The sequence below is a fragment of the Triturus cristatus genome, chromosome 2_2 (assembly GCF_964204655.1).
Source record: "Triturus cristatus chromosome 2_2, aTriCri1.1, whole genome shotgun sequence".
NCBI lineage: Eukaryota > Metazoa > Chordata > Amphibia > Caudata > Salamandridae > Triturus > Triturus cristatus.
The window spans coordinates 359,742,148-360,895,580 of record NC_140582.1 but is presented as its reverse complement, the minus strand read 5'-3'; the positions used below and the strand labels follow the sequence as shown (position 1 = coordinate 360,895,580).

At 43.3% G+C, this 1,153,433-nt stretch overlaps 2 protein-coding genes and 2 pseudogenes across 28 annotated transcripts; all 4 read left to right on the top strand.

Moving 5' to 3' along the window:
* The first annotated feature begins 214,626 nt into the window (after positions 1-214,626).
* On the top strand, positions 214,627-215,562 carry LOC146862277 (translocating chain-associated membrane protein 1 pseudogene; annotated as a pseudogene).
* A 121,198-nt stretch (positions 215,563-336,760) lies between these two features.
* CAMK2D (calcium/calmodulin dependent protein kinase II delta) lies at positions 336,761-1,045,299 on the top strand. Of its 27 annotated transcripts, none has more exons than XM_085641457.1 (22): positions 336,788-337,397; positions 352,141-352,235; positions 543,124-543,183; positions 704,151-704,205; positions 755,149-755,214; positions 770,870-770,942; positions 779,272-779,374; positions 797,945-798,028; positions 804,842-804,936; positions 809,011-809,133; positions 810,281-810,364; positions 820,999-821,041; positions 825,063-825,097; positions 834,818-834,850; positions 861,087-861,140; positions 867,235-867,279; positions 911,913-911,961; positions 928,553-928,633; positions 989,594-989,669; positions 1,022,123-1,022,217; positions 1,040,666-1,040,894; positions 1,043,361-1,045,299. In XM_085641457.1, the coding sequence occupies exons 1-22, from the start codon at positions 337,333-337,335 to the stop codon at positions 1,043,362-1,043,364; spliced, it is 1,647 nt and encodes a 548-aa protein (XP_085497583.1). In that variant the 5' UTR covers positions 336,788-337,332; the 3' UTR covers positions 1,043,365-1,045,299. The 27 variants fall into 27 exon arrangements, with proteins under 27 accessions (XP_085497595.1, XP_085497583.1, XP_085497580.1 ...); XM_085641454.1 differs by having other exon boundaries at positions 825,060-825,097; XM_085641456.1 differs by lacking the exon at positions 770,870-770,942 and adding an exon at positions 771,946-772,018 and having other exon boundaries at positions 336,790-337,397; positions 825,060-825,097.
* LOC146862276 (uncharacterized) lies at positions 1,026,076-1,028,273 on the top strand. The gene is made up of 2 exons (XM_085643254.1): positions 1,026,076-1,026,419; positions 1,026,563-1,028,273. The coding sequence occupies exon 2, from the start codon at positions 1,026,595-1,026,597 to the stop codon at positions 1,027,567-1,027,569; it is 975 nt and encodes a 324-aa protein (XP_085499380.1). The 5' UTR covers positions 1,026,076-1,026,419; positions 1,026,563-1,026,594; the 3' UTR covers positions 1,027,570-1,028,273.
* Positions 1,045,300-1,137,834: 92,535 nt separating the features above from the next.
* LOC146862274 (protein wntless homolog pseudogene) lies at positions 1,137,835-1,139,965 on the top strand (annotated as a pseudogene).
* Positions 1,139,966-1,153,433: the final 13,468 nt, after the last annotated feature.

The window sequence follows — 1,153,433 nt, the reverse complement described above, 5'->3', positions numbered from 1 at the left end:
TCTGGGATGTCAGAACAACCTAATCCCAAATCGTATCTAATATCTTGTGTTTAAGGAACTGTATTATCTGGAAGGAAAGGTCTCTCAGGCAGAGGCTATCCTATACTAACTACTAGTGCGTGTATAAGCGTCTATGTGTCTACATGAGATGCGAGGGGGCATGGGCCTACCATGGCAACAGAAGCCATGAATTACTTGCACGGAGACAGTAAGGCCGGGCCCTTTGCTCTGTAGCTGGAAGGATGTTTACCTAAACTACTAGACAGGAATGCATTTCTCGAGGAGCGGAGCAGATAACTTGAAGGCTGAATACAGTCTTGGCAGGCAACAGGCCGGGCCAGGCACCGTTAGCCGCGCAGGAAGTAAGACAAAGGTCATGGATACAGATACAGGTCCAGGCTGGAGCATTCAGAGGCAGAAAGCAGGAAAAGCTCGATGGCAGAATTCAGGGCCTACCTTGCCAGAGCTGGAAAACGTGAAAAGTATACCATATAAAGACGGTGGCAAGGCATACTTAGGAACGGAATATCCGACCCATTCATGGCGGATCTGAAAGAGGACATGTTGACGTTGGACACATATGTATTTGCGTCTTCATAGCTTGAAGTGGAGGGAACATACATGTACTTGTAGCATGTACATGGAGCCGTTGGGGTCTAAGATAGGGGACACAATCGATCATAAAAATTCATATTTCCTCAGCCTCCCTAGATTTAGGTAGAGGTATTACCAGAGTGCTCTAGGTCGATTCAGGGAGGGCACCCTGGTGTAGGGATTCTGCATATAGGGTCACCAGTCTAGGCGCCAGTTGATCCACATATGCTGCATAAAACTTCGCCTGAAGTCCATCTGGACCTGGCGTCTTCCCCTTCGCCATGGCTGCAAAAGCAGCCCTAACCTCATGCAGGGTCACTGGGCCCCCAAGTCCTCCTGCACCTGCTCGTCTAGAGTCTGCAATGGCAGGTCCTCCAGTTATTCCCGAATGTCAGTGGCCACACACTACCTCCTTAAATGCCTCCCATTCCACTAACGCGAAAGACGCTGAGTCGGCATTGACCAAAAAATAAGTCTCAAAAGGGGTCTTCAAGGAATCCCTGAAAGGGGCATCTTCCAGCGCCAGCGGACTCAGCCTCCACAGCGGAATCGGGGGGCGTCTCCCCAGGAGCTGATGCATCAGCAACAGAGGACTATGATCTGAAAGGGTCCTACCCAGGTACTCCATGTGTGTGAGAGACGCGCTGAACCCTGGTGTGCACAAGAAGGTGTCCAGGCTGGAGTGCAATTGGTGCATATGCCAGAAATATGAGTATTCCCTCTCCGCAGCATGCTGTAGTCTCCAAATATCCTCCAGGCCCCAGTGACTAACCCAGGTCCGATACTCCGCTGCAACCAGGTTTGTCTGGGACCCCAGCAGAGGCGGGTGGGATCTGTCTGCCTCCGTATCTGCCACACAGTTAAAATCACCTCCAATGACAGCGTGTCCCCCCACACAATCAACCAACTGAGCCGAGAGGGAAGCAAGGAACCCTAACCGTTCCAAATTTGGTGCATACACACTCCCAAACATCACCTCCCTCCGAGCCATTCTCCCCGTCACCAGAATATACCTGCCTTCACTATCAACCTTAGTGCGAGTGTGTTCAAAGGGAACCCCTGGTCTCACCCATATCAATACCCCCCTAGCAAAAGATGAGTAAGTGGTGGCATAGATTCATTTATTTTATTTATTTATTTAAATGTATATATCAGCGCAACAGCTACCCAAAAGGGTTTCCTGGCGCTATCAAGAAACAGCAGAGCATCGAGAGAAGCCTACTGGTTAAAAAGCCAGGTTTTTAGTGACTTTTGGAACAGTATGAGGTTAGACTGAGTGCGGAGAGACAGAGGGAGAGCATTCCACAGTGCAGGGCCTAAATACGAGAAAGAACAGCTGCCCGTGCGGGATAATCTGACCTTGGGCACCTGGAATTTGGCCTGTGTGGAAGACCGAAGAGTACGAGAGGGCACGTAGGGACGGGCCAGGTTTTGCAAGTAAAGGGGGGCTCTATAGTGCTTAATTCGAAACATGTAAGTCAGAGCTTTAAACTTGACCCGGTTTTCGACCGTGAGTCTATGGAGGTTCCTCAGCAAACTGGAGATCGAGGCGGTTCTAGAGGCCTGAAAGAATAATCTGGCAGCAGAGTTATGCACCCGCTGCAACTTGCATATTACGTCCTTATTTGCTCCCAGGTAGAGGATGTTGCCGTAATCCAGCCTAGATGTTACAAGGGCCTGGACTACGGTTCTCTGGCTAGAGCTAGGCAGCATCCACACAATCTTCTTCAACCATTTCAAAATGGTGAAACATGTCGCAGTAACCTTAATGGCTTGTTGACGCATAGATAGTGATTCGTCAATGATAAAGCCAAGGTTACGAACATGATTGGAAGGTTGCAAGAACGCACCCATTTCTGTAGGCCAGTGTTGAGGACCCCAGAGACTTTTGTCTTTGCCCAGGACCAGGACCTAAGTTTTTTCACCATTAAGCTTTAGGAAGTTAGCGCGCATCCATGACGCTACTTTACTGAGCACCGTCCTAAGAGCTGAAAGCTCTGTGGTCTTTCCAGCTGAAAGAGAGAAAATAATCTGGGTGTCGTCCGCATAAGAGAAGAGCGACAACCCAGACTCTTCAACGATTGCTGCCAGGGGTCTAACATAAATGTTAAATAGCAGAGGGCTGAGAATAGACCCCTGTGGGACTCCGTAAGGTGAAGAATAGATCTTAGAATTGGCTGAGGAAGAAAAGACCTGAAAGGTACGATTCGTGAGGAAGGAGATTAGCCAGCTCAAAGCAGAGCCAGTGATCCCTATAGATTGTAGGGCCTTTATAAGTACGGCGTGGGATAACGTATCAAAGGCCGCGCTTAAATCTAATAGCACAAGAGCCATCGTGTCACCTGCATCCAGATTCTGTCGCAACATTTCTGTGACGCCTAAAAGTGTGGTCTCAGTAGAGTAGCCGGTCCTAAAACCAGACTGAGATGGATGAAGAAGCCCGTAAGTTTCAGTAAACTTGGACAATTGGCTATTGATATGCCTCTCTAAAATTTTTGAGAGAGCGGGACGCAGGGAAATTGGCCGATAGTTTGAAGGTAGCGCAGGGTCCGAATTGGCTTTTTGCAGCAGTGGAACGACCACTGCATGCTTCCATTCCGAAGGAACGAAGGACTCCGTTAAGGATGCATTTAAAAGTTGCATGATGTGTAAAAGTGCTGGTGGTTCAAGCTGCTGCAATACTGTAATAGGAAGGAGTTCACAGGGAGATCCAGATTTAATACTATTTAAATGTTGTTTAAGTGTAATCATGTCTAAAAGTGGCCAGGTTTCCAATTTATTCATGGGGGTCGGTGACATGTGCATCTCTGCAATCGGACAAAGAGCCAGATTGAACATGAGTAGAAGTAGGCATATTAAGAGAGGGAGATTTGTTACCAGCCAATGCGGAGTATATTGTTTACACTTTATTTATAAAAAATTAGGCAAGGTCCTCACATTGCATTTCATTCAGACTGGGGGAGCCTATGAAGTTGCGGAACCAGATAGTTCTTTGACCATCTTGAATAGTGTTTTAGGGCAGTTTTTAACATCTGTAATGGTCGAAGAGACATATTATCAAGCACGGCGTTAAAATTATCGCCGCTTTAGCGGCAGAAAACTGCCGCTAAAGCGGCGATAATGGGCTTGATAATATGCCGCAGAGAATTCCCATAGAGGCCCATGTTGACACCAGAACATGGGCTTCTATGGGAATTCTAAAGGGCATATTATCAAGCCCATTATCGCCGCTTTAGCTGCAGTTTTCTGCGGCAATATTTTTAACGCAGTTTCTTGATAATATGCCCCATAGATTGCACGCGCGGACCTACAGCGAGAATGATACGCCCTTTTGATAAGAAGATAGTCAGTTTTAGCTTCAGGCGCATAGGCCTTTCGCCACCGTCTTTCCATGTTCTTACATTTCGTTTTCTCACTTTTTAACTCTTCGGAGAACCACGGGGCAGGGGGACGATGATTATTCATCTTCCTAACAGAGATAGGAAGGCAAGTGTCTAAGGCTGACTGGATACAGTTTTGGAAGGCCACAAGGTCCAGAGCAAAAATGTTTTTAAAAATGGGGGCATTTATAGAAAGATAATTATTAAAATTGGCAATATCCAATTTTTGTCCAATTCCTAGTTGGTTTTGTGACACTGTCGTATGCCGCCTAAGAGAGTTGTGAAACCGCAAGCCTAAAACCCACTAAAAATGATTAGTCCAGCCCAAAGGAGTAGCTGCAGGACATTGAAGATTGCATAAGTTAGAAAAAATAGGGGCAAGCAGATGGCCAGCTTTGTGAGTGGGACCCGCATTGTGGAGCAAAATGTTCATGGCTGCCAGGTCTGAAATCAAGGCATTACTAATAGTGCAGGCAGGATCCTCCAGATGGAGATTAAAGTCTCCCAGAATAGAGAAATTCACCGAACTAAAAAGAAAGGGAGTAACTAAATCTGGGAGGGTTGTGACCCACTGGCCAGATGGCCCAGGGGGGCGATACACCAATATCCCTGAAAAGGTAAAATGAGGGGTTAAAGTCAATTTAAACACTGCTGCTTCACAGCCAGGGATTAATAGACCATCAAACTTACAACTATATGTATTTTTGAAAATTACAGCGATCCCTCCACCTATTTTATCCTCTCTATCTTTCCTGACTATGGAGTAATTAGATGGCAAGGCTCTGGCTACGTCTGGACCAGAGCTGGTGTTGAGCCATGTCTCAGTAAGGAAAATAGCATCTGGTTGTATGTCAACTAAAAGATCAAAAACGTCAGCCTGATGTTTTGGGAGGGAGCGACAATTGATACTGAGAAAGGAAAAATGATTGGTAAGAGGGGGCTTATATTTCATGTTAGACTGTGTTTGCAGATGAGTTAGAGTATTGGATGATAAAACATTACGTGATCTGCATAAATTAGTACGCACGGTAAAGTTGCAGCCTGGACATGGAACAATAGTTCCCTCAGTATTAAATTGAGTGCAATTTAGCTGTGGATTCGTACGGAGGTTCAACACCTGATTAGAGGAGCACTTTATAGTGTCGCAGTTAAAAGGAGCAGGGGTCTCAGCCAGGCGCGGAAGGTCGCAGACCGGCTTGCCTTTGGGCGCTTGTGCCATAGGCTCTTTTCGTAGTGCCCGCCTTGGGAAGGGACCGGAACAACTAGACCGTCCTTTTCCCCAAAATGGCGGAGGCGTGTGGCCCAACCCGGAAGGAAGTTGGAAATGAAAAAATTACCCCGAGACCTCCCTCCACTCAAACAATCCGCTCTTGAGTGCGGTGGACCTAGCGCCCTATCAGCAACAGCGTGCTAACACGCAAATTTGCATGTTAGCACCCTTTTACTCTACGCATCCCCTTGCATCTCTAATGAGATGCAAAGGGGGCGTTCCATAGTAAAATAATAGGAGAAATGTCGCTAAGCGACATTTCTCCTATTATCAAGGATATTGCTAACCCTGTTAGCGATAAAAAAAGCAGCGCTAACCGCGGTTAACGCTGCTTTTTTACATCTGGTAGTTTTATGACTTAGCCATGATATCCTATGTAAGGTGGATATTTGAAAGTATTTAACACATCCAATAATTATCGAAAGCGTTAAATACCTCAACCTTCGATACATTTTGGCAGGTCAAACTTGCCGAAATTTAACGAGTAATTACCATACCATGCAGATTTTGGTGCGTTAAACACCAAAATCTGCATGCTATTTCGCAATAACTCGTCCTAGGGGTAATTTATCGCACCTATAAATAAAAAAAAACCTTGGTATCGTTATGTAACAGGGGCGATGCATAGCGCCTACTCTCGTAATCAGGCCTCCTATTCTGGCAAACAATTCGTATTGTAATGAGAGCCAAGAGTGAGAGGAGTTTCATCATTAGGAAGTAGATTATTTCGAGCTGTCTCATGAAAGCCTGTTTTTTCCCTGGTCTGTTCTCTTCTTTTTAGGCAGAGTCTGCGCAAACAAAGGGCAATTAGTTTTCCCTTCCTTTCTCTCAGCGTCTTTGAAGAAAATCTCAAGAAATATGAGCTCCCCAGGCTGGATACGCTTCGCGTATGTTGTGTCAACTGTCAGTTTCTGTTGACAGGTGGTAATTTGTCAGCCTGCGAGCTGCGTGACTTGTTTTCCGCCTTCCTGAATTTTTATAGATTATTGCAATCTTGTATCATGTGGATTTATGTGAGGCTCTCTTTCAAAGAGACATAGCCTACCCTGTCACTCCATTGTACGTTATCTAGAGGAAAGTAGAACATGCACATTTAAATTTGTTAAACAGGTAGATACCTCACCCATATATTCTTAGGAGTAACATCATAAACTCTAAATAAAGGGATAGAGTGTTTTTCTTTCAGTGCATTGGTTTCATGCTTTCTACAGCACTAGTCAATATATATGGATTTTTAGATGGGTAAGCAGTGCTTAATTAGTAAAAGAATAAGTGACTATTGCCAAACTTTTGTTGCTCAGAAGCCTACGACCGGTGCTGTTGAATGTCAGCATACCAATTACCAAGGTCACATAGTCTTGAACTAACCTCATGAATTTTTAATACGACACCAGCTACTCCCTGCCCCTTTATCTCACTCTTGCATGTTCCTGCTTTCTTCGTTTGTCACAGGCTTTCCGTCTTTCTCTTCTCATTCTTTCCCTCTCCTGTGTGTTTATTCTCTCTTGCACTGGATCAAAGTATTATGAGGAAAAATAAATGCCAGTCCCCCAAAAACGAGTCCCGGAGGGCCCCACCTTACAACCATTGACTCATATTAAGCACTGGGTAACTGTGAATAATAGGGATGTTTTCCACCAAAGCTTTCCGAGTGACATCAAGTAGATAATGATTGCGGGTTTCAACATCACCTTTATTCACCATTACCATTGTTCATTTTATGTTATATACAGATCATACATTTCATCTTCCATTGGTATCTTCAGCTGTGCAGGAGTAGAGTGGGGACTCATACCAAAAATATCATTATCTGTGACCACCCAGATCCATTATTGAAATGAGTGCCCTGTCTACCAGCTCCACCACCCTCTGGCCATCCTTCAACTCCACCTACAAAATTTAGAAAATGCACCCTGCCGTCCTCCTTCTCCAACGCCATCCTCAGCATCACCCCCACCAACTCTCAAATATTAATAGAAAAATAAATGCACATGATGTCCTGCTACCCCTTCTCACAACCCTCATTTACCATTACCGTCACTCACCCAAACTAGTGTTCTGCCAACCCCACACCATCCTCTCTCAAATGTATCCCCTATGTATTTACCATCTACCTAAATTTAAAAAAAACATATGTCCTGTTACCCACCAACACCACCCTCACTCCTAAACCTTCCCCACCCAAGGATCACAAAATAAATCCTGGTCTCCTGCCACCCACCCCTACTGCTCTATGTGTCTTCCCTCCTTCTCTTTCACTTCATCCCATAAGTGAGAGAACAGATGTCTGAAGCAAATCCTAGCAAACTGAAATGGCAACACACGATATACTAGAGCCTTTAATAGGAAAGAGGGGTGAGGGAAAGGAAAGACAGCTATTTGTGGGTAGGACTTCAGATGGAAGCCAAGGAAATCTCCAGGTGCCCTTTTAAGACTAAACAATAAATCAAAATAGGTGTTGGTTCAATTATATTAATTACAAGCATGTAGAAACTACTTGAACTTGATTTTTACCTGAAAGTCACCAAAGAAGCTCAATAGAAAGTTATTGTGGTGCTAGAATCCACCAGCTGAATCCGGGGACCTCCAGGAAAGGCAGACAATAATCAAAACAAGAGTGAACAACACCAAAAACAGGTAAGAGGTACTAGCCTTAAAGCCAACTACTATATGCTAGAGGATCCAAGGGCGATGCAAAATAACATAACAGTGGCGCAAGGAATGGGGATAAACTGGTGCAAACCACGACTAGAGAAACCCTGCCTGACTCAGATCTTGCTTGCCCGAGACAATGAACCCAGTAATTCCCAGTCATGCAAATGCTGCATTCATTCTTTCTTTCCCACTAGCAGCAATCCCCTGCCTTACTGATTCTGCTCATTGTAAGTCCTGAACCCCTTCCCATAAAAAGGTTTGCTTTTTCTTCTCTTCATCAGAGCATAGAGCCAGCACAGCATTAAAAGGCTCTACGGGAGCCCCGTGAGGAGGGCCTGAAATACTGTATTAGACCAAGCAACAGAGAAACAGCTTTTGTTTCCCACTGTTGCTACCTCTGTACGAATGTATGACGATACAATGCAAATATTTACAACGCGTGCCTTTACAGCACAGTTTTTACATTGTAACATCCATTACAACGCATGATTTTACATCGCATGCCATCACAACACATTTTTAGAAACTACATTTACAACGCGTTCCATTTCAACGCATAGCATTCCAACGCATACCATTACAACGCATATTACTTTAAGGGCCACAGTAGGGTAAGTTTTGGATAGTGTAGGGGTAAAAATTACTATTCCCACTCCAGTAAGTGCAACAGTAGGGTAAGTGTTGGATGGTGTAGGGTTAAAAAGTACTATTCCCACTCCATTGAGTGCAACAGTAGGGTAAGTGTTGGATAGTGTAGGGGTAAAAATTACTATTCCCCATTACTCACCTTATATTGATTTGTAATGGCATGCGTTGTAGTGACATGCGTTGTAATGACATGCGTTGTAGTGACATGCGATGTAATGAATGCGTTGTAATGGCATGCGATGTAAATGATGTTGCGTTGTAATGACTGCGTTGTAAAGGTAGTGCGATGTAATGACTGCGTTGTAAAGGTTGTTTCCCCTTCTGTACCTCATAGCAGTAAATATCCAGATTTAGAATCTGGTATACATGCTAGTGGATCTCATAGATACATACAAGAATTATTGGATGAAGGTATTTGATGTTCACACTCTTTTGCAGTGAGCCTAAAAAAGTAGTTTCAGAGCAGGGCAGTGGCCTTAGACAGGATGTATTAGCTAAACACCTACCTCCTTCGTTATGTTGCATATACATAAGAACATACCAAGCAGTCATCATGGAAACCCCCAAGAACAAATCACAAAAGGGCAGAATCCTCCAGCACTGTCACTTCCACACAGAACTATGCACTCAGTGCTTGACACCATGGAGACTGCATTCTTCGGATGCTGCAGAACCTGAGGCGTACACCTGCAGCCTGTAGGGGGTTCGTAGAGGTGTCAGGAACAGCCCACTTAGCAACACTGCAGGATTCTGATAACTTGATTCCCAGAAAGTTCACCCAGGAAGTTTGCTTGCCTTTACAGGACATTCCCCCAGTATGTCTGAGAGGAGCAATACCTAAATCCGTGTGTGCCCTCACCCTCACATGCAGTCTGTGCTGTCTCAACCCAGAGACAAGCATCTTTTGTATTGATGTTCTGGTACAAAACAAGTGCAGGCTAACCTATTTTCTTTATTTTTTAATATTAGGATTCATGATATGCTTTACGTTGTTGTTTGGTTTAGTTATGCTGGTTACCTTTATGCTTGTAATCTCTGTAATGCACTCACACCACTCGTTTCGTCTTGCAGCTCTCTTTTCTTGTCCAGCTGGCTGCAGGCTGGAGCATGTATGGCTATAGTTTGCAAGCCTTACCCACAGTGGTGTAACAAAAAATGATGGGCCCCCTGCAAAATGTGATGAGGGCCCTCTGCATTTCCTACATCTTAGAGATATTCATTCCCCTTCAGATAAACAGGGGGCCCCCTTCAAGGGTCGGGTCCCCCTGGATGGGTGCAACCCCCTCAGGAGCTCCATTGGCCTGTGTTACGCCTCCTTCTTAGTCATTGCACTGTGAGCCAGAGCCTGCATGAACACAGTGATGTAATAAAAAATGATGGGGCCCCCCTGTAAAATGTGATGAGAGACCCCAGAGTTTCCAATATGTCACAGATCTTCATTCTCCTTGGCCTGAAAAGAAGGGTCCCACTGAAGAGTTGGGGTCACATATCGCTAGAGGAGCTGCAGGGTCATGTGTTACACACCAGACTGACCACCTGTAAGAGTGTTTGTTGAAGAGCACAGGATAATGTTGCAAAGGTACGTGTTTGTGGAGATGTTAACTTTCAGAATCCATGTGGAAAAAGTTGAAATGACACTAAGGAACAGGGACAAGTACTATGCCACATAGAGGTAAGGTTTTCCCCTCTTGACCCAAGTCTCTTGCTAGTTTATAACTTACTCTCAACTTTTAACCAGTGAACTCAGCCTGTAAATATGTATAAGTTGTACCGGGGTGGTGGCACATCTTTTGGCCAGGACCTTCCATGCTGGAAATCAGGCAGCTAGTTGTTTATTTTATGTATGTATGCCATTTTGCACAGCAGAGAATTTTACAAGGTGGATAATGTCAAAAACAGGCTATTTGTGGGGCTAATGTATAAAGGAATAAAAATGGAAGAAAGTCTGTGAGAAATAGCATGAAAATAACGTTTATCAACTAAGCAATTAAAGAACAAAGGCAGTGGACTAAGATCAATGAGATAGAGAATGACCTGCTGTCCAAGTAACAAGAACAGTAAAAATACTTTGTAGCGACCAAAGGAAAGATATCTAAATCGATCAACCCATGTTCTGATTTCAAAGTCTGTGACAAAACATTGAATGAATGAATGAATGAATGAAATAAAATTTATATTGCGCAACTAAAACCCGAAGGCATCAAGGCGCCTACAAAACAAATCAAAATCAGAAGGCAGAACACAGCTACAGGTATGACCTCGCAAAAAGACGGGTTTTCAAAGCATTTCTAAATAGCTGTAGAGTGGGAAGGGACCTAAGTTCCAGTGGGAGATCATTCCACCACTTAGGTGCCAGAATGGAGAAGGCTTTGCCCCCCCATTTAGTTTTCCGGATACGGGGGACTAATAAGAGAAATCTGTTGGAGGAGCGCAAATTCCTGGAGGGGCTATAGAGAGATAGAATAGATCCAACTCCGGAGGAGCTACCATTAGCTAAAGCCCTATAGCTCATGCACATGGTCTTAAACAGTATCCGGTCCTCTATAGGAAGCCAGTGTAACAGTTTTCTGGCAGAGGTAGCCGAGGCACGCCTGGGCAAATCAAGGACAAACCTAGCTGCTGCGTTCTGGGCCATTTGCAGGCGCTGCAGCAGACTTCTATTCAGTCCCGCATATAGCGCATTGCAATAGTCCAGCCGGGAGCCGATGAGAGCAACAGCAACTTGTTTCCTTGCCTGCTGCGAGAGATAGTGCCTAATTTTCCTCAGTATGTGTATAATGCCCCAACAGGTAGAGACAGTTCTATTAACTTGTTGACACATGTTGAGGGTAGGGTCGATCAAAACTCCTAGGTTCTTGGCCGACGAGGCGGGAACAGGACACGCTCCCAATGAGTCCGGCCACCAATCGGATGACCATACCTCTTCCCTTCCTCCAAACACCATCACCTCCATCTTCTCCCTATTCGGTTTCAATGAATTGTGAATCATCCATTGGCCTACTGCCTCCATACAAGATCTAAAATTGGAGGCAGTTGAACTAACTGACTGGGAGAGAGAGACGAGGATCTGTGTGTCATCTGCATAGGAGACTACCTCCATCCCAAAAGATCTAATTAGTCAGGCAAGGGGGATCACGTATATGTTAAAAAGGGTCGGACTTAATGCCGACCCCTGAGGGACCCCACATTGCACAGACATGGATGGAGATATGAACTCCCCCAACTTCACTCTTTGCTCTCTTTGGTCGAGGAAAGAGGTCAATAGACACAGGGCTGCTCCCTCAACCCCAATCTCCCTCAGACGAGATGATAAAACTGAGGGAGAGAGGGTATCAAAGTCTGCCGTGAGGTCCAGCAGGATCAGGAGGGCGGTCTGACCCCCGTCCACACGTGTGGGGATATTATCCAGCACTATGGTGAGGGCCGACTCGGTGCTATGTTCCCTCCTGAAACCATGCTGGGAATAATCAAGGCAGCCTGAACTTTCTACAAAAGCTGCGAGATGTTTATTCAGATGAGTTTCTAACATCTTTGCAGGGGCAGGGAGCAGTAAAATAGGGTGAAAGTTCTTTAGGACCCCAGGATCAAGAGATGGTTTCTTGAGTAAAGGCTTCACTACCGCCCTTTTCCATTGAGGGGGGAAAATAACATCCCTCATGGCCCTATTCATGATGTCAACGAGAGGGGGCAAGAGGGTTTCCCTGCATTGCTTAAGGATCTTAAGAGGACAGGTATCCAGTGGTGAGCCTGACTTGGTATTATTCAGGAGGATCTCTAAATCCTGCAAGGAAAGGGGAGGGAAGGACTCCAAACGTCCCAGAGAAGAATTCTCAGTAAAAGCAATGGGAACAGGAGCCACATCCCCAAATACAAGGGGCTCAGTTGTTAGAGTCCTCTGCAGCTCTAAAGCGGAATAAATGTCAGAGATCTTCGTCTGGAAAAAGACAGCTATGCTGTTACAGAGCTGCTGCGAAGCAGTAACAGGGTCCGGGGTTTGAAAGGACACAAGAGAGTCCACTATCCTGAAAAGCTCCTTAGGGGAGGAGAGTGAGGAGGTAAGGGCCGTGAAATATTCCTGTTTAGCCCTTATCACTTCCATCTTATATTTCCTCATCAGGATTTTGTGGGCCTCCTTGTCCACCCGATCCCAGCTAGTATTCCATAGCCGCTCCCGTCTCCTAACTTCCTGTCTGAGAGATCTTAAATGCTCCGAAAACCAAGGGGCAGAAGGCTTTTTTCTCGCTGAGTAACGCGCCCGGATAGGAGCCAACTCATCCAGCGCCTCAGTGACAGCCTTTTCAAATTGTGCGACCGCCACCTGGACATTCTCCTCATGAGGAATGGACAGGCTAGAAGCCCAAGGAGCAAAGGAACTATCAGTGATTTTCTTAAAATCCCTACGTAGTTCCATTTTGCTCAGAACTTTTTCGTACCTGTCGACGGTCGAGCAAGACACCTCAAACGGGACGGCCAGATGATCGGACCATGACAGGAAGAAGGGGTCCTTTACCACCAACCTCCCATCATTCAAAAAAATCCCATTTAGCGTATGACCCGCTCGATGGGTAGCACCTCTGACCAGTTGAGTCAGTCCACAGGCTGACATAACATCCAGCAGGGAAAGAGTATCAGTGGCCTCCAACAACTCTAGGTGATAGTTTAGGTCTCCCAGAACAGTTAGATTTTCACGGCCAAAATAGGGTTCTAAAATATGAAGCAGCTGTTGTCCAAAGTCCCCTCTAGGACCAGGGGGACGATAAATCAGAATCCCATTAAAAGTGGTCTCATGAACACCTTTTAAAGAGAAATACAAGGCTTGAAAGTTATCCTTGGGGTCTGATAGAGGTAGGGTATGGCAATAGAAGCTGTCTTTGTACAAAATCGCTAAGCCTCCTCCCACACGACCCATTCTATCCTGCCGAGACAGGCAGTAGCCCACAGGGACCGCTTCAACAAGATCTGGACCAGAGGAGTCCTTTGCCCACGTCTCCGTGACAAAGACCCACGAGGGTTTCCTGTCCAGTACAAGCTCCTTAAAAGCAGTGTTATTCTTTATCAGCGAGCGGGCATTAATAAGAATACAGTCTTCACTCACCAGACTGATTCCTATGTCAATATTGTGTCTTGACGAATGGGAGGATGGGGGAAGGATCGGATCCCCAGAACCTACCAATGAGCATCCACAGCCTAGAGGAAGTAGAAGATCATCCGGAGCGTTCTTGTGGGAACATGAGAGTCCGAATGGTTTCAGCCTGAGAAGGTCGTGCCTAGAATATCTAAAGGACATAGGATTCCCCCTGCGTTGACCAGATGTCCAGCCGGCCAGCCCGTCCTCAGCGCGGACGGGCGCAGACGGGCTGGACTCTGGCGTGACTCCGGCGTCACTGTGGCGCACACGTTGCGCGCAAACGCTGCGCGCCATGATGTCCAGTTTAAATAGGGCTCTATTCGGACCACCTGACTGCTAGAGCGCAGAGTGAGGAGAGAGCTTCCCTAGAACCCACCCAAGATGGCGCCCAGTACTTGCAGAACGCAAAGGTCAGAGCCGCCAAATAGCGGTGAGGGGCACGATTATAGTGCGGCAATGCGGAGGGTGAGTAAAAGCAAGGAGAAGCAGTAGACAAAACTAAGAACAAAGTAAAAGACAAAACGGGATAATTAAAATCGCTGAGGCGTCTTAATGCAAGCGCATCGCGCAGTAGTGTGGAGCCTAATAGGTCGTTCCTACCTCAAGCCGTGCTTATAAGGGTAATGCCCAAGAACTGCCTCTATCCAGTCCACCTGACTGCTAGAGCGCAGAGTGAGGAGAGAGCTTCCCTAGAACCCACCCAAGATGGCGCCCAGTACTTGCAGAACGCAAAGGTCAGAGCCGCCAAATAGCGGTGAGGGGCACGATTATAATGCGGCAATGCGGAGGGTGAGTAAAAGCAAGGAGAAGCAGTAGACAAAACTAAGAACAAAGTAAAAGACAAAACGGGATAATTAAAATCGCTGAGGCGTCTTAATGCAAGCGCATCGCGCAGTAGTGTGGAGCCTAATAGGTCGTTCCTACCTCAAGCCGTGCTTATAAGGGTAATGCCCAAGAACTGCCTCTATCCAGTCCACCTGACTGCTAGAGCGCAGAGTGAGGAGAGAGCTTCCCTAGAACCCACCCAAGATGGCGCCCAGTACTTGCAGAACGCAAAGGTCAGAGCCGCCAAATAGCGGTGAGGGGCACGATTATAGTGCAGCAATGCGGAGGGTGAGTAAAAGCAAGGAGAAGCAGTAGACAAAACTAAGAACAAAGTAAAAGACAAAACGGGATAATTAAAATCGCTGAGGCGTCTTAATGCAAGCGCATTGCGCAGTAGTGTGGAGCCTAACATTCAGTTCAAAATTTGCAGTTGATTATTACTTGTTCAGGAAATTGGAAAGGATCAACCTGAATCATAATTGACAATTTAATGATAGAGTTTTAGGTCTTTGATCTTAGCGACCTATAAATGGTTCATCCTTATATTTTGTTTGGGGGGTAGAGTTCTAAACTCTGGGTGCACAACCTGAGGCTTATATTGGTTTAGTGTTCTTGTTTATTTGAAGTCTGGATTTTGCAGATGGAGATGGTCAGTACTTCTTAGTGAGCAGAAGCTGCTTGAGATGATGAGTTATGCATACTCAGGTTATAGGAAGCATTCTTATACAGAGATATTGCAATGAAGTGCACATAGTGGGGACTACAGGTGAATGACGTTCCAGTCAATCTGGTGGGGTAGGGAGAAGGAATCTGATTAATTCAGGGTTGAGAAAGAGCACAGCATAAGGTCTTACAGTACAAAGAGTGCAACAAGAATCCTGCTGCTGAAAATAGAATCCAAAATTAAGGCCACAATGCTTCATAAAGTACAATAAATGCATTGAAATGTAAAGGAAAGATAGCACTGCAACACATATTTTTCTGACCAATGCCTTTGTTGGACCTGGCCAGTTTGGCAGGTCACCACAGATTGTTGCCTTCCTTGCTGAACCTCTTTATGATGGCTTTTAGGGCTATGCACGCTTTACTCCTGCTAACCAGTAGTAAAGTGTGTATACTCCCCCTTTCAAACATGATAAAGTTGGTAAACACCTAATTGGCACATTTAATCTATTAATTGGTCCCTAGTAAGTGGTACTATTTGTATCCAGGACCTGTAAATTAAATGCTACAAGTGGGCTGCAGCATTTATTGTGCCACAGCACTAAAGTAGCACTGGCACTATAAAACCTGTCTAACACCTGCCATTGCAGCAACTGCAGTGCAGTTTCAAACTGCCATTTTTACCTGGCAAAATAAACATGATACCAGACCGAAACCTTTCTTTTTAATACTTACTTATAAGTCACCCTAAGAAAGGCCCTAATGGCTCATTGGGCAGAGTGCATGGTATTTAAAACCTAGGACATATGTACTTATATTATACATGTCCTGGCAGTGAAAAAAATCCAAAGTTGCTATTCGTTGCAGCAAGACTAGCTCTACCATAGACTAACACTGGGTTACCTTATTATATAATTCTAAGTTATAACTTCAGTTTGGAAACAGCTAGAGGAATTCTTCTTCCACTTATTTGAACTGTGATTTAAAATTCTCTTTAATGGTAAAGGTGGAATTTAAATTTTTAGTTTAAAAATTACACTTTTAGAAAGTTGACATTTTTCTGCCTAAACCAAATCTGCCTTCCATCAGTGTTCAGGGTAACATGACTGTTATTATTGCCAGTGGAGTGATGTGTATTCCTTCCATACAAAGGATAAAAGGGCCTTGGATGTGTGGAAGGGAATTCCTCTCTTGAGCAGGATAGCCTTGGGGTTGTACTCAGTCCTTTCTGAGCTTCAAACGGTAGCCTGGGGGCTGTACCCAGACTTACTTCTGAAAATGCCTGCCTTGTCACTGGCAAATGCAGCTCACATCTGGGCCTGTCTGCCCTTTATATTATTAGCCTTGCTGGAGACAGACCCAGGAAAAGGGGGAGAAGTTACCAGAACCAGTTTAGGGTTAGAGAAAGAGGTTGTTCCCCTCACAGGTTGCACTGGGTATATAGGTGGCACCCTAAGAACCTCTGAGGAGAACACTCTTGGACCTGTGAAAACTCATAAGAAGGAATGCCCTTTTGTCTGAAGCTTGAAGGAAGGCTGGACCTGCTTGCCTTGAACCCAGAACCCCTGAGACCACAAGAGTCAGCTGTCTGAACTCCTGTTTAAAACAAGCATTTGCAATGCAATAGGTCTCGCATTAGTAATGGTTTGAGCTCTTGGCATTGCAAATAATAATGCAACATCAATAGGTCTAATTTTCAGTAATGCGGGACCTATTTTTTTTTGGTGTGGTTTCTCTCTTTTAAAAAAGAAAAAAACACCCACATGCCCTGCCCCACTGCTGATGCCCAGTAGCAGCCGCTACTGCACTTGTGTTATGGTTGTTCACACTGCTCCTCTGCTATAATTTTGTGATAAACAGAAGTGTAATTCAGTGACGTGGCATAATGGCTTACTTTTGGAAATGTCTCGTAACAAGCAAAATGTGAAATACGTGATGTACGCTGGGTTGACATACATTTTACCCAGGACTAGCTTTTTAGGTCCTCTCAAATTTCTCATTTTGCGACTTGACCTATTGGTACATTGGATGCGTCTCAAACTAACAGACAGGCCGTAACAAGTTGATGGGCAATTTACACCCATTTGCGACCTGGCAAATTTGCATCCATTTGCGACCTGGCAAATTTACATCCATTTGCAACCTGGCAAATTTGCATCAATTTGCAACCTGCCAGGACATACATCAGGCACTCCAGCTGCACTCACATCCCCCAATCTTTTCATTGCATCTTGCATTTCACTTGCAATAAACAAGTTTCCACCTTTTGCCAATCTAATCTCTTTTGTTTTTTCCACGATGACAGATGGTGACAGAGGGGTGGGAAACTAAGCACTGAATGGATAGAATTGGCCAACTTCTGACTGGCCCCATTAGAATAGATATATTTTGAGACAGCGACCCTGTCCTGCACTCTCACCCATCTCTCACCCATCCTGAGGGCTGGAGGAAGTCTTTTAGAAGATGCTGATCCACATTCGGGGTGAAACTGGTCTTGGGTTGCTTGTGTTCCGGTTCAGGTAGGACCAAGCCTGGCACTTTGGTTTGGAGTGTCCCTATTGGAGCAGGGTCAAGACTGGTTTGCATATGGTGGGTGCAAACTGAGATGGCATGGTGGGAAAAAAACTAAGGGTTGGAATGTTACCGCAAGGAATTGCCAGTGGTTAGGCTTGTTACACTCATTCCGCCCATCACCTTTGGTGTTCTTTGGTGGTACATTAGACTGCAAACCCTCCGATGTATATTACCGACTCAAAGACTGCCCTAAAACATTAACAAATGTTTCGGAACAGGTGGAACCGAATTCCTTCTATAAGGCATCACACAAAGGACTATTTGGCAAGTGCAACAGCCATGCAGAGGGCTGTTCTTATACTTGTTTCATTCATTGTTCATTGTAACTCAATGGCAGCCATGGCAGGTGAACACCATGATATATTATACTGAAACATCTACTGTTCTTTAACATGGAGGGAAAGTAAGCACCAAACTGAGTGACACGCCAGGTATGGGAACACATGGAGATAAATATTGCCTTTCAGTGGGAAATGGTATAGTCCAAAGCTCTGTTTTTAACATAAAATCAGGACCTTCGGGGTCATATCACTGAAAATACAAAATTTGAAAAATATATTATTGTCTATGGGTGCTCGTGGAAGACAATTTCTACGGACTGGAATCTAGAAAATGCTAAAGTGATTCTGGTATGTTACTGACCTTTGCTGATCGTTTTCTATCGAGAAAGTTAAATAGAAGTAGTTGCCAGAAAAAGAAAAAAAAGAAAATCTCTCAGCAGAAAGCAATTCTGGTACTTTACTGAACTCTGCTGGTCGTTTTCTATTAAGACAGTTAAATAGAGGCCGTTGAACAGAAAAAAAGTCCCTAAGCAGACTCAGACAAGTCCTACTCCAGAGCCCACAAAGTACATACACGTATAAATCTATAAATAAGTATATACTAAAGTATATACAAGAGGTCTTGAATGCTTGACCTAAAAAGACAGCTATGACCTGTATGTAGTCACAAGGTACTGCCACTGGGTGGTGTTCTCCTACTGCCCCATTCCCTTTCCTTATGAAGTTGCCAGCCTTGCCTCCTCCTTAAGGGGGACCACTTCCCTCCAGGTCATTATGGGCACAGTTTCTAGTCCTGTACGTCTGTGCGTCAGCCATTGCATTCTGGGTGTTGTAGTTTTGCTTAGCTTCCATTGAACTAATTTGACTAAAATACCTTAAAGCAATGAGTTATATCTGAAAAGTTAAGGCCTGGAGACAGTGTCCTTAAATAACCTGGAGCGAAGTGGTCGCCGTGCGCATCTCACACGAGAACCCACCAACAACAGGCACAAACTTCCAATTGAACCCAATTAACAAAGCACCTTTCGCGCAGCCCAGTCTGCGCGCTGCACTAATAACCATAACATAAGATTGACTAGCAAGGCGCTGTTAATCACTCAAGCTTTGCTCGGCGGTGGCAGGCGGCTGCGGTAAGTCACCGGGACGCCACAGGTGAAATCTGGAGCACTTCCGTGCGTGCCGCGCACATTAACGCCCTCTCTGCATTAAAGCACGCCGTTGACATCTGTTTCTCCTCCTAATTACAGATGTGGGGAGGACGTCACTCACAATTGCAACATTAAAGAGTGGGCGCGCGGCGGTGCATGGGTGCACGGGCTCCTGCGTGCCGCGTGCAACGGCCGGGCATGGCGCTGCGGCAATATGTCACCGGCACAGCTGGCCCATAAAGCGCGGCGGGGGTCTGTGTGCGGGGGAGGCTGGTCAGGGAGGCGGCGACTCCTCGCGCCGGATCTGCCGCAGTAGGTGCAACAGGACGGGCTGCAGGTGCGCTGACAGAGCACGCACGAGCGTGTCAGCGACAGGAAGTGCAGGGTGCGTTGCACGCCTCGACTCAGATGCATTGTATTACCGTGGAGCTTCCGGTGTAAGAAGTGAAGGGGGTGCTGCCTGGCAGAGTTGAGGCGCAGTGGTCGATCTGTGCTTGGGAGTCGGACCCGCAAACGGGAATAGCAGAGTGAATCATTGTCAGGAGTGAGGTGCAATGGCGGAGCTCTGTAGCCATGCACGGAATGACTCCATGTGGGGGGTTTTCAGCATTAAAAGATCGAAATGAAAATACTGCAAAACACCAAACACTCAAAAAGCAAGTATGGGAAATGCTAATGAGGTTATAGAAACACATTAACAGCTTGACTAGCAAGCACTACAAAAGGGGGTGGTGATGGACGGAACATCAGAACCAATCAAACACTCACACCCAGTCAACAGATCTGGGTTTGATCCATCACCGTTCTTTAGCCCACTCTGCCACCCCAGTTCAGACATGGCCATATGCAAATCAGTCTGACCCTGTGCCTCATGGGAACAGTCCAGCCCGAAATGCCAAGCCATGCCTTCCCTGGACCGGAAACAAGCTTCCTAGGACCGGTTTCTGGCATTTCAGCCGTCTTCAGCCAGGCTTGCTTGAATCCAGTGGCAAAGTGAGCAAGGGACTCACGTCTGAGCATACCCTGCCAACTTATGGCGAACAAAGCGGTACAAAAGGGGGTGGTGATGGACGGAACATCAGAACCAATCAAACACTCACACCCAGTCAACAGATCTGGGTTTGATCCATCACCGTTCTTTAGCCCACTCTGCCACCCCAGTTCAGATATGGCCATATGCAAATCAGTCTGACCCTGTGCCTCATGGGAACAGTCCAGCCCGAAATGCCAAGCCATGCCTTCCCTGGACCGGAAACAAGCTTCCTAGGACCGGTTTCTGGCATTTCAGCCGTCTTCAGCCAGGCTTGCTTGAATCCAGTGGCAAAGTGAGCAAGGGACTCACGTCTGAGCATACCCTGCCAACTTATGGCGAACAAAGCGGTACAAAAGGGGGTGGTGATGGACGGAACATCAGAACCAATCAAACACTCACACCCAGTCAACAGATCTGGGTTTGATCCATCACCGTTCTTTAGCCCACTCTGCCACCCCAGTTCAGACATGGCCATATGCAAATCAGTCTGACCCTGTGCCTCATGGGAACAGTCCAGCCCGAAATGCCAAGCCATGCCTTCCCTGGACCGGAAACAAGCTTCCTAGGACCGGTTTCTGGCATTTCAGCCGTCTTCAGCCTGGCTTGCTTGAATCCAGTGGCAAAGTGAGCAAGGGACTCACGTCTGAGCATACCCTGCCAACTTATGGCAAACAAAGCGGTACAAAAGGGGGTGGTGATGGACGGAACATCAGAACCAATCAAACACTCACACCCAGTCAACAGATCTGGGTTTGATCCATCACCGTTCTTTAGCCCACTCTGCCACCCCAGTTCAGACATGGCCATATGCAAATCAGTCTGACCCTGTGCCTCATGGGAACAGTCCAGCCCGAAATGCCAAGCCATGCCTTCCCTGGACCGGAAACAAGCTTCCTAGGACCGGTTTCTGGCATTTCAGCCGTCTTCAGCCTGGCTTGCTTGAATCCAGTGGCAAAGTGAGCAAGGGACTCACGTCTGAGCATACCCTGCCAACTTATGGCAAACAAAGCGGTACAAAAGGGGGTGGTGATGGACGGAACATCAGAACCAATCAAACACTCACACCCAGTCAACAGATCTGGGTTTGATCCATCACCGTTCTTTAGCCCACTCTGCCACCCCAGTTCAGACATGGCCATATGCAAATCAGTCTGACCCTGTGCCTCATGGGAACAGTCCAGCCCGAAATGCCAAGCCATGCCTTCCCTGGACCGGAAACAAGCTTCCTAGGACCGGTTTCTGGCATTTCAGCCGTCTTCAGCCAGGCTTGCTTGAATCCAGTGGCAAAGTGAGCAAGGGACTCACGTCTGAGCATACCCTGCCAACTTATGGCGAACAAAGCGGTACAAAAGGGGGTGGTGATGGACGGAACATCAGAACCAATCAAACACTCACACCCAGTCAACAGATCTGGGTTTGATCCATCACCGTTCTTTAGCCCACTCTGCCACCCCAGTTCAGACATGGCCATATGCAAATCAGTCTGACCCTGTGCCTCATGGGAACAGTCCAGCCCGAAATGCCAAGCCATGCCTTCCCTGGACCGGAAACAAGCTTCCTAGGACCATGTCTGAACTGGGGTGGCAGAGTGGGCTAAAAAATGGTGATGGGTCAAACCCAGATCTGTTGACTGGGTGTGAGTGTTTGATTGGTTCTGATGCTCCGTCCATCACCACCCCCTTTTGTACTGCTTTGTTCGCCATAAGTTGGCAGGGTATGCTCAGACGTGAGTCCCTTGCTCACTTTGCCACTGGATTCAAGCAAGCCTGGCTGAAAACGGCTGAAATGCCAGAAACCGGTCCTATGAAGCTTGTTTCTGGTCCAGGGAAGGCATGGTTTGGCAGTTCGGGCTGGACTGTTCCCATGAGGCACAGGGTCAGACTGATTTGCATATGGCCATGTCTGAACTGGGGTGGCAGAGTGGGCTAAAAAATGGTGATGGGTCAAACCCAGATCTGTTGACTGGGTGTGAGTGTTTGATTGGTTCTGATGCTCCGTCCATCACCACCCCCTTTTGTACTGCTTTGTTCGCCATAAGTTGGCAGGGTATGCTCAGACGTGAGTCCCTTGCTCACTTTGCCACTGGATTCAAGCAAGCCTGGCTGAAAACGGCTGAAATGCCAGAAACCGGTCCTAGGAAGCTTGTTTCTGGTCCAGGGAAGGCATGGTTTGGCAGTTCGGGCTGGACTGTTCCCATGAGGCACAGGGTCAGACTGATTTGCATATGGCCATGTCTGAACTGGGGTGGCAGAGTGGGCTAAAAAATGGTGATGGGTCAAACCCAGATCTGTTGACTGGGTGTGAGTGTTTGATTGGTTCTGATGCTCCGTCCATCACCACCCCCTTTTGTACTGCTTTGTTCGCCATAAGTTGGCAGGGAATGCTCAGACGTGAGTCCCTTGCTCACTTTGCCACTGGATTCAAGCAAGCCTGGCTGAAAACGGCTGAAATGCCAGAAACCGGTCCTAGGAAGCTTGTTTCTGGTCCAGGGAAGGCATGGTTTGGCAGTTCGGGCTGGACTGTCCCCATGAGGCACAGGGTCAGACTGATTTGCATATGGCCATGTCTGAACTGGGGTGGCAGAGTGGGCTAAAAAATGGTGATGGGTCAAACCCAGATCTGTTGACTGGGTGTGAGTGTTTGATTGGTTCTGATGCTCCGTCCATCACCACCCCCTTTTGTACTGCTTTGTTCGCCATAAGTTGGCAGGGTATGCTCAGACGTGAGTCCCTTGCTCACTTTGCCACTGGATTCAAGCAAGCCTGGCTGAAAACGGCTGAAATGCCAGAAACCTGTCCTAGGAAGCTTGTTTCTGGTCCAGGGAAGGCATGGTTTGGCAGTTCGGGCTGGACTGTCCCCATGAGGCACAGGGTCAGACTGATTTGCATATGGCCATGTCTGAACTGGGGTGGCAGAGTGGGCTAAAAAATGGTGATGGGTCAAACCCAGATCTGTTGACTGGGTGTGAGTGTTTGATTGGTTCTGATGCTCCGTCCATCACCACCCCCTTTTGTACTGCTTTGACTAGCAAGCACAGCATGAGTCCGGCAGCAGCAGCAGCATGCGAGGCTACCCTGGAGCGTATGTGGGAACAAAAATTGCAACAGTGCCCCTTTACTAACAAGACAAGCCGCTTGGCGGGGGCGGGGGAGCGCATTCCAGGCGGGGGAGCGGACCCTTTGAAGTGCGATGCCAAACGGATTGCATGGCGGCACGATGCGCGTGATTGTGCGCGTGCTCGCCATGCAATCCGCTTTTCGGAGCACTTTTGGGAGCCCCTTACAATAGTCTCGGTTTGCGATCGCTTGCGCGATAGGAAGGCGAGACCTAAAAAAGGGAAACACCAAGGTTACAGAGGCCTTCCCTGTAATTGCCCAGTACCAAATGGATCTGTCTGAACTCTGCTGCTGGCCTCCAATGGAGTGAGCCACAACCTCCAAGAGATGCCACCCAGGTCCTGAATCCTTGTCTGGTGTTAGAGTGTAATCCTCCAAACCCAAAACTGCAAGCACTGGATTCCAGGTGAAAAACCACAGGCTCTGTGCTCTTCACATTGAATTGAACCATTCCCGTTCCCTTGTGAACAAGAGCAGACTTCACCAAGGCTAAGGTGGAACCTGCATCCGACTGACAACGTGATCTCCCCAACACAGACCCCGGACTTCACCACCCTAAGGTGTTCGCATCGACAATGACCCCACAGCGTTTACCAACAATGTCAAGTTCTGATCGTCGACCATCGCTTCGTGCCAAAGATGACTGCAATGCCAACACAAAGTTTCGACCGAGGCTGGAGACCTGAGCAACCTACCATCACCAGGACCCTCCCTGGATCCATCGTGCAGTCCGTCCCCCCAAATACCTCATCAATGAGTGCTTCTCTTGTGAAAACTGGAGTAAGTTAGAAAATAATCTTGCCACTGAGGCAAACCTGTTCCCTGGATCTGACCTGTGCTCCATAGTGGTCGGTCTGAACTGATGACTTTGACCCAGTCCAGCATGACCAGATAATTGTGATTGGCTCATTTTGCATTTGGGTGCTATTTACATAAAGCTTTTCAAATTCCTAACTCCGGTTCTACTAATTGGCTTTTTGTCATTTTGGCGTCATTTAATTTTTTTAAATATGCCCTATGTTTACAATTTGGTTTGAGATTTTCCTTGTACTTAGTTTGCACCTTATTACTGTTTGAGTGCTCCATAAATGCATCAAAAATTGCCTCTAAGTTAAGACTGACTGCGTTTGTGCCAAGCTACCAGTAGATGAATCATGGGTTTATTTAATGACTTTTGTGGTTCTCCCTGACAAGGATTGTGTTTATTATTTGAGTGGGGCTCTCAACCCTCTCAACTAGTAACATGATTTCTTACAGCCACCGTATACAAAATTCAGACAGGAAATTACATCACAGTACAAAGAGTTGACACGATCCTAGACTGGTACCTTTTAGCAACAAACGGTGGAAAAGCAATCCAATTGGAAAGGGACAGATTTCGGTTTAGTCACACCCACTGCCACAGGAGAATGATGGTTTCCAGATTTGGATGGCGTGAGCAGAACAACACCATGACATCCTTCTACTCCTTTATGCTTCTGCACTTTGTGAGCCATTTTCTTAGTCCTGCACATCGCACAACAGGTGGACCAGCCTTACACCTTACTGTAGCTGTACAAACACTGACACTGGCTGGGCTAGATCCTGAGAAAGACTCCATTGTGCATCATCACTGGCCAAAGATAAATGCGCAACTTGATTTTCATACTAAATTTCATGATACTCCAAATATTTAATCCTTGCTCCCAAGCTCTGCTTGAAAAAACACTGTGTCCCCAAATGTACTTTTCCTACTGACTTTATTAACAGCAAAGTAAATTTCACTAAAGAGGCACATGCATATTCCCCTTTGCTTTTTGTACAGGGAAACATGCTTTGCTGATGGTCTGGGTTCACTTGTCATTTCTGTCACTAATGGAACACAATTTTGGCTCAGGGTCTGAATGACAAGCCTCTTCAGAGGACAAAACTCTTAAAACTCCCTTTTTTGGTCAAAATCACTTTGTGACCAGGTTTAAAGAGTCAAGCAGGCAAATGAAAATTGAAAGTTGATGTTCTGTTTCAATCAAAAGCCTCTGACATGCAATTGGAGAATTCTTCCCTTCCAATCACTCCCTTCTGTTGAAAACAGTTTTCACTGAGACCCACTTTGCAATATAGGGAAAGAAAATAAGAAAGGGACTTCCATTGTCCTTGCTAGGGTTGTTTTCCATTGTCAAACAGACAGAGGTATTGCTGACTCTTTTAACTCTCTTTCCTGGCTAGTGTACCTGGAGTGCTTCTTGTAGGTCTGTGGTCAATGTTTCAAACAAACAGATTTAGGAAAAAGCTACCCCATACAAATGGATCTTGGAATTGTTCATTCACTCATAAGCCATAGGGCTCATTTCTATTCCTCTAGACACAGGCAAAATAACAGCCCAGTGTTATCAAAATCCAAGGACGTTAAGAGCTGTAAAGAATTACATGTAAATGTTCCTGGCCAAGTGAGGCTTTGAGCTGATACCTAGGAGGAATATGACTTATGACTGTTCTCAGCAATAAACGTTGGAAAAATAGACCCATTACAGAGTATTAAGCATATTATCTTATCTTAACTTATAAAGCACATGGCAACCCTAAGGCTTCCCTGCACATTGAGTCAAAACGGGCAACAACCTTTACAACGCAACTTTTACAACGCACTACACTTACAACGCATTTTTTACAACGCACAATCCATTACAACGCATGACATTACAACGCATGACACTACAACGCATTTTTAAAAACTACCTTTACAACGCATTCCATTACAACGCATACTACCTTTACAACGCATACCATTACAACGCATAATATAGTAATTTTTACCCCTATACTATCCAACACTTACCCTACTGTTGCACCCTCTGGAGTTAGAATAGTAATTTTTACCCCTATACTATCCAACACTTACCCTACTGTTGCACCCCCTGGAGTTAGAATAGTAATTTTTACCCCTATACTATCCAACACTTTCCCTACTGTTGCACCCCCTGGAGTTAGAATAGTAATTTTTACCCCTATACTATCCAACACTCACCCTACTGTTGCACCCCCTGGAGTTAGAAAAGTAATTTTTACCCCTATACTATCCAACACTTACCCTACTGTTGCACCCCCTGGAGTTAGAATAGTAATTTTTACCCCTATACTATCCAACACTTACCCTACTGTTGCACCCCCTGGAGTTAGAATAGTAATTTTTACCCCTATACTATCCAACACTTTCCCTACTGTTGCACCCCCTGGAGTTAGAATAGTAATTTTTACCCCTATACTATCCAACACTTACCCTACTGTTGCACCCCCTGGAGTTAGAATAGTAATTTTTACCCCTATACTATCCAACACTTACCCTACTGTTGCACCCCCTGGAGTTAGAATAGTAATTTTTACCCCTATACTATCCAACACTTACCCTACTGTTGCACCCCCTGGAGTTAGAATAGTAATTTTTACCCCTATACTATCCAACACTTACCCTACTGTTGCACCCCTTGAAGTTAGAATAGTAATTTTTACCCCTATACTATCCAACATTTACCCTACTGTTGCACCCCCTGGAGTTAGAATAGTAATTTTTAACCCTATACTATCCAACACTTACCCTACTGTTGCACCCCCTGGAGTTAGAATAGTAATTTTTACCCCTATACTATCTAATACTTACCTTAAATGCAATTTAATATTATGCGTTGTAATGGTATGCGTTGTAAAGGTAGTATGCGTTGTAATGGAAATGCGTTGTAAAGGTAGTTTTTAAAAATGCGTTGTAGTGTCCTGCGTTGTAATGTCATGCGTTGTAATGGATTGTGCGTTGTAAAAAATGCGTTGTAAGTGCATGCGTTGTAAAAGTGTGCGTTGTAACGACATACATCCAGTCAAAACGTGCACCTACAGGTCTGCAATTTGGCCAGAGCATTACTTGAGGTATAGCCGAGTTTTGAGATGTTTTCTAAATTTGGCCTTATCTGACTCAGTTCTCAGACTGATTGGCATTGTATTTCAAAGTTGGGTGGAGAGGTATGAGAAAGATCTTCCTACCCATTTGCCTTCTGGATGAGTGGAACTTTTAGGAGACCCATGTTAGAGGATCTTAAAGTCCTGCTTGGAATATAGGGCTCTATTCATGTGAGTATAGTTTTCAGATCAGCATTGTAAGGAATGGAGATGATTTAAGGCACCTTCCCCATTATGTCCACAGAGTACTATCTCTCCTCCAGAGACTTCCAGAATGCTTATTTTCACATGCCTTGCCATGCAACACACCAGTGATTCCTCAGGTTTACCAACCCAGCTGCTAAGGTTCAGGTATGGTTGCTCTACTTGAGCTTAAGGTCTACTTCAAGCATCTTCGTCAAGTCCTACATTCTTTGTTCGGCTTACTCTATCATTTGGGCCTGAAAGGTTAGTGATTGCTTCAGTGTTCAGAGGTTCCACAAAGGTTTTTCAGTATCTTACAAGGCCTCAAGTTTCAAATGAACCACAAAAGATTTTCCATAGCTTCAAATCAGGAACTCATATTCACTGGAGCAAGTATCAATACATTATCTGAAAGAGTGACCCCTTCTTATTAGGGCAGGGGAACTCTAAGCCTGCTTACACTGTTTTCTCTTTGAATTCTTAGTTCATATGGATCCAAGTTCCAGGGAGAAATGTCAACATGTCAATTTGTGGTCCAAGTCCCTGTCCAGGCACATTCTTTCTCAATGACAACAAACCCTGTAGACATAGAACAAACTGTTTTCTGTGTTGCAGACTACTTTCACAGAATTGCCTTGCTGGTTGAGGCCATTACCTTAATCCACTTTCACAAGAGGTTTTGTGGTCCTATATAAGCCACACGAGTTGGGAGCCAACTCTAATCTTAGCATGGGGACTGCAAGGACTAAATCGATTACTCAACTGGCTCTTTTCAGTAAGACAGAGAGTCCTGCACAATGTCAGAAATGAGAGGGACAGATTGCTCTCGATGGTTTCAAAGATGAGTGAAGAAATCATGGTTCCCTCTCCTTCTCTAGATATTTGTGAGAAGATAATAAATCATTGCCCTCTCCTTGTGCTCACTTCCAGGGTTTTCCCAGACACTCCAAGCCTTCTACAGAATATACCTATTCATCCAACAGCTAGAAAGACTCCCCCCCTGGAATGGGGCTGCTCAGACAGTGAATTCACTGAATCCCTCCATGCTCCACTATTATTCATTTCACTACCAGACTTTTGATTTATTGTTTAAATTCCATTCCTGAATGCCCTCAATGAAGGCAATGGATGTTATCTAGCGAGAACCCCTCCTGTTTCTCATTGTGACTACTTTAAGAATACATTCTCCAGCAATTAAAGCCTACAGACAACCCAGTTACGGACTAAGTATGCTGGAAGCCTGATATGTCAACTGCTTTGAAATAATTTTGAACACACCATCACCAGTGTGCGGTCTCCTCTACTGCCTTTAGATTTACCTGTTGGCCTCATATTCTCAAACAAAGATCATTAAAAGTGCCAAGATTCTTACTCATTGAAATTCCTATATTCACCAGCATTCTTGTTTGTAGAAACCACTTCTGCCAGACACATTGGGTATTTGGGGAACTTTTCTGTGATCCTCTCTGTATAACCCCAACAGAAATTGAAGGCTTTATGTTTACACACTCTTCTACTTCTCTAACCACGGTGGTGTCTGACTTCACATGACATAGTCATTCCCAACTGTTCCCATCAATGGGCTCCAATGAGGTGTGCCTTGATCTCTCCCAAGGTAAGGGGAGAGTGGTTAAGATAGCTAGGTGGCAATAACCTTTCACTTTCTCACACCCAATTTAGAATGTTCAGTCCTATGAAAGAGGGTACAGGCTTTCATCCCCCAACCTTAGCAAACAGAAGGCCGAGTATTGACTTGGTACATGGCCAGTCCAGAGTACCACTTCAGATGTGGTCCAGGTGTACCATTTAAAGATGCCTGCATGAGTAGATTGTCTGGGTTCCCATATTTGGCTTCTGAACCGATACCATTAGGGCAACTGTTTATTAAACATTTAACATGAATTTAGAATCTCCTTCAGGGGACAAATGGTCTTAAGCTCCACTACTCATTTAATTGTTGCACTGCAAGCTGCGTGCTACTGGCAATTAATGGTTGATCACGCAGCAAGCCCATGGAAAGAAACTGATATGGTATCAAAATTTTAATAATTATTCAAACAGGCTTTATCAAAACAAGATTAAGGATAACAAGGACACTCTCTAAAAATGAGCTAAATGAATATAAATGGGGAAGTAAAGGTCAAAAGAAGAAGTGGCAAGAAATTAGACATTGCACCAATGCAGCTTCTATAGAAGCGAGATAGCACCCAACAAAACACATTGCTGTGCCAAGCTGATGCGTTAAACCATGATCATCTCGATTAAGTTACTATTTTAGTCAGGCAACTATCATAATTTCCCATTTAAAGCAACAATTCTGGTGCAACAACTGTTTTGATAACATTTTGTAAATCCTGCAAAGCAGTAACACATAGGGGCATATTTAGTATCCTTTTTGTAGCAAGCACAGCTTTGTGCTTATAAATATAAGAGACCAGTACATCCAAACCAGAAAATGAATGCAACTATGGGAGCAATGAAGGGCAAGCAATTCTTGTCTTGTGACATTTTTTTAAGATCATTAAGAGAACATTGACATCACCATAGACCCATAAAGAGCAGGATTTGGAAAAACATGGTCGTTTAGTACCTAAACCGAGGTCTACGTCACAACTTGTTCATAATGAGATAGATTTGGAAATAGAAATAATTACGACCTCACCGCAAAGTGATGATGGCGAAATTAACAGGTAGCGAGTCCTGCTAGCCCCAACAATTTTTATCATTAATAAGCAGGCATCCACTCACCTGTAACAATTGAAAGGACATCTTGAAACTGCTGCACAGTTTACAACTCCTTGGACTACCTGTTCCCCGGTACTGAACCCAGCACAGAAACACCCGTGCCACGGTCTGTCCGTCATCCTCTCTATAGTAAACAACGGAGCAGTGGCGGACGCCTTCAATACAGCCAAAACGTGATCAGTGTTATTCTATTGTCAAGTGCAGGATTCGGATCAGCATTTTCTATCAACATGACCTGCTCGGATATGCTCGACAATCTGCCTTATGGTGGACAGACATGAATAAAGCTTGGGGAGCAATTGTTAGTGCAGTCAAACTCTATGTTGATGCAATGGAACTTCAAGTGGATTTGTTTCAGACTTTAGCAACTAACACTTTGGGTGGGGACTGATACAAAATTGGGAAGATTGAAAATGTCAAAGAGGAAGACAGAAGGTCAATGATCAGGTGCCCCTCTAATAAACAAAGTGGCAATAATACTAGAGATGATGGGTTCACTGATAGTGATCCTTTAGAGAGCAGTACTAGGCAAAAGCGATTATGTTAGAAAGCCAACAAAGGACGGTCGGTCCCCATAATTTTAATCCAACAGTCGAAGGATCAATCAAGGAACCTGCTATTAACAACAGGAAGCCATCTTCCAACAGTGATGCTAAATATGGATCACATTCAACAGGACCCTTGCAAACTTACCTGTGGCAGATAACATAGATCAAAACTCCCAATCACCTGTGTTGACAAGAAAAAAGAAAAGATTGAAAAACTATTAATAAAAAACAAAATGAGAAAATAAAACTATCAACAATATGGCAAGAATGAATTCAACCATCTACTATAAAATTGTTCCATTTTTTTGATACACAAATACAAAAACTGCTGTTGTAAATTCATCAAATAAACCTTCAGAAAATGTTCCGCATATTTCAAGTTAGAGGGGGCTCAAAGTTCAGAATTGAAAAAAACTGAATTAATGAAACGTGCATAGCAGAAACCTTTACCTACTCCTTCCCTGCAAGCAAACAAAGCTGGTATATTCTGCATGTATTAAAAATATCAACTTAAAAATGGGCCCAGAACAGGACCTCTCCACAACAAAAGCTCATAGATACAAACCTAATGGATGAAGGAACTCGCACTATCACAGAGAAGAAACCCACTCAGAAATGAAACAGTCCCCTACAATAGACTCCACAAGCCCATCAAGTAAAATACCCTGGCTAAGGCCCCACATTGTCCCTAACATTACAAATCTCCTCCTCTGTGATCCAACACCACATTGCATTCCTGCCCTCTGCTGACGCAGAGAGCTGAATAGCTACACCAGGTGCAAATTTAAAATTACTCTATCAACCAATGAACAAGTCTTGCAGTGGAAATGACATTTTGAACTGAGACAGTTGCCCAGGTTATTAACAGGTTTGCCAGCACTGCAAAGTTTAGCATCTAATGACATCACAACAATAGATTTTAACCCACCTTAGCCTGGTGAGCAAAGCAAATTGGCTGGAATAACATTTGTAAGTAAAGAAACTTTTACTTGCACCTGGGAACGCAAACAGCCCCTCTTAAATTGGGGAATTAAGATGTTGTTCCTGGAACCAGATAGCTATCCCTACGCTGTTATGTTATGCTTCTGATATTTGTTGAGTGCACGTACACCAATCGGTTTCTTGGCCCTAGGGTAATAGGAATCAAACTACTGAGCGGCTTTAGTCATATACTTTTCTGAAGAAGCATGTTTTTAGCAGTTGTCTGAATTTCAGAAAGCTGGTAGGAGCTGTTCTAATCTCAAGGGGAAGGAGTTCCAGATGAGGGGGGCCATTACTGAAAATCTGGAACAACCTATCCTATTCTTTTTGAACTTGGGGATTGTCAGGTAGTTCGTTTGAGCGGATGTTAGATTTCGTTTGGGTTGGACTTTTGAATCCTGGCTGTGATAAAGGCTGGTCTACTTCCATTGAGGGTTTTGAAAACAATGCAGCCAATTTTAAAAATAATCCTTTGTTCTACCGGAAGCCAGTGGAGTTTTTTCATCAAAGGGGTGCTGTGACAGAGTCTGGGTTGTTGGAAGATTAACTGGGTTACCTGGTTCCGAACTATTTGGACCCTTTGTTTGAGACATTTTGGGAGACCCACGTAAAGGGAGTTGGAATAGTCTACTCTGGAGACTACAAGGGCAATTATAGCTTGAATAAGGGCCTCATGGGTGTGGAATTTTTCGATTTTCCTGATTCTACAGAGTAGTAGAAAACAGGAAGAAATGACCGCTCTAAGTTAGGGTTTCATGGAGAGTTCCTTGCCGATGAGGATAGATGGGTGCCCATCACCGGAGGATAGAATGATGTATTCCAAAAATCAAGCTTTCTTCTAGTGATGACAATCTAATTTTTATCTGAGTTGAATTTTAGGTGGTTGCTGTTCACCCAGTCACGGATGAACAGCATTGTGTTTTCAAAAACCTTCTTTGATTCAGGGGAGATGTCAATATTAAAGAGTAGCTGCATATCATCAGCATAATTATAGACTTTAACATTCATTTTCATTTTTTTGAGCGTGTGGACTCGGGGAAATATATATAGATTAAAAAGATGAGGAGAGAGGGAAGATCGATAGGGTACTCCACAATGTAGTATAACTTTAGGTGAGTTGAAAAAGGTCAGGGGGATAGATTGTGTTCGATCCTTTAAAAAGGAGCTGATCCAATTGACCGTTGCACCTTGCAACCCTGTGGCCTTGACACGGTCCATCAGACGTTTATGGTCAACCGTGTCGAAGGCCGCTGATAGGTTGGGCAGGACCAGTGTCTGGGTATGTCCCCTGTCATGTTCTTCACACGCCATCAATCACAGAGAGGATGACAGCTTCAGAGGAGTGAGCCGGGCGGAAGCAGGCCTGCAGGGATCGAGACATTTCGACTCCTCCAAGAAGCTGCATGGTTTTGAGCAAAGTGTGCCTCTGCTACTTTTGCTAAATGGGGTAGTAGGGAAATGGGATGATAATTTTTCAGTTCGAATGGGGCTTTGCCTGCTTTCTTTTAGAGGGGTACCACTATAGCCTCCTTGAATATGCTAGTTACTTTGCCTTGGCTAAAATACAGGTTAAGGAGGGAAATAGCACGATCAGGGAGATGAGAGAATACTGTGTTCAGGACTACTTCGTAAAGTTGGACTTGTTTCTTGTCGAATTTCTGATTTTCCTCTTTTTTTTCAGTTGGTTGTTTTCATTTTCCATTTCATGTCTGTTTTGGACATGTGAATCAAAATGTATTATTTTAAATGTTTGGTTAAGAGTCCATTTTCCTGTTTTTACATTATTTGGGTGACTATATTCCTTCAGGGTATTTTGTACTGTGTCTTGGAAAGCGGCCTTCAGGTGCATCAGTTTGGTTCATTTTCTGTCCTTTATTTCTGCGCTTTTTTAATAAGTGCTTTGTTTTATGTTTTAGCTTGTTTGCTTTTAAATGTGATTTGTTAATGTTCTTGGCAGGAGATTCGTTTTTTCGCTTTACAGGGAAGATGCAAATTAATTTTGTTTGTTTCTGTTTTTAAATTAAATTATATTATATTATATTTATGTTTGTGTTATTTTATGTTATAGCAGTGTAATATATAGTTTTCCTTTTTACTGATTCATCAATATTTCAGGGTTTGTTCATTTGTTAACATGATTTCAGTCATGATGAAGTAGTTTTACTGTGTTATTTCTTTATTTTTTTATTTGAAAATGTTTGATTAACAATAAGTCAAAAGACAGCTTTAGGAGGGTGCAAATAGGCAATGTTTGGGCAAAATATGGGTCTTCCACTTTGTGGTGCACCTAACACTGCTCAGAACTGGACATGATTAAGTAGCAAAACTGTATGTAATTAAAACCAATTTTCAAGAATTCGTTTCGAGTCCTCAAGCATCAGTTTGTCGTTTCTTATATTTAAAAAAAAATCAGATAACCATTTGATTTAAAGGGATAATGATACTCCACCTGTTAGGGGGTAATTCATGGAAAAGAGGCTGACTGGGGTTTCGATTTTATTGGCATATATGTAGCCAAATTTAGATATGAAATGTTCAATTCAGCTTGGAACCTGCGCATTCCACAATACATCAAATACATTGGTACACAGTTAAACAATTTGTGACAAATAAACTTTTTCGGCAGCAAGAACAGAGGTGTTATAGACGGGTCTCTCAGGAGGCGTGGCACCCGTAGCTGCATCCAACATTTTTAAAATGATGCTGTATAGGTTTATGGAAATGTCAACCATTTGCTATTTCCAATAGGTTGATAAATATCTTCCACATATGATGTATAAGGAATATGATTGATATATTAAAGGAAAATACCTATTCCGTCATTGACAGCTAGATTGGGTAAAGTGCTTGCATTTAGTCTGTCTTGTTCTCAGAAAGTATTAGGAATTGCTTAAAATAACGGAGATTACAAGAAAAGGAACCTCTGAGGACATTTGGATCTGCCATCTAAAGTTAATAGGTAGCACTATCCCAGAGATATTAATTTGATAAAATGACCAGTGCAAATCATTCATCCAATCTGCTTGTGTTTGTATTTTTGCTTCAACTGTTTTTTATTTACTGGAATTTTAAAACTTATCCCAGAATGCATCAAAAGAAACAAGTGTGTGGGTGCAATCCACATATATCTGTAAATGTCAATTGAGTGGCATTTACCATCCTCAGCTCATCCACATGTGTCACAAATTTCTTGACTAGCTCTGTGCACATTGAGCACCTTTAACACTATACGAGTAAGACAGCTCAGTGAGATAAGCACTTGCTGCCTATTTGATAGGCAAATCCTGGCATGACCAACGATTCCTCCAACCACAATAAAATTGACTACAATAAGCTAGGGTAATAGTAACAACGGTCATTTATTATTAGGCGTTAAAAGTTACATAAAATTAATTATTATTATGCAGAAAACAGAAGAGCATGCAATTTACAATGGGCTGCATAGTCTGCCCATGACTGGTGCACTACATTGAGGTGTGCTGATTAAGATTACCAGTATTGCAAGGGAAGGAGTGGCCAAGATGGCAGCCCCATGTTGGTGATGTTTCCAAACCTGAATAATGATTCCTTCATCATCGTGTTGGACCATATAACAATGAGGGGGAAAATATGACCCAGACATTGTGCTAAACAATTGAGGCTGTCTTAACAGGTGGATTGTACTCACTGGACCGCACTCAGGAGAGAGTCAAAGATGTACCAAGACTGCACCACAAGCAAGGAAGAGTCCAGGGCTTGGGAGATGGTGGCCACGATCGTGGTTGAGCTTCTGATTGGAGATGGGTTGTATCGCACAATGTGGAAGGTTCCTGCAGGAAAGAGAGGAGGATAGTGGAGACTCTGGCCTGAACTGAGCAAGGCAGAGAAGAAAGAGTCTGGGGATGCTGCACATCCTGCTGACACGAGGTTATGTGCCTGGGCCTAAAGCAGTGAGGTAGTAGACAGGTTTACTGATAAGGAGGAGACGATCTGGCTGTCCACGCCCCGTTCCCAGGAATATAACACATGATCTCTGGTAATGGGGCGGGGTAGGCCAGATCAGTGAACTTCACTCCCTGACATACATACTGGATACAGAGGAAGTAAAAGAACTGAGGACTAAAAGTGGGGAATGTTAGTGCTGAATGCCTGAAAGAAGAAATCCAAAGCGACTTTATTAGAAGATACAGCCTAAAATCTAAGGACTTCCCAGAGGAGAGATGCCCCTCACATGTACAGAATCCAAAACTTCCCCCACCGCCGCTCAATCTAGCAGATTATACCTACAGTTCAAAAAATAGATGTTACCCTAGGAATAGAGACAAAATTAAAAAAAAGTAGCAGTAAACATTTTAAAGGAAAGTGAAAGCCTTTTAGGGTCAGGTGGGGCTACCATCCTACTTCAGGCCTCTATGGGTGAACATCAGAATATGCAGAAATAATCAAAACGGGTACAGCTAGGCTACCCACTGACAGGAAATAGATCATTATAACAAAGCTGGTAAAGAATTAAAAGAAGAGATTCCCAATCAAGGCAAACAAGACAAACACACGAGTGGCACAAGCTCACAACCAACGCCCATGATAACCACTTCAATGGCAATACTGGTGCTAGAAAAGATATGAGACGCAGTCACATACACAGAACTCACCCTTTAGGTGATACAGTCCTCAAAGACTGCCCCAGAGAGGTAAAATGAAGAGCTAGGTCAAGATGCGAAATTACTATGCCAAGATTTACGACAGGTGGAGAGAGTGACATAGGCCGAAAGTCTCATCACAGTGCCGGAAGGCACTGTAATAGACGTTTGAGCCACACTCAAGCAACAGGAAATGTCCTCCAGAAGAAAGGGAGATAGGATTGAAGATGGTGAAGGGAAGGCCTAGAGAAATAATCCATGAATTATGGGCCTCTCGATAGCGGAATCCATCCCTAAAGGCTTCATTGAAACCTTACTTAAGGGAATAATCCTACAGATAAAATGTCCCAGTTTTTTCTAGAAAAGAGAGCACACTGCACCCAGAGCAGATCCCCCCCCCCCCCTCCCACAGAGCTCCACCAAGACCCATGATGATGCGTGTACTAGAGTATAAAGATCGAGAAAAAATACTCGGGTGTATCCTGGTCTCTGCGCAAAACATTATGAATATCACCACCTCCTGTTTAAATGACTAGACCAGGGCAGTCCAGCAACAGAGGAAATCTGTTGTGGGCATTAAACAGATGCTGCAATCACTAATCATACTCTACATGCTCCTGTACTCAGCCAGACTAAAGGTTGTTTTTTAAATAATACTTCCTTCTTTGAAACATGCATGGGAGCGGGCCGAGGAGAGACCAAGGAAAGGAAAGGAAAGGAAAGGAAAGGTAAGGTAAGGTAAGGTAGCAGGAGCAAGATCCCCCAGTCAGCAACTATCCAAACCAGAATTTAAACTATGGAAGACAAGAACGAGATCATGAAGGAGGTTGTGCTCCCATCATGCACCATGCAGGGTTGTAAAATCCGCACAGCAAATAAACAATCGACCATCTAGTTAACAGACTCAGACCCCTTCAGGGGTCCAGCGACAGGAACGAACCCTGCTCGTGGTGCTTCCCCAATAAAATCGGAGGTCCTACAGGATGAGTCAGACTGGACGATCTCCAGATGGAATGGAACAATGAATACAAAACCAATCCCTGTCATTTAATGGACAAATGAAAACCCCAAAGATACATTTGGGGGAGATTAGCACAAATTGAAGCTGTTAATAAAAGAAATACACAGCCCAGGGGACAACACTTGCATATAAGTCAAGTCTTCAGAGCCTCAAGAGAAAAGACAAATTGGAATTTAGGTAACTACAGAATAGTTGGTTAAAGATTAAATGCCGCGGTGAATAGAATATCATGCATTGGGGGGAGGGGGCAGATTTAAGTCATTTGCATGTTGATGTAGTGTGTCTGGGAGTTTGAATAATTTCTATTGTTGGTGCAAGACATGACCCAATGAGCTGTGCCAAGACAAGTAAAAGGACTGCATCTTACCAACTATCCACTGCAATGGGTTTGGCAACACAATGACGCATACATTAACCTGCCTGATGAGGAATGTCAATTAATTAGGCAAAAGAATTAAGAGGGGATTAGTATACAAAATACATGCAAAACTACTACTCCCTGAGAAACAATATTTAAAAGGTAACCAATACCAGATTATTGGCTGGGGGAAATACAAAGTCCAGGACCATTGAGCTTATACCACAGGGTCTAGAGAAGTAGCAATTTTAGCAGTGGCGGATGCCATCTATGGGGAGTGGTGGGGAGGGCAAATGGGAGGTGGGTGCTGTCGTATTCTCAAATGTACTTTTATTATGTTGTATCTTATCCTTTAAGCATTGCATTCTAAAAGCTTAAGTTCCAGCGTTGCTAGGCCATATGACATAGGTGCATTCCTCACGGGTCAGTTGTCTGCTGGCTGGAGAGGGCTCACCAACGTTATCTCTAGTGCTCTTAATAAAGAGTTTAATTACATCTTCAACTAGTTGGGACATCATTAATTACAACAGATGGCGACGATTAACCAGCGGAGTGCAGAGTGACCTCAGATGTCCCAGTGGTGAAAGGAGAACCCATGCATGATTAAAAAAAAATAAAAACGACGACAAATCAGACAGTAAGGAATATACCTTAACAAGGGCATGCCAGCAAAATTAGACATGTATGTGTTCCGTTCAGATAGAGAAGGTGATTTAATTTAAAAGACGGAATCTATTGTGCATGGTTGTAGGCGATTGACTGTTTAAAAGAACAAAAGGGAAAAAAAAGCCACACCATGAAATCTGCGCAGCGGAACAAATAGTTGGAAGACTGAGAAAACTGTTGTATATATTTTATTGCAAAAGTGCCTTAATTTGGAGACATTGTGTCACATTCAAAGTGATTGATTGTTTTTGAATTACCTGTGACAGTTATCACTGGAGCGAGCCTAGTCGTGCGTATTGCCCAGCTTTCTGTTCCACGAGAACCATCGCGTCTCCTGCTCTTGTGAGGTGAAGTTTATGTGTTGTGTGAGCCAGTCATGTTGCGGCACGTCTAACGTAAGAACGTTCACGAAGTGACAACGCTCTCGGCGACCATCGTTGAGGATTGGGAAGGGCAGTGTTGCACTTTCCCCAGGCACACATTCGTCCCTCGTTCTATTGTTGAAACTTTATTGGTACAAGTTTCAGCATACGCGCTTCTTGCTTCTGCACAGGAAGATAGATTGTTGGCACTCAAAATACACAAAGGTATTTTGGAACAAACTGTTTTTATATACCTCTATGTGTGATTGAAGATTGATATACCGACAGCAACGATAACTTTAACAGCTTTATAGGACACATCCAACCATCACTCATTACCTATTGCCTACACTCCTATTGGATTCAGCAGTGATAGGCACACTTTGGACACTTCCTTTATATATATTCAATGGTGATAAGCACTTTGAGTTCAATACAATTGTGCTTGTTTATTTACATTTCTAACCATTTTCTTCACAGGTTTAGTGTGGGGATTTGATTATGGATGCAGCCAGAATTCCACCACCTTTGTTTCTCCAACAACCAGGCGAGCCTTCCATTGAGTTGGATGAATGGGTGGAGGTGTTTGAGAACTATATTGAAGCCTTGGATGGTAGGGAGTTTAGTGCAGCCAGAAAAGAAGTGTTGCTCTTAAGCACACTAGGGAAAGAGGGGCAACCTGTGGCTACGGATTGTGAAGGTATGGCTACTGCTAATGTATTTTTAGAGGCAAAAGCTAGGTTGCAGAAACACTTTGCAAAGGAAGTGAATATTGTTATGTGCAGGCATACATTTTACACTCAGGCACAGAGAAGTGATGAAACCATTGACCAATTTGTTGCACGTCTACGTGAATTATCCATTAAGTGTGAATTTGTTAGGATGAGAGATGAAATGATAAGGGACCAGTTAATTGTTCAGTGCCACAATAAGAAGATGCAGGAAAGACTATGGGCCGCAAAAAGTCCCACCCTGAGTAAAGCAATAGAAATAGCCAAGCTTGTTGAACAGTCTGACGCATGTATGAAAGAAAGGAAAACACTGCAGGCGTCTCGTGTGTGCAACATGATGACATTGCAGCAGTTAGTAATAATAAGAGCAGTGATGCCATGGAAAAAAAGGAATACTCAGCAAAAAGTTCAACAATAATGTTGCGAAAGGTTCTGATAGTAGCAGATCTTCCGAGAAAATGTGTACTAGATGTGATAGTACTTACCACACTGCTGATTATAGGAATTGTATTTAAAGTAGCTGTTGTGCACAGTGATACTGAGAGTGTGATGGGTATGGGAAGTACCGAAAGTGAAGATAGGATACTATGATTAGATGACGAGGAAGCGTCAACCACACCAGGAAGATAGTCGAGACCTAAAGCAATTTTTAAGATTCAAGGTAGGGAAATTGAATTGATGGTGGAATTTGGCTCATTCAACGCCATCATTCCCCAGGAGAAGTTTGTACGGATGTGGCCAAACATAAAGTTGCTTCCCAAGGATATCAGTCCTGGGGGGGGGGGGGTACCAGGGTGAGAAGATAGAAATTATTGGTTATATGTCAACAGAAATTTCTTTCCACAATAGGTGTGGGAGAGGTAAAGTTTATGTAGCACAAAGTGGACCACCAATTTTAGGATGGGCATACCAATATGATCTGCACATCATTATAAATCCCAGGACTTCCCATCAAGTCATGGTGGTCGATAAGGTTATGACTGAGGTTATTGTAGAGAGTATGAACAACCTGTTCTCTGAAGAGATTGGAGAGCTAAAAGGCTATGTACATAAAATTGTACTTAAACCCGATGCAGTCCCCATGTAGCATAAGTTGCAGAAAGTCCCCATTATTGCCAGACAAGAAGTAAAACACATGTTAAGTGAAATGGTGGAGCAGGGCGTAACTAAACAGATTGAAACTTCCTGTTGGATTTCCCCTGTCGTCATCACGGGCATACCTGGTTGTAGTTACAGGTTCTGTGTGGACTTGTGCACTCTAAACCAGAATATTGTAGTAAACAATTACCCTCTGCCAAACATAAATTAACTTGTCTTGTCTCTAAAGGGTGGAAGGTTTTTCTCAAACTTAGACTTACGCAGTGCATACCAGCAGATCAAACTACATAAGGAGTCCAAACCCTTAACAGCATTCATTACTACAAAGGGTGTATTCCGATTCACCAGGATGCCGTTTGGGTTGGCGTCTGCCGCAGGGGTTTTTCGAAGACTGATGGGTTCGGTCTTGAAGGCTACAAAGAATGTTGTCCATTTTCAGGATGATGTGCTGATATTTGGAAACACGAAGGAGCAACATAACTTAGTCTTAAAAAAGGTCTTAAACAAAATAAATGATGCAGGTCTAACTCTCAAGAAAGAAAAATTTACGTTTTGTGTGGAGGCAGTTGAATATATGGGTTACACCTTATCTGCCGGTGGCATCAAACCAAAGAGAGATCTCTTAGAAGCCATAAGAAGGGCCCCTGCACCTACAGATAAGGACCAGCTCAGGTCCTTCCTCGGCCTCATAGAATATTAGGCTAAATTTGTAAAAATCTTTGCAGAAAAGACTGAACAAATAAAGAAATTGCTCAGGAAGGGATGCAAATTTGTTTGGTCTGATGAACAACAAACTGCATTTGAGGAAATCAAAAGTGAAATAGGTAATGCAAAAGTGTTGACCCAGTTTGATACTGGATTGATGTCTATACTCACTGTTGATCCAAGTGCCGTGGGTGTGGGAGCCGTCCTGACACAAGTTCATGATTCTGGGGTAAAGACAGTAGCTTTTGCTTCTAGATCTCTGACGAATTCCGAAAGGAATTACTCCGTTATAGAAAGAGAAGCTTTGGCTGCAGCAAGGGCTGCTGAATATTTGTGTATGTATCTTTGGGGCTTGAAATTTACCCTACTCACGGATCATAAGCCCTTAATCAAGATCTTATCTCCAGGTGGTGCTGGGAAGGGTTCTGCAAGACTTGCAAGGTTGGCAGCTCGTTTACAAGAATACATGTATACGGTTGAATACATTGCGGGGTGGAGGAACTGCCAGGCTGATGGGTTGTCCAGATTGCCCCTACCCTGGTATGAAGTGGACAGAATGCAAGTTGAATCTTTTGAAGGTGAGGGTGCTGTGACTGCAGTTGAAGAGATGGTTGAGGTATGCAATGGGGCAATTGATAAATGTCTGTGGAAGAATGCATGTCCAAGGATAGTGTATTACAGTTAGTCAAAGATTTGATCGTCAAAGGAGGTAGACGTGAATGTACTCTCCCCACTGCTGTAAGACCGTTTGGAAAGGTTTTAGATGATTTGTCTATTCCAGATGGTGATGTAATAATGAAAGACGACTAGTTTGTTCCCCGACAAGAGTTAAGGTTCATGTTGTTCAAATTGGCTCATGAGGGTCACTTGGGCCAATCCCTTACAAAACAAAGGGTACGTGAACATGCCATGGACCAACAGATATCTGAGTGGGTGGAGAGGTGTGCTGATTGTAGCGAGAGCGAGAAAAGGCTGAAGGTCGGCAGCCAGCTGGAAATGGGTATGATTGAAAATCCTGGCTTACCATGGCACACTGTTTGCCTATACTTTATTGGACCTTTGTCTTGCCTAAGTGCTGACTTGAGATTTGGTGTGGTCATGGTGAATTTTACATCTAAATGGTTGGTCGTGAAATTTTTACGGGAAATCACCACCAAAAACACCATTCGTGTGCTAGGTGAAAATTTCAGGGATGAAGGCTATCCGGTAAAATTATTCACTGACAATGGCACACAACTTACATCCGTGGATATGGTCAAGTACTTAAAGACTTGTGGCATCCTGCACACAAGGACGTCCCTGTACAACCCACAAGGAAATGGCATTGTGCAAAGGGCCAACCGCATGGTAATGGGAGCCATTCAAATGGCTATTGCAAATGGAGGTGATGTGAGAGAGATGGTTAATGACCTTGTTTGGGCCTACCGTACAACAGAAAATACTGTCGCTAAGAAAGTTCCCTTTTGTGTGATGAGAGGATGTGGGGCAAGTACCAAGTTGATTCCTGCTTGAATTAAATGTTTGCTGGGTATGACGAATCTTGATCAGGACAAGGGACCAGGGTGAAGTTTCTATGCAGAAAGGCACCATAAAACCCAATGACTTGGTAAAAGTCAAACCTGGTCATATGAGTGGTGGGCTCACGAAATTTCATGGTCCATTTAAGGTAAAGAGTGTTCATAATGGATATGTCACTTTGTATAATGGTGAAAAGCGGAATATGAGGAGAGTTGCTCTTTACAAAAAAAACAACAGTTGTGGGGAAAACTGTGAGTTTAGTGAGACCATTAGTACTTACAATCCTCACTTGCTGATAGGTGATGATGAGGTTTTGGGCAAACCTTCTCATGGTTCTTCAGGAGATTGTGGTGATGGCCTTGGAAGGGTTACTAACAGAATTCTTCTCCAAAGGTCCAGGTGTCCACCCAGGTATCTCCAGGATCATGTGTGTGGTGACTTTAAGTAAGTCCCGTTGGTTTACTGTTATAGGTTATTCCATTTGCAACGTGTAATTTCTTTGTCCATTCTCGCCAACTTGAATTTCTTTTTTTTTTAGTTAAAGGGGAGAAGATGTGTTGTATTCTCAAATGTACTTTTATTATGTTTTATCTTGTCCTTTAAGCATTGCATTCTAAAAGCTTGAGTTCCAGCGTTGCAAGGCCATATGACATAGGTGCTTCCTTAAGGGTCAGTTGTCTGCTGGCTGGAGAAGGATCACTAACGTTATCTCTAGCACTCCTAATAAAGAGTTTAATTACATCTTCAACTGGTCGAGGCCTCATTAATTACGACAGGTGCCAGTGCATGCAGTGCAACATTACATCAACAAAAATGCCGACATGTATTAATTTATCGTACCTTTAAAATGGAAATGTAATGTATGTCGGGGATTTGGAAAATAAAATGATAATACATTAACTGTATCACCATTTTATTTTTCATCTCTGCGGCATAGGGGGGCATTCCAATCAGTGGGGGGATGCCCCGCCGCCCCTGCATTTTAGCTACATTACACTGCGGATGATACACAGTGGAAATGTGAGCATGGGAGGGAGACCAGATCCTCTTAAAATATATATATCTGCCATCTGCACCCAAGTACAATATGATACAAATAATATGTAAACTTTAAAGAGGCTCTAACATTGTTGGGAGGGAAACTTAAGTTCATTATGGACCAGCAACAAGACTTAGTGTTAAACAGATGATATCTAGCACACAAAGGAAACTAGAAGAGTCCACACCCACCATGGGTCTATGTGACATTTGGATACAACTAGTCTGGTATGAAACTGAACTACCTGAATCTTTGTAATATTCTGACTTACTTGAATTCCCATACTTGCTTGCTAATTCAGGAAAGAGGCTCGTGAGAGTTGCACTTTGCTGAAAGTTGCTGCAAACATTGAGGTGAAAGGGTCAGAAGACCTACTGCATCTATTTAATTAACGCATTAGCCTGTTATCTATAGGGTTAATGTGTTTTACTCACTAAGAGAGATTCAACTCAAGTCTTCTTTAAACATGTGTGAGCTGCATCGTAAATGTTCCACGTAGGTTTCATATACATGCATTGGGGAGAGGATTTGGCTCATGGCTAGACTGTGGACCTTGGAGCTGGGCAACCAAGGATCGGTGTCAACTCCACATCCTGTGATTCTGGGCAAATCACTCAATCTCCCCGTGCCTACCAAAATACATAAATACATTTTAAAAAATGAATGTGTCCTTGTGTAATATAACTAGTGCTTATGTAAAGCGCTCCTATACCTTCAGGTCGAGTTTGTGCTATATAAATCTGCAAAAAATAAAAAATATACCCTTGATTTTCTTAAATCTGCTTTCTTCACTTTCCCAAAAGCCAGTCAGTAGAAGCATTAGTGCTATTAGTATACTTCACATTGATCAATGTTTATATTTATTTCTACAACTGCTGTAATGTTTAGTACAATATTAAATGCTCTAGTCCTCCTTGAGTTAATAACTGCTTATATTCTGCTCTGAAATGTCAACAAAAAGCTCTTTACAATTAGAAAAGAGAGGCTTTAGGGATACACTTCATTGGGAAAACCTTGAAACGAATCTCATCTTGGAATTTCAATTTTAATTTGCAAATGAGATCTATAATGGAGAGATTAAAGCAGAGGAAGATTTAAGCATTAAGGCTAGAAGAAGATATTTAAATAAAATAATAAGTATGAAATGTATTCTAATTTTTCAAAAAAGATTGTATCGATCACCTATTTTTCAAATGGATTCTATTTGCAACTTTTTTCTTTAGAAACCTCTGCCTTAAGATATGTATATTCGTATGCTTTTTATCGAATTGTCATTAAATTTGCATATCGATAGCTTTGAATAGTTCGACAATTTTTAGGTTGAGCCTAGCGCAGCGCGCATGCGCTGCACTAGGGAATCGGCCTCTTGGAATCACTTCAGCTTTTGTAGAAGCTCGTGCGTGCTCACACGCTATTGGCCTTTGCGTCTGGCTTCAGCACGCAATTGGCCATAGGCGTGTGGATGTCCCAGCTTTTCGTGAAATGTTTACTCCCAGAGCGTTTTGCTCTTGGGAGCCAGCAGCGGCGCGCAGGGGCCATCTGTTTTGGGTCAGGTTTCAAAGGCGCGTCCCCTCCACCCCACCTCCACAAGAGTGCGCGACGCTTTAACTTTCGTGGCTGCGCTTGTTTTAACTATTACCTACTGCTTCTGACGGGAACTTGGCAGCACTGTGAGATTGAGATCCCTAATAAAATGTCATTGCCAGGAAGCACTTTCAAGTCGAATAAATGGCATCAGCTCCGAGTACAGAATGCCAGACTCGTCCAAAATCCCTGAACACAAATTCTAGCGACAAAATCTTGTCTGTTCATCAAATCAATAATAGATGTGAGTCGGAGGCATCATATGCATTCACGGGGCAGAGCTTGTTTGTTACAAGGGGTCTTTTCCCAAGAGAGCATCTGTTTCCGGCGTTTCAGCGACATTGACGAAAACATCAACTGCGCAGATTTCGCTCACTGAGGAACATCCTAGTCTGGGTTCTGAGGAGAAATAAATGTTCCACCAGAATATTCCAAAATCAGCTCTACAATTCCTCCCTGCAGCCGGAAGTCTTCCAGCCATTAGTAATGCTTATCTGCACATGCCAGATGGGTCCAAGGCCACTCGGTCCATCTGCCTCAATCTATGCAAGCAAAGAGGGAACAATAAAAGAGACTGGCCATAATCACGCAAGGCCTTGTTTCTTCTCTGCAGGGTGCGCAAACAGCTCCATGAAAGAGTTAGGGAATTACATAACTATATACATTAATATAAAAAAAAGCAGAGGAATGTGTCAGAAGCAGGTACATGTTTAGACGTGATGCCCCTAATTTGCCACCTCGCGCGGATCTGCGGCCTGCTAATGAAGCCGGAATGCATAGAGCACGCAGAGCAATAACAAGCACTTAAGGCCGACTTCCTCAAGAGACAGCTTAATGCCGCACCACACCGTGTCTGCAGCTTTCCATTAAAGCTGTTTAATAGTCTTCCCTTGCAGTAAATGAACCTCATTTCAAGGACGCACAGTAGTGCACTATTTGAAGCACACAGACAATTCAGCGAATTTTTGCAGTCATATTCCTTTTTATTTATAGCAGAGGCCGCCTAATGTCTGTCGCTGTGGTGTGCTGTCCCACCCCTGTGTCGCAGACTTGTTTACGCTGCTGCTGAACTCATTCAAGCTAATTTATGCCGGTAGGATAGCGCCATGATTTGCATGATCGCCGCTGAGACATGCGGTGGTCTGCGTGTCACACGTTCCAGTACCGACATAGACGGCCCAGTCTTTTAACACTCAGAGGTGGCTAAATAGAGTACCTTTACATTGGGTAATAGTAGCGCCTGTCCTACATAAAAACCAAGGTATTAATGCACGAATCATATCTAAAAATCATTGCACTGACTTCCGTCTGCCTCGGTATGTATTATTATTCTCTGCTACATGAACAGGTCTCGCAGAGATGTGGTACTGGTTTGAAGCATGGAGTTCCCAGATGCTAAATGATGCTCGGTGTGATTCTGTGCCATGTTCTGTAGCACTGCACTCGATTTCCCGGGGAAGTTCGCGAAGAATCTGCCCCCGTTTCAGCTGTAGATTGGGGGAGCGTTAAATGAATGAAATGTACAGCGCCTTCGCACCCCTGCCCCGTGCACTGCAGCTCTGTGACCACCCCTCTGCGTCGTGAATAGTAGCAGGGCAACCCTCACTCTTTTGCTTGCACACGATACATACATAAATTCAGTATAGACAAGCTTCCCAGAAACAGCGTGAACAGAAACATCCTGAAGGGTAGATATTCCTTATAATACTTAATGACTACCTTTATATAGTAAAGCCATTTTTGACTGCCCCTAATAGGTTTAATTCTGTTGCTTAACCTGTATATTTGTTTAGCCATGTACAGCAGTGCTGTGCAGTATGGTTAAAAGTAAAGAAAGAAAAGTGGTACGATGTGGCCAGTGCTTACCGCATCATAGCGCTTTTTTCCCTTTAATTTCAGCCACGCTGCTATAGAACATGGCTAAAACATATAGACAAAGCCAACAGCTCTCGCCTAGTAATGTGCTGCACGGCTAAACACTTAGAAGGTCCCAAAGGCGAAACCTATTGGCTATGCCAATGTTTGTTTCTTTAACTGGTCTTTTGTGTTTAGTTTACTCTCATATTCTATTGATGCTAGTTGAATACAGGGTGAGAGGCCCCGTCCTCCTAGTAAATCTGATTTCATTTTAATAATCATCCCTCCTACATATGCTTCACTCTCCTTTTAATTTCCTTGTTCGTACTTTTTGATTTTTCGTGCCCCCAACACCGTCTCATAACACAAATCTTCAGCATATTTATATATTTTTTTTCTGCCACTCAGCTCTGCACTTCTACAGTCAAAGCAGAACAGATCAGCAAGCAGACTTTAATGTAACTCTCCTTTTGACTTCTGAGCAGGAGATGGAGTTTTTGAGGGGGCACAGAAGGCAGTGGTTAGGACGTGATTGTCCCAATAGGCTAGACCTCAGCCAGCCCTGAGTGGGAGTGTGGAAACACAATTCACTGCAGCCTGTCTTACCATCCATGTTAAGTGGGACATTGGGCAGAAGGGAACTGGTTGGGTGAAAGTGAAATTATACATAGGCGAATTCGAGAATCAATTGCAGCCTTTTCGGTTTGCCCACTTCTAAAATAAAGACATTCTACTGATGAAACAGGCATGGTAGATGTGCTCTTGTTGGTTGAAGCATACAGACTTTACAGTTGTAAAAACTTTAGTAATACTTCTCTAAATGCAAGAGAAATTATTAAAAACAAAACATAAAATAAGTGAGAAAAAAATACTTTTTTTTCAAAGATTCTTTAATAATACCTACAGAGAAGATGTTCTGGTTAGGAACTTGATAGGTGGCACTGCTTTGTTGGGAAATAAAAGAGTAAGTGGGATGTAGTAGCTTCGCATCAGGCCTTGTGCAAGTCATCAATTATTACTTTGTAATGATTAATACTTAACTAACATTTAATCATTCAAAACGAATATGTGTAATCAATAAATGAGAAATAACAACCATGTTGGTGCTCCACTCATACTCTAAAGGTCTTGTAGCTCTTGAAAACTGATGAAGTGCCTGCAACCACAAAGCACAGACTGGTCAAGATTAAGATCATCTCAGAGGTGGACAATGACATCAAATCACTGATGATTGCCATCAAAAATAGCACAAACTCCTTTCATCCCTTACTCAAATGAAAAATCTAAAAACACAAACCAACTCTGTCAATAAAATAAACACCATCAGGAAAGCATTGACCTTTCGAATCCCCATGTAATCCCCCCCCCCTCTACTTAACATGCTCCACATCCGATCCGCACACTGAGAAAACTCAGTTACAACATCAGTCATTGACAATCACCACCCAAGGGACTACCTGCACAGCATACAGACATACATTCCTGCTGTATATCACACTTTTATCGATAGAAAATCAAGTGTAAGTGTCAGCCAGCTCTAGCTCCACGTGATATATTGCTCAATAACATACAGCTACAAGGATCCCCCCTAAGCCTTCCCATGAGTAATAAATCCCTGGCCCTCTACATTGATCATTGCCTTGTGTTCAAGCAGCATATCAACCCCAGACAGCTAGGTAACATATAAAAATCCTTCAACCGATAAAGCTTTTCCTCCCAACTTGAACTTTTAGGCCCACTATAAAACTGTTCACCCTTTGACACATTGCTATGCCCTTCTCATTCGCTCATCAAGATCTGTCATCACGACCTTGAAGGCCTCATCCCACCCTATAATCTACCTATTTACTGATAGGGCAGTGTAAATATGACTGCCTAACCTCCAGTGTCCAGCCCCCTTACAGGCTCCTACTCCCAGGTCACATCAATGTCAAGTTACTCTGAATTATATACAGGTAGCCTGCCGCTCCAGCAAACCAGAATACTCAGGGGCTTTTTAACATGCCCCTTGCGCCACTTTTGCCTCATTTTTTCCATGTTAAAAATGACGCAAAAGTGGCGCAAGGGGCTTGTAAATCTGCCCCTAAATTGCTAAATTCTCTGGGGCAGATTTACAAGCCCCTTGCGCCACTTTGGCGTCACTTTTCCCATGTTACAAATGACACAAAAGTGGCACAAGGGGCTTGTAAATCTGCCCCTCTGTCTCCAATCCACACCAGGCGACACAGAGAAGCAGCAGAGAAGAAAACCAGACCTTCTTCAGTTTCTGCACCTGCAACGCTTCAGCACCCTCCTAACTTCCCACCTAGCCACTGGGTTGTTGTAAGAAATTTGCATTTCTCCTTAAGCGAGCTATAGTACCCCCGCCCCCCATGAGCTTTTGTAAAAGGTCGAGCACATAGCTCCTAGTGGCGGCAGGAATCAGAATGTGCTTTCTGCAGCTTCAGTTCTCTAACGGGGCTGGGGATACAAACTCCCGTAATAAAACAAAAAGATAACACGTACCAGTTTCACACTGATTGTTTTAGATTTTTGCGTGTTATGGGCTTCTTTAAACGCGCTGAGGATGTGGATCCTTTGGCACCAGCAGAGCTCGGGATTAATGGCGGAAGTAATTGGCGCCGACCGCATTCAATTAAACGAGATGCCGTTTGGGGGGGCTGGTCCATCCCCTGGGGCCCCACACATGCGAGTAATGAGGGAAAGTCCTTGCTTTCTAAAAGCGCTTGGCTCGTTTGCCACCTGATTTGTAATCAGAGACAACTAGCAAAGAGGCTTGCCTGGGAATTGGCGCGCTCTGAACGAATGCAGGAATATAAATAACAGGGAAGTAATCCCCTTTACTGAGAACAGCAAAAGCCCATGTGCAGATGTTTTATCTTCTCTCTGCTTTCCATATGTGACTTGTACACGAACCGGAAATACATCCCGGCGCTGTTAACAACAAAAACGTGAAGGTTTTTAACAATGTAATTTATTCACACGCAATTCGTTTCCGGCAGCGTCCAAACATGTATGCACATTTTACGTTGTATCGGCAATAAGTTTCCACTTACCTTTTCTATATTTCATCTACACAGCGAAAAAAAGGACGCAAATGAGAGAACTCAGGGGGTGAATGCGATGGCGGACAGACATCGGGACCGCCCGGCCATATGGCGGTGGTCGCACATGCAATTATAATGGGACCGCCACTGTGGAGGTCGCATTGTGCATGTCTACCATTGCTGCGGGTGCTGCTGGCTGCAGCACCCGCCGTAATGACAAAAATGCATGTTGGGCACTACATGGTAGGCACCATGTGGTGCCTGCTACCTGGTGCAGGGAAATGTAGGGGGCACCATAGGTCCACTGCACAAGGGGGGCCCGCAATGTGCCCCTAAAGTCAATCTCTCCCAACCTTTGTAAGGCTGCCCGGGGGGGGGGGTTGCGCAGCGGCCCGCCCCTTGGAGGGCGGCCGCCTTAGTGCCACAGGAAGGCACAGGGGTGGGAGGTCGAGTCCCTGGGCTAGTCCGGGGGAGACCCCAACAGATAGCTGTTTCCGGCGAGGGCGGGCAGGAGACAGGGGTACTTATACTGTCTCCGCCCCCTCCTCGTCCTCTTGTCCGCTCGTTCGCCTTGACGCCGTTCGCTCCTCGGGGTCTTGCGGCGGGTTGTTTCCGGGTTGTTCGTCATCTCTGTTATCCCGGTGAGTGTTGTTGGGATGAGAGCGAGAGCCTTGGTGGAGCGTAGAGCTCTTGGATTGTGTGTGGGAGGCCCCGGCTGGGCCGGATTTAGGGCGATGCGACCGGGGCCACCGCACCATGTGCTGGCTTCTTGGGGGCGCCGGGTTTGAAGCTTATTATGCTATTTGAAGCACCGGATGCTGCGTCTCTGTATAGTTGTGGTTTTGACTTCGGTGAAGTTCGTGTCTTGTTGTTGGGATCCTCAGGCCTGGTCGGGCTAGCGCGTCGTTGGCATCGGTGAGTGCAGCGTAGACCCCCCCCCCCCCACCCTGTCCCGGGAGCTCGTACAGGGGCCATGGCAGGGGCCCCCATGGGGGGGGGGTGGCCAGCTCATTGTTGCAGGACCCGCCGGTATGCGGGCGCTCCCCACCTGTGTAGGCGAGTACACCTCGGGGGGGCAGTGCCGTGCTGGGCCGGTTTAGGTGTCCCCGTGCTGTCCCGGGTGTTCGTGGCACTTTGACGGTTCGCCTGGGGTCCGGGGCGCAGCTGCGGTGCGGTGCGGACGGCAGTAGTGGCAAGGCGGGTATTGAGCGCTAGCTGCAGCAGGCAGGAGCGGTTCGCCGACTTGGGTTTGAATCCCGGTTAGTACGTTTGAATCGAGTTGGGCTGCTGCTTGGGTACAGGCCCATCTCCTCTCTGCAACTGCTGTGCATTGTCCGTTTTGTGGTGCCCCGGCAGCGGGAGCAGTTGCCCGGGAGCTGGATCCTCTAGCGTGGCGCAGGGCAGCGCCCGACTAGATAAATATTGCAAGTATTATTCCCTCTAAGCAGAGAAGACCGGATAAAAAGTGGGTTCAGTGAAGCATTAATCCGGTAGTACCTAGTGTAAATGCCGATATAACTGTGAATAGCGCTGATGACATAAAGCTTTTTTGGGGTTGAACCAAATTTATTGAGTCGAAATCAATATTCTTGTTTAGATTAAATACTAATTCGGCTCACTCTAGGCCGCCTTGTAGCCACTCATATACTAACCTTAGTGTAAGATAATTGTTGATCAGAGCAGTATCCCGGCTGGAGATATTTGTGCCGCTCAGTGGGTTGGTAGAAGAAGGGCAATTTCGAGATCAAAAAGTAGAAAAAGGGATGGCAATTTAGAAGAATCGGACTGAAAACGGCAATCGAGCTGAGCCAAGAGGGTCAAAGCCGCACTCATAGGGGGATAGTTTCTGTGTCCGGGTAATTTTGTGGAAGTCAGAATCCAACATTGATGAGGATAATTGATAGCGCTGTTGTAAAAACTAGCATGAGTGCGACTAAGTTCATTGTCTTTTCCTAGGCGCTAACTAAGGTCTAATAATTGGAAGTCATTTAGAATGGTTGTACTAAATAGACATGATCGCCATCAATAAATGGATACATACAAGAATAGTCGAACTACGTGCACAAAGAGTCAATATCATGCTGCTGCCTCGAAGCCGGAATGGTGGTTTGATGTAAAGTGAAACTTAATTTGTCGAAAAAGGCACACAGAGAGGAACAAAGATCCGATAATAACATGTACGCCGGGAAAGCCTGTTGCAACGAAAAAGGTTGAGCCGTAAACTCCGTCCGCAATTGTAAATGGGACTTCATAATATTCCATAGCCTGGAGGGCAGTAAAGTATAGCCCAAGATAATTGTCAGAAGAAAAGATTGAATGGCTTCTTTTCGGTCTCCTTGTCTCCGGTGTTTAATAGGGGAACTTCATATGGGTCTAGGGGCGTAATTCCGGTAGGGGGTCAGCATTCCCCCTTGCTCTAGAGTTGGGGCGAGGCTAGAGTTGTAAAATGCTCAAAAAACCCCTAAGAAAGAGAAGACCTCTGATGTAATAAACAATATTATTCCGTATCGAAGCCCTTTTTGTACAGGAGGGTGTGGTGCCCCTGAAATGTGCCCTCTCGTATGATGTCTCGTCATCACTGGAGTATGGTTAACAGTATAATTACTAATCCCAGTGTTATTAAGGTTATTGGTCCAAAGTGAAACCATATTGCTAAACCAGAGATTAGGAGAAGGGCTGCATTGGCTCCTGTGAGGGGTCAAGGGCTTGGGTCTACTATATGATAGGCGTGTGCTTGGTGTGCCATTAGACGTTTTCTTGTAAATAGAGGCTTAATAGAAGGACGAAGACGTAAGCCTGGATTATGGCTACTGCAATTTCTAGGAGTGTTAGCAAGAACAGGACAATTATTGTAATACAGAGATTGCTGGCATTAGGACCAAAACGGCTGTGGAGATTAGTTGAATAAGCAAATGGCCTGCTGTTAGGTAGGGCGGTGCACCGGGGCCCAGCGCACCGAGTGCGTGCTCCTTGGGGGGGCGCCGGGTTTGGAAGTTTATTACGCTTCTTGAAGCACCGGATGCTGCGTTCCCCCTGGAGAGCGAGCAGGATTTGTATAGTTGAGGTTTTGACTTCGGTGAAGTTCGTGCAGAGGGTTAATATGCCTGCTGCATAGAACGTGTGCCAAGTAGATTACAGAGTGCGTATGATGTAAATAGGTCAGCAGGTCACTGTTTTCAAAGAGGCATCCTTTGGTTATTTGCAATTTATAACTTAAAGTCCTAATATTCAACAGTGAGCTACAAACGTTCTTCCCAGAACTGCATACACATCGCAAAGTATACATTATTAGAACATTGATTATTGAGGCCAATGAGTTAATTTGGCCAGAAAGCGACTCTGAGCTTGTGATTCTCCGCACTAAGCAACCTTTAACTATATTGCCTTCCAGTAGGGATGACATGAGAATCATACACTTTGAGTCCTTTGGCTTAGGTAACATTTCCGATACACCGATTCACACACATATGAATGATTGGCTCTGCGTAATTTGTGTGCGAGGCAGAGTGTTCCGACACCCTACACTGGTAGGAGTGTCGCTATATACTAATGCAGCTGAGTGTGGTTAGGGAGACTTGGTCACTGTCAAAGGGGGCGAGTGAGAGAATGCGTGGGGGAGGTGGCATTGGGGGGTGCCAACAAACATTGTTGCACAAGGCGCCACCAACACCTAGGCCGGCCCCGGGTTTAACCCCCGGCATCTCCAGTTCTATCCGGTTGAGGGGTGGGACCTTCGCCTGGCTTGGGCGCCCCTCCTGTCCGCGTGCCTTGCAGTCCAGGTGCCAGTGCTCGCCATGAGCGCATTTCATCCATGTATCCTGCAGCAATGTGTGCATGGATGCGCGCACCAGTTATAGATAATTTTAATCAAGTCTAAGCAGCCTTGGTTGTGGAAACGTGCTAGCGCTGGACGTGGGTTTCTGAGCAGCGGCCTGTGCACAGGCACACATTCATTTCAAATTCAAAACGGGTGAATAGCGACAACAGTCCAGGAGCTTGGCCTTTGCCTGGTCTCAGCGCGGTTTCTCCTGCGGTCGGGACAATGCAGTGATAAAGTGTAGTTTGGTAGACAGTTGTAATGGGGGATGCAACTTCTAAGTGACTGATTAGGATTTACACAGCCTCTTCATTCCGGAACCATTACATGTTCAACGGAGCCACAGTTGTTGCTTAAGTTACGGAGGCAACTATCTCCCAAAAAATAAAAAAAACTGGGGCCGCACTTGCCACACATAGGCACTATGTGGTAAGAGTAGGAGGTTAGGTAAATGCCCAACAGGTTACGATGACTATGGAATTATATCGTTATTGGCGTTGAGTGAGGATCGGCGGTGCTGACGGTTTGCCTCTAACGGAAAGGGAAGAGCTGGGGGGGCCTTCCTTCGAAGGAGGTCACTGTATAGCCTGTGCATTTCCTTCTTCCTCACCTTTTATTAAGGGATCCTCTGGGTGTTGTGTAGAATTTGCTGTCTGCTGGTGTGGGGATGCCAGCCCAGCTTTCGTTTCGCTGCAAGTCTGACATGAGGTAGAATAGCCCTCGGTTGGCCATGCAACTGAGCTATAATGGGGAATTATTTCACTACTTGCAATTAGCAGCACTGATTAGCCAATAGAGGGGCTTGTTGTAGGTAGTGCACCGTGTGTAGTAAATACAGGGATGCGATGATGTGCTCAGGATGTCAGGTAACTGGAGTCATGTTTAACGTTTCAACACCTTTGCGTTCACATACTCTTAATGAAATGTATTTCTCAATGTGCATAGATTAACGCCATGAATGGTGATCAGTCAGGTTCACCGTGAATGTTGTAAATATACCTGGTGAAGCAATGATCTGCCTGACTTTGCCTGGGTCACCAGTAATGACTACGGCTCTCACTGTTGGTAATGTAGCATCCTTCTCGGGATGGGCTCGGGGCCCGTAGGTATCCCGTGTGCCTTCTGATTCAAATAATATTTACACTGCAAGGGCTTGGGAGTGTAAATCTTTAGTAAGTTTGGCTATTATTGTTGTCACTTTGCATCCAGCACATAGGCTAAGCGAAGAGTTACGCCTAGTGTTGAGTGAGTGTTAATGTTACCTGGTCGTTCATTGGGGCTCCTTAGGGTAGGACGACCTAGCGGCAAGGAACAGTTAGGGTGGTTTACGTGTGCTTCAGCGCTAATGAAGAAAGCATGCATCGCGGGCCCTGGTCACACGGTAGTTGGCCAAGATCACATCCTCCACAGGTGCCGAGGCCTGATCTGATGCCTGGCATTGGGGTCCCAGGTTACCTCTGAAATGGCTAGGCCTTCAGAGGCTGAAAGGATGTCCGTTGTTATTTACTCAATTGTTAAACGATTGGTTATTTCCTGGGGTCATCCGCGGGTGGAGGGCGTTAGGCTCTTGTTGTCTTTCCATCAGGTCGGTTTGACACGGGATGGTGGTTTTTGGGCAGCCACGTGGTGGGTCTTTCTGTGTCTGACTGGGGATAGCCTTCCTTTTTTTCTCCCTGTTTGTCCACACGGTTGTAAGACGGGGGGCACCTAGCCCTGTGCTGATTGAGTTGTCACTACTGTTAATAGTATTAAACACATCAGGTACTCGTGGTACTGTTATTTGCACCAAACAAGTACTCTAGGGCGCATGTCCTCCATTACACACATCTCCAGCCAGGACTGCCCCTCACCCCCCCCCCTCCAATTCTTGGAGCAATAGGGGTCCAAATACTTTGGGGCTGGTAGGCTGGGACAGAGGTGGGTGGCGAGCTCCCACACCATTCGTTATGAGAATTTCATAGAGCCTTGGGGCAGGTCACAGGCCGCTTCCTCTCGCTGTGTTTGTTCGTCAAGGTGTGGTCGGGTCAAGTGACTGAGGAGAGCAATAATCGCATGGTATATCTGGGCAGGAAGGAAGGCCAGGCAAGAGGGTAGCGTAGGCAGATAGTGGTACTTATCGGGGACTGGAGGTTGGTGTCAATGGCATGCCGCCATGCAAGGGGACCATGTACCTAGGTCACGTACATCAGGCAGTGACAGGTGAACTGGGACCAATTGTCCTAGAATATACAGGAGTGTTTCCCACCACGGTTGGTCAGTTGGGAAGCTGTCATCTTGATGCTCACTGGATACCCTTACTCCATCACGCATATTGTAAGCTGAAGATGCCTTTTGACGCTGTTAGACCTGCTATTAGTTAGTACACTCACTGTTGTGCCTTGGCTCGGTTTGGCTCGCATCAGGGCCAGTTTGAGGTTACTGGCGAATTGTTTGCTCTACGGCTGAAGCGGGCGCTTCTAGAACAGGGCAAGATTGATTAGGCCAGGTAGCATGACAAAGGTCTCTTCGGCACTGGCAGAATGGTGCAGGCTGCGAAGTAGAGCCATTGCAGAACATAGATTTGTCAACATTCGGCTAGGAAATGATTAACAGCAGGAAGGTATTGAACCATGGTGAGCAATTGGTTTTGGGTTCGTGCTCAACAGGAGCAAGGGAATTGCATTCTGTTCCATCAGGGTACGGGGACCGTCTAGAGCACCAGATACTGTAAAGCTGCCAATTTTCGCCCTGGGCTGGGGTGTCAACATCATCCAACTTTGCAGCCAGACTCTGAGCAGGCAAAGGCATACTTGCGATGGTGCAACGGGCACTCAGCAGTAGAGTTAGATGTGTCATTATACCCCCGTTATAACGTCAGTGATGAAACATAGGTTGTGGCTACACACGACCAGGCACTCTAGGGCAGCTGGGGTGGGGGTGTGCCAGTGCCAAGAGGGTGCGGGTTGCCTGGGTAGGGCGGCTGGCTTGGAGGGAGCACTACTCGGACCGCCACAAGGGCACGCTTTGTTTCATAGAAGGCTGAATTGATACTTTTATGGCATGGTGCCAGTTGCTTTAGTTATGCGCATGTTTCTTGGCAGTGTTAGAAACATTCAGAACGCAATGCTGGTGGTTAGCCTGTTGGCATGCTGTTCAGAGGTATTTTAGCTCCGGCATGGCCAAGCATGGGGTATAGGCTAGTGGTCTGCCCTGGGATTCGTGTTAACAGGCAGGTGAAGCAGCAGAACTTGGAGGGGCTTGGGTTTGACCTCTGGATACTAGGGCGGAGCCTGGTTGCTCACTTAGTAGCCCGCCCTTGAGTTCGACGAAACAGGTACTTTTGATGTGAGTATGGGTACCGGGTAACTTTCCCCGCCCTCCAGCACTGGCTGGAAGCTATGCAGGTTGTGGAAGTCGGCCATCCAATGGGGGCTTATGGTCCAGATGATTAAGGGAAACACCAGGGTAACACTTTTTGGGCTACAAATCAGCAGGAGAACAATCGGCTTTCCCAGTATTTAAATAGAGAAGAATTTTTACACGTTGTTCTCCTCTGTGGTGACTCTGTCCTGTCTCTCCCTGGTATACTAGCAGAATTTTGGGAGGGCAAGGCTTTACATTTGGTGGTGACTGATGGAATACGATGGGCGTACTCCAACGGAGTGAAAGAGGAAGTAAGGTGGGCTTGTCTACTCTTACCTCCCGCATTGGCACCGCCAGGCAGGAGTGTCTAGTCAAAGGGATTGTTCTTCAGCCATGCAAAGGCAACATTGGACCAACGCCTTGTTTTAGGTTTAAGGTCATCTCAGTCAAAAATCGATGGGGGAGTTTAGGAAGGATGGGGGCACATGTCCTGATGGTGCATGCTGGCCGCCGGTCCGGTTGAGCGTAGACTTGTTTTAGCTGGACCTGGGAGAAGCCCGGTATCAGTATGCTGTAGGTAAAAAGCCCTACCTGGAGCCATGCGCAGTTGCGCAGACCAAAGAGGTCTTGGCTTCATCAGGCATGGTCTTATCACGCCGAGTCCACAGGGTGCCTGGAGGGAGATGGGGTGCACCTCCCTAGTTTAGGCATGGACCTTTTCCTACTGGACCTAGGGGAAGCTTGGGCTGCAGCAGGTTGTAAGTAAACAGGTCTACCTTGGTGGGGGGGCCCTGGTAGTGACGGTGGCCACTCCCAAGGCTGTGCAGGAGTTACAGGGCGATCCAGGGTCTGCACATACCAAGGGGTACAGCATGCAGCAGCACCGCGGGGTGCTAAGCCAGGATACCCAGGGATGTTTAGCGGGTCCCCTGGAAGAACGACGGCGCCCCGTTAACCGAAAGGCGGTTGTGGGTCTGAGCAACCGGGGGCTGCCATGTATACTCCGCCCACCCATCACGGGGGGGCGTGTGAAGCATGTGGACTGGTGGTCCACGGATGGGAGGGGTGGACCCTCCCAATATTTGGTATACACCAGTTGGCGTTGCCATGGTGACTCTAGGCTTATCAGACGGGCAGGCGGCATAGGGCTGGCCTGCCCTGGGATCGCCCGTAAGATAACCCACCTTGTTTGCATATTGGTTATGCTAATAAACCTGCAGCAATATTTCTCCACTTACATTAGTGTTGTGTGTTTTATTTATGTACTTATGTGCTTTGTGATAACTGTTGCCGATATTGGCACTATGTAAGGCTGCCCGGGGGGGGGTTGCGCAGCGGCCCGCCCCTTGGAGGGCGGCCGCCTTAGTGCCACAGGAAGGCACAGGGGTGGGAGGTCGAGTCCCTGGGCTAGTCCGGGGGAGACCCCAACAGATAGCTGTTTCCGGCGAGGGCGGGCAGGAGACAGGGGTACTTATACTGTCTCCGCCCCCTCCTCGTCCTCTTGTCCGCTCGTTCGCCTTGCCCGCCCCTCCGCTTACGCGGCGTCCGGAGGGACAAAAGGGGGGGCAGGTTTTTTCTAACAATTTTACTTTGTGTTGCAGGAGGAGTTACAGGGCGATCCAGGGTCTGCACATACCAAGGGGTACAGCATGCAGCAGCACCGCGGGGTGCTAAGCCAGGATACCCAGGGATGTTTAGCGGGTCCCCTGGAAGAACGACGGCGCCCCGTTAACCGAAAGGCGGTTGTGGGTCTGAGCAACCAGGGGCTGCCATGTATGCTCCGCCCACCCATCACGGGGGGGCGTGTGAAGCATGTGGACTGGTGGTCCACGGATGGGAGGGGTGGACCCTCCCAATATTTGGTATACACCAGTTGGCGTTGCCATGGTGACTCTAGGCTTATCAGACGGGCAGGCGGCATAGGGCTGGCCTGCCCTGGGATCGCCCGTAAGATAACCCACCTTGTTTGCATATTGGTTATGCTAATAAACCTGCAGCAATATTTCTCCACTTACATTAGTGTCGTGTGTTTTATTTATGTACTTATGTGCTTTGTGATAACTGTTGCCGATATTGGCACTATGCATGGCGGTTCCTCCTCCATTGAACGGCTGGCGGAATGCAGCATCCTAATGTGGTGGACGTTGCCTGCTAGGCACCGCCACCATTCTAGGTATGCTGGCCGGGTCCGCCAGAACTCCACTCGCCATTCTTATCTGGCGGGCGAAGAATGGCTGCACGATGGCGGTGAACCTGCCACCGGCAGGCTGCCAGTGGCGGGTTCACCGCTATCATAATCAGGCTCTCAGTGAGGTAATGTGTCTCTAGAAAGCCATTTAGACCCAGGGTATTGCAGGGAAAAAGGGTCAATGCACGCCCAGCATGTGCTCGACAAAGCATAAGTTCACCAGGCCATCCCAAACCAAGATGGCTGCATCCTTCCCAGGTCTTGGAGAGCAGATCAGACACGATGGCACACTATCATCTTTACACATGACTTGTTCTTCCACTGCTGTAACCATCTATCAAATAAATGTGACAAACTGTCACCAAATATTGCAAAACTGAGCAGGCTGAATAAGCCACCAGTTGTCCTGATTTCTGTTTTAATGTTTCTTTAATTATAAATATTAATAATGTGAGTATGAATAGCAACAAAATGTGGCATTTCCTGCTACTGACATGGATTACCACACCCCCCATATTGCAATGTACAGTGTGTTCTAGTCCAAAATAAAACCTGTTTTCTAGGTGCCTCGATCCAAACGAAGTGACCCAAGACCAAAACGTCAGGAAAGTTTGTCTGTTCAGCAAAAATATAAGACTGGAATATGGAGTCCTGTCCATGGTGACGCTTAGTAAGTAGAAAGTGAAACAAGCATTTGCAATGCAATCAGTCTCGCATTTGTGAACGTTAGAGCTACTGGTGTTGTAAATTACAATGTTTTTCACCTATGTGTTTTTGTTTGCAATATATCCATCTTATAATAACAACAGCAGGGAAGAAATGGAAAAAGGGTGGAGTTTCTATAATACACTTTAAAATAAGTAGTTTTTTTGGGAGAGTCATGATTAACTATAGCACTATCTAACGCGGCTTGGAACAAGTGAGGGTTGGGGGTACATGTTGTGAAGCAGCTCTTTGGAAGTAGAGTTTGGCTATAGAGGTTGGAAGGCATCCTTGGATTACAGAGAGAAGGATTTTGCACCTGTGAGTAGTTTGTTATCAGGGACTAGTGGCTTCAGAGAAATATGTGGAAACATTTTGCAACACAAGCGAGCGAGATGGCACAAAGAGTGAGAATTTTAATCAAACACTGCACGTGCTGGGAGAGACAATTTCTATGGACTGGAATCTAGAGAATGCTAAAGGGATTCTGGTATTTTACTGACCTCTGCTGGTCGTTGTCTATCAAGAAAGTTAAATAGAGGCAGTTGCCCCAAAAAATATGAAAAATAAAGTCCCTTAGCAGAAAGAAAGTTTAATAAAGGCAGTGGAACAGAAAAAAAGTATGTACAAGAGGTCTCGAATGCCCAAAATAAATAAGTATTAACTAAGACTTCTTGGGATTTCACTCTGAGGGGAACGGGTGACTACTAGTGTATACTGCTCTACACTATGACACAACAGGTAATGTGTTGCTCAAAGGTGGATAATTAACCATTGGACACAGTCACAACCTTTGCACTCGATCTCAAAGGTTAGGGCCAGACATTAAAACGGGGGTACCCCATGTGCTGAGTGGGTGCAGGAAAAAAAAGAGAAATATTTAAAAGCATGAAAAGAATAAGCAAAACGATGCTTCGGATACAGAAATGTAATTAAAAAAACAAGACGTTTTTGCAATAGCCTGCAAAGATTATGAAACTATGAAAACAAGTCCAGTTACACTATCTCTTACCAAATCATTTTAGGATCAGGGATCAGATGTAACTCGGCCACATTTACACTCCCCAAGCCATGTTTTTTCCTGGAATTCTATCAGTTGTACAAAATGAACCTAAGTGCATCTAGAAAGCAAAACTGCATTGCGGCATCTCACAAGAACTTAGAAGTAACGCATCTTCAAGACCGCCCATAACTTGGACACAACCACAAACAGATGAGGGGAAGCCCAAAATCATTCTTTTTGGTATGGGCGCACTGCTGCCTACTTTTCTTGAGGGCCTTTGCCTCGGGTTCTGTCAAAAGAAGATGGTAACGTTTTGAAACACCAACTAATAATCAAATCAAAATGTAAGGCACACATATCGGGGCGAGTCAGGGCGCACCGGCCGCGAGGCAGAAGATGGCGGCAGCGCGTCCCCAACACTGACTGCTTTTCTGTTGCCTCCGCCATTGCTATAGACTTTGCTTGCCCCCAGGAGTGTATTGACCCGCGACAGAGCCCGAGGTACATGCTCATACCAATTGCGGGCCCCGGCGAGATGCCCCTGGCCGGCTTCTCTTCTACAGCGGTGGCTCAATAGCTCAGCGCGCCGCCCTGATTCGAATTCATTGTCCCATTGGCCGTGAGGGACTTGACCTGCGGGTTCAGCTTGGGTGCCATTGATCTGCTGGACAGCCTCCACTTCCACTGCTCCGGCCGCACGATCCAGAGCCGGCGGTGCAGGGAGAAACGAAAGGTTGGTGCGGCCCGGTGCAGCCCGGAGCGCCCGGTCCCTTAAGACCAGCAGGGGCTGAAGAGCTGACTGTGCCAACAAACTCGATCGGGAGCCCACTCATTCGGAGTGGAGACCAGCAGGGGGTGTAGGACTTGTGTTGTGTCCCCCTCATCCTGGAGGTGCATGAGGCTGCCCGGGGAGTACCAGATAGACAACTGAGCCTACCTCGTTCCTGCCCTGGCCTACGACATTACTCAAGTCCGGTGCTGTGACCGGGGCGTAGCTTTGCGACCCCTAACGCAGGAGGAGACAAGGAGCAGTCGACTGAAGCACCCGGGGGGTGTTCGTGGGGGAGTCCAGTGACGCTTTGCTGTTTTTTGTATTCTACCGGCTAGAGAAGTTTGGAGCAGGTCAAGACCGTGGACCCAAGACTATGCAATCAAACAAACTGGACCGATATACTGTCCCTAAAGATGCACAACAGGCCCGATCGCACAGAGACTCAGGATCCGCGGGACTGGGCGAGGAGGAGCAGGAAATTTAGCTTAAAGACGTTATGGCCGCCATCACTGGAGTTAAGACTTCTCTGGACACTGTGGCGATCGATGTCAACCTCATTAGGGCTGATATGGGAAAATTGAACGAAAAGGTCAAGCAAGTGGAACTCACAACAGTCAGTCTTGTGGGCGATGTTTCACAGCTCCAGGGTGCTATCAGGGAACTCCAGGACTTCCGCATATTTGCCGACCTCAAGTTGGACGACTACGAAGGCCGCTTGCGTCGAAATACCCTACGCATCCTTGGGGTTCCGGAGAAATCAGAGGGGCAAACACCAGATCTTTTTGTTGAGGACCTCATCCTTAAACACTTGCAACTCAAGGGCCTCAGTAAGTTCTTTGTCGTTGAGCGTGCCCATAGGATCCTGGACGGCCGTCCCAAACCGGGCGCTCCCCTGCGACCCATGTTGGCGCGGGTCCTGAATTTCCGCGACAGAGACGTTATCCTTCAAAACTCCAGAGCTGACGCCCCCCTGTGCTACGAGAACTCAGACATATCCTTCTTTCCGGATTGTACTGAACGGTACAGCGACAGAGACGATCGTTTATGTCGATCAAGCGTGTCCTCAGAGACCAGGGTATGAAGTATTCCATGCTGTTCCCGGCCCGTCTCCGGATTGAGGCGGATGGGCGAGTGTGGTTTTTTGAACATCCCGAGGCAGCAGCGGACTGGATCGAGAGCAGGGAAGTGAGAAGTCCGGACGACCGAGGTGGGGGTGACAACGAAAATAGTCAACCGGTCTGAGAGGATACCCGTCCAGTGGCTGGGCTCACACTATTTGCAGTGTGTAGTGGATGAAGGGAATGGGTGGGGGGCTTCTGGTTTCATTGCCGTTGGGTAAGTGGACTTAAAAGGACCTGTGTTACCTGTTTTGGGTGGGTATAAAGTAGACTTGTTGGTCTGGGATGGGGCGGACTCTGTCTCCCCCCCCCCCAGGTTTTCTCTCTTCTTTCTTGAACACTTTTCTAGGGTGACAGGCACTCTGCAAGTTTTCCATGGGCAGTTTAAAGCCCAGAGGGCAGGGCAGTGGGGTGGGGGGTTGTTGAGTGGGTTTGTTAAAATTTTTGTTTGAAGTTTTGATTGCATCAGCAACTGCTATTGATACATTGATTGGGGGAGTGGCATTGCATTCAGTGAATTTCAGTGTACTTAGTTATGGCACCAGTTGGAGACAGTGGGGTTAAACTGTTGAGTTGGAATGTCAATGGGCTGGGGGACAAAATCAAACGCAGTGTTGTTCTTTAGTGCATTAAGCGTCAGGCCCCTGACATCGTCCTGCTGCAGGAAACCCATCTAGTTGGAAATACATGTAGAGCATTGCATAGAGGGGGTTACGTCTTATTGGCTCATGCAGGTTTCACCACGGGCTCTCGGGGGGGTTGGTATACTGATGAAAAAATCCTTTCCCCTTGTAGTGCAGGACACTTGGTCAGATACTAGAGGACAGTATGTTGGAGTCTCGGGCACATGGGAGGGCCACCCTGTCACCTTCCTTTCGATTTATGTACCCCCGGGCCTTCAGGCAGCCATGTTCAGGGACCTGGGGACGCTGCTGTTAGAGATCCCGGAGGGTCTCTTGGTGTTGGGAGGGGACTTAAATTCGGTGGTCTCTGGTGACCTGGATCATCACCCTCCGTGTGATCTCCCTCGTTCGCAGAGCTGGCTGCCAGACTTCCTGGAATCCATGGTGCTGGTGGATGGGTGGAGGGCTTTTCACCCTGACGCATCCCAATACACCTTTCACTCTGGGGCTCACAGGAGTCTATCTAGAATCGACTATTTTCTTGTACCCGCATCTCAAATTACCCATGTCCGGGAGATAGAAAACCTAGCTAGGGGCATCTCAGATCACTCGCCGGTGTGGCTCCAGATGACGCTCGATTAGCAACAGGTGAGACGGGCGGCCCCCATCAATCTGTGGTATCTACGTGATCCCCATATCCGACGAGAGCTCCTTACGGCCATTGATAATTACTTTAATGAGAATGAAGGCTCGGTGGAATCCCCGCAGGTGCTTTGGGAGGCATTTAAGACAGTGATACGGGGCCAGGCCCTACCCTTGATTTCGGAGAAAAAGAAGGAACAGCGCAAAGGGTTGGTGGCGCTGGAGGCAGAGGTGGAGAGACTGGAAGCAGATCTAGAAATGGATGTCACACCCGATAAGCTCCACCTTCTCAAACTTAAACAACAGGACTACAGGGCGCTAGCAACAGACCAGGCAAGAGTCATAGGGAGAGTGGTTCAGGGACGGTTGTACGAGGTAGGCGACAAGGCCGGGTTGGATAAGAGAGAGTGGGCAAGTAGACTAGTACCTGAACTCCGAGGGCAAGAGGGTAATTCGCTGTCGGATCCGCAAGCTATTGTGGGCCGGTTCGCGGCCCACTTTAAGGCTGTCTACACCTCGGCAGCCCCCTACCCTATAGAGGATTCCCACCAGATGCTTACAGATATTGCTCTACCCAAACTGAAGGTGGTCGATCATGACTTCTTGGACAGCGACATGTCCAACGACAAAATAGCAGCAGCAGTGCGGTCGCTCAAGCCGGGCAAAGCCACTGGCCCTAACGGGCTACCAATCGAGTTGTACAAACTGAAACCAGACAAATTGGCCCCATACCTGAAGGCCATGTATGAGGACTCGAGGCAAGCGGGAATCTTGCCATTGGACCAACGTACTGCCACTATAGTCACTATTCACAAGGAAGGGAAGCCCAAGACCGAATGTGGTTCTTATCGACCGATATCCCTGTTGAATGCGGAGCCCAAGATCCTGGCTAAGCTCCTTGCTACTCGCCTCTTGACGGTGATTGAGACCCTGGTTCAACCAGATCAATTAGGTTTCATACCGCACCGTAACACAGCGCTGAACCTACTCAGAGTTCACGGGGTACTGGGCAGAGCGGCTTCTATACTGGAACCGGCGGTTATAGTTTCATTGGAGGCAGCCATGGCTTTTGACACCATCGAAGGGCCATACCTGTGGGCAGTATTGGAGAAACTGGGGTTTGGTCCTAAATACGTACAATGGGTGCAGTTACTGTATTCCCAACCTATGGCCCAAGTGGTGGTTAATAACAGGAAGTCAGCCGCCTTTGAGCTGGGCAGAGGGACCCATCAGGGCTACCCCCATCCCCACTGCTGTTTGCCCTAGCACTGTAGCCGCTGGCAGATTTGATACGTCAGGATCGGATGATCAGGGGTATGTGCTGGTCTTCAGATTGGGAAGACCGCATTTCCCTTTACGCGGACGACATCCTTCTGTATTTGTCCTCCCCTAGGAGATCCTTGACAGTGGTTTTGGATATCTTCACGATCTTTGGACGGTACTCCTGTTCGTGGTGGCGGGCGAGCCTCTGATCCCGCCGCGTGGGTGCCCACTACAAACTTGTACCGAAGGGTTTACATATTTGGGTATCTTCCTTTCTCTGGATCCCTCTCTTTGCTATTCCCGCAACCTCCAACCCCCGCTGATTCAGCTGCGCAAAGATATCGCCAGGTGGAAGTCGCTTCCCCTTTCCCTGTTAGGTAAGGCCGCCCTTTTTAAGATGATGTCCCTACCCCGATTCCTGTACACCCTTCAGAATTCCATGGATCCGATACCCGCGCCATATTTTCGGGAGGTCAAGGGCCTCCAGCAGGACCCACTGTGGAACGGTAAGCCTCGCAACGCTCTCAGCAAACATTCCCTGAACTGGTATGAGGGAGGCATCAGCCTCCCAGATATAAAATTGTATTATTGGGCATCACATCTGTCCTTCATTAACCACTGCACCTATGCCCAACCTTGCGACCCGGGATATAACATGGATAGGTGGCTCCTCTCTGGAGGGACCTTCAGTAGAGCCCTCTACTCTAGGCCCCGGCGCTATCCACTTACGGGCCCCACCAAACATGCAGTACATGTCTGGCATGCAGCCACCAATCGCCTAGGCTGGAGACGAAAACTAACGCTCGCAACACTGCTATGGGATTCTGAGCAACTGGGTGACCTGTGGAAGAGTAAGGGATTCGACAAATGGGATCTCATAGGTATTGCATGCATAAGGGATTTGTGGGACAAATCTGATATTAAGTCTTTTGCAGCGTTGCAGCAACAATATAACCTGGCCGAATCAGAGCGCTTCTGATACACACAGGTTTGACACGCACTTCGCACACACTTACAGCCCCGGACCACACTGCCGGAATCATCCCCACTGGAGGATAGAGTGCTGGATGATCATCTCCCTGACAGCACCATTTTCTTGATATATAAAAAACTGGTCAACAACATCTCGGACCCTCTCCAGGCCCTCAGAGAAAAGTGGACTAGGGATGGCATAGAAATAGATGACGAGGAATGGCAGGAGGCAGTCTCCTCTCCCAGAGTAGTAGCAATACCAACTCATCTCCGCCTTGTCCAACGAAAACTTCTCCACCGTATTTATGTAACGGGGCCCCAATTGGTACAAATGGGAAGGGTAGAGGAGGGCGCCTGCAGGCGGTGATGTGGCCAGCTGGGAACCTTTTTCCACATAGTTTGGGAATGTACACAGATCCAACCATACTGGCGTGACATTTACAATATCATCAATACTGTTCTGTCTGTGCAGCTTCATGTGGAAGCCCGTAGGTGTCTCTTAAACATCTGGGGCCAACTGATTTAAATGTTTGCTTGACGCAGTGGGTTACATTGGGGCTAATACTGGCCAAGAGGAATATCGCCCAGCGATGGGGGGCGCCGCTCCCACCCACAGCACATGATTGGAAAAAAGACTTGGACTGGGCAATGTTCAGAGAAAACACTGTATATGTATCACGTGGATGTCCCCAGAAATGGTCTTGTGTATGGGGCCTGTGTAACTCCTATAGTGGAGAAATATGTCAGCCTCCCTTGCCCCCTACAATGGATGACCCCCCATCACCCTAGACCTTCCATCATGCATGATAGTGTTTTGTAATTTACCTACTGTACTGCTGAAGCCTATAGTAATGCTCCCTCTGTATTGTCATTGTATTGCTGATATTTGTGCATTCTTAATAAAAAATGTTTTACAACAAAAAAAAAGTAAAATAACTTAAGAATTCAATGCAGATCCTTGGGACGGGTAAGCAGTGCCGTGCAGGGGGGTGGAGTTAAACAGCAAAGGAGTATTAAATGAGGGCACTGCATTGCAAATTATGCCTAAAGTAACAAATAAAACAGCAGTGGCCTCAAAGGGTTGGGTGGGGCATGGGAGAGGTGTTGGGGGAGGATATGGGGAGATTAAGGATGGCAAGCAAATGATGCGACCGAAGTTTCATTGCACAAGTAAACAGAACAGTTAATGAACAAAGAGGCAGGCAAACTAAAAAAAGAGTTCTCTCCAAGTATAAATAACCTGAACATTAAGAACACATGTAAGACGGACAGTCCTCATGAGAGGACACAAAACTTCAAAAGGAGGAACTACTAAAGGGTCTATTAGGATGGCGGACGGATGGCCGGCAGCGGACATCCGCCCGCGATCGCAATCCTGAAAACCGCCGGTCCCATTAGCATGGCGGTGACGACCGCGGTGGTGAGAATCTCTGCCCCCCACTTTTCCACCGGTATCAGTCCGCACGCATGCCTAGCGGGCAGAACTGGACCGCTACAATGGTGCGGGGCCAGGCTCCGCCGGCATGATTATGATGCCAGCGGTAGCCAGCCTTTCCGCGGCAGTGGAACCGCCATGGAAAGGCATGCGTAGAATGTCTCCGGGGCCCATTGCGGGCCCCCAATGTTTTGGGGGGTGTGGGTGCACTGGGCATGTCCCTGTACCAGGTGGCAGGCACTGTGCAGTGCCTGCCACGCAGTGCAGTGACATGCATGACATGTTCCTTTTCACACCTCGGTGGTGCTGCTGGCAGCAGCAACCGCCGCAATGTTAATCGCCAGAAACCGACTGCCGCGGTCGGATTTCGACTGCGGAGCATCCTAATTGGGCCAGCAGTTATGCCCCGGTCCTTGCGAGCGGTCTTTTCCCGCTACCTTGGCGGTCAGGGAGAATTTCCGACCGCCATCGTAATAGGCCCCTAAGTGTATTTACCAATGAAGAATTTCTAAAGGACAGTAAGAGGAATCAATGAAAAGGATGGACCTTTTTTGAAGCCCATATCCATAATATAAAAACTTTCTTCGAGACAGCGCATGCAGCACATGCAATGCCTAGACGAGACCTAAAAAGAGAGGAGGTTTTCGTAATGCATGCCAAGAGATGGATCCAGCAGCCGTGGACGCTCTTTGCACAAGGCTAACTCGATTGTCTGGAAATGACATCTTCGAAACAGTCTGATGTAGGAAATTAAGCCCACTCTACCACAGAGGTACGGACAAAGCAAAATACTTTTAGTTTATGGAGTAGGTTGGTGGCTCCTAAGGAGAAAGGGGTTCACTGACAAAATATCGACACCTAAAATATTCCCATAACACAATCTTGAGTTTTAAATATCGATGTCCCAAAAAATCGACATACTATTTTTATAAAGGTCAGTACAAAAATATTAGGGTGAAAAAACCGATGTCAAAAATATAGTTGTACAAAATATCGTTTTATATATATATAGACATATATATAAAATAATAGATATAAATATATTAAATAATAACATTAATTAAAAAAATTAATTTGATTTAATATACATTTTAACAAATATAATAATTAACTTAATTGAAAATATGTAAACACATATAAATAATAATTGATATATATATCTACTTAAAAAATTTGATAAACTATTGATTTTAATTAATTTTATTATTTTAAAATTATAGAAAAATGTAACAAACAAATAAATTTATATATGTATATATATATTCACTGAAAAAACCATAGGTTTCATACGTTATAGTTAACTGGACATTTTACTCGTAAAAAACCAATGAAATTCCCCCGTTATAGTTAGTTCAGCTAACTATAACTCGCGCGCCCGCAATCCACTGCTGATGACGTCACATATTACATCACTCATGACATGGTCAGTGACATCACTCATGACATCACTGATGACATCTCAAATGACATCCCTGATGACATCACTGATGACATCATCCATTGAGTATGTGTTTCTGAACAATTTTAATATGTTTAATATATATAGGGAAAGGCCTGTTGAAGAATGAGTGGCTGTACAAGTGTGTAAATGGATTATTTTCTGTGGTGCGTAACATGATTCTATAAGTGAGTCATTAAATGTATCTTACTGCAGACTAGTAACTATACTGTGTAAATGTCTGTATGTGTCTGTATGTTGGTGTATAAGTGGCTGCATGGTTTTGTGAACAGCTATATGAGTGTCTATATGAGTTATTGATTTCTTGTCTCAGTATCTGTATGGGTTTCTGAGTATTTGTGTGGGTAGGGTGTGTGTGACTCTATGCATAAATGTGTGAGTGGGTGATTCTATAGGTGCATGGTTTTAAGAGTGCATCTGTGATGGACTGTATGGTTGAGTGAGTGTATGTATGGGTGTGTTAGGGATTGAATGTATATCTCAGTGGTACATTTGTGACTAACTACATATGTGAAAGGCAGTATATATGCGTGTAAGAGTATATAAGTGGGTAGATGTGAGAGTGTGTGATTGTGAGAGTGACTGTATGGATGAGTGTGTGCTTGTATCAATGATTCTATAAGAGCGTAAGAATGTGGTACTGTTTTTATGACTAAGTGAACTTGAGTGTGTATAACCGCATAGGTGAGTAAATGGGAGTGTGATTATTTGCATGACTGACTAGGTGTGAGAGTACCTCTATGGATGATTGGTGGTGTGTGAGTGTCTATATAGGTGTATAAATGCATATGATAGTTTTGTATGGAGTGACTGTAAGTATGAGTGACTGTACAGGTGAATGAGTGGAGGTGTATGTAGACCTAAGAGTTAATAAGTGGGTATGTAGTTATTGGTATTGCAGTATGTATGGTTTTGAGAATGGAACTCTTAAATTTTGAGTCGGTGTATCAAAGGTTATATTAGGGTGTGAGAAGATGTGCTAATTTATCACATGGATGACATCATCCGTGATGTCATCAGTGATGTCATTTGATATGTCATCAGTGATGTCATGAGAGATGTCACTGACCATGTCATGAGTGATGTAATATCTGACGTCATGAGCAGAGGATTGCGGTCGCGTGAGTTATAGTTGCCTGCACTAACTATAACGGGGGAATTTTGTTTTTTTACGAGTAAAATGTCCAGCTAACTATAACATGTGTGAAACCTATGGTTTTTTCAGTGAATTTGCAAGGTTTTTTAAATGCTAATTCCTAACTATAACGTGTGTGAAACCTATGGTTTTTTCAGTGAATTTGAAAGGTTTGTAAATGCTAATTTTAGAATTTTTTAATATATTTTTTATATATTTCTTTTACAAAAATTTCCCTATGTATACATTTATAGATTATCTGTATCCTTTAATTTGGTGTGGCTCATTTTTTTTTACTTTGAATTTGGATAAAGTTGAACAGCATTGTTAATATGTTCTATTAACTCATGTACACTTTAATTTTTTTTTTTTTCTAGAAATTTTTAGGTTGCGCGCACTGAGCGCGCACCTAGTACGCATGCGTACGTTTTTCATGTACGCCTGCGTACGTTATCTATGTACGCATACATACGTTTTAGTGCGGGCTCGCAGCGCGCACCTAGTACGCATGCGTACGTTTTTGTGTACGCATGCGTACATTATATATGTACGCATACGTACGTTTTAGTATGCGCTCGCAGCGCGCACCCAGTACGCATGCGTACGTACGCTTGCGTGCGTCGTACGTGCTCCGCGCGCTACACTCGCACATACGCGCGGAGTACGCGCGCTGACGTTCGCGCATGCGCACGTGCTGCGTATGCGCGTTACGTACGCGCATAATACTTATGCGGATGCACGCATTCGCGCATGCGTAATTGCACTGGGCGCACTCTGAGCTTGCTCCGTGCGTGCACCTCGAGTTATGTGATTAATAAAACAACACTTTTAATTGGTTTTCATTACTTTCAGTTTCAGATTGTTTCAACACCACACCCAATCCCCTCATGGCAAGTCATGTGATCAAGAAACATCACTTTTCATTGGTTCAAAGTACTTTCAGTTCCAGATTCTTCCAAAATCACACCCACTCCCCTCATTGTTAGTTCTGATTCCCTTGGAGAAGGAGCTACTCTGTTTTTGTGAGACAATGGCAGAGCACCAGCCACCTTCTGAGAGTGAACAGGACACTCTTGAGAGACAGAGGCAGAGGAAGCAGGAAGACTCCTTTATATGGCAGTTTTTCACTTTTCCTGAGGGACAAAAGAAGGTGAATGCACCAAAAGTCACCTGCATACTTTGTCAGCACACCTTATCACGTGGGAATGCTAATAAGAAGTACTCTTTTAGTATTCACACAATGTTGAGGCACGTTGAGAAAATGCATCCTGTGACTTTTCGTCAAGCTTCTGGAGCAAACCCTCCACCTGCTCAGCCGACGACATCTTTGGCAGCTCAGCCGAGCACATCTTTGGCAGCTCAGCCGAGCACTTCTTCTGCAATGGTGCCTTCACCTTCTTACACACCTCTGGATATTCGTCCTTGTTTTGGGAGGATGACTACACGGTGCATGGATTGTGGTACTCTTATTACTATGGGTGAGAGCAGTGTTGATCTCATTCAGAGAAAATTTGAGGAGAATTCTTGCACTGGGCCATAGTTTTGTTGTTTTTTTTCTTCGTTTTTCTCTTCCTCTGTCCCTACATTAACTCAAGGGCTCTTTTTAGAGCCACCTAAAATCTAAACACAAAAACTTGTTTTTGAATCTATTTGTCAATTTTTTTTGGGGGGTGCGCGCACCCTGCGCGCACCCAATGATGTTTTTTAAAAGAAATAATCACTTTTTTCAACTTTAGTAAACCTTCAGGGACTCCCTGACAAAGAGAGGGGAGTGGCAAAGTAATTAAAAAAGAGATGGTGTACATTTCACAGATGAAGGGAAGAGACTCTTCCTATTAAACTTTAAACTCTGCATCAGTACTTACGTATAGGTACCCTAAACCTATCAAAAAAGATAATAGCTCATTTTAGTGCTGCGTTTGAATTGGCTGTATTTACAAGGAGAGGAAAAGACACACAGAGTGGCTTATCCTCTCCTTGTAAATATGGAGGAGCACCCTGCGCCACTAGTACGTCAAGAAAAGTGATGTAGTGGTGGTGCAGGTGGCTTGTAAATCTGCCCCAGAGATGTTAAGGAAGTTATGGGTAAAACAGACAAACAGAGAGTGACAGATACAGAGACAGAAAGCAAACAACTGAGAAGGAGTAAGGCAGTTAAAAAGACTAAGACATATGGATACAGAGAAAGAAACATGGATGAAAAATTAGTGATGGAGGTAGTAAAGGTAGGGGAGTAGTAGAGAAGGAGTGAGGTAGTTACAAAAGAGTAGTAAAGCAGGAAGAGAGAGTGAGAAGAGAAATGAGAAAAGCAGAGTAAGGAGAGGTGAAGAAAAGGAAGCATGAAACGAAAGCAGTGACACATACAGATATTTTAAACTTACCTGACCATCAAAGTAACTTATTTAGAAATAAATGTTTTTATTTAATTGCAAGGAAACTGAATTACATTTTCTAAATTTTCTTTCTAGTTCTGAAAAAAAGAAGAAAAGTATTAATATTCAACAATACATTTTATTAAACAGTACATGTTTTTTCATATTTAGCAAAGCAATTTTTTGCCCTTTTTTGGTGTTTTCAGAATGTTTTGATTTTCACTGAAAATAGTGAAATCAATTGTATTCATCATTTAACAGCGGGCAAAAAAAAAAACAATCTGAAAGATTGTTTAAAAAAGCCTCACTAAAACATACCTTAATAGAAATGTCAAAAATACCTTTTAAGTACAATAACAATTTTCAAGAAATAACGTCTGTAAACCTTGTTGCAAAAGAACATTTTCCAAAATAATTTCTGTCAAAGAAGTCCACAATTGTTTGTTTTACCTTTCCTTGAGGCTAAATGGTAAGTTTAAAATCCTTTTTGAGTGAAATATTCAATTTTAATCCTTTACAATTTAAATAATGCTTTCTTCAGACGCTGAATTTAGTATTTAAAATTTGGGTTTCAGAAAAATTAAGTAACAATTGGGTAAATCATAAGGCAAACGTTGCTTGAAAATCAATTGAGAATCATTACACAGTGTCCATCCTTTTTCACATTTAAGATAAACTGTGTAATGACCAGAAGTTATAGAAGGACCGTCATGAAAAATTATTGCAACTGCTACAAAAGTTTTTCCAGATATAGATAATTGATTACCAACAAACTTCTTTAGTAAAGTTTCCAATTTTGTTCCATCAGCTCTACAACGTTGTACCATTAAAATTACATACTGTCCATATTTCTTTAAAAATAACGTTGACAACATTTCAGATTTACATTCAGAACATTCCATGTTGTGATTAGTATCTTTAACTAATTTACTAAAAGTCACTGTTTTACTTTCTGGTAATGGTAAATATATGAACCTTTCAGAATCAACATTACTACTGCATGTGTTCATACAGTTATCACAACAATGTTCCCATTTATAAGAAACACCAAATACATTTTCTACTTCTACCCCTTCATCTTCCAGTACCAACAGGATATACATCAAGAATTCCTGTGCATCTTGCTGGACATTTTGTGTACACTGTGTACATCCAGAACATACATCTAAAAGATTTCTAACATCAGAAGCACTTTCTATTTTATTTTTATCATTACTCAGCTTCTCATAAAGGAGACTCAGCAAAGAATAGAATCTTTTTTCATGATTTAGTATTATCTGCTCTTGCAAACTTTCAAGATAAAATACGACATTCAGCACTACATTTGCGTAGCAGTTGACACCAGAGCTATTTTCAAAATGACAACCAACAACCTCTTCCACACTGTCCTTTTTCTTTTTGCTTGCAGTCACATCACTGTCTTTTTGTTTTCTCTTCTGTACATCCTCATTACAGATATTCTCAAATCTCCTTTTCCGACAAACAACACGTTTTTCAAACACAGGATACTGACCTAAATGAGGAGCATAGCTTCTTCTTAATCTATTATACTCCTTTACACAGTTTGCATCAGCACTTACTTTTGAGTCATCAAAGTCTATCATGAATAAACCAGATAATGTTTTCACGCGTGACAAAGCAACATATGCCATACCTTCTTTAAACACAGTAGATCCAATGTTTACAAAAGCACTATCAACAGTTAATCCTTGAGACTTGTGAATAGTTACAGCATATGCTAGAGAAATCGGAAACTGCTTCCTATGTACATATAAGTCTTTCACTAGCAAAAAACGAACTGAACAACGACTAATGACTTTAACCTCTTCAATCTGATCAAATTTTATTTTTAAGAATTCAATTCCATCTTTTTTCTGGTACTTTACAAAACCGACAACTTTACCCATAGCTCCATTCACTAAACCTTTTTCTACATCCAAATTACGTCTTAAAATTACTCTACAGTTCATACACACATAAAGATTCTTTTCCAAACCAGCTGTTTTTGAAATGTTTTTCTCCAGAGAATCCAATTTAGTAGCCAATTTGCCTGTCAATATAATAGTTATTCATTCATGTTGAATTTTCCAATTTCAAAAGTTCTTGATTGAATACAGAGCATTCATGTAGTGTTGGCATTAAGCAGATTACAGTATTTTTTTCAGCAATTTTCTTGTATATTTTCTCTGGAACTATTTCTTCTGTTGTAAACAAATTACTCAGCAATCGACTCTGTAATGCTTTTCTGCCATGTTCTGTGAGTAGTCCAATTCTTATATCTTTCAGAATACTTGCATAGTCCTCATCATTGGCTTGCCTCATATTGGTAATGAGTTCCTTATACTCAAAATATGTCCAAATATTTACATTGCCTATACTTCCTAACGACTTTTTCGTGTCTTCATGTGTAAGGGTTTGAAAAACTGGTTGTCCTTTAACTGGAGTAAGCTGCAGAAGATCTCCAAAAACTATAACATGTTTTCCTCCAAATAGCACGTCATAGTTTGTCTTCAGAATTTGCTGCATTCTTAAATGCACAAAGGCAAGCATTAAGTTTGATACCATGCTTACCTCATCAATAATGAGTACTTTCATTTTCTTCAATACTCTTGAAACTTCCAAGCATGCTTCTCCTGCTAGTTTGTGGTATTGTATTTTGTTCTCATGCTCTACTGGTAACATTAGCAAACGATGTAAGGTAACACCTTTTATGTTATATGCTGCTAACCCAGTTGGAGCAGTAACAACACAAGACAAAATGGAATCCATTTTCTTCTGTAGGTAGCTTCTAATTACATTAATTAACCCCTTCAGTGCCACGCCCTTTCCCCCTCCTGTGCCGGGCGTTACATTAGTGGGTGGGGTTCATGACGAGATAGTCTCGTCATGGGCACAGCGCGACCGTGCTCCATGACGAGACTATCTCGTCATGGGCACAGAAGAGGTTAAGAAACTTTTTCCAGTTCCTGCTTGTCCACTTACATACATTCTCATTGGTTCAAAAGATGTGCATGAGCACTCTTTATTTTCATGTAGTAATCCGTGATCAATTTTTTTCCTGACTTCTTCATCAATTTGTTTTTGTTCTTCATTCAGTTGCTGCTCCAAATATGTTAAGTCTACTAAATCTTCCTGAGCTTGATTCATAGCTGTTTCCACTTCATTCATGGCTATTGCTGCTTCATTTTCTACGATTGGTTGTCCTAGAGGATCTTGACTGAATGTCCCAGAACTTTGACTGTCTTGAGAACTGCCTCTAGCTACTTCAGCTGCAATTGTTGCTTCTTGTTCAATTTCTTCATTTAACATTTGAACATAAGTTGTGAAAGTACTGCATTCTATGCTGTCTTTGCTAGCATTGAAGGAATCTTCATAACTCTGGAATTCTCCAAGTAGTTCGTCCTCTGAACGCCATGGTTTAAACAGCTGCAAAAGTGCCAAGTAGTAAAATTCCTTTTTGTCAGGAGTGTCGCAACTCAGCTTCCGGTGATTTATCAAACTTCCTTTTGTTTGCTTCACCAAACATCCTTCCTCACCACTGACTTTATATTTTCCATTGTTGATATCTTCTGTGGCATTCCGTTTAAAAATGAAGTTCTGCAGCACTTCATAGAGACACATGTTCTCAAGGTGATGACTTCTTTGTGGGTAATATGTGTCCAACATGTTTGTTCTTAAAATGTCTGTACTTTCTGGTTCGAACTCTGCTAAACATTCAATTTCTCGAATAGATTTCAGTACCCGATTTCGCATTCCTGCAAGGCCTAAACTTACCCAAATTATTCTTCTGGATTTCGAGTACAGACTTGCAGATGATAACCTATCTGAGCATTCGTAGGATCCAATTTCTCAATGCGATAACATCTTTAAACTGAAACTGTATAGCTTCTTACTGACAGTCTTCTCGTGAGAAATCTCTTCCCACATTTCCTTCAATTGCGTTTTCTCAGATTTAGTGATGTAAGATGTGACATACCGAGCAACAGCAATAGAATTGTCAGCCACATACTGTATATCCATGTTAGCATTCCACATGGATAAAATGACTGGGTTGTAGTCATTTATATATTTTGACTCTTCTTTTCTTCTTAGGTTGTAGGTATTCTTAGACGATTTTCTTGTAATAGTATGTCGCACAGCTGACATAAAACTGTTTACTCTTCCTTTTGAAAGAACAGGTCGTGGAAATCCAAATCGACATTTTGTGTAGAATTTATCTTTACTCTTGTACTTTCGTCGACAGTATTTTCCACACCGATGACTTTGGAAACGTAAAACTTTCTCTTTTAAGTTTTTCTCTTCTGTGCTTTTAGGTATAGCACATGTTGCATATCCTTCAATGAAAGATAAAACTGCTTCATCAGCATCTGTTCCAAATTTTGGGGCATCCTTGATCCACAACAGCATATGAATATGAGGAGCACCTCTTGCTTGGTACTCTTTTCTCCAAAAGATATCCACAACTTCTCCAAGAGGTGGATTTTTTTTATCGCAGATGAAGGACATCATAGCCTCAAATCTATGATTAAAATATCTGCAAACATTAACCACATCCAATGAGCACAATTCTCCTGCTGTCTTGTATTGTATGTTTTTAATGTTTGAATTTGCCTCTCGAAGAAAATCTAGAAGATCATCCCAAGCGATCATCCACAGCTTAGGGTAAGGAACCATGTAGGAGTTCCTAAATTCCGTAACATACACTTCAATTCTCCATGGCGTCGGTACCAATAGTCATACCATAATCATTAGTCCATAATCATTAGTCCCACGCTGACAAGCCATCAAATTGATCAATTGAGATTCCAAATGATCATCTCGCTGTTGCACTTTGTTGATAAAGTCCTTTGCTGACACATTATGTAGATGTACTCCAGTTTTCAAAATGTGATTTACTGCATAAGATAGTGCAGACAAGTCACTTCAAATGAAAGATGGAACAAATCAGGAATACTTTGACGAAATCTGGGATCTTCTGCATATAATCTTGTAGTCCGATACTCCGAAGCAGGAATCTGTACTGGACGTTCATCATATCGTCCACCTTCTCCTGTAGGAAACAGTTGGGGAAAACAACGAGCTTCCAAGCTCTCCTCCCATACACTCACAGGAGTTCCTTTTGCTTTCTTCATCTGAAACAGATCAATAGCGTTTCCCATAACTTCTTTAGAATGAAGAGGATGTATGCTGAAATGTTCATAAATTTCTTCTTCTTTTGACTTATCCACTTTTTCAATTTGCCCAGTTGGTATTCCTATGTCTTTTTTTCAAATACAAATTTGCTCTTTGTACTTTTCGTACATCCACCAGCTCCTGCTAAATTTTCTTATTCTTTGTAGGTACACCATTAACCAGAATAACTAATGGTTCAGTTTCCAAAGTATCTGCATCAATTGTTTCCATATTTTTTTTCAAATCCAATGGCAAATAGACAACTCTTCCTTTTAAACCTCTTTGTAAATCCGAAGGAGGTAATTGACCTGTTTTTGGCTCCATACGCACTATGGTCTGAAACGGATGGACACATTGAATGAGTATAGACTCATACATATTTAAATCAGATAGTTCTGGAGGAATATTAACCAATTCTAATGTATTATGTACAGCTCTTGCTGGCATTCTATTTTCTTCTAACTTGTTATAACAGTATTTACAAATACGCTGATCTTCACCCAATTCAAAACAATTTTCCAGAAATATATATGTTACAAAATCTTTCCACTTATAATTATCTTCATTTTTACTTTTTTTATACAGATCAACATTCCTTGTTTGAATTTTATAATGGTTTCTCAGGCAACAAATACAAGTAATATTTGGTCTTTCATTAGAGATGATAGTAAATTTTGTCATTTCATCTTCAAAATTTGTACTAACAGTAAGTTCTACATTCTCTTCCAAGTTTTCATCAATAACTGTGTCATTTTCTGCACTTTCTTGTTCTGGACCAAAGTAACAAAACTGAATCTCATCAGTAACTTTCACTACATCTGATACAGATCCACGGAACAGAGCATTATTCAACTCATTTAACTTTAGTGCTGGACTTTTAGCAAAATACAATGTTCTCACAAACTTTCTCATTTCAGTATGATGTACTGCCAGCATCCTAAAATGGTGAAAAACACTTTGACACACTTTCCTAGATAGACAAGCCAGAGAATGTCCTTGTAAACCAGTATTCTCTCTCACTCTGCATGGATCTAGTCTTTGAAGCACCTTAATCTTCTGTTTAACACTCTTTTTACTATATTCTCTTAGAAAGTCACGTAATTTATCAATAGATTCCTGACGCACAGTACAAATACTACTACAATTCCAAGTGTACACTGGGGCTTTAGGACGTCTCCCCATAACCTCATCAGCCATCACTTCTTCCTCATTTCTTGGAACCATTTTCTCCTTTTCCATTACACAACCATCTTTAACTTCATATGCTCTACCATTGGTGTCAACTGCATGCAACAAACTATTACTTTGAAGATAACTCTCTTCATTAAAAAATGGTTCAGTACTTGAACTATTCTTCCATTCTCCTAAGAACACTTCACAAAAGCAATTTTTTTCACTTCTCTTTTCCTTTTGCTTTGTGACTTCATTGCATTGACTAATTTATCTAATCTACGCATCCTGTTCAAAATTGAAATGAATAGTTTTTTTTTTATTTCTAAAGCCTTCGTAACAATACTTTCAATAAATTTCTTTTTCTTATAAAATTTGGTTTTCTTCTTATATTTTTTCACATCCTTTAGCAAATTTAACATCACTCTTCTCTGCAACATTTTTCGACGAATGTTTTTAAAATCTTTTTTTCGTGTTAAGTCACTCTTTCTTACTTCTGAGTCTACATTAGCATTTTGTTTTTGCTGTCGACTCTGTTGTTGTTTTGTACTTGAAACACTGTTTGAATTTATCTTTCGATCATTTTTTTTTTGAAGATATTTTTTAAAAATTCTTTAGTCTGCTTACCAGAAGACTTTTTCTGTTTTCCAACACGAGCTTCTCCTCCTATTTTTTTTTTACCAGTTGTCTTCAAATATAGTTGTTGTTACTTTTCTTTTCTCTTTCTTGACTTTATAGGCATCTTTAAATTTGTTCACTGTTGCTCAGCAATACCTGCATGAAACTAAAAAAAAATATCTTTATGTAATTTTAATTCATGAAATTTTTTTTTGAGCTTTTCAAATCCTATCACATGAGCTGACCCTTTCCTACGAGTCCAAGTCTTCCAAAACAAGAGAAACATGAATTAAATCTCTGACAACAATTCCTGTGTGCACATAGACTCATGGTGTGATTCTAGGCAGAAAACGATATTTGATTGGCAATTTCAAAGCACATTTACTACTGTGGAGGAGCAAGTGATAATTACTGTGACAGCCTGACACATTTTTCTTATATTTTAGAGAAGCAGAAAAGAGCACATGTCCTTACAGCTATTTGAGACCATGACCATGTGTTACAGGATGAGTGATTAGACTAGAGCAAAGGAAATGAGCCTTGGTGACGTTGAATGTGTTTGCGTTACACACTGCTATCTGAAACCCCACACAGAGCTGAGTAGTACGCACGGGAGTGTAGGAGAAGCTGCTGCGTGTGTGCAAAAAGTGTGTTTCTGGAGACTGTGTATTGTCAGTTGCAAGAGAGATCTGCATGGAAACTTGCACAACTGCATGAAGAGTGCAGACATGTGTATAAGAGTAATCTACCTTGTTGATTTGAAATGTGTTAGCATTTGCCTGTCATTTTTGAGATAGGGATTTCTGCTGAGTGCTAACCAACACATTTGAAGAAAACAACCTGGCCCTATCCTGAAAGTGCAAGTTTTACAGAACAACAGCAACACAAATTAAATCTCTGACAACAATTCCTGTGTGCACACAGACTCATGGTGTGATTCTAGGCAGAAAGCGATATTTCCTTTAGCAATTTGAAAGCACATTTAGTACTGTGGAGGAGCAAGTGATAATTACTGTGACAGCCTGACACATTTTTCTTATATTTTAGACAAGCAAAAAAGAGCACAGGTCCTAACAGCTCCTTGAGACCATGACCATGTGTTACAGGGTGAGTGATTAGACTACAGCAAAGGAAATGAGCCTTGATGACGTTGAATGTGTTTGCGTTACACACTGCTATCTGAAACACAACACAGAACTGAGTATTACGCATGGGAGTGTAGGAGAAGCTGCTGCATGTGTGCAAAGAGTGTGTTTCTGGAGACTGTGTATTGTCAGTTGCAAGAGAGATCTGCATGGAGACTTGCACACCTGCATGAACACTGCAGATATGTGTGTAAGAGTACATGTGTGGTAAGGGTTAATTGGAGTTTTGAACATGTAGGAACTACCTCACCCATTACAAGATTGGAAGGAAAATCTACCTTGTTGATTTGAAATGTGTTAGCATTTGCCTCTCATTTTTGAGATAGTGATTTCTGCTGAGTGCTAACCAACACATTTGAAGAAAACAAGCTGGCCCTTTCCTGAAAGTGCAAGCTTTACAGATCAACAGCAACACAAATTAAATCTCTGACAACAATTCCTGTGTGCACACAGACTCATGGTGTGATTCTAGGCAGAAAGCGATATTTCCTTTAGCAATTTGAAAGCACATTTAGTACTGTGGAGGAGCAAGTGATAATTACTGTGACAGCCTGACACATTTTTCTTATATTTTAGACAAGCAAAAAAGAGCACATGTCCTAACAGCTCCTTGAGACCATGACCATGTGTTACAGGGTGAGTGATTAGACTTCAGCAAAGGAAATGAGCCTTGATGACGTTGAATGTGTTTGCATTACACACTGCTATCTGAAACACAACACAGAGCGGAGTATTATGCATGGGAGTGTAGGAGAAGCTGCTGCATGTGTGCAAAGAGTGTGTTTCTGGAGACTGTGTATTGTCAGTTGCAAGAGAGATCTGCATGGAGACGTTTACAACTGCATGAAGACTGCAGATATGTGTGTAAGAGTACATGTTTGGTAAGGGTTAATTTAAGTTTTGTACATGTAGGAACTACCTCACACATTACAAGATTGGAAGGAAAATCTACCCTGTTGATTTCAAATGTGTTAGCATTTGCCTCTCATTTGTGAGATCATGATTTCTGCTGAGTGCTAGCCATCACACTTTAAGAAAACAAGCTGCCCTTTTCCTGCGAGTGCAAGTTTTACCGAACAACAGCAACACAAATTAAATCTCTGACAACAATTCCTGTGTGCACACTGTCTCATGGTGTGATTCTAGGCACAAAACAGTATTCCTGGGTGATACCAGTACACCTTAACTTATGTTGAAGACATACTCCATAATATCTAACATGTTCAAGGCACTTAAATATCTTCCTTAACATAAAATGTAAAACACAACTTTTAAAGTGGTAGGAAAATGTACCATGCTATTTTCAAATGTGTTTGCATTTGCCTCTCATTTTTGAGATAGTGATTTCTGCTGAGTGCTAACCAACACAGTTGAAGAAAAGAAGCTGGCCCTTTCTTAAAAGTGCAAGTTTTACAAAACAACAGCAACACAAATTAAATCTCTGACAACAATTCCTGTGTGCACACTGTCTCATGGTGTGATTCTAGGCACAAAATAGTATTCCTGGGTGATACCAGGCCCTTTCCTGAAAGTGCAAGTTTTACAGAACAACAGCAACACAAATTAAATCTCTGACAACAATTCCTGTGTGCACACTGTCTCATGGTGTGATTCTAGGCACAAAACAGTATTCCTGGGTGATACCAGTACACCTTAACTTATGTTGAAGACATACTCCATAATATCTAACATGTTCAAGGCACTTAAATATCTTCCTTAACATAAAATGTAAAACACAACTTTTAAAGTGGTAGGAAAATGTACCATGCTATTTTCAAATGTGTTTGCATTTGCCTCTCATTTTTGAGATAGTGATTTCTGCTGAGTGCTAACCAACACAGTTGAAGAAAAGAAGCTGGCCCTTTCTTAAAAGTGCAAGTTTTACAAAACAACAGCAACACAAATTAAATCTCTGACAACAATTCCTGTGTGCACACAGACTCATGGTGTGATTCTAAGCACAAAGCGATATTTTCTTTGGCAATTTGAAAGCACATTTAGTACTGTGGTGGAGCAAGTGATAAATACTGTGACAGCTTGACACATTTTTCTTATATTTTAGACAAGCAGAAAAGAGCACATGTCCTAACAGCTCCTTGAGACCATGACCATGTGTTACAAAAAACAAGCTGCCCCTTTCCTGCGAGTGCAAGGGTAATAGAGCAAGACCAACACGAATTAAATCTCTGATAACAATTCCTGTGTGCACACTGTCTCATGGTGTGATTCTAGGCAGAAAACAGTATTCCTGGGTGATACCAGTACACCTTAACTTATAGTGAAGAAATACTCCATAATATCTAACATGTTCAAGGCACTTAAATATCTTCCTTAACATAAAATGTAAAACACAACTTTTAAAGTGGTAGGAAAATGTACCATGCTATTTTCAAATGTGTTTGCATTTGCCTCCCATTTGTGAGTAACTGATTTCTGCTGAATGCTAACCATCACACTTTAAGAAAACAAACTGCCCCTTTTCTGCGAGTGCAAGGCTAACAGAACAAGAGCAACACAAATGAAATCTCTGACAACAAATCCTGTGTGCAGACAGACTCATGATGTGATTCTAGGCACAAAACAGTATTCCTCAGTGATACCAGTACACCTTAACTTACAGTGAAGACATACTCCATAATATCTTACAAGTTCAAGACAGTTAAATATCTCCTAAAACACAACATGTAAAACACAACTTTAAAAGAAAAATGACAATTCTAATATTTATATCAAAAATCACCACATACATCCCCTCTCAAACTCATAACTCACCTTTAAAATTAGTTAGTTGAGAAAGAAATGGGGCACTCAAACAGCAGATTATCAGAGCCAGAATCTCAGAGCTGTACACCTCTCTCCTCTCACCACAACCAGTAAATGGCAATGTTTCCCTCTCTTTTTTCACACATTACATGTTATGTAAAATCACAGTCCTTCCCACATTTTTTCAAATGGAATCACACATTTCTATTGGTTGCAACTTTCAACCCCTTTCCAAATCATCCCTTCCCCCAACATGACTTCTGCCTGCTACCATAGCAACAGGTCATGGAACACTGGTGTGAGCAGAGAGGTCAGAAGTTCAGCACACAATGTTTCAAATCCAAAGAGCAAGAGTGCTTGACTTTTCAAACCTAACAGCAAATCCAAAGAAATGTTCAGTGGGAACACATTTTTCTGTACCAATCCAAAACATGCTTTTAAAAATGTAAACATACAGCCTAGTTTTAACTGTAAAATGGTTTGAATCAGCCAATGAGTTCTTTTTATTAAAAAAAAGTATGTATGCCTCCATTTTTCAACTGTCTTTCTTTTCATATTGCCATTCTACTGAAAGACACCTCCTGAGTGCATCCTGTTCTCCTTGAAAGATGTTCACAGTGTGGATTGTAGGTCAGAGCTATGTCTTCTGGAGTGAAAAATTTGCATAAAAAAGAGGTATTGTAAAAGACCTTGCTTTGCCAAATGTAGACATTAAATGGATTGGTCAGAGAGGGTTAAAGTGGCACCAATTAATGCCTTTGGTGAAAACCTTTCTACATCTCCCACAGCCTAACCTTATTATTGTGCACTGTGGTGGAAATGACCTAGGCACTTTAACTGGGGTAGGTCTGGAAATGCTTATTAAGGACACCTTTGTGCAATTGATGTCACCTTTTCCACAAACTGCCTTTGTATATTCTAATATATGCCAAAGGCAAAAGTGGAACTGGTCCAACCAATTTTGTCCGCAGATTGACAAAGCAAGAAAGCACGTCAATAAGTCTGTTTCTGCTTTCCTCAGAGACTATGGTATGGGTTCTATATACCACAACAACTTGCATTACAACATGCAAGACATTTATAGAGGAGACGGTGTACATTTCAATGATGAAGGGAACAGAGTCTTCCTCTTGAACTTTAGAATCTGCATCGATACTTACTTGTAGGTACCGAAAAACACTCAATAAACACAAGGGCTCTTTTTAGAGCCACCTAATATCTAAACACTTAAACTTGATTTTTATTTCTATTTTTTTTAATGTTTTTTTTCGGGTGCGCGCAGAGTGCGCGCACCTCGCGAGGTTTTTAAAAAAAAATTAAATCTTTTTTTGGGCCCTTCGTGGTTCTACTGTGACCCCCTGACAATGGCTAGGGGGTCAAGAACTCTCTACTCTGCCCCCTATTCACGTTCTCCACCTTTCCTTTTCAGTGCGACAGACAAAATGGCGGCCGACACTTCCTGATTTTGACCGATTAGAATGTTTACTGACATCTAACAACCAATCAGAATTACGCTCACGCACGGCAGGGTGCGCGCACAGGGCTTGCACAGTGCGCGCACTCTGCGCGCGTATAGATATTGATATGCTTTTAAATGCTATTTTCTCAGGAAATACTGAACAGATTTACACCAGACCTGCAAAAGGCAATTCCTTGACCTTATGGCTACCTCTCTGCCAAATTTCAAGTAATTCTGTTCAGCCGTTCGGGCTGTAGCTGCGACTAAAGGTCCTATGGAAAAATTCATGGGGAAAATGCGTTTTGGGACCCCCCTTTTTTCTCGGCCCCCGCTTGACGAATCACCCCGAGACTTTCAGGGTAGGAGCTGAGCGGAGCGCCCCATTAGTTTTGGAAATTTCGCGAGGATTCGTCAACCGGCGCCAAAGTTATTCAAAATAGAATTTTGAGATTTCCTATGGAAACACGATCCTAACTATAACTATCTACTGGCGACCGCCAGTAAATAATATATATATATATATGCTCGATATTCCTTCAACCACCTTCCCAGTTGCCGGAGCTTCGGCGAAGGATCACAGCACCACAGCCGGCAAGTAGTTCCAAAGTGCTCTATTTAAACCAAAGTGACATAAATGGTAGAGGACGGTGTACGCGTTTCGGCTCCCAGCCTTCTACTGGACCATTGAGTCCTGGAGCCTAGAGTGTCTTTTTAAAGTACTAGTGCAGTTACCCATATTAAAAGTGAAGACAGACTAGACAAAGAAGTATCAATCCATTTAAAAATGACATATATATATATTACCTACTGGCGGTCACCAGTATGTAGTTATAGTTAGGACCTAGTTTCCACAGGAAAAGCGTTTTTTTTTCCCAATAGCTTTGGCGCGGGATGACGAATCTTCGCGAAATTTTCAAAACTCTTGGCGTGCACCGGTCAGCTCCTATCCTGAAAGTTTCGGGGTGATTTGGTAAGCGGGGGTCGAAAAAAAAGGGGGGTCCCAAAACGTGTTTTCTCCATGTTATTCCATAGGAAACTTTAGACACGGCTACAGCCCAAACTGCTGAACGGAATTACACCAAATTTGGCAAAAAGGTAGCCCCTGTTTGAGAAAGAATTATTTCTGTTAAATGGTGTAAATCCATTCAGTAGTTGCTGAGAAAATCAAAAAATAAAAGTTTTGATATCTATGGCCGTGGTGAATCCGCGGACCCTCCCAACCACAAGCTTTATTCTAATTGGCTGTCAACACTCCAAACCAGAAAGTGTTGGCAGCCATCTTGTGACTCGGTATAGAACAGAGTCACAAGAAAACAGAAAAACAAATGTGTAAAACAAGAAAAGGGGGCAGGGTAGAAACACCCCGGCCCCCTAGGCCTGCTTAGGGGGCCCAAAAGGACCCCCAGGGCCAAAAACAGCATTTTCTTTTTTTAAATCAGCAAATTTCGCGGAGGATCTGCGGATCCTGCCACGAAAATAAAAAAAACAAAGCGCGTGCTCCCGCGCTTCGTTATTATTTAGCCCCCGGGTGGGCCAAGTCCCGGGGGCAATGTTTATTTTGTGATGAGGGGCCCAAGGGGGCCCCCCAGCCCCGGGGACCGCCACCCTTTAATATTTGCGGGGCACATGGCCCCCCCGCAGCCCCAGGGACCGCCACCCCCGGGGCTTGTTTTTTTTTTTTAAATAAAGAACCTGTGTGGGGGGCTCGAGCCCCCCACATGCCCCGGGGACTGCCACCTCCCCAGGGCACTAACTATGTAAATTCAGGGGTCCGTTACGTACCCCCGAGCCCCAGGAACCACCACCTCCCCGGGGCTTTGCCAATGTTGGGAGGGGGGCCTTGCGACCCCTCCAGGAGTCCTTGATGGATCCTTCAGTGTCCCGGGGAGCCCCACCCCGGGACACTGCTGTTTGCAAAGACAGGGCAGGAGCCGTGCGGCTCCCGCCCTGTCATTGCAAACTGCTTTGTTTCATTGAACCGAGAGCAGGGAAACCTGCTCTCTCTTCAATGAAGCAAAGCAGATTGCTTTTCCACATGGGGAGCTGCATGTCAGCAGGTCCCCATGTGGAAAAGCAATGCCGGCTCCTGCAGGACGATGGGAGCCGGTGGGACCGAGGGGGCATGGGGCTCGCCCCACTGTCCCTGATGGATAGGGCCTGCCCCGGGGGATGGGGTCTCCGGGGCTAGAAGTGGCCCAGGAGGGGTGCCACGTGGCCCCCCTCCCCAAAATAAAATAAATAAATAAATAAAGGCCGGCCCAGGGGGATGGGGAGCCCGGGGCCAATAGAGGCATCAGGAGGGGGGCCACGTAGCCCCCCTGCATAAAAAGAAAAGAAAAATGTAGCCATGCCCCGGGGATGGGGTCCCTGGGGCCGGAATTGGCCACGGGAGGGGGGCCCAAGTGGCCCCCTTACCATTCATTTTTTTTTTTTAAAGGCCTCAGACCCTGGGGGATGGGATTCCCAGGGCCCAAAAAAAGGGGAAAAAGGGGGGGCACACAGCCCCCCTTCTAAAAAAAATAATAATAAAAAGACTGCGATCGAGCTGGAGGCTCAGCCCCCTTCCAGCAACACTCTGCAAACGCGCCCTGTGGCGCGTTTTAAATTGGGGAATTAATTCCCCTTCAATACTGGGGGTCCCTGGGGGTCAACTAGCCCACCAGGTACCTCCAGTAAACGCCACAGGGCTGTGTTGCAGAGAGGTGGTCCAGGCCACGCCCTTTTTTACACCTCTCTGCAACGCAGCTCTGTGGCGCTTACTGGAGGTACCTGGTGGGCTAGTTGGACCCCAGGGACCCTCACGATTCAAGGGGATGTAATCCCCCAACTTAAAACGTGCCACGGGGCGCGTTTGCACAGTGGTGATGGGAGTGGGTGGGGCCTGAGGTGACATATGTGCAAACAGGCCCTGTGGCGCGTTTTAAGTTAGGGAATTAATTCCCCTTCAATCCTGAGGGCCCCTGGGGGCCAACTAGCCCACCAGCTACCTCCAGTAAGCACCACAGGGCTGCGTTGCAGAGAGGTGGTCCAAGCCACGCCCCTTTTTTACACCTCTCTGCAACACAGCTCTGTGGCGCTTATGGAGGTACCTGGTGGGCTAGTTGGACCCCAGAGACCCTCAGGATTGAAGGGGACTTAATCCCCCAACTTGAAACGCGTCAAGGGGCGCGTTTGCACAGAGGTGAAGGGAGGGGGCGGGGCCTGAGGTGACATATGTGCAAACACGCTCTGTGGCGCGTTTAAAGTTAGGGAATTAATTCCCCTTCAATCCTGAGGGCCCCCAGGGGCCAACTAGCCCACCAGGTACCTCCAGTAAGCACCACAGGGCTGCGTTGCAGAGAGGTGGTCTATGCCATGCCCCTTTTTACACCTCTCTGCAACGCAGCTCTGTGGTGCTTACTGGAGGTACCTGGTGGGCTAGTTGGACCCTAGGGACCCTCAGGATTCAAGCGGACTTTATCCCCCAACTTAAAACACGCCACGGGGTGCATTTGCACAGTGGTGAAGGGTGGGTGTGGGGCCTGAGGTCACATATGTGCAAACACGCCCTGTAGTACGTTTTAAGTTAGGGAATTAATTCCCCTTCAATCGTGAGGGCCCCTGGGGGCCAACTAGCCCACCAGGTGCATCCAGTAAGCACCACAGGCCTGCTTTGCAGAGAGGTGGTCCAGGCCACTCCCCTTTTTACACCTCTCTGCAATGCAGCTCTGTGGCACTTACTGGAGGTACCTAGTGGGCTATTTGGAACCCAGGGACCCTCAGAATTCAAGGGGACTTAATCCCCAACTTACAACGTGCCAGGGGGCGTTTTTGCAGAGTGGTGGAGAAAGGGGGCATGGCCTTTGTCTACCTCTCACCAATCCCACTGCATGGGGCTTACTGGAGGGAAAAGGTAGGCTAGTTGGCCCCTAAAGGCCCCCCAGCAGTGATGGGGATTTCATTCCCCATCCAAGAGCGTGCCAGGGAGCGCGTTTGTAGAGTGGTGGGCAAAGTGGGTATGGCCTGATATGAGTACTTACCTATGATGCTGTGTGGGACTGACTGGAGGTAATAGTTTGGGAAGTTGGGCCCAAGGATGTCCTTGGGGGCCAACTACCCCTCTTGTTACCTCCTGTAAGTCCCACACAGTGGGAATGCTAAGACGTCTTCAGAGGCCATGGCCCCCTTTCTCTACCACTCTGCAAACGTGCCTCGTGGCAGACTACGGGATGGGGGAAGAAGTTCAATTTAGTCCTGAGGAGTTTGGGGGCCTAGAATCCCTGCTGGTACCTCCTGTAAGTCCGACGCAGCAGAATTACTGAGCATTGGTTGGATGCCCAGCACCCTCTCTCCACCACTCTGCAAACGTGACTACTAGTTAAAGTAGCATATTTCTGCACCTCTGAATTAGAGGTAGTTTTAATCCCCCTGCCCTATTATGTACTAGGGCCTTACAGAGGAGGTCATGCTAATCACAGGGGTAACCCAATGCATAGTGTTCCCTAGTGTATATAGGTGTTTTCACTGTATTCTAAGTGTCTTTTAGCATAGCACTGGCTCTAGGCATGGTTAGTCAGAGTCAGTTACCGTCAGTACCCGTCTGAAAAAGTTGTGGGCACAGGATGATTTTGCAACAAGGCCTCTTTCTGCTCCTCTGTTGTTTCTTTCTGCACATGTCTTGCTTCTTCCTGTACTTTTCTTCATCTTTGTGGACTTCTGTTGCTTCTTTCTGCATTTCTTTTGCTTCTTTCTGTGCGTTTTTTCTTCTATCTTCACATGTCCTACCTCTGTAGGCATAGGTAGAAACTAGAATTTAAAAAACCTTAGAAATTCACTTGAAAAACCATAGGTTTCCGGCATGTTATAGTTAGAAATTAGCATTTAAAAAACCTTTGAAATTCACTGAAAAAAACTTAGGTTTCAGGCATGTTATAGTTAGAAATTAGCATTTAAAAAAACCTTTGAAATTCACTGAAAAAACCATAGGTTTCAGGCACGTTATAGTTAGAAATTAGCATTTAAAAAACCTTTGAAATTCACTGAAAAACATGTAGGTTTCAGGGGCGTTTTAGTTATTTGGACATTTCTCTCGTACAAAACCATAGAAATTCCCCCTTTATAGTTAGTTCAGCTAACTATAACTCACGCCCCCGCAATGCACTGCTGATGACATCACATATTACATCACTGATGACATGAACAGTGACATCACTGATGACATCACTGATGACTTCACTGATGACATCACTGATGACATCATCCAGTGACTGTGTGTTTCTGTGAAGTTTAAATCTGTCAGTTACTGGAACCTGATGTGACCCCTGCAGTTAATACTGCATCCTTTCTCCCGATGCGGTCAACGTAAGTACTAATGACTCGCAAAGGGGGGCAACGCGCTGTAGGAAATACAAAAAACCAAAGGGTGCTGCTTGGCGCGTCGCACCAGACCGAGAGGGCATGCCGATAGCCAGTGTCAGCAAACTGGCCTAACATACAGTCCAATGCTCACCCGCCTTCACAAATGAGCTCAACATATGCTGAGGTTCACAAAAGGATTTATTCCAATTAAATAGCACGAGTGATGCAGAAAGTCGGGAAACGCCAGGCAGACGCGTTTCAGCAGTTATGCTTTCTTCAGTGCCGGTTTCCTTAAGCTGGGTTTCTCACTGGGGGTTGATTTAAAGGTCCTGTGACGTTTGTGTAGCCACTCCCATTCTTGTGATCATGCCCCGCCTCTGCTTGCAGCTGGCATTGGTCTCGTGCTCCACTGAGACCAATTGCATGCTGGTTATTGAAGTTCGTTGTGGAGACCCATACAGTGAGGGGCCTTCCAAACACCAAGTGGTGTCCCAACAGTGTTGGCTCACCGAGCCCCGCATAACAGCAGCCTCCGGTCCCCGTGGGAATCGATGTCAGTTATTGGAACCTGATGTGACCCCTGCAGTTAATACTGCATCCTCTCTCTCGATGCATATACCTATAGCATAACATTTATTAAAAAAAGATTCTATTATGAATTAAAACATTAAACTATTTAAAAATCTTTAAACTTAAATTTCCCACTCCAGTCACTGCAACAGTAGTGAAAGTGTGGGGTAGCAGAGGGATAACATTTACTATTCCCACTCCAGTCAATGCAACAGGAGGGAAAGTGTTGGATAGCGGAGGGGTAAAAATTACTATTCCCACTCCAATGAGTTCAACAGTAGGGAAAGTGTTGGATAGCGGAGGGGTAAAAACTACTTTCCAACTCCAGTTAGTGCAACAATAAGGAAAGTGTTGAATAGCTGAGAGGTAATAATTACTATTCCCTCTCCAATGAGTGCAACAGTAGGAAAAGTGTTGTATAGCGGAGGGGTGAAAATGACTATTCTCACTCCAATGAGTGCAACAGTAGGGAAAGTGTTGGATAGCGAAGGGATAAAAATTACTATTCCCACTCCAGTCAATGCAACAGTAGGGAAAGTGTTGGATTGCAGAGGGGTAAAAATTAGAATTCCCAATCCAGTCAGTTCAAAATTAATAACAAACAAAATATCAACAACAGAAAATATATATATATATATATATATATATATATATATATATATATATATATATATATACATATATATATTTATATATATATATATATTATCTACTGGCGGTCGCCAGTAGATAGTTATAGTTAGGACCGTGTTTCCATAGGAAATCCGCAACATTCTATTTGGAATAACTTTGGCGCCGGTTGACGAATCCTCGCGAAATTTTCAAAATAGGTGGGGTGCTCCGCTCCTACCCTGAAAGTCTCGGGGGGATTCGTCAAGCAGGGGCTGAGAAAAAAGGGGGGTCCCAAAACGCGTTTTCCCCATGCAATTTTCCATAGGGACCTTTAGTCCAAGGTACAGCCCGAACGGCTGAACAGAATTACTTGAAATTTGGCAGAGAGGTAGTCCTCAGCTCAGGGAAGTGCCTTTTGCAGGTCTGGTGTCAATCTGTTCAGTAGTTCCTGAGAAAATCAAAAGTAAAATCATATATATATGTGGGCGGAGCCTAACCACACATCTCATCCTGAGATCTGATTGGCTGTCAGCACTTCATCCAAGAAGTGTTGGCAGCCATCTTGGGACCAATATACATGATAGCACCTCATTAAAAAGCATTGCAGTTAATAGAAGGTTTTAAGACTTTAGTTACATTATAAATCATTTGTTGATGGTACCATACTCATTTTAGGAATTGTGGTATGTTCTAAGGTGATTTCACCATGTGAAAAAGCCTTCTGCTGGGATATCATGATTGAGAGAAAAATATTTTCTCATGCTTTTCCCACAGAGGTTTGGAAGGTGATCTATAAGCTAAACTGAGAGCTTATTTTCTGTAAATTCACATTATCTTTCTCAGTCATGTGAGAATGAAGTCTGACATTCTCAGTAAAACATGTACATCCAACAAGGGCAGAGACTGTCAGTTGATTCCTTTGTGTTCTACTGCAGCTTCCCAGAGTGTTCTAAAGAACAACTAGAGCGCTAACAGTCCTACTTATGATAAACGTATGGCACACCTGAAGCCATCTTGCTTGGATTAAAGTGGTAACTCTTAAAACATTTAATTTAAAAAGGAACAAAATGAGGGGGTTCATTTTTCCATAACAAGTATGATTAGTGCTGCAGAAAGAAAAACTAGGGCACATTTTGACTTCTGAAATCCTCTTTTATTTCATTAAAAAATTCTGACATGCAGACTGAAACATGCACTTTCAATACCAGCAGCAGTTTTCCCTGGTGAGCAGTAGCTTTACTACAGTGATCTAATGTGCAACTAGAGTGCTAACTTTCAGAATTTATGGCAAATGTGTGACATATTTGAATACCTTCATGATGGAATCAAAGTAAAAAACTGAAAGCATTTCCTACTGAGGAGACTGCAGTACATGAGGAACTTAGGAAACTTCATAACAAATAAATCTCCCAAGATGGCCACCGGAGACAAAAGAGCCAAATGTAGCCCAAAATCACCCAGATGTAGCCCAAATATAGCCCAATGACAGAAGTGTGCAAAACACTTATTATTTTGTGTTTTTGCAGTGTTGTATAGTGCAGACTTGTCAGGTATTGGAGTGCTTTACATGAGCATTGGTTACATCACACAAGAACAAATTCATTTTGGTTGTAGACATGGGGAGACTAAGTGATTTGACCAGAATCACAGAATGTCGAGCTGAAGCAGAAACTCCAACCTGGTTCCCCAGTTGCAAAGTCTGCAGTTCTGGAAGTAACACCACATCCTCTCCCCTAAGCGCAACATTTAATCAAGTGGTCAACTGGATAAAAAAACATAAAGATAACAAATAATTTAAAAGTACTTTGTTGCTATTTGAAAACTCAGAAAATATGTCCTTATTTTAGTCTTTTAGAGCACTAACCATAATTTTGATGCCAATAAGACCCTCTCATGTATGTAATTTCTAAAGGAAATGCTCTAGGTATTACAGTTTTGATTACATCAAGATGACGTCAGGCGTTCCACACTTTTGTAATAAATATAGAATGTTAGCAATCTAGTTGTTCATTAGGATACTGTTGAGAGGCGGAGGTCAGGGGCACGGACTCTGAAAATTGAAGGCAGGTAGGAGGGTGCAAAGGAAACAATGTAACCACACTGAGCAGGCAGGAAGGGCCGTGGCAGCACAACAGACTATGGAGGACAGTGGAAAGGGGGGCAGGGGCAACAAACCACCAATACAGGACTTGCAAGAGAGGCTGTGGCAATGTAATAGACCATTGTGGGCAGAAGGAAGAGGCAATGGTAGTACAACCATACATGCCAACAGACCCGATTCAGCCAGGAAACGTCCAATGTTTTTAAGCTCAAATGGGCTTTATTTGATCTGTCTCTTGTCTACAATCTCCTCTTCTTCAATGTAACTCAAAGGGGAAAATCAATACCCCAGTTTTTTTTCAAAATCTCCCTCTTACCAAGTTCAAAATGTTCGCAAGTATGGTACATTGGATCATGGAAGGAAATGGGGTAGGGACATGGACTTGGATAACAGAGGACAGGAGGGACATGGAGAGGTGCACCAAACTGACCCTGCAGGGCAGGCATCAGGGTTTGCAGCAGCACAATACACCACACAGGGCATGCGGGACGGGAGTGCAGCACAACAATCCATAGAAAGCACGAGGGAGGGGACAGGACCATGCACATGGACAACAGAGAACAGAGGGACAAGAGGCAATGGTAGCTAGCTGACCATAATGGACAGACAGGAGAGAAAGCTGCAGCATAACAGACCATAAAGGGCAGGAGGGACGGATCAGGGGCATTACAATGGAACAGACAAGCCAGGAGGGACGGAGTAGGGGTCTGCACATGTAAACAGAGGGCTGGGGGCAAGGGGGCAGGGCAGGAGCAGCAAGATAGCCATGGAGGTCAGGCAGGATGGGCACTAGAAGCAAGACACACCTTGAAGAGCAACAGTGAGACTGTGATGGCATACACACAGACCATGGGGGTCAGGGGCAGCTAACTGACCACACAGGGAAGGTGGGAGGGGGCATGGCAGCACAGAAGACCATGCATGGCAAGTGGGAGGGTTAGTGGCAGCACAATGGCTATGATGGGCAAGAAGGAGGGTGCAGGGGCATGCACAAAGGACGATGGAGGATAGAAGGGAGGGTCAGCACCTGTGCACAGACAAGAAAGTTCAGGGGAAGGGGCCTCACAACAGACCGCATGGGGCAGGCAGGAGGAGCAGTTGCAGCACAACAGACCAGGGAGGGCAGAAGGGTGTGGCAGTACAATGGACCATGTAGGACAGGAGGAAGAGGATAGGGGCATGGCATGTGGACAGGCAGGGTGGACGTGGCAGGGACAGGTTACAGTCATCTGACAATGCTAGGCAGGTGGGAGGGGAGTGGCAGCTCAACAGAACACTCAGAGTAGATAGGAGTGGCAGGTCCGTGGAACATGGTGGGCATAAAGGATGGAGCAGGGGCAAACACAAAGACATTGGAGGGCAGGGGGAAGGAGAATAGGGGCAGCAAGCTAAGCACAGAGTTTAAGCAGGAGGTCAATGATGGGGCATAGAATTGGGCAATGGAGGGCAGGAGGAGGGGACTGGTACATCATACTAAATTGAGGGCAGTGGCAGCACATCAGACCATGCATGGCAGGAGGGAGGAGGCTAGTCCATGGATTCACACAACAGAGGATAGGGAGGAGGGGGATGGGGCAGCAAGCTAACTGTTCAGAGAAGGCGGGTATTAGGAACTTTATTGTTTTTAAAACGTGCGTCTGTGCGAACTACTTAAAATATGAACAAGTATGCAGCATAATCTCACTTTTATTCAGGAAGAAGAGGACGTTTGTGACTGTGACTCCGGGCTCACTTGGCAGAAACACCCCCTGACCCTCCACCCCCTATCGCAAAATGTAATGCCCGTGAAAAGGGTAGGTGAACACAGTGTTATATAGAACATAGTCCTGAGAGCACGATTGAAAATGAAAACTAGATATAGTGTATGGTATAAACTATGCACCAAAAAGTGTGATATAAGATGAACCGGGCGTGAAATATAATATGCAATACATTGTGCGCAATGACAGATTCATTGGAGAGCGCGAGATAGCACAGGCACTAGCGCGTGCTATGCGATGTGCGCTTTGGAGTGTAATATGCACAGGGCAGTGTTGTGTAACCTAACTAGTCTCTAAAGAAAGTGTAATATAAAATATGTGCTGGGGAGTGTAACGTTGCATATGCACTGTGACAAAGATATGGATCCCAGATTGTAATATGTATGGCATAGCACTGTGTGTTATAACATAGGCATCGAGGAAGGCACGTTAGTTGGGGCAATATAACCCGTGCGAAGACAAGTGTGGCATGACATATTCACGGGGTGGTGTTACAGTGCACATGGGCTAGAGAGTGTCATAGCATATGCACTAGCTGGTGGAATACAACACAGAGGTGTGTGGCACTCGGCAGGTAATGGTGGGTGTAACACAGCATTGGGCACTGCCAGGAGCGCGCTGTGACTCTCAAGTGATGTTCGTCCCCTTTCCAGAGAGTAAAATAAAAAGTATTACACATCCGGCAGTGGATGTGTGTTTTATTAACCGTGAGGGGGGTTTCTTAAATAGTTTTGGTCGAATTTTTGTCGAATCCCCTTTGAATGGCTTGGTGTGCATGTGTATAAAATGTGCCCGTCAATAGCTACCCATGTTTGTATAAATAAACGACAAGGGTGTCTACCGGGATTAGGCACGGTAGGGCATCAGACATGTCAGAGCTTCACTAGTGGTGTAAATACATTCCACGTCGATTCATTGTATGCATAGTCGCCTTTTAATGAATATCACTCAAATCGTCATGGTGATAGGTACGTACGGTTTGTCCAGCATGTCCTAGGTGTGTCTATAAATATATATTTTTTAAAAATAATAAAAAACTGTGGCCTGCCCTGGGGATTGGGGTCAAAAAATATAATTAGGAGACAGGCCCTGGGGGATGGGGTCACCAGGGCCAATAAATTAGAATAAGAAGGGGAACCACACAGCCCCCCTTCTTAAAAAATTAAAATAAATAAAAGACTGGCATCGTGCCGGAGGCCACGCCCCCTCCTTGCAGCACTCTGCAAACGCGCCCCCTGGCGAGTTGTAAGTTGGGGAATTAATTCCTCTTCAATACTGAGGGTCCCTGAGGGCCAACTAGCCCAACAGGCATCTCCAGTATGCGCCAGGGAGCTGCGCTGCAGACAGGTGTTCTGAGGCCAAGCCCCTTTTTACACCTCTCTGCAACGCAGCTCTGTGGCGCTTACTGGAGGTACCTAGTGGTCTAGTTTGACCCTAGGGACCCTTAGGATTCAAGGGGACTTAATCTCTCAACTTAGAACAGCCACAGGGCGCGTTTACACAGTGGTGAAGGGAGGGGACGGGGCCTAAGGTGACGTGTGCAAACACACACTATGGCACGTTTTAAATTGGGGATATAATTCCCCTTCAATACTGAGGTCCCCTGGGGGCTAACTAGCCCAAGAGCTTCCAGTAAGCGCCACTGAGCTGCATTGCAGAGAGGTGGTCCAGGCTGTGCCACTTTTTACACCTCTCTGCAACGCAGCTCTGTGGCACTTACTGGAGGTACCTAGTGTGCTAGTTGGACCCTAGGGACCCTCAGGATTCAAATGAACTTAATCTCCCAACTAAAAACGGACACAGGGCGTGTTTACACAGTGGTGAAGGGAGGGGACGGGGCCTGAGTTAACGTGTGCAAAAACGCCCTGTGGCCTGTTTTAAGAGGTAGTTTTAATCCCCCTGCTCTATTATATACTAGGGGCTTACAGAGGAGGTCATTCCAAAACACAGGGGGACCCCAACGCATAATGTTCCCTAGTGTATGTAGGTGTTTTCACTGTATTCTAAGTGTCTTTTAACATAACACTGGCTCTAGGACTGGTTAGTCAGACTCAGTGTCAGAACCAGCTCTTCTCTTGCTGGCCGTTGACACAGGAGCAGAATGACGCAAGCTCCGAATTCCTCCTCCAAACTCCCCGGCCTCCACACAATCTAAATGCGTAGCCAGAAGAGCCCCAAGGGGGAAAGGGGAATTGGACAGAGAAGAGAATGCACACACTGGTGGTCTTCCTTTCTTCTTCTTCTTATGTAGTCTATCTTTTCTCTGGCTCTTGCTGTTGCTCTTGAGCTGTAAATAAACAATTACATGTAAATCACTTTCTACTTCCCTTCTCTTCCTACCTTGATCTTTCCATATTCTCTATTGTACCCACCCTGGTGCTGTGTGCCTTTGCTTCTCTTCTAAGCTACTCGTTCTTCTGTTCTTAATGTTTTTTCACTGTAAGATAATAAACTTGTGTTATTATATTTCTTTCTCCCTTCCTGACCTCTCTTTTGTCTTTTCCTCTAGACTCACTTACAGGACAGAGAACGGAAGCCTTGGTTAATTTCTTATTCTTCTTCACCTTTTATAAGTATTTCTTATTCTCTAACTACTGTTGCTTCACTGTAGTTTTTGTCCCATACTATTCTGTGTCATTTGTATTCTGCCCTCAAGAGTTTCACTCCCTAAGGTATTTTATTGTCAGGAATCGGTATTCACTCGGAACTGCTATAGTGTACCTTATACCTTTTATATTCCAGACTTGAGCTGACTCTAACTCGTACTAATAGCTGGCGCTACTCTTGTACTTGTGCTGACTTCTTCTTTGAACGCTGCGCACTCGTTCACTAGAACCGGTGCTTCTGCCAAACTCACGCTTTTGCTGAGTTCGGAACGTTTTCTCTGGTAGAAATTGGAACAGTCTTACTTGGGTTTGCTGTCTGCCTTCGAACTCAAAAATTCTCGCGACGCGTAGCTTCTTTTCCCTGACTAACGCGACGCGTTGAAGTAACCTTCTACTCCTCTCATAGTTCAGGTGAAGTGCGCAGCTCTCCGCGCGCCTCACCTGTATCACGCAAATCTGCCAAATCAACTAGAGCGCTAACCCGTTTCTGATTAAGGAACGCTCTGCCGCCATATTGCATTCGACCTTGCACCAAATGCTGTTTACACAGTTTTGACAACACGGCCACCATCATTCCTTTCTTCTTATACTGGATACCTTTCTTGACATGTGACATCTTTGTTGGGGACCTGACAGTACCCTCCCTCAAAGATCTTCCTTCCTTCTGGATCTTGTTCGGAAATCTTCTGTGGAATTCTGCTACTAGTCGTGGAGCATTAACTTCAGACTCTGGCTCCCAAGATCTTTCCTCCGGACCATAACCCTTCCAATCTAGTAAGTAATACAACTTTCCATTTTGCAGTTTAGAGTCTAAAATCTGTTGAACTTCAAACTCATCTCCCTTCTCAGTTGAATTGGCTTTGGGGTCTTACTCAATCTAACTTCTGGTTCTGCCTTCTTTAATAAAGAAACATGAAAGACTGGGTGTATACGTAACCTCTTAGGTAATTTTAGCTGATAATTTAAGGTGCTGAGTTTTCGCAATTGGATAAGGTCCAATATATCGTGGTTGGAACTTCCTAACCCCTTTTAATCTGATATTTTTTGTATTTAACCAAACCTTGTCTCCCACTAACAATTCTGGTTCTTTTCTTCTCTTTTTGTCTGCGTAGTGTTTGTATTTTGCCTTCGCTACTGTTAGATTTTTGATAGCTCTACTATGGACTTGTGTCAGTTGTTCTACCCAATTGGATACTGCTGGAACACCCACTTCTTGGAAGTTTAAGGAATGTTGTGGATGTCTACCAGTATTCAGAAAGAATGGAGTGTAACCAGTCGAAGCATTTGTAGTGTTATTATGTGCAAATTCTGCTGCCCATAAATAATCGGGCCAGTCTCCCTCCTGTTCTAAAAGACACAATCTCAGATATTGCTCCAGTTCCTGATTTGTGCGTTCTGTTTGTCTATCTGACTCTGGGTGGAAACTAGTGGTGTATCGATTCTCTATGTTTAAACGCTTAGTGAATACCTTCCAGAAATGAGACAGAAACTGAGAGCACCTATCTGACACCAAAACCTTAGGTATGCCATGTGCACGAACTACATGCTGGCTGAAAGCATCCGCTAAAACCTTGGCAGATGGTACCCCCTTTAAGGGCACAAAATGCGCCATTTTTGTAAAGGCGTCCACACATACTAGAATGGAATCATAACCATGACTAGAGGGTAAATCTACTATGAGATCTAAGGTCACAGTGTGCCAGGGAAAAGGAGGGGTGGGCAAGGGCTGTAACAGGCCTTGTGGACGTTTCCTTTCTGATTTTCCTCTTGCACAAGTCTCACAAGTCGCTACATACTGATGTATATCCTTGATCATGTTTGGCCACCAGAATCGTCTGCGCACCAATTCTTTAGTCTTGTTAATTCGCTTGTGTCCTGATAAGATGCTATCATGACATTCTTTTAAAGCCTTTATCTTATGTTCATCCATGGTGATTCCTCCAGGAGCAAGTACAAATCCCAAGAACTCGACTGTGGTTACATCAAATGCACATTTGTCCAATTTGACAAATAACCCATTCTCACGAAGTCTTTGTAGTACCTTCTTGACATGTTCTTCATGTGTCTCTACTTCTGTCGAGTAAATCAGTATGTCGTCAATATATACGATTGCTATTTGATCTATGCAATCCTTCAAAACATCATTTATAAAATGTTGAAATGCAGCTGGCGCGTTGCATAGCCCATATGGCATCACCTGGTATTCGAATAAACCTTGCTTAGTTCTAAATGCCGTCTTCCACTCATCACCTTCTCTGATTCGGACCAGGTGATAAGCTCCTCGCAGATCAAGGTTGGTATAGATTTTAGCTTCTTTCACCTGGTCCAGAAGAGTGGAAATCAGAGGTAAAGGGTAACGGTTCTTGATTGTTATTCGATTTATTGCCCTGTAGTCTATGCACGCGCGTAATTCTCCATTTTTCTTTGGAATGAAAAACAAAGGGGAAGATACTGGAGACTGCGAAGGTCGAATGAATCCATTCTCTAGGTATTCCGCCAGATACTTCTTTAAATGTTTATCTACTTGTTCGGTCAAGGCATAAATTCTACTGCAGGGTAAGTTCACTCCAGGTTCCAAGTCTATTTTACAATCATACTCCCTGTGAGGAGGTAATTTCTTTGCTTCAACTTCATTAAAGACATCCTGATATTCTCTATATTTTTCGGGTAAGGTTACCGTGTCTATCAAACAAACTGAATTTTCGTTTTCACCTAAATGATAAGCAGGAGATTTTTTTATTCTACTTTTTGCAGTCTTTGAAACAATTTTCCTTGCAGTAATCCGAGTTCAAGGTTATCGTTCTTGCTGCCCAATCTATGGTGGGGTTATGCTCCGTGAGCCAAGGTAACCCTAAGATCAATTGGAACTGTGGGGCGTCTATTAGATTGAATTGTAATATTTCACGATGACCTTCTGTGGTTTCTAGATGCACTGGTTCTGTGTGACTCACAATGGGGCCTGATGACAGATTGGTACCGTCTACTGCTCTGACGGGCTCACTCTTCTCCTTTTGGATTGCTAGTAATCCAATTCTCCCTGCGAATTGTAAATCGCAGAAATTACCTGTCGCTCCCGAGTCTATCATCACAGCTATCTGATTCCTTTTTTGTTCTCGATAGCTCAGAGTGACAGATATCACCAAATGAGGAGCGGCTGCTTGCAAAGTATTTGCCAAAGCATGATTCTTTGGAGCTGAATTTGTTTCTGCAACCACCAGTCCAACTCCAGCTACTGGTGGCGCGTGGCATTTTCCGCCGACTGCGTCTTGGGCTTTTTGGGGCAATCTCGAACAAAATGCCCACTTCCTCCACAATAGAGACACAATTTTTTGTTCCGCCTTTTCGCCTTCTCCTCCTTTGTAAGAGGTCCACGGATAGTTCCTATTTGCATGGGCTCAATTCCGCGATTTGTATCATGCTCCTTGTGAGGCTCATATCTGGCTCTATCAAAACGCGGTACACTGGGTCGAAAATCTCGTTTCTTCTCGCCCCTTCTCTCGCTCTGGCGAAAATCAATCTCCAACACTAGATCCACCAAAGCGGAGATGTCTGTTGAACGATTGAGAACTTGCGCTAAGGCATCTTTTAATTCATCCTTTAGCCCCCGATAAAATACTGCTGCTCGTTTGTTCTCTGGCCATTCCGTCTCTAACACCAACTTGTTGAATTGTGCCAAGTATGCAACTAACTCTCTGTTTCCTTGTCGGATCTCTAAAAGTTCATTGTCGGTAGCTTGAGACACCTTCCGACGGTCAAAAATTCGCATGAACTCTTTCTTGAAGTCTTCTAAATTGAATAGCACAGGGTCGTTTCTGGTGACCAAAGGCATTGACCAAGCTGCGGCATCCCCACTTAGGTAGGATAGGATAAATGCCACTCGAGACTGCGCATCTGGAAACAATGCTGGTCTGCACATAAAGTGCAAGGAACATTGTGTTAAAAAGACTTGGGCCTTCTGAGGGTCTCCACTAAAGCGTTCTGGGGGTGCTAGGGGAATCACCGGGGATAAAGAATGTATTACTTGTGTGTTTACCCTTGACTGGGACGGAGCTGCTCCCTCAAATGAACCCAAAACTGGGGAAGATATCTTATACTCATCTCCCGCAACCAAACTCCCTATGCTTTGCGCCAATTCTGTGGTGTCCTTTTTGAGTTCCCTGTTTTCTTCTCTAACGGTAATTAATTCTCTTTGTATCTCATCCAAAATGTTCCCCAGCTTCTTTAAATCCAAACCTTCCGCCATTCTGCTCAGGTGCCTTATACCTCGTGGGCACTTCACTCTGTCAGAACCAGCTCTTCTCTTGCTGGCCGTTGACACAGGAGCAGAATGACGCAAGCTCCCAATTCTTCCTCCGAACGCCCCGGCCTCCTCACAATCTAAATGCGTAGCCAGAAGAGCCCCAAGGGGGAAAGGGGAATTGGACAGAGAAGAGAATGCACACACTGGTGGTCTTCCTTTCTTCTTCTTCTTATGTAGTCTATCTTTTCTCTGGCTCTTGCTGTTGCTCTTGAGCTGTAAATAAACAATTACATGTAAATCACTTTCTACTTCCCTTCTCTTCCTACCTTGATCTTTCCTTATTCTCTATTGTACCCACCCTGGTGCTGTGTGCCTTTGCTTCTCCTCTAAGCTACTCGTTCTTCTGTTCTTAATGTTTTTTCACTGTAAGATAATAAACTTGTGTTATTATATTTCTTTCAACCTTCCTGACCTCTCTTTTGTCTTTTCCTCTAGACTCACTTACAGGACAGAGAACGGAAGCCTTGGTTAATTTCTTATTCTTCTTCACCTTTTATAAGTATTTCTTATTCTCTAACTACTGTTGCTTCACTGTAGTTTTTGTCCCATACTATTCTGTGTCATTTGTATTCTGCCCTCAAGAGTTTCACTCCCTAAGGTATTTTATTGTCAGGAATCGGAATTCACTCGGAACTGCAATAGTGTACCTTATACCTTTTATATTCCAGACTTGAGCTGACTCTAACTCGTACTAATAGCTGGCGCTACTCTTGTACTTGTGCTGACTTCTTCTTTGAACACTGCGCACTCGTTCACTAGAACCGGTGCTTCTGCCAAACTCACGCTTTTGCTGAGTTCGGAACGTTTTCTCTGGTAGAAATTGGAACAGTCTTACTTGGGTTTGCTGGCTGCCTTCGAACTCAAAAATTCTCGCGACGCGTAGCTTCTTTTCCCTGACTAACGCGACGCGTTGAAGTAACCTCCTACTCCTCTCACAGTTCAGGTGAAGTGCGCAGCTCTCCGCGCGCCTCACCTGTATCACGCAAATCTGCCAAATCAACTAGAGCGCTAACCCGTTTCTGATTAAGGAACGCTCTGCCGCCATATTGCATTCGACCTTGCACCAAATGCTGTTTACACAGTTTTGACAACACGGCCACCATCATTCCTTTCTTCTGATACTGGATACCTTTCTTGACATGTGACCTCTTTGTTGGGGACCTGACACTCAGTTACCACCAGTATCCGTCTGAAAAAGTTGAGGGTACAGGATGATTTTGCAACAAGAATTCTTTCTGCTCTTCTTTTTGTTCTTTCTGCACGTTATCCTTCTTCCTGCACTTTTCTTCGTCTTTGAGGACTTCTGTTGCTTCTTTCTGCACTTCTTTTTTTTCTTTCTGTGCATTTTTTCTTCTTTCTTCACATGTCCTATCTCTGTAGGCATAGTTAGAAATTAGCATTTAAAAAACCTTTGAAATTCACAGAAAAAAACATAGGTTTCAGGCACGTTATCGTTAGGAATTAGCATTTAAAAAACCTCAGAAATTCACTGAAAAAAACATAGGTTTCAGGGGTGTTATAGTTAGCTGGACTTTTCACTTGTACAAAACCATTGAAATTCCCCCGTTATAGTTAGTTCAGCTAACTATAACTCGCGCGCCCGCAATGCACTGCTGATGACGTCACATATTACATCACTCATGACATGGTCAGTGACATCACTCATGACATCACTGATGACATCTCAAATGACATCACTGATGACATCACTGATGACATCATCCTTGTGATAGAGTGGCAGACCTCCTCTCACCCTAATATAACCTTTGATACACACATTCAAAAACAGAGACTAAAATTTTCAAAACAATGGACATACCAATACCAGTTACAACAACCTCTTCAGTAATTCTAAGATCCACATACACATCCACTCATTCACCAACAGTCCTATACAGTCACTCATACATGTACTCACTCATCATATGTACTCATACACCTATACATCCTGTTACACAATGCCACTCATCCATAGAGTTACTCACACACATAGTCACTCATGCTAATAAAGAATCAAACATACATTTACTTGCATATACAGTCATACACACACCACCACACTTACTTCTACGGAAACTTACACATACTTAGTCTTTTAAACAATCACTTATAGAAACACATACTTATTCATACAGGAACTCTTTCAATCTTTCACTCTCACATATACTCACTTATATACACCAATAGTCACATATACTAGTTTAAAACATATGTAGTTACTCATAAAGACACTATTGAGACAGTCATTCACTCACTAACACACCCATACACACACTCATCCACCCATACAGTCCTGCACACATGCTGTTTTCAACACATACAAACAGTGAGTCACTCATTCATCCAACTATGCACTACGTAATACCCCCCACCGAACCATGCAGACACTCAGACTGATACTCATAAAACCAACTAATAACCTATATAGACACCCATGTAGCTACTCACCAACCCATGCAGCCACTTATACACAAAGTGAGAGACTGATACAGATATTTACATATTTAAACATTACTCACTAAACCATGTATTCATTATGATACACTTAATCAGTCAGTTACACAATCAATTTTTCAAAAACAAATCATCCATTTAGACACTTATATACCCATTTATTCTTCCATCGACCTTGAGATATACATATATAAACCATATTTAATTTTCAGAAAAACAGACATTCACTGGATGATGTCATCAGTGATGTCATCAGTGATGTCATTTGAGATGTCATCAGTGATGTCATGAGTGATGTCACTGACCATGTCATGAGTGATGTAATATGTGACGTCATCAGCAGTGCATTGCGGGCGCGCGAGTTATAGTTAGCTGAACTAACTATAACGGGGGAATTTCAATGGTTTTGTGCAAGTGAAAAGTCCAGCTAACTATAACACCCCTGAAACCTATGTTTTTTTTTCAGTGAATTTCTGAGATTTTTTAGATGCTAATTCCGAACTATAACGTGCCTGAAACCTATGGTTTTTTCTGTGAATATATATATATATATATATATATATATTACCTACTGGCGGTCGCCAGTAGGTAGTTATAGTTAGGACCACGTTTCCATAGGAAATCCGCAACATTCTATTTTGAATAACTTTGGCGCCGGTCGACGAATACTCGCGAATTTTTCAAAATTGGTGGGGCGCTACGCTCCGCTGCTTCCCTGAAAGTCTCGGGGGGATTCGTCAAGCGGGGGCTGAGATAAAAGGGGGGTCCCAAAACGCGTTTTTCCCATGCATTTTTCCATAGGACCTTTAGACAGGGCTACAGCCCGAACGGCTGAACAGAATTACTAGAAATTTGGCAGAGAGGTAGTCCTCAGGTCAAGGAAGTGCCTTTTGTAGGTTTGGTGTAAATCTGTTCAGTAGATTCTGAGAAAATAGCCTTTAAATCAATATATATATCTGAGCCAGCTTACGGTGCGCTTACGGTACGCTTACCGTACGCGTACGGTGGCGTGCGCGAGCGCGATTCCGATTGGCTCTTAGATCTTAGTAAACATTCGAATCGGCCGAAACCAGGAAGCGGCGGCCGCCATTTTCTCTCTCGCACTGAGAGTGATGTTTAAAATATAAAGCACAAAAACATGTAAAGGGGCTGTTTAGACAGCTCCCACACACATAGCAATGTTGAGGGAGTCCCCAAAGATCCCCCAAGGCCAAAAACTGAATTTTTATTTTTTCGCTAATTTCGCCGATTACGCTTACCGTACGCGTACGGTAAAAAATTTTAAAAAACAAAAAATTATCCACACTCTCCCCACCCCGTGTGCAATTGGTGCCCGAAGGGCACCAATTGTGCATGGCTTATTAAAGATGAGTTAAACTAAAATATTTAAAAAAAAAATAATAAAAAAAGAATTATCCACACTCTCTCCACCCCGTGTGCAAATGGTGCCCGAAGGGCACCATTTGTGCATGGCTTATAACATATACGAAAAATTAAAATATTACCTTTCAAAACGAAGTGCATCATATGTCCGCCATGTGCGCACGGTGCGCGAAGCGCATCGTGCGTACATGGCCCATCTAGGGTAACGTGGGCACGCGGTGCGCGTAGCGCACCGCATGCCCACCGTGCGTGCACGGCACTAACTGCGTAAAGTGGGCGCGCGGTGCGCGAAGGAACGAACTGCGTTAAGTGGGCGCTCACGCCACGAATGGCGTAAAGTAACTTAGCATTTAAAAAAACGTACAAATTCACTGAAAAAACCATAGGTTTCACACACGTTATAGTTAGGAATTAGCATTTAAAAAACCTTGCAAATTCACTGAAAAAACCATAGGTTTCACACATGTTATAGTTAGCGGAAATTTTACTGATAAAAAACCAATGAAATTCCCCCGTTATAGTTAGTGCAGGCAACTATAACTCACGCGACCGCAATCTTCTGCTGATGACATATGTGTCTTTATGAAAAAAAAATATTTGTAATATATGTATAGCTAAAAATGTATGGAAGAAGACATGGGCAAATAAGTGTCTAAATACAGTATTAGCATCAGCAGAGGATTGCGGTCGCGTGAGTTATAGTTGCCTGCACTAACTATAACGGGGGAATTTCATTGGTTTTTTATCAGTAAAATTTCCGCTAACTATAACATGTGTGAAACCTATGGTTTTTTCAGTGAATATATATATATATATATATATATATATATATATATATATATATATATATATATATTTATTTATTTTTTTCGAAGGAACTTTCCGCTGAACACCGCACGCCTGCACAACAACGCCGGTGCCTGCGGTGGTAGCGGTAACCACAGTAAATATATATATATATATATAACAATGTGTTAAAAATTACAATACAAATATATTTAGGTGCCGATTCGGATCCTGGAGAAACCGGGTACGAACCGTCGGTCGGAGCATTTTCTCCGTCCGACTCGTACCCGGGAAATAAACATTACAAACATGCAAGTACGATTCCCACGGAAACACCATTTCCGTACGAATCGTAAAAAACACCGACCGACGAAAAAATACATACCAATGTGATCCGCGACAGCGCCGACGTGAAGTACGATCCGCACCAAAGTCACCCCTCACGGATAAAAATCTCCGTCTGCCAAAAACTGCCGGGAAATCAGGACGTCGCGCACAAGGAGCACCTGTACGCGACGGACAGCCATGGACCCGAACCTACGTGTCATCCCAGCCCTCATAGCAGTCCACCTGCTCTACAGGCACCGACGCAGACGCCGCAGAAGGTCAGAATAACACCCAGGGGCAAAGGGGGGCAGGGGCAGGACACATAACCCCGACCCAAGTCACAAATTACACATGCCCTGGACATACCTGACCTGCAGGACCTGGTCACCTCGAGGGGGTGGGGGTGTGTCCAGCAACGCATGCGTCCGCCACAACGGAAGTGGATGTTGACGCGAACCGGCAATGCAACAATACTGGTACGTACCGTACCCAGGCCTTAAGAGCGTGGGTACGGGTCGTACCACGCCCACCCCTACATCACCCCAACAATGGCGGTACGGCCCGTACCCATGTTCTAAAGGCCTGGGTATGGGCCCTACCAGCATTGTTGGGGTGATGTAGGGGTACGCGTGGTACGACCCGTACCCACGCTCTGAAGGCTTGGGTACGGTGCGTACCCCTACGGCACCCCATTGGGGGTCTGCACCGTACCCAGGCCTTCAGAGCGTCGGTACGGGTCATACCACGCGTACCCGTACATCACCCCAACAATGCTGGTACGGCCCGTACCCAGGCCTTAAGAACGTGGGTACGGGCCGTACCGCCATTGTTGGGGTGACGTAGGGGTGGGCGTGGTACGACCCGTACTCACTCTCTTAAGGCCTGGGTACGGTGCAGACCCCCAATGGGGTGCCGCAGGGGTACGCACCGTACCCAGCCCTTCAGAGCGTGGGTACGGGTCGTACCACGCCTACCCCTACATCACCCCAACAATGCTGGTACGGCCCGTATCCAGGCCATTAGAACGTGGGTACGGGCCGTACTGCCATTGTTGGGGTGACGTAGTGGTGGGCGTGGTACGACTCGTACCCACGCTCTTAAGGCCTGAGTACGGTACGTACCCAGGCCTGCAAATCGTGGGTACGGGAATGTACGGAGCGTACCCCCACCCGTGTATGAATGGAGCGTACCCCCACCCGTGTATGAATGTAGCATACCCACACCCCACCAGTGTATGTACGGAGCGTACCCACACCCGTGTATGAATGGAGCGCACCCACACCCGTGTATGAATGGAGTGTACCCACACCTGTGTATGAATGTAGCGTACCCACACCCCACCAGTGTATGTACGGAGCGTACCCATACCCGTGTATGAATGGAGCGCACCCACACCCGTGTATGTCCCGACCGTACATGCCCAGACATAGGAGGGGTGTGTGCAGAGTCCTCCCAGCAGTGCCCAGACACAGGAGGGGTGTGTGCAGAGTCCTCCCAGCAGTGCCCAGACACAGGAGGGGTGTGTGCAGAGTCCTCCCAGCAGTGCCCAGACACAGGAGGGGTGTGTGCAGAGTCCTCCCAGCAGTGCCCAGACATAGGAGGGGTGTGTGCCTATCACTCCCAGCAGTGCCCAGACACAGGAGGGGTGTGTGCAGAGTCCTCCCAGCAGTGCCCAGACACAGGAGGGGTGTGTGCCTATCACTCCCAGCAGTGCCCAGACACAGGAGGGGTGTGTGCCTATCACTTCCAGCAGTGCCCAGACACAGGAGGGGTGTGTGCAGAGTCCTCCCAGCAGTGCCCAGACACAGGAGGGGTGCGTGCCTATCACTCCCAGCAGTGCCCAGACACAGGAGGGGGTGTGCAGAGTCCTCCCAGCAGTGCCCAGACACAGGAGGGGTGTGTGCCTATCACTCCCAGCAGTGCCCAGACACAGGAGGGGTGTGTGCCTATCACTCCCAGCAGTGGCCAGACATAGGAGGGGAGTGTGCAGAGTCCTCCCAGCAGTGCCCAGACACAGGAGGGGTGTGTGCAGAGTCCTCCCAGCAGTGCCCAGACACAGGAGGGGGGTGTGCAGAGTCCTCCCAGCAGTGCCCAGACACAGGAGGGGTGTGTGCAGAGTCCTCCCAGCAGTGCCCAGACACAGGAGGGGTGTGTGCCTATCACTCCCAGCAGTGCCCAGACACAGGAGGGGTGTGTGCAGAGTCCTCCCAGCAGTGCCCAGACACAGGAGGGGTGAGTGCCTATCACTCCCAGCAGTGCCCAGACACAGGAGGGGTGTGTGCCTATCACTCCCAGCAGTGCCCAGACACAGGAGGGGTGTGTGCAGAGTCCTCCCAGCAGTGCCCAGACACAGGAGGGGTGTGTGCAGAGTCCTCCCAGCAGTGCCCAGACATAGGAGGGGTGTGTGCAGAGTCCTCCCAGCAGTGCCCAGACATAGGAGGGGTGTGTGCAGTGTCCTCCCAGCAGTGCCCAGACACAGGAGGGGTGTGTGCAGAGTCCTCCCAGCAGTGCCCAGACATAGGAGGGGTGTGTGCAGAGTCCTCCCAGCAGTGCCCAGACACAGGAGGGGTGTGTGCAGAGTCCTCCCAGCAGTACCCATGGAAAAAAAGGGTGCAGTACCCACAGATACAATGCCCACAATAGTCAGTCAGGTGCTCAAAGACCCTGCAGAACACGTAACATGTGTGCGAGGCTGGGAGTACATACATGCATAGTGTGTAAAAGGGAACATGTCCACATGAAGTAACTTCAATATACTCCACACACAAGTACAGTGACCACCAAGGATGCCACAAATGATGCAGGTGGAGACATTGCCCAGCATGCATGGCCAAAGTAGAACGGATCCGTCATACACCAAGGATATGTAGACACAGCTCAGCACAACATTTAGGAAACACCCTGCAGGGAAGATGTCAGGGTCCACAGAGGAAGGGACACACCTTGGGACAATGTCACCATGTAGTAAGAGCATACATGAACAAAGTTATTTTGCAAATACCTTGTGATGGCACACAGATACCAGGGTCCATCCCATGAGCAGCACACCACTACATTTGCCAGACACCTAATACATTATCCCCACCCCAAACATGGAGCAGCACCACCAACAGCAACACCAGAAAAGCAGTAGTGTGCAAAGGCAAAAAACATAGCTTTATTCAGCATAAAAAAACGATTTGTAATTAAAAGTTGAATATGTACAAGGCCCATAGGGCAGTCCATAGTCCAATTCCTGGTGGGGGACACATAGGGACGCGTGTCCCCTCGCTTGCCTGCACAGTTCATACCTCCTTTGCTTCCACAGGGGGGGGGGGCATCATGTGGGGGGAAGGACCAGGCACCGCAGGGACAGGAGGGGCAAGGGTAGGTGTTGTGGGTGCAGGGACGGAGGACTCCACCACAGGGGGTGGGGCAGCGCCAAAGGTGGAGGTCAGAATGGCGCTGCACACGGTTGCAAGGTCCCCCAGCGTCTCCCCTGCACCCGAAGGAACCAGAGGGATGGGTCGCAGCGCTACTGGGGGAGGGTGTGGACAGGGGGGGGGACACAACCACCCTGACCGGGGACTCCTTTGACCGCTTGCGGGGTGGTGTCACTTTGGGGCTCAGGGACAGCGCGGCCATGAAGGAGTCTTTGGTGGAATCCTGGCCAGGAGAGCTGAGGGGAGTGGATTTGGAGGTAGTGGGTTGTGATGAATGTGGACTCCCACTGTGGCTGCGTGTCTTCCATTTGCCCCCCGACCCAGTGGGTGTGCCTACTTCCCCCTGTGTGTGCGTGAGAGGAGGTGTGCGCTTGGCCTTCCCTGGTGGTGTGGTGCCTGTGTCTGGTGGGGTGCGTGCATGGCTACGTCTGGGTGTGCTTTGGACAGGCATGGGAGTGGGAAGTGTGGATGGTGCAGGGGTAGGGGGGGACGTAGCATTGCAGGAGATCCACTGCTTCAGTCAGTGTCGAGTCAATGGACCTCAGCAACTGGCGTTGGTTAGACTGCGCAGCTGAGATGCCCTCCATGTATGCCTCCATCTGGGTGAGCACTCGTGTGTGGCCATGGAGGACAATAAGCATCGCAGTCTGACCAACCTGCAACTACCGCAGGATGTCCACAGACTCGGCATTGGCGGCAGCAGTGGAGACAGGGGCAGGGGGTGCGGTGCCTGGCAAGAAGGAGACACGTGGTGACCTAGCACGGCAGGAAGGGACCAGAGCAAGTGCGAGGCCGGTGATGGGAATCGAGGGGGCGGGTAGAGATCGAGTGCTGCTGTCCGCTGTGGGAGCAGCCTCCGCCCCCTCTGGGAGATCAGCCTCGGACCCGTCAGTGTCATAGTCGGTGGTGTTACTGGACAGGTCCTCCGCCTCACTCCCCTCGGCCTCCGTGCCACTCGATGCGCCAGACAAGACAGCACTGCTGCCACTGGTGCCTGCTCCCTCCTCACGGTCCGTGCCAGTGTCTCCCTCGGAGTCCCCCGACGATGCTGTGGGCAAGGTGAAGAGACAGGAAATGATCAGACACCTGTATACATATGTCACATGAGTCAAATCGACATAGGTCACAGTGCATAGCCTGAAAAGCAACATGAGTAACATGTACAACACAAGGTACATATGTAGGCCCTGCAACACCCAGCTGGTTGACCCACCATACCACTGAGAAACAATGGAGAGCACGACCCAACAGCAAATTACTTGTTATCAAATAGGACAGAGGAGCCAGGCTCTGGTGACAATCGTGCACAGCATCTGTACCACACAGCGTTAACAAAAAAGGGATGAGCAGGAACCATGTCTATTAACTTTTTGCACATGCTGCAAAGCCAATACATTAAAACATGCACAACATGACTGGGTCACTGCACCTTGAGTGTATGTCCAGACAAACATCACACACAGGCCAGACCTAGCAGGGAGACTGCAGATTTGGATATGTAGGCCTTGCCTGCACAAAGCACCCCCTACCTGAGACAATGTGATTGTGACAGAGGAAGTACGTACACCTCTTACTCTGGGATAAAAACACATGGCCTGCACTAAATCCTGATTGTACACAAACTACCCCTGGTGCGCCTGTCCACATATATCATTGACAATCAACCATCATCAGATTGTCGTTCCAAGACACACAGGCACTGCCCACTGTGATTATGCACAAGCAAAATTGGGTCACACTGTACAGTGGACACGTAGCACAGTTTACGTCAATACAGATGAGGCCAGGGTACAATGCCACAGAGCCCAACCTATGCCGAAGACACAGAAAATGTCCACATAGTTGGATGACACACATGATACCTAGGAAAAGGTGCCCCAGGGCACGGTAGTGGCCACACACCTCCATGGTCCTGGATGGATATGACTGCAACTGAAGCAACCGTCCCTGCACTATGCATTAATCCCACTCATGGACATCATGTCAGAGGGCACAACATTGGACATGCATGCTGGAAGGCAGTACACTTTAAAGACACACTCCTATGTTGGGACTCAGCATGAGTGCCAACTGACATGGACCCCACAATGACTGAACTGGCCAGGGCACAGCCAAGGTACCAAAACCTGTTACACTCCACCCCCACACATGATGCTTCAAGCATTGGGCACTTGGATTTACTGCCAGCCTAGATTACCTTGTGCAAGAGTGACTACACACAGACCAGGGAACACATGGCAAGGAGGGGAAGGGAGGAAGAACAGCACCGGTTTACTTTGGGGAACTGGTTATGCACTGCACATGTAAACCCTGGCAGTGTATCCATGCAACTGCACACTTCCAAAAGCTGGTGACACACAACAAACACACATGTACCTACCCCCTTCCTGCTGCTGCTTCTCCAGTAAGCGCCTATCCAAGTCGGGGAAGACCACCGCCAGCACACGCTTATGGATGTGGGTCAGACGCCGGCGCCCACGGTTCTTCCGGCTCTCAGGTGAGTCCCCCAGCAGGACCCGTGCAATCCTCCTCGTCCAGCACCGGATGTCCTGCCAGAGTTTCCTCACCTGGGCTAGGCGCCGCTTCCGACCCTCCGTATTCCTCACGGCACTGACGGCTTGCTTCCATAACTCCCCCTTGGCATGGACGCCTACCTGTGAGGATGCAAAAGTGAGAATACTTTAATTCACCTGAGCAATGACGCAGAGACACACATATTAACAAATTGTCTTCTTTGAACAGGCCATGGTATGCAGGCAACTCATTGCACATTTGTCATAGGGACATAATCCACTGTGGAAGGCAAAATGCACTACGTGGCATTGAAGGTACACAGGTGGCATGAGGGGTGCCACACAATCAATGATCCTGGATCACACTGTGCATCACAAGCTACACAAGGATTATGTACAACACCTCAAAGCAGTCACATGTCCCAGCCCACTGACGCAATCTCAGCAGAGTACACAGACACACACAGGCACAGGACAATCACCTGCCATTGCCAACTGCGGGTACAAACCTTACTCTGCCCATGTGCCACTAGACTGGGGGGTGTCACAGGTGTGGGGCTGGCTCAGCACCGCAGTCACACAGCACTGCTCCCTGCTCACATCACATGGGCAGGGTATATCCATCCCTCATGCAGCTGGTGTGCAACACTCCCCATATGCACTCACCCACATGACAGGGGACTTACACACACACCAATGTCCAGGGGACGAACACATCATTTGGACACTCACAGCACAGGTACACTTAACAAACACACAACTATGGGTACTGTCACCTGTCACTCTGGGGGGACCACAGAATCACATCAGGACTGTAGCAACAACATTCCCAGGAGGAGTAGCCAGGCAGAATGTGGCATGCACCATGCATTGATTGTCACAGTAAGCACAATGCAGCTGAGGAGTGCACACAGGAACCACAGCATGCTCTGCATGGGAGACATGAGGCCTTCCCCACCCTGTGACCCACTCCAAACAACATTGCATGTCTGTCACACAGGGACACAATGCCAGAAGTCACAGTCACAAAACAGGGGCACAGTCTAAGCTAGTGGAGTCTGCACTCACCTGCTCCCCTGGTCGACCATACAGCATGGTGTACTGTGGGAGGATCACATCCACCAACGCAATATTCTTCTCCATGGTGAATGGCTGGGCCCTCTCCACAGACCTGGACATGGTGCCAGAGGAATCACGAGCAGCAGCAGTGTTGTGGAATGAAAGGATGTGCAGGCAAGTGCTCTCTCATGGGACCTGGCTGCCTTATATCTGCCTTGCTGTCCTGTTTCATTCACAGGAGTACAGAGTGATTGGTCAGTCACATTAGCATCCTACGTTTCCTCCAATCCCTGTAAACCTACCCCAGTGAGTGGCTTTGCATGGTTTAAAAATTGAGCATGATGTCAAGTCAACAACCACTTTGCAACAAAGTATATCGTTTCCAACCGACTTCTGCTGGCCACCTGATGCAATAATTCAAACTTTAAACTCGGTCTCCATGACAACCAGCATGCATTTAGGCCCTTATACTTGTCCCTCATGTGTCCCCTATGTTATTTCAAGATTTACACGCAGGTACGGTCCGTTCCATGGCCCTAGGGCACCCCAAATGCAGTGATACGGACCGTACACGCGTGTGTAGGGTCCCTATCACTATGGGAGTGCTGGAGAATGCATACGCCATAGTGATACGGACCGTACACGCGTGTGTAGGGTCCCTATCACTATGGGAGTGCTGGCGAATGCGTACGCCACAGTGATACGGACCGTACACGCGTGTGTAGGGTCCCTATCACTATGGGAGTGCTGGCGAATGCGTACGCCACAGTGATACGGACCGTACACGCGTGTGTAGGGTCCCTATCACTATGGGAGTGCTGGCGAATGCGTACGCCACAGCGATACGGACCGTACACGCGTGTGTAGGGTCCCTATCACTATGGGAGTGCTGGCGAATGCGTACGCCATACTGATACGGACCGACCCTACACACGCGTGTACGGTCCGTATCACTGTGGTGTACGCATTCGCCAGCACTCCCATAGTGATAGGGACCCTACACACGCGTGTACGGTCGGTATCACTGTGGCATACGCATACGCCAGCACTCCCATAGTGATAGGGACCCTACACACGCGTGTACGGTCTGTATCACTGTGGCGTACGCATACGCCAGCACTCCCATAGTGATAGGGACCCTACACACGCATGTACGGTCCGTATCACTGTGGCGTATGCATACGCCAGCACTCCCATAGTGATAGGGACCCTACACACGCCCTCAGAGCGTATGTACTGTGCGTTTCACACCTGACAGTGGTGACAGGCGGCACACAGGAAGGAATTGAGCTGTCATACTTGGCCAAGGCTGGACATCAAGGCATTGTCTTTGCAGTACTACATGTGTCGGGCACAGGTGGGTCAGGCTGTGATGTGGCACTATACTCCTGAGGTGTGAAGCTAATTAAAGTATGATGAGCTGTGTACACATTTCATGTGTGATGGTGCCCTATGTGCCACACATCCCCTTCACTCCTTTGACATGTGTGCATGTAGTACAGACTTGGTGAGCCATGCGTCACTGGCATGGCACAGTCACCGACATGCGCAAATGTCCCCTGATGCCAGGTACACGGAATATTACCCCTGACAAGTGAATGCCCGCGTTGCACGCTGTAACTATGTCATGTGTGTGTCATGTGTTCCCATAGGTTTGCTGTAGGTGTTTGGTCAAATGCATCTGCAGTTGCTGCAACCAACATGTGTCTGTGTGTAGATGGGCATGGCACACTGTTACGCACACCAGCACACATGTGTAATCCGACATAAGGTGTGTATGTATGCATCGACACGGAGTTTCAAAACAAGGACATATCTGCATACTCTCAATGTATGTGTGATCAGTCTTGACATGTAATCCTTCATGGCAAGGTGTGTGGTCTGTCCTTTTTCTATGACATGTGACCTGTGCCTCTAGTGTTCCGCAACCTGTCTGTACAATAAACATCCTTCTTCTGCACATATTTGGATGTCTGTAACTCCTGTAATGCGTCTGCCTGCTCACTTACACTGGCCCACAGCTAGTTTCATGGCATGGCATATTGAGATTGAGAATCAACGTTTGTAGCTGGCTCTTGGTAGGAGTGTCACATGCCTGGCATACGTGTCCAGGGCATATTGCACAGACCTGACTCTGTATGTAGCATATGTGTATTGCCTGTTGAGCATGTGCTCAGTACATTGACATTGGTGGTGTACTGTACTCACTCTTCGTTGCCCCTTCTAATTCACTGCAGGGCTCCGCCTCTCCCTCGACCAATTCCGGACTTGGCTGACCTGAGGGAACATGACTGTATACGCCGCTACCGCTTCCCCCAACGTTTGATTGAGGACTTGACGACACGGCTGGCACCACACCTCCAACCGCTACACAGGTATCCTACTGCACTGACACCCAAGATGAAGGTGATGGCAGCCCTACATTTCTTTGCCACGGGTACCTTTCAACATACCATTGCCCATGTTGGTGGCATGTCCCAAACCATGTTCAGCCGTGTTCTGCATGATTTTTTAGAGGCCATGTTGGATCACCTGGATGAGTTCATAAAATTCCCAACTCCTGAGCAGTTGACAGGTGTCAAGCGTGAGCTCTATGCCCTGGGAGGGATGCCCCATGTCATTGGGTCCATAGATGGAACACATGTGGCTTTGGTACCACCACAGGCACAGGGGGTACCGCAAGCATTACCACTCCATTAATACCCTTGTGGTGTGTCTTGCCAACATGGTGATTTCACATGTCTGTGCTCGTTTTCCAGGATCAGCACACGATGCCTACATCATGAGGCGTAGCAGGGTGCCTGAAATGATGCTGCAGCTGCGCAACGAACGAGCATGTATTGTTGGTGGGTATACTCTGGCAGTCCTGTATTTAACGTCATCTTCCTGTCTTACTGCTTCTCCTGACCCACTGTTGTCCATGATGTTTCCATGTAGGGGACGCTAGCTATCCCAACATGCCATGGCTGATCACGCCTCTCCACAACCCCAGCACGGCTGCCGATCACCGCTACAACAATGCCCATGGGCGGACCAGGCAAGTGATAGAGAGGACGTTTGGCCTCCTGAAGAGCCGATTCCGTTGCCTCCACAAGACCGGTGGCGCACTCCCATATGCACCGGTGAAGGTCTGCAAGATCTTCCTCGTGTGCTGCATGCTGCACAACATGGCAGTGGAGAAAGCTGTGCCACTCATCCTGGATCCATTTGAGCAGGACCATCCACCCGTGGAGGATGAAGGGCTTGGTCACGAGGCAAGTGATGTGGAGGAGGAGGAGGCGGTAGAGGACATCCGGAGTCGGCTCATACGCAACTTCTTTGCTTAGTGGTGAGTTCCAGTGTCTGAGTGTGCACGCATTGGGCCGTGTGTGGCATGTGTTGCAATATGTGTGTCCATCTGCATGTCTGCCAAGTGAGTCAGAGGTGTGTTTGGATGTGTCACTCGAGTGATGGTGCAATAGAAGAATGTTTTTCCAGAGTCATCATTGTCACCTAGCATGTTGACAACCTTATACGTGTCGAGTACATGCACATGCATGCGGATGTGCTTCTTTTGGCTGACTTCTGGTGTGTCTCTCATCCACAGGTACTTGCGCATGCTGTCTGCTGGTGGCATTGTTGTGCTCCTGCTATTCCTCATGAACACAGCAACATGTGCTGAATCAGCGTTACATGCACGGACAAGTTTGAAAATCTCCTTAGGGTAAGTGATGCAGCACGGCTTTTTGGGAGTGGTATTTGTTTTGAATGTGTGTGCACTGCTCCTGTTCATGTTTGGATACTTTACATACATGTAGAATCACCATGGGGCACATGACATGGAGCTGAATTCACCTGAATTGATGGTCAGACTTGGTGACAGTCATCTGTAATGGGATTGTGGATTGTGATGGAGCCATCAATGTGTGTAACACTGCCCTCGGAAACATACGGGTTGCACCGGGTTGACATGGTGTGTGAATTCCCCATTAGGGGCTCAATGGTGTATAGCAGCCTCTCCGTGAGCAGCAGGGGGTGTTTAGCTGTAACCCGTCACTTGTGTGCCAGTGCCATGGATTTCCAGCATCTGTGGTGCTAAGGGGGGTGCCAGTGTTGGTCCCACGTGTTCATCCACATGACCTGTGTATGTGTTGACAGAGTTGCATTAGCATTCCGACACACATGAGTAATAAAGGTGTCCCTCTGCCTCCAAGGTGCCTCATCTCTGTCAATGGTGGTCTGTTGCCACTGTGCATGCGGCATGTCTGGCATTGTTCTCAGAGATGGTGCATATGAGTCTATGTGTAGAGTAGCAAGATGCAAGCTGTTTGTCAGGGATTAGATTCTGTATTGCGCATGATGTCCATGGCTGTGTAGGTATTGTGGCATGTCAGTCTCCACGACGGCCACTGTGCTGCATGTGAATCCATTGTGTGTGTGTGTGCCATGTTGAACCAGACATTCCTTCCTTGACATACACCTTTTGCATAGTTCCTTCCTGAGATCCTTGTCTTTGTGTGCTACTTGTGGCATTGTTTTCTTGACATGGCACATGCTGCTGCAGGCCCTGCAGCAAGGGCACCCAGTGTCCACGCAAACGAGCTGGTGTTCATCATGGATTGCTTGCTGACATGTGCTATGCTGATCAGCAGCATCTGTGCGTCATGCGGCAGCACACTCTGCATTATGCACAAGATCCCCAGTTCCATCAACCTCAAGGCAAGAGGGAGACCATCCCCCAGGTCAACTACGACATCCGTGTCTAATCCTACCCTGCACTCTACCGACATGTGCGTTAGAAATCCCATGATACTTGTCCACATCCAGGGTGCATCTGCACAGCTCTGCTACTACATCCGGCGACCAGGCCACATCAACGTCCAACAGAGATGGGGGGAGTGGATCACTGCCAGCTGCAGGATGACCTTCTCAATCCACGCACACACTCAGGATGCAGCCCACAACCACAACACAACCTTGTGGCACTGTGATCCAACACCCAATTGTGCCATCTCCATGCATCCAACCTTGGCTGGCCCACCATTCTCCACATCCACCTAACTGAAGCATGCAGGACATGGTTCTGCCACGTGTCTACACATACCTGGGACTCCCACCCCAGGACACTCCACATGATCCCTGACCTTTGCGCATGACTGTTGCTCTTCTAAATAGGTCTGTAGGCACAGTTGTGCGGGCACCCCCTCAGCTGGTTGGGCCCATCACGGGTGAGTATGGTGCTCCATGTCTGTCTTGGATGGTACATTGTGACCCATGTGTGTCCTGTGCCAGACTCAGACCCCAGGGTAGGGATGTTTGGAGTTACTTCTGAAATCAGGCATGGTTTGACTTTACAACACACACATGTAGTGGAATAATGCAAAATTACGGCATCATCTTGTGATTGTGATGAATTTTATTAGTGCTGGGGTACGTGTTTGCGGGGGTGACAAGAGGTGCTTTGCAGGAGTGTAGAATCCAAAGTTCACAGGGGGAGTTGGTATCCTTGCCATTGAAAGTCATCAGAGTCTGTGCCACAGTCTTTGTCAACATTGGTCAGACAGTGACCAGCAAGGCCATGTGGCAGAGAATGTAATTTGCTGCTGTGCTGCTGTTGGGCCAGAGGGCCAGGTGCCAGGCCAGGTGACCTGGGAGATGGTGATGTTCCGCTGACTCTCACGGTCTTTTGCGTGGACGACCCACCTTCCTGCGGGAACCCTCAGAAGCAGGCCTTGACGATGCTAGGGACGCTCCGTCAGATGAATCCTCCTCCTCCTCCCTCCCTGTTTCTGGTGCTGGTCTACGCCTGGTGGCACAGGGAGGGTTTGCCAGGCTTTGGGCGATCTGACGGAGTGATTGGCTCACTTCCCTGTGCACCGCCAGGAGCTCAGCCAGTCTTGCCTCCATCCGTCCATGGTGTTGTAGATGACTGGCATGATGCTCGACCTGCATGTTCTTGATCTCATTGAGGGCCTCCACTACCTGGTCATTGCCTCTGGAGTCACGCCGGTATGTGTCCAGGATGTTGTGGACGTGTGACATTACCAGTTCCTGAGCCAACTGGTCAGGTTCGCGCCTCTGCCGTCCTCCACTCCCACCACCCCTGCCCACTTGCGCCTGGTCTGCCGTTGTGGGCACATCGGGTCTCCGGGACCCCTAAGGGATGGCATTTGCTGTGTCGCCTGCCTCCTCCTGGGTTCCCGGAGCACCTTGTCCCTCGTGGACAGACTGGCTGTGTTGTTATGTGTGGGCAGGGCTCCTGGGTGTCTCCTGGGATGTGGCAGGAATGGGGGTGGTGGTTGGCACAGTTGTACCTGACGCAGGTGCTGCAGGTGGTTGGACACCAGAGGGGCCAGGTTGGTCTGGGTCATCCACGGAGTGGTGAGAGTCGTCGCTGCCGGTGGGGTCCTCTTCACGCAGAGCCTGGTCCTGTGAGTCTTCTCCCCCAGTGTTGGGGGGAGATCGACGACGTTGACCTGTGTGTGAGAGAGACAGTGTTAATTGTGTTACATGCGACATCCATGTTCATTCATTTTTGATTAGGCACAGTTCCTCTGGGTGGTTGGATTTGGCTAGCATTCCTCTCACAGTGCACTTGTGCATGGGTATGTCCCTTGGCCACAGCTTTCGACACTTTACCTATGTGTGACACAATCTTAGTTGATGCATCTTTTGGGAACGCAGTCAGCAGTGTAGTGAGCGGGCGTAGCAAGCCATGCAGAGCCGCCTTATGTGTTGCACTGTTCGTGGCCAAATGGTGTTTTTTCCATGCTATTTGAGAATGCAGGTAGGTAAATTAACCATTTGTGACAGGGTTCTGACAAACACAGTGGGTGGGTATACTGGGTGTAAGGTTCTGTTTGTGCCTGCAGCACGGATGTACTCGTGCACAGATTGACACATGGCCCAGTGTTTATCAGAGGTTGAAGGGGGGGTTCACACACTGCCAAACCTTGTCTACATGTACACAGTCCACCTGCTGACGAGCGGATATGGCCACACCACCCAAGGGTGATTTGGTCTCCCTCTGTCTCCCTTTCTCCCTCCCTCTGTCAGCCTCCTCCTCTGTCCGTCTCCCTTTCTCCCTCCCTCTGTCAGCCTCCTCCCTCTGTCTGTCTCCCTTTCTCCCTCCCTCTGTCAGCCTCCTCCCACTGTCCGTCTCCCTCTGTCTCCCTTTCTCCCTCCCTCTGTCAGCCTCCTCCCTCTGTCCGTCTCCCTTTCTCCCTCCCTCTGTCAGCCTCCTCCCTCTGTCCGTCTCCCTTTCTCCCTCCCTCTGTCAGCCTCCTCCCACTGTCCGTCTCCCTCTGTCTCCCTTTCTCCCTCCCTCTGTCAGCCTCCTCCCTCTGTCCGTCTCCCTTTCTCCCTCCCTCTGTCAGCCTCCTCCCTCTGTCCGTCTCCCTTTCTCCCTCCCTCTGTCAGCCTCCTCCCTCTGTCCGTCTCCCTTTCTCCCTCCCTCTGTCAGCCTCCTCCCACTGTCCGTCTCCCTCTGTCTCCCTTTCTCCCTCCCTCTGTCAGCCTCCTCCCTCTGTCCGTCTCCCTTTCTCCCTCCCTCTGTCAGCCTCCTCCCACTGTCCGTCTCCCTCTGTCTCCCTTTCTCCCTCCCTCTGTCAGCCTCCTCCCTCTGTCCATCTCCCTTTCTCCCTCCCTCTGTCAGCCTCCTCCCTCTGTCCGTCTCCCTTTCTCCCTCCCTCTGTCAGCCTCCTCCCACTGTCCGTCTCCCTTTCTCCCTCCCTCTGTCAGCCTCCTCCCTCTGTCCGTCTCCCTTTCTCCCTCCCTCTGTCAGCCTCCTCCCACTGTCCGTCTCCCTCTGTCTCCCTTTCTCCCTCCCTCTGTCAGCCTCCTCCCTCTGTCCGTCTCCCTTTCTCCCTCCCTCTGTCAGCCTCCTTCTCTCTGTCTGTCTCCCTTTCTCCCTCCCTCTGTCAGCCTCCTCCCACTGTCTGTCTCCCTCTGTCTCCCTTTCTCCCTCCCTCTGTCAGCCTCCTCCCTCCCTCTGTCTGTCTCCCTGTGTCCACCTCTGTCTCTGTCCCTCTCTCTGCCCCACTCCCTCCCTCTGTGTGTCACCCTCTGTCACCTCAGCCCAGCTTCCTGGGCACACACAGTTTGCAGGTCTTTCAAAGGCCATTGGCTTGTTCATGTGGGTTTGTTTCTTCTCTGCGGGCACCCATTGGGCGGAGTGTCTGAGTCTGCGCTACTGCTGTGGCGGTGTGTGCTGACACTCTTTCAGAGTGATGCGTCTTCATTGGCTGCTGTTATGTGCAAATTGTGCCTTCATACCCATGTCGTCCTGCAACGCGGCCACCATTAGCAGGCAAAACAGTACTGTGTGGGGACACACTGTATGGCTGTGCCCTAAGCCATATGGGCTGAGGGCATTGTTGTGTGCTTCAGAGTTGCTCTATGTTAGTTTTGAGGCCCACCCTCCCGGCATCGGGGACATCCTGTCTTGTGTTGGTGTTTTGTGTGGCCTGTGACTTGGCATGGCCTTGCTTGGGGCATGGGGCATGGAGGCGCTAGTGGCATGTGTGTGTTTTTGGAGTGTGGTTGTGTACGGTGCAGGCTTTCGGGGGGTTGCGTGCATGATTGGTATTTGGGTTGTATATGGCGTTCCCCCCATGTGAGGTGAGTTGTTTGTGTACTCACCAGGCTCTCAGACTCCTTCTACTCCGTCTACTCCCACCGGCGGCAGCGTGGCCATCACCTTCTCCTCCCAGAGATGGTAGTGTACCGGTCTGCGGGCCGGACCTCCTCCAGTGATGTTTGCCTGGTTGTGGTCGTCCATCATTTTGCGGTGGAAAGTCCTCCGCAGATCGTACCACCTGGCTTGGGACTCATGCCTGGTCCTTCTGGTGGACCCAACAGCATTCACAGAATTGACAATCCTCTCCCACATGGCAGATTTTTCAGCTATGCTGGTCCGTCTGACCAATGTTCCAAAGAGCTGTGGCTCGACTCTGACGGTTTCGTCGACAAGGACCTCCAGCTCCTCCTTTGTGAACTTTGGATTCTTGTTAGTGGGCATGGTGTGGGGTGTGGGTGTGGATGGTTGTGGGGGTGTGGGTGTGGATGGTTGTGGGTGTGTGAGTGTGGTTGTACAGGTGTGTGTGTGTGAATGTGATGAGGGTGTGTTTGTGATGGTGGTTGTGTGAAGGAGTGCAAGTGTAAGGTGTATTGATGTACGTAGTATGGTGCAGTGCGTTGTCTCTGTGGTCTGGATGTAGGGGATCTGTTGCAAAGGATCATGGTTTGTGTGTGCTGGGCCTTTTTCTTGGTCCATTTGTGGGTGTGGCTGTGTTTGAACTTTGGGTGGGTGTGTTATAAGGAGTGGTAGTGGTTTGGGCCTCTGTTTAGCTGTTTGTCAGTTGCAGGTCAGTGTATAGGATGTATTTGGGCTTGTTGGATATGTTTTGTGGTGTTGTGTGCATCGAATTGACTCTCCTTGTGTTTTTTTGGTTTGTCCTGGTTCAGTACGAGTGTTTTTTGCGTCAGTACGGTGCGTACATGGGCCATGTTGTTGTACAGTGCTGTCCTTTGCTATGGCTTAGTACGACTCATACATGCGCGATGTTGTGTGAGGGTGCTGGTGTGTGGGCCTGGGGTAGGGTGCATACGAACACGGGCAGGGTGTTGGTCCGCACCGTCCATCGGTGGTGGTGTTTCGCACCGTACATACAGGGGGGCCTGGGTGTAGGGTCCGTACATACACTGGGGGGGTGCGGGTACGGTCCGTACATACACGGGTGGGGGTACGCTCCATACATACACGGGTGGGGAGTTGGTACGCTCCATGCATACACGGGTGGGGGTACGGTCCGTACATACACAGGTGGGGGTACGGTCCCTACATACACTGGTGGGGTGTGGGTATGGTCCGTACATACACGGGTGGGGGTACGCTCCATACATACACGGGTGGGGAGTTGGTACGCTCCATGCATACACGGGTGGGGGTACGGTCCGTACATACACGGGTGGGGGTACGCTCCATACATACACTGATGGGGTGTGGGTACGGTCCGTACATACACGGGTGGGGAGTTGGTACGCTCCATGCATACACGGGTGGGAGTACAGTCCGTACATACACGGGTGGGGGTACGGTCCATACATACACTGGTGGGGTGTCGGTACGGTCCGTACATACACGGGTGGGGGTATGCTCCATACATACACAGGTGGGGAGTTGGTACGCTCCATGCATACACGGGTGGGGGTACGGTCCGTACATACACGGGTGGGGGTACGGTCAGTACATACACTGGTGGGGTGTGGGTACGGTCCGTACATACATGGGTGGGGGTACGGTCCATACATACACGGGTGGGGGTACGGTCCGTAAATACACTGGTGGGGTGTGGAAACGGTCCGTACATACACAGGTGGGGGTACACTCCATACATACACAGGTGGGGAGTTGGTACGCTCCATGCATACACGGGTGGGGGTACGGTCCGTACATACACGGGTGGGGGTACGGTCCGTACATACACTGGTGGGGTGTGGGTACGGTCCGTACATACACAGGTGGGAGTACGCTCCATACATACACAAGTGGGGAGTTGGTACGCTCCATGCATACACGGGTGGGGGTACGGTCCGTACATACACGGGTGGGGGTACGCTCCATACATACACTGGTGGGGTGTGGGTACGGTCAGTACATACACGGGTGGGGAGTTGGTACGCTCCATGCATACACGGGTGGGGGTACGGTCCGTACATACACGGGTGGGGGTACGCTCCATACATACACTGGTGGGGTGTGGGTACGGTCCGTACATACACGGGTGGGGAGTTGGTACGCTCCATGCATACACAGGTGGGGGTACGCTCCATACATACACTGGTGGGGGTTCGGCACGTACATCCGCGGCCGGGGGGGCATTTTGCGCGTACATGCGGGGGATGGGGGGGTGTTCTGCGCGTACATACGGGGTCTGTGGTGGGGTGTTCGACGCGTATGCGGGCACATGTCTCCATGGTTGCTATAGGAGTTCGGTCCGTACGGTGTTTTCTCCATCCAGTTGTAAAATCCAAGGGACGGGAGTGATCGTACTTGCGCGGTCGGACTTCATGTTTCTGATTCGTACGGTAAATCGTCCGGGGATGTGTCGGACACATTTTCCGACCCGAGGACGTGTGGGGAAATTTTCCCAATGCGATTCGTATGGACTTTTTTCCATGCGAATCGTACTTGGCAGTTTGTACGCTACTTGTACGATTCGTACGGTAAAAAATCCGGATACGATTCGTACGGGGAACATTTTTCCAGGATCGGAATCGGCCCCTTAATATTAAAAAATGTAAAAATTAAAACATATTATAAAAATTAATACATATGCCAAATACCTACAAATATTATGTTAAATAAAATAAAATAAATATTTTGAAACAAATAAATATTTTGAATTAAAAATTATTTAGAAACATAATTAGTTATTACATAAATATATTTTTTTATTTCCTACCCTTTAACACCACACAATTCACAACCCACATCTAATCAAAAAAAAATACTCCCATGATTAACATAATTAATTATTAATTGAAGAAATATTATTCATTAAAAAACAAATTAAAACACATAAAAATAAATTAACTTCCCACCCTTTACCCCTATAATACCCACAACCCACAGCTAAAATGAAACTGTAAACAAATTTACTACACAATTTAAATTTATTTTCAATTAAACAAATGAATAGTATTTAACAACTAATTATAAAATAAGTAAAATTAATTTACTCCCCACCCTTTACCCCAATAAAACCAAAACCCACACAAAAACTAAACAGTTACCCTAATAATCGATAAATTAATTAATAGTAATGATAAACTAATTATTAATTCATAATTAAACAAATGAATAGTATTTAATAACTAATTATAAAATAAGTAAAATTAATTTATCTCCACCCTTTACCCCAATAAAACCAAAACCCACACAAAAACTAAACAATTACCCTAATTATCGATAAATTAATTAATATTAATGATAAACTAATTATTAATTCATTAAACACAAATTACTTCCCACACTTTACCTCTCAAACGCCCACAACCCATACCAAAATAAATTACACAATTTCCATATTTAATGTTCAATTAATTAATTCATATTAACAACAAATTAATAAATAATTAAAAATAAATTACTTCCCACCCTTTACCCCTATAAACCCCACAACACGCACCTAAAAGAATAACAAAACTACCATGATTAATTACCAAATAATTAATTATTATTAACAAACAATTAATTAATAAGAAATTCCTTCCTAAAATTAACACTATAAAATCTCAATTAAATTAATATTAATAAATAAAAAATAATAATTAATTCATTATAGCGGAATTACTTCCCACACCATTCCCCTATAAACTCACAACCCGCTGCGGAACTAAAAAACGCACAATTCAATTAAAATAAAATTGATAACTACTAAAAATGTTACACTTATATTAAAAAACATAAACAATACTTATACAAAAAATACATCACATACACTAAAATACATAACACTAATTCGATATTTTAAACAACTATATTTTTGTAAATGATAAAAATTACTTTTATATTTTTAAAAATGATATTTCTTACCTTAAAATCAATATTCTTGACCACGATATTCTTCCTGTCAATTTTTCTGTCACAATATTTACAACTTGATATTTGTGTAAGATGACCTTTCTAACTCGATATTTTAATACCGGAGAAAGGGTTCAAATTACAGTCAAAGGGAGTGCACCTTGAATATCCAAATCAGAATTTCAAAAGAGGTAAATATCGAGGACAAAATATTGAATCCAAAATATAGAAACATAAGTAATTATAGATTTGTTATACCTAACTCCACATATATGTATCATGACAATATATATGTATCTTCTATGTAGGGCTTTATGGGTCATGCAGGCGATCTTTAGATGTATTCTTGCCTCGTAGGGTAGCCAGTTCAGAATTTTCAAGGTTGTAGAAATGTGGTTATTTCTTTTAGTTCCTGAGACCAGTCTCGCCGCAGCATTAAGAGATAACCTCAGCGGGCCAGCTTGTATTCGGGAAGACCGCATAGAGTGGTGCTTCCATAGTCCAATCTTGGTAACACTAGGGCTTGTACCACCATTTTTAAGTCGGTCTGTGGGAGGAAGGGTTTAAGTTTCCTTAGGATACTCATTTGATGATTACCTCCCTTGGTGGCATTATTGATTTGTGCCTGCATATTTAAGTGTTTTTCTAGGGTGACTCCCAATCATTTTGCGGAGTCAATGATGTGGGAAGCGCAGTCAAAGGAAGTTAGATGTTTCAGCCATAAGTCTATCTTGGGTGTGTGATGGGGGGGAGATGAGAAGGAATTCCGTTTTTTTCGTGTTGAGGTGGTTGCCAGTGAGCCAAGTTATTAGTAAACAACTTCAATTTTGTTACATCACAACGGGTATATGACAAGGTCGAATACCTACTTAGGTTGCCCAACCCTGTCCTGAAAAAGACCCGCATGGCCAAGGTTTAAACCACTCTCATGGCCACAAGACGGGTTGAAACGTCGACGCCATATTAACTGGCCTGGACCCCGATTTCAAACCCAACGTGCCACATGAGAATATACTTCAATGCAAAATTGTAACAAAATTGAAGTTGTTTACTAATAACATGGCCAGGCCCCAAAAGGACGGTGATTTACAACCAGTCCGATTGTTAAATTGTATACAGTCTTTTCCTTATGTCACCACCTTGATTATTCCTCCTCACTATTTTACACTTGAGCACCCTTCCTTCATGCACGTTCCCCTGGGAGCAACCTCTATTGCATAAATATCAACGTACAGTAAAAAAAAATTTGATTGTTTCACCATTGACATGAAAATAAAATGTATGGTTTGTTGCACTTTTCTGTTTTTCTGTTTGAATAATGTATCAAGTACTGTGAGCTGACATATTGTTCTTTAGCAGGCTCAGGAAATTGTTTACTGAATATACCAAAGAGGCAAACTGATTTACTTCTTTTCAAAATACGGTTTAGGACCATTGTTTTTTGTATCATCCTGTACCCAGGTCCATGACCACTTGTGGGTGACCCCATTTTTGTAATGGCTGTTCTTGACTCAGCTGGAAAGTGAGAGTCCTGTAGTCACTAAGCTTCCATGCCTAGCCAAGGCACAGCAGTAATTGCGAGACAGTGAAACACACAAATACTTTGCATCCGCATGAGAACAGGAGCAGAGACTGGGCTTTGGTGTATACTTGGATATGGTGTGTGTATGTGGGACACTGCAGATAAATGAGAAACTGTGAAGATTATGGTACATTCGCTTGGTACAGATATGCATGCTGGCATGCTCCTGCTTGCTGCTGCTGCACTGCAGTGCTGTGTGACAACCCCTCGTGCACCCTTTTTCTGTACATCTGACCTTGTTCACAGCCACTACACACTCAGAGGTGATGCAGGAAAAGTGCTAGAGGGATTTCTCTTTTTTTCGTGCATTGCCGGGGAAATTTTCCCCCTTAACTACATGGCAATGGCACATTTTTCCCTGGCAAGAACGTGATTCAATTGCTACTATTCAATTCAGGGAAACAAGTAACAAAAGATTACCCTAATAGTTCTACTGCATGGTACCATTAAGGTCAAACCTAAAAAATAAGCGGTGTTGGTGTGTAATAGCAACCACTGTGATTAGTTACAAACAGCCCTCAACATATTCTGCAGGGGCCCACCATCTTTTTGTGTCACTCTGTTGCATTTGACTGTTCATATTTAAATGATATTATTTTTATTATTATATTCATATACAGTTCATGATAATTAGGAGCAAATTGTATCAAGTGGAAGGGAACATTTAGATAACCTATTTTAAATTGAAAAATAATGTGACAAATGTTATCAATTTTTAATAGTAAAGGTAATAATAGTTAAATACGTTTATTTATATTTGCAACTATTTTAAATAAGTTGATTTAACATTATTTCATATAGGGTTTTATTTAAAGTCCCAGCTTCTATTATTTTCACTGGGAGGAAGTTGCACTGCCAGTGGTTGGTCTTGGATAATGCTGCACTTACAACAAAAGTATAAGGGCCTCATTAGGATGGTGGTCGGTCTCACGTCCGACCGCCATCCATTTGGAAACGGGACCGCCCAACTACAAGTCGGCGGTCCCTCAAGCCAAATTAGAATGCGACCACCACCACAGCGGTCGCAATGTCGATATTTTGTGTTGCGGCGGAAGCTGTGGGCTGCAACACATGCCACAGTACAAAAAAGAGACATTACACATATCCCTGCACTATGTGACAGGCACCATGCGCTGCCTGCCACATGGTGCAGGGATATGTAGGGGGGCATCATAGGTGCCCCCCAGAGCCCATGTTGAAGACCCAGGTGGGACCTACGGGCCCCCAATACCCCTTTCTGCCTGCCTTTCCATGGCAGGGTCACCGCCATGAAAGGACCGGCTGAACGGAACATTGTAAAACCTAAGGCGGTGTCTGGCAAGCACCGCCACCATTGTAGGTATTACTTCAACTCCAACGGACTGATGGGCTCCCTGAGCCCGTCGGATCCGTTGGCAGTCGGTCTCTCCGACTGCCAAAGAACCACCCGCCATCCTAATGAGGCGGGCAGTAAAGCAGTCACTGCCACAGTTACTAAAAGGTACAAGTTACTACAAAAGTGCAGTTTATGAATACCAGAAACTAGTAAACTTACTTAAAAGTGTAAACGTATTTAAAAGTGTGTTACATTTTCTGGATCAGTCCCGTAGTGTGTGCAATTGAAACTTTTTCACAAGAAGGATTTAGTGTAGACGCTTAAGATGTTCATAAACATGTGCCCTGCAAGAAAGATCCAAGCATCATCTGGCTTTCATGTCCTGTATGATCTGCAACTTATAAAGGTGTTATTTAGTTAGTGACAAATATAGCGCATTGCACTAGTCTAGAGGTAAGCGGAGTACTGCACAGATTGCTCTGCAACCTATCATCAGCAGAGTAGAGGGAACATTTTGCCTAATAGCTTCAGATGAATAAAACAACCAGCTGATTATTTAGTATCTGGACATAGCACAAAAGTTGATTATGAAAGATAAATCCATGTTTGAAGAATGACCAAAACGTTGATTTTCTAACTATAAGGTGTACTTCAACAGACAAATTTATATTTTACCTGTACGGTTGACAATGTTGGCACTATTTGTGTCTAAAAAAAGGTTTAGCTTTTGTAGGATAACGGAAATTCCACTTTCTGATTTTGTGGTGGCCCCTAATTTCATTAATTATATTAATGTATTATGTTTTTCATGGTATATTATTGTTATGTGAATTTAACAAGCACTGTAGCTACATGTATATTCAATGAGGATTTTCTGTTGTTCATGTGACACTACCTAGGAAGATCTAAGGTTGCACTCATTGAAAACTTTTTACCTTTGTGTGGATTAGACCGTGAGTGTCTGCCCAGCAGCCCTGTTTCTCACACATGACAAAATGAGATTATCTTTACTGATCTACTGGAGAGTAGATAAACCAGTAAAAAAATTGATTCTTTATAATACATATTCAACCTGTAACTACTTTTCCAACATGCTAGATTTATTGGTTATCAACAAATGTTTTAATGATAAAAATAGGTGCAGTATCTGGAGGATATTTATCTTCCATATGTGAATGGTATAATGAATCTGGATTTCCATGTTTTGAGCCAGGTCATTGTGACGTATACATATACATCTTTAGTCTTGCATGAAAACGATTAAAATAAGTAACATTATATTTTTATTGCCAGTCACCAATCCTATGGGGTATTAGGTACCATATATACTATATAATGTTGCTGGGGAGTAAATTGTTCCTTAATTGCAAACACTTCTTTCTCATAAATTTGTGTAGTTCAACTCCAAACTAATCTTTTTCTGAAAAGATATGCCACTGAGTGTAATATTATGTGAGGATCCCATTTAAAAAGAACTGCGCCTACTGCTGTGCTTTCTACGGCTGTTGTATAATGAAAATAGTTTAGTGGTATCAAGTTGATTCAGTATGAGTGCTTTTGAAAAATGTCCTTTAAGATTTTATAAAGCAAAACCATCTTCGTTTAACCATACAAACATACAAATGGAATGTTACTCCTGCTTTCACAAGTTAACAGTTGTAAAGTGTGTGACTAATCATCAATTTATAAAAATGTGCAAAGCTGAACAGGCTTTGTTTATCTTTCTTTTTTCAGACCTTGCTCCTAATGTATTGTTTGAATTTTCTTTTGATTTAAAGTTATCCAACTTTGGAGTAGCACCTAGCCAACAAAGTGTTTTCCTGTAGTATGATAAGATAACTACACGAGTTAGGCAAATAGATGTTGTTAAAAGGGCTGTTGTGAGACTACTTGAATTTATGGGTTCTTCAAATGAATGAGAATATATGAGCATGTTTTCCTAATAGCCTGAAAATAGACTGAGGCAACAGCACTCTGGGTGTCCTGTAAAATGTAATGTACTAAATGTTGAAATGTAATTATACAGAAATAATCCAAATGACAATAGAACATTTTAAAATCTAAAAAGCATCTTTGCACCTATCTCTAGAGTGGTTTTATAAAAGATGTGGTGACGGAGAGCAATTTATGATAGTGATGTAATTCAAATGTTCATAATAAATGAAAGGATTAAAAAATATCAGTCTTTGTTTGTACAAAAACGAAGATTTTCCAGGGGAGACATAGATTCTCATATGACATATTTCAGTGATTAGCCTTTGATGTTTGCCTTGTTCTATTTTAGCCTATCAAGTAAATCTGTGTAAACCTTATGGTAGTACAAGGCATTAAATGGATGCCAAAATGATGTACATAATATGGGGGGTAGGGTATCAGTTTTACAGGAGTGAAGCATGTCATAAAATGACTGATATTCAGCATAATTAGAAACATAAGTTCTTGAAATTGAATTGGTGCATCGGTATCAATCACAGTGCTGCATTTCGGGAGAGCAATAACATTTCTCATAAGGTTTTAGAGATTCAAATGATACAGATCTTTATTGCATGTGAATAGTGCTAAAATAAACATTGGGTAAGAGTAACCCAAGGATTATATGAAATTGGAAGGAGTTAGTCATGTCTAATTACATTTTTCTATCACGTGTTTTCATCTATATCAGTATTTCCCTTTGAAGATTAACTATTACTCTGCAATAGCACCAGAAGTGAATAACAATCCATCAGCTTGTCATATGGAATCAAGGTTAGACTTTAGTAACAAAAAGGTATAGTGAACATACTCGTTTTTGCTTTTGCTTTTGCTCCGATGTTGAAAAATGAGGAAAGGCAAAGCTGAATTGTAATAAGCCATCAACCTTCTTGGAATAATTGTTACCATCTTGTTGAAAATTGCCCTCTCTGAAGGGTCACCCCCAAACCTTTTGCCTTCCACCACCCACTTTTTGCTGAATTTGTTTTGTTACATTTGGGTACAAAAGTCCCTCCCTTTCGATGGCGACTGTCGCCTTGGCGTCTTAGGAACCTGTCGTTAAGGTGCTCATCTACTGTTCCATAATAGAATACTTCTCCCTTAATATCAAGACAGTGTCCTCCAAGACAACACTGTGAGAGGCCTTCAAGCTCATGATCAGAGGGGTAGATATCAGTTTTTGGGCCGGTGAGCACAAGCGCAGATCCCAGGCGTTGACAGAACTTGAAGCGCAGATGTTGGCAGTTGTAGAACATAGCAGTGAGAGGAGCGGTGGTTTGATGTAGCGAGAACTATACCTGACCCAACAGAAATACCAACAATTGCTCCTAGACAATGCCAAACAGGCATGGCAGGCTTCACAGAGCCGCATATATCAATGGGGTGACAAATCAAGTAGGATGTTGCACAGGCTGTGCCGGATTTCCCACACAGCCTACCCAGTGCCGGTGATCCAAGATACACAGGGGTTGATGTTGGGCCACAAGGAAGTGGCTCAAAGCTTTGATGAGTACTATAGGGAAGTGCATGCTCAGAGAGAGGTAGTGACAGTAGAACAAATAATTGAATTAATTGAACTCCTACCCCCTAGATCCTTGTCAGATGCTGCTCGCATGCAGATGGACGAGCCGCTCACTGCGGAGGAGCTGTCTATAGTCCTTGGCAGCTTCCTTCTCGTATCATGATCACGCCATTATAGAAATGCTTGCAGTGCAAAGCAGAGCCCTGTAAAATGAACAAATCAGACTTCAGCCAGCACGACTTTGATTTGATTTGGAACTCCAAGAAAGAAAAGGAAAATGTAATGGCTGTCGCTCTTTAACATGTGTCAAATTACTGTCAAAGATGTTTGAATTCATTGCCAAAGTCACAGCTAATCATGAGAGCCTACAAAGAAATAATGTTCCTCAGTTCGATGTCCTGAAGAGAACCCTCTAATAGTTCAAGGGTTTGAAACGTGTTGAATTAAAATTAAATGCCAGGGAAGCTTTTTCTTTTAAAAATCAACTGGCTTTTATGGAATCCTGAGATGGACTTCGATGGACATTGTTAGAGGGTCCTTGTGTAGAAACCCTAATACTATAAAAGAGGCACATCAATAACCCTGGGGTTTATATTTGAAAAGTGAGCCTATATTATTGGTTGAGATACTTGAGACTTGTTGGGCTTAAAAAATTGCCTCAACTGGCACATATTTGATGCTTTTGTCTATGTTGCCGTTTGAATTTTTTGTCGTGAGTTGTATAATTTACTGAAATATTTTCATTTGGGATATATGTTTCAGTATTTGTAAAAAATTAATCAGCATGTTTAATTATTTTCTTTGTGATGCTTTAATGGTTTTGACAGTACCTAAACAGATTATCAGAAATATGTTTGAATTGCTAGTAATTAATAAGTAGTGGTCATGTTGATTTATAGTCGTGACCACGAAATCAAAAAGATTCTTGTTTAAGATTACTGTCAGTACTGGCGCTTTTCAGTTTTTGTTGACTGTTAGAAAGATGGAATTTTTCTGCTCTCAGCCCAGTGTGCCTGCAGCCTGTCTCCAATACAGGTCTAGGATGGGTGACAGCTGGGATTTGTGTATTCCCACTAGACAGCCATACACAAAGGGAGCTGAGTGTGACTTTACGGGTCATCTACATCCTGATGGGCTATCCTGGGCAGGATGGGAGGGAAGAGCTGGGCACAACCTCACACTTACACCCAAATAGGCTGCATACCCCCTGTAGTGAGTCCGGAGCAGGGCAGGGAGGAACTACCTCTTTGCACTTCAAAGGCATCTCCTTGAAGTCTCCCCCACTTCAAAGGCACAACTGGGTATAAGAACTGGACGTCTGACTCTCCCACTTCAGTACACTTCTGAACCTGTGGTTGCCAAGTAGGACTGCTGTGCTGCTGAAAGACTGCCACACTGCTGGACTGCTTCTCTGTAAGAACTGCTTTCTTGCTGTGGTGGCCTGCTCCCTGCTGCCCTCCTTGCCTAGGTGAGAAGAACTGAACCTACATCACTTGAAACCAGAACCAAAGTGACTCCAAGCCCTTGCTGGCTGGCATCCTGATTGAAGACCCAGGGACATAAAACATTCTAACTCACCTTCTACAGCACCTGGACTCTCCCATATACGAGTCAGCCTTGCAGAGTGGTGCCAACCCAGTCCTGGAGCCTTGGAAGTGGGTTTAAAGTGGTGCTCCAGCAGGATAGAATAATCGCTGTCGACGCAAAGGACTTGGAACAGGTGCATCCCCTCACCTGCGGAAGCATCGCCACAGTTGCGAGGATCAAATCCGATGCATCACTGACTGCGTGGTGCATCGACTCCATTCTCGATGGATCATTGCCATTGCACGGCTCATAGCTGACACCTTCCTCTGTGGACCGATGACAGTGCATTGCCTAATCTATAACCCGCATCTCGTCTTCAACGATGATGTAACCAAGGTACTTTGCAGTTGGCTACGACTGGTCCCTGTATACAATCCACACTCCATTGCGGTCGGCCTGAACTTTTGGATTAGACTGGACTGGGGGGATGCTGGGATTGCCTGTGTCTGGTGGCTGCTAAGCTACTAGGGGGTAAGCACAGGTTAATCTACTGTGTGTTTGTGTCTTACTGTGACTAGGATGGTGGTTCCTGCTTGGACAGGGTACAGACCTCTGCCAACCAGAAACCAAATTTCTAACACATCTACTTTCTCATCAGCAAAAGTATGAAAGATTCATGAGATCTTTTAACCCATTCTCTGTAGTTGGGGCAAGAAAATAGCATGTAAAATGAAAGGGACTCGTCTGCCAAATAACCAAGGTTCCCAGTTATTTGAGGTACATAGGAAAGCAAGTCAGAGTATCTCTTTTGGAGAGCTAGTATCTCACAATGGCATGTGTATTTTTTCAATTATTGCATTGCGTTTTACACTTGAATGAAGAAAATCATTATCAAAGCTATTGCTGCATTAGTAACATGCTACTAATTTTAACACCATTCATAAGCTAACTTTTAGCTTAATACACTAAGCCTACTAAAACGCATGTCCTAAATTCTAAATCACAAATGTCACCTTTACTGTCCAGATTACTTCTGCATAGTGCAAGGAAAAAAGAAGGCAACCGAACTGAGACAGGTAGATTTTTCAATGTATTCTGAATGGTGATGACTAAGGCTAAGGAAGGAAGAAGCAGGAGCCAGTCAATGGTGAGTAAAAACTACAAGAACCATGACATCTGGAAGAAATTGGGTTACTGGTTGACTGGGGTGAGAACCCTGGTCAAGCAGCAACTGCAATCCTTGTCAGGGTTAGGCACAAGCAAACCACACATTGGCCTGTGATTAAACCCCTGGCACATTGGCACATAGTAGTCAGACTTAACTTAGAGGCAATGTGTAAAGGGTATTGGCTGAGAGAGCTGCTCTGAACGAAATTAACTTCTGTGGGAGATTTTGATTTTGGAACTCTATGGCCTTTGTTTGTTTTTGGAAGATTAAAAATCATTAATGTGTAAGCCACTTCCAGTGTTGTGTAACGTGTAAAGTATTTGTGCAGCACTTTAGACAATAAAACAGTAAAAACAGCATACACAAATATCCCAGGTTAGATAAATAGAGCAAAATGTGATAAATAAAACAAGACCAAAATGACAAAGATCCAATCAGTAGAACCGAAGTTATGATTTTTTACTGCAGCTATCTGGTTGCACTGGACCAAGTCAAATTCAACAGTTTGGGCCAAACACGATGGAGCGCAGGTTGGATACAGTCCCAGATTAGTCCCGCTGAAGTTTTACCTTCTATAGTTTTGTGCCAAGAGTTCTGTTCGCATTGGAGAGGGCCAGGAAAATGAAGGAGAGCTGTTAGAAAATGGATTTCTGGTTGGCTAAGGCTTGCGCCAAAGCCAGGCAGAAATCAGGGCAAGGGAGTTACATGCTGAAGATAACTCCTGCTCACCCCCTTGGTAGCTTGGCACGAGCAGTCAGGCTCATCCCAGAGGCAATGTGTGAAGTGTTTGCGCAACACACACACACCGCAGCAACAACCTAGGCACACCACAAAAGGAACTCCGCACAAGGTTATATCTATAAAAGCCTTTGTATTACCATAAACACATTAGAATACTAATCACACAATATACACTGTGCCAACTGGCACTAGGCAATATTCACAGGGGATTATATACAGGACAGGGCCACCGTCAGAACCATCAGAACAGGTAAGTAAATATAAAACATAACCAGTAGCTGCTGGTATCATAAGGACCTAAGTATTATCACATTAGCATTAGACACCATCCTAACATATCCTAACATGACATTAGGCACAAACACATTAGGCCCAAACCTCATCACCATCAACACATTACGCATTAATCAGGGCCTCACGCACTGAAACTGACCCCAGGCCAACTGGCCTTCTCAGAGGGCGCAAATGCCCTATGTCCCAAATGTCAGGGCTGGCTGCCAATGCAGCAGAATCACAAGCGCGCAATTGCACTGGCACCACTGTGCCTCCTGGGTCCCATTGGGACTCTTAGCACTGAACTGGCCTAAACGTTGCAGCTTCTGCTAACTGCGGGGCAGTTGTGCAGAGACTGTCGCCACTGGCACTCACTGTGCCCTCTAGGCCCCCCACTGGGGCTTTCTCCAACAAATGTGCCAATCGTTGCAACTGCCCGCTCTGGTGCGGCGTGGCTGGGGAACAAAAGGGGGGGCACTGGCACTCTGGGGCCTGCTCTGGGACTCTCAACACAAGGATTGCCCCCAATGTTGCAGTTGCCCGCTACGTCAGCGCAACTGAGAACCATAAATCAGGCACGGGCACTACTGTGCCCTGTGGGCCCCACTGAGGCTCCACCACAAAGATTTCCCTACGTTACGGCGGTACAGCCGTGAGAAGTAAATGAAGGCACTGGCACTACTGGTGCCTGAGGAGCAACCACAGGGGGAGGGCACCGACAATGTGCCCCGACACACCCCATCGCTTTTGAGAAAAGAGAAAGTGCCCCCAATGTTGATGCGGCCCACTCTCCTGCAGGTCTGCTCTTAGGCACTGTCCATGTGCCACCAGGCAGCCCCACTCACCGGGCTCGCCTGGTGCCTCCATGGTACCCTCCCAATACTACTAGTTCTGCCCCACTCACCAGGGCATGGGATGCACCGTCTCTGACTCCTTCAACGTGGGGAAGCATTGCATGGGAACTCTCAGGGCTCTGGTTGCTCCATTGAGGCTGCTCGGTCACAGGCAGCACTCCGGATTTCCTTGTGGAGTGGAGGTCTCCGCGCCTCCTCTGCACGACCTGCAGGCCTCCCACTAGCACATGGGGGCCCCTCTCTCTATGGACACGGCCGTCAGCTTCCGGGTCTTGGCTGCAGGAGGCTCTGCCCCCAACCAGGCAGGTTGCCTGTCTTTCGGGGCCGCGGCGGTGGCTTCTCCGGCAGTGGCAAAGTGCGGGTTGGACACTGTTAGATCTGGCACCTTGGCGTGGGTCTCCCTTCCATTTTTGCTGTTGCCTCATGTGTTTTTGCTGGTGTTAGATGCTCAGGGCACTGTGCCACTGCTGTCCAGTGCCACAGTGCAAGTGCTCCCTATTGTAAATTGATGTATGAATTTGTGATTCCATGATTGGTTGGTATGGTTTACCTGTCAGACCCTAGTAAAGTGCACCAGGAGTGCCCAGGGCTTGTAAATCCAAATGCTGCTGGTGAGCTTGCAGCACTGGTTGTGCCACCCACAGAAGCAGCCTGTAAAAGTGTGTCTAAGGTCTGCCATTGCAGAGCCTGCGTGCAGTCTGGTGCTGTCATCCTGACTGGGCAGGTGCACCCACTTGCCCGTCCCTAAACCTTCCCTTTTCTTCATATCAGACACCCCTATGGTAGGCTCCAGGGCAGGGTGCATTGTAAGGATACGGTAGGACATGCCCTGGGGTGTGTGGCATGTTCTAATAGTGAATTACAGCCATTTTCGTTTTTCACTTTTGCAAGGCTACCTGTTCTCCATAGGCCAGAATGGGCAGTTTAGAATATTACATTTTATAATCTTAACTGACTCAGGGAACATGGTAGAAATTCGAATTTAGTATGCCTGGACTCAGAATGATAAAATACATCTTTTAGTGAAATTGGTTTTAACATTCTGTGTTTGAAAATACCACTTTTAAAAAGTAGGTATTTTCTTGCTTAAATGTCCAAGCCTGCCTCTGCTGGGTTGTGTATTGCTTGTCTGGAGTTTGAGTGACAGGGCTGGGGAATTCCAGGAGACAGGGTGAGGTAGCCCAGTGGTGAATAGAGAGATCTGCATCTAGATGGGAGGGAGGAGTTGCACCTGGGACCTGAATAGGACTGTGCCTTCCCTCCAAAATGCTGGCTCCACCTCCTGTGGTGCGTCTGATGTCTCTGCCCTGCACTCTGAAAGGAAAGGAGTCATGTCAACAAAGTGCTCCAGGACTGACCAGAACTGGTTTGGACTAGGCAAAGGCCCCTCTGCCCTCAGAGGACAAAGGATTTTGGGGTATAAGTAGTGGGACCTTGATCCCAAGAATTTAGATCACATTTGGAACAAGAAGAAACCTTTACTGAGGAGCGGAAACTGAGGAGAGACTATCCCGAAGCTGAAGTGCTGCTTGGGGGATTGGCCTGCAGTGGTTTGTCTGACTGCCAAAGGAAGGAGAAGAGACTTTGTGTGCTTATTTCAACTTGTAAGGATCTCCAAGGGCTTGAGAGAAGAGCTTGCCTCCTGCTGAAGTCTCAGGGACAACAGACTTCAACCACCAGCTCCCCAAGGGTTCTTTGGAAGTGCCTGCTGCTTTTTTGGGCCTTCTGAGGGACTGCGTGTCGCAAGGAGCTGGAACCGCGACTCAGGAAAAACAAGCGTGTCGCGGCCGCTGCTGCTGCCGTCGCATCTTGGATTTCGCTGCTGTAGCTGTCGTATTGCACCGCATCGAGAGAAGCATCTCGCAACGCCGAAGAGGCGTGTTGCCTTCGCAGCCGCTGGGGCTGTCACATCGCACCGCATCACGATTAGTGTCTCGCATCGAGGAAGAAGCGTGTCGCCGTCACTGCTGCTCCTGTCGCATCTTGGATGTCACCGCTGTAGCTGTCGTTTTGCACTGCATCAAGAAAAGCACCTTGCATCCATGCAGAAGCATGCCGCCGTTGGAGCCTCTGTCATCGCATCACAGAACAAAGGTGTTACCGCTGCAGTTGTCGCATCGAGCAGAAGCGTCTCGCAACGTTGGAGAAGAGTGTCGCCACCAAAGCCGTTGTCGTCGCATCACTGGACAAGGGTGTCACCGCTGCAGCTGACGCATCAAGCCGAGATCTCCCGCAACATCGGAGAAGCATGCCGCATCAGGAAGATCTTCACATCTTTATTTCTTTGCACCAAACTTTCATCGCATCAACATCGTTGCAACACTTTCGTTGCCCTGCGTGTCGCATCTAAAGGTACATTGACTTAAAGTGTTGCATTTAAGAACTAAAGAGAACTAAGCTAGTACTACCATTTTAAAGTAACAGTATTGTGGATTTTTGTTGTTTATGGTCTTGTGGTAAATATATATAAAGAATACTTATTTTTTATATTAAACTGGTGTGGTGTCCATCTGTAGTGTTGTCACTTGATTGCTGTATGTGTTCACAAATGCTTTACACACTGCCTCTGAGATAAGCCTGTGTGCTCGTGCCAAGCTACCAAGGGGGTGAGCAGGGGTTATTTTAGGAGTGTACCCCTTTACCCTGACTAGATGTGAGGGTTCCTATTTGTCACAAGTACCTACCTGTGCCAACAAGAGACCCCCAATTCTAACATTGGTGGGCAGCGATGAGGATTCTGGACTTGCATTTGTGACTCATTTACAGTGATTGGTGAACACTACTAGTGAGTGCAGACCAAAACACAACCACATACTTGTTGGTAGATTTCTTTTTGGGAATTTGTTTTTTTTTAGAAATGCCAGGTTCAACAACCATGGTGGAGAGAGCAGAATCCATAGCCTCTATTGATTGTGATTGGGAAGAAGAGAAACTAGAAAGCTACAAAGTTACACAGCTGAAGTACTTCTGCAAGAAATTCAATGTTTCCACTGCTGTGTGCAAAAATAAGGCAGAGTTCTACAAGGCGCTGAGGGCCTGGGTAGAATCAAGAAATGCCCTTGATAATGAGAATGCAGAGGAGCGGCTGGAAGGGCCAGTGGGCCCAGGAGGAAGGAGAACTCCTTCCCCCGCAGGTAGCAGTGTTTCTGCCAAGAATCTGTCTCCAGAGGAGCTGGAGGACAGAGAAAGATGTAGGAGGCATGAAATGGAGATGACCAAGTTCAAAGTGAATGGGCAACTGGAGTTAGAAAATAGGAAATTGACCCTAGAGGAAAAGAAATTGCAGTTTGACCATGAAAGGGTTTTGAGGGAGTTGGAATTGAAGGCCAAGAGCTTAGAGATTGCTCCCTCTGGTGGCAGCATACCGTCAGTACCTGTTGAGTCTTGAGTGTATATTCCCAAAGATGTGGTGAAGGAATTTTAAAAAAATGATGATATTGGGCAGTGGTTCAAGGCCTATGAGGTAGCCATGTCTTCCCACCGGGTCCCTGAGAAGGATTGGGGAGCAGGGTTGTGGGGGCGGTTCCTTAGTGAAGGGCAGGACACACTGTTAGACTTGCCTTCTGATGTCTATAATTCATATCCCCACATCAAAGATGCATTAATGTCCAGATATGGTTTAACGCCTGAATTGTACAGACAGAGGATCAGGGATTGCAAGAAGATAGAGAACAGTACCTGGGTTGAATATGTCACTCTTTTCTTCAGAGCATTGGATGGTTGGGTGAAGGCTAGCAAAGTTGATGATTTTCAGGGACTTCTTGATTTGATTGCATGGGAGCACTTGTTAAGTAACTGTTTTCCTGAGCTACGCCAGCACCTGATTGATAGTAGGCTGACTAATCCTAGGAAGCTTGCTGAGGAGGCAGACCGCTGGGCAGGTACCAGGGTCCACAAGGGTCACGTGGGAGACTCAGCCAAGAGTGGGCAGGGTCACCAGCAGAAGAGTGGGGGGGACAAGGGTAAACAGAGGGAGTTCCATAGAGGGCCACAAAGTAATCCCCAAGGGAACCAAGGGAAAGGTTCCCAGCCTCCCCCTGAGAGAAAGCAAGTGGTCCCGACAGGTAATCCTGTTCACCAGGGACCCTTTAAATGTTACAAATGTGGGGACCTGGGTCATAAAGCGAATGATCCCAATTGTTGCCTGTTTGGAAAACCAGCAACCCTGGTGCAGCCCCCCGGCAGATGGCTAGTGTAGCCCTGGGTGAGGAGATGGGTGCCCAAGGTGGGTGGGGTCCTGCAGAAATGTCCCTTTTCTCTTTAGGAGACTGTGAAAGGGTCCACAGGACCCATCTGCCTGATAACACTAAAAAATACAGGCAGTGGGTGACCATCAATGGCCATAGAGTGGAGGCTCTTAGAGATACAGGATCCAGTGTGACAGCTGTCAAGTGTCACCTGGTGTCTCAAGAGCAGGTTGTCCCTGATGCATTCTATCCAGTTGTTGCCGCTGACAACACAGAGAGTCACTGCAAGGTGGCTCAGGTTCCCTTTGAGTGGGGGGGTCTCTGGTAATCTTCAGGTAGCTGTGAGGCCCGCCATGCCTGTTGACTGTTTGTTAGGGAACGACTTGGAGAGCTCCACTTGGGCGAAGGTCGAGTGAAGTGCTCATTTGGAAATGTTGGGTTTGCCTGACTGGGCATGTGTGACCACCCTGTCCATGGCAGCAAGTAAAGGTGCTCAAGAGTACCTGGAGCCTGAGAGGGAGGTCCAGGGACCTGCAGTCAAGAGAGGAGGCAGGGGGCGCGAGAAACCGGCCCCCGAAGTTCCCACGGTCCAGGAGGGAGCAGACCTTGAGGGGGATGCCCTGAATCCTACAGGGGAACAGGTAGCTGAACTGGGGGACCTGCCTGAGCTGACCCATTGGCAGCAAGAAGGAGGACCCTCCAGGGAAGAAGTCTGCAAGGAGCAGAAAGAATGCCCTTCTCTTGTGGGTCTGCGGCAACAGGCTGCAGACCAGGCAGCAGGTGATCAGTCTGGGTCACATTGGGTCTACTGGGAGAATGGTCTCCTGTATTCTAAGCCTAAGGTTGCTGAGCCTGGGTCAGCCTGTGTGCTGGTGGTACCCCAGCGCTTCAGAGCCTTCCTACTGGGGCTGGCTCATGATGTGCCATTGGCAGGACATTTGGGGCAGGACAAGACCTTTGAGAGGCTTGTCACCCACTTTAATTGGCCCCAAATGAGCAGGAGTTCAGACACTCACTGCAGGACATGTTAGACTTGCCAGGCAAGTGGAAAGAGAGGGAGGAAGCGCAAGACTCCTCTCCAGCCATTCCCTGTGGTCAGCACCTCCTTTGAACGGGTGGGTATTGACATTGTGGGACCACTGGATCCCAAGACAGCCATGGGCAACAGGTTCATCCTGGTCTTAGTGGACCATGCCACCCGGAACCCGGAAGCCATACCTCTGAGGACAGTGACGGCGCCCGTGGTGGGACAAGCACTGATGGGAATTTTCTCCAGAGTAGGATTCCCTCACGAGGTAGTGTCAGACGGGAGACCAACTTCATTTCGAAATATATGAAGTCCCTGTGGCAGGAGTGTGAAGTAACCTACAAGTTTACCACTCCTTACCACCCCCAAGGAAATGGGTTGGTTGAAAGGTTCAATCGAACCCTGAAGGGCATGATTATGGGTCTTGAGGAACCCATGAGGCGTAAGTGGGATGTCCTCTTACCATGCCTACTCTCTGCTTACCGTGAGGTGTCACAGACATCTCTAGGGTTCAGCCCCTTTGAGCTTCTCCTTTAGGAACAAAACTTGGCGTTTCAGGCAACTCGCTGAGGCGAATCTGGAAGCCAGCCAGGAGGAGATGAAGCAGTGGTATGACCAGAATGCCACTCTGGTAGAGCTTCAGCCTGGCCAGAAGGTGTGGGTCATGGCCCTAGTGGAGCCCTGCGCGCTCCAATATAAGTGGACCAGACCCTTTGAGGTTGTGGAGCGCAAAAGTCCGGTTACCTACTTGGTGGACTTGCGGTCTCCCAGGAACCCCTTAAGGGTCCTGCATGTCAACCGCCTGAAGCCCCACTTGGAGAGGTCCCAAGTGGGCATGCTCTTGGCAAAAGATGCTGGGATGGAGGAGGAGACCGAGCCTCTTCCTGACCTCCTGTCAGCCACAGAGCAAGATGGGTCAGTGGATGGTGTCAACCTCTCTTCCACCCTGACCCCTGAGCAACAGAATGACTGCCGCCAGTTGCTGGGACAGTTTTCTGATCTGTTCTCCCTGGTTCCCGGTGTCACTGATTGGTGTGTCCATGATGTGGACACTGGGGATAGTACACCTGTGAGGCACAAAACCTACAGGGTGACTGACAGGGTGAGAGCTTGCATCAAGGAGGAGGTCTCCAAGATGTTTGCGTTAGGGGTGATTGAGTCCTCTAACAGTCCTTGGGCCAGCCCAGTGGTCTTGGTCCCAAAGGCTGCTGCACCGGGTGCCACACCAGAACTCCGGTTCTGTGTGGACTACCGAGGGCTCAATTCAGTCACCAGGACTGACGCACACCCCATCCCCAGAACTGATGAGTTCATAGATCAGCTAGGGGCTGCCCGGTACCTCAGCACATTTGACCTAACGTCTGGGTACTGGCAGATCACCTTGACTGATGGGGCAAAGGAGAGGTCAGCATTCTCCACACCAGATGTGCACTACCAGTTCCGGGTGATGCACTTTGGGATGAAGAATGCCCCTGCCACCTTTCAGAGGTTGGTCAACCAGGTGTTGCCTGGACTCGTTCAGTGCCACATACCTGGATGACATCGCAGTGTTCAGCACCAGTTGGGAAGAACACCTGCGCCACCTCTGGGAAGTGTTGATGGCGCTGCGGAGGGCAGGCCTCACGATCAAGGTGAGTAAGTGCCAGATCGGGCAGGGTTCCGTGGTGTACTTGGGACACCAGGTAGGGAGCGGCCAGGTGGCACCCCTGCAGCCCAAGATTGAAACCATCCTGGTTTGGGAGCCGACCAAAACCCAGACAGAGGTGAGAGCTTTTTTAGGACTCACGGGTTACTACAGGAGGTTTGTCAAGGGGTATGGCAACATTGTTGCACCCTTGACCGCATTGACTTCCAGGAAGCAGACCAAGAAAGTGATTTGGACTGACACCTGTCAGAAAGCCTTAGAGGCCCTGAAAACTGCTATGTGCACGGCATCCGTGCTCTTGGCACCCAACTTCTCCAAAGAGTTCGTAGTACAAACAGACGCTTCAGAGCATGGTGTGGGGGCTGTTCTGGCACAGATGAATGAGGAGGGCCTAGATCAACCCGCAACCTTCATTAGTAGGAGGTTACTTCCACGGGAACAGAGGTGGAGTGCTATTGAGCGTGAGGCCTTTGCTGTGGTCTGGGCACTGAAGAAGCTGAGGCCATACCTGTTTGGGACTCACTTCCGGGTTCAGACAGACCACAGGCCCCTCAGATGGTTAATGCAGATGAGGGGTGAGAATCCAAAGCTGTAGAGGTGGTCCATTTCCCTACAGGGGGTGGATTTAATGGTGGAACATCACCCTGGTACAGCACACGCCAATGCTGATGATTTGTCCAGATTTTTCCGCCTTAGTGATGAGAACTCCCAGGAGGTAGGGTAGTTCTCACCACATTTCAGCTGGAGGGGACACGTGTTAGACCTGGCACCTTGGCGTGGGTCTCCCTTAAATTTTGGCTGTTGCCTCATGTGTTTTTGGTGGTGTTAGATGCTCAGGGCACTGTGCCACTGCTGTCCAGTGCCACAGTGCAAGTGCTCCCTACTGTAAATTGATGTATGAATTTGTGATTCTATGATTGGTTAGTTTGGTTTACCTGTCAGACCCTAGTACAGTGCACCAGGAGTGCCCAGGGCTTGTAAATCCAAATGCTGCTGGTGGTCTTGCAGCACTGGTTGTGCCATCCACAGAAGCAGCCTGTAAAAGTGTGTCTATGGTCTGCCATTGCAGAGCCTGCGTGGAGTCTGGCACTGTCATGCTGACTGAGCAAGTGCACCCACTTGCCCGTCCCTAAACCTTCCCTTTTCTTCATATCAGACACCCCTATGGTAGGCCGCAGGGCAGGGTGCATTGTAAGGATACGGTAGGTGTTACGTTTGCTGGGCAGTTGTACCTTGTTGCTGTGCCGCAATCTTTGATATTAAATACTCTTATTCACCAAGTTCCTGCAATTTCTAACAGTAGGACATGCCCTGGTGTGTGTGGCATGTTCTAATAGTGAATTTCAGCCATTTTCGTTTTTCACTATTGCAAGGCTACCTATTCTCCATAGGCCAGAATCAGCAGTTTAGATTATTACATCTTATAATTTTAACTGACTCTGGGAACATGGTAGAAATTCGAATTTAGTATACCTGAACTCAGAATGATAAAATACATCTTTTAGTGAAATTGGTTGTAACATTCTGTGTTTGAAAATACCACTTTTAGAAAGTAGGTATTTTCTTGCTTAACTGTCCAAGCCTGCCTCTGCTAGGTTGTGTATTGCTTGTCTGGAGTTTGAGTGACAGGGCTGGGGAATTACAGGAGAAAGGGTGAGGTAGCCCAGTGGTGAATAGAGAGATCTGCATCTAGATGGGAGGGAGGAGTTGCACCTGGGACCTGAATAGGGCTGTGCCTTCCCTCCACAATGCTGGCTTCACCTCTTGTGGTGCGTCTAATGTCTCTGCCCTGCACTCTGAAAGGAAAGAAGGAGTCATGTCAACAAAGTACTCCAGGACTGACCAGAACTGGTTTGGACTAGGCAAAGGCCCCTCTGCCCTCAGAGGACAAATGATTTTAGGGTATAAGTAGTGGGGCCCTGATCCCAAGAATTTAGATCACTTTTGGAACAAGAAGAAACCTTTCCTGAGGAGCGGAACCTGAAGAAACTGAGGAGAGACTATCCCTAAGCTGAAGTGCTGCTTGTGGGATTGGCCTGCAGTGGTTTGCCTGACTGCCAAAGGAAGGAGAAGAGACTTTGTGTGCTTATTTCAACTTGTAAGGATCTCCAAGGGCTTGAGAGAAGAGCTTGCCTCCTGCTGAAGTCTCAGTGACAACAGACTTCAACCACCAGCTCCTCAAGTGTTCTTTGGAAGTGCCTGCTGCTGTTTTGGGCCTTCTGAGGGACTGCGTGTTGCAAGAAGATGGAAGCGCGACTCAAGAGGAAGAAGCGTGTCGCCTTCGCTGCTGCTGCCGTCGCATCTTGGATGTCACTGCTGTAGCTGGTGTATTGCACCGCATCGAGAGAAGCATCTCGCAACGCCGAAGAGGCGTGTTGCCTTCGCAGCCGCTGGGGCTGTCGCATCGCACCACATCACGACTAGTGTCTCGCATCAGGGAAGAAGCGTGTCGCCGTCGCTGCTGCTGCCGTCACATCTTGGATGTCGCCGCTGTAGCTGTCGTATTGCACCCCATCAAGAAAAGCGCCTCGCATCCACGGAGAAGCGTGCCACTGTCGGAGCTGCTGTCGGAGCATCACGGAACAAGGGTGTCGCCGCTGCAGTTGTCGCATCAAGCGGCAGCATCTCACAATGTCGGAGAAGAGTGTCGCCACCAAAGCCGTTGTCGTCACATCACTGGACAAGGGTGTTGCCGCTGCAGCTGACGCATCGAGCCGAGATCTCCCGCAACATCGGAGAAGCGTGCCGCATCAGGAATATCTTCACGTCTTTATTTCTTTGCACAAAACTTTAATTGCATCAACATCGTGGCAACACTTTTGTTGCCCTGCGTGTCGCATCTAAAGGTACATTGACTTAAAGTGTCGCATTTAAGAACTAAAGAGAGCTAAGCTAATACTACCATTTTAAAGTAACAGTATTGTGGATTTTTGTCATTTATGTTCTTGTGGTAAATCTATATTAAGAATACTTATCTTTGATATAAAACTGGTGTGGTGTCCATCTGTAGTGTTGTCACTTGATTACTGTATGTGTTCACAAATGCTTTACACACTGCCTCTGAGATAAGCCTGTCTGCTCGTGCCAAGCTACCAAGGGGGTGAGCAGGGGATATTTTGGCACCCGCCAACTAGCACCGCATGCGGGGTGGGCACCTGCTGTTTTGTATATACATAAAGCAGGGTAGGCTCCCGCTCCTCTCGGCATCCAGGTGGGGGAATCCCCACGTCGGGATTCCCTCGACGTAAGTTGCAGCTCCGTGCTGCAGAGCCCACGCTGGAGGCAAAAAGTCCTTAGGGGGGAAAAGGGCAAAGCTGGGCCCAGGCAGGCCAGCACACAGGGCCCTCCAGCAGGGAGGCAGTCCCTCTTGGCAGTTCCTCCTGAGACCCAGCATCAGCAAGCCCCCCAAGCACAGGAACAACCACCCCATGGGGCCACAGCCCCAGTACTTATACTCCCAAGTCCTTTAATCTCCCAGGCAGAGAGGGTCTGTGCCCAGCCAGAACCAGTTCTGCCTTATCTGGTGTGACTTCCTGGCAGGAGGTGGAGAGGGCAGGGTCAGAGACAGACCAGGCCCTTTGAGGTGCAAGGAAATCTCCTCCCCCTTCCCTGTTTGCAGCCCTGGCCTATTCAGCCATTTCCTGACCCCCTAGACTATCTGGAGCCACTCCGGCTCCCCAGCCTTCTATCATCCAAAGCCCAGACCGGCAATCCACATTCCAGAAGAGGCACACGGGATGATTGAGCAAGAATATCCCTCCTTTCTAAAAGTGGTATTTTCAAACACAGAATGTAAAAATCACATTCACGAAGAGATGCATCTTTAGATTCTGAGTTCAGGCATACTAAACTTTACCACGCTGCTCCTCTTATATCAGGAATTACCACTGAAACACCTATCAGGGAATCCCCAATGCATCCCTATGAGGGGGCAGCCTCACAACAGTGAGAAACCAAAATGGCTGTTTGTCACTACCAGGACATGTCACGCACTTAAGGTGCATGTCTTACCTTTTACCTACAATGCACCCTGCCCATAGGGCTAGCTAGGGCATACCTTAGGGGTGACTGACGTAGTAAAAGGGGAGTCACAGACATGGCACACATTTTAGGTGCCACGTCACAGCGGCAGTAGCACTGCGGGCACAGGCCCTGCAATGGCAGAGGCCTGAGATAGGTTTGAAAGGCTTCTTTGATGGGTGGCGCAATCAGCGCTGCAAGCCCACCAGTAGCATTTAATTTACCAGCCCTGGGTATATGAGATAATGCTTTACAAGGGACTGACAGGTAAATTAAATAGGCCAAACAGGTGTAGACCAATCTTACCATGTTTATCACAGAGAGCACACGCACTTTACACTGAACAGCAGTGCTAAAGTGCCCAGAGTCCTAAAACCACCAACGCCATGTCAGAAAAAAGGCTAGGAGAAAGGCAAAAAGCTTAGGGATGACCCTGCAAAAAGGGCCAAGTCCAACAAGAGCATTGCAGGAGGAGGTTGGCTATGTGCGAAGAACAGTCCAGGCATCGCGGACGGGTGGTCTGGTGCTTCGCGTTGGCTATCCTCCATGGGCAGTCGATGCTGCTGTGTGAAGACACAAGCTGGCGGCAGCTCACACCAATTTTTGGTGCGAGCGCCATGGTCTCTGGCTGAATAGGCCCGCTCACAGTTGTGAAGGGCCCAAAAGCTTGATTTTAGAGCCTGTGAGACACACCAAGGGTCCCGGACCTAAGAGGACTACTTTGGGGTCAGAAACTCACTGCAGCTGGGTTTAGGAGCTGGTTGGGTATCCTTTTATGTCCCTGAAGGTCAGATCAGGAGACCAGCAGACTAGCCCTCAGAGTCACTCTGTGGGCCTGGGTTCAAGATAATGTTGCAGGTCCAGTTTTTCTTCCCCAGTCAAGAGGGCAGCAGGTCAGCACAGCACGGCAGCAGTTCTTTTAGAGCAGCAGAGCAGCAGTGTGGCAATCCTTGTAGCAGCACAGCAGACCGCCTTCCTGGAAGAATATCCACAGGTCAAGAAGTGTACTGAAGAGTTGGCATCTGAGGTCCAGTATTTATAGAAAGTCATGTTATGTTATGTTAAAGCGATTTGTAAAGCATTCGTATACCCGGAGGAGTCATGGCACTGACTTTGCGCGAACACAACTAAGAATCAACCCATAATTCCTAAAGAGCCATGTTTTCAACTCCTTTTCTAAAGGAAAGCAGAGTAGGTAAAGCCCTAATATGTGGTGGAAGAAGATTCTAGCTCTTGACTGTGCCCACAAAGAAGCTTCCTCCTCCCCAATTCGGCCTCTTAAATCTAGGGACAACTGTTTTCTTAGCACCTGAGGATCTAAGGACTCTTGTAGATTTTGTACCAAACAAACGCCTGCCTTGAAAACTCAGGGCCGATGTCATGCAAAACCTTATAGGCTATACTGAGAGCCTTAAATTTGGCACCCTTCCTGCCTGTCAGTCAGTGTAGCTTATGTATTCCCTGTGAGACTGACTGAAACTTGGGGATCCCGAGAATTAACTTGGCTACCTTAATTTTGTAAAATCTGTAATTTATTCAAGTGCTGATCTTGCATATTTAAATAAAGAGCATTGTAATAATCGAGTTTTGACAGGACTATATCTGTGATAACAGTTTTTTTAGAATCTGATGGAGTGTAAGGAAGTAGCTTTTTGATCATTCTCAAGGTGTGAAATGAGGATGAGATAACTGTGTTGATCTAATTACCGAAATTCAGTTTGTCATCAATGATCACACCCAGGTTCTTTGCTTTTTTCACCGGAATTGGAAGTGGTCCCGTGTTGGGTCCAAGCAATAATTTGCTAGGAGATAGTGCAAAAGCTGTTGGTTCATAACTTTCATCACAATTTTAGCAGACAGTGGCAGACAGGAGATGGGACGATAATTGGTTGGGTCGGCCGTGTAAAGATTAGGTTTTTTCAAAAGGGGAAGAATTTATGCTTTTTTCCACAGCAAGCGAAACTGTCCTGTCAAAAACAGTGAGTTAAAGATGTTGGTATGGTTAGAAGCTACTAATTCTGAGATCAGCTTCAGCACTGGGGGGGCAAGGGTCTGACTGAGAACCTGACTTAGTGGAAAGAAGCAGCTCAACAACTTGATCTGAGGTGACTGGGGAAAATTCTGTGAATGTTGCCTGCTCTAGGTCATCCTGAGAACTAATGTTTCCAATGTATGTTGTCTTAGCTCTTCCCATCCATCCTCTCAGTTTTTGCCTATCCAGTCACACATAAGCTCCCCATCGTGTGTGGCTGTCTAGGAACAATACACAAAGCCAAACTGTCAGCTACACCCATTTATGTGACTCAGAGACAGGCTGCAGGCACCAAATGGCTAAGGCAAGAAAATGCCAACTTTCTGAAAGTGACATTTTCAGAACTGCAATTTAAAATCTGACTTCACCATGAGTTAGAATGTTTAATTGTGATTCCAGAGACACCAAACATGAACTGCTTAGGTCTTTCCATTTGGAAATTACACTTATAAAAGGTAATAAGGCAACTCCAGTCTTATCCTCTGGGAGAGATAGGCCTTGCAGTAATGAAAAATATATTTAAGAGTTCACTACCATGACATGTCAAACTTAAAAGTACATGTCCTGCATTTGAGACATAGTGCACCCTGCCCTCTGGGCTGTCCAGGGCCTACCCTAGAGGTGACGTATATGTATTCAAAAGGAAGGTTTAGGCTAGGAAAATGATTTATTTTGCCAGGTAAAGATGGCAGTTAAAAACTGTACACACAGGCTCTGAAATGGCAGGCCTGAGGCATGCTTAAGGGTCTATTTAAGTGGGTGGCACATCCAGTGCTGCAGGCCCACTAGTAGCATTTTATTTACAGGCCCTAGGCACATGTAGTGCCACTTGACTAGGGACTGACAAGTAAATTAAATAGGCCAATTGGGTATAAGACAAAACAACATGTTTTATGGAAAGAGCACAAGCATTTTCTCCTTGGTAAGCAGTAGTAAGGTGAGCAGAGTACTAAGGCCAGCAAAAATGAAGTCAGCAAAAACAGAATGTCTGAAGGCCCAAAGTTAGGGGAAAACTAAGCCAAGGATGTCAGGTCTAACAACATCTATCTGGCATGCAACACAATGAAGAGGAATTAAATTCTAGTTTGCTTCACTTCAGTTATTCGCTGCAGTTATCTTAATATCAGGCAGATGCCATTCAGAGTATTGAAATAAATGTTGCTAATCAGATACAAGAGAAACCAAAAGTCAGAAAAGAGAGTCTAATGGATATTGCAGATGGTACCAACCTGTCTATGGCAGTTTAATTTAGGAAGTGTCAACTTAATGAGTCAAAACTAGAACATGGGCCACTGTAAAAAAGAGAAACAAGAACAAGCCTACATTATTCTCTAGTGATTGGAGATACTAATATGAGGAAGTATTTTTTCAAAGGCAATAAAGTAAAAGGTAGAACTGCTGCATATGGAGAGTTTTAGAAGTATCTCATACTGTGACTGTTTCTGTCTTAGGATACTTGTCACTATTTATTGTGAGCATTCTCATTGACCTAATGTGCCACTATGGTTTCCAAACTACATGGCACGGGATTGATCTGCTCCACACGCAATAATGTGGAATAGCCAGCACTGCTGCTGTTGTTTAACCCCAACACAAGTCACTGAAACCCAGCAACATAAACACCAATGTCACCTGGACACAGAAGTGATGCTTGAAATAACATTAACCTCCTTCTACATGGTCCTACACGCCCATCAATTATTGACCACATCATGATTTCATCATGTACATGAAGCAGAAATGTATTACGCACATGGTGACAGAGATATCATTTCATATAAAATACTTTAAAAGTATGTCTAGGGAAATGTCGGCTTGAACATTAAGCTGCACCTCAACAGGGCAGCCAAAGCATCCTTCCATCATTACCTAAAGCCAGGCCCACTGGAATTAGGCGATTCTGCGCACATTTTTGGACTTGCTGCATTTGCCACATGATCATCATCTGCTGTATAATAGGCAGATTTTACCCCCCAAAAATTGTTTCTAGCTCAACGGAACAAAAGTTACTAAAATGTAGGTGACACTGTTGCTATGCATTGGAAAGCCCTTTACAGAAGAAGACTGGTCACCTTACAATTGCTTATTGCTGTATTTATATTTGAGTCTTAGGCCACATGTGTCAAGCTATTTTGCGTTCGCAAACAATGCAAATTGCAAAATTCAGCTGTTTGCGAATGCAAAATGGCCTTTCCTATGTATGAAAGGCTTTGGCATTCGCAATTTAGATAATTGCAATTTTTAGCGATTACCTAAATTGTGAATGCAAAAAGGGACTCCCAATTTGCAATTCCCTAATGCACATGTAAGAAGCCTTTCCTAAATGTGAGCTGTGCATTTAGGAAACGCTATTACCATCAACTTCAAGTTGATGGTAACCATGTGCAAACTGCATTTTTCTAGGTGGCTTGTTGTGCATATGTGTGTGCCTTACATGTGCACCTTTTTTTGTTAGGGGTACTTCAGGTGGGCCTTAGTCCCCCAGGCACCCTTGCCTTTTCATTACATAATTTGTGATTACCAATAAGGTAATCGCAATTTAGGTAAAACAAGACCATTCTCACCAATGGGCCTTGAGGCACGTAGGAATGAATGGAGTCGCAATTACAAATAGCAATTCCCTAACTGTGTTTGAGATTTTTAAGAAATCACAATTAGGAAATCGCTATTTCCTGTCTGTTTTGTTACTTTACATTTTGTGATTACCAAATAGCGATTTCGTAAAAATCGCTAATAGGTCATCTCAAATTGATACTTTCTTTCTTGTGGCCTTATTTCTGTTACTAATAAGGTGAAACCTTTGCCAAGACAGTGTTAACATGATTAAAAAAAACAAATTAATGAAGCAATATTGTCACAAAATGTGCCACATTAGGTTGAATAATTTGCCTTATTTTGCCAGATAATTTAGTCAACCCTGCCACTTAATTAGATCCTCTCCTTTCACATAACTCGAGTGGCCCTGCCTAAAGCTCATATTTGTAATGCAAACCTTCAAGTGGGAGTTGGAAACCACATTATTTGGAAATTACCTTTCAACTGCAAATCTCAGCAGCAAGAACATCACAAAGCATCAGGGATGTAATTGAAATAAAAGACTTTGATACCAAGCGTGCAGCGTGTGTCTGTTTATTTTCTTTTTGTGCCCGTTGTTCTCTTTTCCCCCTTTGCAGACCTTGTATTGCATCTGTATTGTAGTGTAAAAAAAGCAACCTATGCCGGAAGCTATTTTCTGTTACATTTCCGTAAACATGAAATCAAGCTTTTTCTATGACCATAGTTGAACATTTCTTTATTGAAAATTAATATAAATTATTTTGTTAAAGTTGTATTCAATATATGATTTTAGTGCATTAATACACTTTTATTTTGGTGCTATAGTACTATGAAATATTTTTTCTGACATTTTTGGGTGTAAGTATGTGGGACAATCACAAAACCGATCTTTCTCTATTAGTTGAAAATTTGATTTATTATTTTTATTGTTACAATACGATAGAAACGTAGGCATCATGTTACTAGCATTTAGTAGCTGGATGCCTGAGTTTTAAAAGGTTATAATTTTACATTCAGGGGATAAAGGGTCAGGAAAACCAATAACGTCAAAATGGGAAAAGAGGTCATTTTAGGTGTTGACGTTAGTAACTTGATTTGCTCAAGGGGATATTTATCAACTCTTATTTCGTGCTTTAACTATTTTAGGGCTGTTGGTGTCCTCTTGGCAAAACTCGCTTCTTGAGGTCCTGTCCCTTATGGAAATGCAGCCACCTACCTCAGTGTCTAAGGAGGTCTCAACTCCACACCCCTCAAGGCATTTGTAGCTTAGACGCCTGTCACAGAAATGTTTTGAGATGGATGAATCTTCATTTTCTGGAAAACTGGTGCGCAAACACTTGGCCCCCCGGTCCAAACCTAAGGAGCTCCTAAAAACTAAAGGTTCTACTTGCTCCTGGTACTAAAGCGCTTCAGGACTCAGACTTCTTGCAACTATTGAAGGCTTCAGACTATCAGATGTGTACTGGATGTCCTCTCTCCAGGTGAGAACCAAAGAGACCCAAGGTATATTAACCTCTGATGAGGACCAGCTGCTGGTCCTACTGAGAGCTGATGGACTACCCCTCGCCCATTCAAACTCTACCTTTCTGCACTTTAAGGAAATCTCTTTTAACTCAGCTTAACTACGGGATCCTGAATTTAGGGATGACCCCCTGTACAGCATGTGTCTTGATTTACTAAAATCCAGCTAGCCTGACTTCTTTGAATGGGCCATGTATCTACTATCCCGGCCCAGTATCCGAGGACCACCATTGAAAATAAACTGTGTTTTACACCAGAGTTTGCCCAATAACCTGGGTTCTGTCTTCCGAATTCTGGTTGAGACCCTAGGAAGGAAATAGACAGTGCCTTAAAGTTTTGCTCCATCACCTTGTACATTTTCTGTGCCCCATGTAGGGCTCCTGGATATTATGGAGCAAGTGTCTTTCTGCCCAGAAGCACGTGATATCTTTATACTGAGGTGCTAAGCACATAGGGGTGTGTGTTTCATTTGTGATGGTAAAGCAACCATTACTGCTGAAAACTGCTGAAAACCATAAATCCACACTTTTGCGAATGAATTATAAAATCCATGATATGACTCCATCAGCTAAGCTTGACTCCTTTCAAGGCCTTCTCCTTGAGGACCAATTTCTCAAGGAAATGTTAAGTTTGTTTCTGTCTCCACCTTTCTCAATAGGGTTCAATCATCTGTACACCACATAATCTACAAAAGATGTGTTTTGGCCTATCTAGCAACATGTGAGGGCACTTTGCCAGTAGAAATACCCTGTCCAGCCATGATCGCTTCTTTGGATTTGGCCGTGTAGGCATTGGAATTTCAGGCCTTAATTGTGGATTCCTGTAATTAGGGTTGGGCGGATCTTGCTGAGCTACATAAAAACTCAGCGAAATTCCGTGGGTTTCTGCCAATGGGCAGAATAGGTGCACATCGCACTACTCACACTGCAATTTAGCACGAGTAGCGCGAGCAATGCTGAAATATCAGCACAAATGGCACCATGCAATGCCCAAGAGTGCGCAGCCATTCGAGTTGATATTGCTGCTGCTTGAGTATAAAATCTACTCAAGAGGTCGCAAATCTACTCTAGAAGCAGCCTCTGACTGACCACTCGCAACTACCCGCGCTTGAAAATCGCATTAAGGGATGCCAAATTTCACTAGTACTCGCCAGGTCACATTTCTGGAGCCACAGGGGACAAAAATTCTGACATGTGGCAAATGGGTAAATTTGGTCAGAGCTACACATTACAAGAGTAATGCGGAGTCACCAAATTCTGCCAATTCCGCTGGCCGAATGAAACATTCCGCCCATGCCTGTCTGTAATATGAAAGCATAAGAGAGCAACAAGAGGGGGGTCCATCACACACCCAAGAAGGACTGGTAGCAACCAGGAAGGGCCATATGTGAATCACTGCAGCCATGTGACACACACAATGAAAAATATGGACCTTGACTGTGGCAATTGTCAAATAAGCATCCCTCCTATTTTAAGCTGAGTTTCCAACCTGTGAGAAAGTCACCTGTTTCCCAGGCCTCCCCATCCAGGTATCAGCTCACAAAAAAGGGAAGCTGATGATTGGCATGGGAGAGGAAGAGGTCCAGCAGGTCACCTGTGCCCTAGGTGGTGAGAAACCTCCATGTTAAAATAATCAGCTTGCTGTCATGGTGAAAATACAGAAGGTTAAACGTCTCAGCTTGAATTTAAGCAACAGCATGACAAAAGTCACTTTCTTATTGTGTTGTGGGTTTTGGCATTTGGGTACAACAACAGCAGTGTAAAAACAGCTGTATTGTTTACACTGATAATGGTGCATAATTGCAACCTAGCAGATTGCTATGTATCTCTTCCTGTTAAAAATATGTGTACCAGCTGAAATGCATTAATGGGGGATTCAGTGTCTTGTATATGCACACACCCACTTCTAGATACTTGACCTAAAAGAAAAATGAAGAGAGGAATGAAGTTGGACCCCATTGGCAATGGAAAAGTGAGTCCGGGGGAGCTGCTACAGATTCCCCAAATTATGCATGCTGGAGTTCTGGAGGTGAAGGAGCAATAAAGATTACTTTAAATTATTTTTTTTATCTTGTCACATTTGCTGTGTTAAAAGTTCGGGGTCAAATGCCAGGTTATGTCTGCAGATAAATTCCTGATTATTCTCTTATGTGAAGATTGGTGTTTACTTTTCTTGCAACCTGGAAACTGAAGGGATATTGTAAAGTGTGCTACGTGCCAGTCTTGCTGGGGACAGGGAGTGTGAGAGGAAAGGCTGTAGGATGTAATCTCTTTCTATTTATGAAACCACGGTTCACTATAGACTTATTTAAACATATATAGTTTCCAATCCCAAAATGCTTAATCTAGCCATAATAAATGAAATTGCAGAAACCAACCAAAGCCAAGAAAATACTAAATATGTTTGTTTTAATGAAGAGAAACCAAATCAAATAAGTCACTTGAAGGCGTTCACATGATGATCATACTATGCAGAAGGGGTGAACAAGTGATACTTGCATATACATAAAAAGAGACATTATTCTGGACTCCAAGAAGTATTTGTTATAGGGGATCAATTAAGTGTATGTACTGTCAGTTGTTGACAGTTTTTCAACCACAGAGTTACTATGAGGTCATGATCAGGACAAGAGGGTGTTCAGTGAGCACAGAGAAAGGGCTACGGCTTCAGAAAGTAATTAGTAGAATTCAAGTGGTGACCCACAGTGAAGTAAATATGGGCTGGACAAAATCACAGAAACTCACTCAAAAAGGGGTACCACTCATAATGCCCTGAATGTAGATTAACACCCAAGTAAATCAGGGTGTGGAGACATCTAATATTGAAGGGCCTAGGCACAAACTGCATTTTGTAGTACATTTAGTAGCATAGTTATTGACATACCTAGGTGTGTAGATGCATGCGTCACCCTCTCCTAATTTTTATATGCAGAGATCTCTGCCCTGACTGCGGAGATCTCCGCACATGCAAATGTTTATTTTAGTGGTATGTGTGGGATTAACAGGGGGGAAAGCTTGGAAAATTAGGAATACTTACTATTAAAGGGTAGGGGTTAAGGAAGGATTAAGAAGGGGCTAAGGCATGGCTAGGGAGTGGTTTAGGGAGGGACATGCACTCACTCACAAAACAGTAAGTTCATTCCTATTCACAAAGTACATAAAATATAAGTAAATGTACTACAGCCCAGAGCTAGAGTACGTTCAGCATCACACATAGACAACCATTGATACTGCAGCAAATTAAAATAAAGCATCAAAGGAAACATTGGTAACATAATTAATTTGTTCAACGTTTTTAAGAATATGAATACATCTAATTCAATGTTAAATAGAATGCAATTCAAATACAATTATTCGTTTATTATAAATTATTTTGATATTAATTTTGAAAGTAATAATTATTTTACTTTTTATTTAGAAAGATAATTACATTAATTTAAATTAATTCTGTACATAACTTTTAATACTTTTTATGACACAATAAATCATTCTGAATGTTATACTTTAGGCGAGAACTTTTTTTGTTACTTAAATTCAAATGGCGCAGTGTTATATAACAAGTCTTACAAACTTACAGCACACATGGTAGCGGAAGGTGTGCTCTTTCTCAACTCCACCACCCATTTCCAGCTGAGCACACATTTCAACACCAACTAATCTCCGCCAGGCTGAACACATAAGAAATTATCTCAGATACCAAAACTCTTTTCTGCCTTCACCATGTCAGTGAATATGTTTGTTGCTTTGTCCCGGATTTTGAAGAATAATTATAGGAGGAGGAGAGAGAGAGTTTAGAGGAAAAGTAGCAATATTTTTAGCATGACCATAGAAGCTATGATTGCCAGATACCGCTTCTCACCTGATGTGATCCTTGACATGGTTGCAAACTTGACATGGTTGCAAACTGTGAGCAGGAGCTTGATTCACCTACTGCCCACTCCCAGGCTATCCCTGCCCATGTCATAGTACTTGCTGAACCCAATTTCATGGCAGCCACCAATAATTTAGAGAGGTCCTGAGGATGGGTTTCCCTTGGCTAATTAAAGCTCGGGAAGGGGGGGCATGTGGTCACCTCCCCTTTTTTGGGGAATTCAGCCCCTGGTGTAGGGTTCTTGGGGCTAATTAAGGCTCGGGTGGGGAGATGCACACAACCCTCTCCTTAATATATATTTGACCCCAAGTGAGTGGGTTCCTGCTGAGGCCCGAAGGCCAAAGTTACCTGCACATGCAAAAAGGCTGTGCACAGAGTGGGGTTGGCTACCTTTGGGTGGGTTGGCCATTCCTTGTGGCCAAACCCTGCTGTGCACAGCCTCCGGGGTTGGCCCTGCGGCCAACCTCTCGCCATGCACGGTCAAACGCCTCTTATGCCCTCGCCATGTACTGCTAATTACCCGTATATTACATCACTCATGACATCTTCTATGACATCCTTGATAATATCACTGCCACATTTACAATGAAATTATTGAGAAAACTGATTGATGGAGGTGTGTTACTTTAACCTTTGGTTTTTTCAGAGAATGTATATATATATAAAATATGTGTATATATATATATATATTCACTGAAAAAAACATAGGTTTCACACATGTTATAGTTAGGAATTAGCATTTAAAAAACCTTGCAAATTCAGTGAAAAAACCATAGGTTTCACACACGTTATAGTTAGCTGGACATTTCACTCGTAAAAAACCAATGAAATTTCCCCGTTATAGTTAGTTAAGCTAACTATAACTCGCGCGCCCGCAATGCACTGCTGATGACGTCACATATTACATCACTCATGACATGGTCAGTGACATCACTCATGACATCACTGATGACATCTCAAATGACATCACTGATGACATCATCCAGTGAATGTGTGTTTTTCTGAAAATTAAATATGTTTTATATATCTCAAGGTCGATGGAAGAATAAATGAGTATATAAGTGTCTAAATGGATGATTTGTTTTTGAAAAATTGATTGTATTACTGACTGATTAAGTGTATCTTATTGAATACATGGCTAAGTGAGTAATGTTTAAATGTGTAAATACCTGTATCAGTCTCTCACTTTGTGTATAAGTGGCTGCATGGGTTGGTGAGCAGCAACATGAGTGTCTATATAGGTTATTAGTTGGTTTTTTGAGTATCAGTATGAGTGTCTGAGTGTCTGTATGGTTCAGTGGGGGGTATTGCGTAGTGCATAAGTGCATGAATGAGTGACTCACTGTTTGTATGTGTTGAAGACAGCATATGTGCAGGACTGTATGGGCGGAAGAGTGTGTGTATGGGTGTGTTAGTGAGTGAATGGCTGTCTCAATAGTGTCTCTATGAGTAACTACATATGTTTTAAACTAGTATATGTGACTATTGGTGTATATAAGTGAGTGTATGTGAGAGTGAGAGATTGAAAGAGTTCCTGTATGAATAAGTATGTGTTTCTATAAGTGATTGTTTAAAAGACTAAGTATGTGTAAGTTTCCGTAGAAGTAAGTGTGGTGGTGTGTGTATAACTGTATATGCAAGTAAATGGATGTTTGATTCTTTATTAGCATGAGTAACTATGTGTATGAGTAACTCTATGGATGAGTGGCATTGTGTTACAGGATGTATAGGTGTATGAGTACATATGATGTGTGAGTACACGAATGCGTGACTGTACAGGACTGTTGGTGAATAAGTGGATGTTTATGTGGATCTTAGAATTATTGAAGAGGTTGTTGTAATTGGTATTGGTATGTCCATTTTTTTGAAAATTTCAGTCTCTATTTTTGAATGTGTGTATCAAAGGTTATATTAGGGTGAGAGGAGGTCTGCCACTCTATCACATGGATGATGTCATCAGTGATGTCATCAGTGATGTCATTTGAGATGTCATCAGTGATGTCATGAGTGATGTCACTGACCATGTCATGAGTGATGTAATATGTGACGTCATCAGCAGTGCATTGCGGGCGCGCGAGTTATAGTTAGCTTAACTAACTATAACGGGGAAATTTCATTGGTTTTTTACGAGTGAAATGTCCAGCTAACTATAACGTGTGTGAAACCTATGGTTTTTTCACTGAATTTGCAAGGTTTTTTAAATGCTAATTCCTAACTATAACATGTGTGAAACCTATGGTTTTTTCAGTGAATTTGCAAGGTTTTTTAAATGCTAATTTCTAACTATAACGTGTGTGAAACCCATGGTTTTTTCAGTGAATTTGTATGGTTTTTTAAATGCTAATTCTTAGCTATAACATATGTGATTCCCATATTTTTTTTTATTGATTTTTTATGATTTGTTTTTTATAAATTCTTATATTAAATGTGTTTTTTTTTAACTTTTTATTCTCTTAAAACACTATGGTTTTTTTCTGAAAAATCTGCAATATTTCAAGTTTTCTCTTTTTTTTTTACCAAACAGGTAAGATATATTAGTATAACTTTGAAAATATTTTTTTTTTTTTAGTGCGCGTACGGTAAGCTTACGGTAAGCGTACGGTTTACGCAATGTCCGTAATTTACGCTGTTTGCGTATAGTTACGCAATTTGCGTAGCCGCGCGTACTGCGCGTGGGGCGCGTATGCATGTACGCTACACGCGCACGTTACGCGGAAGTGTTGCGGAGTGACTGTTATGCGCATGCGCGCGAGCGCGTGTCTTTTTTACGCGCATGCGTACTTTTGCCGTAAGCGTACCGTAAGCGCACCGTAAGCGTACGGTTGGTCATGTGATCATGAAACACAACTTTTGATTGGTTGAAACTACTTTCAGTTCTAGAACTCTCCTACACCACACCCATTCCCCTCATTTCTGCTTGTGATCCCTTAGGAGAAGGAGCTGGGTTGTCTTTGTGATACGATGGCAGACCAGCAGAGCTCTTCTGAGAATGAGGCTAGCAGCACTACCTTGATGCAGAGAAGGAGGAAAGAAAAGACCTCTTTCATATGGGAGTATTTTACTTTTCCAGAGGACAAGAAAAAGGTAAATGCACCCTTAGTGACTTGTAAGCTGTGTGGCCGTGTACTTTCAAGAGGGAATCCCAACAAGAAGTATTCCTTCGGGAATCACACCATGTTGAGACACCTTAAAGATGTACACAGAAAGACACATGCTCGACATACTGGAGGTAACCCTTCAGTAAGTCAACCAAGCACATCCACAGCAGCTCAGCCTGGTCCATCATCTGCAGGGCCGAGTCCTTCTTCTGCAGGTCAGGTGAGCCCTTCATCTGTGGTGGGAGCATCTCCTTTTTCTTCTCCTCTGGAAACCAACCATCGTTTTTTGAGGGTTGAAATACGGTGCGCCACTTGTCATGATCTAATTTGTCATAGGGAGACCAGTGTTTCCCTAGTGAACAATAAAATAGATCAGCACATTTGTCGTAGAGACTAATATTCCCAGTCTTTCTTTCCTCTGTCCCTGCATGAACACAACGGCTCTTTTAAGAGCCAACCTTACCTTTCATCTATTTTTTATATATGTTTTTGAAACTTTTTTTACGGTACGCGTAATTTTTTTTTTTTTTAAAAACACTAAAAATCAATTATCACATTACAAGGTCCTTGAGAGACTACAATGAAAAACTGAAAATGTGATTGTGGAGAAGTGGAAAAAAGGGACCTTGAAATTTTTGACTTACCATACCCACTCAAAAAATTATTTATTAATTTAAATTTAATTTTAATTGCTTTAAAAATGGTTCTAGTTGTCGAAAATTTTCTATCTCAATCTGAAAAAAAAGAAAAAAGTATTACTATTTAATAAAACATTTCATAATACAGTACACATATTTACATATTTTTTTTTTGCTGTTTTCAGAATATATTGCATTTCACTATAAATTGTGAAAGCAATTGCATTCATCATTTAACAGCGGGCAAAAAAAAAATTAACAATCTCAAAGATTGTTTTAAAAAAGCCCACAATCTCCTTTTGCATAAACATAACTTTATAGAAATGATTAATATTCTTAAAAAATATCATCTAATATCAATACTTATTTCTTTAAAATACCGTCTGACATTTTTGTTTCAGAAGTATAATCACAAAAATATATCTTCAATAACTCCACAATACATCTGATTCCATTTCCTTTAGGCCAAATAGTAATTTTAAAATTCTTTTTTGATTAAATTTCCAATGGTAATTCAATAAAAATCTAAAGTTTAAATTGTACAGATCTCACTGATTGTCTGTAACATTTTGGTTTCCAAAAGATTCATTAATAATTAAATAAGTCCACAATAGAATTGTTTACCTTTCCGCATGGCCAAATAGTAATTTTAAAAATCTTTTTGGAATAAATTTCCAATGGCAATCCAATAACATTCCAAAATTTAAATTGTGCAGATGTTACCGATTTTTTCTAAATTTTTGGTTTTCCAAAGTTTCATTAAAAATTGAAAAAGTCCACATTACAATTGGTTACCTTTCCATTAGGCCAAATGATAATTTGTAAAATCATTTTTTTTTTAAATTCCAATGGTAATCCAATAAAATGGTAAATTTGTTTTGTACAGTTCTTGCCAAGTCTCTCTAAAATTTAGGTTTCAGGAAGATTGGATAGGAATTTGCTAAATCAAAAGGCAAACGTTGCTTGAAAATCAATTGGGAATCATTACACAATGTCCAGCCTTTTTCACATTTAAGATAAACTGTGTAATGTCCAGAAGTAGCAGTAGGTCCTTCATGGAAAATTATTGCAACTGTTACAAAAGTTTTTCCTGAAATTGATAATTGCTGTCCTGTAAACTTCTTTATTAAAGTATCTAATTTTGAACCATCAGCTTTACAGCGTTGCATCATTAAAATTACATACTGTCCGTATTCTTTTAAAATTAACGTTGAAAACATGTCAGATTGACACTCACCGCATTCCATGCTATGATTAGCATCTTTAACTAATTTAGCAAAAGTGACTGTTTTACTTTCTGGCAATGTTAAATAAATAAACCTTTCAGAATTAACATTAGAGCCACATATATTATAACCGTTTTCACAACTATGTTCCCATTTATTAGAGAGACCAAATACATTTTCAATGGGAACCCCTTCTTCTTCCAGTACCTGAAGAAAAAACATCAAGAATTCCTGTGCGTCTTGCTGTACATTTTGAGAAAACTGTGTTCGTCCTGAACATACATCTAAAAGTTTTCTAATTTCAGTAGCACTTTCTATTTGAGTTTTATCATTACTCAGCTTTTGAAAAAGGAGACTCAACTCAGAACAGAATCTTTTTCCCTGATTTACTATTATCTGCTCTTGCACACTTTCCAGATAAAATGCAACATTCAGCACTACATTAGCGTAGCAGTTGACACCAGAGCTATTTTCAAAATGATATCCTACAACCTGTTCTTCATTTTCCTTTTTCTTTTTGCTTGCAATTACATCACTCCTCTTTTTTTTCCTCCTCTCTACATCTTCATTACAGATATTCTCATTTCTCCTTTTACGAGAAACTACACGTTTCTCCAACACAGGATACTGACTTAAATGAGGAGCATAGCTTCTTCTTAATCTATTATACTCCTTTACACAATTTGTATCAGCACTAACTTTTGAGTCATCAAAGTCTATCATGAATAAACCTGATAATGTTTTCACTCGTGACAAAGCAACATAAGCCATACCTTCTTTGAACACAGTTGAACCAATGTTCACAAAAGCACAATCTACAGTCAATCCTTGAGACTTGTGAATAGTTACAGCATATGCTAGAGAAAACGGAAACTGCTTCCTACGTACATATAAGTCTTTCACAAGCATGAAACGAACTGAACAACGACAAATGTCTTTAACTTCTTCTATCTGATCAAATTTTATTTTTAAACATTCAATTCCATCTTTTTTCTGATAATTAATAAAACCCACAACTCTTCCCATAGCTCCATTAACTAAACCTTTTTCAACATCCAAATTTCTCCTTAAAAATACTCTACAGTTCATGCAAACATATAGATTTTTTTCTAATCCAGCAGTTTTGGAAATGTTCTTCTCTAGTGAATCCAATTTATTTTTCAGTTTGCCTGTTAATGTGATAGTAATTCTTCCATCCTCAATTTTGTCCACTGCTTCCAATTTCCTGATATCTTCCTTTTCCAATTTTAAAAGCTCCTCATTGAATATTGAGCATTCACGTAGAGTTGGCATTAAGCAGATGACACTTTTCTTTTCTGCAATGTTCTTGTATATCTTCTCTGCAACTATTTCTTCCTTTGGAAATAAATTATGTAGCAGCCGACTCTGTAATGCTTTTTTGCCAACTTCTGTGAGTAGTCCAATCCTGATATCTTTCAGAATACTTCCATATTCTTCATCGTTTGCTTGTCTCATATTAGTAGTAAGTTCCTTGTACTCAAAGAAGGACCAAATATTTGCATTACCGATGCTTCCCAATGACTTCTTTGTGTCTTCATGTGTCACAGTATTAAACACTGGTTGTCCTTTAACTGGAGTAAGCTGTAGAAGATCCCCAAAAACTATGACATGTTTTCCACCAAATAACACGTCATAGTCTGTCCTTAGAATTTGCTGCATTCTTAAATGCACAAAGGCAAGCATTAAGTTTGATACCATGCTCACCTCATCAATAATGAGAACTTGCATCTTCTTCAATACTCTTGAAACTTCCAAGCATGCTTCTCCAGTTAGCTTGTTGTATTGTATTTTGTTCTCATGCTCCACTGGTAACATTAGCAAACGATGTAAGGTGATTCCTTTTATGTTATATGCTGCTAACCCAGTTGGAGCAGTAACCACACAAGACAAAGTAGAATCCGTTTTTTGCTGTAGGTAGCTTCTGATGACTTTTATTAAGAAACTTTTTCCAGTTCCAGCTTGTCCACTTACATACATCCTGATTGGATGAAATGATGTGCATGAGCACTCTTTTTTTTCATGTAGAAATCCGTGATCAATTTTGTTTCTGATCTCTTCATAAATTTGTTGCTGCTCTTCGTTCAGTTGTCTTTCCAAATTTTGTAAGTCTATAAATTCTTCTTGAGCTTGATTCATAGACGTTTCCACTTCATTCATGGCTATTGATGCTTCATTTTCAACGATTGGTTGTCCTAGGGGATCTTGACTGAGTGTTCCTGAACTTTGGCTGTCCTGAGAACTGTCTCTAGCTACTTCTGCTGCAATTGTAGTTTCCTGTTCAATTTCTTCATTTAACATTTGCAGATAAGTTGAGAATGTACTGCATTGTATGCTGTCTTTGCAAGCATTAAAAGAATCTTCATAGCTTTGAAATTCTCCCAGTAGTTCATCCTCTGTACGCCATGGTTTAAACAGCTGTAAAAGAGCCAAGTAGTAAAATTCCTTTTTGTCAGTACTGTCGCAACTCAGCTTCCTGTGATTTATCAAACTTCCTTTTGTTTGCTTCACCAAACATCCTTCCTCACCAATGACTTTATATTTTCCATTGTTGATGTCTTCTGCGGCTTTCCGTGAATAAATGTAGTTCTGCAGCACTTCATAAAGACACATGTTCTCCAGATGATGACTTCTCTTTGGGTAATATGTGTCCAACATGTTTGATTTCAAAATATCTGTAGTTTCTGGGTCATTCTCGGCCAAATATTCAATTTCTCCAACAGATTTCAATACCCGATTTCTCATTGCTGCAAGGCCTAAACTTGCCCAAATTATTCTTCTTGATTTCGAGTAGAGACTTGCAGAAGATAACCTATCTGAACATTCGTAGGATCCAATTTCTCGATGCGATAACATCTTTAAACTGAAACTGTACAGCTTCTTACTGACAGTCTTCTCGTGAGAAATCTCTTCCCACATTTCCTTCAATTCTGTTTTTTCTGATTTCGTAATGTAAGACGTTACATATCGAGCAACAGCAATGGAATTGTCAGCTACATACTGTATATCCATGTTAGCATTCCACATGGATAAAATGACTGGGTTGTAGTCATTTATATTTTTTGATTCTTCTTTTCTTTTAAGGTTGTAGGTATTCTTAGGTGATTTTCTTGTGATAGTATGTCTCACAGATGACATAAAACTGTTTACTCTTCCATTTGAAAGAACAGGTCTAGGAAATCCAAATCGACATTTAGTGTAGTATTTATCTTTGCTCTTGTATTTCCGTCGACAGTATTTTCCACCCCGATGACTTTGGAAACGTAAAACTTGCTCCTTTAACTTTTTCTCTTCTGTGCTTTTTGGTATAGTACATGTTGCATATTCTTCAATGTAAGATAACACTGCTTCATCAGCATCTGTTCCAAACTTTGGGGCATCCTTGATCCACAACAGCATATGAATATGAGGAGCACCTCTTGCCTGGTACTCTTTTCTCCAAAAGAAATCCACTACTTCTCCTAGAGGTGGATTTTTTATTGCAGATGAAGGACATCATAGCCTCAAATCTATGATTGAAATATCTGCAAACATTAACTGGATCCAATGAGCACAGTTCTACTGCTGTCTTGTATTCGATGTTTTTAATGTTTGAATTTGCCTCTCGTAGAAAATCCAGTAAATCATCCCAAGCGTACTCAGCACAGCTTAGGGTAACGAACCATGTTGGTGTTCCTAAATTCCGTAACATGCATTTTAATTCACCATGGCGTCGGTACCAATATTCATTAGTCCCACGCTGACAAGCCATCAGATTGATCAGTTGTGTTTCCAAATGATCATCTCGGTGCTGAACTTTCTCCATAAAATCCTTAGCAGACACATTTTGTAAATGTACTCCACTTTTTAAAATGTGATTTACTGCATATGATAATGCAGACAAGTCGCTTTCAAATAAAAGATGGAACAAATAAGGAATACTTTGTCGAAATCTTGGATCTTCTGCATATAGTCTTGTAGTCCGATACTCAGAAGCTGGAATCTGTTCTGGACGTTCATCGTATCGTCCTCCTTTTCCATTAGGAAACAGCTGGGGAAAACATCGAGCTTCCAAGCTCTCCTCCCATACACTCACGGGAGTTCCTTTTGCTTTCTTCATCTGAAACAGATCAATATTGTCTCCCATAACTTCTTTTGAATGAAGAGGATGTATGCTAAAATGTTCATAAATTTCTTCTTCCTTTGACTTGTCCACTTTTTCAATTTGTCCAGTTGGTGTTTCTGTGTCTTCTTGTAAATCTTCTTCTTCTTCTTCTTCTATATAAATTGATTCATACCATTTGTTATTCCTTTTCAAATACAAATTTGCTCTTTGTACTTTCCGTACATCTACCAGCTCCTGCCAAATCTTCTTATTCTTTGTAGGTACACCATTAACCAGAATAACTAATGGTTCAGTTTCCAAAGTATCTGCATCAATAGTTTCCATATTTTTTTTCAAATCCAAGGGCAAATATACCACTCTACCTTTTAAACCTCTCAGTAAATCTGAAGGAGGTAATTTACCAGTTTTGGGCTCCATACGTACTATGGTCTGGAACGGAAGAACACATTGAATAAGTATAGACTCATAAGTATTTAATTCAGAAAGTTCTGCAGGAATAACATCCAATTCTAAATTATTATGTACAGCTCTGGTCAGCATTCTATTTTCTTCTAATTTGTTGTAACAGTATTTACAAATACGCTGAACTTCACCCAATTCAAAACAATTTTCAAGAAATATATATGTGGCAAAATCCTTCCACTTATAATTATCTTCATTTTCACTTTTTCTATAGAGATCAACATACCTGGTTTGTTTTCTATAATGAGTTCTGCGGCAACAAATACAAGTAATATTTGGTCTTTCATTAGAGATTTTTTCAAATTTTGTTATGTGATCATTAAATGTCTTACTTAAAAATGGTTCTACATTCTCTTCCACTTCTTCCTCATTTACTGTGTCCTTTTCTGCACTGTTTTGTTCAGGACCAAAGTAACAAAACTGAATTTCATCAACAACCTTCTCTACATCTGATACTGACCCACGGAACAGAGCCCTATTCAATTCATCTAACTTTATTGCTGGACTTTTAGCAAAATACAACCGTCTCACAAACTTTCTCATTTCAGTATGATGAACAGCCAGCATTCTAAAATGATGGAAAACACTAATACACACTTTTCTAGATAGACAAGCCAGAGAATGACCCTGCAAACCAGTATTCTCTCTCACTCTGCATGGATCTAGACTTTGAAGCACCTTAATCTTCTGTTTTACACTTTTTTTACTATATTCTCTTAGAAACTCACGAAATTTATCAATAGATTCCTGACGCACAGTGCAAATACTACTACAATTCCAAGTGTACACTGGGGCTTTAGGACGTCTCCCCATAGCCTCATCCGCCATCACTTGTACCTCATCTCTTGGAACCATTATCTCCTTCTCCATTATGCAACCATTTTTCACTTCGTAAGCACGACCTCTGGTGTCAACTGCATGCAGCAAACTATTACTTTGAAAATAGCTCTCTTCATTAAAAAAAGGTTCACTACTTGAACTATGCATCCATTTTCCTAAAACACTTTACAAAAGTTTGTTCTGTTCACTACTCTTTTCCTTTTGCTTTGTGATTTCAGTACATTAACCATTTTATCTAATGTACGCATCCTATTCAAAATTAAAATGAATAGTTTCCTTTTTAATTCTAATGCCTTTGCTGCAATGGCTTCAATTTCTTTTTTTCTCTTGTAAAATTTAGCCTTTTGCTTATATTTCTTCACATTCTTTATCAAATTGGACATAACTCTTCTCTGAAACATTTTTCTACGTATCTCTTTAAACGCTGTTTTTCTGTTTAAGTTAATCTTTTTAGTTGCAGAAGGTATATTTGCATTAACTAAATTCTCAATTTTTTCCTCTCCTTTTCTATTGAAAACATTCTTTCCAGTACAGACATTTTGTACATTTTTCCTTTTTTTGAATATGTTCTTTAAAAAATCTTTTGTTTGCTTACCAGAAGATTTTTTCTTTTTCCCAACATGAGCATCTCCAACTAACTTAGGTCCTCCAGTTGTCTTCAAATATAGGTTTTTTTTTGTGGTCTTTCTTTACTCTGGATTTTGTAGGCATCTTAAATTTTGTTCACTGCTCTTCAGCAATACCTGAAAAAAACTAAAAAAAAATTCATAAATACATTTTTTATGTTCATTAGAAATCTTAAAATACTATAAACCCCTTTCCTATAAATGAAAATCACAATAACACCTTCACAAATTAAATTTCTAAAAATAATTCCTGTGTGCACACAAAGTCATGCTTTCATATTAGTCACAAAACGAAATTTCTTTGCCAATTTGAAAGCACACTTACTACTCTTTTTTTTGGCAAGTGATAAACACTTTTACAGACTGACACATTTTGAATCCACTTTTCAGATTCTTAAAAAAGCACATGTCCAAACTGCTTTTTCAGACCAGCACCATGTGTAACCTGGGTGACTGACTACACTCCAGCAAGGGCAACCAGCCTTAGTGATGCTGAATGTATTTGCATTACTGACTGAAACCTCAAACCCCACTCGCTTGTCAATACTGTGCATGATTCCACAGGGTAAGCAGCTAGGTGTGTGCTAAGAGTCTGCTTCTGCACCAAAAAATGGCTCCCCCTTTCCATCTAATGCAACTGTGAAATCACCAGAGCAATACGCAATAAATCTCTGCCTGTAATTCCTTTTTGCACACAGAGTCATGTTTTCATATTAGTCACAAAACGAAATTTCTTTGTCAATTTGAAAGCACACTTACTACTCTTTTTTTTGGCAAGTGATAAACACTTTTACAGACTGACACATTTTGAATCCACTTTTCAGATTCTTAAAAAAGCACATGTCCAAACTGCTTTTTCAGACCAGCACCATGTGTAACCTGGGTGACTGACTACACTCCAGCAAGGGCAACCAGCCTTAGTGATGCTGAATGTATTTGCATTACTGACTGAAACCTCAAACCCCACTCGCTTGTGAATACTGTGCATGATTCCACAGGGTAAGCAGCTGGGTGTGTGCTAAGAGTCTGCTTCTGCACCAAAAAATGGCTCCCCCTTTCCATCTAATGCAACTGTGAAATCACCAGAGCAATACGCAATAAATCTCTGCCTGTAATTCCTTTTTTCACACAGAGTCATGTTTTCATATTAGTCACAAAACGAAATTTCTTTGCCAATTTGAAAGCACACTTACTACTCTTTTTTTTGGCAAGTGATAAACACTTTTACAGACTGACACATTTTAAACCAACTTTTTAGATTCTTAAAAAAGCACATGTGCAAACTGCTTTTTCAGACCAGCACCATGTGTAACCTGGGTGACTGACTACACTCCAGCAAGGGCAACCAGCCTTAGTGATGCTGAATGTATTTGCATTACTGACTGAAACCTCAAACCCCACTCGCTTGTGAATACTGTGCATGATTCCACAGGGTAAGCTGCTGGGTGTGTGCTAAGAGTCTGCTTCTGCACCAAAAAATGGCTCCCCCTTTCCATCTAATGCAACTGTGAAATCACCAGAGCAATACGCAATAAATCTCTGCCTGTAATTCCTTTTTGCACACAGAGTCATGTTTTCATATTAGTCACAAAACGAAATTTCTTTGCCAATTTGAAAGCACACTTACTACTCTTTTTTTTGGCAAGTGATAAACACTTTTACAGACTGACACATTTTAAACCAACTTTTTAGATTCTTAAAAAAGCACATGTCCAAACTGCTTTTTCAGACCAGCACCATGTGTGACCTGGGTGACTGACTACACTCCAGCAAGGGCAACCAGCCTTAGTGATGCTGAATGTATTTGCATTACTGACTGAAACCTCAAACCCCACTCGCTTGTGAATACTGTGCATGATTCCACAGGGTAAGCAGCTGGGTGTGTGCTAAGAGTCTGCTTCTGCACCAAAAAATGGCTCCCCCTTTCCATCTAATGCAACTGTGAAATCACCAGAGCAATACGCAATAAATCTCTGCCTGTAATTCCTTTTTGCACACAGAGTCATGTTTTCATATTAGTCACAAAACGAAATTTCTTTGCCAATTTGAAAGCACACTTACTACTCTTTTTTTTGGCAAGTGATAAACACTTTTACAGACTGACACATTTTAAACCAACTTTTTAGATTCTTAAAAAAGCACATGTGCAAACTGCTTTTTCAGACTAGCACCATGTGTAACCTGGGTGACTGACTACACTCCAGCAAGGGCAACCAGCCTTAGTGATGCTGAATGTATTTGCATTACTGACTGAAACCTCAAACCCCACTCGCTTGTGAATACTGTGCATGATTCCACAGGGTAAGCAGCTGGCTGTGTGCTAAGAGTCTGCTTCTGCATAAAAAAATACCTCCCCCTTTCCATCTAATGCAAATGTGAAATCACCAGAGCAATACCAAACAGCTTTCTGAGACCAACAACATGTGTAACCTGCGTGACTGACTACACTCCAGCAAGGGCAACCAGCCTTAGTAATGCTGAATGTATTTGCATTACTGAGTGCAACCTCAAACCCTAAAAGTATTCCTTATTTATACCAGTACACCTTAATTTATCGTGAAAACATAGTCCATATTATTTTACATGTTCCTCACATTTAAATTTCTCCCAAAACAGAAAATGATAAACACAACTTCAACAAAAGGAATTCCATTTCTATTATTCATTTCTTAATTTACCATATACATCCCCTCTCAAACTCTAAACTCACCTTTAAAATTAGTTAGTTGTGAGAGAAATGTGGCACTCAAACAGCAGATTATCAGAGCCAGGATCTCTGTTCTTTACACCTCTCTCCTCTCAGCAGAACCAGATAATGGCAAACTTTCCCTCTCTTTTTCCACACATATACATGTTAATTTCAAATCTCAGTGCTTCCCCCTTTTTTTCAAATGTAATCACACATTTCTATTGGTTGAAAACCAACCCTTTTCCAAAAGTACCCTTCCCCCAACTTGACTTCTGCCTAGTACCCTTCCCCCAACTTGACTTCTGCCTGCTACCATAGCAACAGCTCATGGAACACTGCTGTGTGGAGTTAGGTCAGAAGTTCGCCATACAATGTTTCATTTCCAAAGAGCAGGAGTGCTTGACTTTTCAAACCTAACAGCAAATCCATAGTACTGTTCTTTGGTAACACATTTTTCTGTACCAATACAAAACTTGCTTCTATAAATTTACACATACAGCCTAGTTTTTATTCTAGAATGGTATGAAACAGCCAATCAGTTCTTTTTTTTATAAAAAAAATATGTATGCCTCCATTTCCAAACTGTCTTTCATTTCTTTTTACCATTCTACTGAATTACACCTCCTGAGTGCATCCAGTTCTCCTTTGAAGATGTTCACAGTGTGGATTGTAGGGTACAGCTATGTCTTCTGGAGTGAAAAGTATGCAGAGAAAACAGATATGGTGAGAGACCTTGCTTTGCCAAATGTAGACATTAAATGGATTGGTCAGAGAGGGTTAAAGTGGCACCAATTGATGCCATTGGTGAAATCCTTCATGCAAATCCAACACCCTGACCTCATAATAGTGCACTGTGGTGGCAATGACCTAGGCACTTTGACTGGGGTAGGTCTGGAAATGCTTATGAAGGACACCTTTGCACAACTGTTTTCACTTTTCCCTAAAACTGCCTTTGTGTTTTCTAACATATGCCAAAGGCAAAAATGGAACTGGTCCAATCATTTCTGTCCGCAGATTGACAAAGCAAGAAAGCACGTCAACAAATCTGTTTCTGCTTTCCTCCGTGACTATGGTATGGGTTCCATTTACCACAACAACTTGCGTTACGACATGCAAGACATTTATAGAGGAGATGGTGTGCACTTCACTGATGAAGGGAACAGAGTCTTCCTCTTGAACCTTAGACTCTGCATCGGTACTTACTTGTAGGTACCACTAAAAAATCACTTCATAAACACAACAGCTCTTTTTAGAGCCCCCTAATATCTAAACTCTTAAATCTGCATTTCATTTCTTTTATTTTATTTTTTTCTACCGTACGCGTACGTTGAGCTTACCGTACGCGTACCCCGTGATTTTTTTAAAAATCAATAAATGTTTTCTTTGTACTTTTCTGTCCTTCTTTGACCCCCTTACAAATGTTAGGGGGTCTGTAACTCTCTCCCTTGCCCCCTTTTCAAGATATCACTCTTTTTTTTTCTGAGTGAAACACACGAAATGGCGTCCGCCGCTTCCTGGTTTCGACCGATTCGAATGTTTACTAAGATCTAAGGGCCAATCAGAATCGCGCTCGCGCACGCCACCGTACGCGTACGGTAAGCGCACCGTAAGCGCACCGTAAGCTGGCTCAGATATATATATTGATTTAAAGGCTATTTTCTCAGAATCTACTGAACAGATTTACACCAAACCTACAAAAGGCACTTCCTTGACCTGAGGACTACCTCTCTGCAAAATTTCAAGTAATTCTGTTCAGCCGTTCGGGCTGTAGCTGTGTCTAAAGGTCCTATGGAAAAATGCATGGGAAAAACGCGTTTTGGGACCCCCCTTTTATCTCAGCCCCCGCTTGACGAATCCCCCCGAGACTTTCAGGGTAGGAGCGGAGCGTAGCGCCCCACCTATTTTGAAAATTTCGCGAGGATTCGTCAACCGGCGCCAAAGTTATTCAAAATAGAATGTTGCGGATTTCCTATGGAAACAGGGTCCTAACTATAACTACCTACTGGCGACCGCCAGTAGGTAATATATATATATATTACCTACTGGCGGTCGCGAAGCGCATCATGCGTACATGGCCCATCTAGCGTAACGTGGATGTTTACACATCAAAAAATCAAATTCATTTTTCTCTAACACCCCATCTTTTTTTCCATTTCTCTAAGCTTGCCTGGAACAATCTTATAGAATGTTCATACTCCATCCTATTACTTCTTTGGTATTTTTCAGTGTCTGCGAGTTGTTGCAAGCCTTCATCTATATATTTGTTCCGTGATTGAACAACAACATTTCCCCCTTTGTCTGATTTTTTAATAACTATGGTGTTATCGTTTTTTCAAACTGTTGATAGCATCTCTTTGTGTTGACGTAACATTATTCCACCCATACCATTTTTTCTTTGAAAGTTTCATTAACTCTTGTGTAACTCCTCTCTGAAATACCTCAATCGCATCGTTTTTAATTTGTGGCAAAAAAATGGACTTTGGTTAACATGCCGAGTAGGACGAAATTATGATGTAAAACATTGAGATTACTGGCATTTGATATCAATGCCCACATGGGCTTCAATGGTCAATGTCGTGAACTATGTTTAAGTGAAACCGCGTTTTAATTGGAACTGGTGTTTTAAGGTGTATGCTTAACCTTTATGATCCAAAAGGATGATAACTGCCATTTACTTTTCCTATAATGCACTATAGTATTAGTTTAAAACCATTTTTTATTGCCCAGTTCTTCGCAATGCATTAGTTGTGAATTTAAAATCATGTTAAAGTTGCATTGAAGAAAAAAGTGGCCTCGTGAAGTAACGAGAAGCCTCTAAGTCTGTTTTCTTTGTTCATCATAAGGAAATCACATGACTATTTATTACACTTCCTGGTTGACTTTCACTTTACTCGTGAACAAGGGATTGTTATCCCGAAACGCGTAGAGTAAGTTGTTTTGCCTTATGCTCTGATTAAAGACTGTTTTGAAGCTCATCGGTGTCCGTGGTTGCTGGTGATTCGAGGAAGGAGGGATTACAGCGTGGGCTGAATACTTAGAGGTTTGCCACCTCGCCGCGGACCACCATCACAAGTGAGTGGGGGGAAGGCTAAAAGTAGCGTTTTCGCTGCTGCTGCGGTGTTTTATATATATATATATATAAATAAATATATATATATATATATATATATATATATATATATATATATATATATATATATATATATATATTATCTACTGGCGGTCGCCAGTAGATAGTTATAGTTAGGACCGAGTTTCCATAGGAAATCTCAAAATTCCATTTTGAATAACTTTGGCGTCTAATTGACGAATCCTCGCGAAATTTTCAAAACTAATGGGGCGCTCCGCTCCGCTCCGCTCCGCTCCGCTCCTACCCTGAAAGTCTCGGGGTGATTCGTCAAGCGGGGGCCGAGAAAAAGGGGGGTCCCAAAACGCGTTTTCCCCATGGATTTTTCCATAGGGACTTTAGTCGCAGCTACAGCCCGAACGGCTGAACAGAATTATGTGTAATTTGGCAGAGAGGTAGCCATAAGGTCCATGAAGTGCCTTTTGCAGGTTTGGTGTAAATCTGTTCAGTATTTCCAGAGAAAATAGCATTTAAATCAATATATATATCTGTACGCGCGCAGCATGCGCGCTGGGTGCGCGCACCTTGCCGTGCGCGAGCGCAATTCTGATTGGTTGTTAGATCTTAGTAAACATTCGAATCGGTCGAAACCAGGAAGTGTCGGCCGCCATTTTGTCTCTCGCACTCTGAGGGGGTGAAAAACAAATGTGGAGAACGTGAAAAGGGGGCAGGGTGGACAGTTCCTGACCCCCTAGCCATGGTCAGGGGGTCCCAGAAGGACCCCCAAGGGCCAAAAATGTTTTTTTTTAAATCGCCGAGTGCGCGCACCCTGCGCGCACCACCCAAACGGAAAAAATTCTGCGAAGTTCGCGCAGTGTGCGCGCACTCCGCGATTTATCAAAAAAAAAAAAGGAATTTGGCCCCTGGGGGCGAAGCGCTCTGTGCACGCACGGCACGAACTGCGTAAAGTGGGCACGCGGTGCGCGAAGCGCACCGCGTGCCCACCGCGCACGCAGCGCTCCGTGCGCGTGCACGGCACGAACTGCATAAAGTGGGCGCACCGTGAAAAAGATTTGTTTAAAAAAATATATTAATAAATACATAACTTAGCATTTAAAAACCGTACAAATTCCCTGAAAAAACCATAGGTTTCACACACGTTATAGTTAGGAATTAGCATTTAAAAAACCTTGCAAATTCACTTAAAAAACCATAGGTTTCACACATGTTATAGTTAGCTGGGCATTTCCCTCGTAAAAAACCAATGAAATTCCCCCGTTATAGTTAGTGCAGGCAACTATAACTCACGCGACCGCAATCCTCTGCTGATGACGTCAGATATTACATCACTGATGACATATGTGTCTTTCTGAAAAAAAAAAAATGTAATATATGTATAGCTAAAGATGAATGGAAGAAGACATGGGTAAATAAGTGTCTAAATACAGTGATGTAATATCTGACGTCATCAGCAGAGGATTGCGGTCGCGTGAGTTATAGTTGCCTGCACTAACTATAACGGGGGAATTTCATTGGTTTTTTACGAGGGAAATGCCCAGCTAACTATAACATGTGTGAAACCTATGGTTTTTTAAGTGAAAATATATATATATATATATATATATATATATATATATTACCTACTGGCGGTCGCCAGTAGGTAGTTATAGTTAGGACCCCTTTTCCATAGGAAAACCTCAACATTCTATTTTGAATAACTTTGGCGCCGGTCGATGAATCCTCGCGAATTTCTCAAAATAGGTGGGGCGCTACGCTCCGCTCCTACCCTGAAAGTCTCGGGGGGATCCGTCAAGCGGGGGCTGAGATAAAAGGGGGGTCCCAAAACGCGTTTTTCCCATGCATTTTTCCATAGGACCTTTAGAACGAGCTACAGCCCGAACGGCTGAACAGAATTACTCAAAATTTGGCAGAGAGGTAGTCCCTAGGTCAAGGAAGTGCCTTTTGTAGGTTTGGTGTAAATCTGTTCAGTAGATTCTGAGAAAATAGCCTTTAAATCAATATATATATCTGAGCCCGCTTACGGTACGCTTACCGTACGCTTACGGTAAGCGTACGGTGGCGTGCGCGAGCGCGATTCTGATTGGCTCTTAGATCTTAGTAAACATTCGAATCGGCCGAAACCAGGAAGCGGCGGCCGCCATTTTGTGTATTTCACTCTGAAAAAAAAGAGTGAAAACAAGGAAAGGGGGCAATGAGGAGAGTTACAGACCCCCTAACATTTGTAAGGGGGTCAAAGAAGGACAGAAAAGTACAAAAAAAACATTTATTGATTTTAAAAAAAAATCACGGGGTACGCTTACGGTAAGCGTACGGTAAAAAAATAAAATAAAAAAATAAATGAAAATCAGATTTAAGTGTATAGATATTAGGGAGCTCTAAAAAGAGCTGTTGTGTTTATGGAGTCATTTTTTTAGTGGTACCTACAAGTAAGTACCGATGCAGAGTCTAAGGTTCAAGAGGAAGACTCTGTTCCCTTCATCATTGAAGTGCACACCATCTCCTCTATAAATGTCTTGCATGTCGTAACGCAAGTTGTTGTGGTAAATGGCACCCATACCATAGTCACGGAGGAAAGCAGAAACAGATTTGTTGACGTGCTTTCTTGCTTTGTCAATCTGTGGACAGAAATGATTGGACCAGTTCCATTTTTGCCTTTGGCATATGTTGGAAAACACAAAGGCAGTTTTAGGGAAAAGTGAAAACAGTTGTGCAAAGGTGTCCTTCATAAGCATTTCCAGACCTACCCCAGTCAAAGTGCCTAGGTCATTGCCACCACAGTGCACTATTATGAGGTCAGGGTGTTGGATTTGCATGAAGGATTTCACCAATGGCATCAATTGGTGCCACTTTAACCCTCTCTGACCAATCCATTTAATGTCTACATTTGGCAAAGCAAGGTCTCTCACCATATCTGTTTTCTCTGCAAACTTTTCACTCCAGAAGACATAGCTGTGCCCTACAATCCACACTGTGAACATCTTCAAAGGAGAACTGGATGCACTCAGGAGGTGTCTTTTAGTAGAATGGCAAAATGAAAAGAAAGACAGTTTGGAAATGGAGGCATACATATTTTTTACAAAACAAAAAGAACTGATTGGCTGTTTCATACCATTCTAGAAAAAAAACTAGGCTGTATGTGAAAATTAAAAGAAGCATGTTTTGTATTGGTACAAAAAAATGTGTAACCAAAGAACAGTACTATGGATTTGCTGTTAGGTTTGAAAAGTCAAGCACTCTTGCTCTGTGGAATTGAAACATTGTGTGTCGAACTTCTGACCTAACTGCACACAGCAGTGTTCCATGAGCTGTTGCTATGGTAGCAGGCAGAAGTCAAGTTGGGGGAAGGGTACTAGGCAGAAGTCAAGTTGGGGGAAGGGTACTTTTGGAAAAGGGTTGGTTTTCAACCAATAGAAATGTGTGATTACATTTGAAAAAAAGGGGGAAGCACTGAGATTTGAAACTTACATGTATATGTGTGGAAAAATAGAGGGAAAGTTTGCCATTATCTGGTTCTGCTGAGAGGAGAGAGGTGAACACAACAGAGATCCTGGCTCTGATAATCTGCTGTTTGAGTGTCACATTTCTTTCACAACTAACTAATTTTAAAGGTGAGTTTACAGTTTGAGAGGGTATGTATGTGGTAACTTAAGAAATGAATAATAGAAATGGGAATTGTTTTTGTTGTAGTTACACATGGTGGTTTCATAATGTGTCAGTCTGTAAAAGTGATTTACACTTGCCCCGAAAAAAAAAAGAGCAGTAAGTGTGCTTTCAAATTGGCAAAGAAATTTCGTTTTGGCACTAATGTGAAAACATGACTCTGTGTGCATAGAAGAATTATAGGCAGAAATGTATTGCGTCTTGCTCTGGTGATTTCACAGTTGCAGTAGATGGAAAAGAGGAGCGAATTTTTGGGGGATGAAGCAGAGGTTTAGCACACACCCATGTGCTTGCCATGTATAGTCATGCACAGTAATTAGAAGCGAGTGGGGTTTTCAGGTTTAAGTCTGTAATGCAAAAACATTCAGCATCACTAAGGCTGGTTGCCCCTGCTGGAGTGTAGGCAGTCACAGAGAATACACACGGTGGTGGTCTGAAAAAAAAACAGCTTGGACATGTGCATTTAAATAAATTTAAAAAAAAAGGTTTCAGAATGTGTCAGTCTGTAAAAGTGATTTCAAAGTGTAAAAAGAGATTTTCACTTGGCCCGAAAAAAAAAGAGCAGTAAGTGTGCTTTCAAATTGGCAAAGAAATTTCGTTTTGGCACTAATGTGAAAACATGACTCTGTGTGCATAGAAGAATTATAGGCAGAAATGTATTGCGTCTTGCTCTGGTGATTTCACAGTTGCAGTAGATGGAAAAGAGGAGCGAATTTTTGGGGGAAGAAGCAGAGGTTTAGCACACACCCATGTGCTTGCCACGTATAGTCATGCACAGTAATTAGAAGCGAGTGGGGTTTTCAGGTTTAAGTCTGTAATGCAAATACATTCAGCATCACTAAGGCTGGTTGCCCCTGCTGGAGTGTAGGCAGTCACAGAGAATACACACGGTGGTGGTCTGAAAAAAAAACAGCTTGGACATGTGCATTTAAATAAATTTAAAAAAAAGGTTTCAGAATGTGTCAGTCTGTAAAAGTGATTTCAAAGTGTAAAAAGAGATTTTCACTTGGCCCGAAAAAAAAAGAGCAGTAAGTGTGCTTTCAAATTGGCAAAGAAATTTCGTTTTGGCACTAATGTGAAAACATGACTCTGTGTGCATAGAAGAATTATAGGCAGAAATGTATTGCGTCTTGCTCTGGTGATTTCACAGTTGCAGTAGATGGAAAAGAGGAGCGAATTTTTGGGGGAAGAAGCAGAGGTTTAGCACACACCCATGTGCTTGCCATGTATAGTCATGCACAGTAATTAGAAGCGAGTGGGGTTTTCAGGTTTAAGTCTGTAATGCAAAAACATTCAGCATCACTAAGGCTGGTTGCCCCTGCTGGAGTGTAGGCAGTCACAGAGAATACACACGGTGGTGGTCTGAAAAAAAAACAGCTTGGACATGTGCATTTAAATAAATTTAAAAAAAAAGGTTTCAGAATGTGTCAGTCTGTAAAAGTGATTTCAAAGTGTAAAAAGAGATTTTCACTTGGCCCGAAAAAAAAAGAGCAGTAAGTGTGCTTTCAAATTGGCAAAGAAATTTCGTTTTGGCACTAATGTGAAAACATGACTCTGTGTGCATAGAAGAATTATAGGCAGAAATGTATTGCGTCTTGCTCTGGTGATTTCACAGTTGCAGTAGATGGAAAAGAGGAGCGAATTTTTGGGGGAAGAAGCAGAGGTTTAGCACACACCCATGTGCTTGCCATGTATAGTCATGCACAGTAATTAGAAGCGAGTGGGGTTTTCAGGTTTAAGTCTGTAATGCAAATACATTCAGCATCACTAAGGCTGGTTGCCCCTGCTGGAGTGTAGGCAGTCACAGAGAATACACACGGTGGTGGTCTGAAAAAAAAACAGCTTGGACATGTGCATTTAAATAAATTTAAAAAAAAGGTTTCAGAATGTGTCAGTCTGTAAAAGTGATTTCAAAGTGTAAAAAGAGATTTTCACTTGGCCCGAAAAAAAAAGAGCAGTAAGTGTGCTTTCAAATTGGCAAAGAAATTTCGTTTTGGCACTAATGTGAAAACATGACTCTGTGTGCATAGAAGAATTATAGGCAGAAATGTATTGCGTCTTGCTCTGGTGATTTCACAGTTGCAGTAGATGGAAAAGAGGAGCGAATTTTTGGGGGAAGAAGCAGAGGTTTAGCACACACCCATGTGCTTGCCATGTATAGTCATGCACAGTAATTAGAAGCGAGTGGGGTTTTCAGGTTTAAGTCTGTAATGCAAATACATTCAGCATCACTAAGGCTGGTTGCCCCTGCTGGAGTGTAGGCAGTCACAGAGAATACACACGGTGGTGGTCTGAAAAAAAAACAGCTTGGACATGTGCATTTAAATAAATTTAAAAAAAAAGGTTTCAGAATGTGTCAGTCTGTAAAAGTGATTTCAAAGTGTAAAAAGAGATTTTCACTTGGCCCGAAAAAAAAAAGAGCAGTAAGTGTGCTTTCAAATTGGCAAAGAAATTTCGTTTTGGCACTAATGTGAAAACATGACTCTGTGTGCATAGAAGAATTATAGGCAGAAATGTATTGCGTCTTGCTCTGGTGATTTCACAGTTGCAGTAGATGGAAAAGAGGAGCGAATTTTTGGGGGAAGAAGCAGAGGTTTAGCACACACCCATGTGCTTGCCATGTATAGTCATGCACAGTAATTAGAAGCGAGTGGGGTTTTCAGGTTTAAGTCTGTAATGCAAATACATTCAGCATCACTAAGGCTGTTTGCCCCTGCTGGAGTGTAGGCAGTCACAGAGAATACACACGGTGGTGGTCTGAAAAAAAAACTGCTTGGACATGTGCATTTAAATAAATTTAAAAAAAAGGTTTCAGAATGTGTCAGTCTGTAAAAGTGATTTCAAATTGAAAAAAGAGATATACACTTGCCCCCGAAAAAAAAAGAGCAGTAAGTGTGCTTTCAAATTGGCAAAGAAATTTCGTTTTGGCACTAATGTGAAAACATGACTCTGTGTGCATAGAAGAATTATAGGCAGAAATGTATTGCGTCTTGCTCTGGTGATTTCACAGTTGCAGTAGATGGAAAAGAGGAGCGAATTTTTGGGGGAAGAAGCAGAGGTTTAGCACACACCCATGTGCTTGCCATGTATAGTCATGCACAGTAATTAGACGCGAGTGGGGTTTTCAGGTTTAAGTCTGTAATGCAAATACATTCAGCATCACTAAGGCTGGTTGCCCCTGCTGGAGTGTAGGCAGTCACAGAGAATGCACACGGTGGTGGTCTGAAAAAAAAACTGCTTGGACATGTGCATTTAAATAAATTAAAAAAAAAGGTTTCAGAATGTGTCAGTCTGTAAAAGTGATTTCAAATTGAAAAAAGAGATATACACTTGCCCCCGAAAAAAAAAGAGCAGTAAGTGTGCTTTCAAATTGGCAAAGAAATTTCGTTTTGGCACTAATGTGAAAACATGACTCTGTGTGCATAGAAGAATTATAGGCAGAAATGTATTGCGTCTTGCTCTGGTGATTTCACAGTTGCAGTAGATGGAAAAGAGGAGCGAATTTTTGGGGGAAGAAGCAGAGGTTTAGCACACACCCATGTGCTTGCCATGTATAGTCATGCACAGTAATTAGAAGCGAGTGGGGTTTTCAGGTTTAAGTCTGTAATGCAAATACATTCAGCATCACTAAGGCTGGTTGCCCCTGCTGGAGTGTAGGCAGTCACAGAGAATACACACGGTGGTGGTCTGAAAAAAAAACAGCTTGGACATGTGCATTTAAATAAATTTAAAAAAAAAGGTTTCAGAATGTGTCAGTCTGTAAAAGTGATTTCAAAGTGTAAAAAGAGATTTTCACTTGGCCCGAAAAAAAAAGAGCAGTAAGTGTGCTTTCAAATTGGCAAAGAAATTTCGTTTTGGCACTAATGTGAAAACATGACTCTGTGTGCATAGAAGAATTATAGGCAGAAATGTATTGCGTCTTGCTCTGGTGATTTCACAGTTGCAGTAGATGGAAAAGAGGAGCGAATTTTTGGGGGAAGAAGCAGAGGTTTAGCACACACCCATGTGCTTGCCATGTATAGTCATGCACAGTAATTAGAAGCGAGTGGGGTTTTCAGGTTTAAGTCTGTAATGCAAATACATTCAGCATCACTAAGGCTGGTTGCCCCTGCTGGAGTGTAGGCAGTCACAGAGAATACACACGGTGGTGGTCTGAAAAAAAAACAGCTTGGTTTCATAATGTGACAGTTTGTTATACAGATTTTCACTTGCCCAAAAAAAAAGAGGAGTTTGTGTGCATTCAAATTGGCAAAGAAATTTCGTTTTGTGACTATTGTGAAAAGAAATGTAGTAATATATTTAAATACAATAAAGAATTTTTTTTTTAGTTTTTTTGCAGGTATTGCTGAAGAACAGTGAACAAAATTTAAGATGCCTACAAAATCTCGAGTTCAAAAAACGCTAAAAAAAAAACTATATTTGAGGACAACTGGAGGACCAAAGTTAGTAGAAGATGCTGATGTTGGGAAAAAGAAAAAATCTTCTGGTAAGCAAAAAAGACAATTCCTAAACAAAATATTGAAAACAAACAAAAATGTACAAAATGTCTGTTCTCGGAAAAATGTAACAAAACCTACAGAACAGCAAAAAATTGAGGATTTAGTTAATGCAAATATACCTTCTGCAATTGAAAAGTTTAACATAAACAGAAAAACAGCATTTAAAGAGATACGTAGAAAGATGTTTCAGAGAAGAGTTATGTCCAATTTGATAAAGGATATAAAGAAATATAAGCAAAAGGCTAAATATTATAAGAGAAAAAAAGAAATTGAAGCCATTGCAGCAAAGGCATTAGAATTAAAAAGGAAACTATTCATATTAATTTTGAATAGGATGCGTACATTAGATAAAATGGTTAATGTACTGAAATCACAAAGCAAAAGCAAAAGAGTAGTGAACAGAACAAATTTTTGTAAAGTGTTTTTAGGAAAGTGGATGCATAGCTCAAGTAGTGAACCTTTTTTTAATGAAGAGAGCTATTTTCAAAGTAATAGTTTGCTGCATGCAGTTGACACCAGAGGTCGTTCATACGAAGTAAAAAATGGTTGCATAATGGAGAAGGAGATAATGGTTCCAAGAGATGAGGTACAAGTGATGGCAGATGAGGCAATGGGGAGACGTCCTAAAGCCCCAGTGTACACTTGGAATTGTAGTAGTATTTGCACTGTGCGTCAGGAATCTATTGACAGATTTCGAGAGTTTCTAAGAGAATATAGTAAAAAAAGTGTAAAACAAAAGATTAAGGTGCTTCAAAGTCTGGATCCATGCAGAGTGAGAGAGAATACTGGTTTGCAGGGTCATTCTCTTGCTTGTCTATCTAGAAAAGTGTGCAATAGTGTTTTCCATCATTTTAGGATGCTGGCTGTTCATCATACTGAAATGAGAAAGTTTGTGAGACGGTTGTATTTTGCCAAAAGTCCAGCAATAAAGTTAAATGAATTGAATAGGGCTCTGTTCCGAGGAACGGTATCAGATGTAGAGAAGGTTGTTGATGAAATTCAGTTTTGTTACTTTGGTCCTGAACAAAACAGTGCAGAGAAGGACACAGTAAATGAGGCAGAAGTGGAAGAGAATGTAGAACCTTGTGTAAGTAAGACATTTAATGATCACATAACAAAATTTGCAATAGTCTCTAATGAAAGACCAAATGTTACTTGTATTTGTTGCCGCAGAACTCATTATAGAAAACAAACTAGGAATGTTGATCTCTACAGAAAGAGTGAAAATGAAGATAATTATAAGTGGATGGATTTTGCAACATATATATTTCTTGAAAATTGTTTTGAATTGGGTGAAGATCAGCGTATTTGTAAATACTGCTACAACAAGTTAGAGGAAAATAGAATGCCGACCAGAGCTGTACATAATAATTTAGAATTGGATGCTATTCCTGCTGAACTTTCTGAATTAAATACATATGAGTCTATACTCATTCAATGTGTTCATCCGTTCCAGACCATAGTACGTATGGAGCCCAAAACTGGTAAATTACCTCCTTCAGATTTACTGAGAGGTTTAAAAGGTAGAGTGGTGTATTTGCCCTTGGATTTGAAAAAAAATATGGAAACTATTGATGCGGATACTTTGGAAACTGAACCATTAATTATTCTGGTTAATGGTGTACCTACAAAGAATAAGAAGATTTGGCAGGAGCTGGTAGATGTGCGGAAAGTACAAAGAGCAAATTTGTATTTGAAAAAAAATAACAAATGGTATGAATCAATTTATATAGTAGAAGAAGAAGAAGAAGAAGATTTACAAGGAGATACAGAAACACCAAGTGGACAAATTGAAAAAGTGGACAAGTCAAAGGAAGAAGAAATTTATGAACATTTTAGCATACATCCTCTCCATTCGAAAGAAGTTATGGGAGACAATATTGATCTCTTTCAGATGAAGAAAGCAAAAGGAAATCCCGTGAGTGTATGGGAGGAGAGCTTGGAAGCTCGATGTTTTCCTCAGCTGTTTCCTAAAGGAAAAGGAGGACGATACGATGAACGTCCGGAACAGATTCCAGCTTCTGAGTATCGGACTACAAGACTATATGCTGAAGATCCCAGATTTCGACAAAGTATCCCTTATTTGTTCCATCTTTTATTTGAAAGCGACTTGTCTGCACTGTCTTATGCAGTAAATCACATTTTAAAAAGTGGAGTACATTTACAAAATGTGTCTGCTAAGGATTTTATGGAGAAAGTGCAGCACCGAGATGATCATTTGGAAACACAACTGATCAATCTGATGGCTTGTCAGCGTGGGACAAATGAATATTGGTACCGACGCCATGGTGAACTAAAATGCATGTTACGCAATTTAGGAACACCAACATGGTTCCTTACCCTAAGCTGCGCCGAGTACGCTTGGGATGATTTACTGGATTTTCTACGAGAGGCCAATTCAAACATTGAAAACATCGAATACAAGACAGCAGGAGAACTGTGCTCATTGGATCCGGTTAATGTTTGCAGATATTTCAATCATAGATTTGAGGCTATGATGTCCTTCATCTGCAATAAAAAAAATCCACCCCTTGGAGAAGTAGTGGATTTCTTTTGGAGAAAAGAGTACCAGGCAAGAGGTGCTCCTCATATTCATATGCTGCTGTGGATCAAGGATGCCCCAAAGTTTGGAACAGATACTGATGAAGCAGTGTTATCTTACATTGAAGAATATGCAACATGTGCTATACCTAAAAGCACAGAAGAGTACAAGTTAAAGGAGCAAGTTCTACGTTTCCAAAGTCATCGGTGTGGAAAATACTGTCGACGGAAATACAAGAGCAAAGAAAAATACTACACTAAATGTCGATTTGGATTTCCTAGACCTGTTCTTACAAATGGAAGAGTCAACAGTTTTATGTCAGCTGTGAGACATACTATCACAAGAAAATCACCTAAGAATACCTACAACCTTAAAAGAAAAGAAGAATCAAAAAATATAAATGACTACAACCCAGTCATTTTATCCATGTGGAACGCTAACATGGATATACAGTATGTTGCTGACAATTCCATTGCTGTTGCTCGATATGTAACGTCTTACATTACGAAATCAGAAAAAACAGAATTGAAGGAAATGTGGGAAGAGATTTCTCACGAGAAGACTGTCAGTAAGAAGCTGTACAGTTTCAGTTTGAAGATGTTATCGCATCGAGAAATTGGATCCTACGAATGTTCAGATAGATTATCTTCTGCAAGTCTCTACTCGAAGTCAAGAAGAATAATTTGGGCAAGTTTAGGCCTTGCAGCAATGAGAAATCGGGTACTGAAATCTGTTGGAGAAATTGAATATTTGGCACAGTTCGAACCTGAAAGTACAGATATATTGAAAACAAACATGTTGGACACATATTATCCCAAGAGAAGTCATCATCTGGAGAACATGTGTCTCTATGAAGTGCTGCAGAACTACATTTATTCACGGAAAGCTGCAGAAGACATCAATAATGGAAAATATAAAGTCGTTGGTGAAGAAGGATGTTTGGTGAAGCAAACCAAAGGAAGTTTGATAAATCACCGGAAGCTGAGTTGCGACACTACCGACAAGAAAGAATTTTACTACTTGGCTCTTTTACAGTTGTTTAAACCATGGCGTTCAGAGGATGAACTACTGGGAGAATTCCAGAGCTATGAAGATTCTTTTAATGCTTGCAAAGACAGCATACAATGCAGTACATTCTCAACTTATCTGCAAATGTTAAATGAAGAAATTGAACAGGAAACTACAATTGCAGCAGAAATTGCTAGAGACAGTTCTCAGGACAGCCAAAGTTCAGGAACATACAGTCAAGATCCCCTAGGACAACCAATCGTTGAAAATGAAGCATCAATAGCCATGAATGAAGTGGAAACGGCTATGAATCAAGCTCAAGAAGAATTTATAGACTTAGAAAATTTGGAAAGACAACTGAATCAAGAGCAGCAACAAATTTATGAAGAGATCAAAAACAAAATTGATCACGGATTTCTACATGAAAAAAAAGAGTGCTCATGCACATCATTTCATCCAATCAGGATGTATGTAAGCGGACAAGCTGGCACTGGAAAAAGTTTCCTAATTAAAGTCATCAGAAGCTACCTAGAGCAAAAAACAGATTCTACTTTGTCTTGTGTGGTTACTGCTCCAACTGGGTTAGCAGCATATAACATAAAAGGAATCACCTTACATCGTTTGCTAATGTTACCAGTGGAGCATGAGAACAAAATACAATTCAACAAGCTAACTGGAGAAGCATGCTTGGAAGTTTCAAGAGTATTGAAGAAGATGCAAGTTCTCATTATTGATGAGGTGAGCATGGTATCAAACTTAATGCTTGCCTTTGTGCATTTAAGAATGCAGCAAATTTTGAAGACAGACTATGACGTGTTATTTGGTGGAAAACACGTCATAGTTTTTGGGGATCTTTTGCAACTTACTCCGGTTAAAGGACAACCAGTGTTTAATACTGTGACACATGAAGACACGAAGAAGTCATTGGGAAGCATCGGTAATACAAATATTTGGTCCTTCTTTGAGTACAAGGAACTTACAACTAATATGAGGCAAGCAAACGATGAAGAATATGGAAGTATTCTGAAAGATATCAGGATTGGACTACTCACAGAAGCTGGCAAAAAAGCATTACAGACTCGGCTGCTACATAATTTATTTCCAAAGGAAGAAATAGTTGCAGAGAAGATATACAAGAACATTGCAGAAAACAAAAGTGTCATCTGCTTAATGCCAACTCTACGTGAATGCTCAATATTCAATGAGGAGCTTTTGAAATTGGAAAAGGAAGAGATCAGGAAATTGGAAGCAGTGGACAAAATTGAGGATGGAAGAATTACTGTCACAGTAACAGGCAAACTGAAAAATAAATTGGACTCACTAGAGAAGAACATCTCCAAAACAGCAGGATTAGAAAAAAATCTATATGTTTGCATGAACTGTAGAGTGTTTTTAAGGAGAAATTTGGATGTTGAAAAAGGCTTAGTAAATGGAGCGATGGGAAGAGTTGTGGGTTTTATTAATTATCAGAAAAAAGATGGAATTGAATGGTTAAAAATAAAATTTGATCAGATAGAGGAAGTTAAAGACATTTGTCGTTGTTCAGTTCGTTTCATGCTTGTGAAAGACTTATATGTACGTAGGAAGCAGTTTCCGTTTTCTCTAGCATATGCTGTAACTATTCACAAGTCTCAAGGATTGACTGTAGATTGTGCATTTGTGAACATTGGATCTAGTGTGTTCAAAGAAGGTATGGCATATGTTGCTTTGTCACGAGTCAAAACATTATCAGGTTTATTCATGATAGACTTCGATGACTCAAAAGTTAGTGCTGATACAAACTGTGTAAAGGAGTATAATAGATTAAGAAGAAGCTATGCTCCTCATTTAGGTCAGTATCCTGTGTTGGAGAAACGTGTAGTTTCTCGTAAAAGGAGAAATGAGAATATCTGTAATGAAGATGTAGAGAAGAGGAAAAAAAAGAGGAGTGATGTAATTGCAAGCAAAAAGAATAAGGAAAATGAAGAACAGGTTGTAGGATGTCATTTTGAAAATAGCTCTGGTGTCAACTGCTACGCAAATGTAGTGCTGAATGTTGCTTTTTATCTGGAAAGTTTGCAAGAGCAGATAATAATAAATCAGGGAAAAAGATTCTGTTCAGAGCTCAGTCTCCTTTTTCAAAAGCTGAGTAAAGATAAAACTCAAATAGAAAGTGCTACTGATATTAGAAAACTTTTAGATGTATGTTCAGGACGAACACAGTTTTCTCAAAATGAACAGCAAGATGCTCACGAATTTTTGATGTATTTTCTTCAGGTAGTGGAAGAAGAAGGAGTTCCCATTGACATTTTTTTTGGTCTCTCTTATAAATGGGAACATAGTTGTGATAATTGTTATAATATAAGTGGTTCTATTGTTGATAATGAAAGGTTTATTTATTTGACATTGCCAGAGAGTAAAACAGTCACTTTTGCAAACTTAGTTAAAGATGCTAATCATAGCATGAAATGTGGTGAGTGTAATTCTGACATGTTATCAACATTAATTTTAAGGGAATACGGACAGTATGTAATTTTAATGATGCAACGATGTAGAGCTGATGGATCAAAATTGGATACTTTAATAAAGAAGTTTACAGGACAGCAATTATCAATTTCAGGAAAAACTTTTGTAACTGTTGCAATAATTTTCCATGATGGACCTACTGTTACTTCTGGACATTACACAGTTTATCTAAAATGTGAAAAAGGATGGACACTGTGTAATGATTCCCAATTGATTTTCAAACAACGTTTGCCTTTTGATTTAGCAAATTCCTATCTAATCTTCCTGAAACCTAAATTTTAGAGAGACTTGGCAAGATCTGGACAAAATAATTTTACCATTTTACAGGATTACCATTGCAATTTTGTAGAAAAAAGATTTTTAAAATTATCATTTGGCCTAAAGGAAAGATAACCAATTGTAATGTGGACTTTTTAAATTTTTAATGCAATTTTGAAAAACCAATAATTTAGAGATTATCGGTAACTTCTGCACATTTTAAATTTTGGAATGTTATTGGACTGCCACTGGAAATTTTTTCAAAAATGATTTCAAAAATTACTATTTGGCCATGTGGAAAAGTAAGCAATTCTATTGTGGACTAAATAAATTATTCGAAAAATTTTCGTGAACCAAAATGTTACAGAGAATCGGTGAGATCTGGACAGATTAAACTTTAGAATTTTAATGGTTTTCCCTTGGAAATTTATTCCAGGGAAAGAATAAAAAATACTATTTGGCCTAAAGGAAATAAAATCAGATGTATTTTGGAGTTATTTGAGATATATTATTGTGAATGTACTTCTGAAACAAAAATATCAGACGGTATTTTAAAGAAAAAAGTATTGTTTTTAGATGACATTTTTTAAGAATAATATGCATTTCTGTAATGATAAGTTTAAGTGAGAAGAGATTCTGGGCTTTTTTAATACAATCTTTGAGATTGTTATTTTTTTTTGCCCGCTGTAAAATGATGAATGCAATTGCTTTCACAATTTATAGTGAAATGCAATATATTCTGAAAACAGCAAAAATAAGGCAAAAATATTTTTGGGAAAAAAATGTAAATATGTGTACTGTATTATAAAATGTTTTAAAAATATTAATACTTTTTTCTTTTTTTTCAGATCGATATAGAAAATTTTCGTAAACTACAACCATTTTAAAAACTATTTTTTAAAAAAACAAATGAATAAATATTTTTTTCAGTGAGTATGGTAAGTCAATAGTAATAATTGTAGTCTTTCAAGGACCTTGTAATGTGAAAAATGATTTTTAGTGTTTTTTTTAAAAAATAAAAAAAAAGGTACGCTTACCGTACGCGTACGGTAAAAAAAAAAAAGTTTTTTAAAAAAAATGTAAAAAAAAGATGAAAGATAAGGTTGGCTCTTAAAAGAACCGTTGTGTTCATGCAGGGACAGAGGAAAGGAACCATGGGAAAATCATTCAAAGCTACAAATGTGCTGATCTATTTTGTTATTCACTAGGGAAACACTGGTCTCCCTATAACAAATTAGAGCTTTACAAAATGTGCAATGAATATCAACCTTCCGAAATCGAGGGTTCATTTCCAGAGGGCCAGCAAAAGGAGATTCTCCCCCCACAGATGAAGGGCTCACCTGAGCTGCAGAAGAAGGAGTAAGCTCTGCAGGTGATGGTCCAGGCTGAGCTGCTGTGGATGTACTGGCTCGTCTTTCTGAAGAGTTACCTCCAAAAAGTTGAGCATGTGTCCTTTTGTGTACATCCTTGAGGTGCCTCATCATGGTGTGATTCCCAAAGGAATACTTCCTGTCAGGATTACCTCTAGAAAGTACACGCTTACACAGCTTGCAAGTAACTAAGGGTGCATTCACCTTTTGCTGGCCTTCTGGAAAAGTAAAATAATCCCAAACATAAGAAGGTTTTACTTTCCTCGCTCTCTGCCTCAAGACAGTGCTGCTGGTGCTAGCCTCACTCTCAGAAGAGCTCTGCTGTTCTGCCATCGTATCCCAAAGACAAACCAGCTCCTTCTCCCAAGGGATCACAAGCAGAAATGAGGGGAATGGGTGTGGTGTAGGAGAGTTCTAGAACTGAAAGTAGTTTCAACCAATCAAAAGTTGTGTTTCAAGATCACATGACCTACCGTACGCTTACGGTACGCTTACGGTGCGCTTACGGCAAAAAGTACGCGTGCGCGTAAAAAAGACACGCGCTTGCGCACATGCGCATAACAGTCATTTCCCGGCACTTCCGCGTAACGTGCGCGTGTTGCGTAAGCGCGCACGCGTCCCACGCGCAGTACGCGCGGCTACGCAAAGTGCGTAACTATACGCAAGCAGCGTAGATAGATTACGGACGTTGCGTAAACCGTACGCTTACCGTGAGCTTACGGTACGCGTACTATAAAAAAAAAAAAAAAAAAAAAAAATCTGGAAATAAATTTTACATGTTTATTTTAAAAAATATATATAAAAAAAATATTTAAGGATTTTAAAAATTAAAGCATAGTCTTTATAAAAGATAAGAAAATTAAAATAAAAATATGTTTGAAAAAAATGAAGAATATAAAAAAAAAATAGCATTTAAAAAACCTTGCAAATTCACTGAAAAAACCATGGGTTTCACACACGTTATAGTTAGGAATTAGCATTTAAAAAACCTTGCAAATTCACTGAAAAAACCATGGGTTTCACACACGTTATAGTTAGGAATTAGCATTTAAAAAACCTTAGAAATTCACTGAAAAAACCATAGGTTTCACACACGTTATAGTTAGGAATTAGCATTTAAAAAACCTTAGAAATTTAGTGAAAAAACCATAGGTTTCACACATGTTATAGTTAGCTGGACATTTTACTCGTAAAAAACCAATGAAATTGCCCCGTTATAGTTAGTTCAGCTAACTATAACTCGCGCGCCCGCAATGCACTGCTGATGACGTCACATATTACATCACTCATGACATGGTCAGTGACATCACTCATGACATCACTGATGACATCTCAAATGACATCACTGATGACATCACTGATGACATCATCCAGTGAATGTGTGTTATTCTGAAAATTAAATATGTTTTATATATGTATATCTCATGGTCGATGGAAGAATAAATGGGTATATAAGTGTCTAAATGGATGATTTGTTTTTGAAAAATTGATTGTGTAACTGACTGATTAAGTGTATCATAGTGAATACATGGCTTAGTGAGTAATGTTTAAATATGTAAATATCTGTATCAGTCTCTCACTTTGTGTATAAGTGGCTGCATGGGTTGGTGAGTAGCTACATGGGTGCCTATTTAGGTTATTAGTTGTTTTTTTGAGTATCAGTCTGAGTGTCTGCATGGTTCGGTGGGGGGTATTACGTAGTGCATCGGTGCATGAATGAGTGACTCACTGTTTGTATGTGTTGAACACAGCATGTGTGCAGGACTGTATGGGTGGATGAGTGTGTGTATGGGTGTGTTAGTGAGTGAATGACTGTCTCAATAGTGTCTGCAGGAGTAACTACATACGTTTTAAACTAGTATATGTGACTATTGGTGTATATATGTGAGTATATGTGAAAGTGAGAGATTGAAAGAGTTCCTGTATGAATAAGTATGTGTTTCTATAAGTGATTGTTTAAAAGACTAAGTATGTGTAAGTTTCCGTAGAAGTAAGTGTGGTGGTGTGTGTATAACTGTATATGCAAGTAAATGTATGTTTGATTCTTTATTAGCATGAGTGACTATGTGTGTGAGTAACTCTATGGATGAGTGGCATTGTGTAACAGGATGTATAGATGTATGAGTACATATGATGAGTGAGTACATGTATGAGTGACTGTATAGGACTGTTGGTGAATGAGTGGATGTGTATGTGGATCTTAGAATTACTGAAGAGGTTGTTGTAACTGGTATTGGTATGTCCATTGTTTTGAAATTTTTAGTCTCTATTTTTGAATGTGTGTATCAAAGCTTATATTAAGGTGAGAGGAGGTCTGCCACTCTATCACAAGGATGATGTCATCAGTGAGGTCATCAGTGATGTCATTTGAGATGTCATCAGTGATGTCATGAGTGATGTCACTGACCATGTCATGAGTGATGTAATATGTGACGTCATCAGCAGTGCATTGCGGGCGCGCGAGTTATAGTTAGCTGAACTAACTATAACGGGGCAATTTCATTGGTTTTTTACGAGTAAAATGTCCAGCTAACTATAACATGTGTGAAACCTATGGTTTTTTCACTAAATTTCTAAGGTTTTTTAAATGCTAATTCCTAACTATAACGTGTGTGAAACCTATGGTTTTTTCAGTGAATATATATATATATATGAAGCAAATCGCCTACAGGTAACCAAATCCTTGGAAAAGATGAAGCGAACCCAGAATAAATTCGTGCCAGCGTTTATTCAGTGCCCAACACCAATGCCGCCATTACGCGTTTCAGCCCTCGTGGGGCCTTGATCACATGACAACGTTTGAGGGCGTGAAGGAAGTATTTAAAGTGCTAATACAAACTCATTATCAGTTGCATCAGGTGTGCTGTTTAGCAATGGACATAAAGAACATACTCTGATCACACCACAACTTAAAATTATGTATGATAGATCAGAGAACAAAATCAATGTAAAATACATGATTAAAAATAGACGTGAAATACGAAAATGGAGTGAACGGAGATATCTACACAGAATATATATAAATATATATATACATAAAAACATGTATATATCACAGAATCCTCCACATATTAACTTGAAAACATATGTGAATTCTCAAATATATATAAAAAAATGAACCATGCCTATATAAATATAGATAAATAAATAAATATCATATATAAATAATCGGATATCTGTTTAAAAAGATTATTAGTTTCCTTGGGGATACTAAAAGTATTTATGTTCTGTGTATGACATCTTAGTTGTTAACATACATTTCATCAAAAATAGGGGACAAATGCCAGTCATTCCCTCCACTTCTATCCTATTGCTATGTGTGCAAAGATGCAAAGATAAAACATCATAAATATGTGCAAACCAAGTGTATAAAATAATACTCTAAAATTGTCTAATCATTAAAAGACCATGTAGGTCACAGGAGAAGGCAGCCTCATAAGTTTAAATTGAAATTTTAAAGACACGTAAAAAAGTCTTCGCTCGCATTCAGTCCATTAGGTGTCTTACAGTCCATGAGGATAATATGTCTTGTTTCTAATTTGCGCAGTAATGACTCTCGATTACCACCTCTTCTTAGGGGCGGGACTGTGTCTATGACAAAATATTTTAGGCCTACCGGGTTTCTATCATGAACCTCATTGAAATGTCTGGCGACTGGGTACGCGGCGTCCCCGTTGGTAATGGCTCGTAAGTGCTGGAGTATCCTCTTGTGCACCTGCAGCTTGGTACTGCCCACATAGCGCACACCGCATGGACACTCCAGCACATACACCGCGTACTCAGTCATACAAGTCAATTTGTGCTGTATGTGGACAGGTCTTGTGCTAAGGGGAGTCATATATTCTGTTTTATTGACCCCATTCTTACAAGCTTTACAGACTGAGCATTTAAAAAAAACCTGTGCTGCTATTAAGCCAGGAACTATTGGTTCTTATTTCTGAGCTGCTAGATACTAGGCAATTACTTAAGGATACTGCCCTCCTATATGTTATACTTGGAGATCGCGGCAATTGGCTCCCCAATACCGGATCATTCACAATCAGTGTCCAATTTTTCTTTATGATCTTACGGATAGTTTGGTGTTGGCTATTGTACGTCAGAATCAATCTTGACTCATTTAGCTCGTCAGGAACCAATTTCTTTCTGCCTGTAAGTGCAAGTGCCCTGCCTGGTTCATTAGCTTTGCATATGGCCTTATTAATGAGTTCCATGGGGTAACCTCTATTCAAAAACCTTGTCCTGCACTCTCTTTGTGCAATAATACAGTCAATGTCATTACTACTAATTCTTCTTATACGGAGCATTTCTCCATACAGAATGCTTCTATTACATGTGCCGGATGATGACTAGTGGCGTGTAATATGGCATTTCCAGCCGTAGGTTTTCAAAACAATCTAGTATGTAATGTATTAGAACAAACCCGGATTTCTACATCCAAAAAACAAATAGATGTGTCACTGATTTGCCCAGAGAAGCCAAGGTTCAATTCATTGTTATTCAGATTGTCTATAAATTGTTTAGCTTCACATTCTGGTCCATTCCAAATTATTAAAAGGTCATCTATATACCTATACCACTTTACAATATTCTCAGACATGATTTTGGTATATGTAGGCATGAGGACATGTTCCTCCCAATACCCCAAGTGTAGGCAGGCGTAGCTAGGGGAGAAACATGCCCCCATAGCCACGCCCCTTACCTGCTGGAATACTTGGTTAGAAAACAAGAAGAAGTTGTTCTCGAGGCACATGTTAATCATTGACAATAACATTCTGTTATGTTCATGAAAATAGATGGGTCTCAAATTAAGGTAGTACTCTATGGCTTTCATTCCATCCCTGTGAGGAATACTAGTATACAGGGAGGATACATCCAAAGAGATAAGCAGGTACCCCGGTTGCCACGGTATTCCCTCTAATTTCTTCAACAGGTCACCTGTATCTAGAATGTACGACGGAAGTCTTTTTACAAATTCCTGAAGGAAAAAATCAACATATTTACTAGTGTTTTCCATGATGTTGTTACAAGCGGAAATGATGGGACCACCAGGTGGTTTCACACTATTTTTGTGAATTTTAGGAATGAAATAAATAATCGGCATATATATATATATATATATATATATATATATATATATATATATATATATATATATATATATATATATATTCACTGAAAAAAACATAGGTTTCAGGGGCGTTATAGTTAGCTGGACTTTTCACTCGTACAAAACCATAGAAATTCCGCCGTTATAGTTAGTTCAGCTAACTATAACTTGCGCGCCCGCAATGCACTGCTGATGACGTCACATATTACATCACTCATGACATGGTCAGTGACATCACTCATGACATCACTGATGACATCTCAAATGACATCACTGATGACATCACTGATGTCATCATCCAGTGAATGTGTGTTTTTCTGAAAATTACATGTGTTTTATATATGTATATCTCAAGGTCGATGGAAGAATAAATGGGTATATAAGTGTCTAAATGGATGATTTGTTTTTGAAAAATTGATTGTATAACTGACTGATTAAGTGTATCTTAGTGAATACATGGCTTAGTGAGTAATGTTTAAATATGTAAATATCTGTATCAGTCTCTCACTTTGTGTATAAGTGGCTGCATGGGTTGGTGAGTAACTACATGAGTGTCTATAAAGGTTATTAGTTGGTTTTTGAGTATCAGTATAAGTGTCTGATGTCTGTATGGTTCGGTGGGGGGTATTACGTAGTGCATAGGTGCAAGAATGAGTGGCTCACTGTTTGTATGTGTTGAAGACAGCATGTGTGCAGGACTGTATGGGTGGATGAGTGTGTGCATGGGTGTGTTAGTGAGTGAATGACTGTCTCAATAGTGTCTCTATGAGTAACTACATATGTTTTAAACTAGTATATGTGACTATTGGTGTATATAAGTGAGTATATGTGAGAGTGAGAGATTGAAAGAGTTCCTGTATGAATAAGTATGTGTTTCTATAAGTGATTGTTTAAAAGACTAAGTATGTGTAAGTTTCTGTAGAAGTAATTGTGGTGGTGTGTGTATAACTGTATATGCAGGTAAACGGATGTTTGATTCTTTATTAGCATGAGTGACTATGTGTGTGAGTAACTTTATGGATGAGTGGCATTGTGTAACAGGATGTATAGGTGTATGAGTACATATGATGAGTGAGTACATGTATTAGTGACTGTATAGGACTGTTGGTGAATGTGTGGATGTGGATCTTACAATTACTGAGTAGGTTGTTGTAACTGGTAATGGTATGTCCATTGTTTTGAAAATTTTAATTTCTATTTTTGAATGTGTGTATCAAAGGTTATATTAGGGGGAGAGGAGGTCTGCCACTCTATCACAAGGATGATGTCATCAGTGATGTCATTTGAGATGTCATGAGTGATGTCATGAGTGATGTCACTGACCATGTCATGAGTGATGTAATATGTGATGTCATCAGCAGTGCATTGCGGGCGCGCGAGTTATAGTTAGCTGAACTAACTATAACGGGGGAATTTCTATGGTTTTGTACGAGTGAAAAGTCCAGCTAACTATAACGCGCCTGAAACCTATGGTTTTTTCAGTGAATTTCTAAGGTTTTTTAAATGCTAATTCCTAGCTATAACGTGCCTGAAACCTATGGTTTTTTCAGTGAATTTCAAAGGTTTTTTAAATGCTAATTTCTAGCTATGCCTACAGAGATAGGACATGTGAAGAAAGAAGGAAAAACGCACAGAAAGAAAAAAAAGAAATGCAGAAAGAAGCAACAGAAGTCCTCAAAGACGAAGAAAAGTGCAGGAAGAAGTATAACGTGCAGAAAGAACAAACAGAAGAGCAGAAACAAGCCTTGTTGCAAAATCATCCTGTACCCTCAACTTTTTCAGACGGATACTGGTGGTAACTGAGTCTGACTAACCAGTCCTAGAGCCAGTGCTATGTTAAAAGACACTCAGAATACAGTGAAAACACCTACATACACTAGGGCACACTATGCGTTGGGGTCCCCCTGTGATTAACATGACCTCCTCTGTAAGCCCCTAGTATATAATAGGGCAGGGGATTAAAACTACCTCTTAAAACGCACCACAGGGCGTGTTTGAACACGTCACCTCATGCCCCATCCCCTCCCTTCCCCACTGTGTAAACATGCCCTGTAGCCGTTTTAAGTTGGGAGATTAAGTCCCCTTGAATCCTGAGGGTCCCTAGGGTCCAACTATACCACTAGGTACCTCCAGTAAGTGCCACAGAGCTGCGTTGCAGAGAGGTGTAAAAAGTGGCACGGCCTACACCACCTCTCTGCAACGCAGAGCAGTGGTGCTTACTGGAAGCACCTGGTGGGCTAGTTGGACCCCAGGGTCCCTCAGGATTGAAAGGGAATTATTTCCCCAACTTAAAAACGCGCCACAGGGCGTGTTTGCACACGTCACCTCAGGCCCCGTCCCCTCCCTTCACCACTGTGTAAACATGCCCTGTGGCCATTCTGAGTTGAGAGATTAAGTCCCCTTGAATCCTAAGGGTCCCTAGGGTCAAACTAGCCCACTAGGTACCTCCAGTAAGCGCCACAGAGCTGCGTTAAATGGAGGTGTAAAAAGGGGCGTGGCCTCAGAACAACTGTCTGCAACGCAGCTCCCTGGCGCATACTGGAGATACCTGTTGGGCTAGTTGGCCCTCAGGGACCCTCAGTATTGAAGGGGAATTAATTCCTCAACTTACAACTGGCCAGGGGGCGCGTTTGCAGAGTGCGCGATGCCGGTCTTTTATTTTTATTTTTTTTAGAAGGGTGCTGGGTGCCCCCCTTTCTTTTTCTAATTTATTAGCCCTGGGGACCCCATCCCCCAGGGCCTGCACCCTAATTTTTTTTGTTGAAAAAAATTAATTTGGCCCTCCCAAGGCCTTAATCGGCCCCGGGGACCCCAACCCCCGGGTCATTGCCTATTTTTTTTTTTTATTCTTTAGGATGGGGGCTGTGTTGCCCCCATCCCCCGGGGCCAGCCTTTGATTTTTATTATTTTAAAAAGATATATATTTATAGAAACACCTAGGACATGCTGGACAAACCATATGTACCTATCACCATGACGATTTGCGTGATATTCATTAAAAGGCGACTATGCATACAATGAATCCACGTAGAATGTATTCACACCGCTAGTGAAGCTCTGACATGTCTGACACCCTACCGTGCCTAATCCCGGCGCCCCCGCTGGTGGGTACTCTCCAAGTAGACACCCTTGTCGTTTATTTATACAAACATGGGTAGCTATTGACGGGCACATTTAATACACATGCACACCAAGCCATTCAAAAGGGATTCGACAAAAATTCGACCAAACTATGCAAGAAACCCCCTCACGGTTAATAAAACACACATCCACCGCCGGATGTGTAATACTTTTTATTTAACTCTCTGGAAAGGAGACAAACCTCACTTGAGAGTCACAGCGTGCTCCTGGCTGAGCCCAATGCTGTGTTACACCCACCAGTGCCCGCCGAGTGCCACACACCTCTGTTTTGTATTCCACCAGCTAGTGCGTATGCTATGACACTCTCTAGCCCATGTGCACTGTAACACCACCCCGTGAATATGTCATGCCACACTTGCCTTCACACGGGTTATATTGCCCCATCTAACGTGCCTTCCTCGATGCCTATGTTAAAAGCACAGCGCTATGCCATACATATTATAATCTGAGATCCATATCTTTGTCACAGTGCATATGCAATGTTACACTACCCAGCACATATTTTATAATACAACTTTAGAGACTACTTAGGTTATACAACACTGCCCTGTGCATATTACACTCCAAGGCGCATATCACATAGCAAGCACTAGTGCCTGTGCTATCTCGCGCTCTCCAATGAATCTGTCATTGTTCACAATGTATTGCATATTATATTTCAAGGCCCGGTTCATCTTATATCACACTTTTTGGTGCATAGTTTATACCATGTACTATATCTAGTTTTCATTTTCAATCGTGCTCTCAGGACTATGTTCTATATAACACTGCGTCCACCTACCCTTTTCACGGGCATTACATTTTGCGATGGGGGGTGGAGGGTCAGGGGATGTTTCTGCCAAGTGAGCCCGGAGTCACAGTCCCAAACGTCCTCTTCTTCCTGAATAAAAGTGAGATTATGCTGCATACTTGTTCATATTTTAAGTAGTTCACACAGACACACATTTTAAAAACAATAAAGTTCCTAATAGCCACCTTCTCTGAACAGTTAGCTTGCTGCCCCATCCACCTCCTCCCTATCCTCTGTTGTGTGAATCCATGGACTAGCCTCCTCCCTCCTGCCATGCATGGTCTGATGTGCTGCCACTGCCCTCCATTTAGCATGATGTACCAGTCCACTCCTCCTGCCCTCCATTGCCCAATTCTATGGCCCATCATTGACCTCCTGCTTAGCCTCTGTGCTTAGCTTGCTGCCCCTATTCTCCTTCCCCCTGCCTTCTGATGTCTTTGTGCATGCCCCTGCTCCATCCTTTTTGACCACCATGTTCCATGGACCTGTCACTCCTATCTACTCTGAGTCTTCTGTTGAGCTCCCCTCCCACCTGCCTAGCATTGTCAGATGACTGTAACCTGTCCCTGCCACCTCCACCCTGCCTGTCCACATGCCATGCCCCTATCGCCTTCCTCCTGTCCTCCATTGTCCATTTTACTGCCACACCCTTCTGCCCTCCCTGGTCTGTTGTGCTGCAACTGCTCCTCCTGCCTGCCCCGCACGGTCTGTTGTGAGGCCCCTTCCCCTGAACTCTCTTGTCTGTGCCCAGGTCCTGACCCTCCTTTCTACCCTCCATGGTCCTTTGTGCATGCCCCTGCACCCTCCTTCTTGCCCATCATAGCCATTGTGCTGCCACTTACCCTCCCGCTTGCCATGCATGGTCTTCTGTGCTGCCATGGCCCCTCCCACCTTCCCTGTGTGGTCAGCTAGCTGCTCCTGACCCCCTCCCACCTTCCCTCCATGGTCTGTGTGTATGCCATCATAGTCTCACTGTTGCTCTCCATGGTGTGTCTTGTTTCTAGTGCCCATCCTGCCTGAAAAACCAAAAAAAAAAAAAAAAATTAATACGTAGTTTATTGTAAAATAAATATATTAAAAAAAATAATAATACATACATAACTTAGCATTTAAAAAAACCTACAAATTCACTAAAAAAAACCATAGGTTTCATACACATTATAGTTAGGAATTAGCATTTAAAAAACCTTGCAAATTCACTTAAAAAACCATAGGTTTCACACATGTTATTGTTAGGTGGATATTTCACTCGTAAAAAACCAATGAAATTCCCCCGTTATAGTTAGTTCAGATAACTATAACTCGCGCGACCGCCACTCTATCACAAGGATGATGTCATCAGTGATGTCATGAGTGATGTCACTGACCATGTCATGAGTGATGTAATATGTGACGTCATCAGCAGTGCATTGCGGGCGCGCGAGTTATAGTTATCTGAACTACCTATAACGGGGGAATTTCATTGTTTTTTTACGAGTGAAATATCCACCTAACTATAACATGTGTGAAACCTATGGTTTTTTAAGTGAATATATATATATATCTATATATATATATATCTATCTATATATATATATATATATATATATATATTCCAAAAGAGTTCCATTTACCGGGGGCTCCGACCCTGCAGGGCGGGCTCTCAAAGGCAGGAATGGAGATCCTGCCGCTTTAACACCACAAAACACACCAGAGCCCAACTTCGTCTCACGGCAAGAAGCCGACTTTATTCGTCTCGAGCACTGCAGCTTGTGACACCCTTAAATAGTCCTGACGCGTTTCGGCGTGAATCCGCCTTAATCATAGGTAGGTGTGTCATTAATTAATCCCAAGTGGGCTTGGTCCCGCAGTAGCTGAACTACGGGTACCAGCATGCATCAGGTAGGTTATCCCAGGTAGGTACTGTGTTTGTGTCATTCTGCTGAATAGCGTTCTTCCACCCAGTACTGCTGATCCTTTTGCCAGCCTGACGTTGCCATTGAATTTCTGCTGCTCAGTTGCCATAATGTTTTTGCCAAGTGCTTAAGCCAATGCTGCAATGTTCACCAAAATATGCGCTTCAGCAGCGAAGTTGTAGGAAAAGGACGACGCCCTTCTCCTCTCCCTTTCTTCAACAAAATGCCAGGTAGCCAAGGAAGTCCAGATACGGCAGGCATTGTTGTAAGCGGATCATCCCCCTCCATTTGCATTCCAAAAGAGTTCCATTTACCGGGGGCTCCGACCCTGCAGGGCGGGCTCTCAAAGGCAGGAATGGAGATCCTGCCGCTTTAACACCACAAAACACACCAGAGCCCAACTTCGTCTCACGGCAAGAAGCCGACTTTATTCGTCTCGAGCACTGCAGCTTGTGACACCCTTAAATAGTCCTGACGCGTTTCGGCGTGAATCCGCCTTAATCATAGGTAGGTGTGTCATTAATTAATCCCAAGTGGGCTTGGTCCCGCAGTAGCTGAACTACGGGTACCAGCATGCATCAGGTAGGTTATCCCAGGTAGGTACTGTGTTTGTGTCATTCTGCTGAATAGCGTTCTTCCACCCAGTACTGCTGATCCTTTTGCCAGCCTGACGTTGCCATTGAATTTCTGCTGCTCAGTTGCCATAATGTTTTTGCCAAGTGCTTAAGCCAATGCTGCAATGTTCACCAAAATATGCGCTTCAGCAGCGAAGTTGTAGGAAAAGGACGACGCCCTTCTCCTCTCCCTTTCTTCAACAAAATGCCAGGTAGCCAAGGAAGTCCAGATACGGCAGGCATTGTTGTAAGCGGATCATCCCCCTCCATTTGCATTCCAAAAGAGTTCCATTTACCGGGGGCTCCGACCCTGCAGGGCGGGCTCTCAAAGGCAGGAATGGAGATCCTGCCGCTTTAACACCACAAAACACACCAGAGCCCAACTTCGTCTCACGGCAAGAAGCCGACTTTATTCGTCTCGAGCACTGCAGCTTGTGACACCCTTAAATAGTCCTGACGCGTTTCGGCGTGAATCCGCCTTAATCATAGGTAGGTGTGTCATTAATTAATCCCAAGTGGGCTTGGTCCCGCAGTAGCTGAACTACGGGTACCAGCATGCATCAGGTAGGTTATCCCAGGTAGGTACTGTGTTTGTGTCATTCTGCTGAATAGCGTTCTTCCACCCAGTACTGCTGATCCTTTTGCCAGCCTGACGTTGCCATTGAATTTCTGCTGCTCAGTTGCCATAATGTTTTTGCCAAGTGCTTAAGCCAATGCTGCAATGTTCACCAAAATATGCGCTTCAGCAGCGAAGTTGTAGGAAAAGGACGACGCCCTTCTCCTCTCCCTTTCTTCAACAAAATGCCAGGTAGCCAAGGAAGTCCAGATACGGCAGACATTGTTGTAAGCGGATCATCCCCCTCCATTTGCATTCCAAAAGAGTTCCATTTACCGGGGGCTCCGACCCTGCAGGGCGGGCTCTCAAAGGCAGGAATGGAGATCCTGCCGCTTTAACACCACAAAACACACCAGAGCCCAACTTCGTCTCACGGCAAGAAGCCGACTTTATTCGTCTCGAGCACTGCAGCTTGTGACACCCTTAAATAGTCCTGACGCGTTTCGGCGTGAATCCGCCTTAATCATAGGTAGGTGTGTCATTAATTAATCCCAAGTGGGCTTGGTCCCGCAGTAGCTGAACTACGGGTACCAGCATGCATCAGGTAGGTTATCCCAGGTAGGTACTGTGTTTGTGTCATTCTGCTGAATAGCGTTCTTCCACCCAGTACTGCTGATCCTTTTGCCAGCCTGACGTTGCCATTGAATTTCTGCTGCTCAGTTGCCATAATGTTTTTGCCAAGTGCTTAAGCCAATGCTGCAATGTTCACCAAAATATGCGCTTCAGCAGCGAAGTTGTAGGAAAAGGACGACGCCCTTCTCCTCTCCCTTTCTTCAACAAAATGCCAGGTAGCCAAGGAAGTCCAGATACGGCAGGCATTGTTGTAAGCGGATCATCCCCCTCCATTTGCATTCCAAAAGAGTTCCATTTACCGGGGGCTCCGACCCTGCAGGGCGGGCTCTCAAAGGCAGGAATGGAGATCCTGCCGCTTTAACACCACAAAACACACCAGAGCCCAACTTCGTCTCACGGCAAGAAGCCGACTTTATTCGTCTCGAGCACTGCAGCTTGTGACACCCTTAAATAGTCCTGACGCGTTTCGGCGTGAATCCGCCTTAATCATAGGTAGGTGTGTCATTAATTAATCCCAAGTGGGCTTGGTCCCGCAGTAGCTGAACTACGGGTACCAGCATGCATCAGGTAGGTTATCCCAGGTAGGTACTGTGTTTGTGTCATTCTGCTGAATAGCGTTCTTCCACCCAGTACTGCTGATCCTTTTGCCAGCCTGACGTTGCCATTGAATTTCTGCTGCTCAGTTGCCATAATGTTTTTGCCAAGTGCTTAAGCCAATGCTGCAATGTTCACCAAAATATGCGCTTCAGCAGCGAAGTTGTAGGAAAAGGACGACGCCCTTCTCCTCTCCCTTTCTTCAACAAAATGCCAGGTAGCCAAGGAAGTCCAGATACGGCAGGCATTGTTGTAAGCGGATCATCCCCCTCCATTTGCATTCCAAAAGAGTTCCATTTACCGGGGGCTCCGACCCTGCAGGGCGGGCTCTCAAAGGCAGGAATGGAGATCCTGCCGCTTTAACACCACAAAACACACCAGAGCCCAACTTCGTCTCACGGCAAGAAGCCGACTTTATTCGTCTCGAGCACTGCAGCTTGTGACACCCTTAAATAGTCCTGACGCGTTTCGGCGTGAATCCGCCTTAATCATAGGTAGGTGTGTCATTAATTAATCCCAAGTGGGCTTGGTCCCGCAGTAGCTGAACTACGGGTACCAGCATGCATCAGGTAGGTTATCCCAGGTAGGTACTGTGTTTGTGTCATTCTGCTGAATAGCGTTCTTCCACCCAGTACTGCTGATCCTTTTGCCAGCCTGACGGTGCCATTGAATTTCTGCTGCTCAGTTGCCATAATGTTTTTGCCAAGTGCTTAAGCCAATGCTGCAATGTTCACCAAAATATGCGCTTCAGCAGCGAAGTTGTAGGAAAAGGACGACGCCCTTCTCCTCTCCCTTTCTTCAACAAAATGCCAGGTAGCCAAGGAAGTCCAGATACGGCAGGCATTGTTGTAAGCGGATCATCCCCCTCCATTTGCATTCCAAAAGAGTTCCATTTACCGGGGGCTCCGACCCTGCAGGGCGGGCTCTCAAAGGCAGGAATGGAGATCCTGCCGCTTTAACACCACAAAACACACCAGAGCCCAACTTCGTCTCACGGCAAGAAGCCGACTTTATTCGTCTCGAGCACTGCAGCTTGTGACACCCTTAAATAGTCCTGACGCGTTTCGGCGTGAATCCGCCTTAATCATAGGTAGGTGTGTCATTAATTAATCCCAAGTGGGCTTGGTCCCGCAGTAGCTGAACTACGGGTACCAGCATGCATCAGGTAGGTTATCCCAGGTAGGTACTGTGTTTGTGTCATTCTGCTGAATAGCGTTCTTCCACCCAGTACTGCTGATCCTTTTGCCAGCCTGACGTTGCCATTGAATTTCTGCTGCTCAGTTGCCATAATGTTTTTGCCAAGTGCTTAAGCCAATGCTGCAATGTTCACCAAAATATGCGCTTCAGCAGCGAAGTTGTAGGAAAAGGACGACGCCCTTCTCCTCTCCCTTTCTTCAACAAAATGCCAGGTAGCCAAGGAAGTCCAGATACGGCAGGCATTGTTGTAAGCGGATCATCCCCCTCCATTTGCATTCCAAAAGAGTTCCATTTACCGGGGGCTCCGACCCTGCAGGGCGGGCTCTCAAAGGCAGGAATGGAGATCCTGCCGCTTTAACACCACAAAACACACCAGAGCCCAACTTCGTCTCACGGCAAGAAGCCGACTTTATTCGTCTCGAGCACTGCAGCTTGTGACACCCTTAAATAGTCCTGACGCGTTTTGGCGTGAATCCGCCTTAATCATAGGTAGGTGTGTCATTAATTAATCCCAAGTGGGCTTGGTCCCGCAGTAGCTGAACTACGGGTACCAGCATGCATCAGGTAGGTTATCCCAGGTAGGTACTGTGTTTGTGTCATTCTGCTGAATAGCGTTCTTCCACCCAGTACTGCTGATCCTTTTGCCAGCCTGACGTTGCCATTGAATTTCTGCTGCTCAGTTGCCATAATGTTTTTGCCAAGTGCTTAAGCCAATGCTGCAATGTTCACCAAAATATGCGCTTCAGCAGCGAAGTTGTAGGAAAAGGACGACGCCCTTCTCCTCTCCCTTTCTTCAACAAAATGCCAGGTAGCCAAGGAAGTCCAGATACGGCAGGCATTGTTGTAAGCGGATCATCCCCCTCCATTTGCATTCCAAAAGAGTTCCATTTACCGGGGGCTCCGACCCTGCAGGGCGGGCTCTCAAAGGCAGGAATGGAGATCCTGCCGCTTTAACACCACAAAACACACCAGAGCCCAACTTCGTCTCACGGCAAGAAGCCGACTTTATTCGTCTCGAGCACTGCAGCTTGTGACACCCTTAAATAGTCCTGACGCGTTTCGGCGTGAATCCGCCTTAATCATAGGTAGGTGTGTCATTAATTAATCCCAAGTGGGCTTTGTCCCGCAGTAGCTGAACTACGGGTACCAGCATGCATCAGGTAGGTTATCCCAGGTAGGTACTGTGTTTGTGTCATTCTGCTGAATAGCGTTCTTCCACCCAGTACTGCTGATCCTTTTGCCAGCCTGACGTTGCCATTGAATTTCTGCTGCTCAGTTGCTGGACTTCCTTGGCTACCTGGCATTTTGTTGAAGAAAGGGAGAGGAGAAGGGCGTCGTCCTTTTCCTACAACTTCGCTGCTGAAGCGCATATTTTGGTGAACATTGCAGCATTGGCTTAAGCACTTGGCAAAAACATTATGGCAACTGAGCAGCAGAAATTCAATGGCAACGTCAGGCTGGCAAAAGGATCAGCAGTACTGGGTGGAAGAACGCTATTCAGCAGAATGACACAAACACAGTACCTACCTGGGATAACCTACCTGATGCATGCTGGTACCCGTAGTTCAGCTACTGCGGGACCAAGCCCACTTGGGATTAATTAATGACACACCTACCTATGATTAAGGCGGATTCACGCCGAAACGCATCAGGACTATTTAAGGGTGTCACAAGCTGCAGTGCTCGAGACGAATAAAGTCGGCTTCTTGCCGTGAGACGAAGTTGGGCTCTGGTGTGTTTTGTGGTGTTAAAGCGGCAGGATCTCCATTCCTGCCTTTGAGAGCCCGCCCTGCAGGGTCGGAGCCCCCGGTAAATGGAACTCTTTTGGAATGCAAATGGAGGGGGATGATCCGCTTACAACAATGCCTGCCGTATCTGGACTTCCTTGGCTACCTGGCATTTTGTTGAAGAAAGGGAGAGGAGAAGGGCGTCGTCCTTTTCCTACAACTTCGCTGCTGAAGCGCATATTTTGGTGAACATTGCAGCATTGGCTTAAGCACTTGGCAAAAACATTATGGCAACTGAGCAGCAGAAATTCAATGGCAACGTCAGGCTGGCAAAAGGATCAGCAGTACTGGGTGGAAGAACGCTATTCAGCAGAATGACACAAACACAGTACCTACCTGGGATAACCTACCTGATGCATGCTGGTACCCGTAGTTCAGCTACTGCGGGACCAAGCCCACTTGGGATTAATTAATGACACACCTACCTATGATTAAGGCGGATTCACGCCGAAACGCGTCAGGACTATTTAAGGGTGTCACAAGCTGCAGTGCTCGAGACGAATAAAGTCGGCTTCTTGCCGTGAGACGAAGTTGGGCTCTGGTGTGTTTTGTGGTGTTAAAGCGGCAGGATCTCCATTCCTGCCTTTGAGAGTCCGCCCTGCAGGGTCGGAGCCCCCGGTAAATGGAACTCTTTTGGAATGCAAATGGAGGGGGATGATCCGCTTACAACAATGCCTGCCGTATCTGGACTTCCTTGGCTACCTGGCATTTTGTTGAAGAAAGGGAGAGGAGAAGGGCGTCGTCCTTTTCCTACAACTTCGCTGCTGAAGCGCATATTTTGGTGAACATTGCAGCATTGGCTTAAGCACTTGGCAAAAACATTATGGCAACTGAGCAGCAGAAATTCAATGGCAACGTCAGGCTGGCAAAAGGATCAGCAGTACTGGGTGGAAGAACGCTATTCAGCAGAATGACACAAACACAGTACCTACCTGGGATAACCTACCTGATGCATGCTGGTACCCGTAGTTCAGCTACTGCGGGACCAAGCCCACTTGGGATTAATTAATGACACACCTACCTATGATTAAGGCGGATTCACGCCGAAACGCGTCAGGACTATTTAAGGGTGTCACAAGCTGCAGTGCTCGAGACGAATAAAGTCGGCTTCTTGCCGTGAGACGAAGTTGGGCTCTGGTGTGTTTTGTGGTGTTAAAGCGGCAGGATCTCCATTCCTGCCTTTGAGAGCCCGCCCTGCAGGGTCGGAGCCCCCGGTAAATGGAACTCTTTTGGAATGCAAATGGAGGGGGATGATCCGCTTACAACAATGCCTGCCGTATCTGGACTTCCTTGGCTACCTAGCATTTTGTTGAAGAAAGGGAGAGGAGAAGGGCGTCGTCCTTTTCCTACAACTTCGCTGCTGAAGCGCATATTTTGGTGAACATTGCAGCATTGGCTTAAGCACTTGGCAAAAACATTATGGCAACTGAGCAGCAGAAATTCAATGGCAACGTCAGGCTGGCAAAAGGATCAGCAGTACTGGGTGGAAGAACGCTATTCAGCAGAATGACACAAACACAGTACCTACCTGGGATAACCTACCTGATGCATGCTGGTACCCGTAGTTCAGCTACTGCGGGACCAAGCCCACTTGGGATTAATTAATGACACACCTACCTATGATTAAGGCGGATTCACGCCGAAACGCGTCAGGACTATTTAAGGGTGTCACAAGCTGCAGTGCTCGAGACGAATAAAGTTGGCTTCTTGCCGTGAGACGAAGTTGGGCTCTGGTGTGTTTTGTGGTGTTAAAGCGGCAGGATCTCCATTCCTGCCTTTGAGAGCCCGCCCTGCAGGGTCGGAGCCCCTGGTAAATGGAACTCTTTTGGAATGCAAATGGAGGGGGATGATCCGCTTACAACAATGCCTGCCGTATCTGGACTTCCTTGGCTACCTGGCATTTTGTTGAAGAAAGGGAGAGGAGAAGGGCGTCGTCCTTTTCCTACAACTTCGCTGCTGAAGCGCATATTTTGGTGAACATTGCAGCATTGGCTTAAGCACTTGGCAAAAACATTATGGCAACTGAGCAGCAGAAATTCAATGGCAACGTCAGGCTGGCAAAAGGATCAGCAGTACTGGGTGGAAGAACGGTATTGAGCAGAATGACACAAACACAGTACCTACCTGGGATAACCTACCTGATGCATGCTGGTACCCGTAGTTCAGCTACTGCGGGACCAAGCCCACTTGGGATTAATTAATGACACACCTACCTATGATTAAGGCGGATTCACGCCGAAACGCATCAGGACTATTTAAGGGTGTCACAAGCTGCAGTGCTCGAGACGAATAAAGTCGGCTTCTTGCCGTGAGACGAAGTTGGGCTCTGGTGTGTTTTGTGGTGTTAAAGCGGCAGGATCTCCATTCCTGCCTTTGAGAGCCCGCCCTGCAGGGTCGGAGCCCCCGGTAAATGGAACTCTTTTGGAATGCAAATGGAGGGGGATGATCCGCTTACAACAATGCCTGCCGTATCTGGACTTCCTTGGCTACCTGGCATTTTGTTGAAGAAAGGGAGAGGAGAAGGGCGTCGTCCTTTTCCTACAACTTCGCTGCTGAAGCGCATATTTTGGTGAACATTGCAGCATTGGCTTAAGCACTTGGCAAAAACATTATGGCAACTGAGCAGCAGAAATTCAATGGCAACGTCAGGCTGGCAAAAGGATCAGCAGTACTGGGTGGAAGAACGCTATTCAGCAGAATGACACAAACACAGTACCTACCTGGGATAACCTACCTGATGCATGCTGGTACCCGTAGTTCAGCTACTGCGGGACCAAGCCCACTTGGGATTAATTAATGACACACCTACCTATGATTAAGGCGGATTCACGCCGAAACGCGTCAGGACTATTTAAGGGTGTCGCAAGCTGCAGTGCTCGAGACGAATAAAGTCGGCTTCTTGCCGTGAGACGAAGTTGGGCTCTGGTGTGTTTTGTGGTGTTAAAGCGGCAGGATCTCCATTCCTGCCTTTGAGAGCCCGCCCTGCAGGGTCGGAGCCCCCGGTAAATGGAACTCTTTTGGAATGCAAATGGAGGGGGATGATCCGCTTACAACAATGCCTGCCGTATCTGGACTTCCTTGGCTACCTGGCATTTTGTTGAAGAAAGGGAGAGGAGAAGGGCGTCGTCCTTTTCCTACAACTTCGCTGCTGAAGCGCATATTTTGGTGAACATTGCAGCATTGGCTTAAGCACTTGGCAAAAACATTATGGCAACTGAGCAGCAGAAATTCAATGGCAACGTCAGGCTGGCAAAAGGATCAGCAGTACTGGGTGGAAGAACGCTATTCAGCAGAATGACACAAACACAGTACCTACCTGGGATAACCTACCTGATGCATGCTGGTACCCATAGTTCAGCTACTGCGGGACCAAGCCCACTTGGGATTAATTAATGACACACCTACCTATGATTAAGGCGGATTCACGCCGAAACGCGTCAGGACTATTTAAGGGTGTCACAAGCTGCAGTGCTCGAGACGAATAAAGTCGGCTTCTTGCCGTGAGACGAAGTTGGGCTCTGGTGTGTTTTGTGGTGTTAAAGCGGCAGGATCTCCATTCCTGCCTTTGAGAGCCCGCCCTGCAGGGTCGGAGCCCCCGGTAAATGGAACTCTTTTGGAATGCAAATGGAGGGGGATGATCCGCTTACAACAATGCCTGCCGTATCTGGACTTCCTTGGCTACCTGGCATTTTGTTGAAGAAAGGGAGAGGAGAAGGGCGTCGTCCTTTTCCTACAACTTCGCTGCTGAAGCGCATATTTTGGTGAACATTGCAGCATTGGCTTAAGCACTTGGCAAAAACATTATGGCAACTGAGCAGCAGAAATTCAATGGCAACGTCAGGCTGGCAAAAGGATCAGCAGTACTGGGTGGAAGAACGCTATTCAGCAGAATGACACAAACACAGTACCTACCTGGGATAACCTACCTGATGCATGCTGGTACCCGTAGTTCAGCTACTGCGGGACCAAGCCCACTTGGGATTAATTAATGACACACCTACCTATGATTAAGGCGGATTCACGCCGAAACGCGTCAGGACTATTTAAGGGTGTCACAAGCTGCAGTGCTCGAGACGAATAAAGTCGGCTTCTTGCCGTGAGACGAAGTTGGGCTCTGGTGTGTTTTGTGGTGTTAAAGCGGCAGGATCTCCATTCCTGCCTTTGAGAGCCCGCCCTGCAGGGTCGGAGCCCCCGGTAAATGGAACTCTTTTGGAATGCAAATGGAGGGGGATGATCCGCTTACAACAATGCCTGCCGTATCTGGACTTCCTTGGCTACCTGGCATTTTGTTGAAGAAAGGGAGAGGAGAAGGGCGTCGTCCTTTTCCTACAACTTCGCTGCTGAAGCGCAAATTTTGGTGAACATTGCAGCATTGGCTTAAGCACTTGGCAAAAACATTATGGCAACTGAGCAGCAGAAATTCAATGGCAACGTCAGGCTGGCAAAAGGATCAGCAGTACTGGGTGGAAGAACGCTATTCAGCAGAATGACACAAACACAGTACCTACCTGGGATAACCTACCTGATGCATGCTGGTACCCGTAGTTCAGCTACTGCGGGACCAAGCCCACTTGGGATTAATTAATGACACACCTACCTATGATTAAGGCGGATTCACGCCGAAACGCGTCAGGACTATTTAAGGGTGTCACAAGCTGCAGTGCTCGAGACGAATAAAGTCGGCTTCTTGCCGTGAGACGAAGTTGGGCTCTGGTGTGTTTTGTGGTGTTAAAGCGGCAGGATCTCCATTCCTGCCTTTGAGAGCCCGCCCTGCAGGGTCGGAGCCCCCGGTAAATGGAACTCTTTTGGAATGCAAATGGAGGGGGATGATCCGCTTACAACAATGCCTGCCGTATCTGGACTTCCTTGGCTACCTGGCATTTTGTTGAAGAAAGGGAGAGGAGAAGGGCGTCGTCCTTTTCCTACAACTTCGCTGCTGAAGCGCAAATTTTGGTGAACATTGCAGCATTGGCTTAAGCACTTGGCAAAAACATTATGGCAACTGAGCAGCAGAAATTCAATGGCAACGTCAGGCTGGCAAAAGGATCAGCAGTACTGGGTGGAAGAACGCTATTCAGCAGAATGACACAAACACAGTACCTACCTGGGATAACCTACCTGATGCATGCTGGTACCCGTAGTTCAGCTACTGCGGGACCAAGCCCACTTGGGATTAATTAATGACACACCTACCTATGATTAAGGCGGATTCACGCCGAAACGCGTCAGGACTATTTAAGGGTGTCACAAGCTGCAGTGCTCGAGACGAATAAAGTCGGCTTCTTGCCGTGAGACGAAGTTGGGCTCTGGTGTGTTTTGTGATATATATATATATATATATATATATATATATATATATATATATACACATATATTGACAAGTGACTTAGCTATTTCAAAATCCTCCCCCATGGTCCGAATTATACGGCATCACAGGCATCTTGATAGATTTATTTATTTTAAATGTTCACCAACAGTACATCACAACAGGGACAGTAGATGCGTTGCAGCGCTTGCCTTCTACATGATCGTAGAGTTCTGCCATCTAGAAAGTCAATGGTAATGTCTTTACCTCCCTTGCGTATTTTTTGAGAAAATATATAAAACGAAGATTTCTACTAAAAAACAGTGGGTGTTTTCTGTTTTCCCTTGGTGCGTACTTATGAATGTTGTCGCTATGTATTAATTACCATGTGCTGAATGTTCGAGCAGCAAAGTACATTATATTCCCAAAATCTTTTTCCTTTGTGTTTTTCCAAATAAGTCTGGGACCACTTGTTTTTAATGTCATAGTACATTTTACATTTTACAATTTCTCACAACATTTCTATGCAAAAGACTGTTTGAGCCCAGTCTTTTCTCTTTGACATGGCAGAATTCACATGATTCCTTTACAATTTTTTTATAATTGTTTTCTTTTCTCATACTTTCATTAACTAGTGAATCAATGATGCTAAAGTATTCAAATCTCAGTGACATAGGAATGAACCCAAAAGAGGGAAAAGCACTTTGAGAGAACTGGTGGAGATGACAAGCAGGAGCAAAGATTAAGAGGAAAGAGAATAAAAGGAGAAGTTCTCAGTTCTATTAATTCATAATACCATGGATGATTTGATCTCTCATCAAAATCAAGTATTCTGCAAAAGGACAACTCCTAATTTACATTAATTCATAATCCAGCCAATATTTTTGATTTTCATCAAGCATTCTGCATATGCAAACAAATATATGTTTTAAAGGTCCCTTTTCAATCTTATCATGTCTTTGTTATCGGTGATGCCAGTTGATGCCGGGCATGCTCTCCCTCCATCAGCTCCTCACACCCTACAGACCGTCAACCACACTACTTCAACAGAGGTACAATAGTGCACACATGAGCCATCATAAAATGCACTTTTGGGATCCTTAAGTCGTGATTCAGATGTTTTGACCGTACAGGGGAAAGCTAGTGTACTTCACAGAAGTTGTGTGCAACGCGCCTGTTACTGCTAGTGTAGACACGTGTTAGTAGCTGCCACAGAAGGGTGGGAGGAGGAAGAAAGGAGTTGAAGATCACAGCAGCAGAGGAGTTACTGCTGTAGCCAGACCCCTGCCAACAACACCATGGCTATCTGCAAGAAGATCATCAAGAACCTGCCTGTGCTCAGCCATGAGTTTATTATAGAGAACCACACAGACATTGTGTTGCGCCTGGATTTGGTTTTTCTGATAGGGCTCATGTTTGAGATTTCAGTTAAAGCAGCTGACCCTTTTGTTACTCCTCAGTACAATGTTACCCTTCCTGCCACAGAGTTGGGTGGATCTACTAACCTTTATCACTCAGAAATATGTGGCCACAGTTTTTGTTCTACATGCTTGTCACCACAATCATGCATGCAATTATTCAAGAGGATGTGATAGATACAAATTAACCGTGGTAAGCACATTTCCAAAATGAAACCCACCGAGTTCAATGAATCTGGTCAACTACTGAACCTTCTGTCTTTCCTCTTGTGCTTAGGGAGCCAGCATTAAAGTATGGGAAAACTATGCATCAGATCCAACTGCTTTGTGGAAAGACTATCCTCACGTTCATATTCCCTTTCAGATTACGTTTTTGCATATCCCAGATTGCATACTGTCCTTTACCTTTTTCACATTGCAAGGAACTTACCTGCTGAACATGAATCATCTCGATCTAGTACTACTGGTGCTTCATTATTTTGTGGAGGCTCTTTTCGACACCTGCCGGCTCTTTTACTTCAGCAAATATCAGAAAGGGTTTATGTTGCTGGCTATTCCTTTTTTTTGGGACGATTGCTCACTTTGATTCTCTCAGTGGTTACTGTGGGATTTGGCTTCGCCAAAGCAGATAATCAGGTTTTGCATCTCAGCCTTGTAAACTTCAATGCGTTGGCTGTCAGAATCAGTGTATTGGCATCAATATACAAACTAGCCTTCTGCATGTTGTACAACATCATCATGCACGTGGGTCGGATTCGGTGCAGTCGAGGTAAATATCTCCACCTAACGCAAAAAACAAGAAATTACAAACAGTAAGGCGAAGTCAGATATTTTGTGGTCATTCTGAGCCATCCTCTCTTCAACACAAACCACCCTTCTCCATCCTGCTGCTCCTCACACTAAACTTGCCCACACATGGCTGAGGGACTTATAGAGAAGCCCCCAATTCACTGACCCTAAATTGAACATCATCAGCAAGGAGGTCGTTGACAAGTACCCTCAACTTTATGGGGGTTTGAGTACCAGCTGACTAATGCAGCCAAAACTCCAAATCTGGCAGAACAACACCACATGTTGTGGTGACCACATCCTGTGGAAGAAGTTATCTACAAATGCTCCCAGTCAAATTCTCAGCACCCCCGCTAGACGGCACTGTAGAGTAGGATGCTGAGACCTGCCTGACCGACCCTCCATGCTCAGCTGGAAGAGTTTCAGCAGCAGAGAGACGGTAAGTATATTTTAGGACTATTCACTTAAAGGACACACAGGTTTTGAGAGTGGTATGCAGCCATGTATTTACTTTGAGCTATGGTTTAAGCTGCCATGATGTATTTAACATGCGTTATTTGTGTGTTATAAAACATTTTACGTTGCTAACAGTATATGTATACTAGTTTTTTAGTGTGGATTGACTAATCATCTGATTTTGACATAATGGAAATGCTTTTAAAATTCTCTATTTTGCTAAGATTATGCACCATTACCTTACTTTGTATGGTGCATATATTTGTTACCCATTACATTTGAATTCACACAAATAATAATAATGTTTGAAATACATGACCAGAGAAAGTGAACAATTCATAATCTTTTAAATTGTTTTGTTCCTTATAGAAATACACTCTCTTCTCAGATAACCAGTGTGATCCGTTAAGTGGGGGGGTGAGAAAAAGGGGGATGGCCTAAATCGACTTTTCCCATGCAATTTCACATAGGAACTTTAGCCACAGATAAACCTAAACGGCTGGATGGAATTAATCCAAACTTAACAGAAAGCTAGATCTTTACCCAGACAGTGTGGCATTTGTGATTTGATGTACAATTTGTTCATAATTTTTTTAGTACTTACTTAAGGTTTAAAATGTTTAGATAGCTATAGACAGGGGAGTACCACAGGACCAGCAGATGGAAGATAAGATCTAGTTGGCTGCCTTACATCAACAAAGATGTTTGGCAGGCATTTTAGAACTCAGCACTCATTACCCCATCCTGAAAACACCAAAAAAAAATATATGGGGCAAAATAAATTATTTTATTTTACTGTGGCACTACCATAGGACAGCAGTAATTTTGCTTTAAAAATTCATGCTGAGCCAACCCTTTTTTAATTAAAATCTCCCTGGGGTGGGCCTGGAGGCTCATCACATTAACTATAAAAGCAGAGTGGCGTGTAGCCCCCTTCCCAAACCATTTAATTTCCCCAGGGACACTATCCCCTGGGGCCTCATTAAATATATTTTTGGGGAGAGGAGGGGCATGTAGCCCCCCTTCCCAAGCCATTTAATGGCCCTGAGAGCCCCATCCCCTGAGACACAATATTTTTATAATTTGGGTAGGGGGCATGTGACTCCCTTTCTAAGCTGAATAATGGCCCCAGGGTTCCCATACGCTGGTCCTCTGGTCTTACTTTGAGGAGGTGACACAGAGTCCCCTTCCAAAGTTGTAGAATTGCCCAGAGGCCCAATACAAACAATATCCCAGTGATTCCATCCCCCAGGACACTGTGCTGTTCTTTGCCTGCTAGAACGCGAGCAGGGAACACAAAGTTAACTCCCTGCTCCTGCTCTCCTGGGCAGAGAACAGAAGTTTACTCCCACCAGGGAGGAGCAGAAACAAATGCTGCTTCTGTCGGGCAGGAGCAAACCAATGCAGGCGGCTCCTGCCTGCACCCAGTATGGGTCCTGGCAGGGGCACCACTGTAGCTGAGGGGGTCTTGGGACAAAGTCACCCATAATAAAAAATGTTTTAAAAAGAGCTGTTGTCTCGCTGCTTTACTATAAAAGTGGTGTGGCCGCCCATCGAATATTCACTTCGCCTTTGCTGGAGTGCCCCATTAAGCTATGCATGGGCTTTGTTTTTTAAATTGTCCTTGTTGTGGGTCCCCAAGGAGGGGCAAGAGCACCACCATCCATTTACAAAAGTGTTGTGGGGGGTTTCAAGGAAAACAGCAGACCCCCAAGGAAAGTAAAAAAAAAAACCTGTAAGTCTCCTGGGTTACTGAATGCATGACCCCAGGAGAGCTTGCTGGAACTGTATGGTCTTCAGGTGGAGTGGGAGACAACTTGTGGTTGGTTCTAAGGCTGACTTTTGAGCCTGAAGAGTGTTGAAGAAAGACTCTAACACACATTTTTGGTTGTTTGGAATAAAAATGCGTTATTTAAAATATTTGTGTGACAATAATTATTATGCATTGCCATGTGTGTATTTATATTAATTACTTGGCATATGGTTGGTGATAATTTATTGTGGTGACTGTTTTGACAAAGCCAATGGGTCTGCTTTGTATAGGTTGGTGTGATCACCCCTTGCTAAGGCCAATAGAACAATCCTTTTATATTTTGGTGTTATGAGCCTTTGACAACCCCATTAAATCTGCCTCACTTAAAAAGACATCTCTTTATATTGTTACTTTACATGAAAAAAACGTCAGAAATTCACTGGAAAAAAATCAGAAATTTACAAAAAACAAAGGTTAAAGTGATGTTTTAATTAGGTAAAAAGTTGAGGTAACTACAACTTGCACCCTCACCATGCACTGCTTGTGTCCTCACTAATGACATGTTCTATGGTATGATCAATAACATCACTGATATGCAATGTAAGCACTGATCACAACACTGTACAATGGTGAAAGTTATAGTTACCTTTTTTTTTTTTTTTTTTCCCCCACAATCCCGTGGATGGGCACTGACGCACAAGGTGGACATGATCAGCAGTTCCTGTCCACAAAGAAACTGCTGATCATGTCCACATTGTGTGTCGGTGCCCAATCACGGTTTGTGGAACCCATCATATGTATGTAAGTACAGCAGAGTTAAAAAAGAAATCCAGGGCACTCCTCACGGTGTGAAATCCTTTAATACCATGATGTTATGGACAACCCGTTTCGGATTTACAGCTTTTCTCAGGTAAGGTGCTTATTTTCTTTAGAAAATATATACCACCACCAGTCACCATTTTATTGAAAGACATAGTAAACATACTACAAGCTACACAATGACATCACAAAGAAGGAAATAAACATAAAAATGAGAATCACAGAAAGAATACAGTGCATTGATTGTGTTATACACACATCCTTTTAAGCATACTTGCAACTTAACATGTGTGGTCCAAGGTTGAAACATATAAAAGTGAGCTTGAATATAAGACAGCCTGCATATAGGTACCACAGTGCATCTCTGTGTTAACATGCTCCATTCCCAGTTAGACAAACTTAATGCGGAAGATAAGCAAATCTCTGACAAATGCTGGAGCAGCAAAGTATCTAATTAATGCAGAGTGTTGCAAACAAAAATCTCCCAAACATGGCTGAGGGACATAACATGTTTGGTTCAAGGTTGGAAACCTAGACACAAGCTTGACTACATCACATTCAGCCAGTGAGTACCACAATGCATCTCCATTGTGACTCACGCCACTGCCAGTTCGGGCAACTCAATGGGTGAAGCCCTGACAATTACAAGGGCCAAAGTATATCCACTGCACATGTATTTTCAAGCATGTGAGATACTGTGACTGCATGCAATTGTTCTTGCATTGATAGCATACTGCACCGGGTGCGGGCTAGCGCATTACTTACTATATGCAATTGAGCCGATTTTGTATATACAGGTAACAGTGTATCAGACTATCGCCATCCATGTCTTTTTATGGTGTGTTCCAGGATGTACATCTGAAGTGCCAATCTATTTTCACATTTGGCAGCGTAAAGAGATGTGCGTCATAGTACTCATCACCAGTCCAATGTAACTATAACTTGCACTGTCGTACAGTGTTGACTGTTTTCTTCAACAATCTTAACAAGTTGCGGGCATTGCTCTCATGCTCATGTGTCTCTCGTGTCTTAATAAATATTCTCTCTAAAATGGCAAGTGCAAGAAGATATTTTAAGAGTTAAATATCAAAATTCTATAAAAATGCCTCCTACTGGTTAAAAGAAATTACTGGCAGCCCATCTTCATGTTGCATGGTAATATACAATGAGGTTGTATCTGTGGTCATCAACATAATTTCATCTTCTTATGGTATGTCAAAGATTTTTTTTCAGGAAATCACCCGTTGCCTGAATATAGGATGGCACACTCCTAAAAAAATCACTTAAAAAGTGATCTATATACTTGGACGTATTTACAAAAGCACCCCCCAATGCTGTGATTATTGGACTGCCTGAAGGGTTTTCTCTTTCTTTATAAACCTTTGGGATCAAATAACATACAGGTGTCTTAGGGTGCTCGGTCCATAAAAACTAATATTCATCTTGGCTCAGAAGACCCTGATCATGACAATCCAACAATTCTTTGCTATATCCTCTTTGTACAAATCGCATTATATCACTAGAAACCCTTATATAACACAATTTATTATTCAATTGTTTATATGCCTCAGCCATATATTTATCCATTGATCACAACACCAAATTACCACCCTTGTTTGAATTCCTAATTACACATTGTGTCAGATTCTGTAATTTATGTATTAGTTTTCGATGCTCCTTTGACTGGACATTCTCTTTCTTGTGTTTCTTGTCCATATTCACATACAATTTTAACACTACTTTTAAGTATTAAGGGGCATATTAACAAGCAACGAGGAAAATTACAGCTAAGGGCGCTTAGCGTTAATTTTTTTAACGCCCGCTATCACTGGATAATGTCGCCTGGTTATCGCGTTATTAACAACGCTAACCGCCTAGGCGATAAAAAATCCAGCGATAGCGGCATTTTGGGAGGTTATCGCTGGTAATGCAGTGATAAAACTACAAGGATAGAGCTATACTTGTTGATAGCCCATGGTGGATTTAGCCATGTAATCCACCTCCCATTGGATTACATGGCTAAGTCTGAAAATTAGCAGACGTAAAAAAGCAGCGTTAACCGTGGTTAGTGCTGCTTTTTTTGTCTCTAACAGGGTTAGCGTGAAGCTTGATAATAGGATAAATGTCGCTTAGCGACATTTCTCCTATTATTTTGCTTTGGAACGCCCATTTTGCATCTCATTAGAGATTCAAAGGGAAGCGTAGTGAAAAAGGGTGCTAACATGCGATTTTGCATGTTAGCACCCTGTTGTTGATAGGGCGATATTTTTATCTCCGCTTCTTTGGCTTTTAAAGCCAAAAAAGCGGAGATAAAGCCCTTGTTAATATGCCCCTAAGGAAGTCACTCCTAAGCCAGCCTCATAGACAACAAGGGAGATAGAGTGATTAGCCCCCAAAAGCTATTTCCGATGATAGGGCTGTAGCTGGTTCTAGGAAGAAAAAGATAAAGTAAAGTTAATAGGCTAATTCTGTATATTGGGCTTGGAACAAGATATAGGTATGGTTCATTACTGTTTTTTATATTTATTTAAAAAATCTAATTCCATGGAGATGTTGAATTTTTTATAAATATACAGGAACAGTGACTTTTTAAAAGTTAGACTTTCCTTGCCTGAAGCCCCTGCAGAGTAACTATCATTGTCCTGTCTGCAGCTTGCCTGTCAGGTCTTGTCAGGACAGACTAGTTCCTCAGGAGCAGTACCCTCAAGAGGCCCACCTTCCAGCAGCTCCAATTCAAGCCTAGTTGCACAGAATCGAAGTAGCTAGACGAGGGGAAGGGTATTGAGGAGGGTACTTCAGAGAGAGAGATCTGGAATACAAGTAGTACAGGTCGTTATTATGAACCTCTATGATGCCTTAACTAATGTAGATATCATGCAACCATGTGTACACCTTACCTGTAAAAGAAAAGCACGTCAAATAATAAAATCTGAAATGTTCCACACTGTGATTGGTATTGCGTGATTTGTTGTTGAAACGTTCCTGAGGTTCACTACAGAGTTCTTAGTATCACTCCTGTGATAGCCTTAGTACTACTGATGGCAGCTAATATCATTGATTGGAACACCAATCTCACAGTGGTATAAAAATCAACCATTGACATAATAAGGTCTCTAGTCTTATGCTTACAGAACTGAGGCACGAAAATCACACTAATTCCAGTGAAACAGTTTTTTGGTTTATGAAATAGGCTCCTAATATTCCGTTCTACCATGCTGTCTGTGTTGTGGCAAGAACTAATAACAAGGAACTGAGTTCCAGCACTCGATTTGACTTTTTATCCTGTGTTCCTTTATATCAGGTAAATTAACACAGCCGAGTTTAAGCACTCAGTGTATTAGAAGGATTGTTTAGATCAGATTGTTTAGTTTAATGAAGTTTTAGCACTCAGTGTACAAACAAAATTGTATTTGCTCCTGTGTGCACGCTGCAGGTAAAACAGCACAGCAGAATGATCCTACCTGCTCCGCCGCTCGATAGTTGTGCCGGGAAACATTTCCAGACACAGGCACATCAGGCAAAGAAGCTGCATCTTCCCACAGCCTCCTCGAACACCAGCATGACAGTGAATGCAGAGACGCTTCAAAAAATCTCCTGGAGCCTTGGTACGACCTCAGGGAATGAAGCTGCGACTTTCGCAGCTTCCTATGGACACTGGCACATTTCGGAATAGCCCACACTAGGCGGCTTGGCGTGGTTGATTTTTATGCCCAGCAAATCCAAGATGGCGGTCGCCATTGGTTGCTACGGGAACCCTGGAGGGACAAACGAAGACGTGAACCAGACGCAACAACAAACAACAAGCATTGGTAAAGGCCAGTGCATTTGATTACAGGTCGGGGGCGAGGCTAGGAAGTAACAACCCCATGGCAGGCCACAGGCATCGGATAACATTAATGACAAAAGTCACTGTGTCCCTGCACAACCAGCTCATGAAGAGGCAAACAGAAGGTGATGGCAGTTTAGGCAAACAGGGTCATGACAGTGCTGCTTTGGTGAGATATGAAATACTGCTCACAGAGCAGAGATTGCTTAAGGTAGCTTGGGGCAGGATTGCGAGCTAGCTTAACCAAAGCAGGACTGTTTAGCAGTGTCCAGGAACCTCATTAACTTAAAAGGGACTGGAGAGAAAACTGTACTTTTATAGTAAGTGATATGGGAAGCCTGGAGAAAAGGTGTCTTTTGATCCCAAAACACACTTCAGCGTTTTGGACTTTAGATTCAGTTGAGGTAGGAGCTGGCCCAAGAACAAACCCCTTGATGTGCCACAAGCTCCCTCCAGGTGAGGAAAGATTTTGTCATGTTAGATTTTACTGAAAATGGTGCACTGTGGGATAGTGTGGAATGAGGAGAACAGGATATACTACAAATGTAGCAAGGTGTGTCCTTGGTAACTTTTTGCCCATTGATCAAGGAGTTTTAAGAAGTCACCCCCAGCTCATGGCTAGTAAATGGAACAAAAGTATCCCCTCACACCCAGCTCTACAGAACACTTTCTGGACCTGTGGCAGAGCAGAAGAGGACTGGACTAGTAGTATGCAACCTGTGAGGAGACCCAAAGATCCTTTAAAAGTGTATTGTCAAAACTCAATTTGTCCAAGTATAATTTTGCTGAGCAACTTATTTAACCCCTTCGCCGCGGCACGAATTCCGCCGCAGCGCTGGGGGGGTTTGGGGTCAGCGCGGCGCCGCCATGCTCATGACGGAACCACTCCATCATGAGTCACGGGCGAGCTGTGCTCATGACGGAGTGGTTACGTCATGAATCCGCCCACTTGCATTGTTCACCCGCACAGGCGGGGAATCAGTGCCGCGTGGGCGGAGCAGCCGCCAACGGCCGCAGCATGACGGAACCACTCCGTCATGAGCACACGGCGCCCGTGGCTCATGACGGAGTGGTTCCGTCATGAGCAGGGAAGGGGTTAAAAAAAATAAAATCTTTTTATTAAACAACAACACAACATTTCCGGTCACAGTTTTCAAGAGATGATTCACAATACACAATTAAATCACCCTTGCCACCATTCAATGGTCCGGCTTTGTCATAAAAAAGATAAAATTTCTAAGGTGTTACAGGATCTTCCACAGAGAGAACAACAGGGGTTTCACATATGTTTCCACGGTAGCTATTCCATTTGCTCCAAATATCTATCCATTTTTGGGAGCACCCTATAAAGACATACACAAATTCCTCTTGCAACATACACCAATCCAAGTCTGCTTTCCAGCCCTCATTCGTGGCCACAGCCGCGGTCCCCCACATCCGTGCCAGGTTCCTCTTTGCGACCATAAGCCCCAACGTTACCCAAATGCGATCTTTCCTACCCAAGTCAGTAGGCTCCCAGGGATTCAAAAGACACCTCTTGATCTCCAATCCAACTGCAAGCCCGAGGACATCCCCCATACAGGTGTGCAGCTCCCTCCAATACATTCTATATGCTCACACTCCCACAGGGTCATGACAGTGCTGCTTTGGTGAGATATGAAATACTGCTCACAGAGCAGAGATTGCTTAAGGTTGGCAGGTAGCTTGGGGCAGGATTGCGAGCTAGCTTAACCAAAGCAGGACTGTTTAGCAGTGTCCAGGAACCTCATTAACTTAAAAGGGACTGGAGAGAAAACTGTACTTTTATAGTAAGTGATATGGGAAGCCTGGAGAAAAGGTGTCTTTTGATCCCAAAACACACTTCAGCGTTTTGGACTTTAGATTCAGTTGAGGTAGGAGCTGGCCCAAGAACAAACCCCTTGATGTGCCACAAGCTCCCTCCAGGTGAGGAAAGATTTTGTCATGTTAGATTTTACTGAAAATGGTGCACTGTGGGATAGTGTGGAATGAGGAGAACAGGATATTCTACAAATGTAGCAAGGTGTGTCCTTGGTAACTTTTTGGCCATTGATCAAGGAGTTTTAAGAAGTCACCCCCAGCTCATGGCTAGTAAATGGAACAAAAGTATCCCCTCACACCCAGCTCTACAGAACACTTTCTGGACCTGTGGCAGAGCAGAAGAGTAGTATGCAACCTGTGAGGAGACCCAAAGATCCTTTAAAAGTGTATTGTCAAAACTCAATTTGTCCAAGTATAATTTTGCTGAGCAACTTATTTAACCCCTTCGCCGCGGCACGAATTCCGCCGCAGCGCTGGGGGGGTTTGGGGTCAGCGCGGCGCCGCCATGCTCATGACGGAACCACTCCGTCATGAGTCACGGGCGAGCTGTGCTCATGACGGAGTGGTTACGTCATGACTCCGCCCACTTGCATTGTTCACCCGCACAGGCGGGGAATCAGTGCCGCGTGGGCGGAGCAGCCGCCAACGGCCGCAGCATGACGGAACCACTCCGTCATGAGCACACGGCGCCCGTGGCTCATGACGGAGTGGTTCCGTCATGAGCAGGGAAGGGGTTAAAAAAAATAAAATCTTTTTATTAAACAACAACACAACATTTCCGGTCACAGTTTTCAAGAGATGATTCACAATACACAATTAAATCACCCGTGCCACCATTCAATGGTCCGGCTTTGTCATAAAAAAGATAAAATTTCTAAGGTGTTACAGGATCTTCCACAGAGAGAACAACAGGGGTTTCACATATGTTTCCACGGTAGCTATTCCATTTGCTCCAAATATCTATCCATTTTTGGGAGCACCCTATAAAGACATACACAAATTCCTCTTGCAACATACACCAATCCAAGTCTGCTTTCCAGCCCTCATTCGTGGCCACAGCCGCGGTCCCCCACATCCGTGCCAGGTTCCTCTTTGCGACCATAAGCCCCAACGTTACCCAAATGCGATCTTTCCTACCCAAGTCAGTAGGCTCCCAGGGATTCAAAAGACACCTCTTGATCTCCAATCCAACTGCAAGCCCGAGGACATCCCCCATACAGGTGTGCAGCTCCCTCCAATACATTCTATATGCTCACAATCCCACAGACACTGTCTCCTGCACATGCCTCATCTGCTCTACCCATACTGACTAGGTGAGTCCCTGTAATGTAAATTCTATGTAGGCTCTTCAGTTGAACCAGACGTAGCCTAGATGAAATTGCCATTTCTCTTGGGGATGCCACCGCCTCCTGCCACTCTTCATCGTCAAGTTCCAGCCCAACGTTTCCCCAGCGGTCATGAAGCGCCTGGAGGGGGTCTAAAGTGTTATTTACCAGTTTCTTATACGTCAGGGAGACCGCCTTGGTTGGCATGTACCTGTCGAGCAATCTGTCCTCTAGCAGGGAGGCATCTGGGAGGAATGTTCCCCGTTTCAAGTTGGTCATCAATGCATGCCTCACCTTTAAATATGGAAAATATTCCGAGTTAGCTAGTTTGTATTCTTGTTGTAGTGTAGTGAAGGAGAGCTCATCTTCTTTTTTCCATAAGCCTCCTATTTTAGTGATCCCAATTAGGTCCCATTTATCGAATCCTTTTGAACTTCTCAGAGTACCCAATTGCTCCCAGTCCCATAAGAAGGGCACCAACGTAAGCTTGTGATCCCACCCCAGAGTCCTATGTACCGTATGCCACACCTGCACTGAATGTCTGGTTGGTCCAATGAGGGGAACACGCTTGGGCCTGGAATAAACAGCCACTTTATAATTGCCCCCAGGTAATAACCACCTGTCAATGCTATAACCAGGGTCATCTCCCCTTCGGTAGGTGCCTTGATTTATGGCCGCCAAGTGGGCCGCCCAATAGTACTTCCTAATATCGGGTAGCCCGATCCCACCGGTCATACCAACTCAGTACTAGCTTAGGAAGAGCAATATGGGGGCAGCCATCCCAGAGCAATTCCCTCTGGAGATTTTCCACCTCCTTGAAGTACTTCGGAGGGACCAGATCAGGGAAATTATGGAGTGCATAAGGGAATCTCGGGAGGGACATCATTTTAAACAATGCTGCCCTCCCCAACAGGGAGAGCAGTAGGTTATTCCAATTGGCCACATCATTTTTCAATCGCTACAGCGGGGGGAGTAGGTTCTGGTCATATCTAACCTTGGGATCCGGTGTAATTAAGATTCCCAGGTACTAAAAGCTGTCTGTCGCTTACTTCATTGGACAGCCTCTGGGCAAAGGAGGAATCACCCCACTTAGAACAAACATCAAATACTTGCGCCAGAGTACCTACCGAAGTTCGTGAAAATATCCAGAACTCTGTGCAGCGACAACCTGGGGGATGCAAGATACAAAAGAATATTGTCCGCATACAAGGAAATACGGTCCTCCCAAGCATCAGCTCACCTTAACCCCTGGATTACTGGGTCTCTACGAATCCAGCCCGCCAAAGGTTCTAAAGTAAGGGCAAAAAGGAGGGGAGACAGCGGACAACCCTGCTGTGTCCTCCTGCTCAGTTCAAAGACCTCTGATTTCTTGTTATTCACTACCACTTGCGCCAGGGGCTTTGCATACAATAGGCGCACCCACCCAATAAAATTAGGTCCAAAACCCATTTTGGTCAGGACAGCGAAGAGATACGACCACTCTATTTCGTCGAAGGCCATCGCTGCATCCAATGAGACCACAACGTGTCTTCCTGAATCGTATCCCTACGCCCCAACACCCCATGTAGTCTTCTCAAGTTCAAGGCGGTATTCCAGTGGGGCATAAACCCCGATTGGTCTGGGTGCACCAATTTGTCTATAGCCTGGACCAGACGCCTGACCAGGAGTTTGGCAAGAATTTTGGGTTCAGCATTTAAAAACGAGATGGGCCTGTAAGACGAGCATGCAGTTCTAGGTTTATCGGGTTTGGGTATAGTGACCAATGTCGCAATTGGTTGATCCAGCGGGAGCAACCCCACTACGTGACTTTCCTCAAACATCCCACGCATGTGAGGGGCTTGTAGATCCGGCTGTAGCTTGTAACGCACAATTGGCAGGCCGTTGGGACCTGACGCCATACCGGGCTGGAGGCTTCTAATCGCCTGGGCTACCTCATCATTAGTCAAATCACTCTCTAACAAATCATTATCATTGCTCCCCAATATGGGCAGCCGTATGTCTCTGATCAGGGCCTGTGATTCCTCTTCCGCAAAGGGAGGGCTCGCACAATAAATGGAACGATAATAAACGGCAAATTCAGTGGCAATCTCTAGGGGGTCTGATATGACTTCTCCGGAGGACGTCACCAGCTCGGGAACCAGCTGTTTTTTATCTAGCAATGCCAGTAATTTACCAGCCTTGTCACCCAGGTTGTAGGACCTACCCTGCCTATCCCTGTCCAATGACATGGCCATATCGGTAGCCACAGACTTATATTCAGCTTGCTTGAGCTTCAAGGCATGAAGCTCATCTTGTGTCAACGGTTCCCCACTAACGGCTCCAAGCCTGAGAATATCTTCCTCCAGACGCGTCAAGTCTTTCGTCTTTTCCTTCCTCACCCCCGCTATTGATGAGCGCGCCTGACCCCGTATCACAGCTTTGAAAGCTTCCCAGAGGATTTGGGATGAACTCACTGACTCCCTATTCTCAGGGAAATAGTTTTCCATTGCAGCCACTACCTTATCCCTCACCACAGGGTTCTTGCGATACCATTGGTTGATGTGTGCCACCCGCCCCACTCTCCTCTTGCCAATGACCACCTCTGTCCACAACAGGGAGTTTTCAGATATACCCCGGGCAAGGTGTCTAATTTCTCGTATGTTTCCAACTTGGCGAGCAGGAGTGAGAATGTAGTCTATCCGGGATAGACTATTGTGAGCCCCAGACTGAAAGGTGTGCTGAATGTGCTCTGGGTGAAACACCCTCCATGCGTCTACAAAGCCCATAGCCTCAAGGAAGTCCGGAAGCCAACTTTGTGATGGGCCAAGGGTCCAGGGGGGACAGCGATCCAAGGAGGCCGACACTTCTGAGTTAAAGTCTCCTCCCATGACCAAATAACCGTCAGGAAATGACAACACTATTTTACCTAAGTCTCCAAAGGATTGGCCCTGCAGCCCTGGTGGAATATACACTGATACCAATGTAAGTGTCTTACCCTCCCACTGCCCTGAAACCGCGACATATCTGCCCATCACATCTGTCCACGTGTGTTGTATTGTGAGTGGGCAAGCGTTTTTGAGTAAAATACCAGCCCCTCATGACCCTGTAGTAAAACCAGAATGGGCCACCAACCGGTACCCCCATCTGTTCAGGGCCTTACATGAGTTGCCAACCAAGTGGGTCTCCTGGAGAAGTAGCACTTCTGGGGCATGACGTTTGACATACTGCATTACAATACTACGCTTAATTCTGTCCCCAAGCCCATTCACATTCCAACATAGGAGCTTAAATGTCTTTTTCCAGTATAACCCCATGAATAAAAACAAATGACATAGTGAGTCTCTCTATCATTGCAATGCAATGTCGCTCTTCCAAACAAACAAGAAACAACCCCTCTCCACTCCAACTCCCCACCACCGTGCTCCCCTGCACTCTGGGCCTAGAACTGCCTAATCTACAACTATGCAGAGTGCCTGTCGCCCGAACTAGAACTAAAAATAGAATTCAATAGGGGGGGTAGCAGCTCCACCACCCCGACCACCCTCTGAAACAATGTGACTATACCCCGCCTGAGTTACCATGACAACACTTAATGCAAAATAAATCCCCAGAGCACGTGATCTATCAATCAAGCCAGTGTCTATCGCAACAGTTCCAACATTACAGTGGAGCGATGCCACCTCAGATTGAGGTGTCACTACCTCTCAACGGCATCCACTTACAGCAAAACGAACCCCCAGGCAAGCTGGTCCGTCGCCTAGTGGGCCTTATGTTCCTTTGCCGTTCTCCAGTCATCGAGCCAGTCTGCAGCCGCCTCTGGGGCCTCAAAAAAACAGACTTTGCCCTCCGCCTCAACACAAAGCCTGGCCGGAAACAACATGGAGTACTTCAAGCCTTTGTCGCGGAGTCTCTTCTTCACCTCCAAAAAGGATCTTCGTTGGCGCTGTATGTGAGTAAAATCTGGGAAAAAAGAGATCACCGAGTTCTCATACTTCAGGGGAGAACCCGCATGTGAGGTCTGTAAAATGACATCTCTGTCCCTGAACTTTAAAAGTTTTGCTAGCATTGGACGTGGGGGTGCCCCGTGCTTCGGGTGACCTCCAGAAACCCTGTGTGCCCTTTCAACTACAAAAAATGTTGACAGTTGTTTCGGCTGCAGATGATTAAGGATGAGGTCTTCCACAAATAAATCCGCGGCCTGCCCCTCTGTCTGTTCCGGCACACCTATGATTCATACGTTGTTCTGCCGGGTACGCCCTTCGTAATCATTCAGTTTGTCCTCAGCAAATTTAAAAAAAGGCCTGCAGATCGTTGATGTCTTGCTGTAGTTTTGTCATGTCTCCCAAGAGGCTGGCAGTGACTATTTTCATCTGTTTCACCTTTTCCCCAGTTTTGGTCAAATCCGCGCAAATCAGCATCACTTTGGACGTTATGGTGTCCATCCTTTGTTCAAGGGATGCACGTACACCAGAGATGGCCTCCATTATATCATTCAATGTCGGGTCCGGCGGGTCCCCCTCCGACCCAGGTATATTTTTCCCCTTTTTGACATGCTCAGGGTCGTTCTGTCATGGCTGGGTGATTTTGTCTAGATTTGTTTGCTGCGACACCTTTGCACCCTTTGTGGTTGCCATTTTGCGCAAGCCTGGATGGGCTAGTCCTCGCTCGAGACTCTGGGCCTTCACTTCCCGGCAGCGGTGTCTTCTGCCCCACCACGGCTACGCACACCGTGCAACTCGCCACGGTTTCTCCAGAATATGGTTTCTTGTGGTGGGGAGGAAGGGGTGCACCACACAGATCCACACCCAATATCCTGCGCACCCCGGGTGTATTTGCTGCCACCGTCAGAGGGTAGGTAAACCTGCACACACCCAAACGGGGGGATCACCGTAGTCTGTCACCGGGTGTTATCGAGCCCTTCTCAGGTTCATACTGTCAGTCACAGGATGGGTGCTCCACCTCACCATCCACCATTTGTAGATCGCTGGCAGTTTGTATAAATGCAAGCCCGCATTTGCCTCAAAACTCCTACCTCCAGGGCTGAAGATGGCCTTTCCCCACACGATCAGGCGGCACCAGTTCACATGGTCTGGCCGGGACCCTCCCGATGATGCACTTCACAGCCGGCAGCAGGGGGCAATTCTGCTCCGACATACATAGGCCCCCGCTCAGGCAAATACAGGCAGGCTGAGGACAATTCACTCCCTCCGAGCCGGGGACTCACAAATGCCCAGGTTCAGCGTCACGTCCTCAACGGCCTCCCGTAGTCCAGAGGCCGGCCGCACCGATGCCACGCCCACCTCTCCAGATCACCAGCTCCCGGCTCCAGAGTCCCTGCAGGCCCCAGCCCAGGACCTCGACCGCACCGCCCGTCGGGGGTCAAATGGGTCCGCCGATCCACGCGCTGCATCAGCAATGAGTCTTACAACTTTTCCCCGGCGGGGGAGCTGATGAATTATGCGGATATGCGAAAGGTGATTGGGCGAGCTGCGGAGCTCACTTAGGTGGCGGCCATCACGCTCCGCAGCCAGGCCATGCCTCCTTCACCGCCAAGCAACTTTTGAGTATGTATTTTCCAAGACAAACTTAATGTTGGTATATTGACTTATGGGGCAATGCAGGAAGATATATGATGAAACTGATTACATGAAAAAGAGCACATGCATTAAGACCACTTGCATTAAGTTTAACCAGGGAGATACTCTCCAGGATTGGGAACTCCAATGTTTTCCAGGTTTTAACAACAAAATATAGATTTACTTTACAACTAAAAATTCCTGTTTTGTTTTTTCATGAAGAGCAATAAACTTTGAAGAGAAAGTTGACTTTCTAAAGAGTACATTAGTTGAATATCCAGGTATCAACAATGAATGATGATGGTTCTGTCTGCCTTCTCTTTTCTTTTAGCCAATGCACAGCAATCAAACTCTTAGAAATTGCACTTAAAAAGTCCTGGTCCTTCTCTGCACTGTGTTTACTGGTTCTATATAATTAGCATGAAGAACCAGCATAGGGGACACCCCACTTCTTTGCCCTGTTTTGAGTTCTCCAATGTGTACTCTATTTGTTGTTATCCTAACTCTAGGGAATTTTTAGTGAGCCATATAAACTTGCTTCCAACTCCCATTTGATACACTAATGCACATCCAAATGGCCAATCAACTCTACCAAAAGTATCGTCCTTTGCTTCAACTCTAAATTTTCTTGGGTAGTTTTAACTCATTGAAACTTTCCACAAAACCTGGGTTTCTTTTTGGGTGCCTCTTCTTGTAACAATATTTTTAGACCATTCAATATAGTTTGTGTTTTAAAGTGATAATGGTCTGCATGATGAATGCAATTAAAGGTCCTTATTAGATTTTGGGATAACGTGTGTATAGTGTTCTTCCATAATCTGGGAATCTTCTTACTAGTGTGAATATTTGAAACCTTAATAGGTGTTTCATTTTAAAGCTCTTGCAATATTTATAAAAGAGAATCTCCTGGTCAAACATTTGGGCATGAGCCTCATTAATTTCCTTAATTCTTTAAAATGTTCTAATCTCTACCATTGTTTTTGTTCTCAACATGAGCTACACTCTCTAGTAATTTCAGATTAGTTAAATATTATTTATTGATCTGGAATCAGAGCAGAGCTGCTGCAATGTTTCCTGTGGGAAAGTGTAATAATATTTGGGGTGGACAAGAGCTCAAAGAATAAGGCCAGCACTTGCAAGATTTCACACAAATTAAATTAAATAAACCTGTGCTGAATCCCAGGTAACGTGACACAAGGCAGTCAGGTTTAAATTAAAGGCAATGTGTAAAGTATTTACGCAGGGCAAAAAAAAGGAAAAAGTTACACAAAACAGAGAGAACTCGATGACTGATTTTAAAATAAAGAGAAAATTGAATGTGCAAAGAATGGCAAGGAAAGTGCTTCCCCTGCTCCCTCCCCAAGCCAAGAAAACCATGGTCCAGTCTATTCTATTCCCTAGATTGGATTATGGCAATACGCTCTATCTGGGAGCCCTCACCTCAGTAATCAATAAATTACAGCTCATCCAGAACTATGCAGCCAGACTGTTGATGGGAACACCCAAATTTCTTTCCGCAAAACCCGCCCTCCGTCTCCTACGTTGGCTGCCAGTGAAAGAGCGAATTAGCTTTAAATCGCTTTGCATTGTCCATAAATCACTACGGGGGATGGGCCTTCCCTTGATCTCGGCCATAATTCATCCATACAAAGCAAGGAGAAAGCTTCACTTGGATGACCTCCACCTCATCGAGACCCCCAGAATCAAACGAGCCAGAAGTGGCGGTAGACTCTCCTCTTTGAATGCAGGCAGACTTTGGAACACCCTGCCGCTCCACCTCCGAAAGTAGTCTAGTCATTGTGCCTTCAGGAAACAACTCAAAACCTTTCTATTCCCTTAAATTAATCATTCTATCTCGCCTACCCGTTTCAATAGTCATGCTTAGCGCTGGGAGTCCTTCTGGTAGCCATGCGCTTTACAAATGTCAGTTTCATTTTTATTTCATTTCATTTCATTCCATAGGACAAAAATGACAAAAAAGCAATAAGGAGAAGAAAGATATTGACATTGCTTTTAGTCCTAATGTCACTTTTTGAGAATAAAAATTCTCTCTGAGCAGGATGCCTCTGAAATTGCAGCCTGCACCGCGGAGTTGAAGGACAGATACTTTAAGCAGGTTGGTCCCAAGTCAGAATGGGACTTTGTCATTTTCAGAGGTGCCTTGTAGGCCGAAACTGAAATCCAATCTGACACTGTGGAACTGCAGGGCCCACATTACAGAAATGCCATGGGGTGCAACGGGTGATTGAGCCTGATTTGTGCCCCCCCCATAGCACTTTGGAATTACAGAAAGGGCCGCAGATGCGTGAGCGGCCCCTTCTATTATACAGATAGGGCTGGGGCACATGTTGCATTGGCGCTATCTCAAGAGGGTGTTCTCTCATTTGCATGGGGTTGTGGCACCATGCAAATGAGGGAATCTCTTTAACTCGGCGCCAGTGCCATATTATGAACACGGGCGTGGAGGGAAAGAAGCTGTCAGTCATTACACCCCGTGATGGCAGCCCTCTGGAGAGGATCAAGTGGGTCCTATGGCCATCCCAGAAAACCCCTTTCAGGCAGGTACAGTCTCTTGATGCACCCGCCGGCAAGGAGATCTCTCCGTCATTTTTAAAGTGCAGGTATGTGCCATTTGTATGGTGAAACACAGAGCGGCTTTGAAGCAGCAATCCTAATTTCACTTGAATGCGTTGCCCCCAGGGCAGCACCAGTTTGCGGGTTCCCTGAAGGTAGCGCATTCCTCCTAAATAGGGCACATGTAACCCGTTTGCACACTGTGTACCTGTTTGAAGGTGAGCCTTGGCGCAAACAGGGAAAGTGCACCCAAAACGTTGACAGTGCCCCAGGTTGGATTCTTTTTCCAACAGATCCTGCTGAAGCTCTGAATGAAACGTTTTCAAGTTTCCAAAGCTTCTTCTGGTGCCGAAACAACCACAGGAGTACTCTTATAAGTCTCCAGGACCTCAAGGGAAGACACTTAAAGACTTTCCGGGTGTCAGGCAAAGACCAACAGGAAACTCTAGTCACAATCTAGTTGGTCAACTGGGAGTCTTCAAAAGAATGTCCTCTTGTTTGTAGTTTGTTTCTTTCTTGTGCTAGGAGCCCTCCAGGGGATCAGGCTTTTGATCCTTGGAGCTCTTTCTATCCTTGGGCTTCCAGTGGAAAGGGTCCAACCTCTGCAGGTCCTTCTCACAGGTCACAGATGCCCAGTGCAACAGGTTCAATCTGCCTGGTATCCTTTCACAAGTCAAGCAAAGTTCTGAGGAAGGCTGTTTAAAGGTCCAGCTTTGTATGGTTCACCAGCCTATGGGGGGACAACCTAAAACACTCCTAGCCCTTCCCTAATCATAGGCGTAAGTGTTCCCAGGCACTGGTCAACAAACTTTTTCACAAGTTCCTCTTTGCCTTACTACAGAGTCCACAATGCAGTGTGTCAGGGCAAATCCAAGATGATCAAAGTGTTAAAGCACTCTAAATTTAGGCTCTGAGAACTGTGGGTGCGTAGGAGAGTGTACTATGGAAATTACTAGCTCCTCCCACATCTAACACTAAAATCCAGTCCAATTTGAAGTAGTTCCTGGACTCATAAAATGAGACAGAAGGCTGGTAAGACAAAGCAGGGACCTTCAGCAACCAGACACGGGATACACAAGAATTGTGATCTTGTCCTGTTTGATCCCTTTCAAGGGTGAAAATGTTTAACGTATACCTCAGACAGGCCTGTTATCCAGGATTTAGCACAGTTGCGCCAAAAGGAGGGGCAACAGCCCCCACTTCGCAAAAAATGCTAAGTTCATATGGGTCATCTCTGCCCATTCAGGTATACCATGCAAACAAAGTGGTCTATTGTGTGGCTCCTGGAAGGAATTTCACACACACCTTATTACAAGCAGGACAGCAGTTGCATACTAAAGCTAGGTGGCTAGCCTACAGTGTCCCAGGCAAGCAAATACAACGTTTATAAAGGTTATATTCACTAACTAGTTAGAAACAATCTTTTTTTTAAAAACAGTTGGTAAAAGTTCTTGAACTTTTTCTGTAACTGCTACTACTAATTTAGAGTTGGTGATTTCACAGTATTTTGCATGAGAACAGCTAAACCGAATACAGTATAAATAACTTTTGGTGACTTTTTCCCTGTAAGTACATGTTAACATTAATATAGGCATGTACCACATCTAGGCACTATGCAACCTACCTTATGTGCAATAAGGTAATTTTAGCAGTGACTGATTTAGCACTTAGAACGGGTTTTTAGAACTGTAAAATAGTTTATTTTTACGGGTCTGTCTGCAAATGAGACCTTGCAGGCTGCAGGGAACCAGGCCTCAGCGGATGCCTGTGTCATGCTTTCAGGATCACAAAGTGGATAGCACAGTAAAGTACTTCAGTCCACATTTAAGTGACATTTATGTTTACATACCATAGGTGTGTTTTTACATCAAATACAATGGCATTATAGTAACATTAAAAATGCCAAATTGGGTTTTGAGATAATTTCGACTTTGTTTTGGGGGTCATAGCCCATACACGGGGCACTTAATGGCACTGTGGTGTTAGAGTCCATATTTCTCAGCAGGTGAGTCCCAAAAAAATGAAAACCTGTGGTGATCACCCAGAAAGAGGTCACTTTGCAGTATTTCCCTTTTCATTGTGCACTATTGAAAATGAAGGTCTGCACTCCTAACTAGCTGTGGTTTAAGCTGGGCAAAGCATAGTTCAATTCCTCTAGATGACACTCATCTTTTTCTCTCTGCACATTAAACATTTGAAATTGTTTCAACAAATGGGGATACCACGGTTGTCTTGCATTAAGATGTTAGTTAATTACTCAGCTTGACATTTTTTTAGCCTATTGATCAAAAAACAGCTATACATGAGTGTTACCAATAGAGTGGCTCCCCTAATTTTTTGTAAGAAACTCCTGAAATGTGTGTTGATCTTTGACATTGTGTTAAAGAACTGCGACTAGCACCAGAGTGGGTTTTCCAACTACAATATGCTCTCCAGCAAGAAGGCTTAGAAGGGAGGTCAAAAGGGACAAGTTTGTGATTCTGTTCTATTCTCGTGAGGTTTTAAGGTCACAATCTTTAACCAGCTATGGAGAACTCTACCAGTAATGTATTTAGGGCCAGACGTATGACTCTTTTTTGCGCATGTAAACGGGAGACCAGCCTGTTTGCGACCACAAAAAAGGTTAATGTCAAGTACAAACGCTATTTTGCGAGTCACTGACTCGCAAAATAGCATTTGTGACTCCCTTCTAATAGCGAGACTCACTGCCATGTACTATTGTTTTGAGACAGCATTTGCGGCCGCAAAACACTCGTAGTTTACCACCTACTTTAAGTAGGTGGTAAACCACTCGCAAACAAGTAGTTTGAGTATGTGAGAAAATATTTTTTAAGAGCAGGCAGTGGTCTCAGGGACTACTGCCTGCCCTTAAAAAATGAAACTGAATAGTTTCATTTTTCTTTTTTAAATGCATGCCATTTTCCTTTAAGGAAAACAGGCTACATTAAAAAAAGTTAAAAAACTGCTTCATTTAAAAAGCAGTCCCAGACATGGGCGTCTGCTGACCCCAGCAGGCCACCATCCTTGGGAGTGCTAGCCATTCCCAATGGGGTTGCAAATTGTACTTGCCTCATAAATATTGATGAGGCATGCAATTTGTGACCCCATTGGGATTCGCTAACAGTGTCTGTGACACTGTTGTACATTGCATTTTGTGAGTCGCAAAGCGAAGTAATTTGCGGGTCGCAAAATGTAAGAGTCATTCATCTGGCCCTCAATGCTTTCATGATTTTGTCCATAATTGACAGAACAGGAGATCTGGGCCCATATGGTGCACCGAATGTAAACAGGGAAAGTGCACCCTATTATGAAGAATGAGCTGCCCCCAGGGCAGCTGCGAAATTGCACTGCCCTTGGGCAGCGCATTCAAGAAAAATGCAGAGCAGCTGTTTAAAAGCTGTGCGGTGTTTCTCTGTGCAGGAAATAACCCGACTGCACTTTGAAAAGGGATTAAAGAACCCCTTGCAGATGGGTGCAGTGAGTGACTCACACCCTCCTGGAGGGAGGTGTATGGGGGGTCCATGGGAACCCCTTTCATATCTCAAGAGGGCTGCCATCAGATGGCTCACTAACAGTGTGCCATCTTTTTGTGGCTCACTTTTAGTGCGCCTCTTAAAAGCATGATTGCCTCTGCTCCCACATCGGTAATACGACACATGTGCAGAGGCAAAGTGATTCCCTCATTTGCATGGGGCCACATCCTCATGCAAATGAGAGATTGCCCTCTCTTGATAGCATAGGTGCTGAATGTGCACCAGCACTATCTGTGCCCCGGGTGCAAACGCCCTTTGCGCCCCCAGGGCACTTTCTGTGATAAGGCTCCAGATGTTCATGTGAAATTAGAGTTTGAAGCTAGCAATACTGTCTGATTCTAACTTTCTGCAAAGTAGGAATAGTTTCCCCAGTGTTTATCAACCATAAGATATGAGCTACGATGTATGATCACAACAGCTACATTAAGAGTATGAGGAAAGGGATAGGGAGGGGATGGAGGAAAATAGACTACAGTGGAACAAGACAACATCTATTTTCAGAGTCTCAACTGGAGAATGAAAATGTTTTCTTTGTACTTCTATAATGAGAAGAATGGTCTTCTCTGATTACAAGGCTACAAGTCAATGACTACTCAGTAAGTTTTCACTACTTTCATACTTCAGGACTGCGGAGAAGGACATAGGTGCCGATTACGATCCGGTAAAAACCGGGTACGAACCGTCGGTCGGAGCGTATTCTCCGTCCGACTCGTACTCGGTTGTAAAACATTACAAACATGGAATTACGATTCGCACGGAAACACCATTTCCGTACGAATCGTAAAAAACACCGACCGACGAAAATATGCATACGAATGTGATCCGGGAATGCTGCGACGTGACGTCGGGACGCTTCCAGGCAGCGTTTCACGACCCAGGAAGTACGATTCGAACCGACAGCAGTCCGGACGGCAATATTTTTACGGCACCCAAAAAGTGCCGGGAAAGCGAAATACGCCGCGAAACGACCAGAGTAGGTGGCCCGATAAGCGCCGTACCCCCCCCAGCCCCCGCATGTACGCGCCGTACCCCCCCCAGCCCCCGCATGTACGCGCCGTACCCCCCCAGCCCCCGCATGTACGCGTCGAACCCCCCCGTGTATGTACACCCGAGTACGCGTCAAACCCCCCCGTGTATGTACACCCGAGTACGTGTCGAACCCCCCGTGTATGCACACCCGAGTACGTGTCAAACCCCCCGTGTATGTACACCCGAGTACGTGTCGAACTGTACGTGTCGAACCCCCCCGTGTATGTACACCCGAGTACGTTTGAGTCGTACCCCCACCCGTGTATGTACGGTGCGTACCCCCAGCACTACGCGGGGGTACGACTCGAACGTACTCGGGTGTACATACACGGGGGGGTTCGACACGTACTCGGGTGTACATACACGGGGGGTTCGACACGTACAGTTCGACACGTACTCGGGTGTACATACACGGGGGGGTTCGACAAGTACTCGGGTGTACATACACGGGGGGTTCGACACGTACATTTCGACACGTACTCGGGTGTACATACACGGGGGGTTCGACACGTACTCGGGTGTACATACACGGGGGGGTTCGACGCGTACATGCGGGGGCTGGGGGGGGTTCGACGCGTACATGCGGGGGCTGGGGGGGTACGGCGTGTACATGTGGGGGCTGGGGGGGGATACGGCGCGTACATGCGGGGGCTTGGGGGGGGTACGGCACGTACCGGGCACCTGTTTGGACGTCTCCATGGTTGTTATAGGAGTTCGGTGCGGACGGTCTTTTAACCATACGGTTGTACATTCGGACGCCCGGGATGGATCGTGATTCCCCGGTCGGACTTCGCTTTTCACGTTTGTACGGTAAATCGTCCGAGGACGTGTCGGACACTTTTTCCGACCCGAGGACATGTGGGGAATTATTCCCAATGCGACTCGTATGGGCTTTTTACCATGCGAATCGTGATTGCCAGTTTGTATGGCACTTGTACGATTCGTACGGTAAAAAGACCGGATACGAGTCGTACGGGAATTTTTTTTACCGGATCGTAATTGGCACCTCAGTGTTTATGCCAGAAGCTAGCTGCACAGAATCTTAAAACATATCTACACATCCCAGGTGAATCCCTTCCTCTGCTGCATTTACTCCATCAGCCAAACCCAAATCCAAAATCAGGCCCTAGGTGATTTGCCAAACGTTGTTCTGCACAGCTACTCAAAGAGTGTCGCGGCACGAGCCCAAGAGAGAAAAGAGCAATTGACAAAGCTCAGCTAGAGAGAGGAGAAAATTAGTTGAAAAGGAAAGTTTTGAACCTCTTTCTACATTGTTTGGGGTTCTGCAGGGTACGTAATTCAAATGGGAGTGTCTTCCAGGGTGCCGCAGCCATAAAGGCCAGGAAACAGCCACCTGCCTGTTAAGGTGGAATCTGGGGGTGCATGCCCTCAGCGTGTTGGAAGAGCATAGTTGCCTGGTGGGGGCATAGAACTGAAAGTGCTTCCTAAGTGTTTAAAAAGTACCATCTGACCCCATCGTGAGACATATCATTTATTGCGTTATTGTTGTTAAATATCCCTTGGTAAAGTGTACCAGCATCTTCAATTTATTTTATTTCTTTATTTTTTAAGTTGAACTACCAGATTTCCTTTTTTAATCTGTTATATTTGAAAAACTGAATCGGAAGATGTTATTAATGATTTTAACTCACTGTGTAAATATATATCCTGTATATTTATTGCAAGGGTTTTAAGTAACCAAGCAATTGTTTAAAATAAACTCAAACTCCTTTGGTAACTGAGGGTCTTGATGGCTTTTATTGGTTGACACAGAATGATGTCTTTCCGGGTTGTGGGTGAACAAATAAGTTTCATGTACATTGTTTTAGGTCTTCAAAGGAATACGTTATTAGACATACAAGTACATATGAGATCAGTATTTTCTTAAATAATCAGTTAACAATTTACAACAAGTACATTCACTTAAGTTTCCAGAAAACAAGAGTGAGGCAGTGGAAGGCTGACAGAGCATGAAAACGGAATAGGATGCCTGCCCTGAAGCACATTTTTGGAGATAATGCTTGTAATGGAGTCTAATACCTTCCTCTTACTAACAAGAGCTGGTGTCCTTGAAGGCCTCACACCGAGATTAAAAGCTTATTGATCAAATCCCAATTAGACAAGCTGGTGAGAAACAAGAAAATGTGACAGAATGGACCTCCGGGGCAGAGCAGGAGAGACTTTATAGGCTCAAGGAATCTAGATTGTAGAGTTAAAACAGAAGGGGAGGCCATTACTATAGAAGATGGAATAGAAAAAAGAGTGCCATGGCTGTCAATCTAGTTACAACTAAGACGCAGCTTAATTAATTAGACATTAGAAGAGAAGGGGTTATAGGTGTTTGCACACGAGGGACTATTCTATCAATCAATAGTTGAAGAGAACAGTGGTCCACATAGAGTCCCGGCTCTTAGGCCTGTAAGAGGTGGCCTGACATGTGACTGTCTTTTCCTAGTGTCCTACCGGCAAGTAACTAACATCTGACTGACTCCTCCTCTTCACTGTCTGCCTGTCAAATGTGCCCCTGATATGAGATTGACTCTTATTCTATTATGTTGTTCTTTTCTTAGTGTGTCTAGCACGTGATTGACTTTACCCCGGCTCAACTGAGCTGTCAAAGCTGCAACTGACATGTGAATGACTCACCCCCATCCATCGCAGTCTTTAAGAGAGGACCCTGCTGTGTGAGCCGATGCAGCCCCAGCCATTGTAAATGTGCACCTATAATGTGGCTCATTCTGCCAAATCTCAACTGCCCTGTCAGGGGTGTGCCTCCCCTGACCTACGGGCATGTGTCATTTCCGGTGTGTGACGTACGCTGATAGCAGCTTACTCTGACTGAGCCCCTCTCCCAGAGAGCAGTCTGCCTTCCATCCCTATTTGCCTCCAGCTTTCGCCTCTGACCCTTGAGCACTCTTGCAAATGGGATATTAAACAGTGCATTTTATCAACAAAGATTGTCGTGTTGTCTTGTAAAAGAAAGGAGAGTATATTCCTGAAAATGATTTTTAACCTTATGCAGCCATATATTTTTCAAACCAAAAAATACAGCGCCGTAAAACAAAGAAAGCGCTGCTCATCATAAATGACATTTTTTTTAAACAAGAGAGGTGATAATTGACACGTACAACTAATGCCAGAGGTTAGGTCCTCTTCTTAGTAAAGATTCCAGGAGCTTTGTGAGACAAGTCCAGGTGTCTCTGGCTTACAGATATGGTATTCCTTCCTCTCTTCCTTCTATCTCGCACTATTTGTGGACAGGAGATCCCAATGCCCTGAAGAGTCATATTAGTGAATACATCTTTTATAAACAGTGACTCAGAGGCCTTTGTGTGTTGCCACTTGACATGGAGGATGCATAATCTGTAACAAAGAAGATCAGTGTGTTTACTGATGCTCGCTACAATTTACATTTTTCCGATCCGTGGGTTACAGTAAGGAATGTAAAGAAAAAAGTCGATTGCCTTTTCAATTTCACAAACACTTTCTTAATATTTTGGCCTTTAATTGGAGGATTATAAATGAATTTTCTAAATGTTGGGCATATTTCTAAAACGTCTGGTCACAATGATTGCTGTGAAAGCTAGCTGAATGTCAGAAATGACCGTGACATTTTCAGTTTCATTCCAAAACATCAGATGTATTTTCAGAACATTTTCTGCAAACATTGAACGGAATTCCACATTATCAGAAATGAATCATTTTCAGAAAGAAATGCAAGTCCATACATATTCAAAGCACCTTGGGAGGAAGTGGCAGGCTCCTGAGGAGACTGCCAGGAAAGTGAGATAAATGCAGCCATTAGGAGAGCAGTCATGTGAGTTCTTTTCTTGCTAGAAGGCAGAGGTATTGTAGTGAAAGGAGCAAAGCCTTTTGAATTCCTGTCATAATCTCAAGAGCTGTCTTTGCTTCCAGGTTGCTCTCCACTCAACCCCCGCAACAGCATCTCATTCAGCTGGAATGCCTTCGAAGCATGAGGAGGACATGCAGGTCAATGGAACGTCTTTTTTCTTTGTCAATAGAACCGTTTCAGCGTTTCACTCATAGTTGTATTTCTCTCCTCATGTTTGCCAAGGCTCTCTAAGGAATTGGCACGTATTTCTCAATAAAAAAAGGATAAAACGTGTCAGGTGGCCTCGAGTGCTTGGCAGAACGTCTATGCTCAAATGTTTGCCTGGCATTCCTAAACGTCATAGATATTGTTATGAATCTGCTTGCGGAAGAGTATAATCCCGCTGTGAAGGCCGGCGTTTGCAGCAAAGCGACTATTTACCTGAAGTACCTTATCAAAGGTGAGTCGTGATGTCACAGCACGTCCTAACCTGCACGACCACCTGCGAGTTTTGGGAGCTCCCCACCTCTCACCCTGCCATTGCACCATCTGCAGGAAGAATGAGTGATGCCAGAGTCCGGCAGATGGAACTCTTCCATTGCTTCTGTTCCTCATATAGTGCCATACCTGCCAACTCACACAGTGCCATAGTGTGGCACACAATATAGGCTCCCATCACATGGTCTCCCGGTGAGGAGCCGATATCACACGGTGGCAGGGAAAACGAGCTGAGAACCACTGTAAATAGTGGTTTTCCAGCTCGTATTCGAGAGGCTTTGAACTGCCGACATCCATTAGGGGGTGTGAAAACACCCCAGGACATTGGCACCAGCCACCATAAGCTTTTTTTGTGGGAGGAGGGAGCTTGGGGGTGGGGTTCAAAAGTGCCTCCTAGGTACTTCTTGGCACGAAGCCCCACCCCTTCAAGGCCTCGCCCCCTCCTCACACTGTGAGATTGTTCTTCAAATTGGCAGGTATGTAGTGCTGCACGGCCAAAGACACACAGCCACTTGCATCTCCTTACGCATACCACCCATTGGCCCTTTCCATAATATGACAATTTATAGGCAGGCCAACAGGAGTGGAGGAGAAAGGGCAATGCCCTCTTCCAACACTGTTCTGCCTGGCAATGCAAACTTGAAAAAAAGCGTGCAGGCGATCATGCAGCACCCTCAAGCCAGTGGAAATTAGAAGAGAGGCTGGAACTGCTTCTGACTGCCTGCCTATCACATGCCAAACCTTGGACAGCCCCCAAAGCCAACGGTTCGACGTGCTCCGGAAGGAATGTGGGCTCTGCCAGGTCATGAAACATCAAAATGCTGGACTGGAGCAAGTGGGCACCTGCTATGGGCGTTTTGTCACACTGCCACAAATAGGCCAGACCAGTGACCTGGGGCCGTATTACAGAAGTGACCCGGGGCCTGAATGGGTGTTTGCGCCTGCTTTGCGCACCCCCGGGGCACTTTGGTATTACAGAAGGGGACGCAGGCGCTTGTGTGTCCCTTTCTGTAATACCAATAGCTCAGGCGATATTATCAGAAGGAATTCCCTCATTTGCATGGGGTGTGGCCCAATGCAAATAAGGGAATCCCTTTGCCTATTCACTCGCGCCGTATTACGGGCGTGAGCGCAGATGAAAAAAAGCTGTCAGGAGGATGAGCCAGACTGACAGTGCGCCCCATAACAGATGGTGCGCTGTCAGTGCGCCCCTGATGGCAGCCCTCTGGAGGGGGGAAAGGGGGTACCATGGACCCCCCCAGACATCCCCTTGTAGGCAGGTGCAGTAACTCACTGCACCTGCCTGAAAGGGGATCTCTAATCCCGCTTAAAATTGCAGGCAGGATACCGCCTGCACTGTGAAACACGGAGCGTCTTCAAAGCAGCTGCTCCGTTTTTCACATGAATGTGCTGTCCCCACGGCAGCGTGGGTGTGCGGCTGCCCTGGGGGCTGTGCGTTCATCCTAATACGGTGCATTTTCCTTTGTGGAAACAAGAAAAACGTGCAGTAGGTTTGATACAGCCCCAGAGAGCAATGACTATCCCTGGATCAAGGTGGATCAGAAGGTTAGGGCAAGCGCTCTGTTGTAATCAGAAAGTCCCCTGCAGGGTACACAGTCATGTATCCCTGCCCTGAAAGCCCGATTGCATGTATGTATGGTTTTCTCCCTGGTGTCACTTAATCTAGCATGTGTGCAGAGGCCTAGGTCTGTACCTTTCAATGCGAGGCCCAGGATCTGTCCTGTGACCCACATGGGCACACCAACTGTACAATCAGAGTGGAACGGTATTGTCCCTGTCTTAGGTTTAGCACATAAGACAGTGATAGCAGCCTACTGTGTTTTATGATCTCATATAGTTGAGCAGCCCTTTTTATCTGCATCAGTGAAAGTCCCCAAACTGTACCCCGTTATGTAAAGTTGCACTCCAGAGCCTTGTGCTTGCATCCCATGTGTATGTCGTGTGTATGTACATCTGTATCATGCATTTAGCACACGCATAGTAAAAGGATGATGTGTGTGTAGGAGACTGAGAACTGACACCAATGTGATACATTTTTGGATGCAAAATGTGGCACTGCAACATGACAAACCCGCATCAAAGGTTAACCAGTCACATTTGAGGTGATTTTTGCTTTATGAAGAAGTTACACTAGTAATGTGAGTTACAATGACAGAGAAATAATACTGCAACAGTGTGCACTATCATAACACATAATTTGTATTTTCTCTTTTTTTTGCCACATAATTTAGTCAACCCAGCCACATAATTTGGTCCTCCATTGCTGTATAATTTCCGAGGCCCTGCGTATAGGTCGCCCTGCCGTTCAAAGTGTCCGACAAGCACCAGAATGCAAAAATACAAAACGGAAGTGCGATATGGAGCAATAGGTTATCTTTAAATATGTTTAAGAACACCATCTTCTAAGCGCATGTGACAACAGAGATAAGGTTGTTTTGTAGCTCTGCCGATTTGTCTTGTTTTTCTGATACTTTAAGAACCAAAACCAATTAAATACTTTTCAAGCCTGTTACCGTTCTGACAAAGGCTATTTCTCTCACCCACCACTTCCTGCTTTTCCTCCCCGCCTGCCTCTGTGGTCTTCCTATTTTTACCCACAGGCTGCTACCAAGTGCGTGGACAAGTGCCAAGTGTGAATTACTCAGGCAGCCATTATGCCTACCGCATATGAGGTCACGCTCCTTCTACCGAGAATTCCTCAGCGGATGCAAGCTGGTAATTAGGCGCTAGTAAATTACAGTACTTCCCTGTCGTGCACAGAGATATTGTTGACAGTGTTGGTGTCCACAGAAGAGACGCACTCTTTCTGTTCAGCCACTGCTCTGTGTGTGTATTTATAGCTGACAAAGCACTTTTATCACAATATACTAAATTAAATTGTCCAGAACGGACCGAGGGGCATATCATCAAGGACCGGCGATAATTATCGCTAAGCGCACTTAGCGCTAGGATAATTATCGCCGGCTAACATGGATTTTTATCGCTGAGATAGAGTGCTATTAGCAATGCTTATCTCAAAAGTTATAAAAATCCTAGCGCTAACTGCCTAACGTGAGATTATCGCTGGAAACCCAGCGATAATCTCACGAAATGTGGCATTAGCTTGTTGATAGGGCCTCACAAACTTAGCCATGATATCCACCTTCCATAGGATATCATGGCTAAGTCAGTCCTGAAGCAGGCGTAAGGAAAGTAGCGATAACAGGGGTTATCGCTACTTTTCTTGCCGCTATTCTTCATAGCGTGGGGCTTGATGATAGGAGAAATGTCGCTTAGCGACATTTCTCCAGTCATGTCAGGGCAGGAATGCCCACTTTGCATCTCATTAGAGATGCAAAGCTGGGCGTTCAGAATTCAGTCGCTAATGCACGGTTTCATGTGATAGCATGACCTTGCTGATTAGGCGATAAAATTATCGCCGCTTTTCGCCCGAAAACAGATGCAAAAGCGGCGATAATTATTTATCGCCTCGTTGCTGATATGCTCCCAAGTGTCTCCTGCAGAAATGCGATATGGGAAGGGGGGTTATATTCAACAGAGCGACATTAAAGTATACCTTGGGATAAGCATGTCAGGCTGTTTAATGGCAATAGATAATGAATGTGTTAAATTGAAGTAAAAAAAAAATAGTGCAGGTGGATTATTTTTCTATTGCTGCCAGGAAACAATATAAGAGACGCTATGGAGGAGATTTACAAATTAGGCACGCAACACAGCGCAGCCCCCCGCGAGGCTGCGCTGTGTTGCGCAACAGGAAGGGAGCAGGACAGCGTCATATCTTCAGAGATATGGCTCTCTCCTCCCCTTTACCTTGCACCGGCTCTGATTTCAGCGGCTGTGCGCCATGCACATACCTTAGCGTCACAGCGCTAGGGTGTGTGCATGAGTCTAGCATAGGTTTTGAACAGTAAGGGTACCCTACTTGTACAAAATACTATGCTGAGTCACGATGGAAAGCTTTTCCCACTTTGTATGTGTGCTGCACAGTGCAAGCACGTATGCAAAGTCGGAAAAACACGGAGAAATTAAAGCACTTTTCCTGCTAGCGCCTACTTTGAAGGGGCATTAACTTTTGGCACAAAACCATGTCTACAAATCTTACTAAATATGGTTTTGCATCAAAAGGCATGGGTGGTTGCATAGGAACGTGCTTTGTTCTACCCATGTAACGACCTCTTGGCGCTAAGAAATTCAAAGCAGTGCCTCGCGCTACTTTCTGGGAAGTAAATAGCAAAATACACATTTTGCGCTGGTTAGCATCACTTTTGTGACGCTAGCCCAGCGCAAAATGTTTTTAAATCCCCCCCTAAGAATGGTGTACTATAGCAAGCACATTAAAAGACAAAAAATATTGTTGAGACCTGGCAATTGTCCAGCTACAGATTGATAGAGCCATGACATTACAATTGTACAGTTATGACGTAAGAGAATTATTATTATTATACAAAGCATGACTCCTTGGACGTCACAATACCCTGTTTCCTGCTCCTTCTTGTCTGGCCCGCCTCACACCATGTAACCGTTTTAAAAGGTGGTGTATGTTATTATTTATATTCGAAGAGAGGTGCAGAATCAGGGAGTCTCCTGAAGCTGACGAGAACTGCAATGATAGAGTTCAAGACATGCTTGAGGTGAATTTGGCTGTTTGTATGTTTTGGGAAGTTTGTGTTTTTAAATAAAGGCGTGAGAGCACCTCCAGTGAGGAAAAACAGCACTTCTCACATTTCACAGAAAAATAAATTCAAAGGAATATGATTTAGGTGAACAATGTTCCTACAGAAAGATTGTCAGACAAAACTATGCTATATGTTACCATAAAGGCTAAAATACTCATCTCACCACAATGTCAGGTCATTTTAATGTTCCACAGACTTCTGTGATATTTCAGAGGATTCTAGTCTCCCAGAGTCATACGACCGATGACTGAGCGCTGGGAATGCAAAACATGCCCTTCCTGTCTGCAGGACGTGTGGTCCCCATGAAAGCGACGGAGAGCATTATGGTCAAAGTTACCACAATAGGAAGAACTCAAAGATTCACGGGAATGATAGGAGAAGTGTGCAAGCAATGTCTGAGCTCATTTCGAAAAGATACATACGTTTTAAAAGATCTCTGCCTATTTTTTCAACTAATCGCAGTGTCTGGGTGCAACTGGCAGAGTCTAGAGGCTGGAGAAACGTTACCTGAGCTTCCGCAACACCCTAATCCACCTCTATTTATCTGGACATGAGCTAACAGCTCCTTGAAGCAAGGGGAAGGAAAAGCTGTAGATGGATGAAAGTCGCCGGATGTATGCAAGACGTCCGTGCAGGAAGAGGTTGAGAAACATGCAATGAGGGTACCCAGGAGGGAGCAGGGCCACAGCCAGTCTCCCCTATTGTGACTTTGTGCAGGTTGCAGAGGCCACACTGCCTGGGGACAGGGACGGGATGGGGACATTAAGGGGGCGGGGTTCTTGGGGTAGGGGTACATATGCAGGAGGGTAGGGAATTTCAGCCTCTTGCAGACTGCCTTTTGGTCGAGAGGGAACACGTTTTTTCAGGATGGTGTTCTTTTTGGATCATGGCTCATAATCCTTATGTGGTGGTGAGGGAAACTTTGCGCATTTTATGCAATGCGGGTAGGGACAATCTTATTAGGCCGGGTGTTCAGGAGCAAGCTTGGGTGGGTATGGTGGGGCCCTAAAAAGATTTTGTGGCAGCCATCGCCACTAGCTCACCAACAGGCAATCAGGCATTGTTAATGCCACAGGGAATGTGGATCAAGTACTCATTCAAAGGGGAAAGCCCTTACCTGCTTCTTGGGGCATACTCCTCCATGCAGGTGGTCAGCAGGCAGAGGGTGATCAATAGACGTGAGAGTGGAAGGGGACGTGAGGGTGGCCACTTAACAAAAGATGGGTGGAAAAATAGGAAAGTCTGCCATGGAGGCTCGTCAGTGGGATGAGTGGGGTCCCGGATTTGAAAAAGAACGTAACATAGGTGCGGTGATAGCGGGATGCCAACAGTGGGCACTGGTTATAAAGAGTTCACTGGTCTCAGGGTTTGATGGCGTCAAGACAGCAGGCAGGATGGAAAGTTTTGTCTTTTCGGGCAGCATCCACAGGATACCAATGTCTGCGATGAATCTGCAATGGAGGAGGGCATACCACAAGTCATGAAGGTGGCTCGGAGGGGAAGGAAAGATTGTCAAAGCAGAAGAATTGGATGAGATGTGGGCACAATCTTGTGCCTTGAGAGGAAAAGAAACAGCCATCCCTAGAGAGGAAGATTTCAAGGGTAGATGGGTATAGGAGCATAGGCGGGCATGGAGTACGAAGTAAAAATGGCAGTGGGTTTGGGTTCCCAGAAGATGACGTTGACCCAAAGGCATAGAAATGTCTTCAATGGCCTTTTCTTCATTGAGGGATTTTGCCAAGATACATCTACCTCACACATCTGGAGCATGGAGGGAATATGATGGTGGTGTGGGAGATGGTTTGAGACCGGTTGTGAGAGGATGGTGTGGAATGGCAGAGATAGACTTGTTGGAGCTGGATTATGGTGATGAGAGTGATGACTTGGGGATGAGCGAGTGCGTGAGTGTGGGGTCGTTTTGTAGCCCTAATGTAATCGGAGTGGAATTGGAAAGTGACTGATTGACCTTAATTCTTTGCATTCTGTTGTGAGGAAATCAAGTGAACCAGTTTAACTCTGATCCAGATAGTCCCATCCTATGTTCCAGTAGATTCAGGAGGTGTCATGTTTGACCGTATCAAAAGCTGACGATAGGTCAATGAGGATTAGAAGGTAGGATTCCTTCTGATGCCTCATTTTTAACACATCATCAACTATGTGGGTAAGGGCTATTTCAGTGATGTGACCTTGATGGAACCAAGATTGAAATTGGTCTAGTAGGTGGAATTGATCTATGTGGCTATATAGCTTGACATGGACATATTTCTCGAGGAGCTTTGCCAGAGTTGGGTTTTTAGCCATTGGACAGAATTTATTTAGGTCCTCGTGATCTGCAGTGTCTTTTTTAGAATGGAAGTAACCTGCCCTGACTTTAGGCAATCTGGCATCACACCTTGTAGTAAGGAAGCATTTGCTATTTTGGTCCAGAGCAGGTGTAAAGACATCTTCAAGACGTTGAAGAAATTTGAAGGTAGAAGACACTGAACTGGATTGAGGGTTTCAGTGCGGTAAGAATATTAAGTATGGAGGTTTCATCAAAGGTTTTGAAATAGCTCGAGGAGGCGCTGCTTTTAGAAGTGCTTCCTAGTAGAAGAAGAGGTTGAAGGGGAGAGGAGGGTATGAGAAGGGGTGAGACTGTAAGTTGGTTCATCGCTGTCAGGATATCTATGTCAATCCTATTCGTCTTTTCAAGTAAGAAAGAGGCAAAAGCTTCACAGTTTAGTTGCGAACTGGACACCATTGGTGAGAGAGTAGGATGATTACTGGATTGGAGTTTAATTAATTCAAACTGTTTTTTGGGTGATTTCTGTCTTTGTCTGATTGGGTTCTGAAGAAATTTGCTTTCTTATATGTTTATTATAAATACTCCTCCTCATACTCAAGACCTTAAGGTGTTCAAGTGATAGAGCGCCTCTCCAAGATCATTCAGCTAATCTCAGATTGCGTCTATCTGTATTAAAGCCACCATTAAACTATGGTTTGGAGTATTTGACTGACATTCTTTTTTGTTGTAAAGGGGTGATTGTATCAAGGATGCTCAACATAGAATTGTTGTAATGATTAGTGAGGTTGTGGACAAGAGGAGGTAGGGTCTTGTTGCTAAGGGATATAATTTCAATCTGGTTTGCATTTTGCATGGCTCTTTTCTAATGTCTGGTTTTCTTAAATTGAGATCTTTTTGTAGACCAAGATGCTATGATGAGGCAAGTGATGTAGTGGTGATCAGTCCAGTCACATGGGACTATGGGTAATGGAGTTGGGTTTAGAGGTGATTAGGAACAGGATCGAACCCAATATGTGTGTGGGTCTGTCGCAGATTTGAATCAAGTTGAGGTCAGTCAGGAAGGTCTTGAGGCTATTTACTGCAGGGTTATTCAGGTTGTTCCAGTGTAGATTTAAGTTTTCGAGGAAGATCTGAGAGCAATTTTGTCCAGCATTAGATGAGATGATATCCATAATTTGTTCAATAAGTTAGAGGTTGTTCTACTGGCAGATGGTAAATCGTGTGCAGTTTGCATAAAGGCCTATTGCTATTTGTGATGTCTATGCATAGGTATTCACAAGAGGATAGACCTGCAGTGTGAGCCTGTTTTACTATGAGACTTTTATGGTATAAGAGAAGTGATCCTTACAAGCTTAAAGGATGGACTCATATAAGCACTCCTTGATGCGAACAAACGCCTTCAATAATCACTGGATCATAAACTCAGTTCACTATGGTTTATTAGCTGCATAATCCATAGGTATAATATTATTCCATTGATATATTATTTCCAATAATTCATTTTCACGGAGACACAAGATGTCAAAATCCATTAGAATAAACACAGTAGAGATTTGAAATTCCCTGATGCATTTCGGGTCAAGCCCTTTCTCAGGGGGTTCTCCCTGTAATCAATTGAAAAATGTATGCTTTGGTCCAAGGTCCGAAATGCGATTCAGTATGTTGCTAAGTGCACTGTGTGTGTAAGTATTCCCATCAAAGGAATTCCCATTAGTAAACCTTAAATAGCACCCACAATGTACTAACACGAATATAATTGAATCAACCATTCACCACAACGGAGTGCGACCGTTTATCAACATTACTCATCGTACTATTATGGTATACACAGGTGATGCCCCCACCAGATGTGTTAGCTCTGTCTAGTCTAGTGATGTTGTGACTAGGAGGGACTAGTGTGTCCAGGACAGACCCAGGGGAATCATTTAGCCAAGTTTCTATAAGGATTAGATAGTCAAGATTATGGACTAGGATGAGGTCAGCGATGTCAGCTGCATGTTACACTGCTGATCTGCATTTGATAAAGATGCAATTCAAATGCGGATTGGTGTCAGTGGAAGTAGTGAGTGTGAGATGGGAACTTGCTTAAGGATGGATGAGTTTATAGCATTAGGGTTGTGTCTGGATTATCTATGAGTGTTTGAGGTAACTGTGTGTATATGGATCCGCTTATCTAGCTTGTCAGTGTGAGTGGAATTGTAAGCAAGCAGGGGGAGTGAATGTCAGTATCAATAAGGATTTTTTCAATCTCTTGGATCTCAAGGAGGCATTTGGTTAGGGAGGAGTTTTCCAACTCATGAGGGGAGAGTCAGGGTTGAGGGAGATCACCTTAGGTGGAGGGGGAGAGAATATCTTTGTGTGATAGTTAGTATAAAGTGCTTGATTGTGTCTGTTCATCCCTGATACCCTGTTAGACCACCAATTGTAAGCCCACTCCGAGGTGATTTTAATTATTCTTTGTAAGTCAGCCTTGAGTTGTAGGTCAAGAGTGATTCTCATCTAGTCTTGATTCGAGAGAGAAGTGGCGATAAGAAGACTTGGATTAAGTCATGTGGCTAGGAGGATATGTGGCCTTCCTGAGAGTGGCGTTTGGGTACTGCTGACCTGAGAGGTCCAATAGCATAGAGGTGATTGAACTTGCAAGGGGGTGAAGAAGAACTGATAAACTAGTTAAATAGAGACACTGGGGTTGTATGGGTAATGGTGTTGATTGGGATTGAGGGATCAGACTTCCAGGTAGTCAGCGTCTGATCATTGGGAAGTGTCATAGGCAAGTTGATGGGGTGCTTGCTGTTGCATTCGACGTATGCGGGTAGATATAGTGAGATGCATTGCTATGTATATCAGTGACCAAAGCATTAGAGCAGTGATAACGGTGTTGTCTGGATTGTCGGATCACAGTGGGAGATTTAGACCCATCTCATAGTGGTGATGAGTTGGAAATGTGTGTGCTGCTCGTGGTGGAAGAGTTGAGGAGGAATGAGGAGGAGAGTTGAGGTAGGTGGGGATATGTGAAGATAGTGCTTGTGGCTCCTGTGGATTGGATGAGGAGTTGGGCCACCTATGAGATATGTCGGAGTCATCGCTAGTCTCAGAATTCTTGATGATGGAGAAAACTTGATCTTTAAAAAAACTCTAGGTTACGGTCTGAGGCTTGAATGAGGATAATCCCATCGTTATAGATGGATAGGATAGCATCGACTCTGTAGGTGGATGAAGAGGCCATATGGGAATTTCTTGGTAGAAGTGATCAGGAATCGTGGGTGGAGTGCTTTCCTTCATTGCGCTCTGCTCTTCTTGTAGAAGATGAGATCACTTATTGTTGCTCCTTTTTTCGAGCCCAAATATGGACCAGAGATTAGGGTTTCTGGATAGGATTTAAGAAGTCTGTGTTTGAGACATTTGGATGATATTTTGGATAGGTTGGGCAGGCACTTAATTGAAAAAGCATTGTTGCCCACTGGCTTGAGCTTGGCATCAAGTACTCACTGCGAGGTAGGAGCCATGTTTGTGGGGTACGATAGACCCACGCAAACCAAAGTTGAAGGGAGGAGAGTGAGAAGGCTCATGTGGGTGGCAGGGGGTAGGATGCTACGGCTAGACCAAGGCTTATCTAAAGGGTATGGGTCACCTCAATGTTGAATTGGAAACCCCTAGAGATAATTAGTTCTTGTTGTAATCAAAGACTCAGTTTAATTAGGAGGGGATGAATTTTCTTCTCACACAGTTAAGATGGTAAAGTGTTGGACTCAGTCAAAATTAAAGTTAGAGGACAGTAAGTTAGGGCATTTTAATAAAGGGGCACTTCAAGAGCGATTGTGACTCCAGTGCCTTTGCTAATATGATAGCAAAATACTTTACAGTAGGGTAGAAAGAATAATGAAGATGGGGTTAAGGTAGGCTCATTATCCATTACAAGATGGCCACCACATTAGCAATATAGATGGAAGGATGTGCAGGGTAGTCCTTCTTTAGTTTTAGATGAAGTAAAATGGTGGCCATTTTGAAGAGGGGTCCACGTGCATCTGAGGAGAGATGGGGATCACAAGATGGAGGGCAAATCCAGCATACTAGCCCCCAACAAAAAGGGCCAAGGAGGCCAGAGCATGTAGGAGACAGAACCAAAGCAGGGTTGTAGGAGGCACGGTAAACCCCAGGAAATGTGGGCACACAGGGGGCCACATAAATTAGACCAACATGTGTCATCCGGTCCAGACCAGATCAATAAAGAGACTTTGCGGGGGAGAACTCTGGGTCCAGAAGACAGAGCGCATGCCCTGCAACCAGGAACTCAGACACAGAGGCGCGTTCTCTCACTTCTTCCGCTAGGCTGAGCTGCTGCCTTGCTATGGACAAGGGAGCTCCCAACTTGCGACCTCAGAAGAGAATGCACTGGCCAGTGGGAGGTGGTGGGATGATGAGTCAAACAGCGGGTACTGTGATGGTCAATACGAAAACAAGTGCCAAACTCCTCCAACACCAGGCTCAGCCATGCAGAGGCTGCACCCTGGGCAGCAGTCCTCCAGGAAAGGGCCAAAACCCATTGAATGTATGTGGTAGAGTGGGTGACCAGGACAGCGTCGGACACCCAATAGAGGAAGAATCTGGCTTAGGAGGATGTCCCTCACCACATGTCATCTGCCGAGGGAGCTGTAATGGTCCCAAGGGAGCCACAGAGGTGCCGGATCTCGGAGGAAGATGAGGGGGTCAGCGGGCAGTTCAGCTCCTTCAAGGCTGCAGTGCAGAGGCCAAGGGAGCCCCTTCAGTCATCCTGGTGGTCAGGATCTCGCCAGTCAGAAGCCACCCTGAGTGCTGGATCATTAGCTTAGAGACAGGGGACATAAAGCAGGCTCAGAGGAATGGCAACATGACATTGATGTTCGCCGCATGCCGGACAGCTTGTCAGAGAGCCCAGGAGTTGATGTAGGGCGAATACACTATGGGTCCCACGGTGTCAGAGGAACACCAACGAAGATCAGGACATGAGTAGAGCAGGTCTCAGGCATAAGTTTCCATATCAGCTCCAAAACTAAAGATGTTTAGTAAATGGGTGGATGGCAAAGCATAAACAGGGATATTAACAGATAGGGGATCCCAAGCCAAGGAGCTTGCTTAAGCTGCTCCATCTTCATCGGTCATCTTGATCTTTGTATGAGGAGTGATACCACATAATGGTCTATAAAATCAAAGGTTTTGTCTCTTCTTGCATTTATTCATTATTTCATACACTGAATCAAACTCTCAAGGTACCATTTCAACAGTAGACAAATAGTAAAACAGTTTTTACATACATTAAAATCGATGAGAATCATTCTTTCTTTTCATGATCTGAAAATGCCCTACAATACACCATTGTTGGATGAAGAGCCATGGAGAGATGGGAGTCATAATGGCAATCCCGGTGGAGGTGACCCCTCACATGGTTCTCCTAAGAATTAAAGTGTCATTTGGCAATGCCTAAATACAAACTGATGCTGTTCCCCAAGAGGTTGATGTTGGCAATCAGGGACATTGTATGGAAATGTAGTAGTGATAACACTCCAGGAATGGATGTTTGGAGGCAAGGTATTGACTGGTGCATGCCATATGCCCATAGAAATTTTCATTTAGGAAGAAAGTGTTGCCCAAAGAAGTGAGAAAAACGAGGAGCCAATGTAGCGATGACTGACTTATGTACCACCATGTACCAACCAATTGTGTCATAGGGTGACCAAATAAATTTGTCTTGTATGTTTGTTGGAGGTGCAGGCCATTAGTTTGGATACATTTTGGGATTTGTAAACATAGACCACCAGACATGAACAGGGTTGCTCTTATCATAAGGGATTGGAGGGGTTTGTGATTTCTTGGTACTACTTACTAGACTGTGTATTTAATTTTGGGGTATTGAAAATAAAAATAATATAAAGGACTTAACAATCAAATGTACGAACATCACTGCAAATTAATTTAAAATGGTTTTGAGGGAGACGGCACACCCAATGAAAAAGCTTCCTTAAATATTCCCTCCCCATCCAGGTTTATAATAAATTTCATATGAAAGAAAGCTCAACATTGTTTTCATGGGCAGAAAATGTTCCATGTAACACCAGCATTTCCTGAAAAGAAGCACATAAGAGACTAAGATTTACAAACTGGTTAACCAAAATTGATTTTTGTTCCCCCAACCAGCATTCCACAAGGGGTCTTGAAACTCTAGGTCAGATAATGAGGCAACCTCTTGTACATATCTTTTCTTATGTTCACATTTTTTATTTCTCAGTAAACATCATACCTATGACCATGTAAAAAAAGATTTTAAAACTCCATAAGTAAACTTGGCGATCCCACTGATAGATGCACCTTGATAGGTCTTTTTAGGACTCCTCCTAATAACCCACTCAAAGGGTCGGTCAAGGTGAACTACTATCTATTTGCCAAGAAGGCTTTCTGTGGGATTCCCGCATTGTTCATTAATTTTGCATATTGACCAATCTGGTTGCTTACTTTTTTATCAAGTTAAAAGAGAAGCACTTTGCTTGTCTTGCAGACATTGAAGCAAACCTGTATAGGATAGCTAAGGTTTAAATCATCTTAATAAGAAATCAATCGGCTATTTACAGTGAAGCAAAACATTTCCAGGCCAGGGTTCAACTCAGGAGAAGTGTGCTCTTAAATAAAGCTACTATTCACAATGGTTTATGGCAGGTGTTTCTTCTGCCTCAAGCCATTTACATCTTTTAAATGCAGCTTTGTAAAGGACACATGTTTCTCACTTATGGTGGCAACTTTCCTTAGCAAGATTAGCATTGTTGAATGACACTGGAAATACCAGCAGGGCCGAAATCAGGCCCCATATATGAACTCAAGATATGCTTCCAGGTTTTGTTAAAACAATACAATTTCAGTTATATGAACTTGACCAATTTCACTCAAGAGATAACATATTTGCTATTGTGATTATGCCTCTTGTAAAAACATTCTCGAACATGAAAAAAGATATGGACAGGAGATATAAAAGACTTGCATCAGCCGGCCATCAAGTGGAGACTGCGTTACTGAATTGTGGAGTGTTGTTTACTCTATCTTTCTGAAGGTCTGATTGATGTGAATCTTAATCAAAAGCACCTATGAAGGTACAATGAAAAAATATGGTTGATAAGAGTTGCTCTGGATTAATAAATACCTCCATCACATCAGTCTTAAGGTGCTAGAAACTTCTTTAACAAACTCTCAGGATGGTTAACAACGGCAGGTGAATAGCCTAGAATCATTTTGTGTTGTACTTGGATCTCTCTGCAGGGCCACCCCCAAGCTTTTTTCCATCATCCTCCTGTTTTCTGAACCTGTTTTTGTTCGCATTTACAACTCTGTGCACCACTGGTAACCATATGTTCTCTCCGCTAAACAAGGCAAAATTGACTTACACCCAATTGGTACAATATTTAATGTATTTATAAGTCCCTACTATAGTGGTACTACATGTACCCAGGGCAAGTAAATTAAATGTGTCTAGTGGGCCTGCAGCACTCATTGTGTCACCCACTTATGTAGCCCTGTAACATGTCTAAGGTTTGCAATTGCAGCCTGCATGAGGTTTTAAACTGCAAGTTGAACTTGGCAAAATGAACCATTTCCAATTCCCTTTTAAATACATACAAGTCAACCCTAGGGTAGGTCATAAACAGCCCATGGGGCAGGGAGCAGTGTATTTAAAATGTTGGACTTGGCCTGGCTGTGAAAATACCTTAAATTCCGTTCTCACCATTGTGGGCGCTGCCTCTCCCATAGGATAACATTGGGTTACCTTATTACATTTAATAAATGAAAGATTATGATTGGGAGTAGGTACGGATATTTAGTTTGGTCTCTTAAGTATTGTAATTTAAAGCCCTCTTTAATGGCAAAGCTGTATTTTAAGTAACAATTCTGAAAATGCCACTTTTAGAAAGTTGGCATTTTCTTATCCTAACCATTTAGTGCCTGCAGCCTGCTTCTGGGCAACATGACCAGGTGTGAATGGCTGCTGACCTTTATGTAGTCCTCCCAGACAAGCACACTGTAGAGAGATTGTGTGATGGCAGGATAGGCCATCTAGTCAGGATGGGGGCAGAGCTGTCACCTACCACACTTGCACTTCAAAGGAGCTGCACTCACAAAGGTCTTCACACTAGGTCATTCAGACCAACTCTTCAGTTTACTTCTGGACCTGTGGAAGGACTCTCAGAGAACTGCCTGCTGTCTGTGGCCTGCTGTGTCCTTCATAGGACAGCCCCGCTGCACCAAGAGCACTGCCCAGCTGTGTGAACCCTGCATGCTGTGTGAACCCTGCCTTGTGCTCTCAGAGGACTGCCATGCTGCTTGAGACCTGCTTTTCTGCTTGCAGATGGGTCTGCCTGAGTGACTGTAAGAGCTAGTTGGCTGGCCTCCTGATCAGAGCATCAGGGACAGAAAAAGCTCCAAATACAATGAACCTGCACATGGACCCAGCCTGAGTAATTCCTGACCCTTCCAGGTTGTCCCTCCAGTCTTGGACTCTTGGAAGTTAGCTTCAAGGTGCTGTAACAGTCTAACTGAGGGTTCCACCAAATCCAGCATTAATTAGCATGAAGCAGCGTAAAGCGACACAAAGCCCTGCAAAACGATGCCGCACAGACCAAGGACCAAGGACATAATGTATAATCCTCAGCGGGTTAAACTTAGTCCTCTGCCTGGCCTGCAATCCATCTTGGTCGGCCTGAACTTGTTACTTTGTCCTGGTGCAGTGCGATCAGATACCCTCAGTTGGCTCTCTGTGCCTTTTAGCGCTACTTTCATCGAAATCTTTAAAGTTGAGTATTACCATTTTTAATGATTTTTTTTGTCATTTTGTTGTCAAAAACGTTATTAAAATTTAGTCTTGCTTGCTAATTTGGTGTGGGATTTCTCTTGTGTTGTGTTTTCCCTTTATTGCTGTTTGTGCGCTGCATAGATACTTTATATATTGCCTCTAAGGTAAGCCTGAATGCTTTTGTGCCAAGGTACCAGAGGGTTATTTAGTGACTGTCTGTAGTTCATCCTGACAGGGATTGTGGTTGTTGCTTGAGAAGGATTTCACCCCCCTCAACCAATAACCCAATTTCTTACATTTTGGAATTTGAGGTGGTCTGGGACCTTACTCACTCAGACCCAAACATAAAAATTGCACGGCCATTGATAGTCTATTGTTACATAGGAATGTAACAATAGACTCTCTGTTACACAGGCATGGTATTTGCACTCCTTGGCTGATGTGTTTCGAGCCTGCATATGCAATTCAGAGATCATTCAGAGCAATTCATCTGCTCACAAGACAACTGTGAATGCTTGCAAGTTCAGTGTAAAGTCAAAAGTGCAAAAAGAATTTGCTCGTAGTTTCCTAGAATGATAGCAGAAGCCAGCGTCCTCAGTGTGTATAAAAATTGATTCAATCACCACATTTACCGGGGATGGTACTGGGAGAAACGCCCATGATGGGTCCGTTGTTACTGGCATTCCTGGCAACAATTGAAGGGTTTTTCAAGTTTATATTTCCAATTTCGATGCATTAAGATTGCTTTAAGTTTGAGGAGGTAAGAGTTCAACTAGCTCCTAACTGGTGATAGCCAAAATTGCAGCCAAAATAGGTTCCTTGTTTCCTTCACTTCCAGTGAGATCTGGATCATCCGTATAGTAGGAGGAGTGGATGATGGTCTTGAGAGGGGGCTGAAGTAGGTTTTGAAACATGGGTCACTATTATGGAGCATGGACAGACTCCTGCTTCCATGTCGATTAAAGAAGATAGGGTGAAAAGGAACATAGGGTAATGATTTTGGAACTTCTTCACAGGAAAGATGAAATCTTTTCCAGCACTGCCTAGAGTGTTTTAAACTCTTCTAGCCTGCTTTGAAAGATGGAATGACGACTCTATTAATCTTAGAGGTTAGGTTGAATGAGCTATAGAGACAGACAGAATAGACTGTGGATGCCGGTCATTTGGGTTTTAGAGACAATCTTCTGAAATTGTGAAAGCTGGATGAACATTGGAAACAGCATGTTTGTAATGTGAAAGAGCAGCAAATGGAATGGGACAAGAGGTTGTGGAGCTCAGAAGGTGAATGATTATGAAAGTGTTAGGCGAACAAAATGTAGGTACTAAAACCACGACATAGATTGTGAGTAACTGAAATATCCTACTGAGAAAGTGAAACAGTGGGCAGAGATCTCTGTGCCTTCAGAGGCCAGCACTTTAGCTCCATTGAAGGCACTAAAGCTTTGCTGTACAGGTGTTCAGTATGGGAGATGGTCTGCCTTCCATTCATTGACAGCCTAATGTCAGTAGATCAACTATTTCTGCTGGCGCAGTCAGTGGTAGCTCCACCGGTGTAGGCTCTGTCAGTGAAAACATGGTGGCTCGAACAAATCTAAATAGAGTGGGTGAAATGATTAGTTTGGCAGTCAGGATAATCCACCTCAAACATCGCCACTTTTCTGTATGTCAAACTGCAAATAAGACCCATAGCTCATAGAGCATTATTGGGAATCAATTAAGAAATTGAAGCTTAAGTTTACGGCAACCACTGGACATTTCTATTGGGTATCAGATGGGCAAATAAACATAACTCTGGCCATTAAACTGGGTGCTATATCAAATGTATGGGTTGGCACTTTTTTAACAGAGTAGTCAGATGAGCAGCAATGGTGGCCACCAGTGTCCCTGTTTAAAATGTTTTATTCCCATTGAAGTGCTGATGATTTCCTTTAGAGACTGAACAAAAAGTGCGAAACTGAGAAGAGAGCCAGGGTGCATAGTAGGCACTGTAAGTTCAGTTGGCAAACTTGAAAGCAGGCCTGTTCACACCTAGCTGCCAGGGCTGCCAAGCACAGTTCAGCTCCTTCCTACCATCTCCTAACTACTGTGTACAATCCCTAAGAAGCTTGAGCTTTGGCAGATGCTACATCTAGGCCATATGCAAATGTTAAATGGATTAACTAATTCAGCCTGGCAGGAACACAAACAATCCATTTTGATATTATAAAAACTCAAAGAGATACCATATGTTCACTTTCTAGGCAAATTATGTAAACTTTGTGAATATCAAATGAAAGCCATCAAATAATAAATTTCTGTTCAGGTGATGGTTCTGTTCCAGGTTTCTCCAATTTTAGCATGGTTCGATAGCTCATGAGGGACCTATGGTAGACTCTGGGATAAATATCTCACTCTCAAGCCCTGTATCTCACAGATACTGAACAAGGGAACATGTACATCTACCATATAATGTGTGCAGTAGTGGTATTTGACTGATTCCAAGGTCTAAAGACACCACAGTGGCCTGACACAAAGACAGCCAGCCTCACAGGGGGAGAGACTGAACTGAGAAGGAACGGTACCTTATTTTTCAGGCTTATTCTTAGTATACAAATGTCACTTGAACACATTATTATGACAAATGCGGGGTTTCAAAAATATTAAAGATGTTATAAAAATGTAAATAAAGAGTACTCTTAGTATTCATGAAAGGAACAATGAGATTTCAGTTATTAATGCAACAAACGCTTTTTTTTTTTTAGGGTTTGTATAGCGCAACAGCTTCTTAATGAGTGCTCCAGCACTCTTCAGTGAGATCTGATTCCAACTAATAATGGGTGCTAGAAAGCAGACTCAAAGAGGCATGCCTTAAGGAGTCTCTTGAAGATCTGAAGTCTCTTGAAGATCCGAATTTGGATGGTGCTGGCAGGAGGGCCGACACTCCTCCGCCTTAGTGGAGGAGCCGCCCCTGCAATCTAGCTATGATACGAATCGACATTCACAACTAACTCTATTAGGATATGGAGGATGCTGCAGCACCTCCATATATCCTTGGCGGGTTTCAAGTGGAGAATGAACACTAAAGACACCTTTATTTATAGGGAACTTTATGTTACAAAGTGTTGCTTATTCTTTTAACATGGGAAGCTGGTTTTTACTATTCCTTTCCCCGACACCATGTTTTGGATGTTTGTAATTTTTAGTAGTGAAAATCTTGCTGTGTAACAGGGGAAATCTAGAAGCCCAAATGTTTTCTAATAAATACATAAGGACACACTTGATGTAAAAAGAAAAGCACAAATATCTCAAAATATATATCACCAGCATGGAAAGTGCAATCAAGGCACTTAAACCTTGGAGAACTCAGACTCTCCAACACCATTACAAGCAGCTGAAACATTGCTGGAGACACACATATGACGAAAACAACTGAAGGACTTTCAAATCAGCCCTAATACTACAAACAACAAATCGGAGACTCTAAGAGCCCAGCCATGATGGATAAATTCACACCCAACAACGCCAAAGAAATTGTTGCAATAATGAAGGATTTCACCACCCCTGCAACCAGCTCCACCACCATCACCCCCTCACAGGACCTATACAAACAGCTCTCCCAATACTTCTGGGACAAAATCATCAATATCTACAATAAATTCACCAGCCAACCGAAACCAATCACGCTAGCCGCCCTCCAAAACAATGTGACAATACACCCAGGAATTTCCCTGACATGCTGGATCATGATCTCCACAATGGAAAAAGACTCCCAATCCATCCTCTTAGGACCACAATTGGAACAATGACCACACCACAAGACAAGTTGGATCCTAGATGGGGAAAGTGAGTCCAGACACATCCATTTGGCTGGACGTGGTGTCTATTCTGTGTGGGGTACTCTTAAGGGCGATGCAGGGGACAGCACCTTTCGAACCAGGACATAAATATAATAAGGATGGCTGCAATGTGACTATCTACCTTGTTATATTTTTTATGTAGTGGGTATTTACATAACATATGTTTTATATTATATATATATATATATATATTCACTGAAAAAACCATAGGTTTCACACACGTTATAGTTAGGAATTAGCATTTAAAAAACCTTAGAAATTCAGTGAAAAAACCATAGGTTTCACACATGTTATAGTTAGCTGGACATTTTACTCGTAAAAAACCAATGAAATTGCCCCGTTATAGTTAGTTCAGCTAACTATAACTCGCGCGCCCGCAATGCACTGCTGATGACGTCACATATTACATCACTCATGACATGGTCAGTGACATCACTCATGACATCACTGATGACATCTCAAATGACATCACTGATGACCTCACTGATGACATCATCCAGTGAATGTGTGTTTTTCTGAAAATTAAATATGTTTTATATATGTATATCTCAAGGTCGATGGAAGAATAAATGGGTATATAAGTGTCTAAATGGATGATTTGTTTTTGAAAAATTGATTGTGTAACTGACTGATTAAGTGTATCTCTCACTTTGTGTATAAGTGGCTGCATGGGTTGGTGAGTAGCTACATGGGTGTCTATATAGGTTATTAGTTGTTTTTTTGAGTATCAGTCTGAGTGTCTGTATGGTACGGTGGGGGGTATTACGTAGTGCATAGATGCATGAATGAGTGACTCACTGTTTGTATGTGTTGAAGACAGCATGTGTGCAGGACTGTATGGGTGGATGAGTGTGTGTATGGGTGTGTTAGTGAGTGAATGACTGTCTCAATAGTGTCTTCAGGAGTAACTACATATGTTTTAAACTAGTATATGTGACTATTGGTGTATATATGTGAGTATATGTGAGAGGGAGAGATTGAAAGAGTTCCTGTATGAATAAGTATGTGTTTCTATAAGTGATTTTTTAAAAGACTAAGTATGTGTAAGTTTCCGTAGAAGTAAGTATGGTGGTGTGTGTATTACTGTATATGCAAGTAAATGTATGTTTTATTCTTTATTAGCATGAGTGACTATGTGTGTGAGTAACTCTATGGATGAGTGGCATTGTGTAACAGGATGTATAGATGTATGAGTACATATGATGAGTGAGTACATGTATGAGTGACTGTATAGGACTGTTGGTGAATGAGTGGATGTGTATGTGGATCTTAGAATTACTGAAGAGGTTGTTGTAACTGGTATTGGTATGTCCATTGTTTTGAAATTTTTAGTCTCTATTTTTGAATGTGTGTATCAAAGCTTATATTAAGGTGAGAGGAGGTCTGCCACTCTATCACAAGGATGATGTCATCAGTGAGGTCATCAGTGATGTCATTTGAGATGTCATCAGTGATGTCATGAGTGATGTCACTGACCATGTCATGAGTGATGTAATATGTGACGTCATCAGCAGTGCATTGCGGGCGCGCGAGTTATAGTTAGCTGAACTAACTATAACGGGGCAATTTCATTGGTTTTTTACGAGTAAAATGTCCAGCTAACTATAACATGTGTGAAACCTATGGTTTTTTCACTGAATTTCTAAGGTTTTTTAAATGCTAATTCCTAACTATAACGTGTGTGAAACCTATGGTTTTTTCAGTGAATTTCTAAGGTTTTTTAAATGCTAATTCCTAACTATAACGTGTGTGAAACCCATGGTTTTTTCAGTGAATTTGCAAGGTTTTTTAAATGCTAATTCCTAAATATAACGTGTGTGAAACCCATGGTTTTTTCAGTGAATTTGCAAGGTTTTTTAAATGCTATTTTTTTTTTTATTCTTCATTTTTTTCAAACATATTTTTTATTTAATTTTCTTATCTTTTATAAAGACTATGCTTAAATTTTTAAAATCCTTAAATATTTTTTTTATATATATTTTTTAAAATAAACATGTAAAATGTATTTCCAGTTTTTTATTTTATTTTTTTTATTTTTTTTTATAGTACGCGTACCGTAAGCTCACGGTAAGCGTACGGTTTACGCAACGCCCGTAATCTATCTACGCTGCTTGCGTATAGTTCCGTACTTTGCGTAGCCGCGCGTACTGCGCGTGGGACGCGTGCGCGCTTACGCAACACGCGCACGTTACGCGGAAGTGCCGGGGAGTGACTGTTATGCGCATGCGCGCAAGCGCGTGTCTTTTTTACGCACACGCGTACTTTTTGCCGTAAGCGCACCGTAAGCGTACCGTAAGCGTACGGTAGGTCATGTGATCTTGAAACACAACTTTTGATTGGTTGAAACTACTTTCAGTTCTAGAACTCTCCTACACCACACCCATTCCCCTCATTTCTGCTTGTGATCCCTTGGGAGAAGGAGCTGGTTTGTCTTTGGGATACGATGGCAGAACAGCAGAGCTCTTCTGAGAGTGAGGCTAGCACCAGCAGCACTGTCTTGAGGCAGAGAGCGAGGAAAGTAAAGCCTTCTTACGTTTGGGAGTATTTTACTTTTCCAGAAGGCCAGCAAAAGGTGAATGCACCCTTAGTTACTTGCAAGCTGTGTAAGCGTGTACTTTCTAGAGGTAATCCTAACAGGAAGTATTCCTTTGGGAATCACACCATGAAGAGACACCTCCAGGAAGTACACAGAAGGACACATGGTCATCTTTTTGGAGGTAACTCTTCAGAAAGACGAGCCAGTACATCCACAGCAGCTCAGCCTGGACCATCATCTGCAGGGCAGACTCCTTCTTCTGCAGGTCAGGTGAGCCCTTCATCTGTGGGGGGAGAATCTCCTTTTGCTGGCCCTCTGGAAATTAACCCTCGGTTTGCGAGGGTTGAAGTACGGTGCGCCACTTGTCACGATCTAATTACTTATAGGGAGACCAGTGTTTCCCTGGTGAACAGTAAAATAGATCAGCACACTTGTCGTACCGTCTAATATTCCCAATCTTTCTTTCCTCTGTCCCTGCATGAACACAACGGTTCTTTTAAGAGCCAACCTTATCTTTCATCTTTTTTTTTCTTTTTTTTTAAAAACTTTTTTTTTTTTTTTTACCGTACGCGTACGGTAAGCGTACCTTTTTTTTATTTTTTTAAAAAAAACACTAAAAATCATTTATCTCATTACAAAGTCCTTCAGAGACTACAATTTTTATTTTTAACTTACCATACTCACTCAAAAAAATATTTATTCATTTGTTTTTTTAAAAAATAGTTTTTAAAATGGTTGTAGTTTCCGAAAATTTTCTATATCGATCTGAAAATAAAGAAAAAAGTATTAATATTTTTTATCCATTTTATAATACAATACACATATTTACATTTTTTACAACAAAATATTTTTGCCTTATTTTTGCTGTTTTCAGAATATATTGCATTTCACTATTAATTGTGAAAGCAATTGCATTCATCATTTTACAGCGGGCAAAAAAAATTAACAATCACATAGATTGTATTAAAAAAGCCCAGAATGTCTTCTCACTTAAACTTATCATTACAGAAATGCATATTATTCTAAAAAAATATCATCTAAAAACAATACTTTTTTCTTTAAAATACCGTCTGATATGTTTGTTTCAGAAGTATAATCACAATATTATATCTCAAATAACTCCAAAATACATCTGATTTTATTTCCTTTAGGCCAAATAGTATTTTTTTTTTTTTCCTGGAATAAATTTCCAAGGGAAAACCATTAAAATTCTAAAGTTTAATCTGTCCAGATCTCACCAATTCTCTGTAACATTTTGGTTCACGAAAATTTTTTGAATAATTTATTTAGTCCACAATAGAATTGCTTACTTTTCCACATGGCCAAATAGTAATTTTTTAAATCATTTTTGAAAAAATTTCCAATGGCAGTCCAATAGCATTCCATAATTTAAAATGTGCAGAAGTTACCGATTATCTCTAAATTATTGGTTTTTGAAAATTGCATTAAAATTTAAAAAAGTCCACATTACAATTGGTTATCTTTCCTTTAGGCCAAATGATAATTTTAAAAATCTTTTTTCTACAAAATTGCAATGGTAATCCAGTAAAATGGTAAAATTATTTTGTCCAGATCTTGCCAAATCTCTCTAAAATTTAGGTTTCAGGAAGATTAGATAGGAATTTGCTAAATCAAAAGGCAAACGTTGTTTGAAAATCAATTGGGAATCATTACACAGTGTCCAGCCTTTTTCACATTTTAGATAAACTGTGTAATGTCCAGAAGTAACAGTAGGTCCATCATGGAAAATTATTGCAACAGTTACAAAAGTTTTTCCTGAAATTGATAATTGCTGTCCTGTAAACTTCTTTATTAAAGTATCCAATTTTGATCCATCAACTCTACATCGTTGCATCATTAAAATTACATACTGTCCGTATTCCCTTAAAATTAATGTTGAAAACATGTCAGAATTACACTCACCACATTTCATGCTATGATTAGCATCTTTAACTAATTTTGCAAAAGTGACTGTTTTACTCTCTGGCAATGTCAAATAAATAAACCTTTCATTATCAACAATAGAGCCACATATATTATAACAATTATCACAACTATGTTCCCATTTATAAGAGAGACCAAAAAAAATGTCAATGGGAACTCCTTCTTCTTCCACTACCTGAAGAAAATACATCAAAAATTCGTGTGCATCTTGCTGTTCATTTTGAGAAAACTGTGTTCGTCCTGAACATACATCTAAAAGTTTTCTAATTTCAGTAGCACTTTCTATTTGAGTTTTATCTTTACTCAGCTTTTGAAAAAGGAGACTGAGCTCTGAACAGAATCTTTTTCCCTGATTTACTATTATCTGCTCTTGCAAACTTTCCAGATAAAATGCAACATTCAGCACTACATTAGCGTAGCAGTTGACACCAGAGCTATTTTCAAAATGACATCCTACAACCTGTTCTTCATTTTCCTTATTCTTTTTGCTTGCAATTACATCACTCCTCTTTTTTTTCCTCTTCTCTACATCTTCATTACAGATATTCTCATTTCTCCTTTTACGAGAAACTACACGTTTCTCCAACACAGGATACTGACCTAAATGAGGAGCATAGCTTCTTCTTAATCTATTATACTCCTTTACACAGTTTGTATCAGCACTAACTTTTGAGTCATCAAAGTCTATCATGAATAAACCTGATAATGTTTTGACTCGTGACAAAGCTACATATGCCATACCTTCTTTGAACACAGTTGAACCAATGTTCACAAATGCACAATCTACAGTCAATCCTTGAGACTTGTGGATAGTTACAGCATATGCTAGTGAAAACGGAAACTGCTTCCTACGTACATATAAGTCTTTCACAAGCATGAAACGAACTGAACAACGACAAATGTCTTTAACTTCCTCTATCTGATCAAATTTTATCTGTAAACATTCAATTCCTTCTTTTTTCTGATAATTAATAAAACCCACAACTCTTCCCATCGCTCCATTCACTAAGCCTTTCTCAACATCCAAATTTCTCCTTAAAAACACTCTACAGTTCATGCAAACATAAAGATTTTTTTCTAATCCTGCTGTTTTGGAGATGTTCTTCTCTAGTGAGTCCAATTTATTTTTCAGTTTGCCTGTTACTGTGACTGTAATTCTTCCATCCTCAATTTTGTCCACTGCTTCCAATTTCCTGATGTCTTCCTTTTCCAATTTCAAAAGCTCCTCATTAAATATTGAGCATTCACGTAGAGTTGGCATTAAGCAGATGACACTTTTGTTTTCTGCAATATTCTTGTATATTTTCTCTGCAACTATTTCTTCCTTTGGAAATAAATTATGTAGCAGCCGACTCTGTAATGCTTTTTTCCCAACATCTGTGAGTAGTCCAATCCTGATATCTTTCAGAATACTTCCATATTCTTCATCGTTTGCTTGCCTCATATTAGTTGTAAGTTCCTTGTACTCAAAGAAGGACCAAATATTTGTATTTCCAATGCTTCCCAATGACTTCTTTGTGTCTTCATGTGTCACAGTATTAAACACTGGTTGTCCTTTAACTGGAGTAAGTTGCAAAAGATCCCCAAAAACTATGACGTGTTTTCCACCAAATAACACGTCATAGTCTGTCTTCAAAATTTGCTGCATTCTTAAATGCACAAAGGCAAGCATTAAGTTTGATACCATGCTCACCTCATCAATAATGAGAACTTGCATCTTCTTCAATACTCGTGAAACTTCCAAGGATGCTTCTCCAGTTAGCTTGTTGAATTGTATTTTGTTCTCATGCTCCACTGGTAACATTAGCAAACGATGTAAGGTGATTCCTTTTATGTTATATGCTGCTAACCCAGTTGGAGCAGTAACCACACAAGACAAAGTAGAATCCGTTTTTTGCTTTAGGTAGCTTCTGATGACTTTAATTAGGAAACTTTTTCCAGTGCCAGCTTGTCCGCTTACATACATCCTGATTGGATGAAATGATGTGCATGAGCACTCTTTTTTGATATGTAGAAATCCGTGATCAATTTTGTTTTTGATCTCTTCATAAATTTGTTGCTGCTCTTGATTCAGTTGTCTTTCCAAATTTTCTAAGTCTATAAATTCTTCTTGAGCTTGATTCATAGCCGTTTCCACTTCATTCATGGCTATTGATGCTTCATTTTCAACGATTGGTTGTCCTAGGGGATCTTGACTGTGTGTTCCTGAACTTTGGCTGTCCTGAGAACTGTCTCTAGCTATTTCTGCTGCAATTGTAGTTTCCTGTTCAATTTCTTCATTTAACATTTGCAGATAAGTTGAGAATGTACTGCATTGTATGCTGTCTTTGCAAGCATTAAAAGAATCTTCATAGCTCTGGAATTCTCCCAGTAGTTCATCCTCTGTACGCCATGGTTTAAACAACTGTAAAAGAGCCAAGTAGTAAAATTCTTTCTTGTCGGTAGTGTCGCAACTCAGCTTCCGGTGATTTATCAAACTTCCTTTGGTTTGCTTCACCAAACATCCTTCTTCACCAACAACTTTATATTTTCCACTGTTGATGTCTTCTGCAGCTTTCCGTGAATAAATGTAGTTCTGTAACACTTCATAGAGACACATGTTCTCCAGATGATGACTTCTCTTGGGATAATATGTGTCCAACATGTTTGTTTTCAATATGTCTGTACTTTCTGGGTCATTCTCAGCCAAATATTCAATTTCTCCAACAGATTTCAGTACCCGATTTCTCATTGCTGCAAGGCCTAAACTTGCCCAAATTATTCTTCTTGACTTCGAGTAGAGACTTGCAGAAGATAACCTATCTGAACATTCGTAGGATCCAATTTCTCGATGCGATAACATCTTCAAACTGAAACTGTACAGCTTCTTACTGACAGTCTTCTCGTGAGAAATCTCTTCCCACATTTCCTTCAATTCTGTTTTTTCTGATTTCGTAATGTAAGACGTTACATATCGAGCAACAGCAATGGAATTGTCAGCAACATACTGTATATCCATGTTAGCGTTCCACATGGATAAAATGACTGGGTTGTAGTCATTTATATTTTTTGATTCTTCTTTTCTTTTAAGGTTGTAGGTATTCTTAGGTGATTTTCTTGTGATAGTATGTCTCACAGCTGACATAAAACTGTTGACTCTTCCATTTGTAAGAACAGGTCTAGGAAATCCAAATCGACATTTAGTGTAGTATTTTTCTTTGCTCTTGTATTTCCGTCGACAGTATTTTCCACACCGATGACTTTGGAAACGTAGAACTTGCTCCTTTAACTTGTTCTCTTCTGTGCTTTTAGGTATAGCACATGTTGCATATTCTTCAATGTAAGATAACACTGCTTCATCAGTATCTGTTCCAAACTTTGGGGCATCCTTGATCCACAGCAGCATATGAATATGAGGAGCACCTCTTGCCTGGTACTCTTTTCTCCAAAAGAAATCCACTACTTCTCCAAGGGGTGGATTTTTTTTATTGCAGATGAAGGACATCATAGCCTCAAATCTATGATTGAAATATCTGCAAACATTAACCGGATCCAATGAGCACAGTTCTCCTGCTGTCTTGTATTCGATGTTTTTAATGTTTGAATTGGCCTCTCGTAGAAAATCCAGTAAATCATCCCAAGCGTACTCGGCACAGCTTAGGGTAAGGAACCATGTTGGTGTTCCTAAATTGCGTAACATGCATTTTAGTTCACCATGGCGTCGGTACCAATATTCATTTGTCCCACGCTGACAAGCCATCAGATTGATCAGTTGTGTTTCCAAATGATCATCTCGGTGCTGCACTTTCTCCATAAAATCCTTAGCAGACACATTTTGTAAATGTACTCCACTTTTTAAAATGTGATTTACTGCATAAGACAGTGCAGACAAGTCGCTTTCAAATAAAAGATGGAACAAATAAGGAATACTTTGTCGAAATCTGGGATCTTCAGCATATAGTCTTGTAGTTCGATACTCTGAAGCTGGAATCTGTTCTGGACGTTCATCGTATCGTCCTCCTTTTCCTTTAGGAAACAGCTGGGGAAAACATCGAGCTTCCAAGCTCTCCTCCCATACACTCACGGGATTTCCTTTTGCTTTCTTCATCTGAAAGAGATCAATATTGTCTCCCATAACTTCTTTCGAATGGAGAGGATGTATGCTAAAATGTTCATAAATTTCTTCTTCCTTTGACTTGTCCACTTTTTCAATTTGTCCAGTTGGTGTTTCTGTGTCTCCTTGTAAATCTTCTTCTTCTTCTTCTTCTTCTTCTATATAAATTGATTCATACCATTTGTTATTTTTTTTCAAATACAAATTTGCTCTTTGTACTTTCCGCACATCTACCAGCTCCTGCCAAATCTTCTTATTCTTTGTAGGTACACCATTAACCAGAATAATTAATGGTTCAGTTTCCAAAGTATCCGCATCAATAGTTTCCATATTTTTTTTCAAATCCAAGGGCAAATACACCACTCTACCTTTTAAACCTCTCAGTAAATCTGAAGGAGGTAATTTACCAGTTTTGGGCTCCATACGTACTATGGTCTGGAACGGATGAACACATTGAATGAGTATAGACTCATATGTATTTAATTCAGAAAGTTCAGCAGGAATAGCATCCAATTCTAAATTATTATGTACAGCTCTGGTCGGCATTCTATTTTCCTCTAACTTGTTGTAGCAGTATTTACAAATACGCTGATCTTCACCCAATTCAAAACAATTTTCAAGAAATATATATGTGGCAAAATCCATCCACTTATAATTATCTTCATTTTCACTCTTTCTGTAGAGATCAACATTCCTAGTTTGTTTTCTATAATGAGTTCTGCGGCAACAAATACAAGTAACATTTGGTCTTTCATTAGAGATTATTGCAAATTTTGTTATGTGATCATTAAATGTCTTACTTACACAAGGTTCTACATTCTCTTCCACTTCTGCCTCATTTACTGTGTCCTTCTCTGCACTGTTTTGTTCAGGACCAAAGTAACAAAACTGAATTTCATCAACAACCTTCTCTACATCTGATACCGTTCCTCGGAACAGAGCCCTATTCAATTCATTTAACTTTATTGCTGGACTTTTGGCAAAATACAACCGTCTCACAAACTTTCTCATTTCAGTATGATGAACAGCCAGCATCCTAAAATGATGGAAAACACTATTGCACACTTTTCTAGATAGACAAGCAAGAGAATGACCCTGCAAACCAGTATTCTCTCTCACTCTGCATGGATCCAGACTTTGAAGCACCTTAATCTTTTGTTTTACACTTTTTTTACTATATTCTCTTAGAAACTCTCGAAATCTGTCAATAGATTCCTGACGCACAGTGCAAATACTACTACAATTCCAAGTGTACACTGGGGCTTTAGGACGTCTCCCCATTGCCTCATCTGCCATCACTTGTACCTCATCTCTTGGAACCATTATCTCCTTCTCCATTATGCAACCATTTTTTACTTCGTATGAACGACCTCTGGTGTCAACTGCATGCAGCAAACTATTACTTTGAAAATAGCTCTCTTCATTAAAAAAAGGTTCACTACTTGAACTATGCATCCACTTTCCTAAAAAAACTTTACAAAAGTTTGTTCTGTTCACTACTCTTTTGCTTTTGCTTTGTGATTTCAGTACATTAACCATTTTATCTAATGTACGCATCCTATTCAAAATTAAAATGAATAGTTTCCTTTTTAATTCTAATGCCTTTGCTGCAATGGCTTCAATTTCTTTTTTTCTCTTGTAATATTTTGCCTTTTGCTTATATTTCTTTATATCCTTTATCAAATTGGACATAACTCTTCTCTGAAACATTTTTCTACGTATCTCTTTAAATGCTGTTTTTCTGTTTATGTTAAACTTTTCAATTGCAGAAGGTATATTTGCATTAACTAAATTCTCAATTTTTTGCTGTTCTCTATTTTTTGTTACATTTTTCCGAGAACAGACATTTTGTACATTTTTCTTTGTTTTGAATATTTTGTTTAGAAATTGTTTTTTTTGCTTACCAGAAGATTTTTTCTTTTTCCCAACATCAGCATCTTCTACTAACTTTGGTCCTCCAGTTGTCTTCAAATATAGTTTTTTTTTTAGCGTTTTTTGAACTCGAGATTTTGTAGGCATCTTAAATTTTGTTCACTGTTCTTCAGCAATACCTGAAAAAAACTAAAAAAAAAATCCGTTATTGTATTTAAATATATTACTAAATTTCTTTTCACAATAGTCACAAAACGAAATTTCTTTGCCAATTTGAATTCACACAAACTGCTCTTTTTTTTGGACAAGTGAAAATCTCTTTTACAAACTGTCACATTATGAAACCACTTTTCAGATTTTTTAAAAAGCCCATGTCCACAGTGCTACACTCCACCAAGGGCAACCAGCCTTAGTGATGCTGAATGTATTTGCATTACAGACTTAAACCTGAAAACCCCACTGGCTTGTACATACTGTGCATGACTATACACGGCAAGGACATGGGTGTGTGCTAAGCCTCTGCTTCTTCCCCCAAAAATTCGCTCCCCCTTTCCATCTAATGCAACTGTGAAATCACCAGAGCAAGACGCAATAAATCTCTGTCTATAATTCTTCTATGCACACAGAGTCATGTTTCCACATTAGTGCCAAAACGAAATTTCTTTGCCATTTTGAAAGCACACTTACTGCTCTTTTTTTTTTTCAGGGGCAAGTGAAAATCTCTTTTTACAATTTGAAATCACTTTTACAGACTGACACATTATGAAACCACTATTTTTGCTTTATTTAATTGCACGTGTCCAAGCTGTTTTTTTTTCAGACCACCACCATGTGCATTCTCTGTGACTGCCTACACTCCACCAAGGGCAACCAGCCTTAGTGATGCTGAATGTATTTGCATTACAGACTTAAACCTGAAAACCCCACTGGCTTGTACATACTGTGCATGACTATACACGGCAAGGACATGGGTGTGTGCTAAGCCTCTGCTTCTTCCCCCAAAAATTCGCTCCCCCTTTCCATCTAATGCAACTGTGAAATCACCAGAGCAAGACGCAATAAATCTCTGTCTATAATTCTTCTATGCACACAGAGTCATGTTTTCACATTAGTGCCAAAACGAAATTTCTTTGCCAATTTCAAAGCACACTTACTGCTCTTTTATTTTTTCAGGGGCAAGTGAAAATCTCTTTTTACAATTTGAAATCACTTTTACAGACTGACACATTATGAAACCACTATTTTTGCTTTATTTAATTGCACGTGTCCAAGCTGTTTTTTTTTCAGACCACCACCATGTGCATTCTCTGTGACTGCCTACACTCCACCAAGGGCAACCAGCCTTAGTGATGCTGAATGTATTTGCATTACAGACTTAAACCTGAAAACCCCACTGGCTTGTACATACTGTGCATGACTATACACGGCAAGGACATGGGTGTGTGCTAAGCCTCTGCTTCTTCCCCCAAAAATTCGCTCCCCCTTTCCATCTAATGCAACTGTGAAATCACCAGAGCAAGACGCAATAAATCTCTGTCTATAATTCTTCTATGCACACAGAGTCATGTTTTCACATTAGTGCCAAAACGAAATTTCTTTGCCAATTTCAAAGCACACTTACTGCTCTTTTATTTTTTCAGGGGCAAGTGAAAATCTCTTTTTACAATTTGAAATCACTTTTACAGACTGACACATTATGAAACCACTATTTTTGCTTTATTTAATTGCACGTGTCCAAGCTGTTTTTTTTTCAGACCACCACCATGTGCATTCTCTGTGACTGCCTACACTCCACCAAGGGCAACCAGCCTTAGTGATGCTGAATGTATTTGCATTACAGACTTAAACCTGAAAACCCCACTGGCTTGTACATACTGTGCATGACTATACACGGCAAGGACATGGGTGTGTGCTAAGCCTCTGCTTCTTCCCCCAAAAATTCGCTCCCCCTTTCCATCTAATGCAACTGTGAAATCACCAGAGCAAGACGCAATAAATCTCTGTCTATAATTCTTCTATGCACACAGAGTCATGTTTTCACATTAGTGCCAAAACGAAATTTCTTTGCCAATTTCAAAGCACACTTACTGCTCTTTTATTTTTTCAGGGGCAAGTGAAAATCTCTTTTTACAATTTGAAATCACTTTTACAGACTGACACATTATGAAACCACTATTTTTGCTTTATTTAATTGCACGTGTCCAAGCTGTTTTTTTTTCAGACCACCACCATGTGCATTCTCTGTGACTGCCTACACTCCACCAAGGGCAACCAGCCTTAGTGATGCTGAATGTATTTGCATTACAGACTTAAACCTGAAAACCCCACTGGCTTGTACATACTGTGCATGACTATACACGGCAAGGACATGGGTGTGTGCTAAGCCTCTGCTTCTTCCCCCAAAAATTCGCTCCCCCTTTCCATCTAATGCAACTGTGAAATCACCAGAGCAAGACGCAATAAATCTCTGTCTATAATTCTTCTATGCACACAGAGTCATGTTTTCACATTAGTGCCAAAACGAAATTTCTTTGCCAATTTCAAAGCACACTTACTGCTCTTTTATTTTTTCAGGGGCAAATGTAAATCACTTTTACACACTGACACATTATGAAACCACCATGTGTAACTACAACAAAAACAATTCCCATTTCTATTATTCATTTCTTAAGTTACCACATACATACCCTCTCAAACTGTAAACTCACCTTTAAAATTAGTTAGTTCTGAAAGAAATGTGACACTCAAACAGCAGATTATCAGAGCCAGGATCTCTGTTGTGTTCACCTGTCTCCTCTCAGCAGAACCAGATAATGGCAAACTTTCCCTCTATTTTTCCACACATATACATGTAAGTTTCAAATCTCAGTGCTTCCCCCTTTTTTTTAAATGTAATCACACATTTCTATTGGTTGAAAACCAACCCTTTTCCAAAAGTACCCTGCCCCCAACTTGACTTCTGCCTAGTACCCTTCCCCCAACTTGACTTCTGCCTGCTACCATAGCAACAGCTCATGGAACACTGCTGTGTGCAGTTAGGTCAGAAGTTCGACACACAATGTTTCAATTCCACAGAGCAAGAGTGCTTGACTTTTCAAACCTAACAGCAAATCCATAGTACTGTTCTTTGGTTACACATTTTTTTGTACCAATACAAAACATGCTTCTATTAATTTTCACATACAGCCTAGTTTTTATTCTGGAATGGTTTGAAACAGCCAATCAGTTCTTTTTAATTTGTAAAAAATATGTATGCCTCCATTTCCAAACTGTCTTTCTTTTCTTATTGCCATTCTACTGAAAGACACCTCCTGAGTGCATCCAGTTCTCCTTTGAAGATGTTCACAGTGTGGATTGTAGGGCACAGCTATGTCTTCTGGAGTGAAAAGTATGCAGAGAAAACAGATATGGTGAGAGACCTTGCTTTGCCAAATGTAGACATTAAATGGATTGGTCAGAGAGGGTTAAAGTGGCACCAATTGATGCCATTGGTAAAATCCTTCATTCAAATCCAACACCCTGACCTCATAATAGTGCACTGTGGTGGCAATGACCTAGGCACTTTGACTGGGGTAGGTCTGGAAATGCTTATGAAGGACACCTTTGCACAACTGTTTACACTTTTCCCTAAAACTGCCTTTGTGTTTTCCAACATATGCCAAAGGCAAAAATGGAACTGGTCCAATCATTTCTGTCCGCAGATTGACAAAGCAAGAAAGCACGTCAACAAATCTGTTTCTGCTTTCCTCCGTGACTATGGTATGGGTGCCATTTACCACAACAACTTGCGTTATGACATGCAAGACATTTATAGAGGAGATGGTGTGCACTTCAATGATGAAGGGAACAGAGTCTTCCTCTTGAACCTTAGACTCTGCATCGGTACTTACTTGTAGGTACCACTAAAAAAATGACTTCATAAACACAACAGCTCTTTTTAGAGCTCCCTAATTTCTAAACTCTTAAATCTGCTTTTCATTTATTTATTTTTATTTTTTTTACCGTACGCTTACCGTAAGCTTACCGTACGCGTACCCCGTGATTTTTTTTAAAATCAATAAATGTTTTTATTGTACTTTTCTGTCCTTCTTTGACCCCCTTACAAATGTTAGGGGGTCTGTAACTCTCCTCATTGCCCCCTTTCCTTGTTTTCACTCTTTTTTTTCAGAGTGAAATACACAAAATGGCGGCCGCCGCTTCCTGGTTTCGGCCGATTCGAATGTTTACTAAGATCTAAGAGCCAATCAGAATCGCGCTCGCGCACGCCACCGTACGCTTACCGTAAGCGTACGGTAAGCGTACCGTAAGCGGGCTCAGATATATATATATTGATTTAAAGGCTATTTTCTCAGAATCTACTGAACAGATTTACACCAAACCTACAAAAGGCACTTCCTTGACCTAGGGACTACCTCTCTGCCAAATTTTGAGTAATTCTGTTCAGCCATTCGGGCTGTAGCTCGTTCTAAAGGTCCTATGGAAAAATGCATGGGAAAAACGCGTTTTGGGACCCCCCTTTTATCTCAGCCCCCGCTTGATGAATCCCCCCGAGACTTTCAGGGTAGGAGCGGAGCATAGCGCCCCACCTATTTTGAGAAATTCGCGAGGATTCGTCGACCGGCGCCAAAGTTATTCAAAATAGAATGTTGAGGTTTTCCTATGGAAACGTGGTCCTAACTATAACTACCTACTGGCGACCGCCAGTAGGTAATATATATATATATATATATATATATATATATATATATATATATATATATATATATATACATATATATATATATATATATATATATATATATATATATATTTATGGTCAATATGCTTAGCATAAACGATAACAATACTTTAAAGTATTGAATGTACCATAGTGGGTACAGGAGTCTCTTTTGTCGCACTGCTTGAAGTAAAGGGATCTCAGCAACCAGTGAGCTTTTTTTATTTTACTGTGGGGAGTATCTGCATTTGAAACTGTTTCTCTCAACAGGTTAACATCCACAAATGGCATACAAAACATCTCAACCTAAGATAAAGCATGAAAGGTTGACCTTACATCCCTCTGCTTTCTTCTACCTGCTACCTGTCTGCCTCTTCTGTAGACAAGTTACTCTAAATCTCATGCTGCTATCTGCCTTACAGCTCTTTTTAGACACCATAACAATATCTATTACTTCCAGCAAGCCATGGCATCTCACATAGCCCCCTCTAATGATCACATGGCTTTCAACAATGTACCACAAAGAAACTAGTGTGTATGCATGAAATGAGCATGCAAAACGAACCCCTATAATTAATGGACTGACCACTAACTTTGGGCTCACGAGTAGCGTGCTACTCGCTGTAAAGTGCTGTGACACCTCGTCAGTGGTAGTAAGCGCTATATAAATATAATTTAAACTCCATGTTTACAAGAGAACTTTACCCCATCTCTTCTATGCTCAGCCCAATCCTCAACCACTCCATCACAATGGCTACCTTACTAGAAACCTGGAAAAACACAACCATTCTCCCCCTCCCACCCCTCGAAGAAACCATTGGCATACTGCGGACCTATCTCTCTGCTTTCCTACCCAGTGAAAATCATAGAATATGCATCAACATATAACTATCGGACCACCTCAATGGAGAACCACATCCTCGATCCCTCCTAAATGGGCTTCAGGACCAACCATAGCACTAAAACTGCCTTCATCACCACCACAAACTACATTCAGATGATCGTGGACAGAGGAGGCCCAGCAGCTCTCATCCTGCTCAACCTTTCCACGACCTTTGACACTGTCTCCCACCACATCATCATCCAACGACTCCATGACTCGTGCCTAAAAGGAAATGTTTTCCAATGGATCTGCTCCTTCCTCGCAAGGTGCATCCAGTCAGTCAGCTGGGCACCATACACCTTTATGGTTACCAACCTGTTCTGCGGAATTCCCGAGGGTTTCTTGCTCAGCCGAACACTAGTCAATGTATACATGTCTCCGCTCACTAACATCATCCGAACCCATGGAAATCAGCATCATCTTCTACTCAGATGACACATAACTCACCCACTCCCTCTCAACAACACACACAAAACCGAGACCACCTTTGCCACCTGCATGGCCAAAGTTGCCAACTGGATGAAGATCAACTGTATGTTATGTTACTAGGAATTTATAGAGAGCCCGGCTACTCAATTGAGTTGTAGTAAACTCAATTGAATTGTAGTAAACTCAACCCCAATAAGATGAAGGTAGTACTCTTCAGAAAAGACAACCTTTTAGTGGTCTCTGGCCGAGTGGTCAGCCAAACTCCAGCAAGGACCAAACCCCAATATTCTATTCAGAAACTTCAGCACAGTGGTAGACAGCCAACTCTCGATACCAGCAAAGCCAAAGCAGTGGCATCATCCTGTTTCACACCCTCAAACTCCTCAAAAAGAACTTTAAGTGACTCTCTCTAAACATATGGGGAATAGTCATCAAGACCCTGATAACCAGTGAACTGGACAACAGTAATGCTCTGTATGTTGTCATCACCACAAACCTCAAGAAACATCTCCAGGTCATCCAAAATGAAGCAGCCAGACCCACACTCCAGCTCACACACAAACATACATCATCAACTGCCTCAAAATCCCACACTGGTTATTTTAGTTATACAGTTGCTTGCCACATATTAAAATAGCATTCTGGGTGGTTTCAAAGAATAGATTGCATAGACTGGCAAATTCACGCAGCACTCTAAAGGCGGGAACAAGCGCCAACAATCTCTAAAGCTGGTAAACCCCAAATGTACAAAGCACACATGGTATCCCAATCTCAGATGAAATTGAAGTGTCCAAGTAATTAAGCCAGCTTCCCGCCCTGTCAGTATCACAGTATGTCATGGAAAAAGTTTTTTTGGGGCAGATGTGCGTTGGTTTTTGTAGGTCTCAAACGGCCCGATTCGCAGAACTGGGCCATTTGCAACTGCAAAAAAATCCTTTTTAATGTACAAAACCCTATTTTGCAATTACCAAATTGCAAAATGTGTTTGTGATTCAGTATTAGGAACGGACATGTAAGGGGTGTCCCTTCCTAGTAGTGACTCACAGTGATATGTGTTAATGTTTTGCAACCAAAGTGCTGTCGCAAAACATTCACATTTTGCCGCCTACTTCAAATATGTGGTAACCCATTCGCAAGGGAACCTTTCACCTTTGTGAATGGCTGTAAAAACGTTTTTGGGAGCAGGCAGTGGTCCCACGAACCACTGCCTACTCTTGAAAAATGAAAAGAAAACGTACTTTTCATTTTTCTTTTTGAAACGCATTCCATTTTCCTTTAAGGAAAACAGACTGCATTTACAAAAAAAAAAACATAGCTTCTTTTAAAAGCAATCACAGACATGGTGGTCTGCTGACCCCAACAGGCCACCATCCCTGTCAGTTTAGTGATTCTTAATGGGTCGCAAATTGCTACCTATTAATGAGGTAGGTCTAGTTACGATCCACCAGGAATCGGAAACAGTGTAAAACACACTCTACTACATAGCTGTGTGTGATTACCTAATAGCGAATCGCAAAAATTCCTCTATTATGTAATAGCAAACACAAAGCTATCTACATCTGGCCTTTAGTGTTTATTAGCTGCAGTTGGCAATGCTAGCAGTATGCTTCTCTCGCAAGTAGACCACAGGCCTAAAGCTTGCATATGGGGTATCAGGGTCATATAATATTGCTTTTGTGTCTAATTTCATCATCAGAGTTTGCGCACATCTCATTCACATTTAGCCAGTATTTGATTATTTCTGTTTAACTCTATGAAAATAGACATGTTATTTGCTCAAGAGTAGGAGAGAAGAAAGATCCACTCCAAAACCTATTGCAAACGTGATGAGCAGTTATTGTTCAAATCGAGATTTAACTATACATATTCTTTTGCCGTTGAGACATTGAGACCTTTGCCCCAATATACAAAACATTTTCATGCATAAGTAAATTTTACATGTGCAAGCACCTTGATTTATGAGTACAAATGAACAGAAAGGGCATGCCCATATGTATATGTGTGGAGTTCTCTGCCCAGACTCCAGAGGCCCAGCACATATAGGTATAGATTTTAGAAACAAATGTGGGTGGGACACTGGGGAGTGGGTGGGTAGATGGACAGACTTACTACTGAAGGGGGTGGTATTAAGGAGGAGTAAGAAGGTTAATGTAGAGACAGGGGGGGTTTTAGGGAGGAATGTAACCCATCCACAAACGTTTTAGCCAATTGCATTACTCGGGGATGGAGACATGTAACTTGTACTTTTGTAGTAAATGTACATGTATAGCTGATTTAAGGCATCTGACCCGGTAGCTATGTTCTGTGCAGGTCAGACGGTGCACGTTTTGTATTTGCACAGACCAACAGTTTCAAAGTCATTTCTAAATATCCGAGCACCACTGCAAATTTGTCAAGAAACAGTGCAGAATTACCTTGTATTAACATGATCTTTTCAATATATTTGTGACTTTTGCTCTTTATTATAACAAAGAAAGGCAACGTTTTGTTTATGCCTGGGAAGTTTTATCCCACGCTCAAAATAACAAATACAGTTTTTTCCGTTACTCTCTGCTTCACCATGTTCATAATTGATCAATCATCCAAATATATATCCCAAATCAGGAGACCAGCAATTTTGTACATGTATTCCATATTCTGTTTCTTTCTCGCAATCAGTAAGGGCGCACATTAAATTAACTCCCCTGTTATGCATTAACTGGCTTATCTTTGTTGGCACCTTTTTTCTGCTGATATACTTCCTCGTACTGTAACTCTCTGAAGGTAAAGATAAACCCTGTATGGTAACAAAGTAAAAGCATTAGATCTTAATAACATTTAGCACATAGGCCCGTACTAAGAGACAGGTTTTAAAAAGTGGTTGCAACTCATGCACCGAATTTGTGTGACCCATCTCTGAATTTATGATGTGACCTGTGTACTAATAGGTCGCACTGCAAAATCTCCAGTAGCAAGGGGCTGTAGAACAATTTACCTTATGAATAGTAATCAAGCAGGTTGTCTATTTGCAATCCCTGTGATTGGCTACAAACACAGATATGGTAGCATCCAAGGGCCAGCAGACCACCATTACTGCATGACCACCATCCCTGTGTTTTCCTTCCGAAATGCAGACATTTTTAAAGTATCATTCTTTGAAGGAACCGGAGATGTCAGCTACCTCGCTCTCAGTCTCATGAGGTTGGCTACAGAGAACCAGTTCCCCGTAGAGAATCAGTTACCGCCTCCACTGTGGTGGGAGTAACTAAGCAATGGTTTGCAATCTAAATGGTGGTCAGAAACCATTGACACATACCACTGCAATTCGCAATTAGCAGTCAATGCTCTCTTCAGCTGCGGCCCCGTGCAGGTAAGAGCGATGGGGCCGGGTGAGGAGGTATTTTGACAGACGAGGGTGAGGGAAAATTAACTAGTTATTTATGTTTCCTTCGTGGTCGTCTGTCGAATCCACCCCCCCCCCTCCAACCCAGCCCCACTGCTCTTACCTGCACTGGCCGTGGCTGGCTCTTTTCATGTTCCATCCTACATGTGGTTCGTAAAATGCGTTTACCAAGTCAGAAAGGCTGGTCTAACTCACAAAGTGGGATTCGTAAATAGAAAAAAAGCATTTTGCAGTTGCAAACTCTCTAATTTTGTTCATTACCGGATTGAAAATCACAAATTGGCACTGTATATCAGGCCCTTCATATTAGAATGCCTGCAACATTGCTATGTCATCCAACATTGGAAATGTTGCGGTTCTGTCTATCGTCCAACAACAAATCTTTGAAAATGTTATCTTCTTAAGCATTACATTCACTGACACCAAACACTGATGTGTAACACTCAAAAGTCTTTATAACGCAAAGTCTGAAGACAGTACACCAAAGAGGCAAACACGTGAGCAAAAACTGCCAGTGTCAACAGTGAAAGATGAAACTTCAAAAAAGGCCCTTAATTGAGAATTGTAAATGAGCAGGATGATGACAGTGGTCTTCTGGCAATCACATCCATTTCAGCTCATTGAGGCAACTTCGCACCCACTTACATTCCGTCAGTATAGTTGAAGCATTAATTCACACTAACCCCACTTGTTGCTTCTGTGTCTGTTAACAATCTCGCCACCAGAATATACTTGCATCAAGGACACTTTTCTAAACCATAAACTGGGGCGCACTCTCCACAGCGCACACGCCGCAATTCGCATTTAACACTGTTATTTACTAACAATATCCTGCAGGTAGAGTTGCTCAAAGTATGAAAACAGCCTTCCAACTCAAAGTCATAATTTTAGAGAGTTAGCTCAAAATATGTTTCTTCACAGGAAGCATCAACAAAACTTTATGACAAATTCCATTGCAGGCCCAGAACTTTAGGGAGTCACAACTCTGGCTGGGCCTTATATTCACTAAACCTTAGTAACTTAGAACACAATCACTGGTGCCACCATCTTGCATGATTGTGTGTTTATGTGCCCTTTTAAACAGAAAATCGACTCCAGGTGGGGAATACACTACCAGAGCGTTGGCATAGCTCCCATCTTGCCCCAACATTTCACATAGTGTGAGAAATATGCATTGTCTGCATCACTTGCTGTTTGGTCCACAATGATTGCGTTTGATTCCCTATAATGCTGACATCTAGCTAATAAATCAATCAATCAATCAAAGACATTTATAGAGCGCACTGCCTACCCGTAGGGTCTCAGGGCGCTGGGGGGGGGGGGGGGTGCCGCTACTGCTCAAACAGCCAGGTCTTGAGCTTCTTCCTGAAGGAGAGGTGGTCTTGGGTCAGGCGCAGGTCGGCCGGGAGGGAGTTCCAGGTCTTGGCGGCCAGGTAGGAGAAGGACCTTCCTCCTGTAGTGGCTCTGCGGATGCGTGGGACAGCGGCGAGGGCGTGGCTGGCAGATCGGAGGTGGCGTTTGGGAGCGTAGAAGTTGATGCGGTTGTTGAGGTAGCTCGGGCCTTGATCGTGGAGAGCTTTGTGTGCGTGGGTAAGGAGGCGGAAGGTGATTCTCTTGTTGACCGGGAGCCAGTGCAGGTCCCTTAGGTGTCCGGAGATGTGGCTGTGTCGTGGGATGTCGAGGATGAGTCTGGCTGAGGCGTTCTGGATGCGCTGGAGTCTCTTCTGGATCTTGGCGGTGGTTCCGGCGTAGAGTGCGTTGCCGTAGTCCAGTCGGCTGGTGACGAGGGCCTGGGTGACGGTCTTCCTGGTCTCTGTGGGGATCCACCAGAAGATCTTCCGAAGCATGCGCAGGATGTTGAAGCACGACGAGGAGACGGCGTTGACTTGCCTGGTCATGGAGAGGGAGGAGTCCAGGATGAAACCCAGGTTGCGTGCGTGGTCCGTCGGTTTGGGTGCGGTGCCCAGGGCGGGGGGCCACCAGGAGTCGTCCCAGGCGGAGGGCGAGGAGCCCAGGATGAGGACCTCCATCTTATCTGAGTTCAGTTTCAGGCGGCTCGTCGTCATCCACTCGGCTACCTCTCTCATCCCATCGTGCAGGTTGGCTCTGGCGGCGGCGGGATCGTTGGTCAGGGAGAGGATCAGCTGGGTGTCGTCGGCGTAGGAGATTATGTTGAGGTTGTGTTGGCGTGCGATGGCCGCGAGGGGGCTCATGTATACGTTGAAGAGAGTAGGGCTCAGCGAGGATCCTTGAGGGACGCCGCAGATGACTTCGGTGGCCTCTGACTTGTACGGTGGTAGGCGGACTCTTTGTGTTCTTCCGTCGAGGAAGGAGACGATCCATTCCAGTGCCTTCTCCTGGATTCCGACGTTGCTGAGGCGCTGCACTAGGGTGCGGTGGCAGACCGTGTCGAAAGCCGCGGAGAGGTCTAGGAGGATGAGGGCCGCTGTTTCTCCGTTGTCCATCAGGGCTCAGATGTCGTCAGTGGCGGCGATGAGGGCGGTCTCGGTGCTGTGGTTGGCACGGAATCCGGACTGCGATGGGTCGAGGGATCCGTTCGTCTCGAGGAAGGCGGCCAGCTGTTTGTTGACGGTCTTTTCGATGACTTTGGCTGGAAACGGGAGTAGAGAGATGGGGCGGTAATTCTTGAGTTCGGTGGGGTCTGCTGTAGGTTTCTTGAGTAGAGCGCTGAGTTCGGCGTGCTTCCAGCTCTCGGGGAAGGTGGCGGTGTCGAATGAGGTGTTGATGATGTCCCGCAGGTGGGGTGCGATGACAGCGTCGGCTTTGTTGAAGACGTGGTGAGGGCAGGGGTCGGTCGGAGATCCGGAGTGGACGGAGTTCATCATGTGGACGGTGTCTTCGGTGTTGACCGGGGTCCAGGCGTGGAGGGTGGTGGTGGGTGGCGTTGCTGTGGTCGTGGCGTGCGTCGGTTGAGTGCTGAAGCTGTTGTGTATGTCCGCGATCTTGTTGTGGAAGTAGGAGGCGAGGGAGTTGCAGAGGTCTTGCGATGGGGTGATGTCGTTGTTTCCGGCGTTGGGGTTGGAGAGCTCTTTCACGATGTTGAAGAGTTCCTTGCAGTTGTGTGCGTTGTTGTCCAGTCGGTTCTTGAATGCAGTTTTCTTGGCGGTGCGGATCAATTGGTGGTGTTTCCGGGTGGCGAGCTTGAGGGTGGTCCTGTTGTCCGGCGTGGGTTCCTTTCTCCAGGCTTTCTCGAGGGCTCGGCAGTTCTTCTTGGAGCTCTTGAGTTCGTCGGTGAACCATGGGGCTCTCTTATTGCCGGGTCTGCTGGGCGGGGTCCTCAGAGGGGCGAGTTCGTCTGCGCATTTGCTGATCCACTTCGAGAGGTTGTCGGCGGCCAGGCTGGGGTTCGCTGAGCTGGCCGGAGGGTGCTGGCTCAGGGAAGCGGCGAGCTGGTCGGCTGTGATCTTGTTCCAGCTTCTTCGGGCAACCTGTTGCTGGTGGTGGTGGATCGTCGTTCTTCTGAAGGTGAAGTGGATGCATCTGTGGTCCGTCCAGTGGAGTTCTGTGGCGTGGCTGAAGGCGATGTCTTTGCTGGATGAGAAGATGGCGTCGAGTGTGTGTCCGGCGAGGTGGGTGGGGGTGGACACCAGCTGCTTGAGTCCAAGGTTGGCGAGGTTGTCGAGCAGGGTGCTGGTGTTGCAGTCGTTGTTGTTCTCCAGGTGGAAGTTGAAGTCCCCCAGGAGGATGTAGTCAGCGGAGGGGAGGGCGTGCGGGCTGACGAAGTCGGCGATGTCCTCGCTGAATTGAGTGCGTGGTCCCGGAGGTCGGTAGATCAGGGTGCCTCTGAGGGTGGTCTTCGGGTCGGTGTGAATCTGGAAATGCAGGTGTTCGGCGGAGGGTGGGGTGTTGTCGGTGCTGGTCGTGATGCGGATGGTGTTCTTGTGGATGATGGCGATGCCTCCTCCCACCTGGTTGGCGTTGCGGTCCCTCCGGGTGATCTTGTAGCCTTCTGGGATGGCGATGGCGATGTCGGGCGCTGAGGAGGCGTTCATCCAGGTCTCCGTGATGAAGGCAACGTCAGGGGCTGTGGCGTCTAGGAGGTTCCAGAGTTCGATGGCGTGTCTGTGGACGGAGCTGGTGTTGAGCAGGATGCACTTGAGGTGGTTGCTGCTGGTGTTCGGCTTCGGCTTGGCGAGGCAGGTCTGGATGCAGGTGAACTTGCAGGCGTGGCAGCTGAAGGGTCCGTGGGTGCGTCGTGGGGTGGCTTGGTAGCATCCTGGGAGTCGACCGGTGTTGAGTGCGCTGAGGGTGGCGGCGGTGTACGTCAGGCGGGTTGGCTGGGGTCCTCGTGGGCCAGGGGTCCTGGCGCTGGGCGCGGTCCAGGCGCGGACGGGCGTAGACGGGCTTGCCTTTGGCGCGCCTTCGGCGCACAATCGGCGCGCCCGCTGCGCGTCACCGCTGCGCGTTCGCACGGTCGCCATATATGGCGAAGTGCGCGGGTGGGCGGAGCAGCTGGGAGGCGGGAGCGGGGAGGGAACAGAAGGAAAAAAGGGGCGGGGTCAGCAGTGGTGGCGGGAAGCAGGGAGCGGGGAGGGAAGACGGAGGGCGGCAACAGGCGGGAAAAAGACAGTCAATACGGCGGAAAAAACAACAATGAACACAAATACAATTCTACAGGCAATACGGCGGAAAAACAACAATAAGCACAGATAAGCACAAATACAAGTCTGCACAGAGAACCAGGGGCACAGGGAGAGGAGCGCTGATCACGGACCACGCCGCTCGAAGGAGGGGGCGTGGTCACGAGCCGGCAGTCGGGCAGCGAGGCACAAAGGAAGGGGGGGCACACGCAGCAGCTGGTGGCCGTGCGGCGTGGGGGTGTCCTAAAACTAGACATGTCTAATCCTCAAGAGGCTGATTAGTTTACCCGGTTCGGCCATTACTCCAGTAGAAGGGGGGTGGTGTGTGCTCCTCCTTAAAGCAACACTTGGCTTTCTGTCTGTGTGTGGCACATGGGAAAAATAAAGTCCTTTTGAAGAAGTAGAAATGGGTTGCCTGCCAAAAATGAGTAGGCAGCCCCCCCGCCCTCCTCTCGCTGAACTAAGGAACAGACCCCAAGAGGTGGAGGTTTTAGCACAGCACTCAAGCCACGCTCCTTGTACTGATGTGTGAGAGGGTCCTTGTGTTACATGGAAATGCACTAATAGAGCCAAAGCTAATTGGGTTAAAATCACATTAACAAATCCATTACTGGTATATTTACCAAATATTCTAGATGTTTGGCGATTGTCGGGTCCGCGGATTAGTCTGTTTCACAAATGAAATTCGTGTCCAGGCAATCAATTAACACCTGATTTGAATGAACACATCCATACCTAAAAGCAACTTCTCAGGTGAAACAAAGACAGAAAAATCCATTGCAAAAACATCCGTTGATTTAACCCATTTATTAGGTCATTTATTGACAGCCGGATGGTAAGAACACCTAGGTAAAATACCACGACCAAAATTATGGTTACTGTTCTTCCCACACTTCAACAAATACAACATCTGCCATTAAAATCCTTTCAAATGGCTAACAAGGAGGGGCAACATAAAAATACAAAGCATACTTGCTATTTCAAAGAAGCAATGTTAAACAAAACTCTCCTGCAAAAAATAACTTATTTTACCCATTAACATCTGTAAAAATGTATCCACAATTTAAAACAGCAACGACAGGAGCGTTATCTTACAATCGCTGAATATCTCACGCTTTCCCCCACCTTTTTGTATCACACATTACTCCATTAAACCCTCTTTAACTCTTTCCTAGATACAGCTTTTCTTGTCATGCCAGCTTCATATTTGCCAAAAACGTCATAGTAAGAATGTAAAGTAAAATATATACATAAAGAGGCTTTTGTCAGCCCCCTTTATCCCCTCGTGACTTTTTTGGTCAATGTAGGGCAGCAGTTGGAGCTGGAACTTTGTCTGTTTGGGAGGAACTGCGAGGTGTATCTGTATTTCAGCTTCAACAGAATGTGCAAAGGACATATACTCGTTACTCTAACATCAGGGTGACCAACTAAGACCAGTTCAATTTATCATGGCTTACCATCAATACGCCTCTTCCTATCAGACGTTCTCTTTTACAACAGTGTAAAAACCAATGTGTAGTTGTGGCTCATTTCACTGGAATCCCTCTGGTTACCTCCACTGAGCTCACAACTTTTACAATAATGATTCTAGGCCTTGTTTTGCTGTGTTTCCAACATCTTAACTACTCTGCTCTCGGTTGCTTGTTTTCATTTCATTTTTTTCTGTGGAGAAAGAGACAAAAATGTCCTCACCATTTTCTCGCTAATTATTTTAAACATTTTAAAACCTAACCCCAACCCTTAATAACAAGTCCAAAGAAGATATATCCGAAGAGACGTTCAGGAGGCCATGACTGGTCCTAGATATTGAATTACGACAAGACTGGTCCAAGATATTGGATTATCATCCAGCCTTGTGCATTTTTCCTTCTGTTGCTTCTAAGCAACATTTCCCATGGAGCATTTTGGTATTTTACTGACCTCTGCTGGTCGTTTTCTATCAAGAAAATTAAATAGAGGCAGTTGCCAGAAAAAGAAGAAAAAGAAAGTCCCTCAGCAGAAAGCAATACTGGTATTTTACCGACCTCTACTGGTTGTTTTCTATCAAGACAGTTAAATAGAGGTAGTTGAACAAGCAGAAAGCAATTCTGGTATTTTACTGACCTCTATTGGTCGTTTTCTAATAAGACAGTTAAAAAGAGGCAGTTGAAGAGAAAAAACGTCCCTAAGCGGAAGCAGACAAGTCCTAGGGCTGATCTCCAGAGCCCACAAAGTACATACACATATAAGTATATACTAAAGTGTATAAACAAAAATTGGGGGAGATGGAGGTAGACGTTAGGTTCATCCTCCAGACTGTGTATAGTTATTAACGAATATGTAAATGACAGTTCAGAGAACCAAACCAAAGGGAAGGGCTTCCGCTAAATGTGCGAAACACCGCCCGAATCTAAGAAGAGAAAATTATTTCCTTAGGCCCCCTTACTCACCAAGGGTTGCCCCTAGGTGACATTCTTCATTATTGGGGCCATCCCAGACTGCTACTGTCTGGGGCATTCTGCAAACCTCTCCTTCAGGACCACATGGGGACCAGCCCCATGTGTACCACTCCGTGAGAAAAACTATCCTATACTAAAGAAATAATATAATAAAGAACAGATGGACACCTATTGTGTGAGCACCAAAATTAAATACATACGGTTGAAATCAGACTCGTAGTATCTGTTCAAGGACATAAAGTGACAAAGTGATTAGTACATTTTGCCTGCCCACCTCTCACGTGGGCAGGTCCAAACCATATGCAGTGCTTAAATCAATGTGTTCCTCTATAGTCTGTGTCAGTGCCCTTAGTAGTAAAAAATATTTAATTAGTGCTTGTATCCAAAGTGACACCTTGGAACACATCGGACTACTCTATTGTGAGAAAGCATGGTTACTCGTTAAAAACATTGGTGAAAAGAAAGAAACACTTGTGAGCAAACGTTAAAAGACAAAACAAACATACTGTTCACAGTTTGTAAGAACATACTTCTGTTTTGGCAATGCAGTGCATCATGGACTGCCAGGGTGGAGGGGCTTGTAGTGACCCTAGAAGAATGTATATAAAGTATTTGGGTCAAGAGAAGGGCCATGGGTAAATGCGAAATACTGGTTAGTTATTCCCCAACACATGGCCTGGAGGAAAAACGAGCGTTTATCAGGGATCCTGGGTTCCTGTTAGGGAAGAAAAGATTTACTTGGCTCAGCACTCCTTCGTCAATGATACCTACTCATACCCGGGCGGACCGCATATTAGCGTGTCTTCAGCCCGATGTTGTTTAAATACTGGCAGGAAAAATCCCATTCATGCTCATATGCGAGTAAAGACTGGACCACGGTTGTAAGAAAATGGCCGCCTAGTTTTTAAACTTTGTCAGCACCATTTTGGGAGGATCATTTTCAGAGTTGGAATTTTTGAGGTGATTACCGCAACTGAAAAAAGACTATGACAAAAAAGAGAACATGGAAAATAAGACTATGAACCAAGGTTAATGGCCATTTCATTATTGGCAAGGTGTGAGGGCCATATTGGAAGTAGAAACCTGAATTGGTCCACCTCCAATATTTATTTAAAAGATCAATTGAGGTGTGGTGTGGTGTCAACCTGAGAGGAGAAACAACTCTAAAGCCTATGTTTGATAGCGAGGTAGCAGGATTTAAACTGTTGCTTTTGTGTGGTTGTGGATACGGTCGTTCAGTAATTGCAAATTCCTTGCATCATGCCAGTGGAGTTATAAAAGCAATTTGGGGTCTCACATGGGAGTCTATTCGTGGGACCTTTTCTTGGAGGTGATTTGAGTACCATCCGGTCCTCTCATCTGTAATGTAAATAAAACAGTCCCGGAGTGGTATTGGGATTATTATATCTGTATCTCCAATGTACCCAAGGTGGTGTTCATCTTGTGAACTGTCTCCATGGGATATTATCATTCAGACCTGTCATATCTGTGTGCAATTTGAACACCCATCTTTGTTCTTTTTCCTGGAGCTTCTGTTCTAAATTGTCACAGTGTGTCATATGTTCTGACACTTCCCATCACATGTCATTTGGGGTGTGTTTCTTTTCATTAAAGTGCCACATCATCCTCGTGCTTGGCCTGTGGCACCTGATGTTGCTATGGTGCTCACATATTCTCGTGCTGACCTTTCTAGTAGTCATGCCTACATAGTGTAGGTTATAGCCACATGTGATCATGTATATCACCCCTGAGCTGTTGCATGTGGTGAACTTTCTTAATTCCCAAATTGTTCCTGTGTTGAAAGTCACCTTCTTCGGGCTAGCAGTTAGGTGGCACACACTGCAGTTGCCACATGGGTGATGGCCTGTGGGTAACGTACTGATTACCTGTAGGTTGTTCTTGAGTTGGGATTTTGGGCGAGTGTGTACTAGGATGTCCTCGAGGTTCTTGCCTCTTCTATGTGAGAACATGGGTAGTGGGATATTTAGTATCCCACTGTTGAGGATGCACTAGTGCTTTCAAACCATCTTAGAGGCGTTATCCGATGCTATGTTAAATGTTGTTATACAGATGGGTCATTTGTCTTTTTCTCTGTCCTCTTTTTCATATGTTTCCAGAAGAGCATCCCTGTGATTATTGGCTGCTCCTTTCTTTGCGTAATTGATGGTCTTAGCAGGGTATTTTCTTTTCTGGAGTTTTTCGGATAGGTCTTTTGCCTGTATTTCATAATCCCTTATTTCTGAGCAATTCCTCCTGAGCCGGAGAAATTGGCCAAAAGGGAGGTTTTCTTTCAGGTGGCGAGGGTGAAAACTGTCATAAAGTAGTAGGCAGTTTTTGGCAGTGGGTTTAAAGTGAGTGGTAGTCTTAAGAGTCCCTTCTGCCGCATAGATGTTGAGATCTAGGAGCACCAATTCTGATCTGCTCATGGTTTGTGTGAATTTTAGAAATGGGTCTTGAAGATTGAGCAATTGGAGGAACTCGTTTGCTTCAGATTCGTCGCCTTTCCATACCATAAGGACATCGTCAATGTACCTCTTCCATTCCAGTATTTTTTCTCGGTGTGGGTTGTTGGCTGACAAAATCTTGTGTTCTTCTAAGTGGTAAACGTACAATCCCACCACACTTGGAGCAAAGGTACTCCCCATGCTAGTCCCATGTCGTTGTCGGAACAGGATGTCCTCAAAACGGAACAAATTCTCAGTCAAAGCCCATTTGCTGCAATCAAGGACTATCTGTTGTGGTGTGTGGTAGAGCCATTCTGCTCCATATAGGGTTTCCTCTAGGATATCGAGGGTTTCTTTGTGTGGTGAGCTCATGTATAGGCTCTCTACATCTAAGCCAACGAGGATGTTATGTGCAGGGTCAAAGTTTAGATCCTTGAGTAGGCAAAGAACTGCTTTCGTATCCTTTCAATATGTATTGTTTTTTTGTATCAGGGAGCGTAGAAAGGCAACTGCAAATTTTTAAAGTGGTTCTAGGATGGATCCGATACCAGAGACAATGGGACGTCCTGGAAGATTTTCCAGTGACATGAATTTTTGGGAAAGTGTGGAAATAGGGCACGACTGGTTGGGTATTGGTCATGAATTCTCCTTCTTTCTTAGTAACCCAATCATGTGTCAATGCTTCTTCAATCATGCTGGTAATCCCAATTCGTAATCGCTCTGTGGGGTCTTTTTTGATGCGTTCATAATTTCTTTCATCTAACAAGAGCCTCAGGCATTCACTTCGATATGCATCTGTGCTTTCTGCAGGTTTTATTGTGATGTCCCTGTTGTTGGCCAATTCCTTGATGGCTTCTTGTTCCTTCTTGGGCGTATTATGAAATGGTTTTATGGATCTTGGATCGATCTCTCCTACTTCTTTTAGAACCACCTTTTCAAAGGCTAATAGTTCTACCGGTAGTGTGACTGATGGTGGTGTAAATGTGGATTTTGGATATAAGCCAGTGTCAACTCTTTGAATTTTCATAGTTGGTTTGTTTTAAAAAAACACTTGTAGCTTAATTTTCCTTATGAATTCATCTCAGCTCACAGCTGAGCAAGAACTTATCTAAAGTTGGTGTAGGTACAAAACCGAGTCCTTTTTCTAGGACCATCAGTTGTGTTGTTGACAGGGTAGTCCCTGATAGATTACTACTAGACTCGGTTGTTGCTGGTTGTCGGATAGTTCGGTGGGCCCATACTCCTCATGTTCATCCTCATTTGTTCCAGGGGTTGTGCCCATTGCACCTGTTGTCCTCTCTTGGTTTTTCCTCTTTGTATGCCTTTGCCTCTTCCTAAAAAAGGAACCGATGATCCGGCGTGATCTTGCTGTGGGCCTGTTTCCCAATAAGGGTATGATTGTGGTTGATATTGTGGGGGGCCATAGTAGAATGGTGGCGCAGGGAATGGTGGTGGTTGGTAAGGTGGCCATCCAAAGCCCTGACCTCCTTTGTTCCTCATTCTTCCACTGTGATTACGCCGGCCTCGTGTGTTATTCCTGCGGCCAAAGCTATTGTCTGAACTGTCGGAACCTGTGTCAGATCCATTGGTATCTCTGTTGTACCCTGGGTTTTTGCCGGTCAGGTGATAGTCTTCCCTGATATAAGGGTATACCTTGTCGTAGCTAAAAATGTTTGCATCTTTTTTAAATGTCTGATATTTAGTGTCTATTAGTGTTATTTCAAAATCTATCATTGTTTTGTTCAGTTCCTCCAATCTTTTTTTCAGCTCTGTTGTTTGGAAAGTTTTGAGTTTGACCTCCAAAGTGTGTATTTCCTCTTTCATCTCTTGTGACAGGTGTACTGCTGTTTTTATTATGAGCACTAACTAATCTCTTGTACAATGCCAAGAGATTAGCGACCAATCTTTTTTGAAGGCCTTCTGGTGGGCAGGTCCAAACCATATGCAGTGCTTAAATTAAAGCGTTCCTCTATAGTTTATGCCGGTGCCCTTAGTAGTAAAAAAATATTTAATTAGTGCTTGTATCCAATGTGACACCTTGGAACACATCAGACTTCATTTCTTCCTGGAAGCATAGTCTGGTGTCTTCAGGACTCTTCGTGAGTGAGAGGATGAGCTTTGTATCGTCGGCATAGGATACAATGCTGAGCCCATGCTGTCTGATGATGGCGGCAAGGGGGGCCATGTAGACGTTGAAGAGCGTGGGGCTGAGAGACGAGCCTTGGGGTACTCCACAGTTGATATTGGTGGGTTTGGAGAGGAAGGGAGGGAGGGAGTCTGATGCTCTGGGTTCTGCCGGAGAGAAAGGATCAGATCTAGTCGAGGGCGGTTCCTTGTATCCCTGCGTCGTGAAGTCTGGCTGTAAGGGTGCGATGAGAAACAGTGTCGAAGCCTGCAGAAAGGTCTAGGAGGATGAGGGCTGCGGTGTGTCCCTGGTCGAGTAGCAGGCGGATGTTATCTGTGGCGGCGAGGAGAGCGGTCTCTGTGCTGTGGTTGCTGCGGAATCCAGACTGGGAGGCGTCTAGGATGGAGTTCTCTTCAATGAAGGTGGTCAACTGGTCGTTCACTAGTCGCTCGGTGACTTTCGCCGCGAAAGGGAGGAGAGAGATGGGCCGGTAGTTTTTCATGTCCGTTGGGTCGGCCGTGGGTTTCTTAAGGAGTGGTTTTACCTCTGCCCGTTTCCAGTCGTCAGGGAAGATGCTGGACATGAGGGAGGCATTGATGGTCCATCCTAGTTTGGTTGCGATGGCGTGATAATACTGGCACGTGTACTGCATTTTAGAGCATGTTAGTTAAAATAAACATTTTAAACTATACCGTGTCTCTGATTACTCATGTTGTGGACAAGTATGAGTGAGTGAGACAAAGAGTGTTCTTGCTCCCGCAATTCCAGAGAGAGTTGGAGCTACATGTTCTGGGTTGTCTAATCATTGGTAGCTTCGCTGTAGTACGGAGAACAAATGAGACACTATAGCTGGTCGGATTGGGATTTTGGGCACTAAGGTGGATAGTTGGTACAGCACTATACACCGAGGTCCTGGTTTACTGCGCATAGTTCTGTATATGTGCAGAATCCCTGCAACAGTACCAGTGTCTTTAAACATTGGTAATAAATCTCCCAATGTTCCCACAACCAACCATCGCAATCCCTCTCCAAGAGGAATCCTCAGTAGCCCCTATATGCCTCCCACTGACCCAAGACTATTTCCATGGGCATCAGGGGTTTTGATATATCAACTTATCGGCTGCACAACACCAATCAAGATCGGTTTTCCAATCTGCTACCCACAGAGGATGCCCAGCACCCCAGGCCCTGGCTGTATTTTTCTTCACCACCTAACTGCCATCATCAGCCATATTTTGTGATACTTGAGCCATGTCTCTTCCCCCGTCATGCACAGTATATGCCACCTAGCCTCCAGCGGAATAGTCTTCCCTACTACTCCCATCATAATCTGTATTATCTTTCACCAATATATTTGGATTTTGGGGGCAGGCCCATAAAATGTGGAAGAAGGAGCCCACTTCTCAACAAACCCTGGTGCATTGGTCTGAGTATTCCAGAGAAGTAGGCTTTGTGAAGGATGCAAAGCTGTATAAATCGCAAGCGCGTCCAGATAGCCACCTCCCTGGGACCCTGAATCACCTCTACCCAATCATCATCTTCTATTATCCCCACATCAGCTTCCCATGCCTCCCGCAAGGCCCCCAATGCATCCAGTGTATTGTTTATAATCTTTCTATATATTTGGGAGGTTGCTTTATCTGACATTGAGTCTAATAGGAGTATTTCTTCCAGGGGAGTGTACTCTGGCAGTTGTTCCCCTTCAAGGATGTGAATACGCAACGCATGTCCCAACTGCAGGTAACAGAACTGTTCCAAGTCAGTCATCTGATATTCTGCTTTCACGTCATCAAAAGAGAATAATGCTTGACCCCTCCAGACATCCCAGAGGTGATCTATACTCAAGAGCCCCCATTTGTGGAATCTCTGCAGAGTCTCCACTTCCTTTAGGAGGTTCTTATCCCACAGTGGAAACCTCTCAGTTAGTTTGCCTTTCCGCCCAGGGAATTTAGTGGCCTCTCGCCACACACACTATTGTGTGTGTGGCTGCAATTGCTAATGCAGGTGTTTGTGGTACAACACCGCAGGGTATTCTTGGTGTTCCATCAAGTGGCGGTACAAACTATAGGCTAGTTCTTCCCTATTTGCAAACACCTAATCATTAATTGTAACCAGCTGGGCAGCCCAGTAATATTTCCTAATGTCGGGGATTGCCAGGCCCGCGTCGAACACTCCTCGCTGGAGTTTACATAATGCTACCCTGGTGCTACCTCCATCCCATAAGAACTTTCGCAGCTCACTGTCTACTTTGTGGAAGAAATCGAGTGGTATTTTGTGGGGGGATCTGTAGGACATACAGCATGCGTGGCAGTGTCATCATTTTGAATAAGACAGCCCTCCCCATCAAAGACACCGGCAGCTGTCTCCAGTGGGTTACATCCCTTCGCAATCTTTCCAGCTACGAGAGTACATTATCGGCCAGGAACTCATCACCATTCATCGATATTTGCATACCAAGGTATTTAAACTTATCTTTTATTATATGCGGCATTCTGCCAGCTGGTAGAGCTGGAGCAACCCGAGAGAAGAAACAGGAGGGACTTATCCCAGTGAATTTGGTATCCTGAAAGCTACCGAATAATTGAAATATATGAAGTAATCTATTAACAGTGAAGCGGGGGCGCGTAGCACACAACAATATGTCATTGGTGTATAGAGATATTCGTTCTTCCCAGCCACCTTCACCCATAATGCCCGACACTAGTGGGTCTTGCCGAACCCATGCTGCCAGAGGATCTAGTGCAAGCGCGAAAAGCATAGGGGACATCACAGTGATAAATTAATACAATACCAGGCAATAAACATAACTTGCTGCATCTTTAATTCCACATGCATTGTTATTGATTTGCGGAGGTGTAATGATGGCCTAATTACTCATATTACTGCCCACAATTCCATAATCAAGCCTTCCAGTATTCAGATCCTCTTGACAGTCTTAAAACATGTTGTCCTAAAATACTTTCCTTTTTGATCGCACATTTGCTGAGTTTTGAAGCAGAAACGTTACTCTGTGTGTCTGTTGCAAATGCAAATTGGCAGTACTACAACCACAATTGCTCCACCCTCTCCAAGCATCAGTAAGGAACATTTACCTTACATTGGTTTATATCATTTCAACCTTCCCTTCTCATTACTTGCCAGTATGTATGCACTCCTTACCCATTGTACTCATTTCCATGAAGTTCATGTTAAATCAAGATGCCAGCCAGAGAATAACAAAGGGGACAGGTGTAGTTATTTCTCACAATTGAACATGGGCAGCAGTGTCTACACATTGTTGCCAAGTGGCTATGCCATGTTTGAAACTTCAGTTAGTTGTGGCTTTGAGGCCCACAACACATGTATGCAGGGACTAGTAGGCCTATATTAGGAAGAATGAACCTACACGTGCCATTTTAAAAAGCTCAACTGTCTGAAGGTGTCACAAGTTATATGGGGCCCTTGACAGCATTGCCTACAACCATGAGGACGAGATCAGCAAACAAATCTTAATTTTAAGCACTGAGGACACAGTTCTTTAGTGTTAACATTACTAACCAAAACGTGAACCACAGTATGACAACAATTAAAGAAGGACTTGATATGTGAACATGCAGTACTGTATTTTTAAATTAAACTGGCTATGCAGCCTTACTGCACATCCTTGGAGGTGTAAAGGTAGACTGGTCTACTTCCATAATAAAATTAGGAGACACTTTATGTTATGTTATGTTATGTTACGTTATGTTATGTTAATCAGAACTTGTAGAGCGCTTGTTCCCCCAACAGGTTTCTTGTAGCTGGAATCTTTTTTTTTTTCCATTAGGGGTTACTAGTTAGAAAGGCCCAGGTCTAGTCATAAGCTTGGGTGAAAAGTCTTCAGCATCTTCCTAAACTGAAGGAGGTCTGGCTGTATTCTCAGGGGGGGTGGCAGAGCATTCCAGAGTTTGGGTCCTAGTATTGAGAAATGTGACCCTCCTGTTTGTTTGCATCTAAAGTCTGGTACCTCCAATAAATTCATGTGCATGGATCTTAAGGTGTGGGGGGGTGTACTTATGGATTTTTGAGGACATATACTTTGGGCCAGGCCCGGGATTTATACATGGAGCGCTGCTCCACTGGGAGCCAGTGCAGCTCTTCCAGCAGCGGCTTAATGTGACATTGTCTACCTTGTTGGTATATGATTCGAGCTGCCTGGTTTTGTATTAGCTGCAGACGATGTATCAGGTTACACTGAAGGCCTAGGTATATTGAGTTGGCATAATCAATTTTTGATAGGATCAAGGAGAGGATGATTTGGATCTACACCTCTCTGCTGAAAAATCTTCTGATTTTCCTCAGTTTCCGCAGTTCAAAAAAACATGCAGATGTGACCGCTCCAATCTGCATGTTCATGTTAAGATCTGAATCAATGTGTATGCCTAGACTTTTTATCAAGTTTTTGGGTGCAGTGGGGGGAGCATAACTCAGTAGGCCAGTGCTAAAGTTCATTGTTGGGAATTATGGTTTCAGTTTTTTCTGCAGTTTTAGTTGATTTTTGTTCATCCAGTTCATGATGAACAGCATGGAATTTTTGATGAATTCCTTGGAATCTGTAGATTTGTTGATGGGTATATCGTCAGCATAGTTGTAGATTTGAACTCCCATCTGACGAAGCGTGACAATGAGAGGGCGAATATATATATTGTAGAGGTGCGGGGATAAGGATGAGCCCTGTGGTACTCCACATTTCAAGTTTACAATGCCAGATTTGTATGGAGCGAGCCAAACTGACTGTTTCCTATCCGCAAGAAATGATTGAAACCAATTCAGGGCAGTACCACTGAGACCTGCTGCAGCAATACAGTCCACCTCGATGTCATTGTTGATGGTATCGAAAGCTGCAGACAGGTCCAGGAGAATCAAGGCTTGAGTGCTGGTTACATAAGCCTTTCCCTTTAGGTCATCCATGACAGATAGAAGAATGGACTCGGTAGAGTCAGCTGCGCTGAAGCCTGCTTCATGTGAGTCCAAGAAATTGGTGTTTTCAATAAAGATGCTGAGAGTTTTTGCTGCATGTGTCTCCAATACTTTGGCTGAGAAGGGGAGGAGGGATATTGGCCTATTGTTGTCCAGACTCTGAGGGTCGACCCCCAGTTTTTTCTGAAGTGGAATAATCACTGCTTCTTTAAATACTTGTGGGACAGAAGAGAGAGAATGGTCTCTGGAAATGCTTTAAAATTGATTTGTGTATTTCAGGTGGACAGACATCATTTGGGAGCCTGATTTTATTTTGTTTAAGTATTCCAAGAATTGATCTTGGCCTGTACATGGGAGGGTGATGATGGTAATATTGTTGGTATTTTCAGACCAATTTCCTACCTACTTATATTTGGTATCTATGGATTCCTGAGTTTTCTTAATTATTTCAAGAAAAAAATTACTCAGGTTGTTGCATTATTTCTGTGTGGAGGGGATAGGTGGGGTTACACGATTGGGATTTGATAGCTCACGTACTGTGTTGAAAATGTCTTTGGTTTGTTAGTTGAGTTTAACACCTGGTTGGAGAAAAATAATTTATTTGCCTCCATAATAGCGTGTTTGTAGTTCTTGAGATTCGTTTTATAGTGTTCTCTGGATTCAATTGAGTAAGAATTACGCCATTTCCGTTCTGCCTGACGTGTTTTAAGTTTGGCTGATTTTAGGTCTTCCGTGAACCATTTGGGTGCTTCATGTCCCCTAATGCGTGAAGTTTGAGTTTGTAAGGGGGCATGAGAGTCAATAGCCTTCCTTTGCCAGCCTGCAATTTCTCTCTCCAGGTTATCTACATTTTCCTTGTTTTCATGAGGCTTATAGTTTAAGGTGTCACATAATGATTTCAAATTAATATGATGTCAATTTCTAGATGGGACCTTTTGACAGGGTGTCGTTTTGGGTAGAGAGATGTTGCATATCGTGAACCTGATTATATAGTGATCAGACCATAAACAGGGTTGTATTTCTAGGTTTTGAAGGGTGAGATTGATAGACCATGCTTAGTCAAGAGTGTGACCTTTAATATGTGTGGGTGCTTGAATGTGATGTGAGAGATTCAAACTTTGTAAGGCGCCGGTCAATTCCCTGGCACTCTTTCCCACTGTTTCTTCATTTGCCCAATATTTTAAATTGCCAATGACCAGGATTTTGAAGAAATTGATGGTCAGAGATACAACACAATTTGCAAATGTTTTAGGGAAGTTTGGCATAGCTATGGTACTCTTTGGAAAGTCTAGCTTGAAAACTAAGCTGTCCACTAGTTCTAGCTCTTGTGGAGATACGGTAGTGGTAAATAGTCCTTTTTTTATGGCGACTGCCACTCACCCCCTTTTTTACCTGTCATTCTATTTGATGATAGGAGTTAGTAATTGTCTGGGAGTGCAGCTAGGATGTCAGGGGTAGATTCTTCTGTCATTCATGTTTCTGTCATAAACAGTATATCGGGTGAATCAGTGTCAAGTAGGTTGAACAGTTCTAACTTATGCTTGACTGCGGACCGGGTGTTTAAGTACATTATATTTAGTTCCTTTACTGATTGTGTTCTTTTTGGGCGGTTGGGTACAGTAATAATATGGCTTGGGATTTGGCAAGAGTCTCTATTCTTACCAAACTCGGGCGACTGACCAGATTGGGAGAGGCAAAGTTCGTCTAGTATTTGTAGACAAGGCAGGTTAAAAGGTTGCTTGTCCCGTCGGGCTAAAGCTTTGAGCTCTGCTATAGTGTAAGTGACTTTTTGGGCATAATGGCTGGCCCCTGGTCCCGGCCAGGCGCGGACGGGTGCAGACGGGCTTGCCTTAGGCGTGCCAGCGGCGCGTCCGCACTGCAGCCAGTCTTTCAATGTTACGGAGTTCAACACGCTACCTGATTGGCTGTTGGCTAAATCCAGTTGACCAATGGGAGTGCGGGCTGTTACTCTGTGGCTAAAACGGTGGGAGAACAGGTAACTAACTATAATTACATGCAGATTCAAGTACAGTTTAAAAGCAGATAGGATAAAAATGCAGCGCAAATTAAACTTCATCGCTAAAAGTAGAGAATTCAGGCAAGGTTTCTACCCGACCAGGCTTTCAATGAAGTGACTCCTAATCGCGCGTCCAAGCTGCGGCCATTCTTTCAATGTTACGGAGTTCAGCTGACTCCGCCCCCTCCCCACCTGATTGGCTTTTGGCTAAATCCAGTTGACCAATGGGAGTGCGGGCTGTTACTCTGCGGCTGAAGCGGCGGGAGAACAGGTAACTAACTATAATGTAGATTTTCCTAGTTGTTATGACGGAAAGTCTTGATTTTATTTAAGACACGGAGGCGAGTATTATGCTTTCTTATCTTGCATTTTATTAAACAGGAGCCAAGATAAGTGAAAAACTACAGTTCCCAGGGGTCCAGGCAGACCAACTGGCCAATGGGAACAGAGAAAAAACGAGAGTAAGGCACCAATCATTAACGATCTCATTTGTAAAACGTCACTTCTGACTGCGCAGCTTCCTCTTTTCGCTGACGAGCAGATCAGATAATGTCAGAAAACAGTGGAATAATTGCTAGAACAATGGCGAACGCCAAAGTCCAGGAACAAACTTCTTGAACTAGATCCATCCAGAGAAGACCAACAAGCCGATGCTCCGAGGATGACTCCAAACCGGAAGGAGAGAGACTCTGATGAGGAGACCACAGCCGGTGATGAACTGGACCATTACGAAGATGCCGGTGGCAAGGCTGGATTCGCTGGAAGGGAGGGAGAACACAGGTTAGTGCAGTATAGGCGGGAAAATACTTGCCTCCGTGTCTTTAATAAAATTAAGATTTTCCGTCATAACAACTAGGAAAATCTAGATTTTATGTCAAGACCGGAGGCTCCTATTATGCTTGTTTAAAGCATATCAACTACCAAAGAAGCCACAGTTTCAATAGGTTTGCAATAAAACATACGGAAAACACTATCATTAGTCCAGTCGGCTGATCTCAGGATGTCCTCAAGGCGAGAGCCTGCCCAAAAGGCCTTAGAGTCCATGGCTCCCCTGGTGGAGTGAGCTCCGAAAACGGAGACATCAATGCCTGCAAGGGACATAACCCAACGAACCCAACGGGCAAGGGTAGCGGAAGATACAGGAAGGTGGGGTTTGCGAAAAGAAATGAGAAGCTGGGAATGATGAGGCATTCTGAGATCAGCAGTCCTTTGTTCATACATTTTAAGACATTGACCTATGCATAGTTTGGGATGCGAAGGAAAGTAAGGGTAAAATACAGAATTCAAATTCGTTTTAGTTCGTCTATAAATCTGGAACACAACACCTGTAGGAGAAAATTGACGATTAGAAATATCTAGCGCTTTAACATCAGAGACACGCTTAATGGAAACAAGGCACAAAAGCATGGTAAGTTTAGTGGATAACATCTTTAGGGAAAGAGAAGGATTGTCTGGCCAGTCAGAAAAGAACTTGAGAACTACAGAAACATTCCATAAACTGGAATACTTAGCCAACGGTGGTTTGGAACAACGAACTCCTTTCAGAAGGTGACATACCAAAGGATGAGCGCCAACTGGTTTGCCGTCGATAGGAGAATGGTTGAGGGAAATGGCAGATCTGTATAGGTTAACCGTCCTGTAAGACTTACCTGTACTAGCTTCAGAAGCCAAGAAATTGACTACGAAATTTAGAGGGGCTGAAAGGGGATCGACATGCCTTTCCAGACACCAGCTTGCCCAAAGAGACCAAGCGGACTTGTAAGCTTTTGAGGTCCCGGGGGCCCAGGCTTTGCTGATAAAGAGGGAAGCTTCCTGCGAAAGGAGGACGTCAGCAGGGGCAGACTGGAAACCTTCCAGGCGGACAAAACTAGGGAGTTGTTCAGAATGAGGCTGTGAGGCTGACCCAAGGGATTGAGGAGTAAATTCTCACACGTCGGAAGAAGAACTGGAAAGTCCTCCGCCATCTCCAAGAGAGATGGAAACCAAATCTGAGATTTCCAGAACGGGACGACCAGGACCAGGGATGTTGATTGACGGCGCACTTGGGACAGGACCCTGTTGATCATGAGGAAAGGAGGAAAAGCGTAGTTGAGGTGAAGAGACCAGTCCTGAAGGAAAGCATCCGTTGCCAGGGCTGAAGGATCTGGACGCCAGCTGAAGAAACGGGGTAACTGAGAGTTGAGACGGGAGGCGAAGAGGTCTATATAAAAAGGACCCCATTTGAGAGAAAGAGAGCGGAAGACGGATGGCAGCAGCCTCCAGTGGAATCTCGAAGATAACGAGAATGCCAATCTGCCACCGAATTGAGATTTCCCGGAAGATATTCCGCTGTCAAGGAAAGTTGGTGCGACAGACAGAATTCCCAAAGGCTCTTTGCCAATTCCGCTAGGGGTTTGGATTTGGTACCGCCGAGATGGTTGATATAACGGACCGCAGAAACATTGTCCATGCGAAGAAGGATGGAGCATCGAACTCTGTTCTTTGAGAGGCTTTATATCGCAAAGGAAACTGCAAGCATCTCTAAACAGCTGATGTGCAATTTTGACTCCTCTCGAGACCATGTACCACCAGTCGAGATTGGACCACAGTGGGCGCCCCAACCCGCCAGGCTTGCATCTGATTCTAACACAAGATCTGGGGCGGAAGCGAAGATCGTGCGTCCGTTCCACGCATCTAAATGGTCGATCCACCATTGAAGTTCTTCGCGTGATTCTTGGTCTAAGGTGATAAGGTCGGCGTAAGCCAGGCCTTGGCGAAGGTGTCTGATTTTTAGCCGTTGGAGGGCTCGATAATGGAGGGGGCCTGGAAAGATGGCTTGAATGGATGCAGACAGGAGACCGACTATTCTCACCAGAGATCTTAACGAGATGAGAGAGGTCCGAAGGACAGAAGAAATTTCCGCCTTGATTGTCGAGACTTTTGACTGAGGTAGAAGAAGAGAGGCAGTCGCGGAATTCACTAGGAAGCCCAAGAACTCGATGTTCTGAGATGGAATAAGCATAGATTTTTCGAAATTGAGGAGAAAAACCAGATCCAAAAGCAAAGGTATAGTGGTGTTGAGTTGAGACAGCAGGAGTTGTTTGTCTGAATTCATGATCAAAATGTCGTCCAAATAAATGATCAGCCTGATCCCGAGTGATCGTAGAAACGCTAACACCGATTTAAGAAGTTTTGTGAAACACCAGGGTGCTGATGAAAGACCGAAAGGAAGATAGGTGAAACGGTAGGTTACGTCCAACCACCGGAATTGAAGGAATTTGGAATGAGAAGGATGGATGGGAACCGTGAGGTAAGCGTCTTGTAAATCCAATCGTACCATCCAATCGTTTGCACGCAGAGTGTCCCTCAAGTGAAGAATGGTCTCCATCTTGAAGTGGCGATAAACTACAAACTGGTTGAACCATTTCAGGTTGATCACTGGGCGAAGTTTTTTGTTCTTTTTTTGAACGAGAAAAATAGAACTTAGGAAACCCGAAGGGTCGAAAGGAGCGATTTGAATGGCTTGTTTTTGAAGAAGGGCGTGGATCTCCGACGAGATCAGTGAAGCCATGTTTTTTGAAAACACTAGAGGACGGGGGAACACAGTCTGGAAAGGTGGCGAATAAAGCTCTATAAGATAGCCTTGAACAGTATTTAGAATCCAAGGATCGGAGGTGATCGATTGCCACTTTGGAAGAAACCGTTTTAAGCGGCCTCCCACCGGGGGAAGGAGCAAAGGATCTACCTTGCTGGTTGAAGTTGTTGTTGCGATAACTCTTCTGGCCTCGACCTCGGAAACCCCTACCCAGCTGAGGGTAGAATTGAGGCTTGTAGTCTTGGGTGGAAGAGGAAGATCCCCTGGAGCCTTGGTTGTGATAGGGACGGCCGGAAGAGCGACCCCTGCCTCTGCCGGCCCGTCCAAAAACCCGGGGAGAAAAAAGCTTTTTTATAGATTGTTGCGCCTTGTCTAGAGACGCAAAAGTAGACACGAATCTGCTGAGATCCTTAATCAGAGAGTCTCCGAAGAGAAGGCCGTTAGCTTTGTTGCCCGGATCCAGAGGGGCTAAATTCACCAACTTAGGGTGTAACTTGATCAGCAGGCCTTTACGGCGCTCATGAGTGATGGCGGCATTGGCGTTCCCAAGGAGACAGAAGGCGTGTTGGACCCACAGAGAGACATCCTCACCTGATAAATCAGCACCTTCTAGGCGAGCAGACTCGGCCAAATCGAAGATGCGCGCCAAAGGACCCACCACGTCAAGGAGTTTGTCTTGACAAGTGGACCAGGCTTTGTCCACTCCTTTACGAGGGTCCTTACCAAATTTAGAGAAGAAGGTAAGTAAGGGTTGGTCGATAGCGGGAACCATGGTAATCTTATCAGGCAAGGAAGGCTTGGGACATTCCGACTTCAACATGGCTCGGACCGAGGAGTCTAAAGGGAGGCGAAGTCTGGCGGAAATGTAATCTCCCACATGGGAGGCAGACGACCATTCAGTGGAATTGGGATGACGTATTAACGAGGGGTCGAACATAGGGACACCCTCGGAATCAACTACTGGTTCAAAAGTAAAAGAATCCAACTTAGATTTTTTGGACGGAGGAGATGGAGGGTCAAACACATCATGAAGACTAAAGGGATCATCTGCGTCAGCCATGTCGTCATCAGTGTCCAAGATGGTGGAAATAATTAATTTTTGGGGTAAATCTACATGCTTGGATTTGTGTTTATGCTTGCCCTCGGTACCTAAAGTCCCCTCCTTGGAAGGAGGCCTGGGAGGAACAAGGTCCTCATTCAAGCGCGAGGAAACCTCGCCAGTCAACAAAGACGCAGTTCTGGAAGCATGAGAAACAGAGGAAACCACCTTTTTTGGTCTGCTATCCCCCACAGACTGGGCCAGTGCCTTGGACAAGAGACTTAACATGGAATTCTCCATGCCCTTTGACATGCGCCTCATGGATGCCTCCACAGCATTCTCCACTGAGGAATTAATAAATGTATTTAAATCATGTTTGAAGGCTTCGCCTTCCTCATTAAGCAGAACCTGCTTTGGAGAGGTGTCTAACTCCATTTTACTGAAGAAACAGGAGAATTTCCAGTCAGGAAAGGGTTAACAGACAGAGGGAGTAACCAGGGGCACCCAGAACACTCCCTGGGGGCGTGGCTAGCCTTCGAGCGTGACCGGAGCTCAGAACGGCAGCCGAGAAAGGAAGGGCTGAAGCGCTGATGCCAGAAGCGCTGAAACGAGTGAAAATGCCAGCGTGAGCAACCTGAGCATAAAAGAAGAAAGGCCGGGTGAGCCAGCAGTGCGTGTGTGGGGCCGTTGGGATTAAGCGCGAGCGCCCGGGAAAAGCGAGGTGGGAAGCGCGCGTCGGCCGGGACCATGAAAATAAACCCGATATCGCGGAACACAGAGAGGAAACGCGCTCAAGAGCGCGAGAGTGTTTAAACAATTAGCGCATAACCATAGCAATACCACAATAGAAATACCACAAAGAGGAATGAAACTCTATGCATAACAAGTAAAAAAGTCGGAGAAGTCACTGAACTGACTGCGAGCAGCAAGAAAAGAGGAAGCGGCGCAGTCAGAAGTGACGTTTTACAAATGAGATCGTTCATGATTGGTGCCTTACTCTCGTTTTTTCTTTGTTCCCATTGGCCAGTTGGACTGCCTGGACCCCTGGGAACTGTAGTTTTTCACTTATCTTGGCTGCTGTTTAATAAAATGCAAGATAAGAAAGCATAATAGGAGCCTCCGGTCTTGACATAAAATTACATGCAGATTCAAGTACAGTTTAAAAGCAGAGAGGTTAAAAAAGTGGCGCAAATAAAACTTCTTCACTAAAAGTAGAGAATTCAGGCAAATATATTAAGATGTGTGATAAACAGGGCATTCTGAGCAGCCGTCAACTGAACGATAATTTAACATGCTGGCTATCAGTTTGCTCTAGCGCTTATGTTTGTGTGACACAAAGTGATGCAATGTGATGTAAAGCAACCCAAACAGCAGCGATGATCAGCTTTTAAATGACTTTCATGTGAAAAGTTTTTGAACTGAAATTTAACCCTCGCAATGTGCCCAAACCTCTTTGCACCAACCAACCCCCTATTACTATGGGGGTTTGTCTCTGGAAATCTAGCGCAAAAGAAACATACGTTTTGATGCAAAGCTGCATCTACTAAAATAGTGTGATCTGGCTTTACCCCAAATCCTACTGAAACCAGGCACCATCAAGTGGTTAAGAGAAATAACGACTTATATACTTGGGTGTGAAATGTGTGCTTCACACAATCTTCATGTATAACCCTGTGCTGTTGTCTATACATAAACATTTGTACTGGCAGGTGTACCTTAAGATCAAATTCTATGCTACACTTCTGGCTCACCTTTGTAACATGTGAAATTGCTAGCAGAGTCCTGCTGGCCAGTCCAAAGATGTACAGACTCTAAAAAGGCCCGTAGGCCCAATAATGTTAATGTTGATTCCTGCTGTCTGGAATTTCTTTGACTAGTGGTGAGGTGTTCTGGGTCCCACTATGCTTCATACCTAAACAGATGGTGTATTGTTTTGCTTTTAGTTATCCCTTATGAAGGGTCTTCTACACCCGAAATGCATTGGCTAATTTGCGAGACTGGATTCTATTGAAGATAGCAGACATATTTTCAAAGATGTATAACAAAGTAATATTGATTTTCTTGTTGGATGCTATTACATGGCTTTGAATGAATTTAAGATTCAAGCATTAAAAAGGTTTTAAATTGCGTTGAACTTGGCCTTCTGGACAGCAGGATACAGCATTAACTTGATTGAGCCTACGGACCTTTTTGGACTCTGTGTGTCCTGGGACTGGCCAGCAGGCTTGCTGCCAGCACTTTCACTCGACTATTTGATGCCCTACAGAACACACCAAGACAACACGACATAAGTTGTATTCTTTTGATTAAATTCAGTTAATTTAATTGTGTGCATTATCTGGGAGTTAATTCGATCACCTTTGGTACAAAGCACAAGACTGTACAAGCAGAAGGAAGGGTGCTACAAATGATGTCATCAGCAGGTGACTATTGCTAAATCTGGTGCTATGCTGTAGTCGGTTCTTCATGCAACGTAATTCAATGCAGCACTTTTTCATACAGCACTCCATCATGTGCCAGGCAGTAAATCTGGGCGGTTGTGTTTAATGCCAGTAAGGCACTGATCACATCACTCTAATACAAAACACAATGTGTAACCTGTTGGGGAAAGGATTAGCCATTATTTGTTTATTTTTATTTATTGATTTGGTTATTTATTCATTTTTTTTAAACTTGTTTTTCCATTCCATCATGTGCAGCAGATATCAAAGTTGTGACTTCATTTAGATAGAAACAAATAGAGAACACTACACTGCAGTGTCAAAATGCTGGGAAAGTAAGTCCAGACTTCACACCAAGATACAATCATACATTCAACTGATCTCAAACATTTATACAGAATCTTTCATCATACCTTGCAAGATAGCCTCCCCAGGTCCAAACACAGCCAAAGTATGCAACTTAAAACAGTTTCTGCTGATGAGGATGCTGATTGGTCATTGGGGCGGTCCCCCAGCTCTCCTGACAGTCATAAGCACTGGGAAACTGATATATCTTTGGGCCTAGATTTTATAGGCTGCATATTAGCAAACATTTCAGTGTTGATGTTACAGACAGTGGCGCTTTTTAGAAATCCAGCTAATGTACACATCGGACCATTCATTCAGTGAATAGCTATCTCTCATTTAGTAAGCATCAATAGTATTGCCACAAGGCGTTTAACAGGTTTTGGCATCTTAGAAACATAACCCAACACAGCCATATCCAGAATGCATGGAATTTCATATTCATTCATATTTGATATTGAAAGGGCTGAGTTCCTCCTTCCCAAATTACAATGGAACTCATGGCCGATGGACCTTTATTGCCTGCTGAGAAGTGTAGAGGGGAGAAATAAATCATTTAAACAAGGCCACAAATCGTAAAACCATGACTCTGAAGAATCACAGACTCCGGCTCCCAAGTTAGTGGGTTTAATACAAAGCCAAAAACAACTGGATATACAATCACCTCATTACGAGGTTGTAGAAGTACATGGGAACTAATACAAATCCAAATCTACGAGCTAACTTTATGCGATGGATCATAAACAGAATGATAATCTTGAGAAGCAGAACGCAGGCAATTAGAGCCCGTACGTCAAGATCCTTCTTCATTGGTGGAGTATGAATAAAAAGCATTAGTCTGTCCTTAAACTCTCACTACCATGACATCCCTACATAACATTTCCCAGGCAAGATTAGAAAAAAAGGTGTCAGCCTGTGAATACTTCCTAAGAAGTACAATCACGTTGTATGGGTCAAGTAGCCAAAGCTACAGAGCTCGTTCTAAGATGCTCTTTCTGTCTTCTTCGATCTCCTCTCCCCTTCTCCTGACTTCACCCAGGGCATTATCCCTAACACAAAACACAAGAATGTAGAACACGCCCACAGATCGCCTCATCTCGTCGGACACTTCTCATAGTTGATTTTCCACACGGTATCGATGCTCACAGCTCCTGGCTCGATGACCTTGATTCCCAGGCCTCCCTCAATAAGAGAGAACACCGTCTCCCAATTATCAACGTTCCACAGAAAATGTATCTTCTCCTCCCGAGCCTAACTCTCCTAGAACAAAAGACGTTAGTCTAACTAACAAAGACATCTTTCTCCACCTGCAACAGAAACATGAGAACAGAACAAATTCAGCGTGTACATGAAATTCTCTAAAGAAACCCTAATTTGAGAGCTCCCAGGGAAAATACAATACAGCCCTACAGAAATCGGCAAACATAAGACTGAAACACATATAGACCTTTTCAAATACACACAAGTGAACATTTCATTTAGGCCTTTCTACATCATTACATTGCAAAAGCACATTAGATTCATTCTAATTACAAGCAACCTATAAAACTCTACACGTTAAATGAAATTAATCACTTCTTTATGCAACTTTAATATGGTGCATGTCTAAATCATATGCGTTACATCACATTATGAGGAATTCGTTAGGTAATTCACATCAAATACTATGAAATACAATGTTATTACGTGAATGCTACGTTGTCTCTTTTATGTGACACAATTCCTTTCCTACTATTTTACATTTTCACATATTATTACTGAACACCTTCTAATGATCAAATGTTAACACAACAAAGGAATATATGCGGGCGCGAACTATCCGCAATTATGATGCACCCCTACAAATAACAGAGCACCATTGCGCTCCCTCAGTCCCGCCCTCTGATGACAAGTGTCATCACAATAAATCACAACAGAAAGAGAAAGAACCGACCTAAAAAGAAGTTGTAGCCTGTCTTCCCTGTCGGAACTTCTCTAGACTCTTGAGATTCTCATAGTTACTGTCCTGCAGTCTCTCCATTCTCTTTTCTCGCTCTCTAAGAGATCTCTTAGCCTGTCCTGCCTTATGCCACTTATAGGATTTCACACTTCCCAACAAAATAATCACACAAACCACAACTATAATGATGGGCTTCAAGATATAACCAAGCATTCATTTTCCAAGGTCAGCAAACCAACTTCTAACCTTCTGAAACCCCTTTCCAACCCTCTATGGCCAAATCATGTACTTCATGATGTATCTCGGTGATATTACTTATATACTTCTTCAGATCCTTGCTGTTATCAGGTTTATAAGTACAGTTGGACCCTCAAGATTTTACAGACTCTGAACACTTTTGCCAGTAAAAAATCTAAAGCAAGGCGGTTTTGCATCACCATAGTTCTTATCGACACCATCTCTCCATCTACAAGCAACAAAGACTGAGCTGTATCCGCGGATAACTTGTCCACAATAGTCGACAACCTCCTAATCTTAATGTAATTGAGAACCACTCCTAGGCTTGGTATCATTGCTCCAAATACATCTCCAACTATCTCTCCTGCACTTGTACCTCTTTTCTCTCTATGATGCACTCCATCCTCCAAAGGTCCTAAATTCTCAACATGATAGATTTTGGGAAACACCACAGCTACATAACATGTACCATACCAATTCAATGGGAATCACACATATGCATTTTTCCAACATATAAAATACACATTTGGTACCATTTTCACCGCCTCCTGCAAGAACATCTTTGCAGTTGCTTCGATCATGAAGATTTGATCACACACACTCTGTCCCACATAGATATTATCATAATAAGTTTGTACCTATCTAATGCAAAGCTTTCCTCTTTGCTCAAAATCCATAGCTATTGGACCAGAACGCCCTCTTGCCTTATGAGCTAATTCCTCCTTGGTCCATGCAGTTTTCCCTTCTCTACTGTTAGTCTTCACTGACAACTGTCTATGTCTATCTTCTACTTGAGCTACAAATTTCTTCTCTATGTCAGTTAACATACATGTCAAATTGTTACGATGTGCATAAGCTGTATCTAAGGTGACGGTAGGTATGAAATACTTTCCCACTCTATCTTCCTGCTAGTAATAATCATACTTATTCAGGTGCTTGTAAGCTGGAACTTCTGAAAGCACCATATCGTAATTCGAGAAATAATATTCATAATGACCCTTACCGTAAAACATACAAAGCAACAAACTACATGTAATACCATATGTCAAAGGAAGATGATGATAAAGAATACCTTCCTCCAGAGACGCAGGCAATTGCATAAACACATAGCAATCTCTCACATCCATTGTGTTAACATATTTATATCATAACGTGGCATAAGCATTAGGTGTGTAATCACCTTTAGACAAATCTACGTGTAACATACCACTAGTCTGATCTAGCATAGCCTTTTCATCTCCTACGATACCCTCTTTTGGGTTAGAAGTAAAGGGTGTAGTTGTCCCCTTCACTTCTACCCCTTCAACTTCTGCATCATCGGAACTTTTTACAGAAAAAATAACAACTACTGCTATTACTATTATTACTCCTACTCTAGGTGTACCTATCACACATTTGGACCTACAATTCGAATTTGCGGACTCCATCTTTTCTTATCGGTTTGCACAGCAAGAGGATTCACACAAAGTCTCTTTCCTTTGCCTCAGATTGCTATTCAATCAGTTCAAACGCAGTTCGTTGAAGTCCTGGAAAGTCCTAGGCCCAGGTCTCTGTACTGGAGTGAATGTATGACATTGTGCTGCATTCTGTCCATCAACTGTTATTTTTGCATTTGTCACCCCGAGTGGGACGGGTATGCCCAGACGTGGGTCCCGTGCTCTCCATGCCACTGGAATCAAGCTATCCTGGCTGAAGAGGGGTGAAACCCCGAAACCGGTCCTAGGATGCTTGTTTTCAGCCCAGGGAGGACCAGGTTTGGCAGTTTGGGCTGGACTGTTCCCATAAGGCACAGGGTCAAGACTGATTTTCATATGGGTGGGTTCAAACTGGAATGGAATGGTGAGCAAAAAAACGATGGATTTAGGCCCAGATCTCTGTACTGGGGTGAATGTATGACATTGTTCTGCATTCTGTTCATCAACTGTTATTTTTGCATAGAGAACACTAAGCGGTCACCTGGCTCCCACTAATTTCAGGTTTTATGTGGTTTCACACAACGCTTGCCAAGCTTTTCTATTCTACCTTTGGGAAGATAACTGCCCTAAGAAGAACATCAAGCTTATGCTTCCACACTGAACGCTTGGCATACCATCGCATTCCCCCTTCGGAAGGGTTATTGCCCTCAGAAACCCTGACGAAGTTCTCTTTGAGAACGAAACGCGTTGGCTGAACTTTCTGTTTTGAACCTCCTTACAAATTTGATAAATAACCCCTTCGCTGCTAGGCCTTTTCCCCTCCTGTGCTAAGCCTTTTTTGGGCTATTTGGGGTAGTGCGTGCTTAGGCCCCTATAACTTTTTGACCACATTAGGTATCCACGCCAAATTTGCGTCCTTTTCTTCCAACATCACGGGGATTCTAAAGGTACCCAGGGTTTGTGGATTCTCCTAGAGGGTTTCCAGAAATTAGTCAAAATACAGCAAAATTTTGGTTTTTTTGTGAAAAATGAGGAAAAGTGGCTGCAAATGAAAGCGTCTGGGTTTTTCTCTGCAAATGATATCAAAAAAGGGTTTGTGGGGCTGAAATCACCATTCCTCCAGCTTTTAGTGAATGACATATTTTTGTCAGAAATCCAACATTTTTTACACAGTTTTGACATTTTTCTGGGACATACCCTATTTTTGCTATTTTTTGTGCTTTCAACCTCCTTCCAGATAATGGTAGAAATGGGTAAAAAAGCAATAATGGATCCTGGAAAGCTATACATTTTTTATAAGTAGACAAAATTCTGAATTCAGCAAGGGGTCATTTGTGTAGATCCATCAAGGTTTCTTTATAGAAACTAACAGTTAAATATAGGAAAAATTAAAAATTTGTTGAAAAAAAGCAGCCTTTTGAGTCAACGTTTTCACCTGTAACTTCTTCTAATTATGACATCTCTTTGAAAGCAATGTACCGTTACATCCGGTGGACCTTCCTGGTTGTGGGTATATATAGGACTTGTAGGTTCACCAAGAGCCCAACGAACCCAGAGTAAAAAACTGAGCAGCATTTTGTAATGTTTTTTTTTTTTGTTCCGGGTATATAGCAATTATTGTGGGAAAATGTATACATGGAAAAATCGGTATGAAAGACACCTATGTATTTCTGAAATGGGAACAAATTACAGAGTTTAGAAACAGTACATATTTGCACATTTTCGAAATTGGGAATACTCATACTTGCATGACAATTATTGGTCATTTTTCAAAATGACTTTTTTTTTACACAATGTCTTTCATTTGGAAGGGAGAAATGCATCAAAAATCAATAGGTAATAACAGTTGCTTTACAAATCTGAACTACCCTAAGTCTCCCGATACAAATGGTACCTCACTTGTGTGGGTAGGCATAGTGCCCACGACAGGAAGTGGCTCAAAACCTAAGGTGAACACACCACATTTTCACACTGAAAATTTACACTTTTTTTGCGAAGAGTCTAGCTGTAGTTTTTGAACCCTAGCCCTGCCGGCACCTAGGGAAACCTAGCAAACCTATACATTTTTGAAAACTAGACCCCCAGGGGAATCCAGGATGGGGTGACTTGACTGCCTCCCACCATGGTCTGTTACCCAGAATCCCTTGCAAACGTAAAACAATGACAAAAAAACACATTTTCCCCACATTTCTGGGATGGAAAGTTCTGGAATCTGCGTGGATCCACAAATTTCCACCCACCCCGCGTTCCCCAAAGTCCTACGAGAAAAATGGTACCTCACTTGTGCGGGTCGGCCTAGTGCCCGCGACAGGAAACGGTGCAAAACGCAACGTGGTCACACCTCAATTTTGCAGTGAAAAATGACCCCTTTTTGGCAAAGTGACTAGCTGTAGTTTTGAACCCTAGCCCTGCCGGCACCTAGGGAAACCTAGCAAACCTATACATTTTTGAAAACTAGGCACGCAGGGGAATCCAGGATGGGGTGACTTGACTGCCTCCCACCATGGTCTGTTACCCAGAATCCCTTGCAAACGTAAAGAAATGACAAAAAAAACACATTTTCCCCACATTTCTGTGATGGAAAGTTCTGGAATCTGCGTGGATCCACAAATTTCCACCCACCCCGCGTTCCCCAAAGTGCTACGAGAAAAATGGTACCTCACTTGTGCGGGTCGGCCTAGTGCCCGCGACAGGAAACGGCGCAAAACGCAACGTGGTCACACCTCAATTTTGCAGTGAAAAATGACCCTTTTTTGGCAAAGTGACTAGCTGTAGTTTTTTAACCCTAGCCCTGCCGGCACCTAGGGAAACCTAGCAAACCTATACATTTTTGAAAACTAGACACCCAGTGGAATCCAGGATGGGGTGACTTGACTGCCTCCCACCATGGTCTGTTACCCAGAATCCCTTGCAAACGTAAAAAAATGACAAAAAAAAACACATTTTCCCCACATTTCTGGGATGGAAAGTTCTGGAATCTGCGTGGATCCAAAAATTTGCACCCACCCCGCGTTCCCCAAAGTCCTACGAGAAAAATGGTACCTCACTTGTGCGGGTCAGCCTAGTGCCCGCGACAGGAAACGGCGCAAAACGCAACATGGTCACACCTCAATTTTGCAGTGAAAAATGACCCATTTTTGGCAAAGTGACTAGCTGTAGTTTTTGAACCCTAGCCCTGCCGGCACCTAGGGAAACCTAGCAAACCTATACATTTTTGAAAACTAGACACCCAGGGGAATCCAGGATGGGGTGACTTGACTGCCTCCCACCATGGTCTGTTACCCAGAATCCCTTGCAAACGTAAATAAATGACAAAAAAAACACATTTTCCCCACATTTCTGGGATGGAAAGTTCTGGAATCTGCGTGGATCCACAAATTTCCACCCACCCCACGTTCCCCAAAGTCCTACGAGAAAAATGGTACCTCACTTGTGCGGTTCGGCCTAGTGCCCGCGACAGGAAACGGCGCAAAACGCAACGTGGTCACACCTCAATTTTGCAGTGAAAAATGACCCTTTTTTGGCAAAGTGACTAGCTGTAGTTTTTTAACCCTAGCCCTGCCGGCATCTAGGGAAACCTAGCAAACCTATACATTTTTGAAAACTAGACACTCAGGGGAATCCAGGATGGGGTGACTTGACTGCCTCCCACCATGGTCTGTTACCCAGAATCCCTTGCAAACGTAAAGAAATGACAAAAAAAACACATTTTCCCCACATTTCTGGGATGGAAAGTTCTGGAATCTGCGTGGATCCACAAATTTCCACCCACCCCGCGTTCCCCAATGTCCTACGAGAAAAATGGTACCTCACTTGTGCGGGTCGGCCTAGTCCCCGCGACAGGAAACGGCGCAAAACGTAACGTGGTCACACCTCAATTTTGCTGTGAAAAATGACCCTTTTTTGGCAAAGTGACTAGCTGTAGTTTTTGAACCCTAGCCCTGACGGCACTTAGGGAAACCTAGCAAACCTATACATTTTTGAAAACTAGACACCCAGGGGAATCCAGGATGGGGTGACTTGACTGCCTCCCACCATGGTCTGTTACCCAGAATCCCTTGCAAACGTAAAAAAATGACAAACAAAACACATTTTCCCCACATTTCTGGGATGGGAAGTTCTGGAATCTGTGTGGATCCACAAATTTGCACCCACCCCGCGTTCCCCAAAGTCCTACGAGAAAAATGGTACCTCACTTGTGCGGGTCGGCCTAGTGCCCGCAACAGGAAATGGCGCAAAACGCAACGTGGTCACACCTCAATTTTGCAGTGAAAAATGACCCTTTTTTGGCAAAGTGACTAGCTGTAGTTTTTGAACCCTAGCCCTGCCGGCACCTAGGGAAACCTAGCAAACCTATACATTTTTAAAAACTAGACACCCAGGGGAATCCAGGATGGGGTGACTTGACTGCCTCCCACCATGGTCTGCTACCCAGAATCCCTTGCAAATGTAAAAAAATGACAAAAAAAACACATTTTCCACACATTTCTGGGATGGAAAGTTCTGGAATCTGCGTGGATCCACAAATTTCCACCCACCCCGCGTTCCCCAAAGTCCTACGAGAAAAATGGTACCTCACTTGTGCGGGTCGGCCTAGTGCCCGCGACAGGAAACGGCGCAAAACGCAACGTGGTCACACCTCAATTTTGCAGTGAAAAATGACCCTTTTTTGGCAAAGTGACTAGCTGTAGTTTTTGAACCCTAGCCCTGCCGGCACCTAGGGAAACCTACCAAACCCACGCATTTCTGAAAACTAGACACCCGGCGGCTTCCAGGAAGGTATGGTTTGCGTGGATCCCCCAACATTTCCTTACCCAGAATCCCCTGCAAACCTCAATTTTTGCTGAAAAAATCACTTTTTTCACACATTTTGGGGTGGGAAAGTTGTGGCATCACCGGGCTCACACAAATTTACCACCACCCAGTGTTCCCCCGGGTCTCCCGGTAAAAATGGTGCCTCACTTGTGTGGGAGGCCCAAGTACCCACGGCAGGCAAGGGCCCAAAACGTAGTGAGGCGACATCAAAATGGCTTATTTACCACCACCCAGCGTTCCCCCAGGACATCAACATTGCCTACCCCAAATGTCGCCTCACTACGTTTTGGGCCCTTGCCTGCCGCGGGTACTTGGGCCTCCCACACAAGTGAGGCACCATTTTTACCGGGAGACCTGGGGGAACGCTGGGTGGTGGTAAATTTGTGTGAGCCCGGTGATGCCACAACTTTCCCACCCCAAAATGTGTGAAAAAAGTGATTTTTTCAGCAAAAATTGAGGTTTGCAGGGGATTCTGGGTAAGGAAACGTTGGGGGATCCACGCAAGCCATACCTCCCTGGAAGGCGCCGGGTGTCTAGTTTTCAGAAATGCGTGGGTTTGGTAGGTTTCCCTAGATGGCCGCCGAGCACCGGGTCAATAACCAAAGTGACCCCCCTTGCAAAACCAGGTGGTTTTGTGATAGGCCATTTTGATGTCGCCTCACTATGTTTTGGGCCCTTGCCTGCCGCGGGAACTTGGGCCTCCCACACAAGTGAGGCACCATTTTTACCAGGAGACCTGGGGGAATGCTGGGTGGTGGTAAATTTGTGTGAGCCCGGTGATGCCACAACTTTCCCACCCCAAAATGTGTGAAAAAAGTGATTTTTTCAGCAAAAATTGAGGTTTGCAGGGGATTCTGGGTAAGGAAACGTTGGGGGATCCACGCAAGCCATACCTCCCTGGAAAGCGCCGGGTGTCTAGTTTTCAGAAATGCGTGGGTTTGGTAGGTTTCCCTAGATGGCCGCCGAGCACCGGGTCAAAAACCAAAGTGACCCCCCTTGCAAAACCAGGTGGTTTTGTGATAGGCCATTTTGATGTCGCCTCACTACGTTTTGGGCCCTTGCCTGCCGCGGGTACTTGGGCCTCCCACTCAAGTGAGGCACCATTTTTACCGGGAGACCTGGGGGAACACTGGGTGGTGGTAAATTTGTGTGAGCCCGGTGATGCCACAACTTTCCCACCCCAAAATGTGTGAAAAAAGTGATTTTTTCAGCAAAAATTGAGGTTTGCAGGGGATTCTGGGTAAGGAAATGTTGGGGGATCCACGCAAGCCATACTTCCCTGGAAGCCGCCGGGTGTCTAGTTTTCAGAAATGTGTGGGTTTGGTAGGTTTCCCCAGATGGCCGCTGAGCACCGGGCCAAAAACCAAAGTAACCCCCCTTGCAAAACCAGATTAACTAATGTTCCTACAGCGTGAGAATTTTGTAATAATATTACAAAGAAAATGTGGCAGACATTTTGAGGTTTGCAGGACATTGGGGATAAAAAAAACTTTTTGATTTCACAAGAGAGACATCACCATGAACTCCCATGGGTTTTCGACAATATCTACAGTTGGTGGGTTATTCTTGCATGGAAAGTGTACCTTGGCAGAGAAACAAAAGACAAAGATTCTTGCACAACCATCTATTCCTCAAACACACACACATACTGGTTGGATTTGGCACGAGGGCGAGTCATGGTTCAGTGTATTAAATTTTATTAACAAGAGATTTCACAAAAATGAAATGCACTGTCAATAATTAAATTCACAAAAAACCAAACCAATGACTCGCAGCTCGTGAGCTGTAAAGCCACGTCAAGGCACCAACCACTTTACAGGCCATTCACACACCTTTCCTACGTGATACAAACAAGACCATTCGCACCACCAGGCACAAAAGCAACACATTACAAAATTCACCAAAAAGGGACAAGGTACACCCTGCTTCAGAAAGACAAATATTACTGCACAGCCATCTAATCCGCAAGCACACACACATACTGGTTGGATTTGGAACGAGGGTGAGTGATGGTTCAGTAGAGACAATTGTATTAGCAAATGATTTCACAGAAATGAAATGCACTGGTAATAATTGAAAGGGCGAGAAACTGAACCATTGACTCACAGCTCGTGAGCTGTAAAGCCACGACAAGGCACCAACCTCTTTACAGGCATTCATACACCTTTCATACGTGTGAGACATACAAAACCATTCACACCACCAGCCGCGGGCCCATCACATAACAAAACTCACACCAGCACACAGCGCCATTCAAGGGCCCATCACTTTCACACGCCCACAATCCAGACACTGCAACTACACAGGCTGATGGATTGCGTGGAGTGGCACTCAGCTAGCAGTGTGTGCAGTGACCAGCAGAAAGTCACTACTCACACACAGCCAGCCAAGCACCAGTCCACACACACCGCTAGCAGAACGCCAGTCCACGCACACCGCTAGCCAAACACCAGTCCACGCACACCGCTAGCCAAGCGCCAGTCCAGGCACACCACCAGCCAATCGCCTGTCCAGGCACACCGGCAGCCAATCGCCAATCCACGCACACCGCCAGCCAAGCTCCAGTCCACGGACACCACCAGCCAAGCACCAGTCCGCACACACCACCAGTCCACGCACACCGCCAGCCAAGTACCAGTCCACGCACACCGCCAGCCAAGCACCATTCCACGCACACCACCAGCCAAGCACCATTCCACGCACACCACCAGCCAAGCTCCAGTCCACGGACACCACCAGCCAAGCACCAGTCCGCACACACCACCAGTCCACGCACACCGCCAGCCAAGTACCAGTCCACGCACACCGCCAGCCAAGCACCATTCCACGCACACCGCCAGCCAAGCTCCAGTCCACGCACACCACCAGCCACGCACCAGTCCACGCACACCGCCAGTCCATGCACACCGCCAGTCCACGCACACCGCCAGCCAAGCACCATTCCACGCACACCACCAACCAAGTGCCAGTCCACACACACCAACAGCCAAGCGCAAGCCTACACACACCGCCATCACATTTAGGATTTTTTTTAAAAAAAATAACAACACAAACAAATCGCAAATAGATACAAATCTTCTAACAAAAAATCAGCAACTAAATACATTGCACTAACACCAACCTTGAAACAGAATCAAATTATCCAAAGAATACAGACCAGGCAGTTCACTTTACCACTCATGAATACTCCCAAAAATTCTTTCGCGTGTGGTACGCTCTAAAACAAGCAGGGAGACACAGTGCAGGATGAGAAGGACAGTCGGGGCAGTACATAAGACTCTCCTTCCGCGAACCTCTTCGCCAACAGACTCTACATCTCCTACTGGGAAAATCTTTTGCGGGTGTGGGAGGAATGTGATCTGGAAAGTGGCGATCTTTCAATCTAGCAACATCCTCCACCACTCCAACTCTAGGAACACTTGCCTGTTCCACTACAACAAGGCTGCCTATTACAGACTCCTGAAACTTAGCAAAAGTCATCTTTGACTCAGGGCAAGAATCCTGGAACACAACAAAAGCATTAAACATTGCCAAGTGGAAAAGATGGATAGCCAACTTCTTGTACCAAATGTAAGCCTTACGAAGAGCAGTGTAAGGTTCCAACCTCTGATCTACTCTGTCAACACCACCCATGTGCCTATTATAGTCTAAAATGCACACAGGTTTGCGCGCTTCAGCGACCTGACCCCAAACAGTCACAGGTGCAGTGCTTTCATCATGGATGGTAGTCAGCATGTAGACATCTCTCCTGTCTGAAAACTTCACAGCAAGAAGCTCCTGGCAACGCAACGCACTGCACTGTCCCCGCACAAGCTTTTGACAAACAAGCTCTTTCGGGAAACCTTTACGGTTAGAGCGGATTGTGCCACAAGCAACAGTGTCCACTTTGGCCAATTCCCTGAACAACCGCACACCAGTGTAGAAGTTGTCTACATATAAATGGTGGCCTTTGTTAAAAAATCCTCTACCAAGTTCCCAAACAATTTTCTCAGTCACTCCAAAAGTGGACGGACAACCAGGGAGGTTAATCCTAGATTCCTTACCAGTGTACACCCTGAAATTAGAGATATATCCAGTCCTACTGTCACACAGCATATACAGCTTTATTCCATAGCGTGCCCTCTTACTAGGAATGTATTGCCTAAAAACCAAGCGGCCCTTGAACAACACCAAAGACTCATCCACTGCAATTTCTTTCCCAGGGGCATAAATCTCAGAAAAACGATCAACAAAGTGATCAAGGACAGGTCTAATCTTAAAAAGACGGTCACAGTCAGGGTGATCTCGTGGCAACGCTAAACCATTATCAACAAAATGCATCATCCGAAGCAGAAGCAAATACCTGTCACGACTCATGACTGCCGGAAAAATAGACGTTGCCATCAAGGGACTGCTAGTCCAATATGAAGACATTGATGGTTTCCTTAGCAAGCCCATCAAAAAAGTTAAACCCAAGAACTTCTTCATCTCTTCAACATTTGTGGGAGTCCACCGGGTAGCTCTAGAGTGTGGCTTAAGACTGGCACTGTTGTCCTTCAAAAACTGTTCGGCATACAAATTAGTCTGCTCAACAATCTCTGCAAAAAACACATCGTCCATAAACAACTGAAACAAATTTACCGGCAAAAAGTTTTCAGTATTCACTCTAGACCCTGGAACACCAGTAAACTCTGGCAATGCCGGCTGCACCATGCCAGGGGCAACCCAGAGGTCATCACTTTCAAAGGGAAGCCTTGCAGCCCCAGCCTGCAGCCCAGATGCCTCTTGCCGCAATACACCAACGGGAAGCCTTGCAGCCCCAGGCTGCAGCCCAGATGCCTCTTGCCGCACTATCGGCACATCAGTCTCCTCCTCTAACACAGGCACTTCATCCGCACTAAGAGTATCTTCATCATCCGATGACTCCATACGGAGAGACAACTCACTGCCAGAATCGTCCCCTGCCTCCTCTCCCTCAGATGCAGAGTCAGTCTCTGAACCATGGTCAGAGGAAGACTCAAACAGCAAACCAACAACCTGCTGAGCAGTAATCCTGCGGCTAGCCATTATACTTACTAAGATAGAAGACTGCACAAACAAGTCAACAACAACCAACAATGTGCAAACCAAGTAAGTAAAGAAATGTGTACCTTTATCACAAAGATCAATGTACTCAAAAACTATACAATTCAATTACAAGAGACAGCTGCACTCACCAGAAACCAACTCTGCAGTGACACAGCAAAAACCAACGATATCCAACTAGAAAGAAGAAAAAAAAACAAATTACTCACAAGACAACAAAATACACATCGAGCACCAATGCAAAAAGTTTTTGACACTCAAAAACCAAACATACTGCTATTATTACACCATTTGCAAAAAAAAAAACAGGCAGAGAAATCAAACACATTTACATTGTACAAAAAAAAGTCTCTTACCAAACTAATCAAACAGCAGAACAAAACGGCAAACTGAAAAGAGCAAAAGCCTTCACCTAGAACAAAAAAGTAAAAAAAAAACATTACAATTGCAATTCACAAAAAATATAACAATAAACATTATAACATGCTATGTCACTACCCAAATGGTCAATCGGGTTGTGTGCCAGGTGGGGCAGAAAACAGCAGGAAAAAAAAGGCTACTCAGTCCCGGGACGGGTGAGCCAAATACATATTATAAAAAATTGCACCCTGGAAGCGAGGGGTCACTTCTATTTTTATTTAAACTAATTCCCTGGTGTCTAGTGGGCTTTTCTGCCCCCCCTGGGAGCAGAAACGGCAAATAAATTAAACCGATCTGCCCCCAGAGGGGGCAGAAAACTCTTCAAAAATAATTGGGGGCCCAGGAAGCGACCCTTGTCCAAGGGGTCGCTTCCTACAATAACAAACAGATCCCTGGTGTCTAGTGGGCTTTTCTGCCCCCCCCCCCTGGGAGCAGAAACGGCGAAAAAATAAAACCGTTCTGCCCCCCGAGGGGGCAGAAAAGTCTTCAAATAAATTAGGGGGCCCAGGAAGCGACCCTTGCCCAAGGGGTCGCTTCCTACAATGATAATCAGATCCCTGGTGTCTAGTGGGCTTTTCTGCCCCCCCTGGGAGCAGAAACGGCGAAAAAATAAAACCGATCTGCCCCCAGAGGGGGCAGAAAAGTCTTCAAAAAAATTAGGGGGCCTAGGAAGCGACCCTTGCCCAAGGGGTCGCTTCCTACAATAATAATTATATCCCTGGTGTCTAGTGGGCTTTTCTGCCCCCCCCTGGAAGCAGAAACGGTGAAAAAATAAACCGATCTGCCCCCGGAGGGGGCAGAAAAGTCTTGCAAGCATTATGGAGCCCCAGGAAGCGACCCTTGCCCAAGGGGTCGCTTCCTTGTCAACTACAAAACATCCCTGGTGCCTAGTGGTGGCATTCCTGCAGCACGATCGCGACGCTGTGCGCGATCGTGCTGCAGGAATGCCCTGTATTGAGACATCAGGGGAGAGGAAATACTCTTTCCTCTCCCCCGATGCCTCAATACTTAGAAAATCCCCCCCCGCGGCCCCACCGGAGCACAAAACTTACCTGCTCCTTGCTGGGATGCCTGGAAACAAATGGCTTCCAGGCGTCCCAGCGCTTCCTGATGACGCCGGCGCGCGCTGTGCGCGCTGACGTCATGGGGAAGCGTGGGGGGGCTCGGGGGTGGCAGCGGAAACTCTTCCGCTGCCATCCCCCTCTGTGGGGGCACGATCGATGCCCCAGGGGGGGAGCGCCAGCGCTTCCCCCGGGGGCTGTGCTCATGACGGAGCGGTTCCGTCATGAGCACAGCCCAACCGATGCTCATGACGGAACCGCTCCGTCATGAGCATCGAAGGGGATAAAGAACTTTGAAAATTCTACTGTCAATTCTTGGACTTTTTTCATCCTATGCACGCCCTTCATTTATCTGTTAAGGATCTGGAGCACACCAGCATCATAGGACGGTTGGTGTCTGGGATAGTGCGTTGGACCGATACAGAACGGTGAAACTGGTATAGAGGTGCAGGAACAGTAGTCCACCGTCTTTTCTGCATTGTTGTTAATGTCAGGCCTTGGTTTGGTGCAAAGTTCAGTCACATCAAGACAGTCATGGTCCTCACAATCTTCACCATCAGCACTTGGCAAGGGCATCAAAGTAGCAGGATTCAATACAGAACATCTTTTCAGAGTTACATTCTCTGAGGCAAGTATGACTTGCTCATAGTGGTGAGTCTGTTATTGGTTAAATGTTGTGTCTTGGTTCTCGTCATCAGGAGCACAACGGAATGTGGAACATGACTGTAAGTGGGTGACCCATTACTATGCTTTCACATCTTTCAATGCTGACACCTGTTGCAGCAACGGATTTCAGACACCCGGGCAACGCTGAAGCTACCGGGTCTAAGGTAGCTGAGAAATAGGCAACTGAACTACGGACACCACCATGAGTCTGCGTTAATACTGACAATGCGCAACCTTCTCTCTCATAGCAAAACAGTGAAAAGTATTTATTATAATCAGGCATTCCCAGAGCCGGAGCACGGCAAAGGCTTTCTCTCAGCTCCAAGAAGGCAACCAGACAGTCGTTACCCCATGGTACCGGATCATTTATGTCCTTGTGTGTCAACCTCTGCAAGGGCTTCGCCTTTAATGAAAAGTTGGGTATCCACTGGTGGCAGTACCCAACCATGCCCAGAAACATCTTAACTTCTTTTTGTGTGGTAGACGCAATCATACTCATGATCGCCTCAATGAGGTCTGGTGACACCTTCCTCTTCCATTCGATGACCCAAAGACTGAACCTCATTCAAGCAATACTGCAATTTACTTGTTGACACCTTGTGTCCATTCTCTGTTAGGTGATTCAATGGAGAAACTGTATCAATCCTGCAAGCATCTTCTGTCTCAGATGCAAAATCAAGAGGTCATCAATATACTGCACGAGAACTGAATTCTGTGGCAGTACGAGACTCTCAAGATTTTTCTTCAAGATCTGATTGAAAATCGATGAACTCTTTGTATACCCTTGTGGGATACAACACCATGTTAACACACGATCTTCCAGACGGAAAGCAAATAAAAATTGTCTCTCCTCCTGCAAAGGTATTGAGAAAAAAGCTTGGCACAAATCAATCACTGTGAACCACTCAGCTTCACACGGTATCTGGAATAGGATCACTAATGGATTTGGTAACACAGATCAGCATGGAACTACAATCGTGTTGACCTTTCGGAGGTCCTGCACAATTCTAAACTTTTCCCTTGGTTTCTACAATCACATTATAGGGGAATTACATGGGCTCCCCATTATCTCCTTCAGGATTCCCTGCTCGATCATGGACTCAATTACAGGCTTAATCCTTGACACAGTTTCCGGCGTCAGATTGTATTGAGGTGTTCTTGGGAACTCATCGTTTGGCTTGACCTGAATCTTAACTGGCTCAACCCCTTTGATCAATCCTGTCTCTTCCCCTGTGAAATTCCATACTTCCAACGAGACGGAATCTCTCAAATCAAATGGTAAATCCTCAACTGTCAACACAGGGAACATCTCTATACAGAGATTCTGGTTCGCCAGTTTAAATGCAATGTCATCCTCATTAGTCTGCAACTCCACTCCTTTGGGCGTGCAATAAATGGTGTAGTTCAATTTACACAAAAGATCATGACCCAACAACCAGAATAGACTGGTGTTGATCATGAAAGGTTCCTATTCTCACTGGAATCTCTGTTAATGGATTGGTCATTCTCTTGTTTGCAACTCCTACAACTTGGATCGATTGTCCTGAGAGGAGTAGGTTTCCTGACTACTACTGATCTTACAGTAAATGTAAATGTGTATGTACTTGTATAGCGCACTGCCACCCCCAACGGGGGTATCCTGGTGCTTTTACTCATACCGCTGTGGAACCCTTCCTGGCCTTTGCCTGTGAAATGTCCACTCCTGGGCACCCCCATGGTGAAGCCAGGCATCCCAGCGCTGCTGGGGCCGGCGTGGAGATTAAGCAAGCTATTGCCCAGAGTTGCAGCGTGGGACCCATGATTAGAATAGGCACCGAGGCAACAATTATCAGGTCAGAGGAAATTGAATCCAAGACCCGCCGAGGCGGGGATTGAACTCAGGTCCCGGGCCAGAACTCTGCATCAGGGTCTGCCGCTCTAACCATTGAGCCACACTTCTGCAGTAGAACGGGTAGCACCAGTATCAACCAGAAAGGTGATGGAGGGACCATCAACCTCTGCTCCTACATATGGTCCCCTCTGGTCTACCTCCAAGACTGTTCCAAGAGTACAGTCTTCCTCCCCCTAAGGCACTGTCATTGTGACTGGTCTGGAGCGCACTCATCAAAGGTCTCAATGAACGGCATCTGTGATATGCCCTACTTGCATGTGGGATTCTCGGTGGTTGAGGAACTTGCACTTGCAGTCCTAAGCTCCCCCTTGTATAGACCTGGGTCTTACTGTGGTATTTTCCGTCTCAGGTACCTGCACTATCTCCTCATCTTGGACCTGATTAGTGGGATTTAACCTGCACTCACGCTTCCAATGCCCGATCTTGTGACAAATATGACATGCAGTGGTCTTCTTCAAGGTACCCACATCCACTCCTGTCTTTGGGTCTACAGGTTTACCTTTCCCCTGACCTGATGAATTTTGGGCCCCCCTCTGTCCGTTCCCCTGTCTTCGTTCCAATGTTCCTCCACTTGGCTGTGCCTCGTCCACCTTCTCCGCGTTCCTCATTTGGACCAGCATCAATTTATCCTTGAGCCTCTTATGCTTTGAGTCTATTTCATCACTATAGTATCTGGCATACCGTAGAATCTCATCCACTGACTTGTTTTGCCAACTGATCAAATGCTTTTGGATCATGAAGCTAATCTCTGGTCTTAATCCTAACACAAATTTGGAGACCAACTGTCCCATGTCTTTGGAATCTAGTGTGTCCAATCCACTATACTGCTTGAAGGCTTGCAAGAGCCTCTCATAATAAGCATGAACTGATTCTTTGGGTTCCTAGGTAGTTTGATCTATTTTAAACCCAATCGATATCTTGAGGTGAGATCTTTGACTGTAAAAATGTGATTACCTGCTCAAACTTTTTCATAACGGCAGGTGAAGGATCATGGGTAATAGGATCTCGTTCTGGTTCTGACGTTGGCCATTCAACTGCAATTTTGCAAGCTGACAATAAGTCACTGGGTACTACAATGTCAAACAATGTGCTCAAATCAATCCAAAATACCTTCGAGATTTTAACATAGAGATCAACCTGCTTGTACCACTCAACAGGTTTTTCCCTCATCTGAGGGAAATCATTCGTGAAAGCTGCCAAATCACCCCTGCTCCAAGGCACATGCATATACCCACCACTCGGTACCTCTCAAAGTGGGTAAGCGTCTACTCCTACTTTTCTCCCTCCTGGAGGCAACGTATCACCTATACCCTTCTTAATACTCTTCTTCTTAGACCACATCTCTTCCCAATTGTCAAGCATGCTCCATGCACGCATCCCTACAGCCAATTCTCGAATGTGTGTTTTCAGTCCTATAACTCTTTTCTCTTCCAATTCCTGATCACTGCAATTTGACCTATGACTTCCCTGCAACATCTTCGTTTTGGACAAATCTACTTCATACCTCCATGCTAACTCCGTCAATTACTCATGAGCTTTCCTTGCCTTACTGGTCACATCCTTCACCACAAACAACAGCTCATCTTGTTCATAAAGTTCCATCCTTTCCAAAGAGGACCAATTCCATTCACTGTACCATTTACTCCAGAACCAATACCTTCCCCTGCTACCGGTAACTGTGTTTGACTACCGCTTCCTACTTGACCTCGATCGTACACTGACACAATGGGACCAATAGTGACCGGCACCGTAAGGGCATCCGGTAACCGCATAGCAGCATTAGCTCCACTCATCTACGTATCTCTCAATTGCTGTGCTCCTATGCCCTCTGTTCCTGTTGAAATCTTCCCCACTATTCTCACACAAGGACTTGTCTGCAATTCTCCTTTCCCTTCTGCAAGCACTTGTCTTCCCTTCTCCGACATTGGGTTATACGGAGGCGGCCGCTCCGCTAGTAACCTATCCAACAAGCTGTCATCTGTATCACTATCATCTTCTTCTTCCTTCCTCTTTTGGCATCTCCTAATTTCACTAACATCGGGAATAGCCTCTCTCCTTCAGTGGTCTCTACTCTCCATCTTTTCGCCAATGCGTCCCATCGTGCATCTTGAAACGCCCTTATTGACTGTTTTACTCTTTCCTGGCTCCTGGCTTTTTTCCTCGCATGTGCTGCTCTTATCCATGCGTCTAAAGCCTCAAACTGTGTTTTTCTGGGTGGAGGTCGCAATGAAGCCATCACTGCCCTCAACTGGTACAATATATCCAATCTAAAGGAACCATAACGTGGGAAAGCCAAACCTCCCTCCTTCTCAGTAACCCTGCACCAATTCTGAAGCCAAACTATTGTATGGAGTCCTACATTCGCGGCCATATGATGTGTTGGTGTGTCCTCGGGTGGAGCCTCTTCCCCCACTGTAGTTAGTACTCCTCTATCTCCCCTACAACCGCCGCGTAGCACCTTAAAACATCGCATGATCAAATCAACTCCTTTCCCCTGCAAGATGTTTTCGTTTTTACTTCCTGATGACAATCCACCAATCCCAGCGTGGCTTTACACCGACCAACCTATCACAGCGCGGCACCCTCAGACGTCACTCTTCCTCCTCACTCAGCTCAGCGCAGTAGTTCATCCGCCTTTACAAACTCTTTGTTACACATTCACGCACCTCATTCACAGAAACATGTAACTGTCTGTCCACCATACGACGGGACAGTCACTTAACCAACTGTCTGTCCACGAAACGATCGGACAGTCTCACAAGTAACTGTCTGCCTCACCTCTGGCAACTGTCTGTCCGCGACATGACCGAACAATCACCTCAGACCATCTGCTCATGAACAGCTGGACAGTCATATAACTAATCGATAGAATCCACTGGCTCAAGATCACTCACACACAGTGACCCACGACCTGCGTTGGCCACGCGAATCGCTGTGGTCCGCCCTTGTGCACAAGCTTACCAGACGACTCTCTCAAGCTCTCTCACACACGTTCCCTATCTCCCAGTGGGTTTGTCGATGATGCCTCACGACTCCCACAATTACTGGTCAGACAATTACAGCTCTGGGTGTCTTCTACACGACAAATCTATCCCAGGATCTTAGGCTACTCGTCGAGCCTGACATCAAAACAAATCGTATCACATGGATCGCGTGAGTTCGGCCCGAAACCACAATCACTTGACTCTCAACCCAACTCTGCAAGACATCACACAATCAATTCATCACTGCAATCTAACACACACATCCCTATTCATACTCACTTCACCGTGAACTGCTGTTCCTGCTGCACCGTCACTCTCCGTCGGTCTCTGCCACCATCCGTCGTCTTCTGCTTTCACTTCTCCGACCTTTCATCCTTTGGATTTTCTGGGGCTCTATGACTAACCTTTCCCTAACACTCCTAGCTTCTCCGCTCACGGCAGAGGCAACCTTCACTTGGCTACCAATCGAAAGGGCCGAGTTCCTCCTTCAAAAATTACAATGGAACTCAGGGCCAATGGACCTTTATAGCCTGCTGAAAAGTGTAGAGGGGAGAAATAAATCATTTAAACAAGGCCACAAATCATGAAACCATGACTCTGAAGAATCACAGACTCCGACTTCCAAGTTAGTGGGTTTATTACAAAGCCAAAAACAACTTGATCTACAAGCACCTTATTACGAGGTTGTAGAAGTACAAGGGAACTAATACAAATCCAAACCTATAAGCTAACTGTACGCGATGGATCATAAACAGAATGACAATCTTCAGAAGCAGAACGCAGGCAATTATAGCCCCTACATCAAGATTCTTCTTCATTGGTTGAGTATGAATAAAAAGCATTAGTCAGTCCCTACACTGTCACAACCGTGACATCCCTACATAGCATTTCCCAGGCAAGATCAGAAAAAAAGGCATCAGCCCGTGAAGACTTCCTAAAAAGTACACTCACATTGTATGGGTCAAGTAGCCAAAGCGACAGAGCTCATTCTAAGAAGCTCCTTTTGTCTTCTTCGATCTCCTCACCCCTTCTCCTGACTTCACCCAGGGAATTATCCCTAATACAAAACACAAGAATGTAGAACGCGCCCACAGATCGCCTCATCTCCCCTGACACTTCTCATAGGTGATTTCTACACGGTGTCAAAGCTCACAGCTCCTGGCTCGATGACCTTGATTCCCAGGCCTCCCTCAATGAGAAAGAACACTGTCTCCCAATTATCAACGTTCCACAGAAAATGTTACTTCTCCTCCCGAGCCTAACTATCCTAGAACAAAAGACAGTCTAACTAACAAAGACGACTTTCTCCATCTGCAACAGAAACGTGAGAACAGAAAAAATTCAGCGTGTACATGAAATTCTCTAACAAAACCCTGACTTGATAGCTCCCAGGTAATATAGAATTCAGGCCTACAGAAATCGGCCAACATAAGACTGAAACACATATAGGCCTTTTCAAATACACGCATGAGTGAACATTTCATTTAGGCCCTTCTACATCATTACATTGCAAAAGCACATTAGAATCATTCTAATTACAAGCAACCTATAAAACTCTACTCGTTAAATGAAATTAATCACTTCTATATGCAACTTTAATATGGTGCACGTCTAAATCATATGCGTTACTTCACATTATGAGGAACTTGTTAGGTAAATCACATCAAATACTATGAATTACAATGTTATAACATGAATGCTACGTTTTCTCTTTTACATGACACGATACCTTTCCTACTATTTTATATTTTCACATGTTATTCCTGAACACCTTCTAATGATCAAATGTTAACACAACAAAAGAATATATGCGGGCGCGAACTATCCGTGATTATGATGCACGCCTACAAATAACAGAGCACCATTGCGCTCCATCAGTATCATCTAGTATGCCCTTCCAGTAGTCCACAACATATCCACACAAGATGAAAGAATTCAGCTTGGGGCTGGTGACACGGGGACACTCATGTGATATGGTGTTGTTGAATTTGAGTAATTTAGCCGGTGTAAAGTATAATCTTTACAAAAAAATAAGGTGTAAGAGTTTATGTTTGTGGTTCATGGATATTGGTTCCATCTGGACACAGCAGTAGAACAACTTGCGAATGTCTCATAGTTCACCCAAGTCCTCCTTCCACAGCACTACAGCTGGTACAAGGCCAATCTGGTGCTCAATAATTGTATGATTTGGGTGTATTATATGGTATGATTGTGAGACGTTACCTTGTAACACACAGGCAAAACCTGTCTTGGGTCCAGTCAGGATCATTTGCAAAACCTTTAGCTCAAACCTTGGCTCATTGTGGCTTTGACCAGCAAGCTTAAACAAAGGAACTAATGTAAAGCATTTAGAAGCACTAAACAACGAAATTAGGATATCACTCAACACAAAAGAAATCCAACACCACTTCATAAAATAGATTATATTTTTATGAATTTTTAGAGACCGCAATGAGCAAAATCCACCTGAGGGTTCTGGAGATATTGATTTTAAAGCTAAATATAATTCTCAGTTCTTTTATTTGCAACAGCAAACACGCATTGGTAACCGTAAAGTTTGGAAACTTAAAAAGATTTAAAGAGTTGTGTTTGGCTACTATGGCCCGACTATGGCAACCAAATCTGGCAGACGGAAGGTCAGGGGGGCCATTTAGGAGTATTTGGACTGTTATCTGTTCATCAAAGTGTTCTCCAGTCCAGTTTGAACTTTACATTGCAACCACCACATGTGGATGTCCTTGCAGTTACTCCTCGGTCCACTGGTCAAGTGGGGCGACTTTAGCCACTGAGGTCAGGGTCTGTTAAAGTCCTTTCTGAGCTAGCAGAGATCCAGCTGCAGCAGGGCTACTGGTCTCCTTCTATAGTGGCTCCAGTGGTATCCTTTGGTGGAGGCTAGTGTCTCTCTTAGTGGATCAATCTTGACTCAGATGACACTCCCAGGTCTGCCAGACTTGGATGCAACTTTTGGGTATCGAGGATCAGTTTCTTGGGGCGCCCAGCGGTGGTTCTACAGAAGTGGCTACGGACTTGCCAATTTAGGCTACTTCAGCTTTGATAGCCCTAATGCTGTTTCTTAGGGGTCAGCTGACTGACACTTGGAGTCACTTCTTTGGTCTTGGGCTTGGGAGTGACTTTTCTTCAGGCCAGAAGCCACACGAACAGTCCTCTCTTCGTTATCCCAAAGTGTAGCAGGTGCAGCCTGTCTTTGCCAAGTCCAGGGGTCAGCAGGGCAGTAATGTAATTATTTGGTCTTTTCTCCAGTTCTGTAGCGATCTGAGGTTCAGGGTGTCAGGGCTGCCATATTTATTTCCAGAAAGTGCACTGGTGGGATGATGCGGTCACTAACCAATGAGCTACCATGATCCCTCCTGCCCTTCGAGGACTTCCAGCTATGTGTGGGATTCCACAGTGCACTATTCTGCCAAGTCCTAAGATGTCTTAACCGTTCCTTGGATATTAGGGGCTTGGTAGTCCACCCTAGAGGTGTGGCTACCTGTGGGCTACACGCCCATGTGAAAACCAGTGAAGGAACTGGTCTCCCCTCTCTGTCCCCGCTGCCAGCCTGTCTACCTGAACAAAGGTGATTGCCATTTGCCTACCACAGGCGGCTTTACCTTCGAAGCTCTTCTTTTGGGTCAACACCCTGAGTGGCTTTCTGCAAGGGGGAGGTTAGACCTCCCTCTGTAGCAGGCTACCATTGTTTGTGAGCCTGGGAGTCATTCACACATGAGGGCAGAAAGCGGTCTGCTGGCTGGCAACAGTGTGAGGGCACTAGACAAGCTAGGCAACAGAGTGGTAACTTACAAAAACTCCCGTTCCTTAGAACTGACATTAAATTTGACGGGGCATTAAGTAGGATTTAATGCCACAATTAATCTGATACCTTGGCGTGCCCATTTTAGTAGTCCCATTCAGAAGTTAGCTGGGCTGAGAGGTCATCCGGTAACTCTGTATTAGGCAATGGGGCTACAAACTTTTCCAAAGCATAATAATAATTTGGAAGTGTTGCTGTTATTACAGATTAAAAGCATGTGTTCTGATTAATAATATATAGCACCCTGCCTCAGGTCTCCATTAGGGGTGGGCGGAATTTGCGAAATCCACTTTCGCAAATTATCGCGAAAATGTTAAAAATTATCGCAAACACGCGGAAATATCGCAAAGTTTTTTTCCCGCATGTTCGCGAGATTTTCTGCGTGTTCGCGGCTCGCCAACTTACCCATGTGGTTGCTCGCGGGCGCGGCCATCTTGTTTTCAGTTGTCTCTCGGTGCATGATCGCGAGAAGAAAGACGTGATCGCGCGACGCATGACGTCACTGCGGCCGTGAACTGTCACGAGACAGCGCAAATGGCTAAAAACAATACAACATCTCATGGAGAACGCGACCGGAACAAGAAAACTTGTCGGCGAACGCAGGGATTCAGGTAAGGCGATCGCGCGCGCGCGAGAATGTATTATTTTACAGCGCGAGCAAGAACCAAATTATCGCTAAGCTGCGGAATGCGGAAATTTTGACATTTTCGCGCTTTCCGCGGAACGCGAAAATGTCAAATGATCGCAATTTCCGCGAACGGAACGAAATTTTCGCCCAGGCCTAGTCTCCATAGACCTTCCTTGGGGGAGACTTACATATAAAGTTACGATAAATGGGGGTGTTGCCATCAGTTTAAACGGCAACGTCGAATTAGCTGTTTAAAACTGATCTTTCAGGCTGTAATGGCAGGCGGAGAGCCATTTTGTACTTTGTCCCACACCGGGTGGCACAACCAGTGCTGCAGCTCTGGAGGGACACTCTGTCTTACATGTCTTGGATACCCTTGGTACCATGTACTAGGAATTTATAAGGCAGCTAATGCCAATTGGGGGTAGCCAATGCAACATACACTTTGGAAGGGGTTAGAACACTGGCATTGGGCTCTGGTCAGCAGGCATCAGTGCACTCTCAGAGTCGAAAAATCAGCAGCATCAGTTCAAAAGTTTGGGGATGACCACGCAAAAAGAGGCATTTTCTAACATTAATCACCATCTTGGCACAGCCTCTTTTGTATTCAAAGGTAAGAAGCCTTGTCCATGTATGGAGGATAAACTCCTGTGGTTACCCCTTTATTAGGTCTGTACTGCGTGGCAGAGTCTAAAGTTTGTAAATGTGTCAAGCATGCTAGTCATAACTGTTTTAAATTGTTAAAGAGTTAGGAAAGCTCCATCTAAAAACATATGCCCCATTGTAGTCATGCTATGTTTAATGAGGAAGTGCTTTACAACTTTTTCAGTAGTAATGGTATGGCTGCATTGTCCAGAACGGGAATGTTAAGGGAGTGTAGCATCTGCAACCCTGACAAGGAGCATGATATATGCCAAGCATTATTAGCGGCCCCTACCTGATCAATGGTATCTCTGGGATAGGGCTTATTTCTTCAAAGACAAGGGCATTATTTGTGTGGAACTGTTGTCTCAGTTTTCACAATGGTATGCAGTATGAGTGACTGTGGGGAGGGGGGTACCAGTAAATGGTGTTGGAGCAGGGATTCTTGAATTTTAATCAGAGGGTAAAGTCGTCATACAGATGCCGCCACTGATTATATGGACCTTTGTTTGTCGACGTAAAGTGGTCACTAGGAGTTAGCATGTACATGTAATGCCATAAACAGTGAAATCATTAGGCTCTACAAGCAACGAGAGTAGAAGTAAATGTAGAAAGTGTTATTAACAAATCAGCCAAATAAAGTCATTTGACAATAAGAATTTTTAAATCTTAGTATAATCGTTGCAAATTTAAATTGTCTAAAAACCAATATTTTAATATATAGAAAAACATTACAGGCACCAAAATTATATACATAATACAGAATATCCAGAAAGTGTGTTCCATACAGGAAACCCCTAATTTAAAGGAGGATATATTGTGAAAATATTTGGTTAAGCAAATAAGTATGGCATCAGCTTCAGAACACCAATTAAATTGTTCTTGTTAAAGAATAAGAATGCTCAGGCACAAAGCTTTTTTACTCAAATTGTGGAGATTTGAAGAAATGAGAAAGATTTTCTCATTTCAAAGTCAGTGAGAATCACTTTAGTGTGCAAAGTGTCCAAGAGACCGCAAGCAAGGGAGTCCTGGAATCTGAGCGTCCCTAGGCTATGGAGCACACACTAATATAATTCAACAAAACACAAGTTGCGACATTTCAGCTTGTTCCCACTCTCAGGAACCAATCATTCTCCTACAAAAACTGGCAGCAGGTAAACTCCCCAGTTTCACACGTCTTTACAATGGTTCATACATGGTTACGTCCTGGAGTTGTTACATTGGGCAGAATATTTGGTAGAGATGGCTCTTCACAAGAGTTGTGCTTCCTGGCATCTGCTCCTCCTGAGAACCTCCTGAGACCCTCACTATCAGTCATTTAATAGATAACAAAAGCCTATTCACTAGCTAATAGAGAGCTTTTTGAAAAACACAGCAACTGAATTGGTAAGAAAAATAAAACTTCTTGTGCAAAACAAGAGACTTTGTGAACAGGCCTCCTAGCCTTGAATGTGTAAAGTCAACATTCAGAATAATTAAAAGTTAGGCTAACTTAATGAATTTCAACATGTTAACTCGACTGTTTAGTTATAAAAGCTAAGTGTGGCTGCCTACTTCAAATTAAATTGGCACATGTTAATTAGCATTATAATTTGCATTTTGTTAATGAATGCGTTTAACTTTTAAATGAAAATTACACTCCATCAATAGAAAAAATGACTTGGGCAAAAAGCTAATAATAGTCCGGATCTGGCAATGCCAATCACCCTTTAGCTAGCAGAAATGTCATAATCTCCCATCTCAGACGAACCTGTCCCCAGCCCAAGTCAATCTACTGCGTTCGGACCTCTATCATAATTTATAACACCTTCCTTTGTGTAAAGCACTTCATACTGCTATATATAAGTTCTATAAATTCTGTAAGTTCTGTAAATAAATGTTTTACTATTATACAAGTTAATGTCATTTAATTGACCCATCTTGGAAGAATGAGTAGGCTTTATTAGCATTCGAAGAGGTAAATTGCAGATTACCACATGTTTCAACAATCGTTGGACTTGTTAAATGATCTTGTTGCATGCAAATTACCTTCGTATTTATTGTTCTGCTACTTACTATTATGTATGTAGTTTCTGTAAATCTTTTGACCACCGAGCGTCTTGCATAGCGCGGGCCCGGGCAAATAGGGCCACTTTTAGCCAGGCCTTTTTCTTCAGCCAATTGAAGGAAGCAGGAAAAGACACATGGGTTAACACTGCTAAAGGGATGGGTGAAACTACAAGTCCCACCAGGCTTCATGATGAAACCTTAAGATAGTATCACTAACTGAAACTTACCCCCATGACACGGGGCTAGTGGACAGCTGCTCTGGAATCCACGGAACTGCATTAGCCATCAGCAAGGGCTTCGTGCCCCCCCCCCCCCCTCCTCCCTTGGCAGCTACAGCGGGTTGGGCTCTTTAGGGGCCCTCAGCAGAAAAAAATCTCTTAAATGACATTATGAAGGAATATAGCATCGATAGCAAGCGGTAGCAACGAAACAAGAGATGGGTAAATAGAAAAGGGAAAGAAGGAAGAAATATTGATTAGAGGGAAGGGAGAAGGGAAGCATGGAAGGACGAGTGGGTGGATGAATGAGTGGGTAGAGATAGGTGAATGAGTGAATGGATAGGTGGTTAGAGAGGATGGCAGAGAGGATGATAGATGGCAGGATGGTAGAGTGGTTGTAATGATGGATGTATGGATGGATGGATGGGTGGATGGATGGATGGGCTGAATGGGGAGAGATTGAATGATGCATGAAAAATGAATGGATGTAAGAATGTAAAGGTAAAATAGTGGATATCAGTGGGTGAATGGTAGGATGAAATGATGAATGGATAGATGCTTGGATGGAAGAGAGAGGGGAGCTCTTCTAGGGAGGGGTTGGTTCGCCTGCTTTGCTTTCTTTGTGCCATCAGAGCTTCATTTCAAAGTGTGGGGTACTTTAATTTTCTGGCTATTCCCTTGGCTATCATTACCTTAAATATGTTATACCTCAGGGATTGTTGAGATTTGCATTTGCTCCGCTGTTGGCAGGGGTTGGCGTTAGTTAGTCGGTCAGTGAAACACGGCTGTAATATGCCAGCAAAAAAATCTTTCTCAAGTTCAAGACTCTTTAGCTTACTCGTTCTCTATGTCGTCTGCACTGCACGTACGTGACCGCTAGAGGGGGGCGTGGGACAGATAAATGAGGTTCCTCCCTGCAGACTTTCGCAGTCATATGTTCTTGTGCTCTCACACGGGGAGGAGGAGGCCCATCCACTCCTGAAAAACACAACTCGCAGCAGCTCTCCCAGGGCTGCGGAAGGAGGTGCAAGTCTCAGAGGTGGCGAGGTTTCCAGCCGCTGCGTTTACAGAAGAAACCTATCCTACCTAAAACCGTATCCATCCAGCAAAGAGGGCGGAGAGATTCTAACGAATTAGGGGATATTTCATCTGTTTGCCTTTGGAGGATTGCGCCTTCTTGCGTCGCTTTCACTTGTTTTTGTCGCTGTCTCGGGCTGCCCGGGTCCCTGGAGACCGCCTTTACTTTATTTCATTTCTTGCGCGGTGGAAATTGAGATAACGCCAGAAGAAACATCGTGCCCGGAATCGCAAAGCAGGCTGAGGGGGGAGTGAAAGCAGCAACAGGAAGCAGCCGCGGTGCAGGGGTGCTGCTGAGAGAGGAGAGGGAGCCCGTTTCCTGCTTAGCTCCGCACCTGGTACTGCTCACACCCTGCCTCGCCCCAGGCGGCATCACCAACCCGGAGGAGTCGGCATGGCGTCCACAGCTACCTGTACACGCTTCACAGACGAGTACCAGCTCTTCGAGGAACTTGGAAAGTAAGGAAACCCCTGAGATCTGTTTCCCCATCTCCCCCCCCCCCCCCCCCCCCTCTCAAGCCTGGTTAAACTCTTTCACCTACCCGTAGAATAGCCCTCCAACAGCTACCCTACCCCATAGGCTTTACCACCCTTTCCCTTCTGAGATTTTCAGGTCCATGTGGTTTTTTGTGTTGCATTCTGGGACATGCAGTTTTGTGTAACCAATTATAAAACCAGGACCACATATCCCAGTATGCAAAGGAAAACCAGGACTGGAGTAGCTAGCCATGCATGGGCAAGCAAAAGGTGGCAGTTATGCAACCCTATCCGAATTAGCTCGATCACCCCTACCCGGGATACCTCTACCACCTAAAACTAGATATCTCGGCCAACGCCACATAGGTAGCTTTACTCCCCACCCGAGCTAACTTTACTCACTCAGCATCCCTCTATCATGGCGAGCCCACCAATTATACCTCCTTTGGATGTTAGCCGGACTATTCTTAAGTGGATTAGCTGTGTCACCCATACCTGGGTGGCTATTCCACATCTGCCTAGGTTATCTCTGCCCCCTCTACCCAGGATAGCAATACCACCGCTGCCTCGGTGTATGTGCAACCTCTAGATATGCTATCTATACCTCTTCAATCCAGTACTTCCGTCCCTGTGTAATCAATTCAACCTTTGCCTGTTTAGGCCTGCCATACCTACCCGGCTGGTACTACACCCCCTAACTGGGCTACCTCTATGTCCCACCCGGGTTACGCCTGAAAGCTTAACTGCTGTTCACGCCTGTCTGAATTAGCACTTCAGCCCCTTTCTGGTTTATTACTCAAGCCCCTTTCTGGTGTTGCAGTTCCGCCCCTTATCATTGCTAATCGCTGCTGAGGATACTACTATCACAGCTAACTGCACAGTCCCTATCTAAATTGGCTGTGTCTCTTTCCCCCCCCCCCCCCACATTGATCCATGCTAGCTCTACCAGGACCATCCTGGTTGTCCTACCACCCCTACACAGGTTAGGTGTTTCCATAATTCTATTAGCTGTTTGACCTATACCTGAGTAGCGCTGTAACCCTTGCCGGGTCTAGCTCTACCACTTCTCCCTAAAATATCTCAATCATCCTGCCATTGTTGCTCTTAAATTCCCCCCCCCCCCCCCCAATAATGTAGCTCAACTAGCCCCCTCAGGTTAGTATTACCTCTCTCATGTGGGTTATTTCTTCGAACTCTACCCATTTAGCACTACTATGCCTTCCCAGGTTGTGCTTCAACCTAGAACCTCTAGCTTCGTTATCTCTATGACCCCACCCAACCGGTTAACTTTACCATTGCTACCTAAATTAACTCGCACACCTCTGTCCAGAGGGTTCTCCTAACCCACACCCTTAAGCTTGACCATCTCACCCTTGGTAACTGTACCACCCTGCTTAGGTGAGCTCTGCTCCTCTAGCAACTGTAGTTCTACATTGGCTACACCTGTAGCTCTACCACCCTGTCCAGTAGCTCTACCACCCATACCCGGATACCACTACCATCCTTACATAGATTGTTCAACCCCCCCGCCCCCTCCTACAAGAGTAGCTTAGCAACCCTTGATTTGTGTGTCTGGAGCTCAGGTGCCAATTCTTTCCTGAGGTATTAGTGACACTCTTCCAGTGGGCGCTCTGCCACCTATCCCAGGCTGTAATGCAGTCACGACTACCCCACCCCCGTGGCATATGTGGGACGCCAGTGCAATCCCGGGATATTACCTGATGCCTCTTTTTCCCTCCACGGAAGCCTCAGTCCCTGCTCTCGTGGTTAGGGATAGCTCTGCAACCCATCTCCCCCTCTCAATGGAAGTTATGCCCACATTCCTGCTTAATCCACCCACCCCAGGACATACCTTTCACTCAGACACTCTTAATCTGCAAGGACCTGACGTATCATATCCTCCCCTCCCTCGTATAGCATGTGCCACCCCCTCACCATCCTCTTTCCTTCCCAGGTCTTTCGACCCTTAACCTGATTCAATCGTGACACCCATACCTGTAGAACATGTCTATCCCACATTTCCCCTATATTGAGATTATGGCACTCCATAGCCAGAACCTGATTATTATTGGATGAGCTAAACACCTCAACCTTACTAAAATGTTGGTAGGTCAAACTTGTCGAAATTTAACAGGGGAAATCCATATGGTAATTATTGTATCATGTAGATTATCGTGTGTTTAAGACCAAAATTCACATGTTATTCCCCAGAAACTCCCAATAGGTGCTATTTATCACACTTGATAAATAACCAACCTCGTGGTATTGTTATTAAGAGGACGCGATAAATACTATCTATACTTGTAATTTGGCCTTAAATTGGGTAAATAAGCATCTGTTGCTGAGTATCAACATATTCACGTGTAGCTATTTCACGTCATGTGCTGGGTGAGCGGTCCTACCACACACCAGGTTGAGGGGGTTCTTGTGGACTGCACTCCCTGATGCAGGGGGGATCTCGCCCACTCCAGCCACCTATGGTAGATTAGGCACCCCTGCTTGTGCAGTGTAAATCCTCGCCTCCATTTTCTGTTCCAAGAGGAGCTCTTGGTCTTGCCCACTACAGCGTGGTCAATGGGGACTCCGGTCTCTCTTGGAAGCTCTGCCCCATACTTCACTCGGTCATGTTAGGGGAAGGAGGAAATCACGCCTCCCCGCATTCCTGGGTATTTCTTGCTATGTGCGTTGCTGCCTCCCCGGGAGTACCCCCTTAGAAGGTCTCTTGGGCGAATTCTTGCTCCAGAGTGGTCTGCCAACCCTCCCCACTTTTTAACGTTACCCAGATTGGCTGGGCTGATTAAATGATGCAGTACTGGTTGACAAATTATGCAGCGCATCCTGGGACATTATTATTTTGACATTAATATAAAAGGCATCCCACGGCTAGAGAAAATTCAAAAATATCTCAAGGAAAAATATGTTCATATTCAACACATTATGTGCAAAATTTATTTCACCATTAAACAATACTTTACTCTTGTTTGGAAGCACGGGGACACCACCATTTTCTTCTGATTCAAAGAGTGAAACAGTTTGTGTAACGCATACAATGTTGCACTCGGCAGAGAATAAGCTGCCATCTGCATGCTTCGGTGATGAAAGGTTTGCTTATTTCAATGCGGGTATTCCAGAAGTGTTTGTAAAAGGGGTTTGCAATTACATGTGGCTGTGTCGTCAATGTGTGTTTTTATTTTTATTTTTATTATTACTCTCTAAGAAACGGCTCTGCAGAACAATATTGAGCATTGCATACATGATTTAAGTGTCTCACTATGAAACGTTGTAGGATTCAAGACTTTTAAAGAATAAAAGTAACACCTTTGCGTTTTTTTCTTGATTCAGCAGTGTTGAGAAGTCTGTAGTGTCATATGAATTTGCATGGATAATGAAATCAAATACGTCGAGGACAATTACTGTTTATTTCCACCCTGTATGAACGGCATTTTAAGTATGCAAGCTTTTTTTCATACTGCAGGCGAAATCCCAACCCCAGTCCATCAACTGGAGATCTTGATAATATATGGACACCAAGGTTAACTCTTTACTGCCTGCATACACCAAGCATCATGTTAGGTACCAGCTAACTTTTGCAGTGTAATGTGTCTGCCAATGTGTTGCAGGCGTGGCCTAATTCTTTCTGTTGGTGTCTGCCATCTCCCTCCCCAGTTTATAGACTCTTACCTCAACCAGTCCATGCACATCTCCTTAACTATTACACCTGCCCCCCCCCCTTGCTTCCCGGGAGTACGCCGAGGACTTATTTCCCTCATAGTAAATTTTACGGCTTTCTTCTCTACCCGAGATGCTGCAATCTGTCTGAATGATGATCAAGCGCTGCCTGTCTCTCCTCCACCATATTCCTGAGGTGGGGGTGGGCATTTCCTGTCCACCCTCCTCTGCCTGGTCATGGGCCACATGATTGAAACTTGAAGCTGATGCAGTAGGTTTCACTTGGGGGGCATCAAAGCATGCCTGTTGTTTTTATGAGTAGACGTCCACAATTGTCTCATAAACAAGGAACGTAATTGCGCCTCTTTAGATGTAAACGAGCCCACGGGTCCCCATCCAGTATGCTTTATATTGAAAAAACGTTCTCTTCCTTTGAAAATGTGCCTTTAGTTTATAGTAGAGTGAAGTCAGGGGGAGCACGGTGGGGAGGGGGCCTACTGTGTATCGAGTGATGCATGCACGTTCAGACAGGCTAATTAAAGATATTCTCAGCATGTCACATAACCCTCCTTTAATAGGTGGGTACAGAAGCGCGTCTTTCATAGATGCTTACAGAGACCTCCTTCCCAGGGGCTTGGACGGCTGCTGAGGAGAGGCCGCTGCCGCCTACCCGGGCCTGCGCGCTCTCAGACAAGATTGCTTGTGATGGGTCACACTTGCTGGCCGAGCTGCCTTTGTTGACAGCCTCTGCCGGCGACCTGGGCGGCTCCCGCTCGAGCCTCGGCGTACAGGGTCAGTGCCCTCAAGGGCTGGGGTCCTGGGCTGGGCCGCGAAGACCACCACCCTTCTAAATAACACGTTTTCCATGCTACTATTTTTAGCCCCCCTTTTTGGCCGTCACCATTCTGTTATCGCCGGGATTTAATGCAGGCTGAATGGCGGTGCTCGAAGAAAGGCCTCTCCAGCCATGACGTCCCCTTCTCGCGCATGAAGTTCAGGAGAGTCGTGGTGCGTGTTTGGGCACGCGCAGCGCTCCACGGAGGGCTAAGCGTGGAATTTAATTATGTCTCACAGATTCAAGTCTTGAGCGCATGGAACCCGTCAATATACCTGCTCGGGTGGCGCGGGGCCTGCGACAGGTTGACCTCCTCTTCCTCCGTTATCAGTTCCAGGAAATGGTTGGATGGAGAAAAGGAACGGGACAGTGCGTGACCTGGGGCGGTGTTTTCGCACCAGGGGACTTATTTTCATCACCCGACTGACAGGGAGCGAGTCAGGGAATGTTAGAAGTGGGAAAGGAGGAAGCAGAGAGTACAGCAGCCGTGATATAAGCGGGGCAGAAAAGACACTGCAAGGGATATTATGTGAAAAATGCAGAAAATGGAAGCTGGTGGAAGAAAGAGGCACGAGTTGGAATTAAAACTAGACGTAGCTGGTTGCAGCAACCTCTCTTGCTCGTAGTGGACAGGTACTCAGGTCTTGCACTTCCTTCATTTGAAAGGGAGAGTACCTGCGCTTCATAGCCGGGATGCAGTACAGGGAGAGTAGCCAACAGGTTGTCTGGGATACGGAGTAGTACCTACTCTTTTATACTTCCATTTCAAGCCCTGGCATTTGGCCACATCTGTACCATGCCAGTGAAAATAAACATGTCCCAGTGACACGGTTTTTAATGCAAATATACTTAGTTATTCACACAGTAGAGCGAATATTACATGAGAAAAACACTTTACTGCTGCACAGACTTCATCCATAGAGTAACTTAAAATGGGGACCTTGTTGTGCCACCCTGTCTCCTGATGATGACTGCCTGTATTTTTTTATTTTATTTATTTTAAAAGTTTTATATAGTGCTAGCTTGACCCGTGGGTATCGGAGCGCTTTACATATACACAGGAGATAAAGGTTGCATTACATAGCATGATCTAAGGAAGCAAGAAATATATAAGCAAAAACATAATAATTGGGCAAACGGTGAGGGGGAGGGAGACCAAATAAAGTAGGTGGTTGGCACAGTCCAGTAACCATCTATCCTTGAAGGTCAAGTGAGGGGGGGGTCAACTAGGTTATCAGTGTCTAGGTTAGTTGACCTTGGTCGGTAAAGAATTTGTTGAGGAGATGGAATTTCAAGTCCCTTTTCAAGCAGGAGTAGGGGGGGTTGCATCTGAGGTCTCTAGGAAATGGGTTCCACACCCTGGGTACATTACCAGAGAAGGATAGACACTGAGTGGTTTTCCTTTTCACTTTCGGAGGGATGAGAAGAAGTGAGTTGGAGCTTCTCAGAGGTCTGGATTTTCCTGCTATTACTAGTTTGCTGTTAAGGTAGTTAGGAGAAGGTGAGTGAAGGGTTTTGTGTGTGTGATGCAGGCCAGTTTGTAAATACATCTACCTTCCATGGGAAGCCAGTTGAGGGAGTTGAGAGCTGGTGTGATGTGATCAAGTCTTTTTACACCAGTGATGAGTCGGGCTGCCGTGTTTAGGACTGACCTTAGTGGGGCTAGGTGAGCTTTTGGTGTCCCTGTTAGCATGGCGTTCCCATAGTCCAGTTTGGAGAGGACTATGAGTTGTACTATTGTCTTGATCATTTTGGGGAATGAAAGGTTTAATTTTCTTGAGGTGTTTTAGTGAGTAAAGCGCACCTCTTGCAGAGTTTTTGATGTGGTCTTTCATTGATAAGTTCTTGTCCAGGGTAATGCCTAGTGACTTAACCGAGTCGGATAGGACAAGGGAGCAGTTTAGGGCATCAAGATTCTTGAGCCACTCTTGGATTGGTCGGTGGTTACTTTTTGGAGAGAACAGTATTAGTTCTGTTTTGTCTGGGTTCAGCTTTAAGTGGTTTGCGTTGAACCAAGATTGGATCTTGGTTAGTGTGACATTGAGGTGACGGATGTCGCTGGGAGATTTGATTTTGTAGTACATTTGAGTGTCATCTGCATATTGGTGGTAGTTAACTCCTGCTTGTTTCAGAATGATTGTCAGGGGTTCCATGAAGAGATTGAAGAGGGATGGTGAGTGGATCGATCCTTGTGTTACCCCAAGTGTGGCTTGTGTTGGCCTCGAGAGAAAGGAGTTGATTTTAATTTGTTGCGAACGGTGCTGAAGGAAGGAAGTGAACCATTTTAGTACTAAGCCATTAATGCCAGAGCGCCTCTTCAAAGTCTCAAGTAAAGCTGGATGATTTATTGTGTCGAATGCTGCAGATAGGTCAATCAGGATGAGGAGACAGGCTTCGCCTTCATCTGAGGCTCTGTGGATATCGTCAGAAATATTGAGCATCGCTGTTTCGGTGCTACAACCTTTCCTGAATCCTGATTTGAAAGGTGTCGTGGAGGTTGAAATCGTCAATGTGTTTGTTGAGTTGTTGGAGAACGCACTTCTCCAATGTTTTAGCTAGGAACGGGAGGTTGGAGATTGGTGGGGTCGGCTCCTGGTTTCTTGAATATGGGTGTGATTTGTCCTAGTTGAAGGGAGTCTGGGACGCAGCCTGACGTGAGAGAGGAGCTGATGATTTTTGTCCAGAAAGGGGTAATGATGTGATTGAGTTGTTTTACTATTGTGGATGGGAGGGGGGCCATAGTGTGGGAAGAGGGCTTTAAGCTTGCAATTATGTTGAAGACCTCGTTTTCTGACATGAGTTCGAAGTCTGACCAATGAGCATTATTTTTTGGTTGGAGGCAGACCTGGTTGTCCTTGGTATGATCTTTCTGTTTGGTCCAAGGTGCTTGAGGGGGTGCAGGTTAAGAGGGAGGGGGATTTGAGTTTTGGATGAAGGATTATCAATTTTTGTTACTTTATCTGTGAAGAAGCAGGCAATTTCTTCGCAACGATCTTTCGTGGCTTTGATTTAGTGTGAGGATGTGCCGTATGTTTGGCTTTTAACAATGTTGAAGAGTTCTCTAGGTCTGTTCTTCGCCTGGTCTAGTTGGTTGCGGAAGAAGGAGGCCTTTTTTCTGAAAATGTTTATTAAAATTATTATTTTTTTTAATGTTGGTCAGCCGCTTAGATCTAAGTAGCTTAAGGTGTAAAGTCGATGGGTTTAGTCTCCAAGTCCTTTCCGACTGTCTTGAGTTGTTGTCTTTCGTTATTAAGATCCATGTTGAGCCAAGATTTAGATTTGATTGGTCTCAGCTGTTTGAGTTTGAGTGGTGCTACTTGATCTAAAACCTCAATCATTGTTGAATTAAAGTGAGCTGTGAGGTCCTTAGCCGACAAAGTGGAAGGCTGGGGCTGTAGAAGGGAATGAATCCTGGATTCAAGTTCGGTTATAGGGACTTTTTTGGTGCTCCTGGTCCAGTGCTTCAGTACGTCAGATTGCATTGGTTGGTATCTGACTTGCGAGTCAATATTAAACAGTATAAGGTGGTGGTCAGACCAGTCAATGGGAGAAATCACTTTCAGAGAGATCAGCTCATTTTTAGTGATGATCGCATCAAGAGTTGCTCCATTGATGTGAGTTGCTCCATTGATGTGAGTTGCTCCATTGATGTGAGTTGCTCCATTGCAGAGTTGTTTGCGGTTGGTTATTTCAAGCAGGTTGGAGAGGGTCTGTACTATGGTGTCTTCTGGGTTATTCCAGTGGATATTGAGGTCACCCAGGAACACGTCTTTCATGTCTGTTAGGGAGAAACGTGTTATTAGGTCGGTTAGTTCTTCGGCAAAGAGGGCCCGCTCCCCTGGAGGATGGTAGATGATGTGAAATTTGATAGGCGTGGTGCCTTTGCCTGTGAGTTCAACACCCAAGTATTCAAGAGTCCGGTATTATATGGGTTTAAGTGTGGTAAGCTGTATTTCTACTTTGTGAATGATGGCTAGTCCGCCACCCGTTTTGATAGGTCTGTCATGTTTTATGATGTTGTAACCTGGGTGGCGAGTATGTCTAGAATGGGGGTAGAGTGGTCATTGAGCCAGGATTCTGTGAGGAATGCGATGTCTAGTTCATGAGCGAGTGAAACTTCAGCAATGTCTGTGGCGTGTTGTACTGTTGATCTACAGTTGAGGAGCATGCAAGATGGAGGACGGAGAGCCTCACTGTTGGTGTGTGCTGTGTGGATAGAAGTGTATTGAGACCTGTAAATAAGTAACCCTGGGCGTAGTGTGGCTACGCGGAGCATCACGGAGTGTGCCCAAATCTACCCGCACACTCCGCATAGCCCCCCTACGCGCCACCTGCCTCCCTCCCGCCCTCATTTTAAAATTACTTAGAAAGTTAAAAATAAAGAAAATTACTTACCTGAGCTGCCGCGTCCCAGGGCTCCATCTTCCTGATTCCTCGCTAGCTTCTTCCTCACACATGTGCGGATGCCCACGCATGCGGATTTCGAGAAATGCGCGGGCGTCCGCGCATGCACATTTGTGAGGAAGAAACTAGCGAGGAATCGGGAAGATGGAGCCCCGGGACGTGGCAGCTCAGGTAAGTAATTTTCTTTATTTTTAACTTTCTAAGTAATTTTAAAATGAAGGAGGCGGGTGGCGGGCAACTCTGCTCCGCCGTGGTGTGTGCGTAGTGTGCCTGCTACGCCTACTTTGCGAAGCGCGAAGTAGGCAGCACTACGCACACTCCGCGAGCGGAGCACTGCGCCCATCCTTATAAATAAGCAGGTCTGTTAAGTTCATGTACCTGATGCATAAGCAGTTTGTCGTCTCTTCAGCTTAGATTTAAGAGGTACTCTCCTGGCTGCTGAGATATAAGAACAGGTTTTTCTTAAAGATTCCCAACTACTGTTGAACTGAGGTGGCAAGTTTTTTTGTTTTTTTTTTGTTTGTTTTTTTGGGCGGCGGCATCTAGATGGAATTCTTTACCACTGCATCTGTGCCCGGAATAGGACTTGCTGACCTTTTAAAAACCAACAAAATGCTTGGATATTTCCTAGCTTTATCTCCTAGTTCTATTTGGCATTATGATGTTTTTATCAATAATGTCTGATTTGTTTTGTTCTTTCAGTACCAGTGCACTTTAGTCAGGGTGGATGTCCAGGTCTGGTGGCTCAGTGGACTAATCGTCTACTGCAGGGGCCTGTGTTCGACCTCTGGTTCAAATCCCAGCGGGTCCACTCAGCCTTTCATCCACCTAAGGTCGATAAAATGAGAATCATTGAATTGGGTAACAACAGACATCTGTTATTCAGCGCCAAGATACCCGTAGTGGTGAACGTGCACTTTACAAATAGATGTTATGTTTATGTCACGTTTTATAAATCCTCACCATAAATAGAACGGCCCTTTCAATAGTTACTAGACCTCTTTACAGAGATTTTAATGACCTGAAAGTGTGTTTTTTTTTTAAAAAAAAGCATATACATGATAAATCCCCTGGCATAAACAATTTTTACAGATGCCCGGTGTATTGATGGAAGGGGAGGGGCCTTAAGACCCACTGGCGGCATCACCTATGGTGAATTATGGCTCCTCCACACACTTAACAATGGTAATAAATGGCATCATGTACAGGGTTCATCTGCATATTTAATATATCTGTTTAACAAACTAACCACTTTGGGGCCACTGCAAATTGAGAAGAGGTAATAGATGTCCTACGGTGTGAAAGTAGGTAAGAAGTAAGTACTTTGAAGGCCATTCATCCATAATCTATTTTTCACAAGTTCTCCAAATTCCCCTAAGTCACGTGAACCCTTTTGTTTTTAGGCCGAAGCCTAAAAATAGGATAGCTGTCTTATTATAAAGACATAGTAGGGAAATGCTGAAAGCTTCCCTAGAAATAAATCCCATGCCCATTGCTTACCATTGGCATTCTGTTTTATAACTCAAATTTGCTTGCTTTCTATTCACTGTATTTGTTTTAGGCTGTCCAGCATGCCTTTGGCTCTCCTGTTTTTGCTCGCCTGTTTACCACCTCTCTGATTGGCTACTTGTATTCTTCCGCGAGTGCTCGCTTTCTGGGAACGTTTCTCTTGTGTGACCGTTTTTTGGAAGTCACTCTATTAAAGTCCATATGTCTCCCTTATATACGCTAATTCACGAAGCCGCTGCTCCAGTAAATGTGCTGTATTTCTGTGAAAAGGTTTCCTGTCTTGCTACGTGACTGATGAACTTTTTGTGTCAGAGATCAGTAGAATCAATCAGGAACAATGTTCTTGTAGGAGCTTTGTGTTATTTTTGCAACAATGCGCTCTACCACTAGCTGCATAGCACATCCTTGCCACTCGGCTGCTAGAAACACTTGCCACACTTCTCAGTACACACATGGATTTTTCACAATACTATGACTTCAGGCATGTAAAAATAATTCACCCCACTCTGAATATTGTCCCAGCACCACTGGTTCATGCCAATTGCCAAATGTAATTCATGTTCGGGCCCTGGTTGATACACTAATTTTCAACTATCGGGCACACGTTTCTCAACTTGTACTTCTGCACTGAGTGTTAACACAAGAGGTGCTGAAAGACTAGTCTTCATCAATGAAGCTAATATGCAGATTACTGTATTATTATCAGTAATTCACATTTCAAAAAACCGATGCTAACGAGATCCTCTGACACAGTGCAGGAGCACATTCAGAGAACTTTTCACAAGAATCTAAAAGTACACAGTGATGAAATCAAAAGCGATCAAGAAAGAATGCGCACAGACATTATAAACGACAATTGCATTCTTCACCACATTGTGCAGTCTCCTTATTCGATTAATATGGGCTAGTTTAAGACCCCCGCATCCGCTGGGAGGTCCTCATGCTCCCCATATGAACTTGGTGGCCTTGGTGTCCTTAACTTTCAACTTTATTTTTATGTTGCCCAAGCCCATTATGCTTTTTTACTGGTATCACCCCGACTCCTGGTTGCCAGTTCTAAAACCTGAAGGATCCCAATTATCGCAATTGCCGATGTCCACTATATTACCTCATTGTGTGTCATGATACCCCAACGCTATACACATGCTTGCCACTACTAGTTTGGCCTGGAGACAACTGCTCTGATATTTGGGTGGCAACATCCTTTATTCCCATGTCTCCCTCTGTCTGGCAATCCCTGGCTCCCACTCACTTTAGAGCAGTTGGTACAGCGTGTACTAGGTGCACATGGCTTTGGGACAATGGGTGACTTGTTTGAAGATGGTACACTTGAATCCACCTGAGCGCTAGCTCGAGGGGTGTGGGGACGATCCACAACCATTAAGACCTTTGTATTTCACCATTTGCATAGCACGCTTCATGATGAGTTGCCGTATACCCATCTGAGTGGGTTGATTTTCCTCCACTTTCTCTTGTGATTGCTGCCCCTGACAATGGTCACCTATTCTCTAAAATGTATCCTGCATCTTTGCAACTAAGGCCTTCCGGGATAGAGAAATCTAGAGCAGCATGGGTGCGAGATTAAGGCATTTCAATTTCTGATAACATGTGGTACTATTGCTGTACGCAGACCAAATTAATTTTGTGCAACCATTGTCACAAGATATTACATTATAAGTACCTACATAGTGCTTGAACAACATTGAAAGATCAGCAAAAACACCCTTGTCGTCTTCAGTGTGAAGATTCAAAGGTGTGTGGCAATTCCGATACAGATCCGTGAGTCGCCATATATCTGAATAGTCGTTTACTATGAAACAGGTGAGCTGAAAAAGTCGTTCTGATAAATGAGTAGAAGCCAATATGTAGAGCCTCTAAAAGGTAACGTTATTCAGTTAAAATCCAAAGTAGCGTAGTTTCCAGCTCCCATACCGAAGCAAACATTTCGGGTTGGGAGCTGGACACTACGCTACTTTGGATTTCAACTGAAGAAGACCAGGGTGTTTTTGCCGATCTTTCTATATACAGATACTAACTTAAGCCTTGAGAAAGTCGTCTAACGACGAAACACGTGTTGGCTGTTTATTTGCGATACCTACGTGTCAACATTTTGGAAAACGATTCACCTATGATCAAGATTACTCTATACTGATTGTTTCATCCATTGCTTAGTTTGGAATTAAACACGTTACTGACTAATGATAGTCAGTTGGAACTTTTCGTTGTGCTGTGCTCTGTTCAAATTTTAATAATTAATGTATATGGAGGAATCGTTCTCCATGTACTGAGTGGCACTGTGGATGGCACAGTGTTTACATTGAGCACGCCAGAGGACATATTGCGTTCTACATTTACAAACCGAACAGAGGTGCTGGCTTTTTTTCTTTGAAACCACTGCCATCATTTTCTACATTACGTACCTACATAGGGCCTACACCACTCTGGAGCCCTTGCTAAATTTGACCCTACCAGATCTCATTGCTGCCCTAAGTGCCTAGTGGATCATGCAGATGTTTTTTTTTTTCCTTTCGCCTGACATGGATGTGTGGGGTAATAGCAACTTTCTCAGGTGACATCTATTTCATATTATCCTAATGATTGGTCAGACCCTTGCACCCGATCTGCTAACGGCTTTATTGGGGTATGTTAAGCCGCTGCCATTGGACGTGCGCAGCTTCACTGCTATTGCTTTATTACTTGCCAAGAGGCAAATCTTACTACATTGGGAAGTTTCCACATCCCCTGCGAAGGCGGCATGGTTAAAAGATTTATCCTACTGTGGCACCCCTTCTGAACTATATGCCTCTTTGCAACCAGTTACTTCTAGACCCAGGATTATTTGGCAACCATTAAGGAACTATCAATTATCTATTGCAGGTGGCTTTGATGAAGATTTGGCGAGCTAATTGGACTATTATTTAATGGAGGGGCTCCTTTGTATGTGTGGTAGTGTGGAACTGTACCCCCTGAAGTGATGCTGTGTTGCATGTTGATTTGGGATTTTATGTTCAATATGTATTGAAATTCAATTTTGCTTTTCTCTTTCTCTTGTCTCTATTCTCTTCCACTAGAGACCTATTGTACCACCTAGGTGAATGATTAATCTGTATTGTTGGCTCTTGTAGATGCTGATATTAAAAATGTAAAAATAGTAAACATCAATTGTTCATTATAAATCAAATATGCTATTTTAGCTCCAACACTTGTATTGTCTCAACAAAGCAGGGTATCTTTGTCAAAGTGTCTTTCTAGCATTTGCTACCGCAACTTAACTTGTTTCTTAGCATTCTTAATATTTACATTTTAGAGATTAAGGGACTACGGAGATTGAGAGGTCTAAGATTCCCTTTCCATCCAGTTCAATAATGAAGTTACTTCCTTTTCACACTTGACTTGCTAAAGGTAGCGGTAGTACGCAGAGAAGGCTTACCGCAGGGTGTGGTAGAGGGACAGTGATTCAGATATAGCATAGCACAGTATAGCCTAGAGACCTATTTTAGATGGCAGTTTGGAACGAAAACCTCAAAATAACTACACAACTTGCAGTCCATTCCATGTACATGCTCCCCCCCCCCCCCCCCCCCCACCTACGCCAACCTTACATCCACCTGTTACCGATCACTACCCTGCTGGCATCAATGCAGCCCTTGGCCAAACCACAGACCATACATTTTAGCCACTGGCAAAATGTTTACGAGTACCCATGGTGTACAGCATCTCTAAAAACCATTGGCAAAGGGGAGCCCTAATGGCTTTGGCAATGCTCGTGAACCGTCCCGTCCTTTCCTACCCAGTAGCTGGTTGTATAGCCCCATCATATCCTCTCGCAGCACAGCATTTCACACTCCTCTCTACAGCGCTCTGACCAGGGTGCTTTATAAATGTGATGAATACCTAAACGAATCGCACTTCTTCTCTCCTCATTAAAGTGCAACCTTGTGTGCATTAGCGCTATAGATTTGAGGTGAAGGACCAATCGATGATTCATCTAGCCGCGGATATGCTTTCATGGCGCACCCGATGGGATCATTACCAAATTTCATTTGTTGCTGGAGCAGAGAGTGAGCGCTCTGATTTGGCTCCTGCTGGTTTGCCTTTTGGACTGTGTTCAATATGTGTCCTGTACAGATGCACAGGCTCTAACCGAGGCCTTGGTTTTCATTTTTGTTTTGAAAACATTTGTACTTGTTCAGGCCCCCTATATCCCGCCAATTTGAAACTAATTTGTATCAACAAAAACGGGAAAAAACAACTTTTGGCAGGCCTGTGTTACTGCTCTGACTCATTTCTTTTCTGGTGTGTTTGCAGGGGGGCGTTCTCTGTGGTGAGGCGATGTATGAAAATCACATCAGGACAAGAGTACGCTGCCAAAATAATCAACACTAAAAAGCTGTCCACGAGAGGTGAGCATAATTCACTGGTTGGCCTCTGCGTGCTGTGTTGTCAAAGCATGGGTTTTTGGCAGTGTGGGGGTGTTTGTTTTACATGGTTGCATTCTAGGCAATCTGTGTTGTGTACAATATACTAAGATTCCATAAACCTAGTGCCCCTACCTTTTTTTTAAGGTTTATTTTTTTTAAAAAAATCTGCCGCTGTCCTTTCTGTTGTATGCCATCACATTCAACATACAACTAGGGTGACCATATCCCTCAATGTCATCAAGACACCAGGTTTCCACTTTGCTTAATGGGCCATCAGATTTAACCCACACCTGAGAATTAACATCCTGATGACCCGGAACCATCTAGTCAGCCTGTGTCAACCTCAATCCCTGTCTCCCTTCCTTGGTCCCCTCTCGATTTTTGTTACTCTCTAGGCCAGTTGCCCAATGCCAGGCCTCTCTGGTATTTATTCTCCTTCATGCCTCTATCTTCCACCAGCCTAGCCTTCCAGTCTATTTTCCTCATTCATGCTGGTTCGTTTTCGTCCCTGCTTTCTTCATTTGTCAATCTTTCTCTTCCTCTTTTGAATGCCTTTATCTCTCTTCCTCTAGGTCAGAGTCTAATGATGAAATTATGAGGCCCAGTCCCCAAAACTGAGGGCTGTGCCTACCACGTGTAACCACTGGAACATATTAAGCCCAGCCTACAGCTAGTGCAAATCGGACTAGTTTCTTTGCTCCACAGAAGTGTAGAGCCCCCCCGACCTGCATGCAGAGGGCTATTCAGCATGCCACGAAGCGCCAGTCCTATGTGTTGTTACTTTTGGCAAACTGTTCCTCAGGTCTCAAACAGTGGAAGAATAGTCAGTGAAAAATACTATTTATGAGGCAACTGCTTTAAAATATCACTCCACATTGCGCAGTGTGCCAGTTGGTAGAAGCCTAGGGGTGCAAGGATCCAGAATGGGCCTTAAACAGGATTGCTAATGGAAAGGCAAACCTACATCTTGTGTAAGCGGTGTCTGGTGTTTGACCTCCCCTTGTTCATTTATGGCTTGTCTTTGTCTGGGACTGCATTGCATTCTTGTGGTTTGTGCTGTTGATTGTGCCAGGGGGATACATGCCTGCAAACTAGCTGGTCCATAATTCCAATGACCTTGTGTGCATTTGTAAGGTTAATAGCACGTGTTACGGTTTTTTTCACCTTTATGAATAGCTGCCAATATGTAGGCTTTGGGGCAGAACACAACATAACTGACCAACACAGTCTGCTACAATAGTTGTCTTGCTAAGCACTCTAGATAGTTCTACACCTGTGCTTGAGATTGTTGGTTAAGAGTGTAGCATCCCATTTAATCTGGTCTGTCACTGTTTTTTCCAAGTTTTTACTATTGAAACTGTATCCTTCAGTTTTTTTGATTTGGTTTGGAACGTGTTACAGTATTTTTTTATTTTTTTTTTACTTTGTTTACTAGGCATATTTTATTTATTGATATATTGAGGATTTTCATTTTTTACATCTGCCTTTAGGATTTAAGTTTGAAAAGTAATGGGATGCTCCAGTTCCAATTGAGAGCCTGGAGGACATTTTATGCAAACAACGAGCAGCCTCTTTACTGTCAATGAATAGGTTCTTTGGCATTGAGTGGGTTATGGTGGTGCTGGCCCATCACTTGTATACAAGGGATGTCCGAGACCTCAGTAACTCGGTGTAAGTTCAATAATATTCCCAAACGTTTTCTATTGTTCCTTGGCGAAAGGAGGGGCTTTTATATTCTCTAGATGAACACTGGATCTGCTATTTCCTAAAAGTTTTTGAGTAAAAGATGGGGTTGCCAAGCTTAGGCACTGTAAGTCCCAATTCAGTATCCTTTCCTACGAAGAGCTGTCCTCTCGTGTTTTTTTTTTTGTTTGTTTTTTTTTTTTGCTTATCACACTTGCAGTAAAGTAACTAACGACCCCAGAAGAATACTGCTTTGTGTGGGCCATTGCTGTATCACATGTGAACCTTTTGACATCCCCTGACTCCTCCCCCTCTTCGCTTATCCCTCTTGCCGGTCTTTCACTCCTTTATCCTTAGCAGCCAGAGACATTACCCTTTTGCATGTTTTGTCCTTGGTTGTTTGGATCTGACTTCTACTTGGTTGTATTGAGCTTCACGTTTGTGTGATCCTCTCTTTAACAATAACCATTCCCTGTCAAATATCTGTGCATCACTAATGCTGCAGCCTCTTAAGACTATACCTGCATTTCTACCCAAGCATTATGCTTTCCTGTTAACAGGCGTACCCAGAGAAGCAAGCACCACTGAGGTACATGCAAATGCTCGTTCTGCACTCGGACATTCTCATGGGAGTTCCTTTTAATGGCCAGGCTTGATAGCGCAGCTGTCAGCAGACCATTATGTGAGCATCACTAGAGAGGGGTTTTGGCTCCGCCCACATGTTGGGAGCCAGGAGTGCATATTTTGATTGGACAGTAGTTTTGTAGAGCGCGGCTAATTACCCGAGGGGGGTATCCAAGCCTTGAGCAGGGCAGTGTTGAGGGAGGAAGAGGAGATTTTTTTTTTTTTTTTTTTTTTTTTTTTTTTTGTGTGCATGGTAGCTTCACCAAATGCAAATTACTTAACACCTTTGTCACTGTGCCTGTGCAATATTGCCAACATGGCTGCCTGCTTAAACCGAGAGGTTTCCTGACTGCAGCCCACATAGGAACTGACGAACATCCAATATCCCAGGTCCCTTTGTCCCTGGTACTGCTTCATAGGTGGGTCCAGTCATGCACTGCACCCCACTGCTGGAAGATACCTTCCATCCTCTTCAAAGTAAAGTCTGCCATTCTGCAGTGAAAGATGGACTGCTAGTTTCGAACCGCTAGTCCATGCTTCAGTGTGGTGCTGTTCCCAGCACTGGTGCTAACTTTTGTCTGCCCTGATGAGGGTGCATTTGTAGTAATTTTAGAAACATAGCACACAGACCTCGTCTGCATCCATTACGTGAAACAACCACTGTTCTTTGTTGGGGGGGACTAAAGAGTGGGTAAACTTTATTCCTGGATAGAAGGTGAACTCCAGGCTTTAGTTGCGAATGCCTGTTAAAAAGAGAATGGTGGAACCAGTTCTCTCTGTGGGCTATCAATACATGCCCAGTATTGTACTGTAGTATAAGAAAGGCTAGCCAACCTGCATCTCTGAAGCCATCTAGCAGTGCTTGAGGAAGCACACTTGGCCAATCTAAATGCTGTCTGATCTTGGTTTCTGCTCAGATGGTGGCAGCTCACAGGTGGACTTTGCATCAAATAACCTTCCAGACTGGGACGCATCTAAACACGACATTCATAAAGTATGGAGGGAAGCTTAAAAATCTGTTCGCCTTCCCAGCTTGCGGCTGTAATTCCCTTTCAATTTGATGAAACCCTGATTCTCAACAGGCTGTACCTTTAAACCATTTTGTGTGAATAACAAACTGTGTGAAAACCAGCTCTTGGTTCCAAGTACCTTCTTGTTACCATAGTAATGACTGAAAAGGTAGAGTGCCTTGCCATCTTGTGGTACTCCTCAAAAGTTGATGAATATACATATCTATGGTTTTCTGCAGCAAATGCAAAAATGTATAATTAAATGAGTCGCGAGCAAGAACAGTTGAAGAAAAGGAGCAAATATGGAAAGCAAAATGCACAGTATAGTCAGAGTAAGTGTCTTCAGAGGGTCCAGAGTAAACTAACCTTGTGAATTTAGCATATAACATGGAAGCATCAGAGCAGTGGGTCTGATTCACAACTGCCTTCCGCGAGAGGTGTTTTACATCTGAAAATTCACGATTAAGTCAGAAGTTCGCAAATATCAATTCAAACCTTTTCACAGAAAAAGCTGTATGCTCTTTGTTTGCGGTGTGAGCTCTTCGTTAAAAATTCCTGACTAAATCTACGTGTGTGAACTCATTGAATAGACCTCCAAGCAGTGTCACTGGTCAGATCCTTTTCTTCTTTGGTTGTATCAAAAAACTTCGACACAGTGACGCTGAATGTAATAATTCCTTTTCCTGTGTCCTCCTGTCCACATACAGTTTGTCAACATGGGATTATTTAGCGTGCAGCAAGAGTTTTTCGAAGTCATGTATGCTCTGCCACCAAAACCAGCAACACCTGAGCGCTGCAATTAGCAACTAACTATCTCCGAGCATACTTTAATTGTGTTGTGTGATGATGTATTATAGATTTATATTCTGCCTACTACTGCTGAGGATGCTTTGGGCGCTTTGTGGGCAGGTAGCACCCTTCTCCATGGAGCCCAGAGTTAGTTGGTAGTGCTAGTTAGAACTGTTGCAGTTAGTCACGTTATGCAGCATTCTTATAATGTTATATCCGTTATTTGCATGCTGTTTCTACTTTAGACGAAAGTTAGTTGCTCGTTGTTGCAGATGCGTATGTACTGATTTGCATTCCTAATTGCGTCTCCTTGATTAAGGTTAATGCAGTACAGAATGTTTAAACATCAATATTAGTTGGCCTAGTACACCATTTCCCTGGATAGTAGTGGTAGGGGTGGAGAATACAATTGGCTATGTTTTGGGACAGGCTTTAACAGTAAATCTGATGGGAAGAGCTCAGTAGAATTTAGTTTGGGCAATGACTCGGAATAAGACCGGAGGAGAGGTGGCTTGATATAATGAAATAAGCCTGATATGAAAGTCCTGGTCAATGCGCGAGAATTGGCATGTCCTGATGTGTTAAGGTCCACAAGCAGTGCCGGATTAAACCCTGTGGCGGCCCCCAGGCAGACGAAATTTCGGGCTCTCCCTTGCAAATGCTACCAACCAACAATCACTACTGTACATTACACATGCGTAGTTTGCACTGGATATTTTTTACAAACTGACAGCTGCCAGAAGATGAGCGTTTGAGGCAAAGTGTTATGTCAACCTAATGTCTCTGGTTTATGTACTTTAAGTTGTTAATAAGTACATTATATTAATACAGTATTAAAGCTTAGAGTCTTTAATGTAAAGTTTTTATTTCTCTGAGTTGATTATTATTTTGATCCATTGTCATGGGGCCCCTGAAAGTTGTGGGGCCTATAGGTCTGGGTCTACTTTGCCTATTTGGTAATCTGGAACTGGCTACAAGTACAAATACACTTTTATTGATTTTTTTTTTTTTTTTTTTTTTTTTGTGCTTACAGAGTTGTATGCTTCAGATCGTGTGAGTTCTGTTTGGGCCTCTGTAGATGAGCACAAAAGCAGCAGAACTTCATCTTTGTTTCCAGGTGTAACCTGGTATTACGTCTCTGTTGATGTGTTGTATATGTTCCGTGACACTGTAATTATTCGGTCGTGGACGGGTGTATTTGCTCTCCTACTTTCTCTGTATTACACTCCGTTCTCTTTTCCTGTTGATAGTGAAATCCTTCCTGTAGTTTATACTCTGTCACTTGGGTATCATCAGTGTAGTTACAGCATGTGAATTTGAAAGAACAGATGCTTTCTAGAAGTGTTTTATTGTAGCAATTATAATTGATCCATGCAGAAATCCTTTTTTGACATTGAATGGGTTGGAATAAATTGGATGGTATTAAGATGATGCTTTGCGACAGGGGTAAATCCACTGATTGATATTTTATTTGATACCCATATAATTTAGTCTGCTCAGTAGAATGTCATGGTTTACAGTTTCAAATGATATGGATAGGTCCAAGAGAATGGTTGCAGACACTTTCTCCACTGTAGTTTCCAGGTCGTCCCAAATCGAGCTTAGGGTGGATTCAGAGCGTCTTCATTACCGGAAGCCTTTGATCTGGGAAAAGATGGACCTCTTACCAGTATTCCAAAGAATGCTCCATTGTAAATAGATCTTCAGTTGTTGTGGTCTTTCAAGTCTGAATTATTCTTTTTAAGTAGCAGTTGGATGGGTCATGTTGTGAGTTCTGAAGAAACGCACAGAGTTAGGGTTTAGTTAATGATACTAAGTGTTTGGATTGTTGCTGAGATTGATAGTAGAATGTTTGTTGAATATCACTGTGGCGAGGGTCTGAGGGTGCACCAGTTGGACCTCTTGATCTCACTAGCTCGTGGAATCCATAAGAGACAGTTGCTGGAATGAGGACGAATTGGTGTTTTGTTTTTTTCCAGTGGGCTTCCTTTATGGCATTTTTGAAACTGAGAACTTTTCCTTCTATTCAATATCTATACATCTAGTTATTTGGCTTTAGAGATGAAACGACCATCTATTTAGTTTCATAAGCTCTGAGGTTGAGAAGGTGATGTCACTATGCAATTGCAATACGGATTGTGAAAATCTGATAGAAACCTGTGTAGTTCCTTCGAGGGACATTTGACTGATAATCCCATTTGAATGTTGGGCTGTTATTTTCTGATGCATGATTTGTATTTCCTGTTTTGCCTTTATAGGCATGTTTTGTCCAGCAGGCTGTTTGGATTTGTCCCATGATTTTTGTAGGGTACATATTTGTGCTCATAACTTTATTTATAGCCTCATGCATCCATTTGGTTGAATGCAGTGTTTTCTACAGCCACAAACCTTTATTGAGTTTATCTGGCCCATCTTTATTCAGTCTTCCCTCTCACAGACAGCGACTTCAATTGAAGTGCCCCACAGATCCCGAACACTGCTGTCCTCTCACTGTCACTACAGTAACTCCCTCCAAACTTGCACGAGCTCTCTCTCTGCTACAACTCACACCTCTGGGCTGCAAAGCAGAAGCCATACACAGCCTGTTGGGGCCTTCAAGTATCTTATCGAATAGAGTTGTCCAGGCCCTCCAAGAAGAGACCTCATGGTCCTGGTAGGGCTGCTAGTACAGAGGCAGGAGGTGATCTGAGATGATCAAAGACACAGAGGTCAAAGGTCTCTGACACCGACCTACACGTCTCATGACACCGACGCTTTGAACAGATTGCGATTTACAGGAAGTTTCACTTTCCGATTGAACAAAGATTGTTTGCAAAAATATTACAGCCAAATTATAATTCCAGTTGAAATGACTGTCGGCCGTGTTACAAATAAAGCGGTGCGGGTAGAGTGTGCAGTCCTGAGATCCACGTGTTAATTGTATACACAGGTGCTGGAGCACAGTAGAGCTAAAACCTTTGGGAGAAGTGCTGAAAGAAGAGCATCTTCAGAGTTGCACACTTTTTTCTTTGCATAGTTTCAATATTTCAAAATCCATTTTCCACACATGCACATGTAAAACAAAGTGTAGATTAACCCATGCACCCGTAACAGTCCGCAGTTAATAGGAGACCTAATAAGGAAAGTTTCCATTACACGACTCCTAAATACGGCAATGCAGAATGGAATTTAAACATGAACCAGAACAGACGGATTAAGTTTGTTGATCTTGAGGCTGGACTGTAAACTTTCCTCATGGCAGGAGTTTGTGTGCGGGGATCTTTAGTACATTCTGGCCGGATTCACAATGAATTTAATGTGGCTAATTGCGACCTATTCTTGTCTTTGCAGGAGTAAGTTATGAGTACTCCTAGAGCATGGTCAATCGGGTCATATGCATCTATTAATATAAGACAATGACGGGGACAAGCGTTGGTATCTCCATCCATCCACCAGAAACAAACAGATATTTGAAACATCTAAAGGCATCGGCAAGCCCTGTACCTCGCATGGCAGACAGCGGGTGCTTCAACTCTCAACCCCGCTATTTGTGCCAAGGATGAACAAAGCCAAATAATCAAACCTCAAAGTGGATTCTGGATAGTATCGTCTAACCCATCCAGTATGTTCATTCACTGTTTAGTCCTAATACTAGAGCCTTACACGGTCTTCTGGTTTACTCTTTCTAATTCAATCCTTTATTTTTTTTATCGCTCAAGATATTTTGAAGTTACTTCCTCTTCCAGAATGCCTACGTCAGAGTGGTTGTTCTGTATTTTCAGTTCCCTTTTCACGAAAAAGTGTTGTTTCTGATAACAAACTCCCTTCTCGAATGATGGTTTTATGCTAGTCTTATCTTGCTTGCCTATTTCTGGACAACTTGTTATAAGTTTGCCTCTTCCTGGAAATGGCAATTACATAACTGAATCCATTCGGTCTGGGAGTACATTTATAACTATAATTTAATTTCCAATTTTATTTCGGTTCAAAGAACCACAAAAGTATACTATAACATCTCCATAAAATACATAACGGATAAAAAGGTACCCAATTCATTAAGGTACATCTCTGTAATACATTTATATAATAAATGATCTGTATACAAAAGTAGACCACAAAATCCATCTCCACAGCAAGGTGATTCCATGTCAGCTGATAAGCGATTCATTGCAGAAAATAGTTAAAAAAAAAAAAAGAAACCAATTACAAGCATATTGTATTTGTTTATGCTAAAACACACGAGTAACTCCTTGTAAAACAAAGTCCAGTATGGCAAAAACCTCAAACGGACTATAAATAAGCTCTAGGAGTGTCCACTATGCCGACAGTAATGTCTAGCAGTATGCACTAGTTCAGGGATATGTGGCGTTACCTACATAAAGTGTGTAGTGCATAAATAAAAGTGTTAAAACATCAATCGAGGCAGCTTTTGTTTTGGTTAGGATCATTGGCATGACACAGGATAAAATTAACCCCAATTGTTTGCAGTAATTTGCAGTTCATCATTGTGCGGTGTCAGAGGAACTGCGAGACAGTAAAACATAATGTACTCTACGAATGATAAAATTTCAATCTTCTCTTCCTTCGTATATGGCTCACCGCAAGCAAAAACAGCTGACACCAATAACAATCGTGAGCTGTCTGTTTTCAGAATTCTTAGGGCCTCTGAAAAATTTCTAACCCTTAAACCAAGGCACATTGGTTTTATCAATTTCCTGCATATGACAGCATATTCCGGACAGAAAATTAAAGAAAGTGTGCAGTGTTTTCTTCGGCATCTAATGAACATAAAATGCATTTGGTTTCTCTCCCTACTATTTGACCAGGTGACCATTTGGCTATAATTTAGTTGATCTGGAGAGCTTGGCAATAGTTTGCAGGTTAGGAATAGTGTAGCGAGTCTTCCCATTCTCCAATCATGTTGGGCCTTATCTGCGATGGTTTGCCAATAAATGTGCTTTAGTTCGTTCTTGGAGTCTCCAGTCAGTGATCTAGGATCAGTCCAGAAACTACTCAGACCCATCTCATGGAGCCAATTACACGTGACTGAACCAAAGAAAAGTAAGCTGGCCGTCAAGTTCCAGTAGCTCCCTCAGTCCTTGTCTGTGAAGTTCTTCTGTGACCCAGATTCTTATCCAGCATAATAGGGGTCTCAGTATAGTTAAATGTTCCAGTCTCTTAATACCAGTATCATGGAATAGTGGAATGAAAGGTGTAATTTGGGGGAGACACGTTCACATCGGAATCAATTTGTTTTCTCTCATAACAATCGAAGTCAAAATCTCCCCACCCCATAGTTCTTCCCATAAAGGGCTGCTCTCCGGGTCCTATAGCTATAAACTTCCAGAGCTGGGGCGATCACTTTGGACTCCATAGCTAACTGCTTTTTAACAATTGGCATAGCGTTTTGAAGCAGAACTACCTTTACCTTATTATTGTGAGGTTTCCATGACAGTTTCCAATCAATTGTTATACCAAGATTACTGAAATTGGGTGCGTGCTCCAGTGGTGTTCGGTCGATCAATATATCAGTCTTGAAACTTTTATGTGGTCTAATGGCCATGTATTTGGTCTTGCTGGAATTTATTTCAGGGCCCTTTTAGTCTACAGTAGTTGCTAAAATTATCAAGTAGTCTTTGTAGCTCCCTCGCGGTCTGAGAAAGCAAGATCGTCATCTGTAACTATTAGTGCACATATAGGGGCCCCTTCCAATTTTGGTGAATCATGAGTGCAATTTTGTAAGTGCCTGATTACATCTTTGATGTACAATAAAAAGAGAGTGGGTGATGAGATGGAGCCCTGTCTCGCTCCCTGCATGACAGGAATGGTCTCTGTGAGTTGCCCCCCCCCCCCAGTCCTCATTGCACTCTTGCATACTTGTCTTGGTGAAGCCTGATTATCTGTGTCAGGATTTCTTCCGGTACACCTTGATGCCGCATTGATTCCCATTGGAGATCCCTTGGTACTATGTCAAACACAGCTTTCAGATCAATGAAAGCAATGTACAAGTGCCCAGCCTTTAATTTGGAGTATTTCCAAGCTATACATGAAAGTCTGAACACCTGATCAATTATGCTCGTCTTGGTTCTAAAGCCTGCCTGGCATGTTGAGAGAATATCGTTCTCTGTTATCCGGTTGTTTAACTTATTCAGTATCTGCTTTGCATAAACATTTTGGAGGATGTAATTTAGGCTTCTAGGCCTGTAATTGGCCGGATCTTCCTTGCTGCCCTTCTTGTAACTAAATAAATATCTTTCTGCTGCGGTTTCTTGACCTCTCCCTTGCAGTAATGTTGCTCTGCATATTGAGTAGCCATTTTTAATTTGTTTATACAGAAAAACCTGAGAACCCTTTTCCTGTTTGCAGACTTGTATGACCACACCTGAACCCTTTACTACTATTCAGGGTGTCTGTTTTCTATGTGCAAATCTTAACATCTGACTTCATCAACCCTTTAGGGCAAACACGAGCTCTCCTTGTAGGCTCTTAGTGCACACTTAGTCCACATCTCACACTGCTAGTTGTTTTATGACTCTGCAGGTACGATGATGTCTCCCTATATTGCCCCATGACAGTAAATGTGGTTTGAGATGGATTACATTATTATCAAACTGAATTTGTGGGGCGCACGGCTTCCCCAAGGGGTATTGGTTGATGTTTGAGATAGATGGTATCGCCCATCAAGTCAGCCTATGCAATCAAGATGTAAATGGCTGGTCTGAGGTGGAGGGGAGCAGAATTAGTCCATAGAGTTTGTGAGGCCCATGTGAGGTTCTCCCTGGGAATGGAAGGATTTTCCAGCATCGCCCACATGCTTTTTGGGTCTCTTCAAGATCTCCCAGACTGCCTACATAACTACCCAGGATATATAACCTGCTAAATGGTGAAATGTTCAGTCATTTAGAGTCCGTAGACTGAGACTTGGCTAACATTTGCATGTAGCACAAGCCTATGACAAATTGGCCCCAATGGTGAGAGTCTATGAATCGTATTGACAAGGGATCCCTGCTGGTAGATGAAATGGCCCATCACTGTTGGTATTTATAATATATCCAAGTTCAAACTTCCCCATGTGCAACTGGTCTTTTGCCTTGATCAAAATATAAATTGCATAACCAATAGAGTGCTCCAAAGCAAATTACAGACTGCTGGTCCTGGTATAACCATATAATTAAAAAGTGAGTGAATAGGCTTGTTGCACAGTGCTCTGTGCATAACCCGTGCATGAAAAATGGTCTTTCAATGATTTTGATCTAATCAAATGGAGCACCTATGCTGCTGTTCTTATGAACCTAATATAGGACTGGATTATCAGTGTTGGCATAAATCCAAGTGACTTCCAGGCATGAAGACATGCTCTTGGGTGCCATGTAGGAGAGCATTTTCAGACATAAATACGCGAATTCCTAGAATAACTTACCATATTTGATATTATTTTTTTTTTTTTATAATTGTGTTCATTGTAATTTACTGGAAGCAAGTGGCATTGGTGTACATGCTTCCCTTGTCCGGGTCACAACCGTTTTCAATCTAGCCACATTGCCATCTTAAAGCAAAAGTACAATCATTATGTTGAGGAAATATGTAAGGTGCAACATTTCTGTCCATATTATGGAAATGAGTCCTGCTACAAATTTTTCTCAGCCATGTTTGCAACATGGAAAGCATTTTAATCCTCAGAGTAAAACCAGACTCGACAATTGATTAAAAATAAGTGTAGGGGCACACTCATCACACAAAGGAGGGTAATTGTTGATTTCAAAATGTATTATTTTTTTCTAATTATTATTAGGGAATTTGTAAAGCACAACAGCTACTCAGTGAGTGTCCCAGCACTAGCAGGAAATCGTATCCCTTACTAGCATGTGATTCTAGAAGCAGAACCAAAGAGCCAGGTTTTGAGGCAACGCTTAATGGCCTGGATGTCCTCTGTGGCACGGAGCTGTTGCACTTATTTGCAGCCAGGTAGGAGTAAGCTGTCACCACACTTTTTCCTTCTGTATTGAGGAATCGCCACAAGGAGGTATTTGGATGACCAAAGTGACCTGGAAGGTTGATAGGGAAAAAATCTGATGGACAGATACTGAGGGTCAGTGTGGTAGAACCCCTGCGTGTCAAGAACAGACCTTTGAACCTCACACAGTACTTGATAGGCAGCCAGTGTAGTTATTTCAGATAATGTGCATGTGGACTCTCCAGGAGAGTCATAACAGAAGCCTAGCAGCGGCGTTCTGGACCATCTGTTGTCTCTTCAAGAGATAGGCCGGCAGACCCCAATATGTCGAGTTTGTGTAATCCAGTCTTAAAGTGGTAAGGGCCTGGATCACTGTTTTTCTGCTGCACAAGGGTGAGAAGGCAGGGTAACTTTTTTTTAGCAGCTTTAAAAGTCCAAAACAGGAACCTACAAAGAAATTACAAAAATAAAATTATATAAATGATACCTTGTTGTCACTATTGTGAGTAAATTGGGAATTGAAATTGGTGAGAACAAAGTCATCTTGGGAGTAATTGATAGGCTACGAGGGAATTTTTCTCATTTTCCAAAACAGGAACCTACTACACCAGCCACCTGAGTTGCAAAAGATCAAATGTAACCCCCCTATTGCGAGCCAAGGAGGTAGTGATTGGCAGGAGGCGGTGGGACATCCTTTATCCAGAGGTTGTAGTACCAGCTGGGCGGATGGATCCCAAAGAGCAAGATTTCTGTTTTTCTGATATATCGAAGGCAGGTATCGCACATCCGTTAGAACACTGTGGACATGCATGCCTCTAAATTGTTTAGAACATTAGGGGCATTTTTATCCTGGGTGTGGAGCGGTTGTTTATCATTGGCTTAAGATACAGTTTGTACACCAAATGACTTCTATTGTTTTTAGAAACTGTTCCTTTGAGTAACACTACTTATTAGTATAGACAACCCCAACCAATCTGCTGAATTTTAAAACTTGAGTTTGTGTTTCTCATATACCAAGCACTGTAAGCATATAATGCCTGAAAGTAGTAGTATCAATGGCATGTAGCCTTCCTTGTCTTATGTAACATTTACTGTACATTGACTTTCACACTTGTATGATTCATTGTGTCTGTATAATATGTGGGTATAATGTGAAGCACTCTGACACCTTACATTGGGACGAGGAGTGCTATAAAAGAAATTAATTGTGAGAGATTGACCATGGAGAGTTGAGGGGGCATCAGTGGAGGGTGGTAGGTAGGGAATCCTTGGAGCAAGAAGTCACTGGGGGTGTCCCAAATATAATTGCCACACTGGGAGCCACCAGTGTAAAAATCAACCCTGATCATACTTTTAGGCGCTTTCAGCCAGCCTTCTGTACCAATTTGTCTGTCGTTCACATTTTCTTTTCGCTCAATAAAGCATATCACATGGGACAGTGGGTCAGCTCACTGAAGCCATTGGCTAACTGCAGAGTGAGTGACAGCATTCCGTTCTTTCACAAGGAGCGCTTCCGCACACAAAGAAATTCCCTTCTATGCCAGGGAATAATATGAAAAAGTGTGCCTATTGAGATTTAAAATGACCAGTATTTTTAATGTATATTGATGAGGGCTTAGAAGCTGCCCCGAAACAACAAGTTTTACAAAAACCATGACACAGCAAATATTGACAAATCCAAAAGTCTAGGACCAACGCCTTAACTATTGGCTTTGCCAAGGCTGGATTCTTATGCGTTGACCTGTCAAAGTTGTCTCCCTCCTATATTTGCTTCCAAATATCATATGCTCATAGTGCGCAGCTCCCTATAAATTTCTTAGAAATCTCATTTTTAGTGTAATGTTTTTTGGTGCATGGGTTATAGCCATATGAATAAGCAAGGATGTCGTGGTTTGCACATTCCCGTAACAAGGAAGTAAGCAGTGACGGACGGTATGGTTCATGGGTGGCGGTTTGGGCACGTGGGGTGGGGATCACAGCAGAGGGAGTGGGGGGGAATGATAAAATAATTGAAAAAAATAAACGCTTACCTTGCCGCGCGGTCCCACGTCTCTGCTCCTGCTCTCCCAGGCATAGGAAGCACAGTAAAGGCTCCCCTGACCAATCGCAATGCTGCAATGCAGCACTGTGATTGGAGTTTAGTGTCCTGGTTCGATGCTCCACCAGGGAATGGTGTCCTGGGCTTGTCCTCCACGCAGGATGTAAAGCATGGCGAACAGGGAAAGTGCGCATGACTGGTTTGGACGGCCCGAGAGGGCAGACCAAACGGTCAATGCGCACTTAGGAGTGGACAAACTACTCCTCCTCTGCCCTGCTCCGAAAGCAGAACAGCCCTGCACACCCACCCGCCCTCAAAGCAACAGGAAACCTGAAATGATAATAACTTAAAGCAGTGGGGCGACGCTCCTCCGCCATAGCGTAATAGCCGCCCCGTAAGTTATTCTCTGCAATGAGTATCCTTTGTTGTTGGTGATTTATTTATTTTATTTTTTCTGCACGGACGGCTGCTTAATGACACTACATATCACACTGGCTTTTGTATTTAATTTATAGGAAGTAACAAGATAAAGTGTTCTATAATCTGTATAGTACTTGGGAGGCATTCTAGTTCTGTTTATGTGCACATTACTTTTTCATCACGGGGCAGTGAAAATGGAAAAAGTCAAAGCATAGCTGCCCTGGTTATCTGAAAATGGCTTTTTTTTTTTTTTTTTTTTTAACTGTTCTGTATTTTATGGCTGTCATTTGTGTGGTGATTACCGTTCGGTGTTGCAGTCAGTGACGTGCGGTACTGTAACAGGATGCAGAGGGTCAAACCGTGCAATTAAGAAAAGGTAGACCTCTCTTATACTGAGGTGATGGTGATAATGCCCCTCTTAAGACAGGTCAGCTTGGTGATTAAAATGGGAAGTATTTACAGCCAAGCAAAAAGATCTTGGCTGTGATTACAGCAGGGCTGGGAATCCTGCGTTGAGCACATCCTCCTGTTTACATTCAAATGGAATTACAGGTCGGGCCTGCTCTTTCAAGTTGCAGCAGGTAAAACCTACCACTAATAATAGCTTAAAATGCCGAACATGGAATTTGCTCTTCTTTTGAGGTATGCAATTCGAAATGGGGTGCAAATTGTGCACGCCACACTATTTTCCACACGTTCAATCTAATTATCGGGTGCAAAATTTGGACCCATGATTGTGTTTCCCTTGCAGTCAGCGCTGTATAAGTTCTTGTTGATGCTTTGTGGTATTCACATTCTGGAGGCTGGATTTTAAAAACTGATAAGATTGCTGGAGTCCTTAGTCGGAGCGACCTAGTTTGTGCATAATCCGCTTCCGAGATATAACAAATAGGGATTCGGGCTTGAATCTTGAAACGTTAGAAAAGGGACAGGCTAAAACGACGGACACAATACATAGCACACCAGTGGAGGTGGACAATTTCAGGATGGATGTGGCCCTAAAGCCCGGGATCATGGAGGCTCGGGAGTAATACACAGACATTTCTCATCGAAAGATAGCAGTGCGTAATAAATACATGGAATAGCATTGTAGCAGGGGCTGTAGGATATAGCCAGCAACGGAAAGCAGTATGGGCTGATTCAGAAATAGGGCACAGTCTGATCAACAGATCAGTGATCAGACACAAGGTTATGTAGAGTATGTGGTGTTGTCGGCAAAGTCATTGGAATATATGGTGGACCTGGTGGCAAGTCCTTTCCCCATAATGACTTCTGAAGAAAATGGTGTTGACGACAGGAACCCAAGGAATTGGGCAAGTAACATTTTATGAATTTATTTATGTAGCAAGGTGTCAACATTGTATTTAGATTGACGTTATCAAGGATGACCAATAACATTTTAGGTGAGGGTAGGTAGCACCTAGTTCAGGTCACCTCTACATTTAAGGAAAATGTGCTCATAGTGGTGTGGGAGTGTTGAGGTAATGGTAGTGTTCATCCCATTACAGGAAATTTGGAAGCTCCTCCGAGTTTTTAAAGATTGTGAGACGTGGGTGGTAGAAGGAAAGAAGGCACTCCAAATGTGATAAATCGTGACTGCCGTATTCCAAGTACCCCATACTGGTGCCATCGATCAGGGGGCAGGTGAACACCTTTTGTTTATGTTACTGCTCCCCAAAACATTGGAATCCTCTTGCACATTCATACATTTCATTCACCTTCTCTCTCCATGTCTGCTCCCCATGTCCTCCAACCTTCCCGTAAAGACGAAACATTAATCAGTCTTGTCCATAGATACAAATTTAAAAAATGTAATTTTTAACAAACTGGTTAGTCGAACAATTCTATTATGGAGTAACTTACAATGGGTGGGCAATCGTAGTAGAGCTGATTGGGAAGTATCTTCCTTGTGGCAGAAACATGGCCTTCAAGGTAAGGCACCGGTTTTGAAGTTGGTGATCTATGTTCTGCAAGTTTAGCATGCTCACTTCTCATTGTGCCTTTGACATAATCATGTATTCTGCAGTTTAGAAGGTGCAACACGCAGGTTTTTTTTTTTACTTCTCTTGTACAATTTTGGATAGTCTGAGCCTTGGCTAGAAAACAGGAAATTGTGGCTACCACCAATCCTCCTGCATTTGAAGGATGTATATTTAGCTGTTGATCACTGAAAGCTGGTTACAACTCAAATTGATTACAAATAAAAAAAAAAGAGATTCTCCTTCTTGGGCCTGACAATTCAATGGCAGCAGAGAGAGAAAAATTATGTTGACAGAAATTTCTGGAGGATACATTTTACCACCCTGAAGAAAGTTGGAGGTTTGGACATCACTGCAGACAGCAAACTATGACCTTTCAGATAAACCAAATGGTGAGCCTTGTTACTGTCAGCCTAGGAAACTGAGAAGTGCCCTGCAACGTATACCAAGGGTGAAAATTACTCGCTGCCATAGAGGTACTTAACAATACTCGTTTAGATTCCTGCAAAGCTCTAACTAGAATGATAACCAAAATAGATTCACTTCCCAGAAGGTAGACCAGTCTTAGAAAATATACAATAGTCTTTAGCATCCAGTAGAATACCTCACTCTTTAGTGTTGAGAAGCAAACTGAAATGCGTGAGTTGTCATCATTGGGAGGCATCTTTTGGATGCATGCTACAGTGGACAGGGATATGCCGTATACGCTGCAGTGCACTTACGTTCAAACTCTTATCCTGTCAGTGTTATCACAATCTTTAAATGGCATGCTTTCAGGAAGCATGTTGACTGCATAACGATAGGGCCAACCAGGCTTTATTGGAAGAGCTGTGAGGGTTGCTGTGAAGGTGACCAGGGCAGTATTACCAGGCATTGCAGCATCACGCATAAGTTGAACACTTTGTACTTGAATAATGAGCCAGCAGCTCACGGCCATAGAAATAACCAACTCCTGCTCATATGTTTTTCATCCAGCCTAGTTCCTCTGCCAGCTCCTAGTGGCAGCATGAAAGTAGTGTGTTTATCATACTAAACGTATGCCATGTGCTACTAATCATGATGTCTGCCCCCTCTTAATGTTAATGTAAAAGAGTTGATTAAAATAACACAGGAGATATGGAAACGGTACTAGAAACCAAACAAAATGATTCGCCAAAATCCAGGGATACATGCATATAAAAAAATATTTTGGAAGAACTCTTCAGGATTAGTATGCAATTGAGAGGTGAATCGTACTGCAAAAGCTATATATTAGTTTCTCTATTTGAAATTATTGTGATTAGTTTATTGATTCTCTTAGGCCATGTAGCCAATTAGGACCAGAAGATGATCTATGCTGTATCTCTGCATATCTAGAGCAAAGCAGAAACCATTCTCTATTAAAAAGTTCTAGAAAATTGAAGCCTTTTTACTAAAATGGCCTTATGATGTCACTCGGTGTTATAAAGCCAATATAGTGAAAAGGTGTCCAAAGTTGGTCAGAGAAGACCGAAACCTTGCCAGATTTCAAGATAACTACTGACCTTCACATTTACATTAGTTATGTGTAGATTTTTCATATATGGGAATTCTGTACTCTGGGCTTTCTTGTGACTGTGATGGAAGCTCTTGGTACTTGCTCATGGGAGACTCCTGGATGCCCCGTCTATCCATCTACAGTCATTATAACTGAAATGACCCTTTGGGCATCTCTAGTCAGTTGTAAATAATGAAATTTTCAAAGTACCATGGTATTTGGAAGAGGGAAGTTGCGCTAATAGTATAAAAGCTATTCATATTTATTATTAATTTATTGAAATTCTATCACCCTGAATAACCTTGCTAATGACACCAAGGGCCCTTTTGGTGTGTGAGGGGTATTTTAACAAAGCTGTGTGCTTCCCACCACTGTAGGAAACGCACTTGATCTAGTCTATCACGATTGTATTTTTGTTCTGGGGTGGATCCCTTTTGTTTCTTATAACCTTGCTAATGAGACCGAATACTTCTGAAGGTGTATAATACCGTGATGATGGTCGGATACTACCTAAATCATACTGTGGGAAGTCTGAGAAATAAGTTAATTCATGTGCATATTAAGGAGCTGTTTCCAGACGAGTTCCAAAGGCAAAATTGTAGAATTTGGATCAATGTCCATTTTCCCTTCTAAATTTCCTGGTTGATCATTTTCACCGAAGGTTAGACTAATCTTCAAATTTCAATATAATTAAATGTGCAGACATAAGTTTTCCATTTCTATTTATGCTAACACTCTTTTAGCCCCGCCCCCCCATCAATGAGATTTCAGAACTAACCTGCAGAAGTGTATGTTCTACTTTGATGTTTGTCTCTGCAGAGTGTGCTTTCTAGAGTGTTCTCAAAATGAATACACCAACTTATGTATACCACACACTTAAATTAGGGCTTGTTCAATTGTAGTGTTTTGTGCTAAAATGAGGAAGACATTTACCTGTGATCAAATGTTTGGAGCACATTTGGGAAACATTGTTTGCTGAAATGTAAGGTATGCGTTAACTGGAGGAGGAAAATGCATTGGGCCTCCTATTATGGGTCTGTATCTCCAGGCTCTAAAGGTTTACAGTTTTTCATTTTTTGGGGTCTGAGCAATCACTAATTAAATATTTCTGTATAAAAGTACACACCTATATCTGATAATCTTAAGGCACATTTACAGCTGAAAGCTATCCATGGCTCATCTCTCTTGACACAACACTGTCTGAGTGGCTGCAGGCACAGGAGCTGTGGTTTCTTGGACATTAATATTGCAAGAAGTTTAACTATGTGGCAGGCTTTAAGGGCTACCACTGTGTTTGTGTGAGCATGAAGTTACGTTATCCTACTGGTTACAGTTCACTGATAAAAAGCTAGATTGTTGTGAAGTGACTGTTTGCCCAATGAGATGGTTGCTTGTGGGTAAGGCCATGTATAGCAAATTAGCATTTTCTCTATTGTCACCATAGATGTTTTGCCTCTTTCTGGGCACTATTTTGAATGGTTTTGGAACTCTGCTAATGTTTACCACTTGTAAAGTGCACAAAGTGCACATGCTTCCTCTCTAACACATGCTGTACATTTAAATTCACTATTTGGCCTATGTAACTTCCCTGGAAGTCCTTAGTAAATGGTGCCTTAAGTGTGTCTCTGTGCTCCGGCAACAAATGATGGATGGAATAACGAATAGATCGAACATTAACCCCCCAGTCAAGAGATCTGGTTTAAATCAATCATGCTGTTGCTGACTGCGCCATCTCAGTTTGGACCTAGCCATATCCAAAAAAGTCTTGACTCTAATCCCCATGGGAACAGTCCAGACCAAACTGCTAAACAGGGTCCGCCCTGGACCAGAAATAAGCATCCTGGAACCAGATTCAGGGTATCACCCCTCATCAACCAGTGTGCCTTTGGCATGGAAAGTTAATTGTCAAGTGTTGGCTGCAGTGTGTATTTGTCACCTGCATATGACAAAAATGTATTTCTGCCAAGAGCACGATGGTGCTGTGAAGTGAATAGGTCAACATTCCTGACCCACACACATTAATTTTCAATCCAAAGTATGTAACATTATTTTTTACAGTTCTAAAATGGCTTTCTTTTTCATGTGCATTTTTTTACCTGAAAAAGTGCACTTCAGTACTGGGGCTGGTGAGCCTGGGCTGCTGGGCCACATTATTCATCTAGTTTTGCTGTTTCATGCGTATATTGCAAACAAACAATGAAAACAATCCGTTGCAAGCTTGCCGAAGCCATACCTGCTGGCTTTGTCAATGCTTATTCTTACTGGTTCCATATTTTAGTGATGCTATTGCTTTGCTTCTGTTGCCTAAAGTAAATTTTGCTAAGTGGCAAAACAAGCACAATATTGTATCCTCTGTGAACCCCCCACACACAACCTTTGATCGCTCCTTCATCTACACTCACTCACTCCCAGGTCCTCTCAACCCACGAGCCAACCTCCATTAACACATTTATTGTAGCGTTTCTCCCGTCCCCTCACCATTATGGTAAAATATCCAAGTTGGTCCCTAGTCCTACTGAGAGGAAAATTAAAAACTGATCCCAAAACACCTTAGGTGGCTGTCACTCTTATCCATTTTAAGAAATGTCTCATCTCGCTGTACATCTAATTCAGCCTGTAAATCGCCAAAAGCAGATTTGTAAATCGGGCCATTCCACAGCACCAATGAACATTTCAACAATTTTTACTTTTTGAGGGGAAAAAAAGTATATCCCGTTTTAAAACCTAAATTACCTAGCACATGGGTGGCTTTTTGTTGATTAAAAAAAAAAAGTTTACCTTCTTTGGCAAGGGTGGATTTTTTTTTCTTTTCTGGCATAGTTGTATTTGCAAAACCAAAGGAAATGATGGACGGAGTGTTGAACATTGCAAGCACCCCCCCCCCCCCCCCCCCATTCAACTGATCTGGGTTTAATCCACCACCGTTCTTTAGCCCACTCTGCCACCCCAGTTCAGACATGGCCATATGCAAATCAGTCTGACCCTGTGCCTCATGGGAACAGTCCAGCCCGAACTGCCAAGCCATGTCTTCCCTGGACCGGAAACAAGCTTCCTAGGACCGGTTTCTGGCATTTCAGCCGTCTTCAGCCAGGCTTGCTTGAATCCATAGTTGTATTTGCCTCATGACACACTTGCAATGATGACCATATAATCAGGTGCCACTTTGCATATTCAGTGGCCTATTCCTTTTGACAGTGACAACTTAACATCCACATACCAAAATATGGTCTCCAACTCCCTTTCCAATGAAGACTAACTCACCTTCTGAGTAAGCAAAAACTGAAGCACTTGTTTGTCTAAATCTTTCCCCACCAATTAATGTCTTTGCAGACCACTCGGTTTTGCCAGTTGTTGTTTTCATTGTGGGTCCTCTTTCTATGAGACCATATGCTATTCTAAATGCTTTTGTTTAGTATTAGGTAACAATTTAAGGGGTTTTAATCCATATTTTCATCAGCCTTGTTTTGCCAGAATCAGCAAATCGAGGCAGGTTTCTGTTTCAGGATCCATTCCGCAGGACATTAGAAGGATTGCAGATCTCCTCCCATTCGCAACACTATTGATAAGTGAGCTAATTACCGTGGCTGTCAACAGTTGGAAGTTAGTATATCCCGCACATCAATCAGATGAATACAGGAAAATCAATCTAAGGGGGCCTGCTGAGGTGTGGTGAGCTTTGACGTCAGTAGAAGTACTGCAATCATGTGAAATCAATCCGTATTGAAGACGTCCTTTAGTTGCTGCACAGGAAAGATGCATGCCTTCGAAACTGAGCTATTGCATAGTGACAAGACTCTGAGGATCAGCTTTAGGCTACTCCACAGGGGATAAGAGAAGAGGTTCTTCAGAGATGTTACAAGAGGGACTAAATGGATGTCATGGAATGAGTCGTAAATGTTCAAAATCTTGATTCCAGTCTTCTCTAGTAAAGTTAACCTTTTCTTTGAAGGTACCTTGGTAAGATGGCTTACCTAGCAGCCAGCTGAAGGTGTTGCTGTGATGTAAAATGTATGTTGGTGGTAGCTCAGTGAATGAGCACTCGAAACTTGGAAGTATGCATTTTTCCCTGCCTTCACTACTACACATTACACTTTTGTTTATGCAGATTTGCCTTTTGTGTCAAGAACAGTAACAACATTTGGACTTCATAACCTCTCCACATAATATGGAGTGTTCGCCATTAAACAATTCCCTGAAATCTATCCCACGTCCATATGCTCTTGTGTTAAAAAGGTAGTAAATGGAGTGCATAAATTTGGACTGCATAAATAGTTCTTCTAAATCCCTCTTATTGGTAGCTGTTTAGCTTAAAATATAACTGAGAAATGAGACAGCTTGAGATACCAGGATAGGGTGACGGAGTGCAGGCGTGTGAGAAGAGGAGAATGTTACAAGGTAAGAGGTAATTTGTGTTTAATTACTTTTTTAATTGAAATTGCTGAGGCATGTTTGAAATGCGAAAGAAAATGACAAAAAGCAAGTATTGAAAACGTTTATTTAGGTCTGGGATCAACAACGAATATGCCAGCCAGAAGGGAGAGACCGTGACAGCTAGTAAAAAGTTAAAATTATAAGAATTCAGACTCCCTCTTTGAGCAGTTGGAAATCTTTTCAGGTGTCTCAAATCTTTTCCACCCTGCACTCTCTCGTAATTTCTGTAGTTCACTACCATTTTGTGATGTAAGGAGTGTGGTAGGTGCACAGATTCACTATTCTCCATTGTCAATAGATCTATTTGTTGTGTATAATATTAAAATTTGTGACAACTTCTAATGGCGGTATTGTACTTTGAGTCGGACAAGGGATGGAGCCTTCAGAGGTTCTGTCTAAACGTGTCCCTACCAGCACTTACCTTCTATCATTTTGTTAGACTTTGCCTCCTCTTGCCTGTGATGGGTATCGATGCTTGAACGTTTATGACTTGTACTTGAACTGGTGTACCATGGTTGGCTCCTGGTATATCCATGCTATATAGAATACTGTTGGGCGTGGTATTTATAACCTAACAATACGAAGAACAGCACACTATTTTATCTCTGGGAAGATCTCCATTGAGGAACTTATGGAGTTTTATGCAAAACTGAATCTTTGGTTGCGACCACACTTTTAATTCAAGAGTGCACGGCCAAGGGAGACTCTGATCACAATTGTTTGACTCTTTCAAGCCTTTTTCATTGTAGAGCGCACATTAGCCAACAACTCCTGATAAAGGCCTTTCTGTACATTTACGTTGACCTACCTTTCTTGTGGTAATAATGAGCCATACTCTCACACGGTTTTCTTTTGTGTGCACTTGTTCTACAGCGCTCTCCATCCCCTTTTCTCCTTTAAATTCTGCTTCTAGAGTACTACTTCAAGAATATGATGTAGCTACACTTCAGATTCACTAGTCTTATGGGAGCGCAATCTTTGCTTCAAAAACACTCCAGTTGCTATATCTAGCTTCAAGGTATGTGCCTCTGAGACCCTCTCAATTTGGAGTAGCTTTTCGACTCTTTAAAATAGAAAATAATTATAGGAATAGAGTGTGAAAAGCCATTCCCTTGTGTGAGTTCCTGCTAAATAGTATAGTAGTGTAGTCATTGCGTTGATATCCTTGTTGATATAATGAAATATGAGTAAAGGCAATGCTAGCAACAATTCAAATGAATATTTCTTTTAATTAACTAGTAATATTATACAACCCAGCAACGGGAGGTGGGGAGTAATGAGTTATTTGAGCTTAAGGATTTGACAATTAAAGAGCAGTTTAATAACACAAAGTAGCTGTGAGGAGGAAGAGGGGGCAGGTGTTTATTAGACTATGTAATGTAGGGTGTAAGTTTTGAGCAGAGCTATATTTAGAACCTCAGTCGTAAATGACGTTGAATAGGTGGTCAGTTGTCTTGAAATAATTTTACAATTTTGAGTTCTAGATGCTTCCTTAGTCCCCACCAGTGTTGCATTTCAAAGGTAGCTGCTGGATTGCACTAAAGTATGCTGAATTTACAAATAGATTTTCCCAAGGGAAAGGGAGGAATTCAGGTGCACATATAAGGACATATATATAACAGTAGGCAGAAGAAGTGTCTTTTTATGCGGAGTGACTGTGAATTGGATGTGTTGCTGCTTACCTTTCAGGACTAAATGTCTGATTGTGAGTTCTATGCTTGAATCGGGGTTATTTATAGGACCTCTTATACCAGTAAAGTTGCCTCTTGGTGATAGAATTTGTGACCTGTGATGGATTTATTTATGCTAATCTGTGTTCCTAATATTCTTGTGTGGCTTGACTATGTTTGAATACCAAAAAAAAGGAAATCTCTTCCATTAGTGTTAAGACTTGTGTAGAAAACCCGGATTCGTTTCTTCTTTGTGACTGAATACAGAGTGTAATAGTGGTTTGTTTTATATTGATTAGTCAGGAAGGAGTGACGCTCAGTGAGACAAATGATTTCAAGATTTTGGTGCAGGACTGATGTGCTCAAACTTCTGTGTATAGAATTCACTCATTTGCCCTATGATATTGAGTAATAGTCAGTAAGCAGTTCAAGGAGCTAAAGTTAAAGTATTGCTCTAACTCAAAACATTGACTGACACCAGGTAAAGGATGCTTCGAAATGGAAATACATTTTTAGCACTCTGTGGGTTTGAGATAGGGTATCCAGCCTATGAGCGGTTGACGGGTGTAAATCGATGGTTCAAGCCATATTCCTCAAAGTATATGATAGCAAAAACCCTATGGTCAACTGTATGAAATGCAGCTGAAATCTGTTCACTCACGCCAGCCACAATTGAGCGACATGTATAGTTTGTCAAATGGGCAAAAGGCCCTATTGTATCCCAAGAAAAGGACATTAAATAATTTGATAGAGGCCAAGGCGGCTTTTTTGAAAAAGAAAAAAATTAGCTGTTGCCTGCCTCCGTCGTTTTCTAACGTACACTTGGTCAGTGATTGCTCTCATGCGCATTGTGGTCAGTTGGGTTAAAATTTGGTTTAGAAGTTGTGTGTGTACAAAACAGCCACTGCAGCCAGTTAGAGGCTGTAAAGGACTTTACTCCAAGGACTCCCTGTTAGGGCACATTTTGCTCTTTCTACAACTAAAGCTGCAAGAGCAGGTGGCACATAAAGTTGAGTTATCCTTCAACGATAATGGATATTATGATTTCAAGCATGCCTCACAATGTAACGTAGAATTCAATTTAAAAAATGTGTTTGTGCTTCAATATGTAGCTCCATCACCTGGCACGTACACTAGAAATATTACTTTTTCGGTCTTTTCAATATGCACGATCATTGCTCACTGAGACTTTTCATTTCAGTGCATCAGCGTTTTTCAAATGTCTTGACCCTGAGGGTGTCTTGATAGTTTTTCCTACCTGCTGTGGTGTGCATTATTTATATGAAAACAATTTATTTTAGGACCTTTGCTGGCATTTCTCTGAATGTAGAGGCACAGATGCAGGATTTCTTGCCACATTGTGATTGGTAATGATGTGCATTAATCAGGTGTGGGGTGGGGGTGCAGAGTTTTTTTGATTGAACGTTAACAAAGTTTGCATTTAGCTCGTGGATAACTGTATTGGAGAGTGTGACCTTTTTAGTTAACCGAAGACTATGTCCCCCCTATCCACTTTTTCAATCTCGGCTTCCATCATTTCGCAGAATACATTTAGGTTTTGTAAATTACATTTTGAAAAATGTTATTCCCCTCACTGTGCAGTAAATGGGTATAAGTAAAATTACTTTAAATGGGTGGGAAGAATCTATACATCCCAAGATGCTGGTGAAAGTATCCTACACAAACATGTACTTGCAACAAAGGTGGGAATCGCAGCTAATAACACATTTTAGAGAACCTTGTACTTAAATACACATACTTTGAAAGTTCGAAGAGTGTGTGTCCTCAAGAAATTATAGGCTAAGAAGTATTTTCAACACGTTTACTTTACAAATCGGCTAGTTATATTTCCAACTTCAAAAATAAACGAGGCCTGAAACAGTGCTACTTACGCACCAAAGTTACACGTGGGTACTAAAATGTGTGTGAGAGCACCAAATGCTATTTTGTGAATCAAAAATGGCAGGATTTCACCCTCTGAGATCCAGTTGGCTCGCATACAAATATCACTGTACTGGCAAAATATCCAAGTGAGCAAATCTCCTACTAGTTAACCGTTTGTGGGCATACCCAAATCGATTTACTAGCAAAGGCTGGTGAATGCACACAAACTCAATAGTTTGTTTCCTTACTCCGATACACTGGCACATTTACTCTTGTCCATGGCGACAGGTAATTGGTTTGTAATCAGTCCCCCCTGCCTTATTTGAAACTGGCGTCACTGACCCTCCGTCATCTGAGCACAAACCAAGCCCAGGAGCATCATAGCAGCTGTACAAATGGAGGGCAGCAGGCAAGAGAATGTGGAGTAGTAGCAACATGCAGGCTGAGCGTCCGAGTCTGGTACAAGTTATTATGGTAACTCCTTGCCACTGGGTGGAAATAATACTAGGAATCCATGAAGTCCACATATAAGGAGACCTTGTACATATGTTGTCTGAAAAGGCAATCTCAAAGAAGGACCATGTCATGTGTCCATATGGTGAGATAGCGTCAGTTCAGGGTTGTGCTTCTTCACTGGTCTTTTAGATCTGACAAATATATGACCTTCGAACGGAATGTTTTAAGATGTTTTTAGGTTTTCCATTTGACAGGCATGGGGGACTCGGTCTCCTTTTAATTAGTTATAAGAACCTCCAGTAACCAGCGTTGATCCACATCACCCCACAACTCATTCCCAATATACAATACAGCTCCAGACGCATCAAGATCACGTCACACTTGTAGTATATAACACACAGCTACAAATGCAACCACACCTTTCAGCAGTCCATTGCCTGAACCACGCCAAAGTCCAAGAAATCTCACAAATGACCAAGGGACATTATTTAAATGGTGACGGCAATTGTTAAATCTATTGCTACAGGCAATGTAGTGAGCAATTCTAGTTTCGTGGTATTTTTAGCAAATCAATAGGCAGTGATCAAACAGACTAAATACATTTACTACTTTTTTTTTTTTCTCCGCTCTGCAGCATTTTTGGACATTTGGAAGATTGTTCGCCTCACAAACAATGTGACTATCTCCACAACTATTATCGATACAATTTTCACTTGCATTCAACATACATTTTCCATAGGCCCAGATTATCTGTGTGGATAGGTCCGAGATCTTGCACTTAATATAACTGCTGCGATTTCTTTTTTGCCTAGGGTTGTAGAGTTCATTATATTGTATGACTATATTAAATTAGATGCTAAACTGGTTATTAACCTAGGTGTTGGAAGTTGTCACTTCTGTTCCTTATTGTATATCCCATTTGTAGTGGACATGTCATTCTTGTTTGTCCTTTGTTTTTCCATGCAGAAAAGTAATAAACATGCAAGACTAGGATCTTTCACAGGTTCACTACTAGTAACTGATTCAGTATTATCAGTGATTTTTGACTTTCACTACTAGCAGCAGATGTATTACCATACTCCGATTTGAGCTTTTAGATGTTCCAGTTATTTACCTGTGACTGACTTCTGAAAAGGGGGTCTAAAGGTTTTCTTCACATTTCTTGTAATAAAGTCTATGAGATACCAGGTACCTGGTAACCTGGATTTCTATACCACATCTGGAGTACACAGTTTTGTGCTCCTTCGGAACACTGCCACCTTCCTCATCCTACATAATCATGGTTGTGAATTAACTGTGAATTTGTACTGGGCTACCCACTACAATGCTTAAGCTGCGCTAATGAGAATTTAAGATAAGTAAGCATCTCCGATCCGCTTTACTTGACTGATTGCATTTGCTTTCCAACTGGGCAATGCCTGGAGCTATGACAGAAGGAGAAAGAGCACTGCACCATGGCCTACTGATATCCTGGTGAACACACAAACATGATTTACCGGCGATGATCTGGAGAGATGCATGATGGCAAGCCTCACCAGTTCCGGCTTGTGCTATAAGGAGAAGTGGAGGCATGTTGGCTAATAGCCAGTATCTGCCTCCGTTTCCTCTCCATCCTACGTAAAGTCTTTTCTTTTAAGTGTTTTTATTTTTTGTTTATTTTTAGTTTATTGCTCTTTGGTTTTGATATTGTGTTTCACCCAGCCCTTTTTATTGGTCCATGTGTAGATGCCAAAAGAGAGCAAAAGAACCCTTAGGGAAACTTGTTTATTTCTGTGGAAGGGATTTAAGGACGAAGTCTTGCAGTTCAGGCAAGACCTATTCTGAGAAAGGAATTCAAAGCATTCATACTTCTAAAGCATCTGCTAATTCTTCAGTTATTTTTTAGGTCTCACCTGACCCAGCGCATGCGCTGGTCTCGCGAGACTTATTGAGAGGGCTCCAAAAAGTGCTACCAGGCCAGCTTAGAGCTACAGTGCATGTGGGCGGGCGCGCGCGCCGTGCTTTACCGCGATAACTTTCACTTTCGAGGCCGCTTGGATGTTTGATCGCGATAGCGATGACTTTCGCGGCCGCACGGCCGCTCTGCATAGCCGATAGGTCTCGCTTTTGGGACCTTTATAAGTATTTAGTTATGCAACTGTTGCATGGCTAAACACTTATAAGGTCCCAAAGGCGAGACCTATTGGCTATGCCAATGCTTGTTTAATTTTGCCTTGGGTCACTGGGATGCATACGTTGCATGTAGTTGTTTATACTAGTTAATGACTTTTGAGAGAGGCTCTCTTATTGAGTGTTTGAAAATGTTTTCATGATGAAACCAACAAAAGAGTGATAACCATTGCAGTGCTACTTGTAGAGCAGCATATATGACAACTGTGAGTCAGGCTATAACCTCTGAGACTAATCCTGTACACTACACTGTATTTATTGCCTTATAAAAACAGGAACATTGATGGTCTGGTGTTACTTTTTCCTTTAATCGTGTCTTTTAGTGGAGTTCAGCCGTCAACATCTTGATTCCAGCTCAATTCTTATTGAATTAGGGCACAGCGCTCAAACGTCCAGTTGCCTTTGACATCCGGTGTGTTAAGCAAGGAAGAGGATAGATTTTTATTGCTTTGCATGATTTTGTATAGTATAACACCTCCCAGCCCATTTGTCGGTCACAAAGCAGCTAAGCAGTTGGAATTCTATAGGAAGTCAGTTGTCTACTGCAAGCTACAAAGGAGAATATTTTTAAGTATTTTCGCATTACATCATTTGTTTGTGAAGTCTGAGCCAGCAAAGGGGAAGGGAACAAGGCATTGAAAGAATCTGTGCTATAATCTGAGAACTGATGTCTTCCCCTGGGGCGTCTCCTCCATTAGTGTTGCTCAATAGGCCTGTGTTGATTTATCGTCGGTGACTGCTTGTTGCAGTTTTAAAGCTGAAATCCTTCTCTATAGGTGTAAAAGTGTTGATGAATGTAACACGTGTAGGTTTTGAATCTGGGCTGTAAGCTTTGAAATCTGACGTGTACAAAATTGTCACAAAATCAATGAAAAGTGGTGGGGGGGTGGCTGTAAACTTGTATTTTTGCTTCTACAATACTTGTTCTAAATTAACAATGTTACACTGAAACTGGAAGAATGTTCCGCTGTCTGCTCATATTAACATAAAGATGGTAACCTGCACTCAACATGCACCATGTAAGAACACGTTATTTGGTAGTTTTCTTTTCAAAATACATGGTCTAAATTGGGACTTATATGGTACTAAAAGTCACCAGAGGAAATTAGTATTTGGCCTGGGTCTCAAACTAAAAGTGTGCCTTAAATCCAGACTAGTTTTTAGGTCTCGCGCCTAGCGATGCATTGCGCAGCACTGCCCGCGCAGGTGAGAGTGCTTTTGTGGAGGGTTCTAAAACGGACCCTGGAATACGGTATTGGCGTTTGCGGTCGTCTTTTTCAGAAAGACAGCACGCAATAAGCCAAAGGCGGTCGCGTTGCTCCGCCCATGGCCTATTGGTGTCTGTTACCTGCACCCCGACATATGTTTTCAATTATCGTGCCCAGACACGGGCGGGATACTTAAACGGATCGCTCGCTGTGGCGTGCGCGTGCACCACTCGTTCTGCTTGTTCCTCTTCTCAGAGTTGTTATGCTGGGCTCTTTAGTTTTACTGTTTGTTTTATGATACAACTTTTAACTGCTGGTTGTCAAGCGGTGTGTTTAATGGGGGCTATACCTTTTACTATTTCTCTTAAATCTTAAGCAAAGTGCAGAATTTAAAAAGGAAATACATGATTGCACTTTCTTTGGAATATTGCAAATGATTTTAAATAATCATGCAATTAAATTTTTCAGGTATTACAAATCGATAAAAGCCTTTTTCCCCAATTACTGGTGGCAACCCTGTCTGTGGCACTGAGATTATCACTGCTGGTGATCCTATATGGGCGAAGTAAATTGACCATTCTTTCACGGTGTACGTAATAAACTTACATTTATAAATGAAAGAGGGTTAAAAAAAAAAGGACCCCACGTTTTTGCAGATCTCCCTCGCTCTCTTATAACGAACCAAGACATAAGTGGTGCGTAATGGCATAAAAGGTGTCTGCTAGGACTCAGAAGTGTTCACTGCGCCAACCAGCAGCCCTGGCAAAGAACCTCTTCCACGTCACTTTCACCAGTCGCGTGCTCAGTAGTGAAAGGAGAACCTAATGCTTTCTTGGCCTGCGACTGATAAAGCTTAAAAATACCATCAGTATGGAACTGGAGGAAGTCTCTGCTCCGTATGGCAGGAGCTCTTCTTTGACTATTGAGAAAATAACCGCTCTTAATACAAAACCAATCACGATTAACGTTTGACCTCGGACTGGCACCTTTTATTTTCATTTGCGCTGCGCCGCTGAAGGAATTCTATAGGGAACAGGGTAATTTTATTATTACAACAGGTGGAAAACCTGCTACGGCTGGCTACTTTTGATTCAAGCGGTTTCCAAGATGAACGTATAACGAGGGAATTTGTTAAATCTAATTTCACACAAAAGCAACCTCTAATTGAGATTCTGCCACTAATCATTTTAGAAGTTTATTTATTGGCAACATAGCAATGTATCATGAACTCAAGAATGAGTCTTTGAATTGCTGAAGATAGCCACAACTAGCATAACCAGTCGCATTCTCAGTGCCAGAGACGTTTTAAGGTATGGGCAAAGTGGGTGCGGCCCAGGGCACCAGCCTTTCATAAAGCCAGCTCCGTTCTGCAGAGTCTTGTCCCGATGGCGTCAAATCATTCTTAAGCTTATTGTTTTAAATGCAGTTTTCCTTTAATTTTTTTTTATGTGGTTGATGTGCTCTCACGTCTTTTACAGTCATTTTGCAGAGAAATGTTGTGATTGTTTTATGCAACACCCATATGAAACGTTTCTTTTAGATCACAAAAGGACCTCACATATGAGAAATGGGAGGGTTTCACAGAGATTTGCAATATTAGTGAGCTGCTGCTGTTACAGTATTGAAAACACATGAAACTATCCCTGAATATTAGTTATAAACACATTTAGAATCTGGATGAGTGTGCCTGTGCATTGTCTGTGACTTGGGCAAAGAGGGCATGAAATAGCTGAAACTGAATCAAAATTCAAAACTATTCCAAATAGGAGCCCCCAAAATATGTTTGGTCCCGGTCCTCCAAAATTCGTTTGGCCCAGGGCCCTCAAAATCTTTGTCCCTGACCTGCACAGCTAACGACTTTCGGAGGGTAACAGGGAAAATGTGCTTTTGGGAGGAAACCAATACGTCACTCCATTTTGCTTGTGTGCAAAAGGCCTCTTTATTGGGAACAAGCTTACTACCACCTGCAAAGGCTGAGCCGCACGAACATCTTACTCAGTGTTCCTAACAATTTAGTACTGAATTATCCCCTATCCCAACATTTCCTTCCCCAAATTGCCTCAAACATAACAGTTCCAATGTTACCTCTTATTCCTGTCTTAACCTCACTTGTTCTCTTTCCTGACAATCCATTCGCCTGCTCGATGTTGGACCAGGTCCCACCACCATAAACTCTTCTTTCCTCCTTCCCCCTCCCACCATTTGTCTTTCCTCCTTCTCACCTCCTTTACTATCTCTCCGGCTTTGCCTCATCACAGTGCCACCCGAAACAAACCTTTGCAATGCAATAGGTCTCGCATTTACGCGAGTTTAAGCTATTGGCATTGTAAATGACAATGCCTTTTATTTATGTTTTATAAACCAAAATATGAATAAAAGGCAGTCATTTACAATAAAACACACAAGATGATGGACGGAATGTTGCACAGGGTCAAGACTGATTTGCATATGGCTGGGTCCAAACTGGAATGGCATGGTGAGCAAAAAAACGATGGATTTAGGGCCAGATCTCTGTACTGGGGTGAATGTATGACATTGTTCTGCTTTCTGTCCACCAATAGTTCTTTTTGCAATTGTCACCCCAAGTGGGAGGGGCATGCTCAGACGTGAGTCCCGTGCTCTCCATGCCACTGGAATCGAGCTATCCTGGCTGAAGAGGGGTGATACCCCGAAACCGGTCTTAGGATACTTGTTTCCAGTCCAAGGAGGATCTGGCCTGGCAGTTCAGGCTGGGCTGTTCCCATAGGGCGCAGGGTCAAGACTGATTTGCATATGGCTGGGTCCAAACTGGAATGGCGAGCAAAAAAACGATGGATTTAGGCCCATTACCGAAACGCGTCTGTTTTGTGCGGCCGATTAAAAAGCAGTGACGATACCACCACCCCCCCCCCCCCTGAGTGCTGGACTTTACTTTAAAAGGTGATTAAGTCTTTGGAGCATTGACTGGAACGTGGAGCACCGCCACGACGAGCACCCACCTCTGAGTGCCTTGATCTGAAGGTGCAAAACAGGAGCTTGAGATATATATATATATATATATATATATATATATATATATATATATATATATATTCCAGCACTCCATCACTCCTTAGCTTGTAGCATGGACGGAAACTGAGCACAAGATAGTACCAAAAGGTGAAGTTTATTGCCTGCTCGGTCCTGACGCTTTTCGGTTCAACAAGAACCTTGATCACATGACAGATATATAGATCTATTCTTTTGATATTGAGATGTGGGGTAAGGCCATTGGTAGTGGCACTAGCTCCAGTAGGTAGGCGGGAGGATCTCATACCCTCTCCCTGTTTTTGGTTTGTTTGTGTATAAATATATTTATTCACACGTTCGTATAGGGCTTTCAGCCTGCTATTTTCATCCAATGGCCTGCTGTTGTGCTTTTCATAATTTAATTCCACTCACTACCTCTTGGGGTAGTTGATCAGCCCACTGGTTAGCTTCACGGTGAGTGACTGCATTCTGCTCTTTCACAAAGCGCACATCATCCTACATAGAGACTTTATGTTGCAGGCTACAATGGCTGTGAATGCATTTTGATGCAAAAAATACTTTTGCTTTTAGGCAATGTTTATTTTTTATATATATATATTTGTGAGGGTCCAGCATTGCCCCCTACAATAATGTTTTAAGAAATCAATGATGAAACAAAAGGAGAATGGTAAAGCCACAAATGCCCTTATTCAACACCAGATCAATTGGTGTGGCCAAATTGCCCATGACATCTGCTGCATTCCTATCAGCATTTTTGTGAAAATGGCAAAAAATAACTATTTCAGTTAGACTAAAAATAAAAATTATTGATGATACTGGAAGTGGTGAACCTTCTCCGGCCTGGTGTGTGTTGGGCTCGTTAGTGTTGCGTTCAGTCAGCCAGTGTGGTGTATTATTGGGATTACAAGACTTTCATAGCTGCTTGTTTACTTTTAGTGCCATGGCAAATCCTGAACATTTAACGAGGGATTGGAGAGTGATTCTCATATCGGAAAAGAGTAGATGGGTAGTCCCTTGTGCAAAGCAAAACATGACGCTGAATGATGACATTTGAGCCTCCTGGAAAATAGCAATTACTGCACCATTAGGTGACATTGTGATCAATAATCCTTTTGTTATAGGATTTTCTGACATGTAATCTATCCGTGGTGCAGATCCGAATGCTATTCTATCAATACTGACAGAGGCACTAAATGATGCGATCAGTTTCGGATACCACGCATAGAGAGAGAAACGAGGGAACCTAGCCATGAAATGGAATTTTCCGTTATTTCAATGAAAAATAAAACCTGGCGAGTTCCTAAAGTCATTAGGGGGTGTGCACCTTCATATGTACCACCTTTAACTACATTTTAAATTACATTTATAAATTTGTGTAAAATCAAAAAGGTGAGGGTGGCGGTCGCTCCCAACTAAAAAAGCATCCAAGATTGACGGACTAATATTATGCCTTTGGGATGTCCAGACAAAACAATCCTGTCATGGACAGCTATTCACAGAATGTTAGGGTAACCAAAATCCGATCTGTCAGCCTTTGGGCAGGTATCGACCTTTTCCACCTCATTAACAGCCTCCTGTTTGCTGATGAGTTGCTAGGGGAAGTGCAAGGCGTCCAGACTACAGAAGCTAAAGAGCCCTGTTCACAATTTCAGATGCTTCTTTTCAAGGCACTGAGGCCTCGTTTCGGTGAAGCAGCACAGGGAAACTCCTGCATTGCAACCATTACCCCTGAATGCCCTAAAATGGCCCCATGATCTCCTAGTTTAGCAGATCCTCAAGTTCGTCACTGAGGCAAAACATTTATTTAAATTCCTATGACATGCCTCCTCTGAGGTGGCATGTCGTTAAGTATTCCCTCTTCTGTGATATCCTGTGGAGGGCAGGAGCCCACTAGGTTAAGAGAGCAATTGTGAAACGTGGCATGTCATGGTTCCCTGCCTTAATCACTTGCCATTCCTCACTTGCGAATAACAGAATTTTGTATTTTATCCTGCATGAGCTGCCTGCATTGTGCAATGTGTGCATTGCTGATCTTGGCACATAGCCCTGTGGATCGTGGCCAGCAGTATACCGATGAGTTTATTTTGGGCAAACCTATTGAATAATTGGCTTCTGATATCAATATTTTGACCCACTTTCTTCACAATAAAGTTTTGTGCATAAAGGTTGCAGGCTTTCACTGGTGTTCTGGATAGGGTGGGCCTGAAAACAGATGGTGGGTGTACACACCTTGCCTCCTAAATCTCCTCAGGCTCCCCATTAGATCCATTCCCCTCCAGTATTTGGAAGGATACTGCAGATGAACTCCATCCAGCGCCACAAAAAATAATCCAGCTTTAGTTACGTTATCAGCAGCTTGGCAGAAAGTGCTTTTCACACCTCTGCTGTAAAATACCTCAGGCTGACGTTAAAGGCCTCAGTAAATACTGTCTGATTTCTCTGCTCCAGTACCGGGTCAAGATTTTGGAAAACTAGATCAGTAAAATGTTGGTGGGCTTCCGGAACATAAGGAGCTGCTTGAACCAGAGCACATGGGCTTAACACCAGCCCATGGTACGGAAGCAGGATTGGTCACAGCAATTCACGATTTAAGGATGAGGGATGACAGTGGTCAGATAGTAATCTTGATCTTGTTAGACATATCGGCTGCTTTGGACACAGTCAACTGTAAAATCCTGTCTTTCTAACAGATTAAAGGAGGTAGAGGTATGAGGTGCCCTCCTGAACTGGATTGTCTCGCAGATATCTGGTAGGTGTCAAGCAATATTTCCCCCCCCCCCCCCCCCCCCTTCAAGTCAGAATTTAACGAACTTGCACACGGGGTTCTGCAAGGCTAAACCCCATTTTTTTATGTCTATCTTTGGCCATTGCTGTCATTGATTAAATCTTTTGGGTTGTACTTTATAAACTACGCAGATGACACTCCACTAATACTATCTTTAAGTAACAATGAGATCACACAGCTTGAAAAGCTCCATGCCTGCCTACCCGAAATGGCTAATTGGCTCAGCAGGAATACTCTTAAATTCAATGGAAGCAAGACAGAATTTCGGTGCTGCTCCCGTGGTAAAGACCATATCCGTTTCCAAGAAGAGCCTGGAGACTTGGCTCTTCCCCAAGTAGAAGAGTTGGGACCCTAATTTCTTTTACAAATTCGTTTAATAGTAGTTACCTGCGTTGACTGATGACCAAGATGCCCGATTGTTGTACGCTGCACATTATACATTTTTAAATCTATATAATCATGCAGAATGTTTGTTGTTCTGGCTGGTCCCAAAAGATGGATTCTCTTATGGTGGTTAATCAGACATGAGTGCCAAAAGCGGAACAGTAAAATAAACCACCTAACTAATATACACAGATTCCCTCTGGGATTTGTAGTGAACATTGATTTTTAGGAATTCACAAATCCTTCAGTTTGTATGTCTGGAAAGCTGAACCATGAAAAATGTATATATTTTAAAGTGGTGGATGGAATGCTTGAATTAATTAAGCCCTCACCCACCAACCTAGTTGGTGGCATGCTTCATCATCGGGCCCACCCAGTGACAGAGAGTGTCCCGGGTGTGTTTCGACACCTGGATACAGCGGAGCAGGTATGTATCTGAGTGTGCAGTCTAGTGACCTGAAGGTGACGATTTAAAAGCTATGCAGGGATCCCAGTACCCGAGGGTAAATTATATTTTAATAACTGGGTCACTGCTAGCATTAAAAAAGGCTGTTTGATGTTATAGGAATGTTAATTAGGGTTTCCTACATCCTGGTGTGGTCTACATGTTTCGGCCAGGCCTTTATGATTAAAACTGGCTTTCCTCAGGACCAAAGTGTATAGGTGCAAATTACTTAGATTTAGGTGATTGTGTAATTTTGAGAAATGTGTAGCACTCGCTAAGGTGCTTTACATGTGAGAGGGGGATTCCCTCTTAGAGCATTACTGGACATACAACAAGTATGACAGGACACACATACAGGGGAGAGTCTCAGTATGGTTACATATTCACAAGACAGATTGATTGCCGATATCTATTGTGCTGTGTAGACGATAAATAAGTGGCAAATGGTGTAGCCATATTGGTGGTATGGCTAAGGTGAGAGTTATCATATGTACACGAAGTTTTGTGGTGGGCTAAGCATCGTAAGCGCATCAACACACAAAAAACGGAGGAAAGTGCATGAAAGGAAGATTATCCTCACGTTGGCTTGTTGCCAAACATGCCCCATGGAGCAGTCCGGCAGAGGAATGGACCCTGGGAAGATAAAGGGTCCTTAGGGGGTTAGGGACCTGTGGAAAAAGAGCTTACCCGGCTTGTAGCTGAAGCGCTTGGTTTACTCACGATACTTTCGGTCAGTGTCTGCGTTGAGCCTCCAGTCGTCTCTGCGGCCTCCGTTGGGCTGTCCTCTGCCTTGTTTGTGCTTTAAATGCAGGCTGCATCACTCTGAACACCTGTGCGGGGAAGGACAGAGAAGACAGACTGTGCGAGGACACGCAGAGTCATGGCTGTACTGCACATGGGCGGGAGAGCAGTGTATCCTGTTGTGAGCATGCCCAGAAGAGTATCTTGCTGCGAGCATGCCCATGTGCGGGGGAGTAGTGTGCTCTGCTGTGGACATGTGCGCTGCCGAAAGTCGGCGCCTGCGCATTGGGATGGCTGGGTGAGCTGTACCCAGTGTACACAGATTAGTGTACAGTTGTAAAACAAAAGAGCGCTAAATGGGGAAAGAGAGAACTTTAAAGAGCGCTGTGGGGTGCCAGGTGTGTTATAACTGGCCAATACAACAGGGGGACATTTAACACGGAGGGGAATCGAGAGTAAGAAATTCATGTATTTAGTGAGCTCCAGGGTATGGAGTCATTCAGGCCCAGGCCCGGTTGCTGCGTGGAGAGGCGATAGATCCATCTGTTCTTTAGTATGAAGGATCCAGTCATTGTCTGTTTGGTGAATGTCAAATTGTTCAATGACAGTCCAGGACATGTCATTGGGGGTGTGGTGTGCACTGAGGTAGTGATCTGTCAGTCTGCTGATGTTTCTGTCACACCTGATCGTGCTTCTGTGTTCAACCACTCTGGTCCTGATTTTGCGGGTCGTCATGCCCACGTAACGAAGCCCACAGGGGCATGTTATGAGGTACACAAGGTTACTGGAGTTGCAGTTGGTGTGTTGGTGTTGTGTCCAGATTTTGCCAGGTTCAAGGTTGAGAGTTTTCGTTGGTTTGGTGAGATGGCACACACTGCAGTTGTTGCATGGATAATGTCCAGTGACTTTGGGAAGGCCCCAACAGTTAATGACTGTGTTGTCCATAGATTTGGGACTGGCACGTGGGCTTGTTGACTCTAGTTTGCCTTTAAGGTTGTTGGCACCTTTGAATGCAAAGCGCAGGATCTCCCATTTTCTGGTACCTGAATTGATTATCTTCCAGTGTTTGTGGATGATGCTGGAAACGTGATTTGACGCTGTATTCTAGGTGGTCACACAGGTCATGGGTGGTGGATATTGGTCTTTTGTTACTGTTTCCAATAGTGATTCTCTGTTTATATTGTGTACCCTTTTGCTGGTTTCGGCAATAATGGCATTGGGATATCCACGTTCCTGTAGTTTGTGTGATAAGGTGCGGGATTGTCTTTTGTAGTCCTCTAGGTGGCTGCAGTTTCTGCAGATCCGCAGGAATTGGCCTAATGGTAGATTTTCCCTTAATGGTCTGGGGTGGAAGCTGTCAAATCGCAACAGTGAGTTCCTAGCTGTTGGCTTGTAGTGGGTGGTGGTGTGCAGAGTCCCTTGTTCTGCTCGAATGTTAAGATCCAGGAAGGCCAGCTCGGTGGCACTGGAGGTGCACGTGAATCGTAGGTAAGGGTCACGCTCATTAAGCCAAGTGAGAAAGCAGTTTCGTACATCCTGTGTTCCTTCCCAAATCAGGAAGATGTCATCTATATACCTGGGCCAAGTCTTTACATTTTTTGAGTATGGGTCGGTCATTGACATGACGTGTTACCTGCTCGAAATGGTGAACATACAGTCCTGCCACACTAGGAGCAAAAACACTGCCCGTCAAGGTTCCGTTAGTTTGCAGGTAGTAAGTGCCATCATACTCTAAGTAGTTTTCCTTGAGGGCTAGGGTGACACCATACACCGCCTACAAAGTAACCCCACCATTCTCATCAAACCAGCTGACAAGGGGGAGGGATCGTCCTTATGGATAAAACCGACTACGATCAAGAATGTCGCAGACTCCTTAGCGACACACGTAATTACAAACGCCTGGACCAGCAAAAGGGTATGCAATATAAACAGAGAATCACTATTGGAAACAGTAACAAAAGACCAAGATCCACCACCCATGACCTGTGTGACCACCTTTAATACAGCGTCGAATCAAGTTTCCAGCATCATCTGCAAACACTGGAAGATAATCAATTCAGGCACCAGAAAATGGGAGATCCCGCGCTTTGCATTCAAACGTGCCAACACCCTTAAAGACAAACTAGTGTCAACAAGGCCACGTGCCAGTCTCAAATCTAGGGACAACACAGTCCTTAACTGTTGGGGCCTTCCCAAAGTCACTGGACATTATCCATGCAACAACTGCAGTGTGTGCCATCTCACCAAACCAACGAAAACTCTCAACCTTGAACCTGGCAAAATCTGGACACAACACCAACTGCAACTCCAGTAACCTTGTGTACCTCACAACATGCCCCTGTGGGCTCCGTTACGTGGGCATGATGACCTGCAAAATCAGGACCAGAGTGGTTGAACACAGAAGCACGATCAGGTGTAACAAAAACATCAGCAGACTGACCGATCACTACCTCAGTGCACTGCACACACCACCCCCCAATGACATGTCCTGGACTATCATTGAACAATTTGACATTCACCAAACCGACAATGACCGGATCCTTCATACCAAAGAACAGAGATGGATCTATCGCCTCTCCACACAGCAACCGGGCCTGGGCCTGAATGACTCCATACCCTGGAGCTCACTAAAAACATGAATTTCTTACTCTTGATTCCCCTCCGTGTTAAATGTCCCCCTGTTGTATTGGCCAGTTATAACACACCTGGCACCCCACAGCGCTCTTTAAGTTCTCTCTTTCCCCAGTTAGCGCTCTTTTGTTTTACAACTGTACACTAATCTGTGTACACTGGGTACAGCTCACCCAGCCATCCCAATGCGCAGGCGCCGACATTCGGCACCGCACATGCTCACAGCAGAGCACACTACTCCCCCGCACATGGGCATGCTCGCAGCAGGATACTCTTCTGGGCATGCTCACAACAGGATACACTGCTCTCCAGCCCATGTGCAGTACAGCCATGACTCAGCGTGTCCTCGCACAGTCTGTCTTCTCTGTCCTTCCCCGCACAGGTGTTCAGAATGATGCAGCCTGCATTTAAAGCGCAAACACGGGCGAGGACAGCCCAACGGAGGCCGCAGAGACAACTGGAGGCTCAACGCAGACTGCAAGTATCGTGAGTAAACCAAGCACTTCAGCTACAAGCCGGTTAAGCTCTTTTTCCTCAAGTCACTAACCCCCTAAGGACCCTTTATCTTCCCAGGGTCCATTCCTCTGCCGGACTACTCCATGGGGCATGTTTGACAACAAGCCAACGTGAGGATAATCTTCCTTTCATGCACTTTCCACCGTTTTTTCGTGTGTTGATGCGCTTACGATGCTTAGCTCACCACAAAACTTTGTGTACATATAACTCACTTTAGCCATACCACCAATATGGCTACACCATTTGCCGCTTATTTATCGTCTACACAGCACAATATATATCGGCAATCAATCTGTCTTGTGAATATGTAACCCTACTGAGACTCTCCCCTGTTTGTATGTCCAGTAATGCTCTAAGAGGGAATCCCCCTCACATGTAAAGCACCTTAGCAAGTGCTACACATTTCTCAAAATTACACAATCACTTAAATCTAAGTAATTTGCACCTACACACTTTGGTCCTGAGGAAAGCCAGTTTTAATCACAAAGGCCTGGCTGAAACATGTAGACCACACTAGGATGTAGGAAACCCGAATTAACATTCCTATAACATCCAACAACCTTTTTTAATGCTAGCAGTGACCCAGTTATTAAAATAGAATTTACCCTCTGGTACTGGGATCCCTGCATAGCTTTTAAATCGTTACCTTCACGTCACTACACTGCACACTCAGATACCTGCTCCGCTGTATCCAGGCGTCGAAGCACACCTGGGACACACTCTGTCACTGGGTGGGCCCGATGATGAAGCATGCCACCCAACTAGGTTGGTGGGTGAGGGCTTCATGAACACACAAAATGGTTTGTACCCTGCCTTACAGTCTTGAGTCTATGTAAATTCACAAATAGGCTAGTCCTTTTTGATCTCACATATAAACCCCGGGGATACGGACTAGCTACCTAGTCCTCTCTCTCTCCTTTGATAGTGATATGCTTGAATTAATCTCAGCCACTGGCACTTGGGTGCCGCATCCCAGTCCATTTTTCCTTTTTTGTCCTCCATGCTACCTCAGATTAGACCCGGGGCAAATAAAAATTGGCCCTGCTCTTATAGTAATGGTCCAGTCAGAACTGCCAAACCAGGTTCTTTCTGAACCGGAACACAAGCAATCTAAGTTTCAGCCTATTTGTATCTTTCTAGTGTTTACCATCTCTAATGTTTCGGTCTCCCTCGCATTGTTTGCTTCTCCATCTACCAAACTACCTTTCTCCTGGCACTTCGTGTTGCATTCTTGTCTGTCTATTCTCTCCCCACCACGCTTCTGTGTTGCTCATCCTCATATGCGGCCTTTTGCCTCTGCTTCCCGTTCCCCTTTTTGTTTCTCCCACATTCTTCTCCATTGCCTCCCTGCAGATTGATACATTTAAAAAAGGGTGCCCATGCCATTTTGTAGACCTGCATGTGCAATGTCTCATGCATGCATTCATTTAATCACGCATGTGCGTGCCTACAAAATTATACTTTTGCTGTTGCTGCATCACCATGTTTTGCGTTTTTGTTATTCTATTACTTTTGGCCATGCTGCACATAATCTTAGGAATGCTGTACAGCAATGCCACTGGGAACAAAAGGCAAGACCTATTGGCTTTGCCAATGCTTGTGGTATGTTAGTAAGAGCACTCTTGAATGATATGTGAGGGAACAGTTTACTTTAATTTAAATTTTTGTGACGCAACGACCCATACACCATATGTAGCCACTTCAGCGTTAATTACACTAGTTTTATTTTTAATTGGGCATTGAAAAGAACTGCAAACTGCTTTTAGCCAAGTGTTACATGTGCAGATTCTTTACGAATGCACAGCAGTCCAGTGGGAGAAACTTACCACATTCAAATGGAAACCTGTGAAGAAAACAAGGGTTCCCGGGAGTGGAGCCCAGGTTTTGTGTCAAGCAGTTGTACAGCACCTGACTGCCTCCGGAGAGTCTCTTGACCGTGAAAAGTCCCCAAAGCAGTTCATGAAGTCAACCTATGCAGGAGGAATTTGATGAAGCTGAGAGCTGCAGAAATGGTCCCAAAATGACTGTAATGAGATCCCCAGAGATGGGAGAGTTCTGTTTTCAGTACAGGAAGCCTCCCCTTGATGGACTAAATGAATGTTGTCTGAAAACATAACGACAAAGAGACCGTAGAAACTTGTTTCCAAGGATTGTTTACATATCTGAATTTCTCATCTATCCTCTTGATAAATGGCTAATTCGGACTTTGCAGTTGGTTGAATGCAATCCTTTAAATTTGTGACCTTCATCCTGTTCTTTATTGGCTAGAGTTTGCACCCTTTAAATTTGTGACCTTCATCCTGTTCTTTATTGGCTAGAGTTTGCACCCTGGTTAGTTGAAGTTATTCCCCATGTACTTGAACCATGTAACCTAGTACCTGTATCTCTTCTACTTGGGTGACATATGTCCTCCACCAATGTAGAAATGTGTCGCTACTGCTTTCACTTGAACCCTGTACTGCTGATATTGGAGGTATTGGTGCCTTGCACCCCCTGTAAAATATATGCCTCCTGCTCCTTGTATACAAGATGAGTGTCCTGCTTGTCTGTAAATTGATGTCTACATCCCACATACCTGAACTCTAGCATTGGAGTCATCACAGTCATGCACTGCTATAAAATCAATCTATGGCCCGTGCTTTTCACATATAAGAACCCTACACCTTTCACCCCAAGACTTGCGTGACTTTTCTATCACTTGTTTGTAGACCGAAATGTTTTAAACGTTCCCTTCAGTGCTTTTTTCTTTATCTTCCATCACTCTTCCCAAAGTGGCCTATGGGGGTTAGTCCTTCTGTCACACTCCTCTAACGCCCCACTCCCAAATTCATATTTCAGTATTTTTGTTGAACAACCACTTTGCACATCATACCTGGAGGAGCCATATAAAACCTCACCAGGACTAAACACACCATAAACCCTCAACCTATGTGTGCCTTTCAGGTCCGGAAGTGGAGCCTAAAGCAACCCTAGCAAATTTTGTCATGCCAACCTCTGCACATTACGTAGTGAGCGAATGCAGAGAGCGAACCCGACCACTACAAAGGTTTGGGGGAGGGTTCTCCTCCCAAGAAGATTTGTGAAAAAACTGAAACTTGTGCTTTCTACACCACATTTTTCATTATATATTCAATTGTATTACGTTTTGAAACGCAGTAAATGATGATCCTAAGTTGCACCACGATGCGACAACCTTTGTTAGGGCTCTTCAATGATTTTCTCACTATCGCCCTTCAACAGTTCCCCTTCACCACTCCATAGGCCCTCCCTCACATGTATTTCATTTGTTTTATTGTGCCTCTCAAACCGGTGTAGGGTATTGGAGCACTTTGCATCTCTCACACACACATGGAGACAATGAAGAATGCGTGTGTAAACCTAGGATAAAGGGGACTACGAGGTGTAGGATTCACATGTCATCCATACTGGTAGGTATTTTGTAAGAGAGTTTGGCCTGGAGAAGTCCAAACCTAGGATTCAAAATGTAACACAGTGGTTAGGGTTGGATTTACTAATAAGAATTTATTATCCAAAGAAACAATTTTTAGAAACATTGGGATAATGAAAAACTGGGTAAAAATTATAACTTTCTAACCTGTATCATACAGTTTGCATACAGCTCTGTGGTGACAGTTTATAGATCACTGTGTTATATTGGGATTGTAATTTATGAACTCCAAGTAACAAAAGGATCTCTTTGTCTAAAGCAGCAACGCACTGTGCTATGCACATAAAATACAGTTCTGTGATCTGTACGGTACATGCTCTTCTTTGCAACCGGCCCATTGACCCTCTGCACTACCTTAGATGAATCAAAACTGGCATTCAGCAAAACTCCAATCTCTCTTCAGAGTGGACCTTGGGGTCAGTCCTGCTTTTACACTCCTCTAATGGCCACTCCTCCAGCAGAAAGATTAATCACCAGAGATATCGTGGCACTTATTGTTGCCTGAAAACTGCTGAGTATTCAAGGAACTCTGCAGTGGGTGCTTTTAAAACCATACCATGTTTCAAAACACAGGGAGGATGGAATCAAAAATGGAGTGCCTAGTGGATTATGCTGGCCTGCTGATTTTGTTAGTAGCCCCCAGTAATCGAACCGGCCCCCCACTCTTCCAGCGTCCCAGAGAAACGCCTGATGCCGGGTGTGGCCAGTCCAGTCTTGGAACCTTTTGGCATACCAAGTGTGCTGCGTCTGCCTCTAACAAATGAGCCTTCTCAGAGGATTTTCCCTGCACTTGCAGTCTCCACTTGACCCCCATTGTAGAGACTTGCATGGATCATACCGACCATGCTACACGTATTGCCGCTCACATTATCCATGCCACCTTCACAAACTCACCTGGCACCTCTCGTAGCGAATGTATGGTTGGACTCCTTACCAAGTAAGTCTCCAGTTAATTCCTGCATAATTGTCTCACTCTTCACCTCCCTATCTTACATACCTCATCGTCTCTCACTGCTCCCTGTAGGCCCCATCCAGTGATTGTGAGTTGACCTCGATGTCATCCTATAACCACTCCACCCACCCTTCACCATTCTCCTTGTTTCTGTGATTACTCCGTCAACAAAATTCCTACCACCTTATTAACTCCCATGAAACCCTCATGACCTAGAACGTATTTGTAACGCATGTAAAGACCCTTGCTTATATTGGATTCCCACCCAGAAATGACCAACATTTAGTCTCCTATCTTGCAAATGCAGAAATTCTGCCATAGTGGTGGAATCTTTGGATTATCAAGGACATTTTCAAATTGTAACTTTAGAGAAATCCGAAACATCTGAATCTGGATTCGGATTTTGCATTTGTGAAGTTCCATTTTTATTATTTTTTTGGGCACCTTAATTCATCCTTGGTGTGCAAAAGTACTTGGGCTTCGAAACATCAGTTCGAGGAGGAAGGAGAATGGTTTTCAGATCCGCTCTTGGGAGCCTTCTCTGCGCATTAAGGGAAATAACACAAGTAGATTCTGCAGCCTAGGGCTGGTTCTCTGTGTATTCTTAAAAGCAAAGTCTGTCATTTGTTTTTCCAAGCCTCTGCTCTCCGTAGTATTTGTGCCTAATTGATGATGTGAATGTTTTCCTAGAGCTTTTTAGCAGGTACTTATGTTCCATAGCCATAACATACAATGGAATGTGATCTTGTGGGCAAGAGGCGTGCGTCATGGGAGTAAACATGCTTTGTTTCCATCAACTAATGAATACCATGACGTGAAGTAGACTGTATTCATCGAAGATCTCTTAAGGCTCAAATATTCTCAGGTAATCTTTATAGTCTCCCATTCTCAACCAAAGCACGATGGGGTGGGATTCTCATTTGCACTCCTAGTGGTAATGTAGAGCCAGCTGAATATCAATAGAGAGACTTGAAATACTTAATTGGTATGTGCAGAATCTTAGAAGTACGTGTGTGCTAGACGTTAAGCAGGCATATAAGGCATGTCAAAAAATAGCATCTTTAAGGTTCATTCTATGGTGAGGACCTGAATAGTCTTGAGGTGAAGAATTTCTATTCACTTATTTGCAAAACACCATTCTCGGTGAGTGCCTGCACAATTATTGTATGAAAATATAACGTTCTACAATTGTCATCGTTTTTATTTCTATCACTTTTTTCATAAAGTAGTGCAATACTAGTTGGTGACCTCATCAGTTGTGGTGTTTTAAGGTAGGTGTTTAGTCTATGGTCTGCAGTAAGATTGTGTGAATTGCTCACACGCCATGTGTTTGCTTTTTCCTGCTGTCCAAGCATGATTAGGAGAAAGCGTGAAAGATGGGTGTGACAGTGATGACTAAATGTCTTCGGTGCTACATTAGCAAACGGTGACTTTTTTTCCAGATGTAAACTAAGCCCTAAAAGCTGTGGTGTTACTTGTGCTTGTTTTGATTCTGTGTAGCATCTCTTGCATGGAAGGCAGGGCTGAGCAGGCTACCAGAAAAGCCTTTTGTCTTTGACCTAGTTGAAATGCAATTGTCTGTAATCTTTGTAAGTATTTGAAGTTAGTTTGGTGGTTTACTCTTGGCTTCACCCCTTTCCCACAAAAGCACAATGCTTGTTTGGCACACTGGTGGCAAGAAAGATACATGTGCCTTTAAAGAGATGTTTGGAAATACGGGGCAGGATTAGCCATACACGTTTTCTTCTTGGTAACAAAGAACCTTTAACCTCCTGATGTACAAGCTGCAGTAGGTATGGCCAGCAGGAGCCCATTTGTCATTTTCTGGTCCAAGCTGGATGTTCTGGAACTTACTTTAACATGCTCACTATAATGGAGTGTGCACGGTGGTAAACCCTTTCTTTGAGTATTTGTGGATGAAGGAGCGCATTATGACGATTTTCCATCAAATTTGCCAACGCTATGGAATCTCCCAAATATATTCCAGCACTTCAGAGTCTGCCACTGAATGCAGTGACATTGTCTCTCTGCAGAATCAAATCCTTGTTCCAGCATAGCAAAGCCTGTCACAGTATGCAGAAACAATGATTCTCTGCAGAAGCAAGTCTTTGTTCTGCAATCCAGAGTCTGTAACAGGATCTGTTAACATTGTTTCTCTCCCGAAATGATCCAAATGCCAGCACTTCAGAGTCTGTCACAGTATGCAATAACACTATTTCTCTGCAGTAGCAGATGCTGTGTACTTTTAAGGCGCTGTGTGCTGCTCCCCCTGTGCTTCTTTTCATGTTTGGAGGGGCTGAGGTTTTCTCGGCCCCTCCAGGCCTGTCAACAGCATCTGAGCTGCTGAGAGTTCCCTATGTCCCCATCTGACAAGTCCTGATTTAGCCATTTGTCTTGGACTAGAAACCTGAATTGATAGCAGTGATCGTGGAGATGGTTTGTTTCCTGTTGATCACGCCCACACAGCACTTCTCGAAAGTGCACAACATCTACAAATCGAGAAATCAGAAAATTGGTTCATGTTACTTTAACATAGAAGACCTGCACAGGTTTGTTGGTTTCTAGCTTTCACTTGAGCGGTGTTGTTTTACCAAACAATTTGTCCATTGTGTTGTCCCCAACATATTTTCAAGTATATTACGATTTGCTCACCGCAAAGAAACCGAATGCTGTGCCATGTCGCAAAGCACTTTGTGTCTGGTGTTTCAAAGGGTTCTTCCTATTCTTTGTCTATGGGGAAATTGCATCAGTCCATATGGGCATTTGAGTCCCCTCTCCTTTTTTCCAAATGTGTATCATTCATAATATAAAGTAGTGCGTTACCCTACTCATGCTTAACCTGTTAATAAAAGGGGGGGGGGGAAATCAAAAGATAAAATTAGGTGCCTGTTGGCCCTGCACTAGCCAAATGGAGCACTTTAGTTTGAATTATGTGCATTAAACAGATTATGTGCTCACCATATTTAATCCATTATTTCCACTTAAGGTAAAATGTGGCATTACATATTCACAAAGCCAGTACTCCTAAATTGCCCACATGCATTCAGTATCTCTGCTCATTCCACAGGCTTCTAACTCTGAATTGCTTTGAGTGTCTTTGACTCACTGTATGGCTATCGTGCCGGCAAGCCATTACATGACATTACATTACATTACCTTCTGCTACTGCTCTGCATACGTGAAATGTCCTGAGGTATACACTTCAGGCAGTTCTGCCCCCTGCCTCACTCAGAGCACATTATCATCACCTGGCGCTCAAATGCGCTCTACTTAAAGAGTAAAATTGTACACACCTTGTCCATGCAGTGGCACACTTAAACTGTGCGCACACAGTGCCACTCGCAAGGAATGGCCAAGAATGTGCTTTTTTTTTTTTTTAAGGCTGCGCCTGCCTCGAAGGTTGGGTGCCAATTGTATGATTCAGAGTGCCTTAAGATGAGGCCACGGGGACATATGAAAGCTGACAATTCTCTGCCTGCTCGGACACCATAGTATCCTCGTTTTCCAGTAAGATAGTAGTATTAATTGAATACACCCAAACCTACTCTTTCCTTTAGGCTCAAGTTGCTCAAAAAGTCGTGGTACGTATAGCTTGGCCATTTTGGATAGATATTAACTGTGGGCTACATCATGGATACTCAAGCTGCGGCACAGGGGGCGCATGCGGCCCCCTACCTTTTACATGTGGCCCCCTGATCAACAGGAGCACTGGGCTGCTGTTTACTCCACTGAGCACTAACCATTAAAGAGATTAAAAAGACGGGCAATTATTTATTTCAAGGTTAATTGGTGTTAGAGACAGAGTACTGCTCTTAACTTTCGAAACATCTTCACTTTTTAAAGACCTCTTGCAGCAAAAGTGTAAAATTATGAGTCGCTTCAAAATTCAAAAAGTGCATTTCATTACCATGCAGAACCTTTTCACCTTAGTATAATTAATTATATCAGTGTGATGAGCAGTATTAATTTAAAATGATAGTTTTCAAACATGAATTTAGAAACATTACTTCTTTCCCCTACCCTGACAGCAACGCCAACAGTGAACTTAAGAGGCAGGGTTATGTGCACCTTTTGGTTGGCCTGGGTTCCTATTCAACATGAACAACGTTATAGTTTATTAAATCCAACACAGGAGCAGGTTTTGTACAGCACACACTCTGAATTCATGTATTTGAAGGTCCTCTTATGTGTGGCAATGAAGAAAAAGGAGAAATGTGAAATTAAACAATTACCTAGGACCATACAGTTTGGAAAAGTGGGTAAACCAGGATTAAACCCAGGTTTCTGGTTTCACATTGTTCTATCCAGCCACTGCGTATATATCCTTCACTTCCCCTACACCTTACTGCCAATCACTCCAACCCTGTCGCCCGACCACCACCCTGCTGGAATCAATAGGCTCTCGGGCACATCACAGATCAAAATGTTTGATCCCTAGGAAACGGTTTGCGAGTACTCCTGGGCTACAGTAAGAGCCAACCTCTGTCAAAGAAGAGCTGTTTGTTAAAAATTGAACTGTAGAATTTGGTCCGCAACAGCTTTCTCTTATTTGACACTGAATGAGCAATTAACTAATATACAGTAATTTAAATAATACAACTTCCTGCTACTGTTCGCACTTTTGGACCAACATGTACACACTTTATTGCTGTTAGCATTCCAGGGGTGACATTGAATACGGATGAAGAAAACAATCCTGATAAATGGACTTGTCTACACTAAATTATGGCCTCATTTGTAAGATACTGAATGATGGAAGACCGTCATGTCCCTGACACAATTTCTACCTGTTGCTGACCGGTTCCGCATATGTGCCTGCAGCACCCTCTCGGGCCTCCATCTTGATCATGTAACTCAAGACCTGGTGGCCTCCGTTTCAGTGGATATTAACATGTTGAGCAGCCACGCGTTCTCAGGTGAACTGCAATGTAATGATGGTCAGACGCTCCAGCTCTTATCTCCGCAATAAGCTCAAAGCAGTGCGGAATTGTGCAGCTCTTCCCAGTTGAAAAACGCAGATGTCTTGTTCCCATAGAGGCCACCTCAAATTATAGATACTGATCAAAAAATATAGAGCTTCAGGCGATATAATTCAGCCTCGCAGTTATGCGCTTCAATTTATTTTTTTTAGCAGACCTTTGTTAAATGTAAGAGTTTTACTGCAGGATTCGACTGAGAAGCTTCTGGCCTCATTACAAGAAGTGGTGATATCTCCAATATGGACTACAATTTCACACAGATGCAGCAAAGCCATTTTTCCATACAAATTTTGCTAGGTAAAACTTGAGGGGGGTGGGGCGGGGGGGAGAAACGTGATTTATTTTATTTATTTTTTATTTTAACTGGATATGTGGAAGTGACTGTTATTACCACATTATCCACCATTCCGATGAGTAGAGCACTGAATGGGGAGGGAGTACTGCACCAGGCACACCCCACGTCCCCCACCCAGTCTCCTTCGCCACCACCCACTTTAGTAGTTCCTCGGAGGACTTAAAACCTTGCTGCTCTGTCTTCATGAAATGCATAGGTCCGTATGCATTAGAACTGGCTCCTAAAGATGTTTTTCTTACCACTATCTCAGTTACGTAAAATGAAGAGCGCGCACGGATATGCATATACGTTCTAGTGTGAGACCAAGTGCGCATTTCTTAGATAGATTACTGCGACCGGCTGTGCGGCCTGCATGCAGGTGCTGCCACGCAGGCCGTGTTGCATATTCATGTTGCTACTGGAGCAGATGGAGATCCTTCATAATATCCGTTTTTGAAAATCAGCTGGGATTTGCCCAGCTTAAGCTCTCATTTGCATTTTAACCTCTTCATGGTGTGTTTAAAATATATAATTATTATTTTTGTTAAATTTTTTTTTAATCAAGCGTGGCCGTCATGAGAAGGCTGCTTCTCTAGGCGTCAACATCACTTCGCACTTTTCAATTATATTTCTTTTCCGGTGAGGATATTATGGGTTTATGCTGTTGGTTTAGGCAAAAAAAAGTGTGTGTATTTCTCTTTAACACTGCCTCGTTTACCTAGTGTGGCTAAAAATATCTTGAGGAGAGAATGTCGATTACGGATTTTTCTGAAGAAACATCTTGGTAGACATCTGCTTATTTTTTTTGTTGTGCTGCAGTCCTCGGCGCTGTGGGCCGTTTCTTCTGACCGTCAGTCACAGCATCGTGGACGTCACTTGAGGCGCTTCCGTCGGCGCGGGAAGGTCGCTGCCCTTCACCCTCTCGCTGCGTTCGAAAATGGCACCGGGGTGATAATAACAACACGGCCTTATTCCCCGGCACCTCGCTCTGTGCTGTCATGCAGATTTGCCATCGAAATCGGTGACTGCTCTTGACAGCCTCAGAGTGCATCATTGTACTGCTCCGAAATGGCACGACTGTATTAATTTCTGCAGCTCGCATGAGGAATGTGGAACCATCTTAATATACGCTTGTCGGTTGCTAAACTGATGAATGCTTGCATGTTTTGGTCGAGGAGATCACTGCATTTGTAAGAAAAAAAAAAAATTTGAAAAACATGGTTCCGTGCCCAAATGTTCCCGCAGCAGTAGTGTGTTTTTTTTTTTTTTTTTTTTTTTTTGCGAAGGCTTCCGCGGATTTGTGTCGGAACCAAATCCCACACTGCAGATGTTTCAAAGGGCTCTTGTCTCAGATTTCACTCCCGTAAAGGGCAAGGCAATTTAAAGAAATGCGATACGAGCCTATTGTGTTAATGTTTTCTACACTGAACATAGTGCATAGGCCGTGCCACCGGAATTTTGCTTCAGGAGACGACCAAATTTTGCAGCAGTGTTAAAATAACTTAAGAAGCCAGAAAAGACAAATTGTGCGGCATAATACAGTGCTTTTGTGACAGAAATAGTTCCTTATACTGCCATTTTTACGCATGTTAACTCAATCTGGGCAGAGGTGTCACCTCATTAGTATCAGTCTAGCATATAAATACAGCAGCCATTAATTTAAAAGTGACCTGTTCCTTCTTGTAAAGGGCCTTCCACTGCATGACGACGCCCGTGGAAGTATTTTTAGTACATTTTAATCTGTTTGAGCGAGAAAAAAATATTTTTGTTAAAATCTGCAAATAATACAGTCAGTGATTGTTTATGTGGCAAGTGCTGCAACTCCATAATCATGCAGAAAACACATCCGAGTCAAATAATTCTAGTGACCCAGCCTGGTGTATAGGATATAAGAAAAAGGGAAAATGTGTGGAAATCTGCTCCGGTGGCACCTGTATCAAATGTTGTTCTCTGTTTTGACATCAAACTCTATAATTATAGTATCAAAGAAGAGAATGCTGTGATATATCATTGGTATTTTTACAGCTCTGATTGAACAGATAGCCCTTTTTACCAACATGTTTCTCGTCTTAATCAGTATCCTGCCTTTAGTCAGTGGCAGCTCCTCAGTTAAGGCGGAGGGGCTTCGCCCCACTCCTATTTGAGCAGTTCAAAAATAGAAATAAACTGATAATAACAAGACATTATCATTTTGTTTTTCTTTGCGGGACTGGAGCTTGGTCGGGGTGAGGTTGAGCTCGCCTGAGCAGAGTGAGGAGTGGTTTGCACTTTCTAAGTGTGCATGACTCTTTGGCCGGCCATCTTGGGCCGGCCAAACATTCATACGCAATTAGCATGTTCTCCACCTGGCTGTGTTGCACAGCCTGACGGAGAACCTGCCAAGGCTCCCAGGCACTGCCTGAGTGGCCAAACGGGGCATTCAGACAAATCATGCTGATGCTCATGCAGTGTCGTGATTAGCTGCTTCCAGTGTTGCCAGTCCAGATGAAGTCAACGGAGGAGAGGGTTGCAAAGGCAAGTTTATTTTATTTTTATTATCCATTCCCCCGCCTTCCCACCACCCCCATTCGAGGCAGCCCCCACTGCCTTCGGTATGATTTGTTCATGCTTTGTTATTGATGTAACCGAGCAGCCGCTGATTGGGGTCGATTGTCTCCTTCTTCCAAGACCTGACCTAGGAGGTGCCAAAAAGCTAAAATGTATTCACGCCAGGCAAATAGTGTGTGTTCAGGCCACACAGTAGAGGAGCAAAGTCTTGATGACATGTTGAACTCTGCTGTTGACAAATACAAACTCTAGCTCTTACTACAGTGAGTGCTGGGTTTTTATTACTACATGACATCGCTTAAATCCACTGCTTTCTCCGACGACTCCCTAAACCACGAATGCTTTAACAACGTCCACGTCTTTACCATGCATGCCTTTACAACCAATTTCATTGTAAAGGCGTGATTGGTAGGGATGAGATGTGGCGCATCGGCCAGGGCGACAGGCTGGAACACGATGGGGGCTCACGGTTCGATCGCCATCGATAGGTCACCCCAGCACCATGTGACTCTGGGCAATATCTTGCTTAATCTTTCCAACAGCCCCCAGCGCCTTGACGCCTTCGGGTAATTGTTCACGCTTTACACATACTAAATTTACATTTAAGGATATATGCATTGTAAAGTCACACCCCAGTCCCCCTGCCCCCAGTCCTTTAACCCGGCCCACAGCCCTGCAATCTTCCCACCCATGCCCTAAAAACTACCTCGACCCCCCCCCCCCCCCCCCGAGCCTTAAAACCTGACCCCAGCCCAAAAAACTACCCTACCACATTCCCCGCCCTGAGCGCTAAATCTTGTGCCAGCCCTAAAAACTGCCCTAAAACTCCTCCCACAGCCCTAAAAGCAACCCCAGCCTCCCACCCTGATCCCTCAAAACAGCCCCAGCCTTACAAATTACCCCAGCCATCCCCCCACTCTATGGCCCTACTTACCAAGCCACGTCCCGGTCCTTCCTATCCTGATCCTTCCTGTTCCCCTCCCTGCCCATCTGCTCTGCATCTAGAGTGCTGACTGCCTTAACCATGCATAGGCTCGGGTAAGGCATATGTGTGGTTAAGGCAAGTGCTTGTGTTGAAATGCATGGTTAAGCCCACGTTTTAAATGCAGTTTCTCATCCAGAGACCATGACCCATTTCAGTCCTTATTTTTGCCCGCTCTACAATGAGAGGGGTGGATCAACCCATATGCAGCAGTTTCTCATCCAGAGACCTTGACACATTTCAGTCCTTATTTTTGCCCGCTCTACAATGAGAGGGGTGGATCAACCCATATGCAAATCATTCCTGGTACCGCTTCCAAAAGAAGCAATGAAGTTAGAATTTCCAGTCCGAGTCCCCTCATGGGAATTCAAGCAACCATAGACCTGTCTTGATCTTGTTTGGTTTCATTCGCGAGGTGCTGCTTGAGTCCTATGGCAGTGTGAGCAATTCTTATGATATGTAGAATTTTTAATACATCCGGTAAATAATTCCCCACAGATTCCCTCTGCTTTTCCCCTGGTCCTTGCCCTAATACAATGAAGTGGGAAGGGTATGCCCATGCGTGGGGTCCCTTGTTCGCTGTGCTACTGGATTCAAGCTAGCCCGGCTGATGAGGGGTGCTACTGTTCCCATGAGGAGCAGCATCAAGAGTGATTTGCATATAGCTGGGTCCAAACTGGGGTGGCATGGTGCACAAAAGAACAATGGATTTAACCGTAATCTCTTGACTAGGAGTGAATGTTTGATTTGCTAAGCATTCTATCATTTGTTTGTGTAGCACTATTAAAACGAAAGGCACAATTTCTAGAAAAAACAATGCTACGTTAAATGTAACCATGAAATCCAGTGCCCTGATCTATGATGTACTACGTGACCTAAGAGCCTTTACGTAGCTCCCTGATTCGGTCTGCCCCTAGGATTAGGGGTGAATGAAGAACTAAATTAGAGAAGTACTTCCAGACCCCTTATAGCATTGTTGCTCGCTCTCCACCCACCCTACCCGCTCCAATGTTTCTTAACTTTTATTTTTTATCCATATTATATAACCAATAGCTCTACTGTTTGGCTTTGCCAAAGTTTTTTTTGCCATGTTGTACAGCAACAACATGGTTGAAAGTTTAATAACAATGACGCGGCCAGCATTGACCAGGTCATAATATTTATTTTTGTATTACATTAAACACTGCTGTACAACTAATTAAAAACGTTGACAAAGGCTATAGGTCTTGCATAGGCGAGACAGATTTGCTTTACCAGTGCTTGCTCAGAAAGGTGCTTAAAACGGGATGTCTTTGTCCAACTGATGTATCCTGTTTAAGAGCATCTGATTTTCTTCTGCCAGTATAAAGGTCTACAGATCATCTTAATATTGTTTATGTATGTGTATTTATTATATTGTGTATTGTATATTTTATATTATGAGATAATCCATTTATACTCAGTATTCAATGTCCGCATCTGTATTAAAGGGCCCCTAGTGTGATGAATCGTAACTCTGCTCTACTGATATATAGTAGTTTGTAGAGACCATGTGGCAACGTGGTTGCTTCTTAGTTTCTTTTTCTCCGTGCGTTGGGGACCGTAACACAGCGAGATACCATCATTGTGCCACTTTCACTTGGCATCCTTGTTCATCATCTCACTAAAGAGGCCATACATTGAAGACAATAACAATACCTTCTGCTAGAGTGGAATTATTGGACACTGGTATGTGGTGTCAGTTATGTGAGCTTTATTTGGCCAGCAGATGTGTTTTTTTCCATTGACACACAGGCTGCAGCCTCCAGCACTGTTTTTAAGTCTGATTTAATGCAGGCCACATCCAACGTTCATTTGTTCCAAATCTTTTGGCGACATAGGGAAAAGGGACTAATTCATGGTCTCTGGAATTGTAGGCTTCAAAATCGCTGCCCTGAAAAGATGCGGAAGTGTGATGCGTGCAATGTGGCGTTCAGTACATGCATCGCAAGAATGTGGTGTAAGGTTTTTCTCACAACACCATTAAAAATCATAACAGAAGTGTTTTTGGGCAAAGCAAGTGTGTAGAAAGAAAAGCGAGGGAGCAATACATGTGAAATGGAGAGCAAGAATGGAAGACTGGTGACTTGTACTAGAGTGCCATAATCACTAAACCACTCCTGTCCCAAGGATGCCACCTCAGGATGGAGGTTGAATCCGTTCTTGGAGTACACACAAGGAGCGTTGTGATTGGTCGGGACGCCACCCAGGAATGGATTAACGGGGAGGCCATGTTCTCCATGTAGGCTGCATTGCAGCCTGCGTGTAGAACTATAGAGTGTGCATGACTGGTTTGGGCGGCCTGAGAGGGCCGACCAAACAGTCACCACCCTCAGCAGTGAGCACACCACTCCTCCCCTGCCCTAGAGCAGACCCGCCCACCCCCAACCAAACCCTTCTTCTTTCTCGCAGTGTGAGAAGCAGAAACATAAAATGGTAGTTAATTACCATTTTATGTTTCTGCTTCTTGCACTGCAAGAAAGCAGTGGGGTGACACTTCTCCGCCCTAGTGGAGGAGCAGCCCCAGAGTTTAAGAACCACTAGAGCTTTTAAAATCTAGAAGAAATACTGATTTGATTGGCCAAAAAAGGTAACTGATTATTAACAAAGATAAAGGTGTGCATTGGTGGTCATTCGTGCTTATAAAAGGCTTGAGTTTACTTTATCGCATGTGTAGAAGTAAAATATTCCTTCTATAGAAATGGTATTGGTCCTTTAAGGTTTAAGACACATTTTTTTCTGTAATTGCTTATTTTACAGAGTGCAGCGGCTCCAACCCCAAGAGGCGCCAGTAAATGTGATTTACAGTATCCTTACTATTAAATTAAAAGTTAGATTAATCTTCCTCTGCTACCAGGAGATGATTAGCATTGTGCTTGATTGCACACCTCAGGGAACAAAATAGCATAAGGCGCGTTACAAATAACGGCAGAACCGTGACTCTGCCTTGTACTTCTCTGACTGACATATGATGTTCAGTATGTTCAAGTATGTGGTGCATGGGCATTGATGTCTTTAAAATGGTTTAACTGAATTGTTGACTTCTGGAAAGTTCAAACATGGGCCGCATTTCACTTTACTTAAGAGCTGCACGTAAACTGCAACTGTGCTGTAGAAACAAATCCTACTGGTAAATAAAATGCATAGAACTATGTGATGTACAAGGCAAGCTGTGCATTACCTGCTCAATCAACACACTGTTCACATGCACCAAACGAAATCTGTCCAAATCCCTGTGTTCTAGAACCTGGTCAAAATCCAAGTTTCGCGACTACTGATAATCTGTCCAGGAATGATTATACCTGGTACAGAAATAAAGGGAAAGTGGGTCCAGTTTTCTTCTTGAGTTGTAATCGATGGCACCTTTAGTACACCCATGGACACAAGACTGAACATTTCATCTTTGACATTGTTAATACCAGTTTATTCCAGATTCTTCAAGCTCACACAACATTAAATCTTCACAGCCTTCAGCGGGGCTTAACATTTGATCACCATTAGGGTTGGTCCTGTTGAACTAGACCATAGTTGCCCTTTAGAAGTCAATTCACATGATCACTACTGTGCCTGGGGCTACCTGCGAGCTAGCATACGTGGAAGTGAGGAGGCTCTTGCTTTATAAAGTGGTCAACTTGCCTCTAAAGGAAGAAAGGGGCACTTGCACGTGTGGAGACTTTAGTGCAAGTCTTCAGCACCCTCATAGTTTAAAAAAAAATAATAATAAATTACTGACCAACAGGGTGGGGTTTTTGAAGGAAAAACTGTAGATCCCCCTGTAGGGGAAGGCACTTGAAGCTATATAGTAAACATTTCTGCATTATTATTAATTGATAAAAATGAAGGAGACTTATTAAAAAAACTTACATATCCCATCTATTTTCTGATACCTTTGACTGGTACATCAAAACCGCTCTGTTTTTATGAACAGTCACTTTGACTTTTCTCCATTACTTGAACAAAAAAAAATAACAACTATTTTGTTGCGGCGTTAATTCCATTTGCATTCGTTCTCACTCGGGCGTTGTTTGGAAAGACATTCCTTTTCATAACTGTCACTCAGTGTTTCAAAGAGTCGTAGGCAGTCACTGTGTATTTTTTGTATTTCTATTATGCGTGCCCTTTTCACTGAGAAAATTATGCAAACATATGCCTGCTTTCATGCTGTTTGTCATCACTTTCTTTGCTTTAAAAAAGCTAAAATGAGTTTAATAAGTTTGGAAATGTCTATAGTCAACACAAAGTTAAATTGTATTTGGTGAAAAGATAGATTATGGAGTGAGGTTTAGTTGAATGCTTTTCCCCGCCTAGAGTGACAGTGCTTATCTACTCTCTGGTACCCCGCCCTGTAAGAAACAGCCTGGAGTCAATCACAGTAACAGAGCTGTTGGGCGAGTTTCAAAAATGTCCCATTGAAATGTATTGAAAACAGTTGGGGGTGACACACCCTCAAAGTGAGACTCTTGTGCAGAGATAAAGTATGTTTTGGCAAGTAGATTAACAGCTGTCAACGCAATTAACTGCTAATTTTGGCCCTGGATTTCCCTGAACGCTTCCAAAAATGGCTAGACCTTACATTGGAACAATGACGAAGCAGTGAATATTGAATGACAATAGATGCACTCCTATACTGTGCTGGGTTGGCAGGAGATTTGAATGGAAACGTGTTGATGCATGGCCTAGGTGGCCATTCTAGTACGTGTACTTTGACATTCTAGAAGCCCACAACATTTCTAGACCATCTATAATTACAATACTGTAGGGTTTTCACTCGAAATTAGAACCAGGTCTATAGATATTTTGATTTTATTGAGGAAACTGCTGTCCAAGAGTTCAATAACACAACAAACCCTAGTTTGTACATATCTTTTTGTTTTTTATGGGTCTGCATAGTGCAGAATCTACAAGTCAGAAGAAGCAAAGAAACGTGTAGTTTCTGATGCATTGTCATGAATATTGGTACACAAGTATGCATTTTAATTTTTTGTTCATTGTGTAAGCCACATGGGCATAAATATTGGGTGCCGTTACTTATCGAGTATAATATACAGTGCTGCCTAGCGACTGATCCATCTCTTGGAAATGCCTAGGTTGCGTGTATTTCTTCAAGATATTTCGCACCATTAACAATATTAGAATAAAGGATCTGGTGGATTTACAAAACTTTTTAGTTTTATTAGTCTTCATCTTCTGTCTGAGACTTTTATAAAATAATTCCTTTTGTTTCTTACCTGGAGAGTATTTTACCACATGGACAAATCGTCTTTTCCATACCGAACCAGAAAATATTGGAGGTGGTTGGCCCTTTTTTACAAACTTGATTTGGCCTTTTTGTAAGTTCGTGTGATAATTTGAATGAGAACAACTATGGGAAGGTCTGTGAATACCCATAAAACTGACTGTGTGGGTGCTCCATATCTTCCTAACCTCCCCTAGGTAAAATCCATGTTCCATCCCTTCCACTAAACCTCTGAATGCAGAACATCGGCCAAGTTTGCCGATTGTACACAGTCTGTTTATTATTCTAGGGCAAATTTCCTTGGATCTTGTTCACTGAATTAGTATGTGCCATTTGTACTGTCAGTGAGGAAAGTTTTGTGCACTCCTCATGAACTTAGGAGACCAAAACGTTTCGGGTTTCAGGGCCAAGCACCTTGTGTGCTACATTTTGTTGTGATCTGCATACTATTGGGCGAAATAGACGAACTAGAAATTCATTAATTAAATACCTTTTCAAGCAGTTCTGTTTTAACATATATGCTTATGCAGGCTACTTAGTGAAAATATCCTGCCATGGTGTGCATGAAAATGTATACAGACCTAACCATCCACATTGGGATCTTAAAGAAATAGTTGGAAAATGTCGTTTGATGTAATGTCTAAGGACCATATGTAATGATATCAACAAACTTCTTTTATATGACCTGAAGTCGGCTAACCCTGGCGTATAATTCTATCTTTTATAATTGTTAAGTTAATACAATGGTAAACACTCCAGCAGCATCCACCTTTCGATTTACATAGCATTAAAGTCTGCAAGTATGGTGAATATTAATAATGTTAATTGAGCATTAATAAAACATTTGACAGAAGACCATTTATAGACGGGGGAGTCCCTGTAGAAAGCTCAGATTCAGTTATGAATATTCATAAAAAGGAGGCAGAAAGTAGATGGGCATTCCATGCTAAAAATCCAAATTACTACATCTAATTATACTCCTCTGGGCCCTCGAGATATGTAAGCATTTATATGAACATATCGTGGCAGCAAAAGGATAATTAAGTTACGCACACTTGCCCTTTTAGGAGCAGTTATGTTTTCAGTAAGAAAATCCTATACATTAAAGATAGACCAAGTCAAGGCATGCCATTTGTGCTGTCGTGTTAGGAGAGTAAATTGGTCAATAAAACTAGTTGTAGCACCCCTCTGTGTGGTCAATGGGTATCCGATGCTTTCATCGGTCTGTATTTCAGGTGCCTAGACTTGAGCGTACGGTGGCCTCCTCATTACATGTCCTAGTGGACACCTTGTTTCCAAATCTCGACATTTGTGTGACAATCAAATGCATTCTGGGTTTTGTAGTCTTGGTTTGCTTGATTGAACTATTTAGATTATCACATTTGATAGCATTGACTTGTAAGTGAACAGCCCAGGGCTGGAGACATGGTGCCTGGGAGAAAATGGATTGAGATGGACACCCTAAATTCAGGCCTTATGGCTGGCAGGCTGAATTTCTTTCTATTGCATTGCTGCGGGTTGGATGAACAAAAGGTGTCAGACTTAAATCTGACAAGACTGAGGTTCTTATTTACGTATAGGAGAAACTCTTGAGATCCAATAATTTCAATATCCCTAGTATTCACAGGACCAGAAATGCAGGAAGATCCTGCACATTTTTGGCAACTAAGCTGTGGAGTGCACTTCCCCCTTCACTTGAGAAGCAGCCCATCTGAAGTTGTCTTTAGAAACTCGTCTTTTTGATCCCTGCTAAGACAGCTGTCACCCCTTTGTCTTCTCCCCTCGCTGGGTGTTCCTTTCCACCAGACCCGGGACACCTCCTTGGAGGTAGCTGTGCACTATAAATGGGTTGTATTGCATTGTAATTTGCATTTATATAGAGCATAGTACCCATGAGGGGGCACTGAAGCATTCTATGGTGACTAGCATACAACACTGGATCACAAGGCTAATCATTCATTTAGAGACTTTTATTTAGTGGTATTGTCTTGTGCTCTTGGCCGAACCCATACATGCTTTACTCCAGTTTGTGGTGAAATCAGAGGTCATTTGATGTGATCTCTAGCAGGAGTGAGGGGGGGGGGATTGCATGGATTATTTTAAGTTGTGCAAATTCTTGGTGGAGTGACTAGATAGGGTAAATGCGGATTAGGGTATCGATAATCACAAGCCAATGATTAGCATTTTGTATGAAGGAAGAAGAGTAATCTGCTATGGGGAGCATGTGGATACTTAACACAGGTGTGTTCTGAAAAGTAGGTAATAGGGCTTGCAGTTTTGTGTTGGAGGTTAACAAGTATACGAGACGGAATGTTGAAAAGAAGGTGAATAAAATGAGCAGGGCACTCAGCGGATGGTAGGTGTTTCGTTGCCATAATCAAAAGTGCATTTGCCGTATCAAACTTTTGAGAGTTTTTAACCTATTCGGTAAGCCTGTGGTAATTCCAAGAGTCTGCATTGGTAATTTAGTATTTCCATCAATAAGTCAGTGCCCGCAAGAGGTTAAAAAGACATTGGTAGGCCATTTCATTTTAATATTGAATTCTTCCACATCCCACCCCAAAATTTTTCTGGTGCTGTTTCTCACCAAAAAACTGCCCTTTTTCGCCTGACTTTTTAACCACTGCAAGAATGGAATCGCCACCAACCTAGCCTCCGCTTCAGACAAAATTCATTTTCTTCTCAAAATACATTTTCATTCTCCATCTGTTACAATACTGATGCAGCAGTCCAACAGCAGCTATGCTTCAATAGAAAGTATAATGCCATATCCTGAGTTGAGAGCAATGCTAGGAATGTTTACCTGAGTCTTCCTTGGGCTGCAGCAGATTATCCTTAGGCAGCTAATTGACAGGTTGCTATGATATACCAAGCCAGGCATATCATCAAAGGCCAGTGGTGCTTGCGATCATAGATCACATCAATAGAACAGCATCCATGAACCCTTATGTTGATGCCTATTTAAGCCTGTATTTGCCTCCTTTTTGTAAAATGAATTTATCTTGGTGGGCAAGCTTTTTTTTAATCTCGAAGCTTCATAGGCTTGATGTTAAACTTAAAAAATGCAAGCAGGTGACGCACATGGGTATGAATCACTTGCGGCAGTGTGTAGACCCTGGCATAACCTAAAATACCTCGGAAAACCATGGTCGTTGCAAATACTCTTTCCACATTGTTACAGTTCTTGCATTGATCAGAGAGACGTTATTCAAAAACTGGTAAGAATGGGGAGTCTGCTTGATTAAGGTGAGATAGAGAAATGTGCCTGAATTCTGCAGACGATATAAATGTCACACCCGGTGGCTAATTTAGCAGAAAGCAACATATCATTCACTCTTTTGAAGGCTGCACTTGGCTATAAGATTATTAAGCAAGACAATTACTCTATCAAATAAACGTTGTTCATATTCAAAAACATTTTCTCAATGAACCATAACTAAAAAGGTCCAGACTGTAGGGTGATTTGGGATGAGGGTGGGAGAATGTCTCTGGGTGTGTTCATTCTCTGGTGTTTCTTACTTTAACTTCCATACATAGCAAAATATAAGTTACCTGTTTAGGAATGTTGTTCCTTTGTACTGATAGTATTAAATGTACAGTGATGAATAAAGAAATGGAAACATTTCTACTGATTGGACTAAAATATTTTAATGCATTAAATGTAATGTTACTTCTGGTAGACTTTTCTTACCATCACTAGAAAAATATATTTCTTCAAAATTGTATTTTACATCCATGAATTATTGTTTCAAATTAGATCATTGCCAACTTAAGTTGTTTTAGAAATTTTAAAATATTCTCAACCTATATCTTAGAGCAATTATACTAAGTTTCATAAAATAGGTTAATGAAGAATGTAGAGAAATACTTGTTTTATAAAAAAAGAAAATATTGCCACTCTGATTTCCCACTGTTTGGCTGTCCTGGCTCTGGCTGAAGCAGCTGTATATTGAACCGCAGATTTATATTGATATATTAGCAGTGGGATTGGTATTAATAATGGACGCCATGTGTTACTAACCTGCTTTGTGTAGTCTTATTATTAATATACCTAGTCATTCCGGAGGCAAGTACATAATGGAGCAGTACCATGAAAGGCTTAACAGGAAGTCTATGGTGTTCTTGTTTTCCTTTTTCTTTTGATAACAATGAAAGCTGCTGCAAACTCCCTACACAAGAACCCATTTAAAGCGACCTTCTTGCAAAATTAAAGGTGCCAGAAAAATGGGTGCTTCAAAGACCCCTGTAAAGGGGAGGTAATGATTTCTAGTTTATTTGTTCAAATTTAAAGTGCTCAAGTATTGATTATTACTATTGACCCATAGTGTACTGTCCGACTGTGCCACCAAGTTGGTAGATTTATACAACATTGTTTGTGGTATGAGCAAAGAGTCCTTTTACATAGGGCCACCATCTACAGAGGGGTGCTTCTGTATGGAAGACGGACAAATGTGTTTTGTAAGAACAGAAAAATCTGGCTGACAACCAATGACTATGAGTTAAGATCACATCAGCCCATAAACTTGGCCTGGCGTCTGGTCATCTGTTTCTTACTTTACTGAAAACCATTACTTGTAACTAACATGGCGCCTTCTAAACAGACTTCAGCTGTTGGGCCTCACCTGATCTTTTTTAAAAAGTTATTTCCATTCCCAGCAGCCCTTGAGAAGGCCTATTCAAAATCAAGGGAAAACATGGTTTTCCATCCTGGTTGGATGAAATTGGATGAACCAGTTCTGGATCCAGACGTATTGCATGGAATATAAAACAGTTTTTTCATGATTATTTTTAAAAGAACAAAGAAGGCTGTAGCATTAGGGACGTAGTTGAAGTCATCTTATACACATGCACCATTTGAACACCTATCAATTCTAAACTGAGCCATCTGTCCTTAACTCTTGCAGAGTAGCTTTACTCTTTCTAAAGGTATGAGTTAAAGTGCCAAGAGTTATATGGACTTTGCTTCAAGCACCCAGGAGCAGGAGAACAGGTAGAGTTGCATGTGTTTTGGCTTGCTATCTTCTTAGAGCTACAGCTCATCTAGTTCATTTGACCATAAACTACCACTGTCCTTTATTATGACGTGACATATCTGTAGACATCTAGGTAGCATGGTCTACTCTCCAGAAATCTAATCCTCATATATTTGTCCTTTTTTGGAACAGACATTGTACTCGGAAAAAATAGTCCTGTCTCGTGCGCATCTTTTCAAGTCCTCTGTTGGTGCCCATTTTTGAGGGAAAATGGGTACTGTTGGTCCTGTGATGAGGGCAGCTCTGTGGGATTTTGCGAGTGGCAGCTCCTTGCGGTTGCAGAAAAGATACTGTGATGTGTGCTATTCTCTGGTGCTGGACAGCTTTTTGAGTCTTGCCTTTTCTGACATCCGTACAATTGGAGTGATCCGGGGCAGCTTCTGTTTTTGTAGGAAGCCCGCTTATGAGCCTTTGTGGACACTGACCCTCGCCAATTTAAGATGTTCATCTGAGGATTACCACTGAAGCCAATACCTGAATCCAAGGTGGTGGGTCGCACTTATGGTTTTGGCACATTTGCTAAAAGTGCTCCTTTTTCCTGTTGGGTATAAAAGTCAGTCAGTCTCTGAATACTCTGTCTCGTAATACATTATGTTGTTTGTCTCTATTTTCTTCTCTTCAAGTCCTGTTTGGGTGTATTCTGCTTTTAGTTCTTAGCTACATTATACAGCTGTCTTCTATGTTTTCTGCTTTCTAAACATCATTTATATTTGCACCTTTTTCAGTGGGTTTGACTCTTACACCTTTGTTTATTTGGTTTAAGATTCACCAACTAGGGTGAGAATTGGCGAGGGTAGCCATTTTCTTCTATGCATGAACAAAGTAACTTGTCATTCAGGTGAGATGTGAGACGCGATGAGCGGTTTTGTCTGGGCATGGGAAACTTAATTGGTGATTACCAAAAATTTTCTGAATCACTGGGTTTCCACCAAATTCTTTCACTACTTTCTGGAAATGTATCTTTGAACACTAAATTGTTGTGCGCAAGTTGGTTAGGTAATACTCTTTTACAAATGTTACATTCAATAACTGTTCACTTGTGCATGCATGCTTGTCTTTTTTTAGCGACTTCATGAATTTTATTTGCATTTGTTTTTTTCCACTCGTGAAGAAAATGGGTTTGAGATTTAATTGAAAAAAATCAAGCTTCACCTCGGAGTTATGATGCTTATGGATTCTGAGAAAACTGCCTCCTGCTATGTAGGAGGATTCCATCTACACGTCTTCCTTTCCCTGGAAAAGTGATTGATTATGATTTTCTGTGAAATAACAATCTTCTTATTGCTTCTCCTGCCTCTTCTTCAGATTTGTGAACATGTTAGGAGCGGAATAATTTATTGCATCTGACTCTTTCACAGTGCAGGCATTTGAAGCCAGCTCTTCAGCTGATACCTGTTTTATTAGAAACTGCTGCCTGCTTACACTGGATTCTCTGGGGACAGTCGGTCCAAAGGGAGGAAGGGCGGGCCTGTGCTGCTGCAGCAATGACCTCAGCAGTCGGGTCTGAGAGTGACCTTTGCTGCTACTCAAAAGACCAGAATTACACTTTTTACTCAGATGAAATTAAATATTTAGAAACTAAAGCCATGAAGTCCCCAAACCTTGCATTTTTGTGGTGGGATGCATATCTGCAATAGCTAGTGACTTATGAATAGGGCTCCCGGTTTTATAATATTTCTTAACATTTCCATCTGGATTTATCCATATTTCTTTTTTGGCCTTCTTATTGGTATTTATCCATGTTTATTTTGTGTTTCAAAAATAAATGAAGTTATATAATGGTTGATTTCCAGATATATTTAATGGAAAACGTGCTCTCCTACATTGATGCCTGTCGCATTTTAGCAAGTTGAGCAGCCCAATATTAGTATCATATTCAAATGAAGGTTAATAAATCCCTGTATTTGTGAATATCTAATCCTCCCCATGCTGTCGTGTCTGTGAAGCTTTTGGCCTGGAATTCATGGAGGACAGCATGAAGAGTCACTTGCAAGAAGCACAATTTCCTGCATTTCCAAAATGAATACAGGCAGGAAGCCCATTGTTTTTTGTCTGCATTTTTGTGGAAAAATCTGAAAGCTGAAAACTTCAAGCCTTACCTATGATGCAATTGGACGACAGAAAGACAGGTGCTTTTTGCATTGTGTTACACCACATGACGTTAATTTCTGTGGTTAGAGAGGTTGCCAGAACCTCATGACTGGTGCAGAAGATCAGTTTAAAAAATAAAAAAAAAATTAAAAGTATTATTGCTAAATAAAAATAGCCAGCAAGAACATTCTAAAATGAACGATGTAAGGGTACAAACTTAAAACTGTTAATTCAAACCTTACATTAACAAATTGTTGTTCACTTTCCTCTTACAGTAAAATAATGAGTGTTTGGCTGTATAATTTCCTTTGTTCTTTCAAAACGGACCTCGTAGGTGTCTTAAAGAGAGGCTAGCTGGCGGTGAAAGCTGAAAGGGAGCAGGGTCTTGCTGCTTACCTCCTAGAACCTCATTAGGCAAATCAGCCCTTTGTGATTGATTGCTAGTTGATGAGGAGTTCGATACTCCAGGGCTGTTTTAATTGTCAGTGCATTACTTCTTATTAGCAAAAAACCTGGAGGCGGAAAGCTCCGTAGCCAGGAGGAGCGCATCTAACACCGCTGTTTTCAAACCACTTTTAATAGGTGAGGAGATCTTCACCCATGGAAATCTGGCTGTTTTAATGGCAATACCTTATACTTGCCTAGAATTCTGTATACTACGGGACAGCCATGCAAATGTTGTAGTGCTAAGTGTAGCGTCTATGGATAGTGTTGCACTATGCATCCTGAGCTGTCCTCCATGCCCTTGCTACCACTTGTGCAGCCGTTTATGGTCTTTTCCTGATGCTTGTACAGCTCGCGCCCAATAACCACTGGTAACCACTCTGGGATGCATTGTAACCAGGCCAAGACCTGCCTGGGTGGTCTTGTGGTCTTATTCAAGAGGGTCCCATAGTAGTCCGTACTGGGGATCATTTTAAGAATTCCACCCATCACATTTTGCTTACTTTGCTTAAGAAACCTTTAAAATGAGTAGTTTTTTTAGTATTTTGTGATGGGCATAAGATATTTTCTGGTTTTGTTTGATTCACTTCAGGGACCAACCACATGCTAGAAACAAACCTCCATGCATGGTTCTCAGAATGCTTCCTCTAATTAGTAGGCTATGTCCTTTTCTTCTGAACCAGAATAACTGTCTGACTGAGGGATTGGAAAATGTCTCCCTGTGTGCCCACTGTGACTTTGTAACCAGTAATTATGGTCATTTAGGTAAATAAATAAGTCCATGTCCTCTTAAATTGAACAGATGCGAGAAGCTGCATTATACATCAGGAGTATAGTTTACCAGTTAGTATCGATATCATGATCCTTATACATGAATGGGTACAGACCTATTGCTACCTCTCATAATGCAATGAGAATTTTGAAGTACTTGTCGGAAGGTTGACATTTTATTAAACATAAACTTCCTACTACATAAAAAAAAGTGTTTGGCAACCAAAGATTGCATCTCATAAAAGGGGGGGGGGTGTCTGAATGTAATTATGAATGCTCACTTGACACCAGTACATTACACGAAGTATTAAAGTAAAATGACATTTTTAAAAACGCAAGATGTGAAATGCAAAGAAGAGAATGTTGAAATACTCCTACTTAAGTCTTTGATTGCAGCTGAAACGGACTAATTGTTGAGTCACCTGTGAATTCCTAGACCTTTCTTACACAAAGGAGCACGCAAGCTATGTGTTATCAACTGGTTTTGGTATCACACGTCGAATGTATCTATAGTTTCAAAACAGATGGGTTAATCTGCAATATGTCAAACATCTCGAAATTCCTGGGTGGCTGCACAAGGTACACCGAATTACACTCGACTCCCTGAGCAGAACACATGTGCCTAAATGTGTAAAATGGTGGCATTAATATGTATGCCTGGGCACGCAGCACATTATTTATGCACCCTGCATGTAAATATTCATTGCATGAGACTGTCGGAGGGTTGTCAGTTTTCCCCTAGTTGACTAACCATCCGGCTTGATGTCTGCCATCCAGAGACTTGCACAGGAGGAGTATGACAAAGCACGCTCATTAAGACGAAAGCCATTTTGTGACTGATATGTGTCGTGGTTAGAGGGCCACAGGAAATGCAATGCCAGTAACTGAAGTGGGATTCCCCTTCTGTGAAAGAAACTTTAGGTGCAAAACTCTACTGTAAGAGATTTATCTATCAGCTCCCATCAGCTATGCCACCTCTGTACTGCCTTCCAAGTGATCGCATCAAATGTGTCTATTACTTCTTAGAAAAATAAACCGTATGAAGGCACAGATCTCAAATCGGGATTCAGTGTACAAGGGTATCTTGAATGAGTCAGAAGAGAGAGTGACTTTGTTAGATGCCTTCTACATTTGTATTGCTCGAAGACCCTTACCAGCTACAAATAAATCACCTGGAAGAACCAATCACTTTGATCCATGGACAAGGTTATATGAGTACTCCTGGGGTTGTATCATGCAAAGTGCCCCAGAGAAACAGGCTCCTGTACCTACTTCCTGCACTCCTGGGGCACTTTGGCATCACAGAAAGGGCTGCAAATGCTTGTGCACCTCCTTCTGTAATAGAGACCGCACCGACACCCATTTAGCTCCATTGTGATTCCACAAGGGCACTACCTCATTGTGTTGGGGTATGCCCCATACATTAGGGAGCACTTTGTCTCTACTGCATTATAGATGTGAGTGCAGTAGAAAAGGAGTTCTTAGAAAGTGCACTGACTGTGCACCACAAAGTAGTGATAGACAGTCAGTGTGCCCAAAGAGGGTGCCCCTTGAATGGGGGAGTAACTGATGCCTCCCAAAACATTGCCTGCAGGTGGGTGCATTCACTCACTGCACTTGCGTGCAGCGGAATCTCTGCCCCTTCAAAAGAAGGCTGGGTTGCCGCCTGCAAAGTGAAAGGTGGACCAACTGCTTCAAACAAAACTGTCTATCTTTCACCAATGCATGTCCGTGGCTACGCTGGGGGCAGGAAATGAACTGTAATAGAGCACATCCAGTTAAAGGAGATGCAGGCAAAGGCATTGCTCCCTATAAATAATACAGGCCCTGGTCATCAAAGACCTGGGCTTCCTCTCCTTTTGTTAATGATCCAGTATTCTCCAGGAGTGTTGTAGCTCACTTGAGCCAATGGTAGTGCATTCACTTATGGTAGTAGTTTGTAGAAAGAAGGAATTCACTGCAGTGAGTCGTCCTTGATAACATGGAGCCCTCTGGCAACCTTATCCTTGGTTCTTGCCTTCTGCTTCATGGAGCCCTCTACGAACATGGATTGCACTGCCGCATGTACCTGTTCAAGAGAAATTTTACAGCAGGAATTCCAACACAGTCAACAGCCTGAGCAAACCTTTGTGAGTTGCTGTAGCATTGTGGACCCTGCGGCAACCTCCCTCACATCTTTTCCTGCCTGGAGCTTCTACTCGCTTTGAATCTGCAGCTATGAGAGTTCCAGCTAAACAAATCCATTTACTGCTGTCCTCTGCTGCTTGAGTGAGTCTAGCTCTACGGTTTATACCATGTTGGAAGGATCTGGGTGTCCAAGCATGCCAGCCTGCTAGGCTGATTCACTCTCTGCATTAGTCGGCTCTGTCTTGATCCAAGTCCCACTAAAAACACCAATACGGATACTTGGAAGCCTGCTTTTAAATGCCATAGATTTTAGGAAACCATTGTAGTTAAACTTAGTTGGACACAAAAATGTTGGGAATGAGTAACTTTAGCACTTACTTTCACTACGACTTGCTGTTGGTATGTAGCTGATGTTGTTTTTATTGTTTTTCAGTTTCCTATGTCTAAACCTTTATGTCCTTTATTGATCATCTGTCTTGCACTGGCATTTTTCTTCCTTTTTTCCATTTACTTGTACCTCTCGAGAGACTTAGCGACCCTGTAGATAAAAAAAGGGACGAGCGATTATCATCTTTTGCAAACCTGTATGAATCAGTGACATTGTGTGTGGTAATTGCATTAAAGTTCTGACTGTTTTCCTCTTTATAACACAAGTGATTTACTTACATTTTTGTTGGGAATATCTTATATTTATTATTGGAACTGATAAGTAGACTGACCTAGAGCAACAGTCTGTGCAACAGATGAATGATAATCTATGTACAATCTTCCCCCTAACTCTACAGTTAAAGGGTTAATTAGACAAATTAGGATTAAACCGGACCCCAGATTAACTACTCTCCACACCCTGAAATGGCAATTCTGCTTAAACCCTTATTGTCCTATGGCTCTGCTGGTATGGTTTTGTCATAATTTGCTTGATGGACGAAGGCTTGGGTTCAAGTCTCCATCCTAAAGAAGGTTACAGGAGCCTCCATCCTCTGGACAGCCAATGGTGGTTAGCATAAAATTAAAGTGTCCCAATTAATTGTTATTTAATTTGTTTTTATCACGATCGTGACATTTCCTGGAACATTCCATGATTTGAAGCACTTGTTTTATGGCTGACTCAACATGGCATTCCACATTAGTTCCAAGAGGTGGACAAATGCCTGTGAGCTTGCGGAGATGGGCGGTGTGTGGGAGGTGCAGTAAGAATAGAGCGTTGAGACAGGAGAACATGGAAGGTCTGACTGGACGGTCCAGTCTGGGGAATGGACTCCTTTGAGTTTGGAGGGCCTCGTTTCACATCAGATTCAGATTACCTTAGGCCTTTATCTTTGCAGAGCTTTTACCATCAGTGTTCCCATTATAAACCAGTTACCTGGGGGTCTTAGTCTTTAAAGATTGCTAAGTGCATATATTATTAACAGAGCTGTCTTCCACAATATTCCACGAAGATCCAGAATTGTGATAGGCTAACCAGCAAAGTGAAAAATTACTTGGGTTTTGTGCTTTTAAGATTGTGATATGGGTTAAGTTTAGTTCTGGTTTAAGACTTTCCTTGTGGATTCAGGTCCTACATTCACTGATGCTATTTGACTGGGATCACTTGTACAAACTACTGCTGGAGACATGCCAAGGAGAACAATATCGAGCATCTACACAGTTCCTCACGAGGCCATGCTGCTTCCAGGAAATGAATGTCGTTTTAAAGGAAGGTTCCCTGCACCCGTAGTGAAGGTGTGACCAATCCCTTTGGGGCAGAATCGGCTTAGCTAATGTGTAACGACTTCTGTTGATGTCTTTTGAATTCATCAGATGTTGTGGCTTTTCCTTACTAGGGTATACAGCTCAAAGGATGCAGAAGGTGACAATATAGGGTGTGCTTAATATCTGGCCACCTCTTCTACTGACATGGTTACGCTTGCTGACCATTCTCTTCTCCTATGAGAGACTCTACAATGGTTTACACAGGTGCCCTATTGGGGGGCATATTCTCTTTGTGCATCACCCTCACATTGCCAGCCCTTACAGCGAGGGCCTTCCCATCAACAAAACCTCTGCTTTGCTAAAACTTTCACAATTACATGGCATTTCCCTTAACCAGCTGCATCCTTGATATGACTTTAGAGCTCTGTTGTGTCTGCGCCCTTGGTTGGCACAGAGGGCACGAAGTAAAGTAGTGCAACACTGCATGTCTGTCTGCTGGGCCTGAAATGAACCACTCTGAAGCATAGAGGTGTGTTCACTTGGTTCAGACGCTGGTGGTTTCACTGGCCCCACCTGGCGATCCCCATATATAATTATCTGTGGTCAAAGGGCCATACCAACAGCTACACAACATGGGTGAAGATAAACAAAACAACCTTGAGTTTGGGAACAAAGTAAACCGGTCCGTTTGTCCAGTTACTTCTCTGGACCAACATTACAGAGCTCAACTTGCATACTTTGAAGTCCAGAGTAGTAAATTAAATGGTTTGTGGCAAAGGCCAGGGGAGGCAATAGTCATTGTAGATGTAAAGCTAGTGAACCGTTTGTGCACCCAGGGTAGAACTGAAGTTGTATTCCTGGTGCTTTCAAGCAGATACCTGGGCTGAAGGTCGAGGCTTCTCAAGGTGTACCTGTTGTTAAACAAGAGCGCCGAATCTGAGGACTAGCGAGAATTCCAAGTACAGGTTAAGTTTAAAGCTGTATCTTTTACCCTTGTTGTTCAAAAACGAGAATGCCATTGGAAATATTTTTTATCATGGCGATGAAATGTTTGTGTCTGCTGTTCATCTTCCTAAAAGGAAATGGCGGGCGCCTGGCAGCTGGTCGAGATGGTGCACAGTGCTAACTCTACGAATCCTCGATGGAATATAAACCCTAGTATCTTCCGCCTGACCACATACGCCCTACGGCCCTGCATCTGCAATGGCGGAATACGTGCCTCTCTGCAGCGCTATAATTTACTATTTGGAAGCACGACCTACTCTGAAAATAATGATATGCTGGATGGCAGCATATTTCTTCGCCCCTCCGTAGGATCATTCTACGCTGGGACTCTGACGTTCGCGCGCGTGCCGCCACGTTCTTGCCTCGGTCACTGCGCGCCCTGATGGTTTACGTCTGACTGATAAGCTCCTTAGTCAGGCTGCATATGCCCGTTCCTTTATGGCTGCTCTATGGAGCTATTTATAGATGATGCAGACTGCAGCGAGAGCGCGAGCTTGCCGCCGACAGAGCTGGCATTGTCATATTATTTTTTTTTACAGTTTTCTCCGGAGGCTGAGATACAAGCCGTAGTAGATTATTTACCTTTGGAACCGACTGTGGCTAAAATGCAAAGATCTTCTTTCAAGAAATTGCCATACCATGGAACCTATTACGATATTTTTAATGTGGCTTAAGTAGCAACAATAAGTGGCCCTGCAGGGTTCTTAACAAGGTGGTGACACCCCTTTTGTGTTACCGAATTAAATCCTTTTAATCTAATTTGTTCTGTCATACGTGAGAAGATTTTGTGTAGTTCATGGTGCGTGCTGCAGTAAAATATTCAGACATCACGGCCTGGAGGAGAGCATTGTGTTCACTGGTCAGGGACTGTAATCTAAACAGCAGGGAAGATGTAAGAACATTTTTAGTGTAGGAAAAGGATACATGAGTCTTTATTCAGGAATACAGCTATTGCCTACTGCTATTGCGGAGTTAGAGTATTTACCTCAGCATGACTTTACCATTACATTGGACAATTCACTACTATCCTGGATTCTTTTTATGGTTGTATTCATCGCTCTACGCTCATCTTCACACAGTTGTGGAACTGAATCCATCCAACAAAGCAGAAAAGGCCTGAAAGGCCACATTTCATCATTTAGTGTACATAGTTTTGTCGCCTTTTGAATTATATTCAATGTTGTTTTAATAGAGAAACCACATTATCAGGATTTTCCCATCTCCAAAGTCTTCTAAGCCAATATATCACGTTTGTTGCATTGCAGATAATTTAACTACAATTCCCTTGCCTTGCTTGTCGGTTAAATTTGAGCAAGATGCATCATTCTATGGCAGGAGTGACCAGCTTAAGTCCAAGAGGGCTTGTCCCAAGCCAGTGTCACATACCCACATTATATTTGAATGGAAATAATGTACTTAGTCCCTTGATATCCTGATGACCTTGCATGGGGTTGCCATGCCGGAGCCTACATTGCACTCTTTGTCCCATACTGTCTTCCACAATCCTCTTTTTTATTTTTATAAACACAAATTAACAGTGCTAACGAATTATGTACCGCTTTTGATATAAACTCTGTACATTGTTAAACTCTTGCGTACCCATTGTGAAAGTTTTTGTAACAAGCTGATAACGTGCAAAATTGAGGAAGAATTTATTACATCTACTGTGTACACCTGATTTGTAGTTCTTACTGTTTCATCCAAAATTTGGCCTCACTTGGAGGCCTTTCTGCAAAAAACAATAGAAAAACATAAAATAGTCCACATAAATCCATCAATTCGACATTTAAAGTATTCATGGTGTAGTGTGGACTGGAGGCTGACAATATTTCCCCAGAAGCAGGTCTTCTAATTCTACCAGTAGCTCACATACTCGCAGACATTATTAATTCATGATTGTGAAGATTGCGATATGTGATGGGGTAGGTGGGGTAGCATTCTCAAGGTTGTTCCCGCCATGGCCTTGCCTGATAGTCCTGCCCATTAATCCTGGCAAAAGCACAATAAGCCATCATTGCTGAATCCCCTTTCCATTTCACATAGATGATTTCACATGCTGGGAAGTGGAGGGTGCAAGTGGAGGGAGGGTGGGAAAGGGACATGTGCTCATAATGTTGAGGGCAAAGCTCTTTCAAAGGTGGCTATTAGTGTACTGCCTGCTTATGGTTTCGACTGTGGTACTCGACCCACTATATTTCATGCCATCTTCTCTTTGAATTTTGAGTTAGACGTGATTAACCAAAAGTTTGTATGATTGACTTATATTTGATGTTTTAATATGTTTTAAGGGCCCCTCGTCACTTTTTTTCTGGTCGCCATATTTCAAAGCTCTTTGCTGGAGTGTCGTGGAAAGGCTGAAGATAAAAGGCCACCCTGTAGTTTGAAGCTTTTCAGCTACCTGTCTGTTGTTGTTATTTCAGAATGTGTGTTACGGTTGTTGGCTCGTTACTTCTTGATTGGTGTGGACACACCACCCTTGTGATAGGCAGCACTTGCTGGTTGTTTTTTGACACAAGGTCCTTCTACACTGGTGCTAACACAGACACTCTTGTGATAAGCAGCACTCGCTGATCTGTGGCCGTACGTTTTATCCTCCGCAAGTCTTGTATTAAATTCATGCTTTCCCTATAGACCTGTGCTCAATCTGGTGTACAAACTGTAGTCTGCCTTTCGTTGTTCCGTCACTTCACAGTAATGGTGCAATAGGCAGTATATATAATTCATCCTATTGTAAAGAATATTGCAAATATTCCACAAATCTATTGCTGATAAAAAATAAAATAAAAATAAGCACAGTATTTAATTTAACTTTTTAAGGATCCGCTCCTAAGCCTAGGATTCTGTTTTCTTTGTTTTTTCTCGTTAATCTCGTTTTCGGTTAACTTTAATTTCCCTGAAATCTTGCAACATTTTGAATGATATCAGACCAGAGGGAGAGGGCCGAATGAAAGACTATGGAATATCTAGAGATTCGAATTTTATCTGCGACCGTTTTCTCAACTTTTAGCAGCTGCATTCAAATTTTACAGTAAACAGAATTTTTACCCATATTGTGTCCACAATGCAGCTAATGCCAGATAAAATGTATGCAGAGCTGAGCAAACTGTCAGCCTTGGAACAAGTTCCTAGTCGTCAGGCTTGAAAGACCGGTTTTGAAGCTCAGAAATGCAACATTTCTGGTATGGCCTGAAAGAAAGGGTATGCATTGAGTCTAGAAGAAAAAGTCAGATAACGAACAGTCTAAATAAATTCAAGTAAATAGAAACAACACGTGTTGAAATGCGCAACATTAATAGGTAAATTATAATTTCTACACAGCTGAAGAGCAGCACAATTTTTTGGTTTGGTTCCCATTAAATTTAAACAACTGATGAAGCAAGACCATATTCTGCGAAGAGTAGTACATTCTGCTAGTTGGGTAAGAACTGGCCAAACATCTCTATTGCTTACATTTGCTAAACAGTAATATTATAAGATGAATCCACTTCACCGTGCAGAAGTGTGCATCAATTTACGCAGGTTCAGTAAATGTCTAACTGTAACAGAGGTGTTTGTCTGCAGCAGAGACCTTTCTTTTCAAACTCTCAGCTCTGCTGGTTCTGTGTACCCATACCAACATCGGTCGGAAAGCTGGGCAGATCAGCTGGTGCCATTGAATTTAAAGAAAATGAAATTAATCCATCCTTGAAGAGAGAAGCTTGGAAGGCCGTTTTTACAATCATACCCAGGCAAATGAATTCACCGTGCCTGCGGGCTATGATTGCTTACAAGATGGCTCCAGAGTCTTACACAGCTATGATTATATCAGATTATCCATGTGTTGCATCGCTACTCTGCCTTTATGGCTTCAGTCTTCTTCGGATTCGGATCAATATGCTGTAGTTGTGCCTGAGACAGGGAGTTCGGGACTTCAGTGTCCTACCCATTGATAATAAGATTTCTGTCCTGCAAAAGGGCTGGTATATGAAACCCAATATTCTGCCCAGGTTCTGGTAGCATTTATGGAACCTTAGTGGCCCACTTTAGATCACTCTAATCATCTACCTATGTTTGTTTTAAATGCTGTAATCATCGTCTATCTTTATTAAGGTTGTTTAAATCTGTAAAATATTATAAACTGACTTCTTTCTGTACTCAGGCTAAATTCCCATGTAATCCTTCAATTAATTTCATTGGCTCAATTCTTTACACCCTTAATGCCATTGGCTTCAACACCGCTCCATTTTACTCTATTCTCTACCTTTTGGTTACCGACTCCCTCATTTTCTTAACCTCCTAATCCTTAGAAGGGACCATCTTTATTAGCTGGTGCAAATTAGTCCTCTATATGCCAGCTGATTTGTATTGATTGATTTGGATGCCCATTATGATTTCCAAATCTCTAACCAGTATTCTCTGACCACCAATTGAAAATAATCCCTCATATCCCTCTACTCTGAGAAAAAACACCGCAACAAAAATGTTGGAATCTTCCCCTCGTGAGTTGGAAGTAGATTATGCCAGGATGTATAGTGCACTCCGTCTTTTTCTATGCCCATGAAACATTCTCGTCCATCATAAATAAAGATTACTTGCACTTTGAAAATTTGAGAAAGCCAGGGCACCAAATTCCAAGGTACAAGTATTCTTCTCGTTCTTCTGTTTTCATTTCCTCTTCGATCTGCCCTATCATGGAGACCATGAGCTTTGTGCTGTCTCAGTGTGTTGGCACAATAGATTTATTCTATCCTCTGTAGGGTCTTTTGAATTGAGAGCGTGGCTTTCTTGAGGACCTGAAAAAGAATAAGATAACTGTGTAGGAAAGCAGGATAATAAAGGCGTGCAGCATGCGGCTGTTAGAGGGTATGAACCATTGGCGATGCATTTGTGAACCAGTCTTGACAGCAGACTAAATGGGAAAAGACTGACGTAAAGAGCAACTGCCACCAGTAATGGTCCTCATGGCAGCCATCACCCACAATTTCGAGACTGTGCATGTAGGGACAAAATTAGGCCTGGGCGGTAAATTCAGTTCTGCTCACGGAATTTGTGTAATTTCGCGTTCCGCGGAGAACGTAAAATTGGCATAAATTCTGCGAACCGCAGCTTCGCAGAATTTATTTGCTTGTTTGCGTTTTCAAAATGCGTGTTCGTGAGATATTTTTCCCCCAGCATGCAAACCGCGTTCGCGAACAAGAAAAAAGCATCGAATGGGCGGAACAAGCAATTCCACATGTTTGCGGCACATTTGCGTGCTCGCAGAGATTTTTTGCCGTTTCGCAGAGCTTTGCGTAGCACAACTACGCAAATTCCGCCGACCCCTAGACAAAATACCCCTGTATGCAGTGACCAGGTACAAGTTAATCAATCACTCCAGACACTTCTTCATACACAATATTATCTCTACTATTTATTTTTCACATCTGTCTGTGTAAACAAATAGGAATGCAAATTCCATGTACACCAGCTTTTTCAGGAGTCGCATGAAATTGATTTCATTGGCCAGTTTAAATGGTTGAAAAACGTTTGTTCAAACACTTCTCTTTCCCAGTAGCTGGTTGTTGCTACTTGTCCAAGGTAGAAATACCCATTTAGGTGATGGCGAATTACTCTCCGAGACGCTGGGTGATAAGAGGTTTTTTTCAAGGCTGGATGGGCTGAGGGATCCTTGGCCTATCCGGGCCTTAAGCAGCCATCAGCCACTAGATAGCATCACACTCTTTACTCAGTCATATACATGGTTTTTTTTTTTCCTGCAGAGAAATTTGTCTCATAAGTGCCGTCAGGCCCGCAGTATAGGAATATTCCATAATGGGTTCTTAATGATTGCCTACAAAACCTCAGATTGTTTTTCCCCAAATAATTGCAAATTGTGTTCAAAAGTAAATTGTCACCATTAAAAAAAAAAAAAAAAAAAAAAAAAAAAAAATCATCAAACTTGTCCACTCAGTTTTTGTTTAAAATAGAAAAAAAAATTACCACTGTAAGCATATGCCAGAAGAAAGAAGCATGCCACCTTCTAAACGTGGCTGCCATTTGGCCGCAATAGATAATGAAATGTATTCTTTAAAAAAAAAAAAAAATCATTGCATATTATGTTAAAAGAACAGTACAGTGCTTCCTAACAGGCAGATGCTGAAAAGTTAAATAAACCCTTTTAAGTTTCTTTGCATATTTCAGGAAAGTATATGGTTATTGTTACTGAAAAGAGAAGATACTGTTAGTTTTGAAGTATTTTAACTTGAACTTATACTTTTATAGGAAGACTAAAACCATGAAAAGTATACCGAATGGAAATAAGAAAGCGCACTAGGAAAATAAAGATTGGCCAATCACCCCTGGCCCTAAAGTGCAAATCATTTTGGGCATATTGGCACATTATCAGATAAAATGTCACTGATTGCAAGAAGCCATGCTTTATACAGTGGTGGGCAGAAGCAACATGTGAATGACAGTTGAACTGGCAAATAGGTGAAGGCCCTCCGGGTATATTGTTTTTGGCCATGATTGTTATTAGTACATGAAGCTGACGTGTCGGCTAAAGCTCTTTCTAGGCCAGAGCCACAAAGCTTTATCCTGAATAAAGAAACATCTCAATGCGCCTGACCTGCAGTTGATAATTAATAATTTTCCGGGACTGACAATGGCTGCCATTCCACTGCTCTGCGTTTAGTAACTTGCCACAGGTACCGAATACAGTACAGAGGAATACTTGTTTCCATTGTTTTGTTAAGAAGGTAGCTGTGACCCTGCATAGTGTATAGATAGGTGATGGTTAGTAAAAATGCTCCCTTTAAAAAAAAAATAAAAAAAAATTCTTTAATTTGTTTTGCTTGAAAATCTGACCTGACTCCAACCTTGTCTCCAAACAAATATATCTCCGTATACCTCTTCTACTTGGTGATTAAAGAGACAAAAACATTCCTATTTCTGTTCTGCTAAGCAGAAGTCTGCACCTCTGGGCATTGGTTCAGAGTTGAAGCATCCTCGGCGCGCGCAGCAGTGGTATTTCTTTGAATGCAGCTTCATGCTCAGTGACCCACAGGCCAGCCGAGCCCATTATCGCGATGCTCTGTATGGCCTTACTAGCAGCATCCGAGAACACCAATCAGCGAGGATTTGCTCGGAGGACAGAAGAGATGTCTTACATAGCTAATGGGAAGAGCTGGCATTATGGTCTGTTCTCATGCACAATCCCGCATTTCAAAATATATTCAGTTGTACAAATTTTGAAGAAGATGCTACTTGGGAAGCGCTACAGTAAAAATAAATTAATTTTTTTACTCCACTCTTTTTCAGAAAAACTTCACAGCCTTTCGTACACATGGCATATCCGCTTTAGGAAGGACTTACTAAAACCTTTTTACCTCAATGAAGAGCACAAAAATGTGATGGATAAAAAGTTTGAATTAATCTCAGTCACCTGTAAATACTCGGGGCACTTCACACTATATCGCCTCTTTACCCACCATGCAACCTCAGATTAGACCCAGCCATATACAAATCAGACTTGATCCTGGGCACTGAGCTCTGTCAGTGTGATGTCCTAATTGCAACATGTATGCCCAGATGTGGGCTCCGTGCTCACTGTGCCACTGGATCCATACTGCACCGGGCAGAGGATGACACTGCTGTTGGGCTGCTTACATTCCCGTTCAGAGAGGACCTGGCTTGGCAATTTGGGCTTTTCCTATTGAAACAGAACCAAGGTTGATTTGCATATGGCTGCTCTAATCCGAAGTGGCATGGTGGGCAAAAAAATGATAGACTGGAATTTGGCTCGAGTGGATACCAGTGGCTGAGATTAATTCAAGTATTCAGTCTATCACTTTTTTGTATTCCCCGGTGTGACATTCCAAAGGCAATCTCATGCATGGTGACACGTTTGCCTATATGACATCGTGCATACATGCGCCTACAAAATTACCTATTGCTTCTGCCAATGCTGGTTTAATTGTCTTATTTAAAATCTCTCCCCATTTCCCTGCCTCCTCACCATCCTCTTTGCCCTCTTGTCGAAGCACCTTTGTTTTCCATCTTGTCCTTGCTGTTTAAGTTATTGACCAATATCCAATTTCGTATTTCACCCTCCTTGATTTTCTTTCCTTGATGTTTTCCTTTCCGCTGTGTGTTTTTTCATGGTCTTAAAAATGGAAAAAACTGCATTTACAGAGGTTGTCACATTGTCTCTCTGGTGTACTGTCCACTTGAGAGCGTGCGTCACGCCTGCATGAGAGCAGTGCGATAGAAGGTACATTGAGGCAGAGGAAGGGGTATCTCCAGGGGCAAATATTGTGCTAAAATAAAATAGTGCAAATACATGCAAGGTTTACAGTTTCGCCTGAAGAAATCTAGGCCTGCTTTTTGTTATCAACAATTTACGCGTACCAGTGCTCCAGGGATCCAAAAGTCACAGCTTTCCAGGGGTATTCATTGGGAATTTCTGTCTACGCAAATAGCCATAACTATTGTAAAGTAGCATGTCTGTCCCTTTAGATATGCAAGGAGCATACAAAATTGATCAGTCAGCTACTGCTGCATTCACAGGTCACAACAGGCCATGCAGACTCTGCATGTTCATGGCAATGTCTATGGACCGAGAAGGCAACAGTGTCTTGTTCATGTTGGCCTAGAAGCCCTCCTCGGCATCAGCTGGTTCACTAAACCTGGAACTACATCTGTAATATGTGCTGCCTTTAATGAACCTTCTGAATAAATCCTGCTGCAAAAGCCATTCATTTATGGGAGAGACGCGTCGTTTTGCTCGTTTGTTTCGACTTGTTTTTACTGTATAAGAGCGGTCAGTGTGTGTACACTGACATTAAGGACTCCATACAGAATTAAATGAAAAAGTGGTCTATGCAAAAAATGAATTGGGTAAATTTAGATTGAAATGTAGCCTTTGACCCAAAGTTACTCACAGAATGTAAGTTGTCATCCAGCCTAAAAGAGGAACAGCACAGTTGTACATATTGCATTTCTTCTGAGGTGGTGTATAGTAGGCACAGGCATTTTCACCACTGCGGACTATTTTTGTTTTAAAGTACAATCAATAATCTGCTTCCTTTCTGGTTCCCTGAGACTGTGGCGTGCAATCACGGCCCTAGGCCATGCACATATGTGATTGCAATAGCCTTGGAAAACTGGCCCCACTTCACATGGCTCACGCAAAGCTGGCGGCCAGTGACAGTATGTGGTTTCCTGTTATGCACATCACACAATCTATTCTACACTCTAGAAAAGCAGATGGTCTCACGTGGTCACAGCCAGAATGCCAAAGCTCGCGGGCCCAGTCGTTTAAGCCCAACCTCAATGGACAAAGAGTGTCTGAACTCGCTGTAGGAGAAAGGACATTAAATGTAAAGCCTGCCATCAGAGTAGAATGTGTTTCTAAGGAAGGTGTGTGGAACCAAGACTGGTTCCTCTGTGAAGTGCTCCATTGCTTAGTTTCCTAGCTGATGCCCATTTAACAACGATGTGGACTGTAAAATCTATTCACAATATAGCGGACTCCTCAATCTGAATAGTTCTGTTTACCCGCATCTGGAAGTGTGCCATTTCAATATACTTGCTGTTGTCCATTAGATCCAGTGGTAACTGAGATCGCATAGGTACAGCTGGCCCTCACTGCCCATTCTTATATCTTACTAAAGGGAAGTCCTGTCCCATTTAATGTTTTGCCATTATGGGGTGAAACTGAAAATGAGGCTCCCCCGGTTAACGAAGGCTTTGTCAGCCTGAATTTCTTGCCTCCTGGAACAACTTGGGCCTGAATTAAGTCATCTATCGAGAATGAATAGCTTTATAATATCCAGCGCCTCCATGTTGGCCAAAATGGAAATAGTTTCCTATTTTGCTATATATTGCTAGATGGCCAAAAACGTCATTACAGAAGATCTATGTAGTGCACTGCTATTCATAAATGAAATGCTGTCCATCCCTCAGGTGGGTGTGAAGCATTATAGAGTTTTTCCAACGTTTAACAGGTGGCTTAAATAACCAACTCGAGGGGCTCTGCCTGTTTACCTTTCGTTTCTCTGGTGTAGTAAATATTCACTCCAAGTCTTTATTGTTTTATGAACTTACTTTCAATAACTATTCAGCTCAAGTTGTCTTTGAGGTCACTCAGAACTCGGAAGTGAAAAAAGGTCGGTTATTCACTTTTTTACCCTTTTAAGTTGTGTTAAGTATGTGGCCAACGTCCTTAGCGAAAGTCATAAGAGAAATAATAATGGAGCCATACACCACATGACGTCCACGCCATATCCCTTATATATGGTATAAAGGACCCCCTGCAGGGCCGGACTGGCCGTAGCTGGCACCGGGGGCCGGCAGTATCGGCCCCCTGTCACAAAATCGGCTGAAACCGGCCCTAGAAAAGAGATTGAACGCACCCCTTCCCCCCCCCAGGGGGGCCGGCCTAGCAATTTGCAAGGGCCGGTTTTGGGTCCCAGTCTGGCCCTGATCCCCTGTCACACATTAGGATTTCCTTGACCAGAATAGTGGAATGAGGCAGAAGAACGGCTATGGAACTCTGAAGTGACTTGCAATATACATAAAATGTACTGCACAGGGTATTTATTCCTTATAATACATGGTGACATCATCATCATTCCTGCTAACCTCTTAAATCCTTGTTTGTTTCTATTTCATATGAGAGGCAGTGTGGTTGAAGCTATGAGGAATAAAATTAAACTCTAATGTGAAATTAAGCACTTCAAAAAAGCAGTAAGTGATTTGTTGCAAAATGATATTAGAAACCGTTTAATGTAAGTCAGATTAAAAAAAGTCTGGAGGCTCAGAATGGCTACTCATTCTGAGCCTCTGAACCCTTTTAATTATTGAACTATAGCCATTGAGGTTCTATTTTTCCTGTAATTACCTTCATGTGTGCATAAAATAAACATGTTGCTAAAAACATCTCCTTCATAATCATCATTGTTTGTTTTAGAAAAACAGACTCTAAGAATGGAAAGTCGGCTTTTGCTTTCATTGGGTTGTGTAAGCTGCAGCCTCTGCCACCTTCTTTTCACCTTGGCTGCTGGCTCTGCTGGAGCAGCATTTCCTTATCACCGGTGGTCAGAGACCTCAGAAATCGATTGTAAGAATATTAGAAAGGTTTTATTATATATATATATATATATATATATATATATATATATATATCCCAAACACCTCTTCCAACAAAAGAGCCGAGTCCTCCCGGGAGACTGTTCAGGAACACCTTTAATGAACATATGCGGCATAATGCATTTCGGCTTGACACAGCCTTCTTCAGATGCCTAAATGTCAGGAGGCTTAGAGACACCTAGAATATGAAAGTCCCGCAGCTTCCCCATTGGTGGAGACCCGCTCCGCCCCCTTATCTGGTTCTTGCTCACCGGCCTGCAATGCGTGAAAACTACAGGTCCCGAGATACATCTGTGATCGAGGTAAGGTGCTGCTGGGGGGGGATGTACGGTCCGAATGGAGTCGCGGGGTGCAGGACAACCAGTGGTGAAACAAAATTGCCAATATCCTGTTTGAGTAATGTTCATGGTGTTTCTTCGGGTCCCCAGACACCGCTTCTGCCCCACACTTCAGGCAACAGTTACGGCGGAGGCAGGAGTGAAATGCAACCTGCCCTACGTATCGCCGCCGTCTGGTGTCCTGAATAGAGGGGTGGGCCACGGGCCTTCCGATACCTCGGATCCCAAACAAATCTGCAGACGCAGCCACCAGCAATGTCCTGTAATTACCTTCATGTGTGCATAAAATAAACATGTTGCTAAAAACATCTCCTTCCTAATCATCATTGTTTGTTTTAGAAAAACAGACTCGAAGAATGGAAAGTCGGCTTTTGCTTTCATTGGGTTGTGTAAACTGCAGCCTCTGCCACCTTCTTTTCACCTTGGCTGCTGGCTCTGCTGGAGCAGCATTTCCTTATCACCGGTGGTCAGAGACCTCAGAAATCGATTGTAAGAATATTAGAAAGAAGTTTTATAGAGGAATTGCAGGCTCGCATATTATATATATATATATATATATATATATATATTCACTGAAAAAACCATAGGTTTCAGGGGTGTTATAGTTAGCTGGACTTTTCACTTGTACAAAACCATTGAAATTCCCCCGTTATAGTTAGTTCAGCTAACTATAACTCGCGCGCCCGCAATGCACTGCTGATGACGTCACATATTACATCACTCATGACATGGTCAGTGACATCACTCATGACATCACTGATGACATCTCAAATGACATCACTGATGACATCACTGATGACATCATCCAGTGAATGTGTGTTATTCTGAAAATTAAATATGTTTTATATATGTATATCTCAAGGTCGATGGAAGAATAAATGGGTATATAAGTGTCTAAATGGATGATTTGTTTTTGAAAAATTGATTGTGTAACTGACTGATTAAGTGTATCATAGTGAATACATGGCTTAGTGAGTAATGTTTAAATATGTAAATATCTGTATCAGTTTCTCACTTTGTGTATAAGTGGCTGCATGGGTTGGTGAGTAGCTACATGGGTGTCTATATAGGTTATTAGTTGGTTTTTTGAGTATCAGTCTGAGTGTCTGCATGGTTCGGTGGGGGTATTACGTAGTGCATAGGTGCATGAATGAGTGACTCACTGTTTGTATGTGTTGAACACAGTATGTGTGCAGGACTGTATGGGTGGATGAGTGTGTGTATGGGTGTGTTAGTGAGTGAATGACTGTCTCAATAGTGTCTTTATGAGTAACTACATATGTTTTAAACTAGTATATGTGACTATTGGTGTATATATGTGAGTATATGTGAGAGTGAGAGATTGAAAGAGTTCCTGTATGAATAAGTATGTGTTTCTATAAGTGATTGTTTAAAAGACTAAGTATGTGTAAGTTTCCGTAGAAGTAAGTGTGGTGGTGTGTGTATAACTGTATATGCAAGTAAATGTATGTTTGATTCTTTATTAGCATGAGTGACTATGTGTGTGAGTAACTCTATGGATGAGTGGCATTGTGTAACAGGATGTATAGGTGTATGAGTACATATGATGAGTGAGTACATATATAAGTGACTGTATTGGACTGTTGGTGAATGAGTGGATGTGTATGTGGATCTTAGAATTACTGAAGAGGTTGTTGTAACTGGTATTGGTATGTCCATTGTTTTGAAAATTTTAGTCTCTATTTTTGAATGTGTGTATCAAAGGTTATATTAGGGTGAGAGGAGGTCTGCCACTCTATCACAAGGATGATGTCATCAGTGATGTCATCAGTGATGTCATTTGAGATGTCATCAGTGATGTCATGAGTGATGTCACTGACCATGTCATGAGTGATGTAATATGTGACGTCATCAGCAGTGCATTGCGGGCGCGCGAGTTATAGTTAGCTGAACTAACTATAACGGGGGAATTTCAATGGTTTTGTACAAGTGAAAAGTCCAGCTAACTATAACACCCCTGAAACCTATGGTTTTTTCAGTGAATTTCTGAGGTTTTTTAAATGCTAATTCCTAACTATAACGTGCCTGAAACCTATGGTTTTTTCTGTTAATTTCAAAGGTTTTTTAAATGCTAATTTCTAACTATGCCTACAGAGATAGGACATGTGAAGAAAGAAGAAAAAATGCACAGAAAGAAACAAAAGAAGTGCAGAAAGAAGCAACAGAAGTCCTCAAATACGAAGATAAGTGCAGGAAGAAGGATAACGTGCAGAAAGAACAAAAAGAAGAGCAGAAAGAAGCCTTGTTGCAAAATCATCCTGTACCCTCAACTTTTTCAGACGGATACTGGTGGTAACTGAGTCTGACTAACCAGTCCTAGAGCCAGTGCTATGTTAAAAGACACTTAGAATACAGTGAAAACACCTACATACACTAGGGAACATTATGCGTTGGGGTCCCCCTGTGATTAGCCTTACCTCCTCTATAAGCCCCTAGTATATAATAGGGCATGGGGATTAAAACTACCTCTTAAAACAGGCCACAGGGCGTTTTTGCACACGTTAACTCAGGCCCCGTCCCCTCCTTTCACCATTGTGTAAACACGCCCTGTGTCCGTTTTTAGTTGGGAGATTAAGTTCATTTGAGTCCTGAGGGTCCCTAGGGTCCAACTAGCCCACTAGGTACGTCCAGTAAGTGCCACAGAGCTGCGTTGCAGAGAGGTGTAAAAAGTGGCACGGCCTGGACCACCTCTCTGCAATGCAGCTCAGTGGCGCTTACTGGAAGCACTTGGTGGGCTAGTTAGCCCCCAGGGGCCCTCAGTATTGAAGGGAAATTATATCCCCAATTTAAAACGTGCCATGGTGCGTGTTTGCACACGTCACCTCAGGCCCCGTCCCCTCCCTTCACCACTGTGTAAACGCGCCCTGTGGCTGTTCTAAGTTGAGAGATTAAGTCCCCTTGAATCCTAAGGGTCCCTAGGGTCACACTAGACCACTAGGTACCTCCAGTAAGCGCCACAGAGCTGCGTTGCAGAGAGGTGTAAAAAGGGGCTTGGCCTCAGAACACCTGTCTGCAGCGCAGCTCCCTGGCGCATACTGGAGATGCCTGTTGGGGGCGCGTTTGCAGAGTGCTGCATGGAGGGGGCATGGCCTCCGGCACGATGCCAGTCTTTTATTTATTTTATTTTTTTAAGAAGGGGGGCTGTGTGGTTCCCCTTCTTATTCTAATTTATTGGCCCTGATGACCCCATCCCCCAGGGCCTGTCTCCTAATTATATTTTTTTGACCCCAATCCCCAGGGCCGGCCACTGTTTTTTATTATTTTTAAAAAATATATATTTATAGACACACCTAGGACATGCTGGACAAACCGTACGTACCTATCACCATGACGATTTGCGTGATATTCATTAAAAGGCGACTATGCATGCAATTAATCCACGTGGAATGTATTTACACCACTAGTGAAGCTCTGACATGTCTGATGCTCTACCGTGCCTAATCCCGGTAGACACCCTTGTCGTTTATTTATACAAACATGGGTAGCTATTGACGGGCACATTTAATACACATGCACACCAAGCCATTCAAAGGGGATTCGACAAAAATTCGACCAAAACTATGCAAGAAACCCCCCTCACAGTTAATAAAACACACATCCACTGCCGGATGTGTAATACTTTTTATTTTACTCTCTGGAAAGGGGACGAACATCACTTGCGAGTCACAGCGCGCTCCTGACAGAGCCCAATGCTGTGTTACACCCACCATTGCCTGCCGAGTGCCACACACCTCTGTATTGTATTCCACTAGCTAGTGCATATGCTATGACACTCTCTAGCCCATGTGCACTGTAACACCACCCCGTGAAAATGTCATGCCACACTTGTCTTCGCACAGGTTATATTGCCCCATCTAACGTGCCTTCCTCGATGCCTATGTTATAACGCACAGTGCTATGCCATACATATTACAATTTGGGATCCATATCTTTGTCACAGTGCATATGCAACGTTACACTCCCCAGCACATATTTTATATTACAACTTTAGAGACTAGTTAGGTTACACAACACTGCCCTGTGCATATTACACTCCAAGGCGCATATCGCATAGCACGCGCTAGTGCCTGTGCTATCTCGCGCTCTCCAATGAATCTGTCATTGCGCACAATGTATTGCATATTATATTTCACGCCTGGTTCATCTTATATCACACTTTTTGGTGCATAGTTTATACCATACACTATATCTAGTTTTCATTTTCAATCGTGCTCTCAGGACTATGTTCTATATAACACTGTGTTCACCTACCCTTTTCACGGGCATTACATTTTGCGATAGGGGGTGGAGGGTCAGGGGGTGTTTTTGCCAAGTGAGCCCGGAGTCACAGTCACTAACGTCTTCTTCTTCCTGAATAAAAGTGAGATTATGCTGCATACTTGTTCATATTTTAAGTAGTTTGCACAGACAAAATGTTTTAAAAACAATAAAGTTTCTAATACCCGCCTTCTCTGAACAGTTAGCTTGCTGCCCCATCCCCCTCCTCCCTATCCTCTGTTGTGTGAATCCATGGACTAGCCTCCTCCCTCCTGCCATGCATGGTCTGATGTGCTGCCACTGCCCTCAATTTAGTATGATGTACCAGTCCACTCCTCCTGCCCTCCATTGCCCAATTCTATGCCCCATCATTGACCTCCTGCTTAAACTCTGTGCTTAGCTTGCTGCCCCTATTCTCCTTCCCCCTGCCCTCCGATGTCTTTGTGCATGCCCCTGCTCAATCCTTTTTGCCCACCATGTCCCATGGACCTGCCACTCCTATCTACTCTGAGTGTTCTGTTGAGCTGCCACTCCCCTCCCACCTGCCTAGCATTGTCAGATGACTGTAACCTGTCCCTGCCACCTCCACCCTGCCTGTCCACATGCCATGCCTCTATCCTCTTCCTCCTGTCCTACATGGTCCATTGTACTGCCACACCCTTCTGCCCTCCCTGGTCTGTTGTGCTGCAACTGCTCCTCCTGCCTGCCCCGTGTGGTCTGTTGTGAGGCCCCTTCCCCTGAACTTTCTTGTCTGTGCACAGGTCCTGACCCTCCCTTCTATCCTCCATCGTCCTTTGTGCATGCCCCTGCACCCTCCTTCTTGCCCATCATAGCCATTGTGCTGCCACTAACCCTCCCACTTGCCATGCATGGTCTTCTGTGCTGCCATGGCCCCTCCCACCTTCCCTGTGTGGTCAGTTAGCTGCCCCTGACCCCCTCCCACCTTCCCTCCATGGTCTGTGTGTATGCCATCACAGTCTCACTGTTGCTCTTCATGTTGTGTCTTGCTTCTAGTGCCCATCCTGCCTGACCTCCATGGCCATCTTGCTGCTCCTGCCCTGCCCCCTTGCCCCCAGCCCTCTGTTTACATGTGCAGACCCCTACTCCCTCCCTCCTGGCTTGTCTGTTCCATTGTAATGCCCCTGATCCGTCCCTCCTGCCCTTTATGGTCTGTTATGCTGCAGCCTTCTCTCCTGTCTGTCCATTATGGTCAGCTAGCTACCATTGCCTCTTGCCCCTCTGTTCTCTGTTGTCCATGTGCATGGTCCTGTCCCCTCCCTCTTGCTTTCTATGGATTGTTGTGCTGCACTCCCGTCCTGCATGCCCTGTGTGGTGTATTGTGCTGCTGCAAACCCTGATGCCTGCCCTGCAGGGTCAGTTTGGTGCACCTCTCCATGTCTCTCCTGTCCTCTGTTATCCAAGTCCATGTCCCTATCCCATTTCCTTCCATGATCCAATGTACCATACTTGCGAACATTTTGAACTTGGTAAGAGGGAGATTTTGAAAAAAAACTGGGGTATTGATTTTCCCCTTTGAGTTACATTGAAAAAGAGGATATTGTAGACAGGAGACAGATCAAATAAAGCCCATTTGAGCTTAAAAACATTGGACGTTTCCTGGCTGAATCGGGTCTGTTGGCATGTATGGTTGTACTACCATTGCCTCTTCCTTCTGCCCACAATGGTCTATTACATTGCCACAGCCTTGAAGGAGGGTAGATTTTGTATCACAGGGGGCCCCTGGCCCGTTCTGTCCACACCTGAAGTATGAGACCCTTGTCCTTGCCCTGCCAGCCGCATTTGTAGGCCGTATTAAATTGACCAGCGGGTCCTGTGTTGCTATATAATTATCATGAGACATCCTTACCACTCAGCCAGCATAAAACCCCTGTGTAGGCCCTTCTGTTCAATATGTAGGCCTCTTTGTTAAATTGACCATAGCTCTGCAATTTTAGTGTATAGCAGTCTGAAGGCAGGTCTGCGAGGCCTTCTGCTCCAAACTAGTAGCCCCCACCCTACCCGAGTGCTCCGTGCTCGGTATCAAAGTTCAACATCCCCCTGAAGCTGTCGACATACAGTAGGCTGCATCCTGGACTGGTACTTGCTTCCTGGGCAGGTTTCCCGCTTTTAAGGAAGTGGCAACCGCAGAGCGTCAAGTTAGGAGAACTGAGGAGATTTTATACATGAATATATTGAATTCCTGTACAATACCCATTATTTTCTGCTTGCTCTATGGAACTTACGATAAGTGATTGGCCTGAGAGACTGACCTTTTCACCCAGTCCATTGTCAGCATTAAGTGGGTAAATGACAAAATGTCTGGTAAAATCTGCAGACGAAGCTTTTGGGTAGCATACGTAGGTAGATGTAGCGTGCAAAGGAGCCCACAAAATGATATAAAAAGGGAGCACCCACAGATATCGACGGACAACCTCGCCGTCTGTATGTAGGTTAACAGGCTGTGCAGGTTTTCCCCAAGAACTGGGAGCTCTTGTCTTCCTTTGCTTAAAATGTCTTGCTCGGCTTTGCTTGAAGTATCTTATTCTATTTTACCTATATGAAATGTCATGTTATGTTTAACAATTGTTCTCTTTACTTTTGCATTTAAAAGATGTTGTATTGTAATTGCAGGAATGCTTGCTCTAAGAGTAAATGTGAGTGTCCCTAGGTAACATTTTCCTTGGTGTAACTTGTTTCTCATGATGCATTTATAGATGTGTTTTCTCTCTCTCTCTGTCAGTCCATTAATTGAGATACAGAGAATATCATGACAGCTGTATGATTATCTGGATTCTGTATTTTGTACTTTATGTCTCTATTCTGCGGTTTCTTTGAAGTTGCATCTTCTCATTAAACTGCCATTGTATTCTGCCTCCAATTCCATGTCTCAGATGTCTGTTTTCTTCATTTTTGGAGCAAGCGTTCCTAGGCACCCCGGCTCAAATTAAGGTGCCCCTTTTGTCCCTGACTCACTCTCCTGCTCAGTTCTGTGGTGGCTCCCGGGGCTCTGGGGACCGCCCCTAGCTTCCTTGACCCGTAATAGATCTTCCCTCCAACAGCCTCTCTTGCAAGTCCTGTATTGTTGGTTTGTTGCCCCTGCCCCCCTTTCCACTGCCCTCCATAGTCTGTTGTGCTTCCACGGCCCTTCCTGCCTGCTCAGTGTGGTTAAATTGTTGCCTTTGCACCCTCCTACCTGCCTTCAATTTTCAGAGTCCGTGCCCCTGGCCTCTGCCTCTCAACAGTATCCTAATGAACAACTAGATTGCTAACATTCTATATTTATTACAAAAGTGTGGAACGCCTGACATCATCTTGATGTAATCAAAACTGTAATACCTAGAGCATTCCTTTAGAAATTACATATATGAGAGGGTCTTATTGGCATCAAAATTATGGTTAGTGCTCTAAAAGACTAAAATAAGGACATATTTTCTGAGTTTTCAAATAGCGACAAAGCACTTTTAAATTATTTGTTATCTTTATGTTTTTTTATCTAGTTGACAACTTGATTAAATGTTGCACTTAGGGGAGAGGATGTGGTGTTACTTCCAGAACTGCAGACTTTGCAACTGGGGAACCAGGTTGAAGTTTCTGCTTCAGCTCGACATTCTGTGATTCTGGTCAAATCACTTAGTCTCCCCATGTCTACAACCAAAATGAATTTGTTCTTGTGTGATGTAACCAATGCTCATGTAAAGCACTCCAATACCTGACAAGTCTGCACTATATAACACTGCAAAAACACAAAATAATAAGTGTTTTGCACACTTCTGTCATTGGGCTATATTTGGGCTATATCTGGGTGATTTTGGGCTACATTTGGGCTCTTTTGTCTCCGGTGGCCATCTTGGGAGATTTATTTGTTATGAAGTTTCCTAATTTCCTCATGTACTGCAGTCTCCTCAGTCGGAAATGCTTTCAGTTTTTTACTTTGATTCCATCATGAAGGTATTCAGATATGTCACACATTTGCCATGAATTCTGAATGTTAGCACTCTAGTTGCTCATTAGATCACTGTAGTAAAACTACTGTTCACCATGGAAGTCTGCTCCTGGTATTAAAAGTGCATGTTTCAGTCTGCATGTCAGAATTTTTTAATGAAATAGAAGAGGATTTGAGAAGTCACTCAAAATGTGCCCTCATTTTCTTTCTTCAGCATTAATCATAATTTCTATGGCAAAATGAACCCCCTCATTGTGTTCCTTTTTAAATTAAATGTTTTAAGTGTTACCAGTTTATTCCAATCAAGATGGCTTCAGGTGTGCCATACTTTTGTCATAATGAAGACAGTAAGTGCTCTAGTTGTTTTTAAGAACATTCTTGGACATTCTGTCATTGGGCTATACTTGGGCTACATCTGGGTGATATTTGGGCTACATTTGGGCTCTTTTGTCTCTGTGGCCATCTTGGGAGACTTATTTGTTATGAAGTTTCCTAATTTCCTCATTTACTGCAGTCTCCTCAGTAGGAAATACTTTCAGTTTTTTACTTTGATTCCATCAAGAAGGCATTCAAATGTGTCACACATTTGCCATAAAATCAGAATGTTAGCACTCTTTTTGCTCATTAGATCACTGTAGTAAAGCTACTGCTCACCAGGGAAAACTGCTGCTGGTATTGAAAGTGCATGTTTCAGTCTGCATGCCAGGATTTGAGAAGTCACTCAAAATGTGCCCTAATTTTTCTTTCTGCAGCACTAATCATACTTTTTATGGAAAAATGAACCACCTCATTTTGTTCCTTTTTAAATTAAATGTTTTAAGAGTTACCACTTTAATCCAAGCAAGATGGCTTCAGGTGTGCCATACATTTATCATAAGTAGGACGGTTAGCGCTCTAGTAGTTCTTTGGAACACTCTGGAAAGCTGCAGTAGAACACAAAGGAATCAACTGACAGTCTCTGCCCTTGTTGGATGTACATGTTTTACTGAGAATGTCAGACTTCATTCTCACATGACTGAGAAAGATAATGTGAATTTACAGAAAATAAGCTCTCAGTTTAGCTTATAGATCACCTTCCAAACCTCTGTGGTAAAAGCATGAGAAAATATTTTTCTCTCAATCATGATATCCCAGCAGAAGGCTTTTTCACATGGTGAAATCACCTTAGAACATACCACAATTCCTAAAATGAGTATGGTACCATCAACAAATGATTTATAATGTAACTAAAGTCTTAAAATCTTCTATTAACTGCAATGCTTTTTAATGAGGTGCTATCATGTATATTGGTCCCAAGATGGCTGCCAACACTTCTTGGATGAAGTGCTGACAGCCAATCAGATCTCAGGATGAGATGTGTGGTTAGGCTCCGCCCACATATATATATTGATTTAAATGCTATTTTCTCAGGAACTACTGAACAGATTTACACCAGACCTACAAAAGGCACTTCCTTGACCTGAGGACTACCTCGCTGCCAAATTTCAAGTAACTCTGTTCAGCCGTTCGGGCTGTAGCTGTGTCTAAAGGTCCTATGGAAAAATGCATGGGAAAAACGCGTTTTGGGACCCCCCTTTTTTCTCAGCCCCCGCTTGACGAATCCCCCCGAGACTTTCAGGGTAGGAGCGGAGCGTAGCGCCCCACCTATTTTGAAAATTTTGCGAGGATTCATCGACCGGCGCCAAAGTTATTCCAAATAGAATGTTGCGGATTTCCTATGGAAACAGGGTCCTAACTATAACTATCTACTGGCGACCGCCAGTAGATAATATATATATATATATATATATATATTATTATTATTTTTTTTTGGGTAGTTTTATATGTTTTATATTGCGGGAACTTGACCCGAATCCAATCTGGTATCAGAGCGATAGCACCAGTTACGTTACATTAGGACACATTCATTCTTTGCTAGTCACGGGGAGTTTAACCCCTTCCCTCCGTCATGAGCACAGCGCCACCGCGCTGCCCCCAAACCCCCCCCAGCGCTGCGGCGGAATTCCTCCCGCAGCCAAGGGGTTAAGTGATTTGCCCAGAATCACAGGATGTTCAGCATCATTCTGGAGACTCGAACCCCGTTCCCCAGGTCTGAGGTCGAGCGCCCTTGCCGTTAGGCCAACTCCTCTCCCATACCTGGTCTCCCGTCACCCACCCCACTACTTTCTGTGCTTTTGCGTGTTACCCACAGCTGTGCTCTCTGCTCTAGCACCATGTTTACCGCGGCTCTGAGGGTTGCTGGTTAGTGCAACATGTTTTTCCCAGCTCTCAGTGCAGGTCTGCACAGAGGTAGGAATTACAGTATCAAAACTTAAATTATGGTGCAAATCTCTGGTTTATTTTCACTTACAGGCATAGTGATTGAATGGGCTCTAAAAGGTATATATTTCAGCTCCATACTTGGGGCACAGGAAGTAAATGATTACAACAAACACGAAACCATGATGGAGCACTGTGGCACTGTTTTGTGCTTTATAAATATTTATTGAAGGTGATACAATAGAATAACAAGCTTCAGTTGAGCTCACTTTAGAAAGTTTATAAAAAGATGTACATCGAAGGATCCTAAATAGAAGTAACGAACTCAGTTGCCATCTCATAAAATCAAAATAACGTTACCGTCGTACAGTAAGACAAAAAGTTACTATAGTCTAACAATTTATCCCCAAGATATAGCATTTTAGGTATGCTAGAACGTGGTTGTGTTGGGGAAATGGCACAAAAAGAGTTCTTGATGCATACAATTGGAAAGCAAACACTGATTGAATGTAAAATAAAAGATACCCTTCTTATAAACTCATCAAAAAGAATTAACATAGAAAACATTGTGTTAGCCACTTTTTTTATTTAGTGGTGTACTTTATCCCCAAGAAGCAACTACTTAGTGGAAGTTGTATATGTTGCCCTAGATATCAAGGTGTTAAGTGTTACCACACCATGTCTTGTTTAATAAATAGGTACATTCGAAGCACTAGAAGTAGAAACATTCCCTTCTAGTGCCGAATTGTAAAATAAAGAGTGCTGGTGCATGAAGCTGTGCTCCGAAGCCCACGGCCAGTAAAACTGAAAATACCAAGGCAGGTACTCTCAAACCATGTTGTCTCTTTGATACACTACCAGACACTTCTTGCCCCTTTAACTCAATCTCGTATGGTCCTGCTTTCTCCTTTTGTGGTGATGATTCCATTTTTCTCATCCTCTTTCTACGATTTGCATGATTTTCCATCTCTTGCTCTCTAAATATCTGATGCTGAAAAATAAGTGCTGTCCCCAAAAATAAGTGTCTGTGGCCCCACTGGCTCAAAATAAGCACTGACTCTATCTAAATTATAGTTGACAAATTCCACTCCACCAGTCTCTACAAGGTAAACCGTTTTCTATCTTCTAATCAGTACTAATGTGAAGAAATCTGTTAACCACTGTCTTACCAGAACAGGAGTGAATTCTCTTTTCAACACTGCTGTAGGTTTTATTTATATACCAAGCATTGGCAAAGCCAACTGGTTTCACCTGTAAAACCTGTTGCCTTTGTGAATGTTTTTTTGTAAATAAAGGGAAAAGAAAAGTGTCCTCTTGTAGGCATGCTGATGCATGTAGAAGCCTTTTTTTAGCTATGCTAAATAGCATGGCTAAAAGGCTTCCACATGCATCAGCATGCCTACAAAAGGACACTTTTCTTTACCCTTTATTTACTAATCCATCATAGAGCTGTACAAGAAATTTAAAAAGTAGCTGAAAGGATTAAAAAAGATGCATACAACACAGCAGGTGGGGAGTGAATCAACACAAGGTGGTGAATAAACATGGTGGGCAGAGGGTGAGTCAACCTGGCAGGCGGGGGGGGGGTGAGTCAACACGGCGGGTGAAAGGGTGAATCGACACAGCAGGCAGGTGGGAGGAGAATCAACATGGCAGGCACGTGGTGAATCAATACAGCGGGCAGAGGGGGGGGGTGAATCAACACAGCAGGGGGAAATCAACACGGCGGGAGGAGGAAATCAACATGGCGGGCATGGTGAAATCAACATGGTGGGCGAGGGGAGAAGAAACACATGGGAGAGAACATCCAACCTCCTGCCCAATTACTCATTTTCATTAAAAATCTTCGAAATACTTTCACCCTCATGGTGTTAATGTACCACTATGCAAGAACATGTTATATTTGACAACAACAAAAAAGAGGACCCTGGGGCATTTTCTTTTTGTCTCTGAACTACGGTATGCTTAATAGGTGTAATTATTTGCACTTGCTGTATGACTGCCAGGGCTGCTCCAAGCCAGTCTCTAGCTTTGTCTTTAATTTTTTTGCCGCCCAACACTTCTACATAAAGTGCTCATTACTATTTTCTTGCACACAATACATGAATAGTACTTTTGCTCTCATCCTTTCTCATAGGGTAATCTTTAGTCCCAAGAGACCAATGTTTTTCCAATTAATAATTAGGTGAATTGCTCTGTCCCATCACCTATCTGCTTCTCCACTGTATCTCTCAGGATTAAAACATTAAATAGGGCTTCAACATAATATTGCATTCCCTGGCTTGAGACTTTTTCTTTTAAGAAAAAACCCCTGGTATTAAAGGTTTAATGTCATTTCTTCATGATGTAAAATATGCTATTGACAGAGTGAACTATCGTGTATATGATTAAAAGGCCAGGGAGGTACACCAAAGGCTTGCTGAGCTCCCTTATATAAAGATCTGCCTTACAGAAGTTGGTGATCAAAGAATCCTCTCTCACCTGAACAATGCAAGTCATTGGTCTATAAATGGAAGGAATTGGTGCAACATTACAAGAGGCTCGCACTTAAAGCATTCTCCATGTCGCTTAAGTTCACAATTCCACTAGCAGTGTTCACGTACACCGATGGACGTCCTCTGTTGAGGAAATGGCTGCCAAGGCAAAGGCCTCGTGCTGATGGAAATTGAGGCCCAGAATGCACCAACGTTAGTTAACTAGTGTCAAAACCTCTTCTAAGTCAAGAAAAGGCGTTTACCAGTGGCATTTCCCAAAATGATGGGGTCTCCCTTCCAAATGCAATGAGGGGCCCTGAGACTCCATATCGCACAGATATTCACTAGCCTCAGGCAGAATAAAAAGTCCCCTGAAAGATTGGGCCCCCTTGAAGGTTTGAGGGCCCCCAAACTCCTTAGGGGCTGCAAGGGCCTTATAACGCGCCTGGTATCGATTGATACATACAGTGTGTGCTCTGATTATAGAATTAGTGTGCCAATAAGTACTATTGTTAAAATTGAGTGCTGTTAATGCTTATTCTAAATGTGAAATTATGGGTCACAAATTATTTTTGAATACGAATGATTTCTATCACACATATAGTCCTAACCGAATGTTGCACTCAGCACATTGTTTCGCGGTTTAGAAGTGCTTATTAATGTAGTTTAGCTATGCCACACTGTTGCAGAGACCATTTTATTAAAATAGATGCTGTTTTTGTGTTCTGCTCATCTTGCTCCTGCTTATTACCCCTCCCAATCAACGTCCCTATGCAGATTTTCGCTCTGCCCTGTTTTTGCGAACAGAGGACACTGTCACAATTGGTTATTTTCATAAGAGAACGTGTTTTGTGAATGAAACTTTTTTGTGTGCCTAATGTAATATTCTGAAGGACACTTCAACTGGAATTCCGATGTAGGCATGTTGGGATACTGGTGTATGAGTCCTTGTATGAAGTTGTTTTATGTTATGTCGTACATCTCTGGACAGCGTTGTTGCTGTGGAAGCTGATGGAAGTTAGTGTTATAGTTATTATTGTGACAGTCTCCATTCCGTTTTGCCTAATATGTGTTATCACTAGTCATGCCATGCTGAATTTGCAGTTTTTACTTATTACATATTCATAAAATGTGTATAAAAGCCCTTGGTTTTCCGGGTGAGCCACATTATATTCCTTTGCTACTAAGGATTGTGTCTGTCCCCCTTATTTTTTGTTGCTTATTGGGTCTTAATAAATAATTCTGCTTTTGGGATATATGCTCTGTATCTAAGCCTTTATGGCATTTCCCTGTATTACTTTTTGAGATTTTGTGGTCCAAATTTCTATTTTATTACTTTGCAGAATTGTTGGCCTGACTTTGAGAAAGGTAGTTTCTCTTATTGCAAGATCAAGGGTGCAGGAGCCGAACTGCCGACTATTAATGTTGGGGTGATCAAAATATTAGGGGTGCAGTATACTATTATGTTTCGGTTCCCATACCAATATAAATTTAATTTAAATTGAAAAAGTAACCTAACTAAAGCACTGAGATATGTACACCTTTTCTCAAACATTTGACTACACCCTTACGACTTTTAAATATTTCACATTCACATAATTCTGCACATTCCGCTGTCGAAGTATCGGGCTGTGCTCCTGGGCACTGTCTTAACTATTGTGAGGTAGAAATGAGATGGTGCAAAGAAGAAAACCAGTAAAGAGATTGTGAAATGTTGGGTGTCTGTAAAGAGCAAACCAACCAATCTTGTATTCCTATGTACAATTCAAAGCATTTTAATTGTAAAATAAGAGTTTGAAAATGTTAAGTACCCAAACTAAAAAACATCTTAACGTTTTATGATTCTGCTTTGCTGATTTAACTAGTTTGCTGGCTTATTCTTTTAGCGTAAGATAATTTGCATTAATGCATGTTTCTAATTTTGACAGGCGTCAGTGCTTGTCACTCTAGTGTAGATGTGAAAGTAGTTTAAGATGTACAAATTATCAGCATGGCTTTAAGTGTTCTACTTTACAAGGTGTTTTACATCATATAATACGGAAGTGGTGATGACTTAATGATGCCCAGAGTGAGATTTATTGCCTAATTTCTGAAACCTTGTATAATGAATTAGCCAAAACGGATTTTTTTTTTTCGCTACCATTGCCGGTTATTGCAAGGGTTGATAATGGACACTTAGATGTATGCCATTTAACATCCATTCTTCTACTGATTTGTCTCCAGATTGAGTAAAATATATATTTTTAGCTTGATCTTTAATGTGTTACACAAAGCAGTGGATAAGCAAGTACTTGCTGCTTGCTCCAACAATGTACTATCTTGGTGTGGATCAAATAGCACATTTTCTATGAACAAAAACAATGTTGGCCCAAGACCGTGATCTGGCAAACCGATACACAACATAAGTTCCCTAAGACTATACATTCGTCTGACACTGAATATATCAATTTGACATTTCATCACTGGGCTCACAATTTGTGATGTTACAATAGTCCTGTTATGGATATAAAAAAAGTAAATCAAGAAAAGAGAGGGGGGACAGAGGAGCGAGTTATGGTCCAGTGTCCATGCTCTTCTAGCATTACCTTAAATAACAAAAAAAGGGACACTGTTCCAAAGGTAGGATAACGAGGAATGCCGTGTAATCCATACCAAGAGATAAAAGAAATGGAGGGACCTAGGTATAAATGGGGACTCCCCATGAAGGAGAAAGAACAGGTCTTATCCCCTGTTGCCCTCACACACCCCGAAGGATGTCATGCTTCATCGGGCATTTGCTCCTCGTCGGGCCCGGCGCTGCAATGCCCTACGGTTCCCCCAAAGGGTCACTTTAGCGGAGATCTTTTGGGGGAAATGCCGGATGGTGCCTGTGGGTGTGTGGGGTATGAGTCCCTTAGGGAGGGTAAAAAAGTGCATGCGAGATGGTGTAAAATTCAATCAAGGTTTACTAAACAGGCAATCTGGGGTGGGAATTATGCCCATATAAAATGGAATTAGAACCCCTAGGGTACGAAGTTACCCCAGCAGGCATAAATATGCCTGTGGTAGACCAACATGTTTCGCGCCCCTATTGCCACTTTGGTCATTGGTGCTTCTTCAGGATCAAAATATAGAATGTGGTGAAGTGCACGTGAAGTGAATTGTTAAACAAATACCCTCATGATCAGTCAGGGCCCACCAACATCCTGTTTCCCATACAGGGAGTCCCCATTCATACCTAGGTCCCTCTTTCTTTTATCTCTTGGTATGGATTACGCGGCATTCCTCGCTATCCTACCTTTGGAACCGTGTCCCTTTTTTGTTAGTTTTTATAAATGGAAAAAGTCATTAGTTTGTGTCCCCTTTCCCCCAGTGAAACCCACACTTGTGACCAGAAATGAAAAGTTTGATGGATACTTACAACTGCAGATTCTTGTCCTTGTGTATACCTCCAGGCACCAGAGTGAACCTTAGAGTTTTTTCCCAAGCACTTCTCTCATGCGGCAGCAGGTGGCATTGTGCCACTCTGTGTCTGCTTTGTCCCACCCCAGTAGTGATGTCCAGTGCTACATATAAGGGCCTCCCCTACACGCTGAGTTCCTTTTTTTTTTTTTTTTCTTTTGCGCCTTCGGATGTGGAGCCAGATGGGCCCCCCCCCCCCCCCCCCTCCTCTTTTGGAGAAAAAAAATTCTCTACATATTTTTCACAGCATATATGAGAAACATGTACCTGCTTAAAACTACGGGGTTTAATTAAGTCTTGTAGGAATTGTCATAAATTAATGTCTGTGATGGATCCCCATGAGGTCTGCCTCTGGTATTTGCACAACTAAGTCTACCAAAAGCTCCACACGGATGAACCCCAAGGTGATCTGGTATTGTGAATCCAAACTCTGTGGTACAACACTGAAGGACAGCGCATAAATTCCACTTCTGGGAGAAGTCGAGGGCACAGACCTGCTCTCTAGGCCAGTCCCACAAAAGATCTTCCTCACATTCAAACTCGTCAGGTAAGCCCAAAAAGAAACACAAGAAAATGAAGCAGGTTTCTTACCCATTCCACCACTTACTACCTGAGAAATTGTGGAGGTGTCAAGTTACCTCTCTATCTCAGTCCAAGTCTCCTACCGAGGAACCAATTCCCCAACTTGTGCAGATGCACCCGAACTCCCAAGGCTGTCAGAAATATTGCATTAGATAGAGGATTTCAAATAGACATGTTGTGAATTTTTGCCACACGTCTAGCTCCCTCTGCTAAGCTTCTGGGTTTCCTGTCATATTACTGTTGGCAAATCAGTCACTGATGGAGTCTGTACCTCTTGACCGCTCTGCGGGATCTGCCCCAACACCCACACAGTGAACCTATTGCCACAACCCACACTGGCCCAAAGCTAGGGGGAGAAACCATTATTTTATCTGACTATGAATTGAAACCGGAATGACCTCCATCGAAATTGCATCATGCACCAGTGACTTTGCAACCGGTCAAGCCTCATTCTGACTTAGGCAGGACACTACCCATGCTAAGGAGCACCCTCCAGTCCTGTTTGGATCAGACTTTGATCAAAGCCAGGATAAGCTAGGAGATGACAATAGAGATAATCCCCAATATTATGAGGTCTACAACTTGTATATGTATTTGCAGGAGGCCAGCGGATTGGGCACCTCCCCTGATGCTGGTTTGAGTTCCTCCCCTGGTCTCAATTAAAGAATCAGCCTCTTTTGCTATGGTCATCCAGCATGCAGCCAATGTTTTAGACCTACAGAGACTATCCGTTGTGATCAAGGCTAATGTGTGAAAGTAGTTCTGCAGTTCTGAATCGCATGTAGGGAACTGCTTCTCCCTTTTCAATGAATTTCTCCTAGACATGTTAATTGGCATCTGGGTCAAACTGCCTTCTGATAATACCATGATTCAGGGCAACTGTCCTACCTCCATGATGGCCCCCTCCTGGCACATTGAGGTTGCTGATTTCCTCCTCACGAGGGTGATGGCCCTCACTTCACAGTGGCGCACATATGGGGAGTCACGAACCTGCACTGCACAAGGGTGAAGGCCCTACCTGCCACATGAGGGTCACTGGCTTCATCTGGTGCAAGTGGTTACATGCCACAAATCTGCACCAGAAGTACTGACTTCCTTACTCAACATCCTAAACCTTAAAGCCTATTTGTCCAGAAATCTATGATCAGGCTGAAAACAAACTTTTTTTTTTTGCAACTCCCCCTGTCTGCCCCCAAAATCCCTCCAAGCAGGCATTCAGAAAATGATGTTTTTTTTTGTCAGTCTTGCCCTTCATTTGGCCAATGCCATCTGCCTCTTAGGAAGATACTGGCTTGCAGTGTGAGGTAATGGCAGTGAGATCTTGCCAACAGTTCCTGATGAATTCCGTACCTATTTAGCGCAGATCATCCAGGTTGGCCAAGATGCTGTAAATTATGTAATTCATTCTGGACTGGACACTACTCACTGCGTAGGCAGATCAGTCAGTACCAGCATGGAGTTTCGGCACTGCGCATGGATGAGATCCACAGATTTTTTGGGGTGATGTCAAAGTGTCCCTGTTGGGACAGAAAAGTTCCCTGCTTGGTAATGGATGTGTAGCCCTGTGCCTGTGTACCTAAGTTGCACTGATTTGGGGATCCTTGGTATTAATTTATGGTCATGGGTGAACACGGATCATGCGTGTGTCCATTACCTAGGGCCGCCTCATAGTAATGTGGTCTTGTAAGATGGGGAGGGGAGCACCAAGTGCTACCCTCAACTCTGGTAAGGGTAGTCAACCTCTACAGCTCTGTGACACAAGCAAGGCAGTGGCAGCATACACGTTTTGTGTTCAATAATAATCAGTAATGTAGACAGGTATTTTTACCAGTGTCACCGGATGAAGACTACTGGCCCACTCGGGTACAGATCCATGCTGTGTACTTAACCCACCTGTAGCATGCATAGTATGTATGTAGTACTGGTCTGCTTGTGATAGATAGATATAGATTATATATATATATATATATATATATATATATATATATATATATATATATATATATATATATATATATATATATATATATATGTGTGTGTGTGTGGGGATGCATGTGTGCGGGGATGCATGTGTTTGCCGGTGTATGGAGGAATTTGGGTTCCCTTTTGGAATTGCTGGGCCTGGGTAGATTAGGAGAGGCGAGGACTGCAACCCCCAGAGTGGGAGTACACACTCCATGCAGGAGAGCAGAGCATCCTCCATGGAAACAAAGAAACCTTTGATTATGCATAACGTGTTACTGGGCAGGGGGCCTTGGCTGCTTGTCATGCTGATAGAGAAGGCAGCTTGGCCGTAAAACCTTTGAGGCATGCATCAGTGGAGTCGGACAGCCAGCTGTGATCCCCACTTATGTCCTTTGCCTGTGCTGTGGGTCAGTCCGAATTGAAGGCACGCCTGCTGTGGCAGACTGTCCTTTTGAAAAGGGGCAGTGCAGAAATAGCACTTGAAAGGCGCGGACACTCGCAGCCGGAATTTAAAGGTGCACATGCTAAATCACATTTGTGTCTGGCTTTGCATTATAGAGGTTGGAGTAGGAGTACCACAATTTGCTCAACAGAACTGTTAAACAGGCGAAGATCATCAGGACTTCTAGCTGCTGGAACTAAGACTAGGGATCAAGGTCTACTAACCTCCCTGCTGGGTGGGAGAGAGGCCATCACCAAGGAAGTCAAGACCTCTTGCCGTGAACCTGGAGCACCAGCCTGCTTCTTGATTGCTAAGACCAGTGGACCCTGCTTTGTGTGATCACATTAAAATACACTTTTTTCATAAAAGCAATTATTTTGCTGAACAATCATCCTATTGCCTTACTATGTGTACTTTGAGTCTTGAGCCTGTGGATGCCTCACACCTACTTCCCCTCAAAGAGCATTGGATTACTTGACCCACTCTAACACAGACTCCAGTGCTGAAAAGGTAGTCCTTGGTCCAGTGACTCGAGACCAGTGCTTGAAATGGAAACAAAGTGCAGGTACTCCTTGTCCCAGAGTACCTGTTTGCTGCTAAGATGTGCTGTTCTCTCCCTTTAAAAGCATTGGTGCTGTCTGGAGCAGTGAAGGTACTATCCCTTCCACATTAAAGGAGTGCAGGTATTGAGTAGCTAATCTTACCTTCCCATTTAAAGCACTGCTTGGGATCCATAGTAAGTTGTGCCTTAAAGAAATAGGAGTAAATTACCTCAAACCCCACAGTTGGGCCCAGTAACTCTTGCTTGCCCTGTGGTCCTCTGAAAAGGATTCTGGCAGTTATTAATGGGTATGCCATTTGACATCACCCTTCTCTTCTGAGATGGAGACTTGGCACTTCAAAGAGAACAGGGCAAAGTGAGCACCCTAGGCATTTCTGTGCCATGCAACGGAATCCTTGGAAATGTCTCCCCTTTTGAGGATTAGATAGGGGTTTGGCTCAATGAAAACACCAAAACCCACCTCCCCAGCAACAGACTGTTTTGTCCATTAGAGGTTGGGGGTCCAACTGAAAATATCAAGTCCAACAGGGGCATCTTATTGCCCAGTCTCACCACCCCTCCTGCCTCTGCTTCCAAGCTGCTTTAGTTTGGCCTCCGCAAAACATGGCTATTCTGTTGGAGGCAGAATTTGAATTGAACTCCAAGGGTAGCAGAGTATTACATCCAACAAATGTGTTTCTCAAATTTTGCAACAAAGTTGCACCCTGCCACTCCTGTCCAACCCACTGCAAGTAGCACCTGCACCAGAGAGGCTTTCAGAAAACCATTTGTCCATTCTGTCACAGGAAGTTCAGGCTCTCTTGACCAAAGCAGCCATAGACATAGTCCCGGTTTTAAAAGTAGGGACTGGTTGTTACTCTGATTATTTTTTGGGGGGCTGAAGGAGGACTGAGGCCTTCATACCATTTTAGTCTTGTCTCGCTGAACTTTTTCCTAAAGGACAAATTAAAGATTCCTACGCTGATCCAGGTTCTATGTGCCCTAGATCCAGGAGACTCAATGGTAGGCCTTGATCTGCAGGATTCTTGTCTGTGAAACTGCTGGTGGGAATATGAAAACGTTACCTGTGGTCCAAGGTGGGCCACAAGCCTCTTCAGTTTCCTTGCTGTCCTTGATCCTCATCAGAGCCCCTCAGGTGTTCGCAAAATTGATGGTGGTGGTTGCAGTGCATTTTCTGAGGTTGGATATACTACTCTCTCCCTATCTTCAGGATGTAAAGCTGAAGGCTGGCTCACCGCAGTCAGAGGCAGACCACCTCCAGACAATAGTTAACCGCCTAACAACTTTTGGTTTCTTGAGCAACATGCTGATGTTGCACCTGACTCCTTTACAGAGGTTCCATTCTGGAAATGGTGTTTTTAGCCTTTCCTCCAGTTCAAGGAGTCCAGGACATTTAGGCAATGATGCCCATGTTTCAGCCTTGGTGCTGGATCTCAGTGAAAGTGACTGAGACTTAATGGCCTCCTGCGTGTGAGCTGCACCTGATGGCACATGTGGGCCCTGGAGTAGGATCTCAAGTCTCAGTGGACTCAATACACAGGGAACCGATCACATTCAATATAGTTGTCGGTGAGTGAGCTACAACCTGTATATTAATCTACCATATACCTCATTTTACCTGTATAAACTGGTGTTGCAGACCGGTGCTGCATTTCTGCCAAAATTGTGATGTCTTAGTGTAGACAATCCATCACTCTTCTGGTATTCCTTGCTCCATCTCACCCCTCAAGAGGAGGAGATACTCCATCGTTTGAACCTGAAAAAAGATCCTTTAGCTTTTACATCTATCATACTAAGGCATATTGTGTGGGTGATCAGCTCTTTGTGGGGTTCTGTGAGGCCTAGAAAGGTAAGGCAGTGCAGAAAAGACCGATCCTGAGGTGGAGAGTCCTCTGTATTAATATATGCTACTGATTGGTGGAGAGGGAGCTTCCAGAGGGACAGAGGGCTCATTTGACCAGATCTAAGGCTACTACCACTGCACGAGTGGAGTGTCTGTTCTGGACATCTGTCATTCTCAGCATGGGCCTTGATACCCAGATCTGGCAGGAGATGCATTTGATCCTGCAGGACTTTTTGGTCTGAGTCATTCCTCAGACCCACCAACTATGGATGTACTGCTTTGATATCTATTCACAAGGTGAGGAATCTACAGTTTGAAGTATCCATCAGCAGAACAAGTTACTTGGTCACTCTTTCTGGTGGATACTCTAGCTGAATATTTATCACTTTGTGAATACCCAGGCGCCAGGGTCAATGAAAAAGCCCAGAAAAACATCATGAAGCTCGATACCAGAAGGTCTTTCTGCCACCAGGAGCAAGGGGTAACAGCCCCATGTGATTTGCCTTTTTGGGACCAGAGTTATTCAAGAAAGATCCATTAATGTGCAACATTTTGAAACCTGTCTGTGGGCACTCTGTAGCCGGTGGCACCCGTAGCACCAACCAATCCAAATATGGATTGTGTTCAATCCTAGAAATCCTTACGGCTGTGTGACCCCACTGGGGGGACTTAACAGGAGGCTGCGCAGTCTTAAAGACTGCCCAAAATAATGATGGAGGAAACCCCTGCTTCTTTGACCCCTGCCGGGGAGTTTCTAAACCTGACTGAAGCAGTCTTGTGAAGCAGGGGTGGGGCGCCACTGGCAGCATGAGCATAAACGCAATATGTTCTCCACGCTCTAGTCAACTGAGAAGGAGAGTCCAAGCCATAAGCCTTCTCTGCTCGGTGTCCGCAGTGGAGTGCCAGGCCAGTGGAGAAGCTGAAGGCTTTGTGGTCCAACTTTACTTCTGGTGTGTGTGCGCCAAGGAAGGCACGGCTATCCACCCAAAGTTCCCATCAGGAGGTGGGCTCATCAAAATTTGTTTAAAAAATAAAATTAAAAAACACAAAGACTCACAACTGCAGCAGCTACATTAAAGGTAATTTGTCACAGGACAAGAGATCGCCGCATATCCACTAGAGTTCATTTAAAACGTGCTTTTCTGTCAGCTGGTGTCGCACTACAGACTAATTTCTGGGCTACCTTGGCCTCACTCTTGATTTCACACCACACCCACATGGCCACCTACATGTTTCCGAATTCTGAATCTGCCATGCAACTAATATTGCTAGAAATCTTGTAGGAGGGAGTCTGCCACTTTCTTGCTACGAACAAAGAGCATTTGCCAACAGGTGGGGCCACAAAGACTTGCCATTTCAGTCAGGCATGTTGGACATTTTTATCTTCACTAAAGTCGGTTTCGTTTTTCATTCAAAAATATTCTTATTTTCTTGAAAGCTTCTCTCTCAAACATTAGATGTTTCTAAAACATTTCATTTGCTAACCCTGTTATCATCTTGGTGTTTTAAAAACTGCACTTGCGTATTCTACATTCCCACTGGGTACATGGCTTTTACCAGCACTGGAATTGTGCCTTGCAACGGGAAAAAGTGTGACCCTGGCAGTTTCCTATGCATGTCCGTATGGTGTATCTTGTTATGCAGGCATATTTTCACCTTGGAACCTCAGGCCTCTTCAGAAAAGAAGAAACGCTGAACCGCATCATCTTCTTGTGCTTGGATTTAGAAAATGACTCTGCTGTCGTGGATTTTGAGCTATACTTTAATTCCGTACTGTAAGCTATACGTTAAATCCAAGCGTCACAATTTATAGATGCTCAACACAGCAAGAGCCAACCTGGTGTCAGAGGATAAAACTCAGCTGCTATTCTAAACTGCTACATCCCTCTTATGTTGTGAGACGCGAGTTGGCATGAAGTTAATGAGAACGAATTTTGCTTTCATCATGCGTCTGTTGATAGAAGCCAGATGCCCTACTCTGTTCTCGTAATGTGAAGATGCCGAGACGTTTTGCATGCTGGGAAAGTTTCACTGCAGTTCTGCCAAGTGGTTGCAGTGCAGTTCAAAGCCTGGTTGCTAGACAACCGAAGGCAGGGTACCTAGCTCCCCGGATGTTGCCGCTCCTCTCAAGATGATCGAGTACCCGTGTGAAGACTCTGGAGCTGAAGCGAATGTCTGCTTCCCTCAGACGGTTGATTTTAGCTAGAGCTCGAACTAGAGCTACGCAGGTGCACTTGCGTGCTGACGTGCTTGCGTGCAGGCGTACTTGCGTGCTGCATCTTAATGTGTTGTTCAGTAGAACGCCACGGGTTCTTGCAGTTCAATTGTGCATCAATTTTGCAACCAATACATATTTTGTTGAAAAGACAGGTTTCTCGAGCTCCCTGGGACGTGATCTGTGTCCTGGTTATCTTCAGACTGCACTATCTTCCTTTTGTGTCTGTTTCCAGCAGGTTGGAGTGAGTCCTTTCAGGATTTGTGCCCAAACACTTCTAGCAGTGAATAATGGTTCGCGTTGACTAATTCGGATTGTTTGTCACCTGAAATGCACAACCCACGTTTCAGAGAAGGTGGTCTGCAGTTATTTATGTAGGCCTCTCCTGCACCCTTTGATTAGGAATCAATACCGCAGTCAAGATGCCGCTGCTGCTTTCATCCGCTACCTGCTTCTCTATACTATTGTAACCCCTTTCAAAAGCACCAGCATTGGGGATGAGGCAGTTGCTTACCCAGCAGCAGCCTCCGCTCTGCCATTGGTCACTCCTTTCTATAAGTGACTTGGGTTATTGGCAGCCAGTTTATAAACCCTCTGAAAAAAAATTTAAAGACCAAAAATCATAACAGGAGTGCACAATATCGTTTTTGAAGACATTGGAGTGCTGTGTATTTCCTTCAGTAAGATGCCAAATCTGTTTGAGATCGATGACCAGGCCAACTAAAAAATTACTTCAAAAATGTCCAAATTCCCCAACCAAACCTTTTTCTGTTGAAGCTGGGGATTCCATGGAAAATAAATATTTGACATGATGCTGACAAATGGTACAAATAGGAGAGATTGGGTTGAGTGGCTGGGCTCCGCTTTTTAAGAAAAGATTCAGGCTGCAGCAAAAACTTGTTTTGAAACTTAATCCATTAAGGATTTTCTAAAGATACCCTGCTTACAAACCTGAACCAAAAAGATCTCAAAACCACTAGTTTAATTCCTCACCCTGCATCCACAGAAGCAAGAGCGGTGGTGCGTCTTCTCACACCTGGCAGCCAAGTCCTGGATCCGCCACGCCTCCCACCCCCCCACCCCCATTGCAGGAGTTCAGGTACAGCCTAAAGACCTGGCTCTTCAACTAACTCATCTCAGTAGTACCATTCCCCCCCCCCCCCCCCCCCCCAACGCACCCCCCCCCCCCTTCCAAGCACCTGGATATCCTCAGGGACGATAAGCATGCTCTACAAATGCGATTTGATTGGTTGGTTTGATAGTTGTGCCAGGCTGTATAAACCACATCCAGTATAGCTCTGAAAGCTACAGGTCTTTAATTTGAGAGGGATGGCAGGTTTGCCGATGTCCACAAGGCAAATGTGAATGCGCTTTTCATTCTGTGTTCTATGGAAGGCCACTGCTCATTAGGGCACTGTTGGCGGTTCTCAGTGGTCTATCCACCTCTTATTCTCCACACGAGGGATGGTTGGATGGAAGCAACCCAGCCTGATGCGGTCCTCCTTAGCTCCAGGGTGCTGTTGGGCTGTTTATAGGGAGCTCCCATCTTCTCATTGCTAATGACCAGTACAATGGTCAATTTATATCGCACATTTTGCAAAGTGTCCCAAAAAGACCTGCACGTTGCAGCATTTTCCTACATTACAATGGACAAAGTTACATTTATTCGTAAAAAAGGTGTTGACATTCAAAGCCTAGAGGTGTTTTCATTTGGATATGCATTAGTGTGGAGCAGTGAGCACAAGTAATGATAGGTAGTGCAGAGAGACTAGGGAAGAGTACTTCTCAAGCACAAGTGTATTACCTCACATGGAGGGTCTCTGCCATTGACTATGTTAATTCTAGGTTTGATGTTGTGTGCTTGGAGAGCTGAAATTTAGTTGGTGTACTGGTTGGGCTGAAAGGGCGCAATATGATGACGTGGTTAATTTGTTTAGTTCTCCCTGAAGGGTGGAATTGTATTCAAACCAAGTGGCCTGGATTCTTGCCCGGATATCACCACTTGAGGTGCTGTTGTTGTTTTAAAAATTCCAGAATAAACAATTTCCCTGTGCAATAAAGTAACATCTGCTTTTCTGACATTTGTATTACAGGTAAAAATCTGATTAATTTGAAATTAGAAAAGGAATTTTAAGAAGTCATCCTAGCTAAACAACCAATGGGATATTATCAATGTTGTCTGGTTTTAACTGCGAATGTAAAGATATTTTATGTTTTGGGGATATTTGTAGATTTTAATTACTCATACAATAAAAAATTTACTTTTGACTTCCTATAAAATTCACTGAATCATTTTTTTGGTAAGGTATCAAAATAGAGTATGAGGTGCCACAAACATCTGTGATTTTGTTTTTTGAAACTGATAAAACATGTGGCATTAAGTGCCCTATGAGTAATGGCAAAAACAGCATGAGCAATGTTCCTCGGCTTCTGTTTGTTTTTTGTTTTCTTATTTGCAGCTAATCCATAAACTGCCAGGTTTGTATGGGGATGTTTTTTTGTTTGGTGGATCAGAAAATACGTATTTCAAACACTCCTACGGGGGGGGGGGGGGGGCAGGGCAGTGTATGATTCTACAATGATGGTTATTGCTGCTTGAATTAAACTGGGGAAACAATGCACACTTGCAAACGTACATGGGTAGTTCCACAGTCCTAGCATGCAGGGGGACATTGCTATTATGGCTTGAGGTAATTATTAAAATATGCTTTCTTCCTTCTGTAATCCAGAACAGTTTTCTCCTCATTGACCAAATGTTGTGGTCTAGTACATTGTATGACTGGATGCCATTTAAGTCCCAGGTAATTGGTTGCTTTTCAGGTGAGAAGGCTGATGGGGATGTCCTCCATAGAGGTAATGAGCGAAGTCGTTGTGGCAACAAATATCTCTTCTAATGTTTGTGTGTGATTTATGTTGGGAAAGTTTGCAGTATTAAACATACTTCAAATATGCAGTGTCCAAGCCAAAAATGTTGACAACATGGCAGTATTTGTTTCTTGCTCTGTGTAAAATGTTCTAGAATTCAAACCAGTTTGTGAGGTTACCCTGGTTGTTTATTTCTTTTGTTTGAATAATATGGCTGAATTGTGTAATAGTTGATCTAATTTTATGAGCCGTTGCTGCTAGGTGCCTTCTGCCTGATCCAGCATCCATACTATTTAAATAGTATTTACTGTCATGGGTCTGAGGACTGTTTCCTATTTTCTTTTTTTCATTATATATATTTTTTTTTCCTTGAAGGACCACAAACCTACTTTGTGGATATGTCATGAAAGTGATTTCTCTCTGCTTGGTAGATGTCTGTCATGCTAGTGATTACGTAAATACAATTTTGGGCTCTTGCTTTAATACCTAGTGATTTAGGCAAGTAGGCAAAATGACATTGGCTGGCGGCAAACAACTTTTTTTTATAGTATTAGTCCAATGGAAGGATGTTGTGGTGTTTCAATGTTAATACTATTCTTGTGGTAGGGATAAGATCATAGTTACCACTGTAAGGGAGTCTAGTCTGACGAAGAAGGAAAAATACAGGCTTCGTCAGATGATACCCGATCTTCCGAAGGGGTATGGAAATACCTAGGAAGGAAACCTTCTGGGAATTATGCCCAACTCTACTCTTCAATTCTCATTTATAATGAGATTCAACGTTTTTCTGTCCCTCCTCACTTACTAATCCTGTACGGACGATTCCCACAAGAAATATATAGGTTGTAATGTTTGAATTAAATATAAAGCCGATACAAACACCTAATTGAGAGCGTGAAGCAATGTGTGAATAACATGCAATCTCTGTGTATGCTAACACTGTTTAAAAGGTGCTCTTCATGGGAAGGGAATCAATACTGTTGCATTATCTGTGCCGTGCAAAGAAATAATCTATGCAAGAAAAGGTCACACGTCCTCAAAAATACTAAATTAGCAGCACTGCAGCTCCCAAGGGTCACTGAGAAACAAACCAAAAATATTAGGCCACAAATGCACTTTTTTGAGTGACCGCTAGGGTGATGACCCTAAATCTATTACAGCATTGGGTAGTAAGTAGTTACACTTTTCAAAGTGTAGAAAAATGGATAATCTAAACATTTGCATTTAGATGTCAGATGGATTTAAAATGAGGGATTTATATGGCTAGATCGGTTGAAATGAGTGGATGGATGGGTTAAGATGGTAGTTGGATTTTGATAGGTGCTCGGCTTTGGCAAGCTGGAGAAACCATACATTGATGGACGTAAAAGGATGGATGAAGATCTATAGATTTGGACTCCGGTTTCAATGGTAATGTAATGGAATCAGGGATGTTTAATTTTTTTTGCATAATGCTTTTATTAGATTTTATCTAAAAAAAATGTTACACTGATCGCGTTGGACACAGGTTGACTTATACGCCCTCCGCCTCCCATTGGAAATCTATTCAATAGAACCTCTATCCCTGAATCGCCGAGCAATCCCCGCAGTCGGACTCTGAGCTCGCATGTAAAATATCTTTCAGTTCCCGCGGCCACTCTCATTTTTCCCGTGGTGCCGATGCTCTGTGACACGGCCATTGAGCTCCACCTACGTATACAACTCAGATTCTACGTCCTTTTGAAAACGCCGATTGATATTCATGCTCTGCCTCACCACTGCCCCAGCACCGCCTGATTATACCAACCCGGTCCTGATGATGATCCTAAATAACGGGATCGAAACGCCGTCGACTTCTCAAAACAATTGATGACGCAGCTCTCTTATGGTTCTATGAAAAACTGAATATTAATCATCATTGTATAAATTTGTTACCAGAACCTTTGTTTTCACTGTACAATTCTTCACTTCACTTTGCGCCATCCCCTGCTGATCTCACTTTGTCACTTGCGTCGCCACACCGTTGTGTCACGAACACACCTGAGCACCAAGTACAATTCGGGTTGTTCTCGCTAATTTATTTTGCTTGCAGTGCTGTTACAACTGTAATATTGTCCATTTCATTTGTTACTTGTACCTTGCCATTTCTTTTTGCTCAATACATGATGCCATGTGCATTTTTACGAAAATTACAGACTGAGTCTCTCTTTCTTGATTGCAATGCTCTATACATGCATCTCTAACTGTCCTTTTTAAATGATACCAGTTGAGATATTTTGTTGTCTTTTGCACACTTATCCTAGTCTCAACAAGGTTTATGGGTTATTGCTCCTGTTTATTACAAGCAGAGCAGGTGGAACACAGATTGCAAGTACATATTATCACCACCTCCTGAATGCATGAGTAAGTAGCACGACTACTCTAAACGATAATTAAAGGTAGAAGCATTGGCAAGGGCTGTAGGGCTTGCCTATGAGACCTATCAGCTTTGGAAATATTTTGTAGCCATGCTTGTACAGCCGTGCTAATGGTTTGCAGTGTGGATAACATGTGTTTTTAAAGTGCTATGACGCCAGGGCTAATACTTTTTTTTTTTTAATGCATTAGTGCTGAAAGCATCATAGTCTTATGTTGTTATTATTATTATTGTTCTTATCATCTAGGTATGCTGCACAGCAGCTAAATAGCTTGGCTACAAATCATTGCCATAGCGGGCAATGCTGATGCTGTGTGCATGAATAAAAGGCAATGGCAGAGCCAATAGTCTCAAAGGCAAGACCTATTGGATTGGCCAATGTTTGTTAGATTTCGGCATAACACCCCTGTGATTGTGAGCAAATAAGTTAATCTTGCAAAGGGTGAAAAAAAAGACATTTGGCAAAAAAAAAAATCTATTTCATAAAGAAAGGAATTGCGCCCATGTCTGTCTTAGTTAAAATGCATTTAAAAACTGATAATCTCTGTAGTCACAACAAACTTCCATTTCATAGGGGAACATGTATTCTTTGATGTGAATGTGGCATAGTTAAACATAGCTACAAATGGCAAGAGGTTCAACAAGGATGACAGGAAAAAATAAGTGGTACTCAATCATAGTGCAATCAGCCAAGAACAGCAATCAAGTTGAAGCAATCTGTACTTGGTCCATGCTCCAGTAGACAAAAGGCAGACAAAAGAGTAGGTGAAGCCAGCATGGGCTGGCCAGTTAGACGGCAGCAAATAAGAGCTACAATTATGCCAAAACATGTTAAGCAATAGACCGGATGCAAGCCCCTTGTTCTCTACAATATATTTGCAGGTGAGAGGGCACGCACTGTTGCAGGCAAGAGGGTGTACACTGTCACAGGCAACACCTAAAAAGCAAGTCTAATAAAACTAAGTACCCCTTCACCTGCAACAGTTAACCTGTATCCACCCCTTACATCTCTAAATGCAAGGAAAGAGGAGCAATAAGCCTACTCTGCAATTATCTGCATTGTTGGTATTGTACCCATCAGTGCTCTGCCAGCCCACCAACCTTAGGTGTTGAAATGGCAACTCCCCCAGTAAAAAGAAAACGTTGTCCATCTCAAAGAAAGAGTCCAAGGCCATCAGGCGAGGAGGAAGCAGAGGTCTCCGCACATGATTTTATGCACAGGTTCCCATTTAGTTTCAAAGTGCGTGTGGTGAGTCCCTTTTTTCATATTAAAAGCTATGGTGAGTTTGGCCATCCCCGGACATTGTGTTACCATATGCCATTCACGTTGAGGCATTCCTTTTAATTCGGTAGGCTACAGGCCTAGAAACATCACTTCCGAGATGGTGTGGCAGAGGAGCAATGGGCAGGTAGGGGATGTTTAATTTAAGCAATCATGCTACATTAGTAGGTACACAAAGTAACACGAGCCAAAATAAGGTTGTTTCTATACCTCAGCTAAACTGTAAATTATAGCTATCTAAAATTATCTGTGATGTTACTAGGCGAGATCATATACAAAAGGAATTTCCCACACAACCTTTTTCTTCTTTTTTGATGGGGACATGAAAAGTAATCTCTACAGTGCTGAAAATGTATTTACATGTATTGTACTTCAAATAATGAAAAGTATTTCTCTCATGTCTGTTATGTTTTAATAATATATGTAATTTTTACTTCACAAAAAAAAGTTTAAAATTGTATAAAAACGTTTATTATGGAATTTTGAATAAAATGCAAAAATGAAATAATGTAGTATGTTTTGAACTATTTAGAAAAGGAAGCCCTCTAGAGCGAATTCAAGCGTAGTGTAAGTATTGTAGCTCGTGTGGGAGATTCCTTTTGTATATTCTTGTTGTTTTCCCCCTCCTCCCAGACCTTTAAAGTATCCCTAGGGGGTACCTTACCATAGCAGTTACTAGGCGAGATCTACATATTTTCCCTGCTTTACAATCAGAATGTTTGTGTGAACATGTTGTTGAAGCATCTTTATCTTTTAAATCTTGAATCATCATGGAGATTACACCTCTTTCTAGTGCTAATAATGGGTATTTCGGCCAGGAGAAGGCACATCAGAACAGGCTGCTTTATTGCCATCTCATTCAGGCTTCAGTATAAAGTCTCAAGGTTTGCAGTTGAAACGAGCATGGGCAAAGCTGCCTGCAGATGTTTGGCTTGTCAGTGCTTGTTTTGTCTTTTGTTTGATCAGAACTTTATTGTTGGGGAAGCTGCGGGGCCCTCATCTGGCTAAAGAAATAACGTAATAACATTGTCAAAAGGCAAAGGTGTTTTTTTTTTGTCTCAAAATGCACACATTGATACAGTGGTCTCTTGCACCTAAGGACATTTTTTTGTGTTTGAATGTGCTTCTTGTGAAAGTGCTGCATGTGGGTACTTACAATTAAGTTAGCTGGTGGCAGAAGTTGGGGGGGGGGGCACTGCCCTTGCTATTTGCTGTAGCGGACAGACGTAAAATGTGAATGACACAATAACTGACAAATGGATAAACATTGCTGTCTGAAAGACCCTATAGGTTATTATACAGATCATTGTTGTAAAATGAGTCAAAAGGTCTCGACTAGCACCAGAACTCAAAAAGCTAATCACAGAGTATCTGAAGTTACATCTCAGCCCAAAATGGCTACTGCAAGTACTCTATCACTTTAAAGTAGCTGTGTTTTAATGATGTTCAGATGTTTATTTTCCATGTTTAATTACCTAGGAGATCCCCAGTGACATGTTCCTCCTGTCGTCAATGACGTACACCCCACACCCCATTGTAGATGTAGTTGCTAGAAACTTGAACATGGGAGTCCGCATACATTGGTGCTGAGCCTCAACAATTGTGGTGTAACTTCTCAAGAGCATAGCTAGCAATAGTGCAGCAGGTGCAGTGACACCTGTACCCACTTCACAAAGTTTATGGCTCTTTTATTACTGGCCTTGGATTCGGGGCCCTTATGCATTTGCTTGCTTTAGGCCCATTTGCACTCTTGCTATCTGTATGACTCCAACCAAGCCTCTGGAGCATGGAACCGTGGTCCCATCGCATCCGCCGAAATGTCTTGTGAGTGTGTCCGTGCTACTAGTGTATCTCGGATGCAAACGCTAGGAGATCACATTTATTTAGTAAAGCATTAACTGATTGTTATGGCGATTCCTAGAAAACCTTCCTTCAATGGAGACTTGTTAAACAAATGCTTTCGTTTCTCGCAGCAGGCATCTCGACTTGTGAAATGCTTTTTTTGTGATATATGCTGGTAGCTAATTAATGGCACCCAAAATATTCCATTTGCAGATGGGAAACTGTTGGCTCGTGTGTTTGTTTGACTTTCGTGAACTGTGAAATTAAAAATTGTGTTAGTATAGAAGCAGAGCTTGCTTTAGTCACGGAGGCCGAGTGGGTAGTGCAGGGTGAGCTGTGAACCGCCCGGAGGGGGCCTGACGAAGTGCAGACAAACTTCATTCTTAGAGCCACCCCCCTGAAACCGCTCACTGATGAATATTTGCTCCATCCCGATGGACACTCCAAAAATGTAAACCCCTCGCAAACCACGGCGTCTCGCGCCGGCTTCTGCCGCCCTCCCCCCTGAAGTCCAACTCGTTTAGGGCGCTCAGTGTATTCGGCGCGCGCCTGTTAATCTAAACATTTGCAGCAGTGCCTGGGTCTGTGTAACTGTCTTTGTAAGGCAAGTTTAATAAGCTTGTCACAATCCCTGCTGGCCAAACAATGGGAGCAATCTTGCCATCAATCTAAAAATACCCCGGGCGCACGCGGCCCATGTTCAAACTTGTGCTGTGTTCCGGGAATGCAAAGCCCTTCTTGTCCGCGAGCATCCCTGTGAAACGAGCAGGCCGCCCGGCGCGTGGCGTGCAGAGCGCGTTCCAACGCGCCCACCGCAATGCACTTTAGAATCCCGGCATTACATTCCAGCAACGTGCCACGGGGATCTTTGTAAACAAACCGAGGGCTCTGCCCGACAGCCGTCTTTCCCGGTTATAGCTCGCGGACATATCCAAACTACCATTTGCAGGATGTTCTTCACATTTTCTTTTCGAATTATTACTTTACGGCGAAATGGCAGGGGAGGGCGAGGGCAGAGGGCAATTTGGGATGGTTACAATATGCATTGCTTAAGGGGACTTTGGCATGCAAAAAAGTGATGGATGGAATGCATGAATTAGTCTCCGCCGCTGGTAATAAACTCAAGGCCACATCCAAGTCCATTGTTATTTCACACACAATGCCACCTCAGTTTGGACCCAGCCATATGCAAATCAGTCTTGCCCTGCTCCAATGGGAAAAGTCCAGACCGAACTGTCAGGCCAGGTTCTCCCTGCACTGAAATACAAGAAACACAGGGCCAGTTTCACCCTAGCTAGGGCTCATCAGCCAAGCCGGGTATTGCTTGATTCCAGTGTCCTCGGGACCTATGGCTGGGCACACCCATCCCACATAGGGTGACACACTTAAGTATACAAAAAAGTGATGGATGGAATGCTTGAATTATATCAGCCGCTGGTGATTACTCTGGGGGGGGGGGGGGGGGGTCTGGCTGGCTTCCCAGTCCATTGTTATTTTGCACATCATACCACCTTAGTTGTGGCACGAGTATGCTAGATTTGGCTGATGAGCCCTGACTGGGGCAAAACCGGTCCTGATTGCCTGTGTTCCGGTTTGAGGAGGACCTGACCTGGATGTTAGGGCTGGACTGTTACCAATGGAGCTGGGTCCCAACTGAGGTGGCATGGTGTGCAAAATAAGAATGGACTGGTGTGCAGTCCAAGTAATTACCAGTTGCTGATATTAATTTAAATATTCCATCCATCACTTTTGTATATAATTTAGCGAATGGATATGCCCAGAGGTGGGTCCCATGCACACTGTTCTAGAATCCAGCTAAACCTGACTGATGAGCCCTAACTTGGGTGAAACCCGTCCTGGGTTGCTTGTGTTCTTGTTCGGGGAGGGCCTGGCAGTTCAGGCTGGACTGTTCCAATTGGAGTGGGGTCAAGACTGATTTGCATATGTCTGAGTACAAACTGAGATCACATGGTGTGTGGAATAACGAGGAACTGGCATGCTGCCTCAAGTAATTACCAGTGGCTGAGATTAATTCAAGCATTCCATCCATCAATTTTTTTGTATATTTTAAAGGGACTTTGGAGCACAGTGTGAAAATTGAAGCAAAAATAGACTGTTTGAAATGTATTCTTGTGGCTAATTTGCACACCAGAGAAGTCCACGCCTAAATCTGGGCTTCCACTTGACCAACAATTGTTCTATACTGGACAATCAATCCATCTTCCTGTGTCTCTATTATCTCAAAACTGAAAGGCCTGTTTTCCACAGTGCCCGAGATTTGCTTGTTGCCCAAGAAGGACCAACCGTTTCCTAAGGTGGTGTGGGAAGCTGTGAGTATAGGTGAAGCAAGGTATTCCCTCTGAGACGGTGTGAGAGGAAGTTCTGTAGAGGAGCTGTTAAATATTAACTCTGTAAGGCATGGAAGGAGAGTTAATGCAATGCTATGCTAGTGAATCTTTTTGGGGTTTCAAAGCACGACGTAGGAGACAACAGTTAAGAGTCCCCATATTGATGGCTTGATAACTATAACCTAATTCAGAGACGGAATGAAACAAAAGATCCGTGCAGTGAAATTAGGTTTAATGCCAGTGAACTGAAATGGGGTAGCGGAGTCAGAAGGCAGGGCGAATTGTATCCCAAACAGAAGTATTTATATTGATAAGGGTTTCTATTGATAAGTCTATTCCACATTCAAGAGTTTTCTGTGTAAACGAATGCTAAGAAATGTGGACTTTAGCCCCCCAAGAAAAGTCTAACTTAAGTAAAAAGTAGTGTAGATAATTTATTTTTTGTGGAGTTGCTTGAGGCCACGGTTGTGGAAATGCTTAACAATCAGTTCTGGATACACTGAATATGAAGTTCTGTGCAATTAAGTGAAGTTTCATGTTCAGTAATTACATGCATTTGCAATTGCACCACCGGATGAAATAGTGAGGAATAAGTACTGTGCAACTATGCCACTATCGTCATATGGATATTGAAGCAGATCAAAGGACAAATGAGTGAACAAATTTTCACTACGTAGCAGAAGGTAAGAATACTAATGTACTGTAGCCCTATTGACTTGGCTGTTGGACCTCTGAATTGATTAAGGTGCCTTATACCACAAAATGATTGGCAAATCTTGGAGAATGTTGGTGTTCGGCCATGTGGTAAGTTAAGTGGTTAGGATTGAATAAAAAAAGGTTACTAATGCATTGGACAGTAGACCCAAACTGCATATTAAGCTCTACTTGTATCTAGATTAGGGGTTTAGAGGTTAGGTACAAGAGAGTGGGATACCGGTCATATTTTCACACAATTTCAATTTTACTTAATATGTAAATGTTTTGCGAATATTCAAACTGCCCTGGATCCAGCCCTCCTGGACCTGTGTTGGATACTGCTGATCGAGACAAAGAATCTAAAAACATGTTTTACTAGATGTTTTGCCACTAGTGTCATCCAGATTGCCTTTATTGCACAAACAGCTTCTCACTGTCGTTACTTGAATTCTAGCCCGCACTCAAGTTACACTGTGGGAGGTGGAATCCACTCCCCTGAGCCTGATGTGCCTAAGATGCACGTATGGGTGATCTTCATCTCTTAGTATAGCACCATGCTACTTGATGGTATGGTCACTGCTGTCTGACAGCTATATAACTACCTAAAGTTCAGGTCTGTGCTTCATTCATCATCGCTTGTCTTGTAGGAATTTAGGAACCTTGAAGGCGTGATATGCTCTGACAAGATTCCAAACGTTAGTTTTGTGCAGGGCTGCAACTCATCTGATTCTTTGGCATGGCCTTATAAAACCATTTTTATCAGAAGTTTGGATGACAGTAGGTTAGCATCTCAATAATAGCCTACCTTGCCCAATGTGCAAGGTATTGCTAACCCTACCCATTTTGTGGTGGGGTTAAAAGTACCAGCAAATCAAAGGTGCCATGGGCCACAGTGCAAGCAAGGAAAATGGTTCCGCTATCTTCCCCTTTATGGGGAGGTAAATGTAATCATAATTGGTGTGAAGTGGTGCCTTTATACCCCTGGGCTTTGGTGCCACTTCACCTGATGAACTATTGAGAGAAAGACATGCAATTCACATAAGTTGATTGGAGCAGGAAGAACCGAGATGTTGCCAAATCTCTCAGCTCACCCTCTTCAGCCTCCAAACCGGCAAAATGTATCCATGTACTTCAGTGGTAACACCTACCTTGAAAACCATCCTAACACACCCACATTTCTCAGTTTCTCCTGAACAGCACACATGCACTGTCAGCGAAATTATTATTTTATTTTATTATTTTTATGGCGCACGAATCATCCCCAAGGGGATCTCTCGGCGCATTGTAGGCAGACTTCTGGAGGCAGAGCGTATCAGTTGGATAACCAGGTTTTTAGGTGCTTCTTCAAGATAGTCAGAGTGGGGCAGGAACACAGATCTAGAGGCAGCGCATTCCAGTGTTTGGGAGCCAGAAGGGAAAAGGCACGACCCCCCATCTTAACTTTCTTAATTCTCGGCACTTGGAGAAGCTTTAGGCTACTAGATCTTAAGAGTCGTGGTGGAGTATACCATTCCAATTTCTTCGAGAGGTATTTAGGTCCCTGTCCAGAAAGTGCTTTAAAAGCTAGGCACAAAAGTTTGAAGAGTGCCCTCTTTCTTATGGGCAGCCAATGTAGCTCTCTTAGTAGTGGTAAAGATGGCGAAAGAGGGGGTTTATTTAAGGCTAGGCGGGCAGCCGTGTTTTGAACGACTTGTAACCTGGAAAGCAGGTCTTCCCTCAACCCCACTAGCAGAGCATTCCCGTAATCCAGTCTGCTAACTAGCAGTGCCTGGATCAGAGCCCTTCTTGCGGAGAGAGGAATCCACAGGAAGACCTTCTTTAACATGCGTATCAGTCCAAAACATTTACCTGATAGGGTTTTAACATGTTCTTCCATGGATATGTTATTATCCATTAGGATGCCCAAATTTTTTACCCATTTTGTGGGGGAAGGGGGTAATCCTAGTTCCTCAGGCCACCACTTGTCTGTCCACACATCCACCGCTTTACCAAACAATAAGATCTCCGTTTTGTTGGAATTAAGCTGCAAGTAGTTGTTGTTCATCCAATTGGATATTTTCATCATACAGCTCTTAAATCTGTCTCTGGTCACCGTGGGGTCCTTCTCTATGGCGATTATCACCTGAGTGTCATCTGCATTGGAGATGGTTTGGAACCCACAAGATTTTATCAAGGTAGCCAGCGACGACACATAGATGTTGAACAGGGTGGGGCATAAAATGGAGCTGTGAAGAACCCCCTTATCTACCACTGAGGTCTGCAAGACAAATGTGTCCAGTTGAACACATTGCGATCTGTCCGATAGAAAACTCTGCAGCCACTCTAATGCCTTTCCAGTGACACCAATCTCTCGCAGTCTATCCAACAGAATTCTGTGAGAGATGGTGTCAATGGCTGCTGACATATCAAGGAGGACCAGCCCTGCCGGGGTCCCTTCGTCCAGTAGCAGCCTGATCGTATCTGTTACCGCCACCTGAGCGGACTCCGTGCTGTAACCAGCCCGGAAGCCCAACTGCGAGGTATCTAAAAGGTCATGCTGCTCCAGATGATCTGGAAGTTGGCGATTGATCAGAGTTTCCATTATTTTAGAGCAGCCCGGGAGGAGCGAGATAGGTCTATAATTCTGTAGATCGGCAAAATCTGCAGATGGTTTCTTGGGCAGGGGTTTAATAAAAGCCTTTTTCCATCTAGCCGGAAAAGAGGAGGTTGCTAAGGATAGGTTACAAATTTCCGTTAAGGGATTAACTAGTTCCATTGCTAACTCAGATCACATGTAAGCGGGGGCTATATCAGACGGGGAGCCTGACTTAATACATTTCATAAGTGGTAGCACCTGCTTCCTGGTGATAGTTGCAAAAGTCTCCAGTTTCACTAGGGAGGGATTAACTGTGATTAAAATTATTTCCCTGTTAACTGATACCTGCTCGAAAGAGTCATAGATGTTATCCATTTTGTTTTTAAAATGCATGGCGAGCTTATCGCAAAATTCCTGTGTGGAGGGGCAGGTAGGAGCTGCTACTCTAGGAGTAGTAAATTCCTTAAGAATCCTAAAGAGTTCTTTCGATGAACCCTTTTCCTCCTCTATACGAGTGGCTAAGAATGTCCGTCTCGCTGTATTACAGTTCTTAAGGTACATCCTATGTGCTGTATTATAGGCCAGTCTGTCTTCTTCAGATTTTGTTTTCCTCCATTTTCGTTCCTTTACCCTGCAAGCAGCTTTCTCTGTCTTTAAACTAACGGAATACCAGGGTGCCGGACTCGTTCTCTCGTAGATTGTAGCTGTTTTACTCTGGGTGATCTTGTCAAAAGCCACTATGATCTCTGACTCCAGTTTACATAAAGCTACGTTGATGTCTTGACATTCATTACACATGGGAGGAGAGAATACTGTTCTAAACGTCTTAGGGGTTATTTTCCTCCATGGTCTGCGTGTGACTTTCCGCCCTAGTGGTTTTTCCGAACCTTTAGGCACGGAGAAAGAAAACCTAAGGGCCAAATGGTCCCACCAACTAACTGCTTGCGGTGGTTCTGTGCTCAGGCTGGGGATGTTGGTAAAAATATTATCAAGCGTATGGCCTGCTAAGTGGGTTGGACAAACTACTTTAGGCAACAGGTCTAACGATTCCATAGCTGCTAGCAGGTCAGCAGTGTCCGTATTGGCATCATGTCAAAATTAAAATAAATAAAAAAAAAAATTAATCTCCTAAAAGAAAAAAAATCTTTCGTTTGCAGAACGTATGGGGTGAGTATTTCTAATAGGGAGGCACAAAATGCCTTCCTATTTTCTCCCGGAGGGTGATGTACAACTGCTCCTATTACGTTATGGCCTTAGACCGGTTCAATAGCTATAATCATCAACTCCAAACCGGGAGATGATATTGTGTTCAGCACTTTGGGATTTTGGATTTAAGGTGGGACAGGTCGCTATGGCCAGCCCTCCACCTCTTTTCCCCGTTCTGTCCAGCCTTACTACCCTGTACTCTGGGGGAAAAGCGATAGCTAGAGAGGTAGAGGAATGTGTGTGTAGCCATGTCTCAGTAAAAAAACAGATGTCAGGTTTATGATCATCGAACAGGTCCCAGACTTCTGTGGCGTGCTTAGATATGGACCTCGCATTGATATATAGCCCTTGAAAAATGACGTTGGACATCCTATCTTTGATTGAGTCTTCCTTGGGGGTCATATTTGTCATAGATTGCAGCCCAGAGGGCAGATTTATATTCCAAGAGCCTCCTTCTCTTCGGGGCTGGCTAACTGCCAAATTACAACAGGGGCAACAGTTTGTAAAGGCTCCAGAGTCCAGGCAAAACCTACCATCGCATTCCAGGCTAAAACTGTTTGTCCCCATCTCCAGCAGCTCCTCTTGAATAGGTTAGGGGCGACATTGTGGGCACCAGGTCAGGCAGAGTTTTCTGTCAGCTGGCAGCGTTCTGGTGCAGACGGGCTTGACTTCGGTGCGCCAGCTGCGCGCGTCGGCTGCGCGCCCGCGAGTGCAGTGATTTTAAATGACTCAGCGGTGGATCACTAGAGCGCTAACCACCCAAGATGGCGCCCGCTTCGAGTCCCTCTAGTCAAGGGTTATCTCTCTCCACTCAATCGGTCATGAGCAGGACCGTGGTGGACTGGAGAGACCCTTGTGGCAGGTAACAAAGCAAAATGCCCCGCAAAATCACAGCTATTAAAATCAATTCCCCCTGTTACATAGTGAAAAGTCCTAAATTCTAAAAACGTAGTATTCACTTGTATGACATATATCAATTAGTTTTTTCAAAGGAGAAACAAAATGCTAACATGCGGACATTCTGACATGAGCATGCAGCTTCTAGCGTGCTTCGAGAATGAGAAGCCAGCAGCCATCTATGGTTAATTGAAAAATAAAGCTTATAAACTGGCCTGGACCCCACCCAATACTTACCATCGGTTGGCTTCCACTTTAATCATTACCTTGCTTCTCATTGGTCATGCCTTCTGCTTCCTCCTGGCTGCTCACCGCCTGCTCACCGCCTCCTGCTTCTTTCCTGTGGTATCTGTCCCTACTGTGGAGCATGTACCTATCACAGCTTCCTGTTTGTACTGCTCCCAGAACCTTTTTTTTTTTTTTTACTTTCTGCCATGCTCTCTACTAGAGGGCATGACCTTGTATAGTACTGCCTTCCCCAACCCTCCTCCCGCTATTCTTTGTTGATTGTCCCTCTTGCTACCCCACAGCTCCCCGGGGTAGCTCCCCTGCCTTCTGTTCCCTCCCTCTTCTGACCTCTCTGCCACCCTCAGTGCTTTTAGATACATTGCACAGCATTGCGGACTGCTGTGCTACATGGCTTAAAGTAACAAGTATAATAATGCAATAGGTTTCGCATTTGTTAAAGGTAGAGCTGTTGGCATTAAAAATAACAATGTTTTTTGCTTTTTTTTTATTTGCAGTGTAGTTACTATATTTGCATAGCACTATTGCCAATGGTATAAAAAAGCAAAAGTAAAAAAAAATTGTCATTTTCGATGCCAACCACTCCAACTTTAAGAAAAGCGAGACCGATTGCATTGGAAATGCAATCGGTCTTGCATTTGTTGGAGTTGGAGTTTTTGCCATTATAAATGCCAGTGTTTTTTACCTAGCCATGTTGCAGGGTGTGGTACCATATGTGGCCAAAAGATATCCCATGGGACCACTTGTGGCCACATATAGTTCTGCACCCTTTGGAGTTATTGGCATTATAAATAGCAATGTTTTTTACTTGACCATGCTGCAGGGTGCAGCACCATATGTGGCCAAAAAAGGTCCCAAGGGACCTCTTTCAGCCACATATGGTACTGCACCCTGCAGAAGATATGGTAAATCCACCCTACCCATAATGCATTGCATGCAAGACAGTGCCACAAGTGCATTCAAATAGCTATGTCCATATATCCAATTAGTACATTTGAAATGCAACAAAATAATTATTATATTTATTCTGGATTAGGTTGTACTCTGTGTGGAGCTGATGAAGGAATATTTACAGAAGGTCTAATATAAATGTGAGATGTGCTAGTGAGTAGAGTAACCACTGCCAGCTTTCCTTAGGATCAAGCATGTGTCTTGCCTGAATCCCTTTAAGAAAATAGTGCTCTGAAGCCGAAATTGAAACCTAGGGAGTAATAGCACATGTAAGACGGGGTGTCATCATGGATGGTTAGAAGAGTGACTACTAAGCCTATTGACCAATTAAAAGCCATCATTTACAATGGTCAGGGAAAGGAGCCAATTAAATTGATGGGTGGAGCTTTATCCCCATATCCTGAATACAGCATGTCTCGATGAGACGGCGCAAGCGGTGCCTAGGCGAGACCTAAAAAACAAACGATATGATGCAATCAGCGATGGTCACGTCGTAGAGCTTTTTAGGTCTCGCCTGAGCCAGCGCGCATGCGCTACAAGACTTTTTGTAAGGAAGTTTCAAAATCTGACCACACGTGTGCGCGTGGTTTGTTTATGGTCAGAGGCTATTGGCCTTTGCATGCGTCTTTCTCAGAAAGACAGCACGCACTTGGGCAAAGGCGGGTGCATGTCCCGCCTTTGCTCTGCCCACGGCCTAATGCTTGCGGTTACCCGCACAGGCACCATCTGTTTTGAATTATCATGCCCAGATGCGTGCGCGATAATTCTGAACAGATGTCTCGCTGTGGCGCGCGCGCCCACCACTCGCGTGCTTGTCCTTCTATGGCATGGTCCAGTCGCTAAGAGAGGCCCAAACCCAACATTGTTTATTTAATCATTTATTTTGAAGCTTTATACATTGGGAGCCACACGCCCGGGACTGCCAAAGACACAAGTAAGCAGCTTGGGAACCGATGAACAGGTCGAAGCAGCAAACTTCCGTTTCTCTCCCTTCCTCGTTGTGTTCTCTTTTTGTGCAGTTTCACTTTTTTGTGCCTCTTGTGACTTGTCCCATCACAAATTCCTGTCCTTGTGGGGCTCGTGCTGTTCACTGTGTGCCCATTTTCTTCGCAGTCATGCCAGTATTCCAGCACAGCTGTTTTCATGACCTATCGATACCAGTTATTTAAAATATGCACAGAGTGCGCTTCGGCCTCATCCAGAGGCGTGTTTATCTCTCACTTCGTCTTATTATTGGTAGTTTGCTGTTTCATTCTGCGGCTGCCTTCAATGGAGTGCCTGCATTGCCATGCTTGGTGGGCTATTTTACATCTCCAGAAGTATTGTGAACCATCATACGTTATTTATCTCATACATGCATTGGACACAGAAATATCGTTATTTGTTTTTATTCACTGCAGGAGACGGTTTTTAATATTTTAGTCTGGGTTCAAAATACAAGCCAGACGTATTGGGTCTGCCAGTGCTTGTTTAGCCCGCTGTTGTGCCAGTGTTCAGACTTGCTTGACCTGTACTCTGGCCAATATTGGTGTACTCTGTCACATTGTGCCAGTATTCATCCATGCTCAGTTAGTGTTCACCAACACTGATATGTCTGAACCCTGCTTGTGTGCCGCGGATACTGATCTGTCTGTATTCTCTGCTTGAATGCCTGCGTTCGGCTCTGCAGAGTCTGCAGTAAGCTGTCCTGATGTCACAGTACTGTTTTCTTCAGTGCCTGTGTTTAGCACAGCTGGGCCCGCGGTACTGATGCTTGATTGTCTGTGTTTAGCACATCAGAGCCTTAGCGGTACTGACGTGCCTGTACTATTTGCTTGAATGCCTGTGTTTCGGATGCAAGAGCCTGCTGTAAGCAGTACTGACCTGTCTCTACTCAGTGCATGAATGCCAGTGTTCGGCACTGTAGAGCTGCAGTCAGCAGTACTGATGTCAATGTACTGCCTGCTTCAATGTCTGTGTTTAACACGTCAAGGCCTCTGGTAAGCGGTAATGATGTCACTATTCTGTCTTCTTGAACGCCTGTGTTTAGCATGTGAGTGTCTGCGGTGAACGTTGCTAATGTCAATGTAGTGTCTGCTTAATGCCTACATTTAGCAGGTCAACGCCTGCGGTACAGATGTCAGCGTACTGTCTGTTTGAATACATGTTTCGGGCACAGAGTACAGGCACATCAGTGCCACTTACCACAGGCCCTGTTGTGCTAAACACAGGCATTTAAGCAGTCAGTACAGTGACATCAGTACCGCTTACCACAAGCGCTGCGGTGCTAATCACAGGCATTTGAGCAGACAGTACAGTAACTTCAGTACCTCAGTCCCTGTCATGCTAAACTAGGGCCACTGTAATTATGCCATTCTGCATCTGTGGCGTTTCTTGCATGATTATGAATTTGCCGCATTTGCTATATAAACCATCATCTGTTGCATAATTTGCAGATTTTAACAACAAAAAATTGTCTCTTGCTTATGGATCAAAAGATACTGAAGATGCTGTGACGCTTGTTTGTAGTGTCATCGTGTCATTAGAAAATCTGGCTGTGTACTTTTTAATTTGGCGCTTCGATGTCAGAGGCGCTGTTCTCGGAGGGCAGGCTGTTATATTTATGCATAGTCAAGAACATGTTTCAAGATGGCAACACTGCTCTTTCTCTGATCATGTGACCTGGTACAGCGGGCCTTTTAAATGTGCCTTCCACCCCAGTGCCAGCTGCAGCCCTGGTCCAAATAGTTCCCGGGCCAGCGCAGAAATTAGACAGCACATATTCTGCAGCCAAGTCTGGTCCAAGGAGAAGAGTTATTTCTCGCGCTTTCTGTTTAAGTGTAGAGAGCTTCCCTGCTGGTTTACCAGTAAGTGGTGAAGGGTTTCCTATTTAAAAGGGCCATGTAATCTAATTACTGAATGAATGAATGAGGAGTTTCTTGTATCGCGCGTACTTAGCCCAGTGGGCGTCAAGGCGCCTAGATTAAATACAGCAACTTAAGACCCTACTTAGTCCTATTTAATCATGAGTAGGCCTTCTTAAAGAAATACGTTTTTAGAGCCTTTTTGAAAGAGTCGATGGAAGGGAGAGTTTTTATCTCCATGGGGAGGGAGTTCCACAATTGCGGAGCGACGACGGAAAAGGCTCTGGCTCCCCATCTGACAAATTTGATGCGGGGGACAGCTAGTTGACAGAGTCCCGCAGAGCGCAGGTTTCTTGAGGGGACATAGCGCGAGAGAAGAGAGCCAATGGCACTGGCAGGACCATCCATCAATGCTCTGTGGGTGAGACAGAGGATTTTGAAGGCGATTCTGTGCTGTACCGGAAGCCAATGAAGCTCTTTCCTGGCTAAGGTGGCAGAGGAGGCTTTGGGGAGATTACAAACAAAGCGTGCTGCAGAGTTCTGAAGAGTCTGCAAACGGTGGATCAGCCCTTTGTTGACTTCCATATAGAGGGAGTTGCAGTAATCCAGTCTCGAACCCACCAGGGCGACTGCAACCTGTTTACGCGCCTGGGGGGAAAGGTACCCACGGATTTTGTTGAGTACCCGGATCACACCACAGCAGGTAGCAACGGTCCTGTTGACTTGCAGGGACATAGAGAGTGAGGTGTCAAATATCACTCCCAGATTTCTGGCAGATAGGGAGGGGGTGGGGCAGATGCCAAGAGAAGAGGGCCACCACTCGCTCGACCACAGATTCTGGTTCTTCCCAAATATCAACACCTCGGTTTTTTCACCATTCAGCTTCAGGGAATTTATAGTCATCCAGTCTGCCACATACTGCATGCAAACCCTGAAGCTGGCGGCAGATGTGCTAACCGAGGTGTGAGCAAGAGAGACCATAATCTGCGTGTCGTCTGCATAGGATACCACCTCCATCCCCTGAGATTTAATAAGTCTTGCAAGGGGGGCCACATAGATGTTAAAAAGGGTCGGACTTAAGGCCGACCCTTGTGGCACCCCACATTGCAGAGACTTGGCAGGGGAGAGGTGGTTCCCAAGCATCACTCTCTGTTCCCTTTCGGTCAGGAAGGAATTTAGGAGACTCAAGGCCGATCCAGTGACACCCGTCTCCCTTAGCCGAGATGACAAGATGGCGGGGGAGAGGGTGTCGAAAGCGGCCGTGAGGTCCAACAGAACTAGGACCGTGGTTTGGCCAGAGGCCACCTTGCGTCGGATGTTATCGACCACATAGGTAAGGGCGGACTCTGTGCTGTGGTGTTTTCTGAAACCGTGCTGAGTGTTATCCAGGTATTCAGAAGATTCGAGAAAGGCAGATAGATGGAAATTCAAATGCGACTCAAGCAACTTCGCGGGTGCAGGAAGAAGCGAAATGGGCCGAAAATTTTTCAGCATGGCCGGGTCCAAAGTCGGCTTCTTAAGTAGCGGTTTGACTATTGCCTTCTTCCAAATAGAAGGGAAAGAGCCTTGAGCGATGGCCTTATTTAAGACGTTAAGCAGAAGAGGAGAGAGGTGGATTCTACACTCTTTCAGTTTCTTAAGGGGTATCGGATCAAGGGGGGAGGCCGATTTAATTTTGTCAAGAAGTGAATTCAGAGATTCAAGGGATAGGGAGGGAAAGGTTGTGAGTAGGCGAGGAGGGTCCTTGCCTAGTGCATCAAGATTGGATATGAGAGGGGGAGTGTTATAGTCAAGAGCAAGACGGTGGGATTCGAGAGAGACGTGAATGTCATGTATTTTGTTGTGAAAGAAGTCTGAAATATCGTTACAGAGTTGTTGGGAGCTGACTACTGGATCGGGAAGTTGCAGGGAACATAAAGAGTCAGCAATTTTGAAGAGATCTCTTGAAGAAGAGAGAGAGCTGGTCAGATTTGAAAAATATTCCTGTTTCTTGATTATCACTTGGTATTTGTAGGCACGTAGTGCGGATTTATGAGCCTCTCTATCTTTTAAGTCCCAGGATTTCCTCCACTTCCTTTCACTACTCCTGCAGCCCTGTCTCATAAGTCTGAGCTGGTCAGAGAACCAGGGTGCAGTAGGTTTGAGGCGTGCTACATAGCACAGGGATGAGGGGGCGAGATTTTCAACTGCTTTGGAGATGGAGTCAGTCAGAGACTGGGCTGCCTCTGAAGCATCCGTGACATCTAGAAGTTCGGAAGTGGAGATCAGAGGGGCAATAGTGTCATCTGAGATATTCCTTAAGTTTCTCCTGAGAATAAAGGGAGTGGTATTGTGATTGGAGGAACAGGTGCCGGGGATGTCAAGATCAAATGGTACAGCAAAATGATCGGACCAGGCCACCTGTAGAGGAGCGCCAGTGGAAAGCCTGTCGTCGTTGGAGAATAAACCATCAAGAATATGTCCTGCCTTATGTGTAGGACTATTTACGTGCTGGATGAAGTCACACGCTTTGAGGGTTTCAACGAGAGAGATAGTGTCTTTAGAGTTGGTCTCATCTAAGTGAAAATTAAAATCACCCAAGATGGTAAAGGCTGTTTTTCCGATATACGGTTCAAGAATGGTCATAAGTTCAGAAGGAAAGCTGGCCCTGGTGCCAGGAGGTCTGTAAATAAGGATCCCAGAGAAAGAAATTGAGGGAGATGGGGTGATGCAAAAATAGAGTGCTTCCACACGAGATAGGGGTAGAGGTATAGGTTTGATCACACAGAGAGAGGGAGTTTTAACAAGAATGGCGATGCCACCCCCTCTGCATAGTTGTCTGTCCTGCCTGTGAAGGGCATAGCCGTCAGGTATAGCCATAAGTAAATCATGTCCGGAGGAGTCAGAGGCCCAGGTCTCCGTAATGAATACCCAGTCTGGTTGTCGACTGTCGACGAAGTCGTGAAATGCAACATTATGCTTGATCAGAGAGCGAGCATTTATTAGAAAGCCAGATTTCCGCAGTTGGACAGGCTGTATGCACGGGAGGGGTGCAGAGGGGGCGACATCCTTCGAGAATTTGAGGGAGGCCGAGCAAGCCCAGCACCTGTGGGAATGCAAGATCCCCTCAGGGGAGAAACGGTGGGAGCAAGGCAGGGACACGGGACGGAGGGCCAGGAGGTCGGAATGGGAATAACGTCCGGAAGAGCCACAACTCGCAAGAGTGAGAGATGGGTCCAGCCCGACCTGCAGCCCGTCCTCAGCGCGGACGGGCGCAGACGGGCTGGACTCTGGCGTGACTCCGGCGGGCATCCGGCGCGTCCGCAAACGCGTCCGCTACGCGGAGAGACCTGTCCGTATTTTAAGGGCAGCTAGAGCGCGTGAGTGCGTCCCCCACACCCAAGATGGCCGCTGTGATCCCTCGCCTCCCCGGGACCGGCTCTCAGCGTCAATACTCAGCTGAGAGCGGCCCAGGTGGTAGAGGGAGATCAGGAAAGGTAGGCAAGTTGCCAGCGAGCAGAAACGCTTAAAAATACAGCGTGGTTAAAATACAAAACAAATACTCGAGGAGCGAGTCTAAAAGAGCGCTAATCACACAGCAAGTAATCTGTTGGAAAAGCAATTCAGGGATAGCGTTGAGAGACCTCCGGCTTCCGCCTCAGAGGGTGAGAAGTGAAGTTGTCAGGAGACGCTGACCTAAGCCCTCTTTTAAGGGCAGCTAGAGCGCGTGAGTGCGTCCCCCACACCCAAGATGGCCGCTGTGATCCCTCGCCTCCCCGGGACCGGCTCTCAGCGTCAATACTCAGCTGAGAGCGGCCCAGGTGGTAGAGGGAGATCAGGAAAGGTAGGCAAGTTGCCAGCGAGCAGAAACGCTTAAAAATACAGCGTGGTTAAAATACAAAACAAATACTCGAGGAGCGAGTCTAAAAGAGCGCTAATCACACAGCAAGTAATCTGTTGGAAAAGCAATTCAGGGATAGCGTTGAGAGACCTCCGGCTTCCGCCTCAGAGGGTGAGAAGTGAAGTTGTGTGATGCCTCATCTCTTCTGCAGTGTGAGATTTGAGTTGACCAGAGGTTTTCCTTGGGACTGTTGATCCTACCAGGACGCATTTTCCCAAACTACTTTTCCATGGAAAATTACCCCTGGACTTGTTGAGCCTCAGCGGGTGCACTCCAGAGGTGTCCGTATCACTTGCATGTTAGGGTAACTCTACTCCACAGTAATAGTTGTTGCATTTTGTACGTCCAAAGGAGAAAGCCCTACTCATATGTCCGTACTAGCCAGGGGCGTAACACAGGCCCCCGCAGCCCCTGTGTTGCGGTGGGGGGGCCGTGCTCCAGGGGCCCCCTCACTCAGCGGGAGCCAGCAAGCGCGAAGCCTCTTCATCGTCCTGGTGCGCACGCCCGGCCTCTTAGTGCGCAGCCGCACCCGGGCCAGGCCTCAGTCAGAGGCTCTTCATTAAATGGTGCGCTGAGCATGCTCGGGCCTCAGCCAGGCCTCTGAGGCAGAGCTCTTCATTAATTGACCGCCACTGATGAACGGACCACAGTCTCACTGCAAGTGAACGGCCCCTTCTTGGTTCACACACCGTCCCGAGTGAGAATTTTGCAGAGCCTTTCTCTTGTTACACTCATACAAGTGGTGCATGAGCTTCACATGCATTATTTGACCCTACAGACGCCGTCATCGGGCTCACAGCGCGAGGATAAATATGGTGAAACTATCGATGCCACTGAAGTAAGGAAGTCCAAGAAGCGCGCGCTCATTTTGGTTTTTTTTGTGCATATTTACATAGCGAGAACTCTACCAGAAGGTATTGGAGCGCTTTACATGAGCACCGGTTACTTACACATTCAGGCACGGGGAGATTAAGTGATTTGCTCCGAATCGCAGGATGTGGACGTGACCCCGAGGCACGAACCCTGGTTTCCAGCACCAAAGTCGACTGCTCCAGCCGACGTACCACATCCTCTCCTCATCAGAGAACGAAGAGCGCCTTGGGGAGCAGACACACACGAGGAACTAAAATGAATCAGGGCTTAGACTTTGACAGAAGCAAACTTTGCTTTGAATCGCGGCTCTCCACTGACCCTTATGTGTGCTCTGAGGAAGATTTATTTTCCCTCTATACCAGTCCCCTTAAATGGCAAAATATGAAAATGTGCATAGAAGCACCTTAGTCTTCAGTAATGTATTCATAGTGTGGCGCAGTGTCATGCCTCACAATCTGGAGGAGGTTGTGCGAGAGTTTGCTGCTACAGCTGAGGTTACGTGTCAGTCTGGGCCGGATTTCTCCTTAAACTCTGTTTCTCCTAAAACGTTTTTTTTTTTTTTTGCATGTCAAATATACATATAAGGATTTTCCCTGCATTGTGGAAATGACGTGTAATTCTAACACGGTTTATGACAGTTGTTACTAGGCCAGGGGTAGTGTCTCCTCTCCTCCCACAGACATTGCGGAGTTCCACTGGAAGTAACGACTGCAGAACAATTCTCGGCTGACGAGGCAGCTAAAGCCTTATGTGGGCTAGTGACTGGAGCCCTGTACTCTGTCACCCCACCACCACCGCCACCGCCACCACCACCACCACCTGTACTCCTGCCAGGGAGATGCTACCTGGACCTTACTCCTGCCTGAGTCCGGACACATCATTTCAGCCACCCCTCCCTGTCCGTCCTCTACCACTTTAAAGGTGTTTCTCATTCTTTGACCTCCGTTTTGTTCTAAAAGATCACAGCCCGCCAGGCCCTGCATGGTGGGCGCCATGAAGGTACAGCCTGCCAGCAGCTGTTGACTGCCGCCCCGGCCGGTAATAAATCGCCGATAAGTTGTAAATAATGCGGCTGAGAGTGACTCAGTATGAGGCCGGCCATTGTTACTACAGTCAGTAAGTGAAGTAAGTGCAGCAAATATAGGTCACATCAGACAGTGTAACTGCACATTCGAGCAGGAGGAGCCAAATGTCATCTGACCGCATCCCACTGCCAGCGGCGTCGCCTTAGCAGCTGCTGTGAGGAGGAGTCTGCATGCTGCATTACAAGTGCCTGAGAGAGTGAGTGCAGGTAAAGTGTATTTTGTATTTATCCTAATTAAAGTAAGTAAACCTTGTTTGTGCCACAAATTATGTGATAATTGCTTATAGGACTAGTAAGGCTGTGCAACTTACTCTTTTATTTGTGTGTCTTTTTGTAAAATAAATTACAGCCTGCGGCCAAACTGTGACCCCTCGGCTGTGAGTGTGCCTCTCCTGCCCTTCCATTTCAAGTGCTTTGCAGAAATTCTAAGTTCTTCCTAGAGTTTCTTGTTACTCAATTGAGTATATTTTCTGATATTTGTGTTTCCCTGGTCTTCATTGCTAAATTTTGCTTGTGACAAAGTGTCACTCATAGTCGTAATGTCACTCATGACACTGAAATTATGAACATGTCAATCATAGCGATTTACAACCTTTGCAGCTACGATAGTGGGTGGGTGCGCAGTTGTCTGGGCAAGTCCAGGGTGGGGTTGGTGACCAATTCCATTGAATTTGTCATGCAATTAAAGTGTGCATGACTTGTGAGGTGGGGCATCCCAGGACCCAGCCACGACAGAGACTGAAAAGGACCGTCTGTCACTCACAGGCCATAACTTAAAATATTACTAGAGCTCCTGCCTGCCTGGCTAGCCTTGCCCTTCCTTGTCTCGCGCCTGCCACTGAAGGCCAGGCATCAGCCCTTCAGGTGAGTGCGGGTCTGTCCGAGTTCTAGGTGCTTCCATTATCTTGCACTATTCACTTTGGTCTGGTAGATTTAATAATGTTTCTTACCTCGCTGTGTTTTTCCCCTTGTCATGCTGCCTTATATTTGTTTCCCTCAGTGTTGGGTTTTTGGTACTGTTCCCCGAGCGTTCAAGTGCCTTTGCTGCAGATTACGATCTGCCAACTTAGATTGATTTCCAGAATTGCCCATAGAGAAATTTTGATCTGGGATTTAGGAAAAGTGGATTAACAAATTAGGCCTTGTTGAATTGCCTGCCTTATTTTTTTTCTCTAAAGTTCTTCTGTTGGGTTAGTTTTAAACTCGATAGTCAAGCATGTTTGTTTCTGTTCCAACCCCTCCTCCCCCCCACCCCCCAACGTTCTGTGTTATTTTGTTCACCTTACCACCAGAGATCTCCTGGTTATTTGCAGTGAAATAATGGAGGTCTGATAGGTAGGGCTCTTGACGGTGTGCCTGAAAAGCATCCGAATAGTCCATTATTTTCATCTCCACGGAATAACCTACCGATTGTGACAAGCAGACTATTGCTGCATTAGTAGTGACTACTTGTTTGGTCTACTAGCTTCACCCACTGTTAAAATAAATAAATCCAATGTTAAAAGTGAGAGACAGAGTTCAACATTTGCTTTGTGTGTTGTCTTAAATTATCCGTGAGCGTTGGTCAAAGCCTTCACCAATATTGTAATAGTTAACGCTGACCACTGCTATTGCTATGCTGTGGGTGAATTGAATATTCGGGGAGCTTATTGATATGAACTGTAAGCAGGATCCATGTCATTCCTGTCTGTAATACATTGCAGTTTGTTTTTTAGGGCATCAGTCTAAACTCCATTCGAATAGAACCTGAAAGTATACTTATAATAACACTAATATAAAAAAAAATTGGCCACCTGTTGAAATCGGTTAATCAAGCCGAAATATTAATAGTTCTTGAAGCAGCTAACTTGAACAAAGTGCCGACGGTAATGCAACCCTGTGTGGATTGGCTCACTGAGCATTACCATCTAGTTTATACTTGGTCCTGGTATTCCCCCTTTGCAAAGGTTCATGGTAGAATTCGACCTGATAAAAATAAGCATTTGGAAATAAAAGTGAGTTCAATTTTTCTCCTCACCCTCCACACGCTTTCAGAATTTACGAGATTTATTGGTACAAACTTATTTTTTTAGGATTATGGAATAAGATCACTGAAATGGTATGTGGCTTTGTACAGAACACGATAATATGCATTTTGGCATTTTAAATCTGCGGGAGATCTGGAGGTTAAGCAGTAAAGAATTTCTGGGGTTATAGAAGGTTGATATTTCATTACCGTAGTACCATATTTTGCAGCAAGTAACCTGTGCATGTAACTGCACTTTCATAATTACACTGTATACAGTTTTGCTCTTTATCTTGTGCTCCACAGCATTCACACTTTAACTTCCTGCAAGTGATTTTCTAAAATCCCTGTATCTTAGAGGAAACTGTGCTTAAGGGGCTCTTCAGTCCCGATGGCAGTGTGCAACTGAAATTACAGCTGCTTGACTTACCTGTTATAACGTGTGCACATACCTGTAAGGGTGTCTTTGTGGTTGTTTTTGAACAAGAGACTTTTTTTTTTTTTTTTGAAGGGTTGAATGTTTTAGCGCTGTTGTGAATCTTTTTTATGGGATTATACTGGTTGGATTGATTTTATTTCTGAAATGAACACAAGACTACAAGAATGACTAACGTTCTTCTATAGTGCCGCCCTTTATTATCCAGGTTTGTGGGATAAAGCTGCGAGTGTATTTCTCTGTCCCCCTACTAGAAGAAGTTGTGTTGTCACTGTAAACTGCATCTTTTGAGCCAGATGTTGTTGAATGGATTTTCTTTAATAGATGTTTGACTTGAGGATCCTATGAATTCCCTCTCACATCAGGTCCACCTGTTTGCATGCTTGAATTCTTGCAAAATGCCCTTTGCTGGTTGACTTGCCACTTGATTTTTGAATGAAGGTTTTTTGTTGATTGTAGCTGGACCTCTGAGCAGCTACTTAAATGAATTCTCGTCCCTTTAGTCCACTCTTATGTAGTGCAATTCACTTCACAAGAATGTAGAGTGGCATGATGTCCGTTTCCCGCCACATACAACAGTTGGGCTTCGACCTGATTTCAGTGCCTGCTGTTTGGCTGGTCATGGCACCACAAGTTGCCTGAGCTCTTGGAGAATTTTGGCATCCTCCAACACATCATTGTCCTCACCAAGAGACTTGTGATGCCTTTGTAAGGGAAGACCATTCTATCCACGATGGAGAAGCTGGTCCGGTGGACGAGAGAAATCAAAAATATACCGATAACACAGAATAGCAAGTGTCTGGTCTGTACTTCTCATCCCTCAATAGCGTTGAGGAAGAGTAGCCTGTGTATTATACTTGGAACACTATTCCCTAGGAACTATCCCTCCTTCCTCTTTTGTCCCGAGTAGGGAACTACTAGCTAACGTTTGCAGCTAGGATATATAGCTCTTTAAATTTAGCTTGTTTTCCATAATTCTGAACAAGGCTCACGGCTTCAGAAATCTTGAGCCCAAATGTCCAGTTCTGAGCTGTCCGCCTGTGTAAAGATATTTCCAAATGATTGGGATACCAGTACCTGGGATACAAAATAAAACCCTGGCACTTAAGTAGTCTGTTTAGAGCGATTGGCTACCCCATTTGCTCATGTAGTCCATACTGGTAAAACCTAAACATAGGGAGCCTATGTCTCAAGTGTACTGGCACTTTAACTGCAAGATACAGTAATCAACCTCCTTTTCAAAAACTCATTGTGTTTTTATTATGCTGAATGTGTGTCCTAATTTACCATGTCACAACAAAGCCTGCAACTTTTTCATACAAAGAATGGTTGTGCTAGACTTGTCTGGCATCTATCTGTCTTTGGACTCTTTGTATCTGTCCTAAAAGATTGGGTGCTTTGATGCTCTGCATGTAGCGGTGGCGTAACAAAGGCCTCCGTAGGCCCCGCAGTGCGTGGAGGCACCTGAGCTCCAGGGGGCCCTCTCAGCACAGTCCCCTGGCCTGTCCACCCCTGATAGGGTCCAGAGGGGGCCCCCTTAATATGCTTTGCAGGGGGACCCCCTCAACTTTCGTTACGCCACTGGTACCAGCACAGCATACAGAGATGGATGACCCATGTGGCATCATGGTGGCTAATGCTGTTAGCAAAGGCTGGGTCACCGAATCTTTTAAACGGTATTTTGCAATCTTCCTGCTAAAGCTCCCTGACAGTCCTGCAAGGTGAAGATTTACTGCTCTCCTCCCAAATGCTGTTTAAGAGCCCAAAGTTCACATTTCTGGGATTCCTCAGATTCCCACAGACAAAGGGGAGGAGAGGGGCATGGTGGGGTGATCATCCCAGCGTTGTAGTGGTATGAAATGCAATGGTTTTAATTTATTTGTTTTTGTTTGGGTTTTTTAAATGATCTGCAGTGTGTAGTTTGTCTTCTTCTAAGTTAACTATTGAGTAACCTGATCTGGTCGCCTTGAAGATCTCGATGGCTCACCAGTTCAATGTATGTATGTAAGTTCTAAACGGCCCCAATTTGTAAATATGGACTACTTTTTAGCAATCTAATGCACTAAATGGGCCACTTAAGCTCGTAAACTCACTACCAAGCATCAACACATCAGAGGTCTTAAATACGAAATTATGAAAACACTATATTGAAAAATTAGTTAAACACGTACAAAAACAAGGATTCAAAAATTGAGTTCGAAGTTTAAAAAATGCCTTATTGGTTATATATAAGGTAACAAAAATGCTTACAATACGTTTTTATTATAACTTTTCAAAATGTTGCACAACACCCACACTGCTCTACAACATAGCTTAAAGACACTGACAAAGCCAATAGCGTTGCCTAAACACTTACAAGACCCCAAAGGCGAGACCTATTGGCTATGCCAATGTTTGTTTGCTTTGCTTTAAGCCATGTTGCACAATATCCCACATGGCTGTGCAACATAAAAAAAAAGAAAAAATCCCGCAGAAGCGCTGCCAATTCTTCTTTTCAAGTGATTACAGTAGTCTAGCCCTCCAAAACCACTCCACCACACTCTATAGGGCGATTTAAAAGGATGAGGTGAATGCATAAGTGAGGCCGGTGACAGACGAGCACGGTGCTAGATGCTGTCGTTGTTCTGGAACTGTATTTAATAAGAAATTCCCGAGCAGGCTTCATAAAATGGTGACTCTGGAATCTTGTCCTTCCCCAGCCTGCTCACCCCCCCCTACCCTCCGCCCCCAACAACAAGCAAAACTTGCCGGGTCGCTGGGTCTAACGTTAACCTCCAAATTCTGTGTGAGCCTGAAGGCGGCACGTGTTTCTGCAACATGTTTTTACAAAGATCCCTTCTGTAGCGTAAATCCATGCAGTCTCAGAGCAGCATCACCCTTGGGCGGCCTGACGCTGCTATGACTAATAATGTTAGCATTCTTTCCTGCACTAGTAATGACCCGGCAATGCTGCTGTGCGCCAGGTCACCTGACTGCACGCGCACTTCTCTTTAGCATACACTCTAATGACCCGGCAATGCTGCTGTGCGCCAGGTCACCTGACTGCACGCGCACTTCTCTTTAGCATACACTCTAATGACCCGGCAATGCTGCTGTGCGCCAGGTCACCTGACTGCACGCGCACTTCTCTTTAGCATACACTCTATCTTCAGCCCTTGTCTTGTGCTTTCTATGCTGCATAGTCACTGGAGCCACACCACTGCAACTTTGCATCGTGCAAAAACTGCACCGTGCAAATTCATTCCCACGCCTTTTGCTTATTGAATTATAATGAATGTCTCAAATGTAATTTACTCTCAAGACAACGCAGGTAGCAAAATGATTTCACACTCGAATTGCATTTTATATGATAGGAAGTGAGCAATGTACATTTCTCCCACTTATAAATGGCAAATAGGGGTCTGTTTGAGGCAAAACTAGCCTGTTAAGACATTACACAAATTACAAAAATAGTGCAAAATCAGTTTCCTATAATTGTAAGGCATTTTCATGGAAAATATTTTCTTTGTTAATTTTTCTGACTAACTTAAAAGGTTTTGTAAGCAATAGAGATGTCGCCTATTGTCTATAGCACTCTGTTCACTCCATTCTTGCCCTGGTGTAAACACTTCTCAGTGATCTGAGATGGAGCAAAATAGGTTTGCTCGGTTTCTGTTCAACCTACTAACAAAGGATTAGATCTGTGTTTTGCACCGGAGACGCAGACCTGAGGCCATGCCAGTATGATCCAAATGTAAGGTACAGATTAATTTTATTAATCCGCTTATTGTTAATAAAGTTCATTTGTTGCTATGCATAAGTGTTGGCCAGAAAAGAGGTCTGAAACCAGTTTATTTGCGCACATGGGTACTTCACTCCACACATCCGGGATGAGACAAGACTTCTATCTGAATGGTTATATGGTGGCCCTAGCCTGTATTTACATAAGAGGAGGCATCCGTTTGGCACATTAAAAGATACAACGTAAACTCCTTAAGTAAATTATTACAGCAACATATGTACACCATGACATACTGATGCCATCCACTAAAGAAACTGTGCCCGACCACACCCGGCCTAAAAACAGAAAGCCACCGATGTGAGCAATCCTCTTTGAATACTTCACCCCCATCTCCCAGTTAACCCTTCCTGAAGCCTCTTTCTAGGTGTCTGGTTGTAGGGATGTTGACGCTCTGCTTAATGAGCTGACCACATGTAGGAAGACAAACGGGGCTACCTGGGCTTCGAAATGGCTTATTAGCTTGGTTACAGTAGCGGCCGCTACCGCCAGGGATGGGGAGTGGTGTTGAGAGGGGGGGGGGGAGGATGAATAAAAAAGAAAAAAAAAACTTACCTGGAACGACTAGCCGCCGCCTCTCTTCTGCCCTCCCCCCGAGCCAGTCACAATGCTGCGTTGTGATTGGTCTGAGCGCCGTGGTTCGGGGCTCAGACGGCAACAGGGAGCTTGTGCATGTTCCTCACCAGGCTGTGTAATGTAAAGTGTGCATAACTATTTGGCGAGCCCAAGAGGGCCGGCCAAATAGTCATGCGTACTTGGGGAGTGCAAACCACTCCTCCCCTTGCTCTGGCCAGCACTGCCCCACCACTGACTGCAGTAGGAAAAATAAAATGATACTACCTTATTTTATTTTTCCTTTTGAGCAGTGGGCGACACTACTCCCTTTCAGCAGAGGAGCCACCCCTGCTTACTCAAGCGCAACTTAAATCAGCCGAGCCCTTTAAAAAAGTGCTGCGGGCTGGGCCAGCCTCTTTCAAAATCACTGGTTTCTTCATCTCCACCGTTCAGCGTTTGTTGCATTTTGCATGTAATTTATATATATAAAGCAACAGTACACTAATATCAAACATTTTTAAGTGAGACATTTCAGGTCTGTAGTGCATGAATGTGTCTTGTGTAGTACCAAGTGGAGTCATTTCTGATATTTATCTTCACAAGAAGTTTACTGCACGCTTTTAATAGCAATTACGTTTCACACACAGTCACAAAATATAAAGCATGGAATGTCACACAAGTGCACTTAAAACATGGCAACGCCACACGAGCAATCTGAAACTTGGCAGCTATTAGCCGGGTGGTGCCATTCCATTTCTGCAGCAGTTTTAATATTTTCGTAGAGTTTCTTGCTGCTCAAATGGGTGTAGTTTCTGATATTTAGGTTTCCCTCATTTTCATTTCTTGATTTTTCTCGTGAGAAAATGTCACTCATAGTTGTTAAAATGCCACTCATAATTACTCTGAAATTATGAAAATGTCACCTATAGCAGTCTGAAACCTTGGCAGCTATGGTTATGTACATTGCAATTGACTTGATCACGGAGAGTTTTCTTATGCTGAATAACCCGTCACACTGGGGAACATCATTTAGGGACCCTGTATTGCAAGTTTTATTCCCACTCCACTTTCACTTCACCTGCTGAGCAGATACTCCCTTTGGCACTCCAAAAGCCTCGTGGCCATAATGGGAAGCAAGACCGCGTTGAACTCCGCTTTGTCATGACAAATAATTTGATGGTTAATCCAATCGTTGACTTTTGGACTCTGTCCCCACCTGAACAGCCCTCTCGTCATATATAGCACGTGTTCCAGTGGTTGCATTTTGTCCGGTGCTTGCCTGGAGGCCCATGTTCCTCAGACACTGTGAGGTATGGTAGCATGTGTGTAGACCATTATAGCGTAGCAATCTGTGGTTGATGTTCGGAGACCCCTCTTTAATTTGCAAGCTGCAAAATGACCAGTGGTCCTATTTACCCCTCGACCCTCTATTATTTCCCTGCATAGTGTGAAATGATCTAGTGTACATATAGATGCCCAGCCCACACTGCGTGTCAGTCGCATGTCTTCACCAGATGTCTAACCGTTTGCGATGTTGCTCAAGCCTCAAGAGATGCACTAGAATATATCGGAATGGTGACTAGTCACCATTCGTGATCTATCAAGTCCATGATCAAGGGTCAAGTCTAAGTTCGTGCCCCAAACAAGTAACCTGGAATCTAATGTTGCACATCCTGTCAAGATTTCCTGGGAAAACAAGGTTTGTTAAGTTTGAAATCTTTTACATTGACAACTGTGAAAAAGGTGTTTTCAGAAAGGCCTTGTACAGTAGTGTAGCATCCCTCTGCATCTATCTCCAGGCTGCCTAAACAGGAGTCAATTGTCGCCTGCTGAATGTGCTCCATTCCCTGGCCTCTACATGCACTCCCAGTCTATTTTAGCATTGTGCGACCTAGTTGTAGACTGAAGGTATAGCCCTTAATTATAGCCATGCCATACCTTTGAATGCGGTTAACTATTAGAGGTATGGGTTTTGACCGACTGCTCTGCATACCCTTCTATGTATTGTGGGTTACTGCTGCTTTACCATTCCCACAGATTCAGGGCCCCCAATTACTGACCAAAATCTCCAGTTTTTATTGCATGTCATCCACTTCCAGAGGATTTCAGTGTAGCTCTATTTAATGCTAGGCCTTCTCTTGCCTTGATGGACAGTTAATCTCACATTTTATTGTCTTATAAACTCTTCTCCCAGATGTAGTCCTATTGTAACCTCTCTGGTATCAAATTGTTATCACATAGCCAGTTGTTCCAGCGATCTCTATTGTGAGTGTTACTCATGGTGGTTGAGCCATGAATTGCCCTTACTTGTCTCATCCACGGTTTACGGCACCTTCTCCACCTTATTTTGTTGAAAAATATAGTTGTCTGTTTGGAGTCGCTAAAGACATAAACCCTTTCCCTCTTCCTGCTCGTTTCTGACCTTTTTTTTGCCATTTTTTTTTTCCTTGTTTCTGACCTTTTATTTTTCCTCTTTACGCTCGTTTCTATCCTTGCTCCTCGGCAGAGAAGTTGCATCAGAGCCCAGATACCCCTAGGGGTGACAGTGCGGTGCTATACAAATGCTCATTGATTGATTGACTGCAGGTGCTTGCACCCACCTACCACCCATTTGCTGCGCTGCCACTCATGGGGTTTGTCAGCTGCCATTGATCCTAGGAAATAGACACCTGCTTAAGTTTTTTTTTTTGTGTTTGTTTTTTTGTTTTTTTTTTAAACTAAGGTGAAAGACTGCATCACTTCTTGTAATGATTATGTAAAATTAGGGTAGATTTGATTGTGTTGTAAGTCTTATTTTAAATGCATCCCCAAAACTGTATCACTGCCCCTATAATCTATTTATTAATTAGTTTAAGAATTTTGCTGCGACAGGGCACAACAGGGTGTCTAGTCGTTTTCTGGTTCCTAAGGAGTGGTGGACTCGTTCCACCACAAACACATGTGATAATTGGGAATTCGCAAACAGGCCAATTAGTTTTGTTTATATATAATTTTCAGCTTCAGGGTTGTGGGTTGTCTCATGGACAGCTTTGATGCATCCCTTATTTCTTATAGTTATCACAAATTTCGTAAAGATTTAAAAACCTGGCTTTTTAATCATTAGAGCTCTGGCCCTTGTCTCCTTGTAGTGTGTCCCCGTAGGCGCCGGGAAACCTCCGGGTAGCTGTGCGCATATACATTTAAAAAAATAAAAGATCTGGCCTCTAAATATTTGTTCTTGGGTTTAATGAGGTCTAGTACTGTCCATCTTTAATTGCTTATTATTTCTGGTCACTGTCATCCTGTGTGCCATATATACAACCAGGTTCGGACTGGGACAAACAATTGGCCCAGGCACCACAATAAAAGTGGCCCAGACATCATAAAAAGTGGCACATATTTTCAAATGAGGCCAATTTGAAATCGTGAAGACACTCTGTGGGTATTTTGCAAGCTACGGGAATCTGCATGCATTTGTGTTTGCCAAAGGCAATGCTTATGGTAATATCCGGGAAATAGACAGTAAAACCTGGCCCACCTGGCTGTAAACCAGGCCCACACATAGACCTTTCAGGCCAGCCCATTGGACACTGCCTGACTTCCCTCTAGGCCAGTCCGACCCTGTATACAGTGCCCTGTCCTATCCACATGCTCCATGCTATCTAAATCTGTTTAGTGAGTTCAGCTTGGAGTATCAGTGTCTCTCTCTTGGCATGCTATAGTGGAGTGACTTGTCTTCATGTCAAGAAGTGGGGCTTAGCATCTAGGTCCTCCAACCCCTCCGACATAGAGCCATTCAGTGTTTTTCTCACACTCTATTGAGAGCGTAGTTTTTTGGCGTTAAATTGCAGTGTTTTTTATGTCTGCAATAGCCTCCATGCTCCTTTACCTTCCCTGTCTGCTACTAGCATGCCATTCACCCAGAACTGCCCCGCACTCAGGAGCTTCCACTTGTGGATCAATAAGTAGCAGAGTGGCTTCCGCCTCTTGGTTTTGGTCCCATTCGCCTGTACGCCTTGATTGTGTTCCAGTGAGTTCTCAACTGTTTGCACAGAGCTATTCATTGCATTGAGCCATGCCAGCATCTGTTGCCTTCACTGCCCCTGCGCTGTTCATTTACTACAAAGTCAATGTCACTCTCTTACTGTTGTGTAAGAAAGAAAGATCTACGGTGCCTCGAGCCCCGTGCTCCACAGCAGAAGCTGTTTTTGAGGTCCGTGCCAGAGCCTTTGATCGTACAGATTAATTACAGTTAGATCACCAGAGTCCACCTTCACCAGGGCAGTTTAACCACCGATGTGCCCCAATAGGCACTCTTTTTAATTTTTGAGGATTTGTTTTTCTGGGCGCTAATGTGGAATTTTGCACTCTACGGTGTGTCCTCCAATTTTCAACAATAGACTAGTATCCCTTTAAATGAGGTGGACTTTAGCTAACTTGATGTGAGTTAAACACTGGCTCCTTTAGGAACAGGCGCAATGTTTGGTCAGGTTGGATCCATGCTGATTTGACTTTCGGGATGCACTTGTACGCTACGTGGGATGTTGTCATTCCTGACGCCAGACAATGATAGGCAAACTGTAAGTAGGTATATTTGAGTTACCTTTGAGTTGCATATCAACCACCGCCTGAACTTCCACCAACCCTCCAGACACCAGCACTCCGCCTCCCTCGCCCTTGCGCACACTCCTCGTATCCGCCGAAGCTACAGTGGAGGACTCTCTTTCTCCTACCTCGTCACCAAGTCCTAGAACGACCTTCCCCTCCACCTCCGAGCAGTGTCCTCTCTACTGGAATTCAGAAAGGGACTCGAGGCCTGGCTTTTCGACTGAACCCAGCAAGAACCTAGCTCCTAGATACACACACGGGTGATTAGCCGCGCTGTACAAATCCCAACAGATTGATTGACATATCTACCTACGGGATTATCCAGTGTTGTTCTTTACAGCTACAAGAGTGCAGAATGAAGAAGCCCACTGTGTATGTCCACGTCTCGTGGGAGAGTAGTTTACCCCATGAGGTTTCTTTTTCCTTCCTAAACCGGATACAAATTCTGTTTCTGTGATCCCGAGTCAGGCTGTGCTGTGGACTTTGCCCAGGCGATAGCATGTACAGTTGCTGTTATCTGGGCAGATTGATAGTTGAAGATAATCGACGCTCACAGCGGTGTTATCTCGGTTCTGGTTTTACTGCAAAGCACCTCCCTTAAAGATTCGAGCTGTGTACATATGCGTGGTTTCTCTGTTGAAACGGTTGTGCTGTGCCCTTAGCAGCGCCGCCGCGCTCGAGAGTTGTGAACACACAACTGATAAGGGTATTACATCATCTCTGAATGATGAGAACTTCTGAAAGAAAATGATTAACTCAAGCCTGTGAAAGGTCAAAATTTGGGGCATTTGAAGGGGTATTTGAAAGCGTAATCGAGTACTTTAGACAATAATATGATAAAGGACAGAATATTTTAATCGGTTTGATGTTAAATAATACTCAATGGACTATTAATCTGCAATGGAAAATAGTAACCGAAAAAATGGGAACTGGAAAAAGTTTATGGACTCTTGAGTTACAAGACATGGGAGAAAAAAGGTTTTGTATTTTTTCAATGCATCTGAAGTCTATAAACAAAAAAAAGTTTTTAAATGGTAAATGCATGTACAAGTTTATTTTTTAGTATTATTCAACAGAAGTCAAGCTGCTGTATAAAAATAATGTAAAGGCAAAGTAGAAAATAATGAGGTATCGGGTGGCAGATTGTTTTTTTGAGAAGGTCACAATTAAGTATCAAATTAATTCCTGTGAGGACGGATTGCACATATTTGACACTATTAGATTGCAGCATGTTTTTTTTTCTTTTAGTAGCACACGTTTGCGATAAACCATATGTAAAAAAAAAAATAAACATCACTGCAGCTTGCCAAAGCCGGACCTACTGGCTTTGTCAATACTTGTTTAGCCTGGTACACTGCTGCGAATGTTTGGGAAATTTCAGACTTTTTAATTGGTTTATGGCCCTCATTTTTCTGTTCAGCTATTCTTTGTATAACTTTCTATAGTTTGTTGCTGTGTCCAGGCATACCTCTAGTGACATTAACTTGAACACTGCCATGCACTGGCCCTAAGCAGTGACTTACAAAGCAAAGAATCAGTTACTTGCTTTTCCTTTAAAAGGGACATGCATGTGGCCGGATGTCTCGTGTTTAACCCCAGAGCATGAAAAGTTCATTCTTCTGTTAGAAGGTTTTAACTTCTGTGCTATGTTTCTACTCGTTGATTCTATTCGTTGATCATCCCCGAGCAAGCAGTACATGTTTACGATTCTTGTGTCATGTTTCTCTTTTGCATTATAACTGTATTGTGAGACCCCCGAGCCCAGCACATATAAAAAATAAAAGCCTTATTCAGTGCATCCGCATTACGGGACCAAATGTAGATTTCTCAGAGAAGCCTTTCTGCACATGCACCAATCAGGCTCTAGGATCAGCTGCTCAATTTAAAGGAGTAATTCCTTAGTAATAATGAAACTGGAAATTTGTAGGAAATGCTATGGGTCAAGAAGGTGGCTCATCTTGTAAATTCGAAAGAGGAAGGGTCTCTGTGGTGTAAAAATGAGGAACAAAAAAAAAGGTGTCTGGCTCGCATGGAGGGCTGTGGACAGAAGGGTCGACCAAGGTGGCTGATTGGTCCTTCTCTGCTAGGGCAGCAACCTACCAAGTGCTTAAGCGCCTGCATTCCCATTTATAGGGTGCCTGTCTGCCTAGGGTTTAAGTAGTGACCTGACTAAGGCCTGCCCAATTAGTGCTCTTCTGCCTTTTGGCGCATGAGACAGGCTTGGGCAGCGAACCCCTACTCAGTTCAGTTTCATAAGGCTTTATTCGGAGCTTAAAACAAGTCCATAAAAGCAAAACAAAATACATATCAAATACATCAAACATTACATGGTTAAAATGTAGACAGGTTACATGAATTAAGAATATAAATAGTTAAAAAAGCATACCAGGCCTTACTTTAATAGCTAACAGGAGGTAGGTTGCGATAAAAAAGCATACATCAGGATAGGGTTTAAAAAGCAATTTCATAGCATCTTTCCTATTCCTCACTCCATATTTTAAAAAGATGGGTTGAAGGTAGGCTCGACGGTAATTATCATGAAGGTTACATGATAAAAGAAAGTGCATAGTGCTTTGATCTGATACGTTATCGCAAGGGCAAGGGCCTACCGGCTGTTTTTTTATATATGGGTAAGCCACCAAATGAGGAACTGTCCCAAACCTTAATCTGGTGATAACATATCTATGGGAGGGCCGGGTGACTAAACTCAGATATATCTGAAAACCCTCATCTTCACAAAAACTGTTATAAAAAACACATGTACTTAAATTTCTGCTAGTTCTTTCCCTTTGTTTTTGGACAAAATTCATAAAAATTGGTTTCATCACATTTTTAGACAGACTGGAGGAGGCGTTATAGTCATTTATAAGGCTAATACCATAAATCTCAGAGTAGCAATTAATGACATATTTAATCCAAGGAATTTTCATATGGCTGTCAATGGAGAGACAATCTCCGATAATTGCTCTACTTAGGGAGGTTTCTTCTTTTAACCATACAGAACGCCACAACATTAAGGGCCTTAGTGCTAACAAATCTGAGAGGTGGGAGATACCTAGTTCTCTATGAACCAGATCATTTGTGGCAGATTTAGGTAAACACAACAGCCTTTTTAAGAAGAGGTTTTCCTCTACTTGCAGGTTCCCTGCCTTGGTATGCCCCCACACTCCGGCTCCATAAAGGGCCACGGACAGACATCTCATTTGAAAGATCGTCAACATATCTTTGATCCGTTTATCTCCAATGTTTGTAGCGAATTTGAACACTCCATGTGAACTTTTCGCCATCCTAGCCTGGACATTATTGATCTCACTAGTCCAGCTGCCTGATTTAGAAAAGGTAATGCCAAGATAATTAAATGTTTCCACCGTAGACACCTTATGGCCTTCTAAAAAATAAGCATGTGGTTTCTTACACACCGCCCCACACTCCATTATAAAAGTTTTAGTTTTGTTAATCAACAGTTTCCTGTCATTGATAAACAGCAGGAACCTATCCATCAAACGCTGTAGGCCAATAGGGGTCCTAGACAAAATAACAGCGTCGTCCGCATAAAGAAGTACGGGGACGCTGAAATCTTTTATTTTTGGAGCGTCAGCCACAATTTCCTTTAAGACTGAGTCCACCTTATTAATAAAAAGAATAAATAGCAAAGGGGCAAGCACACATCCTTGCCTGATTCCCCGTCTAACCCTAAACTTGGGGGTACACTCTCCGGTCTGGCCGTAGCGAACACTAGAGTTTAGTTTGGCATAAAGTCTCGCTAAAAAGTAGACAATTGCCTCTGGGGCCCCCAATTCCAATAGCGTGGACCATAGGATACTATGATCCACCATGTCAAAGGCACTACTCAAGTCTGCAAAGCAGAGATAGAGCGATCATTTTTTTGCCTTTGTATATTTGCCTATGATTAAATCTAAGTTAAGGCATTGTTCCAATGTTCCTCTGCCTGGCCTGAAACCGTATTGAGAGTCCGCAAGGATATTATTGGACTCGGCCCATTCTTCCAACCTGACCATGAGAACCCGGCTCATGACTTTCACCGAGGAGTCCAGGAGGGATATTGGGCGGTAATTCTTTGCATCCCCCCTGTCACCTTTCTTGAAAATCGGTACGATAATGGATTCTTCCCAGGTGTGTGGGACCCCATAACGTACGGCAGTATTAAAAACTTTTGTCAGCAGTGGGCCCCATAATTCAGGTACAGTTTTGTATACGTCAATAGGGACCCCATCAGGTCCCTGGGCCTTCCCACCCTTGCTGGATTTAATACTATCCCACACTTCGGCGATAGTGATGTTCAAGGGTATAACAGGCCAACTGTCCTCATAGGAATTTCCGGTTCTAGTCGAATCAAAGATCTGTGAGAAATGGGTAACCCAGCTCTCCGAACTAACATTGGCTGTTAATTCTGGGAGCTTTTCATCCTTTAAAAAAGGGCTGTTTACTGTTGCCCAAAATAAAGAGGAATCCGCTGTAGAGGCTGCCAAATCTAGTTTTTCCCAGGCTTCTAGTCTGAGTTCATTTTTCCTGGACTTGGTAGCCATCTGATAAATCCCTCGTAATTCCCTAATGGTTCCCATATCTCTCTTCTTATCTGACAATGCTATTTTAAGTTTTTTTTAGTGCAATACTACAGGCGTGATCAAACCATCCCTTGGGCTGGTGTTTCGTACCCTTATGCGGTACAGTGAAGTTGCTGTTTATAATTCGGTTAAGATTAATAAAAGTATGCAGGATTTCGGCATTTCCCTCCTCCTGTTCTAAAATAGTGACTATTTCTGTGAGACACCTCGACACAATGGCGTTAGACTGAATGTCCGCTTTATTGCCTTTCCATCTAATACGAGTGCCATTGGGGCGGTGGGGCTCAATATTAGTAATAGTACATGGGGCAAACACAGGTCGTTCCTTCCATAGTGTTAACTCTGCCGTGATACAATTATGATCGCTAATCAGGTTGTCTACAACCACAGGGGTAGAACACCTTGGGGCAATTCCAGATGATAGACAGAAAAAATCAATCACTGTATTGGCGTTCCTTCCCGTATAAGTGGGGACAATTTCACCTAAGTTATTAGTCTGGTTAGCCAATATTTCCATATCATATGTCATTAAAATTTTGTTCAGAGAGTTACCATATGCGTTGTGAGGGAAATGGGAAACCCCATCCCCCCAACAATCAGTAAAACCACATACCTTTTGGGTGGCAAAAGGACACACCATTGTATTGAAGTCTCCCACCCAAATGATATCAAAAACAATATCAGACTTAGTCACTATATTTTCCATAGCGGATTCTAAAGCAAGTACAACCTGGTACCTTGAATTGTCAAAGACATTATTATAAAAATTAATTAAAAGCATATTCCTGTCATGCTCCTGTTGAAGCCATAAGATCTGAGAATGTGTTCCAACCAACACATGTTTTTTAACTTTGACAGGTATATCAACAGCAACCATAACCAATAGGCCACCCTTGGCTCTACCCGATGTTGAGGCCTCAGCTGGTAGGTTATAAGAGACAAAACCATTGTAATTGATTGGATCAACACACCAGGTTTCCTGGAAACATAAAATGTTAAAACTGTTAATAAATTCAACCCATCCTGGGCAAGTGGTCTTGGAGGAATGTCCAGCAATGTTCCAACTAGTGATCAGACAGGCACTCTGGCTCCAAGATCTAGGGCGGGAAGGATGGCTCGTGGGGTCAGAAGGGATGTGACTGCAGGGCTGGTCATTCAACAGAGGGACACAGTTCTCGTCTTCACGATGAGCAAAATTTCCAACGGCAATAACAGTCCCACTGACATTCACTGGGTCTGGGACCCTCGTTGCTTCAGTCTCTCCCTTGTCTCCAGTAATATTAGCCACAATAGTTGACTCAGACAAATCTATCCCCAGTCAATCGTTCCCATCCAATCCACTCAATGCTTCATATCTATTTACCGTGGTAAAGATAGGACCAGGGAGAACATACTTATCTCTTTCCCTCACCCCAGTATGTGCGGTATTTGGACGGATGTTATGATGCCTGTAAAAATATCCTAGAGGCCGAAGGGATATCCCTTTTTCCAATGAGAGAGAGGATTGCGCTCTTAACAGAGCTGTGGAAGCAAGGTGCGGGTTACGAAAATTAACTATAATACAATCACCCCCACAGGTCTTACGCGAGCTCCCAATCCAATCAACTCTTCTAGTGCTTATGATATCCTTGGCCAAGGCTACTGGAAAGCCGCATTCTCGACGCAGCCAATCCAGTTTTATTTTTCAAAGAAACGTGTGTTTCGCTAAAATTACGGCCAGTTTCTTTGACTTGTGGCACATTAGTAAGGACCACCACAAACGGGGCGCAGGCTGGGGGCAGATCAGGCCTTGAAGTACCTAAATTTTTTACACCAAGACCGGGGAGATATGACGATACTAGTTGATCCGGAATCGGCAGAGAATTAGTGGAATCTCTACTTTCATTAACTTGCATGCTTTGTGACGTCTTAGGGGGATTGGCCACTAGGTCAGCTGGCTCAGAGGTCTGTCGAGAAGCACGGCTGTTTACTGGGCTTTTGGTGATTGCTTCACCTCCAGTACTTGCTTTGAGATGAGATTCTAACAAACCTCCCAGCCTAGCCACCTCGATAATTGCCATGTCTAATTTATTCATTAAAGGTTTGATTAGTAAATCAAACTTGGCATCGATCATGCTAATTAAAAGATCCAACTGACTACTTTCAATAACGACCGGGTTACTATCCATCAGAGTGGGAGGGGTTTGGATAGGGTTTACGGCCAAGGGGTCAATTCTTTTAGTAGATGTTAATGTTCTCCCCCCCCCCCCTCCTAGAATGCACGGTCTTGTTGTATGCCTTGTTATGTGACCGACTAGAACGTAGTGTTCTTTGTGATGTGGTAGCCGCTGGGACAGCAGTTGAAGAGTCCCCAATACATGTTAAATCCTCAGGAGATGGGTCAACTATATTAGTGTCATCAGCAGAAGCAGGCACACTAAGATCTGCCGCATCATAAATCCGATCATGATCACTAAGCTCATGGTTGGCATTAACATTGCCTATATCAGTTAAGTGGGAAATAGGGTTGGTATCTACAAGAATAGGGTCGATTACCTCCCCCCGCCCCAATGATTTTCTCCGCTCTTTATTTATTTTATCAACCATCTTTACCAAATAATTGTCCATGGTTGATTTAGTTGAGGAGGGTTTGGTTTTTGACATGGGGTTCTCTAATTCCACACTGTTACAGATTAATAAGGGTAGACAGTTATTTCCCCTGCCACTTCGCTCACTTTCCCCTCAGTTCACAGTGGCCTAAACCAGTTGGTGCCACTCAATGACACAGGGAGGATGGAGCCCCTCCCGTCCTCCACATACAACAGGATGCCACAGACCTGCCGCTAGTATAGGTTACAATACCTTCACACTGAGTCCCGGTATCAGAGTCGCAGCACCTTAGGGGGGTGGCCCAGCCCAGCCTCCTCTGGCCTCTGACGGCCACAGACGGCCCGCCCTCTGCCCGGGCTCAGCCCGGCGCGTCCCGCGCTCGTCCTCGCGGGAGGAGGATCCGACACCGGCTTTAAGCGCCTCCTGGCGCGCTTCCGTGCGTGGTCAGGGGGCGTTACCAAGCCCGGCACCCGAAGAGAGATGCAGCTGGGAGAGGCAGCGGCAGCACCAGCCACACGCCGCCAACAGACACGAGTGACCCACCAGTGAAGGGTCCGACACCGGCTTTAAGCGCCTCCTGGCGCGCTTCCGTGCGTGGTCAGGGGGCGTTACCAAGCCCGGCACCCGAAGAGAGATGCAGCTGGGAGAGGCAGCGGCAGCACCAGCCACACGCCGCCAACAGACACGAGTGACCCACCAGTGAAGGGTCCGACACCGGCTTTAAGCGCCTCCTGGCGCGCTTCCGTGCGTGGTCAGGGGGCGTTACCAAGCCCGGCACCCGAAGAGAGATGCAGCTGGGAGAGGCAGCGGCAGCACCAGCCACACGCCGCCAACAGACACGAGTGACCCACCAGTGAAGGGTCCGACACCGGCTTTAAGCGCCTCCTGGCGCGCTTCCGTGCGTGGTCAGGGGGCGTTACCAAGCCCGGCACCCGAAGAGAGATGCAGCTGGGAGAGGCAGCGGCAGCACCAGCCACACGCCGCCAACAGACACGAGTGACCCACCAGTGAAGGGTCCGACACCGGCTTTAAGCGCCTCCTGGCGCGCTTCCGTGCGTGGTCAGGGGGCGTTACCAAGCCCGGCACCCGAAGAGAGATGCAGCTGGGAGAGGCAGCGGCAGCACCAGCCACACGCCGCCAACAGACACGAGTGACCCACCAGTGAAGGGTCCGACACCGGCTTTAAGCGCCTCCTGGCGCGCTTCCGTGCGTGGTCAGGGGGCGTTACCAAGCCCGGCACCCGAAGAGAGATGCAGCTGGGAGAGGCAGCGGCAGCACCAGCCACACGCCGCCAACAGACACGAGTGACCCACCAGTGAAGGGTCCGACACCGGCTTTAAGCGCCTCCTGGCGCGCTTCCGTGCGTGGTCAGGGGGCGTTACCAAGCCCGGCACCCGAAGAGAGATGCAGCTGGGAGAGGCAGCGGCAGCACCAGCCACACGCCGCCAACAGACACGAGTGACCCACCAGTGAAGGGTCCGACACCGGCTTTAAGCGCCTCCTGGCGCGCTTCCGTGCGTGGTCAGGGGGCGTTACCAAGCCCGGCACCCGAAGAGAGATGCAGCTGGGAGAGGCAGCGGCAGCACCAGCCACACGCCGCCAACAGACACGAGTGACCCCTACTCAAAATGATGCTCTCTTTGGACCAAGCAGGAGTTGACAAAATCTGAGCCTTTGAAGCTTGAGTGGCGCATGCTCAATTCACCAAACTTGACTGCTCTTCCACTTCTTTCCTTGCTCATGAGGGACATTTGTACAGCTGTGGGCAGCATCCCTGCCTTTAAAAATGTGCTTGGCTCCTACTCATGTCACCAACCTCTATTTTTGCTTCTTTGACGTAGTTTTAATCATGTGACAACATCTAAAACGCTTTGTGTCTGTTGTCCTATGGATTACTGGGCCTACTCCGATTGCCCCTTTATTTCTAGTGTGCACATCCACAGCACCTGCTGCCCCTCTACTTTTTTGGTGCGACGTAGCTTCCTATATTTTCAGTCCACCCATCCTTCCCTTATGGACTTATCTATACCTGTAACTCAGACCATCCAGGTAGATCTTTGCCTCTTTCAAGCTCCCTCCGCCACCTAATCGGCAGACCCACAAAACTTTACAGAGTGGTTGACCCAGCTTCTGCTCTCAGCATGGGATATGAGTTGCACTAAGAAAGGTGACATCGGCCTTGCGATGTAAATTATAACAGTTAATTACAATTGTAATTGGCGCATCTCAAACCTCCATCAAATAAGAGCACCTCTCTAGTTACACTCACACATCAACAGTCTGCTTCCCACATACTTTCACTGCAAACATAGCGCTCTGTTAGCCATTCATTTTCCTGAGGGGTACCGTGCTACCTTTTCGAGTGCGCTATGGGCCCTAAACTGGGTTCTGAAATGTTATGTAAATGCTACAGTCCAATACAGCTATTCACACTGGTTTTGTGCTGTGGGGTAGCAGAGTAGAAAGAGGGCAATGAACTGGCATAAGTTAAAGCTCTATCCATCCAGCGACTTTGCCCTGGTCTCTGATCAGTGGTATGTTCTAGGATCAGTGGAATGTTCTAGGATCAGTGGAATGTTCTAGATTGACATGAGTCTGGGTTCTTGAGGAAGACTCCACTTGCAGGCCACTTAATGCACTGCACAGTACAATGCACCTCCTGTGCAGAAATAACTCCTGATGTCATCAAGCAGTTAATATATTAAAATGAAAGTATGTGGTTCTGCCAAAGAGAGGGCCTCACCCAGCCCACATTTTGTTGGTCAACCGTTTCCTTTTTTGGTTTCCTGCCTTGGCTTAGTTACTAAATGTGAGCAGGGCGTCATCACTTTAAAGTAAAATAGTCTGTCTTTCTTTTCACTTACCGAACGTTTCGGGAACCGCATAATCCTTTCCCCCCCCTGGTATATTTTGAGCAATGTTTGTCAGACTCGTGCTTTATCTGTTGCCCACAAATATCACATTTTGCCTTCAGGTCAGTGATGTTTCTCTGCACTCAGACAATTACCAGTTGCAAGTAATATTGAAGCTAGTTCCAGGCAGCCCTAGCAATGAAGACACATGGGAGGCTTTTTGGTTTAGAGAGGGTGAGTGATGGGCAGACTTTTTTTTTTAATTCAGAGCATCCACTAAACTTTCCTCGGTCTACCAAACACCGTTGTCTATTTTTATATTGCTCGAGTAAAGGTCACATTTTTTTTTTCTTTTTTTAAATCAAGGCTATAACAATTGATCCAAACTAAAATTGTCATGTTTAATGCTAATGCAGTGAGACCGCTTCAGTGCACAAGGTAAAAATGCAGCGACCTGGGGTCCAGTCGCCGTTCCTTGAGGACGCACACACGGATGCAGGAACATTTTATATAATGGCCGGCACCTACCGAGGGAGGCAGGGTGGGAATCTTGGGTGCAGCAGTGGCTAAATATGCTCCTGCACCTTGTTTCCATAGAGACAGAAATTGTAAGTAAGGAATGTTCTCAGGGAGACTGTAACTAAATTCAGAACTGCCTAATGAGATGATTCCGGCACCTCCGCGATCTGAACACAGTGTGATGTGCAGGTGCCTGTTGTCGCCAGGGCCTGGGCTGTGACGCACGAGCCCGCATCATGGCGGCCCTGGAAATGTATTCATGCTGTAGGGGTGCGCCAGTTTTCTTTGTGGACTTTCCCCCTTTCACAAAGTTAGAAAACAACGAAGGGCATAGTGCGTTTATCAATCTTCTGTGCAACATTTGCATTATGCGTGTTTCTTGTGGTAACTATCTGTCAAGCTCTAAGCATCAAGAAACTCCGAATGCCTGCCTCGTGGTGTTCTATGCAGCCGTCACTCAGTGGACATCAATACTGTAGCGCCGCTAGACGGTCGTGACCCCCTTCCCCGACTCCCCAGTAACAGGTTACAGAAGCTCATGTTACCCCCAAGAAGGCACTTGCCTTGCAAGACCTACCTGCTATTCTGGGTGCATGTGAAGGTCGGGCCACTGGCGCAGTTGATATGCGCACACCGGATTCATTTACTTAGAGGTGAATATCAGGTACCTCTGTGAACTAACGTTCAATGAAACTCCAAGAAAAACTTTCAGAGGGAGATTAGACACTGCGGAGTCCAGTTTTCTTTATCTGGTAAGGACCTGTTTTTCATTGCAGAAAGTAGATATTTGTGTGAGCGTGCTGTTATGTGGCCCCCAAATTATTTGCTGCTTCTGCCCTTTGATTTGATCATGCCTTGTATTTTCGCTTCAGCCCATACGTGCTCATGTTAAACGGACCACTCTTTAACCCACGGGCAAACCACACTGGTAGTAGGTGGGATGTACTTACCCCCATGCACATGAGGCATGACGTGTTATCACTTTTATTCAGATTGTGCACTGAAATTGTTAGTGCGCATGAGTAAAATGCCATGCAGCACTTGTTGCCAATTTTAAAGATGGCTTGGAAGGAAGTGTCCAGTTTTCTCTGTCTTCTTTGTTCTGCCATTGTGAATGAGGTTCTGGCACAGCCATTTTAATTTTACCAGCCAGGCCGAACACACAGATCTTTGGTTCAAATGGATAGAATTGGACTATCCTAAGGAAGATGAGCTGGCGGTTTCCCAGATTTGTGTTTCTCACCATTGATGTAAAAGATATGACCTACTGACTGGAAAACGTAATAATTGAACCAACATTTCACACAATAATTCATTGGGAAATTGGTGTATTGTGTCCTCTGACTGTTGTGAATGGCTTTCTTTTATAGAGATGTTATTAGGTGTTTACATTCCATATATTATTGATTGATTTCTTCTGTGGTAGAAGGCCCTCCATATGTTTATGCTTGCTATTTCTGGAATAGAGGGCCTTACCTATGTATTAATAGAAATGAAGCGATAACACCAAACCGGATATAAGCATTGATCCATATTGGCTAGTAAGAGGGAGTACAAGGACTTGGGGGGCTTGTCTTTCTTTATGTTCACTCTTAAACCATCCAACAAGCAGCTTAGGAAGAATTGTCATCAAGTTGCTACATAACCGATAACCAGGAACTAGCAATCTTTCCAATGTCAGTCATTGTTAGGCACTTGCACACAACATAATAGTCTTTATTGCGTTCTTCGTTAAAACCATTGCAATGCCATCCACCATAAAACATTAGTAAAATTCATAAAACGTACACAAAGAATCATTGTCGTGAAAAGCATTGTCCTCTTCATCTAAGAAGCAGAGAACCCAAATAAGTCAAATGTTTTAAGGAGTTTGAAAAGGAGGCTCACTTCCTGCCCTATAGCTTAAAATAGTTTAAAATTGGCCACTAAGCATTAAAGCCGGGTGAATCGGTGGCAGGAAAGTGTCGATAATGTGCGCCCTGAAGTAGGGCGCGCTTCCCCAGGGCTGCAAAATTACTTCTAAAAAGTCCGTTGTTAGTCTATGTGACCAAAAAGTGCAAGAGTAGAGGATAAAGTGTACTGACGTCGTAGAAGCAGTGTGCAGCTACTTCAACAAAAGTGCCTTCGGACCTAATGCAACAGATGTTGGGTGCAGCCTCCAATGATGGGGGGAGAGTAGTGCAGTGGAAGTTATCAGTGTAAAGTGCGCGAGAAGCAGGTTCAATGAGTGCTTCCTCGGCCTAATGTGCCTTCCTACAGATGCTGACGAATTTGCGAGTGTTAAGGGCAGTAGCCCACGGGAGCAGGGCATTAAGTGCCCCAGGCTATTTCTGTCAATCAGACCGTGTGCCAATAGGAGGTATATTGTAAGCAAGCAGTGGCATTAAGGATTGTTATCAGCCTAATTGGTCGCCATGCCCCCTGGACTTGGGAGATGCAGGTTTGGGAGGATATTTGAAGATTGCATGCCTTATGATCTTCTTAACTAAATTTTAGCCCTTGTTACGATTAGTTACCTTCCTTTCCTGCAACACCTGGAGCCCTAACCTCAATCTTTTTCCTAACTCTCTGGAGGAATTGCACCATTGCACAGTTCAACCTGATGTCCAGTGGTTCAAACCAGGTCATCACTGCCTCCCTGCCGCTTCTTTTGCTGCGCTCGTTCCATGTTCTTCGTAGGAGCTTGCGCTGGTCCTCCATTAAGGTAGTACACAGGAAAAGGTTGTAAATGATATCTTCCTGGTGAGGGTTACATAGCCGACAGTTATCTTCTAACTAATCCATACAGGATAGTGTATTGAGATCGGCAGGACCCCCAGCGTATGGTTCAGGAACTGTATTTTGGTCCACTCGCTGTAGGGTTCGATTAGGTAGCTAAAGGGTTTCAGACTGGTGTACCTGTAGAGAGGCATCCAGCCATGTTTGCATCGATACAGACAATCCTTGTCATCAAGGAAGGACAGCAGCTGTGTACTTGATTTAACCAGCTTTTTAAACTCCAGGTGGCTTATGTGGAAGTCCCAATCACTGGATAAAGCAAAAGTACTCCAGGCCTGTAGCAGAGAAGTGCTTGCTGGGGGACTATGCCTTGCTTGTAAATCGGACCGAGGGTAATGGCCCAGGGAGCCCTCCATTAACAATTTGAGTTTGTGGCAGCACACCGTAAAGGCCTCCTTCTGTGCAAAGTGATTGTTTAACAATCCCAAACTCCAGCCTGACCTGGGCAGGCGATGAGTAAGAGGGTAGCTGGAAAGTCAGTCTATACACATTGAGTAACATTTTATCCAGTGTTGCATTGACCCACCCCTAAGTGCCTTGCTCCCATAAATCAGGGTTGGAAGAACCTTTGCTTAGTCCACCTGCAGAATTGACATGAGCAATGGCCCTTTCAGTTTTCTATAGTGACCTAAGGCCGAAAGCAAGTGCATTGCCCTTCCTCCTAATTTCTTCCAGTTGATCACTGTACTTCCCATTTTCTTTAAAGTAGTCTCCAAGGTACTTAAAGCTTTTTGCCAGCCCAAAGTGTTCTTGGGCCAGAAACCACGTGGGCTTTTGAGTTCTAAAGCCTTGAACTGCTATGATTTTTGTTTTCTTTCTGTCAGTCCATTCCTTGAAAGGTAGGCCAAGGTTGCATCAAGAAAGCTCTGCAAGCCGACCCTGGTTCTGCTATTCAAGAAAAGATCATCCGCATTTAGCAGATTAGAAAGCTGAAAACCCTTTAGTTTGGGCGGATGCATTAAAATTAAAAGTTGCCGTAAGATCTGATAGGAACAGGTTGAATAGTGTAGGGGAAAGAACGCAGCCCTGCTTAAGGCCTAGCATGGTTTTGATTGGCCTGGATAATCGAGAACATGCAGTGGTACGGGAAATCCATTTGGTATGTCTGTGGACGTAGTCCGTTGACAAATGTGTGATTACAGGGACTGTCTCACCACTAAACTTATGATGCCTAACAGATATGTAGGCAATATCAGTCCATAACCAGTAAAACGTCCATTAAATGATCTGTGTAGTTGTGTGCATGCTCTACTGAATGTATGTACGAACGCATGTAATATTGGTTGAAATTAGCACCCACACCACATGGGGATTATTACTTACTGGTCCTGAAGAAAGCCAACTGACCACTAGGTATTAACATGACTGAAACATGTCGACCGTAGAGGCCATTGTACCCCTGTGGCATCTCACTGTTTTTAAGCTTGCCAAAGGACCTTCTGATTAAACAAGGTATTAGGGTCCGGGTGGCAATTTTAACACACTCCCTAGGCAGTGGTTTAAGCGCGTTGCTTACAAACATGATGAGTCCTCCCACCCACAGTAGGCGAGTAGGGCGTGGGTCCATTGGGGAAGCAGGCCACAGGTGGTACCTATGGGTGAGGAGCCAACAAAAATTTCCCAGAGATGTGCTGATCACACGGATTCACCTGGGTGTTGATCTCACCTTCTGAAGAGCTATACTATGGGCTATGCAACGATCTTGCAGAACATAATGGGATGTAAAAGGATAGGCTAACCCTCTATAATGTAATTGCTTTGGGCTAAAATGATTTATTGTTGTTTTTTTGGAAATGCAGACCAGGGATCAGATACAAGTCATGAGTACTCTACTACCTTTTCGGCCAATTCTGGATTGTGTTACTGGAGAATGTGGGTCGTATACCGGTATTCATAGCTTTCAAAGACGAACTCTTCATTGTGGAAGTTCAGTGTTTCTGCCGGTCTTTTGCAACGTGTGAGGAAGTGTATCTATTTTTCTGTTCAGGTTACATTAACAGTCCAGTATGATGGTTTTAGCTTGTTTCAGAAGCTGTGGTCACATACTATCGGTTGCTTCTGTATTGGGTTCTTAATTGCAATAACAAATATTGCAAGAGTGTAGTTCCTATTAAGCATTCTGTGGAATTTTGTTTTGTATTTTCCTCTGTTTGTCTCTGTGTGATCTGTTTGGTATTTGTTCGGCATACTTTGGCAGGAGGTTTGTGATTTCTGTTATATGTACCAAGTGCTTCTTGTGTGAATGTTCCCTGTGTGTAGATCATCCCTGGCTATGAATTGCTGGTTTGTTTTTCTGAGTTACTAGGTAGTGGGACGGAAGAGATCTATTGTTGCATTTCTGACAGTGCACCCAAAATGTTGGTAGCCTTGTTCTGTGTCCAATAAGAGGGCGTCACTCTAGTTATGCTTGGCTGCCAACGTTTGACCTAGTGTCCCTCTTGGTGCAGCATTTTATGTAAGAAGCTCTGTTTGCTACTGTACATACATACTGTTTGTACATATTCGATATATCCACTAAATAACAATATTGCATTTGTCGGTGTTTTTCACTGACCCATTAGTCGCAGGGATAACCTAGCTGTATCAAAAGTGGTGAGATTGTAGATGTTCCCTACTAACCAGGATAATAGGTACCCATTTAGCAATGGAAAGTTTGTCTCTACTGCTTCTCCTGGGTGCTTGGCTAAGTAATTGCTAACACAAAAGCGGTGGTGTGAAGATTGAGACTAGATGTTGTATAACAGCATTGCCTTGGTCGCAGTAAATCGGGAATGCCCAACCAGAGTTACCATGCATAAGAACTACACTAGAATAGCGCTTAAACTATGTAATTATAGGTACAGTGAAAAGAGAAATAAAATAATTTAAATCATACATATCAGCAAAGCTTTAAATTCACCCCCCAAAATAGTAATTAATTCCTAAAACTCAGTTTGTTACTTGTAGTACAATTATAAGAAATGCACGCTAAGTGAAGTAACCTGTAGCGAAAGAAAACAAGGTTCTGATGCATTAAAATCATGTGTCTTTGCGTTATGGAACCAATAAACTTTGTTATGCTTCTTGGTTCGCAGTTTTTGGGTACCTTTTAAACTTCAATATTTCATGAAACCAAGGTGCTTGAGACAACATTTCAAAATAGCCACATCCAGACATATCTTGTGACTGAGGTGGAGGCAGTGGATGTTTGATTCTTGATGGAAATTGCGGTGTAGGCCTATATCCACAATAGATGTAAACAATAATCATCCAGGACCTCTTTGAGTTCTGGTTCAGGCTGGCATGCATGCCAGTATGTTTTGCAAAGTAAGATCAGGGAACCCCCCAGAGTTGCTTGGAAATGCAGCTTCTTCCACCTAAGCCACACAGGGTGGTGATGGGTCTGTGCTCAGTTCACGCAATACAGAGTCTAATGGGTATTGGAAAAGAGGAAATTGGGGCTGGGCACCCCACAAAGAATGCAAATGTTGTCCCAAGAAGGGAGTGTGTTCATCTGCAGAGTCATCCTTCAACTTCGCTCCATTTGTAGGTGCTTAGGCAGTGTTTCATTTGCCTTAGCTTCTTCGTGGGCTTGATGAGTAGATGGCCAGGACAGCAGAGTTTTAGCATCATATCAGGTTGAGTTGTAGACTGGAGAACACGGGCAGCACACAGTTCCACTTTCTGGAAGCACTGCAGCAGGATCTATGCAGCTTTCTGTTGTTGGAGATCTTCCATTTGTTGGAGGAGGTGTTCTGCTCAATAGGCACACAGTATTTGGATCTTGAGCCAGTATTCCGCTGTCAACCAACGCCACTACATATTAAGAGTTCAAAATCAGACCAGTCAGGTGAAAGCAGAGTTTCCCTTCTCAGAGAGCATGCTGACCAGGGCTTGCCTTGCACTGCTCACAAAATGTCCCCCGGGGAATGATACCTATGTGACACCAGGTCGGTAAATTCTCCAGTGTCTGCTCAGGTGGGAAACTTTGAGGAAGAATGAAGAGAGAATGAAGTGGGGGTAGGGTCGGTGTTGTTGCTTTTTTCTCCCCTGCCAGTAGTCCTCTTTGATCTCACATTAACCCTAGATTCAAGAAGATTTTCTCAATCTGCCGATAACTTCAATGACCGGTGGCCCGAAGCCTATGGTGATCAGTCTTTTTTTGCCCCTTATGATATTCGCAGTCAGTAATGAAATCACAAAGTTTAGTTAATAAGACAAAAAATCAAAAAGGGGCCCTATCTACAAGAGGTCACTGGCCATTACTCCTGGGTGCAGCCTCTGCACCAGCCAGGCCCTCCTTAAATGAAGGGTTAAACCGCAAGACTGCTGGTTGCAGACACTACCCTACGGTACCTCTTTTCTATTGTACGCCAAGTGTGTCCCTAAGGGACACAAGATTTTCACTGTTAGACAATTACATTTGGGGCCCCTCGCTAAACCCACCCCCCAAAATATGCAGGATATATGCAGAGACAAAAAAACGCCAGGCATCGGACATCTAGCTAGTCATTTAATGACTTCTGTATGTACAGTGTTGAATTCTTTGCTGATGTTGCCTGAGATCAAGTATTCTGTGCATGGCAGATCATCCCCTGAAGTACCTCTAGCTAAGATCGGTCATTGCATATTCACACAAATAATGGAGCTTGTAATAACTTGTTCTGTCTTGTGTGCCAGTGCTACAAGGACCTAAATAAGCAGACCTGCTTGCAAACCGCCAAGTCCTTTCTTAATGAAGTTTGGTTCATGCGTTGCTCTGCGTCTATATGCAAATTGCCAAGTGGAAATACAGTTTCTTTTTCATTCAATTAAATGACTTTTCCAAAGGTCTCTGTAACGTATGTCTCACATTTCCTTTTTTAGGATTTGTAGATGTTGTAAACTTCCAGGTTGTTCTGTACAATTTCTTCTGCTTCTGTTTTTTTATTACTCCCTGAGGCGAAACATTCAGTTGAAATGAAACCCGGCATGAGATTGTCGTTTTGATATCCAGCAAACAATTTTTTGATAGGAGAAAGATCAAAGGCCACGCTGTCTTCACATAACCAATTGTGTCGCCTTTGAGATGCCATTAGTTAACACAAAACTATCCGTTCTCATCAGAGTCCAGCGCGCGTGTTCCACAGTCACTGCAATGGGTCCAAGTAGGCTATTGCGAACACCAAGTGCTTTATATGTTTAGAGAGCTCTCATCAGTTTCTTTCTGAGTGGCCATTCCCTGATTTTCTTTGGATTTGTTCTTATTGCCTTTTACAGTGTCATTATCCATCATTTACATGAAAGTAGAGCGGAGCCTTTTTTTTTTTTTTGGTTTTCGTTCGCGGTCTTGTATGGCCTGGATTTTTAGTGAAAAGAAAAATGTATTGCGTAATGAACTTGTGTGGTTTACGCCTGCAAGCAGCATCATCACATTGCATTGTTATAGTCGGTATGCAGCCACAGAGGTGGCGGGATGTGTGAGAATGTTCTACCTTGTTCATCAATAGATGCCCAATTCACAGTAGATCGCTTGTGCTGTCAGATTGTCTCCCTTCCATCTTCCTGCTAAGCTAACGCCAACAAAGTCAACAGGATTCACACAACTCTTTTGGATTCCAATAGACTACATATAATAGTTGTGAGGGTTCATTATCGCTACACAAGTCAAGAAACTGTATGTAGCCTGAGAACCACAGTCCGGTCAACTCAGATCACTGCAGAAGGTACTATAATAGTATTTACAAGCCAAAATCACGACTACACATGAAACAGCTCAACAGATAAAATCCTTAAAGACATTTACAATTCTTCCTTCACCTAGTCCATCAGTAAAATCCACAACCACTTAAAAGATTCCATACCTTGAGGGCAATTCAGGAATCCTCTTGGGAATATCCTGAACATCACAAACATTATTCTAAGGCCATGGCTAACATGTCCAGCCACATGAAAGGAACATGACACACCATGGCAATGAGTTGGTAGCACACTCGTACCTAATGTCGGAGTGGAATCCCGTTGTATCCACTAAGACCAAAATCTAATGTGGAGCTTTGCATTAGCAGAACTTGTACAGAAATGCCTTTGTGACGTGGAACACCATAACCCCTAAATACCGTCCACCCACATGGAAGTAGCAAGTGCTTGCGTAAACGGGAAGACTACACCAATAAAATAACCATAAATGTCATAGTGCCTGCTGTACAGCTGGGTGTGTGCATGGCAAGGGGTCGATTGCCGCAACCCCCAGATGCTTCTGAAGTTAGTCAGTGAATGATAGTGTGTGTGATGCCTTTCCCAATATGGCTTTGTACCTCTTCATCACCACTTTCTCAAGTCCCAGTTTGGAAGCAGTGTCCCTGGCTGACAGCCTTTTTTTAATCAAAGGTAGGACTACTGAAAATTTGAAACCAGGTGCAAATGTGCCAAAATAAGGGCGTGATTGAAGAAAAGGGTGACTTTGCAGGTGAGTGTGAGAGGGTTAACTTAATAGTCTGTGTGCTAGGTTTGTGCTCTAAACCTTTATCCTCTGGGACGCGATTGTCTGCATATGCTGTGAAATTTCTATGGTTGCAATTTTTCGCTGCCCACATGATTTTCCAAGCACACTGTGTTAGTCTAACACTTTGAACACTCACTTTTTAATACATATTTATGCTGCAATTTACTACATAAAACAATTACAAGGATTCATCTTTAATGTAGTTTGTCATATCCGTTCTTATTGGCTTGGTGTGCAGGGCAACACATTTCCTATGTTTTTTTTAGTTATTTATGCATTTTCCGGAAATAATATCTATCTGGACATTGTGTGCTTACACTTAAAGCCCTTATCCTTTTGAGTCTACAAGTAGCTCCTATTGTGAATATTAGGGTTTGTGGTGTGCGGCACTACAGTAAGTGCCATGGGGCAACCCACGCACACTGTCCCTACTCTGATAGAGCAAGCCTTTGAGCTACAGCACAGGCAATTCTCTGTCCCCTGTGAGCGGAATCAACTAGACGGTGATACCCGCACCTGAACCACAGACAGCATGAAGATTCCCTCAAGTCTGCAGTGTGAATGAAGGCCGCATGAACACCGCTTCTGAAGGCCCAGGCTTACATGGGCAGCACACACTCCTCCCACCACACCCCAACATAATGCACATGGCCCATCTCGCGCCCTGTCTTTTCTTGCTCTGAAGGCAGCAAAGTGCGGAGGCCACACACTTCCTGTTCAATGATGTAGGAAGTGCGACTGTTCCACTCCAAGCCCTCATTGCTGATCAGGATTAGGTGTTCAGGGCAATGTCAATAAAGTGACACACATCGCACCCTGCTTCTGCCCTCAGTGTCTAGTGTCTCTTGACCCTGAGAGCCGCCAAAACTGGGCACCAGAAGGGGACAATTCTTCAAGTGAAGGTCTTGGGCTGTCCAGCGCAGCTGCTCTGAGTGTATCTGCGGTCAAAATGGTGGAAAAGCTCAGCCCCCCCCCCCCCACATTCATTGAGTTAAGAGTAACAGTTACTGCCAAGCCCAGTTCCAGAGGCTTGCTAAATGTTTTATTTTTTCACAGCGCACAATACCTCCTTGGATTTGTTTGTTTTCAACTTCTGAGTTAATTTACAGCGGCATGTATCCTTGTACAGCACAGATGTGACAAGCGAAACAAAGGCAGGACGTCTCTGAGACAATATATTCTTCAGAACTCGAGAAGGTTCAAATTCTCAGATTGTTCACGAGTCAGCCTCTGCACTTAATTTACTGCCTCTCTCTCTTATTCCTTTATGTGTTCAAAAGAAAACGTTTAAGGTCTCTTAATGTCTGTACTTTAGTATTGTTGTGATTGTTTTCATTAATCACTCTATTTCCTGCCCTGCAGTTTGATGTCTCAATTCTTTGGAATGGAGCGTTCTTGAGGTGATTGTGTTTACAAGAAGCACTTACTTTAACTTCACTAATGTTTCTTTCGGCAGAAGGATGATATTGCAATATGAAAAATAAAGCAGAAAGTTATCCATATGGTTGTGTCCATTGCAGATACAGCAGGTTCAGATCAATACCATATTTTCAGAATAGCCACAGAAGCTACATTCGAATAAAATGAATCAAATATATATCTCTTTTGCATAGTAAGTGGTTATGCTAAAATCTTGTAATGGAACTGGCCCACATAAACCGACACAGCTTGTTTGACACCCAGCCCTGGATTGTTGCCAAGGAAATAGATTACTGCCAAGGAAAAATAATCTATTTGATTGTACTAAAAGCATAAATACAGCCCCCGCCCCCAAAGAAACCTAGAATCTGACTTCAGAATTTTACTCTCAGAAATAAACCCAAAGATTGAAAAGCTAGTTTTTGAGATGTAGATTATAGTTGAAATTCCGATTATTACTTTTCTTTTCAATAGTGATTGAATAAAATATTGTGTAACTTATGGATTTGGTTGGCGTTTATTTGTCTATTTTTTGAAAGGTGTCCAAGCAAGAAAATACAGAGATGGATTTCCCTTAAATTATCTTACATCTTTGGCAAAAGAGATTGAAATAGGCAATTCAATGCATTTTCGTACTCCATACACGACACAGCACATTCTAAGTATCTGTGTGCTTAAATCCTGAACTATGAAATTATCAAGCTTCTTTTTATATCATGGTGGAACTAAACCAGCAGATAGTTATTCTGAAAGTTTCTCTTTTTCTTAAAAACTCCTGGCTTGCAGAGGCATGCTTATTTAATAACTTTGCCAGTCTTATTAGCATTTAGATCTAAACATGGTGGACCTAAAGATGGTCTTGTGACCATGATTCCTACCGCCAGTGGGCTACATGGAGGGATACATTTGTTTTCAGGCAACTTAATTAGTCCCTAGGATTAGCTTAACTCAAGGTAAGTGAAAAATACTTTCTTTACAATGTTCATCTCTTTTGTCTGTGATAATAAACCAGCCAAGGAGCTTGTAGATATTAATGTTTGCCTCATGAACCTACATTAATATGTATTAATTGTAATAGCAGGTGACTTAAATTGTTATCTACTAAAAGGAATAATTGATGATAATCATGTCTATGTATGCAATGACATTTTGAAGTTCTCAGAACTGTTAAATGTCCATGTAGATTGCTACTGCTCTCTCAAACCTGTCTGTGTCATGTAGAAGCAATGTAATGGATTTTACCTTGCTGAATAGCCGTCACTTTAACTTGCAGCAGAATTTTAAATTGTTGTTCTCCTGGAGGGTGGCTATTTACCTTAAGTATGTAACTTAAAATTTAAGGCAGAAATTCTGGTCTCAGTTCCCAAATAAGAACAGTCTCCGATATTTGGTCCAATAATGTTAAATGCTGGTACTCTATGGCTCTCTGATATTAGCTCTACGTGTGGATCTTGGCCCACAGAACATATTTTAAATGTTGCTTTTACAGGATCAACTTCTGGGCTAGATTTATTCGAACTCTGGTTGACTATCTGTACCTCTGTGTTTGCTGCTTAAGGATCAGTTTATCTTTTTTCCCCATAATCGATGTATTGCTCGTTTTAAACACAATATAAAATAATTATACAGTTGTATCAAGGTTGCACAAGTATGAGTGATAATTAGTATAAAAGAGAAACGCAGCAGCTGTCACTCATGCTCTCATGTATCTTTTACATCTCCACGTGTCTAACTGCTATTGGGAAAGCAGTTCTAATGTCGGACAAATAATCTCTATTCATTTTCCCTCCACCACCTATTCTAATACGTAACCCTCTTACTACAAAGGCAAAAACAGGAAGAGCACAGAGGGAAGGGACAAGTGAAGACCGGGTAGGGGGAAGGGTACAGAAAAAGGTTTCTTATAATAAAAATAATAATAATAATAATAAGCGTGTGAAAATGGCTGGGCGATGTCAGTTCTCTTGTCGAGACCCAATCTGTAGACCAGACATTTGTTCAGCTTTGTATAGGTCTCCGAATTGGAAAACACATTTAAACTTTATGGACTTGAATCCCAAAGGCTACGATTATTGGATTACTTTGCCATGGTCTTATGGTCAAAGGATATTATTACAAATTTTGTCGGGTGTAAATTTCTCAGATCAAGAGCAATCTTGTGTCTTGAAGCCAATTCCCATGTTTGGTCTTGTTTTCTATCCATTATGTAAATAGGTTCACGGTTAGTTACTCATGCCTTCATCCTGGAAAGGGTGTATACTTATTCCTAACTACCTACAATCTTATAGTCTGAGGTTAAAAACAACTATTAGCCATGCTGGATTTTGAGGGCACATTTTATGCCAAAAAATACTCCAGAAGCTTGAAACCCTTGTGACTACTGTAATCTGATCTGATCTGATCCCTTGGATTCCGACACGATTCACAGCACGTATTTCCACTCTGGATAATTGTCTGGCACTCGGTGGGCTAGTGAATTCTACTATGCGGATGAATGGCCACAAATTATTTGCCTGGTTTGGAAAATACAGAGACACGCTTTCATGGGGTTTACTCTAAGCTCAGCAGAATGGCTATTGATAGCAAAATATTGCACGTGATCCAGGCTCTTTATCCTGATACTCGAGTCCGAATACAGATGAAGCCAAAATAAAATAATCTAAGGTTTAGTCCAAAACGGAGCTAAAGAAAGGCAGCATCTTGGTCTGTCTTTTTCAATATACGTTACTGATAGCTCAACTTTTGCGGCAAGAAAGCTGCCCACCTAAGTTCCCGAAGCGTACGTGAACCGGTTGTCTTTTTCATTCGTAGCTTATGCTTACGACGTCTGTCGGTATTGAATAAATATAGTTGAAATAATTTCCACTGTGTGTCCTAGTTCCAGATGCAACACAATCTTCAGTCTCAAAACTTGTATCGCAAGACATGTTTTGTATTTTCCCTGCATTCTTGCAGGCAGTAGCGGCCCATACCCTGCGAAAGTGAGAGGGTGGGCCAGGCCGGTTGAGGGAGGTGGGAGGGGACAAGAAAATGAAATAAACTTACCTAAATGCCACCGCTGTCTCCTGGCTCATCGCACTCTTCCTGCTTCTGGCCCTGGGCACAGGCTCCCAGCCTGCCCTGCAGCAGGATTGGCCTGAGCAACTTGCACTCCTAGGCAGACTGGGAGCCCTTGCCTGCTCTCTCCAGCCCCAGCAACAGAGCTGGGACAGGAGAGCTTCACTGCGCATGAGGGGTTTGGACGGCCTAAGACGGCTGGCCAAACACCTCATGCACAGTGAAGGGAGTGCCCACCACTCTCCCACCAGCATTGTCCTCCCCTGGACCTGCCCTCTAGACTCATGAGGGTCCTGGGGGAGTGTCCAGGGGATTAAAATAAAACTATAATAAAACGGGTTTAAAACCAGTTTTATTTGCTCGTGGTGGCGGGGGGGCTGCACTCCTCTGTTCTAATGGAGCGGCTGCCGCTGCTTGAAGCAGAAAGAGATTTTTGTTGAGATTACTCTATTCGAAATTCGATCAACCTTCTGGCTGCTTGTCACCTTTCTCAAAGTTACTTGAACAAGTAGAAGGTTTGTCTTTTTGGAGACATACTCTGTCTAGACCCTTATCCAGAAAATCGCAGCCTCAAACTTCTAATTGGTCAGTGTTGAAAATTCAGCTTACTGAGCCATCTTCATGGCTAAAGGATGTTGAACTATTCAGTACTCGGTAATTCATTGTATGGTCTCAGGTCCCACTTGGTGCAATGTGCTTTACACTTCTGCACACATTTCCATCATTCTGGGATTGCACTGTGTTTTGCTGTTGTGCGGTCCAAATCACAAGACTGCTGGAGAACACCTCCATGGTTATTGGATTGGTCCCCGGGCAGAATAGTCTGCTCTACTGGATGGGACACAATCCCTATTTACCAGGCTATAAGATACTGTTTTTTTGTCTAATATAGTGAGGGGTACAGGTATTTTAGGCTGTACCCATGTAAGAGCTGTTTCCTGTCCCTCGCTGGTGAAATCTGTTCAATTACCCAAAGCAAGGGTACCTCACTAGACCAAATGATTCAAATACAAAAAAGTGGTCCTGTTATGAAGACCAGTCCTTGCAAATGTGATCTTTATAGAATAGCTTCCTGTGCAGTCTGTATCGTGGAGACCTTGAGTGGCCTAGCATTTCCCTTTAGCCCTCACCTCTGTCCAGAAACAGCCAGTGAGGATTTCAATAGGCTGCTCCCGTGTATTTAGTGTGCCTCAATCCATGGATCATCATCCCACTAGAAATGTGTTGTCTTTGCCTTCCTAACTCTGATTAGGGAAGGTCAGGAGTATGGCGCCAAAAGAGGTCACTGCTCCCGACTTGAGAGTATGAGCTAAACAAGGCATAACCCCCCCCCCCTCCCCCCCCACACACACACATTAAACACTGAATTTCAACAGTGCCTGGCTTTTGATAAGTTCTAGAGACCTGAGCTCCTAAGCAATAAAGCTGTGGATGTTAGACGGAGACTAATACAGTGGTCTTCAAAATGCTTAATGCCATTCCCCCCCCCCAGTGGAAAAAAAAAATCTGACCCCTTCAGAATTCACAATTATTCGTCCATGTTTAAATATGTCTAGAATTATTTAAACATTGCAGTGGAGTTCTCACACCATTTTAAAAATGCAATCAAATACGTGATTGCCAAACATGCTTTTCTGGTCTGGAAGGCGTTACAAGCGTATAAAAGTATCCACAGTGTGATTATTAGAAATGGAGGTGGGGTTTTGAAGAATATTTGGAGTCCCTTCCCTTTTGAAACATACTCCCAGCTAGAATATAAATGGCAAAATATGTTAATGATGGCCTGTTACAGAGCAGTTTACTGCTGCTCGCATAAAACAAAGCACTGGTATCCGCATAATGCTTCTTTTGGCCAGAGCCTGGCACCCCCTCTGGGATCACTTGAGACCCCTAGGGGGCTTGCCCACCAGTTGAAGACCCATGGACCAACAAGACAGCTGAAGCATAGTGCTTGCCTGAATTGAACCCTTTTGACTAGTGATGAAGTCAAGAATGGATCAGGGTGGGACATGAGCCACTGCTTGCGGCCGTAGTGTCATATCCGGTTAAGAGGAGCCACTTTACAGTGACCTGAGGACAATTGCCAAGGCCCAACTGAGACTGCACATTGCGCAGGAGACTGGCTCATGGAAGAGCCAACCAGGACCCATGCAGAGCTTCAGATCTGCAATGGAGAACAAAAAGCCCCAAGTTGAAATATGTGTCACATGCGTTGAGTGTGTGAATCCACAGTCCTTCTACTCCTTTGTATGTGCGGGATAGCTAAAATTAATTTTCTGGTATTAGAAGAGATCTATGTTCTTAATTTAAACCAGGACAGCTAGTGCTCCATCCCATGCATAAACACGATTAAGATGAACAGGGAACAATTTGAACCATCTTGCAGCAAAAATGCAATTTTTGAGTTTTTGCTGGTTAAGCTATGGTATCACCCTTACCCTACACTATGGTGCAGTGGACTCCTCCTATGTGATGGTTTCCCAGTGGATATATCTGGGCCCTTGGCTTTCCAGGATATCAATAAACCTGAACTAAAGGTGGTAAGAAATGGGACAAAGGAGCCAGCACTGGCAAAATACCCATCGCTGCCAACTGTCAGATGCACCCTATGACTTGGGTTCTCCAAGTGCCCTTATTGCTAACTCTTGAGCAACATAGTCTCATTCCAACCCGAAGCATCTCATTGGATTATAGAATGCGGTTGTGCTTTTGGCTATGTGATTGGGTCAGGTTCGGCAGTTTTGGTTGAATCCGTACTTGGCTGGAGTTCTCATGGGAGCTAGGATAAAGTCCAGAAAACCCAAGATACAGTTGAAGAAGTGCCACCTTGACTCATTGGCAGACCTGTTACTTTTAAACGTAGAGCCTAGTTCTGATGACCCAGCAGGATCCAGACACTGGCAAAGCTTCATGATGATCACCCCATAGGCTTGTATGGCGTCCAACACAAACTCCTAATTGGTTTCTTCCTCTTGCATCCTACGTCATAAATGGGCTCTTGGATCAAATTCAGAAGGGCCTGGGACCTATGGGCTTGTGTGTGTGTGTGTGTTCTATTAATTGCTCTTCATTAGGCTAGGTCAATAAAATGACACTGTACCGAATTCTTTGTGTGCAGTTAATGTGTCATACTTCTGTGTCTTCTAACCTGTAGCAACTTTTGGCCTTGACTGCTTGCGTATGCTAACTTTGGGTAGTCTATACAATAACTAAGTATGGTCTGTTCAGCTGGTGAGCAACACTTGTGTTCCCCTGGGATAGCAAAGAAACAGAAGAATCACAAATGTTGTGCATTTGTTGCAAATGATCATCTTTTGTGATTCTTGCAAACTTATCTCTTGAGGTGAGCAATATCGGGGTGCTGATCACCTTAGAACCCTGTTATTCACACTTTTAGCATTTCAGGAACAGCACTTAACATTCCCGCCATCATTCTTTCTTCCAGGGTTTACTTTCAGAATGCATTCGCATCCCATCAAGAGACGAGAGCTGCGTGCGAAGCACAGGGTCAGCAGACAATCCTAGTTAATTCGCTGTGGTGTTCTACTTAAACATTCCTGAATTATCAGACCTCTCCAGAGCCCACTAGCTCCCACCTAAAAATAAATGCCAAAGAAAGTAGGGGTGGACATAAAAATAGACAGATATATGGCGAACAGAGTGGTACACATTAAAAAAGCTGTAAAACAAGGTAGTGTATGATGATGGGTGGACACAGACATCCCCCCGCCCCCCGCTTTACATATAGGATGCACAGTGAATGAGTTTCTGCGGCTTTGTCTTTGTTGAAAGTATCTGTCACTGTACCCTTTCGCTCTCCTGTTGCACTCCTTTGCCATCCGCATGCTGCTTTTATTTAGCCCTTCGTTTTGACTTCGCCTACTTTCTGTATGTGACCTGATTTTGCTACGCGGCCCCCTTGTAACGTTATTAATTAAATGTGTAATGTTTGATACAATTCAATAAACAGATTTGAAGTAAAAAATATGAATTCTGCTTTTTTTTTTTTTTGGAAGATTGTGTGGTGAGCAAAAAGACGCATTGTTAAAAGATAGCATGTGTTAAGAGCCTGTTGGCTTTCACACCTAATTGGGAAAGGATTGAGTAGGACTGGAGAATAAACTATGCTATGTTTAAGAATTTACCAGCTCTTCTCAGAAGGGATTAGATCATTTTAATGGGCCAGTAAACATTTCTTGGCTGTCACAGCAGTGCAACAATTTAACAAATGGACATGGAAGCCGTTTGGGAGGCCTGGGTGGAATTTCAATCACACTGGGGTAATCAGAGTAATTTCGGTACTTTGCATTACTCTTTGATGCAGAATTACCAATGATAATGCAATTATTCCCGCTTGTGTAATTGAGTGAATTGGTGGGGAAAACATCCATCGTGAGAGCACTTACAGCACACACGAGCTGCTGTTCGCACTGCTCTTTGTTCTGTTGCATTTAGTTCTTTTCTTGGTGCAAAATTCATCTTCTTGTCCATTTTGGACACGAACCTGCATTGTCAGCTCAGAAACTAGCTCTAAATGTTGGGAGCAAGTTGGGGGGAAATCCCATCCCAAGTGCATATTTATGTCCCGTTGCATTTAGCAGCATTTCTTAGCCCAAAATGCATGCTCACATCTGTTTTGGACTTGAGGGTGCCTATTCATGCTTAGGGAATTGTGATAATACAAAATTACTCTTCTAGTTTTAGTTCTGCGCGAGTATGCTACATGGATTTATGCTAGTTCTGCCCAATCTCTGATATTGATTGAGTGATCTACTTGACATAATTATCAGTTTTCATCAAAGGAACTTCATGGGCAATCAAGAATTTGAATGCTGGACTTGTTTGGCAGTAGAAAATGATGCATACCTGCACTTACTGTTTTGTGCTTTGACCCACACATTTGATACCTGCCACAAGCTTGCTTTTTAGCCATTTCACTTCCCAGGTTGTGCAGTCTTGTGTCAAATAAATGACCCCTGGGGCCAAATGTCCATTGTAAGGGAGGGGGTTATGCTCCCCCCCCCCCCCTCCTTGAGCCTCTATTGAGCCCCAACTACCCATGCCCTTGAATGAATTCTAGGTTGAGGGGAAGGGGGCTTGCAGCCCCCTCCTCCCTGAAACTCTTTTGGGCACGGGGACCCCATCCCCCCTGGGTTCAAATAACTACAAAATGGGAAGGGGTGCGCTACCCCTCTCCTTAATGGTATCCGCCCCAGGGTCGCCATTCCCCGTGGCAAGATACCTTGGTGTCCCAAGGATCCTATCCCTGGGACACTGTGGTTCCCCACCCAGGAGAGTATGGGTATGCATTGCTCCTACTCTCCTAGGGAGAGAACTCCACTTTGCTCCTACATGGTGGTAGCTGTAAAGAAATTGCTACTCCCACCCGGGCAGGAGCAAAGAAATGGTACCGGCTCCCACCAGTATGGTGCCTGCTGGGGAGCCGGCAGGGGCCTTGGGGCTCTCCTTGTGATCCCAACATTATTGTTATGTTGGTGACCTGGGGCCATAAAGGCCACAGGGATGGGCTCCCTGTGAACCCATAGTGGCCCAGGGAAGGGGACCATGCATCCCCTCACCTTAATAGAAGATTAATGCCCCAGTGGATGGGGTCCCCGGGGACTATAGGTGCTTGGAGAGGGAGACCATGCTCCCCTTATTAAACACCCCTCCCCCTGCCCCCCCAATAAAAAAAAAAGCCAGCTATGGGTGTAGTGGTTGGACACTGGGACACCCAATATAAATTTATTTTTAAAAAGTGATTCATAATTGCAACAATGTTTAATGTTGTGGGGGGGCTGCAGGAAGTGAAGCAGCCCCCCAGCTACATTAGACAAAATAAGTCCGCAAGTCTTCTGGGTCAATAAAACCATAACCCCCAGGAAAACTTAACATATTTTAAAAGAACTCCTAGCCGGAGCTCTGGGCTCTTCAGCTGGACAGCAAGGCCCTTTTGTGGTTGAGGTTATGATTGCATTTTGTAGGCTGAAAAATGTTAAAAGAAAGACTTGAGCCATGTTGGTTTTTCTGTTTTTCAGTCCGCAAACTGCAAAAATAAAAACTATGATAAAAGACTCATATATTTGTTTGAAAAATTAATATATTTCTGTATTTATGTATGTTAGTAAAATATTCCTTTACGTTAAAAAACAAACACTAGAAATTCACTAGAGATTCCAAAGGTTAAAGTGACATTACAAAAGGTGAGGGACAAAGTAATGTTTTCAACAAAAAAAACACAGAATTCCACAAGTTATAGTTATGTATGGTAGCCATAACTCATGCCGTAAGGTAACTATGGCTCACGCACTCCCCATGCACAGCTTATTATCTCACATATTACATCACTCATGAGATGTTCTATGACATCATTGATGAGATCACTGCATTATTTGAAATTGCTTCATTGATGACGAAACTCTGCATGGTGGTGGTGTGAGTTATTTAGGGAAATGAGTTATAGTTACTAGTTAAAACTAACTTGTATATTTAATTGTTTTTTTTGTTAGGTCTCGCCTGACCCAGCGCATGCGCTGGGCTGGTGAGACTTTTTGTGAGGACGTAAAAAAAATGCTACCATGGCCGGCCTAGAGCTACAGTGCATGTGCCCGGCGCACGCCGCGCTTGATCGCGATCACTTTCACAGCCGCTTTGATGTTTGATCGGTTCAGTCCTCTTCGCCTCCCGGTGTACTTTCCTTCGTATTCCTGCGCACCCTCCTCTTGCCTTCCAGTTCCTCTCTCCTTACATTCTGACTGGCTTCCTCCCTTTCCTTCACATTGTACTATTTTCTTGCGCTTTTGCTGTCCTCAATTTCCCTACACATCTTCTAATCTCGGTTTTCATCCTGGCTCTCTTGCTCTCCTGCATTTAACTATTGCTTCCTCTATCTTTTCATTCTACTGTACTGTTTGTCCCCTTTCCTTTGTATTATTCCTCTACTCTGCATCCATTGTGGCTCGCCCTCTCTTTAAGTCCTCTTCATAGCCAATAGGTCTCGCCTTTGGGACCTTATAAGTGTTTAGCCATGCAACAGTTGCATAACTAAATACTTTTAAGGTCCCAAAAGCGAGACCTATTGGCTATGCCAATGCTTGTTTAAAATGTCACGTTGTCACTAACATTTTCACATGTCAATATCACTTTAATGTTTTTTTTTTTTTAGTGCATGTGTGTATGTATGAAAAGGGCGTACTGGTAACATTTTGACGTGTGAGTCTATGGGGCAGTGAAGGTTTTAAAGCTGTATCTTTTTTGGTATGTTGTTAATACATAAAGACGTAAATTATTTTGCCCATCCTTGAATCCTCAATTTCCATTCAAACCCAGCTACTCCAGAATGGGGTGGACCTCATGTGTTGAGAGCAATAAGCATGGTAGAGGACAAACTCAAAATATTTAACTCCAGCAAGGACTAAAACTCCAAGCCTGTTTGTGAAAATATCAAGGTAGGCCTGCAGAGGTTATGCTCGTCCCAGTAACTTTCCTCCAGCTCCCCACGAACTGGAGCTTGCTGCGCGGGTTCGGATTACTGGCTTTCTCCACTCCAATCAATACATGCTTTTATGCGGTTCATATAAAAATGCGTCCTGGAGATCAGACGGGAGCAGACTCCCGCCTCCCCTGCAATTAAAGAAATATTTTGTGAACTTAATTAGTTGTGGCAAAATATCCTTAGTTCGTTTGGCAGCATTTCCCATAGGTGCAATGTTTGTTTGACTTGTGCCCCATCATTATGCTTAATTCATTATTCATAGCATCAGAGTATTCATTTTTCATTTTGACAGAACGTGTGATGTGTGTGTCAAGCAGGCTTCAGCAGTTTGTTGCTCTCTGTGCTAGCGTGCTATCTCTGCATGCCTAAAATAATGTTGTTTATAGCTGTAAGAAAATGCCTTTCTGTGAGAGCAATGGACTTAATTCATTTAGAAGATGAGAGAAATTTGGAATAAATCAATGTAATTACTCCCTGTGCATGGATGCTTAGACCAGAGAGTTCCATGCCAATGGAACACTGTTTTTCAGTCCTGGACTTTTAATGTGTGTTCTTTTATGCATAAATGCCAACATTTTATAAGAGAAAAGTGGGAGATTTCAAAAAATAATCGGGAGAATGCATTTCCCCTATTGACTTCAATTGAGGGCTGAATCGGGCTAATGGCATGACTGGGACTTAGAAGTGTGCTGCTGCAGGATTTGAAATACATTTTTATTTTTCTTACCTGTTAGGAGCACAGACAAAGCGATATGGCAGTCATAGAGAGCATGATAACAATGTTGTGCCCTGGCCTGCAGGAGCAGGTTACTGGCAGTGCATGCTCTGAGTCACACAAGACCAGTTTCTGGCAATTGAAACCTATAGAGGAATCTGGTTTCTGCATGCAGGAATTGGGAGGCAGGATACTAGCCTTGAAATCGGTAGTCTCCCGCCTTAATCGGGAGGGTTGGCATGTATGTTTTTGGTAGAAAGATTTGTATAGCGTGTTTTCAACTGTTAGATTTGCAGTGCTATCTAGTTTGGTATCTTCGCCACATGGTCTTCGGGATTGTGTCACCAACTGGAGTCTGATTTTTTTGGTCTCTGAGCTGAATTCGCAGCAAAGTAGGTGTGGTTGATATGTTTGCTGATGCACACTGTCGTTTGTAGTGGGTAGGAGTCATTTTTAGTGGTGACATTTTGACAGATGGCAGGTGAACTTTTGAAAGTGTGGCCTAGCCCTAGCCCCAGAGTGCATTAAGGATGGCTCAAGACTCTATTGCCTCCTAACCATCTCGACCCTCGGATCCTAGGTCCCCTTATCTTGGCCTATGGATCTTTCAATGTACCCCGTTTTATCTTCCCCCAATCACTCTATTCTAATTTTCTCACCCACATCCACTTCCTGCGCTCACTGTCTCGCCCCTTTTCCTCACGTTTCTCTGCCCCATATCAGAGCTCCCTATTTTCCAGCTCATGCTGTGGCTCCTCATGAACTTTGGAACAGACTTTCAAAGCCTTGGTTCCTGCAGATTCACTCTTCCCTAATTCGCTCTCATAGGTCCCTCCTATTTCTATATACTTGTTTGGTTGAAGTTCATCTCAAAGGTGCCCCTTTATCAAACTCCTAGGTAAAAATTGGATTATCCATGCTGGTATTTGAACCTGTGATCTGCAACGTTCACGAATCACTGAGGTTGCCCCCCAGATCGAAGTTGTGGATACACATACAAGATCAACAATGGATGCCAAAGCAAGGATTGGTCTGACATAAAGAAGAATGCACCCCTCTAACGTTTCACAATAGAACCGAACTAGAGGTGATCGAACTCCTGCCGACAGAAGGTGTCTGATGCACATTCAAGAGTGCTCTGTGCAACTAATTTTGATTTGACCACAATTAAATTGGAAATCAACTTTCTATTCCAAAGGGTTTCCTGGTGGCTCAAACGGAGCTTCAAAAAGTTGCCTCTCTGCCAATAGTAAGCAGTTTGTTAACTGTCGATGTCTTCATTTAATGGGCAGCAGGGTGTTGAAGGTAAGACCCAGAAAAGCAATCAGACGGCTAGTCCTTCGTCTAACAAATGATGAAAATTGAACTTGTATCTCTACCACAATGTGGGTTATGTAATAAAGATGTTAGGTTTTATTTGGGTGGGGGAGAGAACTAATGTGTTTTTTTTTGTTTTTTTTAAATGGTAAAATGCTGTAATTCACTCCATGACGAGCAGAGGTGACTCTTGTAACACAAACCAGCCGAATATTTGTTTTGGAGATTTAAAGCAACATAATGGCAAAATTGAAAGCGGAGTTGCTTGAGACTCTTACCTTTTCTGGATTAGTGTCTTCTGTTCGGAGAGAGGTGGTGCTCAGGGGTGGCTGCTGACAAAATAAACTGGTGGGAGAGCGCGCGGGGGTGGAGGGGCAAATAATTCTAGTTAAAAAAAAAAAAAAATAACCTGCCTCTCCCAGCCACTGTGTTCAAGAAGTATGAGGAAGTCCATGGACCACTTCCACCCTATCCATACGCGGAGGTATGAGAGCAGTGTTTGGATTGGTCTGAGTGGCCTTGTTTGGCGCTCAGTAAGTAATTGGTAGCTTTTGACGTTTCTCCACCCGGCTGTACAACACAGCTGGGTTGGAGAAATCAAAGTGTGCATGACTGTTTGGCTGGCCTAAGACGGACGGCTGGCCAAACCTTCATGCGCACTTCCAGTGCCGAACAACTCCTCCTTCCCCTGCTAGCTGTCACTCAGGATGCACGGCCCTACCCACCCTTGACTCTGCAGCATCCGCTGTCGGAGAAAAAATAAAATGATTCATAATTTGTTGTAATTTCATTTTTCTTCTGCAGTGAGTGGGGCAATCCTCCTCCACCATTGCTGAGGAGCTGCCACTGGTTGTGCTGACAGTAACAATTGTTCAATATGGGAACCCACGGGTGAATGGTGTTTGAGGTTTCATCGCTACTATCCCAAATATTGATAAGACTGTATGAGAACTGCATATTGGATTAAAATACTGGATTTTATAATGGTTGCATGCACATACATGCTTCACTGACAAATTAAGAGTCTGGTTTATCACCAAATGAGGAAGAGCTGTGTTTTTTTTTTTTAGAGACCAATTGCATCCAGTATTCAAGTGGTATATCTTGTAAGTTATGAAAATGCCCTGTACCTTGCTTGCAGGGCCCTGGTAACCTTGGGCGCTGCAACACCAGGCCACTTATAGTGGCCCAGAGATGTAATCCATCCAGGGATACTGCCCTGATCAACTGTTAATGAGGGCAAAAGCACAGCACAGCCAAAACTGTCTGCCATTTACCTTCACATAAACATTAAGTTGTGCTGCTCTGTATCAATTTGTGGTTGTGAACATTTGTTTAATGATCTATACTTGCTAAGGTATAAAGGGCAATCATTATGCAATTGCATGGCATACCACAACATTGGTATGGGAGGCAGTATACACATTTTTGGTGACCTTAAAGGAAGAAGAGAGGGGATCTTAGACTGGGAAGCAATCCCTAATCTGCAAGAGAAGATGGTGCCTTTCTGCCACAAGGGGAAAGTCTGAATAGCATAGCTGGGAGTGCTCCATCCTCACACTTGTGTGCCGTGCCATGGCTGTTGGGGACTTTTGACAGGGTCGTAACAAGCCAGGAGAACACGTGGTGTTAATAAAAAGTCTCTAGCACGCATTTAGAATTGATGTATAGCTATAGGAAGCATTATTTTATATCTTTGTTGTACTTAAATCTATGGAAATGAACACTAGTTTTTTAGGCACCCGGGTGATTTCCCTTCTATCCTCCCTGAATAGTTCGAAATTCACCTTCCTAAGATCCTCTATCCCCCTCAAGACTAAAATACTTTGAAAGTTCTATATTCCAGGACAGAAGTCATAAGCTTCAGATTCTCTTGCACCCGTGCTGTTCTTTTGAGTCATGCTACCATGACTGGGATTGTTAATATACTGTATTTCTTTCTAAAATTCAGGTTTCCTGGCATGATCCAGATATTGACCAAACTGTGTCCAATACTTTCCAGAGACAACCAAAAACAAGCTGATTTTTAGACCATTATGCAATATTTACCAATAAGCTGTTCCTTAGCAACAATTTTCACTGCAATATATGAACGACAGTTCCTAGAAGAGATGTGAATCTATTTTGTCCTTTTCATAGGTTGTCCATTATTTTTCCTTTTTCAATAATACAAGTGAATTCACATTGGTAAACAAACTGAGGATTTCGCCCACTTTAGGCCACCTCTTTCTGGCAACGATGGTGTCCCAATGTGCGCTAAAGAATGGCTACAGTCCACTGGTATAGGACCACAAACTTTGAATTTGATGACTTGAGTAGATTCATGTTTGTAACCATCATATGGACCCTCAGATGCATCATTTGTCACAACATTTAGGAGACACCAATTTTCCATTGACACTATTCCACTGGAGAGTTGAACTCACTGTATACTGGTTATGGACATGTCAATTGCTCTTGGACATGACCACGTCGTATTATCCTTGTATGAGCACCTGCTTATTTGTCTATTCTGATGATTATATCATTACGTTTTGAATATAATAAGATATTTAAAAAAAAAAAAAAACACATTTAGGAGACGCCAAGACACAAAGATACTGTTGCTTCTTTTAATGCAAACTGGAAAGAAATGGTCTTCAGTACATTTTTCAAAATGCGTGGGCACTTTACACTTACATTGGTGGACTGTCAGTCCATTCCATAGGTCAACAACAAAGATACTGAGCAAACCTATGCTGTTCATTTAAACAGCAACATAACTTTTATAACTTAGTGAGATGGAAGCATTAATTCTCTAATGCCTTATGCCAGTGAAGACTGTGTATGATTGAGACTGACCACTCCTCTCCAACAAAGGTAATCATCTGAAGGAGCCAACCGGTGGGTAGAGGTAAAGGCCAAGTCTGTCTGCGGGTGAGCATTCTGCCCTCAACCACTCAATAATCCTTTTGTGCCACAGCATTTTTTTCCACTTATTTGGCCATCAGGCTTAGTTTTTAAACAGTCTGTCATACATTTTGCTCGGCTGTGGTTTATAAAAGGAGGAACAGGTGTGTGAAACTTCGCTTTACCACCTTGGGTGAAGGTAATGCATGAATACAGAAGACTTGATAGGTGTTGTTCATACACCAAACACCCTGAAATTGAAAGGGAGGGCTTTGGCAGAGATGGACAAACGAAAGTTCTTTCCTGCTATTGGAGGGAGAGGTGGGGCAGTACTGAGGGGGGGACTTGGAGAAATACACTGTATAGAATTTGGTGCCAGCTAAGTTTGCAGCTAGGGAGTGCGTAAAGCTAGACTGTGGTATGGACCATAATGTTCCTTACAGTATTTCCATTTATGATCTTTAGATGTTTTTAAACTTTTTTACAATAGCATTTTAGTTTCCTTACATTACTGATGTTGAATGTCACAATCAATTGAGGTAGTTTGCGTAGAAGTTCCCATAGAGTCTCTTCAAATCCTCGGCTTGTCCTTGGGAAATCTGGCAAAAGGACCACACCAAAGATGATGACATAAGGTCTTGAGCTATTTGAGGCAGAATCAACCCATCTTTTTTCTATTTTCTGGTTAGTCGGAGTGAGAAAGATAATCACATCTTGTGTGAAGCACTTTTTTGATGAAGGCCCAAAACTGTAAGACAAGGATGTCCCAACATTTAGTTAGCCTCTTCTCTTGGTGTGATCGCCTGGTACCATAGATCTACCATCAGTCTTGCCCTGGCATACCTACTGCAGTGAATGATGTGATCAAGCAAGGGGTCCAGCAGAGTCCTCTCTCACATCTCCTCAATTCTATGGCATGTCTTAAATACAGTTGGATATTGGTATTGTAATTATATGGTGAATGTTTGCCATCTTCTGTGTTGTTGAATGGTTAGAATGGCAGTTGATATGTAGTGTAGATGGTGTCATATGGATTTGTGATACTGAGCTCAGTCCATCATTAAAATGTTACAAATGGTCCTGGATAAGATTTTCAAGTAGATGAAGTACTATACATATAACCAATATATTTCTGTTTGAGCGTTAGACAAAGTTATATTTTCACAGAAGAGTTCACTAGAACTACATCGGTCATTTTGCATTATAATTGTTTTCCGTTACCTGTACTTTGAAGTGTTTTTCCCTCAGTGGCATGCTTACTGGAGCAGGTGAAATATGAAAGATTTAGGTCTTTGTGGGTCATACTGGATGCTAAATTGACAGTCTTCTTGGAATCACTTCTCTAATACTTTGCGGTGCATGTCATAAATGTGGGTTGTAATATTTATGGATTGCCCAGGGGTTTTTGAGTTGCTACATCATCTCCAGAGTGCCTATACTTTGCTAGTCTGGGCACAGCCTGCCACTGGGGCTGGGAATCATGCATACTTTATCAGGTTTTATCGAGCAGTTGTCTTGAGGTAGAAACTTGTATTCCCTATTGCTGGGATGCTAATCTAATGGGCTGGATTCATATTTTCTAAAAGTATAGAGAAACCAAGAAATAGATGTAAAGTAAACACTTTGCATGTGTGCCTGTAACTGAGCGTGCTGCTCTGGTACAAAATGAAATGGCACATCCGATCTTTTTCATGGCAGTTTAGTAGAAGTGGTAGTCATTGGTTATGTTTGTTGATCTGGCTGCAGTCTGTTGTTGGCCTGACCAATTGTATCCAGTACATACACAGTGGGCTTTAGATCAGTCCCTTGCTCATGATTGGATATCTTTGTTGGCTATCCTAGAGGTCTCCTCTTGAATTGATGTTTTTCCTTCTTATTCGTGTTTTATCCCGCCTGGAGCATTTGAGTCTCTCATTGTTCTGACGTGTCATTTCACTGCTGATGTTGCTTCATTCAGGAAACAACGTTTTCTTGTCTTTTCTTTTGAAACACCAATGGAGTGCATGTGTTTTCTTGCTCTCTCACTTGACCTGCTTCACCTTTAACCTCTTCAGTGCCCCGCCCTTTCCACGCCCTGTGCCGGGCGTTGAATTAGCGGGCGGGGTTCATGACGAGATAGTCTCGTCATGGGCACAGCGCAACCGCGCTCCATGACGAGACTATCTCGTCATGGGCACTGAAGGGGTTAATTCCCCAGTCCAGCCGTTGTTTTTCATGTTTCTTCCCCTTCCATCCAGTTTGTCCATTGTCCTCCCTATGCCGCTAGGCCTCAAATGTTTTTTAAAAATTCTTCCCTACCCCTCTCCTCTCTTTTGTCCTCTTCCGTTGTCTTCTTTCTTCTCTGTCAATTACTTTCTGTTTTATTCTGGCCACCGCTATTGGCTTTGCCAATGCCAGATGCCGCCCAAAAGATCTGGCACTAGCCAAAACTGTTATACATACTTTCACGATAGTCACCACATTGCGTGGCACAATGTTGCAACGCAACGTAGTGACCATCTGCATTGTTTCTTTTTTTTCTGATGGCCTTCATGTTCTGTAATGTAACATGATGACACAATGTGTTGGTGGTCTAAAAAGTAAGGAATGTGCTGTTTCCTATGCTTTATGCCGGTCCAACAAGCATTGACAAATCTAATAGCCTGGCCATTTGAAGCTAAGACCTCTTGCCTTTGCCAGGGGTTGTTATCTAGCTTGCTATGAATGTATGTATGAGAAGTGACAGTCGAAGACAATGTACTGAATTTGTTTTTTTTAATTGTATTTAAAGCTTGCAATTTTTTTTTATTTTTATTATATAGCTTCTTGTGCGGTTTTTATATTTTATTTTTAATATACTACTATATTTTTAGGACGTTATTTTTGATTTTGACTTTGAATACAAATGTAACATAATTGCGTATGCTTTATATTGTCTTTCAATATAGTGGAGTACCATAGAGTATTTGATTACATTTTGACCGTCACACATTCATGCTTTAATTTGCTAATATATATATTCTGAAAACTGTTGCTCACTTTCAGAGTTTGAAAATTAGTAACTTGAAGGCACTGGGAACAGGACTATTTATAGTCCTGTGGAGATGTAGGTGTTCCTAAACCTCATAGTGAGTCCTTCCAGCCTTCAAATCGCTCTGACCATAGAGCCTCTTGATACTGCTGTAATGTTACAGCCACAATCATGCTGTCCAACTGCTGACCATACAACGTTTCCAAAGCAACTTTCATCAGAAGGCCACAGTGGTTCTCTGATCTCTTTCTAAAATGACTGAAACATGCCAATATTTCAGAATTTATTGTGAAGCATTTGCATGATGCAAATAAGAACAGCTTTGTAAAGAGCCCCGGTCGTAACACTGTTTTTTAAAATACTTTGGAAGCAATGTATGAATGTTTCTCTGCTACGTTGAGCAGTCTGGGATGTGCTTTTGCTAAACCACTGACTGAAACATGGGTAAATGTAACCCTATTAGCCGTTCATATTGTTTTGGTGTCCTCTTGGTCTCTGTGCACACTGCAACAACTTAGCAAAGAAAGACTTGATTATTTCACCTGTGAGAGCAGGTATTTGATATACAATCTAAAAGGCCAGTGTTGACTATATTATGTTGGAAAAATAAAGACCAATGTTGGTTAAACGGGAGCTGGCGAGAGGATGGGGAGGGGCCACTCCACCCTCCACTACTGTATGGGCGCAAGATCTAGACAGGTGCATGATGGCGGAGACGGAGGTCTTTGTAGCATGGGGCTACCCCAGACAATGGGATAGGAAGTCGTTAAAATGGAATGCATATCGTGGAGACATTTGTGTGTCCCCTATGGTAGAACTGGAAATGTGTAGAAGTGCAGATCGAGATAGAATTGACTGATGTACATCTCAGGCTGACCTATATGACAATGTAATGATATGAGTAACTTGGAAACTTGTCGTTAAGTGCGATTTGTATGACTGTCCCTGAAATCAATAAACATATTCCAAAAAAAAAAAGACAAATACTGTTGTGTGAACATAAGTCTAATAATAACCAATTGAATTATCAGAAATCACTCCCAACAGAACTATATTCTGGATCCATTTTTTGGATGCATTTGTTACAAAATGACCAACTGAACAAGACTATTCACTTTGTTATATATAAAGACACCCCGTGGGAGAGGGATTAAGCCTTTATACCTCTATAGACCCAACAAAATAGTGGGATCATGGTACAATTTTTTTTAAATATATATTTTTTAATGTTTTAATACAAACAACCCATTGAAATACAATATGCTAATAATAATGCAATCAGGGTAATATGCAATACTGTATCGGATGAGCTAGGGCAAGGCCTAATAACAGGTAAATGTGCATATCATTGCAGGTCGCAGTCCCGGGTACTGCCATTTATATATCCTTTGCGCCCATCATTGCAATTCAATCATAGTAATCTCTCTTGTCTAAAGGTCAACAGGAAGATGCATGTGCCCTCTCGTCATGAACCTGGATTGCTGAGATGCAACCTCCCACCCTTCTTCTATATCCCACCCCCCTCCCTGTTGGCGTAATATCTATGTACATTTATTTATGAATACAAGAATCAGCTGCATTGGTAGTAACCAAAACTAAACTTCAAGCAATGACAGTTCTCTGCTGCCAGAGGTAGCCCCCAACCAAGGTATCATAGTGACATCTCTCCAGGATAGGGGACATCCTCAAGATGACCCATGTAGTGCTGGCGTGTCTAAATCCAATTCAGAGTCCGCGTCCGGTACTTTTAATGATACCACCAATGTTTCCCAGGCTCTCGCCACCTCCATCGCCCTTTCACTGTTGGCGCGGGTCGCCAGCTGCAGCCTCGTAGCCCCCTCACATTCTGCCCACTTACGAAATTCGGCTCACCATCTCCGATAGCTAGGCCCCTTCTTGGCCTTCCAGTGGGTTATGATTTCCCTCTTTGCCAGCAAGAGCCCTAGATCTATGAATTTACTAGTTACCTTGTTCTTAGAGGTGTGAGGGGACCAGTGTATCAAGCAGAGGCCTATGGTGGACTCAATGTCTCTAGCTGTAACTTCCTGCAGTTGTTACCACCTCCTCCCAACATGTTCCCAGCTGAGGGCATCCCCACATCATGTGTAAGAAATCTGCTCCCACTGTTCTGCAGCGCGGACACATTGCCGAATTCACTTTAAACTGCTGGTTAATCTTAGCTGATGTAAAATAAGCCCTGTGGAGTATATAAAAATGGACTTATTATTTTGAAGCGCGCATTCCTCGTACTTTTCCATGCTTGTTCCAGTATACCCGACCATGCTTTCTCAGGGATATCCACTCCCAAGTCCACAGGGATCATGGTACTATAGCGATGGACACACTAAAAAGGCACATCCAGGCGAGAGGTTCAGTTCCGGATCACAGTAGAAAGCTTAACATTAGTCTAATTAGTTAAGGATGCTCAGACTCCTAGTTGCTCATGGCGACAGTGGGAGCAACAGTGTTCGTGTTTACACTACTGTAGTTTGTTTTGGGATAAACACTAAGGGGCCTATTAGGATGGCGGTTGGAACTTCTCCGCGACTGCCATGGTAGCGGGAAAAGACCGCCCGCAAGCACCGCGGCATAACCGCCGGTCCACTTAGGATGCTCCAGTTAAAATCCGACTGCGGTGGTCGGATTCTGGCGATTAACATTGCTGCGGTTGCTGCTGCCAGCAGCACTGCTGCGGTGTGAAAAGGACCATGTCATGCATGTCACAGCACTGCGTGGCAGGCACAGCACAGTGCCTGTCACCTGGTACAGGGACATGTATGGGGGTGCCATGGGTACCCCCCAGTGCACCCACACCCCCCCAACACATTTGGGGCCCGCAATGGGCCCCTGGAGACGTTCTCTGCATACCTTTCCATGGCGGTTCCACTGCCGCGGAAAGGCTGGCTACCGCTGGCATCATAATCATGCCGGCGGAGCCTGGCCCTGCACCGGCATCATTGTAGTGGTCCAGTTCCGCTCGCTAGGCATGCGTGCAGACTGGTACCGTCGGAAAAGTGGCAGGCGGAGATTCCTACCGCCGCGGTAGTCACCGCCATGCTAATGAGACCGGCGGTTTTCAGGGTTGCGAGCGGATGTCCACCGCCGGTCCAGCGGTTGCCACCACCGGCCCGGCGGTTGCCATCCGCCCGCCATCCGAATAGACCCCTAAATGTCTGCCTGACATTTACAAAATGCATAAATAAACTTCTATCTTACTCCATGTGTGCTCTCTGAAAATTATAATACTCTTCATATCTTGTCTGGTCCCAAAATGCACATCAGCCTTTATGAATGAAATTAAATTAAATGAAAAAGATATTTATATAGTCCGGCTTCCACCCAAGGGTGTCTAGGCGCTGACTCAATGAGAGAAACTCCCAAAAGGTGACCCAATAGATCAGATATTGAAAAACCAAGTTTTTAATAGTTTCCTTAAAGCCAGCAATTGGGTTTCCTTTTTGAGAGAAGCAGTTCATTGCAAATGGGCTACCAGTTGTTTGTGCCACATATCCTATAATGTACGGAGTCCGCTTCATTATTATTCAAATTATTTAAATGTTAAATGCTCACTATGTAAAAATGTTATTCCTTATACTTCCAGTATAAGCAACTGAAATGTTTAATGCGCCAGTGCATCTGTAACCTGGCAGACATTTTGAAACCTCCCATGAACATTAATTATGGTACTGCTACTCTGTCCTAAAATGACAGCCTTCGAAAAGTCAGAGAATCCAGAGCCAGACCATTGCCTCCAACAATAGCAAAGATTGCTTCTCTCCTTCAGATGCTTGGAGTGGATAAAGAGCTGAACTGCATCCCACTTATCTGAAAAAGATATTCCTTGGCTAATTTGTGCAGGAAGATGGCACCAGCACTCAATCTTGGGTCTGGCGTAGAGACTGTTTGACCGTCTTCATGAAATAAATGTCTCATAAATGAAAATGCATACATAAATACATGGAGGGATTTTGTGTCCTGTTAATCCATTGGTTTTCCAACTGTTATTCACATTTTGCTTCCGCCTACTACATATAGCATACTTCATGAGGCAGTGGGTCAGCCCCCTTATGCCATTGACTTTCTTGCACAGTGAATGACCGTGTATTGCCTGATTGCATGTGCACATCTGCCTAAATAGAAGAGTACTTCAGTGTCCGCTCTGGAGAGAGTCAATATTACACCAATGCTTAGTTTTCTCTACATAGTTTACCCTTTTTTATTTTTTGTTGTCCTTTTGGTTTAAACTACTGTCTTTCTAGGTAATTGAAAGCCAGTAGTACTTGTTGTTCGCACCAATAAAAATATTTTTCTTGTGATGTGCATTAAAACTACAAAGGGTTCCTTTAGGAAGCACACATACTGTTATGATAAAAGGATGAAATCAATTTATTTTATATTTTTTAATTATTAATGGTAGCCTATGGTCACATGTTTAGATGGCGACATGTTTTCTTTTTTCTTTATTTTTAAGGCATATGCTAGCAATAAATATTGTCGGACTACCTTGCCTAGAAATATTGACTTTCTAATGCTTGTTGGAGAAGAGAATTGTTTTTAATCGTTTGCCATTGCATTAGAGCAAGTGTGAGAGAGGCAGAAAAGTGAGAAGGAAGGAGGACGGAAAGACTGACAGGCACACTGTGACAAAGCGAGAAATTAAGGGTGAAAAGAACCAGCACGTGTGAAATAAAGATAGTGGAAGAAAGAGATACGGGGGGGGGGGGGGGGGGGGGAGAGTCAAGATTAGGCAGACTTGGTATTTGGCAGTGCTGACATTCTGTAGCACTGGAGGCTAGCTTCTAAGAAAAACTTTAGTCCAATGCACTTTTTTTTGTGTTTTTTTTTAAAATTAAACTGAGGGTGATTGATTGCCAGGTTTACTTCTAAACGTCCTTGGTACAGGACATCACACTGCATACAACTTTCTTAAGCTCAAACCAAAAAAGCCCATTTATTCTGTTCTTGCTGATCTTCTCAGTTGCCAACTTCATATTTCTCTAATCTTTTTCTCCCTCTGTGGTCTCTCTAGGGTTTTCATCTGATGCTTCCTTTTCAATGGTACAACACATTAATAAATTTGCCAAAGCAGCAAAATGCCACCTTTATTCCCCTTAAAAAACATAAAGCCTTCGTTAACAACTTTGTTGGCCATGTCAATGCTAGTTGACATGCTTTAATTATATCAATGCTAGACTTGGATAATACTGTCCCAAAGGGCCTGCCGTTATCGTAGCTCAACCACCTGAGTTAAATTCCATGCTACGGCGAAACTCCTGTAATCCTCATGAATTTAGGATAACAGTTCACCGATCTTGACGCTTTATACTGACTCTCAATTGAGGCAAATAGTAATTTGAAGCTTGGCTTCAATCCTCCACCCTTATAGTGGGTCAAAATGTCTAGTGGTATAAAAAAAAAAATCTGTGTAGCAAGAATACACGGTTCTTGGAAAGTGCATGTGTCACACAATCACATGCACAATACCGATCAAGAAGTGTGGAGACCACTTTTAAGAAGTAGCTACCAAGCAATTAGACTGAACACCAGGCTTGTATCCAGTTTCAGAAAATGGAAAAGTAATCTCTTTTTAGAATATACTTCCCTAGTGAGTAGTTTCCCTCAATGGAAACCACGTCCATTATACGCATTTCTTTGCCTTCCTATTCAGGTGAAGACTGCTTTTCCTTGAGTAATAGTTTGGCCACTATGGTACTAATTTGTTATATGCACGGTAAAATGGTTTTTATTACTACTTTATTTATATTACACACTACTCTTGGAAACTTACAAACTCTATACTGACAGCCTGTCCATCAGAATCAAGAATACCTGAAGTTTACATTGGATCATAGTATTAGGCAATTTGTAATCATGTTAAGATTGAGCATTTTACCTTTAAATATTTTTTTAAAGCATTGGTTTGAGAAAAGGAGATAAGACTCGAACATGTAAACTCTGTAAGGGTGGGGATTCAAGATATTAAGCATGTTCCTGTTGCCTGTCCCTGCAAGACAGTGACAGAAGTTAGGACTCGTTTTCTAAAACCTTGGTGTTTAAAGTCCATGATTGGATTACCTTAGCGAAGACGCTTCCTAATGAATTTTTGTGCTACATTCTATGTTTTTTAAATCGTTTTTACCTATGTATTAAACAGTATGCTTGTATTGAGACCGACATGTCTTTTACTTGTCCTTTAATTGATTATTTATAATCGTATATATTGTTGATCTCTGAGATTATATCAATTAAATTTGAATACTACTACACATGCCAGAGTAACACAGCACTGTTGAAAACTCAAATAGAACTGAGTAGCACCAGCATGCCTACACTGCTTTTTTCTCTGTAAGATTTGGTATACACTTATCCAATCTTGTATTCACTAAAAATTGTTTTTTGTCTGCAGATCACCAGAAATTGGAAAGAGAAGCCAGAATTTGTCGCCTTTTGAAGCATCCTAATATCGGTAATTATAAAAATAAGTCTCTTCATTGTTACTGCAGTACATAGCAAGACCATGTGTGATTTTTGCTGACGGACTCCTATAAGTGTAAAAACATATTTTGATATTTGAACCATAATAATGACATGACACTAGGCGTTTGGAGCTAGCTACGTTTTCTGCCTCAAAAATGCTTTGATGTTGCTTTCGAGTTACATTTTCGTTAATCTGAGCAGAGAGGTTAGGAAGTATTGAACACAGAGACTTACTTTCTCAAATATATGTAGTTGAGAATGGCGATATTGTATTCACGCCACCCATTTTGTTATGGTGGTGAACAAAGTGCTTTTACCTTAGTTTACAGGGAGGAAATACAGTAGTGCTTACTTGTAAAAAATAATTTGTGATTTATTGTGACATGAGTGGTGTCAGATTCCTAATGTACAACATTTAGAAAGCAATGCAAATCTCCAAGAGAATTTAAGGTTATTTAAATTGAACGCATGAATGGTGGGTTGTTCCTTTGTCTTCCATTTGCAATGTTGAAGTTGTTATGGGGATCAGAGTGAGACCATAGAAATAGGGGTGAGAGATCTTATTGTATAAATAAACTATTTCAATATTTCCAGCTTTTCCTATTTACATTACGTGTTTTTAAAGCACTGCACTGAAGTCAAAATTCAAATACCTCCCTGACCTCCGAAAGACCTGGTGGCATATTGCCCGAGGGTCTAGGTGGGATAAAAGGAACTTGAAAGTCTCCAAGCAGCATATCCACCCATCAATTATCCTCAGTAGGCAAGCAGATGTCCTATTTGTTACTCCCAAAAGAACACAGCAGCAGGTGGGGATGACTGAAGGAGAAAACCCGTGATTTTTATCTCACTCTCTGTGATGTACCACAGTTTAGTGTACACCAGGCAACCTGGGAGGAGCTCCCACTAAAAAGAAAGCATGAGCAGTTGATGGCAGTGTAAGGCAAAGACTATACAGATCCTTTTCTATATCTCATGACCTCGAATATTGCATCAACGTGTCATGTCAAATTTGTGTGTGAGGTTGGATCTTTCCCATTCACAACTGTTACTAGGATATATTCTTGATGTTTTGGAGAAAAATTGGACTTTTCAGCATTGAAAGGGCTTATTGATGGATAGTATTATTTGTGAGTCTTTAAGGATCAGAGGCGTAAACATAATTACAATTGAACCTATAGGAATCCACATTGGAAATCCAGGCAAGAATATTAACACTGCATAATCCATACATAAAGGTGTTTAAATTTAAGAATCATTACAGAAGGCAAAAAAATATTAGTCAATCCGTTCAAAATACTCCTAAATGCAGATGTAAAAATATCATTAGTAGTGAAAACTAAGCCCTAATCAAAGTCAGAACTAGTTATGATCTACCACAAGGTAAATGCCAGTTAATGAGCATTTATCATAAAAACTGCTAAATTAGGCAGGAGAGAATCGCAAAATTATTTGAAGTACAAAGTGATAGAGAGCAGACTTCATGCTAGTCTAAGGGGATCAGAGCAATGCCGGACTGGTGGGTGGCCTGTGTTACTCGGGGGCTGGTTTTGCAGAGGTGTATAAATATCAGACCTCAGTAACAATCAGCAGGCCAGCACAATCCACTCATCACTTACTTTAGATTCCAGCCTCCCTGTGTTTTGAAATATGCTATTATTTTGAAAACACCCTTTGCAAAGTTCCTAGTATATCCAGCAGTTTTCGGCAACAATAAGTTTCAAGATATCTCTGGTGAATATTCTTCCTGCTGGACAGGGATCGGAGTTTTGTCTAGTGGCAGTTTTGACTCATCTAAGGTAGCGCAGAGGGTCAAAATGCCTGCAGCAAAGAACGTGTACCATGCAGATCACAGAACTGTATTTTATGTGGATAGCTGAGTTTGTTACTGCTTTTGTCTCAGATCTTTTTGTTAATGTGTAGTTCATAAGTAACAATCGTGATCTAGCACAGTGATCTATGAACTGCCATCTGTTAGAAATGGAGTTCTTGGTTAGCGAAGGTATACGTTTAGGCCCAGCAGAATACATCGTAGTAGTCAGGGTAAGTGAAGTACACACAAAGTTTACCTGTGTTCACCCTCTGGTAGCTTGGCACTGAGCAGTCAGGCTAAACTAAAGCGGCAATGTGTAAAGTATTTGTGAAACTCAACACACAGTAATACAGTGAAAACACCACAAAGACTCCTCACAGAGTTAGAACAATTGTATTTCCTTTACCTTTAAAACAAGACCAAAATGACACAAATCCCATTTAGGAATCTCAAGATATGCACTTTGTAAAAGTATAACGATTAACACAGTGTTTAAATCAAAAGTAATTAGTAGGTTTTACTGGCACAGATGGATAGATATGTCACCTAAAAGTTCCTGCATGCCACAAGATTCAACAGGCACCAGAACTGCAGATCTTTCAGGACCAGTGCAATTAAGGGATTTCAGCCACCCGCGATAGCACGCAGGTCAGCTATAGGAACCTCACGAGTCTTTGGTGCACACAATACCTTTCACTGGTGAGATCATCAGTCTCAGGTTCTGAGACCTTTGTACGTTTCCATTCTGCATCCTAGTTTCTGTGGCAATTTGTGGAGAAAGGAAGGTGGGGCTCAAGTGCGACGCGTTTCTCTTGATTCAGACTCCGCTGACGTAGATGTTGCCCCAACAGTGCTTAGGGAAAGGAATGGGGCAATTGTGAGCAACACTCTGCTTCTTCGTATGGGTTCTGTCGCCACTCTGAATGAAGCACGGCTTCTGGGATCCACAAGGCACAGAGCTAAACTGCAGATTGGGGCAAGTACTGGTCTTGGTGCACTGATGTCAGATACGGGTTTCTCGGGAACAGCACCCTCCAATGCACACTTTCTGGCAGCACCGACTCTGTGATTAAATAAACCAGAGGATCGGGGTGGCCGGACGGGAGGGAAGGGTTTTAGGGAGGGGACTGCAGGGAGGGACACCTGGAATAAGAAGAAGCAGTGATCAAGATTTCAATATAATTTGTGGTGTTACTCACACTATAACTAATTCAGGAACCAATCTTACCTGTGGAAGGAAATAGATGAGCGATGGACTTTCACTCACTCCACTTATTCGCTATCGTACTCTTATGGCAGTATTCAAGAACTCTTAGTTAAAATCACAAAGATGGGAATATTGCACAGCTGTCCATAGGTTTTTATGGTAGGCAATGTCTTTTTGGTTGAATTCACCTCTGTAGCCTTGATTCGGAATGATTCTATGGTATTCACACTGTTATAGCAGTCACAATATGAGATAATAACTCTCCTTTAGTAGTTTCTCAAACAACGTAATAGGAATCAAAAATAACACTTATAAGGATAATGGTATGCTATTAGTCTTTCTTTTCCTTGACCTGATTTGTTTTCTTCCACAAACATATGTGTTTTCTCTATTTTGCCAACATCGGTACTCAATTGTTCTAGGGTTCCTGGATTATCCTCAATGCGTAACATTATTATTAAAATGATCTCTTGCACTTTTTATTCTTCAATCGGTTACGTTTTTATCAATATGATCTTTGCACTCGTATCAAACTGCCCAACTAGAATCCAGTTTTACTTTAGGACTTTAATTCTCAGTGTTCTACAGACCAGTGTTGAGGGATCTAGTCCTACTAATCAAAATGACTACAACTGACCATGCGACTAGTCTTTTGGCCTGGAAAAAAGAAAGAAGAGTCAGCACCTGCAGTTCGTCTTTTTCTGCTGCATTGGTTGCTTGCTCCAACGGGACTCTTGTAACCTGCAATGCTATATGTCTGTCAAGAGGTGCTTAGAAGCACTGGAGGGTAAGTGTAACAGTGGTTCAGCCACACAGAAGAGGGGCATTGCTGCTCTGTAAGACTGATTGTGTTCAGTTTGACTGGGAAGATGGCTGACCATGCCAAATGTGACAACATGACAACTGATGGCCGTGCTCCACTGGCATTGTTTGTTGTCGTCACTGTCTTTGGAAGTGTCAAGCACCGATCTTTGGAGGGCTTAGCTGCTAGACTCACGGATAGCAGAGTCTGAGAGCAGTGTAGATGAAAATTAAGTCTTTGATAGCCCTGAGAATTTGTGAACAGGGGGCAAGCCAACAAGCCCTTGAAGTTATTTAAGCTTCTTCTAGAGGATGTAGAAATATGGTTCAGTCCTTCTCATTGCTCAGGCAAGAGGCAGCAAGCCCAAACAGCAAAGAAAATAGCAAAGTTGCATTCCCTCCTAGAGCACAATTCCTCTTCCTGGCAGATTCAACTCTGGTCCCAAAAGTGAACTGAGTACATGGTGTCAGTACTTATACCCATGTTAGCCTTTGAAGTATGGGGGAATTCAAAGAACGGCCTTTGTGGTTCATAAGAATCTTCCCTAGCCTGGCTCCAAACTTTAAATCCAGGGGACCCGCACTGAGTCCATACTGGAAGACAGGCACTTCAGCCTAAGTAATTTCAACGAGTTGAACTGTAAAACCATACAAAAAAAAACACAAGTATTCATCAAACAAATGCACAAATGATTAAAAGTTTATTTGACAAATGTAAAATATCGAAATTGTAATGAGTTTAATTAAACTGAGGACACCCATCATTTACAATGTATTCTCTTTGATGCACTTGTAATAGCTGCTCCCACAAATCAATCTGAGGATGCCAACTTAGGTTTTAGCCTCTAATTTCAAATTCCTTCACATTTACAGAATGGTTTAAATGTTTTAATTTTCCATTTTGTTGTTTATATACACTTTATTAATTTGTTAATACAATTTCATTTTCTAAGCAGTTGCCGATCCCCTGAGTGGGCCTCATGGACCGCAGTGGTCTCCAGACCATAGTTTACGAACCACTGGTCTAGGGTGCTGCAAACCCTATTAATTAGCTAGATTAGCCACCTTGAAACTTTCTCTGATGGTGGTGTGGGGTGGGGGCCATTGGGTGGTCATTTATAAAGGGAGAATGTGGCTCCTCCTAGAGGACAGCAGGGCAGTTAATGTATTCTCACTGTGAATGTTCTAAATTAGACCGGTTTTCAGAGCTTTTTAAGGATAATAGATTGGCTAGATTAAACACAAGTGGTCACGGTATCCCAAAGCGTATGAGGCCAAGCATTCAAATAATTCTGCCCCGTGATTTTCATGGTTCAGTCTGGGTTGCTCAGAAAGCCACCCTCCACATGTTCTCAGATTGTGATCCAGGGTGCAGAAAGATTGAATATGTACTTGTTTTCGGGGCAACCTCTACATAGGGTTCATAGATGTGCAGAGAATTGTAAAGTGAATCTTTCCTCCACTATGAGCACTTGGAGCACTTTCAGACCAAGAAATCTGTAGCCTGATCTCTTTTTAGCTAAGATTCATGCAGAGTCAGCTCACTTAGTTCTCATGCATTTGCAGCTTTAAGATTTATTGTTGTCATGGCTTTGACGTAGATAGATTTCCAGTACACCAACTGTGAGACGGTCAAGGTTATTGTGAGCTGTACCTGGTGGTTCAATTATGAGCAAACCTAGCCTTCTCAACAGCATGAGGTGGTGGTACTTTGAAAAACTGCAACAAGTTGTTGCAAGAAGGATGTCTCTCAGCAGACTTCCAGATCTTTCCATTTATTTGTGAGTCCTGTTCCCCAGTACCTGAAAGGCCTGTGAAATGTTGACTACCCTTAGTGGGGAACACATTTAGCATTAGTTTGGCGTTTGTGCCATTCAAGTGCAAGCTGCCCTACTTGATTTATTTGTAGATGGGGTTTAGTAAGAACCTTATCTGGAGTAACTGTGTTATCTTGAGGATTTATTTTAAATTGGCACATGTTGACATTTAAAAAGAATAGCACAAGAATTGAGCCCTCAACAATGCCATAGTTTGTATTCTACCTCATGAAGTGTATGGTCCCATTGTGAATTTCTGGTGACTGATTTATTGAAAGGCGTTCATCACACACTAAGCATGTATCTGTAAATGTAATAACATGGGATGGCGTTTTATGGTCCTCCATATTCTATCCAACTGACGGGTCAAAAACCTTTATGGTGACAAGGTAGATTGTGTGGCTGTGAAGTTTGAAGCCTGAATAATAGTTGTGTGGACTATTGTGTGTCTCTGCTAGTTCTTGGGGTTGCACAAGAAATACAATAAGGGAAATATCATTCCAGATTCTAAGTTCCTGTTCTGCTGTTTTTTTCATGACCAAGAAGATTGCAAAACCATTTTGTATTTGTTACCTGTGTCAACCATTAAACTCACAAATAACCATGATTCCCACCCATCAGAAATGCAATCCTATTTACTTTACTGACCACACATCTCCACCAAATGACTCTGACCATCGTCTGCGATGGAAATATTGCAAACATTGCGTGAATATCATCCCTGGATGTCTAGAAAGTGGCATGATGTCATATTAATATTTCCATTGTGTGCTATGAAAATTCAGAAAAAAGTAAGTGGTGTTATTACGGTGTGCCATAGGTTTTCATTACCCACACATTAATACATTTACATATTTGTTTATTTACTTATACATATTGTTATGACTTTTGTGTCTGTTACTTTAACATTAGAACCTTGGAAATGGCATTTCTTGGTGAGCGTTGCAGACTGTTGGTCAGTTACTGACAGAAGCCTGGGGTGAACAACAATCGACTCTGCCTACTGTCCTTTAATCTATGGATCAAACTCTTTATTCTACTCTTCCTGGAATCATTGCAACACAACCTGTATTTGTGTAGTGCTGATCACCAAAGTATAGGCGCGCTTCACATAATGACATAATAGTGACTTGAGAGTCCCAATATAAATCAGAACAGGGAAGGGGAGAAGCTAAGAGGAGGATAGCATAATAGAAATGGGAGTGGGGTTGGATGCAAGATTGGAGACGGTGGATAGGAGGAGGGAGTGAAGATGGCGAGTAAGTAAAAGAGTGAGAGGTAGAGGGAGCCTCAGAATTAGGATGAGGGTACAATTAAGAATATTTGGAAGAGGGATACGCAAGGGGAGGCAGGTGGAAGGAGAAGGAATAACCTGAGGAGTATCGGAGGAGATGGGAAGGGGAGGTAATAGCTCAGAGAGTGGAGTAGAGGGCAAAGAAGCGGTGGAAGTGGGTAATAGAGGGTGAGAGATGTGGTAGTTGAAACAGAAGTGGGTGCGGTGGAGGATGGTCTAATGAGGTAAGGAAGGGAGAGGAACAGAATAGAGAAAGTAGGTGTAGGGGGATGTAGAAGTGTGAAATATGAGGGAGTGAAGCAGGTAAGGAAGTTAAAGGTGGAATGGTAGGGGGGTAGAGTAGGGAGGTACTGAAGTAAGGCATAAGAACATGGAGCAGAGCAAGTGATGCATGGGAATGCTGAAAGAGGGACAAGGAGGAGGGAGGGAGGAAGGTAGCGGCAACAAATTGCTGGGACCAGAACCAGGGGAGAGGAGGAGAACTACAATGTCCCAGGGGTGGGCATCCCAGGACACTGTGGATTATTACACCTTGGGGTATGACATCGATAGGATAAAGGCACTGAAAGGGTGACGCATGTCACCCTTTCCTTCTATGACATGTGCCCTGGGGGATGGGATCCCCTTGAGATCACAGCTTTCATTTCTTTTTTTGTTTTACTTTTATTTTAGCCCCACAGTGGAGGCGGCCCCACAAGGTCTAGGCGGGCAGAGTATCCCTACTCTCCTGACTTATTTTTTTTTTTAAAACTCAGTACGGGGGACTAAGTCTCAAATTCCTGTAATGGCTTTCTGCAACATTTTTCTTCATGTTGCAGGATGCCAATCACAGCGTGATCTCCCAAGGGAGCATGTCTCCAATAAGAGTGAATTGGCCCATGGGGAAAAAAGCCCTCTGGGCCAATCAGAATGCTTGATTTTTCAAAACTGGATTCTAGGGACTGGCATGAGATTCCCTAGATCCCATTTGTGCAGGTATATATAAATATTTTTGAGACTTATCTCAAAAGCTGCGGAACAGATTTACAGCAAATCACAAAATGCACACTTTCTGGACCATGATGTACCTTCCTGCTAAATTTGGTGTAATTCTGTTCAGCAGTTTTTGCAGTAGTGTTGTTAAAAACAATTATTGCCATTGTCCATGTCTTTTAGCTATGTAAACAAACCTTCTCATATCAAATACACACTTTTTAAATTTGGTATACATGTTGTAATTCAACCAAACAAAAGCTTCTAATTTAGTAGGTGGACTGCAAACTATACTGCACCTAACTATAGGACCTAAACAGAAGGACCCACCTGTAACGTCACTTTAACATTTGTGGTTTATTTTTGGTAAACCTAATAATCTTATAAATATATACATATAATATCATTTTTTGTTGTTGTTGATGATAAATGGGACAGGGCAATGACCGTATATGAACGTTATTTATGTGGTGCACGTTCAAACGACTTTTTCATTACATATGCTTATAATTTAAGAAAGCCAGTGATTACATACTTTTCCCAGAATCACACGTTTGGTCATCCGCCTAAGCTGGGGCTAGAGCCTAGATTCCTAGACTTCCAAGTCAGCAGCTCAACTACGAGGCATAAGTGGTTATATCTGGAACCTTGGACAGGTAACCATTTTATGATATCTTGCAGCTAATTAAGAAACTTTCTTCAAACTTTTATATAATCTAGTTTTTATTTTCCACACTTGCTAGAATGACCCTGCCAAATATTATTTTAATACCCACTGCCTTAACTACCTTTTGAAAACTAGAAGTAGCAGAAACTGACAAAAAAGGCAACATATTAATTTTTATGACCAAGAACCAAAACGATCACTGTTCCATACAACGATAAAACAAGTTACACAAAAATATACGGACACAGATTATTTAGCATGACCTAGAAAATGTAAATATTAATCTTTGAAGTAGAAGCGTTAGTGACTTCGGAGCGAGTGAAAAAACGAGCGCACATGTAAAGCGCTCTTTAACAGAGAAAAAAGTAGACACAAAAAAATTTCCTAAAATGGCCGCAGTGTATGGATAGTAGTAATTGGTCCATGCTTTTGGAGAGGGCGAAAGACAGGAAGAGGCATGACAAATGCATGCCATGGACAAATGAGGAGGAAGACTAATGGAGCAATGATGGAGCCAGCAAATGGCAAGCCCATGGGCAGGCTGAAGTGCACAAAGTAGATTCAACATGTCTCTTTTCGAGACAGCGCATGCACAGTCTTCAGATGAGACCTAAAAAAGGCATTTCTTATGGAAACGCTGACCTAACTATAACTAACAACTGGCAACCGCCAATGGGAAACATATATTAGATGGATAGATAAATGGATAGATAGATAGTACACTGGCAGTATGCAGGAAAGGTGTTTTTATTTATTATTTTTCTTTTACCTTAAGTGAAAAAGGTCACTGGTCTTTTAAGCTGGAACATTATTTATTCGTTTGATGTTGGCCTACAGAGAGAAACATGAATGCTTGCAGATCACAAGCTCGTTAGCTTACATGTTAGCATAAGTGACAAAGTTATACATAGATAAGTGCTCTTTCTTGCGCTCCAACCTGAAACACCAATTAAATAAAACATTTCTTCCTAATATGTGCTTAATGAATGTGTGAAGCATTAGACCTAGAGAAGAACTTGGCAGGTTTTTCCATGCAGGTGTACAGGTCTAATTTGCATCGGATTACACCATGCTTCACGTTTGAAATGAAGGAAGGGCTTTCTGTAAACACATAGGGCCTCTGTGCTACAGTAGATCAGGGGGGAGCAGCCAGGCTCACAATTCAATTGAGTGCCACTTTAAAACCGTAAACAAACACATGAAGTCGCTGACAAGCTGGGTAGTTTGGAGAGGGAAGGTGTTTTTTAGGCGCATGAGCTACCTGAGGTGGACTTGCCTTTCATACAAGATTTAAATGTTGATTTGCAACGTCTAACCATGAACTCTACTCAGAAGACCCCATGATAGCAAACAAAAAGACTGTGCTAGAAAAAATGAAAAGTGAAGTTACTCATGTTCTGCCATCTAATTACTATGGGGGAGTTTATTGAGGAGCACTGGGAGCAGGCTCGACTTTGAAGTAGGATTACAATTGGGGATGAGGCGGGGGGGGGGGGCATCTGGTTGGGTATACATCCCCTGAAAATGTGGGTGATTGGTGCTGTCCAAAGGACTGACACCGCCAACGGACTATTTTGGTAGGGGTAGGGTTACATATGGAGCTATATGTGGGCTACCAGCCACCATTTTAGGGGCATCCACACAGTGGCTGGTAGCATTTGTCAGGAGGAAGAGTTTTTTTCCCCCCCAGCTCTCCCACCCTAAGGATGGTTTTGGAAGTACAGGTTCTGTTTTGGGGTTGGGGGGCTGCGGTTTCCTTGGAGTGATGTACGACATATTTTGGGAACTGGTGCATATGATGGTTCAGCGTTTGGTTATTGCTGGGAGCAGATGCTTGTAGACTTTTGAGGAGATGTTTCAGTTTTTTCAAGCAGTTTGAATTGTTGTAGTATCTTGCAAAAGCAGGAAGCTAAAGATTTTGAGTGGGAGAAAGCAAAGTTGTTTTTGTAAAATTTATCATGTGAAGTGTTGTGCAGAAAATGACAGTCAAATCAAGGGGAAGTGTGGGGAGTATATTTAGGGGTGGAGGAGAAGTGGCAGGATGTTTTTACACTATAACGAGGTTTTTAGTTTTGTAAGGCAGTTTTGCCTAAGGTTGGGTAATGTTTTGGTGATGCGCACCTACATTAATAAAGCAGCCTTTTTCAGCTGACCATTCCTCATCTGTTAGGTTATGTGTAGGTTACAGTTTGATTTTTCCTCTGTTCCCGGGCCCCCCTCCCTTCTCTGCAGCAGGTCATTGATTTTCTACCCCGGGGAGCGCGTCCTGATATTCACACTGCCTATTGCCTTGTTTGTGTGCAATGTTTATTGGTTTTAAATGAAAACAGAAACCGTTTTTAATATGGTCACTTAACTACTGCTTCTGCCTTCACTGGGAGTGCTGATGGACTGACGGGATCCTCGGATTGATCAATCTGTATAACGGTACAATGATACGTCTCATGCTATCAGTGGCCAGCCCAAGGGGTTGTAGGCACATGTCTGTAACTCTTTGAAGTCAAATAAAGGTTTCTTTAAAAAAAAAAGCAGCCTTTTTCAACACTGCAAGTGGTCAGTACTACTTTTTGCAGCACATCGGCCAAAATGGCAGAATTAAAATAGCACTACACAGCACAAACCAACTAACCCTCGGCCTCAGAGATGTTGCTTTTTCACTTTACCATTAAACTAAAAACAATAAATCCAACTCAAAAGTACAATAAAATGGCCCTTTCCTTGTTATCTTTTGGTAAAAAAAAAAAGGTTAAGGTTGTGATTTTGGACTATGGGAGATGCTGCACCTGTATCATCTGGCCTGTCCGGCCATTCTTAGATCGGACTAGACAGCGCAGCATTGCCAGACCATATGTGAACAGCAAAAAAGAGTTTTCAGAGTAGTAATGAGAGGGGCTTATGATTGTACTGTGTGGGTGTGTTTCTAATTAATCTATGTTAAATATTGACTGTGGATGAGGAGCATACGATTTCATTGCCATCGAGTCAAATCTATATTATAATATTGCTAAAAAAGTATATAGCAAATAAGCAGTAAAGCAAAAAAGACTTGTGTTGGATCTGAATGTCAATGTGACTTCTTGGGCAAGAAGACTCTTTACCTTTTTTTAGACCTGTGTGTTATTAGTATAATAGACGATTGGGTTTCATCTGTTTTCATGACTTTTTTTTTTTTATATTGTAACCTACTGGGGACAAAATGTCAGTGAGTTCTTAAGTTGTGAGCTCAGGAAAGTGTGTGCCGTGGTGAGTCACTAGTTTTGACTGCTGCGAGGCTGGTGGCTTTTTTCAGTCTCTACAAAACGTACCTTTCCTTATTAGTGATCTGCATTCAGTTCATTTTATGAGTGAACTGCATTTTCCATGACACAGTATGAGGGCTGGTTATTTTAAATGTTGCTGAATTCTGCATTATGTATTTACACCATCAGTGTGTTCACCAGGGCCGTAGATAACACGGGGTGTGTGTGTGTGTGTGTGTGTGTGTGTGTGTGCGTGTGTGTGTGTGTGTGTGTGTGCTCACTCCATGCCCTCAATATGATAAATCGAACTGCAAGTAATTCCCACTTAGGTTAGCACAGAATGACTCCATGTTAACACAGAAAAATGGATCTAACTGTAAATTATAAGTGATTTGTGCATATGCTGGATGGACACCTGGACAAAAGCGGTGTAGGAACTAGCCCCTCTGCACAGCCACAAGGTTCCCATATCAACAAATCACTATTATGCTTCGTGGCTTGGGCTACTGTGCCCAGGCAGAGGAAGTGGCTTATAAAATGTAAAGGGTACCCCAAAAACATAAAACGATTAAGGGGAGATGATTTAACAAAGATGCTTAACATAATTCCTGTAGAAAAGGGGAATGTTTATGCGTCAAATGCTTTCAGTTTATCTGGCTATGTTCAGTGTCTGCAACGGTTAGTTCTTTCCCTTTATATTTCCGTTTTCATGTTAAAATAAAGATTTGACAATTTATATTTGCATATTTTACACTAGCCACATTTCACTGTGCCACAGTGCTTTTGTTACCTTCTACAATGCTGCAGTTTTGCACATGTTTTCCAAGTTTCCACAATGCTACCTTAATGCAAGAGCTGCGTTTCAATATTAACCTGCAATCAGATGCGACAAGAGCCGCATGTCTAGTGACCTACAGACATGCATAACGAGCTGCTTCTAAGGGTCCCGCATCAGCTCTGCATTCTCAAAGCGACTAGAAGCCTGGTGTTGGATTTCTGTAATGACAAGCGCATTGTGACAGGGCCTGTCTCACTGCAGCAGTGACCTGCCCATCATACTGTGAACAGGGCCTATTTCTATAGTTATCTGCTGTTTAGTACACTGAACAGGGTGATTGGATGACAGTGGACCATTTTATACAACCTTGCAGTAATACAGGTTTATTACTACTATCAACACTAATTCAGCCATGGAAGTAATAGCCACGTTTCCACAATGTTGTAGTGTTGAAGGGAGTTTTTAATTTGTGAATATGTATTCTTACCATCGTAAAACACACTGGCTAACTCGCAAAACACAAATAAAAAACTATTTTTCAAAATCCATTACATTGGTAAAAGTTTTCAACTTGGAACTTATTCTGCTTTTTGGAGTTTTAAATCGACCTGAGGGTGCAAGCTGAAGCTGACGAGGGCCCATTGAAGTGTGGTCTGCCTTTACTGGACTTCTATTGAAGCGGATGTTTTTGGGGCAAAATCTTTCATTTGCATTAATCCAGAGATTGCTCCATCTCTGGGATAGATGTGCTCCCTCAACCCAGTCCTAGGTTTACCCTTTGGTCTTTCTCCAAATCTAAGGGGCAAGACAGGACTTTACCACTGTTTTGAGTTCAGCAAAAGGCTCCAAGTGGGGTAAACCTGTTTTTCATGCCTGATAACAATGTGTACTTTCTGGGGAAGTGTCAGCACCTTGTCACAGTCCTCTGGAGGTAGTAAATAAGTTCAACCTTTATCCAGCTGCTGGAAACGTCACTCGTCACTGCTGCAGCCCTGGAGCAGGGCTGAGAGACAGACCAGTTCTAAACAGCTTTGCATTCATTCAGGCAGAGCAATGTATGCTTTCTTTAAGCTACATTTCCACTAAAGGTATCAAAAAATGGCTCATTTCACCACTGTACTATATTTTTCTAAGTAAGTACAAATAACGTAATCATTGTTCTATTATTTCCCCTAGCAGATTTTTTAAAATAATGATTCTTTTCAGATCTTGGCCTGTTCTTGAAAAATGCTGCTCTACCTGCATAGTGGAAACCACTTTTAGACAATTGTTCACTGTGAGGCTGCATTATCCCCTGTGTGTAGCACTCCACATCTTTATATATTGAGCACCCAGCCCTGTGGGCTTGCAAAGCATGGCTTAGCTAATATATAAAAATATATTTCTAAATGGCACAAGCATGTTTTTGTGCCAAGTGTTACTCCATTTCGTGCTATTAAACTAAGGCCCAGTGAGCTTCTGATGGTGGTCCCTTAAGCCAAGCTAAATATTTTTGTCACATGTGGGTGATGTAAATACACACTGCAGCCCACATATGACATTTAATGTCCACACGTTTTGTGTATTTCTTGCACCATTTATTATGTACTTTGTACAAGAGTTAAATAACCCAGTTAGATGAAGCCAATGCACAGTGCCTCCCTAGGGGAAGAGCACACAGCCTTTGCCACTGTTTAGCGCTGGCATAGCACACAGAGTTAAACCGGAAAAGGGGGAGGGGAGTGGTTGGGGGGGACCACAGCAAACATGATATTCTTTATTGCATGTAGGAATACACATTTGTGTTCAGTCTTCAGAAAAAACAATACATGTATTTATCAATAGCTTGCGATTATGTTATACTGCAGAGCAGCACATATTTTTTTTTTAAAACACTTTTTATTGAAAACAAAGACAGCAAGCTTGACAAATACATTGACAATGCACAAATGTCCACCGTTACCAGTTCAGCCATTTCACAGCCCTCTGCCCACACAGCCCAAGCCGCGTCGCAGTCTTCCCCAGTACCGGGAACGTCCCCCACAGTGGCAGCGCTATTACACCATCTAGTTGACCTGGGAGCAGCACATATTTAAGCAATTTTCACAGTGCCACTTAAGGATTTCGGGCCAGAATCCAGGCTACCAAGAGGACAGCCTGCCTTGGGCCACTGAAAATGGGAGCATCTGAGTGCTGCCTGGAAGGAGACCACAGTCTCTAGCATTGGTTGTTTCAGACACTGTTAACCTCTCAATCTCTCCTGCCTACCCTCTGCGACCACATAGCACCAACTGGCCTAGTCTTATTTTCTCTAAATATGATCCCAAAACAACTTGCCTTTGCTGCGTTATTTCCCTCCTTTCCCTAAAATCTCCACAATTTCTTCTCGCAATATCATCCTTCCCAACTTCTCACTCACTCCTTCCACAATATCACCTCTTCAGGTATCGTCCTTTTCCCAAATGTCTACCTTTTATTTCTCCTGACTTTCTTTTCGGTTCATTCCTCCTTTCTTTTCAATAATGTTCTTGTTTTTTTAAGTAATGTTGCATTCCATTCCACAGTTATCCTAGGTAATCTCTCCTTCTATCTATTGATTACCTCTGTTGGCTGCTACTTACCATGAACACAAGTGAGCCCTCTTTGTCTCGGACGCAAATGTATAGTATCCAGGCATTTAAAGGCTCTTGTTTTAGGCACACTGACCACCTGTGCCCTAGATATATGGAGCCACCTTGTTGTGCATAAGATAAGTCATGTAGCATGGTCCGATAACAAATCATAAAGTCACACCCTCCTTCCACACATGCAGGATCTGCAGTAATATGTAAGTGATTCCGGCAACCCTGGTATAAGTAGCTGTCAGCTTGCCTTGCACTCTTAATATTAGGTTTCAGCCTACTGTCTGGTTTGCTCAAGACATTTTGGGGGCTTTCAGAAAGTAGACCTAGGAATACATTCCGCCTATTGATTACTATTGGCTTTGTGGTTTGTAACTCACATTTTCTGGCATTCCTGGCATTTTATTTGCTTTCGGCTTTCCAGGTTGTTTGTCCCTCTCAGTGCCTAAAGCGTGTTTACCATTTTCTTCCACAAACTCCCTTTCTCTAAACATACCTTTACATCCTGGTCTTATCTTGTCACATTTGCTGTGCATTCAAAGAACGAGATCAAATATCAGGGCTTGTTTACTTTTCTTTCAGTGACTTCAAAGTGAGAGGCTTTATGTGACAATCTTTATGGATACTGGGGGTCGAAAAGTTTTTTTCTAGCACACTAACATTTAAATGAACTGTGAAAGTATTTCAGAATATGTCAATTAGGAACACAAATGAAGCACTATTTTTGTTATTTATGAAGTTTGTTGGAAACAAATACTTTAATATAATTTAAAAAAATGGTTGCACTTGGTGATGCAATTTCCACACATTTTTGTTTGTGCATGGTCTAAATTTATTAGAAATTCTGTATGTCTGTGAAAGTGTAATGATCATTTTAATTGAAAAATGTGTTGTCTGTAATGGCAGTGTGCTACCATATCATGCATACTCCATTCAACGCCGCTCTGCACCACTTGAAACCACTGCACTCTACTTTGCACCATTTCACTTTACACCACTCTATGCCACTGCACTCTATGCCACTTCACGCTTCGTCTCTCTACTCTACCATGTACAACTCTACTCTACTCTAGGCCAGTGAACTCTTCGCTAATCCACTCTGCACCACTGCACTCTTCGCCACAGCTCTCTCCACTACTCCAGAGTAGGCCCCACCAATCTACTCCTCACAACTTCACTCTACACCACTGCCCTCTGCGCCATTAGACTCATTGCCAATCGACTCTACGCCAATGCACTTTACTCTGTAACACAACTCTATGCCCCTGCACCCTACGGCAGTCTACTGCACACCACTCTAATATACACTGCACAACTGCACTCTATGCCGCTGCACCCTACACCACTATACTCTACGCCATTACACTCTATTCTACCCATCGCAACTGTACTCTGCGGCACTTCACTCATTACCAATAGGCTCTACGCCAATGCATTATACTCTGTAACACAACTCTATGCCCCTGTACTCTACGCCAATCCACTGTACGCCACTCTAATCTACACTGCACCCTGCCGCTGCACCCTACACTACTTTACTCTACGCTATTACACTCTATGCCACTCTTCGCAATTACACTCTACCCTGCACCACTCCCCTCTATTCCACTTCACTCTACTGTGAAACTATAAACTTTTCACTACTGCACTCTATGCCACTCTACTCCATGCTACTCCACTCTGTCCCACTACACTCTATGCCTCTCTCCTCTTAACCACTGCACTCTATGCCAATGCACTCTACACAACCACTCTGCACAGCACTCTGTGCCACTGCACTCTACTCTGCATCACTCTACGGCACTGCATTGTTGGATGCTGCATTATAGGACAGTTAATTCAGTGCCACTACACTCAATGCCACTATACTCTGCAACACTCTATGCCAATGCACTCTACACCAGTCCTCTCTGCTCTATGCCACTCTACACGACTCTACACTGCCACTCCAATATACCCTACCTTTTACCATTCCTACTCTACAACACTCCATGTGACTCTCCTCTTCGCCACTAACATTTAGCCATGCCGAACAGCAGCCATGCTGGTGCCCAACATGGTTAAAACACATTGGCAAAGCCAATAGCTCTTGCATAGTTAAGAGACCTATTGGCTTTGCCAGTGTTGGTTATATAATATGGAGTTGTGCTACAGTGGAGCTTAAATGAACACGTAGAAGAACAATGAATATTTTCGCGTGTAACGGAGCTTCTGTGGTGAACCTATGCTGGAGAGTTTCTGTTCTGCGACAGATTTGTGCCATCGAGGATTAGTGTCTTTCCGACCGCAGTAACCGATCCCTCGCTTTTAATCAAAGCACGAGATGATTGCGCAGTTGTAAAACTAAATTGTACATATAGGATTTTTGATGGAAAGGCAGATTGCGTGCCCTTGTTCTCAGCTGACTACTTCGTAGCTCATAATCCAGTCCATGATCACAAGATGGATCTTCTTCTGTAAATTGGTTTTTCCTTTCGCATAGGGCTATCTGACCACGGCATCTCTCTTGGATAGGCCTTATGTCGCACATAGACGGGGTTAAGCCTGTTATTACAATCCATATATACTCTGCCTTCCTCCCAAACACGTTGAACTGAGTTTTATAAATTGTTGCTGCAGGTTTTCCTATGAGATGAACTGCAGATCGATGATTGGTTAAAAGCATGCTTTGGCCTGGCTTAACAACTACTTTTGGATTTGTCCTTCCTGACGCACTTCGTAATTTCAGGAACTTCTTAATGCACAAGCCTTCTTAATGTAATAGTTATTTTTTTTTTTAAATGTGAAATGTACATCTTTGGCAGGCACCCCTTTTAAAAGAAAGTAGAATAATATTGATGTGCATATAGAGCATGTAAATAAAAAATAAATTATAAAGGCATTTTCCTGCGTGGTGAGACTGTTAGACAAAACATCCGTGCCTTAATTTTTATTAATACGCCTCCCATTTCTGCAATTGTTACCCTTATTATTTTGCTCCATGCAGACGGTATCTTCCCGCTCATGTAAAATGTTTAGATCAAGCCTGGGCAGTGCACGCGCTGCTCTGCAAGGCATGCTGTACTCCCGTATGGACTTGAAGCTCTGCCCATCTTTTCAATTGGCTCCTGTTGCTGTCCTTTCTAAATGGTTGCTTCTGATTTGTTAATAGGCTTGTTAGTCCCTCCTTAACGCTTGTCTGCATTTGTAACCTCCCATGTGGACTGGACATTTTACTTGTGTGGTTACACAGTATGTTTATTTAGTCTGTGAGTACTATTTTCTTTCATTATTTTGTCCTACTGCAGACACTACATGCTTTCCTTCAATGTATTTATTTAACAAGCACGGCACATACCGGGTGGGACTAAATGCTTTTCTCCTGCCTGCTGTTGCAGGCAGGAATCTTTTAGCATTTGTTTAACCAGCCCCGCACATGCTGTTGCAGGCAGGGAAGATGTGCTAAACCGTGCGGCATGCCTCAGTTGGATTAAAGGCGGACGCACACATTCTCTTCTTCCCTGCGATTCCCAAACACGGGTGCAGGTTTTTTTTTTTTTGGGTTGTTTGATTTAAATTAGTGGAGTGGGGCAAAGATAAATTAGTTTGTCATTACCAAAAGTAATTTTTTCATTAATTAGAAAGCGCTTCACAATATGCTAATTTAAAACACGCCTCCCTGTGTCTCACAACCCTCCCTCAACCCTCCCACAACACTCGCGCCCAGCCCCTCCCTCCTCTCAAGTGAATGCGTCCAGCGGCTTTGTGGCAACAGCTTGTTTTTTTTTTAGATTCCTATATTATACGGTTCCTGCTGAGCAAACTGTGCTCCACGAAATGCTTTTCTCCTGCCTGGCTCTCCCCCAAGGCTTTCTAAAAAAAATAAAATTATTAAACCAGCAAATAGCGCATGGCACACCTCAGCTGGATTGAAGGTAGCTTAATAGGGCTCGCATTTGCGACAGGTGACGCTTTTGGCATTGTAAATAACAATGCCTTTATTTTATCTGTTTTAAAAAACCAACACATAAATGAAAGGCATAGTCATTTACAATGCGAATACCTGAAACCCTCGCAAATGCGAGACCTATTGCATTGCAAATGCTTGTTATTTTTACAGGCCGGCCCTCTGTTTTCCCCGCTGAGCTTGACATCTTTGAGCCCACTGGACTTGCTCCATAGAGTAAAGACCTTTTTTGGACAGTGCTTTCACCCACAGTGTTCCTCCACCAATTGTAGAGGTGGGCTAAGGTTCGCTCACCAGGCAAGGGGAGATCCATCATTGGGCAAGGACCCATATGGCAATGATGCAGGAGGTTTTCGAGGGTCTACCAAAGCTGAAGAGGATTATTGAAGGCAGTGATCCTTTGAATTGGGTCCTGTTGTCTTGCAGTGATACTAGTTTGTCATAGGTTTTGGTCCTCCAGAACCAGTACTATGTAGTTGCCTTAACTTAATTGAAGGCACAGCCATGCAAGAGGAAGAGAATGTACCAGGAATGAAGTCTTTGGGGCCAGTTTAGATTTAGTCTCTCCGAAGCCACAACACTCCCTTTGAAATGCACTGTTCATACTGTTACACATGTCATCAAAGACTTGAAGTTTGTTCAATCATCCTAATCGTGAAGGTACCAAATCAGCCCCTCTTCCAAACCTTCATCATCTTCAAAAAGACCTTGCGTATTACATAAAAGTAAATTGTAGTATTGTATAGTATAAAGTTCTTCTAAAGCGCTGTCTGTCGCCCTACGGGCATCCTGGCGCTGAGAGACTATAGAAGAAAACCTGAGACAGTAGGAACGTTTGCCGTAGTGCCAAGAATGTTACACTCTAATCTCTGCCAAAGAGCCATGTTTTAAGATTCTTCCTAAAGCTCAGCAATGATGTGGCTTGGCGTAGATCTTGGGGGATTTGATTCCAAAGGCGGGCTGCCGCCGTACTGAAGGCCCTGCCTCCTGTCTTAGTGCGTTTAACTTTGGTAACCACTGCCAGACTTTGGCTGGTGGACCGAAGAAGTCTCTTTGGTTCGTACCATGAGAATCTATCGCACAGAGGAGGAGGACCAATTTTATGGAGGGCTCTGTACACCATGACCAATGATTTAAACTCGATCCTTTTATTGATCGGGAGCCAGTGAAGGTCCCTCAATGCCAGTGTTGTTGAGGAGTCACGTTGTCTTCCCAAGGCCAGTTTGGCTGCGGCGGACTGTATTCTTTGCAGACCCTGTACAGTGTACCGAGAGGCACCCAGGAACAATGAATTACAGTAATCGAGCCTACTTAGGATCACGCTCTGGACCACCAGAGATCTAGTCTCAATAGGGAGGAGCGGAAGGATTTGGCGCAAAGCTCTAAGTAGGGCAATACAGGTGCCTATGGTCTTGTTCGCCTGGGATTGCAGCTGGAGATTTTCATCCATCATAACTCCCAGGTTACGGACTGTTTTTACTGGCAGTATCGGGGCGTCTTCCGGCAAAAGTCGGAACTCACCCAAGAGATGTTTAGACATTCTCGCTGCACAGCAGTGTAGTAACTCCGTTTTCCCGGCATTCAGCTGCAATGAATTGGCTCTCAGCCATTCTGAGACTTTTTGCATGCAGGCCTGGAAGGAATTCATGGGCACTGCATGTTCTCCCTCCAGGGAGAACATTAGCTGGATGTCGTCAGCATAATTAACCACCTCGATCCCGTAAGATTTTATTAGAGGGATCAGGGGTCTCAGATAGGCGTTAAAGAGTATAAGGCTGATAGCTGAGCCCTGAGGTACTCCATGGCGAACCGGGGTCCAGGAGGAAACAAAAGGTGTTAATGTCACTGCCTGTTGACGATCCGTCAAGTAAGACCGTAGCCATTCCAAGGCGAGACCTGTCACCCCCATATCTTCTAGCCTTGCCAGCAACACTGAGTGATTAACCGTGTCGAATGCTGCCGACATGTCCAACAGTACCAACACAGAGGAACATCCACTGTCGGCACGCATTCGAAGTTTGTCCAGAACGGTAATCAAGGCAGTTTCCGTCCCATGCCCAGGCCGAAAGCCAAACTGGTCCCTGTCCAAGATCAGATGTTCTTCAAAAAAGTTGGACAGGGATTTGCTGACTAATTTTTCCAAGATCTTAATTGGAAATGGCAACAGGGAAATTGGGCGGAAATTAGCCGGCACAGAGGGATCAAGAGAAGGTTTTTTCAATAATGGGGTGACCATTGCCTGTTTCCACCTGCTTGGCACAATGCCTTCACTCAGAGATTGGCAGCAAATTTGCCACAGATCTGGAAATAGGGCCGGTCCGAGCTCCTTCCAGATCTTATGCGGAAGGGGGTCCAAGGGTGATCCTGATGAAATCTCCCGCGCTAACTCATGAAAAGAGTCCTCCGTAGGGGGGATGAAATGGCTCAGAGTGATTTCTCTTCTGATGTCTACGCTAATCGTGGAAGGCTCTATAGCATTCTGATCGAAACCACCCACGATATTGTTGACCTTCTCAACAAAAAAAGTAGCAATTTTGTTGCACAAGTTTTGTGATGGCTGGATAGTACTGGCCATACAGCCCGGGTTACTGAGGTCTCTAACGATGTTGAAGAGTGCCCTGGTTCCATTGGGTGCCTGCAGAATGGAATTGGCATAGAATTTCGCCTTAGCTTCCCTAATGGCTGCCTTGTAGTGCAGTTGTATGATTTTTAAGGCTGTTCTGTCAGCTTCCCGGTACTGTTTGCGCCAGCTTCTTTCCGTCTGTCTACGTACAAGACGTAACGCTTTAAGCTCCTCACTGAACCAGGGGGCCGAGGGAGTACAACGCATTCTCAGTTTTTTTTTAGGTATGTGTCCTTCTAGTACTGAGTTAATGGAAGTACTATAGCTAGTATAGTTTTCTTCTGGTGTAGCCTTTGGGTCAAACAGGTTGGACTGTGGGAATAAGGAGGATGCTCCTCTCCTGGAGAGTTTAGCCCAATCCCTTCCCCACCTGAAACGCGCTTGTTTGTCCGCAACCCGTTTATCCTCTTGTATACTAATCCTGAACTGTATTAAATAGTGATCAGTCCAGTTTAGTGGAGTAATACTAATTACTTCGGTTTCAGAGGGTTTGGCGAAAACTAGATCGAGTATGTGGCCTCCCACATGTGTGGGTTGTTGAACCAACTGATGGAGGCCACAGTTCTCACCGGTGTAAATCAGGGCTTGTAGATGATTTCCAGAGCTCCCTGTTTCCCAGAGGTTGAAGTCTCCCAAGAGCAGCATTCTGGAGTGTGTGGAAGTCAAGGCGACAATGGTATCCAACAGTGCCTGATGATTAGCGTCCGCACCCGGAGGTCTGTAGCAAACCATACCCGATAGCACTCTCCCCTTTGCCTCCTGTATAAAAAAGCCCATAATTTCATAGCCTGCTATGGCTTCAATCGGTAGCATAGCACAGTCCCACTGTTCCTTAAAGATTAATCCTACCCCTCCTCCTCTCCCAGATATACGAGGTTTTTGGATGATCTTATATCCAGTGGGGCAAGTTAGCCCAAGTTCTACTGAGGAGTCAGCATGAATCCAAGTCTCAGTAACGAACAGCAAGTCAAGGTCTAAATCTTCCAGCAGGTTATAGATGTCTTGATGGTGTTTAATAAGTGACCTGCTGTTGATTAAGCCACAAGATAATGCCTGTCGCTGTCCCTCCCGTGACCTGTTCCCCAGTTCAAGAAGGGTATCTCTAGAGTAGCATAGTCTGTCGGTGCAATTTTGAGCAGCGTTTCTGGCGCAAGGCGCGACCGAGGCGCGGACGGGCGCAGACGGGCTTGCCTCTGGCGCGCCGCCGGCGTGCCCGCTGCGCGCGCTGCGCGCTTGCGTGTCCTGCATTTATATAGTGCAGGCGACTAGAACGCTAACAGCAATGGCGTCCACCGGTGTCTCTAGGGTGAGTGAATCTCGCAAAAGGCGAGTGTTTGAGCGTTATATTTTATAGTGCAGGTGAGTGGGCTATGCGGAGGTACAGGAAATCACAATTTTCAATTTCACGATTAAAATCACAAATTCAATTTCACACTTTCTAAAAAGATAGCCCAACCCAACCCAGCCACAGCCACCCTATATTAAAAATAATGCAGCGTACTTCCGACTCTTCAGCAGAAGCGTTCTACGATCGCAGTAGGTTTAAAATTATCTCGTCTCTATGGTGCTGCGCGCTTGCGTGTCCTGCATTTATATAGTGCAGGCGACTAGAACGCTAACAGCAATGGCGTCCACCGGTGTCTCTAGGGTGAGTGAATCTCGCAAAAGGCGAGTGTTTGAGCGTTATATTTTATAGTGCGGGCGAGTGGGCTATGCGGAGGTACAGGAAATCACAATTTTCAATTTCACGATTAAAATCACAAATTCAATTTCACACTTTCTAAAAAGATAGCCCAACCCAGCCACAGCCACCCTATATTAAAAATAATGCAGCGTACTTCCGACTCTTCAGCAGAAGCGTTCTACGATCGCAGTAGGTTTAAAATTATCTCGTCTCTAAAGGTTTGGGTCATACAGAGTTAGTTGAGATTTGAAAGAGAACTGAAGTTAATTCTTGATCGGGCCTTCATATAAGTGCAGTGACCCCTACATCTGTTTGACAATTATAATCCATACATTTAATTCCAGATAAATGCCAAAAAGCAAGTTTGGATTAAGCCCACCAGCACAGAGTTTTACAGTCAGATTTGCTATTCAAAAATGATTTTTACTAGTTCTCTCTTTGTCTGTCTCACTCTCACACACACTCTCCCTCTGTAACAATATCAGCACAATTTATAAATACACATAAAAGAAATATGATAGTATTGGCTGAGTAGCTAACTATTAGGTATAGTTTTGCAATGAAGTGAAGTACAGTGCGTTCAATAAAAGATTTTTGGAGTCAAAAATTCAACTTAAAAAATCATTTATGGTTCTTTATCAAGATCACTGTCGGCGACGTTGCATGTAGCAGCTTTAAACCTGTTGCTGGAATAGAAGACTGTGCATCCTGTAGGAAGTGTGAAATTCACACTAAGATGAGTGGCAAAACACATCTGTAATGGTAGTTAAGAAAATTGTTAAAATTTATCAGTTCACTGTCCCAGTAAAGCAAGAAGGTTGCTGCTTCGCCATTCCTGTCAACTAGCAGGGTTCTTGCTTGACAGGGACCTACTGTATTTGAAAATTAACATCACATTTTTGTCTTTAGGGTTCTTAGTATGCTGGTGGATGATTGGCTGTGCTTTTTGGGAATGACACCTCGTGAACCCCGAGAAGTAGCAGGCATATCAAATCATCCGCTGACTGGATTGTGAGATTTATCTAGTGGTAGTCAGTTGGGTTACAAGAGAGCATAGGCATGAGTTGTTTAAGCCCATACTGATTGCCATCAGTTTGTTGTACCACTTTTTCTAGCCTTAAAGTTCCAAATACAAGAATAATATTTGGGATTGTGAGTGGTTCATCTGGATTTCTGCATTATTTTAACTGCCCTTACATTCCTATATACAAAAAGACAGTCCTTTATAGGTGTCGTGTAAGCACTAATGTTCATGGGTACTAAAAAAGTTATGCCTTTTTTCAGTTGAAGTACAATGGTATCGAAGACCTTATGGCACTGGTAGTAAACTGAAGTATTCATCAGAAATACTTTCCGGTAACTTCCCACTAGTGCAGAGAAGAGACTTTCATTCTTTCGTTCTCTTCACAAAGACTTGGTGTGCACGGACAAGCTCCTTTTGACTGCGATCAAGGGCTTCCTCCCCAACCTGGAACTGCCATCATACCTGCAGCATAAGCCCAGAATAAAAAGAGCAGAAAACAAAACTCTGTTCTGTGCCCTTGGCAGTAGGGGTTTCTTCAACCTTTTCCTCGTATTCTCACCACATTTGCCTGAGCCTTTTGGAGCAGTTCTAGAAATATCCTAATCCTTCTTCCCTTTGAATCTACTACGTCTGCCCCTTTGCAGCTTGCCTTCAGATTTTTTCAGGCATTTCCTTTCTTCATAAAAATCTTTTGAGAACCAGGCTGGTGAAGGTGTCAGACTCTTCTTGATTTTCATGTCTGCAAATTCTTCTATGAAGTCCTTCATGCAATTGTTGTATTCTCGAGGTGAGGCATTAATGTCTTTTTGGTTGGCCTATGGTTCTCAGGTAGACAAAAGTTAGTGTAAATGTGATCTGAGGATGATCTGATGTAACTAGTATATTGGGGTCATCGGCATTCAAACTTGTATTCGTTGAGAATATTGGGTACAGAGTGGCACTTTTACTGTGTGTGAGGCTTTCTCCTTGGTGTAGAGGATCATTGTCCATGAGAAAGAAAACACATTCACAATTAATGTTGAAACCTTCCCCGTGTAGATTGATTCAGGAAGATACTGCCTCGGATATCCTTAGTTGGTTCTTGATCAATTCTGTCCAATCTTCATTTAATTTGTTTTCACAGGAGGTGGTAGATGTCAAGTCTGACACAGGTCTTGTGAGCAGAGATTTCCAAAGATAGGCATTGGAGGGAGCAATAATGTAGGATGTTTTTTTTTTATTCTAACATTGTCTTGTTCATAACAGCTACTCCACCACTGTGCTCTCTTTGCAGTCACACCTTAGAATGGAGAATTGTGGGGAGGGAAAAGAATGTTTAAGAAACTTAGAAGTCATTAAGCCATGTTTCTGTTGGTAATAGGATGTCTAGGTCAGAATTCAGAATCCTGTCCGATCTAAATGCGGTGCATGACTGCGAAAATCCGATTCTTTAGTATGAATTGGCAAACTGTGGTTGCAGTTGGATACAGCATGCTCAATAAGAATTTGAATGAGGTTGTCCAGTTAATTCTTCTTGCGTGGTATAGCAGTCGGGACGTCTGTGGTTAAAGATGACTGTGATGGTGGGGTTGGCTCAGTCATTCACTAGTTTGGAGATGTTACCTGCGATTTCATAGCTTTCAACGAATGTGCATAGTTATTTTTTTATTTATTTATTTATTTATTTTTTTTGGGAAACCTTTATTGACATTGCAAATAAAGACAAGTATGGGCCTACAACCCTCGGGGCCGGCCGCTAAGCAGTGAAAATAACAGCAAACAGATTTTAATCACATGTAGCACCTCGGGAAGCAGATTTTCCATGCTAGTATTCTCTTGTCCACCGAATAGCCCAAGAGGGGAACCAGGATATAAAAGGTTTTCATTTTACAATAAGGGATAGAAGGATCAGGTGCCAATCAAGTTCTCAGCAGCGAAAAAAGGCAAGCAGAATATTGAACGTCAACAATAAATGGCAAGCTATCAAGTCAATGGCGCAGAAACAGAAGGTTCAGGATGTGGAGGAATATCACGAGCCGTTTGCGCCTGCAGTCTCCTGCCCTAGGACCCAGAAAACCCCACTGAAATGAGGCACAACTGAAAAAACAATGATTGGCCACGAAGGACACCTACCGCACTGACCCCAGAAAAAGACAAAGAAGAATAAGAAAAGAAAAAGGAGGCCATAGAAACAAAGTAAAGGACTAAAGAAGCCCCTCCCCCACCCCCCCACCCTGCACCTCTGCAGATGACTACGGCCCCCCCCCCCCGCAGCGTGCCTGTCGCCCCAGAACCAGACCCGAAATATAGAAGAAACAGAGAAAAAGGGGAAAGAGAGGAAACCCCCCCTAACAGAAAAGGGGAGAGAGTAATAATAAACTGGAGGAGGGCCTTCAACCATGCCCCCGGCTTCTCCCTCCCGCACAATATATTCCTCCCCAGCGCAAACAGTAAGCAGCAAAAAGTCGGCCATATCTAAGAGAAATGGGGAGCATTATGCACTGGCTACACTATTAGTTACGTCGTGAAAGCACACAACCCACCAGCCCGCCCGCCTATTAATTGACCACCTCGGAAGGATCAGCCTTATCCTTGGCCACTCTTTGCGAATCCACCAGTGCATACCCATCGACCCACCATCATGTCCAAAGTTACAAGGAAGAGGAGCGTCCAGAGAAGACTAGGAAGGGACACACACATGTGGGGAGGACGTTTTGAAACATCAGCACAGTCATCGTCATGGAAGATCACCTTTCCCAGTACTGCCCCAGGGCCCGCGCCGCACACAAGGTCCAGGAAGGAGAAATCGGCCAGAGCAGGCGATCGTTGCTTGAAGATTGCCTGGGTCGCCGGAGGCCGCGCATGGGACAAAGTCACCACCGTCTGCTCAAGTCCAAAACCTCCGGAACAGACCGACCCCACAGCCAGCCGACCACATGCTGCCACAGTGTCCAAAGTTTCCATCCGTCCCTTATCCACAGAGGCGGTCACGGTACTTTCCTCCTGTGGAAGGTGAGACAGAGCCTTATGTACCTGGGGACAGGCAGACCGCAACTTTTCCGACGCTGACGCAATACCATCCAGCTTCCTCTCCAATACCAGGACGCCGTGGACCAGGGTGGAATGAACGGCTCCGAGAGCATCTAGAAGGTCACCGTACCCCAGCACGGTCCCCCGCGCTCGCTCCGCCACGCTCCTTTGCGCCACACACTCCCAATCTTGCTGTGACCCAGTGTACAGGATGACAGAGTCCATCCCATCAAGATGGCCGCAGGGCAGGGCCATCCCAGATGGGGACCGGGTCTCAGGCACGGGCGCAGCAAGTTCCATATCCCTGCAAACAAAGGTCCGGAGGCAGGCAAAATGTGTATACAGTGTGCGGCCACAGGTAACAGTCGTTCTCCCCCTGGGCCAGTGTCCGCGAAAACCGGGAGCAGCCCGCGCAAATCGGGACGAGCCACAGGCCGCGTCCGATCAGTTCACTGGCGAGGGTCCAGGCGATCGCCGATAAACCCCTGGAATCGTCACCCCGGGTATGCACCCGTCACGCTACTCTCGGTGATAGGAGCGACTACTGCGAGATTCAGGCCAATATTCGCGCCGCTTCGGCAGTCCGACTCCACCCGGTCACCAATGGCCGCTGTTGTTAAACTGCCGCCCGGCCATGTTGTCCACCCGAGGTCCCGGCTCCAGGGCTGCACAGGCCGCAAACTTCAAATGAGCATTTCTCGGGCGGTACCGCCGCTGGAAGCTTCAGGATCACACGATCGGTTGCCGCTCTCGATCACCAACACGGGCATGTAGCGCAGGCTGAGGATCACATGCAGGATATCTGTGCGGGATGTGGAGGTTCACGGAGCCGGGAGCCTACGCTGCCGTCCCGGTCGCCATCTTGGCTCCTCCCCCCAGTTACTCATTTTTTAATGACGCCTCTCTTCCCTAAGGTTATACTTCCAGGAAATATGGTTGATTTGGTGAGGGGGTTGTAAATTACCTTTTTGCCTGACTAGCTGGTGTTACAGGGCAGCGATCTATTGAAACATAGTTACCAATAATACATGGAGTGTACTTTGACTCCACCCACAGGAGTATAACTCTCTCACTTCATATAATTTACTATTTGTCAGGTCAGTCATTCCCCCTTCCTGGGAGTTTTTGCTATTGGAATGCATAAAGGTATATTTTACATCTGAAATGTACACACACTCCTCTCGATATTTGTCATTTAATTCTTTATTTCCTATGTGTATGCTAAACAAAAAACATACTTTTTTTGTGCAAACTTTACTTCATCATTGGCAAAGCCAATATGGCTAACTTTTAAACGATACTACGCATTTGTGTAACCAATGCATGTAATCTTAATTTATCAATTACTCTTTACACGTGGTGTTAAATTTATACCAGACTGTGGCTGTGCTAATACTTTTTTTTATTAAAGTTTCTTGGATTTTCTTTTTAACACAGCAATATGTAAATTATCACAGAAACTGGGCAACTTTGAATCACCCAAGTATATTTAAAGAACAATTTGTAGAAAACAGATAAGTCGAATTAATGAATATTATAGTTACAAAGTAAACAAAGATAAAACCAACACAAAGGGATAGAAGCAAATGAAAAAAAAGACAGGACACCGGCTGAACAGATCAAGTCCTTTTGCCAAGTTCATGCCCAACTTGGCTCTCTGAAATATTAGTTTCTCATAGGTCATCTAAAAACTATCAGCCCTTTTAGCCACATTGGTATATCATCACTCAGGAAAACTCACTGTTAATCTCTTTTGGTGGGTAATGTCCTCCTGTCAAACCTATAGGATATAGATGCTGATATTTCTACAATATGGCAAAGAAGGACACCTTGTGACACAGTCTCCATTATGGCTGTCACTGTTTACAATAGGACAGACAGGACTCACAATATGACTATAATGGCCAGTATTACACCAAGAGCTGGAATCTAGTTTTCAAGAAAGAGGCAAAGTAGGGCTTATAGATGTGCTCACACATCACAGCTGAAGATATGCTTGAGAAAACACACTGTGAAACATACAGGTTTCACTAATCTCATAACTCCACTCCTACCCCTATGCCACTCTACTCCTGCCCCCACCCCTACTCGACACCATTCTACTCAACTCTAGGCCCCACTACACTACTGTGCGACACTCTACTGTGCGACACTCTACTGTGCGACACTCTACTGTGCGACACTCTACTGTGCGACACTCTACTGTGCGACACTCTACTGTGCGACACTCTACTGTGCGACACTCTACTGTGCGACACTCTACTGTGCGACACTCTACTGTGCGACACTCTACTGTGCGACACTCTACTGTGCGACACTCTGTCAATCTATGCCACTCTACTCCAAGACACTACTGCACTGTATGCAACCCCACTCGGTGCCACTCCACAACTCTATTCCACTCCACTCTACAATTCTGCTCCACTCTGACACTTTATTCTACACTACTCCCTTCCATCTATGACAGTCCATGACCCTCCACAACACTCTACTCCACTTTGCCAATCTACACCACTCTTTGCCACTCAACTCCATTCATTGCCACCCCCCTCTACTACACTCCAATATCCTCTATGCCACTAACTTTTAGCCATGCTGAACAGCAGTAACGCAGCTGTACAACATGGATAAAAAACATTGGCAAGGCCAATAGTGTATTGGTTTTGCCAATGCTTGTTTTCTAAATTGGACAACAGCTCTCTAAGAATACAACCGGAGTATTAGTCAAAAAGGAAGTTACTGTATCTTGCATTTCCTCTTTAATTGGATTTTGGGGCATAAGCCAGCATAGAGAGTGCATAACTGATGAGATGCGCTTATTTCCTTTCCCTCCCAATCGGAAAAGGATCCACATTTTCAGTGCATGCCTTAAACTTGTTCTTGTTATCGGAGGAACACTACTTGTGATAAATCTGTTTAGGCTGCAAAGCGCTTGTATTTTTTCTCAAGTGCAAATCTTGACTGTATGTATAGTCCAAGTAAAGTGATAACTGGGACATTGTATTTTCTAGTTTATCATTGACTGAGCCACTAGCAGTTGTATAAGGTAGCTTTCCTATTAAGTGGCATGCTCCAATTTTCTGTAAAACAAGAAATTCTACCATTACTACAAATTGTCTGGCCCAGTGACTTCTGCAGAATGGGCAGTATCCAAGAAGGGCCTGTGGAAGTTTCATTATTCTCTGCATAGGCCATGCAGTTTATCAACGGAGGTCACTTTAAAAGAATTAGCTATCCCAGGACATGATACTTCTCCTGCTAGAGCTGTGCTTCTTTCAAAAGTACAGTGCTTATCCAGACACAGAACAGAGCACAGATTCAGGTATCACTAGTCGAAGTCTAGAGTAAACAAATAATGAAACTGAATTCCTCAAATTGAGGTCATGTTTGGGCAGGTTTTACTGCTTCTCCTGAAACATCATTGTTAATCTAAATGCTTGAAATTTACAGAAACAGTGGCAGCTACCATACTGAACTTGTGGTTTCTAGGCACTTCATCAGTGCTTGAACTTGAAAACATTTACTCCAGAAACTCATACGTTGGTGGAGGGGGAGGTGGCAAAAAAGTACTGTCTTGGCGTCATGAGGAGTAGAGCCCATTTCAGTCAGCTGGTGCAATATTTCTTGTAAACTAACTCCCCCCCCCCCCCCCTCCCCTCCCCTCAATATAGATCAAAATGCATTTGCAGCAAGAACATCGAGTTAAACTGTTCTGGCTTATTTTGTCGGTCAAAACTCACTGCTTTTTAATATAATCTAACAGGCTAAGACACCTGCTTCAAAGGTTTGGGTTTCCAAGAGATGTATTGGCCTATTTGTGGGAAAAATAAGTGTGCGGGTTAAAGCACTTGCTGGGCATATTTCTGTGCAATACCTTAGCAAGAGGTTTCAAACATAAAATTGCTCAGACGTTTATTGTACCTGCTTTAGGGCACAGCTTGTAAGGTACCTCACATAAAATAGTTCAGTGAGTTATTCGCCTCCTCCAAAATACCTCTATGTAACTTGCGAAAGATAAGTTTAAAATGTTAACGTTTTAACACGATCTTTAGCTATTTCAAAGTTTATAGGATATATTTCTGTTAGTAGCAATAAATACTTGTCAAAAAATCTGTGTTGCATGCTATCGAAATGATTATTTTTAGAGTAATAGGACAACTAGCAGTTAAAAGTGACATTCTTTCAGAGTAGTCCTACAGATCTGACATGCACAAAGAGCTACTTAAAGTAAAAAACACTTTAAAATGTATGTGTTCCATGACAACTTAAAAAGTGATATCTGTGTTTCCTGTGATGGGCGGCTGCCTTAGTCTGTTTCCTAGGTGTGAGGTTTCAACCACACTGCATATATTATGTTGTTAATTTTAACTGTATAGCACAACACATACACAGTTTCCTCGTGTTGTAAAATAACACAACCAGTGGAATAAACGCATTTGGAAGAAACAAAAGCAGAGTCAAAACCAACAAGTAAATAGGACCACAGTAGCAACAATAAAAGATGAGAGGTTATTGGGTGAAAAAAATCCATGCTCATATCCTCTTTGTTAGCAGTAAGCAACTGTTGGATACCTTTCCGACCTACGTTTCCAGGGAACAGAGCACACCATTACATTTAGAAGATTTCATAATTATTTAGAAGGATTGGGGAATGTCGTATAACTGGCTAGAGAGCATTTCTGGTAATTGGAATTTCCACCCTATTAGAGTTGCGTATGAGTACGGTGGATGACGCCCACCAGGGCGGTGCTATCCCATCTGTGGCTCCAGCTGTTTCGGGGAGACCGAAAATCAGTGTCAAGAGGGTGCATGTAAAACTGAACTCTGGCCTAAAGAATCGATTTGGTGTGGGGCAGCATATAAATGTCAAATAAAATGGTGACAATATTGATCCCTGAGGGGAACTATAGCTGATCAACAAGGGTTCTGAACTAAATGATGGTAAAGCCACTAACTGGGTCCTGTCACTCGGAAATGATTTAGCCGATCCAATGCCATGCCAGACAATCTGGCTTCATTTGACATCCAACTGCTCCGAGCCACGTCAGAGCCCAGAGGAAAGGGATTATTCAATTTGTGAAATGTAGGAGAATGAACAAAGGAAAAACAAATAAAAGCAGTGTTCAGTGTGTTTTGTCCACCTCAATGAAGGGGTCGAGCTGTTTCTGCTCAAAAAAGCAGAGTGACAACTAAGAATATAGGACACTACGGGAGACGACAGGAAAAAGTTGCAGACTGTACTACTGTGGTTGGATTACTGAACGTTGAATAGAAAACTCCAGTACAAGGCACTTTTTTTTGTATTATCTTTATTGGTTTTCAGCATTTTTTACATTTGTTGTCTGCTGACTGTACCATACATGTTATCATACAATTAGGTACAGAGGCAGTTTTTGTGGAATGTCAAACCATTACAAAACTAACTTATGTCAATATTAGCATTTTATACCGTAAATCCAGAGTTTACCAACCTCTTCCACAATGTTGATGACTGTTCAGAGTGATCTGCATTTGCCTGTTGTGCATCTAGAACTTTGTGTACAGCGGTGGCTAATTAAATATGAGGATAGATATCTGGGTGTATGCTTGCGGCGCAGGTGGAGGGGGTCTCTGCGTTTTGTTCAGTTACGCTTGCGTGTCGGCGACCATAATCGAGGATTTGTGTGTGTAGTCTATAGGGGTTCACGGTGTGCACTTTGCTATTTTGACATGTCATACTGAGTGTGCAGTATGGTGGTGTGCCTTATGTTCCAGGTGGGTATATTGTGCTCAGTTTTGTTTCAACAGTGGCTAGGTATTCTCTCCATTGTACAGGGTTAGCCATTCGGGATATCTTTGATGCGTTTGATAATTGAACCTCTTGTTCTGTGACAAGTGCCCTGTGAAGGTCGAGAAGCCATGTTTGTGTGTTTGGGCACACCGGTCGGTGAGTTCCAGGCCATGGCTGTATTTGCATTTTGCCGAGTTCCAGGCCATGTCTAGGAATTTGTTGAGGTTCTTGCTTTGGTTATTGCGCCTCGATTCCACTACAAGGCACCTAAACTGAGAAACCAAACTGCACTATTTTGCTGGTGCTGACACAATTACTAGGTGTGTGTTACTGAAGGATAAGAATTTTACCACCCGACAAAATTTAATAGGAGCATAGAGCAGTTCCTGAAGCAGCATTGGGTAGGGTGCTTTTTAAGAGTGTATGTATGTGTGTGTGTGTGCGTATATATAGGTATATGTGTATGTAATATATATATCTATCTGACAACCAAGTCATGTTTGTTGATTATCCCGCCTTTTGTGACGGCGATCCTGCAGTGGGGTAGTGAACCCCTCCAATACTCCCCTCCTTCAATATGATGAACACATTTATGAAGAGACGGGCCGCGACTAAATACCTTCTGCATGTTTATTTGATCAAAGCAGCAAACATGGGCTTTCAGATGCTCCCTTCAGATACTATAGCCTTATTAGATGCCAACGCTCCTACTACATGCCTCCTTCGCCTTGTACGGAGATTTGTTCGGCTCAGTCCTTTATGTGCAGGATTCTTGGCCACTTCTTTCAGAATGCCTCACAGTTGTTAGAACCTATATTGGAAGTTGTAATGCACAGAGGTTCATCGCCTACGTGGTTAGTAGCTCCACCTTCTTATTGATATCAGTCTAGCATCAAATATTTTATCTCCTGTCACCCAGTAGTCTACTTTAAATTTATGTGTGCCCTCTGAGAGCCATAATGTCCTTATAGAAAGTGCTTCTATTGTCCTGCAGATGTTCAATAAGTTAGGGGGAGGAAAGCATCCAAATTGAGATATTCTGTTACAGCTTCCTTCTGCAGATAAATGTAGGAGCATCATGCATTGTGTTCATTGCTTGAAATTGACTTGGCGGTCAATACAAGAGTGTTGCATAAAACAATTCATTTTCCCATGATCGGTCAGGCAGGAATGTAACAGTGTCCACTTCTTACCCCTGAAGTCTCACGTATTCAGGTGTCCGTAAAGTATAGTTTCCTTTCGCACTTCTGCATACAACACCAAGCACAGAAAGATGGTCTCCAAGGGAGTACTTTGCAAAGCCAGTCCCAGGATCCAGGGCCCCAGGTGCAAAAGCCTCCAAAAGAGGCTCGACCTTCTCAGCCTTGCAAGAGTGAGTTCTCATGGCTTTTTACTGCGGTCTCATTTGTCAAACTGGTAGTATGCTGTACTTTTGCAATTTCAATAAAGTAATACTCAATCTACCACCATCCGCCTTTCTTCTAAATTCAAGCCTTATCATTGTTTTTGCCATTGAGGGCCACAAGAACTGTAGAAATATCCAGAATTTCTTTGTTTCAAAGACAAATCTTGCTGCTGCATGTAGTATTGCCAGGCGAGAAGGAGTGTGCGTAATTGTCGTAGACCGCACTAGGGACTATTACAAGTGTGAGGTCTTCCTCTGGAATGAGGTAGTTAATTTACTGAATTAGTTTCAGTTGGTACGGAGCTCTCTAGGCTTAGAGCCTTTGTTAATTCTATATTATAATTATATATAATAGAGTAGTAATACATTATAATATAGAATTAATGTAATAGTGTACTTTAAAATTATGTATGCATTTATATTCTATAGATTACATTTAGACTGACGTACATGCATTTTAAAGTCTCCTCAGTGGCTATTCTTTTATTAGAAACTGGTATGAGAAAGATTTTCGGATGGAATTAAATTAAATAAAATCGTTCCAATTAATTCTTTTTTCAGTTAATGTCAAGTGAAGGTTTGGATGTATTTGTGAAGTATTATAAATAGCCCTATGTGTGAAGGAGAGCTTACTCGTGTCTTAAGTTGAACATATGCACCTCAATTAATCTTTGCCATCAAATGAATGCAAATCGAAGTACAAACTCTGACTGAGCCCTGGAGTATTTTGTTTATCTCGCCTTTGCTGAGGGCTGCCACCATTACAAGCATGCTGTTAAGGACATCAAATTGCTCAGGTACCAGGTTACTTGCTGAATTTAGTTATACTGTCCCTGGTTGTGGAATTTTAGATTGAACAACATACACAGGGTAATTGAAGAATGTAATTTGCATGGTAGCCCCTACATTTTGTGTTAAATAAATCTGGTTCACTTCTATTGAGTGGTTCGGGGCTGAGGAAATCTTTTCTGCAAGTAATAAATAGCTTTCAATAACCCTTTAGTATCACCTAATGAGGGTTTTGAGGAACTCTTTCGTTTTTCTACAGTAGTTCTCATCTTTCTAGAACCTTACTTACACATTTTAGCTTTAGTAGTGCTGAAATATGTTGTTCTCCTTGGAAGTTTTTCAATGAATTTGAATTTAGATGCATAATTAATTATTCAATTTTGTTTCCAGGTTTGTTTTTCAAGTTTAAGAAACTTAGTTAGCAAACTTTCTTTAAATGTTTGTTGGGTGGGAGAGTGTTTTAATTTGGTAGTAGAACATGAGTGGCCAAAGAGTGCCGCCATTGTATGTCTCGCTATGACACCCCTCTGAGGTATGGGAACTCTTTGCTTGGTGTCCTACTGATGGACTATCAGACTGTGGAGAAATGCTAGTCTTGATGGCTAGTTTTTTAGGAAAATTAGCTTGACACTATTTCCTCAGTCTAGTGTAAACAATGACATACCTGGTGCGCTTATATATCTACCATAAACTGAAGATAATTCAAAGGTATGAGCGAGGGTATGCCATTGATTTAAATTTGTGTATTTAACAGTCAAAACATTTGTTACGGTGAATTGTCCATTATTCAGCAATTGCACTCCATGCAGAGTTCAGACTGGGAATTTAGAAGATGAGCGTAAGCTCCTCCAAAGCAATAACGTATGTAGACTAGGGCGGAGGTAATTATTCTCACAGTGAGGTGTCTTAATTGAATGTACTGGATTTCACCTTACGTAAACAGTACGACCCGAGTGTCTTTATCTCGAAGTACAGTTTCTTTTATCTTGCAGTTTTTTTAAACTTTCTAATATGGGACCTGACTCGTTCTACTCTACCTGCTTGCCTTTGATTTATCTTACTTAAGCATATAGTGCCTACTCCTAAATTGGCCCTTTACTGAGCGGTGTTTGTTTGATGTCATTACCTTTAACTTGGAGTAGATCACCCTTTTCCATGCAATGTTAAAATATAAACGTGCATGTATGTGGGATTGTATGTTTGCATGCATGCATATATGCATTAGTATGCCTATGTGATTGTTTTTTTTTCATGCTGCTGCTTGAACATACTCGAAGCCCCCCACGTACTGCTGGGAACAGGTGAAAACTACAAGGACACCAGAGTAGCTTCCACCACTGCCACTAGCAGCACCCCAGTCTTGACAACAAACAAACCCCGCTCCATGTTTATGCAACAATAACTTTATTTAAGACAGGAGTTTCTGCTGCTTGAGTATGCAGTGCAAAATAATATTTTCTGTAATCGTTTGTTTACCACATAGTACCATCCTGCATTCCCAAGTCACGAGTAAACACGATTGACATGTCCATTTATAGAATGATTAGTCTACTTTTTAAAGGTAAGAAAAGGCAGGTGCTATGCTTAAAAAGGTGCACGTCTTTTTATTGTACTAAACAATATATATATATATATATATATATATATATATATATATATATATATATATATATATATATATATATATATATATATATATACTTAGTCTTTATTTCTTTATCAGAATTATTGCACATGTATGGTCCAATTAACCCTTTGAGATTCTGACTTATCAACTGCTGTTCAGAAACAAAGCGCAGCAGGTGGTGCATTGATCGCTCTCATAGGTTTTGAGCCCATTGATTACCAACCTGGAGGAAGAAATGGAATTAGTTTAAAAACAATCCGGCCACTGATTGGAACAACTGTTGGCCTCAGGGCCACTGGCCATCATTTATTTTAGGTTGATTTGTGTTTCAATCAAAGTACTACAGAAAGGCAGTTTCATAGCATCCAATTATTCAGAGGATTGCCCCTTAAACTGACCAGATGAGAGCAGTTTATCCAGTCATTGTATTATTTACATTGTTTCTGCTACAAATGTGGAGCTACAAGGAGCACAAAGCAAAGAAAAATAGGATGGGGTAATCTATTTGAACAAAGATGGGTACACTAGCCAAACAGCTCGACAGTATGGAGATGTAGCACAGAAATGATTCTTTGCAACATGTCTAAACTGAATGTGCCTGTGGAATGCATGTGTATATTTGTTAAGATTAAAAAGTATGCATCTAGTTATGCAGGGAAGTATGTGCACATGCATGCCTTTCTGTATAAATATATACATTGTGCATGTAATGTGTATTTTCTTATGCAAACATGTACATACCCATTATACATCCAAGTGTAAATGTTGTATACACACAATTGTATTCCTCCAGGTATCTATACATGTGCTTCTTGAAACAACAACAACATGCATAAATCTGAATTGACTCAGAGTACACACTAAACACTTCTGCTGTAGCTATTAGGGACCATGCAATGAATACTTAAGTATTGCTTGAGTATTTTGCCATGCCACATCTGCAGGACTGATTTATAAACTGTCTTGCATTCTCATCAAATGTTTTATTAAAGTTACCATTTACCACAATTTTTCCCCAAAACTTTTTCGGGGTGGGAGGGGTAAGGGTCTTCCCGAACCTCCTTTTTGCGCTGCACACTTGCTCGCTTCCCTTGCTTGGTAAGTCAAACTCGTAAACAACTTTTACCCTCTTCCACTGGTGGCAACCCGGAGTTAGTTTTTGTGCTTTTAGTCACTTGCCAAGCATTTTGCCTTAAACAAAAGAGTAAACGCTAAAATGCGGTTAATAAAGACACTCGGAAAGCAAAGCATATATTTTCTCGTCGTCTTCGGTTTCGGGCATGATTAATATTTTCTCATAAAACCAACAATTACTTTTCTCCGAAGATCTGCATATGAAACGCATTTCACTTTGTGGTCCTATCTGAAACATTGTCCTTACGCGAAAAAAAACTTTGCGTCAATGCGTCAAATCCCATCTTGTATCCTGAGGACACTTGGGAGTTTGGGCCGTCAATGTGTAATGCTCGCGAGGTTTTAGCCCCAGTGAAATCTGGATGCCTGCCAGCGTGTCTTTTTGTTTATACTGATTTAGAAGCTTGACAATGGAAAGAATCGCTCTTGTTCTTCATTTTTTATGTGCCAAATATAACTGTCTACGGGTGGAACACAAAAAGCCTTTGAAAGCATGCACCAAGCCTCAGGCACGTTATTTCTAAAGGCTTTTAGGTATGTGGGGGATTAATCCAGGCAAGAGGCCGTTAATAGTCGGAAGCCACGCTAAATATAGCAGACATTCTAAGGGCCTCATGGGGACTTCCCCCTCACCCAATGATATTTTAACTGCTGAATGTGTTAACCTACAATTGATGATACAATTGGCCAGAAAGGAAGGGAGCATTTTACCTCTTCGGCCAATCAAATGTGGTGTTCCTATTTTGTCTCCTAGCTCATCTGCTGAAGATTCACCCCCAGCACCTTGAGACCCTCACGGGTGAGGAGCGCACTTTATAAACCCCTGATTGATTGATTGATTGATTAATCTTTTGATATCTTTGCCTAAGCAGCCTAAGATGTCAATATTTTGCTGGCACTTTTGTACTTTACTACCTCTTTGTCTTATTTGCAAGTCTATAACTCACAACCTCTGCCCATAGTGGGCTTATATGCCTTTTTTGTCACCTGATCTGCTCCCATCTCTTCTATTATGCGTAGTGGGGTGGAGACCTTGGCTTGAGAAAGCCAAGATAGAACCACGGTAGAATGATGAAGGATTTGCTATATCAGTGATCGCATCTCTGTAGCTGTGGTTGAGTTTGATGTATTTCAAATGAAAAGTTATTTTTTGTTTTCCTGATCGCTTGTCAGTGTTTGAACTTTTTTAGGAACGTTCTGTGCAGATTCTTTCAATTTGGAGAAGGCATGGCAAGTTATGTGCTGCTTAGCCAACAGGGGGCAAAAACGAGTGTCAAAGTTACAATTCCCTTTTTAGCTCCCATTGTATTCTTTTCTCACCAATAAAGGCAAAAATGACTGAACAGAATTACTCCAAACTGAGCCTGAAAATAGAAGTTTACCCAAGCAAGTGCCTATGCTTGGTGTGTAAATGAGCGGAGTGGTTTTTCCAGAAATAAGCATTAGCTCAGATTTTTTTGTAGTCTTCAAATTCAGCCAAGCTATCAACCAAGATCATAATATCTGAACTGTTAGCTTGGATGTTCCAAAAGCATGGGCTTGCCGATCATCTGTGGACCCAAATTTTGATAACATTGAGCAAGAAAACTTTTTTCTGCTTCATGATTTTGGGCCGTTCACCCAAAACGGAGTTTGTGGACAATCTTGAAAATGATCTGGTCCCGTGAGCCAGGTATACATGTTCACCCTTGCTGTCCCTCATTTGGCTCTTTTCATCAACCAGAAGCAAGACTGTAACATTGGCAGGAAGTTCGGTTGCCACTGATTGGCTGGACACACATAGAAGAAAATGTTGTGGCCGCCATTACAAGACAAAGGGACTTGGTCCTAAATCCTGAAGAAAAAAAAGTCTTAAGAAGGTGAGGCATTGCCTGGCTCAGGTTGAGGGGCCCAAAAATGATTCACTCTGGTTTTAAAATGAAAAACAAATGCCAAATTCTGTGGTGGGTTTGGAAAACCTAAAGATTCAGCACAGCACCTTAAGTCTGTGGACCAAGGTCAAGGGTCCTTGAGTCGATGACAAGTGGTTTTATGGCTTTGTTCGCCTTGCTAAAGGGTTCGTGTATACAGCACCAGCCTGCCAAACGCATAGATGTCCAACAAGGGTACACAAGTTAATGATGGTCTGAGAACCCCAGACTGGTCTGCAAATCCTAAAAAAATAAAAAAGAAATCCTGCCTGACCATAAGCCAAGCCCTGTGGCCAATCCCTGCGGCACAAAGAGGAGAGGATGTAGCCTTATGGTTAGAGCAGTTGACCTCGAATCTGGGGAACCGTGTTCAAGTCTCTCAAGGATGCTGAACGTCCTGTGATTCTGGGCATATCACTTCATCTCCCCGTGCCTAACAAAAATGAATGTGTCCATCTGTAACAACACTGGTGCTCATATAAAGCGCTCTGACTCCCGTTGTCTCGGGTCTAGTTCACACTATATAAAACTCTAAAAAAAAACACCCAAAAAAAGACAAAGGCAGTGAGTAGTGTACAACAATACACTGTGGCCACCCTCTACTTCCCACGGGCAAAGTATGAACGCTATCGAATCCTAACACAGAAAAGAGTGAAAAAACGTTCTTCTAACAAACCTCACTCGTACAAAAAAGTCACAATCCACCTTGTATTTACCCATTGCACGAGCAGTTCGACCAGTGCTTAATTTGTAAAAAATTGAGTGCCAGGGCTCTCGTCTGGAGTCTACTGCAGCTTGCCCCACAGATTGCCCCTGCCAGTGATGGTAACAACTCAACTATTAACCATCATACTTCTAAAAGTGTGACAATTCTGACTATTTCAGGCCCCCAAAGCTATAAGAATTACTTGGGCAGCAGGTAATAGTCATTTTCTAAATATATTTTATACTTTATAATTAATACTGAACTGCTGTTGTGGCCTTGTCTGATATGGCCAGACAGCGCCACCTTGTGGCAGTCTGTCACAAGCACCGGTGCTGACAATTAAGTGCCGGCTCAAATTAAGCACACATCATAAGAATTGCAGTATGACTGAGCAGCCCCCCCGCCCCCGAGTGCTGTTTTATCACGTATTGAATGCTGAGCAATGTATACTCTCTTCTCTCTCTGGCTGTAGCTCGAGTGATGTCCCAGTAAAATTGGCATTACTGATATGCAGTTATCCGTAAAGAGCTGACCGGTTTGCCCTGAATTGTAAATGCCTCTAATTGTTATAGCACTGGTGTTTAAAACAAGATGCCAGGAAAGGACTGGTTCATGCCTTTTTTTCTGTTGTGCTTCAATGGAACGAGCAAGTACGAAACAAATGAATGAGAATGAGAATGAAAAAGAATAGATGACAAGTCTCCAAGAATAGATATAACGAGTCTTTGTGATGACGTAGCTTGGCTGATTAATATTTTTTAACCCAGCCTTTCAAAATACATACAAACATTCTGATCATCGGTCTCTGAAAACCCGAACAATTTAAATAAGGCCTCCGTTGGCTCCTGTGAAGTAAAAAACCAGATCTGTTGTGCACCATACCGAATGCTTGTTATATACAAGAGAAACAATTTGCCTCCAGAAGTGGGGCCCTACTATGAACTAATCTCCTCCGCTCACAGATTTGAAAAACACCCACTGGATCCTCCAACCAATAATCGAATGGTGATGTGAGTAGGCAGCTCGTCAGCTATCCAAGGCTAAAATATTGGAGTCCAGAACTCCCACAGAGACGTTTAAGCCATGGGCCGAATGGTCCTTGGCCTTGGGCCCCAGCCTTTCAAGGGCCCCCTGTTATAGCCAGTTGTTTTAAATACCTTTTTCCTTGAATTTTTTTTAATGTGGGTGATATGTGAGTCTATTACACACATTTTGCAAAGGAATGTTTTGTTTTAGTTATGCAAAATTCTTAAAGTTCTTTTAGATCAAAACAGGACCTCATGTATGAGAAATGGGAAGGTTTCATCAAGACTATTTACAGTACTTTTAGTGAGCTGCTGCTGTGTTACAATATTGAAAACACACACCACTACCTCTGAATATTAAATGTAAACCCGTTTAGAGTTTGAAACAGTGGGCCTGTGCACGGTCAGTGACATGGGCAAAGAGGGCATGAAAGAGCTGAAATTGGAGCAAAACAAATCTGTTCCCAAAAGGGCCCCCAAAATACATTTTGCCCAGGGCCTCCAGAATCCTCAAGATGCCCTTTTTCCAGATGAGCCTACCCACCTCTGGAACACAGAACTGCTGATGACCGAGTAATTCAATGAACGTTTTAACCATAAATCACCATAAATATTAAAGTTCATCAAGCAGCAAATTGAATACAAGCATCAGCGAGCTGGGGTAACTATAATCCAGCGGCATCCGCTTATCCTTACCTGGGACACACAAAATAAATGGATCTCACAGTAGCCTTGAGGTATTTTGTAAAGTATCCTTGGATTCCCCTACAACCAAGCATTATCAAACTACTCCCTCCACTGAGGTCGAGCTCGTCCTGGTATTTATTATACCAGGTTGAGACGAGATTATGAAGCATGCCAATAGAAGAGTGGGTGAGGGCCCTCTTACACTATAGGTGGGTACCTGCCAGGAAGGTGTATTCAAACCATTCTCTCTCCTCCCATCTCCCTTTTAGTGCAATATATGTAATGACATTTCAGCCTTCATGCAGCATGTAATGATAGTCAACGTTCAATCAGAGACCATACCTTCGAGTCACCTTGAATTACCATCTGTGGTTCATTTCAGTCTCCCTGTACATTACCTGACTACATATTATTCAGACTCCATGGCCTTCAGCACATCAATGCCCCAGCAGTGCAACCGATAACAAGGAATGGTCCCAGCTCAGGAGAAGATCAAATGTTTTTGTCTCCTAATTCATTTCATTTTGAGCCCACTGGAGAAAGAAACATCTGTGCTGTACACAGCTCTTCTATATGTAACCTTGCTGAAGTTTTTCCAGCTACTGTGAGGGCTTGGCTGTTTCAAGCTGTTCTTCTGACATTAGCAGTGATCTGGAATGAATGTGGCAAGGGGATTAGGCTGACAACCACATTACTCGCAACAATATCTGCCTCCTCTTAAATCTTTAATTCCCCGCAAAGCATTTCCTAAGCTTTCTTGATACTACATCAAGAAATCAGCCTGTTTTTTCTCTTTCTCACTCGGTCTGTCACTCTCAGTTCAAAAGAAGTGGCAAAGACTCAGACCAAGCCATGGTTTTGTTCTGTGTTTAAGGATTTCTTATCATCAGACTTGGAGACTGGAGTGATATTGCTGCTGGTCACTTGTTGCCCTTTTAAACCTGAAGAAAACTATTTAGTAAGAAGGCAATCTTCTTTAACCCCTCCCATGCGGCGCAAATTCCGCCGCGGTGCTGACCGTTTCTTGCGCGGGCGGGCTCATGACGGAACGGTTCCGTCATGAGCACAGCTCAACCGACGCTCATGACGGAACCGTTCCGTCATGAGCATGGAAGGGGTTAATATCTAAATGAATTATGTAAACAGATACTGAGCGGAGTTGAACATTTGATGCTGATTTGACTTTTTTTGACAAAAGTGTTTTTGTTTTCTCAGTTTGATGTTGTAGGAGAGTAGGGTCTGCTATCCTATGGTCACCCCACATTTTTGCTTCACTGGTTTTTGACATATTGAGGCTGTGGGCCTGCCAATCAGACCCCCAGCCTGCTGTTCTCTCTACTAAATTTACACTATGCACCCTAGGTGCATAACCAATTGGAAGTGGATCACCCTGTGAGCCCCTGTACCAGTGTACACTAGGTACCCAGGGCATTGGGGTATCTAAGGCCTGCCAGGGGCTGAAGCATGTATTATGCCACCCCAGGCTTGGCCTAACAAATTTGACACAACTGGCTGATCACTCAGCTGGGGTAAGTTGGTGTAACCACCTCTTACTTGGGTGTAGTATACCTATACCTAACCTTAAATGGGACACATGTTAACCTATAAGTCACTCCTATGGCAGGCCTTAACAATCCTGAAGGCAGAGTGCTTGGTTCCATGTGAGATGGTGCTCTGGCATGAGCTGAGCCTGTCTGCAGTGGTCGGAACCACTTCCTTCTACTGTTTCCAGATATCGTCATACCATATACTCTTAAGTGCATTACGAACCTCGCGGTTAAATGCTATCTTTGGTTTGGCTTTATCAAAACATGTCGAGTAAGGTGTCATACGAATTGGAATACTAACCCCTCGCCAATTCTGGCGACGGGGTTAGCATTCCACCCTTCTAGAGGGACACGACATGTACAGTACCTGAAACCCGGGTAAAATCCGACATAGCCTCAGCTCCACAAAATGGATGCTGCCACCACAGACACAAGTCTGCCCTCCTGCTGCTGGGAGTCCTTCCAGCTTGGGAGGTGTGGACAAAGGGTTTCCTGCCAGGGGAGGTGCGTGCACCACCCCAGACAGGATTTTGTGTATTGGTCAGGTAGGGCTTGAAAGAAACCAGACATGCCTGAGGCTCACAAGGAGCCTCGGTGCATATGCCAGTTCAATCCGGTCCTGGGGCACACCAGTCCCGGGCCTGGGGCGAGCTGGACAAAGGATTGGGGGTGTAACCACCCCCCTTCCTGGTCCCACCCTTAGGGAGGGACCTAGCAGGTAGTCCGGCCCCTAGAATCCGCTTAAAGGTAGGAGCTGTGTCCTAAGACTTCAGACATCCTGGAATCAACTTAACTACAAGAAGAAGACGGGAACTTCGACGCTCTGCCGCACAGAGGACTGAAGCCAATCTCCCCTGTGGTCAGGGAGTGACCACCTTGCTAACGCAAGCACCATCCAGCGAATCAATGTCTGCTTTGCCGCCGCCTCCCGCCGGAGCCCGAGCCCAGAGACTGACAAGACCTGGACCTCCAGACCTCTTACCGCCCGATCCACAGTCCCTGAAAAGAGGAGACCCGTGGAGGCACCGAGACACGTGGAGCCAGCCATCTTGAAAAAACCACGACAAGCTGCAAGCGCGACAACCGAGGCTCCCTCCAAGTTGTGCTTTGGGATCTGAGAAGCCCAATACCCGAGCAGCATCTGCACCAAAGGTGAGCCCTCCAGCATCTCCACGATCTGCGTGGGGCCCTTCTGCATTTTGCCACTCGACGCGCCTAACCGGTTGCTGGCCCGCTGGCTAGTGGCCATCTTGGCGACGAACTTCAAGAACTACACCGCTGGTCTGGTTGCCCCAGACTGGCCCTTGCTCCTCTCCAAAGGAGCAGCCCCTCTGACCTTGCTGGTCAGAACCATCAGCTTATTTCGTTTTCCACAACAATTGTTTTTGCCAAGGCTTGTTTGCTTCGATCAAGTCGCTGACACCGCCGACAGCGAGAGCCTGCGTGGGACAGCTCGTGAACCGACTCCTGGACGTCGTCGACCTTCAGGGACCACGTGGCTGCAGAGACAAGCTACACCTTCCTTCCTGTTTGCACCCGACATCGCCTGGTACCCACCTGGTGCCACGCTGGTCACTGGCTATTGACTGTGAACACTGTCCCCTCTGATTACAGGTCTTCTACAACTCCGATCCACTCTGGGATCCACCGCATCTCTTCCGGACCGATCGCCTGCAGCATCTTTGTCTTCAGGCTCCATTGAACAGATAGAAGAAACCCGACGCGCTTCGAGACCTATGCACCCGCTTCTTGTGGGTGAGGTAAAGCTGGCACTCTGGTGCCCAAGTGTAGAGTATCATCTCTAGTGTCCGTGTTTCGAATCCTGAGTTCATAGTCCATCCGGAAGATCCCTTTTGCAGTAACTTTGTAACTTTTACGCACCCATTGAAAACCTATGGGGGCTCGCGTGTGACTATTTGCTCTGCACACGCAACCCGTGGACCTCCTGGTCACTAACTGAAGTTAGCTCCTTGTAGGCCCAGCGATTCTAGAGGCCCTAGGCCTTTTCCCTTTTCTGTTCGTGGTACTTATACCACTATGTTAGTATATGGGTGGAGCGGCCACCAGGGCCTATCCATATAAAGTGCAACTTCTGTGTATTCTAACGTATTCTTGTTTAACGATTTGTGCTCCTGTGCTCCTAAAGAGTCTAGGGGATACTTTGAGAAATAAATACATATATATTTTCAATATATATCTGTGTGGTGTCCTTTCATTGGTATAAAAGGGGGTTACATTTGGTAAAACAGCCTGCTTAACACGCTTCACGAGTTTAGCCTCAAAGACTGCTTAGCCTACGCTACCACTAGGGCAGCTAGTCCGAAAAGGTTGACTTACAACCACACCATAAGGGTTGCTTGGCATGGTACAAGGTGGTCACTTTAACTAGTGAACATCATATACCAGGCCAACTTCTCACAGATGTGTTTAGGCAATCTGTCTTTATTATGCATCATTTATAACTTGCATGCAAGGGTTGTATGGTATCACAATATCTTCTTGATTTTTATGTCTGGACCAAAAAATAAACAGGAAAAGGAAGACTGGTAATCTAAAAAGGTGCATTTACTTAGTGGTATACACACTTACACGGATAGACTTTCAAATATAGTTCAAAAGAGCGGATATCTTCCCAGATATAAACAGCAACACAAAATAAATTTGGTGAATGGTGACCCATGTTCCTGTTGGGGCACTGGTACTGAAATGATAGATCCATTCCAAGGAGAACTTCAACCATCAAGAGCATTACCTTGAAGGAAATATTTTGCTAGATGTGCAACAAATGCTGGATTTTAGAGTGGTGGTAATGTGAGCCAAGTCTGATTTGCATGGTGGGATTATGTGCCACTGCTTTATGGGTTGTCCCATTTTAAATATTTCTATTATGTTATGTGTTCTTTTTATTTATCCTAGTGCATGTTGAGAAGTGCCTCTTGGTAATGAGGCAAGGTCGCCAATAGTATTGTTAAATGTACTTCCAGTAAATTGCCAGCCCTCAAATTACTTGAGCTATAGGAAGGATGTTCTCTGCTTCTTGACTGGTGGATTAGCATCAGTGCATGTAAATAATATTGAGTGCACATTCTTGCCTGGCTGGACTACAGCAGAAAAGGCTTTCATCAGTTCTCACTCTCCTGAATTTTAAAGCTACTTCCAGATGAATTTATGCTGGGTGGGGGGGGGGGGGGGGGCATAAAAGGGTATGATGATTTCTGTTTCCATCACAAACATTTGGACTACTTCTCCCGTAATTATCTTTGAACAGCGCATAACATTTTATTGGTTGTAATAGATGGAAGTTGATTTTTATCGCATTATTTTCAGTATCAAGTAAAGAACTATCTTCATCCTAAACCTGTCCTCACAACACAAGCTGCTGCTTCTTGACACTTCACCAGCCCATTTTGAGACATTTTTCTGTCAAACAATGACCCACAGACCCAGTTGGATTAACTTTTATATCTGGTACGAGACAAGCCCTTTAGTTTTTACTAAAAAAATAAAAACTATATAGAACTACTTACTGAGCCTTTCAGTTAGACCTCTATATCTAGTAGTCTGCTGTAGTATTGTTCACATTTTGCTTCTGCCCTCTGCAGCATAAAGCACTGGAACACCGGGACAGTCAACTTCAACTGTTGGCTTTACCTGGCTGTGACTACATTCTGCTCTTACACAATGTGTGCATCCTCAGAAGTAGTCTCCCCTCACTGCTGGGACTACTGGACCAGTGTGTGGGCAGACACAATCAAGATTTTCTGTGGTTTATTACATCTTTCGGTGGCTGAAGTATAGTAATCAATTGATGCACATCTGTGCACCAAGATTTGCATCAATTGATTAATACACTTCAACCATCAACAGAAAGAATTGACTGACTGTCCCATATAACAAATGTTATATATATATATATATATATATATATATATATATATATATATATATTTTATTTTACTGTGAATTGGTATTTCTATAGGAGCAATGAAGTTGTGCAGGGGTATGATGTATACTATTCTAAACAATAACTCTGAGAACTAGGCAAGGCTTCAGGCGTGTTGCCATGCTGGAGTAGTTTACTTGGGCAAATTGCTTTAAGTTCTGTAGAGCATTGACATTACAAGCTTGAGATGAATGGGTGGAAGCATATTGATGCATGTCATATTTGTGAGCTGCCTTCTGGAGCCTAAAGTAAAGTGTAACCTGTCTTCGTAACTAACAAGGGCATTAAGCTAAATGGCAAATAATGAATGGTGAATTCCTCTTGTGACATCCTTGTTAGGTCCTGTGTTAAACATATAGGGTTTTGGTCCAGAAAGCCTGACCTGCTCACAACCCCTTCCTGGAATAACATCCGATCTCTCCTCAATCACACCTCTTTTGCTTCCCTCACTAATATGCCACACCTACGTGCCCCGCATAGTCTTAAGGTAATACTGATTTCACAAAAATGCTGCAGTCTACTTTAGTTGTACATACACTGCTCCTAGGCAGAACTCCTAGTCTTCAAGTAGTTCTGTGGTTTAATTCGGAAGTGGTGTCTTACTTTGGGTTCACCAATGCGACTTCCAGGTAGATATTACAGCCTTAAGGGACATGTGTCATTGATCCAGGAAGATTTCTTATGTTGGTTGTGCCTGCACTATTCCTTGCTGGACTTCATAGCCTTCAAATATTTTCAGGTTAACTAGGAAGCTGTATCTTCCTCTGATCACATCTAGATCACCCTTGGCTGTACCTCAGGTATTCTGTACTTCTGTGGTTCAACTGGGAAGTTCCGTCTTCCTTTGGTTGCACCTAAACGTATTGTGAGTGGATCTACTAGTCTCCTTGTAAAAATCCTATTTAATTGGTTTGCTATTCCAGATGACACACTTGTTCTGCATGGCTTCAATTCCACTTAATTTTCTATAGGGAAGCTGGATCTACCATTTGTAGATATGCTTCCGGCATCACGCCTGTACTAACTTGTCTGCTCTGTCAGTTCTATAACTTGCTTTGTCTGTCAGATATTGTTAAATCCATAACTTTCTAGGTCCAGACCCCACTCCCTTGCATGCATGTTCACTTTCCAGATAGACTTTCCGCACCTAACAATTGTCCTCTTTGTTTTTCCCCTCTCAATTGCTTACCAGCAGGATTTCCCATCTCTCCCCTACACTTCCCTAGTATTAACTCACTTCATCGCCTCCCTACTCCATTTCTCAAAGGACATCCCTGACTGTAAATCCAATCAATAGCACAGCTACTTCAGCTTTGCCCTTATACAACCACTCCTTAAACATTTCCTAACTCCGACCTCGGACATAGCTTTTCTTCCCCATTTGAACCTGGTCTCCCTACCACAGACGAACCAGAAACTTGTTATAAGAAAAGGCTGCATGAGTGCTGGATATTTGCCAAAGAGCCTCCTTGACACAGAAGGTTCTGTGCCAGAAAATAATAGCCCAAAGGCCATCTAGTGAGCATATGTCTTAATAAAGTGCTACTTATCAGTTTCCCACTCCTCTCTGTCAATGACATGCCTACATGCAGTGACAAGTGCACAGCAACAAAACTGGATCACCCCAGAGACCCTAATACACTTTACCAACAAGGTCGAACTTGCCTATAGGTCAATCTGGCAGTGCCTGAAGAGCTGGTCTGACAGTCAGCATGTGGGCTGGTTTTTTGGCTGATTGTGGGCCTATTTTATTGTCTGTGGGTCCACTTTTTACTGTTGAATTCCCTGATATTAAACAAGCACCTCCTACAGCAAGCTCACATCCATTCAGTTTTCCATACCTTGCAAAACTCATAAAGCATTTACAAACTCAAAACTGCGCCAATTTGTAAACGTGGGCCACGTTTTTAGCTATCTCATTAGTTATTGGGAGACACTTTTATTTTCGTGCCCGCGCCTATTTTCTGTCTCAGTCCGACCCCGTATAGCACTCATGCTTACGAGACTGGCTTCTGCAACCTTGACATAGATTAACAGTGCTTCATGGCCAACCGCTGGTAGCAACATTCTACTTAAATGCTGAGCACAATAGCCTGGTGGTCTGGTGGCTCAGTGGACTAAAGTAGCCACTGCAGGGGCCTGTGTTCAACGTCATGGTCACAGGTTCAAATCCCGGCAGCTCCACTCAGCCTTTCATCCATCTGAGGTCGATAAAATGAGTACCATTGAGTTGGGTAACAATAAACAAATGTTACTCAGCGCCAGGACACCTACGGGTAATCGTGCGCTTTACAAATACGCCTGTTATGTTATAAACGTGCTCCAGAAAAAAGTACAGGCAGACCTATTCTGCTACTGAAACTTGTATGTAAGGCTTTTCGCTTGCTAGAAAGATAGACGGACGTTGCAGGTCCCTGAACCCTGGGTACTTTAATCCTCTATCATTTGGATGTTGTGAGCATTACGGGAGAAAAATTTACTGTACATCATCATTTAACAAAATAAGTGAAATCGACTGTACGTTAAATGATGAAGCACAAAGCAATCACAACTTCACCTTTTCACAAGTACAGAAAATCGCTGTTTATGGTGTTGGTTATTATTTAACACAGTGTTGTCCAGTACAGCACCATACCCCTTGGATAACAGTATGACCACGGTTATAATCTGTGTACAGGTTCCATTCATTTCAGAATGAAGTATTGAAGTGTGAATGTGCACATGTGAAAATGTCGAGACAAGTGGGTTATGGCTGGCGAGAAACCAGCAAACCTGCTCTCCCCGGCATCCTTCCGTTCCCGCCGGCTCCCCAGTAGCCACAGTTGTATAGCTTGTTTTTAGGAGCCGATGCAACAGCTGGAAGGAGATAAGCGTCGGAGGGCAGGGGGGAAGTAATCGTATGTTAACAATTACGGTTAGTTGCCTCGCGGCTGGGCGTTCAGACGTGTGGAATGTTATAATGAGCGCTAATGCAGTGATTTGTGTCTGTGGGAAAATGCTGTATGTGAACATGTATGGACGGGGGTGGGGCTTTGCATGCTACTGCACCATCGGTGCTTTAAGAAGTGACTTCGAATTTTCATTAGTTAGCGCTTTGATCGGTTGGTGCAGACATGACTGTATCAGTTGTTTTCCGACCAATAACAGGCAACATGTTTGCTATGCTCCTATGCCTGAATTTGACTAAATATTATTGGTTTGTGTGTGTATGTCAAATTGTGGACTACAATGGCTTACTAACTGGCAATAGAGCTGGGTCCTCACTGTTTCCACATACTAGTGATATATTTATACTGTGCACCAACTGCTAACGAGCAGGTAGTTTTCTCCTTAAAGCTGGTGTTGAAAGCACTTTGTTTTGGGGTCTTTACGGCTTTTTGCCATCAAGACATTGATTAGTAAGTGAATAAAGATTTTTTCAGAATGCGTGGACTGAAATATTTCAACACATTTCTTGTTGTTTCTGACAAACCTGACTCAGCAGATTATCAATCCTCTACCCCGCAAAGGGACTGAAGGCAGGGACTGGACTGGGTGACTTTCCCTGCCCACCTGTGATGGACCAAAGATGACGCGACTTGTGGTGTGGAAGACTAAAGTTTTCCTACCAATTGAGTTGTTGTGCCCACTGCAGCGTGGTGATGTATAGCTATCTCATGCCTGACTACCAGTCTAATGCTGCAGCATGGATACGGCTACCTTATAGATCGTAGACGATGCCCTCCTGACCACGGATAAAGGCGACCTCTGCCTTTGATTCAGTTGACCATCCCACCGTCATGCGCACTCTGGAGTTTTGATTGGGACTCACCGGTAATGGCATTTCACTAGTTATCCTCCTATCTTTCCAATTGACACCGCCTCGTTCATACGGGCACCTCCAGGTCACCCAAGAACCCTCGCCCCTGTGGACTCCCCGGGTTTCCATACTTATTGCTCTTCAATGCAGCCATAAGCTAAACAATTTGTTTATACATCTCTCGGATGGAAAAGCCCTAATACATAGTAAGCTGGAACAGTTGTCAGCGTATGGGTGCTGCGCTCTATGCTGCGACACTTAAGTAATAGGGGGTTTCGAAAAATCAAAGCATTTCGCAAAGAAGTGAGGCAAATGAGACCTACCCATTCAGCAGGAAAGTGGGGCGGGAGCAGTTTGTGTAGAGTGGTGCAAATTGTCCCATATAACCAAAGCATGACGTGGTAGTGTGCTGTCATTTACAGAGAGCACACTGTGAATTGAAATGGTCCCTGAATTTGCATCGGGCATGCTGTTTTACAGCTAAACCCTGCAATTCAACAATGACCAGACTGAAATCCTGCATTGTGAAGTAGGCAGAGTATCACCGGCACTTAACTTTTGGCCTATCCCCACGGATGCCCCTCTGGTACCAGTGAGGACAGTGCGAAATCTGGCGGTCAGCTTTAATGACAAGCTGAATCTAGAGTCACATCTCAACAAGCTGGTGGGGAGCTGCTATATTCTTATCAGAGAACTACAGAAGGTGCTGCCAGCCCAGGCAGAGCCTCAGTGGTCAAGAGTGTCATCTTGAGCCGCATGGACTACTGCAACGCTCTGCTACTGGAGTCTCCGAGATATTTGCTAGATAGGCTCCGGAGAATTCAGGCGGCAGCAGCAAACCTCGCACTAATGAGACCACGTTGGTCATCATCGTCCCTGGCTTTGGCTGAGCTGCACTGGCTACCGGTGGCCCAAAGGGTACAGTTTAAATCTATGTGCATCGTGTTTAAGGCTCTACATGGAACTGGGCCCAAACCATTACAAAATAGGTTTGGATGGTATGTTCATACATGCAGTCTCTGCTCCTCATCTGCCAATTTGGTAATCCTACCCAAAACAAAGAAAGTAACTATGGGGGGAAGAGCGTTTGGCGTAGCAGCCGCGTGCCTCTGGAATAGCCTTCCCTATGAACTGCGACAGGTCCAGGATCTGATGCTGTTCCGCAAAAAAAATCAAGACTTGGCTCTTTACCAGAGTATAATCTCTTTAGTATGACCTTTCAGCATTTTCCGTTGGTAATACCTGTGTATCGCAGCGCCAGGATGCCCGTAGGGTTACAGTGCACTTTATAAGTGTTCATTCAACACAATCCAGTAACCTGGCTGCACGTTCAACGCAGGTGTAATCCTGGACTAATACAGTTAAGTTCTTGGGTCTTTATTATGCATGTACATCCCTTCTAAACATAGTTTATCATTATAGTTTTTCAAGGCGGGAACCCGAGTTATAGTTTGTGTAACTGACCATAACTAGCCAAAATCATACATTTTTAGTTTTAAATTCTTAGTCATAAATGCAATACTTCCTCTCGAACCCACAGTCTTTCTCAAGCAGCTGCTCTTGTTACACCAATGGGAAAGAAGTAAGCGGCACAGCTTTTCATTGCGTATTTCTTTTTTTTTAAATTCTTTTTATTTGCATTTTTCAAAAACAAACTTAAAACAACATCACTCACTGTTGTGTACATATGACAAGCGATGACGATACGCCTCCATATCGAGCAGCTCATCACAATTTGGGTACCATCACACGAAATCAGCTCTACATTATCAAGTGCGTGGCATACATGAGCCGATCATCCCATCCCGCCCGCATGCGGCACCACAAAACCAGTTCAGCACCCAAAATAGTCCCCCTGGGAAGTACGGTTATCCCCATCTTGCGTCCGCCTTAGGGCATAGTATCGAGTCACAGCGCCTGCAGTGTGGCTTGCTCCAACCATTGTGTGAAAGGCCCCCAAATGTCCTTAGGTCGTGAACGCAGCGGCATAAGCTCCCAGTACAGGGCAAGTTGTGTCTGACAATAGACTGCGCTCGTGACCCACGCTCGAATGCTAGGTGACGTAGCAACTCCCCAGTGCATCGCAACTTGTCTTCTAGCTAGTAACAATAGCATCGCTGGCAGCTTGCGGTGTTTGGGCTTAATCATGTGCAAAATACCAAGCAGCGCAGCCTGCGGGGTGCACGGGATCTGTAGGCCAGTGAGTTCGCATATAATCTCTACTACCCTTTCCCAGAATGACGACAATGTAGGGCAGTTCCATGCCATATGCAGAAAGGTGGCGCCAGGAGTGTAGCAGCGCCAACATTCATCCGTGTCTCTTAAACCCATTCGGTGCAGTCGACTAGGGGTACGGTAGGTCATGTGTATATATTTGAAGTGGATCAGGCGCAGCCTGTAGTTGGGGGACAAAAGCTCAAGATTCTTACAGCACAAGTCCCAATGTTGTTCCGAAATATCCGTACCCAACTCCGCCCCCCACATGTCCCGCGCCGCAGGAAGAACCACGGGGTGGCAAGTCTGCATTTGCACCTACAAGCGGGATATAAGTTTGCGCCCGGACTCCACAGCTAGTACATTTTCCAAGGCAAGCAGGGCCGGCGGCGGCGCCGGGAACGCAGGAGACAACCTCCGGCACGAGTGACGGAGCTGATAGTAAAGAAGCGTGTCCAGCATCGTCGGAGCCTCTGCATTACACATCTGCTCCGGAGTTAGGAAGGTGTCTCCCGGAAACAAATCGCCCCCAGTGCGGAGACCCAGCTCTTCAGCGCGCTCCCCGGTCCGCATGCTGCGCAGCGGCGGCCACATCGGATTCCCGCGCAGGGGCACAGAAGGTGAATAAAGAAGGTCAAGTCCGGCCCTCCGCCGCAGCCCATCCCATGCCCACCTGAGTGCGTGCACCGGGTCTATGTCCGCGCATCTCCGGGTGTGTGGCACGTAAAGTGCCACATTCAGCGGCAGCGGTGCTACTCTATCTGTCTCTATCGCCACATGTGGTTGAAACGGTGTTGGATGCGCCCAGTAATGCAGGAATTGTGCCTGTGCACAGTAAGCATATAAGGAGAAGTCCGGCGCTGCCAGGCCTCCCTGTCGCTGTGGGAGAGTCAGGGTCTCCCATGCCACCCTCGGTTGCTTACCCCCCCAGGCAAGCTCCACCATCTGCGAGCGTATCCGCCGCAAAAAATGTGCAGTCAGGGGTAGAGGAATATTCCCAAACAGGTAGAGGAGTTTGGGCAGGATCACCATTTTGGCCACCGCAATTCTGCCAGCCAGCGAAAGGGGCAAGTGCTTCCAGCGGTCGACCCTCTCCTCCACCCAATTCATCACCCGTCCATAATTCTCCGTCCATATTTGCTGTTTATCCGTGCTAATCCAAATCCCCAAGTATCGCACCGGGCCAGTGGCCCATTTCAGCGGGCAATCCGGAGTAAAGCGGGGAGTCCCGGACGTCAGGGGCATAATTACCGATTTCTCCCAATTTATATTCACCCCCGATAATTGACCATAATGCATCAGCACTCCCGTCAGAGGGGAGAGGTTCGTCTGAGGATCAGTGACATATAACGTGATATCATCAGCATATAGTGATATCGTCAATGCCCTCGACGAGAACCCAATGCCTCTAGCCGCGTGATGCTGCCAGATGCGAGCAGCCAGAGGCTCCGTGGCGATAGCAAAGAGCAGAGGCGATAGGGGACATCCCTGCCTGGTACCCCTCTGAATTGCGAAGGGTGCCGAGACGAGCCCATTAACTCTCACCCTAGCAGTGATGCCAGTATAAAGCAGTCTAATGTAGCTAATGAAGGCTGCACTCACACCCATGCGCTGCAGCAGCGGAAACAGGAACCCCCATTCCAGGGAGTCGAACGCTTTGGTGGCGTCCAATAGCACCGCCGCAGCCTTAACATGTGGGGCCAAATAGTGTAGTACCCCAAAGAGGGTACGGAGGTTGTGAGAGGTCGATCTGCCCGGCACAAAGCCAGACTGGTCCGGACGGATCATGATGGGCAGCACCGGCTGTAGCCGAGTGGCCAGCATTTTCGCAAAAATCTTTGCGTCAGTGTTAATTAATGACAGTGGCCGGTAGGAGTCGCATTGTTGGCTATCCTTGTCCGGTTTCAGGAGGGTGATGATGACAGCCTCTCTAAGCGACCCAGGGAGCACACCCGTCTCGAACGCCTCCGCATACATCGCCAACAGCCGGGGAACCAGGAGATCTGCGTACTCCTTGTAGAACTGCGCCGGCAGTCCATCCGGGCCCGGCGCCTTTCCGGCCGCCAATGAGCCTATGGCCTCCCGCACATCATCAGCCTCAAAAGGCCGATCGAAATAGCCTTGTTGGTGCGCATTGAACCAGATAAGCTGTACAGTATCCAAATATTCAGCAAGCTCCACCGGCGTGCGGGCCACCCGCGACCTGTAGAGGTCTTTGTAGAAGGTACGAAATGTATCCAGGATTTCAGGGGGAGTGCATACGGTGTCCCCTCCCCTGTGTCCTCACTGAGGATATGAAGGGAGATGGTCTTTGAGCGCGCAGGAGCAGGGCGAGCGTTCTACCCGGGCGGTCCCCCTCACCATATCTACGGGCCACAGCATGCTTAGTCAGGAACTTAAGTTCCCTGTCAGCCTCCTCCTGATATTCAGTGAGCGTTGTGCGAGTTTCGGCCAAAGTGGCCGTCGAGGGGTCCGAGCAGTATTGCACCTCTAAGGAATGCAGGCGATCCTCTAATTTGCCTAGCGAGCACCTGATAGTCTTTAGGACTCTGGCCTGCCCCGCTATGCAGTGGCCTCTTATCACCACTTTAAAGGCGTCCCACAGCGTGCCTAGAGAAGCGACAGATCCCTCATTCAGCTCAAAATAGTCAAGTATTTGCTGATGAATCTCTTCCCGAAACACTTGATCCGTCAGGGCATGTGGTGGTAGCCGCCACGTGAAGGGCGTAATGTATGGTTTGGGGACATTCAGAGTTAGTTAGACAGGAGAATGATCAGAGAGGGTACGTGCCCCGTGAGTGACTGCGGAGACCCATGCATGCACCTGCGGGGTTAAGAGCCAGTAGTCCAAGCGGGACCAGGCCCCTCTGTGCGGGGTGAAGCAGGTGCCTTCCCGAACCGCGGGGTGCAGCACGCGCCATGTGTCTAATAGAGTGTAATCTGTCATTAGACCACGGATGAGGCCAGCCGCTAGCGGATGATGTGTGCGGGCCACCCCCTCTCTATCCAGCTCCAGTGAAAGTACAGCATTGAAATCTCCACCCCACAAGCAAGCACCCCCACCCAGGGATTGCGCCAGGTGCCAGACATTCCGGAAAAAAACAGGGTCATCAGAGTTGGGGCCATACACATTAATCAAAGTGATCGGCATATGAAAGAGCTGTCCGAGTAGTATGATGTATCGCCCATCCGAATCAGCTTGCACCTTGAACGTCTGCCAGGGAAGGCCTTTACGGATAAGAATGGCCACTCCACGGGAGTAGTTGGAGCAACCCGATGTGTGTACCTCTCCCCACCGTGCATGTCTGAGCTTGTCCCCGGCAGCGCGTGTCAAGTGGGTTTCCTGTAGGAAACATATATCGATTTGGTGTCGCGTCAAATGTGCATTGGTCAAGCGTATTTTGCGGTGATCGTTAAGACCACGGATATTCCAGGTAAGGCAGCGCAATGCGGTCAGGGCGGCCTGTGCGTGCATTTCTCATGGAAGCGTGTGGTCACCGAGGGACCCAGAAGAAGGGCCCACCCGCAGGTACCCCGCCCTCCCGTCTTATGAGTCTGCAACCACAGTAAGTCTGCCCGTGTCTGGACCGCATCGTCATGTAGTGGTGTAGCCAGAAAGTGTAGTGATGTAGAACCAACCAACAATAACCCCAACCCCCCCCCCCACCCACTCCAACCCCCCAATCAGGTTGAGATAGCATCCCCCCCCCCACCACCACCCCCAACTGGAATTGTCCTTCAATAGTATCTCGGGAATCATCCCACAGGGGCGTGGGGTCACCGGCTCACTCCCCAGTCTATCAACGACCGGGTGGCCGGACATTTCCGCCTAGCATTTAAATCAGTATCTCAAGGTACAGCCTGGAAGTCCCTGCATGCTTCTCATCACAGGTTTCCGCACGGTACTAGTAGCGTTAATAGTGCATGAACAGCCCAGTCTCAGGGGCGGACCCATCACCCTTTACAGGTCTCAGGTACACTCAGTGTTGGGCAGAGGGCGTGCGTGTCCTTGTGTCATGTTATTCAATGTCACTTAGCTGTCCCATCGGCGGATTCTCATGGTCATCTCTCTTCTCACGTTGCGAACGTTCCGCCTGTCTCGCAAACTTGATCGCGTCCGCCGCCGTAGTGAATACCATGGGCTTCCCTTTATGATGGATCCGCAGCTTGGCCGGGTATAGCATTGCATACTTAGTCCCCACCTTCTGGAAGATTTTCTTGGCCGGTATGAATTCGCGCCGGGCGGCCTGCACAGCCTGCGTAAAATCCGGAAACAAGGAGATAGCCATGTTCTGAAAAGTTAGCTCCCCCTTTTCGCGTGCCAACCGCAGGATGGTATCTCTGTCCCGGTAGTTAAGAACCCGGGCCAGGATTGGCCGCGGCGGAGCCCCCGGCACGGGTCGTGGCCCCAGCGTGCGATGTGCGCGTTCAACCAAGAACATGGCCGACAGTCCCTCTCCAAAAAGTTCACGGAACAGTCCTTCCACAAATAGTTCCATATTGCCAATGTTAGTGGATTCGGCAACCCCAATAATTCGTACATTATTTCGGCGGGAGCGAGCTTCCAAATCTTCGTTGCGCCCACGTATCACCTCCAGGACCCTGTCCATTCGGAGCAACTTCTCCTGGGTGTCTCCGTGGCCCTCCTCGCAGTCCGCGATTCTCGCTTCCATCGCCGTGATACGCTCCTCATGTTTGTCGACCCTGTGCGACATGCCATCCAGCCGCTGGGCCATGGAGTCGAGTTTTCCGTCAATTTCCTTTAGGCAGCCCTTAAGGTCACGGAACATACTTTTGACATCATCGTCCGGTGTTGGGTCCAACTGCGTTTCAGGGACCACCGTCTGCGACTCCGGCACCGCATCGATGCCGCGGGGGGTCTGTTTCTCGAAGGGGAGCTTCCTCTGCTTGGCGTCCGATTTCCCCATGGTTCCCCCCCCGAGTGTCCGCTACCTATCAACAATGGCGGTGAGGGGTATCAAGCAACAAGCAGGCCACCTAGCGTAAGGTGGAATGGTAACCACACAGGCACCCCCTCCGCACTAGGAACACCGCCAAGTAGGGAAGACCAGGCCAGCATTCGTCCCATTCAGGGCGCGGGTCTGCGTTAGTCGGGTAACAATGGCGGCCTAACCATCCTCTCGCCCAGTAGGCCTCTCCAGTGCAGTGTATCCCCGGCCTGCAGGCACACGATGGTTAGGGCAGGTCGTCGGCAGGTACCGGCAGCCGGAGATCACCTTCCGCGGGCGGGGATCGGGCCCACCCAGCGGGCGCCACGGCTTACTTCTCCCAACTCCTCACTTCAGCAGGCCCATCGGCCCAGTCACCGGATCAGGGCGCAGCCACGCCGAGTAGGCCTAGTCATACAGTCCGCCAGCTCGGCCTCTTCCAGGCACCAGTTCTCCAGCAGGGGCCAGGTCTCAGCACGTCCGGAAGTCACCGCAGCCGCTCGGGCGCCAGTCGCTGGGCTCACCACGTCTCAGTTGGGTCCACGATAGCCGCCTCGTATCTGCCCGATCTCGGCCTTCGACCAGGGCCTCGCGTAGGAGAAGACTCCGCCCAGCTCGGCGCCCAAAAGCCGCTCGGCCAGCCCGGCCGAGTAGCTCCGGATCTCCGAGGCCGATTTCAACCGCAGTGGCACCGCTAGGATCCCCTGCACCAGGGCACTTTCCGCCGTGTATTTTGACGGTCAAAGAGCAAGGCAAAGGTCGGATTGTCTGACGGATTAGGTGTCCGGCCGGCAGAGCCCCGTTACACGGCGGCCATCTTGCAGCTCGGCTCGGCCACGCCCCCCTTTCATTGCGTATTTCTTATTTTAATCCATAACGCACAACAGTGTGAACATGATCCATAATATTATTATCAAACACTTCGACTCCCTTTTCTAGCCCGTGCCATCTGGGGGTGGAGCGTCAACACTGGAGAAGCATCCATTGCCAATTTTATTGCCCACCAAACAAAATAAGATGCTCACTCTGTCAGTCAACTGTGCAGCTGGTTATTTAATACGGACTCCAGAAATGGATGAGATGAGTTTCGGCCTGATGGCCCTGTTCACATGACAAATCCAGACAACCTACAAGTGAAATAGCAAAAGTATATAGAAAATTGACTTGAAATTGAAACATCCAATGGGCACCATGTTGATGGATCCAGAAAACAAATGCATATGTAAAGAAATAGGTAAACTCCTCTTCATTTCTCGAGTGGCTATTAAATCACTAGCTGCACATTTGCCTGACTGGCCTATTTTGTTTGTGTGTACATGTATGTATGTGTGTATATATGTATATATATATATATATATATATATATATATATATATATATATATATATATATATATATATATATATATATATATATATATATATATACTGAAAAAACCATAGGTTTCAGGCACGTTATAGTTAGGAATTAGCATTTAAAAAACCTTAGACATTCACTGAAAAAACCATAGGTTTCAGGGGTGTTATAGTTAGCTGGACTTTTCACTCATACAAAACCATTGAAATTCCCCCGTTATAGTTAGTTCAGCTAACTATAACTCGCGCGCCCGCAATGCACTGCTGATGACGTCACATATTACATCACTCATGACATGGTCAGTGACATCACTCATGACATCTCAAATGACATATGATGTGAGTGGCACTTTGACTATATCAGTGTGGTAGTTGGTGTCTCACTGGCTGTGTGTGCGTGTGAGTGGCTGTACAGGTAGGTGAGTGACTGTGAGTGGCAGTATGGTTGGGTGTAGATTTATCAAGAAGGCGTCCTCTGGGATTTATTAATCATTAATCACACCTGAACTCATATAACCAACTCAACTACTTACACATCTACTTATACACCACAACCACTCTTAAAGGTCACCACCAACCTTGTGGCTACAGTATATTGGCAAAAAAACTCATTGGAGATGATGATATTTGCAATTGTCTGTAACAGTTTATTATAATTTTTAAAATACCGGGATGAACATTTTTCGCAGTTAAAAACAGATAAATCAAAGAATGATCATAAAGATTGTATTACAATATTAAAAACAATTGGTCACAATAGTAGCAATTAAAAACAATTTTTAAACAAAAACATGAGAGTTAAAACAGACAGTTATCTTTGTCATTAATCGCCACAACCCAGGGTTACACTCATATACACATGCCCTGATGTCTTGTGGACCATCAACATCTAGGACGATGTCCATACAGCTGGGTTTGAGGCAAAATAAAGACATTGATGTGTTTTGAAGGCTTTATCTTATTCCAACTTCTTTATCAAGACAAACATTATAACCTCCCGTTGAATGTGAATCGTGAATCTATGAATATAAACACACACACATATATATATATATATATATATATATATATATATATATATATATATCTAACATCATAAGGAACTAAATTATACCAAATCAATACATGTCCTAAAACTTCAACCTCAAATTTTTATCGAACATCGAGTTCCTCACAATCACTTTTCAATGAACCACAGTTTGTACAAAAGGAATTTTTAGTGCCATTAATACATATCCTAAAACTTCAATTTTAATCAAGAGAACACAATTTCATCACAGTCAATTAGCAATGTGCCACACTTTATACAGGAATAAAAGTTGTTTTTGATACCCAAATGTAGACCACCAAGTACCACTGGTACCTTTTTAACCTTGGGGAGAGATCAACCAAGTTCCCTTTTACATTCATACTTCTGTTGTCTGACATAAAGTTTATTCCAATCACCATGCATTCTTATACTTCCGCATGCTTACACAACCACTTGTTCTACTACAACTGATAAATTTATTATACTATGACTGATACCTTTTGGTATCTGTGTGCTCTGCTAGTAGTTATTATATTTGAGATAAGTGTAACCACTTACTTACCAGTGAGTAAATGTCACCTTGTTGCACAACCTTTCATAGTAGTTGGGTGCTCTCATCCATTTATACAGTTTGATGGTGTCTAGATATGGGAAAACACATACGAACATAAATATACTTTCTAAATTTATAATCTATATATATATTCTTTCTATTTCTATGATTTCTTTTTATATTTCTTTTGATATACCTGGTCAAGTATTTGTGACTTGCTCGTTAAAAACTCATAAGTAAGGATGGAACTCGTTGTTGTGAGATGACCCCAATTATAGCTTTAGGGTTCCATTGGTCATATCCTGATAATAAAATGAAAGTTAATAACAGGTCCAAGCCTTGTAGTCACGACTTTACCTCACTTTTTTTATTTAATTTTTTTTTAATAACGTGGCAAGACTACCTACCTTGTTCAAAATCAAATACACCTCCCAGTATTTGCTATTTGTAGAAACGTCGGGAAATACTATTCCTTTGTGAAATTCCTTCATGCAACTTCTAATCTTTTTCGTATTGGAGCATGTTCAATTTTAGCTCTAGGATACAAAGAAAAACCCCAATTTTCAAAAAGTCCTGAATAGTATAGTTAAATCAGTGCTATGATTTGTTGCCAAATGCCCCAATCTCTATTTCAAATACAGAAGCCCATTCCATTGTTCCGAACTATTAAATTCTACTCTTATTTGTTGCTCGACTGTATGGGTGGGTGAGTGTGTGTGTAAGTGGCTATATCTGTGGCTGAGTGGCTGTATGTGTGGCTCAATGGGTGGCTAAGTGTATGTGTGTGTGTGGGTGACTTGATTGGCTTTATTTGTAAGTGACTGGGTGTGTAAGTGGCTTTATGGGTAAGTGAGTGGCTGTTTTAGTGGGTGTATAGGTGTGTGAGTGGCTATTTTGCACACTAAGTATCTGTGTGAGTGGCTGTATAGGTAAGTGAGTGGGCGCATGAGTGCTTATATCGATATGTGAATGGGTATGTAAGTGTTTTGTAAGCACTTAAACCCATTAGCTGGACCCATGCTGTACAACATTAGGCAGACAAATAATATGGTACTTACATGCCACTATGTAAACTATATATTGGAAGATGTCATCAGTGACTTCATCAATTATGCCATTTGAGATGTCATCAATAATGTCATAAGTAATGTCCTAGAACATGCCACAGGTGATGTCATATGGGAGGTCGTAAGCCGTGCATGGCTAGGGTGCAGGTTATAGTTTGCAATGCTAATTATAACTGCTCAATTTCTGTGTCTATTTTAAATTAAGAACATTAATGTAGTCACTGACAAATTGACTTATAACGTTACTTTAACCTTTGTTTTTTCAGTGTAATATATATATTTATGTGTTGTATAGATAGATATGCATAACCTTTATGACTGAATGAAAAGATGGAGAAAAGGCTGACCCCCAGGATACAAGTATTCCGTTGTTAACCTTCCCGAAGAAAAGCATGCCGCTTGTCAGTTCAGCACCATCCAGTCTGCCAATTTTTGTTCTTATGTGAAAACAAACGCCTCTTCACCTTTGGATTCCTCACGTTCGCTGCTGTTCTTTTGTGTTTATTAATTTTCAGAGCTGCACTGAATAAGAAACCCTATTTGTATTTTCAAAATGACTAACCTTGCAGTTTCCACTGAAATTACTTTTATGCAAATGTGTCTAGTGTATGTTCTGTGAGAGTAACCGTTTTTCTTAACTGAATATTTTAAGTTGTTGATTCTATGCTCTTTGCAGTTTGTGTAACACATAGTCCATTTGTTTCGCCCATCTCCAGCTATCATGATTTGTTGTAAGATGTAGCCTCTCTATCTGGACACATTGGTCCCGAAAACGTAGTACTAGGGATGTGTGCTGAGAAGTGTTGTGATATGTAGTTTGGGAAAGCATTCCCCTTTTTGTTCAGTCTTTTCTTGTAATATCCCATTATTCGTTTTGCTTTCAGTTCTCCCTTGTTGCATTATTTTTCTAATTCCCTAAGCTTCTCACCGCCTAGGCATCCAATCCAGTTTTACCAAGTAATGTCTCATCAGTGTACCTTCTCTTGGTACTTGTATTTATGCAGGTGTTTGTCGCCTCTTCAAATAGGACTATTGTGAGTTGTTTAACTTTACCCATGTGCTTCCAGCTATGTTCCTTGTCACTTCTTACCTTTGTAGTCTTCCAGGATTATTTTATTTATCATCCTGGCTCGTTCCATTTCTGTTCAGACATGCTTTTTTTGAGGATAATTTTTTTATTTTTGTTAAAAGACAAACACCAAGTTTAGGAAACATAAGAATGGTAAATTGAATTAATGTTGAAAACTAGTACATACACATTTCTCTGTAAGGTGGCTTGCATATTTCTGGAGATTTTCATTCAGGATTTCATCAAGTTTTCAAAGAAATTGAGCATGTGCAGGAAGTGGACATGGTAAACCCTATTGCAGTTGTCATCAGAATTAGATTAGATTTTGTTTTTCTTGGCTATAAGGGTCTGATTGCTGAGATTGTCAGATGATAAAAAATGGCAGACCGAAGGAAAATGTAAAATTATCTATTTAATTTGAGGGATACACGCTGATGTGAGGGGTGATGATGACGAGATTTTTCAATAGGCCTTGGCGTTACCCTCAATCTGTTATTTGTGCAAAATACAAAATAACATTTGGGGCAATAAACCTCGTGATTTGAGTTGCAGATTTGAGAATACGTTGAAAGATTGAAAGCCTGCAGTGTTGATACAAAAGTGCACATTGGTGTGGCTAATAAATCTGGTTCTGTTAGGTGAAAAAATTCTCATGGTACTCTTGTGTAGTATTATCATAGAAGAATGAAGCTTTCCATTAAAGGATGGTGGCCATGTATAATATCAAACATTTTGCTTTGCCTGATGCCTATGGAGCTTTCTCATTGAAGGTTGCCTTTGGAACTGGAGTGAAATTAGAACCAGGAAGCCCTCATGGCAGATACCCCGTTCGACCGCATTAGTGGGCCCCACAGTGACAAAACCAAACTTCCCTTGGACAAACCCGAAGCTCCTTTTTCTATAGCCCCAGTCTATTAAAAGTGTTATACACTGAAGTACATTAGTGAACGTCCAGAGACTCGGTGAAGAACAAGCTATAATGTAGTTCTATCCATGCAATACCTCGGAGCAAGCTCTTGTGAAGGACGGACTGTGTCTCGACTTTGTGCAAAGCGTGGTGAAAGGGCCTTTTCTAAAGTCCCAGCTACCAGGAAACCGTGTCTCTTTGCTGGGAATAAACAAAGAGACCTCCTCAAATGTTGCTCAACCGTTCTTTGGGATTCAGCTGTGCAGTTCTTTAAGAATAGAAACAATAAATGCATGCTCCCAAAGTTTTAAGAGCCTGCCCCCAGGGGATGCTGAATGCCCAGGCTGCCTAGCCTGGATTCTAACTTATTTCACCACCTTACCCTGCCTGTCTCCTTAGCTCACTTGCTCAGGTCTGTTAGGTCTCACCTAGGCAGCACATGAGCTGTCTCTTCGAGACATGCTAGATCTACTCTGTGGGCTTTCATCATGTCCATCACTTTTCATTCGTTCCTTTGTGTGCCTTTCTAAATTCCTTTCTTTTCATTGGTGAAAGATGCCATTTGTCCCACATTTGGGTGTGTTTACTTTCATGGCAACTGCCCCGTAACATATCCCCCTACTCTTTTGTTTAATTACGGTTTGTTCGGTGCAATCTTTTTTTTTTTTTTTCCTTTGAATTGGTCCAACACCATTTATTGCTTGTAGTATTGTGTTTCTGCCTGTGTTTATGAACTGTACTTCACCCGATCCTGTTCCAGTTCACCCAAATAGAGTTTAACCTTTGCCATAGTGAGGATCAGTATATGTAATTTTGTTTCCTTTTTGTATTTAGTTTCGATTCACCATGAGATGGCCCCACCCACAGCAAAACACAAGGTTTACCGCTCTACCACTTATTTTAATTGGGGTAACTTGCTCAGAATCTCCTACTTACAAATAATTGTTTTGGTCCTGATAAAGCACCAAGGATCATTTTGACCACTATAATGCGTGAAACATGTCGACCTTTTAGTTACTAGGGGACATTATTACCTCACTAGTGACAACCTCCTATGTTTTTTTTTTACTCTGACAGGGGAAACAGACACCATAAATAATATTTATGGTATCCCTTCGCCAGTTTTAATACTCATTTACACTGTTTGCACGACCCCTTTCAAAACCCACACCCTCACTCATCATACGGCGAAATAAAAAGATCTCTGCTAAAGAGACCCTTTGGGGGAACTGGTAGGACATTGCAGCACCGGACCTACCAGGAGCAATGCCCAATGATGAAGCATGACATCCCCAGGGATGTGTGAGTGCAACGAGAGACAAAACCTTTGACTGTCATGTTGAGTAAAAAGAACCTAGGAACTTATCTCTTTACTTACCTTCTTTCGGGACACTGTTCTTGTCCCATTAGGAACAGTAACCCAATTGTTTGATCAATAGGTTTGCTTAGTGCCTGGTTACCTTTCTTTTCTTGTGCTAACTGATTTGCGGTGCGCCTCTCCTTGCGGTCTTATGTGGTGAACTTCCCTTGTGGTTGGTTGCCTATTTCAGCTTTCTCAAGTGTTTGGTTTCTTGCCCTCGATCCCCAGAATACTAGATAGATCATTGACTATCCATGGGACGAGTTGCCTTCTCAGTTTGCTGGTTGATCTTATATACTCTAGATCTTTGTGCCAAGTTACAGTTGCAGAGTTATCTATGCGGCCAGATGCCTTCCACAGGCACCACTTATTGCAAGTTGCCTTTCCTAGGCCTTCCATATTGATGACTGCTTCCCATCAGTGCTCTGTCTTATTTTTTTTGTTTTTAAAGCTTTCCTTCCCCGGACTCTATGGATGAAGATTGCCACCTCTGGGCGGGCTCAGGGCTTTAAGTGGGCTCGGTCTTGTCAGCGCTCTGCACTTGCAGTTCTCAAAATAAGAGTTGGAGATGGGTCCACATCAAGCTTTCCATTTTCGCTCTTGCCTTCAGCGTGAACATATACGACCTCAGTGAGGTACCACCCTTTCCCGGCCTTTGATAGATCTTCAAGGAGGCTGTTTTGTTATGCATGCAGCCACAATCATGAGCTGTAATCTTTGTGAGAGGCCTGGATCGTTGTATGAACCTCTTTTTGTCACTTTGAGGTTGTATGGGTGCTGTGTGAGAGTTTATGGCATTGGTAGTTTGTATTCTGTTTTGTTGTGTGGGCATTTGGGTGAGCACAGATGGTTTCTGGAGCCTGTAGGGTAAATAGACACATCATAAAGATTGCTTGACGGACATTGAGAGGGTCTCTGTAGGACTAGGTGGTGTGTTTGGACAACATAATTACACTCCACATAATACCACTCAACACAACATCATTCAACTTCACACAATTACACTCTAGTCAATTTTACATAAATACACCCCACATAAAACCACTCTATGCCACATACCAACAATCCACATAAATACACTCCACACCATGCCACATAATTCCAATCAGCATAATTTCACTCACCTCAACACAGTTCCACGCCACAGAATTCAACCCCACACATTTCCATTCCACACCACATAATTTGACAAGCCACATTCAAATCAACACAATTACAGAACACACAACATTCATCCAATCCACACCACAGAATTCCACATCATGTCTCAAAATTCAACAGCCCACCATATAATTAAACTCCACTACATATCACTCCACAACACAAAATATTTATCCACATAATTACACTCCATTACACACAATCCTACTCCACATAATTCCATCACACTCATACTTACCGCATAATTACACTGCTCACCCTGCCACATAATTCCTCTACACAAATCCACTCCACACCAAACTATTCCATGCCAGACAATTCCACGACTAACCATTCCAATCCAACCTGCATTATTCCACTCCACACCACATAAATCCACTCCACTCCATAACACATAGGTAAAAGACAGTCATTTACAACACCAGTAGCTCGAACTCTTGCAAAACTGAGACCTATTCTATTTGCCAATGATTATTTATCCCTACTTTCTCTCTCTAAGCCAGTGACCCTGCACTGCATACTACTAATCCTTCATCAGTAAATCTTTTGACATACTCTTAATCCTTGATCAGTAAATCTGGTCCTTTTGGGAATTTACCTTAGGGGCTTACAGGGAAGAAGACATTTGTGTTGTTAAGACATAAACAAAATAGATATTTGAACAGTCCTTTAGCAGTCTAATGTAATTCAGAAACAATTCTGTTGTACATGCCCAAGCTGTTAAGCGTTTAACATGTCTGAGCGGATGAGGACAGGGAGCTCTTCCCTGATGGTCGAGTTTATAAAATAAGCCGGAATACTTTTGAAAATTGGAATAGCTTTATAACAAAATAAAAACAGCACAAAACATTTGACTGGATTTAAGTTCTGGATAGAATTCTGTGATCTGTTTATAATTCACTGTCTTCCTATGCGAGACCTTTTCTTCACCTGCACAAATGCATCCACATGAAGCCTCCAAGATGCTGTAGCAGCGAACTGTACCAATACTTCAGCCAACACCGGCTCCAGACATGTTACAGCTCGAAGCTAGGTTTAAATTCCACATTCCAGAGCTCTCGGTTAAAAAATGCAGAAAATCTAAACCTCTGCATCTATTGTGCTTTTTTGAAAAAAGAAACCAAGGTTTTCCTGTATCCCGCATGTATCCATTTTTCCAGTTAGGAAGCACCATAACATTGGTAAATGTGCGCTCTAAGCATCCTTTCTCCTGTGGGGTGTGGCCAACTACCTTCCTAGATGACCTTTTTTCGCTCAGTGCTTAAGAATTTAAATTTGTCAGAATCCTGCCACAGATCGTGGCATTTATGCACACTTCTCTGTGAGGCTTTCTTCAATGCACTTTCCCCTGCCTTACTGGGTTTGCCGGCCCTGAATTCTGTGGAATGCCTTGGAGGTTGACTTCTGTGGCGTCCTGCTTCCTGGGCTGATACAACTAACACAAATAGTTGCAGCAGGAAAAGGGGGAATACCTAATGCTGTATTGTGACCCCAACCCAGGATAAATGAATTTCCAAGTTGGATACTCACAGAATTACTGTGCAAGAGGGAAAGTCATCCTTATGGAAGAGGAAGCCTCACACACAGAATTGTGTCATGCTTCATCATCTGCAACCTCTCCCCACCGTGGTAGGACAGTGCCACCAAGGCGGACGCGACCTCCTGTTGGACTCTGTGCAGGAGGGAGTTCATAGATAAGACTACTGGATAAAGGAGGGATCCAAATTCATGAATTAAAAATACCTTGCAGTTCCCCAGCAGGAAGCCTTTATAAAATGGAGATCGCAGGCAAGGTTAATAAATGGTTGGGGTGGTAACTGAGGAGAAATAACTCGCACCATCTCAAAAGCTAGGCCAACATGCTTCTGCCCTCATTAAACGGCCTGGGGCATGCCCCCGGGCCAAGGATCCCGAACTGTCTCCTAACTGCCCCTAAGCCTGAAAGAAGAAAAAAGGAAACAAAACTTTTTTAATACACTCGGGTGAGCCCTACCTGTAATGGAAGAATAGCCAATTTACCCCTAGACTGTAGGAGATACCAGCTTCCTGGTCAAAGAGTGGGACGATATCTTTTGTAGTCACACATTCGTCTAAAGGTACATCGTGTAATCACACCTATGGTCTGAACCCTCTAGAAGGAGGACCTTCCCTTCGCTCTTGCGCCGTAATTCTGTGAGTATCCAACTTGTAAATTAATCTATCCTGGTTTTGGTTGGGAATACAGCATCCGGTATACCCCTTGAGCTGCCGCACATATTTGTGTTAGTTGTATTTTCAGAGGAGGATGTGCAGTAGCTTACCTCCTTCACTCCATTGCCTGTTATGAGCCTCCTGGGCTGATGACGGAGACAGCTGGGAAGTGGAACACCTGCAGACTAGCACAGGAGATCCAACGATTTCCAGCTGATGGCATAAACGAGTTGGCAGTGCTACATGGGAGTGGGACGTCAGTGAGGCCTTCGGTGGTATTTTGCCTACTTCCAGGCCCTTCATTCATGCGGTAAATGGGCCTCCAGGCTGTCTCTGAATGGGGTGCGAGTGTGCCTAGCTTCCCTTGTTAGCTCTGCAGATCCTGAGCTAATTTGTTTCCTCCTGGTCGATCAGCCCCCCATGTACTTTGCTACCACCCGATATCCCCATAGGATCTTCCCAGGCCTCGAGATACATCGTGCTGTGTGCTGCTTCCTGCTGGATGTCATTTGTGCCAGCGTGGTTGGCTGATCCCTGGCTGGTCCATAGCTCAATGCATCATTGGACTCTGTTGACAGCTGTGGTTGATGCTGAACACTGCCTCTTTCTGTACCTACCTGATAAAGGAAACTTCAACAACACTACAGTTCAGTGCTGAGTCTCCCTCTGTTTTAATATAGAAGGCACTACGCAGAAAGGTGGCCCTAAGCAGGGTAAGCTCCCTTTCGAGCACAGCAAGGCAAGAATGTACTTTGTCTTCCACCGCTACTTCCGAGGGTGATGTGAGTGAGCAGAGTGCCAGCGCTGAGCAGGATATTCGAGAGAATCGAATGAACATGAAATCAAGTCTACATTCCATTGATCACTAGATTGACCATCTTGGTCGAACTGAAGGGCAGACTTGATAAGCTGGGAAATGGCATTCAGGGAGTGGAGCGTGTGATCTCTGGTATTAAGGATGACATCCATACTCTGAAAGATACTGTAAAGTGACTGGAGAGAGACAGGACTAAGGTTTTTCCCAAAAATGAAGATTTAGAATCATGCTTCATAATCGACAGGCATAGCATAGTTGGTCTGACCACGTTGGTTGATATGGGGAGAACACAAGATGTTCATAGAAATATTGTTACTGGATAAATTCAGCAGATCCTGCGTCTCTGAAACATGACTCTTGGTCCCAGATTGCCCTAGTAGACCCTCCCTGGTCGATGATTGCCTAGCTTTTGAACTATCTTGACCACGATACACCACTTGGACTGCCCAGGGAGAAAATCCCCCATACAATACCTTGGCTGTATGCTCTCACGCTTCTCAGGCTTTACAATATCTGTGCAGGAAGTTAACAATTCTGTTTGATTATTAATAATGAGGCTAGGCTAATTAGATAGATGTATGAGTTGTTTGGTGGAAGACTATTGTTGCTAGACTTAATGTGCACTCTTGTATGGAGTTTGGGGTGGATGGTGGTGGTTTGATTCTACAGCCCCTCCCCCCCAGGTATATACCAAATGTGCTTTACATGTTGGGATTGGAGTAATCTGTAGGTTTTGTATTTTGGCTGACATTTGGGATATTCAGTGTGGGATGAAGTTTTTTCATGGAGTTGTTCATCATGGTCCCAACAGTTTGAATCGCAATGTATCCCCCTGCATTTTTGACAAGACCTTATTGCTATTTGGGCCCAGTCCTCTGTTGCCCCTTCATATTTTGGAATCTGTGATGCACACAATTAGGTTTATGAATTGGAATATTAGGGGCTTTAACAATCCCAAAAATATGCAATTAATCCAAGCCTGTCTTGAGTGACATAAAGTGGAGGTTGAGCGTCTACGAGAGGGAGACTTGGACCCAAAGTAGGGGAGATGATTTCCACTCAAATGGGAGCAGCATTGCTTTTTCTTCCTACACAACTTTTGCTAGAGGCGTGGTTATCCATGATACACTCTCGCGCACTGGTTTCTGGCTTGTTAGAAGACTTTTTGCCATGGATCATTGAAGTATTCTATTCACCACACGCTCAATCTGACAATTCCCCAGTCACCTCAGTAGCCTCATGGCCCGATCCTATACAAAAGTAATGCTTGCTGTGCTTCCTCTCTAGCACACTCACCTCACTGACACTGTTTTAAGTCAAGCCTGGGCAGCGCATGCGCTGCTCTGCAAGGCAGCTGTATTTAGGTATGGACATGAAGCTCCGCCCATCTTTTCAATTGGCTGCTGTGACTTTCCTTTGTAAATGGTGGCTTTTGATTTGTTAATAGGCTTATTAGTCTCTCCTTAGTACCTCCCTGTCTTCTTTTGTAACCTCCCATCAGGACTGGACCTTTTACTCTGTCCTTACTGTGTAGCTTGCATTAGCCCTCAGGAGAAATTTTTGCTTAATTAATCTAAAGAGAACCGAAGGCACACCAGCTTTAGCAATGGTGGGCACTTTTTTTCACAATGGCTTTCACTTTCACAATGGCACATCTCACGGGACTGGCCACACAGCTCAGCCAAATCATTTTTTAAATGTTTTTACATTAAGTCATGGTAGCAGGCTTATTTCCCCCAACTTAATGATTTTTTCCTGGCTGGTATTTACCTCGGTGTTTCTTTCATTCGTATATTGCCATTGCATATTGCCATGTAAAATCTTGCACGTTTTTCAAACACAAATGCTACACACAAGGAAGGTACAGTGACATTCTTTGATTTGAAGCGTTTCTTCTGCAGTGCACACAAAACTGAAGTGATTGGCGTCATCAGTACTTCTTGTTTTTCTGTGATTGTTTTTGTGGGGTCGGTGTCCCCCATCGATGTGGCCAGGGTGGTACTTCACCCTTCCCGAGTTCTGTGACTGGCTGGAGGCTTGCCAACTTGGCAGAGCTGAAGATGGAGAACGGCAGTGGTTGGGTCGCTGTTTCATCCCTCTGGTTTGAAACATCTGTGGGGAAGCTCAGACTCCAGCGGCAGTTTGGGACTCCTGGACAACAGCTGGTGTCTAAAGTTGCAGCAGCAGCTGGGGGCAGAGACCAGCAGCCCAAAACGTCATTGGATACTCCAATGTGAGGAAAACCTGTCTGACTTACCGCTTATGTGGGGGTCGCTTCCCGCAGCGCACCGAGGCCACCAGCGTGTGGTGTGGACTTCCTGGAGCGCACAGAAGACATCTGCGAGAGAATCAAGGTGAGTTTGTGGATGAACATGGGTAGAGGTGGATGAAGCTGAAGTAGCAATGGCTACCAATCCACTCAACCCCTTTCACATAGAGGGATAATGAAAGTAGCGGCACCTGCTGCACATCGGCATCGACCCACATTGTTGCGTCTCCGTTCCCACAGGTTTCGTTTCGATTACATTTTTTCGAAATCAGGTAGTTGTGGATACCTGTGTCAACCATCACCAGTGCAATAACACAAGTGACCCTCATTTTGTGTACAGAAAAGCTTGCGATATGTAAACCAATTTCAATATCAATTTTGAGTTCAGGGCATTTATTTATGAAAGGTCGCACGTCACGTATTTATACTAAAAATATGTGAGGAGACGAAGAGAATGAGTTGCTCAGGGGAATAGACAGACAGCTGTCAATGTGAGTCATGTTAATACTGAATACAGTCTCCAGGCTGACAAATTCTTCAAGATTTCGCTCTGGTCGGCCAATGAGACACTTGGGTGTGCTTCTATTCAAGAACCCTGTAGATTAATGCTAAAGATTCATTTCCAACTCGAAATAGTGTTTTTATGACCTTCCACTCACCCGTGGAGCTTTGCAGCGCACATACAGTAATGTTTGGATTCTTGCTCGTTCGGCGAAATGCAGCCAAGATCATATTTGGGCTGTGGGAGTACGAACATGTTGATGGGCTACAGAATCTTTGATATGAACATCATTTTGATGGTGTTGATTTTACCCCATCATGACAAATGTAGTGGCAGTCATCTTTTTTTTTTCTGCTTGGTGAGGTTATTTGTAAATGGTATTCCAAGGTAGAGAATGTACACTTTGATAAATGTTGTTTGGTGCACACTTGAGTCAGTGGAAGTACTTCGATTTTTTTTATTCATTAAGCCTCTACACTTCTGTTTTGGCAAAGAAGCAGCTTTCTTCAAGTGGATGTGGTGTAGAGTTTTCAGGATTCTTCAGGAGTATGAATATACAGTTTGCCTATGCAGCGAGTTTGTATTCTGTTTGTCGAATATCTATCCCCTGCCATTGTCTGTTTTTCCCTAGTCTTTCAAGGAAAGGTCTAATGGGAGAATGAAGGGTGGGAGGAGTCCAGGGTCATCCAAGTCTTTTTCCGCTGTACAACTTTAACAAGCATTTTTAATGCAATAGGTCTCGCATTTGCGAGAGTTTAAGCTATTGGCGTTGTAAACGACAATGCCTTTTATTTATATTTTGAAAAACAACACCTAAATAAAAGGCATTGTCATTTACAATGCCAATAGCTCAAACTCTCGCAAATGTGAGACCTGTTGCATTGCAAGTGCTTGTTATGTTGGAAACTCCTGGGACTAAGTTTTTCCAGTCAAACATTTGTATTGTGCCACATTTTTCCGTGGTCTGGGAGACTTTTAAAAGTTACATTCAGGGTTTCGCAATAGTGAAACAAAGCACGATTCTTTGTAATATACACACACAGCTGACAACACTAGAAGGTTCCCTGAAGTCTATAGAAGAACAATATGTACTGGGTCATTGTGCTGGCACACTTAAGGAGCTTAATGAGTCACACTCTGTTTGAGGAAGCGGTTAATTGTGAATTTAAATATCTGGACAAAAGTGCCCAGGCTTGACAATATCGGGAGGGCAAGGGACCCAGTAGGACTCTTTCATGGAGGCTTGCTAAAGCTTGACAGACCATTTTACATTTGATGTAATTGTCTACCGATGAGGTCACTGCATATGCAGACATCATATTGGAGGAGTTTTCAATCTACTTCAAATACCACTATTCCATCAAGTTAACAGTGAGGCCTTCACAAATTGATGAGCACTTGGATGGAACTGCACTAGCATGGATCGAGGAGGGATACAGGGGAAAGGCCCCAGGCTCTGATGCACTCACAAGTAAGTTTTATAAGGAATTTTTACCTCCCCATCTTCTCATATTTAACAGGAATCCCTGATGTTTTGGTAGTTGCCACCTACTATTAGGGGGGGGCATAAATGCCACTCTATTGATTTCTGAGAAAGATAATATGGACTGAGGGTCTTATAGGCCAATATCTCTCATTAACCTAGTTAATAAAACCCTAGCTCATATAGTGGCTAATAGATTTCATCCCCTAATAGAGAAGCTAATCGTGCCTGATCAATTGCGTTTCATTCCCCAGTAGAGCAACCTCTAATAGTCTAAGGACACTTTTTTGCATTAAATCATCAAATCTGACCTGATGTTCGTGCCATATCTGTGTTCTGGAAGGCTGAGCGGGCATTGATTTTTTTTTAGTGGGCCTTTTTGTTTGTTGTCCTGCACAAAATTGGCTACAGGCCCTAACATTTAAAGGCTTATAAATCTACTATACTCCGACCCGTGTGCTCGAGTACATGTTAATGGCTGAACCTCCGAACCATTTTACAACAGTAAAGTTAAGAGCCGGAGATGCCCACTATCCCCCTCTTTTTTTCTCCCTGGTGGTGGAGTCCCTCATTTGCGTGCTCAGAGAAAAAATTATTTACAGAAGATTAGCGTTCGAGGCATGTGGGCTGCTGAATTCATATCTGTGCATAGATCGCCGCCTAGTGTTGGGTCCGGATGTTTGCACGTTGTTGTCCTGGAAGAGTCTTCGAAGTATCCTTGGATAGGTGACTCCTCCCCTGGACTACAGTGCGCATGGGCATCCTCTCCATCCTCAGATTGTTTTTTTCCGCCATTGGGTTCGGATGTGCTATCTTAGCTCAAGTTAGGAAAATATTTTTTCGAGGCCAAAAGGCCTTTAGTTCGCGTCGGTACTGTTTATCGATCGGGTTTCGATAGAATTTGTTAGTTTACTAACTTTCAGCACCGACTGCTTTCGCATTTACCTGTCCATCGACGACTTCGACGATGGAATCCAGGACGCCGTTCAAAAGGTGTCCGGTATGCAATGCGAAGTACCCACACATCGACGTCCATCCGGTGTGCAACAAATGCCTTTCGCCGGACCACGACGAATCAACATGCATGGCCTGTGCCCGGTTCCGCTCGAAGAAGACTCTGCGGAATCGACGAGCGGCGAGACTCGAGGCGCAGCACGCGGCACCGGCCCCGACAGACATCTTCGGCGAGGCCGAGGACGTCGAGGAATTGGAAGTCTTGCCCTCCAGTCCCGTTTCCGAACACGAACCCGGATCGGACGAGGAAAACGAGTCACTCTTCCACAGAGGTGAAGACGACACCGAGGTAGGAGACGACGAGGAGGCCTTCGGGGCCGAAGAAAGTAGCTCCAATGATGAACAAGGCCTACCTGTTCAAACCGTTCAAACACCAGTGCCACAGCCTATGGCTCCGGTCGAGGGATCGCCTTCGGGCCTTACCCGAGACCCATCCCGCAGTTCTTCGGCCCCGCCCTCGGGCCCGGCCTCGGACGTTCAGCGGCAGCCATTACTACATAAACAGGCTGGTTTCCCTATCACAAAACCGAAACCGAAAGCTGCTCAGGTTCCACCGAAACCGAAACTGAAAGTAGCGCTGGTCGGATCGAGGCCTTCGACGCCAGCGCACCGCGTCGGCACCGACCGCACCAAGAGGGACTTCGGTGCCGAACTTGAGGCGGGCGACGTTGGAGTCGACAAACGGAAAAAAGCCATCGGCACCGACAAACCTGCTCGGCTACCGGCACCGACGACACCAAGGGCCGTACTGCCTGCTGTGTCTCACATCGCTCCCTCGACGACACCTAAGCCTCAGGTATCGAAGACTTCGACGGTGATCTCTTCACCCCGACTCGATGACCCTCCGGCACCGAAAAAATCTACGGCCGCCTCTACGAGCCTGGCCGGTGCCAAAGCCTCGAAGGCGCCCCAAGTACGACCTGGTGTGACGCAAGGCAGCAAAACCACACCTGTCCTCCAGGACACGTCGGGCTCCGGTTCGGTCGGAGCTCCCGCAGCCTCTTCGGTGCCGACCAACATTACCTTCGGCTTGCCTCCGTCAACAATCCCAAAAATGTTCCAACTCAGGACACGGGTCACCCAACCTACGGTCACACCTGCTGAGACGTCTCCAGCACGTATCATCGACGCCGGCACTGGCAGAATGATTCTCCAGGACCGAAGGATAACTTCGGAGCCGCCATTGGACCCTTTCAGGATCCCACTAAAAAGGAAGTTGCCTGCAGAATCGGAACCTCTCCTTTATGAACCCTTCCATTCATCCTACCAGGATCCACACCGGTTCTCCCCCACACGCTCCGATACAGACGCATTGGAGGACTACATGGCTGACCAAGTCCCCTACCATGTAGACACGGACCCTGATGACCAGCAGGACCCTGATCAAACTTGGGGCGACCCTGCAGACCCCAGTGCACCTCTCGATGCACAGGATCCACAACTCTATGGGGCAAAGACATCTCCTACGGAGGATACTGCAGCGTTCAATGCTCTTATCGAACGTGCTGCCAATAACCATGGGGTGCAGCTTCACTCTGATACCATCGAAGATGACTTTCTAATGGACACCTTTGCATCCTCAGAAAGACATGTAAAGACTCTGCCAATGTTGAAGGGGGTCCTCAAACCAGCCAAGGACATTTTCAAAGAACCCACCAGGGCACGAGTGATAAACCCCAGGATTGATAAAAAATACAGATCAGCACCTGGGGATCCTACTTACATCAGAGGACAATTACCACTCGACTCCATCGTCGTAGCGAATGCACGCAAGAGGGCACACTCGCAAACAACAGGTGACGCTCCTCCCCCGGACAAAGAGTCCAAGGTGTTAGAAACCTCTGGCAAGCGAGTTGCCGCCCAAGCTGCCAACATATGGCGCATAGCCAACACTCAGGCGCTCCTTGCTCGCTATGATAGAGCGCACTATGACACACTTGAGCAAATATTCCAACATCTCCCTGACCAGTTCAAGGAAGGCGCAGAAATGCTCATCAGAGAAGGACAGCTACTAACGAACGCTTCCATCAAATGCGCACTAGATGTTGCAGACACGGCTGCCAGAGCCATAAACACAAGCGTCATGTTGCGACGACATGCCTGGCTACGGATCTCAGGATTCAAGCCTGAGGTACAAAACAATATACTGAACCAGCCCGTCAACCCCGACTATTTATTCGGGCCAGAGGTTGACACCACCCTCGAAAAGATAAAAAAGGATACGGACACTGCAAAGTCCATGGGCGCACTACAAACTCAGTCCTTTCGGAGCGGCTCCTTTCGTCGCCCCGGAAACAAGAGAGCAGGTAGAGGACAGGGGTCACAACAAACATATAACAAAGGCAATACACAGACCACCTATGATAAAAACACCCGAGGTGGATATCGTGGCTCCAGCACAAAGGGCAGAGGACGCGGCTACGGCAACACCAGGTCCTCCCCCAAGAACAAGCAGTGACGCCCTCTCCCTTCCTCCCGACCACATAACACCTGTCGGGGGAAGGCTACAAAGGTTCCTGTCCACGTGGAATTCCATCACCACGGACAGGTGGGTCAAAGATATTATAAAATACGGTTACTGTCTGGAGTTAACCTCCACTCCACCCACAATACCACCAAGAAGCCGTCCTATGTCCTCAGAGCACTTAACGCTCTTACAGCAAGAAGTGCAAAGTATGCTTCTAAAAGGCGCTATAGAGGTCGTACCCATCCACGAGCAGGGTGCGGGAGTGTACTCCCTCTACTTCTTAATTCCAAAAAAGGACGGGTCGCTCAGACCTATATTGGACCTGAGACCCCTGAACCAGTACATTCTTTCAGAGCACTTTCATATGCTCACTCTACAGCAAGTCCTTCCGCTTCTCAAGCAGGGAGACTTCCTAGCCACACTGGACCTCAAGGATGCGTACTTTCACATACCCATCCACCCCTCACACAAAAAATACCTCAGGTTCACTGTTCAGGGGCAGCACTATCAGTTCAAAGTCCTTCCCTTCGGCGTGACAACAGCGCCCAGGGTTTTCACGAAGTGCCTCGCTACGGTGGCAGCACACCTACGGAGGCAGCATATACACGTCTACCCCTACCTAGACGACTGGCTCGTTCAAGCGAAGTCAGCCCAGCAATGTGCAAGCCACATGTCCCGCACCATTCACCTTCTTCACAGTCTGGGATTCTCACTGAATTATCCAAAGTCCCATCTCCAGCCCGCACACGTACAACAGTACCTAGGTGCGACTATAGACACTCTGGCGGCCACAGCTCAGCCAAATTTAGTGAGGATCGACAGCATACAACTGCTGATCTCCAAATTCAAACCCAATCACTCACTTCCAGCGCGAGTGTTCATGCAGTTGATAGGCATGATGGCCTCCTGCATCTTCATAGTCCCGCACGCGAGATTACATATGCGCCCACTTCAGGAGTGCCTAGCACGTCAGTGGAATCAGGCTCAAGGACAGTTAAAGGACCTAGTGTTGGTGAGCGGTCGGGCATACAACTCTCTGCATTGGTGGAATCCACAAAACCTTTGCAAGGGCCGACCGTTCCAAGAGCCTGTCCCACAAATAGTACTGACAGCGGACGCGTCTCTCCAGGGATTGGGAGCTCATGTACTCCACTACACAGTGCAAGGACTATGGACAACACAACAAAAGAAGTTGCACATCAACCTTCTGGAATTGATGGCAATCTTCCTAGCCATGAAGGCGTTCAAAGTACATCTATGCAACAAGGTCGTGTTGATCCGGACGGACAACATGACCGCAATGTACTACATACAGAAACAGGGAGGCACACACTCTCCACAGTTGTCTCATCTGGCTCAGAGCATGTGGAAGTGGGCCATTCAAAGGAACATGTTCCTCATGGCGGAACACCTCCCTGGCAAGGACAACCAGATGGCGGATCTGCTCAGCAGACACAGCCACCAAATGCACGAGTGGGAGTTACACCCATCAGTACTCCAACCGTACTTTCAGCAGTGGGGTCATCCGGAGATAGACCTATTCGCGACAAGCGAAAACGCAAAATGCCCAAGCTTCGCCGCCAGATTCCCACATCCGCAGTCGCAGGGCAATGCGATATGGATGAACTGGTCCGGCAGATTTGCGTACGCTTTTCCCCCAGCGCCATTGATACCGCTAGTGGCCCGCAAACTCCGACAACACTCCCTGACACTCGTCCTAGTTGCTCCCACGTGGGCACGCCAGCCGTGGTACACCACCTTCCTCGAACTTTCCGTGGTGCCGCATCAAAGGCTGCGGATCAAACCCGCGCATTTGACGCAGAACCATGGAGAGGTTCAGCACCCAGATCCGCAACAGCTGAATCTGGCGATCTGGCTCCTGAAGTCCTAGAGTTTGGCTATCTCAACCTGCCACCTGACTGTATGGACATCATCAAGGAGGCCAGGAGACCCACTACCAGAGCTTGCTATGCAGCCAAATGGAAAAGGTTCGTCATTTATTGCGGAAATAATGACATCAACCCGCTGGACGCATCCATCCAAAACATCATCTGTTATCTCTTACACCTATATCGATGCAATCTGGCGTACACCTCTATACGTGTCCATTTGACCGCAATATCAGCCTATCTGCAAACCAGGCAGCACCTCTCTCTATTCAGAGTGCCTGCCATCAAAGCATTCTTGGAAGGGCTCAAACGAGTCATTCCACCTAGTCACCCACCGGCTCCAATGTGGAACCTCAACTTGGTCCTCACACGCCTGATGGGTCCACCCTTTGAACCTCTACACTCATGCGAGATTCAATTCCTTACCTGGAAAGTGGCCTTCCTAGTAGCGATCACTTCCCTCAGAAGAGTTAGTGAACTCCAGGCACTAACCGTTCAAGAGCCATTTATTCAGGTTCACGCTAACAGGGTCGTACTACGTACCAACCCCAAGTTCATGCCCAAGGTAATATCACAGTTCCACATGAACCAGACTATTGAACTGCCCGTTTTCTTCCAAAACCCACAAACTGTTGCAGAAAGGGCACTACATACACTAGATGTACGGAGGGCCCTCATGTACTACATCGACAGGACTAAACCATTCAGGAAGACAAAACAACTGTTCGTTGCCTTTGCCCCACACCACAAAGGTAACGCCATCTCCAAAGCAGGGATAGCCAGATGGATAGTTAAGTGTATTCAAATCTGTTATCAAAAGGCAAAACGCACATTAACTATTCCACCACGAGCCCACTCAACACGTAAGTTGGGGGCTTCCATGGCCTTCCTAGGAAATATTCCCCTGCATGATATATGCAGAGCAGCCACATGGTCCACTACACACACATTTACAAAACACTATTGCGTAGATGTGCAGTCAAAACAGCAGGCAGCTGTAGGACAGGCTGTTCTCAAAACACTTTTTCAGACCGCTGCAGCTGGCACGGGTAGCCGCCGCTAATAGAGGGCACTGCTATGTATTCTATGCACAGATATGAATTCAGCAGCCCACATGCCTCGAACTGAATATGCTACTTACCAGTATGCATCTGTTCTTGGCATGTAGGGCTGCTGACATTCATATCGCCCTCCCTCCTCCCCGGCGCCTGTCGCAGCTGCAGCTCTCAGAATTACTGCAAGCATGGTCATCACTTTCTGTATCTACTCCATCACTGCCACAATGGCGAAAAACAATCTGAGGATGGAGAGGATGCCCATGCGCACTGTAGTCCAGGGGAGGAGTCACCTATCCAAGGATACTTCGAAGACTCTTCCAGGACAACAACGTGCAAACATCCGGACCCAACACTAGGCGGCGATCTATGCACAGATATGAATGTCAGCAGCCCTACATGCCAAGAACAGATGCATACTGGTAAGTAGCATATTCAATTCACCGCTAAGAAACTGTTATTGCAGCAGGGTTACACAATGCTGGTACTACCTGAATATCTTTCTCATCTGTAATAGTCTAATCCTCCCGAGTAGAGTTTTCTTTCATAGGTTACTCACAAGCCTAAGTAGACTTGTTTGAGTTGGTAAACATCCTAGATAGAGGTTGAAGATACTTACTCAACTGTTTGAGAGGGGAGGGTTTTCAGTTCCAGACATTTTGCAATATACTGGCTGGACCCATCAAGTTGAGTGCCGCATCTCCCACTCGAAAAAGATCAAGTAGGTAGCGGTGTTTTCACAACCATGCTTGAGACAAAATTACCCAAGCCCTGTACATTTATATAAACAGTAAGGTGCACCCATTGGCAATTCGTACTATGTCAAATGTCTCTGGTCATCAAACACACAAATGGTGATGGGAGGACTGCTTGCAGTTTTTCTATCCACTGCCACTCGCTCAGGGTAGCATCCCAACCCATCGTTCTTTTTCTTACCATGCCACCTCTGTTTGTATCTATGAACAAGCAACATTAGCTCCATGGGACTCTTTTCATATCTATTCAAAATAGCTCTCTTGGTATACGAAATATATGGCATTTATTCTCAAACATGTAGTTGAATGTCAACAAAATCAAATAAAGTGCAAACAGTATGTACGATACAAATATACAATGGGATGTCTACGAAATATAATAACCCAGGAATTGTCCGAAATATATTCACAAGTTCTGTCAGCAATTAGATTGAACTACAGACCATTCCCTCTAAAATTGGCGACATTTCAAACCTGCAGGACAAAACATGCAGTACGGCATTTCACCACAAAGCAGTTAATATTTTTTGCATACTAGGGTAATAATTATTAATAATGGATGTCTGGATCAACACTGTTAGCAGTGCTGGTATATGTCAATTTTCACATGTCCCTCCGGATCATGTGTATACTGCTCGGGAACCTCCCTGCGTCTGTCTTCAATGGTTTTAGATTCAGCCATATGCAAATCTGCCTTGACCCTGCTCCTCATGGGAACAGCTCAGCCCAAACTGACAGGCCACGTCCTGTTGAACCAGAACACAAGCAACCTAGGACTGGCTTCATCCTCTGCATTTAGAACCAAGCTATGCCTAGCTAATGAACCCTAATAAGGGTAAAATTGGTCATGTGTTGCTTGTGTTTCTGGTTCAGGAGGACTTTGCCTTGCAGTTTTGGCTGGACTATTACAATGAGAAGGGTTGTGACTGATGTGCATATTATTGGGTCAAAAATGAGTGGTATGGTTGATGAAAAACGATGGATGGGATGGGACCCCAAGCAATTGCCAGTGGCTGAGAATAATTCAAGCATCCATCACCTTGTTGTTTTTGCATTTGATGCCCTAAGTGCACCGGGTATGCCCAGACTTTGACCCTGGGCTCCCTGTACCACTGGAAAAAAGCTATACCTGGCTAAAGAGCCCTGATAAGGGTGAAACTGGTCCTTGTGCTTGTATTCCAGTTTAGGGAGGACCTAACTGAGGTGGCACGGCAGTCGAAAAATATATCTGAAATGTAAATGTTCACATTTACCAGTTTATACCTTTTTTCTCTACATCGAAACATTATTATGTTGAGAAATGCTTTCCCATACAACTCCTGAAATTGTGGAGGTGATAGTGGAATTTTCACCCCCAACTTGTAGACGTACTGCAGCATTTTCTACCTGAACAATGTGTCCTCTTGGAAGCCATTGGAACAAACAGTTATGACTTTGCTCCCTTGGTTACCCCTTTGTTCCCTGTAACCCTTAAGTTGTGACTAGTTTAATTTCTATATAGTCTTCGATTCTCCACAGTTTTTAATTGGGTTTAGTGTCAGAAGTGTCCTCATACTGAGTTTATTCATCAGAATTTGGGAATTCTGACAAAAATCAAACTTTACATAAGTGTATATTACACTTATCACAGCAGAAAACCTTTTGTAGGTCTGTAATACGTTTATAACTACTAAAGCCTTTTTCAAGTTCGGACCGTTGTCTGAACCAAGAGAGGATGGTGGAGTTCTGATGCGGGAGCGAGGACTTTTAAAGTAATAGAAATAGTGCAGATTCGTGCTAGAAATGTATACTTTGCTTAACTTTGGGTGAGAAACAGGCTGCTATTATTTTATGAAACTAGCCTTCCTGATGGCAAGTATTCTGCCTTGAATTAAGTTTTGCCTTAGACCATTGCAGGGTTTTAAAGTTGAGAAATGTAATGTATTGCACTGTGTATGTTCAATGCAGCCACTGTCTTTGTGCAGACTGCCCATGGCAGCCTCCATTTTGGATATGGAATGATTGGAACGTTGAGGCAGGAGAAGCACGTGACAACCGCTGCACCATAGCTCAGATGACCCTGTGGGAGGGGCCTATTCAATTTTAATTAGCCGATTGGCAGTATGATTTATAATCCCTGAAGGCGCTGCTTGCCCAGCCCTCTCGGGTATGTCATGAAAAGATGGGAAGGGCTTACAATGCTTAGTTTTGAAGTCCAATAAGCAATTGAACAATCTCCCTACTGCTCACAAAATTCAATTTTCTAATTGAAGCGTTTTGACGGTGTACAATACCACTGTGGTTTTTCTTATTAATGCATTCTATGTAGGTCTGTAGTCCACAGTCACCATGCTACAAGAATAGTTATTTTGTATTGCCAACGTCCCAGTTTTATGTATAGACTGTAAATACAATTGAGTGCTGATTTTACCAAGTAACCCTGTAGATTATGGTCCGCAGTATTCTTGGTTTAGACCAAAAGTTTACTTAATCTTTAATTACCATTGAGGATGCGTATAGATGTGAAGCACAGACCTTGTGTAAATGGCTTCTTATGTGTGTTAAACTAAAAATTGCAAGTCATAGACTTCAGTTTTGCTTTTGTTAGTCGAGATGGTTTGCTTGTTGTATGTGCAGATCGGTTAGCTGAAGTAAGACAATATAATTTGTGTTGCTGCAGGTTTTGTGATTATGGGAGATTTTCATAAAGATCTAATCTTTGTTGGAAATAATCCTATCAATAAACCTGGCATATGGTTTTTGATTATGGCTAATCCTATGCGAAAGATAACACATTCACCATACATATTCCTCATTGACATTTGAGTCTGTTGAAGTGTACATTATTTCAGCCCTCCGTTGGTCCAACTCAACCTCTACACTTGGCTGACCGCTAGAAACAAGGTGATGGAAAATGTATTTTAAACCCGGCATATTACCCACAATTCTGAAAATATGATTTGAATGTTGCTCTTTAGGAGAAGCCTCCATTAATGCTGTAGAATTGCTATCCATAGAGGCTGGCTGTTCCTGAATGCGGTCGTCATGAATCAAGGGATATCGGAAAATTAGTACTTCACCTACCTTTTGTGACTAGTTATGAATAACTTTCAAGAATAACTTTTACTTCATGATTCTCCAGCTGTCCCCCACCCAATAAATTGTATTGTGTGATAAATTTACAACGTGAAGAGGCTTTTCCTAAGCGTGCGGAGACCTGGCTTTTTCTCTACTAGGAAGTCACCGTTTATTGATTACCCAGCATAGTTTGGATACCAATCTGCTTTTATAAACCCAGTTTCATTTTGTCCATTAATAGATATGCTTCATTTACTGTCAATCATCAGTACATTTTAATTGTACCTTTACCATGCATTTTCCTCCTCCTTACAGGCAAGGACCCGCTAAATACACCTCAGTCATGTCCTAAGCCAAAAAGAGCAGTCAAACCCGAAAGTTGTGCCACGTCTCCTCTGAATGGGTACATACCTAAACCCAGACCTGTCTTGGCTTTATCAGCTCTCAATAGCGAGTTGTTGCCCGAATCTCTACAGCACAGTGAAGCGAGAGATCGATACCTGGGTTTATCCATACTTTTTAAGGCAACCTATTACCAAATACCTGATTAATGGAAAACCCTGAATTAATTCTAGCTAATGGTACCTTCTCTGGGAAGCATTCCTTTACATTGTTTTTCTTTTTTGCTTACTGTGCCATTGTAGAGATTACTTTAAAATACTTTTTAAGCCATATCACTTAGGATGTGAAAGATCGGATGCTGGACATTTATGATCAAAGCCTTGAAAATGTGCAAGCATAGCTCCCGATGCACTTTTGAGAAACAGGATTGTCGATGCAAAAGTGGAAGAGTGCCTACAAAATATAAAATGTTACAGGTGACCTGCCGAGCACCCACTATAAAGTGGTGCTCAGACCGAGCTCACCCTGAAGGCCTCAAAGAAGTGCCCTTATTCCCACTAATAGTGCAGGCTGAGCTAACGGGCGTAATTTTGCTAATGGTGTAAGGGAGTGCAGTAATCACAAATAAGTCACTAGAAATACATTCTTGTCAATCTAGGTTCAATATAAAAATGAGTGTGTTAATTAAGACACAATGAAGGTGGCAAGCCACGTAACCATTTATTTGTTAGAGGGGCAAAGGAATTGGAGGGGGACCATGAGTGAATATGGCAAGCCTGCAACCTGATGCTCTACCCGGTTGGAAAAGTTATGTTCTGTAATCCGCCTCAGTAGTGAAGGCGGCTCACTCGTACTGTATCACAATGTGTCAGCCTAGGCGGAAGCCCCTTTTGAAACAAGTCTGGCAAATGTAGAAAGCTCCTCCCAGTCCTGGTAGTGCGGGGTAGGTCTACGGGCGACACAGACTCGGCGTGTCTAACGCAAGGAACTCCTTGCGTATCCTACCAGGTATTGCAGTATACTATCCTATGGAGTTTATAGGGTAGACGTAGTCGCAGGTAAAATACCAGCTGTATACGAGAATGCTTTCTGCTAACCAAACATTGCAGTTTGTACATATATGTAGATAGATTTCATTTTAGGTCCTGAAGAATCGCATGAGTACATCTCATTCAAGCGAGAAACATGTTGACCCCGATGAGGCAGTGTAGACAACCCAGATCATAGACCTGAGTTACCAACACTTTACCTCACAATTTTAATTAGGAGAGGAGGCATCATAATAAAATTGTTGAGATAGCACTCCCCCCCCCCCCCCCCCTCCCCTATTTTATTCAATAACTACTGTCCATTCATCTACATTATTTAGGAGCCCCATACTCCCACTTCACCTATCGGCTGTCTTGGATAATAAGATCTCCACAAGAGTGCTCTCTAAACAAGAGCCCGTCGGGTATTGCACCAGCCGACTCGACGTAGGAGCAGCCCGATGATGTTACATTACATCCTGAGGGGTACGTGATTCACGATATCCTGATGGCTGTGTGAGGGTTCCAATATTCAAATAATACTCCTCTTTACATGGTACGTCCCCTTTTTCCTTTAGGAACAGTTTTGTCACTTTCATGTTGTATACTTCGGGCATACTTAGCTGGACCTCTTTTCAAAAGCCCATTCAGCCCCCCCTCTTTGTTTAAATTTAGAAAGTCCCATGATGTGCATGGTGCTTTAGATGAATGATGCATGGCAATCTAGCAGTGAGTCTCGCGACAGTTGTATAAATTACTCATTAATTGAATTCCAGTGCTTTGGAGTAGTTTTTGTCTGAGTTGACGCTGAACATACCTTCATGAGGCAAAGATTGCTGAGTCTGCGTTTAAAGGCAATTGCAAGGTGGCAAATTCTCTGAGCAAACAGAATAATGAAGAGATCAAGGAGGTTGCACCTTTTATCGATCAAGCTAAAATGTACACAATTTTGTCACTGACAACCAATGTCTTCTGAGTATCAGACATGTATTTTGTGCAATAAAACACAGAACTGATCAGCAGATTGCTACATTTCACTGTATAGGAGTCGTATCTGAATCTCAAAGTCCTCTCCTTAGGCGTTGTGCCTTACCATCTAATCTGACAATAAGCAGAAAGGTAAGGCAAAACTCTTAAAGTAGCATGCATGCTCTAATAGCATGATGTTAGGGGGGAAGCTGGCTCTCTACACTCTGGTAAACAGATTTCTAGACTCTTCAAACAAGCATTGTAACTCAGTTCACGATTTCAGAACTCAAAGATGGTGCAGATTTTAGATCAGTATCGCTTGGAACTTTACTTAGATATTGGGTTATATCATTAGTGCAAATCTAGAGTCTTTAACTGACCAAAGGCTACACAGCAGTTCATAGAATTGCTTCAGGGCTCTGCATTCACGTATTGGGTGCGAGTACTGTTCACAGGCTTGTACACCTACGTTGAACTGTTTATCAACAAATGAATATGTGGATGTACTTTAAGATATTCTCATTCACAGAATCTGGATTTAAAAAGTTACGTTTGCCTATTGGGTACGTAAAGTTGAATTCGAATGTATAAATGTGCACTTTTGCCCCATGTGCATCAGTGTGTGATCAGGGGAGCATCACCTATTGGGTAGATTAACATGAGCATTACCATGAGATTTTTGTTTGTATTCCCAGAAGCTCGAGCTAATGCATAGCTTTCCAACTGGTTAAATGCAATAATTATGCAAGATTTAGGAATAGAGTGGACAAAGTTAGCCAGTTTACCAGTGCCAGGGGAATTAGTGACGTGATTTGCAATCACTTTGTGATTAATTTAAAAAAAGAAACCAGACCACTTGCAGCCTTAATATTGGGGCATAAAGTCAGCTCACTAATTGGGCCATCGCAGAAGTATGAATCGGGACTGGAACCACCATTTGGAGCTCCGTTGGCCATGACTGGTAAGAATGTGAGCTGATATCTGTTACTGCCAGCATATCCTGTAGGACACACCAGTTATTACATAGGGATCTCTAATGGAGATAGAGCCTGACCTGTGTTTGAGTGCAGCATCGAGCAAAATTGTTTGGCTAATAAGGAAGGAAACCATCCTTATACCAGTCATTCCTTTTCACTATGCCATGAATTTAATCTTGGCATTATTACGAGCATTTTAAACTGCCATCATGGGCCTTCTATGGGAAATACAGTTCTCCAAAATCCCGTAACCCCTTCCCACCCCCTCCACCAGCCTTACATCTGCCTTCTCAGTACCAGTGTCCAAGGCAATAACTAATGCCTTGTTGGTACTTCAATGTAGTCAATTTGACGTGCTCACCTTCAGCAGTTGGTACAGTCTAGCTAATATATTCCATTCAGTTTATGGAGAATAAATGATCATCATCTGGTAAATTAACCATCTTCTCATCGTGCAGAATGGCTGGACGGTGGTTATTCCCTACCTGGGATATAAAGTAGTGCCTACAAAAATATCCTTTAACAACTAAGCCCATCATCGCCTTTTCACCTTAGACTTTGTGGGAGTGTTGTCTTCAAATGAATATTCATAAAGGCACATTTGTTTCACCCATTTTAACATCTAAACAAGTAGCAACAGTAAAATAAAAAAAATAGATGGTTTGTGGATGTTAGTAAAGCCGCTGGTAAAAGTCTGCATACAAAGAAGCTAATCCCATTAGAAAGAAAGACAGATTGAGTGGCAAGAGGCGAAGAAAACTAGTGAATGGAGTTCACTGAGTGGTGGCAGATATTGCCATCTGTGCCCCACGATTATCTCTCGTGCTGTTCGTGTCAGTGCATTTATAAGTTCTGTTATAAATGGCTCTGTATCTCGGGTTTCCTGTTAACATAAATCTTGATGTTCTGCTTCAAAGAATATGTCCAAAAGGAAAGTGGATTAAAGATACCATGCAGGGAAATATTTATAACAGATAAGACCATGAAATGGGTGGGCCAGGGACACCTGGGGCAAAACGGAATGCCATATACCATTCCATTCTGCTTCCTCGATGTGTTGGAGTAAAGGATGGTCACATGGGCCAACACACATGTGCATATATTCCAAAAATACACGGGCAGGCAAGATGTTGACGAAAGCAAAATGTCGATTTGTTTCACCCTGAATAGACAGCCAGCTTGGTTGACCACAGAGTCCACACCTACTAACCAAGCCAGCTAACAATAAGCCATCTGTATTCATGTGAGCAGGCTCTTCAAACCCCATTGCATGTTTGAACCAAAGAGCCTAGGGAATTTTCTGTGCAAAGCAACCGGAGATCACTGCTCACTCTTATCCTGTGTGCTCCTACTTTCGATTACTTGCAATTGGTGATCTCCAACCACAGTGCCCTTAATCTTCTCTATGCTCATACGTGAGTCCCTTGCTCACTTTGCCACTGGATTCAAGCAAGCCTGGCTGAAGACGGCTGAAATGCCAGAAACCAGTCCTAGGAAGCTTGTGTCCAGGGAAGGCATGGCTTGGCAGTTCGGGCTGGACTGTTCCCATGAGGCACAGGGTCAGACTGATTTGCATATGGCCATGTCTGAACTGGGGTGGCAGAGTGGGCTAAAGAACGGTGATAAATCAAAACCAGATCTATTGACTGGGTGTTAGTGTTTGATTGGTTCTGATGCTCTGTCCATCACCAGCCCCTTTTGTACCGCTTAATATTCTCTAGGCACCTTTTTAACCAAATACTTTCTGCATCGTTCTGTACTTTTAGTTTGTTATACTTGTGTGTGGTTGCAGTATGCTGTATTCCTTCCATGTTGAGAATGTGGATCACTGTCCCTTACCGTGTTCCACATTCCGCTGCAGTAAGTTAAGCGCTTAGTCCTGCAAGGCAGTAGGAGTGAAGGCACAGTGTCCCCATGTGTTAGAGCTTACTTAAATTTTTTTGACAAATTGTATGTGGTGTGGTGGTGATCTAGTTATGAGAGGAGAACTATTTATTCTTACTCGAGGTAAGAGGAACAAACTTATCAGACTGGCACATGAGGGGCATTTAGGCCAAACCAGAACAAATAAAAGGTGGCGAGTGAATTAGTGGGGCATGGGATGGATGCAGAGGTGGACACATGGGTGGAGAAGTGTGATGTTTGTAAAGAAGGCGAGAAACGTTTGAGAGTGGGAGAACAAGCGGTAATGGGACAAATAGCAGATCCAAAGCAACCCTGATACACCATCTGCTTAGATTTTATTGTTCCTATGAATGAACTCAAGTGTTTTTAGATTTGCCAAGGTGGTGATGTGTTCACTAAATGGTTATCCATAACATTTATGAAAGAGATTACAACAAAGGCAACGGTGAATGTCTTGAGGTAATATTTGGTGTGAGGAGGGACTACCCTCAGTGGTCATCATTGACAATGGCACTCAACTAACTTCAGTCGAAATGCGAGCATTTTTTAGACACCTCTGGGGTTAAACACAACCAAACTAAGCTTTACAACCCCCAGGGTAATGGTATGGTTGAGAGGGCGATCCGGTACCATTCAGATGGTGCTGACTTGTGGAAGTGATGTGAGTTGCATGGTTTCTGAATTGTGGGCGTATCACTCAAGCATACATGAGATGACTCGGAAAACACCTTTTGAAATGATGCGTGGGAGGCTGCCAAATACCAAGCTTGTTCCTACTTTGATCAGGGAAGTCGTACGTAGAAGTAATTTTCCTTGGTCATTTGTGGACGACAAAACCCCCAGACACATCTGCTCTGGTGATTGGGTGTAACTGCGTAGCGGAATGTGCAGTGGAGGCTTGTCCAAATATAAAGGGCCTTTCAAAGTTGCACGCACTCTACCTCATGCAGTGGCACTGGAGAATGGAGACAAATGGAACTACAGGCGTGTTGCACGCTATCAGAAAGGGAGTGTTGGGGATGGTGTTGTTGCAAACCACTCAGTCTCTCAGCAATACTTTTATGTTAATGTCTGATTAGGATTTGACTTCTTCCTCACAAGTGGGCTTGGGTGCACGCACAAGCACACAAGGTAGTGGACATGCTCCCACTGACTGTGAATGTCCTAAAACTGATGGAAGGTAGACGAGACTTAGAAGGGGTCGTCATCCTCCAGGATATCTCAATGATTATATTTGTGCTTGATTGTCTTCTGTTTCGTATTTGTGTACAATAATTTGTGTTCAAAGGTTTGCTGGGTTTTATTTGTATCCTTAGTTTTTTTTTTCCCCCCATGTTAGCAAAATGATTGAGTTTACTTAGCTGAAGACTCTATTCTTGCCCCATTCCCCACCTCCTTCTCTCCTCTATTTCCTTCTGTTTTTTTACCTTTAATGTTTGAAAAAAACAATAAGGGAAGGGGATGTGTTATACTTGTATGTGGTTGCAGTATGCTGTATTCCTTCCATGTTGCGAATGTGGAGCACTGTCCCTGACCGTGTTCCACATTCCACTGACCTGTTCCAATGTTGTCAGTTCAAGGTTGACTGGCTGATGGGCAGACACATCTGTACTGCAGGGAATTCTTCTTTCAATAAAGACAATTCCTACCTACTTAAGTTGCAGAGAGTCATTCTTCTAGCTTCCAAGATAGTTCTTTTCCTTATCTTCTGTGTTTGGCCACATGCTTCCATGAGGCATCAACGGCAGTGGGTGTTTAAGAATATCTTGGGACATTTGCACTGTCAATTTTCACTCCCACATGAAGTTCAAGCATTTCTTATTCGCACAACGTTGTGTCTATCCAAATTCGTTTCAGGGAGAGTTTAAGCCGTCCTGCTCATGCCTTCCTCTAATGTTCTCAAGGACAGATTGCAGAATTTGGCACCATCCGTGCTCGCTTTCCTGCCTCACCGAGTATAAATACATTTAGCTATTAATTGCGGTCTGTTTCAGCTAAACACTAGCACATTCAAGATGTTGCATGTGGTGCTTGGCCTGCCTTACTAATACACATCCACTTCCGGAAATGTGTTGATTGTTACAAAAAGGAAGTACAAGTAGTCGAACACTCGCATTCTCAGCCCCACACTTTTCATGATAATCTTAGTCGCATTTCTCATTTACCATCTCTTCCGCCCAGAGGTTTATGGTTATGTAACGTATGTAAAACATGTACTTATGCATTCAGATAACCGCAGGGTGGATATGTTCTAATGCCATCTACAATGTTCTCGTTATCATAGTTTATATTTAGAATTTGTGTCATAAGGGTTTAAGAAACATTTTTCCTAAATACTGAGTGGAATGTTTTGTTGCTAGTCAACAGTACTTTGGCGGCTTTTTTATATAAGAAGAAAATTTGATTATTTAACCGAAGTGTCTTGTATTTATGCTATTCTAAATACCTGACAGTAGTTATTTGTATTTTTATCCCAGATCATGAATGTCTTGAAAATTAGTGTGCTGCTGTTGAGAGATTAGCCGCCTCTACCCCATTTACTTTTACAACCTTTTCTCAGTTTCCCGCATTAATTAAACTTCCAATGTGATCTCCACTGTTAATTTGTCGAATCCTTGCTCACTGTGCCATGGAACTCGAGCCTTACCTCACTGAGGAGACCAAGCAAGCTCAAAACTGGACTGGGCTGCTTGTGTTTCCATCTTGAGGGGATTTGGCCTGGCAGTTCCATTAGGGATTTTCCAACTGGAACAGGACCAAGTCTCGTTTTCACGAGGCTAGTAACCATCTGTGGGGGCATAGTGAGCACATGATAGACTAGAACAAGTCCCCAAGTAATTACCAGTGGCTGCGATTTAATTTAAGCAAGCCCCTCGCCATTTTTTCTCAGTATACAATGGCCCTTTATTTCAAACAGATTTCAAGGGTGGATCATCAGAATATTGTGTACAGATTTATTGTGCTACAATATTATAACAAAAATATTTGCAACCAAAAGATCATACACGGTAAGCATATATTGATATGAAAAGTTATGTAAACCTATACTTAACTACATATACGTATATTGATATTTTGTTTGCCAATAGTTTTGCTACGATATTCATGTAGCATGAAATTTAAAACTGTATAGTCCTGTATCGTAGTATTTTAAGGTAGAGGAGCCGATTGACCTGATAAAGGCACTTTTTCATGTGTCCAACCTTTGACAAAGGACTGTTACGCTGGTGCTCCCACTGCCATAGCCAAAGGTTACTTACCACAAATTGTCAAGACTGCATTAGCCTGGTGGGTCTAGTGAGATACCGTATCTTTATCAAAACGTTGTGTTACAATAGGTTTCAGTGTTAAGAGGTAGGGATCATACAGAGCTTTTCTTAATAGGCAATTGACGCTGTAGGAAATGTGAACCTATTAAATTGGCTCTGCAAAGTATTGGTTCACTGTCTTTTTAGTCCTAGGCCAAAAGAACAAACTTTGAGCTCAGATATTCCTCTGTATCACCGGATTCTGCTTCCTTGGTGCTAAGGCATTTTTGGTGCTGGACACCTGCTTTTGGGCACAGTGGAGGCCAGCCAGCCCCCTCAGAGGGCCACTTGACCTGCATGTGTGAGGCCCCCAAAGTCCTTTAGCATCACTCCTCATTTGCTCTTGTCTGTATCTTGCTGCTAAATTCTTTAGTGCCTTCATGGTAATCACATGTGATATTTCTCTCAGGTTTGATAACTTTCTGTGCCTCTACCCAACTTTTATGTCATACATGTCAGCAGGAAACCCACCATATCTAGTACTGGAAAACCGCCTGGATCTGGTACAGAATAAGTCACCAGAGGATGTATGAATTATAACATTTACTGATCGCAGTTAAGCAAACGCAGTTGCTTTACAGGGAATCTACATGAACGAGCTTGAGTGAAAAGATATAACCTACCAACCATAGCAAGGCTGGCCACAAACCCAAAATAAAATGGGTTACAACAGAAGGGTACAACAGAAACAAATGTATGCACATTCATCGAAAAAGGCTCCCAGCTGAGAAGCACATGGGTTTAGTACACTTAATGAACACCTTCACAGTCAGAGTCCCAGAAGGGGTAAGCTTTTACAGGCTATGTGATCTGAGAGCAGCAGCTGTGGCTTAATCACAGGTTTTGGAGTCCCAGCTGAAGTTTATTTATGGCTGAAGAATATGCTCATTTTAGAAAGCCTCATCTCTCTGCCAGACAGGTGAACACAAAGGGTCGTTAAACAGGCAAGCCTAGTCACCACTGTGCCAGGCAGGGCTTATGAATGGCCTTTTTAGGTCTTGCGCCTAGCGTTGCACTGCGCAGCGGTTCTCGCGCAGCGCGAGACATTTAGTAGATGAAAAACGGGGATTTGGAGCTGACCTAGGAATGGCACACGCATATTTCAATTTTGCATTTCTCAAGTTTGCAAATTGGCAGTATGACATAATTAAGGCAATGGGACAGGAGGTGAGCAGTGCACACACCCACATTTGTAAAGCGGATGATGTGAACATCTATTACAGTCTTTGGAAACACATTTCCCGATTCTAGTATACATTTTTGGAAGGTGAGTGATCCCACTTGGTCTTCTTTATCCTCTCAATAATTATTGATGTCTTGCATAGTGTTCAGCTTCGCACGATGGCACAAAAGGGAGCCAGTAGTGCCTAGCGTAGGATTCGTACTCGCTGTACATCCTCCAGCACAAATTCCTATGTGTAGACAACACCATAAACTTCAGACATGTAAAATGTATAATGTAGGGTAAAGCCCATGTTACAAAAAGTATTTCAGGCAATATACACACCGCATACCTCCAATCCAAACCACAGATTCCCTCACCATGCCACAAAATTTCACAGCACACCACATAATTCAACTCCACAACTTGCCAATACACAACACACAATGCCATCCCATATAATTATTTTTTTAACATTCTAACAATACATCATTCCATTACACTTAATACTATTTAAGTACTATCCACGAATTCTACAGCACACCATGCAACATATTTTCACTACAGAACTCCACACCACACAATTCCATAACACACAATTCCACTACAAACAATTCCAATACAACCCATGTCTCCCTCACACTTCCACCAACCCTATCATCTCTACACAACACACCCACTGCCCTATCTCCTTTCTATACTGCCTGCTCACATATGCTGCCTTCCTGTACCTCCTCAGGCTGTGCACTAGTCCACCTTTCACCTCCCCTCAACCCCCCTCGGGTGCCCCTCTGTCATCCATCCCTTGCTCTTTCTTTCTCATGCCATCTCTCACCCTCTCACGCACTCTTCCTGTCTCTCTCATGTGATTCACTTACGGTCTTCGAACACAATATCTTCCCTGTGCCTTTTCAATCCCACACTCTCCTCTTCTTACGGTGTTGTGTACGTATATTAGTCGCAGCCAGCATGACTCGCAAGTGGAGGGCGAGGGGTCGCGCGTAGGGGGGGAGAGGTTTAATTTAAAATTACAATAAAAACAATTAAGTTAACTTACCCGGCACAGTCCTGGGTCGTCTCTGCTCCTCTCCTGAACAAGAAGGCAGCCTCCTTCACCTCCACTAAGCTAATCACAACGCTGCAATGGCAGCGTTGTGATTGGTCAGGACACCGACCAGCCAGGCATCTCTGGGGAGGCCATTTTCATGCAGCCTACATGGAGATAAGGCAGATTGCGCTTAACTGGTTTGGTCGGGCCCAGAGGGCCGACCAAATAGTCAGCGCCCTCAGTAGTGGGCAAGCCACTACTGAGGCATTTATAATACCATTTTATGTTTCTGCTTCTCGCACTGCGAGAAAGCAGTGGGGTGCCTCTCCTCCGCCCACATGGAGGAGCCACCTCTGACAAATATAGGCTCACCCTCTTCTTCCTCTCTTTCACAAACACTCTTTCTGCTCCTTTATCTGGAGTTCATTCACCACTTTGTGTACAAACTACCTATCCGTTTGTGTCTTCCTGTCTATAAATTATCTGCACCTCTCACCCCTATATATTCACCATGCCACATAATTCCACTACACAAATACATTACACGCCACACAAAACCACCCCACACAAAACCACCCCACACAATTCCACACCTAACAATTTCAATCCAACCCACATAATTCCACTCCACATCCATTCACCACACTGCAAACAAAAGCACATGGGTAAAATACATTATCATTTACACCAGTAGCTCTAACTCCCACAAATGCGAGACCTATTGCATTGCAAATGCTTGTTTATCTTGCCTCTGAGGGACACTTGAAGTTTCCCCTTTGACTTCTCCCTTCTGACAGCCACTGCATGTCTTCTGTGGTGTAATCGACTCAAGGTCTCCTGCTCCAGGATACTATCCCTCTCCATAGGCCTTCATTCTTGGTGTTCTATTCTGGGCACCTCCCAACCCTTTGGGAATCCTGAGATGGATGACGTCACCTCTGCAAGGCCCTCGGTTTGCCTGCTAACTCTTTCCAAACTTGGCTATTTATAGATGAATTAATTATGCCTATGAAACATGAATATAAACGAGGAAAGTCTCACGATTCCAGCGGGTTAGTTTCTACGAACAAATCAAAGCAGATTCGTGCCCATGCTAAACTATTCATCTGGCATCCCAGAAGCCTCGAGGATTGCATCCTACATTAGGATTTAATCACACATCTGGTAACCCTCAACCCAGGGAGCTACATTCTCTGGGTGCACCATGCAGGGTTTAGAAAGCCCATAAAAGGCTTTCCGAATCTGACTCAAGAATATGTTGTCCTTTCAAGTTTCAGGGGACAAAGTGTCTTTCTCCTGACAAGCATGAGGACATAAATAAAACTACCTTGATACATTTATTGTGAACCTCCATTATAGATGACTCAAGGAAGGATGACTTTAAAATGCACCCCTGACTCACTTCCACTCCTGCCCAGCAGCTCCTGGTGTAACTGAACAGAAGCATGGCGGGCCAAAACAATGCATGTTTCTAACTGTAAATATAGTTTGAACACAACTCTCAGTAAGCGTGGTAGGAAATGACTGTACAAAGAACACCACACACCACTTATATTACTTTGTGGCTTGACCCAGCACAGGCGAGGAGAAAGTAGTGGGCAACTAGAAATATAATAATTCAAAAAAGAGCATGCATTGGAAAATGCGTGCTCACTAACGACGGAAGATAGCTTGGTAGGACAGTGCGGCTCAGCAAAACATAGGGATTTCCGACCTCATTGGTGTTTACTTTGCGTACGCATTGCACACCCCTATCATCAGCTCAAATGATTAAGTCCTCCAATACTGCATGCCATTGCGTACTCCTGAAGTATAGTAGGTTGTATACTTCAAACACAAGCACTCCCTTTATATAACACTAAAACAGTGGTGAGATTCCGGAAATGCTGCCACCTATAAACACGGTTGATAGAGTACGGTTTACATGATGCCCGGGTAGAAACCAGCTAGATCATTAGGGAGAGGACTAGTCTTACCTTAATGGCAGAAGAAAGGGACACCTGGTGCAAGTGATCCATCTATCGAAGATGCAAAATGTATCTAGCAGAAGTATTTTAATAGGATATGTTGGAAAAGGATTGTAACAGCACCGCTCTCAAGGTGCCGGGATGACCCGGGAACTACACCCTGTAACACCCTCTGGCCAGGTGTGGCCAGTGGTTATAAAATAAAGGGGCTTAGACCACTCGGGGTCTTCCACCTGCAACTATACTGCAGCATGCCAGTATTTTCTTGCCCGGAGCTGAGGCGCATGCTGCATTGATTCCACGTCCTTCGGCCAATTCGGTGAAATCTCTACAGATATCCGGAAATGTGAACATGTTGAACTTGAACAATAATAGGAGGTAAGGATGTAAGCAAATATCCGCAACTGAGAAAGAGGAATACAAGAGTTGCATGTGGTTTTTTTTTTTCAAATTTTAATTACACATTTTATTGATTTTAAGTGAATGTTTTACCGTCACAAATGAAAGAAACAATATAGCAATATCAAGAACAAGATGTGGTGTTCCCAGCCACCCCCACTCCCGACACACCGCATTCTCATTCTCCTTTACAGAACTACAGCTCATCTGCCAAAAGCATTGCTTAGTTATTTCTAAACACCGCAAACCGTGGTGTCTCTATGTGTTTTCCAATACTGATATTGAATTATTAAGTATCAATGCGGCTTGTGTACCCATAATTGTTTGTATATTGCCCAATTTCGATGCTCATAAAAAATTCTGGCGGGAGGTGGCACGGTAATGCTCAATATCTTAGAGGTTCCCAATGACTGTTTTTCACATCCTGGTTTAGTTAATTATGCCTTATTTTCTTATCCCTTATCTGCAAGATCTAAGGAAAATACTGTGTGTTGTATAACGATGCATAGCTCCTCTGTTCATTATTTGTATTTTCTAAACTTCCATTTGTCTCCAGGGGAAATCGGACATAGATCTAAACTAATGTAGGAAGACTAGGGTGCTGGTAAAGCTGGGATTCACGCTATCCTTGTAGTGACCCAATGTGATGCTGGTACGTGCCTCACAAATGGCTACAACCAAAAGCCATTTTCAAAAATAATTCTTGGTAGAGGATGGAGGTTTGTACCCCTTAATCCAGCAATGATTGAGAGAGGGAAAATCCTTATTAGGTTTCTTTTTTTTTTTCTTTGTTATTCCTCATAACGTTGAGAAAAGGAACAGATAAACAGCCAACCCGTGTAGATCTAAACTATTTTGTCCCTGCTCTTCTGGTTTTGTTTTCATTGAAATTCCTCGGCGTGACTGCCTCTCCAGCAGACAAATGCTGTTTAATGTTGCTTGGACACCTAGAAGCTAGTAGGATTTGCGGTGTCGTTTGCACAACCATACTCATTTCCCCGCTGTCCTCTGTGCATAGATCCCCAAGCTTTATTGAGGGATCTTGAAACAAACGCAGATATCCTCATCTTATTTCCTGTGCACGTGTAACCAAACAAACATCTCTTCATTTCAGCCATATTTGAAGCCAAGAGTCACATTAACTATGGATTCGTTTTATTTCAACAAAATCGGAGGGTTCGGGAGCAAGGGTTCTCGCGTGTTTTGATCCCTCACAGGAAGAGGCTTTTCTGTTGATATTGGGCAGTTAGAAGTTTCCTCCATAAAGAATCTGCAATGAAAGTTCAAGGCTAAGGTTTCCCAGTCCATGTTCCTGAAAGGAAGCCTTTGGTGCTGTGAATTGGACCAGCCCCCAGAGCAGGCTCCTTGGTGTTGCAAATGTTCGGGGCTGGGACTCTAAAGTGGCGGGTTGTGGTTTGTACATACATTTCAGTGACACTGTACTCAGGAGATTGTGGGAACGTATTGTGCCGGCCGGTTCTCACTGTAGGTAAGAAGCTCTAGTTTCGGGTTAGGGCCCACCAAACCTTCAACTAATGATTTCTCCAGGGCTGACCCGTTCATTGGTATTTCAAATGCTATTGGAAGCGGGCGATCATCATCCCCAAGGGCCTGAAGTAAAAAGGATATTTGTGTTGGTCCTGGCTGGAAAATAGGTGGTAACTGGCTCCCATAAAGTCAGACCGGTCAAGGATTAAGCAGAGGTCATAAACATTTACCCATTGCTCTGATGCTATTAACACTTATAAGTGTGCTTGTTATTTGACACCACTGTTTCCCTACTTTTGTACTTTGTTCAGCTATGCACTTTCCCCTGTTTATTGATTTATTTATTTATAGCATTGGGCTTTACTGGTTTACTGTCGTACGTTTTCGGTTGACTAGTCTCACCTCGTCTGGTCAGTAAATATTTCTTAAACCTATGTATTGTTTCATTGCCCAGGGTAAATGTTGCTTGCCCTCGTAACCAAGGACGTTGAAACACAAATATTTCCTGTTGGGGCCGTGGCTTTTTTGCTCCCTGTCTGCAAAATCCACAGAGAATTTCAACCCCTGAACTGGAAATGCGAGGCCACTGACCAGCAATATCACCGGGCCATGATGCCCCAAAAGACTTGAAGTGCGGAATTTGAGCGCCAAGTTGATTTTTTTTTAATTACAGTCTCTGTGATATAGGGGAGGGTAAGGGGGCGTTCCCACTATAGCATGAAATACAGTACATTTTAAGCACCGTCAATGCTTCTTTTCTGTTTAAACCAGGGTTATCAATTAAACCTGCACTTACCAGCCCGCTTACAAATTCTCTCGGCATTATTAAACTAATGTTTTAACAATTAAAGTCACCAACATCCTAAATATCAATTTTTTTGCCCAGTTTGAAAACCTAATAAAGCATTTAAAACCAATTGAAATTGTATTTGAAAAAGCATGCTTTGTGTCGAACTATTCTACGGTAACATTAGCCTTGGAAGGAGTTTGTCTTTTGATCTGCAGGCCTTCTGGATGCTGAGGCCTGGCACTCTATTCTTTCGATAAGTGGCTCTGGGGAGGCTATTGTTCTTTCTCTGATCTCTGCCAAGAGGCACCATGTTGTGGGATGAGAGAGGCCTTTGACTAGAGCAACTTCTGGAAACGAGCCACGTATTCCTTGTAGTCTAAGGCACAAGGGACTGGATTTTATGCTGATATTCACACTAAATAACAGCCCTTTTCACACTGATCCTAGCAGTCATGTATGCATAAAAGTACCTTGCATGCTGCCAAGACTTTGAGAACAAGACACAAGCCAGAGGGAGAGACATTTTCATGAGTAAAAGCTCTCTGCAGGCTTCAAAGAAATGAGATGCCCATTACAGGGTTTTTTCGGCCTGATGTTTGTGCATTGCCTATGAGAAACGGCAGTGCTCTTTTACTTGGGAAATTCTTAGCTATGCATCTCTCCAAAGTTATGAAGACTTATTGCACGGAATTGGGCTTAAAGGTCTTTCGTAGTTCATAGTAGCTGATCTACATAGGACTGGCTGGGATATTTTCCTAAGGTCTCTAAAATAACAGTTGGGTTCCTTTAAAGCTGCCTGGTAACCTTTCCAGTTGACAAGGTGTCAGCAACCTGTCTTGCCATACCTAAATTTTTAGTCTGTGGAAGCTACAAAGTACCTGAAATAAATTCTGTGGTTAGCCATTGACTACACATTAGGGGAGTGAGGATCACCACCAGTCTTGGGTTCTGCATCTGTTAAGCAATCAAGCATGAAAGTATGTCAGTCCAGAATATAGGACACGGTCTAGGGCACTGGAAGCATTTGGCCAGAATGAATCACTACAGGACCTGCACCAATGCTGTGTTCCTGTATCAGCCTGGGACGCGAGCCCCAAGTCATATAAAATTCTGGTGGCAAGCAGAGTTATAGATTCTGAGAAAACCTAACTACAGAAATGTTCCTCTGCAAAGGGCTAGTGCAAACACCTTGGGGAGCTTAGCCAAGTATATGGAGACAACCCCATGCATCAGCCACATCTGCTCGATGTGCAAAAACAAATATGAGTAAAGTTGACCTTTCTGTTATTGGCGAAACACCTGCTGCATACTTGCTAGATTTCCCTTGTGCCCACCACAGCCCAGACTTCCGACTTGCTAATAACTTCCATCCACCCACCCATTTTCTTTTTAAAAAAACTTTTTCTTGATAATTGCATAGATTCAAATTTTGTTCACATTTAAAAAATTGCAAGTATGTAGCTCCCCAGCGCACATTACTGAACCTGTAAACCGGGGGGCTTTTACAGCCTGGCTCATACATATATTGCAGTCCAGTAGATGCCCTCCCTCGCATCAGAGACAATTTGAACATTCCCCCCCACCCTCACCACAAAATCCTCAATATTCTTGCCATGTGCCCCACACACGCTCCCATTTATTTGGACATCCCCTTCTCTGGTAGGTCACTTTTCCAGCACCCCAACACCAGTTCAGATCCAACCTCTATTCACTCAGTCCAAGGGTCTCAGCCCTACCTCACGCCCTGGCTGTTTTGCGATTGTTCATTCCCACCGCCAGCATCAGCCAGGGCTTTTGATATCTCGACCAGTCTTCACCTCCCATTACCGCCAACAGGATCCACATGGCACACAATGAAACGGATACCTTATTAATTAATTAATTCACATTTATAAAGCGCGAACAATCGCCCGTAAGGGTCTCTAGGCGCTGGGGGCCGTCGGGAAGATTAAGCAAGCTATTGCCTAGAGTCACATGGTACTGGGCTAAACTGCCGCCGGCACCGGTGATCGAACTGTGATCCCCAGATTCCAGAGTCAGTCGCCCTGGCCGCGGGACATTACCTCTACAACCCCCTTTCAGAAGTATTGAACTATGGGGCACGCCCAGAGAGTGTGAAAATATGTCCCCTCGTGACCACACCCCCTCAAACAATCAGACCTATACCTACCCTTTTTCTTGAACACATTCTTATTTAGTTTTTTTAATGGACGGATAAACCTTTTTTTTTTTTTTTAACCCCATTTGTAACATCCCTAATGGGGGATTATAACCTTTACTTTTAACTTTTGGGTCAGCTATAGTTTTTCCTTTGCTTTCACTCCCAAACTTTTAGTGGTGTTTGGGAACCATTTCGTTTACTAGTTTCCCTTTTGTGAGAGGATGTTCTCAAGTTGTTTAAATCTTGATTAGCGCGCATTGTGCTTGTTTTACTGCCTTATTCATCATCGCTTCAAAAGTTAGTGTCTACCTTGGCCATCAAATCAAACCTTTGATTCGCTTCTGTAGGTGAATATCAGGATTTAGATGTTGTTTTTTTTAAGCTGGGGTAGAGTATTAATGCTCTAATTTCTCTTTAAACTTCTACCAATTACTTACTTGCATTTCTAAATCCAACAATATGAGCCAAGTTAGAAGTTTGTATGTGAAAGAAAATGAGTACTCACATTTTAAAAAATATAAACCGACAATAAAACACCAAAGATTTGTGAACAGGTCATCTACTCCTGTAAATGCAGACTTGACTCATAAAGAATAAGGTACCTTTACCGGTTGTGCATCAGCAAACCCTAGCTCCTAAAACCGCCAAAACACCCATATATATGCCTAGACCAAATCACATAGTAGGTAATAAAAGTCAGGCCTACTGGCTTTGTCACAGCTGTTCACAATGCATTCATCAAAGAAACACTGGACATATAAATCTGGCTTGATTTTTACTGTACCAAATATAAACTTCCCAGGGCGTCAATGTAACACCCGGGAAACTTTGGGTGCCACTTATTTCCTTTATGTGGAGGTACTTGTGTGTGATCTGTACTGTCCGTGGCTGCCCACCTGAGCCAGAAATGCCTTAAGTTATGCTTCTTGTCCCTTGGTGGATCCGACTGACTCCTATGATGGTGCACAGACCCGGGGCTTGGAATAAATTCCTTTGTCCCTGCAGGTGGAGGAGATAAGCCTGAATCCTTCCTCCTTCTCTGCCAGGGAGATATTTTTACAAATAGTGCCTTGGTGTTTCTGGTCTTTTAGTCCTCTGAAGGGACTTAAAAGCTTCCCGTGCGTTGGAAATCAAATTTGTCCTTTTCTATCTGCAAGGGTGCCTCAGTTCCTTAAGTCACACATGCAACTGATCTCCTTGTTGCACATGAATGGCAGCTCTTTATACAATATCCCAGGCCTCCTAGGGCTGATTGTTCTTTTCTGTGCTCATCTCCTGGTGGTCCGTTCCAGCCCCAGGAGTGATTTTGTGGGAGTCTCCTAATCGCCAATTTTCATTGGCAGTTTCTGTATGTCCTTTTCAGAGTCCTTGGTGCTTGCTAATGCTGGCTAAGTGACTTGGGCCTTCTATCCTCTCCAGCTCATGTTGGTGTCCTGTCTTGGGGCTTTTCTTGCACCAACACTCTACTGTCCTTGAAACATTCACTCTCCCTGCCTATACTCACACGTTCTCAAGCCTTCGGCCCTTCAAAGAGTGTCTATTGGTCCAGAAGAAGTCTGTAGTACCCATTACTACATCACCCACAATTGGGACCAGTCCACTGAATGCCAATGGGTACCTGCTTCATTCTGGGTCAGCAGCAATTTCATCGTCTAATACCCCCCGGAGGTAGTGTGAAGCTAGTGCCTCTAGCTCTGAAAATGGAGTCCATCAAAAGACCCAAGAGTACAAGTCCACAGTGGGTCCTCCACCCTCCAGACAGAAGCTCATTCTCCTTGTGGGTCCGTCCTCCTCCTCCTGTTCTGTTTTTCAGCTGCCTCTCCTGTGCATGGAGGTAGACAGTTCTAGGTGCAAAGGTCCAGACATTCCACACACCTCCACCTCTTACTGGCACCTGCAGGCAGGAGCTTACTGCTTGCTCATCCCTGCTTGCCCATCTCTGCCTGCAAAGAAAATGTTCAGATGAGGCAGAAACAATGGCCTTCCTCCTGAATGTTTTTGCTAAGAACACAATTTTGATGGGCATGTTGTGCTTCCAGTCAGTCTTTTTTTTTTTTTAATATCCTGCAGTCTCATATGAACATTTTTGACAACTTAAACTTTGAACAAGTGATGCAAAGTCCCCCTTTGTCCTTGTTCTCTGCAGGATCAGGTTTGCACTGCTGTACTGTGCTCCATTCCACTAGGCCTGGGGCATCCAGGTTCACCATTTATAGCGCAGTTTGATGTGACAATCAAGCTGAAGTTGTATTTTAATCCTACAATGCCCTAGTAATAATATATAGTGTTATTTTTCGTGGAGAACATCATGGCTTCAGTGTTATAAAGGTCAAATCCTTCTTAGAAAGTAGAAAGAGGGAAAAAAAAGGGAATTAACCTTCATTGCCGTTCTTAAAGGTTTAAAAAATAATCGCGAAAATAAATGTTCAGGTTTGTTGATTAAAACAGACGTTTGCGTGTACAGTCACTTACCTTTTGTGTGCTCTTAGTTATTTGTTATTCAGTTTCGGACGTTTTACCATCTTCTCTCGGTCTCTTGTATCTTTGTAACTTTTAATTACATTGCGAGCAGAGGGGGGACGATGCGGTAGACCTGATACTCCCTTCTCAGGCCTAGCACTTCTCGCATAATTTGCAGTCTCCAACTGAATGCAGAAAACAGTCGCACCATCCCCCTGAGGAAAGTTCCTCGCCACGGACCACAAACAAACTGCACGCAGGTAAGCGGGTGACTCCGCTGGTTGCAATGCCTGGCGGCGCGCTCAACACAGCCTTTTATCACTCTAAGCTTGATAAAATGAATAACAAGCATTTGCAATGCAATAGGTCTCGCATTTATAAGAGTTTGAGCTATTGGCATTGTAAAATTACAATGCTTTTTATTTATGTTTTAGTTTTAAAATAAATAAAAGGCATTGTCATTTACAATGTCAGTAGCATAAACTCGCATAAAAGCAGTGTGCGGCGGCGTGCGGTAGTGTGCGGTAGTGTGTGGCGTGCAGCAGTGTGTGGCGTGGTTTGTAAACCAGAAAAGCGAACATCAAAGGAAGGGTGGGAGGAACGCGCATATGGGGTGTGAGTTATAACGAAAGTTAATTGTTGTAAGAGGGGATGCAGGAAGTGAGGCCGAGCGCGAGCTGGCGAAAGCAGTCTGCTGCTATCAAGTCCGATGCCAGCTTCCTGCTTGAATTCCTCACATGCACTGGCCATAAACCGCATTCCTAAGGTCTTGTGCCCCTTACTAAATCTCTCTGAATGCGTGAGGCGGCGCACGCGCAGGAAGTAGCTGGTGGCAAATTGAATGTGCGTGGCTGTGCGCGTAACCGTCACCCTATCCGCATGGGAAGCCTTTGGGAGCATTTTCTGAAGCCCCTACATAAGTCTCGCTGAGCGATCGCTTACGCGCTAGCTTACGCGATAGCCAGGCGAGACCTAAAAACGTCTTGGATGGTATTAAAATGTAAAGCACCACTTAAGAAAACGTGTGCAGCAGAAAATACTACATTAAACCCATCTATTTGTTTTGGTACCTGAAGTGGATAAAGTTTCTTTATCCGTAGAAGGTGCATGCCTAGATACAACTTCATAATTTATTTTTGGGGAGAGGGGTGGGGGCAGGAATACCATTACTCAGAGTATCTGATTTATAAAAGTTGATAATTGACACTCATAAGCCTATGCTTTCACTTGCTTTCACTTGTATTAAATAGCCGACTTCCTTTGCAATTCTCAAATATGGAAATATTTATGGAAACGCACATTTGAAACTTCAATCTATATTTTCTTCACAAGGTAACTATTTTTCCACATGGAGAGGTTTGCTTTCCTGAAGAGGGATATATGGGTTGTATTTTGGTTTAGGGTGGGAGCGCTGGATAACCTTTGTATTTGTGCTGCACTGATTTGGACAAATCAAAATGCTTCCCTAAGACACCTTATAAAGCATATTGTCGAGTACAGTGAACTCTGCATAGGCGTTATCTAAATCAGGGAACCTGTGGGAAGGCAGAACGTGAATAAGGGAAAGGGAAGCTCTTGTTGGTTCCTGCACATTTTTGCATACACCCATGGGTGGGCGGACTGTTCGTTGTACATTATATGGAAAAACGTAGCCAACCCTGTTATGCCACAGGTGATCTAAATGCCCTTTGCATACATTTCTCTGATAATGGATAATTTATAAATTAACTATTTTGTACAACTGCATTTAGTCCAAAAAACCTGCGATCGGTTCAAATAATGCATAGACAAGCGCCATATGACGGTTGTTGAACTATGAGAAGGATCTAGAATTATTTTAGCTTGCCTGGTCTAATGGCACATACCCTCTCTGAGATACCGAAAATGGCATTGGCCTGGAGCTAGCAGGTATAAAAGTAAAGGTTACATTTCCTATAACTGAATTCTTGCCAAACCTGAACCAAAGTCTCCCTGGATTACCATTTGGCAGCATGGGTAGACACAAGGCTTAAACACTGCAGTAGGTAATTCAAGAGGCAGCATACTTTGAACCAAGCCTACAAATTATGAACACACTTTCCAAACAAAAATTATGAAACAATTAATGGATTCTACTTTTCACAAAATTAAGTATTAACACACCATCTTTGGTAATAATGCTACAAACCCCAATTAGAGTTTATGAATAGATCCAAATGCACTGCAAAAGGCTTTCAGTTCTTGGTTGGAGACCTCTCAATCAAACCCTGAATGTCACCTAAAATCCAGCATAGGGGAAAATTCTCTGCCATCTCCTTGTTGCTACAGACAAGGTGGCCTTCACTTCCTGGAACAGTTTCTATAACTTCTCATGCTCTGTCTTCATGTGTTATTGATCCACTAAAGAGACTCTGTCCTATTACAAAGAAGTTTATATCGTTTTTCTTCCTCCACCACATTCCCCGAGGCATTTGAAGTTCTAAAACACATTTTCTCAGCCCTGGCAACAATCTCATTCTTCTGCAAAGAGCACCAGAGGGCAAAGTTTTATCAATTTTTTCATCATAAATAGCGATTGGGCCATGTAATATATCAGCCCATTTAATGTACTATTTTGCACAAGCCCCTTTTATTTGCTACGCTTTTTAATCACTGAACATCACAACCCTGCTAAATTTCCCAGGTCCATGCGGGAGTTGCTGCTCCAGTCCTGTTTTTTTTCTTTGAATTCTGTGACTGGTAGACTCTTTTTTATTCCATTATAAAAAGGGATTTCAAGCCCCAGAATTCAAAGGGAAGGAGTGGGAGTGGAGATTGCAGACAATACATTTTCAATTGGAATGATCATTTCATTTGCCCCGAAATACGGTTTTACTGCACACGCGATACTGTGTGCAAATGGCATCACTTAGTATATTGATGTTTCGATTGTACTAAAGTATTTCTTTCCGTCATACTTGATAATTGCAAAAAAAGTGCTTCATTTGTACCAATTCAAATATATTCTGAAACATCAGCACCGATTTTTGGGCTAGAAAAAAAAAAACCCATCCTATTTGCTTTTCTCTTACATGGGTACTAAGCAGGATTGTCTCACATTCTCAGACTTTAAAGTCAGAGAAAGAAAAGCAAACACCAAGCACCATCGAAAGACATTGTGTGACATTTGACCTCTGTCTTTGAATGCATTCCAAAAGTGACCAGATAGGAATAAGACTTGAAGGCCTGTTAACAGAAAGCGTGTTTGTGGAAGAATACAGTAAACTAGGTTTGGGCAACTGGAGGGACAAACTTAAACTGGACAGCTTAAAGCAAATAAAGCCAGCAAATAAAATCCAAGAATTTTTGAGTTCCAAACCAAAAAACCAATGATAAGCAACGGGCGGAATGCATTCCCAGGTCAGCTTTGTGAATGTCCCAAAGATGTCTTTAGCAAACCAGACAGCTGTGCGGTCTGAAACTTTGACCTAAAAAGTCACCCCTTTCAATCAGTGTTCCATTACAAACTCACTCCCTGGGATAGGCGCTGTTACTTTAAGGTTGTTTCTTTTCCAGGATTATCTGAAAGACTCATTGAAACTAGGAAGTGTTGCAATGGTAATGCACTTATGAGATCTCTGGATTGTGGCATTTATGCAAAAATGGGCATGGAAAGCAGTTCCATATGCCTACAACCCAACATTACTTGAAACTGGTATCCCCACTTGTGAACAGGCCGAACTGCATTCTTTGAGTGAAGGAGAAGAGCCAAGGTTTGATCTTTTTTGTCCTTCTTTGCACTTAGATGTTCAATAAAACATTATATTGGCAGTTTTTAAACAAAAAGGAAGGATCAGATAATTATCAAAAACTTGGAAGCATAGTGTTTTTACTTTATTCGTATACTATTCTTTTTGTTTACTATGCAATATATCATCAATCCTGGTTATTCAATTTGGTGCAATTTTCCAGTTATAGTTTGTGGTGGAGACCCACATTTTCCTGTTTTTGCCTTGTGATTTTTTTATATACTGTATGTAATGTTAAAATGTTGACTTGGCTGGTAGTGGTTAAGTGATCAAATTCGCACTCGTCCACCCCTTTTGTGGCTATCCATTAGGAGTACGGAAGACACTTCACTTACAAGGAGTATAATCTTTGACTGTCTGGCCTGCGATAAAGGCCTCTCTGTCCTCTGGTTGGTGTATTTGAAAAAATCTTTGGAAGGGATTGGCCTCACGAATATCTTCTCTGGTACAGCTCCACACGTTGCTCTAGGCAGAACGCAAGCACAAGCTCTATTGATAGAACACTTACAAGCCAAGAGATTAAGAGCGGAAGCCCGGACACCAAATGTTGTGAGCTATCTGCAACCTAATCCTGGGGTCATTCCCACCAGTTACTTTTGGAATATTAGCGGGAGCTGGGAGCGCTCCCTATTTTTTCACTTTAGAGCTGGTACAAATAAATACACTTTGTTTTCCGCTTGGGTACCAGCATAAACTTTACTTGAGTATGTTCCTGTAATAATTTGTCTAAACAATCAATGGTTTATTTTCTCTTTTTCTGTGATTATTTTAAACTTTACACCAATTTTTTTTAGTTGTTATTATGAGACTTAGAAACTTTCGAAAATGCTTCCAGGTCTTTTGCAAGAATTATCAGATAATTAAATGTGCCTCTTTGTATGTTTCTTCGGGCAGCAATAACGGCTAGGAACACTATGTACTTTGATTAATCATGTGTATCTGACTTTTAAATTATCTAGTTTTATTAATCGAATTATTGTATGTATTTTGTCTGCGTTTTTGTGAATATGGTGGATCGTTCAATTGGTATTATTCCTGTATACAGCCGAATAAAGCGGATTCTGATTCTGCTAGTAAGGAAAGTGAGTCGAGAGGGGGCATAGAGGTTGGGCCAAAAAAATGTGCATTCCAATTCCAGCTTACATTAGGCTAAGTTTCTAATAATCTCTCTTTTTTTACTTATGAAGAAAATGTATGGCATAGCAGTGGCATCATGGAATACAAGCTCCCTATGCATATGGCAAAATAGAGCAAACAGCACAAGTGATTGTGGTGTTTCACTTGCAGGACTACCAGTACTAGACTATTGAGGACACCATTCTTTGAAGCACGCTTTCATCAAAACGTGTTTTTTTTCTAGGTTTGTTTTTTGAAAACCCAGGCTATTATTGCATTGCTCAGGGCTTTACATGTGAAGAACCAAAGTGTGCAATAATATTTGAGTGCCAAATAAGAGTCACACCGCATAGAGATATGCCTGAACTTACCATGTATAGGAGGGTTCTGGTCTATCAAATATGGGAGAGAGCTGGCTGGTAAATTAAGCTAGAAGGTAAAGTACTGTAAAGGCAGCCTCGGTGTGCAATGTAGGTACATGAGGGATGGGTCTGTGCCATATTTTCAACAGAACTATTCTTGGCTGTCTGCTGGCTTGCATTTAGATTCACTCTTTGAAACTGTATCTTCTGTTGCTATGCTGACATTCTGGCATGGACCTAGTCCTTCTGGACCTACACTGGACACATATGACAATAGAGACTGTCCTCCCTGAAACAAGGAATGTGCAGTAAATCCAGTGAGAGAAAAATGGCTTCCTACCAGACGTTGTACCTTTGTTCAAGGGACATCAGAAGGTTTGTGATATGCAGAAAAAGAGGCCAACTAATGGGCAAACTCTGCAGGTGGGAAATTCCATAATAGCGGGTCGTTTTTCTCCTACTTGTCACTGTCACCTCATTTTTCTGAATTAAAAACATATTGCAGTTTATATTTCATTTTTCTCTGACCCGGTCGCGCACTGGCTGACTTGTGCATACTAAAGACATTAGTTACTTTTTGATAAAATCGTGAATGAACTACTGTATAACAAATACGTTTCTTTATTTGAGAGGAACCCATTGCTGGAGTGGATTCGGCGAGTGAGTAGTGAATTTAGCTGAGATCGAGGTTGGGTCCCTCGTGAAATGAGGAACTGAGGCTTGGAGCCGTGACACGTCTATAGTTCACATAATATGTTTCGCCATTTATAAAAAGTGCAGCCTTCCAGTTCTCCATCCTTACTCTGCAGCTTGGTTTTAACGCCACTCACCGACAGTGCTGTGATACTGAGAGGCATTGTAAAGATCTCGGATGCGTGCCGACTCCATTACGAGATTTTCTGGAACCCAGAGCATTTCCCCGCTGCCTTCAATTCAGCTATTGTCTCGTTTCAGCGGGCAGTCCGTTCAGCAGTTAATTTATCTTCAGCGTCTTTTCTTCTGGCTGCTTCCTATCGGCCTCTCTCTTCAATCCCCTTCAAGTCTTTTTATCCCTTTGGTCTTTTGCCCCCCTCATGTGTTTCTGGTTTTCTGTGCCCTCTTCCCTTTCTTCTGTGCTCAAAATATCCCTGCCCGAATGGCTGATGGGTAAGAAAACCGCAGTCCTGGTGCAGGAGACAATGTTTCCATAATTGGTTCAAGTGGATGGCATCTTATTACAGTTGAGGTTTGATGGCGTGATGCAGCAGTAATAAGCACATAATTGACAAACCATTAGTGGGTATTATCTGGCGGCCTAGAAAATGGAGGCGCTTCAGAACTGCATTTTTGAGAAGTGTCAATTAATATTAAAAATAAATTATTGTGTTTTCATAGGTAAGTGGTTGTGAAATGCAACTTAGCCAAGCAGTAGGAGACGTAGGATTACAGGGGGGATGGTCTTCAGAGCCTGTAGTATGATTTTCAAGACTCGCAGAGGCGGCCACCGTAATCCAAGGTTGGTGGGGTCGTGCGGGAGGGGGGGTTAGAAGTACATTATTTTTAAAAAAACAAAGCAAAACTTACCTGGAGCTGCGGGCCGCCTCCAGTGTCACGTTGTGCCGCCTCTCCTCTTCCTGGGTCCCCGCAGCCCCTGGGACCCAGCAGCCCATCCAATCCATGTGCTGCAGGGCAGCGCAGGGATTGGTTTTAGCAGGCCGGAAAGGCGCCCTGCTCAGACCAGGGTGTCTCATGTGCCCGAGACGGCCGGCCTAAACACATATGTGCACTTAGGGAGAGGAGTGCATGTAGCACTCCTCCTCACCCCTCCCCCTCCCATGCCTAGGTCTCGTCCCTCCCAAGAGCCGGCAAATGCAAAATAGAACGATGCAAGAACATTGTTTTATTTTAATTTGCTGGCTCTGAACCAGGCAGTGCGGCGACGCTCCTCTGCCATTGCGGAGGAGCTGCCGCTGAAGACTCCTCCCCCTTTTTACTTAGCTTCAAAACCTACACTAGGGGCTAAAGAACAGATGTTGCCTATTCTCTTAAAGCCTATGTACTATGGTGCTAAAGGTCTGATTGCAAGGGGACAGTTCGATCCTTGACTAAACACCTTAAACACTGTAAGAATATATATATTTTTTTTTTAAAGGAACTTTTTGGCTGGAAATACTGGCCTTTCTTTTTATGTAAATGAAAGGAAAGCATAAGTTGTTGTGTTAACCTATTGATTTTATGCGCACTTTTCCAACTTTGTTTCTAAGCATTACCCTCCATGTCGGCCAGGTTGACTCGCCTACAACAGGCAAATGTAAGAGCATAACCCCAAATATCAGGGTCAGAATATCTTTAGTTCCAATAGTCCCCTCTCTTTCCTTTACATTAGCCCATTTAGTGATGGTCCCATTTAATGAAATGGATGTTCTCTGTGCACAGTTTCTATGGTGTGCATAGTTATTGTTTTATACATTTGTAAATCTGATGAATAGTCCTATGGAGTTCTGATACCAGAAAGTGGCAAAAGGTGTTGTAGCAACCGCTGAATAAAAGCACAAATTATCATTATTGCAGCTGACTCACAACTCTACACAAATTATCACTACTTCAGCAGAGTCACGACTCTTGGCATGAAAGTGGCACGATGCGATTCAATTTGACAGTCTGTGTCACATGACACACAGCACGTGTTCTGGAATATGAATTCTAATGACCAATTTATGGTGCATCAATTCTGGTTACCGTATTCTTTGGCAGGATAATGTTGATGGCCGTTATACATCCTGGCACAAAATCTATAATAAGTGGAGTTTGAAAAATAAACATTTTTATTATCATTTTAAGCACTTAAGAGAAAAAAAACAAGTCTGTCCGGCAGATGAGAGGCGCATAAATTCCAATGATCACACTTGCTTTATTACATGTCCTTATCAAATACTGTGAGCAGATGAAACCATCATTAGGTGAGGGATGGGAGAAGTGAAGGCTAAGGCAGAACCATTCAGGCACATGAACAGATGTGGGTGGAGGGGTGAGGGGTGGTCGGGCTGACAGGGTGTCAGCGTCTCTCCCTGTGACTCCTTTCCGGTATCTCAAGTCCTTTATCACTCATCACACACCACCACCTTTCGGTAGATGAATCTCCCCTGTAGCAAGTGGACTGCAGTTCTCCACCTTGCCAGTAGTAAAGGCAGTTCCTTAACACTTTTTATTCTTTTTCAGTTTAAGAGGCAGTTCCAGTATGAAATGTTTCAGTGCATCTTGCATCCGTCTTCCAGTTGTCTTGTAGTAGTCTGTTTCAAGATTTCTCATTCCACAAGAGGACATTTTGGAGACCCTCCATCCCCCGACGTTGGTAGAAGACAGACACATTTTGTCAAAATTACAGTCTGTTGCAAACCGGAGACATTAGTGACTGTGCTACCTCCCCTTTCAGAGTGCCTTCCCCACCTCCTCCACCTCCTCCACCGCCGCCCCCTCCACCTTCTCCACCCCTGCCTCATCGCTCTCTGACCCCCTCTCCAGACCATGATGATCAGGGGGACCCATACTACGACCCAGCAGATGTGCCACAAGACCCCACCCCTACAGGATCCCCAGACCCCTGGGATGATTACAATAATGACCTTTATCCATCCAGGCCATCTACACCAGAAGACTCACTAGGTTTTCACCACCTACTTCAGAGGGCGGCACATTATCACGGGGTAGAGCTACACACTGACCCAGTAGAGGAAGATTTCTTCCTCAACACCTTTGATAATGCACATAGGTCTACTGTTATACTACCTATGCTCAAAGGGGTAATAAAACATGCGCCAGATGTTTTTAAAGACCCAGTCAGGGCTAGGGTCCTAAACCCACGCATAGAGAAAGTATAAAGCCGCCCCCATAGATCCTGCATACATCAAAGGGCCAGCGCCACTGGATTCCCTAGTGGTATCCACTGCAAGGAAAATATCTAATTCCCAGGCATCAGGAGAAGCACCACCGCCTGACAAGGAGTCAAAGCTCCTGGACGCGTTAGGAAAACGCACTGCGTCCCAGGCAGCCAATATATAGCGTATCGCCAACACTCAAGCGCTATTGGCCAGATACGACAGAGTGCATTATGATGAACTAGAAACCATCATGCACCATCTCCCAGAAAAATATAAAAATGGGGCCAATGAATTAATTCAAGAGGGTAAGACCATAACTAATACCTCTATACGCTGTGCCTTGGACGCAGCAGACACAGCCTCCAGGGCCATTAACACTAGTGTCCTCCTCCGTCGACACGCTTGGCTGAGAGTTTCAGGCTTTAAACCTGAGGTACAAGCCTCCATATTAAACCATCCATTTGATCAGGAACATTTATTCGGTCCAAAGATAGATGAGGCCCTCGAGGATGAAGAAAGACACAGATACGGCGAAATCTATGGGAGCCCTACAGTCACACCCTCCTAGGCGCTCCTTTCGCCGCTCTTCCTTTCGGGGCACGGGCAGAGGCTACTCCTCAGCGCGTCCACGTCCTACAAATCCCCTCCTCAGTCCACCTTCACAAAAGGTTATCAAAGAGGTGGATATAGAGGCAATAACAATAAAGGCAGAGGCAAAACAAATACTGCCCGCTCTGCCACACCGCCTACCCAATGACTTTCCCCTGCTCCTTCCAGACCATCCCACTCCGGTCGGGGGCAGACTACAAAATTTCCTTCACGTCTGGGAGTCAATCACATCAGACAAATGGGTGACCCAAATTATTCGTTCAGGGTACTGCCTAGAACTCACATCTACCCCCCCCCCAACATTCCACCCAGGCAACGCCCAATGTCACAAGAACATTCCACGTTACTAAAACAGGAGGTAATCTCCCTCCTACAAAAACATGCAATTGAACAGGTCCCCCACGTTCAGCAAAATGTAGGGGTCTACTCCCTATATTTTCTGATACCAAAAAGAGACGAGACTCTACGACCTATCTTAGATCTACGGCCTCTAAACACATACATACATTCGGACCATTTTCACATGGTAACACTTCAGCAGGTACTTCCCCTCTTCTCCCAGAACGACTTTCTCACCACACTGGACTTGAAAGACGCATACTTTAACATTCCGGTACACCATGCCCACAGAAAGTACCTCAGATTCGCAGTGGACGGGCAACACTACCAGTTCAAGGTGCTCCCATTCGGGGTCACAACAGCACCATGGGTATTCACCAAGTGCCTAGCGGTAGTGGCGGCACATCTCAGAAGACAGCACATTCACGTCTTCCCGTATCTGGACGACTGGCTGATAAAAGCCGCATCCTACAACCAATGTGTACACCACACCGCCACTACAATCCAACTACTTCACCAACTAGGCTTCACGGTGAACCACCAAAAGTCCCAGCTAACACCATCCCACATAAAGCAATACCTCGGTGCCACCATAGACACCTCAAAAGCCATAGCCTACCCCAATCCGGCCAGGATTGCAAGCATTCATGCTTTGCGTCAAAAATTCATACTTCAACACTCCCTCCCAGCAAGAGTGTTTATGCAACTGATAGGGATGATGGCCTCTTGCATTTTCATAGTGCCTCATGCAAGACTCCAGATGCGTCCACTCCAAGAGTGCTTAGCACGCCAATGGAATCAGGCCCAGGGGACACTGACAGATCTGGTGTTTGTAGACGGTCGCACCCATCGCTCTCTGCAGTGGTGGAACACCACAAATCTTTCCAGAGGTCGACCGTTCCTGGACCCGGTTCCACAAATAATCCTGACAACAGACGCATCGCTCTCCGGCTGGGGAGCTCATCTACTACACCTCACAGTGCAGGGCACATGGACACCGCAACAAAAGTTACCCCACATCAATCATCTGGAGTTACTGGCAATCTTTATAGCCCTAAAATCCTTTCACACACAGATTTTAGACAAGGCAGTCCTTGTCTGTGCGGATAACATGACCGCCGTGTACTACATCCAAAAACACAAGGCGGCACACACACTCCACAGCTCTCTCAACTAACACAGAGCATATGGAGATGAGCAATTCCACACAAAATCTTTCTCCTAGCCCAGCATGTCCCAGGAGTCCAAAACACCATGGCAGATCTGCTCAGCAGACAGACGCAGCAGATCCATGAGTGGGAACTTCACCCGCAGGTTCTTCACCCGTTCTTTCAGATGTGGCGGCATCCACAGATAGACCTATTCGCCACCCACGAAAACAAAAAATGCCCAAGCTTCGCCGCCAGATACCCACACCCATTGTCCAAAGGCAATGCGATATGGATGAACTGGTCAGGCAAATTTGCATACACCTTTCCACCTCTCCCACTAATTCCATTAGTGGTGCGAAAGCTACAATAGCACTCCCTCACACTCATTCTAGTAGCTCCAACAAGGGCCAGACAACCGTGGTACACCACGCTGCTGGAACTCTCAGTAGTGCAACACCAAAAGTTACACCTCTCACCATGCCTCCTAACCCAGAACCATCGAGAGATCAGACACCCGGACCCAGCTCAGCTCAACCTTGCGATCTTGCTCCTGAGATCCTAGAATTCGGATACCTTAACCTTCCCCCCGACTGTATGAACGTTATCAGAGAGGCTAGACGCCCTACCACTAGAGCCTGCTACGTTGCCAAGTGGAAAAGATTTGTTGTTTATTGCCATAACAACACAATCAACCCTCTAGACTCATCCATACAGCACATCATATGCTACTTACTACATCTACAAAGATGTAACCTAGCATATACATCCATTCGGCTACACCTCGCAGCAATTGCCGCTTACCTACAAAACAGACAGCACCTATCACTTTTCAGAGTGCCTGCCATTAAAGCCTTCATGGAAGGCCTAAAACGAATAATTCCCCCCAGAGTGCCACCCTCACCTGTGTGGAACTTAAATATAGTGGTCACAAGGCTAATGGGACCGCCTTTCGAACCTTTGCATAAATGCGAACTGCAATTCCTCACCTGGAAAACAGCTTTCCTTGTAGCCATCACCTCCCTTAGAAGGGTCAGTGAAATACAAGCACTTACTATACAAGAACCTTTTCTCCAAATACACCCGAACAAGGTTGTCCTCCGTACCAACCCAAAATTCCTACCCAAAGTCATCTCACCCTTTCATCTAAACCAATCAGTAGAATTACTGTTTTTCTTCTCGCAACCTCAAACTGTTGCGGAAAGGGCTCTACGCACACTGGATGTTAAAAGGGCCTTGCTTTACTATATCCAGAGAACACAACCTTTCAGAAAGACAAAGCAACTGTTTGTCTATTTCTCTCCACCTCATAAAGGCAACCCCATCTCTAAATCAGGGATAGCTAGGTGGATTGTAAAATGCATACAAATTTGCTACCACAAAGCAAAACGCACGCTATCTGTTCCCCCTAAAGCCCACTCTACAAGAAAGATAGGGGCTTTTATGGCTTTTCTAGGGAACATCCCATTAGATAATATCTGCAAGGCAGCTACATGGTCAACACCGCACACTTTCACTAAACATTACTGTGTAGATGTGCAAACCAAGCAACAAGCTAGTGTGGGCCAGGCTGTACTAAAAACACTATTTCAAACCACTGCAACAGATACCGGTGGTCGCCGCTAAGGTTGGGAACTGCTATATAGTCTATGCAAAAGTGTGTAATCTGCAGCTCATATGCCTCGAACGGAATATGCTACTTACCAGTATGCATCTGTTCTTGGCATGTAGAGCTGCAGATCTACACACACCCGGCTACCTGTATCTGTTCCAGTCGATCTTATTTAGATACAACACACATGGGTTTCTTCACTGTTATTACTACGCTCCATCTTTCCCTGTTGGCGAAAAACAATCTGAGGATGGAGCCGAAGGCCATGCGCAATACGAACCAAGGGAGGAGTCACCGACCTCGTGACTTCCAAAGACTTTCCAAGAGGAAAAACAAACTGCAAACATCCGGGCCCAACACCAGATGGCGATCTATGCAAAAGTGTGTAGATCTGCAGCTCTACATGCCAAGAACAGATGCATACTGGTAAGTAGCATATTCCTTACAATGCATCATGTTAAAGATACTTAACATTTCAATTTCTCAATCCCATTTTATGATATCACCATTGCTAGTAATCAGATTCACCTACATGATAAAACAAAATCACTTCCTAATATAATAAATATAAGGCATATGCATAACAGCAACCAAAAAAAACTGCAAAAGATAATGGATGCAAACAGTTACGCATCATTTCAGTCAAAATGTATGTTCAGTCAACATGTTTGTAAATATATAAATATATATATAATTTCATTGAACTCGCTTACCACATCCACCTTTTCAGGAAAAACGAGCGTGGACCCGGTAATCTGTGCAATATTTATTTAATTGCCAGCTCTGCCATAACGCGTTTCGGGCGATCCCGCCCTTGATCACATGACAACTCCTTGTCTTTTGACATCGTCTTTTAAAGTGCAAGTGCAAATAGGCCATTCAATGGACATGGAAAAAATACTCTTTTTACTTGTATATGAATCAGTCAAAAAAATAAAAACATAAATGTTGTTAAATGGCTGATGAAAATACAAGAAGACGGATTCATGAATATACAAGTGAATGTTTAAAATACATATTAATATCTGCTTATAATGCTCGAATCACATCACCCCATATAACCATGTCCAACTAATAAAACCCTATAAAGTGCATATTTTCTTATTGTGCAAATAATTACATTTCTATGTGTATAATCAAATTGAATATAAATACTTGACCAGTTTCAGGTTCCAGAATAGCATTATCCTAAAATATCTTGTGCGGAGAGCCCATAGTGCCAACAAATGTTTCACCAATCAATTCCTTAAATCTGTCCTTATGTCAAATTTAGTACACCAAGGAACAAAGAAAATAAGGTGCATGACATTTAAAGTGCATTAGTGCAAAGGACAAATTACAATTGTATCATGAATAATACATAGTTGGTCCCTCAAATAAATAGAAGCATAAAATATACTTTCTAAATATATTTTCTAAAATCCAACCATAAATATCATAAATACATAAATATCCTAAAAAATGCCAATTAAAAATATCATGTTAAATCCGAGAAAATTCGAATCGTTGCTGGAGAGAATAATATTGTATAGATCAGATTATTCCATTTTGTTCCCTAGTTCTTTCTACATCAGTACTATCCATATTTATCATAAGAATGTATGTAAATCCTCACTGGTATTTAGGCCCCTGGGTTGTTTGGAATCAAATTGCAATATGTAAGTTGTTTCTAATCTTTTAAATTTTGATTCCCTATCCCCTCCTCTTTTCTGGGGGGCTATCGCTTCTACAATAAAATATTTTAGATGTTTAGGATCACTGTTATGACCAATCTTAACGTCTGGCCACTGGATAGCTTTCATCATTAACGATGGCAAGAATATGCTGAAGGATCCTCTTACGTGCTGCCAATATATTTGAAATTGCAACTGCATGTTAATACATATATTGCACGTAAGATGTTTTATACTGCATATTCTAGTGTTAAATGCCATTGTGTATGTAGTAGTATTAACACCATATTGGCAAGCCTTACAGACAGAACATTTATAGAATCCTTTACGTGCAGATAACCAGGAACCCTTACCCTGCGTTTCTAGATTACTCCTTGTGAGTGACATACCTATGCTGTTCGCCTTCCTAAAAGAGACAGCTGGATCATATGGCAATTTACCTATCACAGGGTCATCTCTCACGATTGGCCAATTTTGTCTTACAATTGCCCTAATCTATTTTTCTTGTCGTGAGAAAGACAATATTAGTCTAGTCGGTTCCTCAGTGACATTTAGGTTTTTCTCTCTATATTTCAACAACTCTCCTCGTGCCATGGTTTTCGTTTTGGCAATTGCTGCATCAATTACCTCAGCTCTATAACCTATGGCCAGGAACCTATCACGACTTTCCATCTGTTTATGTTTACAGTCGTCTTCCTCACTGCATATTCGCCTAATGCGTAGCATCTCACCATAAGGGATTCTCTTGATGAGATGCGGCGGATGTGCACTTGATGCATGTAGCAGTGTGTTTCCTGCTGTTGGTTTCATGAAAAGGGTTGTTGACAATTGGTGGTTAACTTTTTGAATCCTTACATCTAAAAATGAGACCATGTCTTTACTGATGCCAAATGTAAATTGACTGCATTATCCTTTAGTGAGTCAATAAAAGTAGTTGCGCGGTCTACATCACCATCCCATATTATAAATAGATCATCAATGTAACACAACCAAGTTACGACATTTGTGCTGTATATAGATTCATGTTGTTGCATGAGGACCAGCTCCTCCCACCACCCCATGAACAAACAGGCATAACTGGGAGAAAAGCTGGCCCCCATAGCAACACCCTGAATCTGCTGTTACATTTTACCATCAAACAAAAATAAATTGTTTTCCAAGCAGAACAGCAACATTTTCAGTAACATTCTAGAATGTTGAGAAAAAACAATCGATCTATTCATCAGATAATATTCAACTGCCCGCATCCCATCCTTATTTTTGATGCACGTATATAAGGAGGAAACATCAAGCGCGATCAGTAGATAAGTGGGTTTCCATACAATGTTTTGAATTTTTCTCAGGAAATCACAAGTGTACTGCACAAATGATTTAAGACCCTTCATGAAGTCTTGCAGGAAAAAGTCAATATACTTGGAAAGTTTCTCCAACAGACCATCACAGGCTGATATTACAGGTCGACCCAGTGGCTTCCTGATGTTTTTATGAACCTTTGGTATAAAGTATATTACTGGGATAGTCGGGTACTCCTTTTTGAGATATTTATACTCCTCCCAACTTAGTAGACCCAAACACTTCCATGCTAACAGTTGTGAAAATAGCAGTTGCTGTGTGTCTTTGAATTTTGAAGGAGAGATTTTCCTGTAACATTCAACATTGTTTAATTGTTTGTGCGCTTCCTCAAGGAATTCTTTGATGGGCCACAATACTATCTTCCCACCTTTGTCTGCATTACGTATTATGACCTGGTGGTTATCCTTGAGTTTACTTATGAGTTGATGATATTTCCTCTCATGGTTAGTGTATTTCATGTTGGCATTGTTGATGGTAATGTTGAGTTTCTTTATTTGCGCTTCTACTTGCTCATTAAGAACATCTATAGAATCTCTAGCCATAATAGGAATAAATTTAGATTTTGATTTGAATGGGGTGTGAGGTTTAACATTGGTTCCCTGAATTTGAGACTGCTGCGAATTTGGGATATTTGGCTCGTTATTGCTGACGTTGGATGTCAGTAGATCACCTCGTTCTAAAACTTGCATGTCCCGCAGTAAATCATAGTCCGAAGTTAGAAGTCCTAACATCTCAGGCTCTTGCCCCGGTGCATCCACCCTATGTGGATCATCATGTTTACTGCGTCGTTGATGGAAATTTTTAAGTTTTAGTTTTCTGATGAATCTGTAAATGTCCGCTCTTGTTTGAGTATAATTGAAATTAGACTCCGGACAATATGATAAGCCAAGTGATAAGAGCTGCTCTTCTGCACTAGTGAGATCAATATCAGCCAAATTAATAATAGAATTTTCTTCCCTGACATTAGACTTGTTGGAAGCTGCATCTGCAGTATTTACTTCTACTTGCGATTCCCCCTCCTGTGTCCTCGCCTCTTGGCATTTTCTCCTTGCCTGCCTGCGCCCCCTTCTTCTCCGGGTGGCCCTGTTTTGGTGCGTGCTTTGTTGCGTGGTCTCAATGTTTCTTTTCTGATGCGTTTTAAAAATTCCAGCTCTTTCCCCAATGACAATTTAATATTATTGGGTTCAGATCGAGAACCAAAATGATCTGAATCTGATCCGCTCTCCACGGCGGAACTCAGATCCAAAACAGAGGGGGAATCTATCAATATTTGACTTCTTTGAATCTCACCAGGTTTACCCATACGTTTGTTGGCCGTGGCAGTTCTCATAGAATCATATTTCCTTGCAAATGTGAATATTTGCCCATTCGCATAATCGGCACGGTTTCTTTTAAATTTATACATTTTTCTAACTTTAATTTTTTCCTCCTCCTTACGTAACCGATTCATCATTTCCTCTCATTTTTTGTTTACTCTGGGGGTCCCCCTCTTGCTCTATTTCTTTCTCCAATAGCTCAATCCTCTTGATAAGATCACTTCTATCAATGTCCCCGTATTTGACAAGTATTTGAACTAATTTGCGAGATGGTTAAGATTGCACTCGTCCCCCCCCCCTCCCCCCGCCCCCCCTATTCTGCCATCATGAGGGGATTGGGCGTCTCGTAACTAGGGGCGATCATTATCCGGAGACCCCTGGGAATCCTCCCCACATCTAAATATCTCGAGCGACCGTGCCTCCCACCATTTTGATTGTTCTTGTCGTTTGAGTTTCTCCAATACACGGCAATTATCTCCGAGTCCTTTGCCCTTGCTATTGGGTTCTTCACTGGCTGCTTTACTGGCCCCTTGTGTGTCTTCCGGGAATCTGAAAACATCCCCTCAGCCGCCAGTTCACGATCTTTAAGTATGTCTGCAGACATGTTAGCTAATATAATATAATATCTCAGTAACATTCCCGTCAGTCGGTAAATACCCTGCGGGGTTCTCACTGGGTAGCACACCACCCCACCTGTGTATTGCCGTATGCGCGTACCTTACGAAGACTTGCTGCACCGCTCGCGGGTCCCTCTGTAGATGAATGCTTTTCTCTAAGTTTCACCCACTTCAAGAGTCCGCCGGTGTATCCCGCTGTCTTGATGTTGGTACGCTGTTTACTGTTTGGCTCACAGGGGGCTCCGTCCTTTCTATTCTTGGAAAACTTTGCTTAGTGCCCCGGGGAGCCCCGCCGAATCACAACACGAGCCCGCGATGCCTACAGCCGGTATCCCGGGACAAGACTTGCCAGATACAGAGCCGCTTACAGGGAGAGGGTCCACGAGCCGGAGGAAGTCAATCTTGCACAATATCCTTGAACTTGCTCACCACATCCACCTTTTCAGGAAAAACGAGCGTGGACCCGGTAATTTGTGCAATATTTATTTATTTAATTGCCAGCTCTTCCATAACGCGTTTCGGGCGATCCCGCGCTTGATCACATGACAACTCCTTGTCTTTTGACATCTCCTTTTAAAGTGCAAATATAATATTTTCATCCATCATTTTTAAAATGATGTCCAAATTATATAGACTGAAAAATATACACTCTTTGTTGTAGAACACATTTTAAACAATCTAAGTTCATGTTTTTATTTATTTATTTGTAGGATTTTTGGCTTTGCCCCTATCGTTATTAGGCATCCTTAACTATCATTGTGTGTGTGGTGAGCCCTAATCGTTTAGGGGGGCAGGATGTTTTTCACAGCACAAAAAATGTGCGAACACATAGTTCATAACGAGCACTGGGTGATTCTTTTAGATTGTTTGTGTAATATATTCTGGTTACTCTGGGAACCATTACATATTGGATGTGTTTACCGTGCACTATGCAACCTGAGGGCTGCATTAAAGTGCGGAACACAGCCCTTTAAAAGATAATTTAACCTTGTTAAACTATTGGTATATTTCATAATCTCCCTTCCACATTTGCTTCCAAAGCCCATGGCTGTTTAGCTAATAATTCTGGAAACCTGATTTAAAATGAGCAATTTGACTGAATTGCTGAAGGGCCCTTTTAGGTGGATGGAGAACACCCCACGCTCGGTGACGAACAGAATGGTCTCGTCCTGGGTGATTGCAATGAATTGAAGCCCCGTGGGGGCGCTGGTAGTTCTACCTTGTCTGTTCAGCTCGAGCAAAGCCTGCATGGTAGTTATTCCAGTCATTTAACGGTTCCCTCGGTGTTCCTTCTGTTCTGTCAGCGTCGGTGCACCGGAACAAAAGGCCCATGAATTACGTGCGTTTGGTTTGCTGCATTTGCATTTCCCAGCTAATTATGACGGTTTGTGTTACGGACCGTCAATGGTACTTTCCGGATCTTTTCGAAAGGCGCCTTTTCTTCGGAGTGCCTGAAAGGCTTCGGAGATGCTCTACCTGCGCAGATGAAATGAGCTTCTCTGTGGATCAATGCCGGCTGCCCACGCTCGCTTGGCACATTAATGAGGGGCACGTTATATTGCGTATAAAAGACCGCGATTGAGTTTAATTAACAGGTAACCAATGGCAGCTATTACTACAAAGGCAGAGCATGTGGGTAGCTGCTGAGTGAGCTGAATGGCACATCTTAACCTGTCAGCCCAGTGCTTAAGATGTGAAGAAAAAAAAAAACGTGCCAGGGCCGCCCTCAGGCGATCACTCCAGGTTGCACCACCCATTGCCACTGGCAGGGCTGCCAATTACAGTGCCAACACAATTACTGTCTCTCTCTTACAAGTGTGACAATTTAGACCGTTCGAGACCCCCTGAGCTCTCAGAATGGCTTGGGAGCAGGTACCAATTGTTTTAAATGTATGTTGAATCAATAAACAACTGTTTTGCTTATCTTTAAATTACACAAACAGTGCCACCATGTGGTAGCTGCCATTAGCGCTGGTGTTCGTAATCAAATACCTGTACCCGAAACCACTGGCTTAAATTAAGCACTGCGTCTTACTCCAGTATGGCACTCATCGTTAAACATATGCAACCCCCATAGTGGCGTTTTTGTGGCACTGCTGAGGAACTATTGTTTTTCCAGCACTCCCAGTGGCTAATTTAAGGGAAGCGCAAAGCTGGACTGGCTGTTGTGCAGCTGGTGCCTTCTTGGTGGGCTGCAGACTAGGGTGCTGCTATCAGAGCATTATGGGCTATCATAACCCAGTCATTCTCTCACAGCCTAATTCTATCTGGGCCTTCGCCTGTATATGGCTGATGTAAATATTTTTGCTAGGGCTGAAGTTGGTTTTCAGTTTGTTACTTGGCAAATGGGCCTCTACGGCAATGTTGGCACAGAGCAGCCAGAGCTGCCTGACCAGTGGAGTATCTAGACATTATTTTTAAGGGGGCACACAAGGAGCCACAGATAAAACTGGTGGGATCACCTACAACAGGCAATCACCAAGACTGCGTGCACATGTGTAATATATAACCATTTTAACCAGACTGTGAATTAAATATTAATAAGGTCTATTGAAGCGGCAGTGCTCTTAAGTGTCTTAATCACTCCGTTCAACTGTTCACAACACTTTCTTCTGCAGTCTCTTGGTTAGACACCCACTTTTTTTCCTGGTACCTTTCTGAAACCCTCCACCTGTTCAATCTTGCACCTCATCGCTTTACTCTTGAGCACCCTCTTTTCACACTCTCCTGCACATAGTTCCTTGCATCTTTCCCTTCACCCCCCCCCACCACACACACTGCACCCATTCATCAGTAAGCACTGCATTTACTTCATCTTTTGGCCTCTCAGTATTTCGACAGCTTTGTACTTCCTTAACACACTTTCGCATAGAATCACAGCTACAATTGGCACACCAGACCATTGCCCTGTGCTCCCCGCAGGAGGCCAATGATGCTACGAGAAGGTATTCTGAACCCTTTATGATCCACTGATTAGCACTGGGAGGAGCTCCTACTGGCTTTGGCCTGAGCTCCACTGCTCTCGATCGTGGCCCTTTAGGAACACCCACCGACAACCTGAACTCACACAGATTCATAGAGGTAACTCTTTTCACAGTCGGCACAATACAAGATTGATATGTTGATTGAATAAAACTCCAGAAACACAACATCCTAGAAAAACAAATACTCATCGAGAATGCCAGAGTAAAAAAAAACGTGAAATGTAAACCGGAGCAACATCACTGTTTTCACGTTGAGAAATCTATCCCGGTTTTGCCTGCTGCAGCTATTGCCTGGTAGTAGGGCACAAAGGGTGGGAAGAGGCACCAGCCCCACGTGCCCTGACTACCGACACCACTAACATGGGCGAGTATTTGAACCTATAGCAATACAGAGATAGTTAACCATAGATGCGTAGATACTTGGATTTCCCAGTGCTGTAGGTCATAACCATAATAGAAAAGCGCTAAAGTGCTAGACCCTCTGAAGGTGAGCACACACCAGGTGAAAAAGTGGGAAGGGTTCTGTGAAACAGATTACAGTTCCTGATAAAACTATATATCCTCCGAAATACTCATCTTGCTATAGCGTGAAAACGTAATCTTGTCGAATTGAGTGGAGTTAATTCTCGTTTACTCTCTCAGCAGTCTATTTGCACTCACCAGTGCTTTTTCAAATTATTTCCTTTGTAAGTCCATAGAAAAAATGTTTGCATTAAGTGGTGTAATGAAGAGGTTTTTTATTGGTTGAGCCCAAAAACCTCCAATACTTTTTAAAGCACTTTTCATAGCCCAGTACACTGGGTGTTTTGGCGACCTGTGTTTAGCCACATTCCTTCCCTCAATGGCTCTGGAAAGCACATGAATAAACCAGCATTGGCATAGCCAATAGGTCTCGCCTTTGTGACGTCTTATTAGCAAATGATTTAAATATCCCGAGGAATGCGGCTTGAGCAGTTTTCTACTAACTGTGAAGTAACAGCGTTTGAGCCTTAATCGGAAAAAGTTTACTCCATGCAATTTATTCATACACAAGGACAAAAAACTTAAACAAAAAAAATGCTGCCGGGAAAGTGAAAGCAACCGCGTTGTCTTATATTAGTAACATGATCCAAGGGAAGAATGCAGATGCCACAATGCGCGCCGCTGCTCGCTCCTGATACCTAAGCGCTATGGGAGTGAACATTTACACAAAAGGTGGGACAAACACACGCCTTTGGTAAATTGCATGCTTTCATTTTTGAAACACACATGCAATGGCTAATGAAATCTGTGGGAGTTACCAAAATCACACGGACGAGTTTAGGGGAAGTTTGGAGTGCTCACAAGAAGCCTCACATAGGGCATCGCATGTGCACTACGCTAGGCTTGACCTAAAAAGTTGTGTCTCCTACTGCAAAGACTTTGACATTTTAACCTGTGGCATACAGTACCTTTTTGTGTTTCTGCATGCTTTTCAAATATGTTTTAAATTTTCTCTGCCTTTCTTTTTAATCTTTGGTTTCATTTTGTCCACAGTGTCTTCATTCACATTTTCCTGTTTTTGCTGATACCTGTTGTTGTTCTATAACTTTTAATATATTTTTGTATTAAAATTCTACAGCAGCCTTCATTTTATTGTGTATTCTATGCCCTTTCATCCCTCAATCTTTTTGCCACGTCTGCAGCTTTCTTTCATATACTTTAATTTTTCCTTTTCTCACATTTTCTAGATTGTTTTTAGGTCTCGCCTACAAGGAGGTTGCGCGGAGTGCATGTTTATATTTCTATATTGTAAACGTGGCAAAGAGATAGTGATGCACTATACATGGTGAAATACCAAAATAAAGTCGGAGTATTAGTAGAGGAAGCTGGGTTGTGAACGGTTAATGCATTGTGATGTTGTGCTCTTTAAAGAAGTGTGTTCTGTCTATTGTTGAAAGGCTTCTTGTGTACAATACTAAAGTGCAGTGGGAGCTGGGTCGGCCTATTGCTTACAACTGGTTAGCTTACTTGTCTATCTCATTACCATGCCTCCTTTTTTTAGTTCAGGAGTTATTATTGAATAAATCAAAAATACTAAACGCCTGTACAAAGATATATTAGTAATGTAATATATGAAATGTAGTAAAACATGATAAAATCAAACAGCACTAGAGAATTATAGTGAGTAATACATCTGATAACATGGGCACTGAGTTAGATACATTAATAGAGACAGGCATGAATTATTAGAAAGAAGATTACATTTTTAAAACTGTTTGTTTCTTATTCAATGTCTTTCTTTCCTCTTCTTGCATTGATCTGTTCCCTGAACTGTAGCTTATTTGCCACCCTTTAGATTTGACTTTTATCCTTGCATGGCTGAGGTCCAGATAGTACTTTTTTCTTTCTTCAAGCTCGTTTGTTTTCCTATTATTAGGGCTTTCTACACCCTTTCCTGCTTGGCATTCAGTCACTTGTCCCCCAAAATTCCACCCACACCAATGACACAATTCCTTAGTGGTGCATCACTTTCTTGTCACTGCCCATTTTCAGCACCCTGCTGCTGCAAGTGATTCCATTGGAATGGTAGTTGGGCTACTATAAGTCCACCAAACAGCTGCTGCCTGCAGCAGCGGATTCTTGTTGACATTCTATGTTGACACATCATCTTTCGCTCTGTCCAGTGCCAAACTCCACCTGGTGCTTACTCAGGGCGAGTCTACAGAGTCAATAGGCTTCAGTGCTGCGTCCCCGCCCCCTTTCTCTTACAGCATACTATGGCTTCTTCTCTGGGGCTCATCTATTTCATTTACGTTGCAATACACTGAACATCCCCAGCTCAGAAATGTTGAATGCCCATCTGCCCAGATGCAAGTTGGATCATATCAAATATGTCCTAAAAGTTCATATGATGGGTCAATAAAGGATAACATTATAATTTTGGCAACTGAAATATTTGATTTTTATTTTACATTGGTAGATATCTTCCTTACCCACAGTATCGGGAAGAGCTGACACTTTGATTCCGCATTAGAGCAGCATATGATCTACAGAATTATCCTGCTGCATCCCTGAAAGTTGTTTTGTTTGGCTCTTCACTGGCTATTATAAGGTATTGGATGAGTTTGTGCAGGGGGCCAGAAAGAGCTGCTACTTCAAAGGGAACACATTGAATCACACATACAAATGTGTGCTTTAATTCATGCATTTTAGTAAATTTCCTTTGAGGGAGACTCCGTCTCAATAGTGGCCGGGCCGAAGTACAGCCTATCTTGATGAGTGAGCTCTTCCTCTCCCCATTGAGCCCTGACCAACCGTTGCAGTGCCGAACACGAGGATGACAAAAACATGGAGCTCAGCTCTTGGCTAATTGCCAATGCCTTGCAGAGTCCATGCATGACGTTCAGTAATAATTATATAGTTGATGGTCCCGATGTATATTTTTTAAATTTTTGTTATGCATTGCCTTCCCATATGAAAGGCAAGTTTTGCTTGTTTTAGTAATACCATTTAAGGCATCAGACGAAATATACCCAGCGCTTAATTTGATCTGGTGGTTGCTGGTGTGGAGCATCTGCACTAATTTTTGGAGATCAGCACTTATTTTTCCTGATTGGACTTTTCCGGAGAGCAAGAGCAGGAAAAGCACACAAAATGGAAAGATGAAGGAAGAAAAAGACAGACAATCTGCCACCAATTGAGAAAGCAGGAACCTGCAAGGGTGTGGTTAAGGGACAGGTAGTGCCCGGTAGTAGTTTAAAGAGGCCTGAGGTGGATTCAGAACTATGCAACCTTGGTATTTGGTGCACTGACTTTTCATAGCCCCTGCCGCAAGCATCTCAGCAGTGCTTTGGGCACCGGCAATTATTTCACAAAAAAACCATACAAAATAACCTTCCACAGACACAGCATTGATTTAAAAGTAAATTTGAACGTGAGACCGATTTTCATAAAACACTTGGAGATTTACTTCTTTAAAAATAGTTTTTTGACATTAACAAGACCTTTTTTGAAACTAGATACAAGCATTAGCAGTCTTCTTTATTTAGAGACCTGACGAACGGAGGTAAGTAAATAAATAAAACAAATTTTGTTCCACGCACTGCATTGCATTTGGCAATGCAGCGTGCGCAATGAAATTAGTTTTATTTATTTCTTTACTTACCTCTGTTTGCCCGTATTCTGTAGTTAACTACCTCCCACCCTGCTCCTCCCCTTTTCCGCAACACTCCCTCCACAAGCCGCTACTGCTTCTGATAGAAGTTGCACTTGGCTCCTATACTCCGCCGGTGGGATTTTAAGTTGTCCATGACTCCTCTACCCTGTCACATCTTGCCTGTCACTGCCCACTGACCTACACAATCCAGTCATACATGTCTCACACATAACCCTATCCAATTGTCTTATTTCTTTTACTGTATGCACACTTTACTCGTCTCTCCCTCCTGGACACGTTCCGTCATGTCGCTTGTTTTTGCACACATTCTTGTCATGCCTGCCACTATTGGACACACATTTGTCTTGCCTGTCACATTTCCATTATCCCTGTCATTATGGGTCTAGTCCCTTCTATGCTTGTTATTACTGGTACAATTCAGCTATATCTCTCACTAATGTAGTTATTTAATTGTATATTATATGATGAGGCACCTTTTTAATTTTAGAATTATATATTTGATTCAACTTTTGTAATTAAATACAAATAGGTAGTCCAAGTTCATCAACTGTTATACCTATCATGTCTGGGTTTTCCGGCACAGTGTCTAAGCAGATCTATTGTACAGAAAATACATGGAGGGGGATTTAGTTAACTATATGAAATCATTCTAAAATTTTGGGCTGCCTTTTTTATACTGTTGAACATAGCTACTGAAATTATGCAGCAGGGGAGGACCCAATTATGTGGCGGGGTTGACTACATTATGCAGCCAGAAAGTCAAATTATACAGCATACTATGGCACATTTTTTAATAGTATTACTTCATTGTTTTGTCACATGTAGACATTACCACTGTGTGAACAAAGGTTTCTACTCATCAGCACCGGTGTAGTACCCAAATACAGCAACAGGCAGCTGAAAAGTGACCGGTCCACCTTTGATAAGGGCTTTCTACTGTGCAGTAACACGTCGCTGCATTCTTAGTAACCTTTAATCCATTTTAGAAGAAGAAAAATAGTTTTTTTTTTTTTATAACCTGCAGATTGTGCAGTAGATGATGGGTTATGTGACACATGCTGCAATTTCATAACCCTCCAAAAAACGCAGAAGCCGCCGAATTGCTTAATTCTTGTGGCCCTTCTGTTAAATTGCCCACCAGGGCAGGGGTTGGGCCAAAAGAAGTCAGCTGTGCAGATCGGTTGATAAAATAATTTCCCAGTTTTGTTAATGTACTTAATTCATATTTTATACTTGTGTACACATTGTGACCTGTTAGCTTTGGACACATTTCAACTATATCCATAATTATGCACACAATCCTGTAATGCCTCTCATTTGTGTTTGTTTCTTACCTAATTATAATCCGCTCTTTATTGTGTTTGTCACTACTGTACAAAATCCACTTATTCTTGCCACTAAAGCGCACTAAATTACACACTACTGTAACAGTTATTCCCATTATCCACATGCCCCTCGTGTTTGTCACCACTGAACCTGTTCCTTTCGTATGTTCCACATGCGTTTATCTCATGTCTGACACTAATGTAGCCCTTGAGCCGCTGTGGGTTTCTGTGGTGCACTTGTACCTGGAATCTGCTACCCCAGCGAAGGTCTGTTAATTAAGAATAACTGTTCCATCATGTTTGTTAACTCTTCGACCCAACGGAAGCAAGGTCAGTATGAGAAAAACGTCTTTAGCTGACGTTTCAGTCTCTTACTACCTTGTGGTTGACAGTAGCTTGAGATAATCTGAAGACAAGTTTGATTAACAAGCCCGATCAAGGACTTGATTGATGGATTCTAAGATTTCCTCACCACCTCTTCCATCTTACATGCTTAAATCCTCCCTCTTCGGTGACTTCAACTTCCCAGATAACTCAAGATATGCAAAGAAAGACTAAACTGCTCCTTCAAATATATACACTTAACTCAGTACAGTATTTTTCACAACCAACACTCTCCAAAGGCCACAACCTATACCATGTCTTCTCAACATAACCATAAATCAATGTACACCGCCCTTGGTCTGGATCAACCACTTTGCCTTCCCAATCTCCATACTCTGGATCCTACCACCAAACCAAGCTCAACACAAAAGAGAAGACCCAACCTTCAGATCTTTCAAAGGCTTCTCTGTAGACAACCTAATACTTGAACTCTGCTCTCACCCTATCAAATCCACATCAGACACTAGCACCCCTTTAAACACTTTTTGGGGAAAGCTATGTGAATATCCATGCCCCAATTGCAACACCCAAGTTCAGGCCAAAACCTTCAGCTCCTAAGTACTCTATAAACACCTTGCTTGAAAATAAATGATCCATCCACAGAGAGAAAATAAAATGGATGAAAAAATGAACTACAGAGGATATATTGATACTGAAGTCCCCTCTTTGCAACAGCTCAGCACCTCAGCAAAAGGAGAGTATTCTAACAGTACCATCAGTAAAGCTCCTAACAGCAGAATGCCATTGGAGAAACTTGAGCATTGCATCAACCCCTTGCCAGACCCAACTATTCCTCACTCTACAGAAACTTGAAATGCGATTAACCTCTATGGTAAGAAAATACAGGAGATGCAATAGTACATTGAGTTAACAAGCCTGTTTCATTTGTTATAACCATCTCTTCCTGTAGAATCCCGCAATAGTCAGCCTTCAAACCCCTATCCCTCCCAGATCTCACTGACCTACTCAACTCCCTCAAAGCCACAATATAGGAAAATTATGCCTTACCATTGTCCTTCTTCAAAGCTCTCTCTAAAGATGTTCTCTTACCCTTCTTAACATGGTCAGTGCCTCCCTCGCTCTGAGATCTTCACAGAAGCTCTCAAGACAGGCCTTTCACTCCCACAGAACCCTACAATAGACACTGATGACCACACCAGCATATCACTCCCCTGCCATTTATCAGCAAGAGCATTGGAAAGACGTTTATATTCAACCGGAAGTTCACACCAATGCTAACCATCTCTTGCATGCCCACAATTCTGGATTTAGATCATGCTGAGGCATGGAGGCCACTACCTTGAACATCCAAGACAAGACCCTCTTAACCACAGTTGAAGATGACCCCTGCCTTTGGAGGTTACTGGACCGGTCAGTTGTCTTCGATACAGTCCACGATCACATCCCATCATGCACACACTGGAGTCTTGAATGAGATCCTCTGGCACTGTCCTGCACTAATTTTCTTCCTACTTTTTCAACCAATTCCAGGTTGTTCACATTGGCACCTTCATGTCAGAAAAGATCACTGTCCCCTGTGGAGTGCCCCAGGGTTCGATACTGTCTCCTAGCATCTTCAGCCTTCACATGGAGCCGATTGGTGCTTTACTCGCAGATAACAGCATCAAGATTCACAAAAATACCGATGATGCACAATTCTCTCTTAAGACTCCTCTGCATCAGGCATCCAACACCTCAAACTCTGCTAGCATATCATCCAGCAAGACCTGGATATCCAACGCCTACCTGAAGCTCAACCCAACCAAGACTGAATTCCTGGTAGTTTCCAAAAACAACAAACCTGATACAGTACACCCCGTACACCAACCGCACCCTCACTGAATACATTGCCAGAAACCACAAAGTGCGTGGTACGAGCTCTTTCTAATAAATAAAGTACGTAATTTCTTCCAGAAAGGATCTTCAGAACTACTTTTGAAGCCCTCATACTCTTGCATCTTGATGGTGTCCATGGTCTCCTAGTTACTACAATAGCACCATTTAGGGGCATCCTACACTCCACAGCACATCTCACTCAGGACCCTAAGAAATATGATACTATCACCCCGATCATGACAGAACTCCATTGGCTCGTCTTGCCAGTCCACATCCTCTTCAAAGCCGTCACGACCAGCACCCTACCTTATCTTGCACTCCAGCCCCCCATCTCTCATATAAACATGCTAAACAGTTTTCATGTTCATGTTTTGTGTCCCCTGCTCTTTCTTTTGAGGACAGCAGTGCTGACCATGTCTACAGAAACTCCTAAGATTAGGAAAGTAACCAGAATCCATGAGCAATGGATCCTTCCACCCAGGTTCCTTCTGGAACACAGTCTTGCTTTAGTATTTGCTGTTTAATGTCCGTTACGACGCCCTTATGTTCACAGCCGTGGCATGGCCCTGTCATGTAGGGCAACCTCAAGCCAATCCTGCTTTAAAAAAAAAAAAAAATTGTGCCGAGATTTTTGAGCCCATGCTTTCAATGTCAGAAGCAAGACTGCAGCGTTCAAAAAGCAAGGTGCTCTTGACTAAAAATAAAAAAAAAAAAAAAAAAAGTGTCCAACATTATTTAGAACTGCTGGCTACTATGTTTCCTAGCAGGTTTCTGCCCAGTAAAGTGCTTTATTTGCTAAATTGGCCATACTTGTGGATTTGCAAGTATTGTGCTAACCTTGCATATAGTATACTTGTGACTGGGTGCCTTATTTATGTAAATGTTAAGATGCAACGTTCTTAACAACTTCATCAGAAACTGCAGACACAGCAGTTGGTGTCTTCGGCATTTGTGAGTAGAATATAGCTGTATGCAGTTGGATCAGACCGCCTAGAAGGCAGCCAAACTGCCCCCTGTCCTCGAATCTTGACATAACACTCGCAGTGGTGGGTTTTCATCCTTATTTTCACGTCTGGTCTAAAATCCATAAGTAAAAGTATACCACTATATTTACATAAATGTACTCAGGGTCAGCCCTCTTCATCCATTGGCCTGTTCATCTGTCATTCCCATTTTGCTTTCACCAACAGCATGGCGCAATGGGTCAGTCCACTTCAGCAATTGGCTACACAAAATAAAGTGCACCTGAGCACTAGGACTGGAAGGCCAATAGTTTCTGTGGCAAAATGTTTTTTTTTCTCTTTCCATCTGTTATTCTTTTTTTGTGCTTAAACTAAGTCCTCACTTTGCAATAATTCAAAGCCTTGGTACTTTTTCTTTATGGCAATAAGAATTCTATTCTCCTGTGATTAACATGTAAACAATGTTGACATTTGTCCGCTAGGAAGTAGTGCAGCATTCCATTTAAAGTATAATGCATTGGTACATTTATTTTTAAATGAACTTTCTTTAATTGGAAGCAATTGGCCGCCAAGCTTACATTGCGGCATATTTTGTGTGTTTTTTTGGTGGCTTATGTTTGCAAAAAATAACAATAAAAAACTTATACCAACGTGTCAAGCCAAAACCAGTTCGTTGTGACTATACTTTTATTAAAAATATTCTGACCAGTTGAATGTTCACATCCGAGTGCATATCCATGTTCATTTCCAAATAAGATTTTCATGTGTGTGACCTCTTCAAGGACTACTGCTCCTTGTACGGTAGGCAGTAAATATAGGGAAGCAAGGTACACATGGAATCATTTATTTTCGAGGTGCGAAGTTACTCTAATACTTTTGCTCCAACACCTTGATTGACAGGCTAAGCTTTTCTGAGAGTTCTGCCAATGACCAGGCCTTTTTAGGTCTCGGCTCGAAGGCTGCGCTTGCGCAGTCTCGCTCCGAGATTTAATGACTTGGAGAAGAGGGGCTTGAACCCGCCCCTCTTCTCCCCTCTTCTCCATTGGCTGGCCTCTTGAATGCTGGCCAGCCATTGGAGAAGAGCTTCGTCACTCCGAACAGGCCCCGTCCTTTTCGGATTCGGGGCGTGTGTTTTTCAACTTTTCTGATTATCTCCTCCAGCCAATGGCAAGAGGAGAGAAAAGCAAAACACGCCCCCGAATCCGGAAACGCCGCTGCCTTTCTCCGAGGCATTTCTTCTTCGCCTCGGAGAAAGGCGGCGGTGTTCATGGCGTCCTCTCCCCCTGCTCTCGGCTCCCATGAAAAATGGAGGCGACTCATCCACCCGAAGGTATCTAAACATACCTCCCTAGGTGGCTCTTTGCACCCCACTGATTAAAGGGCGCGCAGTGTGACAGAAACTTGCTTAAAGGCCTGACCCTCCATTCACACTCCCCCTTGAGGGCTCCAGGCGATGATGGAGGCAGCAACAAAGTGAGTTTGTGTTTCAGGTAATGGAGTAAACAATGCAGGTGAGCGCGCGCGGCCCTGTGAGAAGGAAGTGTTGAGCCCGCTACTAATCACACGAGGACAGGTGCAATCTAGCGCCAAATGCCTGATTTACTGTCATGTAAGAGATTTTACACACCTCTCGCCGGTCTCACACCAACTCCTAGCAGGTAATTTCATATCTTTGCCTCTGCGTGAACTCCTCGGCCCCTGGGCCTGCCGCAAACATAAACATCATGCACGTCTGAAGTACGTCCTCGTATGAACGTTTTACGTCACTTATTCACGCAGGCCGAGAGGTCCGCGAGCTTGCTATTCGTTGGGTCAACTGTCTATCTCGTGACAGGAAGCCCCTGCTTCCCTCGGAGACCAGCATTACTGTAATCCCCAGCCCAGGTACTTTCAACAACGATTAGAGAAACTGCTCGGATCGGCTTTACTGTTTATGATGCTCAAAGGCCTGTTATGTGCGAGTTTACTTCACACCCTGCGGCTAGCTGTAAGTAGTTGGTATTATCTAGAGAAATGGGACACGTTTAAAATATTTATTTTTTTAAACCATGTTCCAGATTTACTCGTCTGAGTGCGCTTCATTTTACATTGCACTGCATTCTTGAACTGAATTATTTTAAATGGTTTCGTATGATTGCTAAACCTTAACGCAACCCTATCAAAATATACAGTAAAGTCGTCCCATCCCAAATAAATTTAAAACAAAAAAACATCCTTTAACATGAAACTATTTTTTTGCCTATTTCTCGATTATCAAGTTATAAACACAAGCAAACGTGAGTCTTAATTGCTCGGACCCATTGAATATGTAAAATGCGACTGATGAAGGCGTATGAACAGCAAGTGACAACTTATTTCAATAGATGCTACTAAAGTATACACAGCATGTGCTTATCTGGATTCTAGAATATCACACACCAAATACCTTCGACTTCACCTACAGACAGAGCATTTTATCTGAAGCATTAAACTCCTGATTAAATCAAAATCCAAAGATTCCACCTAATACGGTAGCGGACCCTACAATGTTTAAATCAGCGTGTATCTTCCTTTTATAATTGTGTGTCATATCAAGCCTAAATCATGTATAATTTATATCCTCCGCTTGCCGTTGTCGTTGCAGTGCGATCTTCTCGCTGAACTTGCGGGGTTGGACGAGGCCGAACTCTGCCCGTTCGGTGCCGCAACCATCTTCGACCTGCCGCCGCTGCACCGCACCTACGGATTTAAAATTGTAGGGGAAAGGGTTGACATAAGCACCGGAGTTTCTCGCAGATTAGGTGGTAATTGAGGAAAGAACGTATACTTTAATAATGTAATTACTCTGGTTATATTTGTAATGTACTACAACCAGAGGCGCAACTAGAGCCAAATTTCGGGGGGGGCTGAGCAAAACCTTTGGGGGGGGCTGAACTTTAAGCAATAGGCAGAGTGGAGCTGCAGGGCTCTTAGAAGGGGTGAAACAACAGCAAGGCCTCATTAACATGCAAATGGTCTTTTAAAGACCTGTGAAGTGCTCGGGTGCGGCTGCTTTTTTGCCCGGGAAGGTGTCTCATCCCGGGCTGCCACACACGACGGGGGGGGGAGGGAAGGGGGGGGGGCTGAAGCCCTTTGAGTCCAATGGGTGTTGCGCGCCTGACTACAACAATACTTTATTGGCGCGACGCATCATATATGTATTGACAACATGTTTACACTACTTGTGTCCATTATTTCGATGGGTACTAAAGAAGATACCAGTTGTGTTTCGTGTCTATAGGTCGTGGGGCTTTTTTATTTGTGGTCGTGCAAGCCAGTGTGTATATGTGCACGTGAGTTGGATAGTGACATAAACTAGAGACGTTTTTTTAAAAATGTTTTAAAAACATAAACAAAAATGTCATGAGCAATGCCAATAGCTCCAACTTTAACAATGCCGAGACCATTGCATTGTAAATGCTTGTTGTTTTTACTTGTGGAAAGAATAAGAGACTGTATCTGCCAGACCTTCGTGCTTAACCCTGTGTTTGTGGAGCCAGCAAACAATCGTTTTTCTTTTTTATACATCATGATTTAGGAGTCTCGATAGCTGTGGTGGGGGGGGGGGGGGGTACATGGAGCGTGCTTCAGTGTACAAAAATGACTTTTCGAGTGTCCCCTTAATTGTGCTTAGGGTGCGAAACATTGTTATAAATTTACAAAATGCATAAAAATCATTGCTCAAAGTAGAAAATTCATCATACGGGTCCTTTCAGGCAGAGATACACTATAGTGTTCTACAAAGGTAAGAAGAACCATTTCTCTTTCAGACCAGCAGAATGGCCGAGTTGCCTGCTTGCCACTGAATCGTGGTTGATGGGTAGATCTCAAGTTATTTTCCAGCCTTCCATCCAATCACGCTTGGCAAATGCATTACGACGAAATTGTGTAATAGTTACACCTGTTATTTGCAGCAGCTATTACATGCAACATAAATAAGCAATGACAAAGCCAGTAAGTCTGGGTTTAATGTGCTAATGAATGGAAAGTCGAGCATACATACACAAGTGTGCATTTGTGCATGCATTTGCAACGAGGAGCTCACAGTAGGACAGGCAAGGAAAAGTTTCTCAGGTGTTGAAAGAATGCACTCCATTGGAGGTGACAGGATATGTTCAAGCAATAAAATTAGGTCACAGGAAAAACACCTCTGGGATAAGCCAACATGTTATTGGCAGTGTCTCAAAGCGCGTTTTTTTTTGGTGCAGTGTGTTTATACTTTGAACTCGACGCAAGGGCAGTGAAGGCCGTTACATAAACACCAGTTACATTACTCGAGGCCCTATTGTATTTTTTGAGGGGCTGAAAGATTAAGTGATTTGCCCAGAAACCCCGGATGTTAAGCCGACCCCGATATTCGAACCTGGTTCCCCAGTTCCAAAGTATGCAGCTCTAGTTGTAATGGCAGGTAGGAAAAGACCAGAATCCCACTGTATATAAATTGAAAACATCAATTTGCACTGTAAAACACAGACCTCAAAAAAAGGCTGTAATTATTAAATTTACTTTTACAAATCAAACGCACGTAAAGAATACAGGCTTTGTGTTTGTGGTTCACTCCCACCTTTAGAACTGCATCTCACAGGCGCTTCAGTCTACACAATTTGGAGCAACGTCCGGGTTTAAGTGAAATGTCCTGAAAGAGCATTTCATCACCTGCTCCTTTAGCTTGTTGTATTTCACCTATCTATACAAGCAGTTTCTCATCGCCTAAAAAGGCATTACGTTTGAACAGCTGTCACTGCAACTTAAACTAAAGTGAAGCCTGCGTAGGTGGTGTGGCAGATGTGAGAACGTGCATACATCACCCATTTGCTCACGATTGGTACACGGGGAAAGGAATCTATTGAGAAAATGTTTCCCATGTAAAGAAATGTGAAACAAATGGTGGGAGGGTGCAACCAGACACGTGTAGGGAGTAGCTGAATGACAGACAGGACCCCATTCTGGACAACACTTTCAGGGAGAAAGCAATGCACACTTTATTCTTTCTCCTACAATCCAAGGTGTGTTCAAAAGGAGATGGGCGTGCAGAAGGCGCACATACTAGCAGGTTAAGTTCACGCACGCTACGCAGGGGCAAAGGTTAAGTACTTTAAGATGTAGGAGGTGATTCGACACACAAACTGAGTCCATTCCAGTCAAGTCGGGGCAGGGTTGCAGAATGGCGCCGAGACCAGACGGGAGTTTATCAGTAGGCTGCAGCAGTATCATACACACTGGACAAAGAGCCTGCGGGTACAGTGTGATGAAAGACAAGATGTCAGTCGATGGTAAGAGAGATAAACCGGATGCATTCCGAGCACGCCAGGGCAGGGTTGCAAGCCAGAGGCATACACCACACACATGGGGGGGGGGGGGGGGGGGGGAAGAAGCCGCACACCAGATGTGCACATAACTCAAGGCTTTACAGTGTACCCAGCCAAGGTAATCCATTAAATAGATCTTAACTAAAGACAACAACAAAAATACACCTTTCCATTTGTCGATTTGTTCTTTCTACAAAAACGTATGTGTGAAGCTAAAGATTGTTTTGGAAATGTTTCTGTAATAATGGTTTAGACGTTCGTTTTCTTACTTTTGAGCCATTAGTTAGTTTTCATATTTCCTTTAATAGGTTTCCTTCCTCAAATCAAGGGTAGGCCCCAAGCCTTGGCATTGCAGCGTCCCTCACCAGACTACATGCTCCCTCCTCTCATACCCACCCTCATCATTTTTTGATCGAGCCTGCACATGGCTTGTCTGTTGCTAGGCATATTGTTGTTACCAAGAACATAGAGGGAGGGGCTTGGAGCCTACCCATCATAGTGGGTGGTTTTCAGGTCATCTTACTTTCATACATCTCTCTCCCTGCTTTCCACGTTTCTCTATGTTGGCCGACTGCTTCTCCCCTCTCTACTCCTCCTTGGGCTCACCCATGTCATTCTCCACGAGGTGCCCCTCCACCCCGCCCTCTGTGTTGCTTTCCCCCTTTCCTGATGTTGCTGTTGGTCTCCCCCTCCCTCGTTGCTTACCCATTCCCCTCCTCCACCCAACCCGTTACTTTAGCGTTCCCTCCTGTGTTGCTTCATTGTTTCCTTCCACAGTCCCCCGTGTTTCTTTTGCAATCCCTACATGCTTTGGAAAAAAAACAATTTTGCTCGTTTTTAGTAACTGATTCAACTCTGATCGGTAACTGAACAGGGAAAATAAAACTCCTGTATCATTCTGTAGGTACGCACATAAATGGTATGTGCACCTACTTAATAGTGGAGATCTGCAAGTCTTTTAAAAGTTTTTTTTTTGTAACTTCGCCATGTTGCGCAGCGTCACAAAAACCATTGGCAAACACAATAGGTCGCCAAGGCGAGACCTATTGGCTTTGCCAATGTTTATCCTAATATATACATTATCTCCGCTGAGGCACATTTAAATGAAAAAACATTGGCAAAGTCAATAGGTCTGGCATTGTCAAACATAGATTGTTTTGTTAAGATTTTTTCGCTCACATGAAAAAAACATAAAAATAGTGCAAAGAAGTGGTCTACCAGCCCAAACACACCAGCCCTGGCACTATAGTCAACTCATTTTCTAGTGAACACAACAAGTGCTGAAACTTTTCAAACTCTCAACCCCCAGTCAAGTGATCTGGGTTAAAGCCATTGCTCTTTTGCTCACAATGCCACCCCAGTTTGGACCCAGCCGTATGCAAATCAGTCTTGACCCTGATCCCCATGGGAACATGTAAAAGGCGGTCACTATGGGCAATGCAGCTAATGGATGGAAACGGCTAACACAATGCTCTATGCAGTATGTAGGGGTGGGCTGAGTGCAAATCGAATGTCACTTGAACAAACCAATGGCTTGAAGAGGGCTGATGGAAATCCGCTGTGTATGTATTTTCAGTGTAATTTTTTGTTTGGAGGATGTTGACACATCTAAAACTGCTTCTAGGCCAAACCTAAAAAGGCTGACATATTTGTAGAACATTGTTACATTTTACAGTTTTTAATATGATAAAAATATTAAATCTTATTTTAAAGCCAAATCTATCCTCTTCCTAGTGTGTGGACATCAAGGTCGCGATTCGTGGGCCACACAATTGTCCAGGGCCACAGATGGTTTCAAGTACCTGGTGATTTTCATTTCCCCATGCCCCAAGATCTATTGGACACATAATATCCCCCCACTGCTGATCAGTCTTAAAAATGAAACGGCAATATGGTCTGCTCTCCCTTTATCCCTTTATGGGCACTCAGCCATCTTTAAAATGGTTTCCCTGCCTCGAATTCTATATTGCCTCCAAAATTTCCCTTATCCTATTTCTCGTGCGTGGTTTGCTCAAGTAAACGCAATACAAAATAAGTTCCTCTGGGGCTGTGGAGCCGTTCCCGTGGCTCTCCGCACTTGCGCGCGATCCACGTATTGTGGGGGGATTGCGGCCGCTGATATTTATTCCTATTATGTTGCGTCTCACATCCTTGTAATCAATGAACTATGGTACAATTCCCCTACCGACCCAGCTTATGCCGTAGAACATGCCGCGATGGGGCACGTCCCCCTTCTCCATTTATTATACAGTTACACAAGGCTAGACCATTTGCCACCAGCTGGCAGGGTAGTCATACAGTTATGGAGGGCAACGACCAGACTGATGGGATGGAAAGGGCGACTAACCCCCTTGTGGCAAAGTACATACCTCAGGACTGCTAACACACTGAGCGGGTTCCAGGAATGGGACTTGGTAGGGATATCGACCCTTGGTGATGTGTGGAGGGGTGCCACTTTAAAATCATTTCAGCAACTACAGACTGAGGTCCGCCTTCACAAATCATGATTTTTTAAATTTCTACAACTCCGAAACGCACTCTTCCCCCAGATCCGAAACGTAGAGACCCTCCCGGAGTTTCAGCCTTTAGAGGGATGCCTGTTGATGGGAGACCTTGGACTACACTAAATTAGACAAATATACCAAACTTTGACAGCGCATGCTCCCACCACGCTGAACAGGACCCGATTGGCCTGGCTGGCCGATATTCCTGAATTGACTGATGATGATTGGGCAGAGGCGATTGCCAGCCCCAGGGGTGCGGTGGTCTCCACGCATTATCGGCTCATTCAATTCAAATATCTGCATAGTTTATTACACAAGAGTACTACTGTGGCGAATGAGTTATTCAATCCCCAGTATGTTTGCGGTGTGGCAGAGATGAGGGGTCCTTTTTCCACACGGTATGGACTTGCACTGCCTTACAGCCCTTTTGGAATAGAGTTCAATCGTGTCTTAGTGAGGTGTTGGGGTGGGTGCTCCCATCGGACCCACGACTGTTTCTGCTGCATTCTACTGACGACATTGGGGGAACCGATACAAGCAACATCTACTATTCCTCGCCCTTACTATTGCCAAACGTGACATTGCACAGAGATGGAAGGCATCCTCTCCTCCGACTATAAGCAAATGGAAGACAGAATTAGATAGGTGTATGGGAGCCAAAATTGCAGTGTTTGAAGCCAGGGGCTGCTCATGGAAATATCGCAAGATATGGTCGCGGTGGGCGACGTATCGTGGGATCGACCTACCCCCTCTACCTGAGGAGGACATCTGAGCGAGATCCGCCATCCTCTGCCAAGGGTCCCCTAAGTTCTTATTGCTTGCCTGTTTTACTATTTCACTGGAATGAGCTTTTTGTATCTGCTGTATTATGTGCTGTATCCTGAAACTTGCCCATTGTCTGCATATTGTTTAGATTTTTATTTCACCTGCATGTTCCACAGGGATTGTTTATTTTTATGGAAATGGTTATTGATGCACATATTGTCCGAATGATTCAACGAGGTAATGCAGGATCACTGCCTGTTGTATTGCAAAATGACCAAATAAAATCTGTTAAAAAAAAAAAAAAATCTTTAAGTTTTAGGGTGAGCAAACCCTAACCCCCTGGGGCACGTAGGCATATATTTATATGATATCCTGAATAAGAAGCCATAGATAGTGAGATTATGACGAATTTGAGAAATTTATTTAAACATAAAATTAAACAAATTTAATTTCTTGAAAAAGTATGCAAAATAGTTTTTATTGAAATTAGGATAACTGAGGTGAAAGGATCAAGATCTGAGTTAAGGACAAGATGAAAGGTATGTTTTTGAGTTGGTGACATTCATGGTTACAAAGATTTACGTTCGGATCATGGCCATATTTGGGGTTAAATTAAAGTCTGACTAAACGTCGTGGCCATTGTTCATTTAGGGTTAGGACAGATTATAGATCATATTCGATTTATGGCATTGGGTGTGGTTATTTAAAAAGAAGTTGATCAGTTTCAGGTTGAGTTTTTTAATGTTAGAGTAAGGTTCACACAAAATGTTAAAGTAGATTTGGGCTATAGTTGTGTTACCATAATCGTTGACCATTGCCAGTATGCTAAGTGTTCAATTTATTTTTAAACCTATTTCTGGCCATAAAAGTACAAATTATGCTATTGGAAAGGATGGGGAGAAGTTTAATTAAGATCAATCAAATTCTCCAATGAAATATTTTCAACAAAATAATTTTCAGTAAAAACCTATTTTAAAGAAAAGCACAGTGACAATTTACTGTTTAAATAAGGTTGTTTTTTAATTAAATGGACAACTTTCTAGGAAAATACTTCCACGAAATTACATACTCTCTGGGTACTAAGCAACTCCTGTTTTCCTGCTCGGATGACCTTGTAGTCAGCTGCTTAGGAAAACGTCCATGATGGACATGTTGGAGAGAAAGTCCTCGAGAGATCAGCTGGGGCAGGTAGTAGACCTACCTCTTTAAGGGGAACTCCAGCTTCTCAGTGGAGAAGTGTTGTCACCCACCACCACCTTGACAGACAGAGCTGCACAGATTCTCTTGACATTTGGAATTTTTCAGGCAAAGCTTCAAGGGTTAGGTGGCATGGGCCCCGGCCAACAATTGTGTCCCCAACGAACGGAGGGTGAAATGTCCTCATTTGCGGTTTCCCATTCTGTGTGCAAGGGAAGGGTGTGTTGCTGTGTGTGGGCGAGGCAGGTGATGTAGGGGAGTTTATGATGCAGCTGGTGTGTTTCAATGAAGCTGGTGCTGCACTTGTTCTGGTTATCTAAGGAATCTTTTACTGTCATTTCTGCATAGGAGGGACAATATTTTTATTGCTTCTCCCTGTGTATTTAAGCGGTGGTACACCACAACTTCCAATAATATACTTGTTCCGAGTGTGTGACGGAGTTTGCTTTTCTACCGCCTGTCCGTGATGTACCCGTCCTGTGTGTGAAAGGGAAGCTTGACCAGGGCTGGCTGCGCTTCTGCTTATCCATGTGGGTGAGTGAGTCTTGGACTGCTGCTGTCAGTACTGTACCTCGTCTTTGCATGTGAGGGACACTTGCACTGCTGTAGGTTGTGTTGTACCAGTCCTGTATGTTTTAATCCACCTATAACACTGTCCGGTCCATCCTTACTCAATGATTGTGTTTGGTGTATTCTGCCCGCCACGTCACGTGTCCATGTGTGGAAGTGTTTACTACTGTTGCTGTGCTCTGCATTCTACTAGTGGAAGCTTGAACGTCTGCTGCCAATGAGGATTCAACGCTAGTGGAGCTTGAGTGATGTTTTAAGCATACAAAAGGCAAAGTTCTTGCATTTACATTCAGACTTTTTAAAGCATGGGCAAAATGGGCAATTGCTCAGGGCCCCCCACCTTTCAAAGGCTCCCTTGGGAAAGTGAACATTCTGTCTATTTCACATCTGCCTGCTATGTCTGTTTCACGATTTCAGCCACTTTCCCTACTGCCTGCACCTCTTACTCTGTCTCTCTCTACCCAGCACCATCTTAAGGATTCGTGTGCTCCCAGGCAAGGCATATTTCAGTTATTTTTGTGTGACCCAGTTACTGAAAGATTAATATATAATTCATTGCAGTTTGGGATTACAGAGGCTTGAACTAGCATGAAATGCATAATTAATTTCCCCGAACAGGGGCCTTCAGTGGGTCTTGCACAGGGCTTCCAAAATCCTCAAGATGACATTGCATTTACCAGTGCTTGTTCTGCTTGTGCCTGTTATTTCTAGATGTGGGTCACATCGTGTGAATGGTGCTGCTTTTACAGGTTCTTTTTGTATCGTGAGGGTGTAAGCAAATCAACGAGCTTACTCCTGTTTTTCTCACGAGGAGAAAATATGCCCGACAGTGATTCCAGTAATCGAAAAGCTGCTCCCACCTGGAAGGCAGGAAATGATCTCCTGAAAAGACCGCTGTTCAAATCCCTGCTTGCCTAAAGTACGGTCCCGCGGAGTGCATCTGTAATCTATATATTATGCCAGGGTGATCAGGCGTCACAGATTTGCTGGGACATTCCCTGGTTTTTACACCAGCCATCCCGGTAGATTTCGGCATTTTTGGCTCATGTCCCGGTTCTAAGCAAGGCACAAGTCCTAAAAAAAAGAAGTGGGGGGACTAACCAGTTTAGGCAGTGTCCAAGTGAAATTATGATGCGTGACATCACAACTCCTGATGTTACGACGTGTGACATTGCATTTGAAATAGCAGTGACCTCACTGGATGTGACATCACAAGAAGTGACATCAGATATTAAGACCTCATATATGTATATCAGGTATATCATGAGTGCATTTAAGCACATTATGAGATTTAAAAAATGAGATTTGGCGTCGGGTTGTGCCAAAAAGTGGCGCAATCCCGACCAACTCTGGGCCTCCGCTAATATATTTGTTTTAAACCCGGTCACAAAGAAATTGGAACAAGGAGAAGCATGGCATGGCAGTAGATCTGTTCTGCTTAATTGGCTGCAAAGGCTGCCATTTAAAATATTTTATGGGTTAAGGCATCCGCTGTAAATGTGCCCAGTAAATCTCAGTGAATAGTAATAATGGTGATAACTCTGGAGGTGAACGTGTTTGTTGGAGAGATCTTTGTTTTGTGAAGTCCCAGATTTGAATCAAAGTAGCATAGCAGGTTAATGCTTCTCCGGCAAAGCACATGTATCATGCAGATGACAGATTTTTATTTTATGTAGATAGTAAAGTGGATTACTGCTTTTAACACAGAGATCCTTTTGTTACCTGCAGTTCATAAATTGTTATCTTTGTAATATAGCACAATGAGCTATGAAGGACACGTGACTCCTACACCTTCTAACCCTGTCTCATGTAACTCATCTTGTACAATAAATCATGTACATGTGTAAATCATTGTCAATGCATAATGTATGTTATGTAAAGAGCTCTGGCACCCTGCATTGGGTTGCATAGCGCTATTAAAGAAAAAAAAATAGTGCTACTGAAATAGTTATTTGTGTAAATACTGGAACCGACCAACACATCTGACATTCTTACAGTGCATGCATCTATTGTATACAGGGAATGAACAAAGGCAAAAGCAGGCCTCTCTTAAGTACTTGTGAAGAGATAACAAGCTGTGTGCCTTTGTTTCCCCTCCATGGCATTTACATTTAAGTGTGAGGTGCCAGGCCACCTCCAGTCATGATATTCAGACAAAAGGAGGCCTGATGGCCCCTTACCTTTGGCCCAGCTGGAAGTGAAAAAAAGCTCCCTCGCTGCCAACACGTTGCTGCTGGGAATGAAAGAAGACAATGTACAGGCACTGCCAGTGCTTTTAATGGTCCCGTACTCAAAGGTACTGAGTACCGGCACTTCTAAATTTTCGGTGCTTAAGTACCGGAACTTCTTTGTCCAAAGAGAGTACCGGTACTCATGGGGATGTGAGCCAAGCTCAGTGCAATTGACATTTTCTAAAAGAAGCGCAACACAGCTGACGACGAGTGGATCCGTTTACTTGAAACACTCTGATCGAGTGCTAATCTCGCCTTACAATGTGCTAATTTAGCGTCTTTCAGAAGGCATTCATTCAGAGCTGGCAGGTTAGTTTGGGAGGGGGCCGACTCACACTGTGATTACTGACAGGGTCCACTTGGACTCGGTGGAGTCCATAGAACTGTACGTGTGTGAGCAGGGCCTTCTAACAGACATACTTCGTTACTCTCGGGAAATCGAAAAGGAGGCTTCCTGCTGGCATAGCAGAGTACAGCAGCACTTGTTTACAACCAGACTGAGGAGGAAGGTGGCGATAGCGATGCTGTGGCACAGCAGGTGGGAATCAAGGTTTAGTAATTTGGGCAGCAGCGAATGTAAGCGGTTCTAAAATACATGTACTGAATGCCTGGTCTGCGTGCATGAATGCTTAAATGGGTGCTGCTGGCCGGATCCCTTTGTGCTGCCTATAGCTCCGCCCCCTAGCCCCACCCCAAGTCCCGCCCCCTAGTCCACATCTCAATTTGGCGAGTACCTGCACTTATTATTTGTTTCCATTTAAAGCACTGATGAACGTGTCCCGGTGTCTTACACCAGGACACGTTCAGCATATTTCTGTGGAGGGCCCAAGTTATTGGCAGGGACGGCACCCAACCTGTGAAAATAGTGGGGGGATGCTGTGTACCTGCGTTTACCCCCTACTTGTGCCCTGGTTTTAAGAGGGTGTCGACTTCAAAAAGTGAGGCACTTTAAGGGTGCTAAAGCCGTACTAGTTAGCAGCTGTTCTAAATAATCAATTTAATTAACCGGTATGATGCTGGTTTAAGAAATTACATTTTACCTATTTTCTTTAGTGCCTTTCGCGTTACTATGTAGATGAGAGCTGTCATTCTGTGCCGCTCCGTTGATGTAAAATTGCAGTCCTATTTTTTCAAAATGTCCCGGTTTTTGGTTCTCAAGATCTGGTCACCCTATATTATGCGCTTGTATCTTATGAACACTAGTGAAACCTGTTTACCTACCTGTGGAAGACAGACATTTCCTGATGTGGGAACTTGGCACCAATAAACATGTTGCCTTGTTGCCAAAGCCGCAGCATGAAAGGGCAACACATTACATCAGGGATCTGGTTCCCCAGAGTTCCGGTTCATCCCAGAGGTGCGTGCCAGGATTGGGCGTGTGGGTGACAGGCACTCCCGCATCCTACGTGTGACTGGGAAGAGCAATATCTGTAGAATGAGTTTAACTGAAACGTCTCCGCTTCCAGGGCTGGGAGATTTGACCCTGCCTTTCACGCTTCAGAACTTGATGAAAGGAGTGACATGTCTGCCAAGCTACACATGTGTATTACACGAGATACTTCGCATTCAGGCTGAAAAGTGGGTCGTGCATTGGAGGCTTAATTAGGAATATTACACTAAATTGAGCCCTAAATCAGCCTGGTGCATTTAGTTCCAGTCAAGATTTTGGCAATCGACTGAGGAAGTTACTGTGGAAAAATGGTCCAAATGTGTGTTCTGCCCATTTATGGTAGTTTTGCTCATCTTTTTACCTTTAAGGTTATAGGTGGTGGTAAAACACTTAAATATGTGTTTACAGTAAACTCATGATGGGTGGCGCAGAGATTAATTTGCGTGCCAGGGCCCTTATCAGGAGGCCAAGCAACTTGCTCCACCCATTGCCTCTGCCAGCGTTGCAAATACTAACCATCACACTCCTATAAGTGACAGTTCAGACTATTCCATGACACTAAAAGCTATAAGAATGGCATGGGTTGCAATTGTAAGTTATTTTCAATTTATACTGAATTAATAAACCACTGTTGAGAGACAGTGCCACCATGTGGCAGACTGTATTAAGCACTGGTATTGCAATTTACTGCCGGTGCCGATCACTGGAATCCACCGGCTCAAATTAAGCGCTGTCCCTTTGCAATTATCTACGTAATGGGTTTTCCCACCCGATTTTGTCCTTTGTGCACACTTTGGAATGAGCATCAGAATTTTACTTTTGTTTATTAAGGTTTGTATAGTTTTGGAAACGTGGTGTTTATAAAATGCAAAGGTGCAGAAAGGTTCCACAAATACCAAGCCAACGGCAGAAGAGTGCTGTCATAAATGAAAGCTAGGTCGACCGCACTCCTTCCCTTTCGTAGTCACCGGTTTGGAACAGTTTTAAATGGTGCTCTTGGCAAGTGTTTGCAAGCATACTCAGAAGTGTGCTGTGTCCCATTAGCATGAGTTGAATAACAAAGAATACCTGGTGCTATGCACATATTAAGGAAGGTATTGCGTACAAAACTGATCAAAGCACGTCCTAGGATAATTTTCTATTTATAGACTGGTGTCACACACTACTATAGATCATTGTATGAACTTTGAAAGAACATTGTGTATCACTCAGAAGGATTACAGGATTTCTGTATTTAAAGACTTTGAACGTGCTCTAGGATTTACATTTTTTAATTTTATGAACTGTTCACCTTAAGCAGCACTTTTCTAGGCACTTAAACAATAAATAAATAGAAAGGAAAATATGACTCTTTTGGTTGTCTTGCTCGGGGACTGAGCGCAGTGGAAGGTCAAGTTATCAAAGAGGCTAAGATATGAAACTATCTGTTAATGTGGTTTCCTCAGTACCACAGCTTTTGCCAGAACAGCCATCACTTGATTGACCGGGATTAAAGGCAGTGTATGTGTTTGGCAGCACAGACGAATGAGGCGTGCCTGGTTTTGAATATACTGTAAAATATCCAACTTTGCGGACTTGTTTAGAAATGGAGTTCCATTTTCTATATGAACAACATAGTATCCTTTATTCCTACTGTGTGTATAACTCACCAAACCCATCTAGTTTATGTTCAAGTGCTTACAGGAAGGTGTGGTTTTGGAGAAGATATCGGACATTGAGAATTACTCCTGGTCCTAATGTCTCCCTTTGTGGTCTGGCCTGACCGTGAGGGTCTAAATGTAGCAATCGTAGGATTATAGACCTGCCAGATAAAAAAAAGAAAACTGAAGATAGCTCGTTTTTTAGCAAACCCAAACGAAAATAAAATTCTGGTATTCACATTAAGGTTCTCTACCAGAGATGCTCTTCAGAAAATAAAAGCAGAAGAACCTCTCTCCTGGCAGCAGGGGTTTCTTTAACTTGGTGTGCTTGAATAATTTGCATGCAAGTAACCCTGTATTTTTCTGCTAACGGAAATGTCAAGTTATCCCATGAGATGAAACCACTCTAGAGAATAGACCCTAAACCTCTGTCTTCTTTGTAGCAGAAGTCCATGAAGTAGCTAATGAGTCATGTAGGTGATGAAATGACATCCAAGTGTCTTTCTATTAAAGGTGGGAGGTGGCGCTGTCAGCATCCCCAAGATATTATGCAGGCTAAAGAATAATTTGAAAAAGGCTTAGATATTCCCTGTGGCTCTCGTGCATTAGTCAGAACACAGACTGGTTTCAAAGAGGTACAAAAAGAAAAAAACAAGCCAGCAGGCCTTCATTTATGCACGCAAGATCCAAATCTTTATCCCCATTTCTGTCACGACTGCCTCAATCCTGCTCCAATTTACAAAATAATTGAATGCACGTGTCTTTAAAGAATCCTGCATAATGGCAAAGTAAGAATCCACCTCAACTCTTAAGAACCCTAGATTTGTGCTATTTAAACACCACATCCATTCATATCAGTGCATTCATTATATATTAAGGGAGGTATGAAGCCTGGTACAAGGCATCTTCCCAGAACTGTGGACACGGAATAGGTTTGTCTGAAAGGCATAGTTTGTGGTTGTTGTGACTTGGGTGTAGCAGGCAGAATCGAATGGGTTGGAGATAGTGTAATTGCACAAATCATCAACGTTTGTGCTGGGGAAAGGATGCTTAACTTGTGCAGTCTGCAAATCAAGACCCTAGATCTAGGGCTGCTGTTTGTTTCACTTCCGTATTGTCACTGAAGGTATGTGGTAAAGGCGCCAACGTACAAGCTTAGGAGTAAGCGCATAGCATTTCAAAGCCCATTACCGCTTATGCTCCATTAGCTTATTTCCAGCTGGAAAATAACTATTCTTGAGGATGAGCATAGGTATATGTTATTACGTTCAGAATTTAGTTAGTAAGAGGAAAGATCTCCGGCCAATGTAGGCTTTGGATGTGTCTGGAATTTTGATCTGTGCCGTTTGGGAGCAGTGGACCTTATTTGTGTGCCTCTGGAATGAGGTATGTTCATCATAGTATTAATAGCAAAGATCTTTTGTGAAAAAAATTATACTGTCCAATCAGAGGTTTGGTACGTGACTTCTTTACCTTCCTGTTGGAACATCGTGCATCACGGGTGAACTGCAATGTTTCTTTGAATGAGCTTTTCAAAGAAAGGATGGAGCTAAACATTCATGATGATTTACATGTAAAAATACCTTAGCTTGAGACACTTATTGGTTCCAAGATGGATCCCAAACTGCATTTCTGGCATCAGATATAATAATGTACGGGCGATTCCGTAATGTTCACCACACGCGTGAGATGCTAAACTAGTCCGTGTTTGATGCCTTTGAAAAAGGCATGAACTCTGCATAAATGAGACTATCCCGACACAAGCTTTTAGTGTTTGTAGAGCTGTGTTTTTAACTTCAGAATACTTATCGCTTGTTGTACTTGATTCTAATAATATCTGACTGTCTGCTTATATCGGAGGAGCATTGAGAAAATTGATTTTGCCATTTTAACAGACCAACTTTGGGGCTTCCATTCTTCTGTCCCAGGACAGAAAATCAATTTAGCAATGCAGTTGCTTACCTCTTTAAAAGCATTAAACTTAAAACTCTAATGGAAGATTAAAACAGGACTTTCCTTTTAACTTTACACATTATTCACCGTCGAGGAAGGTGGCCATGTTATTCATTTATTTCCGTATAAAGCTTCTTTCGTTAGTGAGTTTAGGATACTGCATAGAGTTGAAAGTGATCATGCTGCTAAGGGCTTGATCATTACAAGTTAACAGAATTTGCATGAATATAAGAAAATTTGAGAATCCATTGGAGTGGATGTTTTGAAAAAGGGTAAGAGCTGTTATTCCACGAACAGAGGCAAACAAAATACGGAAGGCCTTCCTAACCGCAAACAAACAAATTCCTGACCAAGATAATGTTAGCCTAACTCTCCCCAGGCAGAGTGGAGAAGACAAGGTAGCACATAGGGAATGGGGGGGAAAGAACACTGGGCATGGAGGAAGCGCATGAGGTAGAGAACATGGGGGTGCAAGGGATGAAGCACACAGGGAAGAGAATTACAGAGCACAGGATAGAAGCAAATAACAGAGTGAACAACATGGAGCGAGAGGGGGACAGATATGGGAGCACTCAAGGGAGAACAACTTGAGGGGGCAGTGGGAGAAGCATATGAGGGAGAGAACAGAGCGTGGGGGAGAAGCAGAGGAAGAGAACAACATGGCATCTGGGGGAAAGCGAAGGAGAGAAACATATCAGGGGGTGAGGAGACGCACAAGGGAGAAACCAGGTATGAGGGGGAGAGAAGCGTATGAGCAGGAGACAGCTGGAAAACACATGAACTCTCGAGGTGCTTAAGTGAAAAGAAAATAGCAGGTCCCTAAAAATGGGAAGGGGAAGGAAACCAGTAAAGAGGATATTCTCCAGTGGGGAGACGCGTACAGGATGGAGAGGGCAAGCCATCAAATTACAAGTGAGAAAATTAGAGTGATAATAAAGCTGACCAAATGGTAAGCAAAGAGCTGGCTTTAAACCCCTGCAAATTTTCAGTAAGCTGCCGATAGGTCTTTGTCAACTAGACAGCTGTGCTGTATGATTGGCTCGACCTCAAATGTTATACAGTAGGTGACCTGCATATTATCAGGATTGCTCTGCTTCATTAAAATCCAAAAATCTTTAATAAACTTCTATTGTGAGATCTAGAATTGTAGACAATGGAAAAAAAAAACATTTCCCTTCCTCTGACTGACTTTTGGCAACTCTATGAAATTTGTGACAAAATCATGGGAGTGCAGTTAATGGTTTATCTTGCAATTTATGTACGACAGTGCATGCTTTTGGCTTCATTGGTTATAGCATTGCATTTGATGAATTGACATGCTTGTTTTATGCTCCAAACTATGCAACTTGGATATCCCAGATTCCTTGTTGAACATTATAATTGCATTTTCCAACACATGGGTAGTGTCAACTTGGGTCAGAACTCTTATGTCTCTAAGAAGATCAAAACAAATAGAGGGTGTAGTAGTGGCATGCAAGCACCCCTTCTTTTGGGACTCAAGCTGGTTTGCAGTGCAATTTCTCAGCACTATATATGGGATAAAGTACACCCTGCCATACAGTAAAAGCATATTGCAAGTTACAGAGAAATTCCTCTATAAGGTTATGGAACTCTGAGGTGACTTGCAATATCCTTATGTAGAGAAGGGGGTACTTTATACCTTATTATACATGGTCACACCATCAGCTTTCCTACAAACAACCTAAATCCTTGATGCGTAGCTCTTTCATATGAGAGAGAGCATGTTTACAAAAATGAGAAAAATAGAATCTCTACAGCATTATTAAACAAATCAAAAAACGGAATATTTGATGGTAAACAATACTGGAATCAGTTGAAAATAAGTCCTGTTTTACTTTATTTAAAAAAGAAAAGTGCAGTAGCTCCCAATGTTTAGAAACGTGCATAAAGATACTAACTTTTCTATAATTACCTAAGGAATGCAACAAATAAACATGTTGCCATAAACCTCAACTTTCCGCATGTCACTGTATAGCTTGGGCAACGTTTCATTTTCATTACTTAAACAGCAACTTTAATTATGCTCCATGACCTAACCTGCCTTTCTTCTTGGCTGCTAGCTCTGGCAGCAGCCATTTTGAAGTCAGAACTCAACTGTAATAAATTATTACGGGTAAGTGCCAAAGTCATGTCTGAAAGCAATTTTATTAACCGTAATAGACTATGATTTGGGATTGGTCATGCCATGGTCCACTTAATGCTAAGAACTCGGTTGCAACTTTGAGCCTTGAAGGGTGTATGGTCCTCATGCATCTCAATTCAACACTTCAAGGAAGTGGCAAAGACGCACATAAAAGTGCTATTCTATTTTCATGACTTGAAGTTATTGGTAGCCTGAATGCGCAGGATATTTTGAATACCCTTGTGCGCCCTACGTGTTTCCACCATATTTTTACAGCACAGTTAACCAACCCACGAAATGTCAAGATCTAATGACAGCTTTGTGGTTTCATTTGCTAATATTCACTTAATGTTCTTATCTAAAAACGTAGTAATGCAATATGAATGTATTCAGGTGTTTGAACTTTATTTTTGTTTAAATTTCTTTGAATTATTTATTCTGTTGAACGGTTTTTAGTTTTTGCATGACTTTGATATGATTTTTATTAACTAATCAAACTTATTGTTATGAAAATGACCTGGAAAGTTGTTTTGAATGGAGGCATGTCCACAAATATTCCTTATGTACTTGAAATTTAATATTTATCTAACGATCATAGAAATCTATTAATCTCTCGACAATGTGTCTGCCAACAATGAACTTTGTGGTGTTCTTTCTTCAGCCTTTATCTTTCAGTGCCAAGGCAATCACAGTTGAATCCCTGTGCAATTACAAACTTATAGAGCAAAATGGAGAATAGTGTAGTAAAGGCCCAATGGCCCACCTAGGACTGCGTTCTGGGCGTTGTACTATTGGCTTGCATCCGCTAAACTAAATTGATTGCAGTGATTTGATTGTGGTTGTTTCACATGATCACACATCAGTGATAAACCATGGAATGTTACCACTAAATATGGCTTTATTAATCAATCAATCGGATTTTTAGAGAGCAAACTACGTCACCCGTGAGGGTCTTTACTATTTATTGAACCAACTGTTATATAGAGCCATGCAAACTATATTTGTTATGCAGTTCACTGAAGCTTCACATATTGCGCGTAATTTGATGCTGTAGTGTAGTTCCAATAGTACCCTTTATCCAGGACCTACGCATTTGCGGATAACAAACTGTGGGTCTGGTGGCAGACTGACTCTGTACACCCCCACCGAATGTTAGCCTGTTTTCGCATTAGCTAGCTCGTAGTGCTACTAGAATCTCCTGTTATCAGAGAGATTAGTTTTTGCAATCTCAGAACACATTAACCTCAGACTCGTGGAAACATTATACTACTTTTCACCAAGTCACTTGTGCTTGCTTGTTTTGCTCTGAGAGATACACTGAAGAAACAGTTGGGCGTGTTTACAATAAGAATTTATTGTACCGTTGTTCTCGTGTAAAACAAATGTGCTGCTACAACTGTAACATGGTAGCAGAGATATAGAACCAGCAATACAGTGAATAAAAAGGAATAGTATTGTTCTACCATTTTGCAATAGTCATGAACACATACATGAATATAAAATGCATTTATAAAATAAAGCACATACTCCTAAGATGCCTTTCTAGATGTACCTGAGTGTACCTAGCATGTGAGTAGGTGCGAAAGAGCTACTAAGCCTAAGAGTCTAAGATCCAAGAGCCAAGAATCCCGCTAGGATTTAGTCGAACCCCCATACCTGAATAGTGAGTGTGGGTCTTCATTCTGGACTTGAGTTGGACACCCCGTCCGGGATAGTTGGACCACTGTCGGCTGGAGCGATGGCATGCCGGAGCCGCAGCGTCTCTGGTAAGTGTGTTGGCCTTGAGGTCTCGGTTCCCTTCTACCTACTGATAGCAAGAGATGCTGTATTTATACAGTCCATGTGTGTATGTTAACCCAATGTTCAGTATGAGGATGAAGTTGGGATTAAACCTTTGTGCGTAGATAGAGGTGAAGTATGCCCCCTTGGAGAGTGTACTCCTAAATTATTCATATGTCCGAAGGATGACGTCATAGCGATCGGACAGAACCCACCCTCGTCATAGAACTAGGTGAAAGGTTTAGTCCTTAAAAGGCGTCAATCCTTATAAGGCATTCTCTCCTTATTTGGGGTTGTGTCCTTATAAGGCTCGTTCATATGAAATGAAGGGGAGATGATGTAGGGAAAGAGTACGAGGTTCTCTAAACTTATATTAGGGTACCGATATGAAATATAACAATGCCTTTTGAGACTGGCGTCATTCGCAGGACAGCACGTGCTGCATGATTTCAAGGCGGGGTTACAGGCAGGCGCTGGGAACAGAGGTGCCAGCACATTGTTTTTCATTTCTTATCGTCTCAGCTGTTCGCACTGTTCCGGGAAACAATGTCTTTTTTAGCATGCCTTTCTTTCCCTAAGCAGGATGAACATCAACGCATTAGCAATGAGATTTTTCTATTTCCATTTGAAATGCTATTTCTGCCCTCTCACCCCCTGGGATGTTAAACTCTCCAGAAAGAGGAAAATCCAGAAATGAAACTTAATTCATGTTTTAAAAGTTTGACAAGCGCACTATGACATATCAGCCATTCCTTGCTTTTCAGCCAACAGCATATTGCTTTGGGTGGTTTGGAGTAACACTTTCTTAATGGGTTCAAAATTGGGTAGAGGATGTAGCCTTACGCTAGAGCAGTCGACCTCGAAGCTGGGGACCCAGGTTCGAGTCTCGGCAAGTACGCTGAACATCCTGTGATTCTGGGCAATTCACTCAATCTCCTCGTGCCTAACAAAATGAATGTCTCCTTGTGTAACGAATCTTGTGCTCATGTAAAGCGCTCTGATACCCGATGTCTTGTGCTATATAAAACTAAAAAAAAAAAAATGTAAAAAAAATACCCAGAATGGTAGGTGAAGTTCGCTAAAAGGTTAGAACTGGTGGAAGGTGTTATGTGACATGGAGCCTCTTGGAAGGTATGTTTCTAAGTGTTAACCCATCTAGTACATTTAAAAAACTGCTTGCTTCACACATAAAGGCAAAACTAAACTCTATTTGTTATGGTTCACTTTTCCGTTCACATCATGGCAATGCAAATTGTTTTGTCATTTGTGTAGTGTAAAGTTTGATACTGCGCTTCACAAGACTGGTGCAGTATGGACAGTAGCAGCACCGCTTTCCCTATTACAAAGAATAAGTAAAGGGCAGGTGGCCACTGTAGAAGAAATATCACAATTCACTCTTGCAAGCAAGACGGGTACAAAACACGTAGCTGACACAGTAATGAGGGTGTGAGAGGCGTGCAAGATTATTATGCATGCACAATAAACCTACATAAACACACAACACACATGGTAGAAAGAGCCAAACCTTTAATTGAATTACTATTCAGGTACTCCTATAGGATGATGAAACCCACCTACCTGGCGTGGTATGGTTAATCCGTGGCTTCCACATCTAGCACTGTAGACATCCAAGATCACCACTGTTAACTGGTTGTAAAGTCTTAGTCATGGGTTCGCTAGTATTTTTTAGCGCTATGTGCCTTATGTTCTCCCTTTGTTAGTCTCAGACCTTTATTGAATTTGTGTGTGGGTAAGTTAAAATATTTTGACAGGTGTCTACTTACCACCGCATTAAAACAGAGGGTGGCACAACTGATGCTTCTTTTTTTCTGAGATGTTGTGGTTCTCAAACATGGATCCTATGGGCCAAGAATTTCTTCGGGTCTACAGGCATCTCTCAGCAAATATTGAGGAAAAGTCCCTGTTCATAGGGCAAGCTATGCAGTTGCCTTCTAAACATCCTTTTTGTTTCATTAAGAGTGGCAACACCTCTGTATGTATAAAACCGGTAGACCTTGGTTAAATAACGTTTGTGTCGCTCCTTCAGAGGACAGGTACAGTTTGGGTGGCAGCAGCATAAGCTTTCCCTATTGCAGAACGCATACCATTCAGACTGCAGCAGTGCACGTTTTACTAGTCGCAGAACGAGAACAGCATGGCAAGCTTTCACTCTCACAGAAGGCAGCGAGGGTACTCTTCCATTCCTCACAGAGCAGCTCCCGCAGGGCAGACTAGTGCAAGCTTCCATCGCTTGCATAACATGTTCCGTTAAGGCATGACTTGACATGCAGGTTACAGACTGATCTCTGGAGTGGGTACTTAACTCACGGAGGAGAATTCATAGGTGGATGATGGAGTTGGTATGAAAGTACTGACACCATTCTCTCCTAGCTGATATTCCATGTCAACATTCTAAAAGTCCTACATTTTCCACAAATTGAGAAGTAGCGATTACCTCACTGTTTGGAGCAGCCTAAGGAACTGTACTCCAGACAGGTACACAGGTAGTAGCCTCTTCAAAAAGCTTCTGAAGGCGTGTGCATCACGTGCTGCGCAAACCCAGCCTCATTGCTGCTCCTTTTCAAAATGTTACGGGCCTCTAATGCCTTTTGCCATTGAGGAACACGTCAAAGTTGTTTTGTCTCGAATAGTCCCTCAAGAAGGGAGCATTTAGTGTGTCCTATCATACGTGTCCTAGTTTGCCCCCTGCGGTTTATAGGCACCTTCATGGTAAGCATAATTTCCTGTCCTGTAGACTGTGTTCACTGAGGTGGTACAGAGCATCCGTACCCGGCTACTGCATCTCAATCCGCAGTTGGGTCCTCCTAAGCTTGGCAAAGATGTTCATTGCTCTGTGAGTCATTGCTGGTTCTGGGCATTGAATCAGAACGTGGCTTGCGCGAGGCAGGTGTCGCTTTGGTTATTGGCTAAACAGAACACGCACTGCCAGCCAAAATATGACTATGTCAGAAATCAACATTCGGTTTTGTGTGTTGTTCTTGGATATTTTGAACTAATGTATTTAATCTGGCATTGTGGCAATTTACCATCTGGGTTACTCTTGGAAGAGGAGTTGTTGTGTTAAGCGTGCGCTCCTAAATGGTTGTTATTTCAGCCCTACTTTAGAAAATCACTCCCACCCCCTGAAACATATCTCAATACAGATGAGCCCTCCAAACTAGAGTGCTAAAACTTCTTGGCCGCTCTGGGTGCCATCACCTCAGAGGTTTAAAATACAGGAACTTCGAACTGCGTCAGCATCCCATTTTTAGGAATTACGTCGCATTTCTCCGTGCGTGCTCATTTGTTTTCAAACATGCGTAGCAAAGTTGTGCAGTGTTATTTATACCTGGAAAAATACCCTTTTATGGTAAGGCGCATTATATAGAGCAACCTACAAGACACGTGATATATTTATTTTAAGTATCTAACTGGCTGTGTTTCATTATGCCACATATTTCCGTAATTGACTAAACTGTAAGTGCTAGTCTAATTTAAGTCAGTCTGTCAATTCTCACATGGGTGCATTAATTCCTGGAAGCTTCCAGAAGCCAGTGTTTTCTCACGGAAAAGTACACATGTGCCCCAAGTGCTTTCATAAAGGAGCTGCACTGGATCCTGCTTCTAGTGGTTTAATTTTTTTTAAACTTCCTAAGGTGTGGTCTTGTTTGCTCTTGCATTATCTGAGATTGGATCTTTATCCTACTCAGTGGTCTTGACTCTCCTTCTCATACTCACCCACCCCACCCGCATCCTCCATGCATGTGCCAGTAGAGTCATTGTCTGATCTGGGCTAGTCTGCACAGTGATAGTTCTGGTGCGACTAGGCCTTCCCATTCACACCTTTCCTGACAACCCAGATGCCATTCTGAGGGCAGGTGAGCTCATGCAAGTCTTGAGGTCGCTTTCCCACTGGATAATTTCCCATAGCGGTTAATGGTGGTCTATGCCAGCTTGCATTGTTATGCGACAAGTGATCTATAGAATGCTGTTCATGACTTTCATTGATGCTCTCACACCACATTTGTGTGGTTTCTCATGCTAGGTGTTATAAGGCACCTACATTTCAGGTTTTGCAGGTCTGTGACCATATTGAAAAACTTTGCATTATTGGAAAGCAGTAGGGCAAAGCTAGTCACCCCGTTTTTGCAACCTATGTAAAAAGGAAAGATCCAAACTAAAGTTTTGTACCCGGATGAAATTGAGCAAACTAATTCCCCACTACTCTTAGTCTGTTTAAGTTTAGGAAATGGAGAAAATAATTTCACCACTTTTCAAAACTCTAGAATAAGACTGTGTTTGAGGCAGAATGAGTCTTTCATATTTATAGGTCACGCCTGGGCAGCTCATGTACTGCGCTAAAAAAGCATCCTATATTGGAGTATGGACTTGAAGCTCCGCCCATATTTTTCATTGGCTTGTCTTTGTCGTTTCGAAAATGATGGCTTCTGATTCGTTAATAGGTTTGTTAGTCCCTCCTTAGTACCGCCTTGTCTTCATTTGTAACCTCCCATGAGGACTGTCTGGCCCTTTTTTCGTTTTAAGTTGCATGGTATGTCTTATTTAGCCTGCAAAGACTATTTTCTTTAAAGAGTTTCTCCTACATGCTTTCCTGCAATATTCAGCGCGCCATGCTCACTTTCACGCTCCAAGCAGCCCAGGACAATGGTGGCCGCTTCTTTGAAGTGAAATAGGTCTCGCAGAGCTATTGGTATTGTAAATGACAATGCCTTTATGTGTTAATTATCAAAACCGATAAATAAAAGGCATGGTCATTTACAATGCCAATAGTATAAACTCTCGCAAATGCGAGATCTATTGCATTGCAAATGCTTGTTGATTACATTGGTAGCAGAGAAGACCTATTTGAAGGGATTCTTTCTGCATTTATACCCAGATCCGAAAACGTTTCAGTAATATGAAATGTAAAAAAATATTTTTGCAAATTCCTTATTATAGAAGCAACAAATAGTTCAATATGTAGGAAGGGAGGTGTTGGTGAAGGGGTGTGTATGTACGAATTATGCAACTGACGAGGAATCTCAGAATTGACCTTTTTTTCTCTTCTCTTTGCAGTGCGCCTTCATGAGAGCATATCAGAAGAAGGATTTCATTACCTTGTCTTTGATCTGTAAGTATGTGTTTCACATTTGTATAATCACTGCTTTTGCAAAATTAGGCAATTATCCAGAACAGACGAGACCTGATGCTTTTCTGCGGGGGATGTGATTGGCAGCTGTTGTGGTCGTCGTGCTATATGGCACAGAGCACTATGAAGGCATGCCTTGATGTAGCAGTGCAGGTGATTATTAAAAACCTTGGTGGTAGCCCACACTAGCCGAAAGAAAAAAATTTCTAAATAGTATTCCTTTTTTCAGGTGATCCTTTGGAAATAAATATATAATCTCTCATGCAAGAGTAATGCAGGATGTGTGGAAAAACTAATCTGGCTTTTCGCAGTGTCGCTCATCTGCCGTAAAGTGCCAGATCGTCCCCATCTTTAACATCTGTGGCTTGTGTGCCTAATTGTTATTTCTTTTTAGGGCCGGATTGGTACCATGCACCACATTGACAATGCGTTGGAACACTAAGATTTCTCTTATTTGCTATTTTCACGCACCAGATGTTTTGAGCCGTTTCCTAAACTGCAGGAGGGCAGATGTTGCTTTGATTCTTAGAGGGAGTGTGTTCAATAACTGAATGGCGACATCTGAGAAACTTCTCTGACCCTAGGCGGCTCTTAATTTTAGTACCTGCCATGCATGTCGTGTCGCTGAAACGGAGGATCTGCACGGTCTATACCAACAGAAACCTTCCTCTAATAGTATGGGCTTGTGTCCTGAAGCGCTTTGTGCGCCAATCATAGCACTTTAAAAGCCACTCTTTTTTCCACAGGCCACCGATGCAGCTGTTCAAGAGCTTGAGAAACTGATGAGTGTTTTGCAGTGCCTGTAGTTTCCTCCAGTGTCTTTTTGGTTGCACAAATAAAGGTCATTGCAGTAGTCAGTCTTAGCGCCAAGGAGGTGGTTATTGTTTTCATAGGTCAAAGGGAATGAACTGCAATATATTTTTAATGTGATTAGAAGGTAGAATCATGCAGAGATGGTTTGATTTATCTGCTCTGGAAGCGTGAGTTTGCCATCAAAAATAATCCCCAAGTTTCTAACCTTCGAGATGAGAGCAGGGCACCAGATTGTACCAGGTGGGGATTCCAGAAAGTAGTGTGTTTTCCGAACAATAGTACCCCTGTTTTAATTTCAGACAATTGTTGCCCATCCAGCTCACTACTTCCCACATACAAGATCTAAAATGATATGCTCTGCTGGATCTCCCGAGATTGACTCTACAGTCTGTGTATCCTTGGCATATGATGCAGTGGAGAAACCAAACGCTCTGGTCAGTTTGGCCAACTGAGCCACATATACATTAAAGAGGGTCGGACTCAGACCTCACTAGCTTTGTGGCTAATCCGTCCCAGTGCCAAACATGTGCATTCTGCAAAACGACCAAACCCGAGCACAGGATAAGGATGAAACCAGTGTTTTATAATGATAACCAGACACGTACAATGCATATAAAAATAACCCTTTGATCTGATTCCACTGAAGTAGATTCAATCTCACATGCTCTGTGAATCAGCCAGTTTCGGCACATTAGGTCTCTGTAAATTGGTTATATGTGCCTCATCACCTTCACTCCAAGAGTTGGAAAATATTATGGCTACTTTTGGTTTGCTGGCTAACACCTGTTTATACTGTGCATTCCAAAGTGCAGTTGGTACTGTCCTTCACTATTAAAGCTTCTCCTGCAAGATCAAGAAGACAGAGGTGTCTCCAGAGTGATAGGCGAAAGAAACCTTGAAATTACTTGTATATAGTGTTGATATTTCGATATATCGAAAAGAAATAACACTTCTAACGTGAGTCAAGGGTGCACAAATCAGATCAGTTAGTGTTATCGGTTTGTGCACATGAAGATCTACAGAAAAACAACAATTGCATAGTTTGAAATTGAGCTGCAGAATGTGTGATGAATCTTAAACACCAGGAAAAGATATGCCCAGACAGGTTTGGATGCCAGGTCTCAATATCCAACCCTCCTATGGCAAAAGACTGCTTGAGGGAAACGGTCCACATTAAACCACATTGCCTAGATTTGTTCAAGTAGTGAATACTAGACTACTCCCTATCTCCTCATATGGAAATCCTTCATTGTGGTTATTTCACAGTCTGAGACCTAAAAGGGCCAGCCATTGTAGAGAACAGAGACGTTTCACGGCATTGGCAAAGTGTGCTCTGGCCCAGGACCCCAGCCTTTCATGGGCCCCCTGATAGAGCCAGCTCTGTTCTGCATAACTTCTTGCCCTAATGGCCCTGAATAGTTCTTGAACAGATTGTTTTAAATACTGTTTTCATTTAGTTTACTTTAAATGAGGATGATGTATGAGAGTCTATTACAGACATTTTGCAGAGAAATGTTTTGTTTCATGGAACATTCATACATTTTTCTTTTAGATCAAAACAGGACCTCACATATGAGAAATGGGAAATAGTCAGAGATTTGCATTAATTTTAGTGACCTGCTGTGTTACAGTATTGAAAATACTCATTGCTATCTCTGAATACGAGATGTAAACACATTTAGAATTTGGATGAGTGTACCTGTGCACTGTCAGTGACCTGCCCAAAGAGGGCATGCAAGAGCTGAAACTGGATCATAAATTCAAAGCTGTTGTGAACGGGTGCCCCGAAATCTGTTTAGCCTAGGGCCCCAAAATCCTTAGGATGTCCCTGGTACAGAAAAGAGGACCTCTTTACTTAGCCTTAAATCGCTAGCAATTACCTGTAAGGAGGCTACAGCAAATCAGCGGAAACTGTTGTGCATTAGGAGGGCAATGCTGAATGAATATTCTGTTGGATTATTCGTCTTAATGAGATTTGTTTTTAAGACCACTTTAATTTAAATGTGTCCTTTAAGTGCAGTAGGAAGATGTTTAAAGGATATAAAGACATAAATGTTTTATTGCAATATATATCTACATTTACTCTACAAGTGCTTCATTTATCAAATGATTTTTAACATTTTTGTATAGTCGTCGTAGAAAGGCAGGTCTGGTGGCTCAATGGACTAATGCATCCACTGTAGGGGCTTGTGTTGGATCTCATGGTCACAGGTTCAAATCCCGGTGGGTCCACTCAGCCTTTCATCCCTTTGAGGCCGAGTGCCAAGAGACCCTTGGGTGAATGTGCGCTTTACAAATGCAAAGGTTATGTATGGTTATATGTTTTCTTTAAGTATTGGCTGTAAAGAGTTTATATCTATGCTTGACAGATCTATTGTCTTAACAGTTGTTTGAATCCGAATCTTATAATGAGATCCCCAATAACTCGTTAAGGCTGAAGGAGTGCATAGGTAAATGGTTTAGAACACCAGGAATGTCTTAAATTGTCCATCTCTCTCACACATTGGATGGTGGACAAGGATGAGCTCGGTTTCATTTCCGTCACTTTCTTTGTGTTTGTATATTTTGCATCAGCTCTGTGCCAAAGACCTTGCATTTTCCTACCAGGCTTTTGAATCTAGCCTGCAACCGCCAAATTTGCCAGTTTATCATTATGTCATAGATTTGAATTTGGAAACTCCTCTAAATGCAAATGTGTTGTAGAAACCCGGTCAGAGGACATTGCGTATTAAGCTTGACAGTGTCTGTTACCCATTTTCCTTGTCGGGCAATGTGTATCATGCCTTACCCTTCACAAGCAGTAGTCATGTTTGACCAGGTGTATTAAATAAACTTTGTGGTTGTCCAAATCTATATGTTCAGAGTTAAGCTTTCATAGTAGTACAAAATATAGTAGTGGAAAACATCGTTCAAGTTGTACATAACAAAAATAGTAAAATAAAGATTATAATAGTAATAAGGCATGATATGTGGTAGTTCATTTTGTAGGGTTTGTACTTTTTATCAGCAGTGGATCACACATAGGGGCACTAGGGTAGCAAACCCCCATCAAATGGCCCAGGCCTGCCTCGTCTCTAATTACCTGCTGACTTGATGTTGCACTTTTACAGGAAAACGATAATCTGTTATCAATTTAAAGTTCAAAATATTGCCACCAACAAAGGGGGCACCACTGTCCATTTTAAACTGTGCATGTGTCAGGCGGTGGCTTCTTCAGTCCATCTCACACATTCACAGTCGATAGCAGACATGAAGCTCTTGCCTTTGTCAGTGCAGCATGTCTGCTAATGAGGCTTCTGTGTGGCTTGTCTCTCTTCAACCATATACCCTATTGGATGCCAAGTTAGGGGAGAAGGACCCGCCTCCAGCTCTATCCTGGCATATGATGGGGTGGTAGCTTGTGTTCCAGGCCACGACCAGCAAAAGCTATCCTTTATAACAGCTTCTGCTTGTTTATACTTGTGCGAAATTCATGGGAGTCATAATCCTGGCGCTAGTGAGGTCGAATTCAGAGTCTCATGGTGAAGTTGTTTAATAGCTTTTGTGTGTGCATGACTGTGATCGTTTGTGTGTGTGTGTGTGCATGATTGTGTGTAGTTGTATGTATATATGCATGAGTACGTGTGTATCTGCGTGTATGCATGTCTGTCTTCTGCCATAAACGCGATCTGCGATCTGCTCCCTGAGATGTGCTCCTTTATTAAAATCATCTGTTTTTTTTAAATACCTTAATACTTGTTTTTTGGAAATACTACAGTCCGAGGCGCAACTAGAGCCAAATTTCGGGGGGGGGGGGGGCTAAGAAAAAATTTCGGGGGGGGGGCTGAATCTTAAAGCAATAGGCAGAGTGGAGCTGATTTGGGGGGGGGGGGCTGAATCTTTAAGCAATAGGCAGGGAGAGTGGAGCTGCAGGGGCTCTTAGAAGGGGTGAAACAACAGCAAGGCCTCATTAACATGCAAATGGTCTTTTAAAGACCTGTGAAGTGCTCGGGTGCGGCTGTGTGTGCGCCTGGGAAGCTGGCTCATCCCGGGATGCCACACACGGGGGGGGGGGGGGGGGCTGAAGCCCTTTGAGTCCAATGGGTGTTGCGCGCCTGACTACAGTTATTAATTTAAACGAGCAGTCTGTACAATTCCAGTGCTTAATATAAGCCGGTGGTTTCTGTTGCTCGGCACCTGCACTTAATTGCCAGAATCTGCACTTATGACAGCTGCCGTATGGTGGCGCTGTTTGTGTAATTTAGAGATGAACAGAAAAACAGTTGCTTGTTAATTCAATATACATTCAATACAACTAATACTCGTCACCCAAGCATTCTTAAAGCTTTGGCGGCCTCGAACAGTCTGAATTGCCACACTTGTAGCAGTGTGATGGTTAGAAGTTGAGTAAGTACAGTGGCAATGTGTGCTGCAAACTGCGGTGACCTCCTGACTAGGGACCCCGGTGCTTATGTTTTTTATCAAATTAGGCACTGTATAAATGTAACAGCTATGAAGCACTGCAACGGCTGCAGGTGCCTGGATATAATAGCGGTAGTTGTAGCTGTAATATTAGTATGATATGGGTTTTGATATTACAAAGGCTTATATTCCATATTTGCCATTGTATCCGTATTTCTCACTTTCTATTTGCACACTAACACTTTTTTCCCTGTCCCCATGTAAAGCTCCCAGGTGGCACTGTGCCTCTTACACCGTGCAAATCTTCACAATAAAATCAAATGAATATCACATTAAAAATGCACCGGTACAATTTGTGTGTTTATATCAAACCCTGGAGGTGCTGGAAGTCTTCAAGATCCTAAAATCAATGCAATACATCAAGGCACTGGGCAGTTAATTTGTGGGAAGGGGTTAGGGGGCCTTGTCAGGGGTAGTAGGCACTATATTAATGCAATCACCATTCTTTGAAAGGAGATATGCGAGTACATGATGAAAGTTACAATCTTTGTCCATGGTATCAAATGTGAAAAACATCACATCACTTTCATTTTAACTGGGCCACTGTCTAAACCTTTACTAGTTTCTGGATGTACCTAGTCAGCCATAATACAATGTTTTCGCATTCATTACCATTGTCGTTTTGGAGGCCCACTCAAACGTTGTGACGTTAACAGGTCAACACTAAGTAATTTACAATTTTGGAATCGTGGTGAAAGAAACTGGGTAGGATACATAACAATTGTTTTGATTTATTGCTTCGTGCAGAATTTTATTCTAAGTGCCATATTAATGGAGGCTGTTGTTGCCCAATTCTGAATTTCTAGAAGAGGCGTGACATACAATATTATTGTAGGACACTACACACATAAAAGTGGATAACTACACAAATCCGCCATTCAATAGGAAATGCTCCTAGAAGCGTGATTCGTCACAAGGGGTTTGGAGGCAGACATTGTAAGCGTAAATAGACATTTGGGGAACTTCACAATAGCAAAATGGGATTTTAAGTGCAGAGTACTTTTAAGCTGCAAAAGCAAAATGGCTCAGTGAGTTAACACATGGCTCTGACATTTGCAACATCTAGCTCATGCGTCTGAATCCTGATAAAACAGACTCAGAATTCCACCCTTCCAAGGTTCATGGGAAATGGTAGAAGAGAGATAAGAAGGGATCTATCTTTGGCAACAAGTATTAGTTTAGCTTCTATACTGACTCAGATTGTCTCGTCGTTGACTGATTAATGTGGTCAAGTGTCTGATGCAGTATATTTAAGAAATCAATTGTGTGTAAGTATCTCTATGTGCTTGGGGCTGTAAGGCATTTTCTCAGAGATGGCTTTTGGCTTGTGTCTTGTACATTTTCTTAAAATTCTAGCCTAACACCCCCCCCCCCCCCTTCCCCCCCTTTTCCAGTTTTAGCTATGCCGCACCTCAGATCTTAAATTTGCACCCCACCACTTTCAAACAGTTTCAACCCTTAGTGGCATATATGTTTAGGGATTTTTCAAGGCTGTTAAAGTACTTGTGGAGCCTACTGCATCCGGAATGTAGGCACAGGTTAGTTAATTTTAAAGTTAATTTGAGGAGTCTTCTGTGGCTCAAGTTGCACTTCCAAGATAAGGGTTTTCTGCATACTTAATAGAGAACCAGTAGAAGTTTGGAGATTTGTCAACATTAATTGCCATTGAATTTTATACTGGAGCCTGTGCACAGGACCATGGGGGTTTATCTGCTTCTTTTATGCATTCGTGCTAGCATGCCACTATCTTTTAATATTTGCACAATCATGGGTTCTTATCCAAATTCATGTAGAGAAGAAAAAACCAGGATGCCCTCTACAGCCGGCTGGTGGCAAGATCATGCTGGTTTGGGCTGAGAGGAATTTTGTTCAAGAGTGCTTCTGCTCAGTGACACAACCCTGTAACCAGAATTTGCAGGTGTACGGTCTTGATCCTTGAACTTACTCTAAGGTGAGCCAAGGGTGCATAGGGAGCTGTTTCCAAGTCCCCAGATCCTGATTCTCCTCTAACAAAAGGGTGTATGATTATTGTTTTAATTCAGCCAATAAACCCTCATGGATCCGAAATTGCACATTAGAATTGATTTCTCTTTTCAGTGCTCTGCAATTAAATACATTATTCAGATGCCCCCTAAGGTATATTGTGCTTACCTGCACATCAGTTTAAAATTGGAGGAAAGAGGCAGAAAGCAATTATGCTAAACAATGGAATTCACCTTGATAGTGGTTAGGTATTGATTTTTTTTCTCAACTTAACAGCCATCAATATGGTAAAAAAAAAAAATTGTCATCGTCTTACAAGGAAGAGGAAGATGCATGTATTGAAAACCCAAACACTCCATAAATATTTAAAGTGTAATAAATGAGCTAACACTATGCGAAACTGTAGAATACGTGCTGCAGTAGCAGCCACAGTGATAATTAAGGATGTGAGTTTAAAAATAAGGTGGAACAATAATTTGAAAGAAAAATGTAAAGTATAAAAACAACAAAAAAGCAACGCCATGTGGCACCAAGCAAAGCAGATTACGGATATACAAGATTGATTTTGCACAAAATCACATTGCCTTTTTAAGAATATATCATTGAGATTTTATACAGTAAGATTAATGTTTTATTCATAAAATATAGTAAATTAGATCTTTAAACAGAATTGCAATGTCCAAAAATAGCCATTGCTGCCACTCACAATGATGCTGTTAGATTAATAACTCGTATACCAACACAAGAGTCCCCCAGTTTTTCATATGTGTGTTTCAGGAAGGCATGTTAAATACTTAACCATCAACATCTAAAAAACACCTGTTTTATATTAAAAAAACAGATTCTATTACGTTTTTGTGTATTCTTATGTTTTCAAATTAGACTGTATTACGGCTGTTCACTACAGTAAGCCTGCCGTGTCCAAGGCCTATCCATGAAGGAACCGGGTCCACTGAGTCCCTCTTTCCTCTGAGAAAATGGCATCTCCCTCATGGTGTGTTCTATGTTCAAGGCAAGTGTAGCCACCTGCCTAGAATGCCAACATCAGATAGACACCACATGGACCCTTCAAACCATGCATCGTGCCCCGTATTCAAGGAGAGTTGAGGGTTGGACAATTTACTTTGGCCAGGGCAGGAAAAAGCCTCAGTGCAAGCACTTTTGTGTTCTTTATCTTGGAAAATGTGAGACCTTCAAGCTCCCCGCATGTACTCTAGTGCTCTTTTGGATTTGGGGTGGCATAAAGTCAACCCTGCACATTACAGGAGGAGGATAGAGTGCACATGTTAGATGTAAGTAGCTTTGCGTTGTACTTATTGTGAAGAATATCTACAGATAAGGGTTTGCCTCATTGTTTTATGCATGATTGTTTTTGTTATTGTAAGTGTTGTCTGCCACCATTTAGTAGTATACCCGCCCCCTTGTGAAATTAGGTGCCCCCACTGGAGGCCAGCTTCAGATTAATTTTCCACCTTATTTATTATTTTTGTATTTTTTGAGGCTGGAAGAAGAAACTCAATCTCCAGGCTTGACGAGGGCAATTTGGGGAAGACTCGATGGACAATTGAGCAGAACTGTTGGAATACTGTTGCAGGACATGTACTAGGGAAGCAACATCTAAGGCAACTGATAACAATCGGTCTTGACTGAACAAGGTTGGTGTGCCATGGGGATATTGTTAGACCCGGAATCCCTGGTTGGCTGAGGTAGGTACCTAAGGCCAAGTAGGGGCCCGCGTTCCAACATCAGGGCAAGGAAGGTCACCTTCTTAGATAACCCCGCTCACCCCCTCGGTAGCTTGGCACGAGCAGCCAGGTTTATCTTCAAGGCAAATGTGTAAAGTATTCGCAACCACGCTCTCAATAATCCATTGATGACACCACAAATAGACTCCACATGAGTTTTATAAAACGAGTATAAACTTTATGTAAAAAGATATACGATAAGACCACACGATATAAAACCAACATATGAGGTTGTGTAATATTTCTCCTGGCTGGTTGTTAGGCCAGCCAGCCCTTGTAAGTTCTGGCGATGTCAATGAGCACTGCTAAACATTCTCCTGTACTCCTAATATCATGTCATACAGTTCATAATGCTAGAATCGGGCACTTTTGCAATGTAATAATACTGTAATGCATAACATAGCAATCGGGCACTTTGCAAGGTAAAATAATGCAATGCGTAATACAACCACCAGATATGTCGTTATGCAACAATAAGGCAATATGTAATACACTGATCAGGAAATTCATTATGCAGGAATAATGCAATGCGCAATACGCTAATCAGGTAGTTTGTTATGCAGAAACAAGGCAATGCATCATACGACAATCTGGTAGTTCGTTATGCAGATAAAAATGCCATGCGTCGTACACTAATCAGTGAGTTCGGTATGGAGGAATAATGCAATACGTAATACTCTAATCAGGTACTTCGTTATACAGAAATGATGCAATGTGTAATACGACAGTCAGGTACTCCGTCCTACAGAAATGGAATAATGCGTAGTATACTCGGGCCCCGATCACCGGGCCTTGGGCGGTCTCTTTGCCTCTCCTTCTGACTTGCAGTCATCCTCTCACAGTTGCCCCAACATGGTATGATGTAATCAAAAAGTGCAGCTTTGCACTCCGGCCCCTGTACCGCCACTCCTTTGGCAATACGGGCCGTGACAAGAGCCGAAGCAGAGGCTTGTGCTGCCAACACGAGAGAGCGGCCTAGAGCGTCTCCCTCCGAGCCCGTGCCCTGCCCCACCCCAGGAGTCGACACACATTACCTGGGGGGCACAAATTCACTCTCCTCATCCAGCAGAAGGGCCTCCAATGCAGCTTTGTGAAATAGCAACGGCAGCTCGGGCCAGCAACTCAGCTCCTCCTTGACAGCCGGTCTGGGCCACTTCAGTTGCAAAGATCTCAGGCTGCCACAAAGCACACGCCCACAGCGTCTCTGAGTCTTTCTTCACTCTGAGTGCACGATCACTGGGCACTCAACACACAAGTCTCAGGCTGCACGAAGATCACGCACACAGCGTCGCTGGGACTCGCTTTACTCCGGTGCACACAATAACAAGGCAAATCCTCACGAAGGTCTTCCGTTGCACAACGCACCCGCACACAGCAGTGACAGACTCACTTGGTTTCCGGTGCACGCGGTCACTGGACAATCCTCACATAGGGGTTCAGGCTGCACAAAGCACACGCACACTGTGTCGCTGATCCTTGCTTGGACTCCAGGTGCCCCCGATCACAGGCCTATCCTCCTGAAGGTCTCAGGCTGCACAAAGCATGCACACACAGTGCCACTGAGACTCATTTGGATGCCTGGCACCTACGATCACACGCAGTTCTTACGAGGGTCACAGGCTGCAACAGGCACGCTCACACAAATGCGGCTGAGACTCTCCTGGAAACTTTTGTGTTCCTGTGTTTCCGAACAGGGAGCCAGCTCACCTCAAGCCCTTGGGGATAGTTACTTCAGGACACAGCACACAGCAAAGTCCTTCAAGCAGGGGGACACAGCACACAGCAACGTCCCTTTAGCCTTTCCTTGGTTGAAACAGCAAACTGCTGGCCAGTCCCAGATCACACAGCAAGGGTCAGTCCTATCCTTCAGTCTCTTTAGTTGTTTCTTCCTTGGCAAAGGTCCTCCTGACCACGAAGTAGCTCCAGTCTTAATCACACTTAAGCCATTCTCCAAAGTTCAGGGGCTTCAGCTTTCATAGTTATACCCCTCAATGGCTTTGAAGTCTTTGTGCTTCAGGGTCACTAACCCCTGTTGTAACCAGTTTTGGGTGCCTCCGTCAGTGACACCTTTCTTCCTTTGATTAGTGGGGTCTGGATTCTGAATCACTAAGCAGGAGATGGGACAATGGTTTTATAGCAGCAACCCAGGCCTCTTCACCTCTAGGGGCTTCTCCTCCCCCTACACTCCAGATGCAGGTCAGCCTGTTGCTGTCTCCCCTCCTCCCCTGGGTCAAGACATTCCCCAGATCCTATAGCTTTCACATCCAGACAGTCAATCCACAGCCAGGCAGAGACGCACTGAAATGTCAGAGCACAAAAACGCAGCCATTTCTAAAAGAGTGGCTTTTGAACACACAGCTAGAAAACCACCTAGATAAAAATATGTGTTATTACATTGTCAGTTCAGTCATACTAAACTTCACCTCTCCATCTTAAGCTTTTGGGAAGATAGGCTGGAAAACATATTACCCAGCCTTTCCATTCTGTCCTATGGGCAAGAGTGCCTTTCAACAGTGAAAAATGAAATGGAGATTATTTCACTGTCAGAACATGACACGCACCTTAGTACATGTCCTACCTTTCACATGCACTACCTCCTGTCCAGGGGGTACCCTAGACCTACCATAGGGGTGTCTGATGTGCATAGAAAGGGAAGGGTAAGGTCTGGCAAGTGAGTGCACTTGACAGAACAACTGGACAGTTTAACAAACTGCGTGCAGGCCCTGCAATGGTGGACTGAGTTCCCTTTTTAAGGCTACTTATGTGGGTGACACAAATAGTGCTGCAGGCCCACTAGTAACATTTGCATTACCAGCCCTGGCACACATAGTGCACTTTACTAGGGACTTTACTAGTAAGGCATACATACCAATCATGGACAACCAATTACCATTACTTTTTACAGGGAACACTTACACTTTGACACTGTTTACCAGTAGCAAAGTGTCCAAAGCATCTAAGTCAGTAAAAAAACTAGCGGAGGTAGAGGCAAAAAGTCAGGGGTAATCACGCCAAGAAGTGCCAGGTCTAACAGATATCCACCATGGGACTGAAGAATGTGCATGGGCGCAGAATTGTAATCATTGAGGGAAATGAAAAACACCCCTATTTGTCTGGTCCAAGTCCCACCATAAATTTGCACAAAAAGACAATCACAAGGTCTACAACCTCCGTTTGGTGAGAAACCATAGCTTCCAAGGCTGCAACACATGCACCAAGTTCTAGCCAAAGCAAACGGACGATTTGGGAGCAGTACCCTATGATTTAGAAAAAAAAGAACAGCCTATGCTCAGCAACCTCGGTCTGTCAAACAAGGACATCCTCAAGGACACATAGGTGCCACATGGATAGGGGTTTGATGTAGAGGAAGACATTGTCAAACAGTAAAGTAAAAATCCATGAGAGAAGGCAATGAAAGAATATAAGACGGGTGCAGGAAATCCCAGAGCATAGTGAGTCAGAGCCAACTCATTCAGATTTAAGGTCCCTTAAGACCCCCCCTTGATCCTGAACCGCTTTACAAACGAAGAGAGGTTGAAACAAAAAGAACCAGACAGGTACTGACATAAGGACACCACTAGAGAATGGCCCTGGTTAGCAGGTTTAATGCTGAGAGGTGATCAAGATCGAGAGATGAATGAGTCTATACAAGACAACGTAACCCCAAAGAAAAATCCTATAGCCGCTCTTGACACCGATCAAAGTCTGCTCAAGGTTGAAATGAAAAAGTGACTCCTCCACGCTGAGATGGCTGCATTCCTCCCGAAATAGTGGAAATTTAACAAATCCCTAAAAGAATTTAAAATCCCATCGAAGTCAGTATAAGAAAAGGTTCTCGAAGAAGAGCAGCCACCAACTAGAACTAAACCCCAAGAGAAGGAGCAGGAAATCTTCAGGGAGGAGGAAATGTATAAGCAGGATGTTTTTCAAGACCTAACGTGTCCTGAGGGTCAGTGGCATGCAATCAACACTGATTTTCCTGAGAAGAGTGCTAAATCCTACTGTTCAAGGTCCTGACAGCACAATGTACAATGCAGTAATTAAAAGAACCGCTGACAAGTAATGGAGTACAGTTAGAGGAAGAACAGTTGTATGCTTGCTTTTTTTTATTTTTTTTATGCGAACCCTCTTGCCATTTCAAATGAAGAGCCAGTATCTTCCTATGCGCCCAACCATTTTTGATCAAGGAAGAGAAGCTTTCAGAGCCCTCTAAACATGCAAGCCTGTAACTTCAAGGGTAGGAAAAAAATATAAGCAGTCCTCTAAGGAACCTTCATGTGTTAATGACAACAATGTGGTGGACTCCATGATTGTGGCCACCACCAGATAGAGAGCAGTCTCCCAACATCGGGCTTTTCACCAGAAAAGGAATGCTAAAGGTTAGAGATGGTAGTGAGTAAGGTTAAGAGAGCAGGTGCCATGGAATGGAGAATTGTAAACTCAAATGGGCTCCTTAACCACTATCCCAATCAGCAGTGGGAGGAAATTGGGGAACTCACGAAGCAATACAGGAAGTGGGCAAACTCCATCATAGAAGAAGGCAAGGCCATCTCCAACACCTGCTTCAAGTCTGCCTTGGATGCCACATTCATCACAAGGAGATCCCTGCACTAGTTCTACCCTCAGGAGACACACCTAGCTATAACTCTCAGGCTTCAAACACAGATGCAGTCTATTATCGTCACTTTGTTCACAGGGGAACAGAGTTTTTAGAACTGTAATCAATGAAGCCCACCATCAAATCACAAAAGATAAAGAGATAGTAAAGGCTATGAGAGCCCTGTATTTTTATAGACACATAAGAGTGATTACTTCAATAAGAAGACCATCGGGGAAAAGGAGACTTCCATACTTCGCTGCCACGAACTTTATACGAGCAAAACAGGAACTTTACAATCAATACGATCAGTGTCAATTCCCTGCAAATCCTCAGCACCTCTTTCAAAAGCCTAAGGGGGCAGACCCCAGAGGAGTGGCCTCATCAAGCAAACCACTTGAGTAAAGGAGAGCCTCACCGCATAACACACAGTATAGGATTGTTCCTCCAAGAGTGGCGGACGATCACCTCAGAAGAATGGACACTGATCTGTATCGAGCTCCTAAAAACACCAACAAGTGTGAGGCCAAAAAAGAGATTACATACAAAGGAAGAGCTACAAGAATTGCAACAGGATGTACAGGAACTCCTGCAAAGCAAACAAAAGAAAAGGTACCAAGGAAAGCGAACAACCAAGTTATCTACTCTGTATATCTCCTGGTGCCATAGTCCTACTAAACACCGAGACCAGTTCTGGATCTCTGGTTTTTGGACAAATCATAAAGACACATTTCAAGATAATTCTTCAGGAAGTCATTCCGCAGCTTCGGAAAAGGGATTACATGGTGACAGACCTCAAAGATGTCTGTTCACATGCCAATCTGGGGATATCCTCCCATTTACCAGCTAGGGTGAGTATGTTTTGGATCCAGGCTCAACTCCAACAAGGCAAAAGCATATGCTGCTGCCAAAAGGATCCTGGACTAACAGAGCAAACTCTTCTTTACCAGACGGACAATTTCTGACATTGATGACAGTTGGTAAATGAATGGACATGATGGCTTCATGCGTTCCATTAATGCCACGTGCTAGAATACAAGAGTCCAATTCAAAATTGGATGCAGAATTAATGACACGCAACAGTGAACTGGGAGGATCTAGTGGTTGTTACTTAGACAGTACAGCAGGAAATAGCATGGTGAAGCGTGAGCAGTGTAGCACTAGGTAGACCTTTTGTAAAATCAACTCCTTATGTTACCAACACCACAGATTTTCCCCACACAGGATGGAGAGCACACCTGGGGAACCTGAACATCCGGGGTATGTGGAAAACAGTCAAATCCATAACTGTGTTGGAATTGAAAGCTGTCTTCATGACTCTAAGGACGTGTCAGACACAGGTGAAAGAAAAGACAGTTCAAATTCAGACAGAGAACGTGACCACAATGTTTTACCTCAACAAGCAAGTGGGCTGTCCATTCTAGCCCAGGTAATTTGGAAATGGGCCATTCAAAGACAAATAATCTTCATGGCAATACACCTACCAGGTATACATAATGGGGAAGCAGACAAGCAACTGTCTCGCAAGAATGGGAGATAGAACATCAAGTGTTGGAAAAGGGTTGCCTGCATTGGGGTGCACCAGAAGTCTATCTGTTTGCCACCACAGAAGATGACAAATGCTTGTGTACAGGCACCCATACCACCTGACACAGGGGAATATTCTGTTGAAAGTTTGGTCAGGGAAGTTTGTGATGCTGCCTCCCCAATACCACGAATATCCTTGGTGATTACCAAGTAGAAACATTCCCCCGATACACTAATATTAATAGCCCCACAATGGGCAATACAAGCATGGTTCTCAGACCTCATGGAGCTATTGCAGGGGAAAGTGACAAATCCTCCAGCCCTGCAGGAACTCCTGTCAATGGAAAATGGGCAGAAGTTTCACAAAGAACCAACGGGCCTCAGTGGTGGAACATGGCGCTTGAAAACCTAGAGTTTGGACATTTAGAGTTTCCCAGGAGCCATAGATCTTCTAATGGAAGCCAGAAAGCCAAGCAAAAGTAAATACTATGCCGATAAGTTGCAGTTGTGTCCAGTTATGACCATGTCATAGGAGAACACAAGTTAGTACACTCCTTAAATACCTAATATGTTTGTTAGAAGAGAACCTAACCAACACTTCCTTAAAGTCAACCTGTCGGCTAAACTAGCATACACAAAGGGACACATACTTCACAGTTTTTTTCAATATGCAAGTTATTTCGAGATTCCTAGATGGACCAAAGAGAATAGCACAACTCAGATCTGCTCTAACACCCATTTGGAATCCTAATGTAGTACACGCACAATTCATGGAGGAGCTGTTCCAGTCACATCTTAAAACAGGACAACAATTTTAATACTAAAAACGGCATTCTTACTAGCAATAACCTCATTATGCAGAGTAAGTGAGCTGTAAGCCCTAACCACGCAGGAACCCTACCTGCAAATCTACATACTCACATGTTCATGCAAACTAACACTTTTAGTTATTACCAAAGGTCGTATCACATTTCCACTTTCAACTGCCCGGGTTTTTTCAAGAACCAAAGACACAAGCAGAAAGGGCTCCCCATGTGCTTCACGTCTGCAGGGTAGTCATACTACCTGGACAGAACTAAACAAAGCAGGAGAGGAAATGCATTCTTTGTGTCTTATGCACTGCCAAACATGGGCTCATAAATAACAAAGGTACCATCGCTCAATGGATTGTCCAAACCATTCAAACATACTACACAGAGACCAGAATCTAATTAGAATAAAAACCTGGATCCCACTCAACAAGAAAGAAAAGGGGAAGCCTCTCTCCTTCTTAGCAAATGTTTCTAACAAAGACTTGTACATGTCAGCCGCTTAGTTGTCATTACACAACTTCGCTAAACATTTTTATGTAGATACTGAAGTTAATAAGGAGGCACAAGTGGGTCAAAAGGTGTTAAAGCATCTTTTTTGCATGCACAAGCTCATTTCAGCTCAACCTCAATGAAAGAAAAGAATACTGCTATAAAATCAATACTCTGCTTGTGAATCTAGAGAAGAATCCCGCTGCAAAACAAAACAGGTTACCTAACCTATAGGTGTGTTTATGCAGTTAGAAGAATTTTTGGGATTCACAGGTGACCCTCCCACCACCTCAGAAATTAGGTGCCTTACAATGGTGTTACGGTGGGGTGAAAACTCTACACACACAGCATGCAGGAATCCCGAACAAACATGGACACAAATTTGCCTAGGGAAAAAAGAGTTCAAAGATGGCAACCTTGTACCGAGGATTCTGCGACACGCATCAGATGTCGCACGGAGATGGTCATCTCACCAAGTGGTGGTCAACTATGCCCATGACAGAAAAAAACAGAAGCTAGAGGACAAAAGTGGAAAATTCCGGATCCAGCTGGCAGATGCCAGAATAATGCAAAGCATCTGAATCAGAAAATTTCTTCAAGCTGCAAAATTAATCCTTACAGGTAAGTAACAATTCTATTATTAAACCTAAATTTCTTTCCTGTTAATAGATCAGAGTTACTCAGAAGAGAAAATAGTTGGGAACCTCATGAGGTGATTGGATAAAAGAATTTTAAAATGGACTAGATAAACTCTACCAGACAAATGCGTAAACATATTGCCAGGATTAGAGCAGTCTAAAATCAGATTATTACAGCAAAATGTTAGGTGTAGTTCTATCCTTCAGTAATTTTTTATAACTTTAATGGAGCTGTCCAATATCCTGGCATTGTATAATGCAATCACACCCTTTCAGGTCCTAGTCCGCTCACTTTCTAATCTTTTTCACAGTAAAGTAAGATTTTTGGTTGCCCTTTCATCTAGGAATGCCTTAGACTCCTGAATTCCGACCTTAGGAAAAATAAAACTTTTTGTGATTTTGAACTATTATCTGTGGTGAACTGTCTGCAATTAATGTCAAAGAGTAAATCTTCATGTTACTGCAAGTCTTGCCCTGGAAAACTCTTAACAGATGTAAGAATACTTACTCTTCTTGCATTTATAGAATGGTTGCTCTTTATCTTACATCTTTGTGTCTAATGATTTCAAAGCAGTACTAATTGAAGCACTGCTAAAAACCTTAATAGAACCCCACTTAATCTCTCTTCCTGTATGCCTCTAAACGTAGATTCTTATGACTCAGTTTCAGAACTGTGTTAAGGTTTACTAGGCATTGTGCTGAAGGGATTCTGACCAGGCTTGAGCATCAAGTTTATATATAGTCCCATCTGTTATGGACACCCCAACATAGTGGTCGATGGTGGTTGGTTGGGGGTACAAATCCATTTGGATTTCTCGGCCTCCTTCCACACATTTCACCATCCGATCCGTATCCACCATTGGGTGATTGTGCAGTCTCTGGCCAGTCTTAAGATGGCTATATTCCCAGGATACTCACAAATGATGGAGGGTATGCAGAACAATTCAAACATTCACCCCCAGTCAAGAGATCTGGGTTAAATCCATTGTTCATTTGCTCACCATGCAGCCCCATTTTAGACTCCGCCATATGGAATTCAGTCTTGACCATGATCCTTATGGGAACAGTCCAGCCCGAAACAGCCAGGCCAGGTCCTCCCTTGACCGGAAACGAGCATCCTCGGACCAGTTTCGGGGTATCACCCCTCATCAGCCAGGCTAGCTTGAATCCAGTGGCAAAGTGAGCAAGGGAGCCACGTCTGGGCATACATGGCGCACATTGGGCAACAAAGCAAGAGATATGCAAATGATGCATAGCACTCAAATTAATTTGGGCCACTTCATATCGGAGTATAAACTGCTATGCTGGGGAGCTCCCCAGGGGTCAATCTGCCCCCCCCCCCCGCCAACAATTGAATTTGTACTTCAGGGCTTTGGCCAAGCTGGTTTGAAAATATGCAATCTTATAACACACATATGTATATTAAACACAGCTAGCATTTTAAACTCGAGGTTATCTCTCAGTCGCTTAAATTCCAATTTCCCAACATAGGAGGCGAACTATTTTATCTAAATCTATCCAAAACCGGCATTATTTTTGTCCACTACTTTAAAGGATTCCGCAGATAGTTTTGAAATTTCAATTAGACGAAGTTATCAAAGTGGTTTCTTTTCTTGTGTACTCCACTTCATATAATAACTTTTCTGTGGTTCTCTCATAGTGATCAATGCCTGTGCCTTTGTCCAAACCCACAGTGATTTTGGCAATGGAGCCTCAATGAAAGCAATCCATACAGAATGATTCCTTTCTAACAATATTTAACCTCAAGTTCAATAACATATTTGTTCATTTGAGAAAACTTTACTTATAAGACTATCTGTTTAGAAGCAGCTTGCTTGTTGTATAGAATTTTACCTGTACATACTCCTGTTTGGTCAAATAGTGATGTTTAATCTAACAAAATGTTCTCGTTTTGTTCTAGTGTCACTGCATGCAGCTGTCTTAAGCATGCCATGTTTCCCAGCCCAAGCCTATTAGGGCTATTCTACTTGGACAATTATGCCTTTTTAATGTGTAACACCTTTTGGTTTTTAATAATTTTACATTGCAGCAAAATCAATTAACAGTATGAATCTACTTAATTCATTTACTGAGTGCTGAGTTGATTTTTGAGGGAAAGAAATTGTCACGTTACCTCCAGCATAAGAGCACCATGAACTCATATGCGGTTTTAAAATTGTGATAATGTTTAAGTCATAGTTTTTTTCAGTGTTCCCCTATTTTGTACGTTGTGTTATATTAGCTTAATAGTTAAGTTAAATTATTCTACTGCTAAATGGCTGCTGTTAACTCCTCGATGGTGCAGAAGTATAGAGGTGGGAATAATCTTTCTTCTCGACATTTTGCAGTAAAAATGGTCCTAATCTTGGTCTCAGATTCCTAAGGAGGTGCACTCTAGAAAATCTTGGTTTAATAATTCCATATCAGCACTCCCCTAGTCCTTGAAAAATTCAAGTACAACCAATTGTCTTCTGGTTTCTTGAAGCACAGAATCTTCATTATCTGATCCAACGTTTAAGCAGGAGTGTCGGTTTAAGCAGGAGTGTCGGACTGGAGCAGTTTATAATACCCAAAAACTTCAATGTAAATAGAAAATGAAACCAATGTGGAATCAATCCTACGCCTCAAGCAGAAAAAAGCATTTCCATGATCACGGTGCTCCTGCACGGCAGCCATCTACACAGTGAAGGGGTTGTCTCTGTTGGTCCATAAGGAATGTATCTCAGCCACATAACCAGGGTAGGATAGATGTGCATAAAATGTACTAAATGGAAATGATAAAGCAAGTGACTAACCCGAAAACCTAGGTCTGACCTTAGTACACCAAGTTGGACTCCCCTGATGTAAATGTTCCCTGCGGAATTTGCAACTAATCATGCCAAAGGAGCATATATTCCGACTGTTGCAGAAACAAGGACTTGCTTGCGCGAGCAAAAGCTCGGAAAATTTGAAATATTTGCTTACCCACTATTTGTACTTTATTCCAGAGTTTTATGTAACATCTATTCGTAAAAAGGATGCTGGGGTGCGGGGGATATCGAGAATTAAAACATCTGTCAACTGAAGTTTTCAAGTTCTGCTTGGAAAGTTACTAGATAATCTAAAGACAAGTAGAGATGGAGTTCATCGCACAGGGGAGAAATGCATTCAGCAGTGAAATTGGAGCCTGAAGGCAGACTTTGAAAAAAGATAAAATGTTAAAGAAAAGGACATTTTTGGCTTGCTGCCATGTTGTCAGAAAGCCTGGTATGGAAACAAATTCCAAGGATGATTAAAAGTTTAAACGGAATGTGGAAAATGAGCTAAACTGAGATGTTTTACCTGAAAGAGAGAACATTTTTCGTTTGAGAACACAACCCAAGCCCGCCATTGATCCTGCTTACTGTCTCCAATCTGACACGATTTATTTGACGGAGTCTCTTTCCAGCTTTTCTTCTGCATGCAAAGGCTCTGAAAGGATGTTCCAAACGAATGTGCTTCAAAACTGCAAAGGGGACCTTCTAAATTTAGAGGGAAGAAATTGCTGCAGTAGTGGATGTTCCTTTAGTTCCAACTTTATCACGGCAATGAGTGGACAAACCCAAAGGGTGGGTTGCACGCTGTGCAAAAGCTCCAGTTTGCCCCTGTGTGCAGCCAAACTGGGTGTGCTAGATACAGACCTGGGATCTGTGACCCGTCCCGTAAGCAAACATATTGCCAGAACTTTGGTCAACACACAATCGTGGCATTCCAGTTTACATCCATCCCTATGACCCAAGTGGGGTGGGGGGGTGGGATCCTGAAAACTCCCCTGAGATTTCGTTCAGTCAAAGATCGCACCCAGCCTAAAGAAACTCTTCCAGGCTTCCTTGACCAGTCTTTATGCACAGTTTCATGGATGGGTGCACCATCCAGGGAGGGACGTTCTCAATGCGCATTGCAGATGTGTGCCTTGTCCTTAGTGGTGTGCATTCTGTGTACTACTCCAAAGGCATTTCTGCCCAGGTACATACTTTAGTGAGAAGGAGCTTTCACACAGGCAAAGGGTTTCTCATTTGCATGAGGCATGCTCATTGCAAATAAGTGAGTGTTCCCCTTGCAAGTGAACGACTGTCCTTTTTGCAGTTGAACTGGCACCTTTAACACCTGTTCAAAATCAAACTAAGATATTGAGTGGGATGCTTATATGCAACTGCATCCCCTGTGTAATTCTGCATTCTCGAATCCAGAGTGCTGTAACTATCCTGTTCCCGTCCCAGTGATGTTTAGTTACCAGAGCAGTGTATTTCTGTTAGGAAACAAAGCAGAAACCCTGAAAGTCAATCTAGCCACCACTGTGGATCCCAGCCCAAAACTGGAGAAAAACGCCTTACTATTAACACCAGCATATAAGTTGCCACAATATGAGCACTCTTGTGAAATGAATGCAATGAAAAAATGTGATACCCGTATTAAGTTTAGTTACAGCTCACCTTCTGCGAATACCCACTGTATGGTATGGTGGGATAGGTTTCTTTGTCCATAGAAATGTTCTGACTGTGAATTTGCGCTAACTACATGTTGTCACTTTAAGTCCTGCTGTCTCGTAGAAGATAAGTGTTGACAACTTAGTGTGCTCCTTTGACAGGAAATTCAGTCAAAAAAATTGCCTTATTGTGCAATACTTTACTGAAAGGTTTAGCTTGTTGCATTTTGATTAAATGACTTTACAGTACCTACAAATGTATTGACTTTCGGTGGAAAGCATGGCATTTGTAGAGAGATGGGAAGCTTCATGCGAGAGAGAATGAACACTGGTTATTTGTGTTGCTCTCTCTTGGGATTCCAGATGTTGTTACTGTCCCTTGGGTGTTCCTGGTGTTGTGTAGTAGTGTACCTTCTGTGTTGGTAGCCACTGTTAATTCCTTCTAGGTCAGCAATTTTTAACCTGTGAACAGGGGACCCCTGAGAGGTCCACGAAGGGTGCGCAAGGGCATTCGGCTGCTTAGAAAATGAGATAAGAGTAACAGATTATTAAAGTGTATATAAATAAAGAAGCAAATTATATATTGAAAAATGTAAAACATTCTGTAAAGGTGAAGGAATTTGGAATTGGAAGCTAAAAATGAAGTTGTTGTCAGATTGTTTCATGGGAGCAGTGCAAGTGCATCTAACAGAATATAGTATGGATGATAGGCGGCCTCAATTGAATTTAGAAAAGCTCCATCATTCACATGAAATTAAAATTCATTTTATTTCTATTTGCAAATTGAAATATTTCATAATTTATGTATTTTTTTATTAATGTTTGCTTCTGTATTTTTTTTTGCATTGTTTTGTGGTTCAGTTCAGCGAAATTGCTTATCCTGGCATCCTGAATTCCCGTAAAAACTTAGCGGAGGTCCTCGGATTTCTATAATAATTCAGTGGCAGTCCCCGGGTTCCAGTAATGATTAAGTGGGGGTCCACCAAAGTCAAAAGGTTAAAAACCATTGTTCTAGGTCATAATTTCATGCTCTTACAAAGCAGTGAGTAAACCATTTTCAATAATGCCTTTGTAGCCCTTAATTACGTATTGTGGTTCTCCTTGATTTTGGGTGGCCACAGTTTCTTATTTTTGCAGAACATCAATCACTCATCTTTTGGGTATTGTTGCATTGATCTGCGCTTGCAGGCCTTTATGTAAATAAATACAGTATAAATATGCTTGATGTTGAGGTTATGGGGTATTGTTGGGGGTTCTTACTTGATTGTAAATATTTAGCTGTATTGGAATTTTCTTAACTAATTTAAAATAGTCAGGAAGCACATCATTGTTCAATTTGGTTTCTCTCCTCCTTAGCAGGCAAAGTCCTACCATTCCCAGCTTATTTAAAAAGGTTGAACTCTTTGTGTCCTGTCCAGTTTTGATATCTTTAATAGGAGGGTAGCTGAAAATGGAATGCCCCGGTGATACAATAAATTAGCTTTCAGGATGGCCCAGACTTAACAGATAAAATTCAAAAATAGCTTGCAAGGATACAAGTTGCTCAATTGGAAAGCAGTTTTTTTTCTTCTCTCATACAAAACTATTTTGTATGAGAAAGATATAAAGGGAACTTTTAACAGTATTTAGTAACAAATAAAACCAGACAGCATAATGTATGAGCATACATTAATATAGATCCAAATCAAATCACGTAAAATATTTTACACTCAACAAAAACATTTTATAAATATTATGTTCCCACCGCTAAACTATCGTGGCAACACTTGGCTGTGTAGGTAGACTTATGAAATGTCTAAAGCTACTCAACATTCATGTCCCGTTATTTAGAGCTGGAAGGAAGGATAAAGTAGGAATAGCAGAGTTGCAGAACATTGAACACAGTTAGAGGAGAAATTTCTTTAAAAAACACTCCACCTGCAAATAGAGAGGTCTAACCATTATCAAGTCTGGTCCAGATTTAGAAACATTTTTTTCTGAGCCTGTGCATTGCCTCTCCTGTTTATGAACTTTGTTTTTTTCTTTAGTGGATGTACTACCTCATTTTCGTTAAGAATTCAGAATCTTAGTAGAGCATCAGAATGTTTTGCTTATTGGCGCTCATGCAGTGTGTTTGTGGCCCTTCAACATATTACTCGTGTCTCAGATCTGGCACTCCATTGTAAATCTTTTGAGGTACAAGTTTGTGGTTTGAAAAAAGTGTCTCTCCCACACCTCTCTTCCATTTGCTTTTGAACATTATGCAGTACAGCATCTTATTTGTGTTCACAGTAGCATGGCTTGTGAGTCACTTTGATCTCGGCAACAATCATTTGCAGAATGCCATACGTTTATAGAGCAATGAGCTCACAACCAGAGCAGCTGGACCATCACATACCAGGGGGTTACAGAACCAGTCATGCCCAGGCTCTCATCCCACAGCTGTCAGTATGACGCCTCTCTCCTTCACTCCTGCTGGAGTCTCCCAGCACCAAGGAAACTGTTTTGTGTCCTGTACCTCCATTCAGGACTTCTGACTATCCTTGGAGCTGACCCTTCACCTCCTCTCTCTTCATTATGCAGCAGACATGGCGCCACAACTCATCCTCCACCATCTTGGACATAAACTGAGTGTAGGAGGGACGTGTGGGTCTTTGTTTGGGGTTGGCAGGTCATTTTCCTACTAAAAAGCACACTGCCGCAACCATTTATAGTTCAATCATCAGTAGAATCTAACCCGCCATGTCCCCAGGTCTGTTAGCTTGTGATAACATCAGAGCAGTCGAGCCAGAAGCTCAGAGGAGCATGCATTCTTCAAGTCTGGCCATATCCACACTACCTCTCTCCCCTCCCTGTTATTTTATTTAATCTGCACTGGAAGTTATTCAAAGTGATTTATTTGGAATGCACATATTTACTTCCACCTGGTGCCCTTTAGTAACCAAGCCAGTAACTGAGTTTTGACTGCAACTGTTTTAGGAATCCATCTATATTAGTGGTGGAGTCCATTTAGTTTTTGGATTTGCTCTTGACATTTATTTTAGATTGAATGCAGGGCTAATGAACTATGTACTGGCCTTCATGAAAAGTGTGTATGGTGTGCGGATGAAGCCGTAGATCCTAACTAAGTTCATCATCCTAAGAATCAAAAGAATCTCACCTGCTGAGGCGAGGCCCTGTCAAGTCACACCTTTTTCTACTCGGTGATCCAGGGAAGCCTTTGCCGTCTGCTGTGACTGTGCGGCTATATTTCAGCATATTCTGTAACAGAAGGCAATGAAAACATATTTGGTTTTATTAGTCTGTAGTTTGTGGTAGGGATATGTGTGGTTGTCTGTTGCAGAGATTTTCAAATATGCTGGGAGTTTTGAAATGTCAATTTTATTTCTATTTTACATTAATTTCTACATGAGATATAGATTTGTGAAGTTGCTTCAATTATGAGGCTTTGTCCTTAATAGGTTTATGTAGATTTACTTTGTTGTGTTTTAGTAAGTGATTTAGTAGGTGTTAGGGTTTCATATGTAGTAGCTGTGATTTATTTTGTGTATGTTGCATTAAGTGGAACAAACATTGGTGGCTTGAAATAATTTAAGAAATTCATTATTAATTGTTATGCTTGCAAATTCGGATTCTTTCAATGACCGTCAGATATGCCCCTCCAGTTATAAGGTTTCTTTACCAGAACACACAGTTGGTATTTTGTTTTTCAGGAAAAACACTTAACAAAATGCTTAGTCTTTTTTTTATGATGAACCAATTTCTTTGATAATTTCAAGTTTCTGTGCTTCTATTTGAAGAGGTCTTTCAATTCTTCTTTCTGGGGATTTTAATGATGATTTTGTTTTCAGGTGTTCTGGAAAATAGGTTGATGATAACCAAGATTATTTGGAAAGGTTATGTTTCCCCTTGTTCCCCAAACAGTGATGTATTTTATATTCGACATTGGTCTCTGATGGATAGATTTAATGTATTTGAAATCCTCATGTTTCGAGGCATAAATGCTACCTTGTAGCACGTAATGGACCTTTACAATGACTATTCTAAAACAGTAGAATAGTGAATGTGTTGGAATAGTTGTATAATTTGGGAGGATATTTCACCTACCTAAAAAACCACACTATTAAAATGGTGCCTTCTCACCCACTCATGATAAGTTCCTAAGGCGTTGGTAGTTTTTTATTGTCAAAACTGTTCTAGTGTGGCAGTTTGCAGGAATCTGACATATAACCAATTGTTCATGATCGGATCTAGATATACAGTTAGATGGAAAAAAAAAAATTCTGCACCAAGGTTGAGATGTGATTCTGCCAATGGAAATTTCAGAGTCCATATTGTATGCCTCATGCACAAAACCGCACTCCACAACAGGAAGGCGTGTGCTCGGATCTACAAGCCACTTTAGTGTGCCCCCGTGTCGCACAGAATTGCTCACTACCATAATTCTGCAGTAATCTTCACAAGGACTTTCATATTAATCCCTTTGGAAATCTGAAAAGTGTGACCATTTGCCAACTGTCTCATAAAAATAATTAACAGAACACCTTTGTTATTTATCACAGAAGGCCTGTCAATGACTTGAATGAACCTCTTCACTACTCCACAGACTGACAAATCACTTTAGCTGAAATTCATCTGTCGAGCCAAAATAAAAATCTGATGACATTTTCTGCCTCCAATTGCATTTTTACGCCCAATTCTCCACCCGCTTAAAAAGGCAGAGGTTCTCCAACCACCATGCTTTGTGGAAGCAGGTTATCCAATGGCACCTTCAGATCTCTTCAGTGTGGGTGTTTGCCCTGCTCTTCATTCCATACAAACTCTAGATGTGCTTAGAGCTGCTTCTTTGGCAGTGAAAAGGAATATAACAGCTTGGTGGAAGAAGGCTTTATTTAATTGTGCAGAAACAAATAAAGTATGTCAAAATAAAGACATGGGGCATCGGTTGTGATTGACTGATGTGTTTGTGTTTCCTAAAAGTTCTTAAGATCTTCCTACTGCTGGCCTCATCCTTGCCATATTTTTTTCTGAATTGGTATGTTTGCCATACTTTTATGAAATACACATTTATCCTGATATTTCTTCAGGAAAAAAGGCAAGCACCCTAGACCACCCCTACTCTGCTAGGTATTTAATTAATGCAAAAGGAACAAATGATGGACAGAATACAGAACAATGCAAACTTTTACCCTCAGTCACAAAGATCTGGATTTATTCCATCGTTCTTTTGCTCACCACACCACCCAAGTTTGGAACAGTCCAGCCCAAACTGCCAACCCAGTTCCTCCAAGGACCGGAAACGAGCATCAGGGGACCGGTTTCAGGGCATCACCCTTCATCAGCCAGGCTAGTTTGAATCCAGTGGCACAGTGAGCAAGGGACCCATGTCTGAACATACCCTTCCCACTTAGGGTGACAAAAGCAGGAGGAACAAATGATGGATGGAATGCTGAACAACACAAACATTCACTCCCAGCCACAAAGGTATTTAATGAACAGCATTTTTTTAATTGTTCTACGTAAGCAAAGAAGACTCCAAATTATTTTAATGTTGAAAAGCAGCGTGTTCAAATGGTGGGCAAAAGGACCAAGGAAGCAGTGCCCTCAACTTCTGTTGGTGAAAGCAGTGGACATGTATCCTGCCTCAATCGTCTTATTATAGTTGCCAGGCAGTACTCTTAAAGTGATGATTAAGAGAGCATGCCTGGCCATACATTATTGTAGTAGACAATTTTGAAGATGATGTCTTTAATAGGCGGCCACGGGAGGCTGTGCCTTACTGTGGTAACATTAAAAACTCCTTGGTACCTTTCTGTAGATTCCAGCTACCACATTTTATTTCTTTTGGGACTTTTCACAACAGGGCTTTTGGAAGGCCTTGATAAAGGTAGATCCTATCATCTACTCTAGAGCCAATAATGTCTGAGACTGCAATTTTCCTGTTCACGAAAGTGAGATATAGCAAAATTAGCTTCAATTTCTCTCTGTGGTAGAAACAAGAGGACAATACTGCAATGTATTGCATTCTCATTGAGAGACTTGAGTCAAACCTAATGCAGTGATTGTTTTACTTGGTGGCTGGTTTAGGACAAGCGCCTGTGGTAGCTGGCCAGCAGTTCACAGACCGCAGATTTGTGTTCTGCTACGGTCATCAAAGAGAAGCCTCCCTGATGTCATGTGTATCCTTCATGTTAACATACAATAACGGATTTATATTGCTAAGTAAATAGTGTAATCTATTTAACTATGTAATTATTACACAACGAGTTAAGGCAATATTTAAAAAATGCAACAAATCTCAGTATAATTCTATATTTTTCTAAATAGTAAAAACAAAGTTTTTTTTGTTGTTTTTTTTAAAATCTAGACAAATCAGTGGACTTTGTGTAGTGGTGGTCTTTTTGTAGTAAGTAGTTAAACACCAAGCGTGCATTATTGTATGGGAAGTCCACTGTAGATTTTGCCTCTCAATAGTGTCATCATGTCACACTCCTGATTGCTTGCTGTAGTTTGTGTCTTAGGACTTGAATTCCTGACTTTTTCTCATCATAATGCATGCCTTATCCATTACAGTGCCATTCCACCCACACACAACTGCACGAGTACTCCTTTGAAGATGGCTTCCTACAGCTTCAAGAAAGTTTTGTAATTATGAATTACCAAATTAAATGTTGCCACCAGTTATCAATATTTGTCACAGAGTTACAATCAAGGTCATCTGCTCTAAAGATGGGCTATTATTCATTTACATTCCCTACTGTTTTATTAATAGTACTTGAGTCAGCAAATATGTTGCAAAAAGGGCTTTAGAAAAGCCTAAGTAACTAACACCAGCATCAAGAAAAATCTTAAATTGGGCATGCAGTGTAAAAAGTTGAGTTTGAAGATGTATTAAAATGTACACAGTAAGAAATTAACACAAAATTAACATAACTCGCTTACAGTTAGTTTAAGAAGAATAAAACATTTTGGTAGTTTTTATATAGCGCGAACTAGGCCCGAGACATCGGGCATCAGAGCGCTTTACATGGGCACCAGTTTTGTTACAGATGGACACATTCATATTTGTTGGGCACAGGGAGATTAAGTGATGTGCCCAGAATCACAGCATGCTGAGTGTACTTGCCGAGACTCGAACCCAGTTCCCCAGCTTCGAAGTCGACCGCTCTAACCGTAAGGCTAAATGCTCTCATCACTCCTGCTGGGAAAAACAAATCTACCGCTGAATTCTTGTTTTCCAGATTTTTCAGAGGCAGGCTGTGCTGTGCCGCAAATTGTCTCCCTATGTTCCTTGCTTGTTCAGTTGTTGATGTACAAAGCCAGCCAGTATACATTTCTAGTTTACTAGACCTATTTCTGAAAAGCATATTTTGTAAAATGTTTTCTCCAAGTCAAAGTTAACCTGTGTGTTGGAGCTGCATAAGTTGGTATACAGGATAAATCATTCAACACTAGCTGTGTTTTTCTTTTGTTTTTCTTTCTTTTATATTTGCTGCTTACATGCAAACCAAGAAGACATATTTAATATAGAAATAATATCAAAATATGGATAAACATAGATTTAAAATTCATACAAATCTAATTGGGTTATTGTTTCCTTTTGGTCTCACAAAGGGCTAGATTCAGTAAGCCTTTTTCTTAGTGTCTTACCTGAAAACTGGGGAATAATTAACAACTAAGTCAGGAGTAAGAAACATCTCCTCAAATTGCTTTACGAATCAGACTCTCAATAGTTGATGCAACAATGTGCATATTTTATTAAAATTATTATTCGTTTCCAGTTAGATAAGTAACTTTCACAGATCAACACTAGAAAAAGGCTAAAACATATTTAAAAAACAATAGTAAACATATGCTTTGAAGATTTATAGGAGTAGGAGCATATGTACATGGGTATATTAATAGATAACGTTTTAATTTCAGAAATGCTGTAAAATTAAAAAAAACTTTAAACATATTCCGCCATGTGTGCCGTGACATTTTAGCAACAAAAGCCAGCGAAAGGCGTGTAAATCATAGTTTTCATAAAGTCAAGGAATTTTCTATGCTGGGTGCAGTGACCTCTGGTTTTAATAGATCTAGAATACTGCTGATGCCTTGGCGGATGCTCTTCAGAGATGCATATTAGTTCTAAGGCATTAAACCAATATAATTGATCAAACTGGAGCTGCTGTGGCACTTAAAAAAAAATCTCTGTAGCTCCCAGCAATTTTTTTTGTCAATCAGTCCTTGTTTTTTTAAATTTGGAATGATAGTCATTATTCCTTGAGTCTCCAACATAACACAAAAGTTTGTACAAGTTTAAAAATAAAGCGCAATCAAGCCTGCATGCTAGTAACTTAATTTACCAACTTTAGGATTCTTAGATATTAACATTCATAGGCATAAGTATATACTAATAGTACATAATGTGGTTTTTGTCAAGGTACTTCAGTTTGAAATTAATTTCACTGCTATTATTTTTTCAGTCTAATTTACCAGTGTCTTGATTTAATTTTATTATTACAGATAAATGACCGAAAACTTGTTTTACTCCCCATTTATGTTTTTACAACTTTTGTTTAAATGATCGCTGAGGAAACAACCATTCTATCCTGGTCAAGGCCTTTTCTGGATCTAAAACTGAGTGCCAAGGGGTGTTGAGGAGCTTCGGCCCTGTCTCTCAGTATTACCAGTAAATTAGAATGTGCAGTAGTGATTCTACCTTAAACAAAACCAATAGGAACCAAATAGTTATTTTTTTATTATGACAAGCTATGATAATTCTGACAATCTTATCTCCATTTTCCAGTTGGAGCTATCTCAATCGTGTAATCTGCTGACTATGGGCTTCTTTACTTACATTTTTCATTAAAGATCCTGTTTGCAGTATCTCTTGTCATACCGCAGATTGTTCATTGTCCAAGTTTGCAAGTGGTTGCACATGTCTGCTCTAAGTTAGCCCTAAGTTGAATTTTTCTGCTTGTCTTTGTCTAGCTGTGAGTGTTAGGAATTCCTGAGTGAATCTGTGAATAATTGCTTTCAGAGTGTCCCGCACAATCATTGTGCTAGTAGTCCCTCAGTCAATTGCAATATGCATAGTGGCATGGACCTTGTATTCAGTCATACAAAAAAATGGGGCTCCCCGTATTTCCATGAACAAGGGTAGTAACGTGCATGTAGGAAAGTGTTCTTCCAAGAATTACTCAAAACAATTACTCTGACAACACAAAGCAAATGAAAGACTGGTACCAACATGAATGCTGGTTGATTTATATTTCAACAGACAAAAGTAAGGTTATAGACTGATCATCCGACGTAATCAATAGTCAGTGATCAAAGTAATGGCGCAGTGCAAGAGGGCGTGATCCAATACCCAAATGCGGGAGAAAGTATCTTTAGAGCCTAGTACATGCCATATACTTATTTGGAAGTAATCTGTTATTTACTATTGTAGAGGAACACTTAAAAAAATAAAATAAAAAAATAAGGCCTTAACTGTAGGATTTTGCCATTTCCATGGATCAGCAGATCCAAAATGGTTTATCAATATTGTGATAAATTGCTTAGCTTTAGACATATGGGTAAAGAGACTTGAGATTGTGGTACTTAGGATCGAAATTGTATAGAGTTAAAATATCTTAGAACTACATATTGTTTTAAACTAACAAAACCATAGAAATTCAGCACTTATCGTTATTTCAATTAACTAGCTCAAGCACTAATGTAACTATAACTCTCAATGCATTGATTATAACCTCACACATTACATCCCTCATAATGTGTTCTTTGACATCATTGACAACATGATGGCAACATCTGAACTAACACTGATAACAGCACTGTGCATGGCGGGTGGCAGTTATAGTTACTTAAGGGCTTGAGGTACCGTTACTTTAACTGGTGAATTTCAGTGATTTTGTTTGTTTAAATTGGTACGTTTTAACTGACATTTTCTCCTAACTTTAACACCCCTTTACCCTTTGTTTTTTCCCTGTGTTGTTGGATGATTTTCAGTCTGTATGAGGGAAAACACCTGTATTAGGGAATAAGTCTGTATTATTTTTATTTTTGAGTGGTTTTGTTTCTCCAATTTTAAGTGTCCCTAATTGACCTTCTTTGACAATATTTGAATTTGGTTTCATCTTTCAACTCCTAGTATTCCCACCTTTTCTTTTTGGTGTTTAGCGCATGTATTCTTATTCTTGATACATAGTCCTAATTCAGGCCTCTGAGTAATTTCAACAGTTGTTAGTGGAGATGCCAACTCGAATCCCTGAAAAAAACCTCTTGAGCTTGGCACCTAAATGTGAACGCGCCTTTGCAATGCAACAGGTCCTGCATCAGTTAAGTTAGAGTTATTGGTATTGTAATTACAATATTGCGTAATGTTTTTGTTTGTAGTGTAGTGAATGTATTTGACAGACAAAGAGCTGCATGTATTTGTGGAGTAACTATGTGGATTTATAATTGACTAGATCTAAAAAGGACAAGGTCTTCCCAGTTGTCAATGGTATCTGTTGCTAGACAGTAAACGGAGAGGAGGACCAAAACGTCACATGCTTCATTCAGTGACTAGGCATAGACGTAGAAGACTGATAGATGCGGATGCTGGCACTGACACCGCCCTCCCCGTGCCAACACCAGCCCCTGCAGGTGACCTGGGGCATGCGCTGTTTCTGATATGCTTTGCACGGAGGCAACTCCAGAGGCTGCGAGCATGAGCGGCGACTACTACCTCGAGCTGTGCCCGCGGCTGGTACACTTGCTTTGCCATGATTTAAGTTAAACTTTATTGTTGGGGAGCTGACTTATCTTCAGAAATATTTAAAAAAATGTAAAAAGCAAAAATATTTCTGTGGCCTGAAAAAGCACACCTTGGCACATCAGACCGTAGCACTAAGGGAGACTACTTTGTGTGCAGTTGTGCTCCTTGTGAAAGAGGAGATTCAGCAGTGAAGTTAACCAATGGCCCAGGTGGGCTGGCCCAAATGACCCATGTTGTATGCTGCAGAGGGCTTAAGAAAATGCGACTGGCACAACAACAGAGTATAGGATTAAGATGACTGGCTGAAAGTCCCATTAGTAAGCATCTCTACTACTCACTCTCTACTACTCACTCTCTACTACTCGCTACTACTCACTCTCCACTACTCACTCTCTACTACTCACTCTCTACTACTCGCTCTCTACTACTCGCTCTCTACTACTCTCTACTACTCACTCTCTACTACTCTACTACTCTACTACTCTCTCTACTTCTCACTGGAGAGGTGTGGCTCACTGGTTAGAGGCGGCAGATCCGTAAGCAGAGAATTGGCCAGGGACCAGGGTTCAATTCCCGACGCGGCAGGGTCGTGGACCAGGGTCAAAACTGACTCGATAATTCTCGCCTCGGTACCTACTCTAACCAGGAACACACTCGGCAACTCTTGCCTCATCTCTACAACGGCCCCCCACAGACGCCGGGGATGCCTGGTTTCACCTTGGAGATACCCAGAAAGAGACCATCTCACAGGGATAGCCAGGACGGGTTCCCCAGCGGTCTATAGCGCCGGGACACTTCCGAGTAGCTGTGCGCTGAATAAATTAAAATAACATAACATATCACACATACATTTTACTAATATCAAAAGATCTTGGCTAATGCCTCACCTAAAAAAATCAAAAGATCTTGAGTAGCACTAGACCTAAAACAGAATGCACCAAAAGCAGAAGAACGCCACACACGCTGGCAGTGAAACCCCTGCATCACACAAATTGACCTAATGATGCTCGCATGGCATCTACTTGCAATATCTCCAGTAGTCCTGTTCATAAAAAGAAGCATTTCATGGCACAGCCTGGCTTACCTTTTATAGAATCCGTGAGGAGGCAGCAAACAGAGGAACTACCAGTAATCCAGACAGAAGACTTTCAGCTTCAGCATGGTGCCAGGGGCTCTGCAATGGGCTGCCGCCTGGGATGGCTTAACTCCTTGAGCCTGGCAGTGCCCCCTCACAAGTCTGGCAGTGCCCTCCCGATTCAAGGAAGTGTTGCTATATCAAAACCCCTTTCTCCATCGGCGCTCCATTGCAGGTTTGCACTATGGCTGCCAAGGTGTTTTTCCACAACCGCATGGCCCGGCATCAACCACACCATGCCAGTGCAGCACAAAGGCGCAGACACACCAAGATCACAGAGGCGCCAGCTTCTTTCTGATCTCGATGCCAGCTGAGCCCCCTCCCCAAATGCTCTACTCCTGCAGCAGGTGAGATCTATGTTTTGGGCCATTTCCGAAATGCTCCACCCGTGTGGCGACAATATCCAACAGTCAATATCTCCAATAGTTGAAAACACATAATGAAGGTTCTCGAGCAGGGTGGAGCAGAGAGAGGGCTATTCCCACCTGATCGGAGGATAATTGCTCCGGCACTGCACCCTCCGCAGCAGTAAACTCCTCTGGCTGGAAGCGGCGCAGACTCCCCTGCAGACGGCTCTGCTATCATGGCGGCCCCATTGTCTGCAGGCTCCTAAGAGATGTGACTGCGCGGTGACAACAGGGGAAGGAAGGACACTCGCCAACGTGCCCGGCCTGCTCCCGGTATAAATTATGCTTATCTTACTCCCTGCACACTTTAGCGGGCAGGTCTGCGTGATGAACAGCTAATCATCTGGAGCACATGGTGCTACATGGCTAATTAACCAAGCCCCGGCGAGGCGAGGCCACTAGGACCGCACACCAAGGCAGAAGAGACGCTGTGAGTAAAAGACGCCGTGCACGTGCAGAGTCTCCAGTCTGGGTGGACGAGGCAAGCAGAGACAGGTAGTGAACAAACAAGCCTCCCTTGCAATGGAAAGCGAGCGTTTGTGCCAATTAAAAGCATGGGATGAGCTTCCACTCCACTTCCAAAGCAAACCCGACGACCATAGATCTCGCAAGCGAGCAACACATGCGCTGCAACGCTAGGTGAGACCTAAAAAATGGATACCCCTGAAAGAGATTAGTTTTCTTACGCAGTGTCCCACAACCACTTTGTTGTGATTTCTTGGTTGGAGCATGTACCAGTCTTTGAGCACTCTCCCTCCTCAGCCTTTCACAAGTATGTCTAAAAGCAGCTACTAGCTCTTCGACATACAAAGCAGATATGAGTTGAAGTTGAAAGAACCAGCACCTCACAGGGAAATGAAAAGTTTGTATTCAATCTTTCCAAACCTTTCAGGGTATAAATTGCAGATTTATATGATGCTGGACCAGGAAAGTGAGAATGAGTTTCTTCCAGACAGGTCCTTTTATGAACAAAAAATGATTCTTCCAACTCCTAATTCTTAATTTGGCCTACTTTATAGTCCGCTATATATTACCAACTTAGCCAGTGGTCAGCGGCGCACTGTGTGCTTTTAAACAAAAGTAGTTGACCAGTAATAGAGATGTCAAAGTGCAGAAGATCAGCGATTCCTCGTCCGCCAAATAAGGCCAGTTTTAAGCAAAGGTTTGTGTCCTCAGTCCTCCAAGTAAAACAGAGATAACAAGAACTCTGTGGTAACATGTTGGTTAGTAACTAAAGCATAAACATAGAAGTAAACTATTTACAGTTATAGAGAGCATCTACTGTTAACTGGTTCCATGTGTCCTCACACTAGCAGAGGTGCCCGGACTCTTGTGTACTCAGCTATGTGAGGGCAAAATTAATGCGAGAAACTGTTAATCCGGTAAAATGATATTGTGAATATAAATTGAATTTGTTGTTCTCACTATTAGATCAAAACTTGGTGTCATTGAAAGTAGTACTTTACACAATCTAGCAGTGCCATGATATCATGGGGACAACTCGAATTCTATTTCTGGGATTATAAATCTGCTTGTACAAGCAAACCGGACAAAACTTTAATGCTTTTGTGAAGGTGGCCTCTAAGCAATGTTATATCACAGAACAATTTTGTCAGTGTGTGGGATTACATTATGTCGATACTGGAGTAAAATTGATTCAGTGCAAACACAATTGTATAGCTAAATCCAACAAATGCAATAGGGTGCTAAATTAATTGTAGAACAGCAATTAGTTTCATTTATTCCTTCAACAGTATTCGCTTTTAACTAAAATATTTAAATTATAATCTTGCAGTCAAAACTGTGTTGCTAATTGTAGGCTGGTAACAAATGATTATTAGAAAAACATAATTATGGTTGACAGAGAAAACACACATTATTGTTGTATGGATGGCAAAGGATACATTAATTAGATTGGTTAAATATTAGGATTAATAAAAATTGTTCCATTCCGCCCCCCTCCCTCCCGTAGACATAAAAGCTTGATCTGCTTTGGGTACATTTGCCATACATTCGTCAGTGTTCCTGGTCACCTCGTGTTCTCTGCTCCCTGTATCTAGCCCCATTCACTGGGCTCCGAGAGCATCATGACTTTAATGTGTTGAATATGTTCCAGGGAAGGGGGGGGAGAGGGGACATCACCATTATGCACGGTGTTGATACAATCTGTCACTAAGGTGCAATGTTGTACTAAGAGTTAGGTGTAGGCACAATTTTCACCCTCTTTGAATCAGTGTTGCCTTTACATACTGTGATACCACTTATTTTCAGCAGTGTTCAATATATGCCTCGTGGAGCAAACCTGCACCAAATGCTTGTCTTTATAACCCGGCCATAATCCCATTCTTCAGTTCTACAGGCCAATATGGTAGAATGTTGAAAGTCACAAAATGTTCGCAAGCGCTGAGAGTGGCCCTCTAAAAGACAATTTGAGCACCTGGCCAGCCTCCTGTATCTAGTGAAGCAGCAGTCTGCAGCCCAAGGGCTAATCTTTAGGCTGGCCCCCTCTATTCAAGGGGTGCCAAAAAAGGCCCACAACCTTAAAGAAACAGAAACAGAACCACCACCACCACCACCACCACCACCACCACCCTACTCGTGGTTCAAAATCCCTCCGTGGTCACGGTTCATTTGGTTCCCTTCCTAGCCCTACTCTGGCACCTCTGTAATGTGATGAGCATTATTTTCCTGTTTTGATGTCTGTATTGCAGCCCCCCCCCCCAATGTAACTATTCTTCTCAACATGTCCGCTTGAGAGGAAAGATGTACTTGACAATCGTGTCACTGGAAGGCAGCTCATTCACTACATCAAAGCAGTTCATTTTGTGCAAGTCCGAAGCTTCCAAGTATGTTGTTGAACTGAAGCACTTGAAGTGTGACATTTTAGCCTTTCATAATACAGTTTTGCAACTTCTAATTGCTGTAAATTCGCAGGTAGAGGATCATATGCTGTGAGCCATATTGGATAAAGGCTGGTGACCAGCCGCTGAGACCAGGCGTCAGCAGCGAGAGTTTACCTCTGTTACACATCTTGCTGAAATTTGGACTGTGATCAGGATATTTACACGTTTGTATGTAGGCATTGCAGCTGTTCATGTATTGAATTACTTTATGGCCAGAAGAGTTGAGAAAATGTGTCTATGCACTTCACTGGTAATAGAGGGCATGCGCTGCAATACTAAAGTGAAGAACAAGTTCCAAGTGTACTTTTGTGTTTAACTAAGTACAGTATGCCCTAACAGCTTTGTGATGTGATCAGGATATTACATATATTATTCACATCCTACCTTGTAAAGAATGATTAGAGTGTTTATCCAGCCAAGTAGAAGAACAAAGGGTGCAGTACATTGTCTTGTTATCAAAGTCCTTTAACAACATAGGGGCTTGTGCCATATATTTGTGATGCTGTATAGAAAATACTGCAGAATAGTGATTGGGTGCATGCATCGTGTATACAGGTATTGAATGTCCTTTTATGTAGAGTAAGCAAAAGAACTTGAATATGAAGGAGGTATAGAACTTATAGCTTACATACAATTAATACTCCGCTAATTTGCATATAAAATCCCCAAATCATCTGCACACAACTTTATTTTGAAACCTAGCAGCTGATAAATGTATTCTATTTTTGTAATGTCTTCGGTTGTTGGAGTTAGGCTGATGCAATTTGCTGTTTGGGTCAACTTCATCAGAGTTGAACTTATCAGGGGAAACCCTAAATATATTTTTTTCTTTAATTGAAGCATCATAATGCAGGTTTCAATGTTAGAAATGCATATTACCAATGTACATAATCAGTTGGTGTACCTGACAAGAGGCATTGTATTCAGTCTGTGGCGCTCAGTCGTAAGATATAAAACATGAAACACAAGAGAATGGCTGGGGCAGTCCTCTTCCGAGATGTTCTATAAAGTTAAAGACACAGGTGGTGTAGAGCCCTAGTATAAGGACACAGTAGTTAATTATAGTGAACTATTAGAAACATATACATTCTTTTTTAGAGTTCTATGCTTTTTGAACTAAGTTTCCCATTGAGTAATAACCCATATTTCATATATATTGCTGCACCTTTCCTGAAATCTAGTACCTTATGCCAAGTTAACTTATCATGGAAATCTCACTTAGTGGTACACTTATCTATAGGTAATCTTTCAGCCCATGTACCATAGGTTCCTGTAGTGCCTGCTGAGCAAACCCCACCCAAAATATCTTTTTCATATTCAGCACCTAATGTGTTTTTCCCACATAATTGTCCAAGCTCCACAACTACTCCTGGAGGCCGAGTGGGATGTAGTCACAAAGAGCTAAATCCTCCCCATAATACAATACTGAAACATAAACATTACTCAGTTGGCTAAAGTTAATCTATACCATATCCTGGATATGGGTAAGATCACTCGTATGTGGAAAGGGGGGGTGGTGGTACATATGTTTATCAGGCTATATTGAATCTTCATTCTTCTGGTGCTGAAGCTGCTGCAACTTATCGCTGCACAGTTTCCAGAGCAGAGTTCAGACATTTACAATCATGTTACAGGATTCAACTCAAATAGTGTGCTTCCTACCCTGGAACTCATGACTTTTTGCAATTGTTGTTGTAACATTGCTAAACGATATAGTGGTGTCACCCCAATCCTTATAGAATTGATTGGAATGATGCGTTGTGCATGGTTGATATGCCACATGGCACCCTCTTTGGGCGCCCAGGAGAATGACTTGCTTACCAGACTGCATAGCAAGTTGTTAAAGTGCAAGCCTGGTAAAAGCTTTAGTTAGTGAGTTCAACATAACTAGGGGATCAAACTGACTTGCGCCAACTTATCCCTTTTTTCGTTCACACAGGTGAGATTAGCTTGGCTGCTTTGAATGGGGGAATATGTTGTGCCTTTCTTAATTTAAGGCAAATTGTTTACTAAGCCTTCCTGCCCATGTATTTGAGACCGGTTCAGTAGTCACAAGCTAGAATCTCAATGCACATATTTAGAAATTAATTGAAGAGGATGGTTTGTTGGTCTGTTAAAATGCACCTTGTTTTCATGGCTACTCCAAACTTTCTGGCCTTGTACTATACTGTTCTTTGTCCCACCAGCTAACTGCACATGGTCCAAAAAAGTCAACTGCTTTGGGATTAGTACTTCAGCAGAGCAAAATGCCCTGCGTGGTACTAGAGCAGTGACAGCTTTTCAGTGAGGCTAGGAAGCTATCTCTCAGGGATTGGTATAAACATTTAGGACTCTGGTTGAGAAGAGCATGTTAGGCCAAGTGGGTTCTAGAATAATGCAAAAGACAGAATAGATACTGAGGTGCAGGACTCGCAACCTCGCAACCAGAGCTTTGCATCCCTTGAGTCCTTCATTGCTGGTTACCTCTGCCACCAGGGGCTAGATGAACGCACATGGGCGCCTGTTATCACAATACTGCAGTGCATTAAGAACTTGAGCGGTCTAATGAAATAACGCGTAATTTATCGGTACTCAACATGAAAACTGAGTAGATTGATGGTGTAGCTGTTGGCTGCCGTCCGATGTTTCATTTCAGTGATCGAGGAGGGGTCACGTCTGGGTGGGAATACTTATTTTAATGTGACTGGTTGGGCAGTAATGCTTCATGGAAACCCCCTTCAGGTGGTGGTTGAGCTGCGCTTGCTGGTGCATATGCATTTCAAGAACATAGCAGCTGATTTAAGGCTGTTTGTTGGCTATTATATTTCACAAAAGGTTATTTCTGTAATATACCTCATTACATGTTCATAACTGTCTTCTCAGACCATGAGATCGTGCCGCTCAAAATAGCTCACATAATCTGGAAATGACTCGGGTAAGCGCACAGAAACCTTGCCAGCTATATAGCCGCTACATCGCTGTGGCCATGGTGAAATGCCAGGAATAAGGCACAGCTGCAGTTCTAATCAGCTCTGCAGTAGGAAGAGCAGCACGAACCAGGAATCTGATGTATCTGGGACTTTTAGATGCTTTTTTGTAAACAAATGCTGTATACATTTATTTTGCTCCCTCAATGCCGCTCCTTTCCCTGGCTCACACTCCTTTAGGATGAGTCCAGCATTAAATAACCTAGCCCTTTTCCAGGGTCCTTGTCCTGTGACCTGGCTTAAACCTATGATTTCAAACTGCTCAATAGGACCTGAAAGGTTTTAAGAACTCCTTGCCTTCAGTAGTTCCAAGCCGGTTCTTAAACAATGCGTTACACAATAAAAACTACCGAGGAATTTCGGGGCCACTGTTGAGCCAATAGTATCTTGTTTCCAAGAGTCAAAATGCGAGTCAAATGAGTACACCAAACCGTCAAGGAGTCTGCAATAAATCGAGTGTACAAGAAGGTTTCTTTACTATATCACTGTGGAGAAGGAGATTTCCTGTCCTAATCCAGCCAAATTAACATGGCTTGACCCTCAATACCTGGAAAAAAACCCAAGGATTTGCAAAGCCAGTACGTCTCCTTTAGGTCTAATTGGGTTTTCTTGTGGTTTTGCAATGCTGCACAGCATCACTAAAACAAATCACGGAAAAAGCAAATGACGCGGCCAGCCATGTTATGTATGTGTGCATGCATGCCTACAAAACGATGCAATCGCTCTGTTTCTTTTGGTTTACCAATCTGTAGAATAAAAGAAAGCAATGTAGCATCAGTGTGTGGGAGGGAACGACGTAGGGGAGGGGGTTGGAATCGGAGAGCAGAGTTAGGGAAGCAACAGCAGGGTGGGGAAAGCCACAAGGGGTCGCGGGTGGGGCAAGCAAATTGGAGGGCATCGAGAGGGAAGATAACTGAGAGAAGAACTTGAAGCAAGGGTAGAGCAAGCTGATGAGAGACCCCAGTATGGAGCTAAGGGGGCACAAGCACACGGGTGGAGGAGGAGCATACAAGGGCATGTGCATCTCCGAGAGGGAGTGGGGAGAAGAAAACCACAGAGAAAGTGAAAAAGAAAAAAGTAGCGACTGAAAGAGCACATGTAATGCAGCCATGCTCCAGGGGAGGGACAAAATGGCACAAAGTGAAAGTGAAGACAGCACGACTAAGAAACCAGCAAATAAGAATGGCAATTAAGCTAACCAATGGTAAACAGTGGCTGGGCTCTAAGACTACAGCAAGCTGAAAATACATCTCACAACAGACAGCGCCTGCTCTGTCTAGTAGGCGAGACTTCAAAACAGTGCCATAGTTCAGCAAGACTTGCCACTTGAGCACTCCATTAGCCGTCCTTAACGACTCCACTTCAGTTGTCATTCAGCCAACACCCGATCCGCAAAGCCATCAACTAATGAGGGGGCGGCGGCGAGCGCAAGGTAGGTTTTCTTTATGGTTTATTTTTGTTCTGCCTCGTCTGTCGCCATAGCTCCCCTCGGACTTACCTGCACTGGCCGTCACTAGGTGGCAAACTCAGGGATCGCCCCGGTGACAAAAGGTCTAGCTACACCCCTGACAAATGCCCCTAAAGGATGGGATAAGGTTATATGCTGTGACATACACAAACAATGTCCGTGTCAATCTGAACCACACTCTGTAGAAGATGTCTGATAGATTATTTTAGCTGCTGGTTTCTGCAAAGAGTTTTTCCAGGAAGTAGAAGAGTGACACATTTTGAAGAAAGTTTTGTCCTTTAATCATGCGGAAAGTATGATGCTTAAAATATCTTGCTCTAAATGTAGATGCTCCTGTGATGGGCAGAGCTGTGAATCTGTCGGGTACCTCCCACAGACTTTGAATCGATGCTGCGCTCACCTTACCAGAAAGATACGACTCAACGATAAACGGTTGCAATCGGCGATGAGTCTCTACTTATTTTTAGGACTCATTTTTTTTTTTTTTTTTTTTTTTGGTTCTGGTTTCAGGCCACAGTTACAGGCAATTGTAAGTCACTAGTACAGGAGAAAGTTGTGTACAAGACAGGGCATGTTTTATCCGCACGATACTGATGTCTAGCGCGACTCCTACTGCCGGTAAAATGTGTTCTAGCACCTTGCTTTTGCCATTTACTATTTTATTAATTTAATCACAGACTAATTGAGAAGCAACGTGTTTGTTCAATTATTCACCCTTTTTCTAATTGAGCTAGCGATTCAATTTGGATACTTGCTGGTTAAATGAACACATTCAGCAGTGACGTTTTTTAGTATATGCTCCATTGCTTCCTATTCCAGCTGTTGCAATTGTAAATATCCTGCTCCATTCATTTATTCAGGATTGAGGTTTTGGAAGAGAGACATATGGAACATGTGGTTTCAGTTCTAAAGATCACACGCAAAGAGTGAGAGCGCAGGAGACCACAGGAGCCCAGTCAGAGGAAAGTTCCAAAGGTGGCATATAACATGTTACCACTGAAAGGAAGTACATCTGTTTAGCCTCTGAGATGGTCTCCCCTACCCAGACCTTCATTAGGGTCTTGAGGGTATAACCCAACTTTCCTGCCACCAGTGGGGGGGATTATTAGCAAAGCTGAGGGTCTAGCCTTAGGCCTTCAACTTAGCTAAAGCTTTCATTTTTCCTATACGTGTGGAATACAAGTAAACAAGAAACAGGTTAGCAGCAAAAAATCCTACCTATAAACACAATCTTCACCGTCCCATTTTGAAGTCTTTTCTTCCAAAAATAAAGGGCTATCGTGGACATTTTGTGGGCATTCCTGGTGGCATTTTGTTTGTCACTAGCATAACAGCGGCCTTTCCGCGACATACCGTGGGTATTTTTGTCTACAGTTTTGTTTTATGTTGCATATTAGTGTGCCATCCTTGGCATTTCATGGACATTCTTGACAGTATTTTGTTCATCATTGACATTATGGTGTCCATTCCCTTCACATATTGTCAGCATGTCTGCATTCCTTTAGTATCTCTGGCAGTAGTTAGCTATCCTTGATGTTCTGTTCAACATAGTTATGGCTATTCCTACAGTTTAGTGGCATTGCACCATTGTCCCCATACTTAATTTATTGTGGTGATTCCTGGTACAGCTGGCCTTGCCTGACACGAAGGTTGTGAAAATCACCACCATACGTTGGCCATCCCTTGTATTTCATGATCGTAATAAATGGACATGAAACGTAGAGTCTGACTATGTGTGATAGTAGGGTCGATGAAAGGATAAACTGGTATTTCTGGCTGAAACATGTACCTCCTAATAACGAAGAACTGTCCTTTTGAGACCCACATATGGTGTTTTCATGAAAATGTCTAGAACGTGTTTCTCTGAATTAAATGTATTTATCCAAACTATTGTAGCTACTGATGAAATAGCTGGAATTTTAGTAACTGGATAGCTGGTGTTTGACAACCTGTTCGTATTTCAGTGGTATATTTTAAAGGCTAACTCCCCTGAGTGCAGAAGTCTTGTTGCCAGTTTTGGTTCCAATGTAGTAGACTTCACTTGCTGCTTTCATGGCTTTTGTGGAGGCATGCCCTGTATATTGATAAATCTTGATATGATATCACTGCTGCTCTATTAATGACTGATTATGTATTATTGATGCCACCTATCTGATTGTCCTTGTCAGCTGTATGTGGGGTGGGCTTTGGTCTACAGCAGAGAGGCCGCATTGCACGGTGAACAGCAACAGCACTAATCCCTTCAGAATCACTGCAGATATGTCGGAGTGCACACCGCATTCTTGAGTACTAAGTGTTCCGTATGCAGTTCACCACATCAACCATGTAAGTGGCCTGGGTGACACTTCACGTCTTTTCCTGTCCCAATTGCAGTCCCAAAATTAGTCTTTATTTTTTGTGTGTTCCACATGCTGGGGACAAGCGGAGCCTCTCCTCCTGCAGGGCCAGGCACACTGCCTAGTACCTTGAAGCCTGCTCAGAGAGAGAAGCAGGCACTCTGCTACTGCCTCGTACACTCCGCTGTTTGTGCACTCTCGCCTCACCTCTAAGAAACAGCCTGACATGCAGAGACCAGCCCTGGTCTCACAGTAGCGCTTTGAGTACTCTGTGGTGCACTCCTTTCCTTGGTTATGGAGGCTCCATAAAACTGGACGAAAGTAGAGTGGTTTTGGTGCCAATGCTATACTACTTTTTATGACTGATGATGTTGGTCAACAGTCTAAGGTTCTTGAATTAGTGTGAAGGTTGTTTTCTGGCTGTAGTGCAGACACCGCCTTTGCGCAGGGCGATGGCTCTTCTAGCAGGTAGTGTTTATGCTGGTTCCAAGCAGGATTACCCAAAACATGGCTACAAAGTGTGAACACTGTGTGAAGCTTCTGCACCTGGCTGTCACGTAGTAGCAATGATAGATATAGAAAAGGGAGGGCCCTGCCTAGAAACGTCCTCGCCTTCAACTGGAACTGTTAACTCACCCCTTCCCTTACCATCCATGAAGTGGGAGTGCTCAGGAAAATCTAATCAACAATCACTTGCCTAATAGAATTTCTGAGAGCAGTCCTGTCTCTATCCTCCTTCACTTCGTGCACCCACCTGATCTGTGGACCTTGGCTTTACATCACAGGCCAATGCCTCAGCACACCTGCTCGATTAGCATGCTATTTGGGCCCAAAAAAAGTTACAGTACCAGTTTCATATGTTGTCTGGTCACTCGGGGCAGTGGTACCCGCCTGTACTCCATGCAGGGAGCATTCTTATTTCAACACAGGGTTGCAACACTTATGAAATTCTGCAGCTTCTCCCACATAGTTAAGAATTTACCACATTTGCCACATAAGCTACCGTGCCATGTATGGTTCTGCAGTTTACCAAATCCTCTACAAAAAATTAATATTGACACAGTGTGGCCAAGGGAGTGCTAAAATTAGACAATTATCTAGAAGCCAGACCCCTATCTCTAGAGTTTGTAATTTCCCCTATTTAGGGGTTACTTTTGACTAATCAGGACCTTTGTCCCCATGTATCCATATGGCTAGTAAATTGTTTTGTGTGCCGTGTTGGGTTTTTGGCCAGTTTAGCTTACAGTATACGTAAGAAGCCAACTGACCCATTTTTAAACTTGTATTTAAGGAACAGTATCCTGGTTTTAACAAATGGTTCAGGCTTATGGGGATATAAGAGTGTCCAAACCCTTCAGGCAGAAGAGAATTGCGTCTGTAGAAGATTACTTGCTCTTCCACCCATCTCCCCCTCCGATATATTGCATGAGGAACTGGGGCTTGAGTATTCTGAAGATCTTAGAAATCTCTCTTCCTTATTGTTGTAATGTACTGTCTGGAGCAATCGTTTGGCTGTGCTTAACAGAAAATTATTGATGATTGCATATCCTGCTCTAGGGAGAATCTCATCCCTGGCTACATGCATCACCCAGGGCAGAACATCCATTTTCCAGGGTCTACCTAAAGGCGAAAGGTTATGAGTAAGAAAATTATTTCATGGCCTTAAGTAACGGGGACGGGAGAGGCTAGAGTTCACTAAAACTCCCATTAAGTAATGTATCCGGATTCAAGCTTTCCCTGGGGCAGAGCCTTATTTGGATTTATTATCAAGCTCTTTGTACCGGTCCTTCCTTACCAGATTTCGATTAGGAATTTTTAAATGTCACCAATTTTTTAGACTTGGGAAGTTTGATCATGTATCTATTCTCATTTGCCCATGTGATGAAAGCTCCCCACAAAGCCTGCTACATTTTGTTTTTTGTGTGGATTTTATTCCTGTTTACTAGGCGATTTTCAATTCCTGTTTTGCTAGCCGATTCTTTTGGTCTAGGGCAGGGCATGCGCTGCTCTGCGAGGCATGCTGTATTCAGGTAGAGACTTGAAGCTCTGCCCACTCCATGCCCATACTTTTCATTGGCTTGCGTCATTTTCCACTGGAAACTGTGGCTGTTCATTGGTTAATAGGTTTAGTAGTCCCTATTTAATACCGCCTTGTCTCATTTTGTAACCTCCCATGGTGACATCCCCATTACGCTTGTCTTTACTTGATAGCCTTTAATTACAGCCTCCGAGCATTATTTTCTCAAATGGCTTTGTCCGGCCTGCTAATACAGGCAGAACACGCTCTCTCCTAACGCTTTATTATTTTTATAGCACAAACGCATTTGCAATAAAATAGGTCTTGCATTTGTGAGAGTTTAAGCAATTGGCATTGTAAATGACTGTCTTTTTTATTTATCTGTTTTAAAAACACACAAATAAAAGGCATTGTCATTTACAATGCCAATAGCTCAAACTCTCAGAAATGCGAGACCTATTGCATTGCAAATGCTTGTTAATTCTTGTTTTCACAAGGCTAGGTTGTAATAAGTGTAAATTGGCCTTACTATATTTGCAGAAGCTGAGCACCCCGAGATTTGTACTAATGTATGACTGTTTATTATGTGTAAGGGATGAATTGGCATTTTAGTTGTCAGATTGAGGAATTGATTACTGGCATGTGGCTGGGGTTGTGTAGGATATTGCTTTGAAATGATCTGATAATTTGGATACATTTTTTGTTTTTATGTATGGGGATATGTATGATATCGATGTTTTAAAGGGTTTGTTTTGCCGTGTGATGTTTATATTGTATGATTTTATTACCACTGAATAATGCTTTTTCACTTTGTTTCAACATTGCCACAGTGTGCCACATTATGATGCAAATTTGCCTTTTTTGCCACAAAATTTAGTCAACCTTTCGGCATAATTTGGTCCTCCTTAGGTGCATAATTCCAGTGACTGTAGGGTAGGACAAAATATACACGTGGAAGGGCCAGAATGCAAAATCAAAGCGAAGTAAGGCACTGTATATATTTTGGAAATGGAAGGCCATGTAGCATTTTTTTAAACAGGATATTTTAACCACCTGTTAAACATAGACCTCTTAAGCCAGTTTATATGGAAAATGTGCTGAAAAATTCCTGATCTTGTGACTGTTTTGCTCTTAGTTTTTATGGGGAGGGAAAGGATGCCTGGCACACCACAACATTATTGGATTAATTCATTACTGCCCCTTTTGATTTGTAGGCCATTTGTATGTAAATTGAGCTGCAAGATGCACCAGTTGGTTCTGTATTTCAAATCTTTTGAGAGACAGGGATTTCCCTTTGGAAAGCTTTAAAATAAGTCATTCTCACGCTGCACTCTCCCTCAGTTAAATTCATGAGTATTTACTCCCCACCACTTAAGGTTTCACTATTGGATACTGCTACTATCAAATACCCATACATGCTTTGTATAACACATGACTGCACAGTAATTCTCGAGCATTGGAGACAGTGGAATTAAATGTGTGCTGCAGGAGTCTAGTCTTAAAAACGAAACAGCCAAGCCACTTAACTCCATAGTAATGGAACAGTGTCTTTGGAACACCTTTTACCTGTGCTTAATTTTGAGTAAGCGCGTACATCTTAGACACTATTACTCTGCCAGTGACAGATCCACAATGTTTGTAATTGTAAATTGTTTGTATAGCGCATGCTTTCCCTTATGTTACATTGAAGCAATTCTCAGCGACTAGTACCGTACTCCAGAGCCCAAGGATAGATGCAAATAGTAGGAATGAATGCAATCAAATTACTAATCTGACATTGCTTCACCTCAAAACATTTTCAGATGACGTAGCATATTTTTACCAGCCACTTACAGAAACATGTTCCCATGCCACCTACCTCTCCATATTTCCTGCATTCATTCCACACAGCCATTTGACTTTGCCAAATGGTTTGTAGAAAAATAAATGCATGTGATGAATCCGTGCTTCATCAGTCTTTTCTTTGTTGTGTTTACATGGAATGGCATGTTATGTGCAAATGCCCAATCCAGATAGAACACTTTCATTGACGGGATCCTGATTACAAGCACTGCATTGTTATTAACGAAAGGGTGATGGGATTCAGGGACATCAATTGATTATATACAAGATTATGCACTTTGGTAAGGTGGGGCAGTTGGACTAGAACTCTGGTTGCCAGATTCCAAAGTCAAGTAGTTAAGGATTTATAGTCCTTCGAGCCACACCCCATGGTTCATACTAACAGAAAATACATCTTGGCAGTCATGGTGAGGCCAACATATATAGAGTTGCAAGACTACTCAATGCCAATCCAATTTTCAAACATAATAGATTTCAAGCTTGCACTTCAGTGTGAACAATAGTCAATCAAAAATAGCTTCTGCAATGCAAAGTGGTTCAAATAAAAATATTGCTTTGTATATATTAAGTACAGATGAGCTAAAGAATGATAGTAAACTGATATATTCTTTCATGAATCCCAAAAGGGATGGAAGTATAAAGCCAATAGAAAGAAGTGAGACAAATATTCCTGTGGGCTGATCCAGAAAGAAATCAGCAGCAGACCTCAGTTTTCAGTTACTGAGTTCAAACCTTCCGTTCCCAAGCAAAATCTTGTATGGAGAAGTTACTATACGACTTCAAGAGCAAGGGTGCCTTAGTGGCATCCAAATACAACCCCACGAGCAACAGCCATGACCAACGAACCCTCCCTTAAGCCTACCCAGTAGGAGAACTAGAGGCTCTGTTCAACATGCTTGGCAAGAGATGCATGGTGAGTTCCAAGCACTCCATGAACCCAAACTATCACCCCCCACTCGCCAAAGAACCCTACCTGTTCCCTTCCACCCCGAGCCAGGCCTCACAGTTGTTGCCAACCCAAGTGGAGCACCAGTTCCTCTTTCACCTATTGGTCAAGCAATGTATGTGAATGCTTAGTGAGTCCATCCCAAAATAAATACCATCCCAAATCCGCAGTGTACCACTAAGCAGACATACTTTCCTGGTTTTGGTGTAACTTTAGAGCCAGAACCTTTCACCTTATTTGGAAAATACATGCATACAAAGTCCACTCACTTCATTCTCACTCCCTTTTCCCTTATCAAATCACACCACCATTATAACTCCTTGTTTTTCACCAGTTGTATATCCTCTAGGTATGACTTGGATCATATTTGTGAATAATCCCATGTTGTTCATAAGCCATTTCTTCTCATTCAGCATCGAGTTTGTAGGCCTGTGAGATAGTATCCTATAATTTCTATGTAGGGCTTAGATAGTCAGTCATTTAACATCTGGTAATGGAGGATATTGAAATAACTTTACGTGCTGTAGTGCCAGATTTTCAAAGTTTGCTTTTAGACATTATGCAGTAGGATGAATCTTTCCAGTTACACTCAGCACTCATGTCTGTGCGCACGCTTTGTCCCATTCAGCATATTTTCTTTCTTCGCTTTGAACGCCATGCTCCTATAAATTAGTGCTGGGGATTTTAGTACTCCTTTGAGCAATTCTGAACGCTAGAAGAACCAGCCCAAACCTGCATGAAGATGCTCCCAGTGCGACTAAGTATTCCTAACATACAACAACTACCTGTTCACTGCTTCTCTGTAACACATCCCTGCTGCCCTATCTAACCCACCCTGACAACTAAATCCATAGTAGAAAGCAACCAAGCAGTCCATAACCCCTTATAATTAATACAAATAAAATCTTGTCAGTTAAAAGACAGTTTGTAGTCTAGTACCTTCCTCCCCCCTGCCCATTTCATGCTCCCTGGGCATACAGGTTGGCCTGCAGTATTTGCCTCTATACATCATTCCCCCATGTTCAGGGATGTTTTCTGTGTTTAGATATGTGTTCTAGATTATATCCACATGCAGGTTTGGTATATAAGCTATACAATGTGTTGCATTGGTTGTGCTGGAATTATTCCCTTGATATGTACATTTTAGCTCCATAGGTTGGAATGACCCTTTTCCCACCAACTGTGTTTCAAAGTACACCCATAGGTTGGACTGTTCTCCTTTCTGTGATCATCCCATATGTTGACTGTTCTCTTTGTCACTCAGTTTGGGTCAGAGGTTGGGCTGTAATATTTGCCCTTCTTACATGTTAAACATACATGGTCTGTCGAATCATTAGGCTGTGCTGGTACATTTCCTTGTCATTCTTGCATGGTGGACAGAAAGTCTGAGAAGCATAATCTCTCTCAATTTGTGTCGTATCCTAAACCCATCAGCTATATTGATCAGGGCTGGACTGGCTCTAGTGGGCACCGGGCATTTCCCTGGTGGGCCCGTGGAAGCAGTTTTTTTCACTGGGGGCTGGTTTTGCAAATTGTCCACCTGTAACAAAAGCGCAAGTGGTGCTTCTTGTTAGCAAGCAACCCCTACCCCCCCCCCCCCCCCTCCACCCCACCCGCCCCGGGGCCATGCGAGCAACAATCTGCCAGAGCTGGTTACTGTTCCCAGTCCGGCCCTGCATTGACACTATGGAATAAATCCATAGGCCAGGGTGCCATCTTCATAAATACAGAGAACACGAGATGGAGCATGGGCGCTCTTCCACTTGACAGCAGTTGAATCCAATTTGACAAAGTCCTTTTGACAGAACAAAATCAACTATATCAGTGGACAGACTGTTGCCCTCTCTCAAATGCTCACCATAAGCACATAATAAAAATACTGTCTCACGGGAAATAATGGCATTATATTCAGCACGCTTAAGAGTACATGCAAATTCAGCAAACCTCTTCCTGCTATATTTCTAAGGCTCTGCATGGAACATTGACCTTGCTTTACACCTATCGAATGTCCTCTCTCCTATTCGACTATCTAATGAACCTTCTCATTACCTGCTATCCTCTGTATAACTTACTCTTCTTGTGCTTATCCTGCCTCTCACCTGCCCCTTTGCCTTTGTTTTCTAGTATCTGTACCTACCAACACCTCAAACCATAAATCACAACCTTTTCTTACCTTGAACACATTAATACCCCACCTCTTATTGCCCCCTGTTCATCCCACCAGTCATTTGTACGATGCCTCCAAACCCATAATAATGATACCATCTTAAATTAACAATAAAAGAAATCGAAGTAAATGTATGGACTACTTTTTCTGGGTGCACAAGACTAAACCCAATAACCAATTAACCACTAGATTCAACCACTAACTGTGGGTTACGGAACAGCATGCTGCTTGTTGTAAAGCACGTTTATGACACATTAGTGGTGGTAAGTTTTATATAAAGGCAATTGAAAAAGAATTACACTTCACTACATGCACGAACCGCGGGCAGTAAATCTGTGTTGTAAAGCCACATCTCTTCCCTTTTTATGTGTAATTTTTCTGTCATTTTTTTCTTTAGGATTGACTTGATACTGATATTTTGTAATAAGTTTTTTTTTTTCTGTCACCGTTTCGATGTTTCTTTGATTCCTTCTAATGCACAGTTTTTTTTCTTCTCTACACAGAGTCACTGGAGGCGAACTGTTTGAGGACATAGTAGCAAGAGAATATTACAGTGAAGCAGATGCCAGGTAGGCATGGGTTCCAAAAGGGTTGTTCAAATAACTTGAGGGCGGGTTTTTTTCATACCTAACAGAGTTCGCCAGCGAGTTCCATACGTTGTATAATGTTGAAAGCTGTGGGCTCAAGTGTTGTACCAATGGACAGGGCTTAGATAGTGGAAGAGAGCGTCTTGACACTTCATTGGATGCCATTTGAATAATCTTATTTCTATGGTGCTTAACATTATGATACCCATGTTCACTGTATGTTGTACATGCAGCACCTGAAGTTATTATTTTACCATTAGTTGTTGCCTCTATTTGCTCTCAACAAAATCTCCATGTCCTGGATGCTACAGAGCAGATCATTTTTGAAAGCACTTTGTTGCTTTGTTACAGCTTTCCTGGTTTGTTGTGTTACAGTGGTTTTGCTGTACACACAGGAGAGCATTTCAGCTGTTTAATACAGCTGGTAAATTTCTAGAAATTTTATTATTAAAATTCATAAACTAACTATGAACATTCCAAGTGAAAATATGTTTATACGTGATGCTGATTTTCTTCACATTGTCCCACCCCATGTCTTATACAAAAGTCTTTTGGCGGCATTCCCGCTGATTTCTATTCACATGGAGATGCAGCCACCTCAAGATAGCTAAAAGGTCTCATATATTCAGCATGAGCCTTTGTGCTTTCACTTTTGATTGGATACCCAGGCTAGAAAAGGCCACAGAAAAGGATACAATTTTGACCAGGATTTATTAGTGCTGTATGTGATCTGGACCTCAACTTGTCTTCTAGATATCTTATGAATTAGTTAAAATATAAACATATATCAATCTTTTTATAAGTCTCTAGGTATTCCATTATCTGTTATATTCAGTATGCAACCACAACACCAATTCATTTCTTCACCAGATTAGCAGACTCCCTAGGTGACGGAATACCTAAAACCAGAGTTTGAAGGTACTCCAACTCTGCCAAGCTGCTAGGATTCTAATGGTAGGATGTGCTCTTTAAAGATCTTTACTGCAAAAGTTATAGGTAATGGCCTGGTATCATAGCTGGCATTAAGAGTCTGCCCAAATATAAATAATCAGATTATAACCTGTAAGGTTCTGTCATCTCACAAGCAAAGATCTGCAGTGTGATGTCTGCTCCCAAATGGAATTACTCCTATGTACACATGAGTGGACAGTCCACGCTTACATGGTAATATTATCACTGGCAAGTTTGTCCATCTATCTGAAAGCCGAAAATAAATAAATGTATAGATGAGCAAATTTCATTAGCTGAATCTCATTTACTTTTCTGATTACCTGGGGATTTTAGCAAACAATATTTAAAAAGAACACTTCTTCAATGGAGACAAGCCCACATTTTGGATTCCACGCCAGCAGTCTTTTATATTTCGTTTCCTTTTTTTCTCCTCATTGTTTCACTACTACTTAACTCTGTTTGTTAATCCTCCTCTAGACTTCTCCCAAATTTCAATAGTCTCAATTACATCTAGATGATTGACTCTTAAGTTCATTGTTCGAATAAACTGGTTCCTGGACTGGTGGTTGAGGTTTCTAAAATAATCTACAAAGACCTATATTTGGTCGCTATGTGTATTGAGATTCTACAGCAATTTAGGATTTTCATTTTCCCTGTTTTGATAATGATTGATACTGAAGTGTGTGCACAGCTAAAGAGTAGCATATCAATATACATAGATATTGCATGTGGCAGTGGAATCCCAGCATCCACACTATCAGATCAGTGAGCTCATGGAAAATATTTGGTTAAATGCAGGAGGACACTAAATGTACCTGTGGCTGAACAAGGATCCTCTATCCACAACTTAAGTCCCAACATCACTTAAGATGTAACAAATTAATGTAATCTAAACGCTAGGATTTTGTACTTCACATTATGCAGGGCATATGGATATGTTTTCATAAACAACATGGGATTATCAGGTGCAAAACCCCTGACTGCCTCCCCTAATATGTGCCAAACAAAAATCTCAATTTCCTTTAATTCTGTTAATCCCAATTCACATGTTTTTACCAAGGCGACAGTTCCTTGAGAGAACATGGCACTGTTAGCTGCAACACTACCCACAACATGCCCTTCATGTATCATTCTCTGCTTGCACTACATCCTCACACCTTTTATGTCACTGCACCTACCAAACAATACTTAAATCCAGCCTTATCTAAAACACATCAAGAAAAGCTTTTTTTCCTTGTGTGAATTCTAATTTTACCCATGGAGCATATAGATTAGACTGGAACTTTTTCCCATGGGCACAGGCTGCCAAAACATCGGAAGTGCGTATTAAAGTTGGCAAAGTGTATTTTTGTGAGTTACTTCTTTGTCAGTGTTTCACTTTTGGTTATCCAGAAGATAATTGTAATGTTTTTCAATGGAGCTTATCAAAATAGACATCAGTCTGGTGAAACAGGAATTTCTGGATTTTCAAGAATCAAAAATATTACAAAGATTCAGAATTATTCTCCTGTTTGTGGAGGTGTTTTGAGTTGCAGAGATTCATTTCAGCTCCTATGTAAGCCTGATGTGATGTCAGAAGAATTGCAAGACTGATCAGGAAAATCTTTACGGGTAGCATTAAATCCAAACTACAAAGTGAGAATATTTAGTTGAGTTTAAAGCTTCAAAACAGTTTAGCAAATAGCAGACATCAAATGCATTTTGTTGCCTTGGGGCAGAGAGGTCACATTTTGGAGACTGCCAAGAACATGAAAGCTTAGAATTTTTAGTGTTTGAATTAGGGTAAAGGAACTTCTGAACAAACACATTTATTTTATAATAGAACCTCCTCTACAGATTCTCTCCACGCAGTCACGGCATAGCTCATAGTGTTCTTACAGTATTTTGGATTAAATAATTTTTGTTCTTGGTTTTTCGTGCAGTAGCATTTTTTCTAACCAGCTAGGTTTCTTGGTAAATGATCGTGGGTTAGACCCATTTGCCTAGTTCTTTAGTCTGCTAGCCATGGAGTTAATTTTAAAGAATGCATATCTGAATAATACACAATGATTATTGTAACTAGGAAAAGAGTACTTATTCTTATTTATTAGGGTGCCTGCAAATCCTTCATGATCTGATCTGAAAAAGGTCTTGCTCATAGTGTACTCCATACAAATCCTCAATGTTATTAGCACATTCTATGCTTAAAATCAAAATCAATGTCCTCTTTTGATGATTTCCTTTTTCTGATCCTTACACTGATGTATATACTCCTCAGTTGGGACTTAATAATCATAATACATACCACTAAAACTTTCCCTTCAACCAACAGGGTGTATGGTATGAAGAATCTTGCATCGCAGTTCAATTTGTAGGAGGAGTAAATATGGTTAATATCCTCTCAGACATAGACCTGCATTAATTTTTATGAAAGCTACTTCTTTCTTAAAAATTAGTATTGAATCTCAATTAAATTCTTTCTTTATTCGATCACAGGTAAATAAATCATAAAAGAGCACATCATAAAGTACAATATACAATAATTAAAACATAGTTACAAAAATGAAAATGGGGCATTGTATAAAGTGCGGCATTTTTATACTGAAAAGTGATAACGGCTTAAAAAGACACAATAAATCCATCAAACACCAAGTGTGTAAGTACCATAGACTTATTAAAAACAACTATGAATTCAGACCGATCAAACGCAGTAGCAAATGGGATTAAAATAACATTGATTTTTGCAGCCATACAACATTTTTTTTAAAGGAACTAACCGCTTTGCATACTAGGTGGCACTCAAGTTGCTGCAGAAATATCTGCACAACTCACCATCTTCTAATCTTTTGGTTTCTCAATAGTGGAATCAAGTGTTAGTGCTGTTTAGTCAAGGGGGCATAGTGCTTACAAAAGAAGTACAAAGTGCTGCAATGACTAGGTAGAGGTTTCAGCACACAGACATCATAAAATATTAATATGTGCAAATTGGCACTGAGGAAAACATACCAGCCATCTAATCGATCCAGTTTGAAATCATGTTAAATCCTCCCTTTACCAGGAATTCTGGACAAACACCAAGTAGGCGGCTATGGTATCCAGTGTTTGAAAGAGAGAAAAATATCCGACAGAAGGTTTCATTAGCTCCTCCCTCTCTCAACAGTCCTCTCTCACAGTCCTCTCTATGGTCGAGAAAGCAATCCTTTAGCCACTCTTTGTCCCTCTTAGTAATATTTCTAGGGTTGTCAAAAATATATGGGTAACCTAGGACCAGGGTGGTCTCTTATATATCTGATCCATGGAATTTTGGAAACGTGATGACACAAGAGGCAATCAAAGATAAAAAGATGATTAACATCAGCCTCTTCATTTTGCCAAACGGAGCACCATAGTAAAATCGGGGAAAGGCTAATTTGGTCCTCAACATATTCTAGCCCAAGCTCCTGATGTGCAATGTAGTGGGAGGAGGACGGAGGAACACCCAACAACCGTCGACTGACTACTCTCTTCAGTTTGTACCCTTGCTGTATATATCGCCAAACCCCTGAGTCATAAACAAGGGAAGGTAGACATGTCCTCCTATATGTCTATATTGGGGATAATAGGTTTTCCCTGCAAGGTGGTGGCCCTTGAGAAGATGGTCCCAACTGCTCAAGAATACTGATTTACCCTACTCGCAACACATGGAGCCCAAGAACAAACCTTGTCAAACATTACCACCAGGTAGGGAAACTGGCTCACTCTAGCAATAGATTTGCCCCTTATAAAGATTGGGAGTGTTTTAGTGTTCTTGGGCCCACATATCATGGTGTCTTTGAAAGGTTTGTCCGCAAGTCCAGTTCCTCCATATAATTCGTGAAGGACGTGACCAGAGACGCATTGGCTTATTACTCGCTACAGATACATCTGCCCATTTATGAAAGCTACTTCTTGCTTAAAAATTCTTATTGAATCTCCAGTTATTTGTCTTCTACTTAATCCTACATTCTGCATTCATCTAGACACTGCTACGTTTGGCAGGTGAGGTAACTGAAGCACATGAAAATAAAATGATTTGCTCTCACACCCACATGAACATGTAAATATGGAAAGGCCAACACTATATCCTTATTGGCAGGATTTGCATCCTACTGCTTTACATCTAGATCACATGTCCCATTTAAATTGAATTACCAGTTTTCTGATATTTCTTTACTACAGAAGCCTTATTCATCATGTTGAACCTCATACAGGACAAGGTTAACAATAAGTTAAAGTGCATTTTAATTAGAATTCTCATTGGAATTGATCATCCTATTGTGAACCGTGGCATTTACAAAGCCAAAATAAAAAATTGACTTTCACAGCATACATTGATGTGTGGTGTGGACTCCGGTCTTACTGTCAAGCTATGTTAAGCCGGCCTTCTTCAACCCTATTGTTAGATAATTTTCAACTTTTAATTTGAATATTTTAAATACGCTCTTCTTGCTTAATTGTCATTTTTCCCGCTGCTAGAAACTAATGCCGCACAAGCTTTGTTTCAATGTTTAGTCTCTTCTTGCGTATTTCATTAATAAGTATCTCAGTATGTTCCCGTGCAATTCTCAAAGTACTATCATTGTAATTCTGAAACCTTTGGTGGGTGAAAACATTGGTAAGCATTCCACCTGGAGAACATCAACGACCGCAACACCAGCACCCTGATCGACAACCTCGCCAATCTTGGACTCAAGCAGCTGGTGTCCACCCCCACCCACCTCGCCGGACACACACTCGACGCAGTCTTCTCATCCAGCACAGACATCGACTTCAGCCACGCCACAGAGCTTCAATGGACGGACCACAGCTGCGTCCACTTCACCTTCAAAAGAACGACGACCCACCACCACCAACAGGCTGCCCGCAGAAGCTGGAACAAGATCACAGCCGACCAGCTCGCCACCTCTCTGAGCCAGCACCCTCCTGCCAGCTCAGCGAACCCCAGCCAGGCCGCCGACAACCTCACGAAGTGGATCAGCAACTACGCGGACGAGCTCGCCCCGCTGAGGACCCCGCCCAGCAGACCCGGCAGCAAGAAAGCCCCATGGTTCACCGACGAACTCAAGAGCTCCAAGAAGAACTGCCGAGCCCTCGAGAAAGTCTGGAGAAGGGAACCTACACCGGACAACAGGACCACCTTCAAGCTTGCCACCCGGAAGCACCACCAGCTGATCCGCGCCGCCAAGAAAACTGCATTCAAAGACCGGCTGGACAACAACGCACACAACTGCAAGGAACTCTTCAACATCGTGAAAGAGCTATCCAACCCCAGCGCAGGAAACAACGACATCACCCCATCGCAAGACCTCTGCAACTCCCTCGCCTCATACTTCCACAACAAGATCGCGGACATACGCAACAGCTTCAACACCCAACCAACGCACACCACGACCGAACAACCACCCCCCACCACCACCCTCCACGCCTGGACCCCGATCAGCACCGAAGACACCATCCGCACGATGAACTCCATCCACTCCGGATCGCCGACCGACCCTTGCCCTCACCACGTCTTCAACAAGGCCGACGCTGTCATCGCACCCCACCTGCGAGACATCATCAACACATCCTTTGACACCGCCACCTTCCCTGAGAGCTGGAAGCACGCCGAACTCAGCGCTCTACTCAAGAAACCCACAGCGGACCCCACCGAACTCAAGAATTACAGCCCCATCTCGCTTCTCCCGTTTCCAGCCAAAGTCATCGAGAAGACCGTCAACAAGCAGCTGGCCGCCTTCCTCGAGACGAATGGATCCCTCGACCCCTCACAGTCTGGCTTCCGAGCCAACCACAGCACCGAGACCGCCCTCATCGCCGCCACCGATGACATCCGAGCACTGATGGACAACGGAGAAACAGCGGCCCTCATCCTCCTAGACCTCTCCGCGGCATTTGACACTGTCTGCCACCGCACCCTAGTACAGCGCCTCAGCAACGTCGGAATCCAGGACAAGGCTCTGGAATGGATCATCTCCTTCCTCGCCGGAAGAACACAGAGAGTCCGCCTACCACCGTACAAGTCAGAGGCCACCGAAGTCATCTGCGGCGTCCCTCAAGGATCCTCGCTGAGCCCCACCCTCTTCAACGTCTACATGAGCCCCCTCGCGGCCATCGCACGCCAACACAACCTCAGCATAATCTCCTACGCCGACGACACCCAGCTGATCCTCTCCCTGACCAATGACCCCGCCGCCGCCAGAGCCAACCTGCACGAAGGGATGAAAGAGGTAGCCGAGTGGATGACGACCAGCCGCCTGAAACTGAACTCGGACAAGACGGAGGTCCTCATCCTGGGCTCTTCACCCTCCGCCTGGGACGACTCCTGGTGGCCTCCCGCCCTGGGCACCGCACCCAAACCGACAGACCATGCACGCAACCTGGGCTTCATCCTGGACTCCTCCCTCTCCATGACCAGGCAAGTCAACAACGTCTCCTCGGCGTGCTTCAACATCCTACGCATGCTACGGAAGATCTTCTGGTGGATCCCCACCGAGACCAGGAAGACCGTCACCCAGGCCCTCGTCACTAGCCGACTGGACTACGGCAACGCCCTCTACGCCGGAACCACCGCCAAGCTCCAGAAGAGACTCCAGCGGATCCAGAACGCCTCAGCCAGACTCATCCTCGACATCCCACGAACCAGCCACATCTCCGGACATCTGAGAGACCTACACTGGCTCCCCATCAACAAAAGAATCACCTTCCGCCTCCTCACCCACGCACACAAAGCCCTACACGACCAAGGACCGAGCTACCTCAACAGCCGAATCAACTTCTACGCTCCCAAACGCCACCTCCGATCAGCCAACCACGCCCTCGCCGCCGTCCCCCGCATCCGAAGAGCGACGACAGGAGGAAGGTCCTTCTCCTACCTGGCCGCCAAGACCTGGAACTCCCTCCCTACCGACCTGCGCCTAACCCAAGACCACCTCTCCTTCAGGAAGAAGCTGAAGACCTGGCTGTTCGAGCAGTAGCGGCTCCCCCCTTCCCCCAGCGCCTTGAGACCATACGGGTATGTAGTGCGCTTTATAAATGTCTTTGATTGACAAGCATACAAGTAGAAAATAATGCTATCCTATATCGGCAGTCCTCCTCACCACACCTTGTTAAAATCTTTGTTTCTTACGATATCCACCTACCCGGGTCCTCCTTCAACCGGTTTTATTTTTTTTTTCTAAACCAAAAAACATTGAGATGTGAGGGAAGTCCACATTGCAAGGAAAGTCCAGTCAATCAGCGTTTTTTTAAAGATTTGTTTAGTAATTTTCCTCATATTCCATTTGATTTATCAAGTGCTGATACATGGTTAAAATAGTCACACTAAAAACTTATAATCATTCATGGATGCGAAAAAATAAAGGAGCACAGTTTGCCATTAGCCTGAATGATGTACTTATAGTAACAACAAGTGCAGAAATCATGTTATCAAAACCAAAATGTATATTTTCCCAGATTTCATGTTCCTTTTTTAAGAGTAAGTTATAATAATATGGGACATACAATGTGTTGAAGAATCATATAAAATTTAAATGGCATTGTAGACTTCAATCAGTACATACAAGGATGATTTGCAAGCTGCTCATCGTGGCTACTGGAGATTTACTCTTTAACATTGTTGTCTTGTGAAAACTGAAACTGGAATATTTATGAATTATTTACATTGGTTTAATGGGTATTTTTTTTAAAACAATATTGTCAGTTGTCAAATTTATTAGTAGTGACAGCATTTATAGGCACTATTGAAAATATCACTGCTTTTTTGTCATGAATCTATCCGTATTTAGATGGGAAGGTATGTTTTTAAAATAAAAAGTGGATTGTCCTATTGCAAACCACAGTGGGCTATTTTCCCAGGATTCCCACTTGTGACTTTTGCCTTTCCCCAAAGTCTTGGTCAAGTCATAGAACCATTTTCATATAAAATAGGTTTAGAATGTCAAAGCATCTTAAGCAAATCCAAACTGTTTTCTGTCATTGTCCTGTAACTAAATCCTGAAAATGTAGCGTATTCTCACTTAAAATCATGTCTTGGAAAGTTTACAATAGAACTTTCGGCAATAAACAGGAAAGTCAGGAACTTTTGTATACCCATGTTTGAAATAAATTAGGGTTTACACTTAAAGAATGTTCATACCTTTTTTGTAACTTTTTTTTTGTAACAAAAAGATTGAATACTAGAAGCAGCTAAAATACTTCAAGCAGTCTCTCCTAGATTCTGTACTTGTATTTCCCTGTAAGTTAATTGTAACATGTGTGATCAGTCTGTTAAAAGATCTACAAATGCTTTATAAACTGTAGTCCATTTCAGCAAATAGATTAGTTTTGACCTCTCATAATTTTTTTAATCTAGATATCATCACAAGTACTACTGGCCAACCCATTGTTGTGTTAACTGTACACTTCGAGTATTCTTTGTTACCCACTGCTCAGCAGGCATTTCAATGCATACCGATTCCAATCTTGAGGTCATGTCTGATATCGAAAGGCAGTTTACCATTTATATGCATGCACTTTTAGGGATTGACTGGATAATTGGTAATGGATAGTACCTTCTCTTGTTCATAGGTATTCTTTTATAAATTGTCCAAAGAGTGCAAATATATCTTTATAGCATTCAGCAATTAAGTCCCAGTGATATATTTGGAAAATATTTCCAATTTAATATCCGGAATTCTAATGGCATAGTTTCATTGAGGCCAATAGAGAAGCAAATAAAATATATTCGATGTCTGTTCTCTTAGCTGTATACTTGGGATACCCAATCGTAGTTGTATTTAACTTACAGTTGCACCATTAGCTTTTAATGATCATTTGCCTAATTTTCTTGTACAGTTCTAAGGACCATTCTAAAATCATAACATAAAACTAGGACATACTAATATAATTCTCAGCAGGAACAATTCTATGCACCCTGTTAAACTATAACTGACAACTTAGGAAGCAAGTCTTTCTCCAATTCTTCCCTTGCCTGGCTCTTCAATGGTCAAAGTATGTTGCATCAAAACCCGACCTGTGGTGCACTAGAAGTGTGCTATACCTTATCCAATGACTATTATCAGGAGTCTTTATCACTTAGAGAGGTGTATCAGAGTGGTCATCACATTTTGCTCTGTTAGTTTCCTCATATAAAAACACTCTGTGTAGTCCACAATTGATTATAACAGTGTGGGTTTTGTGATGTGATGGTGATCAGCAGTATCTGTGAACTTGTTGATGCTTGGACATACAATAAAATGTTTGTTAGCAATTTTACAGTACCTTTTTGACTCTGTTGACTTTCAAAGGAAAACTGCCTCCAGCATGCTCTTCTTACATTTCTAAACAGAATATAAAGCATGCTGTGAATGTAAATAAGTATACAAATAGAAAGATGCTGGGAGAATGTTCCTGCAAACATTCTAAACCCATTTTCGAACTGTTCCTCCTGTGATATTTTTGGTGTATGTTTTACAGGGGTGTGTGATTAGGAAGATGCACATGCCAACAGTCTTTGCATCAAGGACTGCTAGGACACCCGAATATATTTGTGGAGAAATAAAAGGATGTAAATTACCTTGGCAGATAGTTCGCTTTTTGGATCGATTCACTTTTTAATTATTAAAACAAGTTAACATACAACAGCTAAACAGTAAGACCCAAAACGGTGGTAAATTGATCATTACGTCTTTTAAAAAAGCTTGGAATTCGATTTGCAAATAATGACAGATTCAGGTTAACTAAATGAAACCACTATATAGGAAAGGATTTATTAGGCAGCTGAAAAGCCGGCAGAATGTTCCTGCAGTAGGCCTATGTAAAACAACTCCTTCCCTCCAGGTACTGACATACACCTCTTGGTGATCCCTAACAGGTGATTGGATAGTTAAGTCACATTTGTTGTACTTTGTTTAACCTCTAGTAGTGGGACACAGTGTACATTTCTAGAGTCCAAACCAATGCTTGAATAAATATCAGTTACCTGGCACTTCATCAAGATCCCCTCCATCCCTCAGTCTGTGCTACAGATAAGAGACCAAATTCTGTAGAATCCTTGAATGACCAGACCTATTTCAAGATCAAGTCTAACCTAGCAATGGACCCGAAAATATCCAGCAAAAGCAGTAATATGTCTTTGGGGGAAAATTATGCCTACTCATGACAAAAAAGCAGTGTCCTTTTCACATGAATGTGAGAGCAGCCCAAATTGGAAGCCGATGTAGACTACATCTGAAATGCTGATAATATGGACTGCACTACTATTTGTAAGCACTACTAGTCTTGAGAAGGGAACAAGAATTGGAAGTAAAGACACGGTTTGTTAACCTCACGAGTAGGGCCACAGCTATCACTGCTCTTGCATCTATGTTGTGTAATCTAGTATTCATACCTTTTAATCAGGTCACAGACAAGTATATTGATAAAATGTATAAGAAAGTGTGACATGGCATATGCATGATAGACCTGTGTATTCTAAATGCATTTTTGTTTAAGGTGAATTTATAGATAGCATTTGTCAGACTGAATTAAAATACCTATATGGAAATTGAGGTAGTTGTGCATATTCAAAATCATTAAAAGTATGTGCAAAGTTTGTTTAAACTCAATTTCTTTGTTAGGAGAGAGCCCCTGCTATAATGTCACCATTTTTTCACAACTGACCCTTATGTTTTAACCGCAGTATGTGTATCTTTGTCAATTAAACCTTCCAGGAAAGTGACTTTTTTTACCATGTGATCTTTCCAGGAAAGTGTATTTGTATTTTGTTATTTAGTTTATCAGCACTTTGTGTTTTTGTGTTATGCTTGACACAAAGGAATCTTGTAAAAAGTACATTCATCACGTCAGTTCCAGTGTGAATGTTTTTTTATATTTTCTGTTGGAATAAGAAGTTGTTTCAAATTTATACATGGATTGTTGTATTACAAAGTTCTTGAACATCCAACTTTTTATATTAAACACTTGTTAGTTTCCTTAAAGCTCAATTGAGGTTCCAGAAGCCAGATGATTCAGTTAAACACGGTGAAAATGTTGTGCACTGAAGACTTTGCAAGGCCCTTTCCCCATTTTCTAACCAGCATTCTGGTGGACTTGTTAAAAGTATAGAAAAATAATTTCCAATTCATTTTTCATCCTTTTATCTGGATTTTTACTTTTTCTAATGCCTTTTAAAAAACGGTATATATTAGTTGTCACTTTACGTTTATTCACTCAAAAAGCAACTTGCTTGATCTACATTTCTCTTAACTTGTGTTTGTTGTTTAGCTCCGAGTATCTGCAATTTTGAGGCATCCTTATATAGAGGCACCAGTACACTATTACTACTCCATAGAGGAAGAGTTGTAAATGCTTACATTCCAGCAGACTAATGACCAGTATCTGTACTACTAAGACAGTGTGCTTTGTCTCACCTTTCACAAACTTAGTCAATACCCTTATCACAATGAGATCGCTTCTGGTCGTTTAAGGGAGCAGGCGATAGCACCGTACAATACTTCTGAGTGCACACGATTACATGATTCACTCTTACCTTCATGAAGAGGCATAAAACCCAATGCCAAATGTAGTATTCCCCTTTTCTGTGTTGTTTTCTTCTGAGTTTAGAGCAAAACCTACTTTTCTGCCCCAAATACAGTTATAGGTATGGTATAAAATTTTGTTTTTGGCATAAACGGATTGAGACAGTTTGAGGTGTATCCTAGTTAAGTTGTTGGCAAGTAGGTGCACTGGCCAGATTTTAGGGATCTACAGATCCGAGTGTAAACATTTCTTTCTTTCTATGAGCAGATTTGAGGCTTGATTTTAATACACTAGGATTTAATTCAAATCCTCTTCATTCTTAATCTTTTAATATCCAAGTGAAAGTTAGTGTGTAAAATGGTATTTCTATCATGACACTTGTAAAGAAAATATTTATCTAACTGTATCCTAACTTTGGTTGTTGCAGACACCATAGATTTTACCTGTTGTAGTATATTGATCATCTGTCCTGTCAGTGAAAGATTTCCACTTTCGAGTTATGTCACTAAATGTTACGTTTTGCTTCCTCAGATAAAATGACTCATTTTCCTGTCTTCAGCACTTCAGTCAGGTGCTATGTATTTTTTGGTGGAGTGAAGACTTGCTAAGGTATTGAAGTGGCCTTGAGCGTGGCTGGGCAAAGATTAGCTAGAAACATCTTCACTACTTGCTGATTGTTATGACTTGTTAGCAGATAATTTCTTGTTGGCTTTTGGAAAGTAGAAGTTAATATTGAGTTATTATAAGTTACTGTTTTTTGCCTTTTTGAAATCCATATTTTCTACTAATTAATTTCACAAACATCAATTGGAATCCATGTTGTGAATGCAAGTAATCTAGAGAAGACCAGATGTGTTTATTACAGATCGTATGTAAACTGTTCGGACTGGAAAGATAAGGTTGAACAATTATGAGACAGTACTGTTTCTTATAAATAGCACAAGTGTCTAGAAATTTCCCATCCAATATGGTGATTCAAGCCTTCAAGATTACAGATGTACTTTTACTTGTATCAGATACATGGAAATCAAGTGAGTTCACAATTTTTCTATTTTTGCATGAGGCGTGCAGCAAAGAGTTAGCCTACAGCTGACATGTTTTGTCAACAAGACTTCATCAAGGCCATTTATTCTGAAAAGATATTAGGAGATGGTTGGAGTTATTTGTAATGAGAAAGGGAACAAAGTAGTAAGATATGCCATGAAGTGGACACATTTTTAGTTGTAATTGGCAATGTATCAGGATATTGTCTGCATAAAATAAACCTGGAATAAATATTGTTCAAGGTGAGGTGCATCCGTGTGATAATCTTCCTAAGTCATGACTGTCTCAATGCACTGCCACTGCGTCCAAATGCAGAGGCTGTTGGGATCCACGTTGTGCTTACATTACTTGATTTTGTATAAATTAACTTTTTAAAGCTCATATTTGAGATGACCCAATTTTCTAATCCTTGTAAATAGTTATTTTCTAGTAATATTTACTTTTACTCTTCTTAATGGTTTAAAAGCAAAGGTATAGCCACAGTCACAAATCATGCAGGAGTCTTCTAAGGTCCAGTTCAGGCATTTCCATCTAATGAGAAGAACTCCTTTCTGAATGAGGTTTGATTCATGAAGGTCTTGACATTAGTATTTCAGTTTCCCTCATCTCTAAAGACGTTACCTTTTATAAATAGCTTCAGAAACCTCACAAAATTGCCTTTGTGCAACTGACTTCCCTCAAAGATGTGTAGGTTGGTTTCAGTCCAGTCAACCTAGGCTTTCTGTGCCCACTTCTTGCCACAATGCTGGCTTGGCTAGCTATTGCTGCTGTATCGGAAAATAGTGTGTTGCAGTGCAGGCTGTTTTAGCTCCTGTGTCTTATAACATTAGCCACATTGACAGTGGTTTTAATCACCAGCCAAGCAGAATAAATATGGTTTGTGTTTTTCATTGTTTGGTGATAAAAAAACAAAAGAATTGAGACTTCACACATCTTCTGAATAGTTGAATTTGGGCAGCTCTTCTCATCTTTTGAGGACTTCTTTGAGTTTTAGATGTGCTGTCATATTACTTCGCGGCTGGAAACATCAGTACTGCTCTTAAACAAAATCCTATAATGAAGAGGAATCCAACCGCCACTTCCATTCACTGCCTTATCCAACTATCTTCTACGACTGATGCTTATTGTTGCCGGTGAAACGGTTGCAAACCACACCCCTGCCTTCATCCTTCTTGGGTACCTATTGTCAATAATTCATGAAGTAATCAATAGTCATGATGTTAGAAGGGTTGTTCTCTACCTATAAACAAAGATGTCGACAGTCGTTCTCATTTAATAGCTGCTTTTTGTCAGTGACGTCCCGATAGATAGTGGTCAATGTCCGCACATGATGTTACTCAGAACCGAGGTGCTTTCCACCATTCACTAAACTAAAAAACAGTTTCTGGTAGTCGTGTGGAGTAACACTATGCCCCCTCCTGTCCATTCTTTTGTTATACTTTTAGCATGTTGCAGTTGATTTCTCCGGCTTCTGGACTCTCAATGTCTTTATCCAGGTACCCAACAAGTGGGTAATCTGAAAAGGTAAAGGATGATAGAGAAACTACCTTACAAGTTAGTAACTGGAGATTTCCCCTACATTGGCAATGAAAGCGAAAATCTCTTTTCAAAGAGTTTTGATATTGTACATGTAAAAAAAAAAATCACAGTTCTTACTTGTAACAAAGAGTACAGTGATTTAAGATTTAATTTTGCTTAACATAAAACATGAAACATTTCATTTTAGCCATCTGCCAACAAAGTTTCATGATGTGAGCCCAGATCTGCTTAATCGTGTTAAGATTTTAATTTCTGTGACCCAGAGTGTGTGTGTGATTTACCCTCCGATCACCCATTAGTCCATGTTGTCCCTTTAAAGTTAACACGCTCTGCATTTGTAATATTTTCAATGTACTCAAAGATTCATTATTGCATTATAAATTAACCTTAAAATAGCACACGCTCGACCGTTTTGGCAGATGTGGGCCCCTTTGTGTTACATGTAATTTTTGTTAGACCTGATGTCTTCAGTATACCTTGTTCAATGTAAAGTTGATTTATGTTGAGATGAGTTGATTTTAATTTTGTCCGTTCGGTGTTAATGTGCATTCAATGTGATTATGTGCCTTTAAAATGTTTTCCCTTCCCTTTTACCCTTGTATCTTTACAGTCATTGTATTCAGCAGATTCTAGAAAGTGTAAATCATTGTCACCTAAATGGCATAGTTCACAGAGACCTTAAGGTCAGTATAGGGCGGTGCCCATAAATTGGACAAAAACAGGTTATCTGTTTTTTGGGGGCTGTTGGGGGGGGAATGAAGGGTGTGGATACGGTGGCGGGAGCTAGCTTCCTTCGCTCAGCTCCCGTCACCCATTCTAATTCAATTATCTTGTGGAAATAGAGCATGATTTCTCTTTGCGGTTTGCCAGCTCAATACGTTTGATATGCATCACGGCCCGGGGACGTAATTGCTTATTTAAGGAGCGCATCTTTATATATTAATACGCGCGCACAAATTTGCATTGTCACATGAATTATTCCAATGTTTACATCTTTATAAAAACATGGGTGGGGGGAGGGGGGAGCCGGAGCTGCAGCACGCATTTTATTGACTGCGCACCTGGCCCCTCGCGCGGCTTGTGATGCATGTCATTCTGCAGATGGATGACACCAGCTGTGTTCTGAGACCGTGAGTCGCAGCAGCAGAACAACTGGTTAACATATTGCTCTCTCAGCTACTAAATAACCCCGCAGCAAATGACAATAGAGGAAACCTAAACCGTGCCGCCAGAAGCTCAAGGTACCGTAATTGATTTGATGTTAACCTAATTGCTGGTTCCTTCATTGCTTTGAGCAAGGCCAGTGGGTGTTAACCAAAAAGAGGCACCTCCCATTTAGTCTCCCCCGAGGGCCAATAGGAGTCGCTAGAGGAATGTGCTGCTTGTGTAAACAACACATTTCTCAACGTTTGTACCTGGTAAAAGAGCAGCACCTGGTAATTTGAAACCCCCCTCCGAATTTCGAAGCGAACCACGTGCAAGGTTTATGCTCGCATTGTGGTGTTTTAAAGATTTTGATGTGGCTGCTGTTCCCCTAAAGCCGAGTATTCCCGAGTTGAGCAGTATTTCCTCAGTTGTTCTCTGCTTGCATTGTTTTTAATCCACTTTTACAACAGGTGTCAACAGGCAGTGAGTGTATGTTTAGAACTTTAGAACTAACACACGCCCCCTGGTGTTTGCATGCAGTCATTGCATTCAGCAGATCATGGAGGCTGTGCTACACTGCCATCAGATGGGCGTAGTCCATCGGGACTTGAAGGTGAGTGGCGTCACTGGTCACAGCTTTGGAGAGCATTTGATTTCTGCTGATTTGGCTGCAGTTCTGCTTGAAAGGAAGGCACAACCATATTTGTGGCAAAGTATACATTATCCACCAAGGTCTGCAGAACACCTAGCATAGTTGCCAAGGTGCCCCATTTTATCTGTAGCGACTTGAGGCAGACCTATTATTGCTTTTTTTATACTTGAGGATTAACTGATGCTAATGACCCTGCTCTGCTTCCATCCACTTAGCCAGTTACCCATCTGACTTATACGTCATTGCAGTATATTTTTGTTGGGAACTCTTCTTACTTAGTGACTTAAATTATTTTACCAAATGTGTAAGGTCTTTATTCATAATTTTTCTTACCTCTTTTTATTCATTTCTTTTATGCAACAAATATAAGTTAGTGAAACAGTCTCTGTACTACTAGTTCATAATAAACGATCTAAATTCCTAGTGCAGAACCAATACATTATTGAAATCTTACTCTATTATAGAAACATGTAGTTAAACAAGTTGAACATTCTTTCTTTCCAGATAAGGTGTTTTTATAAGGTTCCTAGTTCTCACAGGTTACAGCCAACATGTTTTGCGATTCGCAATCTCTTCATTGCTCATTGAAAGTAAAATTGAGATATTCTCAAACTCCATAAAAAAGAACTATGTAATTAACCTTCTACTGTTTAACATCAAGTGGAGGACTGACGGATCGTTGTCAATAGAGGTAAGTGTACCAGTGGTTCTCTGATTAAACAAATTAGAACATATTTCCTCCTTATCGCACCAGGTATGAACACCGTACTAGCTTTCATAGCTCATCTGCTTTTTCATTAATAATTTTAACAAGCCTCCTAAATCAAGCCGATTTCAGAGAGCTATGAAAATTAGTCCAGTGTTCCTACTTTGAAGATTGAAATTCATTATGAAGTATGCTATATTCTTTTCCCAAAAAGAGCAAACATCTGTCATTTCTCCACTTCATACTATATTATAGCGAATTTAAAGCCAGAAGAGAAAAGCAAATCGCATAGTTCATTTCTGTGGAGTTTCCAAGAATACCTCAAATGTACTTTAACCCAGAGGAAGCATTTCTTAACCGTGAAACATTTGTTGGCTGTATCCTGTAAGAACTAGAAACTTCAAATTCAGACTATTCATTTGGACTGCCAAGAAATGACCTGAAGGATCAAATTGTATAACTGCATGTTTACACGATAGATTAACATTTCAATGATGCAAAGATTCTGTACTAGGAATGGATATCGTTTTTTATTAATTTAATGTACAGAGAATGTTTTATGAACATATATTTTATATAAAATAATTGAAAAAAGAGTGCTAAGAAAAATTATAAAGGAAATCCTTGTATATTTGGTAAAATTGTTTCGCTCACATAGCAATAGAGCGCTCCCAACAACAATATGTGGTATTAGTGTAATAGCCAACACCCAGCCGAAAGTTTTAAAGCCACCATAAAAACTTTAAAGTAAAGTTTGATATACAGTGAAATTGTAACTCTGGTAATCCTTTGCTTGCTATTTTTGAGGTCAGGCTTGACAGTGCAGTTGTATGCAAGATGTAGTGACTGATTCTTTAAAATATTCATAGAGTGAGCTTTGGCCCCACACAGAGGAGCATTACTTCCTTACCTTGTACTATTGGCTGTTAGTGCATCACTATGCCTTCAAGGAAGTAATTCCATTGGAATGCATAACGGACTATTTTACCTCAGAAAAGAACACTGAATGACTGTGCTGTGCTGCATTAAATTCTTTATCCCCTAAATCCATTATACAGAAAGGAATTCGCTTTTCGTACTTTTGCCCAGCATTGATAAGAGGCATTACTGTAATAAACAGCATCTGTATATACAGCAAATGTAAACCGCATTTGTGAATGTTTGTTAACATCCATTGGCAATTTGAAACCAGGCGTATTGGCTGTGCCAGTACTTTTTTTGTGTGGAGTTTTTATATGGCGCAAACTAGACCCGGAAGTATCTGAGTGCTTTACATGAGCACCAGTTACATTATAGACGGACACATTTTTTTGTTAAGCACGGGTAGATTAAGTGATTTTCCCAGAATCACAGAATGTTGAGCGTCCCGGCCGAGACTCGAACCCGGTTCTCCAGATCCGAGGCTGACCGCCCTAGCCGTTAGGCCACATTCTCTCCCTTGCTTGTTCTCTCAGCAGCAGGGCATTGGGTTGCAGAGTTTTGATTCAGTCCAGAATGAGGAGCAGGAAAGAAGAGCCTAAAGCTGCACTGAATGTTAAATTGTTGTGTAGCCCAACCCCCCTCGCCCCCCAATATCCCTCAGTAGTCCTAATGAAAGAAATAGATGCGTGACCATGTGGAGTAGCCTGGCAGCTTATGGGTTCCTGTTAAGTGCATTGGCAGAAATAATATATCTGTCGGGGGATGAAGGGCCTGTGCACAGTTTATAATATGCATGCTTAGAAAATATGAAAATTGTGGCTGTGTCCGGGAAGATATTTGCGAGGAGTAGGTGGGGTGCAGAGAGCTACTGGGGAAGATTGTGGGATCAGTATGCCAGGCCGTAATCTTGTTGGCACGGTTTTGGGCATGCAATTTGTGTATGTGCAATATATTTTGGCGTAAGGTGCATCTAATATCACTTGCAGTCTGCCCGGTTCCTAATGCGCATGCGCCTCTTTGCAATCAGAACTGCAGCCAATCTTTCTTGATCAGAGTGAGGTGTATACAAAATGGATGGTTTGTTGTAGATTTGGAATATAAAATGATTTGCTATAATGTCATGTGATCCACAGATATGCAAATATGGCTACAAATGTAAAAAGTTAATGTGTGATAGATATGAAAAGCATATCATTTGCACGTTGATCGGTCTGCTCAAGGGCCAACCCCTAGACAAGTTGGACTTGCCACAGGGCGTAATGGCCTGCTTGTGTACTATGGAATAGTTAGCAACTTAAACCAGGTACTGTTTCATTGGTCATATCTTAGAGGTGGAGTCTTAGAAAAGTAACTCTGATTCACGTTAAGTCCCAAAAAGATGCTTGCCAAGTATTTCTCTTCATCCCAGATCCATAAGGCAAAACAAAGGCACAGTGCGTATATATGGAATAGAAGCACTGATCCAGAACCTATAACCTCATGACTAGGGGACGTGTTAGAATGAAAAGGAGAGATAATCCTGGATCCGAGGAGGTAACTTAACCGGCTAGCTCGTACTTATTGATGTTATGATTCCTTCAGTCCTAATTTTCCTCCCGCGACCCTGCTCTTCCCTCAACATTTGATGTTAATTTTGAAAACCTCCGGTAGCTGCCAAAACCCTCTTCAATTGTGGCAATGCAGCACCGGTGCCTTAGATTTCCTGGTCCCCTTTAAATCTCCGCACACATCTTTAAAATGAATTAAAAAAATAAAGACGTTACCTACGGTTTTAAAGGCAGTTCCGCCGTGTGTGCAGAAGGCTGATAATAAATAATGGCTTTGCATGTAAAAGAGATTGTCCAACAGCAGGCTCCTGGTCCCAGAAGTAGTGGCATATTAGAGATGTTGCTGCAAAATAAAAATGCCAATTTACAGCATCTTGGTCAACGCTATGTGTGCATGGCAGGGCTTTTTTTTTTAGTTTTTGTTTAGCTTGAAAACCGGCTTTGATTGTGGGTCAGTGTTTGCAGTGCCTTTACGGTTACTACATCTTCAAGATTGGGGCATTCACCACAAGTCTGCTTTCAGTGGAGCCTTCGTTTAGGGTTGGTAGAGTGACTTGTTCCTCTACCCTGAGCACCTACCTCCATGTATATTTGTTATCTGGCCCTCATGGCACACTAATACAAGCACCTGATAGATTTGCCCATGACTTTATGGTGTTCTGGACCTGTCTTTTGACTTGGAGGCGCCAGTATCGCAGTCTCTTTTATAGGCATAGAGCATAAATAGTAGGTGCCATGTACTATGTTTTAGAAAGATCATTTGAGTGACCAGACCGCTATCTGTGTCACTGTGAGGGAGGTCTAGTGGCCCACTTATGTAAAGTTATACTATTATGTCCATGCTCAGAACCTTGCTCTGGCATCCCATGTGGATGTCAAGTGCATGTGTAGTGCATCTAACTCCTGGTGATAAGCTGTGTGTAAAGTGAGCCTGAGTAACGGGGGCAAGTGGGATCCATTTTTGATGACCCTCTTTTGGCATAGTATAAGACAGAGGGCGAGGTCTGCGCTCCCTGACAATTGTAGTCTAGTGCCTGCTTTCCAGTCGCTGGAGGCCAGACACTAATGTGAGGAGTAGGGCTACCTTTGGAAATTCCGTGGGGCCTTTTTGTTAGCAAGGAGCTTCTGTTTAGTCTTCTGCGTACTGCCGTTTCGTGGATAGCACCAGGTGTGGGTGGGACTTCAGTCTCTTCTGGGGGATGTGAGAGCTTCTAATTGAGGCCTTTCCTTTTGTCTGTCTCTGATTACTTCTTCAGTTGGGCTGATAACAGTCAGGTTCAGAAACCGGACATCTCATTGTGCCTGTGTTGTGGGTGCTACAAGTCAGAGACAGCCTCAGTGATATCTGCTCTAAGAAGCATCACTACACAAAAGCTGTCTGGAGAGCAGCGTGAGTAGGCCGCATGAAAGAACCACTCCAAACCAGTTCTGCAGTTTAAGACAGTGGATCCACATCACCTGTCTAGAAATTGAGTACAAAAATGGGACTCCCAAACCACCCCACTTTGTTTCAGTTCCAGGTTCATCCCCACCAGGGAAGAGTGCTATGCAGACTACTGCTGTGCAACCAGGGTTGGTGTCTGCCTCACAGCCAGTCTCCGAGAGTTGAAGGGACATAATCTGAAGTCTGCCATTTCTGTTGAAGGAGCTGTGACTCAGTGCTTTATGGTGGCCATCCTTCTCCAAACAGAGCAATTCCAGCCTAGCACATTTAAGCCCAGTCCCAAAGGCTTGGGGGAGAGGACTGGGGACACCTCCCTTAAGGGCCCTGTTGGGTGCAAATGATAATAGAAACATGGATTATTGCGCAGGTCATCCGGGGGCACCCAAAGCCATAGTCATCCCAGGGATGACTTCCAAAACCTACTCAGGGTTTGATTGTCAAGGAGAGTGCTATAGGCTATGGGCACACACTGTAGCTGGGGAAAAAGCAGTGGATGGGTGACCCTAGTTTGTCCTCCTGACTTCAAAAATGTAGATGTAACTTTAAGGATTTTAACAACACCTTGGTATTGCTACTTCCTCCTCCTTAGTTGCAGCACACTATAGGACCATGAACTTGCCCTTCTGCCTAGCCCTAAGAAACTCCTGACCTGGCAACAGCACTTCACAGTCCTCAAAGCAGACCATGCTCCCTTCCTGAATTCACCATGCACCCGGCGTGCCTTCAGCCACTTGCAGGGTGCTTGTGTGGGACGACCAATTCACATTAATCCAAGGAGAGGACCCCCTTCCATTATGGCCCCCAGCATGTCCACCCCCCTTCTAGCCCCACAAGTCCAGAATGGGTCCTCCACACTCCAGACTAGGGTTAATTTGCCTTGTGGGTTTGCATTTTTCCTTCTCAGGTATTCTTCCCTGTGCAGGCGTTTATAAAAGGAGGTGAAGAGTTCTAGATGCTGGGACTCCTCCCTAATCCAAAGTCGATGCAGCATCACCTCTCTTCTCTTAACTGGCATGTCCAGGGAGCAGTCCATTGGTTTTCCAACACCCCTGAACATAATTCTGTGAATAATCTAGATGGCTGCTCGAAGTAAAACTGGGACAAGTGCCTCTCTCTGGGCCAAGCTGAGACCTTGCATCTGTTTTTTTCCCTTCAATCTTCAAAGGGACTACCCTGTGGTGACTCGAGCCAGAGGCCTGCCTGTTGTCCCTTTGTTCTATGTGGGAAAGCCTGCAAGTGCTTGTCAATGAGATGCAACTAAACACCTTCTAGAGATTACATCCTCCCCATCTCTTCCTCTGTAGAGTAATTAACTTGATTAGAGAGGTTAGCTCACATGAATTCCATTAAGGACCAATTTTATAAGTGCATAAAGTAATGCATACTCAATGTAAAATCAGTTTGTTTGCTACAAGATTTAAACTTCAGCCAAAAAGAAAGGTGGAATTTCGTATTGGATTGCCAATTTAATTATTAGGCCTTAGGAGGCCATAGCCAATTTACACTGAGTCTCATCTGCTAATGTGCTACCTGTGTGCTGGTGCCAGGTTGAGTCAAAGAAGCAGTCTCCTCTCTCATTCTCTACACTCGTGTATGCAGATGTGAACATGTGGCATGCACAGTCTTCTCCAAGCTCTTTACCTTAGCTGTACACGGGCCCTACCTCATTTTAAAAGATACGCACGGACTGTTGCAACTGAAATCCATTTTTAAAACGCTTTCTCTGGGCGAGGCTCCATCAAGGAGACTCACAGCAGAGGATTCAAAGGCCAGAGACCCGTGAGCATAATAATGGGGCGAAAGTTATGGATCAGAATGTACTTTCCAGTGGAGAGAATTTGAGAAACCTGCAAATATCTGCTCTTTTTATTCACACTCTTCTCACTTGTGCATGGGTCCTTTCCTGCTGCCTTTTACAATTTTATCACACAGGCCTAACATAACCGATCTTGGAATGTAACTCCGGCAGCCATCAAAGATGCCATTCCCCATTCATGCTTTCCCTGCTGATTGCTTCACTTTGAAAGTGTGATTTCATGCTAAAGGCACATCAGCCTTGAGAAACCCAGTTGTGATAGATACTCTCCTGCATATGTTGTTTTTCCAGGGTATTGATACTACAGAGGCTACTGGCAAGGGACAGCGCTTACCATTTGGCACAGCAATCTGTTTTATTGATCCAATAAACAATCTATCTCTGCTGTTCCAGAGCTAGTTATTATTCACTACATCAAAGGATGCATATGCAAATGTGGTCATGGAAGTGGGTCCTCAGTTTTATTTCTACTAGTCATTTCTCGAAGTATATAATGACTTGTGCATATGAGACACTGTGCCACACCGCTAATTAAAGAAGTGCCATACTCATCGTGTCACTGGCACTCGTTAGTTAACCATCTTGAAAATAAAAACCAAACCTATTGAGAAATCCACTATTCTTGGGATAAATGGTCTTTTTCTCACCAAATAATGGCCTTTATTAGTTGAAAAATCAAGTTGATGTTCAATTTCACCTTTCTTTCCTCACAGGATCAACATACTATTTTATTAAATATAATCAGTTTCTTTTTTTTATCTTGACCTCTTTCTTCCAAAGCCTGAGAACTTGCTTTTAGCTAGCAAATCCAAAGGAGCCGCAGTGAAGCTTGCAGATTTTGGTCTTGCCATAGAAGTTCAGGGAGACCAGCAAGCCTGGTTTGGTAAGTATGTTTGGCTGCAATAGGTCTTTTGTTCTTGTTTTAGTGCGTTGTTGAACATATGTTGTACTTTCAGTTCCCTTTTCCTGTACTAGTATTCTTAAGCCCTTCCACTCGCTTTATTGAAGATTGACAGTTTGCAACCTCACAGGAAGGTTTGCATCTGAAGTCTACCACAGTCTGGTTACACTTTGAGACATCACATTTCTGATCTTCCCCTGATTAGCTTCCTTGCTGTTGATGTGTCAGTGTAGAGTATCACACTGTTATGGGGGATTTGTAAAGCGCGCGGCTTCTCCAAGGAGTGTCCCGGCGCTAAGAAAAGTACCCCTTGGAAAGAGAGACCCTAAATACTCCCAGTCCTACACAGCATACATTACTGTACATACATGTATGTGAACATTGCTTTGTAAAATGTATCGTATGTCCTAGAGTTGCTGTGTTTAACATGACTGTGAAGGTATGGTACTGTTCCTAAAATATTAACTGCAGTGGTGTAATGCAAGCTCCTCCTACCCCCACTACAGAATGTTGTAAGGGGCCTCTGGTACTCCCATATCTGGTACTCCCATATCTCATGTGTTCATAGAACTCCTTTGAAGGATGTCCCTCCATCACCGTACCTGTATCGTAGAGGCCTGCTGTCCACGCACACCTGTAGTTAGATGTGTGTTTTGTAATTTCTTGCTGAAGCCGGCTGTTTGTGAGCGCTTGCATGTTGGGAATGTTTGTTATAGTCATGTGCAATTATTTTAAAATCTCAAGTTTTTTGCGAATCGGACTATCTATTTAGGGCAGGGAAATAAAAACGACACAGAGCTCACAGCGTTACAGAAGAAATTGATAGACTTTCAGTCCAAAGTGGCCCCTCCTCATTGCTTGCAATCAGCAGCAATGATGCACTGGCCCCACCCCCACACTCCATTCGGCAGAGTAACAAATAAAATGGTAATAAATGATTTATTACCATTTTTTTTTTTTTGTGTGCGTGTGTTTGCGTCGCTCTTCCGCTCCTATGGAGGATCAGCCACTGGCAGCTTCATGGGAACTGGGTTAATAGCTTTTCCTGTTGATGCAACCTAGTGCGTGATCTCTGCTTCCTCAAAAAAATTCTGAGGCGGTTCACTCAGCCAGTCTTTCTTCTGAGAACGATAACTGGGGAATGTATTGTGTGGCTTGGCTGTCAGTTTCATAACTTTCAATGAAAATCTCCTCAATAAAGGATGCAAGTGTGTGTGGGGGGAAATTGTGTTTTCCAACATCCAATGAAAACCAATTTGTGTATGATGTGTAAGCGCAACCAGGCTGTTTAACTATACCATGCCTAGTGACATTTGCTTCTGGCAAAAAGAACTTTACAGTATTGCAAACGTATTTTGTGTGCATTATTGCACTAGGCCTCAGCACAGTGAATAACTGTCAGGGAGTACACCAAGGTTTGGGTTCCATGTACAAAAACTCCCTGACTGAAATTGAGATAGCAAAGGGAAAGTAGTGTCCTCTTCTTACCTGCACTCTATCCACTGAGGCATACATGTAAAATGTGTATATGAAGGAAGTTTCTATTCTGCCCGGTTCTCCTGGCAGCTACCCATGATGCTCCTCCTCTCTGTTTTGCTGATAATGGCACAGCCTTTCACGAGAAACAGAAGTTGGAGTTTGAAGCGGTAGAGATTCTACTATGATGCAGGGACTGCAGGCGGTACCAACATATCCTTCATACCCAACAAATCTTGTCCCATGGTTGTTGATATCCTTAATTCATTGCGGTTATTGTTGGGTTATTTGCATCATTAGCTGATCTTCCACTTAGGTGCCCCAATGAACCAGTGCCCCCACTAGATCTACAACTTGAACATCACCAGTCAGCACCATCCTGACCTACAGCAGCAACACCTCCATCACGTCTGTCACTTTCCCGGATGAATGGAAACTTGCAGAAATCAACACCCTGCTCAAGAAGCCAAATCTACCTGCCTCCCCACCCAGCCAAACTTATTGATTATCGAAACTCTTTACGGGAGGTTATGATGATTAATGGTGAAAAAAAACTACCATTGTTTAAACGTATCGCAGATTATTGAAAGTCTATGTTAGACCTGTCAGCCCTTTGGGTGGTCCCTCCTCATCATTATTTATTTTGTCCCACTTCTGCCTCAAACCCTGTTATAATTTTTTCCTTTTTGGGAACCACCAGACTTGTTAGTGTTGATGCAGGGTCAGGGAGCCATTTTCCCTACCCCTGGAACTTCTGTCTGAGGGCCTGAGACACAAAATGGTGGCCATCCATTGTCACCTGTGACATAACCAGAACCCACTGGAGGTTTCTAGAACCTTCTGTAACATTCTAGAATCCTGTGACAGTGGGAGGCAGTTTAGAATGTTGGGAGGCCATCTCAGAGTGGCAGTTGGCATCTGACTGGAGAGGAGAGAGGACAGAGATAGAAGGAGGACGGAGTAAGGCAGCAGGGGTGGAAACCAGTGCTTGGAGTGGGGTCCAGAAACCCACCCTTGATGCTAGTCCCTACTGACCAAGCCCAGCCTAAAGCCCTGTGTGGGACCAAGTCCAGAAGAACCATCTTAAGGACCTGAATATTTGGAACAGGCCTTAAAGAGGAAGAACAGCAAGCTCCTGACCTGTTTAGCAGTGTCCTCCTGAAGTCCTGACGTCGAGAAGCCTGGAGACCTGGGGCCTGAGGTAGAGAAGCGGCGCTGACAGAAAGCAGACGTCGTACCCGGAGCCATCAGAGGTCGAGTGAGGGCGCCGACGGAGGTCGTGGAGAGGCACCGGAGGTCGAGTAGGGAGTCACCGGAGGTCGAGTGAGGGCGCCGACGGAGGTCGTGGAGAGGCGCCGGAGGTAGAGTAGGAAGTCACCTGAGGTCGAGGTGAGCCGTGGACGGGGGAGTGAAGTCCGCCCACCGGAGTCGCCGGAAAACTGAGGTGAAGCGCGCCAGAGGTCGGGAGTGGAGATCGCACTCCGGAGACACCCGGAAGCGGGGAGACCGTGTCCCTGCGACGCCGAAAAGCGACATCGAATCGAGACCGCCCAGCGACATCGAGTCGAGACCGCCCAGCGACATCGAGTCGAGACCGCCCAGCGACATCGAGTCGAGACCGCCCAGCGACATCGAGTCGAGACCGCCCAGCGACATCGAGTCGAGACCGCCCAGCGACATCGAGTCGAGACCGCCCAGCGACATCGAGTCGAGACCGTCCAGCGACATCGAGTCGAGACCGTCCAGCGACATCGAGTCGAGACCGTCCAGCGACATCGAGTCGAGGCCGCCCAGCGACATCGAGTCGAGGCCGCCCAGCGACATCGAGTCGAGGCCGCCCAGCGACATCGATCCGGAGCCGCCACACGGCGTCGACACGGCGCCGAGCGGAGCCGATCGTCGAAGAAGGGACAGTAAGTGGTAGAAGGGGCATCTAAGGCCCCGTGGAGCCCTGAAAGACCATTCTAGGGGCTAGAGGGGTGTTAGAACCAGCCTGGGAGTGCCAGGGGTGAACTGAGACTGGTGCAGTGACATCTGTGAAGGGCTGTGTAGTTTGGAGGGCCAGATCTTTAGGTTACCCTTGTTCTGCCTTAGCTTAAGCCCCAGCCTTGACCAATCTAGGTGGGACACCCCCATGCCATCCAAATGACCACAAGCTGTGTATGGGCAAAGTAAGACCAAGTGACCTCATGAAAGTGATCTGATCTGTAATTGTCATTGATTGCTTTACCGTATTTATTGAAGGTGCTTTATTTATTGTCTTCCAGTAATTTATTCTTGCACTGTATTTATTGTCTGACTCTATTTATTTGCCGTCTGTATTTATTGCACATCTATTTATTCCTTGCTTATTGATGACCTGAACCTATGTGTTGAAATTCCGAAGTAGCAATGTTTATTTGACCTGCTCTTCTGAAGGAAAATCCTATTGTATTGTATTTGTTATGAAACCTGCAACTAAGAGAAAATAAGATAAAGACATATATATTTTCATCTTGTCTTCCATAATTGTTACGGTGTAGTGTCGTTTTTGGAACGGATGAACGCATGGTTATTGTGAGGGTGTGACGTACGCTTAACACGGTGCCTGACCCCCAACCGCTCGAGCCCAGCTACCACTGTGCTGGGAACCTGGTGACTGCTAACCCGGCTGCCCGGTTTCCAACAGTCTATGAAATGTTGGATCTGTGGGAACACCCAGATAGGGCTACAATAGGTGATTTACTGAGATTAAAAGTCAGGTACTGGGAGGTGGTGGGAGATCACTATACTAATAATTTAACTAGTGGTCAGTTACCATCTAAATTTTTAGCTATCAAATCATGCTCACAATTGGAACCCTTCCTGGACCAAATCTTGCCCCCCCTTGCTAAAGGTTTATACGTTTGATTCAGATACAGCAATCTGCTCCTAAAATTTCCTGGAAAGGAGGCGGTTGGTTTATTACTAGATTCCTGTCCTGCCTGTACTAAAGATAAAGAAACTGAAGACCGTGTTTTTTTTTGTCCCAGATATCAACAGATACGCAGGAGGTGGATAAGACCAATTTGCCTCAATTTAGGAGCAAGGCAGCATCAGATTGCCTATAGAATTCCAAAAGCGGACGTTTCCGTGCGGATAGATTTTGCTGTTAGCCGCTTTGTATTTGCCTTCTGGATAACCCGACAGAAGCTTTTATCATAGCTTGCACTGCAATATTAACTGTCATGTTGTACATGTATTCTATGTATTACATACTGCAGGAATGCTTCCTCCCTTTTAATGAATTCGTAAGCAGTATGGCTCCCAGTAGGAAGCATGTACAACAGCTGTGTTTCCTATTTATGTATTCTGATGTACGTTTGGCTGATCATTCCTATAGCCCTCTTTTTACTTGTGATTTGGAAATGTACTCGTTTTTATATTTTTAGACTGTAAATAGACAAATGTTTTACTTTTTGTACACTTTGATGGTTTTTGAACAAATAACCGAATAAAGTTATTTGATGATGATTGAGAAGTCCGTCAACAAGCAACTCGCAACCCACCTCAAACTTCACCTTCTACTACACAGCTATCGAAAGAACCACAGCACCAAAACTGCACTCATCACGACCACTGGCAACTTTTGAATCATTCTGAACTGAGGAGAAACAGCAGCCCTCATCCTGCTTAACCTCTCTGTAGCCTTGGACACAGTCTCCCACAACATCCTCTTTAGAAGACTCCATGAGATTGGCATACAAGGATCTGCTCTCAAATGGATCTGTTCCTTCCTCATGGGAAGAACCCAGAGGGTCAGGCTGCCACCCTTCACATCAGAGACCAAGAAACTGATATGCAGAGTCCTTTAGGGATCTTCCCTTAGCCCCACCCTTTTCAACATAGAAATGTCTCTACTCGCCAACAAGACATCACCGTCATCTACTACACCAATGATACCCAACGCATCTGGTCCCTGACTGACAAGACAACCACCACCAGAAACTACTTCACCAACTGCATGACCATGGTAGCAGACTGGATGCGAACAACTGCCTGTATCTCAACTTCAACAAGACAGAAGTAATAGTCTTCTGAAACAAAATGTCCCCATTGGACTCCACCTGGTGGCTGTAGGAGCTAGGAACAACGCCCACAGACCACACAAGAAACCTAGGGATCACCCTAGATGATAAGCTCAACATGACCGCTCAAGTCAACACAGTGTGCACCTCCTGCTTCCACATCCTACGTATGCTGCAAAAGATCTTCAAATGGTTGCCTCACAACACCGAAGGACCATCACACAGCAGGCTGGACTACGGCAACACGCTCTATGACACAATCTCCAAGCAACTCCTACACAGACTCCAGACCATCCAGAACTCTGCCGCAAACTCATACTCGACCTCCCATGCCACACCCACATCACACCGCACCACAGAAAGCTTCACTGACCCCCCACCCCCCATTCACAAGCGCAGCCAATTCAAAGTTCTCAGGCACATATACAAAGCCCTACTCAACACAGTACTAGAATTCCATTACAGCCACATATGTTCACCAACCCACTAGACACCTATGGTCAGCCTCACTCTCGCACACACCCTGCATCCACAAAAGCAGAACTGGAGGTCGCTCATTCTCTTACATTGCACCCAAAACATGGAATGACCTCCCTCAACACACTGGTGCCACCTCCTCACTTCTTGAATTCTGCAAGAAGCTGTAGACTTGAATCTTTGTACACAGATAGCACCTGGATAGCCTCTCGGGTGATTAGTGTGCTATACAAATCAACATAGCATAACATAACCAGCTGTGAGGAAGAAGTGGAGGATTCCCTACCAAATAGTCACCCCTTTCTTCCTGACCAAAGCATTGAAACCACTTTGCAGCACCCTGATTAATACCTACCTCTGAGTGCCTGTATCGTCAGCCGTATTGCTTAAGTAGTGTATTATATTTAAAGTAGGTAGCCTGATTTACTACTGTAGTTGTTCTACAATGCTTTTCCCACCTCCCCCACATCTAAACCCTGTGTCTGTTTACCAAACTTTTCCTCACTATCGGAACGCCGGTTGATGGTGTGGACTCTTATTATTGCTTTCTGTGCAACTATTTACAGCAATCCATACAGCTGCCTTTGAAGTCGCCCAAGTCTGTGAGTCAGGCGTTCTTTGACTAATTCTAAGTAATGTTTTGTTTTTCTGCTTGGTGAACAGTTATTTTTAGAGACCATTTTTTACCACTGACCATATGCTTCTTTTAAGAGAGAAATGTAATTAAATAAATAACTCCCCTGCTGTTCTTTTTATCTTCTCATTCTGTTTGGTCAGTAATTTTACGTAGTACAGGTATGATTGTACACATTCCTCTTTACTCTTGTCACCCAGAATGACCAGAGAGTGGACAGACATCTGTGGAGTTTGCCACAGACACTTAATAGACATTAATGAAGCTATATTCTGTGCTCATGGCCTTCCAATAAGGTGCATTATAAACGAGATTTTTTGTGTCTAAGAGACTACGTTTGAGCGCACAGCAGCACCTCTTTTAATTGTGGTTGGCACTACTTAATGGATGGACAGGGGATGGGATCTTTCTTAGAGGAAGGCCCCCTTAGCAACATAGGATGTATAGAGGATGCATTCTACAATGAGACAGGTGATTACCATCCTATATGTACCAGAGGGGAAATCGCGAAGTGCTTCTGACCTGCTGTTTGGTATATAATGATCCTGTGGATACAGTGACTTTAATTTGAATACTCTGGAAATTGTGTTCCCATAACCAATATTTATTAAACAAAAGTATACATAACAGGCAAAATCTTTTAACCTAACTTCAGACACAGAGAACGGTTCATAGTAATGTAACACTTTCACACATCCTGATAAACCACCACCTCAATTTCTAACTCCAACAGCTACACCTTGGTGTAATTATTTATAGACTGTCTACCCCTCCCTCAGTGCTACATTCATGAACCAATCTCTCTGTGATGGGAAACTTGCCCTCGACAATGAAAAGCTTCCTTATCAGTTAGAAATCAAGTTGCCTCAGTCAGCATCCCAAGGAGGTGGGAGAGTTGGACATCCTAAGACTTAACTGGTATCCTCCCTAATGAGAAAGATCTAATAATGAAACCAAGGGAAAAACATATACCCCACCTAAGCAAGAGGTGGAAAAAGGCTAAACCTTTTTTATATATAACCCTCACCCACTCTAGTAGTGGCATTCTTCATCATCGGGTGTTATTGCAGAAATTCATGGGACAAAGATCATTATTACCATCAGTCAGAAGACAAAAGATGCATTTGGCACAAAATCAAAACGTTTGAAACAATACAAGGTTGGAAGCATAAGGTCACAATATTTACTTATAAATCAGAATGTATGAATGAAAATACAAAATATCTTCTGTTTTTGAGGTACTTCAGATACACAGCATGTGCACCTAAGTATTATTGCATGCACAAGCTTATCTTCTATATGTTACGCATTTACCTGTTAAATTTGCAGTGGTGAGTCACTGGGGGAACTTTTTTCCTGCTACTGCCCTGAAGAATGCCCGGGACCCGTTGAGGCCAATAGAGTAGGGCAGAAACATGTTGGCGATTACAAATTAGTCATAGGTCCACAGTATCCTTAATGCCCCTCATATTCATAGTTTTATCTGAGCTCATTCACCCTGTGAAGAAAGGGATACCTTTGGGTGAATGAGGACATCTAAAAAAACTCAACCCCCTAAAAAAATCTCTTCATTGAGCTCCCTGGAATATGGTCAGCCCACCCTGACCTTTAGGAGTTAAGGTGAACCCGATGATGAAGCATGCCACTACTAGAGTAGGTGAGGGTTATATATAAATACAGTTTTGCATTTTCCCACCTTTAGCTTGAGTTTTTCCCCTTTGTTTCATTATTAGATCTTTCTCGTTAGGAGGGATACCAGTTAAGTCTTAGGTTATTACATGGAGAGTATGTAGCCCCTGTTCTTTCATAGTTGAAAGGATCTCTTTACCCTTCTAAGATCAGAACTCGCACTCCTTATCTGAAAGTGTTAAAGAGTTAGACATCCCCCTGCCACTCTACATTCTTCACAAGACAGTCCACATGTAGCTCACTGACCGTCATGTTCTTACAGAGTCTACTCACTGCTTCTACTCCTAATCCCCGAGATCGCCTACATTGAATAGCACAGCCCATATACTTTCCAAATTCTTGATTTGTAGTCCTTAGACTACGTGTCTACAAAAAGACGAACCTATAAATGAATAAACTAGAAAATCACGAAGGAACAGCAGAAAGATTGCCCTAAACGGACTGTTGGCCAGTCTCATCCTTTTGAGTTACACGTATTTCATAAACTTAATAAAATGTGCTCGATTGCCACAGATATCTCTGCTTATAGTGCAAGGGTTATATTCACAGCATCCGCTCCGTCTATGTCAAAGATTACTTTAGCAGTGCATCAAAAGCTTGAAATACTATCGTCCAGAGTGCTTGGTCTACACATTTCATGTGTCTGTCTTCTAGTATTTTGAGATTGCTGTGCCACATGAGCCACACATGGAAGGGTGCTGTGCCACATATCAGAAAATACATGTTCTCCGCTTCATTACATGCCTATATCCTAGGCTGCTACTCAGTGTGACAACTTACAGAAATCTAGCTGGCATTGGGTCTCTCCTGATTCCACGGGGTTTCTTCAACTGATGTTTTTGTTCCAACTCTCTTGAGAAGGCCAACATTTTAGAGATGCATTTGGAGGTTTCCCATTGGCAGCCTCACAGGCACAGTACATCATACTTTCTAAGGCTGTTGTCCGTGTGCCAGCCAATTCTGTTTGCTAGAACGTGCCCACTTGTTATTAGAATCATCCTTGTATTTGTTGTGTATTTGTTAATGGCAAGGCCTGCTGGTGCATTGTCTCAGGCAGCCTAGCACATGTCTAGCAGGGCAGCTACCCATCTCAACCAATAAGTAGCTTTTTTTGTGGTTTTCTTGTTGGAACCTTTTGCCATATTGCCCCAAAGAAGCCAGGCTTCCATGGATAGCAAGCCTCACAATCCTCATCCCTCCTACCCTCCACCCATGGCACCTTTTGTACGAAGCACTCCCACATTTGCAGAGAAAAGATCAGGAATATGTACAACAACTTAGACCTCAGCCTTTTCCCCGCCACAATCGCAGCCCTCTTGCTCATTGAGAATAACCCCAACACCCCACCATCACCACCTGGCACACCATCATGCCAGAAATCGCACTGACCTTGAGCTCCATCCAATCAGAAGCACCATCAATCCCCTGCCCATACCACATTGTATCTAGAGACTCAACCCCATCAGTGCAGCTCCTTCAACACAGCCACTTTCCCAGATGCCTGAAAACACGAGTCAATGCTTTAACTAATAAGTTGAGAAGCAGGATCAGGGCCGTGTGAGTCCCACAGAACTGCAGCCCTAGCACAACAAAGAAAATCTTCACAGGACAAAATTCAAAGTCAGAATCATAAAGGCTTATTCAAATTGAAGTTATTACAGAAGGCAACAAAAATTTAATCAGATTCAATATCTGCATCAATAATGTATCAAATGAAGCCAGTCACCAGGGATCACAATAAGTAATTTTCCAAAGCAAGTACATAACTAGAATCAAAATATAGCTCAGCAAAGGGCTAGGATAAACCTTTTAAGTTCAAAAGTCAAGGAAAGACTAAATATAATCTTATAAAAGAACTCAGATGTAGCCTGCCGGCAAAAAAGAGCCAGAGATCTATGTATAGAGTCGGATAGCAGTCTGACATAGAGACTGCTCAGATTGAAAGGCAAGAAAAGGCTGGCACACACATACCACAAAGGGCACATTACCTAGGTTTCAGACAGCGAAGAACTACATACTTGACAAGTTGAGATTTAGCATCATAGGGCTGTGCTAACAAGGATGCCTTACATGAACCAATCAACAATGAAGAACTTGTGTTATGAGTAACATAAGATAGATAATATTTTGGCACCCTTTACCTTACAAACAAGGGGAATGGCATGGCATTATTGAAGTAAATGAAGTGCAATAAGCTGTTTGAGCAATGAATGAAGCACAGTTGTGACCTGGGCAGCAGACCTTGAAATTATTTGCTTGTGAAACACAAATGAATACATTTTATTTACAACTTCTAGAGCACCATGAAAAGAAAATGTAATTTGTTTGTTTTAAAATGGAAAAGGACACCAGCTAGAAATGTGAACTAGGATGCTCCTTCATGGAAAATAAAGAAAACACTTTTTGTCTATGAATGCAAAACTGCATGTCGGTGAAAACAGGCTAAAATCTAGTAATGTTGACTTAGGCCTTGCCTTCAACAACAGCTAAATAGGCATTATTTTCTCACTATTAAAATATGTTCCACTTAAATCACAATACTGGACCTCTGGAAGAAACCCTCAGCGAACCCAAAAACACTGGCGAACTCCCAACCGATCTCCTTCCTTGCCTACCCTGCTAATGGTATGGAAAAAATCATCAAGGTGGACCAGCTGACCACCTGATAGACAGGCAGCTCTTTCATCCCTCCCAATCTGGATTGACGCCCAACCACAACACCAAGACCAGCCTCACTACCGCCACAGACTACATCCGACTGACGAAGGACAGAGGAGACACAGCAGCCTTCATCCTACTATACTTATCTGCCCCTTTCAATACAGTCTTCCACACCATCCTCAAGGAACGCCTAACAGAAACTGGCAGAGAAAAGGCGCATCCTCCGCTTGATCTGCTTTGTACTCACCAGGCCTACCCAGCAAATCGGCGTAGCCCCCTAAAGCTTAGCTGACACCAACTTCCTCTGCAAAGCTCCCCAAGGATCTTCCCTCAGTCCACACAGGACCTCTTGCTAACCTCACCGGACCCATGGATTCAATATCATCTCCTATGACAATGACACCCAGCTCATCCTTTTCCTTTTAGATGCAACATCTAGCGCCTGGACCTACTTCACCGCTTGCGTGCCTGAAGTCGTCAATTGGATGAAGACCATCTGTCAAAGTCAACACAGACAAAACTGAAGTGGTACTCTTCAGCAAGACACCTTGCTGTTGAACTCCATCTGATGAACAGCAGATCATGAGTCAACATCCATATATCCATCCAACATCCATATATCCATAAGGACTACTCTGGGACTGCTACAATTTAGGAAATAACTAAGATACACCTCATAAAAGAACACCACAATATGACACATTAACAGCTCACTTCCACAACCCTTCTTCCCATATGCAAATAAAACATACATGCATATTTGAGCAGCTGAGGAGTACCCATGATTTTTCTTCAGGAACGGAGGAGTGCTATCTGCTAGCTCTGGTGCTCATTTTGTGTAGTGGAGACCTGTTGCTTTGGGAGTATATCCTTTTATTGATCATCCAGTGGTGCTGTTCGTGGTTGACCAGTATCCTGCTACCTAGAAAACTAACCAGAAACAAGACTTTTGTGGTTTAGGGTGCTCACTTGTTCTGTTAAGCTGTTGCTTTCACTGGTCAGATTGTGCCATTTGTCCCAACTCGAGACACTATGTTTTTGCTATGCAAGTACCATGTGTACCTTAATTTGAATTGCTTCTGTTTTACTGTTTTTGTACTGTTTAGATGTTTGAGCATCTCTAGCGTTATAAACCGTCAAATTTGCAGCCATTTTGGAAAGAGATTTACCCTATGTTGTGTTGTGGATACTGGTTTGCCAACACCCAACCATTTCTAAACCCAGTAATATTGTAATTGCTTGTTACACACAGCATTAGCTATGTTCCCTGTTTCAAGTATGCTGAAAACTTCGGGAACAATAGAACTGTGTTGAGATGTACGTGCGTTACAACTACCCAAACCCTATTCCTAGTGTATAGTTAACGGCCTTGGTTTTCCGTGCTATGTTGTTTTTTCACTGTATTGAGTTTAGTGATTTGTGAAGTATATCTCTTTTAGGAACTCAACATTTGTTATGTATGATTAGATACAAGTTGTATTGCAAAGCTGATAACTGTTTTTAACTATATGCAGACCAGCCTTGCACCACTTCCTTGACCTGACGTTAACTGCTCAACCCCTCAGAGAGACCAGGAGGTTTAGTGAGGCCAACCTTCCACATCAGAGCATGTGTTTGGAGGCCTAGTTATTAGAGGCCACCTTTTTGGAGTACTTAGTGGCACCAGCATCTGTCTGTCCTTGATACCAATCCGAACACCATCGTAGGACCCTAGCTGGCAAACCTTTTACTGGCAGCATTGTTAATCATGTTTCTTACTCAGGAAGGTTAGAGAAGCGAAGTTGAATAGTGTGCCCTTTATAAATCAGACAAGAGATAGAGAGGGTCAATTTGTAAGGTTTATGACTCCTAGTGAGAGATGGCTGCTCTGTACAGACATGGCATCCCTAGGCTTTGTCTCCAGACTATTTGGCAAACGTGTGGGGCGTTTAACGGTGTCCTTTTTTTGAAGCTCTGAACCCTTGAAGTGACTTGTGCATTGAACCTAATAAATGTATATCAACAGCCTTGAATACAGTTAGCTTGACATTCTTATGGCCATTTCCATGCTTAAGGGCGTGATTGTAGTAACTCCCATCTGGTGATGACCTTAAGCTTCATGGAGACCATCTGTGCTCATATGTGAATTCATGTGAAGCCAGCTGCGTAATTAAGAAAACAAATGTTGTGTGTGATTGTATGCATTTAAGGTTCAAGCATAATAATAAGAACTGATGAAAACATGATGTGTTGTCGTATAGTCGTATTTCTGAAAATATTTGCTGCAGAAAGTGTACTTTTAATGCAAGCTGTAGATGAAAAGTTTAAAGGCTGAACAAAACAATGAATATTAACATATTGGAAGATAAGTGGCCTGCACGGTAGGATCTCAGTGGCATATGGTTAATACAGAACACTACTACTAATGCCAACTGCAAATGATTGCCTTCGAGCAAAAAACTTGACAAGGGTGTTTCTATGGATTCTACAATGTCAGCCACAGATAATCATGAGTTGTCACTTTTATGAAGCAATCAGTGTCTGACACTACATTGCTTACACTTTATTGCTGAACAAATTCTTATTGGAAGGAGAAGTTGAGGATTATATGCTAACCTAAAATGATCCTTGCACAAAAACATGTTTAGCTCATTTCCAAAGCATTCCCATTATTGCACACAGGGATCTGTATAATAAAAGAACCTGTGAGCATTTTAAAAGGGGGGGTTATGGATTTCCAGACCAGTCCTCCATGCAGTGCTATCAGCCGGATGATTTATTATTTATTTAAGACTTTGATATAGCGCTAGCTAGACCCGAAGGTATCAGAGGTTTACAGCAGTAAATGTTCACATCAAAGATAACATGTATAAACAGAACAGCTGAGTCGCATCACATAAAATCAGTGGCTGTGCATGAGGGAGGAAGAATAATAAAGACCAACCTGACAGCCTGTCAAGTTGGATGATAGATGGCCCGCTAGTTGAGATGCCGGTTTCTGAGAAGGCCCTTCAGCTGTCTCTGGAAGCTCAAGAAGGAAGGGTTTGTTCTGATGTTAGGATGGAGTTGCAGATTTTATGGGCATTGCTTGAGAAAGAGCGAGCCAGTGTGTTTTGTTTGTGGGCTTTAGGCGGAATGAGGAGTAGGATGTTTGAGCTTCTTAGGTTTCTCACTCGACTTGCCTTTTTTAGTTTTGAGGTGAGGGAAGCTAGTTTTTCCAGTGTGGATGGCTTTGTGGGTAAGACCAGTAGTTCTGAAGCTGCAGCAAGTGTCACTTGGGAGCCATTTCAGTTTTTTCAGGGTGGGGGTTATGTGGTAATATTTTTTTAAAATTCCTGTGACCATTGTGGTTGCCACATCGACTATAGTTTGGAGGAGGTCAAGGTGGCATTTAGCCGTTCCTGTGAGAGTGGTGTTCCTCGTAGTTCATCGTGTGAGATTTCAGATAATTTGTCGGTAAGTAGGGCTGGATTTTGTTCAGAAGTTTCAGGTTCTAAAAGGCGTTCTTCACACTATTCTTTACACGATCTTTCATGATCAAGTTGGGGTCCAGTGTGATTCCTATAAATTTGACGGAGTCAGCAAGGGTTAGAATGCAGTTGAGAGCGTCTATGGATTTTTTCCATTCTTGCATCAGGAGGTATTGCTCGATCTGTGATATGAGGAGAAATTTTGTCTTGTCTTGGTTGAGTTTATGTGGTTGCTAGATAGACAATGTTGGACTTATTTGGGGGGTACTTGTTGTCTAGTGAGGAGATTTCCATGTAGAGCCGAGTGTCATCTGTTTATTAATGGAAGGGAGGGGATGTTTGCTTGGTTGAGGATGATGGTGAGTGGTTTTGTGTAAATATTGAACGGTGTTGGCAGGAGGACAGAGCCTTGAGGGATACCCTGGGTTATTTTGTTGTATAAGAAGTTTGGTTGCTTATTTTTATTTGTTGAGCGGTTTTGTAGAAAGGATGTGAACCACCATAGAACCAACTCATCTGCACCTATGCTTTTATATTGGTAATCCAGAATAAGCTTTTGGTCAAACGTGTTGAAGGCTGCTGATAGGTCTAGGAGTATGAAGGCAGCATCTGCCTGTATTCAGGAATTTGTTTGTCATCTACTATGTTCAAGATCGCTGTTTTCGCGCCGCATTCTTTCCTGAAGAACGATTGGTGCAGGTCCAGGAGATTGTTGACACATCTCTAGAGTTTTGGCTAGGAAGGGTCTGAAGTTCTAGAAGTCAATCGGGTCAACTCTGTTTTTGTAAGCATTGGTGTGACTTGGCCAAGTTTGAGACAGTTTGGCATCACTCCAGTCATAAGGGTCTTTATATAATCTTAGTCCAGAGGGAGGTTACGACATGATTGAGTTGTTTTTGACCAGGGAGGCTGGAAGGGGGGGGGGGTCCACAAGGTGGGTGGAGGGCCTAGACATAGTCAGCAGGGCAGATATGTCAATGACAGAGTGAGTTGTATACCTTCCAGCTTGTAGGAGTTATGTGGGTCCTTGGATTCAGTTGCAACTGTTGTCCAGTGGTGTGATCATTGCTGGAGTTGCTGTGGAGAGAGAGAGAGAGAGAGAGGGGGGTTATGTTATGTTGATTTCTCGGAGGAGGGGTTCTCATTGTTGACTGGTTATGGTCACCAAGGGAGAGCTTGAACTTCGTGATTTTGTCCTTAATAAAATTGGTGAATTTGTCACACCGTTCTTTGGATATCTGAGTCTTTTGTAAGGCTGGCTTGGAGGTTTGTTGATTGATGATGTTTAAGAGCTCTCCGGGGCAGTTTCTGGCCTTGTCAAGAGTGTTTCAGAATAAGGAGGCTTTTTTTATTCATGATGGTTTAAAAAAAAATATTTCCTGCATTTCTTCTGCAGCTGTTCGAGGTGGGATGTGGATGGATTTGTTCGCCAGAGTCTTTCAGCTGCTCTGAGCTGTCTTCTTTCAGTGTTAAGGTCTTTGTTGAACCAGGATCTCGAGGTTGTGTTTCTCACATTTTTTAGTTTCAGTGGGGCCACTTAGTCGAGGATGGAGGACATCGTTGGGTTGTAGTGAGTGGTAAGTTCAGTTGTTGACAGGTCCTTTGATGAGGGGGGTAGTAGTCACAGCATTTTTTCTTCAAGGTCCATTAGAGGAACTTGCCTTATGTTTCTCGTCCATTGGAAGGTTTTTCGCGTGTGAGTTGGGTGGGCAAGCACTTGGTTAATGTGGAACAGAATGATGTGGTGTGTGACCAGTCAATGGGGAGGATGCTAGTATTTCTTCATGCGCTATGATAGTGTCCAGGGTTGAGCCTTTTGTTGTGGGTTTGATCCTTGTAGTGCTGGGAAAGGTTCCTACTGGTAGTAGGTCATTTAAAGATTGGATTAGAGTATTGCTTTCATCGTTCCGTTGAAGGTTAAACTCACATAGGATGATGTTGCCGTGTGAGAGTGAGCAGTGTGTTATCAGACCTGCTAGGTGTTCACCAAAGGAGAGTACATTACCTGGTGAGTGGTAGAGTAGGTGACAGTTCATTATGTTGTCTCTCATCCTTATGGTGGTGCTGAGATATTCAAATGTGTTTGCCTCCCCCACGTTGATGATGTTCTTGTGGATAATGGCAAAGCCTCCACCTTGGAGGTCCTTCCTGTTTTTTTTGATGATTGAGAATCCTGATGGGACTAGTGTGTCCATGGTCGGGTATGAGGAATCATTTCGCCATGTTTCCATGATAAATGCGATATTGATGTCGTGGTTCAGGATGGTTTCCGTTAGTTCTGTTGCATGCTTGGTTACAGATCTGCAGTTTACTAACATGCATTTGCACAAACTGCAGTTTTTGGGATCTAGAGGGGAGGAAGTCGGGGGATATTGGTGAGATGTGCTGGTGGTGTGGTTGTTCTGATTAAAATAGTTTCTTTGCAAGCCTGTGATAACCTGGAACTTAGAGGACGAGTTGGTTCTATTAGGTGCCGGATTATAAAAATTAGCTAGCTCTACTGCCTCTCTTGGAGACCACAAGGAGCTTGTTGTTTTTGGCATCTGAGATTTGTAGTTGAGAGGCATAGCGGTCCAGCTGTGTGGCTGTGTCTTAGCTCGTCTTGGGAGTTGTCTGCTGCAGGATTCGGACATATGTTTATTTTCATAGAGATACTATTGAGACCCTGTAATACTTTCTCTGGTTGGTTTTCCATGTGAGTTAATCGCACATTTAGCTTTTCTGCTGCTAGATTAGGTGTAATGCTCTAAGGTCATTGTTCAGTGTCCGCTTCGGTGGGGGTTGAGTTTGAAAAGATCACCCTGGATGTGCTAGAGGTTGTGTTGCTATATAAGCACCTATGCTGGGGGGTAAGAATCTGGCCCATAGGTTGTTGGTCATTTTAAGCTCAACATGTCTGTTGGATGGAGTTATCTAGTTGCTGCATGGATGCCTCTGGGTGACCTGGCTGTATGTTTTGGTTAATCAGTGTGGAAGAGTGTGTTTCCTTCTTTGTGGGTGAGGATGTGGTAGAGACCTTGGTCTACCTGTTAGTTGTATTGTTGACCCGGTCAGGCTTTGTTGGGTTGAGTGAAACCTAGGGAGGTTCCGTTCACCTGCACTTCGCCGGGGGATATTTCTTAGGCACTGACCCACTTCCTGTAGTTGAGTAGTTGCTCCTTGTGCTTAGAGGGTTGTTTGTTGAAGGGACTAGTAGGAGTCTGAGTCTGTGAAGATATTGGGGCTGCAATTGCTGTTGAGTGATGGCCTGTGGGCGGTTTTGGTAGGTTTAAGGCAGTGGATTGGGGTGCAAGACGGGTGACTGGAAGGTTCAATAAAAAGGGAGTCAAACACTTGAAGGTAATTGTCCGCTGCTTTGATGAGGATTTTGCCATTTTCATAAATTGAGATGGTGCTTTTGCTTTGAGTCAGCGTGAGGGTGATATAAATTTTAGGCCATAGGGAATGTAGTGTGAGACTTCAACTGTCTTGAGTGAGCAAAATGCATTCCGCCATTAAGCAGTGCGTCTTTTATGGAAGTTCTTATTGACTCCTTTTGAGAAGCATAAATAGGAGTCGGATATGAGTTTCAGGGTTGCTCCTTCGAATATTGTGTTTTAATTTTTTTGCTCCATTTTTGGATAGGTCAGGTGGGTAGGTGATTCTGAGTGAATTAATTCCAGAAGGGGATAGAGTATGAGGAAATTATTGTGGTCTGACGTCTTCCTTGGTTTGTGAGATCAGCAAGCCATAACGAGTACTTTTAACTGCAGATGGCCAGATTGGGATAAGATCCAGAGGCAAAGGAAAAGGTTTGGGGAGCGGATTTATGAGTGGGTAGGAGTTTCGACTGCTTCTCAATAAACTTTTTAGATTGAAACAGGCAGGGTGTTTACCTATATATGCCGATTTCTATATGGCAGCACGGTTTAAGGCATTGTCTTGATTAGAGGAGAGAGTCCAGTTCTCTCCCAGGATCATTTCTATCAATATCTGTAGTGTAAGGGTTAGTTTCAGCTTACTGTTAATATTGTGTTGCCTGTTGTAGTCAGCACAACATTGTGATATCACAAAGCAGTGTTGGCTTGAAATGTGTGTAATGTCTGCCTAACTTTATTTCTCTGTGCTCTCCCCTCTACAGGTTTTGCTGGGACACCAGGTTACCTTTCACCTGAAGTGTTGAGGAAAGATCCATATGGGAAGCCTGTTGATATGTGGGCATGTGGTACGTCACTTTATATCCTGACTTCCTCTGCAGAGAAATCTGAAGGCTTTTCCGTTTTCTTTAATCGCTGAGCTCTTCCTGACAAGTTAATGCATGCTTTATTAATTAACTGTAAATCTGTTGACTGCAGTTTAATTAGCACCGGGTTCTTCTGTCACTGTGCAAATCACCTGTGGTAACATAAGGTAGTCACGTGGTCCCTCTGGTTCCCTAGATGTAATGCACTTTGCAGCCTGGATAGTGGCCAACATTCGCAGACTATTGCACTCTATAGCCATCTGCAGATGCCGCCCCTTATGGCCACTGCAAGTCCGTACACTTTTGACAAAAAAGTAGTGCTATTCAGAATTGAGCTGTGCACCCTGCATGTGTGTTTGGGGATTGAGGGAAGTATAAGGCTTTGTCTAAAGGAAGACTTCAGTGGCTGCATCATCCACTTCAAAAGTGGCTCCTTAAAACTAATAGCATTTTACCAACATGCTTGGCCAAATTGCTTTTGCAGCGAAAAGATGGACATCTGTGCTATTTTTGAAATGTTAAATATCTTAATATGAGTAAATACAAGCTAATAAGAGATGTTAACATTTGTTCAGATTTTGGTAGCATATGTCCCCTGTCCCTTCCCCAGCAGCCCCCTACAGTATTTTAAATTTCACCTACTGGATTTGTGAGTAAATCAACACAACGTTCACACTTTTCTTTAAAACTGCCTCGTCTTTACCTGCAGCCACCTAACTCACCTTGAATTGATTGAGTCTCTTGCAATATTTCACATTACATGTTCCACACCTCACTCAAAAGTAAATCGCATCTCTGGCCACTTATTTGCTTGCACTCCCATGTTAATTTTATTCCTATTGGGAGGGGGAGGAAAGCATTCAAGCTTTAACCCCTTGGCATGCCAAATTTAGAGCAAATTGGTCAAAGAATTCACAAATTATAAGAGTGTCCCAAAAACCTGGAACGAAAGTACCCCGGCATTTAATGGACAGTGTTTTTTGTGGTATAAGCAATAATGAGGTTGTCCAGTGCATATGCACCAGTTCTTATCTTTTGTAAATCTATCCACATGAAAAATAACCAAAAGGGGCACACACCTTGTGCATGTGTGCTTGATGCTCACCAAGCCTTTCAAAGTTTATGAAGATTGGTAGGGATGGGGGGGAAGCAGCATCACAAAAGGAAATCATTGGGCCAGACCACTCAACAATGGGGTATGGCTTGGATTCCTTCCCAGCCTTACCTCATGGCCAGGAACGGGTAAAGTATGCAATTAACCATCCCTCCATGTTCAAAAGCAGAAGGGAAATATTTTCACAGTATCATCTTAGTTTTGCCTCATGGTTGGGAGGATTTGGGTGGGGCAGTGGATTTGTGGCACTATGTCCCAATCTTCTTTTTAACCAAGGGCACTGGCCACAACAAAAAAATAACCACAATAAATTGAGTGTTGGCGTGGGGGTTATTTTGTACAACCTTATTCCATCGTAGGTGAATGTTTAATATAATATGCCCTTTATTACTTCCTTCACAACGTGGAAAAGTCAGAAAGGAGTGTGACGCAAAGAAAAAAGAAAAAAAACAGATCAGCTGTTCATTGCTATTGCGCTGCCTTCACATTTACAGAGTACCTGTAATGCGCCACCTTCACCCTCTAAAAAGCAAGGGGGAACAAGGGCTAGGGCAACAGGCAGTTGATCTGGCACACTGTTTGCAAAAGTGAACTCCACTATCATTTGTAGGTGACCTAAACCTATAGAAGAAAATTAAATTCCCTAAAAAACCTAAAGTTATAAGTGGAGTTAGGTATCAGTAGTGGCTGCAGCACCAAACCTATAAAGACCTGAAATTCACAAGTTAAGTCACATAATCTCTCACCCCTGCCCTGCACTCCTACAAATGTCAAATGTTTTCACAAACGAAATGCCATGTTACACAATGTACAATATTAGGAATTGCATATATAGTAGTTAGACATGTGTAGAATTCACTTATTGAATGCAAAAAACATGTAATATCAATATAAAATATCCATAGTGCCATGATACACTGGCAAGAAGATGTATGTTAAACGTACAATAACTTCAGCACAGACCTACTCCTACCATTGTCAAACATTTCTTCACACAAAGTACCATATTACACAATCTGCAAAACCAGAAATTTCATCCATACAAATTAAACATGGATGGAATCTAAATTTCTAAGACTAAATCCTGCAACACCGCCATACAGTACCCAAAATAATATCATGCACTGACTAATAAGTAGTATTTTAAAACGTATGATAACCTCATGACCATAGGGGGCAACAATTTACTCAACGTCAAAGGCCTTCAAACAAGTACAGATATAGTTCCCCAAAAAATGATTACACAATTTTCAGTTGTGTATTCAATCTCACTCCATCCACATGAACAAACTCCTGAATATTCTCAAACTGTCAATTCTGTCTCATTTCCAACTTTCACAAATGATGGCTGAAGTGGGAGTTAAGTGTTTGTGATGGGAAATTAGGTGAAGGAAGGATCTCAACTTAAATTTTATGTCTTTTGCTCTAGCCACTGTTCACATTTTCATGAAATGTAGCTTCTGTTTTCAGGAAATAGGCATACAGAGGATTTAAGAATAGTAACTTTGCTCGCTGTGCTCCAATGCACAGTCTTACAACCATCATCCCCATTTCCCTAGCCTATACGTTGGAACACATCCCATCATAATTGTGCACAAAGGAGGAGCAAGTAGGATGACCTATAAAAGAATGAGGTGGGAGGTTGTTGCGATTTCAGAACAGTAGATACTATCTCACGTTCCATTGTAAATCAGTCAGTAGATTTGTAGAGCGCTTGTCACCCCTGAGGGTATCCAGTCGCTGGAACCATCTAAATAGATACATTTTGGAGGGAGATGGAGTTGAGGGCATTGAGAGGAACCTCTCCTATAGTCACTTGTTAGTCATATTTCGAATGCCCTGTATATGCAGATCATGTGGTAATATGCTGTATCAGCCCAGGTAAATACTTACTTGTGTAGAGTGTTGCAGATTGATGGCTTAGATACCCTAATTCCTATCAAACAAAATGCGAAGATGACTGTGGTAGAATTATATCAGACTCTGAATGGGACTGAGTCTTCAGCAAGGTGAGATAGTGTCCTATAATGCCACATTTAAGCTTGGACAGTTTACATTTCTCGATAGACTATATTTAAATCCCCATACATTTTACAGAAAAGGAACCCAGATAGTTAAAATTACAAAAGAGGCATGACAATAACTTTATTCATATGACCTGATCTTGTAAAGGAGACTCAAGCTACTGTGAAGAAGTAATGCTGAAGGTACAAGATATCATGTGATCTCTAGTGGATTAAAGGATGTAACACTGCCGTATGGTGGCGTATAAGTAGCCAAGGAAAAAGAAAAATAACAAATATACAAGTCTATGCTTGGTCATGGCTAGGAGTTGAATTGCCATTGGCTTCAAGGTGCCCTTGAATGGTTAGTGCAGAAGGATCACATTTGATAACCCAGAATTACAAACCCTAGAAGACTGGTTTTCTGTCACTTTTTTTGGCAAATGTACTTGGGATAACCAAGATGTGCTTGAACAGCCTTGTTTCTTTATTAAATGTTTTTGAACAATAAAATGATCATACAAATGAAATATGTAATACGCCACAGATTCTCTTTCTTTCCCTTCACCGCTATTTGAAAATCACACAATGGGCCACCTCTGCGCTCAGCACTTTAAGTGCTGAGGGGTGAGTGGGTGTGGTTAATTTTCTGGTGGGGTGGGTGTGAAAGAGAAAGGCATGGTATGAGGATGTATTCATGACCTGACATGTTTTGGCTTACTTCTGCATTTTATTAAAACTACACGTTAAGTGACAAGAGACCTCCTTTCTTATTGTAGGTATTCCCCCAACTGTTACAGCTGCTCACTGACCCGCTTGGAACAGATATGGCAGATAGGGACCCCGTTGTGGTGGTTGCGGTCTATTTCAAATAGCTGCTCCTGATTCTAGGAGAAGTCCCGGGTAGCACTTATTCACACAATGCCACATTCACTGGCTCAATAGACATTCAAACAGACATTTAAAAAATATTTTTTAAAACATTCAAATAAGCACTTCATTTTTCAAATTCACAGTTGAAAAAATTGTGCTATTTACATTGAGTGTAATTGTGAATTTGAAAAATGGAGTGCTTATTTGCATACATAATGGGTGGATGAACTGAGGTTTTATAACAAGATCGAAATAAACATATACGTTCACAAGGATAGGTTGTTTTATTGTAATTTAAAAAACAAAATGCTAATGCTTGTTTGAATGTCAATTGAGCCCATGGATGTCAGACACTGAGTGAATAAATGCTTTCCGGGACTACTCCTAGCATCAGAAGCAGCTATTCGAGGATTTGTTGTGTGCAAAGGGAGCAGCATACACTCTGTGGAAGCAGTACATTTATGTTTTTGAATCCGTGAAATAAGGAGTGCATTGTTGGGAAAAAGTCGTAATTTTTGGTTGAGGTATTTTGCTACTGATGTCTTTGGTTCCATCCCACTATGGCTCTGCATACTGGGCTAAGTACACCTTATAAGCACTTGACTCAATAGCAAGGGTGAGCAATCCAAGGAGTCTCAGGAGGTAGCATTGGGGATAGAGATTCTAAAACTCCACCAATTACACAATAGATGCAATAATGTAATGTCCAGCTCAACGCTTGTCTTTTCAGAAAAATATAACTATTTTCATCACAACAGACCTAAATGCAGTTCATATGGAATAAGTAAATATACCATGGTGTGCTCTACAGAGTGAAACATGGAAGTATTCACAATTAAAGCTCATGAGAAGGCTCACTGTTGTAGAGAAGCTTTCCAGCATTCTGTGACCTGCAGGTCTGCCCATAGCAAATGCCTACTCATTTCTTGTGCGAGGATAGCAAAGTTTAGAAAATGATCCCGGCCAGACTGGACCAGTCTATCTCCAGAATCTTTTCACAACTGTCAGAAATGATTTCACTTTCCTTCTCACACCATTATCCAAATGGCAGTTCTCAGAAAGGGCTGACTACACTTCTTTGCCTATAGTTACACCATCCTCCTCAGAAACGCAGGTATTATCCTTCCACTCTGTGGAGCTGTTTCAAAACTTCTATCCTCTGCCATGTCCGCCCAGAGGCAGTTCAACATGGATCCTTTTAATACTAGCATACAAGCACACTCATGAACAATGTCTTTCTACCATCTATGCATTCGACATTCACACAGATGTCAGCAGAGGGTCTGATCATACACGAGTGGAGCTTTCCTCAAGCTGGTCCTTGGGTATCACACTCATATCCCTGAACAAGAAAAAGGCCTGTCCAGGTACTTATCACTGCCAGCATTACTCACTGCTCACTGTTGATGATCAGGCACACAGACTGTAGCCTCATGCCCACCCAGGTGTATGTTTTTGGCATCCATCCATAACCTCAGAGCCAAGCTTGGGTCTCAATGTCAATTTTCAGCTTAACCCTGCAATGCACATACAGGTTTTCATGCATGCTGAGGATGTAATAGTCAGGGTGCCAGATTCACTTGAAGTTGGGTCACTTGACGCATGGATGCACCTCGTTAACCACGCAAGGGTGTATTCAGAGCAGAACAACATTATGTTGGATAGTACTTACATTTTTGGGTGACATTGAACATCTGCTATTCAGTGCAAAGAACTCTTCTGGATGAACATGCACTTTACAAATGCATTTCATGTTATGTTAATTTTCCTTTCAGTACTCCGCTTTTCCGTCCGATTCTATTCCTGTCTCTGTATTGAAATATTCTCCTTGCAGTGCTCTTCTCACTCCTTCATATTGAACTCTTCACATCTTGCAGTACTCCACTCATCACTTCTTGAAATTAAATTCCCCAGTCCTTGTAGTACACTGCCCATTACCATTTGAGATTCACCTCCTCATTTCTTAAGATTACACTCCTTACTTCTTGAGGTTCTACCCCTTCCTCTTCCAGTCGCTGCTGTTTACTCCTTGTGAATCTGATCCTCCTACAGGACTTTAATCCTTGTTTTAGAGTATTCTACTCCTCACTGTTTTCAGTACTCTGCAGCTCACTTCTATAGATACAATTCCCCACAGAACTCAACTCCTCATTTTATGTGCTTCTTCAGATACAACTTAACATGTAGAAATCCTTCCTGAAGGATGCCATTGGTATGCATTATAAATGTATGTGAAATGTATGTGTCTTGTAAAGCGCACTGCTGCCCTGAGGCGTCGTGGCGCTGTAGACCGCTGGGGAACCCGTCCTGGTTATCCCTGTGAGATGGTCCCTCCAGGGTATCTCCAAGGTGAAACCAGGCATCCCCGGCGAATGTGGGGGGGCCATTGTGGAGATGAGGCAAGCTAATGCCCAGAGTTGCAGAGTGTGATCCCTGGTTAGAGTAGGCACCGAAGCGAGAATTATCGAGTCCGCTGGCCCTGGTCCATGACCCTGCCGCATCGGGAATTGAACCCTGGTCCCGGGCCGTCCTCTGCTTCTGGGTCTGCTGCCTCTAACCAGTGAGCCACACCACTATTATATTATATTATATTATATTATATTATATTATATTATAACTTAGACTTTAATGGTGGACCTGGAGAATACTCATTCTTGTTCCACCAACTAAATGTTGGTGAACGTGTGCAAGGCTCAGATTAACCAGTGAATGCAACTATTTAAAATCTTTGTTTTTTACTATTGAAAGTGAAGTGATAGCCCCTGCCTGAAGACTTAATAATCTGTCTGTTATTGCTCTCTCTAGGTGTCATTCTCTACATTCTCCTGGTTGGATACCCACCTTTCTGGGATGAGGATCAGCATCGGCTGTACCAGCAAATCAAAGCTGGTGCCTATGATGTACGTAAGGATAGACTTTTTAGATTTGTTGGTGGATTGTGAACATTGCAGCAGAGTGTAGTGGGCACTGACAATTTGACTGACTTCATTTTACATTTGCTGATGGACTGAAGGTTTTCTCTGATGTAGTTTCTTTTGCTATTTATGTAGTCAAATACTGAAATATCTGGCTGAGAATAATAGATGTACAACTCTGTGTAACACACCTCTAGATACACAATCGTTAACATAATCTCACTGTAACTTTACAGCACTCTAAGGTGATAACTTATTTTTTATGATTAGTTTTATTAATCATGAGAGGTGGGTTTGCATGGCAAATTTTCATTGTTTGAGTGAATGCTTCTAGTAGTGCATACCACCATCCAAAGTGCATGAAAGGAGAGTGTGTGGGGGCAGGGAGAGAGCAAGCGCTCAGATCTGAAGACCACTAACCGACACAATAATGTAATGCCCAGCCCAGTGCTTATCTTTTATGAAAAAATACTGTACTTTAATTACATAGCAAATGTAAATACTGAACAACATGATGAGCAGGTAATAGAGCTGTAATCTGTTACATCAAGCAGTGAAGCGCTACTCCCCATCCCCCATTTTCTCTATTACTCTTTTTCCTGCTATGGTTCAGTTTATCTCTACAGTTTACAAATCTGTACGGAGCAGGCAATAATTTGGCACAGGTGCAGACAACTCAAAGTTGTCCCACTTGTTAGAACGGCATCTTGGTTCAAAGTCTTTCAGTTAGAAAAGTCTGATGTGGTGTGGCAGTCTAGCCCACACATGTTGGTCTCTATCCCCTTTATGCAGGCCAAGTCCCACGTTAACCTGCTTTTAATTTTATTGAGTTACTTCTGTTTGTGAGGCACAGGATGCATCCTCCTATTCCCTTTTGCCACAGGTCCTATCTTTGTGGGGACTTCAGAGGCAGCCTTGTTTGATGCAAGGGTTTGAGGAGCAGCCTCGCTGGGCAGAGCTGTGCAGTCATATTAGTCTTTGGCAGCAGCATCTGCCATGGCTGGCTGTACATCAGTGATTGGACATAGCACTTGTGGTATCCCAGCTGAGTTTCTTTGCAGTGGCCTTTTAGTTGTTTACAAAAACCTTTGGCACACACTATGTACAGGTTATATTGAAGTTATCACAGTTTTATATATATGTCAAAAAATAATATACACTCTTTTAGTAATTCCAACTCCACACGAAAGTTTGATATTCCAAATCTTAGACTTCAAGGGTCATTTATTTGAAGATCATTTTCAGTGTTCAAAACATCAGATTGTTCCCAGTAGCCGACACTTGTTTTTTAGAATATATCCACTTCATCAGTACTCTGTGTCTTTCTGTAATCCATATAAAGCACAGCCGTGCTATAAAGTGGAGGCCAATAAGTCACCCAGTTCCTGGTCTCAGAGCCGTATGCCTATGTTCCTGGGCAGTAAATTCAAATCCCAGTGGTCCAAATAAGAGACCAGAAGTAGACTGGTCTGTCTTCTGCCAAAAGTAGGTGGTGTGCTCAGTGCTCTATTTAGTCGCGCCAGTCCGTGTATATCAACTCTTCGTTGTGCTACAACGTATGCCGAAGAGTTGATACACACGGACTGGCTTGACCAAATAGAGCACTGAGCACACCACCTACGTTTGGCAGAAGATCGACCAGCCTAATCCTGCCTTTACCCCACTTATTGCTGCCTCTCTGTTGTAGTTGCAGCCTTCGGACGGATCCTGGTTTCTCACTTTGTTGGTGGTGCAAATTTAGTTTTGCTGCAACAGCAAAAATATCTCACGCCCACTACGGACTGCTGGGAAAGACTGGAATCTTTGCTCTGGTACACTCTTGATAAAGTTTACTTGTGAACTGTGCCTAGAGACCAAGGGGGAGACATCTTTACCACATGGGTCACTCCTGTGTCTCTCTCTCTCTCTCTGTTAATCAGCTTCCATTTCAGCAATAAACTGACTTTTATGCCCTTTATTCAGATCCTAAACTCTTTCCGCAGAAAGTGCAGGCTTCAAGTGATGTCCCCTTACCTCCTGAGGACCAGCTGTCAAGCAGAGACTAGTCCTAGTTGCACAGCAGACCTTCGAGTATTCTGTGTAGCACTGCCTTACTAGGTCAAGAACAATTTAGAGCGGAGACAAAATTGAATGGTTTGGATCACTTTTATGAATATTTTCCAGACCGGGGATGTGGATCCACTGTCCTGTGCTTCACACTTGGGTTGGTTCTCTTGCAAATGCCATTTCCAGGTGGCTCTCAAGACTCGGTCGTTGTGCCAATTGATGTCTCTGCATGTAGACGGGGCAGAGTCCAAACAGGCATACTCAAAATAAGGGCACAATGAAGAGCGAGATCTCGTCATCTAACTGTCACCAGCCTTACTGAAGCTGTAATCGGAGACTGAGAAAAGGACCGGCACTGCCTAGAAAGTTCCTTGCATTGAGAAACAAACTGCTGCCCTACATCTTGCCCCCTACTATGCTCAACATGGCCGAGTTCAGAAAGAACTAACTAGCTTTCCTTTTCTAACGGAGCCTTCATGAAATTTCTAGAAGGAGCCCAGTGTCCACCATCCTCTCAGATGTCTGGATCTCTACCCTCTAGCCACAGGAATGCAGGCAAAACCCTTCCACAGCCTGGATAGGCTGTCCTGTTCCTCCTCCTTCTTGTGCCATGCTTAACCAGGGGCATCCAAAATGGATCTCTATGTACCCAGTACTCAAACTCATACAACAGAGAATTTTACCAGAAAACATGTGACGTGCATGAACTGTACACATACACACACCTGACATCCACACAGATTGTCTGCCCAGGTTCGCAGCAGAACTTTATAAATAAGGGATTGATAAATGGCACTCGTTTACGTAGAAAAAGGGCCTTGTTACACTATAAATGTAAAAACTGCCAAAACCACTTTATTTCATAACAGGGAAAGGGACTGTAGTCCACAGCCTAGATTGAGGGTATGCTTGGTTTTCCTCTTCCAGGTCATAGAGCAGGTTCTGCTTCTTCCATTGTCACGGGCAGGCTTTGGAATCTGTGCACTTGCTACATTACTGTGATGCCAGGGTCGAAATAAGTCAGAATACCAGTTTCAAATGCAACCAGACACCGCCAGCAGGGATACACACACCAGTTTACCATGCACTGGAGCGTTATTTGTTGCCATTTTAATAAATATATTAAAAGGTAAGTCCTGTAGATGGCTTGAGTGATCTAATCTTTAAGATTACTTGATCTCCATGGGACCAAAAACATACCTAACAGTTTGTTTTATTGGGGTCATGAGAACGATTAGAAAACCATGCACAAATAAAAGAATATCAAAGCCAGATTTCAAACAATTTATGCAAATATTAAACATTGTAAGGTGTTCAACTAGCATAAAAAGCAAAGTGGCAGTGCTGTGTGTCTCGAGCATTGTATAGTGCGTAAACAAATACACCCAGTAAAAACCTAAAACTAATGGCTGCCACAATGCAATGACAAATAAATCCAGAGTTAAAGTATACGTGAAAAATGCTGCCCCATGTTGGCAAGCTCTTTTTCAATAGTTATTTATTGCGAACAGCCATAAGTAAAAAAAAAAAAAAAGAAAAAGTTTGACATTTCAGCTCCTTAAATGAACATTATTTTATTGGGGTCTATGACATTTGAACATAGTACCCTTAAATGTAGACTGGAAATTCAGTTTCTTGAGATTTATTATAGGTTCTGGTTGAACACTTTTACATTCATTAGCACAGTTCTGTATTTGTGTGCGAGCGTGCAGCTTGTTATAACATGAACTCACAACATCACCCAAAGTCATTTATTTTTGAATGTACAAAATTGGAAGATCTGGGGCCCCAAAAATCTGTTTGCTTTCAGTAATAAGTTCTAAAATATTTTAAATTAATATTTAATGTGGTAAATATTGAGGTTTGCTTGTAGCATAATTCAATAGCTTGTCATCTGGTGCAAGATAATCGCATTTTTTTATCCCAATAGTAAAACGTGCATATCCTACATTAAGATAGAAATATGGTACATTCATTAAACTGTATTTTTTTTTAATTTATTGAATATTTTAGTTTCCATCTCCAGAGTGGGATACAGTGACTCCTGAAGCCAAAGACCTTATCAATAAAATGCTCACAATCAATCCCGCCAAACGGATTTGTGCATCGGAAGCACTCAAACATCCATGGATCTGTGTAAGTAATTCCATTTTACACTATATACAATTTTAATTTGTAGCTCCTTAATGTATTCTGTAGTATTTTAGCAAAGAATTTAGAAAAATCTGGGCATATAACAATAGGAAAGCATTCCATATACTTCCACATGGTATTTAGAATTTCAGTAATAGAGAAGGTATATAAGGTTTGTATTAAAAAAGTGATAGAGCGGTCATGTCATCCGAGGGGAACGACTAATGTTCTGGGAGTGGTGGTAAAGGAGCAAGAGAGTGGGCATGTATTCCGTGGGGGGCTGATGGGAACCCCACCATGCTTACCTTATGTTGGGAGGATTCACAGGAGGCAGGTGCTCTTGTGCATAGCAGGATGCCTTCACCTCAGCCTAGGGAGATGTACCTTGGTACCATGAATGTTGGCTCAATGCTGCCAATATTATCCTAGATGAAATCATGTCCATTGATTTGTTGTTTTCTGAATATGGTAGTTGCATGACCCCATTCATTCTTTCCTTGCTGTTTGTTTTTGCACCCAAGTATTTTCAGACACATTCCACCAGTGTGACACCATTGAATTCTCATGATTACCTTTACAGTGCTTCTGATGCTCCATTTGTGCTCGAGCTCCTATAGAATAGGCTGTTAGGTGGAGTGGACGGAGGCTACACACCTGCTTGTTAATTTGTCTGTTACCTGTCATCTATACAAATTTTTTTACTAAATGATGCATTGTTAGATTTTAATATCAAGGCATGGGAATGTGTGGTTTCAAAAAGTAGTCACATTGTTTATTTGAGTCATTGGAGTTGAGAAGTGAAATGGATACACCTTGTCTTAAGAGGGTCTACTCAACAATTGCACCCGCTTCGTCTAAACCAGTAATCAAAATGGAAAAGAGGGTTATTCCACAAGTTGTGTGGGGCCCAGTTAAATGGCATACAAGTGTTTATTTGAATATTGAATTGGTTGCAGATGCTACCAAAATGTTTTAATTGTTGCGAACATGCTACAAAGTCTGTACCTTATTATTTTCATTTTTCCATTGTGCAAAATCTGCTTTCTCTCTGAGTAAACACATTGTTTTGAAACAGCAGTTATAAACCTATTGAATGTAAGATACTGGTAAATTATTTATTTGCCTAAAAATGTTTTTTTTTCCTTTGCAGCAACGCTCTACTGTGGCTTCCATGATGCACAGACAGGAGACGGTAGACTGCTTGAAGAAATTCAACGCTAGGAGGAAACTAAAGGTAGGAGAAAGAAATGTGCAAGAGCATCCACCTTTTAATGTATGTTCTGAGCCCATATGAAAGCAGCTTTGCCTAGAAAACTACCTTTTACAAATTTTCTCTTTATATATATATATATATATTTTTTTTGGTATGCAATTCAAGAATGTATCTGAATTTCAGAGTGCAGCACGTTACGAGCAAAGTTCCTATTTATGCCTATTACAAGCTTCGAACAATGAGGAACCCTTTCAAAGATAAGTGCTCTAAATCTAATAACCTCACATTGCGGCAGTATCAAACATTTACAAACTTAAAGGAATGGTACTGCAGCCTCTTTTCATGTGATATCATCTGAAAAGAACCATGGTGCCTCGTTTTGGTTGTCCATTCTTTCATGTTTGAGTACACAGCAGAAAGATATTCTCTTCGGATTTCTGGCTTCGTGTTTTTAAGGTACTCCACATAGTCTTACTTTCCCTGATGCTTCTGCATCTACATTTCCCCAGCTGCTGTCAACGACATCCTGCTCAATCCCACTTGCTCGTGCCGATTACCACACAGTCTTTTTTTTTATCTCCTGATCTCTGCATTGTAACACGGTTTCCCTAGATGTAAGAGCGTTATTCTTTCTCTACAGGGTAAAACGACATCTTCGTTAAGAAAAAAATGCACCGTTGCAATGTGGTGCGACTCTTCCTAGTATGGACTTGAATGTTAGATTCCTGAGAGTATGTCTGGAAACATATTACCGAAGCAGTGTTTCAGGTGCACACTTGGGAGTTTGTTTAATGTCATAAAAGGGTAAAAGTGCACTCAAGCTGGGGTGCCTCATCCATTACTCACCTGACTTACCACCCTCTTCCATGGTAATCTCAAAACCAAGTGTAGTCTATAGATTGGCAGAATGGAACAGGATCTTGACCCCCCACCATCTTCTGTTCATATCATATTCCTAACATTCTAGTATTGCTGAATAGAGATTGTTAGCCAGCACTACACATATATATAATCTCATACGTATTATATTGAAGATGGCGGTCATTTATAAAGTATTGGCAGGAACCCAATAGTTTTTTCTTTATTTTCAAAATGAAAATCCCGTACTAGGACGTTTTAAAATAAAAAATAAAAGAATGTTTGCCGCCGACCCCACCGTGGGAGTCTTCTCCCACGGTGAGGGTGCATTATTCCTTTTTAGCTGTTCCTTATCTACAGCGTTTGCCGATCGGTGATGGTCAGTAAAAATAAAATAGCTATATACCCTCCCATCCTAATTGGGAGTGCAGACATATAGCCATTTCTCTCATGACCCTTACTCCGTTGGGCCATGTGAGAGGTTTGGCTACAACAGTGACAGAGCAGTCACTGCCATAGCCAAACCTATTGTCCGCCCTCCTCTAAATCAGGTGGGTGGACCATTATCGTTGCAGTAAGTGTACTCCATAATTGTTACAATGAAGTATGCTTACCACCAATATAAATTGGGCCCTTAGTACTGTTGTAGCACTACTGGACCCATTTTATTTACAAACCCTTTATCTTCTAGCCCTACACTTCAGGGTCAAGTCAATGAAACTTTATTCGGATCAATAATAATCCATAAAAGCACAGTAAATCAAATAAGCGTTGCAAAATACACAGTATGATGCTATTTACAAGTAAAAACAACAGACCATACAAATTTTAAGACCTTGTTAATCGAGCACGAACCACAGTTTTTAAGAAAGAGCTCACACGAAAGACAAGTTCATGTTCGTCCAGGGTCAAAATCATCGAAAATGCAAGTTCCAGGCTAATTGGTTTTAATTTTTTAAAATACGGGGTTAAAAACCATTTAATATACTTGATATAAAATTTACAGAAAAATAAAAAGTGTAAAATTGTTTGCTTGCTCCGACAGTCACAAGGACATGGCTCAACACATTGATCATTATAATTCCATAAGGGAAAACTAAGAGCATATTTAATGGTACCTGCCCTAAGACGGAATATAAGGCCACGCTCCCAGTCACTCATTGGGAGAGTTAAATAACTGGGTGTAGGGTAAGTTAAAAGATTGCGAGCTAGATATCTAGAAACGCTAGGTTTCAAAGACTCCCTCGCTGCCCTTTCGGCACTGAACAACATATAAAGTGCTTTTTTAAGTTCACATTTAGATGGAAGTGTAGTGGTGGTGGGTTTTAAGAAAACATTTTGGGAGTTCACGCTGTGAAGTGCACTCAGCACCCCTGAAAGCCAGGGGATAGCCATGCCCTTATCACAACGTAAACAATCCTCAATAATGTCCCTGGTCAATTTGGCGGCAGGATTTTTCCAAATCGCCAGCCAAAAATGGGCAGGGCGGGCACGAATAATATCCCCTATAAAATGCAACCCCAATTCCTTATGGCATATCTAGTGTGGGGAGGAAATGGGGGCACAGAGGAGCCTCCTGCAGAATCTGTTTTCCTCGGCAATTATATGAGAACATCTAGCAGTTCCCCAAACCTCAGCACCGTATGTGGCAACCGGGACGCATTGGGCTTTGTATATTTTTAAAATAGCAGCCAGCGCACCGGTCGTCTTGGGGCGGGGGAGGCTCAGGATTGAGTTAATGGCCTTTGAGAACTTACCCCTGGAGTGGGCAATATGCCCACTCCAGGAGTTGCTCGCAGCAAAGACCACTCCCAAATACGGGAAGCTGCTAGTTGACCCCAGTCTCTCTGTCCCCACAACAATGCTACCAATATGTCGTTTCTTTGGGCCACATGACATTACAAAGGATTTTTTAAAATTGGTCTTTAGGTCTAGGGAGTCCATATGGTCAACAAAGCCATTCACTAAAGTGCGTAGGGCGTTAGGGGTGCAGCTCATAAGGACTGCATCATCTGCATATAGCAGGGCGGGGAGACGGTTACCGTTTATTATCGGGACATCGCCAGTTAGGGAGACCAAATGTTTGTGTAGGCCATTGATATAAATGATAAATAAAAGAGGGGCTAGAACACAGCCCTGTCTAACCCCTCTATTAACTCTTACCATCTCAATTACCTCATCCCCATGGCCAATCCTGACACAAGCCTTCAAATCTTATGCAAATAGGCCAGGAAGTGAACCATGGATTCGTCCGGACCATATTTCAATAAGGCCCTCCAAAGCAGCGACCTGTTGACAAGGTCGAAGGTAGTAGATAAATCCATAAAAGCAAGGTAAATTGGGCATTTACGTGCAACGGTGTATTTGCCCAAAATATGGTTGAGATTGAGGCACTGCTCTGCAGTGCCAACCTTATTACGAAAACCCAGCTGGCAACTCTCCAAAATGTGGTTATCCTCGGCCCATGTTAGGATTTTATTATACAATACTCTGCCTAAAATTTTTAAGGTGTTATCGATAAGGGAGATTGGCCTATAACATGGTGGTTGGGACCGATCGCCCTTCTTAAAAATAGGCACTATTATACTCGATGACCAAGTTAGTGGCGGTGGAGAGGTGAAAGTTAAATTTTTAAAAACGTTCAACAAGAGAGGGGCCCATAAGTCAGGGTGGGCTTTAATAATGTCAATGGGAAGGCCGTCTGAGCCTGGGGCTTTTTTCCCCGAGCTCTGTGCGATGGCCTCTTCCACCTCAGATAATGATATGTCTACCCATGGAGAGTTGTTAAATATTGGAGTAGCCGTCGATGAGGATGGGACCGCATAAATCTTAGAAAAATGGTCCACCCGGGCAGCTCCGGGAATGGTACAATCCATTGAGGTCAAGCTGACCTGAGCAGCGCAGATCTTTAACCGCAGCCCAAAAGATATCCCCCCTTCCACGGGCAGCGGTTTGCGCTAACACCTCCCAGCGCTCCTCGAGGATCTCCTCCTTCCTTCTACTAATGGCCAGTTTATATCGAGTCTTCAGGTTCATTTACTTGGTCAGAACTCACACAACAGAGAGACTATCTAAAAAAGGGGTTATTCTGTTTACCAAACTGGGGAGCAGGATGAAACACAAAATTATCTACCTACCCTCAAAGTGGTAGAGTGTTTTACATGTAACCCTACCAAACACTAGATATGGGAAGACAAAACATGTCTTAGTACTGCCCTCACACACTTAACAGTGTCATGCTTCATCATTGGGTCGCATCATACATCCAGGTGCAGACCAACACACTGAATGGAGCGCAACATTTTTTGTAAAGATATGAAGAGTAGTGGTGAGGGTAAAGTGCAATAAAGAAAGACACAACGAAACACAAGTGTAACTCAAGTCAAAAGGAAAACCAATCTTCCCCTTGAAGAAGGGACCAAGAGAGGTGCAGATACATATATTTAAAACTACCTAGCGGTTAACTCACAATTTTTTATTCTTTGTTAGCCTCTGGCAGGATTAAAACCAACAATATGGGGTATTAAGGGAAGGTAACGGCCCTTCTATCCCCACTGCAAATACCAACATGTTTCTGCCAGCTTTTTTTTTTTTTTTTTGCGCCTAACCAGGTCGCTCTGGCATTCGTCAGGGTGTTGGTCCCTATTTTCTGGTCTTTACCCCTATTCGGGTGTTTATTACCTTATTACTTTGTGTGTTATGCACTGCCCCAACGTCGCTCTTTCTGGAATTTCCAAGAGGAATCAAATTTAAGAGTTTACGAATATTATTCTAAACCCGGGACCTTGGGGGATGGTGCTCTTGTCGTCACACTTACTCCAAAGAGACACTGTCTCCGATGTCCCCACAAACGTCCTCCGGGAGCGGAGAATAACCCCTTTTTTAGATAGGCTTTCTCTGTTGTGTGAGTTCTGAATATTGGTAAGGGAGTCAGAGAAGACTCAACCCCTTGTCTCTTCTATTTTGTGATTTTTCATTTACTTGGTCCTCAGATGGATCTTGCTCTGTGTCTTTAGGGGTAACATATAGGGGATCCAATTCAGTTATCAAATAAGGACCAGGATTGGGTAATTGACCTACAAACTCGTAATTAGAAATTATATATATTGCTCTGGAAACGAAGTTATGCAAATACAGTATCATCACAGCTAGACCAAATCTCCTGAAGAAATTAAGTCAAACTAAGATCATGCAAGCCAATAATTCAGCTAAAGCTATGCAGAATAATACATTTAGTATCTGCTGCTCAGAGATCTCTCTATTAGAATTCCCATCCCTCATTAATATCCCAATTGGAATGCACAGTCCATTATTGGAGACAAATCATGGAGAGAGGGAAACCGGATTTAGTTAAGTTTATCAAAATTCTTAAGGAGTGAATACATCAATCCCACGCATTTGAGAGTGCAGAATAATCAAATCAATTTCTTTAATTGCCATTACCAAAGCTCTGGAAAAGTTTAGGAAGGATCATGAACCATAACAGCTCAAAAGTACTCTCTCATGAGGGAAAGATGTCTTGGAATAGCATACACAGCGTATGCATCAGCTAAAGGAAAAGGAATCTTAAGGAATTTCCAAAACGTAAACAGAAGTGAATGTCTCGGTCCGCAAGAAGGAACACACACATCTCCTTTCCGTCACCTTCAATGTATAATGTGTAATCCTCAAGTTTCCGGTGTGACACCTCCTGGGTCACCTCATCTGGTCTAACCACAGCCGCGGTCGGTAGTAGGAGTTCCTGCAGGGCGGTGACGTGGGGAGGGGGAGGGGCAGGGTGGGGGTTAGTAAACTATGGATTACAGAGGTTTACAGGTAAGTAAACAGATAAATTAATAAAACGAATTTCGTTGTGTGCACTGCATCCCCAAATGCGATGCAGTGCACGCAACGAAATACGTTTTATTAATTTATATGTTTACTTACCTGTAAACCTCCGTAATCCATAGTTTACTAACCCCCACCCTGCCCCTCCCCCTCCCCACGTCATCGCCCTGCAGGAACTCCTACTACCGACCGCGGCTGTCTAACCACTCAGTCTATTGGTCAGTTCATATAGGGTGATTGCCATTCAGCATAATGAAGACACAAATTATAGCAAAAAGGTGGTGATCATTGCGCAAGCTGTTGATCCATCTAGTTTGTATAACTTCAAAACAATAGTCTGTTTGCAAAATCACCTACGTTAGTTCAAGAGAGCAGTTTCTCACCAGATGGTCCCAAAGTAGTGAAATTGTTGCAAGCGGTTCCCGTATGCGAATAAGAACTCTCCCAATGAGACCTAGTTTACTTTCACATTGTAACTTTAAGGAGCCATTCCATGAGAACAGAATCAAGCAAGTAAGGAAAATGTAGGCATAAATTGAATTTGACTCATAAGACCTGGAATATAAAATAATTAAAAATATACTTTTCATAACTTTGATTCTATATATTTCTTTTAACTTATTTGGACTCATAACGCATTTTAATTTCATTGTATTTAACACATGTAAATATGATCTATTACTGCATTTCAAAAGCACCAATGTGTAAAATGACTTGAAAGCATAAATTATCTTTTCGAGTAATTCACATTAGTAAATGTATGAAGATTAGTCCCTAAACGTTTCAGAGCATTTTATTTTAGTATAGTCACACAGCACCTTGCTTTCCTCTTTCACTTGTTGCACAATTTCACATATGCAAATATAGAGTTTAGAATGAGTCCTAAATGACACAAATAATATCCTCTAATTCACATTACTCTCATTAGTGCTTCATACCACATGAATTTATCACTTAACATTATCTCTATTACAGTTTGAAAAGATTAACCAATAATAGTTAAGAGTATGACCTATGTTATTCAATTGACCAATTCTCCAATTTACTCTAGTCTGCATGCTTTTAGGATGCAGTAACTAAGTCTTCAAGATTTTCTCATGTTTTCTGTAATGTATAGTTAGCACAGTTTGTGACCTTTTGTCATCTTTTCTCTGAAATGTGTCATAATTAGATTTTTTAAGTTTCAGCGCTCATGTCCATCATCTCTTTGAGTTTGCTTTGTTCGCCCTAAGTTGAAAAGGTATGCCCAGACTTGGGTCCCCTACTCACTTTGCCACTGGATTCATGCTAGCCTGGCTGATGAGGGGTGTTTCCCCGAAACCAGTCCCAAGATGCTTGTTTCCGGTCCAGAGAAGACTTGGCTTGGCAGTTCGAACTGGACTTTTCCCATGAGGCACAGGGTCAAGACTGATTTGCCTATAGTTGGGTCTGAACTGGGGTGGTGAAGTGATCTAAAAAACGATAACGGAGTCAACCCAGATCTGTGACTGGGGGTGAGTGTCAGAAAAGTTTCAGTGCTCCATCATCTTTGTATTTGCTATAATCCGTTTTATGTGCCAGTAAAAAGGTTAAGCAGGTTATCTGCTTCAACAATACCAAAACAAATCCCAAGCTCCCTACCTATGTTTCAACAGTCACTGAAGGTAAAGGAATAATCTTACCTGAATATCTGGAGATGAAGGGTCCGTCCTTGCTGGTATTTTTGTGCCTTTTCTTTTAGTCCACCTAACCTGATCTTGTTCTTACCACTAGCAAATCACTCCTTCGCCAATTGTCATCCGGAGAGCTGTCCCCATCACCAGGCAATTAGGGACATTCATGCACCTTTCTCAAAATGAATGGCTGTGCAGTCGGGGGCTTCTCCAATGTCTTTTCTTGTAACTGATGGTACTACAATAAACGTGCTTGATCACGCTTTTAAATCAAAGTAACATTTTAATTAATGTCTAATTGCAGTGGGAAACGATTGGGCGTGGCTGTTGACGTTTTTCATTGTGCCATTTAAAAAACTAAAGGCTCAAATTAAACAGGTTCCCTATGACTAGGCTGGCACAGAGAAAACACTCTGGAAAACACACAAACCAGCCACCATCTACACGAAATCGCATATTTCAGAAATGATTGCACCAGTGATTCCCTCTTACAATAGAGTTCTGCTTGAGTACGATGGCACACCAAGTATTTGCACATTCAATCACTTATTTGTATTCTGGTCGAGGAATATCATAAAATAATTAATGACATTTTAAAAATTACGAAATTCTAAAAAGTGCGATTTCTTCCTACATAATAAGACTCTTTGGAACATCAGTTTTGTTTTTTTACATCTACTGCCCTGAGCAAAAATATTCCTCTCAAACATTCCACTGTTCTGTAAACTATCCTCTTAAATAAAATTATTAATAACAGGATTGCCTTTTCTTCTTTTCTTTAAATATGCACTTTGATTGCATATTTGGCACACTGCTAATGTGTCCATACTGGTTGTCAAATATTCATTCTCCACGGATGCTTTGACTTAGTTTAGTACAGGACTTCACTGTGCAAGCTCTTAAATTCAGCATATAAAAAGAAAATTACTGCAGCTCAAAATGTAAATAGTGTTTTTTTTTGTTTTTTCTTCCTATTTGCTCACCCTAACCTGCTAACTCCATCCAATTGGCTTCAACACTAAACTTCTTTATGGAGCTCATTATTGATTGGTTGTTGCATTTATAAAGGTACCCTTCAAAACAGTGACCCGGCTTTTAACTTCATGTGCTCTGAGCACTTTTTTATTTGCTTTTATAACTAATCCGGTTCCTCAAAAAAGACAAAAAAACACGGCGTTCTGAGATATAGAGTTGGCAAAATTACACTACTCTCTTCTTGTAGAAACAAAAGAGGGGGCTTGATACACAGGAGGCTCTATCAGCGTTTTTATTGGAAATGATGCCTGATAGAAGCTTTTTGCATTTACAGCATCACATGGCAGTCCGAATTTGAGAGAAAATAGGGGATATTTAGCTAAACCTTGTGTGAAGAAGTCCGCTGTGTATACCTAGGCACCAGAGTGTATTTTAAACTGTTTCTAGAGAAATCTCATTAAATGTAATGCATGCCTTAACTTGCGCACATTTAAGTGCTTCTGAAAGATAGGCATTTGTTCAGAAAAATGTACAACCTTTATAATCCTCCTTCGCTTACTTAGCTGATGACTTCCTACTGAGTTCTTGCCATCTCACCGCATGGTTGAAATTAATTCTCCATCTTTTTCAGTGTAATCCCTATCATCTTCTGATATTTATTCCAGTTTTGCAAATTGTCTGCTTTGCCTGTTTCTCAGTTTCTACTCATTAGATCGGTTAACCTGGCAAATATATTCCTCAATTACTTTAATGCTTTTGTTAAAATAACAAAAAAAGTTGTGTTTGTTTATTGTACTCTGATTCACACTGTCTCTTTTGAGAGCCCTGGTTGGAAGGGCTTTGGAACCCAAAATTAAGCACCACAAAACTAATATTTAAGTGTTCAAACTGAGGAATATATATAGGAGGCGGACAGGGGTGATACAGAATAGTAGTAGGAGCCCAGAGAGGTCGGGGAAAAGTGAAAGTAGCAATTGCTCTGGGAAATCTTGGAAGAGTATTGTATTGAAGTAGGAAATTCAATGTTTGATATGTGTATTTGGATGAGTTTGCTTGCTTTTTTTTATGCCTGGGACGTAGGCAACCAATTCCCTGGGGAGTTTGTTTCAGTTCACATTGGCTCAATCAGTACAATGCCTGTTAACAATGTGAGTCTCAGGAGTACCCTCAGTCAACATCGATCAGTTCCCAAAACACATTAGTTACTGATTACAAGTCTAATCGTGCACATTAGGGTGCACTTTACATTGTATGTACATTATTTAGTTGTGCGTTGAGATTAAAGTACCTTTTCTTCTCAAGTAAAAGCAATGGCTGTGCAGGGATTTATTGGCTTGTTCTGAATTAATGATTGGCTTCTGTGTGGCTCCCCAAACAGTCTCCCTGAGTTAATGCCGTTTAGTAGCACCAGTCTCTCAAAGTGAGGGCCCAGATCATCTAGTATGGAATCAAGGAGGAGGTAGGACCAGCTGTAAGGAAACACAAGGTCCCTGTAACAAATCCTGTTTCGTAGTTTGCTAGGTGAAGCTTTGCATTTTTTGGCATGTCTTTTTACCAATGAAAAAATGAAGTGGAAGTGAAAAATCCCATATATAATTTTAGCAAAACCAAAAATCGCTTGATTCGCAAAGCTGTGAGTTCATCATAGGTGTGCAAATCTATGCATTCGAAAGAGAAAGATCTCCTACGATCATAATTGTCCAACTATGGTGAAATGTCACTGGCAAAGTAAATGTTGGTAAGTTTACTGTCATTCTACAGAAGCCATCCCCAAGACCTAGTAGCTTTGTGGGCATTTGTGTATCAAGTTCATATAGTTTTATCATCATGAGACTGTCTGCAAAATTTCACCTTGCAAGAGTAAATGGGGTTCCTCATTCACAATGGAAAAGGAACGCTGCCATTTTTAGAAGTGTAGGAGAAGGGATTTCTTCATGGGGAAACATATTTCCACTTGCTTGAAGAAATGGAAAGTTATATGTAGAAATGACTGTTTTATTTCTGTATATGCAAATATCTGCCTGCTGGCAATCGAAATTCTGCATACATTAATGATAGTAATGTTTCTACACCTGGAAATTGAAAGGTCGCTGTTTCTATTCTAGAATGCTCTGAGTTGCTATAACTTTTTTCTCTATCTATGCATCCTATGGGAGTAATTTACCATGTTTTCACCCATTGCTTCGTGCATCAGGTTTACTGTGGCCCGTTTATTAAATGTACCAGTTATAAGATATGGCAATAGTCACTCTGCTTATTTTTTTTTTCATGAAGTTGTTTCTCACTGCTTTTTCCGTTACAATGTAAAAGAGTCTAATTTCCGATTAACAATTTGCCTTACAGGGGGCTATTTTGACAACCATGCTGGCGACTAGAAATTTCTCAGGTATGTCTTCCTCCTAAATGCATTTCAATTGTGTTGTTGTCTGACGATTTTGAGTATAAAATGAATTGCTATAAAAAGAGAATTTACTGCAAGACATAAGATCGCTTGCTGTACTAAGATGTGCTTGTTTTTGCTTCATGTCAAACTTATCATCTAATTCATGAACGAGCAGATTCAGGCAGAGGAAACTTCCTGAAGAGACACTGAAGTTGTTACTTTATCATATGTGACCTGTTTGATTTCTATTATCAAGTTCCCTTAGACCCTTCATGGAGGCTACTCATTTTTTTGAAGGGTTCTTTGATATTCCTTAATAAATAAATCCAGCCCTGTTTTTTTTTTTTTTTTTTGGAAAGGTTATCTCATGGTTTATAACCTTCAAAAAATGTGTTCCAGGGCTCTTGTTCCATAAGCGTAAAATGTTAACTGACAGTATTTTCCAGCAGGTATGAGTAATTTATGTCTTACATTTTTCACCCTTACAGTGTTTTCGCTTTCTCTGGCATCCTGATGTTAGACCATAAATTGCCATTTTCTGCACTTTTCAGTAACTGGTTTTCTGCTGTACAGTGCTGAAAGCAGTGTCTTGCAGTTGTTCCAGTACATATAAGGGGCTCTTATCATTAAAGTAGCACTGCAAAACCACATGTAAGACAGCCTGTGTATGGGAATTGGCTAAGGCATTTGTAACGCCTCAAGCAGATGCCTTTTTAATGGTTTTCTCTCCTGTGAAATGAGAATGTTTTTGGCCATAGCCAAAAAAATCAAATTCTGAAAAAGGGCGATGGTTTCCACAGTTTTACTCCTTGGGTCTTCATTTATGAGCTATTACACCAATAAGCCTTGAGATAGACACACAGGCCTGCAAGCTATCGGTTGGCTGCTATTGCTAAATCTATATCCTAGCATGTCTAGAAAACATTCTATAGATTTTTCGCTTTCTATGGGAGTCTAATGTATTGATCTTCCACAATGATGTCAAGGTCCAGTATTGTGGAAACATATTCAGGTGCTGTATTAAGTGACGGTTGGACTAACAACTAACCAATTGAGTAAGTATGTCTGTGCCTTCACAATGATGGTTCTGGATGGCTACTCCAACACATGTCACATGAAAACATTTACAGTATTTTTATCAGTCACATTTTAGTTTGATGTGAATCTGCCAGATGACTAAATGTAATGAAGGATGCAATGCTCCTGGCCTTGGCTATTATTTTACAAATTGTTTTCACCTGTATCAGCTTAGTTAAATCAGTTGTGGAGAACCAAGACACAAACTCCCAGAATGCTTTTGATTTCAGCTAAAGCACAGGACTGGAGCACTGCATTCCTGGATCACATAGAGACATCTGGTAACTGTGTATGGTGGACTTCCTCAAGTGCCGTTTTTTTTATACATCGCCTATGATCATAGGCCTGGTTGCTAAACATTAACCATAGCACCCCCATATTCTTCTCCTTAAACTACTTCATGTTGAAACCAAGTGTTTCTGATTAGAAGGGTGCTTTTTCAATTCCTCAGTTTTTTTGTTACACAGAGAATACCTCCGATGCATTATTGTCAAAGCTCATAATTTGCCCCTATGGGTGCCCAAGTGTTCAGGAAAGTCAACTTGGATTGAGTGCTCTGTACGCATCAATTGTCTTCTCGTGATCAGTCTCCAGTTCATTGCTACATGAACATCCCTCTCTCTAACATCAATCACGCTAACTTGAAATCCACAAGCAAAACAAATCCCTATGACAGCCTACTATATTATTTATAAAAAAATAAAATAAAAATAAACCTGGACGAGCGAATAGGTTTTCCTAGAACCTACGTCTCTTGGAACATCAAATAGAGCAGTCCTTGTTAGTACATTTCAGATTTCTGTTTTCAGTTCTCAAGTCATTATCTTTCATTGCCGTGCATGCGTTCTGATACTTTCTCCATAATGACGTGGTGGTTAAAGTGTTTTCATTTTGTTTTCTTTTTCTTCCTTTTATGTGGAATGTGTTTCATGGGAGGTAAGGTCCGTAGCTCTTGGAAGAGACCACTGTGTGCTTCTCCCAAGCACTTGCCATTGTTTTCCATTGAACTCTCAGCTCTGTCCACTAACCCCACTGCTCCTTTCTCTGCTTGCCTCTCTATTAATAACCACCTTGGGGTTGCTATACTACGCATTGCCTTCTGGCTTCAGAGATCACTTGGATGCAAGGCAAATGTTTTCCTGTCACCCTAATTAAACTAATTTGTTCACTTTGCTGCTGCTTGCTGCATATGTGGGTGTGGAGAGGCGATGACACGCTTTTAAAGGGCACGCAATCGTTATATGAATAACATCTGTGAAAATGAGAAATTAATAAATTTTGAAATCAAATTGAGGAAAACAGATTTGCTCCCACATATCACCTTGTAGTGCAATGTTAGCCATTCAGAATTAAATAAACATATCGGACTTAGCAAATCGCAGACAGATCATTTTTCTGAAAAAAATGAAAATGAAGCCCAATAAACCTTCAGAAATATTGTAGCTCAAAGGCATCTGAGCTTACATTTGAGCGTGTACATGCGGCCATTCTGTCTAGAATTGCCAATTAAATATAAAGGTTTCCATACCAAATATAGATAAGGGTCCAGGTATTTAGACACATTTGCAGCCCCTTGTACTCCCATCAAGTGACCAGTGGTAGCTGTTTGTATTAAATAGCCCACAGAATTCAATATTTACATACGACCCTCTTGGTCTCTACTAAATCTGATTTTGATTTTATTTTTTGTCAATCTATTTTTGAGTGTAGCTTATGTACCCGCCAAAAGCAGTGCTCTTGATGAAAATAATCTCTCATTGTCCTATAAACTGTAGCCAGGACTCTAGCTATAAAGTTTGCCAAGTAAAAGGAATGTAGTTGCAACTACTGAGATGGTCAGACTGATTTCATCCCAAACACTTGTGGCAGCCAGAGTTAGTGGCCTTTGTTTTAATTCCGTAACCTGACCACAGAACATTGTAGTAAAACGTGCAATGAAAATTCATATTTTTTGTAATTACTGAACTTAAGATAGTCTTACAGGACCTCATTCATGTTAGCTATTACTCTTCAATTTCACACGCCAACATGAAGTCCCTCAAATGGTGGCTTGCAAACAATACTGCAAGGGCTGCAAGTGAACCTTTACTTAGCTCTTTTTTGGGAGGATCCGATGTGTTTTTCGAACTCATAACTCACATTTGCCAGTTAAATGAGAAACTTTTTAGTAGTTTTTTTAGGGCAAGTGAGCAATAGAGAGTTATGAAGATTGAGATTAAAGAACAGTAAAAGGACACAATTTTGTGAAAGACAAATTACCACAAAAAATATAAAGAATGCATGCAAACCTAATACATTATTTTAACTATATTTAAATTTAAATTGGAGGGCGTATCTGAATAGGATGTAAATAGAAGCCAAGCTGGTACCACAACAGTGAATTCACATAGCGTGAAGACGATCATGATTAAAAATCCACTAATGCCTTTAAACTTTTTCAGACACCCCAAACGAGGAAAAATAGGTATATCAAAAGCTTGATTTTTGAAAATGAGTCAAATAGGTTATTAGACTAGATGAAAATAACAACTTACTTGTTCTAAACAAAAGCTAAAAATAAAGAAAGCACATGATTGGAGTCGTATGATTGTTTTTTTTTTTTTTATATTCACAAATTACCCTTTCAGAAATGTTGAATCCTGTGTTAAATACAGTATTCATGTTCATGTCTTATCATAGTCTCTTTAACACCTCATAGTGCGAGCTGCAGCGAAAGCCTATTAAATTCTGCAAGACAGTACTAGGAATGCCCTTTTGTTGTCACTGATAGCACAGAGAGCAGCGGAAAACAATTCTCTATGGCAAAACTCTTAATTGTAAGTGAAATATTTCGAAAGATTTTAGGCTATTCAGTTATGTGGTGTTAATTGTTAAGCTTTTTTTAGTGAATGCTTGTAATATTTTATGACTAGTCACTAACATTGAATTTGCTATACATTTACAGCAGCAAAGAGCTTACTGAAGAAATCAGATGGAGTAAAGGTAAGTCTAACTGATAACGCTTAAACTTATTTCTTTCAGGCTTTCTTTAGGCTTGTCCTACCTTCTTTTTGCCACGGAAGATGTGACTACAGCTTGTATCCATCTAGGTTCTACTCATTGTCCTCCATTTGGATTGTTAATGGGAAGAATCCGTGATCTGTGTCATGGGAGCTGCTTCCCTCAATGATCAACTACCCGAAGGGGGAGACACTTATTACATAAATAGTCTAGTTATTCATTTATGCCATGATCTAGGATGGAAGCTATTGCTTTCTGTGAAATGTGGCACTTGAACAGAGCTGGAACATTGAGAACCATGTTGTTGGGTTAGTAGTTGTTTTAGCACTGAGTTGATAACTTTAATATGCATCCTAATAAGCTTGTTCCTGTCGTTTTTGGATCAAGAATATTCCATGAAAAACCCAGTCTCCCAATGTAACAACTTTTTTCAGTTTCATAGCTCTTGGTTGCAAGTATGACAATAATAGATTCTGTTTTTGTGAAATTCTGGGTTGGCTCCTTTATGGCCAGGACCTTGCCTTTTCTATTTAGTTATGAATTTTAAAAAAATGTCATGGATTCTGATGAGCATGACACCAATATAGAAATTAAACACACTCTTTCACTTACTCCTTTCTGCCATCTGCTCAGGACAGAATGTAGCCCAGACTCCAAAATATTAACCAGGAACTGTAATGTTTTTGAATCTTTAGCATGGGCAATGCATTTTTTCCTGCAGTCCCAGGTTGTAACAATGTGGTGGGAATTATGCAAGTGTCATAGCTCTTATGGTGTTGAAGACTGATCCAGCCCTCAAGAACTGGCTTTGAAATGGTTTCTTTTTGTTTTTAAGAGGTTACTGTACTTCCAACCAAATATTTGTTTCTTCAGAGGATATAATTTGTCCATGCTTATTCTCCCTGGGATTCCGGGCAGAAACGCACCAGGGCCAGTACTGCTTCTGTATAAGGAAGATGCTCTTCTGTTCTTCTCTTGTAGCTGCTCAAGGAACAAAATTAACAGATAAAGCCTTCCGGATGGTAGTTGAGCTACCCTTTTATAGTTTCACTTTCATTCCCATTATCTTTTCAGAATCACCCCCATCCTTCTTATTTTGCGTTTTGTTCCTGTACACTGTCCCCTCTCGCGTATTTTTAACAACAAACTCCCTTACAGGGAAGCCACACCGCCTCTTCAGATTTTTCAATGGCAAATTTGTTTCCAAAGCTCCTTTCTCTAATGAGCTCATGGTTTCCCACTTTGCCTCAGCCCTCCTGCCATGAAGCCAGCCTGCAGTAGGGGAGCTTTTACCAGGACAAATGCATGTGAGTGTTGAGACTAGAGAGACTTCTCAAAGCTGGCTCATGAGTTGTTTAAAGGCTGTGTGTAGCCTGTTTAACTATCTTTCATTCCCAACCTCTGCCAGGGGAGTAGTTTAAACCAGTGCTGCATTCCCCAAATAAGAACTTGTGTCTCCTGTTTTTTCAGTCCTGCCTGCCCTTCTCTAAAGCTTTAGGTGACAAAGGGGAGGCTGGTGACGGCTGGGCAACTGAAGACTCTGTTTTAGGGCACTGGGCATGTATTTTGTTATGACCAGGCACACTGAACTAATTCTGGGTATCTACATCTTCGTATCCATTTGGTTTTACAGTAGAGTTCTGCAATTCATTCATATAGTCATTTACATTAAAGGTAGCTTTTAAGGATTTCAACAAAGTATTCTGTGAATGAGTGTGGTGCTACTGACTGGTTCTAGGTCTACTCATCAAGTCCATTTTGTCCTGAACTGTGAAGCTTTAAAACCTCTATTTTTGAGTCTGCCAAAGAGCTGCTTCTATCAAATACAATACTGTCTAAGATTGCGTTGTTGCTCAGTCTAATAAATATTTCAAGATTCTGATTTTAGAAATTGCATTTTTCGTGGACTATATAAAAAAAGAGCTAATCTGCATATACTGTAATTTATGGCTGTACAGTGTCAACAATTTGACAATCATAAATCCAAAATAATTAAGGCATATCAAATAGTTTCCTTATCTCAAAGCAAATTCTTCGGTGCATATCGGTCATATAACACATAGTAGGTGCATACAACCTTATTTTCAAATACCTGGATAGGGCGCGCACACTGCATAGCCCTCTCCAGGCAGCCCCATAATGTGATGCCTCTTTTTAAAGGCCTGCACAGTAGAGCAAAGGTGTTTTGCACTAGTTTGGTGTCCCCTTATTTGATTTGGCTAATCTAGTTTCAAAACTTTGTAAAGCATCAATGAAGATAGTTAAATGGCTTAACAGTTTCCAGCTTCTCTTGGTATACATGGAAACACTTCCTGACATTCGAAGTTGTATTTGCTACCATGTGATGCATGTTGAGCCATTCCTAATGGACTCTTTTGCAGTACAGAACTATAAAAATACATTTAGGAGTAAGTGTAGACTACTTATTGTTTGCCAATATTATCACATTGTTGGTAAGCATGTTGGAAAATAGCCTTCCTATGTGTCTTTAGGATATCACATTTTATAGTAAGTAATATTACCACTATAATTAAACAGGTGACTAGCCCACATCCCTGACACATCACTATGTTGGCTTTAAAAAGTATCGGTAAGGTAACCCTTTAGGCTGACAATGTCTCTATTGCTTTAACTCTAATAAATGGAGAGCTGTGAACTCCTAGATGGTCTTAATCTTTTAAGTGCAGCCTTAATTTTTAAAGTAAGAACGATTAAACAATTATTTGGTCATACCATTTCCAGCCTTGAAACCCACTTGAAGTTGTGTGTTAATTATGGTTTCCTGCATCCAGGTTTGCTGTTTAAAATAACCACCCCAATAGCTCAGATCTAGCATTGATGTTGACAGTGGGTAGTTTGACACTAAATCGAGTTTGTAGCTCTTCTTAGAAATTAATTTAAAAAGGCCTTATGTCAAAGCTGACCTTAGTTGTGATGCCCTCTTTCACCACTGCACTACATAAGGTGGTCAAGGAGGCTGGAATAAATTCCATGATAACTGCATTGAAATCAAGGGGTAGAATGTTGCGGCCATCAGCCTTGCGTGCCTTTATGATAATAGTGACTTATACATCCTAAAAGGAAGCTAGAGGCCTGCAATCTTCCTTTATCATTCATGCTGTATGTGACTAATTCAGATTTACAGTCTTGGGAAACCCTCTAAAATGGCCATTCTACATAGTGGCTAGTATTCCTGGTGCCAGAGGTATATTTAAAAGGGACATTTTTATGCCAAAAGTTATTGGTGTTATTGCTAAATATTGCTGTCTGCATACTTTCCCTATCCTTGATAAAAGGTATTTTTTCCACCATCAGTTTAAAAACCCTTTTGTGTTTTACAGTGCTCTGCACTGTTTGTCACAAAGGCATTCTCCCTGCATGCTTAATGAAATCATGTTCCATTATTCTGTCCTTTAGGAAGATGTTAAAGACCTGGCCCTTTGCCTCTTAGCTGGTTGGTGCTAGTCTCTTTCGTCTCGACCAGCGCTTTGATACCATTTGGTTTTAGTGCGCTATATAAATTTTCATCCCATCCTACATTCAGTTTACTGTACGTGAGAAGTGAGTTGTTGTTTTGGGGAGGGGTGAAACCCTACTCAAGCAGCAACTACAGTTCTCATCAGGATGAATCACAAAAAGTGACTTAATTAACTTGAGCTTAACTCTCTAGCAGCTTAGTACAAAGGAAGTCAGGCGTAACTTAGAGGCAATGTGTAAAGTATTTATACAGCACTTGAATGGTGATAAAGTGCAGTAGAACCAGAAATGTGCAATTTCAGAGATGTAAGGTTGGCACAGGGCCTAAAAGCACAGAACACCACTTAATGGTAATCTGGTCATGCAAGACCAGGTGAAAGTCATAAGTTCAGGCTGACCGTGTTTGGGATAAATACAGGGACCAGATTAGTCCAGTTGAAAAAGTTAACTTATAAATTCCAGCTCGAAGAGTTCTATTCATGGTGAAGGATGCTGAGAGGAGCAGAAAGAGCGCTGCAAATGGTCGTTGCTGTAGCGAGTAGATCTGGTCAGGCATTGTGAACGGGTGTTGTTGGAGATTTGTTTCTCCGGTCACCGCGAGCGGTCGATGCAGCAGCTTGAAATGTAGATCTTTTCTTGCCAGTCATCACTGGCAACCCCAGTAGCGGGAAGAGTCTAGTTCACCGGAGCTTAACCTTAGCTGTCAGTGCGGGCGGCAAGACCTTGATGTTAATGGGCCTGTGCACAGTTGCGAACCGCCCAAAACTTCAGGATTTCTTCCTTTCTTCAAGGAGGAGCTCAACTGATGCCACAACAAAGGTCTTGGACCTAGAAGTCACCTGTTTGGGAGTGGGAACTCAATCTGACACCGGCCAGCATGGCTCAGGCAGGCCCAGTTGTAGCAGGTTAGCTGGGCAGTTGCAGAAGGGGGCCACTGGAGCTTGTTGTGTCCCTGTAGCTCAGAACAGAGTCAGTCAGCTGTCCCTCGGTGTTGCTTCACTCTGGAATGAAGGGTGCAGGTCGAGTATTCCTTCTCAGCAAGCAGGGCAGGCCTCACCAGCCTACTTACTGTAGTATCCACAGGTCCAGGAGTGTACTCAAGTGTGCCAGAGAGGCTCCTTTTTAGGTCTCGCCTGACCCAGCGAATGCACTGGTCTGGCGAGACTTATTGAGAGGGCTCCAAAAAGTGCTACCAGGCCAGCCTAGAGCTACAGTGCATGTGCGCGGGCACGCGCGGCGCTTTACCGCGTTTTACTTTCACTTTCGCGGCCGCACAGCCGCTTTGATGTTTGATCGCGATCACTTTCGCGGCTGCACGGCCGCTTGGCATAGCCAATAGGTCTCGCTTTTGGGACCTTATAAGTATTTAGTTATGCAACTGTTGTATGGCTAAACACTTACAAGGTCCCAAAGGCGAGACCTATTGGCTATGCCAATGCTTGTTATACCTGGTGCCCACTTTGAAATGGGAGAAACTTCAGCAGCTAACCCCTACACAAGTGTGTGGAATTTCCTGCCTCCCTGCCCTGGTCAGTCTGTCTGGGGGTACAGTAGCCTACTGTGAAGTCCTTTGTGTTGGAGCTGGGCCCGTGCCTTCGAAGTGCAAGTGCCGTTGGTTACAGGTGCTCCTCTCCCCCCCCCCCCCCCCCCCCCATTATGTCTGCATTGCTCATCCTTCCAGCACTCAGACTCTATTGTGATGCTGTCCGGGAGTAATACACATAGTCCAACTGCACCTAGTCATGTGACCCAGGAACAGGCTGTGGGCATCAAATGGTCAGAAGAAAACGCCAACTTTCTAAAAGTGCTTTTTCAGAATTGTCTTAAAATCGGACTTTACCGTAAAAGAGGGTTTGAAATTACAGGTCCTCACACCCCAAACATGACTTTCCTACCTGATCCTAATCTAAAGTTATCACTTATTAAGTGTAATCATGTAACCCATTGTTATCCTATTGGAGTGAAAAACTAGTTTTTCACTGCCTGGACATCTAAAATCCTAAAATTATATGTCCAACTTTTAAAATATTATGCACCCTGCATTGAGGGCTGTTTGAGGCGTACCATAGGAGTGACTTATATGTATTAAAAAGGAAGATTTAAGCATGGCAAATAGTTTGTTGCCAGGTCAAAGTTGAATGTCAAAAGCTGCACACACAGACTGCAATGACCGGCCTGAGATATGTTTTAAAAGGCTACGTAAGTGGGTGGCACAATAAGTTCTGTAGGCCCACTAGTACCATTTAATTTACAGGCCCTGAGTAAATGTAGTACAGCTTTACTAGGTATTTACAGGTGAATTAAATGTACCGATAGGATGTAAGCCAATTTTATCATGTATAAAGGAGAGAGGATGAGCACTTTAGTACAGGTTAGCAGTGGTAAAGTGTACAGAGTCCGAAAGCCAACAAAAACTGATTCAGAAAACAGGAGGGCTCAACGCAAAAGGTTTAGGGGTGACCCTGCATAGAGTGCTAAGCCCCATGCTATAAGACAACATGTAAAAAAAGGATCTATGCTGGAATTTCAGCTGGTATTAAGACAATCTACACCTCTTCCACCAATATTACCACGATGTCCAAGTTTTTCTATCTAACACCTTTACTGTTTGCCACCTCTGTATTGCAAAGTTCACTTACCTCAGCATTATCTGGCCTTTTGGTATCTTCATATGGGAAACAGGCATGAGCATAAGTTATTTCAATGAGCACAATTTACTGCAACAAATGGGTCTGAAGGAGTGCTGTAATTTACTAAGTAGAGGCATTAGTCTGCCTTGCTTCTGGTTAAATCAGTCCCTGTGGGGCATTGCCTTTTTCCACCAATATTGATGGACACACTAGACTGATCCTCATCTACAGTTTCTGCAACCAAGACACTGCCAAAAGGTGTATAAAACTGCCTGTTATTGTCTTGAAGGAGAAGAAAATGTAAACCATTCATACCCTGTTTGAGACATGAGCTCTAAGGAGAGTAACGCTTCAACTCCTGTGTGTTGAGCGCCCTTCAAGTACTTAAACAGCCTGCCCATCACACTTAGTCATGTTTACTGACAAGTTTTCTTCTTTGGACAGGTGTAACTTTTCAGTAATTAATTATTAGGGGTTGTGACAACATCTCATGAAGGAGCTTTTATCATCATTTATCAAGAAGTGGTCATATGTGACACTGAAATGTGTTCCGGTGGTTGAAGTCCATCATTTAGGAATATCACAGAGGAGGGTAGTCTATTTTTCCTTTCAAAAGCAACCTTTACACTAGTGTTTAAGGGTTTTTACAGTTTCTGATCGGTTTACCACTTTAGTTTTTTTAACCGATGAGGAAATGAGTGATTTGTCTTACACATATTTATCACTTAATTCAGCAGTGGTTAATGAAAAAAGCCAGCTCCTTCTTGATACACAGCTGAATAGAAATCGAGCTCCATCTAAGGATATGTACAACTGACTTAGGAGCCACTCCAAATCTGTGTCCCCCAAAAATATCCCCAACAGGAACCACCCCCTCCCAATGCCCAATAAATCGCATTGGTCACACCCCTCTAATAGGCACTAGCTTGTCTAATGGGGATCACTCAATTCTTAAATTAGCTAAATTGCTTGTAAATCTACTGGACTGGTTAAATTTGATAAAGGTTGTTGTGGGCACGGATTCATGCTATGCATTGCCCTGGCTGGGCTGCAGCATTCCCGTGCTGCATGCAGCCCTTTCAATTTTTATTGATAACATTGCCAGTTGTCACTTCTTTGTGATTAGGGATCCTACCAGTACAGTAACTAGAGTTTCTGCTGTGCTCTCCACACCCCTTGTGTTGGTGGGCTGCTGGCTTCCAGTTATACCAACATACTACTTTTGGGTGTCTCCTTATGAATTTGTGCTATTTATACTTCATGATTCAGTGACATAACCTACTTCACAATGTCTTCAAAATATTACTGCTGCAAGCTGATGGGCATTTCCAGTCCTAAGGATTTTATTTTTATTTTACCCTGAAGTAAACAAAATGACTTTTTTTTTTCCTCAGTGCTTTCTCGGTTGGTTCAGAACCAAATCCTACTGCGTAAACTTTGCAGCTGAGCAGATGACCCATGAATTGGCTCAAGAAAGAGCTCATTGGGTTTAATGCAGTGGGATATGTATTCTACATTCCTAACTAGGTTCTTAATGGCAATGTTCTAATTCACATGGTTACACTTTTAGGCCAAACTCATTGTAGTGAGCCGTTTTTTGAGTAAAATGCTTTGCAAGAGCTCACACTCATAAAATCCAATGAAATGTTGAAAACATTGCGAGCTGTCCATCTAGTCATTAATAGACAAGAGTTCCAAGTTTCCTTCTAGTACTTAAAGATTTTACCTTACTTTTTTCAAATCGGAAATATCAAAGTGCTGTCTCGGTTTCACTTAAAATAACTTTAGGTTGGAACAATAAATGAAGGCAAACCAGTGATTTACTGTGAGGAATGAGTCCTATGATATTCTTGTCGCCATATTTAGTAGATGAACTGCCAAATTGTTGTGAAATGACCTTTCCATGATCAAGAGGTTAAGGTGACTGTAAGCCAAGTGAAAGAATGCCCTTTTTCTGTATTGAAGCACAGAGTGGAGTTCTAGTAATAACCAAAGCTCAGATGCAGTTCCTGTTCAGACTGACCTCTCTGTTATAGCTGCACAGATTGATTCCCGACAGATACATTATTTAATTGGTAAAGTATTACCAGTTTCTCTTTGTATGTTGGCCTCATAATGGTCCACATATGGACTATATGCACATGTTTGCTATTCAGGATTCTGCTAATTTCACCTTAACTTGTCAAAGTTTCTTATTTCAAGTTTTGAGTATACAAGAGTAGTTGTTGAAATTGATGCTGTAATAAGGGTGAGCTACAAATTCGGCAAAAAAAAAAGCATTTGTCTTTCAAACAACCTAAAATATTGGTTTCATTTAAGGATGACATGGTTAAGTATCTACCATTCAGTGTAAAGTTTCTAATAACAGTTCTCTCTCTGCATAGTTCTGGATGCATGTCTCCTCTACAAATATGTGGTGTGCTGCTGCCTACCTTCCCTTCTCACAACTCACATGCTGGCAAGTCATTTAAGTCCTGTTATAGCACAGGCATGTCTTTGTTGAAGCTCTTCGCTACTAAGATTAATCACTGGCTGTTATCATAGATATTTCCTTGGTATGCCTGACATTTTGGTTGCTGTAAAGCTAGAAGGCCTGAAGGCTATCTGTAAACAAAATGATCTGCTCAGTTCTCTGCCAGTCCTCAGTATACATAAGATGATATTCGACTGATGAGTGTAGACTAGCAGAGACCTCATTCAAATACTGTTGCAGGTTATAATCCCTCATGCGCACTGTTTTCAGGCTACAAAATGACCTTCCACTATATTATACATATACTGTATTAATTGGAGAACCAACTCCCACAATGCTTATTCTTTGTAAACCTTTCATTTCCCATTCAAACCTCATCTGGTCTGTCTTTCCAGAATGCCACTCTTTCCTTTTCGATTTCAGAATGCTGGTGGTGCCTCGCCTTCTGGATTTATTGTGCTTTGTTTTTAGTAAATATTAAGAGCGGAATGGAGAGGACTATTTCACCCTCAAACGTTTTCCATGCATTTAGCTGTTGATTCCTTGTTATATGGTTGTTCCTGTAACCTTTTCTTCCACAGATTACTCTTTGCATGTGGAGAACTCTGCTATCCTACCCTCTTCACTTTGCATAGTCTGCTTGTTTTCAAAGTATTTAAATCTTTTAGTACTGCTTGATTCATAAGCCATAGCAACTAAAACCATCTGAGCTGTATCAGAAGGAAATTAAGTAATGGAGTATTTGCCAAGTCTGAGTGGCATGGTGTGAAAATCCCCATTTTAAGAAAGATGTATCATTTGAGCTGAGTGGTGTATTAAGGTTTTTGAAATTGTTTTCACTGATTTTATCCAATTTGCATAACTTGTATTTTTCCTTTATTATTTTGTCACCCTAAAGGATTTTTTTCTTGTGTGGAGTTTGGATTTACTCACTCTTTTCAGCACCAGCCGTTTTTCAATCCCTCCTTACCACAAACCATTTATCGTTCTTCCCCCTCCACCTTACATAAGGTTTTTTTCTCTTAAAATAAAATTACTACTGTATATACTCAGTGCGATGATGTTTCAAACCCACACAGTCACATTTTCTTCTCCTTCTTTCTCTCTGACTGGTCAATTCAGAAAAGGAAGTCCAGTTCGAGTGTTCAGATGATGGTGAGGATCTTTATCTGCCAGATTTTTCTTTCCTCCACTTGTGTTAATTTCAAAATTAGAAATGAAGTGGTTGCATTGAGATCTGTTATCCAAACTTTAGAGCCTGCCAAATCTCAACTTGTCCAGCAAGAAAACAGAGATGTTTGTGTGTCTCTTATACCTGAACTTTTGTGTAGTAGTACAGTACTTCAAGCAATGTGTTATAGTATACTGTTTGGTTGTGGTGTCAGAGGTCATCTCCTACAAATCTCATTTTAAACCAGAGTTTATCATGCGTATCATTATTAAGCATGAATCCAGTACGTGACCTCGGTGTGATTCACAACCAAAGAAGCTTGAAAATACCTTAAATATCATTGTTTTCCACAAACAGAACGTAGCTGTCATTGATGTAGCAGGTGCAGTGGTACAGTGGCTCAGAAGTGAGAGTTGTACTGCATGCTAGTTATGGCTGTCTAGTGCAGCCTTAACAGGGGCTTAAAGGCCCATGTTCGAGGTATGTATGGCTGTAGATACACATGCTGTGCATACTCCTGCCAGTAGTGTTGGACTTGGATGTGTGCAAGTCGATTTGCTTCAAAGAATTCTTCTCAAGTCATGAGGTAGTGTGACTCCACCTCTTGTTTGCAATGTGCATGGTCATAGGCTCTATTGTTAGATTGTTTTTTTCAGCTAACTGGTACTGACATGCACTTTCATGCTTCCAATCAACTCCATCACTGTGATCGTTGTTAGGTTTCTTGTTCCATGTCTCTCCATCGGCATAGTTTATGATCGCATTGTCCCCTTTCTTGCATATTGGGTCGGCGTTTCTAGTTGCCTTTCAGAGCAATCTGCCGGTGACTCCAGTCCCTGGCCAAGCCTCACCCGTCCGGGCCTTTTTTCGTCAGTGTGGTCTACTCTCAACATGTCAATCCTTTCGACCGAAAAAGACCCTTCAAGACCACTGAGCCCATCACCTCGAGATGTTGCGCAGGAGCACAGAAAATACCCCCGACCTCGTATGCATCCAGGACCTTGAAGGGGAACATCACTGGAGCCTTTGGTCACTGATGAGGAGGCTTTCGCACCTGAAGAAAGTACTGGCTCTGATCTAGATATTCAAGATCTCCCGCTGGCTCAACAGATCTGGAATACAGCTCCCCCTCGACACCACTCAGCTTCTGACCCACAGAAGCAGGCTTCTGGACTATCACTGCTATCAGGCCATGGTCCGGACAGACAGTCAACTTTGGCTACCATGCCAAGTGGCAGCTTGGCACCAAATAAAATCTTAAAACCGGAACCTTTAGTGCAGCCTGCTCCTGGCTTGGCCCTGACCCGACAGTCGATTCCGAAATAGTCTGTCTTTAATCACAAGTCAATTTTGGTGCCGTAACACATGGCTCCAATCAGAAGATCAGCCCACGAACCAGTTGACTCTGTCCCCCAGAAGTTAGAAGAGCACCTTGATGTCCCAAAAAAAAACTAATTGTCATCCACCCTCAAATGGGCCACATTCCGATGCCAGATCTAAGACCTTCCAAGAGACAGCTCAGTTTTAAAGCAGCTCTGAAGCCCTGTCCTCTTCCAAAGCAGTGGATAAAATAAGAAAAAGCTACTCGTCCTGTTCTGGACACCGGGTTGCCTCCACCCTCTTGTACTCCACCCAGACCTCTAGCCCCATCTTCTTTACCAGCCATACTATCTTACTCTCCACTGGGGTCACCACACTGACACAGGGGAAGATGCTGGGGGGAGGGACGCTTATGGTGTACCTCTAGAGGGAAACCCTTGGGACCTGTGGATACTGATCCCAACCTCTACCCTGCCCCACATTCACCACTAGATGATTCTTCCTCTTGCCATATTTTTGTTGGCCAGCTGCTTATCACAACATAGAGCTGTATAAGGAGCCCGTTGAGGAGGACTTCCTCTTTGAGCCTCGGTTCTCTGCACATCTCTCCCTGCTATATCTGCCTATGCTAAAGGGGGTGCTCAAACCGGCACCTGATATTTTCAATGAGCCGGTTCATGCTCAAGTCATTACCCCAGAGGTTGAAAAATAATATATAAGGCCTCCCTTTTAGACCCTCTACATATAGAAGCAAGATTCCCTAGTAGTTCATACCACTCGTAAGAGGGCAAATGCTCAGGCACCAGCAATGATCAGGATCGGAGTCAAACTGAGACCTACCACTCTGTCAGGAATCAAATTAAAAGACTTCAAAAGGTTAATCTAGTGGGGGCCATCTCTACCTTTAAAAGAGGAGGTCATCATTTGTCTTGGTCAGAGTTATGGCAATTACGCACCTCTAAGATGGCTGAAAGCGCTGAGGTCAGCGCTTCAGCCTTCCTGCAGTGAGCGCGAGCTAGACTTGCGCTCCCCCGCAGCTGTTGCACTTCACTTTGGGCGTTCGAGAGGAAACCGCATTTCTGCGTCGTCCTTGTTAGTGTCAGGATAGTTCTAGAATTTCGTAGCGTTTTTCGTCGGCAGTTTTAGGAAACACAGTGCGACGGGCAGAGCAAGTCTTCTGTGACCCAGTGACCTTGCAAGCAGTTTCTGAGAAAAAGTATTCAAGCGAGAGTTTCCTGTAACACAAGTACCTAAGAATTCATTTAAAAAGAGAATTGTATTGAGAGATACTTACCAGGCATTCTTGTGACAGCAACAGCCTTTACCGTTTCCCTGAGGCTTCTGAAAAAGGAGGTGAGAGAATATTTAGTTAATGAGACTTCATTTTGAGTTAGTTTTTCTCATACCAAAAATACTCGCCACAGAATCTTTGTGTTTATTTCCACCTCACGTTCTAAGTTCCTGTAAAAAGAAATAAAAGAAATGTTTAGTTAATAAGCAGGATTAGCTCTCTATAGACATTTAAAAGAGAGTTAGACATTGAGTTTGTTTATTTAGCAAGAATACTACGTTCTAACAAAAACACAAGATGCGCTCAGTCCAGTCTAAAGGGTATGTCAAGTTAAATTCAGAGAAAATACACTAACAATTAGAACTGCCTAGTTTTAAGGGTTTGTCATTTGTTTTGAAGGTGTTAAACTGAGGAAAGCACATCCTAAAGACCATAGAAGAGAGGCTCTAGACCAGTCTAAAAAGGGTATTTAAGGAGGAAAACTAGGATCAGAAAGCTTGAAAAGCACAGTTTAAATTATTGTTTGAACCTACATTGCAGTGTCAATTTACTGAAAAAAGCAATACCACTAGAAGTTGTGGTGCAGACCAGACACCCAAGATAGAAGACGAGGCGCTCTTCTCTGTCCCATCCCCCTTTTCCCCCTGGGAGTTTCTTCATCCTCTCTAAGAAATATTCTTGGGAGCGTGGAGGGAAGCTCGGAGGGGCATTCGGTAAGGTCATCGTTCTGCTCCTGTGAAGTATCTGGAAACTTCAAGTAAGACTCTTGACACACTCCTTCCCCCACCCCAATCACACAACACATGTTGGGGGATTGCTGCAGGTGTTCTTGCCCGCTTGGCAACACTTCAGTTCAGGCAAGTGGTTGTTAGACATCATCCAACTCTGTTGCCCCCTAGAGCTCTCCTGCGCACCTAAAAACATACAACCCTGAAGTCATACCATTTCCCAGGAACACCATTTGTTTCAGGTAGAGGTTCAAGCGCTCATCCTCAAGGGAGCCCATAGAACCTGTCCCACAATACCTACAAGGCTCAGGGAATATAGTCTCTCCTCTTCCTCATTCCACCCCCAGGTTCATTCTGGACATTAGACCCCCTAAAGGAGTACAGTTTATCAGAACCTTTCCATATGATCACCCTTCAGGATGTCATACCTCTGTTGCAGCAAAGCAACTTTATGGTGGCACTTGACTTCAAAGATGCCTACTTCCACATTCCGACTCATCTGGGGCATTGACGTTCTCTCTGGTTTGTGGGCATCAGTACCAGTTTGTTGTTGCTTTTCGTGGTCGCTGCCGCACCCAGAATCTTTACAAAATGTTGTGCAGTAGTTTGAAGCGCATCTGCAAAGACAGGGCACCCATGTTTTTTCATAGCTGGACTATTGGCTGATAAGAGCGCAACTTGACTACAGTGTCATGCACTCACTCAAGCCACAATAGAACATCTGCACAAATTGGGCTTCACCATCAATGCTGTGAAGTCCCATCTCCAGGCCCTTCAAGTTCAACCGTATCTTGTAGCTATCCTCCGTGCAGTGGTCAGCAAGGCATATCCCAGTCCGGCAAGACTAGGATTTCAAAGCCTTGTTGGCGCTTTTTTCACCAATTCAACAGGTAACAGTGATGGCAGTCATGCCAAGGATGATGGCCTCCTGCAGCGCCATAGTACCCCATGCAAGATTGCACATGTGTGTGCTGCAGGAATGCGTAACACAGCAATGGTTTCAAAAGGAGGATCATTGGGAAGATAGTGTTGATCACCCCCCACACCTATCACTCTCTGGAATGGTGTAACACCCACAACTTGCTACGGGCAGCCCTTTCTCAACCCAGTTCCTCAGATCACTGTCACAATGAACACATCCCTCACTGGGTGGGGGGAGTACTTACAAAATCTGACTGTCTAGGATCAGTGGGGGGCCCACTCACAGAGACCTCCACGTCTACTATGTGGAACTACTAGCTGTCCATCTTGCCCTCATGGCCTTCCTTCTCCGCATAGTGAGCAAGGTAGTATTTGCTCTGACAGACAACATGACAGCCATGTACTACATTCAGAAGCAGCAGAGCATCTGCTCCCCTCCGCTTTCTCAGTTAGCTCAGCCCATCTGTCAATGGATTCTCCACCACAGGATCCACCTGTTGACGGAATACATACCGGGAGTAAACAACAAATTTGCCGACCTTCTCAGCAGGATGCGGCAATAAGTCCACAAGTGGGACCTCCACCTGGCAGTCCTTCTTCGCTACTTCCAGCGATGGGGGTTTCCGGATGTGGACCTTTTTGCCACAGCAAAAAATGGAAAATACCCAAACTTAACCTCCAGATTACCACCCAGACACTCCATCGGCAATGCACTATGGATGAACTAATCAGGGATATTTGACTATGCTTTTCCACATCTCCCCCTCATTCCATTTCTGGTTCGGAAGCGGAGACCTATCTCCCTCATGCTAGTAGCTCCCACCTGGGCCATACAACCATAGTTCACCACTCGCCTTGAACATTCAGTGGTTCTGCATGAGAGGGTGCCCAGCAGGCCAGACCTTTCACGCAGACCCATGGAGAAATCGGACACCCTGACCCCAAGAGTCTCAACCTTGCCATTTGGCTCCTGAGGTCTTAGAATATGGCTATCTCAATCTACCCTCAGAATGTGTGAACATTCTTAAAGAAACATGCAGGTCAACTACTGGTGGCTGCTATGCTGCTAAATGGAAGAGAATTGTCTGTTACTGTCTCAAACTATATTGATCCTCTGGCAGCCACTGATCAGAACATTTTGTTATCTTCTTCACCTCCAAACAGGTAGTTTAGCTTTCACTTCTATTTGGCTAGGACTTGCAGTTGTCCTCACAAGGCTTATGGGTCCCTCCTTTGACCCTCTGCTGTAATGTCCCTTAAAGTTTCTTTCTTGGAAGGTAGCTTTTCTGGTAGCCATCACATCACAAAGACGTGTTAGTGAATGTGAGAAGTTGGACTGGTATATGCTGTCCACTAATTAAAGTGGGCACCCTGTACCAGTCCAAACGACCCTTATGGTGATTAGGTTAAAGATAACCTTTATGAAAGCAATCCTAGTGGTAGCTATGGAGATCAGCCTTCAGGCTAAGTCTTTGAAGGAATGTAAAGCAGCTTGTTTTACCAGATAAGAACCTCCTGAATGGCCAAATGAAAGGAGAACCACATAAGTGTTATATTAAAAATATGTATTTATTACTAAACACTCTCTGCTAACATCTTTGAGATTAGAGCACAAGACACACAATACTTAATCAATAGAACGACAATAAATAGCACAATACACAGCGGGCTCCAGGGGGAAAACGAACCATATACTAAAAAAATGATATAACAAAACGACTTCACTAGACACAGTGCCTAGAGCACGTAGAATCACTGGGACCCCAAGGAACCACCCAAAGGAGTGATACAGGGAGCCCACGGAGGACGGGTGCAGTGTGGGAACACAGACGCGAGCTCCGTACAATTCTGTGAGAGTTGCGGTTGGAAAATGACAGTTTAAGGACACTTCGGAGAGGACTTAAAGCAAACCCTTTGGAACATAGAAGGTTCTAAGGCCAGCACCATTGTGAGTACCAAGGTACCCGTGTTACCTATACCAGAGGAGTCTGGTGCATAGGGGTAAAGTGTTGTTGGAAAACCTCGTCGATTTCAATGGAGTGATGTGAAGAAGTGCTGCTGCCGGGAAGATGAAATGTGTCCGGTGCAATCCAAGCCTGGATCTGAGGTGAGAAGAACCTGAAAGCAGAGGGGACAGAGTCTTGGTCACTTCAGGGTGACCAGGGGCTCGGTAGACAAATGCCCACCGATGTCGAGTGCTTCAAGTGCGAAGATAGGATGCTTGACACTGCAGCCACGGGGACCAGGAGACGTCGACGACTACCAAAGTTCGTAGGTGACCTGTCCCATGAATGATGTAGAGTGCTTGGGGTGGGGGGGGGTCAGTGTCCGGATTGAACACCAACAAGCCTTGGCAACGGCAACCCACGCAGGCAGAGGAAACCCGTTACGGTGAGGACCAGCATGGTCCTGGAGAGACTCCAACCAATGGGGAGTCAGAGCACATCTGGAGCCACCAGGGAAGCCCAAGGATATTCAAGGTGACCCTCGCTTGGACCCACAGGCCAACGGACCAAGGAGCGCAAAGGGACCTCGATCTGAATTTCAAAGTACCAGCCCACGGAGCACTCGTGGAGTGGAGGCCAGAAATCTTCGGTGAAAATACCGTTCGGGGTCAGGACTACACGTAGTCCAAAGCACAGCCTCTGGGATCGCCAAAACGCATAAGCTGCTGTAAAAGTACATGGTGCACAGGGGTTCGGTTTGCACTGTCCCCAAGAGGGATACTGGTCTCAGGATTGCTGAGAGAGCAGATCGACCTCTGAGATGCTCAGGAACCCACCTCCTGTGTTGCAGAAATCTTCAGAGTCCTCAGGAGATGCAAACCGGTCAGATGTGTTAAGGTGCCTGCTGCTGCAGGGGAGTAACTCCTTTACTCCAAGGGAGATTCTTCTGTCGTCCAGCGAAGTGTAGACCGTCGAAGTATGTGGTTTCTGCTTGCAGAGTTTAGCCCTGGTAAAATCTAAAGTCCTGTAGTCAGGGTTCCTACTTTACACCCAAGGAAGGGGTTGGACAAACTCTGGGGACCCACCTATGGGGAGGGTCAGGACAGAGGGGTGGCTACAACCATGTCCTTTGTCTAGTTTTGAGCCAGAGCAGGAGCAAATGGCTCCTGCAACCGGTTTGAGCTGGACTATGCACAGGACACCAAATGTGCCCCTAGTGCAGACTTTCTGGCACTCTGAGTGCACCCACCCAGCCCCAATACACTAAAGCCTGTCTGGGAGGTGGTCACACCTCCCTGTGACAGGAAATCTGTTGTCAGGCCTTCCTCTGCTCGAGCTCGGCTCAGCAGCAGGAGGGCAGACTCGTGTCTGTGGCTGGCAGGATCCATTTTGTGATGGCCAGCTTTAGAAAGCTGGTAGCGGGTGTACCGGTGTTTCACATAAGTCCCTCTAGAAGGGTGGAATCATACCGCCCCCGCCAGTTACTGGTGGGTGGGTATGACACGACATGTTTCTAAGCAGCCGTTTTTGAGTTAGCTTTTACTGCGAGGTTATAATGCACTTAAATATATACAGTTGGCTGCATCACAGACAACCCCGGAAAATAGGTTCCGAAGGCTGCAGAGGGACTCAGCTCATGCATGGGCACCCTCTCACATAATAATATAATAATAATTGTATTTGTTTGAATAATTAAAATCTTACAAAAATTGCTAAAATCTCATCAAGTTCAATAAAACAATCAATCATATTTATATTAAGAAAACTTACTTATATAAAATATATTAGCACAATCCATTATCAAATCAGATAAATACATCCAGCTTTTTCCCCAGCAGCATATATAAATTTTACAGGGCTTGCCTACATGTCCTTACACCACGATTATTAAATAGTTTCTTAAGAATGGATTTTCTATCATTTTCCAACTCCGGACAAAGACATAATAGATGAATAATGTTTTCCTGGCCGGATTTGCATAACCTGCATAGTTTGTCCTCCTCTGTCCTCTTCCATGCAGGTAAGTGGCATAATCCTGGCAAACAACCAAATCGAGCTTTAATAAAAATGTGTTTATTTTTCTTAGACCATGAGGATTCGAGATATTTTTGAACCTTTTTTCCCTTAAATCCATTCATGATTGGCCATACATGATTCCTTTTCACTAGTATGTCTTTATTCTTTAACAATGATAGGTGATTGGGGAAGTTATTAATAGTTTTTCTGAAGCTTTCTTGAGCAATTGTATTTTTCCAAATCGAAGTTCTACCATATTCTTCTATTGCTGTATTTAGGTAGGACCAGACATGTAATTTCCTGTTAATTTTTGCTTCCTGCCACAACAGCCGGGATATTTGATTCTCTTGGTCATTTTTTATTCTATTCCATACTTTAAGTGCTTGTCCTTTCCTTTCATATTGCTGATTGTTTAACCCAAATTCTAATCTCACCTGTGCTTGTGAGGCATTCTTTGGCAGGGAGAATAATATTTTATGTTTTTGCAACCGCACCATTAATAGTCTCCGCATCTTTCCCATTCATTGCCTCACTCCCATACGTTAAGGTTGGTAGCAGTTTTGCAGCAATTACTTTCAAAAACGGACGGTAAGACAAGTCACTTATAGATTTCTGTATGGTCCTGAAAGCTGCAACCAGAGTTTTTGCTTTCCTTGTAATATCCAATTTTTGTGGCAGGAAATTACCATTATCATTGAAAATAACACCTAGGTATTTATAGGAGACTACTTGTTCCAGGTTATTTCCTTCCAAAAACCATTTATATTTATATTTAAATCACGTGCTTTTGGTAATAACCATTACCTTGGTCTTAGCTTCATTTATTATCATACCATTTTCCTTTGAAATTTTAAAATACAGTTGATTAGTCGTTGCAATCCAATTCTAGTATGTCTTAAGAGTATAACATCATCTGCATATAACAAGTTGGAAATTTGTTTGTCGGCAAGCTTCGGGGGATGCGCATTCACTTCATTCAGAACCGTAGAAAGATCAGCTAAAAATAAATTAAAAAGTAGAGGGGCCAGAACGCACCCTTGTTTTAGTCCTCTAGACGTGGGGATTTCTTTCGTTAGTGAGCATCCATCGCCAATCTTCACCCTGCTCCAAGTATCCTAGTGCAGGAGCTTAATAATTTTTAACAATGTATAAGGTTTGTCCACAGAAGATTTCTATCAACATAATCAAAAGCAGATTTAAAATCCACAAAACAGAGATATAAAGGTTGTTTCGCTAAAATTGCCTTATCCATTAATATGGATAATAATATATTTGTGGAGGTTCCTAGGCCTTTAATGAAGCCTGTTTGGTTCGGGGGCAACACCTGCTTTTCCTTTGCCCAATCTGTTAAAATCATCAATAAAATCCCAGCAAATAATTTCGCATCAGTATCTTGAAGGGTAATTAGACGGTAACTTTCCGGCAATTGCCAATTTCCCTTCTTAAAGATAGGAGATATTAGAGACCCTCTCCATGATTCCGGAATTAATCCACTCTGAACCACTTCATTAAACACAGCAGTGAGATATACGGACCAAAATTCTGGATCTTCTTTATATAATACAAACGGTATACTGTTGGGGCCAGGTGCCCCATCCTTTTGTTTTTTTATCAGTTTAACCACTTGTAACTGAGTTATATTAATTTCATGTTTACATTCTATAGCATATTTATCCACCTTTTTTTGTATGTTACATTCAATATTTGACGATGACATTGGATTTAGATGTTTTGTAAGAAACTCAGTCCATTCGTCTTCAGTTAGATGTGACCCTACGGAAGATTTATTTGGTCGAGTCAGACCGTTAATCAATCTCCAAAATTCCCTTGAGTTTGTTTGAGTACTTGCATAAAAAACTTTAGTCCACAATTCCTGTCTAACTTTATTTTGTTCACTCCAAATTAATTTCCTCCATTTATAATTAGTATTTCTTAATTGTACCCTTACATTTTCATTTAATGGACACCTTTTTAGCTGTTTCCTATGTCTATTGCGGACGCGTCTAGTTTTTCTCACAGTATACGGGAGAATTATGTTTTCTCTGATTTCAGTCCGGGTCACTTGTTTTATTTGTACACGTACAGTTTTTTCTTTAGACTTCACTATTTTCCGTATAAATTTTCCCATTGCTATATTACTGTTTTCATCGTAATTTCTTTAACCGCTTCAGTGCCCATGACGAGATGGTCTCGTCATGGAGCGCGGTTGCGCTGTGCCCATGACGAGACTATCTTGTCATGAACCCCGCCCGCTAATGCAACACCCGGCACAGGGCGGGGAAAGGGCGTGGCACTGAAGGGGTTAAAACACTCAACTAGATTTTTTGTTTTATCCTTTGTATCATCCACATTATTTGGTTTCCATATAAGTTTCCTATAATTGATGGTATAAATCTGTCCTTGCGTTGTCAAATATTTCTGAGGTTTTGGACAAGATAATTTTATATTCATTATTTGTTGGCTATGATCACTATCCGGCACTTCGTTCAGTTGGTAGGAGATCACTTTTTTGAAGATATATAGTGAAACCATTGTGTAGTCAATTTGTGAGTTACCCTTCTGCGAATGAAATGTTCAAGCAGGTGGTATATCCATTGGAAATCTACCATTCAATATTCTTACTCCCAATGCCTCCATATCCATCATAAAGTTTCTCCCCGTTCTATTTTGCTTTGCACTTTTTCGAATATCAGTTAATTGTTCTGGGATTTCCCATTGTTGGTTCTGCGACTGGACATAATCGCCCCTTGGATAAGGTATTAATACATTTATATTAAAATCACCTGATATGATATAATCTGCCAAAGGCTCTTCCAAAATATACTCCAGAAGATTATTTAGCGCAATACACATTTCTTTCCTAGTGCTCTGTTTTGGTGGAATATATATATTTATCAGAATTATGATTTTTTGAGTCTTTCTTTTACCCATTGTATATTTCAACTTTACAGCGAGAAGATTAGAGTTATTTGTAACTATGCGTTCATGATTTATTTTTAAATCAGTCAAAATAAATGTTGCAAGCCCCCCGCATCGACGACCATATTTGTAATTTTTGGTTGCAGGTTCAAAATAGCCTTTATATTGATGTAACATGAACGGGTCTATTGCCCACGTTTCCTGCAACAGTATAACATGACTAAGACTTGGTATAGCATCTATTTGGGCATCTTTTAGTTTCTTACATATCCCATTTATATTCCAGGCACACATTCTTATAACAAAATTGTCCATATTCTCCTCTAATAATGCTGCCTGTGTTAAGCTTGGTCAATTATCTTCATCACCATGTAGAGCTGTCAGGATCCATTTTTCTTTTATACCAGTTACATGTTCTACTACTACTTTATTGGTTGAATTATTTTCTTCAGAATTTGTTTTCCCAAGGGGTTTTTTTAGTATGGAAAAAACTGAGTCATCTTTTTCCGGTTTTGGCTTTTTTGTCGGACTTTGTTTTTAAGAAATGCGTCGGATAAACCTTTGGGTTCGGTCGACTAATATCCCCCAGTTTTGAAAGATTCCATGCTCTTGCATGATTGATTCCGCTATAAATCCAGAAACCACTGTTACAAGCGTTAAGGGATGTTTGCCTTCGGGGTTAGGTAGAAATCCTACACATTCGATATCTTCAGATGTTATTTTTTCCAATCTTCCTATTGTTCCTAATAACCGAAGGATATTTCCTCTATTCAGAATATCGTGTTTACCCTGTGAGTCATACAGTGGTGTAAAGATAATTTGAGCAGATTTATTTAAGAGACATATTTTTCCTTTTTCTTCTAATCTTCCCTGCTCCTCATATATAATCTGCCGATTTTTACCATTACTTTCAACCACTAGGTTATCCCATGTTTTCTTTTGTCTAGTTTCTTCTATTGTTTCTTTAACTTCCAAGGAGTTAATCGATGTTTTATCAACCCACAGGTTAGTCTTTATTTTTTCAACTTTTTGGTCCGTGTTCCCACTTATACCTGGTGCAGTTTTTAGATTGTGGTATATTGTCTTAATCGATTGTCCCATATAGTTTTCCTCATTATTTTGATTATGCCCTGCAATTTTTGGCCCAAAAGTATTTGAGGTCCTCCTGGCTTGGGGCATATTTGTTTGATCATTTTGAATATCACCGAAAGTGACCTCTTTTAATACACATCCATTTCCATTAAGTTTGCATGATACCTCTTTTTCTTGGTCCCTATTTACTTCAAGAATTGATGAACATGGCCTTTGGCTACTTCTATCTGCTAATACATTTGCATTGAGGGAATTTTGTTTGGCCAAATTGTTCCCAGACTTAATAAAAACATCATAGTATTTTTCTTTTTTTGGGGGGGGTTTTATCATCCCAGTTACATTACTGTCTTGGTTTTCTAATATTTTTTTCCTTAATTTTTTTCCTACGTCAAGTTGGTTAAAGGATACGTCTAATTTTGTATCGATTTTTTTCTTTTTTTGGACTTTCCTTTTTTAATGTTGTGTCGATATTATTCTTTACTTTTTCTACAGTAACCATTTTCGCCTTGTTTTGGGCTTTACGTAGTTTTTTTCTTTGTCTTTTTGTTATTTCAAAGGTTAAGGAGTCCTCATCATTTTCTCCACCTTCCTTCTGGTCGTGTGAGGAATCCGTCAGTATTTCAATATCTTTTTTCTTGTTTTAGATCTTGTTTTTTACTTGGTATTATTGTCGTGCCTGAAATAGCAAGAACTTCATTTTCTATTTTTTCACCTGATATCTCCATATTTTTTACCTCTATCATAGTAGATACATTTTCTGAATCGCAGCAATTCTTCTTACGACATTCCTTTTTTTTGCAGAGGGTATCTTTAACATCCTCTAAGATTGTGTTCATAACATCTGGAATAGTTACCAATTTATTAAGGGAGCGCATGTACATTCAAAATAATTTGACGCTGCTTCCCTTTGGGCTCTAATTATAAGATTATTCAGTTCAACCAATTTATATTCAATCACTGCGACTGCATTTGCCAAAACTCCAAGTATATCAATTTGGGTATCCATTTTATTAGATTGTGCAGTTAGAGCTTCAAGAGTTGATACTGATGTTTGATAAAATATATCCCATATAGTTCCTGTTTTTTGGTTATCTTTATTTTTTATTTTGTTCTCCATGTCCTTCTCCGTATCACTCGCTGAGATATTAGTCTCGTCATGTACACTTTCTACTTTTGTTTGTTGTTACGGATTAATTTTTTCAAATATCCATATTGTCATTATTAGTAGGATATTTAATTTTAAATACCAGTTGTTCGCTACTTTCTTGGATTTTATTTGTAGTTACTGATGTTTTTGATTGTTCTATGCTCGCTTGTTCTGGACTTTTGTAGTTTTGTGTCTTATCCTTTTTCTCCCCCCAAGCATTATCTTAAATAACAAACTCATTAACAGGATTTATTATATCCGCGGCAAATTCTTGTTGATTTCCAGATTTAGTACTCAGTGTATGTTCATTGACTGGATCCTCTTTTTTTTCCCCTTATATCAACGTTTACTTCTATTGGCCACGGAGCTCCTGCAGTGAGCATATTCTTGGTCTTATCAGTTTGTATAATATCCTTTATTGGTTTATCCATCCTATTTTTATCCATTTCTTTATTTCCAGTTATTAGGGATAATGCTTGGTAAACTGGATGTAATAAGTGTAATGGGTCAATATCCTCTGTTTGCTCTTGTGGTGGACCATGTTCAAAAGCCTTCAATGGTTTTTCCATCTCTCTATTTACAATTTGTGTAGTTAAATTTTGGTATATTGGATGCATTAATTGTAATGGATCCTCATCTTCCATTTGCTCTTTTATTTGCTCTTTTACTTGTCCTTCACAGTCTTTAATTTGCAATTTGTTTACCTGGTCTAATTCCCAGACTACATCAATTAAATCTATATTCTTTTTCAAATTCTTTGTTGGCTTAATTGGGGTCTGCAGGCTTTTTATTTCTGCTTCTGGATGCATTGATATAAGTGCAGTTGTCGGATCACGCATGAAATCAAATTTCTGTGGAATTTTAGTCGATTTTTTTCAAACATCCTAGCTATTGGTGAAATTAACATTTGGCTTACCCCCTTAGTTTGGGCTTTAGTATTTCCTGGCTCTTTTCGTATTTGAATTGTTTGGGCACGTCTTTTTGGAGTACCCACAGTTCTTTCTTTACCTGAGCGCATTTCAAACAGGGCCTTATTTCCCCCTCTCAAAATATATATAAAGAAAGACGCACCAACACCGGCACACCCACTCGGCCACAGGCTGCCTTAGGCCTCCTATAGGCTTCTCCCTGGACCTGGCGTTATAAAAAATACACTAAAGTCGTTTAAATACTAGCGCTCACCTTGACCCACCGGCATTCGCTTTCCCTGCTGTTCACCAGCTGTTTCACGTGGCACGACTAGTCTCTGGCGGCTCCACTGGTTGCGCTAGTTATTTTGCACTTCACCGGTCCCTCAGTCAGGCTCAATGCTCAGCGCTCCGAGCTCAATAACTCCAGATACTCAGGTAAAATTCAAGAGCTCATGCCCAGTTTCTGCCGTAGACGCAGCTCCTCGCAGCTCCTCACTGGCATAGGGGAGCCACACTTCCCAGACAACCCAACAGATGACCAAACCTCTGCTCAACCTCACTTCTGCACAACTTTATTCCAGGCAGTACAGTGCAGTGTAGTGCAGTCCAGTCACCTGCCTCCAAAACTCGCCACTCTTCCCTGCCTCGTTGTCTCTGTGGCTCTGCAGTCCTCCCGAGTCTGCTCCGAATCAATCCTCAAGAAGACAGCTCCGTCTCCTGGTTAGGCTGACCCCGCTGTTATCGTTACTGACGCGGGTTTTTATACCCCGCTCCCGCTCCTGAAACGCTCAACCTGCCGCCGGGCACTGCCGGAACCACGGCAGAGCTGAAGCGGGGTTTTTTTTTTTTCTTTCAGTGCATAGCGGAGCCACGGGGAGCACAGAAACGAACGTCGGTAGCGGTGGTGCGCGTGGCGCACAGGAAGCTCGCTCGAATCAGAAGAGGGAGAGAGTGTTCTCACATAAAACCCAGCACCCTGCCTTCAGGATTGATAAGGCCTGCCATTGGGGTGACTGTTAGGTTTATCGGTGCAGTGATTTACAATAGATATAGGTAACCTATATCTAAGTGAGTGGTGCATGCACCACCTTGCACAGGCTGCAGTAGCATACCTGTGGTGTCATTTTGAATGGCCTCTCAGGGGGGGCACAATACATGCTTCAGCCCCTGGAAGGCCTCTGGGGTACCTATGCCCTGGGTACATGGTGTACCATATACTAGGGACTGATAAGGGTACCCCAGTATCCAATCTGGAGTGTACCTACAGTACATGCAATCAATTTAGAGGAGAAAGCAGATAGAATGGGGTCCTGAATAGCAGGATCCCAGTTAGTCTAAGTCAAAAACAGTGATACATCGGCAAAAAGTGGGGGGTAACCATAAGAAGCAGATCCTACTCTCCTACAGTGAACTTCAGGCTTTAACATTAGAAGAACCTTTCTTTCAGTTTATAGAGATAGGGTAGTCTTTCGTAACAACCCTAACTTTCTTCCAAAGGTGGTTGCTCCTTTTCACATTATACAATCTCTAAAACAGGGATCTCCAACCTTTTCTGTAATGGGAGCTACTTGGGTTCAATGAAAATCATCTCGAGCCATTATTTGTGTTGAAATAGTGACCACGTCAGACCGTATCACAGTAGTGGCCATCCTATGCAGGATTACCAGCAATTTTAAATGCGTCTGCGTGATGTATGACAGCCACAACTGCAATGCCCCTGGCACCAAGGTAATACTATTAATAAGTATCTTCGAAGCTGAATGATTTATCACTCAAATAACAGCTTTAAATATATTGTGGAAATCGGTTTTTCTCAAAACATCAGTTAATGAGTTCTGAAACTACATACATATTCACCTCAAAATTATACTTTACAATTTGGGACACATTAATTCAGCCAAGCAAAAGCTTCTAATTTAGTAGGCTGGGAGGCACACTTGTAGGTAGCTGGAGAGGTGCTCTTTGGAAAAGCCTGCTCTAGAACTTCGTCATCTTTCCACAACCTGACTCAGGTGCAGAAAGGGCTCTTCATACCTTAGACTTCAAACTAGCCGTAATGTAGTATATACATAGAACAAAACCATCTTGAAAGACAAAGCAAGGGTTTGTTGCTTTTTCTGAACCCCATAATGGAAAGGCCTTATCAAAATCATGCACAGCCAGGTGGATAGTCAAATGCATCCAAACCTGTTATGCAGTAGCTGAATGAGTTTTGCCTCTTTCCCCCTCAGAGCCCATTCCACCGGAAGGAAAGGGGTCTCTGTGGCCTTCCTTGGAAACCTCTAACTAGCTGACATTTGTAAAGCACCTACTTGGTCTTAAAAACACACACCTTCACAAATCACTCCTATGTAGATGTATTAACCCACCACCAAGCAAATGTTGGCCAGGCTGTTCTACATTTCAGTCCTCTGCATCATCCACAGGCTAGTCATCGCTTAGAGTAGGACTGCTTTTCAGTCTATACACAGCATGTATATCTACAGACACACGTGCCTCAAATGCAAATTGTTACTTAACCTGTAAACATCTGTTCATGGCATGTAGTGCTATAGATTCACATGCACCCACCCTCCTCCCCAGATGCCTTTGGTTGTTGCAGTTGCCATTACTTTCTGATTCCCTTGCATGGGCATCTCTCTATTTTAATCTCTTTTGTGTGTCCCTCTGCTCCAATCATCCTCACCCATCATGCAGAAAAGCAATTTAACAATGGAGCTGACGACCATGCACGTTGCAAGCAAGAGGTGGAGTCCTACTACCTTGTGACTGAAGACTAGATTGCAGAATTATGCACAGCATGTGAATCTACAGCACTTCATGCCACAAATAGATAATTACAGGATAAGTAAAATTGGCCTTACTTTGCTTATATTAGGACCCATGACTCCTTTTCCAGAGGCTGTCCTCAGTTGTTAGTACTACTCTGCATTCTGCCTATTGATGTAGTTTCCCAGAGTCTGTAAATCACAGGTGTACATCCGACTTGGTGCACAGTAGAACTTATCGCTCTGCTTTGCCTTTACCTGTAATTATTGGTTTATTTATGGCATCTAATTCTAATCACCTGAGCAGAATAACTCCACAATTAACTCAATGATCTATCTTTTCGAAAACAGGTCTAGGCTAATTAAGTCCTTCGTCGCATCATCCTCTGACAAGAGTCTGGTACTCTACCTTACCCAACACCTTGTTGGAGTAGTGGGAGGTTGGTGATGTTGTAATGCACTCACAAAATTGTGGGCAAAAAGTAGTAAAGCTCTTCATCTCCTCAGTGAGATGCTTCCCCCCACTGCCATTTTTCTTTTCTACTTACGGGTGCACTCTATTTAATGTGCATTAGGAGGAAGTGGAAGTACCCTTTGGAAGCCAGCCATATATTTTGAATGTTACTTGTGTATTTATTTTTCAATTGAGGTTTATATTTTTTGAAGCTTTTTAGGACCTCTCATTTGACATGTCCAGTTAAACAAAGCTTCAGATTTAAGCAAAAGTATCACTGCTAACCGTCTTTTTAACCAATTTATGGAAAATTGTGTCCGGTCTGAAACCAGTTTGTACCTTAAGGTAAAGGACAAACGTTTACATTTTAATGACCGTATTTTCATGTATAAATATCCTGTTGATCTTTCATTTAATTCATTGCAAATGAAGGGTCGCTACAAGAATTATAAATTTAAATAATACATCCTGCAGACAAAATTAGAATAAGAACCAGGGCAGAAAGTTTGTCAACACTAGGATTTCCTGTATCTATGTTAATATACCGAATAAATAGATACAGTATTCCCTTCTGTAGCTGTTCCAATATTTCACTCTTATAGCCATTGTCACATTTATTAAATTACATGTTTGATGTTATGCCTCATTGACGTGACATAATTGTGATTTTCAGATTTCTTATAAACTTATGTTCAATTGGTGCTTGTTCATCTGAATATTATACAGAGGCAATACTCTGAGGATGACAAAAACCAGCTTTATAACAGATTCCATTGATCACTCAATGCCTATCCTTTAAATAATATTTTACTTTTTAGGATAAACTACCTTATTGAAACAGAAATCCAAAATAGAGATGACCACTCTTAAGATTCCATACTGGTGAAACTCCAATATCGGACCAATTCAAAATCAGAAAAATCCCTTTTTGGCTAAACAAATTATACAAAAACCAAAAATAACGCTACAAGTTGGATGTGAAAGCAATGTTAGATAAAAATCATATGAGAGAGTCAAGCGCAATGGATATAAGAGGATGTATATAACCTAGAGGGAGTGTAGTGGCACCAATATAAGGGTAAGGATAGAGGCTTTAGAGTACAGCTATATGTAGGGCTGCTTGGTGCAATAGGTTGGGTGGTACTAGGGAGGTGCAGATTAACTTGTGGATAGGCAGAGCTAGAGGTATTTGAGTAACAGTAGAGGTACAAGGATTTTGATAGGACAGAGGTACTCTGGTATAGGTGAAACATAGTTACTAGCGTGTAATTGAGGGCAAATAGTCTAGTGTGGGGACAGGGGTAGGATACAGGGGTAGTGAAAAAACCTGTTGATGGAGAAGGTGACAACATCAGTGTATTAGAAGAGAGATGGAGAGTAAATAAAGAGGGAAGGTTGTGGGAGGGGTTCCACTCCCACTGTGCCCTCAAGCAACACAGTGCCCAGTTGCCAAGAGAAAGTAAAGGAGCATGGGGATTCCCCATAAAAACGAAGGTTGATTTTTGACATCCTACTATGCCATGTGTTTGGAAGCGTTTGTGGAAATGAGAATCCTTAAACGTTTCTCCACAACAGGATTGCTTACGTTTGTTTTTCTCAAGAATCATGTGTAACCAACTAAAACATCATCCGCACAAAGGCTTGACAGGCCAATGAAACCGAATAAATTATTGTGGAATCCCTATACTTTTAAAATTCTTGTTTAGCACTCGTTTTGACCAAATGTTTGGAAAAGAGAGAATGTTAGACCTTGATAACTGAAATAACATTAGCATCAAAGGTAACTTATTTTGTTTTCCCTTGCATGCAAAGTACTATTTGAACTCTTCTATCCTTTATTATCTAGCCATTCAAATAATTCTTTGTTTAGTCCATCTGTAAAGGATCATAGTGTCAGTGTTGCCTGAGTCTGTGTGAAAGTTCCCAAGGAAGGGCAATGTTGCACCTGTGTATTGACAATAGCATTTCTTCCCATTATCAACGTATATTTTTACTTGCAGGTTTTTAGTTTTGTCAATGTTTGGGTAACAGACCGTGTGTTTTTCTTTATTTCTTAATTTTGACATTTTAATCTTTTGTGCACATCAATTTCTAATATTTTTCCTGACACGGCTCTGACATTTGCCTATACAGCAAACAAATGATGTTTCCTGTGAAGATTATCTCATAATCATTTTACTATTTTTTTTAAAAAAAATTAACTCTCACATAAACAACTTTGATAAGAACGACCCACCTTATAGTTGGATTTACCTGTGCATACTGTTCTCTATATTGAACCAAAATGGCCATTTAGGTCTACATCACACACCAGACAGCAATGAAGTTTCTATGTCTCGAACTAGTTCAGTATGTGAAGGTCTTTGTTAACTTGGTCTAGCCTGTACAAGCGGAAACATCCATGAATGCATGTTTTCTAGCAGCTTGGGGATAGCTAGAGAGACTGATGACCAAGACCTTGCCAGATGTGCAATTCATACCCTATTTCAAGCAGCAGAGTAATGTCATTCTGCAGTTCAAGCTATACAGGGTTCTGTTAGGTAACTAACTCCAACATGGTTATGAATATGGGGGACTCTCTTGGCTCCCCTTGTAATAATCATTAGTTAAACTGTAAGAACTGAGAGCACAATTTTTATGGAAAGTCCCAAATCTGTGCATCCACCTCTAACAGCTCGTAGGAATTCATAAACTGTTGCCTGGCGTGCTCCTGAAAAACATTATTGAAAGTTCACCTTCGTCTGACCAAATGTACCTGTATATGTTTGCTCATGAGAAAATCTACTTTTAAATTAATTTTTTTCTGTTCTTATATCCAAGGGAAACATTTTTTTTTTTATTCATGGAGATAACCATTTTGCCTACACCGCACCAATTTTTGGGTTGTTCAAATTCTCTTCCCAACCTGCAAAGGAATTTACTTCTTCCCCTTGCTGGGAGTACTTTCTTTTCTAACGTTTTCAGGGGTGAGATGGTTTAGGATAAGGGGTTTTTAAAATTAAAAAATGGTTGAGTGCTGATGAGTTCATTACAGTACTAACATCACCACTCCCAACCTCTGTGAGTAGATCTGCCCTCACAAAAACGTCTTTGAGTTTAAAAACGTTTACAACTGTAAAAAGACCTTCTATGATTCAGAAAGTGGTGGTGTTTGTTTGAAAACAATAAAAACTGTTTGTGTTTGTAAGCCAAGCTAACACATGCAAATTTATTTTTTAATATGGCTTGGGTCTACTAAAATGGAGTTGACCTAGATTGGCATAAACAAACTCTAGCAAGAGCTGCTGTTGCGGAAAATGAGCAAGGTATAACATTATTTGTTTTTTGCACATTGTGAATATTAATAGGCAACCTGTAGCTCTGTTTTTGGTGGAATGTAATTTCCTCAAGTGAGCAAATTGGTAAAATCCTGTAATGGAATAAAATGCCTTGGAGTAGAGTCCAACAAAACTGTGCTCCCCTAAATGTTGTGCCTTACTGATTAGCAGATACTCTTAATTCAGCCCCTTCAGCCTTTGCCTTCTAGTAAACGGCAAACTGGAAGTTGGGCTGTTTATTAAGCCCTTCTCTCCCCTCTAGAACAAAATAATTCAAAAGACATTAGGGTAATCATTTGTTCGTTCCCTAGGTGAGCACAAGACTAAATTACTAGTAGCTTAATGGATTTTCTGCTCTAAAAGTTGTGCAGGTGGGAATAATCTATGGGGAAAATACACCTTTTTCAGTAGAGGAAATGGTGATTCTGATCAGTTTAATTAAGGCCTTTTACTCTGAATTATGTCTGAAGTGAATGTTATGCAATTGTTAAACTATGCTTTTGTAAAGGTAATCTTTGCTGGCACTCATTTCATAGCAGTTGTGAATTTGATTATTTAAAATGACACAGAAAACGATGGAGACTTTCACCCTTGTTAGCAAGCTAATGGGTCAGGCACATCAGGTGCACTAGAAAAAAATGGATATTTGAGGCTGATTGTAGGATTGCAACCTCTGCAGAAGTCACAATCCAATGGTTCGAAATTATATGTATAAAAAAAGGAGTGTGGTCTTTCCTATCATATCTCACCAAATCCACTACCCTTGAACCAATCCAGCAAATGTTCTTCAGGAAGTCCATAAAGTCGTCTTTTGTACTGTTTGATATCTTCTAGTGGAATGATTTAGAAAAGTACATTATTGATTTGAACAAATACATGTCCAGTAGAGACATTAGCCTGATTTTGTTCATTTTCAACAAAACAGGCTTTCCTCAGTGAAGAAAACAATGTTGTGTGATAACCAGGAAATCAATCAGCCTTTTTATTTGCTATGATCCCTTGCAAATTGTGTGGATATAGCAAAACACGATATACACACTTGCGAGGAGTGATCTGGTTTTGAACTGAAACTACAATATTGACTCAATAATTGTGTGTATCCTATGGGGGCCAAGAGGCATGCTAAAGTGAATGAATTACCGATCATGGGTTACTAGTTAGTTAATTGTATTTTTATTTTGGTTTTATAATTTAGTAGGTAAGTCCATCCTTAAATGTTTAAGAGAATATTCTGTTACGTGACTGCCACTACAGTAGTATTTTTTAAACCTGTGTGCAGGTCTGCAACTCAATTTTTCACTCTGCATTTTAGTTTTTTTTCTATCCTAAAACGGTCTCTGAACATAAGATTGCTTTTTTGCTCAGTAAGTAATTAACACATGTTCTCCTTCTCCTATTGATAGCACTTGGAGATGTTATTGGATAGATGAAGATGTTAATTATCTTGAAATCTCACTTGTCTATCGTTGTATTTTCTTAGTTCTACACAATGACCTAATATATAATCTTAAAGCACAAATCTTGTTTTGATGTAGCCACATCTTTATTTTGCCATTTAAGAGAGGACTACAGGTCCATCGTTCTAGGGTAGTGGGCCTGTAGTCTGGAATTACTATAAATCATGTCATGGGCAGTTGAATCCCAACTGGATGAGGGCTTTGTTTTGAGAAAATTACAGAATTCTCGAGGGTAAGATGTACTACTTGTTGAGCAGGGTTGAGAAGACACTGGGTGTTTTGAAAGGATCACATCTGAAGGCTGCTCAGTTTAGCCTGACCCAGCTAATATCTTTTGGAAAGTCTGAATGTTTGAACCGAATTAATCTATTAATAAGTGAAATAGCTCAGAAGGTTATACCACTACTCAGCTAACATATGCATATGTAATAATCTGAACTGGGATCAATGCAAAACCCATCTCGCAAAACACCTTTAAGGGATAAATAGGGGTTTGTTTAATTTGAAAGGAGAACAAGGTCTCTCTTTGAAGCACTGATAGCCTCAAGAAAGTTTTTCCTTGTGTGCAAATGAATGAAAAAACACTTTTTTCCACAAGTTGAATTGATCTACCGTACAGTACATTTATGTAGAAATAGAAGAGAACCTTATTTTGTTCATCTGTTGCATATCATGATATAAGATTAGTCAATTGTTGAATTTTTGTAGGATCTGGGATGCATCCATTCATCTGCAATAATTTGAATGAGTTAAAATTAAAATGAACATTGTATCTTCTCTTTTAGATGTATCTTTAATGTAAGGGAAAGAATATTTTATATCTTCATCCCAATTTTGAAATACCTTTTTGCTAGATGACATCCTGACTTATAATGGTGCCGCCATAGAAGGGAGGCTGAAACTTTAATAAATAAATATATATATAATCGCCACATTAGTTGGTTATTTTAAAGTAATATGCACATTTTCTTGTACAATACAATTTTAGCAACATAACTTGTTGCAGTTTGAGATATTGTATCAAACTATACACATTTGTTAACACATGTCTCTCAAGGGAGAAATGATATCCTTCTTTCAAAGTTGTTTATATTTTTATTGCAAATGTCGAGTTTATTAGAGAATAACTTGCCTCAAAAATCCATATTTGCATATTAGTATTCATTCTTCCCGTTTGAACCTTGTTGTATTTTGCTTTTTTCATCTCCAGGGCCACCATTCACTGTCGCTGTATGATTTAATTCCATTATGTTTTTGACAGTGGATGTGTTTTTCCTTTTTGTGCTAATCACTAACCCTATATTCAGTTGTTAATCTTACTTCATGTGATTGCTGGCCCACATATAATGGTCAAAATTGCGTGTATCATATTCTTTGATCTGCATTTATTATGACTTTAGATATTTGTGTACTGCCTTTAAATTTAACTTTTTATTTTTACTAAATATACAAATATTAACATCACCGCAGGAGTCCATTTCTTTTTATAAAGCCAAAGATGTAGCTATTTGGGCAATCAGCAGCTATGTATGCTCTAGCCATTGTTTTGGTGTATTTTCCCCTACGTGTAAACAATAACGTAGGTAGGGATCCTTTTCCTTATATTTAATAGGTTCTAGTTCTTGTTAAAGGGCTTGTTATTGCTAAATTCATTGTATGTAAGAACATATGGATTTCTTCAACTACAATTTTTTTTAACATGGTTCATCAATACATTTTCTTATATTTATATTGCTAGGCATAAACGTTTTTGGTGACCCTGTGTTCTCAGGACGAAACCTGTAAATGAAGTCAGGGAAACAACTATGTTCCTTCAGGATTTTGTTTAGTCAACAATTTCTAATAGCTTTAGATGTGTTAAGGAGCATGCATGGCATAGGAATTTTTGTCCTGGATAATGCAAAAAGTGCTGTAGTTGACTTGGGGAGTTTAGACGCATCCAAAAGGTGCCGTGATGTAGTGAAGTGATGCAACTATTAGAGTGCCAAGTAGTGGTTGCAAATAAAGTAAAAATTGTTGATGGAAAATTCACCTAATTTTTGTTTAGATTGCCATATACAATATGGCAAAAAGGAAGCAGGGGAACTTTGGGTAGTTTCCATGTGTTTAGCAGAGAATGTCCTTTTTATGGAGTACTCTACAACACCGCCAGCACTCTAAAACTGCTCACCTCAAATGTCTGAATTTCTAGCGAAGTTTTAAGCATAGTATTAACACAGCGTCATCCATGCCGATCTAGAAAAGTGGCAATGCCTTTAAGCATAGGTTAGCTAGTGCCATTCATGCAGAGCTCAAATTTCAAAAGTCTTTTTCCATTCCAGGCAGACTATTAGACCTTTGAATTGGTAAAATTCCATGCAAGCCAATCTGGAATGAATAAAAGCAACCTCTGACACACGTGTTACACTCTTATTAGAGTTTGTCAGAGAGAGGTATAGCAACATTGTTGCAAATATACATCGTATGAACATTTTTGTACTTTGGATCTTGTATATACATGAAAGAATTTTGAAAGGCACTTTTTAGATGAGAGGTTATTACAAATATCCCTATATTTAGGTGGGAAGGGATTTTTTACATACTGTGCACAGTCCTTGCTCAGAGTCATTATTTGTGCATCGACAAACTGGTGAATTTGCTGCATTACATGCATGCTGTTTCCTCACTGTAAAAATCTCGATTAAATAACAGTTGCCGTGAAGGATTACCTTTTTCACCTAACTCAAACAGTGTTAGTAGTGTTTGTGTCAGTAGAATGTTCACCTGTATTTTCAGGATACCACTTTTTCTGAGCCTCAGGAAGGGGTTCTTATACTCCTGGAGCACACTCTGGTACACCTGGGAATGGAGCCAGTGCCACAGGGGAGGAACAGAAATTAGGTAAAAATTGAGGGGAGAGTCGGCATAGTTGGTGGCAAGTCCTGCTGACCGTACCAGTTTAGGAACGTTTATGATATCCCCATCAGCCTAAATCTTTGGACATTGGGCACTCCCAATCACCACTCTAATTTCTCTCTTCCCCTGTGTTTACCATTAACAGCCCCTTTCACAACAAACTTTTTTTTCTCCCCATGTGGCCTCATTAGCAGGTGCCGGTGGGGAGGAAGCAGTAATGCAAACCAAACCTGTCCATTTCAATAATTAATCTTAGAGCTGCTTTAGAGTTGCAATGTTGGCCTTGATAAAGGGCATTTTCAGATAAGTATTGATTGGGGTGGGCCAGGGTTGGGTTGCCATGTGACCCACTTGTCCCACCCAGTGGTCAATTCCTACCTAGGAGTGTCCTCCCCCCCCCCCCCCCCCCACCCAATGTTGCATAAAGAAATCAAACGCACAAAGAGGTTAATGACTACTACTCAGTTCCTAGAGTTTGTCTAATTATCTATTTTACACTGCAGGCTGTGTGTATTTTATGCAGTATTACTTGTTATGTAGGCCATGAGTGTTACTTTGGAGTAAGGTGGTATTGTAGTCTTCGGTGTAGATATCGGAAGCTAATTCCCAAAGTATGCAGTAATACGGAATCATGTTGAACATTCTGAAAGACTGACTGATACACAGACCCATGGATTGCATATAATACAGATGGAAGGAAGTGTTTCTACATGTAAATATCTGTACATAGATGTATATACGGATAGGCACATGCTGAGATGCACGAAAATTGTAATTATTAGTTTGCGAAACAAGTAGGAATCCTATACAACATTTTTATTTTTGATACTTTGTAGTAACTTGTCATTAAACTGGTATATTTTGCATGGCCGTTGTCCAGACTATGTAAGGCACAATTGTATACAATGAACGTCAAACTAGTATACACTCTAGAAAGGAACCAAATCTGTCCTCTTGCTAGTATTTGTATGTGTGTGATTGTATGCTAACAACTTGAGTGTTCTAAGGCATGTCTTTCTATTTTCTGCACATCTACAGATAAACAACAAAACCAACGTAGTAACCAGCCCAAAAGATCCTACCCCAGTGCTGGTATACCTGTACTTTTCCTTTTCTCCTCTTCAAATTCCTTTTATTTGTTTGTCCCGCTGTCATTTCCCTTTCTGGCTTTTAACTTTGCGTTTGCTTTCTTGAGATCTGAAATGGATACTGTTGTTACTGTGATTTGTTGTGGTGGGGGGGGGGGGTAAATTCCTTTAAACATGTCCCTTTATAATGTAACAGCCCTGTAGCATTTATGTTGGTAATGTGGTATTACTAGAAGTACATGTGTGTAGCTGAATCCTTTGCATGTTTTGTTAGTCGGTGAGTACTGTGTGTGTTATGTTGCCCTTAGCTCTTCAACTGATGAATGAGTTTGTCATTACTCATTTGTAAGTGTTCTATTTGTATGTGTAACCCACACAGACATCGAGAAGAGCTAACTGAATTGTAACCAAACAAAAAAAGGGAGAACTTATTCGGATTTCTATCTCTATCTTGCTTTTAAATGTGTCCATTGGTTGCACTGCTTTACCTTTTGGGATCAAGAGGCACCAGATCATTCATTGCTTGTTTAGATTTCACTCTTTCTACCTAATTTTAGTATTTGTTGGGAAAATGTTGTACAGGGAACTATTTTGTGAACATTTTTGCTAGAAACGTCCGTGACCAATATAAAACTTTGATTTATGGGCTTTGTGAGAGAAATGTAAGATCATCTTACTGTACACTTCCTTAAGCTGTCGAGCTTAGGTGCAGCAAGGTTGTCCTAAAAAATATGATCTTAACCAAGACAGATCACGTCTTCCTTGTCCCACCACTTGGACATCAAGAACCTGTTTAGTGAGGAACAGAATGTAACACCCTTCAGGAAAATCTACAGGTAGATATTTTTTTGAAACATTCAAGACCCAGAATAAAGACAGTAGACCCTGAATTTAGTTATCTGAACTGTCATGCAAACTAGTATAAGTGTGCATCCATCAGCTCTTTGCCAAGACTCAGTGGTGTGTATTTCTGGCCTTGTCAACTAGCCATATGCTTAAGGAGATATCAAATGGTCCACATTGCTTTGACGAGTAAGGACACAACCTGGGCATTTGTTGCAGCGGTGCTAAAAGGATCTGCTCATGGAACAAGCTGCTATCCTAACACATCCCATAAAGATAAATGTTACCAAATGTAATGAAATATGGTGAGGCTAGGATTCAAACTAACTTTGATGAGCCAGCGGAAGTTTGCAATTATTCTTTTGTTTGACTCTGATTGAAGACCATTCTCTGATATGTTTCATCTAGTAGGAGAACAGTGTGAGCCTAAATTTTATACTGTTTTCCTTATGTATCAACTCTTAGATGACAGTACTAAGGTGCATTAGAGAATGTGGTGCAATTTAGTACTGACTGCACCTTCTTGGTTCATTTTATCTTTCCTTTAGATTGTCTCTCAGTCTCTAGTCTTTCTCTACTGAAAAGAAAAAATGTTAAACATAAACATTTCTTATGAAGTGCTACATGGCAAACATGGTACAATATGCACATAGATGTTAATTTCTAAGTTTGTGAGCACACAGGTGCCACAGTAGATGTTTATTTGCTCAAGTCATACAGTGCACTGCAGTATACATATACACAATGAGGATACACCAAGGAAGTATTATAAAATCATATAGAATACATCCCTGGATAGGTTCTTTAGTTAAAGTGTAGGATTCAAATAGAGAGTCTCTTTAAAGAGATCACGTTGCTTTTTTTTATTTTTTTTAAGAGATCATATTGCTTCAATTTAAAGCCATTTACATTGAGCATACTCTAGACCCTACGAATAAAGCATTCATTTAGATGTTTCCACATACCATGACAAACTTAATGTTCCTGACAAGTGCTAGGCAGTAAAAAAACTGCCTTTTGAGTATGAGAACACAGCAGAAAGTAAGCTGTTTATGCTTGCTGAAATATAGAAGCAATTAAAACTGTTTCTTCATTATAATGAGGAGTGTAAGTGATCCCACTAGGATTTCCATTTTGCCTTTTTCTTTTTCATTTAATGTTCAAATGATGTAGCATATTTTATTAGGTAGTTGCTTTAATAGTGCTTTTGATTGGATTTAAAATATTACTGTTGGGGAATGTAATGTCTGTATTTCAGCTACCATGTCATTGACAGTATGTTTAGGTCCACGAAACACACATTGTTTGAATATGCGCTATCCTTTATCTCCCATAAGATATGGGCATTCTTTGAGGTAATGAAGCAATATGCTTATGGTCCTCATTTGTGCATACTAAAAACTGTCTCCAGACCTTTCACTTCATTTCATATTTTGGATATGATGAATAACCTTTAAGCCTGGTTATTTGTTTTTCAAATTCTCATAACCCTATTGGTTTCAAAATCGCTTGCGTATATGAACAACTGCTTCAGTGACCTACGTTATTTATTAATATCAAAACACCACTGAATATGCACTTGACATTGAGCATTAAACACTTCAATGTCTTGCTAAGGTAACTAAAATTATGGGAATCATGATTCCCTAATCTTCACGTTGTGCCTTATTTTGCTAAGAGCCTGTAATGTCCGTCAATGAATTTTCATGAGTCACTGATTTGGGCCTATAATGTTAGGAAATCAAAAGCATTCTTTCTGGAGACAGGCTGTATAATGGAGCAAATGAATATGCCCTTGCATTTTAGATAAGTTTCAGAGCACTTTAAGCCAGTTAATGCGGCTTACCTTAGCTAAGTAGAAAGACTAAGACCTAAAGCACAGCTTTCAGGAATACCAGAACAGCTGTTGGCATAATTGAAGGTTTGAGACTTTCAAGGTAATGGACTAATTAGAATTGAGCATAGAATATCGTTATCTTGACCATTGTTGACAGGAGATGCACTGTAGATAAATTCCCTACACTTCATACATCTAACGGGATTTACATTTTTATGTGGCCTACCAGAACCTCTTCACGGATTAGTGTCACATTATTAAAGCCTCAGTAGGAATTAAGCTTTGAATTTCGTTACTGCAATCAGGAGTATGAGCTCTAAATTTAACGTTTCTGCTCCTGGTAGTTATGGTGCAGTATTGTGAATTATTCCACTTTTCAGCCTTGTTTAGCACCTGAAGGTAGTACAGTGGTTCTCTACCTGCACTTACCGCATAATAAACTTTATTTTTCACAAGAGTATTGTTTTAATTAATGGAATTAGGACCATAGCCTTTAGTGACTATGTAGATAATGACATTCACTAAGACTTATTCCCTCTCCACAAATGTTCCTGGTTATCAGTCGGCTTAGATGCAATCCCATGTCGGATGTGGCAGTTATACATTAATAGACCTAGTTGCACGGAGCCTAAATTGAGGTTTAGAACAATAAAAAATACCCTGTCAGCAATTTGAAAAGATGAGGATAAAGATGCATTTGATTTCCACATCTTCTACATCTTGCCATCAATTTTTGGTTGCGACAACAAAACCGACTCCTGCAACTCTCATGAAGTTTATATCTTTAGTCAAGGAGTCTTCACTCTGGGAAGGTACATTTGATCTTTCAAAGGGAAAAGCACACTCAGCAAGGAATTTAAAGGAAACCTCTTATTTTTCAAGCGGGAGAACAAGAATTAAAAGTCAATTTGCATGTCTTCTTGGGGTACAAATACCTCTATTTGTTAATTTATGATGGATTGAGTGTTACTTCACATGAAGAAGGTGGAAACAGCAGATGCTGAAAATGGAGTAAAGCACTTAAATAAAAATAACCGTATCACCTTAGATTTTCTCAATGTATGACAGCAGGATGGTTTGTAGAAATCATATATTTGAACAGGCAGATCAATGACCTTCAATCTTAAATAACTATAACCCCAGAAGGACTTTTGCACTGTCAAATCTGTCGGATTCTAACAAGCTGCCCCAGTGGAGCAACACTTCAAGTGGATATTCCCATCCATCACCAATTTAAAAATGTAAAGTATCATTTTTAATTCTGAATAACATCTGATCGATTCAAGCTAAGAACCAGCTAATGCCGAAAGATAATGAACATTTTAAATTTACTATAAATCTAACCTTTAGTCTGTACTATGCTTTCCTAGCCAAGTTACAAGCTTAGGAATCTGTATGGGAGCTAACAGAGTTACAATAGAACTGAGGCTTATGGTACCAGCACCGCTACTGTACTGATCATTATTGCTGATTATTTAAAACACAAGCCAGTGAATGTCCATGGTAGGTTGTTTAAGGAATAAAGTTGTGATTCAATCAAAGATTAACATGCACTTCTAAAAGATGCATGTGAAGCACCATATATTGATTGATTCCACCAGAGACTTCTCTTAAAGCTTTCATATGTCAAAATGTGTTGGCGTTTATAGAGAGGAAGAGACTGCTCTTCAAGTTTAAATTGGAAATCCAGCCTCTCAATCTATTGTAAAAATAACCTTCACCATGGAAGGGGAGTGCACATAGTCTTTAACTTCACTAGTTATGATTCTCATTTCTTTAGATTGCAGTGTATACACAATAGACCTTCACATCGCATGCGAGTGGGGCATGGTGGCATTTCTTAGAAAAACAAGAAGTTTCAATGGGAGAAAATGCTTTCAGGATTTGCAGAGAATACTTTAACATATCTAGAAAGATTGTGCAGATCACAGTGAATTTCAGTTTGTGTATGTAGAGATCTAGCTCACTCATGTCACAAACAACCACACCTACCTATGAAATACATGCTATGTTGGGTCACCAGAGATTTTAGAACAGTGATTCACAGTCAATGAAATAATACTCGTTCAAAATATTTAAAATAAAAGGTCTTTCTACAGAAGTTTAGAACATATTAAGTAGCTGTGATTCGAAAAGATTTGTTACTCGATATTGCCAGGGAAGAAAAAATAAATGATGCCTTAAAGAAAAATTAAGACATTACAACAAGGTGTGAGTTAGGGTGCTACAGATAGAGCATTTGTTAGATCTGATAATTAAAAAAAGTATCAGAATATTAGTACCTCCGCCGTTGCCAGCATTAGTGGAGTGTTAATTATTCTACTGTCAAGAATATAGTATATATTTGATCTTATATTTCAAATTATTTGATTAAATAGCAGTGTTTCATCAGCATCTAATTATGCTCAGCAAACTGTGCTATCTTGTGTTACTAGAGGGCATAGGTAGAAACGTCTTCATCCAAGGCATGAACTAAGGACTTGCGATAGATAAACATTTCTCATTGGTTGTCATATCCAAACAATAACATACATTGCAACTTTCAGGCAGAAAACTGATTTTCTTCATCATGACACTTCGCAAGTTCCGTAGTGCCACTTGATTCTTATGAGAAGCATTAAGTGTCCAGCAGAAGCCATACTCGAGCTGATATTTACATTTAAACCTCCCTGAAGTACTTGTTACAACAATTAGCTTTCATGACTGTAGTTATACCAGAGCTCTTTGTTCGGAACTACTGAGAAGGTGAATCAACTGGATTAGTTATACAAACCCAACACACGGAAGATCAGTCTAGCGGGCCACACGTCACAACGGAACACACTTGAACCAGATCCTACGGTTTTGCCTTTAATGAAATTTAACTTAGTGTTGCCAAGAGGTTCACTTGTTAAACTGTGGTGCACCCCTGGAACCTCCTATTTCCTGTCTTATGGTGACTCTAATAATACTACACTTCATTTTACGTGTCATCTTATATAATTGCATAGGAATTTTCAGGTTGCTATGTTGTCAGCCATTAAAGGTATACACAAGTTAGGGACTGCAGTCTTGTGGTCGCAGCAACATCATCGATGCACTGCTCCGGACGGAGTTGGTTAAGGACTTGCGTCAAACATCGTAAATGTATGTGCCTATCTTGGTCCCTTGAGCGTCAAAGCCTTGCATGTAGATGTTGCTCATAAATAAGATCTCTTTGCATGCTGCTGTTGTAAGTAAGATGGCTGATCCTGCAGGCTCACCAGCGAGGAGGCTTAAGTGGAGACCTTTTTTGATGTGTGTTCTGTGTCGCCCGTTGGCTTTGCTCTTCAGCGCGGTGGCTCTAATGTTGTTGCTGGCTCGTTTTGCTCTCCCTCACACATTTTGAGACTGTACTTACCAACAGGAATTGTTTTTTCTCTATTTTGTTCTCACTCAGGAGCCCCAAACTACAGTAATCCACAACCCCGCTGATGGAAACAAGGTATTCAGAAAGCATCAACTCCCATCCTGCTTTACAAATTGCACATTTCATCTAACAATTTTAACAAACCAGAGTGCCCATTTTCAGAACCCAGCAGGGATTCTCTGCCTTGAGAGCGCCGACTGTTTTGTGTGTTGTTAGTCTATTGATTGGATTATTAATTAGCTTCCAGTAACAAATATGAATGATGTGAGTGGGAGGTTGGACTGACAGCAGAGGGTTGTGCTCACTTTTTTTGAGTTCAGATTGGAACTCTTTGTCATTTTCATCTCTTATTTTTTGCTCGGCATGTTTGTGCACCATATTGTGATTTGGCTTCTGCATGGATGTTTTGTATTCATCCTTCATAAAGGCATTTAACATTTTAGAAATATTTTCATTTGTGCAGCCTTGATAGGGGTGCATTTTCTACTTGAATATTTGTCGGTAATTCTGTGCATTATTCCTCAATGTCGATTGTGAACGAAATCTGCATGTAAAACAAAATAAACAAAAATAAAGTAGAAGCAAAACCATATATTTAGATAATAATGCGTACTGTCACTAGTGGCATATTTCATAGCTCAATAAAATGGAAGTCAGGGGGACCACAAGCTTCATTGATGAGGAAATTTATGGAACAATTTATGAAAAGAATATTCATGAATATTATGATTTCCTATGATTATATAATCATGGCACCAATTTTTTACCAGGACTGATGTGGAAGACGAATTTCATCATGGTTTTTTTTCACTGCATCTCCGATTTTAGATCAAGGAAGGTTAATGATGTGATTTACTTTTGAGAAATGAATGACCGGGTCATTGGAGCAGTTATTATTGGTCCCTTCATCGAAGGTACCACAAAAAGACTAGCACTGTAGAAACACCTGATAATTAGCATTCTCATAATCAACAAATTTAGCAAAATGTAGGTGAAATGTAAGAAAATTCTGAGTTAGCAGAATCTTGTTGGGCAGCTGATTGAACGGGGCAGGGAAAGAACAATAAAGAGGGCTTCGTAAATCATGGCACAGGAGAAGGGTCACGGATGCTTGATTGGCTGGCTCGTGGTTAGTAGGCCTCCTGTGCTTAAAAAGATAAATGTTATTGAAAATGTGTTGCCATAGTGAACTGTGTTGACATAAATGATTTGTAGGAGGACCTGCAACTCCTGAGACTCCAGTTTTTAAGACCAGAAAACACACATTTTAATATTGCTACTGTCAGTACCTTAGCTGTTTCTCTCAACAAAAGAAAACATCCTTAAAAATTGGTATTATCAAGTTGAGACCTTATTCTGAGGGAAAGGTAAGGGTCCTGAATATCCTTTAGCTAAGCTACGGCTGAGTCCATGATTAGTTGAACTGCTTTATTTCGTGCCAAAAACGAATGCATAGCATGGCAATTTTCAAATGACTGCTTTTTAGGGTGATAAATTACCTGGGCATTGAATGACCTGTTTGACCCATCACTGAACCCAAATTCACAGATGTCATTACTTACAAATAATATACATTTTTCTTGTGTTCATAAATGGCTTGGCACATGTGTGGGGAAACACCTAACTTAAGCACAGCTATCTTGGAATGTTATAGATAGGAAGCATAGAGCACATAAGGATATTATAGTAATATTGTTCACCTTTATGTGGCACTCTGTTCACCATTGATTCGGTGAAACTCTAACTTAAGGTGCCTCTTCCTTTTTGGGCAAAGATTTAATAGACTTCGATGTAGCAGACCAGAAGGTCTAGTTAATGCAATCTTGGCCAAGAGAAGGGCTACTATTCTGGCCTGGCTAGTCTATTACCAAAATATTCTGTAGTCAAGAACAGATCCTTACAATGAACTGCTTGTAGACCAAAGTGAGAAGATAAACGTCGAGTTTCATTAAGGAACCATGTATAGCACATACTACCTACTCCTTATCTTGAATCATGGTGAAGTTTGCTCTAAATTCCCAAAGGAACAAGTCTTTTCTTGATTTATCTCAATTACCAATATTTCAGGGATATCTTTTTGCCCAGGGGTGGGTTGGCACTACTGGGCCCAACCTGTTAATTTAGAAGTGGGACAGAGTGCTTCCTTTTCCTCTTGGGTCCAGTAAGTTGTTACAACTCCTACTTGTAATGTTTTTGTTGTTTTAGTGTTGAAAATATTTAGTGAAAAAAAAAACGTTTGTGTAAATAAATCACAGAACAATCAAAATAAATCATGTCAAATTGCAAGTTAGTTGATATTCCAAATAATTGTTTTATAAAAGAAATAGAAAAGCAATGCAATGATAATTAATTGTTTAACTAAGCTATAGAAGATACCCATAATAAATGAATGCTGTTGATATAGAAGATAACGATAATCTAGTTCAATCCTCTTCCATTACTACCACTGCAGCAAAGCATGAAAAGATGGTCCTACAGAGAATTGCCAATTTTAAGAACTAGTCATACCTCCTAAATCCAGTTATGTATGCATTAAATAACTTGTTTTTGTAATTGAACAAACCCCCTTTATAAAAATGGAGAACAGATTAGTAATTCAAACTCATATGGGCTAGCATTATCTAACATCAAGTTTTCAGTACTTAAGTGTTTTATAAACATTTCGGTAGGGGTATGTACTACAATAGTAATTAAAAAATAATTGTGGAAATAGAGGGTGGAAAATTACTTTCATTTTAGATTTTTAAATTAGACTACATTTATTATTGGGTATAGTCAGACTAGTATAAGTTGGACATTGAAACGGAAAAAGCAATTGTAAGTAATTTAATGATTTTGGAATTATTTACAAGCTACATTTCTAACAATCAAATTACTGATGAGGTAAAATCTTTGAAAAATCTGGAAAATACCTTAAAACCAGACTTCAATTAGGAACAAGGCAGACGGTTCTAATGTTGAGCAACTTTTATCTAGTATTGTCATCACTGCGACAAATACCCCTGAAGAATGAATATTGCAAGATAGATTTAATAGCAATATCTGCGTAAATATTCCAGCATGAAGGTGGCAATGTGGACTCCTTCATGTGAATTAGAAATACAATGTCAATTTTATTAAGAATCTTGTAGTTCTCAGTATATCAGTGCAACGTTATGACATCTTTTGTTATTATCCATTTCTTATATTTTAACCACAAATATTCACCTCACCAAAATGCATTATGGTAAGGCTGAAAATATTGGGATCTAACCTCTCTAAGGTAATAATTCTTTATATCTTCTAACTAAAGTAATATCTTATTTCTAAAAAATGATTTGGGAAAGTAGTGGAAGCAAAGCAAGTAAAACAAGTATTGTGTATGTACTAATAATTTTAGAGGCATTAATTCACACCTCCACTCCTTGAAAAATACAAAGGCTAATTATTCAGCTAGTTTCAGAATATATTTCCATAAGTGCACAAAATGAAGACAGAAGGAAAATAAAATCTATGCTTGCTACTGTGGGTACATTCTAACATGAAACCATCAATCAGGGCTTAATGCATGTATAAATTATTACATTAACAAAAAAAAAAACATAAGTAACTAGATCAACTTAGTCAACTTATTTTGCTAAAGACCACAGGGATGACTTACTTTGATTTAGAGGATAGCATAAAAAAAAGCTTCTGTTAAGAAACTCAGTCTGGTCCACATAAGGAAGTGAATGATTTACCAAACACTTAGCTAGAACCCTTAAACATTTTGCAGCCAAGCTTACTTGAAGGGATAGGTCTATTGCTGGTAACCATTTAACAATCTTTTTCATGTTGCAATATGAGAACAATCCTATCTTGCTTAACGAATCCATAAATCACACAATCTGGCACAAATTGGTCAATAATTTTAAGGCGGGGAAGTGAAACACCATTAAAGGATTTAAAATAATCTCTTGAATTCTGTGAACCAAGTGCTTTGCCAAGTTGCTTAGAGGTTTTGGCAGTACCAACTTCTGCTAAGACACTCATTGAATCTAGAAAATCTTTATTGAGATTTGAAGATTTAGTGATGATTCAGTTGAGATAAAACATTAATACCTTCTTTCACAAGATTTTCTGTGTTTGTGTACGAAGGCAAATGAACGTCCTGAAATTCCTTAAGAGTATTTTTAGCCGAACCAATCAGGTAGTTCAGTCTATGTCCCAACCAAAGTTTTTTGTTTTTTCCTTGCTTCATTTATAAATAATTAGCTAGCCATTTCCCTGTCCTGTGGAGTGCATACATCTATTATCTTTATTTTTAGAGGTAAAATAATCAGCCCTTTTGCTTAAAATGGATTTGTATATATATATCTTTATTTTTTGCGAAGACTAAATAACATCTCTGTACAGGAACTGTTCTTCATTTTTAATTTGTTCTATTGGCTGAATTTCCAAATTGAGATGTTTAATATGTGCAAATGGAAATGACCTGTCAATATGAATGCCCAAACCCATTATACATCTAAACCAAACCTTTAATCCAAAAATCATGTCCAATGATTTTAAACCCATTATTAAATATTCTTTTTACAGTGTAATCTAAAAACAATACAAAAAGCATGTTCCCATTGTGTACAACAATAGATTAAAAACAGAAAAAGGTGATAGAAAAGCAGTTGAACACCAGAAAGATCTGCTGCTGGTCCAGCCATCTCCAAAGGAGCAAGGCATACTGGCACAGATTACAGAACACCACTCTGCCCTGCGTGTTGCAATACCACATGGCAGTCGTATTATCCATTACGTCCAGCATCAGCCTCCCAGTGATGGTTGGCAGGAATGATTTCAGATCCAGTCAGATTGGACAATGCGCCAAAAGAGTGATGTGGATCTGACGCTCCGCTGGAGACCAGAGGCTTCTGGCCTCTACCTCTCCCAGATTTCTCACAACCCTTCCCCCCCCTACAAACTTTCAGCAGTGACGCATCTGTCACAACCATGAAGTCTGGTTGGGGAAGGGAGTGGCCTGCTGCTGGTTAGCCTAGTAAATATTTGCCACCACAGAATATACAGATCTGTCTCCTAAAAGACCTGGATGGAATCCAAAACAGTTCCCTGGGCTAGATCCAATTAAACCTTTGGTTCCACTTTAGGACCAAATATGCCTTATGGGACAAGGAGGATGCTAGAGCCAAGAGCCTAAGAAAACTCAGAACCATCCTCACGGAGAGCCAGGACATAGCTGAAAACATCGCAATCATATCTTGAATGTCTCAGACTCTCTGCATTGGTGGAAAAAGCCCAAACACCATTATATCCAGGACAGTCCCTATGAATGGAAGTCTCTACATAACTCTTAGATGGGACCTCTTTAGGCTGATGGAATACCTCAAAGAAATTAAAAGAGCAGCAATTGTCTGGAGGTGTTGACATTGACTGCACAGCCTTCCTTCAGCAGCTTGTATGGGAATACACATATTCCTGACCTCGAATTGTGAGCTATGACCATCACGTCCACTTCTTTGAACACCACAGGAGCAGAGGTAAGGCCAAAGAGCAGCATGGTAAATAGGAAGTGTTTAATCTTCCTTATACCACAGGTAGCATCTGTGGGACTGAAGGACAGGTATATGAAAATATGGATCCTGCATGTACAAGGACACTACCTGGTTTACAGGACCCAGAGCAGACAGAATCTGCAGCAGAGTGAACATTTTTAACTTGACTTTTTTCAGAAAGGCGTTCAATGGACAAAAGTTTAGTATAGGCCTGACACCTCAGTCCTTTGACAAAAGCAAGTAAAACAAGGAGTATCCCTCACAGAGTTCAAAACGCATACAGTGGGGCATCCTTGGCCAGCAGGAGGCCATCTTTCTGCACTAAGATAAAAACGTAATCTGCCAAAATTTGACCTGCCATTTGGGGGGGGGGGGGTGTTACTAGAGGGGTTGAGAGGCAGGAAAGGAATGAAAGCTAGGGTGCAGATTAAATATTCTGCAAAACCCATCGGCCTGATGCGATGCATTTCCAGCTGGAGAGAGAATGTCAGATTGTGGCTCCTACCAGCAGACTGTGGGTAGCCAAGGCCAAATCAAAGCTACTGGGGTGCCACTGCAGCAAGTGAGAAGGAAGTAAATGAATGTTGCCCCTGATTAAGTGAATAGCTTTGACTGCCTGTATGTCCTCTGCCTCAAAATGATGGAGTCCGTTCTCTCACCAGCTGAGATGGTTGGCGTGGACAGTATGGTAGGCCTCCAGAGTAACCTCTACATTTTCTGTACTGCTGGTGGAATTGAAGGACTGGTGAAAATAACAAAGGACTGTGCTGTAGCGTAAAAAAATAATGCAAGCGCCAAGTCAGCCTTTTCACCAAAATGTTTAGATCCATCAAAGAGGATATCCATGAGGAACACCTAGACATCCCAAGAAAGCTAAGTTGCTTGCGTCCAAGAAATATGGTGGTGCTGACAGCGAAGCCTATGCAATCAGTAGTGTTCAGACCAGTACACAGTATACATTTAGCTGCATCCTGTCCATCTTGAATAGTTTATGCAAGATGACCGGTGGTCTTCTGGGACTACCCAGAAGGCTCACACATTGAAGGAGCGTGGGTCCAGGCTAGCATTGATTTACTACTTCTCTGCTGGGGTGGGTGGTATGGGAATGTTAAGGGTGGGTTCACTTTGTTAGCTGATGCCTGCACTATAAAGCTCTGAAGCATAGGGTGTTTTCTCAGAAAATCAAGGTCGCCTGGGTATGGTCTGTGTGGCCCTGGCACAGGTTCACTGACTGGACGAGCCGGGCATGGTTTTGATCAAGTAGCCACAAATTCCAAATTGATATGCTTAGAAGAAAACAGTAACGCAGCTTATGCATGGAACATAAACATTTAAAATGTGCAAATGGAAATTACCTGTCAGTATGAATGCCCAAACCCATTATACAACTCAACTAAACCAAACCTTTAATCCAACAATCATGTGCAATGATTTTAAACCCACTATTAAATATACTTTTTACCATGCAATAGGAGCAACTGAAGCAGAACATCAAGAACTACTCAAAGAAGACAAGTGGTTAGCAGAGGTTTCTCCTGCAGTTATATAATAAATATTGTATAATATTGTCCAATTTTCCGTCAGCGTACATTTTTAACTGAACACCTTAGTCACACACTGTTAAGAAATGCAATTTTAAATTAATTACCGTTCATGGCAAAACTGAAACATTTTACATAAATAAAATGGCAAACTAAAAAAAAATATAAAAGACATGTTCCCATTGTGTACAATAATAGACTAAAAACCGGAAACGGGGACAGAAAAGCAAGGCAAAACAGCAAATGAGGATAAAAAACAAGGAATACTATTAGTTTGAACTACTGCTTGTTACCTAACCTGTAAAGATAAGTGATTGCTATAGTAATCCCATAGGCCACCCTGATTCAACAAATCTTTCCTCCGATAGATATCTAATTCAAAACCCTTTGTAAATATAAAAAAGACAGGTATGAACCTCTAGAATTAATCTCTATTACAATCATATCTATTTGGCTTTTACTACTTGTAAAGAAATCTTTAGTATCCATACTGGTTTAAGGACTGCAGACTTCAACCAGTCCTTGTGTGTTTCTACACAGTCACTCTCTGATGATCTTTCAGATTTCTTCTACCACATCATCGGGAACCTTTTGCATTCTTTTTTACACAGCCCAACACTATTGCAATTCAATATGACAGCTGCCAACTTCAGCTCATCTGTCTTTCAGTTTTAACACCTATTGAAGAAAGCTTTGTTTACTCTAGAGTTCTTTCTCTTACATCAGGCTCAAGGCTTGACCCTAGTGCCTCCAAGTATCTAAAGTTATGCCCTTCCCTTCCCTAAACCTACTGAGCTGTTAAACCATTTTCTAGATGCAGACCAAGTCAGTTCCTGTCTAGAAACAAGTTCTGGTTCTTCAATTGTTTAAGAAATCCACTGCAAATTCAAAACTGCTTTCTAATTTTAGGTATATCTCTGCTCCTACTAAAATCTTGGAGTCTTATGTGAACATGAAACTTTCCACTCCCTTGGAATCTATGCGTGATGACAACACTCCTCAATGAGGCTTTTGTCATGTGTTAAGCACTGAATCCGTTCTAGTAGGCTTTCTGAATGAGATTCAGTTGGATCTTGATTCCAGCAAAACTGTTAAATGAATTTTCATGGCTCTGTCAGCTGCTTTCAACAGGGTCCCCTACCTCACAATGTCCTTTGCCTTTTTGAGGGTGAGGGGGGAGGCCATGCCCTTGAGTGGCTTTCTTCTTTTCTCAAGTCTAGACATTCCTCTTCTCTTCTTTTTACTCTGTTTAAAGACTTGTATTGTGGTGTCTGACAAGGCTCGCTACTCAACCCCACTTTGTTCAATCTTTACGTCACAACACAAGTGGCGATCATCTGTCCCTTCAGTTTTATTTATTTTTCATATGCTGACAATAACCAGCTTATCATTAGACTTGAATGACAAACGACTGCTCTCCAGTCTAGATTCCAGCATTGCATGTCCAGTATAGTGGAATGAATTCAACCATCTCAGAGTGAACTCCTCCAAAACACGGCTTTATCAGTTTGGACAAACTTCTATTTGGAATTTGAATTGGTAGTCTGAAGAGTGTCCCATCACCAAATATCCCCCAACACATTTCTAGAAAATACCTGGGCACTATTTTTTACCCAAATATCTTGTTTCAGGAGCACACCACAGAAACGGTTTTTACTTGCTCGTTTCTCCTTAAAGTCTGGGAATAAAGCTCTCCCTCTCATCCCAAGGGACTGCTGGGAAACTATTGTGCACTCCACCATCCTATCTAACTTGGTCCATTGCAACTTTGTCTTCTTAGGGCGCCCCCAGAAACAATTATACTGGCTTCAGATCATACAGTATTCAGCTGCCCACCTTGTTTTATGGCTCAAGAAACATGAATCCTTCTCGGATCATCTGCAGTCTCCATTGGATTCTTGTGGATAAGAGATGTATTTTTAAACCCCTATGCCTCTGTCATCAGACAATCCATGGTCTAGGCCCTCATTTCTTCAAGTATATTTTCCACAGATACTCCCTCCCCCGGTTGCTTTGGTCTGCATCTGCAAGACTTTTATGAATGTGTTGTGTGAAGAAAACCTTTATTGCTAGCAGTCTTTTCTGCTTCACTATGGAAAAAACTGCCATTTTCCCCACCACTCATCCAACCATATGGAAACATCTTAATCGCATTTATTCTCTCCATAGCCTGTTCAGTTTTTGTCACGCTGATTGTGGAGTTTCACATTTATCGCCAAGACACCCTCTTGGGTAGCTTCACGCCTTATGAAATCTGTCAATCAGTCAGCCTAAATCATTCTAAAAACCTATGTAATGTAACCATATTAAATGCTCAAAACATTCTTATACATTGAATGCACACACACACAAAATGTTTAGAACAGTATGTAAAATTACAAGGGTGCATCCATTCTACTATGTGATTACAATTAAGGTAACCGTGAGATCCAGAAAAATATTTGGGTTCCCCGCTGAAAATGAGTTGAGTAACAGCACAGTCATAAAAACTAACTATAATCCAAAGATCTCAGCCTTGGTTCGGTGGCATATAATTCTTTCAGAATTACCAGAATCTTTAGCAAAATAGAAGAGAGTCCTGGTGGGATAATGCTTTCATTTCATACTGGTGTAATGCAAGATTACAGAATGCAATGAGGGCCCCTGAGTCCCCATGTCTCAAAGATACTTATTGACCTTGGCCCGATTCGGGGCCCTCTGAAGAGTTGGGTTGGGCTGCTGACCGGGTGCCCCCACCACCCACACCCTTGAGTAAGGCCATCAATGTACTAGCTGTTGTATGAACTAGTGTCATGCTTGGCCAGTAGGATTTTATAAATCTGTCTAGATTCAGAAGTGCTTAATCTATAGTTTACTTCGGTACCGTGAGCCTTGTCTACTTAACATCTATTGACTTTTTTTTATTTAGCAGTTAGGTCAACAGATTGCCTGATCTATAATATATAGCAGCTTTCTGTATCCAACTTTAATCTGTGGATCAGAGATTCTCATAGTGACTTAAGCAATGCTCCCTAAAAAATCTACCTTTTCAGCTTTAATGTGGTCAGTCCTATCTGTAACCACTCTGATCTCTGAAAACAATCTATCCATAGTAAACTTCCATGTCCTGCGTGTTTTCCTTTAGGAGGAGTGAAAAGGCGAGAGGAGTCCTCCTGCCGCCTTGGTTGCTGTTGAGACCCTTGGATCATTTGCCATATATGCCACAATGTCTTCAACGCTAACTTAGGAAATTTAGTATATATCTCTATGTACCAATAAAGCTTGTATCAAAAGATTTGACAGATCATCCCAATAATGTGAACAAGCACCCCGGCATGGGAGCTCATAGCTCCAAAATATCTGAATTAGCCAGGTCACCGTAGAGTGAGAGCTTCAATTGTAGAGGATAAGGAAGCTGTATTACAGTGAGCAAAAATTAAGCATAGGCAGAATTAAAACAACTGCAAAGCACACATACTCAATCATGCATTGGGTAAAATGCCCAGGCTCATAACAATGAGCTGTAAGACCTTTGAGATGCCGAGCGGCAGATAGAAATACCTTAATACCACGCAAGCACCAGACTGGCTCTTTATCCCTTCGGATGTTTCCCAGTAGGAGCCGAAATATTAGAGGGCAGATTTTAAAGCTCAGTGGCTGCTGCGTAGGCTCCAGCTCCTCTATGTTCATGAGGAGGGCACAGTAAGGGTGAAAGGAGAGACAGCAAGAGAGTCTGAGAGAGAATAAATGAAGGAAAGCAGCGAGGGTGGTTTGAACATTTTTGCCAGGGATGCTTTGGGTTCCAAGTCCGGCCCTGCAATCAATCGCCACCTACTTTGCAATTCAGATTAATTCCACTAGCGACCACAATCTAAATAGTATGCATATCTATCCACACTACTTCAACCATGTCTTCAGTCCTCAGCAATGCAGAAGAGACAGTGAATTTGACCTGTTTTCTCATCAAAAGTCAGTAAAGCAAAATTACATAGTTTATGAAGGGTAAATACTTTCTAGTATCTCCATGCCTACTAACTAGCACATCGTCAAAAATGGAGCACCAACTAGAAATACAATTTTTTAATTCGAACTGCATCAGCAGAAGAAAACGATAACCGTCCACAATATGTGTGTGCAGCCTAAGCACATATTGCAGAAATGAAATGCTTTTGATACATTTTCAAGCCATTTGCCATAACGGCGCCATCTTGTCAAACACACACTTTGAGTGATAAGAAGTGGCCGGACTCGCTTAACCTGCAGTCAGAAGTGCTTCTGGTCCAGTTTTGTTTATGCTGAATGATGAGAGATCCACCCGACAGAGCAAAGCCGGTTTAGATGGATAGAAAATAGATATGGACCATAGGTAGGCGACTGAAGGTAACATACAAAGAAAGCAAGAGCATATCATGCTTGCGCTAGCACTTCTTCATGCTGTGTACCTGCTAATACTCAGTGTGTGCCTTTGTTTGTATAACAGTACAACTCAGGCAAGTACTCTGCATGCTTTTACAACGCATTTTTACCTTGCATATATTTAAAACGCATATGCTTTTACAACGTATGGCCTTATCACGCATTGTTTTATGTATGTATATGTATGTGTGTATATATATATACAGTTGGGAGTTTTTGCGGCGGAGTGAGGGACACGTCAAACTGCAACACCACCCTCTTACAAGAACTTGGTGAGCATTGTTGTGATTAGGGCAGACACCACCCACTGGGGATTGCATTTACCTGACGTTGTCTGCTCTCCGAGAATCCATTCCGGGTTTTCGTTATCCAAAAGCTAGAATCACCTGGAGTGTCCTGTCCAATCATAGCAGGACATTTGACTTTAAAAAGAGGGTGGGAGAACTATTTGAGTTAATTCTCGGCAGCATTGATGAAGTTCGCAATGAACGAAACGCGTCTGCATATTGTCGTAAATAAAGGATTTGTTTGCAGTTTTTCCTGGAGTCTCGTTGGTGTCCCCCTCCTTGCAACCTGTCAGGGAGACTGTTTCTTATATATATATATATATATATATATTTATATATAACACCAAACAAACTACACTTTGCTGGGGGCCCCCAATCCTGCAGGGCGGGCTCTTGGGCCAGGAATGGAGATCCTGGAAATTGCAGTTCTGCTACCAAAAGGAAAGAGCCCAACATAGACTTGCTGACAAGTTGACTTTATTCGTCATGAAATGCGGAGAGAAATGCACTCTTTAAATCCGAACACGTTTCAGCCTCTTGCCTTGTTCACAGGTGAGTGCAATAGTATTGTGTAGTCCAAGTGGTCACGTGGTTAGCTTCTCAAACCACAAACACCAGCATGCATCAGTGCTTCAAATGCGCTGCAAGACATGGCACATATCCCAATTTTTGCCAAATAGCATTTTCACAGCCAATGTCCAACATATTAGGTGCTTGCTGGTAAAGTATATAGTTACGGCACAGTATATATATAAATAATGTATTTGTTTGGGGAGACCCATCACCCCGAACTTACCTTAAATGCGTGGTAAAGACTTTTGTTGTAAATCCATGTGTGTTCTAAAAACGTGTGGCAAAAAATGCGTGGTAAAGGTACAACATGGTAAAAACCTCGTTGTAAAGGCTGTTTCCTGTGCATTTCGGCTAGAGGCCCACGGCCTTTTTCTGATAGAACATAACTGGTGCTATATTACTGGCACCACGAGTCCTTGAGAGTGATGCTTGGGAACAGGACCAGACTGGGACAACATATAGAGCTGGGCACCAAAATAAAACCTGTACCCATTAGCGAATCAGATAGCTAAAAATGTGGGCCCCGTTTGCAAAGTATGGGCGATTGCATGCTTTTGGATAATGGAAGGAGCAATTGTGGTAATATCAGGGAAATTAACAGTAAAAACTGGCCCACCAGACCATAAAACAGGTTCACAAACAACCAGAAACTGGCCTACATACTGGCCTGTAGCATAGCCCTTCTGATACTACCAGACTGTCAGCGTGACCCTGCTTTTGGCATAGCTGCAATGGAATATTTAGTTATTTCAAGTATTCATATTAAATAACAATAGTTGTATGTCACACATCACAAACTGAATTATTGTGAAGACGTAAAGAAAGAATACGGTAGCCCAGGGGCATAGTGTAGTATCTTTGTACATAAGTACATTCAGTCTGATTTTAAGTGGCTTTCCAGACAGAGCCATTGAAACAAAACCCATTCAAATGAGTGTAAAATAAATGTCATCTATGCTTAAGGAGAAGATTTATGAATATTATGTGAAGGTAACTCTTAAAATAAATTCTACATTTTAAGAAATACCGTTGCTGTCTTTTAGGAAGAGGGTAATTTTAAAAGCAGCTATGTTAGTTCATGAAGAATTTTGGTCCATATGTGGAATTTACTGGTAAGACACTTAAGATAAGCTACTATGAGTATCATTATGGCTCGGAGTTTCAACAGAGGTTCCTAGAACTGCAGGTCCTAGAGGCTTTAGGTGCAGATATCCGGAACAAACTCACAGGTTTGCACAACGCCATGACATTGCATAGTCAAGGATACTGTGAAAATGTCCTACTATTCATTGCTGGTAATTCACCCAGCCATACATCAAACACATAGGATCCTGTCGTGCTCCGAAGGAGTAATTCAAACTGGCCGTTTTGTCAATCAATTCTATGCCGTTGTTTTAAGGTATGGGCAAATTGCTCAATTGCCCAGGTCCCCAATTTCCAAGGGGCCCCCTGGTAAAAGTTCAGAGTGGTGCTGTGATCTTCACTGTTGCATCAAGAATGCCAGCTGTGATGTGGGATTTATTTGTGATTACTAATGTCCAGGGATTTATTTGTGATTACTAATGTCCAGGGGTCAAAGCTACAACTTCAAGCACTATGTGAATATGTTGAATTTTAATATTAAGTACTGGTCTGCTAGACATCCATCAAGTTTCTGTATCTTTTTCTATAATGCGAGCAACAGGCAGACTAGACTCTGAATTCCATGTAACTAACTTTAGGACTCCTAAACTGAGAAAAATCCTAACTTTAAGACTTTCGGTATTCACAGAAGGCATTTAGGAGTCCTAAAGTTAGGACTCCTAACTTCTGTGAATACCAAAATGAGTAAGTGCCTTCTGTGAATACCAAAATGGTAGTAAGTTTAGGATTTTGTCTTAAGTTAGTCCTGTGAATCAGGCCCGAGCTCTTAAACCTGGACACCGATAAGGTTGGCCTGGGCCTTCCAGATCTCAAACTGTTTTACATGGCCGGACCGCTGCTACATAAAGTTCTGATGCGCTGAGGGCAGTAATGGGTAGAAGCGGCTTTTGGCCAGACTGGTGGATAAGAGTGATCTCCCCAGACACTTGAGTGGGACACAAGTCCTGGGGTAGTGCAAGTACATTGTGCGGCAGTGGGCCAAGGTTTGAGAGATGGCAGTTAAACGTGTGCTGAGGAGAGGTGCCTATATGCAAGGCTGCTTCCACTCTGGTGGCTGTGGCCTTTCCACAATGTTCAAATGATGATGGATCTGTCCCAGTGGATGGCGGATGGGCCAGCGACTGGCCCAGTTCCTGCAGTATGCTAAGCTATGCTGCACGGTCGGAGAAATATGGACAGACTTTCCAGCTGAGTCGAACACTCTCACGGTCATCTTGAATGTAGGATCTGACAGGGCTGATCTACCGACTACGCAGCACTGAAGGGGGGATAGACGAGTGCACATGGAGGCGGGCCGTAATGGGAGGAATGATGCACTGGAAAGCCTGCTCACTGAGGGGTAGTGGAAATGTGCACGCGCTCAGGTTCAGGAGATGGCCTGTAATGCACGCTTTAAACTGACTCCATTCTTATACCTGCACCGCGCCTGCCTCATGGCACAGTGATGACAAATGATTTTTCCAACTAGGGCCAAAGGGCGCCCCAGGTGCGGAGGGACTCCGGCTTACTTTTGCATATGAAGTGGGATTTCCCCAGATTTGAAGAGTATTGCACAGAGGTGGTAGAAAGCCTGCACACATTGATGAACACCCAAGTGGAGCGAGAGATCCGGAACTGCCTGCTTGACATGTTGCCCAGCCCTGCTAGGGGGAGGAAGAGGAGTTATAATTTTGCCTTGCTGGGCGTGGTACTGGCAAGGCCACGCTTTGCAATACATTGGGCTAAGCCTGCACCACCAACACCGGGCTAATTGCTGGTGGACCTGAGGGAGTGGGCTGTGGCTGAGGAATGCAGGCTGAAAAAGGTGAGTGGATGAGCATGCGGAGCATGACCTGGGGCTCTGGGGTGAAATGCTAGAGCACCGGGCAACAGATGATTGGGGGAATGTAGAACATTTGGAGCCCTCCGGAGTGAGTGTTGGTACGTCTGGAGAAGTTAAGGCTGAGGAGTGTGTCTGCCGATGGGGATGTTGTACGAGTGATGGTTAATGACACAAGGGAAAGGAGGGAGGTTGTACCTGACAGTTGTTAGCGGCGTTTCGGTTTTTGTTCATAAGGTATTGGCTATGTGTGGGGTAGGGAAGCCAGAGGTCCGAGAATGCAGGGGGCTGCTTTTGACCCATGTTACTCCCCCACCCTACTGCTCCCCCACCTTTTCTAATCTTCTCTTCGGGCCCTTTGCCATCACAATAGTATTGTCATTATTGCAGGGCTACTTGTGTCGGATGGGCCTTTGTGGTGTGTGGATAGAGGAAAACTTGTGTCTGTTTGAGCAAAAACTGTGGGATATTTCTAGGGGAAGGGCAATCCGGATTACCCAGTCAGCTAGCTGCTTCTGTTTTTTTTAATTTTCCAATGTATCAAATTTCGGGACGATTGGTCCCCTGGTTAATGTAGCTTATTCTTGCCTAATGCTTGTGGAATAATGCAACTGCCACAATATCTTTTGAGCAAATACAGCATTATAAAGTTTTATTATATTCCCACTGTTAAGAATATCCTCCCGTCCTTGAGAGTGATACTCTGGACACAAAATCACACTGGTTTCCTTAGAGCGTTAATTAGGGTTCAAATCGAAGGCCCCTTTTTTCTCCCTATAGCCCAAGGGGCTGTGTGTCCTAGTTGTTGGGACATCTGCAACTGAACTTGCTCTGCATTATATACCTAGGTCTGGGTTCCCCTTCTTTTGGGTCATTATGGCAAGAACTGACCTCTGCATAATTAACACACTTAAATATAATGTTACATATTCTGGGGCATTTCATATTGTTTCCTTAACCATCTTAATGCCATTCACATAATTAGGGGTGCTCATTACTGCTTTGACTTCCTAGTTTTCTCTCCTCCTTTTGGGGTGATTATTCTTATGGGTGGAAAATGCTTTTCCATTAGCTCGACGACGTGTAGGTTGGGAGGTAGACCAGGCATTTATTTTTGTACTCTTGTTCTACAAACTAGTTTTGTGGTGGCTGGTGACCAATGACTAGCTTTTGGGGTGACTGATTATTAGTTGTACAGGCTTTGGAGTTACTATTTCTATCATCCTGAGAAGGGGTGGGATTAGTACCTTGTGCTTCGGCTTCTTTATGCTGTTTGAGAATTTCCCTCCCTTATTTGCGTACCTCTGCTCCATTTGATTGAACTTCTATCTCTTTTAATTTGTTATTAGTTCCCCCTTTTTGATTTTCAAGACCATCTGTTAAGCATTCTCCTTCAGTGGGTTTACTTGTTTGGTTGAAGATCTGGAAGAACATCTTGCCCAGGAACAGTTGGGCTGATTGCCTTTGCTCTGCCTGTTTTTCTTTTACTTTGTAGTTTTGTTTGTAGTCACTTTCTGTTTTTCTTTTACAGATTTTGGTCTTCTTGCATGGCCACACCTCCATTGATGTTTCACAACATCTGCGTTGCTAAGGTCTTGAGGTGCCTTATTTGAACGTTTTGGTCATCTCTGCTCTAATCAATCCATTTTGAGGTGTGTTAGCCACTAATGTGGCTGTTCTTTCCTGGGGCTCCACTGGATCCCCGTTTTTTATTCTAGTTGGTGCAACATTCCCCTTTAAATCTTGGATTATTCTTTCCACAATATCAGGTGGTATGGATAGTTTATCAATCATTTGTCTGCAGTACTCGGCAAGCTTCCCATTTTCAGACTGCACTTTGTAAACTGTTATTCAGATCAGTCAATTGTATTTATCTGTAGACATGGTATACAACGCTAAGGTTTGGAGCACTGAAATCTGTGTTTCTAACTTCTCTCCATGTAGCTGTGCTTTGTGCACCATTGAGGACAAGACTGTGTTTAAGGCTGCCCACCACAGGGCCTGATGATCTTGAGCTTTTTGATGTTACTCCATTGATGTGGTCCTTCTGAAGCAGTGTTGCCTCTTTGTCTGCTTTGCATATTTGGCGACATATTTCCTGTAATTTGCTATTGAAGATTATCCAGCCCACCATCCCTGATGACACGCAATGCCAAGCTTGGGTCTTTTGCAGGGTTCAATTCATCGCTGAATCTATTTCCAAACGAATCAAAGGAGAGTGAGTGAATCTGCTATTACACCTCTCATAACTAGGGAATTCTCTTCTCTTTTTTTTTTTTTTTATTTATAAAGGACTCGCCCTCTAAAGTTCTTCAGTGGCATGCTTCATCATTGAGTCCTAGTGCCATGATCTGGCTCAAACACAAGTTGCTTGTCAAACAATCTCATCTGAATCATTGTATGAACACTCATCTGGAGTGGAACTACACTAAGATTGGGCATACTTTGTGTGTAATGTATATTAGTTTTAAGTCGAAAATTGGAACCGTATATCATATTGTCACCTAACTACTGCTTTTTCCTTCACTGGGAGTGCTGGTTGACTGACGAGATCCTCGGATTGCTCAATCTGTATAATGGTGGAATGATATATCTCATGCTAATAAGTGGCCGGCCCGAGGGGTTGTGGGCCCATGTCTGTAACTCTTTGAAGTCAAATAAAGGTTTCTTTAAAAAAAAAAAAAAGATTGGGCATACTGCATTTTAAATTGGTCTTTCCTTCTGCAGGGTTTAGGAAAGTGTATCTTCCACCATGTGGGTATGATGGGATCTCTAAACAGAACACTTGTCACTTTATTTTATTTTGCACTCTAAACCAGGGGCCAGACGCCCCTTTTTAGTACATATTTTATGCAAATCACATTTTAGAAACCAGAAGGAGGGGCTCATATTTCTATAATCCCTGGGCTCGAGGGACTTGTGCTTCTCACTATTAAATTTGATAAAATATGCCTTTTATATTCAAAATTGATCTGGAACCCAATGTAATATTTTAACAGATGGATTTTAGAATCCCTGAGTTGTTTTGACTTTTGACTATTATAATAAGGGTATTAGATGAAAAACATTTTTTGTATTGTATGTATGTTACCTTTGAGTCCTGCTTTTATGGCCTTTGGCTGAATAAGGATTATTTGATTTGCTTGACACCTTTGTTGCCTTTCAGAGGTCCTGTGAATCCAACAGTCATTAAGTACATGGGTTGCGCCTAATGGGACCTTCTTTTGGCAGTCTCCTATTATCAGCTGTACCGGGCAACCAGTCATCCACTCCTTGTCCTTCCACTGTGGACAGAGCCATTCACAGCACTGCCGATTGCCTCCACCAGCCCCCTTCTCTAATCGCCACATGCACCTGGTGCTCCCAGCTCAGTCCAAAAAAATCATAAATGATAAACCAATGATAATTTAAAGTGTCCAAAATGTTGCGATCAATAGTGTATTAAGGGTGCAACGTACTCTACTGCAATTAAAGTAGTTGTACCTCTAGCCCAGTTGGGTAGTGTGAGAAGTTGGCCTGGCATATGCTGGTCACAAGTTATAATGGCCACCTTGCACCAGTCCAGTTCGACTCTTATGGTAGATAGGTTTAAGACAACCTTTTAAAGAAAGCTATCCTAGTAGTAGCTGTGGAGAGCGGCCTTCAGGCTAAGTCTCAGAGGAATGTAAAGCAGCTTGTTTTACCTTTATAATCTCTTGAATTACCAAATGAAAGGACACCACACCGGTATATATAGCAAATATATATGTATTTATTTCTAGATACACTCTACTAATCTCTTTGAGATTAGAAGCCAGGAACACATTCAAATATCAACGTTTCACAAGAAGTTAAGCACAAATATGGCTGGAGCCCTAGGGGCCTACCAGACCATATACTAAAACAAATGGGTTAAGAAAGTCGACTTGCAAAATGACAAGGCCTAGGGCCTGTAGAATCGCTGGGGCTTCACTGCTGCAGTGAAAGCAGGTAAGTAACAGACCCACGGGAGACGCATGCAGTGTGTGAACACAGCCGCGGGTTCCCTATTTATTATAATGGAGCAAGTCGCGGTTTGATTTTTAAAGTTTTAGGCTACTTCGAGGAAGTCTACAAGCAAGCCACTTACAAGGTAAGTAATTCGAGGGCCAACACACACTAGGGCACCGGAGTGCAAGAGTTACCTCACCCAGGGAAGCTGGGTGCATAGGTGTCGGGTCGCGTCGCTGTGTTCTATGGAGACCAAAGAAGACTTGCTGCTTGCGTCGTCTTAAGAAGTGTCTGATGGAATCCAAGGGTGGATTCGAGATGCAGATGACCTGACAATTGAAGGGACAGTGTTCAAAGTCACTTGCCAGTGACCGGTGGCCAGGAAGATGGCTGACCACAGATGTCGGGTGATTTCAGGTCGTCAATGGCGTTTTGACTCTTCGCCCACGAGGTCCAGGAGAGATCGACTATGACCAGCAGCTGGATTCGGAGTGTCCCACGACGTCTGCAGCTGACTGCGGTGTCGGCAACCGGATTGGAGCCAAAGAGCCTTGGCAACTGCAAGTCTCGTGGAAATCGAAGGTCAGCGTTGCAGACCAGCAAGGTCTGAGGGACTCACCCAGCGAGGGTGAGTGAGGGCAGGCCTGGAGCAACCAGGGGAACCCTTTGAGTCGATAAAGTCTTCGGGGGACCCACAAGCCAACGGGCAAGGGATCGCGAAGACTCCTCTTGAGGAAATGCTTTACAGGAGCCCACGGTCACTCGGGACGGGGTAGGCCTCTGATTTTCGCTGTAAAACCTGCTGGAGGCTTGGGCCACAAATGGTCCAATGCACAAGTTCGTTGAACGTCATGAAGGGATTGCACTCGACAATACTGCACGGTACCCGGGTATTGCTGTTCCTCGTCACTCGTGGGGTCCACTCGCCTCAGCTCTTCTGGGAACTCACAATGGCCGTCAAGAAGTCAGGAAATCCACTTCCGGGGCTGCAGGGACTTCGAACTCCGGCGGGAGCGGGAAAGTTTGCGACCGTTTATTAAGGTTTTTGGTGCCTGCCAAGCAGGGAAGTCACTCCTTGACTCCAAGGGAGATTCTTCCGCCTTCCAAAGGTAGTGGCACGTCGAAGGGCCAGGATTCTTCTTTGTAGAGCGTCGTCCAGGGTTATCTGTTTTGCAATGGCAAAGTTTGCTACCTTATACTGAAGATAGGGGAGGGACTAGCTCTATGACCACTCCTCTGGGAGGGTCAGGGTAGGGGGTGGTTACACCCACTTCCCTTTGTCCAGTTTTGCGCCAGAGCAGGGACAGGTAGCCCCTGAACCGGTTTGAGCTGGCATATGCACAGAGGAGCCTACTGCTCCCCCAGTGCAGTACTTCAAATCACTCTAGAAGTGCACCCACCCAGCTCCAATACACTAAATCCTGTCTGGAAGGTGGTGACACCTCCCTGTGACAGGATGCCTATTGTTGGGCCTCCTCCACTGTTTCAGTCAGCAGCAGGAGGGCAGCCCAGTGTCTGTGCTGGTGGCATCCATTTTGTGATGCCAGGGCTCTTTCAGATTTCTGTCGTTTTACTACAGTGGGTACATGTCGTCCCCTCTAGAAGGGTGTGATCATACTCCCACACCAGTTACTGTGTGGGGTTATGATTCCAAGTTGTTTGACACCAAACACAACATGTTTTGATGCAGTCATTTCAAAGTTAGCATTAACCAAGAGGTTATAATGCACTTCAGAGTATATGGTTTAACCGCATCCACAAACAGCCACAAGGAATAGACCCTGCCAGCTGCAGAGGGGTCCTGCTCATGCAGAGGCACCCCCTTACATTGTAAACCAAACACCCTGACCTCAGGATTGATAGGGCCTGCCATAGGGGTGGCTGATAGGTTTATGTGTGTGTATGGTGAGATATAGAAACCTATACGTCAGTGAGGAGTGGTAACACTGCCTCACACAGGCTGCAGTAGCAGGCCTGTATTGTCAGATGGAGTCTGCTTCCCAGGGGTGGCATATTACATGCTGCAGCCCCTGGTAGGCCTGTGAAGTGCCTAGGTACCATATGCTAGGGTCTCATAATGTACCACAGTATCCAATCACTAGTGCATCTAATATGCACACCAAGTCGTTTAGAGAGAACAGAGAGACTGGGGCCCTGATTAGCAGGGACCCAGCCTGACTATAGCCAGAAACCAGTGTATACATCAGAAAAAAAGTGGGGGCAACATAAGTGCAGATCCTACTCTCCTACAGGTAGTAAGACAGCCAATCAGGCTTAGGCTGTAGTGGGCACCTAGCACACTTGGGCCCCAGTACCAACTGCATCTGCTTCTCCAATCATAGCTACATCACTGTTTGTGATCAAACTGTTAGTAATTCATTTGTTATGGACGAAACTGCCCTAATAACTATGAAGCAGAGAACTGTTATGTTGGCTTCTACTTTTCATAATAGCAGTGAAAAGGAGGCCCTGCTATTTGGAATTTGTTGGTGATCGTGTCCATGAGCATGATCATAGTCTAAAGTACCTATTTTCTTCACATGGAGTAGCACAAGTAGATGGTGTATTGAGACAGAACAAAACAACCACCCAGCACACAGTGTACAAAATTCCAGTGGACAGTTTGGCTTTCTCTTGATCAGGTGCCGTTTAGCTGTAAAAAATTGGCAAACAATGGCCATGTTGTTTTTCTCAGTCATTTTGTCTGTGTGGTTGGTTTGTAGTAAGGCAGCAAGATCTGACTCAATATTAGGAAGGCAAAGGGAAGGTGTATTAGCTCTGCAACACATTGCTGATGGTCATCCAAGAGGTTTCTAGGCCTTACACTAATAAAACCCATTGTTTGATCAATGGAATTTCTTTCTTGTGCCTTATGGGAATTGCAAGATGACTTTTTTTTGTAAGATCCTATAGCAGACAGTGTGTGAGAGCCAAAAACAGGACTATTGACATACATTCTTTGAAATATCTCATTGTTCTGGTGACAGTGCAGCTTCCATCTGATCTCGAATTCAGTGTTGCATGGTGATCATCTACTAATACAAGCCAACGTGTCACTTTGGTACTAAAAAGACTGTCCATTGGTGAGACCTGAAGACGTTTGGATTGTTGATTGCTTGTTTTAGAAATTGCATCATTCACTGAGACTTATTTACCCTGATAGGGGGTTTCTTTTATTATGTCCATATGTGCGAGTCTTTACATGCTTTTTATGGCAGGACTCAAATATTGGAATACTTTTTAAAACGTGATTCCTTTAAAGTAACATGACTGCATTTCAGAAGAGATAAAATATTTTAGTTTGAGAGGTCATGTGCAAGTAACATGGGTGTTCAGAACAAGTCCATATTCAACATATTAGATAAAAATATATTTTGTCAGTCAATCTGAACTAGTTCAAACAGGCTGTAGTCCACCTGGAGCTTGTATGAGGTAAGCAGAACAGCATAAATTAGTGGTCACCCCTGAAAAGGTGAGATTTCCATCAGAAATATTATGCTACAGCTACATGCCTGTCTTAGGAGAATACCCATTTAGAATGTACGAGAATCAGAATAGGAGGAAATTGTGAGCTGCCAAGTAGGTCTTCCTTCACAATTGCATACGTTAGTTTTCTGCTTGGATGTATACAAAACCTCAAGCAATAAAGCGACGAGCTCAGTGTTCCTGACTTCCTGCAATCTATACAGACCTGATAGGTTTTTGGTGTCATCAGTGTTTAGAGCCAATAGTGGACATTCTCCTTATAATAGAAGAAATGTAAAGAAGGAATGTTGCCCCTCAGATTGGTAGCTGTAAGCAAAGTCAAAAGATGCCTTGGATAAACCAGCATCAAAGTTGTTTAAACTGGCGGAGATCATTTATTTCTAGTTACATGAAGAACAATTTGAGGTAGCTTTGATTCTGAAATTAACTAGACTTTCAAGCAACCAGTTTGCTTGGGATGCATTTTGTCAATTTCATTGAGTAAATGAGACTGTTATCCTCTTAACGATGAAGGGTGTAGTACACAGGGGCATTAAAACCGTTTTCTTTTAAGTTATTTCCTTAAAGTGAGGTGACTCGTTATAGTGGGCTGGATCATGATCTGAACTGGTTTCGTCAGATCAGCCCAGGAGGCATGCAGTGAAGTTGTTCTGTATTTTGCCTCTACATTATTGTAGGTTTTACTGTGAAACCGTTTGTGCTTTAAGCTGAAGATCTCAATGTTTACATAGATCTAAAGGAATGGCGGTGTAGTTTCTTTGTGGACTAAATGATAGAATACTAAAGATTTTATCCAGCTATCTGCCGATTTATCATGCTGTGTGCCTTTATATATTTACAAGATTTGTAAGATTAATGCTGAGTGAGTTGGTATCATGAAGACACAAGTTGCTAGTGGAAGACTAATCAGTCTTGTAGGTTGCCCTTGAATAATTTCTCCCACTGTTGGCTTCTCTATCCCCACTCCCCCACCCCCTCTCCTCCTATCCCAATAGATGAGGTATTCTAAGATCTTCTCCCATCTAGTAGACAAATCCTCACTGTAATAGTGGCTTGAAATCAGCTTACGTCAAAAGAACTATGATACATAAAAGAATCACTGCATTCCATCCCTAATTGAAAGTAAATGCACAGGCATATTTCAATGGAACAAAGCCCAGGAGACGGGTCGCAACCATCAGCCTCGCCACATATAGAGGATTAAGCCAGTGATTCTTCTGTGTGTGCCATTGCGAACAGCCTGTGTATACTTTTAGTCACCGATGGACCGCTGTGACAATATACAATATTGCGGCACACGGATCCGAGAACATCCATTTAGGATTTCCCTTCATGGGGTTCCTATATGGGTCCCCATGTAAGTAACAAAATTGTGTTTGAGCACTTGTGGTGGTGTGCACTTTTGTGTATCTTGGCTTTATCAGGTGTCCCTTACATTGTATGGTCCTGATGAGACCCCATATCCTGTAGTGGGGCGTAACCTCATCGACAATATCAAACCTACTTTGTAACCCAATCCTTTGAATGGTGGAAGGATTGGTTTGAGATGAACATGTAAACAAAATAGGTCGTTTGTTTTGTTTTTGTAAACCCTTGTTTTTGTTTTTGGTTTTGTCTGACAATGTATATTGTTTTAAAAAAATATTTTTAATGTTTTTTGGGTTCGGTTTCACATGGGACACTTTGTAATGTGGATATGTTTTTGAACAATATATACTAAATATCATCATATATGTTTCAAAGTTTGGAATTATTATGTATGTGTGATCTCACTGTTGGAGCTCTCTAACTACATCCTACTATAGTTTCATTCATGTGATTGTGTTCTTGTTTATTTAAGTATACGGATATTCTTCCAATAGGAACTGCTGTTGAGGGAGAGGAAATAAGGGATATTGATGATACATAGTTACAGTAAAATTAAAAAGGAAAGTACATTGAAAGATATGTACACCTAAAAGCAAATGAAGGTTCATATTAAATATAACACAAAGCAAAAGAAGGATGTAATATTATTTCAATGTAATGTCATATACATATATACATATATATATTGCTGAAATGAGATACTGAGCAAAGTCAATACAATATGAAGGGAGTCAAGGAGGCTTAACTTCTTGTAGTGAAGGTTGGGGTATAAAGAATCGTTTTGTGGCAAGCGAAATTGGATGAACAAGGGTCGTGTCTAATCTATGATTATGACAGATGGAATACCACCAGGCAGGATATGATAATTCAGAGGTATCCTTCCAATTCTTTATCTGTTGAAAAGCAACTGCTAGTTGCAGATCTATGATTTGTGGGTGTGAATATCTTTTCTTCCAGTGAGAGGACAAACTACCTAAGAAAATATTAATAAAAGAAAGTGGGACTGTAGTGTGGAATATGGCATTAATTTGAGACCAAACCCGTTCCCAAAACTTGAATACATATGGACATGTAAATAGCATATGTTTTAAATCAGCAGTAGCATGGGAACAAGTCCAGCATGTATCGGGAGTAGTGGCATGTATCCTGTGTAGTAACTGTGAATGTGTAAAAATTAACCTGTTGTAAATGAACAAAATTGTTGGTGTAGTGTTAGCTGCTCTGGATGATTCCCTTATTTTTAGCTATCTTTTGTTCTATAAAGAGACAGGCCGGTCACCGTCTAAGTCAGTCTCCCAGGAGAGTTCAATGTTAGATTTATCCCTATTCATGGGAGGTTGTATTACACGTGAATAAAAAATAGAGGCTTTAGGACGTACACGCAAAAAACGACTCCAAGTGCTACCAGACTGGGAAATTGAAGAGTGCGCATGTGAGAACTGTGCATAGGTATTGAATATCGCGTATCGTAGAATTGAAAATTTATGCTGGAAGGAAATGGGTAGGTGATTAAGATCCCGTACCCGCAAAAACTGAAGTGTGCCCTGGTCAAAGAGCTGGTGTACCCAGATTAATCCTTTGTTTCTCCATATTTTCCAGTATATAGGGTCATTTTTGACAAGTATAAGTTTGTTATGCCAAATTGTGGATTTAAGAAAAGTATCAAGATGGGGACCAAAGGAATAGTGGTTTGTAATAACTTACATGAGTTCTTGATTACTGGTGTATAGCTTTTTTGCGGTTTGCGAGTAAAAGAAAGATATTCTTGGAATGAAAAGGGTGCTATGAATGAAGCTTCGAGGTCAACTCATAATGGGCTATTGGGTGATGGGTCAGAAATCCAATTTGACAGGTGCTTCAATTGGAATGCTTTGTGATAGTTGGAAAAATGGGGAAAATTAACACCTCCTTCTGACTTTGGTCGTGTTAGTTTTTGTAGTGCTATTCTTGTTTTTTTGTTATTCCATAGAAATTATGATAGTGTAGAATTATTCTTAAGAAAACAATTTAGCTGATAAAGATAGTGGTATATTAGAAATGGTATAGAGTATTATAGGGTAAGCATCATTTTAATGGTGTCTAAGCGTCCCCACCAGGAGAGACGAAGTGGATGCAATCTTGCAGTGAGTGTTTTTAATTTATCTATACATTTATCTAAATTCAGAGAAATGGTTGATGCAACGGAGGGAGAGAATCCTAATCCAAGGTACTTTATGTGCTTGGAGTTCCATGCAAAATTGGAGATCCGAAAATCTTCTTTGAACGTATATTTGGTTAGAGGCATAACTTCACATTTGGCAGAACTTAGTTTGTATCCAGAAACTAAGCCAAAATCTTCAACCTCTTGTAAAAATGCAGGGAGAGAAGACTGTGGTTGAGAAAGGAAGATTAATATACTGTCTGCATATGCTGCTAACTTGATGTGCTGGGCTTCAGATGTAAAACCCACAATAGAATGATTTTGTCGAATTCTAGATAAAGGTTCTAATGCTAGGTTACAAAGGAAAGGGGATAGAGGCAATCTTGGCGGACTCCTCTTTTAAGAGTGAGGTAGGACGACACAAGACCATTAGTAGAGATGGCCGCCTTGGTTTCTGAATAAAGTAAAGCAATCAGTGAAATCATTTTTGGGCTAAATCCAAACCATTTGAGGGCGTGAAAAATAAATGGCCATGAGACACTATCAAAGGCTTTTGCTGCATCAAGGGCAATAGCAGCTAGCTAATCTGAGTGATGAGACATTCTGGATAGAATGTTGAAGAATAATCTCGTATTGTCAGTGAAGGAAGGTGTGGTCATAAACATATAGCTAACGCTTTCAATTTACATTGACTAATGAAATGGGCCTATAATTCTTGCAATATCTGGAATCCTTACCATCCTTCGGTATTAGACATTTCAAGGCCTCTAAAAATGTATCTGATGAGTTTCACTAAGAGGTGAAGGAGGAAATGAGATTGTGTAAGTATGGAATAAGCAGTTGGGCAAAATGTAAAAAAAAAACGAAACTGTGAATCCATCAGGCCCTGAGGCTTTATCTTTTTTAAGAGTCTTCAGTGCATTTAGCAGTATAACTTGTGTAATGTCAACTTCCAGTGTGTCAACTAAAATGGGGGCTATCCCACTGCTGGATCTTGGAGAAATATTGAAGTATAGCTGCATTCGAAGGCGTATTCTCCGGTGTGTAAAGAGATTCATAAAAACGTACAAATTCCTGAAGGATTTCGAGACCTTTGTTTTGGTGTTTGATTATCTTCAATAATAGTCAATATGAAGCGTATTTTGCCTAATCTTGAGATAATTGGTGAGTAAATTACTGGATTTATTTTGGCCACCATAAAATGTTGCACTCATCTTCAGTAAAAATAAAGAGGCGTTCTCGGTCGAAGTTTTATTAAAAGCTATCTTTCAATTTATAAGATCTTCTAGACTGTCCTTTGTTTTTGAAATCTAAAAGGCATGTTCTAGTGTTTTAATTTTAGTAAGAAGTGCATTATGGCGTATTCGGAAAGATTTGTGATTATTTGATGGATATCTGAGAATAAAATCTTGGGCGGTGGCCTTAAAAGCATCCCAAACTGTGCGGAAGGGAAGATCATTAGTTTGAAAAAATTCATGGATAAAAGAGGTAAAGGATGTGTTGAAATTAGGGTTGAGAAGTAGAGAGTTATTGAAACGCCATCTCTTGGGTGACTTAGATTGGTGCAGGATGTCCAATTGAATCTCAATGGGAGCATGGTCCGAGATAAGAATGGGTCCTAAATCTGCTGAGAATAAAGATTAGGAGACATTGTGTGTGATAAAAAAAATAATCTATTCTGGATTGTGTTTGATGTGTTGGAAAGAAAAATTAGTATTCTCTCAGACGGGTTGCAAAGTCTCCAGGCATCTACCAAGTTTCTCTGTTCTATAGTTTGTAAAAAAGCTTTGTGTCATTTGTTTGGGATGAAGGGGACCTTAGAGTTCCGATCATGGAAGGGACCCATCACTTAATTACAATCACCTGCAAAAATAAAGTTCTCTGTGGGATATTGTAAGAGCATTTGGGAAATGCGGGACCAAAAGGAGACATCACCACTTGTAGGGGCATAATTGTTAATGATGGATATAGGAGTTTTGCCTATCAACAGGTTAGTAAACAGCCATCTACCTTCGCTTTCAGATTCTTGTTAAATACGTTTAGCATCCAAAGCTTTTGACATAAGGTTATTACACCATTTCTCTTACCATCCCCAAGTGAAAAGAAAATTTCTCCAACCCAGTTCCTCTTGAGCTTTAATGATTCGCTGTCCGTAAGATGTGACTCCTGTAACATAGCTATATTGACTTCCATCTTAGATAAGTGGGATAAACTTGTTGTCTTTTAATGGGAGAATGTAAGCCTCTGACATTCCGAGTAACTATTTTTAAGAACATATATAAAGCAAGTAGCATGAAAATTCATATGAACCAATACTAGCATATATATTTTGAAATATAAAGCGTATAATAGGTACGGAGTTAAACAATATGAGAATCAATCGATGAATAAAAAATGAAAGAAGTAGAAAAAAGAGGTGATAGAAGAAAATATGATAGGGTGTAAAGTCAAAGAATGAAAATGAAGAAGTGAAAGAGGAGAAACATATTGGTATAAGAAATATAAAAAAATGTATACCTACATTAGATCAAAACAATTTAAGGGGTGGGGAGGGAGGAGGCCACATGGAACGATGACCCGTCCAGACTCCGTGGGTACGGGCAGAGAGACTCCAAGAGGAAACATACAAAACGGACACATCAAACATATGAGACATGGGCCTGTAAAAAGAAGAATATATTAGTATCATCCAAAAATACAACTAAGTTAAAACATTTATCTTAACTTAAAGACAAATATTGTAAAAGCATAACCTGAAAAACAAAAGGTTATCATGCATACAAACTAATATACTTTACTTGTACTCCGACCAAGTCATTGAAGTAGCTAATCAGAGTCAGTATAGAGAGCGTATACATTAAAACTAGTAGAGATTCATTTGAAACAAGCACTAGGAACGTCCATCTTTTCCGGGCAGTGCATGTTGAGAAAGCTTCGTAGCTTAACCGGATCATCGTACGTGATGGTTTTATTATTTAAGGTGACCTTGAAAAAGCAAGGGTGAAATAGACCAAACCGTGCTCCATTAGAACGCAAAGCTGGTTTAATTGCCAAGAATTCTTTACACCGGTCAGCCGTGGGTTTTGCATAGTCTTGTGAGAAGAAGAGTTGGTTTCCTGAAGAAGAGATGCGTTTTATAGATCTGACCGCTGACAACACCTTAAGAAGATCTGTATATTCAAGGAAATATAAAATAATCCCTCTCGGTTGTCTCATGCCTGAAGACGTTGAGTGTGGAGGACCCAGCCTGTGTGCAAGTTGAATGTTAAGAGGGGTGCCCTCAGGTAGATGGAGCACTGTTGGTAGAAACTGCTTGAAAAAAGTGATAGGGTCGGAGCCTTCCGAACCTTCCAGCAGTCCATAGGTACGGAAGTTATTTCCTCTATTTCTGTTCTCAAGGTTTTCGACCTGTTCTGTAGTGAAGCAACCTGTGAATGAAGATTCTCAGCTTTGACTAATGATGAGCCCATCATTTCCACACTATGTTCTACCTTAGTGATTCTCTTTTCTAGACGCGCCCATCCATCCATTAGAATTTGTAATTTAGAGTTTGTTTCTTCAACGGAAGGGTGAAGAGCCCGTATCTCCTCCAGAAGCAGATCCATGGATGCGGACCATGTTTGTTTCGGTGGGGATGCGGGGGGTCTTTTTTCAACGCATTAGTTGGGGCTTTAGGAGCTGTAGAAGAAGCGTTCAAGGTAGATGAAGAGGCTGCTTTGGGCTATAAGGACACAGAGTCCTTCATTTGTGTAGTAGAGGCACTTAACCTTGAATGGACAATAAATGTGTGAATTGTGGATGTTAACACCGGTCTTACTTTTTTTCAATGTGCCCATACACCAGTACAATAAGCCTTAATACTTTATAAACTGTATAACACTTCAAAATAACAAGGAAGCTTGTCCTCTTGGTATTATTAGTGTTAAAGCTGTGTCTTAACCACAGTAGTGGATGCGTCAGCCAGCTAAAAGACAAAGCTTATAACCTGCTTTGTTCCAATAGAGCCACAGGAGTGGTGTATATAGTTAATGTTTGTGGGCAAACTATGATGCAAAACAGGATAAATCAACTGCTATGCATAAGGAAGTCTATAAGGTCAAGTGCTACTCTTCGTCAAGTTACATATGTAAAGAGACATATTCTTCCTTAGAAAAAATAAGCAGAAGTGCAGGAGTTAATGAATCCATTCATTTACAGTTCCAAAGAGAAAGTCTTAGCGAGCAGCGCGAACTACCGTGTTATAGACAAACCTCCTTACACGAGTAAGGGTTTAAATATATTCAAATGTATTCAACTGCGCGGAAGGTATCAAAATCTGTCAGCCATGGAGTTGTAAAATAGGCTGGGAGAGAAGAAGTAAAATGTCATAATACAAACGACTTAGTTGTACTTTGTATGAAGATGTTTCAGACATTCAGACATCAAAAAACAGTTGAGCGGTGATTCTGCTCACTGCATCCTGTGAGCATTCACAAAATGGCGGGCATCCATCCCGTCAGAGAAGAGATGAAAGCCAGCCGACTAGGACCGCCTGTTTACCGGCACTGCTCACACCAGCGACTTTCCTGAGATGTTCTGATGGCTGCCTCATTAATTTGGTCCGTTTCCGTTGTGAGGGAAGTAGAATAACTCCCAGTCTCTCTGCCGTCGCTGAGCGTGTTACGGAGATGCCGCCATCGTCTCTGGGCGCTAGTCATGCCCCAACATTTAGCATTAAGACTATTAATTGTTGAAGACTATGAATATAGCATTTATTGGTTTGGTAATGTGTTTTTTAAGTAGCTCCTTTTAGGTGCTTGTACTTATAGGTATAAGTTTTGTGGGGGCATAGGCATTGCATTTTGTGAGCGTGTTAGTAGTTGCATGACTGTTGTGTAAGTCATTTGTTTTCTAGCCCTAACTGGTGAAATTCTGTGTCTTTTCGGTTTTAATTCGTAGCCAGTGTTCTGCCTTTGCTGTTTAAGGCTCATCCTAACTTCTCAAACAGAGTTCATTTGAGAAGGCTACAGTGGAATATGGCTGTTATGAAGACATGCATTAACTAGGCTGATGGATTTGTCCCCTTGGTCTAAGATCTTTATGAATAGCAAACTTTTGCAGATAAAGGAGATTCAGAAATTAAAGCCCTTGTTGCTATTAGGAGTCCATGCAATGCAAGTGCCACCATATCCAAGGCTTAGCCTCCTGAGTTCTTAGTGATAGAAAAATGTTTTATTTGTTAACGCTCTGAGATAGATCAACTTAGCATCAATTAGTGAATCATTTAGGACAGCGAAAGATCTAAGGCAGCTTCTGGTACTTGTATTGATATTCATTCATGATTGTCTGTTCTCCTACAAGATGGAACTCTTGTACTATGCACTGTTATTTTTCTGTTATGTAGAGCAAGGTTAAGTGAATTGTGGATTACAGCTTCTAATTGTTGCTTAACAAATGCCATAATTTTAAAATAAGATTGTAAAGGCCTCAGTTGCATTACTGTTGCTACTGTCCTACTAGTCTTGACTGTACGCTAGGGTTTAGGAAGCAGATAAATATTATAAAAACATAGTACTCAATACTTTTTTTCCTGTTTTTTCCAAGTAATGTACATGGGGTTAGGACTCGCAAGGGACAATACGTTATTTAAATGGAACCCTTGGAAAGGTATTTTGTTGAGGAGCATAATTTCTCAGTTGAGCTCAGTTTCTGATTAGTTAGGCTTCAGCTCACTTGACTAGTTTGCTTTGATATATCCCCATCAGGTTGCTTCATTGACCCTGTACAAGTACTAGAACCCAGATTATTACCCACTTTAAATAATCAATAGTGTATCAAAATGCCTTTGTTGTTTCAATAAAATGGAGGTACATACAATATATACTTCTCTGTTTGGAACTGAACAATACGATTGTCTATTACCTTTTTCTTTTCCAATTAACTATTTTAGAAGCCTGCTGGTGTTCTGCTTTGAAGCTGATACCTTGTTTATACCAGAACTTGATAAATGGAAAAAGCACACATTTTTAACAATAAGTGAACTAAAATCCAAACTGCCATTCTTTAATGGACATACAAAATGTTAATCACATTTTCTGTAATTTGAGAATGTTTTAATTTATTTTTTTGTCAGAAAAAGAACAAGGAAAAATAAGTACTAAACGTACATAAAGCACTGCATTGAGTCTTTCCCCCTAGTATTGTGTATTCACATAAGAATTCTAAAAAGATACTGGTATCAGTTGGAAATGTACCATATTCTGCATCTGCAACACAATATAATTTATATACAAGAAAACCTCAGTCTCTAATCTTTTACTTTTTTATTTGTTTAAATCTTTTTGTTTAGTTTTTGTTGTTCTTACATGACCTTTGAAAAAGCTGGTGCAAGTAATGCAGTATAAACATGAAACACGTACCAGTACAGTGTCAGCACCTTATATTCTCAATCAAATTATCGAGTTTCAAGAATTAAGAAAATCAGAAGTGATAAACTGTATAAAACATTAACAATGACGATAACTAGTCCGTGCTGTGTAAAAGCATATGAAGAAATAAAGGAGAAAAAGAAGATGAGGGGGCGTGGCACTAATGTAGAGCAGTGGCCTGTGAGACGCTAACAATGCAGTGAGGAGGGGGTTTTCAGGGGCGCTTGTCTAGCGCCTCCATTGGGGGATGAGCGGCCGTAGGGCCCACGGTGACCATGGGGATCCCGTCCTCTTCAGATGAGTAATCAGCGGGTGATAAGTTGTGAAGGAAATCCGCTAGTATGGTCTCCCAACAAGACGCAAGGATGTATATACACCAAGGCCTCATGTATCTTCCCTGTACAGAGCAGTTCCCTTTGTCTGGGCCCAAGCTTGCATTGAATGTCCCCAGGCACTGACCGCCGGGGAGGGCGGACGACTTCCGCCTGAGAGGGATCAAACGATTGGCCAGGAGAAGCCCTAAGTCAATGAAGCGAGTGGCGGCCTTATGTTTTTTGTCTCTGCACCTCGGACCCAAAAGGCAGGTATGTAGTGTGGTGTACCCTGTGCAGTTCAATAAGAATGTGGTAATTTTTAGCTAGTAGTTGCAGAGTGATGGGCTGGCCAGAGCATGTGGAGGAGAGTAGCATGGAGTAGGGCGCAGCGGGGAACAACAGCATCAGTATGAGAGTAGTATCGGTTTAGTTTGTTCGCGGTAAGATAAGCCCCATGTGTTATGTAGAATTGGAGTAGGTGAAATCGAGCGCTGCGCGGATTAAAAGCTGGGTATTCCGGTATGGGAGACCATTCTTTCAGTGCAGGAGCGTCCCAGGTCTGTCTCCCAATGGCAGCGTAGTGGTGCGCGTGGCAATGCCGCTATGATGATGAAATCTTTTATTTTTAATGTGACTATAGGTGTCAACCTTCTGTTTTATCCTTGGGCACAGTGGTAGATAGTATCACCTTCTGAGTGTCATAGTGATGTGATCATAATGATCTTACAGTGTTGAAGTCAGAGGTCAATAGTAACTTGCGACAGTGTCATGCTCAGCTTCCTTAAGGAATGACTCCACTTGTTTGGAATAATGATTGCAATTGCTTCACAAGTTGTTTATCTATTTTCCAAGAGTTTTACTTAGCGCGATTATAGAGGGATCATTATTTTGGAAGGCGTGTATAGAACAATGGTCCCGGTCATTCTTCACATTTCAAATCTGTTGAGGTGCCATGTGTTCACAAACGCACAGCTGAAAATTTCTACATTGACCGTAGGACAGGAGACACTATAGTGGGATGCCTGAAATTCATGCAGCTTTTATTGGCTCTTGGAAAAGAATTACATGGTTGATTAAACTGTGAGCAGATGGGTGTAGCCTCAGCAGGTGAGTTCTCTAGCTTTAGTTTGCAACCTTTCATTACGGTGCTTTCTTTGCTACTTATCTTAAAATCTGATTGACTGACAAACCAAAAACCAGCATTTAGATTCCAGTGTGTCTCCCAACTGAACAGAAACGACCTTTAACTGCACCTTGGTTAAGAGAAAGAACTTAAACATTGGTTAACTCTTTCATTACAGAAACCATACCTGTAACCAGTTTTATTGACTGCTACCGACCAAACTGGCATCCTACGGACTAGTACAAATGATGCTGGAATTGAAAATTAAACAATGGGAGATGGAAACGAATGAAAGAATAACTTTTAGCAATCGCAGACAGTTTTTTTGTTGGTGGGTTTTATCTTCATTTTACCCATTATAATGTAAACACGTTCTACAGGGGTGGTTTGTCATTTGAATTGGGTAATATCATTACTCGCTTTTGGCTTCAGGGCGATCTGTACAGCAAGCAGTGTCAGTCAGTAGGTGTTTTTCTGGCCCTAATTACTGGAGCTTGAGGTTTTATATTTAATACACACTGGAGCAGCCTCCCGGTCAGGATCTGTGTTCCAAACATATTCAGGTGGACTTGCCTTTGAGGACTTGAAGTCCTTTAATGGCCCACAGAAATACTTCTCATCATGATATCTTTTGAGTACCTGGTCGAGATAGGAGACACTAATAGATGTGGGCATATGTTTCTGGCGTTAGCCACTTCCACCATGAGTTAGATCTGATCATTCAGCCCATGTTGGGAAGGTCTGTGAATCGCTGTTGTTGACTTGAATGGCCGTTGTTTATAGCCCATTATTTAGGCTCATTTAGATTGGGAGATCTAATTAAAAAGAAAAAAAGTGGAAACAAATTATGGACCGAGTCATAAAAGACCATAAGAAAAAAAACATGATGTATATGTTATTAATGTCTATTATTCAATCCCGTGTGGTGCCTTCTTAAAGATTTGTATGGATGCAATATTTGACCAAAATCCTCATCTTTCTCCATTAACTTCCTTTATTCATGAAATCCCCTGTGACTAAGTTTGTTTCTGCAGGAGCTCGACCTTGTCACCTTGAAAGTGTCAAACTAATCTTGTTTAACAGATGTCAAAGGACGTTTATATTTGTGGTCTTTTGGATATGTTGGGAGTAGTTTTAAGGATAGAACAAGCCTCGCCATAGCTTTGCTCAATAACCGATTGAACAATATATTTTATCACCCCTTTGTGTCCCTTCTCCTTTGAAGTTTATCTAACCTGACAAATAGGGGCTGATATTAACTGTTACTTGTTAACGGAAAAACAGCGCCTGCTTCTATAGCAAGGAGCAACTGAAATGCGGAGTTAAGAATTAACTCGAATATTTGTACTTGGGTACTGCCATCGTAATATTTCGAAGTAAAGCCTGGACTTTTCTTTAACATTTTCAGGCAAGAAGTCTTGCACCTAAAAAAGCCATTTTAATATACAGCTTTAAAAAGTGTTGTGAAGCGTGGGACTGTTCCCATACATACTCTATTAAAATATTTGTGTTCATATTCCACTATAATGAAAACATACTGATCATTCTGGATAAGTTCTAGTTTTGTTTGTTTTTGCTGAAACAAAAAGATAAGTGCATACATTTTAACATAATACATAGATATTTCTTTTAATAAGCGTCTAATGTTTTACAATTGCTACTATATCAATATGAGGAAATTAAATTGAGGGAGAACTTGTCTTACATGATAAGATATACGTTTTCATGTTTGAGACATGTCATGTGACGCGGTGTTCCTCATAACCTGCAAACCGCACTTTTCTTAAAGAAGTGCGCCACGTATTACTCCTTGTACCAGTGTGCAGTTCGCATAATCATCTCGAGACGTTTTCAAGCCTACTGAATAAAAGGAAAGCCTGCGTCTATGATATCAACCTGTGCTGCTATGCTGTTATTTTTGGGGGATAGTGCACATTTTCCTCTTGAATCTGGCTCCTCTCACACGTATGCATTCTGCAACCCCTCCTGCTTGGATGCAGTCTTGTGAATAGATGTTGCGTTTGGCGGGCAGTCCCAGTATGCTCTGCTTCCAGGACGGGCCCATAGTTTGGGAACAGAAGGGATCTGTAATAAGAAAAGCAAGCTATATGGCATTATGGAAGTAATTTAGTTAGGGTTAGAGCCTTACTTGAAACTTATAACACATTATTATATTCAAAAGCCATACCTCATTCATTAGGTAAATGCCTAAGATAGGTATGTTATGTTTCAGTACACTATGAGAATTTTGGCTAGTGCTCGTGAAATATTTTATAAGCTTAATTATTTTACTCCTTCAGTTGTTGAAGTCGATTTATTGGCCTATTCTTAAATTGTATGTTGATGGTACAGTACATATGCTCTTAAGGTCCCTCTGACATTCTTATCTCTTTCACTTCCTATATTTATGGATTATGCCATTTTCAGGCACAATGGTTTAGTTAATTTGATACACAGTATTATAACTTTGAATTTCTAGAATGTACGAACTATATCAAACAATTTATTTATTGCTTTTTTTTCTGGTAATGCCAATTACAAGTGCTTAATTACTACGTCTTATACCTTAAGTAGTGTATGTTTTCATGGTGACAAAAAAATTGAAAATAAATTGACAACGTGTGAATATTTCTTAAATGATCAGTTATATCAATTAAACAGTTGTAATGCTTGTCCGTATTTAAACACCTGATATGCCCACCTTAATGATAATTTTATAAATAATTAAAAAAAAAATTGATAGGGACTGCACTCACATTTTGCACATTCTCCCTACTGATTATTTTTTAATGTAATGCCTGCCAACATTTTTCACAGCTGTATGTCACAGAAAACGTTCCCTTCTCTGTGAACATAATCCAAATGTGTTCTTGTTTTATCTGATAATATATCTGTATTTATAGGTCACTTGAAGGGAATCTTGCCAGGCATAAGTTAATTGGCTGGAAATTGAGCAATTATTGAATCTTTAGTGTGTGGAAATGTGGGCATCCATTTGTCAATCTATAGTTAATCTTTAAATTCTAAATACTGTCCCTTTTCACAAATTTTCTAAACGCATACAATTAAAAAAAAAAAAGCGGCGTTAAGGAACGATTTTACTTTGCAAACTTCACTTCAATGTAATCTATTCATCTGAATATGTTATGTAAACTGTTGCTGCTCTCTGGGTTCAAAGCAAACCACAAAACATCTCAGTATATATTGAGGGCATGTAAAAAACATTAGCCTGTCAGTGCCCTATCAATTCATAATAAGGAAATGTGAAGTCTGATTGTATTACTTCATACTCTGTTTGCATTCAACTTCAATAAATGTCATTTATTTCAGTTGAGCGCTTTGCGTTTGACTGCATTAAAGTGCAGGCACTAATAAACCATTGAAGCTGCCTGTAGGTCTTTGCACTACTTTGGTCCCCCAGTCACTGACCTGCAGCATTTTCATATCTGAATAAACTATCCAGGTTATTTTTCCAAAGATTCATTTGCTAGGAACAGCGACCACCTCAGTGACTTGCCTGATGAGTGTGGCCTTCTGAACCTCTGCCTAGTAAATTGCGCTAAAAATGAACAAGCATTGGCAAAACCAATGTGTCTATGTTTAATGCGCCAACACATGAGTACACAGCTATTCACAAAAGTAGTTTACCACTTTAAAGCCTGCCCTATCCCCTTTGCCAATGATGAAGAAAAAAGTAGCTAAAACAATTGTTTTTTGTATGGAGAGTATATAAGAGATTTGTTATTGAGTGTGACTAACACAAGTGTACTGTTGAAGTGTAAAATAGTCCTTCTTGCATTCCAATGGAATTCTACAGCTTTTCAGCAATTGGATGTTTTTTTGTTTTTTGTAAACATCCAAGAGAGTTTAGTTATCTAACGAGCGCCCTCCACGGCCTGGTCGCCCCCACGCTGCCCGCCTGCTCTGCCTGCCCCCTTAACTGCTGCCTGCCCGACCTCGGATCCCAGGCGCCCCAGCCGCCGCAGGGCCGCCTGACCTCGGATCCCCGGCGCCCCAGCCGCTGCAGGGCCGCCCACCAAGCCCGCATAGGTTTTCCCGCCGTTCCCTGCCGCGACCCCGCCCCCCCCACCTGCCGATTGGCCCCCGCGCTCCCCGCCTCCCAGCGGACCCTCCCTCCCGGCTCCCTTCTTATGACGCCCCCTGAGCGACCGCGCGCAGCGGGAGCACCGATTGAGCGCCAAAGGTAAGCCCGTCTACGCCCGTCCGTGCCTGGACCACGCCCCGCGCCAGGACCCCTGGCCCCCGCAGACCCCAACCCACCCGCCGGACTTACGACGCCGCCACCCTAAACGCACTCAACACCGGCCGAATCCCAGGATGCTACCGAGCCACCCCGAGACGCACCCACGGACCCTTCAGCTGCCACTCCTGCAAGTTCACCTGCATCCGGACCTGCACTGCACCAACACTCACCAAGCCGAACACCAGCAGCAACCACTTGAAGTGCATCCTGCTCAACACCCGCTCCGTCCACAGACACGCCGTCCAACTCTGGAACCTCCTCGACACCACAGCTCCTGACGTCGCCTTCCTCACAGAAACATGGATGAACGCCTCCTCAGCGCCCGACATCGCCATCGCCATCCCAGAGGGCTACAAGATCACCCAGAGGGACCGCGGCAACCAGACCGGAGGAGGCATCGCCATCATCCACAGGAACACCATCCGCATCACGACCAACACCGACGACACCCTGACAACCGCCGAACACCTGCACTTCCAGATCCACACCGACCCCAAGACCACCCTCAGAGGCACCCTGATCTACCGACCCCCAGGACCCCGTACACCATTCAGCGAAGACATCGCCGACTTCATCAGCCCGCACGCCCTCCCCTCCGCTGACTACATCCTCCTCGGGGACCTCAACTTCCACCTGGAGAACGACAACGACCGCAACACCACCACCCTTCTTGACAACCTCGCCAACCTCGGACTCAAGCAGCTGGTGACCACCCCCACCCACCTCGCCGGACACACACTCTACGCCGTCTTCTCATCCAGCAAGGATATCGTCTTCAGCCACGCCACCGGACTCCACTGGACGGACCAAAGCTGCATCCACTTCAGCTTCAGAAGGACCACGATCCACCACCACCACCAGCCACAGGTTGCACGAAGAAGCTGGAACAAGATCACAGCCGACCAACTCGCCGCATCCCTGAGCCAGAACCCTCCCGCCAGCTCAGCGAACCCCAGCCAGGCCGCCGACAACCTCACGAAGTGGATCAGCAACTGTGCGGACGAACTCGCCCCTCTGAGGACCCCGCCCAGCAGACCCGGCAGCAAGAAGGCCCCTTTGTTCACCGACGAACTCAAATGCTCCAAGAAGAACTGCAGAGCCCTCGAGAAAGCCTGGAGAAGAGACCCAACACCAGACATGACTACCCTCGAGCTCGCCACCCGAAAGCACCATCAACTGATCCACGCCACCAAGAAAACAGCATTCAAGGACCGCCTGGACAACAACGCACACAACAGCAAGGAACTCTTCAACATCGTGAAAGAGCTCTCCAACCCCAACGCCGGTAACGACATCACCCCATCGCAAGACCTCTGCAACTCCCTCGCCTCGTACTTCCACAACAAGATCGCTGACATACACAACAGCTTCAGCACACAAACAACGCCCCCCACGACCGAACCAACGCCCCCCACCACCACCCTTGGCGCCTGGACACCGATCAACACCGAAGACACCATCCGCACGATGAACTCCATCCACTCCGGATCCCCAGCCGACCCCTGCCCTCACCACATCTTCAACAAGGCCGACGCTGTTATCGCACCCCACCTGTGGGACATCATCAACACCTCCTTCGACACCGCCACCTTCCCGGAGAGCTGGAAGCACGCCGATCTCAGCGCTCTACTAAAGAAACCAACAGCGGACCCCACCGAACTCAAGAACTACCGCCCCATCTCGCTCCTCCCGTTTCCAGCCAAAGTCATCGAGAAGACAGTCAACAAGCAGCTGGCCGCCTTCCTCGAGACTAACGCATCCCTCGACCCCTCACAGTCTGGCTTCCGGGCCAACCACAGCACCGAAACCGCCCTCATCGCTGCCACCAATGACATCCGAGCCCTGCTGGACAACGGAGAAACAGAGGCCCTCATCCTCCTAGACCTCTCCGCGGCATTCGACACGGTCTGCCACCGCACCCTAGTGCAGCGCCTCAACAACGTCGGAATCCAGGAGAAGGCACTGGATTGGATCATCTCCTTCCTCGTTGGAATCCAGGAGAAGGCACTGGATTGGATCATCTCCTTCCTCGTTGGAAGGACAGAGTTCGCCTACCCCCGTTCAGATCTGCAGCAACAGAAGTCATCTGCGGTGTTCCCCAAGGCTCCTCGCTCAGCCCCACCCTCTTCAATGTCTACATGAGCCCCCTTGCGGCCATCGCACGCCAACACAACCTCAATATCATCTCCTACGCCGACGACACACAGCTGATCCTCTCCCTCACCAACGACCCCGCCACCGCCAGAGCCAACCTACACCAAGGGATGAAAGACGTAGCCGAATGGATGACGACCAGCTGCTTGAAATTGAACTCAGACAAGACGGAAGTCCTCATCCTGGGCTCCTCGCCCTCCGCCTGGGACGACTCCTGGTGGCACCCCGCCCTGGGCACCGCACCCAAACCGACAGACCACGCACGCAACCTGGGCTTCATCCTGGACTCCTCCCTCTCCATGACCAGACAAGTCAACGCCGTCTCCTCGTCTTGTTTCAACATCCTGCGCATGCTACGCAAGATCTTCCGGTGGATCCCCACCGAGACCAGGAAGACGGTCACCCAGGCCCTCGTCACCAGCCGTCTGGACTACGGCAACGCCCTCTACGCCGGAACCACCGCCAAGCTCCAGAAGAGACTCCAGCGGATCCAGAACGCCTCAGCGAGACTCATCCTCGACATCCCCAGACACAGCCACATCTCCAGACACCTGAGAGACCTGCACTGGCTCCCGGTCAACAAGAGAATTACCTTCCGGCTCCTCACCCACGCACACAAAGCCCTACACAACCAAGGCCCGAGTTACCTCAACAGCCGCCTCAACTTCTACGCTCCCAAACGCCATCTCCGATCGACCAGTCACGCCCTCACCGCCGTCCCCCGCATCCGAAGAGCGACAACAGGAGGAAGGTCCTTCCCCCACCTGGCCGCCAAGACCTGGAACTCCCTCCCTCCTGACCTACGCCTGACCCAAGACCACCCCTCCTTCAGGAAGAAGCTCAAGACCTGGCTGTTCGAGCAGTAGCGGACCCCCCCCCCAAGCGCCTTGAGACCCTCCGGGTGAGTAGTGCGCGTTATAAATGCCTTTGATTGATTGATTTAAATACAACTTTGTCCTATGGATTGCACCGTCCAATCTCTAACTTTGCGCTTCCCGCTATAGTGGTTATTTATTTACCTGTATTTCTAAGGTGAGATTCTGACCGAGTCATTGTCAATTATTATTAACACTTCACTTTCCACGGCTGAATATCTCAAAATAGTTACTGAATCGGGACATGACAAATTGAGCCGGGTATTAAAGTGCAGGTTAGATTACATTGTTTCTGCCTCCATTAATTGTGTTTGCTCCATTGCATTCGACAGATTTTGTTATTCGAGCAGAGTACAAGAATTACGCACTTTATCACTCTCTCAGATTTTACCGCTATGGATAAAAAATGGCGTCCAAACAATAAATCCTGTTGCGGTTTTCATGATTCATTTCCTTTTAACTATCAAGCATGAAACCGAGCCTTGATCTATCAAATATGGAGCATTTCGGTCTTTGTCATACATCAGTTTAATGGGCATGCTATGAAATGAAGTTGCCAATCGTGTTTAATACGGCTCTGCCACAGAAGCATATTTATGCGCCACCACACCTTACCTCATGCTATTTATGTATAGCCTCGTTGAAGTTTGAGTACTGCAACATGTATTCATGTCTAAAACCGTTTTTATTACAAGATTAACATTAAAATGTGCTTGTTTCTAGAAATAAAAATAATTAGATACACCGAACTGTTCCTCGTCCCTCATCTTTGAAACCATTCCCTCTCAGGACAGGCACTATAGCTGCTGTTAATACAATTCAGTCCTCTACTCCCGCCTTCCATAAGGAGGTAGCCAGCACCATAGGCTTCCTGGCTTTGTTTCTGGTTCTTATGAGACCATTATGACAATTGACTCTCCAGTAGATCGGACGCTGCAGGAGAGTCTCCTCTCTGAGGACCGCAGTTTCTGCTACTAGCATTCCTAAGTGCGACAATGGTACCAGATTGAGTAGAAGGGGAGGATGTCAATTATTTGTGTAGGATCATGCTGCAATATTTAAGCCGTTGTACTGTGCCAAACATAAGGCTCGTGAGTTATCCTGCAGTGTTGGGTGCCAAGGTTTGTTGAACTACCCAGCAGACAAAGATGTGCAGAAACCATGGATGTACAGTGGGTGGCGCTACTAAGGGGGAATGGGCGTCGCAGGAATGTAGGCCGTATATTTCAAGGTGACTTTGCAGTTCTAGGTTAGCATTTCCTTGTGATGTCCACAGCAATGATTTGTGGGTTAGAGAGAGGGAACCATTCTATCAGGAAAGGCCTTGTCCATTCTACTACTACAATTGAGTCCAAGATATATGGTAGCATGGAGTCAAAAGTCATGTAAAGGCAGAAATAGCAAAAACTCAGTCCCTCCCCTTGTCTCAAGAAAGGAGGTTTCAATAGATAATGCTTGCCCAGAGCCTATGGTCGACCTGAATATTTCTCGTCCGTTCACTTAATCTTTAATGGATCAAGATTCCACCCTCAAGCATGTGAACAAGATTGTGGATAAATAGGCCTTTTTGCAGGGTGACTTTTGAAGGAGAACATGTGACTCCCATAGCTTGAGATCATTATCAGAGTTGGTTCAAGGCAATTTACCTGATCACTCCAGAAAAGAAATGCTAATGAATGTCATTCTTCTGGACCATAAGAACACAAAAAAGAAAGAATATTTAGATTTTACTCCATACTGACATACACAGTTCTTAGAGCACTTCAGTCTCAGCGTTTTGAGACGTTAACATTGTTAAAGTCTAACATTTCATACAAAGACAGCGATTTTATTAATGCCAGTGTCCACAGTTGGAAGGTTGGGTAAACTGTTTTTCATCAGTTGAACAGATTGCCATTTTGACCAACCCGATATTCAAGCCCAAAATATTGATCTTCCCTACCTTACAAGACAGTGTTAATATATTACTATTATCAGTACTGTTTTATTTCCTAACCCTCAATGAAGTGAAAATAGAGTCTTTGGACACAAGAAGGATTTTCTGGTTGTTTGTAAAGGGCAGCTGCATTCTTTGTCTAATAACCTGTGTGTTACATTTGGCGCTGAAGTAAGGACCATAAGGCCATAAAGAGCATCTAGTAGTTTCTCTCAGGAGATGGGTATGTCAAGTGTTTCTATGGTGTCTTCAGTAGCACAATTGCTGAATGCATTGCAGGATTCAGAGTTCATCTATAAGTGGATTAGTGGCCACCTGGGCAGGTGTGCAAAGTTTTCTTAAGCTGCATCATAATTTAGTGTTGTAGACTACAAGAGGGAGATGTCTGTTCTACTACGTTTGAATATACGTACAAATGGTAAGTAAAATTGTAGGTCATGGTGTTTCTTTGTGATTGTCCTCTATTAACAAATGGCTTTGGTGGTCCTCGTAGGTAAGAACCCGGTCAGGGAAGAGAGCTAAGGATAAAGCCAAAATGGTTTGCCAGTAATTAACTTGTGGTTCTAATCTTCATTGTTCTAACACTAACCTGAGTTTGGCGATCTGGCAGTGGATCAAGCCAGGAGACTGCCAGTTATGTCAACCTGGTCAGTCCTCACTATAGGGCCAGAGAGGAGACGACTGGGCCTCACATTTCAATAGTTATGGTAGTGTTCCTACCCTGTAGTTGGAATCGCCTCACAGGTACAGCCGAGGAAGAGTATGACGAGTAAAAATGTTGATTACCAGTAAACAATCTGTGTATTTACATGTACTTGCTAATGAAACTTTGTCATTCTGTGGAGAGTTTGTTTTTTGACGTAGTTAACGTTTTGCTGCACCCTCTTTTATAAAGTGACTATTCTAATCAGAATCTTGATGTCATACGTTCTGATACATCAACCATCGATAACAAGTTTCACCACTGTGGCTGTATCTAAACTAAGATGTTTGGTCAATGATGAGATTTAGGTCCTGCTGCAATCACTTCCATCGCGCCCATCAGGCTTAGCTTTCCCATATGTGCATAGATGTCCCATATCTTAAGCTGTTTAAAATCGTTACTGTTGTGGCTTCCAGTCTTTCCATTTTTGAGGCCAGTTGATATTTTTCCATTTTTGCATGTCAAATTAAAGTAGTGTGTTTGACTGAACTGTGTTTCATGGAATTTTTGTGGTGTATTTTGCTTTGGCATTGGGTCATCTCAATATTTCTTAATCCTTTGGCATGAGAATTAAACATTCATCCGGTGGGCCGTATGACCACCGACTTACCATGAAATTGTTCAGAGCATGTGTGACTTGTACCTGTTGCCTTCCTTTAGGTTTCATTTGCATGTCTCCTTCTTGACAGGAATCCACGGAGAGCGTCAACACGACAATTGAAGATGAAGATGTGCGAGGTATGGTCAAAGACGGAAAGTTAAATAAAGTAGCACACTGTTAGCTTTGTTTCGGTGGCACCTATTCTTTACAAATAACTTGAGTCGGGAGGATCTAATTTTTATTAAAGCATCTAAGCACTAAACAATCAGGAATTAGTTCTGTAATGGAATGTTGGTGGCAGGATCTTTTTTAGTCTTATCCCTAAAATGATGATGCAATTTTTGGCGTTGTCCTTGTCAATGTATTTGTCTGAAGATTCAAGTACTGTAAAGAGGAGATGCCAGATAAATATTTGGACTTGTGCAGTGATCTTGCTGGCCCTGCTAGATTCATTCTAGTTTGAATCAAGCTGTAGATGTTAGGTGGTATGGGCAATGCTGTTTGCAGCATGTATTCCTTGTTGATTGATAGTTTCAACCATCTTGTGTATCAATGCAGTCTTACTGTCAAAAAATCCAAACATGTTCTGTCCCTTCTATTATGGGGTCACTGCTGCCATCTTGCAGTTTAATAGTTTGGAATATAAATTTGAATGTTGAGGGCAGGGATGTTTTGGGGAATTTGATTTGCACCCACCAGGCGACTACAGGCATGCCACCATTTTGCAAAGCTCACAGGAGATTTTGCGGCAAAAATGTTGACAATGGTATTTGCCAAGTGACTTGCATAGAATTTATGCACTTTTTAGGTGCTCTTGGTGACAGATTATAGCTGTGTTCAGGAGCAGAGTATTTTATTTATCTTTAATGTGTCCAGAGAATATACTTCACCACAGGCGGGATTTACACCTTTGTAAGGATGTGGTAGTAATTTTACTAAGGAAGATATGGTGTAGGCCAATTGGGTGACCAAAATGAGTTGTACTGTCAGGACATCATGTGTGCAATCCTGGGCTTTCATTTGACAGCCTGATTGGTCCTGGTAGTTGTATTTTTTTAATTCATTGGAATAAGGCGCCTGATTACTTTGACTTGAAAGAAAAAAAAATCTGGGCTGTTCCGATGCACTTGTGCTACATTTTGCACAACTAAAAAAGAAGCCGATTGATAGTTTCTGAGTTGTTTGGAAATTAAAATGTGTTTCACTGGCACCGCTGAAATGTTATGATTTTTCTCTGCTTCCATTTACATGCCCTTCATCATGCAAAGTTACTTATTTGGGTTTGTTTACATATTTGCACATGTTTAATTCTGTTCAGATGCCATAGTTACATCCGTGCCCTGCCTGCTCAAACCAAACTCTTTGGCTACTGTTTTTCTCCTGCCTTAAACATTGTCAATTATATTTTTCAAAAATAGCCCTTTTCAAGTAAATCTCAGACAATTTCTTAATGAAGCCCATCCTTCCTTACCGTGCTATGATAATTAGAGCACTATTAAAGGCGGAATGTCTTTTAGATTAATTATTTTAAACTGCTTTTCAGAAATACAAATAGTGTCTTGTCCTCATAACTATTAAGTTCTCAGTTCTACCTCTTCCAAATTGCAAGTTGTAATAGAGTTAGTTTTCATGCACTACAACAAAATACTTTCACAAAGGGTTTTACCTTTAAATAGTCTGGTGTTATTAGGATTCATATGTATTTAGTAAGTTTGTGCTCTTAAAGATCCAGTGATGATCACATTTTATGGTCGGTTTCTGTACTACCTCTGGGTTCCTACAACCAAAATATTTGGAAAAGCAATTTGCATCAAGGGGGTCACAAGCGTAAAGAAACCAAGAAAAGCTGGAACTGTGCAATTTCATGAAGTAGAATTACTGCTTTTATGCATTGCAAATCCTGGTATCTACTTGTAATCTTGGCGGCTACTTAACAAATAACCTAGAGTATAGTCATCTTTCACAGCAAGAAAGATGTCTCCTTTACTCTTTCAAATAACATTTAGGTATTGTCTGCTTGTTGGTGTAGAATAAGCAGGACAATAACTAAAGTAATGTGCTTAAAGACTCAATTTACCACCTGTTTTCTAAAACCTCCTTTGGAGGATATCCTCAAATAGCTTGTAGAAGTTGTTTTTTCCTATCTTGTTGAGACCAATACAACTAGTCTTCCAGTTACTGTCCCAAATGCTAGATCTCTAAATCCTACATCCTGCCCACTGCACTTGCGCAAAGATTAAAATATAACATCTTGTTCTGCTGAAACGCCACACAACAAAGATAATGAACAGTCCTTAATCCATTTTGACGTCTTTGTAGCCTTCAGCACCATTGAGCACACACTAATCTTCTATCCTCTAGTAATCGATACGAGTGGTAAAGTTCCCTACAGGAGAAGGTTTAAGGCATTCCTCTGGCTGTTTATTCACTATGATGGGATAATCCTTGGGGCACTGTCCTTTCACTGAATGCTTTTAAAGTGCACAATACCCCTGGGAAGGATTTTACATTGCTCCAGGCTAGCACATCTACAGCAATTCCACCCATATTCATTTTCAACTCTAAAATGAAATTGGGTGCTAGCAACATGTAGCTGACTGCCTAGGAAATATATCGATTTGTGTTTATCAGAAGTGTCTGTCTTTATACCATTAGAGTGAGGCACTCCTAATCCACACGAAAACCCACCATTGCTATTTTTTAGCAGAACCACAAAGGAGCCCCCCATTATCTTAGCAAGGATGTAAGGTACCTGGGTGTAATTTTGGACACTATTCAGTCCTTCAAGCCCTGGGTTAATGGTGTAAGATAAAGTGCATTCTTTTATCTGCAGCCCTTTCATGTGATCTTCCCAAGCGAGGTCCTGTCATGTCAGATCCCATTACTTCTGACAGAACAATATTCAAACCACAACTGTTAGCCAGCTCCTCTTTGGCAACACATGCAAAACTGTAGTACATAACGCACTGAAAAATACATGCATTGGCCTCTAATAAAGGAATGTGTGATTGTTGGAAAAAGCACAGCTGTGTGGCCCATGAACATCAACAGATGTGTTCCACCACACCAGCTGCTGACCATATGGAGTCTTTACTCCTAAGGTAACCTTGTTCTTCATCCTGCGAAGAGCAAAAAAAAAATTGCTTTAGTCACACTCCATGCACCTTTGTGTCATGAAATACTGGTTTGTGGCTTTAGAGCAACCAGATAACTATGAGGATAACTCATGCGTTCAAAGAATTCCGCTGAAATTTGGCTTTCAGTCAATCAAGCATTTCCCCATCACTCTTAAATCTCTCCAAGTAAAAATCTGTCCAGTAAGGTGAACCAGATGATGTTACAGGTGAGCCAGCTATAGAGTCTGACGCTTGCAAGTCATGACACACCAGGCAGAGTTGAACCTAAAATCTCCAACTGGAGTAGGTATTTTTCACTGACCACAGCTGGATGCATTTTAAGATGCTAGTGAAGCGTTCTCTTTCTTGATTGTGAGGTACTGGAGTTTTTCAGGTCAAACTGCTACTGCTGATTGTCTATATCCAGTGAGGACTCAGTCAGGTCTGCCTTCTAATTTCTGAATTTGTGCTAAACCGGTTTTGCAGTGAGGAAATTCTCTTTATTCCTCCCTGCCACACCCTGAGCTGCACTTACACTATCTAAGTAGGTAGCATGTTTCTCATGTAGGTGCTACAGGGTTTCCTCAGTATCTCAGTGAAAGAAAGTTTCCATCTTGATGGTTGAAATAGAGCCCAGTGATAATGTAGTAGTATAATATATCTAGCATCTTAGAGTTCAATAGAAGTTACTCCTCTTCTCGCCATCAAGCAAAGTTCATAACATGATATTTCCCTGTGTAGTGCAGATAACTCTGTACTGGTGCTTTCAGCTTGCAGGTGTCTTCTCATTCAGGAGGTAGGCTCCTCACCAGAATGCAGGCCAGAGCAGACCACACATCCCACAGGCTTTAGTTATTTTGCAGTTTACCTATATCTAGGACCTATATTTTACAGATTGCCCTCCTGGTCTGAATTGACTGCTTCTTTTCCATGTCCAGTCTCTGCCCTTTTTCTCACCGAGGACTTTTAGATGTCTCAGACTCTACGTTTTGGAAAATAATTTACACAGCTGGGGCAAGTATCACACACTTACACGCTGTGACTGAAGCTCTGGCAGACAGACCTATATCAAAAAGCTACTATTTAAAAATTGTCATTTTGAAATGTGAGCTTAAATGCTAATTTTCATCTGGTTCACAGCAGATCACACAATACTGCAGTCTTCTTTATCATTCTGTAATGGATGGTTTTCGCCCCAGTGGCCATCCAAACCCATGGCACTACCAGTTTCATGTGACCCGGTACTGTTTGGTTCTTTACTTTTACATGAAACTTAAATTTGATGGTGAGGTCTTGCCATGCTCAAGACTAGCAAGGGAAATTTGTAAGGTCTCGAAGGATGTGATAAAATTGCAAAAACCGAGATGTGTTAAACTTGACAGGGCTGCCAGCCACAAAACTCAGATCAAATAAACAGCCGTGTGGCCACTACAGTGAATTTCTTGTGTACCAGTTATCAATATTTGACACCTTCCATTGCCAGCCTCTGTGAAAGTTTCAGTGAAATGCTAATACTGGCCTCCACTGAGAGGGGGGAAATAATTTAGAAGGAATGTACACCAGTTGACCATAAGCATCACATTACCTCTTCTATATAATCTGAGTCTTGTAATGAATTGAAACTATTCTGTTATAATATCACAGTAGACGTTATGCCAGTTTTCTGAGCTTCTAGATTAAGTGTTAAAAAAAATAGATCTAATAAGAAAGTTCGTCGACTTCTGGTGTAGTAGAAATCCACGATTGCTTTTCTTTAGGGCAGTAATACACTCTAATAGACCTCTATCTAAGTAAAAATAAAAAATAAATGCAAATAATGCCCTAAAACATCAGCTACACCGTGCTACATATTTTATTTTCTTCTAGGTAAAAAGAGAACTTGTCTTCCACATTCCCCAAATTTAGAGTGCATCAGATGTAGAACTAGAAGAAAACGTTCAATGCTTAGATACGGTCAAGATGTGCCAATTTGTCTTGTTAAGTAACGTAACTTTGGATCTCTAGCCCTTTCAGATTATCTTCACTCTGAGGTACAGCTCCAGAAACTGCTGTTTCCTTTGCTTTTCTTGCAAACAGTTTTTAAACCATGTTCTCGAAGTGATCAGAAAAGTCCCACCTAACAGTGCCCTAGAAGTAAATGCCAGTAAGTAGGGTTGACTCACCGCCTGCTTGACACTAGCGTAACGAAAATTGAGGGGGCCTCCCTGCACGGTACAAAGGCTCAATCAGGAGCTCTCTGGCCAGAGTGCAGTGCCGAGGGGGGGCCCTGGAGCTTGTGGACCCCCGCGATGTGGGGGCCTGTGTTACGCCCCGCTGCTTGAGGAGGTCATGCTCAGGGCCTGATTACATGCTGGAGTGAGGGTGGTTTCTTGGGTTCCTCTTAGGAGTTTTTGGTCCCCAAGAGTTACATGAGTAATGGGTGGTCTGAGATTCTCAGATGAATAAAAATGGGGTGGTTGAGATATGGTAAGAGGTCTGTGGAGATCATTGTTGAAACTAGGTGGATCTCTAATGGCTGTATTGAAAATCAAGCTTAAATCGTTATATGTCCTCATGCGGCTGTAATTTGTGTACTGCCCTGCTATGTACTCTGAGGTGGCCTGCCTGGCATCAGGAAGAAGTGGAGCAGCAGGCTGTAGGGAAGTGGGTGGAGAAGATGAGGGCTTTTCCCGGTTGAGGAAGAATGGCAGCATGGATGGGTGAGTTGACCATTATTGAAATCAAGTTCGAGTGCTAAAGTGCCTGATGTCCGGGTCTCCTGAAAATGAACAGCGGGCCTAAATTCCATGCGATAGTGATGCTTCCACTGGCCCACCAGTTTTCATTGCTCCTTCACCATAAATCTAGCTAGAGTGTGCTCACTATCTTATTATAACCACTAAATAAATATCAATACTAATGAAAGGTTTTTAGTTTTTCACTCACCACTTCATCCTTTATTTGTTGCTTTTATTATCTGGCAACACTTCGCATGTTTGCACAGTCTATTCTTGAAATTACTCTTATTGCTTTGGAAATGGTATTTCTTATTGCTTTAGTACCCTGTTGTTTCTTTTCATTGTAACCTACTTCTGCTTCATTTTCTCCTCTCAGTACAGTTTTACCACCTCTGAGTGTGCAGGGCCTGCTCTGGTGTGTATAACGCAGTCTTTCTTTTTGACGGCCTGACTTCGTAATACATCTTTTTATTGGTTTTCAGAGATAGAACAACAATTGCATGAGCTAATAATTTGAGACCAGATTGATGCTAATACAATATCTTAAACATGTAAACAGCTAACACTCCTGGACATTCCTTCTGCATAAAAGAAAGGGGGAAAAATTGTGTTTAACAAAAGTAAAGAGAACCTTGGGGATTAGACATGAAGGGTAAGGGGGGTCCACATGACAGCAGTGTTGAATAGAGGATTGAGCTTTGGGTGACTGTTGGCGGAATTGATGCCCTAGCTACAGTTGTAGGAGGCTTAAAGTGAGGGGGGGCTTCAGACGGCCTGATTTTGGCTTAGATTATATTGTTGCTCGACAAAATGATATCTTCTGCTTTTGCGGAATTTTCTTCTGCTTGTTGTAGACACGATTTACTTCCATTATCTCTGACCTTTGAAAAAGTGTTATTACTTTTAGAAAAAAATGCTTTATGTTCTGCCAGGGAACGGATATATTGTTGCCACGTTAGATAAGTGAGAAGAGACATTTATTTCTGTTTGCTTTGTTGACTCTGCAGGTCAAACAATAGATTTACGGTTCTTCTCCCCAGAGAGCTATTTTGATCAATCTTTGTTCCTCTATTTCTCATCCAGAACGATCCTCTGGGGACTGTTCTGCTTGTAAGCTCTAAGAACTGTTTATAAAGGAGTCTGAACTTGAGACATCCATCCCTGGCACTACGTAGGCCATTGATGTCATTAGCAACTCCGACTCTCAATAAGAATCCTGAGGCATATTGGTGCACCTTTTGCAACTGTACAGAGAACATAGATGATCAGTGTTATAATCAAGGATGGATACTTGCAGGTCATAAAGCTCAGTTGTAGGTTACAGATAAAGCCCCACCAGACCAGGAGCAGCATCCTGCTGCTCAGCCCTATACACTCCAACTGTCAACTCATCCAAGCACAAACACTCAACATTCCAACCATACAATGACCTCACTCATTGGTTGAGCAGCAGGCAACATAAAGGTTGTGGGGAGAATACATGATATAGCAAGAGGCCACAATACATCTCCCCCTTATGAAAACAATAGAACATTCAGCAGGATGAAGGACAGCAAAACACCACTCCACAAAACATCCAACAATACTATAAATACCATCCCAACTAAATGAACAGAAAAGGTCAAACAAACACTCTCGGCATAAAATGAATGCTACAAGGGGATGTATGATGGTAAAGTCCACAGGCAATCAATATGTCCCAGAAATGTGTAATACAAGTGTACAGATAATATAAAACTTATTTGCACATTAATAAGGAAACACTTAATACTCGATCCCCTCCACAACACAACACAACACTCAAACAGGACTGGAGCTCCTTCCACAGTCTAGTTCATTGGGGTGTAACCACATACCTCCATCACCATACACTTAAACAGGACTGGGTTTTCACCTACCCTCTACTGTATTGGGGTGTAACAACATCACCTCCTTAGCATTGAGCTTAACACACTGCCCCCACATCCCTAAACCTCTAGGAAGGATTGACATATCATCGGGGAGTAAAACAGGAATGACATATCATTGGGGAGTAAAACACATCCCTTAAAACATTAGGCTATACACTCTGCCCCTTCATCCTAAACCCCTTCGGAATGATGGTAACTTTACCATCCGGCCTTAACACATTGCCCCTACACCGTAAACCCCCTAGGTGGTCAAAAACATGGTCCCAAATAAGGACCAAAAGACTAGTCTCACATCACTAAAATGTCACTCAACCCACACTCCTCCTTCTGCGTATTAAACATGACCGGGAAACTAGTGTGAAGACACTAACATGTGACTCTAGCATTCAACCTCAAACAATACATCTCTAAAATTCAGTATGCATTTGAAACTTCAGCACACTATTCACAGGCAAAAAGTTTGGTAATATTGGTAAGCAACATTTTGCATGGCACTGTGAAAATCAGCATTCAAAACATAAATCATAAAACCGCATTAACCTGGTCAGCATTAGTGTAACATTCCTCAAATTAATACCACATTAAACTTGTCAGCATGAACATAGCTTTTTTTCAATTCAATACAGCATTAATAATTAATCCTAGCAGTGATAGGCACCCACTTAAAATTGGCCCTTCGAGTGCATCAACTCCAACTCTCACTGCAGGTACTTGCTTCGTGAGTTCAGATGCTCCTCGCCACCAGTTCATTCCACACCAGTGCTTCTTTCAAACACGAACAGTTTCAGTGAAACTCGCGTAGATGAATGAGTGGACAGTTGGAGTGAATACGGCTAAGCACAAACACTCTCGCATTCCAACCATATATTGACCTCAGTCACTGGCAAACCACCAGGGAACATCCAGGCTGTGGAGAGAATGCATAAAATAGCAAGAGGCTATTGCAGATGTCTGCCGTTGCCGCCTTCGTGCCTTTTGCGATTAGCTATTGGACTTCCAAGGGCCTCCATGTCTGTATTTACAGCGTTGCTCATTGTGATACCACCTGGGTGTGTCACAGTAGTAATCCGTGTCAAACTTGATTTCTAGTAGGCCGATATAGTAGTTTTCCAATATTTGCCAGATGACGTAATCTGTTTGTAGATCAGGGCAACATGTTCCTAAGAAAACTGCTATTGTTTTTTTTAATTCTTTTTATTGAGAGAAAAAATAAAAAGAATATAAAGAGACATCAACATAGCAGCAGAGAAAAACAACACGTCAATCACTTGCAAGATATACACATTAACGTTAGCATTACAGTTTAAGACAGTTTTGTGACATGGACTCAAGAAGACAAGTCTTCGTCGTTTGTTGGTATCAAAGGTGCCTCACATATATCCCCTCTGTATGCATTCCAGTTATCCCAAATTGAGGACCACTTTTTTGGACATCCCCGTGCTATGTATACAGTCTTTTCTCTAAACATGCACCAGTCAAGGTTTTGTTTCCAGTTTAACAATGTAGGTCAGACCCCCATTTTTGTGCAATGTCCCTTTTTGCTGCTGTAAGACCTAATGTGACCCAGGTTTTCTCAGAGGTGTTGAGGTCAGGCTCCCATATGTTGAGGAGGCAGCGCTTTGCTTCAGGGTGTATATATTTGGTCAGAACCGTCCTGAAGGTCCAATGTATCGCTTGCCAAAACCGCTGAATATGTTCACCTTCCCAGACGATGTGCATAAACGTGCATACCTGCCCACACCCTCTATGGCTTTCGGGCGCAGATACCCACTTCTGGGGGGGATGCCACCGCTTCTCGCCACTCATCTATTTTAAGGCCATCTGCAACCCAGTGTTCCTTAAGTTTCTCAAGGGGGTCAGGGGTATTAGGTATCAGTTTCTTATACGTCAGAGAAATCACTTTTTGCGGTAAGTAGCCATCCAGGAGCCTATCTTCTAGCGGGGAGTAGTCAGGGAGCGAGGTGCCCTTTGGGATGACCGCATATAGGGCATGGCGGATCTGTAAGTATCGGAAGGATTCTGTGGCCCTCAATTTGTATTGCTGCTGTAGTGCCTGAAATGTTACACTTTGACCAGAGATCTCCTATGCGTGATATGCCAGTTAGATCCCATCTATCAAAACCCTTGGAGGTCCTCAGCTGACCCAGTTGTTCCGAGTCCCACAAAGAGGTGGTGAGAGTTAACCTACCACTCCAACCCAGACTTTTCTGGGCGGTGTGCCAAATCCATACTGTATGTTTAGTGGGGCCAGTGAGTGGTATCTTTTGTGTGGGGGGGGGGAAGAGTATAATGCTACACTATAGTTCCCACCCGGCAGGAGCCATTTGTCCATGGCATATCCTGGATCATGTGGGCTACGGTAAGTGTTCTTGGTTGACGGCGGCAAGATGAGCAGCCCAGTAGTGTTTTGTTAATGTCTGGGAGGCTTAGGACGCCATGATACCAGTTAAGGACCAGTTTTTTATGCGCTATGCGAGGTCTACCGTTCCAAATCAACTCCCTCTGGAGTCCCTCAATTTCCCTGAAATAACTAGCTGGCACTGGATTGGGCGCATTTTGTAATGCATACAGGAAACGGGGTAGCGACATCATTTTAAAGAGAGCTGCCCTTCCAAGGAGTGAGAGGGGCAGTGTCCTTCAGGTGGCAATATCTCGCTGCAGCCTCTGTAGAGGCGGGCGCAGGTTTCTTTCAAAGTGTAGTTTGGGGTCTGTAGTGACGAATATTCCCAAATAATGAAATCCACCCTCCGCGGTCTGGATGGGTCAGTCGTCAGGCAACCGAGGAGGGGCACCCTTGAGTACATACATTGTGGATTTATCCCAATTAATCAAGAAACCGGGAGTGTCACCCGAATGCTGCAAAGATGTCCAGGATACTCCTGAGTGATCTACGGGGGGAAGCTAAAAAGAGGAGTATGTCATCTGCATATAGCGAGATGCGATCTTCCCACTCCATTGACCATTTCAGCCCTCGAATAACGGGGTCTTGTCAGATACAGGCCGCCAGGGGCTCCAGTAATAGAGCAAATAATAATGGTGACAGTGGGCACCCCTGACGACTACCTCGGCTTAGGTCGAAGGCCTCAAAGCGTTTGTTGTTAACTGCTACTTGTGCCTGTGGTGCCGCATACAACAGCCTGATCCAGGACATAAAGGTAGGCTCGAAACCCAGCTTCTCAAGCACCGCCATGAGATATGGCCATTTGAGGGTGTCGAAAGCCATCGAGGCATCCAGAGAAAGTATAATGGCGGCTTCCTGGATCGTGTCAGCTCTGCCCAACACACCATGCACCCGCCACAGATTGTGGGCTGTACTCCGCTGGGGCATGAAGCTGGATTGATCAGCGTGTACTAAGCTATTGATGAACTTAATTAGCCTAGTAGCCAGTAGCTTGGTGAGGATTTTGGGTTCCGCATTAAGAAGGGAGATGGGTCTGTATGCGGAGTACAGATCTTTAGGTTTGTCTTCTTTATGAATAACTACCAGAGAGGCCAGACGCTGGTCTGATGGGAGAGCACCTACACTTCTACTCTCTTCATACATTGCCTTCAGGTGCGGGGAGAGCAGGTCAGGGCATAGTTTATATAGTTCGATGGGTAGCCCGTTGAGACCCATGGCCTTCCCCGGCTTATGACTACGGATGGCCTGTGCTATCTCTGCAGTAGTAATGTTACTGTCTGAATATTATTTTTCGTCTGGGGAAAGCATGGGCAATCTGATATATCGCAAGAGGGCTCTCGAGTCCTCCTCCCCCAGGGGCGATTTGGATTTGTTAACTTCACTAAAGTGTTCTGTAAATGCGTTCGCTATCGCCAGGGGGTCACTGACTGTGTTGCCGTCATCGACCGCCAGTTCTGAGACCTGTCTGCTGGCTCTTTCTTTCTTGTCGAGCCAGGCAATCAGTTTGCCAGCTTTGTCTCCCCATTCGTAGATCCTACCATCCTTTTCCGCACCCAATTTCTTGGCTTTATCTGTTGCTATGTGTTTATATTGTTCCCTCTTCAGGTGTAGGAGATGCAGTGTGTCCGGAGTTAGATCCCCATCTGAAAGCCTTTCAAGGTCTAAGATGTTAGACTCAATTTTTTCTAATTCTTTGTTTTTCTCTTTCTTGGTCCCAGCAATAAGAGATATGGCACTACCCCGAATAACTGATTTAAAAACCTCCCAGAGTATCTGCGGGGATTCTACAGAGCCCTGGTTTTCTTGAAAGTAAAACCGAATAGTTTTTAGGAGTGCTTTCCTGACCTACGGGTTGTGCAGGTACCATGGATTGATCAGTGCGATTCCACCCATCTGCGTTTCTCCCAATCCTATTTGCACCCACGGGGGGATTGGTCCGAGATGCCCCTAGCGAGGTGTTCGGCCATCCGGATACAAGCCGTTTGTATAGCAGGGGTGAGCACATAGTCGATGCGAGAGAAGCTCTTGTGAGCTCCCGAGAAGAATGTGTGTTGTATAATGGAGTGCCCTCCACGTGTCCGTCAGTCCCAGGGAGTCAAAAAAATCAGGCAGCCAGCGGTTCGAGGAACCTAAATCCCTCGGGTGATGGCGGTCTAGGGAGCCTGAAACTACCGCATTAAAATCCCAGCCTACAATGAGGAGACCCTCGGGGAGTCCCAATAGAAGCGTCCCCAGGTCAATGAATGTTGTTTGTTGGAGGCCGGGCGGGACATATACTGAAATGAGATTAAGGGTGTGTCCCTCCCAACGTACCGTGGCAACCACATATCTACCTCCATCTGTTTGCGTCTGTTGCAGAGCAAAAGGGACATGTGTTTTTCAAGAGGATGCCCACCCCCGTGAGCTAGTGGTAGAGCCAGCATGCGCGATCATCTATTGGCCCCACTGGATGAGGGCTTTACAGGTGTTTCCCTTCAGGTGGGTCTCTTGAAGCACTACGTCCGTGGAGTGGCGCTTGAGGTACTGGAGGACCAATGTATGCTTTAGCCTATCTCCGAGTCGGTTAACATTCCAGCTAAGTAGTTTTAACTGCTTGTTCATGTGTGTGACTATTATCCATGTGCATAGATTGCAAAATATCCATCTGCCCTGTCTCAACTAACAACCAACTAAACTGTAACAGAAAAATTCTTTGAACTTTTCCCTCTCCCCAAACCCCCATTCCCCCCTCCCTGCTACCCTGCACTCTGAGCTTCAAACTGCTCAAATAGAGGAACTGTGCAGAGTGCCTGTCACCCAACCTTTGAACCATAAGAGAAGGTAACAATGGGGAACAATCTCAACCGCAGGCCGCCCAAATCACAAAAGAGAATGTCCAATTTAGATCCTCAGCTAGGCCACCCTAATGTCCATAGTTGCCGCAGGTTAAATACCCCCCGACCAAAGCGCAGGGTGAAAAGAAATAATTCTCTGGCAGCCCATCAGTGTCTATTGCCACCAACCAGGGAAAGGGTCAATAAAGTGTCTTACCAGGTCAGTGCGTGCTGCCCCTCCACAACCAGCCCCTCCTTTAACCTCACTTGGCATTGTGGTCTCTCGCATCACGCCAGCCCTCCAGCCAGTCCATCGCCTCCTCTGGGCGCTCGAAGGACCAGGCTTTTCCATTGGATTCCACACGTAGGCGAGACAGAAAGAGCATCGAGTACTTTGCTCCTTTGTCCCATAGCTGCTTCTTGACTGCAAGAAAGGAACGTCTGAGTTTCTGCACATTTTGAGTAAAGTCTGGAAAAAGGATATTGTGGCGTTATCATACTTGAGTGGCGGGGCAACTCTGGCTCTCTGCAAAATTACATCGCAGTCCCTAAAGTTCAGTAGACGTGAAAGTATTGGTCGTGGAGGAGCCTCTAGTTTTGGTCGCCCCCCTGGTACTCTGTGGGCCCTCTCGACCACAAATAAACGGGACAGGCCTTTGGGGCATAGATGGTTCGTGATAAGGTCCTCAACGAACAGGTCCACCGCCTGCCCCTCTGCTTTTTCTGGCACCCCAATAATGCGCACATTGTTTCTTCTAGAGCACCCCTCAAACTCATCGAGCTTGGCTTCCGCTTGCTTCTTGAAGGTCCCGGAGTTCGTTTTGCAGCTGCGAGACATCATCCAGGAGACTGGACGAAGTGACCTCCATCTGCTTCACTTTGTTGCTCATTTTGGAGAGGTCTACTCTGATGAGGATGATTTCCAGTTATTGCATCGGTGCGTTGTTCCATGGAGGCACGAACTCCCGAAATGGCGTCCATTACGTCCTTCAGGGTGTGTTGAGGAGCACCTCCTGTCTCGGCGCTCAACTTTTCTTTGTTCGCTGCTTCGGGGGTGCTCGATTTCTGATAAGTGAAGCTGTCCAGCTTGTTTTGCAAAAGCACCTTGGTTCCCTTAACGCCGGACAACTTGCTAGGCCTTTGTCCCAGGTCCAGGCAACAGAAGGCGGTAAGGGAGGGGAGGGCAATCACATACCGCTCACCGCCAGATCGACAAAGTCTCTCGCCGGCCGACCGGTCTGCTGCGCGAGCTCCCCGGTCCTTCTAACTGGCACGACCCGGCATCCACTGCAGGCCCCGGCCTCCGAGTCCGGTCAGGCCCCTCCTTCGGCGAGCCGAGTTGGAGCAGCGGGCGAACGTTTCGACCTGTCCCCGGCGTCCGCTGGGTCTAGGGGCTTCTCCTCAAGGGTGTCCCAGCTCTGAGGTACGGATGTAAGAATCAGGATGGTGGAAACTTCGGGCAAAGCCACGGGAGTCGATCTACTACACGATCATCATGTTCGCGTAGCCACGCCCCCCCTGCTCTTGATTTTTAACATTTAATTATTTATTTGAAAACTAAGCATCACTTTAGTGCAATCTGTAACACTTTATCTAATTTCTTACCCTGCACCACCGCTTGACTTCTTGTCCTTGGTACCATGCCATTCATATCACAGATCTGAAGCCTTGGCACTGGTTGGCAGTATAGTAGTGGCAGGACAATCAACAAAACTGACCATGTGCCCCGAGTTTTTCATATTCCAGAGAATAAATGTAACAATTTGTTGAGCAAAGCAAACTTCTCTGGATGTTTGACCCGTAAACCTCTCCAGTTACAGTGCCCTCTTAAAGTGATTCTACTTCTGGCTCACTTCTTTAACAAGCAAATTGGAGCCTTGGGTTCCACTGTGGAGACATCAAGCCTGACCCTTTATAAAGCACATTTCTGTAGCATGGGGATTAGCAGTGTGGTCAGAAATTGAGTCACCTGACTTTTTGTTGCACCTTGTTCACTCTTTTCACTATCTAAGCTCCCTTTATTTCTCGCCTCCATGGCTCCTGCAGACTGGAAAAATACCAGCACCTCATATTTATTTAAAGATGTCTATTTTTTTTTAGTTTGTAGTGTATCTTTTTGTATTTTGATTATTTGACGTGCCAACCTATACCATGCATGTTTATGCATTGAGTAGAGGAGAGGCGGGGGTGCGTCGAAGCCTACCTCCCGGCAAGATAACCCATTTTCTTGAAAGAGGCTGGTTTATGCAAAGCAAGCCTTCAAGTTCAGATATAGGAGTGGAAGATGATGAATCTTATCCTTCTTCTGAGACAGGAGGCCAGGATCCTTCGAAACAACGTACATCTTGTCCCGGGACAGAGCAGGTACTCGGAGATCGGATGTTCCTGGTCAAAGTGCTCTGTTGATGATCCAAGAACTTGCACAAGTGAAAGCATCTGAACAAAGGTTGAAACTTAATTTTTAATCGCGTTTTGACTGTTTGAATGATGAGGGATGATACCATGAGTGAGAAGATGGAAATAGATGTTGGGGTTTCTTCAACATTCAGTTGCTCTGATGTGTGCCAGATCATTTCAACGAGAGAGTCCTTGAACCTGACTTTAAAGCCCCAAGCAATACCTGTGGACAGGGAACCTTGTTAGTTTTATATTAGGAGGAGTTCAAGATGTATTTTGCTTGGGCTGGGTTTCCCTATTACTTATTGCAATCATACCCTGCATTAGTGGCAGGGCGAAGGAATAAACGCACCCGCTTGTTTTCAAAAGGAAAGTTCATGTTCCACTGTGAGAATTGTATACAGAACTGTCAAGAGCATATTAGAAAGTAGCCCTTGAAGCTGCATCTTGCCTCTGATCAGAGTCAGCCTCTAGGAAAAAAAACCTGAATTGGTGTAGTTTCGCTGTCAGCTCCATATAACATTATTGGATGGTTGGTCAAATGTTTTGAGCATTGTTTTTTCAGATAATTATATAGCAAGTGTATAAAAGTGCACGACTACATTTCATGTGCGGTTAAAAAACCAAGTTAATCAAAGTCTTTCATCCCTTGACTGAATTTTGCATGTGAGCAGTAAGATATTAATTACTTGTAGAAGTGCTGCCAAATGGCGGAGTTTTAAACACTTATACTACTGGGTGTGCCAGGAGTCTAATTTCTCAATGCTTCAAAATTCCATGAAGTTGCAGCGTAATTTTGCCTCAGACTTACCAGGTCTCAGTGTGCCTGGAGGACCACATTGTCTGAGATTTCCTGACATTAAAAAAAGACTCAAGTCTGGCACCAAATCTGGAATTTAATCAGAGCACTGGCAGTGAGCTGTCAGGAAATGTACTGGGCATTCTGTGCTCTGGCATCTGAACAGACATTTATGCATACCTTCCTTTACACCCCCTCTGCTCATCCCCTCCTAAATCGCACTGCATTTCTTACCAAGTTAATAACTTTTTGTTTATTTCAGATCTGTTTTCGATTTGCTGTATATTGTTTACATGCCATTCTCAGTTTTTTTGTTCTTTCCTTCCTCACACCCGCATGCCTCTTGACAGCCTTCCAAAGCGAGTGCGCCTCAGGGAGTTTCTGCTGTACTCACCGCTCCTCCTGCTTTTCTTCCTCCTCCTCTTCCATTTCTTCCTCCTCTTCATCTTGCTGGTCGCCATCTTTGCTGTGTCCCAGTGACTGCTCCATCTGCCAGGTCCTGCTGAAGATCCTGGTCGTGCTCTACATCTTCATCTTTGTTTGCTCATATATTGTGTTTCTTTCCATCAATTCAGCGGCCAAGTGCTCGGACAATGCAATCTCAAAGAGCCAGTCTGAATCCGAGCCTTCTCAGACCACTTCATCTTCTGTCCAGTGTAAGTTGAGAGCCCGTAGCTGTAGTGTTACACCGGAGGGGATTCTAGGCTGTGGACTGCAGAGTTGGTAGACCAGAGTTATGAAGAATTTCTCTGCCACAGTTTGAAGGTCTTTACTAACTGAGATTGACAAAATCAAGATTTTCAGATGTGATCCACAGCTGTGTACTCCGCTGTCTCTGGTCTCCGTCAAAATTTGTTTTCAAGTTGACAACCGCCCACAGCCAGATTTTCAGCTATTTCAACACACTTGCTCCATGTCCTATCATGGCCGTCATGCAGTGCAGTAACAGCGGTCTGTTTCACTCTGCATGATGGCTGATTTTATACCGTTGCCTAGTCAATCTCTCCACTAGATGATAATTTGAAATGCTGGATTGCCATCTCATATGTCTTCTGTTGGGGCAAAGCGTTTTCTTTACTTTGAATAACCTTTTTTATAATTTGTCAGACCATGACTACCTCTGCTTAGCTAGAGGAGCTATGTAGGACATTGAAGATCAGCGAAATCAAGAAGCCATAGTTTGTGCAAACTTTATTAAACACTTAAACACAAAGCTGTATTGGAATGCTACTTAAGACTTTTGCTCCTCTTGATACATTTTATTGAAATTCAAACATGCTAAAATGAATATGTACTACTTAGCATTATGACCTATCGGCTATTGGTGATAGAAGGGAACAATAAAGAAAACACTGTCTTATTGGAGTATTATGAGGGAGCTTTACAGAAGTAGTTGATAGCAATGAGCAGGATAGTGGCTAACGTCATGTCTGTGTGTTTATATAGTACTAGGTTTGTCAGTTACTTGGCCTTGGGTTTACGATTGTAATTTGCCTAGTGGGTTTTCTCTACTGCATAGATGGTTCTGGTCTTGCATAAGAATTCTTCTTCTCGCTCTGCTGAACTTCCAAAAACGTTTAGTGTGCCTATCATAAAATGGTTATTATCTGTGCATGTTGCAGATCAAGCCAGTACTCTACATCTCCAGTGGTGTGCAGTGGACTTTGGAAGTGGTGGGGAATAAGTACCAGTGCCATGTTGCACTGAATAAGTGAAGTAAACATGGATGGGTCCCACTTCCTAGACGGAGGGGCAGAAATTTCACCCTAACATTTGAAAAAGAATAGCCACATGGTGCATCAAAAATGAGCGAATTCTCCTAAGCTTCTTATGAAACACTAAACTAATAGCCCCCTAATTTTGTAGTGTTGCAGATTGAGATTTTGGGGTACAATCCCACATAAATTAGCTAAAAATCAAAAGCTTCTCAAGAAACACTAATGAAATGGTCCACGAATGTTGTGGTTTTGCAGATTGGCCTTCTCCAAAAAGCCTCAAAAGAACTGAAAGAAAACAGTTAATTTTTCATGGATGGGTCCCCTAAATTGGCAACAAAACATATGGTATCAGTTCTAGTTATCGAGATTTGCAATTTCAGGTGCCCTATCATTTGTGAAAATGTACAGAGTCCTTTTCTTCACTTCTCCTTTCACGTTTCAACATTGCCATATATAGCCAACAGCACTCCTCCTTCACCAATCATCTCTCCATCCACCCCCACTCATCCTTCCTCCCCCGTCATCCATTCACATTCATTCACAACCCCCACTTAATTGTTTTGCCTAAAAAAAAAAACCACAATACATAGAAGCACATAAAGTAAAAATACCTTGCATACAAAAACAAAATAAAAAGAACAAGTTAAAAATCGAACCAAAAAGGAACATTTCGCCTTATGGCGAGTTTCAACATAACACACTAAAACATGGAACAAAACCTCAGCTTGAACCCATGCTGCCCATATAAAATGTATGGTTTTCTGGCCACTCACTAACCCTTTACACCTCAAGTGTTTCATGCGGGTAACGGAATGGTGAACTTTCTGTATGTTTCAGCTAGAGTATTAAAAGTGACCTGACCCACAGCATGACAAGACGTAAAGCAATTATACCTAAGATGCAATTAATACCACAAGTATGGTTTCTTCGCAAAGCAATTCTCATGTCTTAGAATGTTATTAGTTTTAGTGCACACCCACACTTCTGCCTGAGGTGGCAAGAGCCTTTGCTCTGTAGAGATAAATGACTGAGCTTATTAAATCACCTTCAAGTTAATTTTTGCAACTTAAAACCACACCAGGGTTCTGTCTAAGACTGCTCTCTGCTATTACCCTTTGCTAGTTCCAGGATAGGCTTTGGTCTAGCCGGATACCCAGCTAGTCCAAACAGTTTACACACTCGAGTAAAACTCCATTTATGGAGATGGAAGGTTTTTCAGTGTGTATTTTGCATTTGTACCCCAAGTACCTTGTTTTACCAATGTGAATCACCAAGTCCTTATCTGTATAGTACTTTTCAAACCACTTCAATCTATGATGCATTGATATCTCTATTAGTGGAAGTAATACAGAATCTACGTTCAAAAGTCTAGCACTTATTTCTGTGCCCTGGATGGGCATGTCAAGATTCAGACTATCCTTCTGGATACCTCCTAGGTTGATACATAAGCTGAAGAATGGAGGGGACTTTACCTTGTCAATCCCAGATGGTCTTCTGAATACTTCAGTGTACCCGCTCATATCTCATTTCTAACCTTTGCTGCTGTCTGCTCGTGCAGGCGCCACTGGACGAAGCCATGCAATCCGTATCCCCTGCCATCTTAGAGCAAATCAAATATTATTCAAAACCCAACCTCGACTTTACCTTTGCTACACCCAACCTGTGTATTTCACACTATTTTCTTCCTATGTACCCACTCCAGTTTACCAAGATCTTATGACAGATTTTTCCTGCCTCCTTAAGCAAAGAGATCAGGGGATAGTTCGAGGAATCCGAGCGAAGACCTTTTTTTGTTGAGAGGTTTAATTATAGTAATGCTTCAGACAGTCCATGACAAAGTCATAGCAGAAAATGGCATTACACGCTGATGCAAGTTCCATGGCCCAGGTACTCATATTTGCTTGAAATAAATCCTTTTCACCAAAAAAATGAGGGAACCAACTAGGTGATGGATACAAATGACTAAAATGCGTTCCCCATCTACCAGCTCTCATGTGCACCTCAAGGCAGTTCGGTCTCCCAAGTGTCCCCATGCTGCTATTTCTAGAACGGTTTACTATTCTTTTCCAAGGCTGGTGATTTTAGTGCATTCCAGGCTCTTTGCTGCACCTGATTTTTTCACCCGATTAGGTACTTGTATTCTGTGTGTTGCCACCTCAAGTCCATTTTACCTTCAGGGCTGATTTCAGAGCATCTGTGGTCTGGTTAATAATAGTTTCTGAAACTCTCATCGGCTATAAAATGACTGACTTTTATGTTTATTAGTTAAACTTGATATCACCAAGGGTGAACAGCGGGAGACCGAGAAGAGCTGTTCTCAATCAGTCTCATAAATGCTTGCACCATATCAAGCACGGGGAGAGGATGTAGCCTAATGGCTAGCATGGTTGACCTCGAAGCTGGGAACCGGGTTCAAGTCTCGGCAAGGGACGCTCAACATCCTGTGGTTCTGGGGAAATCACTTAACCTCCCCGTACCTAACAAACAAATTAATGTGTCTTTCTGTAATGCAACTGGGGCTCATGTAAAGTGCTCTGATAACTTCAGGTCAAGTTTGCACCACAAAAAACTAAAAAAGAGAAAAAACAAAACATCCCATGGCTTTTTGCTAAATTTTGCTTCCACTAGGTCAGTTACACATTGCGCCATAGAGACATAGTTGTCATCTTTCCATCTTGGTATTCTATGACGCTTTGTGATAACAAACTTTAGTACAGCTAGCATTTGCTCCATAGTCGCCAGATCTTCGTTTCTGCAATGGTAAGTTGGTCACAAGGATCTGGTGGTCAATTTTCACTTGATGTCTGTCTAGCACAAGGGGCTTGACCTCAGTGTTGATAAAATTGTAATCTAGAAGACTGTTACTATTTCCACTTCTAAAAGTATTGCTGGCTGGTGGTCAGTGGCCGCCACAACAAAACTTAAGTGAGGGGACGGGCATTTAGGGGAAAAATAATAATAAAAGAGTAACTTACCTGTCACTGCCGCCGACACCTTTCTTGGTGCTTCTCTCCCAGTACTCACTGGGAAAGCACTGGCTCCCCCCCAATCCTGGCGCTGCTCTCAAGCCATGAGAGCAGCACCAGGATTGTTCTGAGCAGCCTTGTCTGCTGCTAAGACAGTGCCTGGGAGCCTGTGGCTTTTCTCCAACCCAGCTGTGCAACACAGCTGGATTGGAGAAATAGAACTGCGCATGTCTGTTTGGCCGGCCTCAGCCAGCCAGCCAAACTGACATGTGCTCTTATAAGTGCCCATCACTTCTCCCTGCTCTACACATGCAAACCTAAGCCAGAGTCAGTCACAGAAAAATAAAATAATATTGTTTTATTATCATTTTATTTTTCTGTGACTGACCACAATCAGTGGAGCGATACTCCTCTGCCATTACGAGGAACTGCCCCTGCTGGTGGTTGCAGCATTCAGAAAACAAACCTCTCCCGTGAATCTGATGTATAATGGATGAGCACCCTTCCTGCTGTTTTTTCCAGTTTGATATTCACCACCAGTGTCCCCATGCAACCTTTTCCTCAATAGTCCTCTTGTCTAGCATCCTGGGCACTATGCTTAAATTAAAATCTCTGCATTGAATAAAGAAACGATGGTCATCAAAACTAATATGTGACCTTGATTGCTAAGTTCCGCCCTCTAGAGCATGGATTACCAACCTGCCATCTTTACTCCTTGCAGAATTTTAAACATTAAAAATATTATTCAGTGCTCCTCCAAAAACCACTAATCTGCCAGTAGGTTATGAAGGGTCTGGCGTTAGCACACTGAACAATTGATATTCATTTTATAAGTCCAGCGAATAGCCTTCCATGCTTGTCTTTTAGTGCTGGCTAGCAGTAATTGCATAATCTACTACTAAAATTTCATTTGAAGTTCAGGTTTCCTGAAACAACAAACAGCATGTTTTTTAGCAAAACGTGAGTGCCCATGTTCCCTTTTTTGCCGTAGGCCAACAATGTTTGTGAGTGAAGTCTGCTGGTAAACGTCTATTCCTAGCGCCACCGCATTATACTGCTGCCTTGGCAGGGTTAGCTACTTTTTCTAGTACTCATAGGTTCTGGTAGAGTGGCAGCCAACCATCTCTGCTTATCCTTATCAGGCAGACAACTCCTATGTTCATATCTTGAGAGAGATCATCTTGCTGCCAGTTTCAGTGTCAACATCTACTACAAAGTAGCATAACAGTTAAAGTGACTCTCACAGTTATGCTGGGGTCAGCACATTCATGAAAGCTACAGTATGGAATCTTTGCAATGGGAGCATTATTTTCTTTGACCGTGGTGGCCATAAAAGCGGAGTTTAGAACCTTCCTTGGTGGTGCATTTTGAATTCTCCATCTTTGGCCAAAATTTGCACTGACGACAAGTCTATAATTTGTTGATAAATGTCAGAGGGCTCAGATAGTTTTTAGCAGCCTCAGAATGTTCCCCTGTTTAGGATGTCATTGGGACCCTCGTGCTGTACAAAGATTAGAGATCGGTTTTCATGTTGCTGTCTCCCCTGCTTAAGCTGGACACATTCTTCAAGCTTTGGGTCAAATCAACCAATCACATGGTCATCGGTGGGTGATAACAAAAGGCCTTCTGGTCTGACGTTATGAACATCAATACTGCTTTCATGTTGGAGTTTCTCTATTGGTAGCATCTTTTGCAGTGATGGTACCTGCATCTCTGGCCATTGGGAATGAGACTGTAAATAACCATTAACTACTCGGCATCATCTGGTTTTAACACTGTACATTAATTTGTTCTATCACTAGTGGGAACTGATAACCTCGTTGCTCAGTCTGCAATACATTTTGCAATGTCATATTCGACTGGACAATAGAAGGCTGTAATAACTTGCTCCCTTCATCTAGTCTGAACCCTGTTAATAGGAGTATTTCGGCAAGTAGCCTCGTACAAAACCCTCCCGCTTTGACTGATGGTTTTAATTCTGGTTGCCTAGGGGTACTATTGCAACCTTGAGATTTTAGGCCTGGTTTCACATTTACCACTGAAAGTACGCACCCAAAGGTCTAATTGACACATTAATCTTACAAAGAAATGTAGTAGTTGAGACAAAGGTTTTCTGCGTGGCTTTTTGAAGTTGTACCTCTCTGTCCATGTACCTTTTTCTAGATATCCCTGTGTCGGTTACCCAAGCAAGATTGACAGCCCAATATGGTGAATGGATGATATTTTTAATTCCATTTTTTTGAGACGTCCGAGTTGGGCTCTGATGTCTGGAGAACACCCAAATGTAACCAAATTTGTGAGAGTGGCTACTGCCCTGTACCTAGGATACACAGTGATAGATTGAAGTTGCATTACGTTTATTGTCAGCGGCATGGACATTTTTTAAACTTGTGGAGGGATGTCTACCGGCCCATCAGTAAATAGTTTGTTCCCCTTGTCATCTCCCTCCTAACATGAGTTTTTAAAGTGTGATACAATGGGCCTCTTAGCAACTTTCCCTCAAAACAAAAGTTTCAACTAGCTAAATGACATTTAATCAGCAAAAACAAACCCTGGAAAGCCAGCTCAAATGCTCAACAGTATGAGAATCAGTTTATGATCACTAACAACAGTTTGTAATATGATGATCTCTTTCAAATACAGATCGTAATGTGAGTTCTCATAATGTGCGCCTAGTTGGAACCCTAAATACAGCGCACATATTTACTCACCACTCAGTTTTAGTTCTCAGCTATGGAATGTGTATTTCTGATAATACCAGACGTCTTTCAATGTTAAGATCTTGGTAATTCTCATGCACACTCTAAAAATCAGCTGTTAATACACAAAATCATCAAAGAGCTCTATTAATAATACCTTTGTTTATTCTCCCATGCTTCTATTCTTGATAATGCATAGACTCGCGGAGCTATACTTTTATTGAAGTCATATTGTGACCTCATGATGAACTGATCTGGTGCTTTCCAGTAGATTCAGGACCAAATGTTTCAATATGCCCGTCATAAATATTTTATAATCTGTTGGAACCTTACATAATCTACAAGAGAAAGCTTGTGTAATGCAGAAAAGTTGTTAAACGTAAACATCGAGTAACTGCACTATGGAAAGAAAATAATCTCTAGAAACATTGTGCAACATTACAAACCACGCCATGGTTGTACAGTACAATTACATTCAAAATATTGTTCCATACAGCAATGACCCTCATTGTATCAAAGTCATTGGCTATAGACTCTGAACATACAAGAGAATGTATTCATAATAGTTAGGTTCTGAAATAAAAATGCACATCAGATCATCTTTTGTACTGGTAAGAAATTAGATTTTGAAGATATGCCTTTCACAAAAGAATGTTCTGAAACACTCTTGTTTTTTTTTTTATAAACTCTGCAAGATTCTACACCTTCAAAGGATAACATTCTAAAGGTTGTTTTTTTTCATTCGTTCTTTAGAATACCTAGAGTTTAGAGCACGAATCTTTATAAGACCAAGCTTTGTTGTTGTTAATACTCAGAAAAACTTACAAAGCGTTTGCTCTTGATAAACAGTCACTCAGAGCTCAACTCCCTGATACTATCCAAAATGTGACAGCTATCTGCTCCTTGTAATGCGGTTACTCAGAGCCTTTGCTTGCACGTCTGGTCCAAAACGTATAGACACCTGTGATTCTAAAATGCCAGGTCACTCCAAGCTTAAATCCTGTTGACATCCCAACTAGTATTAAGCTCTACTCTTGATTATGTTCAGACTCCCTCAGTGTCACTGATAACTAAAACTCATAGATCGCTGCTCTGTTAATGAGTGTATACATTTATTCACTGAGAACTTTGTTCTTGATAATGCCAAGAATAGTTCAGAATCTTATGCTTGACAATGCATGGACAGACTTTGCCATTTCCAGAGTTTGGTTGGCAAAAACATACAGTAGAATTTAAATTATTTTTTGTGCGGTTTTCCCTAGGATATTTTTAGTCGATGGTCTGACTCGTGGGAATGGTTGTGCATTTACGTCAGATAATTTAATTCTCTCTTTTCTGGGGTTTATAATGTACTAGATGCTGGTGATGGCCTTTCTTGGGTGAAAGGGATTAGATATCTGAGAAAAATGAACTATTTGCATGGCTGAAACCGAGTATAATCCAAGACCGTGATAATCCAATTCTTCCTTAAAAGCTTCTTGAGAGGGTCGATGGTAAAACCTTGATAGCTGGAAATGATCCAACTAAAGCAAATCAATCAATCATGACCTTTGTAAAGCGCACTACGTACCCGCGAGGGTCTCAAGGCGCTAGGGGGGGGGGGGAGGGGGGAAGCTGCTACTGTTAGAAGAGCCAGGTCTTGAGAAGTCTTCTGAAGGTCAGAAGGTCTTTGGTCTGCTGCAGGCGGATGGGGAGGGTGTTCCATGTCTTGGCGAGGTGGGAGAATTATCTGCTGCCGGCGGTCGCTGTTCGGATGTGGGGGACGGTGGCGAAGGCGCGGTCTGCGGAGCGGAGCTGGCGGTGTAGAGGCTGAGTCGGCTGTTGAGGTACGTTGGTCCAGTGTTGTGGAGTGCTTTGTGTGCGTGGGTGAGGAGTTTGAAGGTTATCCTCTTGTTGACAGGGACCCAGTGTAGGTTTCTCAGGTGGGGTGGGGTGTGATGTGGCTGCGGCGAGGGATGTCGAGGATCAGGTGTGAGGAGGCGTTCTGGATGCGTTTAAGCCGTTTCAGGAATTTGGCCGGGGCTCCTGCATAAAGTGTTTCCATAGTCCAGTCTACTGCTGATGAGGGCCTGGGTGACCGTCCTTGTTTCGGTGGGGATCCACTTGAAGATTCTGCGAAGCATGCGGAGGGTGTTGAAGCAGGAGGAGGAGACTGCGTTGACCTGCTTAGTCATGGAGAGGGTAGAGTCGAGGATGACCCCTAGGTTGCGTGTGTGGTGCCATGTAGACATTGAACAAATTTGGGCTGAGGGATGAGCCTTGGGGTACGCCGCAGATCTCGGAGGCTTCGGGCGGATGCTCTATATTTTGCCGGAGAGGAAGGAGGAGGTCCAGTCTAGGGCTTTCTCTTGGATTCCGGCATCGAAGAGGCATGTTCGTAGTGTGCGGTGGCAGACCGTGTCGAAGGCGGCTGACCGGTCCAGCAGGATGAGGGCCGCGGTTTCTCCATTGTCTAGCAGGGACCTGATGTCATCGGTGTCGGCTATGAGGGCAGTTTCGGTGCTGTGGTTGCTGCGGAACCCGGACTGGGACGGGTCCAGGATGCTGTTCTCCTCAAGGAAGCTGGTCAGTTGTTTGCTGACGGCCTTTTTGATGATCTTTGCCGGGAAAGGGAGCAGGGAGTTCTTGAGGTCCTTTGGGTCTGCCTTGGGTTTCTTGAGTAAGGCGTTGATCTCTGCGTGCTTCCAGCTCTCCGGGAAGGCCGCTGTCTTGAAGGAGATGTTGATGGATTTCCGGAGATGGGGTGCGATGGTGCTGCTCGCTTTGTTGAAGATGTGGTGTGGGCAGGGGTCTTCCAGGGATCCGGAGTGGACGGTGTTCACGATCTTCATGGTGTCATCATCGTTGATGTTGGTCCAGGAGATCAGGCGGTTGGTGGTCGTGGGATCGGGGGTCTCAGTGGTTGCCGGGGTGGTGACGGTGTTGAAGCGGTCATGGATATCTGCGATCTTGCGATGGAAGAAGGTGGCCAGCGAGTCGCACAGGTCTTGTGAAGGTGGGATGTCGTTGGTGTTGGAGCTGGGGTTGGAGAGTTCCTTCACGATGTTGAAGAGCTCTTTGCTGTTGTGTGCGTTGTCTAGGCGGTCTTTGAAGGAGGTCCTTTTGGCGGATCTGATGAGGTGGTGGTGTCTGCGGGTGGCGTTCTTGTGGGCTGTGTAGCTTTCCGGTGTTCGTTCACAGATCCAGGTTTTTTCGAGTTTTCGGCAGGTTCGCTTGGAGGCCTGGAGGTCTTTGGTGAACCAGCTGGCTTTCTTGCTAGTGTGGGTGTTAGAGGGCTTCTTGAGGGGGGTGAGGGTGTTGGAGCAGCCATTGATCCACTGTTTGAGGTTGCGAGCGGCGGTGTCTCGGTCGGTGGGATCTGTGGGTGGGTTCCGGGCGAGGGCGGCGGAACGCTGGTCTTCGGTGACTTTGCTCCAGCAGCGGCATGGCATCTGTTGGGTGTGGTGGTGCGTGGTGGGTTTCCGGAAGGTAAAGTGGATGCAGCGGTGATCGGTCCAGTGGAGCTTGGTGGTGTGGTTGAAGGAGACGTGGGAGCTTGCGGAGAAGATGGGGTCAAGCGTGTGGCTGGTGGAGTGGGTGGGTGTAGTGACGAGTTGTCGGAGTCCGAGGTTGGTGAGATTGTCGATCAAGGTGGAGGAGTTGGTGTCGTTGTTGTTCTCATGGTGGAAGTTCAGGATGTAGTCCGTGGAGGCGAGGGCGTGTGTGCTGACGAGTTCGGTGATGGAGTCGCTGAACTGTGCTTGTGGTCCGGGGGTGTCTGTAGATGAGGGTTCCTCTGAGGGTGGTGTTGGAATCGGTGTGGATCTGTAAGTGCAGGTGTTCGGCGGTGCTGAGTGTGTCGTCGGTGTTGGTTGAGACTTTGAGAGAGTTCCTGTGGACGATGGTGATTCCTCCTCCTACTCCATTGGTGCGGTTCCTGCGGGTGATTTTATAGCCTTCCGGGATGGCTATGGCGATGTCTGGTGCCGAGGAGGGGTTCAGCCAGGTCTCCGTCAGGAAGGAGACGTCTGGGGTGTTGGAGTCCAGTAGGTCCCAGAGTTCCACGGCATGTTTGCGTGCGGAGCGGGTGTTGAGAAGGATGCATCTGAGGTGGTTGGGTTCTTTGGTAGGTGGGTTGGCGGGCTGGATGCTGGTGAAGCTGCAGTTCCGGCAGGAGAAGGGTCCTTGGGTGTGCTTTGGGGAAGCCAGGCAGCAGGTGCGTGATCAGCTGGCGTTAAGTGCGTGGAGGGTGCTGGAGTCTTAGCAGAGGCAGGCGTCGTGGCGTTCACGGGGGCCAGGGGTCCTGGGGCTGGGCGTGGTTGGGCACAAACGGGCTTGCCTTAGGCGCGCCTTTGATGCGCTAGCAGGGCGCCCGCAGCGCGTGGCCGCACAGCGGCCGCCATATATGGTGAGAAGGGAGGGAGGAGCAGCTGGGAGGTGGGAGGTAGGGTCAGCGAATGGACAGTCAGGGTGGCGGGGACGCAGCGGCGGGAACGGGAGCGGTGGACGGCACGGGGGCAAGGGCACAGAATCACGGGGGCACAGAAGGAAAAATGGGGCACAGAAGGAAAAATGGGGCACAGAGGGAAAAAGAGGGCACAGATCACGGGGGCACAAAGAAAAATGGGGCTCAGATCACGGGGGCACAGAGGGAAAAAGAGGGCACAGAGAAAAATGGGGCACAGATCACGGGGGTGACGGTGGGAAAGGAAGGAAGGGTACAGGAGAGGATACAGGCACAGGGGGAAGACAGACAACAGTAGTCATGGACAGCAAAAGCGAAAACGATACGGGCAGTGCAATGAACAATAGAACAGACCTAAGGCCTACCACTGGCCGCAGGAGGGCCTCAACTTACCTTAGCAGCGGCAGCTAGGTCAGGGACAGGACGAACAGGCGGTGCTGTGCGGAGGGGGGGCGACCTACCTAACAAGGTCAAGGGTCGCTCACCTCACCGCGCAGCGGCCGCCATATATGGGGAGGGGGGAGGAGCATCTGGGAGGCGGGAGGTAGGGGCAGCGAATGGACAGTCAGGGGGGCGGGGACTCAGCGGTGGGAACGGGAGCGGTGGACGGTACGGGGGCAAGGGCACAATCACGGGGGCACAGAAGGAAAAACGAGGCACTGATCACGGGGGCACAGAAGGAAAAACGAGGCACTGATCACGGGAGCACAGAAAGAAAAACTGGGCACAGATCCCGGGGGCACAGAGGGGAAAAAGAGAAAAGAGGGCACAGATCACGGGGGCACATAAGAAAAATGGGGCACAGATCACGGGGGTGACGGTGGGAACAGAAGGAAGGAAGGGTACAGGAGAGAATACAGGCACAGGGGGAAGACAGACAACAGCAGTCACGGATGGCAAAAGAGAAAATGATACAGGCAGTGCAATGAACAATAGAACAGACCCAAGGCCTACCACTGGCCGCAGGAGGGCCTCAACTTACCTCAACTTACCTCAGCAGCGGCAGCTGGGGCAGGACGCACAGACTGTGCTGTGCGGCGACCTACCTAACAAGGTCAAGCAAATGTTTTTTTGGGTAGTTCAAGATGATGCACATGTTTGCAGGAAGACAATATATGCTGGCCTTGACTGTGAGGCTGGGTGAGGGAGTACTCATGTAGATTTGAGGAAAACTTACTTTAGAGACTTACTTTCCATGGAGTACTTGGAATAAATGATTCCCAAGTCTATTGTGAAACCCAAGGTGGTCACCTTTGATTCTGTGAATTGCAAAGATAGCATTCCAGAGCTGTGAGTTCTGGGTAGGAAAAGCTCTTCCATGAAATCTTTGATAGCTTTCGGAGTCAATGACAAGTACATGAGTTTACTTATTCTTTAGTCTTTTACGTAACTGACGTCCGCCACCTCCTGCATTGTTTGTCCTGTTGTCTGATGGCTGTCCCACAAAACCCTCACTAACAATAGACTTCACCTTAGTGAAAATTTAACTATTCTATCTGTTTAAATCCTCATTCAAAACGGATTCCTTTTTTTGTACTGCTACATGTAGGTTGAAAATGAAATGAGATGCAAGTGATGCCCCTTCCAGAATGTTATTTAGCCTTAGCGACGGTTCGACCCATATTAAAAGTTCTATGCTGATTTGTTGGATCACAGCAACAATACGTTTGTCTAAAACACTTGACCGATCTTGCACCTCAGTACCATCAGTAGTTTATTAGAAAAGGCTATTTTATGTTTATTGGTTTCTTGCTTGACAGCTGGCTATGTTAATGATTCCAACACAGATGTTTCAAAACAAATAATTTAAAAGGCATAATCATGCCCATTTGCAGCAGGTGTTTTCCCTGGGGGGGGGGGGTTACTGAAACACAACCACACTGCTATTTCTAACTACTGCCTAAAAGGAATTGGGCCACCGAGTAAGTCCACCTAAAGGATAGCTGGAAGTACCCAAAATAGTTTTCACAAAGGATCTTGCTTTTTTCCATTGGTGGATACTGGGCTGTAATGTTTTTACATTCCTGAGGTCATTTGTTGTCCTCAAATCACTGCCATTCATTTAGGGGTTCAGGCATCTAAAAGCAATAGTTGCTAAATTGTCTCTTGTGTGGCGTGCCTCAAAACCTGGATACTTTCGAACTCACCCAAGTCGACTCCGGAAACCCCAATAGTTAACATTAGTAATATGGTTCAATGCTAACTGTAAACCAGGCCTGACTGGGAACCCATAGCAGCCCTGGCAGTTTTGCCAGACCAGCCTCCTGCCGGTGGGCTGGGGGGAGGGGGGAGGGTGCACTGCAGCTTTTCTTACTGTGGGCCTATGTCGCAGCACTGCTGCAAAACTGGCCCCTGCAGCTGCAAAACCAGCCCCCATTTTTCCAGCCTCACAGGGAAATGCCCGATGCCTGCTACGGCCAGTCCCGGCCCGACTGTAAATCTTGCACCTTGTACTAGGGAGCTATAAAAGCTTAAATGTCGGTATCTAGGGTCCTGAACACATTAGGACGTTCTAGTTTTCTTTCTAGATAATCTTTTAAGTGTCTTTTTTTTTATTCACTTCAACATATTTTTTTTTTTACTTTCTAAAAGTTGAGCACTGACATTCAATTAATTAACTGTTATCTATTGTGCCACCCTGCAATCTGTGTCTCTCGTCCCTGCACCTCCTAAAGTAAGCGGTTATTCTGGGTGGAACTGGTGCTAAAAGGGAGTTATTCCTCATTTAAATGAGTGCAGGAGTGTTGTGGCCATGGCACAACAGTGGCTAACGACCTTTCCCACACATTGAAAGGCCCAGAAACCCCTCACTACTAATGGTTTCTACAGACCTCTTTATCATCTAAAACATTTTACCTAATGCATTTATGAGCTCCACTATTTGATCCTGTTATTTCTTAAATCGTTTTTATTGGTTTTGAAAGTACAAAAGACAACCATTGCAACCACTAAGAACAGATCTCATACACAGAGGACAACATGCAAGTGTCAGGCCATATTACCATAAATCCATACTCCATCTCGTAACCGCCTTTTCTTCCACAAAGCCCCCCTCTATTCAGGGCCGGACTCGGAACCGAAACCGACCCTGGCAAACTGCTCGGTCGGCCCCCGGGAGAGAGGAGGGGGGTGCGGCCGAGCGGTTTCCTACAGCCAGGTTTGCCCTATTTTGTTACAGGGGGCTGATATTGCCGGCCCTCAGTAACAAAAACAGCCCCTAGGGGGGGCCAAAACTGTCCCCCACCCTAGCGGCCCACCGGGGAAATGCCTGTGGTGCCCTCTATGGCCAGTCCGGCCCTGCCTCTATTCATTCATGTCAAGTCCCCACTACTCTCTGGCCGGATCAACCATTTATTGCGTAATGAATTCGGGGAGAACTCCAGTTCGTATTAACCATTTCCAGCTTCATCACGGAACTCTCTCCAGGTGCTCCACACTTTCACAAACTTCTGCACGCACCACCTCACATTATGCAACATTTCCTCCACCAGTCTATATTTCTTTTCCATTTTGCAAAGGATCCAGTGGTCCCAGATCTTACCACATGTCGTGTACCCTCCATCTTTACCAGACTACAGAATATATGACTATATCCTGGGAGACTCCGTTCCTGTGCATGCCCAACAATTGCAGCTCAAATTTCTGAGCCATAATAATCTCCATCTTTCGGTTAAACCCCTGCTATAAGTGCTGAGTTCTTAGGCATCCCCAAAGTGTAATGAAAGTGTTTTGGCATCGCCACACCTTCTGAGACATTTATCATTATCCTTTTTCCCAATTTTCCACAGTAAGGTTCTTGTATAGTATAGCCAATGGAGTATTTGTAACTGGCCCAGCCTGAACCCTGCCCTTAATGCTACCTCTCGGGATGCTTGCATGCCTCCACCTAGTTCATATCGTATGTGAGACAGTATGCCTGTGAAGCGGAGCTGACCGCACCCTTTATTTCAGAGTGTCTCACCCTGGACTATTCTAAATAAATCTTTTATTTGGTCAATTAAATGTTTCACCTGTAGCTGGAGCTCCTCAAGGCTGTTATTCTGCCCATGACCAATAAACCCCCAGTTCAGATGTTCCCAGGTGATCCTAGTGTTTGAAACCTTCCAGTTTATCTATATCGGGCAGCAATCTGGGGTCCCATAGTGTGAGCTTTCCCAACCATACTGTGGCTATAGTCACCACCTGCGATGTTCTGACAACTATTGTGGTGTGAGTTTGCCTATTCGTTTGAGCCCTTCCACCACACAGTGCCTGTAGATATCCTCTTGTCTCCATAATCCTTCTATCTGCCTGGACTACCGTATCCTCTTGTGGAATTATGGCACAGTCATTTACCACATGTAAATGAAAGGCCCAATAATAAGTATATAGATCCAGGAGGGTGATGCCCTCTTCATAGGGACTCCAACAAAGCATCAGCATCACAATCCTCTGCGTTTTCCCATTCCACAGTAATGGCCTGAGAACAATATTAATTTTCACTAAAAGGATCTATGGAATTCAATATGAGATGTTTTGAAGCCTGTATAAAAATGTGGGCTATCAATTCTTATATAGACTGCCACTCTCCCAACCATAGGGATAAGACGCCTCAAGTGCTCCACATCAGCTCTGAATTCTTGAGGGGTGATATTAGATTTTGTTCGGCAACTTCAATGGGAATCCACATCTGACCCTAGGCTTCCATTCTGTAAGGGGAACCAAAATTGATTTATGCCAATTTGTAGACACTCCACGATAATCTTTCATTTCCAGAGCCCTGTGTACCGAGTATTCAGGGTAAGCTAAATATAAAAAATCATCAGCATCTAGGGAGACAACTTCCTCCCAATCATAGTCCCACTCCAGCCCAACTGGTCCAGTGTCAGGGATAACATCAGGGAGGAGAGCGGGCAATCCAGTCTTGACCTCCTGCTCAGCAGGAAGAACCAAAAACCACATCATCCACTCACACCCCAGCTACTGGCCCTTTTTTTAGGACTGCTTGCCTTTTCAACACCTAACACCAAGAAGGCTGAAGGTTCTTTGATAGTATGCATTTTTGCAACACAGCCATCTAAAGTTGAGTCTGGTCTACATAGAGGGCATAAAACCTACGTGGTCCACGTGGATCAGTTTGTCAATTGCTGTGAATTATTATTCAGATGGCCAGCACTTTGGATGAATTTGAATCTCAAAGTTCAACAAGGAGATGGGCCTGTACGAGCCACATTCCTCGTCAAGTTTACCAGAGTTATAAGTCAAAACTATATCCATTGACCTCACATCCAGAGTCGATCTCCCTTGTCTGGCACCATAGAATAGTTGTATAATAGGTTCTGCCAGTTTAAATCCCAGGCTTTTGAAGAAATCAGGTGGCAAACCATTTGGTTTGGGGTCTTTCCTCCATTCAATTGTTTGATTGCCTCCCCAATTTTGGTTACACTGATCTTGTTTTTCAATGTCCGGCATCAGTGAGGGTATCCGGATATCGGCCGCAAACCTCTCTAGATTTTTCAGTGTTTTTGCACCCCTGGCTTTATCCAGTTCTTCCAGGTAATTTGCAAATACCCCATAATACCCGGTGCCTATTCCACCTTTTCCCCTGTAGCCAAAATAACACCTCTCATCCATCTCTGGCTTGCCTCCCTTCAAGCTAAGTTTATTTACAACTTCAGAAAGATGGTTTTGTTTCCCACGCTATTGTGCCCTTTGCGCCCTTTCCTCTAGTATCATGCGTTTCTCCCTTGCTATTGCAATTTAATGTCCCAGTTCGTTTGTAGGCTGAGCCATCTGCTCTACATCCCATAGAAGTAGTTTTTGTTCAAGTTTCTGCACCTCTTCCTACCCAGCTGTCCAACTGCCTGTAACTGATGCTCCAGTCTGCACCCTTCTCATCGCTTTGTACACTTCCCAGAGGGTTACCTCAAAATGTACAGTCCTCTTGTTCTCTGCAAAGGAAATATCAGTAACCTGTCTAAGGCCCTCCAGTGTCTCTCTGTTCTACAACTCCCACATTCCCAACTTCCATCTCGAGGCAGCCCCTGGCCTTCATTGTGTCATTTTGGTGCATAGTGGCGAGTGATCAGAAATTCTATGCACCAAATTCTGTCTTTTTATATCTATACCCTTTTAACATCAGGACCGCCATTTAATCAAGCCTTGAATATGCGACCCATACATTTGTTGCGTATGAATGTTGTTGTGTTGTAGGTTGTGCCTGTCTACATACATCCAGTAGTTCCATCACTCTAGTAAAATCATGTAGCCATCTCGCCTCCCGTGTTGGACATTTCCTTATTGGAATTCTATCCAGACCCTCATTTAATATTAAGTTAAGGTCACCTCCTGTAAGGAGTAGTGTGTCCAGGACCTGCAGTAAGAGCGATCCTAAATGCTTTCGGACCGTAGAATACAAGCTTGGTGGGAGATCAAAAGATGCTACTGTAAGACTCGCCCTGTTAGTACTACAGAACAGCCCATAGGGTCTACCCAGGTACATTTATTCGTTAGCAAAAGTGTTTTACGGGAATTATATCCTGCACCCCTTGATCCCATCGTGAACACTGTGTGCGCCAGAACTTTGCATTTTTCCCTGCCTAAAAATCCAGTGATTACCTCGCAAATGAGTTTCCAGAAGCAGAATCAGGTTGGGGTTGTGTCTTGTTAAGAAATAAGCCACCACCCCAATTTTTATCGTATAACCAAGGTTGTTTACGTTCCAAAGCAATAATTTCAGTTCACTCTCATATTTCTGGCAAAATTGTTTGAGCCAGTGCAGTCCGAGTACCACACTACTGTGTCTGGTACCGCCCTTCTTGTCTGCTCCCCATAATGGTATATCTACCTCCTCTAATTACCCTAACCCTAAGACCTCCAGCAATGGTCCTTTAACTACCCATCCCTCACAATGCCTTAGGTGCCTGTCGCCAACCCCTCCCCCATTCTTCACATCATACTTAAGCTAGTAACTATGCAAATCCACTTTACTCTAGTGATCCTATGCTCCTTGCTAAGGAAGGGTCTAGCGAGTTTCCTTAGAGTTCAAACATTGAAGCTCCTACTGCCAAATGCTCTGTCTCTCCATGTGTCAGCTTAATCCATGCCCTTTCATCCAGTACTTCTGTTGTTCATTTAGGAATCAGTTTATGCTTCATGGCAGTCAGTCCTATTGTAGGCTTTTCCCCATCATGTCTCTGATGGCCATGGAATGGACCTCCACAAACCTTTAAGTGACTTGACTCTTTCCAAGATCTTATGAAAGCCCCAGCTCTCTCAGTGGTGGTTCAGGATTATCTAGTACTGCTACTCCATTTCCTCCTCATTGGTGCCAGTCTCGCGAAAGGAGAACTTGTCCATTTTGTTGGATTGTGTGGCCTTGCTGCCCTTTTCGCATTGCCTCAATATCAGATTGTCCAGTATGGCGGTACACAGGTTGGTCCAATCAGCTGCAAACTTGGTGACCCTCTCTCCGTTCAGTTTGTTTAGTGGTAGTGATGCCACCTGCCCTTTCCTTTGCACCAGTTCAGCCACAGACTTGCTTTTTGCCTGAACCACACTCAAATGCACCCCCTCACCAGGGATAAACAGTGGTTCCTCCATCCTCTGTCTCATCCCATGTTTCTATGGGTCCAAACATTAGTCTTCTTTCCCCCTCTTCCTTGAGTTTTGCATGTCTCCTCCACTTCTCTGACATGCGGGCTTTATATGCAACTTAGAGTAGGACCACTTCAACAGTCACTCATAGGCTGAGGACCACTTTCAGACCAACGAGCCCCGCTTCTTCTGTGCTCTACTCCATGTTGACCTATGAGGACCGATTCCATAGCACTGGTTGTGGTGAAGGCCACTGAATCCTTTTCTTTTTTTTCCTCAGTGCTGCAGCAGATCAGTTGAGCCCCCTGGTGCCCATTATCTTCCCTTCCTGCTTTGCAGGACCTGCTCTCTGGCTTTAGGTGATAGGTGCCCTATCTCACTGCAGCCAATTTCACAGCTGCTGCACCCACTCGCGAGGGGTTCCAGTACTGTCTCTGACTTTTCTGGCACCAGGTCCACACATTACACTCCTCACTTTGGAAAATGGAATTTTAGTGGGAACTTGGCGCAAACACGCTGCCTTCCTTCAGCGGCCTATCCACCATGCCCTGCCCTGTTTCTCTAAATTTTATTGCTAAAAAATCCTTTTAAGCAATCCTGCAACAGCTTTGGTCTTTCACTATGATCAGGTGCTTAGGTATTTCTGAGTCCTATGATATTTACATAATGTTGCCAGAGGCCAGCACACCCACTCTGAAAACTGTTCCAACACCATTTTATGTACCACACTGTACGTGGCTCAGGAGACAGTGCTATGACAGAGAAAACTAGTTCTTGCCAATGAAGAACATCCATTTTACTTGCTTTAAAGTGAAGCTTTATGCATGAAAGCACAGCCAACATTCTGCCACACACACATTATTCATCGCAAGGTAGTTCAATATGCGCAAATGCTAGTGCTGTTAATCAGAAATTTTCAACCGCAGGAGTCGTCAAAGCCAGCGCTCTTGATAATTTCACATCAGGCTTTGAAACTGAAGATTAAGGATATTCTGTTTAATGGCATATGATTTCGAAATTATGATATTCTAGAATCCATAGGAAGTGAAGGAAGCTGTGGGAATGGAAGGCAATATTTCCTGTTGGACCTCTTGTACAGTTGTTACATAATTATGCGACATTGGTCCCCATACTAATTCACCAATAACCCTTTTGGGGTTCTGGAGTAGCTTGCTACTTGCCAAAAAAGCGCTTCGGGCCTCGTCAGGGGTAGTAAGCACTATATAAATGCAATTACAAATACAACGCCATATGATTTGAAATCCAGACCTATTGGCATTGCCAGTGTTTGTTTAGCTATCCGATTCTCTACTGGAGACCACTTTTATTTTGGTGGCTGTGCCTATTTCCTGTCCTAGTGTCACTCTGCTGAACACACTGGCTATATGTGCACTTGCGTTCTAATGGTCGCCTTGAACTTGAAGATCTGCAGCTTTATGTAGAAGCACACCAAGTAATCGGGCAACCATTTTGAGACAAGATATGGGCGAGTCCCAAATTGACTCTTATGAGAAACTCAAAGAGGAATTTTTGCATTAAGCTAAAATGGTCGCACTGCTCCCTCTAGGCAGTTTCAGGTTAAGACTACTGTCGAAAACACGAAGAAATGTAGGGGAAATGTCACCATGTGCAAAGGCTGTGAAACTGATTCTGCCTGAAACATTTCAAGCCCCTCTTCATGCGCACATCCGCAAAAGCCTGTGCTCGGCCATCTGGCTTAATGCGTGAGTCACTCGGAGGAGCGGATATCCAGACTTGCCTGATCTGAAACAGGGATGATGGTCGGTGTGTTCCAAGTGCGGTGGAATCTGGGTCAAACTCCGACTACCCGGAGGGGGGCTAAAAATAGATCAATCTGTAAACGCCAGCCTGGGACAGTGGAAAATGCCAAGACCTTGCTTCAACATGGCGAAGGTGTTCCTTGTATAGTATATTTGAAGATGGTGCTGGTGTTTAATGTGCTTATAAATGCATTAAGACAACATATAGCATTCGGAGTCCTCTTCCAGCACAATGCAGTCACCAAGTGTCTAGCGGCTGGGAGTGTACAAAGAAAAGTAATATTACGTTTGGTCGATTTCACATAAAAGTAATTTTTGTCCTCTTAATTCTTATCTCAGACCTGAATATTCTCAAGCAGTGCGGCGACCAATTGTCAGCGCCATAGCTTGGGTTTTTGGAAGAATTACAATCCAGTTAATCACTTATAAAGTGGGTAACCTGATACTAACCGAGTCCTCCCAAGTTAAAAGTTGTAGGAACCATCTGCACTGTCTAGTGTCACTTCCTTTCTGCTATACATTTAGTTCTTAGAAATGTGAATCTGGTCGGCACATATGCAAATATCCATACAGGTGCCTTCAGAGGTCATTTGGGTTCTGAACCAACATCATAAACAGTGCTTCATTTGTTAAATGCTGGGGTCCTAAATGTTGCCATCTAGTTATTCCCTGCTTTCTTTCTTTGTCACTGTTTATCTTTACTTTTCTGCCGCCTCTTTTCCCCTTTAGTGCTTTTTATTTTTCTTGCTCTGGGTCAAAGTTAGGCCTCTGCAAAATTGTTTTTACGCTAGCGTCATCTTCTGTACTTTCTGAATAGTGCATTCCGGGAAACATACTAAATTTCTAATAACCTCAAAGTTTGCAGGACTTTTACCAGTTGGCGAGCGGTTCGAGCGCAAAATGTTTTGCAGAGAAATGTTTTCCTCTCTCCAGCCTTTTGACTGTATTTTATGTGAATTTTCTGTGCGAGGCACACCCTCACAGACAAAAGTTACCCAAGATAACCGGCAAAATGCATTTGTATTGCTATATGCAATTTCACAAAATGTTCCTTGTTTCTCTAAAAGGTACACATTTTGCATACAAGTCCAAATTGCCTGAACATTTAAAAAATGTACTGAGAGTGATCCAGCTACAGAGAACTCTGAATGCTCCTACCTGAACAGGCGAAAGATGTACATCCAGCGAGCTGGTGGAGAGATAGCCAAGCGTTTCTATCCTAAATCTCCTTATAAAAAATTGGGCAAACATTTGATGCTTGTTAATCAATCAATCAGGAAATTTGTAGAGCGCACTACTCCCCCGTGAGGGTCTCAAGGTGCTAAGGGGGGGTGCTGCTACTGCTCGAACAGCCAGGTCTTGAGTAGCCTCCTGAAGGTTAGTAGGTCTTGGGTCTGCCGTAGGAGGATGGGGAGGGTGTTCCAGGTCTTGGTGGCAAGGTAGGAGAATGATCTGCTGCCGGAGGTCGCTCTTCGGATGTGGGGGATGGTAGTGAGGGCGCGGTCGGCGGAGCGGAGCTGGCGGTTCGGGTGTAGTTGAGGTATGCTGGTCCTGTGTCGTGGAGTGCCTTGTGTGTGTTGGTGAGCAGCTTGAAGGTGTTCCTCTTGTTGACGGGCAGCCAGTGTCTGTGCCTCAGGTGGGGAGTGATGTGGCTGTGTCGAGGGATGTCGAGGATCAGGTGGGCAGAGGCGTTCTGTATGCGTTGCAGTCATTTCAGCAGTTTGGCCGGGGCTCCCGTGTAGAGGGCATTTCCGTAGTCCAGCCTGCTGCTGACGAGGGCCTGGGTGACCGTTTTTCTTGTCGGTGGGGATCCACCTGTAGATCTTGCAGAGCATGTGGAGGGTGTTGAAGCAGGAGGATGAGACGGCATTGACTTGCTTGGTCATGGAGAACGTTGAGTCGAGGTCGAACCCCAGGTTCCATGCGTGGCCGGTGGGCGTTGGTGCTGCTCCCAGGGTAGTCGGCCACCAGGAGTCATCCCATGCTGAGGGGGTGGAGCCGAGGATGAGGACCTCCATATTGTCAGAGTTCAGCTTCAGACGGCTGTTCTTCATCCATTCGGCGACGGCTTTCATTCCTTCGTGGAGGTTGGTTTTGGCTGTGAGGGGGTCCTTGGTGAAGGAGAGGATCAGCTGTGTTGTCGGCGTAGGAGATGATGTTGAGGTCATGCCGTCTGGCGACGTGGGCGAGCGGGGCCATGTAGATGTTGAACAATGTCGGGCTGAGGGATGATCCTTGGGGTACGCCGCAGATCTCGGAGGCTTCGGAATGGAAAGGGGGAGGCGGATGCTCTGGGTACTGCCGGAGAGGAAGGAGGTGGTCCATTCCAGCGCCTTGTCTTGGATCCGTGCGTTGTGGAGACGCGTGCATAGGGTGCGGTGGCAGACCGTGTCGAAGGCGGCTGATAGGTCCAGGAGGATGAGAGCCACAGTTTCGCCGTTGTCCAGCAGGGCCCCAATGTCATCGGTGGCAGCGATGAGGGCAGTTTCGGTGCTGTGGTTGCTGCAGAACTCGGACTGGGATGGGTCCAGGATGTTCTCCTGGAGGTAGTGGGTCAGCTGCTTGTTGACGGTTTTCTCGATGACCTTCGCCAGGAACGGGAGCAGGGAGATGGGCCCGCAAGTTCTTAAGATCCCTCGGATCTGCCTTGGGTTTCTTGAGCAAGGCGTTGATCTCGGCGTGCTTCCTGCTCTCCGGGAAGGTCGCCGTCTCAAAGGAGATGTTGATGGCCTTGCGGAGATGGGGTGCGATCGTGGTGCTGGCTTTGTTGAAGATGTGGTGTGGGCACGGGTCTGACGGGGAGCTGGAGTGGGTAGTGGTCATGATTTTGATGGTGTCGTCATTGATGTTAGTCCAGGTGAGCAGGGGGTCGCTGTCGGTGGTGGTCGTGGGGTCTGAGGTGTCGTTGGCTGTCGTGGTGGTCTGGTTGTCTAAGCTGTCATGGAGGTCTGTGATCTTGCGGTTCAAGAAGGTGGCCAGGGAGTTGCACAGGTCTTGCCTTGGTGGGATGTCGTTGGTGTTGGAGCTGTGGTTGGAGAGTTCCTTCACGATGTTGAAGAGCTCTTTGCTGTTGTGTGTTGTTGTCAAGGCGGTCCTTGAAGGAGGTCCTTTTAGTGGTTCTGATGAGGTGATAGTGTTGGAGCATGGCGTTCTTGTCAGCTGTGTGGTTCTCTGGTGTCTGTTCGCGGTGCCATTTCTTCTCTAGTCTTCGACAGGTTTGTTTGAAGGTCTGGAGGTCTGCGGAGAACCAACTGGCATTCTTGTTGGTGTGTCTGTTGGAGGGTTTCTTGATCGGGGCGAGGGTGTTGGCGCAGTCGTTGATCCAATGCCTGAGGTTGCTGGTGTCGGTGTCTGGGTCGGCGGGAGGGCATCGGGCGAGGGCGGTGTTTAGCTGGTTTTCGGTGATTTTGCTCCAGCAGCAGCGGGGGATTATCAGAGAATCTATTTCCTGCAACCTGTAGTATTGACAGTGCGACCAGTGGTGGCCGCCACAACACAAAGGTAGGCGACAGGCTCGCGGGGGGTGGGGGACTGGGAAGGAATTCTTTTTTTTTTTTTTTTTTTTTTTTTTTAATGTACCATTTCCTTGCAGCCCCACACTGACCACAGCGGCCTCAAACCTCTCCCAGCAATCTCTGGGATGGCAGAGGCTGCTCAACCAATCCTGGCGCTGCTGTCATAGGAGAGCAGTGCCAGGATTGGTCTGAGTGTCCTGCTCTGCCACTCAGACTCTGCCAGTGAGCCTTTGGCATTTCTCGAAACCCAGCTGTGTTTGTGTTGGAGAAATATAAGTGTGCATGCATGTTTGGCCAGCCTAGGACAGCCGGCCAAGCATACATGCACACTTCTAAGTGCTACCACCTGCCTGTCATGGCCCGGCCATGCACGCATGTGAGAATCAGCCAGAGAAAAATAAAATTGTTTCATTATCCTTTTATTTTTCTCTGACGAGAGGGGCGATGCTCCTCCGCCTGAGTGCGACAGGGTTGGGATGGGGCCCAAGACTTCAGTCCCAACTCCAAATTAATGGGATGTGCCAGATTAGCACTTTCAGAATGTTGTCTCTACCTGGTTACAGAAGACAGTGAAAATGTGGCCTTTCTGTGGATATGTTCTGGATAAAGGTTTTTCTCAGCTAGCACAAGTGGGAAGTGATTGCTTTAGGAATGGCTCACTCAGAGGTGGGAGCAGAAGTGTAGTGGGAGAGCACTCCAGTGTTTCCCAAACTATGGGTCCCTATCTGATTTTTTTGAGTGGCTCACGAAAATCCAAGCAGTAAATAAAGATGCCTTTATATTTTGTATATATCTTGTCACATTTACTGCGCTTCAAAGACAGGTCAAATGTCAGGTTGTGTCTTCTGACAAATTGCTGCTTATAATGTTTTTACTATGGGGAGTGGTGTTTACAAACTTTCACTCTGCAGGCAGAGAAAGAAAAGTGTAATGAATTATGGACAATCTTTCTGGGGTACAGGAAGTGTGAAAGGAAAGGCAGTACAAGGCAACACAACAAAATTTAAATACCGGTAAATAGACTGTGCACATTCAGCAGTTAGGCAAGCAAAAATAAATCGCATTTGTTTGTAATTCTGAAGTGGATTTTAATGAGAATCAAAACAAATCCAGGTACTTTACTTGGTGATGCACAAATAGTAAGTATGCACTGAAACCAGATTTCTGCGCATTATTTGTGTGCAATATAGTTTAATCAGTAAACCAGTATGCCTGTGCAAATTTCTGTGCCTTTTCAATTTAACATGTGCTGTCTCTAAAAGACAGTGCGCTGCCACACAATGCTTTAGTGGCCCTCCTCGTCCATCAAAACTAGGTGGGCTGTGAAAGTTTCTTGTTCTAAAAATTAGGTTGTGGCTCTAAAAAGCTTGAGAAGCATTGCACTACACGAACGCCTGCGATTCTGGATTGTTAAATACAGCACATGGGTATTAAATTGTTGCTCAAAACCCAGTTACTCACCATTTCCCGTGAGTGAGATCCAATACCATGCAGGACGAAAAGCACATTGGTGCCAATGAACGGCAGGGGAGGGCCTCTCCAGATCTACCCTTGCAGGTTAATTGAATGTTAAGGCTTTGTGTTTTATAGCTCTATCAGTGTTTTATGTGAGTGCTCTGTGCTAATTGTAGGTTATACATTGCGTGCTTGGCGATCCAATACCTTTACTGTTTTTTAAACTAATTGTGGACAATTAAGGGAATTGATGAACGGTGTTGAAGCAGTATGTTAATCACAGTTATATTCCCACTTGCAAAATGATCTGAGTGCAAAAAGGAACACCAGTATGATTGCAGCTAAATGAATCACATGTGCAGTCCCCATGAAGAATGCTTACAGCGTGTTCATCAAAACCTGGATTTTTAATGCGCCTGACACGTTAGTCCTAAAACTAATCTAACCTAACTCTCCTTAGTTCTTTCTGTCAGCACTTTCCCTTTCTTTTTCCAATGACACTCTCGCCACTAGCGCCAAGATGCTCCTTGGAGTGTAAGCCGCGCTTTACAAAAACTACATCATATCATATCATATCATTGTACATTCTAGGGCAGCAAGTCTTTTAAGTAAATAAAGTATAGTGTTCACATTGTGAAACATTTCTTTCTTTCAACACTAGTATTGATTAATTTATTAAAACGTTTATTGAAGACATATTACATATTACATCGCTCAGTTCCACAGGGCCTTGCATGTCAAAGCAACAGGTTTATTTAACAAAATCTGAGGCAGGTTCCTAAGTGGAAAAACAAACAAAAAAACAAATAAGCGTGGGACAGAAACAAGGATGGAGGATAAACCTAGATTGTTGATGGCCATAAGACTAAAAATATAAATAGACCATAAGCAACATTAACAAAAAATTCAATTTCATTCTATCTAAAGTAGGTTATTATACATTTTTATTGGCTTACTTAAATTATTTAGTAAAGACTCCATTTAAGGACCACGGCAAAGGTACAGCTGCATCTAAAATCATTTTATCAACCAAAGGCACCAAGCACTCAATTGGGAGCGAGAGTACTCAAATGAGTACACATTTAAGCATGACGTCTAATGAATTAAACCAAAGCAGGATAGTGGTTTTATAAGCTAAAGGATTTTCATTTACCAGACTTTACCTGTTAGATCATCAGATTCCTCAAAAGCTAGTGATCATGCTAGTATAGCTGCAAACCCACTAGCTTGTGTTTTTAGCTACTACTCTGGAGTAACAGTCCCCACCAAACTCGTAGGAGAGCTGAGGTACTAAGTGTGAAATGTCACCGAGTCCATTGCTGGAATGTTGACAGTAGTAACAAGATATTAATATTGAGAAATGCACACAAAAAAGAGAACAGTAAGAAATAAATATTATGACACCAAGGATTTCTGAGTAGTTTGATAGTCTTGGTTTAAACATTAAAGGGCTAAACTCCCAGCTAAGCACAAACACTTATGAAATGTTCAAAAGTGATTGAATAGCAGAAGGCTCTGCTCTTCTGAGTAATGAGCAGTGGTCCAGTCGGACAGACAAGAGGATAGACTAAATCAATAAACATATCCGGATTCAATTTTGAGGACCCAAACTCATCTTTATAGAGGATAAAGACAGGAAAGAGTACACACAACCATATACAGTTTTCATCACACACAAAGAAATGCACTTAAGTATGAATTTCAGATTTTATTAATAGACAGCAGTATAAATGCGTTATTTATATTAGGTGGTCGCTCCAAAAAGTGTGACAAGGTGTGTTAATTGATTTAGGCTATCCTCTTGTCTGTCTGACTGGACCACTGTTTTTGTATCACAATTTACCCAGACCCTTCAGGTTTTGTGGGTCACCCCATTGTTATGTAATGCATATGAGTAATAAGGCAGGAAAACGTAATTGCAAAAGCAAAGCCAAACCCAACAAACCTATAATATAAAGTCATGGAGCTTAATGGTGACCATTTAGGGAGTGCTCTGGAAGATGTTCAATGTTCATATACATGAAAAATAAGTATCACAATTAAGCTATTAAGAGTCAATATCATATTGCTAAAAGATGGGTATGATCCAATATTGCTGTACCTGACCATTTCCTTATAGTTTCTATGTTGGGTCAGAGAATAACAGGAAATATTTTATCACAAGTGTGACACCTAATCCAGCAACCTTGCAGCAGGATGTCACAGGGCTTAATTAATGCTATATTGAGTATAGCCCTGGAGAGGTACAAAGTCTATATCCTTAGCAGATACGGACCAAAAGCAAACCAGCAAAAGGTGTCAATATTTGTATATCACTAAATGTGTAAATTTCGAAAATGTCCACATGAAGCAACCCGGTATTCCAGGTAATCAGAAGGGATTGAAAACGTTCCCTTGTGTATGAAACACGTCGGCTGCTAAGTCGAAGATCTATTAGTTTTATGAAAAATAAGAAGAGTATGCAAAAGAGAAATACAGTAGACTGTGATTTCTTATTGTATTTACAGTACTACACGTGCAATAAATGCAAAATCATTTGTTTGTTTTTGATGCCTGAGAAATATGCAGTGGGAAAAACGGGTTCTGCCCCTTTTTTTCCTTCCACTTGATAGAATTGAGTGAAACCTATTTACTCTACTCTTTTAAGACAAAGCTTTTTTCAAGGAAAGCATTGTTCATGGATTGGATTTTTTTTCCAGTATGACCCACTTAAATTGATTTATAAGTAATTATTGTGTTAGATTCAAAATTATTTAAAACAATCTTTATAGGCAGTTTTCATTAATAAAAAGTAAACCGTGTGCAATAGCACATTAATAAAAAGTAAACCGTGTGCAATAGCACATATAGTACAAAGTAATTAACATGGACAGCACAGTGAGCTAGAACCAGTCACAGCATGCAGAGGCAGTTAGAGTGTTAAGGCGATTCACGCAAGTTGCATGGCAGAAAGGTCACATGATTAACTGCCCCCCCCCCCCCTTCTGTCTGTCCCAACTACAGAAAGATGCAAAGTTCCATCTCCAAGGGCCGCATAGGCTTAAAGTGGGGTTCAACATCTCCTTGTGGTGGGGAGAAACAGTAACAACAGTTCAGCACTGTGCTTGCATAACCACACCTCGTTGGACTATCCGTGGAAGAGGAACAGGGGTTTCCATTGGTGCCCGAATGTCATATGAGAGCTTTACATTGCTCATCCAGTGCTCCATGTCTAGCATCCTCCATAGTCATAAGTGCCACTTAATAAGTGGAGGGGTGTCTGCCTTTTTCCAGTTATGTGCAGTGTTGAGTGTTGCTGCCTCTGAACATTGTAAACACATATTCCACCCTGCCTTCATCTTGCCCATCAGGTGTGGGGGGGTTTTGTCCTAGAAGCATAATTTCTGGGTTGACAGGGAGAGTCAGGATCTGCCGGAGCAGCCAGGCCCCCCTCCTCAGAATGGTTGCATCTTTGGGCAGTCCCAACATATGTGTAATGTGTCACCTATAGTGCCACATCTTCTCCAGCACCGAGATGATGTGTTACAATACAAGTGGTGTAAGTGCTGAGAGGTGTAGTGCCAGCCAAGTCATACTTTATAGTGAGTCGCCGAACTGTAGGTGGGCACAGAACAGGATTTTATGTCCCTGTGCAATCTATCCCAGTTCTTGGAGTCTATAGGTGTACAGAGCACCCACTCCGCCTTATGTCACTATGTCTGTGGGGCCTCGTGTGTTAGAAGGAGCTAATATAGTGTTGATATTGTGCCACATGTGCCAAATAGTTTGGGGAACTGCAGCTCAAATGCAGTTTTGGGTCTGGTGGTTCCGGCTCCTGCACATGTCTTGGGTTGGGTAATCCAATGACAGAGTTGCATTTAGCATTGCTTCTCCGAGTCTGGAAGGTTGTAAGTATGCTGGCACTGAGGGTAGGTTTTGATGATAGTTGCCTCATAGAGAACAGTTATCATTTTGCACCCGCCCTGCAGTGAAGGAAAGCCCGCTCAACTAATGCAGGAGGAAATGCTGGAATAAAGTGATTCAGCATGTGTGTGTGGAGGGTAGGATTCTAGCCCCTGAACGGCCACAAACCTATCCCTTGTCCACAGTGTAGTAGCTACCAGGGTGCTAAGATGAGCATTAGGAGGTTTGTGGCGCTGCTCCAACCACACCAAATGCCACAGCAGTCTGCGGACATTGGCGTTGTCCATTTGACCTCTACTTTCTGTTAAAACCAAATCTTCATGTATGTAGATGCTTAATTATCAACCCAAAAACAACAAATATAACTTAAATGTAAAAAAGATAGCAAGCAATTATGCTCCAACCACAACATTTTGAATCTCATAGATATTTAATAAACACTTGAGGGACTGTTTTGAATGATGTATTTGGTCCAATGGATGATATATTATATCTGTCAAAACAAGATCCCTTTGGTTTTCTTTTAAGCATACAAATACACACTGTTATCATACACACATGACCCAATTACCAACACGAATAGAAACCAAAAGAGTAATATAAAATATATAGTATATCTTTATTAATAGGATCCTTATGAGATTCAAAATATATAAAAAAGGTTAAAAAGCATATGCATCATCAATACACATCAAATATCCATGCAAGTTAAAAACCTGGGAGAATATGGCAAATAGTAGTGACATCAGAACCCGATAAATCAAGTGAGCACACAAAGTACAGAAAGATTAAATTAATAACCCTGGTTCAACACTTTATAGCGTTCTTTTCTCTTGATAGAACCAAGTACTGTTTTGGTGCGTTTTCAACAAAAAGCGACGCGTTTCGGTGGTATAGTTTGAACCACCACCTTCTTCAAGCGTACAAATACAATTCATTGTCTCCCAACACATTCATCTAAAAAAAATTACATCAAAATTATAATTAGAATTTTTTTCAATAGACATTTGATACATTGTATATCATATTTCATTTCACCAATGTCTAAATTTAAACAAAACAAATTAAAATACAATAAAAACATTCATATTAAAATGTTGGTTCTATTGAAGGTGATTCACATACCAATGCCTGGCAAACAAACTCAACCAGCATCCATAAACCAACGCACACATTTTTATAACTCATGGATGTTACCCACTAAGACAGATGATAGAACAATATAGATGTGGGGGATCTGTCTCCTCCCTTGTGGCAGCTTCCTTCTCGCATTGGCCACACAGTAAAACTGAAAGTAGGGGCATACACGTCTTCCCTAGAGGAAAATGTGATGACAAAGAGGGGGGGATATACTGATATGATCTGTCATCTGTCTTGGTGGGTAACATCCTTGAGTTATAAAAATGTGTGTTGGTTTATGGATGCTGATTGAGTTGGTTTGTCAGGCATTGGTATGTGAATCACCTTCGATAGAACCAAAATCTTAATTCAAATGTTTTTATTTTAATTTGTTTTGTTTTGTTTAAATTTAGACATTGGTGAAATGAAATATCATATATAATGTATCGAATGTCTATTGAAAAAATTCTAATTATAATTTTTATGTAATATTTTTTTTAGATGAATGTGTTGGGAGACACTGAATTGTATTTGTAAGCCAGAAGAAGGTGGTGGGTCAAATTATACCACCGAAACGCGTCACTTTTTGTTGAAAATGCACCCAAGCAGTGCTGGTTCTATCTGGAGAAAAGAACGCTATAAAGTGTTGAACCAAGATTATTAATTTCAGCTTTCTGTACTTGGTGTGCTCACTTGATTTATCAGGTTCTGATGTCACTACTATTTGTCATATTCTCCCAGGTTTTTAACTTATAAGAATATTTGATGTGTATTGATGATGCATATGTTTTACCTTTTAATATATTTTGAATCTCATAAGGATCCTATTGATAAAGATGCACTATATGTTTTATATTACTCTTTTCGTCTCTATTCGGTGTTGGTGATTGGGCCGTGTGCATGATAACAGCGTGTATTTGCATGCTTAAAACAAACCCAAAGGGATCTTGTTTTTGACAGAAGTGTCTATTTTTGGTGTCCTGTCCCTTTGGCGAGTAGGACCCCTCTAATTTTGATATATTCTATCAACAAATGTTAATAGTATTTTGTGTTTTTATTAAATATGTAAGATTCTAAATATTGTGGTTGAAGCATAATTGTTTTATTTTTTTTATTTTTACATGGAAGCTTTATTTTTGTTCTTCGGTTGATAATTAAGCATTAACATAGGGAAAGATTGGGCTTTAACAACCAATCCAGAGGAAAAACGATTGGATTGGTTTGGCTGAACCATATCCCCTGTGACTTTGTAAAAGAAGTTACTCTCTAAATTGTTGATGTGGTCCATTTCCCACCTGTTTTTCCCAGAAAGCATGGTGGACCACTTCACTGCCAGCCACAGTTGTGCAGTTGCATAATAGTGAGGGACGCTGGGGATCACCACCAGCCCGCCCACCTGTCTAGTATGAATCATGAGTGCGCGAGAGAGCCACAGGCCCCCCCTTCCATATACATGACATGAGTGTCTGAAATAAATAAAGAAGGCGCGTAAGCATATTCAATACAAAAGCATTAATTCTGCCCAACCACGAGACCGTAAACCGCCCTCATGTCTGGTGGTCTTCAGTGATGGCTGTAAGGAGAGGGATAATTAGCTGAAATAGTTAGGCAATCCAAAGAGTTAGATGAAATATGAGGTATCAGATTGACACTTGTACCAACCAATAGGGGAAGTGGGGTGGACAGGTAAGCAACCTTGGCAGCCTTCAGCATTAGGTTAAGAATTTATTACTTATTGAAATTAATCTTATAGCCCAAGACTTTTCGGAAGGTCTCCTGTAGCGTTGACACCACCAAGAGTGAGGTGCATGGGGCTTCCAGTGTTGGAAGCACGTTGTCCACATAGACTGAGATCATTATGTCCAAATCGGGTCCATGCAACCTCAGTCGTCTGCCAAATGGAACATGTCATCAGTTCTATAAAGAGACAAAAGAGAAGGGGTGACGGGGGCAGCCTTGTCTGGTGCCTCAAGAGAGCCAAAGAGGAAAAAAAAGGTGTTTGTTGAGAGTGACTTGTATGGTGGGCGATGGTAGTAGGAGAGTTCCTGCGAAGAAAGGGCGTACCCATGGCCATTTATTGAAGTGTGAAATGCTAAATGTTCCAGTCCACATGATCAAAAGACTTCTCGGTATTGAGGGACAATAGTATAGCTTGGATCTGTTTAAGGGTGGCCTTCTTGGCTAAATGAATAGCCATTTGTATGATGTTATGAGCCTGCCTGCCCAGAATGAAATGGCTCTGGTCCAGGCTTATTAGTGTGGGAAGGACCTCATTTAAGCAGGTCGGTGAGTTCTTCGTATAGAGCTTGTTGTGTATGTTCAAAAGGGCTGTGGGTCTATAGGATGCACAGCTTTTGTCTTTATGAGATTTATGGATCACCGTGATCACAGTCTCTCTCATTGTGTGAGTGACCGTACCTCTGGTGGCACAGTCACTGAAAAGTGCTGAGGTCAGCCGAGGGTTGAAAATGTAATATAATTACGCAGTAGGCCCATCTGGCCCCGGGGTGTTGGTTGTTGGTTTCTTGGTTTGGATCACAGCCTTAACTTCTTAGGAAGGATCAGGTCTTCCAGAGAGTCTTGCTGAGCCTCTGGGAGGCATATACTATCTAAACAAAGTCTCCCCATTGTCCCTTAAGTCTGCCATGCATGTATAAAGGGACCAGAATTTGTTGGCTTTGGCAGTGTCTTCTTGGACTGAGTGTGGTATTCTAGGTTATAGAACCAGCTGGTTCTGTAATCTAGGAGTGGTGCGTCATGTGGCAACCAAGCTCGAGGTACAGAGAACAACGGAAGACTTGGTTCGAAGCAGTTGCTTGCTTTGGTGCTCCATCTGTGGATGGGGTCAATGTATCCTTTACTTCTTGAAAAATATATTGTTAAAATCATCACATGGACTAGGTCTTCGATTTCACACTGGCCGACGACCTACCTACGCCTTCAATTTCACACTGAGGCAGCAGAATGGGTTAAAATTTCTTTGACATGTTCTTGTTCTCGCTTTCTCCGGAGGAGCTTGGCTAAAGGGGTTCCTACTTTGTCTCCCGAGAGGTAAGAGCGATTGCGAAGGTAGACTAGAGAGTTCTTCTTTGTTGGTGTAATGCATGCGTAGTGGGCCCCTAGATGTCATGAGTGCCAGAGTGAGGCAGTGTGACAGACGCCGAAAGTACTCGGCCTCTAAGTCCGGAGTCTCATTCTCTAGTTTCTGGACCTCCAGGGTCTGGAGGAGTTTGCGTTCTGCTGCTGCTATGAAGGGACCCTTGATAACTACCTTAAAGGTGTCACAGACCTCTGGAGCAGACACCTCGTTCCCCCCTTTATGTTCAAAGTATTCATCAATGTGTTCTCCAATTTCAGTTTTAATGACTGGGCCTCTCAAAAGGGATAAGGTGTAGTTTTCAGTGGCACCTTGGCTTACGCTGACCGAGATGAAGCCATGCTGTGACCGGAGCATGGTCGGAGACAGATATTGGCCCTTTTCCTGCCTGTTAAGTCATTCCTACCAAAACATTACTTAGCTGTACATAGTAAATCCGTGAATGGGTACTGTGTACATGGTGAATAGAAAGTGAAGGCTTTTGGGGTGAAGTGTAGCTACCGCCATATTTCTCTGACGCAACTCTCCCAATAGCCCCTTTAGGTGCAGAGAGAAAGTAATAGAGTGTGAGCCTTGGTCAACCTCCTTCTCTTGGTGTGGATCACAGACCACATAAAAGTTCCCAGGCATAATGTCACCTTGGGTCAATTTACGAAGTAAGAGTCTTGGGTAGAATTAGGGGCATAGTCCGTGGCCAGTACTGTCAAGAGAAGGTTGTGTTTTAGATATATTGCTACACCTCTTTGTTAGGCGTTGGCCGAGGAATGGTAACTTGTGGGGTATACCCTGTGTTTCAGCTTACCCTGGTCCGCATGCAATAGGTGAGTTTCCTGTAAGCAAATAACATCAGACATGTGGCATCCCAGTGCACCTCATATAGCCACCAGTTTATTTGGGGAATTCAAACCTCCCGCATTAAGTGAGAGAATCTGTAGCACTTCACTGCGCTGTCAGAGTGGTGTGTGTGTCTTTGTGAGAGTGGTAATGGTCGATGAACATCGGTCAGTGTAGTGGACACGATGAAACTCCCTCGCTCTCCTCCCCAACATAGGGAAAACTAGAAAAGAACAGAACTTAGTCAAACTAGAGGATAGTAGTTTCATGGGGCACATCCACTGGGGAGCACTGCCACGACAAGGGGTAACCCCATTGAGTGGCAGGAGGTCCCTCTCTGCAGGGCAGGTTTGGGCACCCTATCCAAACTGATCCAGATTGCAGAAGAAAATTTGTGGGTCTCCCTTATGCCCCTTCTGGCCACATCTCACGTATATATATATATATATATATATATATATATATATATATATATATATATTCACTGAAAAAACCATAGGTTTCACACATGTTATAGTTAGTGGAAATTTTACTGATAAAAAACCAATGAAATTGCCCCGTTATAGTTAGCGCAGGCAACTATAACTCACGCGACCACAATCCTCTGCTGATGCTAATACTGTATTTAGACACTTATTTGCCCATGTCTTCTTCCATACATTTTTAGCTATACATATATTACAAATATTTTTTTTTCATATAGACACATATGTCATCAGCAGAGGATTGCGGTCGCGTGAGTTATAGTTGCCTGCGCTAACTATAACGGGGCAATTTCATTGGTTTTTTATCAGTAAAATTTCCACTAACTATAACATGTGTGAAACCTATGGTTTTTTCAGTGAATTTGCAAGGTTTTTTAAATGCTAATTCCTAACTATAACGTGTGTGAAACCTATGGTTTTTTCAGTGAATTAGTACGGTTTTTTAAATGCTAAGTTTTTTTCCCTTATAATAAGCCCTGTACATTTGGTGGCCTACGGCCACCAAAAGCACAGGGGGTGGGGTAAGTGTGGATAGTGTTTTTTTTCATTGTAATAAGCCCAGCACATTTGGTGGCCTTCGGCCACCAAAAGCACAGGGGGTGGGGTAAGTGTGGATAGTGTTTTTTTTATTTTTATTTTTTTACCGTACGCTTACCGTAAGCGTACGGTAAGCGTACCCCGCGAAATTGCCGAAAAAAAAATAAAACCGTTTTTGCACTTGGGGGATGTTTGGGGACTCCCTCAACATGACTATGTGGGAGGGAGTTGTCAAAACAGCCCCTTTACATGTTTTTGGGCTTCCGATTTTAAAAATCTCTCTCAGTGCGAGAGACAAAATGGCGGCCGCCGCTTCCTGGTTTCGGCCGATTCGAATGTTTACTAAGATCTAAGAGCCAATCAGAATCGCGCTCGCGCACGCCACCGTACGCTTACCGTAAGCGTACGGTAAGCGTACCGTAAGCTGGCTCAGATATATATATTGATTTAAAGGCTATTTTCTCAGAATCTACTGAACAGATTTACACCAAACCTACAAAAGGCACTTCCTTGACCTAGGGACTACCTCTCTGCCAAATTTTGAGTAATTCTGTTCAGCCATTCGGGCTGTAGCTCGTTCTAAAGGTCCTATGGAAAAATGCATGGGAAAAACGCGTTTTGGGACCCCCCTTTTATCTCAGCCCCCGCTTGACGAATCCCCCCGAGACTTTCAGGGTAGGAGCGGAGCGTAGCGCCCCACCTATTTTGAGAAATTCGCGAGGATTCGTCGACCGGCGCCAAAGTTATTCAAAATAGAATGTTGAGGTTTTCCTATGGAAACGTGGTCCTAACTATAACTACCTACTGGCTATCGCCAGTAGGTAATATATATATATATATATATATATATATATATATATATGTGTGTGTGTATATATATATATATATATATATATATATATATATATACACACACACACACACACGTCCCAGGTAAAGAAAAAAGGCTCTCAAGGTCCCTCTGCGGTCAAAAATACCTATTCTCCCAGTTATGTCCCCGAAGTATGGGGTTTTCAGAGTGACCCCGTTAGTAGAGCTTTGAACAATCCATGACCTATTCAGACCTCCTTCATGGGTGGGTGGATCTGCTGCCTCCCCAGGGTTCCAGCGGAGTCAAAGTTGAAGCTTTCCTTGACTACATTCCACAGTTTGGCATCTGGTGGAACCGGAGCCGCTCTTGATCTCCAAGGGGTTCTGCGAAGTGTTCATTGCAAGGAACCCATTGAGTGGCTCTGGGCCCTGGTTATCAGATAAGTATGAATCAAAGGGCCTGCATAGTCCACAGGCACCAGCCAGGTCAAAGGGCCTTCTATTGTTTCACCTATTCTTCCTGCTGCTCCAAGACTGCTAGTAACACTGCTAGAGATGCGAGGGTTGCATGGCAGTGTATCGCTAGCAATGCCCAACAATTTGGCTGCTTGTTCTACCTCCGTGACCATATGGCGCTTGCCAATAAGTTCAAAAGATAGGTTTGCAACCATCTGCAATGGATGCCATCCTCCCTCAGTGCTTGTCTCATCGTCCAAAAGGTAGCCCAACTCTGCAGCATGCTTTGGGAGATATCCTGGTAGATCATTCAGGAATATTTCTGAAATCTCACTTTGTCGACCCTCCTGGAGAACCTTCTCCTTTCCCAAAAAGTAGTGGAATTGTATCAGTACAACCCCGGGTGGGTGTTGGGGGGAGGGCTGTTGCTATTGGTGTTGGGGGCCAGCACCCCAGTAGTGTGGAGAACATTGCTATGACAAAGTATTCCAGACCATTATCCAAAATCTCCTCACTGAAGCCCTGCAGGTGAAGGTTCTCTCTCTGCGAACCATTTTCCAAGTCTTCAAGTTTGTCCAAGGTGGACTTAATGTGGTTTTCCATAGCTGTGCAGATCTCCATTATGCCAGTGTGGCTGTCATTGTCTGCATCCAAAACTCTTTGCCCCCAAGTCAACATCAGTGCGGAGAGTCACAATTTGAGTACCTAAGTCGGTTTGGAGGTCGGCCAGCCTCTTAGTGAGGTCCTGCTTAAGTTTGTCCCGGAGTTCTACCTTGAAAACATGGAGACTAAACAGGGCTTCGATTTTGTCAGCACCATCACTTGGCTTTGGGTGTCAGTCCGCCGCATCTCTGGATCTGACCGGGGGTGGGCGAGATATACCAATAGAGCGCTTTTTGCCTTGGGTTACCTTTTAGTGTTGAATGTGAGGGCCCCCCGTTTGTTGGACACAGTACCTGATGCTAAGCATCCCTCGTCTGGCTCTGAATACAGTCCTAGCTGGGCTTGCCAGACTCTAGCGCCTTGCCACACGCACTATTCCTTCCAAAATTGCTCACCAGAGGGGCGTTCGATGTCTCCTCAGTGCCGCTTCTCCTCTCAGGCCCCTAGTGGGAGTATGTACTAAGGCAGCCCCACAGTCAGCTCAAGCCACTTCTCCCTTCAGCCTCGCCCAGCGAGCCGAGTTGCAGCACATCAAGGCAGCACCTTCCAGGAATCCTCGGGTGCAACTCGCAGGCAGGTAGCCTCACTGTCCTTCAATAACCCGAGGGGCCAGTCTTGCGCTCTGCTTGCTCCTCACATTGCCTGGGCAGCAATCTGTCCCCTCCAGGTGCCTCTTCAAGGCAGCACTAAGTTGCCCGACTGCAGCCCAGTCCTCACCAGTCGTCCAGCGCAGGCCAGAACCCGCGGGCCCTCTGTAGCATTTCACAGTCTCATCTGGCGTGGCCACCATTCTAAAGAACTCCAGCGCGATCCGCTTCCTTCAGCCCAGTGGTCCCTCGGTGACCCGTGGGTGCCGCAAACAGGATGGGGGACTGCGGCAAACCCCGATCCATGCTGCCATGGGACACAAAGCCTTTTGTTCGGTGCTTCACGGATCTGAGGACGCGAAGTAGCTGAAACCAGCGGAAGTGGTGGCAAGGAGCATCTCACTGCTCTGCTATCTTGTCCATGCCCCCTTTCACAATTATTTGTCCCTAGTTCTGCCCTCGCACAAATATTTTTTGTGATAAGGACTGGTGCATAATCAGTTTCTTCCATTCCGCATTGGACCAGTAGCAAAATAGTACAAATTAATTACCTCTGTACTTGCACTGGTGCAAATCTTTCATCAGATATTCATGGAGTTCCTTAAAAATATGAAATGTACTTTCTAACAAAGAGTGTCAGTGTTCTAAACAGCTATGCATTTTACACTTTGTTTTGCTCCATCTTTTGATTGTGATGGTCTATGCAGGCTTTTTCTGTAATTAACGCGGTTAGCTTTATCCCCATTAGTCTTGTGTACACTCATTTGCTTGCAGTCGCGACTCGCGGGGGGGGGGGGGGGGTCGTGCGGGATTGGGGGCTATGGGGGGGCGGGGTTTAAATAAAATAAATATAATCTTTCCTGGTCCGCGCCGCCTCGGGTCCGTGGGTCCGTTGGCGCCTTCAACAGCTGCATCACTGCGCAGTGCTGGCAAGTGAGTGGCAACCCCTCTCGCCAGCCCATTAGGAGACTGAGATTTGAGCCTTTGCTCAACCCTCGCTCTACTAATGGACATGCGCCAGCCTGAGCAGACACCAGTGCGCATGACTGGGCACGGGCGAAAAATTCGCAGACCTTCCCCACTCATGCGCACTTGTGCTGCTGCCTGCCCCTGACAATGCCTGTCAGTCATGACGGCGGACCGCCCACCCCTTCAGACTCTGAAGGGGTGGGCGGTCTGACGTCATGCTGGCTGACATGCATTGTCAGTTCTCCCTCAGCGTCTCTGAACGTAAGTAAACTGAGAGTTTACTTGAGTTCAGAGACGACGAGGTAGGTGCGGGCGGCTGGTGGGGCAATGCCCCAGCGCCCTAATGGACGCACCACTCGTGTTTGCTTGATTGACTTGCCCTTTTTCTGCATGCATCTCTTCACTCAGGTCTTTGTCCTCGTACATCGACGTGCAGAGGGAAAAGGCATTAGTATCAAGGGTTCAGCTATTAGCAGCATATTGGCACTAGGGCTTGGGGTGGGGTGAAATGACCCACTATATCCTTCTTATGGATGTTTGTTTAGGAACGGCCTTTGAAGCAACTTTAGCTGTCTCCACACACTATTATTTTTCCCAAACAGATCACAATATACGAGCATAGAGGGGCGTTTGGTCAGTGGGCTTGACGATCCATTGGACTGTTAACTTGTCACTCACATTTTGCTTCCACCCACCTCAGAATACAGCATTTGGCAGTGGGTCAGCACACTTTACCGATTGGCTCCCTTCAATTTCAGTGACTTTTTAAAGGCTTTTCACATTGTTCACATCCACATAAATAGTTCCTTTATCTTCAGTTTCAAATCTGGTTCAAACTGCTTTTTAATTTTTTCATATAAACTTTAAATACTAGCTACTTATTTTGCTTGCATTCTTTTGTTTTTTAAATTAAAGTTTAATATAAAGTGTTTGTGACATTGTAATATTGTAGCTGCCTGCACTGTGAGTAATTGGTTAGGTGGTGATTTATTCTTGAGTCCTTCACAAATCGTAATGATAAAACGCATGGCACAATGGAGAGGCATGTTTAGATATAAAACAATCCCTAGTTAAGCAGCTTGGTAAATGTTTTTTAAATGTAAAATGCTATTGTAAGTACAAAATGCCATGTTTAGGTAGCTGCATTTTTTTTCTTTTAATACGTCTGTTTGCCTGGTTAATAAACAAAATAAACATTGCGCCAGCTTGCCAAGGGACATAGGTTTTGGCTTTGCAAATGCTTTTTTTTTTTTTTTTTTTTTTTACATCTTGCATTAGCAAAAAATTATAATTTCACCAAATTATATAAAAGATAATAACTTGTTGGTGTTTTCGGTCAGCCCATTTCAGCCATTTTTGTAACTTAACCTTAAGTGATGACATTGTGCTGTTTAACAAGGAGCTGATCCGCTCACAAAGTAGTTCACTTCAGCGCTAGTTACTACTAATGTAAGGTGTGCTTTTTGAGATCAAGGTTTTTCTGTGTGCTTTTAGTCAGTATTTTATTATTGGCAAGGCATTGCTGCTCCACCAAAAATAAAGTTTTACCAAAACCATGAAAAAACAAACATTGACAAAGCCAAAAGGCCGTCTTTCAGTGCAGTCCAATTGGCTTTGCCAGTCCTTTTTATACTATACAGGGAAAGGAGGCAGTAGGCCATTTTACTTGCTTGCATTAGAGCCATGCCACCTTTACTGTGCCACTAATCAATATATTTCACCCAAATAAATGCACATTTGTACTTGTGCAAGTCCAGTTTATCCACCTTTTGGTATGGCTCGCAGCTTTGAATAAAGCATTGCATAGGTGGGTTTGCAGGCCGCCGCAGTTCAAAGGGGACTGCCTGCATGGAATGCATACTATTAATAGACCGACATAAAGTAAAAAACATCAAATAACAAATCTTAGCCTGAGCCTGGCAGGTTCGCTATAGGTCAATGCAGGATGTGAGAATTTGGTGGGGTTGCTGTTCAATAGGAATCTGCAATATGGACTGTGCTGCCGCACATTTCTCAACAGAGGCATTTTTGTCGGAATGGAATACTGCCGTTTTAGTGCAACTTAATTTTCTTGACATTTCATAAGTACGCTAGTAAGGGCTCTGAATGATTTATAACCTTCCAGTATATGCCGTCGGTGAAGCGATAGTCAATTGATGATCGTTGGCAGCGTAGGGAAAGAAAGACATGGTTTCCGAAAGGAAATTAACTAGAAGGCTGGAAGGGTTTTTAAGGCTGGATAATATTTTTGCAGTTGTGACACTTTTTATATTTAGACTGGGCATATAATGTGACAGACTAAAATCTAAAATTCAAATTGTTTTGCATTTGGTTTAAAAGTAATTGCCAGAGCTGAAATGTCCTTAACAGTCTCCCATTGTGTCCTGAACAACATGTAGCAGTTTTATACATAGAGCCCTTCGGTCGCAACAGGCGTATGCACTAGTTTTTGTGCACTTTGAGCACAGTGGTATTACAGAAGGGACCGCAGACGCTTGTGCAGCCCCTTATGTAATGCTGATAGCGTTTGCGTACATGTAGCGCCAATGTTATCTTCATATGGCATTCCCTCATTTGCATGTGGGAGTGGCCCCATGAAAATGAGGGCATCACTTTCTCTCCAACCACACCATATTATGGATGGGGGCTCAGAGGTAAACACGTCCTTAGGAGGTGCACTGTAAATGTGCCACGAAAAAGTGGTGCTGTCCGTGTGCTCCCTGAGGGCAGCCTTCTGGAGGACGAAAAGGAGTTCCCTTGACTCTATACCCCCACCGACATTCCACTGCAGATGGTGGAAGTCACTTACTGCACCAGCCCTTGTGAGTTCCTCTAACCCCTCTTTAAAGTGCAGACCGGTTGCCATCTGCATAGAGAAACGCATAGCTGCTTTGAAGCAGCTGCTCTGAATTTCCCTGAATGCTCCGCCCAGGGGATTGCACATTTTGTAGATGCCCTGGGGTCAGTGTATTTCTTGTAATAAGGTACACTGTGCTCTGTAGTGCAAACAATTACAGCTCACCCCATATGTAACGCAGGCCCTGTTCTCTTGCCTTCAGGTTGTATGATGGAGTACTGGTGCAGGCACTGGGGATGTGGATTAGGGTCTTGGACTAACAGACAACTGACTCACTTATGTAGAGGAATGCTGATGGGCCATTTCAAATGTGACAGGCGGGGGTAGACCATTTTTCCATTAACATACATTTAATAGCTGCAACCCACCACTTGCTTGCCCCACTTTGAATTGGATCCCATTTTGGGAATTTGCAGCAAAATGCTTCTAGTTTCAACCGAAAGTGCCCCACATTGAAAGGGATTTCATATTCATGGTCTGCCAAGTACTACTTTGTGTTTCATTAATTTTAATATCTTTAGTGGGACAGCCTACAAGTCAAACAGTAGTCAATGCTTGAATCAGTCGCAGGGTGTATAAGGGGAGGACTCAATGGCCATTGCGAGTATATAATCTACCCAGTACATTGTATAATGGAGGAAAGCGTGGTTGAAATGCTCCTTTAGGTTTCGCCGGCACACAGCTTGTGAAATCTATTGCATTTAATATAAATCTTAAAAGGGGCTTACATCCCGCCCCCTTGCTTTCCTTGCGATTCATTGTTTCCTGTGTTTGCCACTTACTTTTCCTCAGTTTATATTGGCTGTAGCATACGGTTTCCTGTTGATCCTCGCGTTTTTGTCGTGTGCTTCTCTTATCAGTTCTCCGGCGACCAAGTACCATTTCCATCCGCTTTTGTGGAACTATTTTGTTAAGGTTTTGCATGCACAGTACTTAAGTTGGGTGGTTCTTCCTCCCACTGCTTCCTCCGTCGTCAGTTTGCTTTGTTGATTCCCTGTTCCACGTGGTTTGCTGCTTATCTTCTGGTGCTCTAATCACCGTTAAAAATCGAATAAAGGATCGCCTCTTGCCAGCAAACTTCAGGATGACCACTTGGTGCACTAGAAACAGAATTATGTAACACACTTGGTGAATGTAACCTTACTTCACTGCACAGTGACATTTTACGAAGCAGAGCGCAATGGGACCTTCACTGGTGGGTTGCTCAGGCGAAACCAACTTGCTGAAGTGCGTGTACTTAATTGACGTGCGATTAACCTGGTGTGCGAATCACCGCTAATGACTTGCAGACATCACCGCTTACCTGCAAGATAGAAAATTTTACCGAATTAATGCTGAAAAAACAGCTGTCTCAGCAGTAAAACCTTAAAGTAGCCTAAGTTTACTGCATATGCGTCACTTCTTCACCATCAGGCTTCTCCTATCCACTATTACGCTGGAAAACCCGCTCGTCGCCAGTGTAAAGATGAGCTGAAAGCCACTGGTATGTTGAATACTGATATTAGTTAATACTTTTTACCTTATACAAATTTTATTGAACGGAAATTGTGGGTAGGACTATTGGCTTTGACAATGCTTGTTGCCTTCTTGTTATTCCCACTCTCCTTTGATTGCATACAGCCCACTGTTGGTGTTATCTTCCTGTTGTTCACTATCAGGCACCTTCTCGGTACTGTCTTACAATAAATGGAACACATTTTGGAGCACTTTACATTGTTTTTTATCCTTCAACAGTGCTTTCTCATGCAATATTATTTTTTATTCATTTTTCTGTCAGTGGCACCCAGTCTGGCATGGAGTAACTTGACCTTGCTCTTGTTCTTTTTCTATTACTGTTGTGCTTTTTATGTACAGTTCAGTTCCCAATGAATGCAATCTCTATTTTCTATAGTTAAAACAAAGTTTTTGAATTTATCATGAACAAGGAGTAAACCTGACCAGGATCCAGCATTCAATTATCAGTACTCCGTAGAGACAAGCACACTTACTGTTGACTTATTTTCAACAGCCTCACAATGCAGATTAAGTGCCATGTAAACATGACTAGCTTCAAAGAGGATCAACAAACCACCCTAACAAAGCCACCACACTGAGTAAACTCACATGGTCCAGTAAAAGCCTATCCATCAATTACTAGAGTGAATATATTCAAGTACAGGTAGGCAAATATAGCTACAGGTGAGTGGGTTGGAAACTTTTCAACAGATTAACATTTCCGTTTCTGAATGAGATAGCCATACTACATCCAGTATCACTTATCTCAGTGCCACCCTCCTATTTGCCAATTGGTTACAACAGTTGATTTAGTAGATTTCAGAATAGTAATAAAAATATAGTCTGCCATAACTAGTATGGCTTAAATAATGTTTATGGAAATATTGTTCCAACAGATGCAGATCTTTTGTTATCGACTTAAATATGGCCATTTTTGTAAACCATATTTAGGACTGGCTATATTTGTCAGATGATACTGAAGTCCCAATTTTGGAGAGGTTTTTGAACATTTTATAATATTTGTGCATTATTAACAACGCCATGAATAATGGTTTACGCTCAACTTTACTGTTGTACACTGCTACAATGCTAGTGCCTTTGAAACGATTTTGATACGACCTGTTAAAGTGCATTTTCTTGCCTTTTGCTAACTAAGGCACAGCTACTTCTCAGTGCCATCTTGTTCAAAATGGATGTCACCATCGTTTGTGTCTGCAGCACACAGCTGAGCAAAGTTATGCCAATTTATTTACTATTTACACTCTTCTTGAAGGAGGCTGTCTAGCATGGGCTCAGTATTGTAACTTCCTTCAAAATCCTTCCTATGCTGCACCCAATATAGCAGGGGGAAAGATATTACTAAATCAAGTATATTTATATATGAATGCATAGAGGTACTAGATATATAGTACTGTTAACTGCACCCTTTCATGCTTTTTTGCCATCTATTTGTGCCTCTATTCTCATTGCCGTCTCTCATTTCAGTGCAACTCACAAACCACTATCCTGTTTCGACCACTTGACATCTTATGCACACATCTCCTATCACTGACCGCTTTATAGCTGAGACCTCTGTGGAGTGAACACTTTTAAGGGCTGCACTCAAAAACCTTCATTCATGCACCACTCACTCTACATAGAGAGCACTCGCATCATTCTCCCTGCACTCATACAGTGCTCCCACAACTCTTAATAATAATCCCGTAGGCAAAAGCTAATGTATTTGCCAATGCTTGTTCATATAGATGCTTTTTTTTTTAGAAGGGGCTCGTAAATAATTCTTCCAGTGTCTTGAACTATTCAGATAATAATTCCCCAATCAAACACTTAGGAAGTGATCAGATAGAGCTTGTGCAATAGTTAATAAAGATAGATTAGTTTGACATGGCCCCTCATTCTTAAGTTGTAAAATATTGTGAATCATTAAGTGAAAATACAGGGACAGACGTGAGTACTCTGTGCAGCTAAGTGTTTGGTTCACTAGCTTCTTCTTGATCTAAGAAATATTTGATGTATCGGAGTTGGGTTGTGGTGTACTGCATGATAAATATTAAGCTCCCAGGCCCACCGATTTTAGAACCAAGAAATACCTAAAGGAGCTTTTGGCTAGCCTATTTTTGTGACTAGAGGATTCTGACTGCTCAATTTTTATTCACAAAACAGTGATGGATGGAATGCTTGACTTAATCTCAGCCACTGGTAGTCGCTCGGGTCGCATCCCAATCCATTGCTATATTACACACCATGCTGAACTGCCAAGCAAGGTCCTCTCGGAACTGGAACACATCACTTTTTTGTGTTCTTTAGTGTATTACCCTAAGTGGGACGGGTATTCCCAGACGTGGGCCCTGTGCACACTGTGTCACTGGAACATAGCTGTACCCGGCTGATGAGCCCATAATCTGAGTGAAACTGGTCCTGGGTAGCTTGTGTTCTGGTTTCGATATGACCTGGCTTGGCAGTTCGGGCTAGACTGTTCCGATTGGAGCAGGGTCAAGACTGATTTGCATATAACTAGGTCCAAACTGAAGTGACATGGTGTGCAAAATAATGATGGACCGGGATGCAGCCCAAGAAATTATCTGTCTGAGATTAATTCAAGCATTCCATCCATCACTTTTTTGTATACTTTGGTTTGTTTGAAGCACATTTAGCTTCTTATTGTTCCCCTATCATGCCATTGTTTTCATTACCTTCCATCTTTCTCATGGTTTTTCCCACAATACTCAAAACATTTTATGGTTGTGTCCCTTTTGAATAAAACACCTTAAGTACCATTTAAGGCTAAGCTTGAGAGTGCATTTGTCACTTTTCTGCTACAGGTCTTCATTAGAACTGCATCTAATGGATCCTCTCCAGACAAGTGTTCCCATTGTCCTTGCACTGAGTCTGCGCTGGTTTCCATTTAGAATAGCTTACTAACCATTTTTGATTCGGGAGGGCTCTCCGTTCATTAGCATTGTTTCTACTTTAAACAATTTAGCACACATCTTCCCACTTCCACATTTAAATTCATGTTTTTATTTGTAGCAAACCTTGGGGTTGTTTCATTCTTTATCTAAAAGAGAGCAGTGGGGGAGACTGGGTGATTCGTTGTCCTTGTTTATTATGTTTCTCAGGCAGGGAGTCTGTGTTCCCATTCCTAGGCATCTGGCATTCAGGAAGATTCCTGGCTCTGGTAACTGGGAGCAATGATCTCTGTGTGATTGGGCTTGGAGGCAACTTTCTCACCAAGCCACCCAGTGTTTGTTAAGCTTAATTTTAATAAGAAATAAAATCTAGCTAGAATTTTAAAACCTCATTTGTTATGAATTTGTTTTTCTCATACTTGTTTTCTGCTGCATTCCAATAAATTAAACACTAAATAGTTGAGGCTTATGTTGGAATTCAGACAATCATATGAACCTCCAAGTGGGCCCATGCTTATATTAATATATTGCATATAGGTACCCTATATAGGCGCAGGTAACACTGCAACCTTTCACCTATATCCTTCCCTACATTACATACGTAACGGTTCTTTGGGACTTACTTTTTACCTAGATACAACACTGTATTCAGAACGCGTGTTTTTCCCTAGTTCAAAACTCATACATTATGCATGAGACTTCTTGGAAACCTAGCAGGACTGGCAGCAGGACTGATACACTGACCAGAGACGCTGAGTTTCCTGCATGCAGACACTCCAGCTCACAGTTGCCTAACATCCCTCGCGTGTTGTCCAACTCGAGACAAGGATGGGTGCCATATTCTCTCCTTTCTCAGGTAATGGGGTTGACAAGACCTTATAGGGATTCCTGGCATAACACCTACATCGATGCTAGGTACATTTAGGTACATCTAGTTAGGGAGACATCGTAGGAGTGCGCACTTTGTGTTTTATGTTCTTGTTTGTATTCATGATTACTGCAAAATGGTAGAACTGTACCATCACTTTACTTTCATAGTATTGCTAATCCTATATCTCTGCTACTCTCTAATGATTGTTACAGAAAACCCATTCTACACTAGAATAACAACTGTTCAATAAATCCTTATTGAAATGCCCAGACTGTTTATTCTGTGTATCTCTGAGACAAACTAAGTGAGCTCGAGTGAGTGAGCAAAAAGTAGTTTGTTTCCACGATCCTGAGGGATCAGGGTTGTCATGTTCTGAGGTTGCCAGAAACTATTCTCTCCCCGATAAGAGGAGAATCTGGCACTGTGAGCTTGCTTATGCAAACAGGCTAACATATCCAGTGGGGGTGCCCTGAACCAATTTGCCACCAAACCCACAATTTATCTGAACGCGCAGATCCTGTATTGATATACAAGAACTACACAACAATATGACTACCAACTCCGTGTTCAGGCGTGAAGCACTTATTTCTTTGAGGAAATGTATGTAGACAGCAAAGGCCATGGTGTATGTAGGACTTTCAGGCCTTCTCTCCATAACTGAGAGACTGAAATGCAGCAGTTCATCACAAACGTAACACTAGCTTTTCACTACTTTACTGTTGTGTATCATATATAAATCCCCCAAACAAGAACACAAACCTGTTCACCACTGACGTAGATATGAATTCAGTGTCTTCTTCTTTACCTATTTCCTGCCAACTCCAGCTCTATTCCTTGAGTGTCAGGGTCGCATTACCATCACTGGCTAGTCCAATACTTTGCAATCTTTATATGAGAAGAGCGTTTCATCGTCTAAAGGACACCCAGGACCAAAGGAATGCGTAGTTGTGAGATAATATCCCTAACCGTATGTAGAACTATCCATCCTACTCAATGGGAATTCAGCTTTTAGATTCTGAAAGAGATGCCATAGTGTTAATGTGCTATTAATGTGCTCTTAACCCCTTCAGTGCCCATGACGAGCTGGACTCGTCATGGGCCGCGGTGGCGCTGTGCCCATGACGAGTCCAGCTCGTCATAGACCCCACCCGCTAATGCAACGGCCGGCACAGGGCGGGGAAAGGGGCGGGCACTGAAGGGGTTAATGGCTCTGAAAAGGAAATGTGTTTCTCTACAGTAACCTATTGTTTACCTCTAGTAGCTTGACCTAAACAGCAAGGCAGTCCTCAAAGAAAGTGTGTAAGATGTTGCGTTTCCTTAGTGGACCAAGCAATACAGTTAAACTTTAGAGGTCACATCAAGGTTAAATAAAAAGATACATTTAAGATGACAATTGTCATATAAATGAAGAAAAAATTAAATTAGTGTTATTAATGATGCATTAAAATCAATAGAAAAAAATGCACAATAAATAAGGCTCCGCCAGCGATCCTGTTGGAATTAAAACATCAAACCCGGCTGACTTATTAGAGCGCACAGTTGGTTTGTGTTTATGGAAGATTTTACCTTTATATTTAATGAAAAAATAATAAAGCAGAAATATCCAAGCAGGTCCAGCTTTGACACTGTGCCCTAGTTAGACTCTAGGGGCCATATGTATGAAGACAAATTGCAAACGCTGAAATTTGCAGAATTTTAGCGTTTGCGATCGCAATTTAGGCAGTGTGCAATGTAGCACACAAACCCACTTGCAAAATAAGGAATTGCAAAATGTGCGATTCCCTATTTTGCGAATGCATTTAAGGAATCCCAAATTGCGATTCCTTAAATGCAATGTAGGAAGCACCCAAGTTGTGCGATTGTGGCTTAAGGAATCGCAAATTGCCACCAACTTCAGGTTGGTGGTAATTTGCGATTTCTTTGAAAAATGCACTTTTTAGCATTTTTTAAAGTGCCATGTGGCACACATACATGCCCTTAGGGCATGTATGTGTGCCACATGTGCGCACATGCTTATTTAAGGGGTGTAACAGGGTGTCCTACTGACAACCTTGCAACCTTGAAATTGCATTCTCAATTTGCGATTCTCTAATTGGGAATCGCAAATTGAGAATACCTTCCCATTTAGTCCTATGGGCCTTCTAGCCCATAGGAATGAATGGGAAGGTATTCCTTATTTGAGAATCTCAATTTGCGATTCGCATATAAGGAATATGTAGGATTCGCAAAATATTTTGCGAATTCCTACATACATTGCATTTTGCAATTTTCTAATGGCGATTCCCTAAAAATCGCAATTTGTTAATCGCATAACGTGTTTTTCATACATATGGCCCTTGGAGTTTAGAAATATATTGTGGGTCCCTTGGTGAATTTTAGACTAAGCATAACATAGGATTGCACATCGGTTGATGGTGGTTGTACTACCCACTCAAACATTGTATTATCAGACTGTGAACATTTTATAGAACTCAAGATGCGCCTATGTGAAGAATCGAAGGATGTACCCTGAGAGTACTACAAAGTGTTTGCAATTCTTTGTGGAAATCTGTGACATGTTTTGTAGGGATTGAAAAGCTGCAATCAGTGGCAAGCCATTTTGGCTGTCTCATTGGGTGGTGCCTTTATTTAATGGACGCTCATGATTCACCCTACTACTCTAGAACCCGGAAATGTGGACCCTTCAAACTGTCCTGCAAGGAAGCAAAATATGCTGCAAACTAAAGAGTTGTTTGTCTTAGAAAAATGACGTTCCTTGTTGGTGTTCATCCATGGGTCTTCTGGATTGGCACTAGTGACCTGCGCCCTTTCAAACAAAGTTGTCTGAATATTTCCCTTCAGTCGACTGAGATTCCTCGAATTGGGCTGCATTGCTAATTTCTAAGCCTCTACTTACCTTAGATACACGTTCAAGTGATAAGAAGCATATCAGTCTCCATGCCAATGTCATACATGTCTCCAAATAATACCCCAGTTAACTGGGCATGCTTTTGCACAGCACCTTGTCGTCACAACAGATATACAGCATTCCACCATAGTCAATGTCATACTCTGTACTGCTGCTCGATTCCCCCATTTGACTTGGGCCTGACACATTCTCTGGACTGTGTAGGAGCATGTTAATTTCACACTTCAGTAACTGCACATATGCAAGTCAACAGTAAAATGGGTTCTCTTGCAGTCTCCTTATAAAAATGCTACTTGTTAATAGCTGACATCTCAAAAGTCAGCCTTGGTTCCTGACTCCATGGCATCCCAGTTCCACAGTGGCAGCTTTTTTAGTGAAAGTGAAGGAAAATACCATTTATGCACAGCATTCATTAGTTGGGAAATGATATCGGGTCTCATTCCAATGCAGATGTCCAAACTCTAAGAACCCCAAGAAATGGAAAAAAAAAAAAGTCTCCTAACACCATGAGTAGTAGGAATTTCATGCACACAGGAGCCCAAGGACAAGACGGTTTGGTGTAGCCACCTGATTATTTATAAACATCTGACTATACTGGGCTCCTGTGTGCTCAGTTACAACGCTCTTGTTTCATCACAAATCTTCTGTGCTATATTTACAGTGGAAGTCATCATGGCCTTGTGTGTTTTTGATTCATCCTGACATTCAAGAGGTTCTGGAAATATCATAGATCAATACTGCTGCACGTGCACTTTAGAGGCTGTCCCTGTGCTTTTGATTTGATGGCGTTAATGGAAATTGCCATTTTCTACTCTGGTTATGCGCGATAAAAAAAGAAGTCCAATCGTATATTGTTTTTTTTTTTTTTCTTGTTTGCTTTGTTTCTATATTCCTTCTCTGGTATATGAGAAACTGTTCAGTGAAACGACAGATTGCTGAGCATTTCTGGCTTAATACTAGCCTTCCCTATTGCATTGCAGTGAAAAGCCTTGGGGGTTTGATGGACGTCTGCTTTCAACTTGGGCGATATGCCCTGAGGCAGTGACAAAGCTGGCAATTCCTTCGCTTTCCAGGTCCGCTTAGCTTTGTTATTTATTAAAGCAAAAAATCCAGCATTTTACAGGCTATGGATTGAAGAGCCTATAATTTACCAAAGTTCAAACAAGTAATTTCTTGTCCTCCTGGATCCAAATGCAATTACACTTCTTTATGCAGTCACTTAGTACGAATAATAATAAAGGTTTTATCTGGGGATTCTAAGCAGTATTTGAGAAATGAATTTCATTCCAATCTATCAATCTAATATTCAATTTCCTATTGTGTATAGAATAGCTGATGGTCTGATTTAATTTGTGCCAGTGGTAGTGGGTAATGGGCATCAACACTCATTTTGGGGACCAAGAGACTATTTCTCATGATTAGATTTTGAGCAAGAGAGGAGGAAATTGTAGAAAGGGTAAAAATGGTGGAAACAAAGTCATGAGAACGAATCTAGCATTTGCAACCTTATTTTCGGTATCTCTGCCATTTGACAGTTCCATAGGTTGTCATGTTCTGAGGTTGTCCAAACCATTTGCCACCCGTCTATGCTAGAGGGGGTTATGGTGGCACTGTGAGCTAGCTGGTCTCTAGGACAACATATGCTGCGAGTGTGCAACGATTAAGTCTGGCACCAATCCCAAAATTTATGTTGCCCAACAATGGCACAGTTCCTACTGGAAAAGTGGAAACCGTATGACATGGCACCCAATGCGGTTCAAAAACATTTGCACACAAGTTTGCTTATTTTTCTGGTTATGATTCATCTGAACACACAAAATGATGGACGGAATGTTGCACATTGGCAAAACATTCATCCCCCAGTCACAGATCTGGGTTTAATCCATCGTTATTTTGCTCACCACGCCACCCCATGCTGGGTCGGGCCATGCATCTGACCCAGCCTCTTAGTACTATAGGCTTACGCCATCACCTGCACAGAAAAATATGCTAACAAACACCAAGCTGATAAATTCCACTTCCTTTCTCTCTCCGCTTTCCACAAAAGGGTTTGACTTTTGGAGGAACACAATTGTTGTAAAATCGATTTGGGGGACAAGGGACTGGCAGGTTCAGGGGAATGAGCTTTGTTTAGAGTTTGCTTTATACCATAACAAATGATTTTCCTGAACAAAACTGTGCAACAAACTTCATATTTTGATCTAGATAAGATAAAGGATTTGAACACACCACGTATTTTCAAATTTGCATGTTTTGAAAAATGGCAACAGTTTCAAAATATAGGAGGAAACGCTAGACATCATGCTACACAATGATGCGTACAATTCATCAGGCACAAAATGGAGTGGATGGTTATTGTGGCCATTAGATACTAATGGATGTTGAGTACAATTTCTGGGTAACACTGAGGGCTTTAAAATTAGCTGGCCTGACTACTGCTAAGTGCAGACAGAACACTCGGGTGGTAACATCTTACACTTTAGGGAAGTTTTGCCTTGATTGGCCAAAGACCTTGACACTGTCTCGGGTGAAAGAACACTTATCCCTTCTTTCTAATGAAATGGAACTACGTGACTTCTTGCTAGGTCCTTGAAACCCACAACAAAAACACTTCTTGTATGCAACATAAAATGAAATATGGAAGGTTTCTATGCAGGAAGCTGCTGAGAGACTGCGCAAAATTCACAGGGACAATGTAGAAAAGGCTTTAGCAATGCTTGATAATGGAATGCCAACATTACCTTCAGAAATGTACTCTCTGGGCTACATAGTGTCATCAGCAATTGCCATTATTGAGCATGACATGTCCACTCTGCAACATGGGCAATCACAGCTTAGATCCATCTTGCTAATGAGTTGGACGCTTCAGACACTTTGTTCTGGTTGCGTTCCGTGGCTACATGTTAACGCCACCAGTTTGTTTGCAATATACCAACTATCAAAACAGTAAATACTCATGGCACACTACAATGCGATGTACGCTATGTTAAACATAGAGAAATTGTAGCGGCTATCATTCACTGTTGCTGAAACATCCAGGGATTTATTACTCTGCTGATTTTGACATTTTATTTCCAACACTGCTTAGAACACCATCAAGTATGCGGATATAAGGTGTTAGGGGAAGGGTATATACATGAGTATTGGAAATTAACTTTCAAATTCTGCTGTGAGAATATGGATACTGAAGTGTTTCTCAGCGGTTCCAGCTACGAGAATGCTTTGAGTGACTCCTTAGTATGCTGGGAGGTTTCGCTTCACGGGACATGCTGTTCTTTCGTATTAAACTTATCTTGCTACTTGAAGGGTTACCCAGTGGCCATGATTTGTCTGATTTTCGGATAGCTCTTGAATGGAAGTTATTTGATGTTGAATGATCAAGGTTGCTGGGGTATGAAACCTGGCATGGCTGATCTTGTCCCAGTTTCTTCCTTCGTGACTTGTTGTACACAAGTGTTGTTTCCACCTGCCTGTATAGTTAGGGAGGCAACATTATGGCCTTTGATAAAACGTTTGAACGTACACTTTAGCAGACTGACAGCCTTACTGTTTCAGAAAGATGTGGCCTTAACATCAGTAAAAGGAGAGGTTTGATCTTCAAGTTGCAAAGTCCTCTTTGGAGATACAGTTGCTACTCTGCACTTATTTCCCACAACATTTTGTAGAGTTGGTGCACTGCATTTTTAATATGTCACATACTGTGGGGGTAGCGCACTCTGGTCTGGTTAGCACTTTCCAGACCGTCTTCAGAGTTATTCCACTATTCTACCATGCTCTGAAGTGTCTTTGAAGGTCTTCCTTTGGTTTCCTGATTATTGGAACTGTGATTTTAATTTTTCTGCTCCGCTTTGGATGTCCCATTTCGAGATTGACGGGAGCTGGCACTACCACATATTCTCCTGTGCAATGAATGCATGGTACAATGCTCCAGCACATCATTGCTTCAAGAACTGAATGGGCATTGGTTCCTGTCCCTTCAGCCTGTTTGGCTTCACTGCCTACTGCTGGTATTCTGGTGTATGGTGTGCACTTTCAGGTGTGCTTTGGACTTATGTCTAGAAACGCTATTGGTTGAGCCTTCGGACATTCATGTACAGGTGGACCCCTTAAAGGCCGATTTGTATTGCTGTCCACTGCGCATGACTTTGCTTCTAAAATCATTCCACGAGCCTTCCTTGGATGCTTCTGCTCCTGGTGAATTGGATCTTGGCTTTGGTTCTGCAGACCTTCCTCTGGCTGTGGTCACTTCCTCAGCGGCTGCTGTGGTAGTTGGATGCGAACACATTTGCTCCATAAACCTGCTCCGAGGTGTGCATTTAGTCCACCTTTGTCCGAGGAATGGGTGTCATGTGGCTGTTAGGTCCGGTAAGGAGCTTTGCCGTTTTAGCATGCACATGTTTCTTAAGTTGCCTGCTCTTTCACACAATGACTTTTGACACACATTTACTTGAATGACAGTGCAAGGTTAGTTTCTCTGAAACTACTTTACTTACAAAACCACTTCACAAGAACACTGCCAATACCTTGAACAATTCGTACAAGGGCCTGACACACGTTGTGCAAATGTTATTTAGTTAATAAAGTGACTTTCACAGAGACAATAAACAAGGTCAGCTCAGCAGAATCTGAGACAGTGTATGCCAGATACCAACAATTACACTTGGAATTCAGTTGTATGTCATTAGCATGAGACAGAAGAACACACAGAGTGTCTACTTAGTTTAGATATTTTTGAAACAGAGATGAGACTTATGGGGCATCTGTCCTTGACTGGGACTGGATGTGATATGGAAGAGTCCAGGTCAAGGATCTGGTTTCTAGAATGACCGCATACCATTGGGTACTGTTTGCTTGAAAGCCTGGTTTGGCAGTGGCTGTTTAGGAGTTGAAAATTACAATGGTTGTTTCAAGTTCAAAGAAGAACAGTAGAAATGTTCCACCTTGGTTTAGATATTTTTAGTGTCGCCAGCAGCCTAATTAGTAACAGGTTCCACATTGCTGCCGAGTAGCAAAGCAGGTGGGTATAGCTGAAGGAATTTGGGACAGCTACTGTGGTTATTGACTTAGTCACTTTGTGTTCCAGGAAATTCTAATTCTAAATAGGTAATTGGTTGACAGTTGTCAATATTAGGGTGAAGGGAATCTTTTTAGGGTGGAGAGGGGGCATTTGGCCTTATTTCAGAAATGTTGCGAAACAAGCTTGTGTGGTTGTCCAGGTGTGAGGTAGTTAGATAGCAGATGGATTTGATAAAGAGAGTGGGGATATTAAGTAACATATGGTGTTGAGTTTGAGGTCTGTTGGGATTTGGAACAGAGGCCAGATTTAGTGTTTAGAGGGAGCTAAACAACCTCGGAAATTGGTGGATTTCCATGTTCCTCAACACCCTAAATCAGGCCCTCGGCAAATAGATGTAAGTCAATGTGGGGGGGGGGGGTTACAGCCAAGAAGGATGTTTGGGGTATTGGTTTGGATGGATTTGAGAGAATGACTGTGTAATGTGTGGTGGATATGTTACTGACTAAAGGCGGTTTATTTTCGTGGAATTTTTAATGGAATGTGGAGTGGCAAGTGGTAAAAGTTGAAAAATCAAATGGCTGCATAGACCAGTGCTTTGCTTTCATTATTAGTGGTCAGCGTTCTTGATTTAGTGCTCTGATTTTGCTTGTGTGTAGAGAGGATTTGTGGTGGAGTCTGCAGTTCTGAGATCTAATAAGTCTTTGGGGAAATGTGAGTATTGAGCCAGTTATTTTGATCTTCTCTTATTAATTGTTTCCTGACCTTAAGATCATGTATGCACCTGTGAGATCTGGGTTTTGGTGTGTCTTGCTTGGTGTAAATGGTTGTGTGGCAGTCTTAGGACCCTGGCAACTTAGTAAAATTAGTTGAGTAGTATGTCAACACTCCTAATTGGGGTTTGAAATAGAGCAGTTAAGATTTGTTGAAGGGTGAGAAGGAGACTATTTAAAGTACCTGAAGGTGATTGTCATTATTTTTTGTGGGGATTTGAGCATTCAAGCGTGAAAGAGTAAGGCACGTTGTTTGACGTGCAATCTAGGGAGATGGATAAAAGGCAGGCAAGTTCAAGAGAGGATGAAGTCCAGACTGTTTGTAAGGTTGTGAGTTACTGTGGCTACAGTGGAAGTAGGGTTACCTGAGGAGGATCATCCATTACAAAGATGTTGATGAGGTGAACTTTGAGAAGCCATTAAGAATTATTTGCTGAAAGTCACGGGTCTGAAGTAGACAAAGGATTTATTAGGCTAAGCAGATGAGGCAGAGGTATTCCTAAAAGTGTTGAAAGGTAGAAGTGGATGTTGTCTGGAGAGGTGAATGAGGTGGTTTGTGTGCAGTGTTGTGAGTGTGCCGGGTTGTTGCATGACTACTGACATCTGGGATTTCCTCAATGAACACAGTTTCGTGGAATAATGCAGCTTGCTGATAAATGGCATCTATGTCGAGAAGAGATATGAGATCAGAAATTATGGGGCTGTTTTTTCTAGTGAGATTTTTTGTTTATGGGAGAGTGTTTGTCATGGAGAGTTGAAGGGTCCATTAGTGTCTTTGAGGATGAAAGATAGCATATTTTATTAAGTGGATGTGTGTGGTTTGGCCACTGTGGGAAGAGGGGGGTTGTTGCGGATGAGAGGATGTAGAAAAGCACATAGTGGCCTACCTTAGTAAGCAGAAACAGGAGAACCAGCCCACAAACTTTACTGGCTCCAAAAGGGAGTTCTCAATGACAGCTGCTTGGGCCCTTTGCTGAGAATATTCTTCTCAGGTAACTGAGATGATTTCATGTAACCTATTAGTAAATTCTGGGAGTTTATCTCAGCAATAGTGGAAAATACTACATGGGCCATGGTGAACAGACTTCTCTCAGTACTTAATTCTTCCTACTGCTGTCATGAGAGAATCGCTTGACTACTTGTGTGTTGTCGTATAAAAAATGCGCTGATGAGTACATTGGAAAAAACTGAAAATCTATGTTTGAGGCATGTGAAGCTGTATATGAACATGCTGTGCATACTACTGCCATCTAGTGTTGGGTCTGGATGGGTGCAAGTTTTTCTTCGAAGAAGTCTTTCAAGTCACGAGGTGGAGTGACGACGACTCCTAGTAATGAGGTGTATGGGCATCAACTCAGTTGTTAGAATATTTTCTTTCCGTCGGGTTAGATGTGTGTTCCTGTGCTCTGGTGGTACACTGTCCCGGTGCTCTTTTCGGTTCACACAGAACCTTTCACTCTATCGGTATTGTGTTAGATCACACTTTTTCTTTTCCCTTACGTATCTACGTTCATATTTCCCTCGAGTTGGGTCCATATCTCCGTGGCCCCCCTGATGTCTACCCTGCCCTTCCCTCCCCTCCTGATGACTTTACATCATATCAGGAACTCCTAGCTAGGGCTGCCTCCTTCCATCAGTTGGAACTTCATAAGGAGCCCATAGAGGAGGACTTCCTTTTTGAAACAATTTCTTCCACTCACTGCTCCACCCAATACCTTCCAATGCTCAACGGCATGCTAAGACATACCACAGACATTTTTAAAGACCCTGTTTGGGCTTGGGTTATAATGCCCAAGGTGGACAAAAAGTAAAAGGCCCCATCTATTTTCGGTGTAACTTCCATCACTCATTAGTCATTACCACAGCTCGATGGCAGGCAAACTCACAGGCCAGCAGAGATGCCCCAACACCACCTAAAGAGATCAATAGAATAGAATAGCAGTGCAATCAGCCAATCATTGGTGTATTGACAACTCCATGAGCCTCCTTGCAAGGTGTGACTGTGCCCACTGGAACGAAATGGAGAACCTTTGCCAATACCTCCCTGAGGAGCACAGAAAACGGGGACAAGAACTTGCATGAGGCAAATTCATTTCAAATGTATCCATTCGCTGTGCCTTGGATTCAGCTGACACTCCAGTTAGGGGGGTCAACGCAAGCATTCTCCTAAGAAGGCATGCATGACTTAATATTTCTAGATTTAAACCAGTGGTTCAGCAAAATCTACTGTACATTCTATTTGACTGAGCATCTTTTCGGTCCTCGGGTGGGCCAAACCTTGGAGAAAATTTTAAAAAAGACGAGAGTTTGCAAAAGCAGTGGGGGAGGGGGCACTACAAACAGCACTTCCCTGTAGCTCCTTTCACCATCCCTCCTACCATCGAGGTTCGTAAACAACCTTCTGACACCTGCACCTCTTACCAACTCACCCAGGGTCAGCACACCTGTCCCAGGGGTTACTGTAGGGGATCCTACAGGGGCAATAACTCAGAGGCAAGGGTAGTTCTCCAGAAGGAGTTAGTCCCGCCAACAAACCCTGACTTTCCACTTCTTAAACCAGATCACTTCACCATTCTTTCAGGAATACGATCAGCACCAAGAAGAAACTGAAATAAAAGCCGATTTTTGGCCAAAGCAAGGAAGTTGTGCTTTGTCTAGCTGCTCTAGGCTCTTGTTTTCTCCTGTTGGCGCTTACTATGGCAAAATACAAGCGCAGACTCCCAAAGGCAGATTTTTAAAGGTCTACAGTTATTACCTGAGTGGCAAATGTAGTATCATCATTTCACTCTGCACTATCTAGATCGGGTAGCATTTTACATGATTTACAGTAAACGCTGAATAAGGAGGAAATATGTGCACAATATTTCACGGATATTTGTAATTACGAAAGTTTATTATTGGTGTTTTTGTGTAGTTTAGCTTGCCTTTCATTTTAGTGGAAAAACGTAATCCCCACAATTTTCCATATACTTTCAGCAGTTTTTTTTTTTATTCAAAGTGTATCCAATGCAGTGCTCGAGCCTAAATGTAGAGGTTGGATTTATGAAGATTGTTAAAAAAATGTTTGTGCAAATTTGAAGTATTTTTTTCCCACATCGACCTGCGACATACCAAATATCTAATTTCATCAGGATCTCGCTTCTCCTAGATCCTTCCCCCTTTCAATACCACGCTGAACCAAGCATTACATTCCTCCATCAGTAGTTCAGAATCACAAATTCCTTTTGGATTTTGTGTGCACAGAAGTTAAACCTCAGAAGATAAAGGCAAAGTGCCCTGTGAAGTAGGGTTGGTCTCTGGCCTCTGCTCCCTGATCCAAATGAATGCTAAATGGGGTAAAATTGGTTGTAAACATAGATTTCTGATGTCAGGATTAAGCGTTTAAGAGCTCTAGAATCCTTTGAGTTATTAAAACATTGCTCATGAAGGGAAAACGTGTGCTTCTTTCTCTTTGTTTTCTAGAGATGAGTGGGAGCTGCCCCTGCGCCAGAGACCGCACCCTTACAAGTCGAAAATAATGCCGATTTACTCATAATTTAAATTAGTTGGTTTGGGTTTTTGATGTATGAGGCTGTTGGCGTTCAGGGTTATTAAGAAATGTTATATGTTTCATTAGCAGCTTTATCAAGAAGCATCTTGGGCAGAAACGAACTTTTAGAACATGAATACAAATCTATGATACTTAAAAAGTGCAAAGAAAAATATGGGAATTTAGGACTCTTGGATGAGGAGAGAAGGGAGGTGTCTGATAGTGCTTCGCAAAAATAAATTGTCGGGTTGTTGATGGAATGGAAATCCTACGCTTGATGGGAGTGAGCGTGGTATGGATGGCCGTACAATCAGTGATTGATTTCATATTCAGCTTGATTAAAAAGTCACCCATCTATGTCATGTAGAAGTAACACTCTCTCATCGCAGCCCACCTTTCTCCTCGCAGCCCCTCAGTCTTCTCGCTGTAGCCTGCCCTTCCCCTCAGCGGCCTTAAGTCTTCTCGCTGGAGCCTGCCCCTTCCCTTAGGGTCCTTGAGGCTGTTCTCTGCTGGCCGAATTGCCAATTCAAATGTTGGACATTTAAAATGGCGTTGTTCAATTAACTGAGCATGAGTTCCTCTACAGACTGTTCCAACCGCATTATCTCTTCCTAATAACTAGACACCGAGTGACTTTGACATCCTGGATTTGCCCAGACCGTGTCCCGACACTTTTAGTTTAAATAAATGTCCCGGTTTCTGAGAGAGGTTGGATGAGAGTGTACATTAGCATTTTAGTAATCAATTAAGTGCATGTTCACGGTTTCACCAACCATCTTCTTACATCATTTCAAGGGTCTCCTGCGGGCCTCCCCTTGTTCACACAGCACAGAAGGATTTAAAGAGGGGTGAATCAGTGTCACGTGACCCCATCAGCCAAGGCCAAGCATGACTGGTCATTTATAGATGGACAGGTTAGCAAGAAGTGCTACAAACTCACAGGGTGGTTTAGGATAGAACGCATTATTCACGGAAAGATTCCCCTTTTATGGTTTCTTGCTAGAGAACAGGTTCAGAGGGTGCATATGAAGTAAACTGCCATTACTTTTTAAAATATATATATATTCTGCATAAAAATAAATCCGGTATAGATTGCCTTACTTATAACGTGTTACCTTCTTCCAGATTAATAATTCAAAAACTTTCCATCGACCTCATTTTTAACTTTGTTTTAAAGTATTTTTATATGTTGGTTAGTCTCCATTTTGTTAACTAACTTAAGCATTTTAAACAGGAAGTGCAGTCCTATTGATTTATTGCAGCACCAAAGCTGCAATATTAGAGATTGTTTTTTAATACGTTCCACAAACTGCAAAATGTACCCTATACAAATGCTGCAATGTAACTGCAGGAAGCACTTTTCTCCATCTGCCGCTTCTGTGGTTGAAGACAGTTCACAAAATGGAGGGCAGCCTATGTTAAAAAATAAAAAAACACAAAAACAAGTAAATGATTTCACGTTTGGTCTTAGTTAAAAGCATTTTGAAATAGCCTGTTTCGTTTGAAGAAGAAAAGTTGTCCACTTTCAAGTCCATGTAGACTTTTGGAACAGAACTAATTGTTGTAATTGTATAATAACCAATGGTATTGAATAGACCGGCCGTTCTCATGTGATGTAACTGGTTATATATCGTACTTTTATTTATAGCTCGTAAGCAGGAGATTATTAAAGTCACAGAACAACTGATTGAAGCGATCAACAACGGCGACTTTGAGGCTTACACGTGAGTAGCTCCTTAAGTCAGTTTTGAGTTCAGATAAATGTTTGAATTGAATAAAACTTGATAAAGGTTTTTCAAAACATTTGGTAAATTTCAAACGGCTTGTGTACAAAGTAAACTGCACATCAGTAAATATTGATGGTTTCATTATAGTTATTAAAAAATAATTGATCATTTTTCACTTTTGCCGCCTTTTCTGTTCTAAATTCTGTTGGTTGTGGAAAACTGCCTTACATAGTGCTTCCCTCCAATGTCCCCTTCGAACTCTAGGATATTTGAGAGGCTGGTGCTCGGTTGCCACAAGCTGTGAGGAGCTTCTGTGGCTGATGAGGTCTCAATCTCCTCATCAACCTGTGTGTGCACTTACTGGTTGTGTCCGATTCTCAGAACACTAATAGACATCTTTGTTTTTCCTGCGAGATTCTTCATAATTGGTGGTGTTTTCTTGCTTCATGCACTTGCCTGTCCCACTCACTATACTTTGACGGTTATTACAGCTGACATCTCTGTAACTGGAAAAGTTGTTTTATTGCAAATTTCAGCCTGTGCATAGCGGGGTGTGATGATGGAGTGAGGCATGAATGGATGTGCTTGTGATTGAGCTTGGGGTATAATGTGGCTCTGGGTTTTCTTCGAAGTGGGGTTTTGAAGAGCATGGATGAGGGTATGAGTGCACGTTTGTTATGTGCAATCAACAGCTTGGGTATTAGAAACATGTATTGGAGTGCATGGACTGTGATGAGTGTGAGGGTTTTGGGTAAATGTATTCATGCATCAGTTTGTCCCCATGTCTGTGGTGCGTGGTGCATGATGAGCCTGAAGAACTGTGTGTATGATATTGTAACAAGTGTGTGGCAGTTGTCCTGAGAATGTGGGTGGTGTGGTGAAAATGTAGGGAGTGATAAAAAGCATGGAGAGTGAGATGGACATGGGGTGCTAACAGAATGATTTGCACGGAGTGTATAGAGACCATGATGTGTTTAAGGAGTGTGTGGGGTGTGGTCTCCTATCATAGAGAATGGGAGTTCACAAGCTGTGATGAGCAGGCATTTAGTGTGCGGTTTGAATAAGGAATTGTGGGTTTGAGTAAACTGCTTATGGTATGATTAGTGCTGTGCCCTATATGTGCCCTATATGAAAACCTTAATATTTGTGATTCTTTTTTAAGTTTAGTCTGCAATGCTAAGTGTTTCATAATCAATTACATATCCTAAATTAAATGGGTGGATCTCTTAGGAAAGTAGAGAAGAAAGGGTGCGTAAACGGTGAGAGTAGGGACTTTGGCCCCCTGATCTAGATTTAATAGAGTTGCACAATTTTGATGACTTCTTTGGGAGTATGTATGTATTCATATATATGTGTGTGTATGTATGTATATGTATGTATATATGTATATATATATATTCACTTAAAAAACCATAGGTTTCACACATGTTATAGTTAGCTGTAAATTCCCCCGTTATAGTTAGTGCAGGCAACTATAACTCACGCGACCGCAATCCTCTGCTGATGACGTCAGATATTACATCACTGTATTTAGACACTTATTTACCCATGTCTTCTTCCATTAATCTTTAGCTATACATATATTACAAATATTTATTTTTCATAAAGACACATATGTCATCAGTGATGTAATATCTGACGTCATTAGCAGAGGATTGCGGTCGCGTGAGTTATAGTTGCCTGCACTAACTATAACGGGGGAATTTCATTGGTTTTTTACGAGTGAAATGTCCAGCTAACTATAACATGTGTGAAACCTATGGTTTTTTAAGTGAATTTGCAAGGTTTTTTAAATGCTAATTCGTAACTATAACATGTGTGAAACCTATGGTTTTTTTCAGTGAATTTGTACGGTTTTTTAAATGCTAAGTTATGTATTTATTAATTATTTATTTTTTTCAGGTTTTTCACCGTGCGCACGATGTGGGCGCACGGTGCGCTTCGCGCACCGAGCACCCACGGTTCGCAGTGCGTGCTGTGGGCGCACGGTGCGCGCACCTCGCGATTTAAAAAAAAAAAAAAAATTGTTTTTTTTCTCCCTTGGGGGTCCTTCTGTGACCCCCTGACCAAGGCTAGGGGGTCAGGAACTGTCCACTCTGCCCCCTTTTCACGTTCTCCACCTTTTTTTTTCACCCCCTCAGACTGCGAGAGACAAAATGGCGGCCGACACTTCCTGGTTTCGACCGATTCGAATGTTTACCGACATCTAACAACCAATCAGAATTGCGCTCGCGCACGGCAGGGTGCGCGCACAGTGCGCCCACGGTGCACGCGTATAGATATTGATATGCTTTTAAATGCTATTTTCTCAGGAAATACTGAACAGATTTACACCAGACCTGCAAAAGGCACTTCCTTGATCTTATGGCTACCTCTCTGCCAAATTTCACGTAATTCTGTTCAGCCGTTCGGGCTGTAGCTGCGACTAAAGGTCCTATGGAAAAATGCATGGGGAAAACGTGTTTTGGGACCCCCCCTTTTTCTCGGCCCCCGCTTGACGAATCAACCCGAGACTTTCAGGGTAGGAGCTGAACGGAGCGCCCCATTTGTTTTGAAAATTTCGCGAGGATTCGTCAACCGGCGCCAAAGTTATTCAAAATAGAATTTTGAGATTTCCTATGGAAACTAGGTTGTAACTATAACTATCTACTGGCGATATATATTTATTCATGTGCTCACCTAACTAGAACTCTATGGCTGTTCTGTGAGTTGCAGATTGTGGTCCTAACCATGAATTACAGATTTCAGTTTAAAGTGCCATAACTGCACTTTAACTGTGTGTTTTACAGGTGAATTTCTGAGGTTGTATGTTTTGACTTAGTCAAGATGTTATAACAAACCCAAACTTGGCTGAACTTAAATCTTAGTTATTTTGTTTTCAGTGGATATTTGTCCTTTAATAAAATACGACACATGTGAGTTCCCTGCCCCCAATCCTTTGTGGTCAGTAACCACAGCTGCACATGACCTCAAACCATGTGCAGCAGGGGTTGACCACATGGCATAGGCCCAATGTCCAACCCTCCTCTGAAGCCAACCCTCACTGCACTAAGCTTTGGATTGATATTTCTAGCCGCAGATTCCGCACCTTTTTATACTCGCCATGTGCCAGACTGGATCTAGAAACTTCATGCACCAGTGCTCCCACATGCTGCTAGATAGTACTACGCAGGTCAATGCTGACTCCATACTGCCCCGGAAGGGACCGAGAGATGCTGTGATTAAGCACTACCCCTGTGCATTGACTTGAGTTCCTTTCTTCCATCCCTTCCCATGTGGATCTGGAGTTCCGCTCCAAACTTTAACAGTTTACTGACAACTTAAACAATTTCAACCTAGCGTGGTAGGAAGTAATTTCCTGATCATTAATACGTTTCAAGTATGCCATGACTACAGGAAGCACATTCTGGTCACAGAGCCACATAAGGTGTTACTTTTGTGTCTGGGTGTGGGCCATGCCTTTAAATTGTGCAATCCTTCTGGTGATTTGAGATCAGGAGGCGTAGTTTTACATTGCTTTAATTACAAAAAGAACTTGCAGCTTTATTGATATAAGTTGTGGACAGTGTCCATGTTCTGAGTTCTCCAATAGGTCCAAATCCAAGCGCAAGGGGACTCCACCTCACCAGGCTGATTTAACAGAGGAGGTGCGAGGGCATCACAATTTAAGTCACACACAATAGAGGTCTTCAACCACTGAATCTGTTCCTTCTGGTCCAGACGCACCCCTAGTTTCCCAGGTCATCATTGACCCAGCAGAAGACCTGTCTTTAAGGAGGCCATGCTGCAGATTTTTGGTGCACTACCAGCACCCTCTGGTGTGCCATGGGCCCCATGGAGCTTCAGGGGCCCACTTGCTGGTTTCTGCCTGCAGGCCCACTCTAGGCATGTAAAGTGATAAGACAAGAAACTAGTGCCAACGTGCGCTTACACAAGCCATTTCAGAGGCCGCATTGTAGGTTTTTGATTTTAGAAACCTGTAGAAACAAGGAAGAAGCAAAGGCTTCCTTACACTGTCTCAAGTTACACAACAAATGGATCAGGTCTGTTCTCACTTGGTCTACATAGGTTTAGAGCCAGTGAGCGTAGACCTGATAAATTGGTTACATGATGTTTGCAAACCCAAGATTATAAAAATAAGAACTTGCAGCTACACTCAAGGGCCTGTGACAAGCTTTTGTTGGTGCATGGTTCAAGATTCGAGCTAAACCAGTTGGGGAAAATAAATTCAAACTGAGAAACTTTTTGACACATATTTCATGTGTATCAAAGAAACTAAGATCTGTGGCCTGGGGTAGCATTCATTTTCAAGACTTCTGTTTGTAGCAGTAACAGCCAGGTCTTGCTTTCTGCTCTGTGGTTGAAACCTTAACAGGGACGTTATTAGGCCTGACTGTTTCTCAGGGCATTGAGGAAACATGCTGGGTGAATTAAAGATTTTCTTTCAAAATACAGAACCATTTAAAGACCTCACATATTGCCCCAGGAACTAAACACCATGCCCATCACACCTTATAATTAAGTTTTCTTAAAGAGCCTGTGAAATCGAAGTACTCAACCTTCAGGCAAATCACCAGATTTCTTGAAGGACCCATCTAAGCAAATCAATATTGATTAATAGCTCACCATCAAATACCCCTTTTGAATCATAAGTTGGCTTTCCTCTAGAGTAAGGACCATTTAATAGAGATGAGGGAAGTGTTCTAATCCCACCTTTCTCCTCAGCCTCTTCTAGTTTTTATGCAGTGTAAGACCTCATCCAAGCTTAAAAAAACTGCATTTTTTTGTCCTATTTTGTGCATTATTTGTTTACTTATCCTACCCTTCTGTCAGCCAAACAAATACTTTTTCATAATAAGAGCTATGGATGTGCCTGCCTAGCACGATTCGGTACCTTGTGAAGGAGCAATGCTATGATAAAGCATTGCCCCTTAGTGTCTGCAAGGGGGTATGTATCCTTTTGTAGAAGCATGAGCAGCCCATCTAAGTAAAGAAGAGTGTTGCCTCATGGAAAGGGCTTCCCTATATGTTAGGATTTCACAGGAGCTTAATGCAGGGCCTCGCAGCCCCCGTGGCGCATGGCTCCTGACTCACTGGAGTGGACCCTCCAGCACCCATGCGATGCCACTTTAGTCTGGCAAAATAACGAGCAGCAACTGCATCTGCCTGTCACAAGTCCGTTGCATGAGATGCGCTTAGCAGTTTTTCTGAAAGAAACTCAATTGCAAAGTTTAGTGGCTTTTGTTTTGCAATACAGGAAATGCCAGGGACAAGCCGCCGACGTGACTGTCACTTCACACATGAGGGAGAGTCAGAAGAGAGAGAAAAAGAGGAAATTAATCTCTAGGGAAAGAGTAATGATGAGGAGAGACCACACCATGAAGAGTACAGAGAGGACGGTAACTATAAAGAGTTAAGTGAGCAAGAGACAGCTGAGTGGGAACAAGGAAAAAAGAGTGAAATCGAGGCTATCAAAAGATAGGTGAGCAGAGTAGCTGGATGTGAGCATAGAAGAGAGAATGGAGAGAAATAAGAGACACCAGAGAGATTGAAGAGTTAGCTAGATAGGGACATGCAGGCTATAAAAACACAGTAAAATAGCAGATGCTTAACAGAGAGCCGGAAAGAGGCTATAAAGAGACTGAAGGGGAGAGCTGAGCGTGGGGAAGTAAAAGGGGAGAACGTAAAAGGGAAATACAGCACTTAGGCCCTGATCACAAGTGCCCTAGGGGCATATTTGGTATTAATTGCACACAATAAGGTCCAGCACCCCTGGGTTTGGAATTTATTAAGTGCCACAAATAGCACGCCTTCAGAGTTTTCTCTAGTGAGGGGGACTAACTCACACCAAAATCTTATTGTCCTAGTAAGTACTGCCCCCCATCATCATTTCAGTCTCCATGAAGCTTTTCAAAGATAGACTATGGGGACTAGATTGGTTGGGATATGGTGGGGAGTATACCCACCCCCCCCCCCCGCCTAGGGCTTCATTGCGCTCTTGGCTTTTATTTTTTTTGAGAGCACACATTCAAAATCTGATGAGTTCTCAATTGAAGTTTTAAAACTCCATGAAAATAAAAATAGGCTTACTCTGAGTTAATGTTAACTTAAGTGTTCCGACATTTTTGGGCTGTGTTGCATGAGCCAAGGATATGCTATTAGACAGGGTCGATATTTTACACCAGCATCCCCATTCTCCAACCACCCTGGGCAATCTCCCGGGGATGGATAAAGGATTTCAATACCTGAATGCATTCAGAACACTGGTCACATTTCCAACTCTTCTTTCACCCACCAGCTATGGTGATTTGAGGTTTTTCCAGTTACGGAACAGAATACCGTATTATGCCACATTTACTGGCTTCCTGCTTGTGATGTAGATCAGCCGCTTAAAAAAATGCTGGCGGTATATTTCACTGTTTTTTTATAGTTTGACTCCCCACTTTCAAGTATGGTCCGCAGTGGTTGGTGCCTCCAAACCATTTGCTGATGTGTTTTTCGTGCAATTTATTTTCAGTGCAACACTGAAGAGTGGTTACATTGGTGATATGACATAGTCAGAACTGCAGCTGCTCAAGACGTCTGTGATCTTATTGCCTGTCAGCAACTTATGATTAGATCCCTTTCTCCATGCCCAGGGTCTTGATTATCTGTCCTTCCCAGACAGACTTACCAGACTGGAAAAGGACTTCACAGGAAAGAAGGTGTCTGGCATTATGCCAGATGGCAGGCCAGTTAACCACCCTTAGAGTTAATGGCTTGGTCATCCTGTAAAGATAGGGCCCTGATTTCTCCCTTCCCATAAAGGAGGTATTCCTGCAGAAATGTCCTGTTTCAGCTTTCCAGATGCCTGTATGCAAATGATGGAATGGGCAAAACTTGCTACCCACTTACTCCCTGTTGACTGGGCCTTCTTCTGTTTTCTGAGTTAATCATGCTCTCTGCTCCAGGAAAACAGCTTGTTCCTTTTTAATCACTCACTCAGTGCATTTTTCTCCACTGCCTCCGTCGGCTAATTATACAGTGCTAATGCAAGAGAAATTACTCTTGAGACACATCCATGCTCACCCAGCATGACCCATGGGAAAACCAAATAACAGTCCCCCCTAAAGGCCCTACTCCACTGAGTCCTTCTTTGCTCAGTGCCGGACTGCCTGGGCTTGCGCGACCACAAAGAGGCTATCCAGGCAGCAGGGCAGCCTGGATGAAAAGGAGCCGGATCAAAGAAGGGAACCCAAGCTCCTTCTCATCTAGGCTGGGAGGCCTCCAATGCAAGACAGACCCTGCCAGTGGCTTGCCCCAGCTGTGGTGGTTGCATTTTCCTGTGCCCCGAGTCTAGCGTTCTGCTTCGATCGGCACCCAGCAGCTGATTTAAAACTGGTGTGGACCAGGGGAATCCCACGGTTTAGTTAAAACAAAGCATCATGAAGGCCCCTGGCAGGTGTTAAAATCTGTGATTTCTGCCCAGCACTCTGAATTTCAAAGTGAAGTAATTAAATGAAGCTAGGTAAAAGGCAGGAGTAATTGTAACTTTCTTAATGTAGCCAAATGCCGTGTCATCTAATTAGTGATGTGCATGAATCGATAAATGAGATTGCCACTGTTCCCTATTTACCATCTAACAAAACCACAGAAAAGGCAACAGACTTGACAGATCAGTGGTGAAAGAACACCCTAGTGAGCTTGCACAAGTCTGGCACTGGGAAGAGACATGATATGCATAGGATATGTGCGAGGCCCTCGGGTAGCTGGTGAAATATCACTGTTTTATTTTTTCACTTACACAGTGGGGTGACTGACCCAGCATCCACTGGATGTGACCCACTCTAGGGTACAGTGGCAGGGTGGGAGTTTAACCTGGTTTTCGCACCTGTCAAACAATAATGCATGTGTCCTAAGGCAAGCTTGGGAATGACAGAAGCCTCCCGCAGAGCAGAGGGCAAAACTCTCTTGCACTTGATTTTCAGTCTGAATTGAGTTTGTGAAAATTGGGCCTCACAATCCTTCTGACATTTTGGATTTCTAGCAGGTAGTGTTGGAAAAGTTACCACAGGGATAAATGGTTTGGGGCAGGCAAGTATTCATAGTAACGTCACTTTTTTGTCTTTAGATTTTGGCTCTTCCTATAATGTTGAAGCAGAATTCACCAGGAGCTGGATTGTTCACCCACTAATAGGGAATATGAGCTGGGTTTACATCATTGTGAAACAGGTTAGTTTTACACTACTGGTGCAGTGTTGCAGTAGTAATCCTGCTCAGTTTGAGAGGAACCATAAGTTGCCAATTGGTGTATGTAATTGACTAATTAGCCAATGGGGCAAATTTACCATCTGTATATTGACTTAACACCTCAAGTCAAAATTCACCTAAACTTTATCAATACTTCCCTGGAGCCCCGGGTAGCCTTGGACCACAAGTCTGTGGACTAGAGCTCAGAGCTGCTCACTTGGGAAACGCAGTGCAGACAGAAAGGGGGGCAAACGGTGTGAAATCATTTGTAGACCGCTTGATTCTGAGTCAGGGTTTCATGAGCAGCAAAGCAACTACCTCACTGTGATTTATTAAAACTCATCCTTTAAGTCAAGCTTTTGTCTTCTTTCGTGGGCATTTCTCTGCTGCCAGCTAGTAGGAGGGATAGGGTGCGGGCCAGTAGGAGGCTGCCTCCAGCAGAGGGGCATCCCCCCTCCCACTGAGCACCACTGGGTGTGAATTTGGAGGCACATTCCCTTGCTGGGCAGCAGGATGATCACATGGCCAGACCACGCTCCAACAGAGTTTCTGGGAGGCAAGTCAGTGGGTGACTTTAGAAAGGTCCTCCTGAGTGATGGCCTCGTTGTGCATAGCAGCTCTGGTTGTCAGCTGCCATGGGCCTGAGCTCACCGGTCGGCTTGGGCCATCTGGTCACCAGGTCGGCCCGGGCCCCCAGGTCGGCCCGGGCCCCCAGGTCGGCCCGGGCCCCCAGGTCGGCCCGGGCCACCCCGGTCACCAGGTCGGCCCGGGCCACCCCGGTCACCAGGTCGGCCCGGGCCACCCCGGTCACCAGGTCGGCCCGGGCCACCCCGGTCACCAGGTCGGCCCGGGCCACCCCGGTCACCAGGTCGGCCCGGGCCACCCCGGTCACCAGGTCGGCCCAAGCCATCCGGTCACCTTGGAGGTTATCTGCAGTTTAGTGCTCCCCCTCAGTTCCTTCATTGTGGGGGCTTAGTAGGTGATGAAAAATTCTTCTTTGCTAGGCCCGTACATTTTGTCATTTCAACACACTAATTGAGCGAAAATCCATTGGTCAAACCACTATTGTTAAAAAGTCTCTTGTTTAACCAAGGCTGAGTCAATTTAGTGTTTTAATAAATCGGCATTGAAGCGTTAAGGTGGGTTTGAGTGATCCAACCACCTTCTTCAGGAAAGACTTGACGTCTCCCACAACTTGAAATCAGCAATCAAGGTATGGTGTCTATTCAAAAGTCGTTCATTTTGGGCTGGCTCCTCGTATTCAGATGCCACCCACGAGTTTCTTTGAAATTCCCATCAACATAGAGATCTCAATATAAGGCTTGGGTATAGTCCTGTTCTTTTTTGTGATTTGTTAGGGATTAAACTATCTCCAGCACTCACTCCTCCCACTTGCAGTTACATAGTTCGACTTTTTCAAGGTCCCAAAAGGTACTGCGAGATGGTCTGCCTCCAGTCCTCAACCGGTCACCTTTCGTATTGCGTCCTAAAACAAAAAATGAATGTCCGATATTCTCCCATTGTAATAATATGCATCTTCACAGGTGTATTTTGTAATGATGTATTTGATTTTAGAATAATTCTAGTGTGGTTTTTTGAATTTGCATATATAATAACTTGCTTTGCACATATTTATTGTTATATTGAAGGTATTTTATATATGACCTTTTTAACCGTTTTTTTATAAAGAATAAAACTATACATTGGATTATGCAATTAGTATTTCTTGGTGATATTGGTTGAATTTGGGATGAATGGTGTAAGATTTGCAATCTGGCTTCTTTTAACACATACAAAGGGAAATTGTTTAACTTTGACTAGCTGTCAATTTGGTGCCCTGTCCCTTTGATTAAGGGGGGACCCCTCTCTTGTTGTTTGAAAGTCCTATGTAGAAAACCAGAGTACAGATTAAAAAAGGAAAACTCTCGGGAATAGGACAAACTGAGCGAAATTATTAAACCATTCTTTTTAATAATTTCAAATCCAATTCAATGTTACAGTTGGATTATTCATTAATATTAAAGTAACTTTAAGAAAGGTACCCTTAATGTGCCTGAACTATCAGAGGTCTTATTAACATAAGTCTCTCTCGACTTTCAGGCTTTTGAATAGTTGTGAAATGTCTCCAAGGAGAAAATAAAATAGGCGGGAATGAATGGGCAGAAATGACTCCTCTGAACTCCACAGAATATGCACGGTGGGTACTGTGGGCATTCTGTTTGACACTATTGTGTCAATCCTGCTTGGCAGGTCTACTGAGCCATTTGTAACACTTGGCACACACTTGAAAGGAAGAGAAAAGCATGCCAAGACAATCTTGTGTATCCACTGTCTGGTTGCTGGAGCACCCTGCTTGTGTCTCACCAGATCTTGGTCTCGGAGTTCATTGTGGATACAATGCCTGCCTCAAACAGGATTTAAGTGTTTGATATGGGATAACACTAGCATTGAATACACAGAGGGTCTAGAACAGAAACCAAACCAACGACATACTGCTCCCTGGTCAATGAGAATACACACAAAGTACATCTGGTCATGTGAAGGGGAGGAAAACAATGTCGGGGATCACATTGAAAGCACTCCTTTAAGGACAAAAACTCTCACTCACCCGAGGGTGATATGCTTTCTCATAGGGTTTCCTTTTCACTCCAGGACTGCAAGGTACCTGGTGTGGGCTACAACTCTCCAACGAGGAGTAGCAGAGTTGTTTTTGTATTAGATGAGCAGGGGAGCCAAAGGTGTTTTTGTATTAGATGAGCAGACACTAGCATTAACATTGCACGCTACAGACCCACACCCTGACCCTCAGAGCCCAAGCTTAATGGCTGCCATTATTGCTTGAGGTGCGTAGTCACCCAGCCTAAATATTAATCCAATTTCATACAATAGGAATGCATTTACAGGCCTGTAATCTCAGTTACTATCTTCAGTAAGGTGCTATACCCTCTTGTGGTATTTTCTCTTCCTTCGGTTGGAGTTATGTAATGACTACCATCCCCAGTATACTGTGGGCATAGGCATTGATTAGTCACAGATGCAGGTTACTTCAAATACTCCACTAATCAAATGCCCAACTCAGTCTGTCTTTTTACCCCTTGCTTTTAAATGGTAAAAAAGGTTTAAGTCTAGACGGCTGACTCGCCTGCACGTTCTCGTTCTGGTTCAGGTTAAGCCCTTGTGTTATCTACTTGTTGGCTTTGCAGTTTTAGTGGTGCAGTGCATATGAATATTGTAGCCTTCCTTGCATTGGTGGCTGCACTTCTGCAGGGACTGCACAGCACCCTTGCTTTGGAACAAGGACAGCACCCTTGCTTTGGAACAGGGACTGTTGGATGAAGTCTGTGTGACAGGCCTGCACAGCACCACTTGTCTTCCGCACAGGCGTCCTTCTTGGCTAGAAGCAGATGCGTGCTCATGTACGGAAGATGAAGGCTGGGCCCCTATCATGACTTTCTGCTTTGGTGGTGACTTGTTTCTTCTCCTTGAAATGGGCAGAGGTAGCATCAGTCTCCCTGGCTCACAGCAGGTTGCAGCTCGACAGTGATGCTTGCTGCTTGATATGCGATGCCGCAACAATCTCGATCCTGGTCAAGAGGAAGATCCCAGGATTGGTCTTGGAGCCATCGACATGGAGCCATCGATCTTCATCACAGTCCAAGTCGGCCCACTCCTGTAAGTCCCACAAAAAGAAGAGTAAGAAATCGAAGAGGTCTTCAATTTCGCCCTGTCTATCCAAGTCACCCATAGTCAGTTTTGCCCCTGGCTCCATTTGGGCCCTTTGGATCCACAGATTGCTCTGAACCAGCGGCGGCCCTATTCTTTTCCATTCTTATCCCCAACCCCAACACAGAGCTGGAGGAGCATCGTCCGAATCCAGTGCCAGCCGGAGCCATACCCTTCAGGCCAGAGCCTGAACCCTTTTCTGTGGGCTAGGATTTAAGGAAGATTGGGAGGGGCCACTGGACCCTGAAGAATACCAGCCTTTAAACCCAAATATGAACTGGTGTGAGTATCTGGTAGATAACAGTGGACTGTATATCTTCACAGATACTGGCACCATGGCTACGGAGTAGGGAGCCTCACTTGCAATGGTGGTGCAGAGGGCGGCCAAGGTTCTAGACCTTAGCCTGCCCTATGTGGCAGTCTCGACAGCAGTGCTTCAGCCTGGTGTTACTCCCTTAGAACTGTTTCTCCCATTTAATGAAGCACTTAGACGTCCTGCTTAGAGCAGGTCCAAGCCCTGTACAGGGGCTCCTGTAAACAGTACAGTTGACCTCCACCATCGCACCACTCACCCAATCCTGGTGAGCTTGGTGGTCCAAGCTTCCACATCCTTGTAAATCGTGGTGCAAGCCCTACCACCCCATCGGATAGGGGATCCAAAAGAGTGGACACCTTACGCAAGAAAATGTTTTTTTCTTCCAGCCTGGCACAACGGTCCATGAACACGCTTTTCTTTTGGGGAGCTACTCCCATTCACTTTGGGATTCTGTTGTGCAGGTGCTGCTTATGGTCCCGGAGGAGGCCTGGCCATACTCTCACAAACTATTGCAGACGGGAGAGGCGCAGCTAAGTTCATAATCTGCTGTGGGCTGGACATAACCGGCTCACTAGGCAGAACAGTGTCTTTTTCGGTGGCCTTACGGACACCAATCCTGGCTGAGTACGACTGGCTTTTCATGGGGATGTCCAAGCTTTACTTATGGACATGCTCTTTAATTGCTTCCATCTTTTCAGAGACAAGATGGACTCCGCGCAGGAGTGCTTCAAGGATACCAGAGACACTAAGAATCTCAACCTTATCAAACTGGAGGTTCGCTGCAAATCTGACCCCCCCCCCCCCGGCACATAACCACGGTCAGCGACCCAATGAACATTATTTGTCGTCTACATCAAACATTCTGGACGACCGTGCCCCTCTAAAACTAAAAAGAACACAAATCAAAGACCGAAACCCTTAGTTCACTGGTTCCCTCAACATGGAGAGGAGATCCCTGCGGCAATCTGAAAGAATCTGGAGACAACACCCATCTGCTATGCATCTAAAACTTCTGCACCAGGCGAGAAATGCCTACAACAAGCACATCCTCCATTCCAAAAAATTTTTCAGATCGGAATTGGAGAACGCCAAGAATAGACCCCGCAAGCTCTTTGAACTGGTCAAACACCAATCTAATGAATTGGCTAAAACACCGAAAGAATCCCCCAAATCTCTAATATCGTCAGAGGAATTCTCCTTTTTCTTCGCTGATAAATTCACGGCATTGGATATTGAACTCAATACCGCCACCTACTCTCAACCCCTTCCTGACCTGCCCCCTTTCTCCGCACCACTCCCTCTGGCCTCACCTAAAAACCAAGCCCGCTGGACTGACTTCGAATACTATAACTAAGACTCCATCTCCAAACTCCTCTCTACCTTAAACCCAAATAACCACTTTAATGACCCGCTACCTTTAACTGCCTGCTGCTGCCTCCCAATCCATTGTTCCATGCTGGACTGCAATAATCAACGCCTCTCTCTAGCAGGGTTCGATTCTGGACCCTTTGAAAGCCGGCCAAGTCCTCCCTATTTAAAAAAAAACCAAAAACATCACTGGATCCAGCCGACAATTTCAGACCTATCTCCAATATCCCGCTATTAGCCAAAGTACTGGAGAAGTGTGTACAACAGCAACTAAGTCAGCACATCAACAACTTCCACCTACTTGATGGCTTCCAATCCGGATTCAGAACAGGGCACAGCACTGAAACTATGGACAACGCCCAACAAGCCCTAGACCAAGGCAAAACCTGCCTTCCAATCCTCCTAGATCTATCCTCCGCCTTCGATATGGTCAACCATGAAAAACTTCTTGAACGCCTCAAATTCAGGATGGGTCTTGATGGTGTAGTCCTAGAATGGTTCAGGTCCTTCCTCCACAACCGTTCTCAGAGATTCCTCATCAGCGGCAACCTATCAGCTCCCACCCCGGTCACGGTTGGAGACCCCCAAGGTTCAACCCTGTCCCCCACCCTCTTTAATCTTTACTTAGAGCCACTCACCGAAGTTCTTCGTACCGCCAACATCTCCTACCATATGTACGCAGACGATACCCAAATATACGTCAATATTTCTTTGCTCGAGGAGTTCCTCTCCCTGAATGAGACCCTGAAACTGTCTGTCCAATGGCTAGCCGATAACCAACTCAAACTTAACGCAAAGAAAACTGAATTTCTCCTAATCTCCCCCTCAAAAGCCAATCCGGAGATTCAGATGTGGATCAAGGCCATCGCAGCCCTAAACTGCCCGCCGACCATTGTGGACTCTGCCAAATCTCTGGGCATAATCCTCGACTGTAGCCTGAACATGCGAGACCACATTAACTCGATGCCTAAAGCAGACAGGTTCCCACCTGAACTACCTATGGAAGCTGAAACCTTTCTTCGATGCTTCGGACTTAAAAATGGCAGTTCAAGCACTAGTCCTCTCTAGACTGGAATATGGATGTTCCACCCTTACAGGATTACCCAAGATCTCCTTAGCACCTCTAAAAGCCTGCCTCAACGCGGCTGCCAGACTACTCACCGGCACCAGGAAATTCGACCACATCTCCCCACATATGAAAGCCTTGAACTAGCTCCCTCTAGAGGCCAGAATTCAGTTGAAACTGGCATGCATTACAAACAAGGCTCTATACAAAAACTCCCCTGCTTATCTGGCACAGAAACTAGTAGTATCTGGAGGAAGCAGGAACACCCGGTCCGCTAGAAACCTCTTACTCCAACCTGTCTTCTATCAGAAAAAAGAACCTACAATAGGGGCGTTCACCGGAGCAGCACCAAGAATTTGAAACTCTTTCCCACCCGCCATCAGAAGAATCCCTTCTCTAGCACGTTTCAAGAAGGAGGCCAAAACCTTCCTCATGGGTAAATTCCTCGGCTAAGGCCTGCCCTCAACCACCACATTGTGCCAGATGAATCCAAGACTATCGCTTCTTCCCCGCCGAGAATATGTGGGACCTTTGTTTTTACTGACTCTAACTATGATTGTAGCCATACACCTGTATCCCCTTTTTCCCTACATTCTCAGCACCCCTGCCCCTCGCCATCCTTTTTGTTGATTTTGTATATCTCTGCACTTTAGAATTTTTGTTCGTTACCACTGTATACCATGTAAAGCGCTCTGATACCCTCACGGGTCAAGTTTGTGCTCTATAAAAAAAAAAACTAAAATAAATAAATTCAGCCAGGTCCTTGGGCCTTTCCATGGTCATTCGTCAACCCCAGTCCTCCTTTTACTTCTTTCATGGCCATGGAAGGGGCTTCCAGCTGAAACTTTACCCACCCAACCACCACAGCACACAAGCTTTCCAGCATCTGTGAAGCCGAGGAAGCAGTATCCACAGACCCCGTGAGTCAGGCACCCAGAAGTCAGGCCAGCTCAGCCCCCTCTCCTCCCAGCAGCTGCAGCCTCCAAACCTCTAGTTTGCCCTCAGACAATCAGCAACCAGTGGGAGACAGAATATGCAATCACCTGCACCCCTTGAGGTCGATAACATCTGACTGCTAGGTTCTCCAGACTGTCAGAAGGGGCTACTCCCTCCACTTCATGACTAAACCTCCTCCCATGCCACACACTTGCGATAGGCTGATGGAGAACCATCTCTTTATTCCGCTAGGAAGTGGCAGCTCTCTTGGCGAAGGGAGTCATAGAGAGGGTGCCGATGCCAGAAGTAGGTTGTGGTTATTCATGCTACTTTCTGGTGCCCTAGAATGACGGAGGACTTAGTCCTATCCTAGACCTGTGCCGGCTTAATTTCTTCCTGAAAAGAGAAATTCAAATGCTCACACTCACTTAAGTTCTGTCTTTCCTTGACCCGGGAGACTGGATGATAGCATTGGACTTTCAGGATGCATACTAACACGTTCCCGTTCTGCTTGACCACAGGTGTTACTGGCAGTTCACGGTGAGCCACAAGCACTTTGTTTGCCATTCTTCCTTTTGACCTTACCAGCATCCCTCGGGTGCTCCCCAAGGTGATGGCGGTGGGCGCAGCTCATCTGCAGAGATCAAGGGTGCCAGTCTTCCATTATCATGACGACTGGCTGTTAAAGGTGGGCTTACCCCCAGGCAGTAGTCTTCCACCTCCAGACTATGGCAGACCTCCTGCACTTGCTGTATTTCACTATTAATGTGCCAAAGTCACTCCTGATGCCCTATAATATGCTCCCTTTCATCAGAGCTGTTCTGGACATGGTGCAATTTCTGGCTTATCCTCCCAAATGGTGAGTCCAGCATATTCAGGCTATGATACCAATGTTTCATCCTCTATCCTGGGTTTCGGTGTGAATGACTCTGAGGCTGTTGGGCCTCATGGCCTCCTGCTTGTGTCACATGCCCGATGGCATATGCAGGCTCTCCAGTTGGACCTTAAGTTCCAGTGGGACCTTAAGTTCCAGTGGGCGAAGCATCAGGGGAATCTCTTTGACATGGTACAAATCTCAGAGAGTACTGCAAAACATCTGCAATGGTGGTTAACAAAGTTCAGTTGGGTCAGCGGCAGAACTCTCTCCCTTTCCCAACCACATCTGACAGTAGTGAAAAATGTGTCACTCCTGGGATGGAGCGGCCATCTGGGAGAGGTGGAGATCAGAGGCCTCTGGTTCAGGTGGAATCTGGACTCCACATCAATATATTTGAGCTCCGAGCGATCCGGCTGGCATTGAAAGCCTTTCTATCCTCCATCAAGAGAAGGGATGTGCAGATGTTCAGACCACCACCACCACCATGCGGTACTGCGACAAGCAGGGCGGGGTGGGGGTCATAGATTCTTTGTCGAGAGGCCCTGCGCCTCTGGACATGGCTGAAACTGCATGGCCTATCCCTAGTGGTTCAACACCTGGTGGGCTCTCTGAACACCAGGGTGGACAAACTCAGCTGAAGATGCCAATAAGATCACGAATGGCATCTCCAACCAGAGGTGGTGCAAGGTCTCTTTCAGCATTGGGGGAGCCTTGGTTAGATCTGTTCGCCACCGCAGGGAACCCATAATGCCAGCAGTTTTGTGTGCTGGAGTTTCCAAGGCAGCTCTTGCTCGGAGACGCATTTCGTCTTGAGTGGAGCTCAGGCCTCCTAAATGCTTTTCCACCCATACCGCTCCTGTCCAGAGTTCTGAGAAGATTAGGAACAGCTGGACCAAAGTCATCCTCTTGGCTCCCGACTGGGCTTGGAGAGTTTGGTATCCCGGCATGCTGAGCATGGCCATACGTTTTTGGATCAGGCTTCCCCTTTAGGAGGATTTTCTGTTGCAACAGCAGGAGAGGGTCCTCCACCCGAAACTATCATCACTCTGCCTTCATGCGTGGACATTGATCGGCGAGCGTTGACCATTTTGAACCTTCCGCCTGAACTCTGCAATGTCACCTTGGCAACCAGGTGTCCCTCCACCAAGTCAGTATATGCTTTCCATTGGGGCAAGTATGTGGCATGGTGTACAGAAAAACAGGTTGTCCCCCCCCCCCCCCCCCCGCTCCTCCCTTTCTGCCCCCCTTTCCAAAGTCCTCCTATTTATTATTTTCCCTTGCCTGGCAGGGCTCTGCTTTGGGCACCTTAAAGGGCTATCTTTCTGCCACCTCGGTCTTTCTGCGGTGGCCAGATCAGCCATCTGTATTCAATTCCTCTGTAAATAGGCTTTTTGATAGGTCTCCAACACATGTCCCTGCCTTCACCCTTTATCATGTCTCAGTGAGACCTACATTTAGTGCTCACTTTACTCATATGAGCTCCCTTTGAGTAGCTACACAACTGTCCTTCCAGGCTCCTTACAATCAAAGCAGCCTTTCTGGCAGCCATAATGTCTGTCCGTAGGGTCAGTGAGCACCAGGCTTTGTCATCTAGGCCTCCATACCTCAATATCTTCCCAGACAAGCTGGTCCTTCGCACCAGAGCTTCCGTCCTTCCGAAGGTAGTCACTCCCTTTCATGTAGGCCAATCCATCACCCTGCCTACCCATTTCGCTGCGCCGCATCTCTATAAGTTAGAGGAGCTACTCCAGCGACTGCACCCAAAAAGAGCGTTGTCGATCTACTTGGACTGCACAAAAGAGTTCCAAGATGGATGAGCAACTCTGTATGAGGTTTATCAGAGCCAATAAAGGGGAGGCCAAGCAGGAATGGACCATCTCTCATTGGATTGTGCTCTGCATTAAAATCTACTATGCATTGGCCTAAAAGCAACCCCCAGAGGCTGTGTGCTCATTCCACCAGAGCAAAGGCTCCAACGACTGCGTTAGCATGCGGAGTCTCGGTGTGAAAAGTCACAAAATGAAACTGACAGCGTACTGAGTGATGCCTATATAGGCAACGCACACGTCACTTTGGGCATGGACAACGTTGATGACACACGGCTGAGCCAAACAATGCCACCTACTTGTGTGCAGGGGGACTGCTCACAAAAAACGTCCGGATCCAGTCTGGCACCTGGTGATAATTCTAAGGTAAATAATCTGTGGCTAGATAGTCTCTACCCAATAAGGTGTTACCGAAGGTAAGTAGCTTGTTCAATAGATAAACTTTACACCAGAAGGGCCAGTAGTCAGCTCTTTCTCTTTGACATGGAAATAGGACTGATCGCACTAAAGATTCAGGAAACACAGTATGTCTAATGCCTACTGTGAAGGCACTATTTCTGTGCCCTTCCAGGTCATTGAACCGCTTTTGAATCTCAATTTAGCAGGAACAGATGGAGGCCTTTATGCACATGCTAGATTAGCATTACGTGAAGGGCACATATTAAAGGTACCCGTTTCACATGTAGCCGGGTACTCTGGTCAAGAGTACGTGCACATTTAGTATGCAGGGGAATTCCTGTCCCAACCGCTGTGGATCTGTGTCATGCGTGATGACTAGTTGCGTTTTTGTGATATTGCTGCGCCTAGGCATATAATGGAGTGAGAGAGAGAGAGCTTAAGCTTATGAGCCCTTGTGTTTCTCTGGAAGGTCGTGAGAATGCAGAATGGCTTAATAGAGAAATACCCACAAAAAAGAGAAAGGGTCTTTAATTATTTAGTTTTATTTAGTTCTATATTGTCTTTTGAATATCTACACACTTACTCTACAGTTTAAAAAAAAGATTTTGGGAGAGAAAGGGTCTCTTTATTTAGTTCCATATTGTCTTTTGAATATCCACTCACTTGCACCAAAGATTTTTTTTAAAGATTTTAGGTTTGATGAAAATAATTATTTATCGCCCAATTGAATCATGATATTTTTGATTAAATAAATGCCATGGAATGAATATTAAAGTGGTAGTGATAGTTGCCAGTAATTTTATCAGTTCTGACCCGCTCTTTCATAAACACCACTGCACGTGACAGCCTACCTACATCCATATATACTACTCAGTGAGTGGTGAAATGTACATGTGACTGGCGCTCCACTTGGACACCATGCCCTATGGATATGTGTAGCTGACTCTGCCCCACACCTACCAGCCTCACATAGAGGGGTCCAAACGTTCTTCGGCTTGCATCACTCTATCCCCTGCTTATTCTGACTTGTTTAGGAAGTGCTGTGCATAACTTTTCTATGAATGATCCACTAATTTTTTGCATGAAAGCAGATATTACCACAAACAATGTTCTTTGTGATGCAGCATAATGTAACCAGGCCTGCATCTTTTAGGAGTGCACTGCACTTTCCTCTAGCGTCCTTGGATGGAGTTAAGAGGAAGTTGGAAAGCCTGGCTTTGCTGTGAAATGTAATTGTGATTCTCATATTACCATGACTAGAGAATCTGGATTTCATTAAAGACACGGAGGCTGACATTATGCATTATTCCTTTAATGCAGTCCAAGCAGCCGCTTACATCACAATATTAAAAGGTTCCAGAATAGAACAATAGCAACACATGAAAGGCATGAGCCATCAACAATCTGCTTCTTTTAAATGTGGAGGAAAATAAGTTCATGAAACTTGAAACATCAAAACGATCTTCTGATGAGCAGGATGAAGGAGAAGGAAGAACAAAGGTAAAACCAAAGGCCAGACGACACGCAGTTAAGGAGCGTTACCTGAAAAGAGAAAGAAGTAAGTATCTCTTGAATGTACAAAAATAGTGTCAAGCTTATCAAGCTAAAAGGAACGAGATGGAACAAGTACTGTTCATAAAAAGTACAGTAATAAACTGTAACAAAAACAGCATTAAATCCTTGTAAGACCACCAAGGGGTGGGATGGGTGGGATAATGTCAGCCTCCGTGTCTTTAATGAAATCCAGATTCTCTAGTCATGGTAATATGAGAATCACAATTTCATTACAAGAACGGAGGCTACATTATGCATGTTGGTAGCTTTGTAAAACAACATCAGACAGTTCAATAGGCTTGCAATAATGACGTGCAAAGGTGCTAGCATTTGACCAGTCAGCAGCTTTGAGAATGTCGTCCAACTTACCTCCAGACCAGAGAGAGGGGTGCCATGGCCAGTAAATCTAAGGGAGTGAGCTTGAAAAATTCAAGTCAATAGTCAAAAGTCAATACCAGCTCAACTAATAAGTCTTAACCCATCTAGCAATAGAGTTTGAGGTTATGCCTTTGTGGGGTTTAACAAAGGATATAAGTAATTGGTTAACATCCTGATGGCGAAGAGCAAACATTCTGCGATCATACTCTCTCATGCAGTCCACAACGCAAAGTTTTGGACATAAATCAAAACGTGGGTAAAAGATTGAATCAGACATAGTCTTTGTTCTTCTATCAATCCCAAATTTAACTCCCAACATGTTATGAGATCTATACGTAATCTCCAGGGCTTTGACATCAGAGACCCTTCTGCATGAGATTAGGAATAGTAGAGTAGCTAGCTTAATGGAAAGGGTTTTTTTTTTTTTATACTGACGTTTGTAAAATAACTACTTGCGGATGAAATCCGAAACAATAAAAGGTAGCGATGCAGAGCCGCGTTGGAGTGCGTGGCCTGCATCGGTGGAAAGAGGTGAAAAACGGGAGTTAAATAAAGACATTAGGTAAGATAATTATGGCACGAGGAAGTAGAACAAGGATGAAATTGAAGAATAATAGTTTACACAAAAAATAAAATATTAAGGTTCGATTAAACATCTAAAAATCTTTAAATATATTCAAACATTAGAAATAGTTCATAAGCTGAATGAAAAGGCAGGTTAATCTGGTCAGTCACGCAAGGATGGGACTAGGGAAGGGGGTGAGGGAGATCTCCATAAATTGGAGATCGGTATAGAGGCAGTAGGAAGGGGGGGTAGGATTAAGCCTCACAGAAGGGAACTTCAAAATAGAGATAAAAATGAATAATGGTAATGAAGGAAAATGAACTTATCTGCTTGGAGCCGCATTTAAAAGAGGCAGATTGTTGATGGCTCATGCCTTTCATGTGTTGCTATTGTTATATTCTGGAACCTTTTAATATTGTGATGTTAGTGGCTGCTTGGGCTGCATTAAAGGAATAATGCATAATGTAGGCTCCGTTCTTGTAATGAAATCCAGGACTGGCTGGCTGAAGTTTTTTGTTCATATCAGAGTCCTAGAGAAGCTGAGCAGCTGAGCCGAAATTTTCCGTATAATTTGTACAAGGTATTTGTTTATTAGAAGCAGCAGGATCTTTGTGCTTCACAAAGTGTCAGATTACAAACGGGATAAACAATACAGAAACAAATATACACCAAACCTTTACACAAATTACAAAATATTTTATTTGAAATCACCAACCAAAAATATACAAAAATCAAAAAGCTCAATTTTAATCGAAAAGTTGGAGATTTTCAATATTTGGTTTCATTTCAAAAAGACGAAGCGGTGTGGTAGGCTCTAGCATGTCAGTTTTGGATTTCTTGTTCCTAACGCTTGTTGTCTTTGTCGTGCATGCCAGCACTTCATTCGAGGCTGTCAATCATTAGCACACGCTTCTGTTTGCTATACTTGTGCTGCTCCTACGAATCAAGCGGAGGATAGCAACTTAATGTTTAGCCTCGGATTTCAAATTCCTTTACGTTTTTTATTTTTACATGTAGCTTTCTGTGTACATCCATTAATAATCTGCTAAAATGACTTAATGTTCCAAATGGTCACTGACCCCAGAGTAGGCCTCGGGGACGAACCCCCAGGGTTTTCGTGCCCCACAAATCAAGAACCTTTGCTGTGATTGATTCACTAAGAGCAGGGCTTTAAGTGGGATGAAATAACTGGGGGGGGGGGGGGGGGGGGTCTCTCAAAGGGGCGTGGCCAATGTAATTAAGGGCGTGGCTTAAACCACAAGCTAAAAATCTGTACGTAACATAGTGTGCCGCCCGACTTGTATTTTGCTGTTTCTGTCATTGCTTCCAGATATGACACAATAAGTAACATCATACCTACAACAAGTCAGGACTTTTGGCATCGTCAATGGTTGTTAGTTGCATAAAATAAATAAGCAGCAACTTTGGCTTCTATATAATATTAAAAAAGCTTCCACTTAAAGCCCTGGTGACACCACAACAATGTTGCTGCTCCTGAGTTTCAAAAGGAGAAGTGGCAATTTGCGGTGTGCTCTATTCAATAGGGCCCCCCTCACTCGCAACAGCGCTCTGAGTCTAGTGTTTTAAAAAGCAGACACATGGGAGATGTAAGAAGCAAGGATTTCCCTTGCCCTACAATGCTCACCTGGCATGACGTCATTCTGCAACTTTACCTACCACTAGTGAGAAGTGAGCAGTGTGAGCACACGCACATCGATGTGCCTGCTGTCACTGCAGTCTGGAAAAAAACGGACTGCCTGTGCCAGGGCACAAAACAGAGCTCGATAGAGACCCGTTTCGAGGCCCCCTTAAAACAAGCATTGGTATAGCCAATAGGTCTCGCCTTTGGGACATTAAAAGTGTTTAGCCATGCAACAGTTGAAGTTGCGCCAAGGATATTGTGCTGCATAATTAAATACTTATAAGGTCCCAAAGGCGAGACCTATTGGCTATGCCAATGCTAGTTAGGATGCGCTAGTAATTTTTAGATGATTGAGATTTTTTTAAAATACCTTTATTCTTTATACCTTCAATCATTTAATTTATGTAATACATTATTCTTGCAACCAAAAAACTGGACGTTTGTCATACCCACTGACTACGTGAATACTTGTTAGATTAGCAGGAGCATCTTGGACATGTGGCTTTCCACAAAGACGTTACTGTGATTGGAACCTGGTTGGGACTAGGAACCATGAAGTGGTGAGGGCGGTGTTTATTTATATATAATTGAGACAGTACAAAATGCACCTCTTATTTTTATATATTTGTTATTGTTTTGCACTTCTTTATAATAAAGAAAGATGAACTGAATGGCCCAGAATTGAGCCATTTACTGGTCAAACAATGAATTTGGGATTAGAATCCAGTTCTTCGGATTCCAAGAGCAGGAATTTTGTCAGAGTGAAGATAAATCCACTCTGGCTCGGCTCCGTCTTTCATTTCGAAGATGCGTCCATGTTAAAACATGATTTCCGTTTCTGGAGGATCCTGCGGTTTGTGTTAGTCCCTGGTGTATTAGGCAGTCTGTCATTTCGTATATAATAACCCGGGTGCTCTTTGATATCACACAGTACCATAAACAAAGCTATTCACCCCATTTCCCGAATTAACGGGTTTCCCAACTTGGATCTGTTTGCCCTTGAACATAGAGTACTGTATGTCTTTTACAAACGTCTATTAACCTGGCTTTGAAGGCAGACATGTTGTTGGTAGTTCATTCAATTGTGCCGGTACCCCTGCAGACCGTCCACCGCGGCAGGCTCAGCTGGTATCAGCTGTACACACACAGAACCGAACCACCTTCGACCGGGCCCAGAGCACTGCAATCCTGTGTGTACTGGTGTGAGAAGTTGACCTGGCATATGCTGGTCACTAGTTATAGTGGCCACCTTGCACCAGTCCAATTCGACTCTTATGGTAGATCGGTTTAAGACAACCTTTTAAAGAAAGCTATCCTAGTGGTAGCTGTGGAGAGCAGCCTTCAGGTTAAGTCTCAGAGGAATGTAAAGCAACTAGTTTTACCTTATAATCTCTTGAATTACTGAAAGGACACTACACAGGTATATATATATATATATCAAATATATATGTATTTATTTCTAGACACGCACTACTAATCCCTTTGAGATTAGAAGCCAGGAACACATTCAAATATCAACGTTTCACAATAAGTTAAGCACATAAATGGCTGGGGCCCTAGGGTCGTACCAGACCATATACTAAAAAAATGGGTTAGGAAAGTCGGCTTGCAAAATGACAAGGCCTAGGGCCTGTAGAATCGCTGGGGCTTCACTACTGCAGTGAAAGCAGGTAAGTAACAGACCCACGGGAGACGCATGCAGTGTGTGAACACAGCCGCGGGTTCCCTATTGATTTCAATGGAGCAAGTTGCGGTTTGATTTTTAAAGTTTTAGGGTACTTCGAGGAAGTCTACAAGCAAGCCACTTACAAGGTAAGTAATTTGAGGGCCAACACACACTAGGGCACCGGAATGCACGAGTTACCTCACCCAGGGAAGCCAGGTGCATAGGTGTCTTTTAGTGTCGGGTTGCGTCTTTCTATGGAGACCAAAGAAGACTTGCTGCTTGCGGCGACTGAAGAAGTGTCCGGTGGACTCCAAGGGTGGATTCGAGATGCTGAAGACCTGAAAATTGAAGGGACAGTGTTCAGTCACTTGCCAGTGACCCGGGGCCAGGAAGATGGATGCCCACGGATGTCGGGTGATTTCAGGTGATCCAGGGTGTTTTGACTCTTAGCTCACGTGGTCCAGGAGAGATCGACGATGACCAGCAGCTGGATTCGGAGTGTCCCATGATGTCTGTGTCGGCAACCGGCTTGGAACCAACAAGCCTTGGCAACAGCAAGTTTCGTGTAGAGTGAAGAAAGTCGATGGTGCAGACCAGCAAAGTCTGAGGGACTCACCCAGTGCGGGTAAGTGAGGGCAGGCCTGGAGCAGCCAGGGGAGCCCTTTGAGTTGATAAAGTCTTCGGGGGGGCTCACAAGCCAACAGGCAAGGGATTGCGAAGACTCCTCTTGAGGAAATGCTTCACAGGAGCCCACGGTCACTCGGGATGGGGTAGGCCTCTGATTTTCGCTGGAAAACCTGCTGGAGTCTTGGGCCACAAATGGTCCAATGCACAAGTTCGTAGAACGTCGTGAAGGGGTTGCACTCGACAATAGTGCACGGTACCCGGTATTGCTGTTCCTAGTCACTCGTGGGGTCCACTCGCCTCAGCTCTGCTGGGGACTCACAATGGCCGTCGAGAAGTCAGGAAATCCACTTCCGGGGCTGCAGGGACTTCGGACTCTGGCGGGAGCGGGAAAGATTGTGACAGTTGATTCAAGTTTTTGGTGCCTGCCAAGCAGGGTAGTCACTCCTTGACTCCAAGGGAGATTCTTCTGTCTTCCAAAGGTAGTGGAACGTCGAAGGGCCAGGATTCTTTTTTGTAGAGCGTCGTCCAGGGTTATCTACTTTGCAATGGCAAGGTTGGCTATCTTATACTGAAGATAGGGGAGGGACTAGCTCTATGACCACTCCTCTGGGAGGGTTAGGGTAGGGGGTGGTTACACCCACTTCCCTTTGTCCATTTTGGCGCCAGAGTAGGGGCAGGTAGCCCCTGAACCGGTTTGAGCTGGCATATGCACAGAGGAGCCTACTTCTCCCCCAGTGCAGGACTTCAAAGCACTCGAAGTGCACCCACCCAGCCCCAATACACTAAATCCTGTCTGGAAGGTGGTGACACCTCTCTGTGACAGGATGCCTTTTGTTGGGCCTCCTCCACTGCGAGTTTCAGTCAGCAGCAGGAGGGCAGCCCAGTGTTTGTGCTGGTGGCATCCATTTTGTGATGCCAGGGCTCTTTCAGATTTCTACCGTGTTACCACAGTAGGTACATGTCATCCCCTCTAGAAGGGTGGGATCATACTCCCACACCAGTTACTGGTGTGGGGGTATGATTCCAAGATGTTCGACACCAAACACGACATGTTTTGATGCAGTCATTCCAAAGTTAGCATTAACCGGGAGGTTATATTGCACTTCAGAGTATATGGTTTAACCGCATCCACAAACTGCCACAAGGAATAGACCCTGCCAGCTGCAGAGGGGTCCTGCTCATGCAGAGGCACCCCCTCACATTGTAAACCAAGCACCCTGCACTCAGGATTGATAGCAAAACACACAAGATGATGGACGGAATGTTGAACATTGGCAAAACATTCACCCCCAGTCACAGATCTGGGTTTAATCAATCGTTCTTTTGCTCGCCACGCCACCCCAGTTCAGACATGGCCATATGCAAATCAGTCTTGACCCTGTGCCTTATGGGAACAGTTCAGCCCGAACTGCCAAGCCATGTCTTCCCTGGACCGGAATCAAGCATCCTAGGACCGGTTTCGGGGTTTCACCCCCCTTCAGCCAGGATAGCTTGACTCCAGTGGCGTAGTGAGCACGGGGACCCATGTCTGGGCATACCCTTCCCACATACGGCGAACAGCAAAACACACAAGATGATAGACGGAATGTTGCATATTGGCAAACATGATTTAGGCCCAGATCTTTGTACTGGGGTGAGTGTATGACATTGTCCTGCATTCTGTCGAACAACTGTTGTTTTTGCATTTGTCACCCCGAATGGGACGGGCATGCTCAGATGTGAGTCCCGTGCTCTCCATACCTCTGAAATCAAGCTATCCTGCCTGAAGAGGGGCGAAACCCCGAAACCGGTCCTAGGATGCTTGGTTCCAGTCCATGGAGGACCTGGCTTGGCAGTTCGGGCTGGACTATTCCCATGAGGCACAGGGTCAAGACTGATTTGCTTATGGCTGGGTTCAAACTGGAATGGCATGGTGAGCAAAAAAACAATGGATTTATTCCAAGATCTCTGTACTGGGGTGAATGTATGACATTGTTATGCATTCTGTCCATCAACTGTTGTTTTTGCTCAGGATTGATAGGGCCTGCCATAGGGGTGACTGATGGGTTTTATATGTGTGTGTGTATGGTGAGATATAGAAATCTATACCTCAGTGAGGAGTGCTAACACTACCTCACCCAGGCTACAGTAGCAGGCCTGGGGTGTCCGATTGAGTCTGCTTCCCAGGTGTGGCATAATACATGTTTCAGCCCCTGGTAGGCCAGTGAAGTGCCTATGCCCTAGGTACCATATATTGGGGGCTCATAAGGTACCACAGTATCCAATCACTAGTGCATCTAATATGCACACCAAGTCATTTAAGGGAGAAAGCAGATAGGCTGGGGTCCTGGATAGCAGGATCTCAGCCAGACTAGTCAAAAACCATCAAAACACCAGGAAAAAAGTGGGGCCAACCATATAGTCAGATTCCACCTTCCTACAACTGGCGCCAGTGCAGTTCATGCACAGGTCTGCTAAGAGAGGCAGCTGCTTGTGTATAGCTCTGAGCGTACAAGGAAGGTGACCACGTGGGGGAAGAGGGTTGGGGCCGGGAGAAGATCTGTGCAACATGACCCTGGGCTTAAAGCGGCAGCTCCAAGTCACAGACAGACAGGAAGATGTGCTTATTCAAGCCAAGTCACAGGAAGTTGCTTGCGAAACTACAAGATGGAGTCAAAGAATGCTAGAAGGGACTTGAATATGCAGCAATTTTCAAATGGACGGCATTGTACTGTGAGAAATTCAATTGTGCCAACACAACATTCTGCATGGGGTTTAATAACAGGAGCGACGGATTTCAGTAGGCAAAGTTCAAATGTGTTTAATCTACACGAAGATGTGGAGGGCCCGATAAACAAGTAACCTGAGACGAGAATGCAGCGTGCCCTCGCCACTGCTGCGCGCTCAATTTATTTGTTAAAAACAAGCCTGTAATGTTTGTTTAAACAAGACGTGCGGCCGCGAACGGGAGTTGTGTGCGCGCACGTGAAAGTGGAACGCAAAAGTGAAACTGATTGCGGTCCAGATGGCGCGTTGGACAGTGAAAGCTGGCGGGAGCACGCGTGCGTGAAAGCAAGCTTTAGGCCACCAAAAGCCTGTGGTAGCACTTTGAAAACCCCGCTTACTAAATGTCTCGCAGAGCAGCACATGCGCTGGTGAGACCTAAAAACTGCCGGTGCTCAGACCCGATGAGATCCCGCCCACTTTAAGCCCTTACTAAGAGGAATTGTTGTTGGAAAAGGAAGCTTTTCATCTTTTTTTTTTTTTCGTTTGACTTTTTTTCATTAAAAGTATGCAACTGATGCTATAGAGTAGCAGACCTTGGGTGCACTTCGATAAACAAATAGTAGTTATTTTATCCCAGTCAGTCAAAGCTTTTATTTCGGTAAAATACCATAAAAAGACAAGATATTTATATACAATAAAACATGATTAAATAGACCATGCATAGAGTATAATCCATCGAAACATTAAAATTTTGTAATAAAAGAATACACAAACAAATAAAAACGGAATTTTTCCACATAAAACCTTATTGTTGAAACTATATCCAAGGCCCAAAATGTACTCACTACATCACAGGCTTCTGTGTTAGCAATAATGACGATACAAGGAGCAAGGGATTTATGTAGCAGATAGCATATTTTTGGACCCAAATGAAGGGCATCAAGAAGAAAAGTGTACGATTTCTTTTTTCAAAGACCTTTTACTGCTTGGCAAATTTAACGTTTTACCCATGAACGCGTGCAAATAAACGATTGTTACCTGACATAATGTTGCTACTTAGGGAATCTAGAGTTATAGATTTGTTATGCAAAATAGAACACGTGGTATTGCTGGGAAGCACACCTACATATGAGTAATGGAGCTGCCTTTAGGATGCTGTGTGAAAAATGAATATGCGAAGTAGCGAACTGTGAGCAGTGCAGACTGCCTCTCCCAAGCAAGCGCTGGCAAAGCTAGTAAGTCTTGGTTGCCTTCCAGCCTTTTGACTCACTCAATGCTTGTTTTTTTCTGACTTGGGTTTTGTAAAACGTTATTGTTGGGCAGCTACAGGGCCCCTGTATAAAAAAAATGTGTCTGAAAGCGATAAGATTTTTGTGGTCTAAGTAAAGTACACGTTGCCATAGTAGTCCCTGAACTGAAATGCTTTGTGTGTGTGTATGTGCTGCTTTTATTGAACAAAAAAAACAGTATGTTGTCACTCACAGTAAAGTTAGCCAATGGCAGAAGTGGGCTGGCCAATTGACCCATGGTTATTCACAAACCTATTGAACAGAGGAGACCCAACACGTTTTTTCTGCCCACCGAGGGGCTGGAAGGCCACCACATTCCTCCCTCTGTGTACAGGACGCAGTTCCAGCAGGTTTTTAAAATGCAGATCATATGCTTCTCCACATGCAGTACTCTGCACACCACAGTGTCTACATGGTCAAATGGGTAAAAAAACTAAACTTTCAACCCTATTGCTCAAAAGACATGGGCTGCCTGTGTTGGATCAATGTTTTTCTCTACCTTCATTGTTCCGTTTAATCAAATCTTCCAAAGAGTGATCCTTTATATATATATTTGTGTAGCCCTGCACCCTAGCATTCCTTTTCATAGGTAGCCCTGTGCACTGCCAGCCCTGTCCATAGTCTGCAGTACACAGGGATAATAATCACTGTCCTTTTGGCTCTTCAGATGCACAAGAAGCCTTGAACTAAAGTCCATTGTACTTTTTGCATAGGCTTTGTAGAGATGGCGGATATACATTTGTTTATATGGGTGACAGGTGGGAAGACATGCAGCTCAGCCCAATCAACATAATCATCTTTATCCTTAGGAAGAAAGTAATGTATGCTTCTGGTTGGGGCGCACATTACTTTCTGCAACAGTAGATCGCCTTCAGTGTGCTGGACCTTCTCCAGGAAGGGATGAACCATTAAGGCTTTAATGAAAATGAGCGACTGGGCCCAGTCTGTTCTGTTCCTGCATGGATTTATGTTACAAAGTTGGTAGTCTCCTTCCTCCTATGCATTAGTATAGATCACGATTGCTCATGGAACAGATGTTCATGAATACCTAGCATGTATAAATTAGTCAGCGCAGAAATTCATAGAAAGTCCTGTACACGAGTGTGCGAAAGTCTGTATAAGGGCCACATTCGCTAATATTTCAGCTATTCCTACCAGACACATCTGCCATTTATAATGATCTAGTCAAACTTTTTTGAGGGTAAAAAGCTAGTGTGGACGCTCTGGATGTGCCAGCAATAATAAGCTATTCCTTTCCATGTAATCAAAATGTAAAAAAAGATTCTTGAGTGTGCATATACTCATTTTATCCTCCTAGATCATAAGAACGTGTGACGCATAGTTCAGTGAACAAATCTGGATATAGGCTGTCTGGTACTTACGGCATCCTTCCTTGTGGGGCTTAAATGGCACAGGTTCTATTCAAAGAGGTGTTTTTTTTTTTTTTACATTAAATACTTTCTATGTTCCCCTGTGAATGACTATGATCTTATCTTAGTGTTGTGGTTTCATTGACAATATGAGGGAACACTCTCCTCTCTCTTCTTCTTGGTCCCTGACCATGTTATTTTCTACTGGAAGCCATGCCTGTAGTTGTCTGTCCCGATTTACGTTTCCTCCTCACCTCTTTTGGTCCCCCATGCATGCTGGCTGGCTAGAAGCACTCAGTAGCCTATCGGTCATTTGAAGGATCACAAAATGTATCTGGATATCATGAGACGCTATAGAACACGCAGTTGCTGAATACTGGTGGAGGGATACAGAAGATAAAAATAGCTTTTTGTGGATCTTAAAAATATATATAAGAACACAAAGTGGCCCATTCCTTTTACCTGCTTTAGTCCATGTTTTTATGTGTCCAAATACAGGACTAAAGTGTTATTGATTATGATCAATTTGGCTTTCACTTGGCAGATGTTTCTTATAGCAACATATTGATTGTCCGTACATGGTAGTTGTCTGAGTACCATGTACGCACAGTTTCCATGTTCCCCTAAGAAACATCTGCCAAGGGAAAGCTAAATTGCTTTAATGGATAGATTCCTAATCAAAAATACATTGCTCCGCTTCTAGCAGGCAAGAGCATTTTTTATGCCCTCACTTGCTAGAAGTGGAGCACAATTTGCTATGACTGCAGAAGTGTTAAAGCTCCCACCAAGCCTCAGCAAACATCTATGTCCCGGGGGTGGGCACTCCGGGACAAGGTAGGAGCCTGTGTGGGTGGCAGTCCCCAGGGCCATCTATGGCTCCAGAAGGGGGTGCCACGCGGCTCCCTTCCTTTCTCCAATTTTCCTCCGGGGAGGTGGGGGTCTAATGTTTTTTTCTGGGACTTGGTTCACATTGAGTCCCAAGATGGCTGCCAACACTTCCTGAATTGAAGTGTTGGCAGCCAATCAGATCTGAGCACAAGATCTGAAGGGGTAATGACACCAGTGTGACTACCTCTAGAATGTGATCATTGGCAGCATGCCAGTTTCTTAGGAAATCAACCATACGTATATATGTGTGTCCAAAATATTGTCTATTTGTGCAAGGACAAAGAAGATTTGCCCTTGCGTCAGTCTTATTTGAGCACATTTGCTGCATGAAAGACCTATAAGTGATCTCTTCAAGTGAGTGCACTTGAGGATAGAAAGCATGAGTAAGGAAGAGTATGCACAATTAAGTGCCACTTCCTTCCCTATTTACCTACAAACGACCCATGATTTGTTTGTTTCTGTCCCATTTTTGGTAACATTTTTCATAGTCCCGGGAACATCTCTGTATGGTGGGTTCCTATCCTTCTCATACTGGATATATGCATCAGGTGGAAGAGATCTTTGGATATACGATTTTCCTATGGATGTGCCTGCCATTGCACAAGGCAGGAACTGTGCAACTGACCTAAGATATTCAAGAAATATTTCTAAAAATATGGCTTAAGTGTGAAGCAGGGATGTCTCCACAGAAATCCATTGTACAGGACTCATAAGGCCAGCTCCATGCATGTATCAGTATTACCTAGAGACTGAGCCCATGTATATAAAGATCAATATGAGTTTAATGTAAGTATTTATGAGAACTCCCACTTGTAATCCAACTTGTTTGCGCCAAGCCGTTAGACAGATTTTAGGTAACAAATGCTTTGAGTAGGGTTCACATCCAAGACATATTTCATTATTTTAATGGTAAATGCATTGCTATTTCTTTTGACTGTAGTACCATAATAGGATTGGACTGTTGTGCTGACGAATAAAGCAAATGAGCTCGATTCATTGTGCATTTTTTTCTCTTCTCTCTTCAGAAAAATCTGTGACCCTGGGCTTACTTCCTTCGAACCTGAAGCTTTGGGCAATTTAGTGGAAGGAATGGACTTTCACAGGTTCTACTTTGAAAATGGTAGGTTTTAACAATCCATGCTGCCTCAATACCAACTGGAGAAGAACAGGCATTGTCCTTATTGCAGTTTGCCAGTCAATGACCAGGCAAAATGAATTCCCGGTTTATTCGAAGCTGAAGTAAGATGTGCATACCGGGGGCATTTAACGATCTTTGGAGGCTGTACATATGTTCATATTTATTACTTCTTATACAGTTGTACGTAAGTGTGGCAGTCTAGTGGTTAGAGAGGAGGAGCTTTGGGGTAAGGAGGAAAAGGAGGAGCGTAGGAGGAAACGGAAGTTGGGGGAAAGACGGAGAAGTGTGAGGTCGTGAATAAAGGTGTTGAAGCAGCTGAACACGGTGTCGGTCGTTATTTAGGCAGCATCACGACACGACAGTTGGTGACGAGGATGGGATGAGCGGTGTGCTTTCCCGAACCCCAATATACGTCTTAGGCTGCCAGAGAGCGAGATACGAAAGACGACGTCAGAAGCAGTAATACGCGTGCGATAGCAAAGCAGCAACACGCGCACAACCGTGTTCACCATCCGCGCTGAGGGAGCGGAATTTGCGGGGTAAAAGTGAGACCCTGGACCCCCCTCCTCGTTCGCATGGTCCCGCCTGAGCGAGCGACGTGCTGTGTGAGAGCCCCCCCCCACCCCCCCGGGCACAAAGCGGAAGACGAGCGGCTCCCGCGGAGGCGGCGGTGAGAGCCCATCTGCCCGACACCGACTGGGAACTCACGAAGCTGGTGAGTGAGGTCATCGGAGCACCGTGAGTGGCAGGAGATTACCGGCTGAAGCACGTGTGAAGCCCTGTGTGTAACATCGGCCCGGTGGCCATCTTGAAACCAGGCAATCCCATGAGACACCCTCATTAATCTGACCAGGCGGCCATCTTGAAGTCAGGCGCCCAAGGGTTTTCAAAGGGGATCCAACAAGCCTAAGCAAAGGCAAACAAGCACGAGCAAGGATAAGACCCGGAAACAAACAAGCACAAGCCAAGTCAAACAAGCACGAGCAACGACACGCGCAAAATAAGCACAGAAACAAACAAGCACGAGCCAAGATAAGCCCGGAAACAAAACAAGCACAAGCAAAGACAAGTGGTCGGAGACGTGCCTACGCGAAGCGCAATGTCAAATCAGGGATCACCCGCACGCCAAGAGGCGAAACCCATCGTCATGGGGCTGTCACACCTGCGCCCTCCAGAGCCGTTGGCGCTCGTGGTCAGGGGAAGCATGGGCCCTCGCTGGGAAGAGTGGATCGAAGACTTCGAGGACTACATCAAAGGTTCCAAGGTCCTCGGTGATGAGGACCAACTGATTGCGCTTCGAAATCTCGTGGGGATGGACATTAGCAAGATAATTAGGGAAATCCCAACTGCGGATGCAGGGACGTATGCCAAGGTACGAGAAGCGTTGGACAAGAAATTCTTACACAAGAAAAACGTAGACTATGAGCGGTATGTGTTCCAGCGGGCGCACCAGGAAAAAGATGAAGCTATGAGCGCATACATAACTCGATTGAAAAGGCTGGCACGCCACTGCAAGTTTGAAACATTCTCAACAGATGACGCCATACGGCTACGTGTCATCGATGGCTGTCAATTTGAGACTCTCCGAAGAAAATTGCTAAAAAAAAGCCACACCTTAGACGAAATCGAGGAACTGACTAGGGTGCATGAACAGGCCAAGACCATGGAAGCCGGACGCACGGAACGCCGAGAACAGATCTGTCAGGTGCGAACTGGTCACTCCCGTCGAGGGAACGTGGGCGACATGATCGAGCATTTTCGCGCCGGCACCATTCTGGGCACCGTCGGCCGGACTCGGAGAGGAAGAGCAGACGATACGATCACGTGAAGAAGACGACAACACGGAAGTGTTACAGATGTGGGCATGACTTCCCACACTCCGGAGTGTGTCCGGCCATGGGACAGCAGTGCCGCAAGTGTGGTCGGAGCAATCACTTTGAAGCCATGTGCGGAGAGTATCGACGTGAAATAGAAAAGAATCCGCCTGTGATGTCACGGGGTGACACGCGCCGGCACCATGCGCGAGCGGTGCATGATCGCCCGAAGTCGTCGTCAAGGTCATCACATTCCAGCAGGGAGTCGCGGACGTCGCCATGGTCGAGAAGATCACCCTCTCGAGACTCAAGATCGACGTCAGATGAACGTGAATACTCGGTGGAGTATGCAAACATGATCGCTGACCCCGATCAACTAAAGAAATACCCCCGACTAGATATCAGTGTCGGCGAGCACAACACAAAATGTGTAATGGACAGTGGGGCGTCGTTAAACTACATCCCTGTGACGGAGTATAACAAAATGAACCCTCGTCCTCGACTAAGCCCGGCTCACGTCCGTGTCTACACCTGGATGTCCCGGAAACCACTTCCCTGCCTTGGGAAGTTTTCAACCACGCTGAGACACCAGACAACCTCTGTCCCTGCGGTGATTCATGTCATAGAAGGACCGGAGGCAGACTGTCTCCTTAGCCTGCCGACGGCCGAACGACTCAGGCTAGTGGAAATCCTATACCGTGTCAGCAATGACAGCGACATCATTCACAAGTTTCCGAAGCTATTCATGGGACTTGGCAAAATGATCAGAGGCCAGATCCGCCTTCACATCAATGAACAAGTCCAGCCGGTTGCTCAACACCCTCGGAAAGTGCCATTCCACCTACAACCAGCTGTGGAAGATGAATTGCAAGAGTTGCTGACGGCTGACATCATTGAACGCACAGAGGGTCCCACCCCGTGGGTGTCGTCTGTAGTAATCATCCCCAAGAAAGGAACTCCCGGAAAGGTCCGGTTGTGTGTGGACATGCGGATGCCCAACACTGCTATCGAGAGAGAGCGTCACCCCGGACCCCACCTGAGCGACATGATAGCGGCACTCAATGGCGCGCGAGTGTTCTCCAAGCTGGATCTCAACAAGGGGTATCACCAGCTGGAACTCCATGAGAGCTCACGATACATCACTACCTTCGTGACGCACCTGGGACTATTCAGGTATAAGAGGTTGAATTTCGGCATCTCATCAGCCGCTGAGATATTTCAAGAAGCCATTCGCCAAACTATTCATCATGTCCCAAACACACTGAACTACAGTGATGACATTCTGGTATATGGGGCAAACGTCCAGGAACATGACACGGCCCTGGACCGGGTTTGCCATGCGCTTCTAGAAGCGAACCTGACACTCAATAAAGAGAAATGTGAGTTCCACCAATCGAAACTGAAGTTTTTCGGACATATCTTCTCGGGGGCCGGGATGAAGCCGGATCCTGATAAAGTGAGCACGCTGAACGACACCAAGAGCCCACGAGACGTCAGTGACGTGCGGTCATTTCTGGGGATGGCAAGTTACTGCTCAAGGTACATTAAGGACTACGCCACGCTCAGTCACCCACTCCGAGCACTGACAAAGCAAGGACAGACTTTTGAGTGGAACTCAGTGTGAACAAGCTTTCCAAGAAATCAAACAGGCTGTGGGCGCCGCTGAAAGTCTGGCATACTTTAGCCCGAACCGCAAGACAGAGGTGACGGTAGACGCAAGCCCTGTCGGCCTAGGTGCCATCCTGGCCCAATATGATAACGACTCCGACCAGCGTCACATAGTGGCACATGCCAGCCGGAGTCTCTCCGACACGGAAAAGGCCTACTCCCAACCCGAAAAAGAGTCTTGCGGTGGTTTGGGCCTGTGAGCACTTTCAAGTGTTTATCTATGGAAAGCCTTTCACCATGGTGACGGACCACCAAGCGCTCGTCACTATCTTTGGGAATCCACGCTCAAATGCCGCCTCGCATTGAACGCTGGGGACTGCGGTTGCAGGAATACACGTTCAACATTGTCCACAAGCCGGGGAAATCTGCTAACCCCGCTGACTATATGTCGCGGCACCCTGAGACATCCCAACTCTCCAAACCGTCTGTCGCTGACGAGTACATCCTCTTCGTAGTGGACCAGGCGCGACCACCGGCAGTCCCCCTAGAGGTCATCCTACAAGCCACCTCGCAGGATGAGATGCTGCAAAGGGTGATTCGCAGGGTGCAGACGCACCGATGGCGACATGAAGAGCCACTTGAAGAGAGTGATCTGACACTACGCCAGGAACTGCGGGCGTTCAGGAATGTAAGCGAGGAGCTGTCCATCACCACTGAGGGTCTGCTACTTCGAGATCACAGGATTGTAATTCCTCGACAATTGTGTCAAGGAGTCATCAACCTGGCGCACGAAAGCCATCGAGGGGTTGTTGCGACCAAGAGGGCTCTCCGCGAGCGTGTTTGGTTCCCGTCCTTGGACACAATGGTGGAACGCACCCTAAAGGACTGCCCCCAGTGTCAGGTAGTGGGGCATGGTGACCCCCCGGCCCCACTGCAAATGACGCCATTGCCAGCCGGAGTGTGGCATGAGTTAGCCATGGACTTCTACGGCCCGATGCAGTCAGGCAGATATGTTCTGGTAGTCCTCGATGAATATTCCCGTTTTCCCATCGCTCAATTTGTGCCGTCGACTGGGGCAGCCACCACCATTGCAGTGCTAGATGAGGTGTTCGCAGCCTGGGGCGTACCTAAAGAACTGAAAACAGACAATGGTCCTCCGTTCAACGGGCGGGAGTTCGGCGACTTCATGAAGCTAATGGATGTGCGACACCGGCGGGTAACGCCATTATGGCCACAAGCCAATGGCACTGTTGAAAGGTTCATGGCCACCCTCAAACGAACATTCCAGCAGGCCACGCTTGATAAAAGGGACCAGCAAACAGCTCTCAATGATGTGCTTCGATCATATCGAACAACGCCTCATGCCACTACAGGCAAGTGTCCGGCTACACTCATGCTGGGACGTCCTGTTCGAACACGGATACCTATGTGGGAAGGAGCACTCCGACCTGTATCTCCAGGTCGCACTCATCAAGAAGTGATGGCGGCTGATAAAGCCAGTAAAGAGAACATGAAAGAGTATGCAGACCGCAGGAGGCGAGCCCAGCCTTCTTCTCTTCATGAAGGAGATTGTGTTGTGGTCAAGCAGGAGCAGAGCAAGAAGACGGACAGTAGATTCCGAACAGAACCCTTGACAGTCACTCAACAAAAGGGCACCATGGTGACTGCAGAATCAGATAGCAGACGCATCACGCGAAATGTGTCGCATTTTCGAAAATGCAGCCCTGCCCTGCAGGAGAATCTTGAGCTGCGGCTAACACTGCCAAGAACTGCACAGACTGGGAACCAAGCTGTGCGTGCCGCCCAGTGTGAACAGGAAGAAGGAGGCAACCTCGGTGTGGGAACAGAAGGCCGGTCCCTCAGACCACGGCATGAAATTCGTCAACCCAAACGGCTAATTGAAGAGATATAGACTCATGAGTTTTGTTTTGTGTTTTATTAACAGAGGGGGAGATATACAGTTGTACGTAAGTGTGGCAGTCTAGTGGTTAGAGAGGAGGAGCTTTGGGGTAAGGAGGAAAAGGAGGAGCGTAGGAGGAAACGGCAGTTGGGGGAAAGACGGAGAAGTGTGAGGTCGTGAATAAAGGTGTTGAAGCAGCTGAACACGGTGTCGGTCGTTATTTAGGCAGCATCACGACACGACACTTCTGTAGGACAAATCTTATTGAAACCTTGAATTAGGGCGGAGAAAAAAAATTGCAAATGAGTATGAAAGGAAAACGGAAGTGAAACCAGTTTAGAGTCAGTTATGCTGACCTAGGGGGGAAAAGTCTCCTTATGGAGCATCTTTGGCATGGGAGACCATAGAACATTTTAGCCAAGTCTACAAAATTTACATGCAGGGATTGTCTATTTACAATTGTGCCCCACTACGATTTCTAATTTTCCAGATCGGTTTGTAGGGACTTCTCTTTGTATTACATTCTGGCCTTGCAGATTCAGTTTTCCAGTTAATTGGTGTATGTTTCCACTATCCACTTTCCCTAGATGCTAATACAACCAGAAGATGTGGAGCTTTGGTGTAGTGTGTACTACTTACATTTAGAGGCTGGATTGTAGACCGTTTCTCACATAGAACGTTATGGTGACTCCTTGCGCCACTGACAGCCACCTGCTTAATCACCTTTAGGGGGCGAAGAGGGGGGGGGCATTTCTCTATTGAAGTATAAGAAACATGCCAATGCAAGTGAACAATGCTCATACAATAGTTATATAACATACAGAGAAACGCAATCTAAGGCCATTGTAATTCACTTATTGTTTCCTATCTGGGCCATTTGTTTCAATATGATCTACACTGACAGGCACCGCCCCTTACAAAAGTTGGTAGGGTATTTGCAACTGTTCCCACTCAGAGGGTCCTCCATAGTCTACCATGCCACCTAACCCACATAAATTGTGACAAACCTAAAGCTAAGTAGCAAGCCAGTACGTGGCATTTGTTGTCAGTCATCCATCTACTTATTACCATGTCTTCTCTCCCAGCTCAGTTTGTACCAGCTTTGGAGCCCCCCTACTCATTTAACATCGGGAGGCAGGAGTTATGTGCTTAGCACTGCTTGTTTGAAATCAATGATCATTTTCTGGTGGTAGTAGCTGGTAATTTTGGATTTGATTTGATTTGGTGGTTCATAGTATGTAGCACTTTGTTTTTGAAGGGAGTACATTAAGGTTCGATTTGTATTGTGGTATTCAATGTGTATGGTATAAATCTGTGTGAATAGTGGAGGGCATGATTTTAATGTGCCGTCCACATCTCGTTTTGTGTTAATCTTTATAGGTTATTTTCTATAGCGAAAGTTATTACTCTCCTGTGGTTCTTGGTGTTATCGTACATGAGGAAGGGTTCCTTGCAAAGCATAGTAGTTATATTATGTCGAATATTTACGTCTTGGTGTCTTTTTAGGAGTAGTAAAGATATTGGATATAGCCTTTCTGGTGTGTGCTAGGAGTCTTTTTATTTTTGAGATACCAAGCAGTTGTCCCCTAGTGCACTTCAGTATCTCTTGGTAAACAAATTGTTTCTGTGGGTTCCTGGGAACTAGTAATTGCTTCTCTAAGGTCTTTCAAATATTTCTTCTATTTGTCACGCTTGTAAGGTCACTCTGCTTTCTTAAGTTATTAACATAATTTAATTTCTAGTAGGAGACCCTGCCCCCAAACTGCATTAATCTGCTACTTTGTACAATGTATATTTTCTGTGATTGCGCTCTTGACTGTAAATATATCCCTTTAGCAACAAAAACAGTTTCTGTTTTGGTAGGAGATATAAGTGGCTCTTTCTGCCATTGTACCTATAAATACATATAAATGAAATGGGTTTAATGTTATATTTTTATTATAATATTTAAATACTCATTGTGATTTGTTTATATTATACTTACATGTTTGCTATTGTCTTATATCGTAGACTCTTTTCTTCAGGTTTTCTTTATTTTTTTCCTATGGTGAGGGTTGGGTGATAGATTTTTGCTTGCTAAAAGTAAAATGTTGGTATGATTACAGTTTAACCCCTTCGTTGCGGGGGTAATTCCTGCGCGGGGGGGTGGTGGCGGCGGCGCTGTGCTCGTGACGAGCCTAGCTTGTCATGAGGCACAGTGGAGCTGTGCTCATGACGAGCTGGGCTGGTCTCTACTCCGCCCACTGATTGATTCTCCCGCACAGGTAGGGAATCAATTACGCGTGGGAGTGGTGCGACCGTTATGACGAGCCCAGCTCATCATGAGCACAGCTCCACTGTGCCTCATGACGAGCTGGGCTTGTCATGAGCATACAAGGGGTTAAAATAGTGTTTGGTTTTAGGACTGACTTTAGGTTTTATTTTAATGTTTATTTGGGTTGTTTAATACTTATCTTTACTTACTTTTAAAAAATTGTGGAGTTAGCACTTCAGGAGGTGTTTTTTGTTTTATTCATTTCTTCTTGGTTTCTTTTTGTGATGTTTCCTATCTTAGGGCAATATTGATAGCAAGTATTATATAGTTGCATTTTAATTTAAAATTAGTCAGTTGATATTATTTTGTTTGTAATACGTGTTTATATTACTTTGTTTTATAATTGGTTGTATTTTTATTGAAGTTTGATTCTTCATTTCTTCTGACTAGAATCTAGCAATTTTGTCAAGTTTTGTTTTTGCTGTAAAATAATGCTCGTATTGTGCTATTCATATAGTGATATAATTAGTGAAGCCTTTCTATTGGTTACTTTGTGTAAAGTTTATTGGTTGTTTTTTGAGGTTTGTAGTTTTTTTTTCTCAGTTTAATTCTTCTATAGTGGACGCTAATTTGTGTTTCTTTATCTTATATGTGTATTTATTTTAGAAAGTTGATTTACATTTATTTAGTTAAAACCAATGTTTTAATGATACACTATTTTAATAGATTTGTATTAGTTGGTTGAATTTTACTTTTATATTAAATGTGGTTGTAATGATATTGTCATTTTAATTTATTATAAAAATATTAATACTTTTATTTTGTGTGTATTCAATAATTTTTGAAATACTTTAGGTTATTTAGTAGTTTAATGCAAAATGAACAGATGATGGACGTAATGCTGAACAAATCAAACATTCACTCCTAGTCACAGATCTGTGTTATATTCACCCTTTTCTTTGCTCGCTGTGCCATTCCAGTTTGGACCCAGACATATTCAAATCACTCTTGATCCTGCTCCTCATGGGAACAGTCCAGCCCCAAACTGCCAGGCCAGGTCCTCCCTGGACCAGAAACAAGTATCTGGGAACGATTTCAGGGTATCATTCTTCATCAGCCAGGCTTGTTTGAATCCGGCGGCATAACTAGTACCCCACGTCTGGACATACTCTTCGCACTTTGGGCAGCAAGTTATTTAGTGGTTTAAGGCATTGGAAATTATGTCATGTATATTAACTTTAGTTAATTTTAATATATTAATGTTAAGTCCTAATGTTGATGTTATTTTCGATATTTTAGTGATATAAATATTTAATGTTATGGCAATAATTTGTATATCTTTGTAGTCGAAAAAAGGGGTATTTTAGATATTTATAACAGCAATATTTGTATTTTATGAGTAGAGGATGACTATTTTGGTAATCAATATATATAGACAGGTGTGTGGTATTTAACAAAATATCTACGTGTCCATTGAACAGGTTGCCTCATAAATCTACTTGTCCTGCAAAAAAAAAAAAAAATCATTAACCCTTTTGGTGTCACGTAGTTCAGCAACAAATTATGGCAGCAAGCCCATTATAACAAAGCTCTGATATTAGCCTTCCTGATTATCCCAGGGCTCATACTATAGTAGGATTTGGATTCTAGCAATGTCCTTATTTTGCCACCTTTCCATAGATGTATATACTTGGGCTGGAGCTAGCGTTAAGCAATAGTTACAGGGCTGGAATGCCCTTCTGAGTCTGTGCAAACCTACTAAATTCCATGTTTTAGTGGTTTTCACCAGCTTTTCTCTAATCTTTCCCATACTGAGAGAGGTTGGAATTTTACTCCTGAAAATGGCAGAAGTAAAACTTATAGTAAACGCTCAGCAGATATTCACATTAGCAAATCTACACGTGCATATTTGCTTGTGGTGCTAAAAAGCAGTTAACAAATATTTTCTAGGAGTACAATTTCCTTGCCTACTTATGTAAATTATTTTGAATTCATGAAAGCTGTAAATCTGCATTAATGCAAAGACTTATACCATGGGTGCAATTTTGATACTTTCTTTGAGAATTGGGCCCCTAATTAGGTCTGAAGTTAACCAAGACCTTTTTGTTTTTATTTAAGTTCTAGCTTTTTCTCCCTCTCTTTCAAACCATCGATTGGATTCCACTCTTTCACAAGGAGCATATTGTCATACACAGTAGTATTGTTCAGTGCCAGGTAAAACTGTGGCAATGTGACCTTTTTGAGACCCAAAAATATTATTTCCTTTTGCCAATGTTTGTTATAATTGTGAGGGCATGGCAGCTCCCACAAAGATTTACAAAATTCTTATTGAAAAGCAACAAACGCATTGACAAAACCAAAAGGTTGACCACCAACATCGGACCTATTGGCTTTGCCAGTGCTAGTTATTTTCAGGTTTCCCATTATCTTGTTGAAACTGATTGTACTGATTTTCCATTATGAATATATCTTAGACATACTACCATGCATCAGCACATTCTACTAAATGATGTTTCAAAGAAATGTTACCAACCGTTTCACGGGAGTGTAGCAAAATGGTTTTTTTTTCCTAGTTGCATATTTTTGGCAACATATTATGAAAGCAAACGATCATCAATCTTGCTTTAAAGCTTCTGCAGACATTTACATCTAATTAGAGAGAATTCTGGGAGCATTGGTATGTAGCTTCATATTGAACTTAGTAAACAGGCGTGCACATTTTTACACTGGAACCACTGTCAGTAGTGCAGTTCTAGCTTACAACATTTCCTTTAGAGCACTCATCCTAATAAGAGAGGCTTTGTATTAATGAACCATAAATACAAGTGTGAACAGCATTAATATATGGACCCAAATATCACCTTAACTGCAGACTATGCCTTTCCCTGATCCATAATGTGGTACTGTAAACCAGCACCCAAAGGGTTTGTGCTGTAGGGGGTTGTGCGTACTTGTCCCAAGAACACAATACACATGACAAATTGTTGTCCTTGATCACAAACAATATGTCCTGGGAGTCAGGATATAGGCATTACACCTCCTCCCCATCACCCCCCCCCCCCGATATCTGTGCAGTTCAATGTTGTTACTCCATTGTGTCATAGAATCGGTACAGAACCAGCTGGGCCCATATACGGAAGCAGTGAATGACTTCTAAAATGTGCTAAGAGCAGAAGATTTTCCTTGATTGTAATTAGTGTTATACTTTCAGTAAGTGTGCTCCCTTTCTATTGGTCCATGTCAAACGTTAGTGAAGCATCTTTGAAGGGCGCTTGTACAGCAGTGATCTCACAAGCAACTGGCAATTGTTTTGAGTCAGTGTTCTGCGGAGTAGAATCCAAAAACGTTAACAAAAACCAGGAAGCAAAGGGTTATATTTGTGCAATAAGGTAAAATCACATTGAAGAGTCCTTTTGACTATTAGGAGAGTTGTTTCCATGTGTGAAGTATAAGTAGTAATACGCAATCTGTGTGTTAGTAACAGTGTATTTCTCATGCTAGTTTTGTTTCTCTGTGGTAATAAACTGGAATTTGTCCTTTGCACTGTAATAATAAATGTGAGCCCCTCCCCCAACTCTCTAATTTCACTGCTATGGAATAAATATATCCACAGCCAATACATAGATGATAATGGTGCTCTCCAGTCAGATATTGATGTCAAGGAGTTCTGGTGATGTTATTCGCCACTAGGACAAAGAGTTTGCAAATATAACCAGAAACCAGAGTGCAAAAAAGGGACATGTTGCACATTGAAATGGTAAAGGTTTTTGTACATTCTGTGCTCATTTTGAGGGTAGCTATCTGAAAAAGCGGTTTTCCTCAGATGTCAGTTTTAAGTGGAGAGCATCTCCTTCATATGGAACACTCAACAACACTGACACTTCAAATGTGCTCTTCTCAAATGTTCGTTTTTCTAGCAAAGTTTTTAACCATAGGATTAACACAGTGCCATCCACGCCAAGCAGAACAAGCATTGGCATAGCCATTAGGTCTCGCCTTTGGGACCTTTTAAGTGTTTAGCCATGCAACAGTTACATAACTAAACACTTATAAGGTCCCAAAAGCAAGACCTATTGGCTATGCCAATGCTTGTTTTAACTGCTGCAATCTATTGAAGCCTCACGGAGAACATCAAAGCGGCCGCGCGGCCCCGAAAGTGAAAGTATTTGTGGTAAAGCGTGACGCCCGCGCACATGCACTGTAGCTCTAGGCTGGCCTGGTAGCACTTTTTGGAGCCCTCTCAATAAGTCTCGCCAGACCAGCGTATGCGCTGGGTCAGGCGAGACCTAAAAATGACAAATCGTTTTACCATCCCAGAGACAGCTAGCTTGACGAAGATGGCATTGTGCTAATCCTATGCCTAAACACTATGCTAGAAAAGACATTTGAAGTTAGATATGGAGTGTCTGTGGTGTGGTAGTGTGTGCTGTATACTTCTGAAATACCCAGAGTTCCCTGCTATTTTGCGATTAGACAGATATAGAATCATTATTTATGATCTAATTTTTGTTTCTGAATACCTTGACACTGTAGCAAGCTCACGCACTTTATATTCAGGTCTAGAACACCAATTTGAATGACTAATTATAATAATTTTGAGCAATTGTGTGTAAAATTAAGAGTGTTAAAAATTGAAATTAAAAAGACTAGCAATCATGTAGCGTTAAACTGATGAACGGGATGCCATAGCAGACCATTTGAAGAACAATTGGAAGCTGAATGGGGTACATGAGGAACATTTCCCTTTGTCATTTTCATGCAACATTTCATGCTCAAATTCCAATTTAGCATATCTAATGTGTCAATCTATCTCGGTGCATAAAATAATTAAAGTGTGAAACCTGGAACAGAGTACGCTCTTTATAAAAATCACTCTGTCGCCATGAACTAAGCTAATGTTGCAGATCAGTAAATTCTTAAGTGCTCAACACAAATACATCATGTGTTCATATTGCTATACGGATCTAGCCTCCATTTCAGTTACTTGACTTTTCATCTGCTGTTCTATAGATGAACATTGTTTTTAGATACACTAGCTGAAGAGTAAAGTGACAGAACTTAAATTTTGAGATTGTTGCAGCGCAAGCGTCCTAAAATATATATTATTCTGCGCTTATTCTTCTTACTACTCTACTTGTACTGGGCCCTTTACGCTAAGACAATCTACAGCATCTCCATTTACCACAGAGGCAATGATCCTCTGACAAATCTTTCTCCACCGATGGGAGGAGTGGAAATTAGGGTATCCAAATCACCTCACTAGCTGTCCAATGAGGACCATTAATTGACAGTCAACTCACAAATAAGAGATCAGATTTAGGCGCACCACTCTTAAAACCATGTTGTAGAAATAAAGAATAGCATCGGAAGACCCAACCTCCTTTAAGAAGTTAAGTCAAGTTAGGATGATGCAGACCAAAAGTTCTGCAACAGCAACGCAAAACAAAAGAATTAACACTTGATGTAACCAATAGGACTCAGTAATAGACTCAGACAGAAATGAGATTACTTTGGTTATTGTACTAAAGATACAAAGTTCATTGTCACGAGCAAGCTCTTGAGAATTTCATTTAAGAATATCACGGCTTGTACAAAAGCACTAAACATTTAAGCAGGCTTTATCGAACGGGTATTATCAGAATCAGTTTACAGAGTTACAGAATCCCACCACCATTAAGGCAGAATGTAAGCTTGTTTGTCTAACAGCTAACATCCTATAACAAAGGGGAAGTGTTCAGATTTAAAGTCCATTAAAGGGAGAGTCCATTAGCATAGAACTAGAAAATAAAGGGCCTGAAAATGTTTCGGCAAAGAAGATTTCAGTCAGTCAGCTACCGACTGTAGCATCAGCAATGCAAATACATACAGTAAAGGAGCCAAATTGACATTGTGGGAAGCGGAAAACCCATCTGATGGAGCCCAGTCTAAACTGGGACAACAAACATATGCTCCCAGGAGTACTGGACCAAGTTAAATAAGATGCTAACCCCAGCGTGGTTTGTACAAGGAAGTATTACCTTACAGAGGGCTTCATAAATTCTCTGTCCTCCCTTTGGGTCCTTCTATCTGATAAAAACGATCCCGGACCACCCTTTGTCCTTCTTGCATACGTCGGTGGGACTCAAAAATAAAAGGGCAGACAAGAGCAGCAATTGTGTCCCTGAAATATTTAAGCCAGAGATTTTGGGTCCAATAAGTGCAAGAAAAGCAGTCTAAATGTATCTCTGTTTAGGCTAGCCTGCTTTTTTAGACCAAATTGAGCACAATAGCAATGGGGGGGGGGATAAAATAGGAATGCATTACCTACTGTAGATCTCAATTATAGGCTGTATGGGCTTTTTTCCTATATATGAAATGAGGTAGAAGTTCATATCAACTGCTTGCAAAAGTCTATTTTTCCTTTTGGTAACGCATGGTGCCCATGTGCAAGACCTATGGAACATCAAACCAAGAAATGCTCATACTACAAGATTTGTGTTTTTGGGGCAACAATCCATAATAAAGGATTTAGACAAATTCGTTACCACATCTAACTGTTTCATGAAGGAAACACAAGTGCCAAGCAGTGAGTTAACGCCATTGACTGTCCTGACAAGCAACATGGCATCATTTGCTTACAGAAGCATTGGAATGGATTGTTTGTTTACCACTTGTACATCTATCCCAGTGTTCAAAAGGGTGGTTTCAAGGCCATTTATATTGAGCAAAAACAAGGTAGATGCCAGCACACAGCCCTGTCGGACACCCCACCTTACTGAAAAGGGAGCAGTACACCTCCCTCCCTCCCTGTATCTCACAGAGGCAACCTAGTCCAAATTCAGGAATCTCAGGAAGATCACCCTTAAGACCCATCGTAGTTAAAATATCCCACAATTTGTATCTATTTACCCTATCAAAAGCAGTGGATAGGTCCATAAATGCTATATGGAGGGAGCTGCGTTTAGCAAACTTATTTTTACACGCTAAAAGGTGCAAGATTGGACATTGTTCTTTTGATCCAATGCCGTTCCTGGGCTTATATTGGGCCTGGGATTTTTTTTTTATTCTCTGTGGACCAGAGCAGCAGTCAATTCAGAACAATTCTCACAATAATCTGAACCGTAGAGTTGAGAAGAGAAATTGGATGGTAGCATTTTGGATCGTGCGCATTTTCCTTTTTAAAATCAGACGCAATTATGGATGAGACCCAAGAAGTTGGTATGCCGACCATACATGCCAAGTTAATAACATTTGTGGCGGGGGGGGGGGGGGGCAGCACCCAGGATTTTCCGTGTATAGATGCATGGGGATCCCTTCGGCTCGGGGTCTGTTTTAGAAGGGCTGTTGAGGATGGCTTCAAACACATCCCCAGAGAAGAATGAAATATCTAGTGGCAGGTCAGGACAATCCATGTTTTCTCTGCCCTGGTTACAAGCATTGGCGTGATAAATATTACCAAAATGATACATCCACCCCTTGGGGCCAATATGCATGTGGACTCTGTTTGATGCACTACATTAAGGAAAGCAAGCAGGTACAAATCTGAAAACATTATATATGGTTTTGATTAAAATGACTCCTCTTTATAAAAACTCAAGTAATTCTATAAATGATGATTCTAATTCCTTTACATGTAATGTAGTCCCCCATAATTCATTGGTTGGTCGACAGCAGGTACTCCAATCTCCTTTTCTGGTCGCAGAGTTTATTATGGTACAGTTGTTGAGTTCAAAACACCCGTTTTGGTGATATATCTTATCGCATTTTTTTTTAAAAACATTTTTTCACTGTTTTTAAGGATACATACACTTCATTTCTAATGTAAAATCATGCGCTAGTAGTCTGAATAGTTAAATGAGCAGGTAGTGCATATGCAGCAATCTCAAAGGGTTACAGACTACCAATTTCATTTATTCTGTGAAAGTTCTCCCTCATCAAATGAAGAATTAATGGCTGATTTTTTGGCCCCCCATTGTAATTATTTATTTATTTACGTGCAGTTTTATATATTACATGCAGCACTAAAGGGTGACAAGGAACTTTACATCAGGAAAAAATGATACACCAGAGAATCATAGATGTTATATCAAGAAGTTTCAGATTTATGCAAAAACGCGTTCTCAGAGAATTAACACCGAGATAATATATATTTTCCGATTCTCATTACCATACACCCGACGTAATTCATAACTTGGGACCACATGACATTGTATATACGATCTGGAAGTTGAGTAGTTTCTATATGGACTTGATGGCCTGCGTTGTCCAATACGGGGTTCAGTGGAGATATCGTTGTAGATGTTTCAGTTCCTCGTTGAGTATCTCAAAAGAGGGGTTTGAACCAAGGTGGTTCTACAAACAAGGATTCAGGGTTACGTATTGAGCGGCTACCCCTAACATGGTTATTCTGTGCCACGTATTTTGGTGTGTGGAACTGTGCCCGATGGAGGCCATTTTCAATACGCGTCTGTTTAGGAAGCTTTTGAGAAGTATTGAGGACCGAGGTCTGAGGATTGGTTGCCTTTGATGGGAAGTTATTTAAGAGTACTGATGACTGAGTTGAAGTGATAAAGGTAATACACATCTTCACCCAATCTCACTCAAATGCGAAGGGCAGACTTCTGAGAAGCCAGGTGTAGTTTGGGGGTACCTGTTGCTTAAAAATTCCCATGATAGTCTTGGCATGGCCAGTGAATAGATCACTGTGTTAAAGTCCGATTCTGTTATGAATGGTATTGTTGTTTACTACAAGTACAGCGAGTGTGCTACTGAAGTGCACAACATTCCCTAAATAATACCCTTTGTTGGACATTGTAGTTAAATTTCATGGAAATAAATGATGATTGTATACACTCCTTGCTGAAAAACTCTGGGTTTTGCCATTATTTGCATGTTACTCTAACAGTGGTGCCTAAAAGGGAGGGGAAGGGACAGCCTCTTCTGGCATTAGTGACAGTGCACTTACAATTGAAGAGTAGGACATGAGTGCAGGCACAGAGCAGTACTGTCCCTTCTCACAGTACTATGACTACTTGCCGACCAGCGTCTTAGTCTGGGGTCCGTGAAAAGGCTAATGCGTGATTGCAGATCACTTTCCTGTCTGCCGAGAACGATGTAGACTGTGAATGCAACTTTCCTGACCTTTTTGTACTGTTGGTCATTTGCTTGTAGGCAGGGCTGGCTTTAGGGCATTGTGACCGGTGCAGCTGCACCTGGTGCCGAGTTTGTGGGGGTTATGTGTTTAGAAATAACTTATGATTTTAAAAACGACTGCAGAGTTCCTTGGGTGTCCAGCAGTTTTCACCAAGCAATAAAAATGTCAAGATAACTCTGGTGATTATTGATCCTGCTGCAGAGAGATTGTAGTCATCTAATGGCAGTTTTGACTCCTTATAAGATAGGTCAGAAGGTTACTATGCCTGCTACAAAGAGTACCGTACAGATCACAGAATTTGTATTTTATGTGGATCGCTTAGTAGGTTCTATTATTCTGGGTCTGGTAGATTTGTGGACTAATGCGTCCACTATAGGTGTCTGTGTTCGACCTCATGGTCACAGGTTCAAGTGCCAGCAGGTCCACTCTGCCTTTCATCCTTCTGAGGTCGATAAAATGAGTACCATTGGGTTGGGTAATATTAAACATCTGTTATTCACCAAGATAACCTTCTGTTGATTGTGTGCTTTACAAATACACAGGTTAAGGTTACTGCTTTTGTCACGGATATCCTTTTTGTTTCTTACAGTTAATTATGTACAACCCTATTATATCACAGTGACCTATGAACTGTCGTTTGGGTGTAAATACATACTTATTACTAATGCCATTCCTAACCACTGTGGTATCTTTTTATATCCTGAGTCTGTGTTTTTGTAGACCACTCGCTTTAAAATATACTGCCTACTAGTATGGATGACGTGACTCCTACATCTTGTAATCTTCGTCCTATGTAACATTTCCTATAGGCGGATTTACGTATGTTTTATTCATTGTCTCTGTATTGTGTGTGTGTGTGAGTGTGTGATGTAAAGTGCTTTGACACACGACACTGGTATGAGTAGCGCTATAAATAAAATTAAATGCATGTGAGAGGAGCTATGGAGAGATGAGGGGCACTGTTGGAGGGTGGTAGTGAGGAATCCAAAGAGAAGGTAGTTATTGGGGGCATGGTGCCAAAACAAATTCACACAGGGTGCCACCAGCACAAAAGCCGGCCCTGCCTGTAGGACAGTTCCTAGCTGAATGTAATCGTTTACTGTGGCTCTTGCCAACCATACAGAGCACAGTCACTGACTGAAGGCAGCATGGAAGATAGATTACCCGAGGCAGATAGTCGAGTCTTGCGACACACTTTTAAAACCCACTCCGTCATTCTGTACTGCAGTGAGCACAGTTTTGGTGTGTTTACATTATCCAAAAGGCACCCTTGGAAAACACTAGAACACACTGCAATTCAAGTTAAAACCGAATGTTAAACAATTAACCACATTTTAGTGACTCTTTTAATCCACTTTCCTAAGATTTTAGTGTAACACGAGGACCATTTTATTACAGAAGGGACGGCACAATCATGTGCTGCCCTTTTCTGTAATACGAAAGTAGCCTGCTCCTATTGTAACCAGAGGTTACTTAACATACTATGTCCCCAGGTGTTCATTTGCTCAAATGCTACTTGTTGTTATGACAGATCCCCCATGCTTTCACCCTGTTTTTGCACAGGTCTGTCAGGGTTGAGGTTATTACTCTGATAGGATAAACATCAAGCTCTCAGTCATAGTGGTTTGAGGTTTTTTCCCTCTTCCTGAGCACGGCCTCAATCTGGCCACCCTTAATAAAAATTTTCATTTTGCCAATATCTTGCTTTTATTTTCTTGCAGCGCTGTCCAAAGGCAATAAACCAATCCACACCATCATTCTAAACCCTCATGTCCACCTCATCGGAGAAGATGCTGCCTGCATTGCCTACATTCGCCTCACTCAGTACATGGATGGCTGTAGCATGCCAAAGACCATGCAATCGGAGGAGACTCGTGTTTGGCACCGCCGGGATGGCAAATGGCAGAATGTGCACTTTCATCGTTCAGGGTCACCTACAGTACCAATTAAGTAAGTAAAACATTCAAGAAATGTTAAACTAATTAAGTGAACATATATGTTTACACATGCAACTGTTCTTAGTAGGAAGCTGCCCTTTCTTCATTATTTTACTATCTGGACACTTGGGTTGTTTGGAGGGGTTGCTGTTCCCAGTGGCAGCTGGTAGGGAACAGCGGCAGGGGTTGGTTGGAAAAATATAAGCGAAAAGAAGAAACCTGTCACCGGCCGCCACCTCTCCTCCATCCTCGCTGTTCTCCTGGCAGCACCCAGGCTCTCAGACTCCACTAGCCAATCCCAACGCTGCTGTCCCCAGCATGACAGCAGTGTCATGATTGGTCTGAGTGCCGTGGTTCGGCAGGTTCGATAGGTAACGGGAGTCTGCATGTTTTTCACCCAGCCTGTGCCTTACAGCTGTGTGGAGAACATGCTAAGTGTGCTGACCAAATCGTCATGCGCATTGAATGTGCACATTATACCACTACTCCTCCCCTTGACGCGGCAAGCCTAGCCCTCCCCCCCCCCCCCCCCCCCCCCCCAACCTGGCTCAAGCACCACTAAAAATAAAATAATTACGTTCTGTTAATATCATTAGATTTTTCATTTGCACTGGCCTGGGAGCACTGGGGCAACGCTCCTCCGCCTTAGCAGACGAGCCGCCGCTGGCAGGTTCCCTCTATTCCATATTACCTGAGATGTTACCCTAGGGAACTTTCCTCTCACAATAGCCCAATCAGCTGTTTAGTCCATTTTCTGTTGAATTCCTTTAGTTGTAGGAAGAGCCATTTTCACTTTGAAAGCTACTAGAGCCAAATATAATGATAGATAAAATATTCATTGCATAGAAGCATGAAGGGTAATTGGAAGGGCAAAGAAAACTGACTGTCTTTATCAGGAGATCAGACCTCCCTGTCAAATCCTGGTGAGGGTTTGGGAGAGTATGAAGCTTTGCAAAGAGGAAGAGTGTGCTCGAAGGTTGAAACTTGCCATCTTCAGCTGGGCGGATTAGAGGGTTCCTGCAAAACTAAAACAATGCCACCTTATAACATCTGACAGTGTTAAATATTAAATCCCCCTGACATTCTGAATTTACGTCAATACTCACTATTGTAAATGTAACCTAGAACCGGCTGGGAGCCAAAAGCTGCCCAATTGTAGGCATGATATTGCAGACTACAGAGGCCAGTCAGTCAGATGCGGCCAGGTGGATATTATACTGCTTCCGGATATCGGTGCTTAATGTATAAAATAACAAGTGCTGGGGTCCAAAGTTTTTTCTCAAAAGCCCGCAGCCTGCGCTGATTTATATTTTTATAGCCGAACACAAGGATGTCTAGTGTGAATTCTACCTCCTCCCTCCTCCACCACCAGACACATCCTGCCCTTTTATTTCACTCTTTCAGGTTCATTTTCATCCCTGCTTTCTCCTTTTGTCCTTGTTTTTCCATCTTTTTCCTCTTCCTCCTTTTGTGTTTCTCTCTCTTTATAGCTGTGGCTCAAAGTCTGAGGAGGAAAATTAAGTGCTAGTCATCAAATACAAGTGCCGGTGGGTCCCACCTGTGACACTACCACTAGCCCGAATTAAGCACTGCGGACAATGCAAAATAACTTTTTTTGGATTGAGAAACTTGACCCACTTTTCCCGCAAAAACAATCCTAGTAAGGAAATCACAGGAATGTTGACTGTCTACTTGGTATTTTCTCGCCCATCCATCCACCAACGGATTTGATAAGCACACCCTGGATTTTAAGAGAGAATCGATTGTAAGAGTTAGAACTCCATTCCACACTTATTGGATTTAGGCGTTCAAAGTGAAAACTTCTACAGTTATGTCTTGAGGCAGGTCTTCAAAGCAATCTTTTCTGCCTCTCAAATCCAGGCTGGAGCTTATGCTTGGGAGTAGAAAAGCTGATCATGTGACCCACTAATCTCATTCCTTTTTATCCTGACCCTGTGTGGGATCCTCACTGAGGAGTATATAGAAAAGTGTAGAGTAATACAGAAGAGAGATTTGCTCTACTTGGTCCTTCTCGTGCCTGGAGGGGTCCAAGTGGCAGAACCCCTGCTCCTTGTTTCTCACCTACAAGTCCCGCTATATGGGTGAGAAAACAATTTAATTCCTGGCTCTAGTATATGTATTTTTCCCGCAAAAATCTTTCTTTGTTGAAATGGGATTTCCATATTTTGTCAATTTTCCATAATGTTTTGTCCACCTTCTTTTTGTGTTCTCCATTATGGGTCATCGTCAAATTGAGCTACTGCTTGACCTCTGTAGGGATGCTAGTGACCTTCACAATAGCTCTGGGCTGCTGATGGAAGTTCTTACGCTCCTACTTAAGAGTAAATCCCCTTGTGTTCAGTTCCCTTCATGCTCTGGGTAGTATAACAGCATCATAAGAGGATCAAAATTTCTGCTTATGATCTTGGCGTTGAGCGGAGCAGTTGCTTTACCTTTATTCTTTTCTATTATCTTTCAGCTAACAAGTGCCACTTCCGCACCCTCCGCACTCAAAGCAGCAGGATGGGCACGGGAGGCTGTCCTCCATCAGCAGGTTTTCCTGAGCAGCGCATGACTTTCCGAAGGCTCCCCCTATAACATTCATGCTGCTTCATTGTGGACTCCAGGCTGTACATTCATTCATACTTGAGCAAAAGGGTCGTGGGAATACGTTATTAATTGTTGAGAAACTGTCAAGGCATCCACATAAACCTTTCCCATCCATGCACTACTTCTGTAACTTGTCTGTGTGTAAGACAAGGTTTAGAAAACATGACGAGCCACAATACCGTATTCTCTCTAGTACTTTCAGATTTTTTTCTTTTTTAGTTTTCTGGGGTTATTTTGTGGGCCTTTCTTGTATGAATTTGCCGAGCATGAGAATGCATTTCAGTTCTTCACTGACAGCTTGGTTACTTCTGTGTACAGTTAATCCAGTATACATCCTGTCTGGACACACTCTCAGAGCACTGATATATTAACCTTGTAACAGATGAGACCATGTTATAGCTCAAACTGAGCCAACTAAGAGAGTCAATTCCAAATACTGGCTTGCTGTGTTTACACTAACCTTCCATTCAGTGGACCTGCTGGCAAGACTCTCTGTGGACTGTCCATGAATATATGCAGAGGTTGTCCCAAGTCATACGTAAACTTTATGTCCAGTGAAACAAATGAGGGACTAACAAGTGTCTGTTACTTGTGGTAATTGGTGGCAAATAGATAGGGGGGGAGACTTGAGGGGGTGGTTGAGCTCGAAGGGAAATGGGTACAATTCACAATGGCATTCAGGGTGTACAGTCATTTTATCTTTTAAAATGGCTCGTTTTCGGTTTTTTTGTGTACACAAAAATTATCAGACCGCTGGCAAATGTTTATTAATGTTTGTCGTATAATGAGCCTTGGAAAGTTTACGCTTAGGGTATGTGTACTGGGTGACAGTATTTGAGCACGGCCATCTTCAAGCCACGCGTGTTTTGCCATGGATGGCTCCGGCCGTATGCTTTTACCGCTCGCATCTATACACAGCATCGAATGTTAACACAAAATAAAATATTGTAACTCCACAACCTGTTTTTTATATCTCAATAGACTTACTGCATACAGAGTCTGCAGGGAATGCTTTCGATGTCTGTTTTATATTAATACATGGTGAACTGGACTATTTTTGCTTCTTGAGGAAAAATGCTATTTTTTTTTTCTAGTTACTGTTCTTCGAGCGACGAGGCTAACGGTTAACTGAATTACTATAGCGTGCATGATCTATTTCAGTCTGTGATGATTTTTGTGTGTTTGATTCTCAGCGACCTGCTGTCGGATTACTGAGGAATCAACTAGAGGGCGTGGTCCTGGGTGAATATCATATTTGAATTTGTATCATTTCAACTTGGTGTGTAAAAGCGATTCTTTACCACTTTCGATGTTGTTAGCAAGTGGATGTAAATTGATTCAAGCTATCACAGTACAATATAAGACGATTTAAAGACTATATAGGTATATATCAATACTCCACCCTACCCATGTGTCAGCCATGTTAACCTGCCAATGAAACATGTGAAAATGTAATAGCCTCCCATTCGTTTACAGTATGTCCTTTTTGATATATTTTAATTATTAACAACTGTTGTAGTATCTGTGCATTTTAAACACGTGTGTAGGGAGATGGAGATGGATTTTTTTTATTCTAGATATCGCATGAAGTGTTGAAGTATTACTGTCGACCAAGTTTGTCTTCCACACTAATATCTGAGGCGGAATGCGTCACCAACCGTCACCTCCACAGTTAGATTTTGCTATTTACCTGCCAATTTTCGGATGCTGCGGTTTATCACGGGACACAATGTACATAGTCCTTGCCATAATGGTTCATGACTGATTGATATATTTAAGGATAAATAAAATTGTGTTTTCGGCTGATATTTGAAGCTTGGACATTTTCTTCTTGTCATGACGTTGAGTGGCGTATTAATGAACTAACTGTTATTCACTCATTCCCCAACACTTTCCCAACCACAGATGAGTCTTTGTGAATTGTACTCTGAGATCTACTCAATAGAATACTCTCAACACTCGCTGCAAGTCTGTCACAGGAGACATTTAGGTGGAGAAAAGGCAACAATTTTCAGACAGTGAGATTTGAGAGGGGGGTGGGTGGAGAAAAGAGACAAGCGAGAAATGTTTGTGGTTCTCACCGCAGTCCATTCTAATCACAGGTTCACCAACAGACGTCGAGGAGGCAACTCTTGTTTTTTTCATTTTTATTCCCAATTGTTTAAATATTCCCTTTTCCCACCAGTAAATGAGTGGGTGCTTCAAGGGTTGAGGCTATCAAAAGGGCTGCTGTCAGAGTATGCCCCTTCCCATAGCCCACTTAATTTGAGTGAGTTCATGCGCAACATTGACAGGTGAGTTTTCCTCAGCCAAATTACTTAAGGAAGAGGACTTGCAAAATGGTATGCAGCCTCACAAGCTGAGTATAGGGTTTTACTAGATTAATTTGCAGCAGCTGAACAGTCCAGAATTAAGACTTTCCACCCCATAATCACGATTGACTACAATGATGGCTAACCCAAACTAAGTACTGCCTACTGAGTCTCTCCACCTCAGCTCAGGCAGGTGACCATTATACCTCTGAAACAGGTTGCACACAGGTGAGGGAATAGCACTAAATAGCATAAAAGTATATTGCACAGCAATTTCAAATCCACTACATTGTGAGGTAAGGATAATTATTATTTAAGAATAGTAAGTATATACTTAACTTACAATGTGATAGTACATCAACGCAGTGAATGTATTATAATTGTACATCAGTATTAACCTCTTTGATCTGGGAAAGGAATTCACACTCAACTCCATTTACACTAGTACAGTGCACTTAAAGGTTGATTCGACTGTCAAAGGACTTTTAGTTGTCGAATTACAGTGGATTGACATTCGGTGCCTTTGTTATCCAGAAAACAGTGGAACCTCTGCACATTAAGTCCAGTGGATCTGTGAGGAATGACAGGCGCCCCCCGCGGCTAGAGGAGGGGCGCCCTTAGTAGCGCCACGGGACTGGGCCTCCTCCGGGGCCGAAAAGGGGGGCTGGATGAGGTGATGTCATCGGGATGCGCTGTAAGGATATTTAAGTCCACGCCCTGCGATCTTCAGCCTCTTTGTCCCCTTGGACCTCCGGCAAGCTGCAGGGGCACATCGTCGAGCTTTGAATGACTCCCTCGCAGTATTAAACATATGTGGTGCCTTTCTTTCCCCGTAATGTGAAATATCAGTCTTATTTCAGCCTTCATCAGTATGCTTTCTATCATGGCTCCTGGTATCTGAACTCAACTGCTGTAGACTTTGCTCCTTTGTAAACTCGTCTATATCTGTGTCTGTCCCTTCATTGTCTAGTAAGTGCAGAGAGACCACAATAGTATTTAGCAAAATACTATGCAATTGGTCCATGTCCCATCACTAGTTGGCCATTCCCAACCAATCTATTGTTCTTACCTCGCTTACCAAGCCATGCAATCAACATATTTGCCTAAAATTAAAAAATGACAGCCTCTTTAGGATATGCTGTGTGTTCCAGTTTCATTACCAACTAGTGTGCTTTATCTTTCCCTTTTTGCTGGTGGAATACATTCAATAAGTGACATTGTATTCCCAATGTAGTCTGGTCTTAAAGTCAACAAGTCTTCCAGCATCTTCACTAACTTTTTCTTTTTGTCTTTCACTTTGGATATCACTTTCACCTCTAAAAAGCTATTCGTGTTTCCCACAATACTACTTCTGAGCTAACCAACCCAACAATCACAGAAGTAGCAGTATGTTGCTTCTGTAACATACTCCAGCATCTGCATATCTGTAATTCAGCAAAATCTATTTTCCAACACTGAATGTATCTGCATGTTTGTGCCCCCTCTTACAATCAGCAGTGGTGAATGAACCCAGAGCCTGCTTACCATATCGTTTTTCTGTTTTGTTTACTCTAGGCATTGTCACATGAAGTCTGAAGAAGTAATGTCCAATCTAGAGATGTTCCATCTGTTGGAATGAAACAAGAATTGTTTTAATCCCTCATCAGGCAGTACTCTGTGGTTGTGAAGCATCTACTCTTTGAGTGGATGGGCACACTATAAATATTATTGGCAGACATATCCCATCTCTCCTCGATGAACCAAGTGGACGTCTCCACTTAGTATGACAGTGCTTTCTAGCAATTGCAGTAACAGGAACACTAACTTTTCAAGGACTAAATGTTGTAGTTTAAGGTGAGGTCTAATTTAATCTAGAGGAAGAATTCAGTGTATTGCGGTAAATGAGAATTGTTCTGCCCCTTCACTTGAGGGATGCCTGGGTTGGATGTGAAGAAGCTAGGCTTCAAATGGATAGTCGCAGTAGAAATATTCTTGGTTAGCCCGTACCACCTTTTATCCACAACCAGGATGAAGCCTCCACTTACGACAAACGTTTCTGGTAATTGCAGTACCAGGAATCCTAGAATAAAAAATTATGGTTATAGCCATGGTCAGTGATACATTGAAAGAAGGCCCCTCCGTCATCATCCCACTCTCCAGACACTCCAATATAACAGCATTGTGTATCCATCCAGGATCCATTTTACACTGTGGTAGTTGAGAGATAATATTTTAGGTTGGGATTAACAACTTGTATATAGAACCATAATACAGATATCTAGCCATTCATCTTCTCCTTCAGCAGGATTCCCTTGTGAGACTTACAAATTTCACATATTCTTCATGCAGTGCAATCCGAATATTTTGTTCTTTCTCAATACGTTTCTAGGTACTCAGTCTAAAGGAGCCTTCATGCTGCCACACGGACAATGCTTAGTTTTGCAAAATAATCCAGTACTTCGATATCAAAGCCTTCCCTTTAAAACAGCACAGTAAGTGGGGGAAATAGCATCAAACATAACCAGACTGAGTGGTCAGTTCACCAGTAACCATATGCCCTTCAGGCATGATGAATACCTCATTCACCCCAATGCGATTGATGCTCTCCTCCAGTTTGTGGCAACCACAGTCTTGACTGTTCCGAGTCTCTCAAATGTGTCTGATTGAGGTTGTAAAAATGTATCCATGGCCCAAAGGTAGTTTACATTTGTATAGATACCATCAGCTTTGGATACTATCAGTTCATTTTTAACAGCATCTCCTTATATCAGGGGTAATTTGACATTCCCTGTTTTTGTGCAATGATTGCACTGGTAGGCCAAAATCTTTTAGCTGCTGATAATATCTAGATGGGGGTTTCTCACGTCAAACACTCAAAACTTGAGCTTAGCAGATATGTCAACGGGGATCGTCAACATGCTGGTCAGCAGATCACGTACTGCTTCAAAAAAATACCACTCTTTAAACATTACCTTATTGTCTGGAAGAAAGTTACTACTGTCCACGTCCCTTGAGCAATACCGATAAAGGGAATCGTACCCCCAAAAAATCACTTGTGTTCTAGTGTAGTATATTCTGGGAAAAATCTTGACTTGTGTCAGACCAGATCATATCACTAGTTCTCTTGGGTACATTAGCGCCTTATCCAATTCTGAATCTTCCAAAGTTCCAGCATGATTTTTCCATTCAGTTCTTTAGTCAATTGACTCTGTAGGAGATGTTATCAATTAGTGCTCTTTATATTAACTGAAATTACTTAAATGTTTTAGTGGTTCATCTGGTATTCAACTTTCCATTGCAGGTTGAGCAGGTTGCAGTTGAGTATACCTAAATAACTCCAGCATTTTTCAGTCTGTACTCTGTTTTGAGTTGCTCATCACTGCTCGAAGCATCATGTCCTATCTTTAGAATCCTTGCAATCTTGCATAGTCTCCCAGATATTTACTATCACATAGTGGAAAAGTTTAAGAAAAAATATTGCCCCACATGTCCAACTTTGTGGCGAGTTGACATGAACATATTACAGATATAGTGGGCTCCGTAAGTATCTCGGTTTTCCCTTACCTCCATAAATGGCACATGGGCATCCTCAAATACCCATTAGCGCGATTGTCCAATAAGAGAGCGGGTTCCTGCTGGGATACAAATGCCCACTCATTGCACTCTAATAATTAAGAAGTCTGGTATCACTTCAGTGTATGTGGAAATGCTATACTCCCCTCAAAAATGATTTTGCTGAATGATGTGAGGGATTTCCTGAGGGAACATCCCTTCTAGGCTACAGAGCAAAGGATCATCTAATGTTTCTGAAACTGTAGGGGTCTAGTATGAAGTGTGGGCCTGGCAGGGTCTCCCAGGTCATTTGCCACGTTCCATATATGGTAACTATACTGTGCTCAGTCTCTTAAGGGTAATTAAATCAACTTTGTATGTGGCATCTTATGCCCTAATTTCTCCTGCAGGTCAGCGCTTCAGTGGTTTCTTGACACTGCCTTTTCCATTAGTTCACTCTTTGGCTTGTTTGCAGCTCCATGGGTCTTCATCAGGGTTGGATCCATGGTGGATTTTAGCTAGTGAGGATTTGGCTGTTTACTAACTGGCTCTCTTGTGTGGCTCTGTTGACTCCGCTTCTCCTCTTTGCAGCTGCTGGTACAAGATGTCCTCCTGCTGAATTTGGAGTGTCATTCGTTTTTCTGGTTTGAGATTAGCCTATTTTTCTTCTTGTTGCAGCAACTTGTAGGCCTTCAAGCTGCATCCTGTGGCATGTCTGTGTTGTTTTTCCCTCCATATGGAAGGATTGCTTATGGGGTTATCTGCCTCCCTCTTGTGAGGCTGGCCAAGCCTCTTTCCCTGGTCTTTGAGGATTCTTCTTCAGCCCTTTGGCTTCTGCTTAGGTTTTGAAATGGGTTGCCTTTTTATGCTTTGTCTTCACCCCACTGGTAGCCACAGACAATATTTTCTGGTGGTTCCTCCTCAATCCTGCGATTCCCTATATGGATTCATCTTCATTCTGGTTAACTTCATCATTTTGCTGGCTTTCCTGGCTGGTGGTTGCCCGGCCTTAACCCTCTTCTATGGGATTTGGAGGTTTCTCTCTTCAGCTGGTTAAGTGTACTTTTCTTTTTTTTCTTCATTGTTCTGTATCAGTGAAACCCACTGTCTTTTGGGACCTTAAGCTTAGCTTCCTCTCGCATAGCCTGTCCCAGGTCAGGTCATTCAGCACTATGAAACAATGAGTGAACCACCACAATCTTTATTAGCTCAAGCCCATTGTAGTTGTGTTGCTATTAGTATCTGCTGCCAGTGGTATCAGCTAGACTTCCCTGCCAACATTAGGTTTGAGTTTTGGGGTAACCAGCAGCCCCTCAGCTGCTCAAAAGCATCACATGGTGGCCTATTTTAACTGATTGTTTCTAGCTTCAGTAAATGCTTATTTAACTAGTTGCAAGGGAGTTTGGCTCTTATTAACAGATCAATATAACAATAAAAGTTAATAGGTAGAGATCAGGTGTTAGCTTCCACTTGTTCAAAATCCACTATCCACGCTATTCCAGGTAAGTGTTCCCAGTGATGTCTATGCAAACAGCCCCTACTTCAAGCTTTAGGTTCCTAATGGTTTTGTAACAGCCATCATGCATTACTTAAAGCTTTATTTCAGAAATACTTACCTGTTTGGTGACAGTCTGAAGATGGAGTTGTGATCTACTCCTCTACATGAAAACCTGCACAACCAGAATCTTAGTCATGATGTGAATCCCTCAGACTTCTGACACAACTGTTATCTCTTTCCAGTCTGAAATACACTCCAGTATGGAGCTTGCAGCATGGAATGGAAGGCAGGGTGGAGAACTTTATTTTTCTTTCCAGACAAATTTCTCTGGTTTGATACCCAGAGGAGCTATATGTTGGTACAGTATATCAATTAAATATAACGAAATGCTATACCCATACTGTCAGAAAATATCTATAACACAGACTATAATCCTCAGTATCACATATGCTCTTCCAATAGGTGTTATTGTACTAACTATACAGAATAATGTGCTATAAACAGAATAAGGAAATATGAGGGATTCACATCATGACACAAAATAATTATCTGATACATATTCATCCAGTTCCATACCAAAACAAGGACATCCCACAGAACAGATTTCTTCCGCTCTCCCTTATTTCTAAACACAATCCTGTGCAACCCTGCTAAGGTTGAGAATTAACCTCTTTCCACTTTGAACATCAATTTGGTTTTCTAATTCCTAAGCATCTGCAACATATCCACCATCAACCCGTGCAAAATGCAGGACTGCCTTTCTCCTCACCAAACCAAGAGGGGCAACAAACTACTCCAAGTCACAATCCTATTAACCTATGCAACTCTCTCCAGAAGCATGCTAGATTACCAGAAAATTCCCTCAAAATAATTGGCAACCTTTGTGCATTCTACTAATAAAAGGATGAAAAGGCATTTTCACACAAACGCCTTCATCATCCATGTCAAACTACTAGGTGAGATATGAAGAGCTTGGTTCAAGACCAATGCAATCATATCAATATTTTTTGATGAACCAGTTGTGGCACCACATATTGATATAATGCGTCAAACCAGTTCTCCCAATCTCTTTTGCTTTAGCAAGCCACTGTAGACACTCCTGTTTTATACTTGCACCTACTGGACTATTCAAAGAAGCAATCCCACTAAGCTAATTCCATTGTTACTTTATCCTCATTGAACACCATCTCTATTCTTAATGCCTTGACATTTAGAACCCTCCTAATACTCCCCTAATACCAAGTTCATGTTAGTACAACCCAGACCTGGCATGCACTGACTTAAAAATGAGGCGATAATATCAAGATCGTGAGATTCATTTCCAAAATTACCTTTTTTATCCCACACCCTTGAACTAGAGAAAATGTCTTCCAGTTTCAACTTGAAGCTATACAACAAACAGGATGGATGATCAGTTCTAAAGAAAAATCTCGATCAACCGGCAATTCTTTATCACCTCCTACGCCTCTGTTTGACACTAAACAAGCTTATTTTATTTACGTACTACACGTATGCTGCTCACGCTTCACCGGCCATATTTAAGGATTTGCAGGTCGTTTTTACAAGGGTGTTCTTAAAGACAAGACTGCACAGATTATATGGATACCAAGGAATTAATAGTGTTTCTTATCCAATAATGCATCTGATGGACATATACAGGAGCTACATGTTCAGGGGCATAGGTCCTGTGATCTTTCAGCTCCAACTGCGTGAACTATTTAAAGAATCGGTCCCAAGCAAGACTGCTGCAGCCTTGCTTGGGACAATATTCCAGGGGTCAATCAGTTTGTGTCCATGCTTCCAACACCAACCGGATCCGTTGCAGGATCAGCAGCAGCAGACTTCATCAGATGGTCTTTTCGAGGACAGGCACATGGTGAAGGTGGCCACACCCAAAGACTGATTAGCCAAAGAAAAGTTAGATCTTGGGGAAAGGTCAATTGCAAAAGCTTGCAAATGGAAAAATCACCTTATGGGTCAATAGGCTTTGCAATTGGTCACTGGGGTTATCACTTTCCAAATCTCTACTCTGCAGTCCAATTTTCGACACACTCCACTACCATCTGCAGGAGATCTGAAGAGAGACTCTGATGGACTGTGTTGCAAATCTGATGCAAAAGGAGCAGTGATCAAGGTCAAAGTGTCAACACAGCAAGAGGGTTCAGTGGTATATTTCATCTTATTTGTTGTTCTCCAGCATTATGGGGCATTTCATCTTGTTCTGTATGCGTAGGTTGATCATTTTCTGGTTTTCAAGATGGTGTTATTGCAAATCATCATCCCATTGGTGCATCAAAGTGATTTTCTAAATATCCTGGATCTTCGGTGCATCTATTTTAATTTGCCAATCCACTCTTTCTCGCAAAGTTTTATTTGTTTTGTTATGAGAGAGGAGTATTACCAATTTATCACTGCCCTTCAGTTAGTCTTTTGCTCCATAAGTATTTGAAAGCCGTTGACTCTGTTGGTTGCTTTTCTTCATGCTCATGGAGATAAACAGTTCCGCAAGCTGGATGAATGGCCAATATGTACTCCTTTTTAAAGGCTTAATAGGACACACCCAGAGTATAGCAAACACTCCAGAGATCCACCTTCCTATTGAAATGGAAAAGTCAAATCTTGAATAAACCCAGTATGGCTGTATGATGGTACCACTCAAGCCATTACCACGCATGCCTTTTCGATGCCGTCATTTCAATGCATGCGTTTTTACTACACATATCCCTTTACCACGCATGCCTTTACCATGAAAATTTAGGTATTTAACCCCTTAGCTGCCAGGCCTTTTCCCCCTCCTGTGCCAAGCCTTTTTTTTTGCTATTTGGGGTAGTGCGCGCTTAGGCCCCTGTAACTTTTTGACCACATTAGGTATCCACGCCAAATTTGCGTCCATTTCTTCCAACATCATGGGGATTCTAAAGGTACTCGGGGTTTGTGGATTCCCCTGGAGGTGTCACAGAAATGAGCCAAAATACAGCAACATTTTGTTTTTTTTCGGAAAAATTGGAACAACGTGCTGCAAATGAAAGCATCTGGGTTTTTCCCTGCAAATGTTATCAAAAAAGGGTTTGTGGGGTTGAAATCACCGTTTTCCCAGCTTTTCGGGGATACCAGACTTTTGTCAGAAACCTAACATTTTTTACACAGTTTTGGGTATCCCGGTAAAAATGGTGCCTCACTTGTGTGGGAGGCCCAAGTACCCGCGACAAGCAAGGGCCCAAAACGTAGTGAGGTGACATCAAAATTGCCTATCTCAAAACCACCTGGCTTTACAAGGGGGGTCACCTGGGTTTTTGGCCCAGAGCTCGGCGGCAATCTAGGGAAACCTACCAAACCCATACATTTCTGAAAACTAGACACCTGGGGGCTTCCAGGGAGGTATGGCTTGTGTGGATCCCCCAACATTTCCTTACCCAGAATCCCCTGCAAACCTCAATTTTAGCTGACAAAATCACTTTTTTCAAACATTTTTGTGTGGGAAAGTTGTGGCATCACCGGGCTCACTCAAATTTCCCACCTCCCAGCGTTCCCCTGGGTTTCCCGGTAAAAATGGTGCCTCACTTGTGTGGGAGGCCCAATTACCCGCGACAGGCAAGGGCCCAAAACATAGTGAGGTGACATCAAATTTGCCTATCTCAAAACCACCTGGTTTTGGCAAGGGCCCAAACATTTTTTTGGATAGGCAATGTTGATGTCGCATCACTACGTTTTGGGCCCTTGCCTGTCGCGGGTACTTGGGCCTCCCACACAAGTGAGGCACCATTTTTACCGGGAGACCCAGGGGAATGCTGGGAGGTGGGAAATTTGAGTGAGCCCGGTGATGCCACAACTTTTCCACACAAAAATGTGTGGAAAAAAGTGATTTTTTTCAGCTAAAATTGAGGTTTGCAGGGGATTCTGGGTAAGGAAACGTTGGGGGATCCACGCAAGCCATACCTCCCTGGAAGCCCAGGGTGTCTAGTTTTCAGAAATGTATGGGTTAGGTAGGTTTCCCTAGATGGCCGCAGAGCACCTGGCCAAAAACCCAGGTGACTCCCCTTGCAAAACCAGGTGGTTTTGAGATGGGCACATTTGAAGTCACCTCACTACGTTTTGGGCCCTTGCCTGTCGCGGGAACTTGGTCCTCCCACACAAGTGAGGCACCATTTTTACCGGGAGACCCAGGGGAACGCTGGGAGGTGGGAAATTTGAGTGAGCCCGGTGATGCCACAACTTTCCCACACAAAAATGTGTGAAAAGTGATTTTTTTCAGCTAAAATTGAGGTTTGCAGGGGATTCTGGGTAAGGAAACGTTGGGGGATCCACGCAAGCCATACCTCCCTGGAAGCCCCGGGTGTCTAGTTTTCAGAAATGTATGGGTTTGGTAGGTTTCCCTAGATGGCCGCCGAGCACAGGCCAAAAAGACAGTTGACCCCCTTGCAAAACCAGATCGTTTTGACATTGTTTCTACAGCGTGAGAATTTTGGCACAATATTGCAAGGAAAACGTGACAGACATTTTGAGGTTTGCAGGACATTGTGGATAAAATAACTTTTTGGAATTCACAAGAGAGACATCACCATGAACTCCCGTGGGTTTACGACAATATCTACAGTTGGTGGGTTATTCTTACCTGAAACATACACCTTGGCAGAGAAACTAAAAAGACAAAGATTCCTGCACAGCCATCTATTCCTCAAACGCACACACATACTGGTTGGATTTGGCACGAGGGCGAGTGATGGTTCAGTATATTAAATTTTATTAACAAGAGATTTCACAAAAATGAAATGCACTGTCAATAATTAAATGGAGAAAAAACTGAACCAATGACTCGCAGCTCGTGAGCTGTAAAGCCACGGCAAAAAAGCAGGCTGATGCGAAGGAATAGATCAAAAAAACATTTTCAAAATATGAAGGACACCATAAATTATTCCTTCACCTCAAAATTATTTATACGCAGAAATCAATCATCTATCTATCTTATCATTGTTTGGACACAGTAATGTTTGGAAAAACTTTTTTATCAATATACCGAAAACAATTTCACACATTCATTTTACATATAATTGAATGAACATCCGTCCATTATACAAAACAAAAAAGAAGAAAAATTATAGACATATACAAATATGGACTATACGTCCATTCCTTATGTCCCTACACAATGGATGTTATCTCTATTATCATGAGCATTCCATTATTTCAAAGTCGCCCCATTAGCTAGTACTGCGGGGGTGAAAATGATTACACCCCTGACACAATTTATGAGTACTATGTATCTCTTGAATGAACCACTGGTTTAAATTTGTCCGGGGCTCTTGATGTTCAACAAAAGTCGACGCGTTTCAGCCCAACTTGCTTGGGGGCCTCATCAGGACTAGGGATTATAAGGAAATAACTCCTGGAACAACATCTAAAAGTAAAACACGCTTTTTTACAATATGCATAGCTGCCTATATGAATATATATATATGTACAATGTATACAACAATTCTAAAAGTAAAATCACACAGATATGTCGAACCTCTCTGGAAATGGCAGTACCAAAGAAACCAAGTCCCGTTTTTAAAGCAAGAAATGGTATGTAAAAAAGGAAGAAAAGTCCAACCACCGAGCAAACATTAACTCCCGTGTGGTGCAAGTCTCCTTACTATCCAGGGAGGAGGTGATGTAGAAAGACAGCGATCACACCAAATCAATAGTGTATAGTATATAGGCACGTGTGTGAACCTATTGTAAGGTGCTGTATAATTACCAATTATGCCGCAGTCACATCAGAATCAATCCAATGCAGTCGAACATGGAAAGTAGCCAATTATAAAGCGAGAAATCTAAATAAACAGCGGGAAACTAAATCAGTATGCAAAGTATATAAGCTATGGAACTACGTTCGAAGAACGGGAACCTATTCTTACCTATTGGGTAACAGTGTATCGGGTCAAGTAAATGCGCGCTGGACCACTGTCTCCTGACAGTTTAGGAGTGGCAGTACTGTTCACATTAGGTGTTATCTTTATCCTTTAATTATTATTTTTTCTATTTATTTCTACCTGCCTCCTCTGGGTTGTTACTTTTCTTTTCCGATTCATTTCTGTTCGTCTATGTCTATGGATAGACATGGAGATTGCTGTTTGGCGTGTGAGGAGTCCGTTTTCAGTTTTGAGTATTTTAATCCCCGCGGTCCCCGATGACGTGATTCCTGTTTGGAACCGTTAGGAGAGTCGGAGTATCCTCGAGGAGACTGCTCAGTTTACAAGGTGCGTTATGCCATGACATTTTATCGGTCCACTTAATCAGGGCTTTCTCCCATTAGTTTTCCCTTTCTCCTATTTGTGACGCTGTGTCCCTTCCGCATTAGATCCGTAAAGAAATAGCGGACGAGTGTACAGCGACAGGAGACAGTGGTCCAGCGCGCATTTACTTGACCCGATACACTGTTACCCAATAGGTAGGAATAGGTTCCCGTTCTTCGAACGTAGTTCCATAGTTTATATACTTTGCATACTGATTTAGTTTCCCGCTGTTTATTTAGATTTCTCGCTTTATAATTGGCTACTTTCCATGTTCGACTGCATTGGATTGATTCTGATGTGACTGCGGCATAATTGGTAATTATACAGCACCTTACAATAGGTTCACACACGTGCCTATATACTATACACTATTGATTTGGTGTGATCGCTGTCTTTCTACATCACCTCCTCCCTGGATAGTAAGGAGACTTGCACCACACGGGAGTTAATGTTTGCTCGGTGGTTGGACTTTTCTTCCTTTTTTACATACCATTTCTTGCTTTAAAAACGGGACTTGGTTTCTTTGGTACTGCCATTTCCAGAGAGGTTCGACATATCTGTGTGATTTTACTTTTAGAATTGTTGTATACATTGTACATATATATATATTCATATAGGCAGCTATGCATATTGTAAAAAAGCGTGTTTTACTTTTAGATGTTGTTCCAGGAGTTATTTCCTTATAATCCCTAGTCCTGATGAGGCCCCCAAGCAAGTTGGGCTGAAACGCGTCGACTTTTGTTGAACATCAAGAGCCCCGGACAAATTTAAACCAGTGGTTCATTCAAGAGATACATAGTACTCATAAATTGTGTCAGGGGTGTAATCATTTTCACCCCCGCAGTACTAGCTAATGGGGCGACTTTGAAATAATGGAATGCTCATGATAATAGAGAACATCCATTGTGTAGGGACATAAGGAATGGACGTATAGTCCATATTTGTATATGTCTATAATTTTTCTTCTTTTTTGTTTTGTATAATGGACGGATGTTCATTCAATTATATGTAAAATGAATGTGTGAAATTGTTTTCGGTATATTGATAAAGTTTTTCCAAACATTACTGTGTCCAAACAATGATAAGATAGATAGATGATTGATTTCTGCGTATAAATAATTTTGAGGTGAAGGAATAATTTATGGTGTCCTTCATATTTTGAAAATGTTTTTTTGATCTATTCCTTCGCATCAGCCTGCTTTTTTGTTTCTAGTACGTTACCCAGATGCGGTTGGATTATTGGGTGCCCCCTTATTATACATGAGGTAAAGCCACGGCAAGGCACCAACCGCTTTACAGGCCAGTCACACACCTTTCATACGTGATACACACAAGACCATTCGCACCGCCAGGCACAAAAACAACACATTACAAAATTCACCAAAGGGACAAGGTACACCCTGCTTCAGAAAGGCAAATATTACTGCACAGCCATCTAATCCTCAAACGCACACACATACTGGTTGGATTTGGCACGAGGGTGAGTGATGGTTCAGTATATACAATTGTATTAGCAAGTGATTTCACAAAAATGAAATGCACTGTTAATAATTGAAAGGGCGAGAAACTGAACCATTGACTCGCAGCTCGTGAGCTGTAAAGCCACGACAAGGCACCAACCTATTTACAGGCCATTCATACACCTTTCATACGTGTGAGACATACAAAACCATTCACACCGCCAGCCGCGGGCCCATCACATAACAAAACTCACACCAGCACACAGCGCCATTCAAGGGCCCATCACTTTCACACGCCCACATTCCTGACACAGCAACTACACAAGCTGATGGATTGCGTGGAGTGGCACTCAGCTAGCAGTGTGTGTAGTGACCAGCAGCAAGTCACTACTCTCACATCGCCAGCCAAGCACCATTCCACGCACACCGCCAACCAAGTGCCAGTCCGCACACACAGCCAACACATTTAGGATTTTTTTTAGACAAAAATAAAAACACAAACAAATCGCAAATCGATACAAATCTACAAACACAAAATCAGAAACTAAATACATTGCACTAACGCCAACCTTGAAACTGAATCAAATTTTTCAAAGAATACAGACCAGGCAGTTCACTTTACCACTCATGAATGCTCCCAAAAATTCTTTTGCGTGTGATACGCTCTAAAACAAGAAGGGACACACATCCCAGGTTTAGAAGGACAGTCGGGGCAGTACATACGAATCTCCTTCCGCGTACCTCTTCGCCAGCAGACTCTTCATCTCCTAGTGGGAAAATCTTTTGCCGGTGTGGGAGGGATGGAATCAGGAAAGTGGCGATCTTTCAATCGAACCACATCCTCCACCACTCCAAATCTAGGAACACTTACATGTTCCACAACAACAAGGCTAGCTATCCCCGAGTGCTGAAACTGAAGAAATGTCAAGTTTGACGCAGGAGAACACTCCTTGAACTCAATAAAAGCATTGAAATTTGCTAATTCGAAGAAATGGGTGGCCAACTTCTTATACCAAACATAAGCCTTCCGAATAGCAGAGTAAGGTTCCAACCTCTGATCTACTCCGTCAACACCACCCATGTGCTTATTGTAGTCTAGAATGCACACAGGTTTGCGCACTTCAGCAACCTGACCCCAAACAGCCACAGGTGAAGTACTCTCATCATGGATGGTAGTCAGCATGTACACATCCCTCCTGTCCACAAATTTTACAGCTAGTAGTTCATCACTACGCAAGGAACTGCACTGCCCCCTCTGAAGTTTTTTGCAAACAAGCTCTTTCGGATAACCTTTACGGTTAGAGTGGATTGTGGCACATGCAAAAGTGTCCACTTTATACAATTCCTTAAATAATTGCACAGCAGTATAGAAGTTATCAAGGTACAAATGGTGGCCTCTGTTAAACAGTCTTCTAGCAAGACCCCACACAATTTTCTCTGAAACTCCAAAAGTGGACGGACAACCTGGGGGGTCAATAGTAGATTCTCTACCAGTGTACACACGAAAATTAAAAACCTATCCTGTCCTACTCTCAGACAACATATACAGCTTAATTCCATAGCGTGCCCTCTTGCTAGGGATGTACTGCCTAAAAACCAAACGGCCCTTGAACAAGACCAAAGACTCATCAATAGAGATTTCTTTCCCTGGAGTATAGATCTCAGAAAATCGATCTGCAAAGTGATCAAGAACGGGCCGAATCTTAAAAAGACGGTCACAGTCAGGGTGATCTCGTGGCAACGCCATAGAATTATCAACAAAATGCAGCATACGTAGCAAAAGTAAATACCGATTACGAGTCATAACTGCAGGAAATATGGCAGTTGCCAACAAGGGGCTAGTAGACCAATATGAAGCCAAGGTTGGCTTCCTTACCACACCCATCAATAAAGTCAAACCCAAAAACTTCTTAATCTCTTCCAGATATGTGGGAGTCCACCGGGTACCTCTAGACTGGGGCCTAAGTTTGTCGCTGTTGTCCCTCAAAAACTGTTCAGCATACAAATTTGTCTGCTCAACAATCTCACCCAAAAATACATCCTCCATAAACAACTGAGAACTGTATAGGCAAAAAGTGTTCACAATCCACTGTACACCCTGCATCACCGCTAAAGGCAGGCAACACCAGCTGCACCATGTTTGGATCAACCCAAAGTCCAGCACTTCCAGTAGGAAGCCTAGCAGCCTCAGACTGCAATCCAGATGCCTCTTGCACCATCGGCACAGCAGTTTCCTCCTCTAAGACAGGCACTTCATCCGCACTGAGAGTTGCTTCATCCACACCAAGAGTACCTTCATCTGCACTGAGAGTACCTTCATCATCTGATGATTCCATGTTGAGAGAGAACTCCCTGCCAGAAAAAAGATTCAAGAAGCATACCAACCACCTGTTGAGCAGCCATTCTACGGCTAACCATATTGCTTACTAATAAAGGTAACTTGTCAAACAAGTCAACAACAACAAACACTTTGTAAAATAAGTAATAAACAAAAAGCACCTTTATCAAAAACTCATATATACTCCAAAACAATACCACTCACTTGCCAGAGGCAGCTAAACTACTCACCACCACCTACTCTGTACAGACACAGTATGGATCAACAATCTCCCACTAAAAAAGAAAGAGAAAAGCAATTACACATAAGACTATGCAAAACACATTGCAAAGAATTTCATGCTCAAACCACTAACTAAATATGCCGCCATTATGACATCACTTACAAAAAAATTCATTCAGACATTACAATATTACTCATTTGGAGTAAATACAACAAAAAAAAATTCTTACCAAAACAATGCAACTACACAAAACTGCAGAACAACCACTGTCGAAACTGGAATCAGGAATCAAATGCTTTAGACTAGAATAAAAAGGAGAAAAAAACTTTGTCACATATAATGCTCTAGACCATCACGTACTGCGCAAAATGTATTACTTGAACCTCCCACTTTCAAGAAGGAAAGATCGATGGCCCAATCCTTTACAAGCATCGCGGCGAGAATCTGGAACTCAGCCTCAGCTCCAGACCACCCCCTCCCTCTTACCAGTCCTTCAAAACTGACCTCAAAGTTCTCCTCCTGCAAAGACACTTCCAAACTTAATTCACACCCTCTCTATTGTCTGAAGGAAGTCTTTACATTATAGGAAATTCTGTTCTCCATGCCCGTACAAGTGCCTTCCCAGTGTGTTCCTGTGTTGTCTGCCATTTATTGCACTTTTATACCTCTACTTGTACTTTGTACTCTTTTGTAACTTGCACACATGTCACTTTTCCTCTTGTAACGTATTGTTTGCTACCTCTTGTATTTTGTTTGCTTTTGATACATGCACAATTACCACCATTGCCTCATGTAACATAATGTTTGCTCTTGTTTTCAGAGTGTCTTCCATTTATTGCAGTATTTTACCTCCTGTGACATCCATCAGAGAGCTGCGTGAATAATTACCTGGTAATCCCCTCAGCACAATGCAAACACCCACCCGATATAGGTACCCAGTGAGGTCACACCGTTCGCATCGCCCTAACCTGCTCAAGGTTCATGTGACCTCAGTGACAGTCACAGCGACTGGATCACTGTTGCTCTAGGGTGTGCTGCTTCGTAGGCCTGCCCGCAAGACTGGAGATGAACTTCATTATGGATTGTGGTGGACAGGCCTTCAAGGTTAACCCACAATTGACACCACTAGGGTACACCTGCTTGTGCTAAGACATCAAGCCTTCTAAGGTCTAGTGGGGCCTTCTACGGTCTAGCATGGGAACGTGCTCCCTCAGTACAGTGGTGTGGTGGACTGGTCATGAATGCGGAACCCGGTTCCCCAGTTCCAAATTCCACAGCTCTGGCCATAGTGCCACATCCCCACTGAACACCATACTTGCCCTCTGAGAGAAACTCGCACTGCCTTCAGCTATAACCTAATTGTGCCCGCTATAAACACTTGGATGTGGCTCAATTCAAATTATGCACTTGATAAGAGTAATATGCTTCCTAAAAAGAAAAAAGCAACCACTCATAGGGAATGCAAAGCATGTGAAAAGTAAGCAGAAACAACATGGTTACCTAAACGATCTCTCACAAACTATTCAGAAATCGGCGAGTGGTTTCACCTGAAAAGTTATGGACATGACTAGAGGGCCCTGAAGGGAACCGTTTCACTGTCCATTACTTGCATCCTTACAAAACGTAAGCAGTATGGTATAAAAAGACCACATCCATAAACAAAGAGCCATGGTACACATTGTGTTTTCCAATCCACCCATCAACCAGGTATTGCAGTACCTCCAGGAATGGTACACTCTCCCAACCTGGAAACAACAATGCTCTTCAAAGAAAGACGAGAAAATTAAAGTAGCACTTCACTGGCATACTCTGTAAAGTGATGCTGGTGTATTTGGATGTAAAAAAAAAAACAATCTGGCCACTTTGCAACCCCTCTGTCCTGCTATTAGTTAGGTATTTAATTCTCATATAAGAAATTCTATTTCTCTACATGCTGCTGCACTTTGGATCTGAAAAATTAAAAAGAAGGGCATTTCTTGGCATTTTTTGATCCATTTCACAGGGAAGCAACTAGAAAGACGAGCGTTTTTCAAATTTGGATCCATTTCACAGGGAAGCAACAACAGGCACACACGAACGAAGCCGAGCCTCGTGGCATGCCTGGGCATACCAAAGTGCCCCCACCCTAACCCAAACCCACCGATTCCCCCCAAAAAAACAAAAAAAAAACCCTCCCCAGCCCCAAAACTCACCTTTACTCTCCGACGCGCAGGAAGCAAATGGCTTCCTGCGCCTCGGAGAGCAAAGGGGAAACCTCCAATGACGTCAGCGCGGCCCGCGCGCTGATGTCATTGATGATGCAAAGGGGGGCGGGGGAGGAAGGGGAAGGTCTTCCCCTGCCTTCCCAGTAAAAAAAAAAAAAAGATCGACCACTCATGGGGGTAGCGCCAGCGCTTCCCCCGTGGGTGGGTGCCATGACGAGCTGGACTCGTCATGGCACAGCGCGACTGTGCTCCATGACGAGTCCAGCGCGTCATGGGCACAGAAGGGGTTAACAGGTAAGTATTAACCCTTTATACTTCCTGTAAAATTCTTACATTTTTGTGATAAAGGCATGCATGGTAAAGGCATATACGTGGTAACATTGTTACAGATACGTATAAGCCCTATTTATTTTCATAAATATATATGCGTGTGTGTATGTGTGTGTATATATATATATGTGTGTGTGTGTGTATGTATAGGTGTGTGTGTGTGTGTGTGTGTATGTTGAGAGAGATATATATATATATATATATCAATCACCAAATGCCCAAAGCATATCTGGAGGCACACAGCTGCTGTTGCAAACCATTGGTTTATTTGAGATCAAAGCGGCCAGCAGGAGCAATCCGGTATTAGTCTTTTTGCCGATGCGTTTCAAGGATTTAACCTCTTCTTCTTGGGCAACTGTATCAGTCATTTGGAAAGGACCAGCATACCTTTTTATACCGTCCCCGCCCATAGTGGGTTTAGCTTAGTGCACAGGGGCATGCTGGAACATGTAGTGAATCCCCTCAGTGGGGTTCTGATGACTTCTTTGGCAGTACTATTATTACCCTTTGTAGGGTTCTGGATGAAACGCTGGTTGTTTTTTGCTGCAACAGTAGCGCCGTGTTGGTGAAGAGTCATTCCAACCGCAGCCTCTCCCTTTATGCAAGATGGTGCACTCCAGTGCGGCAGGGCTGCCGCGTTAACAAATCAATCACCAAATACCCAAAGCATATCTGGAGGCACACAGCTGCGTTGCCACCCACAGGCCAATACTTACATTTTCGTTGTAAAGTCTGCTTTGAAAGGCATGTGTGGTTCTGACTGCGTTGTAAATGCTGTTTCCTGCCCCAAATAGCCTATTTTAAAAGCCCAGATTCACACACATCTGGGAAAAGATTTCTTTTGGAGGAGTTGAATGATAACATTGCCCTTATTGCAACAGTCCTTGGTGCTGCCCAAAGCCTCCTAAGAGTGTAGGGTTTCATGTGGCCTTCCACAGCAGTAGTGCCACAGGTACATCTATATGTGCTGATTCAGCATCTCCTGGCACACATGGATTTGTCTAGCCAAGATTTGGAGGCCTTGATCCCAAAATCACCCCATCTCAGATAAACCTGTTTAGTGGATCCTCATTTCTGGTAAGTCAGGTGACCTTGGAGCCTTCTCTCCCTATAGTGGCCAAAGCGGATGTGAGCGCCTTGGGAAAGAGGGGCTATGTTGGACAATAAGTCACAGGTGAGATTTTTTTCTCCAAAGAAGATCTTGCGCTTTAATTGGAGGGACCTTTCTACAGTAGTTCAGGCACTAAAATAATTTGTTCCACTTTTCTGGGGGGTATGGAGCTCGGGTCACAACTGATAGTCTGATTAAAACAAATTCTTAATCCAGCAGGGTCCTACAAGATCCTGGATCATTGCAAAGGTAGCTCACTCCCTGGGTCTATGGGCAGAGGCCAACCAGCTTTACCTGAAAACGCTACCTTTGCAAGTTTCTCTTGATCTCCGCTCTTTCCTGCATCTCAAAGATGAATCAAAGCAAGTCACGACATGCCAAAGTGGTGACTTGCTTTGATTTATCTTTGAGCTGCAGGAAAGAGCAGAGTTTAAGAGAAACTTGCAAAAGTAGCTGAGAAAGTTAATGCCCAACAAAGTCACCCCATGTCTCTGTATTATGTTATAGATAACAATGGTCCCCCACTTTAACTGGGCACAACTGTCATGTATGTACAGCTCTGAGTTGGCAGCACATGCCATCTGGGGTAACACCATGGACCAAGCTTGTATGGAGTTTAGGCCAGGTAGACTATGCAAATGTCCAAGTATCTGTACAGATAGACTTCTTAGATTGCCAGTACTTGAAGGGTACTGCTTATAGTGCTTCATTTCTATTCAGTGGCACATTGGTAAGACTAGATCAGAGCCCTTATGGTGTTTTATTTCTTATACAATTATATTACTGGCTTGTGGCACCTATTGCTTTTCTGTGTCCGCACACCAGATCTCTTCATGGGCGGTCATTTTAGTTGTACTGGTGCACTTGGCCCACATGCTACCTTAAAAGGCTTAATCTTGGGCATTGTGTATCTGTTAACTCTGCTTTTGTTATGATGTGTTTATAGACTTGACCAACCAATTCATGCCATGAATTTACCCTATGCTTCAGACTTCTTTTAACCTGGTGCCTCTGCTAATCTGTTGTAGCCATCCACTTTGGGCGCCCTCACCACTTGCCATGTTGTCAGTTCCAGCTCTAGCTCTGTCATTATAGAGTCTTGCCAATGCCCACTCTCCTAATAAGCAAGCCCATGAAATCTATAATCTCCTTGACAACAAAAGTATGGATATCATATTCGTAATGGAAACTAGGTTAAAAAAGGACTCTGGTCCTATGCTGGTTAGGGCCATCCCTATGGCTATACCCTTCAGAAAGTTAATCGCATTGACGTGATGGAGGAGTTGCTGTGATACATAAAACTACGCTTGTAGTATCTTCATGGAATATGTCGACACTAGCAGGAGACACTTATTACCCTTACCAATACCAATAGTACTATAAGATTTGTATTAATACACAGACCTCCAGGACTTATTAAAGGTATCTTAACTATGCCTTTCTAGTCACTAACAATATATTTTTTGGCAATTTTAATATTCATGTAGACAACTTTAGTAATACTGAGGCTTTATAACTATTGGACTAATGTTCTTCTTTTATTCAGCCTCAACATGTCCAAGGCCACACCCACCTTAACAGGGCACCTGCTTGACCACATATACGCTAGAGCAGTGGTTCTTAACCTGTGGTCCTGGGACACCTGGGGGTCCACGACTGCTTAAAAAATAATCATGACAGATTAAAAAAAAATGCATATAAATAAGGAAGCTAAAGGTAAAATTGAAACTTTTTAAAACGTTACGTAAATGAATTTTGAATTAGAAGCTGAAAAATAGTTGGTATCAGTTTTATTCATAAGAGAAGCAAACAGAATATAGTATGGACAATGATCGGCCTCAAGTGAATTTAGGAAGGCTCCAACCTGCCCATTACAGTGAAAAAATATAGAGTTGTTTCTGAATTAAATAAACCTCTTAATCATTTGTGAATTTGTTTGATGAATGATTATGCTGTATTTTTTATGTATTGTTTTGTGGTTCAAATCATTAAAAATGCTTAGGGCGGGGGCCCCAGTAATGACTCTGTGGGAGTACCTGGTTTCCAATAATGATTCAGTGCGGGCCCTGGGTTCCAGTAGTGATTAAGTGATGGTCCACAAAAGTCAAAAGGTTAAGAACTGTTGCACAAGACATAATCTTAGTAACTCAACAGTGGACTAGGACCTTCCGTGAATGATTACAAGGCAATTTCCTTGAACATATCCAGCAGTGTATCTGAGTTCCAGCCAAAACTACTTAATGAAAAAAATGGGTCACGGATTCCTTGAATGAAAACTGTCCAAAAAAATAGGCAGGTCCTTTCATGCCAACCTCTCGGCATCATGGTATCTACTGACTTGATGCTTGCAAAACGTAAATACATGACACTGGAAAGATCTTGGAGGCTATCGTATAGTCCTGAGGCTTAAAGAGTGTATACAGTAAAACTAACACTGTACAAGGAATTGGTATACATTACCTGCACTCATTTTTATAAAACTTTTTTTTTTTAACATAGTTTTATATAGCGCAAACTTGACCCGAATCTGGTATCAGAGCGCTTTACATAGCTCCAGTTGCATTACATGAGGACACATTCATTTTTGTTAGGCAGGTTGAGATGAAGTGATTTGCCCAGAATCACAGGATGTTCAGCATCATTGCCCAGACTAGAACCCTGTTCCCCAGATTCGAGGTCGACCGTTCTAGCTGTTAGGTCAACTCCTCTTCCCTGCAGCAAGTCCAATGAAGGCACTTGTTGCTGTTTTTAGCACTTAGGACACTGGTGATGCCTTTGCCCCTAAGAACCCTCCCAGCCAATAACTGTGCGCAAAGCTTTTTTTCTTTTTTTAAGTATATTTATTAGAATTTAATTCTACAGGACAAACCGTAATACAATAAAAACAAATGCTGGCGCGCAAGGTGCAGAATTAAAAAAAAAAAAAAAAAAAAAAGTACAGTAGTCATTAGTAACAGTGAAAGCACATCTAACCAGGGAGAATCAGCAGGGTGTGTAGAGCATGGAGGTGCCTAAAATTAGGAATCGTGCATAACAGAGTCACAGTGGAACATTCCCACCCAAAGAAACCCTGGTACTCCCCCCAACAATCAGTCGACCCATATCAGAGGAGAGAGACAAAGCTACGATACGGCAAAACCGAAAAGCATCGAAGGGGAGTCTCTTGAATTCATGCTCGATGCCCGCAACTCAGTGGTAGGCGAAGGTACGCCTGAAAGGGGTTCATCCAAAACAATAAGGCCCCTACACTCTGCGGGACATGCCAACAATATAGCATCCCATGCGGGTAGAATCAGCACCGTCCTTACTCCCTCAGTCTCTTCCTTATAAATAGCATCTCTTTCACAGTCCACCCATTTCACTATTTCCAACCTCTATCAGTATACATCTGGACTCCAGATGGATTTCCAATTTCAAGTCAGTTGTCTGAGGGCAAGGATCAAACTCAAGTCCAGAAATCTGTCAGTAGTTTTCATAGCTCCAGTTTGGTCATGTAGGTCCAAAGTAAAGAATTGGAAGCTAAATGTGAAGTCTCTGTCCGTGGCCTCCCAAACCACCTGGAGGACTGCCGTCCAGTAAGGTAGCAAAAGCGGGCAGGATCAGACCATGTGAAAGAAGGCAGCGTTCTCAGCAGCACACCAAGGACACTCAGAGATTGTGTCGGGGAGTCAAATAGGCCAGGTGTAAATGGACTAATTGGATAGGTTTAAAGCGGGCATTTCAGGACACTTTAGGGCTAGATTCTAGGACCATCCTCCATGGCAAGTCGTTTTAAGGCACCCCCAATTCACGACCGGAAGGCTGTGAGGGCTGTCCGCGCCCCTTCCAACAAGGTACTATAGAGCCCGTCACTCACATATTTCGCGAGTCAAGGCTTGTGAGAAGTTGGCCTGGCATACGTTGGTCACTAGTTATAGTGGCCACCTTGCACCAGTCCAATTCGACTCTTATGGTAGACCGGTTTAAGACAACCTTTTAAAGAAAGCTATCCTAGTGGTAACTGTGGAGAGCAGCTTTCAGTCTAAGTCTCGAAGGAATGTAAAGCAGCTTGTTTTACCTTATAATCTCTTGAATTACCAAATGAAAGGACACCACACAGGTATATATATCAAATATATATGTACTTATTTCTAGACACACTCTACTAATCTCTTTATGAGATTAGAAGCCAGGAACACATTCAAATATCAACGTTTCACAATAAGTTGAGCACAAATATGGCTGGGGCCCTAGGGGCGTACCAGACCATATACTAAAAAAGAGGTTTAGGAAAGTCGACTTGCAAGTGGACAAGGACTAGGGCCTGTACAATCGCTGGGGCTTCACTAATCCACCCAAGGCAGGTAAGTAAAAGACCCACGGGAGACGCAGCAGTGTGAGAACACAGCCATGGGTTCCCTATTGATTACAACGGAGCAAGTCTCGGTTGGATTTTTAAAGTTTTAGGGTACTTTGAGGAAGTCTACAAGCAAACCACTTACAAGGTAAGTAATTCGGGTGCCAACACACACTAGGGCACTGGAGTGCACGAGTTACCTCACCCAGGGAAGCCGGGTGCATAGGTGTCTTTTGGTGTCGGGTCGCGTCGCTGTTTTCTATGGAAGCCAAAGCAGATTTGCTGCTTGCGAAGACTGAAGAAGTGTCCGGTGGAATCCAAGGCTGGATTCACGATGAAGACCTAAAAGCAGAAGGGACAGTGTTCACAGTCACTTGCCAGTGACCCGGGACCAGGAAGATGGATGCCCACGGATGTCGGGTGATTTCAGGTGATCAAGGGTGTTTTGGCTCTTCTCTCACGAGGTTCAGGAGAGATCGACGATGACCACCAGCTGGATTCGGAGTATCCCACGACATCTACAGCTGACTCCGATGTCGGCAACCAGGTTGGAGCCAACAAGCCTTGGCAACAGCAAGTCTTGTGAAAAGTGAATAAAGTAAATGGTGCAGACCAGCAAGGTCTGAGGGACTCGCCCAGCAAGGGTAAGTGAGGGCAGACCTGGAGCAACCAGGGGAGCCCTTTGGTTTTATCAGAAAGTCTTCAGGGGACCCACAAGCCAACGGGCAAGGGATCACGAAGACACCTCGTGAGCAAATGCTTTACAGGAGCCCACGGTCACTCGGGATGGGGTAGCCCTCTGAATTTCGGTGCACAACCTGCTGGAGGATTGGGCCACAAATGGTCCAAAGCACAAGTTTGTAGAATGTCGTGAAGGGGTTGCACTCGACTATAGTGCACGGTTCCCAGATATTGCGGTTCCTCGTCACTCGTGGGGTCCACTCGCCTCAGCTTTGCTGGGGACTCACAATGGCTGTTGAAGTCAGGAAATCCACTTCCGGGGCTGCAGGGACTTCGGACTCCGGCGGGAGTGGGAAAGTTTGCGACAGTTGATTCAAGTTTTGGTGCCTGTCAAGCAGGGGAGTCAGTCCTTGACTCCAAGGGAGATTCTTCTGTCTTCCAAAGGTAGTGGAACGTCGAAGGACCAGGATTCTTCTTGTAAAGCGTCGTCCAGGTTTATCTGATTTGCAATGGCAAGGATTCCCTAACTTATACTGAAGGTAGGGGAGGGATTAGCTTTATGACCACTCCTCTGGGAGGGTCAGGGTAGAGGGTGGTTACACCCACTTCCCTTTGTCCAGTTTCGTGCCAGAGCAGGGACAGGTAGCCCCTGAACCAGTTTGAGCTGGCATATGCACAGAGGAGCCTACTTCTCCCCCAGTGCAGGACTTCAAAGCACTCTAGGAGTGCACCCACCCAGCCCTAATACACTAAAGCCTGTCTGGAAGGTGGTGACCCCTCCCTGTGACAGGATGCCTATTGTTGGGCCTCCTACACTACGAGTTTCAGTCAGCAGCAGGAGGGCAGCCCAGTGTCTGTGCTGGTGGCATCCATTTTGTGATGCCAGGGCTCTTTCAGATTTCTACCGTATTTCCACAGTGGGTACATGTCGTCCCCTCTAGAAGGGTGGGATCATACTCCCACACCAGTTACTGGTGTGGGGGTATGATTCCAAGTTGTTTGACACCAAACACGACATGTTTTGATGCAGTCATTCCAAAGTTGGTTTAACCGCATCCACAAACAGCCACAAAGAATAGACACTGCCAGCTGCAGAGGGGCCCTGCTCAGGCAGAGGCACCCCCTCACATTGTAAACCAAGCACCCTGCCCTCAGGATTGATAGGGCATGCCTTAGGGGTTACTGATAGGTTTATATGTGTGTGTATGGTGAGATATAGGAACCTATACCTCAGCGAGGAGTGCTAACACTACCTCACCCAGGCTGCAGCAGCAGGCCTGTGGTGTCAGATTTAGTCTGCTTCCCAGGGGTGGCATAATACATGCTTCAGCCCCTGGTAGGCCTGTGAAGTACCTATGCCCTTGGTACCTAAGGAACCATATACTAGGGGCTCACAAGGTACCACAGTATCCAATCACTAGTGCATCTAATATGCACACCAGTTATTTAAGGGAGTAAGCAGATAGGCTGGGGTCCTGGATAGCAGGATCCCGGCCAGACTAGTCAAAAACCATTCAAACACCAGGAAAAAAGTGGGGCCAACCATGCAGTCAGATTCCACCTTCCTACAAGGCTCCATGAAGTAGAAAATGACCCACTGGAAGGTCATAAGAATTCTGGAGGTCCGTAAAAGGACACAATTCGCCTCCTGCGAAACGTTCTTCCAGGACAGCAATCCCGGGCTCTGGCCACTCATGGAGTCCCGACCACCTCCTCGGACACCCCGCAGCATCAAGCCACCAGAAGGGGGAGATTGCGGGTATATGGGATCTGAACCCATGTTTGCGGCAGGGCTCAAGCCCAGACATAACATGCCATCCTAAGCAAGACATTCAAGGTGCTCAGTATGGATCCTAGCTAAGGGGTCAGTGTGAAAAAGCTTTGTCCACTTAACAAAGGTTAATCCCAGACCCATGTGAAACAGAGTAGCATAAAGAAACTCCCAATGCAGCGAGTCGAATTCCTTCCTAATATCCACAAAATGACTAGTGCGTCTGCCGGCAATTGTTCCTGATGGTCTAATATTGAAGAATATTGGGCATACTTCTAAATGTGGGTATAAAGCCAGTCTGGTCAGGATGAACCAAGGGACACATATGGGAGTGTAAACTGGTTGATAGTACCTTACTCAAAATGTTGTCATCTGCATTTAGCATAAAGAGGGGCGGTAAGAATCCAGAAGGAGAGGGTCATTATCCTTATTCATAAGTATGACAATAGTGGCCTCCTGCAGTGAGGACGGAAGTAACTCACACTGCTGAGAATCAATCCATCGGTAAGCCATCGAGGCCAAGCACCTTACCCCTCGCCATTTCCTTAATCACCCCCAGACCTCTAGCTCAGTATCATCCACACCCAGTTGATCTCCCACCGCAGGCTCAAGTAACACTAGGTAAGCATCTGCAATATGATTAACCACCTCACTACAGTCAGCCCCCGAGCAATAGAGATCCCAATAATGTTGAAGAAACACTGCATTAATCCCATCCTGCATAAAAAAAATCTTGTCCCGAGGGATCACCCTTGTCGCCTTGTAAAAACCATGCAAGCATCCTGCTCAATCTCTTACCGTGGGGCCTGGCTACATAAGCTTTATGATGAAAGAGTTGTACGCGCTTGACCAGCTTCTCCCGCTCTTCCGTCAGTCGACCCCTTCAATCTGGAGTCTCCTCCAGCCCATAGGCCAGACCATCCAACCACACCTCCTGTTGCTGGATATCTGAAAGCAACTGGGTTTGTCCCTGCACTTAACTGTAAATGCAATATCATCAGATAACCACCATCATGGCCTCCAATTTCACCTCCACCGACGAGACTGAGCCAGCATTGATGTGACAGTATTGCGAAATGTACTCCCCTAGCAAGACCCAAAATGCCTGATCATCAAACAGCACAGGGTCGAAGCGCCAGGTAAGTACTCTAGATCTAGGTGACACCCACTGAAAAATACCCAATACGGGAGAATGGTCTGAGTACGTCTTCGTTAAATACTTCACCCCTACCACCCTGCCATAGATCATTCAGCATGTATAAAGTCTATTGAGTCAAACTTCAAGATCATATAGGCCAGAGTGGTATGACAATACACGAGCCTCTGGGTGTCTCACTCACCAACACTCTACCCGATCCCACTAGTTCCAAACAGTGGTGGGTGCGAACTATCCAAACTCTGATCCACTACACAGTTAAAATCGCCCCCCATTACTCACCAATAGGGAACCCTTCGTGACAACAAAAGGGCCAGTCTGGTGAGGAATGATGGCTGGTCCACGTTCGAAGCACAAAAATTCAATAGCACAATATCCGTACTATCCTGGTAACCCAACGCTAAGACATAGCGGCCCATTGGGTCAGTAACTGCTCTGTGCAACCAGAAAAGAACCACAGGTCCGTTCCGAATAAGACCACCCCATGAAAAAGTAGAGTAAGAAGTAGAGTAGAGCCCTGGCACTTGAGCCATTGGCGAGTTGGATTCGAAGGGATCAGAAATGGTCAGAGGAGTGGGAGGATCGTATCTCCCTATATGCCGATGATATCCTCTTATACCTGCCGGTACCACGGGCCTCGATAAACGGAGTTTCTGGATATATTCACCGCTTTTGGTAGATAATCAGGGTATGCTATCAACTGGGCAAAATTGGTGATCTACGTGCTTAGAGGAGTATCCCCTGCCTAGGGGGATCTAGAGTAGCTGAGGCAGTAGACGGTTTTAAATATCTGGGCATATACATCACCGAAGATCCTGGGTCATATTATGAACACAACCTTTTGCCACCCCTGCGTACTCTTAGAAGTGATGTGGAACACTGGAAGTCTCTTCCGTTGTCCCTGCTGGGTAGGGCCGCTTTATTTAAAATGATGTCCCTGCCCCGTTTCTTGTACACCCTGCAAAATGCACCTGCTCCCGTGCCTGCGACTTATTTTACGGACATAGAAAGAGAGCAAATAGCTCTACTTTGGATAGGGGGAATGCCTCGGATAGTGCTCTCTAAACTGGTAAGGAGCTGTTATGATGGAGGAATTGGACTCTCAGACATCAAAAGATACTATTGGGCACCTCACCTCGCCTTCATGCCCGAGGGTGGCACCAACAGCACTGTTTAGGTCAGAGATGCAAGGGCAATCGTGGCGGCCGCAATCAGCGTGGGGCCACCATCACAACTACCAGCAAAGACTGGGGGCAGGCACCCAGCACCGCACACCACCACTGCTGAACAGCTGCAGGCAAAGTCATGGGTGCCCACACATTTGCATAAACCCCAGGCAGGGGCAAAAAACCCTCAATGTTCAACACCACAGTCACGGGCAAAATCCAGTGCGGCCACCCCTATCAAAGCGGGGCCGCCATATTAGAAATGTTCCAGCTTCAATGCCGAATCTTCTCTGGGGTCCCCAGCTTAGGTTCCACAGTCCAAGTGGCTTCTGAGTGCTCTACAGGGGTCGTAGCTGCCCAACAGAGCTTTCCTCTTTGGAGCAGGGAGGAGATGGCAGCTAGACATGGCCGGAGGAATGGCGGATGGCGAAGAGCTCTGCTGATGCATCCTTAAATCATGGTGAGCAGCTCCACGCCTCAACTGTGCTCGAACCTTGCGGTGTTTTTTCAGGATAAGGTTTTGCTTTTCCTTTTCACCAACTACTCTGCCTGTAGCTTGCTCTGACATCTGGCAGTCCCCCTCAACACATTGGTCCACCTTTGACCTTGTTTTTTGTGAAACTATTCGTACTAAATTACTCTCCATTAAGTCTGGGTCTTGATTAGATCCTGTCCCTGCTAAGATTTATAGTGCTATCATTGAAATAGTCAATCTTATTGTATCCATCTGCAACCAATTCCTAACGTCTTGCATGGTCCCTCTCTTCTGCAAGACGGCACTTGTTGTTGTTTGCTGTAGAAACTCACTTTGGACTCAAACACTTTCCAACTACTGCCTGATCTCCCTTCTCCCAGCAGTGGCAAAAATCTTGAAAAATGGGTCAATGCACAACTCTCACAGCATATTGAAACAATCTGCTCAACTCCTTTCAATCGTAGGCCTTCCCTGAGTACGGAGGCCATGTTGATTGCTGCCACTAATGACTTGCACATGATCCTGAATGAGGGGCGCTCTGCAGCACTTGTCCTATTAGATCTATCTACGAGGCCTTCAACATGGTCTCCCATAATATCGTATAGGATAGACTCCATCATGCTGGCCTTGAGGGTGCTGTTCTTCACCTGTTCCACTGTTTTTTGGTTTCTCACCCGTAGCTAGTATCCCTCAGGCCATCCCACTTCTCTTACTTGACCCAAAGCTGTAGCTCTACCCTTCATCCCAGTCCATTTAAACTCCACGTGGCACCTCTTGCATAGTTAATTTTGTCTTTCAGCTTTTGTTTTTCCTACTATGCTGATGATACTCAGCTTATTCTTTGCTTGGACAACACAGTGAACTTTTGGGACCGCTTCAGCTCCTGTATGCTGTTAGTTGCCAAATGGATGAAAACCAACTCTCTACGTCTGAATTGCAACAAGACTGAAATTCTGGTTCATGGAGACTGGTCGACTTAATCCTTGTTGTTATGGCCTCATTCCCTTGAACCCTGCCCTACACCTGTTACTCAGGCTTGCAATTTGTTTGTCATCTTCAATGCTACCCTAACGGACATCTGCCTGCTTCCTTATTCCGAAGATCTTAAAACCCTTTTTACCTCTCATTCCTACCACCTTCAATCAACAAGTAATCCAGCCTCTGATGCAAAGCATGCAGTATTACTGGAATGCTCTCTCCGTAAGCCTACCTTGCTACCTATCACATTGATTGCAGATTATGCCCAATGGTGAAGCACATCTTCTTCTATTCATTCCCAAACATTCTTGTATCTTGTTGTATGTCAAAAACTTACATAGGCTTTCCATCCAACAAAGATAAATTGTCAAGGTTGTTTGCTTTTGTCATAAGGCTGCCTCCACCACCACACATAAAATTACGCCACCTCTTTGTTTTTTTAAATATTCCCCCCTCTACAAATTATACTCTTTTTTTTGGCTTTCCTTATTAAGGTTCCGAGGTTTTGCAGAACTCTGATCGTGGGACAGCTTTCCCTGTAATCCCAGCCAAGGCATGGAATTATCTCCCTTTTGCCATCCCTTCTGAATCCCATCTTCTCAAATTTGGTAAAATATTAAAAACACATTTGTTTTGATAGTCATAACATTTCAGAAATGTTTCTCTTACAGTTTTAGCAAAAGGACACCGTTTGGCAAATAAAACAACATAACATGAATTGGTGATGTCTGAGGAGACGTCTGTCTGTTCAGATAGAGGAAGAGTTTTGCTGGTTGTGCTTTTTCTGTTTATTAAATTTTTTGAAGAAGGGTGTTACCATTTAGGTGAATGGATATAGTGATCTCTTCCAAACAGTACCATAACGCAATAATGATGGGACCTCCCTACAGAATGTGATGAGTGGCCCCTGACTTTCCAGTATCTCATATTCATTGACCTTGGGCTCAATGGGACCCCCTTGAAGGGATGGGGCTTCTTGGTGGGTTGGGGGACCTGCATTACGCCCCGCTTTGAAGGATGTGTATCCTGTATTGGGGATCCAAGATAAAATCCTGCTTTTTGGCTATGTTGGAAACATCAACAACTATGCATTTGATCTGTGCAAGCTGGCAAGTGTGAAAAGGGCGTCAGTACTTTGGTTGCACCCTGCATAGAAATCTACTTGCAAGACTGACTTGGGAATGATTATGGAAATGAATGTGTCGGGCATTAGGAGTGCATATGGTTTCCCATTGGGGACTATGTGCAGGTAGTGGTTCCAAGATTTTCCTGCAGACTAATTCTATGTTCTTATTATGTCTTCTTTGCTGCTTTTATGGCCTCGTGACTTCTGTGACCTGCCCTGTTGCAGATGTTGCTTAGTTTGATTTTCCTTTGTTTAAAGGTGATTTATATTATTTGTATGACAGGCAATATCAGTGCTTGATTTGTAAAATAAGTTCCAGGGCCCTGACCAGGAGACCACTGCAGCTTGCACCATCCATCGCCCCTGTCATTGCTGCCAAAACGCTATAACAATCTCTTTCACCTGCAAGTGCGACAGTTCAGATTATTCCAGGTCCCCAAAGCTGAAGGAATGGCTGGGGAGGCAGGTATTAGTAACTTGAAATCTACATTAAATTCATAAACAACCACCGTTCTGCTCATCTCTAAACAAGATGAGTAGCGCCACCATGTGGCAGACTGTCATGAGTACGTTGTTGACAATTAATTTCCGGTGCCGAGCACCGGAAACCACTCGCTAAAATTAAGCACTGCAATATATTGGTAGCTATTTCTGACTGTTACTGTGACCTTTGCCGCCTCGAATTTTGGTGAGATGAGTACCTCGGTTATATTGTTCTTTTAGTAAACGCAAGGTTTTGAGAGTAAGGGGTCTGTTTGCAGTTTTTTAGGATTCCCAGTTTTTTTGTGCTTCTATTAAAGGTCACACATGCCATCGCCTACATCCAGCAGGTCGGTGAGGGAGCAGTTCATACAATCCCAATTAACATAGCCCCCATTTCTGTCTCCACAACACTCCCAGTTACCTAGTAAATTTACAGCTTATAGGGTTGATTAGCTTTTGTCTTTCTTCGGCAACATAGGGCACAAGATAGCATCACAACTCCACAATGCCATTATGGGGTTGACTGTCAGAGAGGAGGTAAGAGTTTTCTGAAGGGACTATGGGGCCACATGTATGTAGATATTTTGCGTTCACAAACAGGTCGATTTACAGAATCTGTCCTTTTGTGAATGCACAAAAGGATTTTCCTGTGTATCAAACCCTATTTTGCTATTCGCGTAACCTTTTACCGAATCGCAAAATGGGTTTGCGATTCGGTATTTGGAAGGGGCGTGTTTAGGGCATCCCTTTCAAATATTGAATCGCAGCGGTATGTATGAATGTTTTGTGACCCTGAATGTGGTCGCAAAACATTCGCATTTAGCACCACTTCAATTTGTTGGTATCCCATTCGCAAATGAGAAGGGGTTCCCAAGGGGCCCCTTTCCCCTTTGGAGATGGTGGCAAAATGTATTTTAAGAGCAGGCAGTGTTCCCATGGAGCTCCGCCTGCTCTTAAAAAATGAATAGAAAACTTTTTCTTTTTTCTTTTAAACACAACCCACTTTTCTTTAAGGAAAACTGTCTGTATTAAAAAAAAAAGATAGTTTATTGAAAAGCAATCACGGACATGGTGGTCTGCTGACTTCAGCAGGCCACCATCCCTGTGATTTTAGCGATTCTTGGGGGCTCGCAAGGTGCGATCTAGCTCATTAATATTAATTAATTCACAGAAAATCACAATGAGGTCATCGCTATTCCAAATGTTGATACATGTGTCTCTGTGTGTACCACCCTAAAGTAGCCGGTGCACAAGTGCTTGCAGAACTCCCCTCCTGGGAGTTCCAAGAAGGGGGACCGATCAATGCAGAATACCTTAAGTTTGTGTTCTAGATAGTATGTAAACTTTTAATTCCCAAATAAGTCCCACTGGGGAAATTTCCAGATCTGGTCTCTACAGTTTCCCACATAGGGCCAACATTGATCGAATTGCTGTAAATAAGTCTTTTGACAATTGTTTGCGACTTCGAGAAGCATTCTCTAGGGAAGGGGAGATCCAAGAAGACCACTTCCAGATTGTGACAGATTTGGATCCCGAACATTACAATTCACAGATCCTATAGCACTGCCCCAATATTTTCTTGATTCGGGCAGTACTACAGAAGGTGGCAAGAGTCTCTGTTGCACCAACCCCCATCCAGCAGGGCTCCTTTTCAACAAATTCCATACATGCATCTCCTCTGGGACCAGTGTATGAACATTATATGTTGGATGTCATTCCCTTTCACCTAGTGAATTGATGCGCCAGCTTTGTTATACAGTCACTTCCTATCAATTTCACTCAGACGCTGCCTCTAAACAGAGCTGTAATTGGGGAAAAACTCAGTGACTATGAATCTGCATAGTGAAAACATAACGTTTCAAGGCATGCTCAAAATCTATAAGATTTTTAGGTGTCTTAATCTCTGACCAAGAGATCTAACTAGTGTTTCACTTCTTGATGACAGCCTTCCATCTCCAAGTGTTCAAACTTTTTTTTTTTGTTCTCTTTAAAGGATTGAATCTTCCCCTCACTGAGCATAGAGTCCGCCATCGGAAACCTAGCCTCTCTCCAAAGCTGACCCCTTTCCCATCAAAGACTGATAAACACTATATTGTCACATATGAAGGTAAACGGGGAAGGATCCAAAGCTAGTCCCTTCTTGGCGCTCAGCTTTGCTCATTCCCATTAATGTGCACTGCAAAGGCCTCTGCCATGTATAACTTGGCAAAAGGCAATGCTATATTGTTTGTGTGCTCTTTTCATGATAGTTCTTCATGTTTATTGCGTCTCTGTGACTCCTATGCCGACATGATGACTCAATGCTACCCCTATTTAGCGGTGTGTGAAGGGGCATCAGATCTACTCATGAAAGTGTGGTGCGATGTTTCTTCAAACCTTTATTGCTGATACTTGTCTTCACGAGTTCTTCATGTGGGTTTGCGACCGCTATATTTGCTCCAGTGCCGTGGGCAGATCTATTGACATTTTCCAATATTTGTGCATCATGCTGGTTAGTGCCAAAGCCCTTCTGGCATACTAAGTGATATTCGGTGATATTAAGTAGGGCTCACTGTTGATTCACGCCCTAAGGTTGGTGTGACTCAAACTGTAAATAAATCTCTTATGAGGCGTGTACCCCCCAGGCTGTAATGAGAACACACACACATACAGTAGCCAGTCGTAGGCTGGAAGAGGTGTGGCGCCACGGCCAGGGCGACTGAAGCCGGAATCTGGGGATCACAGTTCGATACCCGGTGCCAGTGGCCGATTAGCCCAGCACCATGTGATTCTGGGCAATAGCTTGCTTAATCTTCCTGATGGCCCCCAGCGCCTACAGACCCTTACGGGTGATTGTTTGCGCTTTACAAATGTGGATTATTATAGGAGTCACCAGTGATGAGCAATGGAGCCAGCTGCTTGAGGCATTTGCCTATAGGACCATGAGTAGAATTGAAGATCTGTAGCACAGACATTCTCCTCTTACATTGAAGAACATTGAAAATGTAGTGTAAGGGGAGTGGCATTGGTCGCCCCCTTTACGAATGTCTTTGAAAGTATAGCTGAAATGCACAACCACTAATAAAGGAATTTGCTAGTAATTTCTTGGCACCCAGAGCTGTATTATGGTGAATGAGGCCCTTTTTTTCAGAGATTGTGCCCTGTTCACACTGGTCTTAAGCTCAAATGCATTCATTTACAAATACTCTAGTGACTCACAAAATGTGAATTAATAGTCTTAAATGGAAATACTGACAGTTAAAAGTTCACCAGCGTGACGTATACTTAAGTGAATAAATCTTCCAACTGGGGCGGAATGTGGGTGCTTCCTCTGCTCATAGTCAACACACACAAACTCGCAGTTTTATGGGTATTCAAACCCGTTTGCTACTGAGTTTCCATCATGAAAAAATAGTTCTACTCCTGTCAAGGGCAAAAGTAAATGCATTTTCGTTGTGAAAAAGGGGAGGCTGTCCCTCTTAAAATTGGTAGAACTTTAGAGGGATTGGTTTCCCCAGATTTAAATAGTTTCCTTCCAACGAGACAAAACTAATATTATTCATAGGACATTCACTGATGCTTTACAGACACGCATATAGAAGTGTAAAATAACTCCATTTCCACATGGAAACATATTTAGCCATGTGAGCACACTTGGGAGGCTGCAACATTTACACCGTTCCAGGAATTCCAAAACTGAAGAACGTCTGGAATTTGCACAAATATAAGGCACCATTAGGAGAGCACGTTTTCTACTTTTTTCTTGTAAATGTTGACATCTCAACCCACAGGAGAGCTAAAAGTTCTGGTGGCCTCCTTTTAGAGTATTTTTTTTTAAACTTGACCTTGACAAATGTAGTGATTGTCTGAATATTTAAACTCTTCAAGCACGGATAGGTTGCTGATCACGTCCTATTCCTTAAGGGATTAGATGTAAGAAAATGATATATTTTTTGAAAGACCTGCTGACCTGGCTGGCACAGTGGAGCAGTGTCTCAGTCTTCCTCTGACGTCATCGTATGTTGAAGTTAAAAATTGTTCAATGCTGCAGACAGAAGTAGGCTACCGAAAAGCTCGTGGGTTCAGAGATTCCGTTGTGTTTTTTTTACCTTTGTATGAACGACATCAGCTATGTTGTACAAAAAATAATGATAGTGCTACAGTTAGATCATGTTATTTGCAACATGTAACATCAGTCTAGGACTGCTACTATTATTCCGGTCTGTTGTGGTCACGTTGAGTAGAACACGGCGTAGCCTCCAGCGTTTACTGGGGGCACCTCCGGAATTCATGTCAGTATGTGCATTCTGCATAGACCCTATAGAACCCTTGTTAAGGGGCTTTTGCCAAAAGAACTAAGTAAAGCGTCTTTATGGGTGAATGCGGCCAATAAAACACGCTTGTTGCCCCTTGCTGTTCAGCCTCTATTTTGTTCAGCTCATGGCTACGTTTCCAGTTTTGCAATATTATCGCGTAAGACAGCAGGCTGCACTAGTCAAGCTACACTTCTTTCTTTCTCCTGAAGATAGATATATATATATATATATATTTATATATTATTTTAAGTGCACAACTTCTTTTACAGTCCAGCCAGTATCTTTATGCTACAGATGCAAAAAAAGAACAATTGATGGACAGAATGCAGAACAATGTTATACATTCACCCCAGTACCGGCTGATGAAGGGTGATGCCCTGAAACAGGTCCCAGGATGCTTGTTTCCATTCCAGGGAGGACCCGGCTTGGCAGTTGGGGCTGGACTGTTCCCACAAGGAACAGGGTCAAGACTGATTTGCATATGGCTGGCTCCAAACTAGGGTGGTGTGGTGAGCAAAAGAAGGATGGATTTAACCCAGATCCTTGTGACTGGGGTGAATGTTTGCATTGTCCAGCATTCTGTCCATCAATTGTTTATTTTGCATATGTCGCCCTAAGTGGAAAGGGTATGCCCAGACGTGGGTCCCGTGCTCACTACACCACTGGATTCAAGATAGCCTGGCTGATGATGCCCTGAAACTGGTCCCAGGATGCTTGTTTCCGTTCCAGGGAGGACCTGGCTTGGCAATTCGGGCTGAACTGTTCCCACAAGGAACCGGGTCAAGACTGATTTGCATATGGCTGGCTCCAAACTGGGGTTGTGTGGTGAGCAAAAGAATGATGGATTTAACCCAGATCCTTGTGACTGGTGGTGAATGTTTGCATTGTCCAGCATTCCGTCCATCAATTGTTTTTTTCAATTGTTTCTTTTACATATTTCTTTATCCTACAGACCAGTCAGTATCTTTATTCATACTTTAGCAAGCAGGTTATGGTTGGGACTTTAAGCTTTGGATAACAAACTGCGTGACAGCTATGTCACAAGACACGCATACGATTTCTGGAACTTGTCTGTGTGTAACTCAAACTTTTAGAGAAACCTCAAGATACGTTGGTCCAACGGACTTAACAAATATTTTCACTTCTGTCTTTTTTGTCATTATTCAAAGTAATGTGCTTGTATGAGTTTGTTAATATTAACAATGCATCACTAGTTTCCACCGACTGCTTGGCTACTTCTGTCTATTTTTTTTCTCATTTTTTTTCATTTCAAGTATCTTTATTGATTGTTTTTAATAAAGAATCATAAAAAGGAAAAAAACTAAATTATGTATGGTGTACAGCAAGATATTATCTTGATACAACAATTGGGGAGGTACATGACTTTTCTAGTTTGCCCAATAAACAGTGATTATTATACTGTATACTTTTTAACAGCGAGACTATATATATATATATATATATATATATATATATATATATATATTTTATTTTTTTTAAACACAAATGGCATCTGAGCCCAGAGGTCGGTTGGAAACGCACTCACTCGGAAACTGCTGCTTCTAGTTGCTTTTATTTCATAATAGCAAACATCGCTATGCCCAACGCTTTTCGGTTCTCCACTCGAACCTTGATCACGGGTAGATTGTTACAACCTGGCAAGACCAGACATTATTTATTTCTACTACCACACCCACTTCCTGTTTGTGTGGTTGCAAGGCATTCTGGTCCTTGTAGTGCACAGACTATTTTTACGTGTCTTATGTTTTCTAAAAGCTAATGTGAGTTCTTTTAAAAGTGCTCGATATGAAAGTGTTATTTACAATAAACATATGTGAGACACCGTGCTAAGTGATTCGATTGTGAAAACAATAACATTTAGTATTTACGATAAAGGATTATACAATTTGATTGAGGGAGCAGATCCTTAATAGTTGTCAAAATCAACTGTTGCATCAGTACCTGGTGGACTCTGATCTGACCTCTCCCCAAGAATTGGGTCAGAAGGCAGACAAATGGGTAAGAACCAGGGTGAGGCAGAAGGTTCTGAACCAAGGTGGTGACTCCTTGAAGCAGGATTCCAAAAACTCTGATAAGGGTGGGGACAAGGGTAAAGACCAAACGTCTTCTCAAGGGCCCCAAAAATCTGCATCTGGTGGGGAGTCCCAATATAATAAAGGAAAAGGCCAAAAGAAACCATGGTATAAAATCAGTAAACCGAAAACCCATTGGACAAGTGGTTGTACCAAGTCCAAAGGCTCAACTCCAGCCACCATCGCCCCTAAGGCAACTGTTACCCCTAGTTCAGCTCCAAGTGGTGGTACTCAGAATAAGGGTGTAGTAGGGTTAACCCTGGGTTCTGAGGTGGACTCTGGCCTAGTCAGAGTTCCAACTCAGGCTCTACCGATCTGTGATGGAGGCATGGATTTGTCCTCCTTTGTGAGTCCCAGTAATCTGGGCAAATACAGACAGCAGCCTTTAATCATCAATGGAAAAGAGGCTTTGGCATTCAGGGATACGGGAGCAAGTGTCACAGACCATTCCTTGGCAGTTGTTAATTTCTCCTGGGGAGTGGTAACTGGCCTTAAGAAGGTTGTGGCAAGTCCAGACCTCCCTGTTGAATGCTTGCTTGGCAATGATTTGGAAACTTCAGCTTGGGATGAAGTGGAGCCCAGGACTCGTGCAGAAATGTTGGTAACCCCTGCACATGTGTTTGCTGTGACCAGGTCACAGTCAAAAATGTCAAAAGCTGAACAGGCCCTGGATCCTGGAAGAATGGACCAGGCGCCTTCCAAGAAAAGGAGCAGCAGGGTTAAGGCAGTGCCTTCCCCCCTGGCTCAGGAAGCAGATCAGTCTCTTGAGGGAGAAGATCTCAGACCTGAAGAAGGAACTGTCCCAGATGAGATTGAACCTGACCAGGTTGAGTTCTTGGGGACAGGGGGCCCTTCAGGGCAGATCTGAGCCAGGAGCAGCTGAGCTGCCCTTCTCTTGAACCCCTCAGAAAGCAAGCTGTCAATCAGGCTGCTGGGATTGCTAGTGGAACCTATAAGATATATTGGGATGATGGACTCCTGTATTCAGAGAGCAGAGACCCCAATCCTGGTGCCTCCAGGAGGTTGGTTATACCTCTGAAGTTCAAGGGCTTCCTATTAACACTAGCCCATGATATTCCCTTAGCCGGTCACCTGGGCCAAAACAAGACTTGGGGCAGAATTGTCCCTCCCTTTCATTGGCCCCACATGTCTGAAGACACCTAGTAGTTTTGTCGCTCCTGTGTCACCTGTCAAGCCAGTGGTATGGCAGGTGGTACAACAAAGGCCCCCTTGATTCCACTACCTGTGGTGGGGGTTCCCTTTGAGAGGGTTGTGATTGACATCATTGGTCCCATGGATCCTCAGACAGCATCTGGGCACAGATTTATACTGGTGGTGGTGGATCATGCCACTAGGTACCCAGAAGCCATTCCCCTTAGGACCACTACAGCTCCTGTGGTGGCAAGGGCCCTACTTGTAATCTTTTCCCGAGTGGGTTTCCCTAAGGAGGTAGTATCAGACAGGGATGCAAACGTCATGTTTAGTTACTTAACAGCAATGTGGAAGGAGTGTGGAGTAAATTACAAATTTACCACCCCGTATCACCCACAATGCAATGGGTTAGTTGAAAGGTTCAACAAAGCCCTAAAGGGCATGATTGAAGGTCTACCAGAAAAGCTTAGGTGTAGAAGGGACTTCCTTTTGCCCTGCCTTCTATTTGCCTACAGGGAAGTTCCACAGAAGACGGTTGGCTAAAGCCCATTTGAGCTTCTGGTTGGACATCAAGTTAGGGGTCCATCGTGTCTGGTGAAGGAGGGATGGGAGTTACCTCTCAAACCCCATAAACAGGATATTGTGGACTATGTACTTGGTCTCCGCTCCAGGATGGCTGAGTACATGAAGACAACTAAAAACCTTGAGGCTAGCCAGGAATTACAAAAGGCTGTGCTGACTGTTTACCAGCCAGGGCAGAAGGTATGGGTGTTGGAGCCTGTGGCCCCAGCAGCCTTCCAAGATAAGTGGAGTGACCCCCATACAATACTTGAGCAGAACGGAGAGGTTACCTACCTGGTGGACCTAGGAACTCCCGGGAGCCCCCATAGGGTGCTCCATGTCAACAGACTCCAGCCATATGTGGACAGGGCTGACATGGGCTTGCTCATGGCAACTGATGAGGTACAGGAGGAAGAGAGTGACCCACTCTCTGACCTGCTCTCTCAGAAACCTGATGATGGGTCAGTAGATGGTGTACCCCTGGCAGGCAGTCTCACTGTCCACCAACAAACTGACTGCAGAAAAGTTCTCAGCCAGTTTAGATGTATGTTCTTACTGACTCCAAGTCAGACTACCTGGTGCACTCATGAAATCGACACTGGGGACAGCCTGCCTGTTAAAAATAAGATTTACAGGCAACCTGATCATGTCAGGGACTGTATCAGGGCTGAAGTCCAGAAGATGTTGGAATTGGGAGTCATTGAACCCTCAGATAGCCTTTGGGCTAGTCCAGTAGTATTAGTGCCCAAACCTCACACCAAAGATGGCAAGAGCGAGATGAGGTTTTGTGTAGACTACAGGGGTCTCAATGCAGTCACTAGGACTGATGCCCGTCCAATCCCAAGGGCAGATGAGGTTATAGATGTGGCCTCAGCCAAGTTTCTGAGCACATTTGACTTGACAGCTTGGCTACTGGCAGATCAGACTAGCTGATGATGCAAAGACAGCATTTTCTACCCCTAGTGGGCATTACCAATTTGTGGTGATGCCCTTTGGTTTGAAAAATGCACCTGCCACTTTCCAAAGGTTGGTGAATAAAGTCCTTACAGGTCTGGAAGCCTATAATGCAGCATAGCCCAGGCCCCTGCACCAGCAACTCCCCATCACCCTCCCTCAGGAGTCCTGCCTCTAATCAGTGAGTCGGCAGACCCCTCCACGGCCGCACCGAGGTGGCGGACCTGGCTTGGCCACCTGGAGAACTACTTCACCGCCACGAGGGAAAAGGATGGAGCGGTGAAACGCTCGCTGCTACTCCACTACGCCGGGGAGGAAATCTACCTTTTGTTCAAGCATCTACCAAATACAGCGCCCCCTGAAGACTACACGGCAGCAGTCACAGCCCTAAATGCCCATTTCGATCCCCAATTGAACCCGGACTTCGAACACTTCAAGCGGAGGCAAGCCAAGCAAAGAGAAGGTGAGTCAGTAGACACTTTTCACGTACGGCTCGGGAACTAGCCGCCACTCCCCTCGTGGGAGACAGAGCCGCGGAAGAGATCAGAGCCCAGCTAATCCTTGGGATATGCTGCAAAGTCCTACGAGGCCTCATACTTAGGCAGCCGAACATACTGATGAACGACATCCTCGTACTGGCGTGATCTCACGACCTGTCGGCGGAGCGAGCTGAGGAAATGGACATGGCGTTAATGCAAGGGGCAGAAAAAGGCGTCACTGTCAAAATGGAGAAAACTGACGCAGTGAGAAAACGAGACAAGACCTACAGACCACGAGATCGCCAGACGCATGCCCCAAAGAACCACTGTGGGTACTGTGGATATGAAGAACATCCCGCACAGGCGTACCCGGCGCAAGGGAAGACCTGCACTAACTGCGGCATCGCGAACCACTTTGCGTCGGTATGTAGAAGGAAAACACCGCTCAAAACACATGAGAAGGATGGTCCGACAACTGTCGCGATGCTAGCGAGACCTGCACCCAGGAGGGAAGAAGAAAGAGCCGACAGCCTACCGACAAGACGAGTCCACATCGGATGACGAAGGAGAGACATACCTAATCTTGTTCACCCGGGCCCTAAAGAGCCGGAGGCGACCACAACCTCGCTGCACAGTGCAGATCGCAGGGACAGACGTCAATGCGGTAATCAACTCCGGAGCCTCAGTGACAGTAATGGGGGTCCAACAGTACAACAAGCTAAGGCCCAGACCGGAGCTCAGACCGTCGAAGGCCCAAATCTTCACGTATGGGAGCGATTCACCACTGCCCCTCCGAGGCAAAATGACCACGCCAGTGCGGTCAGAAAACGTTGAGATCACCATTGATATCCATGTAATTAACCAGGAAGCGGACACGCTACTCAGTAGCCATGCTACTGAAGACCTAGGTCTAGTGATGTTCGCCAAGAGAATACAAGCAGACCAGACGGAAGAATTACTGAGCCAGTTTGAAGACCTGTTCAAGGGGCTAGGGAAGATAAAAAGAGCCCCCATTCGAATACACATAGACCCAACTGTCCCGCTAACGGCCCTACGACACCGGAGGATCCCGTTCCACCTACGGCCTCTGGTAGAAGAGGAATTACAGAAACTCGAAGACCAAGGGGTCATAGAGAAAGTATCCGGGCCCACGCCGTGGGTATCACCCATGGTGATTGCGGAAAAGCCTCGACAACCAGGGAAGATCAGGCTCTGCATTGACATGCGCCTTCCCAACAAGGCCATTCGGCACGAACGCCACATAACGCCGACCATGGATGACATCGTGGCTGATCTGAATGGATCCATATGGTTTTCAAAGCTGGATCTGAATGCGGGCTATCACCAGCTAGCCCTTGCCAAAGACAGTCATCACATAACAACTTTCAGCACGCTCCTAGGTCTCTGGAGGTATAAACGGCTGAATTTTGGAATATCCTCTGCCGCGGAAATATTCCAGAATGCTGTCAAAGAAATCCTGGTAGGACTACCTGGCGTCCTAAATGTGAGTGATGACATCCTCATTCACTCCAAGACAGCGGAAGAACACTACAGGCACATGACAGCCATGCTGAAGAGATTACAAGACCACGGAGTCACCCTCCACAAAGAGAAATGCCTACTGTTCCAACAAAGAGAGAATTCTTCGGATACACGTTTACCCAAGTCAATCCACGGAAATCCCAAGCCATCAAGACCGCAGCTGCCCCACTCTCCGTGGTAGAAGTGCGCAGTTTCCTGGGAATGGCCACGTACTGTGGCCGTTTCATTCCAGACCTGGCAACCCTTGCAGAGCCCCTCCGAAACCTCACTAGGGCCGACGCCATGTGGCAGTGAGGTCCAGCCGAAGAGACTCATTCCAAGCCGTCAAAAAAGCCCTCCTCGACCACGCCATGCTGGTGTACTTCGACCCAGCGAAGAAGACGATAATATTGGTAAACGCCAGCCCTGTGGGCCTAGGGATCGTCCTCACTCAGGATCAAGAACTGGGACGATGGGCCGCCTTAGCATACGCCAGCAAAGCACTATCCCTGAGCGAGAAGCGATACTCTCAAATCGAGAGAGAGGCCCTAGCCATCCGTTGGGGCTGCAGACACTTCCACCTGTACATATGTGGACACCCGTTCACGGTAGTCACAGATCACCAACCACTGGTGCCGCTATTCAGAGGGTCAGCTCCTCCCCCACCACCATGCATCGAAAGGTGGGCCATCTGGCTCCAACACTACGACATGGGTGTGGTCTACCGGCCCGGCGCCAAGAACCCGCCGACTTCCTGTCACGACACCCAGACACAACCAGAGAAGGAAGTGAAGAACCCAGCAGTAAGGACACTGAGGCCCAACTAGACATGATCGCGGCACTAATGTGCCCCGAGCACTGACACTCGATGAAGTAGCTACTGTGGCCGAGCAAGACCCAGTCATGATCAAGGTTCGGGACACCATCCAAGGCTGTGGGGTCAATTCCTACAGTCTGCCAACACATGGTCCAGCCCGGAGAAGGAGAACCTGATGCACATATGGAGAGTCCTAAGCCTCACCCAAGGAGGCATTCTCCGCAGAGGACCCTGAATCGTCATCCCGGCATCACTGCAGCTACGGGCGATGCAACTCGCCCACGGCGGGCACTAGGGATGAAGGCCCGCATGAGAGAGAAAGTCAGGTTCCCAGTGATGAATGCTTGAGTAGAAGAGACCGTCCGGAAGTGCCCATCTTGCCAACTAACGAGCGGGCATGAGAGGCCAGCACCCATCCTCACAGAAGAACACAGCCAAAGCCCTGGGAAAAAGTGAGCGTGGATTTTGGGAGCTTCCCTGATGGGAATATCACACTAGCCCTTATCGACAGCTACTCAAAAAACCCAGTGGTAGAAGTCGTGCAGTGAACCACTTTCCTGCATGTTGGCCCTGCCCTAGATAAGATATTCAGCATGTTCGGATGTCCGGATGAACTCCGCAGCGTCAATGGGTCCCCATTCCAGGGACACTAATTCCGCGAGTTCATGCACCACCACGGCACCGGCGGATCACCCCACGATGGCCCCAGGCTAATGGGGAAATTGAACGTCTCATGAGAACAATGAACAAAACCCTCCGCATTGCCGTGGCAGAGCAAAGCAGTCCAGAACAAGAACTGCAGAAGTTCCTGCAGAAGTATCGGAGCATGCCACACTGTTCCACCCGCCAAGCACCCTGGGCGCTAATGTTCAACGGCACCCGCCGACATGGTCTCCCCACAGTGCCGGGATGGTCTCCCTGCCATTCGATGAAGAAGGAGCCCTCAGGAGCAGAGAGAAGCACAATAACACCTCCAGCCAAGCTCGGAGAGCGGTCTTCCACCACTTGCAGCAAGGAGACATGGTCATCATGAAAGATCGGAGGCCCGGAGGAAAAGTTTGTACTCAGTACGAGCAGGGGAACTGGACAGTGGTCAATAGACAAGGAACCATGGTGAGGAGGGAGAAACAGTGACCTGCAACATATCGTGGTTCAAACAAGTGGACAGGCCCAATCCACCCAATGCTGTCGCGGATCATGCCGAGGAGGCCGAGGCCAGTCAAGGGCAGTTCCAAGAAGTGGGCGACCACCACCCAGGAACAATCCCGCCGCTGGCAAGCCCTGACACCACCTGTATATAAACAAAAATCCGATTGGCCGCACTCTGCTCGTCCTACCAGCGTGTTACCCCAAAGCATTGTGGTCCATGAAGTAGCGTCGGCGGGTACGCCTATGCCAAAAGTTTAAAATGAAAATGAGTGTCGCGTTAGCCATCCCTGGACACGTGTTTCGAGGTAGTTGCCTCTCGTCAGCAGGGAGTAGGTATGTGTGTGGGGTTGCTGCGTAGGCTGCCAAAAAATATTCTCAGGTAAAGTACCACTCAAGGCGCGCAGGTGCGTAGCCAAGGGCTCGTCAGCCCCACCGGCTCAAGGGAGCCTGAATATAAACAAAAATCCGATTGGCCGCACTCTGCTCGTCCTACCAGCGTGTTACCCCAAAGCATTGTGGTCCATGAAGTAGCGTCGGCGGGTACGCCTATGCCAAAAGTTTAAAATGAAAATGAGTGTCGCGTTAGCCATCCCTGGACACGTGTTTCGAGGTAGTTGCCTCTCGTCAGCAGGGAGTAGGTATGTGTGTGGGGTTGCTGCGTAGGCTGCCAAAAAATATTCTCAGGTAAAGTACCACTCAAGGCGCGCAGGTGCGTAGCCAAGGGCTCGTCAGCCCCACCGGCTCAAGGGAGCCTGAATATAAACAAAAATCCGATTGGCCGCACTCTGCTCGTCCTACCAGCGTGTTACCCCAAAGCATTGTGGTCCATGAAGTAGCGTCGGCGGGTACGCCTATGCCAAAAGTTTAAAATGAAAATGAGTGTCGCGTTAGCCATCCCTGGACACGTGTTTCGAGGTAGTTGCCTCTCGTCAGCAGGGAGTAGGTATGTGTGTGGGGTTGCTGCGTAGGCTGCCAAAAAATATTCTCAGGTAAAGTACCACTCAAGGCGCGCAGGTGCGTAGCCAAGGGCTCGTCAGCCCCACCGGCTCAAGGGAGCCTGAATATAAACAAAAATCCGATTGGCCGCACTCTGCTCGTCCTACCAGCGTGTTACCCCAAAGCATTGTGGTCCATGAAGTAGCGTCGGCGGGTACGCCTATGCCAAAAGTTTAAAATGAAAATGAGTGTCGCGTTAGCCATCCCTGGACACGTGTTTCGAGGTAGTTGCCTCTCGTCAGCAGGGAGTAGGTATGTGTGTGGGGTTGCTGCGTAGGCTGCCAAAAAATATTCTCAGGTAAAGTACCACTCAAGGCGCGCAGGTGCGTAGCCAAGGGCTCGTCAGCCCCACCGGCTCAAGGGAGCCTGAATATAAACAAAAATCCGATTGGCCGCACTCTGCTCGTCCTACCAGCGTGTTACCCCAAAGCATTGTGGTCCATGAAGTAGCGTCGGCGGGTACGCCTATGCCAAAAGTTTAAAATGAAAATGAGTGTCGCGTTAGCCATCCCTGGACACGTGTTTCGAGGTAGTTGCCTCTCGTCAGCAGGGAGTAGGTATGTGTGTGGGGTTGCTGCGTAGGCTGCCAAAAAATATTCTCAGGTAAAGTACCACTCAAGGCGCGCAGGTGCGTAGCCAAGGGCTCGTCAGCCCCACCGGCTCAAGGGAGCCTGAATATAAACAAAAATCCGATTGGCCGCACTCTGCTCGTCCTACCAGCGTGTTACCCCAAAGCATTGTGGTCCATGAAGTAGCGTCGGCGGGTACGCCTATGCCAAAAGTTTAAAATGAAAATGAGTGTCGCGTTAGCCATCCCTGGACACGTGTTTCGAGGTAGTTGCCTCTCGTCAGCAGGGAGTAGGTATGTGTGTGGGGTTGCTGCGTAGGCTGCCAAAAAATATTCTCAGGTAAAGTACCACTCAAGGCGCGCAGGTGCGTAGCCAAGGGCTCGTCAGCCCCACCGGCTCAAGGGAGCCTGAATATAAACAAAAATCCGATTGGCCGCACTCTGCTCGTCCTACCAGCGTGTTACCCCAAAGCATTGTGGTCCATGAAGTAGCGTCGGCGGGTACGCCTATGCCAAAAGTTTAAAATGAAAATGAGTGTCGCGTTAGCCATCCCTGGACACGTGTTTCGAGGTAGTTGCCTCTCGTCAGCAGGGAGTAGGTATGTGTGTGGGGTTGCTGCGTAGGCTGCCAAAAAATATTCTCAGGTAAAGTACCACTCAAGGCGCGCAGGTGCGTAGCCAAGGGCTCGTCAGCCCCACCGGCTCAAGGGAGCCTGAATATAAACAAAAATCCGATTGGCCGCACTCTGCTCGTCCTACCAGCGTGTTACCCCAAAGCATTGTGGTCCATGAAGTAGCGTCGGCGGGTACGCCTATGCCAAAAGTTTAAAATGAAAATGAGTGTCGCGTTAGCCATCCCTGGACACGTGTTTCGAGGTAGTTGCCTCTCGTCAGCAGGGAGTAGGTATGTGTGTGGGGTTGCTGCGTAGGCTGCCAAAAAATATTCTCAGGTAAAGTACCACTCAAGGCGCGCAGGTGCGTAGCCAAGGGCTCGTCAGCCCCACCGGCTCAAGGGAGCCTGAATATAAACAAAAATCCGATTGGCCGCACTCTGCTCGTCCTACCAGCGTGTTACCCCAAAGCATTGTGGTCCATGAAGTAGCGTCGGCGGGTACGCCTATGCCAAAAGTTTAAAATGAAAATGAGTGTCGCGTTAGCCATCCCTGGACACGTGTTTCGAGGTAGTTGCCTCTCGTCAGCAGGGAGTAGGTATGTGTGTGGGGTTGCTGCGTAGGCTGCCAAAAAATATTCTCAGGTAAAGTACCACTCAAGGCGCGCAGGTGCGTAGCCAAGGGCTCGTCAGCCCCACCGGCTCAAGGGAGCCTGAATATAAACAAAAATCCGATTGGCCGCACTATGCTCGTCCTACCAGCGTGTTACCCCAAAGCATTGTGGTCCATGAAGTAGCGTCGGCGGGTACGCCTATGCCAAAAGTTTAAAATGAAAATGAGTGTCGCGTTAGCCATCCCTGGACACGTGTTTCGAGGTAGTTGCCTCTCGTCAGCAGGGAGTAGGTATGTGTGTGGGGTTGCTGCGTAGGCTGCCAAAAAATATTCTCAGGTAAAGTACCACTCAAGGCGCGCAGGTGCGTAGCCAAGGGCTCGTCAGCCCCACCGGCTCAAGGGAGCCTGAATATAAACAAAAATCCGATTGGCCGCACTCTGCTCGTCCTACCAGCGTGTTACCCCAAAGCATTGTGGTCCATGAAGTAGCGTCGGCGGGTACGCCTATGCCAAAAGTTTAAAATGAAAATGAGTGTCGCGTTAGCCATCCCTGGACACGTGTTTCGAGGTAGTTGCCTCTCGTCAGCAGGGAGTAGGTATGTGTGTGGGGTTGCTGCGTAGGCTGCCAAAAAATATTCTCAGGTAAAGTACCACTCAAGGCGCGCAGGTGCGTAGCCAAGGGCTCGTCAGCCCCACCGGCTCAAGGGAGCCTGAATATAAACAAAAATCCGATTGGCCGCACTCTGCTCGTCCTACCAGCGTGTTACCCCAAAGCATTGTGGTCCATGAAGTAGCGTCGGCGGGTACGCCTATGCCAAAAGTTTAAAATGAAAATGAGTGTCGCGTTAGCCATCCCTGGACACGTGTTTCGAGGTAGTTGCCTCTCGTCAGCAGGGAGTAGGTATGTGTGTGGGGTTGCTGCGTAGGCTGCCAAAAAATATTCTCAGGTAAAGTACCACTCAAGGCGCGCAGGTGCGTAGCCAAGGGCTCGTCAGCCCCACCGGCTCAAGGGAGCCTGAATATAAACAAAAATCCGATTGGCCGCACTCTGCTCGTCCTACCAGCGTGTTACCCCAAAGCATTGTGGTCCATGAAGTAGCGTCGGCGGGTACGCCTATGCCAAAAGTTTAAAATGAAAATGAGTGTCGCGTTAGCCATCCCTGGACACGTGTTTCGAGGTAGTTGCCTCTCGTCAGCAGGGAGTAGGTATGTGTGTGGGGTTGCTGCGTAGGCTGCCAAAAAATATTCTCAGGTAAAGTACCACTCAAGGCGCGCAGGTGCGTAGCCAAGGGCTCGTCAGCCCCACCGGCTCAAGGGAGCCTGAATATAAACAAAAATCCGATTGGCCGCACTCTGCTCGTCCTACCAGCGTGTTACCCCAAAGCATTGTGGTCCATGAAGTAGCGTCGGCGGGTACGCCTATGCCAAAAGTTTAAAATGAAAATGAGTGTCGCGTTAGCCATCCCTGGACACGTGTTTCGAGGTAGTTGCCTCTCGTCAGCAGGGAGTAGGTATGTGTGTGGGGTTGCTGCGTAGGCTGCCAAAAAATATTCTCAGGTAAAGTACCACTCAAGGCGCGCAGGTGCGTAGCCAAGGGCTCGTCAGCCCCACCGGCTCAAGGGAGCCTGAATATAAACAAAAATCCGATTGGCCGCACTCTGCTCGTCCTACCAGCGTGTTACCCCAAAGCATTGTGGTCCATGAAGTAGCGTCGGCGGGTACGCCTATGCCAAAAGTTTAAAATGAAAATGAGTGTCGCGTTAGCCATCCCTGGACACGTGTTTCGAGGTAGTTGCCTCTCGTCAGCAGGGAGTAGGTATGTGTGTGGGGTTGCTGCGTAGGCTGCCAAAAAATATTCTCAGGTAAAGTACCACTCAAGGCGCGCAGGTGCGTAGCCAAGGGCTCGTCAGCCCCACCGGCTCAAGGGAGCCTGAATATAAACAAAAATCCGATTGGCCGCACTCTGCTCGTCCTACCAGCGTGTTACCCCAAAGCATTGTGGTCCATGAAGTAGCGTCGGCGGGTACGCCTATGCCAAAAGTTTAAAATGAAAATGAGTGTCGCGTTAGCCATCCCTGGACACGTGTTTCGAGGTAGTTGCCTCTCGTCAGCAGGGAGTAGGTATGTGTGTGGGGTTGCTGCGTAGGCTGCCAAAAAATATTCTCAGGTAAAGTACCACTCAAGGCGCGCAGGTGCGTAGCCAAGGGCTCGTCAGCCCCACCGGCTCAAGGGAGCCTGAATATAAACAAAAATCCGATTGGCCGCACTCTGCTCGTCCTACCAGCGTGTTACCCCAAAGCATTGTGGTCCATGAAGTAGCGTCGGCGGGTACGCCTATGCCAAAAGTTTAAAATGAAAATGAGTGTCGCGTTAGCCATCCCTGGACACGTGTTTCGAGGTAGTTGCCTCTCGTCAGCAGGGAGTAGGTATGTGTGTGGGGTTGCTGCGTAGGCTGCCAAAAAATATTCTCAGGTAAAGTACCACTCAAGGCGCGCAGGTGCGTAGCCAAGGGCTCGTCAGCCCCACCGGCTCAAGGGAGCCTGAATATAAACAAAAATCCGATTGGCCGCACTCTGCTCGTCCTACCAGCGTGTTACCCCAAAGCATTGTGGTCCATGAAGTAGCGTCGGCGGGTACGCCTATGCCAAAAGTTTAAAATGAAAATGAGTGTCGCGTTAGCCATCCCTGGACACGTGTTTCGAGGTAGTTGCCTCTCGTCAGCAGGGAGTAGGTATGTGTGTGGGGTTGCTGCGTAGGCTGCCAAAAAATATTCTCAGGTAAAGTACCACTCAAGGCGCGCAGGTGCGTAGCCAAGGGCTCGTCAGCCCCACCGGCTCAAGGGAGCCTGAATATAAACAAAAATCCGATTGGCCGCACTCTGCTCGTCCTACCAGCGTGTTACCCCAAAGCATTGTGGTCCATGAAGTAGCGTCGGCGGGTACGCCTATGCCAAAAGTTTAAAATGAAAATGAGTGTCGCGTTAGCCATCCCTGGACACGTGTTTCGAGGTAGTTGCCTCTCGTCAGCAGGGAGTAGGTATGTGTGTGGGGTTGCTGCGTAGGCTGCCAAAAAATATTCTCAGGTAAAGTACCACTCAAGGCGCGCAGGTGCGTAGCCAAGGGCTCGTCAGCCCCACCGGCTCAAGGGAGCCTGAATATAAACAAAAATCCGATTGGCCGCACTCTGCTCGTCCTACCAGCGTGTTACCCCAAAGCATTGTGGTCCATGAAGTAGCGTCGGCGGGTACGCCTATGCCAAAAGTTTAAAATGAAAATGAGTGTCGCGTTAGCCATCCCTGGACACGTGTTTCGAGGTAGTTGCCTCTCGTCAGCAGGGAGTAGGTATGTGTGTGGGGTTGCTGCGTAGGCTGCCAAAAAATATTCTCAGGTAAAGTACCACTCAAGGCGCGCAGGTGCGTAGCCAAGGGCTCGTCAGCCCCACCGGCTCAAGGGAGCCTGAATATAAACAAAAATCCGATTGGCCGCACTCTGCTCGTCCTACCAGCGTGTTACCCCAAAGCATTGTGGTCCATGAAGTAGCGTCGGCGGGTACGCCTATGCCAAAAGTTTAAAATGAAAATGAGTGTCGCGTTAGCCATCCCTGGACACGTGTTTCGAGGTAGTTGCCTCTCGTCAGCAGGGAGTAGGTATGTGTGTGGGGTTGCTGCGTAGGCTGCCAAAAAATATTCTCAGGTAAAGTACCACTCAAGGCGCGCAGGTGCGTAGCCAAGGGCTCGTCAGCCCCACCGGCTCAAGGGAGCCTGAATATAAACAAAAATCCGATTGGCCGCACTCTGCTCGTCCTACCAGCGTGTTACCCCAAAGCATTGTGGTCCATGAAGTAGCGTCGGCGGGTACGCCTATGCCAAAAGTTTAAAATGAAAATGAGTGTCGCGTTAGCCATCCCTGGACACGTGTTTCGAGGTAGTTGCCTCTCGTCAGCAGGGAGTAGGTATGTGTGTGGGGTTGCTGCGTAGGCTGCCAAAAAATATTCTCAGGTAAAGTACCACTCAAGGCGCGCAGGTGCACCTGTGAAGCCCCCAGTCTGCCTCCAGGACCCTGCACTCCGATCCCTGCCTCAACCAGGTACGCCCTCAGAGAGAATCCACTGCCGAGCACTTGTCTGAGAGACTTCGCCTATTAAGTAAGTGAACCAATAGACTTTTGAGATCCAGTCAAGGACTGAGTTAAGATGGGATGTGACAGTCAGCGCACCAGCGTTTACCGCTGGCGGGCCCCAAGAGTTTGCCGCCCCTGCGCTCACGCCAGCTGGCGTGAGTGCATCCATAAATAAAGATGGGCGGAGCTACACGGCAGTCTGCGCCAAAGTGTAATGCTGAGTGCATGCCTCGTTGCGAGGGCCCCACGCGCACCACAAAGTGGGAGGGCACACACCCCCATCAGGATCATTACAGTGCACACTTTTTTATCCGTTTTAAAAACAGCACATAAATAAAAGGCATTGTCATTGTCATTTAAAATGCCAATAGCTCAAACTCTCATAATTGCGAGACCTATTGCATTGCAAATGCTTGTTTACTGAAGCACTGCATGTGTTCGCATGATATCTCTCTCATGTGCCTCTACCACCATTCGGCTCCTTTTTGTTGCTTACCCCCTCACATTCCTCTCCATGTTGGTGGTAGCCCACCTGTAACCCCTTTTCGAGTTGTTGCTTGCTCTCTCCCTCCATGTTGTTGATTGCCCTCTCACACTCTTGCATCCCTCTCCTTGTGTTACTTGCCCTCTACCACCCTGCTCTGGCCTGTTGCTTGCTCCCTCCCATCCAGTTGCTTGCCCTCTCTAACCCTGTTTTACATTATTGCTTGTCCCCTCATGCCCCCATCATGTGTAGTTGCTTGCCTCCTCCCACCTCGTTCCGTGTTGTTGCTTACTCAATCCCATTGGATCCTGTTGCTTCTGCCCTTCGACCATCCTGTCCATACTGCGTTGTTGATTGCTCCCTCTCACCCTGTCCCCCATTGTTGCTTGATACCCTACCGTCCTGCCAGAAAAACACAAATGTTAGCAGAGGCACATAGGTCTCACCTACTTGGCCTGTTGACTTTGTCAATGCTTTTAGAAATGCTGAAAAGCAGTGCGGCTGCTGTGTAGTATGGCTGAAAGTAATACAAAAAATAAAAAATGTAAGCGCTATGACAATGTTGGCCACGGCATAGTGCTTTTTTTTTATTGTGGGAGGTCGAGACAGTGTGCAGCTACACACTGTGTGGCACACACTCCCTCCCTTTGAGATCCTTCGACCAACAATTAAAAAAAAAAAAAAAAAAACACTGTGCAAAATGACTCACTCTAAGTGGGTGCACTGGTTTCACAGGGTAGGGATTCTGATAGCAGTAGTGATTGTCACTCAAATAGCAGCTTTAATTCTATATTTCGAAATGCAACCATTTTGTTCACAAACATCATAAACATTTCGCCTAATGGAAATACGTTAATATTTCTGTCTAATAAAGCTCTTTCTGTTTTTTGGGGAAAAAATAAGTGAATTATCCCAAATGAAAGCTTAGAATTGTCAGGAAGAGCACACCTTTTTCTAGAAATAGCAACTTTAGATTGGTAGCAAATGCAAGTTTGTTTCTCAAACATCAATTTCTCATGATCATCAAGGACTCAGATACACGACTGTCATTCATGGAAGAATAGATTCTGTGTGCATACCCATGCATAGCTTTTTGTATGCCATGAATGCCCACAATTTGCCAGGAATTAACATTAATGTACCAAGCCCAGAATTATACCAGGGATGGACATCATCATGCCCACGATTTGCCAGGAATGTAAGCGTTAAACCAAGGACAGCATCATATCAAGGGTTTGTTTGGTCCATCAAGCTGTGTATAAACAAGGTCCTCTTTATCTGCTGGAGAAATCTTAGACTTGCTGTCGAAGCCTTTCTCTTTGGTCTGCGCAGGACCATATGTGATATTCATTCATTGTAATACATTTAGCTGTGGGGCTGAATTTTCGGCTACCTAGCAGCTAAACACTCTAATTCTCTCCCTGTTCTTGAAATCTATTGCCTTATATTTCCCTCTCAGGTAAGCTTTGAAAACTATTCATTTTAACTGAGTAAGTAAAGGATGAGTGTATGCTGTTATCTGTAATTGACATAAAACTATAATACCGAATTGGGTAACAATTGCGCTTTATATGCTCTCAACATAACCTTTAACAAAGGTCGGCAGTAGACACTATAATAACAGGGATGCTCAGAATATTCCAGGAGTTACTGCGGCTATGCCAGGGCCAGCAGGACCCCACTGGTGGGCACCATTGATGAAGCAAGAGATACTGCTGTATCCTTTAGCTTACGCACAAAACCGATGTTGACACCTTTGAGAGCAAAATGACTAAAGTGCACAAATTGTGCTAACCATACATTGAAGTATTTTGCAAAATAGTTCATGAATAGACTTAGCTATTGCATCATAAAAGTATGCAGAGACAGTGTAGAGCAGACGGAAGTATATACATTAAGTAACATTCGTTCATAGTTAACCTGTTTAGTTGCAAATTCCATGTCTATCGATCAAAAGTAAATGTGATGTATTTAGGGGTTACAAGATTTATAATCATTCTTACAAAAGTAATGATGTATGTGAAGAATGTATTAAATCTAACATGGTTTAAAAATATTTACTTGTAATTGTGAAGGGATTTATGTTTAAACTCCATATCTCCATGCGTGAGAAGGTTCACTAAGTGAGAAAAGGGTGCTGCACGTTTATAATCAGACTAAATGCTTTGGAACTTTTATAGAATAATTTTCATATATATACTAATGCGAAGTACTAGAAACGATAATGTTTTATATTTTGAAATGATTTTATACGTTGGTACTTTCAAAATGCAGTAATATCTCGTAGCTACACATGCTAATTACAATGGAACTAAAACGCTTTATGAATGCAAATAAGTTCAAGAGTAGATATATGGTCTTTCAAGACTTCAATTGTAATGTATATTTCCATTATTTTATATTTTGTATTTCGTGAACTAAATTCAATTTAGGCCTGCATTTCCTCTTAGTTGCTTGATTCTGTTCTCATTGAAAGGCTTTGTAAACTTACATTGTGTACTGAAACTGTCTTATAGGGAGATTTTCCATGCCCATACTAGGACTATTCACAACATTTTTGTTACTTTGGGAACATCTTCCCTGAGAAACTGTCATCTTCAATTCACTAATGTCCAGTTGCTGTAAATCTGTTTAGAAATTAAACATTCTGCATGGTTTGACAGATTATGTGATGATCACCACCTTTTTGCCATATGATGTGTCTTCACCTGATGGCAATCACCCAATAGGAATCGACCATTTGAATGAGTGGCCTGAGGTGACCCAGGAGGTGTCACCCCAGAATTTGAGAAATTATATTATACATTGGAGTAACGAGTGAACCCCACTCTTTTTTTTCACAGATCTTCTTGCTCTTTGCAGACTGAGAGACACATCATTCGTTCTTTTGTGAACTCTATTGGCTTTCCTTTGGCTGGCATATACGCTGTGTGCACTATTTCAAGACTTCTTTCCCTCATGGGAGAATACCTTTGAGCTGATATGGTTCTCGTCTTTTCCTGAATTCTTCTTTTAGAAATTTGGTAATTGTGGCCCACAAGAGAGATATTTGGTTATTCTGCGCTCCTAAACTTAATGCCTGATAGTGATGTATTTACTCTTTTAAATTTACTGATAACAATCTAACTTTATCTAAATCCTGTTTCTGTCTCTCAATGATACGTCTCAATATTGATTGTGCGTTCTAATTAATTATTAATGAGGGATGGGAATTCAAATGGAGATATCTCAGGACAGCAGATTCTAATGTTACTATTCTGCATAGTTCTAACTAAATTGTTGGTCTGCATGATTCTAGTTCGGTTGAATTTCTTCAGGAGATTTGGTCTAGCTGTGATAATCCTGTCCTTGTATAGCATAGGTTTGATGGTGTATGTATGAATCTAATTAAAAATGTTTAGGTCAGTTACCCAATTCCTGGTCCTCATTGGATAACTGGATTGGATCCCCTATATCTGACCCCTCTCTCACGATTCAAGAACCATCGGAGGACCAAGTAAATAAACCTGAGGTGCAGTGTCAGTAGATAAAGTGAGACAAATGTGCCCAGTGGTGCTACATCACCATCATATCCTGGAGGCTCATAACGTGTTAGGAATTACCAATATTATTATAGAGCCGACATTGTACTAGGGATGGGCACCAATGGCATAATGAAACTTGAGGAGGCCCCCATTTGAAGTACACAGAGGGGGCCCCCCTCCCTGGCCCACCACCTACAGCTTTTGCTGAGGGGGCCCTCTGGAGCTCGGGCCCACCACTCCCGTGGGGGCTGCGGGGGCTTATGTTACGCCACTGATGGGCACTGTGATGCCTTAAGTGCCCACGATATACCAGAAGGTACTACCATTATATCAGGGCCACCATTAATCCATGGATGGGAACCATCATTTCATGAATATCCACCCTCTGGCAGGAATTGCCACATTTATTCCATGGCCAGCACTATACCATTGGTGGGAGCGATAATGCTAATAATGCCCAGCGTAGTGTCTTGTAAAGAAAAGAACACTGGAACATTTTTGGTTCCCACTGTACACTGAAGGCTTGTGACATAAACTTTGAAGAGATGAGTTGAAGGCAGGTTTATAATTTTGAGTTCTGGCTTACATGCAGCAGTATTAAGACGTGTACAACTACTCTCCGTGTGTGGGGTGATCATTAGCGAGTATCTGGGGCTGACAGGATGCTACACAACTACAATGTGCCATAAATTCTTACTGTTAAGCCAGAGCCAATATTATACCTTCAGTGTTTCTACCACACACTCATACACACATATACATTGACACAAAGGCGCGCAAAGACACACACACACATGGACACAGAAAAAGAGAACAGCAGTATTTATTTTTATAATATAAACTTATCTTCCGATGGTTAACTGCTCATACACCAATTTGTAACATGTTTCCTAACATTCCTTGTTTGTTACTCAGGAGTCTCATTCCTGCCATATGCCAGTTTCTGTATAATACGCACTGTGTGTTTGGCAGTGCAGGGTCTTATTGAAGTCCCCTGATTTGTCATTCATACTAGAAGTGTGATGCATGGCCCAGTATTGCATTTGGACCACTAAACTGCCCTGGTAGAGAGTGGGGGCCACATTTCCATGCCCATCTTCTCTAACAGAGAGTTTTGTGTTAGTGACCTTAACTATATCAATCGTGGGTGTCCATAGCTGCCATGTTGCACAGGTCCATGCTAGATTTGCTGCTGCAGTCCGTCCAGGTATTTTTCTCTGCATAATGAGGCTTGTAGTCCTGTTTTATAATGGAATAAACAAGACTAAAGGTCCCAAAATTCAGAGCAAAAACCTGGACTGGGGCATCACATCACGCATGAACCTGGGAAACAAACAGGGCTGGATGTCAGATAATGTAAGTATGGACTGTAGACCCGAAGACGCATACAATTTGTATATTTTTTAACTTGTTTCTTCTATGATCTCGAGATATGTTTCAGAGACAATGCTACACAGCTTCAGACTCTTGGGGTGATGGAAGAAAAGGTGGGATGATGCAATGGGCTAAGCACACCTATTTGGAATACAAAAATCTATGACTAAGTTGAGATCATCTTGTGAGCGTACAAAATATCTCTGCAGTCCTGATTGAAAAAAGTTGAACTTTGAGGAACAAAAATCCGTGATTGGTGGAAATGTATGTTCATAAAACACAGCAATGGAGATAAAAAAAAATGCTAGTATAGTGGGACTGGTAGATTTATAAGTTCTGCTTATAGGCAGCATTTTAACTTTTTTCATAGGGGCACTCTCCAAAAGCAAGTAAGCAACTACAATCTAACAATCTTTTTAGGTATTAATATTTATAGTGCAGGTAGTTTTCCACCTTCGAAATGTGCACACATTTGATGGAAAAAAATCTACTAAATTGCTTTACTCATGCATGCTGATATTTCCTTTACACATTTTGAATCTTCCACCTAGTGGAAATTCCGCGTGCATGCACTTCATATGTTACAGCACTTCAGGAAATCTACGGCTGTCACAAATTCTCTAGAGTGCGGGAGAAATCCTATCTATGTCCCTAAAAACTTACTGCCAACGTTGGAGAAACGAAGCTGAGGATTGGACTTTGTAGGATATATTGAATATATACTATGGGAATTTGAATGGTAACTAGCAGGGACTTTGGGCATGGTTAACACCCTCAAGGCACAGATTTAGCTGTGGCTCTCTATAAAGCAGACCAATGAAGTAGTGGTGAAATTCACAATCTGCCTATGTCAGGCTAGAGTTATCAAACCACAGTCTAGGACTCACTCTTCCAGATAACATTGACTATAACTGTTAGCAATTGGATGTTTTCATTAATTCATTTGATCTGTTTATCTGAAAATTATTTCATATCATTTAAGCATGGAATTCATTTAGGGGTCTTGAGGGCTCGCAGTTGCAATGCATGGCTTGCCTCTTGCGACCCCTAGCATTGCTTGTGTAAACTGATTAACAGTGTTTAATTTCAGCAGATCCCGGGAAATCACACTTTAAGTTGAAATTAAATTGATTCAGAAGTGTAATTTCCACTTTTTATAATACAAAATGAAATCAAACAAATTTAAAAAAATACACATCTTTAAAATCGTTGCTACAGGCCATTATAGTGAATATGGGGAACAAAATTCTTGAACAGAACAGTCACCTCTGTGTTCCGCAAGTGTAATAGTTCCTTACAAACGATGGTGTCGGAGGATGGTCCTTCTCCTACCTCTCTACCAAGTCCTGCCCCTCCAAACTTCTCTCTCTCTCCTGGAATTCAGAAAGGGACGCAAGACCTGGCTCTTCGACTGAACCCAGAGAGAATACAGCGTCTGGATACTGTCTCAGATGATTAGGCGCGCTCTATAAATCCCGACTTATTGATTGATGTTCAAACCTATGAACAACAAAAAGCAGTCAATCAAGCCAACAAATTAGTTCATATGCAATTTATAGTCTCTATGAAGTTGTATTAATGGGCCTGACCGCTACAGTGTATTAAAATATCTTTTTTTCGTGCACCCCGTCATTTAGCTGTACTTTTTCCTCTTTGAGATATACACTAGGTTTCAGTGGCATTTATTTTTATGATTTCATCAAGATAAACATCATATGGCATCCTTTCTTGGGGTCAAAGGTCATGATGCCACTTCTTGTGATGTCATTGAAGTTGAGCAGAGTGCGTGAGGTAACTTCTGCTACCCCAGGCGCTTCGATGAATCAGTGTTCATGAGTTTTAAATGGCATCCGTTTCGAACTTAAGAAAACGTGAGCAGTGCCCTGAGGTTGTGTTGCTAAAGACATGCGGGCGAATGAATACGGTATTTTTTTTTAAGCTTTATGCCTTTAGCCTTTGTAGCTGTATGGTTGGAATGGCAACAGCCTAAGGACATTGAGTGCTTTAGTTATGAGTGGCCTTTTGCTCTGCATAGCCAGCCCGGAATAGACCATGCAAAGCATTTGTGCTGGCATTTTTAATTATTCATTTGCGAGCAAACCAATCATGTCACTTCTTTACTTGCTTACATCCAAATATGCAGAAAAAATTACCACTACCCAATGTTTAACAAAAACAATAGGTTACATACACATTTTCATTTCCACCTTCTGGGTTTCAGAAACACAGGATTGTTTTAATTGTGGATAAATTACAAATTAAGTATTCAATGAATGATACTGGTAACTTGGACAAGTCATTATTTGCGTAAATTGAAACAGGCTTCAAAATGTGAGGGGGGAAAAGTATCTTATTGTAAGGGTTTTGGTATTGGTGTGCTAGGGCAGACTCATAGCATGATGGTTCAGCAACCAAGCTTCACACTGTGAGGCCTATGGTTTGCCTAAGGCAGGCATCTGCAAGAAAAAAGTCGGGCACAGCCCCTTAAAGAGAGAGCACTTGATTATGCAACTAGGAGTGGCTACTTAATGTGTGCAAGTTGTTAATTGTTTTCCCTTTGTGTTCGTTTGATCCTAGCCTACAATGCATGGTTTTCATGAGATAGAAGGGCGTAGGTCTAAGTATTATCACTAAGGCCACAGATGGTGGACATATCCTGTCATGAAATCTTGAATTGCAAAGGATTAACCCAAAGTGCCTACATTAATTTATTGGTCATGTATTTAGCAGCCAATCTCATTTTAGATTCCTAGTCCATGAGACATAGCCAATCAGTTACAGAGCCAAGGATTTCCACAATAAATGGAAGTCAAGTAACTTCTTGCTAGCTAGCTGAAGGTCTGATGCCCAGGGATGAATATCCTATGCTAGATATGATTGTAGACCCTTTAATGAACTTTATTTTTTAACTGAAAGTGATCTAGTGGTTTATAGAGTAATTCAAAGGCCAGTAGCTTGGATGATGTCCTCAGTAATGTCATCAACAATGTCCTTTGAGAAGACATCAGTGATATATTTTAGCATGTCCTGTGTGAAGTAATATGCGAGGTGATAAGCAGAGCATAGTTAGAGTGCAAGCTATAGTTCGCTCAGTAAACTATAACTGGTGTATGTCCGTGTTTTTTGTTTTTTTAATGTTAGTTTTTGTGTTATTTGAACACCTAACTATAAAAGCACGGTAACCTTAGTTTTTTCAGCAAATTTCTGAGTTCTTTACACACACACTAACACACACACTAACACACTCTCTCTCCCCCTCCCCTCCCCTCCAACCCTCCTCCCAGTCTGGTGAAGAAACGAGCCACTCCGGTGTGCAGTTTTTGATGAACTTGGAATTTATTCGGGCATATATATCTCCTACTGGCAGTCCTCAGTATATAGTTCTAGTTACAACCATGTTCCATAGAATAAACATTTGGCATGCCTGTATCTTTGGAGTCGTTTGACAAAATCTTCCAGAAATTTCCCCCAAAAAAGTGCCCGATGATTCTTGTTGGGCATGGAAAGTTTTGGGGTGTTCTGTCAAGCGGAGGCCAAGACAAAAACATGTGTTTCCCATGTTAATTCCCGTAGGAACTTTAGACACGGCCACAGCCTGAACTGCTGAACAAAATTACATCAAATTTGACAGAAAGGTAGCTTTTGGTCTAGAAAGCCCCCTTTTTGTAAATTGGCATAACTCCATTAATAGTTTTGGAAATATTAAGGAAAATCTCCTATTTGTATCTATAGGAACAGGGATCATCTGAGGGTCCGACAGTCCCCATGCTCAAATCTGATTGGCTGGCAACACTTCAAACCAGAAAGTGTTGGCAGCCATCTTGGGACTCAGCTTGTGCTGAGTCTCAAACCTAATCATAAAAAAAAGAAGGGGGCATGGTAGGAATACTCTGACCCTATAAGCCTCTTGTGGGGGGGGGTCCCAGAGGGACCATGTCGGGGCACAGAAAGAACGTTATTTAAAAACAAAAGTTGTCAGGAGTCACGTTTAATCTACGGCTCCTGTGGAACATTAAAAAAATTAGTGGCCCCCCCCACGCTTCTTGAGTTATTGCCCCCCCTTCCTGGGTACCCCCATCTCCCTGGTGCTTATTTATTTTTAAATGGGGAGCCTCTTGGACCCCCCTGGGGACCACCACCTCCCCAGGGCCACATTCTAAAAACAAATCAGATAGCCCCCCTCCTAGAGCTATAGATGTCCTTTGGGACTGCTACCCCCTAGGGCCGGCTCTTGTCATGTCCCGGGGTGTCCATCCCCAGGACATAGCTGTTTGCTGTAGCTTGGAGTGAGCAAACCACAGTAACGCTCCACTTCCAGCAAGCAAGATCATTAAAAATGTTCTCACTCGTCTTTCCAGCAGCTCCCTGTGTGTCAAAGCAATGCCAGCTCCTGTAGGAGGCGGGGAGCCAGCAGGGACCGATGGGGCTCTGGGGGATATGGTTGTTGGGACAGAAATTTGGCCCGGGGAGCGGAGCCGCAGAGCCCCCTACCCTATCACCCAAAAAAAAAAGGCTGGACCCTGGGGAAGTGGACCACACATTCCCCACTTCCCTAATACCAACACTTTTTTTTAAAAAGGCTGGGCCCCAGGGAATGGGGTCCCTGTGGCCAAATCGGCCAGGGGAGTGGTGCCACGTGGCCCCCCTCCCTCATTCCAAAAAGGTCTGGCCCCAGGGGATGGGGTCCCTAGGGCCGACATCAGCCTAGGGAAGGGGGGTCACATGCTCCCCTTCCCTAATAAAAGATTTAAATAATACAAATCAGCCGGCCTGGGAAGTCGCCGGAGGCCCCTCTTTCTCCACCCCTCTCCAAACACGCCTCCTGGCACACTACTGGTTAGGAAGGTAAGCCCCCTGCCATGCTTTGGGTCCTTGGGTGTTAACAGCTCCTCTTGTTACCTCCAGTAAGTCCCGCACAGCGGGATTGCTGAGATGTTGTAGTTGACCACGCCCCCTTTCTCCACCAATCTGCAAACGCTCCTCCTGGAGCACTACTGGTTGGGGATGAATTTCCCTTGGATGCTGATGGTCCTTGGGTCCAAGAACCCCTCTTGTTACCAGCAGTAAGTCCCACAATGCGGGATTGCTGAGAGTTGTTCGGAGGCCCTGGCCCATTTCCTAGCCACTGTGCAAATGTGCCTCCTGGTTGGATGCTGAGGGTTCTTGGGGGCCAGGAACCCCTCCTGTTAACTCCAGTAAGTCCCACACAGCAGGAATACAGAGAGCTGGTCGGAGGACCTGCCCCCTATCGCCACCAGTCTGCAGACGTGCCTAGTAAGTAGTTAAAAAACATAAAGATTTACTTAAAAAACTAAAGGTTACAGGGACGTTATAGTTAGGAAATAGAATGAAAAAAAAATTAGAAATTCACTGAAAAAAACAAAGGATATAGAGACATAAGTTACGCTCAGATTTTACTGGAATAAAATCACAAATTCAGCAGTTCTAGTTAACTGAGCTAACTATAACTTACGCCCTGCAATGCATTGCTTAGTATCTCACATATTACATCACTTATTACATAGTCAGTGCCACCACTGATGATATCTCAATTGACATCACTGATGACATCATCCACAGAACCACTCACAACCCACCCACTCACTCCCCACAACCTCTCCAATACCCACTCACACACAACCAGTCATGTCCCTATTCACAGACCCATACAAGTACTCATACATCCACTCCCTCATCCATAGAGCTACTCACATAACTTGTCACTTGCCTATACAGCTGCACACTCACCCATACCGCTACTACACACCCACATACTCACCTATACATTCTCACACATCCACTCACCCATACAGCATCACAACACAGCCACTCGCTCATAAAATCACACGCTCACACAACCACTTACATACCCCTTCATGAATCCATACAAGTACTCACACATCCACTCACTCACCTATACTGCCATTTACACAAACACATAATCTATAATACAGCCACTCACACACCAACTCACTTAACCAAACTCCCACTCAAACAGCCACTCTCTCACCTATACAGCACACTTACACACCCACTCACTCATACAGCCATTCAGACACCTGCTAACCCATACAGTCACTCACACAGCTACTCACTCGCCATACAGCTACTGATGCATCAACTCACTCACCAAGAAGGCCACTCACTCACCCATACAGCTACTCATATACACATTTATACATCCATACAGTCACTCACACCCATATAGCCACTAAGACACCCACTCGCACACAGCAACACACAGCCACTCACATATTATATACTAAAAGTAGATTCACTCAGTAGTACACCTAGTATAGTAATTTGACATGTGTAGTGGCTTAGCATATATGTTCAACACTCATAAACTCTTTGAAAACACACTCACTGGATGATGTCATCAGTGATGTCACTAACCATGTCATGAATGATCTAAGTTGTGAGGTTACAGGCAGTGCATTGCAGGGGCATGAGTTACAGTTAACTCTGGTAACTATAAGGGCTGAATTTCTATGGGTTTAGATGCGTGAAATCTGAGTGTAACTATAACGAATTTGTAACCTTGTTTTTTTTCAGTGAATATATACATACACACAGTAGTTGTGAAAGGTTCATGCGTTTGTGCAGCATTTCAGGCATGATTACTGGATAGATTGGGTGGATTGGGGACAACGGTTAGATTAACCGTGTATGCAAAGTTAAAGGTGGAAACAACATTGTAATGGGAGGTACTTCAGCTCCTTAATTACTGCTCCATAGCAGGGATTAATTCTGATAGCCAGTTGGATAGAGTTCCAGATCTCGGCTGTACTTTGCGAGAGGACTTGTTTAAAGGTTCTTTTTTTTGCTAGAAGACCAGAATAGCACAGCAAAATCCACCTGAAATGGAAACTTTGTGAGCCCTTCATTGTTTGAATTGATATACAGGTTCAGTCAACAATAATCCAGTTATTACTCATATGCTGAAATGAAATCAGTGACATGGAATCCTCTCTCTTACTCATAAAGAACATGGCAAACGCACAGAGGTGACCCTCATTGAGGCTATTTTTAAGGGATGTTTAAATGACAAAGATGTGAATTAAAGCACACATCTGATAAACTTTCATACCCTCATTGGACAGCATGATAAACCTGGCATGTATGAAGAAAGATTTAAAGAATCTCGGAAAATAATTAATATAGCTGAAAAATCTCAGCAGTATCTGTTGGCCAAAGCATAATTGTTCTTATAGGATTATACGAGCAGGAAGGCAAAGCTTTCCGGGTACTGGGCACAAATTAAGACCTTCAAAATGTGGGTTAAATTAAATGGTGGCCAATGGCAATAATGACCTGAAAATGAAGGCATTGGACAGACCACTTATCTGTGGTCAACTCGGGTGCCATATTTTGAAACTGGCAAGCTATGAAGTAAATATCATTGAGTGCAGAGGGGCAGCAATTATTGTAAGGGTAATGTGGTATTAAGATATCTGTTCCAAAATGTACTGGTCACTTTCGCAAGAAGAAAACGCTAGCAGCTGCATGGTACAACAGTACTCTTGTGTAGGGTTTGTAGGTATGTTTTCTTTCAAGTTTTCACCTTCCACTGAATTAAAGCGTAACCCAGAGCAAAGCAAAAATAGAATAACTCACAAGCTAGCGTATTCATAACCTATTACTCTTCCAATGCAAGCTTATCATAGTGGTCCCACCAATTCCAGTAAAGAGCAGCTAGTTTTCCTATTAAAAATATGAACTCTAAGGGAACCAAGGAAGAATACGGGTAATAACTAATTCCTCTAGCATACCCAGATACAAGGAGACTAACTGTCTGAATAACACCAGATGACGTTTGATAGTGCTAACTCGCCATTGCCTAAATATGAACGTATTCACGTCAATGTGGGATAAGTATTTTTGACGTTTGGTAGTTTTGACTATGGAAGTTTGTGTACAGAGGAGCGATTTAAGTTGGTCAGAAGCATTCAAGTTAAAAGTTCTATCAAAAGGGCAGTGGCGGATTCTCCAGTAGGCCTCTGGGGCTGCTCCCCTCTCAACTTCCCACACATTTGCATCAAAAATGGTAAATAGATATATTTATTAAGAGATATGATCATATCTCTATACAAACTGATGTATTTAAGTCTGAGTTGTCTGTCTCGGGCTGCCTGCCCTGCCTCGCTCTGAAGCAAGAGATATAAGCCAGGCAGTAAATCAACTTTTTGTACTGAGATGCAGGATCCAGGTCTTACCTTTCTAAAGCCCTTCATTGCCATAGTGGTCTATGGTGTTAGCCACTGTAGGCCAGTGAAGCTATCAGCATCACGTTTCGGTGTCTGAGTCTGCATTTCGGCATGATGCCAGATGTCTGTCATTCATAGGCATAGATCCCACCCTTTCCCATTCCTCATACATAGGAGTGGATGCAAGCACATGTGATCTGGTGCCTTCTCCTCTGTAATGATAAGTGTTATAATGCTAATCTTGTGTTATGTATATTGTGCTGAGACCCCTCATCAACCCAACCTCCCCTACTAGGACTCCCCAGGCCCTGGCTGCCGGTTTCTAAGCACCCTTAGAAGTGGACCCGCTGTATTTGTTTTCGGGTGAAATTGATCCAAAAGATGAGCAGGGCTCTTGTTATTTTGCGAAGTTGATCCAAATATTGGAGTCAAGCACAAAGCGAGAAATATGTGTTTACAGGAAAGACTGGTTCCTACTGTAACAGGACATGGTCCGATCAGGGGACACGATTATTAAAGCAGCACCCTGTCGCAGAGTAACTAAACAGGTCGATGGAAGCCCTCTAGCAAGTAGTTCTCCCCACACATTTCTCTTTGTGCTCATCTGTGGCACCTCTTCTCCTTACCACACCCTTCTGGCCTCAACCCTATCCCAGAACTTGCCTCCTCTCTTGCACATTTCTTACACTAAATACTGTAACCTCCCCCCCTTGCATGTAAACCGCTCTGTCATCTTGGGTTATCTAATACACATACATCTATTGGTCTCTCGGGCATCTGTGTGTGTTGCTGCTGTTATGCTTGTTTTTTGGGAGGGTTTTATTTTTGCACACCCTCATTTCTTCTCTCAATGTAATAAATCAGTTATCTTCCTCAATTGCTTCTTATTGTACACCAGTTATCTCCTATTTTAAAGGGGTGGTGCATTTTACACCTCTGCCAGACATCATCAAACAAACCGACATTTTGGAACCCAATTTGCTGGCGGTTGTTGTTGATACCAGATTTGGTACGAGGACATACTTTCAATTATATTTCTGTCAAGAATAAGGTGTGCACAAAGAAAGGGAACTATTCCTTATGTGTTTTGCCTCTTGTAAGACTACCTAATAATTATGTACTTCTGTGGAAGTCGTTACAACAAACAAATGATGGACGGAATGCTGACAATGCATACATTCTCCCCCAGTCAAGAGATCTGGGTTAAATCCATCGTTCTTTTGCCCACTACACCACCCCAGTTTAGACATGGCCATATGCAAATCAGTCTTGACCCTGTGCCTCATGGGAACAGTCCAGCCCGAACTGCCAAGCCATGTCTTCCCTGGACCGGAATCAAGCATCCTAGGACCGGTTTCTGGCCATCAGCCGTCATCAGCCAGGATAGCTTGACTCCAGTGGCGTAGTGAGCACGGGTCCCACGTCTGGGAATACCCATCCCACTTAGGGCGAAAAGCGTTACAACAAACAAATGATGGACGGAATGCTGACAATGCAGACACTCTCCCCCAGTCAAGAGATCTGGGTTAAATCCATTGTTCTTTTGCCCACTACACCACCCCAGTTTAGACATGGCCATATGCAAATCAGTCTTGACCCTGTGCCTCATGGGAACAGTCCAGTGGAAGTCATCACACTTATTTACAATATTGCCGTAGTGAATGATTGGGATTTGGAACAACATGTTACCAGAGCCAACATAGTCCATTATTTATGTTTACTTAAAGATGTGTCGCATGACATATATTATTCTGTATGAAACACTGTTAACGACTCTCTCATCCGGATCTCTGAATATAAACTGCATTTTTAATACTTCAGAAGAGTGCTAGAATATGACGTTTGTGAGAAATAACTATAATAGCAAGCTGCCTTTTGTATGAAATGTGATATGTTGATCTTTTGTTTGCAAAGTTTATTTTGCTTTCTTCTGGCTTTACATGAGTGAGTCATTTGTGTGTATTTGCTGTCTATTGTTCAATCATCCAAGTTAAATGTTCACTGAAGAATTAATAATGAAATAAAAAGTAAGATCCGTGGGAAAGCTCTTTTTGAGTACTAGAAGATTAAATGCGAGTCAGCTCTCTATTACGAGTTGAACGTTCACAATTAATGTTACTTGAAATCACTGTATTGTGTCTTTTTAATGAAACTCACTATTGTAATCATGGAACGTGAAATGTTTTTGAAATATGGAGAGCAAAATATTGAAAGAAAGCCGGGTCGGTATGCTATGTTCGAAATTTGCGGATGAAGAGAGACTGCAGGAACACACTTGGTCGGATGATAACATAGTACATATGGGGAAGATAATGCCCTGTGCATAAATAATCATTGTAGTACAGTTCTTTTATGTTTGAAAAAGCTTTATTCAAAGAAATATTAATACAAAGATATCAGCAAGGACATAAGAAATAAACAGACTTAAGCAAAATAATATTAAACAGGCTAATATCATGTAGAAACGAACAATAAGCCTTTTTATAAATTTTAAGAGAAAATGGGAAAAAGGAGGGAGAGAGGAGGAAAAGCAAAAAAAAATAAGTGTATCCGAAAGGCAGGTGCTGCAAGCAAAATAACATTCAAATAACTAGAAAAACAACTATAACAATAAATAAATCATGTACTATTGATAAATAAAAGAGGAGGTAATTTCCTCAAGGCGGTTCAAAATTTTCGGAAGTGGTACGAGACACATTCTTCCGAACCATCCGATCTAAATATAAGGTAAGAGGTAACCAGAAGAGATCCCTATTGTGTGTCGGGGTACAGGAGGAAGCAAAGGCGATATCAAGCCTATGAAAGTGACAGAGAGAATTCCACCAATGACGTGTAGAGAGCTTGGTGAGACATTTCCAGTTAGAGGAAATATGTTGAAAGGCCAGAGCAAGCATAAGGTCAAAGAGACCGCGAGAGTGCAGAGGAAGATCTAAAGCATCAGATAAGCTGCCTAGGAAAAGGATAGATATTGAATACTGAGGGGATAGCGTAAAAATACGAGAGATATATAGCCAAACATTGTTCCAGAATAGAGAGACAGAAGGACATAAGAATAAAAGATGAAAGAGGTTAGCGTTAGGGGCAGAACAAGTCCAACAGCTAGACTGCGAGGAGGAAGAAAAATGAGATAGAGAAAGGGGAGAGAAATATAATCTGTGATACAGGTAGAACAAAGATTGAGTGAGGGAAGCGGAGCGAGAGATTTTCAAAGATCTGGACCAAAGTCTATCCCATAGGGCAACGGACCAAACACAATCCAAGTCCGCCTCCCAAGAGAGTTCCAACTTAGATTTAGGACGATCTGGATTAGGAGATGAAACGAATTTATAAATAAGAGAGGCTTTGGGAAAGGTTGAAAGGATTTGGAGAAGAGAAGATTGAGAAACGGAGGAAGGGGAAGAAGGAAGAGAATAAAAGATATCAAGAATGAGTGTAATTAGAGTAACAAACTTTTGCAGAAAGGAGCGAGGGCAGTGGAAGGACACCTGAAATTGGGGAAAAGAACAAGGAGACATTCCATCAAAAAACTGATTAACCCACACGATGCCCTTAGACCTCCATGAATTCCAGAAAATGGGTTTGTTGTTTATAAGGATGAGCGAGTTATACCAGACTGGTGAGTTCAGAAAAGACTCCCGAGTGACGTGTGTGGGAGTAAAGAGAGGCTTTAAAAGAGAAGAGGTATGTTTAAATAAAGGGAAAGACATATGTGGAGCCTTGGTAGAAAAGCGTATGAATTCTTCAAAAGAGAAGGGCAGCAACAATGTTCGTTCAATATGAAGCCAAAGAGGAGCCAGAGGAGAAGGGGCTGTCGTAAGCCATCTGGACGCCTGACGAAAAGAAAATGACTTATGATAGAGACGAAAGTCTGGAAAATTAACACCGTCATTGGATTTGGGTTTACGAAGTTGTGTTAAAGAGATTCTGGATTTCTTTTTATTCCAAAGAAACCTTGACAAACAGGAATCAATACGTTTAAAATAAATTGCGGGAATGTGAACGGGTAACATGGACAAAGTATAGATTAAAATGGGAGCTATCATCATCTTAATTGAGTCCATTCGCCCCACCAAGAGAGAAAGAGGGGATTCCATGAGGAAAGTAAATGTTCAATACGAGACAAAACCGTAGACATATTTAGGGTAATTGAAGAGGAAACAGAGTTGGAAAACCATACTCCTAAATATTTAATTTTGGAACTATTCCAAGCAAAACCAGTGGAGGAAAAGACATGGGGGGTACAATATTTTGTAAGAGGAAGAATTTCAGTTTTATCCGAGTTGATTTTATATCTCGAAACCTGTGAAAAAGAATCAAACTCAGACAGCAGAGAAGGAAGAGAGGTTTCTGGAGCAGATATGAATAAAAGAATATCATCTGCATACGCAGAAAGCTTCAGTTGTTCATCTCCATAAGGGAAACCTAGGATAGAAGCATTATTACGAATAGAGGACAAAAAGGGCTCAAGAGCGAGAACAAAAAGTAAAGGGGATAACCCTGGCGAACACCATGCTGAAGAGGAAAATATGAGGCAACCTGACCATTGACCAAGACCGAAGCTTTGGGAGAAGAGTACAACAGAGAAATAAGAGAGATGAAATGAGGACCAAAACCATGCCAACGCAATGAGGCAAATAGAAAGGACCAGTCAACTCTATCAAAGGCTTTCTCCGCGTCAACAGAAATAGCCGCTAAGGGAATAGAAAGAGAAGGAGCCTTATTTAAGACATTAAGGAAGAGGCGAGAGTTATCGGAAGTAAGCCGGCCTTTAACGAAACCACACTGCTCTTTACCAATAAGATGGGGCATTAAAGGATCTAAGCGTAAAGCTAGCACTTTAGCAAACAACTTATAGTCCACATTTACTAAGGAGATCGGCCGATAATTCTTGCAGAATTTGGGATCGCGACCTTCCTTGGGAATAAGACATATGGTGGCTTCTTGAAATGTACCTTCTGCCTTACCCAACAGACAAAACGATTGAAAGAGAGAGAGAAGCTTGGGAAGTAAAAGGTCAGAAAAGTGTAAATAAAATTCAACTGAAAAACCATCAGGACCTGGAGTTTTGCCTTTGGTGAGGGTATCCAAAGCCGCAGAGAGTTCACGTAAGGATAGATCAACTTCCAGATCTGGAAAATTAAGATGAGACGTTGAGGGCTGGGGAAGGTTATCAAAATAAGCTTGGACAAGAGAGGGAGAAGGGGGAGATTCCGGTGTATAAAGAGTACGATAAAATAACTGAAACTGGTTAAGAATATCCTGAGCTTTATACAATAAAGTGTCGTTCGAGGAGTAGATGGAGTCAATAAAAGAGCGCTCCTTACGTGACTTAAGATAATTGGCTAGGAGCTTCCCTGCCCTATTGCGACCGCCATAATAACGAGCACTGCTACGAAGAAGCATCGATGAATCCTTATCCGTAGTAGATTTATTAAATTCCAGCTTAGCCCGAATAAGTTCAGGGGGGACAGAATTATTGGGGGAAGAGTAGAACTTATGTTCCAAGGATTTAATATGAGCCAAAGTGAGTTTCTGCTTCTGAAGGAAATGTTTCTTCTTCCTAGAGACAAAATCAATAACAAACCCGCGAGCTGTAGCCTTAAAAGAGTCCCAAAGAAGATGGGGGGAGATATTAGAAACGTCATATAACAGGAAAAAAATCTATAGCAAAAGAACGAAAAGAAGAAGAGAAGAAAGGATTGGTAAGAAGAGAGTTGTTAAACCGCCAGCGAGAGCGTTTGGGATGCGGAGGAAGGAGGTCAAGGTCCGTCACAATGGGAGCATGGTCCGAAATGAGTATAGGTTCAATAGAAGAAGATAACAGGTTTTGTGATAGGGAAGAGGAAAGAAAAATATAATCAAGGCGAGAGAAAGACGAATGAGGAGGAGAGAAAAAGGAAAAATCAAGAGAGTCAGGGTGCGAAAGTCTCCAAGAGTCAGTGAGGCAAGCCTGAGAGATGGTATCAAGAAATTGTTTGTGAGGTTTGTGAGGCAAGAATCGGACCGTTGACTTACGGTCAAGAAAAGGATCTATAATCTGGTTACAATGACCACCTAAAATGAAGAAATCATCTTTATATTGAATACATTTGCTCGTAATTGAGGGCCAGAAAAGTAAATCGGGTTGTGTAGGACCATATACATTAAACAGAGTGAGGGGAATAGAATTAATTGACAGCTTAGCTAATATCCACCTACCATCAGAATCTGTTTCTTGTAATAAAACCTTGCATTGTAACTTTTTATGACACAAAATAACAACACCATTTTTCTTATTGGTAGAAGGGGAAAACAAAACCGTACCCACCCAACCGCGTTTTAACTTGAGGGATTCAGCCTCAGAGAGGTGGGTCTTTTGTAGGAGGACTATGTCAGGACTATATGAGGCGAGGTGGGAAAGAATCCTCTGACGTTTAATGGGATTATTAAAACCTTTTACATTCCAGGAAATTACTCTGAATTCAAACACTGAAGAACATTAAGAGGAACAATACCTACAGCAACAGGTAAAAGAGAAGAAAATGTCAAAGAATAGAAAGGAATAGAAGCTAGATAAAGAGGTTGAGGTAAGAGAAAGAAAAATAAAAATAAAAAGTGCAAAACTGAAACGCAACCAAAAAAAGAGGAAGATAATAGCGCAAGCTGAGGAAAGTCAAAGATAAATGATAACAAGGAAAACCAAGGGGAGAGAAAAGAAGGGGAAGGACGAGAAAGAGCAAGTACAAGAAGAGACAGTACATATCCAAAAAGGAAGACTGAACGTAACATACCTGAGGGGGAGATAAAGAGATAAACGGGGCAATGGAAGGAATCGACAAGAATGACCTCCTAGAGCCAGGAGACCAAGCCGCACCAGGACGGAAGATGAATAGGACAAACCATACGGAATGAGGAGGCACACGTCAGGCAATCTAGACAAGGGAAAAGAATAACACAGTTATACTAAATGATACAACAGAAAAGCAAGAACCAACAAACCATTGAAAATAGTAACAAGTGAACAAACAAAGGCCAACATGAGAACAATATCAGGAGAACCTGCAAGAAAAAGGAGAAGTTAAGTAATCATCCATTAGCAGAGGTGGAGGTATCCATGCCGGCATTAGTCTGAATGTGAATAACGTTTTTAAGTTCGGCAGGATCTTGAAAAGTCCAGGTTTGGTTTTGATGAGTAACCTTGAAAATGGAAGGGTGGAATAATCCATATCTGGCACCCAGAGAGCGTAGAGGAGCCCGAAGATCCAGAAACTTTTTCCTTCTTGCAGCAGTAGCACGAGAGACATCCTGAGAGAGAAATACCCTCTGGCCCATCCAGGAGACTTGGCGTTTAGAACGAGCTGCAGAAAGAACCAGAAGGAGATCAGTGAATTTCAGGAAAAGGATGATGACACCTCTTGGTTTAGCGGAAGATGAGGAACGAGGACCAAGTCTGTGGGCTCTTTGAATACTTAAGGAAGTAGTAGCAGGTTTGTCCAAAAGCTTCAAAAGAAAAGAGGAGAAAAACGCAACAGGGTCATCTCCTTCCAAAGATTCCGGCAAACCATAAATACGAAGGTTATTCCTCCTATTTCTGTTTTCCAAATCCTCAGTATGTTGCTGGAGGGCGAGAACAGACTTCTCCAGTGAGGAGATACGTTGAGAATTAGTGTGGATTTCTGTAACCTGCTGTTCCACAGAGGACACACGGCTTTCCATAGTCGACCACTTTGCCTCAAAAAGCTGCATCTTTGTGTTGGTCTCTTCTACAAACGGGCGCAAAGCACGTATCTCCTCCAGCAATAACTCCATAGATATAGGAGATGACGGTTTGTCAGGTGGAGGGGAGTCTTGCTTCAAGCGCTCGGATGAAGTAATAGAGGGAGAGGTTTTGTTTAAAGCTGGCTGAGGAGGAGAGGAACGATTAGACGCAGCTGTCGCCATTTGATCTGCAGAAGATGAGGAGTCTGCTGTCGATGAAGAGGAAGAAGGGACCTTAGGAGAACTTTTCGAGGGTACAAAGACGAACTTTGGGTTGCGTAGTTTGCCCATGGAAAGCCGGACGTGCAAGTTGTGAAGTGAGCAAAGACCAAATTACAGGTGCACGTCGTATTCTAAGCCCAAAAGTTACCAGGATGGTCCGCAAGAAGGCACAAAAGACAGCACGAAGAACAAAAGACCGCCTCAGAGCATCAGCGACCCAAGTTCCAAAGAGCGAGCTAAACGTGTGCCAAACACCTTCTCCTAATAGTGGCAAAGCGACTGTAGGTCAAGTTGGGACTTTATGCGTAGGACCACAATTATCTTTTTATATAATCACAAAAGCTGCAGGACCACAGTGGGTGTAGTAAACATTGATTGATCTACGCTCCGTGGCGAACCAGTAGGCACAAAGTCATTAACCATTTGTGACAGAGATTAAGAGTTCTCCAATGAGGGAGTGCTAGTAGCAGCGTCGGGGCATTAGATAAATATGCAGTGACTCCCCGTGAAACATTTTCAAAAATTGATGAGAGAAAGTAGACTCCTGGCAGAGCATTTGTAGAATTCCTGGTACTCCGCATAAACAATTAGACTGGTGTGCATCTTTAACTTGAGGAGCAAGGAGAAGCAAAAAGCGTAATTAGCCAGAAACAAACCATATTTGAAAAAGAAGTCATCAAAATATTCTGTTTCCTCGTATTCTGAGGAGAAATGCGTGCAGTCTAGCGTCGCGCTGATCGCAAGATGGCGGACGTGCTGAGGGACTTACATGTTGCGATGTAAACGGGGTGAATCCAGCGTGGAAGGTGAGTCTGGGAGTCACATCAGTCGTGCACCACGTTCCGCATTCCTAACGTGCGACGAAACCGCTGAAAAAATGATTAAAAAAAGCCGAAAGTAAAGAAAAGTCCGTGTCGGCGCAGCGGAGCTCCGAGCTTAGGCGGCCATCTTGATCGGCGTCCAAGCCACGCCCCCCATTGTAGTACAGTTCTAATTGTCTGTATACACTCTTAGTAAAACGCAGCGTTAATGCAGAATACACTTTTAGTATTGTTCTAACGATAGCATAGGTGCTGGAAGTTGGGGTGCGGGGGTGATCCGGGATGGGGGGTGCTGGGATACCTCAATGCATAGTCATTCGAAGTTCAGAAGGTGAATGGGCATTAACATTGTTTTTAAATGTTTTGTTTATCTCTTCACATTTGCTGCAAGTTTAAAGACAAAGATCAAACGTCAGGCTATTTCGTCTGACAAATTGCTGCTTATTTAGAAATTGGAGTGTACTTTTATTTCGCTGACTGAAAAGGGAGAAGATTTTGTAAAAGTGATCTAGGTGACAGTCCTGCTGGGGTACAGGAGGTAAAAGGGAAGGCTGTAAGATATCAGTAATTTTTCTAACACACAGCAACATTTAAAGATCGGTAAAGGAACACCACACATATTTTCAATTACATTAGCAATTATGAAAGCACAAATGAAACACATTTATGGTTCTGAAATGTGATCGAAACAAAGATGTTAGTTGGATCCATACTACGCAAGGCTCCTAACTTAACAGGTGGCCCGCATTACTTTGCCCACCGGTTTTCCTGGTATCCGCCCCCTCTAAGGGCCGCCTATGTCATGCAGAACTTGCGCGTCCGAGACAAGCCCGTCTGCGCCCAGATCACGCAGAAGGGAAACATCCTTTACATCGCGGTGATTACACCGCGATGCATTTAGAACGCTGCCATTACAACGCAAGCGTTACATCGACTTGCACTGGAGGATGCTATAACCTAAGGAATAGTAAGATTTACTATTCCAACACCTTCCCTACTGTACGTAGACTGGTGTTTGAATAGTAAATCTTACCACTCCTAAGTCCAGCGCCCTCCAGCGCAAGTCGTTGTAACTGCTTGAGTTGTAAAAACTGCGATATTACATATCGCAATCATTTTGATCGCATTGTAACATCACATATTCGAATAGCCAGGGATGCTGCCTGTCGTTTTAATCAGACAGCATTGTTCAAGTCATATACAGGTAAGAAACTGCGTGAACTGAATCCTTTACCTTCCATTAGGTCCAAAAAATGTGCATGCCTCGACCCTCGCAAGCTGCTTTTTAAGAAGCCGGTCAGCTGTGCTAACTGTGTTTTTTCTCTGTCTCAGACTGTAACACACCACCTGCCTTTCCTTTCTAATCTGCCACCTATGACAGACACTGCTATAACTCCTTATGTAACGTGCGGTGCTCTCATTAACTCCCAGCCTCTGCCTAAACATAAGTTGGATATCACCGAGCTGATAGATGCTCAGATCTTAGATATGCTTTTCATTACAGAAACTTGGGCTGATCAGGCAGCAGGACCGGACTTCTGCGCTGCTGTGCCACAGGGGTTCATGGTGTTCAGCCTTGATAGAACCCATAAAAAAGGAGGTGGACTCGTGTTAACCTATCACGACAATTATAAAGCCTCTTTCGAGCCTATATCCTCTCAAGACTGTGAAGCCTTTCTAAAAAGAGCTAATCATCTCTCATTTACAGGGGTACTACTTTATCGCCCGCCAGGGGCCAAAAATGGGTTCTTTACCTTTCTTAACTCACTTCGTGAAACCTGTGCTCTCGCAAATACTGTTCATATTCTGGGTGACTTCAATTTCCATCCTGAAGCTGACACCGACAATAATACTTCCTCCTTACTCGACATTATGACCATGGCAGGTCTAAGCCAAAAGGTCACAAGCCCCAAGCATTGGCTGGCCACACCCAAGACGGAATCTTTACTAATAGCGATTTTGCTGATATCAAAGAGATCTTGCCACTAAGTTGGACTGACCACTTTGCAGTTATTTTGTAGTTGAATAGTCCTCCTACTGCTCAGGCCAACACCTCTAAGCTATCTACAAGATCTTACCGTAATTGGGAGCAGGTTGATAACAGCATGCTCAGTCTCCAACTTTCTCGCTCCCAAATCAAACTGTCGGAGAACGCTGAACTTGCCTCCACTCAGTTTAACCATTGGCTTACATTGGTTGCCGATAAGGTATCCCCCTACAAAAAAAGCATCAAGCAAGAGGAAAACCCTGTCAGCTCCGTGGTTTTCAGAAATCCTCTGAGCTAAAAAACAAGAATGTAGAAAGCAGGAGGGACGCTGGAGGTCAAGCTATAATGGAAGCGAGCTCTCCTGTTATAAAACCCTACTAGCTGAATATAAAAATCAAATTTTCATGGGAAAGTCCTCCTTCTAAGCCAAGCAAATTAAGGAGGCAAAAACTCCACTCAGGAACTTTTTCAGGAAGTAACTAAATTGTCCACACTCCCAGAAATAAGTGCGAACGAACATTTACAAACGTTTTGTAATTCATTAGCTCACTTTTGACAACATGACCAGATATGGAGCGCTCGTTTCAGTTAATTTGCGTTCCTCGAATGCTCCTGTATTCATGGAAGTTAGGCAATTAATTAATGATGAGATAACAACTCTCATCCAGCAGGCCAAATCGGGCTCTCCCTACGACCCGCTTTCCCCCATGATGTTCAAACAGGCCCCTAAGATTCTTGGCCTAAGTTTAACTGACATTTTCAACTCCATGTTCACCGAAGGTGTCTTTCTATCCATCTGGAAAAGGGCATCAATTTTCACCCTTTGAAAAAATCCAGCCTTGATTCAGTTTACATTCTATCTTCACAAACATAACTCCCTAGATGAGACCAAATTTGGTTTCATAGCACAACATAGCACTGAATCAGCCCTAATAAAGCCACAGACTAAATTAGAGCAGTTTTAGATGCAGGAGGTGCACCGGCTCTTATTTTGCTCGACCTATCGGCAGTGATTGACACGGTCGATCATAATCTGCTACTCAATCGTCTGAATTCTATTGGCGTCACGGATAATGCTCTAGCACTGGTTTCCTCATTTCTATCTGGTACAACACAATTGGTTGACTTGGGTAGCTACGAATCCCCTTCTTTTGTGCTCCCCTGCAGGGTTTCTCAGGGCCCTTCAAGGAGTCCTACCGTTTTTAATATTTACGTGTCAGAACTAGCAGCAATAATCAGATCTTTTTGGCTTGGCACTATCATTTTATGCAGATGACAGTCAAATCGTCTTGTCTGTTTTTAAAAACAGTATGCCGCAGGTCAAAAGATTTAGGGAGTGCATGTCGGCAGTCAGCTCATGGATGAGTTCACACTGCCTCAAGCTGAACTCAGGAAAAACTGAGATAGTCCTCTTTGGCAACTTTTCCCCAAGCTGGTCACAGATCTGATGGCTGGGCGAATTGGGGGCAGCACCTATTCCAGCTCCCAAGGCTCTTGGGTTTGAATATTGATGAGAAACTGAAATTGGAGGCACAAGTCAATGGCGTCTCCTCATCTAGATTATTTCTATTTAAGGTGATTAAGAAAATCCTATCTTTTCTTGCAGCAGATGGCAAGGAAACTGTGGTAACATCGTTGGCTCTTGCCAAACTGGACTATTGTAGTGGGCTGTACCTTGGCATGCCCGAGAAGCAGCTACGTAAGCTTCAAATGATTCAGAATGCCTCTGCTAGGCTTTTGCTAGGGATTTCCAAGTTTCAAGCGGTTGGAAAGCACCTTCAGAAGTTGCATTGGCTCCCAGTCAGGAGCCGCATCATGTTTAAGGTCACTTGCATTACTTACAGGGCACTTCACAGCACTGGCCCTCAGTTCTTGAGGCGGTCATTGCACTGGTATGCCCCAAGTAGATATCTCTGCTCTGAAGGAGTGAAACTGATGCTTACTCCCAGGTTCCACAAAGCCTATTGGGGTGGTAGGAGTTTCACAGTGGGGGCTACATAGCTCTGGAACAGCCTCCCCAATTCTATCAGAAGTCTTCCCTCTCTGACAGCCTTCAGGAAGGCCCTTAAAAACCTGGCTGTTTAACAAATAGAGGTCCCTGCTCATTCTGGACTTCTAGTGGCGAGACACCCTTTTCAGTACTGTGCACTTTATAGATTTTAATAAAATAACATAACATGCACCCATAGTAAATATTGGCTAAATCCAGATTTCCACAAATTAGTATTTTTGCGCTATATAATTTTGAACAGTAAAAGTGTATGTGTAAAGTTAGTGCCCATCCCAACGGAAAAACTGCTGTCTGTAAATGATAGTGTGCTACTTCACCAGTGCTCCACAATGCACGCATATCTACATTCCACTCTCCTGCTTGAATGGCCTGGCACATCTGCTACACTGGTTTATTTTTGTGTGACCCTTGGACTTTTTTCAATCCATATCTCTTCAGTGTTAAGCAACCAGGCTCTGAAAATTGTTTGAACAATAGTGCTTGCATATGGTCTACTTACTATGGCCAAACATATAGTAAATTCGCCAACCTTGAGTGAGAAAGTCTGCTGGGCTGATTTGTCCATCAGCGAAATGCATGCCCACATTTTTACCAAGTGCCTAACTAAGGCTTAAGGTCATGATTGTCACGACTTGCTCGCTGCTCTCTTGTGTCCACCACCAGGGGGCTTAACTTTGTGGCTTTCCAGTGTTCTAATATGCTTCCAGACGATCCCCTGCATGTATATCTTGACTTACAGGCATGTGGACACCATTTAGAAATTTTGCTGTGAGGACTGCATAGCCCATCGCTTTAAGGAGGAGCCGACTTCTTTGAACTCCCAACTCATTCCAGGTTTTATGAGTTGCTGTACTCTCTATTGGCAACTAGCCCCCTCCGTGTTGTAGCCCACATTCAGCCACTTAATTTTTGGCTATTCTGGCCTCCTTATATTGATACCGCTATACGTGGATCCCTATTCATGTTGGTCACTTCTTCTATTTTAATGCAGTTTAACTACCCCTAGCAACCCGCTACGTGGGGAGAGGTTCTGACGTCACTGGCCTGTATCAGCTTCATCCGTTCCTGTTACCAGTTGACATCACTACCATTAAACGTATGTAGTATGTATTTTTATTGAGCCCCTCTTATTGCACATTGAGGAATAGTGCTTGTATCCAGGATGGCTGTTGGCCACCACCCTACTTGATTTCTCAAGTAGGGCTAGAATATGTCTCACCTCCGAAACGTGCGTCGGCACATTTCCTGTGTTACATTGATTATGATTATGGTTCTCCATAACTATTGATGTCCACTATTCTATGATAATTTCACTTTTTATGTGATCCTTATGTGTTATTTATATTAATGTTTTATATTGTAATAGAAAATGTAATAAACTTTATATCGTAGAAAAAACTACCTGTCTTTGGGACATGTAAATCTGCGGATATATTACCCTTCTAAAAGTTACAAATAGGGAGATAGTTCTTGTTGTTGGCCATTGTATTTCCCCTGATCTCCCTTATAATCGGTTTCAGGGGCCCTCTTACATTTCTTTACACCATTTAGGAATTGACATCCATTCACACTCCATGCCGGGTTTTGTGGAAGCCAGTATGCTCATGTTCAAAATTTCATTACCTATAATCCCCTGCTCACTGCTTAGTCTCCACCCCTGCAAGCCAAGGATGGGCGGAGGAATGCAGCTCATCTGTGTCTGACTGCTGTTAGCCTGCTCACACCTGATGCATGTGATTACTGTGAGCTCTTTTAAGCCCCAGCTCCTTTAATGCCAAGGTCGTTCATTGTAGCTGTGTTCCAGTGAGACCGATCCTAGTTTCCTGAGCCTTTGATATTCCTTGATTCCTGAGCTATAGTTAATCCTTGTTCCTTGACTCCTGAGCAATAGCTATTCCTTGTGCCTGAATTAGCACTGGCTGCAGTGCTACCTTGATTCTTGAGCTTTTGCTCAATTTTTGTTTCAGCTCCAGCACAGCCTTCAGTGCTACTGTGTTTTCTTGACTCCTGATACAGCACTATTCTAGTATACCATTGTAGCCTCCCCTTCTGTGTATCCTTTTCCAGTCCCTGCCTTTCTTCCCATTTCCTTGGTTCCAGTTCCAGTTCCTAGTTTTCTGTCTTTCTATTCCTGCTGTCTTGCTTCTATTACCTTGTATGTCTGTTACCTGCTTCCTGCCAAATGTGCCCTGTGCCTTCCTTCTTTTCCTGCTAAGCACTCCTCCTTGCTAGTTCCTTGTCTATTGTGCTTATGTGTAGTTCTACCCCTTTGCTGTTACTGCCTTGCGTGTTCCTGTTTCATCGGCAGGATCCTGCGGGCACAGCTGACAACCTAGGTGGTGTTTCTTGTTCACTGTGAGTATTGTCTTTGAGTTACATTTATAACATCACCATAGGTATCAACTCCACAGACCCTGACTTTGCATGCATATCCTATATGTGGGTATTTGCAGTCAGTATTTGCAGCCAGTATCTGTAAAAGCAATTGTGGGTGAGGAACTTACTGAGCTTCAGTCTTACCATGTGGCGCTCCAGAGTGCTTTACCCCACATTCCCTTTATTGTTAATGTTGTGTGTGTGCATATATGTCTTGCACATCCGTTTGGGTGTAGTTATTCTGAATGTTAAATTGCATTATGAGTGTCTGTCCTTTCTGTGTCTTAGCCATCTTGTTCCTTTGGCAGGCTTCCCCTTTGGATCCCTTTTTTCTTCTGACTTCCTGTGTGATCCTGGGCAACGCTGTACTCTTTCTGTGTATGATTTCTACCCAGTTCCCAGTCCTTGCCCAAGTCCCTGACTGTGTCCCAGACAGTCCGGGACAGTCACTGACAAGGATATCTGAGAGCCTTGGAAAAATCAATGATACAATATCATCTAGAGTATCTGAATTTGGATCAACAAAAAGAGATGTGATAGCACATGAACCATAAAAGCAACACAATACCAATCGACTCAACAGTGTTGTTTACCAGAATAAATTGGATTAATTATTAATCAGTACGAACACAGGTGTCATTTAGGGGTCGAAGCTGTGACCCTTGCTTGCGGGTGAAAGTGTGAATGTGTGTGTGTATGTATAAGCATTTGTGTGAGTGAAAGTGAAGGTCAAAGGACGAGTTATGCCACTTCAACTACCCCTTGCATTTTGGTGAATTGACTTGCGTGAGTATACATGCTGAGCTCTGTAGATCGAATTCATTTTTGGCAGTCTATGCTCAGAAATAGCATCTGCTATTAAAAAGAAGAAAAAAAAAAGAAAAGCTGTGCACTACTTTACCTTAGTTGATTTCGTAAACACCTAACCTCAAACATTGCCAAATTGTTATAAAATGAAAATCAATCCTACTCCCTCATGGGTATGTTTTCAAAATTGCCTTTGTGGGAATCACGTTTCAGAAACAGGCCATTGTAACGCTCAAATTAGCATTGGTAACCAGGGAAAATAATATGAAACTTATGGCCTAATTTCGAAATTGTACAGCGATGAAAATCCTCCATTTCCTGAAGAAATCTCTAAATATGGAGTAGAGTTCACTGGCTGAACTTCCTCCTTATCCCTGGGGTGGAGAAAATTCATACTGTCGATGATGCTGCATAATTAAAGATCCCTGCAGAAGCTGGATTTTCAGTTCCCTCCAAACTGTAAATGAGTGCCCACAAAACTAGAAGTCATCTACTTAAGAAGTTCATCACCTTAGTAAATAAAATGGATCAAATTGTGTTGTGTAGTTCCTATAAAGCCTATATAGGATCTGCGTGTTTAGACAACATACACTGTAGGATTGTCAGACTGATTTTAGACTCCCCCACTGGGTATGTTGGCCTGTGTACCAGTCTGCTCACAGTGCCACTAGAAACTCCTCTTACCAAGGAGAGAATAGTTCTTGGCAACTATCGAACATGACAACCCTGATCCCTCAGGATCATGGAAACAGTGTACTACTTTTCGCTCAGTCACTCATGCTTACTCAGTCGCAGAGAGGTACACAGAATAAATGGTATAGACGTTTTTCAATAAGCACTTATTGAACAGTCGTTATTCTATTGTAAAATAGGTGTGCTGAAACAGCCACTAGACAGAATCAGATATATATATAATTAGAAGCACTAAGAAAGTAAAAGGATGATAGATTTCTACCATTTTGCTATAACCATGAATACATATTTATTTATAAAACATATATATATATATATATATCTTCACAAGTTTTCCCTAGATACGAGGCCGCACTCCATTGCAGGTAGGAAACATCCTTTATTTTCCAAAGGCAGGCAGCTTCTCATCCCTTATTTTATTTTTCTTTCTGTAAATTTGAATGTGCTTTTTTACTCTTTTATTTGTCTTTTAAGATGAACAATCGAAATAAAGACCTTTTTTTAATTGAATTGATATAAAATACATGACAATAAAATGCGTACTCTTACGATGTAATCCTAACTAGAGTTACCTCAATGTACCTAGCATGTATGTAGGTGTTAAGCCAAGAATCCCTCTAGGATAAAGTCAACCCCATTAACTGAAGTTAGAGACTATGGGACCCCGTCTTGGTCTGGAGTTGGACACCCCGTAAGCGATGTTAGACCACTGCGAGCTGGAGTATCGGCATGCAAAAACCTCAGCGTCTTGCATCAGTGTGTTAGCAGGGAAATACTGATCTCATCTACTTGTTTCAGCAAGATGTGGTGTTTATATACCCAAATGTCTCCCCGGGAGGTTCTACCTTGCTGTGCCACTTGTCAGACTAAGAATGAAGTCAGGAATGAACTATATACATAGTTATTATACAGGAGATAGTAGTCTTGATGAGTTTCCAAGAATCCTCCTGCATAATGTATGAGGCTTTTACTAGGGAAAATCCCACGTTCTGTATTCAGTGTCGTATCTAGGTAAAAGGTCAGTCCCTAAGAACTGTTATATGTATAATGTAGGGAATATTATAGGTGAAAGGTTAGGATGTTACCAGAGCCTATATTTGGATACCTATATGGAATATAACAATTGGTTTATCGTAAATGAACAAGAATGTCACCGTCAACTACCGATGAGTGAGCAAGAATTAAGACGTAGGCTACTGGAGAGGGCATAGTTGACATGTAAGATACCGCTGGCTGACATACCTCAGCACACAAATTTATCACAACCCCGAAGACTTATTGGAGGGTAATATAGGGAGAGCCATAAGGGGCTTTGACTTCTGGGGGACTCTCCCATTATCAGTAATTGGCGGAGTAGCTGTTCTTAAAATGATTACACTACCGAGGCTGCTGTATTTTTTTGGGGTGTTGCCGGTCTGGATCCGGCGAAAATTTTCACTCAGATTGCTGGTCTTGGGCTTCCTATGGGGGAATGGAAGGCACAGAGTAGCTTTGGGAGTGCTTATGAGGCCAAGATCGCAGGGGGGTCTGGCTGTCCCTGATTTTGAGAGGGGTTGACTGAGTTGTCAATGGGGTGCCAGTATGTGGTGACAGCGTCGGGGACATTTAAAGCGGTCACGTGCTTATACAGGAGCATGGCCCAGGAAGGGGTGCTTCCACTTGCGGCACTGAGGCAAAAATGGGAGGTGGACTTTGGGGAGGACATCCCAGAAAAACTTGGGGCAAACTAGTGGAAATGGCATGGAAAAGCACCAGGAATGCCAGATTCCAGCTAGCGAACTTCCATGTTCTACACATAGAGTATCTTACCTCAGCAAAGATTAATGAATACTTTGAGACACAATCGGCGGCCTGCCCGCGTTGTAATAGGAAAGGGGCAGACTTTTGCCATATGTTCTGGAGCTGCCCACAGATGGAGAATTTCTGCGATGAGCTCCTTGAGTGTTAGACTTGGCATCTTTTGGCGTGTTTCCCCTGAGCTTTTGATTTCTGACCTCCCGGTTTTGACTATGTTTTTACTGGCAAAGTGTTTCTGCGCACTTTTGTCACTGCTGATCAGTGGTAAAGTGCAAGTGCTCCTGTGGTAAATTGTGTTATGGATTGATGTTTCCATGATTGGATATTTTATTTACTTATTAGTCCCTAGTAAGGTGCAATGAGTGTGCCAGGGCCGGTGAATCAAATGCTACTAGCGGGCCTGCAGCACTGATTGTGCCACCAACATGAGTAGCCCTGAAAAGGTAACTCAGACCCGCCATTGCGGAGTCTGCGCGCAGTTTGTAACTGCCATGTCGACTTGGCCAGTGCACACACTTGCCAGTCCCTCACCTTCCCTTTTCTTACATGTCAGCCACCCCTGTGGGCCGGGTGCAGTGTATGTGAAAGGCAGGACATGCCCTGGTGTGTGTGGCATGTCCTGATAGTGATTTACGGCCAATTTTGTTTTTTGCTATTGCAAGTCTAACTGTTCCCCATAGGACAGAATAGGGAGTTTGTTTATAACAGCTTATAAACATAAATGGCCCGGGGAATTAGGTAGGATAATAAAGTTTAGTGTGCCTGAACTCAGAATCTAAAGATGCATTTTTTAGTGGAGGTGATTTTTACATTCTGTGTTTGAAAATACCACTTTTAGAAAGTAGGTATTTTCTTGTTCAAGTCATCCGTGTGCCTTCACTGGAATGTCGATTGCCTGTCTGGGTTTTAGATGACAGAAGGCTGGGGAGCAGGAGGGGCTCCAGATAGTCTAGGTGGGTCAGGAAAGGGCTGAATAGACCTGGGCTGCAATTGGGGAAGAGGGAGGAGATTTACTTGCACCTCAAAGGGCCTTGTCTGCCTCTGATCATGCCGTCTCCACCTCCTGCCAGGAATTCATACCAGAGAAGGCAGAACTGGTTCTGGCTGGGCACAGACACTCTCTGCCTAAGAGATCAAATGATTTTGGGATATAAATATTGGGGCCCAGACCCCTGACTTTTAGAACTCTTTTGGACCAAGAAGACTGCCAAGAAGAAGAGCTGGAGAAGCTGTGAGGAGGATCTACCACTTTGCTGTGTGCTTTGCTGTGTTGGCCTGCAGTGGCTGCTTCTGTCTTGGGCGGTGAAAGGACTGGACTGAACTTTCTGCAATCTACTTCTGTGAGTTTCTCCAAGGACTTGAGGTAGAGCTTGCCCCGTGTTCAAGAAGTCTCAGGAACAGCAAAGACTTCAAGCTCTTCTGCCCTCAGCACTTGGAAGTGTGTGTTTTGTGCTGCAACAGAAGAAAAGCAACCCAACGACGTCTACGACGCCGCTGCCGACTCCGTGTCCTGAAGGCATCACAGAGGGCACCGCCGCAATGCTGCACCACGACCCTGGTCTCACCGACGACGCCTGCTGATGCCGCCACCGAGCCGCTGCTCGCTCTGCAACCTGTGAGCCCCGCACTCCGCACCGCCTCACTTCACGACGACACCTTGGTATCCCTGACGACGCTGCTCCACGCCGAAATTGACCACGCTGCTTGCACCGTGGTTCGAGTGCACCGCTCGTAAAGTTACATGACGCACCGCTCTCATCCCACACCAGAGCCTTGGCCTGCGGACTCCGGCACCATGGACTCTAGTTCGTCAGCCAACGACACCGTTTCAGCAATGACAACGCAGCTGCTTGAACTGCGACCTGCCAGCACCGCGACGAGTACCGCATTCACTTCGCACTGTGACCCTGGTCTCACCGACGACACCATCAGATGCCGCCACCGAGCCGCTGCTCGCACCGTGACCTGATAGCACCGCACACCGCACTGCTGCAGCGCTGGCCTTGACTTTTCCACATGAGCTACTCTCTTACTCCAGAATAACACAAAAGACCCCCTATCACTCGTCAATGGGGACCCCCCCTTTTTATGCTACTACCCAGAAGTAGATACTCCACACTGAGTTTAGTGTACATCTTTCGGGGGTTAACCTTTAACGATCTTGGAAGTCCCATCTGGATCCGGAGCATGGTTTCTAAATTCAGAGAGGAAATAAGCTACCAACCATAAGGCTCCACGAATCCCCCGTTTAAGTCCCAGCTTCCACAGATAGGAGTCTGCAAAGTCATAGTTGGCAGCAGCTTATGAATATTATTTATGGGTTTTCCAGAGACTGAAGGTGAGCTGGTGCTCTCAATAGAAGACGGCCCATGTCATCAGAACTTCTCAGATGTTGAGGCACACTGGCTCGTCATGCCGCATTATACTCTGTAGACAGTTTCTTATGATTCTTGAGTGGAGGGCCCTACTGTTGCTCTCTGACAGTGTGTGTGTAGGCCCTGCCCTTCAGCGCTATACCTCTAATACAACCTGTTTTGTAAATGTTCATGCATGAACTGTAGAGTCCCGCTGTGTTCAACGCTGAGCTGGCCATACTTCTGCTCTTGCATTTTGCCAGTGTGCAGTATGCTAGGGGGCTGCTTTTATACCTGAATGGGCTGCTATAATCCATCATGTAAGCTCCCTGAAGTTCCAGTATCTGTTGTGTGTTTTCTCTCCAAATCACAGACTCGAGTTCATTTAGCTAAGATATCCTCCATCAGTTCCTTGAATTAAATCTTGAAATCACTTTTAATATTTTCTATCTCTGTCTTGATTGCTATGAGAAAGATTTCTAAAAACTCTTCCGTAATTTCCACCCTGTCAGAGTTCGGCTGCAAGAGGTCTAGCACTTGCTGCATCGATTAGGAAACCTGGAGTTTGTTGTCTTTGTCTGCTCTGACTGACAGTGCCCTTTAATCTAATGATTGTCTATATCTCTGCTGTCAGCAATTCCTTGCTATATCCAGTTTCCTTTATCTTGAGTATGAAAGACTGCTGCGGTCAAGCAGTTCCCAGAGAACGTATCTATTGTCCAGTGTGTAGGTTGCTGTACTGTGGGTGAAAATCTCTAATCCATTCTCTTGAAATTAAGTGTGAAAAGAATACGCAAAGGGAAACAGTGTTTTATGGTTTAGATCAGTGCAGAGCTGAAGACTAGCCTTTACAGCCCTATTCAGACATCTAATTTTCATATTCATCATTTCTCTAATAAGATGCCTTTAGAGAAAATAGAATGTTTTTTTAAATTTTTTAAGGAAAAGGTAGTAAAATGATTTCTTCTGCTCCTTGCTTTTTACCACAAAGTGCTCACTGAAACCCGCTATTTTTCAACTCAGTAAAGATATTTGGGATTCCTTGGCCATGAAAAGAGATTAACAAAAGCTCTCTTTCCTCAGCATCCCCTAGATGAGCTAGAACACTCACAAATATAGGGGTTGTACACTTTAATTTGTCTCAAATGGGGAAGATGCATGGCATTGGCACATATGTTCAAGAACGCAACCAGAAAATCCATCTACTGTGTGAGAAACATTTTGGAAAAACGAAAAATATGAGTTTGAGATACCTACAAATCAGACATTGGATTCGAAAATGTGTTTTTGATCCTGTATGGAACATGTTTATCTACTACATGTAGAGTCTTGTAAGAAGACTGCAGGAATATTGCAACTTCGTCCAACATTCAAAATTTGAATAAGTAGCACGTGATGGACATTGACTCAGAAAGAGAGACAACTCATATTTGGAGTTAAAAGAGATACATTACGATATATTATACCAGTTTAACCTGACCATAGAGTCCTTAAATTGGATCTATCCAAATATCTGGGTTTGCTGGAGATATTATGGGGTTCGGCTTCAGTGCTGCAAACATAGTGGTGCTGCCCTTTACTTCAAACACTTTCCAATGTATGAGACCCATAATTAAGGATTGTACTGGGCTTCATCTTCCTGTGATCCCTTTAGTCTCTGTAAAGACAGTCCTAATCAAGTATCTGCACCAATTGCTGTCTCTCCACCCTAAATTGATCAGGATGCTAGTAAAAGCTGTACAGATATGGATAGAAGTGTTTGAGATTAAATTGACTTTCACCTGTATAGAGGTATGGATTTGCATAAATCTGCTTCTCAGGCATCACAGTGTTATCTTCATAACTGTTATCTTGCACACATTTCTCTCCGTTATGTTTCTAAAAGTGTATTTGGCTAACTGTACAATGAGTGTTCAGAGAAATATTCCTGCTGGACATCTAGCAGGAGAGCTTCCCACTCCTCACCAATAACAGCAATTAGGATACATGAAATGGGTGAGATGATAATAGAAGTACCGCAGTGCTGATCCAAGACTTCTCGTTGGGCTCTGGACCCTTTGGCTGTGACCTGCTTGCATGGTACCATATTGAATCCGACAAAGGCACCCCCAGGGCCGGCTTTAGCGCTGGTGGCGCCCTGTGCGACAATGTTTATTGGCGCCCCCCCAAAGACCACCTCCACCACGGACTCTCTCACTAGCACCCTTTAACAGTGACCAAGTCTCCAAACCACTCGCTATGAGATGCATTAGTTATATAGAGCCACTCATACCAGTGTAGGGTGTCAGAACACTTTGCATCACACACATTGCACAGAGATAATCAATCATACGTGTGTAAATTAGTGTGTAGGAAATGTTACATAAGCCAAAGGACTAAGGACCACATGCATCAAACTCAGGATTTGCAAATCCTAAATAGCGAATTTTAAGAAATCGCTATTTAGGACTTACAAATCCCTATGCATGTAGGAATTGCAAAAAAAATTGCGATTCCTACATATTCTTTAATTGCGACTCGCAAATTGCAAGTCGCAATAAAGGAATAGCTACTCATTCATTCCTATGGGCCTAATTGCATGCGCAATTTGCGAGTACCAAATAGGTACTCGCAAATTGCGCAAACAATTTCAAGGGTGCCAAAAGGACACCCTGTTGCACCCCTGAAATTGAGATGTTACCACATGTTGCGCACATACATGCCCCAAGGGCACATGTGTGTGTAACATGAAACTTTGCAAAATTCACTTTAGTGCATTTTTCAAAGTTTTTGCAAATTATCATTATGTTCAAATTGATGGTAATTTGTGATCCCGAATTGCGAATTCTCAATTTAGAATCGGATCATGCATTGCATTTAGGGAATCGCAATTTGCGATTCCCTAAATGTATTTGCAATTTAGGTAATTGCAAATTTTGCGATTACTTAAATTGCGAATTTGTATTTGGGTTGATGTATCCCAAATGCAAAAATACTGGTCGCAAAAGGAAGATTCTGTGAATCTGCCCGTTTGCGATCGCTATTTTCGTTGATGCATGTGCCCCTAAAACTGGTAGGCAGTATATTTTGAGAGTGCTTGGTAAGGAGAAGCACAAACTCAGAGTCGAAAAAGAAACACCACAGTTGGGAGTTTTCTCTAAAAATAAGAATCTATTTCACACCAAATTAACGCTTTTTACAACATTAATCAATGTTTTAATGTATACTTCGTAGTGTGTATGAAGTTTTATGATAAAAGTTTATAGATCACTGCTCTTTATTCGGACTTAGGTATAAATTGCAAGTAACAAAAGGATGTCTCTTTTAAAACCAGTAACCTGCTCATCTGTTTACATTATATGCACTCTGTAATCTACTTGGTACAGGTTCTTTGCAACAGGCATATTAACCCTCTGCACTAACTTCGCATAAGTCAAAACCTCAACTTTACAAAACTCTGATCTCTCTCCCAGAAGGACATTAATCACAGAAGCTATCTTGACAGTTTTGTGAGGCCTGGTAATTGCTGAGGAAAGGAACACTGCAGCAGGCGCTTTCAAAACATAATAAACTTGCAAACACGGCGCCCACAGGAGGCCAGCACCCGGTGCGGTGGCACCGGTCACACCGCCCTAAAGCCGGGCCTGGGCACCCCAACACATTATACGGCTGCACTGGTAATCTGGTCCTCGACTAGTAGAGGATTCACACTCTATAGGCAGATACAACATAACCGAAAAGGCTTTGATGGCCACTATTGGACAAAGGTGACTTGTTTTAGAAGGCCAATGTTTGAATGGTGGACCAAAAGCCCAATCTATGTATATCTTTTCCGATAGGGCTTTTTGACAGCTGCGCATGCCAAGACCAAGGCCTAAAAGTGGTGATAAATGTTGGTTTCTAAATTAAAGACCCATGCTTTCTTTCCACAGCCCTAAGGATTATGAGGAAAACATTTCTAATATGGCTTTGAAGTTATATTGTATCTCATATAGAGGACATTAGATAATCATTTATATCAGGTAAGTATACAGCTATATCAAATGGTTTCCCAAGTGTAGATTACATGTGACAAGCCTAGTGACATGCTGACAGACTAGTAGATCTAGTGCCTCATGTCTTCTGTTACTACGTACAAATGCTGTACTGGATCATAATAGGGCTCTTGGTGAGGCAGAATTGGGAACTACATCATGCTCCCTGGATCTAGGTAACAACCACATTTATCTCGTCACCGGAAATGTCACCAAGAGTTTCAGGGGTGGGGTTAGAAGCACAGTCTTCTGTACAAAGCTCACCCCATCTGGTCTGTGGAAGGTGAACCAAGTCAAAATAGAATGATTATCGTGTCTCCTTTGCTACTTTCAATATGTACTGGTAATACTTGAGATTTACTTCTTCAGGGAATTGTGCTCTGTCCTCACTGGTCTGATTCACTGGAGGAGGCTGGCCGTAGACAAACTCCATCTTTCACTAGTAGGTGTGACCTGGCACCCGTGACATGGAGTACTACTACTTAGTGGCACATTATCAGTTTGTAGCGAAATAGCTGTCAAACTGCATATCGCAGGAAAATATGCTGTTGGTGAACAACAAGCTTTCTTTGCAGTGTTACTGGACGGGAGCTGCGGGCTCTCGCTTCTAAATGTGATTGTTGAAAATGTTGCCTTAAGAGAACAAAATGTGCCTTGACCTACTCGCATGCGCTCCCACTTTGTGTTATACTTCATTTTGACAAAGTGATTAGGGGCTTAATGTGGATCTGTGTGGATGTCCCATATGTTGGAGACCTAAATGTTCTGGGCATTCTTTGTTTTACTGTCTAAGCCAGACAGATATTTGACATTTCTGTTGACCAGTTCCGGTTTCACTGGCTTTAACCCAGATCACCTGCCTGAGATGGAACTGTGGCACACTGGAGCCAGCAGTTCTAAGTGTAGTAAAGAACAATTTTGGAAAGGGCACTGATGCAAAAGGCAATCGTGGTCTTTTATTGATCTAAACTGGTGAAGCAGGGCCCTGCACTGGCTGTATATGAAGTCAATAGTTCGTGTCCAACATTATGCAGTGTAAGGTGGTTCAATTTACGGCCCTTCATAGCACCTATGTGACACCTGAACGGCTCTACAAGATATAAAGATGACAATCAGAAACTTGTCCTGTGAGTACAACTATGTGTGAGGGATTTTGTCCACAACGCGTGGAGCTGCTACAGTTGGAACCTTTTCGAAACAGGTGATTGATAGGGACTCCACTGTGACAGTAAAGTGAATATATTCCATCCCAAGAGGCGTTTGCTGGAACTTCTGACTGGTGATGCATTAGGAATCCAGATTCACTGATCTAACATTCCTTGTCTTTTTTTAATTCAGCCATGTTCCCAGGTTTGTTTGAATGCACATGAAAGTTATTCACAATATCAGCCATAGAACAGACAGACTTAATAAAGGCCACTGATCCTATAAAGATGGCGGTGCTCTAGCAGAGCTCTCGCTCCTCGGCCCCCATCCTAATGAAATCCTCCACCATCTGACCAGTTTGCTTTTCCTCGACCTCTGGTAATAGGTGGGGCTATCCGTTGGACACATTGGACTGACTGCAAGGGACCGATTTCGAGCAGACAGGCTGGGTTTTTGCAGCCACAGGAACACTGACACTGTGCGGGGACTGCCTACTGCTATGGAGGCAGTGTGTTAGACTACTATGGGTTGCAGCCTTTCTCTTTTCAAAGTGGTGGCGCCAAAAGCTGTCCGCAAGAAACTGATGGGGAGTAGCTTGACATGGAGGCCTTTGGGTGCCTATAGGCCAAAGGCGCTCCTGCGGACTAAGGGCCAAATTAGCTGCAGCAATGAGAGGACCAAGATGAGCCAGGAGACAGCTGAACTGTATGGCAGAGCACTGGGACAATGCAGTAAGCCCATACATGAATACAATTACGCTGAATCCCCATGAATGGTAAAACCAGATGTTTATTATGGAGCTAACAGATTAAAATAACCATCAGTTCCCTAAAGAGACGTTTGCTGAGTCTGGAGGGGCCTGGATTGGAATGGGGCACACCATCTACCCTAAAAAGAGGGTCCACTCAGGAGTTAACAAGGATGAGCAGAGCCGGCCAGGCACAGTGGACTTGATGGAGGACTTGGTGGGTGATTTAACGGATTAATTCTACTATTCCTATATCGCCTTCTGAAACGAGGACCTGACAGTGGGGGTGTCCACTTGAGAAGATAAGGAGCACGGATGCTAAACAGGGGAAGCTTGCTTTTAAGCAATAAAACGACAAGCAATACAAGCTCATGGACTGGCTCCCAGGTGAGTACACAAGATGTCAGCAATGCAAATGAACAGCCAGACACACACATTAAGGCAATACTCCTCGACATGAGATCCAGTCTCCCAGCTACAAACACCAAAATTGACCACTTGATAGCCGAATGGATCTTATGAAGGACTGGCTAGATGAGCACAGTGATCATTTGGGCAAGGCCAAGTAATGGATCTCCACCTTGGAAGACACTACCTCAGAAATGCACGCCCGGCTCTGGAGAGACTGCAGGAGTCACCGCAGCAGTGTGGTGGTCGCGGCTCTGGGGGAATTCTGCCTTCATCGCACTTCGGATTGTTTTCAAGCAGTGTGTGGCGATTTTAAGGGGCAACAATGGCTGGAGCAATCAAAGAAAACATGAGCACCAAGAAGCTCTGCATCGTCGGGGTGATTTTGCTCATTTTTCAAGTACTGGCGTTTCTGGTAGGAGGCTTAATTGCCCCAGGGCCCACAACCGCAATCGACATCTTGTCTGTGAAATGCGTTGACCTAAGAAAAAAACATCACAGTTTGAGCTGGTTCATGCCATGGGGTGAAAACCAGTGTGAGAAGATTCGAGATTCAGAGGAAGCAATCAGCAGGCACATAGAGGCCAATGATATTGTATTTTCGGCTCACATTCCCTACATCGGCAATGAAATGACTCCCTGGTTCCAGTTCTTGCTTTTAATTCTGCAGCTTGACATTGTGTACAAGGAGAAGAACTACATAGAAGAAAATGCTATGATTACTTTGGACGTATCTATGGGTTATCGTGATAGCCTCAGTGAAGACTGGACCTTACTTGCGCACTCAAAAGAGCAGCGCAAATTAAAATGCGATGCTCAATTTGAAAAGACTCCCGAGAATGAAGGTCGTCAATATGAATGTGATGTTCTACCACTTATAGAACTTGGAAGTGTAGCTCACAAGTATTATCTAGTCAATATCCGAATCCCTGTCAATGAAAGGAAAAAAGTTAATCTTGGCATTGGGGATTTGAAAGATGTCCGGATTGTGACAATTTTTCAAAATGGAGGTTTTACAAAGGTGTGGTTTGCCATGAAAACGTTTCTTACTCCCAGTATAATTATTATCATGGTTTGGTATTGGAGACGAATCACCATGATGACTAGAGCTCCAGTCCTACTTGAAAAAGTTATCTTTGCACTTGGATTCTCCATGACATTTATTAATCTGCCCGTTGAGTGGTTTTCCATTGGATTTAACTGGACCTGGATGTTGTTGTTTGGAGACATCCGGCAGGGGATATTCTATTCAATGCTCCTATCGTTTTGGATCATCTTTTGTGGAGAGCATATGATGGATCAGAACGAAAGGAATCGTCTGGCTGGATACTGGAAGCAAGTTGGACCCATTGCATTCGGATCCTGCTGCCTATTCATATTTGATATGTGTGAGCGAGGTGTACAGCTGAGCAATCCGTTCTACAGCATATGGGCCACGGATGTTGGGGCTGATCTGGCTATGGCTTTCATTATTGTAGCAGGAGTCTGCGCCTGCCTTTACTTCCTTTTCTTGTGCTTTATGGTGTTCCAGGTTTTCAGAAACATCAGTGGGAAGAGATCAGCTCTGCCAGCAATGAACAAGGCTCGAAGACTTCACTATGAGGGACTCATTTTTAGGTTCAAGTTCTTGATGCTCATCATCTTGGCCTGTGCAGCTTTAACAGTTATCTTTTTTATTACAAGTCAGGTGAGTGAACGCCATTTTAAGTGGGGTGACTTAACGGTTCAAGCAAACAGTGCCTTTTTTACTGACATCTATGGAATGTGGAACCTCTACGTTTTTGCACTAATGTTCCTCCACGTTCCCCTTCACATAAAAACTACGGAGACGGTCAGTCCAATGGTGACCTAGCAATGGGCAGTGGGGAGGAACTGCAACTGACCACCACCATCACCCACGTGGATGGACCAACCGAGGTGTACAGACTCGCTGGCAAAGAGTCTCAGGAGTGAGCCTCCTGCCTTCAAACTGTACAATCCTGCGATTCTGCACATATGTAGTTTACAAACCCTGTCCACTTTAAAATATGTATAAAATAGCATACTCTCAAATACCCAGTATTTATAGCTCTATTTCCTCTCTTTCACAGAGAGCAGTGTCAACAAATATGTTTGGACGTTGCTATTGCACGGTGGCTTAGGGATGCATTGTTGCTATTGAGAATGGTCACTTTATATTTTGTAATAGAATACACTGTGCACATCTGCTGGAGAACCCGGTCAGAAGAATTATGGTGGCCTCCCCAATTTGTTGTTAAAATTCCTCGATCCCTCCTTTAAACTTGGACATCCTTTATATTGCCTAATTGAACTCGTTACCACTTGCAACTTTAGGAACTATTTGTTTTCCTCTATGGCGTGTGTCAAAACTCAGTGGGATTACTCGTGTAGAAATCTTGGTGCATAATCTTGGGGTCAATTATTTTTGATCATTCAGTGTCTTAGAACCTTGCAGTTATTACTTTCTCTATTTGGCATCATGCATTTATCAGGCATTGGCGTATGTTCTGCTGGTGTATGATTTTTAAATGAAAATAATTTAAATTGGGAGCATTTCACTCCTTCGTAGGTTTTAGAGCCACTTAAGTCAACGACTCTTAGCTTGCCACCCAAATGGATGTCTGACCGTGAAGTTTTTATTTTTTTGCTGTTCTAGATTCTAAAACAATACAAAGTGATAGCTCCCTTAACTATTTTTTATAAAGTAATTAAAAAATAATTGATCACTTCGGGCAGGTCTTTTCTTGGCTGTTCCTACACCTAGAGTGTAGGTCTTATGGCGGGTGTTAACTGACAATCTGCATTTTGGGTCCACCATTTTTTCTCCTCATGGCAGACGTACATTTATGGTGTGTGTCTTAAGGAGATGTTGGTGTTCAGGTACTTTAGGTTACTTTGCAGTACTGACTGAATTAAAATATGGAAAGAAGTTGTTCAGACCTTACCTTCCCCATGTTAACGGGATCATTATTCTGTAGATTTTAATTTAAGATGAATTTAGTTTGTATTTTTGTGTCCCTAATCCACTTCAGTTTAACATACTCTAGCAGACAAGTTTTTATTTCTCTGTTGGATACATGATCTTTTCTGTGATAATTGGATCTGGTAATAACATGTCGGTGTTAATTTTCTTTTCAGCTTGCAAACCAAATTGTTTGTATATACAACACACTAACTCTTCCATATATTATGATGTAGATATGTTTTAAATATGCAGCAAATAGTGCTCCTTTTTACTCTGTTTCCTGATATGTTACATTTGTTTATTTCTAAAAGCAATGAAACATCTCATACAGGAATCTCCACCTTGGAAGACACTAACTCAGAAATGCAAAAAGCAATACAGAAAATTGAAAACTAGCTAGGCAGAATTTCTATAAAGAATGAAGATCCTGAGGCGCAATTGCACAAAAATATTGGTATCATGGGTCTCCCAGAGTGAACCAATATGGGCAAACCAGAGACATTTGTTGAGATACTCCTAGTGGACCTGTTCGACAATCTAGCTTTTTTTAATTACTAGTGGTCCAGTGCTCATACAGATCCCTCTGCCCCAAGCCTCAACTCCACCAAGCCCTTTATTGTTACACTATAAAATTACCGCCATTGAGGCACCGTACTTCATCTAGCAAGAGAGAAACCTCTGCCAACAGTGCTACGAACTGCACAGCTACAAGGGCTCTACATTTGTGGTACAAGAGGCAAGGAGAACATTTGGGGAAGCTAAAAATATCCTTAGGCACAGAGCATCAAATATGCTATGTAGTATTAAACTCAGCTGAAAATTCAATACAATGGCACAGATATTTGTCAATGCCAGAGATGCTATGCAGTTTGTAAAAGCTGTCTCCAGGAATTCAAGAGGATTGAGTCAACCTTTTCCATAGTCCCAACAAGAGTTGGAAGATAAAAGCGCCTCATGATCTTTTTGCAACTGTTGTCGGGGGAGGTAAATGATGCTGTAGATACCTGAGGCAAAGATGGAAATGGCTGATGATTGGGAGTAGCCAGTGTGTGGCTTTACCACACTGAATTTGGTGGAAATCAGGAGAGCACACTTGTCATGATGATATAATTGCATGTGGTACCTAGATGGGTCTGGTCGATAGATTGTAGAGTGAAATGTTGAACTGGCATAACATGTTTAATGATTTGTTGGCACGATCATCGGGGACACATCGATGGTCGTCCCCTGTGCTAAATTCTTGAAACTCTTCCAGAAGGAGAGTTTGGGCGTTAAAATGGGACATGTCATCGAAAGTTGGGGTATTCAGTATGGGAGGGGGGAACTAGTTAAGTTTTGAGCACATTAAATAAACAGGCCACACTCCGAGGTGGTGGCAGTAACACCATAAATTGTTAGAAATGGCCTCAAAGCCACAACATATGGCAGCAAATTATCTCATCCACTATGCAGTGGGTCGAGAGTTAAGGCAATGGTGTGAAACCTAAGAGGTCTACACAACCACATAAAAGAGAGACTTGTATGACAATAATTAGAGGCATGAGGGAGGGAAGCATCACAGATTGAAATGGTAAATCATAACTTTGTCTTTAACAAGGGGAATTCGCAGTACTTGTTCCAGAGGGATATTCTGCAGCCCAAAACCGCTTTGCACTTGTTGGTTTGACCTCGCAGATGCACATAGAGAGGGATCAACTGGTGTTGAGAGATCTACAAACTAGTACGGTGGTCCAATCAAACAGGCCAATACATTTTCCCCAAACTGATGGAATTAAGAGCTTATACTCCCCAGACAAGCCCCTACCTGACAACCCTGCACTTCCCTTCATGGTTGAAAGAGGGTTCGCGCTTAGACTGGTGAAAGCTGACCGCCTCAAAATCGGTCAACTATACATTGCTCAAAAAATCTTTAACCTTAGGAAAATTTAGGGGCAGAGGGAGTTAACCTCAATGGATATATTTGACTATTACAGATATATAGTCTCAGTGATGAGTACACCGTCAGAAGAGCTCTAAAACACATTTATTTCTTACCTGTTAGCTTGCTTCAGCTTGTGTCCTCTGCGCTTGGTATGCTTAGCGTCGGCACACTATTTAGAGTAGCTGTGCGCTTTACAATTAATTAACATAAAATAGCATTGAGACACACTATTGCCGACATCCCCAGGCAAATCTGTTAAGTTCACCCAACTTATACAATCAATAAAAAATCCAGCGGGAAGAGGATGCATCTCCAGCAACTATAAAATATACACTGGCTCACTGGTGGTTGCGGTTCTCTCAACAATAGTGAAATGGAAGGCAGATCTGGGGGAACCAATTGTGCAGGAGAAATGGAAATACTGCTGTGCCCAAACTAAATTGATATCTGTCAACTGCAGAAACAAACTAATATACTTCAAGGTTTTAAACAGACTGTATTGCTCATCTGGTTACTCATTCGATTTAATACTGAACCTGCAGGTTTTGTTTCTTTTAGAAAGTGCATGTACAATGGTTGCAAGGTATTGGAGTAAATTTGCATACATTTTGGGGAAATAGTAGGGTTCTCAGAAGCATGCTCTTGGACAATGTTGTTGAGATTTACTAATCAAATTCCTCTGTCGGGCCAAAAAGATAGTGGCAGTAATAAAACTATTACACAAGCAAAGACTACTGGTGACAAGGATGAGAGGCCTTCCGCTAAAATAGCGGACTGGTTGAAAGATATGGCCTCCAGCGAAATCATGACATCGGACTATGCTGCTCTCCAACATCTGCAGTCCATGCCATTAGTATATGGGGAACTTTATCTGAATACAGCATGCTGCACTAAATGCTCATGGTAATTGCCATGGAGAACTTAATGTACATGTAATGTATGTCGAGAGTCATTAGAAAACGATACGCTTGATGCAGATGTTCTATTGTCAGACCATTTCTATGCCCAATCCACTACTATGCACTGTATATTTGATTGAATGTATAACACAAACTTCAGAAGATGCAATATGCCTGATCTGATATGTTATATCTCTATGACAAACATTTAAAAAATAAAGTTAAAAAAATGATAGTAGCTGCAGTAATTTGAATGACTTGGAGGTGGCTGGTAAGTCACTCAGAAATAACCAGAAAGAGGAAGGTGGGAGATAGCGACTGTATAATGGATTTGTGGATGAAGTCTAACACTAAGGAAACAACATTTTTAAGCATTTTAACCTAAATTAAACAGATGCCAGCAGTCTGGTTGAAATGAACAACAGAGGATAGAACCCATTCAAAATATATTCCCAGATTTTTGGAAATGGTAGATGGGGTGCGAGAAACACACAGCTCAGGAACCACCAAGCAGTGGCCCTGATAGAGGATTGTCCTCTAAACATTAGAACCTTTGTCTTATAGCTAATAATTTTAAGACAGTACACTTTCATCCAAGATAATATTGCTATCAAACAAACTTAAAAAGTCTTTGGGTCATGATTATGTTGTCTGGGAAGTAAGCCACAATTTGAGTGTCATCTGAACAAGACATACCCTTAAAAATGTTAAAAATGCAGGCTATTAAGAGGAGACCAATATAGATGTTAAATAGTGCAGGGCTCAAAGAGAGGCTCTGTGAAACTCCACTCTTGATGGAAGAGTTGGCTGATTGGAAAGGGTTGAGATTGACAGATTGAGATCGATCCCATAAGAAGGGACAAATGGCATGATTCATATATCAATGAGTTGTCCATTCTGCTAGGGGGGACCAAGTATATTACTCCATTCCCCATTGCCCGGCAAATTTATAAATGCCCACCAAGCTGATAGTCATTTATAATGCAATGTCAGGGACTGCCAACACAGCAGTTCCTGTCACTGCTCTACACTATTTGGTGTAGGGCTCCATCAACATCACAAAGCCCTGCGCCAAACCATTTTTCTTTTATTTTCTAGAAGAAAATCCTGAAACTGGATTTTGTTTTTGAAAATAAAAAGGAAAATATCACCCTTGCCATGGAAGTAATCTCTCATGGCGAGGGGGCATTATTTCTGTTTTTTACTGTTCCTCACCACCAGGGTGTGGCTGGCGGTGATGGACAGTAAAAAATGAATAGATGTCTGTCCATCCTAATCTACCATGTATATATATATATGTGTGTGTGTGTGTGTGTGTGTGTGTGTGTGTGTGTATATATATATATATATATATATATATATATATTTATATTACCTACTGGCGATCGCCAGTAGGTAGTTATAGTTAGGACAAAGTTTCCATAGGAAGTGCATTTTTTGTTTTGCTTATAACTTTGGTGTCGTTTGATGAATCTTCATGAAATTTTCCAAACTAATTCTTTGTTCACATCAGCTCCTATGTTGAAAGTTTGGGGGTGATTCGTCAAGGGGGGCTGAGAATAAAGGGGGGTCCCAAAACGTGTTTTCTCCATGCAATTTCCATAGGAAACTTTAGACAAGACTACAGGTCGAACGGGTGAACGGTATTACCCCAAATTTGGCAGGGAGAAGGGTCTTGGTCTCGAAAGCACGCTTTTGTTTATTTGTTGAAAATCCGTTCAGTAGTTTTGGAGAAATATTTAAATGTGCAGATATCGATATTTGGGAATCCTGCCATCTGATTGGCTGAGGCGTTCCGAGCACGAGCTTGCTGCTTATTGGCTGCGAGCTGTTGCAACTAGGAAGTGTTGGCAGCCGTTTGGTGATTCCGTTGAAATGAGTAAGGGGAAAAAAAGGGTGAAAAGAGTAGGAAACAGGAGGATAGGAACACTGTAACCTCTGTGGGGGAGTGCGAAGCGAAGTAGTCACTCCTACCGGTCTGAAAGTGCGGTGTTGCTCAGAGTGACATGGTGCTGAGATATGCTGCTACACTCTGGTATGAAACCGAGAGCCTAAACCATGAGCTCATTGCTGTAAAGTGATGTGCTCTGGTCTTTGTAGCATACCTGTGCAAGTAGTGTTACTAGGCGTTTATACCATACAGGGAGTGGGAAGCGAACTGCTGATCTCTAGTGTGCATTTATACTATACTGGAAGTGGGAAGCGAAGTACTCTCACCTACTGGTGTGAAGACTCGGGGATCAAACTGAGCTGATTGCTGTAAAGTGATGTGCTCTGGGCGCTGTAGCATACCTGTGGAAGTAGTGTTAGTTTGCGTTTATACAATACAGGGAGTGGGAAGTGAACTACTCACCCCTACCGGTCTCAAGACTCGTGGATGAAACCATGAGCTCATTGCTGTAAAGTCATGTGCTCTGTGTAGTATTCAGTCAGTCAGTCAAAAGGTCTTTATTTCGATTTACATCATAAAAGACATGCTATACATATAAAACACAATCCATAATAAATTGTCCTTGTATAGTCCATAAAATCCATAAATAAATACATACTAAAAACAAAATAAAAAGTTATTAAATACAATACAAAGACTCACGACTGATGCAATCAATAGCCGCTAAAAAAAAAAGAACAAATTTCATAATATAATGAACAATAATAATGAACAATATGCTAAACCACCTGCAACATTATGTGTACTACTGAATTATAGACTCAAATTCCGGGTCCGAATTGACCAAGCCCAACTAACAAATTTAGATACCCCTATGACAATATACTTAGTGGTGTCAGATTTTAGGATTCGACTGGCAACCAGTGCTGATCTTGTTCCCAGTGAACGGCATACAGGCTTTAGCCATACACATCTAGTTTGAGTGTACATTGGACAACAAAAAAGGAAGTGATCAGCAGTTTCTACCTCCTCCACACAAAAGGGACATTTATCACTGCCACATAGATTCCATGAACTCGTTACCCCACGAAGAGGGAGGGAGCCAACTCTTAACTGATAAAACAATTTGCGATCAGATGGCTTTGTTATGATGTCCCAATATTCATCATAAGTGGGGACATCCTTGATGACAAGGAATAATACTGTCATGGGGCCACCCAGAGCAGCTGCTAATCTCTTTTCCTAAATCCTACACCAATAGATTTCTTTAAAAAGCTTCTTTGAGGGGAAAACAGCAGTAACAGGATCAACCCATAAGGACCCTAACCCCATATCAATCAGGGAAGCTTTTATTGCTGATAACCAAGGAATCCCCGACGAACCCCGTAGCCCTTTTACTTCCAAGAGGGCCTCGGCATACATAGACAGTTCCGGTGTCGTCCACAGGCGCCGCCAAAACGCAAGTGGTCTATACCGTACCATGTCCGCCACCGGGTTACAGCCTAAGTCATACAATAGGGGAATACGTGGAGTTGATTGCGGTAACCCTATTGCTGACCTAAGGAATTTGTTCTGAGCAGCCTTAAGTTTGGACATATCACTAAAGCCCCACAACTCCGCCCCATGCATAATGGCTGGAAGAATTTTGGTACCATAGATTTTAATCAGTGGAGCCAATGGTTTTGTTAGCGAGTTTCTATGTTCCTTCAACAGAGCTCCGCCAAGTTGGGCGTGCTTAAGGGTAAGGACATCTATCTGGGGTTTCCAACTCAAATTTTCACTAAATGTGACTCCCAAATAAGTAAAAACAGCTGTCTGGTCAAGGATAACCCCACCCATTTTAACCCTTGATTTAACTGATCTTGGACCACGAATTTGGTCTTCCCTACGTTAACTTCCAGCTCATTGTCGTGGCAGAAAAGCTCAAAGCGAGACAGAGCAAGCTGTAACCCCTGTCTCGTCTTAGAAATTAAGAGCGTATCGTCCGCGAACATTAGCAAGGGGACTTTCTTGCCAGCAAGGGAAGGTGCATCAGTGGGGAAGTTAGTAAAGTAGTTCATAACCCCGTTAATGAACAGGGAAAACAGGGTGGGAGCCAAAACACACCCTTGTCTAACCCCTTTAGAAACCTCAAACCTATCCGTCACCTCCCCGGGTTTACCCCATCAAAGTTTAGCATGCGTATGTTCATGCAATTTAATAAGAAGAGCTCTTTGGGCATGCCCATCCCCAATAAAACATCCCACAACTTAATCCTTGGAACAAGATCAAATGCGGACCTTAGGTCCACAAATGCCGCAAAAAGCATGCCACCACCAAGGATAACCTCTTTCCAATACAGGAGCATAACCCTGAACGCTTGGTCTAGGGTTCCAATATGGACCGAAAACCCGCCTGGAGTGGTGTTAATATATCAAAATCGGCCATCCAGCCCTGTATACGACCCAAAAGTAGGCGGGCAACAATATTTTGTACCGCATCTATAAGGCTAATTGGCCGAGGCTGAGCGATCGCCCTTCTTATAGATTGGCAATATCTCTGCCCCTAACCAAGAATCAGGAACTGAAGCTCCATTAGCAAGGGCATTGGCTAGCATGGTCAAATATGGAACCCATAGGTCTTGCTCATGTTTAAATAGGTCTGCGGGGATACCATCGGGCCCCGGTGCTTTGCCACTCGGGATGGCCTTTAAAATAGACTTCACCTCACAGGGGACAAATACCAAGGGTTCCTCACACATAAGAGACGGCGTCGCAGCTGTAGTCCTACTCTTAAGTTTGAACTGGTTTTCAAAATACGAAACCCACTGCTGTGGCTCCACGTGGGTGGTAGATACCTTATCTTGTGGGTGGTTACCCCACTTAAGGAGATACCAAAATTCAGTCATATTCCACCCATCGCACGCCTGTAGTAACCCCTTCCAACGATCCTCGTCCCAATTCCTTTTAGCTGATAATTGGGCGTGTTTATAAATAGCCCTACAGCTACGAATAACATCTGGTAATCTAGATTTAATGGCAACAAGCAAGGCTCTTTGAGCCTGTCTACAACCATTGTCGTACCAGGATCGGGATCTCAACTCTTTGTTTTTGGAGTTATGGGGTAAACTCTTAACAAAAAAGGATTTAAGCTCCGAGAATAACCCAATATGAATACCGGGAAATTTTCCATTAATCTCAACCTGGGACTCAGAACAATTGAGTTTGTCTAATGTATTATAAAGCAAAATCCTAATCATGGACATAAAACCCTCATTAATAACTATTTTAGGCCAGCGTACCCTTCTTTCATCATTAGTTAAGAATACTTTTGCCTGAACAGTAGGGACATCATCCATAACAATATCAATAAAACTGTTATCAAGCATGGACCGGACTAGGGGGTTATGGTCGCTTTCTGGTCTACATACAACCACCATATCATCAATCATCGACCACAACTCCACATTAACCAGTATATAATCAATACGGGACCCAGATCTTCCATTGTCAAAGGTCACTACCCCAGATCTATCAGACTTCGATCTACCATTAACAGCCTGCATACCCTTTTCAAGATACAAGCCCTTAATAACCAAAGCCGCTTGCGTCCATTTTTTAATGGGTATCAGCTCCAACTGAGGTATGCCCCACATAGAGTCTTCAGCATCTGTAAGCTTCCCATCATCCACTCCAAGAGGCTCAAAACAGGTGTTGAAGTCCCCAACAACAACCCTGTTAACTTTTTTAGTTATGGTTCCTAAGAAATCCTCTAATATAAGGGCTGTTGGAGAACATCTACCACCTGGGAGCCCCCTTAAATAAATATTAATAATAATGATGTTAAGCCCCTTAGTGGAGCAGACCCTAATAGCCATAACGTCTGGGCTATCTATCGGAATCTCCACCACTGACACACCCTCTCGTTGGCGTACCAAGATCGACAAACCGCCCACAGGTCTACTCCTAGTACCCTTAGCTGCTGGTTTAAAAAGTTCAAGTAGCCTGAGCGAAAAAGTGGAGCTATTGCCCAAGTTTCCTGAAAGGACCAGATATCGGTCTTATCAATAAAACTAGCCCAGTCTGGTAGATGTCATTTGGATTCCAGCCCCGCAATATTCCATGACGCTACCTTCGCAGAAGGAGTAACGGGGCTAGAAGTAGCCGCCTGACTATCCACCATATTACAAGAGGCAGTACTCCCCATCACGACATTATTAAAGATAGGAGGAGAGAACTGGAGCGAGAGGGAGTCATGAGGCGGTGATACTGAACTACAACCATTTACCCCAGAGGTTTGAAACTGGCACCCATATAGCGATAACCTATCCAGATCCTTTCTATCCCCATGTCAATCATTTTCCTCTAGGGTGTACAAGGGGGCAAATTGGTTATAGGTAGAAATAGGGTGATTAAATAAGGTATCAAAATGGTGGGCCCGAGGGAGGTGACTCTCTACCCTAAAAGCAAGATTAGAATGTCTATAGGGTGTTTCAACCCTATTCCATGTAAGCAGAGGGGTACCTGAAGTTGATCGAGGATAAAAGTGACTTAGAGTAAGCGTTTGGATACTACCCCCTCCTCTAGAGACCCTCCCTTCACAGATAAACCTTACTGCTCTGGGATCTCTAAAATTTACAATAATACAATCCCCTACCTTGTCCTTACATCTACTGCCCAACCAGCTCACCCTCCTTACATGAAGTATTTCACCATTAATGTGGCATGGGAGTGGTCTATTGTAACTAAGCCAAAAAATGACTTTATTTTTCAGCTCCCTGTGATTTTCCAGTTTCTCCTCTTCGATCTCTGGTACCCCTGCCAATATCACAGTGTACGGCACTGAATCAGGGGGAGATCGATACAGGGATGTTTCCTTTTCCTGACAACAGTTCCTACAACCTCCTTCTCCTTATGGATAACCTCTACTGCCAGTTTGGCATGTTCAGACTCCTTCCTACCCTCCCACCCTGGCACATCAACTCTCGTACTATTGTGGTGACTATTCTTGATTACCCCTGTAGTGTCCCTACTATCATGATGTCTTGGATGCATGGGGTTTTGGGGTGGGATAAAATTGGAGCTGACCGCAAGAAAACCATCCAACTCCGACCCTGGTCCTCCTTCTGCTACACAATTAGGGACTATAGTGCAACCCACAACCTTTTCTAATGCAATAGTATTCGCCATAACTATTTTTCCCAATTTCCCCTAATTTTCAAGAATTAGTTTAATTCTTTCGAATAGGGGGGAGCATTAACAACTTCATCAAATGCTCTATCTGGTCAAAGAAGCTATCAGTATACTGTTCTTTCAAAGGCCAGCGCTTAGGCAGCTCAGTAGACTGTTTCCCCAAAACTTCAGGATTGGGCAGAGTATTCTCAATTACCAAATGAGGCGCTATGACTGAGGCCCCTCCAGATTTACTGGTTTTAATTCTTTTGGGACACCTGCCCTTATGAGCCCCACCCCCTCTCTTCCTTTTCCCGCATTTGGAAGGTAAAACAGTAGCTTTTATGGAGCTGTCCCCTGGTAATGTATTCGAGATCAAAGGAGCTACTGAAGAACAAGCGTCAGATACATCAGTAGCCTCCAAATCTCTGCTAATAACCTGCCTGGTATCATCGCGGGGTGAATCGGTGACCAACTGCTCTGGGGCAACAGCAACCCTAATATTACCCAGTGAGGAGTGCTTGGAGAAGATGGGATCTAAAGACAGTCTCTTCTCGGTTAGCACTATCTCTCGTTCCAGCACGACCGCAGCCCTTGTAAAAAACTGGTCCATGGTCCTTGAAATAGACCCTTCAGTGCTACTAGTCGTGCTTTTTTTCTCTTTCACTTTTCCTTGCCCCATAGTAGGCGACAAACCTCAGGTGGGCCAGGAGATGCAACAAAATTTGCAGTAGGTCAGTACAATAAAACAACCAGAACAATGAACAGCCAGAACAAATATAACTGCAAATATATTTAACGAACCTAGAGTCCCGAAGATAACAAAGTCCACTGTTCAATTAACCCGGCGCCGCCCGCGACGCAAGGGAGGCGCCGGTATTATGTGCGCCTCCGACCGTGGAAGTGGGCGTGAGTGAGCGGGGATGTCCTGCAATGGCTTCTGGGGGCTGTAGTTCCCCCGCACAGTGGCCGCAAAATAGCACAGTAAGCAGCAGCGGAGGGGACCAGCCAACATGAATCTCCTTGCGCTCCAAGCGCGAAAGGCAACAGAGCAACAGGACAAGGAACCAAATAACAAATAACTGAGGGCAAATTTTACAAGCGGCTCCTCTTATCGCTCTCGGAGTAAACAGCCGGCAAACTCTCCTCTCCTTGTCCAGCGAATCTTCTTGATCGGGCGTTACAGCCCCAGTACGACCTTCCAGGTTTTGGCGCCGCCAAGCAATTCCACTAGCGTTGAGCCGGGCAGGCGTTGCAGGGGCACCTCTCCTTCCCCTTCCTCTCTGGGACCTCCTTTCCCTTTCCTTCTCCGGGACCCCCTTCCGGGTCCTTGGGAATATCTCTATCCAGTGATGCACAGTCTTTTTCCTTCCTCGTAGGAGCAGAAATGGCAGGAGAAACGATGTCCTTGGACGCCAATCTTGGCTCTCCCTCGACCCGCTTAGTTGTGTCGAAAAACTGACTGATGCTGACGCTGCCTTCGTCATTGACCTCTGTCGCGACAGCTTCCGGATGCTTCGAAGTTTATCAGTTAGTCCTCCGACTCCCCGGTTTCACCCTTCGCACTCCGGTGCAGGTCCCTTGCTTCATTTCACCGGCTCTCAGCCACTCGGTGCAGGGGGGCGGCACAACAACGATTCCTCCGTACTCTCCCTCATGCAGTTACTTTGTGATTGATGCTAAGAAGCAGGTTGCGCAAATGAGAATCGGAACTAATTTAAATGCCGTCCGATTTCTGCAAGCGCTCCAGCTGCATTGAATCCAAGTAGAATAATCCAATTTCTTTAGTGCAGGCAAACGATCTCCAAATAACAAAAACATTCATGCTGGGCGCCGCAGCCTTTTCTGGAGAGAAACTGGCATGGGTTGTTCTCGCTCTTCTGGGCTGCTCATTGCTGTAAAGTGATGTGCTCTGGTCTTTGTAGCATACCTGTGCAAGTAGTGTTACTAGGCGTTTATACCATACAGGGAGTGGGAAGCGAACTACTGATCTCTACTGTGCGTTTATACTATACTGGAAGTGGGAAGCAAAGTACTCTTGCCTACTGGTGTGAAGACTCGGGGATCAAACTGAGCTGATTGCTGTAAAGTGATGTACTCTGGGCGCTGTAGCATACCTGTTGAAGTAGTGTTAGTTTGCATTTATACAATACAGGGAGTGGGAAGCGAACTACTCACCCCTACCGGTCTCAAGACTCGTGGATGAAACCATGAGCTCATTGCTGTAAAGTCATGTGCTCTGTGTAGTATTCCAATGTAAGTCATAGTAGAATGTTAGTATGTAATGCTACTAGAATGTAAGTATGTAATGTTAGAATGTAGGGCTGTCATGAGGGGAATCTTGGGGAGTTTGTACACGGTGCTGGTGAAGACGGTTACCTTGCTGTCTGCTCCTGTTGGTGGCTGTTTAAGCTGTCTTCTTTTCCTGCAATAAATCTACTTATCGGATCCACTGCTGTCTTCCTCTTCACTACATAAATTTGGCGACGAGCGGGAGAAGGTAAAAAGAAGGCAGCACTCACCAATATTTTGAGCTTCTTTGCGTTCTGCTGAAGGCCCGTTTTCTTCGTGAAGCTGTTTCTACTCATCCCAGGGTCGTCGGCTCATCGAATTATGTCATCCGACCTCTGGTAGGATTTAAATTTTTGGATTTTGGGCTTCCTCTGCCTCTTCACTACACTCTGGTTGCTGTAGAACACGTGTGCAAGTAGTGTTAGTATGCGTTTATACTAATTCTGTAGTTATGCAGTAACCAATGCATCATGGCCTTATGGAGTGCCACCTCAGGCGCAGCTCATACTATGTCCCGGAGTGTGCATCCGCGGGACATTTATGTTTGCTATTACAGGGTAGGAGCATGGCTTCCACCCTGTGATAGAAAATCCTTGTTTGCCTTGTTGAAGCGAGAGGAGGAAAACCCCATATCGCTTCAATAAAGCGGATCCGGATGATAAAAATGGAGAAAAACAAAATGAAGCGGGGTCTCACCCGTTCATTAAAATGAGCCCCCTGGTGGGTAATGTTCCA

Bases quoted from the DNA above. Each gene is read 5' to 3' on its own strand.
- CAMK2D (XM_085641454.1), top strand. From the start codon at position 337,333: ATGGCGTCCACAGCTACCTGTACACGCTTCACAGACGAGTACCAGCTC. The intron at 337,398-352,140 runs GTAAGGAAACCC...GTGTGTTTGCAG, and splicing joins CTCTTCGAGGAACTTGGAAA to GGGGGCGTTCTCTGTGGTGA. The intron at 834,851-861,086 runs GTGAGGATCTTT...GCACATCTACAG, and splicing joins GTTCGAGTGTTCAGATGATG to ATAAACAACAAAACCAACGT.
- LOC146862276 (XM_085643254.1), top strand. From the start codon at position 1,026,595: ATGACGCCATTGCCAGCCGGAGTGTGGCATGAGTTAGCCATGGACTTC.